The 1,153,433-nt window shown below is 45.3% G+C and overlaps 2 protein-coding genes across 5 annotated transcripts; both read right to left on the reverse strand.

Moving 5' to 3' along the window:
- Positions 1-552: 552 nt before the first annotated feature.
- AKNA (AT-hook transcription factor) lies at positions 553-280,123 on the reverse strand. 4 transcript variants are annotated; one of them, XM_069241503.1, is made up of 23 exons: positions 279,339-280,123; positions 208,033-208,697; positions 206,109-207,322; positions 201,266-201,340; positions 180,261-180,405; positions 174,419-174,588; positions 173,570-173,629; positions 153,780-153,907; positions 152,197-152,413; positions 149,681-149,826; positions 134,881-135,048; positions 120,337-120,589; positions 120,101-120,192; positions 105,532-105,615; positions 101,471-101,739; positions 91,960-92,122; positions 61,167-61,322; positions 57,543-57,655; positions 44,120-44,239; positions 43,192-43,293; positions 30,611-30,751; positions 29,795-29,990; positions 553-6,007 (listed from the first exon to the last, which is right to left on the reverse strand). In XM_069241503.1, exons 2-23 carry the CDS (start codon positions 208,511-208,513, stop codon positions 5,719-5,721), a joined length of 4,782 nt encoding a protein of 1,593 aa, XP_069097604.1. In that variant the 5' UTR covers positions 208,514-208,697; positions 279,339-280,123; the 3' UTR covers positions 553-5,718. The 4 variants fall into 4 exon arrangements, with proteins under 4 accessions (XP_069097604.1, XP_069097605.1, XP_069097606.1 ...); XM_069241504.1 differs by lacking the exon at positions 279,339-280,123 and adding an exon at positions 240,537-240,679; XM_069241505.1 differs by lacking the exon at positions 279,339-280,123 and adding an exon at positions 240,025-240,362.
- Positions 280,124-349,976: 69,853 nt separating this feature from the next.
- On the reverse strand, positions 349,977-968,727 carry WHRN (whirlin). The gene is made up of 13 exons (XM_069241507.1): positions 964,800-968,727; positions 790,394-790,606; positions 709,407-709,532; positions 597,725-597,930; positions 583,410-583,446; positions 517,955-518,167; positions 500,845-501,057; positions 428,729-428,761; positions 388,122-388,193; positions 386,218-386,827; positions 373,552-373,748; positions 363,512-363,634; positions 349,977-358,972 (listed from the first exon to the last, which is right to left on the reverse strand). Exons 1-13 carry the CDS (start codon positions 965,511-965,513, stop codon positions 358,790-358,792), a joined length of 2,940 nt encoding a protein of 979 aa, XP_069097608.1. The 5' UTR covers positions 965,514-968,727; the 3' UTR covers positions 349,977-358,789.
- Between the last annotated feature and the right edge of the window lie 184,706 nt (positions 968,728-1,153,433).

Below are 1,153,433 nucleotides of genomic sequence, written 5' to 3' on the forward strand. Positions count from 1 at the left end.
GCGTTCATCAAGCTTGAATGTAAGCAGCATCTGAAAAAACACATATATTTTTGAAAGCTTGTAGATATTGATAGGCTACCGGAACTTAAAAACAACATGGCTAGGATTTTGGGAAGTTATTTGGATTTAATATGTCCCTTATAGCCAACGGCAAGAGTCTACGCATGGGCAAATTTGAATTTTTACACTCAATAGTTTGCATTTTATGTTTTTTATTTACTTAATTCAGTCCAATGAAATAGCAGCATAGGTAGTCATGATGACAACGTTGAGTTTGCATGGTCCAGAGTAGGTTCAGGAGGGACCATGCCACATTTTTAGGACATTCACATAATATACGTTTCCATATAATCAATCTAAATAAACCTCAGTGGTTTTCCAGAGGTAAAGTAATGCTTTTGTAATGCTGAATCTTGACTTCCTAACATCTTGACGCCTACATCTCTTACTATAACCTCTATTTGCGTGCACCCTTTTCATAAGACACCATTGAGCAGTTCAAGGTACCCTTTCTGATCCCAACACAAAACAAAGCAGAAGCATTCCTTTTTTATGTATAAAGGAAAAATATTTATTTAGTAAAAAAAATCTGTGACAACATTTTTTCATTACAAAACAAACGTTTTTGGAACACAACTTCGGAATGTTACAGTATCATGTAAAAACCCCTTCCCCTCGCTCCATCCCTTTCAATTATTGCATTGTACTTTGGGATGGATCCAAGCAGTAGGCATGATCCAAACCACATCACAGTTTTGTGGATGTACAGTTACTTGCTTTTGAAAACCTGTCATATGATGATTCAACAGTATGGTGTGTCCCACAACTATCTCTGCTCTTACTACCAATTTTTAAGGAAATGCCATTGCTAGGAGCTCTGCATTTTTAAGGATTTTAACAAAGAAAGATTAAATTGCAGTTACTTATGTACTTCTATAAATGTGGAATATTTACAGCAAGGTCAAACGGACTACAGTCTGTTCTCTTTGCCCAGTCCTCATCACCAAGTCAATGCCATGGTCTGTAAAAACTTGCATTCTCTCATCAGTGGGAAGACGTAGGTTGGTGGTTGATCTTAAGTTGCCCTCTAGAATAACAATGAAGTCAAAAAGGAAATTAAACCCTAGAAAACCTCTTTGTGGGGGAGTTAAAATTAGATGTACTATTGTCCTAAACTTAATTCAGTGAAACTCCTATGCCATTTTCAATGTCATTCTTAAAAGGCTTCATCGATGAGCTGCTCAACAATGTAATGGTATTTCAACTTCTTGATAAAGTCCATCTTTTGGTTTTTCCAGTGGCGGCTGGACCACATTTGGTGTACCTTATATTGTTAATGCACAGAGCCTGCTTAGCATTTTGTGAAAATGTTCTTATATATACAGGCTTATTGGAACAACTAAATGGAGCATAATTCAGCCAAAATATAAAGGGTTTTATGAAATGTGGGAGGAGGAAAGGGAAAATACAAATTAAGATCAGACATTCACATGTGCATAGCTGTGGTACAATAGGTAATTAACCCTCGCACATTCTGGCTTATCTCATCTACTGAAATTTACCTTGAGAAAATTGCAGGGGTCAGTTAACGTTTCAGATGAGTTATCGCAGTCGGGGCAAAAGTGTTGAATGAACAAAATGAAAGGCCTATACCTATGCAAACATGACTGTCTAATAACCGTCTAGGGGTTCCCTCCCAAGGTTACAAAACTAGTATTGCCTAAAGAGCATCTTTCTTTCTCTAGTTTATACTTTTTTAACGCCGCTTGTGTGTAATTTTTTTGTCCCAAAAGCGGCGCAAACGTAAAAAATGCAATTATATTTTGTAAGTTTGCGCCGCTTTTGCGTCAAAAGATAACAGAAATACAGTGCTTAAAAAGAAATCAGTATTTTCAGTGGCGCAATAGTTTCTCCATAAAGTAGGGTATCCTCCAAAGGATGCTTCTTGGGGGACAGATTTTGTACCAGAGGTTGACTTATGTAAGATATAAGGACTACATCATGAAATTACATGTTGTATGTGTGATAAAGTGTGTAAGATATGTGGATTGCTATAACACTCAACTGACACCATATTAGTCTTCCATGAAAGGAAAGAATGTCTCCTGTAATGTAAAAAAAATAAAAATATGAGAAATCATATCTTTCTGAAACTACTACTATATTTTTGAAGATCTAGAATGTATTCCTTAAAAATGCAGTTTCACATGAAATAAAAGTAGACTGGATATAGGTCAACAGTTTCCCGGTAATATGGGACCCATTGACATGCCCAGATCTCCATTTCCACAGTTGAGTTTGTTAGCCATCAATTCTTCCACCAGCTGAACACTTAAAGTAGGAGTGTATGGGGGTATATATATAGTTTTACCAGAGCCACTCGTACAAAGGTTAACCAAGTCCTTCCACAATCTTCCTCCTTTACTTTAGGCTTTCATAAAAAAATATACATAAACATATTATTAATTATCAATAAATTAAAATGATGTTGTGAAAGCAGCACACAAAATGAAATCAGTAGTAAAATGAAGGAAACACATTTGGTAACACATTCATACTTGTTGAACATTGCATAATGCTAGTAAAACTGACTTCAGAAAAATAAATGTACAGATGTGCTCAATCTACAAAAAAAATATGGTAGCACAGGTTGTTCTCTCAGGCGGAACTGCTGCTTAGCGAGGCTCCTAGCTCTTGGATGGAGTAAGCTCAGATGTTGCTGAATGTAGAGGCTTGGACTTAAAAAGATAGTTCAATTGGTTGAAGGTCCTACAGATCTAGCTTTCTTTTTCTTGATCAGTTCCCAATGCCTTAGACCTTGTATGTCTAGTTCGGTTGCTTTGACCTTTGCCTCAGATGTGCTACAGATGTACCTTTCTGTGCTTTGATGTGTGCCCTATGCCAAGGGATTCCACATGGAGCTATCCTTGCATTTGCCAATGCCTGGTGCTACAACCCACAGGTTTTCATTTATTTCTGGTATGCAACTGCATGGATGGTCAACCAACCTAACTTGCTGTACTAGAACCTAAATCCAGTGCCCTGGACATCTGGAAGTCCAGCTTTCCTGGCATTGACAAGTGCCCTACGGGAGAGGGGCCCTGCAATCTATAGTGTACCTCTTCTTGCTTTCATCTGTTTGTGGTACCCAGTGGTATATCAGATCTTCGAGTCTAGCTCACTATGCTATAACTTGTAACGGGGCCTAGGGCCTCTATGAGTCAAGTGCTCCTTACACTGGCCAGTGCCTGGTGCCTAAGGGTAGATGCCGTCTATGTTTTGCTTCTTGCTTTTTTATGTTTCCAGGTACACACTCAGATAGCAGACCTACAATTCTAGATTGTAGTGCTATAACTTGCAGTCAGTGCCTACAGATATCCAAGTACAGTTCTTGCTTTGACCAATGCCCACTGTCTCTGTGATGTACAAGCATCTTAGTTCTTTGACCGGTATCTTCTAGCTGGGGCTTTCCAGGTCATTTCTCGCTTCAGCATGGGCCGGTGTCTCGAAATCAAAAAGATTAGCTGTTGATGGTTTCACCTGTACAGGGAAGATTTGTCCTTGCCAGAGCTTAGTCTCCATGCATTAACCTATGCCTTGAACAATGTGCATCTACTGATCTTAAATGTCAGCCCTAGGGATTCCATGGTCTAGCACTTCTGCATCTAGTACTCTTGATGCTCACAAAATCATTGTACCTCCATTCCATCAAAGAATACATAGCGCACATACTTCATAATTACTCCTCTTTGAGCTACTTTCACCCGGTGCTGACCAGTAGTTGATTCACACAGCTAACATTCCTTAACTTGGTTCAACACAATGGAGCCTTGGTAGCTGAGGCCCAGAACCCAGTTTCTTTGTTTAGCTGCAGTAAATGGGCCATCTTTCATCAACAATGGGAATGTTCGATGATCAGTGTACAAGGTAAAAAAGTTACAAATATGGATGAATAGAGACAATTGCCAACAATGGATTCAGTGTAAGAGACATAAGATGTAAGGAGAATGAAAACTGAAAATACTCGTGTGAAGGAGACCTGTATAGAAGACAAGAGGAAGTACTTTTCTCTTTCCTGTGTTGTGCTTTTTTTCATGCACAATTACAGTCATTAGGATTTGCATCGTTGTGTCAAAGAAAAGGTGCACATCAAAACATTTCCAAACTGGGTAAAGAGCATCATAATGCTTGAGTCAAACTGTGCTGAACATTCTCCAAAGCTGCATGAGGTCCCTGTATTTGGAAGGTTCTCTCTGTACCATAGTCATCATGAAGAAGTCCTCGCATGGTAGTTCTTGGAGAATGCCACCCAATCCGGCTGAGAATGTATTAAGTCCACTGTGCAATCAACGCAAAGCAAGAGCAAAAAACACGAAATAAATTATTTTGGAAGCACATATGGGGATTATTGAGTCTGCTGACTCACAGTCCATAAGGGTATATGGTGTCAAGGACATTTGCCCTTCATTGATCTTCATTTCAAATCTATATTGGCCTGTTGCTATCTTGAATTCACAGTAAGGATGCGGATTGACCAGCATTTCACACAGCTTAACGTTTTGCAACTCTGTTTTCTATTGAAAATGCATCCTACCTAACCGCAAGAGGATACAGCATCTTTTCTACTTTTTAAAACTTAGGGCCTCATTTAGAGTTTGACGGACGGATAACTCTGTCCACCAAATTACTGACAGGGTGGCCGCCGCCTACATGGGAAACAGGCTACAGCTTTGTCTCTGGCAATGCTGCAGCCAGCAGGGTGCACCAGCACCCTCGCTATGTTCACAGTCTGCAAAGCAGACAGTAAGCATTGCGAGGGTGCTGGGCAGGGGGGGCCCTCCACTGCCCATGACAAGTGCATGGGCAGTGCAGGGGCCCCCCTGTGGCCCCCTGTACTCTACCAGCCTTTTCATGGCGGTGTTACTGCTGTGAAAAGGATGGCGGAGAACAAGGTCATAATCCCCAGGGCAGTGCTGCTTGCAGCACTGCCCTTGCAGATTAGGATCTCCGCTACCGCCAGGATCCAAGATCCTGTCGGAGCTGGCAGTTGGACCGCCAGGGTTGTTATGTGGCAGTTGGACCGCTGCATCTGCAGCGGTCCAGACCACCACTGCAAGTGTGGCAGTTGTAAGACCACCACACTCATAGTCAGGCCCTTAATCATTGTTCTAGTGCAATAAATACTAGAGGTTAATGGACTAAAACCTCTGAAGCTTAAATCCATACAGGAATGTTTGGAGACTTGTACCTGAGTAGACTTTTAAAGACTTTCCTAACTTCATTATTAATATAAAAAACCCACTCACCCTAAGTAACAACCCAAATACAACCATGTAGGGCAGGCACATGGAGGATCAATGCCTCACTTGTGATCACACAATGTCAACAGCATAGCCAGGATGAATTGCTGAGTTAGGTTATCACCGGAACTTGCCTGTTTTGATCAGTACTGTCCCAGATGCCAAGTTCAACATGGCATAATGTGAGCACTTGCATCACTGAACTGTTCATATTCCTGACAGTGAGGGATCTCTCCAGTCTCAAAAGCATCCCTTCAGTACACAGGAACAGATGACTCTCAAAAGCCTTATTGTTTTGGAAGAGTTGAGTTCCTTAAGTAGCTGAGCGCTTTAAAGGTTTCTCAGGGAATCTCTTTTTCCTGCCTTCTTGCACAAGTATGATTGTTTGGGGTACAGTGAATGTATACACTCTCCCCTCTTAGAAGAGACATGATTCCCTCAGAGTTCGCATGTTACTCAAGTCGTACGTCAGCGAGCGGCTCATCTTGCGCGTAGTTAGTTTCATGCTCTGTGCCGCATCTACGGCCTGGCTCAAGGACCAGCGAAGGTCCTCCAGGTCCTCCAAACCAAGGGTCACAGACCGGCGATGTCCTCTGCTCTGCTGACGGATGCCAGGTGATTGTAGCTCTGTCACCTTGTACCCCCTGGGATAATAAAGTCGAGAGGAACCTGGGGATGTTGAGGTAGGTGCTGGTGAGGTACAGTAACTAGAAGGGAAAAAAAAACACTTTAATGGACACAAAACACCACAAGCTCACAGGTGAAGATTCATAGCTGACATAGAACCCATTTAATTAGCAATCAGACACCAAACATATCCAATGGCTAAATCCAATCCAATAACCCTATCTGTATATCAAACAATACTGTGATCCTGATCATGTCCTTGTAGCATTATAGTTAGGTGAGAAGTTCAATAACAATGTAACTTTTTAAAGGTACAAAATAACAGAAATTCACTATATTATTATTATTATTATCTCAAGTAACTATAGCTTGTGCACTAAGGTAACAATAACTCGTATCCCACTACCCATTTAAATGACACGCAGCCCCAAGGAAAAGAGTTCCCAGGGCTGTTTAAGGCTCGAGGAGGGGGGCTGTGCATCTCCCTACTCCTTTTAATTTGGAAATCTATTCCAGGGATTGGATACCAGGACTAATAAGGCTCTGTTCTCTCATTTATACATCCGCCCCAGAAGATGGGGTCCCTGGGACCTCACAATGACCTTGGGGAGGAGGGCCACATACCCCTTCTCCTGATTAAATATCTGAAGCTGACCCCGGTGAATATTGTTTTTTTTATTTGCTGGTTTTGCCATGGATTTGTGGATCCTCCATGAGTTTGCAGCAAAATATTTAAAAAAAATTTAAGCAAGGGTTCCTTTGTACCCCCATAACAAGGCAAAGGGGGTCTGGGTATACCTACTCTGCCCACATATGTCTTTTTTTTTACTTGTTTAGGAATCAGGACTGAGTCCCGATTCAAAAGATGGCTGCCACCACATTCTTATTGATGTGGTGGAAGCTAACCAGATCTCACCATGAGAGCTATTGACTCTGTGGATCCCCCATGGCAAAATATATACAAAGTTGTTGAGCATTAATTGTGCAAAAACTACTGTAGAAATGTACACCAAATCACAAAAAGCACTCTTTCTGGACCAAGATCTTCCAAATGTGGTCTAAATCTGTCCAGCGGTTTGGGCTGTAGCTGGGTCTAAAGTTTCTGTAGAAAAATGAATGGGGATAATGCATTTTGGGATGCCCTCCTTTTTTTCGACCCACGCTTCATGGATCATCCTAAAACTTTCCATGTTCAAATTAGTCTAAAAGTAGCACCTTGTAGAAAGTTGTGTGGAGAGTCATCAAACTGCGCCAAAGTCATTAGAAGAACAAACACAAAAAAGCATTTCCTATGGAAACACAATCCTACCTATAACTACCCAGTGGCGAACAGATGCTTACAGGATAAGTAACATAATACATATTACCTAGTGGTGATCGCCACTAGGTAGCTATAGTTGGGACCATGTTTCCATAGAAAAGCATTCTTTGACTTGCCTACATCTTTGGCACGGTTTGACAAATCTTTGCAAACTTTTCCCAAAACAGAGCTCCTGTGATTCTTGTTGTGCACTGAAAGTTTCAGGGTGATCCGTCACGTGGGGCCCAAGAAAAAGGGGGGGGGGAGTCCAAAAAGTTGCGTTTCCATGGTAATTCCCTTAGGACATTTAGACACGACAACAGCCCGAACCACTGGGCAGAATTACACCAAATTTGGCAGAAAGCTAGCTTTCGGTACACAGATTACACTTTCGCTTATTTGGTGTGAATCCGTTCAGTTGCTTTTGAGAAATAAAAGGAAATCCAAATTTGATTTGGTACTCCCCCCTCCCCAAAGCCCCGGGGACCACCACCTCCCAAGTGCATTTACTAAATTTGGTGCTGGGCGGACCACCCCTCCCCGTAAAAAAAATATTTTCTGATGTGGGTGAAGCCCGATGCCTCCCCCACAGCCCCGGGGACCACCACCTCCCCGGGGCTATTTTCACATTGGAGGGGGGCTGCGTGGTCTCCCTCGAGGAGCCACTGATGGTCCTGGGGACCACCACCTCCCAGGGCCAGCTCCTGCAATGTCCCAGGGTGCCCGTCCCCGGGACATAGCTGTTTGCTTTTGCTTGGTGGGAACTGACCACTCCCACCATGCAAAAGCAAACACAACTCCTCTTTCTGACAGCGGGATGTGTCAAACAAGTCCTGTTGTCAGAACGCTGAGTTTTCATCCATCTTCCCTGCACACATATTGCTATTAACAGGAGCTCCTAGCTTGCTGGAGCAATGCCGGCTCACAGACGAGGTGGATCTCGCTGGGACCTTGGGGGAGGCCTTGAGGCTCTCTTCACAGTGCCAGGTAGCCCCATAAAAAGCACAAAATAATAAAATATTTAAAAATCTTATGGCCTAATGGTCAAGTTCTTAGACCCTCACACTTGAGGTTGATGGTTCTGTCCGTGATCATTTCCCTCCTTGAATTTTTTTAAACTTCAAATGTTTCAATCTCTTTCTCCTACTCACACACCCACGCAGACCCCTATGCACCCACTCATAGACCCACTCACTCATGCTCCCACTCACAGACCCACTAAGACCCTTGTGCACCCACTCACACTCTCACACACCCATTCAAAGCTCCAGTCAGACCTTTGCGCACCCACTCACAGACCCACTCAGATGCTCACATACCCACTCACAGACCCACTGACACCCTCATGCACCCACTCACAGACCTGTGCTCATGCTGACACACCCACCAAGACACTGATGCACGCTCTCTCACACCCAGAGACTCTCGCAGCCACTCTCATCTCCAGATACACCCTCTCACACCTATACTCACACCCAGAGAGACATGGTGCAGCCAACTCCCGCCGCGCATGGCCAAAGGGCCATGCGCTGTGTGAGTTTCAGTGGTGAGGGGGGCAGGCCAGGCCTTGCGAGCAACCCCTGCTGTGCACAGGCGAAGGCTGTGTACGGTGCACGTTTGGTTGGTTATAGGGGATTGGCCTCGAGGCCTGGCCGCAGGCCAGAACCTGTGGACAATGGCCACCGCACACAGCTGAAGGCCGTGAACAGCAGTGGTTTGATTAACGTGTAGTAATAAAAATTACTATATGTTAAAAACTATAGAAATTCACTGAAAAAACATAGGTTACAGAGATGTTATAGTTAGGAAATACAATTAAAAAAACATAGAAATTCACAGAAAAAAAAACAACGGTTACAGGGATGTTATAGTTAGGCTCACATTTTAAATGTACAAAACCATGGAAATGTACCTGCTATAGTTAGAATTATCTCAAGTAACTATAACTCGCGCCCTCGCCATGCACTGCTAATTACCCCAGATATTACAGCAGTCATGAGAACTTTTATAACGTCCTTAAAAGTATAAATAAAACACTAGCACTCTAATTTTTTAAGAAATACCTTTCCATGGTGGGGGCATGAGTTATAGTTACCTTAGGACGTGAGTTACAGTTACTTGAAAGAACTCTAACTGTAACTGCTGAATTTCTATGGTTTTGTATGAGTAAATTCAAAACCTAACTATAACATCCCTCTAAGCTTTGGCATTTTTAGTGAATATATATATATATATATATGGAAAATGTCACTTACCCAGTGTACATCTGTTCGTGGCATGAGACGCTGCAGATTCACATGCTGTGCATATCCCGCCATCTTGTGTTGGGCTTGGAGTGTTACAAGTTGTTTTTCTTCAAAGAAGTCTTTTCGAGTCTCGAGATCGAGGGACTCCTCCCCTTTCGGCTCCATTGCGCTTGGGCGTCGACTCCATGTTAGATTGTTTTCCCCGCAGGGGGTGAGGTAGGAGTTGTGTATATAGTAATAGTGCCCATGCAATGGAGTAAGTATGTATGTACATAATGTGTCTAAAAGTGATATATGTATATATTTACAAATGTATAAGTGTATTTTTATCAACTTATAACGGCTACAGGCTGCCGGGGAGGTGGGAGGGCGCATGTGAATCTGCAGCGTCTCGTGCCACGAACAGATGTACACAGGGTAAGTGACATTTTCCGTTCGATGGCATGTGTAGCTGCAGATACACATGCTGTGCATAGACTAGTTAGCAGTTATCTCCCCAAAAGCAATGGTTTAGCCTGTAGGAGTTGAAGTTGTTTGAAATAATGTTCGTAATACTGCCTGTCCTACTGTGGCTTGTTGTGTTGTTAACACATCCACAAAGTAATGTTTAGTGAATGTATGAGGCGTAGACCATGTAGCTGCCTTACAGATTTCTGTCATTGGTATATTTCCTAGAAAGGCCATGGTGGCGTCTTTCTTTCTAGTGGAGTGTGCCTTTGGTGTAATAGGCAGTTCGCTCTTTGCTTTAAGATAACAGGTTGGAATACACTTAACTATCCATCTGGCAATGCCTTGTTTGGATATTGGATTTCCTGCATGAGGTTTTTGAAAAGCTACAAACAATTGTTTTGCAAAATTGTATGGATCTATCAATGTAATACATTAGTGCTCTTTTTATGTCTAATGTATGTAATGCTCTTTCAGCTACAGAATCTGGTTGTGGAAAAAATACTGGGAGTTCTACTGTTTGATTTAAGTGGAACGGTGATATAACTTTAGGTAAAAATTTGGGATTTGTGAGTAGAACCACTTTATGTTTGTGTATTTCTATAAAGGGTTCCTGTATGGTAAATGCTTGTATTTCACTTACTCTTCTAAGAGATGTGATAGCTATTAGGAAGGCTACTTTCCATGTTAAGTATTGCATCTCACAAGAGTGCATGGGTTCAAATGGTGGACCCATGAGTCATGTTAATACAATATTGAGGTTCCACAAAGGAACTGGCGGTGTTCTTGGAGGAATGATTCTTTTTAGACCCTCCATAAATGCTTTTATGACAGGGATTCTAAAGAGTGATGTTGAATGTGCAATTTGCATATAGGCAGAAATTGCTGTGAGATGTATTTTAATGGATGAAAAAGCTAGCCTAGACTTTTGTAAGTGTAGTAAGTAGCTTACAATGTTTTTTGTGGACGCGAGTAATGGTTGAATTTGATTATTATGACAGTAATAAACAAATCGTTTCCATTAATTTGTGTAGCAATGTCTTGTAGTAGGTTTCCTAGCCTGTTTGATGACCTCCATACATTCTTGTGTAAGGTTCAGATGTCCAAATTCTAAGAATTCAGGAGCCAGATTGCTAGATTGAGCGATGCTGGATTTGGGTGTCTGATCTGCTGTTTGTGTTGAGTTAACAGATCTGGTCTGTTTGGTAACTTGATATGAGGCACTACTGACAAGTCTAGTAGTGTTGTGTACCATGGCTGGCGTGCCCAAGTTGGTGCTACTAGTATTAGTTTGAGTTTGTTTTGATTCAATTTGTTTACTAGATATGGAAGGAGTGGGAGAGGGGGAAAAGTGTAAGCAAATATCCCTGACCAACTCATCCATAACGCAATGCCCTTGGAGTGAGGGTGTGGGTTCCTGGATGCGAAGTTTTGGCATTTTGCGTTTTCTTTGTTGCAATTAGGTCTATTTGCGGTGTTCCCCAGTTTTGGAAGTAGGTTTGTAGTATCTGGGGATGAATTTCCCATTCATGGATCTGTTGGTGATCTCGACTGAGAGTGTCGGCTATCTGGTTTTGAATTCCTGGGATGTATTGCGCTATTAGGCGAATGTGATTGTGAATCGCCCAATGCCAAATCTTTTGTGCTAAGAGAAACAGCTGTGATGAGTGTGTCCCTCCCTGTTTGTTTAGGTAATACATTGTTGTCATGTTGTCTGTTTTGACAAGAATGTGTTTGTGGGCTATTAGTGGTTGAAATGCTTTCAATGCTAGAAACACTGCTAGTAGTTCTAGTTGATTTATATGAAGTTGTTTTTGCTGAGTGTCCCATTGTCCCTGCATGCTGTGTTGGTTGAGGTGTGCTCCCCACCCTACCATGGAAGCATCTGTTGTGATCACGTATTGAGGCACTGGGTCTTGGAAGGGACGCCCTTGGTTTAAATTTATAGGATTCCACCATTGAAGCGAGGTGTGTGTTTGGCGGTCTATCAACACTAGATCTTGAAGTTGACCCTGTGCTTGTGTCCATTGTTTCGCTAGGCACTGATGTAAGGGCCGCATGTGTAATCTTGCGTTTGGGACAATGGCTATGCATGAAGACATCATGCCTAGAAGTTTCATCACTAATTTTACTTGATATTATTGGTTTGGGTGCATGCTTTGTATTACGTTTTGGAATGCTTGTACCCTTTGTGGACTTGGAGTGGCAATCCCTTTTTTTGTGTTGATTGTTGCTCCTAAGTATTGTTGTATTTGACACGGTTGTAAGTGTGATTTTAGGTAGTTTATTGAGAACCCTAGTTTGTGAAGGGTTTCTATGAAGTATTTTGTGTGTTGAAGACACTGTTTCTGAGTGCTGGTTTTTATTAACCAATTGTCTAGATACAGGAATACGTGTATGTGCTGTCTTCTGATATGTGCGGCTACTACTGCAAGGCATTTAGTAAATACCCTTGGTGCTGTTGTTATCCCGAATGGTAACACTTTGAATTGGTAATGTACTCCTTGGATTACAAACCTTAAGTATTTCCTGTGTGAAGGATGTATGGGTATATGGAAGTAAGCATCCTTGAGGTCTGCATAGCAGACAGTGAAAATCGCGACGGGTGCAACTGCACCCGTCGCACCCCTGCAACACCGTCGGCTCCATTCGGAGCCGGCTTCTGTGTTGCAGGGCCTTTCCCGCTGGGCCGGCGGGCGCTCCCTTGGCGGGGGCCCAGCGGGAAAGTCAGAATGGCCTCCGCGGTCTTTTGACAGTGGAGCGGCCAAGTGGCGGTTCGCCCGCCGGGGTCGGAATGACCCCCTTAGTGTTCTGAGATCTAAGATGGGTCTCAGAGTTTTGTCCTTTTTTGGTATTAGAAAATACAGGGAATAAACACCTGTTCCTTTCTGATGGTTGGGTACCAGTTCTATTGCCTCTTTCTGTAACAACGCTTGGACTTCTAGTTGTAATAGATCTAAGTGTTGTTTGGACATGTTGTGTGTTCTTGGAGGCACATTTGGTGGTAATTGTAGGAATTCTATGCAATAACCATGTTGGATAATGGCTAGGACCCACGAGTCTGTAGTTATTTCTTCCCAATTTTTGTAATAATCTGTGAGTCTCCCCCCCACTGGTGTTATATGTTGGGGATTTGTGACATTGAAGTCACTGTTTAGTTTGTGGGGTCTTTGGGCTTTGGAATTTCCCTCTGGTTTTAGGGAACTGTCCACCTCTATATTGTCCCCGAAAGCCTCCTCTTTGATACTGGCCCTGGTATGTGGGTCTGGCCTGTGAGGTTGAGGGTTCTGTGCTTTGGGCTCGAAACCCCCCTCTAAAGTGTGGCTTCCTAAAGGTGCCTCTGCTCTGTGGGAAGTACAGCGCGCCCATGGCTTTGGCCGTGTCAGTGTCCTTCTTTAGCTTCTCTATAGCTGTATCCACCTCCAGCCCAAACAACTGTTGTCCATTAAAAGGCATATTAAGCACAGCCTGCTGGATCTCTGGCTTACATCCGGAGGTGCGTAGCCATGCGTGTCTCCGAATAGTGACCGCTGTGTTTACAGTTCTGGCAGCTGTGTCCGCTCAATCCATAGCCGATCGTATCTGGTTGTTGGAGATACTTTGGCCCTCCTCCACCACTTGTTGTGCACGCTTTTGAAACTCCTTGGGAAGATGTTCAATAAAATGTTGCATTTCATCCCAATGAGCCCTGTCATATCTTGCCAATAAAGCCTGAGAATTGGCAATGCGCCATTGATTGGCTGCCTGTGCTGCAACCCTTTTCCCAGCTGCATCAAACTTTCGACTTTCTTTGTCGGGTGGTGGTGCATCCCCAGAAGTCTGCGAGTTAGCCCTTTTGCGGGCTGCGCCTACTACCACTGAGTCAGGCGTTAGTTGTTGCGTGATGTACACAGGGTCCGTAGGGGGAGGCTTGTACTTCTTTTCCACCCTAGGTGTAATGGTTCTGCATTTGACGGGGTCTTGAAACACTTGCTTTGCGTGTTTTAACATCCCTGGTAACATCGGCAGACTCTGATACTGGCTGTGTGTTGATGACAAAGTATTGAATAAAAAGTCATCCTCAATAGGTTCAGCATGCAGCGCTACATTGTGAAAATTAGCTGCTCTGTACACCACCTGCATGTAAGCAGTACTGTCTTCTGGTGGTGACGGTCTTGCCGGGTAGCAATCAGGACTATTGTCAGATACTGGTGCATCGTATAGATCCCATGCATCTGGGTCATCATGGCTCATCCCTGTGTGCGTTGGAGATTGCATCATTGGGGGTGTTGCAATTGGTGACAGTTGCGGTGAATGCTGTGGCGATGGTTGTGTGTAAAAACGTGGTGGAGTTTTTTCTTTAGCCACTTTTGCTTTTGGCTGTTTATCTGTTTCTTGGAAAGCAAGTTTCCTTTTCATTTTAATAGGGGGAAGAGTTCTTATTTTCCCTGTGTCTTTTTGAATATGGAGCCTTCTTTGTGTGTAGTCTGGCTCTCCCAGCTCTAATTCTTGTCCAAATTTATGGCCTTGTAGTTGAGATGAAAGGCCTTGTTCTTCGGAATAGGAGCTCTGTTTCGGCTCCGATGCTGGGTGTTTCGGTACCAAAACCTTTTCCGCAGTCTTTTTCGGCTCCGAAGCCACCGTTTTCGGTTTCGGGGTGCCGACCTCTCGGTGCCAACTTTGGTCAGAGCCGGTATCTCGGTGTCGAGTTTGGTCAGAGCCAGTATCTCGGTGCTGAGTATACTCTGTGCCGGTATCTCGACCGGAGTTGGATGTCTTCGACACGTGTGTGCCCTTTTCGGTGCCGATGGTTGGTCACCGTGCTTACGGGTTAAGCCATGGCCTGCCGGCGGTGGCGTCCCCTGGGCTTTCATTATTTTGGTGTGAGTTTTGGCCGGGACAGTTTTACTCACGGTTTTCGCCGGCTGCTCACTTTCGGCCTCGTCCGAGTCCGAGTCAAGAATGGAGAAAGTCTCCTCTTCTTCGACGTCGTGGTGTCCTGACGGCGTCAACGCCATTTGAAGTCTTCGAGCTCTCCGGTCCCGTAGCGTCTTTTTCTACCGAAATGCCCGACAGGCCTCGCAGGTATCCTCTTTGTGTTCGGGGGACAAACACAAATTACAGACCAAATGCTGGTCTGTGTAAGGATACTTATTGTGGCATTCGGGGCAGAAGCCGAATGGGGTCCGTTCCATGAGTCTTGAAGACGCACGCGGTCGGGCCGACCAGGCCCCGCCGGGGAATGGAAGCCCCGAAGGGCTACCGGAGCTCTTCTTTTATTCGTGTCGATCTGCTATAACTAGCCCGATACCGAACGCAAACAATACCGTCCAGTTTTCAGAGATTTAACTAACTTTCCGAACCGAAACACGGAGCGAAGAGGAACACGTCTGATCCCGATGGCGGAAAGAAAACAATCTAACATGGAGTCGACGCCCATACTTAATGGAGGCAGAAAGGGGAGGAGTCCCTCGATCTCGTGACTCGAAAAGACTTCTTCGAAGAAAAACAACTTGTAACACTCCGAGCCCAACACTAGATGGCGGGATATGCACAGCATGTGTATCTGCAGCTACACATGCCATCAAACATATATATATATATGGAAAATGTCACTTACCCAGTGTACATCTGTTCGTGGCATTAGTCGCTGCAGATTCACATGCTGTGCACATCCCGCCATCTGGTGTTGGGCTCGGAGTGTTACAAGTTGTTTTTCTTCGAAGAAGTCTTTTCGAGTCACGAGATCGAGGGACTCCTCCCATTTCGGCTCCATTGCGCATGGGCGTTGACTCCATCTTAAATTGTTTTCCCCCCGCAGAGGGTGAGGTAGGAGTTGTATATGCTAGTAATAGTGCCCATGCAATGGAGTGAATACGTATGTACATAATGTAGTTTAAAGTAATATATATATTTACAAATATACAGATGTTCAAGATCAACTTCTAAACGGCTACAGGCTCCCGGGGAGGCGGGTGGGCGCATGTGAATCTGCAGCGACTAATGCCACGAACAGATGTACACTGGGTAAGTGACATTTTCCGTTCGGTGGCATGTGTAGCTGCAGATAAACATGCTGTGCATAGACTAGTAAGCAGTTATCTCCCCAAAAGCGGTGGTTCAGTCTGTAGGAGTTGAAGTTGTCTGAAACAATGTTCGTAGTACTGCTTGGCCTACTGTGGCTTGCTGTGTTGTTAGCACGTCTACACAGTAGGGTTTGGTAAATGTATGAGACGTAGACCATGTAGCTGCCTTACATATTTCTGTCATTGGAATATTTCCTAGAAAGGCCATGGTAGCACCTTTCTTTCTAGTTGAGTGTGCCTTTGGTGTAATAGGCAGTTCTCTTTTAGCTTTAAGATAACAGGTTTGAATGCACTTAACTATCCATCTAGCAATGCCTTGCTTAGAAATTGGATTTCCTGTATGAGGTTTTTGGAAAGCAATAAATAATTGTTTTGTTTTGCGAATTAGTTTTGTTCTGTCAATGTAGTACATTAACGCTCTTTTGATGTCCAATGTATGTAGTGCTCTTTCAGCTACAGAGTCTGGCTGTGGGAAGAACACTGGTAATTCTACTGTTTGATTTAAGTGGAACGGTGATATGACTTTTGGTAAAAAATGTGGATTTGTTCGTAGAACTACTTTATGCTTGTGTATCTGAATAAATGGTTCTTGTATGGTAAATGCTTGAATCTCACTTACTCTTCTTAAAGATGTGATGGCAATTAAAAATGCAACTTTCCATGTTAAGTATTGCATTTCACAAGAGTGCATGGGCTCAAAAGGTGGACCCATGAGTCGTGTTAAGACAATGTTGAGGTTCCATGAAGGAACTGGTGGTGTTCTTGGTGGTATAATTCTCTTTAGACCTTCCATAAATGCTTTTATGACTGGTATTTTAAATAGAGAAGTTGAGTGCGTAATTTGCAGGTAAGCTGAAATTGCTGTAAGATGTATTTTAATGGAAGAAAAAGCTAGCTGTGATTTTTGCAAATGTAGTAAGTATCCTACGATGTCTTTGGCAGATGCGTGTAAGGGTTGAATTTGATTATTGTGGCAGTAATAGACAAATCTTTTCCACTTATTTGCATAGCAATGTTTAGTGGTAGGTTTCCTAGATTGTTTTATGACCTCCATACATTCCTGTGTAAGGTCTAAATGTCCAAACTCTAGGACTTCAGGAGCCAGATTGCCAGATTCAGCGATCCTGGATTTGGGTGTCTGATCTGTTGTTTGTGTTGCGTTAACAGATCTGGTATGTTTGGTAGTTTGACATGAGGCACTACTGAGAGGTCTAGTAGTGTTGTGTACCAAGGCTGCGTTGCCCATGTTGGTGCTATTAGTATGAGTTTGAGTTTGTTTTGACTCAGCTTGTTTACTAGATATGGAAGGAGTGGGAGAGGGGGAAAAGCGTAAGCAAATATCCCTGACCAACTCATCCATAACGCATTGCCCTGAGACTGATCTTGTGGGTACCTGGATGCGAAGTTTTGGCATTTTGCGTTTTCTTTTGTTGCAAATAGATCTATTTGTGGCGTTCCCCAACTCTGGAAGTAAGTATTCAGTATTTGGGGGTGAATCTCCCATTCGTTGATCTGTTGGTGATCCCGAAAAAGATTGTCCGCCAGCTGGTTCTGAATTCCTGGAATAAATTGTGCTATTAGGCGAATGTGGTTGTGAATCGCCCAATGCCATATTTTCTGTGCCAGGAGACACAACTGTGTTGAGTTTGTGCCTCCCTGTTTGTTTAGGTAATACATCGTTGTCATGTTGTCTGTTTTGACAAGAATGTGTTTGTGGATTATTATAGGTTGAAATGCTTTCAGCACTAGAAATACTGCCAGTAGTTCTAAGTGATTTATGTGAAACTGTCTTTGCTGAGTGTCCCATTCTCCTTGGATGCTGTGTTGGTTGAGGTGTGCTCCCCACCCTATCATGGAGGCATCCGTTGTTATTACGTATTGAGGCACTGGGTCTTGAAAAGCTACAAACAATTGTTTTGCAAAATTGTATGGATCTATCAATGTAATACATTAGTGCTCTTTTTATGTCTAATGTATGTAATGCTCTTTCAGCTACAGAATCTGGTTGTGGAAAAAATACTGGGAGTTCTACTGTTTGATTTAAGTGGAACGGTGATATAACTTTAGGTAAAAATTTGGGATTTGTGAGTAGAACCACTTTATGTTTGTGTATTTCTATAAAGGGTTCCTGTATGGTAAATGCTTGTATTTCACTAACTCTTCTAAGAGATGTGATAGCTATTAGGAAGGCTACTTTCCATGTTAAGTATTGCATCTCACAAGAGTGCATGGGTTCAAATGGTGGACCCATGAGTCATGTTAATACAATATTGAGGTTCCACAAAGGAACTGGCGGTGTTCTTGGAGGAATGATTCTTTTTAGACCCTCCATAAATGCTTTTATGACAGGGATTCTAAAGAGTGATGTTGAATGTGCAATTTGCATATAGGCAGAAATTGCTGTGAGATGTATTTTAATGGATGAAAAAGCTAGCCTAGACTTTTGTAAGTGTAGTAAGTAGCTTACAATGTTTTTTGTGGACGCGAGTAATGGTTGAATTTGATTATTATGACAGTAATAAACAAATCGTTTCCATTTATTTGTGTAGCAATGTCTTGTAGTAGGTTTCCTAGCCTGTTTGATGACCTCCATACATTCTTGTGTAAGGTTCAGATGTCCAAATTCTAAGAATTCAGGAGCCAGATTGCTAGATTGAGCGATGCTGGATTTGGGTGTCTGATCTGCTGTTTGTGTTGAGTTAACAGATCTGGTCTGTTTGGTAACTTGATATGAGGCACTACTGACAAGTCTAGTAGTGTTGTGTACCATGGCTGGCGTGCCCAAGTTGGTGCTACTAGTATTAGTTTGAGTTTGTTTTGATTCAATTTGTTTACTAGATATGGAAGGAGTGGGAGAGGGGGAAAAGTGTAAGCAAATATCCCTGACCAACTCATCCATAACGCAATGCCCTTGGAGTGAGGGTGTGGGTTCCTGGATGCGAAGTTTTGGCATTTTGCGTTTTCTTTGTTGCAATTAGGTCTATTTGCGGTGTTCCCCAGTTTTGGAAGTAGGTTTGTAGTATCTGGGGATGAATTCCCCATTCATGGATCTGTTGGTGATCTCGACTGAGAGTGTCGGCTATCTGGTTTTGAATTCCTGGGATGTATTGCGCTATTAGGCGAATGTGATTGTGAATCGCCCAATGCCAAATCTTTTGTGCTAAGAGAAACAGCTGTGATGAGTGTGTCCCTCCCTGTTTGTTTAGGTAATACATTGTTGTCATGTTGTCTGTTTTGACAAGAATGTGTTTGTGGGCTATTAGTGGTTGAAATGCTTTCAATGCTAGAAACACTGCTAGTAGTTCTAGTTGATTTATATGAAGTTGTTTTTGCTGAGTGTCCCATTGTCCCTGCATGCTGTGTTGGTTGAGGTGTGCTCCCCACCCTACCATGGAAGCATCTGTTGTGATCACGTATTGAGGCACTGGGTCTTGGAAGGGACGCCCTTGGTTTAAATTTATAGGATTCCACCATTGAAGCGAGGTGTGTGTTTGGCGGTCTATCAACACTAGATCTTGAAGTTGACCCTGTGCTTGTGTCCATTGTTTCGCTAGGCACTGATGTAAGGGCCGCATGTGTAATCTTGCGTTTGGGACAATGGCTATGCATGAAGACATCATGCCTAGAAGTTTCATCACTAATTTTACTTGATATTATTGGTTTGGGTGCATGCTTTGTATTACGTTTTGGAATGCTTGTACCCTTTGTGGACTTGGAGTGGCAATCCCTTTTTTTGTGTTGATTGTTGCTCCTAAGTATTGTTGTATTTGACACGGTTGTAAGTGTGATTTTAGGTAGTTTATTGAGAACCCTAGTTTGTGAAGGGTTTCTATGAAGTATTTTGTGTGTTGAAGACACTGTTTCTGAGTGCTGGTTTTTATTAACCAATTGTCTAGATACGGGAATACGTTTTTGGGCTGTCTTCTGATTTGTGCGGCTACTACTGCAAGGCATTTAGTAAATACCCTTGGTGCTGTTGTTATCCCGAATGGTAACACTTTGAATTGGTAATGTACTCCTTGGATTACAAACCTTAAGTATTTCCTGTGTGAAGGATGTATGGGTATATGGAAGTAAGCATCCTTGAGGTCTGCATAGCAGACAGTGAAAATCGCGAAGGGTGCAACTGCACCCGTCGCACCCCTGCAACACCGTCGGCTCCATTCGGAGCCGGCTTCTGTGTTGCAGGGCCTTTCCCGCTGGGCCGGCGGGCGCTCCCTTGGCGGGGGCCCAGCGGGAAAGTCAGAATGGCCTCCGCGGTCTTTTGACAGTGGAGCGGCCAAGTGGCGGTTCGCCCGCCGCGGTTGGAATGACCCCCTTAGTGTTCTGAGATCTAAGATGGGTCTCAGAGTTTTGTCCTTTTTTGGTATTAGAAAATACAGGGAATAAACACCTGTTCCTTTCTGATGGTTGGGTACCAGTTCTATTGCCTCTTTCTGTAACAACGCTTGGACTTCTAGTTGTAATAGATCTAAGTGTTGTTTGGACATGTTGTGTGTTCTTGGAGGCACATTTGGTGGTAATTGTAGGAATTCTATGCAATAACCATGTTGGATAATGGCTAGGACCCACGAGTCTGTAGTTATTTCTTCCCAATTTTTGTAATAATCTGTGAGTCTCCCCCCCACTGGTGTTATATGTTGGGGATTTGTGACATTGAAGTCACTGTTTAGTTTGTGGGGTCTTTGGGCTTTGGAATTTCCCTCTGGTTTTAGGGAACTGTCCACCTCTATATTGTCCCCGAAAGCCTCCTCTTTGATACTGGCCTTGGTATGTGGGTCTGGCCTGTGAGGTTGAGGGTTCTGTGCTTTGGGCTCGAAACCCCCCTCTAAAGTGTGGCTTCCTAAAGGTGCCTCTGCTCTGTGGGAAGTACAGCGCGCCCATGGCTTTGGCCGTGTCAGTGTCCTTCTTTAGCTTCTCTATAGCTGTATCCACCTCCAGCCCAAACAACTGTTGTCCATTAAAAGGCATATTAAGCACAGCCTGCTGGATCTCTGGCTTACATCCGGAGGTGCGTAGCCATGCGTGTCTCCGAATAGTGACCGCTGTGTTTACAGTTCTGGCGGTTGTGTCCGCTGAATCCATAGCCGATCGTATCTGGTTGTTGGAGATACTTTGGCCCTCCTCCACCACTTGTTGTGCACGCTTTTGAAACTCCTTGGGAAGATGTTCAATAAAATGTTGCATTTCATCCCAATGAGCCCTGTCATATCTTGCCAATAAAGCCTGAGAATTGGCAATGCGCCATTGATTGGCTGCCTGTGCTGCAACCCTTTTCCCAGCTGCATCAAACTTTCGACTTTCTTTGTCGGGTGGTGGTGCATCCCCAGAAGTCTGCGAGTTAGCCCTTTTGCGGGCTGCGCCTACTACCACTGAGTCAGGCGTTAGTTGTTGCGTGATGTACACAGGGTCCGTAGGGGGAGGCTTGTACTTCTTTTCCACCCTAGGTGTAATGGTTCTGCATTTGACGGGGTCTTGAAACACTTGCTTTGCGTGTTTTAACATCCCTGGTAACATCGGCAGACTCTGATACTGGCTGTGTGTTGATGACAAAGTATTGAATAAAAAGTCATCCTCAAAAGGTTCAGCATGCAGCGCTACATTGTGAAAATTAGCTGCTCTGTACACCACCTGCATGTAAGCAGTACTGTCTTCTGGTGGTGACGGTCTTGCCGGGTAGCAATCAGGACTATTGTCAGATACTGGTGCATCGTATAGATCCCATGCATCTGGGTCATCATGGCTCATCCCTGTGTGCGTTGGAGATTGCATCATTGGGGGTGTTGCAATTGGTGACAGTTGCGGTGAATGCTGTGGCGATGGTTGTGTGTAAAAACGTGGTGGAGTTTTTTCTTTAGCCACTTTTGCTTTTGGCTGTTTATCTGTTTCTTGGAAAGCAAGTTTCCTTTTCATTTTAATAGGGGGAAGAGTTCTTATTTTCCCTGTGTCTTTTTGAATATGGAGCCTTCTTTGTGTGTAGTCTGGCTCTCCCAGCTCTAATTCTTGTCCAAATTTATGGCCTTGTAGTTGAGATGAAAGGCCTTGTTCTTCGGAATAGGAGCTCTGTTTCGGCTCCGATGCTGGGTGTTTCGGTACCAAAACCTTTTCCGCAGTCTTTTTCGGCTCCGAAGCCACCGTTTTCGGTTTCGGGGTGCCGACCTCTCGGTGCCAACTTTGGTCAGAGCCGGTATCTCGGTGTCGAGTTTGGTCAGAGCCAGTATCTCGGTGCTGAGTATACTCTGTGCCGGTATCTCGACCGGAGTTGGATGTCTTCGACACGTGTGTGCCCTTTTCGGTGCCGATGGTTGGTCACCGTGCTTATGGGTTAAGCCATGGCCTGCCGGCGGTGGCGTCCCCTGGGCTTTCATTATTTTGGTGTGAGTTTTGGCCGGGACAGTTTTACTCACGGTTTTCACCGGCTGCTCACTTTCGGCCTCGTCCGAGTCCGAGTCAAGAATGGAGAAAGTCTCCTCTTCTTCGACGTCGTGGTGTCCTGACGGCGTCAACGCCATTTGAAGTCTTCGAGCTCTCCGGTCCCGTAGCGTCTTTTTCTACCGAAATGCCCGACAGGCCTCGCAGGTATCCTCTTTGTGTTCGGGGGACAAACACAAATTACAGACCAAATGCTGGTCTGTGTAAGGATACTTATTGTGGCATTCGGGGCAGAAGCCGAATGGGGTCCGTTCCATGAGCCTTGAAGACGCACGCGGTCGGGCCGACCAGGCCCCGCCGGGGAATGGAAGCCCCGAAGGGCTACCGGAGCTCTTCTTTTATTCGTGTCGATCTGCTATAACTAGCCCGATACCGAACGCAAACAATACCGTCCAGTTTTCAGAGATTTAACTAACTTTCCGAACCGAAACACGGAGCGAAGAGGAACACGTCTGATCCCGATGGCGGAAAGAAAACAATCTAACATGGAGTCGACGCCCATACTTAATGGAGGCAGAAAGGGGAGGAGTCCCTCGATCTCGTGACTCGAAAAGACTTCTTCGAAGAAAAACAACTTGTAACACTCCGAGCCCAACACTAGATGGCGGGATATGCACAGCATGTGTATCTGCAGCTACACATGCCATCAAACATATATATATATATGGAAAATGTCACTTACCCAGTGTACATCTGTTCGTGGCATTAGTCGCTGCAGATTCACATGCTGTGCACATCCCGCCATCTGGTGTTGGGCTCGGAGTGTTACAAGTTGTTTTTCTTCGAAGAAGTCTTTTCGAGTCACGAGATCGAGGGACTCCTCCCATTTCGGCTCCATTGCGCATGGGCGTTGACTCCATCTTAAATTGTTTTCCCCCCGCAGAGGGTGAGGTAGGAGTTGTATATGCTAGTAATAGTGCCCATGCAATGGAGTGAATACGTATGTACATAATGTAGTTTAAAGTAATATATATATTTACAAATATACAGATGTTCAAGATCAACTTCTAAACGGCTACAGGCTCCCGGGGAGGCGGGTGGGCGCATGTGAATCTGCAGCGACTAATGCCACGAACAGATGTACACTGGGTAAGTGACATTTTCCGTTCGGTGGCATGTGTAGCTGCAGATACACATGCTGTGCATAGACTAGTAAGCAGTTATCTCCCCAAAAGCGGTGGTTCAGCCTGTAGGAGTTGAAGTTGTCTGAAACAATGTTCGTAGTACTGCTTGGCCTACTGTGGCTTGCTGTGTTGTTAGCACGTCTACACAGTAGGGTTTGGTAAATGTATGAGGCGTAGACCATGTAGCTGCCTTACATATTTCTGTCATTGGAATATTTCCTAGAAAGGCCATGGTAGCACCTTTCTTTCTAGTTGAGTGTGCCTTTGGTGTAATAGGCAGTTCTCTTTTAGCTTTAAGATAACAGGTTTGAATGCACTTAACTATCCATCTAGCAATGCCTTGCTTAGAAATTGGATTTCCTGTATGAGGTTTTTGGAAAGCAATAAATAATTGTTTTGTTTTGCGAATTAGTTTTGTTCTGTCAATGTAGTACATTAACGCTCTTTTGATGTCCAATGTATGTAGTGCTCTTTCAGCTACAGAGTCTGGCTGTGGGAAGAACACTGGTAATTCTACTGTTTGATTTAAGTGGAACGGTGATATGACTTTTGGTAAAAAATGTGGATTTGTTCGTAGAACTACTTTATGCTTGTGTATCTGAATAAATGGTTCTTGTATGGTAAATGCTTGAATCTCACTTACTCTTCTTAAAGATGTGATGGCAATTAAAAATGCAACTTTCCATGTTAAGTATTGCATTTCACAAGAGTGCATGGGCTCAAAAGGTGGACCCATGAGTCGTGTTAAGACAATGTTGAGGTTCCATGAAGGAACTGGTGGTGTTCTTGGTGGTATAATTCTCTTTAGACCTTCCATAAATGCTTTTATGACTGGTATTTTAAATAGAGAAGTTGAGTGCGTAATTTGCAGGTAAGCTGAAATTGCTGTAAGATGTATTTTAATGGAAGAAAAAGCTAGCTGTGATTTTTGCAAATGTAGTAAGTATCCTACGATGTCTTTGGCAGATGCGTGTAAGGGTTGAATTTGATTATTGTGGCAGTAATAGACAAATCTTTTCCACTTATTTGCATAGCAATGTTTAGTGGTAGGTTTCCTAGATTGTTTTATGACCTCCATACATTCCTGTGTAAGGTCTAAATGTCCAAACTCTAGGACTTCAGGAGCCAGATTGCCAGATTCAGCGATCCTGGATTTGGGTGTCTGATCTGTTGTTTGTGTTGCGTTAACAGATCTGGTATGTTTGGTAGTTTGACATGAGGCACTACTGAGAGGTCTAGTAGTGTTGTGTACCAAGGCTGCGTTGCCCATGTTGGTGCTATTAGTATGAGTTTGAGTTTGTTTTGACTCAGCTTGTTTACTAGATATGGAAGGAGTGGGAGAGGGGGAAAAGCGTAAGCAAATATCCCTGAACAACTCATCCATAACGCATTGCCCTGAGACTGATCTTGTGGGTACCTGGATGCGAAGTTTTGGCATTTTGCGTTTTCTTTTGTTGCAAATAGATCTATTTGTGGCGTTCCCCAACTCTGGAAGTAAGTATTCAGTATTTGGGGGTGAATCTCCCATTCGTTGATCTGTTGGTGATCCCGAAAAAGATTGTCCGCCAGCTGGTTCTGAATTCCTGGAATAAATTGTGCTATTAGGCGAATGTGGTTGTGAATCGCCCAATGCCATATTTTCTGTGCCAGGAGACACAACTGTGTTGAGTTTGTGCCTCCCTGTTTGTTTAGGTAATACATCGTTGTCATGTTGTCTGTTTTGACAAGAATGTGTTTGTGGATTATTATAGGTTGAAATGCTTTCAGCACTAGAAATACTGCCAGTAGTTCTAAGTGATTTATGTGAAACTGTCTTTGCTGAGTGTCCCATTCTCCTTGGATGCTGTGTTGGTTGAGGTGTGCTCCCCACCCTATCATGGAGGCATCCGTTGTTATTACGTATTGAGGCACTGGGTCTTGAAAAGGCCGCCCTTTGTTTAAATGTATAGTGTTCCACCATTGAAGCGAGGTGTATGTTTGGCGGTCTATCAAAACTAGATCTTGAAGTTGACCCTGTGCCTGTGACCATTGTGATGCTAGGCACTGTTGTAAGGGCTGCATGTGCAATCTTGCGTTTGGGACAATGGCTATGCATGAGGACATTATGCCTAGTAGTTTCATCACTATCTTGACTTGTATCTTTTGTTTTGGGTGCATGGCCTGTATTACATTGTGAAATGCCTGTACCCTTTGTGGACTTGGAGTGGCAATCCTTTTTGTTGTGTTGATTGTCGCTCCTAAGTATTGTTGTATTTGACACAGCTGAAGGTGTGCCTTGTTGTAGTTGAGTGAGAAACCTAGTTTGTGAAGGGTTTCTATGACATACTTTGTGTGTTGTGAACACCGTTCCTGCGTGTTGGTTTTGATTAACCAATCGTCTAGGTACGGGAACACATGTATTTGCTGTCTTCTGATATGAGCAGCCACTACTGCCAGGCATTTTGTAAAAACTATTGACGCAGTTGTTATCCCGAATGGCATCAGTTTGAATTGGTAATGTACCCCTTGGAATACAAACCTTAAGTACTTTCTGTGTGAAGGATGTATCAGTATATGGAAGTATGCATCCTTTAGGTCTAGTGTTGTCATGTAGTCTTGTTGTTTGAGCAATGGGATTACGTCCTGCAGTGTCACCATGTGAAAGTGATCTGATTTGATGTAGATATTTAATGTTCTGAGATCTAATATAGGTCTTAGAGTTTTGTCTTTTTTGGGTATGAGAAAGTACAGTGAGTAAACTCCTCTTCCTCTCTGATGAACTGGTACCAACTCTATTGCATCCTTTTGCAACAACACCTGGACCTCCAGTTGTAGAAGATCCATGTGTTGTTTTGACATATTGTGTGTTTTCGGTGGGACATTTGGAGGGAATTCTAGAAATTCTATGCAATAACCATGCTGGATAATGGCTAGGACCCACGTGTCTGTTGTTATTTCCTCCCAGGTTTTGTGGAACTTGGTTAGTCTCCCCCCCACTGGTGTTATGTGTTGGGGATTTGTGACACCGAAGTCACTGTTTATTTTGTGGCGTTTTGGGACTTTGGAACTTTCCTCTACTCCTTGGGAACTGTCCCCCTCTATATTGTCCCCGAAAACTTCCCCGCTGGTATTGGCTCTGATAAGTGGGCCTTGTTTGTGAGGTTGTGGGTTTTGTGCTTTGTCCTCGAAACCCCCCTCGAAACTGTGAATTCCGAAATGTGCCTCTGCTCTGTGGGGAGAAGAGTGCGCCCATGGCTTTGGCCGTATCAGTGTCCTTTTTAAGTTTTTCAATAGCAGTGTCCACCTCCGGCCCAAACAACTGCTGTCCGTTAAATGGCATATTCAGCACGGCTTGTTGCATTTCCGGCTTGAATCCAGATGTACGCAGCCATGCATGTCTCCGTATTGTCACTGCTGTGTTTACAGTCCTAGCAGCTGTGTCTGCTGCATCCATTGCTGACCGTATCTGATTATTCGAGATACTCTGTCCTTCCTCCACCACTTGTTGTGCTCTCTTTTGGAACTCCTTGGGCAAATGTTCTATAAAATGTTGCATTTCGTCCCAAGGAGCCCTATCATATCTCGCAAATAAGGCCTGTGAGTTGGCAATGCGCCATTGGTTGGCTGCTTGTGCCGCCACTCTTTTCTCCGCCGCGTAGAACTTACGACTCTCTTTATCTGGAGGTGGTGCATCTCCTGAGGTGTGTGAGTTCGCCCTCTTGCGCGCTGCCCCTACTACCACTGAGTCTGGTGTTAACTGTTGTGTGATGTACACAGGGTCTGTTGGTGGCGGTTTATATTTTTTCTCCACCCTTGGAGTAATGGCCCTTCCTTTCACAGGCTCCTCAAACACTTGTTTGGAGTGTTTTAGCATTCCAGGTAGCATGGGGAGGCTCTGGTACTGGGTATGTGTGGACGACAGTGTGTTAAATAGAAAGTCGTCTTCAATTGGCTCTACATGCACGCTGACATTATGAAACGCCGCTGCTCTTGACACCACCTGTGTGTAGGCAGTACTGTCCTCAGGTGGTGACGGTCCAGCTGGATAACAGTCGGGACTGTTATCTGACACTGGCGCATCATAAAGATCCCACGTGTCTGGATCTTCCTGACTCATCCCTGTATGAGTTGGGGACTGCATCATTGGTGGAGTGGCTACCGGTGATGGTTGTGGAGAGCGTTGTGGAGATGGTGGCAGGGTTACTTGTCTTGCCACCTTTGCCTGTGGCTGCTTGTCTTTCTCTTGGAAGGCAAGTTTTCGTTTCATTCGTATCGGAGGGAGAGTACTGATCTTCCCTGTCTCCTTTTGAATGTGGAGCCTTCTTTGGGTGTAATCTGGCTCCATTGTCTCTAGGTCCTGTCCAAATCTATGTGTTTGCATTTGTGAGGACAGGCCTTGTTCCTCTGTGTAGGAACTTGTTTTCGGTTCTGAGGCCGGATGTTTCGGTACCGAAACCTTTTCAGCTGCTCTTTTCGGTTCCGACAACACTTTTTTGCTCTTCGGCGTACTGATCTCTCGGTGCTGACTTGGTTCGGTGCCGCTCTCTCGGTGCCGAGATTGCTCTGACCCGGTGTCTCGGGGTCGAGTCTGCTCTGTGCCGGTATCTCGACCGGAGTCGGATGACTTCGACACATGCATGCCCTTTTTCGGTGCCGATGCTCGGTCACCTATTTTTCGGGTTAAGCCATGGCCTGCCGGCGGTGGCATCCCCTGGGCTTTAGCGGTCTTTGCGTGAGTTTTGTGTATCGACGTCTTACTCACAGTTTTCGGCGTCTGTTCAGGATCGACCTCTTCCGAGTCCGAATCCTCGATGGAGAAGGTTTTCTCTTCTTCTTCCATGTGTTTTTGTCCTGTCAGCACCGACGCCATCTGTAGTCTTATTGCTCTTCGGTCCCTTAAGGTCTTCCTGGACTGAAACGCTCGACAGGCCTAGCAGGTATCCTCCTTGTGTTCTGGAGACAAACACAAATTACAGACCAGATGCTGATCTGTATAAGGATACTTGTTGTGACATTCGGGGCAGAAGCGGAATGGGGTCCGTTCCATTAGCCTTGAAGACGCACGTGGTCGGGCCGACCAGGCCACCCCGGAGAATCGAAAACCCCGATGGGCCGCCGGAGCTCTTCAAAATTCGGTGTCGATCTGTTGTAACTAACCCGATACCGAACGCAAACAATACCGTAAAATTTTCCGAGTTTTTCACTAACTTTCCGAACCGAGACACGGAGCGAAAAGGAACACGTCTGAACCCGATGGCAGAAAGAAAACAATCTAAGATGGAGTCGATGCCCATGCGCAATGGAGCCGAAATGGGAGGAGTCCCTCGATCTCGTGACTCGAAAAGACTTCTTCGAAGAAAAACAACTTGTAACACTCCGAGCCCAACACTAGATGGCGGGATGTGCAAAGCATGTGTATCTGCAGCTACACATGCCATTGAACATATATACATATATATTCATACCTACCTTGTCTATATTTCATATACTTCAACATGTCTGTAATTCTTTGTTTATCTCACCCTCACTATTTTGCTGTTTTCAACATTTCTAGTTATCCATGTATGTGTTTTGAGTCTAGTCAGATCTCTGCATACATGTCCCTATGGGTCTTAATCCATCCACCTCTCTCTACAGTATTAATAATGCATATTTAGATATCACCCTACAATATAACAATTTGATTCCTTATGTATTTAATAATTTAGAGGCCCATTATTGGACATCCACCCCATCTACATGCTTTCCTGCTTTCTTTGACATTGCTTCTCGTACATTCATCTTTCAGTTGTCCATTACATTTAAATCACCCACAATAGTCACCGAATAATCAGAGGGGAAGCGGATTCTTTTTTGGATGAATGGAAGAGTGGGCAGATGAGTGATTAGTAGTATTGATGAGGGAGTGGCTGTGTAACAGTATACATAGAATAGTTGATTGTTTACTAGTTGAAGAGGTGCTAAAGAGAAGCCTGGTTTTGAGAGAGCGTTGAGAAATATTTACTTCCATGTATCAATGGATGAATGAGTAAACTGATGCAAGGATTGGTAGTTCTAAGCATGGCAATTGAGAGGGTGAGTAGAAAGGAGGATTAGATGGGAAACAAAGATAATGAAAAAGATAAAAGGTAGGAGTCTTGGAGGGATAGAGCTAGTGGGGTGCATTTGTGTGTGCGCCTGTATATGCTAAGTGCTTGGAGCAACAATCCCATCCCACATACACGTCATAGACTCTTCTGTATCAACAAACAAAGATTTGGAGATATTTTCTTACACTACAGAGGGTGAGTAAGGCATGGAGGTTGAGTAAGGCACAAGTGGAACTGCTGGGATATAGCTTGATACTGGTGAAGGAGCTGGAGGACCGGCCATGAACCAGACTCCAGGCTGGGGCTCTTGCTGCTGCTTTGTGGCTTTGGTAGTCTCTTCAGAGCTCCGTGATGATGAAGCACTCTTTTGTCTGTCTGTCACTGTGAAAAAAAAACAAGAATGAACACTGCAAAAATGAGATTGAATCATCAATAGTCAGACATTACCCATGCAAGACAGAAGGAAAATACCAGACAGAGAAGACCCCAGTGGGAATGAACAGATTGCTGGGTATGCAAGCTCCCACCTTGTGTAGCACATAGTTAAAAGTGCTTGATCTTTCCAAGCCCATACCTATCATACACCTACAAAGGTACTCTGCCACAGGTGGTGAACCCATATCTAACTCTCAAGGAAAGAGGGTGCGAACATTTCCACTGTTATCAAAAGGAGGGAACTATGAATCTCACCACAACCTGTACATTCCCGCTGTGCTTGCAACTGAGGGAACTGTAAGTAATTGCCAAGAAAAAAGCTGTGAACCCTTACACTGTCTACACAAACCTGCCACACTCCACACAGGGACCTTTAAGCTTCAGTGTCTTGACTGTCAGCACATACCTACCACCTAGCAGAAGAAACTATGAGGGCTGTGAATCCATCCACAAACAACACTCATAACACGGACACATGAGCCCCCACCAAGGCATTCTGGGCTCAAGTTTAGTAACTTCACCAGTTTGGATTTTCAGTATGTTAACAGTTGCATCATGTTTCTCACCTGGTGCTGATTTGGTATGTGGACTTCTGCTAGTGTTACTCCTGCTGCATAGGGGACAACCTGCCTTTGGAGTTCTGTGCATCGCCTTCTTTGGGGTACTGTGCATCATATTGTTCTTGATGCCATTTATATGAAGTGTTTCTGAAACAGGAACAAAAGAGAGATGAGGATAATGTTACTTTTTTGTCACTAGGATGATCAAAACCCTTTGATTTCTCTCATAGTTTTGAAGCCTTTCACTTTGTGCTAAATCAGAAACCACTTCTGAAAGCTAACAACTAAAGCTAAACATAGTTCGGCAACACGCATGTAAGAGGCTTGAAGTTGGTTATCACAATTATTAATTGATCAAGGTGCCTCTATATAGAGACCCTTTAGGGCCATTCACCATTAGAAAAATTATGCTATAAAATCGTCATCATCAATTGTGGTATCCACTGACATTCTTCAAGGAAAACCTCTAAAGTCACTGATGTGGCTTTCTGTGACATTTCTATTGAGTTAGACAAGACACTGTTTGCCCCCATGGCCCCTGTGTGTCTTGTTTTCAGGCCTTCTGTATTTGGATGCTTTTTGGTACTATTTGGTCCCATGCAATCTAAAGCTGTTCTCATGGCATGCAACATTAAATAGGTTTGTCAAATTACTAAATGAAGAAAGCCAAGGGCTCCTTCTCAAAAATTCTGGGAAAAGCAACACCATATGTAAGGTATCCACTAGGACTACAGCATGTGTATCTCATATGTCCAGTAAATCCTAGAAGATTCCATCAGATGTGATGTTTGAATCCAGTGTCAAGTTATTAGTTCAGAGCACTGAGAATGGGTTCAGAGCAAGAAGACCAATAATATGAAGCAAGGGCTGGCACTGGTGAGGTATTCATTGTAGTTGTCCGCCCACTGGTCCAATTTGATATTTTACTTTTTTATCTTGCCATTCTTATAGAGGGTGAATCAGGCATCACAAAGTGCCAGAGCACTGTAAAAATCAAGGGAGGGTTTCAGTATGGCCTAATTCATCAAATGACAAAAGGGAAATAATTATATACACAGCTTTGCATTCCTCATGTACACTAGTTGTGATAACTAATTTTGTGCAATAGGAAATTGTACTGTGGATCTCTGAAGTAGGGAGCGGGCACGTCAGCATTCACACAAAGGCCCTCATTATGATCCTGGTGGTCGGCGGTAATTTGGGGAAAGGTACTGCCAACAGGCTGGCGATACCTCTTCCCAAATTATGACATTGGCGGTTTGGCTCAAGCCAAACTGCCAATGTACCACTCCGTCCCCCAGGGACGCCCAGGCGGCCGTCACAATCTCACCCTCTGGATTATGATCCCACCTACTGCCATGGTTTTCATGGCAAGCGTACCGCCATGAAAACCATGGCGGTAGGCACTATCAGTGCCAGGGAACTCCTTCCCTGGCACTGATAGGGGTCTCCCCTGTCCCCCTCCCAGAGTCCTCCCCAACCCTCCCCTTCCCTCTCCTGCCCCAGCACATTTACACACCCAAACGCGCACACATACACACTCATACTCACATGCATACCCACATCCACCCACGCATACACACATACATACCCACACACCACAACAAACACCAACATACATTGTCGCACACACGCATTCACAACACATAACATACATGTGCACTCACACTGTCATTCGCGCACTCATTAAACGCGACTCACACCCGCATGCACGCATACAAAACAGACACATCCCCTCACACACACACACGCACACAACCCCCTCACACACACAACACCACCACACATGCACACACCTTTCCTGTCGGAGATCCCGACTTACCTGCTTGCAGGGGGTCCTCCGGCAGGAGACGGGACGCGGCGCTGCTGCCAGCAGCAGCGTCCGCCAGCAAAACACCACCAGGCCGCATCATTGCTCATGGTCGGCAGTGTTTTGCTGGCCTGGCCCTGCTGCTGACAGCTGCGCCACCTTACTGCCGTCCGCCGCCATGACCGTAGACAGTATTCCACCAGCATTCTGGCGGAATTCCGTCTACGGTCATAATGCAGGTGGGCGGCTGGTAGCCACGGCGACGGTGTGTTGGCTGCTGTTGCCGTGGCGGTAGGCGGTCAATACCGCCAATGTTGTAATGAGGGCCTAAGAGTGGGCTGCAGTTTGATCAATACTGAAATTGGCAGTGTTGAGCCATGTCTGAATAAGGGGGTTCTCTGCAACCAGTGAGAGGTGGCCTGATGACTACTCTTCGTTCTGGAAAGTTTCTGTTCACTGTCAAAGACAGCAAGTGTGGATAGTAAATTGTAAAGTTGGATCGGTAGGATCTACCATGGCATAGAACAGGAGTACATCTGGCTGTGACAGTGTCCTGATGAAGATGTTGCTAGCCTTACGTATGGTGGCGGGGGAATGGCAGTTATGATTGGTTCTTTGGGAAAGGTAGCATTACATACAAAATTGTACCTGGTCATGACAACTGAGTTGTGAGTATCAGACTGTGCATTTCAAAGTCTAACAATGGCAGAAGTTCTAGATTACATCAAGGGTTTTCTGTTATGAATTAGGGCCTGATTACAACTTTGGCGGAGGGGATTAATCCGTACCAAATGTGACGGATATCCCGCCCACCATATTACGAGTCCATTGTATCCTATGGAACTCGTAATACGGTGGGCAGGATATCCATCACATTTGGGACGGATTAACCCCCTCTGCCAAAGTTGTAGTCAGGCCCTTAGTGTCAATTAAAATCATGAGAGCAATTCTTTATTTTTTTGTGGCATCATGGAGTATTTGATGTCATAAACAGCCACGACCTGCTAGTAAGTCTTTTACTTTGCTCATTCATGCGTAGCTTGTGCATTCCTGTTAAGGATGTATCAATGGTATGTGGTGGTTATGGAGACAATATAAGTTAAATTGCAACTATTGGTGAGTTAGGAGGTCACTGAACCTGAATAGGGTGCAAAAAAAACTGATTCTAGGGGCTAGACTTTCAAACGCCATTGTATGTGGCAGAGGAATTGACATGTAAGATGTTTTCCATCGTGTTAATTTCCTAACTCCCACAGCTGTCATGCAGATTCCAAAAGTGAATTTAGTGGTACAGGTTATAGGTCATTGATTTTAAACAGGAAATTCTTGATAGGTGTTGCTTTATCTTGTGGTGCTGCACACTGTCAGCATTTCTCCATCATTGTGAGAATGGACCACTGCAACTGGACACTGTAGCCTCAGGCTTGCAGCATAGCTCACCTACAGATGTGTTGCTTTGGTATATTTTCAGATGTTTGGACAATTCCAGATCTTTACATTCCTCATCAATGTGGTTTTTTCAGTTTTCCTTCAAGATTTGTGCATGTTTGTGGGCATAGAAAGCCACTGACCTTGGAGCCTATGCCTCTCTGGTTACGAGTGTTTACATAAAGGCGTTGGAATGCACACCTGAATATTTTCTCAGCAGGAGGGAGATAGGTGTTCCCTTCTCCAAATATCCATCTTGAAGAAAGGGCCAGTTATTCTGTGCCCCAGCCACCTGAGGGCATTCGTTTAGGTTGTAGTGGATTAATGCAAGTGGTCCCTTGGCCCCTGACTCTAGCCTTCTCATGCTTAAATCTGCAGACAGATGTCTGTGACTGACAAGAAGGGTATTTAAAGGTCTGAATTCCGCCTCCTGTTGAACTAATCTCATCTCCACGATGCAAATCTTCACATCAGACACTCAAGTGAGGAACTTAACCAGTTCCCTGATCTGCCAGGTTGCTCTCTATAACTCAGCAGATGTTGCACCTTCCCTGGAGCAGCCAAATTAATATGTGTGGTAGAAGCAACGGGAATAGGACCTGGTGGGTTGCATGCACACTTTTCACTTCAGTAAACATTTCACTGTCATAAATCCCACCTTTTGCCCTTCTGCTTTCTTTGCTGCCAAGACACCGACACCCACCTTATGTGGGGAGTGCAACAGTCAGACAGGATGGGAATCCATGTTTTAAAAAAATTAAGAAGTTGAGTCAAGCATACAAGGGACTCTAAAAAACACATTAAAAATACGGGCCACATTGGAGGTGGTCTCCATTACCATGAGATAGCTTAATTTCCAAATCTCAGCCTATTCCTACCCACACAGCCCATTCCCACACACACAGGATGGAGTGTGGGGTGATGCCAAAAAAAACCACCTTAATGTGCAGTATTACAGGCCACACATCCAGTCTTCCCATTCTTGCCCATTTGAGAGTAACCTCACAAAAGGGAAAAACGGGTTACAGCTTTGCTTTGCATACACAAGGTCTGGCTTTTGAGAGAACTTAGAGCTCTTTAGTGACCAAAGGAGTAGATGTGATGGTTATACCCAAAACTTGTGAAGCAGTATCTTTGCTGCTCTGCTGCAAATTACTTGCTACACAAGAGGCATTGCTTACTGGTGATGTTTTGTTTTTGGAAAAGGATGCACAATTCCATCATTCAGTCATTCTTATGTTGGCAGGATTGGTGGAAGTTGCCTGCTTATGCCCAGCAGTGTTTGAGTGGCAGGTGGTTTAGTGTGTGGGGTCCTTGGGGATTATCAGAAAGGGAGAGTATGAAGTGACCCGGGAGCGCCATATGCATGGCTCCTTACTGTTTTCTGTTGTTGGGGTCTGTGGTGGCCCCTACGTCTGAGATCCCTTTTGTGGTTCTTTGATGGCAGAAAGGGTTTGCATGGCCTGCTGATACTTTGCTGGCATCGGGAGGTTGGAGAACCAGTGTGTATGGTTTCCGTGGCCTGGCTGGTGACTCTGTGCAAGTTCATGAAAGGGTTGTGTGACCTGAATGCTATAGGTATCCTACTGATGAGATCTGTTCCCTTTCACACTTTCTTTTGACTTCCTTACCTTTTTCAACCTTTACCTCCAGGGAGACAAAGAGTACACCAAAGAGCAGTATGCCTCCTCCTTAATTTTTCAGAACTAGAGTGTGCAAACTTATTTTAATAAGTGGTAATGGTGTGGTAAAATGAAACTACAGAGCAACAAGTCTATGGGGGTCATTACGACCTCGGCGGTCTTCCTAGAAGACCGCCGAGGCCACGGAAGACAGAATACCGCCATTGCCGGCGGTATTCCTGCCTCCCTATTATGACATTTCCGCTGGGTCAGCGGACGGTAACAGTGTTACCGTCCGCTGGCCCAGCGGAAATGTCACATCAACATTGCTGGTGGCTCGTAATAGAGCCGGCGGCAATGCTGATGTGCAGCGGGTGCAGTAGCACCCGTCGCGCATTTCACTGCCCGAAATTCGGGCAGTGAAATGCGAGATGGGGCTATGCCTGGGGGCCCCTGCACTGCCCATGCCAAGTGCATGGGCAGTGCAGGGGCCCCCAGGGCACCCCAAGTCCCCTTACCGCCAGCTTTTCCATGGCGGTGTTTACCGTCATGGACAGGCTGGCGGTCGGGGACTCATAATCCCAGACCTGGCGGTAAAGTGGAGGGGCCGGCGGTATGGCCGTGGCTTTTGCGCCACGGTCATAATTGCTGGCGGGACACCGCCAGCCTGTTGGCGGTGTTCCCGCCACCTTACCGCCGGCTGCCAGGGTCAAAATGACCCCCTATCTGTGTTACATAGTAAAATGGTAGTGGCTTACTGGAAATATCAACTAGATTTGGTGGAACAATATTCTTTCTTTGTCAGATTTACCAGGTCAAAGACGTACTGCCAGAGGATTCCAAATGCGTTTGACAAACAACACAGATGTGGCACCTATCTAAACCAGTCCCTAGGCATGACAGAAACAGCTGGAACTGTGACAACTCCCTCTGGCAGGCTCCAATAATGGGATAACCAGTGGAACCTCAGATATGTGGTAACTATTAGCCATTAGCCACTGGATCAAACAGCACATGATTGGCAAGGAAGGGGTACAACTGGTTCCTGGACAAGAGCTGAACCGATCAACCATGTCATGGCTGTTTTGTTTCTGGCTGAGTGGTATGCATTAAAGGTGGGCTACCAATTAAAAGGCCTGAGGCTAAGATGATTTTATATTTGGTGTCTGCAACTGGCCATATACCAGAATTAAACAAATAACACTTAAATATGAGCCAAACACCACTTTCAAGACTCTGCTGCATTCCAGAGGCTAAGGGTAGCTTTTGGTTCAGTGTCTGTGATTGGACAAACAAAATCCTGTGCACCATTCCTGAATCCTGGAACAAAGAAAAAGCAAAGGGAGTTTCAAATAACTTTTCTCGAATTCTTTCACTTGTCTGCATAGCATTTTGCCCAGATTGGAAGGCCCATATGTACTCATATAATTTGTCTGTTCATGTTAAAGAAACTTCTCAAACTTCTCATTGTGTCATTAATAAAATATTGTTTTGGTTACATAACTCACGTTTGGTGTCATTAACTTCACCTATATTGTAATCTTCTACAAGATTACTTTGAAGAATACGTATCTGAGAGACTATCTGGCAAATATAAACATTTTTCTGGAAGAAGAAACGTAATCTTCGATTCATGAGGTGCTGTCAATACTGAGCATATTCAGTTGAGGATGACTGTTAAAGATTAGCAAAACCAAGAGGTAATGTATTTCTCTCCTGTGAAAGGGCCAGCTTAGTTTTCTTGGAAAGTGCTCCTAAAATGGATGTTGTGCACAGTTCAGAAATACAGGTGATTAAGAAAAATTAGTAACATTTTAAAATAATTTACTCTGGAAGACAGGAAAGTAAGTTATTATCGTTATGCATAAAAAGAATGTTTAATCATAGTTTCCTCAGTAATGCCGAACTACATCATGGGAAATTCTGTGGTTTCAATGCAACACATTCATCATTTATTTATTTATACATTTCCGTATTTGTTTATTCATGGATGAGTTTTCTAAAGCACTAGATATTTTGCCTTTCAGCCACTACAGAGAACTACATAGAAGAGGAGCCCTTTTAAGTGAAGAAAAAGGAGAAAAATTATTTGTATCTACAGTTATTCAGAATTGATATCTTTTATAGAGTCACATGCTTGATTTACTCTCTGATGTCGTAACTGTAAATCTCAGGGCAGCAAATAACAATGAAAACAGCTACATACAACCTGCAGGCAATCGACCTCATTACGTGACCAGAACCCTGCCCAATGAGTGGAGGGGCTCAGAATTCAAAGCCTCCTCACAGACACCAAGGCTCATATTTATGCTTTTTTAGCGCCGCATTTGCGCTGCTTTTTGATGCAAAAACGGCGCTAACTTAAAATACAATTGCCCAAATGTCCGATTTTCATAGCTCATTTAAATTAACTACTGGTAGCCTCATGATGAGAAAGGAGTATGCTCGCTGTGAACCTATGAAAGACAAGATTGGTTGATGGTTTCCTCCTGACAGGCTTCTTCTACGTTGTTGTGGGATTGTGACTGCAGGTTGTTTCCCGGCCTGTAGGAATGAAAATTGACAGATCTTCCCAAATGATAAGCACCCCCACTGACCACAAGGCTGGTGCCATCAGTTAATATTAGTAATGGTTCTTCTGAAGGTCAGTGTTTCTGTCAGTTTTTATTGCTTGCAGAGTATTATCCATATGTTTCTCAAACATGGGCTGGCCATTAAATGGCATGTGGTGCACCCTGGGCTGAAAGAATGTACTATGTACCAGAAACTCAATGTTAACACTGCACCTGCATCCGGTTGGCAAAACCCAGTACTAGAAGCACCAAGCCATGCATCTATAATTGGTGATGCATTTAAAAGTGATGATACACCATAGGCATATTCTGTATAAAGCCATGCAACAACTTCCTGTAATATTATGACAATATAGCTCTAGCATTTGCTATTTTCACTGAAGTGTTTACAAAAAGATTAATACTTTTGCCTGTTGTATCCAGGTGCTTGCAGTCATGGGCCACACAAAGGTGCAGCTAGATTCGTTATCATCTTTGTGCTGCTGAAGATATCGTGCAACAGGTTTAATTTGATCTAACAAGCAGGCTGGAAATGAAATTAGGGCCTTATCCTTTTCTCAAGGCGAGCTATCAAGGCTGTGTCTGTGGGCGGATTCCTCATGCAGGACAAACCTAAGATGAGAATATACCTTATTGGTCACCTTGATTTCTTTATAAAGGCAAATAAGAAGAAAGTGTTTTCCATACGGTATCGAAGACTGAGGCCCTTATTACGAGTCTGGCGGTCCTGGTGGTGGTAGGAATGCCGTCAAAGCAGCATCCGGCCTCCACATTATGACTGTGGCAGAGCCCCCACGGTCCGACCGCCGGCACCACCAGATTGCCGCCATTCGACAGCCTGGCAGTGCCAGCGGTTTTAATCCGCCGGGGCAGCGCCACCGCAGTGCAAAGGCTGGTGGAGACGGGGTGCCAGGATCCCCAGGGGGGCCCCTGCACTACCCACGCATTTGGCATGGGCAGTGCAGGTGCCCCATGGTCAGCCATGTCGTGCTTTTCACAGCCTGAATTATAGGCAGTGAAAAGCGCGACAGGTGCTGTCGCACCCGACACTTCAACATTGCCGCCAGCTCTATTACAAGCCGGCATCAATGTTGTGGTGAGTTTACCGCTGGGCCAGTAGGAAACTTGTAACAGGGCCAGCGGGCAGAAAACCAGAGTGGCAGTTTTCTGGCCAAAAGGGTTTGGCAGACGGCCTCCGCCACCCGCCAAACTCATAATAAGGCCTGAATTTTTGTGATGTCCTATTAATCAGTGAATAGAACTTATGAATATCGTCTGGTGGAGAATCATTAGGCTGAGCAAGTATCTTCAGCTAGAGCATAACTATCCGTGCTCTGCTGATCGTCATGCATGTCATCTACTTGTACTTGGCTGGAGTCATCATCACTGGCATTGGAGGCTGCATCAGGGATGGGTTCGCCAGGTGGCTGAGGAGCTCTCGCTTTATCAGACACTACTATAGTGGATAGTGTAATAAAATAGATGAAGGTGCCCCCAGTGGTTGAGGATGAGGCAGCAAATCCATTGGGATGCCTGTGGACTGATGACAGTCCGATCTGGGGATATTCTGTTTTAATAAACCCTGTTTCATGGAATCCACAAATTAGACAGCACCTGCACCATATTCATTTTTGGGAAGCCCAGAGACTTTATATAAGATTAGTATCCATCATAACACTGAGATTCTTGATTAACAAGTCCTCCTTCTTCTTCAGAGTCCCTTGGTACATACAGTATGCCAAATCATGATGGCTTTCCACCTGTGAATCATCATCAGATCATCCATTATCTTCATCTGGCTAGATTAGGTTGCCTTCTTCGTTGACATAGTCACCAAATTCACTGTCACTGTGCCAAGATAAAGTACCATCCAAAGGCTGCATAGACAGCTAGCATAATCCTTGCTTGCGAGACAAGCAATAGTAATGGTGCTGTTGTTGAAACAGGAGTTTGGGTATGCCCAAAGTTTGTGTTGTTGTGACTGTTGTCAACAAAACTGGCATCATTTAAATTGCCGTTGATAGCGTCATGTCAAGTTCGTTGTTGACAGTGCGCAATCATCATCGATGAGACTTGATGATGCAGTCATTGTTGACAGTGTGGCTTTTGTCAATGGGATGTCTTCATCAATGGGACCATCTTCATTGAGAGGATGCTTTACATTGGCAGATGCTATTCATTGATACTCCTCATCAATTGTGTAGGCTTTGTCAACAGTCCATGCTTTGACAAAGTAATTGACTTCTTTGACAGAACATTTGCTGTAATGGTGTTCTATCCTCATCATTGGTAGCGGTTTATGCAAAGTTTGTTTACGTTTGTCCATTGCCGCAGAGGTCACTGGAGATGGTGTATTTGTCTTTGGTGCCAACGGAGATGAACCACACTAGAATACCGTTTTGGTCAGGGTTTATCTGATATAGCACCACCTGAACCAAAGGTCTACATCTTCAAAGCAGATGAAGGTGGCTTTTGGGTGGGGGTCAGCTGCAACTCTGAAGAAGAACCTGTCCCTAAATCCTTAGACTGGCCACTACTATCTTGCAATTCTTTGCCTTAGAATGAGGATGTGAAGTCACATTCTTCACTGAAACCCATCCTGGGGAGTCACCATTTGAGGCACAGAGATGGTGCTCTCCCTTTCATCAAGGGATTTCCCCCTAAGTGTTCCACAGATGGTACAGTTTTTGGAAAGATGTCCAGACTTATGGAAACAGTAAATGCACTTTTTATGAAGGACTCTTTAAAAAAAAGTTCCTCACCCGGCACACAGAACATGGCTTGAAAAAAGATGTAGAATGATATTGAGTCACAGTCATGGTAGCTAGAAATAAAAAAAAAATTGCCCCGTGCTCAGCATCCCACTCACAAAATGAAGAATAAAATGCTTAATTTCTTTTGCTGCAGGTGAAATGAAATATCAACCACAAAAGATCATAAAATAATCAGATTGTGAAGGAGAGTTTAGTGCTGAGGATTCCCTGCTGTCGGTAGAAGATGTGATAGTTAGTGCCTTTGAAGAGGGTTAGAACTCTAAGCCCTTCCAACTCACTGGCCATGGTTCAGGTCATTTAATTAGCTTGAGTGGCTGCAAGTAACTTATTTGTAATGATATTTGCATTGACTACTGAGATTACCCAGCCTGACAGCAAGGCGTAACTTAAGGAGGTGGTTCTATGAAAGATCCAAAGCTGAAGAAGACAGAGGTCAACTAAGTACACATTTGGCATTACTCTTTTGCTGCATCTGTCAGCACCAACAGTCAGACTAAAGGATAGCCAAAGAGTTCTGTCTTCAAGAACTTCCTGAACAGAAGGTGGTTAGGTTCTGTCATATTCAGTTTCTGGTCCTGGACGCCAATGAATGCACATCCATATCTGAATGTTCATTTCCGGATACAGTGCTAATTTGCCAACTGCAGGTTTCAATCTAGAAGGGATTTAAATATGAGGCAATATGAGGCTATGCTTTACTCCAATTAATAGTGTGGATGGTGCAAATGATTTTGCATTTCATCTTGAATTCTAATGGAACCCAACAGGGGGCTTTCAGGACAGGTTTCACTTGGTTGCATTTCCAGAGTTTGGATGCATGATTCTCTAGCAATCTGTTTCTTAATATTTTTGGGACCCCACTAAAGATACCACGGTAATCGAGCTGGACCATAACTAGGGTTCTTCTCAACTCCACTTAGTGTTAGATTTACAGGATCTCCCTGAGCAAGTAAGGTGTACTTGCTGATGTATATGACTCTAATGACAGCCTCAGGCCCTCATTTCAACCCTGGCGGTCATGTGACCGTAGTACCGCCAACAGGCTGGTGGTACTACTCACCATATTTTGACTGTGGTGAAAGCGCCACGGTCATACCGCCGGGACCACGGTATACTGCCATGGCGGTCCCGGCGGTCGTAATCCGTCAGGGCAGCAAACCTGTCCATGGCAGTGAACACCGCCATGGAAAGGCTGGTGGTAAGGGGACTCGGCATGGGCAGTGCAGGGCCCCCCAGACACAGCCCCATCGTGCAATCCACTGCCCGAATTACAGGCAGTGGATTGCACGATGGGTGCTGCTGCACCCGCCGCACCGCCACATTGCCGCCGGCTCCATTAGGAGCCGGCAGCAATGTTATGGCGCTGCTCCCTACTGGGCCGGCGGGCGGAAACTCTATTTCCGCCCACCGGCCCAGCGGGGATGTCCAAATGCAGCCAGCAGGTTCCAGGCCGACTGGCGTTCAATATTGGTGGGCGGCGGAAGAGGCCATAAGTTTGTGGAACAAATGAAAGAACAGTGTTAAAGATTATCCTCGGGTTTCCTATGATATGAGGCATGGAAAGTGGGTGACAAAGGCTCTTGGGAAGCTTATCATAGTTAGACACTTCTACTTTCAGGATATCTGTTTTAGAGACATTTAGAGTTTTCTGTCAACAAGTCGAACAAGAGGTCTATGTATTCCATGATGTTCCATCAATCAGATCATGATTTTGGGATCATCAGCATACATTTGGAAATGTACCTGGTGATGTTCCAGCACGTGTCCTAGTGGAAGCACCCAAATGTTGAACAGTCAGGGTGAGGGTGAGAACTCCTCTGGGGCACCGCAATTAACTCTTCATATTTAGGATTTTACTGATTCAGTGCATGCTTAGGGCATCCCATGAAAAGGTGAGCTAGCTCCGCTCAGAGCCAAGCACCTGTTTTTATGCCTTTTCAATGTCTAAAGTGTATACATGTGAGCTGATAGTTCTCCTAGTTAGGGCATGATCTTCAGGTGTGTGTGTCACAGCTCGTAAACAGTGAACAGGATAGCCTCTTTCTATTTCTGAGCTGTTCTGTCTGAAAATCATGATCTAACTTTGTGATATTCTTAGATAAATGTCTGCAGTTTAGAAACATCAAAAACTTAAAACCAGGAGTCTTGGCCTTCTCTGATTCTGTGTGACTGTTCATGATACAGCCCCAGTTGTCTTCTGTAGCAGGGAACAAAGTGACTTTGCCGGTGGTAAGAAAGATCTTTCTGAGCACTGTAAAGTGCAGATTGCCGTTCTATGACATATGAATGAGTCCAAAGCAATGACTAAGTTGACTAGCATCCTTATTGAAAATGCCAAAGCATGAATTTAACCCAAATCCGAGGACTGCATGAGACATACCAGGAGATGGAGCTCTTGTGCCCTGACAATGAGGACAGGAGTCTGCACTCATTCTTGTCTCCTGCATCATAGGGTTGGGGCCTGGAAGATGATACTCTGTCCCTGCATAACACAAAAAGAGATGGGTGAGTGCATTGGGAAATTTGTATGGAAACTCTTATAGGCATGGGTGAGAAAAAAAGAGAGGGAAATTTAAGATGTCAAATATACAAGAATCAGAATAAGGAAAAGATAAGGATGTAATGGGAGGAAAAAGAAAATAGATATGAGAAAGCTTAGTTAGAAAAGTGAGGTAACAAGGATGGAGAGGACAGAAAAGGGATAGATAAGAGAAAATGTGGTAAAAATGACAGAAGCAAAACAAATTGGGAGACAACTGAAGGGAAAGCGGCAGACTGAGTGAAGAGACAAAGAGGGAAAAAGGAGTAAAAGAAAAATGAGGTAAGAGCAGTAACTCCAGGGAGAGTGTTGTCTTCTAAAAAGGACAAGTCTTGAAGGAAAGGATAATCCCTCATTGAGTGTCTCAAAACATAAAGTGCTTATCTCAAAGGAAGGTAACTTCTATTAGGAAAGAGATCAATGCAAGAGAACATTGATTAAGGTATAGTTCGTCCCATGGGAATACTCTCTGAATTCTCATGTATGTATTGTGCTACAAAAGGGCAGCATTTCCTATTCATTTTACTTTATGTAGCTTGAACTGCTTTTAAGTGGTATTTTTAGCTGCGTGTACTGTAAATGGATAGTTTTGTTTGGCAAATTGAAAACAAACAGTAGATGTAGCCTTTCCTGCACCACCTGTCCTTTAGTTTATTTTATTTTTTTAAACCTGAAAGAACTGTGTCCTGGGGTTTAGAACATTGATGGAGATATTTTACTTTGTATGTATATCAGAGAGAACTGGAAGTGTCTGTTGGAAACATCTCACCTGTGTAAGGCCCTGTGAAGCTAGAAGCATCACCCATTCTCTCTGTTGAGAGCCCATTGGCCCATTCGGGTTGAAACGTCTGACTGCGTGGCCGACGGAGCGAGTGATCTGAATCTAAAGCTGGAGAAATTGGCAGAATCAGAATAAGGAAATTGTCAATGCACAATGTTTTCTACCCTCCTATCAGAATTTTGAGAACACCATTTGACTTCTACTATGTCTAGATTCCATAAGCATTTTTTGTCATGTACTTTGGTGTTAGGAATACTACAACATCAGTCAGTCAATGCTCTTTATTTGATTATCAAAAATAATCATAAAAGAACAATCATCATGTTAAAAGTACAACACACATCCAATAAATAGAATATAAAAAATTACAATACTAAACTAAAATGTCCATGGAATTATGCTAACATATTGTATTTTCCCACAGAAAACATACAGCAGTATCGGCTGCCATACCAAAATAATGAACTGAAGGCGTACACTGAAGAAAGCCCAAAGTTTTTAAAATAGGTAATAAAAATTTGTGTAAAAAAAATTCATCATATTTACAGGATAAAGTAAAATGCATCAGTGTCTTAAGGAAGGTACCATGACAAGGGAAACAAGTATACATTTTGAAATAAACTGTCCCAATGGGAAACAGAGATTGCAACTGATAGAGCCCTGCTGGAACCTGGTCAAGAGTGACCTTTCCCAAACATTATTAACCTAGCAACAATAGGGTTTAGTACCCAGACAAGTCTCATACGTAAGGTAAACTCTCATGGATGGCTTCTTCAGTTCCTTCACATCTCTAGCAACAGATGCAAATCTCAGAAACTCCCCCTTAGTCCAGCTACCCTCCTTTTAATTCAGTAGATGTGGGGATAAAAACAACTCAAGCTGGTCCAAACTTTTGGCAGTGTTCCTAATTTAATTTAACCAGGGTATTTTAAGACCCAAATCACATAGTAGTATACCTAATACCTATTAGACCACAATCCACGGGAGAGGAAGTGCAAGCTTGATGTGATCTTCCACAGTTTAAACCGAATTCTTCGTGCAAAAAAATGGGGACTACTGGGCCCTATCCCAAGAAGGTGCTGACAAAAGTTCTTTTCTTCCTGTTGCACTCTGTTGCATTCCCTGTACCTTCTTCTAGAAGCCCCAAATGTTATAACATGTAGACACTTTAATGTGTACACCTCCAATAAGGGCAAGATTGGTTTACTGCTGACTCTAGATGTGAGCCCAAAAACATCCCCAATGAGTTAGTGAAGCATACACAGGGCTTCGAAATACAAGGTAAGTAGCTACCCCTAGAGTAAAAAGTTACTCCCCAATAAGAAAACTCATTAACCCGGCTAATCATTTATCCTTTCATCACCATGGGTTCAGGTTTACTCTAGGGCTCACCACACACCATGTACTGTGTTTTGGATACATTAATCTCTGAATACAGGTCGTTCATGCAGCTGACAAAAGCATCATAAAGGCTTTGTAAACCGTTAGGTGCATCATCGGCATGGAGTAAGGCACATATTTGCCTTTCACTGTTGGGAGATACTTTCTCTGGTAAACTAAAAAGGGGTACAAGCCACTAATATATAAAAGAAAGAAATGGGAGCTAGAACACACCTCTGATGAACTCCCCTAAAAAGATTAAAAGCTTTGGTGCACTCATCTTCCATGCCATACCTAACTGAGGCACTATCTCCCTCATGCAAAACCTGTAGAAGTTGGACTATCAGGTGAGGCAAGCACCACATATGTAAAAGTCCTCAGAGTTTTACCCTATCAAAGGTGCTACTGAGGTCCATAAATGCAAGGCATAAGGTTCCGTTTTTGACAATTGTGTATTTCCCTATTAGCAAATGTAGCTTCAACTACTGTTCTTGGTTCCCAAGGTCTTCCAGAAACCCATACTGCACAGTACTCATAAAGACATTTTCTTGGACCCAGTCCTCTTTTCTACTTAAGATAATGCACCCCACAATCTAGACCATTGAATCCAGTGATGATATAGGTCCATAACACTTGGGATCCTTTCTGTTACCTGTTTTGAACATGGGAACTATGCATGCAGTTCGCCATGAGGCAGGTAAACTTTACACTTCGGCTGCATTTAAAACATTAGTAATAATAAGGGCCCACAAGGGGATAGTCTCTTTCTAGAGATCCATTGATACAATGTTGGAAATGGGTGCCTTTTTTGGATGAGATATCCTCAATAGCTGTTACAACTTCTTCTAAATGGAATCTAATCTCCAAAGGGAAACGCAGTAACCACCTCAGCCTCTCAGTTTATTTCCATAGGAGTAAATCCAGGTGATTGTACCGACATTCAGGAGGAATAGTGAACACTAGCTCCTCTGTGGTCACAATGTTATAACTCCCTTTATTTACAATGTTCCAACATCTCATGGTGTCCTTCATTGTATATGCCTGAACAAGATTCTCCCACAATTCTGCCTTAATCACCACTTTCCTGTTTTAATAGCATGCTTATATTCTAATCTAGTCACAACCAATGATATATTATCCCTAAGTATACTTCTAAGTGCCATGCATAACCTCTTGTTTGCAGCTCTACATGAGCTGTATAACCAACCAGGACCGGGACGCCTTACAGGTCTGCGACTACCATTGATCAGGTTCTTCGTAGATCTATTCAGCTTCCGAGTGGCTAGCAGGATCTCGGATGGAGAAAAATTGTCCACCAGCAAATTATCCATAACCAGACCCCGGTTACATCCCATCAGGGCAGCCACAACAGACAGGATATTGGCTCTTCACCAACTAACCCTAAGCCCCTTATCCTTAACACCCAGATCCGTTGGCCCTGCAGGTTTGTGAGGACACTTGAAATCAGGTAAATGGAAAACCAACTCAATTGGGTTACGTAGGAGGCTGGCTCTTTATATAGTGGACCAAATAGAGGCGCACTGTGTAAAGAGTCCAAGCAAAACCCAGAGGAATTACAGAGGCACAAATGACAACCCAAATGCTCTCTTTTGTGGTACTATGGGCAAGTAGTTAGGTATATCAGAGGGAAGGGCTAAACAGATATTTCACACACAGAGGCAGTCAGCAACACACACACAAAATAAAGAAATCCAACACCGATTCATAAAAATAACACATACGTTTATATAAATGTTTATACCAAGATCATTGGAACCGGTGGGAACTTTTCAAGTTATGAATTTTTACAGTTTTCAAAAGTTGACAGTGCAATTTTTGGAGGGGTAATGTTATCCTATGGGTGAAACACATATACTGCATACAGGTACTTAGCAGCGACTTATAGGACCCATCTTATGGAGTTAAAGTAAGTGTAGAGCAAGGTCCAAGGCAGCATCAACAGGTCACTTTGGGAGGCATTAGGGCGTCCCTGTGCAGAGGTGCTGTTCAGTGTCGGGTGCCCAAATGTTATCCTACGGAAAAAGAAACAATATACTGCATTTGGGCACTGGGCAATGGCCTACAGGACTGTTCTTCTGGATTCACGGTAAGTATGGGGCAAGGTCCAAAGCGCACCAGCACCAACAGGTCACTTTGGGAGGCATTGAGGTGCCGAGGTGCAGAGGTGCTTTTCAGCCTCAGGTGCCCTAATGTTATCCTATCAGAAATAAACAGACACTGCATATGGGTACTTAGCAATGACTTACTAGACTTTTCTTCTGAACTTGAGGTGAGTATGTGGCAAGGTCCAAGGCCATACCAACAGTTCATCTTGAGGGGCTTTGGGGCGTCTGGGTGCACAATTGTGTTACTGCATCGAATATCCCATTCAGTTCAATAGAGATCGGTCCGGGGAGAAAGACGCTGCAAGCAGGGTCTTGGTGGCCAGTCCGGGGGGAACCCACAGGGGGGCTTTGCCCTTGAGATCGTCTTGCACATAGGGACACCAGTTGCCCACTTCTCCTCGGGCTTTGGGGCTCAGGTACAGTGGTGTCTTTTGGCATCGGATTCCGGTGCAGGGGATACTTGCGGGTGGAGGGGGCCTGTAAAAAGAGGCTGCAGGCGGTGTCGGGAAGTCCACTGTTGGCAAACCCTAGGTAGGCTTTGGCTTTAGAGGGCCTGGGGACTATGCTGGCACCTTTGGCCCACTTCATCTTGGGTAAGGGGGCACGGGTGCTGTCTGGTGTGGGGGTTTGGCGGTCCAGAGTCCTCTGGAGTCTTCTTTGATGCCTGCAGGGTACAGGGAAGCAACTCCACTACTCCACGGTAGATCCTGGTTACTACTCAAAATGCTGGTAATCTTCCCTGGCTTTTGGAGGCAGAACAGCTGCAGTACGAGTCATCTTTGGTGTAATTTGCAACCAAAACCCAGTTCCTACATGTTGTGATCACTGTGCTTGTGTTCCTTGACCCCATCCCCCACAGAAACGAGCTGACACAGAAAAGGAAAATCGATCACTATGCCTGAACCCCTGCCTACGAAGGCAGGTGTGTTTGGACAGGTCACTCACCTGCTCAATTGTGTTAATCAGACCAAAATTTAAAAGGGCATCTAAGAGTTTCACCCCTCTGAGATCTACACCCTGGTCAAATAAATAATTATTACCCTTCACTTCAAATGGATCTAACAAACTGGTATTAACCTAGCACTGGATGTACTAGCAGATCTGTGTTTAGGAGTGGGTAAAACTGAAAATAGGACATTAATTTGGCAACCTAGTTACCACACTGGGTCGCAGAAATTAATAACAAAAAAATGAAACTTATTAAGAAGAATGACCCATACAATTGAAATCCCTTGATGCCTACATACAACTTGGGTAGCCTTATGTATCTTCGCAATGCAAACCAAGGTCACCAGCCATCCCGCCCCAACCCCCCCACACCTCCTCCAAACCCCACTACCCTGACTCTTCACCCAGGAACATCAATGGCAGGAATAGAAAAACTGGCATAACCATCCCATACAATATCTCCAGAGGTCCATGTCTCCTACATCATCTCTATATCAGACTGAGAGATATATTCTGTCCAAACCTCATCAAGAAGCTTGGTTTCAAACCCTGCAACATTACAGCATACAGGATGGAACAAAGAGTCTGCCCCACTAGTGATATCCAATGGTGTAGAACTTCCAACAGCGCTGTCTGGAGTAAACAAAGTCACTTGGGCTTCTGAGGCAGTACAAATAGGTGGATGTCAGTCAGTATCCTCTGAGCCTGATAGGGCAGAAAACCTCTTGCTGGTCATAAAAAGAGGTTGTCCAACATGGTGGCACACTCTCCACCTTGGGTTTTAATTGTTTGTAAAAAAAGAAAAAACACACAGTTACCAAATTAATGCTATTAGACAACTGACATTGTTTACTAGAAAAAAATCAAGTGATGGTCTAACCTTGTATAGTGGCAATTAATAACATTACAATCCCCTTTGAACTGCTTATCTTAGGTGCCAATCCATCCTATCCTCCTAACAAAGAAGATATCCTTGTATTCCATAGGGTGAAAGTCAGAGTTCTTGTTCAACCAAAAGCAAACCTTATTCTTAAGTTGAACTGTAGACTCCTCCGCCTATGGTGGCAGAAGTGGTATGTTTGTTAATACAGCAACAAAGGGGCAAAAGTCTGGTGGGAGATTTAGGCATAAATGATTCTCCATGTACAAATCAGTGCCTAGCCCATCTTTCTCCGAGTTAAAATGTAACCCTTCAGCAGTCCCAACTAGATTGTCTCTCCTGACTTGCAATATTAATGTAGCTTTGGGATACAGAAGGTATAGCTTTATTTGAGTCAGTTGATTCTTATTAAATATGACGAGGTAGTACAGGAACAATCATCGTAATCTGAACTCAGTTGTCATTTACCTAGTACAGTATATCAAGAGGATCTTCTACAAATGTATGCACAGTTGACGGTAGGAGTCATTGGTTCTTGCTAACAATTAAACAGTATAACAGTAGCAAAAGGAGGCGCTAACAGCTGTTACGTATCAAAAGTAAAAGCATGCAAAGAAATACCAATCCAACAATTTATAATACTTATTTATGGGCATTGATTAATCTGTGTGATCTGGGGAGCACATGAGTGCTCGACCAGGGGCATTCTGTATGTAAGGGATGTTGTACACTTGTAAATCTTGTAGCAGAGCCTCCCAGGCAGCTGCTATGGGAACCCTTTACTTTCCCTGCGCTTCCTCTCACCTAATCGCCACGGCTTTAGCCTTCCCCCTTTTCAGTAGTGCAGCACACCAGTACTTTAGTTCAGGGAGAGTACGGGCCTTCCAATGCCCGGCAATGGTTTTGCAGCCCATCAGTAGAGCAAGGTCTATGAAGCGGTTGATCACAGGTGCGTTCTTGGGATGCTTGAAGAGGCCAAGCAGGAAGCCCTTGATGGTACAGAGAGTCAGTTGGATCAGTTGGATCAATCAAATCAATCAATCTCACCCTTGGCTGGATAGCTGCATCATTATGTATGTAATTTGATGGCACAGTGCTGTCCAATCCAGGCCCAACTTTATGCAGTCCAACTGGATTGCAACAATTGTCTCCAAAGAACTCAGCTTTTCCTTTATGGGAGCCATACTGGCTTCGGTGAACATCGGATAGTGAAATTCGCTGCATATCTCTCATCATCAACTGCTTGGGAGATGGGAGTCCAGACCTCCTCTGTTATCTGCAGCAATACGTACACAACCGTATTCCACGGGGAGTGAGTATAATGGTCCAAAAGGCATGGGGTGTTCACTGACCTCAGCGCCATCTTCCCAAGTTGGTCCAGTCTCTTTGATTCCCGATCCAGAGGTGCGGAAGGAAATGCACCAGATGATGAGGATGCCTGGATAACAAGGCTCTCAGGTGTGGGGTGTTGGGATTGGAATTTAGGGTCGTTCATGGTGGGCCGATCGTCCTGTTTACTGGAACCCCTGTGCTGGTTCTGGATCAAGTACCCAGAAGGACATCAGTGAGGGCTTCATTGAAAGGAAGGAGAGGCTCAGATGTGGAAGCCCCTGGTTGAAGCACCTCCGTCAGGAGATTAAACCTAACTTCAACAGTAGGCAGTTCGAGGCCAAGGACCTCAGCCACCCTGCTGACAACCAAAGAATATGTGGCTCCCTCCGCCTTAGCCACGGTAGGAGGAGAAAGCATGCCAGCCTCTGGAGAAGTATCCAGACCACTGGCCTCACCCAATTCCTGTGCCCAGTCCATGTTAGGTTCGTCCTGGTATTCATAAGGGTCCAGGGACCCCTCCAATCTTTCCCTGTATTCAAACCCATAAAGAAAAGGGTCTGAATCCATCAAAGAAGAGGGAGTCGTCGGCCACAGTGCTACGACTCCGAGTAGTTGGGGATCTGTATCGGGTCGATGTTGATCATAGCACAACTAGGGAAGGTCTCAATGGTACGACCGGTGTTGGCACAGATCTGATAGCGGATCTCGAGATGCCCTCAGAGGCCAGGGCCAGAGCCGCCAGCACGTAACCTGATGGCCCCCCCAGCTGAATGCTTAGGGCCCGAAGGCGCCAGAGAGGGGTCTTCTTGCACAAAAATGAGATGCATGGGCTCGTAAAATTGTTTTAATTGGGCAGGGGTCGCTCCGGCTCCCGGAAAGTCGGGGAGGGGCAGAGCGGACCCGGAAGTAGGCTCCGAGGACGGCGGTCTAGAGCATCGACACTCCTCTTGTGTGTCATCAGCCGAGCAACGGGGCAATGTCGAAGGATGCCTAGCCTTCTTCGACTTCTTCTTCTTACCTGAGTGACCCAAAGACTTGGAGTACGATGAGTGGTAGTGACTCTGCAAACGGTCTCGAGACCTTCCTCTTGAGTGAGACCGGGAACAATGCAGAGCCGAGCGCCGGGCCAACATACACTTGAGGGAACGCCGGGTTGTGGTCGCACTCCAAGCACCACAAACAGACCCAGTGTGGATCCGTCACCGACAACATGCAGTGACAGGCCGAGCAAGGCTTAAAACCGGTCTTCGGGGACATCCTCGACGCACCAAAAAGCACCAAAAAACACAACAAAAATGTTGAAATTGGTCAAAAAGTGACCAGGGTAGCTCTCTCCGGATCAGTGTGTGGCGCAAAAAGAAAAGAACTAAAGTAAGGAATCTGCAACTAGAATATGTCTCTACCAAATTATGTCCTTAAATTGATCTAAAATGTGGGTTGAAATGGTTTCAATGCTGTCACTGACAGTATTGCCAGTGGCCACATAATGGCCCTCATTATAACAATGGCGATAAAAACCGCCTACGGTGACGGGCGCCAACATACCGTCACTGAGGCTACCATCCGCCCGTCATATTATGTTCACTGACGGACTTCTGCCACAAGAAGGGTGGAAATCTGGCAGTGATCATACTGGCGGATGGTGGTAAGCTGACTCTGCTACCACCACCAGCGGTATGCCAGTAGAACGCCGTCAGCTGTATCATGACCTGTGATACGGTCTGGAGGTGTTCGGCTGGCTGGGTCATGCTGGTGTAGCAGCGCCCATTCCCATTCACTGCCAGAAGCCCTCCTCCACAAAGGTAAGTCGGGCTTCCGACAGGGGAGGGGGGTGTTGTGTGTGTATATCTGGTAGTGTGCATGAATGTGCGAGTGTGTGTGTGAATGCGTCTTTGTGTTGTATTGTTTGCGTGGTTCTATGCTTGTGAGTGAATGCGTGTAAGAATGGTGAAGTGGGTGAGTGTCTGCATGTCAGTGTGATTGTGTGTAGGAATGCGTGTGAGCATGTCCGGAAGTATGCATGTATAAATGCGTGTATGCCAGTGTGAGTGATTGGGTGTGTGCGTGGGGCGTGTCTGCGGGTGTGTGTGTGTGTATGGGGGTGGTGGGAAGAGTGAGGATCAGACGGGGTGGGTGGAGTTTAGATGGAGGAGGGGTGGAGGGTGTCTGCTAAGTGTTCAGAGGGTGTGGGGGAGCCGCCTACCGGTCACCGGTAGGGCCTACCACCATGGTTGTCGTGGTGTTGCTAATGCCACAAAAACCATGGTGGTAGGCAGGCTCATAATGCCGCTGGCGGTACTCTGCTGGCCGTCGGGCTGGAGATTGACATCTCCAGCCCGGCGGCTGATACCGCCATCGCGATATGAGTGGAGAAGTGGCAGGCTGGCTGCAGCCAACCCATCATTCTCATAAAGTGGCGGTATGTACCGCCAGCCTGATGGCTGTACTACCACCACATTTCCACTCACTGCCGGGGTCATAATGACCCCCAATGTGTCTGAGCTAGGGCGTCATTATCAGGACACATTGTCCATTTCTTCCTTGTATTGCAGACCCTTTTGGATTGACGTTTCCTTTTAGTTGGGTGTCTTCACTCATTGGTGAGCTAGTGGTACTATTTAAATCTGCCCTTTATGACACACACTCCTGACCCTCCAGAGCGGACCCTGAACCTACTCCAAAGCCTATCTTTGAGACAGGAGGCTCTCCAGAAATCTAACCTGTGGTGCTCAGTCGCTTGCTGACTGCAAGAGATAACCATCTCTCCACCAAGTCTATTTCCTTAGTGACCACCCCTATTGCTCTGACCAAGAAGGAATCCAGGGTTGTACTGAGGGGATCACAATGGGAGCTATCAGAATCCTTGCCCCCCATTGTCTTTCTGTTCCCCATCTTGAGGCTAGGGCATGTCCACACCCTAGGATTTCTATTGGTGAATACAAGAGGGATCCCCAAAGAAGGCGGTCTGTTGAGGTAAGGAGGTCACTCCCACAGCTGCTGCCCAGCAAAAACAGATTTAGTGAAAATTAGGTGAGAAGAAATCGAGAGGAAGCCACTCACAGAGTAGATCCAACAGCCAAGAGAAATGGTCCAGCCTCTTTCGGCCAATGTGGACGAAGACAGGCCCGCTTTTGGCTTAATCTTCTCCAAAGCATGTCCCACATGTGTGCTGTGCAGTGGGGAACGAGAACAGTTTATAAAGCACCTGAGCAGCAATGCGTGTACACCTTGCATGGCTTGTGGGCAATGGAGTCTGTGCTGCTGGCCCACTCCTGTGTAGAGGTGCATTCCCAGGGAAAGACAACAGTTTATAAAGCACCCAACCGGCACTGTGTGCACAGTCCCAACTCCTCCTTGTGTGGTTTGTGGGCAATGGAGTCCGTGCTGTTGCCCTACTCCTGTGTAGAGGCTTTTCAACATCCTTTCCCCTGTAACCAATGGGCACAATTCAGCAGCATCCTTAACCTTGTATACTGGGGTCAGAAAGCATCTTTACTTCTTGATGGGGTCAGTTATCTAGGAGTATCCATTGACTTCACAATGGGGTCAGACATCCAGCAGATCATTGCCCTGAACCATGAGATCAGAGAAACAGGAGCCCTTGGAGCCCTGTATATGGGGATCAGAGACCCAGAAGCATTCACAGCCCTGTGCAAGGGAATCAGAGACTTAGCAGCATCATACACCTTCTCACTAAGGTCAGACATCCAGAAGATCATTAGAGCTGTAACCTGAGTTCACAAACTCAGAAACATTTGCATCCCTTTAAAGAAGTGTCAGATAACCAGAAGCATATATAGCCCTTCACATTGGGCAATTGATCAAGCAAAAGTCTAGTTCTGCACACTGGCTCGAGGATCGAGCCATATCCTTAGCCCTATGCCTGGGGATCAGAGGCACAACAGTATTCGTAGCACTGCACACAGTGGTTAGGGGTGTGAAATTTCCCATGTACCCTGTGTCTGTAGTCAGCATTCGCATTAGCCTTAGTCTTGTACCATTAAGGATGAGTTATCCAAATGTTTGCTTCTAATGATGTGGTCATCGAACTCCTAGTATTATATGTGCTATACTTTTGTGTCTCATATCAAACATTAGTCGCTGACTTGAACTTGTATCTTACATCAACACAGGACTCAGGGATGGACCTGGTCTTATTCCTGGGTATACTCTGGTGTCATAGATCCTCCAATGTTTCATACCATATACTTATTGATGCATCAGACTCCAGTAGCACAGACGTGCTGCTGGTGCACCAAACCAAAGCCAGTCTGCGCCCGTTCGTGGCCAGCCAAGGGCTAGTTATTATGCCCAAACATGAATGTATATATCTAGTCAGCTGAGAAAGCTACACTCTCCAGGCTATAAGCTTGACTGTTCTACTAGACTGGCCATTATTAATTTGGGGCTGTTGAACAACAATTGCTCTACTGACTTTCCTGAGCCCAATTGTGTAGAGGTTTGCAGTTCCTCCTACAATAGTCCTCTTTGTAGGAGCATTCCTTTTTATGACCAGCTGAAGGTCTTTTATTTCAATACTCGGTCTCTGGTGAAACACCAATCAGAAGTTTTTAATCTCTTGGACTCGGAGAGCCCGGATATTTTGTTTCTTACTGAAACTTGGTTAAATGCTGACTTCTCTCCTGACATCATTGCTGTTCTGCCAGATGCTTTTTATATTTTTCAATGTGATTGTTGCTTTGGCAAAACTGGTGGTGGAGTAACAGCAATTATTAAGAAACATCTTAAGTTCTACTCTCGAGTCATTTAACATCCTACTGACAGATAGTCTTGTAATAAATCTTGACACCACAACTCACTCTTTTGTCTGCATTTTGGTCTACTGAGCTCCCAGTCTACATGCCCTGCTTTCCCTTGATTTTAGTGGAGCATATCTCCCCTTTAATTATTGATCATGCAAACATTTTGCTTTTGAGAGATTTTAATTACTGGGCAAACAAAATCACGGGTGGGCAACACTCTACAGAATTTACAGAACTGCTGAGCAGTTTAAATCGTTTGCAACACGTTTGTACTGACCCACATCAAAGGTCACAGCCTAGACCACGTGTGGTCCTCTAACTTATCAGTTTCCAATATGGAGATACTGCCTTGTGCCAGGTCAGGCCACTCTCTCTTTTATTAAATTTGCACTTTTAGTAGTGACCCTTTCTAAGCTCTTCATGACCTTAATTCTTTATCGAGGCACTGGGCCAAAATCAACATGCAGGATTTTGGTAACGCTCTAGAAATCTATCTACCAACTACTAACTCTAATGTGGACATTTTTGAAGGAGAGATTACAAGTTGGGCGACACAAGCTAGTGGAACTTCTTAGGTGCTACAATTCATCACAGTGGTTTTCTGATGCCTTATAAGCAGAGAAACTAAAACTATGGCAAGCAGAACGAGAGTGGAGAAATAACTACCTCATCAGTAATAAAGAGGCAGTTCTTTGCACAGTTCAAACATTATAAGAAATTTATTATTTTGGCAAAATCTGCCTTTTTCTCGGACAGGATCATTAACTCCACAAATGCATACAGGCCCTAATTTAAGACCACCTAATTTTAATTTTCTCTCCATTCCCCTCCCTTTAAAAAGAAGACGATGGGTGGGACAGGTTTTTCGTTCCTTGCTCCCAGCATCTGGAACACCCTTCCTCCTGACATTAGGTTCACTCTGTGTTATCTCAAATTGAAGAAACTTCTGAAGATCTGGCTCTTCCGATTGGCCTACGATTAATGTCCTTAGAGAGCTACTCTGAAGTTTTGTTTCTGTAGCTTCAGTGCCATTAAACCATTGGTGAATGTGCGTTTTATAAGTTCAGATAACATAACATATCATAACATAATTCCATTGAGGTGGGTCCTTCAGTGTCAGGCACAGTACAGTAGAAGGCCTGATAGCATCCACTGCTATGTATACTGATGTCTTGTATCTCCTACCACAGACCAGGTTGTAAAATGGGGACATTGTTTACAAGCAGCACTGGAATCTGGCAACATTCCTATTATGCACACTAGGATCAGGGATCTATACTCAATAGTCATTTGTCTTCCAGCAACCACTTCTGTGAAGTGATCTGTCAAACGGAGCCACCCACTGCGCAGTACTGAGCAGTGCTTAATTTGTAATACTATAAATGTAGGTGCCCAAACCTTTGTTTAGAAGCCTGCGGAAGTCACTATTAAAGGTACGGATGCCAAATAGCAAGGCTGCCCACACCTATTTTTATCCACCACCCATATTCCAGCCCACACCTCTTTTATCCACTACCAAGCAGTACCTTGCCCTTTATATCACTCATTCAAGTTTACTTTCACTTTGGCTTTCTCTCTTTATCGTTACTCCTTTATTACCCCTTGTGCATTTATCTCTCTCTTTCTCTGGGTGAAATTCTGAAGAACAAAAAGAAGTGCTGGTCCCCAAAAAATAAGTGCTGATGAGCCCTTCCTGCAACCATAGGTTCAAATTAAGGATTGGTACTGAGCAGTTGGAATGTGTTGGGGTCCCGCATGTTATTAATGGAAAGTGACAAGGGACTCAACTCTCGAGAAAAGACATAAACACTATATTATTTCCTATTGGCCATTGATACTTTAAACGTGCAACAAAGGATTTGACTAAACTCTGACCTTCCCATGTTTGATTGTACACCCAAACTATCAAAACTGTAAACAATAGGTTTTGGGTTCTACTGCATGTTGTTAGCCTCATAAAACCTGGGTAGTATGATACTTACTGAAGTCTAGATCTGGTCCATCTCGAGGAAGAGATGCTGACCTTACTCGAACAGATGGTTTTGATCTTCTGGAGGGCTCCCCATACGCCTCCGGGGTTCCATCTGTGGATATTCTGCAAACAAAAAGAAAACAATCATAGCTGTACCTTTTAAGCAGAGGATAAAATAACTAAAATGATGGAAATGGGATCAAGATGTATGATAGAAGTAGAGAGGATCTAGACAAGACCAAAGCCAGATGTTAATTTGGGATCTAAGAAGCTACTGCTATTTTGAGGATGTGATGAAACTTCAGGCAAATCCTGAAGTAATGGTATGGTACCAGAATACTAAGCTTTAAATATCAACATGCAAAAACATTTTAACAAGAATATCAAACAACACAATACTTGGAACTTAAGTATTTTTAGCTGAGTAGAGGATTATTATACTTTACTCCAGGTATACATACCTCAATGAGATGTAAATATATATCATTAAGGTAAGTAGATAGGGATTTGGGAATAGTAAATCTATATTTACCATTTAGACTATGGAAATTGATACTGTATAGGCATTGTTCAGGACAGCTATACATTGAAGAGGTATTTGTTTGCCTATAACCTTTGACCCCAAGAACAGATCTGCATCACAGATCTACATCACATTTGGCAGTTATTTGGCTAGTCAACTAAGGTCCAACAATTCAATTTTTTTGTGCCAATCCGTGAAGAGAAAGAAAAGTTGAAGAGGGACTCCCATTTAAACTCCCAATGGAATATTTGCTCACACCTAGAGCAAAACCTGCTGAAACAATTACACCAAACTTAGTATGGAAGGAGAAACTTTACTCAGAAAGCATGCTCTTGTGGTTTGGTGAAAATCCAGTAGGTTTTAAGAAATAATTGCCTGAAAGAGGTGGCAGGTAGCCTGAAAGGATTATTTCTTTTATATCTCTGCCATTTGATCCTTTGTCAAATATATACAGGGAGTGCAGAATTATTAGGCAAATTAGTATTTTGACCACATCATCCTCTTTATGCATGTTGTCTTACTCCAAGCTGTATAGTCTCGAAAGCCTACTACCAATTAAGCATATTAGGTGATGTGCATCTCTGTAATGAGAAGGGGTGTGGTCTAATGACATCAACACCCTATATCAGGTGTGCATAATTATTAGGCAACTTCCTTTCCTTTGGCAAAATGGGTCAAAAGAAGGACTTGACAGGCTCAGAAAAGTCAAAAATAGTGAGATATCTTGCAGAGGGATGCAGCACTCTTAAAATTGCAAAGCTTCTGAAGCGTGATCATCGAACAATCAAGCGTTGCATTCAAAATAGTCAACAGGGTCGCAAGAAGCGTGTGGAAAAACCAAGGCGCAAAATAACTGCCCATGAACTGAGAAAAGTCAAGCGTGCAGCCGCCACGATGCCACTTGCCACCAGTTTGGCCATATTTCAGAGCTGCAACATCACTGGAGTGCCCAAAAGCACAAGGTGTGCAATACTCAGAGACATGGCCAAGGTAAGAAAGGCTGAAAGACGACCACCACTGAACAAGACACACAAGCTGAAACGTCAAGACTGGGCCAAGAAATATCTCAAGACTGATTTTTCTAAGGTTTTATGGACTGATGAAATGAGAGTGAGTCTTGATGGGCCAGATGGATGGGCCCGTGGCTGGATTGGTAAAGGGCAGAGAGCTCCAGTCCGACTCAGACGCCAGCAAGGTGGAGGTGGAGTGCTGGTTTGGGCTGGTATCATCAAAGATGACCTTGTGGGGCCTTTTCGGGTTGAGGATGGAGTCAAGCTCAACTCCCAGTCCTACTGCCAGTTCCTGGAAGACACCTTCTTCAAGCAGTGGTACAGGAAGAAGTCTGCATCCTTCAAGAAAAACATGATTTTCATGCAGGACAATGCTCCATCACACGCGTCCAAGTACTCCACAGCGTGGCTGGCAAGAAAGGGTATAAAAGAAGGAAATCTAATGACATGGCCTCCTTGTTCACCTGATCTGAACCCCATTGAGAACCTGTGGTCCATCATCAAATGTGAGATTTACAAGGAGGGAAAACAGTACACCTCTCTGAACAGTGTCTGGGAGGCTGTGGTTGCTGCTGCACGCAATGTTGATGGTGAACAGATCAAAACACTGACAGAATCCATGGATGGCAGGCTTTTGAGTGTCCTTGCAAAGAAAGGTGGCTATATTGGTCACTGATTTGTTTTTGTTTTGTTTTTGAATGTCAGAAATGTATATTTGTGAATGTTGAGATGTTATATTGGTTTCACTGGTAATAATAAATAATTGAAATGGGTATATATTTGTTTTTTGTTAAGTTGCCTGATAATTATGCACAGTAATAGTCACCTGCACACACAGATATCCCCCTAACATAGCTAAAACTAAAAACAAACTAAAAACTACTTCCAAAAATTTTCAGCTTTGATATTAATGAGTTTTTTGGGTTCATTGAGAACATGGTTGTTGTTCAATAATAAAATTAATCCTCAAAAATACAACTTGCCTAATAATTCTGCACTCCCTGTATGATTTTTTTGACAAATGCGACTGGCTAGTGAAAGTCCCTGTAGATTACTTTTTCAGTATTTTCAAAATCAAAAATCATTTTTGGATTGCGAGTTTCGGGCTGTGGGCAAAAAAAATCCTAGGAAAGCAAAGGCAATATTAACAAATACCTGACTCCAGGGTAGTGGTTGGGCTTGCACAGAGGTGTGAAAAACTTGATTAACAGACCAGGTAAGAACAGAGAAAATGTTTATGGTTCAAGACTCAAACATCGCGAGAGCTGTCATTTTAAGAAGTGAATCATATAGTTTGAAAAAATCTTACTCTGGTTTATGACTTTCACAAAGGATAAAAAAAATAAAAAAAGACATATGGTGTGCAAAGCAGAAATACAGAAAGACAGAGGGAGAGAAAAAATGGCAGGGTAAGGGACAGACAAAGCTTTTGCAAACAGAATGTGCACAGAAGGGGTTGAGTACCTGATGTGGGTTGGGAATCAATCCACACATCCCTCTCTATGCACAGCCAAAGAAGGGCGTGCTCAGCGAGTTGGGTGTAGGACTAGACCAACCACCGCTGTGCATGGCCAAGGACTATGCACAGCAGAGATTAGGAATTCAATGAAAAATCACAACAATTAACAACTGAGTTACGGGTCTTGTTCAAACACCCAAAAAATTGAAATTTGGCTATTATGGTATGCAATGTACACAATGCACACCATCTTTCTTGCATAGCCCGCCATGCACCAAATACCCATTTATAAACAGCATTAGAAAAAAGGTAATAAGCAAGAGTTAAACATGGTGGGTGTCGTGAACTATAGCATGAGTTGTGTGGGTTCCATAGAATAATGTCTGAAAGGGATTATGTATATTACTTCTTCTACTGTGGCAATCATTCTTGAAGAAGCTTTAGGAGAGTCCACATAAAGTCTAATGGCCATAACCACTGCTGGAAACATTACCAGTGCTGGAGTGCACATGCACAAATGCTGTACATCACCTGGGTAACGCTTTTGCTACATAGGGGAAAGGAGTCTTAACACTTTAGAACCAGGAGAATGAGGTTCACTTCAGTTTAGCGTACCTAGAAATATGCTCTCTGACCACTTACCCACAGACTGAAGAATTCCAGGAACGGGGTGTGTCACCTGCAGCCTGTGTCCTACTCCAAAGAGACTCACGAGGGGTACCCTGGGGCCTTTGTAAAGTTTGTTCAAGCCGTTGTCGCAGGCGGGAGACCTCATTTTGTAGGGCCTGAATTGCTTCACTACAATGGAAAAAAAAAAGAAAGAAGTTTTTGACTTAACTTAGGCCAGATGGTGGGCTTTAAGAAAGTTCGAAACTGGTGGAAAAGGAAGAAGAAAGACAGGAATTCGGAATGAGAACAACCAAGAGGGAAAAAGAAAAACTAATATAACAGAAAGAATGGAAAGAAAAGAAAGAAACATGAAAGTCTAATTACAAACATTCCTAAAAGATGATGAAGCAAGAAAAAAAAGAATTTGAAAATGACTAAAACTGCATGAAAGGAGGTAACAGAAAACAAAAAAGTGAATCAACTGAACAAATGAAAAAGAGACAACTAGCACAAGACCTACAGCAAAAAGGGATTAAAAAAACATAAATACTGCATGATGAGCATAGAAGATATGAAAGTAAATAGGAAGGGAAGGTGGGAAGCAAATGTGTTAAGGAACTACCCAGAAATGGAGAGAAGAGGTATTGTTGATACTTATAGCTTAAGGCATCTGTATATTTTTTACTTTTACCTTATTATGCAGGAATCTACCTTTTAATTCTCAGCAATCTTTCAACCAACAAATCGACCCATTTGCCATAATTATGAACTAGTAAGTGAATCAGCAAAGCAACGCAACAGTGTTTCCTCACTATTTTTCTTTTTTACGGAGGGAAAGAGGACGCCTCATAGTGAACAGTGAAAACAGAAAGTGAAAAGCCTATAGTTGAACCCTTTACAAAGAAATTTGATGCAAGCCGGAAATGCAATGAGGTATGTTGAGGATTATCACTTGGTTATGAAAGTTGCTAATAAGATAAATTGAAGATGAAAGGAAATTTAAAGCATAATTAAAAACATATTGTGAAATAGAGTAAAAATTGTTGAGCAGAATTTGCATAAATGATTACATGCACTTACCATCAAACAATACCAGACTTTGGTCTCATTGACTTCATATCACCAGAATTGAAAGGTAGGCATTCAGAAATTGTAAACCAGTGTTCACCAAAGGACTGTGGCATCACATTGGTAACACAGCTACATTGATACCAATCTTATCAAATACACTGGCAACATAAAACAATCACATAGCCTTCCTGTCTTCCACTCATTTGAAGTAATACTGCAGTGGGTGTGGCAAGGGGAGACGTGAGATGATAGAATGGGAAGATGTAAAAGAGGGAGAGTAATGCAGGAGTCACTAGAGTACATGACCTCCACAGACATTTATGTGTCAACATCTTCTCATCTTCAGTAGTAGCTAAGGTGTCCTACTCACCGCACTACCACCGAGTGATACCGGTCTGGTGGAAGATAATGCATAGCAGCAGCTGCTGGTGATGAGAGGAGATGTTGGTGGTAAAGAGGCTGCACTGAACCAGAACTCTCTCTGTCCTTGGTAGGTCTGCTACTGACAGTCTTGACCTTCTACTGATAGAGATGAATTGGAAATCCAAAGGGTTCTTATGTGATGGACAGATCCTGGCTGGAGACTCACCCCACAGACTTACATGAGATGCTCCCTTTTGCCTCACCATAAGGATAACAAAGATCCTGATCACAGACAGAGCAGAGAGTCAAACATTAGAGGGTTCCCTTCTGCCCCCTCATCAATATAATATAAGACAGACGATGATCACGGGTAGAGGTTTTCAGTCCTTTCACCTTGGAGACTCTGTTCCACTTCCTCCTCCTAAGATCAGGTGCCTCACAAACCCACTCATTTAAAAAAGAGCCTAGGATGAGACACCATGTGACGCCTTCTTTCTGCTCCATCAAGAAGCTTCTGCTCACATGAATGGTTTGAACAAAATGTTTTCCACTCTCCTGCTGAGCTGTTCACAAACCCTGCCTCAGTCGTATCCATGACAAGAGGGCATCTTAGCAACAGGCCACAGAGTAATGTGTACTGAGGCAGTGTAATCAAAAGCTCGGGGGGGGCATAAATCCTTGGCACTGATCAATCTTTTTCTTTGTTTGGGTAATCTTTAATGTGAATGTTGTCTCCAGGCCACTCCTTCCTCCGTACCCGGCATGAGAATGAAGCCAACAGGAAATGCGGTACAGTAGTTTCCTTCTTAATGAAGAAAGGTGCACAGAAATACATATTCAATAAACACTGCTCAACATATACAATTTGCCCTTGCTCCTACCTAAATTAGAAAAAGGAATTCCAGGATTTGTTGGTAAAGAGGCAAAAAGAGAGTATCTTCCTGTTTTGTTTCAGCACATTCAGGGCAATGAATAAGTGCAAACTCCCATCAATCTAACATTTCATTCTGAAGATATCATAATAAATGTGTAGGTGTTTAAATATTTTTAACAACTTTGTTCAATATTTTGTTGCATTTGTCAAAGGGAGAAACATCATTCCCAGGACGTGACCTACTGAATGTTACAACAACAACAGATGATGGACCGAATGCAATCAAACATTCACCCCCATTCACAGATCTGGGTTTAATCCATCCGTTTTTTTGCCTGTCATGCCATTCCAGTTTGGACCCAGCCATATGCTAATCAGCCATGACCCTGTTCCCCATGGGAACAGTCCAGCCCAGGTCCTCCCTGGACCAGAAACAAACATCCTAGGACCGGTTTCAGGGTATCACCCTTCATCAGCCAGGCTAGCTTGAATACGGTGGCATAGCAAGCACGGAACCGGGCATACCCTTCCCACTCAGGGCGACAAATGCAAAAACAACAGATGATGGATGGAATGCAAACAAATCAAACATTCACCCCCAGTCACAGATCTCGGTTTAATCCATCAGTGTTTATTGCCTGCCATGCCATTCCAGTTTGGACCCAGCCATATGCAAATCAGTCTTGACCCTGGGAACAGTCCAGCCCGAACTGCCAGGCCAGGTCCTCCCTGGACCAGAAACAAACATCCTGGGACCGGTTTCAGGGTATCACCCTTCATCAGTCAGGCTAGCTTGAATCTAGTGGCATAGCAAGCACAGGGCCCACGTCTGGGCATACCCTTCCCACTTGGGGGCGACTAATGCAAAAACAACAGATTGGTCCTGCATCCCGTCCATCATTTGCGTTGTTTTGCTAATGAATGTTACAACGTATGCCTGGAATCCTGCAATATCAAGTAAGTGTGGGTTTTCCTAGGTAACATAGTCTGAACGCTTAAATATGTAATCTTAGCACAGATCACTAAATTATGGTTTAATTACAGTTGATGGCACACTAATCCCCTGATGAGGGGGATATCAAACTCAGTACTATATGGAAAGTATAAGACTGTTATATATTCTAATTCTCTGCAAACTAAGGACTCTAGTGGTGGTAGCCACACCTGCTCTCACTGGTTTACTCTTGTGTTGAATATGAAATTTTTCTGATCCCTGCCAAGGCTTGACCAACATCTAAGTTACACTGGTATCCAGATTGTGGAGGGCATTAGACAAATATTATACATATATGGATTTACAATGTTTTTTTTTACCATGCCCACGGACGATGAACTAAGTGCAGTGCATTTGCAACATTTTTAAAACAACTGAAAGTGAAATGCTGATCTAGGGTACATCTCTTATGATCGAACATATTATCCCTGGCTTGTATGGAAATCAACCACAGGCATATATGTTTAACATCTAAACAACTCAAAGGTTTCTACTGGTGGGTGCTAGACTTCCCTTGCCTTGACTGGCTGGCCAGGAAATTGCACCAAACAGGATGTTTTAAAGAAGTTTTAGCAATTTTTTCTAAACCCTGGGCCCTGATTTATACTTTTTGGTGCAAAACTGCACCAGCCAGGTACCATATTTATGGAATGGTGCAAGTCAGTGCAAAGGATAGGCTAGCGTAAAAAAAAAAAATGACGTTAGCTGGGTGGGGCTAGCGGTATGGAAGAAGGGGGTTTTGCACCAAGAAATGATATTACGCAGGTTAGAGTAAAAAGAAAATGCCTCTAACCAGCCTAGCGTCATTTTCTGATACCACATGACTCCTGTCTTAGAAAAAACAGGAGTCATGCCCACCACCCCAATGGCCAGCACAGGGGACCAGGGTCCCCTGGGCATGGCCATTGTACCCATTGCCTTACCTGTACTTACTTATACTTACCTGGGATGGGGTTCCCCCATCCTCCGCTGTCCCTCTGATCTGGGTGGGGTTGTCCCTGGGTCCTGGGGAAGGCACCTGTGGGCTTATTCCATGGTGTTTCACAATGGAAATAGGCTCACAGGTCCCCTAACGCCTGCCCTGACCCAGGCGTTAAATAATAGTGCAATGCAAGCTTTGCACCATTATTTGACTCCTCACCCGCCCCGTGCGTGATTTTAGCACAGTGGGGTAAATATGGTAAAGGCCAAAGAGTCATTTTTTGCACGGGAACGCCTACTTTGCATCTCATTGATGCAAAGTAGGTTTCCACGTCCAACAAATGACTTTACTTCCATAAATTTGGTGCTAGACGGGTCAAAGTATAAATATGGAGTTAGTTTTGCACTGAATTTGCGTAAAAAAATGATGCAAATTCGGTGCAAAACGGGTATAAATATGCCCCTTGGTGTTTTGATTTCTGTCACTAAAAGCAGAAAAACATCCCTGCCAAGGCTTGACTCACATCTGTGTTTCCCTGGATCTGGAAGGAGGATACTAGACATGTATGGGATATTATTTGGCTTGTGGTATCTCTCTTTCTAGCCTTGTTACCCCCACTTTTGGCCTGTTTGTGAGTATATGTCAGGGTGTTTTCACTGTCTCACTGGGATCCTGCTAGCCAGGGCCCAGTGCTCATAGTGAAAATCCTATGTTTTCAGTATGTTTGTTATGTGTCACTGGGACCCTGCTAGCCAGGACCCCAGTGCTCATACGTTTGTGGCCTATATGTATGTGTTCCCTGTGTGATGCCTAACTGTCTCACTGAGGCTCTGCTAACCAGAACCTCAGTGATTATGCTCTCTTTTTCCAAATTGTCACTAACAGGCTAGTGACCAATTTCACCAATTCACATTGGCATACTGGAACACCCTTATAATTCCCTAGTATATGGTACTGAGGTACCCAGGGTATTGGGGTTCCAGGAGATCCCTATGGGCTGCAGCATTTCTTTTGCCACCCATAGGGAGCTCTGACAATTCTTACACAGGCCTGCCACTGCAACCTGAGTGAAATAACGTCCACGTTATTTCACAGCCATTTACCACTGCACTTAAGTAACTTATAAGTCACCTATATGTCTAACCTTTACCTGGTAAAGGTTGGGTGCTAAGTTACTTAGTGTGTGGGCACCCTGGCACTAGCCAAGGTGCCCCCACATCGTTCAGGGCAAATTCCCCGGACTTTGTGAGTGCGGGGACACCATTTCATGCGTGCACTATACATAGGTCACTACCTATGTATAGCGTCACAATGGTAACTTCGAACATGGCCATGTAACATGTCTAAGATCATGGAATTGCCATTCCAATGCCATCCTGGCATTGGGGAGACAATTCCATGATCCTCCGAGTCTCTAGCACAGACCCGGGTACTGCCAAACTGCCTTTCCCGGGGTTTCACTGCAGCTGCTGGTGCTGCCAACCCCTCAGACAGGTTTCTGCCCTCGTGGGGTCCAGCCAGGCTTGGCCCAGGAAGGCAGAACAAAGGACTTCCTCAGAGAGAGGGTGTTACACCCTCTCCCTTTGGAAAAAGGTGTCAGGGCTGGGGAGGAGTAGCCTCCCCCAGCCTCTGGAAATGCTTTGATGGGCACAGATGGTGCCCATCTCTGCATAAGCCAGTCTACATCGGCTCAGGGATCCCCCAACCCTGCTCTGGCGCGAAACTGGACAAAGGAAAGGGGAGTGACCACTCCCCTGACCTGCACCTCCCAGGGGAGGTGCCCAGAGCTCCTCCAGTGTGCTCCAGACCTCTGCCATCTTGGAAACAGAGGTGCTGCTGGCACACTGGACTGAGTGGCCAGTGCCAGCAGGTGACGTCAGAGACTCCTTCTGATAGGCTCTTACCTATGTTGCTAGCCTATCCTCCTTCCTAGGTAGCCAAACCTCCTTTTCTGGCTATTTAGGGTCTCTGCTTTGGGGAATTCTTTAGATAACGAATGCAAGAGCTCATCAGAGTTCCTCTGCATCTCTCTCTTCACCTTCTGCCAAAGGATCGACCGCTGACTGCTCAGGACGCCTGCAAAACCGCAACAAAGTAGCAAAGACGACTTCTGCTAACCTTGTATCGCTGATCCTGCCGCCTTCTTGACTGTTTTCCTGGTAGTGCATGCTCTGGGGGTAGCCTGCCTCCTCTCTGCACTAGGAGCTATGAAGAAATTTCCAGTGGGTCGACGGAATCTTCCCCCTGCAACCGCAGGCAACAAAAGACTGCATCACCAGTCCTCTGGGTCCCCTCTCAGCCCGACGAGCGTGGTCCCTGGAACTCAGCAACTCTGTCCAAGTGACTCCCACAGTCCAGTGACTCTTCAGTCCAAGTTTGGTGGAGGTAAGTCCTTGCCTCCCCACGCTAGACTGCATTGCTGGGTACCGCGTGATTTGCAGCTGCTCCGGCTCCTGTGCACTCTTCCAGGATTTCCTTCGTACATAGCCAAGCCTGGGTCCCCCACACTCTAACCTGCAGTGCACAACCTCCTGAGTTGTCCTCCGGCGTCCTGGGACTCCCTTTTGTGTCTTCGGGTGAGCTCCGGTTCACTCCTCTTCGTAGTGCCTGTTCCGGCACTTCTGCGGGTGCTGCCTGCTTCTGTGAGGGCTCCCTGACTTGCTGGGCGCCCCCTCTGTCTCCTCATCCAAGTGGCAACATTCTGGTCCCTCCTGGGCCACAGCAGCATCCAAAAACCCTAACCGCGACCCTTGCAGCTAGCAAGGCTTGTTTTCGGTCTTTCTGCGTGGGAACACCTCTGCAAGCTTCTTCACGACGTGGGACATCCATCCTCCAGAGGGGAAGTTTCTAGTCCTCTTCGTTCTTGCAGAATCCACAGCTTCTACCATCTGGTGGCAGCTTCTTCGCACCCTCAGCTGGCATTTCCTGGGCATCTGCCCATTCTCGACTTTGTCGCGACTCTTGGACTTGGTCCCCTTGTTCCACAGGTACTCTCGTCCGGAAATCCACTTTGGTTGCATTGCTGGTGTTGGTCTTCCTTGCAGAATTCCCCTATCACGACTTCTGTGCTCTCTGGGGAATATAGGTGCACTTTACACCTACTTTTCAGGGTCTTGGGGTGGGCTATTTTTCTAACCCTCACTGTTTTCTTACAGTCCCAGCGACCCTCTACAAGCTCACATAGGTTTGGGGTCCATTCGTGGTTCGCATTCCACTTTTGGAGTATATGGTTTGTGTTGCCCCTATACCTCTGTGCTCCTATTGCAATCTACTGTAACTTTACATTGCTTGCATTACTTCCTTTTGCTATTACTGCATATTTTTGGTATTGTGTACATATATCTTGTGTATATTTGGCATCCTCATACTGAGGGTACTCACTGAGATACTTTTGGCATATTGTCATAAAAATAAAGTACCTTTATTTTTAGTATATCTGTGTATTGTGTTTTCTTATGATATTGTGCATATGACACCAGTGGTATAGTAGGAGCTTTGCATGTCTCCTAGTTCAGCCTAAGCTGCTCTGCTATAGCTACCTTCTATCAGCCTAAGCTGCTAGAAACACCTCTTTGTAGGAAGTTGGCTCTGTATGTGCTATTTCAAAGTAAGGAATAGCATGCACAGAGTCCAAGGGTTCCCCTTAGAGGTAAGATAGTGGCAAAAAGAGATAATACTAATGCTCTATTTTGTGGTAGTGTGGTCGAGCAGTAGGCTTATCAAAGGAGTACTGTTAAGCATTTGTTGTACATACACACAGGCAATAAATGAGAAACACACACTCAGAGACAAATCCAGCCAATAGGTTTTGTTATAGAAAAATATCTTTTCTTAGTTTATTTTAAGAACCACAGGTTCAAATTTTACATGTAATATCTCATTTGAAAGGTATTGCAGGTAAGTACTTTAGGAACTTTGAATCATTTCATTAGCATGTATACTTTTTACATAAAACACAATAAGCTGTTTTAAAAGTGGACACAGTGCAATTTTCACAGTTCCTGGGGGAGGTAAGTTATTGTTAGTTTTAACAGGTAAGTAAGTCACTTACAGGTTTCAGTTTTTGGTCCAAGGTAGCCCACCGTTGGGGGTTCAGAGCAACCCCAAAGTTATCACACCAGCAGCTCAGGGCCGGTCAGGTGCAAAGGTCAAAGAGGTGCCCAAAACACATAGGCTTCAATGGAGAGAAGGGGGTGCCCCGGTTCCAGTCTGCCAGCAGGTAAGTACCCGCGTCTTCGGAGGGCAGACCAGGGGGGTTTTGTAGGGCACCGGGGGGGACACAAGTCAGCACAAAAAGTACACCCTCAGCAGCGCGGTGGCGGCCGGGTGCAGTGTGCAAACACGCGTCGGGTTTGTAATGGTTTCCTATGAGAGACCAAGGGGTCTCTTCAGCGATGCAGGCAGGCAAGGGGGTGGCTCCTCAGGGTAGCCACCACCTGGGCAAGGGAGAGGGCCTCCTGGGGGTCACTCCTGCACAGAAGTTCCGATCCTTCAGGTGCTGGGGGCTGCGGGTGCAGGGTCTTTTCCAGCCGTCGGGAAATGGAGTTCAGACAGTCGCGGTCAGGGGGAGCCTGGGGATTCCCTCTGCAGGCGTCGCTGTGGGGGCTCAGGGGGACAACTTTGGTTACTCACAGTCGTAGAGTCGCCAGAGGGTCCTCCCTGAGTTGGTTGTTCTCCACCAGTCGAGTCGGGGTCGCCGGGTGCAGTGTTGCAAGTCTCACGCTTCTTGCGGGGAGTTGCAGGGGTCTTTAAATCTGCTCCTTGTAACAAAGTTGCAGTTCTTTTGGAGCAGTGCCGCTGTCCTCGGGAGTTTCTTGTCTTTTTCGAAGCAGGGCAGTCCTCAGAGGATTCAGAGGTCGCTGGTCCCTTGGAAAGCGTCGCTGGAGCAGGTTTCTTTGGAAGGCAGGAGACAGGCCGGTAAGTCTGGGGCCAAGGCAGTTGGTGTCTTCTGTTCTTCCTCTGCAGGGGTTTTTCAGCTCAGCAGTCCTTCTTCTTGTTAGTTGCAGGAATCTAAATTCTTAGGTTCAGGGCAGCCCTTAAATACAAAATTTAAGGGCGTGTTTAGGTCTGGGGGGTTAGTAGCCAATGGCTACTAGCCCTGAGGGTGGGTACACCCTCTTTGTGCCTCCTCCCAAGGGGAGGGGGTCACATTCCTATCCCTATTGGGGGAATCCTCCTTCTACAAGATGGAGGATTTCTAAAAGTCAGAGTCACCTCAGCTCAGGACACCCTAGGGGCTGTCCTGACTGGCCAGTGACTCCTCCTTGTTTTTCTCATTATCTCTCCTGGACTTGCCGCCAAAAGTGGGGGCTGGGTCCAGGGGGCGGGCATCTCCACTAGCTGGAGTGCCCTGGGGCATTGTAACACGAAGCTTGAGCCTTTGAAGCTCACTGCTAGGTGTTACAGTTCCTGCAGGGGGGAGGTGTGAAGCACCTCCACCCAGAGCAGGCTTTGTTTCTGTCCTCAGAGAGCACAAAGGCTCTCACCGCATGGGGTCAGAAACTCGTCTCTCAGCAGCAGGCTGGCACAGACCAGTCAGTCCTGCAATGAACAATTGGGTAAAATACAGGGGGTATCTCTAAGATGCCCTCTGTGTGCATTTTTTAATAAATCCAACACTGGAATCAGTGTGGGTTTATTATTCTGAGAAGTTTGGTACCAAACTTCCCAGTATTCAGTGTAGCCATTATGGAGCTGTGGAGTTCGTTTTTGACAGACTCCCAGCCCATATACTCTTATGGCTACCCTGCACTTACAATGTCTAAGGTTTTGCTTAGACACTGTAGGGGCATAGTGCTCATGCACATATGCCCTCACCTGTGGTATAGTGCACCCTGCCTTAGGGCTGTAAGGCCTGCTAGAGGGGTGACTTACCTATGCCACAGGCAGTGAGAGGTTGGCATGGCACCCTGAGGGGAGTGCCATGTCGACTTAGTCATTTTCTCCCCACCAGCACACACAAGCTGGCAAGCAGTGTGTCTGTGCTGAGTGAGGGGTCCCTAGGGTGGCATAAGACATGCTGCAGCCCTTAGAGACCTTACCTGGCATCAGGGCCCTTGGTACCAGGGGTACCAGTTACAAGGGACTTACCTAGGTGCCAGGGTTGTGCCAATTGTGGAAACAATGGTACATTTTAGGTGAAAGAACACTGGTGCTGGGGCCTGGTTAGGAGGGTCCCAGCACACTTCTCAGTCAAGTCAGCATCAGTATCAGGCAAAAAGTGGGGGGGTAACTGCAACAGGGAGCCATTTCTTTACACAAGCCCCCCCCCAGCCCACAGGCCAGGAGACTCAGCCAAAGCTGGGAGAGTCTTCCTAGTCTGTCAGGCGAGGAAGAGTAGAGGAAATAGGCTGGTTTGTTGCAGGGCCTACTCTGCCTTACATCCTCCTGTTCAGGTCATTCCCTCTGGGGAACTGACCCACTTCCACAGTGATAGGACCTAGTCTGAATTGCCTCTTGTCTGTACTTTTTATGTCTCCACCCATTCTCTCTATTTTGGGGTTAGAGGTATCCACCTCTGCTAATCTTATTTTAGCCAGGGTCACCCCTAGCTTACCCAAAGAGGTTACCCAGAGCTGGAGTAACCCCACCATGACCAACAGGGTCAGGGGGCCTAACTTGCTATTTGGCATGGGGTCAGACCACCATGCCAAGGATAGTGCAGCCATAAAGGCTAACACCCAGCAGAGGCCACTGACAGCTGTCAGTGCCCAGAACCACACCTTTAGCTCTTCACCTACAAGGGAAGGGGCTAAGTTACAGGCTTCTTTGGGTTCAGGGTGCCTGTCTGCTGTATTAGAGTGGGGTGTTACCACATCTTGTAGTAAATACCCTTCTTCCACTCTTTCTTCTGTTATCTGAGGAGCCACCCACTCAGGCTTAACAGTTGCCTGAGTAGCCAGGACTTTTTGTGGGTCAGGTTGGACTTTACCAGTGCCATCTTTGGAGTTCTCCCCTACTGGAGCAGAATCTCCTTGGCTTGCTGGAACCTTGGCTAAAGGTTGTCCACCTTTCCTACTCTGTTTTCCTTTCTTTTTCTTCTGGGGCCTACTTGCAGTTACTGCAGGTGTAGCACCTTCAGAATCCTTGGGAGAGGTCTGGCACTGGACCAGTTCCTCTCTTGGGCTCTGACTAACCTCTGGGTAGTCATTTCCAAGGAGACAATCAAGGGGGAGGTCTCTACTGACTACCACCCTTCTCCAGCTAAAAGTCCCACCCACTTCTATGGGCACAAAAGCCACAGGCCTATTAGTGACCCTGTCTGGGCTAACTGTTACTCTGGCAGTCTCACCTGGGATGTACTGGTTTGAGAACACCAGCCTGTCATGCACAATAGTGTGACTGGCACAAGTGTCTCTCAGGGCAGTGGCTGGGATTCCATTCACCAGTAGGTGGTGGAAGTGTCTACTTCCCTCTGGAATCTCCAACTCACCTGTTGGGCCCTTTTTCCAGTTGAAGGCTATGAAGACCTCCTCATCTGAGGAGTCATCCCCAATGGCTACACTGGTCACCCCTGGGATTTTGCTAGGGGGTTTGTTTTTGGGACAAGAAGTGTCCTTGGTGTGGTGCCCTGTCTGTCTACAGTTATGGCACCATGCTTTAGTGGCATCCCAGTTCTTACCCTGGTACCCACCTTTGTTTTGGGTTGTGTCTCGGGGCCCACCCACCTGTTCTGGTTTTTGGGGGCCTACAGAGGACTCTTTTTCTTTGTTTCTAGTGTCACCCATTTTCTCCTGGGGAGGCTTTGTAACCCCTTTCTTTTGGTCACCCCCAGTGGAAGTTTTGGTTACCCTAGTCTTGACCCAGTGGTCTGCCTTCTTTCCCAATTCTTGGGGAGAAATTGGACCTAGGTCTACCAGATACTGATGCAACTTTTCATTGAAGCAGTTACTTAAAATGTGTTCTTTCATAAACAAATTATAAAGCCCAACATAGTCATGCACTTCATTTCCAGTTACCCAACCATCCAGTGTTTTCACTGAGTAGCCTACAAAATCAACCCAGGTCTGGCTCGAGGATTTTTGAGCCCCCCTGAATCTAATTCTATACTCCCCAGTGGAGAATCCAAAGCCCTCAATCAGGGTTCCCTTCATGAGGTCATAAGATTCTGCATCTTTTCCAGAGAGTGTGAGGAGTCTATCCCTACACTTTCCAGTGAACATTTCCCAAAGGAGAGCACCCCAGTGAGATCTGCTTACTTTTCTGGTTACACAAGCCCTCTCAAAAGCTGTGAACCATTTGGTGATGTCATCACCATCTTCATATTTAGTTACAATCCCTTTAGGGATTTTCAACATGTCAGGAGAATCTCTGACCCTATTTATGTTGCTGCCACCATTGATGGGTCCTAGGCCCATCTCTTGTCTTTCCCTTTCTATGGCTAGGATCTGTCTTTCCAAAGCCAATCTTTTGGCCATCCTGGCTAACTGGATGTCCTCTTCACTGGAGTTATCCTCAGTGATTTCAGAGAGGTTGGTCCCTCCTGTGAGGGAACCAGCATCTCTGACTTTTATTTTTGGAGTCAGGGCTTGAGAGGCCCTGTTCTCCCTAGATAGGACTGGTGGGGGGGAATCACCCTCCAAGTCACTATCATCATCCTCTGTGTTGCCATCCTCAGAGGGGTTGGCTCTTTCAAACTCTGCCAACAGCTCCTGGAGCTGTAGTTTGGAAGGTCTGGAGCCCATTGCTATTTTCTTTAGTTTACAGAGTGACCTTAGCTCTCTCATCTGAAGATGGAGGTAAGGTGTGGTGTCGAGTTCCACCACATTCACATCTGTGCTAGACATTATGCTTCTAAAAGTTGGAATACCTTTTAAGAATCTAAAAACTAGTTCTAGGTTCTAATTCAAACTTTCACAAACTTTTAAATACTAAAAGAAATGCTAACAGGGACTAACACAAGGCCCTAGCAGGACTTTTAAGAATTTAGAAAAATAGTCCAAATTGCAAAAATCAATTTCTAATGACAATTTTTGGAATTTGTCGTGTGATCAGGTATTGGCTGAGTAGTCCAGCAAATGCAAAGTCTTGTACCCCACCGCTGATCCACCAATGTAGGAAGTTGGCTCTGTATGTGCTATTTCAAAGTAAGGAATAGCATGCACAGAGTCCAAGGGTTCCCCTTAGAGGTAAGAAAGTGGCAAAAAGAGATAATACTAATGCTCTATTTTGTGGTAGTGTGGTCGAGCAGTAGGCTTATCAAAGGAGTACTGTTAAGCATTTGTTGTACATACACACAGGCAATAAATGAGAAACACACACTCAGAGACAAATCCAGCCAATAGGTTTTGTTATAGAAAAATATCTTTTCTTAGTTTATTTTAAGAACCACAGGTTCAAATTTTACATGTAATATCTCATTTGAAAGGTATTGCAGGTAAGTACTTTAGGAACTTTGAATCATTTCATTAGCATGTATACTTTTTACATAAAACACAATAAGCTGTTTTAAAAGTGGACACAGTGCAATTTTCACAGTTCCTGGGGGAGGTAAGTTATTGTTAGTTTTAACAGGTAAGTAAGTCACTTACAGGTTTCAGTTTTTGGTCCAAGGTAGCCCACCGTTGGGGGTTCAGAGCAACCCCAAAGTTATCACACCAGCAGCTCAGGGCCGGTCAGGTGCAAAGGTCAAAGAGGTGCCCAAAACACATAGGCTTCAATGGAGAGAAGGGGGTGCCCCGGTTCCAGTCTGCCAGCAGGTAAGTACCCGCGTCTTCGGAGGGCAGACCAGGGGGGTTTTGTAGGGCACCGGGGGGGGACACAAGTCAGCACAAAAAGTACACCCTCAGCAGCGCGGTGGCGGCCGGGTGCAGTGTGCAAACACGCGTCGGGTTTGTAATGGTTTCCTATGAGAGACCAAGGGGTCTCTTCAGCGATGCAGGCAGGCAAGGGGGGGGCTCCTCGGGGTAGCCACCACCTGGGCAAGGGAGAGGGCCTCCTGGGGGTCACTCCTGCACAGAAGTTCCGATCCTTCAGGTGCTGGGGGCTGCGGGTGCAGGGTCTTTTCCAGCCGTCGGGAAATGGAGTTCAGACAGTCGCGGTCAGGGGGAGCCTGGGGATTCCCTCTGCAGGCGTCGCTGTGGGGGCTCAGGGGGACAACTTTGGTTACTCACAGTCGTAGAGTCGCCGGAGGGTCCTCCCTGAGTTGGTTGTTCTCCACCAGTCGAGTCGGGGTCGCCGGGTGCAGTGTTGCAAGTCTCACGCTTCTTGCGGGGAGTTGCAGGGGTCTTTAAATCTGCTCCTTGTAACAAAGTTGCAGTTCTTTTGGAGCAGTGCCGCTGTCCTCGGGAGTTTCTTGTCTTTTTCGAAGCGGGGCAGTCCTCAGAGGATTCAGAGGTCGCTGGTCCCTTGGAAAGCGTCGCTGGAGCAGGTTTCTTTGGAAGGCAGGAGACAGGCCGGTAAGTCTGGGGCCAAGGCAGTTGGTGTCTTCTGTTCTTCCTCTGCAGGGGTTTTTCAGCTCAGCAGTCCTTCTTCTTGTTAGTTGCAGGAATCTAAATTCTTAGGTTCAGGGCAGCCCTTAAATACAAAATTTAAGGGCGTGTTTAGGTCTGGGGGGTTAGTAGCCAATGGCTACTAGCCCTGAGGGTGGGTACACCCTCTTTGTGCCTCCTCCCAAGGGGAGGGGGTCACATTCCTATCCCTATTGGGGGAATCCTCCTTCTACAAGATGGAGGATTTCTAAAAGTCAGAGTCACCTCAGCTCAGGACACCTTAGGGGCTGTCCTGACTGGCGAGTGACTCCTCCTTGTTTTTCTCATTATCTCTCCTGGACTTGCCGCCAAAAGTGGGGGCTGGGTCCAGGGGGCGGGCATCTCCACTAGCTGGAGTGCCCTGGGGCATTGTAACACGAAGCTTGAGCCTTTGAAGCTCACTGCTAGGTGTTACAGTTCCTGCAGGGGGGAGGTGTGAAGCACCTCCACCCAGAGCAGGCTTTGTTTCTGTCCTCAGAGAGCACAAAGGCTCTCACCGCATGGGGTCAGAAACTCGTCTCTCAGCAGCAGGCTGGCACAGACCAGTCAGCCCTGCAATGAACAATTGGGTAAAATACAGGGGGTATCTCTAAGATGCCCTCTGTGTGCATTTTTTAATAAATCCAACACTGGAATCAGTGTGGGTTTATTATTCTGAGAAGTTTGGTACCAAACTTCCCAGTATTCAGTGTAGCCATTATGGAGCTGTGGAGTTCGTTTTTGACAGACTCCCAGCCCATATACTCTTATGGCTACCCTGCACTTACAATGTCTAAGGTTTTGCTTAGACACTGTAGGGGCATAGTGCTCATGCACATATGCCCTCACCTGTGGTATAGTGCACCCTGCCTTAGGGCTGTAAGGCCTGCTAGAGGGGTGACTTACCTATGCCACAGGCAGTGAGAGGTTGGCATGGCACCCTGAGGGGAGTGCCATGTCGACTTAGTCATTTTCTCCCCACCAGCACACACAAGCTGGCAAGCAGTGTGTCTGTGCTGATTGAGGGGTCCCTAGGGTGGCATAAGACATGCTGCAGCCCTTAGAGACCTTACCTGGCATCAGGGCCCTTGGTACCAGGGGTACCAGTTACAAGGGACTTACCTAGGTGCCAGGGTTGTGCCAATTGTGGAAACAATGGTACATTTTAGGTGAAAGAACACTGGTGCTGGGGCCTGGTTAGCAGGGTCCCAGCACACTTCTCAGTCAAGTCAGCATCAGTATCAGGCAAAAAGTGGGGGGGTAACTGCAACAGGGAGCCATTTCTTTACACTCTTCTACACTAATAAGGGATAACTGGACCTGGTACAGAGTGTAAGTACCCCTTGGTACCCACTACAAGCGAGGCCAGCCTCCTACATTGGTTGTGCAGCAGTGGGATAAGTACTTGTAACTACTTACCACTTTGTCATTTTGTACTTTTCATAAGAGAATAATATACAAAACAAGTTCAGTGTATGTACACCTAACCAAAAAGTTTTGCTTTTCTTCTCTTACTCTATTTGCCAAGTGCTGAAAAGTACCTCTAAACTTTCAAAAAGTTTCTAAAAAGTTGAAAAAGTTTTTTTTTCTATTTCCTTAAAAAGTTCTGAAACTTTTTCTCTCTTTTTCTGTCCCTAAACCTTTCTTCTATCATGTCTGGTACAGGTCCTACTCTTGATCTGGTCAGCTCTGCTTATGATAACCTTAGCTGGAAAGGGTTGAGGAGTCTCTGCATTAATAGAGGTTTAGGGGTAGGGAAGAATCCCTCTAGAGAATTGTTAAATAACATGCTGATTGAAAATGATAAGGCCTTAGCTGGCACATCAGTTGAGAAGTTAGGAGATGGTTCACACTCTGACTCTGGGGCACCCCCAGTAAGAGTGTCAGATGGTAATCTTCCAAACCTGCCCCTGAGCAGACCACCTAGCATAACTGGTACTAATGTGAGCTCTCATCACAGTAGGGATGTCATTCCTGCAGGCCAGGTTGTTAGGGTGCCAACTGTTAGGGACAGGTCTCCCTCTGTTCATTCACATCATTCTTCTGTGTCAAAGAATGCCCAACCCACCCACCCTGACGACAGAATGTTAGAAAGGGAGCTCAATAGATTGAGAGTGGAAGAGTCCAGGCTGAAGCTTAAACAGCAACAGCTGGCTCTAGACAGGGAATCTTTAGACTTAGAAAAAGAAAGACAGAGGTTGGGGTTAGGACCCCATGGTGGCAGCAGCAGTACACCTATGGATTTTATTAAAACAAGCCACAGACTTCCAACATTCTAATGTTTCTATGTCTGAGTATCAGGTCTCCCTCCCCAGAATGGCTGGTCCAGATAATGACCTGAGTATGACATTTGTCAAATTCTTAACAATTTTCTTTCAACACATGTACATTCCCACAAATCTGTCTCACATAGGAACATATCCTTGTCAGATTTTTCCCAATTTTCTTTTAAAACTTGGAAAGTCCCTCAAGTCTGCCTCATACATGACTGTATTCCTGGCAGGGCATTATCCTCATTGGTGTTCCTCTGTGCTCCTAAACATAGAGGTACAAGCAACGTACAGGGTTCTATGGGATAGCGGTGCCCACAGGAGATAAAATGTGTGTAGTACATTTAGGAAAGTTTAAAAGCAAAATGTTCAATTAGGGTTCCTTTTTTTTACTTGCAGCTATCACCCCTGTTCTGTATGGAAACCTACCACTATAATGTACAACTACACATCCTAAGATTTCCAGAGTTGTGTGCCCTGCTTGGCCGCCTTACAGAAAATTATGTATATGACATTTGTCAGATTTTTATCCATAGTTATCCAAAACATTGTAATCCCTTTCAGTTTCCCTCATGTAGGAACATATTGCTGCCAAAGCTTGATGCTTACCTATGTCCTCCTGGGTCTCTAGAGCATGGAGGTATGATACTTATGTAGATTCCCAATGGATCTGAGGAGGAAGCCACATAATATACAGCACAGAATATTTTGAGCATAAGATCTTCCAAAGGGATGATTGCAATATTTGGGCCAGGGCTGGCCGGCACCTCAGAATCCTATCAACCCAATACAGTTTTTTAAAACTAGAGAAACAGGATTCCAGTATGATTGGGCGTGTGTGAATCCCACCACACTTTGTTACCCAGAATACCCCACAAAAATGTGAAATCCTGGATAACATTTTCTTTCCCATTTCAGTGACAGAAAACTCTGTAACTTCCTGCAAACAGCATAAGTCAGACTCACAGACATTTCTATACTTCTCCTTATAAAAACAGCACCCATCTTCTGTGGGTGAGCTTACTGTACAGGACAGGAATAGGCCAAAACTTTGACCCAGTGAAGGCCACATTGCCACAACACTGACTTCACAGGGGTACAGCTTTAGCTTGTTTATGTTGGAAAAATAAGTCTACGTACACATGAGAGGTACTGTTGTTACTGACAGAAGTGAGGGCACATTGCATGCTGGAACTTTTTCTGTATACTAAAATTTCAGAACCTAATTGTGGGGAGATTCTGTTTATTGAACCAAAGTTGGAAGTTTGCGTGTAATTTTGGGCAAACATAGTAGGGCCATCCATGCATGCCATACCACCTAGAACTTCTGTGGGTGTGTAGTTTTCCGAAATGCCTCAAGTTGTTATGTTTCCCAAGGTGCCTGCCAACACTGAGCCCAAATACCACAGCCACCCACATCCCAAACATCAACCTATTTCCAAGATTCTTTCTCATGCTTTCCACTGTTGTGTTCTTACGGCTTTCCTGTCCTGGGCAACAAGTCTACCCACCCTGTTAAATGGGAGAAGTGTTAGAGCACAGGGTGATCGAGCCAGCTGCCAGCCCATCAGTAACCTACCATTCATTGGACAGATCACTGAAAAGCTGTTTATGTTCAACTCCAGATCTATTCTAACCATGTCCTGCATGATTTCCAGTCCAGCTTCAGATCACGCTGCATCACAGAGACTGCTACCTTACATACAGAGATGATGCCCTCTTTACCACAGATGAAGTTGACCTCTGCATCCTGATATTTCTAGAACACTCAGCAGCTTTCAATACAGTCGACCATCCCACCCTTGTATGCACCAGGATATCATGAGCAGGATGTACTGGCAATGCCCCTTACTGGTTGTTTTGCCTTTCTAATCAGCACCAGGTTGTTCAGATGGCCACCTATCAACAGCAGAGCCACCAAGGGTTCCATACGGTCTCATATTAAGCTTCTAAATGGTACTCTTCTCAAAGATAACAGCATCAAGACTCACCATTATGCCCATGATAAACAAGTCTACTTGAAAGTCTCCTCTGCTTCAGACATCCAATGCCTCAAACACTGTCTGCACATCATCAAAACCAGGATGTCCAGCACCTACCGGAAGCTCAACCCAATCAAGCCAGAATCTCTGTTTGTTTGCGAAGACCAACAAACAAGAGATGGGATGAGTCTAGCTCAATGACATGATCACATCACCTCCATTCTGATGAAATTCTATTGGCTCCCCATGCTGGCCTGCACCATCTCTCTAAAACCAGCTGCATCTTTTACAAAACCATCTCAACTTCCACCATGGCTTATTTTGTAGGCAAACTCATCATCTCTGTTCATTCTTGGTACACTCTCAGCTAGGACACCAACAGACTGCAAACTACAAAAGAATGTAACAAACCAAGGCAATAGGTCTTTTTTACAGTGCATTCAGGATCTGAAACCACAGCCTCTATCCATGAGGACTGTCCCAACATTGCTCAAATTTAAGAAAGAGATGGAGATTCACCTCCTTCTACATCCAATGCATTAACCATCCCCATCCCAGTTACCTCTCCTATCACTTTTTCACTATAGAAATACCATATACATACACATACATACATACATACATACACTTATATTCCCCTGCGAAGAGCCAGTTGTTGTTTACAATTTTTGTTGGGTTTTGGAAACATTGAAACTGAGTTTGGCTCCTTAATGGAACACATAATTGGTCCTATCTATAAACATTGTTTGTCATTATTTTTTTTTAAACTCTGTTTTATTAAATTTTGTTCAAGAGAACAACAGAAGACGATAAAAACAGTGCAGTGCATATCAGTGCGAGACATCATATTATGTACATAACCCCAGAGTTGAAGAAGAAGAGTGAAGTATACGACAAACTGAGCAAAGCCAAGTATTACAACAGTAGAAACCCTCAACCTCCATTACCAAGAATTCGCTGAGTAACCAATTCCTCATAATACCAGGGGCACAACAACACAATTATACCACAGTTGGTTGTCACATCTTCCGAACCACACAACAACCCAAGCGTCAGCCCTCATCTTCAGTGCTGCAATCAGAACTGGACTCCTCAGCCCCCATGAAGCGTACCAGTAATGCCCCCAGGCCATGATATCTCTTAGGCACCCTCCTCCCTAAGCATCATCCTCATATTCTGCTCCTCAGCAGTGCCCCACTCCAGCACATCTTGGGTCCAAAAAGGAATAGTAGGGCACCAAACACTCATCCAGCCTATAGCCACTCTACGTCTAGACAATACCAATGCAAGCTGTGTGAGTCTATGTGGGATACGCTTGCCTTTTGATCTACGTATCACACCTAAAAGACAGGTCAAAGGTGTCGCTCCGAGCCCCAATCCTGTGACCCTATCTGTTATCTGCATCACCTCCCGCCAGAAGTGCTGCACCTTCCTACAGGAACAAGCCATGTGGAGAAAGGTAGCACCTATCTCCCACATCTAGGACACCCAACCACCTTTGTCTGGTCAATCTTATTAAGAGGGGCAGGCGTGAGATATACACGGTGAACAAAGTTAAAATGTAAGAGCTTAAATCTATTACAGGAGATCGTGCGCACCAATGATAGAGCCATATTTCACTCCGCGTCCTCCAAAGGGTCTTCTAGTTCTCGATCCCATGCCCTACACGCCACACACTCCAAACCTGGCTGATTCCCCCAGAGCGCTTTATAAAACAGGGTAATCAAGTGAGATTGCTCCCCCCAGTTTATCAATCCATTCATCACCTGCGATGCAGGAGGAGCCATCAGAAATTCAGACTAAACCTCTTGAGTCACGCTCTCCATCTTAACGTACTGCAATAACTGCCCAGGGCTCAGTCCAAATGTATCTCGCGCATCCTAAAAGGAGAAAAACTCCCCATTGGGATATAAATCTCCCGCGCTCCAGGCATCCACTGATATTACAGTATCCATATTCCTTAAAGGGGCTAAATCCCAGATCTTCCATTCCCTGTCAAATGGAGCATGGCAAATCACTTTCTTGACTGCTGTGATGCTATTAATTGTGTTTGACCAATGACTTTGTGTTTCACCACTGCGCATATTAGTTGCTCAATGTTCACCAGTAGCACATTACATGTTGTGTTCAGTTTAGCTGCCTATTGGCTTTAACATGGAGTTAGCCATTACATTAGGTATTCAGTTTAGCTGCCTATTGGCTTTGACATAGCATTAGCCATTACATTCTGTATTCAGTTTAGCTGCCTATTGGCTTTGACATGGCATTAGACATAACATTCTGTATTTAGTTTAGCTGCCCATTGGCTTTGACATGGCATTAGCCATTACATTCAGTATTCAGTTTATCTGCCTATTGGCTTTGACATGACATTAGACATTACATGTGCTAATTAGGTTAGCTGCCTATTGGCTTTAACATGGGCTTAGACATTGTAGTTGAGACATTGCAGATGAGCTGTGTTTTTCCAAGCTGTGTTTTTCCACAAGATGGACCAAGCTGTTTTCTTCACACCAGACCTTAGCTGATAAGAGCACGTAGTTTTTGTGTTTACCTCGCAATCCAGTCTGAGAATGAGGAGCTCAGAAGAATTGGCCCCTCTCCAAGGTTCTTCAGCTCTCACACTGAGTTTGCTTTTAAGGATGACTCTGGGCTACAGTGAGTTAGATTTGAATCTCCTTGACTTCAGACGGGAACTAGACATCAGTTGCCCATCTCCCGTTTGGGTAGAGAAACTCTTTCTCGCAGTTGACCGGAGTCATCAACTTGCAGACCCCAAAAAGATGAAGCTGAATATAGGCCCTACTTGCCCATACGGTGATGAATTTAGACTTTTATGCTTTGCTTTGAAGTTATGCTATAAATGTCTTCACCTATATTTGCTGTGTACATTGCAACTGAGAAGTACTTTGATATATTTTGCTTTCATTGCTGCGACTACTTTTGAACGTGTGCTTCCAATCTACTAATTTCGTCTCTCAGGAACTTGTGGGTGGGGAATTAACAACAATAAATGTCTTCTTTAAACTCAGAAGTGCATTCCAGAGAGGTTCTGTAAGCTTGGTTATGAGATAAGAGGGAAAGCAGAACAACTGCCTGTTCCCAAATCCGTGCAGTAGTTCTAACCAAGTAAGGAACAGCAGCCTCCGATCGACCTCCCGTCATCAAGGCATGCACCAATTCCTCTCCTCCCATTAAACCCGACAAAAGTCGCTTTTCCCAGTTATCAGATGGAGTCATCCACTTTGCAGCATGTTGTAGGTGTGCTGCATAATAATAGTGCCTGACATTAGGGATAGCCAACCCTACGTCCACCATCTCCCTCTGCAGTGTAGACAACGCCACTTCACTACGACGCCCGCCCCAATCCAATGAGATCAACAAACTATCCAGCCGTTTGAATGGTGGAGCTGCTAACAGAAATAAAGAATTCTGCACAAGATAGGGGCATCGCGGCAAGTACACCATCTTGGCCACCGCTGCCCTCCCCATAACTGAAAGAGTCAGCCTATTCCAAAATGACACAGAGCTCTCCAGCCCGGTCACCACCCGCTCAACATTGTGCTTCAAATGCACCTCCACCGTATGAGTGACCCAGATGCCCAGGTATCTGAAACTTTCGATCCCCCACCTGAGCCCCACCCCCGTCAAATTGTCCAACGTGGCACCACATAAGGACCCCAAGGGAAATAGTAGTGACTTCTTCCTGTTCACCCGAAGCCCAGACATAACCCCGAATTCCTCCAGTAACTGCAACAACAGAGGCACCGAAACCCCCTGCTCCCGTAGATATAACAACGCATCATCAGCATACAGAGAGACAATTGGTCCCATCTAAACATAGGAAACCAAAGACTGGTTTGAGCCTATTTTGTCCTCATCAGTGACTTACAAGTAAGTGCTGTGGCAAAGAGAGAATGGAATACGTATCTAGACATACCCTGAAGAGAAAGAAGAGTGATGGATGCAATGCTTGAATTAATGTAAAACACTGTTAGTTATTTGGGCAGCATCTCCGGCCATTATTGATTCATATACGGGGCACAGAACTGTGTGCCTGTACCCCAGCAAAGAGACAGAAGAACTGTGGATATTTTCTTAGCCACAAGAAAAAAATGCGTTTGGCTTTTTGCTGGGGGACAAAACTCTGTGTATGTGTCTGAGCAAGAAATCAAATTCAGTTTGGAGTTTTTCTCAGTCTGAGGAAAAATACAAACTCTCTTGGGCACAGAAACATATCTCGGTTATTTCACAATCGGGAGCCAGAGAAGCATCATTAAATAAAGCAATCTGTGAAATTGTATCTGGAACTGAGGATTACAAGGCAGAGAGGCTAGGAACAAATCCTAGCCCATGCTTTTACAACCTGAACCTCCTCGATTCTTTAGGGTAGGAGGGTCGTTTGAAGGGAGAGGACTCACTGGGCTGCTCCTCCTGCCTGCTTTCCCACCTTCCTCCCACCAACTGAAGTAGTCCCATCTACCAGCTAAATCTCCATCCCATATATCCTCATCCCATCCAGTATGTGTGTGACATCACTAGTAATGTTATACTCATTAATTAGGCAGGCTGCTTCATGCGGGAGACACTTGAAGACCAGTTGGGATCTGAAGCTGGCAAACCCCTTATAGGCACTCCCAAAAATAGTAGAAGTTTGTCCTTCCTCTCCTAATGAGATCAAATCCTTTAGACCTTTCAAAACTCTCATGTGTAATGCATCAAAAGGATCTCTCATGGATACCTCCTCATTATGACACTTAGGCTTTAGAAGAAAGTGTTTTTTGAGTCTTAACTTTCGAACAAATTTATACAGATCTATAAGAGTTTGAACATAATCAAAATCTGCTCAAGGACAATAGGAGAGACCCAAAGAGAGCACCAATTCCTCTTCCGTAGACAAAGGAATGTCAGTCATATTAATTACTGTGTTCTTTGGTGTCACAACTTCCGCTTGCTGTGCGTCGTTTTTCCTTTTTGCTCGATACCAATTTATTTTGCCTTGTACCCGCCTCCTCTGTCTCCTCCTTCGGCAACCTTTTAAGGTCTTCTTGGCCTGTGGTTATCGAGTCTTTAAAAATGAAACTCATCCTTAATTGAGTTTAATTGTGCCACATTGGAGTTTAATGGGGCCATATAGAATTGTCTTTGTATAAATACTCCAAGATTAATAATGATTCTTTATGGTTCTAGTGTTTTATATGAAAGCAGAACAGTATGATATTTCGAGATCATGCTGCCCTAATTCCTGTCATTATTGTCCTTCTATTATGTTTTGGTGTAGAGCAGAGGGGTGTGTATTTATGTTGAGGGCTTTCTGATGAACAGTGTTGTGAACTAGGTGCACGTTGTGCCAAAACGCATTCATAGTCAAATGCTAATAAACATGATTTGACTGCTGATTACTGACAAAGAGGGCCTAGCCTTCTGTTATCCTGTGCCCACCCTCTGATAGCTTGGCACTGAGCAGTCAGGCTTATCTTAGAAGGCAATGTGTAAAGTATTTGTGCAATAAATCATACAATGACACAGTGAAAACACCACAAAAATACACCACACAGGTTTAGAAAAATAGATAATATTTATCTGAATGAAATAAGGTCAAAACCACAAAGATCCAATAAGTATGTTTTAAAAGGTTTAAAAGAGTCTTAATCCCTAGAAATAAACAGTTGTCTCTTTGTTACACACAGTACCTGGTATGCATCAAAAATGACGGCGCACGGAGACTGCAGAGGAGATGTGTGGAAAAATAGGGTGTTGTGTTGAATTTTCCCGCGCAACACAGACGATGAGTCATTTCTTTCCACACTGCAAGGGGTTTGTGTTCTTTTGTCGGCACACAGTCTAGGATCCTCACTGCGGTGCAGGGATATTTTAACGCCCAGGGATGATGCAGGGAAAATCCTTGATGCGCTGGAAGAAGGCACGGGCGCTGCGTCAATCCAGTAGGCGATGCGTAAAGTTTTCAGTCGCAAGGCAGGTGCTGCGTCAAATTTCCAGTTGGGGCTACGTCATTCCAATCAGCTGTGAGGTGATTTCTCGGTTGCCATGCAGGCTTTGCGTTGATTTTGGCAGGCAGTGCATCAATTGTCGACACACAAGGAGTTTCCTGAAAAGATCAAGTCATTTTGGCCCTGAGACTCCAGAAAACAGGAGGCCAGCTCAATACAAGCCCTTGGAGAGCACTTTTAGGAGAGGCAGGGTCCTTCTCAGCAAAGTCAGAGGCCAGCAGGGCAGCAGGGCAACTGCAGGGCAGCAGTCCTTTTCAGCAAAGCAGTCCAGATGAGTCCTTTGGGCAGTGAGGCAGATCCTCTAACAGGGTGCAGGTGTAAATCCAGACGTGTCTGGTTTGGTGGCGTCAGAGACCCAGTTTATATACCCAAAAATGCCTTTGAAGTGGGAGAGACTTCAAAGAGTGGTTTCGAAGTGCACAAGTCCCCCTTTCAGTTCAGTCATGTCTCCCAGGGTCCCAGTAGGGAGTTTAGCAGTCAATTGTGTGAGGGCAGGCCACTAGCCTTTGAAATGTAAGTGTCAGGCCCTCCGCCCTTCCAGCCCATGAAAACCCATTCAATATGCAGATGAATGCAGGTGTGACTGAGTGTCCTGTGTTTGTGGTTGTCTGTGTGAAATGCACAAGGAGCTGTCAACCAGCACAGACCAGACATTGATTGGAGACAGACTGAAAGCACAGATGGTTTTAAGTGCAGAGAAATTATCACTTTTTAAAAGTGGCATGTCTAAAATAGTAATATAAAATCCAACCTCACAAATAAGCAGGATTTTCCATTACCATTCTGGCCATACTAAATATGACCTGGTTACCCCTTTCAGATCAGAATCTACCACACAAAAAGTATATGAGGGCAGACAATGATAGTCTATGAAAAGAGCAGGCCTCACAGCAGTGGAAAACGAAATTAGGAGTTTTTCACTACCAGGACATATACAACACATGAGTACATATCCTGCCTTTTACCTATATAGCACCCTGCCCTATGGGTTACCTAGTTACCTTAGTTGTGACCTATATGTAGAAAAAGGGGAGTGTAAGGCTTGGCAAGTGCTTGTAAATGCCAAGTCGAAGTGGTAGTAAAACTGCACACACAGGCCTTTCAATAGCAGGCCAGAGACATGGTTAAGTGGCTACTTAGGTGGGTGGCACAATCAGTGCTACAGGCCCACTAGTAGCATTTAATTTACAGGCCCCTGGCACATGTAGTGCACTTTACTAGGGACTTACAAGTAAATTAAATATGCCACTTGGGTATGAGCCAATATTAACATGTTTTTATGTAGAGAGCACATGCACTTTAGCACTGGTAAGTAGTGGAAAAGTGTCCAGAGTCCTAATGCCTGATGTGAGCAAAATATATGTCCATATCTATATTAGGGGTGAAGTACCCCTGCCATACATTATAAGGATATTGCAAGTCACCAAGGAGTTCCATAGCCCTATACAGGAATGATGCCAAAAGCCAGGGGGTACTTTATTCTCTGCAGCTGGATAGTGGTTACATCCACCTGGCGTGTGGGTGCTCCATGATGGGCGCAGCACTCGATCTCAGTAGATTCTCCAACCTCCAACCAATGGTTGAAGATGAATGGGCACTCCTCGGTTTAAATTATAACAGATTTTACTAGCAGAACTACAACTATAAACATAGTAAGTTACAGGGGCTTTATAGTTAGGTTCACATTTTACACAGACAAAATAATAGAAATTCTGCAGTTAGAGTTAGAGTTATCCAAAGAACTATTACTTGTGCCCTCGCTATGAACTGCTAATTATCCCACATATTACATCACTCAGGGCATCTTCTATGACATCATTGATTATATCACTGGAACATTTACTGTAAAATTATTGATGTGACACCTATGCATGGCAATGGAGTGAGGTATAGTTACCTTAAGGCACGAGTTATAGTTCCTTGCGATAACGCTACCTGCTGAATTTCTACGGTTTTGTGCATGTAAAATGTGAACCTAGCAATAACGTCCCTTTAACCTTTGTTTCTTTCAGTGAATTAGTTACTGGGGGGTGGATTCATATTTATAATAGGGGAGTGGGGGTGCATGATCCCCAGCTGATATCAACCCAGGGACCCCATCCCCCTGGGTCTGGCCGAATAGAAGGGGGAGGAGGACCCACACGGCCCCTCTCCTGGGATGATTTTGGACCCATGGACTGCCACGCCCGGGCCCTGGCCATCAACTATTAGGAGGAGGGGAGGTGGTGGTCTCTAGGGTCAAGGGGGGTCCATGCGCCCTCCTCCATGTTTGTATAATTAGCATGCCCCCGCAACCTGACCCACCGGGGGTTAAGATAATAACAAGAGCGGGAGACCATGCTTTTTTAAATTTTATTTTTATTTTCCCCGGATCCATGGATCCTCTGTGGATTTTACCGAAAATTTTAAACAAATGCTTTTTTTTGCCAAGGCTAGGGGGTTAGGGTATTCCTACCCAGCTCCATTTTCTTTTTTGTCATTTTCTTTTGGGAATCGGATGAACCGAATGTCTTATTAGTTTTGACAATTTTGTGAAAATTCGTCAATCTGTGCCACGGTTATTGGAAACTAGGTCCTAACTATAACTCCCTACTGGTGACCACCAGCCGGTAGGATATGGATATATATATATCACTGAAAAAAACAAAAGTTACAGGGACATTATAGTTAAGCTCACATTTTAAACGTATAAAACCAAAGAAATTAGAGTTATCTTAAGTAACTATAATTCATGCCCTAAGATAACTATAACTCTTGCCCCCACCATGCACAGTTTTCTCCTTTATTACATTACTGCAAATATTACATTGATATTGTCAATGATGTTATCAAAGATATTATGAGTATTGTAATATGTGAAGCAATAGCAGTGCATGGCAAGGGTGTGAGCTAAAGCATGACAGCAAGCACGGGAAGAGATCAAAACTAGGTGCCCACCAAGCGAGAGCAGTTTTAGTGCTCCCACATGCTGGAAGCTGTGTTATGTTTGCTGTCACAGCTTTCGCCAAGCAAAAGCAAACCACTACTTCCAGAGGGTTGGCACCTTGGGAAGTAGCATGAGCCAGCCCTGGGAGGTGGCGGTCCAAAAGGCCATATAAAGCTCCAGGAGAGGGGCTGGGTGGCCTCCCTTTTTTTTATTCACACGCCAGCCACGGGTTTCTGGTGGTCCCCGGGGCTGTATATATAGCCCGGAAGGGGGAGCCACGCAGCCCCACTCCCTGATTTTAAAAATGTTTATGGCCCTGGGAAGGTGGTGATCTCCGGGGCCATGGGGTCCACGCTGACCCACTCTGTATTTTATTGTGGTTGCAGGGAGGTGGCGGTCCCCAGGGCCCAGAGTGTCCACGTGGCTCCCCAGGCACTAGTTATGTAACGCCAGGGAAGTGGTGGTCCCTGGGGCCTGGGGGTCCGCACAGCCCACTGTTTCTTTTTTTTAATCTGGCCCTGGGGATGTAGTGGTTCCTGGGGGCTGGAGGGTTTGTGTGCCCCCCCTTACAATAATTGATTTTTGCCCCGGGGAGGTGAATATGTGAATATTACAACATAATTGGTGGGCCTTATCTCTTGCACATAGAGACATGAATGCACTAAATTTCACAATAAAATATTGTATGTCGAACCCTGACCCACCAACCTTGATGGCATGCTTCATCACTAGCCTGCCTCATTCGTCAGAAAATATCATAATTACAAACTGACTCCCTGATTGCATGGATTACTTTGTGCATGTGGCAGTCATGTGATAGAGTTTTAAAATCTCTGTGAGTGTTCCGCCACACTTTAATTCTAGGAAAGTAGCTAAATGAATGGTCATAACCCAATTGAGATGCACAGGAGAATTATTACTCCTGTATCCCCCTGGTCAACATGTTTCAGCGGCTTTCTTTAGGACCTGGATACCTATAATCTGGTTAATCAATCATGCATTGCATGCTGAAATACTCGCAGTGCTCTACAGAGCTCTTGGTAGAGGTAGTCCTGTAGAGATATAGACAATGTAAGGCACATATATGGGACAACATTAGAAGGACGTGAGATGCTACAAGTTATATCACTCCATGCACCTGTTCTATGTCACAGCAAATAGGTGCAAAAATACACTGCAAATCACACATGAACAGCTTTGATAAACACATAAAGACTATGTTGGAATACAAATCACACATCACTCCTCTACTCAGGCATTCTTACCCAAAAATACTGGAGTTATAGCACCATGGAGGAAGCACTCAAGGGGACACTTGTAGTCACATACTGAGGTGGAAATGGAGATAAAATAAAGCAAATTGTTTGACAATTATTTCCTAGCAAAAATCATGGGTCGTAAAAAACCTGAATACTCATCACTAAAGGGATACCCCTGCTTTTATTTTAACTTCTATGAGTCACCTCCAAATGTTGAAGAATCAGGCGGGTATGGGTGTTTTTGAGAGTAAAAGCATGTCATTGGCATGTCTAATCCTGCCCATGGTCTCAGCCTAGCATGTCAAGACGTGAAGGCACAGCACGTCACAAGACCCCATAATGCAACATTGGGTTTGTTGTTTTTTTAGGTGCCTGGGTGCTATCAGTCTCTGAAATAAGGCAGTATGGTCTTGTTTGACCAATGCTGTCAAACGTAAACCAGGAACATGTGGAGACTATTTTTGAGATGTAAAAATGTAATAAATATATAGAGACGTTTTATTGTCACTGATGAAATAAGTTTGGATCATGGTGTGTGGAGTACAGGAGTATACTTTACTGTCATTATAGTAGGTTTCTGAACACAAATGAAGGGTTGGGTGTTGCATGTGTTAGTCCGACATGTACCATGGATATAAACAATAATGTGCAGCTATAGAGAAATGTGAGCAGCAATGATATGCCCACTAATAGTACTGGCCTGCACATAAAAGTCAAGACTAATGCACAACATCAAAGTAACCATCTGTTACTTATTTATAACCATGGTATGGCATCATTAAGTATCTTCATGTTGGTGTAAAGGCATGGTACCCATCTTTGATCCTTGGTGGGAAGTATGTGTGGCACTAGGCCTTAATATGGTGGTTTTGATGCTGATGGTGGCAAGCCTTTTAAGGTTGATGTCAGCTCCGAATGGGCCTTTTTGGGGCCTATAGTTTGAGGCAGCATTGCGGAATGGACACAGGTCTGGGTGTGTCTCATGCCCTGGTCAAACCTAAAGATTTATGCCATTTTTTTGCTTAACTCAGGGGTCAGGGTTGAAGGGTGTTTTGGTCGTTAAAACTGACCTTTCAGAGCCCCTAGCACTGACAATGTACAGTGAATTGATCTGGACTTCAGAACTTGTATATGGACTGGTTCCTGTTTCATGGCGAACTTCTGCTCCTTCTCTTTGGCATCAGAGGATTCTAAGAAGATGACCTCTTGAGCTTCTCTAATGCATGAAGACTCTGCCTTTTCTTTCTGGGAGCTGAGCAGGTTCTCATTTCTGAAGATATCATGCTTTCTGGGGAGGCTTGCCTTTGTATCTTAAGGTAAGTTCACTGCCATTCCCCCTGGTACCCAAGGGTCTTTTTGCAGCAGAAGGCACATACTTCATCACATGAGGGCTCATAAGTGAATGAAAAACACAAATTAAAGTCATGGCGCTAGTTGCCCCAGGAGCACTTAGCATTACACCTAGGGCAAAATTGGAAGGAAGTATGTTCCATAATCTTGCAGTGGTCCATTTTCCATCTTACAACCGAGAAGACTTGAGGGTTGTCAAGGCCAGAGAGAAACAGGATCATGAGAAGGTAGCATGTGCAAGAGACGTACTTTCTGAATAAGACAGAACTAGATCTAAGCAATCACCTTATTTCAGACTTGCAATCCTACACTTCATATTTTCACAAAAATTTAGCATAAGACTGAGTGGAACCTACTCTCGAGCAAGGCGGGAGCCAAGAAGATCTGGCTGTGTCTGTGTCCTCGTTCGTGGTGGAGACAATGAAGGGGAGGCAGGTATACTCGGAGATCGCTGAGGAGTGGTGGTTGTTTGAAAGGTGCCTGCATCACTATGTTCTTCATTCTCTGAGTCCATTGGACCTGTAAGGAAGAGGATTGAGGTTTAACCATATTAAATTAAACTGTGGCAATACGTGGATCATTCAAATCAAATTGCCAAAGAAATTAAAATTAAAAATTGTAAGAAATGCCATTTTAATAAAAACAATGAGTAGTAAGAGGCAGTGCTACAGTGCATGGTAGCATTTGCAGTATAAGCAGATTACCACACTGCACACAGATGCAACGAAAGCTGAAAGAAAAAGCAAGGAAGTTCAGAAAGAAAGTGCAAACAGTCCCAAGGAGGAAGGGGATACGAAGTTTAGCAATATGTTGAAGATAAAGGGCAAGTGGGAATAATAATACATAAAAGATCAGATGGTCAAGATGGGTAAGAAAAGGGCAAACTAAAAGAAAAGGTGAATGAATGGGATCCACCCAAAAAAAAGCAACAGGATTGGAGAGGAGGAATGAAAAAGGTGGGGGTTAAGTAAGAGTGAAGTATAGGGGAAAGTGGGGCCCTCAATTGTAAAGATGGCATTATTTGAAAAGGATAATATGAGAAAATATAAGTGCAAACACCTTTACAATAAACAGTCTTGAAACATAAGTACAGCTAACTGTAATTCGACATTAGTTTGGAATGAAGCCATTTAGAAATGCAACATACCTCAGTGTGAGCAAAATGAATGACAATTAATTAAGGAAATAATGCCACTTCAGTCTCAACCAGTAAGAAGTGCTCAATACACCATTTGTACTAATACATGGGTAATGCTGCCCTGAGCCCAGAAACAGTAACATATGAATATTTTTCAGAAATATATTCATGCTTCAGTAATCTGCTTCTCTACTCCAACTGATAACTTTAGAGCAAGTATAAGTGACTTAATCAATTATATTTTCATTCAAAATACTTTATTTAGACTCTATATACACAATGAAACTAAACAATTCAACATATAAAATTGTGGACATCATTGTTCGTCCCCTTTTCCCTCAGGTTCACATCCATATTTAGACGCCATAAAGACATCTCTGATCTGAAGTAAAACACAGACTGACATTCCCAGCAGCCATAAACTTTGTGTGGGAAGCGGTGCTTAATTTGAGCAGCGGGTTGCATGTGGTGCCCGCCGGCATTCATTTTTGGGGACCAGCATATTTTCCTCAACAGGCTTTGGTACAGACAGAAAAATAAATGGCGGAAAGAAGGAGAAAGAAAAAGATGGAAAAACAATGACAATGTAAGAAAATGGGGATGAAAAGGAACCAGCAAGAATGAGATAAAAAGACAGGGAGTGTTAGGTGGTGAATTAAAGAGGCAAGAGTTGTAGTCAAGACTATGCAGCCTTGTATAAGGCACCCTGAGCTTTGACAGTGCCGGCCACAAGCTTCTGAGAAAAACCTTGGGCTACTACACTTACGCAGGGAGGGAGAGTTACCCAAATGATGAAATTCAATTATGGGAAAGATCTGGAAGGAATATGTACCTTACCCTGAAAGCATCTTGTAGGCTAGCTTGTAGAACTGTAGATTCACATGCTCTGCACGCTCCTGACATCTAGTGTTGAGCTCAGACTTTGCAAGTTGTTTTGTTCGATGAATGTTTTCCTATTCATGAGGTACTCTATGACTTCCTCCTTAGTTGGCAATACGCATGGCCATTGACTCCATTGTTAGATTGTTTTTCACACAGTGGATAAGCCTTGAGGCCAGATGTAGCACGCCGTTTGCATGGCGCAAACTGCGAAAAACGCAGTTTGCGCCATGCAAACGGCCTCACGCGATGCACATTCCCAAATAGCGAGTCGGTGCCGACTTTCAATTTGGGAATGCGACTCGCAAATAGGAAGGGGTGTTCCCTTCCTGTTTGCGACTCGCATCCCAATTCAGAGTTGCTTTGTGACAGCGAATGCGGTCGCAAACCAACTCGCAGTTACCACCAGTGTCACACTGGTGGTAACACATTCGCAAAAGGGAAGGGGTCCCCATGGGACCCCTTCCCCTTTGTGAATGTCGATAAAAATATTTTTTCAGAGCAGGCAGTGGTCCTATGGACCACTGCCTGCTCTGAAAAAAACGAAAGCAAATGGTTTCGGTTTATTTTTAATTTTGCAACTCGTTTTCCTTTAAGGAAAACGGGCTGCAAAATGAAAAAAAAAACTGCATTATTTATAAAGCAGTCACAGACATGGAGGTCTGCTGACTACTGCAGGCCACCATCCCTGTGAGTGCAGGGACTCGCATATGGCAATACGTGGATCATTGCCATATGAATATTGATGAGGTGGGTCTTTGCGACCCCATAGCGAGTCGCAGAAGGTGTCTGAGACACCATTCTGCATCCGTTTTTGCAACTTGCAAATTGCGAGTCGCTCAGTTTTACAAAAGCAACAAAGAACTGTTGGATTTGGCAAAAAGATTTAGTTGTGACCATGCAGTACATTATAGCCCTTTTGACACCTGGTGTATGAAGGTGCCCTTTCTGCTACTGAGCATGGGTGAGGAAAACAAACTGGTAGCTGAATTGTTTGGTTGAAAAGGAGCGATCACTTTAGGGAACAATTATGGGTAATTTCAAAGCACAACCTTATCTGCATTAACCTGAATGAATGGTTCTTCTATGGTGAGATACTGTACCTCACTTGCCAAAGTGAGGAGATAGCTATGAGGAAAGCTACCTTTAAGGAGAAGAATTGCATGAAACAGGATGCAATGGCTTACATGGAGAGCCCATGGACCTTGGAAGTACTATATTAAGGTTCCAAACAGGGGTAGGTGGGGCTCTTGTTGAAATAACCCTTTAGATGCCTTAATGACTGGAATTTTGAATAGAGAAGAATGTTCCCTATTTTGCAAGTAGATGATGATAGCTCTAAGGTGTAGATGTATGGAAGTGTATGCTAATCGTGAATTTTTTAGGTGGAGTAAATAACACACAATATCTTGTAATGCTGGCATAAGGTGGTCAAGATTGTTAGAAATGCAGTGGTGGACAAACTATTTCCACCTTGCTGTATGGCAAGCTTTAGCAGTGGGTCTGAAAACGTCCTTAAGAATGCCCATAAACCCTTGTGGGAGGCTTAGGTAGCCAAATTCTAAGACCGTAGATGCCAAATATCTAGCTGGAGCTGCAGGTGACGAAGAGTCTGATTTTGCAATGTTCTTGAGTGAGAAGGCCAAATACTAGATCTTGTAGATGATCCTCCGTTTGTGACCACTGGGCTGAGATCAGTCCTGTAATGGACACATGTGGAATCTGGCATGGGGAAGTATAGCAATACAGGACACCATCATTCCTTAAAGGCGCTTGATTGTTCTGACTGGAATGATGATTTGGCTGAACAAAAGAGACAGAAGCTGCTGGCAGACCAGCACCCTTTGTTGGTTTGGATATAGACTGCTAGTGACTACATTCAATACCGACTCTAAGAAAGGATGAATAAGGCTGACTTTGTGGGTGCGCCTTAATGAAGTTTATGGTAAACCTAAAGCTGTAAAGCAAGGAGATGGCTTCTTGAGTGTATGCTACACACTGCGGTTTGGTTGCGCTCTTGATCAGCCAATCATCTAGATGGAGAAAACATGTAAGCCTCTCCTTTTGAGGTGGGCAGCTACAACCATTAGACATTTCGTAATGATTCTTGGGAAAGCTGTAACCACAACAGGTAGTACCTTGAATTGGTATATTTGTGCACTTACCATGAAGCAAAGGTATCACTGGTGAGCTGAATGGATAGGGATAGGGAACAATGCATTTTTCACATCCATGGCAGTCATGAGGTCACTTTGTCGCAACAGTGGGACAACATCCTGTAGGGTTGTCATAAAGAAATGTTCTGATAGGATGTACCCACTGAGGGGCCTGAGATCAAGGACTGGCCTATGTGAGTAGTCCTTCTTGAAAAAGAGGAAGCATAGAGAGTAACCCCATGTGTGCTTGTATTGTGGAGACACTAACTCTATGACTTGTTCCAGAAGGAGCAATTGAACCTCCACATGAAGAAGTTGGAGGTGTTCAGGAGTAAGGCTGCATGCACGTGGTAAGACGTTTGGTGGGGTTAAGAGGAGTTCCAGGCAATACCCATGTTCTACTACTGTGAGGACTCATTTATCTAAGGTGCTTTACTCCCACCGTGGAAGGAAATCTTGCAGTATCCCGCAACAGGTATTGTGTGGTCAGAGGTGAGCTGGGTAAGTCAATGTTTGGAGGTAAAGGTTCCTTAAGTGGGAGTTCCTCTGCCACTTCCCTTGGTTGTACTATTGCACCCGAATTACCCCCATGTGTATCCTCTGGCACCCTCAATGATGTTAGGTATGCTGCTGCCACTGATAAGATTGGGGCTGGTCAAGAGAGGTGGTCTTGGATTCCTCCTGTACTGCTGCTTCAGAAAGGACCCTCCACTGACATCTTAATTTCTGTGTCATTTTTTATCTTTTCCAGTATATCATCAATCTGCACTCCAAAGAGATATTCTCCATCGAATGACAGGTTGATAAGATGATGTTGGACTTCTGGTTTAAAGCCAGAGATGTAAAGCCAAAAGTAACAACAAAGTGTTATTGAGGTGTTTATCTCTGGGAAGCAGTGTCAGCAGTGTCAAGCATGCAGTATGTGATTGTGTTGGAAACAGTGTTTCCTTCCGTGACAAGTTTTTCTCTCTTTTTGTGAACTATTTAAGGAGATGTTGAATATGCTCCTTCATCTCATCCCAAGGACCTCTCTTGTATCATGCGAGGAGGCCTTGACTGCTACCCTCTTGCCTGCCGCATCTATGAGATTGCTCTCCTCACTAGGTGAAGCAGTCACATGTGGCTTGTGCAGAGCCTGAGGGCAGTGTAGGGCTTGAGGGCAGCTTTTTCTTATGCACAGGATTAAAAGCATGACTCCCTATAGTTAAGCTTTGACTGGGCTCTTACAGTTTAAGTGGTGTTATAATTGGTATGCATTTCTTAATACTCGTGATCACATGGTGGTATAATAAACATTTTCACACATTCGTTTGAAAGCGGGGACTTTTGGAGAAGGTGCACGTTTTGGCAGGAGTCATTTCACTGCACGAGGGTTCAGCAATTGAGCACTTCATGTTGAATAAAGTATTGATATATCCTAAGAGCCTAATAAACTTAGTCGCAGGTCAGGCATTGGCACATTTAAATATTTCACACAGTGATGAGTTAATGAATATATGAACAATAAAAGAAGGAAAGAAAACTTTTTGGGGATATTGATTAACACTGGATTCGATTGGAAGTATTGTTGGCATTGAACCTGCGGACTGCAATAAAGTGCTCCAGGAAGCTGACAAGTGGGTCACGCCACCAGCATGTAATTTTCAGAGTTGCTAAATGCAGTACAAGATGAGACACTGCACAGCTCCTGACAGCACATTTGATGAATTGCTTGTTGATTAGATTGGATTAAGCATTGAGTAAAAAGGTGCGAGCAGACAGAACACTGTGCCATTCCATCAACTTCCATGCATGGCCATTCTCTGTCACGGAAGACGGTTGATCAAGGGCATGGGGCCGCATGGGAGATGGCCCAGAGATACATGACAGTCATAGAAGTTTGGTGGGTAGAGGGAAAAATGTTGGAATCAATACCTTAATAGTCTTTCTCAAAGGCGGGAATTGGGGGCCAATCTTGAGGACCAGAAGTATGAATGTGAATGTTATGATCCAAGGAGCCTTATCGGTATATATCTGGACTCAATCGCAGGGAAAAATAATCTAACAAAGGAATCATTGACCACGCACATTGCAAACTAATGGAGGAGTCACAGGGTACCTTGTAACTTGAAAGGAATTCTTCGAACAAAAACAACTTACAGTGTCTGAGCCCAACACTAGATGGCAGGAGTTTGCAGAGCATGTATATCTACAGCCACACATTCTACAAACATAACATACCACATTGGCTTCTGACCTGATCTGCCATTCACTACAGTGAATTATAATCCAGATGACAGCTGGGCTGAGTAGTTCAAGCAGCCATAACCCTGTCTAACGGTACAAAAGGATTTTCATCCTTATGATATTCAGAAATTGAATGATCACTCTCCCACCCAACCATCTAGTGTGCCTTATCTGGCTTTATATACCACCAACTTCCAAGATTTACTACTTTACTTCATCTTAACTTGACCTTGCCAAATATTGGCCTTATTTGTTAGCCACATACAGCCTTCAGATAGGAACCCCAAAAGGATCTACTTGAATTTTTTCTTGAACCTCTGAACAATCATTTGACTGTATATTCCCACAAATTTGATTGCATGCAGATCATCCAGGATCTGTTAGGATAACAATAACTGAACTAAGAAAAACACTGGCCTTTATTCACACACATTATTCACAACAGCCCATTGGAGGGACTGTGGTTCTAGGTAGAGGTCAACTTATTAAGGCATAACCAGCGCTGGCTGGCCTCCTTTCTGATCTTACTTGGACTATGGACCAGATGGTAGTATCAGAGACAAGATATTCCTACCCTTGGTAGCCTTCTGACCATAAATTATCATTCCAAACATCAGTGCCAGAACACAAACGTGTCAATAGTTTATGTATGATACTGCTTGGTTGCAAACAGTGCCAATGACCACTGCCATCACGAAGCTCAGATCACATACTCCCTATCACTGCCTCACTGAGCCAGTTCAATCACTTAATTGTGGGATAGAATATACAGATCCTGGTTGTAAACAATCCTAATTGTAAACATCCCCATTGACCTCTATCTGAACACTATCTAATGAAGGCTTTCATTCCACAAAGGCAACTATACCATTATTAAACACAGCAAGCATATCCTTAATCCAAACTTGTGAGCACATGGATCATTGGACGGATTTAGACACAGCCGCAACCAACCATCTTCTGCCTTTTTATGAGGGTCTACAGGCTGAGAGTGACTAGGCAGGCACTAATAATAGATATGCATTAACTGAGAATGCCTTCACCCTGGGATTCTTAAGTCAATAGTTTTATGACTTGGTCATCTATCAGTGCCCTATATTCCATTTTTTTCAAGGCCTGGAGGAAGAGTAGGAATCAAGTAGGAAAGCTAATCACAGGGTGTTGCAGTTATTGTGTGGTACCCCCTAAATTCTAGATAATTGTTCTCTAACTCTCTCCGGCAGGTAGAGTGTCCTTTTAAGTTTCTGGTACATTGAGGACAACAATCCAGTAACTCGAGTCTTGGTTGAGCCTCCGATAGTAGGAGTGTGTTATAGCAGCCTGGCATTATGGGGTAATTGTAAGTGCCTTTGAATGTGCCCTCATAGTTCAAAGGGGCTTCTAGCCTTTAGGCATGTGAAAGTTTTAGTCTGGTCTGTCTCTGTGATCTTCCAAACAAGCAGTTTCACTGTGGTGGAGTTAGACATTATTTGTTTTTTATAATTTAAGGACTATTACACAGGTAAATTGCATAATAACTGTGACGTGACAACCAACCTTACTACTTGATTCCTACTACTTCTCCAAGTCTTGCAAAAGCTCTGAGCCTGTGCCCCAGAGGGGGCATAAAACGTGTTGGTTCTCCGGATATTTACAAATGTTTACTGTGTATAATAAGTGAAAGGTGAACATGCCACCTTCCTAAGACAAATAGGATAAATAACTCTGACAGATGATCAACTCATAAAACAATTGAATGTAGAGAATCACAGAGTGAAGGCATTCATAATTTATTATTTTTTTGTCCCAGTGGATCAATGAGCCCATATCACTTGAATGCACCTATTTCACCCACCCACTGAAACATGTCAGAAGTGAATTAAGAGCATACCATAGGGCACAAGACCTGATGCATCTCAAATGCAATACCTATAACAGATATATCAATATTCACACACTTTCCCAGTACTACACCTGGAAAACTGTAACAGATGGAGGTTTCCAGGGACAATATTGAGAATGGCACGTTCTATTTGCCACATGCTGTGCAAATACGTCTTTCTTTTCTTTCTTCATGCGGAAAAAAACTATTCAACATGAAGAAACCTCTGCCTCTATACCTCAAAACCGTTTTTGGAGTGTTCTGTTCCCCTTCATACTGTGGAAGAATAGTTTCTGAAGCTTTCTGCTGAAGTAAATCTGAAACTATTTCCAGAGTGGGAAAGGGTTGGAGAGGAGCTTGAAAGTTACCACAAACTCATGTGTGTGAACGTTCACAAATTTGCATGGTAAACCACACCTCAAGCTGGCCACTCCTCATCCTTTGTGTATGATTTATTAGTGCATTAACCTTTTTTGCGTCCTTAACAGGCATAAGTGGAGCCATTGTCTGTGGTAAACATAGTTTTACAATAGTAAATGGCTGTGCGAATCAGGCTCCCAGGTACCCAGATGCTACGATTTACAGAAGCAGATCAAATAGTTGCACAGGGTTACATTTGAGACCACTGCCTTCTAGCTGACCCCAGTGGTTACAGTGAACCAAACATCCACTTTGAATTGCTCTATCACTACCACAAAAAAGTATTAACTATGGAACCAGTGTCTGAATTTGGTAGTCCATGTGCATCTGAATCATTAGGTGTATGGGCTACCTATGGATGTGCTCTATTTTCAATGGAAATTGCCACAAATATTTCTAACCAATATCTACATGTCTCCTTGCAAGACACGGTTATATGAATAACTGCGCAAACCTGTATCCTGCACGTTCTTCCTTACATCTTCATGCTTATGTGTTGCAACACTCAACAAGCTCTAGTACAACCTAGGACATCAAGCACCCAATACTCTACACGTCATACTTCACTTACACACTATGGATGCAGCCCTGGCTTGCCTTGCAACCAACCCCCCCCAAAAGGCAGACATGCCCTGCAAGCAACCAGCCGGACAAGGCATGATTACTCTGCAACTAATCAGACAAGGCTACAGCACTGTGAGACCACACCACTGTTGGAGGCACACTATACAAAAGAACAGCAACAATAATAATGAGTTTCAGATTTTACAATTTATCATCATAGAACACCAAAAATCAACACATGGGAATACAGAAATACCTCACTATCCAAGCAGACATATTGTCCATTTCTCAAATTTTTCCCTTAGTGTTGAATATGAAACATACAAAAATAAGGAACAGTGATATTTACCTCAATTAACTCTGGTCAATGTACAATTCCATGACTGGCATCAGACAGCAAAGTTGAAACTTTACAAACAGTAACATTAATCGTATCATTGCGAAACCTTCAACGTGAGTAGTAGTGTCATGTATGTAGTGTCATGTATGTCTATGTTAAAATCCCTTCTGAGATACATACTTAGATAAAATCGTTAAATTAAGTATTACATTTATATATCTATAAGGACTTTCCTATGGTTATACCCTGAAGCGCTTTTCTTTGCATGATGCCTTCTACTCACCAATAGCTGCATCCCGCTCATTCTCACGATCCATGATATTGTTTGACCACTGGGTAGGAGAGATGATTTCGAGCCTGCTGACTTGTGGAATCTGTCTCTGAGGTCCTCTTTTCTTTGATTGACTGTCCATCGGAGGTACAGTTCTGACCGATGACAGTGTGACATGGGGCTCCTTATTTTTAGATTGCCGTGGACCATCTTTCTTCAAAGAGGAGCGGAGGGCAGACATTGTAGGAGCCTTAACCACTCCATTTGGCATCCTGATGTTTCTGGAATGTGCAATGCAGGAAATAATCACAAAAAGATAACATAAAATTGGAAGAGATCTGTTAAAAGGTCATTATGCCTACCCTACCATATGCATATAAAGAATGGAGGGAAATAACAGATATATGAATTAAGAAGAGAAAAACCTTAACACAGGCAAAATGACCTGAAGGGCATTTGCAATGCAATGGGTCTCATTATTGCTTGAGTTAAAGTTGTTTACACCGTTGCAAACTCCTAACCGGATATAAAGTGAAAATGAAACGTAAAACAGTTTCACATACCTAACTGGACTTTTCTTGTCACATTAAGTGAAAATGAAAAGTAAAACAGTTTCAAATAAGCGAGCTGACAGCAGACTCACAAATCAGACACACAAAAGGAAACAGAAGTTCACTCGCAGTGAAACGTATTGGCAAAAGTGCAGTTATCCATGTAACCTGCCAAAGTGCAATTATCTATGTAACCGGCAAAACTGCAAATATCCATGTAACGCGGTCGATGTCATGCAAAGCACTCAAGTAGTGCCCAGCGAGATCCTGCTGCCTACGAAATAAAAAGAAAAAGTAGTCCAGAAACCATACCAAAAACATGGAGCCTCGTATGTTTTCAGTAATTGGCTGGTGCACTCGAGGAGGGCTAAACAATGGAAAAGACATGACGTGTGCATGCCTTTCACTAAAAAGTCAAGTGAATTTTAAAAAGGCAACCCACGAATCAACTAAATTCATGGGCGTGACATGGGCGTGGTTACAAGCCCACAGAGAGATTACACCAGGGACAGAGTACTTTGCGCTCAACCCTAAAAATATGGATTAGTATTAAAGGCATGGTGGTTGTGAAGACACTCAAGTACACAGAACTACATTGAGATCGCCGCATTGGCTATCTGTTGGCTCAGTTTCATTGCTTATTTGTCACAACTATTTATGCTATTATTAAGGCATCCATTGCCAATGTTTTAGTTGTGCAAACATTAACAATGGTTGCTCCCATCCTGCTCTTAAAAAAGCCAATTTAAACACTGACAAGCCTGGTAACATTTGCCTTATAACAGGATTTCTGGGTGGAGAACACATTACCAGAGAAACTAGTAAAATAAAACAGATGCAAAATCAAGTAGAGAACTGCCAATATCTTGACCATGGTAGGTTGGCATGCAGAAACCTCAGTTTCCGTCCGCTAGCCTAGTGGGAAACAGGCTACAGCATTGTCTCTGGCTCGTAATCAAGCTGGTGCCAATGCTGTAGCCCGCAGGGTGCACCACCAACTTCACGACACTGCAATGGTGCTGGGCAGGGGGACCCCTGCACCTGTTCACCACCAGCCTTTTCATGCAGGTGAAACCGCCAATAAAAGGCTGGCGGAGAACGATTGCCACCTGCACCCGCCTCCAGCCCGTCGAGGTCACTGATCCCGGCGGAGATGGAGGTCCCATGGTGGTCGGACCACCAGGGTCGTATTGTGGCTGTTGATCCGCCACCACGAGGCTGGCGTTCAGAAGACCACCAGCGCCGTAATGAGGCCCATAGTCATGTTCTTACCGTCGGTTACCGCTAAGCAAATTGTGGCAGTGAGGGACACTAAAATGCTAACAAAGCTCCCTCGGCATGACTCCCATGACTCTGGGAGCATTACGTTTTTTATTTTCAAAAAGAAAATGCTGTTTCAGGATTTTCTTTTTGAAAACAAAAAAAAAAGAAAACTGTTTGGTACAGGGCTGCATCATGATGACGCAGCCCTCCACTGAGGAGTGAAATGCATTGGCAGGTACTGCCATGAAAGTGGTTCCTGCCAATGCATTATAAGTGACCACCTGCTTGAAGGTCACATAAATTTGGTGGATATTGCCTTCAGCGTGGGGAAGGAGTAATTTACTCAGCTAAAGGTGCCATCTCTCACAGAGTATGGCTGTATCTTGGAAGAAGGCATACAACTTTAAGAATTTTAATGTCATCCTGCTAGAAGCGAACACCTTCTACCCAAAATGACTAGTGTTTTGAACTCTCTATCCAGTGGCAAAAAAATAATCACTCTCAAGCTAAAGTAAAACTCCCATACTGGAACTGAGGTGGCTCTCTACTTGAAAACTTCCACTCTTTACACTGCTGATTTGACTTCAGAGTATACCAAGAATAAACCCTCTTATCAACCAGTGCCTGATTAATGGTAACACCCCTTTTGAAGACTGCTTATTGTGCCAATTTATCAGACAACTTTGGTTATACAGTAGGCACATTAATAGTCAGCCTCTTTGCAAGTTTCATAGGAACTCCCAAAACCTAGACCTGCCCAGCCGAAACAAGCCCTTCAGGAACAGGAATGTTCACTTCAGGGAAAATGTCAAGACCGCTGGCATTCTAATGTTGAAAGCAAATTATCCACTTCACTGTCACAATCATTGTCTCCCTTCTCCCCAAGAGCAACTTTGCATATACAGCATATCAGAACGTAAGCCAAATAAGAGTTCTCCAAGGCCATTGATAAGATGACTCAGGCATAGAAAATGAGCCCTGAACCGCACCCAATGCCAAAGCCAATGCTCTCACAGCTGCAAAAGACCCCAGGAGCATAGTTAAAACTGACACCTCTGTCTTACAACCAATATTAAGCCCAGAGATACAACTGAAGCATAAATTGATGCCAAGCCTGGCAAAAGACCAAACTGCTAGCATCACAACAGGTTCAGACTCAGTTACATCTGCTCTAAATGGCCAGAATGGGTACGTCAAGATGGGGGGGTGCTAAGAATCTCTGCAGGATTAGCAGTAGCAAAAGCCAGCTAAAAGCGCCAACACCAGAAAAGGAACAGAAAAAGATGATGTACTTTCTTTATATCTCATCCTCTTCTTACAATTAGATAGTGCACCTTCATGTGGCTTCTTATGCTTTCTGGATGGACACAGGCTCCTAGATCGCAAGTCGCTTTGAGACCTTCCTCTAAAATGAGGTTTAGATTTCCTCTTCATGGAAGTCACCATCGGTTTTGCTTAACTCTCTTGATTTGCTTTTGGTACACAATGAAGAAGAAGCTGCATTATGGGACTGGCACATACACCACAAGCACTTCAAATGTGGATCCATGCCCAACATTGGTCACTGCCATTTTCAGCAGAGCTTAAGGCTTGAAGATTCTTAATAAGACGCTATTCTGAAATAGCCACACATCACTCAACAAATGCCTAATGCCTGAAGAAAACCAAGAAAATCTTGGTGGCCCTACATTCTGCACTGATAAAGGCACGGAAGAAAAGAAACTGGACCACAAACAGTATTAAATAAATCTCTCATAGTGAGGTTCCACTACTCGGTCTGTTAAGTCATGAGGCATCCCCAGCATGGGTGACATTTGTAGCTATGGATAAGTTTTTGAAGCCACTCATGGAACCGGGAAGAGGGTCAATGAAGGAATTTATGGGAGTGATTCTTGATTAAAATGAGATATTAGAAACTCCTTTTGTAAGACCTTGAGAGACTAGATGTTTTTAGTCTTGGATGAAGAAATGTCTGGAGGTAAACATCGCTGTGAGAGGCACCTATTCTAAAATAAAGATTTACCTGCATAAGATGAAGGGAGGATTGAAAATGGACCCACTGCCTACAAATTACCAGCTAGAGGCATAAAGATTGACAGGGTGTCATATGGCAAGTATGAGATAGTAGAACCTCGTCCATGCATAGACTGTATAGAAGAAAGATTGAGAGATGAAGAAAGCCCATACTTACATCTTGTGATAGAGTGCAAGAGCAGCACTATGTTTCTGAAGTGAGGTACAGAGAAGGTAGACACATACCTGGTGACTCGTGGAGAAACCTGCTCTGTATTCCTCTTATTGGGTGGAGAGAAGGAAGGAGATGGACTGAGTTCTTGGAAGCACCTGGGGGGAGATCAATAAATGTAATGTTTTAAGATCTGAATTAAAGACAGCTTCTGAACGCAAATGGTCCAAGACAGTGTACCTGGTAACCTAATCAGATCTAATACTTCTGAATCCTGGCAAACTCAATTCTGTGAGTCCTGGGCAGTTCACTCTCTTCTATAGTCAAGTGTCTCTGGCTGGAGCGTCTCGAGTTATATAGTGATAGGCATCCATTGACAAGCACTCCAGTACAGAAAGGAAGAGGGCTCAAGAGGTCCCAATGAGAAGAGAGCTATAAAAGGAACATGATTCCTGTAAACACCAACCTGCAAAGGAATACTGTCCTTGGCTGTACCTTGTAAGGAATTGACAAGAATCATATAGTTATTTACTGGGAAATGAAGAGTGGTTCTGACACTACCTCTCCCATAGGTATCTAGAAAATAAGAACAATGGGCCCCAATTAGATTTGAGGGGTTGTATGCCCAGTCCATTTAATAGTGCATTGTTGTTAATGATACTCTAAATGCAGCAGATGGGACATCTGCCTCTTTTTGGCAGCCGTTCTGCATCAAACTCTAAACTCTAATTAAGACCCTAACACTGCTCAAGCTATTTATTTAGGGTTGGTGCTTTTGATGTCATGGTGAGAAACAAATAGTGCACCTATGAGTGCTTCCATAAGTATGTCTTCTATAGTTGGGTTGCAATAATCAGGGAGTGCTACAAATGTATGTGGCAAATATCTGCAGACTTGTCAGCTTTCCGGCAGCTGCTAAATAAGAATTTATAGGTCTCCCTATTAAGTACCAGAAATGTAGTTCTCAACACTGAGGTTCAGAATCCATTCTACTGCTTGTGCTGATGCCGCTTTGTTGGCCCTGAACATTTATTTCTATCATACAGGTGACATTGTGATTGTAAATAAAGTGGTTCTAAGCAACTCCCAGGTTTGCGATTGCCAAACTTTTGTCCCTATATCTTTTGTTGGTATCAACACTCCTCATCCCAAAAAATGGCATTTAATTCCTTTTTTCATCTCTTTGAGTCATCTATTTCTAGTTATCCAGATCTTTCAAAGTGTTCCTAACCTTTTTTCTATGAATAAGCGCTCAAGATACTTTTCATCTAAGGCATACCAACAATTTGTCTGCTGTGTAATTTGTTACATCAAAGCCTGAGAGAATGCTATTTTTTTTAACTTTAACTGCTATGGAATTTGCTTTGGCATCTATAGCGAGTGGGGTAGCATACGGGTACTTATTTATCTCCACCCAGAATTAACACACTGCTTAAAGCTTCACTTAACAATTTGCTTGGGCGGTCACAGTTAGATAACATATGTCAACCTCAGCATCATATTCGTTTTCTGATTTTATTGGATTTCACAGTAAAGCTGCGCACTGTAGTACTGTAGTTACCTCTAAGAGGCTCTCCAGTTTCACTTAGATCTTGGCTACATCTAACCTGAAAATTCCAATGGGCCTGCCACAACAGTTACTGAGCCCATAAGAGTAATGGGGCTGATTTAGGATTTGGTGGAAAGAATACTCTGTCACAAATGGGACGGATATCCTGTCTGCCGCATTACAAATGCTATAGGATATAAAGCACTTGGAATATGGTGGACAGAATATCGTTCACGTTTGTGAAGGAGTATTCATCTGCTAAAGTCTAAATCAGTCCCTGTGAGTTGAAAGCAGACAAAATCCACATGTGAAACCATGCACTAAAACAGATTCCTGCTGGTTATTCCACAAATACATATAATCTCCCAATAACATAATTACTTAGCCCCTTCATAACAGTAATTCCAGAATGGGAATTAATGGACATAGTTCTGGGACACAAGTAATCGAGGCCTCAATCTTTGAATTCTCCATTCCACCTTCCACTCCACTAAAAATGTGTTTTTTCAGGGTTTCCTCAAAGAATCCACTCTATCCAAACAGCTCATCTTATTCATGGGTGTTGTGAAGCAGCACACATAAAGAACCCTTAGTTAAAGAATAGGACTTGGCTCTTGGAGAACCATTATCTAGTGCTCGACTAAGAACAGCACATTTACTCAACATATGCAATGGACAACGTTGAAATTGTGGCTATTTTTAGATTGTAAAAGAGAGTTGTTTCATATCCATATTTTAAGCACTTTCTTACCAACTAAATATAAAATACGTCAGTTAACAATTTTGCATTAACAGTTTCTTGCTAATTGTTTCAAACTATGCATAATTTATAATAAAAATCTAAAAGTAGCCAGGTAGATTTAAAAAGGTAAGCAGTCGTCCGGATCGTACTGGGAGAGACAGAAAGTTTTTTCCTCATTAGAAAATAAGGGAAATTTTACTTACCGGTAGACATCTGTTCGTAGTATGTAGTCCTGTAGATTCACATGCTGTGCATAAGCTTGCGATCTAGTGTTGGGTTCGGAGTAGTACAACTTGCTTTTGATCGAAGAAAGTTTTTCTGTAACGGGATCGAGTGACTCCTCCTCTTGGTAATACTGCACATGGGCATCAAGTCCTTTGTTAGATTGTTTGTCCGCAGGCGGGAGAGCGAAGTAGTGAAAATAGTATAGTAGGATATAAAAGATGTCCATGCAATGTATTTACATATGTATATATATATGTATACATATATATATATATATATATATATATACACATTTTATATATATATATATGTATATATATATATATGCATATGTATATATATATATATATATATATATATATATATATATATATATATATATATTCATATATATATTTAAAAAAAAATGCAATCTGTATACACTTCCTGGGAGGAATGAGGGTGCATGCAAATCTACAGCACTACATGCCACCAACAGATGTCTACTGGTAAGTAACATTTTCCGTTCGATGGCATGTGTAGCTGTAGATACACATGCTGTGCATAGACTGTAAAACAGTCCCTTCATAAAGTGGTGGCTAGTGTGTAGGGGTTGCAGTTGCTTGAAAAGGTGTTTTAAATACAGCTTGTCCAACATTTGCCTGTTGTCTGGCAAAGACATCTACACAATAATGTTTAGTAAAGGTGTGTGGTGTAGACCATGTTGCTGCTTTACAAATGCCTGCCATAGGTATGTTACCTAGAAAAGCCATAGATTCACCTTTTCCCTAGTGGAATGCGCTCTAGGTGGTACATGTAATTGTTTTTTAGCTTTAGTATAGCAAGTCCGAATGCATTTGGCTATCCATCTTGCTATGGTTGTTTCAGATATTGGGTCTCCTTTGTGTGGTAATTAGAAAGCCACAAAAAGTTGTTTTGTTTTCCTAAAATGTTTTGTCCTGTCTATGTAGTACATAAGAGCTCTCTTGACATCTAGAGTATGTAGAGCTCTTTCTGCCACTGATTCTGGTTTTAAGAAGAAAACTGGCAATTCAGTTGTATCATTAATATGAAATTGCAAAATGATTTTTGGAAGAAATTTTGGATTTGTTCTTACTACAATCTTTTCTTTATGAACCTGAAAGAAGGGTTCTTCTAAAGTTAGTGCCCAGGGTTCACTAAAACACCTGAGCGATGTGATAGCAATTAAGAATGCTACTTTCCATGAAAAGCGTTGTAATGGCCAGGAGTGTAGTGACTTAAATGGTGGAGCCATGAGTCTTGTGAGTACAATATTTAAGTTCCAAGATAGAGCTGGAGGAATCCTTGGTGGAATTATTCTTTTTAGTCCTTCAATAAATGATAACTGGAATTCTAAACAAGGAAATATGTTGTCTATTTTGCAGATATGCAGCTTTAGTGGCTAAATGTAAACAAATAGATGTGTAGGCTAAACTTGCCTTTTGTAAATCTAATAAATATTGCACAATGTCCTGTACTGTTGGTTGAAGAGGGTCAATGTTTTTTGTTTGAGAATAACAAACAAAACGTTTCCATATTGCTGCATTTCACTGTCTAGTGGTAGGTTTGCGTGCTTGTTTTAGGATATCCATACATTCTTGTCGTAAATGTAAATATCCAAATTCTATGACTTCAGGAGCCATATCGCTAGGTTGAGTGATTTGAGATTTAGATGTCTTATCTGTCCCTGTTTTTGTGTCAGAAGATCTGGTCTGTTCGGAAGTTTTTGATGAGGAACAACTGAGAGTTCCAGAAGTGTTGTGTACCTTGGTTGACGAGCACATGGGCCACTAAGATCATGTTGAGGGAAGATTGTTTGATCTTCCATACTAGGAATGGTAAGAGTGGGAGAGGGGGAAAAGCGTAAACAAATATCCCCGACCAACTCATCCATAGAGCATTGCCTTTGGACTAAGGGTGTGGGTACCTGGAGGCGAAGTTTTGGCATTTTTTGTTTTATGCGAACAGATCTATTTGAGGTGTTCCCCATTTTGTGAAGTATTGTTGAAGGACTTGTGGGTGTAGTTCCCACTCATGTGTTTGTTGATGCATCCTGATTAACAGGTCTGCTAATTAGTTATCTGTGCCCGGGAGATATTGTGCCACAATGTGAATTTGGTGACGAATCGCCCATCTCCACAGTGATTGTGCTAGCTGGGACAGCTGCTGAGATTGTGTCCCACCCTGTTTCTGAAGATAGTACATGGCAGTCATATTGTCTGTACGTATCAACACTGTTTTGTGTTGCAATTGTGGTAGGAATGCTTTCATTGCCAAGAATATTGCATGCAGTTTGAGGTCATTGATATGAAGAGACTGGCGAGTGTCATCCCATACTCCCTGAACTGTTAGGTTGAGGAGATGAGCACCCCACCCCTTGTTTGAGGCATCTGTTGTGAGAGTAATCTGAGGCACATGGTCTACAATGTGTCACCCTCTTTAAATGTTTGTGGTATTCCACAAATGTACAGAGAGATAAGTCTGGCGGTCCAACAACACTAGATCTTCATTTTGACCCTGTGCCTGAGATCACTGAAAAGAGAGACACTGTTAAAGAGGAGGCATATGAAGTCTGGCATGAGGCACTATGGCAATACAAGATGCCATCATTTTTTAACAGTTTCATCACAGTTCTTACTGTGTATGTTTGGTTTTGTTTTAATGTTGCAATTAATGTTTGAAAACCTTGGATCCTGTTCTGGTTGAGAAATGCTATTCCTAATTGTGTGTTTTAGGATAGCTTCTAGGTATATTTGTTTGCAGAGGTTGATGGTGGGATTTGATATAGTTTATGGTGAATCCTAGAAGAATGTAGGAGGCGTATTGTAGTTTGAGTATCTTTTTGACACTGATGAAATGAATGAATAGGCTTTGATGAGCCAATCGTTCAGATAAGGGAAAACATGAATTTCTTTTATTCTGGGGTGTGCTGCCACCACTGTGAGGCATTTTGAGAATACTCTGGGAGCAGTTGTGGCTCTGAAGAGTAACACTTTGAATTGGTAATGTTTTCCTGCTACACCAAATCTTAGGTATTTCGGTGTGCTGGATGAATGGGAATGTGAAAGTAAGCGTACTTTAGATCTAGGGCTGTCATGAAGCCTCCTATTTGTAATAGAGGAATAACATCCTAAAGAGTGACCATATGAACATTTTCTGCTAGAATGTAGTGATTTAATGGCCTGAGATCTAATATTGGTCTGAGAGACCCATCTTTTTGGGAATTAGAAAATACAGGGAGTAAACTCCTGTTCCTTGGTATTGTAATGGTACTGGTTCTATAGCTCTTTTTAGAAGAGGGGAATTTACTTCTTCTTTGAGAAGAGTTAGATGACCTTGTGAGCGTTTGTGTGTACGAGGGGGTATGTTTGGTGGAGTGGAGCTCCAGACAATAACCATTTTGGATAATTTGAAGTACCTACTGTTTTGTGGTGAGCTGAGTCAATTGGGTGTAAAAGAGTTGTAATCTTCCCCCTACAGGAGTGATGTGGTTTAGTGTTGCATTTGTTGAGTCATTGTTTAGAGACTGATGAGGAACCTCTAGATGAAGATGGTTTTCCTCTTCCTTTGTTATTGTTTCCTATATATAACCCTCTGAAATAACCTCTGGTGTATTGAGAGGTGGATTTATTTTGACTTGTGCTTTGTTTCTGCATGCCTGATCATTCCTGGTAACACTGGAAGAAATTGTCCTTCTTTATGTGTTTCACCAAGGGTGTCAAAATAAAAAATCTTCCTCTATAGGGTCAGTGTACATATTTACATTTTAATATGCTGCTGCTCTTGCTATCATTTGTTGATATGATGTAGAATCCTCAGGAGGTGAGGGTCTAGCTGGGTAAATATCGGGATCATTTGGTTTAATGGGATCTGGATTGTACTCACATGTGTCTTGCTCTTCTGATCTATCACCTATATCTTGTGACTACCCAGGTGATGTACTAGGTGGTGTGAACCCTACATGAGTGGGGGATGTTGGTGGAGTATGTTGTGGAGAGGTAGGTAAAGGTGGAGATGTAGAAGTATGAGAAGAAGTCTTATCTTCAGCAGTCTTCTTCGGAGGTGCAGAGGAATCAAGGCTTTCTTCAAAAGATTATTTCCTCTTTAGAGGTGGTGGAGGTGATGTTATAATCCGCCCTGTTCCTTTCTGAATTTGAAGTCGGCACTGTCTAGTGTCCATAACTTCCAAAATTGGTTCCACCTGTGCTGTAGGGGATGTTACAGATTGTCCAGAGTCACTTAGAGTCTTTTGGTGTTTTTTCAGTTCCAAAGCTTTTTTCAGATGGTATACTTTTTGGTACTGAAATTGTAGCTGTTTGGTGTTTCTTTTCCGGTGTTGAAGTGGTCGGTACCAAAACAATGTACAGTTTTTGCTTTGTCGGTGCAGAAGTGGAGCTACTGGAGGTTGATGCCCAAGACTTGTCTTTGGCTTTTTTTGGTGCCGAGCTGGTAAGCGGGGCATCCAAATAAGTTTCTCGGCTCCCACCATGGCTGGAATGCAGTGGCGGACTGGTGACCTCTTTTGTTTTATCCAATGGGAAAGGGTGCTTTTTACTTACAGTTTGTGCTGGTTGTAAAGGTTGACTCGATGTCCAACTGCACATCAGAGTCCAAATCTTGGACGGAGAAAACCCCCTCTTGTTCCACATCTTCTTACGCATGCTCGTCTACGAAGAAATCTAGTGTATTTTCTGTCTGTTGAAACACCATTTCCATCCTTCGGTCTCTAAGCGTCTTCTTCGACCGAAAAGAACAGCACGCTTCGCAGGTCTAATCTTTGTGGTCTAGTGAAAGACAAAAATTACACACCTGGTGTTGGTCAGTGTGTGGAAATTTCGAATGGCATCAAGGACAAAACCGAAATGGAGTACGTTCCATCAGGGCTGCATTGCTCGAATGTTCGATACCACGTGGAAGAGGTAGGCCCGATGAGGGCCCGACCGGGCCTTTTGCCCCAAAAGGTCTGCAAAAATTTGATTCAGAGTGTAGAAAAAGGAACCGAGAGTTGAATATTAAGGAATACGCGTTCGGAAACAATACCGATGAAGATAGAAAAACAGAAAAAATCCAGTTTTAGACTGTTTGGAGCCGAGAACTCGGAGCGAGAGGAACACACGTCCGAACAACAATCTAACAAAGGGCTCGATGCCCATGCACAGTATTACTGAGAGGAGGAGTCACTTGATCCCGTGACTCAAAAACATTCTCCTAAAAAAAAAGAAAATTGTACTACTCTGAATCCAACACTAGTTGGCTGAGCTTATGCACAGCATGTGTATCTACAGCTACACATGCCATCAAACCAATGTTTACAGACGTTATCTGACAAGAATGGAATCTCTGTCTTAGAGGTATCTGGTGAAAATGGAAACATGTTGCTAAAGGTTATGATAGTACACCAATTCTAGGAGCATATAGTGACATTGGAACATTGGTTCAACAGATATATGGTAAGTGTTGTACCATCTGCATAGAGGTAGTTCCTCAGAATGGTACATTCATCCTATTGGTCCTAGTATGGAAAGAAAAACAACCATGTATGCATGCACCATTGATCTGTAGTGATCATTGGTTAAAATTTGAAGCTTTACAGAAATCCCAAATAAAGAAAATGTTACTTATCCTGGGAGCATCTGTTGTTGTCAGGTGGTGCTGCAGATTCAAATGCTGTGCATACTCCTGACATCTAGTGTTAGGTGTGGACGTGAACTCTTTGAAGAAGTCTTTTGAGTCACGAGGTACAGTGACTTGACATATTGCTGGTTATTATGTGCATGGGCATCAGTTCCATTGTTAGATTGTTTTTTTCACACAAAGAATGAGGATGTTGAAGGAGCACAGATTGAGAAAGGATGACCATGAAAAGGAAGAATAAATATAGAACGAAGAAACGTCTGCAACATCGAAAGGCTTCTGGGCACTATTTTCAGTTGTGGCACTGGACTCTTCATCCCAACACCAAAGCAGCAGCCCATAGGGTGTGGGAGAAACTGTTTGCTACATGTAGCAGACCGATGGGTTCTATCTCTAACACTTATGCTTTATTGTCGCGGGTAGGTGCTGTCATAGAGTGGCTGTATATGACGCTGTGGCACTCGGCAGTGGGGACACAGATTTCGATATACCAGTAGGAAAAGTTATGGAAGGGATGCAACCTTGCTGTGTAAAAGTGTCTAGAACCGCAAAACTATGTACGAAATAAAGGTGGGCTGGTATGTGATACCTATGAAACTGCAACACATTTATGACAATGCCAACGGCCTATGCTGGAGAGGGTGTGGCCAGAGGAGGGATATGCTACACGTAAGGTAGGTATGTTGGAAGCTTCAGTTGCTTTGGAAGGAAAGTTTTAGTCACAACTAGGTGTGGTTAGCTATCCATTGATCCCAGACCCAGAAAGGCTGATCCTCAATGTAAGACTGCCTAAATTTAAAACGTTGTCCCTACGAGTTTGGCATCTAATAACAAATATGTCTCTTGCGGGAAAACATTTAATTGCCATGAAATGGAAAACCAACTAAATCCCCTCCATGTCAGAGTGGACGGGGTGGCTGTGGACCCTATTGGTGATGAAAAAACTGTCTTGGGGGCTATTGATTTGGGACAAAAGTTTGGTTGAGTTGTGGGGGCCCATAATTAATTACTTGACTGGAAAAGAGTTTGCTTATAGAAACCCTGAAATGCTACAATCCCTGCACTTCACTAAGTGATTTCAGGGGTGTGGAAGGAAAGATGCAGTTGGGAAGTGCCTCATTGAGCTCCTGCGGATCACCTTCTGGACTGTGTAGCATTGCCGGACCTTTTTGTGGACTCATGGGGACAGAAGAAGGGAATGAGGGTGGATAGGAGGAGGTTCTTGTGGCCAGACAAGAATTTGGATATAGTAAGTGATAGATCTGTTGATGTGGGCTGAGTTGTTGTCACATTGAAAATCCAATTATATTTCTTTGAAAATAAAGGCTGCTGGGGAGAAGGGTGTGTGCAGGTGAATGTACAGTACTAGATGCCACAAACAGATGCTTAAAGGGTAAGATTTTCAGTTTGCGACATGTGTGACTGTACATACACATGCTGTGTATAGACTGTTAAACACTGCTCCCTTAAGGTGGTGCCTATCCCGAGGATGTTGCAGAAGACTGAAAAAGGTTACATGACAGCCTGGCTAACTCTAGCTTGCTGGCAAGCTAAAATATCCTCACAGTAATATTTAGGAAAAGTGTGGAGTACAAAAAGGATGTGCTTTGCAGATACCAGCTCGAGAAATATTACAGAAGAAAATCATACACACTCCTTTTTACAGGTACAGTGGGGTCTGGGAGGGACAGGCAAAGGTCTCTTGACTTTGGTGTATCAGGTCAGTACACATTTGGCCAACCAGCTTGATATACCTGCCTTGGACATAGCCTTCTGTGATTGGTAGAAAGAGACAAAGATGGTGTATGTTATGGAAAGGCTTAGTCCTGTCAACGTAATAAATAAGTGCTTTTTGACATCCAGAGTATGAAAAGCCTGTTGTTCTACTGACTATGGATGTGGGAAGGACACTGTGAGTTATATAGTTTCAATAAGGTGGAAACAAGAGACCACCTTAGGAAGGAATTTGGGATTTGTCATGAGAACTATCCTATTGTGGTGTACTTGGAAAAACAGGTTCTTCCAGGGTAAGAGCCTTAAGCTCACTGGCATGCCTGAAGGAAGTCATAGCTACCAAGAAAGCTACCTTAAAGGAAAGAAACTGTAAGGTGCAGGAGTGGAGAGGCTCAAAGAGAGAGTCCATAAGCGGTTTCACACATGAGCAGGTGGCATCCTTGTTGGCATAACCCTTCTGACACCCTCCATAAAAACTTTGATAAAAGGAACCCTGAAAGGGAAGTTTGTTCTCTGTTTTTAAGGTAAGTAGCAACAGCAGCCAAAATGAAGCTTGATAGCAGTGTAAGCAAGGCCTGACCTTCAAGTGGAGCAGACAACAGACAATGGGGGTTATTACAACTTTGGAGGAGGTGTTAATCCGTCCCAAAAGTGACGGTAAAGTGACGGATATACCACCAGCCGTATTACGAGTCCATAGGATATAATGGACTCGTAATACGGCTGGTGGTATATCCGTCACTTTACCGTCACTTTTGGGACGGATTAACACCTCCTCCAAAGTTGTAATAACCCCTAATATTTTTAACTACTGACTGGAGAGGGTGAACGGTCAGATCCTGTAAGTGCACCCCCCCAACCATCGAGAGAGGTGTCCTTTGTGATGGTCATCTGCAGCCCTGGATCAAAAATGGCTGACTTTTCAACAGGTTGTTGGCATTCCACCACTGCAGAGTTTGATGAGTTCAGCCCCAAAGCAACACTACATCCTCCAATGAGGCTCTGCTTGTGACCATTGTGCTGTTAGGCACTCTTACATAGGGTGAATGCTTAGCCTGGCATTTGAGACTATTAGCAGTGCAGGGGGCCATCGTGCGGAGGAGGCGCATGACCTTTCTGGCTGTTACCTGACAATCTGTCTGAAAAAGAGAGAGTGGTGCTTGGAACGCTTGAACCCTTGCAAGGCAGCCGCATGTTTTTCCCATGACAGATCTGATTATGACCCCCAGGAAAGGCTGTATGTGAGATTTCCGGGTATTGATGGCAAAGCCTAGGCTGTGTAAGAGATTTATGGTGTCTTGGGTGTGCACTAGACATTGCTGTCCCATTGCGCTCTTGATCAACCTGTTCTAAGGAAGTTAGCACTGCAAGAAATTTTGTAAACACCCTGGAATCTGTGGTCACTTCGAAGGGCAGCACTTTGAACTGATAATGCTGGCCACTTACCACAAACCAGAAGAACCAGAGATGTGCAGGTTAGATGGGGATGTGAAAGTAGGAATCCTTCAGATCGAGAGCATTTATGATGTCACCTTGCTGTAGCACAGGAGTGACATCCTGAGGTGTTACCATGGGGAAATGTTCAGACAGGATGTACTTGTTGATGTGTCTGAGGTCGGGAATAGGCCTTAGTGACCCATCCCACTTGGGAATGAGGAAGTACAGGGAGTATACCCCTTGCCGGTGGTGTTTTCGTGGCACAGGTTCTACGGCCCCCTTGCTGAGCCGTGCATGCATCTCCTCTTGAAGCAGATGCTGATGATCTGGGGAGAGTGTCTTTGGGGGGCATTTGGTGGTGTTTGCATGAGTTCTAGACAGTACCCCTCTGCTATATTGTCGAGAATCCACTGGTCCAAGGTGATCTCTGTCCAACCTTTGCAGTATTCCCCTGATAGGTATTAAATGTTGAGGGGAAGGGTGAGGGAGTAACTGTTTGACAGGTGCGGACCCTTTGAAGCCAGCGCCTTTGTCCCTGACTTTACTGTTATTTTTGTACCCTCCCCTATAATAGCACGGGGCTGTTCCTGCTGTTGCCTGGTGAAGGAAGTGGATGCTTCTGGGGTAGTGATCTTAGCCCCTTCATGGTATTATGAGCGGTGAAAGGAGGCACAGACAAATAGGGTCTCTAGAGCACTCATCACTTTAGCCATCCCAGTGAACTTTTTTATTTCTTCCAACATCTGGTCAACTTGTGGGCCGAACAGGTGCTCCCCATGAAAGGGCAAGCTGACCAGCTTCTGATGCACTTTCTCGCCTAAAGCCTGAAACTTGCAGCCAGGAGTGTTGAAGGAGGTAGACACTAGTGTTTAACCAACAAGTGGTGGTATTTGTTGTGCCTAGAGCGCAGCAAATATTAGTATTCAATATAATCTCTCCCTCAGCCACTAATTCCTGACCCCTTTTTCAGTACTGTTTAGGGAGGTGTTGAATTAACTTCTCCATTTCATCATGGTGAGCCCTATCTCACTGGAAGAGTAAGCCTACAAAACTGGTTATATGCCAAAGCGTGGAAGACTAGGTAGTGATGCGTTTCTCTGCCGTGTCTTTCATTTTACTCTACCAGTCAGGAAGGTGCAAACCCCATGCCCCTGGGAGTTTGCACGTTTTTGGGCAGTGTGAACCACCAGGAAGTCAAGTCCCCTTATGAACGAAGGGTTGGAAGGGGATGACTCATATGTTTTATTGACCCTAGGCGTGATGATGTAGGCCTTTACCGGCTCCTTTAAAATTTGGGAGCTGGCTTAAGCATCTGTCTAAGCATGGCCAAATACTGCATGAACCTCTGGGTGGAGGAGAGGCTTTCCAGGAGGAAGATGTCCTCATCTGTTTATTTGTACATCTACACCTTGTGCAAGGCAGCGCCCTCTGCAATACCTTATAGTAAGAGGTTGTGTCATCTCGCGTGGAAGGCTTGGCTGGGTAGAGGTCAAGGTTGGTATCCCCATGGGGATCAACATCACACTCATCCCAAGGGTTGTCCTGGGGGTGTGGGTCATATGGTGTACCATCTGGGTAACATGGAGACCTAGGTCTGTCACCTCCAACCCAGAAAGGAAAGTAACCCTGTGGTGAAATGGGCCGGGGGCCACTGTTAGTAGCTGAGAGCCTGAGTATGGATGAGGTGGGGAGGAAGGTAGAGGAGAAGAGCGAGTAAGAGGTAGATGAGGCAAAGGAGGTGGTGAAGAGGTGCATCCGTCATGGGGCTTAGGCTTCTTAGGCCCCAGATCCGATGGTGGATTTGAAGTTTCCTTGGAAAAGAATTTCCTCTTGGGAGGAACAGTGTCCTTTGCCGTGAGAGGAGGCTGAGCAAAGACCCATCTGTGGCTTAGAGAAGGACTTTGACACAAAGGGGAGGGAGTGTGCCGGGTTCTAATCAGAAATTCTGTGCCAACCAATACCGTGAGTCAGTGGAGGACTGGTGGTCTCATGACGGGCCTGTGAGCTCGACCCTCTTAAGGGTGATGCTCAGCTTCTGATTGATGTTGAGGGGTGGGAGGCAGCATGTCTCTACTCACTGTGGCTGTCTTCGATGTTGGACACTGTGCAGGTGGCTGCTCATTCCATTTGGTATTTTGAGCCAAAGCTCTCTTCTTTCCAGAATATCTGGGCCTCACTGCCAGAAGTCTTTAGCTGCTGGTTACCCTGGTGTCCTGCTCTCTGAACAGGTCAAGAGTAGCATCCCCTCAGTCTTGTGCCACCAACGCCAAGGCGATGCAATGGTCTCAATGGTAACAGAGGATCTTTTTATTCTGGAATGCAAGGCTTGCTGAACATGAGGTCTCCTGATTACACACCTGACAAAGGTTTGTCCTCAAGTATTTAACTCAATACTTTGGGAAGAAGCAGAATGGAGTCCTTTCAATAACAGGCACATTCCTGGGTGTCAAGGGATCTATGGAGCCCCAGAGGGGCGAGGTCCCATGTTGGGAATTGAAGGTGTTAGATCATGAAGCCGAAGTAAAAAGGGTATGCAACACCTGGAACTCGTGAGTAAACAAAATTGTTGTTTCCTACGATGAGTGAGAATAATCCGAGTGGGCCCGGAGACAATATCACGCAGCCTCGAACTAGAGCTCAAAGGGACACGTGAACCTAACGGCAGAGAAAAAATGCAATCTAACAATGGAGCCAATGTTCATGTGCCTTACCTGTAATAAATGGAATCACTATACCTTGTGACTCGAAACACTTTTTCAAAGAAAAACAACTTGCAATTGTCCAAGCCTAAAACCAGAAGGCACGAGTATGTACAGCATGTGTATCTATAGCTACAGATGCCAGAAACATATTAGTTACACACTGAGATAACAATACTATTTTAAGAGGAAGTTAGTAGAAGTTAGATGTTAGTAAGAAAGACCTAGAGAGTTAGAGATGCCTGGTAAAAAAAAAGTGTATTTATAGTGTATAATGGACAACTCCAGGGGGTACCAGATAGGAAACTGACAATAGTTCGGAACCTAACTGATGTAAAATGGGCCTAGAACCTGGAGGGACTTCATGTATTGTATTGTATTGTAATTGTATTTATATAGCGCTTACTACCCCTAAGAAGAAACGTAAAGAAGCTGATACATGATAATGATTTAACAGTAAATGTGATATGGAAGCAAAAGAGGTCCTGGCATTGGCTAGATTAAAGTGGAGAACACTGCTGCAGCAGTCCTGTGTCTCTTGTGAGAGAAGATTGATATCCTCAAAATACTGTACATGGTGAACTGGATTGTAAGTTAAGATATATCCATGCTCCTGAAGGTACCTGGTTTGGCGTGGATGTTGTTCCGGTGTCTGTGGGGATATCCGGCTTCCTTCTGACCCTACAAATCCACTGTCTGGTGACACAATCCGTTCCTGAAAGAGATGAATCTAAATCAAAGACACATACTGGATGTCACTGACCATCGACTTCATTTGCCACAGTAAAATATTCCAGTGCTCATTGCCAAACCCAGCAAGTATGCTCCAAGGCCTTGTGATCTGTACCTCTGAACTAACCTCTAGTTGCAACACTTTAGGTTGAAGGAAGCGCTTCTGAGGGAGGTGCTCTGATGGGGGGCTGCCTGCTGCACTTGCAGCACTGCTCTGACGTGAAGGGATAGAAGGTTTGGGGTTTACAGTCTGAGCAGTTGGTTCAGCCACTCGGCTCTTGGGCTGAGATTCGTTCCCTCGGATGGAAGGTGGGCGGCTTCTTCTAGGAGGTGTGCCCAGGGCCCTTCCTGGCAAGCTTGGTTTCCTCTCAATTGGCTGTCTGAAAAACAGAAGAAATATAAGTTCAGTCTTGTAAGGGGATTTTTGCCCTTTTGTGCACATAATAGCGTATATCTTCTAAAATCACTTGGTTCAGTAAGTGCAGTGCTGGTGATTAGAAATGTACACACTAATGGGAATTAAGGAGCATGAATATTAATTCCTCTATCTCATTCAAAGTGTTTCATGGCAACACAGACATGAATTGTTATGAAAGTTTGCCTCACTTTTCCCTATGATTACTAGCCTTCTGTACGACTGTCCTTCCTGCCCTGGTTTGGTTCTCCCAAAGATATATTTCTTGGAGGCAAATGGAGCTATATAAGAAATTGCCAAACGGTTTTGCCCCTTGTACACTGGTAACTCTGGAATGGAGAGGTTTACGTTGATTTCTTGTCATAAAATTATTGTGGTAGACAAGAGCAAATGGACAGCAGAAAGGGCTCATGAGGACAGCCCAGTCTATCCCTCACAGGCCCTCATTATGAGTGGCAGATTTCCCATGGAGCTGTAATTCCTGGTGACATTCTGTCACCAGCACTTCCATGTTTTTCTAGGCCTGGAATTATTAGGTCTTCAAACTCCAGGGCTGATATTGTCAAGATTGGGACACAGGAGCCTCTTCTTGGCCGCAGGGACTATGGGCAGTAGCAGAACTTGGCTTGCGCCTGACCTATGCACCAGTACTAACGGAGCAGACATGCTTTCCCTGGATGAGCTGAAGCCTGCCATGACCCCCCTGACTCAACCACAAGCCCTCTCGCTGACACTTTCCACCTGCTGTAAACAGGTTGAAAATGACAGCAGTTTTCCTCAGAAGTGCAGTTCTTCCCCATTCCAGGGAGAAAAGTTGCAGAGAATGTGATGCAGGGATACCGGCTGGAATCAGAGATGCTATTCTAGATCTGCGCACCAATAAACAGCATGCGTGTAATGAGAGACAAAGTGGGACTCAGTAACTAACTACCAGGAAGGTGCGAGCCCCTCAGATCTTAAGTCAGAATAGAATACTTAAAAGAAGAAGCTGTGTTAACTTAAAAACACTGTATCAGTGATCTAACAGACACACAAATAAATTGCTGCAAATGGTCTAAGCTTGGAAAATACCCAAGGTGTTAAGAAAAAAGTAGACCTACAGGGTACCACAATGAAGTAGAATCAGTAAAACAAAACTCTGCAAATAAACTTTAAATGAAAAAAAATCTTCATCAAAGGAACATTAGATAGGTATAGGTATTGGTGCTCGGTGCTGCAGTCCCTGGCCACTGCTACAGCTCCTTCCTTAGCAATCCCTGCCTGACTTTCTTCCCTCCCGCTGACTATAATAGCTCACCATTATTCCCATTTCAAGTCTTGCTCCCATGACCTTGCAACCATGGGGTTGCAAGTGAATAGGTCAAATGTCTATTTTTTCTCCATACTAGGGGTCAAAAAAGCAAGTGGTACAATTCATCTTCATTGTTGAAATGCTATCTCGGAGCCCAGATTCCTTCCTTAGCAAGTACAGTTCTAAGACAATATTAGGTGACTGCCTAGGATGTCATCAGCAAGTGACTGAGGTTGCCTTCACAAGAGAATGCATTCATGCCAGCAAAGTAGGTAGCAAGCATGCCTTCACCAATATCATAGCATCTGTGCAGGCTGGGAAAGGACGTAGACAGGCCAGGGTGCCTCAATGGTAATCAACAATCCTCGCAAAGTGCGTCTTAGGGAATAAAGGAATCACACTTTATTGCAGAAAGGGCAGAGGTTTCACAGTCTCAGAGATTACCCTGTATGGAAAGAAGTGTGAGTCACAAGTGCGGGGGATTTGTACTTGGGGGGCAGTAAAAGGCGTACATCAGACAGAACACGAACATCACAATAATTCGTAGAAAAGGGTGCTAATAGGAATTCATGAGTGCAGGAACAGAACAGAACAGAACAGAAATAGTCATCACCGGTGAAATAGGGCATGTCAATGCAACTGTACAGACACAATGGCCTCATTGAGACATTGGCATTGCTGCAGACAGGTGTACAGCAATGCAAAGGCACAATGCACTGGCCTTACATCAACATCAATGCTGCTCTGAGAGAGAAATCATAAGCTGGGAGGAGCAGAATTCAAAAGCTCCCAATTTCTGTAGGTTTACTGATTTCAATCTCCTCATGGCAATGCTCTGGGATGCTGAACTTGGGCTATTAGCTGAATAGGACCGGAGGGCAGTCCACAGTTCTCTTCTTCAGATGCAACAGCATCAAAGTCTTTTCTCAGTCCTGGTTTACTGTCCTCTGACCACTCCTAGGGTACAGTCCATAGATATGACACATACAAATGTCCAACAGATACACATTAGACCGAACAACTCTCACACACGACACAGAAATGCAGAACAGGTGGCTATTTGGTGTAATAAAAGAGGATGATTAGTTGAGTAGTATGTAGTTCTTCCCAAGTAATAAGTCTAAAATCGGTAATGGTCAAACGCAAAGTTCCCTAAATAGATCTCTGCTCAACACCGTGAAGCCTTGGCACCAGAGCAGCCAGGCTAAACTTAAAGAAAATGTATAAAGTCTTTAGAAGTACCAAAACAGTAAAAGAAAAAAAGGAAAAACACAAATAAATGTGGGAAAACAAGATGGGGCAGAAATTTTCTCGACCTATAAGGCGATGTTGCAAGATAGGCAAAATGTGCTAAATGGGAACACAAAATTGATGACCTGAGCTGCAAAGGGACAGGGAGCTAGGATATCTCAAGGGGGCTTCAAGCAATGCTAGAGTTCACTTGCTACCATTTAAAATTCTACATTATGTCTACCTAGCCCCACATATCCTTCTTAGGTTTATCCCACACAAATGTACGACTGTCCTAGATGTAGACAAGTTGCTGCAGATTTCCTCCACATGACATGGTTGAGCTTTGTAATTAACTAATACTGTGGCCTAAACACGGAGGCCCTCACCACAATACTGTCACTGAGTGTCGATTTATCTTTGAAACACTGCATACTGTGTCTACACCCCAACCCCCAAAAAAGATTAAAATCCAATATTAAAGAGGAAGTAGCCTCTTTCTAGCTTGATTAACCCACACTTTTGGCTTGTTTGTCAGTGTGTTTGACTGTGTTCACCGGGATCCTGCTAACCAGTACCTCAGTGATTATGCTCTCTCCTCTAAATTTGGTTGCTGGTAAATTTTTATTCCCACAATTGGCATATTGGCCCTCATGTAAGTCCCTAGTATATGGTACCTAGATACCCCGGGGCACTGGGGCTACAGGGGATCCCTATGGCCTGCAGCAGGCATTCTGCCACCCATTGGGAGTCCAGGCAAAGGGTTTTGTGGGCCTGCCTTTGCAGTCTGCGTGAACTGGGTGCCCGCACCCGTTTTCACTACAGGTCACTGCACCAGGTCACTGTAAGTCACCCCTATGGTAGGCCTTCTCAGCCCAGAGGGCAGGGTGCAGGTACCTGTGTGTGAGGGAATCCTTGCACTAGCAGAGGTGCCCCCACAAACTCCAGATCCATTTTCCTGGACTTTGTGAATGCGGGACGCCTTTTACACATGTACAGAACATAGGTCACTACCTACATCCAGCTACAAAATGGTAACTCCGAACATGGGCCTGTTTGGTATCAAACATGTCAGAATCATACCCCAATAATGTTGCAGGTATTGGAAGTATGATTCCATGTACTCTGGGGGCTCCTTATAGGACCCCAAGCATTGCTACCACCAGTCCTACAGGGTTTTACGGGCAGCCCAGCTGCGGCCACCCCTCAGACAGGTTTCTGCCCTCTTGCTGCTTGATCTGATCAAGCCCAGGAAGGCAGAACAAAGGATTTCCTTTGGGAGAGGGAGGTAACACCCTCTTCCTTTGGAAATAGGTGTGAGTGGCAAGGGCAGGGGTAGCCTACCCAAGCCACTGGTTTGCTTTGAAGGGCACATTTGGTGCCCTTCGTGCACAAACCAGTCCACACCGGTCCAGGAACCCCCAGTCCCTGCTCTGGCGCAAAACTGGACAATGGAAAGGGGAGTGACCACTCCCCTGTCCATCACTACCCCAGGGGTGGTGCCCAGAGCTCCTCCAGAGGGTCCCTGGGTTCTGCCATCTTGTTTCCAAGGTTCGCAGGGAACTCTGGATGCATCTGCATAGCCAGGCCAGACAGGTGAGGTCAGAGGCACCCTTTGATAGGTAGTTACCTGGTTAGGTGGCCAAGCCCCCCCTTTGGGTTATATAGAGACTCTCTCTGGGGTGGGTCCTCAGATTCAGCCTGCAAGACTCCAGCAGGACTCCTCTGCAACCTCCACTTCGACTTCTGGCTACTGGAACTGCGTCTGGACCCTCCAGGAACCGACATCTCTGCTAACTTGGAAGAAGGCTCTTCTGCAACTTTGTTTCTCCGGCTCCTGCCAGCTTTGCAACATTTCCCCGGCCGTGCATCCTCAGAAGACTGCAACTCTTCAGCTTGCACAAGAAGAAGAAGGAATCTCCCTTGAGGTGAAGGCATCACTTACCTGCATCCGCAGGTACCTGGCTGCAACGACGACAAGCTGCGTGGGTCTCCCCTCACCCTGAGTGGCATGGATCCTGCATCACGGGTGGTGATCCAGAGTGATCCCCTTGATCCTCTCTACCAGCTGTCGCACTGTGGTGGTGGTAAGACCTTTCCACTCCATGCAAGACCGTACCCCGTGCAACACATCCTTTGCAGCTGCCAAGGCTTGCTTGTTTCACCTCCAAGGGGAATTTCGGGTGATGTGTAGTTCCAGCCACCAGCACTCCCTCCAGGAAAGCCTTGTCCGCTGCGTGGTCCTCCTTCGACGTGGGAGCATCTTCTGTGGTGCTGCGAGGCTGCTTCAGCGACTTCTGTTTCCCTGTTCTGTGGAACCCCTGTGGGTGCTGCCTCTGCTCCCGTGGGACTTCTGTGACACAAGGGGTCACCAGTGACTCCCCCTAATAGGTAGAGGCCTCCTGGAACTTGCTGGTCCCCGGCAGCACCTCTTTTCCTCCAACCTCGAGTTTGCTTTTGCCAAGGCTTGTTGGTGGAAATCCTTCACTGACACCCGTCTGCAATCCAGCTACCAGCATGGGACACCTTTTGCACTCATCAGGAACTCTTCATCGGCTTCTGGGCTGCAGTACTGACCTTTCTTCCTTCTTCATCAATGAACTCCAATAAGTACCTCTGGGTGGGTAGTATCTCCTACTCCCCGTGGATTCTACAGACACGTCTGGACTTGGTCCCCTCTCTCCACAGGTCTCCTTCTTTGGTAATCCACTGCTGGTTTCTTGCAGTCTGTTCTGGGTGTCTTCTTTTGCTCCTTTGGGATGGTTTTGGGGAAATCCATTGTTTTACTCTTGCATTCCTGGTCGCTGGTGGGTACTGTATTACTTACCTGTGTGGTTTCCTAGTGCTCCCAGCTCCCCTCTACACAATTTACTTGCCTAGGTGGGAGCCCTATGTTGGCATTCAACTTTCTTAGTATATAGTTTGGGCTCCACTTACGGCCAATATTGCTTATTGCTATTTTACACTGTTTTCTAACCTTTTTATGTCTCTTACTGTGTATTATTGTGTTGGGCTCGGAGTGTTACAAGTTGTTTTTCTTCTAAGAAGTCTTTTTGGAGTCACAGGATCGAGTGACTCCTCCTCTCGGTTCCATTGCGCATGGGCATCGACTCCATTGTTAGATTGCTTTCCCGCAGAGGGTGAAGAAAGGAGTGATAGCATATATAAGAGAAAAGAGATATCCATGCAAATGTAAATGTATATACATATGTACAAATGTTAGTAACTTAAACAACTATAGGCTTCCGGGGAGGAGAGAGGGTGCATGTGAATCTGCAGCACTACATGCCACGAACAGATGTACACTGGGTAAGTGACATTTTCCGTTCGATGGCATGTGTAGCTGCAGATACACAAGCTATGCATAGACTACAAATCAGTTAGTCCTCCCAAAATGCGGTGGCTAGCCTGAAGTTGTTAATGTTCTTAAGACAGCTTGTCCTACAGTGGCTTGTTGTTGTGAGAAAACATCAACACTGTAGTGTTTAGTAAATGTATGAGGGGTTGACCATGTAGCTGCTTTACATATATCAACCATTGGTATGTTTCGTAAAAAAGCCAGTGTTGCACCCTTCTTTCTTGTAAAATGTGCTTTAGGAGTGATTAAAAGTTTTCTTTTTGCTTTGATATAACATGTTTGTATACATCTAACAATCCATCTTGCTAAACCTTGTTTTGATATAGGATTGTCTGTATGTGGTTGTTGGAAAGCAACAAAAAGTTGCTTTGTTTTCCTAAACTGTTTAGTTCTGTCTATATAGTACATAGGAGCTATTTGTAGATCTAGGGTATGAAGAGCTCTCTCTGCCACAGAATCTGGCTGTGGAAAGAAGACCGGCAATTCCACTGTTTGATTGATGTGAAAAGGAGATACTACTTTTGGTAGAAATTTTGGATTTATTCTTTGTATAACCTTATGGTTGTGTACTTGGAAAAAAGGTTCCTCAAGAGTGAATGCTTGTATTTCACTACTCTTCTTAAAGAAGTAATATCCACAAAGAAGGCAACCTTCCATGTTAAAAATTGAATTTGGCAAGAGTGCATGGGTTCAAAAGGTGGTCCAATGAGTCTTGTAAGTACAATATTTAAATTCCATGATGGAACTGGTGGTGTTCTGGGTGGAAGGATGCATTTTAATCCCTCCATGAAGGCTTTGATAACAGGAACTCTGAATAAAGAAGTATGTTGAATAGTTTGTAGGTATGCAGACATTGCAGTAAGGTGTATTTTTATGGAGGAAAAAGCCAAATTTGATTTCTGCCAATGAAGTAAGTAACATACAATATCTTGTATTGATGCTGTAAGTCGATCTATGGTGTTAGATTGACAATAGTAGACAAATATTCTCCACTTGTTTGCGTAGCACTGTCTAGTAGTGGGTTTTCTTGCTTGTTTAATGGCTTCCATACATTCAGATGGAAGATTTAAGTAACCAAATTCTATGACTTCAGGAGCCAAATCGCTAGATTGAGAGCACTGGGGCTTGGATGTCTGATTTGACCTTTGTTTTGTATTAACAAATCTGGTCTATTTGAGAGTTTGGAGTGAGGTACTACAGATATGTCTAGTAGTGTCGTGTACCACGGCTGACGTGCCTACGTTGGTGCTATAGTATCATGTTGAGTGACGTTTGACGCAACTTGGTGACCAGAAATGGAAGGAGTGGGAGAGGAGGAAAGGCGTTAGCAAATATTCCTGACCAATTGATCCACAGAGCATTGCCCCTGGACAGGGGATGTGGGTGTCTAGATGCGAAGTTTTGGCATTTTGTGTTTTCGCTTGTTGCAAATAGATCTCTATCTGGTGTTCCCCACCTTTGAAAGTACTTTTGAAGTACTTGTGGGTGAATCTCCCATTCATGTGTTTGTTGGTGATTTCTGCCGAGGACATCTGCCAACTGATTGTCTATTCCTGGAATGTATTGTGCTATTAGGTGATTGTGAATTGCCCATTTCCAAATTGTTTGGGCTGGAAGGGACAGTTGAGATGAATGTGTCCCTCCTTGTTTGTTGAGATACTACATGGTTGTCATATTGTCTCTCTTTATGAGAACATTCTTCTGTTTGAGAAGAGGTTGAAATGCTTTTAGGGCAAGGAACACAGCTAATAATTCTAAGTGGTTTATGTGTAGCTGTTTCTGTTTGACATCCCATTGCCCTTGAATGGTGTGATTGTTTAGTTGAGCTCCCCAACCAATCATTGATGCATCTGTTGTTATCATGGTCTGAGGCACAGGGTCTTGAAATGACCACCCCTTCATTAAATTGCTGTGATTCTACCATTGAAGGGACATATGTATATGTATTTGGTGGTCCATCAACACTAGATCTTGAAGTTTACCGTGTGCCTGTGACCATTGTTGTGCAAGGCACTGTTGTAAGGGCCTCATGTTTAATCTTGCATGTGGGACTATTGCTATGCAAGATGCCATCATTCCTAAAATCTTCATCATAAATCTTACAGTTTATTGTTGATTCGGCTGTAAAAGTGGAATTAGATTTTGGAAAGCTTGTATCCTTTGTATATTTGGATACGCTAGAGCTAGTTGAGTAATTAGGATAGCACCTAGATACGGTTGTACTTGTGCTGGTTGAAGGTGTGACTTTTGGTAGTTTATAGAAAATCCCGGTATGTGCAGAGTTTCTATCACACAACATGTATGTTTTTGGCATTGCGTACAATTGTTTGATTTTATTAGCCAATCGTCTAGATATGGAAAGACATGGATGTGTTGTCTTCTTAAGCATGCTGCTACTACTGCTAGACAATTTGTGAACACCATTGGAGCTGTTGTCATGCCAAAAGGTAACACTTTGAACTGGTAGTGTTTCCTTGTATGACAAACCTGAGGTATTTCCTGTGAGCTGGGTGGATGGGTATGTGGAAATACGCATCTTTGAGGTCTAGAGCAGTCATCAAATCTTGTTTTTGTAGCAGTGGAATAACATCTTGCAGAGTTACCATGTGAAAATGTTGTGACAAGATGCAACAATTGAGGGGCCTGAGGTCTAATATTGGTCTGAGGGTGCCATTGGGAATTAGGAAGTATAGTGAGCATACCTCTGTTCCTTGCTGGGACTGGAACTAATTCTATTGCTTGTTTGAGTAGTAGAGATTGAACCTCTTGTTGTAACAGAACTGTATGTTCTGGGGATAACTTGTGATATCTTGGTGGAATATTTGGAGGGGTGTTTATCAATTCTAGGCAATAGCCATTGCGGATAATTGATTATACCCAGTTGTCTGTGGTGATATTTTGCCAATGAGAGTGGAACTGCTGTAGTCTTCCCCCCACAGGAGATGTGTGGAGTGGAAGGGAGAGAAGGAAGTCACTGCTTTGGTTGTGTGTTTGGTTGTTTAGCGGTTTGGAATTTACCTCTATTTCGAGAGTATTGACCTCTATATGTTCCTCTAAACCCACCTCGTTGATACTTTGTTTGATATGGTTGCTTTGTTTGTGAGGCAAATGCCTTAGAGGATTCTGCTTTAAAACCTCCTCTAAACTGAGACCTGCGAAATGACCCCCTATATGGTGTGGTGTACAAAGCACCTATTGCTTTTGCAGTATACGAGTCTTTTCTTAATTTCTCAATTGTAGTGTCCACTTCTGGGCCAAAGAGGTGCTTTTTATCAAGAGGCATGTTAAGCACAGCCTGTTGAATTTCTGGTTTAAAACCAAAGGAGCGTAGTCAAGCATGTCTTCTGATTGTGATGGCTGTGTTAACGCTCCTTGCAGCTGTATCAGCATCATCAAGGGCAGATGTTATTTGATTGTTGCTAATCGCTTGCCCTTCCTCGACCACATGCTGTGCTCGCATTTGGTGTTCTTTTGGGAGATGCTGTATAATATCCTGCATCTCATCCCAATGGACTCTATCATAGCGAGCTAGCAGGGTTTGAGAATTAGCAATTCTCCATTGAGTTGCTGCCTGGGAGACAACTCTTTTCCCTGCAGCGTCAAATTTTCTGCTCTCTTTATCAGGAGTAGGTGTATCTCCTGAAGACTGACTTTTTGCCTTCTTACGTGCTGCACTAACCACCACTGAATCTGGAGGCACCTGATGAATAATATAATTTGGGTCAGAGGGTGCAGGCTTATATTTCTTTTCTATTCTAGGTGTGATCATTCTAGATTTCACAGGCTCACTAAAAATTTTGTCTGCGTGTTTTACCATGCCTGGTAACATTGGGAGGCACTGGTACCTAGTCTTCCAATGGCTCTGAATGCATTGTTACCCAATGATAAGCTGCAGCCCTGGCTATGACCTGGTTGTATATTATGGTATCCTCAGGTGGAGATGGTTTGAATGGGTAAGTATCTGGGTCATTATCTGGGATGGGATCAGGGTCATAAAGATCCCATGTGTCTACTATGTCTTCTTCTGAATAAAAAGAGTATGTTGGAGAAGGGATTGGTGGAGGGCTGCTGTGGGGGGAGACAGATAGTTGTGGAGAATGAGGAGGAGAAGTATGCGGAGGTATTGGCGTCTCCTTTTCCTTTTGCATCTTTGCTGGTGGCTGTACAGTGTCCAGTTCCTCTTGGAAAGCCAGCTTCCTTTTTGTTTTTAAAGGAGGAGCAGTAACAATCCTTCCTGTCTATTTATGGATATGTATCCTGGATTGTCTCTCATCCATAATTTGTAGAATGGTCTCAATGTCCCACTCTTCCTCAGAGGTTTTATGGCTTTCTCTTAATTGCTTGGAAAGTCCTTGCTCCTCTGTATATGCTGTCTTCTTCGGTTCCGAAGTTTGTTGTTTTTTCGGTAGCGTAAATGTTGTGGAAGGTCTCGGCTCTAAAGCCGACTTGTGAATTTTTGACTCCGAAACTTGGGGTTTCTTGCTGGAGTCTGAAATGGAGCCCTTTATAGTTTTACTCAACTCCGAAGTGGACGGAGGAGTGGCCTTTTTTGGCGCCGATCCCGAAGGTCGGTCACCAGCAGTCTTTTTCTGGGCCGAACCATGGCCTTCCGGCAGTGGTGCACCCAAGGTCTTAGAATGATTTTTGTATAGGGGTGTAGGAGCAGACATACTCACATGCTGGCCAGCTGTGATGGGTCTGTCATCCTCGGATTCCTGTTCAGAGTCTGTGTCTTGTATGGAGACTGCTGTCTGCTCCTGCTCTTCTTCAGTGACATCGAGATGTTCACTGCTTTTCGACGCCATTTCAAGTCTTCAGGCTCTGCGATCTCTGAGAGTCTTTTTTGAACGAAACGATTGACAGGCTTCACAGTTTTCCTCCCGATGGTCTGGAGAAAGGCACAAATTAGAAACCAAGTGCTGGTCTGTATAGGGGTACTTCGGGTGGCACCGAGGGAAGAATCGGAATGAAGTCCGATCCATCAGGCATTCCAAGCGGTAGGCCCGAATAGACCTGAGTTGAGCACGCGCGCCCCAAAGGGCGAACAAAGGTAAGTTTAAAGCGGTACTACTGGTTCAATGCTAGATGGAGAACGCGATCGAAACAATACCGATGAAAAGGAAGGTTTTCTAAGGTTTTCCAAATCGAAATCTCGGAGCGAGAGGAAACACGTTCGAACCCAACGGCGGAAAGAAAACAATCTAACAATGGAGTCGATGCCCATGCGCAATGTAACTGAGAGGAGTCACTCCATCCCGTGACTTCAAAAAAACTTCTTCGAAGAAAAACAACTTGTAACACTCCGATCCCAACACTAGATGTCGGAATGGATATGCATAGCATGCGTATCTGCAGCTACACATGCTATTGAACATATATATATATATATATATATATATATATATAGTACTTGTAACACTCCGAGCCCAACACTAGATGGCAGGATAATGCACAGCATGTGTATCTGCAGCTACACATGCCATCGAACATATATATATATATATATATATATATATATATATATATATATATATAGTGTAATTACTTACCTCCTATTGGAGGGTTCCCTCTCTAGTATTGTTTGATACTGTGTGCCAAAAATAAAGTAGCTTTATTTTGTATAACCAAGTGTTTTCTATCTTGAGTGTAAGTACTGTGTGACTGTAGTGGTATTGCATGAGCTTCGAATGACTCCTAGATAAGCCATGGCTGCTCATCCACAGCTACCACTAGAGAGCTTGGCTTCTAGACACTGCCTACACTTCACTAAGATGGGATACCTGGATCTGGTATATGGTGTAAGTAGCATAGGTATCCACCACACACCAGGCCAGCTTCCTACATTGATTGACATCAATGGCATTGTTATTAGCAAACGTAGAATACACTGGATATTAGTAAAGTGTGATACACTGGATCCAACATAGTGGTCTTTTGATAAAGCTGTGGTATAAAGATGCCCGAGAGTGGCTACTGGCTGAAGAAATATGGACTAAAATGGTCCAAGCTGATGAAAAGGTCCTTGGTGATATCCATGACTAGCGCACAATGTTAGACAAACTCCTGAAAAGTGAATCTGAGCCTTCCAAGGAACAATCCTCAAGCATTGCACCATCTTAACGTTATCTAATCAGACAAGTTGTCTCGCACCGTCTCTCATTTCTCCTCCTATCATTCTCAGTCTATTCTCCTCTATTTATGTTCACAAACTTAATCTTGTCTCCCTCACCTTGTTCAATTCCTCATTGTCTGTGATCAGATTTTATTTATCTTTCTCAGCTGTTATCCTGTTTGTCCGTCTTTGTTACCATCTCCCTCTATTCGCCTGTCTGTCTTTTTCTTTGGGTTTGTTCCTTCCCCTTCCGACTATGGCAAAGGATTTACTCCTTTCTTTGATGAGAGTAAACCTTTGTGATTTTACAGGCTCAGAATGGGTCAGAGAGCAACTTACAAACAGCCTTTAACCAGTCTCTAACCAACGTGCAACTGCTATGTAAAGCCATATTGTCACACCTCTCTGACACCAAAATCAGACCACACAGCTTGCTGACAAAACTTTACCATCCAGCCTAGAAATACACCACACCACAAGACATGAAGTGTATCATTACATGACAATTCAAGATTCTGGTGTCCCAATGAAATCTTTAAACCTTGTGGAAAGGCATCCCAGATAGCTGACAGAGCAACAAGGCAGAGACTGTGCACTGTTCAAATGACAATAACATAAAATAAGCACATGAATAAAAACACGTTGCTTCTGCTTCATGTGTTTGTTCCTGCCACCTATGGTTCAGTGAGTTAAGCCATCACATGTGATGTCTAGTGTCACCTGAAGGTCATTACTTCAAAATCCGACAGTCACATAAGCATATCATTCTTCTTATATCGATAGATTGAGTACCAACTAAGTGGGTAATAGCAAACTATGTTACTTAAAGTGATCATTAATATCACAAACTGCAATAATGGGTGCTAAATAAAATAGGTACTGATGATGATGTAGCATATTTGGAAATCACACGATAAGCTGGACATAGGTAGACACCTTCTTCAGTCAGATTTTACATACAGCATAAACTGCACTTGGACCTGTTTAGAACATTGTCAAGAAATTTAAATGGGAATTGCTGCCCTGAATGGCACCAGAAACAACGTTTGTTTGGGCACTGACAAATTCTGCCTGGCTGGCATCACTGATGTGACAGCACTGAAAGTGATGGGTGGAGTGGTTGGTTTAACCTCTTTGCTGGTAATCACTTTAGGGCCAGTGGTATAACATAGTGGTGGTGGGGGTGGGGGAGCTCCAGGGGGCCCCCTCAATACAGTACCCTGGCAGGACCCCCCCATGTACTTTGCAGAGGCCTCCCTCAAGTTTTGTTACACCACTGTCTGGGGCGCCATCAATAACACTGTTTTTAACTCGCCTATGCCATTACAGAAAGGAACCAACTATTTGCAAATCAGTTGTGGCCACATCCCAAAAAGAGACACTCTAGCTCGCCCTGCTCTGCCACTCTCCTATATGTTACCATCATTGTTAATGGTGTGTAGGTCTCAGTGTGCGCCTGCACGGATTCCAGAACTTATCATATTTCAGGCAAAACATCACTACTATATAACTCTGGAGAGCCTTTATTCTGCTCAGGTGGACCACAGCTCAGGTTTTAACATCAACATATCCTTTAAGGTCGATTTAAAAAAATAAGGTCATCTCTGCCCTCTACCGCTACCATTCTCACTGGAGAGAAAGAAACAGAGAGAGAAAGAAAGTGAGAGAGAGTTAGAGATCAAAAGAGAGAGACAGAGAGAGAGAGAGACTGAAAGATCGAAAAATAGAGACAGAGAGAGAGAGAGAGAGAGAGAGAGAGAGAGAGAGAGAGAGTTCAAGTGTGTGTGTGTGTTGTGTTGGGGGGAAGCAGGGATTTTTGGAAGAACCATTAATTGATGCTTCAAATCAAATTATCTTAAATATGACAGGATAGGGGGTCAATATTTACTGGTAATGAAAGCAAAACATTAACTCGAAACATAACCTTCAGCAGTAATTCTTAAAAATTGTAGAAAGCATACGTAAATATCATGGGTAGGTAATTTCTGTGTAGAGGCACTCAGTTTGCTTCATAAATTAGAAACTGGCCCTTACAGAGTGAGCTGACCAATCGTATTTATGTGTTTATCATAGAGCTATAGGTGCTTTGGTCAAGAGCTATCCATCCTGACATTGGATATCGTTCATAATTACTAAGATCAGTCAAGCAGTCAACGGCTAAATTTTGCATATTTTCAGCTTCATTCTTGAGATTCTGGAGGACATCTGAATAGAATTTTTTTAAAGTTTTTTTTATTTATTTTTTTACTTCTAGCAGGTACATACGGCTGTGGGGCAGTCTGACTCCATTCTTCTTTTAAAGATGGGCGTTTCCATGTTCGTCGCCCTCTCCCAGCATCCCCCGCAGCACCATCAATTTCCTCTGCAGGTCTCTTCTCCTCCAGCACAGACTCCAGACCCATGGCTTCAGGCAGGGTCTTGAAGCTGTTGTACCTAGAGATAGAAGCAATGAAGCCCGCTGAAGTCAGCGCAGATGTCACAATAGCAGACATACGCTTTGCTGTTGCCTTAGCAATGCTGTGTCAATAGTCAAGGTACAGTTAGTGGCATTGCTACTAAATGCTCTGACAGGAATTGCCCTAAAATAAACATCTGTTTTTAAAGAAGCAGGTCCTGTTAGTTTATGAAAAACGTTTCCACTGTCAAGAAGCGTTTCTCCACACATTGAAGGTAGTAGGCAATCACCATCAGCCATAAATAGAGAGTTTAAACTAGCCTACACAGGCAAGTCTTCAAGTTACACCTGGAGAAGCCAGGAAACAGCTGCCATGTACATAGGAAGTGACAAAGGAACAGCAGAAGGCACACAGCTAGCTACATAAAGTGAGGAAGCTGACAGAAAACATTAAAACATAATCTTATAGAAGTCAAATACGCATGCACCACAGAAAGTTTAACAACCAATGGCAAAGCTAACAGGTCAGATGCTGGCTGCCAGCCTTTTGGCTTTGTCAGTGTTTGGTTTGTTTTGTCATTGTTTTTGTAAAACCTTATTTTTGAAGAGCTCCTGGGTCCTCGTCAAGAGAAAAAGAAAGCATTGCAAAAAGCAAAAATATTTTATTGGCCTCACAAAGCACACTTTGTATAGTAGTACCTGGAAGTGATTGGAACTACTTTGTGTGGATGTGCACTATTTGAAAGAGCAGAATGATGTCGTTAAAGTTAGCCAATGGCTCAAGTGGGCTGACCAATTGCCCCATATTGTATGCAGTAGTTGGCGGAATTAAAATGTGAATAACACAATAAAAAACCATTGGATAAGGAGGGCTGGCTGAAAGCCCCTATAAGTAAATATTTAATATATAATCTTATAATATATAATCTTAGTAAAATCAAAAGGTTTTAGCTAATACCAAACCTACTAAAAACAGAAGGGTCTTTTACTCTTGTGCTTCGATAATTCTTGCATTTAGGATTGCTATGTAATTTAGCCACCAAGAGGACACAGATGATTCACGACTGTAAATGTAAAATGTATAAAATGAATATAAATCCATACTTGTATTATCCTGGCACACCTGAGTAAGGCAAGCACATAGTAACTGTGCACAAACAAAGCCAATGCCTTTAAATTTTTCATTTTCTTGTAAGTGTTATTCAGTCAAAATCACTTCAAAATATCTAATTTATGCATAAAATTGACCTAAATCACAAACTAGATTTTGCAGTATGTAACGTAGTTCGACAGTAGTACTATTTACTACAAAATGCAATTAACAATCCTCCGGCTCGAGACTTCTGCCTCTCCTATCTTTTCTGTGTAGAGATCTCTGCCATGGTGACAGAGTAGTGTACCGTGTTGCAGTAAATAAGGAAGGGACCAGAGAGAGAGAGGTAGGAAAATGTGGAATAATTTCTCAAACATAGGTGTGGTTTATGGGGAATTTAATTAGAGGTTTGTGAAGGACATGCTAACACAAAACACACATCCACAAAAGAGTAAGACCATTACTGTTCACAAAACACATTTCTAAAGTTAATTTCACCCTAAAAATTTCCATGCTGAAGTGAAAAATGACAAAAGCCTTTTACCACTCCAGCCACTTTCTAGCTCATCGTGGATGGCACAGAGCTAATCCTATGCCTAAAAACACATAAAGAAAAACAGACATTTGAGGTGAGCAGATTCAGAGTGTCTCTGCTGTTTTCAAGTGCTCTGTATAAGAGCAGCTTTCCACCTAAATCGAGAACTAACCAGAGTTCCTTGTTTCCATTTTTGTATAATTTATACATCACTCTAAGCCTGAAAGGGTATTTTTTCGACTTATTACGGGGTGCTCCCTTATGTCTAAACAAAAAACGTACCTCTTTGAAGAGCTCATAACAAGTGTGAAACATGAGCCAGGGGTTACTACGCCTCTAATGGTAAAATGCTTTTGTAATTTTTCAGCTCTGCATAGATGGCACTAGCCAACTGTATGCTTCAAAACTGTCACTTTCTAGCTTGGCATGGATGGCACTGCGCTAATGCTGGGCCTAAAAACTTTGCTGGAAAAACAGACATTTGAGGTGAGCAGATTCAGAGTGTCACTGGTGTTGTAGGGTGCTCCTTATAGGAGATGCTCTCAACCCAAACTTGGGAACTACCCAGAGTTTCTTGCTTCCTTTTTTGCATAATTTATGTGGCACTCTTAATCTGAAAGGGTATTGTTTTGATCTCTCTCTCATACATATATATTTATGATAATAAAACAAGCGTTCACTGTCTTGGTGCAAGCGAGTGACCATTTATGCAATCTCACAGTAAATAGTAAGTGAAATGGAACAGGATCATTTCTAAATCAGCCAATACATTCAAGGGAGGTTTATCTCTGTTTGTTCTCATTGCACAGGTGGACACAGAGCACAGCATCCTCAAAACACCTCCCTGCTTGCCCATGATATATATATATATAAATATATATATATATATATATATATGGAAAATGTCACTTACCCAGTGTACATCTGTTCGTGGCATTAGTCGCTGCAGATTCACATGCTGTGCACATCCCGCCATCTGGTGTTGGGCTCAGAGTGTTACAAGTTGTTTTTCTTCTAAGAAGTCTTTTCGAGTCACGAGATCGAGGGACTCCTCCCATTTCGACTCCATTGCGCATGGGCGTCGACTCCATCTTAGATTGTTTTTCCCCGCAGAGGGTGAGGTAGGAGTTGTGTATACTAGTAATAGTGCCCATGCAATGGAGTGAATACGTATGTACATAATGTAGTTTAAAGTAATATATTTACAAATTTACAAATGTTTAAGATCAACTTCTAAACGGCTACAGGCTTCCGGGGAGGCAGGTGGGCGCATGTGAATCTGCAGCGACTAATGCCACGAACAGATGTACACTGGGTAAGTGACATTTTCCTTTCGATGGCATGTGTAGCTGCAGATACACATGCTGTGCATAGACTAGTAAGCAGTTATCTCCCCAAAAGCGGTGGTTCAGCCTGTAGGAGTTGAAGTTGTTTGAAACAATGTTCGTAGTACTGCTTGACCTACTGTGGCTTGTTGTGCCGTTAACACATCTACACAGTAGTGTTTGGTAAATGTATGAGGCGTAGACCATGTAGCTGCCTTACATATTTCGGTCATTGGAATATTACCTAGAAAGGCCATGGCAGCACCTTTCTTTCTAGTTGAGTGTGCTTTTGGTGTAATAGGCAGTTCTCTTTTTGCTTTAAGATAGCAGCTTTGAATACACTTAACTATCCATCTAGCAATGCCTTGTTTAGAAATTGGATTTCCTGTATGAGGTTTTTGGAAAGCAACAAATAATTGTTTTGTTTTCCGAATTAGTTTTGTTCTGTCAATGTAGTACATTAACGCTCTTTTGATGTCTAATGTATGTAGTGCTCTCTCAGCTACGGAATCTGGTTTTGGGAAGAACACTGGTAATTCCACTGTTTGATTCAAGTGGAACGGTGATATAACTTTTGGTAAAAATTTTTGATTTGTCCGTAGAACTACTTTATGCTTGTGTATTTGAATAAATGGTTCTTGTATGGTAAACGCTTGAATCTCACTCACTCTTCTTAGAGATGTAATGGCAATTAAAAATGCAACTTTCCATGTTAAGTATTGCATTTCACAAGAGTGCATGGGCTCAAAAGGTGGACCCATGAGTCGTGTTAGGACAATGTTGAGGTTCCATGAAGGAACTGGTGGTGTTCTTGGTGGTATAATTCTCTTTAGGCCTTCCATAAATGCTTTTATGACTGGAATCCTAAATAGTGAAGTTGAGTGCGTAATTTGCAGGTAAGCTGAAATTGCGGTAAGATGTATCTTTATGGATGAAAAAGCTAGCTTTGACTTTTGCAAATGTAGTAAGTATCCTACGATGTCTTTGGCAGATGCGTGTAAGGGTTGAATTTGATTATTATGGCAGTAATAAACAAATCTTTTCCACTTATTTGCATAGCAATGTCTAGTGGTAGGTTTTCTAGCTTGTTTTATGACCTCCATACATTCTTGTGTAAGGTCTAGGTGTCCGAATTCTAGGACTTCAGGAGCTAAATGGCTAGATTCAGCGATGCTGGATTTGGATGTCTGATTTGTTGTTTGTGTTGTGTTAACAGATCTGGTCTATTTGGTAGTTTGACATGAGGCACTACTGAGAGGTCTAGTAGTGTTGTGTACCACGGTTGTCTTGCCCATGTTGGCGCTATCAGTATGAGTTTGAGTTTGTTTTGACTCAATTTGTTTATCAGATATGGAAGGAGTGGGAGAGGGGGAAAAGCGTAAGCAAATATCCCTGACCAGCTCATCCATAATGCATTGCCCTGAGACTGATCTTATGGGAACCTGGATGCGAAGTTTTGGCATTTCGCATTTTCTTTTGCTGCAAATAGATCTATTTGTGGAGTTCCCCAATTTTGGAAGTAAGTGTTTAGTATTTGTGGGTGTATCTCCCATTCGTGGATCTGTTGGTGATCCCGAGAGAGATTGTCTGCTAACTGGTTCTGAATTCCTGCAATAAATTGTGCTATTGGGCAAATGTGGTTGTGAATCGACCAAAGCCATATTTTCTGTGCCAGGAGACACAACTGTGTTGAGTGTGTTCCTCCCTGTTTGTTTAGGTAATACATTGTTGTCATGTTGTCTGTTTTGACAAGAATGTGTTTGTGGCTTACTATGGGTTGAAATGCTTTCAGCGCTAGAAATACTGCTAATAGTTCTAAGTGATTTATGTGAAACTGTTTTTGCTGATTGTCCCATTGTCCCTGGATGCTGTGTTGATTGAGGTGTGCTCCCCACCCTATCATGGAGGCATCTGTTGTTATCACGTATTGTGGCACTGGGTCTTGGAAAGGCCGCCCTTGGTTTAAATTTATACTGTTCCACCATTGAAGCAAGGTGTGTGTTTGGCGGTCTATCAACACCAGATCTAGAAGTTGACCCTGTGCTTGTGACCATTGTGACGCTAGGCACTGTTGTAAGGGCCTCATGTGTAACCTTGCATTTGGGACAATGGCTATGCATGAGGACATCATGCCTAGTAGTTTCATCACCATTTTGACTTGTATCTTTTGTTTTGGATACATGGCCTGTATTACATTGTGAAAAGCCTGAACCCTTTGTGGGCTTGGAGTGGCAATCCCTTTTGCTGTGTTGATTGTCGCCCCTAAGTATTGCTGTGTTTGACACGGCAAAAGGTGTGACTTTGTGTAGTTGATTGAGAAACCTAACTTGTGTAGGGTTTCTATGACGTACTTTGTGTGTTGTGAACACTGCTGTAGCGTGCTGGTTTTGATTAACCAATCGTCTAGGTACAGGAATACATGTATTTGCTGCCTTCTGATATGTGCAGCTACTACTGCCAGGCATTTTGTAAAAACTCTTGGCGCAGTTGTTATTCCGAATGGCAACACCTTGAATTGGTAATGTACCCCTTGGAATACAAACCTTAAGTACTTTCTGTGTGAAGGATGTATCGGTATATGGAAATATGCATCCTTTAAGTCTAGTGTTGTCATGTAGTCTTGTTGTTTGAGCAGTGGGATTACGTCCTGTAATGTCACCATGTGAAAGTGATCTGATTTGATGTAAGTATTTAATGTTCTGAGATCTAGAATAGGTCTTAGACTCTTGTCTTTTTTGGGTATGAGAAAATACAGAGAGTAAACTCCTATCCCTTTTTGTTGGTTTGGTACTAATTCTATTGCTTCTTTCAGTAGCAAAGCCTGAACTTCTAGTCCTAGAAGATCTATATGTTGTTTCGACATATTGTGTGTTTTCGGTGGGACGTTTGGAGGGAATTTGAGAAATTCTATGCAATAACCATGTTGGATAATTGCTAGGACCCAAGTGTCTGTTGTTATTTCCTCCCAATGTTTGTAAAACTTGGTTAGTCTCCCCCCCACAGGTGTTGTGTGTTGGGGATTTGTGACTTGGAAGTCACTGTTTGGTTTGATGAGTTTTGGGACTTTGGAACTTTCCTCTATTCCTTTGAAATTGTCCCCCTCTAAATTGTCCCCGAAAACTTCCCCGCTGATACTGGCTCTGGTAAGTGGGTCTTGTTTGTGAGGTTGTGGGTTCTATGCTTTGTCTTTGAAACCCCCCTCGAAACTGTGTCTTTCTAAATGTGCCTCTGCTCTGTGGGGAGTAGAGTGCGCCCATGGCTTTGGCCGTGTCCGTATCTTTTTTCAATCGCAGTGTCCACCTCCGGCCCAAACAACTGCTGTCCGTTGAATGGCATATTCAGCACAGCTTGCTGTATTTCTGGTTTAAATCCTGATGTACGCAGCCATGCATGTCTCCTTATTGTTACTGCTGTGTTGACAGTTCTAGCAGCTGTATCTGCAGCATCTATTGCTGACCGTATCTGATTGTTGGAGATACTCTGTCCTTCTTCTACAACTTGCTGCGCTCGCTTTTGGAACTCCCTGGGCAAATGTTCTATAAAGTGTTGCATTTCGTCCCAATGGGCCCTATCGTATCTGGCCAGCAAAGCCTGTGAATTTGCAATACGCCACTGGTTTGCTGCCTGCGCTGCTACCCTTTTGCCTGCTGCATTGAATTTGCGACTTTCTTTATCTGGAGGTGGTGCATCTCCTGAAGTATGTGAGTTCGCTCTCTTGCGCGCTGCCCCTACTACAACTGAGTCAGGTGTTAGCTGTTGTGTGATGTAAATGGGGTCTGTTGGTGGCGGTTTATATTTTTTCTCCACTCTTGGAGAAATGGCTCTTCCTTTTACAGGCTCCTCAAACACTTGTTTGAAGTGTTTTAACATTCCGGGGAGTATGGGGAGACTCTGATATTGGCTGTGTGTGGACGACAGTGTGTTAAAAAGGAAGTCATCTTCAATGGGCTCTGTATGCAGGCTGACATTATGAAATGCCGCTGCTCTCGACACCACCTGTGCGTATGCTGTACTATCCTCTGGTGGCGACGGTCTAGCTGGATAACATTTTGGACTATTATCTGACACTGGTGCGTCATAAAGGTCCCATGCGTCAGTGTCATCTTGACTCATTGTTGTATGCGTTGGTGATTGCATCATTGGTGGAGTGGCTACTGGTGATGTTTGCGGAGAGCGTTGTGGAGATGGTGGCGGGGTTACTTGTTTAGCCACCTTTGCTTGTGGCTGCTTGTCTTTTTCTTGGAAGGCAAGTTTGCGTTTCATTCTAATTGGAGGGAGAGTACTGATCTTCCCTGTTTCTTTTTGGATATGGAGCCTTCTTTGTGTGTAGTCCGGCTCTATTGCCTCTAATTCCTGTCCAAATCTATGTGTCTTCATTTGTGTGGACAGTCCTTGTTCCTCAGTGTAGGAACTTCTTTTCGGTTCCGAGGCCGGATGTTTTGGTATCGAAACCTTTTCGGCTGCTTTTTTCGGTTCCGACGAAACCTTCTTTACTTTCGGGTCGTGGTCTCTCGGTGTGTACCCATCTCGGTGCCGCTTTCTCGGTGCCGAATCTACTTGGAGCCACTATCTCGGGCCCGAGATTGCTGCGTGGCGGTATCGCGACCGGAGTCGGATGACTTCGTCACCAGCGTGCCCTTTTTCAGGTGCCGATGATCGGTCACCTATTTTTCGGGTTAAGCCATGGCCTGTTGGCGTCCCCTGGGCTTTAGTGGTCTTTTCGTGAGTTTTTTGTTTCGACGTCTTACTCACAGTTTTCGGCGTTTCCTCGGGATCGACCTCCTCGGAGTCCGATTCGTGGATGGAGAATGCTTCTTCATCCTCCTCGAAACGCCCTTGTCCTGTTGGCGCCGACGCCATTTGCAGTCTTCTTGCTCTTCGGTCTCTTAGTGTCTTTCTGTTCATGGCATGTTCAGCTGCAGATTCACATGCTATGCACAGGTCCTGCCATCTAATGTTGGGCTTGGAGTGTTACAAGTTGTTTTTCTTCGAAGAAGTGTTTTTGAGTCACAGGATCGAGTGATTCCTCCTCTTCGGCTCCATTGCGCATGGGCATCGACTCCATCTTAGATTGTTTTCCCGCAGAGGGTAAGGTAGGACTGATAGAGTGTAAAAAAAGAGATGTCCATGCAAGTGGAATAGAGATATATACATACATATGTACAAATTGAAGTGTAACTTAAACGGCTACAGGCTCCCCGGGGAGGAGGGAGGGCGCATATCAATCTGCAGCGGAACATGCCACGAACAGATGTACACTGGGTAAGTGACATTTTCCGTTCGATGGCATGTGTAGTTGCAGATACACATGCTATGCATAGACTACAAAGCAGTTTTCCTCCCATAAACGGTTGTCAGCCTGTAGGAGTTGAAGTTGTTTGAAATAATGTTCTTAGCACAGCCTGCCCTACTGTGGCTTGTTGTGTTGCTAACACATCTACACAGTAATGCTTTCATTGGTATATTTCCGAGAAATGCCATTGTTGCTCCTTTCTTCCTGGTGGAGTGTGCTTTTGGTGTTACTAATAGCTGCCTTTTAGCTTTTAGGTAACTTTACTATCCATCTGCCTAGTACTTGTTTTGAGATAGGATTATGAGTATGGGGTTTTTGGAATGCGACAAATAACTGTTTAGTTTTTCTAAATGATTTTGTTCTGTCAATGTAATACATTAAAGCTCTTTTAATGTCTAATGTATGGAGCGCTCTTTTCGCTACTAAGTCTGGTTGTGGGAAGAAGACTGGAAGTTCCACTGTTTGATTTATATGAAAGGGTGAGATGACTTTAGGTAGGAATATTGGGTTCGTGTGAAGTACAACTTTATGTTTGTGTACTTGTATAAAAGGTTCTTCAATAGTGAATGCTTGTATTTCACTAACTCTTCGTAATGAAGTGATTACAACGAGGAATGCTACTTTCTACAATAGATATTGAATCTGACACAAGTGCATGGGTTCAAACGGTGGACCCATGAGCCGTGAGAGTACAATATTGAGATTCTATGAAGGCACTGGTGGTGTTCTTGGAGGTATGATACGTTTAGCTCTTCCATGAAGACTTTGATGACAGGGACTCTAAATAGAGACTTGTTTTGTATATTTTGTAAATGGGCTGAAATAGCTGTGAGATATGTTTTAATGGATGAAAAAGCTAAATGTGCTTTTTGTAGATGAAGTAAGTAACCTACAATGTCTTGTACTGATGCGGAAAGAGGTGTTATGTGTGTGGATTGGCAGTAAAAGACAAACCTTTTCCATTTGTTTACATAGCACTGCCTGGTAGTGGGTTTTCTTGCTTGTTTTATTACTTCCATACATTCTGGTGGAAGATGTAGATATCCAAACTCTAAGACTTCAGGAGCCAGATTGCTAGATTGAGTATTGCTGGATTTGGGTGCCTGATCAGTTGTTTGTTTTGTGTCAATAGATCCGGCCTGTTTGGTCTCTTGATGTGTGGTACTAGTGATAGGTCTAACAATGTCATGTACCATGGTTGACGTGCCAACGTTGGCACTGTAAGTATGAGTTTGAGCTTGTTTTGAAGCAGTTTGTTGACCAGAAATGGAATGAGAAGGAGAGGGCGAAAAGAGTAAGCAAATATCCCTGACCAGTTGATCCATAGAGCATTGCCCTTGGATAGAGGGTGTGGGAACCTGGATGTGAAGCTTTGTCATTTTGCGTTCTGGCTGGTGGCAAATAGATCTAAGTCTGGTGTTCCCCATTGGTGAAAATATTTGTGAAGTACTTGGGGGTGAATTTCCCACTCGTGTGTTTGCTGGTGATCCCGGCTGAGAACATCTGCTAATTGATTGTGAATCCCTGAAATGTACTGTGCTACAGGGTGAATGTTGTTGTGAATTGCCCAATGCCAAATGTTTTGTGCTAGAAGACAACGTTGTGATGAGCGGGTTACTCCCTGTTTGTTTAGGTAGTACATTGTAGTCATATTGTCTGTTTTGATGAGAATGTGTCTGTGAACAAGAAGAGGTTGAAAGGCTTTGAGTGCTAGGAATACAGCTAGCAATTCTAAGTGGTTTAGGTGAAGTTGGTTGTGTTTGTTGTCCCATTGTCCCTGAATGTTGTGATTGTTGAGGTGTGCTCCCCTTCCAATCATTGATGCATCTGCTGTAAGTGTGGCTTGAGACACGGGGTCTTGAAATGGCCGCCCTTTGTTTAAATTTGTGGAATTCCACCACTGAAGCAAGATGTGTGTTTGGCGGTCTATCAACACTAGATCTTGAAGTTGACCATGTTTTGCAAGGCACTGTTGTAGGGGCCACATGTTTAGTCTTGCATTGGGGACAATGGCGATGCATGATACCATCATGCGCAACAGCTTCATGACAAATTTGACTATGTACTGTTGGTTTGGCTGGATTCTTGGTAACATATTGTGGAATGATTGTACCCTTTGTGGACTTGGGCTTGCAAGTGCTGTTTGGGTATTTAATGTGGCTCCTAAATACTGCTGAATCTGCGCTGGATGTAAGTGAGATTTTTGGTAGTTTATTGAGAACCCTAGTGTGTGTAGGGTCTGTATTACATAACGTGTATGGTGTTGACACTGTGTTTGGCTGTTGGATTTCATTAGCCAGTCGTCGAGATATGGAAAGACATGGATATGTTGCCTTCTTATGTAGGATGCTACTATGGCAAGGCATTTTGTAAATACTCTGGTTGCTGTTGTTATCCCGAAAGGTAACACCTTGAACTGGTAATGTTTTCCTTATATTACGAACCTGAGATATTTTCTGTGCGCTGGACGGATGGGTATGTGAAAATACGCATCCTTGAGATCCAGTGTTGCCATAAAATCTTGTTGTTGTAACAGTGGGACTACATCCTGTAGTGTTACCATGTGAAAGTGTTCTGATAGGATGTAAAGATTGAGAGTTCTGAGATCTAGTATTGGTCTCAATGTTTCGTCTTTTTTGGGAATAAGGAAATACAGGGAGTAAACCCCTGTTCCTTTTTGATGATGTGGTACAAGCTCTATGGCTTGTTTGAGTAATAATGACTGTACCTCTGCTTGCAACATTGAGCTGTGTTGGGAGGAGAGCTTGTGTGGTTTTGGAGGAATATCTGGAGGAATTTGTGAATTAATGGATAAGACCCAATTGTCTGTTGTGATGGGTAACCAGTGTGTGTGGAACTTTTGCAGACCTTCTCCCACAGGGTAAGGGTGGTGAGGGAAGATGTGGAGCAAGTCACTGCTTGCTGTGTGTGGTTTGCTTTGAGGGCTGATTTTTACCCTAGTTCTGGGAAATTATCCCCTGTAGGTTCCTCGAAACCCCCCTCTTTGGTACTGTGGCTGGTAAGATGGTTTGGATTGTGAGGTAGATGCCTCAGATGATTGGGCTCTAAAACCTCCCCTATATTGAGGCTTTCGAAATGAGCCTCTGTATTGTGTTGATTAAAGCGCTCCCATAGCTTTAGCAGTGTCGTGTCCTTTTTCATTTTTTCAATGGCTGTATCAACCTGTGTGCCAAACAGCTGTTTTTTATTAAATGGCATGTTAAGCACAGCTTGCTGGATTTCAGGTTTAAAGCCTGACGACCGAAGCCATGCATGTCGTCTAATGGTGATTGCTGTATTGATAGTTCTTGCAGCTGTGTCTGCGGAGTCTAACGCTGACCTGATTTGATTATTCGTAATGGCCTGCCCTTTCTCGACTATTTGCTGGGCTCTTTTCTGTTGATCCTTGGGGAGATGCTGGATGATGTCTTTCATCTCATCCCAGTGGGCCCTATCGTATCTGGCCATTAGCGCTTGGGAATTGGCTATTTGCCATTGATTAGCCGCTTGAGATGCTACTCTTTTACCAGCAGCATCACATTTTTTGCTTTCTTAATCTGGTGGCGGTGCGTCACCAGACGACTGGGAGTTAGCCCTTTTCCTTGCTGCGCTGACCACTACGGAATCTGGGGGTAGCTGTTGGGTAATAAAAGCTGGGTCAGAAGGAGGCGGCTTATACTTCTTTTCTACCCTAGGAGTGATTGCTCTTGCGTTAACTGGTTCCTGAAAGATTTGATGTGCATGTTTTAGCATGCCAGGAAGCATGGGTAGACTCTGGTACATGGTGTGAGTTGAGGACAATGTATTAAATAGAAAATCATCCTCAAGAGGCTTTGTGTGCATGGCTACGTTATGGTATGACGCTGCCCTGGCTAGAACCTGAGTGTATGAGGTGCTATCCTCTGGGGGTGATGGCTTTGATGGATAGCACTCTGGACTATTGTCAGAAATGGGATCATCATAAAGGTCCCATGGGTCAACATCATCTTGGTGTGACTCTGCAGAGTGTACTGGAGGCTGTGCAGTGGGAGTAATAGGTGGAGAGACAGTTAGTTGAGGAGAGTGAGGAGGAGATTGGTGAGGTGAGACCTGAGGAGGTGGAGATTTTTGTCTGGGTTTTGGCACTTTAGCCGGTGGCTAGTCAGTGTCCAAATGTCCTTGAAAGGCCAGCTTCCTCTTTGTTTTTAGAGGAGGTGCAGTGAGGATCTTCCCAGTGTCTTTATGAATTTGAATTCTCGCCTGTTTTTCATCAAATTCCTCCATTTGAGTAAGTTCCTCCGCAAATCTATGCCTTTCTTTCAATTGTTTGGAAAGTCCATGCTCCTCTGTATATATGGGTCTTTTCGGCTCCAAAGCTGGTTTCCTCAGGATCAAAAGGCCTGGAGTAGACGTTGGCCTCAGCTCCGAGAGGGATTTTCGAGGCTTTGACTCGATGGGTCGTTGCTTGACTATTTCGGAGCCTGTGCTTTGGCTTGAGTCCGAAGGCTTCGGTGGTGTGGCCTTTCTCGGTGCCAAAGCTGTTGCTTGGTCACCGGCAGTCTTTTTACGGGTGGAGGCATCGCCTTCCGGCAGTGGCATCCCCGAGGCCTTGTGTTTGGGCTTCGACGTGGCAGGGGCAGGCGTACTCACGTGCTGGCCTGCTGTGATTGATCTATCGTTGTCGGACTCGTGCTCAGAGTCGGACCCCCGAACAGAGACTGCGGTGTGCATCATCTCCTCCTCTTCTGCGTCGAGGCGTTCAGTGCTTCTCGACGCCATTTCCAACCTTTGTGCTCTTCGGTCTCGTAGAGTCTTCTTCGAGCGGAAGGATCTGCAGGCCTCGCAAGTATCCTTTTGGTGGTCTGGAGATAGACACAAATTACAGACTAGATGTTGGTCTGTATATGGGAACTTGGCGTGTCACCGAGGGCAGAATCGAAACGGGGTCCGGTCCATGAGGCTTTGACGAGGCTTTGGTCGGGCCGACCAGGCCCGATTTGGGTGCGGGTGTCCCGAAGGGCAAGTAAAGAGCTGTATCCGCCAGTACCAAAGTGTTGATGATAGATGGTATGCGATCGAAAACAATACCGACGAATTTAGAGAGTTTGTACTTTTCCGACTCGAACAACCGGAGCGAAAAGAAACACGTCCGAACCCAATGGCAGAAAGAAAACAATCTAAGATGGAGTCGATGCCCATGCGCAATGGAGCCGAAGAGGAGGAGTCACTCGATCCCATGACTCGAAAACACTTCGAAGAAAAACAACTTGTAACACTCTGAGCCCAACACTAGATGGCAGGACCTGTGCATAGCATGTGCATCTGCAGCTACACATGCCATCGAACATATATATATATATATATATATATATATATATGTACATATTTCTTAATGTTTTTGGCACCATTAGGTGAAATGACATGATCAGTTCCAAAAAAATGTCATCCAATTTGAAAATATATGGTAAGATTTGTTGTATGGTGATATTTACCAATTTAAATGTCACAGGATGTTTTTCTCTCCATAACAGAAAAGATGGCTGTAAGGAATTACACCAAATTTTGTGTGAAAGTAGAACTTTACTCAGGGAAGTGTTTTGCTTGGTTTGCTGTAAAACTGTTCAGTAGTTTTTGATAAATTTGTATTTAAATAGTGCTCCAAGCTAGGCATGCAGAGGTTAAATGTTTGCAGCCCCTTCCTTTTTACGGCCCCACCTGACTGATCTTCACAAAACCCAAACTCCCACCACCCATAATAAGTTATTTTGAGAATCACCCATAACAAAAACAAAGAGCTTGCACTGAGGCCAAACCCCTTCGGCTGTGTGCAGCTGGGTTTGGGCGGAGGCTACAGGACAGATCTAGGGATGGCTGAAGGCCAGGCCTTGCGGCCAACTCCCACTGAGCACGTCTGAAGGCTGTGCCCAGCAGAAATGGATAGCTGGTGCTACAACTGACTTCCACTGTGCATGGCAGAAGGCACAGCTGAGGCTGAAATTAAGCAGAACATAAAAAGCTCCAAAGAAAGCCACTGAAAAAAACTGTTGAAAAGTGAGTCATGGTTCTAGCTGAAAAGCATAAAATATTGAGATACCAGCACAGTAAAAAAAATCTGGGGGCGTAAATAAGATGTTCATTAGAGACTTTTTCTCTTCTGGCAATGCATGACTCTAGATACCCTGGATATGGCTGATGCAGGATGGCATGCCTGAAGATTGACACAGTGTCTTGCAGCAAGTGGCAACACAAGGAACTTAACCAAGCAGGTCAAAACAACCAGCCACACAGGCACCTAGTGAGAAACATTTTCTTTAAATATGTGTAACTTGAACAGATTAATATCTATGTGGAAACAAGTCAAGCCTAATGTGGCAATGTATGAGGAGAGCTAAATAAGTTTGCTCCCTGATATGATGAGAACTGGACAAAGGACTGGCTGACTTACTGTCCCAGGAGGTGGTCAAAACCTTTCTCCACTTCTGAGCGTTTGTGCTGCAGTGGCTCAGGAAGATCTTCGCCATCATCACTCTCACTGCTGGCCGAGCTCACCTCCACCTGGGCATGCGATGTGCTCTCCTTTGGAATCGGGGTCTAGGAGCAGGAATACAGATATGACAAAAAAGTGCTGCTGGTGAGTTACAGAAGCAGTAGTTGTGGTGTATATGGAAGAAGGCTAACTATGGAAATGGCTAGGTGTGAAGGACGTTAGACTGTAAGGCGTACTAAAGTGAAGATTGTACAGACTTGAAGGCACTTGGGGATACTGCAGGTACACGATATATGGAGCATAATTCTGGAGCACAAACTGCTGTGATTGTAGTGAAGTTAAGGTCTATAGTAGACAATGCATGGACACTATGGCCCTCATTCTGACCCTGGCGGTCAAAGACCGCCAGGGCGGAGGACCGCGGGAGCACCGCCGACAGGCCGGCGGTGCTCCAATGGGGATTCCGACCGCGGCGGTAAAGCCGCGGTCGGACCGGCACCACTGGCGGGCTCCCGCCAGTGTACCGCCGCCCCATTGAATCCTCCACGGCGGCGCAGCTTGCTGCACCGCCGCGGGGATTCCGACCCCCCCCTACCGCCATCCAGATCCCGGCGGTCCGACCGCCGGGATCCGGATGGCGGTAGGGGGGGTCGCGGGGCCCCTGGGGGCCCCTGCAGTGCCCATGCCACTGGCATGGGCATTGCAGGGGCCCCCGTAAGAGGGCCCCTACATGTATTTCACTGTCTGCTGCGCAGACAGTGAAATACGCGACGGGTGCAACTGCACCCGTCGCACAGCTTCCACTCCGCCGGCTCGATTCCGAGCCGGCTTCATCGTGGAAGCCTCTTTCCCGCTGGGCTGGCGGGCGGTCTGAAGGCGACCGCCCGCCAGCCCAGCGGGAAAGTCAGAATTACCGCCGCGGTCTTTCGACCGCGGAACGGTAACCTGACGGCGGGACTTTGGCGGGCGGCCTCCACCGCCCGCCAAGGTCAGAATGAGGGCCTATGTCTAGAGCATATTACAGGGACATTGGATATTTGGGATTATAGGGAAGTGCATGTTATGGGGCACAAAGTAAGATTCCAATACATATAGCATATTGCAAGAGTAATGGATGTTAGAAATAGTAAAGAAGCAAAGGTCGTGGGGAGTAGTTCGGGAACACAGTACAGAATTCTTCAAGCGCTTTCATGGGTAATGAGGTATACAAATTCAGACTTTTGGAAGTATTGTGGTCACATTGCAGGTGCACTGTACAACAGAAGCATTGGATAGAGGGCTGTGAAGAACTTCTTATTTTCTGGGATAACTTAGGAATGCCTGATGCAAAGGTATGAGGGAGCACTAGACTGCAACAGCTGTATAGTTGTGCAGGAACATTAGCTGCAGTATATGCCACAGGTGCAACTCCAGTGTGGGTTTGCAAGGACACCAGCTGCAAAGTCAGAATGGTGAGTAGTGGATAGAATGGACAGAAGCACTGGCTGTAGGAATGGGAGATAGCACCAGCTGCATGAGTGGCTGGCTGTAATGCTAGAGATGAGCACCGGTTGTAATTCTGGGCTGGAACGCTGTGGTGATACCGCTGGCTGATTGAATGAATGGTAGAATGGTTGTAAAAATGCAAAGGAGCAAAACTGTGGGAATGTACAGGAGCATTGATAAAAGGCAAAGGCAAAGGTTGTAGGATTGAACCACCACAGAGGCTACGGGAATTGACTATAAGAATTGACTGGAGATCAGCAGTAGGAATGGACAGTAGAGTTGGTTGGTGGAATGGACAGGAGCATTTGCAGAATATGCAGGAGTACACTTATTAATGGACAGAACTATTGCATGTTGGAATGCACAGGTGCACAAGCTGAAGAAGCGAATAGAAGCATTTATTGTAGAAAAAGGACAATGACACTGGCTGTAGGAATACAGGGATGGACAGTAGCTGTGGCTGTAGAAAGGCAGGGATTTGCAGTATTACTGGTATTAGGAATGAAGGGATGTCCAGGAACAGTAGCAGTAGGAATGAACAGGAGCACTGGTTGTAGGCAGGAACATGTGTACTAGGCAGAAGTATGGAGAGAAGAACTATCTGGGGAATGAAACACTGTTTGTAGGAATGTATGAATGGAAAAGAAGTATTGGTTGTAGGAAAGCAGGAATAGACTGGAGCAGTGGTGGTAGGAATGTAGGAATAGACAAGGAGCAGGGCCTGTAGGAAAGAAGGGATGGCCGTGCACGCTGGATGTAGAAATGCAAGGACTGGACAGGAGCACTGACTGTAATAATAACGGAAGGGGCAGGAGAAGTACACATAGTATGAAGTCATGGGCAAGAGTGGTGCCTGTAGGAATGAAGGCATGGACAGGAGCGGTACCTGTAGTAATGAATGAAAGGACAGAAGCAGTAACTGCAGGAATGGGCAGAAGTTCTTGTTGGGATCACCATAGAATTTGTCAGAGTAACTTGTTTTCACTCACCTCTGGATATGGGGTGCGCACAGCTGGTATAGGGGTTACTGCAGATGGTGTGGGTGGCTGCGTTAGGTCATCTGACAGAGGCGTGGAGTGTATGCCAGAGGGTGGCCTGGGCTCTGGATGGAGACTTGGACCAGGTCGGCTCTGCATGGACTGGTCAATCCCATCCTTCAGCTCTTCCAGCTGCAATCCTAGGCGGAATATCTCACCCTCAACAACCCTGAAAAAAACAATGTTTTGAGCTGAGTTAGAGAGTCAGGCACTGATGGGATTGTACCCTAATTACTCTAGACTCTTCCTCAAAGAGCACTAGGCATGCTGGGTTTCCTGAACCACATTCCAGTCTAGAGCAAGTCCTGGAACAAACTTCCAGTAGGGAATACTAGGGCTCATGACTACAAATAAAGAGAAGGGCACCAAAGTCTTGGCAGCACTTCCAAGGTGAGAGGATGGGGACACTGATGTTGGTGAACTACATTCCAAAAAAAGAAGCCTGGAGAAGAGTCAGGGTAAGAGGAATCGTAGATTACTTCATTGATTGTTGGGATGCAGACACTTTGAAGGGCACTGTGACCCTAGTGTCACTGCACAGAGAAAAGAGCAGGGAGGTAAGTCTCCTAGGACATCATCTCAGAGAAGGTTTTAAGACCCTGGAGCCACATAATAAAAGAGAGTGTGAACTAGGATCTTGAAATAACTTTCTAAGAGAGAGGCATGCTGGGAACCATAAATCACACACCAGTAACAAAGCTGGGAATTGATAAATGTAATCCCAGAAGTGCACAAAGACTGCGCAATTACTAGATTATACAACTACTGGATCTGGGACAGGTGCATAGTACTCAAGGTGACCACTCGGTTAACATCTCACTAGAAAGGCGGAACCTAATTTTGAGCCTCTTTCATGGGGTGTGTGATAATTATTTAGTCACATCACATCACTGGTGAAAAGTGCACTGGAACGCTGATGTAATGTCATTCAAGGTCGATGTGGATTTTAAAGATTAAACAGCCTGCAAGAAGGGAGTAAATGGAATACTGCTGAACAGGGAAAGCATGAATACAAAGGAAGAAAGCCCATGAGCCAAATCTATATTAAATTGAGTCAGGAAGGGGGGCTCTGAGACCAGCCGACCCTTTTCTGAGACAGATAAGTAGAGAAAGAGAAACCCAGAGAGAACAAGGGAAAGAAAAAGGCAGTGAGAAAAAGAGAAAGAGAAAGAGAAAGGCAGAGAGAAAAAGAGAAAGGCAAATTAAAAAAGAAAGAAAGAAAGTGAAAAGAGAGACAAAGAAAGAACGGTCTAGAGAAAAAGGAGAATAAGAAAGAAGGATCTAGAGAAAAAAAGAAAAAGAGCAGGAGAAGAAGAAGTGGAGGGAGAAGGCGAAAGAAAACAAAACAGAAGGAATATTTTCAAACACCTTTCACCCAACAACGGTAAGGTCCAGAGGACAACCAGCTGTAATATGAGGACGAAAGGGAGAGATTCTGTATTTCATCAAACATACAGGATTCATCTTATCGACAAGGCCGTCTCACTGGTGGTTTGTGCACTTTTTATGTCCATGCTAAAAATCATGATGCATACCTGTCTGGATCGAACTCCCCGTTGTGAGCCCCAGGTCCGCGCCGCTGCCGCAACAAGCGATGCTCCTCCCGGGCCTGGAGGTAGGCCCTCTCCAAGGTGTCCTGTGCCCCCTTCAGTCTCTGGAGGCTCTGAAAGGAGATGAAGATGGATTAGGAGATGCCAATTGGTTTTGGGTTATCTGTAGCCTACTATACTCTGCCTGGTGAGTAGTGCACACAAGGCCACCAGGGATGGCCAGAACACAAAACATAAAGTTGCCAGCATCTCAGAAGTATGTAGATTTTCATCAATGCTTCACTACAAGAAGAAAAACAAGTCCATGAACCAACAACACTGCATAGAGTGAAAAGTTAAAAAATTACAGAAAACTGATGACTATTTATCATCACTAAATCTGCCTTTGATGTATACTGGGTTCTATGGGCCTGATTCACAATAATGTGCACTTTTAAATTATTTAACATATTTAAGAATGCAAATAAATATCATTTAATGTTGAAAAATAAACAGAAGTGTTATGTATTTATTATTTGTATTATTTAATCATAAACAGTTAAAAACTCTATGTTGAATTTAAACATTAATGTATCAACATTTTTATAAAATTAAAATATAATTGGATTCATTGTAATGAATTCTATGCATCACGCGTAATAACAATGCATAATAAACATGTTTTTCTCTTTAGGTGCGAATTATTTTTTTTAATTCAAACTTTGGAAAAATAGTTTTAATTTACTACATTTCTATGTTTTCAATATTTATTTCAAAATTAAGTCAGAAGTGCTGTAGCATTTTTTATTTTGTCACTTTATTATATGGTGCTTTTTTAAAAACATTTTAAAGTTCCCTATATTTTGCCATTACTGCTGTTATCGGGCCCCGCAGCGTTAAAGGGCCACTCGGAGACCAACCGCGACAAGTCTTCCTTGTCAGTGCGTTTCTATATGATTTCAGAACTGTATGGTCTCTGTCTCCCTCTTGTGTTTAGAAATGGAGCCGTTTTCTAACTTGGCTGCATGGAAGGAAAAAATAAATAAACGCTGTTTACCTAGAATAAAGAGTAGCAAGGGGTTGTGACTTGGGTGCACCTAAAGGATGGGATTTTTTATTTCCCCAGGAGCAACGAATAACATGCGAACCTTGAAGTACCCGGTGCATACCCGCCTGTTCTCCCCCTTTCCTGGGGAAACAACTGGCCCAAATAGAAGTTCACTCACTCACCCATTTAACACCAGAGGCGGACTGGGGAACAAAAGGCAGCCCAGGTAAAAATGTTGAAACCAGGCCCATTCCCAGTAGTGAGGAGGGGGCACAGTGCGTCCACAGACTCCCTCTCCCTCCTCCACCCCGCCCAAAGCATAAAACGTTTTCTGCTGCAGTTTTGGAGGCAGTACGGTGACGGGGGGGTGCCAAATGTATAAGTTGGTGCAGGACCCTGGCGGGGCCCTCGGGCAGAGGAGGAGGAGGCGCAGGAGACAGAAGTCAGAGGGCAGCTGTGTGTTGGACCTGCCACTGGACCTCTCAGTAGCTGGAGGCAAACAGGCTGAGAAAGTGGTGGGTGGGGCCCCCTAGGCAAAAAAGATGTAAAAGAAAGGCCAAACAGGGCCAGGGGCATGTGCAGTTGGCGGCCCTCCTTCGGGGCCACTGACTGGTCTGCAGTGGACATAGAGGCCAGGATAAGGGAGCAAAGGAGAGTGGTAGCCGAAACTGAGGAGCCGTGGGCCCAGCTATGTAGAGAGAGGGAGGAAGCAATGGGGAGAGAGAGGCAAACAAAAAGGAAGTTAGGTGGGGGTGGTATAGCGAACAGAGAGTCCTGGGACAGGTCACTGTGGCTGGGTATGGATTCCACCTGGGGAAACATGAAATGGTCAGGGGGACGGTACGGCCGGAGCGTCTGTCAGCGCGAAGGACATGAGTGGTGTATACGGCCAGAGGCGTGGAGAGTTGAAGCCAGCAGCGGAAGCTGGCAGAAAGGTGGTGAAGCCAATGGGGTGCAGTGCCGCTCCAGGACGTTGGTCTGAAGCACTACAAGGGTCTTTGGTATCCTTCTCTATGGCGCAGGAACATATCAAATGCACTTATGGTAAATGCCATGGGGGACATGCAGTGGAGAAGTGGCGTGAGGTAGTGGATGCTGAGGGTGCTGACAAGTGTGGGATGGAAGACGAGGATGTGGTGGAGCTTGATTATGAGGATGACTTGGATGAGTGGGAAGATGAGGAGATTTGTGAAAGTGAGGTGAGCGGCAGAAAAAGGGAGGGGGAAGGAGCGCAGGAGCGGCTCAACCCCCTCTTCATTTACTGTTTTACAGGCTCAAAGGATGAGTGTGTGGGCCTACGAATTTTTGCGCAAGGAGGATCACGGTCGCAGGACACTGCTGGAAACTGGAGCTCCGGAATCAGGGTTTAAAGGTAAGGGTGAATGGTAGTCTGCTTAGTGTGATCTAGAAGGCAATTGCAGTGCTTCTATTCAGAAGTCTATCAGGGTTGGGGATTAATCTATACATGCGGTGCCTGGAGCAAGTGTGGCACAGGCGGGGGCATGGACGAGGTGACTGATAAGGGGATGACAACAGCCGACAACAACCGGTGGGGTCAGGTTGGCTAAGTACGACATTAATGCAGCTTTTCAGTTCTTGCCCATCCATCCTGAGGATTTCACCTTGTTGGGGATGCAACTCAATGGGGCCATTTACGTGGACAGAGTGCTACCCATGGGTTGCGCCATCTCATGTGCATTGTTCGAAGCCTTTAGCACATTCCTGCAATGGGTTTTCATGAAGGTGAGCGGGCATCGGGCGGTGTCACACTATTTGGATGATTTCCTTTTTGGAGGTAAGCCAGGATCCGGGTCATGTAGCAAGGCCTTGAAAAGTTTTGAACAGCTGGCTCTGGAGGTCGGGGTCCATTTAGCTCCTGAAAAGTCTGAGGGCCCCAACTGTGTACTGACCTTTTTGGGTATTGAACTGGACACAGTGGCCCTCATAGCACAATTACCAGCAGGGAAGGTGGAAGAAATTCTGATTTTTCTGAGACACATCATTGTTTCATAAGTTTGAATTGCGCACAGCCCAGTAGCTCTTGGGGTTTCTCAATTTTGCATGCGTGGTGGTTCGGGCGGGGGTGGGGATTTTCGCAGGCGCATGGGACTAGCAATGTCGGGTGCATCCCTCCCTCATCACAGGATTTGTTTGTCAGTGGGCGTAAGAGAGGACATCAGGGCCTGGGAGATTTTCTTGACACAGTTCCATGGGGTCTCAATAGTTTTTTGGGAGGAGAACACGGTCTGGCAGGTGCAGATATTCTCTGATGCGGCAGGTGCCTCTGGTTTTGGCCTTTTCTGGGATGACGGTGGTGCGCGGAAGCGTGGCCGGAGCAGTGGTTGATGCAAGGAAGAAGTATTGCGTTCCTTGAATTCTTGTGGCATTGACAGTGTGGGGGGACAAACTGGCCAACAGAACAGTAATGTTTTAATTGGACAATTTGACAGTGGTGGAATTGGTGAACAGACAGAGGGCAATGGATCTTAGGTTATTGAGGCAGCTGAGGAGCTTTATGCTTTGTTGTTTAACTTTAAATACCATATTTAAGGCAGCACATATGCCAGGGGTCAACAATTCTATTGCGGATTCCCTGTCTTGTTCACAGTGGCAATGTTTCTGCAGTTTGGCACCAGGCACGGACGAGCACAAGACAGTGGTCCCAGCAGAAATTTGGAAGTGGGGGCCATGATGATCATTAGGTTTGTGGAGATGTCACTAGCGGAATCCACTCATAAGAGTTATTGTCTTGCATGGTTGGAATTCCAGAATTTCGAGGGTTTTGAAGGGGAATTTTGGTTACAGGATGGTGGCGCGCTTGAGTCACGTGTGTTGCATTTTGTATTGTTCTTAATTCATAAAGGTTTGTCGCCAGCCACAACTGGTGGCAAGCTGGCAGGTGTGTCATTCTACGGGAAGTTGTTTTTTTGATGTGATCCAGAGAAAGATGACATTTTAGGGAAAATGTTGAAATGATGGGGAAAAGCAAGAGTTGGGGCTTGCAAGGCAGTGAGGGAAGCAATTACCTTTGATTTGCTTTTTCAGTAGCTGCACGAGTTGCCAGTTTGCTGCGCAGATGCCCACGAGCTGGCACTCTTTAGGTTATGCATGATACATGGATGTTTTTTGGGGCTTTCCGTGTGTCTGAATTGTTGGGTGTGGGTAAGTCTGTTGGCGTGAAGGAGGGTGAGGTGTGCCTGCGATGGGAAAACTTGGGTATCTGGTTAAGAAGGTCAAAAACGGATCAGCTGGGCCGGGGTAAATGGGTGTGGTTGTGTAAAGGGGGTGATGTAGCTGCATGTACGGTTTTGGAATGGGACAGTTTCAGTTGTTGTCAGTCTTGCGAGTGGCATTGCGACAGAATGGGTGGCAGGAGGATCATTTTGGTACCCATTCATTCAGGATTGGGGCAGCAATGGTGGCAGCTTGGTTAGGTTGGGACAAGGCTCAGATCAGGCATATTGAGAGGTGGTGATCTAAATGCTGCGAGCGATATGTGAGGGCTTGAGTCCTGAGTTACAGGGAAAAGGGTAAAGAGATAATGGGGGCAGGGTCTCTAGGAATGGGAGGGGATAATTGGTTGTCACCTACTGAACTTGCAGGTTGTGTGAGTGGCCCAAAGAACTCGAAAGTGGTCACATGGCTGGTTGGGCACTCATTTATACATTGGGCAGCAAAAGGCATAGAAAAACAAATTTATAGGCATTCCCTTGGACTGCGAGTAGCCGTCACGAGGTTTTGTGGTGGGGGAGGAGCGGAATGAGGTGGGGCAACTTGCATCCTTTTTTAACATCTATGATGCCGAATTGGGATGTCCAGATGTTTTGGTATTACATCTGGGAGAGAATGATCTGGTACGGCTCTCTAGGCTCACCCTACTGCAACATACGCAACGGGACATGGGTTTCCTCCGACAAAAGATGCATGGAACTAGCCTGGTATGGACAGAATTTGTGCCCAGGAGAAATTGGAGAGGGGCAATGAAACATGGGGCTATGGATAGGACTCGAAGGAAGCTCAACCGAGCGATGAGGGTTTTCTGCTGGGCTCATGACATTAAAGTTCTGACACATGAAGGTAATAAGGAGGAGGAAGCAGTGCTCTTCAGAGATGATGGAATGCACCTGTCAGATATGGGCAATGCGTATTACATCATGGAGCTGCGTTTATTGTTGGGTGATTTGTGGAGTGAAAAAGTGTGGCTTAAAGAGTCTGCGTATGGATGTGCAGTATTGCAGTGGGACTGGCTAGTGGGGCAGCAAAACGCCAAAAGGGTTTGTGCTGGGTGGCAGTAGATGGGGGAGGGTGGAGAGTCAGATGTGGGCCTGGCTACCCTTACGGGGGCAGGGGGGATGGAGAGAAGAAGCAGGGAAGGATGAAGGATGACAGCTTGGGGGATGCCTGAATCAGGCAGGGGACGAAAGGAGAAGGGGGATGTGTGGGTGAATGGAAGTGGAGGCTGGGTGAATGGAGGAAAACGTGGGGGAATGAAGTGAAAAGACTGGGGAAGTTTCAAAAGGGTGGGGTTTGAAAAGTTGATAAGTTGAATTTCAGATCATGTTAATAATATGTTATAATAAGCCATCCTGTCCTAATAAATGGCCTTTTAGACTAGTTAAGTTTGGTTCACAGATTATATCCCGATGGAGGGCCCAGTGGAGAGTAGACGGAGGACCGTTCAGGACCCGGAAGAGACACAAGTAAGGACAGGGATTGGTGGGGGTTATGTGGAGGAGGGTTTTAAGAGTGGGATGTATTAGGAGGAGTTAGGGGAGGGATTGGCCCTTTGCGCTGTTTGGAAGTTTGGCATCACCCACACTACATAAAAAATAAAGGAGGGAAGGTTAAGTCAAGAAAGGGTATGCCCTTACAGTGAGTTGTGTGTGGGTCGGTATGCCAGTTTAGGGCAGGTTGCGAGGTGGGCAGTAGATGGGGCACGGTGGAGAATCAGGTACGGGCCTGCCCACCCTTCCAGGGTGGAAAGAAGAACCTTGGGAAGGATGACAGCGTGGGGGATGCCTGAATCTGGCAGGGGATGAAAGGAGAAGGGGGCTATGTGGGTCAATGGAAGTGGAGGGTGGGTGAACGGAGGAAAATGTGGTGGAATGAAGTGAAAAGAAAGACTGGGGAAGTTTCAAAAAGGTGGGGGTTGAAAAGCTGATAAATTGAATTTCAGATCATGTTAATGTTGTGTTATAATTAGCAATCCTGCCCTACTAAGAGGCCTTTTAGACTAGTTGTGTTGTGTCACTGATTATGTCCCGATCCTCTCTCCTGAAGCCTTCTGGTGCCTTCTGCAACTAATCTCGGGGGAAATGACAGCGACCCAGGGCTATCAAAGCCGGTCTCCAAGGACTCCAGGTCACCAAGGAAATGCCTGGTGGATGAAAGACCTGTCCGGTCCTGTTTCCACAGGCAAATGGTGAAGGTTTGTGGGCTTTGTGGAGGGTCATGGTGCTAATGGCATCTGGGTAGACGGAGGGCAGAGCAGGTGAACATGCTGAGCAAAGAGGGCGGGAGGGTGTGGGCAAAGCAGCTGTCCATAGCCCTCTCAGTACCGTACACAAATCGGCTTCCGTGTCTCTCGTCCTGAAATTATTTGATCTGATATTTGTGGACCCGGTAATCCCAGGTCTCAAGACAGCGGTCAGAGTGGATAAACCCAGAGTGGTAAATCCGGGGAATAGTGCTTTGAGCTGCTCGCACTGAGGGTGTAAGTCAGAAATCTGGAGAGATGTGTCTGGTATTAAGGGAAATAAAGCTCCAAACCAATAGATGAGCGTTGTGAGAGCTCAGCGCCAATAGATGAGCTGCCAGCATTTAACAGGCAACGGTAAGGAAGTTCTTCTGGGTAAAACTGTAAACTTCGCACTTGTATAGCGCACTACTCACCCGTTAGGGTCTCAAGGCGCTGTACACATACCGCTGTGGAACCCCTCCTGGCTTTTCCCTGTAAGGCACCCACTCCTGGACAGCCCAAGGGTGAAGCCAGGCATCCAAGCGCTGTGAGGGCCGTTGTGGAGATTAAGCAAGCTATTGCCCAGAGTTACAGAGTGGGACCCATTAATTAGATTAGGCACTGACGCGAGAATTGTCTGGTCCAAGAGAATTGAGCCCAAGACCAGCCAAGGTGGGAATTGAATCCTGGTCCCGGACCAGATCTCTGCATCGGGGTCTGCTGCTCTAACCATTGTGCCACACTGAGCAATGGATGAGGAGTCATGGCTCACAAGCAATGAAAAGGAATCTCCACCAGTCAAAATGAATTGAGGAAATAAATCCATCAGCACTTGCAGACAGTGGCAAAGGGAAGGATTTCGGTACTTACAAGCAAGGAAAAGGAAGTTTAAGCAGTCAGAAGCAAGGCAAGGGACGAGCAAGTACTGGCTGTCAGTGGAAGAGATGAGAAAGATGGGAAACTCATCAGCTGTAACACGCAAAGCTGAAGAGGATATCAACGCTCACAGGCAAGGGAGGTCAGATGGCAGCCTGCACAGGCAAGGGAGGTGAGACAGCAGCCTGCACAGGTAAGGGAGGTGAGATAGTAGCCTGCACAGGCAACGGAGGTGACACAGCAGTCTGCCCAGGTAACGAAGTGAGAAGGCAGCATGCACAAGCAAGGGAGGTGAGATAGCAGCCTGGCCCGGTAACGGAAGTGAGATGGCAGCCTACACAAGCAAGGGAGGTGAGATTACAGCCTTCCACAGACAACGGGTGAGATGACAGCCTGCACAAGCAAGGAAGTTGAGATGAAAGCCTGAAGAGGCAAGGGAGGTGAGATAGCTTCCAGCGGGAAGGGAGGTGAGATGGCAGCACTCACAGGCAAGGGAGGTGAGATGGCAGCACTCACAGGCAAGGGAGGTGAGATGGCAGCCTGCACAGGCAACAGGTGAGAAGAAGGTCTGCACAGGCAAGGGAGGTGAAATGGTAGCCTGCACAGGCAACAGGTGAGATAGCAGCCTGCACACACAAAGGAGATGAGATGGCAGCCTGCACAGACAAGAGAGGTGAGATGGAAGCCTGCACAGGCAACAGGTGAGACGGCAGCCTGCACATGCAAGGGAGGTGAGATAAAAGCCTGCACAGGCAACAGGTGAGCGGCAGCCAACACAGGTAAGGGAGGTGAGATAAAAACCTGCACAGGCAAGGGAAGTGAGAGGGCAGCTTGCACAGGTAACAGAGGTGAGCAGGCATCCTGCACAGGCAACATAGATGAGATAGCAGCCTCCACATGCAAGGGAGGTCAGATGACAGCCTAGCACCAGCAACAGAAGTGAGATGGTACCCTGCACAGGAAACAGAGTTGTGATGGCAGCCTGCACATGCAAGGGAGATGAGATGACAGCCTGCACAGGCAAGGGAGGTGGGATAGCAGCCTGCACAGGCAAGGGAGGTGTGATAGCAGCCTGCACAGGCAACAGAGGTGAGATGGCAGCCTGCCCAGGCAACAGAAGTGAGATGTCAGCCTGGACATGCAAGGGAGGTGAGAATATAGCCTTGCACAGGCTACAGGTGAGATGACAGCCTGCACAGGCAAGGGAGGCGAGATGGCAGCCTGCACGGGCAAGGTAGGTGAGATAGTAGCTTCCAGAGGCAAGGGAGGTGAGATAGCAGTACTCGCAGGCAAGGGAGGTGAGATGGCAGCACTCACATGCAAAGGAGGTGAGATGGCAGCCTGCACAGGCAACAGGTGAGATGACAGCCTGCACAGGCAAGGGTGGTGAGATGGCAGCCTGCACAGACAACAGATGAGATGGCAGCCTGCACAGGCAAAGGAGGTGAGATGACAGCCTACATAGGCAAAGAAGGTGACATGGCAGCCTGCACAGACCAAAGGAGGTGAGATGATAGCATGCACAGGCAACAGGTGATTGGCAGCCTGCACAGGCAAGGGAGGTGGGATGAAAGCCTGCACAGGCAAGGGAAGTGCGATGGCAGCTTACACAGGTAACAGAGGTGATATGGCAGCCTCCACAGGTAACAGAGGTGAGCAGGCATCCTGCATAGGCAACAGAGGTGAGATAGCAGCCTGCCCAGGCAAAAGAGGTTGGATGGCAGCCTGCAAAGGCAACAGAGGTGAAAGAGCAGCCTTCACCTGTAAGGGAGGTCAGAAGACAGCCTGGCACAGGCAACAGAAGTGATATGGCAGCCTGTACAGGAAATAGAGTTGAGATGGCAACCTCCACAGGAAACAGGAGAGAAGGCAACCTGCACAGGAAACAGAGGTGTGATGGCAGCTTGCACAGGCAAAGGAGGTAAGATGGCAGCCTGCACCAGCAAAATGTGAGATGGCAGCCTGCACATGCAAGGGAGGTGAGATGGCAGCCTGCACAGGAAAGGGGGGTGAGATGGCAGCATACACACGTGAGGAGGTGAGATAGCAGCCTGCACAGGCAAGGGGGTGAGATGGCAGCCTTCCCAGGCAACCGAAGTGAGATGCAGCCTGCACAGGCAAGGGAGGTCAGATGACAGCCTGGCACAAGCAACAGAAGTGAGATGAAAGCCTGCACAGGAAACAGAGGTGGGATGGCAGCCTGTACAGGCAAAAGAGGTGAGATGGCAGCCTGCACACACAACAAATGACAGCCTGCCCAGGCCAGGGAGGTGAGATTCAAGGCCATACAGATGATGGAGGTGAGGTGGCAGCCTGCACAGGCATTGGACGTGAGAGGCCCACCCGCAGATGAAAGGGAGGTGAGATGGCAGTCCCCACATGTGAGATGGTAGCCCGCACAATGCAAACGACAACACAACACTCAAGGGCAATGGAGATGGTATGTCCACAGGTAAAACAAGCAGGGTTTTGGCATTTAAAGTGTCAGTGCTCAAAAGTTACAGATTGAAATAGTATTACTCACAGGCAATTAAGAAGGGGTGTCACTACTAGCAGTTATGGAAAAAATGTGTCAACACTCTCAGGCAATGGGGGACTTTGTCATGGCTCACGGGTAGTGGAGGAAAGTGATGTGCATGCTCACAAACGTGCTTGCAGTAGAAATAATACAAACACCCGACAATTGAGGAGAGACGCCAGCGAGTGGAGATGCCAGAGACACCAGCACCTATAGATAATGGAGGGAAGATGCCAGAGGCAACAGCACTCTCAGACAATGGACAGGAAACGTCAAACACACCAGCACTCACAGACGCCACTGGCATCAGCATTCACAGACAATGGAAGGGAGATGCCAGAGACACTAGCACCCACAGACAAAGAAGGGGAGATGCCAGAGGCACCAGCACTCACAGACTATAGAGGGTAGATGCAAGAGACACCAGCACCCGCAGACAATGAATGGGAGACGCCATAGGCACCATTACTCACAGACAAGGGGGGGGAGGCACCAGAGGCACTAGTACTCACAGACAATGGAGGGGAGATGCCAGAAGCACCAGCACTCACAGACAATGGAGGGGAGGTGACAGAGACACCAGCACCCACAGGTAATGAAGGGAGGGATGCCTGAGACAACTGCACTCAGAGACAATGAAGGGCAGAGGCACCAGCACCCACAGACAATAAAGTGGAGACGCCATATGCACCAGCACTCACAGACAATGGAGGGGAGAAACCAGAGACATCAGCACCCATAGACAATGGAGTGGCGATGCCAGAGACATTAGCACTTATAGACAATGGAGGGGAGATGTCAGAGGCACCAGCACCCACAGGCAATGGAGAGGGGGTACAAGAGGCAACAAAACTCATGAACAATACATGGGAGATGGAGGGGAGATGCCAGAGGCACCAGCAGTCACAGGCAATGGTGGGAAGATGCCAGAGGCACCAGCACTCACAGACAATGGAGGGAAGATGCCAGAGGCACCAGCACTCACAGACAATGGAGGGAAGATGCTAGAGGCACCAGCACTAGCAGACAAGGAAGGAGAGACGTCAGAGACACTAGCACCCACAGACAATGGCGGGAGGGATGCCAGAGGCACCTCTCACAGACATCAGAGGGGAAACCCCAGAGGCACTAGCACTCACAAACAATGGAGGGGAGATGCCAGAGGCACCAGCACCCACAGGCAATGGAGAGGAGGTACCAGAGGCAACAAAACTCTCAAACAATAGAGGGGAGATGGAGGGGAGATGCCAGAGGCACCATCACTCACAGGCAATGGGGAAAGATGCAAGAGGCACGAACACTCACAGACAATGGAGCCGAAACGTCAAACACACCAGCACTCACAGACGCCACTGGCACCAGCACTCACAGACAATGGAGGGGAGATGCCAGAAGCACCAGCACTCACAGACTGTAGAGGGGAGATGCAAGAGACACCAGCATCCACAGAAAATGGAGGGGAGAGGCCATAGGCACCAGCATCCGCAGACAATGAATGGGAGGCGTCATAGGCACCAGCACTCGCACACAAGGGACGGGAGATGCCAGAGGCACCAGTACTCACAGACAATGAAAGGAGGAATGCCAGAGACAACTGCACTCACAGACAATGGAGGGTAGATGCCAGAGGCACAAGCACTCACAGACAATGGAGGGGAGACACCAGAGACATCAGCACCCACAGACAATGGAGGTGAAAAACCAGAGACACCAGCACTTGCAGACAACAGAGGGGAAACCCCAGAGGCACTAGCACTCGCAAACAATGGAGGGGAGACTCCAGAGGCAACAGCACCCACAGGCAATGGAGAGGAGGTACCAGAGGCAACAAAACTCTCAAACAATAGAGGGGAGATGGAGGGGAGATGCCAGAGGCACCATCACTCACAGGCAGTGGGGGAAAGATGCCAGCGGCACGAACACTCACAGACAATGGAGGGGAAACGTCAAACACACCAGCACTCACAGACGCCACTGGCACCTGCACTCACAGACATTGGAAGGGAGATACTAGAGGCACCAGCACTCACAGACTGTAGAGGGGAGATGCAAGAGACACCAGCATCCACAGAAAATGGAGGGGAGAGGCCATAGGCACCAGCACCCACAGACAATAAATGGGAGGCACCATAGGCACCAGCACTCGCAGACAAGGGAGGGGAGACACCAGAGGCACCAGTACTCACAGACAATGGAGGGGAGATGCCAAAAGCACCAGCACTCGCAGACAAGGGAGGGGAGATGCCAGAGGCACCAGTACTCACAGACAATGGAGGGAGGGATGCCAGAGACAACTGCACTCACAGACAATGGAAGGCAGATGCCAGAAGCATAAGCACTCACAGACAATGGAAGGCAGATGCCAGAAGCACAAGCACTCAGACAATGGAGGGGAGACACCAGAGACATCAGCACCCACAGACAATGTAGGGGCGAAACCAGAGACACCAGCACTTACAAACAACAGAGGGGAAACCCCAGAGGCACTAGCACTCACAAACAATGGAGGGGAGATGCCAGAGGCACCAGCACCCACAGGCAATGGGGAGGAGGTACTACAGGCAAAAAAAGTCACAAACAATAGAGGGGAGATGGAGGGGAGATGCCAGAGACATCATCACTCACACGCAATGAGGGAAAGATGCCAGAGGCACGAACACTCACAGACAATGGAGAGGAGATGCCAGATACACCTGCACTCACAGACAATAGAGCGGGATGTCAGAGGCACCAGCACTCACAGACAGTGGAGGGGAATTGACAGAGGCACCAGCACTCACAGACAATGGAGGGGAGATGCCAGAGGCACCAGCACTCACAGACAGTGGAGGGGAGATGCCGGAGGCACCCGCACTCACAGACAATAGAGGGGGGATGCCCGAGGCACCAGTACTTACAGACAATGAAGGGGAGATGCCAAAGGCACCAACACTCACAGACAATGGAGGGGAGATGCCAGAAGCACCAGCACTCACAGAAAATGGAGGGGCAATGCCAGAGGCACCAGCACCCACAGGCAATGAAGGGAGGGATGCCAGAGACATGCCAGAGGCACAAGCACTCACAGACAATGGAGGGCAGATGTCAGAGGCACCAGCACCCACAGACATTAAAGGGGAGACGCCATATGAACCAGCACTCAAAGACAATAGAGGAGAGAAACCAGAGACATCAGCACCCATAGACAATGGAGTGGCAATGTCAGAGACACTAGCACTTATAGACAATGGAGGGGAGATGCCAGAGGCACCAGCACCCATAGGCAATGGAGAGGAGGTACAAGAGGCAACAAAACACATGAACAATACATGGGAGATGCCAGAGACACCAGCACTCACAGGCAATGGTGGGAAGATGCCAGAGGCACCAGCACTAGCAGACAAGGAAGGAGAGACGTCAGAGACCCTAGCACCCACAGACAATGGCGGGAGGGATGCCAGAGGCACCTCTCACAGACAACAGAGGGGAAACCCCAGAGGCACTAGCACTTGCAAACAATGGAGGGGAGACGCCAGAGGCACCAGCACCCACAGGCAATGGAGAGGAGGTACCAGAGGCAACAAAACGCTCAAACAATAGAGGGGAGATGGAGAGGAGATGCCAGAGGCACCATCACTCACAGGCAATGGGGGAAAGATGCCAGAGGCACGAACACTCATAGACAATAGAGGGGAGTTGCCAGAGACACCTGCACTCACAGACAATAGAGTGGGGATGCCAGAGGCACCAGCACTCACAGACAATGGAGGGGAGACACCAGAGACATCAGCACCCACAGACAATGGAGGACAAAAAAACAGAGACACCAGCACTTGCAGACAACAGAGGGGAAACCCCAGAGGCAATAGCACTCGCAAACAATGGAGGGGAGACTCCAGAGGCACCAGCACCCACAGGCAATGGAGAGGAGGTACCAGAGGCAACAAAACTCTCAAACAATAGAGGGGAGATGGAGGGGAGATGCCAGAGGCACCATCACTCACAGGCAGTGGGGGAAAGATGCCAGCGGCACAAACACTCACAGACAATGGAGGGGAAACGTCAAACACACCAGCACTCACAGACGCCACTGGCACCAGCACTCACAGACATTGGAAGGGAGATACTAGAGGCACCAGCACTCACAGACTGTAGAGGGGAGATGCAAGAGACACCAGCATCCACAGAAAATGGAGGGGAGAGGCCATAGGCACCAGCACCCACAGACAATGAATGGGAGGCACCATAGGCACCAGCACTCGCAGACAAGGGAGGGGAGACACCAGAGGCACCAGTACTCACAGTCAATGGAGGGGAGATGCCAGAAGCCCCAGCACTCGCAGACAAGGGAGGGGAGATGCCAGAGGCACCAGTACTCACAGAAAATGGAGGGAGGGATGCCAGAGACAACTGCACTCACAGACAATGGAAGGCAGATGCCAGAAGCACAAGCACTCACAGACAATGGAAGGCAGATGCCAGAAGCACAAGCACTCACAGACAATGGAGAGGAGACACCAGAGACATCAGCACCCACAGACAATGTAGGGGCGAAACCAGAGACACCAGCACTTACAAACAACAGAGGGGAAACCCCAGAGGCACTAGCACTCACAAACAATGGAGGGGAGATGCCAGAGGCACCAGCACCCACAGGCAATGGGGAGGAGGTACTACAGGCAAAAAAACTCACAAACAATAGAGGGGAGATGGAGGGGAGATGCCAGAGACATCATCACTCACACGCAATGAGGGAAAGATGCCAGAGGCACGAACACTCACAGACAATGGAGAGGAGATGCCAGATACACCTGCACTCACAGACAATAGAGCGGGATGTCAGAGGCACCAGCACTCACAGACAGTGGAGGGGAATTGACAGAGGCACCAGCACTCACAGACAATGGAGGGGAGATGCCAGAGGCACCAGCACTCACAGACAGTGGAGGGGAGATGCCAGAGGCACCCGCACTCACAGACAATAGAGGGGGGATGCCAGAGGCACCAGTACTTACAGACAATGAAGGGGAGATGCCAAAGGCACCAACACTCACAGACAATGGAGGGGAGATGCCAGAAGCACCAGCACTCACAGAAAATGGAGGGGCAATGCCAGAGGCACCAGCACCCACAGGCAATGAAGGGAGGGATGCCAGAGACATGCCAGAGGCACAAGCACTCACAGACAATGGAGGGCAGATGTCAGAGGCACCAGCACCCACAGACATTAAAGGGGAGACGCCATATGAACCAGCACTCAAAGACAATAGAGGAGAGAAACCAGAGACATCAGCACCCATAGACAATGGAGTGGCAATGTCAGAGACACTAGCACTTATAGACAATGGAGGGGAGATGCCAGAGGCACCAGCACCCATAGGCAATGGAGAGGAGGTACAAGAGGCAACAAAACACATGAACAATACATGGGAGATGCCAGAGACACTAGCACTCACAGGCAATGGTGGGAAGATGCCAGAGGCACCAGCACTAGCAGACAAGGAAGGAGAGACGTCAGAGACACTAGCACCCACAGACAATGGCGGGAGGGATGCCAGAGGCACCTCTCACAGACAACAGAGGGGAAACCCCAGAGGCACTAGCACTTGCAAACAATGGAGGGGAGACGCCAGAGGCACCAGCACCCACAGGCAATGGAGAGGAGGTACCAGAGGCAACAAAACGCTCAAACAATAGAGGGGAGATGGAGAGGAGATGCCAGAGGCACCATCACTCACAGGCAATGGGGGAAAGATGCCAGAGGCACGAACACTCACAGACAATAGAGGGGAGATGCCAGAGACACCTGCACTCACAGACAATAGAGTGGGGATGCCAGAGGCACCAGCACTCACAGACAATGGAGGGGAGACACCAGAGACATCAGCACCCACAGACAATGGAGGTGAAAAACCAGAGACACCAGCACTTGCAGACAACAGAGGGGAAACCCCAGAGGCACTAGCACTCGCAAACAATGGAGGGGAGACTCCAGAGGCACCAGCACCCACAGGCAATGGAGAGGAGGTACCAGAGGCAACAAAACTCTCAAACAATAGAGGGGAGATGGAGGGGAGATGCCAGAGGCACCATCACTCAGAGGCAGTGGGGGAAAGATGCCAGCGGCACGAACACTCACAGACAATGGAGGGGAAACGTCAAACACACCAGCACTCACAGACGCCACTGGCACCAGCACTCACAGACATTGGAAGGGAGATAGTAGAGGCACCAGCACTCACAGACTGTAGAGGGGAGATGCAAGAGACACCAGCATCCACAGAAAATGGAGGGGAGAGGCCATAGGCACCAGCACCCACAGACGATGAATGGGAGGCACCATAGGCACCAGCACTCGCAGACAAGGGAGGGGAGACACCAGAGGCACCAGTACTCACAGACAATGGAGGGGAGATGCCAGAAGCACCAGCACTCGCAGACAAGGGAGGGGAGATGCCAGAGGCACCAGTACTCACAGACAATGGAGGGAGGGATGCCAGAGACAACTGCACTCACAGACAATGGAAGGCAGATGCCAGAAGCACAAGCACTCACAGACAATGGAGGGGAGACACCAGAGACATCAGCACCCACAGACAATGTAGGGGCGAAACCAGAGACACCAGCACTTACAAACAACAGAGGGGAAACCCCAGAGGCACTAGCACTCACAAACAATGGGGGGGAGATGCCAGAGGCACCAGCACCCACAGGCAATGGGGATGAGGTACTACAGGCAAAAAAACTCACAAACAAAAGAGGGGAGATGGAGGGGAGATGCCAGAGACATCATCCCTCACACGCAATGAGGGAAAGATGCCAGAGGCACGAACACTCACAGACAATGGAGAGGAGATGCCAGATACACCTGCACTCACAGACAATAGAGCGGGATGTCAGAGGCACCAGCACTCACAGACAGTGGAGGGGAATTGACAGAGGCACCAGCACTCACAGACAATGGAGGGGAGATGCCAGAGGCAGCAGCACTCACAGACAGTGGAGGGGAGATGCCGGAGGCACCCGCACTCACAGACAATAGAGGGGGGATGCCCGAGGCACCAGTACTTACAGACAATGAAGGGGAGATGCCAAAGGCACCAACACTCACAGACAATGGAGGGGAGATGCCAGAAGCACCAGCACTCACAGAAAATGGAGGGGCAATGCCAGAGGCACCAGCACCCACAGGCAATGAAGGGAGGGATGCCAGAGACATGCCAGAGGCACAAGCACTCACAGACAATGGAGGGCAGATGTCAGAGGCACCAGCACCCACAGACATTAAAGGGGAGACGCCATATGAACCAGCACTCAAAGACAATAGAGGAGAGAAACCAGAGACATCAGCACCCATAGACAATGGAGTGGCAATGTCAGAGACACTAGCACTTATAGACAATGGAGGGGAGATGCCAGAGGCACCAGCACCCATAGGCAATGGAGAGGAGGTACAAGAGGCAACAAAACACATGAACAATACATGGGAGATGCCAGAGACACCAGCACTCACAGGCAATGGTGGGAAGATGCCAGAGGCACCAGCACTAGCAGACAAGGAAGGAGAGACGTCAGAGACACTAGCACCCACAGACAATGGCGGGAGGGATGCCAGAGGCACCTCTCACAGACAACAGAGGGGAAACCCCAGAGGCACTAGCACTTGCAAACAATGGAGGGGAGACGCCAGAGGCACCAGCACCCACAGGCAATGGAGAGGAGGTACCAGAGGCAACAAAACGCTCAAACAATAGAGGGGAGATGGAGAGGAGATTCCAGAGGCACCATCACTCACAGGCAATGGGGGAAAGATGCCAGAGGCACGAACACTCACAGACAATAGAGGGGAGATGCCAGAGACACCTGCACTCACAGACAATGGAGAGGAGATGCCATAGGCACCGGCACTCACAGACAGTGGAGGGGAGATGCCAGTGGCACCAGCACTCACAGACAATGGAGGGGAGATGCCAAAGGCACCAGCACTCACAGACAATGAAGGGGGGATGCCAAAGGCACCAGCACTTACAGACAATGGAGGGGAGATGCAAAGGCACAGGGTCTCCACAAACAACGGTGGAGAGTGCCAGAGGCACCAGCACCCTCAGACAATGGAGGGGGGATGTCAGGGGCACCAGCACCCACAGACAATAAAGGGGAGATGTGAGAACTCAAGAGTGAATGGAGAGTCCTTTGGACACACAGGTAGGTGAGGAGACGTTCAGCATTCAGAGGCAATGGAGAAGCAGTGTCAGCATCAAAGGCAATACAGGAGAGATGCCAGCACACACAGGCACTGGATGAGAGGTGTCAGCAATGGCAGAGAATAGAAAAAATAAGCCATCATATACATGTGATGGAGAAGCAGTGTCAGCATCAAAGACAAAACAGGAAAGCTGTCAGCACTCACAGGCATTGGATGAAAGGTGTCAGTACTGGCAGACAATCGAAAAGAGAAGCCAGCACATGCATGTGATGGAAGAACAATGTCAGCATTAAAGACAATACAAGTGCTAGATGAGAGGTGTCAGCACTGGCAGACATTAGAAAAGAGAATCCAGCATGTACATGTGATGGAGGAGCAGTGTCAGAATCAAAAGCAATCCAGGAGATGAATCAGCACTAGAAGGCACTGGATTAGAGGTGTCAGCACTCACAGAAAATGGAAGCCATCACACAAATGTGATGGAAGAGCAATGACAGCATCAAAGGTAATACAGGAGAGGTGTCAGCAATCACAGGCATTGGATGGGAAGTGTCAGCGCTGGCAGATAATAGAATAGAGAGGCCAGCACATACATGTGATGGGGAAGAAAGTGTGTCAAACCTTACAGGTAAGATGAGATGGGTGTCAGCACATACAGGTAATACAGAATAAATCAATCCTCACACATGACAGTAGATAGATGCCAAGATACCAAGGTAGTGGAGAAGACATGCCAGAACCCATGTGCCGTACATGAGAGGTGCCAGCACGGACAGGTAATGAAGGAGATAGGCCAGAACTCACAGGTCATAAATGAGAGATGCCAGGACCCACTGGTAATGGAGAAAATAGGTTAACCCTCACAAGTAATAGGAGAGGGTATAAACACACACAGGTAATTCAGGAGAGTTGTCAGAACTCAAAGGCCAGCACACGCAGGTAATGAAGGCGCTATGCCAACCATCACAGGCAATAGGAGAGCATGTCAGCATACACAGGAAATGGAGGGGTGTTGTCAGAACTCATACATGAGAACTACCAGCACACACAAGTAATGGAGTAGAGATGACAGAACTCATAGGTCATACATGAGAGGCACCAGCACACATCGGTAGTGCATGTCAATTCTTACAAGTAACAGAAGAGACTTACGAGCACAGACTTGTATTTGAAGAGATATGTCAACCCTCACAGGTAAAGAAAAGCAATGTCAGCACTAGCAAGCAGAGACTGATGACAAATGTCAGCACTTGCAGGTGACAGAAGAGAGCTGCCAGGATATATATAGGTAAAGAAGGGTAGATTTTCCTATAAGCAATGGGTAACCTATACTGAAACGTACAGGCAATGGAGGTGATATTTTGATACCCACAGGTAAAGCAGGAAAGTTGTCAGAGCTGACAGTCAATGGAAAAAGGATACAGAGCACAAGCACAGATAGTCAGTAAAATGATGAAATAGCACAAGCACAGTGAAGGGGAAGCTGTGTCATACATAAACAATGAAGAAACGATATAAGCACTCCAAGGCAACTCAGGGGATGGTGTTGGAGGGGAGTTGCCATCAACACATTAATGAAAAACAATAGAGAGGAGAAATCATTCCTCTGAAACAATAGAGGTATACTGCTACTGATGGGAAATTACAGGGTAGAAGCATTCAGGACAAAGGATGCTAGAGTTTATAGTCAATAAAGAGGTATGCTGAGTACCTTTCTCTGTTCTTGTGGAGACAATTTCCCCCTCTGGAGCTGGCTTTCGAAGGATTCAACCTGCGGGATGGAATAAAAAAGTTCTAGTATGTAATGTTATGCAGATTTGTAGAGCAAACAAACACATGGGAGGGTATACTGGCACTGAGCAGGTGTGAGTCTAACCACACCTAGGGACTAGTGGGACTGCTTGAAAAGCCAGGTCTTCAGCTTCTTGTGGAATTCAAGAAGTGAGTAGGAGGCTCTTATATGTAGTGGCAAGTGGTTCCATGTTCCATGAGCTACATAGAAGAAGGCTCGGCCACTGGAACTGGTATTCCTTATGCGCAGTATTGTGCAAGTGAAGCAGAGGCACCTGGAAGGCTTGTGAAAGCAGATGCAACTGTTGAGGTATGCTGGGCTAGTGTACTGTAGTGACCTGAAAGTGGTGAAGAGTTGAATGATGAAGAGTTTAAATTATGCACATTTGTGAATGGGGGGCCATTGGAGCTCCTTCAGGTGTGGTGTGATGAGTGCAGCGTGGGAGGTTGGGAGTGACTCTGGCTGCCGAGGTCTGAATGGTTTGCAGCCTTCTGGTGAGTATTTGTGACATACAGAGCAGATCTAACTCAAGTATGTGATCCAAAGACTCACACTGCCAGACCACAGTGCCTACAAATCAGCTCTGCAAGAGTGAACTATAGAAGTAGGTGCCATCCATTTACTCACTCACCTACTCACTTTATAGTTATAGCTACATTATTGTCATAAATCACCAAGGGTTTTACAGACACCAGAAAATAAACTCAAAGTATCCTCACAGGTTTTTGTGATTTTGATAAATCGGCTCCCTTAAAGGATCCCACTTGCCTGTCTCTGGAATTTCTCTGCCTGCTTTGCAAGGGTCTGCGTCAGGTACTCTCCTGGAGATGGCTCATCCATGAAATGAAGTGCATCAGCACCAGATACATTGTCTACCTCTGGGGGTGTTGGGGGTGGCTGGGGAGCAGCACTGTGCTCGCCTTCTGCAGGAAGAGACTCTGAAATAAAAGCAGTGGGGTCAAGAAATCATGAGCAGTCTTACAAGTATGTGCCCACTTTGTAATTGGTGAAATACATCTTTCCCAGTTCTAGGCGTTTTCTCGTAAACAAACTCCTCTAGACCTAAATCTTTCATAGACTGAATAGGTGTTAAACATTTTGTTCTTTGTGGATCCATCACTCATTATAAATGAAATCTGAAAAAAGACATTCAAAGCATGTTGCATCTGCAAAAAGTATCAGTGCCTGTGGAAGTGACAGCGCCAAATCCAGCATCAATTCTGAATCTGTTGAGGTTACTAAACAACTGGAACTGAAGATCACAGTCTACTGGAGCTAAACAGATATTAATGCTGGGTTAACATTATTAAAGGACAGCAATATTTCAGTCTCCAGCATAAAATATTTCTGAGGCTCCTTATTGTGTGAACTCACTCTTCAAACTTTGTGAGGTTAACAAGCAAACCATGCAGACATTCACAAAGCACTGAATCTAGCAATACGGTTAAAATGTTAAATAAATATATTTTTACAATTTAAGCATTACATCTTGCAGAGATGCAAGAACTGGGAGCTTCCTTTTTGCTTTTGCTTTCATTTAGGTGACCAGATGTTGAAGGAAGAAAGTTCACAAGATGCTGAATGTAAAAACAAGATACCAGAGAAACATTTTAAAGGAAAATAACTTTTTCATCTCCGTTGAAGGGAAGCATTCTCATTACCTTATAAGAAATATTCCCAAAAATGCACAAAACACATATCCTATGCAGGTGCTAGCCTCATAAACATTTCAAGACCTTTCATAGAAACACACCTATTTTCAAACTCTCACATGCGCAAGTCTCTGCCCAGGTGTTCTTGTAAAAACACCTCTACTCTATCTGTGTGCTCATAAATGCAATTGTGAAAAGAACATTCATAAGTACAAATGTTCCTGTCCAAGGAAAACTGTATTAAATACACAGCATGTGCAACAAGAAGCATGCTTATTTATCCAGATCCCGACCATATACATCCATATATACACTCGTCCAAGAAATCTCCATGATTCATACACCCCTCCCGAGGAATCATTCACACTTTGGGGGTTTTAGGACCCTAGCGGACTTAAGACTGCCAGGGTCATGGTGGTGGTCGGACCACCGCCAATGTGGCGGTGCGACAGCCACATTACGACAGTGATGGTAGCGCCACGGTCGGACCGCCAGCACCGCTGGTTTTCCTCCACAGGAGGGACTGGCGGTGCTGGCAGTCCTAATCTGCCATGGCTGACCTGGGGATTACGAGTCCCCTCTCTGCCAGTGGTTACATGGCAGTAGCACTGCCATGTAACTGCTGGTGGAGCCGGGATGCAGGGGGCCCATGCACCTGGCATGGGCAGTGCAGGGAACCCCCTGGCCAGCCCTGTCGCAATGTCTACTGTCTGCTGTGCAGATAGTGAATACCGCGACCGGTGGTGGTGCACCCTACACACTACAGTATTGCCGCCGGATCTATTATAAGCTAGTGTCAATATTGTAGGCCATATCTCGCCGGCCAGCGGGCAGAAACACAATTTCGGCCTTCGGACAAGCGGGAAACTCCTAATGGGGCCTGCGGGAAGGCGGCCGCACTGGCAGCAACCTGCCTGTCGGGACGTTGGCGGACGGCCTTTTCAGTCCACCAAAGTCTTAATGACCGCGTTTGTGTCCAAACATATCTGTCTGACATATTCATGTCTCTCCACTAAACATTCCTTTCCACACACCCTCGTTCAAAATTCCACACACCTTCATACGGAAACAATTTTCACAATGCCATATGAGTGTGTATGTCTGACTTGCCATGCACTCCTTGACATAATACTGGAGTGCAATGGAATTAACAATGCTCAATGCCTGAAGAGCTGCATTTCAAGTATGCCAACTCCTCTGTGTCACTTTGTGGTATGACTGTATTAGTTTCAGCCATTTACCTTAGGTATGTTGGGGTGACATTACTATTGGACTCAAATATAAGCATCAAGTACACTCCCTTAGTACTTTACTGTCACATAGTGATGCAAAAATGTCCAAGGCTTACTTGGGGAGGTGGCATGGATTAGAAATTAAGAATTTAGCAGCACTGATAAAATCACTAAATAAAGCTACAAATCTAGCCAGTGCTTCTGCATTAGACCTATTGTGCACAGTCAAATACTACCCATGTAAATATTAATGGGATGACAAGCTATGTGATACAGACTTTACACAATACGTAGATGTCTACCTATTGCCTTTGACAAGGGATTTTCATAATCAATCAGCAATATCAATAGGCTTTCCAGCAGTTTGTCACAATCAATAGACCACTGTCTATGGGCATTAACAAACGTTTTTCATAAATAATACGAAATTGCCCACTATAAGCCACCCCTAAAGACTGTGATAGAGGGTTCTTCCCAGGCAATAAAACATTGCCTACATGTTTTAGGAAAGCAACCTTCACAATCAATTTCCCACTGCCTGCAGGCTTTGACAACAGAGATTCTGTGCATAACAGGCAAGTGAAGTCTGGGGGCCTTTTCAAAAGTGCCCTGGATGCAGGAAATTCTGCACCTCCGAAGTCATCAATATTCTCAGTCCAGAAGTTCTGACTTGAACCCTGAGAACTGCTCGAGAAACTAGGAATTTCTGGGTGAATTGGTATTCCAGGTCCAGTTCCCCCTGCAATTCCTCATTATCCTCTGGACTTTTCAACCAGACATTCTGACCGCTTTTTGCTAGGTGAAAGTAAACCGATGTGTGATAATCCTGTGGGTCTCATTCTGATTCGACTGGAACCTCCTGGTTGCAGTACTATTTCCAGTTCCAATCCCTTTGGAAATAGACGGAACCCTGTAAAGTATACATTTTTTAAACACAGTGCAAAGCAAGCACACAAAGGCCCTCATTCTGACCCTGGCGGTCGGCGGAGAGACGGCGGTCGGACCGCGAACAGACCGGCGGTATTAAAAATGGCATTCTGACCGCGGCGGTCCCCGCCGCGACCGACCGCTACTTCTCCACTCCGACCGCCACGGCGGTCATGACCGCGGGGCTGGAGTTTGCGCACTCCGGCCCGGCGGTCGTCCCAAGACCGCCAAGGGTATTATGACCCTGCCTACCGCCGCGGTTTCTTGCGGGCGGGAACCGCCGTGCGAACCATGGCGGTAAGCACTATCGGGGTCAGGGAATTCCTTCCCTGGCACTGATAGGGGTCTCCCCCACCCCCCACTACCCACCCGAGTCCTCCCCCCACACCCTCCACCCCCCTGCCACCCCCCAGAGGTGGTACGAACCCCCTCCCCACCCCCACCCCGACATGCACATACATGTACCCCGACATGCACACACCCCCAACATGCACATATACACACCCCCTACACACACATACACAACGGGGACACATACCCGCACACATACTTGCCGACATGCGCACCTGCCGAACAGCACACATTACCCATAGACACAGCAGCACCCCCCGCCCGCATACACGCACTCACACACCCCCTCTACACACTCACACGCACACCCCATGCACGCACACATCACACAACACCCCCCCACCCCCTCCCCTCACGGACGATCAACTTACCTTGTGCGTTGGTCCTCCGGGAGGCGACGGGAGCCATAGGGACGTGACCGCCAACAGAAGACCGCCAACAGAAGACCGCCACACAGAAATGTGGGTCGTAATTCTGTGGGCGGTGTTCTGCTGGCGTGGCGGTGGAGGTTGACCAGTCTCCACTTTCCCGCCGACCGCCAGTGTGGCTGCTGGCGGTTTTCCAGCGGAACGCTCCCAGCGGTCAGAATGCGCACAGCGGCACACCGCCGCGGTCGGCGGTCTTCACCGCGGCGGTAACTCAGCGGTCTTGCGAAAAGACCGCCAAGGTCAGAATGAGGGCCAAAGTCTCCCCTGAAGCAGGGCTTCAAGCATAAATATCTCCACAACTGCAGGGCAGTCCTGCAGTTCGTTAGGTTTGAAAACATTCATCTTTATTAGCAAATCCTCTGAACAGTCCTGCGGAAGAGGACCAATGTGGTCCACTGATGGCAAGCAGGGGCACACATGAGGTTCAGGGAGCCAGGGGCTCAGCACAGTGCCTTGTAGGTCTGATCCTCCCTCCTAGCCAAACAGCGATGATTTAGAGAGAGTTCCTTGATCCCTCTGCACAGCTTCCTCAGACAGAAGAACCACTGAGAAGGACAGCATATTCCCTGCAAGGGAACGCTTTCACCCATGCACTCCAGCTGTCTTCCCTCTTCAAGGCAGAGTCAGGCAGTCCTTCAAGAAAAGTGCATGACCATAAGTCACACACACAGATTGTAGACACAGGGAGACTCGGCTGATGACTCCATTAGGCGTGAGTCACACAATCGGATACAGCCATGAAATACACCATAACGGTGAGGCAGTTTCCCCTTCGGCTGTCCTTGCAGCGTCTTGTTTCAGGTTTGGCCCTACCCTGAAGCGGAAACTGATAACCAAAGATCCCAGTCCTTTCACATACATATTTTCTCTCTCATGTTGGTTAGTGGGGTCTGGCACCATCCACACTAAAGCATTTAAGACACACACCTCACATTCATCATACCTCTTTTGGGCACAAAAACAAGCACTTCCCACCCATGTTGCACACGGATGGAGTAAAGGTCCCAGTAAATTGAGATTAGCAGATCTTCTTGCAGGAACGATCTGAAAGCACCTCTGCCCTGAAGGTAACAGACAAAAGGGTCTGTACCTTTCATTGTAAATAATGATGTTCCATTGGTAGTCTCTCTCTGTCCGGTGAGTGGACAGATGTCATTTTCAAAAGTAGAGGTGCATCATAGTTGACCCTGCCAACCTCAGAGCCAAGCTGAATGTCTCAACACATACCCTGGGAGGCCCTCAGTGAACATTAACTGCAGTGAAAATAAAAAATCTGCAGGCATACTGTACCTTCCTTAGTAGCCTAACACAGAGCAGGGACGCACACTCTCCAGAGCCAGGCATGGGAAATTTCCATCCCAACATACCCCCGATTAGTCTGTAATCTTGGAGGTTTTACTAAAAGTATAACTGGTGTCACTGGCATCATAAAAGTAGGGCATGGTGTAGGCAGATGTAGATAAAGTATGATGTTAAGGATAGCACATTTAGTGGTTCCAAAAAATTATACTGTGGTTAAATCAAGTATGAACAGGTCTCTAAGGAGAGCCATCCAGCAGCATCCTACAATTAAAATGTGGTGTAAATAGGTGGATCATGTGTGCCATATAAAAACTGTCCTTTCTGACAGCAAGAGTCCATATGCTATGTTGGACTGCACAATATTATAAATGACTATGGGAATATAAAGTATGTCCAGGAAGTGTTTTACAGACTTTAAGTTACAGGGGAGTCTAAAGATCCTCTGCCATATCCCACTTTTGCAGTAGTTTCAAAGTGAAGGAATGGGCCACTTACAAGAGGTGTACAGTGGCTTAATTAAATGTCATTCAGTCAACATTTGCCAGGCCTTTCATGCCTCTCTTTGGGTTAGGATCATTCATCACTTTTGCTTACATTCACAGCAAACCCTACACTATGTAGAAATACCAAACAGCGGAAACACAGACTGCATCTTGCATAAAATAAATAAATAAATAAACAAATAAATAAATACATTTAGGGTGTATATCCTGCTCACCTGGGTCCGGGGACTGTGAAGGGATCTGGTTAAATTGTGCCACCTGAGGATAAGGGATGTCAAAAACCATGACCTTTGACCCCTGAGACACAGCTCCCGATTGAACGCTGTGACTCGGCTTTGGTGGATCGGCATACAGGTTGACCTAACAATATGAAAGAAACTGTCTTGAGTATATCTTGGTCAACAGTCTCCTACAAGAGCATTCAACACTTCTACTATAATTGAAACAACCACAATCCCACCGGCCACAAGTAGACTAGTGTGATTTATTAGAAGTTTCACTTATTCCAACAATTGTGTAGGCTTTCAAATCCTACACCACAGTTACTGTCTCTGGGTAGAAATGTAAAAATAGCGCCCTAGTGGCATTGTATGTCAGAGGCACCTTGCACGCCCTGTGTAGTCAGTAGATCGGACATATGAATGAGTGTGTATAGAAACATTTACCTGAAGCACCAGTTCTCACATGGAGAAGTGACAGTACTTATGAAGTATGAAACTAAATACATAGCAGTAGGCTGCAAAAGAAGAGTAAAGTGAAATTAACATGAAGGGAGAAGCAGGAGCCCATGAAACCTACATCCTCTACGGACTATGAAATATGACTTACAGGAGAGCCAATGAGAACAGACTAGCCCAATAAGTAGGGAACTATGGGTCTGATTTATAGTTTGGCAGACGAGTTACTCCATCACAAATATCATCACGCACCTTATTACATGTGCACTCAGATATCATGCACTCATAATAAGGAGAACGGGATATCAGTTACGTTTGTAGCAGTGTTAGTTGTCTTCCAAACTCAAATCAACCCCTCTGGATGCTCACTTCCCATGGTTCCGCACCTGTTCTCGCAACTGCGGTTAAGCAAAGAAGATAAAGATGATGTTAACAGTGAACATACCTCCAGTACGCTCCTGAAAGAGTGAGCTCTAATTTCACCTATAAAGGTGATACTTACAGCGAACAACCAAACATTTATCTTCTGAGGTGGGAGTTATATGAATAGGCTCCATGTTTATGGTTGGTTGAGCAGGTCACACTACGTCCCTAGCGTAAGCACTTGCTCTCTTTCTTTACAAAATACATTGGTTTGCAGTTGAGACTTTCTGGTACCTTTCACCATTTCTAAAAGTCTATACTCAACAAATCTTCTACTTGGTCAACAATTGTTGAACATGCCAAATGTGCTTATTGGTGCCGGATGGGAACTAGACCCTGGGGAGATTACTGGCCATAATACTGTGGAAGTACTTACAGAATTGTCCTGATGATCCATGACACAAGGTCAAGCTTTTATCGTGGTCAATTTCTTTTGTCCATTGCCAGTGTTCACTATGATTTATGAAGTCCTCGATGATCTTGTTTATTTAGTGTCTCCTTTGCACAAATAGTTTTTCCAGGTACTGTATACACTTGGCATATTGTGTTTGGAAAAATATTCTCTTGATATTGACTCACCATTGTACATCGAATAAGATATTTGTCTGACTTCTACCCTGGCTACAAAATGGTGATAGCTAATTTACAAACCTATGATGATGCCTTGCACATGCTTGATGCTGAGTGATCTTGCTTATTGAGTATTATCAAGAACTTTATCAGCATTCAACATTGACCAACACAGTACGCAATAACATTTAGAGGAATTGCTCGGATATTAATATCAGCATCTGGGCCCTCTTGGCTTCTCTTATCTTACCCATGGTTTTTAACTGGTCAGAATGAAGGAATGCGGAGGCAACCCCTATGCTAATGCCCTATGCATATACTATAGTATTTCGAGATCCTATGTGGTTTCTTGTTGCCAGGATCTACAAGAAGCATCAAGCTGATTAAACAAAACAGAGAACGCACTCCACCCCATTGTGGTCCAGATACAGTGTTGAAAAATGCATTTCTTTAACACCCAAAGAAAAATATGAATGGGAAAGAGTATTATGCTGGATCTTTAAAGCAAAAAAAAGATTAACAATATAGAAAGTTATATGAAAAGCATACATGCTCCTGAGCATGTGGTGGTTGGATTAAAAAGGGTGCGTAAATCATGGTGTTGCATATGGTGAATGTATTGTGATGTATGTCTCATTGTTTCAATTGCACCTTGCATGCAAGGAATGGTCTGTGGACGAGACTGAGCTGGAGCCACAGGATACATCTGAACAGTGAGTAGCAAGCACCCAAGGAGCAGAAAGAAACAGGAACACCAAGTTTATCTGGACCAGCTCAAGACTGCACCCTCTTCGGAGTGATCCTGGCAATAAGCACAGTGCGTGGGAGGAAGAGGCAAGGACTCTAAAATATACTAAGTCTGGTTAGAGAAGAGATAAAAGTAACATTCAGTTCAGTAGCTTCTGTATGCGTCTGCAAAGGGGCTTTGCTTGTACTTTTTTGTAGCAAAGTAGGAGCCAGAGTGGCCTCTCCTCAATTCATAATGAATCACTGACGATAAAGGTGAATAAGATATCAGTGCACAGGAAGTGAGAAACTGAGACATGATGCTAGGGGTACATGCTGACTGACCATCTTCTGACTGCTGACCTGATGACATCATAAGGTAAGACAGGACACTGTACATGGATTAGCATATTATAAGCTTAGTAAACTAATACTGCCACAACAGATGCACTACTGACATTTTACTCACTTCATGTAGGGAATAGAATAATGGTTTAAGATGTGTGATAACATATAATTGGGTCAAATCTAACATTTGCCTCAATTTGTATATTAACTGTAGAATTGTTTTTAATAATTATGGCCATTCTGATACACATGAATTATAAATATATATTGAATAATACATAATAGCATGACTGTGGAATACCAGTTGTTGTTTGTGTGTACTGATTTGAGGGAACAAAGGCTGTACTTCGTCACCACTTGCGGATAAGAGATTCTCCAACAGGTTTGTCTGACTCCTAATGCTCTCTGCCTATTAGAGCATAACTCGTAAGAACGGGAGTGGGAGACACATCTACTGGGTATGGCCCCAATAATGATAGGGTGAACACAGCACAACACCTTCCTGCCAACCACCTGTTATTTTTTTGGAGATGTAAAAGAAACATCATTCTTTCTTTTAATTTCACTTTGCAAGTGTGCCATTAACTGAAGACGTGTTTAAGGTGTATAACGTGTGCTTGAGGCAGCCTGTGCAGCATTTTAATTGAAGTAATAACATAATGGGAATCGTGTTAATAGCTTCCTAAAGTGCAATAGCTAAAATAAAAAACAAACCTTCTATTTTCCCTTAAGTCTTTTACTTTGGGCATAAATGGCGAGATCTAAATTATTGTTTTCTGAAATATCATGATATTTAATATAATTAATTTTAATGGTGTAATTTAATATGTATTCGTATTTTTTCATTAAACAATTGTTTTGATATGTGTTATGTTGTAGTTTTAGGCTATTCCATTTTAATTTAATGTTTTTCATTTGGGAATTACTTTGAAGGTTAGGATGGATAGTGTTTTATTAAAAATGAATATATTAATATTTCATCAAAATGTAATCAAAATACTTTATTATTTAGATATGTTTTAATTTGACAAGGGAGGTTCATTAATTTGGAGTGTATAATTAAGGTTGCTTTTTATATTTCAGAGTGTGGGGGTTTATTGGAGAATAGGATCGGTAATGTGCTTTAGGATGTTCTCATGTATGGTATTTGTTGTTTTGAAAAAATGGGTTACCTTTTGGAGGTTTATATTTTTGTGGGTATTTATAAATAATGTAATAAATATTTTGGTAATTGGTACATACTACATTATGCTTAATGTTTAATTCATTTATCTAACAAATATATTTTTAAAATGCTGTGGACAGGGGATGACTATATATATATATATATATATATATATATATATATATATATATATGGAAAATGTCACTTACCCAGTGTACATCTGTGTGGCATGTTCTGCTGCAGATTCGCATGCTATGCATATTCTGCCAACTAGTGTTGGGCTCGGAGTGTTACAAGTTAGTTTTCTTCGAAGAAGTGTTTTCGAGTCACGGGATCAAGTGACTCCTCCTCTTCAGCTCCATTGCGCATGGGCATCGACTCCATCTTAGATTGTTTTCCCGCAGAGGGTAAGGAAGGAGTGATAGAGTATAAAGAAAAGAGATGTCCATGCAAATGTATATATATATTTTGTACAAGTGACTGTTGAACTTAAACAGCTAGAGGCTCCCGGGGAGGTGGGAGGGTGCATGTGAATCTGCAGCGGAACATGTCACGAACAGATGTACACTGGGTAAGTGACATTTTCTGTTCAAAGGCATGTGTATCTGCAGATACACATGCTATGCATAGACTGCAAAGCAGTTTTAAATTCCAAAAGTGGTGGTCAGCCTGTAGGAGTTGAAGTTGTTTGAAATAGTGTTCTTAATACAGCTTGTCCTACTGTGGCCTGCTGTGTTGCTAACACATCTACACAGTAATGCTTGGTAAATGTATGTGGTGTTGACCAAGTGGCTGCTTTACAAATCTCGGCTATTGGTATGTTACCTAAGAAAGCCATTGTAGCCCCTTTTTTCCTTGTGGAATGTGCTTTAGGTGTAACTCATAGTTGTCTTTTAGCTTTTATGTAACATGTTTTGATACATTTTACTATCCATCTAGCTAACCCTTGTTTTGAAATAGGGTTACCAGAATGTAGTTTTTGGAACGCTACAAATAAATGTTTGGCTTTTCTACAGGATTTTGTCCTGTCAATGTAATACATTAAGGCTCTTTTTAGATCTAATGTATGCAGTGCTCTTTCTGCTACAGAGTCTGACTGTCTCTGCTACAGAGTCTGGCTTTGGGAAGAAGACTGGTAGCTCCAATGTTTGATTAATATGAAACAGTGATATAACTTTTGGGAGAAATCTTGGGTTTGTCCAGAGTACAATTTTATGTTTATGTACTTGTATGAACGGTTCTTGAATTGTGAAAACTTGGATTTCACTAACTCTTCTTAATGAAGTAATTGAGACTAGGAAAGCAACTTTCCATGTTAAATATTGAATCTGGCATGAATGCATAGGTTCAAATGGTGGCCCCATAAGTCGTGTGAGCACTATGTTTAGATTCCACAATGGTATTGGAGGTGTTCTAGGTGGAATAATGCGTTTTAATCCTTCCATGAAGGTTTTGAGAACAGGGACTCTAAATAAAGAGCTGTGTTGTATATTTTGCAAGTACGCAGCGATTGCAGTGAGATGTATGTTAATGGATGAAAAGGCTAAATTTGCCTTTTGCAAATTAAGCAAATAACCTACATTGTCTTGTATTGATGCTGAAAGAGGGGTAATTTGTTTAGATTGACAGTAATACACAAATCTTTTCCATTTGTTTGCATAACACTGCCTGGTAATGGGTTTCCTTGCTTGTTTAATTACTTTCATACACTCAGCTGGTAGTTGTAGATATCCAAACTCAATGATTTCAGGAGCCAAATCACTGGGTTGAGTATTTTGGGATCTGGATGCCTGATCATTTGTTTGTTTTGTGTTAACAGATCTGGGGCTTGATTCTAACTTTGGAGGACGGTGTTAAACCGTCCCAAAAGTGGCGGATATACCACCTACCGTATTACGAGTTCCATAGGATATAATGGACTCGTAATACGGTAGGTGGTATATCCGCCACTTTTGGGACGGTTTAACACCGTCCTCCAAAGTTAGAATCAGGCCCCTGGTCTGTTCGGGAGTTTGATATGTGGTACTACTGACAGATCTAATAGTGTTGTGTACCAGGGTTAACGTGCCCACGTTGGTGCTATAAGTATGAGTTTGAGTTTATTTTGACGCAGTTTGTTGACTAGAAATGGAATGGGTGGGAGAGGGGGAAAAGCTTAAGCAAATATCCTTGACCAATTCACCCATAGAGCATTGCCCTTGTATAGAGGATGTGGGTACCTGAATGCAAATGTTTGGCATTTTGCGTTTTCGCTGGTGGCGAATAGGTCTATGTCTGGTGTTCCCCAGTGGTGAAAGTATGGCTGAAGCACTTGGGGATGAATCTCGCATTTGTGTGTTTGTTGATGATCTCGGCTGAGAACATCTATGTTGTAAGTAGAGCACATAAGGAATATGTGCTGTACTCAACTTCATGAATCAAAACAAATGTTCATACAGAGACATGTAACCTGGATTGTATTTATATCAATATGTTTTATGATCATATGTAGTAATAATAGTAATTACTTTATAGAATAAGTATGCTCCGTTATGCTAGAGTCAGAGGCTGGTGGTGACCTGAGAAGTTCGTGGAAATAAAGTTCCTACTTAAGTTGTTGTCTATTGTCTATAATTACAACAACTTCAATTGGCGACGAGGGTGGGATAGCTGTGCAGGAGACAGCTGAACTTCTCACCCCTGATGTCAGTGCTGTCATCGACCATCGCCTTATCGTGATTTCAGAGAGGAGATCGTATTGTCAGATTGTGGTGGAGATCACTATTGAAATATCCAGTGACAACTGAAGTGCGGAACGGGAAGGTAGAGGTAATTGGACCTCATTGCTCAATAATAATTGGAAACGGATTCAACTGTTCTTACCAAATGAGCTTGGTGAGTAGAGTTTTCAGGAAGCTACGTTCGCAAAGACTTTAGATTTTGGATCGGAAAACTTCCGATTGCGGCAGAGTGCTGGCGGGAGGTGGCCGGAGTTGCGGAAGATGCTGTGAAGTGATCCTACCGCTGTGAGGAAAATCCGATTGCAGCAGAGTGCTGGCGGGAAGTGGCCGGAGTTGCGGAAGACGCTGTGAAGTGATCCTACCGCTGTGAGGAAAATCGCTTTGTGGGAGGCGACCGATCGGTACGGAGCGCCAGCAGGGATTGAAGAAACCTCAAGCTGCGTAGGGAGTGCGAGTCACGAACAGCGTTTGTAGACGGTCTAGTCTACAGAAATGATGTAATTACGAAGTGCCAAAGGGGCAGCAGCAAGGAGGACTCAACAAAGTAGGAGGCATATTTTTACGCTACCACTCCTAGTTCACAGATGTACAATTGAGAGGAGACGACGGGGGAAAAGCCAACCACGATTGAATATATATATTTTTAGAAAGGGACTTTGGAATTAACAGTTTGGATATTACAGTAAGAAATATTGTATGAATGTACAGGAAGTGTTTTATTTGCAGCATATTTTGAGGAAATACAGTTGAATTTTGCATGTAACCTGTTAAAGGAATATCTGTTTAGTAAAAAATTTGAAGTATTGCATTAATTAAGTTTTAATTATTATTCTCTAAAGCTTAAGTTCAATACAAAATGGCTGTTGCTAACATGTCTCAACCACCCCCATTCTTGGATGAGGTTGGTGAACCAAACTTATTGTGGAAGGATTGGATTAAGTTATTCGAATCCTATCTAATAGCTATTGGTGGGGAAAAATTTTCATCAACAAGGAAGCAGCATATTCTGCTGCACAATCTAGGGATACAGGGCCTGAAAGTTTATGAAAATTTAGTAGACCTAGAGGAGGATGAGGAGGACAGAGAAGAACTTGATGAATACGAGAAAACAATTAAGAAATTAGAGGGACATTTTGGACAAAAAATTAATATTGTTCTGGAAAGGCATACGTTTTTCTCTAGGGCACAAGGTAAGGAAGAAAAAGTGTCAAATTACGTAGCATGTTTGAAGGGTCTTGCTGCTACCTGTGATTTTGGAAATCTCGAAGACTCTTTGATAAGAGACCAGTTAGTCAGATGCACTAATAATAACAAAGTGCAGGAGAAGTTGTTAATTGTGAACCCTGTCTTAAAAGAAGCTATCGAAATTGCTAAGGGAATAGAGCATACAGTAGAATGCATGAGATTAATGAAGAATAATACCAGTAATGATGTGGTAAAAGAAGTTAAAATTACTCCCAAACAAGAGGTAAAAGAAACAAAAATGGAGGAAGGAAGTAAAAATCAGGAAGTGTTATATAAGAAAAATAACGCTGAAAACATAAGGAGTAGATGCTATAGGTGTGGCAATAGTAGACATTTTGCAAATAACCCTGAATGTCCGGCTAGAAATTGTATATGCAGAAAATGTGGGAGCAGGGGGCATTATGCAAGAGTGTGCAAAAATGACAAAAGCGAGTTTGGGGGGAAGAAAGTGGTACACAAAATAGAAGACAATTTGGAACATCGTGATAAGTTTGTGTTACAAGTGAAAGGCTGCAATGAAAAAAAAAATACAAATGTGACATACCCTTCTTGTGACATTATTCTAGATGGTGAGAAAATAAAAGTTCTTGCTGATTCATGTTCACCATACACGTTCATAGAATATAGCATCTACGAAAACTGTTTCAAGGAAAAAGGATATACATTGTTACCAGTTGATATATCCCCGGGTGGGTATAATAATGATCCAATACCTTTGAAAGGAATGTTAAATATGCAGATTGCATTCAAAAATAGGAAAACTATGGGGAAAGTTTACTTTACTAATAAGGGGTCAAATTTACTAGGATTGATGCATCAAAAGGAGTTGGGTATACGGTTGGATCCTAATCTAGAGGAACCAGTACTAGTAATAGATAATTCAAGTGAGGATTATGCTTTATGTAAGGAGTTCCCTGAAATTTTTAATAATAAATTAGGCCGATTGATTGACTATCAGCACAAAATTATTCTTAAGAAGGAAGCAATACCAGTTTCTCACAAGGTGAGACCTATTCCTTTTCTTATGCGAGAGCCATTAAAAGAAGAATTAAACAGATTGGAACAATTAGGAGTCATTGAACCCATTGAAAACTCTTTATGGCTAGCCCCCATTGTCGTGGCTAGGAAGCCTGGTGGTAAAGGCATTCGCGTATGTGTTGACTTAAGAGACCTAAACGCCTGTATTTGGGAAGAAAGGTTCCCACTACCCAGAATTAATGAGATGTTAAGTACCATGGGTCCTGCTCAAGTTTTTAGTGTTATTGACCTTTCTTCGGCATACCATCAAGTTGAGCTCCATCCCTCTTCACGTTCACTTACATCATTTATCACACCATTTGGTGCCTTCAGATATTGCCGTATGCCGTTTGGATTAGCGTCCGCTGCCGCGGTATTTCAACGCATTATGCAAAGTATCTTGAAGGGAATTGACCATGTTTTATGCTTTCAAGATGACTTGTTAATCTATGGTAATAATGTAGACGAACATGATGATACCCTGAGGAAAGTTTTTCGAGTGTTGAGTCAGGCTGGCATGACAATCAAGAAAGAAAAATGCAGTTTTGGAGTGGGGTCGGTAGAATACCTTGGACATAAAATTACGAAAGAAGGTATTCAACCTAAGTATGACCTAATAAAGGCAGAAAGGGAAGCCCTTCCCCCTACAAATAAACAGGAACTCAAATCTTTTCTGGGCCTAGCGGAATATATGACAAAATTCATACAGAACTTTGCTATAGTTACTGTTCCCATGAGGAAACTTCTGAAAAAAGATGTACCATTTAATTGGAATATAGAATGCCAACAAGCATTTGACAAGATCAAAGAGGCAATAGTTAATTCTCCTCATTTAGGAAAATTTGATTCCAAATTAAAAACTTGGGTAACTACAGATGCTAGTTGTCAAGGATTGGGAGCAACGTTATCTCAAAGAGTGATGGTCAAGATAGAATTATAGCATTCGCTTCCAGGGCTCTAAACGAAGCAGAAGGAAGATACTCAACTATTGAAAGAGAAACCTTGGCTTGCTATTGGGCAGTAAATCATTTTAAATTTTTCTTATGAGGTCTACCATTCACAATCAAAACTGACCATAAACCTTTGGTCAATGTATTCACCAACCAGGGTAGAGAGAGGGCCACTCCACGAATAGCTAGATGGATGATGGATCTAGAGAACTATAATTTTAATGTATTGTATGTTCCTGGTAACAAAAATGTGATTGCTGACTACCTATCTAGATCCATGAAATGTGGAAGTGAAGAAATAAATGAACAAGAGAGTATAAAGGAAGTTCTGACACAAGAACCTGTTTTAAAAGTGGAACTTGCGAGTCTCAGCAAGGATGAATGGGTGAGTGAGACTAAGAAAGATGATGTTCTGAACTTACTAAAAGAAAAAATCGTCAATGGGTGGCCTAGCAACTTGAGAGATGTGGAAGAAGAAATAAAAGGATATTGGGATATCAGATTAGAGCTTCATATCTGTGATGAATTAGTCACGAGAGGGGAAAGAGTCATACCGCCTGGCAAGTTATGGGGTAAATTAATTGAGTTAGCGCATGAGGGTCACCTGGGGAGAAGTATGACAAAAAAAAAGCTATGAGCTACATACTGGTTCCCAAAAATGGATGGATTAGTGGAAAACTTGATTAGAGAATGCACAGTATGTGCCATGAGTGATAAGATTAATGTCACAAGGAAGGCCTCGTTATCACCTATGGTAGTTCCGATAAAACCATGGGACAAATTAGGGTTGGATATTTTAGGTCCCCTAAATCACTTGAGTAACAAAGGCCGTTACATTCTTGTCTTGATTGATTACCAGTCACATTGGACTATGTTTAAAATAGTAAACCAGGTAACAACAACAGATGTTATAAAATTCCTGAGCGAAACCTTCATGAATGAAGGAGTACCCAGTACTTTGGTTACGGACAATGGGGTACAGTTCACTTCCGATGCCATGAGAGAGTTCCTAAAAATGTGGGGCATCCATCACTTCAGAACTGCCTTATACAACCCTAAGGCAAACGGGTTAGTCGAACGAATGAATAGAATGTTCAAAGAATGCATTCAGAGAGCGAAAATGTCGAATACGCCATGTGAAGATCAATTAAAACAAATGTTGTGGTCCTATCACACCACGCCGAATACAACTACAGGAATATCCCCTTTCCAATCCTTGAAGGGCAAACATCCTGGTACCAAACTCAATCCTAATTGGTTGAAAGGGGGAGAGCAAGTGTATGCAAATAGAAGGGAGTCCGCTGAGTGTGTAAAACGCAAACAAGAAAAGTACAGAAAATGGTACAATGACAAATTTGGGACCAAGGACAGATCATGGCAGGTAGGACAATTAGTGAGAGTTAAACTTCCAGATCGTATACTAAATGAGGGCAGTAAATTCTAGGAACCACTCAGAATTAAAGAATTACATAAAAATGTTGCCAAATTAGAAGATGGTAGGTATTGGAGCATGGATCATATTGTACATTGTCAAGAGAAGAAGAATGATTGCAAGGACAATTATGCAGTCAAAAATGAAAATGGAAGTGCAGCGGACAGTAATGAACATGGTCATGGTACAAGAGTCAGAAGAAGTCCTGCATGGCACAAGGACTTTGTTTTCACTCATAAAGGAAGGGAGATATGTTGTAAGTAGAGCACATAAGGAATATGTGCTGTACTCAACTTCATGAATCAAAACAAATGTTCATACAGAGACATGTAACCTGGATTGTATTTATATCAATATGTTTTATGATCATATGTAGTAATAATAGTAATTACTTTATAGAATAAGTGAATTGCTGTATATAGTTCATAATGGTATGCTCCGTTATGCTCCAGTCCCCTTAGAATGTAAGAGCAAATGGACTGGCTGGGAGCTAACCTTAGAATGTTGGTGAGAGAATTGTGAAGAAGAGTCAGAGGCTGGTGGTGACCTGAGAAGTTCGTGGAAATAAAGTTCCTACTTAAGTTGTTGTCTATTGTCTATAATTACAACAATCTGCCAACTGGTTGTGTATCCCTGGAATGTATTGTGCTACCAGGTGAATGTTGTTGTGGATTGCCCATTGCCAAATCTTTTGTGCTAGGAGGGAGAGTTGGGGTGAATGGGTCCCTCTTTAATTGTTTAGGTAATACATTGTTGTCATGTTGTCTGTTTTGATAAGGATGTTCTTTTCAGTGAGAACAGGCTGAAAAGCTTTAGTGCTAGGAATACTGCTAGCAATTCTAGTTGATGTATGTGAAACTGTTTGTGTTTGGCGGCCAATTACCCTTGAATGTTGTGATTGTTGAGGTGTGCCTCCCAGCCAATCCTTGATGCATCTGTTGTAAATATGGTGTGAGGCACAGGGTCTTGAAAAGGCCGCCCTTTGTTTAGGTTTGTGGAATTCCACCACTGAAGTGATATGTGTGTTTGGTGGTCTATCAACACTAGATCGTGAAGTTGACCCTGTGCCTGTGACCATTGCTGTGCAAGGCACTGTTGTAAAGGCTGCATGTTTAGTCTTGCATGTGGGACAATGGCGATACAGGATGCCATCATGCCCAACAGTTTCATGACGAATTTGACAGTGTGCTGTTGGTTTGGCTGTTATTGTGTTACTACATTGCGAAATGCTAGTATTGTATGTGGACTTGGGCTTGCGAGTGCTGTTTGTGTAGTTAGTGTGGCTCCTAAATACTGTTGAATTTGCGCAGATTGTAGGTGCGGTTTTTAGTAGTTTATGGAGAACCCTAGGGTGTGTAGAGTTTGTATTACCTAATGGGTATGTTTTTGACACTGTATATGACTGTTGGACTTTATTAGCCAATCGTCGAGATATGGGAAGACATGAATGTGTTGTCTTCTTAGGTGGGCAGCTACTACTGCTGAGGCATTTTGTGAATACTCTGGGAGCTGTTGTTATTCCGAAGGGTCACACTTTGAACTGATAATATTTTCCCTGAATAACAAACCTGAGGTAATTTCTGTGCGCTAGATGGATGGGTATGTGAAAATACGCATCCTTGAGGTCTAATGTTGTCATGAAATCTTGGTGCTGTAGCAGTGGGACCACATCTTGTAGTGTTACCATGTGAAAGTGTTCTGACAGGATGTAAAGATTGAGGGTTCTGAGATCTAATATTGGCCTTAAGGTTCCGTTTTTTGGGGGGATGAGGAAATACAGTGAGTAAACTCCAGTTCCTATTTGAACTTGTGTCACTTGTGATTTTACTTCTTCTTGCAACATGGTGATAAGTTGGGAGGAGAGATTGTGTGGTTTTGGTGGAATATTTGGGGGAATTTGTGCCAATTCTATGCAATAGCCATTGCGGATAATGGCCAATACCCAGATGTCTGTTGTAATAGGTAGCCAATTGGTGTGGAACCTTTGCAGTCTTCCCCCCACAGGTGAGGTGTGAGTTGGGAAGAGATGGAGTAAGTCACTGCTTTGGCTGCTGTGAGGCTTGTTTGGTTGATTGATATTTTCCCCTGGCTCTGGGTTATTGGCCTTTAAACCCACCTCTTTGATATTGAGGTTGGTAGGATGAATTTCTTTGTGAGGTGGATGCTTCCGGTGTTTAGGTTCTAAATCCACCTCTGTATTGGGGTTTCCGAAAGGACCCCCTGTATTGCGTTGCATACAAGGCACCCATGGCTTTAGCAGTGTCCGACTCTTTTTAACTTTTTTCAATAGCTGTGTCTACTTCGGGGCCAAAAAGCTGTTTTTGATTAAACGGCATATTAAGGACTGCCTGTTGAATTACAGGCTTAAATCCTGAAGACCTGAGCCATGCGTGTCTTCGTATAGTGAAAGCAGTGTTGATTGTTCTAGCTGCTGTGTCTGCAGAATCTAGGGCTGACCTGATTTGGTTGTTTGTAAGAGCCTGCCCTTCCTCGACTATTTGTTGCGCCCTTTTTTGTTGGTCTTTGGGGAGATGTTGTATTATATCCTTCATCTCATCCCAGCGGGCCCTATCATACCTAGCCAACAGTGCTTGGGAGTTGGCTATCCTCCATTGGTTGGCTGCCTGCGATGCCACCCTTTTACCCGCAGCATCAAATTTTCTGCTTTCTTTGTCTGGTGGGGGTGTATCCCCAGATGACTGCGAGTTCGCTCTTTTCCTGGCCGCACTTTCAACTAGAGTCAGGAGGCAATTGCTGTGTAATAAAGCCAGGATCAGAGGGAGGCGGCTTTTCTCAACTCTAGAAGTAATTATCCTAGCCTTCACTGGCTCTTGAAATATTTGGTGTGCAAGCTTTAATATGCCTGGAAGCATGGGAAGGGTCTGATAGGTGGTGTGTGTAAACGATAGTGTGTTAAAAAGGAAGTCATCCTCTAAAGGCTCTGTGTGCATAGCGACATTGTGGTAGGATGCCGCCCTAGCTAAAACTTGAGTATATGCGGTACTATCCTCCGGTGGTGATGGCTTGGAGGGATAGCAGTCTGGGCTGTTATCAGGAATGGGATCTCGATCATACAGATCTTTTTGGTTAGTCTTTGGCACTTTAGCCGGTGGCTGAGCAGTGTCCAATTGTTCCTGAAAGGCCAATTTCCTCTTAGGCTGCAGAGGAGGTGCAGTTATAATTTTGCCAGTGTCCTTGTGAATATGAATTCTGGCTTGCATTTCATCTATATCCTCCAATTGTGAATGTCCATCCAAGAATTTATGGCTTTCTTTAAGTACTTGCGAAAGTTCATGTTCCTCTGTATAAACTGGCCTCTTCGGCTCCGAAGCTGTTTTTTTTGGTATGGAAAGACTGGGAGTGGACGATGGCCTCGGCTCCCAAAGCGATTTTTGAGGTTTCGACTCAAAGGCTCTTGTGCCGGATAGTCTCGGAGACAGAGCTTCGGTTCGAGTCCGAAGGCTTGGGTGGCGTGGCCTTTTTCAGTGCCGAAGTTGTTGGTTGGTCACCAAAGGTCTTTTTCCGGGTCGAGCCATGGCCTTCCGGCAGTGGCGTTCCCAAGGCCTTATGTTTGGGCTTGGCTGGGGAAGGGGAAGTCATACTCACGTGCTGTCCTGCCGTGACCGGTCTGTTCTCCTCGGACTCCTGTTCGGAGTCGGATCCTCAGACGGAGACTGCCGTGTGCATGATGTCCTCCTCCACGATGTCGAGACGTTCAGTGCTCTTGGACGCCATCCCGAGTCTTCTTGCCCTTCTGTCTCGGAGAGTTTTCTTTGAACGGAAGGATCTGCAGGCTTCCCAATTGTCTTCCCAATGGTCTGGGGAGAGACAGAGATTACCGAAGAGATGTTGGTCTGTGTAGGGAAATTTTGCATGGCACTGAGGACAAAAGCGGAATGGGGTCCGGTCCATGAGGCTTCCACGCGGTCGGCCCGACCAGGCCCGAGTTGGGCGCGTGCGCCCCGAATGGCGAGTAAAGATGGTAAGCGATCGAAACTATACTGACGAGAATTAGCGAGTTTTAGAACTTTTCCGACTCGAACTATCGGAGCGAAAGGAAACACGGCCGAACCCGATGGCGGAAAGAAAACAATCTAACATGGAGTCGATGCCCATGCGCAATGGAGCCGAAGAGCAGGAGTCACTCGATCCCGTGACTCGAAAACACTTCTTCGAAGAAAAACAACTTGTAACACTCCAAGCCCAACACTAGATGACAGAATATGCATAGCATGTGTATCTGCAGCTACACATGCCATTGAACATATGTATATTGTTTTCTGTGATGATTCTTACTGCAGTGAGGATATATTAAGATGCTCATCTGATTTGGATGGTGATGAAGGTATTTTGCTAGTAAAGGAATGTAAGATTTTAGATTATGATGAAGTAAAAACAAAAAAGAGCAATATTTCAGTGAACCTGCTGGGTGAGGGTCAATTTCACAGCTGAAGACAAGGAACTACTTGTTCATCGTTTGTGAGAGGATATAGACCCTATTAAAATCAGACTGTGTCCTTCTTTGCACAATGCCAGATGTAGAGGAAAAACAAATTGCATAACATTAGCCTCCATGTATTTATTACAATTGTGATTTTCTACCCATCCTACCCTGTGCTCCACTCCCCAGATTTATGGACTTTCCCATTGTTTGTAGTAAATGTTTTTCCTATTATTATTGCACATCCACCAATTTTAGTTTCATTAGAGTCAGAATAGTTAATCCTAGGCGCTCAATTTATGTACTTTTTTTTAGAACTGGAGTAAGATGAGGAAATCTTACCCTTTCATTCTTTTACTTTCCCCGATTTCAGCTGGATGGGAGTTAAAATAGTGAACACCCCTGCTCTGATTTAAGTCCTTTCCCAGGCACAGATTTTTATCATATGGCTTTGTTTTATTAAACTTTTACTCTTGGTTTTTTAAAGTAACAAGCTGTGAAACAGTGTTTTGAGAAACTTTGCAAGATGGAGAAGATACCGTGTTCAGAGAAGATATCAACCTCTCTAAGCATTGTCTCTGTGTGAGAAACGTTCACTAGAGTGTATATTGTGGGACTTGAAAAGTTTACAAATGTTGATGGGCCTAGACCACATCCAAATGCATGTGTGGTCTGTTACAGCATTAAAAACTAATTTATAAGACCAGCAAATAAATATTTAGGAGCATTTTTATTTGAGTAAGTGACTTTTGCTCTTTTTGCCCTTTGAACATTTGACCACTGTCAGGCTAGGTCTCTGGCAGAGTTACATGCCTATGAGCCTTTGTTCTATCCTTGGATGACCAGCTGTAGAAGGGGGGATGGAGTTCATCTAATATTTTAGCCAACTCCTGGCCATCCTCTGGTGTGACTCTTGACTGTATCACCACCCGCAGAATACTTGTATTCAGGATACACTACACATGATGCAACAATTAAATGCATAGACAGAACCCTAGATGTACATTCAGCTCTATAGAAATATGAAACTGCATGACTACTAGGCACACAGCAGCATTTTCTTTCTCAAGCTGCTTGACACAGATATACATCACCCAGACAATGGATGGGCATCCTGCATGAGAAGACTCACAATCAACTTGGTATTGCTTTCTGGTGTCACTCTTCAGAAGCACCACTCACCAAGGATGACACACTCACCTTAAATAGATATGCTCCTTCTTCACACCACTGATTCACATCTCCACAAACTGAATCAGACGCTGGTCCACAATGGAAACCTCAGAAATATTTTGAAAGACATCTCTAACTACCAAATACCCTGTGTTTGCAAAGCAATGGCTGATTGTGCATTATATAAATAAAAATTAACAATAAGAGACACGGAAGCTCTCAGTGCCAGAAGTGGTGCCAATTATAACACTGGATTCATTGATTTGCACCCAACAAGTTTTCAAAGCTGGATAAAGATCAATTGTTGATTTTTCAAAAGTCCATTAATATTCACCAGAAGAAAGCGGATTTCTATCACTGTTGGAATTTTTTGAGGACCCTGTTTCTGGGTTGAGAAGGCAAAGAGATTGCAGATTGGCAATACAAGGGTGGAGTTAATGCTGCTTCCCAAGACGCATGGCCAGAGGGCCTTTTGCACGCTAACGTCTGAGTATAAATGCAATTAGGGGTGAGCGGTAGCTGTGAATATGATAAGTATTTGGAAGACTTTGTAGCATGCTAGAACTCTTAGCTGCCACCACAGAGGACAACAAAAATAACCACAGCTCTGCCGAGAAAAGAGGAAGGAATAGGTCACAGAGAGAGTGAGAAAAGAGCAACGTTGTCAAGAGTGGACTTTCTGTGAAGGCTGGTTGTTCTGTAAAACGATTCTTGCTAAGGGTTTCTGCTACCTGGCATCAAATGGCTTTACAAATAAAATAAGCTCATTACTAGAGAACTGTGCAATAGCAATACCGCAAGAAAAGAAGTCTGCACACAACCAAAATGTTTTTCTTTTAAATCTGCAGAGAATTACTATTAAAATGAATGTTAAGATGTGGAAAATAGCAATTATATGTCCTGTATATAGACTGGTATGGTGTCATTTGAGAGAACAATTATTTGCCTCTATTCTAACACTATCCCTCTGTATGCATAAACCTTCAGACACCAAAAGCTAGGAAATTAATAACTAGATCTGAAGCCTTAGACGTAAAATCCAAACAATCATGGGCTATTGGAGGCATCTGCTCCTACCATATGTTTGCCACTCTGAACAGTGTTGCTTCCAACAATAAGTCACCTACTGCATGGCACAGGTTGTAATGTGTTGCTTCCAGCAGTATGTCACCTACATCATGGCACAAGTTGCATCGAGGTCACTGTAGGAGGTGCTAGGTGGACCTGTCCAACTATCCAGAAAAGCAGTAGTTCACTGTTTAAATAAAATGTATACAGGGCATGATCTGTCCAGTTGATACATAAAATGGAAGATGGGGTCTTGTATAGCAGGCTAACATCTAGTAAGTGGCACTGATTGTGAATTTACAATGATGAAAGGTCAAGTTGGATCTAGGGCAGTAGAAGGTGGCCGGCGAAGTCCCATTCGTATCAGACCGTGTTCTATCCAGAGAAACCAAAAGAGATCAGTGAGCCACACTTATAGAGGACAACATCCTTTACAGGGGAGTAGTTGGTGGCTGTTGCGTAGGGAAGTATAAGGTTGGTTATTTGTAGTAGGCCAGGATTACATGTTTAGCACAGATTTGTAGGCAAGCTGAAGGTGGAAAGATTAAGTCACATTTAGAATAGATCCTGGGTTACCTAGGCAAGTATAAGGTGGCTGATGGGTCTCTTTAATGAAAGACCATGGACAATTCAGCGAAGAAAAATGCAGACAAGTAACGTTACCTTTAGGGCAAACAGTGGATTTCCAGAATAGGGGAAAGTGACTGATGAAGGCATATGGATGAAACACCATTGACAGTTACAGGAAGGTAGATTGTGGTGAGATGATAAGGAAGAATGGGGTTTTATAGGAAGGTAAAAGGTGGTGTAAATGGCCATAATATATGTAAAGAATTAAAAGATTGAGAAACAAAGTCACATGTATGGTGGATGATCCACTGTCCAGGGAGGTTGGAAATGTCTAAGCAGGAAGAAGGTGGCTGGTGAATTCATGAACTGTCCAGTAAGGTAGAAGCTTGGTGGTGTTCCATTTAATGTAGATTGTCACCTATCCAAGGAAGTAGAAGGTGACTGATCAGATCATGTTCATGGCAGAACTTGAACTAATCTGGGAGAGAGGTGGTAGTTGGAAAGGACACCTTTTGTCAGACCACAGGCTGTGCATGAAGTTATGATGTAACTGGTGCAATTACATATATCATGTAAATATAGGGAAAAGTAGAATGTGGCTCGAATTCACTTTTGTTAGAGGTCAAGGACTCCTGGAGGAGGAAGATAAAGAAATAGGGCATTGGTGAGCCAATGTTTTGATAGGCAGTGCAAAGATAAATATGGAAAATAAATATTGAAAAGATTCTAAACCAATATGTTATCTATCAACTATTTATCAACATGGGTTTATTTATGTACTACACAGCTGCATTTCTAATAACTACATTTTCTTTGTTGTACGCTATCTTGCAATTGGAGTTTTTTTGCAATGCTGGCTCGAACAGAAATCTGGAAACCATATTTTAAAATGAAATTAGACATAATTTGTTGTGACGTGAGGTATGTCGGTCACAATAAAAACCTCCATTATTTTGTCCTGCGGAAGGATCCTAGGGTAGGAGCACCAAACATTCCAGGTGGGAGTTGTAAATTAGCGGACTCTCTTGTAGACTGAAAACATCCAGCAATGATGTCAATAAATGTTACTTTCTGTAAACTCCCATAAGCAAAATATGGAGTGTTCAAAAGCAGTATATTATAGCAAACATGTGGCGGTTTCACCCATGAAGGTAAAAAGAAAATGTTGTATCTTTGCCCACTGCGTTGTTGAACTGTCTTTGCATGGATCCTGGCTGGATTACTGACATTAGCATTCTGTATAACATGAAGGGTCACAGGAGTGCATTCGCCATAAAAAGGGTCAGTAGCCTGTCGTTATTTGCAGCCATTAAGAACCAATTACAAAGCATATTTATGACTCTTTCACAGGCTAAATGTTCAAGACAATTAAACAAATGCCATAGAGAATTTCAATGCCAATAAAGACGGCAATAATGGAACTGGTAAGAAAATCAAAATATAGAAGGTAATCAACTTCAAGAGATGCCTTGTGCAAGATTAGGAATGGCAAGTATAGGTGAAGTTGTCCTAAATGTAGATCTGTAAGATGTCCCCTTAAACAACCCAATGACATCAGTCAATCATAAAGGGATAAGGCAGCCTGAGTTTCCAAAATACTAAAGTACCTTGTATTCCAATCTTGATTGGCCTAAGTCTTTAACATGAACATTTAATACATGTTTGAACTTCAAAAGGAGCTCCATCCGGGTTTGTTGTCAATGTCATAATTATATTGTCATTTAAAACATGATTGAAATTCAAGTTATGCAATAATTATTTGTCTGTAGTTATTAAAAACTCAACCCATAATGTGAATCATACAGAAAACAGTGACAACCCCAAGTTCAAAATATTGAGATATATGATTAGCATATCATAGTTAAAAACTGGGTAGCCACAAGGACTAAACATAAGTTAAATGAACTGGAACACAACACTACATATATTTCATACCTATTACTACTGCCTCTTTTATTCTGTTGATATGCACGTATGGTATAAATGCAGAATTGCTCACCACAAAAATGTTGACTAAAACTAAAATCTTAAAAACAACAAAGTGACAGAAGTAACTCTTAAATTAATCTCAATAAGTGAAAATTGCTCATGCCACATTCCAGTCCATCGCTTTTCACCCAATGTGCCTCTCTGGAGAAAGGCCTGTTTTAGGGAAATCAGCCATGCTATGGCTCCAGTGGCAACAGTCCAGCCTGAAATGCCAGGTCAAGTTCCCTCCAGATTAAACACAGCATATAGGCCTACTTAGGCCTGGTCACTGAAGTATTGCTCGAGACCTATGGCACAGTGAGTAATAAAAAATAAAAAAAACTTGGCAAAGTACCACTACGTTCTGCAAACAAATTATGTTTCTACCCCACCAAAAACATGTACCTAACCACGGTCATTAAATGTGATTAACAGCAGTAGGTAGCTATCTTCTCTGCTGCTTGGTCTTCATTGTAAGGTCAGTTAGTCAAATGAGGGATCAATTTTATCATATAAAAAAGTTAAATGCTACACATGATCTTTATGAATTCTTTGGTATCTTAATGGACCAACAACCCTAAGACAACATCCTTGTTTTACTCGTAGAATGCCCTACTATGTCATGAAAAGTCACCTTGCTTAGCATAAAGAAAGCTTCAGTGGACACTCCCGCAACAGGTTGGCAGACCCTGTTTTCAAAAGGGGTGACTTTGTAGAGTTCCCTTACCTTGGCTCCCAAACGCAGGCGGTCAATGGTGTTCTCCGCTTCAGCATACTTTGTCAGCAGTTTATTGTAATCTTCCTTTAAAAAGTGAGAAAGGCAGGAGAGGCTGTTAAAGCTCAACATTTGCTAAAGACACAAAGACTCTAAGAGGTGAAACAGTCATTATTAATGTTGTCCTCACTGAGCCTTAGTTTCCCAAGAAGTATAAGGAATCAGAGATGTGAGAAGGAAGAGGGAACTGTATTGTCACAAAACTCCAGTGACATCTGTAACCATGTGGCAATTGGTGACCAAGACAAGCTTATTCTAATACAACAGACAAGTGAGACATATTTAATACCAATTTGTTATGTATTATGAACATAATGTGTGCTGTTTCTTCATTGTATTGCTGTACAGTTCTGCATTTGACTAGTCTATTATTCTAGGACAAAAGCATCACTCTTGCTGAAAGGGTCCTAAATTGAGTTTCATAGGAAACAGTCTTTGTCAAAATAGAACACAACATATCGGCTACCCTCTAACAATCTGCCAAGGTGCACAATCAGAAGACTTGGGCCAGAGTTTCTTTTAAAGCTCTGAATTCTACTGCTGTTTACATTAATATACAAGTATACAAAATTGATCCCCCGTTCATGTTTCGGTATAAATCTCCAACATCAGCCCCTGGAAATTATGTGGACACTTCTGTGGGCCTGATTATGAGTTTAGCTGTTATTTATCGCATGTGCTAAATAAGGATACATTGGGTATGTTATTTATCTGGTGTAATAAATAACACTAATTACTAGTAGGCGGGGAATAACATGTGGATTTTGGTGGTTAATGCAATAAAATACATATGATATGCTCAATATCCGAATGCTTTTCCATGTTAAATTTCGTCAGGTTTAACCTGCTGAAATGTAACTAAGGTTGAACTATTTAACGCATCCAAAAATTATTGAATGTGTTAAATACCTAACAACTTATAATTCACCCTGTGCGTAAACAGATGTTTTCGCACGGGTTGGAACATACCGACCAACTCGTAACCAGGGTTTAAGTGTCTTAAACACTCAGGAGCTTAAATCTTCAAGGGGGACTTTGCAAGGAAGACATACGTTGAGAACGAAAGATATAACCAACAGGCTCTTCATACTGGTTATCTACTTTGAGTATATAAGTGGTATGGCACGGCTAGTCTCCATTGTAAGGAACTAGGAAAAGAAAGCTAATACTGCAACAAGTAAGTTCATCATCCCGCTGTATCAGTATTTACCAGGATGTCGTATTAGCTCACCAAACAATATGACATTTTTGATAACACTCTACATTGCTAAAGGGTTAAGATAAAAAATAACACACAATTATGCAGCCGTTGCTTTTAGGTTACACAAAAAATGTCATCTATGAAGTCATTAAAGATGTCATCTGTGATGTCACCAATGATTTCACTTAACATGTCATGACTGACTTCATATGTGAGGTCATAAGTAGTGCTTGTCAGGCCCAAGTGACAGTGTGTTTATGACAAGTAGTGGATTTCAGTGTTTTTTAACTTTTGAGTGAAACCAAGTGTTAAACAGTAGTTAACTGCTATCCATCTTCCAGTGTAAGGATGCAGCTACTACAAAATGTTCATTTAGTGTCAAATATCTAGCAAAAACGTATTTATGAGAAAGCTGTCCAATAAGAATGGTGTGCATTTTATAGTCTTTTTTGTAAGTATGGTTTCTTATCACATGCCCTTGGCTTCGCAATATGCACTTTCTACATCCCCACTGTAACAGCCCAAATGTTACTGGTCCTTTCACAATTATGTGGCTCTGATTTGGTTTGATTGATTTGATTTTCAATTTATAAAGCTTGTGATGACCCTAAAGTGTATCCTTATATTAGTAGCAGGAAACAGGGGCTCTGCTGCATAGCAAGTGAGTTTTTACCTGCTACGAAATTTCACGAGGTTATGGCCTGCACAAATAGCAGGCAAGAGATTGTTCCAGGCCTGAGCAGGCAGCACAGAAAAGGCTTGGTTACCTGTACACACCTCACTGAATTTGGGAATGTTTGCAAAATGTAACATGCTAGAATTGAAGATCTACCAGACAAATGGGGGGATGTCATGTAGCTGCCAAGTGCAGAACCATGCATGTTTTTATGACAACAACAGGGCAACTTAAAAAGACAGCGTTTGTTTAGTGGTAGCTGGTGAAGAGCAGCAAGGGGAAACAAAATGCTGCTACATCTGCTGGGACCTAAATAATAATTTGGCACAGTGTGCAGTTCCTAGTTACTAGCTCCTTGTTAGGCCTATGCTGAAATGTCCAAAGGCCAAAGACCTTTTAAGAATACATAAGGATCATTGTTTTCTAAAATATTCCCATGTTTTTAATCTTTGACTTGAACCCCTAGAATAAAGTACTTTTTTAGGGGATCCCTAGTTAATTTTAACCCTTCTTTTACCAGTCTACTTTTCCTGATTGTGAACTGCTCCTAAACAATAACAAAGGAGGTTTTTGAGTTAAGTTGACTCATACTAGGTAGAACAAAGAAAACGATTTCCTCTAAAGAGCTCATTTTAGGGGCCCATTGGGCATTGCAGCACTGGCCCAATGAGAAAACAGCCCGATGATGAAGCATGCTGCCCATTAGGTGGGTGAGGGCACTTGTTCTGAAAGGTAAACACTTCTGACCAAAAGAAAACACCTAGGACCATCAGGTGTAAAGTCACAGTTTGGGGTAGGAATCAAACTATTGTTAGAGCAAGGGAGTGTGTGTGCTGGACCTTCATTACTCCTTGTCCCCCCATAGAATATTAAGACCTAGAATACGTCAGGCAACTGAATTCTGTATCAACTGCAACCTGGAGAAGAGTTGACTAGAGACTCTCTGTAGCCTAACCTGCTAGTGATGAGGGACTGGATTACAGTTTCCTGGATATATTAAGAGAGAAATAATTTATTTCAAGATCTTCATCATAAAGAAAGATTGGGAGCACAAAGGGGCGGGGGGGGTGTAGGGCAAGCACCTAGAGACTAAGGCCAAAAACCCGGAACTCAGTTATATCTGTATTAGTTTTGAGGGAATGTGCATTCATCGTGTTGGCCACTGATTGCAAACAGCTTTTAAACTGGTCATGGAGAAGTTGACGGTCCTCTTACAGTCATAGAATGATTTGGGGGTTGTATGTGCAACAATAAAACTGAAGGCCATGAGTTGCTTCATAGAAAGCCAGAGGAGACATAAACATAAAGATTTAAAAGCATGGGGCTTAATGAGGAGCCCTGTGGGATCCCCCAGTTTACTATTTGAAATGAGAACAATATTGAGCTATGGAGACAGCTTGAGTGCATCCCTTCATGAATGACGTGAACCTGCTTAATACATTGCCCAGTAAGCCAACTTCAGCAAGTCTGTCCAGAAGACTATCATGGCAAACAGTATTGAAAGCCACTGTGAGATCAATGAGGATAAGGGCTGCAAAGCCCCCAGCACCCAGAATCAACTAGATGTAATTAGTGGCAGCTTTTAACACGATTCTAATACTGAGATTAGGGCTGCCACCTCATTGATATTTAGAAGAGAGTTATCTTTTATGTATTTTGAAGGCTGCATATTAACACATCTTTCAGGGATTTTAGCAATCGGGGTAAGAGAGAAACAAGATGTTATGTTAGTTGGTCAGTATCACAGGATCCAGTGTGGGTTTTTTCAGCATAGGGATGATAACTTCTATACTACATAGATCAGCCATCATGCCAGGGAGCAGGGAGTATCTGCAGATTACTGTTACTACAGGAGCCACTGATGAGGCAATGGCTATTATAACTTTATCAGGACAGGGATCCAGTGGGGAGCCAGAGTAAACATGGTTGAGTTTAGAAAAGATTACATCTTGACTCACTTATCTGCTTTCAAATCAGTCTCCTGTTATCAGTGAAAAAGACCTTAACCTGAACTCCCTTTACTGTAAAGCACACAGAAGTCAGGTGGTACAGCACCGCATCTAAATAAGTATTTGCTGATGGGGTTGCGTGCCTTTTTCACTTTCACACAGTTGTTATACAATTCTTCACAGGTAAGGAGCTTGGCTTTTACAGTGACACTTCTCTTGAATCCACATGCATTTCTTTGCATTTATACATTTTGGGGAATGCAATGGCTGCAGCGGACAAATGGTTGGTAAAATAACTATGTTGATTCCTATTTACACTGGAATTATTATTAAACATCTTTCATGCCATCAATCAGGTTTTTAAGTCAATATTAAGAATGTTTGTTCCAATGTTGTATTTTTTGCAAAGTTCAAATGGTATAAAGTATTGGAAGCTGGGGTTGAGAAGAGTTAAAAGAGGCACACTTTTACTCACAGCATTCATACATAAAGTACTTTTATTATTTAAAGAAATGTTCCATTTTTCTTCCATACACCTGAGGGGTTGGCTGAATTTAGAAACTAAATATAGATTGAAATTGAAATTGTGTAGGGCATTCTTTATGTGAGGTTGATATTTAGGCATCTAAGTGTAATCAAAAATTGCTTTTGAAGCCTATATTTTCACAGGAACTTGTCACTGGTGCTTTGAAAGGATTCTGACAAGGAGAGAGCAATGAAAGCCCTACATGTTCAAAGACGCCCTACATACTGAGGCTATTCTCAAGTGAGGGCAGGTACTAGTATGTGGGTTAATGGGTAACATTCTAAGGTGCACACCTGGAACAGGTATGGCCCACTTCTTCTAGGCTTAAACTGGCTTGAGCTGTACTTTGAGTTATCCAAGGCAACTCCCTGTGCTCTAATCTGACTGCTGTTTAAAACATTCAAGTTTGCTTAGTTCATATTCCCTTCCCTCTCCCAGATTACCTGCAGTTGATGTACCAGTTCTGTGGCCTGCCTGGGTGACTTGAATTCTTCGGGAATGGTAGTGGATGAAAACGCTGCTTTCTGAGGGCTTCCCTCTGTGCTGCTGAGAAGAACTTCCCGCACAATTTCTGCTGGAGACTTGAAGACCAGCGGAGCCTCAGATCCAGCTGACTTCCGGAGCAATGCACGTCCTCTGGGAGGCCGATAACTCTGATCGAATTTTACCCTTGGTTCCACCTTAGAGAAATCAGGCAGAGGGTAGTTCAACTGTCCCCTTCCATATGTCAATGTCTCTGCTGTAGGAGAGGGTCGAGGTGAACGTGATCGAGCAGTCTTTTTATCAACAGGATTCCTTTTTGGGCTCAAGGACCTTGACTGTCTGTTGCCCTTGGAAGGGAGTAATGCTGGCATATTTGTCTTAACTGCTTGTCCTGGGCGCAGGAGTGGTCCCTCCATGTGCTGCTCAGAGTCAGAAGGTGACTCTTTTTTCAGATTGTCTTTTTGCCTTTTTATAAACTTAGCAGCCAATGCTGGGCGGCTATGGGAGGACCGAGGCCCTCTGGTAGACATTCTGAAAGCAGCTGCAGTAGAATCATCAACACTTTCAGTATAGGAAGACTCTGGGAAAGTTTCATCATCTATACCAGGTCTGTTTTGAAGATCTTCCATAGACACATGGCTTAGGAGACTCTGGCTCATGTTCCAGTGGCTTGAGTCAAGTAATGGGCTTGGCTCCTCTGCACCACTTCCACCTTCATTTAGAGGAGCTGGAAGGCCAGATGGAAAAGCCAGTGTTTTACCCAGCTGACTTATACTGCGAGCGTCTTCCTGCTCAGAGTTGACAGAAACCTTGTCCAGCTCATAGGGATGCTCTGTTGCAACTCTAGATTGATCTGGGCTAAAATCAGACTCCTCCCAGTCATTCTCAAATCCCAAGACCTTTCGATATTCTTCATAAACACCCTCTGAATCCTGCATTGCCTCCAAACTCAAGTCATAGACTGTCCCGAATTGTCCATCATATGGGAGATCTGGGTAATCGTCACCTTGGCTCCCTTCCCCCTCCTCATCTGCTTCTGGCCTCTCTAAATCAACAGAGCTGACTCTGTCTTGCTCATCTTCAGTCATGTCCAACTGTCTGTCCCTTGTCGGCATCCAGATCCGAGGTGCATCAGTGTCATCCAAGCTCTCAGGTTCCAGGTCTTCGAGGCTATCTGAAAATTAGAGAGAAGAAAACATTGTTGGCAATTTAATACAAATTAGATGTCTGTGAGATGAAACTCTACAAATAAAGCAAACATGGGTATAGATATCCTATTGCTGTGTCTGGCCCACAGACAGCTCTAAACCACACTGTCACTGTTACTGTTACTGTGACACTATTGTGAGGTAAAGATCCATTTCTGGGCGACAATGTTAAATATCTCCCAATTAACCTCCTACCCGCAGCACACATTCTCCTGTTTGGGTGTTGGGGCACTGCACACAGCTCTGCCAATGCTCTTTAAGCCTCACCTTCAGCACCTTCTACTATTTCAATATTAGGACCTCAAACACAGTTCAATCAATCTACGTCATCCAAGGTCTGTTTCAACCCTTGATGTTCTAGTCTAAGGACCTCAAGTAAGATAAGTGAAGTCACACTAAATCTGACTTGCTACCCTCCCATGTTTTTTTTCAGTAACAAGGCCTCACACAAAGCGCACAGTCTTCCATCTTGACCTCCACTGCTGCTATATAACAGTGGTCCAGAGACATAGTTCCGCCAAAATACCTCAGCACATCATATTGCCGTACAATGAAGCCTTCCCTGGACACAGTTTTACTTACAATGATGGGATCCCCTCAGGCATTTACTCAACATGCAGAATTTTACTACTAACTTTTAAAAGAGAAAGGCTCGGTAATGTTGAGCTGTACATACCGTCAACATGGCGTCCAGCACCATGCTCTCCCAAGGAGGAGGTTATGGGAAGAGAGTCTGTGTCCCTTTGGTCACTCAGGTCAAAGCTTCTCCTGTGCGTTGGGCTGGAGAGTTCTGACTTCTCCTCAAAGTTGAAGGCTCTGCTCAGACCTGAAGAGGAATGTGGGTAACAGACACTTTGCTCCTCCATGCCCATGATACCATTGTCATCCAGGGCAAAAACATCCCTCTCCTCAAGGCCGAGTATATTGTCGTCACTGCCCATGACAAAGGCCTTTTTGCCATCTGCACCCTCTGCATCTTGCTCTTGTAGTCTGAAGACCCCATTGACATCCAGGTACTTTTCAAAGTCTTGCTCCTCCCCATTGCTTTCTTCCTCCTCCTCCTCCGCCTTCTCCTCCTCCTCATTTTCTTCCCAATCCTGCTGCCCAGGACCCATGGCTTCCTCAGTCTGCTGCACCCAGAAGGGCGAGCCAGCCATGATCCACTGTCCCTAGCATCAATTTCTGCAATGACCCATGACGTGTTCTTGGATAGGAAAGTTCTAGGACACACGCTGGTTCACTTGTGTGGCTTCATTGTATCACTCCAGGAAGATGAGGATCTACCGGACAAGTGTGGCACACTGCGGAAAGGTACAGCTCAACATGAAGACTTGCCGCTGACTGCCAGGGAAGCAAGAAAAAAATGAAAGCATTTAATTAGCTGGGTTTAACCAAACACAAGAATAGTACAAAATCATAGAACTCAAGAAAGTTTGGAGCCACAAAACGCCACTCCTCAACCTTCATAGATGAACAGGGTCCTTCATACACAATTTAGTTTACTCTTAAAATGATCCATTCCTAGGAATCACTTAGCTCTCCATCTGTGCATTCATCCTCCTATCATACGCAGTAATGTGTGGGCATGCAACGCAACCTGTTGACACTTGTGTGCAGTACCATAGCAATGATGCCACGGGCTCTGGTGCAAGCAAGGTAAATGGCCCATTTCATTATTGTTGAGGTAGTAAAGTACAGCAATTATCAAGGCTCAGTGAGCACTGATGCACTGCACCTGCTGCATCAATGGTAGCTAAGCCTTTGCTTGAGTATAAAACAAAAGCCACAGCTTATACTTAGTCACACTTCTTACGTCTTTCATATTTTCCAGATCGACAAAATGAGAAGTACTGACTTGGAAATGAGTAAAAGTTCAGCAGCACCTGCACTTGTTATTTGATAGAGTGCACCACTATTTCCATGCACTGAGAGTAACACAATGTGAGCGGGCTGACCCTTTTGTCAGTGGTGGAGGTGTCTCGTGCAAAGAGAGCATGTTAGCATTAGGAAATGGGGTGGAACAGGAAATGCATTCAAGAGACATAAGGTGCAGAGAGGAGTAAAATGAGTGTTGTGATAAAAGCTGCCCGTTTCCAGTAGGTTGGCAATCAATGCTATGGTGGTTGCATAAAACAAGATGGAGGTATGCAGGAGTGGGGTGACCCACTCATGTCTCGGTCCTTGCTCGTGCTGCTGCGTCGATGTGGTCCTGGGGTGATTCTGCTCCAGGGGAGAGACTGGAGGGTAAAGTTAAGAGAGGGAGGAAACGAATCAACAAAGGGAGAAGGAGAGTGCACAATAGGGCCATTGCAGAGTGTCATGCAGGGTGCCAGCTCAACGCTCGTTGACAGTTAAGGCCAGTTTTAAGTGCTACAAATGGCAAAAGGATAGAGGGAGGGGTCACCAGATTGTACTGGTGTGAGCATGGGAGTCCGCAGGGGGGGACAAGGGGGTGCGTGCCCACCCCCCTTGGATTTAGGTCCAGCCTTGTGTGCAGGCTATGGCTGCCGTAGGGCTACACTGCCTGCACTAGTACGGCCACGCCCCCTGTCTAAAACAGTTTGGGACACCGTGGACCGTGGCAGATGGATAACAGCAGGCAGAGGTGGGTCCTCCTGACGGCAGCTAACACTGAGTCGGAGTCGGTCCCGGATTGGTCTGACTCGAGGGTCTTGCACTGTCAATGGTAGCTGAGGCTGAGCGCGTCGCTACCAATGACAGTGCGTGAGTCGGAGTAATCTGTGTCCGACTCTGACGTCCGACCTTTATAGTTGGCACGCTCACACACCCCAATCCCCGGCAGCAGTGTGCAGGCTCGCGCCAGTTAGAAGAAGCAGGATGCAGAGTGAGTCGCACTGAGCAGCTTGTTACAGGGAGAAGTAAGATAACTATCTGCAGCTAAGTATAATATTCATGTGGTACATAATATGTTAACATAAAAACAGATTAGAAATTGCTAATCAGACAATGGCAGCTTGATCCTTCTATTAAGCTTTTGCATCAGGTTTCTCAACTCTTTGCATGCCTGGGCTTTATGTGATAATGACTATGCCCCTGCCCTTTTATACATTGTCAAAAAGGGTTGCAGGATGGATGACGTTAAAATTATGGCCCCCCCCCCCATAAACATTTTTGCGGACGCCCATGGGTGTGAGATAGCAGCTTAATCAATGGGGGCAGGAAAGAGGGAATAAGAATTGGGATAAAGGCCTCCAAGAGCGAACACTGGCAACATGTTTACAATAAAATGTGCAGACTTTTAATTCCATCAAAGTCATTAAGTTAGAGGATTGGACAATTTTCTGGTTTGGTTATAAAGAAAAAACAACCTCGGTTCACATCATCAGATTGGTTAGAAACTTTACGAATCTTAAACCATTTTTTGGAAGCTGATATTAGTGAAGGACACCTGCCAGACCTCATGCATGTCAAGTCAAAAAAGGTGTAGATTTAATTTTGGCTATTAAAACAATGAAAACATGTTTAGTTGGAGCTCCAGTTCTTGTATCCTGGTTTGCTGCATTCTGTTGGAGATACAGCCTGATGAAGGGTGTGACAGTGACTGGGTTTAAAGTGGATCGGTAAGTAATTCAGAAAATAATCTAACCAAGCATAGCATAGTGTCCTAAAACGTCAAAATTGTGTAGCGCCAGCACACTAGGACCCATTAGGAATCCTTAAAGCACACAAAGCGCATATGACGCAACCTTTAAAGCCTAGAAAGAACAAATGACACAACATGCTGAGAAGCTTTAAAGCGCACAGAGCAAAAGAATTCCTGAAGTGCTCAATCCAACCATACCGTACACTTTATATAAATATAAATTAGGGTTAAAAAAAACTTTCACAGAACAATTCTGGTAAGAAAGAAAAAAGCTCACACCTGCGGTTTTACCAAACGCTAGCCTTCTAGGTACCACTGGTAAGCCACCTCTGTCCCCAAATCGATGTTATCTTTTAAAATTCTGGAGCTACCTTTCCCGGAAATGTTAATCTCTACAAAAATCGAAAGAGTAACTCACTAGAAGCACATTTACCTAAGGCAAATAGAACGCAGGACACAGCAAGTATCTCCGGGATCTAAAATAAAATCCTGGGCTTGTAGGAAGGACAGTAGGGCACACAGACGTCAGGGTGGGTTTTATTTTCAGGCAGTATCCGATCACTAGTTTAGAGACACTTGTCTTTGTGCATGGTATCAGGATCACTAGTGCATGCTCTCTGAAGCTAGGGCTTGGCTGCCTCTGGGAGCTTGGCAGGGACGTGGCACACATGCCACTGCTCACGACGTGCCTGATCTGGCGTGCGGAAGTAAGTGAAAGTCATGTAATTAAAACGTTGGACATATTTGTCTCGTGTCACCAGACGGGTGTCAGTGCTAAGGAATGCATTTACATGCTTTGAGTGTACTGTAGGAGATAGTCCCTTTGCCTTTAAAAGGCTGTCTGATGGGTACTGTTCATGGAATCATCTGGATCACTCGTCTTCTTATTACAATCTATAAACCCATGGTCCTGAGCAGGCTTAGGATGGAGGGAGAAATGATAATGAGATCTTCTAGGATGGGCTTAATATCATCCTATAGCTGAGTGTTATCGTGAGCTATCAAGAAGCGGTCTGAGCATGTAGTTGTTGGGACCTGCAATGGTGGACTAAATGAAAGTCCTCCATCGGCAGATATCTTCAGATCTTCCATGCCTGTACCGTTGTTGATGAGTGGTTTATTGCTGTGAACTGGTACAGTCTGGGTGATGGACATGACCCATAACAAGTGTGTATAAGAGTGTCAATCAGTATAAGGGAATTATTATGAAGCTTGCATGAGCTACAATTGATTGCTTTACCAACTAGGAGCTTCTTACTCACACATTGAAAACATAACACATTATTACATTAGAAGACTTAACATTACAACACCATATAACAGAACATAACAACACATAACATAAAATGAGGAACCATTATCCGATGCTAGGAACGACAATGGAGAGCAATGCTAACAAAACACAGTATAATATGGTAGGAGAGGTTAGGGGCATCTAAGGCGCACAATGCTAACCTATCAAAATAATATAGCATGACATATTCTGATATGATAAGTTAGGGACATCAGAGCAGATGTGCGCAATGCTAACATAATATATCATGGCATAACATAGTATAAAAAGCTAGCAAGCTAACATAACATAGCATGGTATACAATGGTATAATGTGGTGGGAACATCTAAGGTGTACAATGCCAACATAACATGATATGAGATGTTAGGGACGGCTAAGGCACGCAATCCTAACATAAAATTACTCACAATATCTAGGCATAACATAGCCTGATGTCTAACATAACAGATCATGACATAGCATAATATGATATGATAGAAACATCTAAAGCAAAAATGCTAACATAATATCACATATCATGATATAACATCGTATGCATGATACGTTAGGCTATATTAATGGCACACAATGCTAACATTACATAATAAATTGTGACATAGAGTAAGATATGGTGGGGACATTGAATGCCCTCTGTGCTAACATAATATAATATCACATAACATATATGTATAAGATGCTAGGGATGTGCATGGCACAAACTACTAACATAACAGATCATAGCATGACATGGTAGGGATGCTAAAGGGGCACAATGCTAACACAACAAAGTATCACATATCATGAGATAGCATTGCGTGTATGATATGTTAGAGTTATATCCAGCACACAAGGCTAGCATAACATTAAAAAATAGATCTAGGCATCACATTGTTTGACGCATTAGGGGGCTCTAAGGTGCACAATATTATAATAAAATAATGTATTGTCCGGCGTTACATGGTATAAAATGCTATAGACATCTAAGGTACAGAATGCTAACATAACTCAATGTAACATATCATGGCAAAATATGGTATAATAGGGTAAAGCAGTCTAACTTGGTCATGATATATATCATGACATAACATGGTATGTATGACGTATTAAGGATATCTATGATATACAAAGCTTACATGCCATAATAGATCGTGACATAACACAGGACATTATGGTAGGGAAGTCTATGCCGCACAATGCTAACATAACATAATATAGCATGGTATGGATATGTTAGCGATATCTATGGTGCACAATGCTAACATAACATGATGGCATTATAGATTGTGACATAACATAAATCATATGGTAGGGAGATCTAAGATGCACAATGCTAACATAGGAATAATTGGTAAAACATGGTAACAAAGCAAGAATCATTAGGCAGTACGCAGCTAGGACAGGAAGACTTGGGAGAACAGTAATGGCCTACAGGTATTCTTTCCATGCAACCCCATAGACACCAACTTACCTTCCCCTACGTTTGATGTTACCTGAAAGATCAGTTACAGGGGACATCCAGTTATGGGTGACACTACATCATCTTAAAATGAACCCCAAGAAAACGGATTTCCTTCTACTGTTCCCCTTCATTGCGCCAGCCTGGTTGCAAGTATAGCTGGTTGGAATTAACCCCTTAGCTGCTGGGCCTTTTCCCCCCCAGTGCTGAGCCCTTTTTTGGCTATTTGGGGTAGTTCGCACTTAGGGCTTCATAACTTTTTGTCCACATAAGCTATCCACGCCAAATTTGCGTCCTTTTTTTCCAACATCCTAGGGATTCTAATGGTACCCAGAGTTGGTGGTTTCCCCTGGAGGAGACCAAGAAAATAGCCAAAATACAGTGAAAATTTAGTTTTTTCCAAAAAAATGGGAAAAAAGGGCTGCCGAAGAAGGCTTGTGGTTTTTTCCCTGAAAACGCCATCAACAAAGGGTTTCTGGTGCTGAAATCACTATCTTCCCACCTTTCAGGAACGGGCAGACTTGAATCAGAAAACCAAATTTTTCAACACAAATTTGGCATTTTACTGGGACATACCCCATTTCTACTATATTTGGTGCTTTCAGCCTCCTTCCAGTTAGTGACAGGAATGGGTGTGAAACCAATGCTGGATCCCGGAATGCTAAACATTTATGAAAACTAGACAAAATTCTGAATTCAGCAAGGGGTCATTTGTGTAGATCCTACAAGGTTTTCCTACAGAAAATAACAGCTGAAATAAAAAAATATTGAAATTGAGCTGAAAACAACAGCCATTTTTCTTTATGTTTTACTCTGTAACTTTTTCCTGCGATGTCAGATTTCTGAAAGCAATATACCGTTTTGTCTGCTGGACTCTTCTGGTTGCGGGGATATAAAGGGCTTGTAGGTTCATCAAGAACCCTAGGTACCCAGAGCCAATAAATGAGCTGCACCCTGCAGTTGGTTTTCATTCTATACTGGGTATACAGCAATTAATTTGCTGAAATATGAAGAGTGAAAAAGAGGTATCAAGAAAACCTTTGCATTTCCAAAATGGGATCAAGATAAGGTTGTGAGGAGCAGTGGTTATTTGCACATCGCTGAATTCCGAGGTGCCCATACTAGCATGTGAATTGCAGGGCATTTCTCAAATAGACGTCTTTTTTACACACTCTCTTATATTTGGAAGGAAAAAATGTAGAGAAAGATAAGGGGCAATAACACTTGTTTTGCTATTCTGTGTTCCCCCAAGTCTCCCGATAAAAATGATACCTCACTTGTGTGGGTAGGCCTAGTGCCTGCGACAGGAAATGCCCCAAAACACAACATGGACACATCCTATTTTTTTTATAGAAAACACAGCTGTTTTTTCCAAAGTGCCTACCTGTAGATTTTGGCCTCTAGCTCAGCCGGCACCTAGGGAAACCTACCAAACCTGTGCATTTCTGAAAACTAGAGACCTAGGGGAATCCAAGGAGGGGTGACTTGCGGGGCTCGGACCAGGTTCTGTTACCCAGAATCCTTTGCAAACCTCAAAAAGTGGCTAAAAAAACAAGTTTTCCTCACATTTCGGTGACAGAAAGTTATGGAATCTGAGAGGAGCCACAAATTTCCTTCCACCCGGCGTTCCCCCAAGTCTCCCGATAAAAATGATACCTCACTTGTGTGGGTAGGCCTAGCGCCCGCGACAGGAAACGCCCCAAAGCGCAACGTGGACACATCCAAATTTTTGGAAGAAAACAGAGGAGTTTTTTGAGAAGTGCCTACCTGTAGATTTTGGCCTCTAGCTCAGCCGGCACCTAGGGAAACCTACCAAACCTGTGCATTTCTGAAAACTAGAGACCTAGGGGAATCCAAGGAGGGGTGACTCGCGGGGCTCGGACCAGGTTCTGTTACCCAGAATCCTTTGCAAACCTCAAAAAGTGGCTAAAAAAACACGTTTTCCTCACATTTCGGTGACAGAAAGTTCTGGAATCTGAGAGGAGCCACAAATTTCCTTCCACCCGGCGTTCCCCCAAGTCTCCCGATAAAAATGATACCTTACTTGTGTGGGTAGGCCTAGCGCCCGTGACAGGAAACGCCCCAAAGCGCAACGTGGACACATCCAAATTTTTGGAAGAAAACAGAGGTGTTTTTTGAGAAGTGCCTACCTGTAGATTTTGGCCTCTAGCTCAGCCGGCACCTAGGGAAACCTACCAAACCTGTGCATTTCTGAAAACTAGAGACCTAGGGGAATCCAAGGAGGGGTGACTCGCGGGGCTCGGACCAGGTTCTGTTACCCAGAATCCTTTGCAAACCTCAAAAAGTGGCTAAAAAAACAAGTTTTCCTCACATTTCGGTGACAGAAAGTTCTGGAATCTGAGAGGAGCCACAAATTTCCTTCCACCCGGCGTTCCCCCAAGTCTCCCGATAAAAATGATACCTCACTTGTGTGGGTAGGCCTAGCGCCCGCGACAGGAAATGCCCCAAAACAGAACGTGGACACATCACATTTTTTCATAGAAAACAGTGCCTACCTGTGGAATTTGGCCTCTAGCTCAGCCGGCACCTGGGGAAACCTAGCAAACCAGCACATTTTTGAAAACTAGAAACCCAGGGGAATCCAAGATGAGGTGACTTGTGGGGCTCGGACCAGGTTCTGTTACCCAGAATCCTTTGCAAACCTCAAAATGTGGCTAAAATACCACGTTTTCCTCACATTTCGGTGACAGAAAGTTCTGGAATCTGAGAGGAGCCACAAATTTCCTTCCACCCAGCGTTCCCCCAAGTCTCCCGATAAATATGATACCTCACTTGTGTGGTTAGGCCTGGTGCCTGCGACAGGAATAGATCACACAACGGTCAATGTTGGTCCTTACGTGAGGCAGCTGTTGACCCTGGGGTGATCCATTCCTGACACAGGCACTAGGTGTAGGCACTCAAGTGGGGTAGTGTTTTTATCAGGACAGGTGAGGAGTCACTGGGTGGTAGGAATGTTGTGGATCCCAGCATATTCCTGTAGTTTGTGTGACAGAAATGCGAGAAAAATAGAGGTTTTTTTCAACATTTCAGCTTTGCAGGGTATTCTGTGTAAGAAAACTTTGGGGAATCCACACAAGTCACACCGCTGTGGACTCCCCCGAATGTCTAGTTTCCAGAAATGTTTGGGTTTAGTGTGTTTCTCTATATGGCCGCCGAATCCAGGACCAAAAACACAGGTGCCTGCCTTACAAAACCAGTTTGTTTTGCCATAGACAATTTTGATGTCTCCACAATATGATTTGGGTGGTGGAATTTGGGGCTGAACTAAATTGGTGAGCTCCCAAGAGAGCACTCTCTCTCTGCTTGCCGCCGCATTCACCTGCTCTCTGGGTTGGCCTAACCCACTATTACCCAGTTGCACGAACAGCTTGCGAAGGGACAGCAGGACTGTCCTCATCACCTCCCTCATAATGTACTGGAAGAGGAGTTTTCGAATGGGACTCCTCTGACTGAAAAATCACTCCCAGAGTCTGCGCCATTGTCCTATCCCTCAGATGCTGTCTCAGTATCTGATGTCTCAGTCTCTGATCCTATGTCAGAGCGGTCCTCTATAACCCAAGTGCAGGCAGCAGTCATCCATCAAGATGCCATCTCTGCTATTGGCTAAACTGTTGCTCTAAAACACTAGCCTACGTAGACAGTCACAAAATCGATGGTGTGTGTGAGATACGTGCAACAGTAGAGGCCACCTTACCTGCGCTTCTTCCCTCAATCAGCACGTACTTTCAAGACACTCAAAAAACACCTTGTCACATACCATTCGTCACAGTCTTTAGCACCTCCTGCGCCCAGTCCAACAATCATTATTGGTGCTCCCACTCCCTCCTCCTCGGATTCCCTCATTACCACCCAGCAAAAGTGCCCTTCATCTCTCCATAGACTTTACTAATGTACTCAGCTATTTACATAAAATACAGATGTGCTCTTTGCAGTAGGCATATAAACCTTCTGCGCTTCTTTATGGCACTAAAACTGCCACTAGACAAGTCGGACCCTTTTCCCCCCAGGGAAACCACACACATATTGACAAAAGTGATGTATATATGACAGCCAACCACCTGAAACTCAACTCAAGCAAAACCGAAATAATCCTCTTTGGCCCACACAAAAACACCTGGGACCCCCCATGGTGGCCCACCACGCTAGGCCCTGCACCCACCCCCGCCAACTACGCACGCAACCTCAGCATCATCCTAGACTCCTCCCTCTCTATGACCCAACAAATCAACGCTCTTACCTCCTCATGCTTCAACAAACTCCGTATACTGAAAAACATTCAAATGGATCCCCACAGAGACCAGAAAAACTGTCACTCACGCACTCATCAGCAGCAGGATTGATTACGGAAACGCCCTCTACGCCGGCACCACTCTAAAACTCAAGTGCAAACTACACGCATCCAGAACTCAGCAGCACGACTCATCCTCGACCTCCGCCGACACGAACACATCTCTCCACACCTCAAATCCCTCCACTGGCTCCCCATTGACAAAAGGATCACCTTCAAGATCCTCATCCTCGCACACAAATCACTCCACAACACAGGCCCTGCCTACCTCAACGAGAGTCACCTTCCACACCCCCACACGAAACGTCCGCTCAGCTGACCTCTCTCTCGCCTCTGTCCCCCGCATCAAACACACCACCACCGGGGGCAGATCCTTCTCCTACATTGCACCAAAAAACCTGGAACGCACCCACAACCCACATTCGCAAGACCCAAAACCTACTTCTTTTCAGGAAGGGCCTCAAAACCTGGCTTTTTGAACAGTGAACCTCCTAGCCCCTTTCCCTCCCCCTGTCCCCCCCCCCGCAGCGCCTTGAGACCCTCACAGGTGAGTAGCGCGCTTTATAAATCTCTTTGATACAGATCTACCTATATATATATATATATATATATATATATATATATATATATATATATATATATATATATATATATATATATCTCTACATAGATATATCTATAGATATATCCATGTACCTAGATATATCTATCTACATATATATATATATATATATATATATATATATATATATATATATATATATATATATATACATATATATTTTTTTTAGTTGCTGTATGGTTTCCTTGGGGGCCAAAATGGCCCCCAGGGAAACCCTACAACATCTAAAAAAAAAATTGACCCCACAGGGGGTCACCCTGCCCACGGGCGACCCCCTGTCATTTCATTATTATTATTTTTTTTTTTTGAAAAAAAAAAAATCCCCGGGGGGCACCTACCTTTTTTTTAATAAAAAAAATTATGCCACGGGGGGGGGCGGCCCGTTTTCCGGGGGGGCCGCCCCCCAAAAGTGAAATCCCTGGTGTCTAGTGGGGTTTCCTGGCCCCCCAGCACCGTTTCAGAAGGCCTCGTAAGAAAGGGGAGACTCTCCCCTTTCTTACAAGGCCTTTTCAAAATGTTTCCTGGCCCCCCCGATCGCAGCTGTGCTGCGATCGGGGGAGCCAGGAAACCTGAAAGTGTTTCCTGGCCCCCGATCGCAGCACAGCTGCGACCGGGGGCCAGGAAACACTTTCAGGAAGGCCTCGTAAGAAAGGGGAGTGTCTCCCCTTTCTTACGAGGCCTTCCTGAAAGTGCTTCCTGGCCCCCGATCGCAGCACAGCTGCGATCGGGGGCCAGGAAACACTTTCAGGAAGGCCTCGTAAGAAAGGGAAGACTCTCCCCTTTCTTACGAGGCCTTCCCGAACGTGTAAAAGGCCGTTTTCCCCATGAAAGCAGGAAGCGGCCGCAAGGCTGCTTCCTGCTTTCATGGGGAAAACACCTTTGCAACGTCAGCGCGCCTCGCGGCGCGCTGACGTCACAAAGGGGCGGGTGGGGGGAGACACGGTAGCTTCCGTGTCTCCCGGGGGTAGTAAAAAAAAAAAAAAAAATCCTCGGGCGCGACGCACCCGAGGATTTATTAATGCCCTTCCTGGTGTCGGCCACTGGTCGTGACCCGCACCAGGGAGGGTGTGTGGGCGTCGGCCAGTGGCCGACGCCCGCACTCAAGCGGTTAATTGCAGACGGGAAGCCATCTACAGTAGAAGCCACTAAAGCAACATGTTTTTTTCGTAGACAGAAACTTGAATATGCTGCTCTAATTAATGCTTCAGCAAAAAAGACCAATACCAAACCTGGCTATTAGGGAACTTAAGCACCGTACACATCCAGAGGTCTATAGAACAGGAGTTCAATCACTAGTCCTTTCAAGGCTGGATTACAACATCTGACCTACATACCCCAAAAACACCAGCTTCTTTAGATGGGAGCTTGAATGCTGCAGCACACCTGCTATCCGGCTCAGATCAGATCTAATCACCTGAATGCTGGTCACTCCAATTTGGCTTCTTGTAGAAGCAAGATGCCTATTCAAGTTGGCCTGCGTATTTCATTACACTATGCACGAAATAGAAGCAAACCAGTTACCACACAAATCTCTCATATCAGGAGGTTCTTGCTCACTAGAAGCACAGACACTCCCCGTCTGGAAGCTCCTTTCTTCAAAAAAAGCAAAAACCGAAACAGATTTCCTCAGGGAATGCCCTCAATATCCAGAACTCCATCCCATTCACTGCCAGGAAAGAAGAAAGATCTCACAAATGACAATTTAAGGAAAGAGCCTCAAGTTCTACTCTTCCAGCATCACTTCCAGTTGTGACCAGACACAAGACACCCTTAAATGTCAAGTGTTGGGACATTTACGAAATTCTGCACGGAGTCCTAAGTAGACAAGCAATGTGAGCTACTTTGTAAATGGTGTATCTGACCTCCATTTACCACACACCTCAAGCCCAGTTGTCTGGCAGAATATCAAGGACAAAAATCTAATGCAACCAAAATATTCTGACAAAATATCAAGGACAAGAATATAAAGCGGGTAAGTTCAAATACGTAAGTATAGGTTCACTGTTATTAACTCATCTAGGCACCTTGAAAACACACACACACACATATATATATGTGTGTGTGTGTGTGTGTACCAAAAAGAGTTCTCCTGAACGAAAGCGCACTCACAACAGGTCATTATGGAATGTAACAAAGGCAGCAACTTACAGAGAATTCTTTGGCATTTTCATTATTTCAGGCCTTATGTTTTCAAGCATCTCTGGACACGTGTTTTTGGGTTCATCCCTTCATCAGCAGAGAACAAACATTTCCTTCCTTTTTCAAGAACAACTGCCTGGCTGCTCAGCAGATTTAATTGCAGGCACCTGATATCAATTGAATATTAGTTCTGTCCCAGTGGACCTCAAGAGAGTTGCAACGTGCATCCTGGTAAAGCTTGAAAATACAAGGACTGAAATAATGAAAATGCCAAAGAATTCTCTGTATGTTGCTGACTTTGCTGCATTCCACAATGACAAGTTATGAATGAGCTTTCGTTCAAGACACCTCTCTCTTGTACACACATATATATATATAGATATATATATATAGATCTATATATGTATATATATGTCAATATACATATATAGTCAATATATATATATATATATGTATATATATATATATATGTGTGCAATTAAGCATAGTAAAACTGTGCATACGCATAGACACTTACCTTCACGATATTCTTGACCTCGATGTTGCTGCCCCAATATTTTGGCCACACAATATTTTATCTTCGATATATTGGTCAATCACTTTGTGACTCTCTTTGTTGTATATCATATGAGGATGCCCATGGGACTGCTGATTCCCTATCTTAACTTTTCGCCTTATAGTGTATGTCTGTTGTTTTTTAACTCCAGGATTTCACAATTGTACCCTACAATTATGTAGTGTAATATTCCTTGTGTCCCCATGAAGAGTGTAGTTGACCTGGTGTGCCTTTTTTGTCCTATAAAGAGCTTCAAAAAATAAACAGAAAGAAAGGACTTGAGTGGGTATTTCATGGATACCATGCCAGAGGAGGCCTTCCTCCAAATGTTACTGATGGAGAAACAGGGGTGTAGGATGATTATATGAAAGACATCCATACAGTGAAAGAGACTGCTTGAGCCTGAAATAGTGATTCCAGAGAGATCTTACTAATGGGAATGTTAGCCTCTCCAGGATGCGATACAGTTGCTTTCATTTTTGGGGGAGATTTGCTGTGTTTGCGTGTATTTCAAGAAGGTCTGTGTTGAAATTCAACATCAGAAACATTTACTAATCCACAGCAGTGCTTAATTTGTAAATAAGAAGGTGCCGGTGCCCACAGCCCTCCTCTTAAATAAGCGGCTGCTGCAATTAAATGTGGGAACACGCAATACTACGCCAGCGTAATCCTGAAGCCATCTAGGGCCTCTTCAATCCATATAAAGCCACTCCCTGCCCCTTCAGCTCACTCTTGCAGCTTTCTGCTTTCTCCCTTTGTGACACTTTTTCGTTTTTCCCTTCCTCTGTCTTTACCATATGTGTCTTTTGATTGCAGTAAATGCTTGAGGCAGAAGAATAAGCCCCGGCCCTCAAAAATAAATGCCGGTGCTCAGCACCGGAAACAACAAGCACAAATTAAGCACTGATCCACAGTTACCAAATGGGCCCATGTCACGGGTGACAACTTCAGACAGCAATGGAATTTCAGTGAACAAACCTTGACAATTTTGCGCCAGCACTTACAATGTTAAAACCAAAACTACAAGATCCAGAATGCAATGTGCAGTTGGATAAACAGTCTGAAACTTTGAATTATATCAGATGGTAGCTATGATACCATATCGGAAAGCCTCCAGTGAGTTCATGGAAACTCTAGCTTTCAAGTCCAGAAACATTTTGAAATATGGATTCCTGGTCTACATATAATGTAATATTGAATAAAACTAATGCAGTCAGGAAAAAAAGCAATAAAATATAAATAATAAAAAAGCAATAAGCTCAAAAAGTAAAGACATAAAAGAACAAATTAAAGTAAATTAAAATGATCCCTCGATCACATGCATAATTCACTTTCGGGAAGATAAACAGGTGAAAAACTAGATTTTAAACCCTCCCTCATGTTTCATTGTAGTTAAACTTAATAAGAGCCAATACCTCTGAGCCGATTGTGGGCCAATATGCGCATGAAGATAACTTCATTATCTGCCCCAACAGTCTGCCGGCATCAAAACAGGTTATATCTGAATGTAGAAAATTGAATAATGTGTATACTTTGTAGTGCTGCAGTAACTGCACTGTTTTAAGCGCTTGAAAGTCAAATAAGGCGAATCAAGTGGTTTTTGATATGTTCTTTTGTTTCCGCAGATGACTCAGTGAAGCTATTAAGAAAACCGGAATCTTTTTTTCCATAAAAATTTTTGAAAGTGATTCACAGCACAAAGTGGGGTTCTGTGATTGCTTCCGGGGCAAAATATGATAGCCATGAAACCCTCTGCCCCAAGCCTTTCCAAATATCCCTCTTTAGGAGACACGTTCCCGATCCTCAGTCGTGAAACTTGCCATTGTATGCATTTTCCATCTTCGGACGTATTAAAAATCAATTCTGTTGGTTCTCTGTGTTTCAAACGGGTTTTACGCTGTCCGTCTCAAGCCAAATAATCTTTTTTTCAAACCTTTGAACCCCATGGCCTTCCAAACCGAGTTCTGACCCCTAAAATCTGCCCCACCTCCCTCTTCTACCCCCAAACTTACCTCCGTACTCCCCGGGATCAGGGCTGCTGCCACCATCAGCATCAGCTGCAGTGAAGCCGTTGCCACGGCAACCACAAACTAAACACAAGCTGAGGCTGGCGCTGCTGCAGGCGCGGCTCGGGCCAATGGAGGCAGCTCTGACTGCTGTACAGGGCCTCGGCCAAAAGCAACGGGTAGGTGTATGTAGGGGCTTTTTTGGGGTGCTGGCCTACAGTAAAGGCGGCCAAAGAAGCTGACGCAATCCGTGCGTACAGCAGCGCTTCCCACTGGGGAGCCTCAGATGACTCCATTTCTGAAGCCGTTGACACCCCGTGGCATGGATGGCAGTCCAGCCCTTTCTCCACAGTCATATATATGTCAGGAGCCACAGAGGTTGTGAAAGGAAGCTGAGCTCCCTTGTCCTACATCTGTCAGGAGGCAGCAGAGTCTGTGAAGAGAAGCTCAGCCCTCTTGTCTATATCTGTCAGGGGACAGCAAACACTTCGAAGAGAAGTTCAGCTTTCTTGTCCTATATTTGTCAGGAGACAGTAGAAACTGTGAAGAGAAGCTCAGCTCTCTTGTCATACATCTGTTTGGACACAGCAGAGGCTGTGGAGAGAAGCTCAGGTCTCTTGTCATACATCTGTCAGCAGACAGCAGAGGTTGTGAAGAGAAGCTCATCTCTCTTGTTCTATATCTCTCAGGAGACAGCAGAGGCTGTGAAGAGAAGCTCAGCTCTCTTGGCGTACATTTGTCATGATGTAGCAAAGTCTGAGAAGAGAAGCTCAACTCTCTTGTAATACATCTGTCCGCAGACAGCAGAGGCTGTGAAGAGAAATTGAGCTCTCTTGTCTATATCTGCAGGAGACAGCAGACACTTCGAAGAGAAGCTCAGCTCTCTTGTCCTATATCTGTCAGGAGACAGCAAAGGCTGTGAGAAGCTCTCTAGTCATACATCTGTTAGGGGACAGCAGCGGCTGTGAAGAGAAACTCAGCTCTCTTGTTCTGTATCTCTTAGAAGACAGCAGAGGCTGTGAAGAGAAGAGAAGCTCTCTTGTCATACATCTGTCAGGACATAGCAGAGCCTGAAAGGGAAGCTTGGCTCTCTCGTCATACGTCTGTCAAGAGACAGCAGAGGCGGTGAAGAGAAGCTCAGCTCTCTTGTCATACATCTGTCAGCAGACAGAAGAGGCGGTGAAGAGAAGCCCTGGTCTCTTCTTCTATATCTCTCAGGAGAGAGCAGAGGCTCTGAAGAGAAGCTCAGCTCTCTTGTTCTGTATCTCTTAGAAGACAGCAGAGGCTGTGAAGAGAAGAGAAGCTCTCTTGTCATACATATGTCAGGGGACAGCAGAGGCTGTGAAGAGAAGCTCCGGTCTCTTCTTCTATATCTCTCAGGAGACAACAGAGGCTGTGAAGAGAAGCTCAGCTCTCTTGTTCTGTATCTCTTAGAAGGCAGCAGAGGCTGTGAAGAGAAGAGAAGCTCTCTTGTCATACATCTGTCAGCAGACAGCAGAGGATGTGAAGAGAAGCTCAGCTCTCTTGTCATACATCTGTCAGGACATAGCAGAGCCTGAAAGGGAAGCTTGGCTCTCTCGTCATACATCTGTCAGCAGACAGAAGAGTCGGTGAAGAGAAGCTCCGGTCTCTTCTTCTATATCTCTCAGGAGACAACAGAGTCTGTGAAGAGAAGCTCAGCTCTCTTGTCATACATCTGTCAGGAGACAGCAGAGGCTGTGAAGCAGCGGTCGAAGTGCATTAAAAAAAAGTATGGGAATTGTGATGCTGCATGCTATGGGGCTAGGTCAGTGAGTGTCGGGCGGGGTCAAATGTGTGTGGCTAAAAAGTAAAATATTCTCTATTGTTTTGGTATTTCACCTTCAGGTAACTACATATAAAATAGTGCACAGCTTAAATGAGAAATAAAAAAAGTTAAGTTGATCAGTGGCAAATGCACTATAGTACATTATGAAACCTCTATTCATTAATGCACTGCAGAGGTCTGGGTGTAACCAGAGAGAGAAAGAATTAGATCTTGTGCAGGGCAAAAATAGTGAATTGTGTATTAAGTGCTACAAGGTCACTGCCTCGGACAGAAAGCACTGTGGCTATGTAAGCCATTATTTTAAACTTGCATTACACACAGTGTAAGATAGTCTGCTACACGATACGTAAAAAGATAAAACGGTGCTTCCTAAATATAGTTTTTAGCAATACCCAGACTATACATACAGCATTTTTTAAAATACAGCTGTCCCTTAAAATCAAGAAATTCACAGCTCGGCTGGTAACTCCCTGGCACTGCCATTCAAAAAGAGGAAATCTTTGTCATCCCAAGGTTTATTCATCCATTAAAGCCCGTACTGACTCTATAGCACCCATTACATTCACAGACTAGTCAGTTGCATACATTTGCATCTCCTTCAGGCAAACAGGCACCCTGGCAAGAAGGAATGTTTACTGTTAAGCTGTCTGCCTGCTTTTAGTTTCACAAGACCAGAGGCTCCCTGAATGACACTTTAGCAGAAGCACTTAATATCAGAATTAACCGTCCCGTGACTGCTGTCTTTTAAAAAATAACAGGAGAACGTTTTTTCATAAATTAAAAATGGTGGGGCACATCGCACCCCTCCAATCCCACCCACTTTGACCACTGCTGTGAAGAGAAGCTCAGCTCTCTTGTCATACATCTGTCAGGACATAGCAGAGCCTGGAAGGGAAGGTGGGCTCTCGTTATACATCTGTCAGCAGACAGCAGAGGCTGTGAAGAGAAGCTTGGCTCTCTTGTCATACATCTGTCAGGAGATAGCAGAGGACGTGAAGAGAAGCTCAGCTCTCTTGTCCTAAATATGTCATGACATAGCAGAGGCTATGAAGAGAAGCTCAGCTCTGTTGTCATACATCTGTCAGGACACAGCAGAGCCTGGAAGGGAAGGTGGGCTTTCGTCATACATCTGTCAGCAGACAGCAGAGGCTGTGAAGAGAAGCTTGGCTCTCTTATCATACATTTGTCAGGGCGTAGCAGTGCCTGGAAGGGAAGGTTGGCTCTCAAGTCATAGATCTGTCAGCAGACAGTAGAGGCTGTGAAGAGAAGCTTGGCCCTCTTGTCATACATCTGTCAGGAGATAGCAGAGGACGCGAAGAGAAGCTCAGCTCTCTTGTCCTAAATCTGTCATGACATAGCAGAGGCTGTGAAGAGAAGCTCATTTCTATTGTCATACATCTGTCAGGAGACAGCAGAGGCAGTGAAGAGAAGCTCGGCTCACTTGTCATACATCTCTCAGAAGACAGCAGAGGACGTGAAAAGAAGCTCGGCTCTCTTGTAATACATCTGCCAGCAGACAGCAGAGGCTGTGAAAAGAAGCTCAGGTCTCTTCTTCTATATCTCTCAGGAAACAGCAGAGGCTGTGAAGAGAAGCTCAGATCTCTTCTTCTATATCTCTCAGGAGACAGCAGAGGCTGTGAAGAGAAGCTCGGCTCTCTTATCATACAATCTCTCAGGAGACAGCGGAGGCGGTGAAGAGAAGCTTGGCTCTCTTGTCTATATCTGCATGAGACAGCAGACACTTCGAAGAGAAGCTCAGCTCTCTTGTCCTATATCTGTCAGGAGACAGCAAAGGTTGTGAGGAGAAGCTCTCTAGTCATACATCTGTTAGGGGACAGCGGCGGCTGTGAAGAGAAACTCAGCTCTCTTGTTCTGTATTTCTTTGAAGACGGCAGAGGCTGTGAAGAGAAGCTCAGCTCTCTTGTCATACATCTGTTTGGACACAGCAGAGGCTGTGAAGAGAAGCTCAGCTCTCTTGTCATACATCTGTCAGCTAACAGCAGAGGCTGTGAAGATAAGCTCAGGTCTCGTCTTCTATATCTGTCAGGAGACAGCAGAGGCTGTGAAGAGAAGCTCAGCTCTCTTGTCATACATCTGTCAGCAGACAGCAGAGGCTGTGAAGAGAAGCTCGGCTCTCTTGTTAAACATCTGTCAGCAGACAGCAGAGGCTGTGAAGAGAAGCTCGGGTCCCTTGTTCTATATCTCTCAGGAGACAGCAGAGGCTGTGAAGAGAAGCTCAGCTCTCTTGTCATACATATGTCAGGAGACAGCAGAGGCTATGAAGAGAAGCTCCTGCTATTGTCATACATCTGTCAGGAGACAGCAGAGGCTGTGAAGAGAAGCTCGGGTCCCTTGTTCTATATCTGTCAGGAGACAGCAGAGGCTGTGAAGAGAAGCTCGGGTCCCTTGTTCTATATCTCTCAGGAGACATCAGAGGCTGTGAAGAGAACCTAAGCTCTCTTGTCATATATCTGCCAGGAGACAGCAGCCAGGAGACAAGAGATGCTATAAAGAGACGACCAGCTCTGACATTGCTCCTGTGACTGGGATTCCCTTTCCTGATCCACAGACCATGCTTTCACATGGCTAGTATGACTCGGACACTCTGTCCTGATTCACAGTTAGTTGTGTCACGTGGCTCTTATGACTGGAACTCTATTCTGATCAGCAGCCTGCGGTCTCCCTTGACAGACTTGACAGGAAAGCCGTGCTCTACGCCACCTCCACTCTCCTTTGACTAGCGTATGTGAGGGGGGTGAGAGTTCTCCACAGACCATGCTGTCACAAAGCTTGTATAACTGGGGCTCTCTCCCCTGATCCACAGTCCATGCGCTCTCTTGGCTTGCATGACTGGGGAATGCTCCCCTGATCCACAGTCCATGCTGTCTCAAGGCTTGTATGAGTGGGGTACGCTTCCCTGAGCCACAGTCCATGCTGTCTCAAGGCTTGTAAGAGTGGGGCACGCTTCCCTGAGCCACAGTCCATGCGCTCTCTTGGCTTGTATGACTGGGGAATGCTCCCCTGATCCACAGTCCATGCTGTCTCAAGGCTTGTATGAGGGGGGCACGCTTCCCTGATCCACAGTCCATGCTGTCTCAAGGCTTGTATGACTGGGGCACGCTTCCCTGATCCACAGTCCATGCTGCCACAAGGCTTGTATGAGTGGGGCACGCTCCTCTGATCCACAGTTCATGCTGTCACAAGGATTATATATTACTGGGGCACTCTCACCTGATCCACAGTTCGTGTTGTCACATGGCTTGTTCTAGTGTTAAAGTGGCCTGTCTGACAGTGCGAGATGGGCCAGCTTGAAAGGCCAGAGCGGGAGACATTTTTTTTGGTCCCCTACGGTGTAGGGGAACAAAAAAAACAACCAACTCACTTGGCTTTCCAAGCTAGTCCATCTGGCACTGCGAGAGTGACAGACTGCCCAAAATGGCGGGCCAACACAAGACCGACATATGACGGGAGTGCCCAGTCCTTCTGCATGGCCTTTGGATGCCAATGACTGATGTATGACATGAGAACTGGGCCCACTCCCCACAACCCATGCTGTTGCATGGCCTTTATGACCGGAACATTCCATTACATGGCAGATAAATGACAGGACTGTTCCACCCTCCCGCACGCCCCCTTCTATTCCATTGAAGGAATACAGCCATGAAAACTAGTCGCTGGCGCAACACAAAATATTCACCCCTCCGTTCAAAATATTTAGAGCATTCCCTCGAGACGCTACATCATTGCTCTGCCGTATGGGGGTGATGCTCATGCACACCTTTTGTACTGGCAGCGAGGCTCTGGACTGCTGCTGGTGTCTGAGACGCACACTTAAGGCAGAGTGCACTGCCTCGCCCCCAGGGTCTGGGGACCTGGAGAGTAACTGCAAGTGTGGCCCCTCTGAGGTTGGGGTCCCAGCATCCCACGGTCTGAGGTTTGTGAGGTGGTCCTGCTGCTCTGAACCATATAACTGCCGGATTAGGCTATACGACCTCAGATTGCCCCTACCCCCCAATCCCCCTCACCCCACCCCCTGCCTCTCACAGCTCCTTGGCGTCACTGGTGGTCAGTAATGCCACGCACACAGGCCTGTCAGAAGTTAGTGTGACGTCTTGCCGAACACTTAAAGCAGCGTCCTTTGGATGCTTCGTCGTATTCGGCAAAGTACCATAAGAAGCACCTGTATTTAAATATTAAAAGTTAATGTACTTTGGGTAAATGTACTTTAGGCGAAGAGAAAACGTGACTTCTGGCACCATTTAGCTGTCTGGCAACATAAGCTGCCTCATTATTAATGGCGTCCGGCTTGCTTGCAATTAAAACCCTATAAATAAACGCTGCTGAAGGAGATCGGGCCCTTGAAAGTGGGGGCCTGGGTAGTAATCCCAGATCTGTCAAACACTTGTGACACACGGTTCCACTAGCTCACCCTTCTAACTTCAACCCTAACCCCGCTGCCTTTTCCCCCATTCGGCATAGGAGGTAGATTGGAAATACTCAACAAACACCATAAAGTCAACATGGGTAATACAGAGTAAACTGTAACAGCCACTTAATATAACCTGAGAAAGCCGCCTCTCCCTGGTCCTTCCTCCCTCACACCGCTAAGCGCTGCGGCCCAAGGCACTATACGACCTCCACTCTCGCCTCTCGTGCAGGACACCGAAACACCTCCCCCATAGGCTCAGAGCAAGCACGGCACCCTCCAACCAAGCACCTCCCAAGGTGTATCTGACAATGCGCGTCAGCACCACACAATAGGGCACGAAGCAAAATGGCAATGCCAACTACAACTATCTCATCCACGTCATCCCAGATAAGGCCATCAGCGTCCCAGCCTCTCGTGCCCCTCAGCGCTGTGCCCGCTCTCGCCGGTGTCTCCGTCACACCCCCAGCATTGTCCTGTCCTGGTACCACCTGCCCCAGCTCAATGCACATCACTATGCAAAGTAGCTCATTGTGATGCACAATGCAGTCGTCATCCATTTGAACGTCACCACGTAGCGAGGGCTGTGCTGAAATGACCATCACTGTCGTCATCCTTTCATGGAGGATATTTGGCAGGTTCGGTGTCTCTGCTTTAATGCGTGAGCCTCAGTGCAGCCATACAGCTAATGCAGCCGGCCCAGAGCAAAATCAGAAACACGTTTCCCACGAGCTAGTGCAAAACCTGTATACTTAAAAACTACGCCTCCTTTGGCACTGTGTCATCGAGCTAAAGTATTTCCCATAAAAAAGCTCCTAGAAAGAAAAACTAGAGGGACTTGAATGCATTTAAAGACCTGTCCCAACTGAAAATTAATCAGACACTTTATTAAAAAAACGTACAGAGGGTGAGAAAACCCAGCATGCACAAGAGAACGGAAGACATACAAGTCGAGTCTGCCATGTTCGATAGTGTTAGTGTTTGTTAGATGGCCTGCCCTCGATAGTGGACGCTCAGAAACTTTTCCATGGTGGGATAGCGAGAACCAAGGGCAGAGGTGGGGCAGCCGCCGATGGCGCGAGCCTGGATCGAGCCACATAACTGGCTCTGCCTGTGCTCGAAGTTCTCACTGACTGACCCTTGAGGTGAAATCGAGCCACGCTTTAAAATGGGTTCTGTCCAGTGCTTTCACGAGAGGAGTGGGAGGGGGTTTAGACAGACTAAGTATATATACCGTGTGGAGTGTCGGGAAAGTACTTATAACAGGACATTGTGCTTTTGATCTTTAAAACAGTATTTATTTCCCACTCTAGGCACTTTCAAAGGACCAAAAAGAGTTTTCACAATCAGCCCATGTGCACTGCTCTGTTGACCATCCTGGACCCACCCTCTGAAAACCAAAAAATGCTAAGTGTGAGCACTCTGTGGAAGTCTGGCTACAGCCAGGCTTGGCAGGGGGAGGTTAAACTTTGATGTCAGCATAAAAATAGAGTACTCTACCTACCCTTAATTTAGCTTAATACTTTTTTTCTAGAAAGCGGGCGTGTTATCTTGATTTCCACAGAAATAAAACACAAAACACTGTGTCTTTGGTGTTAAACCAAGAGGCTGGAGGAGATATTCCAGTGGCTGAATTAGAAAATATGTAATCAGGAAATTAGGGTTCAATCCAGCTTCCCTACGTGACTAAATCGTGTAAACCGAGGCAATTACTTTATTTCATAGTACCTCCTTTTTACTTGATAGTCACATTTTAGTGCATCTGCAAATAATTCAATTAAAGCAAGACACTGTATAAAGGGTGTTCTTGTATTTGTTTATGGACAATAATGCTGCTCCACCTATTATAACACGGTAGGCTAATTACAGAGAGATCATGAGAGTTGACCTTTCTCTTGGTTTACTCATGGGGTGGTGCAATTTATGAATGTTTCTAAGTTCATTTTTTAGAAACTATCACTTCTAATGTCACTCAAAGCAGTGATATAATCTAATTAGAGTTTTCGAAGAAAATATTTGCTTTTTAGTTGACACTGGAAAACACCAGATGTTCTGCTCTGCTTTCTTGGCTTTAGCACTCTCAGGTGTCAAAGGTGAAAGTACATATGTGCAGCCTACACTTCAGCATCTTCCTGTGTGCCCACTTGGGACATAGTAATGCACATACTATGCCCTTTTGAGCACCTGCGAGGTCCAGAGACCCCCTGTATTCTTTGGACCTAATTCCACTCCCCTTTTGAGGAAGGTTCATCTTATATGGCTTTAGCTCCTGCCCACTCCACATTGCTGTGTAGTGGAAAGCAGGTTTGCATCTGAACTATGAGCAGGAGCTATATTCACCATGATGTTCTGCGGCTTCACCCAGAGCGGGAAGGAACTCTGCTTTCTGAAAGCTAACGTGTCAAGACTGTGGCAACAAAGATCAATGTGCATAATTGTGCCTCAAGAATTAGTGTCTTCCCATGAAATACTGTGCTCAACATTCCTGTTATGTGATTGTCTAAAAAGCATGCCTAGCTGAGCTACATACTATATGGACCACATCATGAATATGTCCAGTAATCATTCACACTCCTAGAATGGTTTATGTCCCAGGTTTGGTGAAACCTCACTGTCTACAGCATGGAACTCTTCTGAGCCTGCATACCAAAGTAGGACATGATACAACCTCCAGATCACCAAGTTCAAATTTCACCCCTACTGCTTCCGTGTCAACATGAAGCTTATAAATTACGGTACAGAAACTAGGGCTGGCAATTGGCAAAATCACCTGTTCAAACGCATCCCTCTCCTCTCAGTGCTTAATGAAACCTGTTGAGCTCTGTTCCCGCCTTCTCTCAAAGTGGAGAGCGCTGCACAGAACAGAAAGTTAAGGTGCTTCTATCGTACAAACAATATCACTAAATTCTAAACCCTTCCGATCCTCTACTATCCCACTGGATATATCAAATAAACTCTCTGGCAATTTCAAAACAGTGTCTACTATCCTGTAGTTGCTATCACATCAAATCTAAGCCCCTATCCATGGTCTCCGCTATCGAATACTAGATTTGACACAAACTCACAGCCCTTCTGAACAGTCACCACTAACCCAGACCAGAGATCTCAAACACTCAGAGCCAACTATCCACTGTCTCTGAAACTCCACTGTATATACCACATGTTCATGGTTAGGTTTGACTTTATGTTTGTTTTGCTTGCAGAATTAAATTCCTTCAAGATACAGAGGCAAATATGGACACGTAGAAAAAAATACTTGTCTTGCAACTGCAATTATTGGGCACTGGAAGAAGAGGCGTAGGTATACATGTATTTTGGATGACAAAGCTTTGTGAATTGGAATAGAAATAAGGGGTTATGCTATGTTAATAGTTTTTATATAGTGTGGCAATCACCAATAAGGGTATAATGGTGTAAGACAGCAGTCAACAGTGCAGTTACAATTTTTAGCACGTCCTAAATCAGCTTTCCCCGCAACGCTAAGCACTCTATAGCGCTTGCAGTGTAGCACCTCCTGCTTCCTTCTTCCTGTTATGCTGTTTTGCTGCTTTCTCTGCAGCCCCCTGCCGCCTCTCCATCATTATTCCTGCTCTTTTTTTCACTCCCCCCGTTTCAGGCCCCCTACTACGTCCCTCTGTTTTATCCTGCTCCTCTGCGCTCCTGCATGCCTCCTCCCTCCCCCCGCATCCCTCCCACTTCAGGACCTACTTAATGGCAGTCGCTTTGTGAGTGTGTAGCAGGCAGGTGCGCCAAACACAAGTCCATCACCAAGAACCCTAGATCTCCCTACACCCGCCAATACTCTGCCACCTAACTCAGGGCCTCGGCCTCCAGGAACAGGGACAACAACTGAGACAATAACTGCTACGTCTCCTCACTCTGGACCATGGTCGGACCCTTCACCTGCCACCACTGTCACTTCATCTGCAACACCCAGACTAACACCACACCAGCACCCCCCCCCCCTCCAAGCCTGTGGAGCATCTCCAATGCCTGCTGATCAATGCATGCTCACTCTGCAAACATGCCACAGAAATCTTGGACACCGTATCCATGCTCCTGCCGGACCTGATGTTCATCACCGAGGCCTGGCTCACACCCACCTAAGCACTCGACATTGCCTGCACCACTCCGAAAGGATACAAACTGATCCACAAGGACTGCCACAACAAACACGGAGGAGGCAGCGGCATCATGCATATGGACAACCTCTCGTGCACCACCTTCGAAGAGGAAGAGACCCGCCTCATGGAACAACTAAACTACAGAATCCAAACCAATGCCAGAACAACCATCAGAAGAACCCTTGCATACAAACCCCCTGGACCTCGACCCATCTTCTGAAGATCCATTGCAGACCTCATCACTCCTTCAGCCATCTACTTAACAGACTACATATTCCTAGGAGATCTGAACTTCCATTTGAATGAGCTCAATGACCACAATACTGACAATTTTGTAGACAACCTAAACAACATTGGGCTCAGACAACTAGTCTTCATACTGACTCACACCGCAGGACACACCCTGGACCCCATCTTCACAGCCAGTGAGAAAATCAAGTCCACACACACACAACAGAGCTTACTTGGACCGACCACCACCTGGTACATTTCAGATAGCCAGCAGACTGGAATCATCCACCACACCTCCACCTCCCCCTCTCTGCAGATGGGGTAAAGTCACTGAGACATAATTGACCATCGCCCTCCAGTGCAACAAACCCAGCATCTGCAGCAACCTCAAAAGAGATGCCAGCAACCTTTCTGAATGGATCACCAATGGCACCAACAAAGTCACCCCCACAAGGAGCTGCAGCTCCAGAAGATGCAGCAAGCCCGCTAAATGGTTCATCAATGAACTACGCATGCATGAGAGAGAATGCAAAAGGTGAGAAAGACGATGGCATTGCATGACGGACCTCGCTGACCACTGCACCTTCAAAGATGTGCTGAACAAGTACCATTGCCACCTCAGAGAAGCAAAGAAGGGCACCCTACTCAGCCGCATCGAGGAAAGCACCAACCACCCAAAGGAACTCTTCAAGATCGTCATAAAGTTCTTCCGCCCAGCAGCCCCCCGAAAACATGATCCAACCTTTCCAGACCCTCTGCAACTCTCTTGCCGACTACTTCCACAACAAGATCACAGCCACTTGCAGCAACTTTCCTCTGCAACCCACCAACATAGATCACCTTCTGATTCCGACTGAGTAATCTTCTAGCCACCTCATCACAGACTGTAAGCCACTATCCATACAGGAAACAGACGCCCTCATGACCTCAACCCACTTTGGCGCACCCGCGGACCCCTGTCACCATTACATCTTCACCCTGGGTCAGAAGGAAATCAGCAGCTTTCTCACTCACATCTGCAACCTTCCATCAAAATTGCCACCATCCCAGAGGTATGGAAACAAGCAGAGGTCAAACCACTCCTGAAGAAACCTTCAGCCTACCCCAGTACGTTACAAAATTACCGTCCCATCTCTCTGCTCCCCTTTCCAGCCATGGTCCTGGAGAAAGCCAACAACAAACAACTCTCCGAACACCTTGAAGGATACAGCCTGCTCCAACCATAGCACAAAGACCGCCCTCATTGCTGCAATGGAGGACATCAGAACCCTCTTAGACCACGGAGAAAAAGCGGCCCTGATCCTCCTAGACCTCTCTGCTGCATTCAACACCATCTCACACATCACCTCCCGACTCCACCACATCTGGATCAGATGCAACACCCTTTAATGGATCCATGCCTACATCACAGGCCGCACCCAGAGTCCACCTGCCAACCTTTGCTTCAGAACAAAAGAACAACATTTGCTACATACTGCAGGGATCCTCCCTAGTCTCACCCTCTTTGATGTCTATATAGTGCTATTAGCTGAGCTTGTTCGCTCCCATGGACTCAACATCATCTCCAATGCCGACGACACACAACTAATACTCTCCCTCTCCAAAGACACTGCCACCCACAGAGACAACTTCAGCAACGCCATAACACACATCGCTGAAGGGATGAGATCCAATTGCCTACCGACAAAATGGAGGTAATCATCTTCGGAAGCAACCCCTCTGAGTCCTGGTGGCCATTCATGCTCAGACAACCTCCGACCCCTACAGACCACGCATGCAACCTAAGAATTATCATCGACAGCAAACTCACCTTCAAACAGCAGATAAACACAGTGGCCTCCACCAGCTTCCATAACCTCTGATTGCTACATAAGATTTTAAAATGGATCTCCATCGAAACCAAAAAGACAATCATCCAAGCCATCATCACCAGCAGACTAGACTATGAAAATACTCTCTATGTTGGACTCCCCACCCAACTCCTCCACCGTCTCCAGATCATTCTGAACCCAGCTGCAAGGCTTGTCCAGAAGGGCAAACATCACTCACCCTACCAAAAAGAGCTACACTGGCTGCTGGTGCACAGGACGTGCAAATTCAAGGTTTTCACCATTGCATACAAAGCCCTACACAACATCGGACCAAAGCTTATTAACCGCAGACTCTTCTTCCACTAGCCAACCAGGGTTTTTCGCTCTACAACTCTTGTGCACGTCCCAAGCAGCCACAACGGAGGTCGCTCCTTCTCCTACCTTGCAGCAAAGTCCTGGAACTATCCCCCGCACTTTTGCACATTGCACATTCTCTTCGATTTCAGGAAAAAGCTCAAACCATAGCTGTTTGGGGATAACCACTGGCACACAACAACTTCCCATAGCACCTAGATAACCCCAGGGCGATAAGCTGTGCTTTACAAATCCATTTGATTGTTTGATTGAATGATTATCTATCAACTGACTACAGCTAAGCCTTGAGACCTCTTATAAAATAATAAAGATCTGAAATCTTGCCAATTGGTAGAGGCAGAGGTCCACTAAAGGAAGAACCTGAGTAACAGAGCAGATGGTGTGCCTAGGATCTGAGCACTCCTGCAGGACAGTGGAGGTAGATTGGGTCTGTAGTGTGAAATGCATGGTAGGACACAGTGTGTTAAAAAGAATACATTTTTTAATAGATAGCCAATGTGGAATGGTTCTGGAGGCTGAAGGCTGAAATATGAGCATTTCAAGGACAATTAAAAATCACTCAGACTGCAGCATTTTGGATATATTTGAAATGGTCTAGGATTTTGAAAGAAGTCTGAAGTCAAGCAAGTTACAGTCATCATGTCGGGAGAGGCTGAGCACTTCAACCACAGTGCGCATTATGGAGTCAAGTAAGCGGGCATATTTTACAGAGGAGACTTAGCTAATGGAGGCAAAATGCTGGTAATTGTCTGATTAGTGAGGAGACTGATTGCTTTGGCCATACTAGAAGCCAAAATTATGTATTACAGTGACAAGTAGATGATGAGTTCCTGGGGCTTCTGCCCCCTAAACTGGAGACTAGGAAGCTTATTTTCCTAGGAGAAGAATGTCTGATTTCTGCAAGCACTGTTGAAATTTGAAAGGGACAGAGACCAGGGAGCTATGAACATCATGGAGAATTTGGATGTCTTCAGTACTAAGTCGTGAATGAGACTCCTAGTGAATGGATATTCCTGGCAAAAGGTTGGACATAAGCCTTTAACAGCATAGGGCACAACAGGGAGCCCTGCTGTATGTCATGTTTAAGTTTGCTGAAGACTGAGTTAAAAGGTGGTAGGGTAGATGCTTGGGTGCAGTCTGTTAGGTAATAGGTGATCCAATACAGGGCTTTCTCCAAAATTCCTGGGCTCGTAAGACGTGCTAAAAACATTTTGAGAGGTTGTGTCAAACATTGCAGAAAGGTCAAGAAAGTCCAGGGTCGGGGAACAGAAAGTTTAGAACAGGTGGGTTTGCGCTGTGACCTGAATTACATCGATGATTGGGTATGACGAAATTGGCTGGGCAGGTTTTACCAAAGGTGGGAGGTCATCCACAAGAGAACTGTAGGTCACCTATGTGCTTGCATCTGGTTTGTTTTCAGGATGACCAGGAGACAATCTTCTGAAGAACATAGGTGGCATAGAGGGGTGGATTGCACATATTTTCCTATGAGCATTAGGTAATTGCACCTTTGGCGCAATTCTTTGCCAAGCAGAACCTTTTGAATGTGCTTCTTTCTTTCGCTGTGTGCCAGGGTATACTTCTGAGATGAGTTGCTATGCATCCCAGCCATGTTCTCCACAGTCTTGGCTAGCCAACAAATGGTATCACATACACTGTACGCCCTTGCCACTCTACTACCCCATGGTAGATATCACATGAACACTCAGGCAAGTTACCTCACCAGCCCAGTCGCTGCTACACCGTGAAAGATAACACATGAACTCTCATTCCATCTGCAGTTTGTTCTACCCCATTCTAGATACCACATGAACTCTCTGCCTTTCTCTTCAGCATCTGCTATTGCTTGGTTAGTATCCCAGGAACAGTCAGCCAGGTTCCCCACTGTCAGTGTAATCCTATGGTATACAGTATATCACATCACCGCTCAGTTCTCACATATAAATGCCATCCAGTGGTAGATGCATGCTGTATGAACTCTCAGTCTTTCACTCCAGGGCTATAAATCATACGTCTCTACAATGATAACCATCAGCAGAGCTCCCATCACCACTTCTGACCACCGGCCACTGTCTCGGTGTAGATATTACATGGACTGTAAGCAATTTTTTCTGCAGTCTCTACAATCCCATGGTAGATATTACCCAACCTCTCAGCCCTTCTGCAGTTTCTCCAATCCCAGGATAGATATTGCAGGCAGTTTTACCTTTTCTTCAGTCTATGCTTTCCCATAGTAGATACTGCATGAACTCTCAGCCCCTCTCCACAAACTGGGCTGTCCCAAAGTAGATAATGATTGATCTATCATGCCTTCTTCAGTTTGTGCTACACCATGGTAGAGATCCCGTGACCTTTAAGACCTTCTCCACTGTCTGTTCTAGCACGTGGTAGATATCACATGAACTCTCAGTCCTTCTCCACTGTCTGTTGTATACCGTGGTAGATATCACATGAACTCTCAGTCCTTCTCCACTGTCTGTGCTAGCCCGTGGTAGATATCACATGAACTCTCAGTCCTACTCCACTGTCTGTGCTAGCCCGTGGTAGATATCACATGAACTCTCAGTCCTTCTCCACTGTCTGTGCTATACCGTGGTAGATATCACATGAACTCTCAGTCCTTCTCCACTGTCTGTGCTATACCGTGGTAGATATCACATGAACTCAGCCCTCTCCACAAACTGGGCTATCCCAAAGTAGATAATGATTGATCTATCATGCCTTCTTCAGTTTGTGCTACACCATGGTAGAGATCACGTGACCTTTAAGACCTTCTCCACTGTCTGTTCTAGCACGTGGTAGATATCACATGAACTCTCAGTCCTTCTCCACTGTCTGTTGTATACCGTGGTAGATATCACATGAACTCTCAGTCCTTCTCCACTGTCTGTGCTAGCCCGTGGTAGATATCACATGAACTCTCAGTCCTACTCCACTGTCTGTGCTAGCCCGTGGTAGATATCACATGAACTCTCAGTCCTTCTCCACTGTCTGTGCTATACTGTGGTAGATATCACATGAACTCTCAGTCCTTCTCCACTGTCTGTGCTATACCGTGGTAGATATCACATGAACTCAGCCCTCTCCACAAACTGGGCTATCCCAAAGTAGATAATGATTGATCTATCGTGCGTTTTTTTCAGTTTGTGCTACACCATGGTAGAGATCCCGTGACCTTTAAGACCTTCTCCACTGTCTGTGCTAGCACGTGGTAGATATCACATGAACTCTCAGCCCTTCTCCACTGTCTGTGCTATACCGTGGTAGATATCACACGAACCGTCAGCCAGCCTCCACTGTCGGTGCTATCCCTTGGTAACTATCACTTGAACTCCAAGCCAGTCTCCACTGTCTCTCCTAGCCCGTGGCAGACATCACATGAACTCCCAGCTGGTATCCACTGCTCTGCTTTCCTATTGTAGATATCACATGGACTTTCTGGCCGTCACCACAGTCTCTGCTATTCCATGGTGGATATTACAATAACTTCTAGCCCGTATCCAACCTCTCTGCCTTGAACTCCCAGCCCGTCCCACAGTTCTTGCTTTCCCATGATGACGTACGTACTTAGGACCAGAGCACCCGGTCCTTCTCTACACCCCCAGACACTCTCGTTGCATCGCAGGCGTTCGACAGACACACTCTGTTCCTTTCCACAGCTCTTACATCCTAGCTACGACATGGACCCCTTTATCTTCCCCACAGCCTCCTCCTTCCGACGTCATTGTCTGGGGCTCCTGGCTAAAGTCCTGAGTCTCTTCTGTAAAGCGCCTTGTAAACCGCTTTACCCGCTAGCTTCATCTCGCTGATTAATCCCCGTTCTGTATGGACGCCGATCTCTGCCCCAATTGCTTTGGTGTCTGTCCCTTCCCAGAGTTCATCCTCGCTCTTGGTCCCCATCCCGTGTCTGGTACTCCCTCCCCGGTACCTGCAGCAGATCCCCGGCGGTCCCAGGGCTGTCCTCTTCCGCACATGCAGGCTGGGCAGGATGGGCCAGGACCGGCGCACTGTCTGCAGCTCCAGGCGGCTAAATATAGTCTGCTCTCCTCCTTCTCCGGGTCTTAGTGCGCAGTTTAAGATTTCTTAACTCTATCCTCCCGTCTGTGCGCCGTTCTCTTTCACGGGATGTCCTCATCTTCTCAGCCCACCCCCGATTTCTGTCAGACTCTCTTCCCGCTTTCCAGCCAGCCCTCCTCTCCCCTCTCTGTACCAGCGTCCCGAGCCCTGTAAGTCCTCAGCCGGGACGTCTTTGTCCAGCTCCCCGAGAAGGAGGAAGCATCCCCCCTTCACCCTCCCCTTGCACCCCGGCTCCACGCATACGCTGCCACCCAGTCAACTTCTCAAGCAGACGCAGGAAGTGCCTTGTTGGGTTGCCCCATACTCCCCCCGTCTGCCCCGTCCCTCAGCCAGGCCCCCCTACACACTCGGAGGCACACTTACAAGCTGTCCCGGTATCCCAGGGATCCCGGCTCCGGCAGGTTTCCACGGGGGGGCAACCACAGGCTGGGGGCGCACATCTGTCGTGGGGGCCATGATGCTAGTCATCCTCTCGTGCACGGAGGCGGGTGGAAGGCGGAGCTAGAGGCAGGCTTGAGAACGATGCCGACACCCCACAACATCTCGAGACCTCGTTTACGTCCTACTCATGTGTGTGGAGTACACAGGGCATTGAGCAATCACAGGGCAGCAGACGGCTTCGGCCAGCTTAAATGGGCAGTGCTGGAAATGGAAAAAGTTTCCATGATCCCATAAACTGGGGGTGAAGTTGGAACAACAGAAACTGCGTGGAATGACGAGGGCGGAGTCATGAAATGTGGACTCTGACAGTCAACTTCTACATTTATTTATTTATTTATTTAAACTATGTCGCAAAGAAAGTGGCAACAAGGACAAATGTGAGAGTAAATCTGTTCAGGCTCACTTAATTGGTCACTTGCAGGTTGCATTTTAAACTTACTTCGGGTTTGAGGCACCTGCTGAGACAACTTTGTGTGCCCAACAATTTTTAGAGGATAGTAGTAACAGTAAGATAACTCTGTTGGTTAATGCTCCTGCTACGGAGATCTGTGCTTTATCTAGTTACAGTTTTGACTCATTATAGAGGATTAATGTACCTGCTGCTAAGCACAACTTGTAAGATGCAGATCACCGATCTGTATTTTAAGTAGATGACTCAGTGGATTGGTCCTTTTTTCATAGAAATTCTTTTATCACTTGCAGTTCATACGCCAAAATCTTTTAACTATAGCACGGTGAGCTTTGAGACGGCATCAAGGCTCTGCATGCAAACTGCAAGGCAAAGGTTTAGAACCGTTTTGTTTCCCCCCCCCCCCTCAATCTTTAGTTTTTCTACTGTTGCTAAAATGATTCCTTTGGGTCGTAAAAAAAAAAAAACGTATGGGTACAGACACCCTAACCTAAGCATTACTTTTTAGATCCTGGCTTTGTATTTTTCCAGACAATTCACTCTTAACACATAGGGGGTCATTTTGACCTCAGCGGTCTTTTTTAAAGACCGCCGAGAGACCGCTGTGCGGAAGACCGCCAGTGGTGGCGGTTTTCCCACTCGGCCTATTATGACCGTTGGCAGCTCTCCGTCCTTTTACGGACGGAGAGCCGCCAACAGCCATACTGGCGGGAGGCGGGGAAGTGGAGGTTGCTCCACCTCCACGACACGCCAACAGAACACCGCCCAGCGAATCACGTCCTGTGATTCGCCGTGGCGGTGTTCTGTTGGCGGTTTGGTGTTGGCGGAGCTGCCCCCATGGCTCCCGTCCCCTCCCGGAGGATTGTCGGACCAGGTAAGTCGATCGTCCGTGAGGGGAGGGGGGTGGGGGGGTGTTGTGTGGGTGCATGGGTGTGTGTGTGTGTGTATGTAGAGGGGGAGTGTGAGGGTGTGTATGCTTGCGGGGGTGTTGTGTGTATGGGAATGAGTGCGTGTATGTCTGTGGGTATGTCTGTATGGATGTGTGCGTGCATGTTTGAATGTGGGTGTGCGTGTCTGACTGTGTGTGTGGATGTTGGCATGTATGTCGGCGTGTGTGCGTGTAAGTATGTAGGTGGTGCCTGCGTGCGTGTCGTGTGGGTATGGGTGAAGTGATGTTGGGGTCGGGGTGTGGAGGGGGGCCCTGCCACCTTTGGGTGGTGGCAGGGGTGGTGGGGGGGTAGGGGAGGGAGTCGGGTGGGGGGTGGGGGAGACCCCTATCAGTGCCAGGGAAGGAATTCCCTGGCACTGATAGTGCTTACCGCCATGGATTTCATGGCGGTTCAAACCGCTGGAAATCCACGGCGGTAAGCCGGGTCCAAATACCGCCGGCGGTATAGTGATGGCCGCCGGGCTGGAGACCCGGGTCTCCAGCCCGGCGGTCGTCTCCGCCCTGGCGGCGGAACGGAGAACCGGCGGATGACCATGGTGGTAACCGCCATGGTCATAATTCCACAAAGTAAGACCGCTAGCCTGTTGGCGGTCTTACTGCCGGTTCTCTGCCTTCCGCCAGGGTCATAATGACCCCCATAATGTCTGTCAATACAGATGATATGTGACTGCAACACCTTGTAACCCCCATTGTATGTTGTTACATTCCCTGTGCATTGGTTTACACACTTCTCATAGTCATTGTGTTTAAGTGTTGTGTATGTCTTTGTGTGATGTAAAGGGCTGTGACACCATACACTGGGATGAACAGTGATATAAGCAAATAAAATAAAATAAATAAATTAGTAGGTCCTATTTTAATTATTAGTGCAGTTACTCATACAGGTGGATACATCTGGCATTCTTACAGAGAATGCACATCTTTTACATACACCTGTTGAATAATGTCAAAAATCTGCCCCCAAATCATAGTTTCTCCTAAGCACTTGTGAAGAGATGACAAGCAGAATGCCATTGTGTCTCCACATTGCACAGGCAACTAGATGATAGGCTCCGGATAGCTCCCAGCCACGATTAACCTCAAACAAAAATAGGGCCGATGCCCTGTTATGCGAGTCCTTTTCATAGAGCAGAATTGGAAGTGTAAATCAGAAGCCCCTCTGCAGGTTGCTGCTCCAAACGGAAATGAGACAATGTGCAGGAACTGCTGAATATGTCATGGTCTCAGTAAATTACAGTGGGACAAGTCATCATGGTTCATTGGTAGGCCCAGATTCCAAAACGGCTCAAAAAGCTGTCAGATCCAAGGTCCGGCTGGATCCCCTCATTCTCTGCACTGACTATGGGAACTCAACTTGTAATGTCAACCATAGTGATGTTTTTATGATGCTGATGTAAAGATTAGTGTTTTGTATGGGCAGGGATTGCTATAGTTTGTTTTTATTTCCATTTTGTTTTCCAGAGACTTACTTCGATGTTACTGAGATCCTTTGTGACTCTGATACAATTCATCTTAGTCAGGGCCGCTGGAAATATGTGTCATAGGAGGATCAAATTATGCTACATGTTTGAATAAATTATGCAGTGAGAAAATGCAAACCATGCTCTAAGGAAAATAAAACAAGCTCACAAGTACAGTTTTTGTAACAAAATGCGTGTCTCATTTATATCGATCACATTTATGTTCTTACACATTACATCATGTTCATATTTACCATATGCTCCCACTGCTTCTCTTTCTATTAAAAGCATAGCTACAGAACAAACGAGTACACTTGATATTTAATGTATTTGTGGAAAACTAGGAGCTCCTTTAGGATTCAAACATGGGTGCATAACTAAGATAAATATATCTATGTTACTTACAAAGTATCAGTGGACAGTACAAATACCCTCTCCTTTGAAAATGCTGTCTCTGAGGTGAACTTTAAGGCACATTTTCATACTTTTTTGCGCCGCATTTGCGCTATTTTTTGACGCAAAAGCGGCACAAACTTACAAAATACAATTATATTTTGTAAGTTTGCACCGCTTTTGCGTCAAAAAATGACACAAATGCGGCGCAAAAACAGTATAAATATGGGCCTTAATTGTGTGAATAGTGAATCAACAACAATTATTGGCAAAAAGGGGAGGATATGTGGGCTAGTTAGCTGACAACATCGGAGAAGGAGGTACCAGTTCCACCCCCTTGGATAGATGCTCTGTGTTCAACGATCGTGTAAGTCCACTGCATATGTAGATGAGTTACTGGGACTAGGACTTTGAGATCAGCAGAGGATGGATACCAGTAATGAAGAGGATGACAAGTCAGGGGATTCATGTGAAGCTTTGTCCATGGTACCACAGTGTCTTACTGAACTTGCAGCCAGTAATGAGCTGGTGCTGTGGACCTTTCTAGTAGATTTGTGAGTTGGGATTGAGGTTTCAGACTCCAGAATAATCACACTTCCAAATGAGGTGCTGACGTGCCCCCCCAAAGAACTCGAGCTGCCCAGGAGATTTTACCTTTAGAAAGTGGAAGATTGCATGCTATTTTTGTGTGAAGCTTTATCAGATGTGGAGAAGAAGCAAGGGTCCAGATGAGGTTGAACATAAATGCTATCTACATGAAGAATGACAACCAATGATGCCATTACTTTGGTGAATACTAAGAAATAGATTTTAGTCTGAAAGGAAGGTCCTTGAAACTGAAGTATTTCTCTGATAGATCCCATCCTAAGAGTATCGCTGGTGTGAAGGATGAATGGGAAAGTGAAAATATGCACCCTTCATGTTGCTGAAAGTCAGAAAATACCTGGAGATACAACAGAAATAATGAATTGGAGAGTATTCATCTGGAAAGTTATAGAACTCAACCATTAATTCACATCCTGCAGGCCTTTTATGAGACTGGAGGACAGGAATTGGGTGTTTCCAGGATTCTGTTTCTAGTCTAACCGTCTTATACCTCTTCTTCTGGGAAGGAGTTTAAAACAGCAGAATAAGGAATTTTAGGTTCTCTATCTTCCTTATAGGTGGATGGGTTAAACCTAACAGAAAAGGACTGGTATGGGGAAGTACGATAAAGTGGTAATGAAACATTTGTTAAATCCTGTTCAATTTGCATTAAAGTATAAAAGTGTTTGTTCTCTGCTGCTGAAAAATGACCCCGCCCAGTCCATCATATGAAAATGTTTATTTGCTCTTATCAATATAGGCACTTTTTTCATTACTAAATTACAGCAACCATCAACTAAAGATGAGTATTTACCCTTTCCAAACATCTTGCATAGCACGGCATTCCATGAGCACCACTTTTTCTCACTTTTGATCCATTTGGGTGGCCAGACACAAACTTTTATTGTATTAAAGTCTGCAAATTATGCATTAGATATTAGATTATGTGGTTGGAGTAGCAAATTCACATGTCAAGACAAATATAGTAGCTACACAATCAAATTTTCCACTTGTAGCTACCATACAGAGTTTTGGCTAGTGAACCCATAACCAAACCATTTGAATGGAGCTCTTGTGAGAACCACATGTCTTTCAGACTACTGCTGGTCGTGGTAAACTTGGGCTTGTACTGTATTGTAAATTTAAATAAGTCGGAACTAACATTTATTTTTCTGCTCCACAGTCATCCCTCTGTGGGGCTAAAGCAGGTCAGTAATTCAATGAGAGTAAAGTTTAAAAACTGAAGTTGCTGATGCAAAAGCCCCATAATAGTCTACAGCCAAGAGAGGAAAAAGGCTATAACTTGAGCTTAATGTGACTGAATACCATGTTATGGTATTTGTGGGAAAAAACAAATACATGTCTTACAAGAAGAGATCCTGGGTTTTGGTATGCTAACTTGCAGGCTTGGTAATAGGTGCTTATTCATAATGTGTGGAGGTTAGCTGTTATTAATCGATTCCCTTATAACTGAGTTGGGGGGTGGATGCAAAAGAGGCATCAACACCAGTTGTAGCTTATAGCTTAGATTTGGAGCACATATCAAACATGCTTCTTTTATTTAAAGGTGTTTCTTTATTCTGTTCCAGGTTATGTTTTAAAATTAGGCCTCAAGTTTCTTTCAAGTTTACTCTGCCTACATTATTGGGTCAACAAAATAACCTATTTTCATTAAGAAATAGCCCCAAAGAACACACTAATAAGTAACATATTCATTATGTTTATCATATCTCGTATATCATATCATGTCTCAGTAGGAAGCTGTTAGCCACGGCATCTTTTGGGGTGTTTCCCCTGTCTTTTTGCCTTCTGACTTCCTGTTTTTATGGTATGCTGGATCTGTTTTTGCTGGTTTATTGTCTCTGCACACTTTACCATTGCTGATCAGTTCTAAAGTGCTTAAATACTTAAATTTTACTGGTGATTGGGTTATCTATGACTGGCATATTTGATTTACTGGTAAGTCCTAGTAAAGCGCACTAGGGGTGCCCATGGAGAATAAATCAAATGCTACTAGTGGACTTGCAGCACTGATTGTGCCACCCCCATGAGTAGCCATGTGAACATGTCTCAGACCTGCTACTGCAGTGTCTGTGTGTGCAGTTTTAAACTGCCAATTCAACCTGGCGAGTGTACTCACTTGCCAGGCCCAAGCCTTCCCTTTTCCTACATGAACGTCACCCCTAAGATAGACCCAAGGTAGCCCCATAGGCAGGGCAAAGTGTATGTTAGAGGTAGGACACATACTGATGTTTTTACACGTCTAGATAGTGAAATACTGCCAAATTCAATTTTCACTATTGCACGGCCCATCTCTCTCATAGGTTAACATGAGGGTTGCCTTTAAATATATTTTAAGTGCAGTTTCCCATTGGGAGAAAATAGAGATGTGGAGTTTGGGGTCTCTGAACTCACAATTTAAAAATACACCTTTTGGTAAAGTTGGTTTCTAGATTGTCAGTTTGAAAATGCCACTTATTAGAAAGTGGGCATTTCTTGCTTAAACCATTCTGTGCCTCTGCCTGTTTGTGTATTCCATGCCTGAGTCAGACTGACAGTTGGGCTGTTGTGAATTCCCTCTAAACAGAGACACAAAGGTAGCTGGGGTGTAGCATGCATATCCTGATGAGTCTCCTGGGCTAGAGTGGGGAGCTGACACACCTGGTGTGTGTCTGGGGCCAGGCCTGGCAAGGAAGGATCTTACCAACAACACAGACTTTCCTTTGAAGTTTGCCTACTTCCAAGGCAGAAAGGGGTATAAATAGTGGACACAAAACCGCAGACTGGGAGAGCACTTCTGGATCAAGAGGAACATCTGCCAGGGAGAAGAGCTGAAGAAATACTGCCCCTTTGCTGGTTGTGCTTTGCTTGTTTGGCCTGCTGTTGCTGTTTCTGCCTTAAAGAGGGCAAAAACTAGACTTTGCTGGGTATCCTGCTTGTGAAATTTCTCCAAAGGCTTGGAGTAGAGCTTGCCTCCTGTTGGAAGTCTCAGGGATATCAAAGACTTCAGTTTCATCTGCCTACAGCAGTGGGAACTGTGTGTTTTGTGCTGCAACAGAAGAAAAACCACTGCAACACTGCTGACTGCACTGTGACCTGACCACACCACACAGAGCCTTGCCCCACGTTGCTTCGCAACCCTGGTCTCATCGCCACTGCCACCAGACACCGTCCCAGAGCCACTGCTTGCACCGTGACCTGTGGGTACCGCACTCTGCATCGCCTTGCTCACACTGCAGCCCTGGCATCCCCAACGGCACCACTCCACGGTGACACCGATGCTGCTGCCTACACCGTGGCCTGAGGACACCGCTCGTGAGGTACACAGAGCACCATCCCACACCACAGCCCCGGTCCACTGACGCCAGCGCCATCAACTCGAGTGTTGTCAACAGACGCCTCTGTCTGCACCACGACCCGTGGACACTGCACAGAGCCTGCGCCGCACTGCCGCTTTGGGTCTACTGACGACAGCACTTCAGCAACGATGACGTCGCTGCCTGCACAGAGACCTGGAGACACCGCACGTCGCACCGCCTGCTTCACATCGCAGTCCTGGTCTCACCGCCGTCATCACCGAGCCGCTGCCTGTGTTGGATAGCTCTTTTAGCCATGTTCTAAATAAGTTGTTTTAGCTAACTAGGCCTGCAGCTATGCACTTTAACCCGATTACATTTTATTCGGCATTGCTTTATTTTTCTAGCAATAGCTACATTTGCGGTGCTGTTTTATTTTCTCTATCTCATTGTTCTTTCGTCTAAAAAAGCATCACATTCTTAGTAGGACAAGTAGTTCACTTTGTGCTTTCTCCAAGGCTACAGTCAGATAGGGTTGCTGACAAACGTGGTGTGCTGTGTCTGCAACATTCACAGAAAAACACACACTCATACGTGGGGACCATTTGTTAGAATGTTAGCTGGTTTATTATAAAAACACCCCCTTGTCACAGACAAGTTAGAGGGAGATTCCAGCCAGATGACCATGACTGTATGCTGATTGCTGCAAGCTTCACTACAGCTTATGGCTTAGACGACCGAGCCCTGATCCAGATGGGGACGGTGTCTTTTTAGACTTCAGGCCTCTTCTCAAGGTATGAGGGATAATGTTCTCCCAGGGGGAAACCCGAAAGGCAGATTAGTCTTAGTATACTATGCTCATACTTAGTGTAGGTGAGGGGTTATAGATCCACTCCCCTAATTAGACAGCATGGTAGGACTGTTTCTGTGTCTTAAACTTTTAGTTACATGCCTGCTCCTATTGTTTTTTATTATCCTTGTTATTGCCATGCACCTACTTTTAACCGAAGTTGCAGATATTTTAATAAATGCTTATTGAAATATATCCTACCTCCGTCGTCCTTGCTTGAGTGGAACTGGAGAAAAAAGGAATGAGATCTGATGTACCACGATTCCCTGGGGAGTCTATCTTGCCATGAGCTTGGTTGCCCTAATCATCTTGGTAAGAGATGGGGCACTTCTAGTTAGCCGGAAACCCCGGATTAGGCAGACAGGTGTCACATGGTGTGGAATTGTACTTAGTACCCACAACCAAGGCGATCCTACCGCCCAAATCCAGTAGCCTCATTGCCCTAATCAGAACCCACGTGACACCTGCACAGTGATCAGCCCGGAGTTCGATCTGCACCGCTTGTGACTTCAAGGTCCCAACGACCCCGCACCAATCTCCAAAACTGACGCCTGTGACGCCGCACTCCAGATCTCATCGCGATGATCAATACGCCCTGCATTTCCAAGGTACTGTTTGTGGGTGTTCCTGACACAGTAGTTGGCCTGCGACGCTGCAGCCGGCCTGAACTGTTGGAGTTGTTGTTCACGATGCCGTGATAGCCCCAGATGAAGCTATTGACTTCAAAGAACTGTATTGTTAAGTTAATTCTTGCAAAAATCATATCTGTATTACTGTATGTTGTTTTTTTCTCATTTTGGTCTTGTTTTACATAGATAAATATTGGCTATTTTTCTAAAACTGGCCTGGTGGCCTGGTGTCCTTTTGTGGTGTTTTCACTGTGTTACTGTGTGTTATGTGCAAATGCTTCACACATTGCTTCTGAGATAAGCCTAACTGCTTGTGCCAAGCTACCAAGGGGGTGAGCAGGGGTTATCGGAGCTGGGTATCTCCCTTATCCTGACTAGAGTGATGGTCCCTACTTGGACAGGGTGAAAACCGACTGCCAACTACAGACCCCATTTCTAACAGAAGCAATTTTACATTCAATATTTCAGACCTTAAAATGAGATGTAAAATGTTTGGGATTATCCTAAACTGGAAATAACTGTCATGTTCAGAATGATGAGTGTGATGAAAACACGAATTTTGCAAGCAAATTAAAAAAAAAAATGTTCATGTCAAAAAAGGAAACATTCTTTCAAACGTGCTTCAATTGCATTTAAGTATATAGAGGTTATGTTTCTTGCTGCAGCAGCAGCACTTGCTCAGTCCTTCAGTTGAGGATATTATCATCAAACAGGCACCATTATTGTACTTTCAATTATTCATACAGTAAGCAACTGCTCAAGGGAGGCTATTAAACTTTTGCAATGTTTCTGCATGGTCCTGCACCGAGTGATACATTTATTGATCCTGCTGGGATAATTATAATTCCAAGAAACTGTTGGCTCCTATGCCCTCCCTTGAGCCTAAGCTGGAAAACAGATTTGTGACGTTTCACCCGTGTGATCCAGATACCACATTTTCTCTTGAAGACTGAGGAAACCCCCAGCCTCTTCCACAATCGCAAGTAAGTGAAACCGTGTGGCCATGACATATGGTTTGGTAGGCATTGGCTTTCCTATATTCCATGTCCCCCTAAAACATAATCATAGGACAGACTGGACTTCTGGTGGGCCACTGCTTTAGGAATTTGTTCAACCTTGATCAGATACAGGCTTTTTAAATATGGGAGCTAAAGAAGGGCTATCCAGGTATATATATCAATTCCTAGGGCCATTAGATATTTCAGACTCTGATTGGCAGTAAATGAGCTGTTGGTCCCAGAAAGCCTCAGTGACCCTAACTAAAATTGTAGTACCCTGGGGACCATAACAGAACATGTCTATAGCAAACCGAGATAAACCGAGTTTATTCACTTTTGATACCAAAACTTTCGACGTTGGCTTAGTTAAAAAAATAGAAGAGAGAAGCCTAAAACTTTAGAGACTACAATAACAGATTTCGACGGTGTCACCAGAATTGACTTCCCTATGACACTAAGATATCATACCTCCTAGGCTCCTCAATAGAGTCAAATGTTTAAAACTTCCCACACAGGTATGTGTGATGCTTAACTCCAATATAATAGCAATCGCCAATTACTGTCTAGATGAGCTGTATAGATAAAATAGACCTCAGAATATACCACAAGTGAGCCCAAGGACCATGTATCTGGGCCATATCCTGTAATCTATTTTTTTCTGCATCTCTTGTATGGTTAGTGCTAGACACTTTAAACTTTTAATTATTCTTTGTCATTTTTACTCCGTTTTTCATTTAAAGACACTTGCCATGTGATTAGAACCCTGACTTCAAATTAATTGCAGTCTAGGCTTTGGCAAACAATCTATCCACGAGGGTGGGGAAGGGCGGGAGGTGTGGGGCGGTTGGAGGCTCAACTTTACAAGTCTGACCTAGTGCCCTTACATTGGTATTTATTCATTTTTAAATCACTCTTTAACACATTGGGACTGAAGCCAAGCACACGTCTTAAAGTATTGGGTCAGGATTTCTCTGTACCAGGAAAATTCAAACGGAAGAATACCCATTAGAATACCAGACTTTGTATTTGGAAAATACACGAAGCACCTTTGATAGCCCAGCAGAACTACCTGCTCTCAGTGTCATAGCAAAGGAGCCATGAGACAAATGCAAACAGGGAAAATAGGCCCTTCCGCCCCTCCACCTGCAAGGTAGTAAAATCAACAGCCATGATTTGGACGCTGTGGGCCCCTCACACCTTGGGCTTTGTTCCCCACTGCAGGAAGAGCTGACACTGTTCAGGCAGGGCTACTGGTTTTACACCTGTGATCTGGCCCACTCTGGACCCAGCCACTAGTCCGCTCTTGATGTCACTGATAAGGTGAAGGCAGAAACAAAGTAGGCAGACAACAAAGAGTTCATTCACATCGCGAGGGCCGGGATGGTGACAGAATTGGCAGCTGGCAGTACCAGCCTGCTACTGCCACCACAATATATCAGGCATTACAGCTGAAGCCCTGTCACTGGGGGTGCAGTGGGGGAAGCCTGGGGGTAGTGGAGAGGCTGGTAAATGGATAGAAGCAGTTCCTGCAAAAGAGGCAAGAAGGAAGGTTGCGAGGTAACAGGCTTGGTCAGCAAGCAGCAGATCTTGGGAAAAGGCGATGAGAGGAGACATTAATAGCTTCGATAGATTACAAGACAGCACCCCCAGTAAGTGAGAGGCAGGAAATGTGCTCAGAAGCAAAACAGCATCCTGAAAGCGAGGGATATCCACGAGACCACATAGTGTACACGAGAAAATTCAGTCAGCATCTCAGAAACAAAGTCAGACTCCTAGAGACAGAACCGCCCAATCCCTGCTACAAACATGAAAGAAATTTCCAAAAAAAACATGATCAGTTGAGGGAATGTTATGGTTATAGTCCACAAACTACACTCACATTTGCCTGTTTTCCAGAACTGTTCTGTCATAGCTTTTTATAACTTGGGCTGCTGAACTTAATGCGACGGGGGAAACTACTTTATGCGGCAGGGGAGCACTAAATTAAGCAGCAAAAAAAAAAAAAAATCTGTGGCATATTGCAATACATTTTTGTTGATAGCATTAATTATTTTGAAATTTTAACACATTGTTATACCATCTGGGCAAAGATTTCACCTCGCCAGAACCAGTTTAACTACCAAGTGCAGAAATAAGCAATTAAAAGAAGATCTGTTAAAATTTGTGGAGGGTCTTTCACTGCAGGTTTTTAGTAACTTTTGATCCATTTGACCTAGAAACAACTTTTTTTGTTAAAATATGCAGATTATGCAGCAGATAATGGACTGTGTGGCAAATTCCACAAATACACAGTTATGCGAAAAAAAGCTGTGGCCACAGAATCGCATAATTCCAGTTACCCTGCCTATAACTTCCCAAGGCACTGACAATATCTTCACACTTGATATCACAGCAGATATCACAAGACGCGACTCCTACAGCATCACTAGTGACAATACATATTAAGGCACCAGTGACAATGTAAGAACTCGATAAGCATGGCTGAAGGTTGTAAGGAAGACTTTTTGGCAATGGCATCTGCTGAGCTGCTATGCCACTGAACCCAATGCACACGATCCTGTATCATGTAGGGCACTCTTGGTGCAGGGTGTGGTCATTAGCCATGGTGGCTGGGCCCGTGCTTATCTGCCCCGTGATGATTTTCTGCTAAGAGAGCAGACATGGTGCCCAGCCTCTGCACCCTTATGTCGTACTTTTAGTTATGTTGTCGCTTTCAGAAATATCACATGCTAATACTACAGTAGGTTTATGGATTTCAGATTCTATTATGCGTTATCACTAGTATAGGTGGTAGAATTGTAGGCACTGTCTTGCAGTATTTATGCAGTATTGCACCAGATTGTAGATACTTTTGTTCAGTGTCCCTGTGAATCAGCTATTGATTCTAGTCACTGTGGCATTTTTAGGCCTCTCCTGCCCACTACGTTGTACAGCATGAGAAAGTGGGGCTGTGCACTCTAGTCATTGGCTAACTTCACTGTGAGTGGCAGGATTCTCCAGTCAGTTTCACGTGAGGCACAACCACACATAAAGTAGTTCCACTGAGTCCCAGTGACTTCTGTGGCAATGTGTGTTTTTTTAGACCAAATATACATTTGTGCATTTAGCCAGAATTTTGTTTTTGTCTTTAGATCATTCAGGTCCCCCCGATTTCCCCAACAACAGCTAATGCTAAAAAAAAAACAAGCATTGGTAGAGCCAAAAGGCTAGGTGTCAACACCATGCTTATTGGCTTGCCAATTCTTGTTTTGGAAATGCTGTGGATTTTAGACAGGCTCTCTTGCATGGTATTCCTATGGCAATGCTCTGGATTTTGGACACAATCATGCATTACTGCTATAGTAATGTAATGGATCTCAGACACTTTGTGCCGCCTACATTTGGTAATGTAATTGATTTCACACAATACTGTGTAGTATTGCCATGGTAAAGTAGCGCATCGCAGATACTTTCCTGTTGAATTCCAATGATAATGCCATTAATTTCAGAAACTTCATTTTATAGCATTCCTATTTTATTGTTGTGCTTTTCAGACACCAACTTGTTGAATCCCTAGGCAATGCCGTGGATTTCAAATCAACGGTATAGGAATTCTATGGTAATGATGTGGATTTTGGACTCAGTTGCATTCTATTCCTATAACAGTGCTACACATTTCAGATACTTTTTTTTAGCATCCCAGTTGTCATGCTCTGGATTTTAGACATTGGTGTCTAATATCCCATTGCTAATGCTGTGGATTTCAGACACCATTGTTCTATATCCCTATGAAAGTGCTGTAGATTTCGGGCAATATTGTGCAGTGAGCTTATGCTGGAGTGTGGAACTCGCTAAAGTGCTGGGTGAACATTCTAACGATAAGCACTAACCTTGCGATATTGCCATGCGCTTACAATACTCTCTAGTTATAGTTATATTTATATGGCACTGTTGTTAATCTTGCATTCTATAGGCAAGTGTTCCTGTTGCGGGCCTGTATTGTTCCTTTTAGAGGTTACCAACAAAGATGCAATTAGCTTCATAGACTATTCTGTGATAGTGGCTGTCATGCAGTTGAGGTTTACTCAATATGATGGCCAGGACTCATATAAAATATTTGTTACCAACAAAGTGAAGGATGACTCCCCACTCAAGTGTATTCCTATTAAAAAAACGATGTATTTAGTATTGAAGTTTAGAGAAGTGAACAATGAAGACAGTGGTGAAAAATAATCTTGTACAGCGCTGACTGATGAGTTAGGAGGTCAAAAACATCTTACTATTTCTCCAAGGAGTCAAAATACAACTCAGTAAAAAATACGGGGTATGGTGTTCATAGTAGGGGTGGGAGGACCTCGCAGAGTTTCACTTGAGGAGCTTTCTCGCCACAAACAGCTGCTGCCTCCCGCATTGGGAAAATCTCAACGGTTGCCCTCCTAGCCTTGAAAATGTTGCTAGGGGTGCTAATTCTCGCTTGCCAACTTACTGTTGGCGAGATGCATGCGAGAAAATACTCTTCCACGCAGAAGTTGGCTGAATTTGTCCAGAACTCCATGTTACAGTGTAATACGGAGTGGCCAAAACGTCACTGGCGGACCGGAATTTATCACCCACCTCTAGTTCATAGCACTTCACAAAGAGCTCAGGTCTTTGGATTACTGCTGTGTTTATATCAGATGGTGCAGGACACACAATGGCAAAAGTTGCTAGCCCAGACAAGCGATACAGCCTTGAAGGGTCATTACAGCCAAGACCTACAGCCTTGGAGTTTTATTACTTCCAATTATATCATTGGTCACAGCCTTCTCCAGTAAGAACTGGGAAATAGGCTGACAAGGTCCCAGTGTGATGGGGAGGATGGGGTTTCCTCAAATGCTACAGAATATGGGATTTCACAGTAAATCTCTTGGCTTCACGGATTCTAGTTGGGATTACCGGCTGGACTTTGGTGACCGGTATCATAAAACCGGCAGACTGTAGTCTAAATACATTGGTGCGCTGGGCATTTAAAGGTCCTGTTGCTTGACTGATAATGGTAAGATTAATAGGAAAAGTTTAGCTTATGTGATATCAGTAAACACTGGTTGTGGATAAGAATCTTTTTATAGGTAGTTCTCTCTCAGTTTGATCCTTATTTTGGCTTGGGATTCAAAGATCCTGAGCAAAGGAACATGAAGCTACCAAATTATGGCAATACGCTTCAATCCAGGGTCCAGTGGGAGTGCACCGGTGCTGTGCCATGTGTCTGATCCCAGGACTCAATGGCTGGCAATGATGGAGGCAGATGTATGTATTTTGGCACGGGGCTCCTCAGGTAAGAAGTTCTTTAATGCAGCGATGAGCAGGCCTAAGAACAAGAGCCAATAAACCTAAGGCTTGACTTACTTTCTCTTTTGTCTTAGTCCAGCCACTTTTCTGGGCCGCTGGATCAGTGAATCTACTGTCTCCTGTTTCAGGTTCAGGAAACAACTACTTTCACAGGGCAGAAGAGGCCAGCAGCATTGTAGATTCATTGGCTAATGCCTAGTGGTGATCTAGTTAGTATAGGAGTGCATCTGTCTCCTCAGCAAGCAGACAGTGTTCTGGGCAGAACTTTGTCTCAGCTTGGTGCGAGCTGGAATGAAGATGGGTCATGACGTTTGTTCCACATTCTGAGTGGTTTTGGCACACAAGTCCTGCACTACAATTTGAGGTCAACAACTTTTCTAATTACTGGCCTATGGTTTTTAGTATTTATCCAGATTTGGGGAAAGCAGGTCGGACTCAACCCTTTGTCTTTCCAGGCCCAAGGCCTTCCCCCACCACAGTGGCCTGTCTCTGGAAGAGGCTATTACATAACTGTTGGCTCAGGGATGAAATCAGCACCCATTCTGGCTGACACTGTTTTAACAATTTAGGAGATAGCCACTGAATCTTGATTGGCGCCCTTTTAAAGCAACAAAAGTGCAGCCCTTTTCGAGCCTGAGTAAAACCATTTTAACTGTGCTACAACACAGAAACATGGAGTTGAAGTTGGCCTGCAGAACTCATGGGAACCACGAACCACTAATCTTAGGTTCCAGAATAGCATGCTACTTGCCATAAAGCTCTTCAACAGCTCATTAGGGCTACTAAGAGCTATATAAATCTAATTACAATACAATAGATACAGTCACACGCTTAAGAGTGAAAGAGATTGAGTTATGAATAGTTAGTCATCCATAGCCCGCCAAGGAAGTTACTCCCTCACGATGAATGTTAGAGCCCCTCCAGGCTACTAGACCAGGCATAGTGTAACTGTCCCTTGGTGCACACCAGATTTGGCCTCTGCGGTATTTCGGAATTGAAGACCTCTATGTCAAAAAATACACTGCAAACAGGGAACCTTCAGGGATGGAAAGGTGCACGGCACAACTTGTGCAACAAAGATCCCCAGACTTTACATTAGATCCATTCAAGAGTATTATCTCACCCAAAATGGACTACGTGACTCTACATTGCCTCCCATGTTCTGAGACAACTTATGGCTTGCGCTGTCTATATGGATCCCATGTCTGTCTACGTGTGGCTATTCCACAGGCCTCTTCAGCGAGGTCCACTCAGTAACAGAACCCTGCATACAATAAGCATTGGCTAAACCACGACGTTTGGTGCTTGTATTGCATACTTTTGAATTTACCAAAGCTTATTTGTGTAATGGGGAGCGCGCTCATAAAAAAGCATTTGAAAAATGGATCCTGCAGAAAAACGTTGTTTTCCATTCTATATAATTTATGTTTTAGATGGGTTTGTCAGTCCTACAAGTCTACAAAATAGCTCATCTTGCATGCCAATGCAGATGGAAGTACTTACGAACATAGCTAATTGGGAACGGTGAAACATTTGTGTAAACAATATCACAAGCCTGTGGCTAAAGAGTTCAATTCAAAGAAACTAACGACTGAAGGAGAAAGACCGTATGCTCCCTAAAAATAGTATAGAATACTATATATATTTGTCATGAATTGTGCAGGCAGCATGCACATCAAAACTAAATAAAAAAACAATGGATGGTGCTCCACGTGGCAACCCCATGGCTAAATTCCTACACACCCATGACAAAGGCCATACCTCAGAAATAGTGGCTGCAATGGAAAGTACAAAGTACCGCCCACAGGCAGGCTCCCTTCAAGCCCTCCTTTGATGGGTCAGTTACACTGAGCTCGAGAGAGCATCGCGTTTACCTGGTATGATGTCACAGGTAAGCGTCAGATCCCTGGGCCCTACCCCAGTAGAAGCACCATCTAGGGATAGAGGCAGTAGGCTGAAGGGAAGACACTGCTTCACAAGAATCACCATTAGGGCCCAACGCTCCACGGACCGTCTCTCCACATCAAGCGCTAGGCCAGGCATAGCTTACTTGCAGTTTGAGACAACCCCCACCCTCTATCCAACCCAGAGGCAGCACCCCCACAAGCCAGGGAAAACTTCTCCAGGGTCAAAATCCGCACCTATTGCCAGTCCCTCTAAATGTAGCACTCATACTTCACGGAAAACTTTTTAAAGCATAAATACTGTCAAAACAACAAGAACATGTCCTCCTGTCCACGAGCCATCGGAAGTGGTGCTGCGCGCGTCTTTAGCGGGAGAACGTGACCCGGATGTGAGCGGTTTCAGCAGACGATGGCCCAGGCCAGGGCGACGAAGGAGCTGGAGCGCACAGTGCTAGTACTAAGCCGCTTATTCCACGGATGGGCTGCACCTGCTCGAGGGGCGGACAAGCCCACTGTCTGCTGAGCGGGGGTTCAGGGCCCCAACCTCGGGGATCCCGCTAATCAGCTCACCGCTTCCCTACCCTCTGCCTCCAGTCCTCACCTGCAGCAGCTCCGACGGCTCTTACTGTAGCGCGTGACCCTTTAAGACCTCCACCAGAGCGCTTCAAGTCTCGTACTCCAGGACTAGATCATTCACACGCCTCCTCTGAGCTGCAATACCTGCTCTTTCAGCACACTGTGAAATCAGTGCACCTCAGTTATGGCACGCAGTCAGGCCCTCCTTCTGTTTCCACGCTATCCCTTTACACAGCTCCGGCGATGCTCCTCGGTCCCGACGCAGCTCCACTATCTCGATCTCACAGCATGCACATCGGTGCCCACCCTGCAGGTACTTAACCTCAATACGTCTCGGCGGATTTCTTCTCACATTTCATTTTATTCAGCGCACAAACAGGGAACACTGAGCTCTGGACGCACTCTGTCTCCAGGCGGGAAAACATCTCCGTCGCGGGAGCTGCCCGCGGCCTGGGGGCCTTGTTCTGAAGACCACTCGCACGCGCCGTCTTCTGGGGAGGAAAGAATGGGGAGACCGAAGCGTAAACGATTTGAGAGTGAAGGGTGCGGTGGAGCCGGAGAGGGGACCACCAGCTTCCACCTCCCCAGGCAGATGGACTCTGCTGTAGTTCCGCGTGGTTGGAGCTGTGCCCAGGGCTTAGCACTTAGTAAGTGCCACGTGAATTACGGAACGTACATGGAAGTGACCAGTGCTTTAAATGGGCCGGTACTCTCCGGTACTGAGTACCGGCACTTTTTTATTTTGAGAGGAAGAGTACCGGCACATCTCAAGAAAAACGTAATACTTTTAATTGGAGAGTACCGGCACTTCTCAGAAACAAGCAGGTACTCTATTACAGAGTCCCTGCACTTCTATTTTTCCATTTAAAGCACTGGAAGTGACCCTGAGACAAAAATCCACGTCACTGACACCCACATCGCTAGTTCAGAAAGGGTTGGAGGGCTGGGATAGAGTCCACATCACTGGCTGCCCTCTGGCTCAGAAAGGCCGGTGCGGCAGGGGAGAGTCAATAACACTGGCAGGCCGCTAGTTCAGAAGTCTTGGAGGGCAGGGGAAGAGTCAGGCAGGTCGCAGGCAGTATAATAGATGGTATATTCACTTTACTAGTCCTCAGGGCGCTGCCAACAAAGATCCTCGGTGGACCTAGCATGTCACTCTAAGGCTAAGCAGTTGTGGCATGTCTCCCTGGCACTAAAGCTTCGAAGATCCGCGCCCTAACCCCTGTTCAGCTACACCTGCCTCCAACAAAATACATCTCACTGTTTTGCCATCCTCCACTAACCTACCCTCCATCTCTCCCTCATCCCACTGTCATCCCTCCCATCAACTGACATTTTGCACCTCCCTCCCCCAAGCCAGCTACTTTCCTATGATCTGTCCCCCATCTGTCATTCCTCTACAACCCCTATCATATCCTCGCCCCTTTCCTAATATGTCTCCTTCTCTAACACATCCCGGACCCAACACAAACAAAACGAAAGTAGTTCTCTTGGCAGAGACAGCTTGCTATGGAGCTCCACCCGGTGGCTAGCAGAGCAGGGCTCTACATCCTGCCAGCCCTTCTCACCCCCATATCAGGAACTGTGGCTGACAAACAGCTCACAAATGGCACAGTCACAAATCCTCAACAAAATCTTCAAGACGATCCCAATCGTCACACACAGAAGTGTCACCAGCAAGCTGGTCGATGGCAACGCACAATGACCCACATTTACTAAGATTTTGTGTCTAGACTGTGTCACCTTTCTGGTGCAGCCCCATGCTAAATCCATGTTGGAATTTACAGAGCCACTCAATTCAAGATTTGCATGGGATTTTATCTTGCATTACCCTTCGTCGCAGCAGCATTACATGGAAATCCACCCATGTATTTTGATGCAAACCTATGTTTACATAATTCAGTAAACATGGGTTTGCTCCAAAATTGAACACCTACTCAAGACTGGTGTAACAAGGAGAAATTTCTCCTTGTTGTTTCCCCTTTGCATCTGTGCTGCATTTTGCAGCACACAATAAAAGAGGAATAAGACCCTAAGCATAGTATTTGGGCAGAAAGAGGTCCCCACTGCACAAAAACAATTCTGACCACAATGCAGACACCCTTGCCTCGTGGCACAAGGGTGCCTGTGATGGTGCTACACAGCCAGATGTGTGCCAGCGCGGCAAGACTGCATAACTGTGCCATATCTCAGTATATAGGGCACATTTCTGCTCCTTCCCACTGATGCAATGAAAAGCAGCAACTTCCCTCGCTGCGTTGCATCAAAGTTTAGTTAATCTTGGCATCTTTGTTGGTATCACCACTTAACTAGCCAGAAGACTTCGGACCATCCAAAATTTAACAGGTAAAGTAACCTAATATTTCCGTCCGGCACACACATCACTCTGCACTGAAAAGACCTTCGGTGGTTGCCCATTCACAAGTGTGCACTCTTTAAGCTTTTGACACACACATACAAAGCTCCACACAATCTAGGCCTGACTACCCTAACAGCCACACCAACTCCCACACACCTACCAGACACCTCTGCTCAGCCGGACTCCTGCTGACATACATGGCCCCCTTATGCATATCCAGAGCCAGCAGTTGCACTTTCTCCTGCCCTCAAAGCTTGGAATGACCTGCCCCTTCATTTAACAGAAACCTCTTCAGTACTTGATTTTCACAAGCAACTAAAGACGTGGCTCTTTACCTAGGCCCAGTCTTCTTTGCCTCTGCTTATCAGCAACAAATCATGAGCTCTATAAGTATTCCTAACATCCCGTCTACTCGACATACCTCTCTTCACCTAATACTCAAATCCTTTTCTGCAGGAAAACCTCTCAACTCCAATCTTACCTTTCAATTGCCCTCTTTCCCATAAGTTCCCCTCACTCAATGGCAACCTGAAAGGACCCACCTCAGCCCAAAGAAATGTGACTTCTCGCTAACCCCTGCCTCAATGCCTGACCTTACCGCTTACTAACCTACAGCACCCCAACCCCTCCTCCAATAGTGAAGATTAATACAAGGTGGTTGATGCTTTCAAATCGCACATCTGAAACACGAAGCAACAAAGTTGATGTGGAAGAGGCAAAGTCATGAGGAGGGTGCCAGCCTGGTGTAGATACCCAACCACCATGGGTATCGAAGTGCACAGACCAAAGAAGGATAGCAAGATACCTCCTCTGTGCCGTGCTGTATAGACATTATGAAAACAAAACAGAACCAGGGCACTCCGAGTAATGAGTCCACAATGAAGAAAGATGCAGATTTCTTTATTTCCTTATGTTGAGAAACATCAAACATCACTGTTCAGAGACAGCCAACACGTGTTTCGTCCACACTGACTTTTTCAAGGCATAAAGATGGTTGAGAACGGTATATCCAATGTTGTCCCTTAATGAACAGGAAACAGAGGTCCTCTATGGTGAAAGGACTTATATACATCAACAACATCTGGAAATTAAGGGATGGTGTATTTATAGGGCCCTGATAAGCCCACACATGACCTCTCCCAGTCCTGAGAGGCAGGGAAAAATGTCAGTAACGGCGTGCGCGTTGTCCCAGCGAGAAAATAATGAGCTCCTTATTTTCTCGCTGGGACAACGCACACGCCGTTACTGACATTTTTCCCTGCCCTCAGGACCTCTTTCTGCCTCTTGTGGACTCATCACTCGGAGTGCCCTGGTTCTGTTTTGTTTTCATACCCTCCTCCAATAGCACCATGTTATCCCTTACAAACTACATACTTATCCACAATCAAAGCGCCATCCATACTTTTCCCACCCCACATCTCCCTAACCTTTCTTCAATGCCTCTGCCCCACCTCTTCACAACACTACCTCTCAGTAGCCCAGGTCAACACCCGCACCTTGCCCAGAATAAACTCCACATATCCCTTACGCATTTACTGAAGTCCCTAAGGTTATCTCTATCAGATACTTTGCACAGCCCACCCCTTTCTTCACCTAACAATCCTTAACTCTTGTATTTGCCTGAAACAACAACCTCATCCAGTGCTTAATTTGTAACAGAAAAAAATAAATGCAGGGGCCCAAATTCTTCATGTGTCATCATCAGCACTTTCGAACACCGCAATTTCCAGACAGCAAGGTTGCCTAGTTTTAATTTCACCTCCTGCATCATTCTTCCCAAGCTTCCACTTTTTGTCAACCTATCTCACTCTGATAGGTTATTTGTTTCTCCCTACTTTCTCCCTTTGTCACTGTTTTCCTATATTTCCTTTTCTCCTTTATCCATTGTTTTCCTTTTCTCTCTTGCTTTTGATAAAAGTTTAATGATGAAAAATAAGCCCTGGTCTCCTAAAATGGGTGTCAACCGCCTGCACAAATTAAGCACTCTACCCAGGATAATATTATCTGGAAATGTCAAAATCAAGGCTTGAGATAGTCTCAATCGAATCCTTAATATTCCACCATACTAAACGCTGGGTGGCAACCACCTGGCTTCAGCATAACAAGATGGAAATCCTCGACTTGTGAGCCCAAGATCTGCAAGAAGCATGTTATCTCTCATTCCCTTACTCCATTCTACGCGAGCACCAGGAAAAGCCTTGGAGTCCTCTTTTTTTAATCTACTATTAAAATTAGCAGGCCAATCAAAATCAGTTAATAAAGCTTGCACTCCCACCACCAAAACTTGTGGTTCTCTCCACCATTCACTCCAACAGAGCCCAAAGCAGCAATCAAAGGGGGGCTGATGAGTTCCAGCTTTGACTTCAACTTAAGCCTTCTTGTCTCTATGTCACTATAAATTTGATGTCCAAGCTACAAAACATCCACATTCTAGTTATCCAACTAACACCCAGCTTTGGGAGATGGATCAGGTCTTGATGGCCAGATGTCAAAAGCACCGGCTTCAAAGTAAGAATGAAATGATTTGCATATTATTTACAATTATTTCTGAATGCTGGCCCGAAATGAACCTAGGTGTCACTGATAAAATATCACTAAAATATATCCTCTGCCTCACCTTCCAAGGTGAGATCTGAGAACTGTTAAAATAAATTATGGTTCCTTCTTCAATAACTGTTTGACCACCATGGTTAATGAATAGAATAGCTAACCAGTAATTAGAAGATGAGCATCAAGTGGCAAGTGGTTTTCAAGGAGTGATGCAACAATTTACTCATTCACTCGCTGGCTCACATACTGACTTACTGGTTCACTCACTCACATCGGTGCTCAGGATTAATTTGCTCCATGCTACAGTGTCCATATCGCTCCATTTCACGTGGATGCAGATTTTCTTGCCTTGGGCCTTTGCTTTACAATTATAAAGATCCTGTTTTAGGGGTGATGTAGCCCAGTGAGCACAAGTAAACTACACCAAAGTTACGAGACTCAGAATGCTGACAGGTATAAATAAAATCCTTGGGCTGTAAAGACAATGGCCTCCTGAGTATTCTGTTCATCTAATAAAATATGCTCTTGGTAAGAATTGGCACATTTCCTCCCCCAGCTAAACTATGTGTACTGAGGATTCTCAAACCATTTCTTAGATTGTCTATTCTTCTGTTCTGTAATGTGGAGAAAGGAAGAAAGAGGTAACCAGCTGCCTCTTACCTCCACCAGATACAGAACAGCCCCGCAGGTACAGGCAGAATGCCAACTGTTGGAAAGTGGATTATTGGTACGGGCAGGTAAGTACCTACACTTAGCAATAGGCCACTAAACTCCACTAGGTTCAGTCAGGTCTCAATAAATAAATCCCCACTCAACCCTTGGTAGCTTGGCAACGAGAAACAAGGCTTAATTTAGAAGACAAGTGTGTAAGGCATTAAAAAACAAAATCACAAAACAGTAAATAAGTAAAACACACAACACAATAAAAATCCAACACCACTTTATACAAATAGAGTATATTTTTATCTTTCAAATGACACCAAAATGATTTAAATTGGATATGGGGAACTTGAGATATGATTTTTTAAAGAATTAATGTTTTCTAGTGCATACAAACTAAAAGCGCCCATCTGGTTGCACTAGACCGGGACACAGTCAAAGTTTGAGGCTGACGGCAATGGCTCCCTGCTCAGCTACAGGAAGCGAGAGGCCTCGGTCAAAAGATTACCCTCAGACTTAGTCTTTTTCTTGAAGATTTTCTTCAGCGGGACGAAGTCACCAATTCGAACTGACTTTCCTGGAGTCCTTTTCAGATACGCGGCGTAGGAGACCTCGGTGAAGAATTCTACCTTCTGACTTAGCCGATTTTTCAGGACGTAAATCTTTGTCTGGGCCAAAGCTGAATCTTGATCCAGTGTCCCTGGAGCCCTCCTCAGATACGCTGTGCGGGAAGTCCCAGTCAACTTTTTACGTTCTGACTTTGTCACTTTTTTGGAGCTCTTTCCTTTCAACGGGGGTCGACCCTCCACAGCAAGCCGATTTCGATGCAAGGCCATCAGATCACCTTTAAGGGAACCCCTGGTGAAATCCTGGAAGCCTGGGGCTCCGGAGCTTTTTAGCAGGATGGACCTGCAAAACAGGCCGGGTCGCGGTTGATGGTAAACCGACTTAAATCACCACAGCGGGTGGGTCCCTTTTTGGAGCTTTTTTACAATAGTTCTCCAAACTTCTGGATCTTCTTCCAGAGTGTATTAGAAGGACCTGTAGGAGTCCACAACTCACCCCAAGGTTCCAGAAGCTCTGTGTTGCTCCTTGAGGCTTAGGACTCCAACTCCCAGAATGCTATGGTTCAAATCCAAAAATGACCACTAGGCACTGGTCAGCTGGTCAGTTCCTTCAGGTGTTGGTGCAGGGGACTCTGGTTAGCTATTTTCACCTATAGCAAGAAGGGAGTCCCTTCTTGAACCAGTTGAAGACAGGCAAAGTCCTTTTAGTGGTGAAGGCCAAGTGTGCAGCTGGTGCAGCCTTTCAGAGTGCACTGTCCAGGCTCAGATCAGGGGTCCAGCTGGGCAGTCCTTCTTCTTCTGATGTTGTTCCTTGTATGGCTCTGAGGTGTGGGTGTAGCTCTGCCATATTTATCCTTGCTCCTGGAGTGGAAAGTGGGGGGGAGGGGGCAACTGTCCAATCACAGGCAGGCCACTACCCTCTTGGATGACCACTTCCTGGGAAGTGTGGCAGAAAATCAATTCCAGGAAGAAACATTCCTTAAAAATCCAAAATGGCAGACACACAATTTTGGAGGTTAGGTCTGGCTGAGCCCACCCACTGGTGTGGCTAATAATCCTTAACACACCCCTCTCCTAATCTAATGAAGAGGGCACCTGGTTGTCTGGGTTTGGAGGAAATGGGGGAGGTCCTGAGCTGCTCCAAATGTCCTTCCCTCCTTTGAAGACAAGTTTGGCTCTCCCCCATCCTGTTTTACCATCTGCTGGTGCAGATCTCCTCCTCAGGCACTTCTTTTGTGTTCAGTCCAGGCCACTTCACACCTCATCAAGGCAACCTGGTCAGGCTGCCAGAGGCTGGCCAATCAGAGAAGGGCACTACAGAAATGAAACTGATAACTTTAAGGAAGAGTTATACAACTCTTTCCCTGAACTAGTTATATTAAATACCAATATGTGGCAAGTTGTTGCATGTATTATAACAATCAGTTTGAGACCAAACGTGCCATACCTAGCTCCTTTGGAGACTATTAATTAAAGTAAAGTCTCCTCATTTTAGCCTATTGAGCCTATTCACTACAATGAGGGAAAAACGAATTTGGCTATTTTCCTCACCAGGGCTTATAAAACACATGTTATAAGGTCCCTGCTTATAGTTACACTGCACCCAACCCTGGGGCACCTAGGGCACACCTTAGGGGTGACATATGTAAAAATAAGGTAGATTAAGACCTTGGAAGTACTTTTAAGTCCAAAGTCAAATTTGCATTTAACTTTAGTTTAAAAGCAGACAGCAAGGCAGGCCGGCCTTTAAAAATGACACTGGGCACCTCAACAGTGCACTTATGGGTGCATCACCTATGCTGGGGTCCCTAAACCTACATGCCCTATCACATACTAGGGTTGACACAGGCAACTATAATTAGCCTAATTTGCATACTCATTTTACACAGAGCACAGGCCCTGGGACTAGTTAGCAGTGCCCAGGCCACCATCAGAGTCAGGAAAACAACAGCATAAAGTGAAAAATGGGGGCAAAAAGTTACAGGGCCTGTGCAGTCAGCCCCGTTTTCTCACATGTTTTTTAAAATCTTTTGTTAGTAGAAGCTGTAATATTTTGTGATATGTAAGTTTTCTTTATGTAAACCTTGACCTACAAATGTTAACTTTACTACAATCAGAAAGTACATTTTACCATAAGAGACCTACTCGATGAATGCCCTATGAAACAAAATGATTGAACACCCTTGGAGCTCCTAGAGACATTTACAAACAATGATTGTACTTAGAACTTTTGTAAGAAAGCGGCTGCCACATCTAAGTAAAGGACATGCAGATCATGTTTTGCAGACCCACTTATATTGGAATAAGTCAAGAGCAGGAGAGTGAACTTTATGACATTTGGAACAGTTAAGTAACCAGAAATAAGAAAGTGAAAAACACTGGTCTAAAGAAAAAATCCTCTTCTAATAACAAAACCCTCTTTCGAAAGGGGGGGGGGGGCGGGGTATCAATACGGAGGACAATGATAGTTGTGTGTAAGAACAAACAAGCTTATCCCCACCAGGTCATCAGGAGTAAGCAGTGCTACTTCAGCCTTAAAAGTATCCTACTCCCACTCTAACCACATTCTCTCAGTCATAGAATAACATCATATATTTGTGATATTTACATGGACCGAAATAAGAACAACAATCCTAATAACAAGAACAATCGTAATAATAAGCGTACACGTCATGATATGCCCTCCTAACTCTAGGCTCTGAAGGCGGTGTTGTTACCCAACTCAACGTAATCGACCTCGTAAGGCTGAAAGGCGGAGTGTCCCTGCAATTGTGATGCAAATCTGGAACTTTCTGGTTACACAAAGAGTGCTACAAACGATGCATTCGTCCAACCAGCGATCTTACCAGCTAAAAGGACAGGCGTGGTTCAAGCCATGTTACAGTATGGCCTTGCTTTGTAGAATCGAGTAGCCAGTACGTGCTAACCGGGCTGAAACATGAGCCATTAGACCAGCGCTCTTCATCAGGCCACTAGAAAGACTCACCCTACACAGAGGTCAGAGCCGGAAACTTGTGCTCATTGGACATATTCCAGGCCCAAGGAGAGCTGGCGATTGATTGGCAGCTGTGTGGGGAACCTACGTGCAGCATTAAAACAACAGTCAACAACAAAGGGAAGCTCGTGGAAAGTGACACTTTTTAACTAAATCGCACACTTAACACTCGCGACAAGGTGTGAAAAAGTTGCAAACTGCATTTCAGTCTTCTGCCCACTACTTGCCTCATCTTTAAAGCGACAAAGTTGCTTCAGGCTTCCTTAGCTGTTGATAAGGTCTTACATGGATTTTTTCGACTTCCAAGAAGGTGGGTTTTCCCCAGTATTTAATACATTTAACCGAGCGTGTTTGCAGACTGCCTAAGAAATCCACACATGGAAATATTCAAGGACGTGAAATCACTGCTCCAGGTTACGTCATCTGCTGTAATGCGCGCGCCCTCCAGAGAAACTGATGGGGTCTCGGAGACAGAACCGTACGTAGCAGTGTTGTGGTCCCTAGTGCAAGGAAGGACACGCCTCCTTGCCCGTTTGCATTATAAATTACAGCAATAATAAGGGCCCAGTGCCCCCCCCCCCCCTAAGGCCTCTGGGCCCGGGTAGCACTGCACCTGTTATACCAAAGGAAACTACGGCCCTGCTTGGAGGCCGTGAGTACAGCTGGTTCTTCAAGTAAAGATAATATGCGGCCTTTTCTCGGGTCCTCGGGCGTTTCAGGAGGTTGGAGTAGAGGAATCAACTCAGTTTCAAGAAAAGTGGTAAGTAATAGGCAACCTCCATCTTCTCTGCAAAAAAACACAAAACTAAGCGGAACAGTATCCCCAGATACAATGAATGGCTGGCACCTCTGCAACTATACTTTAGAAAATATTTTATTGCAGTTTTAGAGGATTTTGGAGTTCTTTACAAGAGAACCAGAGGTTTTACACGAGAAGCAGACATTACACATTTTTAAGGCACTGGGAGGCCTAAATGATTTGCCAAGGACCATAGGATGTTGACCTGTGGCCAGGATTCGGAGATCGTTCGACACTAGGCCACATCTCCTCTGTGTTCACTGAGTAATCACTAGCTCCTCTCGCGCACACACAACACCCCCGCCCCTTACCCCTGGAAAGCTGATTATAGAAGAGTCAGGCCTTCTTAGTAGCAAAACTGGCTCATCTATAATAAGCTAACCACGTGATCTTTTTCACACTTCTCTTGAACATACTGACCTTTCGGTCCTTACACTTTTAATTCTACGCATTGTGTAGTGTACTGCAGTCTGGTCCTTCTTGGAAGACATTGCTATGAACCTGGATTCATTTTTCTACCACTCCTCTGTGGTTACTCTAACCTAAACCTGACAAAATCCCTTCTCTCTCTTTTATACCCGTGCTAGGCACAGTCTCTTCCTCTCAGTAAGCCCCTGAATCACATCCCCATACCATCATCAGTGACCATCCACCCATCTACACTGGACACCTGATCTGGAGATGCCCCGATCCATGCGCCTGTTCATAATCCAAACCCCTCTACCTTGTCCAGATCCTTGCCTGACTCCAGCCCTTTCTACACAGAGCAGATCGGCCATGAACTAGCGCCTCGCCTTGACTCAGCCTACAATGACACCTTCAGCAATGTACTTCAGTGAACTGTTAACTACCAATATCCTCACTGCACCTTTACTGTCAACCCTACATTCACCCCATGTATTCTATCCTGGAGCACACCAACAATCCACAGCGTCGGGAAGGATGTGCATACTGATTGCCTTAGGTTAAAAAAGGCATCGAACCCTGACATTTGCATAAACCCTGACATTTATAGAAAAAAAGTGCTCTATGCCCTGATGATGGCACCGGTTGATCTCAATCATCACCTGTTTGGAGTTAGAGGTGGTGGGCAAAGTTGGATAGCTCCATTCATGTATCATGCATAATTCGCACAAGAAACAGAGGTTTTGTATGTGCCACACAAGGGTGACTGCCTGAACATGGGGACTCTTGCAAGCATATGGTGAGAACAGGAATTTCGTGATACAATACATTGCATTGCATTTGTAACCTGATCTTTATTTCACAGCTGTCCACTTTCTTACATCACAAATTGAAAGTTACAAGTGCAGCACACATGGCACATACTCATGTTCACAGCCCCCTTGTGCTCCAACCAGCCATGCTACCTGGGATTCCCATTGTATCTCACGGTTCTTTCACCTTCTCTTGGTGCTCCTAATAATGAATGCCTGTAACTTGGCATTCTCCAAACTGCAGCCTGAAGCCCTCTCCATCTTGCCACCTATGCCTTCCCTAACGATGGCATCATCCTTTTTAAGTTTTTCGCACCAGCTTTTTTCTGATGCAAAGCCAATCTCCACCCTTCATCCCTTCTCTTGACCTAGAAACAAGAATCACCTACTGCCTCGTGATCACCGGGCACTGACCAGCTCCACTCCCTCATGTAAATCTATACATAGTACCCAATCCACTGTATTACCTTTCCTCCTCTCCTGATTCACTGACATCCTCCCTTGCTGCGAGCAACCTTGGCATGGGTTCATCTCTGGCATGTGAATGCAATCATGTAACAGCTCCCGCACAATGACAACAGGGACATTTTCATCCCAACACCCTTTCTGAAGTGACAGCTCCCTGACCAATATTCTGGTTAGAGCAAGGTGGGTATCCCCAACAAGCTCTGTGTCCGACTCGTGAAGCATTTCTCATTATGGGTAAATGAATTTACTATGATGCACACACTCTACAAACATCCCCACCACACTCCCCGTTTCTAGATGCTGGCACCAAATCAGCTGTCTGCGTTTCAAACACCGGGCATAGTAGGAACTCCTCACCCTACTCTCAAAGGCACTATGTAAGAATTCTTCTATCACCCTCTCATTAATTCACAAAGTAGACATTAACAAACACACTGTGCTCAGCCAACCACGACCGTCTTTGTAAACCCAAATTGCCAGGTCTTCATCCAGTTTTATGTCGTTAGAACTTATTGGATCACTCCAGAGGCAGGCCCTCGTCAGCAGATTTCAGCCAAACCCTTGCTTGCCACATTCAAACCTGTACTCGAAGCCCATCTTCTGAGGCTGGAGGCCCAACACGGCTGACAATTCTCTTTCACTTCTCTCTGATTACTGTTACTTCACCCTGTTAATACTCTATTATTACTACAAAGATGAGTACTACTACCAGTAATAATAGTAGTATGAATAAACGAAATAGCAATTACTTGTTTTATGTTGCACTTTATAGCACATATGTTGGCCTTTCTTGATGCTGTTTACAGCAGGGTTTACTAGCACTCAATTTATTGAGATATTATCAACCTTGAAAGGATAATAGCCTGAATTTTCCCTAAAGCCTTGGAATTTGTCAGATGCATGTAATTAAATGTCAGCAGTGACTACTTAATGCGCTGCATCACCATGCCCTCAGCGCTACTTAATAACGTCAGTGTGTAATATTATCACTGTATTGAATTAACTCTGCACAAGTCTTGTTCCTCATCCACCAAGCCCTATTGGTCCTTCGATGTGTGACCAACCTCCCCATCACTGCCACGACACAGCTACACCACATCTATACACCACCCCTGCCCCCACCATCCCCAGGTTTGCTCCAGGACATGGCTGCAAGCATCAGAATGTTGGGGGTCCAACATCTAACATATGTTACGGCCCATGGAGAGTCCACTGTGATCAGTCCTTTAATGGAACACCTGGTAAATGACGTCACAATAGAACGCAAATCCCCAGTTTACATCATCAAACAAACCAACATTTCAAATGCCTTTAGTTAGTGACCGTTAAGAGATCCTAGAGTGAAGGAGAACTGTTTCTCTTATGTACTCTGGAAGCCCACCTTCCACATTGCTAGTTAGTCACTACACACCATGCTGACGATGTTTGATAAGTCGGGGTGGGTGAAGTTATAAAACTTCAGACAGTCCAGCTTCACGAAACTTATTTTGAAACTTTGAAAACTTCGGCAAGTTAACGAACATTGCTTACTTAGCAAAAGGTTGGCAACACAGTTGCAAAAAAATAGCTTTTCGTGCGATGTTGTAAAAATCCAGCAGTAATTATTTTTTAGGATAGAATTTAACTACGAAAGCGGAAAGCTTTACCCCCCATACAAAGTTGCAACACGTCTGCACACATTCCTATAGTGAAGGTTTACATACAACTACCGGAATTATTGAGAACTTCTCACGTTTACAACAAATGTTACAAGAGATAAGTTACTAACCTTCAGCAAGTTCTGGACTCTGTGTCTTGTTTCAAAATGAGTCCTTACACAATGTTTAAAAGAAAACAGCGGTGACCACATCCTTCCCCTTTCTGCTGAGCGTGGGCGTGTCCTTGTTCTTGCACCTGGGTTCAAGTTTTGTATTTTGCATTGTCTGCTAAGCTTGTTGAACAGAATCGAACGCTTGATACATCAAATGCAATTTATTAAATTAGGGGCGGGTGGAAACAAAAACAGTGTTGGGGGAGATGGCTGTAATAGAAAGTATGGGTTGCAGGGAAAGGCCAAGAAGGGATGGGGTGGAAATAGGAGGGCTTTTGTGTAGAAAAAGGACTGGGGTGACGGCTTCTTTGATAGTGTCTACGACGGAGGAAGATCTTAGGCCACAAAGGAAAGTCGTTCAGGGGAGGGGAGCCAGGGCGGTAACTGACCGAAGTACTCAGAAGGCCTCGTACGATTTGTGAGACTGCAGGTGGAAAGGGTCTGCCAAAACGTGGATGGACCCATCCTGTGCGTGCTAGAGGGGCAGCATGGCAGGCATGGATTTCTTTACAAGAATTAAAATCGTACATAGTATGTTGCAAATTACTTGACCTAAAAACTTTGCAGTTTTTATAAACTTTGCCAGATTTTTTTAAAAAATGGAGAAAACAAGGTTTTGCAAAGCCAATAGGTCTGGCATTGTCTAGCAGCCTTCTGGTTTGGCAATAAATGCTTTGTGTCGTCATTACTTTCGAACAATTGCATTGTTATGGGACCTCCTGGGCTCTCACCAATAGATATAAAAAATAGCCAAAAAGCAAAAATATTTAGTCTCAAAGAGCACAAACTGCTATTGTAGCCTCTAGGTTATTGGGAATTGCTCTGTGGGCGGATGCGCCCCTTGTGAGAGGGCAGAATGCCATCACTCTCAGTGAAATTAGCCAATGGCTGTGCTGTATTGGGTGGGAGAATAATGCGAAAGGCACAATAACAGACCAAAGGGAGAGGAGAACTGTCTGAGAGTCCCTATAAGTATACTATCCTTATAATTTTAGAAAAACTAAAAAGCTCCTGGCTAACAGCACCCTAAAAAGAGCCATGTGCGGCACCCCGAGCATTCCTGCTGTGGCACAGGACTTTATTTGTGCTTCTTGTTCACGGGTGCCGGAATACACCATGTCATACCCCCGGGAGGGGGGAAAGGCGTTTGAATGGTTGAACAGCCGAAGCTAATAGGTTTGCCCACTTTCACTCACGGCTTGAGCAGCCTTAAACAGCCTTGGTGATGCACTGATGTTTGATGGACCTACAACTGCAGGAATTGTAGTTGGGAAGATGAAATTGCCTAGGGAGAAAGCCAGGGACCTTTGCACTACTTCCCAAAATGCTATGTGCCAGGGCTTCTCCTGAGCTCGCATGCATAAGGTATCACTTTGCCCAACCCTCAGTCTAAAGCTGACATTTAGTATGTGTCTTTGATGATTCAGTGTTGGTTGTAGTGAAATCATTACCTAACGAGGAATCAAAGCCCCGTCTTTTGGGTCGAGTTGTGATCTAATACAGAAATTATCAGCTGTGGAGCCGAGAGATGTACCTGAGCTTCGATGCTTGACTACATTGTGCTGTCCTTGGCAAATCACTTTAGTTTCCCGGGCCTCAGTTCTTTGACCAGCTAATGGGGTGAGCACAGGGGCCATGCTTCATGAAAACCTCAGAAATCCCACACACCTATGGTGTGAAGATTGTCTCAACTTCTGTCAATTCACAAAACGCCCAGGCATTAACAAGGGAACACGAAGATTTTCATAGTTTTTCCATAGTGTACATTTTTTTTCCATACTCCTTAGCTTAGTATGAGACGTATCTGTACTGTGCAATTTTACAATTACTGTTAATCTTTTTGCTGTATGCAGGTCGTATTTATTTTCGGCTATTTAGTATATCAATAAAGTGCATCATACAGCTGGTGCCACCTCCGGGCACAGTAGAGAGGGAGTAAATGGAATTCTGCAGACAATAACAATGATTGTAGATGAAGCAAGAGTTTGTAGCAATTATTCAAGGCGCCATTGCTCATACAATTATACAGTTGTAAAGTGTTGCAAACAGTCCCGAATATGCATCGACCATGGGATAGTTGTTTAAGGATTAGGCTTAGATGTTTGACCAGACAGGGATTCCTGGGAAAGTATCTGGGGATCTCAGACTCCTTAAGTTGCGAAGCAAAGACAATGGAAGATGTGTCTAAAGTTCAAGAAGTATTTTTTCAATTCTTAGATATGTAGGCAGGTTGTTCCACAGTATGGATGCAAGGCATAAATGTAAGTATAAATTCCTGATAGGTCGATAAAGTTGGAGGATGTAAGAGAAATATCTCAGTGCATTTCTGAGTGAGGCAAAGTGTTTTAAACTCAGACCTTTGGTTGATGGGAAGCAAGTGTAGGGTTGTACAGGGTGGGAAGACCTGGTTGCTTTGCCTTAGGCTGAGTGTAAGGTGGGCCAACTGATTTTGACCCTTTGGACAAGTCTTTTTAGGTGCTTGTCAAAGATAGCATTACTATAGGAGGAAACCATAGCTAGGACTAAGGCAATTTTGTGAGGAAGCCCAAAAAATGTGTGCATTCCATGCAGGACATGTGAGTGGAAAATGTATTTTTGGTAAAAGGACCACTTTGGGGGAGTGAATGAAAGGTTGGTGTCAAATGGTAAGTACTCTTACGTTACATGTCCTTTGTATTGGTGTTGGGCAAGACTCCAGGGTCAGGACCATTTGGCAGAGAAGGATCCCTTGAACCCACGAGTTGGACCCCTGTTTTCTGGTCATTGAGGAAGAACAAGTTGAGGTTCATCCACGAGTGGGGGTATCTAAAAAAAACTCACAACATTTTGGGGTTCCCTAAATCCTTGTTCTTGTTTAATTAGTATCTGGATATCATCTGCACACATATGGTAACTCATTTTATGATGTTCGTTGATATGGGTCAGAGGGACCATAGGGATGATGAACAATGTCGGCGAGACAGCTGAATCCTATGGTACACCAAAGGCATTGGTGGTGTTGCACCATTCAAATGAGCTCAGTTTGACTGGCTGCGTGAGGCTGCTTAGACAGAAAATCCAGTAGGAGCAGTTCCACATGTGGCTAGGTGATTCAGCAGCATACTGTAGGCGAGTGGGCCAAATGCTGCTGAGACATCCAAGTGGAGTAAAGAACAAGTAAGTTCCTGATCTAGCAGCTTTAGGAGCATTAATGACATGCAGGATCTGAATGAACAGACTGACCATTAACTCAACTGGGTGAATGTCAGAAGGGCTGGTTGTGCTAAAGGCCTTAGTGTTACTCCCTTAGCAGTTCAAGGTGATTTTACTGCATTGTTCACATGCCTTCCTATTAGTAACTGGAGCTGCATTTAGGAGGGCACCTTCGGTGCTGCAGCTCCTCTCTCCATCTCAGCCACCATGTAACGAAATGCTGCCACATTAGGCACTACTTTAAAGCTTATGTACACAGCAGGCAGGGCTTCTCTGCTCGAGGGACATCCATCCATCCTGGGTGGCTCTTTCCACCCCTGGTCCTAGAAGCTTCTCAATCGCACGCCCTGATGATGATCCCTGTGAACACTTCTCTTCTCTTACACCCCCTGCAGGAATGTGGCTATTGTTTGCACGTTTAGATCACCACTTATACCGCTTTCTCTCAGGTGCAAGCTGTAAAGCGACGTAGAGAGGGAATATTGTTTATGACTACCAATCAATAAGTCTTTGAGGGTGTTCACATGACTCCCTTGGGGACACCCATTCCCCGATGTCTATGACTGCAGTGGGATCTGTAGATCTAGTTCAAGGCCTGTAGTCTGAACCAATCGCTGTGTGCAAATCCTGACTTTGGAAACGATGATCTAGAATTTAAGTGCATGGAGACAACTTTACCTTGGAGAGAATATGCAGATACTAATGAGGATATCGGCCCGCGCCATGCAGTACACAAAGCTAGACACTTCTACAAACTTTCCAGTTTAGGACATAGATAAAAATCACACAGGGTGGGGGAGTTACACATTTCACCGAAAATCTCTTTCCGCAAATAAATAGTGTGTAGCTTTGAGGAGAGGACACGTAGAAAGGCACAAAGAGCATGGATTGAAAAATGAAAAGGGAGAAAGAAAATGAAAGGAAAAGAAAGGGGTGAGTCTGTGAAAGAAGGAAAGAAAGAAAAGGTGAAACAAAGGAAGAAAAGGCGAAACAAAGGAACAGAATGCCAGGGTGAGAAAAAGAAGAGATTTAAAGATTAGAAGACACGAAAAGAAGAAGGCAGAAACTAGAGGGAGAAGCGAGCTCGTCTTGCAGGGTCTCACAGGGCAGACGAGCTCATGCCAGCCTCCCCGTCCCCAGCCAGGCCGTTGCCTGGAGCCCAAGTCCCGTGTAACAAAAAGCCCCCAAGCAGCCTCAGGCAGTAACCGCCAGGCAGGGAGAGCGCTGCGTGGTATCCATGGGAACCGAAGCAAGCCACGCTGTGCTCAGCAGCAAGGGAGGGAGGCCACCTGCCTCTCCCTCCACAAGCCTGGCACAGAGGAGCAGGGGTACAGTAACCCCTCCTGCTCATTCTCCCAGACCGAGCACAGAGCAGCCATGGAGCCCCAGCCCCTCCTGCACAGCCCACTCCTCAAGCCACGCTCAGCTGGGGGGCAGGAGCTGTCCTCTCGCTGCACGCGCCTTTGTTACAATATCACGGATTGTCAGCGAGCCCAGTGGCACCTTGTTGCTCTGTGCTTGCCATCAGAGGCTGGAGCCCTGACTGGTAGCTTTATTAAATAGTAGGCAATGAGCGTGGCATAGATAGCAGTGGAAGCCATGGGTCCTGGTGCAAGTATGCTATTCAGGTAGTAACACCCAACCTTCCCAGATTTCCGTGGCCCCTTCCGGGCTCTGGATCCCATGCCACTGAATTTGCTGAACCAAAGGTTGCTACACCCAGAATAGGAAGGTTGGGATGGGTTATGCCACTTTACCTGTATACACGTATCAGTGCTTGGAATGGGAAAATGGAGGTGCAGGTATTCAGTACCAGAGTGCCTGCTTATTTCCGATATGTGCGGTACTGTCCAATTAAAAGTATTACGGTTTTCTTGGGAATTACAGGTACTCTTCCTCTAAAAATAAAAAAAAAGTGCTGATACTCCGTACCGGACAGTACCGGCCCATTTAAAGCACTGTATACTTTGGTATGTGGGACGGGTGGGGGCTCTGTTTCTTTGCTTCTCTGTGCTTGACATGGGGAGTGAGAGACGGGGGGGGGGGGCTAGGGGGGGTTACAGTCCCTTTGCTGTTTGGTGCCTGAGTGTAGAGTCGGAGGCCCAGGTTTTACTGTCCCTTTGCTGCTCAGTGCCTGACACGGGGAGTGCTTAATAAAAAAAAAGTGCCAGGGCTCTGGTCAGGAGGCCGCTGCAGCTCGCACCACCCACTGCCCTGACACAGCTGCTAATGATGGTAACAACCCAACTACTAACCACCACACTCCTAAAAGTGTGACAATTCAGACTAGTCCAGGCCCCCAAAGCAACAAGAATTGCTTGGTCTGCAGGTAATAGTCGTTTTAATGTATATTGAATTCATACTTAACTGTTCATCTCTAAATTAGCCAGACAACTCTACCTTGTGGCAGACTGTCACAAGTGCCGGTGTTGACAAGTGCCGACGCCAAGCACTGGAAAACACAGGGGCAGGAGCAGTGCTTAATTTGTACTGGTTGGCTTCCGGTGCACCGGCAGCTATTTTTGAGGGCCGGCACTTATTTTTCTGCCTCAAGCATTTACTGCAAGCGAAAGACCCATACGGAAAGAGGGAGGAAGAGAAAAATGAAAAAATATCCCAAAGGGAGTAGGGAGAAAGCAGCAAGAGTGAGCTGAAGGGACAGGGAGTGGCTGTAGTGGACTAAAGAGGCCCGAGATGGCTTTAGGATTACGCTGCCTCAGTGTTCTGTGTCGGCACATTTGATTGCAGCAGCTGCTTGTTTCAGAGGAGAGCTTTCGGCACCGGCACGTTTTTATTTACAAATTAAGCACTGAGCGAGAGGGGCTACTGCCCCTTTGCTGCTTGGTATCTGACATGGGAAGTGGGTGTCAGGAGGGGTTACTGTCCCTTTGCTGCCCGGTGCCTGAGTGTGGAGAGAAACACAGGATGGGAATGCTGTCCCCTTGCTGCTCGGTATCTCACGTGGGGAGTGAGGGGCAGGAGGGGTTACTGTCCCTGTGCTGCTCGGTGGATGGCTTAGTTTGAGCAGTGTGTGGTTGGTAGGGTTGCTGAACCTGGTGCTCGGTGCCTGAGTGTGGAGTAAGTGGCAGGAGGGGTTACCGCCCCTTTGCTGCTCTGCGCTTGGTTTACGGAGGGAGTGGCAGGAGGGGTTACTGTCCATTTGCTGCTCGGTGCCTGACATGGGCAGTGAGTGGCAGGAGGGGTTCCTGCCCCTTTGCTGCTCGGTGCCTGGCATGGGCAGTGGATGGCAGGAGGAGTCACTGTCCCTTTGCTGTTCGCTGACTGACATGGGTAGTGGGTGGCAGGAGGAGTCACTTTCCCTTTGCTGCTCGGTGCCTGGCATGGGCAGTGGATGGCAGGAGAGGTTACTGTCCCTCTGCTGCTCGGTGGATGGCTTGGTTTGAGGAGTGGGTGGAAGGTAGGGTTGCTGCACCTGGTGCTCGGTGCCTGAGTATGGAGTAAGTGGGAGGAGGGGTTACTGTCCCTTTGCTGCTCGGTGCCCAGTGAGTGGCAGGAGGGGTTCCTGCCCCTTTGCTGCTCGGTGTCAGACATGGGCAGTGAGTGGCGGGAAGGGTTACTGCCCCTTTGCTGCTCGGTGTCTGACATGGGCAGTGAGTGGCGGGAGGGGTTACTGCCCCTTTGCTGCTCGGTGTCTGACATGGGCAGTGAATGGCGGGAAGGGTTACTGCCCCTTTGCTGCTCGTTGTCTGACATGGGCAGTGAGTGGTGGGAGGGGTTACTGCCCCTTTGCTGCTCGGTGCCTGGCATGGGCAGTGGATGGCAGGAGGGGTCACTGCTCCTTTGCTGCTCGGTGTCTGACATGGGCAGTGAGCGGCAGGAGGGGTTACTGCCCCTTTGCTGCTCGGTGTCTGACAAGGGCAGTGAGTGGCGGGAGGGTTACTGCCCCTTTGCTGCTCGGTGTCTGACATGGGCAGTGGATGGCAAGAGGTGTTACTGCCCCTTTGCTGCTCGGTGCCTGACATGGGCAGTGTCAGGGTGTTGATGCACCTGCTGCTGTGTTCTTGGTGCGGAGAGTGGAGACATGTGGCTTTCTGTCTCCGTGCTTATCTGTGCCTGGCTTAGATAGTGGGGTTTGGGAGGGGCTGGGGATCCCCTGCTGCTATGTTCTCGGCCTGGATACAAACAGCAGAGGGGTTGAAGTTGCCTTCCTCCCGTGTGCTAGTTTAGGATGGGGCTACTCTTCCAACCACCCCCGAGAAGCCAGACACAGGCAGAAAGGGAGCCAGCCCTGGCCTCCAACCACCCACTGCCCAGGCAGAGGAGCCCGGCGCGGACCCAGCTACCCCTGCCTCCCGGGATGATGGCAGGTGGATGATTAGACAGAAATGTGAAAGCTCCCATCTGGCGCATCTCCCTCTGCGACAGCAAGGGGGATACGTGTTGATCGCTAGTCTTGACAAAGCGCCTGTACCAAGCCTCAACCTGTTTCTAGGCGCTTCTAATGTTTACAGCTATCTGAACCGAGGCTCAGGGTGATGACATGTATGTGCTAGAATTACAACATGTTGTCGAGTGAGATACCACAAAGTACAATTTAAATATTGAGGCTCACAATGAACCACATCCCCTCCCAGCCCTGGTCCTATGGTGTGGCTAAGAGTCCACTGCTACCCTTTCCACCCAGACCTAAAGTGTAGAGATGAAGATCTCAGCCAGTGTGCTTTAAACACATAGCGCCTGCTAACATATTGCAATGTCACTGCAGTACACGTTCAACTTGATTATACTCACTGTGCCAACTTCAGTTGAAAACACTCGGGGTGCAAGTTTATGGCCTCCATTAACTGCATTAATTGACCCATTGAGATGTCTTATTTGATCTTCGCTTCTTAGCTGCTGGTTGCACTGGAGTTTCCAAATTCTGCAGCTTGTCTGTTCTTTCTGCCCCTGCTCACCTGAGGCGGAGCACGTCTCCTGCCACCGGGTGCCCAGCCTCCAGGACGTAGCTCAACGGCGGTGCCCCTTCTGCGCGCTCCTCTTCAGTGCTGCATTTGTGATTGGCACGTAATCACCGCAGCTTTACTGCTCCCCCTGTGCACGTGGAGTATCAGTGCTTCTGAACTCGGTACACTTAGTGCCTTCCCTGTACTCCATCAGCCCTCGCCCGTGTCCAGTAGAGCCGCTGTCCCGCTCCTGTACCTGACATGTCCAATAAAGTGTCTTTGATGTCCTTCTTGAAGCCTCGGTGCTCTCTCGCGCTGTGCGTGCCGATTCCCCTGCACTCGGAGAAGTACACGTCAGTTTCTTCCCTGCACCCCCTCTCAGCCTTCTTGGTTCAGGTGTGCTCCTAGAAGACGAAGTGCTCCTGATGGTGTATTCAGTAGTCCATGTGCTCCGCGCAGTCACATGGTTTTCCTGTACACGGTGCTTCTCATGTACACAGTGCCTCTCCTGTACCCTTTCAGTGGCAGTAGACAGCTCTGTGCCCCTCCTGCCCCGCTCTGTGATTCTCTTCTCCCTCAGTGCCCTGCTGTGTGCAGCTCAGATTCAGTGCCCGGCTCACACACACAGCCCTTTCTTCCTTCCTCCTTGTCAGTTTCCTGTGTAGTTTCTTTTAGTTTACATACTGGGGAGGCCACACCCTTTCGATGTTTGCAGCTCGAGATTGGTTGGCAGAGGCCATGGGCGTGTCCCAAAGATTTAAACCCCTTCGGGGAACCTGAGGCGGCACGAGAGGCAGTGACAGGATGTCAGCTATAGAGCAGGGGAATTTCCGTCGATGGGCCCGGCTCCCCGTACCACGGCACGGGCATTCTACTGATGCTATCCTCTCCCGGGCACAGGATATCAGTCCCTCTAGCACCCCCCTCAGCAGCGAGATCTCCACTTCTGGTCTCGGGTTCCACCCCATGCCCCCCAGCAGCAGCCACACGGAAGGAGCTGTTCTCAGGCACATAATTTCAGCACAACGCAAAATCAGAGCAGCCCAAGCACAGGGTGGTTTCTCTCTCCCCAGCACAAGACATCATCCTCAAAACATGATCTGACCACGAAGTATATAGTAAGGTACCCCCTGTCGCAAAATGATCTCAGCCAATGATGCCACCAAGCACAGAATGGTGCCCTCTCCTCGGCTCCAGCAAAGGATATCCTCACCAATACAAGATCTATGGTTGTATGTCAGAATATTGAGCACAAAAATATCATCCTGCCAAATTAATATGGCAAAGACATCGGCTACCAGAATACTGTGAAGGTTAGTTTAGAGATGTATTTATGGATTTGCTATTCTTAACTCCACATCTGCGTATCTTGAAAATAGCTATTCCCCAGTGGCAGTCACTGCTGTGTAGTTATGGTTCAGTCTAGAGGTGGGCGAGTCACTGAAAGCTTAAGCAAGGCCAAGTCTGAAGATCGACTCTGGCTCAACATAAGCCTCAACCAAAGGTCTTGTTGGAACCTGGAGCCCATAGCTACTGAACTTTCAAGTGCTTTCTGCCTGCCACCCTCCCTTTACCCACAATGCAACGTTATGGCCAAGACTGCTGACTGGAACTTGGAAACAGGTTCGAGTCTCGGCATCAGCTCATCAGCCTGTGATTCTGGGAAATCACTTAGGGCCTGATTTAGAGTTTGGTGGAGGAGTAAAAAAAAAAGTGACAAATATTCTGTCCACCATATTACAAGTTCGATGGGGTATAATGGAATTGTAATACGGCGGGCAGGATATCTGTCATGTTTGTAACAGAATAACCGCCTCCACCAAACTCTAAATCAGGCCCTTAGTTTCCACATACCTGTAGAAATGAATGACAAATAGATAATGATTTGGTGGCTGATTTTTACAAAGTAAAATTAAAAAAAATCCTGGTTAAATTGTGGCTTCCTTAATTGAATTGTGTGATCTTAGGCAAATATTTTATTTCACTAAAACTTCTTGTTCTTCATTATAGTGTACAAAACCACTTTCAAATATGTGAGTTCTTATTACCAGTTGTACAAAAACAATTGTGTTTGGGCTAATAGACCATTTTGTTGCTCTATAATAATCTGGGCCAAGTACAGGGTTTATATGACAACTGCCTTGCCTCTTAATTCATTGATGGTTCATATTTAACAAGTATCACTTTTGATAATTGCTTCTGAGTGAAATGCTTTATTGTGACATATTATTGTTAAAGCTTCCATATACTAAACAAATACACTTTTTTGAATTTTTATCAAGGTTAATACATTTTTGCATGTTTGGTGTGTGATTTACATTGCAAACATCTTCAGGGCTCAGCACGGTCTCCAAGAGCCACGTCAGACTGGGGTGGACATTTATCAGAGGCTTGCACTGCCGCTGCATCACTTTTAGTGATGCGGTGGCTGCCCAAAACTCTCAATCATATCTATGAATAAGGTAAGGCAGCGCAAGTCTCTCCGTTGCCTTACTCTGCACCAGGGAGCCGTTCCAGGGGCATTGAAGTGGGTTTTCTCACTCAACACCCTTGGATTTTGACGCATCCCCAGAATTACGCCAAAACCTTAGGACTCCCTAGGTAGGGTAGGTGCACCAAGGAGAAATATCTTAATTTCTCCTAGTTTTTCCTCTTTCTATGTGTGCTGCACCATGCAGCACACATAGAAAGGAGAAAAAGACTCCAAACATTGGTTTTGTGGAGGAAGATGCCCCTTCCTGCACAGAAAAATCCTAAAGACAACACAGACAAACCTTTCGACCATGGTGTAAGGGTTTTTGTGTTGGTGCTAGGCAGCCACAATGGCACCAGAGCAATTGGAAAGTACAGGAATGTGTTATATTGCATATATACAGCGCATTCTTGCCCTTTCCTTTTGACGCAGGGCAGCAGGATGACTTGTTTCACTGCCCTGATCCAAAATTTGGTAAATTTGGCCCTGAGTGTTCATGACCAGCAATGACTGCTGCAAATTTTTTCCTGATGTTGCAGTCAGCCAATCAAAGAACTTCGGTTCCATGGAAATAACTTTGGGTTTGCAAAACTGAAAGGGAACTTATGAGACAAAGCTCCCTCATCCAATCACATTTAACTATTATTTTTTTAAATATTGGGTTGTAGATGTGCGCAAAACACAGATATTTCTATAATGCAACCCGTTCCTGTCTGCTAATTCTTTCGAATGCTAATTTCTGAAAAAAAATACTGACTGGATTTACACAATTAACTAAGCAAAGTTGCTTCTTTGCGTAACATACTACTTTAATTCCAAGTGTGATGTCATTCCGTTCAGCATTTTTTTCTGCATCAGAGACAAAATAATTAGTTGGAAATCATATGGGAATAAAAATCAGAAAATTCACTTTCTTGAGTGGCTCCTATTTTTTGCCCCTTTCTTGCAAATCTACATTAAACAAGCTCAGACCTGGAAAGAGTGAACTTTTTTTGGAAAGATTTGTGCTGATTTGTCGATCAACGCCAACCATTACTACAAAAACACTATCACTAACTCAGTAAAATAATAATAAGAATAGTAATAATAATAATAAGAATAATGAAAGCCTCAAAATGAGACCAGAACCCGTCAAGCAAGGAATGGTACTTCTCTGTCTTCCGCTCAAGTGGAAGATTTTAACACCAGTACTAGATGTCACACGAACAAACACAGGATGGTACCTCTTTCTTTTCCATCCCTGTTGAGGTTTTAACACCAACACTAGGCATGAGCCTGTCAGGCACAAAATTGTACCTTTCTTCCACACTATGGTACCTGACCCTGTCTGCAGGGTCACAGCCAAACCTTTTGCCTTCATCCCTCCTGTTTTCTGAATTTGTTTTTGTTGGAATTGGGAATGACTGTCACATTTAATTTGCTTGCAAGTCCCTACTATATGGTACTGCATGTACCAAGGCCAGTACTTTAAATACTATCAGTGGGCAGCAGCACGCATTGTACCACCCACTAAAGTATCACTTTAAAATATGTCCCAGGCCTGCCACTGCAGCCTGTAGAACAATTTAAAACTGCCATTTAAACCTGGTAAAATTAACCTTTTTCTATGCCTATACCATCCTTTTTAATACTTGCAAGTCACACCTAAGGCAGGCCCTAAAGACCTACAGGGCAGGGTGCATGATACTTAACCCCTTGGGTGCCTTGGATGAGGTGGTCTCGCCCTCGGCCAGGGTCGCCGTGTGCAGAGGACGAGACGAGCTTGTCCTGCACCCCGCCCACAGGGGGAGCGCCAGCAGTCCCCCCATGAGCCTCCCACCCACCCCCAGGGCAGGGATGGAAGGGGAATCGATTCCCCTATCACCCATGACCCCACCCCTACCTCCATCCCCCACCCCCCTAGTGATGTCTGATGACATCGATCGCACTGGAAGCTGTGCTTCCAGCGCTATCTGGAAGAGAAATGCAGAAGCATTTCTCTTCCGACTGGGAGGTGGGGCGGGAGAGGCATCAAAGGAAAGGAAAGGCCTTTCCTTTCCTTTGATGTCTCTCTCAGCATTTCTTCGCAATCGGGCAGCAGAAATGCCCACTAGACACCAGGGAGTTTTTTTTTTGTTTACAATAAATGGGAGCGACCCCTTGGGCAAGGGTCACTCCCCTGGGGGGAAATTATTTTAAGGCCATTTCTGCCCCCCTGGGAGCAGATCTGCCTATTCTAATTAGGCCGATGCTAGACACTAGGGATTTTTTTTTGGGTTGTTGATTATTTTTTTAGATGTGGGGAGCGTTTAGATGTGGGGAGCGGCCCCTTAGGCAAGGATCACTCCCCTGGGGGCAAAATTATCTTTAGGCCATTTCTGCCACCCTCGGGGCAAATCAGCCTATTTTTATTCTCTCAACCCAGGGGGCAGAAACCACTAGACACCAGGGATATTTAAAAAAAATATTTAGGTCAATTTCATGCAAGGGGGGTGACCCCGTAGGCAAGGGTCACTCCCCTGGGTGGAGGGAATCTTTTTAGGCCATTTCTACCACCCTTGGGAACAGATCGGCCTATTTTTATTAGGCCAATCTGCCCCCTAGGGGGCAGAAACCACTAGACACCAGGGATTTTTTTTTTACAATTTCATCCAAGGGGAGCGACCCCTCAGGCAAGGGTTGCTCCCCTTGGGGGGCAAATTTGTTTTAGGCCTTTTCTGCCCCTATTTTTATTAGGCCAATCTTCCCCCAAGGAGGGCAGAAACCACTAGACACCAGGGTTTTTTATTTTTTTTGCATCAATTTCACACAAGGGGAGCGTCCCCTGGGGGGCAAATTTATTTATTTTAGGCCATTTCTGCCCCCGTCGGGGGAAGATCAGCCAATTTATATTAGGCCGATTTGCCCCCGGGGGGGGGGGCAGAAACCACTTAGGCACCAGGGATTGGTGTGTCTATATGTGTGCAAGGATCTCTTACCATGGGTGCACTTTTCTGTTGGCCATATCTGCCTGGGCAGATCTGCCTATTTTTGGCTGGCCCATCTGCCCCCAAGGGGGCCAAAAGCCCACCAGAGACTAAAGAATATTTTATTTTTGAAAAAAAGAGGGAGGGGGTATGGCTATATCCCCACCCCAAATAAATGGAGCCAAAGTTGTTCTGCCCACCAGTGGGCAGATGGAGCAATTACCCCCAATTCACTCCCCAGGGGGGCAGAAAGCCTACTAGATGCCAGGGAATAAAAAAAAAAAATAGTGGGGTGGTGGCTACCAACCAGTATGGGCCTGGTTATGGCCCCACCCCAACTGAAGGAGGTAAAAGTCTTTCAGCTCTCCTCCGCACACTACAACATCTTATCCCACGGCAAGCAAGAGGAAATTTGATTATTTTGGGTTTTGGTTTTACATTTGGGCCATGAGAGCCTGTCTAACTGCCAAAATCATCCCACTTGGAATGGTAGGGGCTGCACTTTTTGGACTTTGGGACGCTGCGTTGTAGAAAAATCCACAAGACCTAGACACATCTGAAAACGAAACGTCTGGGTGAGTCCAGGGTGGTGTGGTTCACATGCATCCCATACAATTTTATTACCCACAATGCCCTGCAAACCTCCAACTTTGCTGAAAATCATACATTTTTCCCACGTTTTTGTGATTGAACCTTCCAGAATCTGCAGGGATCCACAAAATACCTACCACCCAGCAGTGTCACATCTATACCGATAAAAATTCTGCCCCACTTGTCAGCCTCAAAATGCTTTTTTTCAAACTGCCCTTTTGGACCCACTTTGGTTCCCCCTCAATTAGGACATGTTTTTGGCTCTTCCCTGTCACAGGCACTTGGCCCCCCTACACAAGTGAGGTATCATTTTTATCGGGAGACTGAGGGGAACGGGTGGTAGGAAATTTGTCCAGGTGCAGTGATCTCACACAGAAATGTTGGAAAAAGTGATTTTTTTTCCCTAAATTTGAGGTTTGCTGAGGATTCTGGGTAAGAAAACATTGGGGGATCCATGCAAGTCACACCTCCCTGGATTCCCTCGGGTGTCTAGTTTTCAGAATTGTCTGTGTTTGGTAGGTTTCCCTAGATGACTGCTGAGCCCAGGACCAAAAATGCATGTGCCCACCGCAAAAACACATAGTTTTGTATTTGATAATTTTGATGTGTCCACATGGTGTTTTGGGGCATTTCCTGTTGCGGGCACTAGGCCTACCCACACAAGTGAGGTACCAATTTTATCGGAGACTTGGGGGAACGCTGGGTGGAAGGAAATTTGTGGCTCCTCTCAGATTCTAGAACTTTCTATCACCAACATGTGAGGAAAACATGTTTTTTTTGGCCACATTTTGAGGTTTGCAAAGGATTCTGGGTAACAGAACCTGGTGAGAGCACCACAAGTCACACCATCTTGGATTCCAATAGAAGTCTAGTTTTCAAAAATGCACATGTTTGTTAGTTTCCCCTAGGTTCCGGCGGAGCTAGAGGCCAAAATCAACAGCTAGGCACTTGCAAAAAACAGCTCTGTTTTTTGGGGGAAAATGTGATGTGTCCGAGTTGTGTTTTGGGGCATTTCCTGTCACGGCCACTAGGCCCATGCACTCAAGTGAGGTACCATTTTTATCGGGAGACTTGAAGAAATGTTGGGTGGAAATAATGTGTGGCTCTTCTCAGATTCCAGAACTTTCTGTCACCGAAATGTGTGGAACAAGTGTTTTTTTGGCCAAGTTTTGAGGTTTGCAAAGGATTCTGGGTAACAGAACCAGGTGAGAGCCCCACAAGTCACCCCATCTTGGATTCCCCAAGGTGTCTAGTTTTAAAAAATGAACAGGTTTGGTAGGTTTCCCTAGGTGCCGGCTGAGCTAGAGATCAAAATCCACAGCTAGACACTTTCCAAAAACCATGTCAGTTTTCAATGTAAAAATGTGATGTGTCCATGTTGCGTTTCCTGTTGCAGGCATTGGGTCTACCCACTTAAGTGAGGTACCATTTTTATCAGGAGACTTGGGGGAACACAGAATAGCAGAACAAGTTTTATTGCCCCTTGTCTTTCTCTATATATTTTCATTCCCAATGGAAGACAGTATGTAAAAAAGACGTATATTTGAGAAATGCCCTGTAATTCACATGCTAGAATGGGCACCCCGAAATTCATGGATGTGCAAATAACCACTGCTTCTCAACACCTTATCTTGTGCCCATTTAGGAAATACAAAAGTTTCTTTGATACCTATTTTTCACTCTTTATATTTCACCAAATGAATTGCTGTGTACCAGGTATACAAGGAAAACCCATTGCAAGGTGCAGCTCCTTTATTGGCTCTCAGAACCTAGGGTTCTTCATGAACCTACAAGCCCAATATATCCCCATAACCAGAACAGTCCAGCAGATGTAACGGTACATTACTTTTGAAAATCTGACATCGCAGGAAAAAGTTACAGAGTAAAACAAGGTGAAACATTGCTTTTTTTCACCTAAATTTCAATATGTTTTTTATTTCAACTGTTATTTTCTGTAGGAAACACTTGTAGGATCTACACAAATGAGCCCTTTCTGAATTGAGATTTCTGTCTACTTTATAGAAATGTTTAGCTTTCCAGGTTCTAGCATTGGTTTCACACCCATTTCTGTCACTAACTGGAAGGAGGCTAAAGCATGAAAAATTGTAAAAATAGGGTATGTCCCAGTAAAATCCCAAAATTGTGTTTAAAAATGTAGTTTTCTGATTCAAGTCTGCCTGTTCCTGAAAGCTGGGAAGATGGTAATTTTAGCACCACAAACACTTTGTTGATGCCATTTTCAGGGAAAAAAACACAAGCCTTCTTCTGCAGTCCTTTTTTCCCTTGTTTTTTTTTTAATTGCTGTATTTTAGCTAATTTCTTGGTCTCCTCCAGGGGAACCCACAAACTCTGGATACCTCTAGAATCCCTAGGATGTTGGAAAAAAAGGACGCAAATTTGGCATGGGTTGCTTATGTGGACAAAGAGTGATGAGGGTCTAAGTGCGAACTGCCCCAAATAGCCAAAAAAAGGCCTGGCACCTAAGGGTGAAAAGACCTGGCAGCGAAGGGTTTAAAAAGCAGGATATGTGGGTTAACATTTTACAAGTCCTGGTAGGCAAAGCACCTAAATACTGTAAGGCTTATCCTCCCATTGGCTTATACCGGGCCACATTATTATACTAAATAAGTGATAACTTTGGATTGGGAGCAGATAGAAATACAATGCTTGTATTCAAATGAATTGGAATATAAAATCTGCTTTGCTGGTAAAGTTGGAATTTAAGTCATAATTCTGAAAATGCCACTTTTAGAAAGTTGCCATTTTCTTGTCCTAACCATTTGTGCCTTCTGCCAGTGTCCTGGGTGGTATGACATGGCTCTCCTGTGGAGGTTGGTGTATTCCTCCCACACAGTGACTCAAAAGGGACTAGGTGAGGCAGGATGTGCCATCCTTCCAGGATGGCTGGAGTTCCCTGTGCCACTTGCACTTCAAAGGATTTGTTTCCAGGACACAGAAAGGAACCTGGCATCAGCCTTTTGTCACCCCAGACTTTTTGAATCCTTGAAAGAAGAAGGGAAGAACTCTCCAGAAACAGATATGGAGGAAGGCAAGAGTGTTTCCCCACATACAAAGGCTGGAACCAGGTATAAATATTGGACACTCAGAAGAACTTTTCATTACACTCGTGGACCTGTGAACATTACGCAAGATGCACTGCCCTGTAACCAGAAGGCTGTCCTGCTATTCCTAAAGGACCGCCCTGCTGCTTGAGGACTGCTTTTCTCTCTGAGAAGAAAGACTGGGCCTGCTCCCTTCATAGTAGGCTAACCTCGGTGACCCCAAGGGTCATTTGACTGACCTCCTGTCTGACCTACTGGGACAGAACAAGCTCCAGAGGCATTTCTGCAACTGCCCAGATACACTGGACCTACAAGTAGACCAGCTCCCATCCTGCTGGCCTCTGCTAGATTGAGCCCCCTGATCCCCAAGAAGTGCCTCTCCAGGTCCGGGACCATTTGCTGGCATCAGAGCGGACTCCTCTTCGAGAAAAGGTGAAATCCTGAAGTTTTGGGCTCTTCACAACCATGAACTGCCTGTTCACTGCCGCCCGTGATGACTGCCAACATGAAGCTCCAGTGAACTGAACACTTCACATTACAGTCTCTGCCAGTGATGACTGGCAATGTGAGATTTGGACTTCGTGCTATAGCAACAACAGCCCACGGTGCTCAAAACTAGAAAGTCCAGCAATGACTGATAGCCATGCCAGGCCTGCTCTTTGCATTTCAGCGGCAACCATCTGCAAACTCTTCCTGCTCCTCGCGGATGCTTCCACTGTGAACAGAACTGTTCGTACCAGACTTTGAGTAGCTACCTTTTTCAGTGGGACCAAACCTGGTCCTTGTATCCATCCTGTGCTTCTTTGCGGTCGGCTTGAACTTGTGACTTCCCCCAGTCTAACACGACCAGATTACAGCAAGTGGCGGCTTATGCTCTTACAAGCTATACTTATCTAAAATTTTGAAATTCAATATCTCTGGTTCTTCTGATTGGAAGTTTGTCATTCTATTATCATTTTATTTATTAAATATGTCTTTATTTTTCTAAATTTGTTTGGTATTTTTCTTGTATTGTGGTTTCACTTTATTACTGTTTGTGTGCTGCATAATTACTTTACACGTTGTCTAAATGCTTTTGTGCCAAGCTACCAGCTGGTTAAGCACATGTTAATTTAAGGATTTTTATGGTTCATCTTGACAAGGATTGTGGCTGTTACGTAGGTGGGTCTTGCACTCCCTCAACCAATAACCCAGTTTCTTACACATACCAAGCATAGGATCTTAGCACAATGCAATACGTAAGCTTAACAAGCACAGATTGTCTCTTCGCTCTCCAGTACAGGGTTTCATCCTCAACACAAGATCAGATTCCAACAGGCACATGATAGCACCGATATCCCATAACACAGGACTTCAGGGCAAATGCAAGATCCAGCCTAATAGGAACAAATGGTATTTCTTTCTACCTTTAACAGTACAGGATTTCAGTTCCTGGCACATACCTCCAGTCTACAGAACCTTCTGCAGTTATGGGATCTCAACACCTCCTGGGCCAGGGAGCTGATATCCCTTTTCCCAGTGCAGTAACACAGACCCTTTTGCAGGCAGTTGCATGGCAACATCACATGGGCGCAGGATTGGAGCCACTGCGCCCCCAACTACAGCATACAATCTCAAGGAATCTTGCTTTCTCCTAGGCACATCCAGATCTAGTCCCCTCAATGTTAGCTTCATCTCCCACCTGTCGTTAATAGATCCCGAATTCCAAGGGGCACAGAATTCCACCTTTCCTCTCTTCCATCTAATCTCAGGATCACATAACACCTGTAACTTGTACACTTTGTGACCATAACCGCGTAGTGGACATAGAAATTTATAACTATTTCTGGGAATAGGATATCACAAATCCTAACTATATTAGAGGATATGGCTTCTGATGACGTAAAACTGGGATGGCAGGAGGAGGTAAACTTCATTAATGTGCCCACGCTAGTATACACGATGGATACATGTCCCACTGAAGAGTTAGGTCCAAAACCAATAAACAAATCGACAGTATTTCTAATACCTTCGTATATGTTCGATCCATGTGCTTTTAATGTATGACAGTCAGTACTATATCAGGGGTATGCCGCCTCAATGCTGTTAACAATGGCTATTTATCAGTGATCACTATATAATAGTTGAAAAGAACTGCCAAACAAGTTGATCACAATACCTTTGTGTTGTACAGTTCCGAAAATGACACGTGTAGTACGAGCATTGGACTTTGTTGATGTTCCTGATTTGAAGAAAGACCATCATTAGCAAAGTATGGCTGTGTGGTCAATAATCCCACAAAGAACACATATAACCAGCAATAAGTGTTCAAAGCAGCAAGGGCCAAAATAATCAGCTCATGGTACTCGGTCCCTTCGCTCATAAAATCACTTAATTGATGACTCAATTGACCATCCTGTGCTGTGTCTGCGGGTCCCGGCCCAGGCCCAAGGATGGTATGTAATTGGCAATAGAGGTTTTATGAGCACGGCCGCAAGACTAACCCCAGGAATTACATTTGCAATTCGCATTCTAAATGACTTCCAGAGATAAAGCTGTTACGAGATGTAATACAGCGAAATGTTTAATTAATTGCACATTTGCCAGATGTGCTAGACCCAGAGGCAGGGCCACTGGGTAAGGTGGCTCGGTAAGTGTGCAATTAATGTAAAATGTTAAGGCATCACACCTTGTAACATCCTTCAGCAGCAACTCATCTTCAATGTGAGTTATAAATGACATTTTAAGAGCCTAAGTTTTATTGCCAACTTGTCCTTAAAGGCTCAGTTGTACACTGTTTCATAGTCAAATACATTATCTTGGGGATTGATCCTATAATAGTCTACTACGCCATGTCACCGCCGCATTGTAAAGCCCCCACCCCCGTGCCCCACCCTGAGGCATGCTTTAAATACCGCTGTGATGGTGTGGGGCACGACCTACCTGTCTCCTGGTCTCACATGGTCTCTCCATCCCTCTTCAGTCTGGCTTCACAACCTGTAGGAGTAGAGGTGAGAGTGGTAAAGAAACAGGGGAGAAAGGGACACCGGACAAGACCACAACAGTGGAGGTCAGAACACGGGGAGAGCAGAAACAGAGAAAGGACAAAGCAGAAGGAAAGGAGGCGAGGCAAGGGAGCGGGAAAATTAAAATGTCCACCACTTTCAAACTAACCTCTAATGCCAAAGAGTGGGTGAAACCAGCAACTCCGACCCTTCCTGTAATTGTTTTCTTCACCCTTCTATCTGCCTATCTATCCATTCATCATACCACCCTTCCTCCACAAATCCAAGTTTCCATCCTTTCACTATTGCATACACCCTTTCACACATTTATCCTTTTACCAACCCAGCCAACATTCCTTTTCTATCTTTTCATGCTGCATCGTTCCATCCATCCTCTCTTTCACCATCTCATCAATCCAATGGCCATTCTGTTCGCACATAAGTCCATTCATCGACCCATATCCATTTTTTAACTGTTTCTTCCTTTTCACCCATCTATCATCTCAAGCATCCTTTCACCCCTCCTTCCATATATCTTTTCACCTACTGATCCTCTCACCCCTCCAGCGATCCTTTCATCCTTCATCATCCTTTTTTACCTCCCTTTTTGCCACTCTTCCAGTCTTCTATATTTTTTTCCTCCTTTCCTTCCTTGCACTTCTTATCTTCCTTGGCCACTTTCTCCTTTCCAGGTTCTACCTCCCATGTCTCTCCCCTTTACTCTCTTGTAGTCACTCTACTCGTTGCTCTCTGCCTTTTTTGATATTTCCATAATTTCTTTCTCTTCTTCACTGACTTTGGTTCACTTAGACTTCCTTACCCCCCCGCCCCTCAGCACTGCCCAGGTATTCCTCAATAGCGTTTTATGAGGCTTTGTCGGCATACCAACAAACAGAAGAGGACAATACAACTAATACATATTTGGGTGATATTCAGCTTACCAAGCAATTGGAGCCAGCGGCAGCCACCACTTGAGCTGCAAAAGCGGGGGTTTGATGATGCCTCTGGGGCAAGGGGTACAAAAGTAGAACATAACAATACTCCCTTTCCAACAGAAGAGGCCAACAAGCTGGAGAGCTCAAGGTGCACCAAGGACATCTCTGCAAGAAAACCCCAGCAAACTGTCAAGGGAATCCCAGGACAGGAGAAGAACGTTGCTGCCTCTGAAGAGGGAGCAGGAGACAAGATGGGCACCATTTCCCAGAGGACCCACAGACCCGCAGAAGACTAGGAGGACCGCATGAGATGAACCAACACAGAGGTGTTGCTGGCCCATCCCGTCCTGCGTTGGTGCTGCTCTACTTTTCAAAGGGTCACAGCCTTCTCATGTGGGTGCTGCACTCCCAGAAAGGGAAAGCCTAGGAATGGGTACAGAGAACCGGGGCCGCCTGAGGGTGTGAACTGAAGAAGTCACCAAAAGAAAAAGCGAAGACTAGACATGACGAGATGAGAGCCTCTAAGGGGGTGGGGAGGAAGAGGGAAGGGACTTGCAGTTAAAACCCTGTTGAGCATTGCATTTTGAGACCACAGATACCTGCTCGTCACAACTTGAAGTAAAGAGACCATTGGACCCCATCCTTTTACAAGATGGTACCATGTGCCACTAAAAAAATTGTAGCAAAGGCATGTTTAAAGTTTAAATTCTCCCTAAGAAGACCTCGGATGATTTTCAAAATGAGAGAGGACAAGAGAAATGAAAGACAGAAGGGAAATGGACACACGATGGTATGGCCACAACTCTCTTAGATGAAACTAACTTACCTGTGACTTGTTTCTTCTTTTGGGGACACCACCAGAAGAAGCAACATTGGCTGAGGTGATGGTTCCACCCATCACCTACAAAAAATAAGACAAGACTGTAATTTATGAGCGACTACAAGAAAAACCCCACCAAAACTGGGATAGGAGTGATCGTAGTCTGTGTGTTGCGCCTTTAACAGACAAGAAAATAAAAAAAAACTTTCTCCCCGTGAAAAACTGCAGTACCGTGTTTCTGTAGCCGCCCAAACCCACTACACAGGCCAAAATACATAGGCATGCAAGGACCACCAATATCTCCCATGATCATTTGAAGAATCAAGATATAGAATTATAGATGGCAACAGCAAACTTTAGGGATGTTTTTAACAGAGGTGTTCTGGGCGACATCACATAGACAATGAGATCAAAGACTGAGTTGTCTAAGATGTCAAGCAGAACAACAAGGTGTAAAACATCCTAGTAATTCACTTTTTACCCATCTATAATTTTACTTTATGTATGCCCCCCAAAAATCACCTGCTTTCAACTGCTATGCAGGGGCAGAGGAGTAATGGGGGAGCCGTACATAACATGGCCTCTCTTCTGTGTTCAAAATATTAAAAAAGAAATACTAAATACCTGGCCTCCTGCCACACACCCTGCCACTCTCTGTGCTCTCTCCTCCATAAGCTGTGCTCTCTGGTTTCCAGCACTGCTTTGAAAGCTCTTAGAGAGTCCAGCCAGAGCAGCCTGGAATACCTTTATGACATAACCACAGTGGGTACATCATAGTAGTGAATCCAGTCATTCACGCTGGTGGCTCTCTACCAGTAACTAATGAATTCTATCTGGTTGAAATACAAATGTAAGGCACAACTTAATTATGCTCATCCCTCACTGTCTAGAAGACCTGATTTTGGTTATATGTGAAAACAGTACTTGTTTGTGTTATCATGTAAAAAATAGGCATAACTTGCAATGCTGCTTTTTCTAACAGAAAGGAATCTTCACTAGTGTACCATATGTTCGCCTCCTGGGAACAGGACCTGCAATATATAAGTTGTTATTGTATCTATCCTCTCTTGGGCAGAATCCTCTCCGAAGGAGGAAGGCTGCCTGTTAATGCCTTTCAGCTATCCTTGGACGATTTAGGACTTCCTGAAAACCCCACAGCCATGGGTTAAATAAATACATCTCAACAAAATAAATAGAGACACTTTTTATGCTGAGGATAAATGAAAGATACACAGGGCTGGGAGTAGAATAACTGTTTGAATGAGACATGTGGGAGCAGAACCCCATACTCCAATAATCAGCACTGTAACCCAATAATCAAGACACCCCAAAATTTCAAAATATCACCCCAGGAGGTTCCACTTCAGGGCTGATCTAGAGTAAGAAAACACCCCTCCCAAAATCAGTTTATCAGAGTAACATAAGTAATATACACCATTCAATAATTGAGTTCTAGATCAGAGAAAAGTTAAAGAGTTTCACTACAAGATCATGGGGTACAGAATAAATGCCATGAAGGATCAGATTGCACAGTTATACAGAATAGTCAAAAGGTCAATAAATCATTCTAAGTCTCAAATGAGCAGAAAATACAAGAAAAGTCAGACAACATTCCTAATGGCATTAAGGAAAAGTCTCTTAAAAATAAATCAGACAGAGGGGGTCATTCTGACCCCGGCCGGCGGCGGTAGCCGCCGGCCTGGCTGGGACCGCCAGAAGACCGTCCCGCGGTCAAAAGACCGCGGCGGTCATTCTGGGTTTCCCACTGGGCTGGCGGGCGACCGCCAAAAGGCCGCCCGCCAGCCCAGTGGGAAACACCCTTCCACGAGGAAGCCGGCTCCGAATGGAGCCGGCGGAGTGGAAGGTGTGCGACGGGTGCAGTAGCACCCGTCACGAATTTCAGTGTCTGCTAAGCAGACACTGAAATTCAAAGTGGGGCCCTCTTACGGGGGCCCCTGCAGTGCCCATGCCATTGGCATGGGCACTGCAGGGGCCCCCAGGGGCCCCACGACACCCCTCACCGCCATCCTGTTCCTGGCGGTCGAAACCGCCAGGAACAGGATGGCGGTGAGGGGGTCGGAATCCCCCATGGCGACGCAGCAAGCTGCGCCGCCATGGGGGATTCCTCAGGGCAGCGGAAACCCGGCGGGACACCGCCGGTTTTCCGGTTCTGACCGCGGCCATACTGCCGCGGTCAGAATGCCCTCAGGAGCACCGCCAGCCTGTTGGCGGTGCTCCCGCCAACCCCGGCCCCGGCGGTCAAGGACCGCCGGGGTCGGAATGACCCCCAGAGTCTGTGACGTCAAAGGAAAGTCATCTGGCTCACCCCCAAAACAAGGAGGTCTTATACACAACTCTTGTATATGTAGTTAGCTAAAGGCACAGATTCAGCATGGTATGAATAAAAGTAACCAATATTAAACCATTCAGAGGTTGCCACATCACATTAATGCTTCTATTAATAACCCATTTCTAATTCAGCTTCCCTCAGCCTCAGCAACGCATCATCATAGTCGTAGTTTGCAACATCTGGAACACTAGAAAGCCTGTGAGTAGAGATGAAGAGCAGAGGGACCCGATGGGACGGGTGAATGCAGGAGCGAAGATTCAGAGGGGAAAAAACATCCAATGTTTAACCAATATGGCAGTTTTTACTAAAATATGGCCTAACCAAACATGTTAATAAATACATTTCTAAACCATTAAACTTGTTTTAACTGCAAGCGTCTTATTTCATTGGTTATGTTTATAATTCATCATGAAAATCATTAATATTCAATGTTATTTGCAATGTGAAAAATATAAACTTAAAAACATAACTTCCACTCATGAACACTGGAAATGAAGCACTGACTGTAACAATGTTAAATTCTCCTAAAAGTACAAGGGTTCGGAGCCAGCTTGCCTTAACAGAGTGAAGCCCTTAGGATCCTTGGAGACACTCCAGCATGTGCCAAACAGGGCATCAGCTTCATTCACAGTGGTATGGAGAATAAGGGCCTGATTACTACCCTGGTGGTCCAACCATAGGACCGCCAGTACCGTGGTCTGGAGGACACCACCAAGCCAGCGGCCTCCAGACCGCCGAATTATGAAATACCCAGAGGGCTGGTGGGACAGTCGGTGCAGCAGCATTGGCTGCAGCTCTAAAAGAGAGCCAAGGCCATTATCAGCTGCACTGACTGTGCTGCCAGCACAGTCGGAATGCGCACTCTCTGCCATGGCAGACACTGCGCATTCCGACTGTGCTGACAGGGGGGCCTCTGCACTGCACATGAAATGGGCATGTGAAATGGGCATGGATGGTGCAGGGGCCCCCCTGTTGCCCCGCCTCTGCCTTTCCGCTGGCCTTTTCATGGCGGCATCACCGCCATGAAATGGCCGGCAGAAAGGCAAGTCGTGATCAGCACAGTGTTGCTGACATTGGCACCGCCGTGCTTGACCACGGCTTTCACCGCCGCCAATGCGTCGGGATCCACGATCCTGGTGGTGACGGTGGTCTTGTGGCAGTCCAACTGCCAGCATCGTAATCTGGCGGTCGGACTGCCAAGATTATGAGGGTCATACACCCACCGCGGGTACAACAGTCTTAGGACTGCTGTACTTTTAATCAGGCCCTAAGTCTGCATGCCTACCTGACTCATTATTGTGTTCACCACCCTCAATCAGCTCACTGCCCATGCTCGCCGCCTACTGCCTGGGCTGAATTGGTTATTTTCCTGTTCCACCTGCTGAAGAATGTGGTCCAGGTGCCTTGCAAAAAGAGAGAGAGTCCACCGAGACTGCCTTCATGGACCACAGGATAAAGAGCAGAATCCCTTGTCCTCCCCTGAAATTCAGCGGGTAGTAGTAACCCCAACTTGCTGCACTGTACGCTCAACACATATGTGTAAACCTGAGATCTGTCTGACAGTTCCTTGATGTAGGACATGTCCGCTAGCACGCTGATCCCGCCTGCAGATTTTCTACTGGGCCCCTGAGTATCAAGTACTCACAACATTGTAGTATGGGGTTACTGCCTCTCCTGGTGTCCATTCCTACCGTGTGGTGTCTTCTGCCTCTATGTGCTACCCTGCACACAGCATGCCTGTTCCCTAGCAGCAGTGGCTTCACCTTGTGGCTGCGGGGTATGGGTTGTTGCTCTCTGCATGACCACTCATTGACCTTGTGCTCCAGAAGCTGCCTCGAAATCGGGTGTGTTAATCACAGCTTACCATCAGGGTAAGAAGCAAGAAACAGAAAAACATGTAAACATTTTATAGCAGAGTGGGGTAAAGGATTCTCTCTCAAGGGATTGTGCATGGCTACTAGTCTGTCTTTAAATGCACCTCAGCCAGTGACATTGATGAAAACTGGATAGAACGTAAGCTCAGTGATACAGGATGGTTAGGGGTCCTCCCACAGGGGATTCTGGAAAAATGTGTGGCAACTGTTTATAAAATATCACCAACTGGCTCTCCATCTGTGTTGCAACACCAAGCTACTGGTAGCTTGAGAATTGTATAAATATCAAATAACAGTCATAGTTAACACATGTCTCCTGGACTGGTATATTTGGTATACTTTTCATGGAGGCTACCAACAATGTTCAGCAGAAGAGCTATGCTATTTGTGGACAATACCAATGTTTTTCAGCAGAAGTGTCAACATTTTATTGGATCATTCCAAAACCTCTCAGCTGGACTTTCATATCTGCTATTGTACATTGCCAAATGAGAACAAACCAACAGTTGTAAACATAGCTTACACACTTTTAATAAGCAACACCTACACATTTAAGCAGTGATGCCATACTTATACTGAACAATACCAACAACTCTCAGTGGACAGTCAAAAATCCAAGCCAACACTACTGGTACCTGCGCATAAATAACTGTACTTGGATAGAGCATTTCAAACCCCTTCTTTATACTGGGCACTAGGTTGCACTCCTTTTCTATGTACTTGTACATGGGATGTCACACTATATTTTGGTACCTTGGCCAATAGGTCTCTATTTCCTCTACCTGTACACCGGAAGCACACCCTTCTCTGGCCATGAACTCAACCTTCTACTCCCCTGCTCTGGACACAGGTTCTCACTGCAATTGTCTGTACAATAACTCAGCATCTTATTCCCATTCTTAGGACTCGGGCGAGGAATCTCTCTGCTCTTGTCTGTACCTGAATTCAGCATCTTACAACCATTCTCTGAAACCGAGCTCAGCATCTTGCCAACCCACTTCCAAACCTGAACCCAGGTTCAGAGGCCCATTTTCTGGACCCAGGCTCAGGATCTCACTGCTCTTGTCTGTACTTGAACTCAGTATCTTACGTCCCTTCTCCAGACCTGGGCTCAGAATGTTATTGATCTTTTCTGTACCTGAACACAGCATTTTTTTTATTCCCATTCTTCAGACCTAGGTGTAGCATCTCACTGCCGTTGTCTGTACCTTGACTTAGCATCTTACTCCTGTTCACTGAACATTAACAAATGCTCTGATTCTCCTCTGTATCATGAAATATGATCTAATGTACTCATATATCTCACCCCCATTCTCAGTAGTAAGAGGAAATATTCCAATTCCATTTTCCGGACCTGGATACATCATATTACTTATTTTCTCTGTACACAGACACAGCATCTTACTAACCAGATGTCACTGTATTTATGTGCCCAGGCAGCGAATCCCACACCCTTCTCTGTTGGGGGTATGGAGATGTCACCCTGTTCTGTTTACCTGTGCACAATAGCTCACTCCATGAACCCCAAACGCTTCCTCTGCACTTGACCAGAGGATCTAGGCACCAGAATGTCCAGCCCCTTGCTATAAGTGGTAATTGGATTCCACTATTCATCTGTGCATCATGTGCATTCCACTCTCCTTCTGAGCACATGGACACAACCTCTCATTCTCTACTCTGTCTCCTGACTTAAGATCTAAGGTGGTCATTCCGACCCCTGGGCCGCGGAAGCACCGCCAACAGGCTGGCGGTGCTTCCTGGGCCATTCTGACCGCGGCGGTAAAGCCGCGGTCAGAAAAGGGCAACCGGCGGTTTCCCGCCGGTTTACCCCTGGCCCAGGGAATCCTCCATGGCGGCGCTGCTTGTAGCGCCGCCATGGGGATTCCGACCCCCTTCCCGCCATCCTGTTCCTGGCGGTAAAAACCGCCAGGAACAGGATGGCGGGAACGGGTGTCGTGGGGCCCCTGGGGGCCCCTGCACTGCCCATGCCACTGGCATGGGCAGTGCAGGGGCCCCCTAACAGGGCCCCATGAAGATTTTCAGTGTCTGCTTTGCAGACACTGAAAATCGCGACGGGTGGCACTGCACCCGTCGCACCCCTACAACTCCGCCGGCTCGATTCGGAGCCGGCTTCATTGTTGAGGGGGGATTCCCGCTGGGCCGGCGGGCGGCCTTCTGGCGGTCGCCCGCCGGCCCAGCGGGAAAGCCAGAATGGCCGCCGCGGTCTTTTGACCGCGGTGCAGTCATTCAGCGGTTTCCTCCAGGCGGGCGGCTCCCGCCACCCGCCGGGGTCAGAATGACCCCCTAACTCTTGATTAGGGGCATAGATTTATGGGTGGGAGTGCTAGTCTGTCACACCACCCACATAAATGCACTTTCCAGTTGAAAAGTTGGGTCCAGGGACTTTGAATTGGGTTTGGTAGCATCTGTGTTGGGATTACCTTGGGAGCATCACACTGAAGTCTCTTATCCTTTTGCATCTAGGAAATACTCACTTAGAGCACCCTTCTCTCTGTCTCACGTAGGATATGTCAAAGATAAATAAAGGCAATTTTTCAGCTGTGCTGAGAGACCTGGTGCCTCTCACATGCTCTGAATCAGAACAACCTATCAATGTGTAAATGCATGCATACATCTGTGCTCCCTACCTAGAGGCGGAAATGTAACTATTTTTAACAGGTACTTTGGGCCTCATATATATGCTCATGTTATATATCAAATAAGTAAAAAATGTCCTTGGGGTCACACACGCATGCACGTAAAAACACACAACATGTGTGTTAGAGGTACTCCCTGAAAGGGTGGGTCTTCATCAGTTTTCTCAACAGCCTGAGTGCTAGGCAATCCTCATTGAGAGAGGGAGTTTGTTCTTCAGGCTAGACGTGACCTTTGAGCAGCTTTGCTTGACTTTCCTCATTCTTGTGGTCTAACTCCTCCAGTCTAGCCAGGGTTGGGATGTTTGCGAGATACTATTATTTTCTTTGCCAACTAGAATGATGACTTTCCCTTGATGTTTTAGAAATAATGACATGTCCTGAAGATGATGTTGGCATATAGAAGTAACATAAGCAGGGCTGGGGTTTTGCAGAATAAATGTTAAAAGTAAATTGAAACAGTGTAGATGAATGTAATGTACAAGGTCATTCAAACCGGTGAAGACAATGGAACTGCTGACCAAAAGATGTACAAAGAATTACAGAAGGATGAAATCATACCGGACGTGCCACCTCTGAAGACGTCAATTATGAAGACCAATCAAAGACTTGTAACATAATATGGGGTGAAGAGTTAGGTTACCTAATGTGTATTATGATAGGTTAAAGATAGTGGGGTATAACAGATGACCAATAGAATTTTGGGGGAATGTACAAAGGAAAAGGGATGAAAACCCATGTCACAGGGAGTCATTTAGGTGGGTTAGGGAATGCTATTGATTTTATCCAGAAACTCTGTCACTCTGTTTGGTGACTTGGTGGTTTACTTAAAACCATCCTCGCCCTTAGATTTGTCCATGTTACACTTTACCTCCTTATGAGGGAAGTGCCCTTTTGCCCCGAAGCTGAGTTCTGACTGATGGCGAATTGACTGATGTCCTGAAGACGAAGACTGAACCTATGCGCTGACCTAAACCTTGGAGGGTAATTATGACAATGCAATTGTAATTTGTCTGTTTGCTTTTCCTTTCTAGGTACCAACTGCTTAATTTTTGACAGAGATCATAGCTAGATGTTTTCCAAATTTGTGTTCTAAATTGTTTTGCATGAAGCCCAACATGCGAATGCTAATCAGTGGATAGGACAGGTATTCACTAAACTGACGCAAATAGACAAACGACCGAGACCATGCTTTGTTGAACTGACGCGTTACTGATACTCTGCTAAAATTGATCTATGTTCACGCTGTGTTATGTTCTGATGTTTGTGATTCTCGCGCTAATGAAATCTTACCAAAGTTGCCATATCGTGACTATGCTTTTATGTTTCTTGGTTCTGAGATTGACCCATCTGCTCCTAGATTGTAACTAATAGGGAATAAAACTTATAAACTTCTACTAAACTGGTGTGGTTATTCATGGCTGAAAGGTCATGGTAGTGTCTTTGAATTGATTAATGACTTTGACTAAGGTGAAATGTATTGTTGTGATAAATATTGATGACGTTATTGATGTATTGATCGACATATTGATTACCTATCTCGTCCTAAGGTGTCTCTCAACTGGGTCAAAAGATTCATTGGCCTAAAACGAGTCCTGATGTGTAATAAATTATCATAAGAGGACACGTTATCAGTTCTGGTAGCAGAGCGACGGTTTGGCCCTTTGGGACGGAGAATCATTGTTTAAAATTGTTTTTCTGAGATAATGCAAATTGGAGGTATGATGTGTTTCTAAATTCACCATGACTTTCCTGGGATCTCGGAGCCTGCCTAAGTGAGTTTGGGATGTTCTCGGCATCATAGCATGTGTGGTGTAGGTTTTGCGCTTGCTCAGCTTATGCATTTTGCAGGTGATTTGTGAAGTTTGTGTGTATTTAGGCCAGGTAAATGTTGTTTTAGTAGGAGTGGGCGTACTCCGCAGTATGAGAGTATGGAAGTTGGCGTACTTCATATGAGTGTGGCGCTTTGTGCTCAAAATTATCCACGTGGTTGGTTGTTCATGTACGGACCCGTCGTGGTCTAAGACTCCGGAGTATATTGACAAGTGTAGGAGACACTTGGGCTTATGTTGTAATTTGTGCGGTTTAATTAGGTCAATCGGGCGTGGTTGACAAGTCGAGGTTGAGTCAAATTGTATGTGTGAAACCTTCGATGGAGATTTGGCAAGTTCTAAAGTGCACTAGGATGAACCATTGACAAGTCGAGAGTAGGATATGCGGGTCGAAATCTGCTTGCGGGTGCGGGAACTGAGAAGGAGAGAGTAGCGGGCGAGGCTTCAAGTGAAATCTCTGTAAGGTTCTGAAGCGAATGTGTTACCCTTCCTGTAGTAAACCGGCAAATTTGTGTCGTTGTTGTTGTTAAGGTGCTTGCAGTAAATTTTGCATTAGTTTGGTGTGAATTCAGTGAGGGGCGGACGAGCCGCAAGACTTTGTCAGCTGCAGTGTGTGAATGTGACGTCATTGGTGCTGCGCTGAGATAGGTCAGTTATCGAGAGGGGTTGCGCACGATTGGCTGCCGTCCGCGAGAGGCAATAGATTGAGAAAGGTGGGTGAAGAGTGTACTGGGAATTAAAGTCACTTCTTGATCAAATACAAACAAGAGAAAAACTTAAAAATTAACTTTGTCAAAGGTTTTAAGAGTGCTCTGAAGGGAGACACATACATTATGGGGAGTGAAGGGGAGCCTACACCGCCTGAGGGAACTCCAGCTGTTATAGTCATGGAGGAAAAAGGTGTTGCGCCTTGTTTATGGATGAAACAGTGCCGCATTATTAACAGGAAAAGAAGGATGTTTGGCGTTCCCAGAACATGGGACGTTCAATACGAGAGTTCTAGAGAATTTGAGGTGGATGTTAGGTGTACAGAAGCCACCTACGAGGCCAGCGCAGTATGAGGCTTTACCAATTTGGGATTTAATGGCTATTAAACAGCGGCAAGAAAAATTCCAAAGAAGAATAAAAAGGTCAGAAAAAACTTATGCGGAAGCTAGGTGGGATAATGAAAGCAAAATGTGGAGACGGGGAATAGTTGATGGATTAAAATTGTTCCCAGCAATAACACAGGGAGATGAGGCACAGGGAAAGAAAGCCACATGCAAAACGGACAAAAACTCTAGTAAGACTAAAGAAACTAAAAGAGCTTGGGAAGAAGAAGAGGATTCAGATAACAAAGAATTTCTGGATCGGATATTACATGATCGCCCGCCACCTTATGCGGTAAGCGACAATGTTCCGAGCACTAGTGCGGGTCCTGGGAAGCAGACGCAGGATAAGGGAGTTAATGATACAGCACAGACTAGTGATGCATGTTTGATACAGAATGATGTCAGTGTACCCACTGCGCCAGACATGCAGATACAGTTGCAACCTCCACCGCAGATACAGAGAATCTACCCAGACGTCCCAGTACTGGAGACTACTACAAACCTGATGGTGCAGCCGGACCCGATATATACAAAATCAAGGTTAGTGCAGATTGAGTCAACTCCACAATTACTGCCCCAGCCACAGCCACAACTGATACCGGGATATAACCCAGCAGCAGGACCTCCATTAATACCTGCCCCGGCTTCAGAAAATCAGACCTTTGGAATTGCTCCTCCATGAGGTTTGGGACCAGGTCAGACACCAGCTGCAATATCGTTGCCAATTACTGTTGGTCCGCCGGTGCCATTATATGCACAAGGTAAGCCTGTTGTATGTGATCAGGGAATAATGACCCAAGATGCTGAACTAGTAGACGGAACAATGGGAGTGAACAGATTAGAGTCATACACAGAAGCAGAATTGAGATATCTGTGCCCTAAGATTACTAAGGAAGTAGGCAAGGTACATCAGAAATTAGCGAACCTGGCAGACAAGTACAATATTGATATTGAGAACACCAAACATTTGAAAAGAAGTTACAGGTTAGACTTTGATTCAAAAGACTTCGAACATATGACGTCTGCGGAATGAAAGCGCATTTAAAGGAAATATTGCAAAGTGCGCAAATCTCGGGAGCGTTAATAAAGTGGGAAGGAAGATGGGCTAAGAAAAGAGAAAAGGAGAAAGGTGACAGCCCAGGAGCAAGTAAAGCTAAAACTACACCAGATACGGAATCAGTAAAAATGCTACCAATGAGAGAGACAGCTGGTGGGGTTTTAATTCATGTACCGTGGTCCAGGGGAGACATCCTATCCTTCACTAATGATTATCCCAGATTGAGGGAGAAACCGATCGAGTGGTACCAACAAACAGATAGGTTTGTGAAACTTGCAAAGTGTCTCTGGGAAGACTTGAATGCCTGTTTTGAGATCATTGTTCCGCCCGACTTATGGCTTGAGTGCAAGCGAGGGGTAGCCTGTGCGACGCAGGAGCCGGCAAGGGATCAGGTGACCGGAGCACCCTCTGAGGAGGTGATGAAGTACTATCATATAATGATTGAATTTTTGAAGCAGAAAGTGTTGCCGAAGGTGACTGATTGGCAGAAAATCGACCGGACCTCACAGGAGGTTAAGGAATCAATACATGCTTACTATGAGAGGTTGTTGAAGGCATTCAAACATTACAGTGGTACTGAGACAATTGAGCCGAAAGACATCTCGTGTTCAGATTTGTTGAAGGACTGAGACCAGAGGTTAGTCAGATGATTAAGAACCATTTGATCTGTTAGCAAGCAAAGCCAATTGATGAGGTGTTGCATTATGCAAAATACTGTAGTGATGAGATTGAGCTGAAGCAGAAAAAGTTGAAGGAGAAAGTGATGGTGATGCAGATAAGGGCTGCGCAGGCAGGTATGCAGGGAAATGGAATTCAGCAGATGATACAGCAACAACCGCAAGGGAATGGTGTGTTTCAGGCACAACCGAGGTTTTGTGAATCGCGGTCCAGACTTGAATACTGTTGTGGTTCAAAATGACGTGCAAGGGATGAGAAAGATGTCCCCATGTCACGCGTGCAGTGGCGTGGGGCATTGGAAGCGGGAATGCCCAAACATGGTGCAGGATGGTGTCGTTCAACAAAGCACTAATGTTGGTACATTGCAAAATATGAGAGCTCCAAAATTGAGAAATCAAAACCCGAACTTTCAAAATACCATGGTCCAGATGCAAGGGTTACAGCCCATGCAGCAAATGCAAATGCCGCGTGTTCAACCAGCACAAATGCAGCAAGTACAACAGCAGGTTCCTATGGTACCTAGACAGCAAATGCAACTACCGATGGCTCCAATGGGACAGCAACAGGTGATGCTTCCTCAACAGGTCACAGGTCAAGTAATGAGCCAAAATAATACAGTACAGCAATTCCCATTGCGTGGTGAAGATGGAATGAATGAGGAATGGTCGGATGACAGTTCAGATAGTGAAGAGTGCAGGCTTGCAGCAAAAGAAGAGGTAGATCAGAGGGGACCCTATGTAGAAGGAAAGGTAATGGGTCACAAGGTTTCATTTTTGGTTGATTCTGGAGCTACACGCTCCACGGTCAGAAGTGCAGAGGTTCCAAAATTGCCACTTTCAGGGCGTACCATAAGAGTGGTCAGAGTAGCAAACCAGTACCTGACAAATCCAATTACAGATCCAGTGCAAGTTGAGATTGGCAACTTCCAGGGACTGCCTAAGTTTGTAGTCTGCGATTCAAGTCCAGTATCCCTACTGGAAAGAGACTTACTGTGCAAGACGAAATGCTCGATTACCTGTTCCAATGATGGAATTGAGGTGCAGACAAACAGTGATGATGAAGGGGATGATGGTCAGTTCTCAGAGTTAGAGATGGGAACTACAAATGAAGATTACCCTTTGATAACATTGTTCCCGATGCTTACAGTGATTGACTTGCCTGCTGAGTTGCAGGGAACGGTGACAGAGAAAGTGTGGGATTTGACAGGAAAAGAAGTGGGACTGATAAAAGGAGTAGAACCAGTTAAAGTACAAGTGAAACCAAATTCAGTGTTTCCCCAGGTGCCGCAATACCATATGGCACAAGATGTCCTTATTCAAGTGTCGCAAATAATTGCAGACTTTGTGAAACAGGGAGTCCTGAAGGAGGTATTGAGCAGCCCATGTAATTCACCGATAATGGGTCTGAAAAAGCCTTGTGGGAAGGTTCGAATTGTGCAGGACTTGAGAAAAATAAACAAGTTTGTGGTAAAGTGTTGCCCCATAGTGCCCAATCCAGCAGTGATTATTTTTCAGGTCCCGTGTGATGCTGAATGGTTCACCGTTGTAGACCTGTCACAAGCTTTCTTTTCGATACCTCTTCATGAGGACAGACAGTTTTTATTCAGTTTCAAATTCCTGGACAAGGTGTACAGTTGGTGCAGAATTCCTCAAGGGTTTTCTGAATCACCGTCCATCTTCAATCAGATATTGAAAAAGGACCTAGAATCCTTAGTACTGCCTTTCAATTTGACACTAGTACAGTACATTGATGACTTGCTGATTGCGTCCAGGACAAAAGATGACAGTAGGTATGACACAATCGCCTTACTGAACCATTTGGGGAAGAATGGACATAAAGTGTCACCAAAGAATCTGCAGTACTGTCAAAAAGAGGTGAAGTACTTAGGACATTTGATTGAAAGGGGGTCCAGGAGAATATCAAAGGAAAGGATAACAGCCATTTTGCAAATGAACCCCCCGACAACAAGGAGAGATGTCAGGATGTTTTTGGGAATGGTGGGTTACTGTCGCCAGTGGATACCCAACTTCTCAATTATCTCTAAACCATTGATAAAACTGACAGATAAAGAGATTAAGGATGAGCCGTATACCATAGCCTTATCCAAAGAAGAGCTTGAGTCATTCATGGAATTGAGAGAGTGCATGTGCAGGGCACCAGCTTTGGGTATGCCTGATTACACGAAGCCTTTTCTACTGTTTTGTCATGAACGTGATGCTTGTTCATTGTCTGTCTTAACACAGGTCCATGGAGATGCAAATCGCCCTGTAGCATATTTTTCAGCTACCTAGGACCCCGTTGCAGCAGCCTTACCGGGTTGTTTGCGCACAGTTGCAGCAGTTGGTCAAAGCCTCACGCAGTGTGAAGGCATAGTGATGGGATATCCCCTAACAGTAATGGTTGCGCATTCAGTTGAAATTATGTTGACTCGAACCAAAACTCAGCACATGACAAATGCCCGACTTACCAGATATGAGACAATTATATTGGGGTCACCTAATGTTTCACTGAAGCGATGTACTGTATTAAACCCGGCAACTCTACTTCCTGTTGAGAGTACCGAGATTAATAATGAAGAGGAAGTGGAGCATGATTGCCTTGAGGTAACAGAACTATGTACCAAGCCCCGACCTGATATTCAAGATACACAGTTAAAAGAAAATGACTGCATTATGTTTGTTGATGGATCCTGTTTGAGAGACTCAGTCGGAATGCTGAGAGCCGGTTACGCTGTATGTACCATAGCTGGTATCATTGAAGCTTCCTAGCTCGAGAGAGTGTATTGCGCACAAGTGGCAGAGCTAATTGCCCTTACCCAGGCATGCCACGCAGCTGAAAATCTGAGAGTCACTATCTATACTGACAGCAGATACGGATTTGGAATTGTACATGATTTTGGCCAATTGTGGTCACAGAAAGGTTTCATGACCTCTTCTGGTTCTCCTGTGAAAAATGGTGAACAAATTAAGGATTTGTTACATGCGATTCAGTTACCTCTTGAAATTGCCGTGGTGAAATGCAATGCTCATGTTAAGTCACAAGACTTTGGGGGTCATTACGACCCTGGCGGAAGGCGGAGAAGCGGCGGTAAGACCGCCAACAGGATGGCGGTCTTTTTTTGGGAATTATGACCATGGAGGTTACCGCCATGGTCATCCGCTGCTTCTCCGTTCCGCCCACTGGGCTGGAGACCAGGGTCTCCAGCCCAGCGGTCGTCACTATACCGCCGGCGGTATTTTGACCCGGCTGACCGCCATGGATTTCATGCGGTTTTGAACCGCCATGAAATCCATGGCGGTAAGCACTATCAGTGCCGGGGAATTCCTTCCCTGGCACTGATAGGGGTCTCCCCCACCCCCACCCCCTCCCCTACACCCCCCACCACCCCTGCCACCCCCCAAATGTGGCAGGACCCCCTTCCCCACCCCGACCCCCAACATCACATCACTCATACACACACGACACGCACGCAGGCACCACCAACACACATACACGCACACACACCGACATACATGCCAACATCCACCCACACAGTCAGACACGCACACCCACATTCAAACAAACACGCACACAACCATATAGACATACCTACAGTCATACACGCACTCATTCCCAACCTCCCAACACCACTGCAAGCATACACGCACTCACACACCCCCACTACATACACACACGCACACCCCCATGCACCCACCCAACACACAACACCCCCCACACCCCTCCCCTAACGGACGATCGACTTACCTGGTCCGTCGATCTTCCAGGAGGGGACGGGATCCATGGGGGCTGCTCCGCCAACACCACACCGTCAACAGAACACCGCCACGCCGAATCACAGGACGTGATTCGGTGGGCGGTGTTCTGTTGACGTGGCGGTGGAGGTGGAGCAACCTCCACTTCCCCGCCGCCCGCCAGTATGGCTGTTGGTGGCTCTCTGTCCGAAAAAGGCCGGAGAGCTGCCAACGGTCATAATACGCCGAGCGGCAAACCACCACCACTGGCGGTCTTCCGCACGGCGGTCCCTCGGCGGTCTTGGCAAAAGACCGCCGAGGTCAAAATGACCCCTTTTGTGTCCATGGGAAATGGCTATGCAGATCAAGTCGCAAGATTTTGTGCATTGAACTGTATATCGTTCAAGGATCAGTGGGAATTGTTACCGCAAACTGAAAATGACACATGTTTGAACCTTGCATTAAGGGTGGTTGATACACTAGATGAGCTAAAAATACTACAGAGTCGTGCTAGTAAGGAGGAAAAACGCTCCTGGCAGAGAATGCAATCTGTACAAAGAGCTGATGACTTATGAGTCTCAGAGGAGGGGAAACTGGTTTTGCCAAACAGTCTTCTGTCACAATTTGCGAGGCTATACCATGGATAGGCTCATCTTGGGAGGGATGCAATGATCAGGTCATTCAAGATTGACTGGTTTAACCCAAAATTCAGACATGCCGCAGATGTTACCTGTCACAGGTGCATTATCTGTCAACAGATGAATGCCGGAAAAGGGACTGTGGTAACTTTGAGCCACATAGGGAGAGCTGGTGGTCCATTTAGCAAGATGCAACTGGATTTCATTGAGATGCCTGTTTGTGGAGGATTGAAGTATGTGTTGGTGATTGTGTGTGTTTTCAGCCATTGGATTGAAGCTTACCCCACACGTAGAAATGACAGTCTCACAGTTGCAAAGCTGCTGGTTAGGGAACTAATATCCAGGTTCGGGTTTCCGGTCTCTATAGAATCAGATAGGGGCAGACACTTCGACAATGAGGTGATTAAGCTCTTGTGTGCCGCATTAGACATTGAACAGAAGCTGCATTGTAGCTACCGCCCTGAAGCATCAGGACTAGTAGAGCAAATGAATGGTACCTTGAAATCGAGAATGGCGAAGATGTGCGCAGCTACCAATATGAAATGGCCAGATGCATTACCCTTAGTGCTGATGTCGATGAGGAACACCCCTAATAAGAAGACAGGACTATCACCCCACGAGATCCTTATGGGTAGAGCTATGAGGCTGCCCGCAGTACCTGCAAATGCTCTTGTGAATGTCACGGATGATATGGTGTTGGACTACTGCAAAGGTTTGGCTGATGTGGTTCGCTCTTTTTCTCACCAGGTGGAAGCTAACACATTGCCACCGATCAGTGATCCAGGTCACACCCTGCAAGCCGGTGACTGGGTGGTTGTCAAGAAGCACGTGAGAAAGTCGTGTTTGGAGCCGCGCTGGAAGGGGCCATATCAAGTAATTTTGACAACAACCACTGCTGTGAAATGTGTAGGCGTTCCAAACTAGATACATGCCAGTCTCACAAAGAAGGTAACGTGTCCAACTGATGAGGAACTTGAAGTTTCCGACTCAACAGTTCCAGAGAGGGAAGTCTCAGGGCCCGAAAATAGCCAAGAGGGAACTGAGACTGCAGGAGAGCCCACTGAGAACAGCCTAGTCCCTCAAACAGTAAACGAGTTCGAGAGAGGTGACAATGTGCCTACCTCAGGAGAGGCAGCCGGAGAACTAAATCAAGGAGAGGTTCTCCCAGAAGCAGACGGATACGGGTTAGAGCTTGAACCCGTTACAGATCCAGAAGAAGAAGAAGAAGGGGAAATAGTAGAAAGAGGTCAAAGTACACCGGCATTCCCAGCGCCAGTTGCAGGTCAATCAAGAGAAAACACCATAGTACAAGAGGAGGGTGCTGTTCAGCGTCCTGAAAGGACAAGCAGGAAGAAGACGCATAAGGGAGATAACTGGTCAGAGAAACAGTCTGCGAAAGAAAGGATCGTACCAGGTGAAACAATAACGGAAGAAACTGATACCTACTGAATAGAAGACTTAAGTGAAGGAGAGTTGCAAGGCGAACGCAGATTGAAAAGAAAGAGAACCGCAAATAGAAGGTACGCAGGTCCTGAATGGGCATGTGCAACAACATCTGAATGGCAACAAGAATTCTTAGCGTTCTGTTTTGATCGAGAAGTACCAGGCCAATATTACGGTACCTGAAAATCAATTAAAGAAAGAGACTTTGTTAAAAATCGAAAACTGAAAAGCTAAAGAAAAGAGACTTACAAATTACCGGATGCGACACTGATAACCTGATTTTACTTTGAAAACCTGATTATGACAAGCTGCTAACCTGATTTGACAAAAGGGTCCTGAAAAGAGTGAAACGCTGTAAATACACGCAGAGAGAAAGAGACTTTTGCATCAAGAAAAAAAAAAAAGGTTTATATCGTCCTCAAGTTGATTATTGTTCTGCTATCTGATTCTTTACAGACATGGCTTATAATAGAGGTAGTAACGAAAAGGGTAAGGTGTGTGGTTGGTTAAGTTTTATATTAGGTATTGTGTGTACAATAATAATTGTAGGTGTGATTGTGGGAATGCCGTGGTTGGATAAGAAAGCGACTAACAATGCTTCAAAACCTGAGACTACAACATTTACACCGTGGGAAAAGTTTGAGCAGGATGCAAAACACTTGCATGAGGGAACTAACTCAAAAGGGGAACTTTCCACTAATGTTTTCTATCGCTTGCTGAATGAGTACGTTGAGACCATGGATGCGAAAAACTGCTGTGTGCACAAAGATTCCTTCATCAGTGCAAGAAGGGGTCACCTACCATAGTCTTCCTTTAACATATGGGATAAGTTGTAGCTTGCTATTAACAAGATTCTATAACCAAGAGCATGTGCAATATGTTTATTCAAATTTGGATGTAGTGTTTTCCTTTGTGCCTGTGATTGAGTTTTTGAACAAATTAGCTAAGGAACATAGCATAAAATTAGTTAGAGGTTTCTTTGAACCGACGCTTACATTTGGGACAGCTTATGCACATCGCAATAATCTGACTTGCTTATTGACACCTGTAGAGAAAAGCTTTTTAGATCACACTGATGATAGACGCAAAGCATTGAAGGAAAGATTAGAAAAAGGGTTAGAGAAACGCACATATGCAAATGATTATGCTTACACCGCGATCAAGATGCAAGGCAAATTAGCTATAGATGCATTGCATGTAGGAAGGCTTTGTATATACAGGCCGAAATCTGAACATGACACTTTATTTGTGGGAACGAGTTAATGCAGATATGTGTTTTTGTTTCAGAGTAAATGGACTTTCATGTTAAATGGACAGGATCCAGCGATCCCTGGGATCTATTATATTTGTGGACTTAATGCTTATTACCGTCTCCCTAAGGGATGTATGGGACATGTTATTTGGGAATAGTTTTCCCAAAGATTTAGCGGATTGATGACTTAAAGCAAATACCTAAAACGTCTGAATTACAACATGCTAGACAAAAACGAGAGACAGCGGATGCTGTCGTTGGTGACAGATTTGGAGCCATAATTCCTTCAGTAGGGGTTATCTTAAACTCCATAAAGATTCAAAAGTTGTCTACTATTGTGGATAACATGCTGACAAATTTTACAGGGGCTATACTCCTGATGGATACTGAACTTGCTGCGGAAAGAGCTATGACTCTTCAAAATCGGCTTGCTTTAGACATTCTTTTAGCAAAGAGCGGCGGAGTCTGCAAGATGCTCAACGAGCGTCATTGTTGCTCATATATACCAGACAATAGTAAAAAGATAAGAGGTATGCTTACTAACCTAACTAAATATAGAGCAGAGTTGAAGGATTTGAAGGAACCTGGAGTGTCGGAGAAATTAGGAAAGGGAATTGCCAGAGTAGGGAGCTGGTTTAGCAATATTTGGAATGGGGTACTTGCAAAAATATTAGGTGGTCTATTAATTGTTCTGGCCTGTCTATTAGGATTATGGGGAGCTTGCAAAATCAATAACAAAATTAAAGGAAATTCGACAAAGAGGAGTAAAAAGCATGAAGAAAATGAAAGAGAGAAAATGTTTAATGAAATTTGGGAGAGTTCACACAAGGGACAAGATGTTGAAATGCGCATTATGCGTAAAGTGAAAGGTCAAAAGGAAAGGTTTGTGTGATGACGAACGTCATCAGAGGAGGAACTGAGAGAGCGTAGCTTATATAATCTATATTAACATGAAATGTTTATGAATTAATGTGTGATAATGCTGCATAGAAACTATAATAATAGTAATTTTGCTTAAACGTGCACTTGAAATGTGACCACGGGGAGTGGCCACCAATGTATACGTAAACTAATAATGATGACCAAAATGTTTATATTACGTTTAAATAAGTTTATACCAATGTTTGTGTTATTGAATCTGTGCTGAAATCCTCATAGGCCTTAAGTTAGCATGAGTCGAAGCTTAGCTGCTTGGCTCTCATATTAAATGCATTTTTCTATTTTTCAGTATGCTGACTCACAAAGGGACGCGACCCTGCATGTTCTTTTTCTTCAAATTAGAAGACAAATGTAACCATGTTAGATCCGTTCTCACAGCCTTTGCAGAATAAATGTTAAAAGTAAATTGAAACAGTGTAGATTAATGTAATGTAAAAGGTCATTCAAACCGGTGAAGACAATGGAACTGCTGACCAAAAGATGTACAAAGAATTACAGAAGGATGAAATCATACCGGACCTGCCACCTCTGAAGACGTCAATTATGAAGACCAATCAAAGACTTGTAAAATAATATGGAGTGAAGAGTTGGGTTACCTAATGTGTATTCTGATAGGTTAAAGATATTGGGGTATAACAGATGACCAATAGAATTTTGGGGAAATGTACAATGGAAAAGGGATAAAAACCCATGTCACGGGGAGTCATTTAGGTGGGTTAGGGAATGCTATTGATTTTATCCAGAAACTCTGTCACTCTGTTTGGTGACTTGGTGGTTTACTTAAAACCATCCTCGCCCTTAGATTTGTCCATGTTACACTTTACCTCCTTATGAGGGAAGTGCCCTTTTGCCCCGAAGCTGAGTTCTGACTGATGGCGAATTGACTGATGTCCTGAAGACGAAGACTGAACCTGTGCGCTGACCTAAACCTTGGAGGGTAATTATGACAATGCAATTGTAATTTGTCTGTTTGCTTTTCCTTTCTAGGTACCAACTGCTTAATTTTTGACTGAGATCATAGCTAGATGTTTTCCAAATTTGTGTTCTAAATTGTTTTGCATGAAGCCCAACATGCGAATGCTAATCAGTGGATAGGACAGGTATTCACTAAACTGACGCAATTAGACAAACGGCCGAGACCATGCTTTGTTGAACTGATGCGTTACTGATACTCTGCTAAAATTGATTTATGTTCACGCCGTGTTATGTTCTGATGTTTGTGATTCTCGCGCTAATGAAATCTTACCAAAGTTGCCATATCATGACTATGCTTTTATGTTTCTTGGTTCTGAGATTGATGCATCTGATCCCAGATTGTAACTAATAGGGAATAAAACTTATAAACTTCTACTAAACTGGTGTGGTTATTCATGGCTGAAAGGTCATGGTAGCGTCTTTGAATTGATTAATGACTTTGACTATAGTGAAATGTATTTTGATAAATATTGATGACGTTATTGATGTATTGATCGACATATTGATTAGCTATCTCGTCCTAAGGTGTCTCTCAACTGGGTCAAAAGATTCATTGGCCTAAAAGGAGTCCTGATGTGTAATAAATTATCATAAGAGGACGCGTTATCAGCATATAGAAGTAACATAAGCAGGGCTGGGGTTTTGTGACTGAATTTGAATCATCCTTTTATGTGGCATGGTGCCACGCAGCACACACCTTTGAAGGTAACGAGTGGTGTGTGAGGAAGACCAATATGGAAGGACATTCCCTTCCTCCAGAAGCCTCATGGGCAAGACTGTTTCACAAAAGTATGTTTCCTACGTGTAGATTTTACTTGCAGATCAGCGAATTGTGATATCAGGCAGTCTGTATTTTCCTGGTGGTGGTGGAGTTTGGGAGACCGCTGTCACTAGAACCACAGTGATTTAATACCTGATGCTGATAAGAGGGATGCTGGAATACTGCAGTTCATGACTCTCAATCCTCTTTTTCTTTAAATAGGAAACTAACATCAATCATCCACCTCTTTGCTCACAGCATCCTCGATGCCACTCCCTATTCTCTTTAATGATGTATCGACTCCCTCTTCGCCACCCTGAGTACACTGCTGCATTCACAATCTGTCTTAATGGGAAGTAGATACACCTTTGTTTCATCTGTTCACCTCCCCTTCCTCAGCCTGGACAACCCTCCCCCCACTTCCTCGCTTCAATGTGCCACAAAAGCTTTCATTTCTTCTTCAATTTAATTGATCTTAATGGCGCCTGTTCTTCCATCTTCCGCACTCTCTTGGCGATGCTGTTACTTTCTCTTTTGTTATTATTAATAAATGCTGAAAATAATCCATGCCACGTAGGTGAGACTAATGCATTTGCTGAGTGTTCCATTCCATATGCATATTGGGCTATAAATAGATCACAGGATGTTTCCAGCATTTTGTGGCACGTGGCATGGTTCCCACCTCCGCCCTGCAGGGCTGCTCACACAGAGAATAGGCGCGAGGCTCCTTTCTAAGTCCTTGAGCTCCTTTTCTGGGAGGCGTCAGGCTGCCTCAAGGTATATGCACTGGCTGGAAATACCCATCTGTCTGACAATGTAGAAATACGAACCTGCCGGGGACCTGTAGGGCAGTCATGTAGTGCCTGATGTGCTGGTTTGACACCGTGTATGGGCTGATTTTTTAGCAGTTTGTGGCCCTGTTTTCTGGACAGGTGGGACAGTTTTTACTGTTGATTTCCCTTGTATTTAGGGGTGGGTGAAAAATTCCGCTCCGTTGACGGAGTTCGCAGAGATTTGCCCATTCGGCTTTCTGCTTGGAGCACAGAGTTCTGCCACAACTCCGCCAACCACCGCATGGCGCAGTTTTTTCTTGCACATGGCTCGCCAGTGTTAGGAATTTGCACCCTTTAGCGTGAATTTCGGGCATTAGAATGCCTCCCGGTGAAATTTCTCAATGCGGGCAGTCGTGGCAGGTCGTGACCGTTCGCATTGAGAAAGCTGCTGCTCGAGTATAAAATCTACTCAAGCGGAAGAAGAAGCAGTGCCATCTGGCGCGCCCTGTGGTGCCGTTTGTGCTGATTTTATGGCGCGGAACAAGCCCCAGTGCTAAAAATCAGAACAAGCAGTGCAACATGCCCGAATTCCGCCCACTCATGGAACTCCGTGGAGTCTCCAAGAGTTTTTATGTAACTATGCAGAATGCTGCAGAATGAAACTCTGCGAGTTCCACCCACCCTTACTGATATTGCCACAAACATTGCCAGAAGCAAACACAAATTCATGCTCTTTTCCATTACCGTCAAAATACCCATACTGTGTCTTTCCAAGTTCAAAACTGTCTTGATTTGCAAATATGGGACACTTTTTTTAGCTTTCTGGCTCATTTATTTTGGTGTCTGGGTCTATTGTTTGTCCTAGTCCAACCCTGTTACCTGTCCTTTTAAGAATGGGCTCTTACCACTAGTCCCTACCGGGGAATGCCAGCACAGCACACACTTGACTCGTTACGAGGGCTGCAGAAAATACTGAGCACAGAACTTGCCCGGGGAGATACCATTACCTCACGGCACTGGGTCACTTTTAGTATTGAATTGTGATATTCTGCCCTTGCAATGCAGAACGTCATGCAGCAACAGTCTTTGAAACCAGTATTATCACTTGGCATGCATTGTTTGAGCCACGCAAATAGAACAGGTACTACCTGTAGGAAATTGCATGGGCAAAAAAACAGAACTAAGTGCAATTTGCATGGTACTCATTATTTAAAATTGAACTCAGTCACCATTTGCGTCTGAAATGTTGAAGTTACTATGGTACTCAGGATGATTCTGAGATGGCTATGCTTGGCACACAGTTGTCAACCAGCACCTGCTGAATGGCAAGGTATTGACTGCAGGTTGCAAATTCAAAATCCCCCCAGAGCCCTGATGACCTTCGACATCTGACTTTTTGTGCCCCTCAACTTTCAATTCATGTTCCCTCTGGGGAGCACTCTTCTAGCACAGCTTTTCCAAGCACCTGAGATCTGCATCGGGCACCTTCAAAACAGCCATCAACTGCCAACACCTTTATATCAAGAGGCTCCTCACTCGTCTTTATCCATCTCCCCCTCCCACCTCTCATCTCCAGCCATTGGCTTTCTGCTACCACTCACCTTGAAATTCCTAAGCTACATTCTGCATAACCGATGTTGTGCATCTTTTTTTGGAAATTCAGCAAATAAATGAATACAAACAAATATAGCTGGCAATAAATGGGTGCACTGATCAATTCCTTTAATGACCATGTCTTTCAATGTCCAGAAATCACTGTAAAAGTAAATAGGGGCAATGTATGCTGGAATATCCTGCAGCTGCACCATCCAGGCACTGGGTAATCGGGAGATGTGCTACAGAAGAATATGGGTCTTCTTTAGAGTTTGGTGGGTTAGTTACTCCATTACAAACATGACAGATATGCCATCCACCAGATTACAAGTGCTATTGAATATAATACATATGCATTTGACATTTGTTGTGTTTGTAAAGTACTCTGTTGCCCCAAGAGGCGTCTTGGCATTGTGGAAATAGGGTGCCACTAATATACAGAATGAGGTGCGTGAGAAAGAGGGGGTCTAACTAGTAATCTTGCTGGGAGAAGAGGCAGGTTTTGAGTTGCTTCCATCCTTAAGGAGAGGGGGGCTGGTTCCATTCTGAGGAGGCTAGAATGGAAAATGACCTGTCATCTATGGTGGTCATTCCATAACTTAGGACCTCCATTAAATGGGCATTAGAGGAGCAGACAGGTCTCTTAGGTATATGATGAACAATCCTCTTTCTGAGGTAGAGTGGCTCAGTGTCACCAAAGGCTTTGTAGGCCAATGTCAAAGCCTTAAATCAGATCCTCTTCTGGACAGGGAGACAATGAAGGGTTCTAAAAGCTTATGGTCCCGAGTTCCTTCTGTTAAGTTTTGATACTGTCCTTGCTGCTGTTTTTGGGTAACCTGGATGTGTTTGATAAGGTATTTTAGCAAACCCATGAGGAGGAAATTGTCATAATTCAATAGAGGGACGGGATATCTCTCAAGTTTGTGGAAGAGTAACCTTTCTGCGTATCTCTAAATTAGGCCCTAAGTCACCAGGACAGGAGCTTCAGGAGACAAGCCCGTCTAGTCTGTAGTTCCACAGGTTTTGGCCATTTAGCTGACACCTTCAAGAGCTTGAACCATGTGGTCTATTGCACTTGGGCTCAGACATCTAGTTGGATGCTGTCAACATGGATGGCTGAAGTGGGCCTGTGGTAGCAAGCACCAAAATGTCTTCCCTTCCTTTCCCATAGGTTATAGTCAATACAAAATGCTTCTTTAGAAGGGTGGATGGTGCAGAGAGCCTGGACCTGGGTCTCAGGATTAAGCAGCCACTTAAAGGGGGACTTCCCTCTACTCGGCCATCTAAGTGGACAGAGCAGTGGGCTTTTCCTACTGAAGAAGGAGATCCATGATTATGTGGGTGATACTCACGATGGTCCCTGATTCCCCAAACACCGATCCAAAGAAGCAGTGTTGCAGCTTGCAGCCTTCAGTCTTCTCCAGGGTGCTCTTCTTTATTGCTGGATAGAGAAAGGGTTTGAGAAAAGGACTTATGATCTTATCTGTTGCAATGGTGAAGATGTGAAGAGACTGCTAAGATGTACTCTGTCCTGGGAAGACAGCTGAAGCCTGGGGTTCTCCTCCTTTAACTGCTGTGAGGGGAAGAAGGGGCTTGAGAGCTTGATTTGGTGCAAGAGAGGGTGCCAAGAACGATGCTTCCAAGTTGTTAAAAGTAATATCCAACTCCTTCGCTTCACAACTGCATAATCCACAACCATTACTATCTTTGACCATTTTGGGAAATTGGGAAGGCTAACCTATTTGTGAAATAGTAGGGAGAGCATGATGAAGTAGAAATACTAATGACCTGACAATAGTTTCTTTTTAAAATGCTTTTGGGTTTAATAGCTGGACAGCAGAGGTGCATGAAAATAAATCATTATTTGATGTGCAGGTCATTTGATGGAATAAACTTGTTTGCTTACGTCACCAACACTGAAAAGTATTTTTGCAATCAACAAACCAGAAATAAGGGCCAGAAAGGTAGAATAGTGGAAGGCTTAGCAATGTTTGCAATACTTAAAATAAAATGCTTATGTATAGCTCTTCCAGCTGCTGACAGAAACACATTGCCGCTCCCAATTAATTCAGCGGACTGCAATTGAGAGGGTGGTATAAATATTAGGCGCATTCTGCATAAGGCAGTCATTCTCATTGGAGGTGATTGTAATGACGTATTTATGAAAATTAGTTTTTTGAGAATGAAGGACAGAAGGAGACATTGTGCTCTCGACGTATCAAAATATTAGGCCGAGCAAGAAGGGAAATAGGACAGGACAACATTTGAATTCACTGGGACTCTAAACGATGAACGGCAGATTTATTAGAACTAAACAGGCAAACTTAGATGAGAAGCACTGCACAATATCCGAATAATTATATTTAATTTTAAAGATGTGGATTCTCTAATCATACATGTACGGGTTTTTAGGATTACTTTGGCTAGGTAGTGATCGTTTTCCTATTTTGGCCACGTTAAGAATAAAAACCAAGGTAAAAACTGTAAGGACTGAAAATGGGAGTTGTTCCGATGTGCTAAGAACAAAGAAAACAAATACATGTAATAATCTGTTGGAAGTTGGAAACTAGTAGAGGCTAAGACTACTGCTCACATAACCCCATTGCATGGTATTCAAATATACAAATATACTGTGGAGGAAAAATAAAAGTGTATTGTATTGTAGCGTTTATGTTGTGCTTACTACCCCTATGTGGGGCGCTGGAGCCTTTACCTACGTGAGTGGCATCTTACATGTGTAGGGTGTGTGGTTGGGAGGTTGCTGCTGCCTTTGTTTTAATCCTATGTGGGAAGAGTTTTCATGTTGTGCGTAATAAAAACCAAGGTGCAGTTATCATGTTATGGGACACATCACGTAGCAGTGTGTTTGATGATGAAGTGAGACGAACAGACATACAGTTTTGTGCCGCCTCTCAAGCCCCGTTAGCCCCACCCCCTCCGCGCTTCTCCCCCTGCTCCTTACCTGCTTACTGCATCTTCTTCTCTCCCCAGTGTCTTCTTTACCACCCCGCTCCCCACCCCCATCCAGGACCTACTTAATGGCAGCCGCAGCTCATCCTCATTCAGGAGGTGCTAGGCCAGGCTCCCCTCACTTACCTCGGACTTGTCCTCCGACCACTCTCGGCCCTGTCAGACCTGACCATGCGCCTTGAGGCTGCTGCTTAGCTCCCTCTGCTGCTTCTGCTTTCTCTTGCCTCACTCTTCTCTCACACTCTCTCACATGCCCACTTCTGCTTCGGGCCCTCTCTCTTCGCCCTTTTGCTCGCCTCTTTGTGTGCCTCTGTTAGGCTTCACCCTTGAGCGCCTTTTCTCTTTTCACACTTTTCAGCCTCTTTCTCTTCTACTGCTTCTCTCACTCTTCACACTTATATGTACCTCCCATAGGCTTCCCCATTGTGTGCCTTTTCTTTTTCACACTCTTTAGCCTCCTCAGTCTCTGTTCACTTTCTTCTCTTTCTTTCTTCAGCCGTCTTTTACTCTGACATCTCCTTCCCTTTCTTACATTTGGGCCTCTTTGGTCTATTTTGCTGACTCTCAGGCCACCTCATCCTCACACAACTCTCCCACACTTCTGCCCTCTCCTGCCTTCCCCACTTCTCACCTGCTTCTCTCCCCCTCATGTCTTCTTTCCCGCCTTCTCTAACCGCGCACTCCACCCCTGTTCTCCCACTCTTCCCAGGACCAACTTAATGGTGGCCGCCAACTGATGGCTCAGAGGGGGTGCACAATGACAAGCCTATCTGCACCTGGACCTCGACCAGTGCCACGACCCCTGGTCGATCAACCCCCGCTGCCACTCAGCTGCCACCATTCATGTTTGACCAAGGAAGTCAAACCATACAGCAAAGTAAAACCTTTCACCTTCATTCACAACCACTTCACCTGCAACTACGCACTCTCACCTTCTGCCCAAACTCCTATTTCCATGGCATTCTCTCAGACAACTACCCCACCACACCAGAACCTCCGCAACCTCTTGCAGGCATGCTCTTCATCACCTATCTGCTCAGCTAAGAAGCAAATAAAATCTGGGACCTCCTGAACAGCAGGGCATGAGACCACCTCTTGCTGAGGGGCCGCTGGATGAACCCAGCTTATTCTCTGGCCGTCGCCATGGCCCTACGGTGGGATACAAGATTGCGTGCTAAGCCCGCCTTCACAACCCTGGAGGGGGATTAGCCTTTGTATACAAGGAAACCATCAAATGCACAACAACCATGGACCTAGACACTCCCTTCATGGAGCAAATGCAATTCAGAGAACAAAATAACAATAGGACCAACTTCACTGACTGAGCAGAGTAGCAGAATAGATGAAAACCAACTGCCTTTAACTCAACTCTGACAAGACGGAAGTGCTGATCTTCTGGAACAGTAACTGTCCTTGAGACTCCACCTGGTGGGTGTCAGATTTTGGTCCTACAACAATGCTCACTCACCACACAAGAAACCTTAGAAGCATCTTAGATGCAAACTCAACATGTCAGCATAGGTAAGCACAGCAAGCTCCTCCTGCTTTCATATATTATACATTCACAGAAAATCTTCAAATAGATACGTAGCAACTCCAGGTGCACAGTCATTTAAGTCCTCGTCACAAGCAAACTAGGCTAAAGCAACGCTCTAAATGCAGGAATCTCTAACCACCTGCTCCACATTCCCCCTCATTTTAGAGGAGGTAATAGAGAATTAAAACTATGCCAAAGGGAGGCAGCCTGGATCTGCCGCTTACGAGCAGTGGAGCTGGGCCACAACACAGACCATGAATTCCACTATTTTTTATAACATTGTGCTACTTTTCCATGTTTTTACGTGGTTTAATTCTTGTATTTAGGTATGGCCTAGCAGTGATTATGTGGACATAGCACCACATTTGATAATGTATTTTATTCTGATGGGAATATCTATTATCGCTGCTTCCTGTGACCTTGTTCTAACTAGTAAAATGATGCAGCAATGGGGCTATAATGATTGCAAATGGAATGACAATTACTAGTTGCCCCTACTATTATTTTACACTTGTCATCAATGGTTTTTACTGTAGGATGTATCAAGATTACAGTGAATTACCGAATGGTTTGGGATATACCTATCTCTATATTGTTAATATTGTTAATGTCAAAATGTATTCTCAATAACTTCATTCGTTTTCTGTAATATTGCTGCACGTAGCTTAAGATCTGTATAGATCTCTATGTGACCAACATGTCTGAATTACCTACTAATGTATTTTGTAAATAGATCTCATTTTCAACTCATCTGGTCCACAAGTATGAAATACGTTAAATATGTGGTTGTCCCCCCCTCTGTTCTCTTTACTTCTAATTCTGTGTTATCCATTTTTTCACTGACACAATAGGAACGTTTTTCAAATACCTCCAAGAGGGCCACCGTTTGTAGTCCATCTTTTATCTTTATATTTGTTGAATTTTTGGGTTCTGTTTATTATTAACGCAACGCGAACAACAAAGGGGATGACAGCGCCACTCGCAACCTGGGGCCGGTGTGGTGCTGCCAGACCTCTTCCGGCATGACTGGTTGTTTACCGCAATTTATTCACTCTCTCCCTGATACAACAGGGATGCTTGTCCAAATACTTCTAAGATGGCCGCCACGTGTAGTCCATCTTGTATTTTCATATTTGCTACCTGCTATTCCCGGACTTCCGGGTTGTGCCTATTACTAACACCACGTGAATCATTGCGGGGATGACGGTGTTACTCAATGGGGCTGGCGTGGTGCTGCCGGACCTTCTTCGGCATGATCGGCTTTTGACCGCATTAACGGCCATGGACTTTACTTCACTGATACTCTGAATCCCTTTTGGGTAAGACACCTTTTCTGCCCACCCCATTTACCGATACTTGCGGTGCAATTACCTTTGAAACCTTTGATGCTTTATTTTCATCGATTGTTCGACAATGACTATGGCATATTAGCTACATTAATTGCTCTATCAGTGGGCATTCAACGAGCAATATTTTTTTCTCTGTTTTTTTCTTCTTAATTTAACTATAATCCACTTATGGGAGTTAATGACTAGTTACATTTTTCTTATTTTTTACTTATCAGCACTTATATGTTTGCAGTCTTCATATCATCAAGTGCATTTGGCCCTCATTATCCCTACCTTGTACTTTTTTCCCCTTTTTCCCTTATTAGGCACATTATAAATATCTGCTATAAAGAATATTACCAATTATGATTGACTGGATATCATATAGGTTCGCTCATTTTCTTTTGTAATACACTATTACACTATTTTTTGAGTACTAACTTTACTTTCACACCGGGTAAGATGTTACTTTCCCCAGCACATTATATTTTTCGCGCACTTCATCTAACTATGGACTGATTTTTTCATGTCTTGTTTTTGTACCTACTTTTTTGCCAGTTCCCTGCACTATACTGCACTCTGTATACATTAGAGAATCTCAGTATATTTTTGGACTCACTATCATGTTTACTTTGATGTATATGTGTCTAAGCACTTTTATGTCCCGTCGCATGATATTGTTCCGTCTGCATTATGTATTTAGGTTTTGTTGGTATGTTTTTTATTATTGTCTTTTATTATTTGTCTCATATTATTGTTTCATGTTACGTTACAGCCCTGAAGAAGTCCTATGTTGAAGGGCGAAACGCGTTGGCTGTCATTACTATGTACTTCATGCTGTAACAAGATTAGTGTGAAAAAAAAATTTGGAATTGGAAAGAAATAAACAATTGCTAATCAAGTGGTGCACCGCTTTTATAGTTTTCATAATTGGGGTTCTTTTTTACCTCTTAAGCTCCTTCTGCAGCAGGAGCCTTGGTGGAGCTGCACACTACAGATATCAGAATCAATTACTTTCCCTTTCTCTGTCGTGGACAGTTGGGAACCCATAGGGATTGGTGCGTTGCCTATGAGCCTGCTGCATTCCCTTTGTTTGTATATTGTCACCTGCTCCACATACTTCAGACCATGCAGAACACTGTAGCAAGACATCATAAACCTCCTACATTGCTCTCCAATCACACCACACCTCAGAGAACTCCACTGGCTTTCGATACACAAAAACTGTCAATTCAAACTCCTCACACACGCATACAGGTCACTGTACAACTTAGTGCCAGCATACCTCAACAGCTGCCATCACTTCCACCAACTCACCTGCGTTCAGCCTCACTCCCTCTTGCACACACACCCCTGGATCCAAAAAAGCAGAACAGAAGGCCTTGATTTGACCCACATTGCACCCAAAACACAAAACTACCTCCCTTTACACATCAGGGCCTCCTCCTTGCTTCATGAATTCCGTATGAGGCTGAAGACCTGGTTCTTCAACTAAGTACACGGCCCACACACCTATACACCTGCTACAGCACCTGGATACCATTTTGGGTAATAAGCAGCAGTTTACAACTCCAGCTAACATGACAGACTGTTAGCATAGTTACGAGTGAGATGATGGCTTGCAGTTTATATTTTAGTGCAAATTACAGGAAGATGTGATGTAGTGTTTTCATTGTGTAAAAGGTACTCTTTGTGACATTGTTAGCATGTGGTATCAAGGATCAGTCTGAATCTATAGTTACTCCTAGGTTTCCAACTTCTCTTGATGTTCTTGGAGGGGCTTGAAGTTGCTTAGGCCGTATGGCCTTTGTCTGCAGGTCATAATCTCTGCCTTGCGGTACTGAGCTTGAGATGGTTATTCATCATCCATGTGTTTATGGTATGAAGACAGTCTTCGATTTGTAAATTGTTGAGGTCTGTGGGGCTATCCATTTTTTAAATGACTTTGGTATCATCTACATATGTGAGGTTGTATGATTTAATTAGATCGGGTAAGGGGGTTAGGAAGAGCCTTAATAAAGCTTAGGCAAAGGTAGATGCCACTATAAAAGCAAGAGACGTAGAGGTTTTCGAGAGTTCACTTGAACATAACTGATGAGTAGTAGATGAAATATTTAGGTGCACTTTGTAGCCCCTACCACTATAATAAACCAAGGAATATTGATTATCAAATAGGATAGTGGTGGATGAATAGAAACTCTGTACCAGAAGTCATTGGCATAAAAAAGAATGTCAGTAAGAGTAGAGCACCTGAGTTGGATGGCATACCTCACTTAGGGCCTGATTTAGAAATGGGGTTACTCCGTCACAAACGTGAGAGATACCCCATCCGCCCTATTATGATTCCATTATATCCCATGGGCATCAAAATACAACGGATGGGATGTTTGTCAGGTTTGTGATAGAGTAACCCGTCCGTCAAACTCTAAATCAGGCCCTAAGTCCTTAAGCAGGACCCACAGGCATCATCCCTCATTTTTTCTATAGGTTTTTTCACTTTATATTGGAAAAAGGAGTGCTGCCAGAATCCTGGGTGGGCTCTACTATAAAGCCTATATTTAAAATGAGAACCAGGCAGATCTTGCCTGCTATAGGCTTATAACTCTTCTGGAGGCCTCATCTAAAATATTTGCCAGGCTGGTTCCTTCAAATCCTGAAGAAGGGGCAACTGAAAATACAAGGTTACAGGGTTTACAAATTCTTGTAAAGCCCGGAATGCATCAAAATCCATGGGTGTTGCATGGGAAAAACTACAGCAATGCCCATGGTAATGCCTCTTGGACACAGAATAAGGTAACTCCGAGACTAGTGCTGCGTTGCCTTACTCCATATAGTGGCTTTGTGCGGCCTTTTAGATATGGGTCTGTAGTCTGGGCCGCTGGTGCATCACAAAAAAATCACTTGTAAATATGCCCACAAGTGCCTAGGAGAAACTAAAAAGAGATGAATGGAGAAAGACAAGCAGTGACTTATCTGAAGGAAGATATATGAGTAGTAAGCAGAGCTCCCTTCAGGGCTGTGCACATGAGCCACACTTCAGTGTTCCATGTGCCGAGCAGGTAACAACATGCATAATCTGTCTCAATGCCTAGCATTTAGTTGCTACCCTTCAGGCAAGGAAAAACAAACCCATTAGTAAACAAAGGTCTTCTAACTATATTCCCTGCAGTGCTGATCAGTGCACATGCACACATGCTGAGGGTTGGAACCCTCAGAACATGAGGGTTCTATTACAAAGCACTGTGGTTATGCAATGCACTGCTCATGGACATAGTCGTATCTGTCCATGTGGCGATATATAAAGCATATCCAAGAAGAGGTCTTGTAGCATGTGAAACTCTGTTGGACAACAGAAGCCTAAAACTCAAAAAGGCTGTAGTAGAAAACAATCAAAAGAGCTAACTTTGTAACGTTTTTGTAAATTTAAGATGTTTCTGTTAATCTCTGACAGATTGGGGAAGTTTGCTCCATAGAGTAGCTCCAAGAACTATGATAGATTTTCCACTATTGGAAGCATAGTTGAATCTAGAAAACAGCAAGTGTCTGTCGAGCATAGTTTTCAAACAGGCTAAAAGTAGATGCACTTCATAGTCAGACGTCTCTGTAGGTCACTGTTAAATATTTTGTGCACAGAGCACAGTGATTCAAACACTTTCTTTAATGGGCACTCTATGAAGTGTTCTGTTCTTCTTGAAAATGTAATCACAGTTGCAAAGACCAAAAATTATTCTAGATATACTCAGTTTCCTGCAAATTTACACTTATATTTTGAGTTATAATAACTGGTGACTTCTGTGGTGTCACACAGGCAACCTTTGCTACACCCAGTCAAGGTAGGGTGCTTGCCCCATGGGTGCTTAAGGCAGGGATGGGCGGAGCTCACAGAGTTCCACTCCGTGGAATTCCTCAGAGTTGATTTAAAACTCTGTGGAATTCCGCAGAGTTCCATGAGTGGCAGAGTGCCACCTGTTCTAGTGGCACCCTGTCCTGAATGTGCCCGATCTCGGAAGCGCTAAGCAGGGTTGACCTGATTAGCCAGGCACGACCCCGCATCTCGCTTCTGACATCAGGCACATTCAGGACAGGGCTGTAGGCAGCAAAAACTGCCCTTTCAGGCCTCTCGTGCACCAGCCAGCCCAGTGTTTACTGCACATAGGGCAGGCTGGTGCACAAGAGGCCCAAAATGCCAGCTTTAGCTGCCTACAGCCCTGGCCTGAGTTCAGGCCAGAGCCATTTCAGGACTTTTGTGCACCTGCCTGACCTGCTGTGTGTACACAGGAGAAGAAAGGAAACAAAGGTCTTACCTGGGTCCTCCCAGGGTCCTTGTTGCCAGCGGCCTGGCTCTCTGCCTCCCTCTGCTCCCTGCTCCTGGGGTGTCTGTGAGGCTGGAATGAGGCCTGCATGGCTGAATCTGGAGCTGGCCCAGGCATCAGCCCCATGCCGCTGACATAGTGGCAAGTGCACAGCGTGGCCCATAACTGGGCTGCAGTGCGCACGCAGCAAACTCCGCTCCGCTGGTGGGGATAGCAGAGTTTTTGGTCTTACTCCGTGCTCCCAGAGGAGTGCCAAAAAACAAAAACTCCATTAGCTCCACCAGCGGAGCTCACCGCCCACCCGTAGCCTAAGGGGCAGTATGTAAAATCACAGCAGATAAAAGCACTGCAGAGTCTTTTCAGACACACTCTGCTAATGCTGTAGTGGACATTATTGCAGAAGGGTGGGGCTGTAGTTGGCTGGGATACAAATAGTGGCGGCTTCCAACAACTGAAAGCAGTTGGGTGGGCAAATGAGTGAAAAAGGTGCCATGCCAACTTCTGGAAAATAAAAACTTGGCATGTATGCAATAAACAATTAAATTGCCAACAAGCATTAAATTATCATTTTAATTTTGAAATGTTTAACTTTAAAATGTTAATTTAATGTACGTCGGAGATTTAGTTTACATTGGAAAAAAGTAAAATGAAAAATATACACTTACCTTGCTGCACGTTCTCCGGTCCTGGTGTTCTCCTCCAGTTCTCCAGCCAGGGCCCTAGCCAGCTCCCCTAACAAGTCCAGCCACTGCTCTCATGCTGTCAATCAGCATGAGAGCAGTGCCAGGATTGGTTGGAGTGGGCTGTCTCAGGGCTCCCGGACAGGGCCAGCTTTAGCGCTGGTGGCGTCCTGTGTGACAGTCTTTTTTGGTGCCCCCCACCCTATGACCAACTCTTCGGAATCCCTTACTACCACTTGGCAAATGAGCCCCTTCATCTCTCCATAGGCCCCATTTCACATAAATTAATTTATTTTAAAGCTCTAGTAAAGGCTGGCTTTACTAATCAATGCAGTTATCCACATAAAATATAGTTCTGTTATTTGCATCAGGCACGTTAACTCTCTATGCTACTTTATGGTGAGTCAATTCTGCCGCTACACAAAACTCCCATCTCTCTCCCTAGCTGGAACATTAATCACAAGAGGTATGTTGATATTTTAATTGTTTACTGAAGGCTGGAGCACAAGGAACGTTTCAGCAGGCACTTTTCAATCACAAGTTTCGTAAGTTATTGCTGAACACAGCGTCCCTCTGAGGTCAGCGTCCCCGAACACAGGTCTGCACCCGGTGTAGCCACACTGCTCGCAACGCCCTTAAGCCAGCCCTGCTCCCAGATGCACTGGAGGCATGTGCTTGCTCTCCACCCTGCTGTCTAAGACAGCTTGAGTTGGAGAGGTTTAAAATGTACATGTCTGGCTGGTCATCGCAAGACAGCTAGCCAAAGTGACCTGTGCACTTTATACTTAAGTGCCCACAACTCCTCCTTGCTGCTGCAGCAATGGCCCGGCCCTGACACTGGCTTGGGAAGGAGTAGTGAAAAATAAAATAGTAAAAAATTAACTTTATTACCATTAAATTTTTCGCCTCTGCTGCATTTTATTTGGTGGGATGATGCTCCTCTGACCTAATGGAGGAGCCACAGCTGGATCCAAACACCTTAGGAGGATCCTTGTTGTGTTAGACAACATGTTCCAATTCTTCACACCACAAGATGCCTTTTATTTTGATATGCTATACTGGTCTTTTAGCATACCACTGTTTTAGATGCTAATTTGCACTTTGGTGGAAACATATATCTATATCTCAATAGGCAATCCCTTCTGTCTGCTTCCCGACTTGCCTAATTAAACTTTGATTTCCTCCGAGAAGAACAGAAACTATCACAAACAAACCTTTTTATTGTTTTTTATATTTTACAATGTGGGCCAGTCAAAACTATGACCCCTGCTTTGAATGCAAAACCAGACAAACTCCCTAACCACTAACAGGAGACTCCATCTAATGTAAGACATCTTCAGCCATTACTGATATTTAGCCTACTACACTTTATATTCTGAAACTTGTATTTTTCCTTCTATTATGAAAATTAACTTCAAAATGATAGTATGCAGAGTGGTGTTGATTAAAAAGCTGGAACTGGCTGAACGTTGGGCTCAGGCAGGATCCCTGAGGGACTCCGCAGCTGACTTCTGTTGGTTTGGCTATGAAGGGTGGGAGCCTGACTCTCTGTGTTCTTCCAGTGAGGAAGGAGTGAGTCCATTGCAAGGCTTTCCACTGATTCCTATGTTGTGGAGTCTGGCGCATAAGGTGCTGTGGGAGACCGTTTAGAAGGCTGCTGAGAGGTCGTGGAGTATGAGTGCTGCGGTGTGGCCTCGGTCGAGGAGTTTGCGGATGTCATAGGTGACTGCAAGAAGAGCTGTCTCCATGCTGTGGTTGCTGCAGAAGCCAGACTGGGAGGTATCCAGAGTGTTGTTGTCTTTGATGAATTGTCGCAGCTGTGAGTTCATTGCTTTTTCGAGGACTTTGGCCGGGTAGAGTAGCAGCTAGAAGGGCAAGATATTCTTTAGCTCTGATGGGTCAGCTGTGGATCTCTTCAGGAGAGGGCAGACTTCGGCATGTTTCCTGTCATCGGGGAAGGTGGCTGTTTTGATATGCTTTGCCGCAATTCTGTGTTTTCCCAGAGCTGAAAAACAATTATTGTCTATGAAATTAATGCAAATATTATGCAGTTATTTTGAGCATTTCTCGCTATTGACAACTACCTTCTGTGTTACATGATGATACTTCTGTGATTCAGTTATGTTCACAGCAACATGTTAATAAATATACACATAATACATATACATTAGTATCGTAAAATTCACCTGATAACAAGCAATCACTTTCCCACTCAAAGTATATACCTTAATTTCAGAATCTAAAGGAAATGCATCAAAGTCTGAGGATAATTTTTACTCTCTTGCAGAAAATACAAGACACACTATATCTGAGGTCACAGTCCTCAAGGGATGTCTCCTCCAATAGCTTTCCTAAATGTATGTCCAAATCCTTCAAAACAAATAGTTACCTAGACTTCTTCTCTATTTCCTACAAGGGTCCTCATTACAAGTGCCTGGCAGGGATGGCAAAATTCATTGCACCTTTTAAAATCCGATGCCACAGCAATCGGACTTTAAAAGGTATGCCTATTTCTAGTCGTGTCATTTAAAATGAGGCATAACACGCAGAATCATTATTTACCATACCTAATTTCGTTTTTTTGTTGTTGTTTTTTTTACTAACCCTTTCTCCCGGTAAATTTCGGCAGGTTTGACCTGTCAGCAGTGCTTAATTTGTGCTTGTGGTTTCCGGTGCAGAGCATCGGCACTTATTTTTGAGGGCTGGGGCTTATTCTTCTGCCTCAAGCATTTGCTGCGAGCAAAAGACATTTATGGGAAAGACGGAGGAAGGGAAAAATGAAAAAGCCTCACAAAGGGAGAAAGTAGAAAGCTGCAAGAGTGAGCTGAAGGGGGAAGGAGTGGCTGTAAATGGATTGAAGAGACTCGAGATGGCTTCAGGATTACGCCGCCTCAGTATTCCGATTTTATCAGGGGAAAACTCAGACGTTGTGATAAATATCACACAATTCATAATTCTGATCCCTGTGCTAACACATGTTTGCACGGGGATTGACATTTAATGCTGCACTTTTAATCAGTGCCTAGGTTTTCTATTGACGTCTCAGAATCGCAAGTTTCAACACTGACTACAGGTCACAGTTGCAGCAACTATGAATCGCGATTGACACCAAGGACCCTCTGGACCATGAGGGTGTTATATTCAGAGTTCAAGATGGCCCCGCCACCTACAATTCCTATGGGAGTCTGTGGCCCCACAGCCTCCTGGGACATATAGTTCCTTTTTCTGAACTTCATACATTTCATCTAATGTGTCCAGGTAAAACATGAAACCTCTTGTCACGTGGCACCAACACTCCACACAGACTGCCAGCATTCCGGCTTCTGAATGTGTGTACCAGTAGGCGGTTGGGGGCAAGTTGATCTTGAGAAGTTAGGCGTGTGTCACAGATCATGACAGTCTGTTAACCTACGAAGTTTGTGAAATGTCTTGAAGATTCAAAGACAATTTTTCAAACAGTGTAGGAATGAATTGCTGAATTCAAACCGGGTCAGATACCCACAGGTGACATTAACACCCCCATGTACAGTGGACCGTACATCACAGCCTAAAATCTACCTATGTAATGGTGCAAACAAACAGGGAATCCCACAGTGACATCGAAGGAAACATTGGATAAAGTAATAACAGTCTCACAAAGAAATTCCCTGCTGTTTCCCGAAGGCACATTAAAGACGACAAAACAAACTGGCCCACTAAGAGCTCTCTGAAGCACGCAAACCTGGCGTCATCAGAGCAACATTAATAAGATATCGATAAAACTTGAGCACTGCATGTAGCATAAAGGTCAGGGTCAACTATCTTACAGAGGTCTAGCCAGCTACAAGAGAAGATGCAAAAAGAATGTAGAATGGATTGCGTCCTTTCTGTAGAATCGTTTGGAAATTCACACACAGAGAATGACAGGAACACACCAACTCCTTCCAGGTATGGGTCTCCCCTTCGTTCTAACGTGTTTGCTAATCCAATCCATTTAGGGGCTTTTCTGGAGTGATGGTATTTCAGACTGATGAGCACTTGGGGAAAGGCAGTAAGGTACTTAAACATGAACCAGCAGACACTCCACTGCTTATTGTGGGATTGGCCACGAGCAGTCCACGTCCTGTTTATTTAAGCCCTTGGCGTCACCGCGCGTGCTTTCTGCAGCGTCCACTGGAACATTACAGTTTATTTTTGGTAAAACAAATGCATTGAGCAGTCCGGCACTCTTTAGACTACCTAATAAAACGAAACAAATGAAAAATGCATATTTATGTGAACTTGTTGCAAGGTTTCATTATTTTGAACACATCGAAAACAACCATTAGCAAAGCCAATGGGTCTATTATTTTGGGGAATTTTTTTTTATTACTGAAAGGAAACACACCAAATAGAATAAGAAAAGCATGCCTCCTAAACATGGCATATTGTCTTGCACGTCTGCTTTTGGTTTTAATGCACCCATCACTGGAAAATGTAATTCTTATTGAAATAAAAAAAAAATGTCCTGTTCTTTCTGAATTAATGTAACATAAACACATATTTTAAACTCACAAGAAATAAAAGGATAAAGGATGGAATGAAAAAAGCATTGGAAAAGTAAAGTATTGGCCCACAATCCATGGCACAGAAACGCACTTCTCTTTATTCGGATGAATATAATCTATCAGGCAAAATGCTGCCTCTCGCAACCCAAGGCAGCCAATGAATGAAGTGGGCTGACCCTTTGCTTCATGGTGTATGCTGCAGTGGACAGAGGCAAAATGTGCATGACTGTTAAAAAACAAGTGGGTGAAGAGAGCTGATCAAAATCCATTATATGTTTGTTTTTAATTTTTTTATTTTCCTTTCCTTACATCTGGCAGGTGAAGCAGGTGAATATGTCACTAGGCCACACATAAAGGTCTCTTTAAGCGAAACATGAATCTGCATGCTTCACAAGTGTTGTAATTTCTTACAAGTTATCATATATCAAAGTGTTGATAGAGATAAGTCAGACATCAAGCCAATCAAACACACAAAAGGTGATGGAATTTGTCTAACCACTGGCAATTGCTCAGGGTAGCATCCAAACCCATCATTCTTTTACTCACCATGACATTGCAAGTATTCCTCCCATCACCAGTTGTATGTTTGATATACCAAACTAAGTGGCAAGAGTATCCCCAGACATGGGCCTAGTGCTCACTGTGCCATTGGAACCAAGTTATACCTGGATGATGAGCCCTTATTACGGCAAAACCGCTCCTAGGTTGCTTGTGTTCCACTTAAGTAAAAACCTGGGCTGGCAGTTTGGGCTGGACTGTTCCCATTAGGAGCAGGGTCAAGGGTGATTTGCATATGACTGAGTCCAAACTGGGGTGGCATGGTGAGCAAAAGAACAATGGGTTGGGATACTACCCGAGTGGTTGCCAGTAGCTAGACAAATTGCAAGCATTCCTCCCATCAACTTTGGTGTGTTTGCCACATCAAGCCACTGACATAGTTCATATTCGATATATATGGTCCATATGGATCAATACTGGTGGGCATGACCACTATTTTTTTTAAATGTCTTTCTTGTGAACCACCCTATGCTTTATCAATACATAATCTCTTAGAATTATACAAAAGGCATTAGGGCCAAGGCCATGTAACATCACTTCCTGGAATTCAGGATCAAAAGTCAGATGGCACATCCTGTGATGATATTGAGGCCAAAGAGTGTGTGATGGCACTCCCCCCCCTGTCGTATTGGTGAATCGACATCCCTGGAAAATGGTCATTCGAGCAGAAAAATAGTTTCTTACTAGAGCTGGGTGACCGTCAAGACAACACAGAATGCACTGGTTCTGGGTCGATTGGCACCCATGTGAAATACAATTCATTGATTTGTGCCCTTACCCCTCCTACTCAGGATTGACAGGTGTTATGACGAGGCTCGCGGCTAGATGTGTGATCGATGCCGCGAGCCTTGAATGTTAGCGATGGTTCTTCCTCCTGGCAGTTGCTTGCTGGCAGGGGAAGAAGATGCTGCGTTAGAGGAGAGCTCGGTAAATAAAGCTTACCTGCCATTTCACAACGCTGCCTCTCGCCTTCTTTACATTTTGGCGATGAAATGTCAGCAAGCAGGTCGCTTTCCTCTTGACGCGGATGCCGCGAACGTCTCAAATCTCATTTTGCCGTGGGATCGCAGACGCAGCATAACGAGCAGCGTAATCTCCAGCTGCTGGAAATTTATGTCTTTCCAGCGGTAGTTTCGTTCCTGGAATCCATCGCCAGCCAAAATATTTACAGTTTGGACGTCCAGCTTGGATTGGGAGACCCGACTGCATCGGCTTCATGTCACGTGAGTGTTGCTGATTTGCTGTCATGGCAACGTCGCGATGACATCACTGACGTCCTAGTAGACTGGTGGCGGCCATCTTAGAGAGTTGGGAAAACTCTCTTTCAATTAGATTCGGCCCATGATGAACTGCTCCTTGTGGTGGCGGCCATCTTAGAGAGTTGGGAAAACTCCCTTTAAAATAGAGTTTGGCCACGACGAACTGCTCGCCACTGCACGTACGAGTGCCTTCTACGGTGATAGGCACACCTGAACCCTGCTGTTTGCTACATTGTTTCTATCCTGACAAATACCTGGAGGAACATACATTTTCTGTTTTTTTTGGGTTTCTTCTCAGCATACCTTCATACCAAATTTGTGTTTTATTAGAAACCGAGCACGGATTCACACAATGGATATGTCAACCGCTGCTGTGCACTCTCCACCTCTATTCTTGGTTCAACCTGGGAATCCGCCAATACTTTGGGAGGACTGGATAGACATATTTGATAATTATCTTGAGCATTAGATGGGTTAGGATTCTCGTCCAGTAGGAAAAAAGCTATCTTACTTAGTTCCCTAGGCAATGAAGGTCAGCATGTTTTCAAGTACTTGCCTAAGGCTGTTGATCAGTCTGGCCAACCCATAGATGATGTATTTTTGGAAGCGAGGCGGAGACTAGAATTAAGGTTTGCCAAGACTGAGAATGTAGTCATGCAAAGGTTTAAGTTTTACACACAACCTCAAAGGGAAGGTGAATCTGTGGACGAGTTTGTCACTCGTTTAAGAGAGCTTTCTGTCAAATGCAGATTTGGGGCGATGACGGAGGAGTTGATTCGGGACCAGCTCATAGTACAGTGTAGGAGCAAGAAAATGCAGGAAAGATTGTGGGCAGCGAAGGACCCCAAGCTGAAGGATGCTATAGAAATTGCAAAGGTGGTTGAGGAGTCAGAGTTTTGTATGAAACAAATGGAGAGGAGAGAAGTTAAGGCTTCTGAAGAGGTATCTTCTGTTCAGGGTGATGTGGCTGTGACGAGTAAATCGTCCTGGGAAAGGCTTAGTGGATCTAAAAATGGGAAGTGCAACAAGTGTGGGAGCAGGTATCATACTTCTGAGACTAAGAATTGCTTTGCCCTAGGGAAAGAGTGCCAAAGGTACGGGCGCAAAAGGCATTTTGCGAGGGTGTGTAGGGAAAAAGAGCATTCAAAAGGGAAGGTGGCCATGGTTGGTGATGCCTCAGGCGATGCGTCCGTGGGTGACAAGTTCGGAAGGGTGTTGTGTGTTTCTGGGTTGGATGAAGCAGGGGTGAGAGCAGAAAGGATGCAGAGACCTAAGGCAGAATTTACTGTCAAGAATGTGTCCGTAGAACTGATGGTGGATTCCGGTTCCTTATATACAATAGTTCCTAAGGATTTATTTCTCCAAAAGTGGCCTTCAACCAGACTATTGCCAAAGGACATCAATCCTGGCGGGTATCAGGGTGAACAGATAGACATCATAGGTTATATGCTCACTGAGATAGGGTTCAAGGGGAGAAAGGTCTTAGGCAAAGTGTATGTGGCAGAGTCTGGTCCGCCTATTTTGGGTTGGCAACACCAGTACGATCTTCGCATAGTCATCAATCTGTGTGCCCCTAGTCAGGTAGCTGTAATCAAATATGTTTCTCTTGCTGGTATATTGAATGGGGCTAAAGGGGTATTCAGAGAGGAGATGGGAGAGTTAAAAGGCTATGTTCACGAGATTAGGTTGAAGCCCGTGCTGTTCCTGTGCAGCACAAGGTTAAAAAGGTTCCAGTCTCGGTAAGAGAGGGTGTAAAAGAGCTCTTGAATGAAATGCTAGGCAGTGGGGTAATTGAACCAGTGGAGGCCTCAGCATGGTTGTCGCCTGTAGTGATTTCTAAGAAGAGAGATGGCAAGTTGAGGTTCTGTGTAGATTTGAGAGGGTTAAACCAGAATATTGTTACAGATAATTTTCCTCTGCCAAACATTAATGAATTGGTTCTACTAATGAAGGATGCTAAATACTTTTCAAAATTGGATTTGAAGCACGCATACCATCAGATTAGACTTCATCCTGGTTCTAAGGGCCTCACTGCTTTCATTACCATGGATGGCACATTTCAGTTCACTCGGAAGCCGTTCGGTCTGGCGTCTGCCGTCAGCGTTTTCCAAAGGATGATGAACCAAATTTTCAGAGGGATGGACAATATCCTGTTTTTCCAAGATGACATTCTAGTGTAATAATGTAACTCTGAAGATGCTACTGGACAGATTGTTGCAATCTGGTTTGACTTTGCGCCATGAAAAATTTGAATTCTTGATGACAGAGGTGGAGTATCTTGGTCACTCACTGTCGCAAGATGGTGTAAAGCCAAAGAAAGACCTGTTGGAGGCAATTAGGTCGGCTCCAGCTCCCAAAGACAAGGACCAATTGCGATCTTTTTTGGGATTGATTGAGTACTATTCCAAATTTGTCAAGAACTTCGCTAGCAAGACAGAATGCCTAAAAGTACTTTTGCGCAAAGGGGCTAGTTTTGTCTGGGGAGAAGAACAATGCCAATGTTTTCAGTTGATTAAGGATGATGTCTGCAATGATGGCATTCTAGTGCCTTTTGACACGAAGAGGAGAACAATAATCACGGTGGATGCAAGCGCTGTGGGCATTGAGGCTGTCTTGTCTCAAATGCATGGGTCTGTGGAGAAGACGGTTGCCTTTGCTTCTCGGACTTTGTCTTCTGCTGAGAGACATTATGTTGTTATTGAGCGTGAAACTCTGGCTGCGGCATGGGGTGTGGAGTATTTTCGCACATATATATGGGGTAGTACTATCACTTTGTGTTCTGATCATAAACCATTGCTAAAAATGTTGTCTCCAGGTGGGATTGGTAAAGGGTCAGCGAGACTGGCTAGGTTGACTTCCCGTTTGCAAGAATTTAAGTACAAAATTAAGTTCATTCCTGGTTGGAAGAATGTGCAAGCGGACTGTCTTTCTCGTCTGGCTCTTGAGTGGCAGACAGTAGACCGAGACAATGTATTAGAGCATGAACAAGAGGGAGCTGTTGCGTCTGTGGGTGAGGTTGTGCATTGGTGTAAAGGAGCAGTGAAAGAAACCGACTGGGATTTGGATATGAAAGCAGATTAAGTTTTGTTGCGGGTCGTTGATTTAATAAGGAAAGGTGGGAGGAGAGACAGTACTCTCCCGGCATCTGTATGGCCTTTCAATAAGGTGGTGGATGAGCTTTCTGAAGTTGATGGTCGAATGGTCCTGCGGGGTGAAAAGGTTGTTCCGCCTGTGGGGGTGCGCAAACGCTTGTTTGATATTGCACATGAGGGTCATCTTGGTCAAACGATTACCAAGAGAAGGTTGAGAATGGAATTTTGGTTGCCCCGGTATGGATGATGATGTGGTGAGATGGGTAGAAAGATGTTCTGAGTGCATTCAGAGTGAGAAACGGTTGAGAGTGGGAGAGCAGTCTGTTAGTGGTAACATAACTGACCCTGGCAAAACCTTGGCATAGTGTTTGCCTGGACTTTATTGGACCTTTGTCTGGCATCGGCAGAGGAAGGAATTTTGCCTTGGTTATGGTGGATGTGTACTCCAAATGGCTTATTGTCATGTTTATGGGAGGGGTTACAACGTCTGCTACCATAAGTGTACTGAGAGAAATTTTCGCTGAGGAGGGATTTCCATCAGTGTTGATTACCGATAATGGTATACAATTAACGTCTGCGGAGATGAAAGGGTTTTTAGACTTGTGTGGTATAAGGCACGCCCGTACAGCGTTATACAATCCTCGTGCTAATGGTATTATGGAATGAGCTAATCGCATGATTAAGGGTGGTCTGCAATTGGCTGTGGTCAATGATTTGGATGCTGGTTCGGTGATCTCAGAATTTGTGTGGGGATATCGAACCACAGAAAACACAACGTCGGGCAGAGTACTGTTTGTTGACATAAGAGGTAGGAAACCTGTCAGCAAACTCAGACCTGCATGGATGGAGAGATTGTTGGGAGGTGGCGGCGCATTCAATGGAGACCCAGCCAATGAGACAGGGGATGACAATGAGAGAATTAAACCAGGTGATTGGGTAAAAATCAAATCTGGTAGAGTAAGACAGGGGCTTAGCAAATTCCTAGGTCCGTTTAGAGTTCATCAAGTTACCAGGTGGCATGTCCTGCTTGAAAATGGTCAACCTTGGAATTTCAGGCGTGTAGCAAAATTTTCTTCTGCATTGGATGTTGGGTGTGCAAGGAGGGGTGATGATTGTAGTGGTTATATGTTGATGAAAGATGAAGATGTGAATGGTCCTAGTGGTGGTGGGAGGAAACAGTTTGGTGGTGGAAGTGGTGATGCCATGGTTGGCAGAAGTGAGGTGATTATTGATGCTCCTAATACCTGTTCAGATTCCATGGGAGCTTCTACTTGTGTTCCAAGTATTGTGTCACCTAGAACTGTTGGGTTTCCTAGGACTACTAGATGTAGGAGACCTCCAGTGTTCTTGAATGACTATGTAACATAGAGCAAATTGCTAGGGTAATGACTCCGTGTGTAGATTTTCTTTTGTTTTTACCTTGTTATTTCTTATTTTGTTATAGTTCTTTCCTGTTATTTATTTGTGGTTCTTTTTGCGGGTGTCAACGGTAGGGGATGTGTTATGACGTGGCTCGCAGCTAAATGTGTGATCGATGCCGCGAGTCTAGAATGTTAGCAATGGTTCTTCCTCCTGGCAGTTGCTTGCTGACAGGGGAAGAAGACACCGCGTTAGAGGAGAGCTCGGCAAATAAAGCTTACCTGCCATTTCACAACGCTGCCTCTCGCCTTCTTTACAGGCAGGGGCGGCTCCTTCGTAATAGCGGAGTGGGATCACCGCCCTGCTCAGAGTCAGGCACTGACATATCAAATGATAATAAAATAATTTGATTACCATTTTATTTGTTACCGTCTGACTGATCCATGCAAGTCTAGGGCGGGGCAGGGCTGGGTCATGGCAGGGAGGAGGAGTGGTAGGCACTGTAAAGTTGGCATGTGGGTTTGGCCGGCCATTTTAGGCTGGCCAAACCGACATGCACACTTACATTTCTCCAACCCAGCTGTGTTGCGCAGCCGGGTGAAGAAACGGCACAGGCTCCCTGTGCCTGACTGAGCATCGAAGCAGCCCGCGCTAGCCAATCCTGGCGCGGCTCTCATGCTTGGTAAAGCATGGGAGTAGCATCTGGATTGGAAGCCTGTGCTTGTGCACCAGTGACTGCCGGGAGAACGAGGAGCACTGAGGCAGCCGGGATCAAAGCGGCAGGTACGTTTTATTTTTTTTATTTTTAACCCACCACCTTTGATTGGCGGCAGCAGCTACTGTTGAGATGATCTGTTTCAGGCAACCTGAGCGATCACTGCAGTGACAAATCATTATGTTGTAAAACAAGAATGAAATGAAACAGGCACATGACAGATGTACAAAAAGTTGAATGATGTAGATGCACAGAAATCGAATAAATCCCAGTCTGGTACCTGACTTTCTGCCAGATGATCCTTTCACAGCCGTTCTTGTGGAGCGCCACTGTGTTCTAGGTCTCATTTTTAAAAATGTAAATCATGCCGATCCATCAGCCCATCACTCATTCTGTCAGACACAAGAAGCAAGATCTTCTGTGCGCTTTTATATTTCAAGCTCAAGCAAGGAGCATGGGGGCCGTAAGTGATCTCCGAGCTGGGTTCAGACCTAGTACATCTCCAATATTCCACCTCTTTGCTGCTCGTTGGGCACTGGGATGTGAGCAATGGTTATTTATGCTCTTAATGAACATAGGTAGGCCTTCAACAGCCTTCAATCAAGTTGTGCAAAAATGTGTTGGCTGGCGATAGACCATTGTTAGAAATGGGGTCTCTAGTTGGCAGTCGGTTTGCACCCTGTCCAAGTAGGGACCCTCACTCTAGTCAGGATAAGGGAGATACCCGCTCAGATAACCCCTGCTCACCCCCGTGGTAGCTTGGCACGAGCAGTCAGGCTTATCTCAGAAGCAATGTGTAAAGTATTTGCACATAACACACAATAATAAGTGAAAACACTACACCAGTTTCAGAAAAATAGCCAATATTTATCTATATAAAACAAAACCAAATAGGATAAAAATCCAACATACAGTAAGAAAAATATGAATTCTGCAAGATTTACTCAAAACTACAGTTCCTTGAAGTCGATAGCTCCACCTGGGGCTATCACGGCATTGTGATCAACAAAACCAAAAGTTCAGGCCGGCCGCGGTGTTGCGGGCCAGCTACGGTATTGGGAAGACCTGCAAACAGTACCTTGGATTTGCAGGGCGTCGTGATCCTCGCGGTGAGCTCCGGAGAGCGGCGTCACTGACGTTGCGGTGTCGGTTCCGGAGTCGGTGCAGGAGTCGTCGGGCCCTTGAGGTCACACTCATTGCAGATCGAACTCCAGGCTGATGCAGTCAGGTGCGCCAGCGTGGATGTCGTCGGGGCTGCGGTGCAAAGCAGGACGATGTGACGTGCGATGTCCACAGGTAACGGTGCAGGCAGCGGCTTGGTGATGGCGTCCAGCGGCGTCGGTGAGACCAGGGCTGCGGTGTGAAGCAGGGCGGTGCAGCGTGCGGTGTCCGAAGGTCACTGTGCAGACAGCGGCGGCATCGTTGCTGAAGCACTGTCATCGGTAGGCCTAAGCTAGTGGTGCGGGACGGGACGGTGCTTCATGACCCTCACGAGCGGTGTCCACAGGCCACGGTGCAGGCAGGATGCCTGGTGACGACACAATAGTCAATGATGCTGGCGTCGGTGGACCGGGGCTGCGGTGCGGGACGGGACGGTGCTTCGTGTACCTCACGGGCAGTGTCCACAGGCCACGGTGCAGGCAGCAGCGCCGGTGTCAGCAGGAGCGGCGGCGTCGGGGATGCCCAGGCTGCGGTGTGAGCAGGCGATGCCAGAGTGTGGGACCAACAGGTCGTGGTGCGAGCAGCGGCTCAGTGAAGTCATCCGATGACGGCTTCGGTGAGATCAGGGTCGCAGTGCGAAGCAGGGCAATACGACTCCGTGTGGCGTCGGCAGGTCACGGTGCAGGCCAGTGGCGTCGTTGGCGGCGTCGTTGGCGGCTTCGCGGTGGGTTCTTCTCTTGAACAGCACAAAACACACAGTTCCCAGTGCTGCAGGTTGAGGAAACTGAAGTCTTTGGTGTCCCTGAGACTTCCAACAGGAGGCAAGCTCTACTCCAAGCCCTTGGAGAATTTTCTCAAGCAGGACACACAGCAAAGTTCACTCTTTGCACTCTTTTCAGGCAGAAGCAGCAACTGCAGGCCAGTCCAGCAAAGTAACACAGCAAAGGGACAGTACTCCTCCTTCACCTCTTCTCCTAGGCAGAGGTTCCTCTTGATTCCAGAAAGATTCTAAATGTCTGGGGTTTTGGGTCTTCTTCTTATACCCAGTTCTGCCTTTGAAGTTGGCAAACTTCAAAGCAAAGTCTCAAGTGTTTGCAAGATCCTTCCTTGTCCAGGCCAGGCCCCAGACACTCACCAGGGGGTCGGAGACGGCATTGAGTGAGGGCAGGCACAGTCCTTTCAGGTGTGATTGACCACTCCTCTCCTCCAGCACAGATCGCTAATCAAGATATGCAGGCTACACCCCAGCCCCCTTTGTGTCACTGTCTAGAGGAGAGGTGTGAACAGCCCAACTGTCAAACTCACCCAGACAGACAATCCACAAACAGGCAGTCACAGACTGGTATAAGCAAGAAAATGCCTACTTTCTAAAAGTGGCATTTTCAAACAGACAATTTAAAAAACGTCTTCACTAAAAGATGTATTTTTAAAGTGTGAGTTCAGAGACCCTAAACTCCACATTTTTATCTGCTCTCAAAGGGAATCTGCGCTTTAAGGATATTTGAAAGCACCCTCTATGTTAACCTATGAGAGAGATAGGCCTTGCACAGTGAAAACTGAATTTGGCAGTATTTCACTCTTAGGACATATACAACACACTAGTATATGTCCTACCTTAAACATACACTGCACCCCGCCCATGGGGCTACCGAGGGCCTAACTTAGGGGTGCCTTACATGCAGTAAAAGGGAAGGTTGAGGCCTGGCAAGTGGGTACACTTGCCAAGTCGAATTGGCAGTTTAAAACTGCACACACAGACACTGCAGTGGCAGGTCTGAGCCATGTGTACAGGCCCACTATTAGCATTTGATTTCCAGGCCCTGGGCACCTCTAGTGCACTTTACTAGTAAATCAAATATGCCAATCGTGGATAAACCAATCAACAGTACAATTTCTATAGGGAGCACTTGCACTTTAGCACTGATTAGCAGTGGTAAAGTGTGTAGAGACAATAAACCAGCAATAACAGACCTAAAAAAATAGGAGGAAGACGGCAAAAGGTTTGGGGATAACCCTGCAAAAAGGGCCATTTCCAACAACCATTATTTACTAAGAATTAAAGTTGAATTATAATTGATAATAGAGTGACTGTGGTTTGCACCATAGGGTGTTACTGATAAATGTGAGGTTCCTCTGTGTTTCCAACACAACCCCCTCCCAGCCTAAAAGCCAGGGTAGGCCAATCAATACCTTGCTGGACTCCCCTGCTCAGGGCGATGGAACCTGGACAATGGCCCACTACTGCAGGAGCTCTTGCCAGTTCTACGCCTCTCTGAACCCAGATTGATCCCTCGGTCAACACTCTCAGGGCCCACTGAACAAACCCTGGGGGAACCCTTCTCCTCATCTGAGGACTCCATCTGTGCAGCACCTAACCTTACCTTACTCACAGATGCATCCCAGTAGGCAGACAGTACCATCAGGGCCAACTGTGTGATGTGGCCCATTCCACCCCGGGGTCTGACTTCAGTCCCCCTCCCAGGGAAATCTCTGACCACAAGGATAACTACCAACAGAGGCCACTGACAGCTGTCAGTGTCAAGAGCCAGGACCCAAGCCATGCTAGGGTCTCTAGCCTCTGTGGTTTTAAAAAGTGGCGGGGGTGGTAACCCCAGGTGACTTGCACCCTTTTTCCACTTCCCTTCCCACCAGTTCAGGAGTGGTGTCCTGAGACTGGTCACTCACCCTTGGGTCTGTACCCTCAGGCTGAGCAGGGGACATGGGCGGGCTCTCCCTCCTCGTGTCCCTCGTGTTGGGATCCAGTACCCTCCGCCTTGGAGTGGTACCCCCAGACAACTGAACTGTGAGGGTGCCTCTGGGGGCCACCCCTCCCAGTTCCCCTGACACCAGGGGCAACTCATTCCCCAGAAGACAGTCCACAGGCATTTAGGGACTGACTATGACCCGCCTCTGGGTCACCTCCCCACCCCACTCTAGGGATACCAGGGCCATAGGACGGAAGAAGTCTTGGATATGGACTGGTGTCACCCTACACACCTGGCTGGTGTACTGCTCTGGGGAGACAAGCCTTTCCACCATCATTGTATGGCTAGCCCCACTGTCCCTCAGAGCAGTGACTGGGATCCCATTCACTGTTACTTGGTGGAAGTGATGACTCCCACCCTCAGGGATCACCAACTCACCCTCTGAGTCAACCTCTCAACTAAGGGATATCATGGCATGGTCTATGACCTGCCCCTGGGGGCTACCTCCCCTTAAGGCCACATTAGCCACCTCTGTAGAGGGCCACCAATGTGGCTTGTCTTAGGACAGACAGAGTCCCCTTTCATGTGTCCGAACTGGGAACACTCAAAGCACTGGGGTTGAAAATGGGGTGCCCTGGGCCACCACCTACCAGAACCTCCCTCCTTCCTGTCAGAAGGAGCCTGGGACTCTTTTCTCCCTCCTTATCCTGGGACCTGTCTGCGTCTCCCTTGACTTTCCTCTCCTTCTGGGAACCCTGCCCACCTTTGGTGGAGTCTCCCCACCCAAACCTTCTTGTGGACCCTGGTACTCATTCAGCGGTCCGCCTCCGTAGCAAGCTTCCTGGGGTCAGTCAGCTTACTGTCAGTCTTGTGCTGGCGCAGCTCTGCAAAACACAGACTAGACAAGTGCTCCCACGCAATTAAGTTGTGCAGCTCCTGAAAATCTGTCACATTACTGCCCTTCACTCATGATCCAGTGCTCTGCAAAACAAATCTACACACTCTAACCAGGTCTGGGACTCAGTTTCCTTACTCTGCTTAAACTGATCCCTGTACTTGTCAGGAGTGAGACTATGCCGAGTGAGAAGGGCCTCCTTCATGTCAGCGTAGGTGAGGTTGTATCCCTAAACCAAAGCTAGCAAGGTGTCCCTCCCCTCCTCTGTGAAGTGGTTCCACAATCCTGCTCCCCAATTCTTCTCAGGGACCCCATTCATGTGGATGGATGCCTCATATCCCTGAAACCACCTCTGTATGTCATCTCCCTTCTTGTACTCTCTCCCTACATTTTTAGGAATGTGCACAATTCTGTCTGACTGCACTGAGGAATTGCTGCCACCATCCTGGCTGGACCTGCTCCTCACATCCAGCTCTTTTACTTTAAGCTCATGGTCCAAAAGCATCTTTCTTTCCTCCATGGCTCGCTGCTCCCTCTGAGCCTCCATTTTTATTCTCTCCAACGCAATCTGGTGTCTCCTGGCTTCTCTCCTGTCCTCCAGCTCCTCTGGAGTCATTCCTTTTGATCCACCACTGCTGCTTGGCACAGGGGGTACCTCCCCCTCCTGGCAGCTCCTGCACCCTCAGTGCATCTTGCCTAGAATTTGTGTCAGTAGACTCTCTATTTGGATCCTCAGACTGCCCACTGGCAGTTCTGGCTGCTACCCAGGGCCTCAGCGCCTTCTGTAGCGCCTCCTTTTTGGTGAGGCCTCTGATCCGAAGTTTGAGGTTTTTACAAACTGCCTTCAGTTCCTTCATGAAATAGGTTTCCAACCTATCCTTCTCAAATACCAAATCCTGGGAAGCAATTGAAGATGCTCGTGATTGAGACATGATGTCGTTGGGGTTCACTTGAACTCAAGATCAAAAATAGGTCAAAGAGAAAAAAATCAAAAACAAAAAAAAATGATGTGGCACGTAATGGTCTGCGATATGGTAGTAGTGTACACCAATCACCTTTGAGGTCACACGCGTTGCAGATCAAACTCCAGGCTGATGAAGTCAGGTGCGCCGGCGTGGATGGCGTTGGGGCTGTGGTGCAAAGCGGAATGATGCGACGTCCGGTGTCCACAGGTCACGGTGCAGGCAGCGGCTCAGTGACGGCGTCCAGTGGCGTCGGTGAGACCAGGGCTGCGGTGCGAAGCGGGCGGTGCAGTGTCCACAGGTCACGGTGCAGTCAGCGGCTTCATCGTTGCTGAAGCGCTGTCGTCGGTAGGCCCAAGCCAGCAGTGTTGGACGGGACGGTGCTTCGTGACCCTCGCGAGCGGCGTCCACAGGCCACGGTGCAGGCAGGATGCCTGGTGACGACACATGAGTCAATGGTGCTGACATCGGTGGACCGGGGCTGCGGTGTGGGATGGGTCGGTGCTTCGTGTACCTCACGAGCGGTGTCCACAGGCCCCGGTGAAGGAAGCGGCGCCGGTGTCAGCATGAGTGGCGTCATCGGGGATGCCCAGGCTGCGGTGTGAGCAGGCCATGACGGAGTGCGGGGCCCACAGGTCGCAGTGCGAGCAGCGGCTCAGTGAAGTCATCCGATGATGGCGTCAGTGAGACCAGGGTCGCGGTGCAAAGCAGGGCAACGTGACTCCTTGTGGCGTCGGCAGGTCATGGTGCAGGCCAGTGGCGTCGTTGGTGGCGTCGCAGTGGGTTCTCCTCATGAAAAGCACAAAACACACAGTTCCCAGTGCTGCAGGTCGAGGAAACTGAGTCTTTGGTGTCCCTGAGACTTCCAACAGGAGGCAAGCTCTACTCCAAGCCCTTGGAGAATTTTCTCAAGCAGGACACACAGCAAAGTTCACCCTTTGCACTCTTTTCAGGCAGAAGCAGCAACTGCAGGCCAGTCCAGCAAAGCAACACAGCAAAGGGACAGTACTGCTCCTTCAGCTCTTCTCCTGGGCGAGGTTCCTCTTGATTCCAGAAAGATTCTAAAAGTCTGGGGTTTTGGGTCTTCTTCTTATACCCAGTTTTGCCTTTGAAGTTGGCAAACTTCAAAGCAAAGTCTCAAGTGTTTGCAAGATCCTTCCTTGTCCAGGCCAGGCCCCAGACACTCACCAGGGGGTTGGACACGGCATTGTGTGAGGGCAGGCACAGTCCTTTTAGGTGTGAGTGACCACTCATCCCCTCCTCTCCAGCACAGATGGCTAATCAAGATATGCAGGCTACACCCGTCCCCCTTTGTGTCAGTGTCTAGAGGAGAGGTGTGAACAGCCCAACTGTCAAACTGACCCAGACAGACAATCCACAAACAGGTAGAGTCACAGAATAGTATACGCAAGAAAATGCCTGCTTTCTAAAAGTGGCATTTTCAAACAGACAATTTAAAAAACAACTTCACTAAAAGATGTATTTTTAAATTGTCAGTTCAGAGACCCTAAACTCAAAATTTTTATCTGCTCTCAAAGGGAATCTGCACTTTAAGGATATTTAAAGGCAGCCCCCATGTTAACCTAGGAGAGAGATATGCCTTGCACAGTGAAAACCGAATTTGGCAGTATTTCACTCTTAGGACATATACAACACACTAGTATACATACACTGCACCCTGCCCATGGGGCTACCTAGGGCCCAACTTAGGGGTGCCTTACATGTGGTAAAAGGGAAGGTTGAGGCCTGGCAAGTGGGTACACTTGCCAAGTCGAATTGGCAGTTTAAAACTGCACACACAGACACTGCAGTGGCAGGACTGAGCCATGTTTACAGGGCTACTAATGTGGGTGGCATAACCAGTGCTGCAGGCCCACTAGTAGCATTTGATTTACACGCCATGGGCACCTCTAGTGCACTTTACTAGTAAATCAAATATGCCAATCATTGATAAACCAATCAACAGTACAATTTCTATAGGGATACTTGCACTTTAGCACTGATTAGCAGTGGTAAAGTGCACAGAGACAATAAACCAGCAAAAACAGACCTAAAAAAAATAGGAGGAAGAAGGCAAAAAGTTTGGGCATAACCTTGCAAAAAGGGCCATTTCCAACAACCATTATTTATTAAGAATAAAAGTTGAATTATAATTGATAATTGAGTGACTGTGGTTTGCACCATAGGGTGTTACTGATAAATGTGAGGTTCCTCAGTGTGCCAGGTGGGCCTCTTTTTTAGCCTCCGTAGAATGGCTTCTCAAGATGTTCCCTAAATCTACATCGGGCCAATCTCTTTGTCAAGGTTTGTGGGTGATGGTGTTCTCTTGGCTAGCAGCAGGACAGAGCCATGAATGTGTCAAACTCTTAATCTTGATAACAAACTATTCACATAACGTTTAGAAACCATCCTGTTCTATCAAGCAGAACAAGAAATCGTAAGCTGTTATGGTTACCTTTCAAAGTGATGAAGCAGGAACAGCAAAGTAAAGCAAAAAAATACACGTCCAAAATACAATGGTCCTGCTTATCAGTAGGCATTTAAGGAGGAGAGTGAACACCTCAGCATTGTTTGCCTTTTAATATAAAGCAGCAATCTCTGTGAAGCATGGCACAGAACTTGGGGAGTAAGAATGATGGTGACTTTCCAGCTTTCCAGAAATACTTTCCTGAAGCAATTGCTTTATATTTGGAATATTCTATGCAGACACATCTCTACCTAAAGAACGGGCAGGGTTGTGCCAACCACAAAGTACGTCTCAGGAGCAAACCTAACCTGATCCTCTCGGGATCCATCAGGCCTTTGTTCACAGCTGTTGCTGTGAACAAAGAACATTGGAATGTTGATGCTCTGGGCCTTTACCAGCCAGTAAGCCCTGAGCACTCCATTGTCTCCAATGGAGCTCGCAACATTCCAATGTTCTAATAATTCTTAAAACCTTGTTTCTGAGGAGGGCAGCAAAATAATCCATCGCTGTTTTCTGGATAGTCACTACTGACATAATCAGAGAGGACATTCAAGGTACATTAGAAATTTTAAACTAATCAAGAGCAATATGGCCAAATGGAGTTTGTAATTCCCTCGGTAGGAAGTTTACTTACATCTTTAGTGAAGAAAATGTTCAGCAAAGAATTTCTCCCAGAAACATGCAAAGGGGGCAATACAGTGCCTATTTGTAAGAAAAATTAGAACATTGGAATGCTGGGGGCTCGATTGAAAACAATGGAGTGCTGCGGGCTTTTACTGGCCTGTAAAAGCCCGCAGCGCCAACATTCCAATGTTCGCTTTGTTCACAGCAACAACTGTGAACAAAGCCTCACGGAGCCCGAGGGGATTTTAATCCCCTCGGGCTCCGTGAACATATTTTTTTTTAATAGAACATTCTGCCCTGAGTGGCAGAATGTTCTAATAGCCTTAGAACCCACAGTAGCGAGCTCTACCGGCTATTAAAGTCCCTCTCCCTTGTTAAATGCCCTCGCCTTCGGCTCGGGCATTTAACGCTGGGAGCGGGCCTTTAATAGCCGGTAGAGCCCGCTACGGCGGGTTCTAAGGCTATATTCCAATTTGACTCCATTATCAAAGCAGCTGTAGCTTTCCAAGGGCATCTGTCATTTTTGCGCCTTATTTTATCTTGCATGTTTACCGACAAAGACCATAAATGCTGATGTGTTACCTTTTGATTGCACCTAGATATTCCTTCTTCAACCTTTTACTCCACCTGATAAAGCATATGAATGATGCAGTGACTTAAGCAGGCTACTCACAGGTCAAAGAGAGCAGGATAATGAAATAAAAACTATAAGGAACAGATGAGACAGTATAAGGAAATCTGTGCTTTTTATGAAGACTCTTTACACCTAACTAACATGAGAAAGACAACAGCACATAACTCCATAGCAAAGGGGATTAAAAGCCATTAGACATTTCTGTAGAACAGAGTCTGGTATTAGTCGGACTCACTTCCAGTGTGCGCTGGCTTTTGAAGGTCTTGAAAGTAAGGTTTCCAATATCTAATCTCTCTTTTTGTTTTTTTTGTGGATCAGTTTTCAACCATTCAGTTGTCGATGCTCTTCTTAGAAAGAATAGAAAAACTGGCCATTTTAAGATGTCAAACCAATGGAGGCAACAACCTTCTCAGCCAGCAAACGAAAGTGTATTTCTTATTTCTAACCCAGATTCAAAAAGACCCCATCCTTCAATCTGTACGCTTACTTCTACTGGCCTTTTTAGGTCAAGCGTGCAAGTGCTCTGATGTGTTATAATCTATCTGTTGGCTTTGAATCACACCCACCATTATCATTTGTTCATGGGCTTGCCTTTCAAAAATCCTTTATCATTGGTAAATGCTATATGTTTGTCCCTCCTTGGGGCAGTTTTGTTACCGCCTTGGCCATCGACCCTGTTACATGGATAATCGCACTTTTGCCAATATGTTTGACTGCGAGTGAACTTACTTTTCCTTTTGTGTCTCTCCTTTGCACTCATGCTCATGACAGTCATGGCACTTTAAATCAGCTGGCTTATGTTAAATGTATTACTTTTTATTTTATTTTTATGTGGCAAGAAAAGTGAAAAGTCCAGTTAGAAATTTACAACGCTATAGCTCTAACTCGAGCAAACGCAAGACTCATTACATTGCAAATGCTTGTTTGAAGAGCCACGACCATCCCGTCACCCACTTTGGATGGAGACTTTGGACCCATTTCCTCTCCACTGGATAACTGTCCCTTCTCACCTTCAATATAACATCTCTTCCATTAAGGAACTATAAAATTGCATTTGCTGGAACATTTGTAGTGCTCCTTGAGTGTGTATTTCTTCTTTCTTTGCTGGGGCATCTTCAATTATATCTCCAAGGTGCCTTCCAGACTCAGTCCCACACCAAATAAATAAACAGGTGATATCAATAGTTTAAGAATCAGACAAAAAGCCAAGCTCCCATCTAGGGGAGGTTTCTTTTTTAATTATTATGTAGATTTTATTGAAAAAGTAAACTCACAAGCTCTGTATATAAATACCATGAGATTGGCTGCAATGTATGGAATCTTTACAATCACACGACAGAGAGACAGAGGCGCTCATGGCAGGGTGAGCGATGATCCCAAGGTTAGTCACAGCAAAGAGAGCAGGTGCTCCAGAACAAATAGAGCAGGGGCTCTGGGCACCCATGTGGAAGGAAGTGAACACAGTGGATTGAAAAGGACCCTAGAAGTATTGTATTTGGGACAACAGGACTCGTTTGGAGTGTGAAAAGGCCCTTCTGTGGGATTTACAGCTAGGACTATTATTTGCCAACAATAGCACCCGGGCTGCTAAGTGGAGTATGGTGTTCATGGTGAAAGATAGGGGACTCTGAAAACATATCAGTGATACCTTGCTGAATTTACAGTCATGTGTGGGCAATTATTTTAGTGTGTTGTGGTTGAATCTCACTTCTTTAATTCCAATTGCTTGAGTCATTATGCTGGTGGTGTTACTAAATGAATGTTTAGATCTTTATTAGCAGATGGTACCTTCTATGATCTTGTTAACTTTATTTTTGTTGCACTGCTCGACTGTGGTTGGAAATGAGGCAACAAAAAGAATGAGAGTTGTCTACCCGGCATTGGTGGCGTTAGCATAATCCCTCGATGCTCACCCCAGTCTTCCAGTTCTTTGTGGAACTAATGAAATATTGTTTGATATTGGTTGACACATTTGTAGCAAACAGAAACTACAAGGCTTGAGCTATACTAGGACAGGCAAAGGCTAGACAGAGGTGTGTGGAATGCATCCTTTGGTGGCCATGTGTGATCTAGAGCCAGATGCGAGGCATTTGTGGACATCTTGGATCTTTGATCAATTAGCATAAATCACATTCTTCTCTAGAAAGAGCATGCAAGATTTTAATTAGACTGGCACAGGCACATCGGTCAGCAATAGCATCTGCCTTAGTCTTAATCCGCTCTAGCTACCTTTAAGAAAGAGCCGAAGCTTCTCCTCTTCCAAAGATTTTAATTCTATCTGGATTCTACCTGGGGATTTATATTCTACAATCCCCTGGCCTAGCCAGAATTTCACGGTTTTAGAGTCACGCTCACTCCTTCTCGGTTCTGGCCTCTAGGGCATGAAACATTCTTCCTGCTTCACTCCACACACTGAATGTGGAGTCACCGTTCCGAAAAAGAAAAAAAAAAACTCGCTGCTTGGGCAAATCTAACATGTAGCCTGTTTGGAACGGTTTCTCGCTAGCGCCGGGACACTCTTTGCATCAGCCATGCGCTCTATGAAAATGCTCGTTCATTCATATGCTGTCTTCTAGCACCTTTCTCTGGCTACCTACTGTTTCAATCCTGTGTTACTAGAGTATTTATTTCCCACAGCTGTTGTTATTTTTGTACATATAAATCTTTTTAGCATTTTAGGCTATTGTATATAAGATTTCCTACTGTGATTCAAATGTTTTCTTTTCTGATCTCTAATCCTGTTATTGTTAGCAGTCTGCACATCCATTTTGTAACCTCCTGATTTGGTCTGTGTAAAGTGATCTACTGCTTATGGTTAATGCTTGTGGGTTTCCGACCTGCACAAATAAAGAAATAAATGATCTAGCAGCTGATAGACATGCCTTAGCAAAGCTGTCACAGGCTTGACACTGTGCTCTGGGGCATTAGCTAGGTTGGCATATGCCTCTCAACCTAATCTAGGAAAGTTCTGCCACCTTGCAACTCTCAGCACATTACTAAGATGGTAGGATCACCATGCAACCCTCAGTATATTACCAGAATATGCTGGGGTCATCATGCAACCCTCAGTACCTATATGGTGGATGCTGGGGTCACCATGAAGCCTTCCTTACATTAATAGAGCATGATGGGGTCACCGCACAATCCTTGGTGGATTACCTGAAGAGGCTGGGATCACCATTCAACTCTCAGTACATTACCACAAGAAGCTGGGGGCACCATGCAATCTTAAGTACATTACCAGTAAGTGCTGGGATCACCACACGCACACACACACATACATACAAAGAGCAAGACAGGCAGACAAACATGACCACATCTGCAGATGTGCACATGCTCTTATACATGCACGCACACAGCCACATGCGTACACACAGAACATGAACACAAGGATGACCTCAAACTCATAGAGACACACAGACACAAACACACACCCTGTACTCATAATGCACAGAAAGCCAATTACTAATTTCCCACATCATACAGGTTTTCAGGACCCCCACCCCCAGCTAAAAGAAGGTTAGCTGTAAAAAGATGGAGTAAAAGTGGGTCCTGAATTATCTTTAAGAAGAGGTAATAAAGGAGGCATACAGCAGGGGAGATAAAAAGAGAAATAAGTACATGTTACTTACCTTCAGACTCTTGCGATGCCCCCATCCTAAAGTCAGGGGACCAGAACTCTGAGCACAGCAAAGAGGTAAAAATTGTATGGCAGCCTGTGCACAAGTGCATGCCTTAGCGATACCTCTTTTGAGCCATGTTTCCCCACATAACTTCTGTTGCGCCTTAAAGCTGTGCACAGTGAAGGGGTGGTAGACTAGATCATGTGTAAGAAGGGCGTCTACGAGCAACTTGCACGTACTCACAAAAGTCCAATTTTTCCAGGCCTCTGGGAAGAATGAAATGCACGATGACTATAGGTGGGGTGTGACGAGTCAGTCTTTTGGAGACTGACCTACCTGCTTTCAAAGAGCTTTGCCACTGTGATGATCAGTCCTATGAGTCAGTTCCATAGGTGTGTTGGAAAAACAAATACAATGTCGGCCTTATGTTTACATGGTACATAACTGACAGGGTGCCATGACACTAAATAAGGGTAGATTCCAAACTGTTTCTGAACGCATCAATGGGAATGCCTACTGGGAGGATGATCACAGAGATAGAAACCTTACCCCCAGGGGAGGAATGCCCATATGTCATTAAAACCCTGCTTAATAAAGCCATACAATTTGTTATTCGTAGATGTGAGACACCTTTCATTATTTAGACAAACCAGCTTTCTTTCTGCATTCTAGGAGGGTCAGAAATTAAGTAGAAGTCACTATGGAATTACTAATGTGAAACTCTGAGATAACTTAGGAGGAAGTGGAAGATAGGTAGGAAGAACTAACTTTGTTTTATGAAAAAAACTAAAAATAATTTGCAACTTGACAAAGCCTGTAGCTGGAGTGGAGAATGCTCTCATAAGCCAAGCCATTAGTATTGGTCTCATATGACTGTTGAAGGCTTATGAGCAAAGATTTAAAGAAACAAATTAGGGAGCTGCAATGGGTGGGTGCCTCTGATACAAAAACAAATGATTAACCAATCCCAAAGTGGCTTAGCCTACAGGGTTTTGCAGGTTTTGCCGGAAAAAAAGTGTCTGTTCAGAATTGAAATGAAGATTGAAGTTGGATCAGTAGGCCAAATATGTGATTGGTGATTTTGGCAGTGCAGTAACAGAAACTCAGCTCCTTGCTCTTACACTGAGACCTACAGAATATCCTTGTAGGTGCTTCCAGATCACTCATGTTGTATGTCACTGAGATCAAGTGAACATAATATATACATTCAGAAACAAATGTTGCTAAGCTAAAGAATAGAGATCTGCAGAACGAGCCCCTCTGACTAGGACAATAAGGCATTTAAAGAGGGAGTGACAAGGTTTTTAATACACAAGCCAAGTTTTGCACAGTTTCTGATAATTGATCTTCACATACATCGAGGGGATTACTATTTCCCTTTGCCTGAGTGTAGTTTTTCCTCCCGAGAGTATTAGTTGGTACTGAGATCTGATGTGCATTTTAATACTATCAAACTGTATTGCGCTCATAATTTGCAATCGCTAATTTTAAGTTGGGAGTGGAATAAAGAGCTCTGCTATGAGATGTACATCTGAGAGCAGAATCAGTTAGAGACTGTGAAAGCTACGCAGCTTCAAGGTGTCTTTGGGAAGGAGAAGGAGAGGGGGGAAGTCATAAAGAAATAGCATCACCCAACCAAAGTTAGCCACACCTTCTAGGGAGAAAAGGTGTCTGCAATAGTAGCTATCTTGCAATTCAGCCTGGATGGGAGAGGGTGTGTACCATGGATGACCAGGGAGACCATGCGTTCTTTAGCTCCTTCTTGTGTGGTACTTCATCATGCTGAAGAACTCTGTCATCTGTTGGATTACCACCGCCAGGTAAAATGTGGAAACCCACATCTCCACAGAAGTTATACAGGGTCACAATTAGATCACCAAGGGATCAAGATGTCTAGAGTCAGTTTGCACCTTTTCTTATTTTTATATATAGAAACAAGTAGATAGCTATGTAAAAAAAGTAGACATTCAAGGATCTAAAAAACAAAACAATCTCCGTGAGTTGTAGGCTAACTAGGGGTGCGTGGGCCAAAAACCAATGCCAGCACAATGTGGAGCAACTTGGAGAACTAGCACTGGTACAAGTGGGTAACTTGTAAACCTGGTTATAATATGCATAAGAAGATAAGGGGCTAAGGGCAAGCGCAGAGGCTGGGCACTTACAAAGAGGGACATAAGAGACGTGAACATGGTGGACTCTACTATGTAAATCAGACTTCCAATAGCTTGGACCAGAAGGAGCAGCTTAGGAATGGGTAACTAGGAAGTACACAAAAGAGAAAAGCTAGTGAGGGTTTATACATTTCAGGACCCACCGTAATGTCCAAGTCCTTGATGTAAAGGAGGTGTTTAAGTCCCTTGTCTATGACATCCCATGAGTTTTAAGGAAGAGTTGTTAACAATAATGGAAAGGAAGAAAAATAGAGTCAGAAAGATGGAAGAGAGAGAAGAAAGAAGAAAGGAGGCTGTATAAAGAAAGGTAAATAGAGTGAAAAGGATAGTTGAGGGAGAAGAAGTTGGAAAGGAGGCAGCAGCGTGCTTAAGAGTAGCAGAAAGGAAGGAGTGGAGTATGAAATGTGAATGAGGGAGAAGAAAGACAATTAGGCTTCAGAGACGAGGAGTGGAGAGAAGAATATAGAGGGGAGAAGGGAAGATGGATGAGTGGGGAGAGGAAGATGTAAGAGGGAGGAAAGAGAGGAAGCAGTGGCGTAACATAGGCCCCCGCGGTGCGGGTCGGGGGGCGACCTTCAGGGGCCCCTCTTAACAAAGCTGCCAGGTGGTGGGCCGGGAAGGTGGGGGGCTTGTACTTTACAAGGTGGCCCCCTCAACTTTTCTTACCCCACTGAGAGGAAGATGCAAGAGTGAGTGTAGAGTGGGACATTGAAGAATTTGAGAGGAGAGGAAGATGGAAGAGGGACTGCAGAGAGGAAAGTGCAGGTGAACAGAGGACAATAGGAGGGGATGAAGAGGGAGGATTATGGGGTGGGAATCAAGAGAGCAAGATGGAAGAGAGTGCATAGAGGAGGAAGGAAGTGTAGAGAGAAAGGGGGAAGACTGGTGATGAGTGGAAAATGGAAGACTGAGTGTAGAGAGGAAATTGAATGAAGGAGTGTAGAGAGAAAGATGGGAGAGGGTGTAGCGAGGAAGATGGGAGAGGGTGTAGCGAGGAAGATGGGAGAGGGTGTACAGAGGATGACAGGCGTGGGAATGGGCAGAACAAGATGTAAGAGGGTTGAGAACTGTAGGGGGAAAGGGGAGAGAGGAAGATGGGACAGGGTTTAGAGAGAGTGTGATTCGAGTGGGAGTGGAGTAAGGAAGATGAAAGAGGGGCTGGTACCGGAAGTTGGGGGAGGAAGTGAAGAAAGGAAGACGAAGGAGGAAGTGAAGACAGGGAGATGCAGGATAGACTGGGGGGCAGAACAAGGTTCAAGGTTTAGGATTAGAGGTGCCCCACCTTATCCCAAAAGGGCCAGACCCACGGGTCGTGTTCATGGTATCAACCAACTATGCAAGTCATTCCCATTTAAAATGATGCCATGTAAGTTTACTCTACGTGGATATCCTTAAGATTTGGTCTGATTCGACCCTCTTGAACCCACGTTGGGCACCCCGCATCTAGACAGAAAACATTTACAGAGGTAGGGAAAAGAGGGAGGTGAAGGAGGTATGCGCACTATAACTTATATCACAATCCCACAGTTGCTGCTAACATGCATTCGTCTCCATACCGACTCTCTGCCACCAGAAATGGCTGCACATGGACGCACAGATGTGCAGCCATGACCATCCAAGCACAGAAAAAAACATATGGCAAATAAATGCAGACACACATATGCTCTACTACGCACATGTATAACTAATAATATACAAATGGTTACTACCACAGAAAGAAACGTACTCGGTGACGAGCATCCCCCTATTGACTGTCTCAAGGTCACATGCATTGAGCTGCGTAAACTGACGTCATATGCTGACGCACAGGCACTGTCCAGACCACAAAGCTACAACAGACATATGGCATATTCCAACATATCGCAGACAGAGTGGCGGGCCACGTTGTTCCATTTGTTGGAGCTCCCATGAGTCCTTGCTCCGACACCTCAACGGAGCATGTGTATTTATTTCACGCATGCGCACTGACATGCATGTACTCCAACGCACCCTGCTTGCAGGGACCGCGGACAGAAACACCTGAAAATACAATTCCCTGAATACTCTAGATGTAGAATATTATACTATCCTGTCTTACAATATTTGGCCTCTTTTATCTGCTTCTCCCTCACATTTTAAGGGTAAGTAGAGAATGCAGAGCCACTTCCACGACGCACAAAGCTTTGTAGGAGCGTCCATGCACAGACAAGTCTACCTCTCCGTGATTACTTATGCAGCAGGTGTGCTCGCTGTCGCCACTCCTCACTATTCGTTGACGCATGAACCAAACGAGGCCGGCATTATGCTCCTCAGTGAGGTACCGAGGGTGTCGTGTGCCCTCATGCAAGCCTGAATGATGATGCCCCTGGGCCCCAGCTGCGTTCTGAAGACAGATAAAAGGCACAAAAGCATCCTTGATAGTCTGGCTCTGCTGCTTCTCCATCCACCTGGGCCAATTATCGCATTTAAGTACCAGTGGAGGGAAACAGACACGGTTCCATATTTACCACTCTCTTAAAGGTGCAAATGACATTCCTAACACAAGAGCTCATGAAATGTATGAGCAATGTTTCACGCAGGCCTCCAGGGCCTCCCACGGGTCCTTTTCTGGACCAGGACACCCCTGAGAAGGCGAGAGGTACATCAAGACAGATTTGTACCTTCACTTTATGTAGGAGAGATGCTCTCAGACCCAAGTTAGTTACACTTCCTACCCACCCAGGGCCAGAACCTTTGCAGCATTGTGAGGTAAGACTTCAAGACAATTCACGCTCACACGTTCCATTTTGTGCACGGACAAATCCCTTTTGTGAAAGTCTTCACGTATAAAATGTACCCTAGATACAAGTGCATGTGTGCAGTTGAGCAACCCATTTTTGGAAATGGAGAGAAGTGTCAATATACATACCTAAAGCATTTTGACATGCACAAAGGCGATAAAACATATATACAAATACATACATTAAAAAGCTGATACCCATTTACACCCGCAGGCACCTACACAGATAGACAAACCTTCCCCCACTTCCTAAAGTCCCACTGTTTAATTGCTGCCATCTTTTTGTAGAACTATCTGTGTGTGTCTGTTCTCTTTTTATTGTTTCTTATTTCATTTTTAGTTTTCTTAGTAGTGGTGCATGCCTCTTCTGTGCTTCTGTCCCTGTTAGTATGTCTCTTATCTTTCCTACCACTCATCTGTTGTTTTGTCACTCTTCCTTTTCTAACTTCTCTTCATGTTCCTGCGTCTCTATATATTGCTGCCCCACTTCTCTGTCTTATTGTCTTTCGCCCCCTTTTCTTATTCAGTCGATCTCGCCTTTACATGTGTCTCTCTCTCTCTCTCACAGTTCCCTCTCAACCGTATCAAGTTTAGTTGAGAGTCCACATACATGAAAATGCTGGTCCAACTCAAATTTAACAATGAAATTATTTGGGGTGAAGGAAGTAGTTGGAGCAGAATAATGGTTATTTTTAGATCCACAGTTCTGTTGGATCCTCCAGGTAAGCGTTATGTAGAGCAGCGTTACTGGTCATTTTCTCAATCTGCCTCATGGTGCATTTCTAGATTTTATTTCCTCTAGGGTCTTCCCTCCCCGCTATTGCTTGTAGTTTCCCCAGTATAGTCTCTCTTCATGTGCTAACATTTCTTCTTTTTGTTTGCTAGTCTCACTACTGTTCCATCTTATCTTCCCCCACTCTCTTGTGTTTAAATTACCTTTCGTTCTCAATTCTCTAGAGGTTTTTCCTTTTTCTTCTGTTAATTGGTGTGTGCCTGTCTCGTTCTTTCTCCTTCCTTCCTCCTCTCTCTTGCTATGCTTACTGTCCCCTGCATCTTTCCTTAGTTTCTTTCATCCTCATGCTCTTTAACCGCCATGTAGTCTCTGTGATCCAACCCTCCACAAGACATCTCTGCTGAGAACTGCAGAGCCATCCATGCATCGTTGACCCACCGGGGTAGGTGGATATCCCAGCTCAGAGACAGCAGGAAGATGCCTCTGGGTGCACCATCTTTTTCTGGGCACGCTGTACCATGCTTGACTGCACTCGAGCAGCAGGGAGTCAGCACGCTGTATAGGGAGAGCACGCGGGGCATGAGCAGGGTGGGAACACTTTGGATGGACACGGACAATTGCACAGTATGCAGATTAGCGTGTGATTTAGGTAGGTTAACACACGACACAGATCTATGACGGAGATCTCTGTAAGTCCGTTCCAGTCCGTTCTCCAGCTGCTCTCTGGATTAGATTCCTTCCTTCTCTTCCATTGATCTTTTCATATTCGTCCATCATTCCTAGAGGGCAACATTGAACTCTGTCACCAGGAAATCAATGGTATCCTTCTCTTTGGTCTTAAAGGCTTCGGCGATGACACGGGCAGCGTCCCGGTGCTCCATCCCTTGCATTGGGGTCCCGTTCACCTCCAGAATCACCTGACCCACCTTCAGCTTCCTGCAGTTGTGAGCAGACCCGCCCCTCTGAAAAAAGAAAAAAGAGAGTCAATTGGGATCTAATCTCAAACTCAACTGTCTGTAGTGAGGACTCTGCTTCCTAAATCTTGGCAATTTGTATTGATGCCCAGTGTAGTCAGTATCGTAGCCAGGGATTAGAGCCTATGTACTGAACATCTATAACCATGTATTGCCTGTACCATAACTGCCATGTCTCTATTAACTGAAAAGTCTAGTCAGAGTGGATTCATATGAGAGGCTTCAAATGTTATGCTATTTATTTTTAGAATATTTTCACTAGCATTTATTCCTGCATATTTTTTTACTTATCAGAATGTATTCACATTTATTTTGTGTTCAGTGAGAATATCAAATTGCAAATTGAATAGTCCCATATTTATGTAACATACAAATATATACTTTTGTCGAATACTTTAGTGATTTTGGGGGTCATTCTGACTTTGGCGGGCGGCTGCCCGCCAAAGTCCCGCCGGCAGAATACCGCTGCGCGGTCAAAAGACCGCCGCTGTAATTCTGAGTTTCCCGCTGGGCTGGCGGGCGACCGCCAGAAGGCCGCCCGCCAGCCCAGCGGGAAACCCCCTACCATGAGGATGCCGGCTCCGAATGGAGCCGGCGGAGTGGAAGGGGTGCGACGGGTGCAGTTGCACCCGTCGCGATTTTCAGTGTCTGCGTGGCAGACACTGGAAATCTTGGTGGGGCCCTGTTAGGGGGCCCCTGCAGTGCCCATGCCATTGGCATGGGCACTGCAGGGGCCCCCAGGGGCCCCACGACACCCGTTACCGCCAACCAGGTTCTGGCGGTCAAAACCGCCAGAACAAGGCTGGCGGTAAGGGGGTCGGAGTCCCCATGGCGGCGCTGCTTGCAGCGCCGCCATGGAGGATTCCCTTGGGCAGTGGGAAACCGCTGGTTTCCCGTATCTGACCGCGGCTGTACCGCCGCGGTCAGAATGCCATGGGAGCACCGCCAGCCTGTTGGCGGTGCTCCCGCGGTCGTTGGCCCTGGCGGTCCATGACCGCCAGGGTCAGAATGACCCCCTTTGTCCTATAAACAAGCTAAATATAATTCAACAATACACACATCTGAAAATGTTAGCACGTCACTAAAAACACAAGGGCGCACCTGTAACAATTAACTTAAAGTTTATCAGTTTTTAAAGACCCCTCCCCTACACACACTTGAAAGTCCCTCAAAAGGATATCTACTTTCTGGAGTTTTTTGTTTTTAAAAATAAATGCAGGCAGGGAAACGCATTTGTTTATGAATGTATTTATATGTAAAAATATGTAGGTAAAAACAGAAAGCTCAGAAACGTAATTATAAGCCTCCAATGCGTAGCCACATGTGTGTTACTTTCCATAGAACGTGCTCGAATTCAGTAATTGTGAAACCCTACAAGGGAATCCTTAGTGGAAAAGTGATGGAATATTGAGAAAAACAGATAGAAGACATATCCCAGTAGAGTTGGCATCTCCATTTGGGACTTGATATCTGTGCTTGGTGACTGAGACGCAAGGTGACAAAGTTCCTGATTAACAAAGGTAAACTTACACATCTGTGTAAGTTTACTATTGTTATGGAATTAAAAAAACTACGTTTTAATCATAAGTTTACCAGTGCAGAGACTCCGCACATAAAAAGGTACATAAAGTTTATCTTTTTATGTGTGGCGTTCTCCACCTGACGGCACAGTCTTCGCAGTCGTAAACTTACTATTAAAATGCAGTTTTGCAAATTCCAAAACAAACGTAAACTTACACAAAAGTGTACGTTTACCTTCGTGAATCAGGCCCAAAGATGCTCACTGCTGAACTTTATTCTATGGCAGTGAGAATGGTCACAGTGATAGTGAACTTACGACAGTGGTGTAAATACCTGGCTCTGACCTTGTCCTACAATAGAGATGTAAGTACCCTAAAACAAAAAGTACCATCAACCTGCCTAACAAAGCACTCGCAGTGCCGGTCATGTGAGGAACGTTAGTCTAAAAGTCAAGAACCAGACTTTGGGCAGCTTCGAAGATCAAAAGTAAAACAGAGTTGTGGCACTTCCTTAGCGTTAAGTGATGACCTACTGTTTTCTATGAGCAGATGTTCGAAGTTGAGTGACTGCAACGGGGACCATATAGAGTCACACAAGGAGGGTATTTTGGGAGCAGAAATGGTATTCTGGATGCAGATTGCCAATTGATTGGCATCGCTTGGGCACCGATAGGTCAGGCGGTGTAGTTTGGCAGGATTCAGGATTGTGGGCTGAATAGAATCTTGGCTGTGTTCTGTGCCTTTCATTGTAATCGTCTCTTGGTGACACAGCTGCACAAAAGGGATATTTTCTACAGGATTAGGATAGAATTTGTAAGTTTTTTATTGAGCATCAAGGAGTGCTGTGGGTCTGGGAGCAGTAGAGTACGGCAGGAGCTCATCTTGTGGTTATCAAAACCCGACAGTTTGAAGTAGGTGGAACTTGATGAATGGGTTCGAAGGGATGCAGGTCAGGTAAGAATCCGAAGATGGGAAAGCCTTTAAGGTGCAAGTCCAAGGCCAGAAGGGAAGACTGGATTCTGATAATTGAGAAGATGAGGTCACTAACTAAATGCCCTGAATATAGCTGAGACTTCAGATTTTGTCTGAACTAGCTAGATGAAGTCATCCTCTAGTCATAGATGTAAGGGCTGGGGATTCTTCAGGGTTGATGTGAAATCTAGTAAGGGATTTCAGCCAGCAGGCCCTAAATCAACCACATATACAGGATTATCACGGGCTGTGATGTCTGCAAAGCAGAGGGTGCACCTTGAAGGGTTAGGAGAAAGTCTTGTACAAGACCATGGGGAGCATAGGAAAGCAAGTGCAATTGCATGGATAGAATAGAAAGCTGTTTAATGGGGTAGTTATATTGAATGCCGGCTGCTTCACCTGCGGCCAGGCGTAAGCAAGTTCAAATCATGAAATGAATTAAAATCATGGCTTTATGGACCACATCATAAACACTAGATGTACAGTAATGCTTCCTTCATTTCCAGCACAGGAAATGCTGGGCTACATCTGCGTTATAAAATAACATTTACATAACCTAAGACTTCTCTTCCATGACATTGCTTCGTACCAGTGAATCAATAAATTCAGGTAGAGCAATAGAACTTGTGAAATGTCTAAAAGTGGTCATTGAGTAAAAAGCTAAGTCGTCAGTTATTTTTCTAAAATTCATCAGATTGGACTAAACATGAAAAGTGAGGGGCTGTGGTTGATGGAAAAGGATGCGTCACCGCAGTTCATAGATTTTGCATATGGAACCACACAAAAGGCTTGGTTAGAAGAGCAGTGAATTGGTTTGGGTTGTAACACTCAAATTTATAAATGAGAAATTTCAGGAATCTTCTGATGCAAGGCGTTATGCTCAATTTTCTTAGCTTTAAAATAGAATCTGCCATAGAGAGGAAAGCAGCAAAGAGCCCTATATATGCCTAGTGGAGAACAGTGTGTTACTTTTGGGCTGACTTAACAAATATTTTGTTCCCATTCTAAATCAGCAGGATCTCATTCAGTGTGCCAACAAGACCCTCGATTCCTCTCTGCTGCTTGCAGTCAGTCAAAGGTCTGCAGTGCCCTACCCCCACTTGATCTCGTCAGCCCTATTTCATCCTACTTCAGCCTACAAATATATCACTCTTCCTCCTCTCCATCTGTACCAACCACTCAAGTCATGTCCCCTGTTGGTAGGGGTTTGCAAAGGGGTAATGCAGGGGCCCCCATGGACAGCCCTGTCGTGATTTCAACTGCCCTAATTACAGGCAGTGAAAAGCGCAACAGGTACTGTCGCACCCAATGCACCGCAACATTGCCGCCGGCTCGATTACGAGCTGGAGCCAATGTTGTGGCCTGGTTCCTGCTGGCCCAGCGGGAACTCATAATAGGGCCAACGGGTGGAAAACCAGAGTGAGGCTGCCCGCCAAACTCTAAATGAGGCCCTTAGTCTATGTTGACTAACTCAGAAGTATTGTACATGTAAGAATACAAAAACCGAACTATTACAGTTAAATACACAAATCCTTTTATGCATGTAGTACACATGTGGGTAAGAACACAACGTTTTTGGGATTGTTTTAAGTAGTTTTTGTAATTGTGATGCTACAAGGGAGCTTACAGTACTCAGTATAGTAACTGATTAATAAAGAGTTTCTTACATCCAGTATCAAATAGTAATATTTTGTAGTTAGTTTATAGTCCGAATGTGTAAGCTAGATAATCATAGACTGGATGAAAATAATCATAATAATAACAGTAATAATAATCATAATCATAATAATACAAATAATAATAATGGAATCAACAAAATATTATTTGTATTATTATGATGATGATTATTATTATTAACCAAGTTTATTCTTCTTCTTCTTCTTCTTCTTCTTCTTATTATTATTATCATAATTTTTGCTTGGGTCATCAGACCAGGTTCCAGGGCAGGTTCGTCTGTCCAGTAACTACCTATTCCCAGCCGTGTATCACTTACATATTTACTAGCTAGGCTCTGGACACCTATAGCCTCTTTTACCTGTATGGTGACTATCCGTGGTAGTGGTTGGCGGGTGTTTGCTCCTCCCTCTATGGCAATGCCTAATGTTGGTGCACTTTTGACCACACGAACCAACGCAGTGGTGGGCGCCAGCAGACCAGGCTGAAAGAAAAGGAAAACAGTCAGTATGTCATTGCCACCCACAGGTTCCTGCCTTGAGGTCACCCCCTATACATCTTCTGCCCAGATACAGAAGAGGTTGCAAACACTCTCCACTAGCTTTGATTGGTCAGCAGCGTTCAGCATGTTTCAGTTTCAGGGTTTATTGAGGAATCCCAGACTAAGTAGGTTTTGTTTTACTCTCCTCTTCAACATTCTTCTGCTGTGAGACAGAACACAATACAAAAGCCTTCCAGCACTAACCAAAAGCAATGAGAGCAGCAACATGAAGAATAAAGTCACAATCTGCAAATAGGTCCCTTAGCTATACTCATTCACCAAACCCCTTCCCTCTTCAGTCATCACCCAACCACAACTCTTAGGGTGAGATTCAGAGGATGGAAGAAATGGTAAATCTGTCAAACAACGGAGCAGACTTAAGGTTACACCCTGCTGGCTTGGCAGCTAATCTACCACAAAACGTGACAGACTTTCACAGTAAGGTAGCATGCAAAGCAACCCCTTCCACATCAATCAATGACACTTATAAAGCGCGCTACATACCCGTAGGGTCTCAAGGCGCTGGGGGGGGGGGGGGGGTGCCGCTACTGCTCGAATAGCCAGGTCTTCAGCTTCTTCCTGAAGGAGAGGTGGTCTTGGGTCAGGCGCAGGTCGGTCGGGAGGGAGTTCCAGTTCTTGGCGGCCAGGTAGGAGAAGGACCTTCCTCCTGTAGTCGCTCTTCGGATGCGGGGGACGGCGGCGAGGGCGTGGTTGGCTGATCGGAGGTGGCGCGTGGGAGCGTAGAAGTTGACTCGGCTGTTGAGGTAGCTCGGGCCTTGGTCGTGTAGGGCTTTGTGTGCGTGGGTGAGGAGGCGGAAGGTGATTCTCTTGTTGACGGGGAGCCAGTGCAGGTCTCTCAGATGTCCGGAGATGTGGCTGGATCGTGGGATGTCGAGGATGAGTCTGGCTGAGGCGTTCTGGATCCGCTGGAGTCTCTTCTGGAGCTTGGCGGTGGTACCGGCGTAGAGGGCGTTACCGTAGTCCAGTCGGCTGGTGACGAGGGCCTGGGTGACGGTCCTCCTGGTCTCGGTGGGGATCCACCAGAAGATCTTCCGAAGTGTGCGTAGGATGTTGAAGCACGCCGAGGAGACGTTGTTGACCTGCCTGGTCATGGAGAGGGAGGAGTCCAGGATGAAGCCCAGGTTGCGTGCATGGTCTGTCGGTTTGGGTGCGGTGCCCAGGGCGGGAGGCCACCAGGAGTCGTCCCAGGCGGAGGGTGAAGAGCCCAGGATGAGAACCTCCGTCTTGTCCGAGTTCAGTTTCAGGCGGCTGGTCGTCATCCACTCGGCTACCTCTTTCATCCCTTCGTGCAGGTTGGCTCTGGCGGCGGCGGGGTCGTTGGTCAGGGAGAGGATCAGCTGGGTGTCGTCGGCGTAGGAGATTATGCTGAGGTTGTGTTTGCGTACGATGGCCGCGAGGGGGCTCATGTAGACGTTGAAGAGGGTGGGGCTCAGAGATGATCCTTGTGGGACGCCGCAGATGACTTCGGAGGCCTCTGACTTGTACGGTGGTAGGCGGACTCTCTGTGTTCTTCCGTCGAGGAAGGAGATGATCCATTCCAGCGCCTTGTCCTTGATTCCGATGTTGCTGAGGCGCCGTACTAGGGTGCGGTGGCAGACCGTGTCGAATGCCGCGGAGAGGTCTAGGAGGATGAGGGCCGCTGTTTCTCCATTGTCCATCAGGGCTCGGATGTCATCGGTGGCGGCGATGAGGGCGGTCTCGGTGCTGTGGTTGGCTCGGAAGCCGGACTGTGAGGGGTCGAGGGATCCGTTCGTCTCGAGGAAGGCGGCCATCTGCTTGTTGACGGTCTTCTCGATGACTTTGGCTGGAAACGGGAGAAGCGAGATGGGGCGGTGATTCTTGAGGTCGGTGGGGTCCGCTGTTGGTTTCTTGAGTAGAGCGCTGAGTTCGGCGTGTTTCCAGCTCTCGGGGAAGATGGTGGTGTCGAAGGATGTGTTGATGATGTCTCGCAGGTGGGGTGCGATGACAGCGTCGGCCTTGTTGAAGACGTGGTGAGGGCAGGGGTCGGTCGGTGATCCGGAGTGGATGGAGTTCATCGTGCGGATGGTGTCTTCGGTGCTGATCGGGGTCCAGGCGTGGAGGGTGGTGGTGGGGGGTGGTTGTTCGGTCATGGTGTGCGTTGGTTGGTTGTTGAAGCTGTTGTGTATGTCCGCGATCTTGTTGTGGAAGTATGAAGCGAGGGAGTTGCAGAGGTCTTGTGATGGGGTGATTTCGTTGTTTCCTGCGCTGGGGTTGGAGAGCTCATTCACGATGTTGAAGAGTTCCTTGCTGTTGTGTGCGTTGTTGTCCAACCGGTCCTTGAATGCTGTTTTCTTGGCGGCGCGGATCAGCTGGTGGTGTTTCCGGGTGGCAAGTTTGTAGGAGGTCCTGTTGTCCGGTGTTGGTTCCCTTTTCCAGACTTTCTCGAGGGCTCGGAGGTTCTTCTTGGAGCACTTGAGTTCGTCGGTGAACCATGGGGCCTTCTTGCTGCCGGGTCTGCTAGGCGGGGTCCTCAGCGGGGCGAGCTCGTCCGCGCAGTTGCTGATCCACTTCGTGAGGTTGTCGGCGGCCTGGCTGGGGTTCGCTGAGCTGGCAGGAGGGTGCTGGCTCAGGGAGGTGGCGAGCTGGTCTGCTGTGATCTTGTTCCAGCTTCTGTGGGCGGCTTGTTGCTGGTGTTGGTGGGTCGTCGTTCTCTTGAAGGTGAAGTGGACGCAGCTGTGGTCCGTCCATTGAAGCTCTGTGGCGTGGCTGAAGAGGATGTCTGTGCTGGATGAGAAGACGGCGTCGAGTGTGTGTCCGGCGAGGTGGGTGGGGGTGGACACCAGTTGCTTGAGTCCCAGGTTGGCGAGGTTGTCGAGCAGGGTGCTGGTGTTGTGGTCGTTGTTGTTCTCCAGATGGTAGTTGAGGTCTCCCAGGAGGATGTAGTCAGCGGAGGGGAGGGCATGCGGGCTGACGAAGTCGGCGATGTCCTCGCTGAATTGCGTGCGTGGACCAGGGGGTCGGTAGATCAGGGTGCCTCTGAGGGTGGTGTTCGGGTTGGTGTGGATCTGGAAGTGCAGGTGTTCGGCGCTGGTCAGGGTGATGTCGGTGCTGGTCGTGATCCGGATGGTGTTTCTGTGGATGATGGCGATGCCTCCTCCCATCTGGTTGGCGTTTCGGTCCCTCCGGACGATCTTGTAGCCCTCTGGGATAGCGATGGCGATGTCGGGAGCTGAAGAGGCGTTCATCCAGGTCTCCGTGAGGAAGGCAACGTCCGGGGCGGTGGCGTCTAGGAGGTTCCAGAGTTCGATGGCGTGTCTGTGGACGGAGCGGGTGTTGAGCAGGATGCACTTGAGGTGGGTGCTGCTGGTGTTCGACTTGGCGGGTGCTGGTGTGCGTCTGGTCTGGGTGCGGGAGAACTTGCAGGCGTGGCAGCTGAAGGGTCCGTGGGTGCGTCGTGGTGTGGCTTGGTGGCAGTCTGGGAGTCGGCCGGTGTTGAGAGCGATGAGGGTGGCGGCGGAGTACGTCAGGCGGGTCGGTCTGGATCTTCTTTGGCCAGGGGTCCTGGCGCTGGACGCGATCCGGTCGCGGACGGGCGCAGACGGGCTTACCTTTGGCGCGCCTTCGGCGCACCATCGGCGCGCCCGCTGCGCGTGACCGCTGCGCGTTCGCACGGTCGCCATATAAGGCGAAGTGCGCGGGTGGGCGGGGCAGCTGGGAGGCGGGAGCGGGGAGGGAACAGAAAGGAAAAAGGGGCGTGGTCAGCGGTGGTGGCGGGAAGCGGGGAGCGGGGAGGGAGGTGGGCAGACAGGCAGGAGAACGCAAAGGGCTGAAACTGACTAGAAAAAATACAGGCACAAAAGTCAGACAAACGCTGGTAACACGGGAGGAAAATGAAGAAACTGATTAGAAAAAAATACAGGCACAAAAGTCAGGCAAAAGCTGCTAACACGGGAGGAAAATGCAGTTCAAACAAGCACAAATGCTAGACAAAACAAGCAAAACCGACGCCAGCGGCGTCAGCCGGCAGCGAGGCAGGCAGCGAGGCAGGGGCAAGGCGAGGGGGCACACACAGCAGCTGGTGGCCGTGCGGCGCGGGGGTGTCCCACAAGTGGGTCACACTCACCTGCGTTGCACGGTCGCCATATAAGGCCAAGTGCGCGGGTGGGCGGGGCAGCTGGGAGGCGGGAGCGGGGAGGGAACAGAAAGGAAAAAGGGGCGTGGTCAGCGGTGGTGGCGGGAAGCGGGGAGCGGGGAGGGAGGTGGGCAGACAGGCAGGAGAACGCAAAGGGCTGAAACTGACTAGAAAAAATACAGGCACAAAAGTCAGACAAACGCTGGTAACACGGGAGGAAAATGAAGAAACTGATTAGAAAAAAATACAGGCACAAAAGTCAGGCAAAAGCTGCTAACACGGGAGGAAAATGCAGTTCAAACAAGCACAAATGCTAGACAAAACAAGCAAAACCGACGCCAGCGAGGCAGGCAGCGAGGCAGGGGCAAGGCGAGGGGGCACACACAGCAGCTGGTGGCCGTGCGGCGCGGGGGTGATGGACACGAGATATGTGGTCACTGACAATCCAACATAACTTTGAGGGATAATACCTACATTAAGGAGTGAACATTCCTACAGCAGACATTGTCATTGATAGATTTTAGTTCAGAGAGCTATCTTCCAATGCTTCTGACAGTGGATTGAGACACTTTAGTGTGTAATCCCAACTGCCCCCATAGAGTCTTTCCGGTACTGCTTCTGTCACCCATCCTACAAACTGCTGAACTAAAGAGACCTTTTTTTGTCACCAATCGCCCATTCTTACTAGTATCGCACTCATTCTCTTTTTACACAAAACAACTATTAACCTTTTTAGCACCACCCTCTCAATTGTTGACAAATACCTCTTGAACTGTTCCATTTCTTTCCTTTTCAGTCATCTACTGCCTATTCTCCTGCCAAGATGCAGCACCATCCTTGCACAGCTTTGTTTTTTTCAATTGAATCTACCTTTACTCCTTCACCACCTCCAGACTCAACATCTCTTTTGCCTCCGTTTAAGCTACCTGTCACCTAACAACCACTGCATCTTCCCGCCTCCCCAGTTTTCCTCTGCCACCAGCCAGGATCTTATTTCACACTCCTCTGCTCATTGATTAGTGTTGTTCCTTCATTTGCCAGTCACCTCCACGCTGCTCACCAGAATATAAAGGTTATTCACTTGAAACAATAGTTAGGAGTACCATTTTACAGTTTAATATTTAAAATATCCTAAGTAACCTGGTGTCGGGCCTCTACATACATTAAGGAATCATCCTTTTTAAAGCCTTTTGAATTATATTACAATGAGCATTTTTGTTTTGTATGATTTATATTGAAAATCTTGCAAACTCCTCTGCCATCTAGCACAATCACTGGATGCTGTTCAGCATAGGTTAATATTCAATGAGATAAATTATTAAAGAAGGTATTGAGAAAATGTGTACTGCGTGCTTTCTGTACTCCACATTGTCGTATCAGCACGTTCATGATCATACCTGTTCCTTGGGAAGATCTTTGTTGCCCTTGTCAGTTTAATACTCAATCTGTGACATAAAGACGTAAAAAGAAGTGAAGTAAACCTGTGCATGTTTTGAGGCTCACTGAGTCGCTATATGTTTTGTGGTATAGTGAGCAGTGAAATTATCTGATTCTTATTGGCTCTTCTTGGTGATCTAATACCAAATATAAACAAAACTTTTCATAAATTGTATCTCATATCACCCACATGCCTTGGCTCTGAGGGTGGAGTTAACTGGTGTGTCAACAGCAAATTAAGATCCGATGCACAAGTCTGTTGATGAAGTAAAATACATGATGATTGGGGCACTTAAATCTACAAATATTCTTTGCACCAGGATTGCAAACGGAGAACAGCTGCTAAATTATATAATACAGAAGAATTGGGACCAATGGAGGAAAACTACAAGCTGTCTTTTTTCAGGGGAAGATAAGAATGGAAAGCTGCTTTTATATCAACAGAAATAAAATCTTGGTCACCGTGAGGCACCACACGCAAACATCTATTAAAATTAGTTCACTTACAGGAACTCGCAGATTCCTCTAGAATATGCAAGAAATCCCTTTGTCAGTATAGTGAGGCTTTCTTGCACTGAGCAACTGACCTTCCTACTTGTGAAGACCTTCCATGTGTCCATCAAAGATCAAAACGTCCGGATTATCAGTCATGACCGGCCTAAGTCAGTGCACTGACGACCACCTCCTCTCTGATTTATAAATAAATATATGCTTTGGGGTAGAGGAGCAAAAGAAGAAATACGTCCTCAAAAAGCCCAAAGGGCCTTTTTTCCCACTGAGCATCAGTCTGAAAATATGATGGCAATGTCTTGATGTTTCGGATCAGCTATAGGTGAATATGACAATGAACTGTAGTCATTTACTTCTTCTTGACTGGCTTCCTGTTAATGATATTCCTAGTCATTGTTCCTTGCAAGAGCCATTTTAAGGGTAGTTACACTTAGGACCGAGTTTAGTAGATCTGGTGTGACACGCTACCATTCCTGGTATACATAATGTAATAGTGCCGGTCCTTATCAACAAGTATTTGTTCAGTGGTATCTGAAGGAAAACTCTCAAAACAGTCATCACTACCCTAGATTGAGCTGAGAGATGAGCTGTTGCTTAGTTTCTATTCTTGGCAGATGGTGTGAACGGCCTCCACATTCAAAGAAGGTGGGTGCCTTTCCTTGAAAGATGGTCTATGTGAAACTTACACCAAGATACCCAACAGTTTGCTGAGGAGCCTGCTAGAGGAGGGATCCCTTTGTTCTGATGATTGAGCCCACTGGTGCAGGGGCACTCTTGTAAAGTTAATAGCCTAATATAGGGAAAGGGCAAAAGATGCTCAGTGTGTTTTCTAAGACTTTAGAGAGGATGTGCTGATGTATGGAAAAGACTATTGCCTTGGCATAATCATTGTTTCTGCTTCTCTTCTTGCCAAAGATATACTTTCGAAGTCAAATAGCGCTCAAATAACAGAATGCCCTATAACAGACGGAGGACAAGTTTTTCCTTGTTTCTCCAAATCCTTAGTATGTGAAGAATTTTATTTGTCCTCCGAGTGACTTAGATTTGTTATGTGAACTCCACGTGGAAAAACATGTGGCTTCCCAGCACAGATTGGATACCAAGAAGGACAGGCATTTGGGTAACATCCACAAGGATAACTTAAACCTAATAATTTTATCTTCTGTCATAAATATGGATAAACAAAAAAAATCAACCACAGAAATATTAAAGCATGCTAAGCGTAAGCCAATGGTGTGCACAAAAACAGATTTCAGTAAGGAGTTGCTTATCAACTGTAGAGTAAGCTTTAAACTGAGCATCCATACATTTCTTTCTTGATAACCTAGAGAAGACCGTGGAGGATGGATGCATCAATTGCATTTTTGTGTTAGTAGAAACAGCCATACCATCACTCCTTGCAGCATAATAAATTATTTTCTTTTGACCACTTGGATAAGTCACAGTTCTCATACTGTTTGTTATGACAGTATGGGATATATTTTTTGATGTTGTTTATTCAACTTTCAGTCAGCAAATGGAGACAATTTGGTTAGTGATGTGTTGCATAAAGTCAATAACAATAAATACAATAAATTACCTGTAAGCAAGATCTCTGCCCTAGAATGGCATAGCTGCAGATGTTTTTAGACCCTAAAACATTGTTGATTCTTGGGGTGGCTTTAAGGAAAGTTTAAGACTGTAGAATTGTAAGGTATTTTCATGCACCTATTTTTCTGCACTAATTTCTATCTCTAAAGGAAAATCATAAATATTATCTCCAAGTGGGGCACTTATATCTCAAAGAGGATGGTAATGTCAATTTCTTGACACAAAGGCTGAGACATTACCTGGGACATTACCTCCTGCTTGAGTCTGACCTATTTGTAATAGGATGACAGCACCCTAACTAGGTGTTATGGTCCCTCAGGCATGTAATGCAGTGGGCACAGCCCTCTCTATGACGGGCTGAGCAATTGCTTTCTTTTGGATAAAAAGATCAAAAGGCAACATCTGTGCAAGTTTCAGCTTGATGAGTACCTACGTCAGCCTCCATCCTGAAATATATTAACACCAAAAAATATGCTGAATTCAGAGAAAATTAGCAATGTGTGCCTCTCTAAAAGGATGCCAGATGCCATATTCTTGGTGGAGAGGCCAGCAATATTCAAGACTTCTCATTATATGAGTCAGAAAGCAGCCTGCCTTCCTTCATAACTATCTCATCATTTCATATGGAGAAACTCAAGGAAAGCACACATATTCTCACACTGGCCTGTCAAAGCAGGTGAGGAGTATGATCTGATGAGGGGAAGTTAAACAATATGTATTTTTGACTCTGAGGTGTTTCATAAAATGCATGGGGAATACAATAACAATTTGGAGTTAGCGAGAGAAACATCAGTGCCACCAGTTGGACATGATCATCATAGAAGAGGTAGGAAGCATAGAAATCATTGAGTCATGGACTACTTCAGCAGAAATATTTTCATTTAGTAGCCATGGGTGGACATTTCTGCTCAATAACATATCTGAGGGATGGGTAAGAAGAAGATGAACACCCATAAACATTTAGGGTTAAATAGCTCCCCAGTTCCCTAATAGGTTTGACTCAACCCAGGCTTCTTACACTAGTGCATAATTTGGTAGTACAATCACTTCCTGTATTGGGCTTTCTAACAGTTTTCCCGCTCCTACATACAATGCAAGAAATTCCAGAAAGATAACATAGAATGGGTGTCATTAAACAATGACCTATGTGTAAGCATTCAGGCAGCACAGACAAAACAAAAAATGCACACTTCAAATCTCATATGTAGTAAGATCCTGCCTCCAGTGTCCAGATATTCTCCAGTGATGCAGTAAAAACAAATCTCAGATGAGATCCTAAAGGGGAGGATGACAGCTGGAAATACTCATGAGGACCCAAAGAAGTTGCGATACTGCAGAATCACCTGCTTGACACAAGTAAGTATTAGAAACTGCTTGCGGACTTAAGGACTATCTCTTCCTCTCATGGTTCTACCCAAACACTAAAGGGAGTTTTACTTCATAATTGATGATTTAGTTAGGTGGCCAAATACTTTTTAAATCGGATCTCTAGTCCTTTATGTTTTTTTCCCCTTCTTCACCCATCTCTCTCTCTGTTCAAATACAGTATACTCCATTCCCTCTTCATCCATTTTTGCTTTTCTTCAACAGTATCTCCATTTGCTTCTTGGTTTGATTCTGTCCTAAATTATTTTGCCCCTTTCCCTTTCCTCCTCTCATCGGTATTTCCTCTTCTTTTTCATCAAGCTCCTTTCATACACACATACCTTCCCTTCTTTCTTTAGTAATAATTTTCACACATCACATTGTCTTTGCTATTTATAAATCATTTCCAAACAGCGTATCTCTGTATGCTGCCCCTTCTCATCATATCCCCCTTCTCTCATCCCCTCCATCACTCTCCTCATTCACTGTCTCCTACTCACTTCACTTAGCACCCAGTTTCTCTTTGCCCTTCTTCCCAATCTCTCTCTTTTCTCATTAGTGTCCACTTTCACCGCTTGATATTTCTGGCCTAGCTCTGTGTGTATCTATCATCATAACTTATTGCTCTTCTCACTTCATGTCTCTACCTCCTCATCAATTGTTTTGCTGTCTTGCTTCATTTATCACCCCCTCTTAGCGGCCATTTTTTCTCTGTCTTCCCCATTTTCAACTTGCTGCACCAAGCTTATCCTCGTTTTACACCCATCTGTACAGTTTAATCCTAGCCCAAAACATGTCCCTTTCATCCAGACCACTCATTCATCTCTCCTCCTTAGGTACTTACTGGTTTTGGTGTGGCCTCTGCCTGCCCTTCATTCCTCCGCACATCCTTGATGTTCCTGGTTTTCAGGGGGATTGGGCTGTTGTCCTTGCTCCCATTCACACCATCCCCAATGTCAACGCCGCTGTCCTCGCTGAGGGTCTGTCCACTGTCTGACAGCTGAGAAAGCGTGGAGGTAGGTGGGGACATCGGGAGTACAGCTGAAGTTACAGATAAGAAATAGATCAAAATCACCACAGAATCAAATAAGAGACAATGAACACCACTTACAGCACCGAATAAGAGACTCCTATGTGCAGTAGCAAACAAGAGCAGGCCTGACCACAAACTAGACTTGACCTGGAGAAGGAAACAGTCACAGGAAGCAGCAAACTATAGATGATAGGAGCCACAAATGAAATAAAAGGTGAAATCAAATGGGAGGACTGAAACAAGAGAAAACAAGACCCACAGCAAGCACCAAACAAGAAAATGTCAGACCTATAACCAGCACCTAACAATAGAAGACACGAACCACAGGTAGAAGCAAGCAACAGCAGCCTAGAGCCACAGCTAGTAGAAAACAAGAAAAGACAAGAGAGGCACGAAACAACAGAAGGCCAACACTAACCAAGAGAGTAGTATTCTATTTCATCTAAGATAAGGGGCAAACCACAGGCAGCATCCTATAAGAAAAGGCCATAGCTTCAGCGAGCTACACAAATAGAAGGTAGCTCTATAGTCACCCAAAATATGCCATTCCATAAACACAGACGGTACCAGATAAGATCATATTAGAGCTACAACAAGCACTGAATAAGCAAACCCCAAAGTCACGGCAGCATCAAAGAAGAGAATTCAAGAGTCACATCTTGCAACAAAGAGCACTGCACTGTGCAATGGGCTGTACCAAAAAAGAGCATACTTGAGCAAAAACTAGCATTAGCAGCAGGCACTAACCAAGAAAAGCCCAAGGAGATAAAGAACAAAGATGACTAAGCAACGAAGAGCATCAAAATAGAGAACGAAGAGTAAAAGCAAACACCAGCTACAAGAGGAGAAAAAGCTGCCACTGCACAAGAGTTCACTATATCAACACATAATTCAAAATATTTTGTTATTTAGGTCACAGTCGGTTAGAACATCAATACTTTTGTTGTTGATATTCTGACATAGACCCTGCTGCTCGCATGAAACAGGAGATGCACAGGCACATACTCAGAATCAAACATGAGAAACTCAGGCCAGATACAACACCAAACAAGAGAGACCTTAACCACAGACAGAAGGCAAAAGGCAAGGCATCAACACCAAGCAAAATTATCCACAGCCAACACCAAACAAGAGAAGGGAGAGGACACAAATAAAACCATGCACACAAAGTCACAACCTGCAGCAAATAGGAAAATCCCAAAGTCACAACCAGCGCAAGACAAGCTGAGAGAACAACAGATCAGCATCAAACTCAGAGAGGCCACACCGAAGACCATTATTTAATGTGAGAAGTCAGAACAACATACAGCAAATCTTGAATCCAAAAAAAGATAAACTACGGGGGTCGTTATGACCCTGGTGGTTGTGGTCTGACTGCTGCCAAAGCAGTGGTCTGACCGCTTTGGCGGCAGTCTGATCACCACATTACAACCGTGGCGGTTGCGCCACAGTCAAACTGCCAGTACCGGCAATTTACCTCCACAGGAGGGACTGGTGACCCTAATCCACTGGAGATTGGCAGTCTTTTCCGTCTGGAAAACTCTTAATGACCACCCATCTTTCACAGCAAGCAACAACAGTGAGAAGCACAGAACAATGGTCAACATGAACCAAGTGAAGGCAACAGACAAAGCAAGCTTTGTACATGAAACTCCCAGTGCCACAACAAACAAGAGGAGCCAGAGCCATGGACAACAGCAAACTGAGATGGTCAGGGCCAGTGCCAAAATTGTACCTTTACAAGCTTTTAGTATTACTCTGTTTCACCACCAATCAATAAATACAATAAATAACTAATAAAAAAAGAGGAGAAAAGAGATGCCACACCAGCTCTAATCAAGACAAACCTTACGCCACAATCAGAACAAAATACCGGCAACACCAAAATAAGAAGCCTTTGGTCACAGCCATAAATAAAAGAGCAGATAGGAGCCAGCTCCCAATCTAAGGAGACAAGCGACACAAACAAAAACAAACAACGTGTGCTGCAGTTAAGAAGCCATATAGAAAGGAGCACTGATCAGCACTGGACAAGAGAAGACCAGAGATATAGAGAGCAAAAACCAAAGGAAATACAGGCCAATAGCTAGTATAAAACTAGTAAAAACTAGAGGCAAAATAAGTGCAGAGCCACAGCTATTGGAAAACAGGCATGCCTGAGAAACTTCTTCAAAAGAATATTAGAGTTCATTCATAGGAGTAAACTAGAGAAGGCACTCATGGGAACAGGCAATCTGTGTTCCCCTGATGACTATTGGCCTTTCTTTCCCCCTGGGGACAGATGTGTTGGAAAAATACCCCAAATCCACCCAGGGGGGCGGATTTTGGGCTAAAGACTCCCCATCTGCTCTCTGGAATAGAGGATGGGGGCAAAATAGCTGCTGTGTCTGGGATGACAGGCGAGCACTAGCCCAATGGCATTGAGAGGGGAGGAGGCTCCACCACCACTTTTTCTTTGGTACATACATATTTCTTGTGCTAGTGGGATTTTAGTCCCATAAGGGCACATTGGAGGAAAATACCTTCTATTTGCCCCAGGGAGGTTAGGGGTGGGTGGTCAGAAAGACTGTTTAAGTGGTTTTGGGATTTTGATGGGGTAGAAGTCAGTACAATGCCTGGGTGGGCCACCACATCCCTTTTTTTAATATTTACTAAGCATGTCTTAGGAATCTAGACGACTTCTTCCCTCAGGGGAAGACTAGAGGTAAACACCTGCTTTCTGCCTTATGGAGGAGGGGGCAGAAAGACTGCTCTGGTGTTTTCTGGAAGTGTGGGGGGGTATGGGGGTGGCAACCAGAAAATAAACAAGCATTGGCAAAGCTAAAATGTCTTGTCTATGCAAGAGCTATTAGCTTTGGTGGTGTGTTTTAGTCATGCTGTACACAAGTGTACCTGCTGTTTAGCATGGATAATAGTTAGAGTTATGGAGGAGGGTGGATTAGGGAGGAGTGGGATAGATTGGAGTGGGGTAGACTGTTGTAGAGTTGTGTGGGACAGATTAAGGTGCAGTGGAGTGAGGTAAATAGGAGTGGGGCAGACTCATGAGAGTGGAGTGGGATGGATTAATGTGCAGTGGAGTGGGGTAGGTTGGGGTAGAGTGAAGTGGGGCAGAATGGGTAGATTGTAGTGGGGTAGTTTGGGGAACAGTGGAGTGATTGGAGTGGGTTAGATTGGAGTAGCGTAGAATGGGGTAGATTTTAGGGGAGTGGGGTTGGGTAGGTTGGAGTGGGTAGACTGGAGTCGGGTAGATTGGAGTTCAGTGGGGTAGATTGGAATGGGGTAGGATAGAAAGGAGTAGAGTATATTGGACTGGGATAGACTGGAGTGAATGGAGTATATTGGAGTGCAGTGAAGTAGATTGTGTGGACTGGGTAGAGAGGAGAGGGGTAGATTGGAGTGGGGTAGATTGAAGTGGAGTAGGGTACATTGGAGCGATGTGGAGTAGATTAGGGTAGATTGTGGTTAAGTGGGGTATAATGGACTGGGGTACATTGTGGTAGATTTTAGTTAGGTGGGGAAGATTGGAGTGGGATGGATTGAGGAAGAGTGCAGTAGATTGGAGTGGGGTGAAGCGGGGTAGATTGGAGTGGGGTGAAGCGGGGTAGATTGGAGTGGCGTGAATAAGGGTGAGTGGGGTAGAGTGAAGTGGCAAGGAATAGAGTAGATTGGGATGGAGAGGGGTACATTAAGGTGGAATAGAGTGGGGTAGATTGGAGTGGAGTGGGGTAGTTTGTAGTTGAGTACATTGGGGCAGATTGTAGTGGATTGATGTATAGTGGAGTCGATTGGAGTGGGGTAGATTAGAGTGGGGTAGATTGGGGTGGGCTGAGGTGAAGTGGATTGGGGTAGACTAGAGTGGAGTGGAATGGGGTAGAGTGGAGTGTGGTAGATTGGAGTGGGATGGGGTAGATTGGAGCAGATTATATTGAATTGGGGTTGATTGTATAGGGTAGATTTGAGTGAGATAGATTGGAATGGGGTAGATTGTGGTGATGTAGGGTGGGTGAATTGGGGTGGAGTGAGGTCACCAACTGCTTTAATAGTCCTTGCCATTTGCTTGGTGCTGTAAAAGGAAGTGCCAGATTCCAAAACAAATTAGGCCAACAACAAACCAACCTGTAGGATGGAAGTTAAAAGTAAACCCAAATGTGCAGCATGGAGGTGGAAATGTTGGACAGAAAAATGAAATAAAAGTAGCCTGAATCACAGCACAACTAATTAAGGACACTAATCAAATTAAATCAATTAATACTTAGTCCATGCTCCAGAGAAATAAAAGGAAGTGACGCAAGGCATATGGTGGCCAATTAGAAGGCAGTTAAAAAGAATGACAATAAAGCCAGCAAATTGTAGGTAATGGGTGGGCCCCAACCGCTTTGCTGTATACAATATCTCTCACAGCAACAGGGTAGGCATGCTGTTTGGCGAGATCAAAAAGGAAATCCCTCTGGTGGAAGTAGACCTGGTGGGCCTACAATGGCCTTCAGCTGACACCCACACTTAAGAGGTTATTTTTGTTCTGCCAAATTAATAGTAGTTAGGTTTTTCTGCACCCATTTCTACCAGGTGTAGAAGAACCCAACCCTATTGTTCAATTGTTTTCAGACTAAAAATGGCAAGACTTTGGCTGCAGCAGCAATCAGGCCTCATGCCGCATTTTTTCTAACAGGGAAAGCATGCAATACTTCCTCTATTAGAAATCCCCTCCACCCTTATACCACAACCACCACTCATCATCCTCCCTCCCCTACCAGAGCAGGCGGTAAATAGAAGCAGATGCCCTCAGCGACTGGCAAAATCTGTGTGATGTTAACACCAGAAAAACAACCACATACTATTATAACTCATTAGAATTTCTCAATATGGGTTACATACTGACCATATGACCAGTGTCACGCCTCAAAATGTGAACTTTCTTAATTTGCAAAAAAAATAGCAGTTGAACTTTTATACCAATTCCTTCGATGAAAACCCCATATGACCCCTTATGTGGTCTTGAAATGTCTAGATTTTAATAGGTGTTACAGCCCCAATGCTCACAAATACTTATTGGCTAGTATGCTTGCTAAAAAGTGTTGGAGGAAGCATAACTGCCAAGTTTCAGATTACTTATGTGTGACATTTGCACAATTTCAGAGTAATTATGAGTGAAATTCAAAAACTATGTGACACTTCCTTGTGAGCAAAATCAAGCAATGAAGATTAGGGAAACCAATATATATCCAAAAGTATACCCATTTGAGCAACAGAGAAACTATAAGATCTTAAAACTGCTACAAAGCACCAGAAATGTAAGGGCACTAATCTAGTGCCCAGTTTACTTAGGCCCACGATCATGATGCGCACTAAGTAAATTAAGTAGGGAATGGAGAAGATGCTAGTGGCATTTCCTTGTCTGTAGCGAGCAGAGCAGTGAGTAGGTATTGGATTTATTTTGCCACCCAGGCACTACAGCACTACAATCAGCAAGTGTTAGCCTGACCCCTCTGCTTGGCCTCAATACTCTGACCAGCAGCTGCAACATAGCTCTAGGAAACTCAAGCCAGGTCAGGCAAAAGCCCCTCTTCTCAGGTGCTTATGTAGGCTTGCCTATGTGTTAGGATCACTCTTACGGCTGTTTTGACCAACGGAGCTGGCTGCCACTAGGTGTCACTGTCTGGCAGCTAATTGAAAAGTGTAGCTCCATTGTCAACAAGGCAGGGAATTAGAGAAATCCCGTTTAGGTTTCTCTTCAGCTTGCTTGTGTGGCAAATTACCAATCATGCGTGAATTTAACTTAAATTGAGTTATGCTAAAACGACATGCATGGCACATGGCAGGACTGCGGAAGATTCAATTCACTTCATCCTAAGTGGTACTAGTTAAAGTAATGACATTGTTTAATAGCACTTTATAATGTAATGTTGCCATTCTTACGCTTGTAAATAAAGGTGTTACGCATCTTAATGGTATTCCATGCATTCACATTGAATGGATTTGAACTCTTGACCCGCACATGACCGTCGGATGTTCGCATTAAATGTCTAATCTGCTCAGGCATCTTGCTGGCTTTAAAAGTCTTCCTTTAGCTGGGCATTAATTCGACCCTGCGCTTCAGTTGCGAGTCTATCAGTATAATAGAAATAGAAAAGGGAGCAACACATGCTTTGCGAGATGGAATAATAAATATACCTCGCCTGTAGGAACAATATACTCGAATACCGCCTTGCCTGTAGAGGACGCCATTGTTTAGGTTTTCCTAAGGTGAAATTGTATCTTTCAAAACTGCATTTTTTAACACAACGTCCAGTTCCAGCTCAGATGTATTACTTAAAACGCATGAACATTCCGTATTTCTACACTATGTGGCATTACAAGATGATTTTAAAAGACAGTTTTGAATGAAAAAAAACCCCATTAGCACGGAGTGGTTGTAACTTTAAAACGCTGCGCATGGCCCTGACATTTTTTTCTTCTGGCAAGCGACCGTGAAGGACACCTTTCTTCACGGGTAAATATAACTGGCTTCTCTGCTGGTGTGGCTCATACCAGATGCCCCTGGAGAGCCAGCGTCAGCCCGCTATGGACAAAGACTTAAATGACGTCAGCCAGAAGTAGCCGCATTAACAACCGGAATGTAATAACTAACTGCTCATGTAAATACCTTCGGGTCGAATTGGCGCTATATAAAACCGCAAAAACAACAAAAAAAAACCTGCGTGAAACTACTGAGCAGGCTTCTGGTGGGTGAGCTGGGCATGCAGGGCAAGGGGGTGATGGCCTTGACACCGAGCTGAAGGGCATTCATTTACTGCTGAACAAAGCCGTAATGTGACACCTGAATGTCACATACCACAAGGCAATCACAAAAAGACCGTAGTGAATAAATAGTGCTATGTAGAAAATAGGAGATAAGTTCACTGATAACGTAGTGGGATAAGGCTTCCCCTTGGATGCCTGTAAAACTGATGTTCCTTCTTGAATTTTTGTACTGAACTTTGACCCTTTGCCCCGAATTTTTGTCCTGAACACATGGGCATGGCCACTGGAATTATACTGCTATGGCGTTTGCCCCAGTTACCACAAAACCCATCATCTGCTGCAAATTCTGCAGACTTTAATAACAACAAAAGTGTTTCTAGCTCAAATGGATCTAAAATTAAAAAAAACAATTCAGTGACACTTGTTGCAGCGCAGTAGAAGACCCTTTCCAAAGATTGACTGGTCACCTTTATGTAACACATTGTTGTATTTGGGTATTGAACTTGTACTTATGGAGTGAAACCTTTGCTCAGTGTTAATGTGTAAAAATGCTAAAAGAATCAAGTAACACTATGATAAAATATGATGAATTATGCCACGTAATATGCATTTTCTTGCCACATAATTTACTCAACCCTGCCACATAATCTGGTCCTTCCTTACTGCATAATCCCACTGGCCATGACCAGGACCATGGCCGAAGTACCAAAGCTCAAGAGGACATTTCCAAGGGGCAGCAGTGAAGTATTAACTTACATAACTTTATGTGAGAAAGGGAAAGAGGATGGGTCTTGGGGACATATAAAAGCATTACAGAATAAATGGACCAACTTTATCTAAAGGGGGGTTACTTTTTCTTGCATTCATCTACGCTACTTCCTAAACAAATATCCAGACCACTAAAAGAACACACAGCAGTTAGTCTAGTGAGGCTGGTGACTTGTTCAGAAGGTTGGTATTTCAGTGCACACCTTTATACAAGTGATGCAGCCTGTAATTGGGCATTGTAAAGCACTTTAGAGCAATGGTTACATTTCTATCGTTTAATTGATGTGTATGATGCTGTAAATAAAGGTTAATTTCATTTGAACCTTTATGGATCTCATTTTGGCCTGTGACCCTGTTTATAGGCGGACATTGTGGTCCATTGTTGCCACTATGGGTGCTGACCAAATATTTTAAACTTTCTATAACAATTGCACAGTGTCCTTAATGCCAAGATCCTCTACAATGCTAAGGGCAACTGCACTGAGACTTTAAAATTGACAGAAGAGCTTAAAAGGATGTGCAATAGCAAACATTTTTTAATTGTATATAGCAATGATTTATTTTTTTAAGAACAGGGTACAAGGACATTACACACATGGGTAATTGTTTAATGCCAATTTTACAACACACAGATGATGATACAATTTTACTCGGCAGGACGGCTAATGCTTTTAAAGAGTTGCTTGATGGCTTTGTATCTTACATGGATGATAGGGACCTTACCACTAATTATAATAGGACATTTGTTTTGGTTACTGGTTCAAAATCTATCACATCTCGAAAATTTCCATAAAAGGTTAATCTCTTCACCTATTTAGGTGTGTTTTTGATAACACATCCTCTAGGGAAAACGTACAAAATTAAAATGAAGGTTCTTTGTGCACTCTTTTTTATGTGTATTTAATTTTGTACACAAATTTTGTAAGCAGTACCTCCACATATGTTGACCTTTTATCAATCTAAATGTATTTCTGTTGCCTCTTACAGTGCATGGGTGTTTGGCAATATATGAATCCTAGCCATCTACAAATGGAAAAAAAACACATTTTGTCAACGACTTTTGTCTGTCCCACACAGTTGTCCACAGTTTTCCTGTCATGAAGAGCTTGAGATGTCTTATCTTTCAGACAGAATCCAACTCTCATCTCTCTTGCTATGGACCTCCATTTAGTTCAATCCCCGTACTACCCTGAATTGACTGATAATCAAAGATCTGTTACTAATGGAGTACCATAGCAAGCCAAGATGGTTAACCCAAGTTAAGTCACTATGGGCCATATGTATCAACGCATTTTCCCATAGACACAGAATGGTAAAAACCCTTTGATACATCTGGCCCTATGCTCTCAAATGGAAAGACAAAAGATGTGTGACTTTCCAGAGACCATAAATAAGTTGTGGGCTAAAATGGGTTGCTATCAGCAGAGAACTTATGATAGAAAATAATTTGAGTTGTCTAAACCATCTGTAAGTCTTACATTATGGTTAGATCTACTTTTATGATCGAGCCTTATTTTTTTTAATACACATGAATCGTGGGCCACCACTTGCTAACTTGTTTTAGGACAGCGCTTATTCAAAGTTATTTATCATTTCCTATAAGCAGTTGGACACAAGGCAGTATTTGCTTTTGCCCCTGTGACGATGAATCCTTGCAATGCACTTTACACTTTGTTTTTCTGCAAATTTGGCAAACTCCCTCGCCAGAAATTCCTTGTACCAATTCTTAAAAGTTCTAATTATGCACAATGTAGGCCAGCACCTCTTTATTTACAGATGCTTACATCTCCTTCACTGTGCATTGCTGTTAGTAGATACTTGCCTGCTACTATTACAATCTGGAAAAACCTTGACATGTAATATTGTGATGAAATTAATATTTTATTTACTACTATTTTAATTGTGTTTATGCTTTTTTAACTGAATAAAGATGAACTGAATTTATTTCTGTAGGATCCTTTGCAGGTCTGATGCTAGCCTGGAATTGGTGGGGATGGAAGTGGGAGACGGGAATGGGGTATTACAGTGCAATTGCCAGATATACATGCCGCCAATGAAGAGGTGTCCAAGCCCTTAAAATCAAAGAGAAATTGTGAATTTTAATTACCTGCAACATATGAGAAGAAAGCACTGAATTTAAATGAACAGAAAATGGTTAGAAATTAGAGCAGCAGTTGGCTTGTAGAGCCAGTCAATGTGACTTCTTCTCTAAGAAGCACATGAGTATTTCCTATATAGGTCAGAGGGGTCAAATTGTGAGCTTGATGCAGAATGCAGAGAGGAGAGTCCAGAACCTTACGCAGTGCTTCTCTCTTTGGTGACTCTGAGGAGTTATATCAGGTGATATCATCCTCCCCCAAATAGAGATGCTGTCTGAAAAAGAGGGTGCCCATGAATAAATGCAGCAATGATTCTCAATAGGTGGCTTGGACGTTTCATCCAAGAGCTTTGTTTATCTTATTCCAAATTCTAAAATAGCCAGAAGAAAACATACTTACTATAAAAGTGGCAATACAGCACTGTGTCTTAAGTAGATTACTGCATGACAGCAGACCTCAGTCACAAAATCATTAAATGGTGTATACCATGGATGTGCATCAAGCAACTAAATCCTGCTGAATTAAATCACAAAGCCATAGACTGTCCCCTTCAACTAATGTCATATTCTTTGCTTTCTTGGAGGAAGGACCATTACCGTCTACATCTCATGCAAGACAGAACTTCACGTGCCAACACTTGCTTTACAGTACACCAAACACATCTCAAGGCATGTCCTTTCTAGAAAGCTGCGCAATCGGCCTTCTTCAAAGCTGCCTCATTTCCTTTCTTTGTTGTTTGTGATCTGGCTGCAAAGTGTTGGGTGACTGTACACCTGCTACCACTATATAGGAGATGAATTTTAAGCGGCCACTGCTGGCCCTCTAAGGGCTCAAAATAGCTTCCACCTAGCCCTATATCTGCCTCTGATTAAAGCAGCCGCACAGATTCTGTCTTGTGATGGTGTAGTGGAAGGGATACTGCCCCATGTAAGATCTCGGTCTTTGGAAGCCGTGGGGAAAAGTGAAGGCATGTGAAGTAGGAGTTCAGCTGGAAAACTGACTAGGCTTTCGTAGTCATGTTGCTAGCAGCCTATCAGAAGCAGAGAAAGGAAGAGACTCACGACTCTAAGTGAAAAGGTGATTTCACCAAGACTATTTGCCAACAGCTGTAAAGGGGAAATCACCATGAAGGTCTTCATACCAGTTTAGACCATGCTTCATTGAATTATGACCATCCTTTTAAATGACTGGCTTATGAATGGACACAATAATAATTCTAGGATTGTGTATTGTTAGTTTTTAAAAGCTGGACTTTAAGAAAATGCTGTACATGGAGGGATGCAGTGTCGGCCAGAAGTTTTAGGAGGGGGGGGCGGGAGGAACTCTCACACTCATTCTTTCCCACACACATGCACACACATCCATTAACAACACTCATCAACATTCAAACATGCACAAACACCCCAAATATTCATTTAAAAAGATCACAAACACACACACACACACTTACCTTCAGCATTGGAGGTCCCAGGAGGGTTGGGACTGCTGCCTTCCCTCACTGGCTGACCTTAGGTCAGCCAGTGAGGGAAGGCAGCAGTCCCAACTTTGTCACAGAGTGGGATGGGGTCAGTGAGACAGCTGACCCAATTCCACTCTGTGACGAGGTGTCACTGATTGACACTCGCCCAGGGTGCTTCAGGGCTTAAACCTGAAGCGCCCAGGTCGAAGTCAATGGGTGACGCTACCCTCGTCACCCGGGGGAAGGGCCTCGAGGCACCTTTGCTGAACCGAGGAAGTCACGCCCACAGGAGCTGTGACCTCTTCAGCCCAGCAAAGTTCAGCTCAGGCAGCCAGGAGTCTGCGCAAATCACACATGTCTGCTCCTGGCTACCTGACCTGAACATGAAAAGTGTCTGTCAGGCTGACCTTTGTTCAGCCTGACAGCCACTCTTCATGAGGGGCAAAAGGGGGGCCGTGGCCCCTCCGCCCTAAAGGACGGGCCGCGCCTGGAGGGATGGGAGAAGCCACAGATGAGCTGGATGAGGGGTAGTGGAGTGCAGCATGGAACATGGAAACTGTCAATGGGTATTTGAGGGAGGAAACCACATGAAATCCCAAAGGTGTGATGAAACAAAAAGAAAAATGTGTTTTTCTGAATGTAGGCGGTGGAAGAATACAAGCCATCTAACGAAAAGCATAGTAAAAAAGTTACGTTCCAGAAAAGGAACAAACACAAGAGCAGAAATTAAAAACGCCAGTGAATGAGATGCAAGCAAATGAGACTGACAAGAAAGACAACCAATAACAAACAGTGGCCTGACCCAAAACCTGTTGTAATGGTTCTGTCCACAATAGGTCTTACGCAACAAACATTCTAAAAGCTCTCTGAAGGTGCGACCGAAAGATAGACAGTAAGAATACCTGACTGGGGTGTCATTTAGACAGAACTGCGTACTTGGAATAATTGCATAGGTGCAGTTTCTATTCTCGCCACACGGTGACAGAAGGTCACTACTAATTGGGTCTAGCGAATCAAGCTCAATAACGAAAAAAAACGATTTAGAAAAGAAAAAACAGAAAAAGAAAAAAACGCATTAGCACAGAAAGAACTCGTCTAAATTGGCAAAGAAAACAAGACAAGGGAAGGCAGAGATGAATGAACACAGAAAGACCTGATGCACAGACTGGCACATAAAGTAGCTGTGTAGGTACCCTGCGGGTGGTAAAGAAAGTACAAGCTGCTGCTGACAGACTCGGGGCACACGCTGAAGCACACAAAAGACCAGAGCAGAGAATGACGTAGAAAGATATGTTGCAGACAGGGAGGCACTCGAGCAATATCGTACACCATGGTGAATGGAGCAGAAGCCGCTGGCTCGTCATAAAATAGAGAGGCAAGAAGCGCGGCAGGCACCTGGCTTGCACTCACCTCTAGACTGCGGAAGTGACCTCACTTCGTTCACGTCGGGCTCGCTGTCCGGCCGGTGCACCTCCACCATGACGTAGTGTTGGTTGTTGACGGACTGCGGGCTGCCCTTGTCGGGCGGTGGCGGGGGCGCAGGGTGGGATGGGTGAGGTGGCAGACGCGGTGAGGCCGGTGGTGGGGAGCTAGGGAGGCCATTCGGCACCGAGGGGGCTTCAGGGGATTCGGCCTTCTGCCGGGTGGGAGACTGAACCCTGGGGAATGGCCCAATGGGCACGTGGGTGATTAAAGCAAGTTTGGCAGCCATCTGCCTTCTAGAGCTGTGGTTGGTTGGGGAGATGGTGGCATAGATGGCAGTGGGTGACTCTTCGGTGGATGCCCCCATTGAGGAGAACCCCTTGCTTCCTGTTTCCCGCTCCATGGGGCTGGAGGGTGGAGTGGGGTTGCGAGGGGCTGTGAAGAAGAGGCCAGATTGGGAGGACTCGGAAGAGGGGCGCTTGGCCTTATCCGTGGCTGTCTCCCTCTGACGGGTGCTGGAGGATGGATCAGGGTCTACGGGTGGAGGAGGTGGTGGCCGGAAACTAGGAGGGTTTTCATGAAAGTTTGAGACATCATCCTGCCAGGGATACAAGAGCACACAGAGAATGGTTAGTCTCTTCAACCAAAATCCAAACCATTACCAATACTGTAGTTTCCATCCGATAGGTGAAACTGAAAAAACAAATCCATTATCGCAAACCAATAACATAATGAGCCTAACCCAACATTGTGACCTATCGCATAAATAACCAAAGGTTATTCATCATCTGAGAATTCAGACCCTATGCCACAGAGTAGATTACTAACGCTTAGCTATCTCCAATGCTAATATTCACAATCAAGAACCCTAACTACATGACGTAAACCTTTGAGCCCTCAATTCGAACTTTCACATTCTAAAATCCTAACAAAGACCCTCAATCTAGGCAACAGTCGAGAAGCATACCACGCATCCCAAAATACTAGCCTGCATAGTACCCACAGCCACTACATATAACCCAAAGTGCTGGAAGAACACACTGCAAGACTAATTTCTCCAGCCTGGAGTCATACCATCCACAGCACATAATATAAACTCACGATCCAGACACACAACCCAGAAGTAAGAAACAAATTACAGCCAACACATATAACACCAACAAAGAACACATAGTCCAGTGTCCCCTAGCAAACACCCTATAAGCCTAACACACGGCCCAGAAACCTAACCTATAGCCCACAAAAATACTTTAACAGCCCAAATATATAACCCAACAGCCCGAAACATAATCCTACAACCCCAGAAACATTACCCAACAGAAAAAATATCCATGCATCCCACTCCCAGCATCCTAACCCAACAACCCAGGATCATAACCTCACAACTCAGAAACCTAATGTGCACAGAAAGAATCCAGCCACACAGCACATGAGCTACACCCAATAATACGTGATCTTAGCTCCTCAAACAGATAATCCTAACCCCTAGAATCGGTATACATAACTCACACAAACTAGAAAAACATATTCCAAAACCTAGAATAAAAATCATCAAAGTCTAATCTCCACAATCAGAGCCCTACAGCTCAGAATCTGCAGAGATCAGAGTCCTAAACCTACTGGTGGGATTCGAACCCCCACAGCTCAGAATCCTTTTCCTACAGCCAGAATCGGAACCGTCCAGAGTACTGAATCCTAACTTTACATTCCAGTATCAGAACCAGTATATTACCAATGTCTAATTCGCACATCCCAGAGTCCTCATCTCTTTGAGCATCTTCATGCTTTTACAGACCCTCTAATCCAGACCTTCACACCAGTGGCCATTGTGAATCCATTTTAGTCAGCATTGTGAAGAGGTATTTGGATGTAATGCACAGAGACAAACTTACCAGCGATATATCAGGCAAGGGGTTAACGCTGGACTGTATCGGTTCGCCATTCTCTTCTGGATCGACATTATTCTGCAAGTGGAAAAAATATGTATGTGGCACAACAGAGCAAGTGAGAGACAGACCAGGTGTGGTGATGTATTTCAAAGATATCCCTAAGGTCTAACATTAGGCTACAGATGGTCTGCTGAGGTCTATGCAGAACTGCGACATCTCCCTGTGGCCAAGAAAGGACAGGACGCAATGCACTATTCTCTGCGGATCAAACATTTATTGGGATTTTTCTGACACACAGGACATGACAGAGCGGATTAAAGAGAAACAGGCATAACAATGCATTTTAGAACAAGAGGCCTGAGGCATCAAGCTCTATCAGTTTCCCAGGTGGCTCATACAATAGCCTACTGATCGACTGTGGCACTGTGGTTTAAAAAGAAAACCAAGCATAACACGCATTAGGCTGCTGGTCAGCAAAGAGGCATCAGTCTTTTGACAGCAGGAGAGGTAACATAAGACCTGGAGGTGGCAGGCAGCTGAACAGTGGTGTGGACTTTAATGATAAAAAGAGACATGATGGAATTTATCAGACATAGTTTATCTGTGTGTGTTGAGGATGGAGGCACAAACCAGGTGCAAACACGGGAAAAGACAGAAGCAAAGGAAACTCGGAAGGTAGAAAAGTCAGAAATATGAATCAAGAGATATAGCAAGGCTTTAGAGCCCCACTTTAACACCCCACCCTCCTAACACCAACATTTTTTTCCCTGGAGAAGTGGTGGTCCTGCACAGAAGACTTTGTGACAAAAGACACTGAATCCACATCAGCGTGCCAACACGAAGGCCATCAACACCCTTCGGATAGCAAAAAGACAGCATTCAGGTGTCTGTCTTTTTCGAATATTCCCAGCAGATTTGCTGCAGCAATAGGTCGATTTAACATCCAGATTCGGACTTGACACCCAAAACACTTGCATGAAACTCTTCACAAAAAGAGTTTCTCTCCCTTATTGTTCACCATTGCGGTTAAACTTTGAGGATATAATCTAGACACATGTTGTAGCTGATGAGACAGGTGCAGGTCTTTCCTTCACTTCTTTGCTATGGTGGGCGTGTAGTGCGATATTCATTGTCCATGAAGACCTAAGGTGCTGTCTCTGGCTCACTCACTGATAAAAAGGCATCACAAGACATAAAACTGAATTTGTAACTAACAAACAAGTAATGATGTTGTGGGCCTGAACTACCGGGCAACTTTCGTTGGTAAATGGAGCTCCTTTGGTCCGTTCTGAAAAGTTGTCAACCTTGGCATCTCTCTTGACGATTGCCTTAATGCAAGGGTCCAGATTACAACTGTATTCCATGAAGCAATATTGTCTTTGCATGTCTACAAGTTCCTAAACTCTTTGACACTTCTCTAGGTATGAAACTACTTCACTTCATCTGAGCCTCAAAAATAACTTTCAAACCACACTTTGTTGCCTTGGATGCACCCTTCGTGCCAACCAGATCACTTTAGAGTAGAACTCCAGTATCAGCTACGGCGATCATTGTTATTCATGCTTGTAAGAGTATGTTTTAATATACCAATAACACATCCTCCCCCTTTCCTTGTTCCCCCTCACCAAAGGATGGATGTACCTCCTACTGTTATTAGCATTTACTTTGCATTATTATGTACAGTAATTCATGCCAAAATGCTAAGTGCAATGTAAATACCAAAAAGACTCTCAAAACACTTATTACATATAGTCACCTATCAACTGACTTATAGGTTAAAGCCCTTGAGACAGGCAGAGTTATCTACTCCTGGCTGTTATAGCATATCACGTAAGTGTGCTACAAGAATATCATAGCAAAAATGTCAGTAACCAAAACATCTTGTAAGTATACGTTGTGACGCACAGCTTTGGTATTCCTAGCTGAACATCTGCCTAACTTGAAAGTGATTGTACTACTGAATATCGAGGCTATAAATATCATGGTACAAACATTTGGTGCAAAACCTATCAAAGACCAAGATATCAAAATGCAAGCGTATAAAGTGGAAGTATAGATTTACTATTGCTAACTCCAAGTCTACATACCTTCAAGATATATATATATTTTCAAGATACAATTTGGCGTTAGGTATAGAAAAGATATATCACCTTAGCCTTCAATATTTTCGATTCAATATTTTGTCAAGAATATTTGCCTCCCTCGATATTCTGGCTTCCACATTCATGACGCACAGAAAGTTTATGTATTGTTGCAGTGCATACTTATGGAGTTACATATAGTAAAACTGCACTTATCAGAATAGACTCACCTTATCCATATTTCGGTGTCCGATATTCTTGCTATGATATTGTTATAACAGTATATCTAAAACTTGATATACTTCTACCATACACACTGGATGCATCAGAAAGGAAAGTGCTATCTAAATATGCAGAGGAGTACCATATGTGCCAATATGCCCCATTCCGTTTAAGAGTTACATACTTGGCCCTGTCATGCAGACATACGAGAGGGCAGTAGGGGGACATGGGGAGCAGTGCAGAAGGCTGATGATACCGAGGAAGAGGAATGGGGAGTGAAACTGAGAGAAGGGATGAAACACATTGGAAACTATATTGGAGGGAAGTGTTTGTAGGGGGCAGAGATACTGATACCACCTGATGCCAGATGAACAATGATTACTGCTTTATCTATATTCCTTAAAATGGCTTAGAGCCTTTTGAAGAGATTTTAATACTTTTTGAAAACAGTATTGCCTATGTGCTCGGATTGCTCACAAAAATCTGAAAGGCCATCCCCTCCCCAAATCCTGGACAGATCTTCAATGTCGGAGATGACATTTCTTCGTAGAAAGCTGGAGATTACTCCACGCAAGCTGTTGTCGAAGCTGCAAAATTGATATTTACACTGCAAATGAAATATCGTGCTCGAAATCCCCTGTCAGAAATTCGCACATAAATCAATCATAGATGTCACCTTCAGCAAAAAAGCAGAGCTTAAAAAAATTGTAAGATGCGTCCAGATCATGAGACGAGGATTTTCAGACCCCACTTCTACACATGGAGCAGGTGTGTGCGTACCTTATGGGTGGCGAGTGTTCCATTTACTCTACGAAAATGTGTTCATGTGCTGGATGTGTGCTTATTCAGTCACCACCACAGGAGGTGTTTGTTCTTCTTTGGGTTCCTTTGTATTTCCTTCCCTCTGTGAATGGTGTGTTTGTTTCTTATTCTTTCGTGTGTGGTATGGTTTCACATGTGTAGTGCGTGTTCTGTATAGGTTTTGGTGGTGCATGTGTTTCATTTCCTCTTTCAGTAGTGGTTGTGTTTCCCCTATCTTTGAGGCGTGTTGTTTATCTTCAGCTACGCCCAGGGGTTGTATGTGTTCTGTATCTTTCCTTCGTAATGTTTTAGTGGTCTGCACGCTTAATGGATAGGAGAATGTATTCTGTGCTCGTCTGGATGAGGTGTCTCCTCTACCCCCTTCAGGGGGCTGAGGAGTTGTGTTTGTCTTTTCTTCCAATTTCTACTACGAATGTGTGCGCCCTTTTCTATTTGCAATGCGGGCATGCTGCTTCTGTTGAATGGCGCATGTGAGATTAAGGGAGCACATTTATGTAAAGTTAGAGGTGGGCAAGCAGTGCCAACAGTCAGGTTTGGATGTAAGGGAGACATGCAGTAGAGTTGAACCAAGGATTTAACTTTACTTTTTTCATTGATGTCCACTCCCATCTACATTTTTAATTGGGGGCTGCTTGCGAAGCCCAAGGTCCACACAGCCTCTTTGGCTCACCACAGGCAGCCCTTGACCTGGCTGTGGGAAGCCGGTCACATTCTCTTTGAGCTCCAGCCGGACAGAGCAGTGCTTTCACTTTGCTCCTGCTGGCGGAAGAAAAACACAGATTTCCTCTCTGCCCTCCCTGTGTTTAGGGTGGTCCATGGCCACAATACTTAACCTAGTCAGCCAGTTTACTCTACCAGTGAGAAGGCTTGCATTTTTTATTTTCAGCCCAATGAGCCAGCTATACATAAATCTGAACCATAACTTCTGAAAACCTACTGAATGGATTTCCACCAAATCCCAAAAAGCAGGCTTTTGGGTACAGATCTAGCTTTCTATCACATTTGATGTGATTCTATTCAGTCATTTAGGCTGTAGCATGGTCTGATATTCCTCATGGAATTTGCAGGGGGGATTTGTGTTTTGAGATCCCCCCCTTTTTTTTCTTAGGAAGGATCACTCCAAAACTTTCTAGGAAGGAGCGGAGATGCGTGACCTTTTTTTGTTGTTGTTAAAGTTTCATGAAGGTTCATCAAACAGTGCCAAAGTTAGCAGCAGACCAAAAAATCCACCTCATATGGTAACCAGATCCTAGCATTAATAACACAGTGGTGACTGCCACTGCGTAATGCATATGTTTGTGCATATGTGTATGCCTTGCTCCATCTCTATCATTTGTGTATCCTGCTCATTTAATAAGTATAGCTGCGTTTTAGTACCTCAGCATGTGCATGTTTGCTTATTCATAGGCTTTTCCATATTTATGAACCTGGAGCTCCACTACTTAAGCCAGTTCCATCCTTATCATGAGTGTTCTCTTTTTTAGGTTTTGCCTACACAGCACCTGCACTGTGCTTGAGAAATCTCTTGAAAAAAATATAATAATATGGGCTTTAAGCCTGCTCATTACTTACCATTGGTTGGCTCCAACATTTCACTTGTTTCATTGCTTTTTATTTGTCCCCATGCCTTCCTCACCTCAGGCTTTCTTCTGGGGGTATGTGTGTGTCGCTGCCTTGGAGAATGGCTCAGGCATAGCTTCTTCTATGCAGCGAAGGCTGCCATCCAACATGGATTAAAGGAAAAAAAAATCCTAAAACGCTGTCACTGCTGGCCTCATCATAGCCCTTTCTTAAACTATAAAGCCATGTTGCACAGTAGCTGGAGCTGCTGTGCAACATGTAAAAAAAAAAAAGAAACTGACCAAGCCATTTGATCTTGCGTAGGCAAAAACCCTTGGCTTTGCCAAGGTTTGTTGTTAGCTTCTTGCCTGTATGGCAGTGTAGAGATAGGCTGAGGCTGTTTCTTTTAGTTAGTGCAGTAAGGTAGCAAAGAGTGGCAATTCTGTCCAAGGCACACACAGTATGAAAGAAGTGATAAACCATATGTGTCTTTGAAATGTTAATTCGTGTAAAGCGCACAATCCATCCAGACAGCTTCCTCAGCGGCAGTAGAGAAACTGGAAGTCAGCACTAGCCTTTCTTCTGAGGATGTAAGACAGCATGATATGACTACTGGTGGCATTAATACATTGGCATGCAAGCCTCGCCACGTCCTGCCTTCTCCTCCTGTCTCCACCACAGCCCAGATGGGCTCACATTGCTTTGTCCATACAACCACTTCTGGACAAATTTATAGTGCTACAGGGATGGTGTGCCTGGTTTGTGAAGAGATGATCATCCAGGGCAACCTACACAAAGGGTGATATATATATGCCATCAGCAGAATGCCCCAGTCCTTCACACCCCAAAGTAATGTGTGAAAGCCTGATAAAGTGTACATCTTGCAAGCGTGTGCGTTTGTTCTTTTGTTTGTGGGTTTGCATGATATATCGGTTTATTTGTTACAAGCGGCGCTTTTTCAACACTGGCAGAATGGGTAGTTCAATTCTACATACGAAAGTCGCTTGCGTAGCCATAAAATAATGTTGGTCCAAAGCCAGCACCTATCCACAGGTCAGTGAATCTAGCTGTGACACACCATCAGACTTATTTGTATGCGTAGGATCTGGTGAAGATGAGGGCAGATTTATTTCTCTACAGAACCAAAAATAGAAACGACCAGCGGCTTTCGGTAAGCCCACTCATGTGCTGCGCATATCCGTTTTGAGTGCCCAAAGCGGTGTTTGACCACTGCATGGTACTGGTGAGGTGTTAACACCCCACCCATAAACACCAGTTGCATGCGTTAATATCCCACCAGCACTGTGCAATTTCTAGAGTCCTTGCAGAATGGGCAATAACAGTTTGAACAGTTTTACTGGGCAGACCACTGCATGATATTCCCTTTTCCATGGGATTAACACTCATATTTACCACCTGCTCTAGTCAGGTGCCAATTGTCGCCCTGGGAGTGGCCTGTTGCAGGGCATGGTAGGGGGTGGGGAAATGCTAGGAAGAATCATTATATGTGCTCCCTTTTTTATGCAGTTTTATATCATACAAACTCAGCCGGAAGGTATTTGATTGCTTTACATGAGCACCCATTCGTTACATTACACAAGGTCACATTTATATTGTAGGCACAGGGGGATTAAGTGATTTATCCAGAATCGCAGGATGTTGAGCCAATGCTGAGACTCAAACCTGGTTCCCCATTTCCAAAATTGGCAGCTCTAGCTGTAATACCACATCTTGCATGTCTGTGAGCTAGGTAGGGCCAGCTTGGGACTGGCTTATAAGGCAATCAGGCAGTGCCTAATGGGCTGGTCTGATAAGGGCTAGTGATTTTTTGCATGTTGATTTCCTTGAAATTACCCCAAACTTTGCCTGTAGCAAGTACAAATACAAGTATACCTTGCAAAACACCTGTACAATCAAATCAAATCATTAACATTTATAAAGCGCGCTACTCACCCATGCGGGTCTCAAGGCGCTAGGGGAAAAAGGGGGTGGTTACTGCTGCTCGAATAGCCAGGTCTTCAGTAGTCTCCGGAAAGTGGAGTGGTCCTGGGTGGTCCTGAGGCTGGTGGGGAGGGAGTTCCAGGTCTTGGCCGCCAGGAAGGAAAAAGATCTCCCACCCGCCGTGGAGCGGCGGATGCGAGGGACGGCAGCGAGTGCGAGACCAGAGGAACGGAGGAGGCGGGTGGGGACATAGAAGCTGAGGCATCGGTTGAGGTATTCCGGTCCCTTGTTGTGGAGGGCTTTGTGTGCGTGGGTGAGAAGTCGAAAGGTGATCCTTTTGCTGACTGGGAGCCAATGCAGGTGTCTCAGGTGAGCGGAGATGTGGCTGTTGCGGGGTACGTCGAGGATGAGGTGTGCCGATGCGTTTTGAATGCGTTGCAGGCGATTTTGGAGTTTGGCTGTGGTCCCGGCGTAGAGGGTGTTGCCGTAGTCCAGGCGGCTCGTGACGAGGGCGTGGGTCACGGTTTTTCTAGTGTCGGCGGGGATCCAGCGGAAGATCTTGCGGAGCATGCGGAGGGTGAGGAAACAGGCGGAGGACACGGCGTTGACTTGCTTGGTCATGGTGAGAAGAGGGTCCAAGATGAAGCCGAGGTTACGGGTGTGGTCTGTGGGGGTCGGTGCGGTGCCGAGGGCCGTGGGCCACCAGGAGTCGTCCCAGGCGGACGGGGAGTTGCCGAGGATGAGGACTTCCGTTTTTTCAGAGTTCAGCTTTAGGCGGCTGAGCCTCATCCAATCTGCGACGTCCTTCATACCCTCTTGTAGGTTGGTCTTGGCGCTGGCGGGGTCCTTGGTGAGGGAGAGTATAAGTTGGGTGTCGTCGGCGTAGGAGGTGATGATGATGTCGTGCTTGCGAACGATGTTGGCGAGGGGGCTCATGTAGACATTGAAGAGTGTTGGGCTGAGCGATGAGCCTTGTGGGACGCCGCAGATGATCTCTGTGGGTTCTGAGCGAAACGGAGGGAGGTAAACTCTTTGGGAACGGTTTGAGAGGAAGGAGGCGATCCAGTCCAGGGCCTGGCCTTGGATCCCGGTGGAGCGGAGGCGGGTGATTAGGGTGCGGTGACAGACCGTGTCGAAGGCAGCCGAGAGGTCGAGGAGAATGAGGGCAACTGTTTCACCGTTGTCCATCAGGGTTCTGATGTCGTCAGTGACTGAGATGAGGGCGGTTTCCGTGCTGTGGTTGGTTCGGAATCCGGTTTGTGAAGGGTCGAGTAGGTTGTTGTTTTCCAGGAAGGTGGTCAGCTGTTTGTTGACGGTCTTCTCTATAACTTTGGCTGGGAAAGGCAGAAGAGAGAAGGGGCGGAAGTTTTTCAGGTCGCTCGGGTCAGCCGAAGGTTTCTTTAGTAGGGCGTTGACTTCGGCGTCTTTCCAGCATTCGGGGAAGGTAGCAGAAGAAAAAGAAGAGTTGATGACGGTCTGGAGGTGCGGGGCGATGATGTTGTCAGCTTTGTTAAAGATGAAGTGAGGACAGGGGTCCGAAGGGGCGCCGGAGTGAATAGAGTTCATGATGGATTTGGTTTCTTCAGTGTTGATGTGGGTCCAGTTGTTGAGGGTAATGGCCGGGGATGCGGGTTCGGTGGTGTTATGTTGGGTCTGTTGTCCGAAGCTGTCATGGAGGTTGCTGATCTTGCGATGGAAGACAGTGGCGAGGGATTCGCACAGATCCTGTGAGGGCGTGACGGCGCTGGCGTTGGAGAACTCCTTGATGATGCTGAAGAGTTCTCTGCTGTTGTGGCTGTTTTTGTCCAGACTGTCGGTGAAAAAGTTCTTTTTAGCAGCGCGGATCAGGCGGTGGTGTTTGCGGGTAGCGTTCTTGAGGGCGGTCATGTTGTCCGTGGTGTGGTCCTTGTGCCAGGCCTTCTCGAGGGCGTGACAAGTTTTCTTTGATTCTTTGAGGGTGTCAGAGAACCAGAGAGGTCTTTTGGTGTTGGTCTGTCGATGCGTGCATTTGATGGGAGCAAGGTTGTCTGCGCAGTTGGAGATCCAGTTTGTGAGGTTGAGGGCTGCGTCGTTGGGGTCGGTGGTGAGGGTGGGTTGGTTGGCGGCGAGTGTTGAGAAGAGTTGCTCTTCGGGGATCTTGTTCCACTGTCGACGCGGGATGGATTGAGTGCGGAGGTGGCGGGTCTCGCGTCGGAATGTGAAATGTACACAGCTGTGGTCGGTCCAGTGTAGAGCGGAGGTGTGGCTGAAGACGACGTGTTTGCTGGCGGAGAAGATAGGGTCAAGCGTGTGTCCGGCGATGTGGGTGGCGATGTTCACCAGTTGTTTGAGGCCGAGGTTGGCGAGGTTGTCGAGCAGGGTGGTGGTGTTGGGGTCGTTGTTTAGTTCCAGATGAAAGTTGAGGTCACCTAGGAGGATGTAGTCTGGTGAGGCGAGGGCGTGCGGGGAGATGAAGTCGGTGATGGCGTCGCTGAAAGGGGCGCGCGGTCCGGGAGGACGGTAGACGAGGGATCCTCTGAGGGTGGTCCTCGGGTCGGTGCGAATCTGAAAATGCAGGTGTTCAGCGGCAAGAGGGGTGTCTTCGGTGAAGGTGGTGACGCTGATGGGAGTCTTTGAAGACGATGGCGATACCTCCTCCTACTTGGTTGGTGTGGTCTTTGCTGAAGATCTTGTAGCCTTCGGGGATGGCGGTGGTGATGTCTGGAGCAGAGGAGGCGTTCATCCAGGTCTCCGCGATGAAGGCGACGTCCGGGGCTGTGGAGTCCAGGAGGTCCCAGAGTTCAACGGCGTGCTTGTGGACGGAACGAGCGTTGACCAGGATGCACTTGAGGTGGTTGATGGCGCGTGGGCTTGTGGTCGTGGTAGTTGCGTGGTGGAAGATGCGTTTGCAGGAGTTGCAGGCGAAGGGTCCATGGGTGCGTTTGGGGTGAGCTTGGAAGCAGGTGTTGGAGCGTCCTGGGTTGAGGGCGTGGAGGGTGGTGGAGTCGTAGCGGGTGAGCGGGGCTTGGGAGAGCTGGGGACCAGGGGTCGTGGCGCTGGGCGCGGGCCAGGCGTGGACGGGTGCAGACGGGATTGCCTCTGGTGTGCCAGCGGCGCTGCCGCGCAGCGGCCGCCATGTGAGGTGGGGGGGGGAAGGGTCAGCTGGGGGCGAATGGGAGCTGGGGGGCGGGGTTGTACAGGAGGTCGCGGCGGGAAAGCGCGAGGGGGGGACAGGTAGAGTGAGAAGAGCTGGGGGAGGGGGGTTTAAGGGTGGAGGGGGGTGAGTGTTAGGAGGTTTAGGAGATTAGGGAGAAAGATAGGAGTAGGGTTGTGAAGATAGGGGAGGGGGGTTGTAGAGGTGGGTGAGGGTGAGAGGTAGAGTGAGAGGATAGGTAGATAGGTAATAGAGGGGGTGGCGGGAAGGGGGGAGAGATAGAGAAATAGATAGAGAAAATAGATAGATAGAGAAATAGATAGATAGAGAGATAGGTAGATAGGAGGAGGTGGAGAGTGAGGGAGTTAGATAGTGGGATAGAGAGATAGAGAGATAGGTAGAAAGGAGGAGTGAGGGAGGTAGATAGCGAACGGGTTAGATAGGGGTGATAGAGAGGGGGAGGCGAGTGAGGGAGCGGGATGAGGCAGGAGCAGGAGGGCAGGCGCGGGGAGAAGAATACGGAGGAGACAGAAGAGCCGAAGGCAGAAGATAGAAGACAGAAGACAGAAGAGCAGAAGACCGGAGGAACAGAAGACCGGAAGAACAGAAGAACACAGAAGAACACAAAAGAACACAGAAGAACACAGAAGAAGATACAGAAAACGAAGAACAGAAGGCAGAAAACCATAGAAGAAGATGAGGAAGAAGAGAGGCGACAGGAGAGGCTGAGAAGCACACAGAAGAAGAGAGAAGACGGGGAAAAGAAGAGTACAGAAGAAGATTACAGACGAGGAGCGAGGAGGAAGAACAGAGAAGAAGAAAAGAAGAAAAGAAGCAGGAGCAGGAGAGAGGGTGAGTAGCGCGGGGCAGAGCGAGGGGCTGGGAGGTGGGGGGTACTTACTGTGAGGTGGGTCTCAGGAACTCAGGAACCTGGAGGAGCTGGAGGAGCTGCAGCGGCAGGGGGAGCGCCCTACCCTTGGGTCAAGGGTCGCTACCACTGTCGCGCAGCGGCCGCCATATGAGGTAGGAGGGGTCAGCTGGGGGCGAATGAGAGCTGGGGGGCGGGGGCGTGCAGGAGGTCGCGGCGGGAAAGCACGAGGGAGGGGGGGACAGGTAGAGTGAGAAGAGCTGGGGGAGGGTGGTTTAAGGGTGGAGGGGGGTGAGTGTTAGGAGGTTTAGGAGATTAGGGAGAAAGATAGGAGTAGGGTTGTGAAGATAGGGGAGGGGGGGTTGTAGAGGTGGGTGAGGGTGAGAGGTAGAGTGAGAGGATAGGTAGATAGGTAATAGAGGGGGTGGCGGGAAGGGGGGGAGAGAAATAGATAGAGAAAATAGATAGAGAAATCGATAGATAGAGAGATAGATAGAGAGATAGGTAGATAGGAGGAGGTGGAGAGTGAGGGAGTTAGATAGTGGGATAGAGATATAGAGAGATAGGTAGAAAGGAGGAGTGAGGGAGGTAGATAGCGAACGGGTTAGATAGGGGTGACAGATAGGGGGAGGCGAGTGAGGGAGGGGGATGAGGCAGGAGCAGGAGGGCAGGCGCGGGGAGAAGAAGACGGAGGAGGCAGACGGAGGATGTCTCCTTACATGTTCACGCCTCCTTTGTTGTAAATGTGGGCCACTCTGTGAGCTGTATGATTCGCTAATGGGGACACTTTTGTTTTGGTGCCCTGGTCTATTTTCTGTCCTAGTCCGATTGAGACCCGGCTGCATTGCAGCTCATTCTGGGTGTGGTAACAATGGCACAGTCTTGACTGAGAGGGATTCAACATAAGAATTCTGCTCAACTTGCAAGCGTGGCCTTAGTCAGATGCTATAAATGATTAATATGGGTAGAAATAGAGTTGTGCATAGAAGTGCATGCATAAGTGTATGTGCAATGTGCAGGAGTATGTAAGATGTTTCAGAACAGTTTTTTGCTTTCATGCCTCAGAGAGTATCAGTGTCCCTTAAGAAATTGAATAAATCACCCCTGTACAAAGTCCTGGATTTCTAATAATATTTGAGGCTATATTTTACATTGGATTTACAAAGTTAACAGAGTCATAGAGTTAATACAATAAATAAGTGCATAAGAAACCTTGATTTGGTAACAAAAGGTTCTCAGCTTAGACTTGAGAGAGGGGAGAGCGCTGCCCTACAGTCTCGTGGCAGGGGAACTAGGAAACGCTGCCCAGAGACTGCTGGGCACAACTAGTGGCCGTGCTCTGTGGGCTATAGTGACCCAGGGACCAGGCACGTATCATCCCCTAAGGACATCTACTGCAGACACAACACAGCTAAAAGCCATGCCCAGACCTCACAGGCCATAGCACGTGACTGTTCCCGTGGGGTACTTGGGGGCAAGGATGTCATGCCTGTGCCAAGAGTTCACTCGGCACCATTTATTTTCAGTTGGCTCTTTGGAGAGGGCGACAGGGGGCACAGCATGCTCTGCACCCAGACCTTAAATGGCATGACCGAAGGGCATGAGGTGAGATCTCAGAAAAGCTCTTTCTTTTGTCATCTAAGTGAAGAACTGTACCGCCGCCTTTAATGAGCTTCACTGCTTAAAGGTGTTCGGTTAAGACTTGAAAGAATGCGAGCAATGTGCACGTTACCAGTCTTGGCCTTAGAAAGCAGAAGTCGAAGAGCACAAAAAAGTATGAGAACTGTGATCCTGAGTAGAATGAGAGTGGGGTCATTGAGTGTGGGAGCACGGTCAGACATGGCTGAAAAGAACAAGATGTTCTGCAACTATTTTGCTGGCTTTCACAATGCATGTAGAATATAATGCATGCACCTTAAATAAAAACTAAATGTAACTTAAATGTATCTGTGGGAAAAGTTTTTTTTCAGGTAGGCTAGTTCATTTGGTTAGTGCAATCACATTCGATGTCTGTGGGTGTAGCCAAGCGGTCACTGATTTGAATCCTGGTCCAAACACGTGGAAATATTGATGTGTATTTATAGTGCTAAAAAGTCCAAGTTTGTGATAGAGAGCTTGGTGACTATGTAAGTCTCTACTTTAAAAAAATATTTACTTACAGTGTAAGAAAGGTTACACACAGTATAACTAGGCAGTCACGAAACGACAGTGCCTCATTGTTTACAGTGCATTCAAAATGTATGTTTTTGATAGTATGTTGACTGTACCTAGTGCAAACCATTTTTATAGGTTGCCATTAATAGGACAGATTCTGGATCACATTAGCTAAAGCACATTCTGGTTCCCAATCAGTCTTTAGATTTGCAGATTAACAAATTGCACATTTCCATTTCTTTCAGGAGCTGAAACCCAGGAGAGAAGGCCTGTTTCTTCTTTAGCTGCCTCTCCATCTCACTTCACAGCAGTTGACACCCTTCCTCTTTCTCCGACTCCAATCTGTGGCTGCTCAACCATACTGGGATAGTGTTTTTTTTTTTTGCTTTTTAAAAAAGTATAGGAACTATTTTGATCAAATTAATAAACCTTGGGAACTCCGTTCCCATGCTGACTTGGACCTCTGCTAAAGAGACATTGTTTAACATCCCTCTGAGGGAAAGAGGCAAAAACCGATTGTATCCCTCTCATGGCAAAATCCAGAAAAGATTGTTCCACTGGTGCTCCTCTGAGGAAGAGCTTGAAAAACTGGATGTGCGCCACACTGGATGTCCCATGTAGAAGAAACACTTGACCAGTGTTAGCGCTGCCCAAGTGTCTCTTATGTGAGGGAGAACTAGAAAAACTAGATGTGTATTCCTTCAGATTAGTGCATGGAGACGCTGTCCCAAGTCTCTTACCTCTGAGGTTGAAGAGCATGACTTGTAGTGCGGCTCTCATGAAAAGATATGAGAAACATATTCATGCTTCTCACAACTGGTCAGTCTTCTTCACACAAGCTTGGTTAGTACTGATGTTAACCACAAGCTTGGTTAACATCAGTACTTGTACTCTCGGAGTCATCGTCACCAGTCCCAGTACCCCTCTACCTGCCTATGAACAACTAGAGAACAATCTTCATTACTGTCATCAGAGGAACACATTTTGTCCTGATCTCCTTTAGTTAGGCACATAACTTCCACCAGAGGTTTGTGGGATGTGGGGTGCAGTCACTTGTATGTAGGTCACTTGTTCAACATGACACACAAAGAAACATCTCCAATGGTCATCAATGAAGCTTAGGCTCTTGACAACCATGTGCAAAGGTAACAGAACCCCTTCATAAAAAGGGGCTAGAGTAGCTTCTTCTCGCTGCCCAGTCCAATAAGAGGTGACTCCTAGGCCCAACTATCACATTCAACAGCACAGAATCGGGAGAGCGTCCAACTGGGAAATCTGCCTCATTCATAGGCGCTGGATTAGGGGTGCTGCAGCACCCCAAAAAATAACCAGGCTGGAGTTCCGAACATGACTGAGCATTAAAGATTACTTATTTTTGTTTTGTTTTTATCTTGTCACATTTGCCGTGTGTTTAAAGACAGAGGTCAGATGTCAGTCTAGTCTTCTCACAAACTGCTGCCTATACTTTTAAAATGGAGTGTGCTGTGGACGTTTTTCTGTTACTGCAAAGTGTGAGTATTTTGTATAGTTAACTGTGTGACAATGTTGCTGGTGTGAAAGGGAGGGCCATAAGATGTCGCTTCTAACAAGCAACACAAGCAACACAATTTAAATACCTATAAATGAACTATACCAATATTTCAAAAAATATAAACAGTTTGGAAAGACCAATCTATATTTAATGTTGCTCATTCAGCATTTAATGTGGATGGGAAGCGGACAGAAGTCCTGTCATCAGTTCTATGACCTTTGGTTCACTAACTAGCTAGTTCATGCTAGCCCTCTATTCATGACAGATACATATCCTGCATGTAAACCAAGACAGCACCTCATTGAGTGCTATTGTTGTTTGGCTAAAACATTTGAAAGAATCGTAACAAATCCAGAGCTCATAATCAGTGCTTGATTTGCCCCAGTGTTAACCAGAGCTCAGGACCAGATGTTTCCTAACGCAGTCACTTTTATATGACTTTCCACCACATGATGGCACTGTCTGTCGATTTTTAAACAATCAATATTTATTATCAATTCCATATTTATTAATATAAAATGCAGTGCACCCAGGCCATTCTTAGCAGATTGGAATATTCCAAACTGGCAAATTTTCAGGAGTGTGATGATTAGTAGTCAGCATCAGTGACTACAGTTTGGCAGAGCTGACAGGCAGGGACAATGAATGGTGCAAGATGCAGCTGCATTCTGGGAAATATATTAGAACTTGACACTTATTTTATGTTGTTTTTTCTTTTAACAAATTAGGCACTGCTCACAAAAAAGCGTTTCTCATTAGCTGCTCCTGGGGAGGGGGTGAAAAGCGGCATACAAAACTCGGATGAGGCTATTGACGTAGCCACTACTGGCTTTTGCACACATATGTCGTCCAGCCTAGGCAATGTCAAATTCCAATGGGTCAGTGCTGATACTTTTACTTGGTAGCATTATAAATTGTGGTGCCTGTTATATGTAAAGCATTTTAGCCAGCATTGCGGAATGGGAACAAATCTTTGGGATGACATCCAGCAGCACACTGGGAGGCTTGAACTGGGTCTCAAAATACTTTAAAACGAGTTAGAGAGCATGAGAAAGTTAACATGCACAGTATTCCGAAGCCTTTACGTAGTTATTACCTTGGAGCCAATGTCGTTTGCAACAACACCCACGTGTAGTTGTAAGGGAGGCAGCCATTGTGACTCCAGGTATTCTAGCTTCTCATATTTTTTAACTGCCTTCTGGGATGTGCCACCATCAAAGCTTTGCATTCAAGATGTTGCTTGTTGATTAATAACCAGAGGTGGGGTTTGCTGCAGTGCCCCCTGACCAATCGACAAGAGATACCATCAGAGGGATGGTGACCCGGTGAGCCGTTCCAGCCATGTAGGCATCACGTGGAATCTTAGTGCAAGTAAGAGGTCAAATGGATCTTCCTGGCCTCAGAGTGGGATTGTCAATTGCCTTTCCCCCTCTGATAATCATCTGTGGCCATAACTCTGACACAGCTGTGTGGGCAAAGTATGTGAGACTTATGATTCCCCACAGGTGGCCCGAAAGTGCCCCCAACTTGCTAAACAACAGGTCGCCACTTAAATTAGTATGACAGGGGGTCCACTCCCAACATCATTGCTGTGTTGGCATTACATAAACATGCTCTTACATGATTCTCGTGGTTCCTTTGGCGACAATGAAATAAATGGCCCAGCAACACTGATCCATTCACACTGGTGTCTGCAAGTCAGTGTTTGTAATTTTTGGAGTTGGAACAGCCTACTGTGGTTCTGGCCACTGCTTGTATAGAGGTGACTACATTATTTTTCTGGGTGATGTATGCTGTGCCAGCAGACTCCTGTTTGGTGATCACTGGATTTGACTTTTAGGAGTCAGCCCAGTCACCTAGGTGGTGTCACCTCACAGGCAAAGGATACTTAAGCAGGGCCGGAGTGGAAACCAAAATCAGCCCTGGCATATGTTTAAACCAGCCAAACACTATAGGAGGCCTCAACTAATGAGGACCTAGAGCCTGCAGCTTACTGTGGAAATGCCAGAGTGGCAGAAAGGCCAGTCCGGTAGTGTACCTAAGTTCTAGACTTGTCTTTGGATTCCTACAGTGAAAGTTCGTTTAGCACACTGCATACAACAACATGCACCTTTCCTGCATACTGAATGAGACAATCCCACAGCATTGATGTTTGCTGTGGACTGAGACGAGTCTTTGACCCAGCTACCAAAGCATCCCACTTCCTCTGGCCTGCAGATGGGACTACCGTCCTTCTTACAATAACTGGTGGTATAGACACCAACTGGTGGTTTGCACTGACAGCTTTTGTTTTTTTGAGGTGGTTCTGAAAGATGGTATACATATGCCTGGATTTCACCCTATGGCCAAATGGATCATTTTCAATTTCTGGTAGTGGTTCTCTAGTTCTAGTTGTCCCAGGTCTTCTTGCTCTGTCTCAGTTTGGTTAGACCCTGTGTCACGGATGGTGATGTAAGCAGCGAGTTTCATCCTGGCTGTGGGAGAAGAACCACAGCTAAGATCAAAATCGTTGTAGTATGGTACCCGAAAATTGTGGCCTAAAGATTGTCTGACAAACATAAAGGGCCTGATTACAACTTTGGAGGAAGGTGTTAATCTGTCCCAAATGTGACAGATATACCACCAGCCGTATTACGAGTCCATTATATCCTATGGAACTCGTAATATGGCTGGTGGTATATCCGTCACATTTGGGACGGATTAACACCTCCTCCAAAGTTGTAATCAGGCCCAAAGTGTCCTAAATACATTTACAAAAAGTATCCCGTTTGAGTTAATAGTAGAAAACCTAGACCCAGTGGAGCCATGCTTTTCTAAACAAACTTTAGGCCACAATATTTATGTCAGACAATATTTTGGCTATCTAGATTCTAAAATACAACCACTTCCATCAATCACGTGTCATGTGATTAAAACGCTGACAATTTCTAGATCATGTGACTGTACACATCCACTCCTCTAGCCTGCGACGACCCTGTCTCTGACTCTTCCTGCTGCTGCCACAGAAGGAGCAGACAGATGGACCTCCTCAGTGGTACAAGTGTTGAAATGAAATGGAACTGTGATCAAGTTGAAAACATAGCTGGAAGTCCTCTGAAGGGAGGAACGGCTGGAAAAGGGCAAACATTTATGTGAAGATTTGTTTTGCCACTTTTCCATTTAAAGGAAACTGGTTCCTAGGTGACCATAAAATACTTTTTGAATAAATGATTGCACCTCACTCCTCTAAGGCTGTGTTTCCCCCTCACCCCTTTGACTCAGCTCGTCTTCGCTGCTTTATCTTTTGCAACACTGCACCTCACTTTCTGAAGCTGCATCACCCCAGCAGCTCTGTACATGAATCGCCCTGTGCTATATTACCTCCTCCGTGAATCCTGTACAACATTCAGAACAGTAGATGACAGTGCTGTCCATTACCATCACCCGCCAATCACAGAATCATGGCTGGGTGTGGTATTTTCCATTTGATATACGTGTTCCACAGCCAAAGGGCTGTGACTTCTCCTTTAGCAGCCTTATGATGGACTATAAAGAATGCTTCTGCATTCACTCTAATCCCTCTACTACAATGTGTCCTGCTGTCCAGGTGTTAACTATTCAGAACCCTGCACCGTTGTCAGAACTCAAGGTCTTCGATTTAAGGGTTATGGGTGGGCGGACAGCGCCCTGCCCCCGCTGCATTAAGATCCATGCATCGTGTGGTCCTCTGTGCCCCTTTACAACAACACATGACTGCTGTTGAACCCCACCATACCATCCCTCAGAGCTCCAGCTTGACACTAAAGTGTCCTGCAGAGGACCACAATCACTAGGCACCCTTTGAGTGCTTGACTCAATGCTGCGCTCAGTTCACACTGTAGTGAACCTGTCTCACATCTTTGTATTACTCTTTTGGCAAACATAGGCCCGTATTTATGTAGGGCCGCATTTATGTCATTTTTTTGATGCAAAAGCGGTGCAAAGTTACAAAATATAATTTTATTTAGTAATTTTGCACGGCTTTTGCGTCAAACAATGACGCAAATGCGGCGCTAAAAAAGTATAAATACAGGCCATAGTGGCTCTGGGCAAAAAAGGTAAAATGTGATTGGACTGTTGACTGCTTCCACAGCTGTTTGCAGCGGTAGGTCCTTGAGCACAGCCAGGAGGTGACAAGCATCATCCAACCTCAAGCTAAGGAGCGGGCGATCCAGCACCTGTGGGATGGAGATATATATATATATATATATATGTATATATATATATATATATATCTCCATCCCACAGGAGCTGGATTCGCCGCACTTTCCCTAGCTCGAGGTTGGATGACGCTTGCCACCTACTGGCTGTGCTCAAGATATATATATCTATCCCCAGGCAGGGCAGCTCATGTGTTGGCTCATTGTGGTGCCCAAAGATTTCCTCAAAAATCAGTCAAACCATTCAAATTGCCATTCCTAGAATGCTTGTCCGAAAGGCAAAAGTAAAGGAACACCAACATAAGGGGAGGCGTTAGCTATATTGCATTTCTGAAAAAAAGTCTCCATCACTTTGGGGCTTTAGCTTTGCATTTAATATAAGCAACAACTGGTCCAGCAGGGCATGACACTGTGGACACGTTACAATATGTCCCCCAAAGCAGCTTCTGCCATGCATGCTGCAATAATTTGGGGAAATGTCCCCAAAAATAGGCAAACATCTAGATTCAGCAGCTTCACGTGCCAAGTGGCAACTGGCCTGATGATTTATAAATTACCCCCTAAAAAGTAGGTTTTAGTGGAGTTTCTCAAACTCACACTATTATTGCTAGTGATTTGAGTGGTGACTTTATTCCACTTGGCTGCCAAACTAGTTGTGAGAGGAACCTTGTGTTTTAATGACACTTGTGACCCTTCGACACACAATTGTTTTATATTCACTCTATTTTATAGTTCTATTTATGTTTTCTTGCCTGTGCCGCTCTTCTGGAGAAGCCTCGTGCACAGCATCGTACCCAGAACATCTTTGTGACTTAAAGTAGTTACAATGAAGTGCACTTATGGTAAGTTTGTGAGTTTTTTTTAAAAAACACCGCCTAGCTTTATAAAAAGGTCTTGTTGTGGAAGTTGAAAGAAATAGTGAGGAGAAAATCTTGCAACAATCAGTATTCATTAGTAATAAATAAAAAAAAGGTTGTGGGAATTTTGTTGTAGGAAATTTTACCCACATGCAGAGCTGGGTCAATGTGACAAGCCTGGAAACTTCACAAAGTTTCAAAGTTGTCAATTTCGCACAACTCTGCTTGGATGATTTTAAATTCAGCACATGCCGTATTAAAATCTACCTCAAGCCTGATGTCCTCAGACAGATAAGGCAAAAACCTCATAATGATCTTCTCTGAAGTGGGTGTATTTGCCGCAAGGACCCTTAGCCCTACCCACGTCCTCACTGTAGCCACTGCAGGCTTGTCTTGCTTGGCTGCAGGCCACCTGGTGCGTCTAACACACAATGCCTGCCATCATCAATCCAAAAATGGATTCGTTTCTGGTATTTGTTTTGCAGAAAGAACAGTGTAGCTTGGATTCTTATCTCACTTGCCTTTGACTGATTGAGACAATAAGTGGCAGAACGTTGCTTGATAGAGTACCGGGATGTTATTGCCGAAGGTCCTTTCTATCAATGGTTACATAGTGTTGACATCTTTTAGGAACAGATCTAATCTTTCTCAGACGAATGTGCGTTTGGAGTGCAAATGAGCAAGAGATGGGAACATTTGGGAGCAGAAGCTGGTGGCAGAGCAGAGATATACCTCATTATGGTGTAAACTGAAATAAACAACACTAGTCTAATGACCACAGACTGGTGAAACTCCATTTTGGTGAATTTTCCAAAGAATTAATAACTTGTCTGACAAAAAATATGATTTTATCCAAAACATTTGTTTGCATCAATATCAAAATACAGGATGGATTTGAATAATAAAAGTCAACATGTTCCTACAATATCCAATATATTTACACAAGTAAGATAAATTATTTATTTTCAAAAAGATTGGAGTGGTTTGTGTGAAAGGGTCAGTGGACCGTGTTTTTTTCTCTTAAAAACGAAACACAGGATGGGATACAAATTTGAAAGGGGGAAGTCGGGAGGGAGAAGGGTCGGAGTGTGAAGTAAGGGAAGAGGATGATTTTGGGAGAATGTAGAGGGACATTCAATGCATGTGGGGTCTCGCTTAATCAGACCCACACTATTCAATGGAAAAACTATTCAGTAGAGGGCCAACCGAAGAAACAATGGGGGTTCGAAAAAGAGGCAGAGGAAGGAATGTCTGACCAGGGCCGGACTGGGGGACCCAAGGCAGCCCTCACTAAAATGCTGAAACAAACTCAGCGACCTTCCTCTCCTTGTGCAATTTCTCTCTTTCCACCCATCAAATCTCCCTCCTTTTTTCCCATCTCTCTTATCCCTCTCCGATTGCTTTCCCTCTACCTTTACCTCTCCGTCTCTTTACCTCTCTCTGGAAGTCTCTCTGAGCTGCAATTCACTTCGAGGAGCTGGGGAAAGTGACATTGCCACGAGGAGCAGCATTGTGGGCTTTCAAAACCGGTCTCCAAGGGCTCCAGCCCACCAGAGAAATGCCCGGCGGAATAAAAGGCCTGTCCAGCCCCGTTTCTGTGGAAAAAACGGGCATTAAGCAGCTGAGAAAGATCTATGTGGTGAATGCTCTTTATAATTAAATATCTTATACTATTCACCAGAATGAGTTAGTTCTAGCTGACTTTTCATGTGTAGGCGAGTAATCAGTTCTCTCTGAAAAGACTTGAATAGCAATATCCGATCAGGGTGATGAGAAGCTACACGTTTGAGAGGAATTACTTGTAATGCAAGTTAGTGGATGGTAAGCACACTATTCCATAGGGTTTGGTCCTTAACTGAAAGCACCCTGGAATGGATATAGACTTTAGTGCCATTTTATCTGATTGAGACAGACAATCAAAGTCCTTGTCACGTAGAAATATCTCAAAAGGTCTTGGCAGGAAATAGGAAGCCAGTTTAAAGGATGACATAAAGAATAATGACTGCATACTCAAAAATGGGTTGACCAATGAAAAGAAGAATGCAGCAAGTAATGGCACACTTGTATATCAATAAAATGAATCAGTATATAAATTATCATAAATGTGATGAAAATGTATTCAATAGTCCAGTCCTTTATGAAGTTCAAAAATTATTTAATGCACAAAATTGAAATTCTGCAGTCCGATCACCATATCCCATCCAAAAGTTTTTTCCACATCAAATAGCTCCTTTATCCAATGACATTCTCTAATCTTGAAAAGATCATCCAAAGAAAGGTCAATACGTGTTTCATCCGGGGAGTGCCCCTGGATTTCTTCAGGACCTCCTAAAATAATATTATCCATAATTAACAAATCACTATTTAATATATGTATTACATACATTTTCTAATCAATATTAATACACCCATATCTCCTTAACCGACAGTGGGAACCATGCAAGTTCACAGTCTCAATCAATCCGTGAAATCCCCTTATCTTTGTGATTATTAGTGTAATGAAATAATAAATAGGCTAAATTACAAAATAAACAATGTACATAAACAGTGAATAAAAAATGACCAATGTGCCACGTGTAAAGCATGCTCAAAAAATCCAAGTATCATCCTTAGGGGTGCCACAAAATTAAATAGAGTTCCATTTATCCATTTAAACCCAAAGTGTATCAACCCATAGAGTTGATGTTATATATATCTTTTAATCAAATGATGTTGTCTTATTCAATACCTTCAAAGACTGTTTGTTTCTTAAGAGTATCAAAGTATTTACATATGAGCTGAAAGTAAATGGACAAAGGTTTAATCAATACCCAGTAATCAGTCTCTACCACAAATATGCATTATAATTTTAATAGCCTTCGCTCACCACTCTTCCAAAAATTGTCCAACTGCACTGTGTATATATTTGCCCGAACATATATCGACTTCGTCTCCTATAAAGTTGTAAAAAACTAATTAAAGCACTTTTAAACTTCATGTAGTTCAAATAAACTAACCTCCTGGAACTAAATAAATAAATAAATGCCTTACCCTTATCAAGTTGCCGATTTAACTTTGGCTCCTAACGCCGCGAGTACGCCCACGCACCATATCCAAACCCGAGTCTTTCCAAGTGAGTCATTTTAAAGCTCACAATCATTTAATAGTCATAGAAAACAGACTACGGAAATGTCCTTGTGTGAATTAAGAAACACAAAGGACGGACTATTCATTTCCCTACGATCGCATTTCCTAATGGTCATGATAATAGAAAACGGACTACAAAATAAACCTAGTCCTTATTACAAAACATAGAGGATGGACTATTCTACCACTCTAATCTCCTATCTCCAATAGTAAGTACATGTATATCGGGAATACAAGATGGCGGCCGGATTTCCCGGCTGATCGCCACTACCGCTCTAGCCCATCTCCAGATCACACGCGGCTCCCATTCACCCGCGAAAGCCGCGGATGCCCCGGACGCTGTGCGCCTGCAGCACGGACCGCTGCGGGCGCTTCACGGCTTTCTGGCGGCCCCCGCTAGGATCGGGGCTGCGTCGGCAAGCACCGGAGGGCCCCGCAAGAAGATGCGAGCGTGGCGCTCGCCCTAGACCTGCGCTCCTGTTCCTCTCGACCGAGCGCGACCCCCGCCGTTTCTTGGCAACATTGGCTGGCTTGTGGGGTGTGTGGGATGCAATGATGGCACCGAAGTTAAACAGGACCCCTCGCTCCTTACGGGCACGGCAGAACCAAGATCCAGGAGGAACCAGAAAGGACAAAAAGCTACCGGTCCTCGAATTGAAGGAGCACAGCAATCTTCAAGTGAAAGGGGGCCTGCATAAAACAACCGACATGGAAAAAGACACCAGGTACTCTGTTCCAACAATGTTTACTAGCGTGATGCGGCTTAAGCAAAGGTCCACGGAAAAGGCAGTATGTGATTCGCAATCTAACGTGCCAGGAGTCAATGATGAGCAGGTACCTGTTGCATCTACATTTCTTGAAGTACTCACTCCTATATGCAATGCAGGGGGGAGGGAGCCACCCAGTCAAGAGACCGATAGTACAAGTCCAGGAAAGAGCGGGAGGTGGTGGCCCCCCCCCCAATGGGGTGTGAGAAATTATCTGAGCAGGAACCCAAAGATTCAAATCAGGGGCCTCAGGAATCTAATCCAGAGAAATGTGAAATACAACCTTGTACGTTAAGCTGCAAGTTTAACTTGCAACAAGCTGAGGGTATGGCCAAGTCCCCAACGACATATGAGACTACCCCCCCAGCTCCAGTCCAGAGGGGGAAAGAGGCGAAACCAGCAAACTTTGATCAGGGGCCATTAGATACAGCAGAAAACTTTTTTTCTCTCTCCGATCAGTCTAGAGACTCAGACTTAGACGAAGAAATCCCTTTAACAGACTCAGATATTGAGAGTAGCTCTGCAGCAAGTATCTGGGTATCCAACTACTCAACATGTAGAAGAAAATCAGTCAAGCAAACTGATGTTAGGAGTAGTTCAGGGGCCAAGCTTAAGAGAGACCCTCTTAAGCCTCAAGAGGAGGATGGTGAAATGCAGTGGGACTATACGGCCACCCAACAGGCCTTTTCGAAAAGTGATTTGGCCTGCACTACTCTAGTGCCCCCTTCCATGGGTGGCCCTGCAGATCCTCCCTCGTTGGATCTTATCTACAGGACAATGGTTCAGAATCATGAACAGGCACAGAGGGAGAGCAGGAAAATGAAAGCAGCAAACAGACAGTTACAATTATCTATTAAAAAAGTGGGCAAATCTTGCCAGGACATTGGTGCACGCATCGCCACCATGGAGACTCGAACTGAGGAGCTGGAAATCGAAGTTAAAGCAGCAACAGCACAGACGACGACACAAGGACAGCAGATCTCGGATATTCAATGGAAACTGGAAGATGCGGAAAACCGCCAGCGGCGGAATAACTTGAGGATTTTGGGTATAGCAGAGGACCTTGAGGGGCAGGATACTAGGGCCTACATAGCTTTACTTTTTAAAAAAGCATTCCCAGACCTGATTGGGTGGGATTGGGAAAAGGAGATTCAGAGAGCACACCGTTTTCCGTTAATGAGGAAAAAACAAGCCTTGACCTCTGCCGGTAGAGACCAGAGCTATCCACGGGCTATTATAGTGTATTTTGGTAATTTTTTATTGAGACAGGCTGTGTTTGAAAAAGCTCGCCCCAATTTAAAGGTGATGGTGGAAGGTGTATCATTCTTTAGTAGGCCAGACTTTGCACATGCCACTGTAGAGAGACGGTGGCGACTCAGGCAGGTGATCGCTCAATTCCAAGAGTTGGGGGCGGAAGCATACTTGTTAAGCCCTGCACGTCTAAAAGTTGTCTATAAAACAACTATAAGATTTTTTCTCTCAGAAATTAAGGCAGGGGAATATGTACAGCAACTGAAAACTGGTCAAGTGCAGGGGGTACGGGAGAAGGGGGGGAGGGTTTGCCGTAAATAGCAGTTTATATGTAAATGTATGTGATACTGATTGGGGGTAGGTAAACTCCCCCCTCACTCCGCTCTCTACTCTCCCATTTTTGTTCTTTTCATGTATCTCTTTTTGGCCTTTTTTTTTTTTTTCTTTGAATTGTTTATTGGTCAAGGGTTTCGATCGGGAGGGTGAAGAAGAGGGGCCGCGGGTAAGGATTGGTAATAGATATGTGAATGTTTTTTTTTAACGTATGGGTGGGCTAATGGGAGCGGGACTGGCAAATACCATCTTACAGGCTCAGGAGCCTGGCGATTCCATTTGTAGTGGTAAGGGTTGGGGGGTGGGTTAAAGGAGGGTGGGGGGTCACAGGGACAAAAAGGATAATGGGACACCCAGCAGGGGGCGTGGGGATGGTCTCTCATCAGTGGAAAAAGGGACAGGGTGTGAAAGCAGCAAATTTGAATGGGGCATACAGGGGAGCCAGAAGGACCAACATCCATGAAAATGGGACAGTTAAGTGAAATACGTATTGCCACAGTGAATGTTTGTGGGCTCAATAATAACAAAAAACGGCAGCGTGTAGGAGAGGTTTTCAAGTCATGGAATGTCGATATTATTTGTATGCAGGAAACACATATCCCAGTTACACAAAAGCAACTAATGGAGTTTTATGGCTGGAAGCTAGCGGTTTTTACACGACAACACACAACCACTAGAGGGGTCGCGATATTAACTTGGATCAGTACTTTGGTTATACATAAACAATTCGCTGATAAACTCGGCAGGCTGGTTCTGTTGGAATGTTCGGCTAAGGGGCTAAGGTTCACTCTACGTTCTATTTATGGATCCAACACAGATGATCCAGAGATACTGGATTGGCTTAATTTAGAACTTGCGACCTGGGCAACACCTATCATAATGTGTGGAGATTTCAATATACATTTAGATAATAAAGAACCCATTCAGGAACAAACACCCTACCTGGGTAGAAAGAATAAAGTTTTTAGGGCCCAAATCATATACTACAGATGAAATGTCTCCCTCCCATTAACTGTGAATGAAATACAATGGAACCATTATACAATAGACTGAAGTAAACCAAAAGTTGTTGTTTGTAGTCATGATTACAGTTATGCTGACTCGACCTTATATTTTATTATATACGGTGTATCTGTTGGAACCGTCTCGGTAGTGGTCTTATACTACGTTTTTGTAAGTTATTGTATCAGATTACATTGACTTGGGAACTTTTGGTTTACTTCAGTCTATTGTATAATGGTTCCATTGTATTTAATTCACAGTTAATGGGAGGGAGACATTTCATCTGTAGTAAACGATTTGGGCATCAGCACAAGGTAATATGTTGGTGGGATTAATTAAGGAACTCGGATATCATTTAATAGAGATGAGACATAAGAATATAATAATTAATAAATAGGTGAGAATTGAGAGGAATGATAAATCAGTAATGAGAAGGTTTAATTTTGGTTATCACAGTAGGTAATTATAATAAGAAAAAACGATAATTGCAAGTTGTATAATTTCACTTGCTATAATATGATGTCGACTTAATATATTGCTGGGGAGACATACCCGAAAGGACAGCAGATACACATATACTTACTATTGGAGATAGGAGATTAGAGTAGTAGAATAGTCCATCCTAGCGGACAGAAAGTCTTTGAAGGTATTGAATAAGACAACATCATTTGATTAAAAGATATATAACATCAACTCTATGGGTTGATACACTTTGGGTTTAAATGGATAAATGAAACTCTATTTAATTTTGTGGCACCCCTAAGGATGATACTTGGATTTTTTGAGCATGCTTTACACATGGCACATTGGTCATTTTTTATTCACTGTTTATGTACATTGTTTATTTTGTAATTTAGCCTATCCATTATTTCATTACACTATTAATCACAAAGATAAGGGGATTTCACGGATTGATTGAGACTGTGAACTTGCATGGTTCCCACTGTCGGTTAAGGAGATATGAGTGTATTAATATTGATTAGAAAATGTATGTAATACATATATTAAATAGTGATTTGTTAATTATGGATAATATTATTTTAGGAGGTCCTGAAGAATTCCAGGGGCACTCCCCGGATGAAACACGTGTTGATCTTTCTTTGGATGATCCTTTCGAGATTAGAGAATGTCATTGGATAAAGGAGCTATTTTATGTGGAAAAAACTTTTGGATGGGATATTGTAATCGGACTGCAGAATTTCAATTTTGTGCATTAAATAATTTTTGAACTTCATAAAGGACTGGACTTTTGAGTACATTTTCATCACATTTATGATAATTTATATACTGATTCATTTTATTGATATACACGTGTGCCATTACTTGTTGCATTATGTGGATAACTGTTTTTGTTATCATGTAAGGTGTAGGGGGGTGAAACCTTAGTTTTGAGCACCGTGTTTACTATTTTTGGCATTAGGTAATTTGATTAGAAAGTAGGAGCGCCATTCCACTCACTATCTCACCCTCTTCTGTTTATTTGTCAATGAAAAGAAGAACTTGTGAAAGATCAAAAAAATCCAGAAAGAACCCTTTTTTTTTTATCCATCCTCATGTGTTAATTATGGACCTTATTGAGACCCTGGTGGATAGTTTGCTGGTGGAAGACTGTCCTTCCTCTTGAGAGATCCCTACCTGCCTTGCCTTTCATTCAGACAAAACAAATTCCCAAATCGTGATCTTGTTTTCTCTGAGGAGAAAAATAAATAGCTCCAGCCTGCAGGGAGTTTCTCCTTGAGTTGGCGGCCATTCTGAATTTTCCCAGCTTGTATCTGCCATTCCTGCCAAAACCCGGGTAGGGAAAATGAGTGTTGGTCGTTTCACCCCGAATTGGGTGGGATGAGCATCACTGTGATCAGACAGTATTTTGGAAGATGGACCATCAAGTCAAGAGGTTTAAACCAACGGAGCAAGTAGAGGCTGGATTGTGCAACACCCCTTCAGGGCTGCAGTTCTTCCCTCCCAATCACCGTGTAAAAATACCCATGACCTTTACAGTCACCTCTCCACATCTCATCTTCACAATGTGCTGGGCTGTAAGATGGACACCCTGCCGACAAACTAGTGAAATTTCATCTAGCTGTTTAAGGCACAAAGCATGCATTCAGTGTATTTTCCAAATGACTCTTTTCTCTATCAGCAAAATATAAAAATAAGGACAGTCATATAAAAATGTATTCATACTTCTAGTACAGTGCCAAACTAAACTTGGATCAGAAAAACAGCCAACCTTGGCAATATAATGTAAGCTTTCTTCATTTCTAAGGGAATTTTGCTTCCAAATGAGGAAGGATACCTGGGTAAGAAATATTTGCTAAACTTTGGACTGGATCGAACGAAATTGGCGTATGGCGGGTCAGACACTTACAGTGCAGCCAGCAGAAGAGCAAAATCCACTAAGAAGGGTCTGCCGTTCACCTGAGGCAGGAGGAAGCAGTATTTACGTAATGGATGTCCATTTTTCAACTTTAATTTAACTGTTACGCATTTTATGTTCTTTTTCTCCATTTATTTAATATTCATTATTTAAGTCACATTATTTTAGTTTCTACATTTATGGACCCGGTTATGATATTCTTCCGTAGAATTTGTTCAGAAAGTTCTTCACTAGGCCCTTGTGTAATGTTCCTCAAAACGTCACTGAACATAAAAGCGCCACAGCCTGTTAAGAAGTCAAGGTCTCTAACATAAGTGATTATTAGACGCACTAGGAGTGGTCACTGTTTTCAATTTTGACTTCAAGTAAGATGATGGTGTCTTCTTTACAGTATTTTTTTTACATACATTTCCCTATAACTCTGTGAACATGGGCGTCAAAATAGATACCTCAGTAGCATTATGCAAAATGTTGAAACCTCCCTGCAGAATGTGATGAGGGGCCCCCGAGTCTCTCATATCTCACAGATATTCATTGGCTTTGGGCTGAATGAGGGCCCCTCTAGATGGGTTGAGACACCTCTTGAAAGGTTGAGGGTCTCCTGATGGGTTGAGCCCCCCGCACCGCAGGGGCCTATCTCACACCCCTGAGATCCCTCCACTGGATTAATTCGCCCACTGAGCCATAAAACCCCCTTTATGGCAGTGAAAGGGCCTGTGGCTCTAGTGAAGGAGGTCTGCAGGGTTATAAGAATTGCTCTGGAGTGGAGGTCACCACACCCTCTTTCCATCTTGTGATTGTTATAATTACTGTCCTGTATTCCAAGGCAGCACTCGGACTTTACATTCATTAGATGGGTGTTTCATTCCTCAGCGCTTGGAACCCGAGCGCTGTTTGTTTATGCAAGAGCTTCTCAGTTTCTGTTTCTCAGTGTCTAATCTCTATGAATCCACAGTCCGCCATGTGCTAATGCCCGCGGTTCCTCTGTTTGCAATCCCAAGTTTTAGGTGTCACTCTCTAGTCAAGAGACCCCCAGGACTAAAGAAGGTATCACCCCAGCAGACCCGAGGGAGTGGTGGGGAGAAACACTCCTCACCCCATCAGGAAGGAATCTCAGTCGGAGGGAAAGACGTGTTTGGGACACTTACCGGTGTTACTCGACCAAATCTCTTTTCCAGAGTATAAATGAGCCAAGCCTACACATGCACACGTTTGACAGTGACTCGTCTCCGCCACTTACAATATCCAAACAGTAAATGATGGGAGAATCCCAGCACCTCCATGCCTGGCCCCCCATTGTTGCCCACACCACCATCTCTCTGATGACCTGCTCTGCCTCCACCGTCTTTATAATACATTGGGTCTGTTAACTCTGCCTTGAGCCACAGCAGTCTGCCTCCCTGAACTAGAAAATAACATCGCCACTGCTATGCACACAACGGATGCAACAACTCTGGCTTGTGCCTCAGTGGTGAGGGAAGACCTCGCCCAGCAAATGCCCTGTCGCATCCCCACCAAAACACAGAACTCTATGCAATTTGAGCCAAGTCTAAAGTGGAATGGTAAAAAGATGAGGCACACTAAAAAAAGGAAGGAACTTTATTCCAAGTCTCCTATACACCACTAGTCACCTTGATCACCTCAGGTCCTACTGACCTGATAGAATCCTCACGCAACTTTAAAGTAGATTCCAAGTCGAATTTACCATTGGAAGGCAAAGGGGGAGAAAGAGCTACACCAAGTGGAAGGTTCAAAGGGGAACATTACATAAGGTAGTATATATGAATTTTTCAAGAAAGATTTTAACATGGAGCTAGCCCTTTAATTTTCTGCTCATGTCCCCATGTCTCTGATCTCATACTGGGTGGGGGGTCAACCCCTCACACCCATACATAGGAGCCACCAATGGTATTGCAGGTACCTAAGATTATCTACATCGTTTTCCAACCAATCCTCTCTCTGGAGTAAAAAAAGAGTCAGCAGAACGCCTCACCGGTTGTCATCTTCCCAATGAGATTTGTAGTGTCATTGCTGTTGAAAAGGGATTTCAATTAGGGGTTGGTGATCAATTACACTCCACCTGTGGAGTTGGCAGAGTTTTGGCCGCTCCGCGTTACATATGTAATGCGAAGTTCTGGCCACATACCACCAAATGCCGCATGGCAGTGTTTTTCCCCATGTGTGGCTCACCAACGGTATGTTTATGAGTGCAAGCGAGAATTGGCATCCTCAGCACAATTTTCAGGTGCTAGGAGAGCACCCAGCAAGATTTTCCCAACATTGGCGGTTGCGGGCGGTCGCCTTGAGAAAGTCTATCTGATAGGCAGCAGAACCAATTGAAGCAGCAGCATCCCCTGGCACAACAGATTGTTCAGCACAGAATAAGCTCCTGGAACTAACAAATCAGCGCAGGCAGCGCAACATGCTGATTTCCGCCGCCTCACACAACTCAGCTGAATCTCGGAGAGTTTTCATGTAACTCCGCGGAATTCGGAAAACTTTCACGAGTTCCGCCCACCCCTCATTTCAACCATCCTCACATAAGCAATTTCAGATATGCATTATTTAACAAAATGGCAATTTTAGTTGTGTATTACCCACCAACAGAGTTAAAATATAATAATCTGAGTTTCAGAAACTACAGGAACTGTGGGGGGGAAGGAAGCTGAGATGTCCAGCACTGCTTAGTTGCCGCTGAGCACAAGAATCTGTGTATCCCTCTCCATTCCTTTGGGAGATCGAGCAGATTGTGGTATGGAATGAGGTAAGCCCCAAAATTGTGGAACACTCTTCCTTTTGAGTTGTGTTTACTACTTACTGAGGTTTCCTTTCACAAAGCCTTAAAAACCTGGAAAACTATTCTCCCTGGTAAGCTGGCATATTGGTTCTGTACTAGCGCGGGGAGGTCTTTGGGTAGCCATGCAGTTTATAAATCCCCAGAATAGAATAGGGATAGTGCAATGATTTTTGGTGCTGAAAACTATATAGTGATTGAAGCACTCTGACCCCTTAATAAAGAAGCCTTTTTCAGGCCTCTTTTTTATGCCACCTAGTGATGTAGCTTTATGTAAGTGTCTAGTGTAGACTAGGCATGTTCAAACTTCACATAATTACATAAAATTTCAGGAAAATTAATCATAATTACACATAATTATGCAAAATGCAAATCCATCATTGAGCACTTTATGTTAGTGTGAAGTGTCCTCCAATTTTGACATAAGGAATAATTTTGAGTTAACAAATAGCATGCACAACACAACTGACATGAACAGCAGCCTCTTGCGTTCTGGTTGTTTATGTTGTTTCCATGCTACATTTTGCCACAAATGGTGGCATAGTTAAGTGACGTAGTGTAATAAGATAATTTTGGGGATTTCCATAACACACGTAATGTGATATTTTAGAAATTATGCTGGGGGCAATTTAAATTTCATGTGTAAGGACGTGTAATAAGAGCAAGAGGAAGACAAATAAGGCAGAATGAGGGGTTTGTAAGACAAGAGAAGAAAGATATAAAAGGGAAAAGAGAGAGAAGTGAGAAGGAAAGGCAACTTACAGAAACATTGGGGAGATGAAAGGGAGGGCAAAGGAAAGCAAGAGAGGATGAAGTGAGAACTGATGGCTAGGAGATGACTGAGAGGGTATAGAGAGAAAGAGGGAGATAAAGAGAGATAGGGTGGTGAGCAAGGGGAGACAACATATGGTTTGAAAGAGATGGAGTTTAGTGAAGATAGAGAGGAAAGAGTGAGAAGGAGGGGCCAAGAGGAGAAATATGCCCTTGGAAACATTTTCAATCTAGCCTCACATTGCCTCGTACGAGAGATTAAGGCCCTCATTATGACATTGGGCCAATGCCATCCTGCCATCAGGCCGCCGCCTTTGCGGCCTAGATCTCGCTGGCCCTATTATGGCTTCCCTGCTGGGCCTTAACATTGAAGCCGGCTCCTAATGGAAGCGGCGGCAATGTGGTGGTGCTGCGGGTACAGCAGCACCTGTCGCACATTCCACTGCCCGTAATTCGGGCAGTGGAATGCGCGATTGGGCTGTACATGGGGGCCCCTGCGCTGCCCATGCGAAGTACATGGGCAATGCAGGGGCCCCCAGGGGAACCCCCGAGTCCTCCATTCTGCCAGCCTTTCCATAGTGGTGTTTACGGCATGGACAGGCTGGCAGATGGGGACTCGTACTCCCCAGGGCAGCGCTGCTTGCAGCGCTGCCCTTGTGGATTACAACTGCCATGACCACCAGGCTGCAGGCTGGCGTCAGCCTGGCGCTGTCAGCGGTTTGACCTAATGTCAATAAGGCGGTCCGACCGTGACCCTAGCGGTCTAGTGACCACCAAGGTCATAATGATCCCCTAAGTCTGTCTCTATGGGTTGTGTGTGTGTTCGTTTGTCACCCAAAAAACAGTTTTAATAAATTTGTGTCTAATAGTGCAAATTAAAGTAATGGGAATGATTTTGAGTTTGACAGATGAGGTACTCATTACAAATTTGATGGGTATATAATCAGCCGTATTACAAGTGCAATAGGATATTTTGTACTTGTGATACAGAGGGTTGCAGTGTTTGTGATGGCGTACCCCATCCAACAAACTGTAAATACGGCCCACAAATCTTTCAAATACATTAGCTAAAAACTTTCAAGGAAAGGATCATGGCACTCCATCCAGCCCTGAAAAAAGTCCCTTTTGCAGCCCACTGGTAAAATGTCACGGTGCCTGAATAGCTAGCCTGGAGAAATATAAAGGGGTTGTGACTCGTCATCTCAGGGAGTTTACAATAAAGTGATTAAGGACAAGAGAGAGTTGAGTGGTGGTAGTGTGTGGGTGTAGGGATGGAGCAATAGATGGTTGATGAGAAATGAAAAGGTGACTGGAGAGATACACAGAAGTGAGAAAAGTTGAAAGTTAAAAGCTAAATAAGGGGTAGAGTGATAAGAGGCCAGATAAAAAGAGAGGTTGGGAGAAAGGACTGGAGAGCTATCACAATGATGAGGTTGGGGAGGTAGAGGGTACATAGATGGGAAGAGTGAAGATACAACAAGTGCAGTGAGATGGAGAGAATGCCATTTTATTTTTTATGCTGCAGAGAAGAGATTGGAGAACACTACACCCAAAGCAACACCTAGTTAAAAGAAGCAAATTATAGCCGAATGTTACATAAAGACAATATAACACAATGTATAGCAATCACATTACAGACATGACAGTGTATGACAAAATGTAGCCAATGTTTTCATATGTAATAGCACAACAAGAGCACAGTACGACACAAGCACAAAATAACACACATGTGATGTTGGATGTTATAGAGATAAGAGTTAAATATTTTTCTGAGGGTGAAGAGAGCTAGAGTTGGCAGTATATAACAGGTGTGGGCATTCGAGTTGTTCTGAAAGATATAAGAGGTAGGTGGGGTGAGAGAAGGTGGGAATAATGAGAGCACATATCTCTCCACCCACATAACAGCAGTTGAGGATAGGAGTCAGAAGGTGGAAGAGTAAGGGGGTTGGAAAGGTAAGCAATCAGATGGGAAAATAGAAGAGGGATGAACACCTGAAATATATAGGTGCATGTGAAATGAGTGGATGGAAATCCAATTATTAGATTAGATGAAGCAGAATTGTTGGCATGATACAACATTGAACAGAAAGATGAGAGAGGGCTGGCAGGATATGAGGGGACAGACAGCTGAGAGAAAGGGTCTTCAAGCTATATAATGGATAGGAGAGCATTAGTGAAATGTAAGAAGGTGTAGATTCATTCATTCAATAAAAGCATTTGTATGTCACACATTGAGAAGGATCTCAGGGCATGGGGATAAGATGCAGAAGTGGTTGGCCAAGTATTATGGTGAACATAGAGATGAGAGAGGATTTGCATGATATAAGAGAGGATGGAAAGCTAATAGAGAGGACTGGCCCAAGTGTATGAGGAGGTAGAGAGATGGCAGAGAGAATGATTGTGAGGTAGAATAGGGGACAGGGAGTTGATATCGTTGGTAAGAAATACCGGATTTGATTTATTTAGTATTTGGCAAATGTCACTTGCTCTACAAGACATGAAGAAACCAATATACAATAGTAAAGACACCCTGATGGCATCTAGGGCAGCACATTATTTACCCATATAGTCTCATACCAATGACTATCATGATTGTTACTGGTTTTCTAGTCAAGTTAGGCTTGAATTTCAACCAAGGGCAAAAAATGAGAGAGAGGACCTTTAATAACCAAGGCAGAAGGGATATAATATATTAGAACATTTCATCCCATGAGAGTTTAATGTTCCAACTTGGAGAGAGTTTTATTTCAAATTTCATTTTCTGACTCCTGTTCAAAATAGCGTTTGTGGAAATGGCTGGCTCTCACCGCTTCTCGCTCCAAGCAGTAGTATCAAAAAAGAGGGCACAGTGAAGTGTGAGATCTCGGCACCTGGCTGTCATCAGCCTTCTTTAAGCAGTAGTCAGGGACAGGCAAGAGGGAAGGCACTGCCTAGAATCTTCCTCACCTTGAACAACAGAAACTGCAAATACGGCCCTTACCCCTACCATCTATCTAATGTGAGTGCTCTAGAAGAACTAATCAGTACCATTTTCCTAAAAAGGGCCTCATTGAACTTCTGATGTAGCCATTTCTCCATCCACCCTCACATCAGTGTCTGGATCACCACCATCCAGTTGTAGTTAAGTTAAACAAACTGATTTGCATAAATAATTTAATAATTTAAAATCTGAGGTTGGACCCTACCGGTATATTGGAACAGCTGTCCTATTTTTTCATGATTTTGGAAAATCAATATTGTTTGTATATCGAACAAAGAATATCTTAGACACATACTCAAATGTATCCTTAGTTGTACATTATAAACAGGTCTGGTGCAACATTCAGCCCTTTATAGGCAAACGACCTACAGCAAAACCACATATAGAAGTAGGAGGGAACTGTATGTCTTCAAATATGATCCTGTTGATGCTGGAAAGTGGGTACTCAAATGGAAAAATATACTTTGCCTGAGGCTTTAAGAATCTTACATCCAAGCTGATAAGGACATAAAGATATTGTATGAAACTGAGGAGTCCGTTGCCATAGAGAGACAGGAGGCCAATACCTTTTTAAGTTTATAGAATTCCGAGGAGGATTGCAATATATTTTTAATGTTACGGTGTGGAGACATTTGTGCTACATAATAGGTGAGACAATATGTTTGTTTTATAAATGCAGAACGTCAATTTCAGAATGCAAAGTAAAACACAGATTTTATTTGTACAGACAAAGAGCTACATGGTTAATTAGGGGCAGTATTTCTAGACCGGATAAGGCTTTGGGGAAAGGCAACGTTTTCAAGTTTCCTAGGTCCTATTTCTTTCTTTGCATTCTGGTTCTTGAAGTACTGTGTTTACAGTGTGATGAACAGGACAACAATAATCAGAATAAAAACAAACAACCACTGGCAAAGCCAAAAGGACTTGCCTATAGAAGAGCTATTGGGTTTGGCAATGAGTGTTTGCCATGTTGCACACCAGGGTGGCCGTTGTTCAGCATGGCTAAAAGTTAGTGTCAAGGAGTGTCCAAGAGTGGAATGGGGGCGTAGAGTGTTGTAGACTGGATTTGATGGAATAGAGTGTTGTAGAGTGGAATAGGGGGGAGTAGACTGTCATAGAGTTGAGTATATGGGAGTAGAATTCAGGGGTTCGTGGCTGAGAGTGTCATAGAGTGGAGTGTTGTGGAATAGGGTGGAGAGGATTGAGGTGGCGGAGAAGATTAGAGGAGATTGGGGTGGATTGGATTGGGATACAGTGGGGTAGGTGGAGTGGGGTGGATTGGAGTGGGTTGACTGGAGGGGGATGGGAGTGGAGTCGATTGAAATGGAGTGAGGTGAACTGGAGTGGGTGGATTGGAGTGGGATGGATTAGATTGTTTGGAGCAGGTGTATTGGAGTGATAGGACTTGGGTGGGTGGTTTGAATGTGAGTATAGTGGTTTGGAGTGGGGTGAATTAGAGTGAGTGGGGTGAATTGATGTGGGTGAATTAAAGTGGAGTGTGGTGGATTGGAATGACATGAATTAGGGTGGAGTGGGGTGGATTAAACTGGCCTGGAGGGGGTGAATGTGACTGACCGGAGTGGATTGGACTGGACTGGAGTGGGAGGGATTTGAGTGGGGTGGACTGGAGTGGAGTGGGGTGGGTTAGAGTGTGATGGATTGGAATGTAGTGGATTAGAGTGTAGTGGACTGGAGTGTGGTAGGCTGGATGGATTGTATTGAATGGAGTGGACTGAACTCGGCTGGGGTGGATTAGGCTGAGTAGAGTGGGGTGGACTGGAGTAGAGTGGTTTGGATTGGATTGCAGTGGGGTGGTTTGGAATGGAGTGGACTGGCTGGGGTGGATTAGATTTGAGTGGGGTGGATTTGATTGGTTTGGGAATGGTGGGCTGAATTGGAGTAGGGTGGTTTGGAGTGGGGGAAATTAGAGTGGAGTGGGGTTGGAATTAATTGGACTGGACTAGAGGATAGTGGATTGGACCGGAATGTTGTGGATTGAAGTGTGGTGGATTGGAATGGACTGGGGTGGATTAGGGTATGGTGGGGTGGATTGGATTGGAGTGGGGTGGATTGGAGTTGGGTAGATTGATTGGATAGGAGTAGGGTGGAATTGATTGGAATGGATTGGAATGGGGTGGATTGGATTGGATTGATTTGGAGTGGAGTGAGGTGGATTAAATTGGGGCAGATTAAATTGGGGTGGATTGGAGGGGAGTGGGTTGGGTGGCATGGATTGGAGTAAGGTAGATTGGATTTGGGTGGATTTGATCGGTGTGAGGCAGATTGGATTGGAGGTGGATGGGTTGGATTGGAGAGGGGTGGATTGGACTGGAGTGGGGCAGATTGGATTTGAGTGGGGTGGATTGGATTGATTTGGGGCTGATTGGATTGGAGTGGGGCAGATTGGAGTGAGGCACATTGGAGTGGGGCAGATTATTTTAGATTGGAGTGGGCAGACTATTTGGATTGGTGTGGGGAAGACCAGGGTGTGGCGGATTGGTGTGGGGCAAAATGTTTTGGATTGGAGTGGGGTAGATTGTGGCAGGTTTGATTGGAGTGGGGTGGATTCAATTGGAGTGGGGTGGAATGGGGAAGGAGTGGGGTGGATTGGGGTGAGGTGGATTGGAATAAAGTAGGGTAGATTGGATTAGGGTGGATTGGATTGGAGTGGTGTGGATTCATTAGGAGGGGGGTGGAATGGGGAGGGAGTGGGGTGGATTGGAGTGGGTTGGATTAGAGTGGGTGGATTGTGGTGGACTGAAGTGGGGTGGGGAGAATTGGAATGGAGTGTGTGGATTGGAGTGGGGTGGATTGGAGTGGGGCATATTGGATTGGGACAGCTATGAGTGGGACAGATTATTTTGGATTGAAGTGGGAAAGATTGGAGTGTGATGGATTGGAGTAGAGTTGATTGTTTTGGGTTGGGGTGGAGCAGATTGGAATGGGGCAGATTGCGGTGGGCAGATTGTTTTGGACTGGAGTGGGGCAGACTGGAATGGGGTCTATTAGAGTGGGGCAGATTGGATTGCGGTGTGTTGGGAGGATTTTAGTTTGGGGTATTGAAGTGGGGTGGGTTGAGGTGAGTGCTTCGGATTGGAGTGTGGAGGATTGAGGTGTACTGCACATTTGTGATTTAGCATCTTCTCAGAAACTACACATAAGAAATAAACAGTATAGCTTTGCAATATTTAAAATAAGGTAATCCTCATCTTCTGAGAACAACGCTCATGAGCAAAAGCAAAAGAAAATATGAATGCAAAGTGAGAAAAGAAGACTTGGCAAAGTAAAAGAAAGTTAACTAGAGAAAATAAATCTTTGCAATCTTGTTTGTCCTACCGGACACATTTTTGCCAGTAACACCTTTGTTTGCATGGCACTAAAAGTTAAAAAGAACAAAATAGTACCTCAATCACGTTGGGAGCAGCGGATGGCCACTGATTGAGTTCAGTCATTCAGTGCTTGGCCCCTGCTCCACAAAGAGAAACGGAAATGATGCTTGGCCTGCGGTGATGAATTACAAGGCTGAAAAGAAGAGTGTCAGGCAAGCAAACAAATGGTAAACAACGGGTGGGCTCCAAGCCCTTATTGTTAAGAACAGAGTCTTGCAAGTGAGACACATGTGTTAGCCCATGCTCTTGCAGGCTCGACCCTAAAAAATTACCTGGTTGAGCCTTGTAGGCATGGATTTGGGGAGACTTGTTAGATCTGGAAAGGGGGTGCTCTTTTTTTAAAAGATCCTCACAGCACACCTTAAGGCATGAATGGACCAGATACAGCATGGCTGCCTCACCTCTAGTGGTTTTCACATTTGTCTGTAGTACAGGCACTGGTGTTCCCATATGTCTGTAGAATGTCTTCCCATATGCCTCACCTCCACTGGTCAACCATATCTCTGTAGTATGGGAAACAGGGGATAAGGTGATAGTCACACTATGGGGGATAAGACTGGTGTTAACCAAGACTTATCAGGCTACCTGTTTGCTCCAACAGGGGTCTGCTTTTTGGTTCTTTGCCTCTTCGAATGGACTGTTCTTTCTTTGAGTGCACATTAGTGAAACAAGTAGAAGAAGCAAGCCTAGCAAAGAAAAAGACTTGTCCATGCCGCCAAGGAAGGAATGGGTGGACATATGTCAGCATTCTGCACTGCTGTACTCTGGGCTTCATTCACAAAGATATTCATGTTAGTAGGAGTGATGCACTTTTATGGTACTCCTGTCCTACTGTTGCAATCCAGACGCTACCCAAAATTATTCTTGCGGACTACTACAGTTCAGTAGTACATCCGGAGTGCTACAAGAATACATCCAGCAAAATCATTGTGAGTTGGGCCACCATGTGCATTTTTTGGGACTATCTGTCAAGCTGTTACCCTTTTCCTGTTCAGTCGAGGTCTACTTGTCAGAGGCATCCTGCCAAAACCTAGCTTTTATTTCTATATTTATTTATTTATGTTAATGTGGTTTAATATTTATTCCTATAGTGAGGGCAAGCACAACTTGCGTTACGTTTTATTGTACGTGCCCCACATGCCTTATTAACTAGTATGCTATGTACTGGCAAATGCATTAAAACTTGGAATCTATTGGTGGGTCTTTCATACTCTAGCAGGAGTACTATTGCTGCTGTTACCTACGATGGAGCTCCCCTCTCCTGTGGGAGGGGTGGTGGAGGAAGAAGGAGTCTGAGAGACGAATCATTAAAGGCAGCAGCAGCATAGATGTTGAGAGCAGGGCAATGTGAGATGAATATTCAAAAGTAATAATCTACTTCATACAAGTGGTGTGTTTTTACAGGTGTATTCTGGTGTGAGACTGGGCTTGCAAAAAGGACATAACATTCAATATGAACATAAAGGTCTTGAACTTACAATACAATGGGCAGTGGAGAAAAGAGACGAATAAAGTATGCCAGAAGAGATGGCGAACAGAGGCGAGATAGGGTGGACAGGTGCAAACAAAGAGGAACGAGGGAAAGGACTAGGAGGGAAGATGAGAGAAATACGAGGCGATTGGAGAGTCTTAAGAGAAGGTATAGAGACGAGAGGGTGTTGGAGAGATGCAAACGAAGACAGAGACCGAAGAGAGATAGAAAGTGTTGTTGATATATAGGAGGGTGAAGAGATCAGACACAGAGTTAGTCCCCTTCCCCGCCTTCCCCTCCCTTTTTCTTTCATTTCCTACAAATCTCAAACTCCTCACAAATAAGTTTAAGTGTTACAATGTCTTACTTTAGATATATGCACTATATGTATTTTTCATTATCACATTAGCATAATGTTCATCAACATATCAATTGTCACGTTGTTCCAAATATGTATTGTCATGATGTTCCTTCTCTTCTCCGAATAAAGCTTTTTAAACTCAGTGACAGAGTTTGAGGAACGGAGGGGTGGACGGATGAGACAGGGGCAGCAAAGACACAGGAGGAGTGGGGAGACAGAGAGGTTTGGGGACATCTAAGAGCGGATGAATGGATTAGACAAGACAGATATGAGAGGAAACGGGAAAGTGGGGGAGATGGAATAGGCTCCGGGAAGGGGATGGGAGGGGGGGCAGACGGCATAAGATGAACTGACAAGTAACTGGCCCGACGCAGAGAGTCACCACAGGAAGCCACTTAGCAGAGCTGCCAGAAATAGGCCATCTATTCAGATGCACAATGTTCGAGAGCGAGGTAGAAAGCAAGGCCCATTCAGCTGTTTCCCGTAAACTAACGCATGTTCATCTTAACCTGCTCACCACCCCCGCTCCAACATCCCCACTCAAGATCTTCGTCATGTCTTTACTATAGAAATAGGAAACCCCCCCTCTTTCTATCGCCATGCCCCCCTAAGTCCAATTTCCTACAGAAAACATACTGTACCTCCATAAGATCTATTAACCACAGCAGCCGCTCCTGTGGGAGAAATAGAAAGACAAGCACACAAGAACACATCAGGGCCAAGCTGCAGAACAGTGGAGAAATAACAGAAAACAAATACACCAGCCAGTGTGGACATCCATCAACCCCCTGCTCTGAACACAGACTCCAACAGACTAACCTGCCTAGCACACAGTCTGCCCGTGGCTATGCAGGCACAATGCACTGTGATGCTGAGCAGCACACCGTCCATCTTTGTCTATACAGTCTCAGCACACATTCAGTCTCTCTCTATAAAGCTGCAGCACTCAGTCTGCCTCTGCCTATACAGTCTCAGCACACAGTCTGCCCCTGTCTATACAGTCTCAGCACACAGTCTGCCCCTCTCTATACAGTCTCAGCACACAGTCTGTCTCTCTCTATACAGTCAGTACACAGTGTGCCTCTGCCTATACAGTCTTAGCACACAGGCTGCCCCTGTCTATACTGTCTCAGCACACAGTCTGCCTCTGCCTATACAGCCTCAGCACACAGTCTGCCCCTCTCTATACAGTCTCAGCACACAGTCTGCCTCTCTCTATACAGTCTCAGCACACAGTCTGTCTCTCTCTATACAGTCTCAGCACACAGCCTGCCTCTGTCTATACAGTCTCAGCACACAGCCTGCCTCTGTCTATACAGTCTCAGCACACAGTCTGTCTCTCTCTATATACAGTCTCAGCACACTATCTGCCTCTGTCTATACAGTCTCAGCACACAGTCTGCCTCTCTCTATAAAGTCTCAGCACACATTCTGTCTCTCTATAAAGTCTCAGCACACGGTCTGTCTCTGTCTAAACAGTCTCAGCTCACGGTCTACCCCTGTCTATACAGTCTCAGCACACAGTCTGTCTCTCTATAAAGTCTCAGCACACGGTCTGTCTCTGTCTATACAGTCTCAGCACACAGTCTGCCTCTCTCTATAAAGTCTCAGCACACGGTCTGCCTCTCTCTATACAGTCTCAGCACACAGTCTGCCCCTGTCTATACAGTCTCAGCACACAGTCTGCCTCTGTCTCTACAGTCTCAGCACACAGTCTGTCTCTCTGTATACAGTCTCATCACACAGTCTGCCTCTCTGTATACAGTCTCAGCACACAGTCTGCCTCTGCCTATACAGTCTCAGCACACAGTCTGCCCCTGTCTATACAGTCTCAGCACACAGTCTGCCCCTCTCTATACAGTCTCAGCACACAGTCTGTCTCTCTCTATACAGTCTCAGTACACAGTGTGCCTCTGCCTATACAGTCTCAGCACACAGTCTGTTCCTGTCTATACAGTCTCAGCACACAGGCTGCCCCTGTCTATACTGTCTCAGCACACATTCTGCCTCTGCCTATACAGTCTCAGCACACAGTCTGCCCCTCTCTATACAGTCTCAGCACACAGTCTGTCTCTCTCTATACAGTCTCAGCACACAGCCTGCCTCTGTCTATACAGTCTCAGCACACAGCCTGCCTCTGTCTATACAGTCTCAGCACACAGTCTGTCTCTCTCTATATACAGTCTCAGCACACTATCTGCCTCTGTCTATACAGTCTCAGCACACAGTCTGCCTCTCTCTATAAAGTCTCAGCACACAGTCTGTCTCTCTATAAAGTCTCAGCACACGGTCTTTCTCTCTATAAAGTCTCAGCACACGGTCTGTCTCTGTCTAAACAGTCTCAGCTCACGGTCTACCCCTCTCTATACAGTCTCAGCACACAGTCTGTCTCTGTCTATACAGTCTCAGCACATAGTCTGCCTCTCTCTATAAAGTCTCAGCACACGGTCTGCCTCTCTCTATACAGTCTCAGCACACAGTCTGCCCCTGTCTATACAGTCTCAGCACACAGTCTGCCTCTGTCTCTACAGTCTCAGCACACAGTCTGTCTCTCTGTATACAGTCTCATCACACAGTCTGCCTCTCTGTATACAGTCTCAGCACACAGTCTGTCTCTGCCTATACAGTCTCAGCACACAGTCTGTCTCTGCCTATACAGTCTCAGCACACAGTCGGCCTCTGCCTATAGAGTCTCAGCACACAGTCTGCCTCTGTCTATACAGTTTCAGCACACTATCTGCCTCTGTCTATACAGTCTCAGCACACAGTCTGGCTCTCTCTATACAGTCTCAGCACACAGACCGTCTCTCTCTATAAAGTCTCAGCACATGTTCTGCAATTGTCTATACAGTCTCAGCACACAGTCTGCCCCTGTCTATACAGTCTCAGCACACAGTCTGCCTCTGTCTATACAGTCTCAGCACACAATCTGCCTCTGTCTATACAGTCTCAGCACACAGTCTGCCTCTCTCTATAAAGTCTCAGCACAGTCTGTCTCTCTATAAAGTCTCAGCACACGATCTGTCTCTGTCTATACAGTGTCAGCTCACGGTCTGCCCCTCTCTATGCAGTCTCAGCACACAGTCTGTCTCTCTATAAAGTTTCAGCACACGGTCTGTCTGTCTATACAGTCTCAGCACACAGTCTGCCTCTCTCTATACAGTCTCAGCACACAGTCTGTCTCTCTCTCTCTCTATAAAGTCTCAGCACACAGTCTGCCTCTGTCTATACAGTCTCAGCACACAGTCTGCTCCTGTCTATACAGTCTCAGTACACAGTCTGCCTCTGTCTCTACAGTCTCAGCACACAGTCTGTCTCTCTCTATACAGTCTCAGCACACAGTCTGCCTCTGTCTATACAGGCTCAGGACACAGTCTGCCCCTTTCCATACAGTCTCAGCACACAGCCTGTCTCTCTCTATACAGTCTCAGCACACAGCCTGCCTCTGTCTATACAGTCTCAGCACACAGCCTGCCTCTGTCTATACAGTCTCAGCACACAGCCTGCCTCTGTCTACACAGTCTCAGCACACAGCCTGCCTCTGTCTATACAGTCTCAGCACACAGCCTGCCCCTGTCTATACAGTCTCAGCACACAGTCTGCCTCTCTCTATACAGTCTCAGTACACAGTGTGCCTCTGCCTATACAGTCTCAGCACAGTCTGCCTCTGTCTATACAGTCTCAGCACAATGTCTGTCTCTCTCTATAAAGTCTCAGCACACGGTCTGCCTCTGTCTATACAGTCTCAGCACACGGTCTGTCTCTCTCTATACAGTCTCAGCACACGGTCTGCCTCAGTCTATATAGTCTCAGCACACAGTCTGCCTCTCTCTATACAGTCTCAGCATACAGTCTGTCTCTGTCTATACAGTCTCAGCACACAGTCTGCCTCTCTCTATACAGTCTCAGTACACAGTCTGTCTCTCTCTCTATACAGTCTCAGCACACTATCTGCCTCTGTCTATACAGTCTCAGCACACAATCTGCCTCTGTCTATACAGTCTCAGCACACAGTCTGCCTCTCTATAAAGTCTCAGCACATGGTCTGTCTCTGTCTATACAGTCTCAGCACACAGTCTGCCTCTCTCTATAAAGTCTCAGCACACAGTCTGCCTCTCTCTATAAAGTCTCAGCACACGGTCTGCCTCTCTCTATACAGTCTCAGCGCACAGTGTGCCCCTGTCTATACAGTCTCAGCACACAGTCTGCCTCTGTCTCTACAGTCTCAGCACACAGTCTGTCTCTCTGTATACAGTCTCAGCACACAGTCTGTCTCTGCCTATACAGTCTCAGCACACAGTCTGTCTCTGCCTATACAGTCTCAGCACACAGTCTGCCTCTGTCTATACAGTCTCAGCACACTATCTGCCTCTGTCTATACAGTCTCAGCACACAGTCTGGCTCTCTCTATACAGTCTCAGCACACAGTCCGTCTCTCTCTATAAAGTCTCAGCACATGTTCTGCAATTGTCTATACAGTCTCAGCACACGGTCTGCCTCTCTCTATACAGTCTCAGCACACAGTCTGCCCCTGTCTATACAGTCTCAGCACACAGTCTGCCTCTGTCTATACAGTCTCAGCACACAATCTGCCTCTGTCTGTACAGTCTCAGCACACAGTCTGCCTCTCTCTATAAAGTCTCAGCACAGTCTGTCTCTCTATAAAGTCTCAGCACACGGTCTGTCTCTGTCTATACAGTCTCAGCTCACGGTCTGCCCCTCTCTATGCAGTCTCAGCACACGGTCTGTCTCTGTCTATACAGTCTCAGCACACAGTCTGCCTCTCTTTATACAGTCTCAGCACACAGTCTGTCTCTCTCTCTCTCTATAAAGTCTCAGTACACAGTCTGCCGCTGTCTATACAGTCTCAGCACACAGTCTGCCCCTGTCTATACAGTCTCAGTACACAGTCTGCCTCTGTCTCTACAGTCTCAGCACACAGTCTGTCTCTCTCTATACAGTCTCAGCACACAGTCTGCCCCTGTCTATACAGTCTCAGCACACAGTCTGCCTCTGTCTCTACAGTCTCAGCACACAGTCTGTCTCTCTGTATACAGTCTCATCACACAGTCTGCCTCTCTGTATACAGTCTCAGCACACAGTCTGTCTCTGCCTATACAGTCTCAGCACACAGTCGGCCTCTGCCTATACAGTCTCAGCACACAGTCTGCCTCTGTCTATACAGTTTCAGCACACTATCTGCCTCTGTCTATACAGTCTCAGCACACAGTCTGGCTCTCTCTATACAGTCTCAGCACACAGACCGTCTCTCTCTATAAAGTCTCAGCACATGTTCTGCAATTGTCTATACAGTCTCAGCACACAGTCTGCCCCTGTCTATACAGTCTCAGCACACAGTCTGCCTCTGTCTATACAGTCTCAGCACACAATCTGCCTCTGTCTATACAGTCTCAGCACACAGTCTGCCTCTCTCTATAAAGTCTCAGCACAGTCTGTCTCTCTATAAAGTCTCAGCACACGGTCTGTCTCTGTCTATACAGTGTCAGCTCATGGTCTGCCCCTCTCTATGCAGTCTCAGCACACAGTCTGTCTCTCTATAAAGTCTCAGCACACGGTCTGTCTCTGTCTATACAGTCTCAGCACACAGTCTGTCTCTCTGTATACAGTCTCAGCACACAGTCTGCCTCTGTCTATACAGGCTCAGCACACAGTCTGCCTCTCTGTATACAGTCTCAGCACACAGTCTGTCTCTGCCTATACAGTCTCAGCACACAGTCTGTCTCTGCCTATACAGTCTCAGCACACAGTCTGTCTCTGCCTATACAGTCTCAGCACACAGTCTGCCTCTGTCTATACAGTCTCAGCACACTATCTGCCTCTGTCTATACAGTCTCAGCACACAGTCTGGCTCTCTCTATACAGTCTCAGCACACTATCTGCCCCTCTCTATGCAGTCTCAGCACACAGTCTGTCTCTCTATAAAGTCTCAGCACACGGTCTGTCTCTGTCTATACAGTCTCAGCACACAGTCTGCCTCTCTCTATACAGTCTCAGCACACAGTCTGTCTCTCTCTCTCTCTATAAAGTCTCAGCACACAGTCTGCCTCTGTCTATACAGTCTCAGCACACAGTCTGCTCCTGTCTATACAGTCTCAGTACACAGTCTGCCTCTGTCTCTACAGTCTCAGCACACAGTCTGTCTCTCTCTATACATTCTCAGCACACAGTCTGCCTCTGTCTATACAGGCTCAGGACACAGTCTGCCCCTCTCCATACAGTCTCAGCACACAGCCTGTCTCTCTCTATACAGTCTCAGCACACAGCCTGCCTCTGTCTATACAGTCTCAGCACACAGCCTGCCCCTGTCTATACAGTCTCAGCACACAGCCTGCCCCTGTCTATACAGTCTCAGCACACAGTCTGCCTCTCTCTATACAGTCTCAGTACACAGTGTGCCTCTGCCTATACAGTCTCAGCACAGTCTGCCTCTGTCTATACAGTCTCAGCACAATGTCGTGTCTCTCTCTATAAAGTCTCAGCACACGGTCTGCCTCTGTCTATACAGTCTCAGCACACGGTCTGTCTCTCTCTATACAGTCTCAGCACACAGTCTGCCTCTGTCTATATAGTCTCAGCACACTGTCTGCCTCTCTCTATACAGTCTCAGCATACAGTCTGTCTCTGTCTATACAGTCTCAGCACACAGTCTGCCTCTCTCTATACAGTCTCAGTACACAGTCTGTCTCTCTCTCTATACAGTCTCAGCACACTATCTGCCTCTGTCTATACAGTCTCAGCACACAATCTGCCTCTGTCTATACAGTCTCAGCACACAGTCTGCCTCTCTATAAAGTCTCAGCACATGGTCTGTCTCTGTCTATACAGTCTCAGCACACAGTCTGTCTCTCTCTATAAAGCCTCAGCACACGGTCTGCCTCTGTCTATACAGTCTCAGCACACGGTCTGTCTCTCTCTATACAGTGTCAGCACACAGTCTGCCTCTGTCTATATAGTCTCAGCACACAGTCTGCCTCTCTCTATACAGTCTCAGCATACAGTCTGTCTCTGTCTATACAGTCTCAGCACACAGTCTGCCTCTCTCTATACAGTCTCAGTACACAGTCTGTCTCTCTCTCTATACAGTCTCAGCACACTATCTGCCTCTGTCTATACAGTCTCAGCACACAATCTGCCTCTGTCTATACAGTCTCAGCACACAGTCTGCCTCTCTCTATAAAGTCTCAGCACACAGTCTGCCTCTCTCTATAAAGTCTCAGCACACGGTCTGCCTCTCTCTATACAGTCTCAGCACACAGTCTGCCCCTGTCTATACAGTCTCAGCACACAGTCTGCCTCTGTCTCTACAGTCTCAGCACACAGTCTGTCTCTCTGTATACAGTCTCAGCACACAGTCTGCCTCTGTCTATACAGGCTCAGCACACAGTCTGCCTCTCTGTATACAGTCTCAGCACACAGTCTGTCTCTGCCTATACAGTCTCAGCACACAGTCTGTCTCTGCCTATACAGTCTCAGCACACAGTCTGCCTCTGTCTATACAGTCTCAGCACACTATCTGCCTCTGTCTATACAGTCTCAGCACACAGTCTGGCTCTCTCTATACAGTCTCAGCACACAGTCTGCCTCTCTCTATAAAGTCTCAGCACAGTCTGTCTCTCTATAAAGTCTCAGCACACGGTCTGTCTCTGTCTATACAGTGTCAGCTCACGGTCTGCCCCTCTCTATGCAGTCTCAGCACACAGTCTGTCTCTCTATAAAGTCTCAGCACACGGTCTGTCTCTGTCTATACAGTCTCAGCACACAGTCTGCCTCTCTATAAAGTCTCAGCACATGGTCTGTCTCTGTCTATACAGTCTCAGCACACAGTCTGTCTCTCTCTATAAAGCCTCAGCACACGGTCTGCCTCTGTCTATACAGTCTCAGCACACGGTCTGTCTCTCTCTATACAGTGTCAGCACACAGTCTGCCTCTGTCTATATAGTCTCAGCACACAGTCTGCCTCTCTCTATACAGTCTCAGCATACAGTCTGTCTCTGTCTATACAGTCTCAGCACACAGTCTGCCTCTCTCTATACAGTCTCAGTACACAGTCTGTCTCTCTCTCTATACAGTCTCAGCACACTATCTGCCTCTGTCTATACAGTCTCAGCACACAATCTGCCTCTGTCTATACAGTCTCAGCACACAGTCTGCCTCTCTCTATAAAGTCTCAGCACACAGTCTGCCTCTCTCTATAAAGTCTCAGCACACGGTCTGCCTCTCTCTATACAGTCTCAGCACACAGTCTGCCCCTGTCTATACAGTCTCAGCACACAGTCTGCCTCTGTCTCTACAGTCTCAGCACACAGTCTGTCTCTCTGTATACAGTCTCAGCACACAGTCTGCCTCTGTCTATACAGGCTCAGCACACAGTCTGCCTCTCTGTATACAGTCTCAGCACACAGTCTGTCTCTGCCTATACAGTCTCAGCACACAGTCTGTCTCTGCCTATACAGTCTCAGCACACAGTCTGCCTCTGTCTATACAGTCTCAGCACACTATCTGCCTCTGTCTATACAGTCTCAGCACACAGTCTGGCTCTCTCTATACAGTCTCAGCACACAGTCTGCCTCTCTCTATAAAGTCTCAGCACAGTCTGTCTCTCTATAAAGTCTCAGCACACGGTCTGTCTCTGTCTATACAGTGTCAGCTCACGGTCTGCCCCTCTCTATGCAGTCTCAGCACACAGTCTGTCTCTCTATAAAGTCTCAGCACACGGTCTGTCTCTGTCTATACAGTCTCAGCACACAGTCTGCCTCTCTCTATACAGTCTCAGCACACAGTCTGTCTCTCTCTCTTTCTATAAAGTCTCAGCACACAGTCTGCCTCTGTCTATACAGTCTCAGCACACAGTCTGCTCCTGTCTATACAGTTTCAGCACACTATCTGCCTCTGTCTATACAGTCTCAGCACACAGTCTGGCTCTCTCTATACAGTCTCAGCACACAGACCGTCTCTCTCTATAAAGTCTCAGCACATGTTCTGCAATTGTCTATACAGTCTCAGCACACAGTCTGCCCCTGTCTATACAGTCTCAGCACACAGTCTGCCTCTGTCTATACAGTCTCAGCACACAATCTGCCTCTGTCTATACAGTCTCAGCACACAGTCTGCCTCTCTCTATAAAGTCTCAGCACAGTCTGTCTCTCTATAAAGTCTCAGCACACGGTCTGTCTCTGTCTATACAGTGTCAGCTCACGGTCTGCCCCTCTCTATGCAGTCTCAGCACACAGTCTGTCTCTCTATAAAGTCTCAGCACACGGTCTGTCTCTGTCTATACAGTCTCAGCACACAGTCTGCCTCTCTCTATACAGTCTCAGCACACAGTCTGTCTCTCTCTCTCTCTATAAAGTCTCAGCACACAGTCTGCCTCTGTCTATACAGTCTCAGCACACAGTCTGCTCCTGTCTATACATTCTCAGTACACAGTCTGCCTCTGTCTCTACAGTCTCAGCACACAGTCTGTCTCTCTCTATACAGTCTCAGCACACAGTCTGCCTCTGTCTATACAGGCTCAGGACACAGTCTGCCCCTCTCCATACAGTCTCAGCACACAGCCTGTCTCTCTCTATACAGTCGCAGCACACAGCCTGCCTCTGTCTATACAGTCTCAGCACACAGCCTGCCTCTGTCTATACAGTCTCAGCACACAGCCTGCCCCTGTCTATACAGTCTCAGCACACAGCCTGCCCCTGTCTATACAGTCTCAGCACACAGTCTGCCTCTCTCTATACAGTCTCAGTACACAGTGTGCCTCTGCCTATACAGTCTCAGCACAGTCTGCCTCTGTCTATACAGTCTCAGCACAATGTCTGTCTCTCTCTATAAAGTCTCAGCACACGGTCTGCCTCTGTCTATACAGTCTCAGCACACGGTCTGTCTCTCTCTATACAGTCTCAGCACACAGTCTGCCTCTGTCTATATAGTCTCAGCACACAGTCTGCCTCTCTCTATACAGTCTCAGCATACAGTCTGTCTCTGTCTATACAGTCTCAGCACACAGTCTGCCTCTCTCTATACAGTCTCAGTACACAGTCTGTCTCTCTCTCTATACAGTCTCAGCACACTATCTGCCTCTGTCTATACAGTCTCAGCACACAATCTGCCTCTGTCTATACAGTCTCAGCACACAGTCTGCCTCTCTATAAAGTCTCAGCACATGGTCTGTCTCTGTCTATACAGTCTCAGCACACAGTCTGTCTCTCTCTATAAAGCCTCAGCACACGGTCTGCCTCTGTCTATACAGTCTCAGCACACGGTCTGTCTCTCTCTATACAGTCTCAGCACACAGTCTGCCTCTGTCTATATAGTCTCAGCACACAGTCTGCCTCTCTATACAGTCTCAGCATACAGTCTGTCTCTGTCTATACAGTCTCAGCACACAGTCTGCCTCTCTCTATACAGTCTCAGTACACAGTCTGTCTCTCTCTCTATACAGTCTCAGCACACTATCTGCCTCTGTCTATACAGTCTCAGCACACAATCTGCCTCTGTCTATACAGTCTCAGCACACAGTCTGCCTCTCTATAAAGTCTCAGCACATGGTCTGTCTCTGTCTATACAGTCTCAGCACACAGTCTGCCTCTCTCTATAAAGTCTCAGCACACAGTCTGCCTCTCTCTATAAAGTCTCAGCACACGGTCTGCCTCTCTCTATACAGTCTCAGCACACAGTCTGCCCCTGTCTATACAGTCTCAGCACACAGTCTGCCTCTGTCTCTACAGTCTCAGCACACAGTCTGTCTCTCTGTATACAGTCTCAGCACACAGTCTGCCTCTGTCTATACAGTCTCAGCACACAGTCTGTCTCTCTCTATAAAGCCTCAGCACACGGTCTGCCTCTGTCTATACAGTCTCAGCACACGGTCTGTCTCTCTCTATACAGTCTCAGCACACAGTCTGCCTCTGTCTATATAGTCTCAGCACACAGTCTGCCTCTCTATACAGTCTCAGCATACAGTCTGTCTCTGTCTATACAGTCTCAGCACACAGTCTGCCTCTCTCTATACAGTCTCAGTACACAGTCTGTCTCTCTCTCTATACAGTCTCAGCACACTATCTGCCTCTGTCTATACAGTCTCAGCACACAATCTGCCTCTGTCTATACAGTCTCAGCACACAGTCTGCCTCTCTATAAAGTCTCAGCACATGGTCTGTCTCTGTCTATACAGTCTCAGCACACAGTCTGCCTCTCTCTATAAAGTCTCAGCACACAGTCTGCCTCTCTCTATAAAGTCTCAGCACACGGTCTGCCTCTCTCTATACAGTCTCAGCACACAGTCTGCCCCTGTCTATACAGTCTCAGCACACAGTCTGCCTCTGTCTCTACAGTCTCAGCACACAGTCTGTCTCTCTGTATACAGTCTCAGCACACAGTCTGCCTCTGTCTATACAGGCTCAGCACACAGTCTGCCTCTCTGTATACAGTCTCAGCACACAGTCTGTCTCTGCCTATACAGTCTCAGCACACAGTCTGCCTCTCTCTATACAGTCTCAGTACACAGTCTGTCTCTCTCTCTATACAGTCTCAGCACACTATCTGCCTCTGTCTATACAGTCTCAGCACACAATCTGCCTCTGTCTATACAGTCTCAGCACACAGTCTGTCTCTCTATAAAGTCTCAGCACACGGTCTGTCTCTGTCTATACAGTGTAAGCTCACGGTCTGCCCCTCTCTATGCAGTCTCAGCACACAGTCTGTCTCTCTATAAAGTCTCAGCACACGGTCTGTCTCTGTCTATACAGTCTCAGCACACAGTCTGCCTCTCTCTATACAGTCTCAGCACACAGTCTGTCTCTCTCTCTCTCTATAAAGTCTCAGCACACAGTCTGCCTCTGTCTATACAGTCTCAGCACACAGTCTGCTCCTGTCTATACAGTCTCAGTACACAGTCTGCCTCTGTCTCTACAGTCTCAGCACACAGTCTGTCTCTCTCTATACAGTCTCAGCACACATTCTGCCTCTGTCTATACAGGCTCAGGACACAGTCTGCCCCTCTCCATACAGTCTCAGCACACAGCCTGTCTCTCTCTATACAGTCTCAGCACACAGCCTGCCTCTGTCTATACAGTCTCAGCACACAGCCTGCCCCTGTCTATACAGTCTCAGCACACAGCCTGCCCCTGTCTATACAGTCTCAGCACACAGTCTGCCTCTCTCTATACAGTCTCAGTACACAGTGTGCCTCTGCCTATACAGTCTCAGCACAGTCTGCCTCTGTCTATACAGTCTCAGCACAATGTCTGTCTCTCTCTATAAAGTCTCAGCACACGGTCTGCCTCTGTCTATACAGTCTCAGCACACGGTCTGTCTCTCTCTATACAGTCTCAGCACACAGTCTGCCTCTGTCTATATAGTCTCAGCACACAGTCTGCCTCTCTCTATACAGTCTCAGCATACAGTCTGTCTCTGTCTATACAGTCTCAGCACACAGTCTGCCTCTCTCTATACAGTCTCAGTACACAGTCTGTCTCTCTCTCTATACAGTCTCAGCACACTATCTGCCTCTGTCTATACAGTCTCAGCACACAATCTGCCTCTGTCTATACAGTCTCAGCACACAGTCTGCCTCTCTATAAAGTCTCAGCACACTATCTGCCTCTGTCTATACAGTCTCAGCACACAATCTGCCTCTGTCTATACAGTCTCAGCACACAGTCTGTCTCTCTCTATAAAGCCTCAGCACACGGTCTGCCTCTGTCTATACAGTCTCAGCACACGGTCTGTCTCTCTCTATACAGTCTCAGCACACAGTCTGCCTCTGTCTATATAGTCTCAGCACACAGTCTGCCTCTCTCTATACAGTCTCAGCATACAGTCTGTCTCTGTCTATACAGTCTCAGCACACAGTCTGCCTCTCTCTATACAGTCTCAGTACACAGTCTGTCTCTCTCTCTATACAGTCTCAGCACACTATCTGCCTCTGTCTATACAGTCTCAGCACACAATCTGCCTCTGTCTATACAGTCTCAGCACACAGTCTGCCTCTCTATAAAGTCTCAGCACATGGTCTGTCTCTGTCTCTACAGTCTCAGCACACAGTCTGCCTCTCTCTATAAAGTCTCAGCACACAGTCTGCCTCTCTCTATAAAGTCTCAGCACACGGTCTGCCTCTCTCTATACAGTCTCAGCACACAGTCTGCCCCTGTCTATACAGTCTCAGCACACAGTCTGCCTCTGTCTCTACAGTCTCAGCACACAGTCTGTCTCTCTGTATACAGTCTCAGCACACAGTCTGCCTCTGTCTATACAGGCTCAGCACACAGTCTGCCTCTCTGTATACAGTGTCAGCACACAGTCTGTCTCTGCCTATACAGTCTCAGCACACAGTCTGTCTCTGCCTATACAGTCTCAGCACACAGTCTGCCTCTGTCTATACAGTCTCAGCACACTATCTGCCTCTGTCTATACAGTCTCAGCACACAGTCTGGCTCTCTCTATACAGTCTCAGCACACAGTCCGTCTCTCTCTATAAAGTCTCAGCACATGTTCTGCAATTGTCTATACAGTCTCGGCACACGGTCTGCCTCTCTCTATACAGTCTCAGCACACAGTCTGCCCCTGTCTATACAGTCTCAGCACACAGTCTGCCTCTGTCTATACAGTCTCAGCACACAATCTGCCTCTGTCTGTACAGTCTCAGCACACAGTCTGCCTCTCTCTATAAAGTCTCAGCAAAGTCTGTCTCTCTATAAAGTCTCAGCACACGGTCTGTCTCTGTCTATACAGTCTCAGCTCACGGTCTGCCCCTCTCTATGCAGTCTCAGCACACAGTCTGTCTCTCTATAAAGTCTCAGCACACGGTCTGTCTCTGTCTATACAGTCTCAGCACACAGTCTGCCTCTGTCTCTACAGTCTCAGCACACAGTCTGTCTCTCTCTATACAGTCTCAGCACACAGTCTGCCCCTGTCTATACAGTCTCAGCACACAGTCTGCCTCTGTCTCTACAGTCTCAGCACACAGTCTGTCTCTCTGTATACAGTCTCAGCACACAGTCTGTCTCTGCCTATACAGTCTCAGCACACAGTCTGTCTCTGCCTATACAGTCTCAGCACACAGTCGGCCTCTGCCTATACAGTCTCAGCACACAGTCGGCCTCTGTCTATACAGTTTCAGCACACTATCTGCCTCTGTCTATACAGTCTCAGCACACAGTCTGGCTCTCTCTATACAGTCTCAGCACACAGACCGTCTCTCTCTATAAAGTCTCAGCACATGTTCTGCAATTGTCTATATAGTCTCAGCACACAGTCTGCCCCTGTCTATACAGTCTCAGCACACAGTCTGCCTCTGTCTATACAGTCTCAGCACACAATCTGCCTCTGTCTATACAGTCTCAGCACACAGTCTGCCTCTCTCTATAAAGTCTCAGCACACGGTCTGTCTCTGTCTATACAGTGTCAGCTCACGGTCTGCCCCTCTCTATGCAGTCTCAGCACACAGTCTGTCTCTCTATAAAGTCTCAGCACACGGTCTGTCTCTGTCTATACAGTCTCAGCACACAGTCTGCCTCTCTCTATACAGTCTCAGCACACAGTCTGTCTCTCTCTCTCTCTATAAAGTCTCAGCACACAGTCTGCCTCTGTCTATACAGTCTCAGCACACAGTCTGCTGCTGTCTATACAGTCTCAGTACACAGTCTGCCTCTGTCTCTACAGTCTCAGCACACAGTCTGTCTCTCTCCATACAGTCTCAGCACACAGTCTGCCTCTCTCTATACAGTCTCAGTACACAGTGTGCCTCTGCCTATACAGTCTCAGCACAGTCTGCCTCTGTCTATACAGTCTCAGCACAATGTCTGTCTCTCTCTATAAAGTCTCAGCACACGGTCTGCCTCTGTCTATACAGTCTCAGCACACGGTCTGTCTCTCTCTATACAGTCTCAGCACACAGTCTGCCTCTGTCTATATAGTCTCAGCACACAGTCTGCCTCTCTCTATACAGTCTCAGCATACAGTCTGTCTCTGTCTATACAGTCTCAGCACACAGTCTGCCTCTCTCTATACAGTCTCAGTACACAGTCTGTCTCTCTCTCTATACAGTCTCAGCACACTATCTGCCTCTGTCTATACAGTCTCAGCACACAATCTGCCTCTGTCTATACAGTCTCAGCACACAGTCTGTCTATGCCTATACAGTCTCAGCACACAGTCTGCCTCTGTCTATACAGTCTCAGCACACTATCTGCCTCTGTCTATACAGTCTCAGCACACAGTCTGGCTCTCTCTATACAGTCTCAGCACACAGTCCGTCTCTCTCTATAAAGTCTCAGCACATGTTCTGCAATTGTCTATACAGTCTCAGCACACGGTCTGCCTCTCTCTATACAGTCTCAGCACACAGTCTCCCTCTGTCTATAAAGTCTCAGCACACAATCTGTCTCTCTCTATACATTCTCAGCACACAGTCTGTCTCTCTCTATAAAGTCACAGCACATGGTCTGCCTCTGTCTATACAGTCTCAGCACACTATCTGCCTCTGTCTATACAGTCTCAGCACACAGTCTGGCTCTCTCTATACAGTCTCAGCACACAGTCTGTCTCTCTCTATAAAGTCTCAGCACATGTTCTGCAATTGTCTATACAGTCTCAGCACACAGTGTGCCCCTGTCTATACAGTCTCAGCACACAGTCTGCCTCTGTCTATACAGTCTCAGCACACAATCTGCCTCTGTCTATACAGTCTCAGCACACAGTCTGCCTCTCTCTATAAAGTCTCCGCACACAGTCTGTCTCTCTATAAAGTCTCAGCCCACGGTCTGTCTCTGTCTATACAGTCTCAGCTCACGGTCTGCCCCTCTCTATACAGTCCCAGCACACAGTCTGTCTCTCTATAAAGTCTCAGCACACGGTCTGTCTCTGTCTATACAGTCTCAGCACACAGTCTGCCTCTCTCTATACAGTCTCAGCACACAGTCTGTCTCTCTCTCTCTCTATAAAGTCTCAGCACACGGTCTGCCTCTGTCTATACAGTGTCAGCACACAGTCTGCCCCTGTCTATACAGTCTCAGTACACAGTCTGCCTCTGTCTCTACAGTCTCAGCACACAGTCTGTCTCTCTCTAAACAGTCTCAGCACACAGTCTGCCTCTGTCTATACAAGCTCAGCACACAGTCTGCCTCTCTGTATACAGTCTCAGCACACAGTCTGTCTCTGTCTATACAGTCTCAGCACACAGTCTGTCTCTGTCTATACAGTCTCAGCACACAGTCGGCCTCTGGCTATACAGTCTCAGCACACAGTCTGCCTCTGCCTATACAGTCTCAGCACACTATCTGCCTCTGTCTATACAGTCTCAGCACACGGTCTGCCTCTCTCTATACAGTCTCAGCACACAGTCTGCCTCTCTCTATAAAGTCTCCGCACACAGTCTGTCTCTCTATAAAGTCTCAGCCCACGGTCTGTCTCTGTCTATACAGTCTCAGCTCACGGTCTGCCCCTCTCTATACAGTCCCAGCACACAGTCTGTCTCTCTATAAAGTCTCAGCACACGGTCTGTCTCTGTCTATACAGTCTCAGCACACAGTCTGCCTCTCTCTATACAGTCTCAGCACACAGTCTGTCTCTCTCTCTCTCTATAAAGTCTCAGCACACGGTCTGCCTCTGTCTATACAGTGTCAGCACACAGTCTGCCCCTGTCTATACAGTCTCAGTACACAGTCTGCCTCTGTCTCTACAGTCTCAGCACACAGTCTGTCTCTCTCTAAACAGTCTCAGCACACAGTCTGCCTCTGTCTATACAAGCTCAGCACACAGTCTGCCTCTCTGTATACAGTCTCAGCACACAGTCTGTCTCTGTCTATACAGTCTCAGCACACAGTCTGTCTCTGTCTATACAGTCTCAGCACACAGTCGGCCTCTGGCTATACAGTCTCAGTACACAGTCTGCCTCTGCCTATACAGTCTCAGCACACTATCTGCCTCTGTCTATACAGTCTCAGCACACGGTCTGCCTCTCTCTATACAGTCTCAGCACACAGTCTGCCCCTGTCTATACAGTCTCAGCACACAGTCTGCCTCTGTCTCTACAGTCTCAGCACACAGTCTGTCTCTCTGTATACAGTCTCAGCACACAGTCTGCCTCTGTCTATACAGGCTCAGCACACAGTCTGCCTCTCTGTATACAGTCTCAGCACACAGTCTGTCTCTGCCTATACAGTCTCAGCACACAGTCTGTCTCTGCCTATACAGTCTCAGCACACAGTCTGCCTCTGTCTATACAGTCTCATCACACTATCTGCCTCTGTCTATACAGTCTCAGCACACAGTCTGGCTCTCTCTATACAGTCTCAGCACACAGTCCGTCTCTCTCTATAAAGTCTCAGCACATGTTCTGCAATTGTCTATACAGTCTCAGCACACGGTCTGCCTCTCTCTATACAGTCTCAGCACACAGTCTGCCCCTGTCTATACAGTCTCAGCACACAGTCTGCCTCTGTCTATACAGTCTCAGCACACAATCTGCCTCTGTCTGTAAAGTCTCAGCACACAGTCTGCCTCTCTCTATAAAGTCTCAGCAAAGTCTGTCTCTCTATAAAGTCTCAGCACACGGTCTGTCTCTGTCTATACAGTCTCAGCTCACGGTCTGCCCCTCTCTATGCAGTCTCAGCACACAGTCTGTCTCTCTATAAAGTCTCAGCACACGGTCTGTCTCTGTCTATACAGTCTCAGCACACAGTCTGCCTCTGTCTCTACAGTCTCAGCACACAGTCTGTCTCTCTCTATACAGTCTCAGCACACAGTCTGCCCCTGTCTATACAGTCTCAGCACACAGTCTGCCTCTGTCTCTACAGTCTCAGCACACAGTCTGTCTCTCTGTATACAGTCTCAGCACACAGTCTGTCTCTGCCTATACAGTCTCAGCACACAGTCTGTCTCTGCCTATACAGTCTCAGCACACAGTCGGCCTCTGCCTATACAGTCTCAGCACACAGTCGGCCTCTGTCTATACAGTTTCAGCACACTATCTGCCTCTGTCTATACAGTCTCAGCACACAGTCTGGCTCTCTCTATACAGTCTCAGCACACAGACCGTCTCTCTCTATAAAGTCTCAGCACATGTTCTGCAATTGTCTATATAGTCTCAGCACACAGTCTGCCCCTGTCTATACAGTCTCAGCACACAGTCTGCCTCTGTCTATACAGTCTCAGCACACAGTCTGCCTCTCTATAAAGTCTCAGCACATGGTCTGTCTCTGTCTATACAGTCTCAGCACACAGTCTGTCTCTCTCTATAAAGCCTCAGCACACGGTCTGTCTCTCTCTCTATACAGTCTCAGCACACTATCTGCCTCTGTCTATACAGTCTCAGCACACAATCTGCCTCTGTCTATACAGTCTCAGCACACAGTCTGCCTCTCTATAAAGTCTCAGCACATGGTCTGTCTCTGTCTATACAGTCTCAGCACACAGTCTGTCTCTCTCTATAAAGCCTCAGCACACGGTCTGCCTCTGTCTATACAGTCTCAGCACACGGTCTGTCTCTCTCTATACAGTGTCAGCACACAGTCTGCCTCTGTCTATATAGTCTCAGCACACAGTCTGCCTCTCTCTATACAGTCTCAGCATACAGTCTGTCTCTGTCTATACAGTCTCAGCACACAGTCTGCCTCTCTCTATACAGTCTCAGTACACAGTCTGTCTCTCTCTCTATACAGTCTCAGCACACTATCTGCCTCTGTCTATACAGTCTCAGCACACAATCTGCCTCTGTCTATACAGTCTCAGCACACAGTCTGCCTCTCTCTATAAAGTCTCAGCACACAGTCTGCCTCTCTCTATAAAGTCTCAGCACACGGTCTGCCTCTCTCTATACAGTCTCAGCACACAGTCTGCCCCTGTCTATACAGTCTCAGCACACAGTCTGCCTCTGTCTCTACAGTCTCAGCACACAGTCTGTCTCTCTGTATACAGTCTCAGCACACAGTCTGCCTCTGTCTATACAGGCTCAGCACACAGTCTGCCTCTCTGTATACAGTCTCAGCACACAGTCTGTCTCTGCCTATACAGTCTCAGCACACAGTCTGTCTCTGCCTATACAGTCTCAGCACACAGTCTGTCTCTGCCTATACAGTCTCAGCACACAGTCTGCCTCTGTCTATACAGTCTCAGCACACTATCTGCCTCTGTCTATACAGTCTCAGCACACAGTCTGGCTCTCTCTATACAGTCTCAGCACACAGTCTGCCTCTCTCTATAAAGTCTCAGCACAGTCTGTCTCTCTATAAAGTCTCAGCACACGGTCTGTCTCTGTCTATACAGTGTCAGCTCACGGTCTGCCCCTCTCTATGCAGTCTCAGCACACAGTCTGTCTCTCTATAAAGTCTCAGCACACGGTCTGTCTCTGTCTATACAGTCTCAGCACACAGTCTGCCTCTCTCTATACAGTCTCAGCACACAGTCTGTCTCTCTCTCTCTCTATAAAGTCTCAGCACACAGTCTGCCTCTGTCTATACAGTCTCAGCACACAGTCTGCTGCTGTCTATACAGTCTCAGTACACAGTCTGCCTCTGTCTCTACAGTCTCAGCACACAGTCTGTCTCTCTCCATACAGTCTCAGCACACAGTCTGCCTCTCTCTATACAGTCTCAGTACACAGTGTGCCTCTGCCTATACAGTCTCAGCACAGTTTGCCTCTGTCTATACAGTCTCAGCACAATGTCTGTCTCTCTCTATAAAGTCTCAGCACACGGTCTGCCTCTGTCTATACAGTCTCAGCACACGGTCTGTCTCTCTCTATACAGTCTCAGCACACAGTCTGCCTCTGTCTATATAGTCTCAGCACACAGTCTGCCTCTCTCTATACAGTCTCAGCATACAGTCTGTCTCTGTCTATACAGTCTCAGCACACAGTCTGCCTCTCTCTATACAGTCTCAGTACACAGTCTGTCTCTCTCTCTATACAGTCTCAGCACACTATCTGCCTCTGTCTATACAGTCTCAGCACACAATCTGCCTCTGTCTATACAGTCTCAGCACACAGTCTGTCTATGCCTATACAGTCTCAGCACACAGTCTGCCTCTGTCTATACAGTCTCAGCACACTATCTGCCTCTGTCTATACAGTCTCAGCACACAGTCTGGCTCTCTCTATACAGTCTCAGCACACAGTCCGTCTCTCTCTATAAAGTCTCAGCACATGTTCTGCAATTGTCTATACAGTCTCAGCACACGGTCTGCCTCTCTCTATACAGTCTCAGCACACAGTCTGCCTCTGTCTATAAAGTCTCAGCACACAATCTGTCTCTCTCTATACATTCTCAGCACACAGTCTGTCTCTCTCTATAAAGTCACAGCACATGGTCTGCCTCTGTCTATACAGTCTCAGCACACTATCTGCCTCTGTCTATACAGTCTCAGCACAGAGTCTGGCTCTCTCTATACAGTCTCAGCACACAGTCTGTCTCTCTCTATAAAGTCTCAGCACATGTTCTGCAATTGTCTATACAGTCTCAGCACACAGTCTGCCCCTGTCTATACAGTCTCAGCACACAGTCTGCCTCTGTCTATACAGTCTCAGCACACAATCTGCCTCTGTCTATACAGTCTCAGCACACAGTCTGCCTCTCTCTATAAAGTCTCCGCACACAGTCTGCCTCTCTCTATAAAGTCTCCGCACACAGTCTGTCTCTCTATAAAGTCTCAGCCCACGGTCTGTCTCTGTCTATACAGTCTCAGCTCACGGTCTGCCCCTCTCTATACAGTCCCAGCACACAGTCTGTCTCTCTATAAAGTCTCAGCACACGGTCTGTCTCTGTCTATACAGTCTCAGCACACAGTCTGCCTCTCTCTATACAGTCTCAGCACACAGTCTGTCTCTCTCTCTCTCTATAAAGTCTCAGCACACGGTCTGCCTCTGTCTATACAGTGTCAGCACACAGTCTGCCCCTGTCTATACAGTCTCAGTACACAGTCTGCCTCTGTCTCTACAGTCTCAGCACACAGTCTGTCTCTCTCTAAACAGTCTCAGCACACAGTCTGCCTCTGTCTATACAAGCTCAGCACACAGTCTGCCTCTCTGTATACAGTCTCAGCACACAGTCTGTCTCTGTCTATACAGTCTCAGCACACAGTCTGTCTCTGTCTATACAGTCTCAGCACACAGTCGGCCTCTGGCTATACAGTCTCAGCACACAGTCTGCCTCTGCCTATACAGTCTCAGCACACTATCTGCCTCTGTCTATACAGTCTCAGCACACAGTCTGGCTCTCTCTATACAGTCTCAGCACACAGTCTGGCTCTCTCTATAAAGTCTCAGCACATGTTCTGCATTTGTCTATACAGTCTCAGCACACAGTCTGCCCCTGTCTATACAGACTGAGCACACAGTCTGCCTCTGTCTATACAGTCTCAGCACACAATCTGTCTCTTTCTATACAGTCTCAGCACACAGTCTGTCTCTCTCTATAAAGTCTCAGCACATGGTCTGCCTCTGTCTATACAGTCTCAGCACACTATCTGCCTCTGTCTATACAGTCTCAGCACACAGTCTGGCTCTCTCTATACAGTCTCAGCACACAGTCTGTCTCTCTCTATAAAGTCTCAGCACATGTTCTGCAATTGTCTATACAGTCTCAGCACACAGTCTGCCCCTGTCTATACAGTCTCAGCACACAGTTTGCCTCTGTCTATACAGTCTCAGCACACAATCTGCCTCTGTCTATACAGTCTCAGCACACAGTCTGCCTCTCTCTATAAAGTCTCAGCACTCAGTCTGTCTCTCTATAAAGTCTCAGCACACGGTCTGTCTCTGCTATACAGTCTCAGCTCACGGTCTGCCCCTCTCTATACAGTCTCAGCACACAGTCTGTATCTCTATAAAGTCTCAGCACACGGTCTGTCTCTGTCTATACAGTCTCAGCACACGGTCTGCCTCTCTCTATACAGTCTCAGCACACAGTCTGTCTCTCTCTCTCTCTATAAAGTCTCAGCACACGGTCTGCCTCTGTCTATACAGTCTCAGCGCACAGTCTGCCCCTGTCTATACAGTCTCAGTACACAGTCTGCCTCTGTCTCTACAGTCTGAGCACACAGTCTGTCTCTCTCTATACAGTCTCAGCACACAGTCTGCCTCTGTCTATACAGGCTCAGCACACAGTCTGCCTCTCTGTATACAGTCTCAGCACACAGTCTGCCTCTCTGTATACAGTCTCACCACACAGTCTGTCTCTGTCTATACAGTCTCAGCACACAGTCTGTCTCTGTCTATACAGTCTGAGCACACAGTCGGCCTCTGGCTATACAGTCTCAGCACACAGTCGGCCTCTGGCTATACAGTCTCAGCACACAGTCTGCCTCTGCCTATACAGTCTCAGCACACTATCTGCCTCTGTCTATACAGTCTCAGCACACTATCTGCCTCTGTCTATACAGTCTCAGCACACTATCTGCCTCTGTCTATACAGTCTCAGCACACAGTCTGCCTCTGTCTATACAGTCTCAGCACACTATCTGCCTCTGTCTATACAGTCTCAGCACACAGTCTGGCTCTCTCTATACAGTCTCAGCACACAGTCCGTCTCTCTCTATAAAGTCTCAGCACATGTTCTGCAATTGTCTATACAGTCTCAGCACACGGTCTGCCTCTCTCTATACAGTCTCAGCACACAGTCTGCCTCTGTCTATAAAGTCTCAGCACACAATCTGTCTCTCTCTATACATTCTCAGCACACAGTCTGTCTCTCTCTATAAAGTCACAGCACATGGTCTGCCTCTGTCTATACAGTCTCAGCACACTATCTGCCTCTGTCTATACAGTCTCAGCACAGAGTCTGGCTCTCTCTATACAGTCTCAGCACACAGTCTGTCTCTCTCTATAAAGTCTCAGCACATGTTCTGCAATTGTCTATACAGTCTCAGCACACAGTCTGCCCCTGTCTATACAGTCTCAGCACACAGTCTGCCTCTGTCTATACAGTCTCAGCACACAATCTGCCTCTGTCTATACAGTCTCAGCACACAGTCTGCCTCTCTCTATAAAGTCTCCGCACACAGTCTGCCTCTCTCTATAAAGTCTCCGCACACAGTCTGTCTCTCTATAAAGTCTCAGCCCACGGTCTGTCTCTGTCTATACAATCTCAGCTCACGGTCTGCCCCTCTCTATACAGTCCCAGCACACAGTCTGTCTCTCTATAAAGTCTCAGCACACGGTCTGTCTCTGTCTATACAGTCTCAGCACACAGTCTGCCTCTCTCTATACAGTCTCAGCACACAGTCTGTCTCTCTCTCTCTCTATAAAGTCTCAGCACACGGTCTGCCTCTGTCTATACAGTGTCAGCACACAGTCTGCCCCTGTCTATACAGTCTCAGTACACAGTCTGCCTCTGTCTCTACAGTCTCAGCACACAGTCTGTCTCTCTCTAAACAGTCTCAGCACACAGTCTGCCTCTGTCTATACAAGCTCAGCACACAGTCTGCCTCTCTGTATACAGTCTCAGCACACAGTCTGTCTCTGTCTATACAGTCTCAGCACACAGTCTGTCTCTGTCTATACAGTCTCAGCACACAGTCGGCCTCTGGCTATACAGTCTCAGCACACAGTCTGCCTCTGCCTATACAGTCTCAGCACACTATCTGCCTCTGTCTATACAGTCTCAGCACACAGTCTGGCTCTCTCTATACAGTCTCAGCACACAGTCTGGCTCTCTCTATAAAGTCTCAGCACATGTTCTGCATTTGTCTAAACAGTCTCAGCACACAGTCTGCCCCTGTCTATACAGACTGAGCACACAGTCTGCCTCTGTCTATACAGTCTCAGCACACAATCTGTCTCTTTCTATACAGTCTCAGCACACAGTCTGTCTCTCTCTATAAAGTCTCAGCACATGGTCTGCCTCTGTCTATACAGTCTCAGCACACTATGTGCCTCTGTCTATACAGTCTCAGCACACAGTCTGGCTCTCTCTATACAGTCTCAGCACACAGTCTGTCTCTCTCTATAAAGTCTCAGCACATGTTCTGCAATTGTCTATACAGTCTCAGCACACAGTCTGCCCCTGTCTATACAGTCTCAGCACACAGTTTGCCTCTGTCTATACAGTCTCAGCACACAATCTGCCTCTGTCTATACAGTCTCAGCACACAGTCTGCCTCTCTCTATAAAGTCTCAGCACTCAGTCTGTCTCTCTATAAAGTCTCAGCACACGGTCTGTCTCTGCTATACAGTCTCAGCTCACGGTCTGCCCCTCTCTATACAGTCTCAGCACACAGTCTGTATCTCTATAAAGTCTCAGCACACGGTCTGTCTCTGTCTATACAGTCTCAGCACACGGTCTGCCTCTCTCTATACAGTCTCAGCACACAGTCTGTCTCTCTCTCTCTCTATAAAGTCTCAGCACACGGTCTGCCTCTGTCTATACAGTCTCAGCGCACAGTCTGCCCCTGTCTATACAGTCTCAGTACACAGTCTGCCTCTGTCTCTACAGTCTGAGCACACAGTCTGTCTCTCTCTATACAGTCTCAGCACACAGTCTGCCTCTGTCTATACAGGCTCAGCACACAGTCTGCCTCTCTGTATACAGTCTCAGCACACAGTCTGCCTCTCTGTATACAGTCTCAGCACACAGTCTGTCTCTGTCTATACAGTCTCAGCACACAGTCTGTCTCTGTCTATACAGTCTCAGCACACAGTCTGTCTCTGTCTATACAGTCTGAGCACACAGTCGGCCTCTGGCTATACAGTCTCAGCACACAGTCGGCCTCTGGCTATACAGTCTCAGCACACAGTCTGCCTCTGCCTATACAGTCTCAGCACACTATCTGCCTCTGTCTATACAGTCTCAGCACACTATCTGCCTCTGTCTATACAGTCTCAGCACACTATCTGCCTCTGTCTATACAGTCTCAGCACACAGTCTGGCTCTCTCTATACAGTCTCAGCGCACAGTCTGTCTCTCTCTATAAAGTCTCAGCACATGTTCTGCATTTGTCTATACAGTCTCAGCACACAGTCTGCCCCTGTCTATACAGTCTCAGCACACAGTCTGGCTCTCTCTATACAGTCTCAGCACACAGTCTGTCTCTCTCTATAAAGTCTCAGCACATGGTCTGCAATTGTCTATACAGTCTCAGCACACAGTCTGCCCCTGTCTATACAGTCTCAGCACACAGTCTGCCTCTGTCTATACAGTCTCAGCACACAGTCTGTCTCTGTCTATACAGTCTCAGCACACAGTCAGCCTCTGCCTATACAGTCTCAGCACACAGTCTGCCTCTCTGTATACAGTCTCAGCACACAGTCTGTCTCTGTCTATACAGTCTCAGCACACAGTCTGTCTCTGTCTATACAGTCTCAGCACACAGTCTGCCTCTGCCTATACAGTCTCAGCACACAGTCAGCCTCTGCCTATACAGTCTCAGCACACAGTCTGCCTCTGCCTATACAGTCTCAGCACACAGTCTGCCTCTGCCTATACAGTCTCAGCACACAGTCTGCCTCTGTCTATACAGTCTCAGCACACAGTCTGGCTCTCTCTATACAGTCTCAGCACACAGTCCGTCTCCCTCTATAAAGTCTCAGCACATGTTCTGCAATTGTCTATACAGTCTCAGCACACAGTCTGCCCCTGTCTATACAGTCTCAGCACACAGTCTGCCTCTGTCTATACAGTCTCAGCACACAATCTGCCTCTGTCTATACAGTCTCAGCACACAGTCTGCCTCTCTCTATAAAGTCTCAGCACAGTCTGTCTCTGTATAAAGTCTCAGCACACGGTCTGTCTCTGTCTATACAGTCTCAGCACACAGTCTTCCTCTCTCTATACAGTCTCAGCACACAGTCTGTCTCTCTCTCTCTCTATAAAGTCTCAGCACACAGTCTGCCTCTGTCTATACAGTCTCAGCACACAGTCTGCCCCTGTCTATACAGTCTCAGTACACAGTCTGCCTCTGTCTCTACAGTCTCAGCACACAGTCTGTCTCTCTCTATACAGTCTCAGCACACAGTCTGCCTCTGTCTATACAGCCTCAGCACACAGTCTGCCCCTCTCTATACAGTCTCAGCACACAGCCTGTCTCTCTCTATACAGTCTCAGCACACAGCCTGCCTCTGTCTATACAGTCTCAGCACACAGCCTGCCCCTGTCTATACAGTCTCAGCACACAGTCTGCCTCTCTCTATACAGTCTCAGTACACAGTGTGCCTCTGCCTACACAGTCTCAGCACAGTCTGCCTCTGTCTATACAGTCTCAGCACAATGTCTGTCTCTCTCTATAAAGTCTCAGCACACGGTCTGCCTCTGTCTATACAGTCTCAGCACACGGTCTGTCTCTCTCTATACAGTCTCAGCACACGGTCTGCCTCTGTCTATATAGTCTCAGCACACAGTCTGCCTCTCTCTATACAGTCTCAGCACACAGTCTGTCTCTGTCTATACAGTCTCAGCACACAGTCTGCCTCTCTCTATACAGTCTCAGCACACAGTCTGTCTCTCTCTATATACAGTCTCAGCACACTATCTGCCTCTGTCTATACAGTCTCAGCACACAGTCTGCCTCTCTCTATAAAGTCTCAGCACACAGTCTGTCTCTCTATAAAGTCTCAGCACACGGTCTGTCTCTGTCTAAACAGTCTCAGCTTACGGTCTACCCCTCTCTATACAGTCTCAGCACACAGTCTGTCTCTCTATAAAGTCTCAGCACATGGTCTGTCTCTGTCTATACAGTCTCAGCACACAGTCTGCCTCTCTCTATAAAGTCTCAGCACACGTTCTGCCTCTCTCTATACAATCTCAGCACACAGTCTGCCCCTGTCAATACAGTCTCAGCACACAGTCTGCCTCTGTCTCTACAGTCTCAGCACAGTCTGTCTCTCTGTATACAGTCTCAGCACACAGTCTGCCTCTCTCTATACAGTCTCAGCACACAGTCTGTCTCTGTCTATACAGTCTCAGCACACAGTCTGTCTCTGTCTATACAGTCTCAGCACATAGTCTGCCTCTCTCTATACAGTCTCAGCACACAGTCTGTCTCTCTCTATATACAGTCTCAGCACACTATCTGCCTCTGTCTATACAGTCTCAGCACACAGTCTGCCTCTCTCTATAAAGTCTCAGCACACAGTCTGTCTCTCTATAAAGTCTCAGCACACGGTCTGTCTCTGTCTAAACAGTCTCAGCTCACGGTCTACCCCTCTCTATACAGTCTCAGCACACAGTCTGTCTCTCTATAAAGTCTCAGCACATGGTCTGTCTCTGTCTATACAGTCTCAGCACACAGTCTGCCTCTCTCTATAAAGTCTCAGCACACGGTCTGCCTCTCTCTATACAGTCTCAGCACACAGTCTGCCCCTGTCTATACAGTCTCAGCACACAGTCTGCCTCTGTCTCTACAGTCTCAGCACACAGTCTGTCTCTCTGTATACAGTCTCAGCACACAGTCTGCCTCTGTCTATACAGGCTCAGCACACAGTCTGCCTCTCTGTATACAGTGTCAGCACACAGTCTGTCTCTGCCTATACAGTCTCAGCACACAGCCTGTCTCTGCCTATACAGTCTCAGCACACAGTCGGCCTCTGCCTATACAGTCTCAGCACACAGTCTGCCTCTGCCTATACAGTCTCAGCACACAGTCTGCCTCTGTCTATACAGTCTCAGCACACTATCTGCCTCTGTCTATATAGTCTCAGCACACAGTCTGGCTCTCTCTATACAGTCTCAGCACACAGTCCGTCTCTCTCTATAAAGTCTCAGCACATGTTCTGCAATTGTCTATACAGTCTCAGCACACAGTCTGCCCCTGTCTATACAGTCTCAGCACACAGTCTGCCTCTCTCTATACAGTCTCAGCACACAGTCTGTCTCTGTCTATACAGTCTCAGCACACAGTCTGTCTCTCTCTATAAAGTCTCAGCACATGTTCTGCAATTGTCTATACAGTCTCAGCACACAGTCTGCCCCTGTCTATACAGTCTCAGCACACAGTTTGCCTCTGTCTATACAGTCTCAGCACACAATCTGCTTCTGTCTATACAGTCTCAGCACACAGTCTGCCTCTCTCTATAAAGTCTCAGCACTCAGTCTGTCTCTCTATAAAGTCTCAGCACACGGTCTGTCTCTGCTATACAGTCTCAGCTCACGGTCTGCCCCTCTCTATACAGTCTCAGCACACAGTCTGTATCTCTATAAAGTCTCAGCACACGGTCTGTCTCTGTCTATACAGTCTCAGCACACGGTCTGCCTCTCTCTATACAGTCTCAGCACACAGTCTGTCTCTCTCTCTCTCTATAAAGTCTCAGCACAGGGTCTGCCTCTGTCTATACAGTCTCAGCACACAGTCTGCCCCTGTCTATACAGTCTCAGTACACAGTCTGCCTCTGTCTCTACAGTCTGAGCACACAGTCTGTCTCTCTCTATACAGTCTCAGCACACAGTCTGCCTCTGTCTATACAGGCTCAGCACACAGTCTGCCTCTCTGTATACAGTCTCAGCACACAGTCTGCCTCTCTGTATACAGTCTCACCACACAGTCTGTCTCTGTCTATACAGTCTCAGCACACAGTCTGTCTCTGTCTATACAGTCTCAGCACACAGTCGGCCTCTGGCTATACAGTGTCAGCACACAGTCGGCCTCTGGCTATACAGTCTCAGCACACAGTCTGCCTCTGCCTATACAGTCTCAGCACACTATATGCCTCTGTCTATACAGTCTCAGCACACTATCTGCCTCTGTCTATACAGTCTCAGCACACAGTCTGGCTCTCTCTATACAGTCTCAGCGCACAGTCTGTCTCTCTCTATAAAGTCTCAGCACATGTTCTGCATTTGTCTATACAGTCTCAGCACACAGTCTGCCCCTGTCTATACAGTCTGAGCACACAGTCTGGCTCTCTCTATACAGTCTCAGCACACAGTCTGTCTCTCTCTATAAAGTCTCAGCACATGGTCTGCAATTGTCTATACAGTCTCAGCACACATTCTGCCCCTGTCTCTACAGTCTCAGCACACAGTCTGCCTCTGTCTATACAGTCTCAGCACACAGTCTGTCTCTGTCTATACAGTCTCAGCACACAGTCAGCCTCTGCCTATACAGTCTCAGCACACAGTCTGCCTCTCTGTATACAGTCTCAGCACACAGTCTGTCTCTGTCTATACAGTCTCAGCACACAGTCTGTCTCTGTCTATACAGTCTCAGCACACAGTCTGCCTCTGCCTATACAGTCTCAGCACACAGTCAGCCTCTGCCTATACAGTCTCAGCACACAGTCTGCCTCTGCCTATACAGTCTCAGCACACAGTCTGCCTCTGCCTATACAGTCTCAGCACACAGTCTGCCTCTGTCTATACAGTCTCAGCACACAGTCTGGCTCTCTCTATACAGTCTCAGCACACAGTCCGTCTCTCTCTATAAAGTCTCAGCACATGTTCTGCAATTGTCTATACAGTCTCAGCACACAGTCTGCCCCTGTCTATACAGTCTCAGCACACAGTCTGCCTCTGTCTATACAGTCTCAGCACACAATCTGCCTCTGTCTATACAGTCTCAGCACACAGTCTGCCTCTCTCTATAAAGTCTCAGCACAGTCTGTCTCTGTATAAAGTCTCAGCACACGGTCTGTCTCTGTCTATACAGTCTCAGCACACAGTCTTCCTCTCTCTATACAGTCTCAGCACACAGTCTGTCTCTCTCTCTCTCTATAAAGTCTCAGCACACAGTCTGCCTCTGTCTATACAGTCTCAGCACACAGTCTGCCCCTGTCTATACAGTCTCAGTACACAGTCTGCCTCTGTCTCTACAGTCTCAGCACACAGTCTGTCTCTCTCTATACAGTCTCAGCACACAGTCTGCCTCTGTCTATACAGGCTCAGCACACAGTCTGCCCCTCTCTATACAGTCTCAGCACACAGCCTGTCTCTCTCTATACAGTCTCAGCACACAGCCTGCCTCTGTCTATACAGTCTCAGCACACAGCCTGCCTCTGTCTATACAGTCTCAGCACACAGCCTGCCCCTGTCTATACAGTCTCAGCACACAGTCTGCCTCTCTCTATACAGTCTCAGTACACAGTGTGCCTCTGCCTATACAGTCTCAGCACAGTGTGCCTCTGTCTATACAGTCTCAGCACAATGTCTGTCTCTCTCTATAAAGTCTCAGCACACGGTCTGCCTCTGTCTATACAGTCTCAGCACACGGTCTGCCTCTGTCTATACAGTCTCAGCACACGGTCTGCCTCTGTCTATATAGTCTCAGCACACAGTCTGCCTCTCTCTATACAGGGAGTGCAGAATTATTAGGCAAATGAGTATTTTGACCACATCATCCTCTTTATGCATGTTGTCTACTCCAAGCTGTATAGGCTCGAAAGCCTACTACCAATTAAGCATATTAGGTGATGTGCATCTCTGTAATGAGAAGGGGTGTGGTCTAATGACATCAACACCTTATATCAGGTGTGCATAATTATTAGGCAACTTCCTTTCCTTTGGCAAAATGGGTCAAAAGAAGGACTTGACAGGCTCAGAAAAGTCAAAAATAGTGAGATATCTTGCAGAGGGATACAGCACTCTTAAAATTGCAAAGCTTCTGAAGCGTGATCATCGAACAATCAAGCGTTTCATTCAAAATAGTCAACAGGGTCGCAAGAAGCGTGTGGAAAAACCAAGGCGCAAAATAACTGCCCATGAACTGAGAAAAGTCAAGCGTGCAGCTGCCACGATGCCACTTGCCACCAGTTTGGCCATATTTCAGAGCTGCAACATCACTGGAGTGCCCAAAAGCACAAGGTGTGCAATACTCAGAGACATGGCCAAGGTAAGAAAGGCTGAAAGACGACCACCACTGAACAAGACACACAAGCTGAAACGTCAAGACTGGGCCAAGAAATATCTCAAGACTGATTTTTCTAAGGTTTTATGGACTGATGAAATGAGAGTGAGTCTTGATGGGCCAGATGGATGGGCCCGTGGCTGGATTGGTAAAGGGCAGAGAGCTCCAGTCCGACTCAGACGCCAGCAAGGTGGAGGTGGAGTACTGGTTTGGGCTGGTATCATCAAAGATGAGCTTGTGGGGCCTTTTCGGGTTGAGGATGGAGTCAAGCTCAACTCCCAGTCCTACTGCCAGTTCCTGGAAGACACCTTCTTCAAGCAGTGGTACATGAAGAAGTCTGCATCCTTCAAGAAAAACATGATTTTCATGCAGGACAATGCTCCATCACACGCGTCCAAGTACTCCACAGCGTGGCTGGCAAGAAAGGGTATAAAAGAAGGAAATCTAATGACATGGCCTCCTTGTTCACCTGATCTGAACCCCATTGAGAACCTGTGGTCCATCATCAAATGTGAGATTTACAAGGAGGGAAAACAGTACACCTCTCTGAACAGTGTCTGGGAGGCTGTGGTTGCTGCTGCACGCAATGTTGATGGTGAACAGATCAAAACACTGACAGAATCCATGGATGGCAGGCTTTTGAGTGTCCTTGCAAAGAAAGGTGGCTATATTGGTCACTGATTTGTTTTTGTTTTGTTTTTGAATGTCAGAAATGTATATTTGTGAATGTTGAGATGTTATATTGGTTTCACTGGTAATGAAAAATAATTGAAATGGGTATATATTTTTTTTTGTTAAGTTGCCTAATAATTATGCACAGTGATAGTCACCTGCACACACAGATATCCCCCTAACATAGCTAACACTAAAAACAAACTAAAAACTACTTCCAAAAATATTCAGTTTTGATATTAATGAGTTTTTTGGGTTCATTGAGAACATGGTTGTTGTTCAATAATAAAATTAATCCTCAAAAATACAACTTGCCTAATAATTCTGCACTCCCTGTACAGTCTCAGCACACAGTCTGTCTCTGTCTATACAGTCTCAGCACACAGTCTGCCTCTCTCTATACAGTCTCAGCACACAGTCTGTCTCTCTCTATATACAGTCTCAGCACACTATCTGCCTCTGTCTATACAGTCTCAGCACACAGTCTGCCTCTCTCTATAAAGTCTCAGCACACAGTCTGTCTCTCTATAAAGTCTCAGCACACGGTCTGTCTCTGTCTAAACAGTCTCAGCTCACGGTCTACCCCTCTCTATACAGTCTCAGCACACAGTCTGTCTCTCTATAAAGTCTCAGCACATGGTCTGTCTCCGTCTATACAGTCTCAGCACACAGTCTGCCTCTCTCTATAAAGTCTCAGCACACGTTCTGCCTCTCTCTATACAATCTCAGCACACAGTCTGCCCCTGTCAATACAGTCTCAGCACACAGTCTGCCTCTGTCTCTACAGTCTCAGCACACAGTCTGTCTCTCTGTATACAGTCTCAGCACACAGTCTGCCTCTCTCTATACAGTCTCAGCACACAGACTGTCTCTGTCTATACAGTCTCAGCACACAGTCTGTCTCTGTCTATACAGTCTCAGCACACAGTCTGCCTCTCTCTATACAGTCTCAGCACACAGTCTGTCTCTCTCTATATACAGTCTCAGCACACTATCTGCCTCTGTCTATACAGTCTCAGCACACAGTCTGCCTCTCTCTATAAAGTCTCAGCACACAGTCTGTCTCTCTATAAAGTCTCAGCACACGGTCTGTCTCTGTCTAAACAGTCTCAGCTCACGGTCTACCCCTCTCTATACAGTCTCAGCACACAGTCTGTCTCTCTATAAAGTCTCAGCACATGGTCTGTCTCTGTCTATACAGTCTCAGCACACAGTCTGCCTCTCTCTATAAAGTCTCAGCACACGGTCTGCCTCTCTCTATACAGTCTCAGCACACAGTCTGCCCCTGTCTATACAGTCTCAGCACACAGTCTGCCTCTGTCTCTACAGTCTCAGCACACAGTCTGTCTCTCTGTATACAGTCTCAGCACACAGTCTGCCTCTGTCTATACAGGCTCAGCACACAGTCTGCCTCTCTGTATACAGTGTCAGCACACAGCCTGTCTCTGCCTATACAGTCTCAGCACACAGTCGGCCTCTGCCTATACAGTCTCAGCACACAGTCTGCCTCTGCCTATACAGTCTCAGCACACAGTCTGCCTCTGTCTATACAGTCTCAGCACACTATCTGCCTCTGTCTATATAGTCTCAGCACACAGTCTGGCTCTCTCTATACAGTCTCAGCACACAGTCCGTCTCTCTCTATAAAGTCTCAGCACATGTTCTGCAATTGTCTATACAGTCTCAGCACACAGTCTGCCCCTGTCTATACAGTCTCAGCACACAGTCTGCCTCTCTCTATACAGTCTCAGCACACAGTCTGTCTCTGTCTATACAGTCTCAGCACACAGTCTGCCTCTCTCTATACAGTCTCAGCACACAGTCTGTCTCTCTCTATATACAGTTTCAGCACACTATCTGCCTCTGTCTATACAGTCTCAGCACACAGTCTGCCTCTCTCTATAAAGTCTCAGCACACAGTCTGTCTCTCTATAAAGTCTCAGCACACGGTCTGTCTCTGTCTAAACAGTCTCAGCTCACGGTCTACCCCTCTCTATACAGTCTCAGCACACAGTCTGTCTCTCTATAAAGTCTCAGCACATGGTCTGTCTCTGTCTATACAGTCTCAGCACACAGTCTGCCTCTCTCTATAAAGTCTCAGCACACGGTCTGCCTCTCTCTATACAGTCTCAGCACACAGTCTGCCCCTGTCTATACAGTCTCAGCACACAGTCTGCCTCTGTCTCTACAGTCTCAGCATACAGTCTGTCTCTCTGTATACAGTCTCAGCACACAGTCTGCCTCTGTCTATACAGGCTCAGCACACAGTCTGCCTCTCTGTATACAGTGTCAGCACACAGTCTGTCTCTGCCTATACAGTCTCAGCACAGAGTCTGTCTCTGCCTATACAGTCTCAGCACACAGTCGGCCTCTGCCTATACAGTCTCAGCACACAGTCTGCCTCTGTCTATAGAGTCTCAGCACACTATCTGCCTCTGTCTATACAGTCTCAGCACACAGTCTGTCTCTCTCTATAAAGTCTCAGCACAGTCTGTCTCTCCATAAAGTCTCAGCACACGGTCTGACTCTGTCTATACAGTCTCAGCTCACGGTCTGCCCCCCTCTATGCAGTCTCAGCACACAGTCTGTCTCTCTATAAAGTCTCAGCACACGGTCTGTCTCTGTCTATACAGTCTCAGCACACAGTCTGCCTCTCTCTATACAGTCTCAGTACACAGTCTGTCTCTCTCTCTCTCTATAAAGTCTCAGCACACAGTCTGTCTCTCTCTCTCTCTATAAAGTCTCAGCACACAGTGTGCCTCTGTCTATACAGTCTCAGCACACAGTCTGCCCCTGTCTATACAGTCTCAGTACACAGCCTGCCTCTGTCTATACAGTCTCAGCACACGGTCTGCCTCTCTCTATACAGTCTCAGCACACAGTCTGTCTCTCTCTCTCTATAAAGTCTCAGCACACGGTCTGCCTCTGTCTATACAGTCTCAGCACACAGTCTGCCCCTGTCTATACAGTCTCAGTACACAGTCTGCCTCTGTCTCTACAGTCTCAGCACACAGTCTGTCTCTCTCTATACAGTCTCAGCACACAGTCTGCCTCTGTCTATACAGGCTCAGCACACAGTCTGCCCCTCTCTATACAGTCTCAGCACACAGCCTGTCTCTCTCTATACAGTCTCAGCACACAGCCTGCCTCTGTCTATACAGTCTCAGCACACAGCCTGCCTCTGTCTATACAGTCTCAGCACACAGCCTGCCCCTGTCTATACAGTCTCAGCACACAGTCTGCCTCTCTCTATACAGTCTCAGTACACAGTGTGCCTCTGCCTATACAGTCTCAGCACAGTCTGCTTCTGTCTATACAGTCTCAGCACAATGTCTGTCTCTCTCTATAAAGTCTCAGCACACGGTCTGCCTCTGTCTATACAGTCTCAGCACACGGTCTGTCTCTCTCTATACAGTCTCAGCACACAGTCTGCCTCTGTCTATATAGTCTCAGCACACAGTCTGTCTCTCTCTATATACAGTCTCAGCACACTATCTGCCTCTGTGTATACAGTCTCAGCACACAGTCTGCCTCTCTCTATAAAGTCTCAGCACACGGTCTGTCTCTGTCTAAACAGTCTCAGCTCACGGTCTACCCCTCTCTATACAGTCTCAGCACACAGTCTGTCTCTCTATAAAGTCTCAGCACATGGTCTGTCTCTGTCTATACAGTCTCAGCACACAGTCTGCCTCTCTCTATAAAGTCTCAGCACACGTTCTGCCTCTCTCTATACAATCTCAGCACACAGTCTGCCCCTGTCTATACAGTCTCAGCACACAGTCTGCCTCTGTCTCTACAGTCTCAGCACACAGTCTGTCTCTCTGTATACAGTCTCAGCACACAGTCTGCCTCTCTCTATACAGTCTCAGCACACAGTCTGTCTCTGTCTATACAGTCTCAGCACACAGTCTGCCTCTCTCTATACAGTCTCAGCACACAGTCTGTCTCTCTCTATATACAGTCTCAGCACACTATCTGCCTCTGTCTATACAGTCTCAGCACACAGTCTGCCTCTCTCTATAAAGTCTCAGCACACAGTCTGTCTCTCTATAAAGTCTCAGCACACGGTCTGTCTCTGTCTAAACAGTCTCAGCTCACGGTCTACCCCTCTCTATACAGTCTCAGCACACAGTCTGTCTCTCTATAAAGTCTCAGCACATGGTCTGTCTCTGTCTATACAGTCTCAGCACACAGTCTGCCTCTCTCTATAAAGTCTCAGCACACGGTCTGCCTCTCTCTATACAGTCTCAGCACACAGTCTGCCCCTGTCTATACAGTCTCAGCACACAGTCTGCCTCTGTCTCTACAGTCTCAGCACACAGTCTGTCTCTCTGTATACAGTCTCAGCACACAGTCTGCCTCTGTCTATACAGGCTCAGCACACAGTCTGCCTCTCTGTATACAGTGTCAGCACACAGTCTGTCTCTGCCTATACAGTCTCAGCACACAGCCTGTCTCTGCCTATACAGTCTCAGCACACAGTCGGCCTCTGCCTATACAGTCTCAGCACACAGTCTGCCTCTGCCTATACAGTCTCAGCACACAGTCTGCCTCTGTCTATACAGTCTCAGCACACTATCTGCCTCTGTCTATATAGTCTCAGCACACAGTCTGGCTCTCTCTATACAGTCTCAGCACACAGTCCGTCTCTCTCTATAAAGTCTCAGCACATGTTCTGCAATTGTCTATACAGTCTCAGCACACAGTCTGCCCCTGTCTATACAGTCTCAGCACACAGTCTGCCTCTCTCTATACAGTCTCAGCACACAGTCTGTCTCTGTCTATACAGTCTCAGCACACAGTCTGCCTCTCTCTATACAGTCTCAGCACACAGTCTGTCTCTCTCTATATACAGTCTCAGCACACTATCTGCCTCTGTCTATACAGTCTCAGCACACAGTCTGCCTCTCTCTATAAAGTCTCAGCACACAGTCTGTCTCTCTATAAAGTCTCAGCACACGGTCTGTCTCTGTCTAAACAGTCTCAGCTCACGGTCTACCCCTCTCTATACAGTCTCAGCACACAGTCTGTCTCTCTATAAAGTCTCAGCACATGGTCTGTCTCTGTCTATACAGTCTCAGCACACAGTCTGCCTCTCTCTATAAAGTCTCAGCACACGGTCTGCCTCTCTCTATACAGTCTCAGCACACAGTCTGCCCCTGTCTATACAGTCTCAGCACACAGTCTGCCTCTGTCTCTACAGTCTCAGCATACAGTCTGTCTCTATGTATACAGTCTCAGCACACAGTCTGCCTCTGTCTATACAGGCTCAGCACACAGTCTGCCTCTCTGTATACAGTGTCAGCACACAGTCTGTCTCTGCCTATACAGTCTCAGCACACAGTCTGTCTCTGCCTATACAGTCTCAGCACACAGTCGGCCTCTGCCTATACAGTCTCAGCACACAGTCTGCCTCTGTCTATACAGTCTCAGCACACTATCTGCCTCTGTCTATACAGTCTCAGCACACAGTCTGGCTCTCTCTATAAAGTCTCAGCACAGTCTGTCTCTCCATAAAGTCTCAGCACACGGTCTGTCTCTGTCTATACAGACTCAGCTCACGGTCTGCCCCCCTCTATGCAGTCTCAGCACACAGTCTGTCTCTCTATAAAGTCTCAGCACACGGTCTGTCTCTGTCTATACAGTCTCAGCACACAGTCTGCCTCTCTCTATACAGTCTCAGTACACAGTCTGTCTCTCTCTCTCTCTATAAAGTCTCAGCACACAGTGTGCCTCTGTCTATACAGTCTCAGCACACAGTCTGCCCCTGTCTATACAGTCTCAGTACACAGCCTGCCTCTGTCTCTACAGTCTCAGCACACAGTCTGTCTCTCTCTATACAGTCTCAGCACACAGTCTGCCTCTGTCTATACAGGCTCAGGACACAGTCTGCCTCTCTGTATACAGTCTCAGCACACAGTCTGTCTCTGTCTATACAGTCTCAGCACACAGTCGGCCTCTGGCTATACAGTCTTAGCGCACAGTCTGCCTCTGCCTATACAGTCTCAGCACACAGTTGGCCTCTGGCTATACAGTCTTAGCACACAGTCTGCCTCTGTCTATAAAGTCTCAGCACACAATCTGTCTCTCTCTATACAGTCTCAGCACACAGTCTGTCTCTCTCTATAAAGTCTCAGCACATGGTCTGCCTCTGTCTATACAGTCTCAGCACACTATCTGCCTCTGTCTATACAGTCTCAGCACACAGTCTGGCTCTCTCTATACAGTCTCAGCACACAGTCTGTCTCTCTCTATAAAGTCTCAGCACATGTTCTGCAATTGTCTATACAGTCTCAGCACACAGTCTGCCCCTGTCTATACAGTCTCAGCACACAGTCTGCCTCTGTCTATACAGTCTCAGCACACAATCTGCCTCTGTCTATACAGTCTCAGCACACAGTCTGCCTCTCTCTATAAAGTCTCAGCACACAGTCTGTCTCTCTATAAAGTCTCAGCACACGGTCTGTCTCTGTCTATACAGTCTCAGCTCACGGTCTGCCCCTCTCTATACAGTCTCAGCACACAGTCTGTCTCTCTATAAAGTCTCAGCACACGGTCTGTCTCTGTCTATACAGTCTCAGCACACAGTCTGCCTCTCTCTATACAGTCTCAGCACACAGTCTGTCTCTCTCTCTCTCTATAAAGTCTCAGCACACGGTCCACCTCTGTCTATACAGTGTCAGCACACAGTCTGCCCCTGTCTATACATACTCAGTACACAGTCTGCCTCTGTCTCTACAGTCTCAGCACACAGTCTGTCTCTCTCTAAACAGTCTCAGCACACAGCCTGCCTCTGTCTATACAGGCTCAGCACACAGTCTGCCTCTCTCTATACAGTCTCAGCACACAGTCTGTCTCTCTCTGTATACAGTCTCAGCACACAGTCTGCCTCTCTGTATACAGTCTCAGCACACAGTCTGTCTCTGTCTATACAGTCTCAGCACACAGTCTGTCTCTGTCTATACAGTCTCAGCACACAGTCTGTCTCTGTCTATACAGTCTCAGCACACAGTCGGCCTCTGGCTATACAGTCTCAGCACACAGTCTGCCTCTGCCTATACAGTCTCAGCACACTATCTGCCTCTGCCTATACAGTCTCAGCACACTATCTGCCTCTGTCTATACAGTCTCAGCACACTATCTGCCTCTGTCTATACAGTCTCAGCACACAGTCTGCCTCTCTCTATACAGTCTCAGTACACAGTGTGCCTCTGCCTATACAGTCTCAGCACAGTGTGCCTCTGTCTATACAGTCTCAGCACAATGTCTGTCTCTCTCTATAAAGTCTCAGCACACGGTCTGCCTCTGTCTATACAGTCTCAGCACACGGTCTGCCTCTGTCTATACAGTCTCAGCACACGGTCTGCCTCTGTCTATATAGTCTCAGCACACAGTCTGCCTCTCTCTATACAGGGAGTGCAGAATTATTAGGCAAATGAGTATTTTGACCACATCATCCTCTTTATGCATGTTGTCTACTCCAAGCTGTATAGGCTCGAAAGCCTACTACCAATTAAGCATATTAGGTGATGTGCATCTCTGTAATGAGAAGGGGTGTGGTCTAATGACATCAACACCTTATATCAGGTGTGCATAATTATTAGGCAACTTCCTTTCCTTTGGCAAAATGGGTCAAAAGAAGGACTTGACAGGCTCAGAAAAGTCAAAAATAGTGAGATATCTTGCAGAGGGATACAGCACTCTTAAAATTGCAAAGCTTCTGAAGCGTGATCATCGAACAATCAAGCGTTTCATTCAAAATAGTCAACAGGGTCGCAAGAAGCGTGTGGAAAAACCAAGGCGCAAAATAACTGCCCATGAACTGAGAAAAGTCAAGCGTGCAGCTGCCACGATGCCACTTGCCACCAGTTTGGCCATATTTCAGAGCTGCAACATCACTGGAGTGCCCAAAAGCACAAGGTGTGCAATACTCAGAGACATGGCCAAGGTAAGAAAGGCTGAAAGACGACCACCACTGAACAAGACACACAAGCTGAAACGTCAAGACTGGGCCAAGAAATATCTCAAGACTGATTTTTCTAAGGTTTTATGGACTGATGAAATGAGAGTGAGTCTTGATGGGCCAGATGGATGGGCCCGTGGCTGGATTGGTAAAGGGCAGAGAGCTCCAGTCCGACTCAGACGCCAGCAAGGTGGAGGTGGAGTACTGGTTTGGGCTGGTATCATCAAAGATGAGCTTGTGGGGCCTTTTCGGGTTGAGGATGGAGTCAAGCTCAACTCCCAGTCCTACTGCCAGTTCCTGGAAGACACCTTCTTCAAGCAGTGGTACATGAAGAAGTCTGCATCCTTCAAGAAAAACATGATTTTCATGCAGGACAATGCTCCATCACACGCGTCCAAGTACTCCACAGCGTGGCTGGCAAGAAAGGGTATAAAAGAAGGAAATCTAATGACATGGCCTCCTTGTTCACCTGATCTGAACCCCATTGAGAACCTGTGGTCCATCATCAAATGTGAGATTTACAAGGAGGGAAAACAGTACACCTCTCTGAACAGTGTCTGGGAGGCTGTGGTTGCTGCTGCACGCAATGTTGATGGTGAACAGATCAAAACACTGACAGAATCCATGGATGGCAGGCTTTTGAGTGTCCTTGCAAAGAAAGGTGGCTATATTGGTCACTGATTTGTTTTTGTTTTGTTTTTGAATGTCAGAAATGTATATTTGTGAATGTTGAGATGTTATATTGGTTTCACTGGTAATGAAAAATAATTGAAATGGGTATATATATTTTTTTGTTAAGTTGCCTAATAATTATGCACAGTGATAGTCACCTGCACACACAGATATCCCCCTAACATAGCTAACACTAAAAACAAACTAAAAACTACTTCCAAAAATATTCAGTTTTGATATTAATGAGTTTTTTGGGTTCATTGAGAACATGGTTGTTGTTCAATAATAAAATTAATCCTCAAAAATACAACTTGCCTAATAATTCTGCACTCCCTGTACAGTCTCAGCACACAGTCTGTCTCTGTCTATACAGTCTCAGCACACAGTCTGCCTCTCTCTATACAGTCTCAGCACACAGTCTGTCTCTCTCTATATACAGTCTCAGCACACTATCTGCCTCTGTCTATACAGTCTCAGCACACAGTCTGCCTCTCTCTATAAAGTCTCAGCACACAGTCTGTCTCTCTATAAAGTCTCAGCACACGGTCTGTCTCGGTCTAAACAGTCTCAGCTCACGGTCTACCCCTCTCTATACAGTCTCAGCACACAGTCTGTCTCTCTATAAAGTCTCAGCACATGGTCTGTCTCCGTCTATACAGTCTCAGCACACAGTCTGCCTCTCTCTATAAAGTCTCAGCACACGTTCTGCCTCTCTCTATACAATCTCAGCACACAGTCTGCCCCTGTCAATACAGTCTCAGCACACAGTCTGCCTCTGTCTCTACAGTCTCAGCACACAGTCTGTCTCTCTGTATACAGTCTCAGCACACAGTCTGCCTCTCTCTATACAGTCTCAGCACACAGTCTGTCTCTGTCTATACAGTCTCAGCACACAGTCTGTCTCTGTCTATACAGTCTCAGCACACAGTCTGCCTCTCTCTATACAGTCTCAGCACACAGTCTGTCTCTCTCTATATACAGTCTCAGCACACTATCTGCCTCTGTCTATACAGTCTCAGCACACAGTCTGCCTCTCTCTATAAAGTCTCAGCACACAGTCTGTCTCTCTATAAAGTCTCAGCACACGGTCTGTCTCTGTCTAAACAGTCTCAGCTCACGGTCTACCCCTCTCTATACAGTCTCAGCACACAGTCTGTCTCTCTATAAAGTCTCAGCACATGGTCTGTCTCTGTCTATACAGTCTCAGCACACAGTCTGCCTCTCTCTATAAAGTCTCAGCACACGGTCTGCCTCTCTCTATACAGTCTCAGCACACAGTCTGCCCCTGTCTATACAGTCTCAGCACACAGTCTGCCTCTGTCTCTACAGTCTCAGCACACAGTCTGTCTCTCTGTATACAGTCTCAGCACACAGTCTGCCTCTGTCTATACAGGCTCAGCACACAGTCTGCCTCTCTGTATACAGTGTCAGCACACAGCCTGTCTCTGCCTATACAGTCTCAGCACACAGTCGGCCTCTGCCTATACAGTCTCAGCACACAGTCTGCCTCTGCCTATACAGTCTCAGCACACAGTCTGCCTCTGTCTATACAGTCTCAGCACACTATCTGCCTCTGTCTATATAGTCTCAGCACACAGTCTGGCTCTCTCTATACAGTCTCAGCACACAGTCCGTCTCTCTCTATAAAGTCTCAGCACATGTTCTGCAATTGTCTATACAGTCTCAGCACACAGTCTGCCCCTGTCTATACAGTCTCAGCACACAGTCTGCCTCTCTCTATACAGTCTCAGCACACAGTCTGTCTCTGTCTATACAGTCTCAGCACACAGTCTGCCTCTCTCTATACAGTCTCAGCACACAGTCTGTCTCTCTCTATATACAGTTTCAGCACACTATCTGCCTCTGTCTATACAGTCTCAGCACACAGTCTGCCTCTCTCTATAAAGTCTCAGCACACAGTCTGTCTCTCTATAAAGTCTCAGCACACGGTCTGTCTCTGTCTAAACAGTCTCAGCTCACGGTCTACCCCTCTCTATACAGTCTCAGCACACAGTCTGTCTCTCTATAAAGTCTCAGCACATGGTCTGTCTCTGTCTATACAGTCTCAGCACACAGTCTGCCTCTCTCTATAAAGTCTCAGCACACGGTCTGCCTCTCTCTATACAGTCTCAGCACACAGTCTGCCCCTGTCTATACAGTCTCAGCACACAGTCTGCCTCTGTCTCTACAGTCTCAGCATACAGTCTGTCTCTCTGTATACAGTCTCAGCACACAGTCTGCCTCTGTCTATACAGGCTCAGCACACAGTCTGCCTCTCTGTATACAGTGTCAGCACACAGTCTGTCTCTGCCTATACAGTCTCAGCACAGAGTCTGTCTCTGCCTATACAGTCTCAGCACACAGTCGGCCTCTGCCTATACAGTCTCAGCACACAGTCTGCCTCTGTCTATAGAGTCTCAGCACACTATCTGCCTCTGTCTATACAGTCTCAGCACACAGTCTGTCTCTCTCTATAAAGTCTCAGCACAGTCTGTCTCTCCATAAAGTCTCAGCACACGGTCTGACTCTGTCTATACAGTCTCAGCTCACGGTCTGCCCCCCTCTATGCAGTCTCAGCACACAGTCTGTCTCTCTATAAAGTCTCAGCACACGGTCTGTCTCTGTCTATACAGTCTCAGCACACAGTCTGCCTCTCTCTATACAGTCTCAGTACACAGTCTGTCTCTCTCTCTCTCTATAAAGTCTCAGCACACAGTCTGTCTCTCTCTCTCTCTATAAAGTCTCAGCACACAGTGTGCCTCTGTCTATACAGTCTCAGCACACAGTCTGCCCCTGTCTATACAGTCTCAGTACACAGCCTGCCTCTGTCTATACAGTCTCAGCACACGGTCTGCCTCTCTCTATACAGTCTCAGCACACAGTCTGTCTCTCTCTCTCTATAAAGTCTCAGCACACGGTCTGCCTCTGTCTATACAGTCTCAGCACACAGTCTGCCCCTGTCTATACAGTCTCAGTACACAGTCTGCCTCTGTCTCTACAGTCTCAGCACACAGTCTGTCTCTCTCTATACAGTCTCAGCACACAGTCTGCCTCTGTCTATACAGGCTCAGCACACAGTCTGCCCCTCTCTATACAGTCTCAGCACACAGCCTGTCTCTCTCTATACAGTCTCAGCACACAGCCTGCCTCTGTCTATACAGTCTCAGCACACAGCCTGCCTCTGTCTATACAGTCTCAGCACACAGCCTGCCCCTGTCTATACAGTCTCAGCACACAGTCTGCCTCTCTCTATACAGTCTCAGTACACAGTGTGCCTCTGCCTATACAGTCTCAGCACAGTCTGCTTCTGTCTATACAGTCTCAGCACAATGTCTGTCTCTCTCTATAAAGTCTCAGCACACGGTCTGCCTCTGTCTATACAGTCTCAGCACACGGTCTGTCTCTCTCTATACAGTCTCAGCACACAGTCTGCCTCTGTCTATATAGTCTCAGCACACAGTCTGTCTCTCTCTATATACAGTCTCAGCACACTATCTGCCTCTGTGTATACAGTCTCAGCACACAGTCTGCCTCTCTCTATAAAGTCTCAGCACACGGTCTGTCTCTGTCTAAACAGTCTCAGCTCACGGTCTACCCCTCTCTATACAGTCTCAGCACACAGTCTGTCTCTCTATAAAGTCTCAGCACATGGTCTGTCTCTGTCTATACAGTCTCAGCACACAGTCTGCCTCTCTCTATAAAGTCTCAGCACACGTTCTGCCTCTCTCTATACAATCTCAGCACACAGTCTGCCCCTGTCTATACAGTCTCAGCACACAGTCTGCCTCTGTCTCTACAGTCTCAGCACACAGTCTGTCTCTCTGTATACAGTCTCAGCACACAGTCTGCCTCTCTCTATACAGTCTCAGCACACAGTCTGTCTCTGTCTATACAGTCTCAGCACACAGTCTGCCTCTCTCTATACAGTCTCAGCACACAGTCTGTCTCTCTCTATATACAGTCTCAGCACACTATCTGCCTCTGTCTATACAGTCTCAGCACACAGTCTGCCTCTCTCTATAAAGTCTCAGCACACAGTCTGTCTCTCTATAAAGTCTCAGCACACGGTCTGTCTCTGTCTAAACAGTCTCAGCTCACGGTCTACCCCTCTCTATACAGTCTCAGCACACAGTCTGTCTCTCTATAAAGTCTCAGCACATGGTCTGTCTCTGTCTATACAGTCTCAGCACACAGTCTGCCTCTCTCTATAAAGTCTCAGCACACGGTCTGCCTCTCTCTATACAGTCTCAGCACACAGTCTGCCCCTGTCTATACAGTCTCAGCACACAGTCTGCCTCTGTCTCTACAGTCTCAGCACACAGTCTGTCTCTCTGTATACAGTCTCAGCACACAGTCTGCCTCTGTCTATACAGGCTCAGCACACAGTCTGCCTCTCTGTATACAGTGTCAGCACACAGTCTGTCTCTGCCTATACAGTCTCAGCACACAGCCTGTCTCTGCCTATACAGTCTCAGCACACAGTCGGCCTCTGCCTATACAGTCTCAGCACACAGTCTGCCTCTGCCTATACAGTCTCAGCACACAGTCTGCCTCTGTCTATACAGTCTCAGCACACTATCTGCCTCTGTCTATATAGTCTCAGCACACAGTCTGGCTCTCTCTATACAGTCTCAGCACACAGTCCGTCTCTCTCTATAAAGTCTCAGCACATGTTCTGCAATTGTCTATACAGTCTCAGCACACAGTCTGCCCCTGTCTATACAGTCTCAGCACACAGTCTGCCTCTCTCTATACAGTCTCAGCACACAGTCTGTCTCTGTCTATACAGTCTCAGCACACAGTCTGCCTCTCTCTATACAGTCTCAGCACACAGTCTGTCTCTCTCTATATACAGTCTCAGCACACTATCTGCCTCTGTCTATACAGTCTCAGCACACAGTCTGCCTCTCTCTATAAAGTCTCAGCACACAGTCTGTCTCTCTATAAAGTCTCAGCACACGGTCTGTCTCTGTCTAAACAGTCTCAGCTCACGGTCTACCCCTCTCTATACAGTCTCAGCACACAGTCTGTCTCTCTATAAAGTCTCAGCACATGGTCTGTCTCTGTCTATACAGTCTCAGCACACAGTCTGCCTCTCTCTATAAAGTCTCAGCACACGGTCTGCCTCTCTCTATACAGTCTCAGCACACAGTCTGCCCCTGTCTATACAGTCTCAGCACACAGTCTGCCTCTGTCTCTACAGTCTCAGCATACAGTCTGTCTCTATGTATACAGTCTCAGCACACAGTCTGCCTCTGTCTATACAGGCTCAGCACACAGTCTGCCTCTCTGTATACAGTGTCAGCACACAGTCTGTCTCTGCCTATACAGTCTCAGCACACAGTCTGTCTCTGCCTATACAGTCTCAGCACACAGTCGGCCTCTGCCTATACAGTCTCAGCACACAGTCTGCCTCTGTCTATACAGTCTCAGCACACTATCTGCCTCTGTCTATACAGTCTCAGCACACAGTCTGGCTCTCTCTATAAAGTCTCAGCACAGTCTGTCTCTCCATAAAGTCTCAGCACACGGTCTGTCTCTGTCTATACAGACTCAGCTCACGGTCTGCCCCCCTCTATGCAGTCTCAGCACACAGTCTGTCTCTCTATAAAGTCTCAGCACACGGTCTGTCTCTGTCTATACAGTCTCAGCACACAGTCTGCCTCTCTCTATACAGTCTCAGTACACAGTCTGTCTCTCTCTCTCTCTATAAAGTCTCAGCACACAGTGTGCCTCTGTCTATACAGTCTCAGCACACAGTCTGCCCCTGTCTATACAGTCTCAGTACACAGCCTGCCTCTGTCTCTACAGTCTCAGCACACAGTCTGTCTCTCTCTATACAGTCTCAGCACACAGTCTGCCTCTGTCTATACAGGCTCAGGACACAGTCTGCCTCTCTGTATACAGTCTCAGCACACAGTCTGTCTCTGTCTATACAGTCTCAGCACACAGTCGGCCTCTGGCTATACAGTCTTAGCGCACAGTCTGCCTCTGCCTATACAGTCTCAGCACACAGTTGGCCTCTGGCTATACAGTCTTAGCACACAGTCTGCCTCTGTCTATAAAGTCTCAGCACACAATCTGTCTCTCTCTATACAGTCTCAGCACACAGTCTGTCTCTCTCTATAAAGTCTCAGCACATGGTCTGCCTCTGTCTATACAGTCTCAGCACACTATCTGCCTCTGTCTATACAGTCTCAGCACACAGTCTGGCTCTCTCTATACAGTCTCAGCACACAGTCTGTCTCTCTCTATAAAGTCTCAGCACATGTTCTGCAATTGTCTATACAGTCTCAGCACACAGTCTGCCCCTGTCTATACAGTCTCAGCACACAGTCTGCCTCTGTCTATACAGTCTCAGCACACAATCTGCCTCTGTCTATACAGTCTCAGCACACAGTCTGCCTCTCTCTATAAAGTCTCAGCACACAGTCTGTCTCTCTATAAAGTCTCAGCACACGGTCTGTCTCTGTCTATACAGTCTCAGCTCACGGTCTGCCCCTCTCTATACAGTCTCAGCACACAGTCTGTCTCTCTATAAAGTCTCAGCACACGGTCTGTCTCTGTCTATACAGTCTCAGCACACAGTCTGCCTCTCTCTATACAGTCTCAGCACACAGTCTGTCTCTCTCTCTCTCTATAAAGTCTCAGCACACGGTCCACCTCTGTCTATACAGTGTCAGCACACAGTCTGCCCCTGTCTATACATACTCAGTACACAGTCTGCCTCTGTCTCTACAGTCTCAGCACACAGTCTGTCTCTCTCTAAACAGTCTCAGCACACAGCCTGCCTCTGTCTATACAGGCTCAGCACACAGTCTGCCTCTCTCTATACAGTCTCAGCACACAGTCTGTCTCTCTCTGTATACAGTCTCAGCACACAGTCTGCCTCTCTGTATACAGTCTCAGCACACAGTCTGTCTCTGTCTATACAGTCTCAGCACACAGTCTGTCTCTGTCTATACAGTCTCAGCACACAGTCTGTCTCTGTCTATACAGTCTCAGCACACAGTCGGCCTCTGGCTATACAGTCTCAGCACACAGTCTGCCTCTGCCTATACAGTCTCAGCACACTATCTGCCTCTGCCTATACAGTCTCAGCACACTATCTGCCTCTGTCTATACAGTCTCAGCACACTATCTGCCTCTGTCTATACAGTCTCAGCACACAGTCTGGCTCTCTCTATACAGCCTCAGCACACAGTCTGTCTCTCTCTATAAAGTCTCAGCACATGTTCTGCATTTGTCTATACAGTCTCAGCACACAGCCTGCCCCTGTCTATACAGACTCAGCACACAGTCTGCCTCTGTCTATACAGTCTCAGCACACAATCTGTCTCTCCTTATACAGTCTCAGCACACAGTCTGTCTCTCTCTATAAAGTCTCAGCACATGGTCTGCCTCTGTCTATACAGTCTCAGCACACTATCTGCCTCTGTCTATACAGTCTCAGCACACAGTCTGTCTCTCTCTATACAGTCTCAGCACACAGTCTGTCTCTCTCTATAAAGTCTCAGCACATGTTCTGCAATTGTGTATACAGTCTCAGCACACAGTCTGCCCCTGTCTGTACAGTCTCAGCACACAGTCTGCCTCTGTCTATACAGTCTCAGCACACAATCTGCCTCTGTCTATACAGTCTCAGCACACAGCCTGCCTCTCTCTATAAAGTCTCAGCACTCAGTCTGTCTCTCTATAAAGTCTCAGCACACGGTCTGTCTCTGTCTATACAGTCTCAGCTCACGGTCTGCCCCTCTCTATACAGTCTCAGCACACAGTCTGTCTCTCTATAAAGTCTCAGCACACGGTCTGTCTCTGTCTATACAGTCTCAGCACACGGTCTGCCTCTCTCTATACAGTCTCAGCACACAGTCTGTCTCTCTCTCTCTATACAGTCTCAGCACACAGTCTGCCCCTGTCTATACAGTCTCAGTACACAGTCTGCCTCTGTCTCTACAGTCTGAGCACACAGTCTGTCTCTCTCTATACAGTCTCAGCACACAGTCTGCCTCTGTCTATACAGGCTCAGCACACAGTCTGCCTCTCTGTATACAGTCTCAGCACACAGTCTGCCTCTCTGTATACAGTCTCAGCACACAGTCTGTCTCTGTCTATACAGTCTCAGCACACAGTCTGTCTCTGTCTATACAGTCTCAGCACACAGTCTGCCTCTGGCTATACAGTCTCAGCACACAGTCGGCCTCTGGCTATACAGTCTCAGCACACAGTCTGCCTCTGCCTATACAGTCTCAGCACACTGTCTGCCTCTGTCTATACAGTCTCAGCAGACAGTCTGGCTCTCTCTATACAGTCTCAGCACATAGTCTGTCTCTCTCTATAAAGTCTCAGCATATGTTCTGCATTTGTCTATACAGTCTCAGCACACAGTCTGCCCCTGTCTATACAGTCTCAGCACACAGTCTGCCTCTGTCTATAAAGTCTCAGCACACAATCTGTCTCTCTCTATACATTCTCAGCACACAGTCTGTCTCTCTCTATAAAGTCACAGCACATGGTCTGCCTCTGTCTATACAGTCTCAGCACACTATCTGCCTCTGTCTATACAGTCTCAGCACACAGTCTGGCTCTCTCTATACAGTCTCAGCACACAGTCTGTCTCTCTCTATAAAGTCTCAGCACATGTTCTGCAATTGTCTATACAGTCTCAGCACACAGTCTGCCCCTGTCTATACAGTCTCAGCACACAGTCTGCCTCTGTCTATACAGTCTCAGCACACAATCTGCCTCTGTCTATACAGTCTCAGCACACAGTCTGCCTCTCTCTATACAGTCTCAGCACACAGTCTGTCTCTCTCTCTCTCTATAAAGTCTCAGCACACGGTCTGCCTCTGTCTATACAGTGTCAGCACACAGTCTGCCCCTGTCTATACAGTCTCAGTACACAGTCTGCCTCTGTCTCTACAGTCTCAGCACACAGTCTGTCTCTCTCTAAACAGTCTCAGCACACAGTCTGCCTCTGTCTATACAGGCTCAGCACACAGTCTGCCTCTCTGTATACAGTCTCAGCACACAGTCTGTCTCTGTCTATACAGTCTCAGCACACAGTCTGTCTCTGTCTATACAGTCTCAGCACACAGTCGGCCTCTGGCTATACAGTCTCAGCACACAGTCTGCCTCTGCCTATACAGTCTCAGCACACTATCTGCCTCTGTCTATACAGTCTCAGCACACAGTCTGGCTCTCTCTATACAGTCTCAGCACACAGTCTGGCTCTCTCTATAAAGTCTCAGCACATGTTCTGCATTTGTCTATACAGTCTCAGCACACAGTCTGCCCCTGTCTATACAGACTGAGCACACAGTCTGCCTCTGTCTATACAGTCTCAGCACACAATCTGTCTCTTTCTATACAGTCTCAGCACACAGTCTGTCTCTCTCTATAAAGTCTCAGCACATGGTCTGCCTCTGTCTATACAGTCTCAGCACACTATCTGCCTCTGTCTATACAGTCTCAGCACACAGTCTGGCTCTCTCTATACAGTCTCAGCACACAGTCTGTCTCTCTCTATAAAGTCTCAGCACATGTTCTGCAATTGTCTATACAGTCTCAGCACACAGTCTGCCCCTGTCTATACAGTCTCAGCACACAGTTTGCCTCTGTCTATACAGTCTCAGCACACAATCTGCCTCTGTCTATACAGTCTCAGCACACAGTCTGCCTCTCTCTATAAAGTCTCAGCACTCAGTCTGTCTCTCTATAAAGTCTCAGCACACGGTCTGTCTCTGTCTATACAGTCTCAGCTCACGGTCTGCCCCTCTCTATACAGTCCCAGCACACAGTCTGTCTCTCTATAAAGTCTCAGCACACGGTCTGTCTCTGTCTATACAGTCTCAGCACACAGTCTGCCTCTCTCTATACAGTCTCAGCACACAGTCTGTCTCTCTCTCTCTCTATAAAGTCTCAGCACACGGTCTGCCTCTGTCTATACAGTGTCAGCACACAGTCTGCCCCTGTCTATACAGTCTCAGTACACAGTCTGCCTCTGTCTCTACAGTCTCAGCACACAGTCTGTCTCTCTCTAAACAGTCTCAGCACACAGTCTGCCTCTGTCTATACAAGCTCAGCACACAGTCTGCCCCTGTCTATACAGTCTCAGTACACAGTCTGTCTCTGTCTATACAGTCTCAGCACACAGTCTGTCTCTGTCTATACAGTCTCAGCACACAGTCGGCCTCTGGCTATACAGTCTCAGCACACAGTCTGCCTCTGCCTATACAGTCTCAGCACACTATCTGCCTCTGTCTATACAGTCTCAGCACACAGTCTGGCTCTCTCTATAAAGTCTCAGCACATGTTCTGCATTTGTCTATACAGTCTCAGCACACAGTCTGCCCCTGTCTATACAGACTGAGCACACAGTCTGCCTCTGTCTATACAGTCTCAGCACACAATCTGTCTCTTTCTATACAGTCTCAGCACACAGTCTGTCTCTCTCTATAAAGTCTCAGCACATGGTCTGCCTCTGTCTATACAGTCTCAGCACACTATCTGCCTCTGTCTATACAGTCTCAGCACACAGTCTGGCTCTCTCTATACAGTCTCAGCACACAGTCTGTCTCTCTCTATAAAGTCTCAGCACATGTTCTGCAATTGTCTATACAGTCTCAGCACACAGTCTGCCCCTGTCTATACAGTCTCAGCACACAGTTTGCCTCTGTCTATACAGTCTCAGCACAAAATCTGCCTCTGTCTATACAGTCTCAGCACACAGTCTGCCTCTCTCTATAAAGTCTCAGCACTCAGTCTGTCTCTCTATAAAGTCTCAGCACACGGTCTGTCTCTGCTATACAGTCTCAGCTCACGGTCTGCCCCTCTCTATACAGTCTCAGCACACAGTCTGTATCTCTATAAAGTCTCAGCACACGGTCTGTCTCTGTCTATACAGTCTCAGCACACGGTCTGCCTCTCTCTATACAGTCTCAGCACACAGTCTGTCTCTCTCTCTCTCTATAAAGTCTCAGCACACGGTCTGCCTCTGTCTATACAGTCTCAGCGCACAGTCTGCCCCTGTCTATACAGTCTCAGTACACAGTCTGCCTCTGTCTCTACAGTCTGAGCACACAGTCTGTCTCTCTCTATACAGTCTCAGCACACAGTCTGCCTCTGTATATACAGGCTCAGCACACAGTCTGCCTCTCTGTATACAGTCTCAGCACACAGTCTGCCTCTCTGTATACAGTCTCACCACACAGTCTGTCTCTGTCTATACAGTCTCAGCACACAGTCTGTCTCTGTCTATACAGTCTCAGCACACAGTCGGCCTCTGGCTATACAGTCTCAGCACACAGTCGGCCTCTGGCTATACAGTCTCAGCACACAGTCTGCCTCTGCCTATACAGTCTCAGCACACTATCTGCCTCTGTCTATACAGTCTCAGCACACTATCTGCCTCTGTCTATACAGTCTCAGCACACTATCTGCCTCTGTCTATACAGTCTCAGCACACAGTCTGGCTCTCTCTATACAGTCTCAGCGCACAGTCTGTCTCTCTCTATAAAGTCTCAGCACATGTTCTGCATTTGTCTATACAGTCTCAGCACACAGTCTGCCCCTGTCTATACAGTCTCAGCACACAGTCTGGCTCTCTCTATACAGTCTCAGCACACAGTCTGTCTCTCTCTATAAAGTCTCAGCACATGGTCTGCAATTGTCTATACAGTCTCAGCACACAGTCTGCCCCTGTCTATACAGTCTCAGCACACAGTCTGCCTCTGTCTATACAGTCTCAGCACACAGTCTGTCTCTGTCTATACAGTCTCAGCACACAGTCAGCCTCTGCCTATACAGTCTCAGCACACAGTCTGCCTCTCTGTATACAGTCTCAGCACACAGTCTGTCTCTGTCTATACAGTCTCAGCACACAGTCTGTCTCTGTCTATACAGTCTCAGCACACAGTCTGCCTCTGCCTATACAGTCTCAGCACACAGTCAGCCTCTGCCTATACAGTCTCAGCACACAGTCTGCCTCTGCCTATACAGTCTCAGCACACAGTCTGCCTCTGCCTATACAGTCTCAGCACACAGTCTGCCTCTGTCTATACAGTCTCAGCACACAGTCTGGCTCTCTCTATACAGTCTCAGCACACAGTCCGTCTCCCTCTATAAAGTCTCAGCACATGTTCTGCAATTGTCTATACAGTCTCAGCACACAGTCTGCCCCTGTCTATACAGTCTCAGCACACAGTCTGCCTCTGTCTATACAGTCTCAGCACACAATCTGCCTCTGTCTATACAGTCTCAGCACACAGTCTGCCTCTCTCTATAAAGTCTCAGCACAGTCTGTCTCTGTATAAAGTCTCAGCACACGGTCTGTCTCTGTCTATACAGTCTCAGCACACAGTCTTCCTCTCTCTATACAGTCTCAGCACACAGTCTGTCTCTCTCTCTCTCTATAAAGTCTCAGCACACAGTCTGCCTCTGTCTATACAGTCTCAGCACACAGTCTGCCCCTGTCTATACAGTCTCAGTACACAGTCTGCCTCTGTCTCTACAGTCTCAGCACACAGTCTGTCTCTATCTATACAGTCTCAGCACACAGTCTGCCTCTGTCTATACAGGCTCAGCACACAGTCTGCCCCTCTCTATACAGTCTCAGCACACAGCCTGTCTCTCTCTATACAGTCTCAGCACACAGCCTGCCTCTGTCTATACAGTCTCAGCACACAGCCTGCCTCTGTCTATACAGTCTCAGCACACAGCCTGCCCCTGTCTATACAGTCTCAGCACACAGTCTGCCTCTCTCTATACAGTCTCAGTACACAGTGTGCCTCTGCCTATACAGTCTCAGCACAGCCTGCCTCTGTCTATACAGTCTCAGCACAATGTCTGTCTCTCTCTATAAAGTCTCAGCACACGGTCTGCCTCTGTCTATACAGTCTCAGCACACGGTCTGTCTCTCTCTATACAGTCTCAGCACACGGTCTGCCTCTGTCTATATAGTCTCAGCACACAGTCTGCCTCTCTCTATACAGTCTCAGCACACAGTCTGTCTCTGTCTATACAGTCTCAGCACACAGTCTGCCTCTCTCTATACAGTCTCAGCACACAGTCTGTCTCTCTCTATATACAGTCTCAGCACACTATCTGCCTCTGTCTATACAGTCTCAGCACACAGTCTGCCTCTCTCTATAAAGTCTCAGCACACAGTCTGTCTCTCTATAAAGTCTCAGCACACGGTCTGTCTCTGTCTAAACAGTCTCAGCTTACGGTCTACCCCTCTCTATACAGTCTCAGCACACAGTCTGTCTCTCTATAAAGTCTCAGCACATGGTCTGTCTCTGTCTATACAGTCTCAGCACACAGTCTGCCTCTCTCTATAAAGTCTCAGCACACGTTCTGCCTCTCTCTATACAATCTCAGCACACAGTCTGCCCCTGTCAATACAGTCTCAGCACACAGTCTGCCTCTGTCTCTACAGTCTCAGCACACAGTCTGTCTCTCTGTATACAGTCTCAGCACACAGTCTGCCTCTCTCTATACAGTCTCAGCACACAGTCTGTCTCTGTCTATACAGTCTCAGCACACAGTCTGTCTCTGTCTATACAGTCTCAGCACATAGTCTGCCTCTCTCTATACAGTCTCAGCACACAGTCTGTCTCTCTCTATATACAGTCTCAGCACACTATCTGCCTCTGTCTATACAGTCTCACCACACAGTCTGCCTCTCTCTATAAAGTCTCAGCACACAGTCTGTCTCTCTATAAAGTCTCAGCACACGGTCTGTCTCTGTCTAAACAGTCTCAGCTCACGGTCTACCCCTCTCTATACAGTCTCAGCACACAGTCTGTCTCTCTATAAAGTCTCAGCACATGGTCTGTCTCTGTCTATACAGTCTCAGCACACAGTCTGCCTCTCTCTATAAAGTCTCAGCACACGGTCTGCCTCTCTCTATACAGTCTCAGCACACAGTCTGCCCCTGTCTATACAGTCTCAGCACACAGTCTGCCTCTGTCTCTACAGTCTCAGCACACAGTCTGTCTCTCTGTATACAGTCTCAGCACACAGTCTGCCTCTGTCTATACAGGCTCAGCACACAGTCTGCCTCTCTGTATACAGTGTCAGCACACAGTCTGTCTCTGCCTATACAGTCTCAGCACACAGCCTGTCTCTGCCTATACAGTCTCAGCACACAGTCGGCCTCTGCCTATACAGTCTCAGCACACAGTCTGCCTCTGCCTATACAGTCTCAGCACACAGTCTGCCTCTGTCTATACAGTCTCAGCACACTATCTGCCTCTGTCTATATAGTCTCAGCACACAGTCTGGCTCTCTCTATACAGTCTCAGCACACAGTCCGTCTCTCTCTATAAAGTCTCAGCACATGTTCTGCAATTGTCTATACAGTCTCAGCACACAGTCTGCCCCTGTCTATACAGTCTCAGCACACAGTCTGCCTCTCTCTATACAGTCTCAGCACACAGTCTGTCTCTGTCTATACAGTCTCAGCACACAGTCTGTCTCTCTCTATAAAGTCTCAGCACATGTTCTGCAATTGTCTATACAGTCTCAGCACACAGTCTGCCCCTGTCTATACAGTCTCAGCACACAGTTTGCCTCTGTCTATACAGTCTCAGCACACAATCTGCTTCTGTCTATACAGTCTCAGCACACAGTCTGCCTCTCTCTATAAAGTCTCAGCACTCAGTCTGTCTCTCTATAAAGTCTCAGCACACGGTCTGTCTCTGCTATACAGTCTCAGCTCACGGTCTGCCCCTCTCTATACAGTCTCAGCACACAGTCTGTATCTCTATAAAGTCTCAGCACACGGTCTGTCTCTGTCTATACAGTCTCAGCACACGGTCTGCCTCTCTCTATACAGTCTCAGCACACAGTCTGTCTCTCTCTCTCTCTATAAAGTCTCAGCACAGGGTCTGCCTCTGTCTATACAGTCTCAGCACACAGTCTGCCCCTGTCTATACAGTCTCAGTACACAGTCTGCCTCTGTCTCTACAGTCTGAGCACACAGTCTGTCTCTCTCTATACAGTCTCAGCACACAGTCTGCCTCTGTCTATACAGGCTCAGCACACAGTCTGCCTCTCTGTATACAGTCTCAGCACACAGTCTGCCTCTCTGTATACAGTCTCACCACACAGTCTGTCTCTGTCTATACAGTCTCAGCACACAGTCTGTCTCTGTCTATACAGTCTCAGCACACAGTCGGCCTCTGGCTATACAGTGTCAGCACACAGTCGGCCTCTGGCTATACAGTCTCAGCACACAGTCTGCCTCTGCCTATACAGTCTCAGCACACTATATGCCTCTGTCTATACAGTCTCAGCACACTATCTGCCTCTGTCTATACAGTCTCAGCACACAGTCTGGCTCTCTCTATACAGTCTCAGCGCACAGTCTGTCTCTCTCTATAAAGTCTCAGCACATGTTCTGCATTTGTCTATACAGTCTCAGCACACAGTCTGCCCCTGTCTATACAGTCTGAGCACACAGTCTGGCTCTCTCTATACAGTCTCAGCACACAGTCTGTCTCTCTCTATAAAGTCTCAGCACATGGTCTGCAATTGTCTATACAGTCTCAGCACACATTCTGCCCCTGTCTATACAGTCTCAGCACACAGTCTGCCTCTGTCTATACAGTCTCAGCACACAGTCTGTCTCTGTCTATACAGTCTCAGCACACAGTCAGCCTCTGCCTATACAGTCTCAGCACACAGTCTGCCTCTCTGTATACAGTCTCAGCACACAGTCTGTCTCTGTCTATACAGTCTCAGCACACAGTCTGTCTCTGTCTATACAGTCTCAGCACACAGTCTGCCTCTGCCTATACAGTCTCAGCACACAGTCAGCCTCTGCCTATACAGTCTCAGCACACAGTCTGCCTCTGCCTATACAGTCTCAGCACACAGTCTGCCTCTGCCTATACAGTCTCAGCACACAGTCTGCCTCTGTCTATACAGTCTCAGCACACAGTCTGGCTCTCTCTATACAGTCTCAGCACACAGTCCGTCTCTCTCTATAAAGTCTCAGCACATGTTCTGCAATTGTCTATACAGTCTCAGCACACAGTCTGCCCCTGTCTATACAGTCTCAGCACACAGTCTGCCTCTGTCTATACAGTCTCAGCACACAATCTGCCTCTGTCTATACAGTCTCAGCACACAGTCTGCCTCTCTCTATAAAGTCTCAGCACAGTCTGTCTCTGTATAAAGTCTCAGCACACGGTCTGTCTCTGTCTATACAGTCTCAGCACACAGTCTTCCTCTCTCTATACAGTCTCAGCACACAGTCTGTCTCTCTCTCTCTCTATAAAGTCTCAGCACACAGTCTGCCTCTGTCTATACAGTCTCAGCACACAGTCTGCCCCTGTCTATACAGTCTCAGTACACAGTCTGCCTCTGTCTCTACAGTCTCAGCACACAGTCTGTCTCTCTCTATACAGTCTCAGCACACAGTCTGCCTCTGTCTATACAGGCTCAGCACACAGTCTGCCCCTCTCTATACAGTCTCAGCACACAGCCTGTCTCTCTCTATACAGTCTCAGCACACAGCCTGCCTCTGTCTATACAGTCTCAGCACACAGCCTGCCTCTGTCTATACAGTCTCAGCACACAGCCTGCCCGTGTCTATACAGTCTCAGCACACAGTCTGCCTCTCTCTATACAGTCTCAGTACACAGTGTGCCTCTGCCTATACAGTCTCAGCACAGTGTGCCTCTGTCTATACAGTCTCAGCACAATGTCTGTCTCTCTCTATAAAGTCTCAGCACACGGTCTGCCTCTGTCTATACAGTCTCAGCACACGGTCTGCCTCTGTCTATACAGTCTCAGCACACGGTCTGCCTCTGTCTATATAGTCTCAGCACACAGTCTGCCTCTCTCTATACAGTCTCAGCACACAGTCTGTCTCTGTCTATACAGTCTCAGCACACAGTCTGCCTCTCTCTATACAGTCTCAGCACACAGTCTGTCTCTCTCTATATACAGTCTCAGCACACTATCTGCCTCTGTCTATACAGTCTCAGCACACAGTCTGCCTCTCTCTATAAAGTCTCAGCACACAGTCTGTCTCTCTATAAAGTCTCAGCACACGGTCTGTCTCTGTCTAAACAGTCTCAGCTCACGGTCTACCCCTCTCTATACAGTCTCAGCACACAGTCTGTCTCTCTATAAAGTCTCAGCACATGGTCTGTCTCCGTCTATACAGTCTCAGCACACAGTCTGCCTCTCTCTATAAAGTCTCAGCACACGTTCTGCCTCTCTCTATACAATCTCAGCACACAGTCTGACCCTGTCAATACAGTCTCAGCACACAGTCTGCCTCTGTCTCTACAGTCTCAGCACACAGTCTGTCTCTCTGTATACAGTCTCAGCACACAGTCTGCCTCTCTCTATACAGTCTCAGCACACAGTCTGTCTCTGTCTATACAGTCTCAGCACACAGTCTGCCTCTCTCTATACAGTCTCAGCACACAGTCTGTCTCTCTCTATATACAGTCTCAGCACACTATCTGCCTCTGTCTATACAGTCTCAGCACACAGTCTGCCTCTCTCTATAAAGTCTCAGCACACAGTCTGTCTCTCTATAAAGTCTCAGCACACGGTCTGTCTCTGTCTAAACAGTCTCAGCTCACGGTCTACCCCTCTCTATACAGTCTCAGCACACAGTCTGTCTCTCTATAAAGTCTCAGCACATGGTCTGTCTCTGTCTATACAGTCTCAGCACACAGTCTGCCTCTCTCTATAAAGTCTCAGCACACGGTCTGCCTCTCTCTATACAGTCTCAGCACACAGTCTGCCCCTGTCTATACAGTCTCAGCACACAGTCTGCCTCTGTCTCTACAGTCTCAGCACACAGTCTGTCTCTCTGTATACAGTCTCAGCACACAGTCTGCCTCTGTCTATACAGGCTCAGCACACAGTCTGCCTCTCTGTATACAATGTCAGCACACAGTCTGTCTCTGCCTATACAGTCTCAGCACACAGCCTGTCTCTGCCTATACAGTCTCAGCACACAGTCGGCCTCTGCCTATACAGTCTCAGCACACAGTCTGCCTCTGCCTATACAGTCTCAGCACACAGTCTGCCTCTGTCTATACAGTCTCAGCACACTATCTGCCTCTGTCTATATAGTCTCAGCACACAGTCTGGCTCTCTCTATACAGTCTCAGCACACAGTCCGTCTCTCTCTATAAAGTCTCAGCACATGTTCTGCAATTGTCTATACAGTCTCAGCACACAGTCTGCCCCTGTCTATACAGTCTCAGCACACAGTCTGCCTCTCTCTATACAGTCTCAGCACACAGTCTGTCTCTGTCTATACAGTCTCAGCACACAGTCTGCCTCTCTCTATACAGTCTCAGCACACAGTCTGTCTCTCTCTATATACAGTTTCAGCACACTATCTGCCTCTGTCTATACAGTCTCAGCACACAGTCTGCCTCTCTCTATAAAGTCTCAGCACACAGTCTGTCTCTCTATAAAGTCTCAGCACACGGTCTGTCTCTGTCTAAACAGTCTCAGCTCACGGTCTACCCCTCTCTATACAGTCTCAGCACACAGTCTGTCTCTCTATAAAGTCTCAGCACATGGTCTGTCTCTGTCTATACAGTCTCAGCACACAGTCTGCCTCTCTCTATAAAGTCTCAGCACACGGTCTGCCTCTCTCTATACAGTCTCAGCACACAGTCTGCCCCTGTCTATACAGTCTCAGCACACAGTCTGCCTCTGTCTCTACAATCTCAGCATACAGTCTGTCTCTCTGTATACAGTCTCAGCACACAGTCTGCCTCTGTCTATACAGGCTCAGCACACAGTCTGCCTCTCTGTATACAGTGTCAGCACACAGTCTGTCTCTGCCTATACAGTCTCAGCACACAGTCTGTCTCTGCCTATACAGTCTCAGCACACAGTCGGCCTCTGCCTATACAGTCTCAGCACACAGTCTGCCTCTGTCTATAGAGTCTCAGCACACTATCTGCCTCTGTCTATACAGTCTCAGCACACAGTCTGTCTCTCTCTATAAAGTCTCAGCACAGTCTGTCTCTCCATAAAGTCTCAGCACACGGTCTGACTCTGTCTATACAGTCTCAGCTCACGGTCTGCCCCCCTCTATGCAGTCTCAGCACACAGTCTGTCTCTCTATAAAGTCTCAGCACACGGTCTGTCTCTGTCTATACAGTCTCAGCACACAGTCTGCCTCTCTCTATACAGTCTCAGTACACAGTCTGTCTCTCTCTCTCTCTATAAAGTCTCAGCACACAGTCTGTCTCTCTCTCTCTCTATAAAGTCTCAGCACACAGTGTGCCTCTGTCTATACAGTCTCAGCACACAGTCTGCCCCTGTCTATACAGTCTCAGTACACAGCCTGCCTCTGTCTATACAGTCTCAGCACACGGTCTGCCTCTCTCTATACAGTCTCAGCACACAGTCTGTCTCTCTCTCTCTATAAAGTCTCAGCACACGGTCTGCCTCTGTCTATACAGTCTCAGCACACAGTCTGCCCCTGTCTATACAGTCTCAGTACACAGTCTGCCTCTGTCTCTACAGTCTCAGCACACAGTCTGTCTCTCTCTATACAGTCTCAGCACACAGTCTGCCTCTGTCTATACAGGCTCAGCACACAGTCTGCCCCTCTCTATACAGTCTCAGCACACAGCCTGTCTCTCTCTATACAGTCTCAGCACACAGCCTGCCTCTGTCTATACAGTCTCAGCACACAGCCTGCCTCTGTCTATACAGTCTCAGCACACAGCCTGCCCCTGTCTATACAGTCTCAGCACACAGTCTGCCTCTCTCTATACAGTCTCAGTACACAGTGTGCCTCTGCCTATACAGTCTCAGCACAGTCTGCCTCTGTCTATACAGTCTCAGCACAATGTCTGTCTCTCTCTATAAAGTCTCAGCACACGGTCTGCCTCTGTCTATACAGTCTCAGCACACGGTCTGTCTCTCTCTATACAGTCTCAGCACACAGTCTGCCTCTGTCTATATAGTCTCAGCACACAGTCTGTCTCTCTCTATATACAGTCTCAGCACACTATCTGCCTCTGTGTATACAGTCTCAGCACACAGTCTGCCTCTCTCTATAAAGTCTCAGCACGCAGTCTGTCTCTCTATAAAGTCTCAGCACACGGTCTGTCTCTGTCTAAACAGTCTCAGCTCACGGTCTACCCCTCTCTATACAGTCTCAGCACACAGTCTGTCTCTCTATAAAGTCTCAGCACATGGTCTGTCTCTGTCTATACAGTCTCAGCACACAGTCTGCCTCTCTCTATAAAGTCTCAGCACACGTTCTGCCTCTCTCTATACAATCTCAGCACACAGTCTGCCCCTGTCTATACAGTCTCAGCACACAGTCTGCCTCTGTCTCTACAGTCTCAGCACACAGTCTGTCTCTCTGTATACAGTCTCAGCACACAGTCTGCCTCTCTCTATACAGTCTCAGCACACAGTCTGTCTCTGTCTATACAGTCTCAGCACACAGTCTGCCTCTCTCTATACAGTCTCAGCACACAGTCTGTCTCTCTCTATATACAGTCTCAGCACACTATCTGCCTCTGTCTATACAGTCTCAGCACACAGTCTGCCTCTCTCTATAAAGTCTCAGCACACAGTCTGTCTCTCTATAAAGTCTCAGCACACGGTCTGTCTCTGTCTAAACAGTCTCAGCTCACGGTCTACCCCTCTCTATACAGTCTCAGCACACAGTCTGTCTCTCTATAAAGTCTCAGCACATGGTCTGTCTCTGTCTATACAGTCTCAGCACACAGTCTGCCTCTCTCTATAAAGTCTCAGCACACGGTCTGCCTCTCTCTATACAGTCTCAGCACACAGTCTGCCCCTGTCTATACAGTCTCAGCACACAGTCTGCCTCTGTCTCTACAGTCTCAGCACACAGTCTGTCTCTCTGTATACAGTCTCAGCACACAGTCTGCCTCTGTCTATACAGGCTCAGCACACAGTCTGCCTCTCTGTATACAGTGTCAGCACACAGTCTGTCTCTGCCTATACAGTCTCAGCACACAGCCTGTCTCTGCCTATACAGTCTCAGCACACAGTCGGCCTCTGCCTATACAGTCTCAGCACACAGTCTGCCTCTGCCTATACAGTCTCAGCACACAGTCTGCCTCTGTCTATACAGTCTCAGCACACTATCTGCCTCTGTCTATATAGTCTCAGCACACAGTCTGGCTCTCTCTATACAGTCTCAGCACACAGTCCGTCTCTCTCTATAAAGTCTCAGCACATGTTCTGCAATTGTCTATACAGTCTCAGCACACAGTCTGCCCCTGTCTATACAGTCTCAGCACACAGTCTGCCTCTCTCTATACAGTCTCAGCACACAGTCTGTCTCTGTCTATACAGTCTCAGCACACAGTCTGCCTCTCTCTATACAGTCTCAGCACACAGTCTGTCTCTCTCTATATACAGTCTCAGCACACTATCTGCCTCTGTCTATACAGTCTCAGCACACAGTCTGCCTCTCTCTATAAAGTCTCAGCACACAGTCTGTCTCTCTATAAAGTCTCAGCACACGGTCTGTCTCTGTCTAAACAGTCTCAGCTCACGGTCTACCCCTCTCTATACAGTCTCAGCACACAGTCTGTCTCTCTATAAAGTCTCAGCACATGGTCTGTCTCTGTCTATACAGTCTCAGCACACAGTCTGCCTCTCTCTATAAAGTCTCAGCACACAGTCTGCCTCTCTCTATACAGTCTCAGCACACAGTCTGCCCCTGTCTATACAGTCTCAGCACACAGTCTGCCTCTGTCTCTACAGTCTCAGCATACAGTCTGTCTCTATGTATACAGTCTCAGCACACAGTCTGCCTCTGTCTATACAGGCTCAGCACACAGTCTGCCTCTCTGTATACAGTGTCAGCACACAGTCTGTCTCTGCCTATACAGTCTCAGCACACAGTCTGTCTCTGCCTATACAGTCTCAGCACACAGTCGGCCTCTGCCTATACAGTCTCAGCACACAGTCTGCCTCTGTCTATACAGTCTCAGCACACTATCTGCCTCTGTCTATACAGTCTCAGCACACAGTCTGGCTCTCTCTATAAAGTCTCAGCACAGTCTGTCTCTCCATAAAGTCTCAGCACACGGTCTGTCTCTGTCTATACAGACTCAGCTCACGGTCTGCCCCCCTCTATGCAGTCTCAGCACACAGTCTGTCTCTCTATAAAGTCTCAGCACACGGTCTGTCTCTGTCTATACAGTCTCAGCACACAGTCTGCCTCTCTCTATACAGTCTCAGCACACAGTCTGTCTCTCTCTATATACAGTCTCAGCACACTATCTGCCTCTGTCTATACAGTCTCAGCACACAGTCTGCCTCTCTCTATAAAGTCTCAGCACACAGTCTGTCTCTCTATAAAGTCTCAGCACACGGTCTGTCTCTGTCTAAACAGTCTCAGCTCACGGTCTACCCCTCTCTATACAGTCTCAGCACACAGTCTGTCTCTCTATAAAGTCTCAGCACATGGTCTGTCTCTGTCTATACAGTCTCAGCACACAGTCTGCCTCTCTCTATAAAGTCTCAGCACACGGTCTGCCTCTCTCTATACAGTCTCAGCACACAGTCTGCCCCTGTCTATACAGTCTCAGCACACAGTCTGCCTCTGTCTCTACAGTCTCAGCATACAGTCTGTCTCTATGTATACAGTCTCAGCACACAGTCTGCCTCTGTCTATACAGGCTCAGCACACAGTCTGCCTCTCTGTATACAGTGTCAGCACACAGTCTGTCTCTGCCTATACAGTCTCAGCACACAGTCTGTCTCTGCCTATACAGTCTCAGCACACAGTCGGCCTCTGCCTATACAGTCTCAGCACACAGTCTGCCTCTGTCTATACAGTCTCAGCACACTATCTGCCTCTGTCTATACAGTCTCAGCACACAGTCTGGCTCTCTCTATAAAGTCTCAGCACAGTCTGTCTCTCCATAAAGTCTCAGCACACGGTCTGTCTCTGTCTATACAGACTCAGCTCACGGTCTGCCCCCCTCTATGCAGTCTCAGCACACAGTCTGTCTCTCTATAAAGTCTCAGCACACGGTCTGTCTCTGTCTATACAGTCTCAGCACACAGTCTGCCTCTCTCTATACAGTCTCAGTACACAGTCTGTCTCTCTCTCTCTCTATAAAGTCTCAGCACACAGTGTGCCTCTGTCTATACAGTCTCAGCACACAGTCTGCCCCTGTCTATACAGTCTCAGTACACAGCCTGCCTCTGTCTCTACAGTCTCAGCACACAGTCTGTCTCTCTCTATACAGTCTCAGCACACAGTCTGCCTCTGTCTATACAGGCTCAGGACACAGTCTGCCTCTCTGTATACAGTCTCAGCACACAGTCTGTCTCTGTCTATACAGTCTCAGCACACAGTCGGCCTCTGGCTATACAGTCTTAGCGCACAGTCTGCCTCTGCCTATACAGTCTCAGCACACAGTTGGCCTCTGGCTATACAGTCTTAGCACACAGTCTGCCTCTGTCTATAAAGTCTCAGCACACAATCTGTCTCTCTCTATACAGTCTCAGCACACAGTCTGTCTCTCTCTATAAAGTCTCAGCACATGGTCTGCCTCTGTCTATACAGTCTCAGCACACTATCTGCCTCTGTCTATACAGTCTCAGCACACAGTCAGGCTCTCTCTATACAGTCTCAGCACACAGTCTGTCTCTCTCTATAAAGTCTCAGCACATGTTCTGCAATTGTCTATACAGTCTCAGCACACAGTCTGCCCCTGTCTATACAGTCTCAGCACACAGTCTGCCTCTGTCTATACAGTCTCAGCACACAATCTGCCTCTGTCTATACAGTCTCAGCACACAGTCTGCCTCTCTCTATAAAGTCTCAGCACACAGTCTGTCTCTCTATAAAGTCTCAGCACACGGTCTGTCTCTGTCCATACAGTCTCAGCTCACGGTCTGCCCCTCTCTATACAGTCTCAGCACACAGTCTGTCTCTCTATAAAGTCTCAGCACACGGTCTGTCTCTGTCTATACAGTCTCAGCACACAGTCTGCCTCTCTCTATACAGTCTCAGCACACAGTCTGTCTCTCTCTCTCTCTATAAAGTCTCAGCACACGGTCCACCTCTGTCTATACAGTGTCAGCACACAGTCTGCCCCTGTCTATACAGTCTCAGTACACAGTCTGCCTCTGTCTCTACAGTCTCAGCACACAGTCTGTCTCTCTCTAAACAGTCTCAGCACACAGCCTGCCTCTGTCTATACAGGCTCAGCACACAGTCTGCCTCTCTCTATACAGTCTCAGCACACAGTCTGTCTCTCTCTGTATACAGTCTCAGCACACAGTCTGCCTCTCTGTATACAGTCTCAGCACACAGTCTGTCTCTGTCTATACAGTCTCAGCACACAGTCTGTCTCTGTCTATACAGTCTCAGCACACAGTCTGTCTCTGTCTATACAGTCTCAGCACACAGTCGGCCTCTGGCTATACAGTCTCAGCACACAGTCTGCCTCTGCCTATACAGTCTCAGCACACTATCTGCCTCTGCCTATACAGTCTCAGCACACTATCTGCCTCTGTCTATACAGTCTCAGCACACTATCTGCCTCTGTCTATACAGTCTCAGCACACAGTCTGGCTCTCTCTATACAGCCTCAGCACACAGTCTGTCTCTCTCTATAAAGTCTCAGCACATGTTCTGCATTTGTCTATACAGTCTCAGCACACAGCCTGCCCCTGTCTATACAGACTCAGCACACAGTCTGCCTCTGTCTATACAGTCTCAGCACACAATCTGTCTCTCGCTATACAGTCTCAGCACACAGTCTGTCTCTCTCTATAAAGTCTCAGCACATGGTCTGCCTCTGTCTATACAGTCTCAGCACACTATCTGCCTCTGTCTATACAGTCTCAGCACACAGTCTGTCTCTCTCTATACAGTCTCAGCACACAGTCTGTCTCTCTCTATAAAGTCTCAGCACATGTTCTGCAATTGTGTATACAGTCTCAGCACACAGTCTGCCCCTGTCTATACAGTCTCAGCACACAGTCTGCCTCTGTCTATACAGTCTCAGCACACAATCTGCCTCTGTCTATACAGTCTCAGCACACAGCCTGCCTCTCTCTATAAAGTCTCAGCACTCAGTCTGTCTCTCTATAAAGTCTCAGCACACGGTCTGTCTCTGTCTATACAGTCTCAGCTCACGGTCTGCCCCTCTCTATACAGTCTCAGCACACGGTCTGTCTCTGTCTATACAGTCTCAGCACACGGTCTGCCTCTCTCTATACAGTCTCAGCACACAGTCTGTCTCTCTCTCTCTATACAGTCTCAGCACACAGTCTGCCCCTGTCTATACAGTCTCAGTACACAGTCTGCCTCTGTCTCTACAGTCTGAGCACACAGTCTGTCTCTCTCTATACAGTCTCAGCACACAGTCTGCCTCTGTCTATACAGGCTCAGCACACAGTCTGCCTCTCTGTATACAGTCTCAGCACACAGTCTGCCTCTCTGTATACAGTCTCAGCACACAGTCTGTCTCTGTCTATACAGTCTCAGCACACAGTCTGTCTCTGTCTATACAGTCTCAGCACACAGTCTGCCTCTGGCTATACAGTCTCAGCACACAGTCGGCCTCTGGCTATACAGTCTCAGCACACAGTCTGCCTCTGCCTATACAGTCTCAGCACACTGTCTGCCTCTGTCTATACAGTCTCAGCAGACAGTCTGGCTCTCTCTATACAGTCTCAGCACATAGTCTGTCTCTCTCTATAAAGTCTCAGCATATGTTCTGCATTTGTCTATACAGTCTCAGCACACAGTCTGCCCCTGTCTATACAGTCTCAGCACACAGTCTGCCTCTGTCTATACAGTCTCAGCACACAATCTGTCTCTCTCTATACATTCTCAGCACACAGTCTGTCTCTCTCTATAAAGTCACAGCACATGGTCTGCCTCTGTCTATACAGTCTCAGCACACTATCTGCCTCTGTCTATACAGTCTCAGCACACAGTCTGGCTCTCTCTATACAGTCTCAGCACACAGTCTGTCTCTCTCTATAAAGTCTCAGCACATGTTCTGCAATTGTCTATACAGTCTCAGCACACAGTCTGCCCCTGTCTATACAGTCTCAGCACACAGTCTGCCTCTGTCTATACAGTCTCAGCACACAATCTGCCTCTGTCTATACAGTCTCAGCACACAGTCTGCCTCTCTCTATAAAGTCTCAACACACAGTCTGTCTCTCTATAAAGTCTCAGCCCACGGTCTGTCTCTGTCTATACAGTCTCAGCTCACGGTCTGCCCCTCTCTATACAGTCCCAGCACACAGTCTGTCTCTCTATAAAGTCTCAGCACACGGTCTGTCTCTGTCTATACAGTCTCAGCACACAGTCTGCCTCTCTCTATACAGTCTCAGCACACAGTCTGTCTCTCTCTCTCTCTATAAAGTCTCAGCACACGGTCTGCCTCTGTCTATACAGTGTCAGCACACAGTCTGCCCCTGTCTATACAGTCTCAGTACACAGTCTGCCTCTGTCTCTACAGTCTCAGCACACAGTCTGTCTCTCTCTAAACAGTCTCAGCACACAGTCTGCCTCTGTCTATACAGGCTCAGCACACAGTCTGCCTCTCTGTATACAGTCTCAGCACACAGTCTGTCTCTGTCTATACAGTCTCAGCACACAGTCTGTCTCTGTCTATACAGTCTCAGCACACAGTCTGTCTCTGTCTATACAGTCTCAGCACACAGTCTGCCTCTGTCTATACAGGCTCAGCACACAGTCTGCCTCTCTGTATACAGTCTCAGCACACAGTCTGTCTCTGTCTATACAGTCTCAGCACACAGTCTGTCTCTGTCTATACAGTCTCAGCACACAGTCTGTCTCTGTCTATACAGTCTCAGCACACAGTCGGCCTCTGGCTATACAGTCTCAGCACACAGTCTGCCTCTGCCTATACAGTCTCAGCACACTATCTGCCTCTGTCTATACAGTCTCAGCACACAGTCTGGCTCTCTCTATACAGTCTCAGCACACAGTCTGGCTCTCTCTATAAAGTCTCAGCACATGTTCTGCATTTGTCTATACAGTCTCAGCACACAGTCTGCCCCTGTCTATACAGACTGAGCACACAGTCTGCCTCTGTCTATACAGTCTCAGCACACAATCTGTCTCTTTCTATACAGTCTCAGCACACAGTCTGTCTCTCTCTATAAAGTCTCAGCACATGGTCTGCCTCTGTCTATACAGTCTCAGCACACTATCTGCCTCTGTCTATACAGTCTCAGCACACAGTCTGGCTCTCTCTATACAGTCTCAGCACACAGTCTGTCTCTCTCTATAAAGTCTCAGCACATGTTCTGCAATTGTCTATACAGTCTCAGCACACAGTCTGCCCCTGTCTATACAGTCTCAGCACACAGTTTGCCTCTGTCTATACAGTCTCAGCACACAATCTGCCTCTGTCTATACAGTCTCAGCACACAGTCTGCCTCTCTCTATAAAGTCTCAGCACTCAGTCTGTCTCTCTATAAAGTCTCAGCACACGGTCTGTCTCTGTCTATACAGTCTCAGCTCACGGTCTGCCACTCTCTATACAGTCTCAGCACACAGTCTGTATCTCTATAAAGTCTCAGCACACGGTCTGTCTCTGTCTATACAGTCTCAGCACACGGTCTGCCTCTCTCTATAGAGTCTCAGCACACAGTCTGTCTCTCTCTCTCTCTATAAAGTCTCAGCACACGGTCTGCCTCTGTCTATACAGTCTCAGCACACAGTCTGCCCCTGTCTATACAGTCTCAGTACACAGTCTGCCTCTGTCTCTACAGTCTGAGCACACAGTCTGTCTCTCTCTATACAGTCTCAGCACACAGTCTGCCTCTGTCTATACAGGCTCAGCACACAGTCTGCCTCTCTGTATACAGTCTCAGCACACAGTCTGCCTCTCTGTATACAGTCTCAGCACACAGTCTGTCTCTGTCTATACAGTCTCAGCACACAGTCTGTCTCTGTCTATACAGTCTCAGCACACAGTCGGCCTCTGGCTATACAGTCTCAGCACACAGTCGGCCTCTGGCTATACAGTCTCAGCACACAGTCTGCCTCTGCCTATACAGTCTCAGCACACTATCTGCCTCTGTCTATACAGTCTCAGCACACTATCTGCCTCTGTCTATACAGTCTCAGCACACTATCTGCCTCTGTCTATACAGTCTCAGCACACAGTCTGGCTCTCTCTATACAGTCTCAGCGCACAGTCTGTCTCTCTCTATAAAGTCTCAGCACATGTTCTGCATTTGTCTATACAGTCTCAGCACACAGTCTGCCCCTGTCTATACAGTCTCAGCACACAATCTGTCTCTCTCTATACAGTCTCAGCACACAGTCTGTCTCTCTCTATAAAGTCTCAGCACATGGTCTGCAATTGTCTATACAGTCTCAGCACACAGTCTGCCCCTGTCTATACAGTCTCAGCACACAGTCTGCCTCTGTCTATACAGTCTCAGCACACAATCTGCCTCTGTCTATACAGTCTCAGCACGCAGTCTGCCTCTCTCTATAAAGTCTCAGCACACAGTCTGTCTCTCTATAAAGTCCCAGCACACGGTCTGTCTCTGTCTATACAGTCTCAGCTCATGGTCTGCCCCTCTCTATACAGTCTCAGTACACAGTCTGTCTCTCTATAAAGTCTCAGCACACGGTCTGTCTCTGTCTATAGAGTCTCAGCACACAGTCTGTCTCTCTCTCTCTCTCTATAAAGTCTCAGCACACAGTCTGCCTCTGTCTATACAGTCTCAGCACACAGTCTGCCCCTGTCTATACAGTCTCAGTACACAGTCTGCCTCTGTCTCTACAGTCTCAGCACACAGTCTGTCTCTCTCTATACAGTCTCAGCACACAGTCTGCCTCTGTCTATACAGGCTCAGCACACAATCTGCCTCTCTGTATACAGTCTCAGCACACAGTCTGTCTCTGTCTATACAGTCTCAGCACACAGTCTGTCTCTGCATATACAGTCTCAGCACACAGTCTGTCTCTGCATATACAGTCTCAGCACACAGTCGGCCTCTGGCTATACAGTCTCAGCACACAGTCTGCCTCTGCCTATAGAGTCTCAGCACACTATCTGCCTCTGTCTATACAGTCTCAGCACACTATCTGCCTCTGTCTATACAGTCTCAGCACACAGTCTGGCTCTCTCTATACAGTCTCAGCACACAGTCTGTCTCTCTCTATAAAGTCTCAGCACATGTTCTGCATTTGTCTATACAGTCTCAGCACACAGTCTGCCTCCGTCTATACAGTCTCAGCACACAATCTGTCTCTCTCTATACAGTCTCAGCACACAGTCTGTCTCTCTCTATAAAGTTTCAGCACATGGTCTGCCTCTGTCTATACAGTCTCAGCACACGGTCTGCCCCTGTCTATACAGTCTCAGCACGCAGTCTGCCTCTCTCTATAAAGTCTCAGCACACAGTCTGTCTCTCTCTATACAGTCTCAGCACAGTCTGCCCCTGTCTATACAGTCTCAGCACACAGCCTGCCTCTGTCTATCCATCCCCACTGCACAGTCTCATCCCCACTGCACAGTCTGCCTTTGTTTATTCATTTCTAGTGAACACTCTACATGTGTCCATTATACAGTACCAGTGCACATTATGGCTCTGTCTATTCAGGATGAGTGCACAGTCTTTCAGTCTAGCACAATGTCTGCGTCTGTCTATGCAGTCCCGTTGCACAGTCTACCCGTCGATCCAATTCAAGCACAGTCTTTCTGTCTAGAACACTGCCTGTCTCTGTCTACCCATTCCCAGCGCACACTCTCCCTGTTTATTCATTTCTATTGCACAGTCTGTCCTAGTTCAAGGGCCAGTGCACAGTCTGCGCTGTCTATCTCGTCCGAGTGCAGTCTGTCAGTCTAGCCCAAAGTCTGCCACTGTCAATGCAGTGCACAGCTGACTGTCCATCCTGTCCAACCACACAGTCTTTCTGTCTAGAACACAGTGCGCAGTCTGCTCTGTTTCTCCAGTCTTCAGACACAGTTAATCTGTCTGGAACACAGTCTGCCATCACCCCGCCCCGCTGTACAGTCTGCTTCTGCATAAAGGGCCTCAGCACGCAGTGTGCCTTTGTCTGTGCAGTCCCAGTGCACGTTCCTTTTGTCTAGCACACTGGCTACCACTCTCCACCCTGTCATGATGCACAGTCATCCTGACCAGCACACAGTCTGCCTCTCTCTGTGCAGACCCACTGCACAGTCTCCCGGTTTATCCAGTCCAAACACAGTCTTTCATCGTAGCACCATGTCTGCCTCCGTCTATTCAGTCGCAGTCCACAGTCTTCCTGAGTACCCAATCGAGTCTGTGTATCCAGTCCTGGTTCACAGCATCTGTCCAGCCCTAACCAGACGGCAGGTTAAGGTGGAGTCTTTTTTTTTTACTTGCTGTGTGGCAGAAAACACTGTACTTTGAGTGGATTATAAATAATTTCAATTCTACAATATATGGAAGGAATTATGCTGCACATTGGTTAGAGATATGTATGTATTGCCTTTGAGAAGTGGAATAACCACGAGGGTTTTACGTTAGTTAAGTCATTAACAAAATTATCATTTGAAAGGAATGTTGTGCCCTAAATATAGTGTACAAAACTTTTGACTGATTGAGAGCAGGTTTTCTTTTACGAACTCCAATGGGGCTATTTTTTCTACATACATTTGGGACACACTATTTCTGTCAGATGATATCTTTGTTATGATATTCTGGTAACACGCCAAATAGAAGTTGTGGAAATAGGGGGTGGCACCTGTTGCGACTATGACAGGTATGTAAGACAGGTGGAGAAGAGGTAATAATAACATTTGTTTAGAAGTTGTTTCATCAGTCTTTTGTCCCTCAAGTTCTTGGACCCACATTAGACACATACTGTATAAGTGAATGTTCTGCTGAAGGAGATAGACTGCCCTGATCGCTTAACCTTGGGTTAAACCCATGGAGTACAGCTCTGATCATTCAGGTGGGTCCGTGCTGATAATGGGATCAAGCTAGTTGGCTCTCCTTCTCCTCAGTTCCGTGAGGGAGACAGAACTGGAAGTAGCCATGATTGAGGTCAACGGCACAGAATTATTCCCCTGGTAGATATGCCCTGTGAGCTGTCCTAGATTCATGAACTTGGCGCACTGTGTGAACTTTGGATGCATGTGGTATTTCTCCAGCGCAAACCTAGTCAAACGGTAGAGGAACGCTGTGCTTGGTTAGAGAAAAGCATAAAGTCATCGACTAATAGAAGAAGAGCTGGACGATTAATGCATTGTGATGTAGTGTTCTTTAAAGAGGAGAGTCTTCAACTGTTTCTTAAACTGCAGAGCGTTGGGGCAGACCTAATTGATATGGGGATGTTGTTCCCGATCCTGGGTGCGTTCCTTGAGAAGGAACAGGGAGAAGAGACAGCTCTCCAGAGGTCCCTACTGTTCTTTCAGACTACAAAGAAGCAGGGGCATGATCCTGCTTTAGAGCTTATTGTGCTAATATGGATCCCAAGTATAGGTTCATGTGTCTTCGCCTCTCATCAGGTCTAAGGAGAGTAGGGAAGGAGGGGGAAACTTGAGGAAAAGGAAACTATCTGGGCCTGACCACCGAGGACTCAGGTTTAATGTGGCCTCTTCCTCCAGGCCTCTAGTGCAGTGAGACAACTCATCTTCCACATTGGAGGTTGGACAGTGGTGGATAGTGGTGGATAATAGTGGATGGAAAAAGGTGTGTGTCTTTTACTTTGAACTAGAGGCACAGTAAAGGTACATGATGGCATCAGCTGCCTCCTTCTCTGACTCCCAAGAGAACTGTCATGTCTATAGCAGCCATTAACAGTGATAATATTTTTTGGCGCGAATTTGAAATACAGCTGTGTGGCACTGAGATGTTGGTTACCGATTCAACACTTATTAATGTGGATGTTGCAGGAGAAGACAGGATTACGTTGGCATCTCAATAAGGGGTAACATGGAAAATGACATAAGAAATATCCATATTTTCTGTCATTGAGAGGTACTTGTTGCTAATACTTGCTTACTACGAAGCTTAGGGACTTGTATGGAACCTGAAAATCAGCGATGACCAGACACCGAGGAAGCTGATTTTTTAATGTACATGTTGAATGGAGCTGCAAATAGCAGGAACATGATGATGGCCAAATCTTTCTGTGCAGTTAATGCAGCAGAAAAAAACTCTTCAGGAAAAAGATCCAGCATTATTAAAGTTATTGATAGAGTCATGAATGAAATTTTCTTTGGAGCACGAGAACAATGGTAGCCTAGAGAGCCTCCAGGCCACTGAAAAAAATATATCTAAGTACCATGGAACAACAAACAGGAACATAATTCTGTTAAAAACCAATATGATTGCACTTTCAGTGGAGAAAGACAAGATGTTGGAAGTCCCTGGGAGAATAACAGCTGGAGACTGGAACTGATGGGTGATCCCATATGTGCATGTCCAAGCTGATCAAAACAGTACCTGGTCCTCTGACCTGCATTTATGGACATTCTATGTGTCTGGAGGTTGGGAAACTAAGCATTCCAGTTAAAGAACAGTTGTGGAGATGACCCATATAGCCTCATGGTGGTGAGCAACTAGCCTTTCAGAGCAAGCCACACATTACGGGACAAAGAACAATACAAAACATAAACCATTTCCTTGAAGAGCCACCTTTTTTTTGGACAGGCCCATACTCACTCGTGCTGAGCTGACAGTTGTCGAGGTGGCATAACTTCCTGTGGAGGACACAGAGTCTCCATAAGATGTCACAGAGTAAGTATCTGTGCCCGTTCCAGTGCTGGAGTGCTGCCGGGCCTTCATGGATTCAATCTCCCTCTTTAGGACAAGGCTGTCAAAGCGATCCAAATCCTGAGCAGATATCACCCCACGGACTTCAGAAAGGAGTGAAAACTGTGAAAGGAGGAAACAGATGCATTAAGTTTTTCTATCAATCACATCTTGACAACATTTGGAAACTTAATCAGCCCTAGACAACTATACATGAAAATTTGACTCTTAGGGAATCGCTCAATAAGTCTAAGACACCCCTTCATACAATAGACCACCTTAGTTAACAGAGGTGCCTAATGTCAGGCCTACAATGTTGCACTTTGCGGGGAGAAAACTTAATTTTTAGAAGAGCCAAGGGGCAACCCTCTGGTAGCTCTCTATAATTTGCTATCTTTATTGTCAGATGGGTATGACAACGCTTGTTACACTATGATCCTGTGACACCTTGACTCTCAAAGGAGAAAAGATAGGGCTAGAGGACCCTTGATCCTCAGAGGAGCCCAGGATTGGCCAAAGGTTCCTTACAATATGACAAATAGATTCTCATAGGAAACCAGGATGTGCTTGCAGTTCCCTGTTGACACCTTGATCCACAAGGAAGCCCAAAACCAACTTGCAGATCTTCACACAGTGATACTTTGATCATCAGAGGAGACCGGGCCTGGTTAACTGCTCCTTACAATGTGAAACATTGATCCTCAAAGGTTCCCAGCAAGGATTAGCCTCTGAACCCCCTCCACATTACTACATCTGAATTTTTCAAAAGCCTCACTACAATAATTCAGGCTTTCAGAAACAGACCATCTACACCCTCCCTTCCCACCACATGAAGGTACACCTTTGATAAACAGTTCAATCATTTCCTCAGCCCTCCCCAAACATGTCATCAGCCCTTCCCAATCAATGTGCCAAACTGTGTATACACAGCAGCATTTAGCAGGAGTGGCATTAGCGGAGGAATGAGGGCAGCAATATAGCTCCCACTACACTCTTCTTGCCAGTGTTTGATCATAGTGCCCATGTGCCTTGCAGTGTAAAGGTAAACAAAAGGGCATGCAAACAAAAGTCCAGCAGATTGGCAAGTCAACAGCAACATGGCAGTCCATTCCTCCTGGGAGAGTATCCAGAGGTCCAGAAGTGTACTGAGTAGATGGTGTCTGAGGTCCAGTTATTATACCCAGTTGAGCCTTTGAAGTGGGGAGACTTCAAAGATATGCCTTTGAAGTGCAAAAATGTCCTGCCCTTCCTGCAGTTTCTACAGACTCACTACATGGGACTATGTAGCCCTTTGTGTGTCAACAGGACACTGCTTATTCAGGTGTAAGTAAGGCTATGTCCAGCTCCTCCCTCCCTCCTCCCTGGCTAGGCTGGCCCATCAGGACACAGATGGCCCATCAAGTCACACCTTATCTCCCTTTGTGATCAGAGGCAAACAGCAGGAACCAAATGGCTAAGGCAAGAAAATGCCAACTTTCTAAAAGTGGCATTTTCACAACTGTAATATAAAATCAGACTTTACCATAAGGTGTGATTTTAAATTGTGAATCCAGAGAACCAAACTTAAAAAGTCTATCTTTTTAAAGCTTGTGAATTACACTAATAAGATGTAATAAGGTAATCTTAATGTTAACCTATGGGAGGCATAGGCCTTGCAGTGGTGAAAAACGAATTTAAGAGTTTTTCACCACCAGACATGTAAAACTTAAAAGTAGGTGTCCCACTTTTTAAATACACTGCACCCTGCCCTTGGGGCTGCCTAGCCCCTACCTTAGTAGTGACATATGAATTCAGAAGGAAGATTTGCACCTGGCATAAGGTTGACTTTGTTATATCGACATGGCAGTGTAAAACTGTACATACAGGCTCTGCAGTGGCATGCCTGACACAGGTTTAAAGGGCTACTTAAGTACGTGGCACACTCAGTGCTGCAGTGCTCATAAGTATGTGCCCTGTATGTGTTCCCTGTGTGATGCCTAACTGTCTCACTGAGGCTCTGCTAACCAGAACCTCAGTGGTTATGCTCTCTCTGCTTTCCAAATTTGTCACTAACAGGCTAGTGACTAATTTCACCAATTCACATTGGCATACTGGTACACCCATATAATTCCCTAGTATATGGTACTGAGGTACCCAGGGTATTGGGGTTCCAGGAGATCCCTATGGGCTGCAGCATTTCTTTTGCCACCCATAGGGAGCTCTGACAATTCTTACACAGGCCTGCCAGTGCAGCCTGAGTGAAATAACGTCCACGTTATTTCACAACCATTTACTACTGCACTTAGGTAACTTATAAGTCACCTATATGTCTAACCTTCACCTGGTGAAGGTTGGGTGCAAAGTTACTTAGTGTGTAGGCACCCTGGCACTAGCCAAGGTGCCCCCACTTCGTTCAGGGCAAATTCCCCGGACTTTGTGAGTGCGGGGACACCATTACACGTGTGCACTGTACATAGGTCACAACCTATGTACAGCGTCACAATGGTAGCTCCGAACATGGCCATGTAACATGTCTAAGATCATGGAATTGTCCCCCCAATGCCATTCTGGCATTGGGGGGACAATTCCATGATCCCCCGGGTCTCTAGCACAGAACCCGGGTACTGCCAAACTGACTTTCTGGGGTCTCCACTGCAGCTGCTGCCAACCCCTCAGACAGGTTTCTGCCCTCCTGGGGTCCAGGCAGCCCTGGCCCAGGAAGGCAGAACAAAGGACTTCCTCTGAGAGAGGGTGTAACACCCTCTCCCTTTGGAAATAGGTGTGAAGGCTGGGGAGGAGTAGCCTCCCCCAGCCTCTGGAAATGCTTTGATGGGCACAGATGGTGCCCATCTCTGCATAAGCCAGTCTACACCGGTTCAGGGATCCCCCAGCCCTGCTCTGGCGCGAAACTGGACAAAGGAAAGGGGAGTGACCACTCCCCTGACCTGCACCTTCCAGGGGCGGTGCCCAGAGCTCCTCCAGTGTGCCCCTGACCTCTGCCATCTTGGAAACAGAGGTGTTTGTGGCACACTGGACTGCTCTGAGTGGCCAGTGCCAGCAGGTGACATCAGAGGCTCCTTCTGATATGCTCTTACCTCTCTTGGTAGCCAATCCTCCTTCCTAGGTAGCCAAACCTCCTTTCCTGGCTATTTAGGGTCTCTGCTTTGGGGATCTCACCAGATAACGAATGCAAGAGCTCACCAGAGTTCCTCTGCATCTCCCTCTTCACCTTCTGCTAAAGGATCGACCGCTGACTGCTCAGGACGCCTGCAAAACTGCAACAAAGTAGCAAGATGACTACTAGCAACCTTGTATCGCTTCATCCTGACGGCTTTCTCGACTGTTTCCAGGTGGTGCATGCTCTGGGGGTAGCCTGCCTCCTCTCAGCACCAGGAGCTCTGAAGAAATCTCCTGTAGGTCGACGGAATCTTCCCCCTGCAACTGCAGGCAACAAAAGACTGCATCACCGGTCCTCTAGGTCCCCTCTCAGCATGACGAGCGTGGTCCCTGGAACTCAGCAACTCTGTCCAAGTGACTCTCACAGTCCAGTGACTCTTCAGTCCAAGTTTGGTGGAGGTAAGTCCTTGCCTCCCCACGCTAGACTGCATTGCTGGGTACCGCGTGATTTGCAGCTGCTCCGGCTCCTGTGCACTCTTCCAGGATTTCCTTCATGCACAGCCAAGCCTGGGTCCCCGACACTCTAACCTGCAGTGTACAGCCTTCTGAGTTGTCCTCCGGCGTCGTGGGACTCCCTTTTGTGACTTTGCGTGGACTCCGGTTTACTCTTCTTCCAAGTGCCTATTCAGGTACTTCTGTGGGTGCTGCCTGCTTCTGTGAGGGCTCCCTGACTTGCTGGGCACCCCCTCTGTCTCCTCATCCAAGTGGCGACATCCTGGTGCCTCCTGGGCCACAGCAGCATCCAAAAACTCTAACCGCGACCCTTGCAGCTAGCAAGGCTTGTTTGCGGTCTTTCTGCGTGGGAACACCTCTGCAAGCTTCTTCACGACGTGGGAGATCCATCCTCCAAAGGGGAAGTTCCTAGTCCTCTTCGTTCTTGCAAAACACCAAGCTTCTTCCAACCGGTGGCATCTTCCTTGCACCCTCAGCTGGCATTTCCTGGGCTCCTGCCCACTCTCGACACTGTCGCGACTCTTGGACTTGGTCCCCTTGTCTTACAGGTACTCAGGTCCGGAAATCCACTGTTGTTGCATTGCTGGTGTTTGTTCTCCTTCAAGAATCCCCCTATCACGATTTATGTGTTCTATGGGGGGTAGTAGGTGCACTTTACACCTACCTTTCAGGGTCTTGGGGTGGGCTATTTTTCTAACCCTCACTGTTTTCTTACAGTCCCAGCTACCCTCTACAAGCTCACATAGGTTTGGGGTCCATTTGTGGTTCGCATTCCACTTTTGGAGTATATGGTTTGTGTTGCCCCTATATCTATGTGCTCCTATTGCAATCTATTGTAACTTTACACTGCTTGCATTACTTATCTTGCTGTAACCTGCATAACTTTGGTTTGTGTACATATATCTTGTGTATATTTCTCATCCTTATACTGAGGGTACTCACTGAGATACTTTTGGCATATTGTCATAAAAATAAAGTACCTTTATTTTTAGTATATCTGTGTATTGTGTTTTCTTATGATATTGTGCATATGACACCAGTGGTATAGTAGGAGCTTTACATGTCTCCTAGTTCAGCCTAAGCTGCTTTGCCATAGCTACCTTGTATCAGCCTAAGCTGCTAGAAACACCCCTTCTACACTAATAAGGGATAACTGGACCTGGCACAATGTGTAAGTACCTCTGGTACCCACTACAAGCCAGGCCAGCCTCCTACAGTGGACACATGTAGCGCACTCTACAAGGGACTTATAAGTAAATTAAATAAGCGAAGGGAAAGAGCACAAGCACTTTAGCACTGGTTAGCAGTGATAAGTGTGCAGCGTCCTAAGGCCAGCAAAAACGAAGCCAGCAAAAACAGGAGGTCTGAGAGCAAAAAGTAATGGGAAACCATGCTAAGGATTCCAGGTTCAACAAAGCCGCTCAAGGAAATCCATGAATTCAACAAACTTCCAAAACTGGGATGACCACAGTCATGACAAAAATGTAACCACTCCTGGGAGAAGCGAAGTGAGATGAAAATAAAGAGACCTGCTTCTCTAAAGAACTAGTAACAGTAGTGGTGGTGCAAGAAAAAAAGATAAAGAGCCTCCCTCGGAGATAGGATCATAAAAACACATTATTGAACGGGTCTTCGTATTCTACGATCGGATTCTGGCCTTGACAATCCTAATGACGTGTGTACCAGTGCAGTGTGCCTGTACCAGGATACATGGCAGTAGGTACCGCAGTAGAGTCCGTGCACACTCATTGTGTGCCATAGCTTGTGAGCAGCAGCTCCAATCCTCCAACCTGTCATTTACAGGGGTCATTTTTTCCCATTTTCAGCACTATTACAAACTGATGCAAAACTCGAGCCAGATCACCAACTGCAGAGGAGGATGGAGGAAGAGATAAAAAAAACCTACACTACACAGTCATGCTTTCCTGTTATAGCAACCTTGATGCCAAAGTGGTGAGAAAGTCTGAGGAAAGGCTCCATCACATTATGGACTGCAGCCGTGCCAGCTTCATGAGCTTGTGGACAATGTGAAAGCCCTTTCTTTGCTTGTTTAAAGGAAATTGAAACCGATCTGAAAAGCAAGTTATTTCTAGAGTGGCGGTGAACTGAGAGGTGAGCAGCTCTCAGAAGTGATCAATATGGCTCTGAGGCAGCCAAGCCATAATGAGAACGGCTTTTGTACTCCACTCCTTTAAGCTTGGACTTAAGGGGGAGTCGATGCACAGCCGAGCTTTTAGGGTTTAAAGTAGCGGGTTTATGAAGTGACAGAAAAACCAAGGCTGGGGCTCAGTACAGGGCTCATAGGGATCAGTGCCAGAAAAAACTGCAAATTAATTTTGAAGTGTTCAGGCGAGCAAAACGTAAGATGTTGTCATCGTTTTGAAGAAATATACTGTCCAAAGCACATAGGCACATATAAACCAAACCCACGCCCCATTAAGAAGGAATCAGTTTACAGTGTGAGCTATACAAATATCCTTATTGTAACAGCAAGGAAGCCACATTCTTAATTTCCAATGGTTGCTGAGCTATAAGACAAAACTAGTGACCTCTATGTGAGCGGGAAGGGGCATCACGGGACGTGGTGTATTATATGGCTCTGAGGAAGCCCCTGGGCGAATAGAAAACGGGTTTTGTAGGACAAAAAACAAGGTTGTTACAGCACATTTAAGCTGCTGCTGTGAACAACTGTCTTACAGAAATCCACAACGTGTTACACCTGGCATTTACTTAATCAAATTTCTTGCCCCACAGCATGCCAGAGTGTTGAGCTTTTTTTACTTTAAGGAATACATTTACATTGAAAACTGTTAAATAAATGTACCTGTAATTGCTTTAACAACCAATTTGAGGGTATATTTTTTGTGTTCATGTGGGAAGGCAACAACATTTAGGGGGTCATTCTGACCCCGGCGGTCTCTGACCGCCGGAGCCAGGGTCGGCGGGAGCACCGCCGACAGACCGGCGGTGCCCCGCAGGGCATTCTGACCGCGGCGGTTCGGCCGCGGTCAGATGCGGGAAACCGGCGGTCTCCCGCCGGTTTCCCGCTGCCCTGCAGAATCCTCCATGGCGGCGGAGCACGCTCGGCCGCCGTGGGGATTCTGACACCCCCTACCGCCATCCTGTTCCAACAGGATGGCGGTAGGGGGTGCCGTGGGGCCCCTGGGGGCCCCTGCAGTGCCCATGCCAATGGCATGGGCACTGCAGGGGCCCCCGTAAGAGGGCCCCACAAAGTATTTCAGTGTCTGCTATGCAGACACTGAAATACGCGACGGGTGCAATAGCACCCGTCGCACCTTCCCACTCCGCCGGCTCAATTCTGAGCCGGCGTCCTCGTGGGAAGGTTGATTTGCCCTGGGCTGGCGGGCGGCCTTTTGGCGGCCGCCCGCCAGCCCAGGGCAAATCCCAAAATACCCTCAGCGGTCTTTCGACCGCGGAGCGGTATCTTGGTGGGGGAACTTTGGCGGGCGGCCTCCGCCGCCCGCCGAAGTTAGAATCACCCCCTTAGTCTAGCCATTCAAGAAAGCAACCCTGGTGACCTTGCTCACACTGAAAGACATCAGCTACTCATTCAAACGCTGCAACAATTCCCTTCAGCCTGTCGAAGTTCAGAACATAGTGAAGCTCTAAGCAACTTTCATTAATATGTCTCTTAAAGAAATGCACATTTTTTTGTAGATAGCCTTTCCATTAAGGCTTCTCGGTTTTGCAAACATATCTCACACAGAGGCGCATGTGCGTTTATATTTTAATGTAGAATGAATGTTGACGAACTGTGGACTACTGAATAAACTCATCTGAAATTGTCTATAGATACAACTTTGGGGGTTATTACAACTTTGGAGGAGGTGTTACTCCATCTCAAAAGTGACGGTAAAGTGACGGATATACCACCAGCCGTATTACGAGTCCATTATATCCTATGGAACTCGTAATACGGCTGGTGGTATATCCGTCACATTTGGGACGGATTAACACTTCCTCCAAAGTTGTAATAACCCCCTTAATGTCCTCATTTTCATGTCAGTGTAGGATTGCAACCGCGTTCCGTTCAGTTTGTCCCATTGGGTGGATACATCTAAGAGAGAGTACTCACATGCAAAGTATTAACTCTGCCGGTGAGGCGGTTATTCATTTACCCATTAAGCAAAAAAATAAATGTTCAAATCCAAATGAGCAGCACAGCTGACAAATGTGCAAAAAACAAATGTGTGGCTGGAGCCCCAAATGTACCTAAACAAATGTGCAGCTAGATTCCTGGTCAATCATACAGAATTAGAGCGTCTTAGCAGACTCACCTAAAATTATTCTCATTCATGGGGGAAAAAATCTATAAAAACTTTTAAAGAACTGCAAAACGCCACACCTCTAATTTTATATTTTCATCAATGCGTTGGTGAAAAATAAGCAGATCCTTCTGCTGTTATGATCGGCTATGAAAGCAAAAACCGTAAGTCATAAAAATGCAGTTCCTAATTGTCTTTAAACGATTCAATGTGTCCTGACAATGTTCTTCTTGAAGGCGTTCCACTGTCACTGTCACGTGCTGCTTGGCTGTGATGCATTTTACTCTCAGCGCATGCACATTCACACAGCACACTGAAATGCATCAAGGCGCTCATAATAAGACATAGGAACTAAGGCACAAGAAGACAATACTGTATTAATTGCCCAGGGCCACACAATTTGTCCACATGGGGCAGCCGAGATTCAAAACATGTTTCTGAGCACCATCACAGGTCATTCATTTATTTCACAAATTGGAAAAAAACAATAGCTCAGTTGTGGAAGAGGAAGCCAAATCTGGCAACACTGGCCTCAGCCTGCACTTATCCGGAACCAGTGGGTAGTGTTTCAGATGAAACTCTTCCCTACTGGACCAGAACACTGGAGGGGACAAAGGCTGGAATAAAAATAAAATAGACACTCTCCAAACGCATAGGGAACCACGCAGTGGTGTTCTGGACCATGTTCTGCTTCCCTGATGACCCCTTCATGACCCCTTCAGTTAATCGCTGGCTGAAAACTGCTTTGATAGGTCAACAACCTGTCAATGTTTGTGATTTGCAGTTGCAATGCATTGATATACTGAGAATCTGCAGGAGGAAGGGGGTTCTATTTCATGCCACCGCCGCCTTTCAGTGCACAATAGATTCTAAATGTAGATTGCAAGTTGAAAAGACATTTTCAACTCACAAAGCACATTTTGTACATGTTGACTTGCTGTTATGAAGTCGCAAAACCTATCATTTTGTGACCAAGGAACGAATGCAACGGAAAACGGTTCAGTATATTTGGCTCACAGCCCTTTCTTTAATATACTTTTTATTGTAAGGGTATTTTATTTTAAGTGAAATTTAAATGTAATATGTTTTTCTCCCTAACATTATAAATTGACATTAAATCTGTAATATGTATTCAAACGAAATTCTTTTTTGATTTATTTAGTTGTTTTGCACTCATCTAAATAATGCCTAAATAAAAAAAGGACTCAAAAAATGACCCTAAGATGAACCCATGTCACTTATTAGGACTCAGCTACAGACAGCAGTTTGCTCCCTATAGGCAGGCCTATTGTTTTCAATAAATATACCTGTGCATGAATGAATGGCATTGTTGTCTACCTGAGTTGTCCGCTCATGATTCGAAGGTGTGCCTCCCTCTTTTTCGGGTTTGTCCCACCTGTGAACATTCGGCCTCACAGTGAGTGGGTGAGTTTCATCCTCCTACTTTATACTTGATGGAACTCTTTTTTTAATGTCCTATTGAGAACTATTGAGGGTTTACTATTGAGAACTCCATGGGAGTCTTAGAGTAAATGTCTCAGAGTAAAATAACAGAAGAGTGCCATAAGAAAGGAACACAACCCTGATGTTTATAAACATCTGACCCATAACCATAAGTAGCCGGTGTTGTCTTAATTTTGATAGAATTAGATCTATTTTGAAGTCCATAGTAAGCACATGAGGTTCAGCACAGAAGAGTATGGTTACATAATTTGCCACTGTAACAAATGTGAACAAGTGACAATAGATTGTCTTGGACCCAGACAGGCTAAAATCAGGCTTAGGGTGTATGGGTTTAGCTGAGGTTTAAATGAGATTCACTCAAACAGCCCCAGAGTGAACTGTATTTGTCCCAAGTCTCTGCCTCCTTTGCTCTTTGTCTCTAGCAGACCATAGTCCCAACATTCCTTATTATTCAGGGTGCAACCCCCCGGCACCCATGGGATTTGTTCGGAGTGCATTTTTCATGTATTGATTAGTCACTGGAGGGCAAGAGCTGGGGTCTGAGGTACTTGGGGCAGAACAAACGATGACTCAGTGAACAGTTAAGAGATGGACTCTTTCTGGACCCTGCTGCCAGGATGGGTTTATTGAGCTAGAAAAGATGCTCTAGGAGAATGCCAGAGTCCTAGTGTGTCCCACAAGTTTATGGTCTTAGAAGAAAACAATGAAAGCTGCTGCTTTGTCCACTGACCGAGAAGCGTTACCCTGCATACCCTGAGTGGTCTAGCTAGGCTACTGTTGGGATGGCCTAGGAGTTGTGGCAAGTCAAAACTGTTCACCTGCCTTCTTGCGTGCTACTTATCTACTGCTTGCTGTGTCTTCACTGTGAAAACCTGAGACAGCAGAGTGCACTTCTTCTAGAAGGATGTAATCAACAGGAGAGAGTGCTTCCTTTTACACAGGATGAACTCAAACAGGAGGGAGTACTTCCTTCTACATAGAATGAACCTAAGCAGGAGAATTCACTTCCTTTCCCATAGCATGAACCTAAACACGAGACAGCACTAATTGTTACATAGGATGAACCAAAACAGAAGAGAGTACTTCTTTTGACATAAAATTAACCTACTAAACATGAGAGAACACTCATGTTCACACAGAATGGACCACAACAGGTCAGAGTACTTCTTTAACATAGGATGGACCTAACCAGTAGAGGGTACTTCTTTTTAGGAAAGAGTACTTCTTTTTGCATAGGATAAACCTAGACAGGAGAGAGTGTTTTTTTTACATAGGATAAATCTAAACAGGAGAATGCACTGCTTCGTATATAGGATGATCCTAACCAAGAGAGTGCACTTCTTTTACATAAGATGAACCTAAACAGGAGAGTACACATCTTTTTACATAGCATGAACCTAAACACGAGACAGCACTAATTGTTACATGGGATGAACCAAAACAGGAGAGAGTACTTATTTTTACATACGATGGTCCTTAACGGGAGATAACACTTATATTTACACAGGATGAACCAAAACAGAAGTGGGTGCTTCTTTTTATGTAGGATATACCTAAAAAGTACAGAGCACTTCTTTCTACATTGGATGAACCTAAACAAGAGAGTGCACTTATTTTTGTATAGGATGAACCTAAACAGGAGTGAGTACTTCTTTTTAAAAAGGATAAACATAAACAGGAGCAAGTACTTCTTTTTACATAGGATGAACATAAACAGGAGAGAGTACTTCTTTTTATATAGGAGAAGCCCTACTGGGTGACAAAAAGTCACCTCATATACTAAAACCTACTAAACCATAAGTCACTTCCCAGAGTAGAAGAGACACATTTTTTCTACCCAGGGGGCATCCCTGTAACTAACTCCACAGTACAACACTTTTATCAATAAGAGGAGTGTACAGAAGTAATGTTTCTACCCAGGTGCATCACCGGTGGAAGTTGTTGCCTTTTTAAAAAGGGGACCCCTTCGAGGAAATTCGAACAAATTTTCGACCAAAAACACTTCATTTAAAAGAAACAACCCCAGTCGACTCGATATGCAGCATGGCAAATTATGCGAGACGCGGCCCCCTTTTCCATATTACTGGCCGGAAGTGCATTTGTGAAAAATGGATATCTAAATAGTAACGTGGACTTCTTATCAAAGAGAAAATGTACCATAATATCGGGTGATGTGATAACCAGCCTTTCATATAGCACTTTCAGACAGTCTTGTGGGGTTGATGCACTAATAATGACTGATTTTACCGCCATTCTGTGAAATTCGTTTAATAGTAACCTAATCTGAGTTTATAATATGAAGGCTGCACCTACGTTTCAGCAGTGGATGTATTAACCTACTGTTATGTTAGGGCTTCAATCGCGTTCTCTAGAGAAATATTATCCAGAATGCCAGCTAGACTGGGTGTGTTAGGGAGGCCATTTTGTAAACTCCCACAGCATACCGGCACTGGGTCAGCATTTTACTTCTCTGGCTCATCAATATGCAAAAGATATGGCACAGCAGTCAATGAGCAACAACAAGCAAACCTGGCTTATTAATGTCAGCCGTGCATATTCAAATTAATTGCGTGATTATTAGTTCCAAAAATACCTCATTAGCCATCTCGGCTGAATGCATATTGAAATTAGTGTGATTAGAGACATTAGCACAGTGAGTCCCAGATGACAGATGCGAAGGTGCGATGAATAGAATGCAGTGACTAGAGAGGCAGGAGTTCGGCGGGGGCACTTTTCGCATCCTCCGGAAATGGCGTCATAAGCGGGACTATGGCCAGTGGTTATCAGCGCATCAGAAGTGCCTCTTTGTTGGCACCCTCCCCAACCCCAGGCCTCGGCGGCTCTCTACCACCCTCCAATGGTGCTCCCTGTCTCTCGTTAGACCCTTTCTCAGATTTATTTCATTTCTCTTATAGCGCTGCATGTATTATATGGGGTGCCAAGGAGCTTTACATCAGTCACATATCGTATGGAGAAAATGAATGAATATGTAGTCAATACATAGGCCATGTTACATAAGACAGTGAGGCCCACAAGATCTAGGAGCCTCATGTCATCAATGCTGGTAGGCATTATATGTTAACCCCTTCGCTGCCAGGCCTTTTCCCCCTCCTGTGCCGAGCCTTTTTTTGGCTATTTGGGGCAGTTTGCGCTTAGGCCCTCATAACTTTTTGTCCACATAAGCTAGCCAAGCCAAATTTGCGTCCTTTTTTCCAACATCCTAGGGATTCTAGAGGTACCCAGACTTTGTGGGCTCCCTTGAAGGAGGCCAAGAAATTAGCCAAAATACAGTGAAAATTTCGTTTTTTTTTAAAAAATTGGAAAAAGTGGCTGCAGACGAAGGCTTCTGTTTTTTTCCCTGAAAATGGCATCAACAAAGGGTTTACGGTGCTAAAATCACCAGCTTCCCAGCTTTCAGGAACAGGCAGACTTGAATCAGAAAACCCAATTTGTCAACACAAATTTGGTATTTTACTGGGACATACCCCATTTTTACAATTTTATGTGCTTTCAGCCTCCTTCCAGTCAGTGACAAAAATGGGCATGAAACCAATGCTGGATCCCAGAAACCTAAACATTTCTGAAAAGTAGACACAATTCTGAATTCAGCAAGGGGTCATTTGTGTAGATCCTACAAGGGTTTCCTACAGAAAATAACAACTGAAAAAGAAAAATATTGAAATTGAGGTGAAAAAAACATCAATTTTTCTCTACGTTTTACTCTGTAACTTTTTCCTGCATTGTCAGATTTTCGAAAGCAATATACCGTTACGTCTGCTGGACTCCTCTGGTTGCGGGTATATATAGGGCTTGTAGGTTCATCAAGAACACTAGGTACCCAGGGCCAATAAATGAGCTGCACCCTGCAGTGCGTTTTCATTCTATACCGGGTATTCAGCAATTCATTTGCTGAAATATAAAGAGTGAAAAATAGCTATCAAGAAAACCTTTGTATTTCCAAAAAGGGCAAAAGATAAGGTGTTGAGGAGCAGTGGTTATTTTCACATCTCTGAATTCCGGGGTGACCATACTAGCATGTGAATTACAGGGCATTTCTCAAATAGATGTCTTTTTTACACACTCTCTTATATTTAGAAGGAAAAAATGTAGAGAAAGACAAGGGGCAATAACACTTGTTTTGCTAATCTATGTTCCCCCGAGTTTCCCGATAAAAATGATACCTCACTTGTGTTGGTAGGCCTAGCGCCCGCGACAGGAAACGCCCCAAAACACAACGTGGACACATCAAATTTTTTTAAAGAAAACAGAGGTGTTTTTTGCAAAGTGCCTACCTGTAGATTATGGCCTCTAGCTCAGCCGGCACCTAGGGAAATCTACCAAACCTGTGCATTTTTTAAAACTAGAGACCTAGGGGAATCCAAGATGGGGTGACTTGTGGGGCTCTGACCAGGTTCTGTTACCCAGAATCCTTTGCAAACCTCAAACTTTGGCTAAAAAAACACATTTTCCTCAAATTTTGGTGACAGAAATTTCTGGAATCAGAGAGGAGCCACAAATTTCCTTCCACCCAGCATTCCTCCAAATCTCCCGATAAAAATTATACCTCACTTGTGCGGGTAGGCTTAGCGCCTGCGACAGGAAATAGCCCAAAACGCAACGTGGACACATCACATTTTTTCATAGAAAACAGGGCCTACCTGTGGATTTTGGCCTCTAGCTCAGCCAGCACCTGGGGAAACCTAGCAAACCAGCGCATTTCTGAAAACTAGAAACCCAGGGGAATCCAAGATGCAGTGACTTGTGGGGCTCTGACCAGGTTCTGTTACCCAGAATCCTTTGCAAACCTCACAATGTGGCTAAAAAACATGTTTTACTCACATTTCGGTGACAGAAAGTTCTGAAATCTGAGAGGAGCCACAAATTTCCTTCCATCCAGCGTTACCCCAAGTCTCCCGATAAAAATGATACCTCACTTGTGTGGGTAGGCCTAGCGCCCGCGACAGGAAGTGGCCCAGAACACAATGTGGACACATCACATTTTTTCATAGAAAAGAGTGCCTACCTGTGGATTATAGCCTCTAGCTCAGCCGGCCCCAGGGGGGGCAGAAATGGCCTAAAATAAATTTGTCCCCCCCCCCAAACCCCCCCCCCCCAGGAGTGACCCCTGCCTGACATTGGCGCCCCAAAAAAATCCCCGGTACCTAGTGGTTTCTGCCCCCTCTGGGGGCAGAAATGGCCTAAAATAAATTTGCCACCTCACCCCCCCAACCCCCTGCAGGAGCGACCCTTGCCTACGGGGTCGCTCCCCCTGCGTGACATTGGTGCCAAAAAAACAATCCCCGGTGCCTAGTGGTTTCTGCCCCCTTGGGGGCAGATAGACCTAAAATCAGCCAGTCTGCCCCCAAGGGGGGCAGAAATGGTCTAAAAACAATTTGCCCCCCAGGGGAGCGACCCTTGCCTAATGGGTCGCTCCCCATCTCTAAAAAAACTAACAAACAAAAAACAAAACACAAAAAAAAAAATTGCCCTGGTGCCTAGAGGTTTCTGCCCCCCCTGGGGGCAGATCGGCCTAATAACAATAGGCCGATGTGCCCCCGGGGGGGGGCAGAAATGGACTAAAATAAATTTGCCCCCCACCCCCCCAAACCCCCTGGGAGCGACCCTTGCCTACAGGGTCGCTCCCCCTGCGTGACATTGGCGCCCCAAAAAAAATCCCCGGTGCCTAGTGGTTTCTGCCCACCTTGGGGGCAGATTGGCGTAGCAAAAATCGGCCTATCTGCCCCCAAAGGGGGCAGAAATGGCCTAAATACAATTTTCCCCTCCAGGGGAGCGACCCTTGTTCAAGGGGTTGCTCCCCATCTGTAAAACAAAAAAACAAAAAATCCCTGGTCTTCTAGTACAAAATTCTATGCTTTGACAAAGTTTAACAACTTAACACTTTGAATGTGTGCTGAACAGTTACATCTGCTTGGAGGAGTTGTAAATTTTGACGCAAATCTCTTTCTACCGATGATAGCAGTGAGGGATTAGCATCAAAATCTGAGGGAGGTCGCATGAGAATGTCCATATACCACCCTTGGTATGTTTTCTTGGCACAAAGTAGTGCAAAGTAGAGCACAGGGCTACTTTATGTCACTTGGGGCTACTGTTCAACACAATTCAGGATTTTCACAGGAGGTAACTCCCAAAACAACACTATGCACCAGGTTTGTATAATTCTTCTGATGCAGATCCAGCACAAAGTGTTAGTACATCTGCCCCACAAACTCAAGATATAAAACATAACACAATGCTTGGGGTTGTCTATACCAATAAAAATGTATTAGTACCTAAAGGAATGTTTTTAGCAAATTTAGAATGATGAATGACTGAGAATAAAACAAAAAGATTCTAAGCCTTTGCCTTGCAGTTTGCATTCAGCCCTTTGGTGCCAGTTCATAGCTCACTGTATTGGAAGGATGGTAACCTATGAAGTGTGAGTAACTGCATGATCTCTTTGACAAACACAATAACCAACTGAGCTATCTACAAAAAATACTAATCTGTGACAGGCACGCTACACGTTGTGCTTTGCAGCAGCAACTTTTTCATTACTTTTGCATGAGTCACAACTATCACTAGACAAATCACAGACTGCTCCATCAAGGGGATTAATCCGCAGAGATGGCACGCTGTGGTTATTATCCTCTTGAAAATGCAGCACATTCAAAGATCTCTACAGGCTGCCCTTCTCCCATTCATCCATCGACTGTGGCGCCCCGTGTGATGGCACCGGCCGCACTGCTCTAAAGCCTGCGCTGCTATTTAATAAAGAGGTAGCGGACTAATGAAGAATTACTCCCCAGACGCAGGCCCTTAAGACATTCAAGCTCTACTTTGAACAGAACTGAAGAAGCAGGCTCAAAGTTTTCAGCTGCCAGAATAAGCCTCATCAACTCCCCCCATGGAGTGATGTGTAGAATGGTTTATGGCGATCAACTTGTATAGTGCAGCATGCTAAGTAAGCCTAAGCTTTTTGGAGCTAAAAATGACACAGCAGCTTCTAAGAATGTGCCCACAATTTACAGTGTCTTCTCTACTGCCAAGTTTGTTTGCAAGGTGGGGGGTGAAAGGGTTGGTTTCATTCAAAGGTGTCAACTTCCAAGACTCATAGGAGGTGGCGAGGCTGAGGTTTTTAGCCTTAAGCCTAGACATAACCATTGACATTAGCAGTGTTGAAGGAAGGGAATGCACATTTACTCATGCACCTCAGTTTTTGACATGAAGAAGAACGAAGCACAGCGAACAACAGCCACTCACATTCTGTTACTTGGGTGCATTTGTGGTAAATTTGGGCTTCACATAGGTTGGAACCCATAAAGCAAGGTTTAAGTCTATACACTTTATTATACTGATATTTTAGTGGCAACCCCTATTTTATACTAAAACAGAGGCCTGGATTGCTTCACCCTTGTAGTTTCACCGCAGCCCTTGCTTTTGGAGACTCTGGGGGTTATTACAACTTTGGAGGAGGTGTTAATCCGTCCCAAAAGTGACAGTAAAATGACGGTTATACCACCAGCCGTATTACAAGTCCATTATATCCTATGGAACTCGTAATACGGTTGGTGGTATATCCGTCACATTTGGGACAGTTTAACACCTCCTCCAAAGTTGTAATAACCCCATCTTTCTCAGAATGTTCATCCAGTCCATCTTACCTTGGCATGAGTGTTGAGCAACTCGAAGAGAGCCATGACCAAGGCATCCACGGAGACGTTGTTCTCCTTGTACTCGTCAAGGTAGTAGCCCATGGTGGCCCGCTCTTGCTCATTCAGCAGGTGTCGGGCTTTCTCCTCCAGCACCAGCCGGCTCTGATTTACCACGCTGCTTAGGGTCACCTGCGAGCCGGCTAGGCCTCGGTAAAACACCGGCTAAGTGAGAAGAAACAACAGTAGGTCGATTAGCAACAAGGTTTATAAGACACATTAATTAAGTTTGTGGACATTTTTTATACCAAGATCTAAGCAAAACCATACTCAGCAGGGACACTCCCAGGCCGTCAGAAAATACTCATATTAGAAATTCAGACTGCTTAAGACTGAAATAATAAGAAGAGACTACTAATGAAAACAAAATCATTGCCATCAGGGACTGGCAATGTGGAATATACACATTGTCTACTCTGAATCTCTGCAGTCAGTAGTGAAAGATAATGACAATAAATACAGCTTTGCTGGAGTTTTACCATAGTAGACCAATGGCTGCTCCAAGCATTGGCTCTCATTAGAGTTTAGCTGAGTACAGAACACTTATGGCAGCTTTTAATTCACAGGTGTCAAGAGCTTGGCCCCCTTTCTTTTGCTTCTTTCAATGCTGCCAGACTTTCAGATGAAGTCTGTCTGAATGATTTCCTTTAAAATGACTTGTTCATAACCTTATCCCGAGTGGATATCCTGAAAATCTGCCATGAAGCCAGCACTTGCAGTCTATCAGAGTAAAAGATGGTAACACTGAAACCAGATTGCAGACTAGGTAAAAAGGTGCCTAATCAAATAAAACTGGGGTTTGCCTTTTAGAAATGCATACCCAATGTGAATCTCCACAAGTGAAAGAATGAATGACGCTTTAGGGCTGGCATTTAACTGCTATTATTCACCAGAAAACACAACTAGAATTAAAAGGAGGTATTTTTGTTCAGAGATTGCATGGTCGTAAAGGAAGAAACAGTGTGTGGATTGTGGTTCTTTGGGATAGTAAAGGTGTTAGAACAAAGAGAGACCAACACAGGGGCACAGGACAGTGAAATCACGAAAGCGGAGTGAAGAGCTGTCGGGGCAACATGAAATTGTGATGACTTCCGCAAGCAAAATCTATTTTAGAAAGAAGAACATTTTCATGAAACAACATTTATTAATTTCTTTATTCACATTAATACACTGCTTATGCCGAAGTGCCGTAGAAAGAACATGCAATCATAAGACTACAAAGTGGTGCAAGGGAAAATGGTCCTCATTAATGAAATGAAAGTCCGGGGTACAGTCTGAAGTGAAACCGAATTATGAAGGTGCTGAGGTGAAGCTTCCATGCAAACCCTTGTGAAAGAGATAAAACTTAAGGGGAGTCTTGAAGATGCACAAAGTCAGAGAGGAACGAACCCTGAAGAGAAGAGGGTGCCAGTGTTTGGAGATAAGCAAAAGAGAGGGTTTGAAGAAAAAGGAGGATCAAAGAAGGTGCAGAAAAGAGGAGAAAACCGCCATATCCATGAAGCAAAACAAAGGGAATAGACAGGTTTGTAGGCCTAGAAAAGAAAGTGAAGATAACGAGTTACAGGAAGCAGGCGTATGGAAACAAGGTGAGGAGAGATGTGATGAGTAGTAGCAAGTTTAAAGAGGAGGTGAGAAGAAAACCTGAAAACAGATTCAAAAGGGGTAGGAGAATGAACAAGGAATGTGATGAGTATAGAAGAGCCAAGACAAAGGATCAGAGATGTACTACGGTTTGATAGACAAAGAAAGTTAAACATGGCTGAAATTTGCAAAGATTGTAAAGCTAAAAGCAGGCGGAAGTGGGTGATGGTGGACGTGGTGGATGTAGTGTCGCGCCCGTGGACTAACGGGAACGCGGGCACTACCAAACGTATAAATGTTGTAGGGGTGTTGCCATGGCAACCCCTACTGTCGTACACTGTATTGGTTGAGCCCTGGCTCACTTAAGCCAATAGAAATAAAGGGCTGCCAGTGACGTCAGGGAGCCGGGGAAGACGCTGAGGCAGAGACGGGGAAGACGTCTCCCTCCGTAGCTCCGCAGCAGTTAAATACGCAAACCGGTGCACCGCGTGTTTTGTACAGCGCGCGGCGCCGGTAACCACCACTACAACATTGGCGACGAGAGTGGGCGTTGCCCACCTGCAAGAGGAGGCCAGACACGGTGCTCGTGCCTCGACCACACCCACGTGGCGAGGCGGCCGTACAGAGCAAAAAGGAACCAGTCTCGGTCCCCAGTAAAGAAAAGACCTCCACACGCGAGGCACACTTGCCGGTAAGATCGCCGGACCTCAAACTTAGGCCCCGCCCCCCCCAAAAAAAATATACAACAAAGTGTAAAGCTGTGTGTGCTTCGCCCAACAGCAATATTTAAATGCACAGGAGCGGACTCAGACAGAACAATATAGGAAACAGCAAGTAGAGTTTCAGTTTGTATACACCACAACACAAGGAGAGAGACAGTCAAAATAAAATAAAAAAAGTAATACAAAATTAATATGGTACCCTGCATTGAGCCATTCATAGTGGAAGGTGCCCCATCCACACAGGCAGTGCGATGGAATGAATGGGTAGAGCGTCTCATGTTTTACTTCGAAGCCACAAAAATGGACAATGAGCAAAAACGAGCAATGGTGGTACACCTAGGAGGAGTATGCATACCGCATAGCAAAAACAATAAACGAAGCAGAGCCAAAGAAGCATCTCACACTCATTGCGGCGCTCCGAATGCATTTTGCACCCATGGTCAATGTGGACTATGAAAGGTTCATATTTCGACAAGCTCGACAGACTGCTGATGAATCTATCAATATGTTATATTTGAGACTGAAGGAGCTTGCGGCCACATGCGCATTCCACAATGAAAATGATGAAATCAGAGGTCAAATTATGCAGGGTTGTGCATCCTCCAAATTAAGAGAATGGATCCTTGAAGAGTCAGGGCGATCCTTACAAGAATTTCTCACAATGGGGAGAACCAAAGAGCTATCAAAGGCAAGAGCGTCCCATATGGAAGCAGCTCTTCAGAACCCAATCAAGATGGAGCAGGTAGCAGCAGTGATAGGACGGTCCTCCAAGCCAAAGACACAAAAGACACCACTATCGATTAAAACGTGTGGAAGGTGCGGAGGGACAAACCACCCCCTTATCAACTGCCCTGCCAAAGGAAAGAAATGTGTAGGGTGTGGAAAATCTAATCACTTTGTCAAAGTATGTAGAGCGACGAGGGGCACAAATACTCAAACCACAGTAAACACGGCTATAGAGACACAACCCAGAGGCAGTGACATGGATGACGATGAGGAAGGAGTACAAATAGTCCACTCAATTTTCACCATCAGTACGGCCACAAGTCGGCAGAGAAAACTGCCCAAGTGTCAAATACAGGTAGCTGGATGCCCAGTGCAAGTCATAATAGACACTGGAGCATCCATTAACATCATGGCACAAGCGACGTACCAAAAGTTAAACCCAGTTCCACCCCTCACACCGACACAGATCAGAGTATTTGCATATGGTCAAGTGCGACCGCTGACGATGAAAGGAAAGTTTCGTGCTATGGTATCTCACGGATCTCAAGAAATCGAAGCCTACATCTATGTAGCAGAGGAAGGACAGCGAACGTTACTAGGGTGCCACACCGCAGATGCCCTAGGCATCGTCACCTTCGCTTTTGAGATATACATGGAGTCCCTGAGTGACATATTAGAGTCCTACGCTCATGTTTTTGAGGGCATAGGGTGTCTAAGAAACAAAGAAATCATGCTGCACATCGACAAGTCAGTTCAACCCATAGCTTTAAGACACAGAAGGATAGCGTTTCACTTACGCCCCCTAGTGGAGAAGGAACTATGCAAGTTAGAATCTGCAGGAGTCATAGAGAAGGTGGAGGGCCCGACACCATGGGTATCTCCGATTGTAGTAGCCAAAAAACCCAAACAACCTGGAGAAGTCAGGATTTCACCAACCATCGATGATCGAATAGGAGAACTAAGTAAAGCCAGATGGTTCTCGAAACTGGACCTCAGATAAGGGTACCACCAACTAGTCCTAGCAGAGGAGTCCAGGTATATCACAACATTCTCTACCCATATTGGACTCCGCCACTACAAGAGGCTAAACTTTGGAATTTCAAGTGCAGCTGAAGTCTTCCAAAACACGATAAGAGAGTTGCTAATAGACTTGAAAGGTGTTATAAATGTCAGTGATGACATCCTCGTATTCGCGAAAAACATCCAGGCACACCACGACATTCTCAAAAGAGTTCTCCAGCGGATCCATGAGTCGGGACTCACTCTCCATAGAGAGAAATGTGAGTTTCTCAAAGAAACAATACAATTCTTCGGATACACCTTAACGTCACGCGGCGTTGCCCCTGACCCAGAAAAGGTGAAAGACATCAAAAATGCCAAACCCCCGAAGACCGTAACTGGAGTCCGAAGTTTTCTGGGCATGGTGAACTACTTTGGCCGTTTTATAAAGAACCTCACGTCACTGACTCAACCGTTGAGAGACCTCACGAAAGCGGCATCAACATGGTCCTGGGGTCCTGAACATGAACGTGCCTTCCAAGCAACAAAGGAAGCATTGTCAGAAGACACCATCCTACGATATTTTGATCCCCGGCGAGAAAAATCCATTGCAGTAGATGCCAGGCCAACAGGGCTAGGAGCCGTGCTCCTCCAAAAAGTCAATGAGGAAGATTGGGCCCCAGTTGCATATGCGAACCGCTCACTAACTGAGACAGAGAGAAGATATTCTCAGATTGAGCGAGAAGCAATTGCAATCCATTGGGAATGTAAACATTTCCACCTATATGTCTACGGACACCCGTTTATTGTCACCACAGATCACAAGCCTTTAATACCACTCTTCCAAGGCACAGCATCCAAGCCACCTCCACGCATTGAAAAGTGGATGCTTCAATTGCAGGAATACAATTGTAAAGTGGAATATCGGCCAGGATCAAACAACCCAGCAGACTACCTCTCAAGGCACTCCAGACCTGCCACTCAGCGAGAAGAACGCGAAGCTCGTGAGACCGAGGAATACGTCAAATGCGTAGCAGAGAGATCACGACCACTACCCATCACGATGGACGCAATAAGGCAAGCCACAGAATCAGATGACAACCTCCAAAAGCTATACAGACGATACACAACAATAACTGGCGCACTGGACCGAAACAGTGACAGTCCCTAACCCAGGAGTCGAGGATGGTTATGGAAGGACTACACCAGGTGAGGCAAGAACTAACTGTCAGTGAAGACGGATGTCTCCTCCGAGATCAAAGGCTCGTGATCCCATCCAGCCTCACGAGTGGAGTCGTTCAGCTAGCACACGCTGGCCACCAAGGGATGGTGAAGACGAAGTACAGATTGAGGACAAAGGTGTGGTTCCCACAGATGGATGAAAGGGTAGAGGAGTAAATATGGTCATGCCATTGGTGCCAAACGACTGGAACTCCCAACACCCCAGTCCCTATTGAGACTGAGGAACGACCCCATAAACCGTGGGTGTAAACAAGCCTTGACTTTGGGAGCCTGCCTAATGGAGATCATCTGATGGTCATGATTGATGACTACTCGCGGAACCCCAAGGTAGAAATAGTCCGAACCTTGACAGCGTCCGAAATCATATCAAAGATGGAATTTTTTTTTGCATCTCATGGGCTAGTAAAAGAAGTCAAGACTGACAATGGACCACCGTTTCGTGGGAGTGAATTTGGAGAATACCTACGGTCCCTGGGCATTAAGCACAGAAAGATAACTCCTCACTGGCCTCAAGCCAACGGAGAAGTAGAAAGATTTATGAGGACACTAAATAAAGTTGTTCGGATTGCTATGGCTAAGAATGAAGCAATAGAGAGAGCTATTTACTCTTTTCTCCGTGATTACCGTTTGACGCCACACTCTACCACTGGAGTAGCTCCTGGTCATCTATCGATGGGGCGAATAGTGACCGATGTCATACCCCATCATGAGTCCTGGAAGCCCAGTCCAGTAAATGAAAGAAAAGAATATGCCAAGAGGAAAAATTCAAATGATGGAGCAAGCAGGTGTAGGAGAGTGCGTCATTCGGATACACAAGAAGGAGACGCCGTGCTCATAAAGGACCGATTCCCCGGAAGCAAGTTTCGTCTCCCATTTAAAGACAAGCCGTGGACAGTTACCAGCCGTCAAGGATCAATGATTGTGGCAAAGAGAGGCCCTAAACAAGTTGCGCGGAATGTATCATGGTTTAAGAGATTCCACGCTCCATCAGAAGTCCCCAGTGCCAGTCCAGGACATGGTCCCTTAACAACAGAAATGGATGGGGCTGAAGAGGATAAAGAGCTAGAGCACCGGTTGAGTGATCCTGCTCCTGACAACATGGAACGTGTCTGTGAAAGACAGGACAATGACTCTGACACTAACCCCAGAGACCCCGGTTCACGATATGGAAGAGATCTCCGGTCAAGTTATCACCTGAGAAGCAATCCTGCACCCTCTACGATGCTGCGTGACTTCCTACTATAAGTCGATGGAGCTAAGTCGTTAATTGATATTGTTTTACCATGATGGTGTTATGTTTCATTTATTTGTTGTGACATTTTGGGAGGGATGTAGTGTCGTGCCCGTTGGCTAACGGGAACGCGGCCACTACCAAACGTATAAATGTTGTAGGGGTGTTGCCATGGCAACCCCTACTGTTGTACACTGTATTGGTTGAGCCCTGGCTCACTTGAGCCAATAGAAATAAAGGGCTGCCAGTGACGTCAGGGAGCCGGGGAAGACGCTGAGGCAGAGACGGGGAAGACGGCTCCCTCCGTAGCTGCGCAGCCGTTAAATACGCAAACCGGTGCACCGCGTGTTTTGTACAGCGCGCGGCGCTGGTAACCACCACTACAACATTGCCAACGAGAGTGGGTGCTGCCCACCTGCAAGAGGAGGCCAGACACGGTGCTCGTGCCTCGACCACACCCACGTGGCGAGGCGGCCGTACAGAGGAAAGAGGAACCGTCTCTGTCCCCAGTAAAGAAAAGACCTCCACACACGAGGCACACTTGCCGGTAAGATCGCTGGACCTCAAACTTAGGCTCCGCTTCCCCCCCAAAAAAATATACAACGAAGTGTAAAGCTGTGTGTGCCCCGCCCAACAGCAATATTTAAAGGCACAGGAGCGGACTCAGACAGAACAATATAGGAAACAGCAAGTAGAGTTTCAGTTTGTATACACCACAACATAAGGAGAGAGACAGTCAAAATAAAATAAAATAAGTAATACAAAATTAATATGGTACACCCCATTGAGCCATTCATAGTGGAAGGTGCCCCATCCACACAGGCAGCGCGATGGAATGAATGGGTAGAGCGTCTCATGTTTTACTTCGAAGCCACAAAAACGGACAATGAGCAAAAATGAGCAATGGTGGTACACCTAGGAGGGAAAGACATATACCGCATAGCGAAAACAATAAACGAAGCAGAGCCAAAGATGCATCTCACAATCATTGCGGCGCTCCGAACGCATTTTGCACCCATGGTCAATGTGGACTATGAAAGGTTCATATTTCGACAAGCTCGACAGACTGCTGATGAATCTATCAATATGTTATACTTGAGACTGAAAGAGCTTGCGGCCACATGCGCATTCCACAATGAAAATGATGAAATCAGAGGTCAAATCATGCAGGGTTGTGCATCCTCCAAATTAAGAGAACGTATCCTTGAAGAGTCAGGGCGATCCTTACAAGAATTTCTCACAATGGGGAGAATCAAAGAACTATCAAAGGCAAGAGCGCCCCATATGGAAGCAGCTCTTCAGAACCCAATCAAGATGGAGCAGGTAGCAGCAGTGATAGGACGGTCCTCCAAGCCAAAGACACAAAAGACACCACTATCGACTAAAACGTGTGGAAGGTGCGGAGGGACAAACCACCCCCTTATCAACTGCCCTGCCAAAGGAAAGAAATGTGTAGGGTGTGGAAAATCTAATCACTTTGTCAAAGTATGTAGAAAGACGAGGGGCACAAATACTCAAACCACAGTAAACACGGCTATAGAGACACAACCCAGTGGCAGTGACATGGATGACGATGAGGAAGGAGTACAAATAGTCCACTCAATTTTCACCATCAGTACGGCCACAAGTCGGCAGAGAAAACTGCCCAAGTGTCAAATACAGGTAGCTGGATGCCCAGTGCAAGTCATAATAGACACTGGAGCATCCATTAACTTCATGGCACAAGCGACGTACCAAAAGTTAAACCCAGTTCCACCCCTCACACCGACACAGATCAGAGTATTTGCATATGGTCAAGTGCGACCGCTGACGATGAAAGGAAAGTTTTGTGCTATGGTATCTCACGGATCTCAAGAAATCGAAGCCTACATCTATGTAGCAGAGGAAGGACAGCGAACGTTACTAGGGTGCCACACCGCAGATGCCCTAGGCATCGTCACCTTCACTTTTGAGATATACATGGAGTCCCTGAGTGACATATTAGAGTCCTACGCTCATGTTTTTGAGGGCATAGGGTGTCTAAGAAACAAAGAAATCACGCTGCACATCGACAAGTCAGTTCAACCCATAGCTTTAAGACACAGAAGGATAGCGTTTCACTTACGCCCCCTAGTGGAGAAGGAACTATGCAAGTTAGAATCTGCAGGAGTCATAGAGAAGGTGGAGGGCCCGACACCATGGGTATCTCCGATTGTAGTAGCCAAAAAACCCAAACAACCTGGAGAAGTCAGGATCTCACCAACCATCGATCACCTAATATGAGAACTAAGTAAAGCCAGATGGTTCTCGAAACTGGACCTCAGATCAGGGTACCACCAACTAGTCCTAGCAGAGGAGTCCAGGTATATCACAACATTCTCTATCCCATATTGGACTCCGCCGCTACAAGAGGCTAAACTTTGGAATTTCAAGTGCAGCTGAAGCCTTCCAAAACACTATAAGAGAGTTGCTAATAGACTTGAAAGGTGTTATAAATGTCAGTGATGACATCCTCGTATTCGCAAAAACCATCCAGGCACACCAAGACATTCTCAAAAGAGTTCTCCAGCGGATCCATGAGTCGGGATTCACTCTCCATAGAGAGAAATGCGAGTTTCTCAAAGAAACAATACAATTCTTCGGATACACCTTAACGTCACGCGGCGTTGCCCCTGACCCAGAAAAGGTGAAAGACATCAAAAATGCCAAACCCCCGACGACCGTAACTGGAGTCCGAAGTTTTCTGGGCATGGTGACCTACTGTGGCTGTTTTATAAAGAACCTCACGTCACTGACTCAACTGTTGAGAGACCTCACGAAAGCGGCATCAACTTGGTCCTGGGGTCCTGAACATGAACGTGCCTTCCAAGCAACAAAGGAAGCGTTGTCAGAAGACACCATCCTACGATATTTTGATCCCCGGCGAGAAACATCCATTGCAGTAGATGCCAGTCCAACATGGCTAGGAGCTGTGCTCCTCCAAAAAGTCAATGAGGAAGATTGGGCCCCAGTTGCATATGCGCGCCGCTCACTAACTGAGACAGAGAGAAGATATTCTCAGATTGAGCGAGAAGCAATTGCAATTCATTGGGGATGTAAACATTTCCACCTATATGTCTACGGACACCCGTTTATTGTCACCACAGATCACAAGCCTTTAATACCACTCTTCCAATGCACAGCATCCAAGCCACCTCCACGCATTGAAAAGTGGATGCTTCAATTGCAGGAATACAATTGTAAAGTGGAATATCGCCCAGGATCAAACAACCCAGCGGACTACCTCCCAAGGCACTCCAGACCTGCCACTCAGCGAGAAGAACGCGAAGCTCGTGAGACTGAGGAATACGTCAAATGCGTAGCAGAGAGATCACGACCACTACCCATCACGATGGACGCAATAAGACAAGCCACAGAATCAGATGACAACCTCCAAAGAGCTATACAGACGATACACAACAATAACTGGCGCACTGGACCGAAACAGTGGCAGTCCCTAACCCTGGAGTCGAGGATGGTTATGGAAGGACTACACCAGGTGAGGCAAGAACTAACTGTCAGTGAAGACGGATGTCTCCTCCGAGATCAAAGGCTCGTGATCCCATCCAGCCTCACGAGTGGAGTCGTTCAGCTAGCACACGCTGGCCACCAAAGGATGGTGAAGACGAAGAACAGATTGAGGACAAAGGTGTGGTTCCCACAGATGGATGAAAGGGTAGAGGAGTAAATATGGTCATGCCATTGGTGCCAAACGACTGGAACTCCCAACACCCCAGTCCCTATTGAGACTGAGGAACGACCCCATAAACCGTGGGTGTCAACGAGCCTTGACTTTGGGAGCCTGCCTAATGGAGATCATCTGATGGTCATGATTGATAACTACTCGCGGTACCCCAAGGTAGAAATAGTCCGAACCTTGACAGCGTCCGAAATCATATCAAAGATGGAAAAAATGTTTGCATCTCATGGGCTAGTAAAAGAGGTCAAGACTGACAATGGACCACCGTTTCGTGGGAGTGAATTCGGAGAATACCTACAGTCCCTGGGCATTAAGCACAGAAAGATAACTCCTCGCTAGCCTCAAGCCAACGAGGAAGTAGAAAGATTTATGAGGACACTAAATAAAGTTGTTCGGATTGCGATGGCTAAGAATGAAGCAATAGAGAGAGCTATTTACTCTTTTCTCTGTGATTACCGTTTGACGCCACACTCTACCACTGGAGTAGCTCCTGGTCATCTATCGATGGGGCGAATACTGACCGATGTCATACCCCATCATGAGTCCTGGAAGCCCAGTCCAATAAATGAAAGAAAAGAATATGCAAAGAGGAAAAATTCAAATGATGGAGCAAGCAGGCGTAGGAGAGCGCGTCATTCGGATACACAAGAAGGAGACGCTGTGGTCATAAAGGACCGATTCCCCGGAAGCAAGTTTTGTCTCCCGTTTGAAGACAAGCCGTGGACAGTTACCAGCCATCAAGGATCAATGACTGTGGCAAAGAGAGGCCCTGAACAAGTTGCGCGGAATGTATCATGGTTTAAGAGATTCCACGCTCCATCAGAAGTCCCCAGTGCCAGTCCAGGACATGGTCCCTTAACAACAGAAATGGATGGGGCTGAAGAGGATAAAGAGCTAGAGCACCGGTTAAGTGAACCTACTCCTGACAACATGGAACGTGTCTGTGAAAGACAGGACAATGACTCTGACACTAACCCCAGAGACCCCGGTTCACGAGATGGAAGAGATCTTCGGTCGAGATATCACCTGAGAAGCAATCCTGCACCCTCTACAATGCTGCGTGACTTCCTACTATAAGTCGATGGAGCTAAGTCGTTAATTGATATTGTTTTACCATGATGGTGTTATGTTTCATTTATTTGTTGTGAAATTTTGGGAGGGATGTAGTGTCGCGCCCGTGGACTAACGGGAACGCGGCCACTACCAAACGTATAAATGTTGTAGGGGTGTTGCCACGGCAACCCCTATTGTTGTACACTGTATTGGTTGAGCCCTGGCTCACTTGAGCCAATAGAAATAAAGGGCTGCCAGTGACGTCAGGGAGCCGGGGAAGATGCTGAGGCAGAGACGGGGAAGACGGCTCCCTCCGTAGCTGTGCAGCAGTTAAATACGCAAACCGGTGCACTGCGTGTTTGTACAGCGCGCGGCGCCGGTAACCACCACCACAACAGTGCCCAGACTCCGGGACGACGAAGAGTGGTCAAGATGGGAGAAAGGTTCTTACTTTATGAAGAGTTTAGATGCAGTGTTTTGGAAACATCCAAGAGTTTATTAATGCGAGACAGGGAGAGACAAAATTGTGGCCGGATCGAGTGATGGAAGAAAAGGAAATGAAGAGCTGGTTCACTTAGTGCTAAAGTCACCAGAAGGAGTAAAAGAAGAAGTGACATAGAAAGAGGACAAGCATAGAGAGAGAAAAAAAGGGATCCCTATAGAGCAGTGGACAGGCGGAGAGCAAATAGACTGTATCTAAGCAAGAGAAATTAGAAGAAAAAGATCTCAAAAAGGCAGGGCCACAGAGACCATTGCTGTAAAGAGTTGAAAAAAAGAATAGGTCAGGGTGGGTTCATTGATGGGCCATGGAGAAGAATGCAGGAATGGGCAAAATGCAATGCCCTCTTCCCTCGGGAAATGCGGCGCCGTGATCACCCAGCAGACGCCCTGAAGGGCAGGCTCCCTCAGTTCAGGAGTGCAGAGGTGGATGTCGAGGTGGCGAGCAAGGCACCTGCGTGAGCCTCTACCAGGAAAACTACAGATCCCACCTCCTAGGAATGGTCTCCTCCTGGTGCAGCGGGCGCTCTCCCTTAGTGCTGCAGGGGGAATCCAGTCCGCTTCTCCTTCTGGGTGGCAGGGTTGAGGTTACCTAAACGGGGCTCCCAACCCGATGGTGAACTTCCTCCAAATAGAAGGGAGGGGGACTGCTTGAACACAAGAAGAGGAGTGCCCAGTCCACGCTTTCTCCCCACTGCCCAGACTTGGCCTGCACCGGGGGCCCACACTACGATGAAGGGCCAGCTCCTTTTACCCCGGCTGCAGCAGAGATTTCTTATAATGAGGGTCCTGCTTGTGCCCCGGGGGCACCTGGAGAGCGTTCTTGTCCGTGCTCACGCCCCAGGCTCCTTGTGCCCATTTTACCTCACGGGGGGGCACCACCAGGATGATGCAGGGGTGCTTCCTTGCGCCACAGGGGACACAAGTAAAAGCTCTCTTCACACGCTTGAAAGGCAAGAGAAATAATGTAAGGAGCTACCCACAGCTCTTCCCATGTGCTGGGCTCCACCGAGGCACTCAGGGGGACACGAAGACAGGTGGAAGCGGATGGGGGGAAGAGCACCCAACAGGCAGGTAGTGGCGATCACCGCTACCAGTCCAGCAAAGCCAGTCCAGTTCAAACCTCTGGGGAAACTGGTCAGCAGGACAACAAGCAGAAAAACGCTCCTGATGAGTCCTTTGTCCCACCTAGCAGACACCAGGCAGCAGGGCAACAAACAGAAAGGCAGAATCCAGAGGAGTCCTTTATGTAGTCCAGTAGCCTCTTTGGCAGAGGTTCGGTCCCAGTTCCCAAAGTGCTTCCCCATGTGGGGGAAGCCCTGTGTACTTATGCTTATTTTGTGCAGCCTCCACAAAAGGGCGAGGGGGTGTTCCAACCAGCACTGACTGATTCCAGGAATGTCCCCTCTCTCCTCCAGCACTGTCTGCAGCCATCAGTGGGTGGTAAACAAGCCCTTTGTGTGAGGCCAGGGCACAGCCTTTACAAATGCAGGTGTGCCCTGCCTCCCCTTCTCCCAGCCCAGGAAGACCATTCACTATGTAGATGCACTCTTGTGACACCTCCACCCTCCCTGTGTACAGGCTGTCTGAAAAGTATGCCCAAAGGCCAGCTGTCACTCTGCGCAGACGTGGTTTGGTGTCAAGCTGCAAAACACCAGAGTCATAAGCACAGAGAAATGCTCACTTTCTAAAAGTGGCATTTCTATAATGGTAATAAAAAAATCCACCTACATCAGTAAGCAGCATTTCGCACTACCATTCCAACCATACCAAACAAGCCTACGCCACCCATCATAGATCAGAAATACCTCTTAGACATAGGTTAGGGCATTTCCAATGCAGTTCTATGAGAGAGGCAGCACTCACAGTAGTGAGAAACCAAATTGGCTGTCACTGCTAGGACGTGTAGTACATAAAAACATATGTCCTACCTTTTGCATACACAGCACCCTGCCCATAGGGCTAGCTCGGGCCTACCTTAGAGGTGACATATATGTAGTAAAAGGGGAGTTCCAGGCCTGGTAAGTAAATTTAGCTGCCAGGTCCCTGTAGCAGTAAACTGCGCATGCAGGCCTGCAGACTGGTTTGAGAGGCTACTTGTAAAGAAATGGCTCCCTGTTGCAGTTACCCCCCACTTTTTGCCTGATACTGATGCTGACTTGACTGAGAAGAGTGCTGGGACCCTGCTAACCAGGCCCCAGCACCAGTGTTCCTTCACCTAAAATGTACCATTGTATCCACAATTGGCACACCCTGGCATTCAGATAAGTCCCTTGTAACTGGTACTTCTAGTACCAAGGGCCCTGATGCCAAGGAAGGTCTCTAAGGGCTGCAGCATGTCTTATGCCACCCTAGAGACCCCTCACTCAGCACAGACACACTGCTTACAAGCCTGTGTGTGCTAGTGAGAACACAATGAGTAAGTCGACATGGCACTCCCCTCAGGGTGCCATGCCAGCCTCTCACTGCCTATGCAGTATAGGTAAGACACCCCTCTAGCAGGCCTTACAGCCCTAAGGCAGGGTGCACTATACCATAGGTGAGGGTACCAGTGCATGAGCATGGTACCCCTACAGTGTCTAAACAAAACCTTAGACATTGTAAGTGCAGGGTAGCCATAAGAGTATATGGTCTGGGAGTCTGTCAAACACGAACTCCACAGCACCATAATGGCTACACTGAAAACTGGGAAGTTTGGTATCAAACTTCTCAGCACAATAAATGCACACTGATGCCAGTGTACATTTTATTGTAAAATACACCACAGAAGGGCACCTTAGAGGTGCCCCCTGAAACTTAACCAACTATCTGTGTAGGCTGACTGGTTCAAGCAGCCTGCCACACTAGAGACATGTTGCTGGCCCCATGGGGAGAGTGCCTTTGTCACTCTGAGGCCAGTAACAAAGCCTGCACTGGGTGGAGATGCTAACACCTCCCCCAGGCAGGAACTGTGACACCTGGCGGTGAGCCTCAAAGGCTCCCCCCTTTGTCACAGCCCAGCAGGGCACTCCAGCTTAGTGGAGTTGCCCGCCCCCTCCGGCCACGGCCCCCACTTTTGGCGGCAAGGCTGGAGGGAACAAAGAAAGCAACAAGGAGGAGTCACTGGCCAGTCAGGACAGCCCCTAAGGTGTCCTGAACTGAGGTGACTCTAACTTTTAGAAATCCTCCATCTTGCAGATGGAGGATTCCCCCAATAGGGTTAGGATTGTGACCCCCTCCCCTTGGGAGGAGGCACAAAGAGGGTGTACCCACCCTCAGGGCTAGTAGCCATTGGCTACTAACCCCCCAGACCTAAAACACGCCCTTAAATTTAGTATTTAAGGGCTACCCTGAACCCTAGAAAATTAGATTCCTGCAACTACAAGAAGAAGGACTGCCTAGCTGAAAACCCCTGCAGAGGAAGACCAGAAGACGACAACTGCCTTGGCTCCAGAAACTCACCGGCCTGTCTCCTGCCTTCCAAAGATCCTGCTCCAGCGACGCCTTCCAAAGGGACCAGCGACCTCGACATCCTCTGAGGACTGCCCCTGCTTCGAAAAGACAAGAAACTCCCGAGGACAGCGGACCTGCTCCAAGAAAGGCTGCAACTTTGTTTCCAGCAGCCTTGAAAGAACCCTGCAAGCTCCCCGCAAGAAGCGTGAGACTTGCAACACTGCACCCGGCGACCCCGACTCGGCTGGTGGAGATCCAACACCTCAGGAGGGACCCCAGGACTACTCTACGACTGTGAGTACCAAAACCTGTCCCCCCTGAGCCCCCACAGCGCCGCCTGCAGAGGGAATCCCGAGGCTTCCCCTGACCGCGACTCTCTGAAACCTAAGTCCCGACGCCTGGAAAAGACCCTGCACCCGCAGCCCCCAGGACCTGAAGGACTGAACTTTCACTGGAGAAGTGACCCCCAGGAGTCCCTCTCCCTTGCCCAAGTGGAGGTTTCCCCGAGGAAGCCCCCCCTTGCCTGCCTGCAGCGCTGAAGAGATCCGTTGATCTCTCATAGACTAACATTGCGAACCCGACGCTTGTTTCTACACTGCACCCGGCCGCCCCCGCGCTGCTGAGGGTGAAATTTCTGTGTGGGCTTGTGTCCCCCCCGGTGCCCTACAAAACCCCCCTGGTCTGCCCTCCGAAGACGCGGGTACTTACCTGCAAGCAGACCGGAACCGGGGCACCCCCTTCTCTCCATTCTAGCCTATGCGTTTTGGGCACCACTTTGAACTCTGCACCTGACCGGCCCTGAGCTGCTGGTGTGGTGACTTTGGGGTTGCTCTGAACCCCCAACGGTGGGCTACCTTGTACCAAGAACTGAACCCTGTAAGTGTCTTACTTACCTGGTAAAACTAACAAAAACTTACCTCCCCCAGGAACTGTGAAAATTGCACTGTGTCCACTTTTAAAGTAGCTATTTGTCAACAACTTGAAAAGTATACATGCAATTGAAATGATTCAAAGTTCCTAATGTACTTACCTGCAATACCTTTCAAACAAGATATTACATGTTAAATTTGAACCTGTGGTTCTTAAAATAAACTAAGAAAAGATATTTTTCTATAACAAAACCTATTGGCTGGATTTGTCTCTGAGTGTGTGTACCTCATTTGTTGTCTATGTGTATGTACAACAAATGCTTAACACTACTCCTTGGATAAGCCTACTGCTCGACCACACTACCACAAAATAGAGCATTAGTATTATCTATTTTTACCACTATTTTACCTCTAAGGGGAACCCTTGGACTCTGTGCATGCTATTCCTTACTTTGAAATAGCACATACAGAGCCAACTTCCTACATTGGTGGATCAGCGGTGGGGTACAAGACTTTGCATTTGCTGGACTACTCAGCCAATACCTGATCACACGACAAATTCCAAAATTGTCATTAGAAATTGATTTTTGCAATTTGAAAAGTTTTCTAAATTCTTAAAAGACCTGCTAGGGCCTTGTGTTAGATCCTGTTTAGCATTTCTTTTAGAGTTTAAAAGTTTGTAAAAGTTTGAATTAGATTCTAGAACCAGTTGTAGATTCTTAAAAAGTATTCCAACTTTTAGAAGCAAAATGTCTAGCACAGATGTGACTGTGGTGGAACTCGACACCACACCTTACCTCCATCTTAAGATGAGGGAGCTAAGGTCACTCTGTAAAATAAAGAAAATAACAATGGGCCCCAAACCTACCAAAATACAGCTCCAGGAGCTTTTGGCAGAGTTTGAAAAGGCCAACCCCTCTGAGGGTGGCAACTCAGAGGAAGAGGATAGTGACTTGGAGGAAAATTCCCCCCTACCAGTCCTATCTAGGGAGAACAGGGTCCCTCAAACCCTGACTCCAAAAATAATAGTCAGAGATGCTGGTTCCCTCACAGGAGAGACCAACACCTCTGAAATCACTGAGGATAACTCCAGTGAAGATGACCCCCTGTTAGCCAGGATGGTCAAAAGATTGGCTTTGGAAAAGCAGCTCCTAGCCATAGAAAGGGAAAGAAAAGAGATGGGCCTAGGTCCCATCGATGGTGGCAGCAACTTAAATAGGGTCAGAGATTCTCCTGACATCCTAAAAATCCCCAAAGGGATTGTAACAAAATATGAAGATGGTGATGACATCACCAAATGGTTCACAGCTTTTGAGAGGGCTTGTGTAACCAGAAAAGTAAACAGATCTCACTGGGGTGCTCTCCTTTGGGAAATGTTCACTGGAAAGTGTAGGGATAGACTCCTCACACTCTCTGGAAAAGATGCAGAATCTTATGACCTCATGAAGGGTACCCTGATTGAGGGCTTTGGATTCTCCACTGAGGAGTATAGAATTAGATTCAGGGGGGCTCAAAAATCCTCGAGCCAGACCTGGGTTGATTTTGTAGACTACTCAGTAAAAACACTAGATGGTTGGTTAACTGGAAATGAAGTGTGTGACTATGTTGGGCTTTATAATTTGTTTATGAAAGAACACATTTTAAGTAACTGCTTCAATGAAAAGTTGCATCAGTATCTGGTAGACCTAGGTCCAATTTCTCCCCAAGAATTGGGAAAGAAGGCAGACCACTGGGTCAAGACTAGGGTAACCAAAACTTCCACTGGGGGTGACCAAAAGAAAGGGGTTACAAAAACTCCCCAGGAGAAAGTGGGTGACACTAGAAACAAAGAAAAAGAGTCCTCTGTAGGCCCCCAAAAACCAGAACAGGTGGGTGGGGCCCAAGACACAACCCAAAACAAAGGTGGGTACCAGGGTAAGAACTGGGATGCCACTAAGGCATGGTGCCACAACTGTAAACAGTCTGGGCACCACACCAAGGACACTTCTTGTCCCAAAAACAAACCCCAGAACAAAATTCCAGGGGTAACCAGTGTAGCCATGGGAGATGACTCCTCAGATGAGGAGGTCTTCATAGCCTTCAACTGGAAACAGGGCCCAACAGGTGAGTTGGAGATTCCAGAGGGAAGTAGACACTTCCACCACCTACTGGTGAATGGAATCCCAACCACTGCCCTGAGAGACACTTGTGCCAGTCACACTATTGTGCATGACAGGATGGTGCTCTCAAACCAGTACATCCCAGGTGAGACTGCCAGGGTAAGAGTTAGCCTAGACAGGGTCACTAAGAGGCCTGTGGCTTTAGTACCCATAGAAGTGGGTGGCACTCTTAGCTGGAGAAGGGTAGTAGTCAGTACAGACCTCCCCCTTGATTGTCTCCTTGGAAATGACTACCCAGAGGTTAGTCAGAGCCCAAGAGAGGAACTGGTCCAGTGCCAGTCCTCTCCCAAGGATTCTGGAAGTCCTGCCTCTGCAGTAAATGTAAGCAGGCCCCAGAAGAAGAAGAAAAGAAAACAGAGTAGGAAGGGTGGACAACCTTTAGCCAAGGTTACAGCAAGCCAAGGAGATTCTGCTCCAGTAGGGGAGAACTCCAAAAATGGCCCTGATAAAGTCCAACCTGACCCACAAGAAGTCCTGGCTAGTCAGGCAACTGTTAAACCTGAGTGGGTGGCTCCTCAGCTAACAGAAGAAAGAGTGGAAGAAGGGTGTTTACTACAAGATGTGGTAACCCCCCACTCTAATACAGCAGACAGGCAACCTGAACCCAAAGAGGCCTGTAACTTAGCCCCTTCCCTTTTAGGTGAAGAGCTAAAGGTGTGGTTCTGGGCACTGACAGCTGTCAGTGGCCTCTGCTGGGTGTTAGCCTTTATGGCTGCACTATCCTTAGCATGGTGGTCTGACCCCATGCCAAATAGCAAGTTAGGCCCCCTGACCCTATTGGTCATGGTGGGGTTACTCCAGCTCTGGGTAACCTCTCTGGGTAAGCTAGGGGTAACCCTGGCCAAGATAAGGTTAGCAGAGGTGGATACCTCTAAGACCAAAATAGAAAGAATGGGTGGAGACATTGAAGAGGCAGACAAGAGGCAATTCAGACTAGGTCCTATCACTGTGGAAGTAGGTCAGTTCCCCAAAGGGAATGACCTGAACAGAAGGATGTAAGGCAGAGTAGGCCCTGCAACTAACCAGCCTATTTCTCCTACTCTTCCTTGCCTGACAGACTAGGAAGACTCTCCCAGCTTGGGCTGAGTCTCCTGGCCTGTGGGCTGGGGGGGGCTTGTGTAAAGAAATGGCTCCCTGTTGCAGTTACCCCCCACTTTTTGCCTGATACTGATGCTGACTTGACTGAGAAGAGTGCTGGGACCCTGCTAACCAGGCCCCAGCACCAGTGTTCCTTCACCTAAAATGTACCATTGTATCCACAATTGGCACACCCTGGCATTCAGATAAGTCCCTTGTAACTGGTACTTCTAGTACCAAGGGCCCTGATGCCAAGGAAGGTCTCTAAGGGCTGCAGCATGTCTTATGCCACCCTAGAGACCCCTCACTCAGCACAGACACACTGCTTACAAGCCTGTGTGTGCTAGTGAGAACAAAATGAGTAAGTCGACATGGCACTCCCCTCAGGGTGCCATGCCAGCCTCTCACTGCCTATGCAGTATAGGTAAGACACCCCTCTAGCAGGCCTTACAGCCCTAAGGCAGGGTGCACTATACCATAGGTGAGGGTACCAGTGCATGAGCATGGTACCCCTACAGTGTCTAAACAAAACCTTAGACATTGTAAGTGCAGGGTAGCCATAAGAGTATATGGTCTGGGAGTCTGTCAAACACGAACTCCACAGCACCATAATGGCTACACTGAAAACTGGGAAGTTTGGTATCAAACTTCTCAGCACAATAAATGCACACTGATGCCAGTGTACATTTTATTGTAAAATACACCACAGAAGGGCACCTTAGAGGTGCCCCCTGAAACTTAACCAACTATCTGTGTAGGCTGACTGGTTCAAGCAGCCTGCCACACTAGAGACATGTTGCTGGCCCCATGGGGAGAGTGCCTTTGTCACTCTGAGGCCAGTAACAAAGCCTGCACTGGGTGGAGATGCTAACACCTCCCCCAGGCAGGAACTGTGACACCTGGCGGTGAGCCTCAAAGGCTCCCCCCTTTGTCACAGCCCAGCAGGGCACTCCAGCTTAGTGGAGTTGCCCGCCCCCTCCGGCCACGGCCCCCACTTTTGGCGGCAAGGCTGGAGGGAACAAAGAAAGCAACAAGGAGGAGTCACTGGCCAGTCAGGACAGCCCCTAAGGTGTCCTGAACTGAGGTGACTCTAACTTTTAGAAATCCTCCATCTTGCAGATGGAGGATTCCCCCAATAGGGTTAGGATTGTGACCCCCTCCCCTTGGGAGGAGGCACAAAGAGGGTGTACCCACCCTCAGGGCTAGTAGCCATTGGCTACTAACCCCCCAGACCTAAAACACGCCCTTAAATTTAGTATTTAAGGGCTACCCTGAACCCTAGAAAATTAGATTCCTGCAACTACAAGAAGAAGGACTGCCTAGCTGAAAACCCCTGCAGAGGAAGACCAGAAGACGACAACTGCCTTGGCTCCAGAAACTCACCGGCCTGTCTCCTGCCTTCCAAAGATCCTGCTCCAGCGACGCCTTCCAAAGGGACCAGCGACCTCGACATCCTCTGAGGACTGCCCCTGCTTCGAAAAGACAAGAAACTCCCGAGGACAGCGGACCTGCTCCAAGAAAGGCTGCAACTTTGTTTCCAGCAGCCTTGAAAGAACCCTGCAAGCTCCCCGCAAGAAGCGTGAGACTTGCAACACTGCACCCGGCGACCCCGACTTGGCTGGTGGAGATCCAACACCTCAGGAGGGACCCCAGGACTACTCTACGACTGTGAGTACCAAAACCTGTCCCCCCTGAGCCCCCACAGCGCCGCCTGCAGAGGGAATCCCGAGGCTTCCCCTGACCGCGACTCTCTGAAACCTAAGTCCCGACGCCTGGAAAAGACCCTGCACCCGCAGCCCCCAGGACCTGAAGGACTGAACTTTCACTGGAGAAGTGACCCCCAGGAGTCCCTCTCCCTTGCCCAAGTGGAGGTTTCCCCGAGGAAGCCCAACCTTGCCTGCCTGCAGCGCTGAAGAGATCCGTTGATCTCTCATAGACTAACATTGCGAACCCGACGCTTGTTTCTACACTGCACCCGGCCGCCCCCGCGCTGCTGAGGGTGAAATTTCTGTGTGGGCTTGTGTCCCCCCCGGTGCCCTACAAAACCCCCCTGGTCTGCCCTCCGAAGACGCGGGTACTTACCTGCAAGCAGACCGGAACCGGGGCACCCCCTTCTCTCCATTCTAGCCTATGCGTTTTGGGCACCACTTTGAACTCTGCACCTGACCGGCCCTGAGCTGCTGGTGTGGTGACTTTGGGGTTGCTCTGAACCCCCAACGGTGGGCTACCTTGGACCAAGAACTGAACCCTGTAAGTGTCTTACTTACCTGGTAAAACTAACAAAAACTTACCTCCCCCAGGAACTGTGAAAATTGCACTAAGTGTCCACTTTTAAAGTAGCTATTTGTCAACAACTTGAAAAGTATACATGCAATTGAAATGATTCAAAGTTCCTAATGTACTTACCTGCAATACCTTTCAAACAAGATATTACATGTTAAATTTGAACCTGTGGTTCTTAAAATAAACTAAGAAAAGATATTTTTCTATAACAAAACCTATTGGCTGGATTTGTCTCTGAGTGTGTGTACCTCATTTATTGTCTATGTGTATGTACAACAAATGCTTAACACTACTCCTTGGATAAGCCTACTGCTCGACCACACTACCACAAAATAGAGCATTAGTATTATCTATTTTTACCACTATTTTACCTCTAAGGGGAACCCTTGGACTCTGTGCATGCTATTCCTTACTTTGAAATAGCACATACAGAGCCAACTTCCTACATTGGTGGATCAGCGGTGGGGTACAAGACTTTGCATTTGCTGGACTACTCAGCCAATACCTGATCACACGACAAATTCCAAAATTGTCATTAGAAATTGATTTTTGCAATTTGAAAAGTTTTCTAAATTCTTAAAAGACCTGCTAGGGCCTTGTGTTAGATCCTGTTTAGCATTTCTTTTAGAGTTTAAAAGTTTGTAAAAGTTTGAATTAGATTCTAGAACCAGTTGTAGATTCTTAAAAAGTATTCCAACTTTTAGAAGCAAAATGTCTAGCACAGATGTGACTGTGGTGGAACTCGACACCACACCTTACCTCCATCTTAAGATGAGGGAGCTAAGGTCACTCTGTAAAATAAAGAAAATAACAATGGGCCCCAAACCTACCAAAATACAGCTCCAGGAGCTTTTGGCAGAGTTTGAAAAGGCCAACCCCTCTGAGGGTGGCAACTCAGAGGAAGAGGATAGTGACTTGGAGGAAAATTCCCCCCTACCAGTCCTATCTAGGGAGAACAGGGTCCCTCAAACCCTGACTCCAAAAATAATAGTCAGAGATGCTGGTTCCCTCACAGGAGAGACCAACACCTCTGAAATCACTGAGGATAACTCCAGTGAAGATGACCCCCTGTTAGCCAGGATGGTCAAAAGATTGGCTTTGGAAAAGCAGCTCCTAGCCATAGAAAGGGAAAGAAAAGAGATGGGCCTAGGTCCCATCGATGGTGGCAGCAACTTAAATAGGGTCAGAGATTCTCCTGACATCCTAAAAATCCCCAAAGGGATTGTAACAAAATATGAAGATGGTGATGACATCACCAAATGGTTCACAGCTTTTGAGAGGGCTTGTGTAACCAGAAAAGTAAACAGATCTCACTGGGGTGCTCTCCTTTGGGAAATGTTCACTGGAAAGTGTAGGGATAGACTCCTCACACTCTCTGGAAAAGATGCAGAATCTTATGACCTCATGAAGGGTACCCTGATTGAGGGCTTTGGATTCTCCACTGAGGAGTATAGAATTAGATTCAGGGGGGCTCAAAAATCCTCGAGCCAGACCTGGGTTGATTTTGTAGACTACTCAGTAAAAACACTAGATGGTTGGTTAACTGGAAATGAAGTGTGTGACTATGTTGGGCTTTATAATTTGTTTATGAAAGAACACATTTTAAGTAACTGCTTCAATGAAAAGTTGCATCAGTATCTGGTAGACCTAGGTCCAATTTCTCCCCAAGAATTGGGAAAGAAGGCAGACCACTGGGTCAAGACTAGGGTAACCAAAACTTCCACTGGGGGTGACCAAAAGAAAGGGGTTACAAAAACTCCCCAGGAGAAAGTGGGTGACACTAGAAACAAAGAAAAAGAGTCCTCTGTAGGCCCCCAAAAACCAACAGGTGGGTGGGGCCCAAGACACAACCCAAAACAAAGGTGGGTACCAGGGTAAGAACTGGGATGCCACTAAGGCATGGTGCCACAACTGTAAACAGTCTGGGCACCACACCAAGGACACTTCTTGTCCCAAAAACCAAACCCCAGAACAAAATTCCAGGGGTAACCAGTGTAGCCATGGGAGATGACTCCTCAGATGAGGAGGTCTTCATAGCCTTCAACTGGAAACAGGGGCCCAACAGGTGAGTTGGAGATTCCAGAGGGAAGTAGACACTTCCACCACCTACTGGTGAATGGAATCCCAACCACTGCCCTGAGAGACACTTGTGCCAGTCACACTATTGTGCATGACAGGATGGTGCTCTCAAACCAGTACATCCCAGGTGAGACTGCCAGGGTAAGAGTTAGCCTAGACAGGGTCACTAAGAGGCCTGTGGCTTTAGTACCCATAGAAGTGGGTGGCACTCTTAGCTGGAGAAGGGTAGTAGTCAGTACAGACCTCCCCCTTGATTGTCTCCTTGGAAATGACTACCCAGAGGTTAGTCAGAGCCCAAGAGAGGAACTGGTCCAGTGCCAGTCCTCTCCCAAGGATTCTGGAAGTCCTGCCTCTGCAGTAAATGCAAGCAGGCCCCAGAAGAAGAAGAAAAGAAAACAGAGTAGGAAGGGTGGACAACCTTTAGCCAAGGTTACAGCAAGCCAAGGAGATTCTGCTCCAGTAGGGGAGAACTCCAAAAATGGCCCTGATAAAGTCCAACCTGACCCACAAGAAGTCCTGGCTAGTCAGGCAACTGTTAAACCTGAGTGGGTGGCTCCTCAGCTAACAGAAGAAAGAGTGGAAGAAGGGTGTTTACTACAAGATGTGGTAACCCCCCCACTCTAATACAGCAGACAGGCAACCTGAACCCAAAGAGGCCTGTAACTTAGCCCCTTCCCTTTTAGGTGAAGAGCTAAAGGTGTGGTTCTGGGCACTGACAGCTGTCAGTGGCCTCTGCTGGGTGTTAGCCTTTATGGCTGCACTATCCTTAGCATGGTGGTCTGACCCCATGCCAAATAGCAAGTTAGGCCCCCTGACCCTATTGGTCATGGTGGGGTTACTCCAGCTCTGGGTAACCTCTCTGGGTAAGCTAGGGGTAACCCTGGCCAAGATAAGGTTAGCAGAGGTGGATACCTCTAAGACCAAAATAGAAAGAATGGGTGGAGACATTGAAGAGGCAGACAAGAGGCAATTCAGACTAGGTCCCTATCACTGTGGAAGTAGTGTCAGTTCCCCAAAGGGAATGACCTGAAACAGAAGGATGTAAGGCAGAGTAGGCCCTGCAACTAACCAGCCTATTTCTCCTACTCTTCCTTGCCTGACAGACTAGGAAGACTCTCCCAGCTTGGGCTGAGTCTCCTGGCCTGTGGGCTGGGGTGGGCTTGTGTAAAGAAATGGCTCCCCTGTTGCAGTTACCCCCCACTTTTTGCCTGATACTGATGCTGACTTGACTGAGAAGAGTGCTGGACCCTGCTAACCAGGCCCCAGCACCAGTGTTCCTTCACCTAAAATGTACCATTGTATCCACAATTGGCACACCCCTGGCATTCAGATAAGTCCCTTGTAACTGGTACTTCTAGTACCAAGGGCCCTGATGCCAAGGAAGGTCTCTAAGGGCTGCAGCATGTCTTATGCCACCCTAGAGACCCCTCACTCAGCACAGACACACTGCTTACAAGCCTGTGTGTGCTAGTGAGAACAAAATGAGTAAGTCGACATGGCACTCCCCTCAGGGTGCCATGCCAGCCTCTCACTGCCTATGCAGTATAGGTAAGACACCCCTCTAGCAGGCCTTACAGCCCTAAGGCAGGGTGCACTATACCATAGGTGAGGGTACCAGTGCATGAGCATGGTACCCCTACAGTGTCTAAACAAAACCTTAGACATTGTAAGTGCAGGGTAGCCATAAGAGTATATGGTCTGGGAGTCTGTCAAACACGAACTCCACAGCACCATAATGGCTACACTGAAAACTGGGAAGTTTGGTATCAAACTTCTCAGCACAATAAATGCACACTGATGCCAGTGTACATTTTATTGTAAAATACACCACAGAAGGGCACCTTAGAGGTGCCCCCTGAAACTTAACCAACTATCTGTGTAGGCTGACTGGTTCAAGCAGCCTGCCACACTAGAGACATGTTGCTGGCCCCATGGGGAGAGTGCCTTTGTCACTCTGAGGCCAGTAACAAAGCCTGCACTGGGTGGAGATGCTAACACCTCCCCCAGGCAGGAACTGTGACACCTGGCGGTGAGCCTCAAAGGCTCCCCCCTTTGTCACAGCCCAGCAGGGCACTCCAGCTTAGTGGAGTTGCCCGCCCCCCTCCGGCCACGGCCCCCACTTTTGGCGGCAAGGCTGGAGGGAACAAAGAAAGCAACAAGGAGGAGTCACTGGCCAGTCAGGGACAGCCCCCTAAGGTGTCCTGAACTGAGGTGACTCTAACTTTTAGAAATCCTCCATCTTGCAGATGGAGGATTCCCCCAATAGGGTTAGGATTGTGACCCCCCTCCCTTGGGAGGAGGCACAAAGAGGGTGTACCCACCCTCAGGGCTAGTAGCCATTGGCTACTAACCCCCCAGACCTAAAACACGCCCCTTAAATTTAGTATTTAAGGGCTACCCTGAACCCTAGAAAATTAGATTCCTGCAACTACAAGAAGAAGGACTGCCTAGCTGAAAACCCCTGCAGAGGAAGACCAGGAAGACGACAACTGCCTTGGCTCCAGAAACTCACCGGCCTGTCTCCTGCCTTCCAAAGATCCTGCTCCAGCGACGCCTTCCAAAGGGACCAGCGACCTCGACATCCTCTGAGGACTGCCCCTGCTTCGAAAAGACAAGAAACTCCCGAGGACAGCGGACCTGCTCCAAGAAAGGCTGCAACTTTGTTTCCAGCAGCCTTGAAAGAACCCTGCAAGCTCCCCGCAAGAAGCGTGAGACTTGCAACACTGCACCCGGCGACCCCGACTCGGCTGGTGGAGATCCAACACCTCAGGAGGGACCCCAGGACTACTCTACGACTGTGAGTACCAAAACCTGTCCCCCCTGAGCCCCCACAGCGCCGCCTGCAGAGGGAATCCCGAGGCTTCCCCTGACCGCGACTCTCTGAAACCTAAGTCCCGACGCCTGGAAAAGACCCTGCACCCGCAGCCCCCAGGACCTGAAGGACTGAAACTTTCACTGGAGAAGTGACCCCCAGGAGTCCCTCTCCCTTGCCCAAGTGGAGGTTTCCCCGAGGAAGCCCCCCCTTGCCTGCCTGCAGCGCTGAAGAGATCCGTTGATCTCTCATAGACTAACATTGCGACACCCGACGCTTGTTTCTACACTGCACCCGGCCGCCCCCGCGCTGCTGAGGGTGAAATTTCTGTGTGGGCTTGTGTCCCCCCCGGTGCCCTACAAAACCCCCCTGGTCTGCCCTCCGAAGACGCGGGTACTTACCTGCAAGCAGACCGGAACCGGGGGCACCCCCTTCTCTCCATTCTAGCCTATGCGTTTTGGGCACCACTTTGAACTCTGCACCTGACCGGCCCTGAGCTGCTGGTGTGGTGACTTTGGGGTTGCTCTGAACCCCCAACGGTGGGCTACCTTGTACCAAGAACTGAACCCTGTAAGTGTCTTACTTACCTGGTAAAACTAACAAAAACTTACCTCCCCCAGGAACTGTGAAAATTGCACTGTGTCCACTTTTAAAGTAGCTATTTGTCAACAACTTGAAAAGTATACATGCAATTGAAATGATTCAAAGTTCCTAGTGTACTTACCTGCAATACCTTTCAAACAAGATATTACATGTTAAATTTGAACCTGTGGTTCTTAAAATAAACTAAGAAAATATATTTTTCTATAACAAAACCTATTGGCTGGATTTGTCTCTGAGTGTGTGTACCTCATTTATTGTCTATGTGTATGTACAACAAATGCTTAACACTACTCCTTGGATAAGCCTACTGCTCGACCACACTACCACAAAATAGAGCATTAGTATTATCTATTTTTACCACTATTTTACCTCTAAGGGGAACCCTTGGACTCTGTGCATGCCTTACTTTGAAATAGCACATACAGAGCCAACTTCCTACATTGGTGGATCAGCGGTGGGGTACAAGACTTTGCATTTGCTGGACTACTCAGCCAATACCTGATCACACGACAAATTCCAAAATTGTCATTAGAAATTGATTTTTGCAATTTGAAAAGTTTTCTAAATTCTTAAAAGACCTGCTAGGGCCTTGTGTTAGATCCTGTTTAGCATTTCTTTTAGAGTTTAAAAGTTTGTAAAAGTTTGAATTAGATTCTAGAACCAGTTGTAGATTCTTAAAAAGTATTCCAACTTTTAGAAGCAAAATGTCTAGCACAGATGTGACTGTGGTGGAACTCGACACCACACCTTACCTCCATCTTAAGATGAGGGAGCTAAGGTCACTCTGTAAAATAAAGAAAATAACAATGGGCCCCAAACCTACCAAAATACAGCTCCAGGAGCTTTTGGCAGAGTTTGAAAAGGCCAACCCCTCTGAGGGTGGCAACTCAGAGGAAGAGGATAGTGACTTGGAGGAAAATTCCCCCCTACCAGTCCTATCTAGGGAGAACAGGGTCCCCTCAAACCCTGACTCCAAAAATAATAGTCAGAGATGCTGGTTCCCTCACAGGAGAGACCAACACCTCTGAAATCACTGAGGATAACTCCAGTGAAGATGACCCCCTGTTAGCCAGGATGGTCAAAAGATTGGCTTTGGAAAAGCAGCTCCTAGCCATAGAAAGGGAAAGAAAAGAGATGGGCCTAGGTCCCATCGATGGTGGCAGCAACTTAAATAGGGTCAGAGATTCTCCTGACATCCTAAAAATCCCCAAAGGGATTGTAACAAAATATGAAGATGGTGATGACATCACCAAATGGTTCACAGCTTTTGAGAGGGCTTGTGTAATCCAGAAAAGTAAACAGATCTCACTGGGGTGCTCTCCTTTGGGAAATGTTCACTGGAAAGTGTAGGGATAGACTCCTCACACTCTCTGGAAAAGATGCAGAATCTTATGACCTCATGAAGGGTACCCTGATTGAGGGGCTTTGGATTCTCCACTGAGGAGTATAGAATTAGATTCAGGGGGGCTCAAAAATCCTCGAGCCAGACCTGGGTTGATTTTGTAGACTACTCAGTAAAAAACACTAGATGGTTGGTTAACTGGAAATGAAGTGTGTGACTATGTTGGGCTTTATAATTTGTTTATGAAAGAACACATTTTAAGTAACTGCTTCAATGAAAAGTTGCATCAGTATCTGGTAGACCTAGGTCCAATTTCTCCCAAGAATTGGAAAGAAGGCAGACCACTGGGTCAAGACTAGGGGTAACCAAAACTTCCACTGGGGGTGACCAAAAGAAAGGGGTTACAAAAACTCCCCAGGAGAAAGTGGGTGACACTAGAAACAAAGAAAAAGAGTCCTCTGTAGGCCCCCAAAAACCAGAACAGGTGGGTGGGGCCCAAGACACAACCCAAAACAAAGGTGGGTACCAGGGTAAGAACTGGGATGCCACTAAGGCATGGTGCCACAACTGTAAACAGTCTGGGCACCACACCAAGGACACTTCTTGTCCCAAAAACAAACCCCAGAACAAAATTCCAGGGGTAACCAGTGTAGCCATGGGAGATGACTCCTCAGATGAGGAGGTCTTCATAGCCTTCAACTGGAAACAGGGCCCAACAGGGTGAGTTGGAGATTCCAGAGGGAAGTAGACACTTCCACCACCTACTGGTGAATGGAATCCCAACCACTGCCCTGAGAGACACTTGTGCCAGTCACACTATTGTGCATGACAGGATGGTGCTCTCAAACCAGTACATCCCAGGTGAGACTGCCAGGGTAAGAGTTAGCCTAGACAGGGTCACTAAGAGGCCTGTGGCTTTAGTACCCATAGAAGTGGGTGGCACTCTTAGCTGGAGAAGGGTAGTAGTCAGTACAGACCTCCCCCTTGATTGTCTCCTTGGAAATGGACTACCCAGAGGTTAGTCAGAGCCCAAGAGAGGAACTGGTCCAGTGCCAGTCCTCTCCCAAGGATTCTGGAAGTCCTGCCTCTGCAGTAAATGTAAGCAGGCCCCAGAAGAAGAAGAAAAGAAAACAGAGTAGGAAGGGTGGACAACCTTTAGCCAAGGTTACAGCAAGCCAAGGAGATTCTGCTCCAGTAGGGGAGAACTCCAAAAATGGCCCTGATAAAGTCCAACCTGACCCACAAGAAGTCCTGGCTAGTCAGGCAACTGTTAAACCTGAGTGGGTGGCTCCTCAGCTAACAGAAGAAAGAGTGGAAGAAGGGTGTTTACTACAAGATGTGGTAACCCCCCACTCTAATACAGCAGACAGGCAACCTGAACCCAAAGAGGCCTGTAACTTAGCCCCTTCCCTTTTAGGTGAAGAGCTAAAGGTGTGGTTCTGGGCACTGACAGCTGTCAGTGGCCTCTGCTGGGTGTTAGCCTTTATGGCTGCACTATCCTTAGCATGGTGGTCTGACCCCATGCCAAATAGCAAGTTAGGCCCCCTGACCCTATTGGTCATGGTGGGGTTACTCCAGCTCTGGGTAAACTCTCTGGGTAAGCTAGGGGTAACCCTGGCCAAGATAAGGTTAGCAGAGGTGGATACCTCTAAGACCAAAATAGAAAGAATGGGTGGAGACATTGAAGAGGCAGACAAGAGGCAATTCAGACTAGGTCCTATCACTGTGGAAGTAGGTCAGTTCCCCAAAGGGAATGACCTGAACAGAAGGATGTAAGGCAGAGTAGGCCCTGCAACTAACCAGCCTATTTCTCCTACTCTTCCTTGCCTGACAGACTAGGAAGACTCTCCCAGCTTGGGCTGAGTCTCCTGGCCTGTGGGCTGGGGGGGGCTTGTGTAAAGAAATGGCTCCCTGTTGCAGTTACCCCCCACTTTTTGCCTGATACTGATGCTGACTTGACTGAGAAGAGTGCTGGGACCCTGCTAACCAGGCCCCAGCACCAGTGTTCCTTCACCTAAAATGTACCATTGTATCCACAATTGGCACACCCTGGCATTCAGATAAGTCCCTTGTAACTGGTACTTCTAGTACCAAGGGCCCTGATGCCAAGGAAGGTCTCTAAGGGCTGCAGCATGTCTTATGCCACCCTAGAGACCCCTCACTCAGCACAGACACACTGCTTACAAGCCTGTGTGTGCTAGTGAGAACAAAATGAGTAAGTCGACATGGCACTCCCCTCAGGGTGCCATGCCAGCCTCTCACTGCCTATGCAGTATAGGTAAGACACCCCTCTAGCAGGCCTTACAGCCCTAAGGCAGGGTGCACTATACCATAGGTGAGGGTACCAGTGCATGAGCATGGTACCCCTACAGTGTCTAAACAAAACCTTAGACATTGTAAGTGCAGGGTAGCCATAAGAGTATATGGTCTGGGAGTCTGTCAAACACGAACTCCACAGCACCATAATGGCTACACTGAAAACTGGGAAGTTTGGTATCAAACTTCTCAGCACAATAAATGCACACTGATGCCAGTGTACATTTTATTGTAAAATACACCACAGAAGGGCACCTTAGAGGTGCCCCCTGAAACTTAACCAACTATCTGTGTAGGCTGACTGGTTCAAGCAGCCTGCCACACTAGAGACATGTTGCTGGCCCCATGGGGAGAGTGCCTTTGTCACTCTGAGGCCAGTAACAAAGCCTGCACTGGGTGGAGATGCTAACACCTCCCCCAGGCAGGAACTGTGACACCTGGCGGTGAGCCTCAAAGGCTCCCCCCTTTGTCACAGCCCAGCAGGGCACTCCAGCTTAGTGGAGTTGCCCGCCCCCTCCGGCCACGGCCCCCACTTTTGGCGGCAAGGCTGGAGGGAACAAAGAAAGCAACAAGGAGGAGTCACTGGCCAGTCAGGACAGCCCCTAAGGTGTCCTGAACTGAGGTGACTCTAACTTTTAGAAATCCTCCATCTTGCAGATGGAGGATTCCCCCAATAGGGTTAGGATTGTGACCCCCTCCCCTTGGGAGGAGGCACAAAGAGGGTGTACCCACCCTCAGGGCTAGTAGCCATTGGCTACTAACCCCCCAGACCTAAAACACGCCCTTAAATTTAGTATTTAAGGGCTACCCTGAACCCTAGAAAATTAGATTCCTGCAACTACAAGAAGAAGGACTGCCTAGCTGAAAACCCCTGCAGAGGAAGACCAGAAGACGACAACTGCCTTGGCTCCAGAAACTCACCGGCCTGTCTCCTGCCTTCCAAAGATCCTGCTCCAGCGACGCCTTCCAAAGGGACCAGCGACCTCGACATCCTCTGAGGACTGCCCCTGCTTCGAAAAGACAAGAAACTCCCGAGGACAGCGGACCTGCTCCAAGAAAGGCTGCAACTTTGTTTCCAGCAGCCTTGAAAGAACCCTGCAAGCTCCCCGCAAGAAGCGTGAGACTTGCAACACTGCACCCGGCGACCCCGACTTGGCTGGTGGAGATCCAACACCTCAGGAGGGACCCCAGGACTACTCTACGACTGTGAGTACCAAAACCTGTCCCCCCTGAGCCCCCACAGCGCCGCCTGCAGAGGGAATCCCGAGGCTTCCCCTGACCGCGACTCTCTGAAACCTAAGTCCCGACGCCTGGAAAAGACCCTGCACCCGCAGCCCCCAGGACCTGAAGGACTGAACTTTCACTGGAGAAGTGACCCCCAGGAGTCCCTCTCCCTTGCCCAAGTGGAGGTTTCCCCGAGGAAGCCCAACCTTGCCTGCCTGCAGCGCTGAAGAGATCCGTTGATCTCTCATAGACTAACATTGCGAACCCGACGCTTGTTTCTACACTGCACCCGGCCGCCCCCGCGCTGCTGAGGGTGAAATTTCTGTGTGGGCTTGTGTCCCCCCCGGTGCCCTACAAAACCCCCCTGGTCTGCCCTCCGAAGACGCGGGTACTTACCTGCAAGCAGACCGGAACCGGGGCACCCCCTTCTCTCCATTCTAGCCTATGCGTTTTGGGCACCACTTTGAACTCTGCACCTGACCGGCCCTGAGCTGCTGGTGTGGTGACTTTGGGGTTGCTCTGAACCCCCAACGGTGGGCTACCTTGGACCAAGAACTGAACCCTGTAAGTGTCTTACTTACCTGGTAAAACTAACAAAAACTTACCTCCCCCAGGAACTGTGAAAATTGCACTAAGTGTCCACTTTTAAAGTAGCTATTTGTCAACAACTTGAAAAGTATACATGCAATTGAAATGATTCAAAGTTCCTAATGTACTTACCTGCAATACCTTTCAAACAAGATATTACATGTTAAATTTGAACCTGTGGTTCTTAAAATAAACTAAGAAAAGATATTTTTCTATAACAAAACCTATTGGCTGGATTTGTCTCTGAGTGTGTGTACCTCATTTATTGTCTATGTGTATGTACAACAAATGCTTAACACTACTCCTTGGATAAGCCTACTGCTCGACCACACTACCACAAAATAGAGCATTAGTATTATCTATTTTTACCACTATTTTACCTCTAAGGGGAACCCTTGGACTCTGTGCATGCTATTCCTTACTTTGAAATAGCACATACAGAGCCAACTTCCTACATTGGTGGATCAGCGGTGGGGTACAAGACTTTGCATTTGCTGGACTACTCAGCCAATACCTGATCACACGACAAATTCCAAAATTGTCATTAGAAATTGATTTTTGCAATTTGAAAAGTTTTCTAAATTCTTAAAAGACCTGCTAGGGCCTTGTGTTAGATCCTGTTTAGCATTTCTTTTAGAGTTTAAAAGTTTGTAAAAGTTTGAATTAGATTCTAGAACCAGTTGTAGATTCTTAAAAAGTATTCCAACTTTTAGAAGCAAAATGTCTAGCACAGATGTGACTGTGGTGGAACTCGACACCACACCTTACCTCCATCTTAAGATGAGGGAGCTAAGGTCACTCTGTAAAATAAAGAAAATAACAATGGGCCCCAAACCTACCAAAATACAGCTCCAGGAGCTTTTGGCAGAGTTTGAAAAGGCCAACCCCTCTGAGGGTGGCAACTCAGAGGAAGAGGATAGTGACTTGGAGGAAAATTCCCCCCTACCAGTCCTATCTAGGGAGAACAGGGTCCCTCAAACCCTGACTCCAAAAATAATAGTCAGAGATGCTGGTTCCCTCACAGGAGAGACCAACACCTCTGAAATCACTGAGGATAACTCCAGTGAAGATGACCCCCTGTTAGCCAGGATGGTCAAAAGATTGGCTTTGGAAAAGCAGCTCCTAGCCATAGAAAGGGAAAGAAAAGAGATGGGCCTAGGTCCCATCGATGGTGGCAGCAACTTAAATAGGGTCAGAGATTCTCCTGACATCCTAAAAATCCCCAAAGGGATTGTAACAAAATATGAAGATGGTGATGACATCACCAAATGGTTCACAGCTTTTGAGAGGGCTTGTGTAACCAGAAAAGTAAACAGATCTCACTGGGGTGCTCTCCTTTGGGAAATGTTCACTGGAAAGTGTAGGGATAGACTCCTCACACTCTCTGGAAAAGATGCAGAATCTTATGACCTCATGAAGGGTACCCTGATTGAGGGCTTTGGATTCTCCACTGAGGAGTATAGAATTAGATTCAGGGGGGCTCAAAAATCCTCGAGCCAGACCTGGGTTGATTTTGTAGACTACTCAGTAAAAACACTAGATGGTTGGTTAACTGGAAATGAAGTGTGTGACTATGTTGGGCTTTATAATTTGTTTATGAAAGAACACATTTTAAGTAACTGCTTCAATGAAAAGTTGCATCAGTATCTGGTAGACCTAGGTCCAATTTCTCCCCAAGAATTGGGAAAGAAGGCAGACCACTGGGTCAAGACTAGGGTAACCAAAACTTCCACTGGGGGTGACCAAAAGAAAGGGGTTACAAAAACTCCCCAGGAGAAAGTGGGTGACACTAGAAACAAAGAAAAAGAGTCCTCTGTAGGCCCCCAAAAACCAGAACAGGTGGGTGGGGCCCAAGACACAACCCAAAACAAAGGTGGGTACCAGGGTAAGAACTGGGATGCCACTAAGGCATGGTGCCACAACTGTAAACAGTCTGGGCACCACACCAAGGACACTTCTTGTCCCAAAAACAAACCCCAGAACAAAATTCCAGGGGTAACCAGTGTAGCCATGGGAGATGACTCCTCAGATGAGGAGGTCTTCATAGCCTTCAACTGGAAACAGGGCCCAACAGGTGAGTTGGAGATTCCAGAGGGAAGTAGACACTTCCACCACCTACTGGTGAATGGAATCCCAACCACTGCCCTGAGAGACACTTGTGCCAGTCACACTATTGTGCATGACAGGATGGTGCTCTCAAACCAGTACATCCCAGGTGAGACTGCCAGGGTAAGAGTTAGCCTAGACAGGGTCACTAAGAGGCCTGTGGCTTTAGTACCCATAGAAGTGGGTGGCACTCTTAGCTGGAGAAGGGTAGTAGTCAGTACAGACCTCCCCCTTGATTGTCTCCTTGGAAATGACTACCCAGAGGTTAGTCAGAGCCCAAGAGAGGAACTGGTCCAGTGCCAGTCCTCTCCCAAGGATTCTGGAAGTCCTGCCTCTGCAGTAAATGCAAGCAGGCCCCAGAAGAAGAAGAAAAGAAAACAGAGTAGGAAGGGTGGACAACCTTTAGCCAAGGTTACAGCAAGCCAAGGAGATTCTGCTCCAGTAGGGGAGAACTCCAAAAATGGCCCTGATAAAGTCCAACCTGACCCACAAGAAGTCCTGGCTAGTCAGGCAACTGTTAAACCTGAGTGGGTGGCTCCTCAGCTAACAGAAGAAAGAGTGGAAGAAGGGTGTTTACTACAAGATGTGGTAACCCCCCACTCTAATACAGCAGACAGGCAACCTGAACCCAAAGAGGCCTGTAACTTAGCCCCTTCCCTTTTAGGTGAAGAGCTAAAGGTGTGGTTCTGGGCACTGACAGCTGTCAGTGGCCTCTGCTGGGTGTTAGCCTTTATGGCTGCACTATCCTTAGCATGGTGGTCTGACCCCATGCCAAATAGCAAGTTAGGCCCCCTGACCCTATTGGTCATGGTGGGGTTACTCCAGCTCTGGGTAACCTCTCTGGGTAAGCTAGGGGTAACCCTGGCCAAGATAAGGTTAGCAGAGGTGGATACCTCTAAGACCAAAATAGAAAGAATGGGTGGAGACATTGAAGAGGCAGACAAGAGGCAATTCAGACTAGGTCCTATCACTGTGGAAGTAGGTCAGTTCCCCAAAGGGAATGACCTGAACAGAAGGATGTAAGGCAGAGTAGGCCCTGCAACTAACCAGCCTATTTCTCCTACTCTTCCTTGCCTGACAGACTAGGAAGACTCTCCCAGCTTGGGCTGAGTCTCCTGGCCTGTGGGCTGGGGTGGGCTTGTGTAAAGAAATGGCTCCCTGTTGCAGTTACCCCCCACTTTTTGCCTGATACTGATGCTGACTTGACTGAGAAGAGTGCTGGGACCCTGCTAACCAGGCCCCAGCACCAGTGTTCCTTCACCTAAAATGTACCATTGTATCCACAATTGGCACACCCTGGCATTCAGATAAGTCCCTTGTAACTGGTACTTCTAGTACCAAGGGCCCTGATGCCAAGGAAGGTCTCTAAGGGCTGCAGCATGTCTTATGCCACCCTAGAGACCCCTCACTCAGCACAGACACACTGCTTACAAGCCTGTGTGTGCTAGTGAGAACAAAATGAGTAAGTCGACATGGCACTCCCCTCAGGGTGCCATGCCAGCCTCTCACTGCCTATGCAGTATAGGTAAGACACCCCTCTAGCAGGCCTTACAGCCCTAAGGCAGGGTGCACTATACCATAGGTGAGGGTACCAGTGCATGAGCATGGTACCCCTACAGTGTCTAAACAAAACCTTAGACATTGTAAGTGCAGGGTAGCCATAAGAGTATATGGTCTGGGAGTCTGTCAAACACGAACTCCACAGCACCATAATGGCTACACTGAAAACTGGGAAGTTTGGTATCAAACTTCTCAGCACAATAAATGCACACTGATGCCAGTGTACATTTTATTGTAAAATACACCACAGAAGGGCACCTTAGAGGTGCCCCCTGAAACTTAACCAACTATCTGTGTAGGCTGACTGGTTCAAGCAGCCTGCCACACTAGAGACATGTTGCTGGCCCCATGGGGAGAGTGCCTTTGTCACTCTGAGGCCAGTAACAAAGCCTGCACTGGGTGGAGATGCTAACACCTCCCCCAGGCAGGAACTGTGACACCTGGCGGTGAGCCTCAAAGGCTCCCCCCTTTGTCACAGCCCAGCAGGGCACTCCAGCTTAGTGGAGTTGCCCGCCCCCTCCGGCCACGGCCCCCACTTTTGGCGGCAAGGCTGGAGGGAACAAAGAAAGCAACAAGGAGGAGTCACTGGCCAGTCAGGACAGCCCCTAAGGTGTCCTGAACTGAGGTGACTCTAACTTTTAGAAATCCTCCATCTTGCAGATGGAGGATTCCCCCAATAGGGTTAGGATTGTGACCCCCTCCCCTTGGGAGGAGGCACAAAGAGGGTGTACCCACCCTCAGGGCTAGTAGCCATTGGCTACTAACCCCCCAGACCTAAAACACGCCCTTAAATTTAGTATTTAAGGGCTACCCTGAACCCTAGAAAATTAGATTCCTGCAACTACAAGAAGAAGGACTGCCTAGCTGAAAACCCCTGCAGAGGAAGACCAGAAGACGACAACTGCCTTGGCTCCAGAAACTCACCGGCCTGTCTCCTGCCTTCCAAAGATCCTGCTCCAGCGACGCCTTCCAAAGGGACCAGCGACCTCGACATCCTCTGAGGACTGCCCCTGCTTCGAAAAGACAAGAAACTCCCGAGGACAGCGGACCTGCTCCAAGAAAGGCTGCAACTTTGTTTCCAGCAGCCTTGAAAGAACCCTGCAAGCTCCCCGCAAGAAGCGTGAGACTTGCAACACTGCACCCGGCGACCCCGACTCGGCTGGTGGAGATCCAACACCTCAGGAGGGACCCCAGGACTACTCTACGACTGTGAGTACCAAAACCTGTCCCCCCTGAGCCCCCACAGCGCCGCCTGCAGAGGGAATCCCGAGGCTTCCCCTGACCGCGACTCTCTGAAACCTAAGTCCCGACGCCTGGAAAAGACCCTGCACCCGCAGCCCCCAGGACCTGAAGGACTGAACTTTCACTGGAGAAGTGACCCCCAGGAGTCCCTCTCCCTTGCCCAAGTGGAGGTTTCCCCGAGGAAGCCCCCCCTTGCCTGCCTGCAGCGCTGAAGAGATCCGTTGATCTCTCATAGACTAACATTGCGAACCCGACGCTTGTTTCTACACTGCACCCGGCCGCCCCCGCGCTGCTGAGGGTGAAATTTCTGTGTGGGCTTGTGTCCCCCCCGGTGCCCTACAAAACCCCCCTGGTCTGCCCTCCGAAGACGCGGGTACTTACCTGCAAGCAGACCGGAACCGGGGCACCCCCTTCTCTCCATTCTAGCCTATGCGTTTTGGGCACCACTTTGAACTCTGCACCTGACCGGCCCTGAGCTGCTGGTGTGGTGACTTTGGGGTTGCTCTGAACCCCCAACGGTGGGCTACCTTGTACCAAGAACTGAACCCTGTAAGTGTCTTACTTACCTGGTAAAACTAACAAAAACTTACCTCCCCCAGGAACTGTGAAAATTGCACTGTGTCCACTTTTAAAGTAGCTATTTGTCAACAACTTGAAAAGTATACATGCAATTGAAATGATTCAAAGTTCCTAGTGTACTTACCTGCAATACCTTTCAAACAAGATATTACATGTTAAATTTGAACCTGTGGTTCTTAAAATAAACTAAGAAAAGATATTTTTCTATAACAAAACCTATTGGCTGGATTTGTCTCTGAGTGTGTGTACCTCATTTATTGTCTATGTGTATGTACAACAAATGCTTAACACTACTCCTTGGATAAGCCTACTGCTCGACCACACTACCACAAAATAGAGCATTAGTATTATCTATTTTTACCACTATTTTACCTCTAAGGGGAACCCTTGGACTCTGTGCATGCTATTCCTTACTTTGAAATAGCACATACAGAGCCAACTTCCTACATTGGTGGATCAGCGGTGGGGTACAAGACTTTGCATTTGCTGGACTACTCAGCCAATACCTGATCACACGACAAATTCCAAAATTGTCATTAGAAATTGATTTTTGCAATTTGAAAAGTTTTCTAAATTCTTAAAAGACCTGCTAGGGCCTTGTGTTAGATCCTGTTTAGCATTTCTTTTAGAGTTTAAAAGTTTGTAAAAGTTTGAATTAGATTCTAGAACCAGTTGTAGATTCTTAAAAAGTATTCCAACTTTTAGAAGCAAAATGTCTAGCACAGATGTGACTGTGGTGGAACTCGACACCACACCTTACCTCCATCTTAAGATGAGGGAGCTAAGGTCACTCTGTAAAATAAAGAAAATAACAATGGGCCCCAAACCTACCAAAATACAGCTCCAGGAGCTTTTGGCAGAGTTTGAAAAGGCCAACCCCTCTGAGGGTGGCAACTCAGAGGAAGAGGATAGTGACTTGGAGGAAAATTCCCCCCTACCAGTCCTATCTAGGGAGAACAGGGTCCCTCAAACCCTGACTCCAAAAATAATAGTCAGAGATGCTGGTTCCCTCACAGGAGAGACCAACACCTCTGAAATCACTGAGGATAACTCCAGTGAAGATGACCCCCTGTTAGCCAGGATGGTCAAAAGATTGGCTTTGGAAAAGCAGCTCCTAGCCATAGAAAGGGAAAGAAAAGAGATGGGCCTAGGTCCCATCGATGGTGGCAGCAACTTAAATAGGGTCAGAGATTCTCCTGACATCCTAAAAATCCCCAAAGGGATTGTAACAAAATATGAAGATGGTGATGACATCACCAAATGGTTCACAGCTTTTGAGAGGGCTTGTGTAACCAGAAAAGTAAACAGATCTCACTGGGGTGCTCTCCTTTGGGAAATGTTCACTGGAAAGTGTAGGGATAGACTCCTCACACTCTCTGGAAAAGATGCAGAATCTTATGACCTCATGAAGGGTACCCTGATTGAGGGCTTTGGATTCTCCACTGAGGAGTATAGAATTAGATTCAGGGGGGCTCAAAAATCCTCGAGCCAGACCTGGGTTGATTTTGTAGACTACTCAGTAAAAACACTAGATGGTTGGTTAACTGGAAATGAAGTGTGTGACTATGTTGGGCTTTATAATTTGTTTATGAAAGAACACATTTTAAGTAACTGCTTCAATGAAAAGTTGCATCAGTATCTGGTAGACCTAGGTCCAATTTCTCCCCAAGAATTGGGAAAGAAGGCAGACCACTGGGTCAAGACTAGGGTAACCAAAACTTCCACTGGGGGTGACCAAAAGAAAGGGGTTACAAAAACTCCCCAGGAGAAAGTGGGTGACACTAGAAACAAAGAAAAAGAGTCCTCTGTAGGCCCCCAAAAACCAGAACAGGTGGGTGGGGCCCAAGACACAACCCAAAACAAAGGTGGGTACCAGGGTAAGAACTGGGATGCCACTAAGGCATGGTGCCACAACTGTAAACAGTCTGGGCACCACACCAAGGACACTTCTTGTCCCAAAAACAAACCCCAGAACAAAATTCCAGGGGTAACCAGTGTAGCCATGGGAGATGACTCCTCAGATGAGGAGGTCTTCATAGCCTTCAACTGGAAACAGGGCCCAACAGGTGAGTTGGAGATTCCAGAGGGAAGTAGACACTTCCACCACCTACTGGTGAATGGAATCCCAACCACTGCCCTGAGAGACACTTGTGCCAGTCACACTATTGTGCATGACAGGATGGTGCTCTCAAACCAGTACATCCCAGGTGAGACTGCCAGGGTAAGAGTTAGCCTAGACAGGGTCACTAAGAGGCCTGTGGCTTTAGTACCCATAGAAGTGGGTGGCACTCTTAGCTGGAGAAGGGTAGTAGTCAGTACAGACCTCCCCCTTGATTGTCTCCTTGGAAATGACTACCCAGAGGTTAGTCAGAGCCCAAGAGAGGAACTGGTCCAGTGCCAGTCCTCTCCCAAGGATTCTGGAAGTCCTGCCTCTGCAGTAAATGTAAGCAGGCCCCAGAAGAAGAAGAAAAGAAAACAGAGTAGGAAGGGTGGACAACCTTTAGCCAAGGTTACAGCAAGCCAAGGAGATTCTGCTCCAGTAGGGGAGAACTCCAAAAATGGCCCTGATAAAGTCCAACCTGACCCACAAGAAGTCCTGGCTAGTCAGGCAACTGTTAAACCTGAGTGGGTGGCTCCTCAGCTAACAGAAGAAAGAGTGGAAGAAGGGTGTTTACTACAAGATGTGGTAACCCCCCACTCTAATACAGCAGACAGGCAACCTGAACCCAAAGAGGCCTGTAACTTAGCCCCTTCCCTTTTAGGTGAAGAGCTAAAGGTGTGGTTCTGGGCACTGACAGCTGTCAGTGGCCTCTGCTGGGTGTTAGCCTTTATGGCTGCACTATCCTTAGCATGGTGGTCTGACCCCATGCCAAATAGCAAGTTAGGCCCCCTGACCCTATTGGTCATGGTGGGGTTACTCCAGCTCTGGGTAACCTCTCTGGGTAAGCTAGGGGTAACCCTGGCCAAGATAAGGTTAGCAGAGGTGGATACCTCTAAGACCAAAATAGAAAGAATGGGTGGAGACATTGAAGAGGCAGACAAGAGGCAATTCAGACTAGGTCCTATCACTGTGGAAGTAGGTCAGTTCCCCAAAGGGAATGACCTGAACAGAAGGATGTAAGGCAGAGTAGGCCCTGCAACTAACCAGCCTATTTCTCCTACTCTTCCTTGCCTGACAGACTAGGAAGACTCTCCCAGCTTGGGCTGAGTCTCCTGGCCTGTGGGCTGGGGGGGGCTTGTGTAAAGAAATGGCTCCCTGTTGCAGTTACCCCCCACTTTTTGCCTGATACTGATGCTGACTTGACTGAGAAGAGTGCTGGGACCCTGCTAACCAGGCCCCAGCACCAGTGTTCCTTCACCTAAAATGTACCATTGTATCCACAATTGGCACACCCTGGCATTCAGATAAGTCCCTTGTAACTGGTACTTCTAGTACCAAGGGCCCTGATGCCAAGGAAGGTCTCTAAGGGCTGCAGCATGTCTTATGCCACCCTAGAGACCCCTCACTCAGCACAGACACACTGCTTACAAGCCTGTGTGTGCTAGTGAGAACAAAATGAGTAAGTCGACATGGCACTCCCCTCAGGGTGCCATGCCAGCCTCTCACTGCCTATGCAGTATAGGTAAGACACCCCTCTAGCAGGCCTTACAGCCCTAAGGCAGGGTGCACTATACCATAGGTGAGGGTACCAGTGCATGAGCATGGTACCCCTACAGTGTCTAAACAAAACCTTAGACATTGTAAGTGCAGGGTAGCCATAAGAGTATATGGTCTGGGAGTCTGTCAAACACGAACTCCACAGCACCATAATGGCTACACTGAAAACTGGGAAGTTTGGTATCAAACTTCTCAGCACAATAAATGCACACTGATGCCAGTGTACATTTTATTGTAAAATACACCACAGAAGGGCACCTTAGAGGTGCCCCCTGAAACTTAACCAACTATCTGTGTAGGCTGACTGGTTCAAGCAGCCTGCCACACTAGAGACATGTTGCTGGCCCCATGGGGAGAGTGCCTTTGTCACTCTGAGGCCAGTAACAAAGCCTGCACTGGGTGGAGATGCTAACACCTCCCCCAGGCAGGAACTGTGACACCTGGCGGTGAGCCTCAAAGGCTCCCCCCTTTGTCACAGCCCAGCAGGGCACTCCAGCTTAGTGGAGTTGCCCGCCCCCTCCGGCCACGGCCCCCACTTTTGGCGGCAAGGCTGGAGGGAACAAAGAAAGCAACAAGGAGGAGTCACTGGCCAGTCAGGACAGCCCCTAAGGTGTCCTGAACTGAGGTGACTCTAACTTTTAGAAATCCTCCATCTTGCAGATGGAGGATTCCCCCAATAGGGTTAGGATTGTGACCCCCTCCCCTTGGGAGGAGGCACAAAGAGGGTGTACCCACCCTCAGGGCTAGTAGCCATTGGCTACTAACCCCCCAGACCTAAAACACGCCCTTAAATTTAGTATTTAAGGGCTACCCTGAACCCTAGAAAATTAGATTCCTGCAACTACAAGAAGAAGGACTGCCTAGCTGAAAACCCCTGCAGAGGAAGACCAGAAGACGACAACTGCCTTGGCTCCAGAAACTCACCGGCCTGTCTCCTGCCTTCCAAAGATCCTGCTCCAGCGACGCCTTCCAAAGGGACCAGCGACCTCGACATCCTCTGAGGACTGCCCCTGCTTCGAAAAGACAAGAAACTCCCGAGGACAGCGGACCTGCTCCAAGAAAGGCTGCAACTTTGTTTCCAGCAGCCTTGAAAGAACCCTGCAAGCTCCCCGCAAGAAGCGTGAGACTTGCAACACTGCACCCGGCGACCCCGACTTGGCTGGTGGAGATCCAACACCTCAGGAGGGACCCCAGGACTACTCTACGACTGTGAGTACCAAAACCTGTCCCCCCTGAGCCCCCACAGCGCCGCCTGCAGAGGGAATCCCGAGGCTTCCCCTGACCGCGACTCTCTGAAACCTAAGTCCCGACGCCTGGAAAAGACCCTGCACCCGCAGCCCCCAGGACCTGAAGGACTGAACTTTCACTGGAGAAGTGACCCCCAGGAGTCCCTCTCCCTTGCCCAAGTGGAGGTTTCCCCGAGGAAGCCCCCCCTTGCCTGCCTGCAGCGCTGAAGAGATCCGTTGATCTCTCATAGACTAACATTGCGAACCCGACGCTTGTTTCTACACTGCACCCGGCCGCCCCCGCGCTGCTGAGGGTGAAATTTCTGTGTGGGCTTGTGTCCCCCCCGGTGCCCTACAAAACCCCCCTGGTCTGCCCTCCGAAGACGCGGGTACTTACCTGCAAGCAGACCGGAACCGGGGCACCCCCTTCTCTCCATTCTAGCCTATGCGTTTTGGGCACCACTTTGAACTCTGCACCTGACCGGCCCTGAGCTGCTGGTGTGGTGACTTTGGGGTTGCTCTGAACCCCCAACGGTGGGCTACCTTGGACCAAGAACTGAACCCTGTAAGTGTCTTACTTACCTGGTAAAACTAACAAAAACTTACCTCCCCCAGGAACTGTGAAAATTGCACTAAGTGTCCACTTTTAAAGTAGCTATTTGTCAACAACTTGAAAAGTATACATGCAATTGAAATGATTCAAAGTTCCTAATGTACTTACCTGCAATACCTTTCAAACAAGATATTACATGTTAAATTTGAACCTGTGGTTCTTAAAATAAACTAAGAAAAGATATTTTTCTATAACAAAACCTATTGGCTGGATTTGTCTCTGAGTGTGTGTACCTCATTTATTGTCTATGTGTATGTACAACAAATGCTTAACACTACTCCTTGGATAAGCCTACTGCTCGACCACACTACCACAAAATAGAGCATTAGTATTATCTATTTTTACCACTATTTTACCTCTAAGGGGAACCCTTGGACTCTGTGCATGCTATTCCTTACTTTGAAATAGCACATACAGAGCCAACTTCCTACATTGGTGGATCAGCGGTGGGGTACAAGACTTTGCATTTGCTGGACTACTCAGCCAATACCTGATCACACGACAAATTCCAAAATTGTCATTAGAAATTGATTTTTGCAATTTGAAAAGTTTTCTAAATTCTTAAAAGACCTGCTAGGGCCATGTGTTAGATCCTGTTTAGCATTTCTTTTAGAGTTTAAAAGTTTGTAAAAGTTTGAATTAGATTCTAGAACCAGTTGTAGATTCTTAAAAAGTATTCCAACTTTTAGAAGCAAAATGTCTAGCACAGATGTGACTGTGGTGGAACTCGACACCACACCTTACCTCCATCTTAAGATGAGGGAGCTAAGGTCACTCTGTAAAATAAAGAAAATAACAATGGGCCCCAAACCTACCAAAATACAGCTCCAGGAGCTTTTGGCAGAGTTTGAAAAGGCCAACCCCTCTGAGGGTGGCAACTCAGAGGAAGAGGATAGTGACTTGGAGGAAAATTCCCCCCTACCAGTCCTATCTAGGGAGAACAGGGTCCCTCAAACCCTGACTCCAAAAATAATAGTCAGAGATGCTGGTTCCCTCACAGGAGAGACCAACACCTCTGAAATCACTGAGGATAACTCCAGTGAAGATGACCCCCTGTTAGCCAGGATGGTCAAAAGATTGGCTTTGGAAAAGCAGCTCCTAGCCATAGAAAGGGAAAGAAAAGAGATGGGCCTAGGTCCCATCGATGGTGGCAGCAACTTAAATAGGGTCAGAGATTCTCCTGACATCCTAAAAATCCCCAAAGGGATTGTAACAAAATATGAAGATGGTGATGACATCACCAAATGGTTCACAGCTTTTGAGAGGGCTTGTGTAACCAGAAAAGTAAACAGATCTCACTGGGGTGCTCTCCTTTGGGAAATGTTCACTGGAAAGTGTAGGGATAGACTCCTCACACTCTCTGGAAAAGATGCAGAATCTTATGACCTCATGAAGGGTACCCTGATTGAGGGCTTTGGATTCTCCACTGAGGAGTATAGAATTAGATTCAGGGGGGCTCAAAAATCCTCGAGCCAGACCTGGGTTGATTTTGTAGACTACTCAGTAAAAACACTAGATGGTTGGTTAACTGGAAATGAAGTTTGTGACTATGTTGGGCTTTATAATTTGTTTATGAAAGAACACATTTTAAGTAACTGCTTCAATGAAAAGTTGCATCAGTATCTGGTAGACCTAGGTCCAATTTCTCCCCAAGAATTGGGAAAGAAGGCAGACCACTGGGTCAAGACTAGGGTAACCAAAACTTCCACTGGGGGTGACCAAAAGAAAGGGGTTACAAAAACTCCCCAGGAGAAAGTGGGTGACACTAGAAACAAAGAAAAAGAGTCCTCTGTAGGCCCCCAAAAACCAGAACAGGTGGGTGGGGCCCAAGACACAACCCAAAACAAAGGTGGGTACCAGGGTAAGAACTGGGATGCCACTAAGGCATGGTGCCACAACTGTAAACAGTCTGGGCACCACACCAAGGACACTTCTTGTCCCAAAAACAAACCCCAGAACAAAATTCCAGGGGTAACCAGTGTAGCCATGGGAGATGACTCCTCAGATGAGGAGGTCTTCATAGCCTTCAACTGGAAACAGGGCCCAACAGGTGAGTTGGAGATTCCAGAGGGAAGTAGACACTTCCACCACCTACTGGTGAATGGAATCCCAACCACTGCCCTGAGAGACACTTGTGCCAGTCACACTATTGTGCATGACAGGATGGTGCTCTCAAACCAGTACATCCCAGGTGAGACTGCCAGGGTAAGAGTTAGCCTAGACAGGGTCACTAAGAGGCCTGTGGCTTTAGTACCCATAGAAGTGGGTGGCACTCTTAGCTGGAGAAGGGTAGTAGTCAGTACAGACCTCCCCCTTGATTGTCTCCTTGGAAATGACTACCCAGAGGTTAGTCAGAGCCCAAGAGAGGAACTGGTCCAGTGCCAGTCCTCTCCCAAGGATTCTGGAAGTCCTGCCTCTGCAGTAAATGCAAGCAGGCCCCAGAAGAAGAAGAAAAGAAAACAGAGTAGGAAGGGTGGACAACCTTTAGCCAAGGTTACAGCAAGCCAAGGAGATTCTGCTCCAGTAGGGGAGAACTCCAAGAATGGCCCTGATAAAGTCCAACCTGACCCACAAGAAGTCCTGGCTAGTCAGGCAACTGTTAAACCTGAGTGGGTGGCTCCTCAGCTAACAGAAGAAAGAGTGGAAGAAGGGTGTTTACTACAAGATGTGGTAACCCCCCACTCTAATACAGCAGACAGGCAACCTGAACCCAAAGAGGCCTGTAACTTAGCCCCTTCCCTTTTAGGTGAAGAGCTAAAGGTGTGGTTCTGGGCACTGACAGCTGTCAGTGGCCTCTGCTGGGTGTTAGCCTTTATGGCTGCACTATCCTTAGCATGGTGGTCTGACCCCATGCCAAATAGCAAGTTAGGCCCCCTGACCCTATTGGTCATGGTGGGGTTACTCCAGCTCTGGGTAACCTCTCTGGGTAAGCTAGGGGTAACCCTGGCCAAGATAAGGTTAGCAGAGGTGGATACCTCTAAGACCAAAATAGAAAGAATGGGTGGAGACATTGAAGAGGCAGACAAGAGGCAATTCAGACTAGGTCCTATCACTGTGGAAGTAGGTCAGTTCCCCAAAGGGAATGACCTGAACAGAAGGATGTAAGGCAGAGTAGGCCCTGCAACTAACCAGCCTATTTCTCCTACTCTTCCTTGCCTGACAGACTAGGAAGACTCTCCCAGCTTGGGCTGAGTCTCCTGGCCTGTGGGCTGGGGGGGGCTTGTGTAAAGAAATGGCTCCCTGTTGCAGTTACCCCCCACTTTTTGCCTGATACTGATGCTGACTTGACTGAGAAGAGTGCTGGGACCCTGCTAACCAGGCCCCAGCACCAGTGTTCCTTCACCTAAAATGTACCATTGTATCCACAATTGGCACACCCTGGCATTCAGATAAGTCCCTTGTAACTGGTACTTCTAGTACCAAGGGCCCTGATGCCAAGGAAGGTCTCTAAGGGCTGCAGCATGTCTTATGCCACCCTAGAGACCCCTCACTCAGCACAGACACACTGCTTACAAGCCTGTGTGTGCTAGTGAGAACAAAATGAGTAAGTCGACATGGCACTCCCCTCAGGGTGCCATGCCAGCCTCTCACTGCCTATGCAGTATAGGTAAGACACCCCTCTAGCAGGCCTTACAGCCCTAAGGCAGGGTGCACTATACCATAGGTGAGGGTACCAGTGCATGAGCATGGTACCCCTACAGTGTCTAAACAAAACCTTAGACATTGTAAGTGCAGGGTAGCCATAAGAGTATATGGTCTGGGAGTCTGTCAAACACGAACTCCACAGCACCATAATGGCTACACTGAAAACTGGGAAGTTTGGTATCAAACTTCTCAGCACAATAAATGCACACTGATGCCAGTGTACATTTTATTGTAAAATACACCACAGAAGGGCACCTTAGAGGTGCCCCCTGAAACTTAACCAACTATCTGTGTAGGCTGACTGGTTCAAGCAGCCTGCCACACTAGAGACATGTTGCTGGCCCCATGGGGAGAGTGCCTTTGTCACTCTGAGGCCAGTAACAAAGCCTGCACTGGGTGGAGATGCTAACACCTCCCCCAGGCAGGAACTGTGACACCTGGCGGTGAGCCTCAAAGGCTCCCCCCTTTGTCACAGCCCAGCAGGGCACTCCAGCTTAGTGGAGTTGCCCGCCCCCTCCGGCCACGGCCCCCACTTTTGGCGGCAAGGCTGGAGGGAACAAAGAAAGCAACAAGGAGGAGTCACTGGCCAGTCAGGACAGCCCCTAAGGTGTCCTGAACTGAGGTGACTCTAACTTTTAGAAATCCTCCATCTTGCAGATGGAGGATTCCCCCAATAGGGTTAGGATTGTGACCCCCTCCCCTTGGGAGGAGGCACAAAGAGGGTGTACCCACCCTCAGGGCTAGTAGCCATTGGCTACTAACCCCCCAGACCTAAAACACGCCCTTAAATTTAGTATTTAAGGGCTACCCTGAACCCTAGAAAATTAGATTCCTGCAACTACAAGAAGAAGGACTGCCTAGCTGAAAACCCCTGCAGAGGAAGACCAGAAGACGACAACTGCCTTGGCTCCAGAAACTCACCGGCCTGTCTCCTGCCTTCCAAAGATCCTGCTCCAGCGACGCCTTCCAAAGGGACCAGCGACCTCGACATCCTCTGAGGACTGCCCCTGCTTCGAAAAGACAAGAAACTCCCGAGGACAGCGGACCTGCTCCAAGAAAGGCTGCAACTTTGTTTCCAGCAGCCTTGAAAGAACCCTGCAAGCTCCCCGCAAGAAGCGTGAGACTTGCAACACTGCACCCGGCGACCCCGACTCGGCTGGTGGAGATCCAACACCTCAGGAGGGACCCCAGGACTACTCTACGACTGTGAGTACCAAAACCTGTCCCCCCTGAGCCCCCACAGCGCCGCCTGCAGAGGGAATCCCGAGGCTTCCCCTGACCGCGACTCTCTGAAACCTAAGTCCCGACGCCTGGAAAAGACCCTGCACCCGCAGCCCCCAGGACCTGAAGGACTGAACTTTCACTGGAGAAGTGACCCCCAGGAGTCCCTCTCCCTTGCCCAAGTGGAGGTTTCCCTGAGGAAGCCCCCCCTTGCCTGCCTGCAGCGCTGAAGAGATCCGTTGATCTCTCATAGACTAACATTGCGAACCCGACGCTTGTTTCTACACTGCACCCGGCCGCCCCCGCGCTGCTGAGGGTGAAATTTCTGTGTGGGCTTGTGTCCCCCCCGGTGCCCTACAAAACCCCCTGGTCTGCCCTCCGAAGACGCGGGTACTTACCTGCAAGCAGACCGGAACCGGGGCACCCCCTTCTCTCCATTCTAGCCTATGCGTTTTGGGCACCACTTTGAACTCTGCACCTGACCGGCCCTGAGCTGCTGGTGTGGTGACTTTGGGGTTGCTCTGAACCCCCAACGGTGGGCTACCTTGGACCAAGAACTGAACCCTGTAAGTGTCTTACTTACCTGGTAAAACTAACAAAAACTTACCTCCCCCAGGAACTGTGAAAATTGCACTAAGTGTCCACTTTTAAAGTAGCTATTTGTCAATAACTTGAAAAGTATACATGCAATTGAAATGATTCAAAGTTCCTAATGTACTTACCTGCAATACCTTTCAAACAAGATATTACATGTTAAATTTGAACCTGTGGTTCTTAAAATAAACTAAGAAAAGATATTTTTCTATAACAAAACCTATTGGCTGGATTTGTCTCTGAGTGTGTGTACCTCATTTATTGTCTATGTGTATGTACAACAAATGCTTAACACTACTCCTTGGATAAGCCTACTGCTCGACCACACTACCACAAAATAGAGCATTAGTATTATCTATTTTTACCACTATTTTACCTCTAAGGGGAACCCTTGGACTCTGTGCATGCTATTCCTTACTTTGAAATAGCACATATAGAGCCAACTTCCTACACTACTTCTGTGGGTGGTGCAGGCTGCGCTGCAGGCCCACTAGTAGCATTTAATTTACAGACCCTGGGTAAAGGGATAGCACTGTACAAGGGACTTAGAGGTAAATTAAATGTGCCAATTAGGTCTAAGCCAATCATACCAAATTTAGAAGGGAAAGCACATGCACTTTAGCACTGATCAGCAATGGTAAAGTGCCCAGAGCCCTAACATCGACAAAAAGGGGTCAGAAAAAATAGGAGGAGGAAGGCAAAAAGATTGGGGATGCCCCTGTAAAAAGGGCCAAGTCCAACACTGGCCACATGCTGTAGTCCCCAATATGTCTTAGTCATGGCTGTGGTGCCACAGTCTGATTAGACACATGCCTGTTATGAAATCAAATTGGTAAAGGATCTAACACATTTTGTGAATGACAACTCTATTAACAGCCTATCAATAGCTTATGGTTTCAAAAGTCTTATGGGGTTAGTCCTAATTTTTAACATTAGTTCTTACATTTTTGTGAAAAGCTCAGTTAGTACAATTTTTTTATCTTGTTTCTCTGAACTGTGCAGAATCTTACTGTTTTCTTCCACCCACCCCCAGAGATGCCATCCAAATAACCAAGCTTTACCAGGGTTTCAGGAATTTTGATGGCTATGTAGTTCACCCTTTTCTCTATAGGATCAATGAATTACACATTTTGTTTTTCCCAAATTGCATTCTTTATAATGCAACCAAAGGTTTTCTAGCATCTGAGATTTCATACCACAATGTTCCACTGTGCCAAGTCTCATCTGACTGGGAACCTAATTCTTCCATACCATCTCCTACGTCATCTTTCACATACAGTCTAAGGGCTATGTTGAGTAATGTGAGGGTCAGTGGTGAAACATCACCTCAGATTGCTGGTCTCGTGGATTTCCAAAATCTTGAACTCAGCTGTGTAACTGAGACTTCTGTAGAAAGAGATTCATATCACATGTTGCATAAAACATTATCACATAACTATTAGATCTTGAGAGTTGCTCAAGCCAATAAACCAAGAGACGGGCTCTTGCCTGCAAATGCAAAATTAGGTATGTACCAATAGATATACTTTTATTTTATTGCCTTCTCCACCCCACACAATATTCTGCCTTAGTCTCTATTTCTTTTAAAGAAGGTATAGGATGATTCCCCCCCTCGCTAACAATCGTTCCATTGTTCTGGTCAACTATCGTCTAGAAATCCTGGTTGGGATAGACCACTGCATTTTTAAAGAGCTCAAGATTTACAATCTAACGCTATTGAACAGTGAACCCACTCATCTTGCAGGACATCTAGATGCAATTTTTGCCTCCTCTGACTTACAATGCATCATAGACCCATGTGTGCTGTTGCCACTGTGAGACCATCACAGAGTCTTTTTCACTATCAACGCATCCAAAATAAAGATAAACAATAGAAGGAAGGCCATACCAACATACAATTTTTGGAGATGCTTGTCTACCCATGGAGCAAGTGAAGGAATTACATTCACCTTTGCCTCCAACCCCATAGCGGTAAATTCAAATGACTTAAATTGTGTATTAGACACTTTTTATCAGAATCACCTACTGAGTGCTGCTTTTTCAAAGGGTTTTCATCTCAGAGCACTCCTTGGTTTACACATTAACCAGGGGTGGGAAAAAAAATCTGCTCTGCCGGTGGAGCTTGCAGAGTTTTGCCAACTCTACGTTCTGATTGAAGTGCAGAGTTCTGGCAAAACTAGACCAACTGCCACATGGTGACGTTTGTTCTCCCGTACGGCTCATCCAGGTTAAGTTGGCTAAAGTAATGGAGAATTTGTGTCTCATAGCATGATTTTATGGTGCTAGAACGCCTCCCAGTGTAATTTCTCAACGCGGGAGGTCGCGGCAGGTCCCTACCATTCACGTTGAGAAAGTTGCTGCACATGTTAAGAAAGTTGCTGCTCAAATAGGAAATCTACTTGAGCGGCAGGAAGAAGCTGTGCCCTCTAGCATGCTGTGTGTTGCTGCTCGCTCTGATTTTACAGCACAGGACAAGCTCCCGGTGCTAAAAAACAGCACGGGCAGCGCGGTGTACCAGTATTCTGCCACTTGCAGAACTCTGCAAAATCTCGCTGAGTTTTTACGTAACTCTGCAAAATTCTATGGAGTGAAACCCTGCAAGTTCCTCCCAGGCCTAAACTTAACTAGACATCTGTTAACTCGAAGCCAGGACAGCAGAAAGGAAATGGCAGTCAAATTACACAGATGAGGCAAAACAACTTTATATCATGGCCTTAGCCTCATACAAACAACAAATAATTTTGGCTAGATAAATCAACTACTACATTCACATTATGCTAGAAACCAACACATTGAAAGAGATCTTCAGGGTTATTGTAAAATTGGTATCCTCTCTAACACATGATAACCAATTTGAACCTTGGAAACCTCTGTGTAACAAACTGTCATGGTCCCTTTACACCACAATTGATAACATTAAATGCCAAATTGAGCAGGAAGCCCCCCCTTACTGCCCATGTTTCACTTTCCCCTGTCTTAGAGTAAAACAAACTAACCCACTTTTCAGAGACGTCATCCATTGAAGTAGTTAAGATTTTCTCCCCTGCAAGACTCTGAGGTTCCCCAGCCAACATCTTCCCAGCTTCCAAAATGAAACAACTGGGTCCTCTCATAATTTCAAGCATACCAGTCTGTTTAATTACTCCCTAAATCAGGGTATCACCCGGTCAGAGTGGAAAGCAGCAATGCTCAAACCTATTCCTTTTACCATATCATCGCAAAGTTTTGGGAAAAGTGGTATTTACCCAGTTACATACCTCTATCAAGACCACTAACATATTGAAACATCTTCAAACAAGCTTCAGATCTGGTCATAACAAAGACCTGGTACATACTTCAGCTATGGGTGATCTCCGGTAGTTAGTGGACCATGGTTTAGAATGGACTGTGGTCTTTTTTAACATATCCAAAGTCCTTGATTCCTCTGATCAACCACTGTTGCTTTCCAGATTGAAAGAATCTTAGCTTTGATAATATTACCAAAAAATTGTTCCACCCATTTTCGACAGATTACGCACACTCAGTTTTCTGCCTTCAGGTCATTGCTAAGTTGTGTTAAATGTGCAATGCATCAGGTTCTGTAATTGCTCTTCTTTTTTGTAATGTTTACATGTTACTGTTAGGCTCCTTGCTATATGTTAAGGGAGTAGTTTTAAATCTGTGCTGGTGACACCTCAAACAGAAGATATGCAGGCCGGTTGCCTGCTGCAGGGGTTAATGTCTGGTTGCCTGCTGTAGGGGTTAATTGATGTCATGGCATATACCAATGGGCGCCATCTTATCTTATCAAATTGATTTCACTAAAAATGGCAGTGCAGATCACAAAAACATGGATTGCCCCCTCCCCCTTCTCCAGCTAGTGTCATTTGAAATCTAGGTATTCTCTTAGATTTGGGCCTTTCCCTGGAAATACAGAGATTCAAGGTAGCCAAATTCAGTACAACATCCTCCTCTATATTGCACCATAGTACCACACCCCTGTAGTTACAGCCACAGTTGTACTATGGAAATGCCATCTACCTAGGACTGCCATGAAAACATTTACAAAACTTCAACTCATACAAAATATCACTGACCAGCTACTGACTGGTGTCCTAACTAAAGATCATATTACTCCTATCCCAAGGATACTTCGTTCATTACCTGCCAAGGAAAAAGTGTTGTTTAAAGTCATTGCCACAGTTTTTCTCCCCTATTCCCTGGTTCCAAATTAGAATGTTCTTTAGTTAACTCGACATCAGGATGAAATATTTTGTTTGTTCACTTTTTATTTATTCTTCATCTACTGCCACAAATTAAGAATAAAATGCTACCAAGACATATGTTCTAAATGTTCACATTTTCTTTTACTTTCCTTGGACATCCTTTTCAGATTCTTACTGACACGTCACTTAACTTCCTCGTACTGGGAGATGGGTGTTCCTTTTGTCATAGAGGGAGTGTCTCGGGATACCCTGGTATTCATTTGTGCTTTCTGGAGGAATGGGATAACATTGCCTTCCTCCCTGCTGATTTCACACCTGTCCCCAGGCTCTTACATCCCCCAAAGCATCCCTTGTTATGTTGCAGGTTAAGCTCAGAGTGGAGCTGCAGGCCCATGTGAAGTGTTTACAAAACAATTGAGGTATTCCAACTTGTCAAAGGGTTTGAGTGGGTCAGCGTTTTTTCGTGGGAGGGCCTACCCAGCCAACCCCGAAGAAATAGGCCTGACTGTAGCACCCGCTCTTCCACCCTTCAATACGATGTCCAGCATGGCTCACCTAATCCACAAAATACACAGACCACTGTCCACCTGCTGTCAGCCCAGACTTGTAGAATCTGCGTTTCCAACTTGAAGGCCATGTTTGCCCCATTCTTCTCACACCTGAGCTGTATAACCTCTTTTGTTCCAATATAAAGCTAAACATGACTTTCACATGTACCCCTGTTACTACAAAGTCAAACATAGCTCTTCCTGGCCTGTACCCCTGCTTACTCCAGTACAAAACAGAACATGATTTAGGTGAATTTAGTTCCATCCTGGTCTTCAGCCTTTGCGATTTTAACTCTGAGTCAAACATGGTGCGGGTCCACAACACGTATCCATGGCCTGCAGAACCTCTGAAATTACAATACAAAAGTCAAACATAACTTGCTGAATTTATCTCAGTGCTGGCCTGTAGCACCCCTGCAATTCCATTACAAAACACAACATAGCTTGGCCAAATGTTTTCGATTCTGCGTTCAAGCATCCCAGCTATCCCAACACAAAGCCCAATATGGCATACCGTAAACACCTCATTTTAAACCCAGGGAAGGCCTGCCATTCCGACATGAAACCAAGTATAGCTCACCCAAGTCACCTTACCACTGACCTGTAGAACTCCTTCAAGTTCAAAGAGAAGGCCAGCAAAGCCAATTCACCTTTTCCTGATTCGTACGCCCTGCCACTCCTATGTACTCACTTAAATCACCTCAATCCTGACTTTGAGACCTGCTGCTAGTCCAACCTGAAGTCAAACATACATCTCCTAATACACCGCAACCCTGGCAAGTAGCATCACTGATCACTCAACAACACAGCGAACCCTGGATAACGTATTTCTACCTTGGTCCCTAGCATCCCTGCAGTAGCAACAGGAAGCTAGAAACAGCTGTCCTAATATACCTCAACGCACAAGTTCATTTCAGTCCTCCTACCCCTGGCACCCATTCTGTTACACACCAAGGGCCAGCCAGCACTGCTCCCAGACCCTGCTCAGTGCGAAATGTACTTGTTGCACTGGAACAAGGAAGTGGTAAATGTCGGAGAAGGGCAGACAAACTTGAGGCCCGGCCAACTTTGTCCTCCTGCTTGAACGTGCAAATCAGCGCAGGCCTGGCAGCTTCCAGATAAATTCTTTCTGTAGGAAGAAGTACACAGAGAAGCGTAAATCTTCTAAATTACAATTTAAGATTAAAAGTTTCCTTATACCAAGCTTCGGGCGCGCAGTTCAGGGGCGGCTGGGAGTGGGTCAGGAACAGAGGGACTTACAGCCGAGCAAATTCTGAAAGATATTTGCAGAAAAAAGCAAGAATATATTAAAACGTTATCAGCCAACGCCACCTGCTAGGCCGTGCGCAAGGCTGATTTCCATTTTAAAAGAAGCGCGAGGGCTTCCGCCACGTATCAAAGAAAGTGGCGCGCGACTTAGGAGGAAATGCGACAAGCCATCGGCGGGAGTTCTTCGCCGGCATGTGGTGAAAGAAGGGAGTTCTTCAGCGGCAGGAATGAAGTCAAGCTTGATCGATTTCGCCACATCGCGGGCTGCAAATGCAATCCCTTCAGCGAGGCACCGCGGCCGGGTTGGCACTGCCGGCACATTGCAGGGAGCAGCAAACGGCCACCCCTTAGAACAAAATGTTGTGATGGTCCGATGCCACGGTGATATCTTTGCTTGATGAACCAGTTTTTGCGATTTGTGATTAAACTAGAGTCCTTTACCAACTAGGGTAGGACTGGGAAAGAAAATAGGCCTGGGAACCAAAATAAAAGTGACCCCCGTTTGCAAATCAGTTAGCTAAATAAGTGGCCCACTTTGGGAAATCGGGAAAGATGTGAGCTCAAAACCTCTAAACTAACACTTCTCAAGATAACAGTTGGAAAACATTACTTCTTAAAAAAACCTTCAAAAGTTCAGCACTTGTTAAAAAAAAAAAAAGTAGGACTTGCATTTTACATAGGCGAGGTTCAGAAAAAAGAAAGCAACAAGGTAAGACAAGCATTTTTTGTTTATGCTATGCACTGTCATCCCAAATAAAAAAGAACAAAGGTGCAATAACGCAATCCCTTCATGCATGATGACTTGTGCTCTCAAGCATCCATCTATGGAATGCGTAAATGCCCCAGGGCCTGCTTTAGCACTGGTGGCGCCCGGTGCAGCAATCTTTTTTGGCACCCCCCTTCCCATGACCACCTCCTCTGATTCCCTTACTACCACCTGGCCTCATCTCTCCATTGCCCCTCTCACATACATGTGATTTGTTTTAAAGTGCTTGTAAAGGCTGGCTTTACTAATCCGCTTGGCTTGCCACATAAAATATAGTTCTCTTCTTTGCAGCAGGCACATTAACCCGGGGAGACAAAACTGCTACCAGACAAAACGACAATCTCTTGCTCTAGCAAGAACATTAATCACGAGAGTTATCTTGACATTTTAATTGCTTTCTGAAGGCTGGACCACAAGGAACTTTTCAGCAATTGCTTTTAAAGCTCAAGTTATGTAAGTTATTGCTAAACACAGCACCCCCTGAGGTCAGCGCCCACCCTCCCAGGTCAACACCTGGTGCGGCCACCCCGGTCGCTCCGCCCTAAAGCCAGCCCTGAATGCATCCACCTATGGAATTGTAAATCACTTTTTGAAAGGCGGAGTAACCTAGCAACAAATGTCAGCTGCCAAGTCCTAAAAAAAATGTAAGTAATAAAAAAAAAAAAAAAGGACCGCTGGGGTGGAGGATGGGGAAACAGAGGAGTACATAGTGGGGGTGGGAACTACATATAGAGTGCTTAGGTGTGGATGGGATTTGTGTTGATTGGATTGGGGTGGAGTGGACTGAATTGGAGAGGGGTGGATTAGATTGAGGTGGATTGGATTGGATTGGATTGGGGTGGGGTGGGTCGATTCAGTGGGGTGGGGTGTATTGGATTGCAGTGGGTGGATTTTTTGGAGTGGAGTGAGGTGGATTGTACTGGAGTGGAGTGGTAGAATGGATTGGGGTGGATTGGATTGGTATGGGGAGGATTGAATTGGAGAGGGGTGGATTGTGGTTGATTGGAGTGGGGTCATTTGGGATGGAGTGGCATGGATTGGATGGGGTGAGGTGAGATGGATAGGATTGTAGTGAGGTGGGGTGGGGTAGGCTGTTAAGGTGCAGATTTGAGTGAGCCAGATTGGAGTAGCGCAGATTGAAGTGGGGCAGATTGTTTTGAATTGGAGTGAGGAGGATTGATTTGGATTGGAGTGGGACAGATTGGAGTATAACAAATTGTTTTGGTTTGGGGTGGGGCAGATTATTTTTGATTGGAATGGGGCGGACTGGGAGTACTGGAGTGTGGTGGATTGTAATGGATTGGTGTGGGGTGAATGGTTTGGATTGGAGTGGGGTGGATTTGATTGGAGTGGGGTGGATGTGATTGGTGCGGGGTGGATTGGGGTGGGATGGATTGGGGTAGAATGCATGATTATGTATTAAAGCATCATTTTGGAAATTACACATAAGAATAAACAAGGTCATTTTGCAATATTTAGAACCAAATAATTGTCATCTTTTGAGGATAGCACCCACAAGCAAAAACAAAACAAAACATGAGATTCAAAGTGAGAAAAGGAGACAAAATAAAAGAAAAGAGTTAACTAAACAAAATAAAACTTTGCAATTTTGTTTGTCCTATTCTGCACTGTTTTGCCTTTCACACACCTTCTGTTTGCAGGGCACTAGAAGTTAAAAAGAACAAAACAGTAACTTATTCACGTTGGGAGCAGCAGATGGGCACTGAATAAGTTAAATGAATCAGTGCTTGGTCCCTGCTCCACAGAAAGGAATGGAGCATGTGAAGCTGATGATCCCATCTGTCTGACATCTTGGATATGCTGCAGGTATATCACTATGTATTTTCTGGAGGTTGATGGACATCTAGTACATTTGGAAAATATATTTTAATTGTATAATATGGAATCTAGCACAATTATTGTTAATTTAAAATATGCCAGTGTTTTATTCCATTTGCTGTCTGGGAGTTGAACTCTAAAATCTCTATCATTGGTGTTGTTTTCTCTCAAACTTGTTGTCTTCTTGTCTCCTGTTTTCTGAAATTCATTTTTGTTGGCATTTGGAATATGTGCACTTTACCACTGCTACCCAGTGGTAAAGTGCTTGTGCTGTCTATTTTAAACATGATAAAATTGCTTTAGACTCAATTGGCACATTTAATTTACTTATAAGACCCTAGTACAGCAGTAATACATGTACAAAGAGCGTGTAAATTAAAATGTGCTAGTGGGCCTGCAGCACTTATTGTGCCACTGGCTAAGTAGCCCTTTAAAGCATGTCTCAGACCTGCCAAAGCAGCCTGTTTTCAGTTATAAACTGCCAATTCAACCTGGCGAAATAAGCCTTTTGCCAGGTCTAAACCTATCTATTTAATGACTATAATTCATCCTTAAAGAACGCCCTAAACATTCAATAAGACAGACTGCATTGTATTTAAAAGGTATTTTAAGTTTTGTTTTACGTGTACCAGTAGTGAAAAACTCCCAAATTTGTTTTTACTACTGTGAGGTCTACCTTTCCCATAGAATAACATTGGGTTACATTAGTACATCATTGGACTGCCTGCTGCTACCAGAGGACTGCATTCTGCTTTGCGCTTCCTTTGTAACCTCAGACGACTGCTCTGCTGCTTGGTCCCTGGACTACCAGGTTAACTCCAAGTGCTAGTTGGTTGGCTGCCTGTGTGAACTACAGAGACATAACAAGCTCTAGAGACCTTAAACCCTGCACCTGGTCCCTGCCAGGCGAGTCCTAACCCCAAGTCGTGCCCAACCAGTCCTGGACCATTGGAAGTAGTGCTAAAGGTGCTTCTCCATCCAAATCTGAAACTTGGGATTTTTAAACATTTTACACCAAAAAGAGGCGTGAGCACCATCAGGAGACTGGGACCAACCTGCTCACAGATCCGACTGAGGTGCATCACTGGTTGGTATGATTCGCAGTAGCTCCTGCTACGTTCTGCTCCACAGCAGCACATCCTGTTCAGCTGCTCCTTTCGGAAGGGGTATCAGGCATTGTGAAGCACTTTTTGGCTACAGCCTGCAACTTCCACAAAAGTGACAAAGTCTGAATGTAGAAATCTTAACCGTCACTTCGACAGCGGCTTCTCGACAATGACGCCTCCTCTTCTGACACACTGCAGGCTGCCTTGTCCCACTGAACCTTACCTTCAAAGGAACTTTTCTTTAAAATTTCTACCAAGTTTGAAGGTAAGCCAATGCCAGGCTCAATCTTCCCTTTACATGCAGACAGTGCTCCATCATGGTCGGGCATAACTTTTAACATTGCCCCAGTCTCACGCAATCAGATAACCATGGTTGGCCCATAGATCTTTAAGCCACTATTTTTCATTAAAAATTCATAACTCCGGTTCTACTAATTGAATTTAATGAATTTAGTGTAATTTTATTTATAACATTTTACTCTATTTTCCTAAATTGATGAGGGATGTATTTTCACTTTATTACTGTTTGAGTGCAGCATAAATACTTAACTCAATGCCGCTAAGATAAGCCTGACTGCTTTTGTGCCAAGCTATCACAGGGATAAGCACAGGTTAATTTAGTGATTTCTGTGGTTCACACTTAGAAGGATTGTGGTTGTTACTTGAGAAGGGTCTTCACCCCATCAATCAATTACCCAATTTCTCGCTTAAGGAATATCGAAGACAAAATACTGAATGGGGTTCACAATATCGTGGCTAGAATATAGAAGGCTAAAATATCAAACATAACTGCACAGAAGGCAGTAAGAATTTACTACTCTTATTCCACAAGTATGTGGCTTAAAAATGTATATCACACAGGTATGTATTGTATATGTGGAGTTAGGTATAGAAAATGGTTAAAAACGTACATTTCAAATTTTCCCCCTCAATATTCTGGTAATGATATTGTGAACATTCAATATTTTGTCTTCGATATTTCCAACCTACACCCGATATTTTCAACCTACACTCTCGAAAGAGGGCTTATATATAGAGGACACTGGGTTGCTAATCTGACCATGTGTCTGTTCAAAACCGCACATCGAGTCCACTTCATCAAATCGAGTCCTATGATAGTATATACCATATATACCCAGCTTGCTGCTGTAGCTTCCAGGGTTAAGCCTGCAAAATTCTTTTAGCCCCCATAGTGGCATCTGATTTGCATACAGTATCTTTTGTTTAATGAGACTGGATGTTAGATCCCATATTACCGACATAAGGAAAACTAAATAGGAGACCTCACGACCCACTGCCTCTGGGGAAGGAAACAAATATTTATGTTCATTGTCACCATGCAACCTGCCAGGAGTCTTTGCTCACATCCTGATTGTTAGACCTGACATCCTTAGGGTGAACATACCTTCTTACATTTTGCCTTTACCTCCTGTCTTGCTGTTGCATCTTTTTGTTGGCCTTAGGACTCTGAGCACTTTACTGCTGCTATTCAGTGCTAAAGTGCATGTGCTTTTCCCCTATAGCATTGTAACATTGGTGTATCCCCAATTGGCATACTTATTTACATGTAAGTCCCTTGCGGAGTTGTATACCACATACCCAGGGCCTTTAAATGAAATACTACTAGTGGGCCACCCACTTCAGTAGCCCTGTAAACCTGTCTCAGGCCTGCCACGGCAAAGCCTGCGTGGGCAGTCCCACTGCCACCTCAACTTGGGATTTAAAACCTCTTGCCAAGTCCCAAACTCCCCTTTTCTTACATATAAGTCATTGCTAAGGTAGGCCCTAGGTAGCCCATAGGGCAGGGTGCTATGTAAACAAAAGGTAAGACATGTACCTTTAAGTTTTTCATGCCCTAGTAATGAAAAACTCCTGATGTCCTTTTCCATTACTGTGCAGACTGCCCCTCTCATAGGCCGGCATTTGGAAATCTTTAAGCAGTAATTCCTGATCTGAGAGGAGTAGCTGCATCATGTTTAGTACCATTGGAATGGTGGTAATAAATCCTCTTTACTGGTAAAGTCGGATATATTATTACTATTTTAGGAATGCCACTTTTAGAAGGTTGTCAATTCTCTGCATTCTCTGCCCTTTGTGCCTAGAGCCTATCTCCAATACAAGTCTGGCTTGGGCTAGGTGACAGCTATATGTGTGCATTCTCTTCAGACACCCACAACACAGGATACTTAGCCACATCTGCATACTGATGGGTCTTCCTGGGGACAGGTTTGGGAAGGGCTCACACTTACACCTCAAAATGGTAAGGACTAGAGTTCACACAAAGGGGCTGATTACCTCCCACTGGCTGTCTGGAGCCGAAACTGACCTGAACAGGTGACCTGTGCACTTCACAAGGAACCTTTTGGGGTCATTCCCCCACATTAAAGGCACTTTCTTGTATAAGTATTGGGTCTCTGGACCCACTCAGTAGTATACTGCTGGACTAAGAAGAAACTCTGCTGGAGTAAAAGCTGCTGTGCCAGAAGTCTTGCCACTCTGCTGTGACTGACTGCTACCAGGAACTGCTGCCCTGCTGTGCTGAGCTGCCCTGCTGTGCTAAGCTGCCCTACTGCCTGCTGGTCTCTGCCCTGCAACTGGAAACCGAAGATCCCTTCCAGCCTGACGTCAAAGACTGGTTCACTTGCTCCTACTCATCACCTGCGGGGGACTGTGACAACCTTGTAAAGCGGCTTTGCCAGCTTGCTGCTCTAGTCACCCGAGGTCCTGCTGATGACCTAGACCTCATCCTTGATTCTTATTTGACTGATGCCCTGAGGTCACTCTCCCTGACAAGGGCTTGTTGCTGTGGGTGCAAGTTTGAGAACTAGCTGGTACGAGAGAGAAGGGAGCGCAGCACTTTAGTCCTCAACCTCAGCCCTCTCAGTAAATCCACACTCAGCCCAAGTGGGAGACTCATGGCCGGAGCAATCTGCACTCTGATGCACTCTCCACTCACCTGGGCAGCCAAGGAATAGAGCCCGGCGATGCATTCCGCATATCCATGACTCCCCTACATTACTTGCGGCTTGCTCCCCATCCCCGCCTTCATTCATGGAGCCATGAAGCAGCCCACCTCGCTAGGGTATTAAGCAAAACATTACCCAAGATACCTACAGACGTTTAGGCAGGATCACCATCTTTATTAGGACACCCCATACCACATTAGGAAGGGGGAGCGTCTTTCAAAACATGGTTCTACATATGTCAGCCAGCGTCCATTCTATACCTAAATTATATATATAGCTGTCAATATCAGATGTTATCTTGATTCCTAGACAGTTAAGTTTAGTTACATGCCGTTTCCGGCCTAGATGAAATAAAGCGTTCTTTATTGCATGATCATAAGTCAATATAAAACAGTCAAAATGTTGTCCAGTTTTCACGAAGGCAGAATAGTTTCCTATATTCATCGTGCATGCGTAACATGTGGGCAGGTCCATCAGAAACACTAAAGTGTTGCCAGCACACTGAGAAACTACGTGTGTTACAGCACCTCTCAAACTCTTCTTGCAGACCACAACATACAGGCTAAGGGCTCCATCACCAGGGCAAGCAGGAGAGGTGACCGTGGGCAACCTTGGCGGGTGCCACACTTCAGTGTTGTATTTAAGTGATAGTTACTGCTATTAAGTGCTTGCAATGTTGAAGATAAATTTTTCTAATTTAATGATAGCAACTATAACTTGGAACACACAAACGTACAGAGTGTGCATTTTTCACATTTAGATTGATCATAGCTAATGTGGACCACATTTTAAAAATGGCTAACATCTGGTTGCCATCTTGCTTTCCTAACTAGTCTTTTTATTTGAGGAGAAGTCAACTCCATATACTTGATCTCAATGAGACCTTAGTGTTCTGTTCCCCTGTGAAATGTTTTCTTTAACTCAATCCTTGTATAATGTGGCTAATGAGCAGTTGTGATGCGCCTGCAGAGCACAACTTGGTTCAATGTATCACGTTATGTTGCTGATAACTGCAAGTTTGAAGGACATTTAAAGTAGCCTTGTTGTGCAGTTGCTTGAGAAAATAATGAGTTTATATTACCAGTCGGTGCTTCAACCCATTTGGCCAGTTGTGGGGAACCAGTTGTAGCTGTATCAAATCTTAGAACTGTGTGCTTTATGCTAATGCGGTGTAGGTGGAGATTCAGATGCTCTTACACTTGCCTTTAGAGCAGATGCTTTTCAGATGCCTTTGTGGCAGAACATTTATTGCCTGACTCCCAGAAGCTTCTGACTGACTCTTAGGCGGATGCCCTTTTTCCAAGTTTCTCAGCAGAACCTTTCCCTGACTTAGCAGAGTAGCGTGCTCTCTTTATGGGAGAAATGATCATGTTTAACTTTCCTTTTGAGACAGCTTTATAATAGTTTGTCTTTGTTTTATAATCTTTTTAATTGCTTTGAACATATTAACTAACACGTTCATGTACTGATTATGGATTTACCAATAATTTGAAGATTTTGCTTTGAAGCTGTGTTAATCCTTTAATAAACCTTCATGGTTTGAAACCTAACCACTCTGTCTTCCTTGTGGAGCCTAATGTGCTTCGCATTATTGATATGTGTTTAATTTTGATGTGAGCCTCATTCAGAGGCAAGGATTCCTCAGAGGGTGCTTCATGGACCTACATTTGCAGCAGAATTTGCATGAAGCAAAGCGCTCTATCAGTGTGAACAATCCTATGAACGATGTATGGAAATCTGCAATTGCATTGACTGACATGCATAGTTCTTGGAGTTTTGTAAGTCACACAGTAGCTGGAGAAGTTTCCAGTCTTCAGAGGAAGTAATTTGTTATGGGATTGTATAGTGTACCTTAGAATTGTGACTGCGCTGCAACAGTGTTTGTACAACAATTAAACAAACAGTGGTATTGAGGTTTTAAGAAGGGTAACTGTGAGCACCCAGTGCTGTGTGAATTCAAACATGGGCTAGTGACCATAAATAAAGTCATGATACATTTCAGGCTCTTTCGTATGCTCTGCTTATTTCGACAAGGGCTTTACATTAGATTATAACCCCTGTAAGAAATACACATATCCCTTACATCTAGATACATTTGTGATGATTTTCCATCATCTGTACCCTATTTTAGACATTCTTTATGTTTTGTCATACAGAGCTCGTAGGAATCGTTTAGATCAGTGGTTCCCAACCTTTTGACTTCTGTGGACCCCCACTTTATTGTCACTGGAGCCCGGGGACCCCCACTAAATCTTTTTTGGAGTCTGGGGACCCCCCACTGATTCTTTAATATTTCTAAGCAGTTGCAGACCCCCTGAAGAGGCTTCGCGGACCCCCAGGGGTCCCCAGACCACAGGTTGGGAACCACTGATTTAGATGCCTTGCACAGTACAACCCTTGCAATGATACTAAGCCATTGTGAAAGCTGATGGTCAAGATAGCTGGCAAAGATTGCCATCCATTCATGCATGGACATAGTAAGGTCTAAAGGGTTTCATTCTGTGTTATGTATGATACAAATATTATGCAGACAGGCTTTAGCTTTGTAATGAAGTCATTGCTTTCGTTGCTTTGTTGATTGCATACATTTTAGGGTGATTCTCTACTAATTGGATGTATATTTCAATGAATTGGCAACAATACTTAGTGCAAACAGTTGGGCTGTCAAGCCAGACCTAAAAGGTGGAAAGTGGTGATACAGCATAATCTAGGCCTGGATGGAACTCTCCGAGTTTCACTCTCTGGACTCGGCGGAGTTACATAAAAACTCAGCAAGATTGTGCAGAGTTCTGTGAGCAGTGGAATTTTGGTACATTGCGCTGCTATTGCTGATTTCTAGCATTGGGAGCATGTTCCGTGCTGTAAAATCAGCGCAAATGGCACCATGCAGTATGCCACAGGGTGCTGCTTCTTCTTGCTACTCAAGTAAATTTTCTACTGGAGTGGTAGCTTTTTCAACGCAAGTCAGCTGTGACTGATCGCATTGAGAAATTGCACCGGGAGGTGTTCTACCGCTGGAAAATTACGATGGGGAATGCAAATTCTCAGTCATGCTAACCAACTTAACACTGGTGAGCTGTGCATGAGAAAAAAACTCCACCACACAGCAATTGGTGGAGTTTTGCCAGAACTCCAAGCAGAGTGCGCAAAACTCCGCAAACTCTGCTGGCGTAGCAGACTTGTTTGCCTACCGCTACATATATCGAGAATGGCTTAACATTTCAGCAGAAATAAGCCAGTGCCCAGCCTAAATCAACAATGGAAATTGTAATTAGAAAGCGGTCGGCTGCCATTTACTTTTATATGGAAACTGGCACAGGCAAAAGTACTATAGGTACCAATAGCAGCTGTTATCAAGTTTGCAATTAATGTTTATGAAGGTCAACACAAATGCCATGGAAAAGATCTCATAGTACGAGGGCAGCCTTTGAGAGAGTCGATGTTTTAGGAGACTAATTCATGGAGTGGTGTGTCTGCTTTGATCACTTGAGCAACAATAAATTACTGTACAAACAAAACAGTAACACCTTTGTGAATACACCTTTAGTGATAGTAACTTATTTGTTAGTAAAAAAAAAGGAGACAGACCAAGTGAGGAATAAAAGGATACAGCACAAGAATGGGTGCAAAGCAGTAGAGTGACCGAGTAATTTAGTCAGTATTCTAATATATTTTAATGGATTTCTAAAATCATAGTATTATGGTCTTACCTTTGATGTTCCCTCTGCGGAGGCATCCCGGGTCATCCTGGAAAAATTAGAAATAAGTTTAGCACCATGAACGCATCATTTCAGGCTTTCAGCAGAAAATCTAATCAATTCATAAGTGATTGCGTTGAAGTGTGGGCTCCCGATCATGTCAGTTTTAAGAAGAAACAATGCAGCGGGCCATTGAATGCTGAGGGAAACTAATTTACATACTCCATATAGTACCAACTGTGGAGTGATGCTAAACAGAACTGATCCGGGGATTCTGGAATAGGCTATTCTTTGCCCACAACCAGGTCTTTGGTTTGGATACTCATGAGTTTGGGAGTAGATCAAACGGAAAAGGAACTATGGTTCATAGACAGGGAATGCAGATATGAAGATAAATAGAAAAGACGAGAGGGAACATGAAGGCTCTCAAGCTTGTCCCATAGAATTGAACCAGGCCATTCCTATTCATGGGGGGAGGTGGACATACTGTAGGACGCCTTTAGTACCTAGATTGGATATCTTTTTGTTACCGTTAGGTCAGTAGCCTGTGCCTTTTACATTTGTATGAATTTTGTTAATTTCATATTTTTTAGCACAGCCAACTTTCCAAGAAGACATAGTTGTTTGCTCTATACATTTTATCAGCCATTTGTACACAATGGACTTTGTGCCTTGTTCAAGGCTGTCATGTATAGTACATGATATACTAACTCGTATTGCCACTCCAGGACCTCAGGAGTCAGTCCCCATTTTCTAGACACATCAGTACATCAGGCCTTCTCTTAGAACTCTGTATGGTTTATTATATAAACAACACATAAGCCTAAAGGAGGCAGAGGGCATTCCAGTCTTGGCCATTCTGGGATGCACATGATTCCACAGATAGCACTGCTGATCCTGGTGCTGACACTTCAGCTTCCTGAGAATATTGCCATCCAGACAACAGCCAAACCGTTGCCATTCTACTCAGGTACGTGGTTGGTGTTGGAGTTACTCCTTTTCATTGAGCCAGGCAGATGGGTTACCACCACTATGCTCCCTTATCTAGACATAGACATAGGGTGTAAGCAGGAATCTCTAGGGTTTCTAGAATCATACAAAATGGTTGGGTTGTTTATCTACTTTACACTGGTTGTAATGATGATGCCCATACTATGTTTCATCTGCCTCATTATTGCAGCTCATGTTTCTTATACTAGGATGCAATTCTTTCAATAAATACATTGAAATCCGGTTTGCATCTTGTGTCCTACCTTGGCATGTGTGAGTCACTGAGTAACTGAGCAAAAGGGGGTCACCCTCTACATGCAGTCTTATTATCATAATGGAAACCACATGACATGGGGCTACCAACATTGGTTGGGTACAAATTTAATGGCTATCTCTCGCATGCCAAAGGTGCCCTAATCACCTTTATACAAAGACGTTTGTGGTATTAGGGAAAAATTCTTCTCGGCTAAATAGGTAGGACCTATCTTAGTCTGTAGGTTGCTCAGGCTTGAACCTTAAAAAGATACCACAATTTTGTGCTTCTCTCTCTGAATTTTACCTGTTACATATATCGTAATTCCAGTAAATTGTAGACAGACCGTCACTCAATATTAACTTGCTAATGGGCTTGCTAATGGGGTGGAGATGTTACATTTGTGGTAGAAGCACACAATGAGTACAGAACAGAAAGTTTCTATTTATGGGTCACATTTCCTGCAGTGGACACAAACCCCTTTCATACATACCGTAGCAAATCCACCTGAACAGTAGAGAGCTTATCAATAACTAGAAACACCATTATTATATCAAGAAAACCACAACTGGTTTCAAGGCACTCTCCCACATGTGGTTGCTAATGTTATACTACAACCCCTCAGTAATGATAAGGCCTCATGGCCATTACTAGCTCCCTACACACTAATTCCAAACATACAAAATTTACAGACAGTGGATCTGCACTCACAATATAATAATCTAATTAAAATATATAGATGCTTACTTAATTTGTAATGTAGATTTTGAACACCGTCCCAGCAAGGGCTGCTCAACAATTGGCTACACCAGCAATAAACCTGGTAACTATTAACTAAATTAAGGGTAAGGTTCCCACCACACATGAAGAAATTCTCTTTTGGATTGCACAGAAACAAATCAGCTGTAAGCAGTGTTTCCCCATACAGGACCCCAAGTCAAACACAGAATTCTCATAATATGGTATATGCCATTTAGAATGGTTCCCTCCATAGATGACTGTGCCAGTTGGGGCACAGTATTTGCTGTAACTTAAACTACGACACATGGTATGCCAGCACTGCAAATTTACTCAATATGTTGAAACAAATTCAAAATGAACACACGGCAGCCTCAGCCTCTGATATTGGGATGGAATTGATGGGCAATTTTGACCCAGTCTCCTCAATTATTTTAAGTAACATTAATGGGGAAGAAGCTGCATTGGCAATTTGCCATTGCTGAAATGTTCCTCAGATAGACCAGGAATACAAGCTGCCAAAGATTATTGCAGAGACTTACACTAATATAGGCAGGGATAGTTTGGGAGCCATACCAACTCAGCCATAGCTTAAAGGTAATTCCTAAAAGCATCATACCAAGCAAGTGCAGGAGGGTACTAAAAAACGCAGGGACAAATAAAAATCTAATAAAGATAAAGTAAAACAATGAAGAGAACCTCCGCATTCCGAGACTTCTGAGAAACTACAATCTTAAAAATCATGACAATTTAAATCAACCAGACAGGTATCAGCATTCTGATATACGTTCTTCTCATACCTTTCAGAACTCATCCAACAAATGAACCGAGAGAGGTGAGCAGTCAGAATACAGAAATGATTATGTGAAACTAAAAAAGGACTCACAAACCTCATCTGACGTCTTGATAAAAAAGGAAGAGAATTCGCCACATCACAAACCTCAATTTGAAAAGAAGAAGGTTGTGGCACTTTTGGGCTAAGTATGTCTCACATATTGAGGACCCTACAGAAGAACAGGATGTGGGGAGTGACTCTGCTACAGAGTGTGGCAGAGGTCACAATAGTTCACCAGAATCTTCAAGAGCATCTCGAGGTGACAGCAACTAACAACTACCTTGAATTCGAAACACCAGACAGGGTCTTTGCCCCACCTAACAGGATTTATAAATGAAAAATTCAAATTGAGGGGGACATTGAGTGCACAATCAAAGTAGTTTTCTGGGAAAGATTAAAGCTAAACTATGACATACTTCTGGCAGAAAAATACTGGCCGCCAGAGTTTGTCCGAATGTTCCCAACAAGGTGAAGATGTCATTTTGCCTTCTTTTTTGGTCCTAGTTCTAGAACCAGTGAAGAAAGCCTATGCTGCAGATTGGTTTCTGGCACAGGCTCCAGCGCTGTACCACATGGGTTGGTATAGGGATTCTCCTTATTACATCATACCGATAAGGTCCAATCCACAAGTACAAACTCAGCACCAAATAAAACGTGATACTCAAGCCTCAGTGAGGGAAATCCTATCACAACTTGAGTACCAGAGAGTAATTGCTGTGTATCAGCTATGAATAACCCCTTGTTTCCCACAGTTGAGCCAGACCATTCTTCTAGAATAGTCTAACATTACAGACATTTAAAGTCACACACGCACACTTGCTAGTCAAAATTCACATAGCACCTCTCTTGTGAACAACATTGTATGCAAAAAATACGAAACAGCCCTGGATATCTCCAACAGGTTTTTCTGCCAAAATCTAGCACTTGAAAGCCAGAATTTAAGCACATTCTCCACATTAGGCTGACAGGGTCGTTTTTGCCGACTTCCCCAAGGGATTAAGAGCAATCCAGGATTGTTCTCAGCTCCTGTGACATCTATATTACAAGGTACTGATCCGGAGACGTTATCCTATGTTGATGACATTTATCTGACAGATAATGACCTCAACATATATCTGGCCAGGGTAGATCGCATTGTACTGGGATTTGCTGATAATGCCTACAAATTCATCTTTAAGAAAACTAAAATTGTTTTCCTCAGTGTCCTGTGAGCTTTCAAATTAGGAAAAAGGTCTGGCACCACAGTTCTTAGAGAAGTGTGTACAACTACAAGCACTAAAAAATATTAAGAAACTACAATCCTTGTTAGGATTCTCTAACTTTGGCAGAATATACATTCCACATTATGCTTGGTGCATAAAACCACTTTATAATTTGATCCATCATGATTTCTCAAGCAAACAGTGGACGCCAAAACATATATAAATTCTTAGATCATTACAAACTGACATGTTAGAAGCCTAACACTTACACACATTTGAAAACAAAAAAAATTTGGTAGTTCAGGCCATTCCGGATGCCACGGGATTCACATATGTCACATTCAATGAAGATGACACGGTACCCATGGTGTACAAATCACACTTATACTCTGTTAGAAATGGGTGTTTGGTTGGCAGTCAGGTTACCCCCTGTCCAAGCAAGGACCCTCCCTCTAGTCAGGGTAAAGGAGAATCACACTCAGTTAACCCCCACTCCCCCCTTCATAGCCTGGCACAAGCAGGCAGGCTTAACTCAGAGACAATGTGTTAAGTACTTGTACAAACACACACTAATACAGTGGACCACTACAAAAGACCACAACACAGGTTTAGAAAAATAGTAAATATTTTATCTAAATAAACAAGATTGGATATGATAAAAATCCCCAATATACAGTTGAAAATACAAACTTAACACTTAAAAACAAGAAAACAGTGCCTTGAGGCACAAATACTGCAAGTTGGTATGCGCAATCTTGACAGAGTCGTTTCCTACAATGTGACCCAATGGCACCTTTTACGAAGCCATTCGACCCATAGGTACAGTACCTTAAGAAACCAGTAGAAAACAGGCCGCTGCACGGAGTCGGGGAGAGCGGCTTCGCTGGGTCCAATGTGGCCTCGGTTCCGGTGCCATGGGGCTGAAGGACAGCAGTGTCGCGCAGTCACGTCGGGTCTTCACTACAGAGCAGTGGAGGTGAAGCGGTGTCAGATGCAAAGTCGGTCCCTTGGTTCCAGCAGTGGCGAAGTCCGGTTGAGTCACAATGCTGTGATGAGGTCACAGGGCCGCAGGCGCTGTGGTGGTGTTGGATCATCATGGACGTTGGACTTACGACACTTTGGTGTCAGCAAAGTCAGGCAGGATCAGCAGCTGCAGCGACGTGAGGCCTACAGGGTCGTCAGACTTCTGCGAGGTCCACGGCCTCAGGGCATGCAGCGTCGTGGTTCTGGGCAGCGGCGTCCCTTGCAAAGTCGCATGGCATTGTCTGGCATCGTTAGACTGGTTTTTCTCCAGGAATTCACTTCCAGGGGTCCAGGAACTTGAATGGTACCCTCTGGCAAGCTAGAGTCCACAGCATATAGACTCAGGTCTGGTTGGTGAAGCCGTTGCTGTCCCTGAGGCTTCAAAACAGGAGGCAAGAGCTACTCAAAGCCCTTAAAGTTACCTCTCAAGCAGGAATGCAACAAAGTCCAGTCTCTGTCTCCTTGCACATACAGGCAGAAGCAGCAACTGCAGGAAAGCCCAACACAGCACAGTCACAGGCCAGGGCAGCACTTCTCCTCAGCTCTTCATCTCTTCTCCAGGTAGAGGTTCCTCTTGAATCCTTGAAGTAATCTAAAGTCTGGGGTTTTGGGTCCAATACTTATACCCATTTCTGCCTTTGAAGCTGGCAAACTTCAAAATAAAGTCTCAAGCGTCTGTAAGATACTTTCTTGTCCAGGTCAGGCCCCAGCCACCCATCAGGAGGTTAAAGACTGCATTGTGTGAGGGCAGGCACAGCCCATTCAGGTGTGAGTGACCACTCCTCCCCTCCCTTTCAGCACAGATGGCTCATCAGGATATGCAGGCCACACCACCATCCCCCTTTCTGTCACTGTCTAGAGAGAGGTTCCAAACAGCCCAACTGTCAAACTGACCCAGACAGGGAATCCACAAACAGGAAGAGTCACAGTATGGTTTAAGCAAGAAAATGCTCATCTAAAAGTCTCATTTTCAAACACACAATCTACAAATTAACTTCACTAAAAGATGTATTTTTACATTGTGAGCTCAGAGACCCTAAACTCCAAATTTCTATCTGCTCCCAATGGGAATCTGTACTTTAATAACATTTAAAGGCAGCCCCCATGTTAATCTATGAGAGAGATAGGCCTTGCACAGTGAAAACCACATTTGGCAGTATTTCACTGTCAGGACATGTACAACACATAAGTACATGTCCCGCCTTTAACATACACTGCACCCTGTCCATGGAAATACCTAGGGCCTACCTTAGGTGTGCCTTACATGCATAAAAAGGGAAGGTTTAGGCCTGGCAAGTAGGTACACTTGCCAAGTCGAATTGGAAGTGCAAGATGGCACACACACACACACACTGCAGTGGCAGGTCTGAGACATGTTTACAGGGCTACTCATGTGGGTGGCACAATCAGTGCAGCAGGCCCACTAGTAGCATTTGATTTACAGGTCCTGGGCACCTCTAGTGCACTGTACTAGGGACTTACTAGTAAATCAAATATGCCAATCATGCAAGTCCAATTACACATTCATTTTTCATAGGAGCACTTGCACTTTAGCACTGGATAGCAGTGGTAAAGTGCCCAGAGTAGCAAAAACAGAGTCCAACACACATTAACAACCTGGGAAACAGAGGCAAAAAGTTAGGGGAGACCATGCCAAGGATACCAAGTCTAACATACTTCAATGCTGTAATGCGTTTTGCACCAACAGAAGAAATACTGACTCTAGTTCAGATAATGGTCATCAAGGCGAGACCACTTACCAAGGGTAAGTGCATTATTGTCATTACGCCGATCCCAGCCCTTGATGCTGTTACCAAAGTTAGCAATCCAAATGGTAAAGCATCACATCCATGTTGGATAGAGTGGGCTATCTCCTTTATTCCCACTAATGTTGATTATGTTTTTGATCCATAACTTCAGACCCAAGAATTTCTCCAATACGAACTGGAGTACACCATGCCACTAATGTCATGCCTCTTGACCACTATCGAATCATCATTTATACTGATGGTTCATCTCAACCAGGTGTAGGTTCCAAACACCAATACTCTGTGGCTTGGGTGGACGTTTGTGGAGTTATGAGGGATGGCAATTTCCACCTCTACAGACCTACACACAGTCCCTAGGAGATTTCACAGTACAACTTGCTGAGCTTAAGGCATTGTTTTTGACACTGGAACATACGGATCCTGAACTTCCAACTCTTATTGTGTGTGATTTGTATTATTGTGTCCAGTCCTTCAATGAAAGCTTGTATTACTGATGCCTTAATGGGTTCAGAGGTTCCAAAGGAAACACCATAAAACATATTTTTTTGTGGCTGAAAGTGGCAGGTCTTAAAGACAAACTGCCATGGTTTCATGTAATACATACACTGGGCCATCAACGTGTTGGTATACACGATATAGGAAATACGTTGGCTGATGAAGCTGCCAAATGTGGAGGTGCTATGGCATCTGTTTCTGCAATAGCTCATTCTCATACGAGAGTAGATGATGACATCTTGACCATTGTGAATGATTTGCTGATGGCAAGCCTCTTCCAAAAGTATACCTTACCGAACAGTCCTACCACTTAAGAGCCCAAAAAATTCCCTTTATTACAATAACAGAGGTGGGTGATAGTGTGATTCCCAACCAAGATCATAGGCTAGAACTGATCAAAGCAGCTCATGAGGGTGTTGTTTCTGCCCATGCTGGTGTAGCAGCTACAATCTCTCTTCTACAAAAATGTTATCAGTGGCATGGTCTATACAACTAGGCCAAGCAGTATGTCCTTAGCTGTGACATCTGTCAACAAATTAAAGGTTCCATCGTCAAACGCCCACTGCAGACACCCCTCTTATTAGCAAATAAGCCTATTTAGTGTGTATACCTGGACCACAGTGGTCCCTTAAATTCAGAAGTTGCATACAAATATGTTCTACTTGCAGTAGTCTCTTGCTCCAGATTCCTATGGGTGTAGCCACAACAACCGGCTGACACTCAAACTATTAATAAAGATTTGCAAGTCTTTATTGGGACATACACAGTCACAGCATTCCAGAAGGACCAGGGCCCTGCTTTTGCCTCTAGGGCATACAGGGAGGCAGTTGAAATGATGGGTGTTGAGGTGCATTATTCTAGCCGCTATCATCCAGAGGGAAATCTGATTGTGGAAAGGAAAAAAACAGGACTTAAAGCAATCCTTAGCAGCTAGCGTACTAGGCTCAGGTCGTAGTTGGATACATCACTTGTGTGGAGTCCATAGAGCATGAAATAATCTGACGAGAAGATCTTTGGTAGGATGTACCCCTAAGAAGTCCTGCTGGCATGCCTATGCACTTCCCAAATCTTGATGGTCCTGGTGCGGTGGAAGCAGAAACACCTTTTGACAAATGAACTGTCATGCAGGAATTACAACAGTTCAGTAATGAACACTCATCAGCACAGGCCAACACCTTGGGAATGAGGGATTCACCAACATCCACAGGATGGATTTCAGAAGTTATAGATCTGGTTTGAGAAAAGATACCTATGAAGAAAGAATATGGCCCATCCTACCGGGCACCAGTGCCGGTTTTGGAATATAAGGTACAAGAACTGTTATTCTACCACCACTGCCTGGCTCCAAAGACAACTGCTTTGTCTCCATTTATCACATAAAGTTGCAATGTGTGGCTGATCTCACACAGTAGACCGCAAGGATTCCTAGGTAGCTCCTTTGCCTCCCTCACTACCCGACAGGAGATACATCTGCAAGCATTAAACAATGCTGAAATTCTTTCCCCTGGGGTTGTAGAGGGCAGAGAAGGAACTTTTGTTGATTTCAGTTACATCAACAAGAAATGTCCAAAATGATACTTTGCAATTTACAAACGCAACACAAACAGATGGGATTGTCTACAATGAACCCCCTTTGGATACATCTACCAGCTCTCTTTCACCTGCACTGGTTCGAGTTTTTGCACAGACTGCTTCTGGTTATTTTGCCGACACATAATTTTTCTTCATCTGCTTTAGCACCAGCTATTCCACGAGTAGATGGTATCCGTAAGCTTTTTAATAGGCTTAAATGCAACTATTTGATTTGTCCAAAGTACTATCTGTGGATTATATTAGCATTTCATACCTTCCTTCTTTGGATTGGATTTGTTATCGCCTTTTTTCTGCTTGTATATGGCCATTATCTTCCTCAATGCTCAACTCTGGAACTGGTGGGGGAGGTTTTAAAGTCTTATTTGTCTTACCACAAAGTGCGAATACACTTGTCCTGTGTGAACATTTCTGCAGTTCCAGTTCCTGATGTGATTGTTTGGGATAAAGTACCTTTTAATGTATTTGGACCATCGGAAATGATACACAGTCCATACGTTTAAAAAATTTATATGAATGATGTTATTACACCTGGGGTTGTTTCTGATGAGTGGGATGTTAAAACAGTTGATTTTATGCTTTCTGAGCTTGAATACTGTACTGTGTTTGAAAGATAAAATGTATTTAGGAACACTGCAGATTAGAGGGAAATATTCTGTTATCATTATTATGGACACCATGTTTTACATCAAGCTAATACTCAGAGAATAGTTTTTAGCTACACACAATGGGAACATTGTCTGACTCCACCAGTGGGAAGTTCCAAAACATATGTAGATGTACATATTTATGGGCATGATGTCACAAATGCTGAATCATATTACTTCAAATTACCTACATCAAAAGTGAGGAAGATATTGCTAACCAATACTAAATTAATTTATTCAGACTCATCTGTTTCCCAGTTAGCCATCCAAGGATATAAATATTGGGAAAAGACAATTGATTTAAAAACTATTTGGGGAATGAAAGATTGACAAATACAAGTAATGGAAGCTTTATTTAGAGCCATTGCAAATGATTTCCTTGAATTACACTGCTCATCAAACAACTTGCCTCGGGTTAGCAAAGGTAAAAGAAATTATTTGCCCAGTATTCTCTCTATAGCTTAATATGACAAATGGCAGAAAATTGTGAATGTTCAGAAGACCAGTTGAATGGAATGGTTCAGAACGGTACCTGTGATTCATCACATTCAGGTTTCAAGGGGGGGGGGAGGGGTTATTGTGGCCACTGGACACAAATGGTTGTCATGCATGTTTTATCAATTCCACGCTGGGTTTTAGAGTGAGCAGACCAGACTCATGTTACATCATCACACAGCATTCAGGTACCGTCACCACATACAGCATGGGTAAATTGTGTCAACAATCGTTCCAATCTTCTATATTAACAGCTGTAAAAGAACACCTCTCTTGCCTTGCTGAAGATATAGACTTACAAGATATCTTGTTAGGTCCCAGAAAATCACAAAAGATTTCTATATGCAATATATAACAACATTTTGAAGCTTTCACAAATGGAAGCTGCTGCTCGTTCAAGACAAATAGATAAGGAAAACTTAGAGTAAGGCTCAGTCATTCTTGATAATGGCTTAAACACAATGTCCACTCATATATACACATTAGACAACATTGTTTCCTCTGCTATTGACATTATTCAAAACAATATGTCATTTTTGCAACATGGGCAAAGTCAGCTTAGGTCCATTAGGCAGCTGAGTTGGACTCTACAAGTTCTGAAATCCGGCCACATGGCTTTGTAAGCACCTGAACTCTAAAGAGTTATTTGTCACATTCAACGTTACATGGAAACAACAAATAATGGCAAAAAAAGTAACTAATTATATCATGTTTAATATAGAAAAGTTGCCTTTTACAGTGGCTGAAACACTATCATCAGTATGGTTAATATATGAGTTGACATCCCTGCCAATATCAACATTCCTATTCACCTCATGTTTGAAACACTTTCCTGTTGGTAGGTTTGATCATTTAGGAGATAGTTACATCCATGAGATGTGGGAGCTGCCCTTTGATTTCAAATGTGAGTGGAGAAAAGGAGGTTTTTCTTAGCGGACGTGAATGTAAAACTTCTGTAAGGCATTCAAAGATTTGCAAACAGATGATGGTGTACTGCACTTGCAATGTGTTGCTTGCTAACTTAGCTTGGTACTTGAAGGGTTTTCACGTCTCTGTGATCCGCCTGGTATTTCAGTTACTCTTGAATGGGCATTACTTGATGCTGAGTGATCAAAGCTGTTGTGGAATGAGAGCAGGTGTTGCACATATGATTTTTGTTTCTCATATGGTGACCTATTGTGGAAATTTACTTTTCCCTCCCACACAAGATATAAAAGTAGCAAATTTCAGTAATGCCAGTTTTGACAAGCTGAGCAGACTTAAAGCACTATTGTTTCAAAAACAGGTGGGGCTCACAGCTGTCCGCAAGACATATGACCTGCAAACGGCAAGGTTATCAACTGAGATACAGTCCTTTTTAAGTACGAACTTTACAAGACACTTAGGTGAATTGGTGAGTCGCATTTTTAATGCATCTAACACCCAAGGGATGGTACCGTTTTTAAACTGTTGGGTCTGAATTTGTAAGCACATTCCAGACTGTTTTTGGAGTTATAACTTCAGCTATTCTCTCACCATTTTCAAGTGCTTTTGGGTGTTTTACAATTATTTTGACATTAATTGGCGGTATCCTGCTATCGCTATTTTTTATTTACAATGGCTGCCCCATCTCGACCAAGAGGAGGGATGGAGCTTCCACCAGCCCAACTGTCCCGTGAATGCATGATGCAGTACTTTGGAGTTGCACTGTTGGAAGAACTTGATGAGGCTTGGTCATTGTCATTGCGGGCAGTGTTCTGCTGTGTGCAATCTATTTTCCATTGCTTATGGTGCTCCTTTGAACACGCACTGGAAGTGTGTCTTGTGCAGCCACAAGTATTTTTGGTGGACATAAATCTGTTGATGTTCTCGATTAAGGTTCATTGACAGAGTTGTCCAATGAGATTGAGGTTGCTACGTGACACCTCTTATGAGCCAGCCTTCTTGGAACAATTCACTTTGGCTTCTGGTGCCCCATTATCTGGCACAGCATGAAAGTTTTTTCAAAATAAAATTTTTCAAATCGGACATCTTTTTGGCTTGCTCTGCTTGTCGAAATGGACGTCTTTTAAATTTATTTATAGTTTATATTCCTTTTATTAGCTGGAAGTTTTAGATATTTTACAGATTTTATGAGTGATGATACTAGTTTTTTAGGTACTAGACTCTGCACTCCTCTTCCAACAAGGGGCAGGTGTTGTACAAAGCCTTTAATACCTACGTTGGGCACCTTTATTTTAGCATTAGGCCCATAGCCTGTGTCTTTTACAGTTGTATATATTGTATTAATTTAATACTGTTTTAGCACAGCCAGCTTTTAGCTTGTTGTTTTTATATTTTAATCAGTTGCATCTTTCCAAGAAGACAGTCGTTGCGCTGCACATTTTATCAGACATTTGTACACAATGCACTTTGTGCCTTGTGCAAGGCTGTCATGTACAGTACATGATATACTAACTTGTATTGCCACCCAAGAAGCTCAGGAGTCAGTTCCCATTTTTAAGACACATCAGTGAGTCAGGCCCGTTCTTAGAACCCTGTATGGTTTATTATATAAACAACATGTAGGCCTAAGTGGGGCAGAAGGCATTCCAGTCATTGCCACCCTGGGACACACACCTTTTCACAGACAGTTTTGATGATCCTGCCACTGACTCTCCAGCTTCCCAACAGGATTGCCATCCAGAAAACCGGCAAACCTTTGCCATCATATCCATGTATGGGGTTGGGGTAACTCCTTTAGATTGGGACGGGCAGATGGGTTACCACCACTACGCGCTCATCTATAGACATAGACATAGGGTAGAGGCAGGTATCTCGAGGCTTTCTAGAATCATACAAAATGGTTGGGTTATTGATCTACTTTACACTGGTTGTAATGATGATTACCGTACTAGGTTTCATTTGCCTTATTATCATACCTCATGCTTCTTATACTGGGGTGTAATTGCTTCAATAAATGCATTACAATACAGTTTGCATCTTGTGTCCTGCCTTGGCATGTGTGAGTCACTGAGTAACAGAGCGAAAGGAGTATGATCTATTTACAAAACTTCCCTGAGGATTCAGAGTGTCAGGTTGCCACAAATCACCTCTTCCTTCCCAGGGTTGGGTGAGCCACTGCGGGCTTACCAGGTGGTAGGCTGACGGCTTCCAAACGGTGTGGAGATGACTCAGTTTCCCATTCTTGGTGGTCCTGACAACCTAAAAACGCAGCCTGATTATCATAATGTGAAACGCACAACCGAAATGGAGATTCAATATGTAGGGCCATCAATGCAAAGACACTTTCATCCACAGAGAAGAGAGACGTGGGGCCTCACTATGAATGGCCCCATAGATTTGGTATTTAAGGCTATAGTTTTAAAGGCACTTGAACACACAGAGGATGGAGCATGGACAATCATTAAAATTGGGTGAAATATAAGAACTTTTAAACCCATAGCAGGGGGTGTGGCGGTTCATTGCCTAGGACACACATTTTCTAAGAAACATGTAGAAGAGAATGAACATGGAGGGTGCTTAGCTAGAACCACTGGTGCAAAGATGCTTTGATATACAGAGGAATGGGGCACTTGGATTCAGTACTGTGGGACAAATGTAAAGAGACTTCCAGCCAAAAAAAAGGAAAGCCATGAAGTGTCATGACCTTGGGTTACACATCTAATTGCTCTTAAACCTGACAGACAAGGGAGAAGCATGAATACTCAACATATGACCACAGTTGTGAAGACTCTTTCAAACAAAACCAAGAGGAAATAGGGAGGTCCAACACTTTGGACCACAGGTGTAAATAATCTTCCACACACATGGGAGGGACGTGGAGGGACAACATGGAGATGAACAGTTTTGGCTCAAGCATGAAGAATTGTTCACCATCTGAGAATCAGCCACTAGCATAGATTGAGGTAGCTTCTTCCTCTGTTGGACCATAGTAAATTGGTGGAGCTGAGCTGATTACTAAAAGCACAGACTGAGGTAGTCCATTGAAATGTCTAATATGTGGACAGACTGGGGAATCTCTCTGCCATTGAGATACAGACAGATTATGGGGCAAGTCCTTCAATCTGAAGAGTGCACAATTTAGGAAGTTCACCATATGTCCTTACATTGCTCTAGTCTAGTGGTACTGTGAGTATTCTTGCATTGGTGAACACCATTACTTCCATGAGAAACCGTGTGATGGTGTAACCTAGCACCATTGTAAATGTCCTTGTAATTGTATGGCCTAATGGTGTTGTGTCTCTGCATACTCCGCACAGAACTCCTACTGGATAATGGTGCTGTGATAAATGAGACAGACATACTCACCCTACAGATGAAATCACCGCTGTCTCCCCAATCTGAGAGCTCGGAATCCACTTGGTCTCATCAACAGTGGTACGAGCATGTGGAAGGCGCCCTACGTCCTTCACTGTCATCATCAGATGCCGCGAAGACTTGAGGATCTTCACTGCCTCATCATGAGGAATGATAAGGAAGCTCTGTCCGTTGACCTCCAAGATTTGATCCCCAACCTAAATGAGAGTGATAAAATACCTTATTCATGGTATTGTATGTGTGCATTATGTTTTAATATTTTTACTGCACAATCAGAAGTGGTTTCAAAACGCAATTTACAAACACTATATAATTCAACTATACAATGGATAACATATAAACATGGTCCATCTAGGCCACCCTGGGGTTCTGGTCATAAAAAAACTACTTGAGCTTAGCAATCATGAGTTATTTGCATTTTATCAGAGTAATTCATTGCCATGTGAGCATGACGCCTTAGCGGAAACAAAATGATGATACACCTGTGTCTGTATATAGAGGCATGCAAGTCTACAGGAAGACAACGGGATTTCCTGGGACGCTGATGGCTATGAAAGGCTGGTGGTGGAGCACAGTCCGTCAAATTTCGGTTCTGAATGGCTCAAGCCATATCTTCTTTTTTGTTTAAAGGCTAGTGCATACACTACATTCCTCACACTTTAAGGGAAGTTGAGAGTTCTTGCCTGCGTTCGACCTTTTCTAACCTTCCTTGATATTTTTTTCCTCTATGAAATCATCACCCTGTGATGTGCGGAAGGTGGTCCATATTTTCACTGCTCAAGTATCTGGTTGCACACAAACTGTTCCCTCACACATAATGGCAGGTGTCTTCTGCCACCCCCCCAGGCTATGAGGGAATGGATTCTGGCAGTTGATTTCATAGTGATGAGACACAGGTATTTTTATCCTGGGAAAAGGTCTAAAGACGCCCTCATAGAAACATCTGTTAAACTACTCTTAACATCATTCTGCACAGAGGTGTGTGTATGTTCTATGTGTAGAAGTTTAAACTGCACAAAACTAACCAATGGAACATCCTAGAATTTAGAGTGTGGGGCCTGCATGCTGTCTCTGTGTGTTACTTGTCTGCGCGTATGTGTGATGTATTGATGTGGCATGAGACACTGTGTCAGCAGGACACAGTAGATGCTCTCCTCAAACTTGCCTTTGTGGGAGTGACACCCACAGACACTCTTCGTGGGGCTCCCACTTGCGAAACCCTGTAGACCATAGGAAGGGTAGACTAATCCACATTTGTATCCTGCCAGGCAAGAACTCTTCTAAAGGACAAATGACTGATCCCAAAAAGCTTGGCTGCCTGACAGATTGCCCTCCATCCCCAAGTTGCAAGCTACCCCATTTGGGCCCCAATTACGAGGTGGCAGACTTAGATTGTGGGGAGAAGGAATAATAACATTCGGGCCCAGAATTAACAGGTCTAAATCACCATGCGTAGTCTCCAGTCCGAGGGCAAACCTGCCTCCATTTGCCACCTGCGCTCAGCAGATGGCCAATGAGAGCAGAAGAGCTTTCATGGGAGGGGCTGGTCTGATCTTAGAGTCTGAGCCTAATGCAATGTTGTCTGGTTTTCCAAACAAGTAAATTTCGGCCAGGTGTTCTCGTACTTGGAAAATCTGAGTGTGGGAACACTGGGCCAGATATAATTGGATGGAGTGGTAGCCCACCCTGCAGATACAACTCCACCTAACTTGTTATTGAGGCATTGGTATGTCTGTACTCTGGCTTGTGAACATAATGCCCAATTACCTCATCCCTCATCCAACTATGTGAGCTGTCTAGAAGTAGAAAGATACCTAAACACGAAGTCTAGCATGTTTCTCATCCCTGTGCTCAGTTAGGCCCACCCACTCAGTGTGGGGAAGTCTAGGAAAAGGCGCCCTTCTCTGACTTGGTAGGCTTATGGAGTTTGAGCTGACAACAACTTTTTTGACCCTTATTTTCATTCAGCTAGTGTCTCCCAGAACTGGATAACAACTGGCTTTTGTACACCTATCTTATGTTTTTATCCATCTAGATTTCAGAACAATATTAAGAGCACCAACACTGAGAGATGACAGTCGGTTAATGTTTTATTCTAAGCCTGGGAAGAGATCTCTATATCTAAGATCTTGAGAAAACTTCCTGCTGTCTTAAATTTGTTTTTCACTACTGCAAGGCCTACCTCTCCAAGTCAAATTTAAAATTACAGTTTTGAAAATGCCACTTGTAGAAAGTTAGCATATTATTGCCTTAGCCATTTGGTGCCTGCAGTTTCACATGACTAGGTGTAGTTGACAGTTGGGGTTTGTGTATTTGTCCTAGACAGCCACGCACATTGGAGAGCTTGTCTGTGCCTGGATGGGCCATCACTGGCAGGATGGGAGGGATGAGCTGGACACAGCCCCAATTACACTTGAATAGGCTGTGTTCTGCCTCAACACAAAGGACTGTATACTCCCTGTAGTTAGTCCGGAGTCAGGGCCAGGAAGGCAGGGCACCTGTGCACTTCAAATGGATGGCTCTAGAAACTTCTTCCCACTTCCGAGGCACAAATGGGTATAAATACTGGACCTGAGACACCAGCTCTTCAGTACACTTCTGCACCTGTGGATACTCTGCCAGAAAGAAGGACTGCTGTGATGTGCTGCTGAAAGGATTGCCACTCTGCTGAACTTCTGCTCTGAAGGACTGCTGCCCCGCTCTGCAAACCCGCTGCCCTCTTGCCTGGGTGAGAAGGAATGGACTTGCATCTTTTGAACCAAGAGCCTACCCCTCCCCTACCTCCTCCCCCCAGAGTGATTCCAAGAGCTAGTTGGCTGGCCTTCTGTACTGAAGCCTCAGGGACACAACAGGCTTCTTACAACCTTGCACCTGAACTCCGGCTTTTGTAAGTCTTCCCTGCCCCTGCCAAGTGGTGCCACCCCTGTCCTGGACCCATGGAAGAGGGCTTAAGGTGCTCTACCAGCCTCTGTGGATACAGCTGAACCGATGCATCTTCTGTGCTCCACGGCACAACCCGTAGCAGAACAGACGCATCGCTGCTACTGTGTTGACTGGACCCGTCTCAAAGATACCCATAGCTGCCGCAGCCCGCAACTTCTTTGGGATGCGACTGTGTAACGAATGCTCAGCACAAGCCCTCACATCCCTCATCAATGTCAGCCTTGACAAAGACATTGGAATACACATTGCAGCTTCTCGGACCCACTGAATCACCCTGGCTGTGCGATGCATCCTCAGCACTGGACTTTGCATCATAAGCCATCACTGGAGGGATCCTTGATTATGATGCAGAACCCCACATTGCAGCCTCACCACATCTCGCAACTGATGCATTGCTTTGGATGTGCAACGCATCCTAAATGCAGATCCTTGAACACTTTGCAAACCAGGATTTAAGGTACTTTGTTTAGCAGGCCTAACTGGGTCCCTGTAGCCGTCTCGCGCTCCATCATGGTAGGCCTGAACTTGTGACTTTATCCCGGTCCAGCCGCCTAAATATCCACAGTTGGCGTTTGTGCTTTTTGGTAATATTTTCACTAATATCTTTAAAATTGCATGTTTCTGGTGGTACAGCTTGGATTTTTGTCATTTTGGTCTTGTTCTATTATTAAAGAAAGGTCAATTTTCTAACCTGGTGGGATCCTTTTTGTGTGGTGATTTCACTTTATTACTTTTTGAAGTGTTGCACACATACTTTACACTTTGTGTCTCAGTTAAGCCTGACTGCTCTCTGCCGAGCTACCAGAGAGCTGACCACAGGTTAATTTGGGGTTGGCTTGTGCCTTTCCCTGACAAGGATTGTGGTTGCTACTTGCCCAGGGCTCACACTCAAGACAACCAACAACCAAATTCCTTTAATTGACAATGTTTCATCATCTATAACAGCAATAAAGGATTTATATATGCAGCATAAGACAACTGACTTGCATCTTGAATCACTAATAAAGCTGGTATTAGGGTGGAGGAGGGGAAAATGCGATACCCATCCAGGATCAGAATTGATTTCAGTACCGGCGTCCATGGTTGACCAAACAGCCAACTTTTCTTCCCTGCGCATCCATTTCCATGATTATCTTATCTGAGAGGTCCTTCAAATAATTCCATTCAGGATGCTCACTGTACAAGAGTCTCTCTTGTGTGCAGTGCAAAATACTGTACTGTTGCTCCTTCTATAAAAATAAAGGCTTATACAACAGAAACAAAACAAGTGGATTGTCTCTTCAGTCATTAATAAAACTGTCACTGCACCAAGGCTGCAGTTCACTAATTCTAATAAAGGCCACACAGCACACGGATATAATCTAAGGTACTAAATTGAAACAATCCAAAATAAACTTTTTTATATTCATATTTTTACCTCAGTAATAAATAAAGCAGCAGTCAGTGACACTTACAGTATGGCAATAGGCCCAGGATGAGCTAAGCACTGTTTTCCTCAGTCCCTTGGTGCTGACTATTCAGACAGGATACAATAAATATGGGACTGCTCAGAATTATGGGACCAATCTATCACTGCTTCACTACAACTACCCTATTAGCATTGGTAGCGAGGCAAGAGATGCTTTGGTGCTCTGCATGCGGTTTGCAGTCTCAAGGCCTATGAACTCCCTCTTCTCACACGCAGTTAGCTATGGGTGTGGCTTGGCAGCATAGCCATAGCTTGTTTCATTGTGCCCACTATGATTACAGTGAGGTGCCCTGCAAAACATGCTACACATCTTCATAGCCTTGCCAAAAGCACTCTTCAGGGAGTGGGTCCGGAGTACATTCCGGAGTACATTCTCCAAATCTCCCCTCACCCCACCCCACCACTACCTGTTCAAGGCTGGTGAACATGCCCCATGAAACAGGGATTGTTTCACAATATTTTATGTGAAATACCTATACTCCTAGGGAAGATGCCTGACCCCAGTAGCAATATTCGAGCAGCAAAATATGTTGACGGAAAAGAGAAATCGGACCCATTGCCCAGCCCTCCTGTTTTTAATCCTGTGATAAGAAGACACCAGTAACAAACATTTTAGCTCCCCAACATACAATTTTAGTATAGGTCTGACAGTTTAATAAAGGCAGAACATTAATGTTGACATAAGTGACAAAGCTCTATCCAAACTACGAAACACATAATAAGAGACTGTACAACTAGTGCTTTCCCCAGTGCAAGATATGGGACCCATTAATGCAGCATACCACACTGGGTAGGTGAGTGTTCATCATTGTATAAAAGTAAACAAATGCATATTATTCCCGTATGAGTTTTGGCTCTTTCTTACAGCAATTTTGTACTTCTCATATGTTTATGGAAATCATACAACAATCTTTAACTCCTCCCACACCCCTTTAGTGAGTTAGCTAACTGTGCTGTATCTATCTTATATGTGTGAGACAATTATGTTATGTTACATCTGCTACTGCCACCTGTCTTTAACCTATTACATGTAGCATGGAAGACTGTGTTGCTACTATACATGTTGTAACTTTGTGTTTAGGAAGCTTGGTGAAAATGCCAAAATTATAAATCCCTTAGTTATTAGAAAAAGTCGAGGAAATAACTAAGGGATTTATGAATTTTGGTTAAACTTTAATTTTAAGCTGTGCAAATAAGGTGAGGTTACGGTACTTAGTAACTACGAATTCTATTTGTTAGATTAAAGAAATCCGATGGGAATATAATTTATCTTAAAACGTCCCAGCTTGAGTTTACGGTACAGGTCGATGGTGAAGCTTATCTTTGGAGGAGTTACGAACTATCGGTGCTCTGTATGTTTGAGAAACTCTGACTGACTAGAGATTTCCTAGTTTAATGATATAGTGAGTCCAATTATGTGACTTATTTGATCTATTAAAGAAAAAAAAATATATATATATATACATATAAATATATATATATATATTTTTTTTATGGGATCCTAAGGAATAAACTCGGATAGTGAAGTGATGACTAATGCATTCCTAGAGGGATGGATGCCCTACTCACAATTCATGTGAGGAAGCAATGGATACAGAGGAGACTCACACACTATAGGTGACAGACGTTGAAGTACATTTAAAAAAAAAAAAGGAATATACCGACCGAATGGTTAACTGATTCGGGTTTATTTCTCTAGATATAAGAAAATCTGGGGACCTCCCTGTAAAAGTATACATTTGAATTTGGAACTGTTATCTTTCCATAAACGGAACCTTATGGTTGAGCAACAATATAGGTAACATGCAGCACAGAAGATACCTGGAGCGACACATTATTAAGGTTGGACATTTTTGTCCTTATTTTTGATGATAGGTTTTTCCTCCTACCGTTGAGTCATGCTGAAGACCCGCTTTGGAGCCCGGAACTGGCCCTATTTTTGCCATTGGGTCGAAATGTCGATGATTATGGTTTAGCCTGGATTGGTTTATCAAGTCAATTTGAGGAAAATATTGACTAGGGGAACGTAACCCGGATGAAATGAGATTTACTTAATTGTGTAATGGTCAACCAACAGGTTTTTTTAGACTAAATTGTTTGTAGATATGTTGTAGACTTGTTGCTCATTTTTATGTCTCTAATCACGAGCACTTTACTTTTTCACCTTTTTCTGTCCTCTTTTTTGTTCTATTGTGGTAGGGAATTTAGATTGTTTTATAATTGTGCAAGGAATAATTAAAAATGTATATTTCCTTATATGGAGTAAATCATGTTTTTCTGGTTGTCTGATTATTTGTTATACTGCATGGTTAGAACATATTCTTACCTCTGTATGGATCATTAATTGAACATTGTCAGTGAGAAACTGTCTCCAGATGGGCCAATGTAGTTTTGTATTATGAGTTACCCAGGTCCTTCGGGTTACTATTGGGTTACCCTGTGTATATTGTAATATAAGGGGGAAGTTGTGCCATTTTAGAGAACAGCACATAGAATGCTGGGGTTTTAAGTCCCTGATGAAACGTTTAAAAGCAAAACTATAAGCCCCACAGTGAAACATACCACTGGTTGAAAAAAACGAACAGGTGATGGTACCATATATCCTAGCACCAAAGCACAAACTTGTGAAATGCAAAATAACATTTAGTTCCTGGCTTTCTGCTTTTTGTCTTGTAGGCAATCACAGGTAAAACAGCCAAGTGGGTGGGAGGGCACAGACAGCTTTCAGTTGCAAATGCCAGCATCTCTGTAACTGCTAATAGGCAAATATTAGCACTCCTTAGAAATCCAGGCTGTTTGCCACAAGAATGTGAGAGGCAGCAGTTAGCAGGGCCAATAGAATTATGCAATTTTGCGGCCACTGTTTTTCCACATGATTTTGGAGTGGCCACATTTGGCATATAATTTATCATCTGTTTCATAATCTGCAGATTTAGAAACAAAATGTGTTTCTAGCTCAAACGGATGAAAAATTACTAAAAAAGTGCCAACATCTGCTTGCATGTAGTGGAAGGTCCTTAGCAAAATGTCGTCGTCATTTATTTCGGCAGTATCAGTGGAAAGTACTTTTGTTTTGCACTGGTGTCTCGGAGCAGAAGCTTCTGCTTCTACACCCATTTCAATGACCAAGGTACTCCCATTGTACTCTTGAGTATGCAAGGGTATACCCCCACTTCACCAACAGAAGTAGCAAGAAGCGTGAGGGACCTGCCGCCCCCACTGCTTGCCGGTGCGCCCTGGGTTGACCTTTTCTCCCGCCCAAAAATTGATATGCTATCGTACCTTAAACGCTAACAACTATAAAAGCCATTCACACAAAGCCGTAAAGTTGACCTCTCGGGTCTTTTTCCCCCTTCTTCCTTTCCCTACCTCCAATTAGACCAACATTAGTGTCACTTGGAGTTGTATACCCTCCACTACGTGTTCTCCCTTCCTTCCCTCTTCCCTCCCCCACTCCTCCACTACCCTTGTCCTCCCACCTTTAACCCCTCCACCACCCTTCCAAGTTACAAGAAAGAAGGGGTTTAAGTTTATTGATTGATTGTTAATTGTATTGAACAGTGAAATGTAAAAAGGAAATACGCTTTAACAAGTAAATGAGCACAATTTACTAAATAAGGAACAAAAAGATTAATAACAATAAAAGTAACAAACAATGAGTAAAAAGCAAAATATAGTATAAAAACGAAATGTGCAACAAATGCGGAAATGCAATATGAACAAGCATGTAACTGTATAACAACAAAAATAATATTCAAAAAAAAAAATTGAGTATGCAAGGGTATCTTAGTCTTGCAGCCAAGGTTCACTCTAGAAAAGGGTAATAGATGTGAGACAAAGTTGATAAAACTATCACATAAAATGAACTCAGATGACCAATCAGGTCTGCCAAATTAAAATAAATATGCATTATCAAATAAGTAAAATACAATACAAAATATGCACATGTTTGAAAACAAGATGCTCCCATTCCTCCCATTGTGAAGATACAATCCCATACAATTTTATATCAACCAGATGAGGTTGAAGTCACTAGACTTTGTTACCTTGTGGGACCGAATTTGTGAGCACTTCGCATTCTTTGGAAAGTTTGCAGTCCCTGGTCTTTCCTATTCGCTGTGTTTCTCAATGTCTATAGGTGACAGAAAATATGTCACAAGTGTATCCATTGTGCATCACTGTGCCTATCCTTTGCTTTATTTTTTCAGTGCCCAGGATGCCAGCTAGGGCAGCCTTTTGGGTTTGAGAGCATGCACCTGAGAACATAACAGAAATCTAAATACGCCCAAATATAGATGGTCATGGTTGGAATGCATTGGAAAGGCACTCATGCGACATAGAGCATCCTCTGCTCAGAATATATTCCACCTGTTACTGCTGATCACCAAAAGTTAGGCTTACAGTCATATTGCCCCTTTAAACTAGAATATCAGAAGGCTGGTACATCATAGCTGGGGAAATATAAAGGATTCCAGAATCACACATGCAGGAGAGTAGGAAAGCTCTTGTGTCAGATTGAGATGGAAAAAGATTGATATTGGATCCCATAATTCAGGGCCTGTAAAGGGGCGGTGCTGGCTCATCACCAAACACAGTCCTTTCATGGTCCAGGAATGGACATGACTCCTTGATGACAGAGGTCTTCACAATTTTATCCTTGGTTCAGATAGCTCAATATCAATTCATAAACCTTAGGACTCCATGCCAGAAGCTGCCACTCAAGTTTTCAGCCACTCAGGGATCAGTCAGATGGGCCTTGCACTTGCTCTCATTGCAAAGGAGCTCCTCTCTTCTCCAATGAAGAACATTCTTCCAAGCAGAGAGCGGGAGATTCCACGGAATTCTGCAAACAGGCAGAAACTCTCGTTGATATTTAGCGCAGGAGCGATGGCGGCGCTGAATATCAGCACAACCTCCACCAAGCGGTGTGCAAGACCACATGGCCATTCAAGTGGATTTTGCTGTCACTTGAGTAGAAAATCTACTTGAGCGGCAGCAAATCTACTCATACGACAGCCCTCTGTGACTGCTTGCGAACCTCTGTGTCCCCCACATAAGAAAAATCATCTTAGGGGACCCTAAATTTAGCTTGTGATTGCCAGGTTGCATATATTTGAGACTCAGAGTAGACAAATTCTGCCACAGGACGATTGGTGTAATTTGGGCAGGACGCTGCGTTAAGGAGTAATACAGAGTAGCCAAAATTACACAGGTGGAATAGGATATTTCTCCTCCTCTTAATAGCCTTAACAATATACGCTGGCAATTAAAATCTCATATAATCAGCTCTCAGTTGATATGTTTAAAAGGAAACTGTCCACTCACAACACAACATCACATGAATTTGTAAAGTGCTTTTTCATCGTGAAAGCAGTGTTGTGTGGATGGTAGCATTTATAGATGGTAGCATTGTGTGGGTGTAGCATTTATAGGTGGTAGCATTGTGTGGGTGTAGCATTTATAGGTGGTAGCATTGTGTGGGTGTAGCATTTATAGTGCTACAGCATTTAGGACTCATTTCATCAACCTGAGAGGGAAGAAAGGTTGAGTGGGTTCTCTGGGATTTTACGCTGTCATTTCACAGATAAACCCTGCTGATGACTTCATCCCCTGGGTAAGGCTTTACCTTAACTTAACCCGAATTCTCTTTCACAAATGAGTTTATGGATCTTTGAGATACTCGCAGCAAGGCCCTGCTTTCTCGGTTTAGCTGTACCTCCATTTTCACAGGGTTCACCCTGTTACATTTTGAGCAGCAAACACTACGAAAAGTCATGCAAGACTCGCAAGAAGATCCGTTGAGCACATGCTAGGTGACATTTTTTCTACTTTACCCCAGTGCTTAATTTGAGCGGGTGGTTTCCGGGGCGGGGCACCGCAGTTATTTTTCAGGACCGGCCCTTATTTTTCTGCCTCAAGCATTTACTGCGAGCAAAAGACACATAAGGGAAAGACGGAGGAAGAGAATAATAAAAAAGCGTCACAAAGGGAGAAAGTGAAAAGCTGCAAGAGTGAGCTGAAGGGAGCGAATGTAAATAGATTAAAGAGAGCTTTGGGCACTGATACGTTTTATTTACAAATTAAGCACTGCTTTATCCAGTCTCTTGTGGCAAAAGCGCGGTAAAATTTAATTATGCAACATTTTAAGTAATTTTTCAAATTGCATGTTATGTGAAACGTGTGGGTCTCGCACACGAAATCAAATTTCGCTTCGGCGTTCCTACTTCCTCCTCTTCCTCTCACTTCTGTGACACTTTGCCCTGCTTCTCACGACATGCTGTACACACCCCACCTCTCCATACTTAAGATGAGACAGTTCTCCTCTGCCTTTCTCTGGAGGCTGCATTTGTTCTGTAATCCATATTTCAACACTGTTCAATCGTCTGCTTTGAACTGAAATTGTCCAATAACTTGTTTTTCATTCATCACTGTATAGCGCTTTGACATTCATCTGAGCGACATTCACGCTATTTAAAAACTGGAAATAAATACATCGATAACGAAAGGAGAAGGAAGAGGGAGGGGCTGCGGCTGCAAAGGATTCATGAGGGGCGCACTCTCTCCAGGGGTGACGTCAGACTCAAAAGCCTCCTAGAAGGACATCGAGAGGTCATTCGGCCAATCGAGAGGTCATTCGGCCAAGAACAGTGAGCCACACGGCACGTACCCTCATTCGGAAGAGTTCTGACTCCAAAATATCATCTGTGCTCAGAAAGGGGGTGAAGCCCACTGCTCTCCACTCACTAGATAGAGCCCCAGTACATCTCACGTTCCACCAGGCAGGCTCACGGCAAACGGACAGAGAGCAAGACGAGCTTTGGGCACCCTGGAGGGAGAGGGGGTCATAGGTCAGGAGAGCTGGAGAAATAGCATCAGAAGGATGGATGGTTGAGAGGGCCTTACTATTACTGGTGATCTACAGATCACAGCCATTAACAGGCCGCATGCATGTAAATCAAAAACCATCTTGTCCAGAATGGGATGGGGTACATGGGCAGTCCTGGAGAAGTAGCCCTTGGCACAGGCATTAGTGCCGGCTTTAGCTCTGGTGGCGCCCTGTGCAACTGTCTTTTTTGGCACCCCTACCCCATGACCACATCTTCGGATTCACTCACTACCACCCGGCAAATGTGCCCCTCATCTCTCTATAGCTCCCCTTTCACATACATTCATTTGTTTTAAAGTGCTTCTAAAGTCTGGCTTTATTAATCCACTCAGCTATCCACATAAATTATAGTTCTAATCTTTGCAGCAGGCACATTAACCATCTGCGCTACTTTATGGCGAATCAAGGCTGCTATACAAAACTCCCGTCTCCCTCCCTAGCAGGAACGCGCGAGGCACTTTTCAGCAGCTGCTTTTAAATTACAAGTTTCGAAAGTTGTTGCTAAACACAGCGCCAACCTGAGGTCAGCAGCCCCCAATCCAGGTCAGTACCCGGTGCGGCCGCACCGTCCTAAAGCCGGCCTTGCAGCCAGTGCCAGGTAGATAATGGCATAGACTGGGAAGAAAACTATGACACATAGTTAGCCTCTCTGATGAGTTTGCAATACAAGGGTGCTGTACCAATCTGTTATTGTTCTCTGGTGCTTAGGGCCAAATCTCTAAAAGTAATTCAACCGACAGATACTGTCATATCTGAAACTACCCCAAAAGCCTGTCCAATATTAGACCTTATCGCCTGGTCCTGCCTTCCGGTGCCCTATGTCTTCTAAATAATCTGCCGACTGCTTCCCTCTGTGTTATAATCTATTCATGGAATGTGAAAACAATTTGTACTGATGCAGTGTTGTTTTTGTAATTGCACAGCTCTCCAATATCTTCCCATCTGTTTGATGGAATAGAAAACCCATAAATTAAAAGAAAATGCAAATTAGTTTTGGTGGACTTCTCTCCCAGACCAATCTGCTGTGTGCAAAGTATTTCTGTCATACTCATATTCAGATTATATTTATTGGAGTGTTTTGTTTACAAACTTGTTCTTGCAAAGAAAATAGAAAAGAAGGATGCATTTAAAAACCAACAGTATTATATTCCCCTTATTATTTCAATAACTAAAATAACAAAATAAATGTTTTGTAGAACGAAATGTTTTATACAACTATCATTTTCTTGTTTCGAATTAAAACTAAAAGACTTCCTTTATGCAGAGTCATAATACTATAATCTACAGCTTACACATATATCTTGGATAACAGAGCCAAAGCACATCTCTAGCAAAATCAGCAAAATACTGATTTATTTCCTGTGAAAAAAATGAGCAACATATCATGTGTTCCAGCACATCCAGCAACCCGTACTACATACACAAATGCACCTTTCAAGAGGAATATTGTTGAAATATATAGCAAAAATGAATAGTGTTAGTATTAGGCTTAAAAGTGTTTTTGTGTAATCCTATTTGCAAGGCATGGAAAACTTACTAAGGCCTCGATTACAAGTGCCACAGAAAGTCTGGTAATATTTGTCATAACCTAATTAAATCTGATACCACGCGTTCTGAATTCATCTGGTGCAGTAAATGGCATTAGTTACCCGTTTGTGCCTAAAAATTGTATACATGGTGCAAGCTTGTTGCTTTCCACCCAAAAATCGATATATCCCGCTATTTACCCAGCCTTTTTCCATGTTACATTTTGGCAGGTTTGATCTTGAAGAAAAATACGTAGGGGGTGTAATTTATCACGCCACTTTTATACGTGACTCCTGCACATACTGGTGTTTTTGGGGGGCTTACATTTAAGAACACTTTCAAAATCAAAACCTTTGTAATTTTTCAGTCAATTCTCCTTCATACGAGTATAATTTCCACTAAGTTAATCAGGAGTGTCTAACTTGATTGAAACCTTCTACAGAGTTGAAGAAACTAGAAAAAAGTTGAGAACTCCATATGTTTTTAGCACACAGTTTTAAACAAAGTCAGAGGTTTCTCAAACAAACAGGAACCAACTCTTGGGCTCTGTGTAGAATCACTTGGGATTGATATGAAAATAAATAGACAGCAGGGTGATGCTCAAATGACCTTTGTTCTTTCAAAGCCCTGCTAGAGCCAGGTTGTGCTCTACTTTCTGGAGTAACTTCCTTTCAGAATCTATACATGATCAACTTGCTGGAGTTTTTTTTACGTTACCCCAGATCAGTCCTTAGCAACAGCCCAAAGAAGGACATCCACCCTTTCCCCTTGGTGATGGCCTGTCTTTTCCCAAAGCTAGCCATCAAGTCTGGGCATTATAACCAGCTGATCAGTATCATGACTGCATCTGAGCACCGAAATATGTCAGGATATGAGGAAGACTCAGATAATTTCAGCAATTTTTTCTTGAACAAGTTAAGGAAGGTTTTTCCTGGAAGTTGGGCACTGAGGGAGTTCCTTAAGACTCTGGCTAGGCACAAAAGAACGACCGCATTTAAAGGATCTTTTAAATCTTTGAGTATCCAGGGGAAGTTTATCCTCTCATCACAGGGTGGGTGTGCAGGTTAAATCAATTTTTAGGTGATCAGGGGACGTGCTATGAATAGCCCTGTGGATCAATGTTAAGAGTCATGAATTTAATGCGTGTTTGCTCAGGAGGTGAATGTAATCTCCTGAGCTTCAAGGTGATATGGTTCATCCGAAGCAGGTTATCACTTCTCACGCTTCAGAATTTAGATGAACTTGCAGTTAATGAAGATATTTCCAAGATGTGCCAATCAAGACAGGCTTGCTGTAGTCCATTTGAAGGGCCTTTTTTTAGCTCTAGCGATAGCGGCACTGTGCAGCTCAGCCAGGAAAGAATGTGTACGTTTTCGGATTTTATGATAATAGACTAAATATGTTACAACAAAGTTCACATGGCTGTACAAGAAAGTATCTGATAAGAATTTTGACCTTTGCAGCTGGTGGGATAGTGGAATTTCCTGGCTGGATGTTAGCATAATAAGGGTAAGGGCCTGATTTATAATTTGGCGGACGATTACTCCGTCAGAAACATGACGGATATCCCTTCTGCCGTATTACAATTTCCACAGGCTATAATGGAATCGTAATACGGCGGACTGGATATCCGTCATGTTTGTGACGGAGTAACTCCATCTGCAAAAGTCTAAATCAGCCGTAAGTGCCTGGCTTAGAGTTTGGCGGAGGGGGCTACTCCATCACCAACGTGACTGATATCTTGTCCTCCGTATTACAATTCCATTACAGCTTATGGAGATTGTAATGCGGTGGACAGGATATCTGTCACGTTTGTAACCGAGTAACCCCTTCACTAATCTCTAAATCAGGCCCTTGATTTCCTGTACAGGGGTGACTTTGCACTCGTATGCTGTCACAAAATGTTTCAAGAGTACCATTCATGAATGCAGTTGAACTTTTGCAAAGGCTTCCATGCAATCTGCCCTTAATTACAAACCCCAGAAACATGGGATGACCAATTAGCTGTATATGTGATTGTAAATCCAATATATTTCTTCTGATTCACCAATTCTAATAAATACTTTACTGGGCTTCTTCATCAACCAAGCATTATCTTGCTTTTATTTATATTAATCAACAATAAGGCCATGGGAAAATTTGATTCAAGTTGCAAAATTCACAAAATTCATATACTTTGCATTTCCCTAACGTTCTTAAAACTGCGCATTATACAATTAAGCATGTTTTAGGCAAATGCCTACTTCACATAATACAGTCTTGTGCAATACCAGAAGGTGAGTGGTTCGCACAGAAAATGTCTTGCCAAGAGAAACTTTCTGCTGAAACTAGACTCCAGCCTTTATTTTGCAAGACTTTTTAATACAAAGTGCATACATGTTCAAAAAGGACACATGGGATACTGTTGATTCATATTTGGCTATGAAGCATAATTTTGCATAATTTAGAATTTTCATGACATTTTGTGAAATTTCAGCAGACAAAAGTACACTATTTCACATACTACTATCAACAATGCATTTCTACTCCAGTGATCCTGCTGATTTAGTTGAAATTGCCACTTTTTTCACAAACTTTATTGCACCTTGTCATTGTACAATAGGATTACGATCCTGATTTAGATCTTGGCAGTAACAGTCCTATCATCGAGTTTTCAACTGAAAACCTAGCCGCTGCTGTGACAGTCCACACACTGTATTTAGATGTTGGTGGTCCCATAGGCAAAAGCCTGCATTCGAACTGCCGTCTCTGCCACGAAACACCGCTTGTGTCAACCGTGTGATAAGGAAAAGTGACTGCTGCCAGGACCCCAGCCACCCTTCCCGCAGTGCTGATTTGGATGTGGCTTACAGCCCAGTAAAAAGTGTTGGTCTGACATTCACATCTGAGATGGCAAATTGGGGGTGGGTGAAAACTCACCTCTGTTTTCGACTGGACACGACTGTACAACACCTACCATCACTGCTGCCACTGACCCACAGAGAAAACATGACCCCGTCACCGGACTAGAAAGTAGGCACTCTGCTTTCCCAGGGTACATTGAGTGGGCACTGCACGGGATGTCGGGACCACAGCAGGAATATACATGTCACAATATTTTCAAAAAAATCACTGTGGCAGCCATATGTTGAGACAATTGTGTAACACATGCTGGGGACACACTTGGACAACACACATAACGAACACATACACACATCAATGTGGTGTCCTTTTTCGTTGCCGAATGAATGCTGGCACCACAATGAGTGTACACTCACACTAGACAATGGTGTCCATGTGTGCGCACTGCAAGGGGTTATATATGTGAGTCAGTATGTGTGTGTATTTGTGTGTGGATTGGCTGGTTGAGGTGATGGGAGCTTGAGTGGGTGATGTGGTTGTGGCTGTATGTGTGTCACTTGCATGTGATACCAATGTTGTTGTGTGAGGTTGTGTTGCCGTGTAACACATTCAGGTGAGTATTGTTGTTGTGTGGCAGACATTGTTTTGATGTGTGTAGTCGTACCTGTGTGTGAGTTTGTGTAGCTGAGTGTGTAGTTTTGTTAGTTTTGGTGGCTGTGTAGTGTGTGGGCGCAATTTCATTAGTGTGTGTGTTTTGTCACAGATATATGTCAATGTGTGTTTTCGGCATGTACGGGTTGTGTTAGAATTGTAATGGATGATGGTGTCTATGTGGTGTGTTGTGTGTAGTTCAGGGGAATACATATGGCTAAGGTACAGTTTGTGTGTCTCACTTACCTCAATGCCATAGACCTGCCATTGTACCAAGTCCATTGGGAACCGCTGCTGTCTCCCTCCATCAGCAATCCGTCGCCAGTCCACCGCTTGCAAAGCTGTAACATCTAAACACGGCGGGTGGAACATTGTCAACTTGATGGTGTTCCCAGGTCCGCCGGCAACACGGCTTGGAGGTAACTCCGTCAAGATCTAAATCAGGCCCTAAATCACATTTCAATTCAGGCCTATCATTAAACATAGCTTGACAGTGGTATTCAGGTATTGGTCACAGATTTTGAAATGAACAGTGACAAGCATTCAATGTAATATAAACATCATAACCTACCCACCCCTCCCACTCATTAACTCAGACGTGTCACTTATTGAGTATGGGCTGTGCAAGAAGTCATAAAACACTATGGCCCTCATTACAACTCTGGCGGTCGGTGTTAAAGCAGCGGTAATACCGCCAACAGGCCGGCGGGAAAAAAAATGGAATCATGACCATGGTGGAAACCGCCAACAGACAGCTACTTTAACACTCCGATTGCCACAGCGGTAGAAACAAACACCGTGGCGGTAACCGCCAACAGACAGGCGGAACACAATGTACCGCCCACACTATTACAAGAGGCCTATCCGTCACCTTTTCCAGGGCAGTACCAACGCGATCAAAAGCACAGCGGAAACAGGACTTGAAAGGGAAACCACTCACCTCTCGACACCCAATGAGGAACCAGGGCACCATGAAGCCCGAACTACACATCCTGCCCATGATGGTCTTCCTCATTCTGTTTCAGGAGCATGAAAGACGCGGTCGACGACCACGGTGAGTACTGCACCTACAACACAGGGGAGTGGGGGAGGGAAAAGAGAGTGACACACACACGCAACACGCAATACCCCCACCCCCACCCTCACCCACAACACCATACACACAAATACATGCAGCAACATTACATATACACCCCCTCACCGCAGGAAGAACGCAAGGACAGAATTAAATGATTGTAACAATTGTAATCAACAGAAATCAGATAGTGCAAGTTCAAAAATCCGTATATACAAATATGTACACCAACTACACAAGTCCGGATATTAATCAAACATCGTCCGTGGATCAGTGTCCCAAAATGCATGGGCAAATCCCACACAAGATACCTGTCTCGAAACGGAGAGAACACTGCAGGAGCATCAGATCAAAATGAAACAGGCACCTCAGGGAGAGGGGGGGCACCTCAGCCGGATGAACGGACGACGCCACTGCTCCACGAGTGGCTCCATGCCCACTGATGTATCCTGGGGAGTGCAAAGCCACAGTCTCACAAGTCTTTCCAGTGGGTGGTTTGCCCACTGATCTATCCTGGGGAATGCAAAGCCACAGTCTCACAAGCCTTTCCAGTGGGTGGTTTGCCCACTGCTCTATCCTGGGGAGTGCAAAGCCACAGTCTCTCCAGTGGGTGGTTTGCCCACTGCTCTATCCTGGGGAGTGCAAAGCCACAGTCTCACAAGTCTTTCCAGTGGGTGGTTTGCCCACTGCTCTATCCTGGGGAGTGCAAAGCCACAGTCTCTCCAGTGGGTGGTTTGCCCACTGCTCTATCCTGGGGAGTGCAAAGCCACAGTCTCACAAGTGGATAAAAGTCTCCACTGGTTCTGGAGGGGGCTTGGTGCCCAGAGTACTTCATCCTGCCAAGGACTGGGTTAGTGGATGTGAATCTCCACTGGTTCTGGAGGGGGCTTGGTGCCCAGAGTGCTTCATCCTGGGACCGGGTTAGTGGATGTGAATCTCCACTGATTCTGGAGGGGGCTTGGTGCCCAGAGAGCTTCATCCTGCCAAGGACTGCGAAAATGGATGTGAATCTCCACTGTTCTGGAGGGGGCTTGGTGCCCAGAGTGCTTCATCCTGCCAAGGACTGGGTTAGTGGATGTGAATCTCCACTGGTTCTGGAGGGGGCTTGGTGCCCAGAGTGCTTCATCCTGCCAAGGACTGAGGAAGTGGATGTGAATCTCCACTGGTTCTGGAGGGGGCTTGGTGCCCAGAGTGCTTCATATGCAGTGTGGCTGGTCCCATTCCCTCACATGGGTGTGTGTGCCACGAGATTGCCTGGGGACAGGTAGCATGATACGTCATGGGGGCAGGGACATACCCCACCCTGCCACCTGCAGGTGCAAACAGTGATGACAGTCATGCCTCATGGAAGCTGGGCAGGGTCCAGGACGTCTCCTCCAGCCTCGGACGGCTGCCCACTGGGGATGATGCTGGGGACTGTTGCTGAGGCACCAGACGTGCAGGTGGCGTGCTGGTGGCAGTGAAGGTGGCGGTGCTGGTGGCGGTGCAGGTGGCGGTGTCTACCGCCGTACAGGTTGGTGTAGTGGTTGACAGGAGGGGTGACTCTAGTCCCTCAGTCGGAACCACCATGCCCTGTCCTGACCTGCTCTTTAGCTTGTGTCCCTTCCCCACCTTTGATGTTGCCGGTGGTGTCTTGCCACTGTCCCCTTTTGGTTTGGAGGAGCCCTTGCTTGCTGGTAGGTGCGGCTTCTCCCTCTGGGATGTGGGCACCTTCTTCACCTTGGCAGGTGGCGGAATGGCCTGCTCCTTGGCCTCGCTAGGTGGCACACTGGCAGCCCTGATGGGTGGCGCACTTAATGAGACCGGAGTTGCTGGCACCACTGTGCTTGGGGATTTGTATTTGGTGGCTGAGATGCTGGGCTGGGAGCTGGAAAGCCTGGCCATAGGGGAAGGACAGGTGGGGGAGGTGTATGGAAGAGGTCAATGTTAGTCAGGAAAAGTTTCTTAGACACACTGGGACGGGAAGATGGAGGGGGTTTGGGAGTGGAGGAAGAGGTAGTGGTTGTAGGAGGTGTATGTTTGCTGAATTTGGGTGAAGGTGCATGGGCCGGAGGCTGTTGTGAGATGGATGGCTGTTGGGTGGGTGCGTGCCTGCGTTTGTGTACTTTGGGAGGAGGGCTCACAGACACACTGGGAGAGGACACTGGGGATGTGTGAATGGTAGTGGGGGTGGTGATTGCATGTGAGTGGTGTGTGGTGATGGGCGTGCTAGTGATGGAGGTAGTGGCTGAGGATGTAATACATGCAGGTGTGAGTGGAGACAAGACAGGGAGAGAGTAGGAGGATGTGGAGGAGGGGGACACAGTGGAGGCAGTGGATGTTGCTGTGTCTACATGGGGGTGGTGCTTGTGTGAGTGCCTGTGGGATGTGTGGTGCTTATGTTTGCCATGTCCACTCTTGTGTGTTGATGAGTGTGCATGCTGGTCTGATGGTGTGCTTGGGATAGGCTGAGGTACAGGGGATTGGGTCTGGGTGGAGGAAGTTGGAGGGGGGAGGCTGGACACAGGGACAATGGCTGCCATCAGTGCTGAGGCCAGAGCCTGAAATGCTCTCTGTTGGGCCGCCTGCCCAGAATGAATGCCCTCCAGGTATGCATTTGTTTGTTGCAAATGCCTCTCAAAACCCTGGATGGCATTCAAAATGGTAGATTGCCCAACAGTGAGGGATCTCAGGAGGTCACTAGCCTCCTCACTGAGGGCAGCAGGGCTGACTGGGACAGGGGCTGAGGTACCTGGGGCGAAGGAGATGCCCACCCTCCTGGGTGAGTGGGCACGGGACACACGCTGAGGGGCTGCTGGGAGGGCGGTGCTCATAGGGGGGGTGGCGGCTGTACCTATTGATGTGGTGGGCACAGAGGTGCCCACCACCGCAAGGGAGCTCCCATCAGAGGAGGAGTCGCTATTGCTGGTGTATGCTCCTGTCCCCGTCGTGGTGCTCCCCTCGCCCTCCTTCCCACTGGTGGCTTCAGACTCGGTTACTTCACCCTCCAGCGCCATGTGGGATGCAGCTCCCTCCTGCTCTGGTGCCACGGCTCCTCCGCCAGATGATTCTCATGCACGCAAGAACAGGGTGACTAAAAAAGGGGGGGGCGGAAAGACAGAAGAAACACATGTTCAGTGCATGCAACATCACTACCGTTGCATGCATTAACAGTTCGTAGGAAATTCACATGCCCATGGGGGACGATGCCTAAGCCCATTTGCAGCACACCTGGAACCCACAGGAGCCTGACTAGGTGTAGATGATTATTACCACTATTGGGGTTGGAGTGGCACAGAGCCTGCCTAACAAGGGACCTATCCTACTAAGTTTGCCCTGGCCTAGGGGAACCCACAGCCCACTTCCCCCAGCCAGACACCTCGTAAAGCGCGCTGAGTCAGCTGAATTAGACTGTACTCACTCCCTTGTGGCTGCTGGGATGCCCTCAAGCGCCCATGCAACTCCGGATAGGCCACCGCCAGGATCCAGTACATCAGGGGGGTCATGGTGCGACAGGCACCCCTTCCACGTTGGGAGGCCATCCCCAGCTGGGCCTCCGCCGTCTTCTTGCTCCAGCGGTGCAGGTCCTCCCATCTTTTCCGGAAGTGGGTGCTCCGTCTATAGTAGACCCCCAGGGTCTGGACGTTCTTGGCGATGGCACGCCAAAAACCCTTCTTCTGGTAGGAGCTGATCTAGAGGAAAAGTGAAGTTAGAATGGATGTTACTATCCCATACAGTTCATCTCACACATTGCCTAAACACCTCCCACCCTGGCCCAGACATACATACACACACACTATCCTCACATGCTGGCCTGTCCCCCTCCCCACCCTCTTCCATCCACAACACTCCATACAATCATGTGCCATCCACCATGCTCACAGTGTACTCACCTGCCTGTCTGGAGGACCATACAGTTGCATGTACTGGGGGAGGACACCATCCACAACTTTCTCCAACTCCTCCGAAGTGAAGGCAGGGGACCTTTCCCCAGACACTGTAGCCATCGTCGCTTCCAGACACAGGTCACAGCAGCACTTGCAGTGTAGGTCCTCTCCTGTTGAAGGTCAGGTATCAAGTGAGGGAACAGTTGGAAAATGGCGGCCACGTCCATGGCGGTCCGTACCGTCACTGCCGGCGTACATCGTCATTGGCTCCTGGAACCCATAGGGCCCAATGTTAACCAATGCTGAATTGCGCTGCGGTCTTCAACCGCCTACCGTGACGGTGTACAACGCCAGCTCAGTTACCTCATTTTCCTTTGCCCCACCTTACAGGTCAGGCAGCCGCCATTTCAGGGGGCCACATAGCAGGCAACAAAAACGGCATTACACCTATTTAGGCCAGGAATACGGACAGACAAAGGCACATGGCGAATTTGTAACATTTTTGCAAAAAACACATTGTGATACCTAAGTGTTGGATGACCCTCGGGTCACTGTTCTCCTCCATAGGGCACCTCCGCTGGGGCAGGTGATGAGATGGCAGCATCCTCCGGTGTACAGACCCCTGGTGGACCTGTCGACAATGGAAGGGAGACACATCATTATCACTTACAGACTTTATCGTGCAACAATCCAGGAACTGTGAGCCCAGTTGGAGCCATCCCTGATGTCAGCTATCCGCCATCCCACAGGAATCCCCCCTCTAGTGCAGGTTCTGTCTGTACTCCATTTCCTAGCCAGTGGGTCTTTTCAAACAGCAGTGGCCATGGCACCAGGGATGTCCCAGCCAATGTTCTCTAACGTGTTGTTCAGAGTGTTGTCTGCCCTTCTGAAACTCAAGCACAGCTACATCGTTTTCCCTCAAGTGGAGGATTTGCCAATAGTGAAAGGTGACTTCTATGCCCTGGGACATATCCCCAACATCAGTGGTGCCACTGATGGCACACATGTGGCATTTGTCCCCCCGCAGGAATGAACAGGTGTATACAAACCACAAAAGCTACCATTATATGAATGTGCAGATGGTGTGTTTGGCAGACCAGTTTTTCTCCCATGTGAATGCCAAGTACCCGGGCACAGTGCATGACGCTTACATTTTGAGAAATACCAGCATCCCTTATGTGATGGGGCAACTCCAGAGGCACCGTGTGTGGCTAATAGGTGAGCCTAAAGTCCCCACACAGTTCCATTTGGTGTCTGGGTATGGGAGATTCCCTAATGTTTGGAGGATGTCTAACTGTTGTCCCTCGATATTTGCAGGTAACTCTGGTTACCCCAACCTGTTATGGCTACTGACCCCAGTGAGGAATCCCAGGACAAGGGCAGAGGAACGCTACAATCAGGCACATGGGCGAACTAGGAGGATTATAGAGCACACCTTCAGCCTCCTCAAGGCCAGATTCCGGTGCCTCCATCTGACAGTTGGATCCCTATACTACTCACCGAAGAAGGTGTGCCAGATCATTGTGGCCTGCTGTATGTTGCACAACCTGGCTTTGCGACGCCAGGTGCCTTTTCTGCAGGAGGATGGGCCTGATGTTGGTCTTGGGGCAGCTGTGGAGCCTGTGGATAGTAAATAAGAGGAGGCAGAAGAAGAAGATGTAGACAACCGAAACATCATCATCATGCAATACTTCCAGTGAGACACAGGTAAGAAGATGGAACTGCTTCTCACATCTCATACTATTGTAGGAGCTAGCATAAATCTGCCTTTTTCTCTCTGTGTATGGACCCTGACAGTTCACTTTGGCTTTCCATTTCACAGATGTGGCTCTCAATTTGTGCCCTCTGCTATGTTTACTCCTGGCCTACAGCTGTGTAACCTTGGTATGTGAACAAGTACATTGACATTGCTATATTCCAGAGATTTTGCAATTACACATTTGTGAAAGCACAGACTGACTCCAGATTGTTTTGTGAATCAATGGTGTTTATTTCTGTGCAAATAAGTGGAGGGTGTGTGAAATGGGCTAGGGTGATGGTGGAGGAATGTCCATGGCAGTGTCCAGTCTATTTGTATCACAGGTGCATTGTCCAATGGGGCATAGGAAGTGGAGCAATGGTAGTTTAAGGTGGACAGGATGACAAAGTGGGACAGAGGCTGACGCTCAAAAGGGTCTTATTTCCTGGCGGGGGTCTTGGCGATGTTCTCTGTCTTGTTCCAGGATCTCAGGGACCATTTGCGGGATGGTTCTCCTTCTGCAGAGGGTGGGGTGCTGGTGGCCTGTTGGTCCTGTGGCGGTGCCTCCTGTCCACTAGCGCCGGCGGAGGTGGAGGGCTGTTCATCGTACAGGATAGTGTCAGAGGCCCGTTTGTGTGCCACTGTGTCCCTTATGGTGTTGACAAGGTCTCCCAGCACCCCAGTAATGGTGACCATGGTGGTGTTAATGGACTTCAAGTCCTCCCTGATCCCAAGGTAGTGTTCCTCCTGCATCCGCTGGGTCTCCTGAAACTTGGCCAGTACCGTGCCTATGGTCTCCTGGGAATGGTGGTATGTTCCCATGATGTTGGAGAGTGCCTTGTGGAGAGTGGGTTCCCTGGGCCTGTCCTCCCCCTGCCGCACAGCAGTCCTCCCAGCTTCCCTGTTGTCCTGTGCCTCTGTCCCATGAACCGTGTGCCCACTGCCACTGACCCCAGATCCCTGATTGTCTTGGGTTTGTGGATTTGCCTGGGGTCCCTGTAGTGGTGGACACACTGCTGATTGATGTGTCCTGGGGACAGAGGGATGGGCCAGCTGGGTGGGTACTGTGGTGGCGTTTCCTGCAGGGGGAGGCTCTGTGGTGGTTTGTGACTGTGTCAGGGGAACCGACTGTCCCCAGGTCCCTGATGGGTCAGGCTGGTCATCTTGATCCAGGAGTGCAGAGCTGCTGTCATCACTGTGGGCCTCTTCTGTGGGGGGACTGGATATGTCTGGCACCTCCTGTCCGGTGACATTGGGTATGGCTCCTGTTGGGGTGTAAATGCATAATTTTAGTATATGTGTGCCATCTTGTGCATTGGGTGCGGTACCCTCTACTCCTGTGCTTGCGTCATTGTGTTAGCCCTTTTGTGATAGTTGGTTCGGGGGTCTGTGTGGGTTTTTGTACTGGACATGCTTTGGTGACGGTGGTCCATGCATAGGTGTTGCATGCAGGGCCTTGGTATTGAGATGTGTGGGTTGTGATTGTGGGACATATGGAGTTGACGGAGTGATGGCGGTGAGGGTAAGAGTGGGAGTATGTGATGGCATGCAGGTGGGGTGGGGGGATATGGTAGTAAAGATATGACTTACCAGAGTCCAGTCCTCCCGCTACTCCTGGAAGGCTCTCAGGATGCATGATCGCCAAGACTTGCTCCTCCCATGTTGTTAGTTGTGGGGAGGGAGGTGGGGGTCCACTGCCAGTCCTCTGTACAGCAATCTGGTGTCTGGATACCACAGAATGCACCTTACCCCGTAGGTCGTTCCACCTCTTCCTGATGTCATCCCGTGTTCTTGGATGCTGTCCCACTGCTTGGACCCTGTCGACAATTCTCCGCCATAGCTCCATCTTCCTAGCTTTGGATGTCTGCTGCACCTGTCCGGATAGCTGTGGCTCTACCCGGATGATTTCCTCCACTATGACTCTGAGCTCCTCCTCAGAAAACCTGGGGTGTCTTTGTCATGATGTGGTGTGGGTGATGTGTGAGGTGCTGTCTGTTGTGATGTGTGTGGATGTTGTATGAGTGATGGTTTTGTGTGTCTGTGGATGCTGGTGTTGTGTTAGCTAATCTCTCTCTCTCTGGCCTTCTTTCAGAATTTTGGTTGTAAGGGTTTGTGGGTAATGTGGGTGTGTGCTTTATATTGGATTGGGTGTGTGTGTGTGGTGTGTGTATGTGTATCAGGTGTGTGTATTTCGAATTGTCCAATGTAGTTGTGTTTTGTAAATGTGTGTGTATTTTGAGCGCAGAGGTGTGTACCGCCAATGGATTACTGCGGTTGAAAGACCGCCGCGTTGATTCGTGGGTCGTGATAGTGTGGGCGTATTCTTGTTGGCGTAACGGTGTAGGTTTTGGTATCGCCAGTTTATCACTGACCTTTGGTGTGGCGGACTTGTTTGGGAGTCTGTATTGTGGCGGATTCCGAGATGTGGGTCATGATACCTGTAGCAGAATTCCGCTGCCGCAACGGTATGTTGGCGGTCTTCAGCAGGGCGGAAAGCGGGATTTAACACCAGGGTTGTAATGAGGGCCTATGTCTATACCGGAGGAGGCCGTAACTGTGTTACTGCTAGTGCTGCAAGATATCCCAAGGGTGAGGGCAGGCACTTTGGGTATAAAGGCATGGGTAGAGAAGCCTTATGTGAAAATCATATGTTAGGGACAGTTGGTGGGAGACTCACCCCGACAACAAGGCTGCTTTGACAACTTGAGTATCTCCGGATTGCCTCTCACCTCAGGGCTCCCAACCTGTGCTTTGAACCCTTCTAATAACGTGTCCCATTCAATCAATATGGGTGTTTTTAAGTAGACCTCTGTATAGTTGTTGACATAAAGCCTCACTTTCAGCCAGACCCCAGTGCAATACTTCCTTACACCATTTATCCATCCTCAGGGCCAACGGGGACTTCCACCATCTTGTTATCAGCCTTTTCGCTAATAGTAGTGCTAAGCCCGTAAAGCGCGCTACCACCTTAGAGCATTTGGGTTGTGGATACAACCCCAATATACAATGTTACAGTGTATTCCGGTGGTTTAGGGCAGTAAATTCTGCTAGTGTTGCCGATCAGTAGCTGGACAGTGGGGGGCATGTCCATAACGTGCATTAGGTCGGCCTCCTGAGCGTGACATTGATGACATGTCGAGGAAGCCGTAGGGAACATTTTGTTAATTTTATATGGAGGTAGATATGCTCTGCGTAATATGGAGAACTGAATGAATTTAAATCTTGAGTTATGCAACATTTATTTGGCTTATTCCAATAAATAGGCCCATGCTTTATCAAATAACTCCCTGGCAAGGTTCAGCTACCACTTAGCTTTTAGTGAAGTCTGTGGTATCATGAGGTGCTCCTGGAGTCTCCAATAATGCCATCTTATTTGGTGTCTACTTGTCTACTGTGTTCCATGGTATGTAGTGCTTGGAGTAACTCATGTGTCATGGGTTCTTTTCCATCTGATACCCAGTGCTTACGGATGTAGTGGAGGATACTGGAGTATGTTAAAAAAGCATTTACGGCAACCCATGAGTATGCACAAAATCAGTATGTTTCGTTACTGTGCCATCCACAGTGAACCCACCGTTGTTAATCTCGCCTGTTCCCATAGGCCCAGCCTACATGCCGTCACTGTGCCTGAAGATGTGGAGAGGCCACATAACAGGATATTCGGTGCATAGGGTGCCTGGAAGCAGTCTATTTCATTGGCATCTTCCAGTAGGTCAGGGCTATGCACAGCAAAAGTGAGCCTGTGTGCGCCAATGTGGTTCTGGGACAAACCAGCCTTTGTAACAGATCCTGACTAATTTGGGCCATTGTGTAACCTATCTCTAGCAGGTTATGTCCAGCCAGCTGGAAGGATAACTGCTATAGTTGTCCAGCTATGCAATAGGCTTTAAAGTCTGGGGCCCCCATACCACCTCTGGTTGTCGGCAAGTGAAGTTTAGTGAAGCTGACTCTGCAGCACCCATTTCCCTATTTGAGGTCTTTCAGTATAGTACTTAATAATTTGAACTCCCAGGCAGGTATTATGATTGGCAACTTCACAAAGTGATACAATATGAATGGCAACCACCATTTTTGCAAGGACCAGGTGGCCTGTCACCGACAAAGATAACGTGACCCAAAAACCCACCTGGGATTTAAGTGCCTTGATCGTATATATGAGGTTACCTTCTAATAAGTCTCTCATTCACAGGTACCCTAGGTAATGTTGCCTTGTGTAAAAACGTGTTATATCTGCGGATTCAAGAGGTGGTGGGGCCATGTATAATGCGGTGAAAAAGTCACAGAATGCTGTGTTGATCCCCAATTGTGTCACAATCGGGACCTGATGAGGCATATTTATTGACAGGATAGGCATGGGAGAAGGGGCTCTCCGGATTAAGCAGGCCGACTTATCCCCTTTAGTGTGTTTTTCTGCTTGTAAGGCCTATAATCTATTACTCAGAGGTGTTCTAGGAGTTCTGCATGTGTGATCCTGGCTTCCTGTAATTTAGTTGCTGCGCCAGCGCTCTTGGCCGCTGCTCTCTCTATGGGGCCTAATCTACTCTCTAACATTGTGAGTTCCCTATAGATGTCTTTCCTACCTCCCACCACAGTATTGACCTATGTGGTGTGCACTACCTTGAACACCTCCCAGTCCACTAGTGGTAAAGAAGCCGTACCAGAGTTTTCAGAGAAGTACGTCTCAATGGTCATAGCCAGGGTTTCCCTGGACACTGCGTCCTCTAAAAGACTTAGGGGGTCATTTTGACCTCGGCGGTCTTTTGCCAAGACCGCCAAGGGACCGCAGTGCTGAAGACCGCCAGTGGTGGCGGTTTTCCGCTCTGCGTATTATGACTGCTGGCAGCCCTCCGTCCTTTTTCGGACGGAGAGCCGCCAGCAGCCATACTGGCGGGCGGCGGGGAAGTGGAGGTTGCTCCACCTCCACCGCCACGTCAACAGAACACCGCCCACCGAATCACGTCCTGTGATTCGGCGTGGCGGTGTTCTGTTGATGGTGTGGTGGCTGCGGAGCAGCCCCCATGGATCCCGTCCCCTCCCAGAGGATCAACGGACCAGGTAAGTTGATCGTCCCTTAGGAAAGGGGGGTGGGGGAGGTTTGTGCGTTGTGTGCATGCATGGGGGTGTGCGTGTGTGTATGTAGAGGGGGTGTGTGAGTGCGTGTATGCTTGCGGGGTGTTGTGTGTTTGGAAATGAGTGCGTGTATGTCTGTAGGTATGTCTGTATGGATGTGTGCATGTATGTCTGAATGTGGGTGTGCGTGTATGACTGTGTGTGTGGCTGTTGGCATGTAAGTTGGTGTGTGTGCGTGTATGTGTGTTGGTGGTGCCTGCGTGCGTGCGTGTCGGGTGTGTATGAGTGATGTGATGTTGGGGGTAGGGGTGGGGAGGGGGGTCCTGCCACCTTTGGGGGTGGAAGGGGTGATGGGGGGTGGTGGGGGGTGTAGGGGAAGGACTTGGGGTGGGGGGGACCCCTATCAGTGCCAGGGAAGGGATTCCCTGGCACTGATAGTGCTTACCGCCATGGATTTCATGGCGGTTTCAAACCCCATGAAATCCATGGCGGTCAGCCAGGTCATAATACCGCCGGCGGTATTGTGACGACCGCCGGGCTGGAGACCCAGGTCTCCAGCCCAGCGGTCGTCTCCGCCCTGGCGGACGGAACAGAGAAGTGGCGGATGACCATGGCGGTAACCGCCATGGTCATAATTGCAAACTTTTTACCGCCAGCCTGTTGGCGGTAAGACCGCCGCTTCTCCGCCATCCGCCAGGGTCGTAATGACCCTCATAGTTTGTGGTGTCAGGTTGGGATTGGGGATGACACTCGGCCCCATGATAGTGTTATTTCCAGTGTATTATAATCAGATATTGTCTTCCCTATATTCTTGGCATGGGTAAAGCCAGGTTGTGGATGTGGAGCGCAGAGGAATCTGTCAAGGCGGGAATGGAGTGCATGTGGGTGAGAATAAAAGAAGTATTCCCTCATACCTATGTTATGGCTATGCCATATATCCAAGAGATCCCCTCCATCTACCCACTGTCTCAACACCCTAGCTTGTCACCCTGAACCCATGCCGGGCAGGGATATGTGTGAGCGGTCTAATGACATGTCAAACACTGCATTGAAATCCCCTCCTAGCACCCACATGTATGGAGTCCAAACTGCCAGTACAGATAAATGAGCTAAGAAGGTGTCTTGTTCAGTACTAGGTGCATATATACATCTCGGTACTATCGACTCACCGTCTAGCATGCCCTTAAGTAATCCATAGCGGCCCTGCATGTCTGTCTTAGAGTCAGGCACTGCAAATGGGACCACAGCCCAGAACCAGATTGCGGTTTCTGTTGAGAAAGTGGAGTAGGAAGCATGGAAAAGCTGACTTTCCCCTCTTTTATGTAATTTCTGGCCTTCGGAAGCGAGAGGCAGGTTTCCTGTAAGAAGGTAATCTGAGAATGACACCTATGCAATTGGGCTAGTATTCTATGTCTTTAGTGCTCATACCCCATGCTCTGTACACTCCAAGTTATAATGTTATAAGCAACGGCTACAGTCAACGTTCTTGGCTTAAAAAGACAATGTTGAATTCCATTCCCCAACACACATATCCCACTGCCCTCCTCACATACATCAGGTGACAGCTACAATACTCGGTCTAGTGACGCTCCACCGCTGGACCAAGCCTTAAAACAAACAATAACAATTTAAAAATTGTAAACCATGTGCCTTCGCTAATGGAGCCTGTAGTATCAAACCCATAAGAGGGGCTGCCTCTATGTAGTGAGTACATGTCAACAATTGTGGGCCATCCGAACCTGTGACCCCAATAATAAAATCATCAAATGGACCGGCTGCAGCGGAATTAAAGAGATACACATTGAATCAGACCACATCTGAGAATGCAGACAAACACTTTCTCTTTTAAAGTATACCACTTGGTTGCATATGCTAATTTACATGTAGCCTGTAACTGTCTTAAGGACATGTGCCATCTGGGTTTTACCTGCATAACAAAACATGTGTCCGAATATAGTACTCACAACAGTCACCCCAGTAGATCATCAGCTGTCTGTGGAATGATCGTTGGCAACAGCTGATAGTTGGGATCAGAGCCATGCTACCGTTGTTATCTGAGGCAGTGCCATGTGATGAGCTGAAGGATGGTTTAGTGGTCCATAGGGTAGTCACTGACTGAATCACTGCTAACTGCCCCTCCAAAGCCTGCTGTGGGGAGAACATCACCCCTGTGCCATCCCTGTTAGCTGCCCCACATCTCAGCTGCCGAAGAGCACACTGCACCTAAGGAAGTGAAGGCACACAAGGCCTCCATCTCAGGGAGTCTAGAAAATGTTTCTATAGCCACTTCCAAGCCATTTCTGAAGTCACAATAAAGTGAGTGCGTTGATCATGAATTACTTTGAGTTTAGCTGGGAATTACAGAGCATACATGAGGCCAGCTGTGTGCAAGTATTTTTTCACTTCCTGGAGGGGTGCATGTTTACACTGTACGGCAATTGTATAGTCCGGGAACAGGGAGAACATTGTGTTGGCCACAAAGATGGGTGCTGTTTAACGAGCTGCTTGCAGCAGTGCACCCCAGTCCTTAAAATTAAGGATCTTGGCCACTATGGGCCTCAGTGGTGCTCCAGGTATAGGTTTCTTTGAGGTGAATTGGTGTGCCCTCTCGACCGTCAATAATTCAGACAGGCCAGCTGGGGCTACTGCCCTCCAGAGGCAGTCCTCCACATATTGAGTGGTGTGTGGTCCTTTCGCCCCCTTCAGGACCCCAACAATCCAAACGTTATTCCTATGGGCCCTCCCTTTGGCATCCTCTGCCCGTTCCTGAAGTTGATCTACCTGCCGATCTAGTTGCCCAATTTGTGTTGTGTTGTCCCTGTTGACTGGGTGTAGGAGGCTGGCCTGGCGTGTAGACTGGCTTATGCAGAGATGGGCACCATCTTTGCCCATCAAATCATTTCCAGAGGCTGGGGGAGGCTACTCCTCCCCAGCCCTTCACACCTATTCCCAAAGGGAGAGGGTGTAACACCCTCTCTCAGAGGAAATCCTGGGCTGCCTGGACCCCAGTAGGGCAGAAACCTGTCTGAGGGGTTGGCAGCAGCAGCAGCTGCAGTGGAGACCCCAGAAAGGCAGTTTGGCAGTACCCGGGTTCTGTGCTAGAAACCCGGGGGATCATGGAATTGTTACAATGGCCATGTTCGGTGTTACCATTGTGACGCTATACATAGGTAGTGACCTATGTATAGTGCAGGCGTGTAATGGTGTCCCCGCACTCACAAAGTCCGGGGAATTTGCCCTGAACGATGTGGGGGCACCTTGGCTAGTGACAGAGTGCCCACAAACTAAGTAACTTTGCACCCAACTTTCACCAGGTGAAGGTTAGACATATAGGTGACTTATAAGTTACTTATGTGCAGTGGTAAATGGCTGTGAAATAACGTGGACGTTATTTCACGCAGGCTGCAGTGGCAGGCCTGTGTAAGAATTGGCAGAGCTCCCTATTGGTGGCAAAATATATGCTGCAGCCCATAGGGATCTTCTGGAACCCCAATACCCTGGGTACCTCAGTACCATATACAAGGGAATTATATGGTACCTACTTTCTGGGTCTTGGGGTGGGCTATTTTTCTAACCCTCACTGTTTTCTTACAGTCCCAGCGACCCTCTACAAGCTCAGATAGGTTTGGGGTCCATTCGTGATTCGCATTCCACTTTTGGAGTATATGGTTTGTGGTGCCCCTATACCTATGTGCTCCTATCGCAATCTACTGTAACTTTACATTGCTTGCATTACTTCCTTTTGCTATTACTGCATATTTTTGGTATTGTGTACATATATCTTGTGTATATTTGGCATCCTCATACTGAGGGTACTCACTGAGATACGTTTGGCATATTGTCATAAAAATAAAGTATCTTTATTTTTAGTATATCTGTGTATTGTGTTTTCTTATGATATTGTGCATATGACACCAGTGGTATAGTGGGAGTTTAGCATGTCTCCTAGTTCAGCCTAAGCTGCTCTGCTATAGCTACCTTCTATCAGCCTAAGCTGCTAGAAACACCTCTTCTACACTAATAAGGGATAACTGGACCTGGTACAGAGTGTAAGTACCCCTTGGTACCCACTACAAGCCAGGCCAGCCTCCTACAGTATGTCAATGTGAATTGATAAATTTAGTCAATAACCTGTAGTGACAAATTTGAAAAACAGAGAGAGCATAACCACTGAGGTTCTGGGTAGCAGACCCTCAGTGAGACAGTTAGGGACCACACAGGGAACACATATAGGCCACCAACTTATGAGCACTGGGGTCCTGGCTAGCAGGATCCCAGTGACACATAACAAACACACTGACAACATAGGGTTTTCACTATGAGCACTGGGCCCTGGCTAGCAGGATCCCAGTGAGACAGTGAAAACGCCCTGAAATATACTCACAAACAGGCCAAACGTGGGGGTAACAAGGCTAGAAAGAGGCTACCTTCCTACACCGGGGAGAGGGCGGAGAGTGCCAGTTCATTCGTTTTGAACCTATAAGGCAGCTTACGTTGATTGTCCTTCAGCAGTCTTATGTCCTTGGTGATGACTTCCAGACACTGTTTGATGGCCATTCTAGAATTGCGAATTTCCTGAACATCTAATTAATGGGTGGTGTTGCTATGGTGGAAGGTATGCAATCTCCTTGAGTTTGAGTCAGCAAGCACTCAGAGTGAGTGGATCGGGACCATGAGTGGGCCGCTGGTCTGTCACTTTTAGCTTTGGTGTACCCCATGGTACTTGCTTTTGGTTTTAAATACGATTTATATAGTCGAAATGATTGATCATATTATTTTATTCCTCTCAATGAAAGGTAAGAGTATTTGTCATTAATTTCCCAAATGAATGTGAGTAATTTCTAATACTTTTTATCATCACGTCACTGCCCTATTAAGAGTTACTTTTTCTTTAAAGAAAAGCCCTAGAGTCCACTCTTAATATTTTAATTAATTTTCTAAGGTATTAATCATTCCCCAAGTTAGGTAAGTGAGGTATTGTTTTGTATGATGGAATGATCTTTGTAATATCCCACCCGCCTATCTTTTTTTCCATTGTCTCAAGTAGAACCCACCAGGATCTCTCCAGTCCTGCATGGGTATCCCACTATCTTGTCCGTCCTCCATGTGCAATTCCAGGAGGTCCAAATATACATGGACCTGCTCAAGTGCCAACTGTGTCTTCCACTTCCATAATGCAATTTCTGCCCTGAGACAGCAGTTTGAGGAGGTATGGCATTATTAAAGGGCGCTGCATACAAATGTGCATGTGCAGGATTTTTTTTTCATTATTGGATATTTTACCCTTAGTAAAATTCCACAAGCTTAGCAGTGTGAAGCCAGACAAGGAACTAACCCTCTCAGAATAAAAGGCTCTTTTCAGGGGATAATTATTTTTAAATCGATCATTTAAAATCACAATCTGCACTACTTTCAGATAAGCTGACAAACCACTTGCGTCAAACTAAAAATCCCTTTCCAACTAGGGTCCCCATTGGCAATGGTATACTAACACACCCTAGTGGTTTCCATCGATAGCATTGGCATCGCTCATTATTTTCAGCTGGTCCAGGCCCCCCAGATCAAAGCCCTTAGTCCTACTCTATTTAAGGTTACCCTGGGCACTGATTCTCTGAGCTTATAGGGGCATAATGACCTAATGGCAGGGCAAACCACAGACATTTGATTAGGTATATGCCACTCACTATGGGCACCACAACCACATAGATTCACTCAGCTTTGTTCCAACCACATAAGGAAGCATTCATGAACTCACCGATGGTGTGTTCCACTCTCTAAATGCACTACAGATAGATTCATTGAAATGTGACCCCATGCACATTCAGCCATGTGAATGCCACATTATAATGACATAACACAATGCATATACATCCATAGGTATGCTCCATCCACTAAAGGCACCACACATGGATTAACCCTAGTAGTCCACAATCTAACTGGGCCCCATTGATTTACTGAGGTGTACCAACCTTGCACGGTATAACACACATATTCACTTTGTGTATTCTGACCTCTAAGTATATCACAAATGCATTCACGCTGTCTGCCACCATCTAAGGACACCAAGTATACGTGTTATTGTTATCCTTTAATGTACAAGTATTTGTATACTCCAAAACTAATTGTGGGGCAAAACCGTGTGGTACATTAATGGTAATTTACACATTTTAAAACTGCAATGACATTATACTTTCACGTAATTACATTTGCATCACAAGTGAATTCTTACTCCTGCTTCTAGACCATAAAAAGAGAAACTACAACAACCAGAATACTAAGTTATATTTGCTAAAAAAAAACACAGAACTATCTGAAGGTGTTCACCCATAACATGGACCACCTGGCACCTATTTATGTATAAATGGACAGATTAAGGGTAAAAATACACTTCTTCATGACAATTTTAACCTATACTAGTTTTGCTGAAATCATTTTCTGCTGCTTTAATGCAATTTGGCTTTTTTACTGCTTTTAACATTTTTGCTGATGTTGGATTAATACATTGAGGTCTTCTGGTTTCACAGCGGTGATTACATTATTTTTGGGTAATATTTTAACACATTTTCATTGCTTCTTTGTTTTGCTCTAGAAACATGGGGTCCCAAGCAATAAATCAATGTCATGCAATGCAGAAAGATAACGGGCCTGCTGAATGAATCTTGTAGCTGTCAGGCAATGCACCATTTAACCTCAATGTTTTCTTTGGAGAGCAGATTTCATTTCTGCCAACACCAATCCTAGCAGAACAGCAAATGCTGTAAACCAGTAGTTCCCAACCTTTTGACTTCTGTGGACCCCCACTTTATCATTATTGAGCCCGGTGATCCACACTGAATCATTATTGGAACCCAGGTACCCCCACTAGTCATTAGTGGAAGCTGCGGACCCCGGCCTAAACGTTGTCAATGATCTGAAACACAAAACTATACACAAAAATACAGAAACAAACATTCGGCAAACACATACACAAATGAGAACACAATTTATTTAATTAGCAAAAAATATAAATAAAAAATAGTTTTAATAGGAAGATTGGAGCTTTTCTAAATTCAATTAAAGTCACACATCATCCATACTATATTCTGTTTGGTGCACCTGCACTAGTCCCACGAATCAATCTGAGGATACTAATTTAATTGTTACCCTCCAATTTCAAATTCCTTGACATTTACAATACATTTTAACATTTTGATTTTTGCATTTAGCCACTTTATTTATCTGTTGATAATATTAAATTTTCTAAGTAGTCGCGGACCCCCTCAAGAGGCTTCGCAGACCCCCAGTGATTTCTGGCCCACAGGTTGGGAACCACTGCTGTAAACAATAAAGTGAAAAAGCAAGCCAGCTTGACACTGGGAGGTAAAGCAATAGCTACGACAGCTGTTCCATTACTTGCACCACTGCCAATTGGCTTAGGCATTACCTCCGTTAGGCATACATAGGTACAAGGTGTGTATGAAAAAGGTGTACCCTCGCACTGCTCCGTTCTGATGCATCATGGCCAAACCAACTACAATCACAGTTGGTGCTTAAACTGCAGAGTGGAAGGTCCATGCATGGACAAAATGAACGGAGCACTTATTAAGCAAAATAAAACAGAAATCACTTTCAGCAGCTATCACTGCAACTTGGTATATTTTTAGTGCTTTTTATCTCATTACCTTCTGGCATAAATAGAATTCAGCCTCAGGGTCAAATTCCCTGGTTGATAACAATGAATGCATTTTATCGGCTCCAGGCAATGTTGTTATTTAATTAAAGGTACTGCAGTTTTTGTACCCTTGTGACAGTACTTCTGTCATGTTGTCAGGTGGGAAAAATCAGCTAACAGTGCTTTACTGCTTTTTCTCTAATGTCAAATTAAAACGCTTCAGATGGACCTAGGGCTCTGTTAATCCCCCTAGGATTTTGATGCTCCTCTCTGGATATGGCCATTCAAATTAATTCAATATCAGGCACATTTCAGAATTAAATGTAAAGCACACCAGGCTCCCAGTAAAGACTGACAAATATTATAGTGAAAACCGTGATGGTTTATTAAAAGTTGAAGGGATTACAGAAAGCAAAATAAATGGCCGGTAGTCAGTCATTTAGTCATGTGTAATATAAAAGTATGAATGAAGAACAGGATAAAATGCTATATATGAAACAGCAGAACAAAGTATAATAAATCAGAGGTCCGACTGACAGAGTGCTGCCTTTTAAAGAACAGGCAAGAGTGAATCCAACACCCTTAGGATGTAGCCTCCTTTATAGGATATTACATAGAAGAATCATAAAGTTGATGGGAATTAGCAGAGTGCCCGTGATCCCACCCAATCATATCAAAGGAGGAATGACACAGTTTGAAATCACATTTGTCAGAACTGTCCAACAGAATCATATAATGCTGTTCCTATCCCTTATGCACCCTAGGCACCTCAATTGTTCATAAAGTATTATTACATAGCATACAAGGAGAGGTTCTCATAAGAAATTATTGTTGTGCAAATAGTAAAGACCTTGAAACAGTTCACTTTTCTAACACAGCATAAAAACTGATCTTGAGAACAAAGCATCATGTTGTCCAAAAGAGAATGACACTGCATTTCAAAACATTGTTTACAAAATAACTAGTGTGCTGAGTGAATGGTGTGGAAAGGACAGAGAGATGACTGTATACAGGAAAAGATGGCTGGAGACAGCAACAAGCACTTTAAAATTAGGCCTACATTTTCAATGTTAAAATAAACATAGCTTCTCAACAAATATCTCAAATTCATTACAAGTTAATTACATCATGTTAATACAACTATGCATTTTAATAAATAAATAAAAAAACCTTTATCAACAGCACCTCAGGTAATTGGATCAGGTGTCAATATTATTAGATGTATCCACTTCTTGTCATGTATTTGCGATGAAAGGGATGGTAATTCATCTGGGAATCTACCATTTTGGGGAACTGATATCCTTGGATCCTCCCTCCATCATGGCACCCGTACATTCTCCCACGTCATCGCATGCCTACTGCAAAGTTCACCGGCCCAGGAGAAAAGGGAATCTTTCTTCTCCTCTCTGTCTGCCTTATCTCGTGCATCAGTTTTGTGCCAAGACAATCAGCAGCTCCTTTTCGCTGTTTCATTTCCTGCTTTACTCAGACTGCAGTATCTGACAGCACCCACGGCAGCATGTGCACATATCTCTCCCTATCTCAGCCTCATTATAGTCCAGTTCTCCATCCACTAGCCCCATCACGTCAATCTTCTGGTTCACACAGATGTTTTGTCACAATCCACTGTCTGCTCAGATAAGATGCATATGGGAGCGCATCTTGTACAAGCACAGTGCTATGACCTCCATAAGTGGGAATCAGGACAAAGCCTTCATTGACATCTAAATATGTCCATGGTAGGGCCCACCAGCCATAGTCTGTACCATGACTTCTGCTCACCTAGGTGGAGGGGTATTTTGACAATTAAATCTTAAGGCAAATTATTTTTCTTGCTGTGCTGTCGTCCCCTACTGGCGGATGCTCTTGGTGGTTGTGCTACATTGCATGCATTGTGCTGATGGTAGCTTTTTCCAGGGCTACCTAATTCCTTTGCCTTGTCCTCTTTGATGTCAGCCTCACTGCCACCCTTGCTGCATTCCTCTGAAACTAGTTCAATCTCCTCCCGAGAGGGGACCTATCTATCAGTTGTATCTCTAGTGATACCGAACCTGAGGCACCATTTCTTGTATCTGTATAAACAATGCAGGTACCAAACCAGTGTGGTGGGTGGACTAACAGGATGCTTCACAGTACCAAAGGTGAAAAAGATGCTGCCCCTTCAGGCTCTCACAGGAGCTCTGTCAGCACTCTGCATCTTAACAGTACAAGTAAAAACACGATCATGGAGCGGCAATAGACACCAAAGTGCACCAACACAAAAACCAAGATATAGTGCGACATTGTGACACTAGCACTCGATAACCTGACATACTGAGAGACCATGTATAATCTTAACTCTTAACTCATTCTGAACCACAAACTCAATAAACACAAAGAAGGACGCAAGGGACTCTTCCACCTGGCAAAAGACCTTGGGAAAATCCTCCATCAGCATTCTTTAATACCTTCCCTCATTACTCTCGACACTGGTTCACAAGTCAGAATGGCATCACAGTATGCTAACACAATAAATTTGTTAAATGCATATATCCAATCTGTCCTACTCAACATGTGGCGCTGTTGTGTTCTATGTTCATGAGCCTTGTTTTGTGAAGAACAAGCAAAGACTGTGGCAATGCCAGACCATAAATGATGCCTAAATTTGGCGAGCCGTTACTTTAGGTGCATCCCTGTTGGCCAATTAGACTGGAGTGCTGCAGCAACATGACTCACAGGAGACATACTTGCTATGTACCTCTTAGGAATAGGGAAAGGAGAGTTGGAGGCTGCTGGGCTAAGCCTTCCTGCGTCTAAGCATGATAGGTGCCGCAAATGATAGGTGAACGGGTCGACTGATTGAAGGCTCCTTGATATGTTCAGATGGAAAGAGCCTGCATCTGGAACCTGCAGAGCTCACATCACACAGAGTGTGATGCCCTGGAGCAAAAAGGCCATGGCCATTGATGGCTATAGAGAGATATAGATGTATCTAGAAGCAGAGAAGTAGGGCATCGCTTACATTTCAGAGCTAATAATATTTTTTTCTAGGTCTAAAGCCCTCCACAAGCCTCTTCGACTGATCTAATTCACCTTGCTGAGGAACTTGTTTTTTTTGACTGAGTAAACAAAATGTGACTTTGTACTCAATGTTGGTTTAGGGTTAGAAACAGCCAAGGAGATTTTCTAACCATAAATTAAGATTGAAGAGGCTATGAAGGTTTTTTATTTCAGTCTCAAATTAACTATGCGAAAGGCCACTAATTGGATCCTGTCTTATCAAACTGTGATAGTTTAATTGTTGCTAACCCAATTACTCAGATTTTGTCTGATCAGTATCTCGTAACTTTCCTCCATGTTTCCCTAAATAATTTTCATTTCTCTGTGATGAGTGATATTTTACAAAAGAGAAACTGGAAAATGGGATCCTCAAACGTATTTTCACTTTACTACCATGATCAATTTGAAATAAAATGTATTTCTAATTTTAATAGTAACCCGAGTATTTCTGCAATAGAGTTGTATCAGTCAATACAAAAAAGCCCTGATAAGGTCATACTGCTACAGGCCATGAAAATAAAACATTTTGACAGAAGAAACCCACGATTTCCACCTGAACTAATCAGTTTAAATCTTGAAACTTGTTACCTAGGGGGAAAGTGGAGAAGGTACTACAGCGCAGATTTGAAAGTCAACTACTTAGAAATGACCACACTACATAGATCCCGAATTAAACAGGCAAAGCAAGCTTACTACAACAAACAAATATCTCAATCTTCTATCATGACAAAATAACTTTATCAACACATAGATGAACTTCAATCTCCTGCTTCAATATTATGCAGCATAACTCCATCTCCAACGTCTGGCAGAATTTTTCCTAAAATAGATCTTTAATGTAAAGAATGTTATAGCATTTGAAGACATCCCGAAACCATCTTTTTACAAACTGGAGCCTAATCAAAGTGTATCATTTGCAGCTTAGCAACCTTTAGGCTGATCTGAAGAACCTTCACTTAAAGTTATTACTAAGAAGTGCCCCAGCCCGAAAAGCTCTGATATATTAGCATCTTCTTGCTCAATAGATCCCAGAAAACTTCAACGTTGTGTGGAAAAGTACAACATTATTGACTCATAGCAAGCTAATTGCTTGATTGTTGTTTCAGTCCTTGATTTTCTACACAGACTAGTGGACAAGGGAGATGAAGGGGACCTTGGTCCCTTTGGACCATTCTTTAGCTCTCGATTCTATTGGCTACTCCATCTTTTTCACCAGATATATTCATATGAATATTTCATGTACGGCATTAAATGGCTGACATCATACGTAACAGGTATCAAGTAGTTATGCTACCTCCTTTCAAGGCTAAGCCCAGTGTTCTTAATTGTGATGTCCCTCAGTGTTCGATTCTTCCCCCATGGTCTTAAAAATTTGCATGCGTTTTTTAGCCCTGTGTCTTACTCATAGATTTGCAAGGTTTTGTATGTGGGCTGATAACAATGAATTAATCCGTTGGGTTTTCCAAGAAATCCTCAAATGATTATGTTCTGGCACGGTGCGTATCTTTAGTGCACTGGTGGTTGTCAGAAACCTTTATGAAGTAAAGCCCTAACAAAATAGAACTCCTAATAAAACCTGATGACTCAATTATGTCAGACATCTTTGATTGGCCAGATGTTATGGTCCTTTGCCCTGATCCATCTTCACTTGTACACAAGCAAGACGTTTTGTTGGACTCTGATCTATCTCCTGAAGCACAGTTGTTGAAGGTGGCTATCTCACTTTTCTTTCAGCATAAACCTTTAAACCATTCCTTAACTTTCAAAGACAAGACGCTTTATGTGCTTTATGTGTCCTTCATGAATGCCTGGGGTCAAATCCTGATTGGACTACAGGTAGGCTATCTACTTGCCAGCTCCAACAAAAGTAGTGACTCAGCTCCAGATAATCAAAAATTAATCAGCTAAGTTTAGCGATAACATTCCAAAATATCAACATATTTTGCCTCCAATAAAACAGCGACAATGGCTGCTTATTCGAAGTACAATAGTTTTCAGGTCTATGGTTATTGCACACAGGACAGTCTATCAAGATGCTCCAGAAATTGTGCCTCACAATTCAGTTTGCACACAGGGGTACATGATTTAAAATCTGCTACTCTGTTTCATCTGGATGTACCAACCTTCAGTGTATGTGCACAATATAAACATAATTAGCCTTGAATAAGTTAATGACATACCACAGAGGACTAGCAATACAGTATGTAGTTAATTAGGATCACCCATGCTAACTCGTAGCAGGTGCTAGTCCCTTAGGGCTTAATAATCTCTCATCTGTTGAATGTTGCTTGAAGTAGAGCCCCACAACACCCTATATAACTATATGGTGGGACTATTTTGCATTTACCATGGTGAAATGCCACAAGGTTAAAAAGTGCTGAAGCTGTGATTGAGTCTCTTAATTCCTAAAGGGCCAAAGATGTTTACTTAAAACAAAGGTGAGCTTGGCCACGCAATGGAAATGGTTTATATCAATTCCAGCTATAATAAACCTTTCACTCACTGTAAAGGAATAGCCAGGTGTATTTTCCCCCAATGACGGATGGTGGATAGACATACAGATGCACACACTCCTCTAAACCACAACCTCCAATTAACTTAGTATTCACAGAGGGCCTCCTACTTGCCATATCATATGAATGCACCAAACATATTAGCCTATGAATCTTCTGTGAATTGAACATTTGGTTTATTAGAGAAGCATAATAATAAATCTGGAAGACCACATGCTCACCTCTATTAATATGTCTCTTGGCCTACATACGTAAAGGATGCTACACATTGCATTTAATTTTCAGTCCTCCTGAAACTCTTCTGATCAAAAGATCTCCCGGAGTGACCCCAACATCATCGCTTTCATCCATGACATCAAATCTAAATCTATAATCAACCCATTTACAACATACAGACAATAAAACAAATTTAACATTGGAGAAGTTGAAGCTCACCCTACTACACTGTCAAATCCACAACAAATATCAAAATGTCAAGCAGCTGTAAAATTGGTTGAACACAACTTTCAACATGCTTATCCTGCATCAAATGTTCATGTACAATAAAAGAAAACAGATGTTGTGAATCATTGAAGAAACACAACTGGCCACCCTTCGACATCAATGGAATTAAATCAAGAAAGCCACTCAATAAAATCTGCCATGGTAGACTTAAACACATCTACAGACCTATCATCTAAAAAGCAACAAAGAACTTAGGATCTCCAATGCCAAGTGACCCACTAGAGAACTACATAAAATTCTCTCCCAGTTCTTCAACCTTGAATGTGTCTCCATGACGACTCCTCAATACAACATTTATGTAATTCTATAGACGATCACTTTATTGTCCAAGCTAAAATAGTAGAATGTTCTGTTGCCAATAAAATACTAGGCCATTCAATCAGAGTCCATGGCACGATGCATCACTCCAATGAACACTCATTCTACACTTGCATTGTTCAGCAATTGTTACTTTTGATATTTTAAGACATAGTGAAGATCAGTAGACTGGCTGTCTCACAATTAACTCATGTCCAATATGAATTTTCAAAAATATCCTACTACTGACAGCTGCTTCAGTATCAGCAACAAACATAACCAGCAATTCCATAACCACAGGCAAGTTTCCACCCAAGATCAGGATATTGTACATTTAACCAATCATTAGGAAGAACAACCTTGACCCAGTACACCCTACCAAAAATAGGTCAATTTCAAATGGACTGGTGTTTGAAAAACGGATAGAAGCAGCCTTCAATTATATCTCCACTTCCTTGAAGATCTATTACTGAACCAACAAATGGGCTTTTGCCAGATAGTCGCAGGATTAGGCCGGATGTCCAACTTGGTTTCTCTGAAAAGCACGGTAAATGTGACTGGTGTGTCAGACTTACTTGTACTGGACCTATTGGCAGCTTTCAACACAGTGCTTCACCTCTCACTCCCAGACAGTCAAAAATAACTTTAAATTAAAGAAATCATCCTCAACTGGATCTCCTATCTTACAGAATAAGTATTTCCTATACGTCTATTCACTTATTCACCTTATAACATCAAAGCAGATGTTCCTATAGGAACGACCATTGCTGCACTCCTCTCCAACATGTACCTCAGCCCACTATCAGAATGCATCAAATCTTGTAATTGTTATGACTATGCAACTGACATAAAAATCCTGAAACTGGGAAATCCATGCAATCCTCATACCACAAGACTATGTGACTGCCTCTGAGCCTCTGCACACTGGGAGGTAGCAAATCACTTCAATAGCAATTCATCTAAAACAGAATATCTCACATATTAACAATAGCAAGAGAAACTTTGGGGAACTACCAACAAAAGAAGTGCGAAATCTGGGAATAAATCTGGACTCTATATTTATTATGGCCCCTCAATTTAAGAAAATTATATAAATGCATACTAGAGCATGCAGATACTACATGTCATTTTCACAGTCAGCTATCTCCTTTGTTATATCACATCTGGATTATACAAACTGATTGACCTTTGAGGTCTTACTTACAATTATGTGACTTCTAGAAAGAATTCAAGACAGTTGTGAGACAACTCTAACACATACATTTTCGTGACCACATCTCGTGAGCCCTAAAAACGCTTCACTCGCTCCCAGTTGCTTGAATATCAACCTTGAAAATCCAGTGCTCTACGTCTAGCGCCATCAAATGGTAAAGGTGCATCTTTCTTACAAGCAAGGCTAAAAAAGATACTTTCAGAAAAGGACACTGCAATCTAGACCAGTACCACAAGTATTAATCCAGCCTTAGAAATAGAAGCGCATAGGTGGTACCTCTTTCTACATTCAAGCTGCTTAACTCTGGAGCTTGCCTCCAGCAAGCATAAAAGCCATTGACAACCACCTGGAATTTAGAAGATAATAGACATAGCTTTTCAGTAGCCTGGGCCACATACCAACTATCTTTCATTACGTATAAAGAATAATACCTCTCTACTGGCTAAAAAAGCAACACACACTACATTGTAGGGAAGATTGGTTACAAGCGACATGACAACTGGGTGAGAAGCAGCACAGCTAATTGTAATACCATATGCATAACAAAACCTCTAATATTGTAAGCAGGACTTGGTGTACAGTGCTTCCCATCTATAAAGTGTTTCAGTGTCTCATCAGGGGCAGTAAGCACTCTATAAATATCAAAACATTACCTTTATCCCCCGGTAAGTTTCTATATGGACCTTCTCTTCATTAGTGATGGAGGTGTGCTCGCCTTCGTTCTACCTGGAGGCAACTAGGCATACCAATTGATACGTACACATTTTGCCGGGATCCAATAGTTAAATTTTTCTGAAACACTCAGACGCTATAAGGCACAATTTTACTGCTTCTCTGTGACAAGGATACAGCACTTACTATCTTGCAATCAAGGCATCTGCTGTTAGCGCTCTGAGAACCAGGTCAGTGGAATACTTAGCAATGCATCAACTCTTCGAACGGCTAGTCGTGCATCAACAGACATAAATATGCCTCCCTTCCTGGCAGTCTCAGCATGATGACTTCATCCCAATGCGTTTGTGGTCCCTCCTGCTGAGACAAATACCTGTACCTAAAACAGACCATTACCAATTATCCTCACAGGGATAGCCATAAGGGTTCTCATGGAACAACACATGCTGTTTGACGGATTTCCGACCAAAGGCAATAAGTGGAAAACTACAGCATATTTGCAAAAGCCAGGTTGCTGGACTCATTTGGTGAAGTACTTACAAATGGAGAGGAAACTAACAAATTACAGGCAATTAAATTCACCAAAATACTTCACAGTTTCAGTTAAAATAATACCTAGAACCAGAGTGTGCCCTGGGAGCTTCCTCACATGAGACACGAGAAATGGTGGCCACTCATCTCAGTCTGACAACCTCAGACGGTACAGTCTAGGCTAGAATACAGAACAAATACCAGCATAGTTAATACAAGCAAACTGTCACCAGTGTTTCAGGCTCTGAACCAGAATAGTACGGGCAGCTGTACAGGCAGACAAATACTCTCTTTTTTACTCTTTTGTTCCCCAAGGTGTCCACGAAGACTTGACACTTTCAGTTGTTCCAGAGGGAGATGACTAGACAGTCCAAATGGTGATATAATCCTTTTTCCACTTTCTTCCTTGTAAATGTCTAGCTCCTCCTATTCAATCCAACATGAGTGGATAATTGTCTCCACTTTTCTAATCGGTCCCTACTTTAGTTGTCTAATAAAGTTGATTGTGACATTGGTGAAAGCCAAGAGCCTCCATTCTACCCAGCGTTCCAGCTTGTAGACTCAGGTGGTCATTCCAACCCTGGCGGTCCATGACCGCCGGGTTGGAGGACCGCGGGAGCACCGCCGACAGGCCGGCGGTGCTCCAATGGGCATTCCGACCGCGGCGGTAAAGCCGCGGTCGGACCGGCAACACTGGCGGGCTCCCGCCAGTGTACCGCCGCCCATTGGAATCCTCCAAGGCGGCGCAGCTAGCTGCGCCGCCGAGGGGATTCTGACCCCCCCTACCGCCATCCAGTTCCCGGCGGTTCTCCCGCCGGGAACCGGATGGCGGTAGGGGGGGTCGCGGGGCCCCTGGGGGCCCCTGCAGTGCCCATGCCACTGACATGGGCACTGCAGGGGCCCCCGTAAGAGGGCCCCTAAATGTATTTCACTGTCTGCTGGGCAGACAGTGAAATACGCGACGGGTGCAACTGCACCCGTCGCACAGCTTCCACTCCGCCGGCTCGATTCCGAGCCGGCTTCATCGTGGAAGCCTCTTTCCCGCTGGGCTGGCGGGCGGCCTGAAGGCAGCCGCCCACCAGCCCAGCGGGAAAGTCAGAATTACCGCCGCGGTCTTTCGACCGCGGAACGGTAACCTGACGGCGGGACTTTGGCGGGCGGCCTCCGCCGCCCGACAAGGTCCGAATGAGGGCCTCAGTCTCTGTATTGAGTTCAGTTCCATTGCATTCGACAGATCAGAGAAAATGTATTCCCCAAATGAAATGTTCATGTAATTTTGTTCACTCAACAAGGATCAACCAAACCAAACAACCTTCCTTTACCATCTTTCTAGAGTGATGTCTAGATAACACAGCCCAGTTAAAGTCTAAATTGTAACATTCACAGATTTCTCATATACTCAGAATAGCTGAAAATGTGAGGCATTTCTTTTTCCAAGCTCCACTGGAGTACAAATTTCACTTTCTCATTGGGACACGAGTCTCCTTCAAGGAGAGCTGCTTCACCGACTAACTTCAACATCATCCAGTAATAAAATCCAACATTATCCCAGCTTACTGTCCCTGATCCAGTTTGACGAAAGAGTTTGTTAGTATCCTTTCAGCTATACAGTACAGGCTTTAGAGTCCAAGGGCTCTTCTAAAGGCAATTTCATCGGGTTGATGTATCTCTCAAAACAGTGGTATGGCCTTTCTATTACCCCATCTCTTCCTTATTGCAGTATGTGTGCTCCCGCCAAGAAATGCACTGAAAAAATAAACACTGGCAGAAAGAGCTATAGGTTAAGTTGTTTTTCCTCTTATCTGTTTAGATTTTTTGTGTGCATAATACATAGTGCCAAAGAGGAATGCCCAAGAATGCACTTTCTTTAATATTTAATACAGCAAGAACAAACATGGAGTTCTTGAAGCTCTAGTACAATGGCTTTGAGAGCCCCTGGCTAAAATGAATTTTGGCCTATAAGCTCAGATGTGTTTGTAGCCTGGTGCCCACACTTTACAGCAGCTTTCTAAAATTGCCTTCATGTAGCGCTAGTCCTAATCTGCGTTTCACCCGATTCAATGTTTCAGAGCTGTAGAATAATATATCAAAATGAGTTGGCTGCATGCTCGGAATGTTAGAACACTACATAGGCAAGAACTGAGGGTAGGCTTTGAAGTTCTGGTATCTGTTTATTAGAATATCACTGCAGAATAGGTGTCCTGCTTCCCTGGCGTCCATGTTACTGTCCCCTTTTGTGACAGCATTGTTTAGGCCTTTTTCCACCACGTGTGGGAAATGAGCCTGAGGCCAGGAAGGCTAGCGGGCCTTTCAATTCCATCTGTCCTTGGTACGTTTGCCATGGATGTGACGCCAGCAGGCTGCCCATGATCGGATGTTGGATCAATACATTGCGCTCTTCTGGTTTCACAACAGTGATTATGTGAATATCTGAAGGTCAGTCAGATGCTGTGAGCTACGCGGCCATCCAAGTCCACTCACATTATTGTGACATGTGGAACTGGCTGCAGATCGATAGCCCTCAGGCCTGCAGCGTCCCAGAACTGGAGGATCTCAATACCAGAGGTTTGACCCTGAGTCTCTGATATGAGGCTCAGAAAACATCCCTCATAATTTATCATCAGGCTTGAAGGAGGGCAGTAGGTAAGCATTAGGCAGTGCCGATGATCTCCCGATGGATCACCAGCAAGCACCAGCAAGGCGTTAGAGCCAGTGGAGTTCCCAATGCATTGGGTTGTGCTGCAGAACTGGCAACATCAACAACAGTTAGCGCCTGATGTCATTGATGGAAGGTACCTGACTGCACCTTTGACCCTGGTGCTATTGGTGTTTGTGATGATGCTTCTGCTCCTTAGGGGTGAGGGAGCCACCACTGGGCCAGGTTCTGGAACACCTTATCTGCTCCAGATGGGGCGAGTCTCTCCCAAGGGCGCTGTTTGTGATATGCTTAAAGAGACACAAATGTGCCAGGACTGTTATGATAATGACAACACATCTGCCACAAAGCAATGTGGAAGAGACACAGGTAGTTCCAGGCAAAACATCACCCTTAGCAAAAAAGTGGAAAGTGTTTAGAAGCAGACCATGGGGCCCTTCGCAGCAAGGCCCACGCACTACACCTCAAGCATATCATTAATGGGTTTGTCGCTATCCATCTCTACATGCGCACCAAGGCGTGCAGGGAGTGGGCAGAGGCGTATCGTACGTAATATGAGCGCTAGTGCAAGTAAGGAAAATGTGCTCCTATTCCTTACTTCATCAGTAAACAAAAACAACTATATTTTGGGCACAGTGGACTCCCTACTCATCTCTGGACTTCAGTGCAACTGCATCTGCTGCACTCTTGATACTCATGCTCCTGGGAAGTGGACTGTCCTTGCTTCAGTTTCCGAAACACTAGTATTGTGACGCTTGTGCACAATGTCACAGAGAGAGGACACTGTAAGGATGGCATCAGGTGGAACGGCTAGCAGTCCTAGGAATCGCTGCTCGCTTCCATCGATGCATACAGTGAGCTACTCAAGCCACAGTGGAAGAGCTCAGCTCTGTTGTGGCTCCTGTTACTCTATCGAGGCAGTAAGATTCGATACAGTTTCTGCAACAGCGCTGTTAGGGTGTTGTTGAGTCGGAGACGGGCACACTCGCGGCTGACCCCCTTTACTTCTGACTCACATTAGGTTGCAATGCCTGCAGACCCATTTTAAATTGTATGGTAATTGTGATTGCATTTCTATAGTGCTTACTGCCTCTTCCAACGTACATTTTGTGCATTGCGAATTTGGAGTATGCATTTGCAAAAACAACAACTTTGCACATCACTGCCTTTGTGAAGTATAGTCTTTCTGGGAATCTTAGAACGTCTAACACGAAAACATGAAAGAAGCATGTAGAGTCAGTGTCCACAACACCTGAGGTATGTGGGAGACTGAGGAAGCACTAGTATGTTGGGTACTTCCACACCGTTGGCCAGATCCTAAAGGTCGAGGCACCATCCAGCATTATTAACTGTGAGACGGCTTGTCATCCATACTGACCAGGATGCTCTGTTTTTGGTCTGAGATGGAAAGGTTGATGCTAAGGCCTCTTTTACTCTTCCAGGCAGCGTCGTAGTGTAGTCAATGCCCATCTCATGTAGGTGACATTAAGGTTGAGTCAGATACAGTATATCCGAACTATTACACACACAGTCCATTTGAAATGGCCATACAGGGCTATTACCTCAAAATAGATAACACTTTAATAAACACATTAGGATTATATCACAGTGAAAGTAAGAAAGTTGGTAGTAGTTTAAAGCATCTAGACTTAGCCGTAAGCGCAAAGTAGATATTACAGAAAATTGTTCTACCGTCAGGCTCCACGATTAGCCACCATCTCAATTTCTGTGTTGTCTTTCATCAGTACTTTGCTCATAGGAAGCAATGGGCCAATGTCAACCTATGAGAGTTCTGCATGCTAGGCAGCACCTAAGGTGTCCACAGTACTGACATTTGTAACATTAAAGCCCATGTAAGTGTCCCATCGACCTGTTGTTCAAAGACATAACAACAAACCCTGGAAGTAGCCCAACAGGACTCACAGCTGACGCACTCCAGCAATTTCGACTCTTTATGATAATTGCTCATGAGATATATCTAATTCAAATAAAATAAACAGAAATTGGAAAAAAAGAATTCTTAACATTCCTCCTGGTCGATGTTATTGTTCCTAGAAATTTCTGAAACCTCACAATTGGGATTTACTTAAGCTAGAATGTGAGAGCAGGTTGCCTGCAGCAAAGACTTTAATCGACATGCATTCCTATTCTTTCCTTGCATGAAATATCTTACAGAAACTGTTCAGAAGAAGAGGGGCGCTCTGGATACCCACCTTCTGCAAGTTCTGAAAATCAGTGCCACTAAAGAGCCAGCTGATTCTTACCTGAAAAAGGTAAATGAGTTTGACGCTCCCTTTCATAGAAGTAACTGTGCACTAGCCTGAAGGATAACTGGTGCTGTCCATATTCCCTACGTTTGTGAAGCCAAATTGCTCAATAGTGACTCTTTTTGTTCTTTTGTACATAATTTGCCTCAAGTGGCATCTTTGGATAACACTGTGTGGAAGAATATTTTGGAAGTGTTTGCAGGCAGGGGATATTACATGGGACTCTGTAGTAGAAAGCTCGTCAAGGGAGGGCAGTCCTCGGGGATAGCCAGTGTGGCACATTCTGGAGCTATCTCCGAGAGAGAGGGCTGCAGTATGCCATAGTGTCCAGGCAAGGGAGTTTCTATAGGTCACATTCTACCATGAAGGGTATAGGGAACCATGGCCCAAGTCAGCACATTTTACTATTTAGAGCAAATGAAAAGCACAGCTTACGCCATCTGGTTCCAAAAGGACATCCAGCAATGACCATCAACAACATTGCAGCTTCTGCCATAGATTCGTCACATTTCAATGCAATGCAAAATCAGTTCTGCAGCAAAAGATCACTATATCCAGTTAACCAACTAAAGGAAGGAAAGATAAACTTCATGTCACAAATTATATCCTACACCAAATTTGAAACATTTTTGGAAATGTAAAGCTTAATGTCCTTCTCATAAAATTGTATTGATGGCACATGTGATATTTTTTCTAAAGATTAAGATTAAATACTTCTTGAATGCCAGGTTTCAAATGTCATGTGTTTTACAAATAAGCCACAAATGAGCCAACATGTTTCATCTCAATCACAACAAGACTTCTTCAGGTAAGGCATGCACTCTGATAGCTTTTCTCATATACAATGTTGTCAGGTTGCTAATAAGACATCACTGGGACCACCACTGGCTATAAAATACCAGAGAGGTTATCAAAACAAAACATTCTACCACCTATGGGATTTGACCTGTACTGTACTGGAAATAAATAATGAATGATACAACTTACACAGTAACTGTCTTATTAAGAAACTGATGACATTATATTAAATAAGCTATATCATAGTGTACGCCTCCCCTTATGAAGGTCCATTGTGATAGCGCTAACATGCAGTGGTAGAACTGTGCCTTATTTTTTTTTTATAACATATGAAGTTTCATCAGTCACATACAAGTATTAATACATATACAAATTTTGAAGAACATTTACATGCATCTTTCAGCAATTTTATGACAGACAATAAGCTCCACATTTCAAAAATGTTTCAAATTGTGTGCAGTTTATAGAACATTCTACCATGCGGAGACATAGGAATCCCTGGTCTGAGCCCGTCCGTTCTTAAAGAACAGACATAAGGTACCATTAATCCAAAACCAGATAATTCCTGCATTGTGCTGTACCATGCACACTGAACGGAATCAAGGGTTCAAGCTGGCATGCTCCTTTATCCCATTCTTCTAGGCAGAGCCAAAGGAAAATAAGGCCCTAGCAGCCAAGTGTCCCTGTGTGACATTCTACCCTACAGGCACAACAAAATCCCCAGCCCAATTAAACAAGTTGCTATAGGACTTCTAATATGAAGAGGCAAAATAACTCAGGGTCTATCCCAGCTTCTTACTGTAGGTGTTCCAATAGGAATGCAAGTACTACTATGCAAAGACAAAAGAAACCGAGGACCCAAGCCAGCGGTTTGCCATACAATACTTTACTATGAAGACAGCATTAATCGATGGAGTAGATCAGCAGTTTCCATAGAGGATCGTACTATAAGATGGAATGCCTCCCGAGCACAAGCCAGCCTGTTCCTCTATAGCAGTCCAACATGTGGAGACAAGGAATCCAAGGCTCATAACCTTCCTCTGTTTTTCTAACAAGCATCTACATGACATAGGGAGGTGTATTTGTATTGTACTACACAGGGACAATAAATCCTGTGTTGCCTATTGCCATGCATTTAGGAAGAGATGGAGGATCATAATTAAGTGATTTTTCTTAGCAAGCTGGCAGCATTTGTATTGGTCTCAATGTAGAAAATATGATCTATCTAACATTTAAGAAGACCAATAAATACCCAAACCCCTCTCAAATCTGCATCCTATAAACATAAAAATTATTGCTAATGATCCTTGTAGGTCCAGTAATTTGTTCTGCCACAGTTTCATGGTATCCCCAGGCCACCGCTTGCATCTCTTGCTCAGCCAAATACAAAAAGTTACATAGGTCAGTGACCACGGTGGAACATCATAGGCTCTCTCAAAGAAAAGGGGCTGTGAACATTTGTTCTTAGAATAAGTCTGATTTTCTTCCCTAAGGGATGACAGACCCAGAAGCCTGTCGACCAAACACGTAGCCATAGTGTCAAGTATTTTCTCCTCCTGATAATCCCTAGGCTGTCTCTTCACAGTGGGGCTGCTGCAGGATGGGTACATAGAAAGAAATCCATGCAGTAAAATGCATCACTTTACACCTTTTCCTCTATCATGCATACATAGAATATTAATCTACTGCCACTTCCATAGTGTTGGAGGGCCTAATTGACTCCACATCGGATGCATTTACAAAAGAACACTGGATATTATTAATGTTGTGAAACACACCAAACCTATGTGTGTCACTAGAGGAAACCCATCTGGATTGAAGGATTACCAGTAATCAGACTAACAGATCAATTTGCCACTGCTTAATCTTGTTTTACCTTATTTTTGTGTAAAAGGTTTGATATGCATTTTCATTTTTTGGCGCAATTCCTGCTGCTTTTGGGTTTTTGGGGGATTTTTCACTGCTGATGGACTGTTCTAATTCATACATGCTTCCAATCATCATTGCCGTGCTCACCAAAGGTTTACCAGGCAAATTGGATCCCTTGTTAATGAAATTGTGCATTGCATTGTCTGTGTCAACTTTGGGACGTTGAGCATGCTCAGCAATTCCCTTTAAGCATCACCAGGGTTCAGCAATTTGTTTCAATATACTGTATTCCCTAGTGTTACTATGAGCACTCTCTATCACCTGCCTTCATAAGTGCATCTTCCAACCAGTGTTTATCAGCTGAGGCCTACTACAGTGTAGAATACAACTCTCAGTAAATGATTCAAATCGATTTTCTGAGTGCGGCTGTATCATGAGATGACAGGGGACACTGTCTTGACAATCGTAAATGTCAAATGGTTGTTAATGTCTCACAGCTGTAATGGGCGACAGAAGTGGGAGCACTGTTTTTGAGGGACCGGGTAATGGCTGCTATCTATTGAGTGTCCTCCTTAAGTAAGATGTCCTCCCTGGCTTTTGTCTCTGCTGAAGGTCTTTGAGACCGGATTATATTATGATCTCGGCAGCAGGCTCAGCTCTAGGGTGGTGCGACCGGTGCACCCGCACCTGGCGCTGACCGAAGGTATGGGAGGGTGGGGGTGACACTGTGTTTAAAAATAACTTATGGGTTTAAGTGCTACAGAGTTCTTTGTGTATCCAGCAGTTTTTAGGCAACAACAAAAATGTCAAGGTAACTGGTGAATAAAGTTTCTGCTGGAAAGAGCTTTGTTTAGGTGCAGTTTTGACTCGTCATAAAGAGGCGCAGAGGGGTTATTGTGCCTCCTGCAAAGAATGAGTAGTTTGCAGATCACAAAACTGAGTGCGAGGGACATAGTTGGAGGGTGGTAGGGAAGAAATCTGCACAAAGGAGGTCATTAGGGGGTGCCAAAAATATTATTGCACCAGGCGCCACCAGCGATAAGGCCGACCCTGCTCTGCAGCAACCTGAGTCACCATGACTGCAAGAGAAACCCCTAAAGCATCACCTTCAATTTGGCATCTTGGTGGCGTGAATGATATAAGCAATGTCTGAGAGCAGTGAAGTCCAATTAAAATAACACCCTTTTCAGTGTGTTCAATGAAATTGAATACTTGCCTGAAAAAATTAAATGGCGCTTTAAATCTTGGTTTCACCTTGAAAATGCACCATCTACGAGCAATACAATACTAATTTACTGAAGAATACATCAAAGTATTTGAAAATACCCATTAAAGAAAATTAAAGTAACTTTTATATTCTAAACATGTAAAACAGACAGTGGGAATAGGGTACTTGGCCCTCTAAGAGCAACATTCAAAGATGATGAACAAGGAGCACCCAGGGGGTGTAGAACGCGGGGAGACTAAAACAATGTATGTCATTTATTCATGTATAAAATCCCATGCTGCTGTAGGTAGCATTAATGAGCCTGGTGCATAATGCTAGCCTCTGGGAGTTTCAGAACTTCCAGGCAACCAACCAGCCTGTGTCTTTATGTCATTCGATCACAGCGCCAAAAATCGCAAGAGTTAGATTCAGTCTGTGCCTCTGTGTTATTATATGACAAGGAGGCACATGTTATAGGAGAATTAAAGACCCATAAACCTTCGGTGCCTCTATGTTATTGTATGACAGGGAGGCCCATGTAATAAGAGAATCAAAGAACCACAAACAGCGTGTGCCTCTATGACAATCAGTTACATGGAATCGAAGAACCTTGGAATCACAGACAGCTTCTACCCACTTTTGATTTAATGACACCAAATTAATAAACTGAAGAGTAAAAAAAGTCTCAAAGCCTACGTCTTTAAGTAATTCAATAACATAGAAGTGGAGGCAACAAACGAATTAAAGAATAACCTACAGCTTGGGTCTCTTTGTTATTCAATCACACAAAATCAAAGACCCTATGGCTAACAAACATGTAGGATTCCATGGCATTCAACCACCACCTAGGACATGCAGACAGCCTGCGTCTCTGTGCCATTCAATCACAGTGAGTCAAAGAATTCAGAAGATACAGTCTGAGGCAAAAGGTAAAATCTGAAATTCTGTGACTCAATCACATAGAATCAAGAGAACCAAGACTCACAAACAGCACGTCCCTCCATGCCATACAATCACTGGAATCAAAGATCCGAGAACTATAACCAGTATAAGTCGATTCCAAAGAATCAACTAACTGAGGACCAAAAAATGCCTTTTGGCAGTACATCATTCCATGGCCCAAAATCAAATAGCACAAGACCCGCTTATAAGGGGTTGCTTCTATGCATTTTAACAGCACAGTGTTGAGATGGAAAGCCTCCTGCATGGCATTGGAGACCTGTGCTGTCCTGCACTCTGTTGTATTCATGTAAATCCTATGTTTCGTTGTTTTTCACCTAGTGGGCCCAAAAATCAATCAAGCTCACTGAGGGGCCCTCTGCCTAAATGGACTGAGAGTGATGCTCTAATCTCGATGGAACAGCCACACTGCATCCCTCGTTGGGAGAGGGTTTTGTTCTTTGAAATGTTGGTGGAATCTTTTAGTTGAATGGAATGGAGGCCTCTTAGCTGCACCAGCGACTGCTAGTGAGTACACGCAGCCCGTACATCCTGACCTTCTGAGAAATTGAGGGTTTCTGATAATGTTAGAATTCAGGCGTTTTAAGAATGTGTTTGTAGCATTTAGATTCAGATTCCCTTCAGACCCCCTCTCTCTCTCTCACACTAGTGATTCACCAGCCTTTTAACTTTCTTTTAGATGCAGATCCCTTTCTATCTGCCTTTAGACTCAGATTCCTTTCTGCATGACTCTAGAGTCGGATTCCCTTTTTCTCGAATTTAGACCAGATTCTTGTTACAACCTTTCGGACACTTTCTGGCAGAATTCCACTATCCTGACTTCCCTTCAGAATTCTCTGACTTTCCCCTAGTTTAGCTGGGTAGGGAGTTCTCCTTTATGGAAGAACGGATTTGCTTCATTTTATTTGAACAACTTTATAATACTTTTTCTTTGCTCTTATGATTTTGAATTGCTCTGACTAAGGAGTTCGTGCATTGATTACCGAATTACAATCAATCCTTATGATTTGAATTTAAATCTTTGCTAATATTTTTAATAACCTTTATTATGGTTTTGAACTGAAACATTCTCTGTTCCTGTAGGACATAATGAGCTTCACTTCACTAAAATGTATCAAATCTGATGTCAACCTCAGCCGGAACTAAAGATATATGGGAGGGCACTTATTGAACTAGAATTTGCACCAAACTTTGCATGGAAAAAATAAGCTACCAGTCCAAAGGTGGGCCATTAGCCCTATGAAGAAGAAGAACCAGATATAATTTGCATTCCACGTAGCCAGGGGTAAAACTTTTATCATGCACGTTAAATTCAAATGATTTTGTGGCTGCAAAATGTTGCATACGTTTTTGTCCACGTGATACTGGTGTGAGCAGATGTTGTCTTGTGATAGATCATTTATTCTCACACTACTTTCCTGTTGGTATCTTGTATGACTTTTGATCGTGAGGTATGCCTCTTCCCTAAATGCTCACATAAGGTACCAGCAAGCAAACTTTGTGAAATTTCACACAATAAGAAAACAGATTTTGCATCACCCCTAGCTGTGCATCCTTGCGGAATGGCTGTGGCAGAATCCGATAACCGAAGCTCCCAAGCATGCGGTTTATCATCTCCCTTTTGAAGTAAATAGCCATTGATCGGTAAGTCTTGGCCTGGTGGTAACAAACATTGCCATACACCAGCTGTGGCCACAGACTCCAGGGTTAATAGCAAATATAGTGCTTAGCGCCTAAGTGCTATGATAGCGTTTGGGGTTAGAGCTCAGATTTGGAAGGGTTTTGGGCCCACATACATTCCAGTACTTGTCATTTTATAGAGTGTATTACTGACAGGACAGACAGTTATTAGGGAGTACTGAGGTAATTTATTTATTTGCAGTTTTATATAAAAGGAGGCAAGATGCAATGGGTGTGGTGATTTACAGAAGATAGAAATATGGAAGTTTCATATTGCATAACGGAAGTTTCCAACCCCTAGCTGCCCTGGGACCTAGGCCCCACATACCGAACCAAAGAATGAAATCTACAAAAATCAGTGTCTCTGTATCATTCCACCACACAGAACCCAAGAACCTAAAACCATAACTTCCAATAGACAACAAGAGCAAAGCTTAAGTTGTCTATGCTGTCACTCCGAACCCCGTTACATAAGACACGTCCTTCAAATTTTTTTTAAAAATGCACCTGTGTCCTGTCAACCACTCTCTGCATTCACCACACCCTTCCCAATCAAATTTGAAAAAAGCTGCGGCTGTGTCACCCACTCGTATCCCTCACTTGTCAATTCACCCCCGCGTCCAAATATGAAATAAAACCTAGTCTTCTGCCACTCACCCCATCACCCTTTGTACATTCTTTGTACATTCTCTCCCTTTCCCCCACCTGACGCTGTAGTTTTTGCTCTCTGTCGGATCAGAAATCCAGCAAAACACAGCCAGGTTCTGTGTGAGCCCTGACGACGGGGCCTAGAATTCCTTTATAGCACGGCAACAGTGGGGAACAACTTTTGATCCACAGTGCTACCAAGTCGTTAGAGTAAATAACCGGATTTCGAACCCAGAAATTAGCTAAAGGCTCTTTATGAGAGTCACAAGCAACAATGCAATAATCACGATAATAATCACTGCCACCATCAATCATAATACATGAACAAAAAACATAGAAAATCATTATTATAAATTACCATCATCAACATTTTTTTTATAATAAATCACCATCAACTACAGAATGAATCAGTGTTCCACATCTATGGGCTAGAAGGAGAACCTCTTCCTCGGCAGGATTAATATGCCACACAAACACAATAAACGACAGGCTCTCTCTGTGCCTGTACTAGTTCACTGCTTGCTGTGCTGACAAAGTGAATTTAGGGCCTCGTCCAGTCTTTATCTCAGACAAACCTAACAAGCCAAATGAAAGCACCATGGCCACCATGAGAGTGAGCATGAAGAAGAGACACAAAAGGAAAAGAAGTTAGCTCACATTCCAACATATTGGCAAACGTGCAATTATCCATGTAACAGGGTTGATGGCAGGAGCGGCTCCTCTGCTTGGGCAGAGAAGCATTGCCCCACGACCCCCACCAGCAGCTGCAAACCTTTTACCAAAAAACGATAATAAACTATATTATTTGGTAAAAGGGGCGGGGCCACAGGCTGTGATGAGCACTGAGGGAGAGTGCACAGCGCTCCCACTAACTGTGCAGGTATGTTTGGCCGGCCAAACACACATGCACAGTAGGCTCTCTCCAGCCTGCCACTGTGTTGCCGGTCTGGAGAGAGCAGGCACAGGCTCCCACTCTGCCTGGGAGCACCCTGCCCTGGTTGGGCGCTTCCAACCAATCCTAACGCTGTTCTGAGCAGCATCAGGATTGGCCGCAGGGCAGGCTGGGAGCCTGAAGCCTGTCTGTAGCCTAGGAGAGGAGCAGCGCGGTGGTGACGGTGGTGGCACAGGTATTTTTTTTTTCTGAATTAATTCCCACCCGTGCGCGCACTGCCCTTATTACCACTATGAGGCGCTCCTGGTCGATGGCCAAGGCGGATGACAAAACTGCTTCAAGGAGGGACAAACGTAAAGCATTTATCAATGATAACAAAGGATTTTTGAAAGGCAAGCCCATGAACGAGTGATAGTGATGGGCGTGGTCAAAAGCCCACAGAGAGATTACAACACTTCCGAGCACCTGCGCGCTCGACCTAAAAACCAACACCTCTATCCCAGCAGGCTTGGTATAATTCAGGCCCAGACACACCGCATTTCATGTGACATTGAACAGGAAATGCATGGTGCCTACATGCGCCTGTCAGTGAAATGTCATTGCATTGAAGAGGAAAGGGCAGACTGTATATCTTAACTGGGCCTCAATCTTCCTCCACCCCCTTACCTCTGCAAATCTAACATTTCCTGCCCTTTCCTCATGATCATTCCAGAGCTGCGAAGGAAGCCAGGATCCATCGTACAGTTTGCAAAGGCCACAATCCATATTTAGTGCATGACATCTATTGATTCTCTGAGCCGTGTCTCAGAGAGGTGGGCTGGAGGAAGAATATAGGTTGTACTCTGTAGTCTCAATTGCCTGCAAGGATTTGGTTGACGTGATGAAATGTATTCAAACACGCCACAAAACTAATAGTACGATAGCCTGCGCCAAGACTTGCCGCATCTACCCACCTGTTTATGTGACCTCTTTTGCATCCAATCTCTTAGATCAGGTGACAAGTTTCTCAATCAATTTCTGTGCATAGATGCATCTTTCTATTTATGCTCTTCCCGGATATACTTTTTGATAACTTGCCACCTCTGCATGTTTTGTGGTCAGGTGGCATGTCTCCAATTCAAGCTCCCAGGGCCAGTGACAACTCTCTCCACCAAGCTCCTTAATCACCACTGAGATTTCCCATCTTCAGATGCCTGGTCAGCTGCATTCATTTAATTTATCATGGATTCCAAGTCAAGCTGCTTTATAACATACCACTGGGCACTTTGCCGCTTCCTGTTCTGGTGTGTTACCTTTCCAGCCATGCTAGCTGGTTAGGTGGCTTCCACCCTAATTAACTTCCCTGACCCTTAGCTTCTCGGTACCAGCTACTGACAGTCCTCACAGATTGGTCTCATTTACTTGGAAGGGGCCTAGTGGAAACGTTACACGGTAGTCACGGTCTAAGGCTCAAACAGCAGCTGTCATAATGTCCAAAAAAGCTCAATCAATACAGGTGATTGAGGACATATCTCCACCAATCATTAAATAATTTTTAGCAGGATGCATCCTTTGGCATCAGAGAAAATCATCAACAGTCTCCCCAACTCAGCATTAATTGCTGTCAATGTGAGTAGAAATATCAGCTTGTAACTTCCAGAAAATATACAGAATTTGCTATTACTTTCAAGTTGTTCATCTTGAATAAGTAGACACTTTGCTTAAATAACCCCATCTCGAGACCCGTTCTTTCTATTGGCCTACCAGAACTAGCCCTTCTGCAGTGAGGGGGTCACATGGCCTAGGAGTGAATAGAGGAGGCATAAGGGTCTCATTTAGGAAGAAGACACACCATTGTAGAGGCTTAGCCTCAGGAAGTACCACAAGGCACGCTGTGAAAATGCAGACTCACCAGGGGACACACAAACTGGTGGGGACTTGTAAGCATTAGCTAGACCCAGAGACTGCCAATGTATGAGGGGACAGTGAGAGACACTGATGTAGGAAATTGGCTCTGTATATACTATCTCAAAGTGAGAGATAGTGTGCAGAGTCCAAGGGTTCCCCTTAGAGGTTGATAGTGGCAAAATTAGATAATACTAATGCTCTATTTTGTGGTAGTGTGGTCGAGCAGTAGGCTTATCAGAGGGTAGTGTTAAGCATTTGTTGTACACACACAGGCAATAAATGAGGAACACACACTCAAAGACTTAACTCCAGGCCAATAGGTTTTATATAGAAAAATATATTTTCTTAATTTATTTTAAAACCACAAGATTCAAGATTTGAGGTAAGTACATTCAATGCAAGGTACTTCACACAGGTAAGTATAGAACTTTGATTTAAAACAGTAGTACACAGAGTTTTGGTTAAAATGGCAATAAGCTATTTTAAAAGTGGACACTGCAATAATCAACAGTTCCTGGGGGAGGTAAGTTTGGTTGGTTTCTCAGGTAAGTAAGCACTTACACAGCCAGTCTCCTGGGCATAGGCAGCCCACCATTGGGGCTTCAAAGCAACCCCAAAGCCACAGCACCAGCAACAAAGGGCCGGTCAGGTGCAGAGGTCAAAGGAGGGCCCAAAACACATAGGCGCCTATGAAGAATAGAGGTGCTCCGGTCCTAGTCTGCTTACAGGTAAACACCTGCGTCCTAGGGGAGCAGTCCTTTAGGTGCAGGGCAGTCCTCGGAGTCCTCAGAGGTCGCTGGTCCCGTAGGATGCGTCGCTGTGCAGGTTCTTTGAGTCTGAAGACAGGCCGGTAGGGCTGGGGCCAAGTCAGTTGGTGTCTCTGTCGTCTCTGCGGGGCTTTCAGGTCAGCAGTCCTTCTTTCTTCAGGTTGCAAGAATCTGATTTCCTGGGTTCAGGGTTGCCCCTAAATACTACATTTAGGGGTGTGTTTAGGTCTGGGGGCAGTAGCAAATGGCTACTGTCCTTGAGGGTGGCTACACCCTCTTTGTGCCTCCTCCCTGAGGGGAGGGGGGCACATCCCTATTCCTATTGGGGGAATCCTCCAAACTCAAGATGGATGATTTCTAAAGGCATGGGTCACCTCAGCTCAGGGCATCTTAGGGGCTGTCCTGACTGGTAGGTGACTTCTCCTTGTTTTTCTCATTATCTCCTCCAGACTTGCCGCTAAAGTGGGGGCTGTGTCCAGAGGGGCGGGCATCTCCACTAGCTGGGATGTCCTGGGGTGCTGTAGCAACAGGCAGAAGCCCTTGAGGCTCACCACCAGGTGTTACAGTTCCTGCTGGAGGAGGTGAAAAGCACCTCCACCCAGTGCAGGTTTGTTCATGGCCACAGAGTGACAAAGGCACTCACGCCATGAGGCCAGAAACTCGTCTGGCTGTGGCAGGCTGGCAGAAACTGGGAAGCGCTGGATTGGGGCTGGTGGGGGCAGGACCGGAGGCCCTTTAACTTTGAACTTGCGCTCCCGCCTCACGGGAAATGCTGGACTGCGGCTGGTGGGGGCAGGACCGGAGTCCCTTTAAATTTGAACTTACGCTCCCGCCTCGCGGGAAGCGCTGGATTGCGGCTGGTGGGGGCAGGACCGGAGCCCCTTTAAATTTGAACTCACGCTCCCACCTCGGGGGATGAGCGCAGGCGAAGCCCGGGCCAAGGGCGGGCCCTTCCTTCGCCCATCATCGACACTAAGAGGCTGGGCTGGGCCCCCCACCCCAGAAATCTTCACTGCTACATTGGGACCTGAGAACGTGTGTTCACTATGAAATCAGGCAGGCACTATTGTTCATCGTTCTTTGTTGCTGAGTAAACTACTGCACATTATTTCAGGCTACTCTACTAACAGTTTTTTTTTATCTTGGCAAGGTTATTTTCACTTCTGTGCTGTCACAAGGTCATTGCAGATCGTCCTTGTTGCGTTTGTTTTCCTAGTTCTAGATATTGGCTAGAAGCATCCTAGAGTAGCATCAGCTGAACCTCTTAGTGTAAAGTAATTAGTTAAAAATGGGTAAGAGGAAGCAACTTAGTGCAAAAGATACATCTTCCCATAAAGACCACTCCTCAATACTAAAATGTATCTCAGGAGCAATGGGTGGTATCGATAAACAGATTACTAATGTCGAGGAAAGGATATTAACTCTGAAGGGCCCGTTGGGATTTTCATCTAATCATAATAACCCCCCACGGTTAGTATCAGCCTCTCCAACACAGATAAAGTTGTTGGAAAGTGGGGACCAAATAAAAGGCCCACATGGATGCATCCACTATCTAAATGAGTCTATCTCAGAGTCTGATGACCACCCACCTCCACCCAAATGCACAAGGAAACCCAAAGCAGCCAGAAAGGGTGGAGTACCCAGCCGAGAGCCATCTGTCATAAGCAGATATGGCAATACTGGAATTCAATCTATGGAACAAACTCAAATTAACCTCCACAATATAAAATCCGGTCAGAAGTCTGCTCAATCTATAGCTAAAGTAAAAATTAACACCTTAGATATCATTAATGCCCTGGAACATCTAGTTAAGTCATCTTTTGAGTTATTGACAAAGCGCCTAATCCAAGTGGAGGAAAACGTGGAGCCAATACACAATTTAGTTAAGGCTTGGACTTTAAGCCCAACCCCTGTAATTCCTCAACATTGTGGGGATATAGACCTAAATCGGAATTTACATTCCCCTAAAGAACGTTAACATCCACCAACCATTCCCCGGGCTAACCAACGAGATGTCGAACCTTGTACTTTTCTAACCAGCACCAGAAGTTTCCAACAATCAAATGTGAACGTAAACGGCTCAGAACCACAGAATAGACCAAAATCCTCCTTGGATACTTTACTAATATCAAGAGACACACTAGACCTCCCTCCTGCTGCAACTCCTTATGTGGTAGTTCTTGCAAACGTTCCCACCTTACCCATGGACCACAGGGAAACATGGTCGGCCCTGAGAACAAATCCCTGAACTGGATAGGGACCCTCGTGAAACCTGGTATGATAGATACACTCTTTGAAGATATTAAAATGGTCAGAAGGGTTAAATGGGTGGGCAGGAACGACAAAACACTAAGAGGTGACTGTGTGGTACTTTAGTTTAAAACCCCAAAATTGGTCGAGGACATTTTGAGAAATTTAAGCCTGCGACAGATCTCTGACCACGGCATTTCACTGCTCCCTCTAGGTTTTTTTTAATAACTTTAATGGGAGGCATGACCAACTCAGTACAGATCCTGCAAATCAACAAAGCAGACCTGAAAGAAATTATATGGTGCCTACCAAGAATAGATTTCATGTCCTCTCTCTGGAGGAAGTTGATTGACTGACAATAGATCAGGTTGCGGGCAGGATAAGGCCTATATCGATGAGTACCGCTCCTGATCTATTGAAGGGCGGTGACGGCCTGGTGGGGAGCATAGGGGATGAAATGATGGTAAAGGAACAAATAGCTCAGCAGGATTTAATTGACGAAACATCAACAGGTGGAGTTCTTGCTCATCTGGCCATTCCCATACCAATACCAATACCCACACTCCACATAGAGATGGAGACTAATATATCCACATTAATAAGGAAAGTAGGACAACACGATCCTCAGGGTTTGGGTCCAATTACACCGGGAGACAAACTCCTATTCTGGAACGTGGCAGGTCGGCGTTATAAAATTGAGAATGAGGACTGGCTAGAATTTATTAGATCTTTTTCTTGTGTGTGTTTACAAGAGACTTGGTCCGTAGATCCCATTCATATAAATGGCTTCAGGACATTTCACACCCCGCAATCCCTTGTTCAGGGGGTAGGGCAATGTGGACTGTGCACATTTATCTCCAATAAGTATGATTCAATAAAGGTGACTAGCTTAATTTCTAATACGTTTTACCAATTGATACTATGCAAATAAAAAAATGGAGCGCAATTAGTGATTATCAATTTTTATAATAACGCCCCCCTACAAAAAATCTCATATACACTCAGGCAACTGCAGGATGATTTGGATCACGCATATAATTCCTCACATAAAGAGACCTTCATTGTGTGGGGGGGCGATTTTAGCACCCACCTGTGCCCCCAAACAGATGAGAAAGTTTGTTCCCTTGTTATAGGTGAAAACGACGACCTATTTCATTTTACTCACAACTATTATGGCAATTTGTTGAATGATTTACTATTTAAATTCGATCTCTTTTCTGCAATGTTTTAAATGATAGTAATCCACAGATTAAACCTACCTTTAATGGCAGATGTGCCAATACTATAATTGATTTTATATTAATATCTAATAATTTCGTTTTTTGCACATCTGAGTATAAAATCTATGATATTGCGTTCAGCGATCACTACCCTCAAAGTTTATGTCTTGCATTGCCTAAAGCTAAAAACAAACATCAGAGAGTAGCAGAGAAGGTAAAGAACATTGAATTGGGTTCAAGGAATGGTTACTCTATTCGTTGGTCACAGATTGAACCAATAGGTTTTATGGAACAACTGTTGAGTGATTACGCTAATGAGTTTGAAACCTGCCTCTCAGACAACATCAGTCCACAGGAGTGTATTAAAGCATTCACAGCAATCACCACGGGAATCAAACAGTCTCTCACAGTAAGCACAGGCAAACCTAGACCACGGGGAAACAAAGGGTGGTTTGATACTGAATGTACACGGGCCCATAAGAGACTTAAACAGTACCTACATAGTCAAAACCCTGATAACCATGTGATCACTACTCTCAGACATGAGTATAAAAAGGCTATAAAAAACAGGAAACAAAATGTAAAAGATGAGGCGTGGCATACTCTTTATAATGCAAGCCTCCAGAACAACAATGCCAAATTCTGGAAGATAGTGAACTCCCCTCTCCTGGGTGATGGAACGTCACCAAGTATTGAAATAGTCATCACGGAAGAGGAGTGGGTTACCTATTTTTCCAAAATATACTCTTCAAAAACCTTAGTCCCAGATACATATGCCCACAGTGTGGATTTGCAGCCTATTACTCCACCATTCAGTTTAAATGAGGTCATTGATGCCTTTAACGCCAGCAAGAGTGGGAAAGCACCAGGTCCAGATGGAGTACCAATTGATATCTACAAGTCTAATGTTTCACTTTGGGGCCCTTTATAGACACAGGTCTTACAAGCCTGTTGTGCCACAGCCTTTATCCCAACCTGAGCAGAGTCCATTATTGTTCCAATATTTTAAAAAGGTGACCGCCAAAACCCAGCATGTTATAGGCCAATTTCACTGCTCGACACCCTCGCAAAGATTGGAGGATGTATTGTCATAAATAGGTTGCGGGAATGGACGGAAGCTAATAATACACTAATGGACCTACAATACGGCTTCAGGGCTGGGATAGGGACTGTGGAACAGGCCCTGAATTTAGGTATTCTAATTGGAAAATATATGAAGGCTAAGACAAGAGCTCTACACCTTGTATTTGTAGACTTGACTTTGGCATTTGACTGTGTAATTCACAGCAAACTTTGGCCCATTTTGCTGCATATGGGGGTAGACATTACAATAGTTCACTTTATCAGGGAACTAAATTCTAGAGCTGAAGCAAGGGTGCGTTATGGGTCTCAGGGGGAGTGTACTTATGTCTTTCCTATAAAGAGGGGGGTACTCCAAGGCTGTGTTTTAGCTCCCCTATTGTTTGCCCTATACATTAATAAACTAGAGGCTGTTCTATCTACTGCTTTCAGAGATCTTCCACAAGTTGGCTTTCAAAAGATTCCAGCACTTATGTATGCGGATGATGCTGTTTTGATGGCACGTACCCCAGTAGCTTTGCAGCGACTATTGACAACTTTTGACAACTATATGGAAGACCTAGGCCTTAAAACCAATCACTCTAAAACGTTCACGATGACCCATGTCATTTTAAAGGGTGTCAAACTAGACGACATAGAAACCTTTTCATATCTTGGTATTATGTTTGATAACAAAGGCACCTGGCTCCAAGCCATTAGGTCTAGGAAATTACTTTTCATGAAAACTATTATGGCTGTAAAAAAAATTTTTTAAAAGGTTGGCAGGGCCACTCCCAAAGACATGATGACAATTTATAACGCAAAATGTGTCTCTGTTGCACTGTATGAGGCAGGCATATGGGGATATAGGAAATGCAACGCCCTACAGCTAGCTAAAAATGATTTCCTAAAGTCCATCCTAAGTGTACCAAAATCTACCTCAACCTTGGCGTGCCATTCAGAAATGGGGGCAACATACATCACAGATCTCATAAGCATGCAACCAATTTTACTATGGCATAAAGTATGGACCTCTGATTTTGCTAGCCTGAATAGGGCCATTATAGATGATGCTCAATCATTAAGTCATTTGTTGCAAATTCCATGGCTGGATTATATAAAGAACTTTTTTATGGACCTGGGCCATCCTGAGTTTTACTTTACACTTGAAAAAATGGAAACACTTTCCAGGAATGATCTGACAAACATCTGTCTTACTCTGGCTGACTTGAGGTGGGCTACTGAGTCAAAGAAATCTAGTGTAAGGAGGAATCTTCTGCTGCAGCAATCAGATGGCATGGAACCATATTTAAAATATGTATCGAACCTGAGGCATCGATATGTACTCACTCGCCTAAGACTAGAGACACTCCACTGACTTGTCAGTTTTCCGCTTATCTACGATTGGAGTCCAGTCTTGGGAAAATGTCCTTGTGACTCAGTGTCAGCCCAAAGCACAATGCATATAGTTTTTTTTGCACATTTTACTCTGATTTAAGGAAAGTGTTTGTGATTCCACTCTTAAACTCTATGCATTTTAAACAATGCCGTCCTGCTTTTATTAATTTGTTGTCTCATCCATCAATCAAAATATGTAATGGTCTAGCTCTATATTGGTGCGCAGTAATTAAGGCTAGATTATATTTCTAGGCAAATTGTGGAGGCCTTCCACTTTTAAATGTTTTTAGCTAGGACAACAGTTCCTTGCTTTCCAAACATTTGTTTTTATGGATCTTATACTGTTTTTTAGAAGAATAACTGGATTCAGTTTTTGTAGCGAATTTTATCACACAGTATCAATTGCTGTACGTCTTGATTTATTTCATCTTATTTATCCTATGTGGATGTCGATTTGTGTTATTTTGTATATTCTATTTGCTTTTATGATTGTGAGATACAATCGAATAAAGTATTGTTTGATGATGATGATGGTCAGCCTAGCACTAGGAGTCGGACTGGTATTCAGGGGACATCTCTAAGATGCCCTCTGGGTGTATTTTACAATAAATTCCACACTGGCATCAGTGTGCAATTATTGTGCTGAGAAGTTTGATACCAAACTTCCCAGATTTCAGTGTAGCCATTATGGAACTGGAGTTCGTAATTGACAGACTCCCAGACCATATACTCTTTATGGCTACCCTGCACTTACAATGTCTAAGGTTTTGCTTAGACACTGTAGGGGCATAGTGCTCATGCAACTATGCCCTCACCTGTGGTATAGTGCACCCTACCTTAGAGGCCTGCTAGAAGGGTGACTTATCTATGCTGCAGGCAGTGAGTTAAGGGCATGGCACTCTGAGGGGAGTGCCATGTCGACTTAGTCATTTTCTCCCTACCAGCACACACAAGCTGTGAGGCAGTGTGCATGTGCTGAGTGAGGGGTCCCTATGGTGGCATAAGACATGCTGCAGCCCTTAGAGACCTACACTGGCCACAGGGCCCTTGGTACCAGGGATACCATTTACAAGGGACTTATCTGTGTGCCAGGCCTGTGCCAATTGTGGGAACAAAGGCACAGTTTAGGGAAAGAATACTGGTGCTGGGGCCTGGTTAGAAAGGTCCCAGCACACTTTCAATCAAAACTGGCATCAACAAAAGGCAAAAAGTTAGGGGGTAACCATGCCAAAGAAGGCATTTCCTTACACTGAAGAAGTGGCAAGCTGAACCACAGCAAAGATTCTACGACAACAGGCTATCGGGTTGGCAAGCTGAGAGACTAGGCAGGCACAATACAATATGCTGAGAGACCAAATGAATGGGCACATGGGGGCGAGAAGGTGACATACCTTAAGAATGACGGGGTACCAGGGGCCAGAAAAACAGAAACAGGAAAGAGAAGATGACACTGTTTGAGTGAGAGGAGACGTCAGTATAGTGGCTCACATAGACTTTGGGGGCTGGGGTATAAAGGGACCTGTTTCAAAGAGACAGGAGATTGCGGGGCAAACTGAAAGATTGAAATGGCAGCCAGGGAAGGCCTCAGTAAGTAGAAAACATGGTAAGGGCTGAGTATCAATAGTGACTTTAAGGGACAAACCTTGATGCTCTGGAGGAATAAAGTACCAGGCTCTAATATCCGAGAAACCAAAATAGATGCTCAGACTCTGAGAAGGCATCAAGGTCCAGCCTGGGGAAAAGAGGGCAGTCCGAGAGACTGAGGTGGCATCAGGGGACAGACTGACAGACAAAGGAAACAGCAGGGAACCGAGCAAGGAAGCAAAATTGAGGTGGCTACCTCGGATTCAGGACATCTCCAAGTAAAAAACAATAGTTGATCATATTAGGCTGGAGCTCACACTCGAGACGAAAAGTAATAAAAAGTCCACTGCAGTAAGTAAAAGCGGAAAAAGGATTCTTTCAAGTATAGAATGTCTGTATGACATAAATAACTTAACGTGTGATAATTGAATGTATAGTTTAGAAGTAAAATAATACCTTGCACATAGCAATTTAAGGACTCGTTAGGAGAGGAAATGATACACTAAGGGCCAATAGAAAGAGGTGACAAAGTTTTAGTCCTATGGGGAGGAGCCAAATACCATCCAATCAAAATGTTAGGATATGAACAACAATATCTCAGCGCTGTCAAGCCGGTCCTAAAAAATATAATATACCCTGCATTTTATTTACTCCGCAAACCAGTTTAAAAATGAAATTACCAAGTTCCAAACCATTTAAAAGTATTATTTTCACCCATTTCTATGCACATTTACAGACTGTAATATAGTAATAATAATACATGTTGCTTATAACAATATCGACTTAAATAATGTTGTTTTCACCTTCCTGTATGACTGGATTAATTTGTTGTCTTTGTACAGCACACATACATTCTAGGGACACTTCATATTACCAACCTCATGCATCTGGTCATCTTTCATCATGTATAACAAACAACCTTAATTATCACTCCTGATACCTCCTTCGTGTGCTCCAAATATACGTCAATGTAAAGAACACATAGCTTCCTAAGCAGTGTCTGTATTCAACAGACTTGTACATGTACATGAAGTATATCTATTTTTTACATTATTTCATTCTCTGCAATTGATTTAATGTTTATTAATGTATGGATTAGGTCCCGAGTGTAGGCATATTTTCTAAAGCATTCACTGCTTTGCGTTCAAAAACAAGTTGGAGACAGTGAATGCTTGGTTATGTCTGAATGTATACATTATGTACATATAGTTGCATTTATATACAAACCAAAGAATGTGTTCAGAGGCTTTCAATGGTGCAGCAGGTGCAGTGGCACCGGGGCCATGGCTGTGCGGGCCCCACTCATCTTCGGTTATAGCTGCCTTGTACTACCAAACCATTGTCCTTGTACAACCAAACTACCAAATGGAGGGACCATTATCTCCCGTCCCTCCCTCGCGTTCCTTTAACCAACGAGGCTTCCTGCCTCCCCATAGACCCTCCCTTCCCCTTAACCCCCCCCCCCCCACCACCTCCTGTTCTTTTTTTCTAGCCCCTGCTAGACTTACCTTCTGTCTTCCTCCACGGCGGTGCCTGGGGGTCTTTGTTTCTGCCCTCCTCGAGGAGGGCTCCGGCTGGTCGCGTCTTTGAGAGGCAGGCGGGGCTGCCTTGAAGACACGTCCTGGGAGTCGGCTGACAAGGTCGGTCGGCTCTTTGCGGCTGGGGCGTCAGTTTCCGGTTCCTCGGCTTGCGGAGCTGCCCTGAGGTGCCGGTTGGATTTTTAAGCGTCTTGGATGGTAGGACGGGCGTTCTGCCCACGTTTTAACTTATTTTTTTAATTGATTGTGTGTTTTTATTTGCTGATTCTTTTTTAGTAGGAGGGCCTTTCCCTGATATATATAGGGGTTGGGATCCTGTAGATGGCATTTCTATTGAGGTGATCATGCCGAAGGTTCCTACTAAACGTCGCAGGATTGTTTCTTCTTCCTCCTCCTCAGGGGAGGAGAGTGATGCTCCCGTTTCTACGTCTGGGGGTCGCCAGGTTCCGGGAAGTACTTCTGCACCTCTCATGTCAAAAGAAGAGGTTCAGGACATGATTGAGGTGGCTGTCTCTCGGGCTCTCCAGGCAGGGGTGGCCAGGCCTGGTCGGTCTCAGGCAGCCAGTCCTCCTGCGACTGCGGAGAGGTCCTCTTCGGGTGATGAGGAGGATGACGCTCCATCTACTTCTTCTGGGGGGAAATATGTCTCCAGGGAAGAGATGTGGGAGGTGATGTCGCATGTTCGGGACAATTTAGGTTTTACTGTGTTTCAGCCTGCGGGATCGGATTCGCATTTGTTCCCTCAGTATCAGACGCCTTCTAAGTTTGCCATGCCTTTTCAGGGACCTGTGAAGGATATGGTGTTTCAGGAAGGGAAGGATGTGGATAAGGCTCAAGTGCCACGATTCCTTCAGAAACTTTACTTGCTGGAAGGGGAGGATGTGCTACCTCCCTCTGTTCGTCTGGATTCCATTTTGGCAACCCGGATTGGCAAGACGGCAGTCAATCCGGAGGATTGTGTGCCTACAGATGCCACGGACCGTAAGGTGGATTCTCTTTTGCGGCAGAGAATCTGGCCCTGAGAGCGGGTATATATTCGACTTATTCTGCCCAGTCTTTGGTCCAGGATTTTGACTGACGGTGGCTGTGCAGGAAGGTTCAGAGTGCTCCGAACTTCTGGCTGTCATGGAGCAACAGGCCAGGTTGCTGGCTGACGTGTCGTCGGATGTGGTCCGTACTTCGGCTCTGGCATCAGGAGCTTTGATTGGGGCTCGTAGGTCCCTCTGGTTGAGGTCATGGAAGGCGGATCCTGGGGAGAAGTCTGCTCTCCTGAGACTGCCTTTTGAAGGACGTAGTTTGTTTGGTGATCAGTTGCCTTCCATGCTTTCCAAGGTGTTTAAGGAGAGGAAACATGCGTTACCTTACAAAGGTGGTTCTGCTTCTGGCAAAGGGTGGAGGAAGCATTCCCGCTCTTCTCCCAAGATGGATGCCAAATCTTTTTCTTTCAGGAAACGACGTTTTCAGCCCTGTTTTTCCCCTAAGAAGTCTGCTCTTTCGAACCGGGGTGGGTTCAAGAAGGGGTCCTGACAATCACTGTGGGCCTGGCATAGGGCAGGTTGGGGGACGGCTGAGGCACTTTCTTCCTGTTTGGCAGGAAAGTGTCAGCGATCATTGGGTGGTGGACATTGTGGCCAATGGCTACGCCATAGATTTCGATATGGTGCTTCCAGATTCCGGGGTTCGACCCACTCCTCTGCCTGCGGTCGGGGCACGGAGACAGGCTTTGTTGGATGGGGTCCGGGACTTGCTTCTCAAGGGGGCCATTTCCCGAGTTCCTGTGGGAGAAAGGGGTCTGGGCACTTATTCAGTCTTGTTTCTGGCTCAGAAGGTGTCAGGGGTTTTTCGACCTGTCCTCAATCTGAGAGGGGTGAATTCCTGGATCAAGACGGTACATTTCCGCATGCTGTCCATTCAGACTATATTTCCTCTGGTCAGTCAGGGGGATTTCCTGGCATCTCTGGATCTGCAGGATGCTTACCTACATGTTCCAGTGGCGAGGTCTTCTCAGCGGTTCCTACGTTTTGCAGTAGGCCTGGAGCATTATCAGTTTTGTGTTCTGCCTTTCGGCCTCAAGTCGTCTCCCCGAATTTTCACCAAGGTGCTGGCCCCTCTGGTGGCTCTTCTGCATTCAGAAGGGGTGTTTGTTCATCCTTATCTGGACGATATTCTAATCCATGCGCTTTCGCTGGAGCAGTTGCGGAGGCATGTGGCCCGGGTTCTGGTGGTCCTGCAAAGCCACGGGTTTTTGATCAACTGGGGGAAGTCAGATTTGTCCCTTTCCCAAGATCTGGTGTTTCTAGGGGCTCGGTTTCTGACTCGTCAAGGTTTCGTGACTGTGTCGGAAAAACGGTTGTTAGTCCTCCAGTCCCTGGTGAGGTCGATCGTGTCGCAGTCTGCTCCCTGGGCGCTTCTATGGTTACGTCTGCAGGGTCATTTGGCGTCAGTGATTTTTCTGGTTCCCTGGGAGGGGTTCCATCTTCTTTGCCTGATGAACTGGTTCCTGAGTCATTGGGCTCCAAGGTACGGTTCTCTGCTGTCTCGGATTCCGGTGTCAGGGTTGGTCCGCAGGGAGTTGGGATGGTGGTTGGTGTCCACTCATCTTCAGGTAGGGGTGTCTTTGTCTCCTCCGCTCCCAGTAGTGGTAACGACGGATCCCAGCCTCTCCAGTTGGGGAGCTTGGATGGGGTCGGCGCAGATTCAGGGGTTTTGGTCGCCGCTGGAGGCCAATTGGTCGTCGAAATGGTGAGAATTGAAGGTGGTGTTGTTGGCTCTGATTTATTTCCCGGTCTCCCTGAAAGGAGTTGCGATTCTTATTCGGACAGACAACTTGGTGACCAAAGCTTATTTGAACCGGCAGGGGGGACCCAGTTGAGGGCTCTGTTCCGCCTGGTGAGAAAAAAAATTGTGTGGGCTCAGGAATGGGTTCCTTCACTACGTGCCACCTACATTCGGGGGTGGTCAATGTTCGGGCGGATCTTCTAAGCAGGGTGATTCCCTCCTCGCAACTTTTCTCCCTCTGGTGGTCGCTGTTTCTTCATCTAGTTCACCTCTGGGGTCTTCCAGTGATGGATGTGTTTGCGTCTCCAGAGAATGCGAAACTCAGTCGCTTCTGCTCCCAGTTTCGTTGTCCTCAGGCTTGGGAGGTGGACGGGATGTCATGTCCTTGGCCTCAGGGTCTTTTGTACGCTTTCCCGCCATTTCAGTTGCTCTGGGCATTTCTGTTGAGAGTACGTCATTTGGGAGCCAGGGTTATCTTGATTGCGCCCCATTGGCCGAGGGCGAATTGGTTTCCGTTGCTGCAGTTGATGGCGTCCGGTCACATGTGGACTCTTCCTCTTTGTCCGTCTCCTCTGGAGTTTCCTTGCCTCTTGAGGTCGTTGAGGAGGTTGCACTTGACGGCCTGGAAGTTGAACGACGGGGTTTGACGGGTTTGGCAGTGCCGGTAGCTTTAAGTTCTACTTTGCTGGCTTCCCGGCGGCGTTCCACTTTGCTGTCTTATGGTAGACAGTGGAGAGTTTTTTCTTCTTGGTGTTTCTGGCATAAGTTGGATCCTACGACCACTTCTATTTTTGATGTGATGCAATTTTTGCAGGATGGTGCCCAATTGGGTTTGTCGGTGGCTTCTCTGCGGGTGCAGTGGGCGGCAATTCAGGCTTTTAGGGGTCCTTGGCGTAATCTGTCGGATGAGGGTCTTTTGATGCCTAGGTTTTTTCAAGGTCTTCTTAACTTGTTTCCTCGCCCGGGGCGTTCTTTTCCTTCCTGGGATCTTTCCTTAGTTTTGGATGCGTTGACTGTTGCCCCTTTTGAACCTCTGGGGGACTGTGACTTTCGTCATCTTTCTTTGAAGACTTTTTTTCTGGTAGCCATTACTTTGGCCCGTTGTTTAGGGGAATTGGGGGCCTTGGCCTGCTCCTTTCCTTTTTGTAAGGTTTTCCCGGATCGGGTGGTGCTTGTTCCAGTTCCTTCTTTTGTTCCGAAGGTAAATTCACCTTTCCATGCTCGCCAGGAGGTCATCCTTCCGTCATTTTGCCCGAATCCTTCCTCGATGAGGAAGTTCGGTTACATTCTTTGGATGTGCGCAGGGCCTTGTTGGAGAATCTGCGAGTAGTTGCTCCTTTCCGTAAGGGTGATTCTCTTTTTGTGAATTTCGGTCCGGCCCGGAAGGGTGAGAGGCCTTCCATGGCTTCTTTGAATCAGTGGGTTCGCTCCTTGATTCTGTTGGCTTATTCTTTGAAAGGGGTGGTTCCTCCCCAAGGAATTCAAGGCCGTTCTACCAGGGGTATGGCGGCTACGGTGGCTGAGCTTCAGGGTGCTTCAGTGGTAGAAATTTGCAGGGCCGCCACTTGGGCCTCACCTTCAACATTTGTTCGTCATTATAGGCTGGCGGACTTGGGCAGTTTGGAGTCGGTATTGGGTCACCGTGTCTTATCCTCTATGATGTAATAGGGGGGTGGGGATTCGGTGGTCTTTATTGATTGTAATTAAACTTATTGCAACTCAGTGTCCGTCTCCTGTTTTCTCTTGCTATGTCTCATTGGTTAAAGGAAGGCGAGGGAGGGACGGGAGGTAATGCGTCCATTACTTAGGATAATGGCATTACTCCTAGTCCTACCCCTCGCCTTCCTTTCCGTTCCCTCCCGCACCCCCGGTACGGACCACCTGAGTTGCTGCTTGGCCTTGTTTTTGTACAGGAGGTGGTGGGGGGGGGGGGTTTAAGGGGAAGGGAGGGTCTATGGGGAGGCTGGAAGCCTCATTGGTTAAAGGTAGGCGAGTGAGTAGGACTAGGAGTAATGCCTTCATCCTAAGTAATGGACGCATTCCCCACACTTGTTTTAGAGCTCTTCTTATCTCACTGTGACAGGTAACAGCATGTTTTTCTCATTTTTCACAGAGAAGGGTACAGAATATAGTTTATTGCTAATGAAGGACCGTGTTGGAATCCTCGCCCCTCCTCTGCCAGACTCCTTGCCCTTCGTGGATGCACCCCTCCTCGCCATAGGAGGGCTGGAGGACGAATATAATGGGCGGAATGCCTGCCTCACAGTAATCGAGGCAGTTTGCAAACGAAGGCTGGCAGATGACACGTCTGTGATGATAGCGCCTTATCTCTCGAGTGCTGAAACAATCGCGAATCCTGAGGGGCTGAAAGGCTGTTTTAGTGATTATGAATCTTTAATAGCTTTCTATATCAAGTAGGAGATGTTAATGTTTTTATATGAAGTGGATTTGAAGCATTAATGAGGTGGAACGTGTCACTTTTTAAAACCCCCACAAACGAACAACGCTTTTTGTGATAAGATGTCTAGGAGTTTATAAAGGGGGGGACGCCGTGGAGTGGAGGGGGTGTGATGCAAAGACGCTCGCTTCTTTTTGAGCCAGTGGTAAAGGCGCGCGACAGAGTGGGTGAGACAGAGGTTACGGATAAAGAAAATAAAGAAAAGGGGCCTCCTGGTGCTGCGAGGTGCATGCTGGGAAACAATGCAGGCAGCACGTGCTCTACTTCCGTGCGGGAGACCAGGAGCTCAGCTCGCCCATAAAAATGCACACAGTTCTACCGAGAGGCCAGGTTATGGATGGGAACTTGTGTTAGACACAACAGTCCATGGCCGACCTGAGGCAGAGGTTTTCTCTCCCTAGTGCACTCATTTCTGCAGTGCCCACATGTACTCATCCTACCACCGCGCCTTGGGCAGTGCCAGGGCACTTGTGAAAGGTCACTGAACTTGTATTTCTTCGTTTTCTTCACTTTTGTCGGTAGAGACAACTATTTCCCTGTAACTCAGGGAATTCCGTGAATGTTGCTCTCCCCTTTCCCTCCCAGAAAAGGGATTTGCTTCTGCCCTAGTGAAGAGTAAATCTCTGTTGGCAGGACGGGAAAGGATGAGTTGGTGAACATTCAGATCTCACGTGGTTGAGGGTGTCAAAATCTATTTTTTATCTAAAGAATGTAATTGGTTTTTTTTGTAATATATACAACCAGTACAGGTCACATAGGTTGATGGGCGCTTACATACAGATCATATGGACAGAATGCCTATCATTATCCGACAACATATCATCGCAGCATAGCACCTGAAGGTGGTAACACCTACTGTATACATTAGCATAACCAATGGACATCAGCACTTCGTATTTCTGATGTTGCAAGGAAAAACAGAAGTACAATTTGGCTCAGATTCAGCTGAAACCATGAACGAAGGGGTGGGGGGTGACGACAACAAGAAAGCTCCCTCAGCTGGAAAAGAAAGTAAATAGACCAACACGAAAATGGGGGGTGCGGGAGGTGTACGAAGTCATGTGAGGAATCCCAGTAATAGCAGGCCAAAGCAAGGTGGTCTATGAGAACCAGAAAGGACAGCATCAGAACCGCTCGCTAATAGTGGACCTCGGGAATACAACACTCTCATGCGTGTTGGTAACAAAACCATCAGAGATCTCCATATATTCCGTCAAATTATAGGATTCGCTGGTGTCTTAGATTGGTCTTTGTCTCTGTTCCTCTAAGGTAGGATGCCCACGCCCACCATGTATGGAAACAAGGTTGGTTGGTTTCCATTCCAGCTTCAGGGATGATTTTGAGGGCAATAGTTATTAAAAGGTCCAGGCGAGCTAGTTCTGTATCTGAAAACTGAAGGAGTAGTGTAGGGTTGCATATGGCCAAGCATTATAGAAGAAAAATCCCCAAAAATGTTTGTGTTGAATATTTTACTTAGCCATTTACATACGAAAACATATGCTCTTCATTCCCTTTGCCCACTTTACATGACCTTCAGATACCATCATCTATCAATATTCATTTAATAGTTTTGTTGGGGTCCAATATGGATAATGGGATGCAGAAAGGCGGTTTGGGCCAACGACAGAATATGTTTGTTCTGGAAAAAGTTAGAGCAAATTCTGGCCAGGACTCCCCCAGAGAAGGGAGTTTACCTGAGTCTTGGAAATATGTAGATCAAGCCTTTTGAAAGGGTGGGGTGGAATTAGCCTTGGGTTTGGTCAGGGGTTTACATATTTTTGGCTCCATATGATGAATTTGGCTGAGGAAATTGAGCAGTGTTGGTTTCTGGAGAGGATCTAGTTTGGAGACTTTTTATTTAATTCCGAAACGTCAAAAAAGTCTGGATTACAAAGGGAAAGTTTCTTATGCAGAATGGGAAAGGCCAGAGGATCTGTAACCAAGAAGAAATTCAGCACCAGAATAATACCTTTGGCTGCCAAACAGGGTAGAGAGTGGCTGACTTTGTTGCTCCTTTTTTATCATTCCATATGGACACGGCACACGATTTATTGATGTCAGAGGAAAGGGTTTAGTCTAGCATTTATAAGGCTTTGATTTTTCAAGCATAATGCGTTTTGAACAAGCGAACGCACTGTGAGACATAGTTAATGCTGCAATCAATGAGAAGGGGGAACAGAGACAGCGTTCAATAAGGAGCCACCAGGGTATTTTATCAGGGTCATCATGAATCAATCGAGCACCTTGAGCATATACAAATGCAGTCTGATAATTGACCCAGTTTGGGAGATTAAAACCTCAAATATCATATTTACGCTGTAGTTTTTCAAAGGCAATTATGGGTTTCTTTTTACACTAAAGAAAGTCCAAGGCGGCTTTATCAATGGATGAGAAAACGACTGAGAAAGGCAAACAGATTAGATGGAGAGCATGCTTGATAAAAAGTATACTGAGAGAGTCCCCATAATTTTTAAGGTTTCAAAACTACCCCACCATGAGATGTATTTTGTGGACCACTTTTAAACTAACACTAACTTTATGGAAAGTGTTTTGTTCATTGTATGCAACCAAATATGTTGTCATCACAAAACCATACCATAGACCCGGATATTTAATGAACTTGGATTGCCACTAAAGGCTGGAGTACCAAATATAGGAGGGATAGCAGTGAATGTAAGGGGATAATATTCAGTTTTATCCTTGTTTAGGAAGTAGCATGAGAAAACAGAGAATGTATGTATGATCTTTATCATAGCCGGTACAGTTGAGTCTGGATCATCTGTAAAAATCAAAATATCATCAGCATATGCTGCTGTTTTGAGTTCGGAACGGCCAAAGTGAACTCAGTTCACGTCGGGTGAATTATTTATCATTATTATGAACCTTGAGGCACTCCGTAAATGGGTTTGTGAGATTCCAAGGAATAAGGTACCAGGCTGAAAGCTTGTATTCTGTCCGTTAACAAGGAAAAGGTTCAGCAAATAGTGGATCCTTGGATGCCAATCTGGTGCAGGCGCCAGATTTTGATGGGGTGTGATACCCTGTCAAATGCTGCAGAGAGGTCCAGGAGAACGAGGGCTGCCATGCCTCCTCTGTCATGGATCATGCAGATGCTGTCTGTGTTTGCAATGAGCACTGTTTCTGTACTGTGGTTGGGCCTGAATCCTGACTGCATGTTGAATAGTAGCTGGTGGTTGCTGAGGTGGCTGGTTAGGCATTGGTTGATTAGTTTCTCTAAACCCTTTGCTGGGTATTGTAAGTGGGTGGGGGGCTATAGTTGAAAACAGTGGCTGGGTCAACAGACAGTTTCTTGCACAAGGGCATGAAAGTAGCATGTTTCCAGTTGTCCAGGAATATGGTTGAGTCAATGGAGGCAATGAACATTGCTAGGAGTCCTTGGACGAATTCCTGATGGGGGCATGAGTGAGATGGAGCCCTGTTGTGAATGGTCCTTACGATAGTAATAATTTCGATGGTGGGGATAGCAGGCCACGAGGTCAAGGTTCGTACATCGTTGTGATGGGAAGTTGAGTTTGGATGGTAATGGGATCATGCTGAGGGTCGAAGTTGCTGTATATGGAACTGATTGACCTGAAGAAAAAGGCTGTGCTTGAAGAAGAATCCTTACTTGTAACTCCAGGCTCCTGCTATAATAACAGGACTCACACAGGGACTTGTGAATCCTGCTGGTACTCAGGGACTGGAACTGCTCTTCAAGGGTCATGTTATTGGTGTCCTTTTTCCAGCTTCAGCAACACAAAAGGGACTCCTGCCTCCAAGAAGGCTTAGCTGACTAAACAGGAGACCTTGCTGGAGGGAGAACTGGGGCCCATAAACAGGCCCTGAGGAACTAGGGGCCACAGGACTGATCAGAAGCAACTTTTTGGTTTGGTGGATGGGTTACTCCGTCACAAACATGACAGATATCCCATCTGCTGTAACCTAAACAGAGTTGATTTATTGAGTTGGTAGGGTACCCCACTTGCAAATTAATAATCCATTTGGGATTGTGATGATGAAGTTTCTAGGGATGCCAACAATAATGTGGAGCTTGTTCCTGCTATGTCCCCCTTTTCCATTGCGTCTGGTAATGTGGACGTTATGCCTACCACAGTGAGTGTATCCTTAAAAAATCAAGGTGATCAATCTGAACTGCTTATCGATTTGTACAGGGAGTTGCCTTGGTTAATTATGTAAGGGTCACTGGCTGCAGTTGCCAATGCTGGTGGCAGGAGACTTCACGTTCTACTGATACTAGTTTGGTCACTGCAAAGAATCAGATTGCCTCACTAACAGAGGGAAAAGCAAATCCTAATGGAGATTAACTTCCAGCCAGGAACCAGGGGTTAGGTCTATGAATATTGCTTTGGCTGCCTCATCTCAACTAGAACGAGGAGCTAGTGAAGCTAAGAGACAAGCTTACAGAAAAGAAAGATGAGGATAAGTCCTGAGTTACAAATGTATCTGATTGAGTCTTGTCAGCTGGTTCTTCATCTGACCAAAAAAACAAAAGAAAATATATAAAGGTAGTTTTTTTGAGATTTTCGACTGCGTCTCTTGGAATAGGAGAGGCGAGTAAGGGTGCTAAGGGGTGTCCTCACAAGCAGAGCAAACCCAGGGTTGAGGAAATAGTGATCAATTGGGAGAAGTTTTACTAATTATCAATCAAGTGTAGTAGAGTAATGGCCATTGTCAGGATCCCATGTGTCATGTTATCTCAATAAGATGTTCAGTGGATGATATGAATTTGGGAATGTTGGAAGCTATATGACCAGACTTTCCATTGGAATAATGCTTAGTCCCATTCTATGGGCGGAACCAAGTTCCATTTCGGAGTTTAGAGCGGGAAGCAGCAGGCTGAGGTGAAAGGAATGGCAGCTCAGCAATGACTGTCACTTTCAGGCCAGGCCTGCAAACTCTATCTTCTAAGGGAACCAGAAACCAGGAGGGCAAGGTTGTGGTGGGCCGAGGGGCAGCTCGGGGTGGGCCATTGGGCTTAAATGCCTAACAAAGAAGTCAGTCAGCCTCTTTGTTAGTGAACACTCAGTCACTTCTGCAGATCTGTGCCCGAGCAGTTTTTCAAGTCACACATCCTAGGTTTTATTAGGATTGGTTGGGTCGGGGTTTCTTATTATTCAAATTTATTTGGGCTTTGTCATTGGCATGCTGAGTTTTTCCTTTGGTTTTATTTTGGGGCATCACTGTCTTTTTTATGTCCCTGATTTGCATAGATATGGGTACACACTAATTGCATCCTTCACCTGTTTATATATTTAATTGTTTTATCCCCATAGGTCGATCAGAGCGTGTGGGTGGCACTTACTCATCTAAAGGGTACTCCACTTTACTGCCCTCAGGGTAGGGAAGATGGGCCTATGGCAGGATATCAAGTTATGTCCCAACTGCACAGACACATCTCCCAAAACAATGTCAGAAGTCCCTAGCAGTCGTGTCTCTGCAAGATTCGGGGCCTGCTTAAGAGGAAGACTCTGGTAAGGGAGCGGAATTAAACATTTAGCATGGATCAGCTCTGCCCATTATGGTAGGGAACGCTACGTGGAGAAGAATGATTGTGCTGTGAATCACCAGTCTACTTAATTTGTTCGAATGCTCTAAATTTGTAATTGCCGTTTTGCATTGTTAGTCATTCTGAACATTCACCGAGGCTCAGTTTTCATTCTGTGAAATGACAATTGTGTTTAGTTTGAATAAATGTGACGACTACAACTGTCTTCGGACAGATTACAATTGGTTCTCGCTTTGACGTCACTGGCGCTCATCTTTTGCGTTGTTAGTTTATGTTACGCGATGTTAAGTGCAGACCACCACCACTCCCGGCCTTTCCCTACAGAGCTTAGCACCTATTAATTTAAAGGGCATGAGCGAAAACACCTTGGGATAAATTTATTGCTTACCTCAGAATATCCTCCCTTTTTCCCTCTTGCTGAACGCCTACCCATTTAATGAGCCCTTCCATCATCAGCTAAACACAAGGTTTAATCCACACTTAGTGCTGAGCAGCAGTTAATCTATACATCCTTTTGTCTGAGCGCCTGGGGACCCCTAGATTTGATGGATTGCTCTGTTCAAAAATCCGATAGAAGAAAACACACTTAAGGAAGGAGGTGGTGTCACGCTAAATAAACTCTCTGGAACAGAGAGGTGCGGGCTCAGTGTGTCACTGCGACAGCAGCAACTTCACTTCAGCAGCGCCTGGGGGCAGGGACCTCTCACCCGCATGAAGGACCTCCGCAGGAGTCCTCCGAAGATTCACCCGGGGCTGCTGCTCTGGGAGCAAGTGTCTGCCGCTCTGTCGGCAGTAAAATAACGAGGAGTCAGCGTTAGGCAGTAAATAGTAGGAGATCTGTAATAAGGAAACCTGGCCCAAGGGGATTTTCCGATTCAAGCTGTGAAAAGGTTTACATATAGCTTGCAAATTTTCCTGCTGCAGTTTGCCTCCTCTGACAGTGGCGGCTGGTCTGTATTTACGGCGGTGTTGGGGGAGGGGGTGGATGGTGGTCAGGCCTCAAGGGGATAAAATAATAATGTTTAAAAAAAAAAAAAAAAACATTTGCAATGCAATGGGTCTCGCATTTGCTCGTAGAGCTATTAGCGTTGTAAACTCCTAACCAGACTTTTCTTTCCACATAAATTGAAAATAAAAAGTAAAACAGTTTCACAGAAGCAAGTCAATTCAAAGCGCCACGCCATGAGCGTGAAGGAGACACACAAAAGGAAACAGAAGTTTGCTCGCAGTCAAACATATCGGCAAACGTGCAATTAGTCATGTAACAGGATCGATGTCCAAGGCGGTAAATAAACCACCCCCAGGAGGGACAAACGTAAAGAATTTACCAATGATAACAAAGGATTTTTGAAGGGCAAGCCCATGAATGACTGATAGTGATGGGCGTGAGGTGGGCATGGTTAAAAGCCCAAATAGATAACAACACATTGGAAAAGCAGCACTTGCGCGCTGCTATGATCAGCCGAAAAAAGGCACTTACCTGACACAATGAGTCTCCGTCTCTGTTATGGTGTCCTCCAGGTCACGGCTCCAGCGCGGGGACCAGGAAACATCACTACCAAATCCTGATGCTGGTTTCTTGCTGGTAACCAGCATGAAACCAGCATCTGGATTGGTGGGAGTGGCTTGTCTCAACGCTCACTAGAGCGCTGGAGGCCTGTGCCTTCTCTAACCCAGCTGTCCTAAGACAGCTGGGTTAGCGATGTTTAAAGTGCGCATGTCTGGCTGGCCGTTGCAAGACAGCCGGCCAAAGGGATATACACACTTTAAACAAGTGCACAGCTCCCTGCTGGTGTCACTCAGCAGCAGAGCAGAAGTCACCTCGTCCCATCCTGACACTCCGTTGAGGAGGCGGTGCTGAAAAAAAATGGTAATAAAGGAAGTTTATTAACATTTAATTTTTTAGCTCTGGGGCATTTGTAGGGCTTCCCCTGTCTTCTGAACAGCATTATATCAAATGTGGCTCTGAACCAAAACCTCCTCCTGACTTTCCTGCACTCTCTGCCAGCTGCTCAAATAAAAGAGGAGGCTATCATCAGAGCCACATAATTGATTATGCAATCGCAGAGTTTTCCGTATAATTATGGATTTGCTACCTTTGACTCATAGTCCATTATATTTTGTCTATTCTGTAAAACAATGCTATTTCTAGCTCAAACAGATCAAAAGTTCCAAAAAGCTTGGCGATGCATGTTACAACACATCGGAAGGCCCTTCGCAAAGGCTGCTTATTGCTGCATTTAGGAGGTTAACTGGTACTAACGAGATAAAACATTTGCCAGGAAAGTGTTACCATTTATAAACATCAAAATGATTAATCAAAACTATCACAAAATGTGTCTCATTATGCAGCTTATTTTGACTTTTCTTGCCACATTATTTAGTCGCCCATGCCACATAATTTGGTCATCTGCTGGCGCATAGTTCCATTGTCCCTGGCTATTATATACTCAAATTTAATTGCACACTTTAAACCATCAATTCTTGTCTCTCCTTTAAACATCTAATAAAAACATTTAAAATACTCAGCAGACAGACATACATCATCTGTCAAATACAGACCTCCCCAACACAATAACATGTGTACTGAATTTTAGGGACACGTCAAAGACTTTTAAAATCTCAGCCATAGCATCCTAATTCTTGGAAAGCCCAACACCTGCACTGACACAAATACTGCCCTATCACACAATCTACCAGAACTCACCAAGACCCTCGGATTCACCCAACATATAAATCTCCCAAGACTCTACACTAGACACTTCAGACATAATTCTCACTTTCATCATCTCAATCACCAATTCCAGTACTTCACTCACCTCTTGGCCTATTCACTCATTGCTCACATTCCTATAAACAAGGCAGGGAAAACTCAATATCCCACTGCAAAGGAGCTCTTTGTCAGATAGTTGAAAAAGCATAATTTCGAACATTATCATCTACACTACTCTCACACATAACACAACACCGATCGACCTGAAATCGCAAAAGTGATGACACTATAATTTCAGACCAAAACACACTTTCAAAATCACTGCCTCAAAGAAAAACAGAAAACTTTCTCAATTCAAAATTCTGTAGAAGTCCCGGTTCACTCCCAAACTCAAGCTGTTCAAACAAAAATGATAAATACGAGGGGGCAGAGGGTAGAAATTGCTCCTAGTGTTGTACACAACACTGCAAAACCCAGACCTACATTTACAAAAAGAACAATCACTCTGCTAAAAGATGTTACTACAAAGAATGCATTGATGGGTCAGGAAACTCCACAAGTGAACTCTGCCAAAACACTGCAAAATACCCCAACTCAGTTTACGCAATCCCAAGAACTGAGTAATTACCGCAACTCTAAGTCCACACAAAAAATAAGGAACATCAGAAGGAATGTCACAAACATCTCGCAATTTTCCACTTCAGACCCTTCCCTGATAAACTATATTGTACACAAAACTAGTAAGCAGCACATCCTTCCCACTTTCTGACATTTTAATCTCATATCACCAATTGAGGTTATAGCTGCTATTAGCAAGCTTTGCCCCTCATGCTCCATTCATGACCACCCCCCACATCTAACTAAATGATTCACCTTCAGTCTAGAAGAGGACATGTCCCAAATCATTAATGCATTTTGACAGTGACGGATATTCTCCAAAAACCTAAAACAAGCAAGCCTAACCCCCATCAGATGTCACAGCGACTGCTAACTATAGACTCATCTCTTCCATTTCAAGTGAAAATCACAGAATCTTTAGCCACTTGTTAACTGATAAAATTCATAGAAATAAATAAGCTACTTCACACTACTAATAAGGATTCAGACCAAACCGCTGCATAGAAGATGGAATATTAAATATAAGGGAACAACTATTCGGCATCTATGATAAAGGACACAATGCAACACTTGTACTATTAGACTTATCCAGAGCCTTCAAAACAGTTGATAACAACCCTGACACAGTCTTGACAAGGATTTTGACATTCAAGGAAAAACTCACACTTGGATGCAATCTTTTCTTTCAAACAAAGGACCTCATTATGATTAACTAGACCGCCAGACTCGCGGATGGCGGTCGGACTGCCAGGGAATCGCTAGCTCCGCCTGGATCAGAGATCCCAGTAGTCTGGATGTGGCGGCAGTCCTAATCCACCAGGGCAGCACTGCCTTTGGGATTACAACCCCTTTCCCTGCCAGCAGTTTCATGGCGGTACCGCCGCCATGAAAATGCTGGCAGAGAACGGGTGCAGGGCCCCGCACAACCCATGCACTTGGCAAGGGCAGAGCAAGGCCCCCCTGGCCAGCACCCTCACAATGTTCACTGTCTGCTTAGTGGACAGTGAACATTGCAGGGGTGCGGGTGAACCCTGAGCTCTACAGCATTGCTCCCAGCTCGATTACAAGCCAGAGACAATGCTGTTGGCTGTTTCCCGCTAGGCCAGCAGGCGGAAACTCAGGTTTCCACCCATTGATGTAGCGGGAACCTCTTAATGTGGCCACTGTCCGATGAACTCATAATCAGCCCCAAAGTGTCATACTGGGAGAGTACATATCTAAGCACACCAGCGTCAATCAGAAAGCTCTGAAAAGTGCATCCCTTCTACATTTTAATACCTACATGAAGCCCCAAGCTGATGTAATTTCATCATTTGGTCTAAAATTCGACAGGTGTGCTGACTGCACTCAAATCATAATTAGAACTGTACAAAATTACCACAATTTGATTTTGCCTAGTTATGCAAAATTACGGCAACATTATGCATAATTACATAAATGCACATCTGTTCTATAGCACTACATTTTAGTGTCAATTTGTGACATAAGAACACATTTCCCACTAAAAGAGTGCAAAAAATAAAAGTACCACAAACACCAGCCACTCACATTCTGTTGTTCCCATGTATTTACTGAAATGTTTTAGTGCAAATGGAACATAATTAAGCAAAAAAGCATAATAGTATAATTTCAGGAATTTCACATAACAAATACAATGCAAAATTCCCAATGTTATGCAAATTATAATTTAAATTTCACAAAGGCCTAATCCTAATGGAGCCTCCACCATGACAGGTTTTGTACGTCAGCCATCAGCCTATGCCAGGTGGACAAAACCCTCTTCTGTTTTAACACATACAAATTGAAATTCTAAGGTTTTAAAAGCAATACCCTTTATTGATCTCTTTTAATTAGCTATCAAATCTTGAACCCGGTGCCTGTGCACCTTTTAAACCAGGACACAATCTGGGAGTTACCTTTCACTCATGTGCAGGTTTACCTCAAAATTCTGAGCAATAAGTAAAAGTAGACATCACCTCCTCTACATGTCCAACATCTGCTCCATGCTCACCTTACCTTAAAGGATCCTCCTCATTCAAGCTCTAGTCCTACCCAGACTACTCTACTCTGCATCAGTTTTTCTACGCCATATTGATCACCCTAAAGTGCAAGTTTTCCAAAAATACAGTTATAAGAATTGTTTTCAGTAAAAAAAAAAAAAAAAAGCATGTGCAAACATCCTCCTATCGTTCCAAAGTAAAGTGGCTGGCAACCAAACAACCGCATCCTCCTGAAAGCTACGCGCCACCCACTGCTCAGGGAATTACACAGTTACCTGTGCAAAGCACTGCCTGCTGGAGGAACGACACCAGCCCGTCCTACACATTGCCTACTAGCTGCATTACACCATCTCCTATGCTAAGTGTTTGTTTCTGGAATCACAGTATCTTATATACACAGTATCTTATATACCACATTAAACAACAGCAGGTGGAGGTATCACAAGATCCCTGAGTTACATGCCACACTCAACACTACCTTCTTATGGGGTTAGACTACCTTCTCTGTCCATACACATCTCAGTACTCCAGAGATTTCTCCCTCTCCTGTCAAAATGCACCCTTTCTGCTCATGTACACAAATACACCACCTCATGTGCTAAACTAAACAAAATCTTTTCCTGGGATTACACCATTTTCTGTCCACTGCCTGCTATGGATTTGCGTCATGCCCTATATCAAACTAAATACTAAGTGTAACTTTTCCTGTAAGCAGCCCATCTCCCATGCTAAAGTGAACACTACCTGCTCCAGGGGTTACACCATCTCCTATGCTGAACTAAATACTGTCTGCTCGTGGCAGTACACCATGCGCTGTGCTAAACACTGCGTCCCAGTGGTATTGGACCGATTCCTGTGCTATACCGCTGTCTGCTTGCCACTAAATTTACTAGACCTTCTGTAGCAAAATAAACACCGCCTGCCTGAGCTATCACAAAATGCACTCTGCCAAACCACAATCTTGGTCTTGATATTACACCATCTTATGAACACTACCTGGTCTTGAGTTACACCATCTCCTGTGATGAACTAAATACTGCCTGTTTGTGGAATTACATCACGTCTTGTGTTAGCATTGCACTGTTTCCTGTGCTCTACTGCTCTCAACTATAATTACAAGATCTCCTGTGGTAAATTAACCACTGCCTGCCTGAGGTATCACAAAATCCACTCTGCCAAATCACGCGGTTAGTATTATCATTATACCATCTTCTGAAAACCACCTGCTCTTGGAGATACACCATCCATCTGCTGTGCTGAACTAAATACCGCTTGCTTGTGGGATTATATTTTTTACGGCCTGTGCTAAATACTGCCCCTAGTGCACCGCTCTGATTCCTGATGACACTGGAGGTGTCAGTCACAGTTCTGACACTGGACAGTGAACTTGAAAGGTGCAAAAATCTCCAACCTTAGTTAGTTGGTATAACTTCTTCCAATAGAGTGCACGAGGGACTATTTAAATTGGAAAAGCAAAATAAACCATCACGCTTTTGTCACATTCATATTTCATTTTATATCACACATACATTGTAAACAAAAAGCAGGCGATTGGAATCAGCCAAACAACGTACTCATGAACGTCTTGAAGGTATAGCTCAGAGCACAATCACCAATAAAACATGGTCTCACCCACACGTTTGTTATGTCCTTAAAAAAATGGCTGTCGTTCCTTGTTGCCACCTGTAAAGAGTCCTTCTTCTAACTTGTTAGGTCGAGCATAGCAGCGCGCAAGCGCTGCTTTTTCGATGTGTTGGTAAGTATCTGGACTTTTAACCACACCCTCACCCTCACCTTCACTATCACTCGTTCATGGGCTTGCGTTGGTAAATGGTTTACTTTTCTCCCTCCTTGGGGCAGTTTGGACATCGCCCTTGTTACAGGGATAATTGCACGTTTGACTGCGAGTGAACTTCTTTTTCATTTTGTGTGCTGCTTCACGCTGATGTCCTGGCGCTTTGAATCAGGTCGCTTATGTGAAACTGTATTACTTTTCATTTTATGTGGCAAGGAAAGACCGGTTAGGAGTTTATAACGCTAATAGCTCTAACTCGAGCAAATGCGAGACCCATTGCATTGCAAATGCTTGTTTTTTATTTGGAAGAAACAATAACTCATAAAGAAACTGAGATTGAAGCTTTGCTTACCTACAAAAAAAACCAGAGCAATGTTCAGGTTTCGAAAAGAAATCTAAATAACATTATTTCCCGTAGACGTCTTGCGACATTCATATTACTGCATCAGTTTGGAACACATACAAAGTATTGTGAAAATATTCCATAAAAAATGTATCAGTGCCTGCTGCGCATATTATCTTTGCTTTTAACATTTATGGAAAAATATTGCAAGGTGCAAAAGCATCAACTCGCGTTAGATATTATTGTGGGTGTCACCGAGATACCGATAAAAGTGTAAAAATGCCTATTTTTGTCTGCAAGAATAACTATAGCTACGCAAGCAAGAGGTTATGTAGCCATCTATTTATGTCTTATTTTGCGAACCGCACAAATTAAGAAAGCTGCAGTTATGGCATTGCACAAAGGATTCGATCGCCTTGAAAAAACATTTGAATATGATTGTACATATTATACCAAACCACATGCTATTAAATACTTAATCCTGGCATTAACAAGTATGTATGGGTGCTCCTGGCTCTAGCAGCGGTTTAAAGAGAGAGCAGATCCACAGCCGAGCAGCCAGAGGTCTGGCTTAGAGCCAACACCCAACGCACAACTCAAAAGCCAAGCAATCAAATGATTTGGCACACACATGCCATAGCAAATATCAAGTGAAGATACAAAAAGGCAATTTTAAATTACAAAATGTTATTTTTAGAATGATTTTGTTTCAACTTAGTGCATTAGATGACATCTCAGCATTGACATCTTTCAGAAGGAACAGTTTTTAAACATGAGCATTTCTCCACTACAAGTGTCCCGATGACACCCATGAATGAAGCAAGACATGTCAGTCTATCGGGTGCGCTGTATGTATGATCAATAGTGCAACATTATCTATTAAGCCATAAACGTGAGTTTTTTTAAACAGCGCACATCTGAACTAAATGAAGTCTTTCTCTGTGCCTCACATTTCACACTCCGTCAAAATAAGACAAAGTTAGGTGATTTGTGTAGGATAACACAGCTTGGCAAAGTGAAGAAGCCATGATTTGCAAAAGTTTTCCTGGTTGCAAGTTTTGCTGTTCAGCCATTGGACCAATATCTCAATTTTGTTTCCTTTTACCACCAAAGGACAAGTCTTAATGTTCAACTATTTCATGACCTAAATTAGTAACGCTTGCTTAATGCATACGAAAGCAACATGTGAATTCAACCTGGCAATGTGACATGTTCATTCAGCCTGGCAATATTTATAATGTCAAACTGTCTTTCTTGGAAAAAGTTCAAAGTTGGGGATAAGGAAAGAAAGATGGCCATATTTATGGTAAGACCATTGCCTTCTCCAGACCTCCCAAATAGTAAGGAGGGAGAAGGTCAGCAATGACAGCGATTACATTCGAGGGCTCAGAGGTCGACATTCATATAAAGGTCTTTAGTGATGTTCTTAGAAGTGGCAGCTCAGTTGCAGACAGATCAGTGAAAACACAAGGATTTCAATTGCTCATCGTACTGCATGAAGTAATTGCTTTAGGGATGGAAAAGGGCAGTGATCAAAGATGATTCACTCAGCTTTATTTTGGCTTACCAATCCTCATGAGACAAGGGCTGGGAGAGAGCCAGGCAGCCAGCTTGAGCCAGGCTCAAGCCTTGCTTGGCTTTCCCATATCCACAAGGTAGCAATAACGATCACTTGCAAAGACAAGAGGTCTGGGCTTTTGGCCCAATTTAGTATGCAGAGTACAAATTGTAGTCTGTCAGGGCAATGGGTTAAAATACTCCATCTGCTTGATGATGTGCCATCCTCTGCATTTAGGGACATTCAGCAATACCACAGACATCTCTAGTCATTGGCAGGAACCGCCGCCATGGTGGTTTCTGTCATCGTGTTAAAAGTTTGATGGATGGTACTAAATGTGACATTTGTCAAACATTTAACACATTTTTGGTATTGCAAAAACACACTCCCAAAGTGATTGTTTGTTTCTGAAAAATCAAAAATTAAAGATGCCCATTGCATTTGAGTCATTTACTCATTTTTACTGTCACTTACGGCCACGTTTTACCCAGCGGTGAGAGACAGTGAAAACTGGGCAGTAAGTCACCATCTCTAAATCGGATGGGCTGTCAAATTACCAAGACGCTGATGGTCGTACTCTGTCAGGCCACTGGAGTATTCTCTTGGAAACAGAGATGGAATAGGCTCCATCGTCGATGAGCTGAAGATCTGCCTGTCTGTAAATCAGGCAGACAGACTGTGGATTTGGCGGTGAAGGTATACTTTTGCACTTGTGAGGTAGTATTGTCTCGGCCAAACTCTAAATCAGACCCTCAATTTGCTAATATATGCAAAGTGCATTTGTGAATGCCTTTCTTAACACATAAAATCCTGATGTATTGATTTTGCCAATGCTTGTTCTGCTTTATGATATGCCCCTAACGCATATCATCCCTGCCAGTTACTTGGAATACGTCCTGGAGAGCAAACAAATAACAGGCGCCAGAGCCTCTTTCCTTCAGTATCCTGGGAGAGGTTAGTCAATCACAGCGAGTCAGTTGTAAGAGACAAGAACTCATCTGACAAGCTGAGATTACATTTAGTGCCCACATGAATACTGTGAATCCCTGGTTCACGAGTGGTGGGGAGGGATGCAAAGCAGCACCCGTGTTTGGACAGAGGGCAGATAGGCAGAGATGGATGAAGAGAAGAAGTCTTTTGGCTGACTGTGGGAGGAAAAATCAGCCATGGTTCTTAAGTATTTTTTACATACCTGATGAGCAGTGTGGAACTGGTCTGCTAGTGACCTAAACAAGTGCACAGCCTCCACTAGCACTGGGCTACTAGGTTCCTGGACAACCTTTTTTGCAAGGGATGAGAAACAGCAGGCTTGCACAGCAATTGTACTGTTAGTTAGAGCTATATAATGCTATGCATTACTATCATTGGTGGTAGGGAGTAATTTTATCCAACATGTTAGGGAAGGCAACCTCATTAGTTATGTTCTGTTCGGATAGCTGGAAGGTGTGCATGGTCCAATAGGATTATGGTGATGAAAACTCCAAGGTCCTGATGTGCTAATGCATTTCTCCTTAGTTTAGATAGAGAGATGATATAACCCTTTACTACATCAGGCCACCAGTGCTATTTGGCATGGGGTTTCTTGTCCTCACATCATGCCTCCTGCTGAAATGTCGTACAATTAATATGTGACTGCACAAAGCAGCTCGAGTCGTCACCATCGCTGATATCTTATGCATGGAAGTTGCGATCAGTGCAAGTGCAGTGGCACCAGGGCCTAAGGGTATGAAGAACCTACTGCACCCCAGTGGCTGTCTTTTACCATCCAATCAGTTGGCCAAGAGGGACATATACCTTCTTACCAATTTCTTTGCTTCCTTCAGGACCGAGGCATCCTCAGTATGCCAATGAGATGATGAAAATTCACCAAGCTCTCATAATGCTCCTCTGTGTGCACCAGTTCAAAGTGCTGATACAACAACAGAGTTCTCATAATAAAAGCTGGATTTGGCCCGCCAGTGAGGCTTGCGCCAGGCACTGATATCACACTAGACTTTATATATATATATATATATATACATATATATATATATATATATGTAATATATATATTCACTGAAAAAATAAAGTTTACAGGGGCGTTAGAGTAAGGTTCTGAATTTACTCTTACAAAACCATAGAAATTCAGCAGTTATATAAAGTTTTCTTTCAAGTAATGATAGCTCAGTGCTTTAAATGGGCCGGTACTGTCCGGTATTGAGTACCGGCACTTTTTTACTTTGCAAGGGAGAGTACCGGCACATCGCAAGAAAAACATAATACTTTTAATTGGAGAGTACCGGCACTTCTCGGAAACAAGCAGGTACTCTGGCACAGAGTACCTACACTTTAATTTTTCTATTTCAAGCACTGCGATAACTCTAACTTTAACTGCTCAATTTCTATGGTTTTGTACGAGTAAATTCAGAACCTAATTACAACGTCCTTGTAACCTTTGTTCTTTTCCATGAATTTCTATGTTTTTTTTAACATATAGTAATTTTCATTACTAATCGTTAATCCAACCACCGCAGCACACGTTCTTCGGCTGTGTGCAGCAGCGGTTGGCCACAGGGGCCAAACCCCTATAAGCACCCACCTTGCACTGTGCACGGCTTTCACCCGTGAGCAGTAGGGACTGCCCACAAGGGCTGGCCTGCAACCAGTCTCTGTGGCCAACCCCCTAACCACCCAACCCCATACTGTGCACGGCCCTTTTAGCCATGCATTCAGAAGTTGACCGCAGCCTCTCTAGGTGTGAGAATAAGTGGGAGAGACTGTATATGGGGGTGAGAGTGGCTGTCAGAGTGTCTGTCTGGGTGTTAGAGTGTGTACACCACTGTGTGCGGGTCTGTGAGTGGGTGCATGAGGGTGTCAGTGGGTCTGTGAATGGTTGTGTGACAGTCTGAGTGGGTGTATGAGTGGGTGCATAACTGTCTGAGTTGGTCTGTAAGGGGGTGCATGAGGGTCTAACTGGGACTGTGAGTGAGTGGAGGAGGGTCTGAGTGGGTCTGTGATTGGGTGCGTGAGTGAGTGGGTCAATGAGTGCGTGCGTAAGTGTCTGAGTAGGGGTGTGAGTGGGAGAAACTGATTGAAAGAGCGACAGTGAGAGAGGAGGAAAAACATTAGGGGGCGAGAGATAGAGAGTTTTTTAGGCTTTGATTTCTGATATATTTAGAATTAGATATTTGTGTACAATTTAAAATCAAAAATATATCTGTCATTTTTAAAGGATATATAATAATTTGAAGTTTATAATAAATAAATAAAAAGAGGGAAACAAGTCGAGCTGGACTCGAACCCTCAATGCTCAGTATGGAGGTCTGCAACCTTCACTCTGAGTTATTGCTTTTCTTTTTTTGTATTTTTTTTCAATCCTTTATGGGCTATCTCGGACAGCAAGGGGACCCTCAAGGGCTCCCCCGCAGTCCCTAAATATTTATTTTTATTATACAAAATGCCCTTTACAGGCTATCTGGCACCGGGGGGTAGCCTTAGGGCTTCCCTCATAGTGCCATTGCTTCAGCAAACAAGGAGCTGCTTTAACAGCAGTTCCATGCTTGCTGAAGCAAACCTTTCGTCTCTTTTCCCTGCACGTGTGCAGGTGACAGAGATGAAAGGTTCGCTTTCAGACAGCAGGACCTGCTTGACAGGTCCTGCTGTCTGAAATCGGAGGGTTTGCTGTGGCTTGGCTGCAGCTTCAGAGCTGCATCCAAGCCACAACAAACAGCTATGTCCCAGTTTGGGCACCCCAGGACATAGCAGGAGTGGGCCCTGTGCCGTGGTGGTCCCCAGGGCCATCAATAACTCTTTGAGGGGGGCGCGCAGCCTACCTCCAATGTTCTCATTGCCCCAGTGAAGTGGTGTCCCGGGGTTAAGTGGGTCCAAAATGGACCCCCTTTCCATATTTTTATTGTTTGCCCCGGGGAGGTGGTGATCCCTGCATCAAATAAAAAAAATTGCCCCAGAGAGGTGGTGGCACCTGAGGCTCAGGGAATGGGAGGTGGGTAGTTGGGGGGGGGGGGGCAGGTGCCCCCCCTTGCACCAAATTTAGAAATTGCTCCTGGGAGGTGATGGTCCCCGGGGTGATCGTGCATGACCCCCGAAATTTAGCCTTGGGGAGGTGGTGGTCCCCGTGGCTGTGGGGAAGGCTGACAGACTTCCTCCACACAGCTAAACCAATTTCCCCAGGGCAGGTAATTGTCCCCAGGGAACAGGCTCACCCCACATATATCATAAAAATCACCCAAAGGGAGGTGGTGGTCCCCCACACTCAAAATTATTAATGTCCCCAGGACGTGGTCCTCTCGGGCCTATCAAAAACAAGTGCAAGAGCCTGTGGGAAGTAACATGGGAAACACAACTTTTTTGACCCCCCCCTCTTTTTCTCAGCCCCCACTTCACAGATCACCCTGAAACTCTCTGGGTGCAACAAGAATCCCTTTTTTTGGGAAACTTTTGTGAAGATTCACCAAATGGCGCCAAAGATATAGGTAAGTAAAAAAACGCTTTTTCTATGGAAAGTTGGTCCTTACTATAACTACCCAGCGGTGTCCACCACTAGGATATATATAGATATATATATGTATATTTATATATATATATATATATATATATATATATATATATATATATATATATATATATATATAAACAAAGGTGACGGACGTTATAATTAAGCTCACATTTTAAACATACCGAACTATATAAATTCACCAGTTATAGAGTTATCTCAGCTAACTATAGATAGTGCCTTAAGGTAACTACAACTCATGCCCTCAGAGTGTCTGTCTATGTGTGAGAGTGGCTGTGTCAGTGTTTTAGTGGGTCTGTGACGGGGTGCGTCAGTGTCTGTGAGTAGGTGTATGATGGTTTCAGTGGGTCAGTGCGTGGGTGTGTGAGAGTCTGAGTAGGTCTGTGAGTGGGGTCATGAGGGTCTGAATGTGGCTGTGAGTAGGTGCGCGAGTTTCTGAGTGGGAGTGGGAGTAGGTGTGCAAGTTCCTGAGTGGGAGTGGGTGCGCGAGTGTCAAGAGTGGGTACGTAAGAGTCTGAGTGGGTGTGTAAGTGGGAGAAAGATTGAAAGAGCGTGAAAATGATAGAGTTTTTTTATGTTGAATGATATATTTAAAATTAAAATTAGTCAATTAAAAAGAGCAAGATCACCTTTTATTATTAACCCTAAACTTTTGATGTTGCCAATAAATTAAAGTAGGAAAAATTACCACAGGCACACCTGGACTAGAAACCTCAACTTTCAGTGGGAGGGTCTGTGACCTTCACCATTATACCACAGGTGACTTTTTTAAGTCATTGCATGGAGAGATCATTGCAATGACCATGCCTCTCTCTCTTCCATGCCCTAGTGGGAGCTCCATGTACTGTGGAAGTGGGAATTGCTCCCCCACGTAAGGAGCTGTTTTTAATAGCAGCTCGATGCTCATAGGAGCAATGTTTTCATCTGTCTTCCCTGCACACAAATTTGCATGCAGGGAAGACAGATGAAAACTCAGCTTTCTGATAGCGGGAGCAGTTTGATAGCTCTCTATGTCAGAAAGTGGACTTTTTTTGCTTTTGCTTGGTGGGGGCTGTCAGCTTCCATCAAGCAAAAACAAAGAGATATGTAAAAACTGTACAACTGTCCAAGGAGACGATACACAGATCTATTGTGCAACACAACATTGTAACTCCAATATGGCCACCACAATTATATGACAGGCCACTGAGTCTGAGATGTGTGTGTTAAATATGTTTATGTTATGTTGCTGTTGCCCAGTGAAATTAAGTAGAGTATTTGAATGGCAAAGTTCGGCCAGTCACCTTGACATTACAAAAGGCAGAAAGCTGAAACTTGTTTGTCAAGGTTTAACTTTTTGTTTGTTGGCAAATAAATGTAAATCAGCAAAGCTACAATTCTCCATGAGTGTGTGATCCTGTTGGATATCTATTTCAGAATCCGGCCAGAATAGAGGTACATTATGTTTATTCTTCATGTCTCAGTAGTGGGATCGCTTGGAATTTTGCAGGATATATATATATAAATATCTATATATACACATATATATAAATATATATATATACATATATATCTGAGACATCAAGAATAAACATAATGCACCTCTATTCCGACCTGCAGATGAGCCTATATCCTAGTATTGACCCATTTGAAGGGCTCTCACAATGCAGTCTATACTGACCTCCATATTCACGTTTCTTAGTACTGGGAGCAAAGGTACAGTGGTTGTAGCTCAGTGAGTTGAACACATTTTGCAAGGAACTGTGAAATCTACAAGATATACGTACAATTTCAGCAAGATTCACAGAGAGGTCAGTGTCTACCTCACAGATTTGTGTCTAACTCTGCGGGGTCAGAGGTTCTAAAACGAGTAAGGCAGCAAAGGTGGTTACAGCACATCCTGCAGAGGTGTGTTTTTTGTCTTTGTATGCGTGTTTGTAACCTTCAGTCCCGGTAAGATAACGTGTGAAGTTAATGGAACTGTAACCCCTACATGTGTGAAACCTGCAGGTCACATTTTCTAAATGTTTTCAAATATGTAAAATGAATTAGGCACTTATCTCCAATAAGATAGCTTCAGGAGAGAGAGAAAGAGAGGCCTATTTCAGTAAGATGGCTAAAGTTGTTAATATATTTACGAAAAGGTCGGGCCTGATTAACAATCTCTCATCCTTGCAACACAGATGGGGAGATGTAGGTACCATCTGCATACATTAAATGTAATCTGCGGGGCACATGTTCCAGTTTTGGTAAAATATCTGTGTGCCTCTTATTGCTGATAGCACTGAGTAGATGGTAGATTAGGGTTTTAATCCCTGCAGGAAAAACGCAGCCTTTTACCCATTCCAGGCAGAGGACATATGGATGCGATTATATTAACTCCTAGTTCTGTAATTAGAAGACTCACAAACCATTAGACATTTAAACTGCATCACTCAGTATGGATTTAAAACAGAGACGAGCGCCTCCCGTTTCAGCCCATCACCACTCTGAAAACACAAAGGAGCCATTGAAATCACATGATTATTAGGCATTTCCAGTCTCTCCCTCTCCTGATTATGACAAAACCATTTTGGAAGACATATCAAGAAAGAGAGTGGTAGAGTGTGTGTTAGTGCAAGAGAGTGAGTGAGAAAGAGTGTGAACTTCCAACTAACTAAACCAATGGGAAAAATCTCCTTTCAGGGCAGGAAGCAAACGAAAAGTGCTTTGATAATCTAAAGGTAGCTCCTCAACAGCTCATAAATGCACAACGAGGTCATGTAATCCCTCCACTTGTTATCTGTGCCCTGTTTTTTCCACCACCTGTTGTGTATGAAATGAGCCCAGTCCCCAGCTCTGAACTCGCCTTTCTGCACCTTAAGTAGTGAATGTAAGCATGGTCTGGTCAGGATACAGGAGAAGGAGATTCCTTACTTTGGGGGTGGGAGGTGTGAAACTCCAAAGCACTCCACATGGGAAGTTGAGGGGTATACTATTTTCTTCCTCTCCCACAATCACCACGATGATAAGCTGCCTTTGAAAGATTAAGTTTAGAGGAATGTCAGAAATTGAGCATTAGCAGAAAGTCAAGATATGAAAGAATAGTCTACAACTTAACCGGGTGTGGGGTGGAAATAAGCTTTCACAACTTAAGACAAACTAGATGAAAGCAAGATGAATAAAATGTGTAGATTTAAAATAGTATTTATACCTTCGTTAAAGTATCTTAATGTTGGACTGTTGATGTCCATTCTCTGTTAGGGTCTAGGATGGGGTGGAGCTTTCAAATTATGATTTGTGAGATCTATTGGATTAAATATTTTCCAACAAATGGTCCTATTTGCTTGGGGTAACCGTTGGGCTTCATTTGGGAGCTTAAGGGCACAGTTTTCCAATTAGGTTCTAATACTTTATTAACTATTGATGACATCTGATGATACAATCATTCAAGGGGGAAACTATACATCTTCAGGCACTCACACAGCACACTGGACCAGAAGGACAAGCTCCATCTCTTCCTCATCATTGACATCATGCTTATTTGCAGCATTTACTCCTCCGCTCCAACGTCAGATGGTCCTTCCTTGAGTTAGCATCATTGTTTTTATTTTTTTGGTCAGGGCATGGAGATAGTATTAGGGCTGATCACTTGCTTACTCTGTGATCTGGGGAATACTTCTGGTCTTCAGTTGACAGGTAGGAAGATCAGGGCAGTGGCCGCACTCTAGGGCCCAACTCCCCTATCACTTATTTCAAAACACCAGGAATCACAAACCAGGCCAAGCTTTATCTCTTAAACTTAAAACCCAAAGGGGTCCAATACATGGTCTGTTATTGAGTGGACAGGATAGCAATCCAAACCCCAGTCATCACAGCAGCTAGACTCAAAGCTTGGGATGGTAGTCATCCAGGAAAAGGACCATTGTGCATTCTTTCACACAGTCGAGGTGGGGGAACGGGTTTGAATTGCAGAAGGATTTGTTTTCTATCTCCCAAGATAGATATCTGGTCTCGTGAGTATCTGAGTGGAGTTACATACAACGGACATACTCTGGTCTGTCCCTAAATAAAGAAAACACAACATCCCAAGCATCCACATCTTGAATCAGTTACAGATGCGTTAACTAGGCTCGCCATAGAGGAAGTACTTGGGTTGTAATGGGCATGTAGAGGTTAGTTTGACCTCTCCCCTTTGGTGGAGTTAAAAGGTTCCATATTACTGCCATATTCAATGCACCTCAGAGTCAGATAAAGGGTCTTGTTGTTTATGGATGAAAAGAGGAACAGTTTTCATGGTCTAGAACTCGCTATCTGGTAGTTCCTGGTAATCTGGCACTTTTGAATATAGAAAACTATAAATTAAAAATCGAAATATTTCGATGTATGTAATTTTGAGCAAAAACTCACGACAATCACCGTTCCAATAGTACTGTTTGATTTCTCTCTGTTACAACAAAGAAAGATCTTCTAAAGACTCTTTTCCCAACTGCCCCACTCCTCCCCGTTCTCCCCACTGACTTCATTTCTAAGCAAACTTACTCAGCCTTTAATCTGTTTGCTTGTCAGCCAGCGCCTGCGTCGTATGTCAGTGTCCTTAAGAGAAGTAACTAGACACTGTAAAAGGACTTCATTATGAGCCACTTCAGTATCCTGGAGTAGGCCTAGTTAAGGGTCTCTCGCTTCTCTTGCCGAAGGCAGAGCCTTTATGCATTTCCTGACTATTCCTGTGATACACCCTGGGAAAATACACTCTGACAATCCATCAAGCATCCAGGTAAGATGTGAGGTACAGACGGAGTCTTTGAACTGTGCCTCGTGTGGAAGACATATTGTGACATATTGCAGACTTCTTTCTTCCAGCGCCTAATGACGATATAGAAGGATGCTTGCTTCAACATGCCTGGATCTACAGTGTTAAAAAATAGTTACAATACTCTGCGCTCACCCCAGCCATAAAGTGCCTATCTTATCTTGTAGTCTAATGGTATATGAGTATTGCTTTTTAGTCCATTTTCTAATTCACATTATTCCAAAATTCTCTCAATGCAGAGTAATTTGAACTGACTTCTAATATGACAAGTAACTTTCCCCCAAAAAAACTCAAAACAAATTCCAACAAATGATTTTCATGGTAAATTTGGAATTGCATAATGCAACTAGTAGTCTGTGAAGTAGGGCAAAAAGTAGTATGTGAAGCAAAAACAGCAATTTGATTGAAAAAAGGAAGTTTTGGGGCTTGGCTAAATGGCCAAAGATGGTGAATGCTCTTCCATGCGCTATTATGCAGCATCCAAGAAATCCTTCATAATCCAATGCCACAGATGCACTAACAGTAACATAGGAGGCCAAGAAACCTGTACACTTGTTCTGCCCTCCAGCCCTGCAGCCTGAAACAAAGAAATCAGGACAAATGTCTGCACCACTGGCGTGCCCTTTTACCGGGACTGGAGCAGCACGTTGGTGGCCACTGCACCAGAGGTCCTTTGCTGAAAGAGTGCTGGTGCTGGTAGATGAGGCGGCTGGATTAAATGCTTGCTGGCTTGCTACTTGTCCCACATAAGTGCCTGTTAGTTCAGCGGGCCATGTGGACTATGCCGGTGGACATTCCAGGAGTTGGGAGGTGGGGTCCATTACCCCCTGACGAGTGGCCTACCGGAGGCAGCAGGTATGGTGACCCCTTCAAGGGACATCGGCAGATAAATCGACAGCACTGGGCATGGCAGTGACTGGCACCTGTCCCATCCAGCCATGGGAGCATCACTGGCAGCACCATCAGTGCCATATCTGTGGCCAGGATGACAGGCCCATTGGCAAGGCCTGCCACTTGGAGGAACAGTGAGCATAAAGTAGTGAGTAGGTCTGGGGGATTGAAGCTGACTGTTGGCTCTGGTCGCAGACCCTCCCGTCAATGCAGAATTAAATCTAGGGGGCCGGGTGGGGGAGTGAAGCCGAAGGATGGAGGTGGCAGTGAAGCAGGTTCTACTGCAGAGGAATGTTTTGGCCTGACACTAAAGGCCCGACTCCGTGGTACATTGACTGTTCCCTTGGAGGGCCCGCTCATGAGACCCGGAATGCAAAGATAGAAAGGGGACATGGACTGACCTGTAGTGGTGAAAAGTTGAACAGAAGACTACAACTGAAGAGAATCCACCCTAATTGGGTTGGGTGGCCTGTCACCATCCCCGTTTCCACCTCTCATAGACCTGAATCAGTGCCTCATCTGCAGTCGCATATAAGAGTCCCCCGGGTGAGAGGTTTCGATCATGTTGTGCTAAGAGTCAGCTCCACTCTCCCCCATGTTGGCATGGGAGCCAGTTGGCCAGTTGCGGTTGAGGTCCTGGAACCCTGAGATGGGCTAGGATAGACCGGCGTCGCAAACCGTGTATGGTAAAATGGGATGCTAGTCAGACAACTACTATAGTACCACAGTCGGAAGTGGAAGGAATAACTGTGTACACCACACTGACCATTTCACAAGCTATAAAAAAGCTGCACATGTCGCTGGAAAGGAAGATTGACAAATTCTATCTCTCCTTAGACAGGGCCTTAGGAATACTGTTTACAGGGTGACCGACATGGATGGCATAATTTCAGCAGCAGAAGATTAAATTCTGACACTCCAGAGCAAGGTCAAAAACCTGCATAATGTAGTTAAACAGCTGGAGGACTGGGCCGAGAATGCGGAGTGAAGATCAAGACGCAATAACATCACAACTGTAGAGTGCCACACTCCAACAGAATTAATTGATACCTGGCTGAGAACGTGTTTTATAATTGAGAGAGCCCACAGATTTCTGGCCTCGTGCCCTCCTCATAGGGTGCAGCCCAGACCCTTGATTGTTTGCATTTTCAACAATGGAGAAAGAGGTGCTCACGTGCATGGCCCATAAAGCAAGGGACTTGCACTGTGGGTCAGAGAAGTTCATGGTCTTTCCAGACTATACGCTCAAAATACAGGTCATTTACAGAGGTGAAACAGAAAATGAGATCTCTGTAGTTAAAGAACATGCTTCTGTTTCTCAACAAATTATAGGTCATCAACAAAGATATGACTTATTTCTTCTACACACCCAAGAGTACCTGAGACTGGGTGGAAGAAAAGAGAACTCTGAAACCGTTCCAAACCAAGGCCACAAGCTCACCCAGGAGGAATGTTGAGTCAATAGCATGAGAGCCAATGGATCCCAGGAGTTGGAGACACAGGGGAGACACTGATTAGAAGATCTGAGGGCCAGATATCCTAAAATGCACTGCTTTTTTCACAGGAGAAGACACGACTGATCACCCCGAATAGACCTGATGAAATCTGTGATACACCATCTAACTTGATACCGCGTCTGTGCTTATACAAAATCCAAAGACGATAGAGGTGCCAACCAGATCCACTCCATCAGACCCAAGTTTGACATGTACTGTTTGTCCCTCTTTATTTTTCTTCATGTGTGTTTAATATCTTTTACACCTAAATTTCGGCTGATGTACGCTTCTGGGGAAGAGGTGTAGGGTGAAGGGAATTGAGGGGTAGGAATTTATGTTTGATTTTTGGTTGTTAGTCGACAGACTACACACAAGTAGCAGCATGCAATTGTTTATGGCACACCTACATGGCTGAGTCCAGCAGCAGTATAGACTAGATGGGATACAAGATCCTTTCCTGAAATGTCAATAGATTGAATAACCAAATAAAGAGGAGGGCAGTCATGCAATTCATCAAATGTCATGAACCAAACCTAATCTTGAAGAGCTATCTTATCTATTCTGGTATTCTCCCTTTAGCTGAGACATGCAGTTGTTTACAGTTAGGCAAATGTAATAGTTTAAGTCACTGGTTCTTGCCCTGTGGTCTGGGTACCACTGGGAGTCTGTGAAACCTACTCGGGGTGGGGTGTGTGACTGCTTATAAAATGAAATACAATTAATAAATTAACAAAGTGTATTTAAATAAAGATGCAATGAACAATTGGAGGCTAAAAACTAAGTTATCCTCAGATTAGTTTGTGGGAGCAGTGCAAGTGCATCAAATAAGACATAGGGGGTTATTCTAACTTTGGAGGAGGTGTTAATCCGTCCCAAAAGTGACGGAAAAGTGACGGATTTACCACCAGCCGTATTACGAGTCCATTATATCCTATGGAACTCGTAATACGGCTGGTGGTATATCCGTCACTTTACTGTCACTTTTGGGACGGATTAACACTCCTCCAAAGTTAGAATAACCCCCATAGTATGGATAATGAGTGGCCTCAATTGAATTTAGAAAAGCTTCAATCTTCCCATTAAAATTACAGTTTTGATTTTTATGTATTTGTTTTTTAATTACATGAAATATTTCACATCTGTGTATTTGGTAGATGAATGCTTGTTTCTGATTTTTGTGTGTATTGTTTTGCAGGTCAAGTAATTGAAAGTGCTTAGGCTGGGGTCCCCAGTTTCCAGTCATCACTCATTGGGGGATCCAAGGATTCCAATTATGATTCAGTGGGGTTTCCAGGATTCCAATAATGATTAAGTGAGTGTTCACAGAAGGCAAACGTTTAGGAACGACTGCTTTAAGTGATTTAACTAAGGTGGTATAAGACTTGTTATGTCTTTCTAGATTTCACTCTTGTTGGAGGAACAGTTATTAAATCGTTTTAATTGAATTTGGTTGAATTTTAAGCCCTCTTACTAGTACTTGTAAGAAAAACGAAACAATAAAGGTATATATATTTATTTATTCTACATAATACATCATTGAGGGTATTTATATAGTTCAGCTCTTTACGGAGATTGAATATGAACAGATTTAAATCTGAAATAACTCCTATAGTTGAGCTGTCTAGGCTCCAATGTAACTTTGTTTAACAACCAGGTGATTAGCTCTTAGACAGTTAGTATATCAACAATACTTACATTATCCAGATTTAGATGAATTAATCTGAAATCCAATGACAAGTTTAGAAACAATATGCAAATCAAATATGATGTAAGCTGACATGATTCAGAAATTAAAGTAATTATTGAATGTATGTATTATGACTAACATACTAAAATATTTATCGATCTACTATTGAATGATAAATAGTTTCAATAGATTAATGTAACTCATGTGCGGGGAGGATACAAGGTGTTTGTAGCAGATTCTCTTTTAAGAAGGACTGTACCACTTACGTGCAAAGGATTGCTACAGCGTGGACTGCACAAAGATCGAGACAGCAGAGACTGAAAAGGACACTAGGGCTCGTGTAACATCGAGCACTGATGGAAGCATCCAGCACGGGACACCTCCCCATAGAGCAGCCCAACATCTCCGCTAGCCATCAAATGATAGAAGCAAACGACATCAGCATCATTTCTCATAGCTTTCATTCCTCCCGTAGAGCAAGCAGCAGGGCCTAGGTAACTTTACACTTCCACCCCTCAGTATTGCATGGAATAAAGTATGTCCCCGCAGTGGCACAGGTTAAGCTCCATTTCTGATTTTGTTGGGCTGCATTCTGGTCTCTGTCTTAATTTCAAAGTGTGTGCCTCTAGTGAAACTGGGCTTTAGCAATCTTAAAATTTCAACTTTTTGGGGCCTTGACACATTTTTGCTCTCTTGAGAGATCTACAGAATGAAATAATCGCACTCCCAATAAACATCTCCTGGTAATTCGATTTGGCAGTTTTGTGGTTAAAAAAAAAAAAAAAAAAAGACCTGAAACCGATGCAATAGAGAAATGAAACTGCTATCCCAGTGTCACTGGAGAAGCATCCTTGGAAACTAAAATAACTTTGAAGCACTGGGTGATGCAGACAAAGGGCCATTTAAACATCAGATATAAAAACCTCGAATAGTAAATGCTGAAACCTTTGCTTTTTTGTGATTCTGTGCCCCTTCCCTTTCAGCATTCCCCATGGAGCCACATTCATTGCACTATTTCACGCGGACCATCTCTTGTCACTGTTTTCGCAGTCAATGCTTCATTTGTATTAAAAAATATATTGATGGCCTAAACATTTTCGAAGAAGGCCACCACCACCCACTTCCTCCACTGGCACTACCAGTTTTAAAGCAAGAAGGAGTTACCACTATTAATGATGCCTAGGAATTATTGTTTGAAAATAATTCTAACTGGGGAATCAATGGAGGAGAATGTTGAAGTCTTTTTATTGTTATTGAATCCCCAGTTATAATATGATTTGCATTAATTGGTTTATATAGTCAGTTCGCCTAAATAAAGTGAACCCTTTTTTTCCACAAATTAAATTCTCTGTTCTAGGTGGCAGCAGTCGTACACCTTCCCTCTGGCTCTCTGAAACAGTCCTCCCGGTCCACTGCCACCACGGATCGACTGTGTTGTGGGTCAGGGTGACCACCAGCTTGCGGTACAGCCCTCTCCCAGTCTACGCAGCCACAGTAGTGTTATATTGGTTGTGGTCTCCTTGTCCTTCCCCTTGCTGGCTACTGACCTTGTCATTTGAGGGTCTGGATCAACCTGGCAGTGGTTTGTCTAGTGCCCCTCTAAGCAACCGAGCCACGAAGTGCCAAACATACTATATGTGGCCTGGGAGTAAGGAGAAGAGCAAACCAAACCTGCTCTTTACTGCTTGTTCACGAGTTGGGTCTGAGACCCGGGCAATCTGCATTTAGGTTCATTGCTCAGGAGAGAAGCTGTGCAAGGCACAGAGGCAAGCTCATCAGAGATGTATTGGTGTGAGCAAGTAGACAAGGTGGAAAGCCAAGAAACAGCCTGACATTGTAGGTGTACTGCCAAGTCATGGCTGCCTGTGGTTCAGTGTGCCCCACTCCTGCCGAGCTACATGAGGTTCAACCAATGAGAGCGAGGAGGAGCAGTTAACACCAGGCCCATGCAGAGGTGATATTTGCACTAATAGGTTTTAGTTTCAGTTCCATGATTGTGCTGTGAAGGCACTGATGTGTTAGCAAGCATCGTTTTGGGCAGAAATGGATGGTCAGGTGACCTTTTTGTAATACACTGTCTGCAGAATGATGGTCAAGTGTCTGGCGCTCCAGACATGAGTACCAGTGCCAAGCACTGGCAGTCAAAGGATCAGATCAAGAACTAGCACCAAAACAATATGGTCCAGGACCTCAGTTTAGGTCAAAAGTGGTCCAGATAACCCCAGAAAAGTTTTAGTTACAATCTCAGCAGATTTATTCACTGCTCGTTTTTTTCAAATACATTTATTTGCATCTCACTTTAAAGTGGCAAGTTGACAGGTTAATTGATTCAAACATTTTACATCTAAAACAATTAAAGAAAAAAACATAAGTGGAGTGAAATCATTAACTTTTTATGTGGAGCTTAAACTTTCACTTCGAGTTAAAACTCGATAAAATATGAATAGCTGATCTAACGGTACATAGAAGTGAATGCAACTGCACGAACAATGGTTCCTCTTTGAACACCTGGGGGGTCCACCACTGGAAATCCATCATATTAAAAGGAAAATCAACACCGATTGAAACTATTATACAAGACCTCAGCATGACTTCTGTTATGTACAGAGCTAATGCAATATCGAAACGTAGCCACTTTGCTCTAAAGCAATGTTTAGCCCAGGCCTCTAAGGAGGTAAAGCACGACAATAGAAGACCTGGGTACCACCACAATGCACATTCTTCCCCCAATCAATTGATTTTAATTGCAAGAGAACTCTTATGGAGCCGCAGCTGGAATGCTGATCCTCCTTCGAAGAAAGTTCTCAGAAAGTTTCACAAACTTGATACCAATAAAGCCAGCTCCACTGTTAATCTTGCTTATTCTTCAACAAAAGGTCTCTCAGCAGTTGTGTTAAGTGCTCAGAGAAGATGAAATCGGCATTATTTAGGAGTGGGCCTCTTTGGATATATTTTGAATTGATTTGCTTCTATAATTCCAACTGCGGCTCAGGGCTTCACCTATAATGCCGCAGTAATCAAATTACAGGGCATGTGTAGTAATGGGAATTAAGCATTTTTGCTTTCAAACGTAATTTACAGACATGCAGTAAAACCCTGTGATAACTGCATAACTTGCATTCAGTTACAGTGGGCGCTAATCCAGCAATTATACCCAAAGGTAACATTTGGTCTTAATATATTACAGATGAGCAAATATCATTGGGCGCTAATACAATATTACATATGAGCAACGCGGCTTCAAGGGATGTGATGAAGTGGTCCCAGGGTAGGGAGGCCTGCTTCTTATTTTTTACCAATTTTACCAACGTTCCTTACTTTTGTGCTCAACGTTATATCTGCCACTCTAATTTTTTCTCTAACTACTATACTCTGTCTCATCTTTCTCATTATTACTTCTCTTTCACATTATTTTTGTATTCGCTTTGATTTCTCTACTGTATTCTCTTCATTTTCTATGTTTCTCTCTGAACTTCTTGCTTTCTTCAACTGTTTACTATTAATCTTTCATCTATTTATCAGCAGCTGTTCTTTTCTTTTTAAGATAAAATGTCTTGTGCATGTGGAATGGTAGGTTAATTAACAGTTTAGCTCAATCATCCAATTTCTCAGTTTCATTATTTGCCAGCTTGAGTGTGGTATGGCTGGGGATGACCTTTCAACCCAATCCAATGGCACAGACAGGAGCTGATTGTTTAAATAAACTATTTTAATAAAGTTACGGGGGTGCATTCTATTGACAAGGATTTCCCAGGACATATGACTCTGAGATATAGCCTCTACGAGATAGCACCTTCAAAATGGGTAGATATTTTAGGACTGTGTTTCCTAAAGAAAAGCATTTTTTAATCATCCTAATAACTTTGTGCTGTTTAATGGATCTTCAATAATCTTTAAAAAAAAAAAATCTTCCACCTCAGCTCTTAACTGAATAGTGTTGAGGTGATCTGTCAACCAGGGGCTGAGAAAAAAAGGCAGAGTTTTACCCATTCATTTTTCAATAGGAAAATTTGACACAGGTAACTGCCAAAAATGCTGAACAGATTTCCACCAAATTTGGCAGGAAGCTAGATTTTTGCCCAGAAAACATACTGTTTGTGATTTGTTGTAAATCTGTTCACTAGTTCTATGAAACGAAGGCTCAAGAATGTTTATATTTCATGCCGCAGAGGATCTGCAGAGCGGACAGATCTCAAGTCGAGTTGTGGTTGGCTGCCACCACATCAACAACTACGTGGCGGCAGCCATCTTAGGATTCGGTGCTCAGTCTGAGTCCTGGGATAAAGGTTACAAAAAGCATAAAAGGTAGCAGGGTAGGGATACCTGCCCACTAGGACTGGTGGGGGACCCCCACCCAGGACCAAAAACATATATTTTTCAAAATGGTAAAATGTTCCCACAAATTCACAGTAGATGCACTAAGCTGCACAATCAAAAAAAAGTGTGGGCTCCTGTGCTTTCGAAATATAAATGCAGGAAGCCAGGGGCAGTGGAGAAACAGTTCGAAAAACAGAGGGGGCGTGCTGCCCTACTTTACGAGCCTTCTACAGGTCTTGGGGACCCCATTCTCCATACTGAAATATAGTTAAATGGGTGGTATGCGGTTCTCCTCTCTGAGCGTGTGCCCCACACCTGAGCCTCGCCAAGATCCCAGAAACCCTTTCCTGAGGCTAAATCAATAAAAAATGGGGGGGGGGGCATGCACACCCACTCCCCAAGACTGACTGAGTCCCTAGGGTGATACATATTTAAAGGGAAACGGGACTTGGAGATATGTTAAGATACAACAAAAATCACATAATATGACAAATTATCTTCAAAATTAAAAATATGCCTTTAACAAGTGGAAGCATAGACATGAATACATCACATTATAGCATTGCACAGAGAAAAACATATTAAAAGTTTTTAAACAAGCCCTTAGTTACCTGACTGGTGACCATCCTAGAGCTGTAGGGTTTGTCACTACAAATGAATCCCAAAGTTGAGTGTGCCAAAGAGCCAATAACTAGAGAGGTATTAATGTCTATCATTAAAACATCTAATTATAATCTTTAAAAAAGCAATTAGCTTCAAAGCCACTTCAAAGTAAAGCATTTAACAAAACTCTAATGAGCAGTGGAAAGCAAAGAACCACACATCCATACTTTCCAGCTTTTTGCGATTTTGCCATTTGCAAAAGAAACACAAAATTAGCTGTGAAGCCTGATCCCCATGATTTTCAAGACCTAGGCCGTAATAAAAACAAATAACGTTTTTCAACTGTTTGCAGTTGGGAAGGTCAAGGAGTGTGCTGTAAATCTGTCAGTACATAGTATTAATTAAAGAAAGAGTTTTCCTTAAAACATTTTAAATCTACAAACTTCACCTTTTAGTTAAACTTAACCCCTTCGCTGCCAGGCCTTTTCCCCCTCAGGTGCCATGCCTTTTTTTGGCTATTTGGGGCAGTTAACGCTTAGGCCCTCATAACTTTTTGTTCACATAAGCAACCCACGCCAAATTTGCGTCCTTTTTTTCCAACATCCTAGGGATTCTAGAGGTACCCAGACGTTGTGGGTTCCCCAGAAGGAGGCCAAGAAATTAGCCAAAATACAGTGAAAATTTCGTTTTTTCAAAAGAATGGGAAAAAGGGGCTGCAGAAGAAGGCTTGTGGTTTTTTCCCTGAAAACGGCATCAACAAGGGGTTTGCAGTGCTAAAATCACCAGCCTCCTAGCTTTCAGGAACAGGCAGACTTGAATCAGTAAACCCCATTTTTCAACACAATTTTGGCATTTTTACTGGGACATACCCCATTTTTACGATTTATTGTGCTTTCAGCCTCCTTCCAGTCAGTGACAGAAATGGGCATGAAACCAATGCTGGATCCCAGAAACCGCAATATTTCTGAAAAGTAGACAAAATTCTGAATTCAGCAAGGGGTAATTTGTGTAGATCCTACAAGGGTTTCCTACAGAAAATAACAACTGAAAAAACAAAATATTGAAATTGAGGTGAAAAAATCTGCAATTTCTCTCTACGTTTTACTCTAACTTTTTCCTGCAATGTCAGATTTTTTAAAGCAATATACCTAATAACAATAGGCCGATCTGCCCCCGGGGGGGCAGAAATGGCCTAAAATAAATCCCCCCCCCCACCCCTGCAACCCCCGCCCGGGAGCGACCCTTGCCTACGGGGTTGCTTCCCCTGCGTGACATTGGCGCCAAAAAAAAAATCCCCGGTGCCTAGTGGTTTCTGCCCCCTTGGAGGCAGATTGACCTAAAATCGGCCAATCTGCACCCAAGGGGGCAGAAATGGTCTAAATACAATTTGCCCCCCAGTGGAGCGACCCTTGCCTAATGGGTCGCTCCCCATCTCTAAAAAAACAAACAAACAAAAAAAAAACACAAAAAGAAATTTGCCCTGGCGCCTAGAGGTTTCTGCCCCCCCTGGGGGCAGATCGGCCTAATAACAATAGGCCGATCTGCCCCCAGGGGGGGCAGAAACGGCCTAAAATACATTTGCCCCCCCCCCCTCCCGGGAACGACCTTTGCCTACAAGGTCGCTCCCCTTGCGTGACAGTGCAAAAAAAAGATCCCTGGTGCCTAATGGTTTCTGCCCCCCTTGGGGGCAGATTGACCTATAATCGGCCGATCTGCCCCCAAAGCGGGCAGAAATGGCCTAAATACAATTTGCCCCTCCAGGGGAGCGACCCTTGCCTAAGGGGACGCTCCCCATCTGTAAAAACAACAACAACAAAAAAACTCCCCGGTGCCTAGTGGTTTCTGCCCCCCTTGGGGGCAGATCGGCCAAATTACAATAGGCTGATCTGCCGCCATGGGGGGGCAGAAATGGCCTAAAATAAATTTGCCCCCCAGGGGAACGACCCTTGCCTAAGGGGTCGCTCCCCTTACGTGAAAAAAAAGAAATAATAACTCCCTGGTGTCTAGTGGTTTCTACCCCCCTTGTGGGCAGATTGGCCTCATAAAAATAGGCCAATCTGCCCCCAAGGGGGGCAGAAATGGCCTAAATATAATTTGCCCCCCAGGGGAGCGACCCTTGCCTAAGGGGTCGCTCCCCACACCTAAAACACACAAAAAACAAAACACAAACAAAAAAAACAAACGTATCCTTGGTGTCTAGAGGTTTCTGCCCCCCCTGGGGGCAGAAAAGGCCTTAAAAAAAAATGCCCCAAGGGGTCGCTCCCTTATGTCACTTTAAAAAAAAAAGAAAACATCCCTGGTGTCTAGTGGGGTTTCAAAGGGAAGGAAATACATTTCCTTCCCTTTGAAGCCTCTCCTTACCTCCCCCACGTGATCGAAAGAGAAATGCTGAGCATTTCTCTTTCGATCGCGCTTCCAGCGCGATGGGGGTGGCTCTGTGGTTGTCAGCGCGCGCTCGCACGCTGACGTCACAGGAGGGGTGGGGGGGGTCGGGCATTGAAGGGTAAGGGATTCCCCTTTCAACCCTGGCCTGGGGGGATAGGGGGCGGCCCTCGGGGGGAGCGCTAGCGCTTCCCCCGAGGGCCGGTAGCAGGACGTAATGGTTACGTCCATGGCGCCACACGGGCGCTGCCATGGACGTAAACATCACGTCCGTGGCAGGGAAGGGGTTAAACTAAACAACCGCAATGGCTGATGTTTTCTTATCAAAAAATATAAATTAATTTTATTTTTAAAGTATTCATATCTGTGCCACGTACTCTTGTCCAAATCGTATGGGTTAATAAAGTTAATGCATTACTCCACTTAGCGCCTACTTCAACTTGACTTCCACATTGGGTGGTTAATTGCTGCATAAAATGTATCTGCTTAAGTAACCTGAATTGAACTTTTATAGGTTTGCATCAAAGAGCCTGAGCGCACATAACTAATCCAAATAACCAGTAACACTGGATTAACCACTAACCTTGGGTTCCTGAGCAGCATGCTGCTTGGCATAAAATGCTACAACGACTTGTCAGCAGTAGTAAGCGGCTTATAAATACAATTACAAGAGCCCTACTTAGTTTTTCATCCTTCAGTAGGTGATAGGAGTGCTACAGTCTTGGGTAATGTCAGTCCATCCTTTAGACTGTGAAATTTAGTTGTCAGTGCCAGGATGTCTCACAGGTTGTTCTGCATGTAACCTACACTGGTTAAAGTGCTAGTGCTACGAATGCTAAGAATAGACTCTATAACTGTGACAGCACTGCTCAGTAGCAGTGACCAAGCGGTTTAAGGCCTAAATTGTGCAGGGATGTTTGAGAGTAGTTACAGGAAGTATGACAGTTATCACTAGTCAATGAATGGACTATCCCACCAGAAGTGCCCGTGTCTGATCAGATGCTATAATTACCATATCCAATAAAACACAGAAGTGTGCAAATGTTTTCTGATGAGATAATTCTCTCTTATTCTGGCTTTTTGGGGATTAACATGTAGGTTTTGGTGCATAGTGCTCCAAAATCCTGTTTCAGTAAATATTGGGTCGTTTATATTCTGGGAGGTCTGCACAATACATGAGCTACCCTACAGCCCCACCATGATTATGGAGATTGCTACACTTGTAGGAGGTGCTGAATGCGGATGAAAGTTGACATAAGGCTTCACAAGTGGTGCAGCATGCTTTCTTTCTTTTATCTTTTTCATACTCCACATTGAATGTATAAATTATTTCCTTCACAGTTGCCAGCATATCAACATTATTCCTTTGACACTGACTACACCTCCATGTATTCAGAAACTATTTAATTCTCCTTTCATTTAGAACCCCAAACTGGACATCCACTTGCTTCTCGCTCTTGTGTGGACAGCAGAGTGTGCCTTCTCACCGCCCAGAATAGTCACATTATGAAGATGACATGTAAAACATTGACACTAAGACGGCTCCTCCTACAGCATCCTCTATGTGACTCAAGCTAAATTGCTGCACCATATGCACACACTCAGTTTTCCATATGAACCAAAGATGTTAAGAAACCTTGGTGTAACCGCCATGGAAAGGCTGGCGGTATGGGTACTCGTAATTCCCAGGGCAGCCTTCAAGCACCGCTGCCCTGGCGGATTACAACTGCTGGGACCGCTGGGACGGTTGACGGCAGCCTGGTGGTGTCGGCGGTCGGACGATTGCGGCTCTGGCATGGTCATAATGTGACGGCCAGACCGCCATCGTGGATCTGGCGGTCTGAAGCCCGCCAGACTCAAAATGAGGCCCTAAGTCTTGGATACCACCACAGGCTAGTCCACCACTAGACGTTGAGGGCCCATGACATAATGACAACAGCCCAGCACAGTCAGCCCTGCACGTCTGCCACAGCACACTTTTGAGAACAGAACAAAGCAAATGACTGAGATGTTTTGTTCTTGTAGATGTTCTTGTAAATGCATGAATACCAAACTAACCTTTAGTCCAGCGCTCTCAGCCTCGGACCCCCGATCGACACCGGTGATGTAGATGCCAAGAGCATACTCGGCCCCACCTCGAATCATGAGTCCAAGGGAACGGCCCTCACTCAGGACAAGGTTCACCTGTAAGGCGAAATAAAGAAAGGTCAGGGGAGGAGCAATCACAACAGAAAAACTATTTCAGTACATGATCAGATCAAGAGAAATTTATCAATTTCAAATGCAGCAGTTTTTTTTTACATTCACTTTTCAGAAAATATCTTGTACGGTGTTTATAGTTAATTAACATTGTGAAATTTAGCATCCTCATTCAACTGAAAGAGAGGGCTACCCTGTATCAGAAAATTGCTGAACTCAAACTTCATAATTTGTTGAGCTTGTGCTGTAATGCCAGCTACGTTTTTCCAAACAGGTGTTATTGAAATAGCTGCACGCACCTGGCTGCTGAAGATGTACAATGGAGTGCTACAGAAAAATATCCTGATTTAGACCTAGTCAATAAAGTAAAATCTCCCAATTCCCGGTCAATGTGGAACATCTGCCATCAGTGAGATGTCCACGTCTGCTGCTACCAACAGTGAATTTAAGAATTACATACTATCAACATGGCAGCTGTGATTAGGCCTGGGTGGAATTTTAAAAATGCCAGTGAAATTACCAAATACCTTAATTTCATGTCACCAGAAATTTGCGAAATTCCATAGGGTGCAATTTTGCTGAAGATTTTTAGCCAAGTGAGTATAAACATTTTCAGGCGAGACCAGCAGAAAACTGGCTTGCACAGCTGCTTTATCACTGAGAGACCTTCTCTGCTCAGCATGGTAGCAGAATATCATTGTCTGACATAAATATTGTGTGCTAAATATCATCTACCAAAACATTGCTGCAATGGAGTTAACGGTAGAAAATCAACACCCGATGGGGCAATATTTGTGTAAACAACCTTAAGGCACTCTATTTATGTCAGATGATATTTCACTGTACAATATTTTGACAGGCACGCGGCTTACGGGCAGGCTCCCTACTCAACGAAGGAGTGAGAGAATATTACCTCCTTGATTGTGACTAGCGCGGTCCTAGGAAGCTCAATCTCGAATATGGGATGGGCGACTGACTGACCTACTGACATTGACAACTTGTCTGCGGTTTTGTAAGTGACACTCTAGTATTTTTTTATTTAAATAGGAGAAGTAGTTTTCCGGGTCCTGACGAAGCGTCGCGGGATCATTTAGTGCCCCATAGAAGACGCAAAACATGTTGACCGAAAATTAGCAGGATTAGGCACTCTACCTTTTCTTCCCCATAGAGTTCAGTGGGACATTATCCCCACTAATACTCTGGATTATTTTGTAATCTTTGCCTGTGCCTCTTCCCTGATACATTAAAGTGATGTTAGAGGCACAGAGCTAATTTTAATTAGAACATTCGAACGTTGGCAGCTCCATTGAAAACAATGGAGTGCTGCAGGCTTTTACTGGCCAGTAAAAGCCCGCAGCGCCAACATTCCAATGTTCGCTTTGTTCACAGCAGCAGCTGTGAACAAAGTCTCACGGAGTCTGAGGGGATTTTAATCCCCTCGGGCTCTGTGAGCAATTTGTTTTTTTTAATAGAACATTCTGCCCTGAGTGGCAGAATGTTCTAATAGCCTTAGAACCCGCTGTAGCTGGCTCTACCAGCTATTAAAGGCCCTTTCCCTTGTTAAATGCCCTCGCCTTCGGCTCAGGCATTTCACGCAGGAGCGGGCCTTTAATAGCCGGTAGAGCCCGCTACGGCGGGTTCTAAGGCTATATTCTTTCACTCTCCTACACACTTACACCTTGTCTTCCCACTGAGTTAGTATTCGTTTCAGACCTCCTTCTGGCAAATTGCCTTCGGTTTAGCACCACCCCCATTGCTGGGGAGGTCCGCCAGAAATTGCAGCACCGGTCTGACGAGGAGATAGCCCAGTGATGAGACTTGTCACCCCTTGGGTGCTTGAGGGCTCTCCTGATATCATAGATATCCCTGATACGCCCGGCCCTGCATTTCTTAATTGTTTTTTTGGGAACAGTGTACTTTTCTTTATAATACAATATTTTGACATGCAACCTCTGTTCGAACACTAAAAAACAGACATGCAAGATATTATCAATCCACGTTTTGCTCTGAAAGCATAATTTTGTGTTGTTTTATTACATTTTCGTGGAAATGTATGAAGTTTTGTAAAACAGTTTCATATTTTCGCAAACACTAGCAGTAATTTTTCCAGCTGAGCCTTCCATGGTGGTTTGTTGTATTTGTTGGGAATCAACCGAATTCACATGGCAGCTAATCCATAAATGAAGAGTCTGTTTCTTCCTAACTTGTTGCTCAATCTTCATGTCTTGTCTCGTCATCTGGACAATTTGGATTAAGAAACATTTGTCCCGGTGATCCTGGAGTTAGTCTATGCCCTGGTATCATGGCTACTCCAAGCACACCTGCAGCTGGGTACTCTTGGTCGCCTATAACTCCATTTGAACTGATAACAGATGCCATTGATAGGGTAGAGCACCACTATATAGGATCTTAATTCACAGGGTCATTGGTTAACAATCGAGGTCCATTATTCCTCAAACTGGCGGACTGTTCATACATGTTTGCTCCTTGCCTCCTGTGATAAGCAGTCTTGGCAATCTTGGCTCACATGATCAATCACCTGGTGAAAGCCTAAAAGAACGGCCAGGGGGCATGCGGTTCGCATTGATGGCAGAGGTGGTATAGGACGTTTTCTCCTAGGTAAAACATCTGTTCTCCATGAGAGCCTCCTATCTCCCAGGTGAGAGTGCCCCTTGACAGACTAAGTGCAGAGTTTTCCTCCTTGGTCAAGTACGCTCTGTGTTATAAGATTTTCAAAGGATAGGCGCTGCATTAGGTCTGCCTTGGCTAGTTATTTTTGTTTCCACAGCCAGTGACCTGCTTTCCCAGTTTAACACGGACACCTGACATTTAAATCTTGGAAAGTAGGTGGTCTGTACTTGTCATGGTGTCCAGGCTTTGTTATGTCTTTCGTTTCATTCCATTCAATCTGAAGGTGCTGGAGAGGATTCAGGGAATGTGTCATAGTAGTTAGGTGGTTTCCTTTTTGGTCACATATTTGTTTATTCCTGCACTCTTCTGGCTAGTGTTGAGGTCTGTTTCTATCTTCCATTTCATCCCACATCTTTGAGGTCCCTCTTGCTCTTCAGTCCCTCCTCAGGTTCTGCTTCAATTTGCATCATGGTCTGCAAGTTGAGCAAGTGGGGCTCCAGAGACAGGTGGCTTTGTACATTCAATGTTCATGGCATCTGTCCACATCCTCATACAATGATAAACACTAGGCTTCACAACTCTGAAGTTTGTTGTGGGGATAAAGGACTTGGAAATTTGTTGTTGGGATTAAGGACCCCAGCCTAGGTCTTGTGACCCTTTTCACAATTTGGATTTCCAGTGGAAGGATTTTCTAAATATTAAAACAGGAGCTGCCCTATAACCCAACCAGAAACCCTGGGAAATTGAATGCGTAGCAGCAACAGTCGTTCACTCTGGGTTTGTCTCACTATAGTAATTCTCAAAAACAACTTCTATATCTGCGTTGCAAACACAGAAATTGTTTCTTTTAAATTGTCATATTGTCACAGTACCATAATGAGCTACTTTTGTTACACAGAAATGTCTTAAAGGTCTTGTTCCTGCCTCCTGCGAGCCTGGGTCTTGTTGTGCAACCATACACAGATTTAGGTTTTTTGGGGGTTTGATAGCTAATGTTTTCTTAGCACCTCGTTTACAGGAGACCTGTGAGTTGTTCTTCTGTCATCCTCTGGTTTTGTGCTCTTTTTAGGCTTTTTCTATCAAGGTTTTAGAATCTCTTTCCTCACTTTTAGCAAAAAATGATTTTCTGGAAGCGACCAAGTCAGCTTGCAACCTGGGTGAACTGGGCTTCTTGGATATCACCGCCCCCTGCCTTTGTGTTTTCCCTGTTCTGCAGCCTGGTCCTATCTCTTTATTTTGCAATTTTGTATAGCTACTTTTTTCAGTTTTATATAGTACAAACCTAGCCCAGAAGCATTACAAAGTGCTAAAAAATAATCAGATTCCTTTACATAGTTTTTATGAGGTACAGGGACATTAGGTGATTTGAACAGGATTACAAGATGATGGCCAAGGCCAAAATTCAAACTTTGCTTCCCAGTTCCAAAGTCAGTAGCTTTAGAGGCTAGGCCACATCTTTTTCCTTTTAAAGTCTTTTATTTTCATGCCTCCCAAGTAATTGTCTTGCTGATCTTTTGTCTTGTTTGGGAGATTTAGGGTGTTAGAAATGGGGTTCCTGGTTGGCTAGGACCTCAGCCAGGCAGGGACAATCACTCTAGAAAGGGCAAGGGAGTTACACACCCAAGATAAGCCCTGTTCACCTCCTTGGTAGCTTGGCACCAGCAGTTAGGCTTATCCCAAGAGGCAATATGTAAAGCGTTTGCACAACACACACAACACACGTGACACAATAAATACACCACAAAGATAACTTACAACAAGTTATATAAAAATAAACTATATTGCATGAAATATCATTAGACCAAACACGGCATGTATCAGTAATACCCTGCTACACAAGCAGTTGTCAGAACATCACATACGTTACTAGTATTCTGCAAGACTATGCAGTAGTCAGGTAAACGCTTATGGTTACTGGGATTCTGCAGCACAAGCAGTGGTCAGGTAAAACATTATCACTGAAAGTAAATGCACATAGAACAAAATATTCCTAAATAGCTGGTCATCATTATCACCAGAAATGCACAGATTATGCAAACGTTTCCGTATGGCATATGTCATAAAACACATCACAGAGGAAACATCACTACCCATATCCTATAGCCCCAGAAACAGTGTTTGTTCTCATGCAAGCAGAAAACATGAACGGCACCAATTTCATGTAATCTAAATCAGGTCTGACTATGCAGTAGCAATACTGATGGTCAGAAGGAACACAGTGATGAAATGCAGAATATCCAGCAATTACCAAACAAAACATCAGCATATATATATTGGCCCCAGCAGTCTTTCCCTAGGCCTTAGCGCTATGGCGCTACTTTGGTAAAAAAATACAGAAATCCCCGTATATGGTGCAGTTACCACTGTGTGCCTACAACCGTAATTACAGTAGTAAAAATTCCCCAAGACCGCACAGAAACCCTTCAGGCTTCCTCAAGTGTAGAACACTGGTCGGCCGCTGTGGCCACAGCAGGCACCCTCACTACGGAGAATACAGCAGCTGGAGACGAGCACCCTGGCTCTGGAGCCCTCCCCCCCAACCAGTGTTGCATCTGAGGACTTATTCTGAAGGGGTATTGGGAGCCTTCCCTGAACCAGCTAGGGGAGGCCACAGCACTTCTCTGCTCCTGTGGGTGGCAACGGCATCAGGGGACCTTGGCGGGAGGAACTACTGGGGCAGTGGCAGTGACTAGCCATAAGCAGGGAAAACAGAGTACAGCGATACTATCCTCAGGACTCCAACTGCAGGAGTGAGTGCCTGCTTGTGCCCCGGGGTCCCTAACGGATGCACTGGGTTCAGAGGTTCCTGGCGGGCTCCTCTGCATTTCTCCGGCACAGGGGAATCACAAGAGGGTAGCGCTCAGCACGCGCTACACCGGGTCCACCTGCTCGGGCCCAGAAGAGGCCACATACATAGCTGAGGGGCCAGGGGCCTTGAAGAGGAAAAGTAGAGGTCTCAACATGCACTCCCCATGAAGAGTACAGCACTCTCCTAGCACTGAGGACAGCAGAAAACAGGGGGGAAATGGGCACACCACCCAGCCCCTGGAGACAGTTGTAGGGACAAAGGACTGCAGGACTCAGCCAAGCAGGGAAGCACAAGGGTCCATAGAGAACCAGTGGAAAGTCTTTCTAGTGATCTAGCGGGTCACAGGTCAGTTCCAAAGCAGAGCAGTACCAAGGCAGTTCCTGGCGAATCCTTCTAGCATCTAGTGCCCAGTTCTTAAGTCCAGTAGTGTGACAAATGTGGGGGACAACCAGTGGGATATGTACTTATACTCATTCTGCTCAGCTTCCTCAAAGGTGGCAAGGGAGTTTCCAACCAGCACCATCCGGTTCCAGTAATGTCCCCTTCTCCTGCAACACTGGCTCCAGACATCAGTAGGGGGTAAATGAGTCCTTTGTGTGAGGCCAGGGCACAGCCTTCACACATGCATGTGTGCCCTGCCTCTATCTCTCCCATCCCAGGAAGACCACTCAGTATGCAGATGTACTCCTGTTAGAGCTCCACACTCCCGTGTACTGGCTATCTGAAAAGTGTGCGCAAAGTCCAGCTGTCACTCTACCCCAGATGTGGATTGGAGTCAAGCTGCAAAAGCACCAGAGTTATAAGCACAGAGAAATGCCCACTTTCTAAAAGTGGCATTTCTACAATGGTAAGATAAATTCACCTACACCAGTAAGCAGCATTTCTCACTACCATTCCAAACATACTAAACATGTCCATGCTATTCCTCATAGATCAGAAGATACCAATTAGACATATGTCAGGGCATTTCCAGTGCAATCCTATGAGCGGAGCAGTGCTCACAGTAGTGAGAAACTAAATAGGCTGTCTGGCACTACTAAGTAGATGATGTCTGAGAATTTGGGTACAAATTGATCTTGATCTGGTTTGCTTTACCTACTGGGTTACTTAGTTGGGATAGAAGATGTATACGTGAACCTCCTTTCTCTTTCCTCTCACCCCCCTTACTGTTTTACTAGGGGTATAGCTATGGGGGTCGTGTGTTTGGGGTGTTCCACGCTCCTGAAAAATGTATTCGGTGTAAATAGTTGGGTACAAGTGCTACAAGTATTTTCAGTCGGGTATGGTTAGGTGTCTGTCAGATTTCAACCTGGAATTTTACGTGCACACACAGACAAAAACTCTGCACACTCTCTTGTCTATGTTTTGAAGGCCTCAAAACATGTTGATTAGTTTGAAAAATACTGAGTTTTAAGTACCCCTAACAATCTGCACTCCTTTTTTTACATTGCCCCCTTAAGTCCCTCTCATGTCCTGCTTCTCATATAATGTGTTTTAACAAGATGTTCCCAGCGTGATTGTTGGGACATTTGAAGCTCACATCCCCCCAATCATACTGACCACACCGCCCCTGGGTGTTAGGATTTAGCGAGGACCACCTAGGACTGGACAGGAGTACTCCCCTGTGTGTTAGTATTTAGCGGGGACCACCCTGGACTAGACAGGAGCACACCTGGGGTTCTTACTAATTACATACTAAGGTGCTTAGGGCCACATGTACGTAGCCTTTTGCACGTCGCAAACGGTGAATCGGGCCATTTGTGACGTGCAAAATGCACTTTCCCATGTACCAAACCATTTTTGCGATTCGGTAAACTATTTACCGAATCGCAAAAAGGGATTGCGAGTCGCAATTAGGAACAGGTGTTCCCTTCCTAATTGCAACTCGCAGTCCCATGTATGATTGTTTTGTGACCGCAAATGCGGTCGCAAAACAATCGCAGTTAGCACCAGTGTCACCCTGGTGCTAACCCACTCGCAAACGGGAAGGGGTCCCCAGGGGACCCTTTCCCCTTTTGTGAATGTCAGTAAAAACATTTTTTCAGAGCAGGCAGTAAAAACATTTTTTCAGAGCAGGCAGTGGTCCCATGGACCAATACCTGCTCTGAAAAAATGAAACAAAAACGTTTCATTTTTTGTTTTTTAAATGCATCTTGTTTTTCCTTTAAGGAAAACGGGCTGCATTTAAAAAAAAAAAAAAAAAAAACTGCTTTATTTAAAAGCAGTCACAGACATCGTGGTCTGCTGTCTGCAGCAGGCCACCATCCCTGTGAGGGCCGCCATTCCCAAGGGGGTCGCAAATTGCGACCTACCTCATGAATAATCATGTGGTGGGCATTTGCGACCCCCTTGCGAATCGCTAATAGTGTCATTGACACTATGGGCCAGATGTAGGAAAGGAACATTTTGCGACTTGCAAATTGCGAGTCTGACCGACTCGCAAATTGCAACTCGCAAAATGGGATGCAGAAAGGTGTCTCAGACACCTTCTGCGATTCGCTATGGGGTCGCAAAGACCCACCTCATTAATATTAATGAGGTGGGTCGCAGTTTGCGACCCCATAGCGAGTCCCTGCGCTCACAGGGATGGTGGCCTGCTGTAGTCAGCAGACCTCCATGTCTGTGACTGCTTTTAAAATAAAGCAGTTTTTTTTTTCTTTTTGCAGCCCGTTTTCCTTAAAGGAAAACGAGTTGCAAAAAGAAAAAACTTCCGAAACCATTTGTTTTTGTTTTTTTCAGAGTAGGCAGTGGTCCATGGGGACCCCTTCCCTTTTGCGAATGAGAACTGCAAGTTGGTTTGCGACTGCATTTGCAGTCACAAAGCAACTCAGCATGGCGATGCGGTCGCAAATAGGAAGGGAAAACCCCTTCCTATTTGCGAGTCGCATCCTCAAATTGCGAGTCGGTATCGACTCGCAATTTGAGGATGAGCATCGCGTTCGGCCTTTTGCATGCCGCAAACTGCGTTTTTCGCAGTTTGCGACATGCAAAAGGCTTCCTACATCTGGCCCTATACAACATAAGGTTTTGCGAGTCGCAAAACCAAACGTTGTTACATGAAGCCCTTATATCTGTACCCACCTTCAAGCATCACCAAAGAGAATAATACTTTCCTTTTGCACTTAGTATACCCTCAAGTTTTCCCTTTTTTCCAAACTTCTGGTAAATACATATTTCTTTTTCCACAGACCAGCACACCGAGCTCCCACTGGTATAGTGTGCATGTGAGAGGGGGGGGGGGGGGGGGGGGGGGGTCGCCGAACTGACTGAAGTTCGATGAAGTGCCTATACTTTTCAGACATTCTTTCCTGCCCCTAAAGTCCTCAGAACTATCAAACTTGTACTGTGCGGGATTGTCTTGTTTTCTCATTCCACGCAGCAGTGCGGAAGGGGGAAAAACGTAACGTGGGAGGCACTTTGAGCCCAGCTGAGGCACCCAGGCTCGTGGATTAACGCTGAAGCGCAGAAAAGACGGGTCTTGATGTTGCACCGTCACTCATCCCACAGCCCGTCCCTGCTCCATCATCGGCCCTTGCTGAGACGGCTGTCCAGGGCCTCGGGCTAAACAGACACAATCCCCGCTAACAATACCATTTCATCGGCCTGCGAGCCGGCCGGGTAGCCGCTAACATTGATGCCGCCTGACAGCCCAGGGAAGCATGCGGCGACCTTGACTTTCACCGCCAGTGATACCGCATTACCGAGGCGGGGGGAGTGGGGGCCTCGAAAACTTTCATTAGTTCTCTTCGTCGCACCTGTGCCTCACGTCCGAGGGAAGGGAGCCCGGGTCTGCTTAGAATGCAGCTCGGCTGCTGAGGACCGCGCGTCTGGTCTCCTCCTAATGAGAGGAGGTGGGGAGGGCCATGTGCGCCGGGGAAGGGCAACCGAGCCAGAGTCCCATATACCCCAGACCTTGATCAGCAAACAGTACCTCACACGCACCATGAACCGGTGGGACGAGGTACTGAACCGGCCAGAGCTGCCGGCTTTGGAACTAGAAAACCAGGTTCGAGTCTCAGCGTCAGCTCAACAGCCTGTAATTCTGGGCAAACCATCTCATGTGCCTTCAAAATAAATGTGCCCATGTGTAACGAAACTAGTGCTCACGTAAAGCGCTATAATGAGTCAGGTCGAGTTCGCTCTATATAACAATGAAAAAATACAAGCGCTTCCTACCTTGACTAGTCTATAACAGCACCAAATCACCCTAATACAGGGGTCTTCAAACTGTGGGGCGGGCCCCCCTAGGGGGGCCTCAAGTGATCCCAGGGGTCGGCGCCAGACTTTGGCCAAAAGAAGCATTACACAGATAACAGTGTTTTGTTTTAAGCAGAAACATGCTATTGCATTTAAAAAAAGGTAACAGTACTTAACTGCAATGTTCAAATACGTCTAGACTTATTTAAACATTGCCATCTTTATAAAATATTTGTGAAAAATTCTGAGGGGGGCCCCTAATGATTTTGATTTTTCAACTGGGGGGGCGCGGCATTAAAAAGTTTGGAGACCACTGCCCTAATATTATTAAAAGACACCTGCCTGCCAAATGCAGTTGTCAAAGTCGGGGGTCTAAAACTTCATCAAGAGATGGGATAAAAATGAAATATATGACTCTTTATTGGTCAAAATGTATATGTAACTTTATTGAGTAATTAATTGAACGGTCAACAACTATCTTTTGCATGGCGTCTTAGCGCTTAATGGCGTTCCAGTATGTGTAGGCAGAGTGTAATGTGTTGAGAAGTTTTGTGTCGCCTTAAGAGTTTGGGGTTTGTGATGTTTCCGTGTCTGTGAAGTAGCAAGTTCCATGGTGAATAGTTGAGAATGTTGTGGCCGTCGACAGGGAATATCATGCACTCCTTGTACCCATATTTGAAGATGGCTAAGTTGCAACAAGGCGAGTCACAAATATGCATATTAAAAACTCCGTAAGCTTCTCAAGTGGACGTTTTTGTATCATCCACGGCCCTTGGCTGCAGCGGGAAGTTGTTTCCACTGCCTCGAGTGGCCACAAAGAGCAGCAGGTGGACTTCTAAACCTGGGCATCTGTCCCCTGGTCCCCACACTATCGACTTGTCCCAAGGTTGTGTGCTCCATCACACCGCAAACCCCCTCTGTCCCTGCAAAAAAAACTTCCTCCCTCTGGTGGCCACCATATGCCATGCCATTTAGGCACAGTTTCCATTCAGAAGCCTTGAAGTGACAACCCTAATGCATTCTGGGTATTGTAGTCTTGGCTTGCTTCACTCGAGTTAATTACAGAGACTCACCTAATAGCAATGCGAGTTAAGCTAAAAGCTCGGGGGTGGACACCGTGCCCACCCTACTACTCCAAGTCTTCCTCGTCCCCTGCCCACAGCACGAGACTCCCACCACAGCCCGCTCTTCCCTTTCTGCAAATACTTCTCCGTGGCTGAGGGCCGGTTGCAACCACAGGATATCCCACACTCCATAGGCGGTCCGTAGATGGCAGAATCAGCCCAGTGTGCTGCTGTGTGGGTGAAACTGTGCTCCCACCTTCGCTGAGGTGAACTTCTCCTGACTTAGCAGGTGGAGGAAAGCCTTTTCCCATCCCTTATTTATTACCAGTGTCAGCGTCTCCCTGTCCCAATGTCTGTGTCCAAGCCTCCCTGTTCCATCCTTCGTGCCTTCTTGTCCCAATGTCTGCTTCCATGGCTGCCTGTTCCATCCTTCGCGCCTTCCTGTCCCAATGTCTGTGTCCAAGCCTCCCTGTTCCATCCTTCGTGCCTCCCTGTTCCAATGTCTGCTTCCATGTCTGCCTGTTCCATCCTTCGTGCCTCCCTGGCCCAGTCTGTGTCCAAGCCTCCCTGTTCCATCCTTCATGCCTCCTTGTCCCAATGTCTGTGTCCAAGCCTCCCTGTTCCATCCTTCGTGCCTCCCTGTCCCAATGCCTGCTTCCATGTCTACCTGTTCCATCCTTCGTGCCTCTCTGTCCCAATGTCTGTGTCCAAGCCTCCCGGTCCCAATGTCTGTGTCCATACCTCCCTATTCCGTCCTTTGCGCTTTCCTGTCCCATTGACTACACTTCGGAGTCACGTCTGCCTCCCTAGCGTCTGTTAGATCACAGGTTTTGTCTCTGACCTAGAGCCATAATTTCCTTATCCCAGTGACTGTGCCCCTCCACCCAAGGGTGAGTACTCCCCTTTGTCACTGGCTGACTCACTGCTCTAGTTCCGTGTCCTGTCCCACCTTTCCCCTCTCAGTGTCCATGTTTACCTGCTGCAACACGCATTTTTAAATGAAGGGGCCCGCGGAGAGAGAGACTCGGTCTAGTCTCTCCGCGGGCGTGTTCGGGACAAAGGAAGTGGCGCTGAAGGCGCCCATTGGTGGACAGGTAAGTGGGGGTGGGCTTGGGTAGGGGTTTATAAGGGTGGTGGAGGGTGGGGTCGGCCTCTTCGCGCCGACGTAGCTAGAAGGGTTAGGTGTATTTTTGTGCGGAGGCGAAGGTAGAGGTGAGGAGGGCAGGGATTTTAGAGCAGGCCCCACAGCGAGGAGAAAGGGATTTTTCGCGCTGCCCAGCATCGGAGACGGCTGGGAAGCAACGCGCACCGGCCGTCAGGGGAGGCCGGCCCCTTGGGCAATTTCTCTGGCGCGCGGCACCGTGTTTGTGCTTGACGAGTTAACGCGTTTGGGCCATTTGCGGCCCAGACGCTGGCACACCCCTCGGGGTGGGGGGGGGTGACGGGCATATTGCATAGCAAGCGGTACCGCGTTTCATAAAAAATTTAGCGCGCTGGGCCCAAGTGCGGCCTGGATACCGGCACACCCCGCGGGGGGGCGGAAACATAGCAAGGAGAGACGCGGAGGAGCCAGGGAGGGCCCCGAGGGCAGGAAATTATAAAAAAATAAAATAAAAAAAGAGAGAGAGAGAAAACAGATAATATTAATAGGTAACTATATATATAAAAAAAAAAAAAAGGGGGGTTTTGCCTCATGGGCTGAGAGCTAAACAGGAACAGGCCTGTCATAGGGCACCGGGCAGCCAGTATGCTGCCTACCCACAGGGCACAAACACAGTAGGCTCACCACAATACAAAAAAAAAAAAAAAAATTATATAGGCTGCGCATATTATAGTACACAGGTACACATAAGAGAACAACATCTTATCCCCAATAAGGCCGGAAGCATGGCCACGAGCCATGACGCAGAGGCAGTGAGGGCAGCGCTCTGCGTGCTAGGCGAAGCAGGCAGGGGTGACCTACTGAGGCCAGGGGTTCTAGAACAGGCCTGGGTGGGGATGGCACGCCCAACGAGGGCGGCTTCAGGGAGGGTCGCAGCAGCAATAGCGGCATGTGAGTCACAGGACTCCGACGGGGAGAACGAAGAGGAGTCAGTGGCCCCTGGGCAGGGCACCACCGTGATACAAGCTACCCCCGGGGCGCAGAGCCCCCTGATGTTTAGTGGGGAGACGCAAGTAGCACAAGACGCGGGAACAGATAAGGCAGCAGGGGCGGGCGACCCAGGGCAGCGGGCGGAGGAGGGGCCCACGGGGCAGGATGGAGTGGCGGGGAGGTCTTTACCGGGACACAGCAGGGATTTCGCCCCTTTAGATCTATCATATCACAGTGGGGAAGGCCCCAACCACGGGGTTTTCGGGGCGCCTGCAAAGAAAAGAGGCAAGTGTGCGGGGAAACCCAGAGGGGGAACTGGGAGGGCCAAGACAACACCTCGCCAGGCCAGGGGGGGGAAAGTCAGGTCTGCGCAGGAGTCAGAGACCCCCGGGGTGCAGGTCACGCACGCACAAGGTAACTGGGACCAGGCAGATTCTTGGGACTTGGAAGCTAGAATCCAGGAACAGCGAAGAGCAGTTCACGAGACAGAGGTCAGGTGGGCACAGCTGTGCAAGGACAGAGACGAGGTGATTGCTCGCAGCGAAGCAACCACAAGGACCAGAGAGGCCAGAGGGCAGCCAGGAGCTCAGCAGACAGGGACGGGGAGTGGAACCTGGGTATGGGTTCCACAGGCAAAGGGAGAACAGAGGCAAGAGGCTAGTGCAGCCGAAGGGTTAGTGGGCGCGGAGAGGCCTGGTGACGCAGACAGTCACGAGTACAGGAACACAGCAATGCCAATGGCAGAGGGTGGCAAGAGACGGACCATGCCAACTGGGCGCAATACGGCTCAAACGCGTTGGTATGAAGCACTGGAGGGGTCTGCGGCGGCCTTCTCCACACCGGGGGAGCACGGATACCGTCCCGATGGTGCGCGTCATGCGGGTACGGAAGCGAACGAGAGTACATCAACCAAGGCAAGAGATTTTGCCCAACACAAGGGCCAGTGGGAAGGAGAGGATGAGTTGGAACTTGACTATGAGGAGGAAAGGGAGGAATGGGAAGAAGGTGAAATACGAGACTGGGAGGTGAGCACCGTGAAAAGAGGAGGGGGGCGTGGGCGCAAGAGCGGCGCAATCTCTTCTCAGTGCTCTGTATTACAGGTGACAGCTCCAATGGAAGGGCCCACAGGTGGGCGGCAAGCCGGGCCGCACGGCAGAAGCGTGAGGAGAGTGCCAAGGAGCTTGGGAGATAACATTGGAGGTAAGAGATGGTGGTCAGTGTGGGGCGAAGGGGGCGAGACAGTACGGGAGGCGATTACAAGTAGGTCCATCGGGGTAGGAGAAGGGTCAGTTTTAGATGCATCAGATAATAGCATCGCACAAAAGACAGTTGGGAACCAGGTGGAGGGCACCGCCACGCCAGACACAGCCACAACTGGGAAGGCGGATGCGGGGGAAAATACGGTAGAGGATAAGGAAGTGGGAGGACACAGGAAGAGGCTACCGTACATGGGTCTAGCCATGCCGCTTGGGTCACATATAGGGGAAAAAACGAAAGCCAGAATATGGAAACACGAATATGTGGACGTTTTTAAGCTACTGCATAGGGACATACAGGCGAAGGAAGGTTCCAAGGAAGAGGAGTGGGAACTGGCACGCAGACCACGGGTAGCGATCACGATGGACAATTGGACATCGGCTTTCTTGATCTTTGCCAGCATATACTGCGAAAAATATCCGGATAGGGCCATTGCACTTTTCAAGTACATGGACATAATCAGAAAGGCGCAAATGCATTTTGGGGGTTTCGCATGGCTTAATTATGATGAAGAATTTAGGGCACGGGTGAGCGTCAATCCGGAGAAACCGTGGGGGGACGTGGATCCCGAACTGTGGATGCAATGGATGGCATCTGCGCAGACAGCGGCGTCCACTCACACAGCGAGTGGCCTGCCAGTGACTTATAAGCCCTTTCAAGCTCGCCCCGCCCAGGGAGGGGCGGGCGCCACCACAAAAACGTCAGGGGCAACGTCAGGGGCATGCTGGAACTTTAACAAAGGTTTTTGTTCTAGAGCACAATGCAGGTTCAAGCATGACTGCTCCAAGTGCGGGGGTCGTCATCCAATGTTTCTCCCTGTCCAGCCCAGCGGAACAGTGGAGGGCTACAAGAGGGAGGGGGGCACATGGCGCTCCTACACCAAAGGGGTCCTACACCAGTTAAACTGGATTTCCTGCTGCCATGGTTGCGAGTTTACCCAGATAATGAAAAGGCACGCCTACTGGAATGGGGTTTTCGGGAAGGTTTTAGAATTGGTTACCAAGGCCCTCGGGAAAGGAGATGGGCTGACAATTTGCGGTCAGCCAAGGAACAGCCTCAGATAGTGCGCGACAAAATAGCAAAAGAAGTGGGACTAGGCAGAATAGCGGGCCCTTTTGACAGATGGCCAAGTGAGGCCTTGATCATATCCCCCCTTGGCGTGGTACCCAAAAAAGCACAGGGAGAATTTCGTTTGATTCACCATTTGTCATGGCCCAAAGGGGCGTCGGTAAATGATTTCATCGCCCAAGAGGATTCAAAAGTGATATACGCATCAGTCGATGATGCAATGAAGCTAGTACTAAGGTGTGGTAGGATGGCGGAAATGGCAAAATGCGATATTCAGTCAGCTTTTAGACTGCTTCCCATCCATCCGGCAGATTTTGACCTCTTGGGTATGCAGCTAGATGGCAACATTTATGTGGATAGGGTGCTACCCATGGGTTGCGCGATATCATGCGCCCTGTTTGAAACCTTCAGCACCTTTTTGCAGTGGGTTTTCATGAGAACCAGTGGTCATAGGTGGGTGACGCATTACTTGGACGATTTCCTATTCATAGGAACAGCGGCATCTGGAGCGTGTGGGCAAGCTCTGGTTTCTTTTCAGAGGCTGGCGCAGCAGGCGGGGGTACCACTGGCCCCGGAGAAGACAGAAGGGCCTACGCCGATTTTAACCTTCTTGGGCATCGAGTTAGATGCAGGAGAACTGGTCGCCAGATTGCCAGCGGCAAAAGTGGGAGAGATACTAGATTTCTTAGCAGTGGTGCGCACTTTGCATAAGATGGATCTGTGGCGGCCCAAAAGCTGTTAGGTTACCTCAACTTCGCGTGTAGGGTAGTTAGGGGAGGTAGGACTTTTTGCAGGCGATTGGGGCTTTCTATGTCAGGTGCAGTATTGCCGCACCATAGGATCCGAGTATCCTTGACATTACGTGAGGACATCAGAATATGGGAGATCTTTTTGAAAAACTTCAATGGAGTACCAATGTCTGTTGGTGAGTCGAACACGGTATGGCAGGTTCAAATTTTCTCAGACGCAGCAGGAGCTTCTGGTTTTGGCTTATACTGGGACGGGAGGTGGTGTGCGGAATCATGGCCGACAGTTTGGTTGCAGCAAGGGAGAAGCATTGCGTTTTTGGAGTTTTTTCCCCTTCTAGTGGAGTTGGCAGTGTGGGGACAGGAATTAGCTGGAAGGACAGTGATTTTTCAAATAGACAACATGGCAGTGGTAGAGTTAGTAAACAGGCAAAGGGCAAGGGATCTCAGAGTTTTGCGCTTGTTGCGGCAGTTTATGCTGTTATGCTTGTCTTTGAATGTTATATTTAAAGCTGCACATATACCAGGGATTCACAACGAGATTGCAGACTCCCTATCTCGTTCACAGTGGCGGCGTTTCCGCGAGTTGGCACCTGGAGCAGAACAGAGCAAGACTGTGGTCCCGGCAGCCATCTGGGAATGGGGGGCGTGATGATCACGGGGCTGGTGGAGATGTCATTAGCAGTATCCACGCGGCGTAATTACAGACTTGCATGGTTGGAGTTTCAATCTTTTGAACAGTTCGGGGGCAATTTTTGGGCTCAAAGTTTGCGAATGCTCGAAGCACGGACCAGACGTTTTGTGCTTTTTCTGATCAGGGAGGGTTTATCTCCAGCTACAATTGGGGGTAAATTAGCTGGCGTCTCTTTTTACAGAAAACTGTTTTTCGGGTATGATCCAGCACACAATGAGTTGTTGGGGAGAATGCTGAAGGGCTGGAGCAGGATTAGATCTAGGGGAGATAAACCAGCGAGAGAACCCATCACTTTTGAAACATTGGTAGGGATGGTACAGGTGTTACCAGTTTGCTGCTTGAATGAGTATGAAGTTGTTTTATTTCGTTTGTGTATGTTGTAGATGTTTTTTGGGGCATTTAGAGTATCCGAGCTGTTGGGGGTCGGAAAAGAAACCGGAGTAAGGAGGAAAGAAGTGTGCATGCATGGGGATAGGTTAGGGATATGGCTCAGGCGGTCGAAGACGGACCAGTTGGGGAAGGGCAGGTGGATATGGTTGAAAAAAGGGGGTGTGGATGTAGCTTGCCCGGTAGCGGAATGGGTTTGTTTCAAAGATAGGTGGCCAGCGGCAGGTGATTCGGGGGTTTTCATGCATGCATCAGGGAAAAAGTTGACTAGTTATCAGCTATTACAAGTTATGAGGATGGCCCTTGAAAGGATAGGGCTGTGCCCAGGAGATTATGGAACGCATTCATTCAGAATTGGTGCGGCGACGGAGGCAGCCCATTTGGGCTGGGATTGGGCTAAAATCAAGGCGATAGGGAGATGGAAATCTAGGTGCTGCGAGCGGTATGTCAGGCCTTAATGGCACATAGCTGGACGGGAATGGGGGGGAGGAGGTTTTTAGCTCACCAAGACAGTTCTTACAATGTTGTTTCTTTGCAGGATGCGTAGCTGGGCCGCAGAAAGAAAAGATGACTACGTGGTTGGTCGGCCATTCGTTCGTACATTGGGCGTCAAAATTTGCGGAGAAGCAGATTTACGGCAGGTCATTGGGACTGCCCAGCAAACAACAAGAAGTACACTGGTGGGGCAAGAGTGGTATGCGGTGGGGGAGCCTGCTCCCATTTATCACGGGTAATTTGCCACAGTGGGGATGCCCAGACCTGTTGATGATTCATTTTGGGGAAAACGATTTAGTGAAACTATCTGGGCTCACTCTGATACAACTGATGCAGAGGGATTTGGAGCTTTTGAAACAGAAACTATGCGGAACATGCTTGGTATGGACGGAGTTTGTTCCAAGAAGGGCATGGAGAGGGGCTCTCATTCATGGAGCCATAGAGCGGGCTCGTAAAAAATTAAACAGAGCCATGAGAGTTTTCTGTTGGGCGCATGGGATTAAAGCTTTGAGACATGGTGACATAAAGGAACAAGAAAAATTTCTGTTCCGAGATGACGGAGTTCATCTATCACAGATAGGGAACGCATACTATATTACAGAGCTAAGGTTAATGCTTGAAAGTGTGTGGGGAGTAAATTAGTGGATCCAGAATAAAAAAAATAAAAAAAGGGGGGGGGGGGGCAGCAAAACGCCTCACGGGTTTCGCTGGATGGCAGGAGATGGGGGAGGTTGGAGAGCCAGATGCGGGCTTGTCCACCCTTCCAGGGGGAAAAACAAGGAGGTGAAGGATCAGAGCGGGGAGGGGTAGGCTACAAGCAAGGAAGGCATGGGATGAATATGGGAGCATATACGGTAGGAAAATCGAAGGGAGATATTTGAGGAGAGAATGAAGGCAAAGGAAGTGTATAAGTTAAGGTCTGTTTTAACAGAAGACATACAGTTAAATGTTTAAGTAATGTTTTGTGTTTTAAACCCTGTCCTAAAATAAATGACCTTTTACACCAACAAAGTGTCACATATGTATGTCCCGATGAAGGGGCCCGTGGAGAGAGAGACTCGGTCTAGTCTTTCTGCGGGCTTGTTCGGGACAAAGGAAGTGGCGCTGAAGGCGCCCATTGGTGGACCGGTAAGTGGGGGTGGGCTTGGGTAGGGGGTTTATAAGGGGGGTGGAGGGTGGGGTCGGCCTCTTCGCGCCGACGTAGCTAGAAGGGTTAGGCGTATTTTTGTGACCACCCACCCACCCAGCGTAGGAAGACAGGGGGTGGGGATGATAGTTAGTTAAGGGAGTAGGAAGTTAGGGTAGGTTAACAGTCATTTAGGGCAGGTGAGCTGAGAGAGTTAACAGGAGATGGGGGAGGGTGGAGAGCCAGATGCAGGCTTGTCCACCCTTCCAGGGGGAAAAACAAGGAGGTGAAGGATCAGAGCGGGGAGGGGTAGGCTACAAGCAAGGAAGGCATGGGATGAATAGGGGAGCATATACGGTAGGAAAATCGAAGGGAGATATTTGAGGAGAGAATGAAGGCAAAAGGAGTGTATAAGTTAAGGTCTGTTTTAACAGAAGACATACAGTTAAATGTTTAAGTAATGTTTTGTGTTTTAAACCCTGTCCTAAAATAAATGACCTTTTACACCAACAAAGTGTCACGTATGTATGTCCTGATGTTCATACCTCAGGTAAATTGGAACAGCACGCGAGTTTTCTCCCCCTCATTCCTCATCTGTATCACCCTGGTTCCACCGTTTAATCTTGTTCACTCTCATCTCTCTCACTCACCTCTCTCTGTTTCGCTTCAGTCTCCCTGACCCCAATGCTTAATTTGTAAATAAAAACGTGCTCTTAAACACGCGGCTGCTGCATTTAAATGTGCGAGCACGGAATACTGAGGCGGCGTAATCCCGAAGACATCTCGGGCCTCTTCAATCCACATAATGCCAATCCCTGCCCCTACAGCTCACTCTTGCAGCTTTCTACTTTCTCCCTTTGTGACGCTTTTTCGTTTTTCCCTTCCTCCATCTTTTCCATATGTGTCTTTTTCTCGCAGCTAATGCTTGAGGCAGAAGAATAAGCCCGGCCCTCAAAAATAAGTGCCAGTGCTCAGCACCGGAAACCACAAGCACAAATTAAGCACTGCCTGCCCCACTTCAACCCCCTCTCCCCCCAGGCCGGCCAATCCTCCTGTTTTCTGCAGATTTGTCCCTCATGTGGGTGGCCTGTCCTGTTGCCCGTGCTCGGATGCTGCGGCACGCCAACTGGCCTGATTCTTGTCGCTCAGACGTGCTCCCTGAAGAGACCTCTGATGCTCCTGGCGGGTGTCCACATCTCACTATTTCAGCCCCGTACGAGCTGTGAAAGAGATGTCTGTCTGTGGCTGAGAAGGATGAGGAACTGCATAGGAGGGTCCCGCACAATGCCGCTTCAGGGACCCAGTCACATTTAGAAGCACTAATAGGGAATGCAGACACCTGCAGTTAAACAACCCAGAATGTGTGACTGAAAACCATGCTGTGGGCATGTGCTCGGAATGTGCTTTTGGTGTTTATTTCTTCTATTAAAACATATTCAGTGAGCACAAGTACTGTCAGATGAGAGGAGAGAGCCGCAGAAAGTATGATTTGCTCAAGATCAGTTTGTTAAGGTGGACACCGGTGTTTGAGATGCAGCAGTGTTCCATATTTTGGTGACCATGAGAGTGTGCACTGTCTACCCACTTTCCACTGAGGTGCTAACCAGTCTGGTTTGTTTGTTGTTTGCTTTTGTTAACCACAAAATTACTCTTAGCTCTTAGGGATATTTTTTAAATACAACCAGACTTAAACACATCACAAGAACAGAGCAATAGGTTAAAAATGTGATTGCCCAAGAGCAGGTGATTTGGACACATAGGGAGGCCAGAATTCAAAACATTGGCGCAGACACACAAAAAACATTTAAGAGTATGGGAACTAGCACTGTAGTAGGACAACTTAATGTCCACCTACACACCTATGTGAATCAGCTCTGAAACACCCAACACCCTATCAGTAAGATGGCACATTTATGTTTCTAGTAAGTGACAATAATATTCCCATTTTAGATGTTATGGGGCAATTCATAAATACATGTAAGAGTAAATAAAATACAGACGCATCACTTTAAGTACTCCAAAACGCCATTGTGAACAAGTCCCAATGTGTCCTGGTTGCACCGTTTCTAAGTAATTCACTAGACTTCACATGCGACGGCAGTGATTCTGATATAAAGACCAGTGGACTAAGGGAATATAACTATATTGTAGGCTCTGCCCAGAACAAAAATAAATGTTTACTGGTGGTCTCTGCTAACCCAAGGGAAATTACCACATTGTTAGGGCTTTCCTGTCAAGATGTCTTTTTAGCACTTGCTGCCTGTATTGTGCCTATTTTGAAGCCCTCCACCACCAAAGATTCCCATAGAATGGGAAAAAGACAGAGGAAGACTTCAAGAATTTTTCTTAGGTCCTGGTGAAGCAAGTGGTTACAGGGCAATATCTATGGTGGATGCTATAATTTACTCTTGGTGTTTCAAATTTTAGGACTATTTCATTCCATTTGGATGCCAGAGTTCATCATTTTGTAAGCCAATCTCTTCAAAGGTTTCAATAGTGAGCAGTCAAAGCTTACTCCAGAAGGTGGTAAAGGGTTTGGAATTCAAATAGATTATAGCAGACATAATAAACTCATTATCCAGCTGAGCTATATCTTTTAACTGGGTCTGATGTAGCACAGGAGATTATGCAATGGAACCCTCAAAATAAGATAGATTGCTTATAATCACCCTTTCTCCCCAGTAGATGTCTTTTGATGTGTCTGTGTGCACAAAGTGTCTCAGTGCATTAAAAATTGTCTGTGCACACAGCATCTCTACATCATGTAAAACATCCTGCAAGGTGATAATGGAAAGTCTCTCCTCTGGCCCAATCTCTCCCCTAGGCTCCACCTTCTTCATACAGTGACTGTTTTTCCTACCCTCAGTTTATTGTTTCTTCTCTGGTCAGTCCTTTGTCCTCAACCACTGTTCTGTCTCCCCATGTGACCCTCAGTCTTTCATCAGCTACAGTTCATCAGCTTTAGTCATTCTCTCTTGAAGACCTTGTTGTTCATCAGCACATCTATTTATCCTGAAATCTTCCAGCATCTCCTCATCCATGTTGGTCTCTTAACCCTCCTTAACCTGAACTCATCTGATACCTGAGATGCTTCTCAGCCTTCCATGGTCTACTCGGTACCAAGTCCAGTCAGTCCTGTTTCACTCATCAGCTTCCCGTGCATTATCATTAGCCCATTTAGATCTCACCTCTACCCTTTGCATTATCGTCATCTCTTTCTCTTAATTCTTCTTTCACTGGTGTGACACTTGAGGGGTCCATCAACCCTAATCGTGCTTCCTCTGCACCATGGGTAGTCAGTCTCATTTCTCTCATCAGCTCCCTTCACAAGTCTCTTCAGCCTACACAGTCTCTCCACAACCTTCTCCCTTTCCTCATCCTCTCTCAAGTCACCTTTTACTCATCTGACACTTGATGTGCTCCTCAGCCTCCAGTGTCTCTTCGCCACCATGTCTAGTGAGCCTCCTGTCATCATTTTCTTCTCATTCTCTTCAGCCCATTCAGTATCTCCGCAGCCCACTATTGTCATCCAGTCTTGCTATTGAGCCTTTTACTCGTATAACACCTGAGATGCTCCTCAATCCCTCCCCTTGTTACCATTTCGTAAGTCTCCTTTCTTTCATCAACTCCCTTCACAGTCCTCCCAGCCCAATGAGTCTTTCCTCCACCCTCCCACTATCTTCATCCTCTCCCAGTCTCTTAAGCCTCTTTTCACCACTCTGACCCATGGGATGCTCTTTAGTCCCACCCTCATGTCTCCTTGCCACTTCATCTAGTGAGCCTCCTCCTGTATCATCAGCTTCCCTCACATCCAGTCCCTTCTCTCATTCGACAGCCTCCATTCCTCTCCGCAGTATGCTGACTAGATTTCCAGCACACTGTCAGCCCCTGAGCAAAACAAGTACTGATCTGTGAAATCGTGCTGAGAGATTGATTTTCTGGAAAAAGAACACTGCTAAAACCACGCTGTTGTTTATCTTCTGTTGCTGTGCAGGAAATGCACATTCTTTCCTTCTTACGCAAATCAAACAAAGTAGCGTGTGAATTCTAGCTCAGGCTTCTCCACTAATCCACCATGAAAATTACCATTTACTCGGTCTGATTAACTTGCTCATTTATTGCCTGAATGATATCCAGGAATTCTAAGTTTTGAGGAAGAAAGACACAGCTGCCCTCATTACGACTGGCCAGGGAAATTGACCAGATTTTTCCCACTACTGTATGTTCAATACCAGGGGCACCAGTAACTCCAGGGCTCCAAAAACTCCAGCCCATGTTGAGTTGGACATTGATGGTCCACAAAGGGGTGTTACGAGGAGAATTGGTAATTATAGGTGTGATCCACCACAGTAATATTTAATGTTTTGTCCAAGCTTTCACCTTCATGAGCTGAATACTCCATATGAAGGTATGGAATATGCAATGGTGAGGAAGGAGTGAGTGCATTATCAAACGGCAGATATACATTTGTGACACGTACGCATGTGAGTAGCTAAGAGCGCAACATTATTTGTAATTGGTGATGTCCTCAAATAACTAAGTGCTACATTATACAACAATATAACTTAAGGAACTAGAATCAAGGATGTAACAATTAGACCTAGATTGGTTCTAAGAAAACAGACGAACTACTCAGCCAAGAATACACCCACTTTGGTGCAAATAACCTATCTGTAGTGAAATATGACACTTTTGAATTTCTATACAAAGATAAATTATTATAGTAAAAGAATCTTTAGGATTTAATACAACCACGGACATGGTTTATTTCATACTTGACAGTCCCTGACCACCAAGGGAAAAAGTGCAAAAGTGGGAAAGAAATACATCAAGGAAATAAGAACACAGCAGAAATCTTGGTGACAACTTGTACATTTAAATGCAGTACCTTTTTGTATGAACCAAGTGAGCTCACACAAGCTCATAGATGTGTTATAAACTATACTCAGCTCAAACGATTACAATGCTGAAATGTCTTAAACTCTGTTTCCCACAATACCACCTTGCATCAGGATGGGAAAAGTATATGTACCGAAACAATTGTAGGACTCATGGCCACAAATAAGACACTCACAGTTTGAAAAGTGTTAGCATTTTTAACTTCTCTGCCATTAAATAAAGTAAAGATTAGTGTTAACAAAAACTCTTGGAGTACCGTTTTGTTAGTTTTTCTGGATAACAAAGATTATAGTCTGCCCATAGCGAGAACCAGATGACACCTCTATCTATCCATCTATCCATCTATCCATCTATCTATCTATCTATCTATCTATCTATCTATCTATCTATCTATCTATCTACGATTTGATGAATCGACACACTTTCCAAAAAAAGGTCATCCATCGCAGCTTCTTCCTGGACATTTTCTGGGTGATTCATCAACAAAAAAACAATTTTTTCTCATGTAATTTCCACAGGGAAAAGTTAACAGCGATACAGAGAAAACAGCTGAACAGAATTGCACCAAATTTGGCAGAATGCTAGATATAAGAAATAGGATTGGCTGGGCCGGTGGGACAGAGCAATGTGATTTGCAGACCCAAGATGAAAAAAATTGTTGTGGCTGACAATACAGGAATCATGGTGTCAGTCTCTGAGTCCTGAAAATATCTTCAAAAACACACAGGGGAGGACAGGGTAGGGATATCCTTACCCTCTAACCTTATGTGGGTTGGGTGTCTCGAGGGGGACCACCCAAGAGGCCTTTTCGCCTTCTTGTGGTCCAGTAAAACTTCACCAGGAGCCAGCGTGCGTCCCCATGTGGTGCAGCCGTAGTCCCTCAGAAGTCCATTTGACTAAAAAAAGAAACATTAAAATAAAAAGATGGGTGCAGGTCTGTGGCTGGATGGGTGCTTGTGGGCAAGTTAAATGCCCATGGGGAAATTTGGTTGATGGCCAAGCCACGGGACAAGCACTGCAGCCAACACCACACCATGCACAACTAAATGACCCGCGCAGCAAGGGTTTGGGCACAGATGTATCATAATAAGATTTTACTTTCTGTTAAAAATGTTAAAAATTCACTGAAAAAAACAATGTGTAAAGTGAAATTAAATGTAAGTAAGGTGGTAATATTTTCACTTGTGTTAAAAATAACTTTAGAAAATCATTGGAAAAATCAAAGCGCAAAGTGAAGTTATTACTAGGTCTTCTAAAAATAAAAAAAAACATACTACAGGTTTTTAAAAAAAATAAAAATCAACTGAAATTCACTCATTATACATTACGTAAATGACATAGGTATAATTTGCACCTTCACAGATTTCAGACATCAGTGATGTAATATGTGCAGTCTAGCGATATAAAGCTGAAATCTACAGCTGTGTAAGTGGTACTTATGTAAGTTTATTTTTCACTGAAAATATATATACGTATTTATATTTATTTATTAGTTGAAATAACAAAACTTAAAGTGACATTATAGTTAGGTGTTGAAATAAGGTAAAAACTAGCATTTAAAAAATAAGAAAACTCTGAAAATTCATCAGTTATAGTTTACTGAGATAAATATAACTTGTACCACTGCCATGCACTGCTTATGACCTTACACATTACATCACTCATGATATATTAAATTATATACACTGCTTTATTTGAGCCAGTGATTGCCATTGGGGTACACTGGCATGTATTGCTGAAGACTGGCACCTATTTTTTAACCCCAGATAATTACCAAGAGCAAGAGAGGGAAAAACACAAAGTGGAATGATGAACAAAGAGATAGATGGAGAAAGCCACAAAGGAAGAAAGCAGGAACCTGCACAAGTGCAATTAAGGTACAGGGAGTGTATGGTTGTTGAATAAAGAGGCATGAGGTGTATTTAAGACTATGCAGCCTTGGTCTTCTGTGGGCCGACATCTTATTGCATCGGCCGCTAGCTTCTGAGAAGAGCTTTGGGCACCAGCACTCATTCTTTTATAAGTTAAGCATTGACATCTCTGATGACATCATTCAATCATTGTGACATCTTCCCACAGGGTTTGTGAACTTGGAGTAATTCAACATGCTACACCGGTGGAGAATTTTCTATTCACCTTCATGGGATTCTTCTCTTCAAGAATTCAAGTGACCCGCAAATTTGAGTCAAGAGGTTGACAGGTATACATTTGCCACTGTAATGACATCTTCGGTCAGGCCCTAAGGGCAATGCACTGTAAAATACACTAGACACATTCCTGAGATGGGCATAATGGAATGCGATCTTAGTGTCATGCCTGTAAAATCAGTATGAGATTAACTGTCTCTATGTGGGGCAAACCTACAGTCTACATTTTTCAATAATCTGCAGGGCCTCAAAATCTTTAGTGAAATTATGGAAATAAAAGTGCACACCTTACAGAATTTGTGTACAATACTGTATTACAAATACTTAACATGGGTATGTGCCTGGATAGCCATTGGTGGTTAATATATTGTCAACAACAGCTTTTGCCTTTTTCACAGATGTTTTAAAATAGGCTTTGACTTTAAACCACAATCTACTTTCAAACATACCTCTGCAACCCACATAAAGTGCGTGCTGTCGTTTCCTTGTTTAACATGGAGTACTTCTTCCACCCCAATTTTTACTGATTTGTAAATGGTGTGCCATATACATTTTAAACAGCAGTGTTAAGATCTGTTTTCCAACGAAAGCCATCATGCACACCCCACAGTTTTTCCAGCACCCTAAAGCTCTATGATAGTGACCGAGATTGTCCGTAGTAGAGACATACTCTACCATATGACAAAGTATCTTATCTCTATTTTGATAGGGCTATTGAACTGAAAAGTAATTTGTGCATGTCCCTACTACACAAGATATATTTTAGAACTCATTATTTAAAACTGAACAAAATAATTGAAATGGATAATAATTACTATTATAGTTATCCCTTAAATAATAATTAATTTAAAAATATAAAATGGTTGATGTGTTATCCATCTTCAATCTCTTCAACATTCAAGACTGGTCACAATTTTAAAAAGGTGATATTTTCAAACAATATAACTCATTCTTGCTCTTATTAAAATATTTGTTGTCAGCAGAAAGCTTCAAACCTCTGATCCATCGCTGTAGGCGATCCTTAATAGATTGGATAGGTCTGTAGTGGGAAACAAGGTTCCGAAAATGATAGTAATAATAAATTTGCAAAGATTCTATACGTCTTGTGCATTAAAAACAAGTGAAAATATTTGCACATATGTTTATGTTTCATTAAACATAGTATCATGAAGCCTTTTGATAAACTTATTTTTGTATACTGTCATCTTTTCAACTGAAAAATTAAGAACGTATTATATTTGCTCAGTTATGATTCACAAGTTTTGTAATAAATTATAGCTGAATTTGTATCGGTAGCTAAATATATTTATTGAAATGTGACCTAATACTGACTTTCATCAATTAAATGTAACTAAAGAAAGTAACCAAAAATTCATCCGGCAAAAGTATGCATCTCATTGTCTTCACTGAAGCCACAACATGACCAGCTCAGAGTATAAAACAAGACACTTTCAATTTTTCTGAATATTTGTTCCTGGTGCCACCTGTTAGATTATTTTTAATTGTGCAGATTGCTACAAACCTAATGTTGTTTGAGTTGTTTTTTCAATTTGTTTCCTGAATGTGTATGACATTGGTAGTTCGCATCTGCCTTTTGCAAGGCTCAGAGATGCTCCTTCCATCTCTCATTAGCAGATCTGATGGTAGAACCCACATACATCCTAATATAATATAGACACAAAAAGCACTGTTGCGGTTCAGAAATTCTTTGATACGATAACTTTTTTCATATTTTGGTTCTTAAAATGTCCACTTTATCTTTAACATAAGGACTAGAACTACAGGATGTAGTGCAGGCAAAATATCGGCAGGACAGAATATTGTGACCAGAATATCGAGGGACGAAATATCAAAAGCTAGGTTTGTATATCTTTTCTATATGTAACTCCAAATATATTTACCTTGGTGATATATACGTTCAAGATACATAGATGAAAATAATACATCCTTATCTCTCTCTGGGCATGATATTTTCACCCTCGATATTCTGGTAATGATATTGTGTCCCATAGATATTCTGCCTTCGCTATTCCATAATAGAACTGAAACACAGTGGTCACACTTAAGGACACAATGTTGGTCTATTGTTTTGTTATCTTCAGTTATATTTCTTGAGTATTTTAATGTATCTCTGGGGCATACAATAGTTTTGGTGTGGCCCGCTCTTCAATGTTATGTGTAGTTTGAGAATTATGTGATGAACAAGAGCCTCATCGGAGAGTGGCAAGTACATAGTTTCATAAATGTGTGTACTCTCTTTGTGACCCTCAAATTATTTTAAGTTTAGCTTTTGCGGCTTATAAATCAGGTCTAGTCTATTGACTGAAGTTGTCTGAGTTATCGCTATGTTGGCAACGTCTTCATTATACCCTCTCTCCACCACCTATAGCTTTATTTTGATTGCCTCTTTGTCACAGTCAGAGTTGTAAGCACAAAGCCCTTCAAGTAGGACACCCAATAGTGTTGCAATCCACTGGTAAGATAGAGAGTTTTAGAGGTGCCATAATGAGAAAGACTGGAACCCATTGCTCTCCCCCTCTTTCTATGTTGAAATCTAGGAATAGGGGCAAAGGAGGTAACATAAGCACAACAGTCTTTACGTAGGGGTAGGTGTCAGGGCCTGAAGGGAACCACATGTCTGTTAATGTTTGCCACCTGTTGGATGATAGAGATTTTATGCATTTGTGTCTCGGAAATGAGAGTTTTAACTCCAAAGCCCTTTGAAAGTTATCAGTCTTCAATGCTCCGAGCCAAAACTGGTGATGAGCAGTAATTGCCGAGATTGAAGCCAGTACTGAGGCCCAGAGACAGTCAAAGATGCTTTTGGGACAAATTGCTTTTGCTTCCCAGTTATGTCTAGAAAGTATTTAATTACACCATGTGCTCTTTTTTGTGCATCTAAATAGGCCTATACATCCTGCCTCAAGAACAGAACCATAAAATAAACAAGCATTGGCATTGCCTATAGGTATCACCTTTGGGACCTTATACGTATTTAGCCTTGCAGCACCTTAAACTTTTATCAGAAATAAAATGTGTTTGTGCATTCCTTCATACACTTGGCATTAGACTGTAATGGTCAGAACATCCCTTAGACGGTACCACAATAACAATAGCATTTGGAAGAGATATAGTCATGTAACTATATAGTCAGCCCCTCAAGGGCATAACCACATGAAAAGAGAAGGGCAGAGAACATTGTACTATAATCACATATTTAGCCCCTAGAAGGCATAGTGTAATACACACTTTCAAGCCTAGGAGGCCTGCTAGAATATTACAAACAAGGCCCTTAGAACATAAACTACTCCCAGCTATAAAGCAAAAGCTCCAGCCATGAGAGAGCTTAAAAAGACATTGAATGGACAGAAAGAGCACATCATGCTGAACATTTTGGTGGTAGTCCCATTGTCCTAGGACCACCACAGACTGAGTTATGGGCAAACATATGTTGTAAAATGAATGCCCAGCAAAGCATTATGGGGCGAGTTTCCTGAGTGCAGCGAATAGTACCGGCTCTCCTGCTGCGCCAGAAGAGCAGCATTGAGGGTTTCCCTTGTGTTTTTTCAATTTAAAAGACACCAGTTTGTATATTTTTCAGCTGCTAAACTTGGGAATAATTAAGTAATGGGGCTGCATATTTAACCAGTGCTCATGTAAAGCACTCCAATCTTCTGGTCGAGTTCGCACTATATAAATAAATAAAAAATAATCTCCCTCCAGCTTGCAGCCTTTGTCGCAAAGAAACATTGATATGCCAGAGGAAGAAACAACATACTGCCACCAGCGCAAAGTGGAGAGGAAAAAAAGAAAAAAAGTAGTGCGCTGACACTAAGGTATATGGCTGATCGTGCATTATCCACGATAACAGAGTCAGCCTCCAAGGCAGTAACAAAACAGCCTCAAGATGGGAAAAATCTAAAGCATTTACCTAACAAACCAAAAGAATTTTGAAAGGCAGGCCAAGGAACGAATTAAAGTGATGGGCGTGGTGAAAGCACACAGAAGTAGATAACAGCATGCTGAGAGACAGCGCATGCGTGCTGCCTAGGCCGAACCTAAAAAACGGCATGCCCCCTTCTGCTAGTCAGGAAACAGGAGCAATATAAGTATTAAAAAGACAGTATATCACTGTAGACTTATACATCTTCCAAATCAAGGGATGTATAATGCAGCCTCAAAAAACCATATGCACAAAAGTCGTTCAGAAATATTCAAATAAATATAATTGCAAAAGTAACCAAAGCAAGGAAGAACTTAATACACTTATTTTCATTAAAAAATCAAATAAGTAATTTAAATAAATGAACAGAAGGGTGATGAAACAGTGAGCGCATTGGAATACACAGTGTTGAAACCTAAACAGCTAAAATATCAAAACAGCCATTTATATATTTCAGTTCAGTATATATTCAGTTACAAAGGACCTGGACAGGGGTTCAGCTCCAATTTGCCATGGTGCTGGTTTGACAACTTGTGCTGCCTGCCTGTCCGTGGCAAAGGTGTATGCACTACCTCTTGCACAAACTACAATACTGAAACCAGTCCAAGTTGGAACTAGATGTTGTTTCCAGCTCTGGGTCAGATGGCAAAATTCCTGAAGCATGAGGGTTGTGGGGAGGGGGCCTAAAACATGAAGTATAAAGGAGGCCATCTACACAAGTGACCATCCAAGGTGGATCACAGCAACCTAGCTACAACGTGGAAAACATACTGAAAGACAGAGAAGGGCGCCCTCCAGGAACCAAAGCATGCATAAAACACATTAACCACACTTTTAATAACGGTATAAGATTTGTTTTGTTTTTTAGATAAGATTGTCCGTGCAAGGTTTTACTCAGGGAGTGTTGTAAATACCATGCCCATAGGTACAGCAAAAAGCTGCTTCTCATCTATCTAATCACCCATCCAATAACCAGGAATTTGCCTACAGTCCATCACACTGGTTACTCTCTGAAGATGAAAGAAAGATGTTCCTCGCCAGGCAGGGTTCAACTCTGATTTGTAGCATGTGGCATGTTAGAACTGGCACATTGAAGGTCTTGGGCTCACAGGCTATGAACTAAAAGAAAACAAGATCAAGAGGAAGTCTTACCCTTGGATAGAATTAAAATGTCAAAAGGTACCACTAACCAGAAAGCTATGGACCTCTTTCGTTATTGTTTTTCTGATGGAGGTTGCACGTTCTGTGGTTGGCTGAGGCGAGGCACTGGCAGAACCTATCACTTCTATGAGGAGTGGGTGATACAACTCACTGTATACCCTGGACTCACCCTCAGGGAGCTTGGCACAGATCAGTCAGGCTTATCACAGGGGCAATGTGTAAAGCAATGGCACAGCACTTCCAGTGTAGATAGACTTCACTTGAAGTGCATGTAACTAAAATTTGTATTCAACACACACATTATTAACACACCATGGCTATCGTGTAAATCTGGGCATGAAATATAAACCAGTGAGAAAAATTAATACTTTTCCTCCCAGCACCCTCATGCGGTGCCAAACACTGTCAGCACAAGGCCCACCATAGAGATTACCCTAATTCAATAATACAATGTTGCAGGGTGCACCCTGGTTCACAACGTTAGCAGTAATATGTACATACTAAGACTTGCAGCACATCTAATTAGCTCTGCCTTCTGGGCCACACAAGTTAAACTCAATGTTTCATAAACTTCCTCCCATGTTAACCCATGGGCAGAGTCGCTCTCATGGGCAGTGAGAATACACACGTGTTTTCTGCACTCCCTGAGCAGGGTGCCCTGGCATACACACAATCCTGCAGGGGCAGACTGGACACAAGTTTAGGATCACCAAAAAAGGTGCGGGTGCACCCATACAGGCCTGCTGTGGCAGGCTCAGTATATATAAAAACACCCATGTGCAATTGTGCAAACCCGGGCAAGTTGTGCAGGGTCAGTATATATGAAAAAACCACAGTGCAAGCGTGTACATATTGGCTAGCTGTGCCAGTCTCAGTAAATGGGTGAAAACACCATTGTGCAATTGGCCACCCGTTGGCAAGGGATGCAAGGCTCAGTATGTATGAAATAACCATTGGGCAAGTGTGCACATATTGGCCAGCTACGCCAGGCTCAATATACATTCAGACCCCATTGTGCAAGTGCGCACAACTGGGACACAATGTCATGCTCAGTACCTTACTGAACATGGTGCAAGTGCACACAGTGGCCTGCAACGACAGGCTCAGCACATAGTAAAAGGCTATTGTGCAAGTGCGCACACACTGGCCTGCTGCAGCAAGTCCTGTGCCTGCTGGTTAGTGCCTCTCCTAACCAGTGAACAAAAGGTGCGTGCACTTCCACTCTGTACACACAAGGGGATACTGCCCCGGGTCCTGAGGCCACTACAAGAGAATCAGCCAACCCTATGGGAAAGGCTGATCCCCTTGGTAGGGAAAACCCATTTGGGGGTTCTTTCCTACCAGGGCATGGAACACCTTGGTGTACCTGCCCCAAGGAAGTGTAATACCTGCTCAGGGTTTTCCACGGCATGAAAGATGCCACCCTGAGTGCAGGTGCACATGCACCCCCACAGGACTGCACTGTCAGGCCTTAGACACGGTTGCCAGGCCAGTGGTTGGAACACTCAGTGCAATGTCCCACTAATAGCCAGGTACAAACCTGGGTATGTGGTGTACCTTTTTACAGGGCACTCCTGGGCACCGCACCACAACCGTGCCCATGAGTGCCTTTTCCTGGCAGGTGTAGGAAGGGTGCATGCACTTTCCCACTGCAGTACAGTGGAAAAGGAGCCAGTGTCCTAAGGCTACACAAAGAGAGTCAGCAAAAAACTTGGAGAAAAAATGCAGAGTTTCAGGAAAATCGCCTAAGAAGACAATGTGCAACATCTTGTGATCGATATGTCTTGTGCACCTTCTCTCTTCAAAAGACACCATCCACTTTGAACCATTATAACCGCAACACAACTGTCTAAAAATCAAAATAAGCTGAAAACCCCTAATACCGCTAGGAATATTTATGGGAATGTGCTGGATATCAAGTAATAGGAGAAATGTTTTTTATACACAGTGCTATTGTGAACTTTCCTTTCCCTTCAGATGCTGGCGGACAGCCTCCGGTGTCTAATAAATCTTTAATAAATAAAATTAAAAAATAATTAGAACTCGTCTCTCTTCATCTGGAACCAGGCAGGTATAAATTCTCCGGCAGCTGAAGGTCTCCCCAAGTAAGTAAACAATGAATACACAAAGGTCAAGTTAATACCAGCTAGCAGGAGAGTTGCACTGGCTGTAGCAGTGCATGCACTGAATGGACTGTCTGTAGACCTTGTGACCAAACGCTTTCTTTCCGCTTTCCCCAGATCTGTGCCAACCAGCTTGCCTTCGTAAAGGGGAAATGCCGCAGCCCACACTGAGGGGTAACTGTGGTTCCAACCAGCACCGATATGAGGTGCAGCATAAATGGATGTGGTACTGTCACAGCAGCTGCCATTCTCAGAACCCACCAGTAAAGTTACTTTTTTTGTGTGTTTGGTGGTAATGGTAACTGGTGTCACATTTGGAATTAGACCCTAGTATGAACTCCTCTTTCACCTTGGAGATGATTCCTCAAAACATAAGGCTGGCATGGAAGGGGTTGAGGACTACACTAGCTGGTGGCCTAAAGAGAGGGATTGTGACCCGTCGTGTGATGCTGAACAATCCAGAAGGAACCATGCCTAAAGGGACACACATGACAGCAGAGGGCAAGGGAAGGGGTAGAGTGCAAGCAATAGGATGCTGGAAGAGACAGAGTGCACATAAGTGCAAGGGATAACCTGGTCTATTGAAAGACATAGAGTGCACAATATACGGGTATTTGGAGGTTTGTGGGAGTTAGAGTTCAGGTGTTTGCACATAATGAAGATATTATTGGGAGAGATGGAGTGCAAATGACTGTACAGGGTGACCAGGTGTATTGAAAGCAGAGCTCCCTTGACGGCTTGGAAGATGGAGGCAAGAGGCTGTTTTAAGGTACAGAGAGCATCTGACTGCCACAGTCAATTGGGTCTATTGGAGAGAGAGAGTGCAAAAGAGGGCGCAAGCAGACCAGACCTCTTTGACCAGATGGAAAGAAGCTATTAGGTGAAAAACGACTGAAAGAGGTACAGCGCAGCTCAGAGTACCAATGGCTGGGGTCTACTGGAAAATATATGGTAGGCTACTTCACAAGATCCTGATGCCTAGTGGAAGAGATATAGACCAGATCACTCTACCATGGACTGCAGCCTATTGAAAGGGACAGAGATCGATAACTGCTCAGAATGACCGGGTCTATTGGAGTGATAGGGTTTAGGATATAGTAAAGGGTGGCAGATATAGTAGGAGAGAAGTATTTATTTTTATTTAATTTAATGTAAAGGATTTTGCTAAAGAACTTCAAAAGACCAGAAAGCTGTACATAGGAAGCAGGTAAACAGAAAGGATAACAGAAACTATGTCTTATGAAATTAAAGCTGTGCATTTGATGACTATTTCAAACAATGTGAAATACATCATAGTGTAATTAAGCAAGCACACAGAGTATACAACAAGGGAGGTGCCTATAGGAAAGAGAACAATGCTCAACTGCAAGAGGTAGTAAAAGGAGTGAGCTAGCTAGAAGAGGCAGTAGATTGTGTTGTGAGACAACAGGAAAGAGACAAGTAGAGATCAGTCAAGACCTGATATTTTAACCCCTCGGGTGCTGGGGACGAGGTGGTTAAGTCCGCTGCCATGGCGCTCAGGCACCAAGGACGTAACCACCTCGTCCAGCTACCAGCTCTCGGGGAAGCGCTCCCCCCGATGGCTTGGCACCCCCTCCCCTGGGCAGGGATGTAAGGGAAATCAATTCCCCTTCCACCCCACCCCCACTTGACCCCCTGTGGCGTCTGATGACGTCAGCGCACAATCCTTTCCTCTCCTTTCATGTCTCTCTCTGCATGCGATCGGGCATCAGAAATGCCACTGGACACCAGGGAAATTGTTTGTTTTGTTTATTTGTGAATGAGGGGAGCGGCTCCCTTGGGCAAGGGCCACTCCCCAGGGGGGCAAAATATTTTTATATTATATTATACTTAGGCCGATGGGGCAGAAACCACTAGACACCAGGGATTTTTTTATTTTTTAATATTATTGAATGAGGGGAGTGGCCCCTTGAGCAAGGGCCTCTCCCCAGGGGGGACAAAATATTTCAGGCCTTTTCTGCCCTGGGGGGGCGGGGGGAGGGGGGGGGCAGAAACCCCTAGATACCAGTGATTTTTTTTTTTTACTTTATTTTTTTATATGTGGGGAGCGACTCCTTAGGCAAGGGTCGCTCCCCTGGGATGGCAAATTGTATTTAGGCCATTTCTGCCCCCCTTGGGTGCAGATTGGCCAATTTTTATTAGGCCAATCTGCCCCCAAGGGGGGGCAGAAACCACTAGACATCAGGGATTTTTATTTTATTGCGTCAATTTCATGCAAGGGGAGCGACCCATTGGGCAAGGAACGTTCCCCCGGGGGGCGGGGAATTTATTTTAGGCCATTTCTGCCTCCCTTGTGGGCAGATTGGCCTATTTTTATTAGGCCTATCTGCCCCCAAGCGGGGCAGAAACCACTAGGCAACAGGGATTTTTTTCCACCAATTTCACGCAAGGGGAATGACCCCTTAGGCAAGGATCGCGCTCTGGTGGGGCAAATTTATTTTAGGCCATTTCTGCTACCCTGGGGGGCAGATAGGCCTATTTCTATTGGGCCGATAAACCACTTAGGCACCAGGGAGTGGTATGTGTGTGTTTTGTTTGGGGGGGCAGTCCCTTGGGCAAAGACCGCTCCCCATGGGGGCACATTACTGTCGGCCATATCTTCCCCCCTTGGAGGCAGATCCGCCTATTTTTAGAAGGCCCATCTGCCCCCAAGGGGAGGCAGAAAGCCCACCAGAGCTCAGAGAATTTTTTTTTCTCAAAATAAGAGGGTGGGATTATGGCCATGCCCTCACCCCAAATAAATGGGGACAAAGCTGTTCTGCCCACCAGTGGGCAGATGGGGCAATTACCGCCGATCCACACCCCCGGGGGTGGCAGAAAGTCTACTAGATGCCGAGAAATAAAATAAAATAAAAAAATAGTGGGGTGGTGGCTACCAACCAGTATGGGCGTAGTCATGACCCCACCACAACTGAAGGAGGTAACAGTGTTTTAGCTCTCCCCGCACACTAAAACATCTTATTCCATGGCAAGCAAGAGGACATTTGATTATTTGGGGTTTTGGTTTTACATTTGGGCCATAAGGGCTTGGCTAACTCTCAAAATCGTTCCACTTGGAATGGTGAGGGCTGCACTTTTTGCATTTTGGGACGCTGCCATATTGAAAAATCCACAAGACCTAGACACATCTGAAAACTAAACATCTGGGTGATTCCAGGGTGGTGTGCTTCTCATGCATCCTGCACCATTTTCTTACCCACAATGCCCTGCAAACCTCCAACTGTGTTGGAAATCACACATTTTTCCCACATTTTTGTGATGGAACCTTCCGGAACCTGCAGGAATCCACAAAATTCCTACCACCCAGCATTGTCTCATCTATACCGATACAAATTCCGCCCCTCTTGTCAGCCTACAAATGTTTTTTTTTTTCCAAACTGCCCTTTTGGACCCGCCTTGGTTCCCCTCAATTTCGACATGTTTTTGGCTCTTCCCTGTCACAGGCACGCGGCCCACCTACACAAGTGAGGTATCATTTTTACCAGAAGACTGAGGGAAACGTTGGGTGGTAGGAAATTTGTCCCGGTGAGGTGATCCCACACAGAAATGTGGGAAAAATTTGATTTTGTTTAGCTAAAATTGAGGTTTGCTGAGGATTCAGGGTAAGATAACACTGGGAGATCCACGCAAGTCACACCTCCCTGGACTCCCTTGGGTGTCTAGTTTTCGGAAATGTTTGGGTTTGTAGGTTTCCCTACATGACTGCTGAGCCCAGGACCAAAAATGCAGGTGCCCCCCGCAAAAAAAGGTGGTTTTGTATTTGATAATTTTGATGTGTCCAGATAGTGTTTTGGGGCATTTCCTTTCGCGAGCACTAGGCCTATCCACACAAATGAGGTACCATTTTTATTGTGATACTTGAGGGAACGCTGGGTGGAAGGAAATTTGTGGCTCCTCTCACATTCCAGAACTTTCTGTCATTGAAATGTAAGGAAAAAGTGTTTTTTTGCCACATTTTGAGGTTTTCAAAGAATTCTGGGGAACAGAACCTAGTGAGAGCCCCACAAGTCACCCCATCCTGGATTCCCTTACGTGTCTAGTTTTAAAAAATGCACAGGTTTGGTAGGTTTCCCTAGGTGCTGAGCTAGATGCCAAAATACACAGCTTGGAACTTTACAAAAAACAGCTGTTTTCTTTGGGAAAATGTGATGTGTCCATGTTGTGTTTTGCTGCATTTCCTGTGCGAGCACTAGGCCTACCCACACAAGTGAGGTACCATTTGTATCGGGAGACTTGAGGCAACACTGGGTGGAAGGAAATTTGTGGCTTCTCTCAGATTCCAGAACTTTTGGTCACCGAATGTGAGGAAAAAGTGTTTTTGTTGGCCAAATTTTGAGGTTTGCAAAGGATTCTGGGCAACAGAACCTGGTGAAAGCCCCCCAAGTCACCCCATCCTGGATTCCCCTATGTGTCTAGTTTGCAAAAATGCACAGGTTTGGTAGGTTTCCTTAGGTGCTGGCTGAGCTAGAGGCCAAAATCCACAGCTAGGCACTTTCCAAAAAAACAGCTCTGAGTTCTTTGGGAAAATGTGATGTGACCACATTGCGTTTTGGGGCATTTCCTGTTGCAGGTGCTAGGCCTACCCATACAAGTGAGGTACTATTTTTATCAGGAGACTTGAGAGAATGTTTGGTTGAAGGAAATTAGTGGCTCCTCTCTGGTTTCAGAACTTTCTGTCACCAAAATGTGAGGAAAAGGTGTTTTTTTGGCCAACTTTTGAGGTTTGCAAAGGATTCTGGGTAACAAAACCTATTGAAAGCCCCACAAGTCACCCGATCCTGGATTCCCCTATGTGTCTAGTTTGTGAAAATGCACAGGTTTGGTAGGTTTCCCTAGGTGCTGGCTGAGCTAGAGGCCAAAATCTACAGCTAGTCACTTTGCAAAAAACACGTCACATTTCAATGTAAAAATGTGATGTGCCCATGGTGCGTTTCCTGTTGCGAGCATTAGGCCTACTCACGCAAGTGAGGTACCATTTTTATTGGGAGACTTGGGGGATCACAGAATAGCAAAACAAGTGTTATTGCCCCTTGCCTTTCTCTACATTTTTTCCTTCCAAATGTAAGGCACTGTGTAAAAAAAGATGTCTATTTGAGAAATGCCCTGTAATTCAGATGCTAGTATGGGCGTCCCAGAATTCAGAGATGTGCGAATAACCACTGCTTCTCAACACCTTATCTTGTGCCCATTTATGAAATGCAAAGGTTTTCTTGATACCTATTTTTCACTCTTTATATTTTAGCAAATTAATTGTACATGTATACCCGGTATAGAATGAAAATCCATTGCAAGGTGCAGCTCATTTATTGGCTCTGGATACCTAGGATTCTTGATGGACCTACAAGCCCTATATATCCCCACAACTAGAAGAGTCCCTCAGATGCAATAATATATTGCTTTCAAAAATCTGACATCGCAAGAAAAAGTTACAGAGTAAAACGTGGAGAAAAATGGCTGTTTTTCTCACCTCAATTTCATTTTTTTTTTTATTTCAGCTGTTATTTTCTATAGGAAAACCTTGTAGGAGCTGCACAAATGACCCCTTGATGAATTCAGAATTTTGTCTAATTCTTAGAAATGTTTTGCCTTCCAGGATCCAGCATTGGTTTCACACCCATTTCTGTCACTAACTGGAAGGAGGTTAAAAGCACAAACAATAGTAAAACTGGGGTATGTTCCAGTAAAATGCCAAAACTGTGTTGAAAAATGTTGTTTTCTGATTCAAGTCTGCCTGTTCCTAAAAGCTGGGAAGCTGGTGATTTTAGCACCGCAACCGCTTTGTTGATGCCATTTTCAGGGGAAAAAACACAAGCCTTTTTCTGCAGCCCTTTTTTCCCATTTCTTTTTAAAAACCAAGATTTTCGCTGTATTTTGGCTAATTTCTTGTTCTCCCCTTCAGGGGAACCCACAAACTCCATATACCTCTACAATCCCTAGGTGTTGGAAAGAAAGGACGCACATTTGGCGAGGGCAGCTTATGTGGACAAAAAGTTATGAGAGCCTAAGCACAAACTGCTCCAAATAGCCAAAAAAAGGCCTGGCACCTGAGGGGGGAAAAGGCCTAGCACGAAGGGGTTAAAGAAGGTCTGATGTAAACTGGGGTGTGTTCCAAATCCTTGGTACATTTCTGAAAAAAATCCTTTTCAAGATGAAGGATTGACTGTGAGTGGTCCGTGACTTCTTACCAGATAACTCAACACTTTGAGAGTGATAGGAGGGTGAATTTAAATAAGCAGATTTGCACGTGAGACAAACTGATTTGTATAAGGAACTTGATGCTAAACAAAATGTTATGTACTATTGTGATGCAGTCAGATTCCTTAATGTTAGTGATCACTACTGCAGAGTGAAGAGCAGCTCTGATGGGTGCAAGACCAATCTTGGCATTCCATCCTTTATATTATTAGTGCAAGCACAGCACTTTTCTGGGAATGAAAGTATGGGAAAGAATGTTAGGGCACACACATAGTCACCATTTTAGATTGCACATTTTAGCTCGACATCCTTTTCTAATGGTGACTTTTTACATGGTTTTACACCTATATGATAATGTATTGAGTAGACACTCCACACACAGTCTATTCCCTATAAGTGTTGCTGCCATACAGTCTGTACACCCTGACAAAGGCTAGGCACAGAGAAACTGATGCTCTTTTATCATGATTGTCTGTTGGAGACAGCTCCAAAGCTCCAGACACGTCATTGCTTCAGCCCGCAACTCTGGCATAGTGAAATATGAACAGTGTTTTCATTATATAAACTGCCTCTGTGTTAGATCAGCAGAGGAGCACTTCTGTTGGGATTATCCTGGAACGCTGTGCACTGTGACCCAGATGCAGCCCTGTTGGCTCTGACCTTCACCCTGCCAAGGACGATAGCCTGCACAACATGAGACTGTCTTCCTGGTACATCACACCCAGGTATGGGAGATTAAGCTATCCCAATGGACCTAGCAAAAATGATTCCCATTGTGCTCTTGACAGTGTACGTAGTAACAGATTGGAGGGTCACAATATAGTAACATTATCATGGTTGAATTGTTTATCTTTTTTATCATTCTTATAATGCTGCCTACCAGGATTTGTTTCATCTGCCTAATAATCACAGCTCATGCTTTCTATACAAGAATACGATTGTTTCAACAAATATTTGATGAGACATTTTTGTATCTTTCTTGTTTTTACCTTGGGCATGCAAAGTAACAATGAAAGGGTAAGATCTGTTTCCACGACTTCCATGAGAGTCAGCGTAGTCATGTTCAAGGTTGATGATACCATCTGGCACCCTGATAAGGTTAGGGGAACAGATGAGGCACTGTGGGCTAGGTAGGAATCATGTCAGCATGTACTGATGGTGTATGTGAACTTCGTTCCTATATTCTGAAGTTCCTGCTGACCTAATGTGCAGTCCTAGTTATTTCCTAGGAATCGTTTAACAAACATCTTGAAACCCTGCAGATGCTTGAATTGCAGAAGCTCGAAGTTTGTGACTTCTTTGATGCAACTATCACAGCTCAGGAACTTAACCAGCCAGAAATCAAGTGGGTTAACAAAGACAACCATAAGGGACGTCGCTGATCCCCTTGAATTTGGTGGTCCAACATCCTCTGGCTCCGTGGCCTTTGGGTGCAGGAGGAAATACTAGTTCTTGTGAGTATTTAGCTTAAGTTTCACTTTCAAGGACTGATGTCCTATGGACTCAAAGGTGTCTAGGGCAAACGTTTCTGGCCTACATGTCTTCAAGTAGAGCTGTGTGTCATCTGCATATTGATGGACAGCTGTGAGATACTTCACGAACAACTGGGCCAATATTTAGAGCAGAAGCAAAAATTGGCTCCATGGAGCTCTTACATGGAGCTCTTACATGAACAGCAAGTAGTTCAGGCATTAAGGTTCTAATTTTGATACAGTGACCCATTTGCTGGCTAGGATTTGAGAACAGAGCCCCCAATACTCATTCTACTGCTGAGAATGTGAGGGAGGATAAGAAGATCATTGGTGGTCTAACGTGTCATGCCAAGAAGTACCTTAGGTTATATTGTTCGCATTCGTTTATAGAAGGTGACTTGAAAGGGTGACAGTACTGTGAGCTGCTTTCAGAGCACGGAGTAGTGTGCACACACACACACACACACACACACGAGAAACGCCCTACTTTCCGGCTGTAAAAGTCACACCTCACCGTCCTGCCTCTTCTTTAATGTGTGATAGCATCCTTTGACTCGCAGTTCCCAGAGAAAACACTGACACCCTATAACTGCTGCGAAACTCAGGCGCTCACGCGTCTTAACCTTCGCATCACGCACGGCGAATCGCAGACCAGCAAGTCTTTAAATCTGCCTTTTTCACAGCTGTCCTGTGACAGGTTTGATCGTTGTTATATGTTTGCTTGACGCCAAGAAACCTGTGCGATCAAGCGCTCTATAAATTAGAAACATCATAAAATAACACCATAGAAGAAAAGGTGTATGTCTGGTCAAAGTGGAGAGTGTTTAAAAAATTATAATGCAGATGTCTGCACCTAGCACTGGAGTCTATTTGGCTTAACGAGGGAGCAGGTGACTTTAAATTCGTTTTTAGGAGTTGGAGGCTATTGTCTGCACTTGAAGGTAGAGAGTGTTCTAAATGTGAGACGTCCTATGAGTACCCCATGTATGGTGGGAGGCCCGTCACCTGTCAGGGTGGTGAAGGTCAATACATCCACCATACTGACCAGAATGCTGTTGAGATCTTCCCAGCCCTGAAGAGATCCCTGTGCCTCCACAGAAACTGCCACCACTGCCTCTTCTGGAGGCATTAAAGTTTGCCGAGCAGCCGCCATGTTTTAGACGGCTGCTCAGGAAACCTTTTTGTTTTTCACAACCAACTCCCAAAGCTGAAATGTTTTTGAAAAATGGAAAACGAATGACTCTGACACCTTGAGAGTTTTTTCTCGGGGTGTGAGGGTCATTTTTAATTCTTTCCAGTTCAGGATCACCGGGGTTTCACTGGAGGTCCAAGACTGAAAAAAAAAAGAAAAAAGAAAAGAAACCAGATAGTCTGCGCTGAACAACGACGTTGATATTCCCAACTCTGTTGGGTCATCTGGGTAAGGCACCACCATTGTAAACAGGACAGGCCACCCGACTCAAAATAGAGCAGACACACCATGGGTTTAGTGGGCATCTGTGGCATAATGCTCAGTCTGCAAAATTGTAAAGAGAACTCTAGGTTTTCTTGTTGTAAAGGTGACTCATGATGCTCTCTGGAGACCTTTAAAAGATGAAGCAGATGAGAAGGTGGGATAAGTGAAATTCTAAAGAGAATAAATATTTATGAGTGAGGAGATTAACATCCTACATGGTTGGGGAATGTTATGGTAATGGTTTCAAGGCTCCAGAGACAACATGATTCGAAGCTTCCAAAAAGAGTAACAGTCTCTGAGGTTTAGGTCCCATTGTGGTCACCAGGCAGCAGTCAGAGGGAGTACCAGGCCTCCTTGCCAACCAGAGGGCTTTCTGCACTGGTCAACTGTCCAGCAGCATCTTGCTGTAGAAAATTATGAGGATTGTTCTTGTAGGGCAGGAGTGTCAAGGTTATTTCACTGGTGCGGGGGAAGAAGGTTGCCTGTACCTTTGTAGAGTGCCATTTTCACCTGACCTTTGGAATCGGTCTTTCACACTTAGTGGTGTTCACCCTGTGTCTCCGGGGCAGACACACAGACTTGGGGTCTTGTCTGGGCCATATGCTCGGGGTTCATCTTTTCATTCAAGCAGCTTTCAGCGGGTGAGTGGGCCAACTAGCAGTTGTTTAAGAGAAACCTCAGCAGGCTGTAGGGAAAATAGCCAGATGAAGTTCCTCACCCTAAGGAGCACCAGCAAAAGTCCAATCCCTTAACATCCTTTTGTAGTGGTCATTAGGGGTGAAATTAGTATCCAGATTTCAGAGTAAGAGATTGGGGGCCAGCTTCCTAAAAGGAGATCGGTTGCTTGGTTCAGATTTTTAGATGGCAGTCGACAAAGGGCAAGCTGAATTCACAAGCTTTTTCATGTGATGCTCGTGCCTCAGTCAGTTTCACCTGGAGTTTGATAAAGATTCCAGCCCAAAAGCTGAGCAATACACTGTCTTGAGGCAGCATAGGGAATAAGCCACAGGGAGATGAGGAACAATGCAGATCTTTTATGGATTTACAGAGGATCAAGAACAGCAATGACCAATGTTTGCTTGAGGAATCATGGAAACCTAGAATCAACACATGGACTCAAGGTGTCTGCTTACTCCCTGGGAACTGTGAAGCATCCACCCTGCTAACAAGGACCTTAAGCGTGCAGCAGAATCCATGTTACCACATCCATGCTTGCACATGTGGCTTCGGGAAAAGGGTCAAGCATAGATGACCACACAGAATTTTTAGAGGGTAACAAGGGGGACTGATAAACACCATCCACATTGTTACAGAAAGAGGATAAAATCACCATTTCATTCACTGCCTCCAAACAGGCAGACAGCTGTACCCCACCAGGGAGGTTACTTCCTGTGGGTGCATCACATTGCTGTCACAACATAGGAGTGCTCCTTAGTTCTATGTGCTGCCACACCAGAAATGACATCAGAGAGCACTGAGTGAAACATAATGCAAACATAATAGCTTCAAGGGGTTAAAGCAAGATATTGCAATTGCATAGCTGCTAAAGAGAGTTGTGGGCATTTGCCTCTAAAGGTCTTATCATACATAGGGCATAATGATTTTTTAATGCACTTGTCTTAAAGTACTAAAAACCAAATGACGCATCTCCCTAAGTCGATGCATTCATGTGGGATAATGATTTGGAATCATCTTCAGACCTTGTGATCTTTCAGATCTACTATGAGCTCCACTTTACTACAGCCCGTCTCTGAGGCAGAGATGTCAGACAGAAAACTGCCACGTGCCAAGTTGGCAGAGAGCTATGTCTGTCTTCAGACCTGGATGCATGGCAGGATAACTTGGTGGGTTTGCGCCTGCATGGCTTTTGCACCAGTAAGATGAACCAAACGAATGTGCGTTTTCCAGAATGAGGCCTACAATCCACCCTCGGCACCATACTTAGCAGACTTTAACATAAATGTATTTCTGGCCTACATGGATCAAACAATAATATAATTGCTGCACACCTGGAGCTTGTGGAATACTGTGCCTAAATCATTCTAGAAGGTACCTAGTCAACTTTTAGGTGTTTATTGCTGTAATCAGGCATAGAAAGAGATGAAAATCTGCTGGGATAATGCAAGTATAACATAAATGTCTCCGTATGATGAACCGGGGTTGGAGGGGCTTTTGTTTGCAGCATATAAACAAAAACCTTTAATACTTAGAACATGTTACAAGAAAAATGGATTTACCAGAATTACGGGCAGTGGAAAGCGTGATGGGTGCTGCTGCACCCTTCACACCACCACATTGACGCCGGCTCCATTAGAAGCCAAAGTCAATGTTAAGGCTCTGTGGTGAACTCTTTATAGGGTGTGCGATGTTCAGGCGCACAGGCAGCCTGATGGCGGTACCAGTTTGGGAGGTGGGCTCCGCTGCCTGCCAAACTCATAATGGGGGGCATAGTGTCTTATCCTGTGAAAACACACATCTCAAACCGTCTCATACTATGGGAGGTATAGAAGCCCCATCCCATAGAGTCTCATCCTAAGGGGTATAAGATCCATAACCCAAGGTATTTCTTCTAGCATTTCATCTCATAAGGGACATAGAGCACAAGGGATATAAAACACGCATACCATAGCATTTCATATTCTTTAGAGCTCCATAAAACATTTAACTCACTGTGTCTCATCTTGGGGTTATAGAACATACATTCTGTAGCTAACATCTCATTCTTGGAGAGGTATGAACGTCCCATGGCATCTACTCTTTGGGTGGATATATAACACACATCCCATAGAGTTTTACATTATAAGAGATTTAGAGCATGCATCCCATAGCATCTCATCTAATGGGGGATTACAAAAAAAAACATATCATTGCATCCTATATTCTTTGAGGCAAGATAGAACACATTTCTCAGAACATTAAAGCTGTAGCTAACATCTTGTCCTTCAAGAGGTATAGACTTCCTAGGGCATCTACATTGTGGGGGAATGTATAACACCAGTCCCATAGGGTCTCATCTTAAGGGTGATATAGAGCACACATTCCATAGTGACTCACCTTATGGGGGATGTACAACACACATCCCATAGTGTCATGTCTTATTTGGAGAGGGATACAAAAACACATCCAGATCATGCTATGTTATGGACAATATGGAACACACATCACAGAGTCTTCGTTATATGGGACTAACATGCAATGCATCTCATCCTATGAAGGATACAGAACACGTAGGCTGTAGTTTCTAATTTGTTGTGGATTATATATGTCAGACATGCCATACCATCTAATCTTATGAGAGAGACAGAATACACATATAGTAGATGTCTCATTTTAGAAGGGATATAGAACACACATGCTGTAGTGTCTCATTTTGGGTGCAGAGAGGCCATACGTGCTGTAGGGACTCATCTTAAGATTAATATAGAACATGCATGCTTTTGCATGTTATAAGGGATGTAGCACATACATGCGTTAGCATCCCATCTTATGGATGGATATAAAACACACACGCCACAGGTCGCAATTTATGGGAATACAGAACACACATGCTGTAGCATGTCATTATCTGGGGGATAGAGAACACACATGACGTAACATCTCATTTTATGGAGGATTACAGAACAAGCATGCTGTAGTGTCTCATTCGTGGAGGGACACAGAACATAACGTAGCATCTCATTTTATGGGGGATATAGAACTCACATGCTGTAGCATCTCACTTTCTGCGAGACATGGAACATAAGATGAGACATAACGAATCATCTTATGATGGATACTGAACCTACCTTCCCACTGTGTCTCATCTTGTGGGTGATGCAGATGACACATCCCATAGTATCATAGTATCTTGTCCTCTTTGAAGAGGCATAGTACACACATTCCAGAGCATCTTACGTTATGGGTGATATGGACCACACATTGCATAGCATCTTGTTTTAAAGGGAATACAGACCAAGTATGATATGCGTTATGAAGGATATGAACATCCCATAGAGTCTCATCATATGATGGTGAGGTAATATACATCTCAGGGCATCTCATTATCTGAGGGATGTGGAATACACATCACACAGTGTGTTGCCTGTGAGGGTACAGAACAAGCATGTTGCAATGTCTCGTTTTGAAGGATGTTTAGGATGTATAGGGGAGACATAGAATAGGAGACATGGAACAAGCAAGCCAAGCATTTCATCTTAAGAAGGTTTTAAACACACATTCCAGAGCACCTCATCTTATACAGAGACATAAAACACAAATCACATAGCATCTTGTTTTAAGGGAGATGTGGAACACGCTTAACATAGCCTCACATTTTACAGCAGAAATGGAACACACTTCCCGTAGTGCCTGATTCTATGGCAGATATAGAACAAATATGCTGTGGATCTCATCTTATGAGGGTATTAGAAGACACATGCAGTTGTTTCTCATTTTATGATGGACATAAAACGCACATGCCCTAGTGTGATATCTTCTGGGGTACATGGAGCACACATGCTGCAGTGGCATCTCATTTTATGGAGGGATATAGAACACACTTGCCATAATGTCTCGTCTTATGAGGCATACATAACACTTACGCCATTGGGTCTCATCTTATGGAGGGATATAAACACACATGCCATAGAATCCCATCTTATATGGGCTATAGAACATTTGTGTTGTAGCATCTCGTTTTAAGGTGGATATAGAACAAACATGCCACAGAATCTCATCTTGAGGGAAGATATAAAATGCACATGTCACAGCATTTCTTTTTATGGGTGAATACAGAACAGACATGTTGTAGTGTCTAATCTTATGAGAGATATAGAACACAAATTCCATAATGTCTCATATTATGGAGGGGGGATATATAATACACATGCTGTAGAATCTCATTTTATGGGGATATAGAATAAACATGCTGTGGCATCTCATTTTATGGGTATATAGAATGAGCATGCTGTAGCATCTCATTTTATGGGGATATAGAATGAGCATGCTGTAGCATCTCATTTTATGGGGAGAGGATATAGAATGAGCATGCTGTAGCACCTTAGTTTATGGAGGGATACAGAACGCACATACAGTAGTATCACATTTTACGATGGTTATAGAATACACATGCTATAGCATCTCTTCATGGGAGATGTAGAACACACATGCAAGGGTATCTCATCTTATGTGGGTAAGAGAACACACTTCCCATAGTGTCCTTTATTGTGGATGATATAGAGCACACATCCCATAGTAACATGTCTTCGGTGGAGAGGCACAGAACTCATATCAGAGAGCTTCTCATCTTATGGGAAATATGGAATACACAACGCACAACGTCTGATTTTATGGGGGATACAGAACAAGACTGCCATGAGTCTCATTTTATGAGAAATATAGAACACACATAAAAGGGCATCTCTTCAGATGATGGATAGTGAACGTAGAGCACTTCCTCTTATGAAAGATATGGAACACACATCACATAATGTCTTGTTTCGGGGAGGGGAAGGGGAGGGCAGAAAAAGCAATGTCCCATTTTACAGGGCATATAGGGAAGCTATAGAATGAGGGATATTGAATAAGCAGACCATGCATTTCATCTTATGAAGGCTACAAAACACACTATCCAGAGCAACTCATCTTATAAGGGATTTAGAGCACACACCACATAGTGCCTTGTTTTATGGGGCAATGCGGAACACACTTCCCATAGCATCTCATTTTACAGCTGATGAGCAACACACTTCACATAGTGTCTTGTTTTGTGGCATATATAAAGCAAGCATTCCGTGGCGTCTCGTCTTATGAGGAACATGCATGCTGTAGTGTCTCATTTTATGTCAAATATCGAACACACCTTCTGTAGTGTCTCATCTTAAGGAAGGATATAGAACACACGTGCAGCATCTCATTTTATGAGATAGAACATGCATGGCATAGTGTCTCATCTTATGGGGGAGACAGAACACAGATGCCATATAGTGTCTTTTCTTATGAGGATATAAAACACAGGTGCTGTAGCATCTCATTTTAAGTGGGATATAAAACATACATGCAGTAATGGCTCATCTTATGGGAGGACATAGAATACACATCCCATAGTGAACCATTTCTCCGGGATATAGAACACACATTATAGTATCTCATTTTAAGGTGGATGTAGAACACACATGCAATAGCATCACATTTTATGGGCGATATAGAACATTTATGCCATAGAGTATCATTGTATGGGGATATACAACAAGACATGCTGTAAGGTCTCATTTTATGGATGGATACAAGCACACATGAAGTAGCTTATCAGCTTATGGCAGATACAGAACACACATGCCTCAGCGTCTTATCTTTTGAGGTATGTACTACACACATAGCTGTCTTATGGATGGATACAGAACACACATGCCGCACAGCCTCTTCTTATATGGGATACAGAACAGAGAACCATAATCCCACAGCATCTCCTCCTGCTGGATGTTGTTTTCCGCTCCTCATAAATGAGAATTCGCGGCTCTCTGTCCAGTTGTGCTTATGAATATTTCATCAGGACCACTGAAGCATTCAGGTGTGGTAATATATTCTTTCACTGCCCTCTCACGGACCTGCCAGCCGTGGGCACTCGATACAAGGCAGGAGAAGGGCTATCCAGGCAGGCTTGATTTAGATTACGGCCGCTGTCGGAGCCCAAGCCTTGTCCTACATGGGGCGCGAGACAAAGTCGCGAGCTCAACAGCTGATGCTTCCGCCTCAAGTGCCGCCATCTCACAAAGTGCTACGCCAAACAATTCCATCCAAACGCCTCGCGTGACCACTTACATCCAAATTATACAGTCCATTTGCATTCAGTATGTATTTTGCCACTATTTAGGGAGTTCATGGGGGTGTACGTATAATTGGGTAAGCAGGTTTATTTACACCCGGACCTGGGGAGGCTGGGGTGCAAGGACCACGCTAAGCACTAATGGAAGCTGTTTTTTTTTTTTTACTACCCCGTCAGAGGACAGATGTGTCCAATTTCCTAGCTTGCCTTTTCCTCATGGCGCACACGGTAAACAATGTAGACCCTATTTGTGAGTTTGCTTTTAATAACAGACCCAAAATTACAAATAATGGATTGATAATATTGGAGCAAGCTAGAAAGTTACTAGTTGCCTCACGTTCCCAGCCACGCACCACACTGCTTCTAGCATCATACAGATTCCCTAATTCCAGTCATCCTTTGACTCCATACTTCCATTTCACCCTCTTCCTCCATCTTCCCCTCTTTTGTCTACTCTGTAGTTCATTCTCCCCTCTCCATTTCTTCATTCCCCTTACTTTCCCTCCCTCATCTCGCTGCATCCTGTCTTCTTCTCGTGGAGGCGGCTCCACTTCCTGGGCTCTTCTCTGCTCATCACCTGCCAGTCACTGGGCTGATGGGGCTGCCCTCAGCAGTCACAGCAGCGGCAAGGAAACATGAGATGAGGGTTTACAGGTGCTTTGCGCCAGTGTGCCCAAAAGCTCTCCTCTGTAACACGTGGCCGCTGCAATTAAACGCGTGAGAGCAGAATACTGATGCTGCGTAACATTAAAGATACACCGGGACTCTTCAAAAACCGATCTGGATATGTCAAGACCCTGGTAATACCGTAACAGGCTGCACGGCCAGAGATACTGTGCGGGGCTGCAGGCCTGGAGTGAGATGCATTCACAGAGATACTGTGCGGGGCTGCAGGCCTGGAGTGAGATGCATTCACAGAGATACTGTGCGGGGCTGCAGGCCTGGAGTGAGATGCATTCACAGAGATACTGTGCGGGGCAGCAGGCTTGGAGTGAGATGCATTAACAGAGATACTGTGCGGGGCTGCAGGCCTGGAGTGAGATGCATTCACAGAGATACTGTGCGGGGCAGCAGGCCTAGAGTGAGATGCATTCACAGAGATACTGTGCGGGGCTGCAGGCCTGGAGTGAGATGCATTCACAGAGATACTGTGCGGGGCAGCAGGCCTAGAGTGAGATGCATTCACAGAGATACTGTGCAGGGCTGCAGGCCTGGAGTGAGATGCATTCACAGAGATACTGTGCAGGGCTGCAGGCCTGGAGTGAGATGCATTAACAGAGATACTGTGCGGGGCAGCAGGCCTGGAACGAGATGCATGGAATGAGATGCATTCACACAGATACTGTGTGGGGCTGCAGGCCTGGAGTGAGATGCATTCACAGAGATACTGTGCAGGGCTGCAGGCCTGGAGTGAGATGCATTGTGAGAAAGTAGCCTCTTTCTAGCCTTGTTACCCCCACTTTTGGCCTGTTTGTGAGTGTATGTCAGGGTGTTTTCACTGTCTCACTGGGATCCTGCTAGCCAGGGCCCAGTGCTCATAGTGAAAACCCTATGTTTTCAGTATGTTTGTTATGTGTCACTGGGACCCTGCTAGTCAGGACCCCAGTGCTCATAAGTTTGTGACCTATATGTATGTGTTCCCTGTGTGATGCCTAACTGTCTCACTGAGGCTCTGCTAGCATTTCTTGTGCCACCCATAGGGAGATCTGACAATTCTTACATAGGCCTGCCAGTGCAGCCTGAGTGAAATAACGTCCACGTTATTTCACAGCCATTTACCACTGCACTTAAGTAACTTATAAGTCACCTATATGTCTAACCTTTACCTGGTAAAGGTTGGGTGCTAAGTTACTTAGTGTGTGGGCACCCGGGCACTATCCAAGGTGCTCCCACATTGTTCAGGGCAAATTCCCCGGACTTTGTGAGTGCGGGGACACCATTACACGCGTGCACTATACTTATGTCACAACATATGTATAGCGCCACAATGGTAACTCCGAACATGGCCATGTAACATGTCTAAGATCATGGAATTCTCACCCCAATGCCATTCTGGCATTGGGGAGACAATTCCATGATCCCCGAGTCTCTAGCTCAGACCCGGGTACTGCCAAACTACCTTTCCCGGGGTTTCACTGCAGCTGCTGCTGCTGCCAACCCCTCAGACAGGTTTCTGCCCTCCTGGGGTCCAGCCAGGCTTGGCCCAGGAAGGCAGAACAAAGGACTTCCTCAGAGAGAGGGTGTTACACCCTCTCCCTTTGGAAAAAGGTGTCAGGGCTGGGGAGGAGTAGCCTCCCCCAGCCTCTGGAAATGCTTTGATGGGCACAGATGGTGCCCATCTCTGCATAAGCCAGTCTACACCGGTTCAGGGATCCCCCAGCCCTGCTCTGGTGCGAAACTGGACAAAGGAAAGGGGAGTGACCACTCCCCTGACCTGCACCTCCCCTGGGAGGTGCCCAGAGCTCCTCCAGTGTGCTCCAGACCTCTGCCATCTTGGAACAGAGGTGCTGCTGGCACACTGGACTGCTCTGAGTGGCCAGGGCCAGCAGGTGACGTCAGAGACTCCTTCTGATAGGCTCCTTCAGGTGTTGCTAGCCTATCCTCTCTCCTAGGTAGCCAAACCTCCTTTTCTGGCTATTTAGGGTCTCTGCTTTGGGGAATTCTTTAGATAACGAATGCAAGAGCTCATCAGAGTTCCTCTGCATCTCTCTCTTCACCTTCTGCCAAGGAATCGACTGCTGACCGCGCTGGAAGCCTGCAAAACTGCAACAAAGTTGCAAAGATGACTACTGCGACATTGTAACGCTGATCCTGCCGCCTTCTCGACTGTTTTCCTGGTGGTGCATGCTGTGGGGGTAGTCTGCCTCCTCTCTGCACTAGAAGCTCCGAAGAAATCTCCCGTGGGTCGACGGAATCTTCCCCCTGCAACCGCAGGCACCAAAGAAACGCATCACCAGTCCTCTGGGTCTCCTCTCAGCACGACGAGCGAGGTCCCTTGAACTCAGCAACTCTGTCCAAGTGACTCCCACAGTCCAGTGACTCTTCAGTCCAAGTTTGGTGGAGGTAAGTCCTTGCCTCCCCACGCTAGACTGCATTGCTGGGAACCACGTGTTTTGCAGCTACTCCGGCTCCTGTGCACTCACCGAGGATTTCCTTTGGGCACAGCCAAGCCTGGGTCCCCGGCACTCTAACCTGCATTGCACGACCTCCTGAGTTGTCCTCCGGCTTCGTGGGACCCTCTTGTGCAACTTCGGGTGAGCTCCGGTTCACTCCACTTCGTAGTGCCTGGTCCGGCACTTCTGCGGGTGCTGCTTGCTTCTGAGTGGGCTCTTTGTCTTGCTGGACGCCCCCTCTGTCCCCTCACGCAATTGGTGACATCCTGGTCCCTCTTGGGCTACAGCAGCATCCAAAATCCCTAACCGCAACTCTTGCAGCTAGCAAGGCTTGTTTGCGGTCTTTCTGCGGGAAAACACTTCTGCACGACTCTTCATGACGTGGGACATCCATTCTCCAAAGGGGAAGTTTCTAGCCCTTGTCGTTCTTGCAGAATCCTCAGCTTCTACCATCCGGTGGCAGCTTCTTTGCACCCACAGCTGGCATTTCCTGGGCATCTGCCCACTCCCGACTTGATCGTGACTTTTGTACTTGGTCCCCTTGTTCCACAGGTACTCTCGTCTGGAAATCCATCGTTGTTGCTTTGCTGGTGTTGGTCTTGCCTGCAGAATTCCCCTATCACGACTTCTGTGCTCTTTGGGGAACATAGGTGCACTTTGCACCCACTTTTCAGGGTCTTGGGGTGGGCTATTTTTCTAACCCTCACTGTTTTCTTACAGTCCCAGCGACCCTCTACCAGGTCACATAGGTTTGGGGTCCATTCGTGGTTCGCATTCCACTTCTAGAGTATATGGTTTGTGTTGCCCCTATCCCTATGTGCCCCCATTGCATTATATTGTGACTATACATTGTTTGCACTGTTTTCTATTGCTATTACTGCATATTTTGGTATTGTGTACATATATCTTGTGTATATTTGCTATCCTCATACTGAGGGTACTCACTGAGATACTTTTGGTATATTGTCATAAAAATAAAGTACCTTTATTTTTAGTATATCGGTGTATTGTGTTTTCTTATGATATTGTGCAAGTGACACTAGTGGTACTGTAGGAGCTTCACTCGTCTCCTAGTTCAGCCTAAGCTGCTCTGCTAAGCTACCTTTTCTATCAGCCTAAGCTGCTAGACACCCCTCTACACTAATAAGGGATACCTGGGCCTGGTGCAAGGTGTAAGTACCCCTTGGTACTCACTACAAGCCAGTCCAGCCTCCTACATTGGTTGTGCAGCGGTGGGATAAGTACTTTGCAACTACTTACCACTTTTGTCATTGTACTTTTCATAAGAAAAAAATATACAAAACAAGTTCAGTGTATGTACACCTAACCAAAAAGTTTTGCTTTTCTTCTCTCACTTCTTTTCTAAGTGCTGAAAAGTACCTCTAAACTTTCAAAAAGTTCTTAAAAAGTTTTAAAAGTTTTTTTCTGTTCTTTAAAAAGTTCTGAAACTTTTTTCTTCTTTTTCTGTCCCTTAAACTCTTGTCTATCATGTCTGGTACAGGCCAAACTCTTGAGCTGTCCAGCATAGCTTATGACAACCTTAGCTGGAAGGAAGCAAGGAGTCTCTGCATAGATAGAGGTTTAGGGGTAGGGAAGAATCCCTCAAGACAGCTGTTGGTTAATATGCTCATTGAACAAGATAAGACCTTAGTTGGCACTTCTGGTGAGAAATTGGCTGATGGTTCCCAATCTGATCCTGGGGCACCCCTAGCAAAAGATTTGGGAGGGAATCTTTCCAACCTGCCCCTTAGCAGGCCTCCTAGCATAGCTGATACTGATTTGAATTCACATCACAGTAATAGTGTTGTTTCTCATCACAGTAGAAGTGTTACTTCTGTAGGCCATAATGTTGTAGTGCCATCTGTTAGAGAAGGGTCTCCCTCTGTTCATTCACACCATTCTTCTGTTTCAAGGCATGCCCCACCCACCCACCCTGATGACAGAGTGTTAGAAAGGGAGCTCAATAGATTGAGAGTGGAAGAATCCAGGCTGAAGCTCAAGAAGCAACAGCTGGATTTAGATAGGCAAACCTTAGATTTAGAAAAAGAAAGACAGAGGTTGGGGTTAGGACCCCATGGTGGCAGCAGCAGTATTCCAAATAGTCATCCTGCAAAAGAGCATGATTCTAGGAATCTGCACAAGATAGTTCCCCCTTACAAGGAGGGGGATGACATTAACAAGTGGTTTGCTGCACTTGAGAGGCCTGTGTTGTACAGGAGGTCCCACAAAGGCAGTGGGCTGCTATCCTATGGCAATCTTTCAGTAGAAAGGGTAGGGACAGGCTTCTTACTGTTAAAGAAAGGGATGCCAATAATTTTACAGTTCTTAAGAATGCACTCCTAGATGGTTATGGCTTAACCACTGAACAGTACAGGATGAAGTTCAGAGAAACCAAAAAGGAGTCTTCACAAGACTGGGTAGACTTTGTTGACCATTCAGTGAAGGCCTTGGAGGGGTGGTTACATGGCAGTAAAGTTTCTGACTATGAAAGCCTGTATAACTTAATCCTGAGAGAGCATATTCTTAATAATTGTGTGTCTGATTTGTTACACCAGTACCTGGTAGACTCTGATCTGACCTCTCCCCAAGAATTGGGAAAGAAGGCAGACAAATGGGTCAGAACAAGGGTGAACAGAAAAGTTCATACAGCGGGTGACAAGGATGGCAAGAAGAAAGATGGTGAGAAATCTCAAGATAAGCATGGGGATAAGGGTAAAACCAAAGATCCCACTTCAAATCTTAAACACTCTTCAGGGGGTGGGGATAAAACAAATTCTTCCTCTTCTTCTCAACCTACACAATTTAAAAAGCCTTGGTGCTTTGTGTGTAAAAACAGAGGCCATAGGCCAGGGGATAAGACCTGTCCAGGTAAACCCCCTGAGCCTACCACCACTAATACATCAAGCTCTAGTGCCACTAGCAGTAGTGGTAATAGTGGTGGGACTGCTGGCAACAGTCAAGTTAAGGGTGTAGTTGGGTTCACTTATGGGTCCATAATAGAAACTGGGGTAGTTAGTCCCAAGACAGTTTGTCACACCTAGTTGATTTGGCCTTACCACACTGGCTGCTTGTCCCCTTACAATGGATAAGTACAGGCAGACAGTTTCAATAAATGGTGTTGAGGCCTTGGCCTACAGGGACACAGGTGCCAGTATCACTTTGGTGACTGAAAACCTAGTGCATCCTGAACAACACATCATTGGACAACAGTATAAGATTATTGATGTCCATAACTCCACTAAGTTTCTTCCCTTAGCTATAATTCAGTTTAGTTGGGGTGGAGTTACTGGCCCTAAGCAGGTGGTAGTGTCACCTAGCTTACCTGTAGACTGTCTCTTAGGTAATGACCTAGAGGCCTCAGGTTGGGCTGATGTAGAGTTTTATACTCATTCAGCCATGCTGGGTATCCCTGAGGAATTGTTCCTTCTCATTTCTACTGAAATGAAAAAGCAAAGGAGAGAAGGCCTGAAAACTCAGGATCCCTCTCCAAACAACAGGTAAAAAGGGTATCACAGTATCCCCTAACCACCCTGCCAATCAGGATATCATTCCTGTGGTGGGAGAAACCTCTCCTGGGGTGGCACCTGTTCCAAGGGAATCATCAGCTGGCAAAGCTGTACTCCCTGAGGTAGAAGTACCTCTCTGTGGGATAACTAACATTGGTGAGAAAAAGAGCACCATTTTAGTTAACATGGAGCATCCCTCCAACCCTCCCAGAGAAACGTTAGTGCAGAAACCCTGCACTGCCTCACAACACTTAGGACAGCATCCCTGCCCTAGTGTGGAGCTCATAGGACAGCATCCCTGCCCTGCTCCAAATCAAGAGAAACAGCATCCCTGTTCTCTCTTCCAGCCATATGGACAAAGTTTTTGCTCAGCCATGGCTTTACTGAGACAGCATCCCTGTCTGGCATTCTCATCACTACAAATAGGTTCAGTGGACAATTCCCACTGCTCTAAACTAAAACTTACTGATAGAAACTCTGAAAATATATCTTCACATTGTTGCTTAGCTAAAAAACTTCAAACAGGGTGGTTTACATCCCCACAGGGAAGTAACCATATAGTGGATGATAAAGGGAGTAACCAGTCTATTGCAGAGCTACTCTCTACTTATCACCACTTAGACAATAAAGTCTCAACTGGCCAAGGATAGCCTTATTGTCCTTCGTTTGGGGGGTGGGGGGGTTGTGTGAGAAAGTAGCCTCTTTCTAGCCTTGTTACCCCCACGTTTGGCCTGTTTGTGAGTGTATGTCAGGGTGTTTTCACTGTCTCACTGGGATCCTGCTAGCCCGGGCCTAGTGCTCATAGTGAAAACCCTATGTTTTCAGTATGTTTGTTATGTGTCACTGGGACCCTGCTAGTCAGGACCCCAGTGCTCATAAGTTTGTGACCTATATGTATGGGTCCCTGTGTGATGCCTAACTGTCTCACTGAGGCTCTGCTATCCAGAACCTCAGTGGTTATGCTCTCTCATTTCTTTCCAAATTGTCACTAACAGGCTAGTGACCAATTTCAACAATTAACATTGGCATACTGGAACACCCTTATAATTCCCTAGTATATGGTACTGAGGTACCCAGGGTATTGGGGTTCCAGGAGATCCCTATGGGCTGCAGCATTTCTTGTGCCACCCATAGGGAGATCTGACAATTCTTACACAGGCCTGCCAGTGCAGCCTGAGTGAAATAACGTCCACGTTATTTCACAGCCATTTACCACTGCACTTAAGTGACTTATAAGTCACCTATATGTCTAACCTTTACCTGGTAAAGGTTGGGTGCTAAGTTACTTAGTGTGTGGGCACCCTGGCACTAGCCAAGGTGCTCCCACATTGTTCAGGGCAAATTCCCCGGACTTTGTGAGTGCGGGGACACCATTACACGCGTGCACTATACATATGTCACGACATATGTATAGCGTCACAATGGTAACTCCGAACATGGCCATGTAACATGTCTAAGATCATGGAATTGTCTCCCCAATGCCAGAATGGCATTGGGGTGACAATTCCATGATCCCTGAGTCTCTAGCTCAGACCCGGGTACTGCCAAACTACCTTTCCCGGGGTTTCACTGCAGCTACTGCTGCTGCCAACCCCTCAGACAGGTTTCTGCCCTCCCGGGGTCCAGCCAGGCTTGGCCCAGGAAGGCAGAACAAAGGACTTCCTCAGAGAGAGGGTGTTACACCCTCTCCCTTTGGAAAAAGGTGTCAGGGCTGGGGAGGAGTAGCCTCCCCCAGCCTCTGGAAATGCTTTGATGGGCACAGATGGTGCCCATCTCTGCATAAGCCAGTCTACACCGGTTCAGGGATCCCCCAGCCCTGCTCTGGCGCGAAACTGGACAAAGGAAAGGGGAGTGACCACTCCCCTGAACTGCACCTCCCCTGGGAGGTGCCCAGAGCTCCTCCAGTGTGCTCCAGACCTCTGCCATCTTGGAAACAGAGGTGCTGCTGGCACACTGGACTGCTCGGAATGGCCAGGGCCAGCAGGTGACGTCAGAGACTCCTTCTGATAGGCTCCTTCAGGTGTTGCTAGCCTATCCTCTCTCCTAGGTAGCCAAACCTCCTTTTCTGGCTATTTAGGGTCTCTGCTTTGGGGAATTCTTTAGATAACGAATGCAAGAGCTCATCAGAGTTCCTCTGCATCTCTCTCTTCACCTTCTGCCAAGGAATCGACTGCTGACTGCGCTGGAAGCCTGCAAAACTGCAACAAAGTAGCAAAGACGACTACTGCGACATTGTAACGCTGATCCTGCCGCCTTCTCAACTGTTTTCCTGGTGGTGCATGCTGTGGGGGTAGTCTGCCTCCTCACTGCACTAGAAGCTCTGAAGAAATCTCCAGTGGGTCGACGGAATCTTCTCCCTGCAACCGCAGGCACCAAAGAACTGCATCACCGGTCCTCTGGGTCTCCTCTCAGCACGACGAGCGAGGTCCCTTGAACTCAGCAACTCTGTCCAAGTGACTCCCACAGTCCAGTGACTCTTCAGTCCAAGTTTGGTGGAGGTAAGTCCTTGCCTCCCCACGCTAGACTGCATTGCTGGGAACCGCGTGTTTTGCAGCTACTCCGGCTCCTGTGCACTCACCAAGGATTTCCTTTGTGCACAGCCAAGCCTGGGTCCCCGGCACTCTAACCTGCATTGCACGACCTCCTGAGTTGTCCTCCGGCTTCGTGGGACCCTCTTGTGCAACTTCGGGTGAGCTCCGGTTCACTCCACTTCGTAGTGCCTCTTCCAGCACTTCTGTGGGTGCTGTTTGCTTCTGAGTGGGCTCTTTGTCTTTCTGGACGCCCCCTCTGTCCCCTCACGCAATTGGTGAGATCCTGGTCCCTCCTGGGCCACAGCAGCATCCAAAAACCCTAACTGTGACTCTTGCAGCTAGCAAGGCTTGTTTGCGGTCTTTCTGCGGGGAAACACTTCTGCACGACTCTTCACGACGTGGGACATCCATCCTCCAAAGGGGAAGTTTCTAGCCCTTGTCGTTCTTGCAGAATCCTCAGCTTCTACCATCCGGGGGCAGCTTCTTTGCACCCACAGCTGGCATTTCCTGGGCATCTGCCCACTCCCGACTTGATCGTGACTTTTGGACTTGGTCCCCTTGTTCCACAGGTACTCTCGTCTGGAAATCCATCGTTGTTGCATTTCTGGTGTTGGTCTTTCCTGCAGAATTCCCCTATCACGACTTCTGTGCTCTTTGGGGAACTTAGGTGCACTTTGCACCCACTTTTCAGGGTCTTGGGGTGGGCTATTTTTCTAACCCTCACTGTTTTCTTACAGTCCCTGCGACCCTCTACAAGGTCACATAGGTTTGGGGTCCCTTCGTGGTTCGCATTCCACTTCTAGAGTATATGGTTTGTGTTGCCCCTATCCCTATGTGCCCCCATTGCATTCTATTGTGACTATACATTGTTTGCACTGTTTTCTATTGCTATTACTGCATATTTTGGTATTGTGTACATATATCTTGTATATATTTGCTATCCTCATACTGAGGGTACTCACTGAGATACTTTTGGTATATTGTCATAAAAATAAAGTACCTTTATTTTTAGTATATCGGTGTATTGTGTTTTCTTATGATATTGTGCAAGTGACACTAGTGGTACTGTAGGAGCTTCATCCGTCTCCTAGTTCAGCCTAAGCTGCTCTGCTAAGCTACCTTTTCTATCAGCCTAAGCTGCTAGACACCCCTCTACACTAATAAGGGATACCTGGGCCTGGTGCAAGGTGTAAGTACTCCTTGGTACTCACTACAAGCCAGTCCAGCCTCCTACATGCATTAACAGAGATACTGTGCGGGGCAGCAGGCCTGGAACGAGATGCATGGAATGAGATGCATTCACACAGATACTGTGCGGGGCTGCAGGCCTGGAGTGAGATGCATTCACAGAGATACTGTGCAGGGCTGCAGGCCTAGAGTGAGATGCATTAACAGAGATACTGTGCGGGGCTGCAGGCCTGGAGTGAGATGCATTCACAGAGATACTGTGCGCAGCTGCAGGCCTGGAGTGAGATGCATTCACAGAGATACTGTGCGGGGCTGCAGGCCTGGAGTGAGATGCATTCACAGAGATACTGTGTGGGGCTGCAGACCTGGAGTGAGATGCATTAACAGAGATACTGTGTGGGACTGCAGGCCTGGCGTGAGATGCATTCACAGAGACACTGTGCGGGGCTGAAGGCCTGGAGTGAGATGCATTCACAGAGATACTGTGCGGGGCTGCAGGCCTGGAGTGAGATGCATTAACAGAGATACTGTGCGGGGCTGCAGGCCTGGAGTGAGATGCATTCACAGAGATACTGTGTGGGGCTGCAGGCCTGGAGTGAGATGCATTCACAGAGATACTGTGCGGGGCTGCAGACCTGGAACAAGATACATTCACAGAGACACTGTGTGGGGCTGCAGGCCTGGAGTGAGATGCATTCACAGAGATACTGTGTGGGGCTGCAGGCCTGGAGTGAGATGCATTCACAGAGATACTGTGTGGGGCTGCAGGCCTGGAGTGAGATGCATTCACAGAGATACTGTGTGGGGCTGCAGGCCTGGAACGAGATGCATTCACAGAGATACTGTGCAGGGCTGCAGGCCTGGAGTGAGATGCATTAACAGAGATACTGTGTGGGGCTGCAGGCCTGGAGTGAGATGCATTCACAGAGATACTGTGTGGGGCTGCAGGCCTGGAGTGAGATGCATTCACAGAGATACTGTGTGGGGCTGCAGGCCTGGAGTGAGATGCATTCACAGAGATACTGTGTGGGGCTGCAGGCCTGGAGTGAGATGCATTCACAGAGATACTGTGCAGGGCTGCAGGCCTGGAGTGAGATGCATTAACAGAGATACTGTGTGGGGCTGCAGGCCTGGAGTGAGATGCATTCACAGAGATACTGTGCGGGGCTGCAGACCTGGAACAAGATACATTCACATAGACACTGTGTGGGGCTGCAGGCCTGGAGTGAGATGCATTCACAGAGACACTTGTGTGGGGCTGCAAACCTGGAACAAGATGTAATTAACAGAGCTGGATATGTCAGGAACCCTGTAACACTGTAGCAGGTTGCATGGGCAGAGATACTGTGTGGGGCTGCAGGCCTGGAGGGAGATGCTTTAACAGGGCTTGATATGCCAGGGCCCTTGTGATACTGTTGCAGGCTGCATAGGCATGGCTACTGGGTGGGTCTGCAGGCCTGGTGGGAGATGCTTTAACAGGGCTTGATATGTCAGGAACCCTGTAACACTGTAGCAGGTTGCATGGGCAGAGATACTGGGTGGGGCTGCAGGCCTGGAGGGAGATGCTTTAACAGGGCTTGATATGCCAGGGCCCTTGTGATACTGTTGCAGGCTGCATAGGCATGGCTACTGGGTGGGTCTGCAGGCCTGGAGGGAGATGCTTTAACAGGGCTTGATATGTCAGGAACCCTGTAACACTGTAGCAGGTTGCATGGGCAGAGATACTGGGTGGGTCTGCAGGCCTGGAGCCAGATGCATTAACAGCGATACTCTATGGGGCTGCAGGCCTTGAGCGAGATGCCTAAGGGATTACAGGCCTGACCCAGACGGGGATGCAGAGGGCTCCGCTGTGTAGCAGCAAAAAACGAACTCCACTTTAGTGGTAAAGGAAAGGTCGGTTATTAGCAATCAGTCCAATGTCTCCTCACCAGCTGAACACAGAACACAACCTACCTTGTAACTTAAGAGAATGCAGAGCTCAGAATATAGCTTGGTTGAAGAAATGTTCATTTAGTTTGCACTCATTTTTTCCCTTTCAAGTCTTCCCATGACTCCAGCAGCCATGGCACCGCCCACATCTCTGTGGCCCTTCTATGCTGAGTTGCACAGGAACTCTTAACACCTCTTACTGCAGTTCTACAACCCTCACCACTGTCACTGCTGGCACTGATTCAACAAGCATTTGAATTTACACAATACTCATTACCATGACTACCATAGTCCTCATCCGTAAACCAATCAAACCAGTTTATTTGCGGTTCTCCTTCCTCGTCACCACATCCTCGCTATCGCCATACATTGCTATCAGTCAGTAACACTGAATTACAGAATACCTTCCTCAACACAGAATGGAAGAGCCACAAAATATGTTGCCCAAATGGATGTAAAGCACAGGCAATGCATAACTTCGCACTCCCAGCACTGCACTCTGTTGTAGCTCGGTATGTGAGGGTCTCCAGACGTGCTGGCGCCAGTTCATTGATAGACATTGATATGACCTGCCAACCTTAAAAAAGAAATGTAAAAAAAAACACTATATGAGGAGGGGGCGTGGCCTTGGTGAGTGCAGGGCCTTGTGCCCAGAATTTACAAGGATGCATTTATATGCCCTGCTCCACCAAACCCCTCCTCCTAAAAACAAGCCGGCTGAGGCTGCTGTCGATGTCCTGGGGTGTTTTAACACCAGATGACAGCTTTTAAAAGACTCCAAAAACAAAAAAATGAACTGTCAATCAACTCTTTGTAATGGCTTCTAGCTCATTCTTCCTGCCACCCTATGGTATCGGCTCCTCACCAGTTGACCGTCTGCAGGGAGCCGATATTCTGTGGCACACTGTAGCACCTTGTGAGTTGGCAGATCTGGATTTGTGATGCACATGTGGGGCGAGTTGAATCATCAGGGCTGTTTATGTTGAGCAGCTGGCACCACTGGGACAGTGGAGGATGGGGGTGCAGTGCTTAGTTTGTAAAATAATGAGTGCCATTTCCCAACGTGCAGCTCAGAAGCCTGGCCGGTGCTATTAAATATCAGGGCCCTGAATGCCAAGGCTGGGTTGTCCTGCATCCACTTGAGCCCTCTTTAATCCACAACCAGACACTTCCTGTCCTTTTATCTCACTCATGCAGGTTTCTGCTTTGCCCCTTTATGAATTTTTTTCCGTCTTTCTCTTCCTCGTCTTTACATTTTGCGTGTTTTTCCCTCTCTTGCTTTCGGTAAATGTCTGATGCAGGAAAATAAGTTTGTGCCGGTGCCCAACCAACTCAAATTAAGCAGTGGGGGCGTGCTCGCACAGACGAGGTGCTTCGGCGTTGCTGTTTGTAGAAGGTTCTGCAGGTCAGAGTCCTCCATCTGTATGCACAATGCAAACAGGCAGAGAAGACAAAGCCTCCGAAGGTGCTCATAATAAGCTCCTCCACAAGTGACCCTCGGAGGCTGTGATAATCAAGGTGAGAACTTACATCAAAGGGAAAGTTAATGGTGCCGCCTGGCAGATGGTGTGAAGTGTGTATCACTTCAGTCTGCTAGCCTTTGATGTTTGAAACTGATAGATCTGGACAAAGGTGTGAAGGAGACAATTGAGAAGGGGAGGAACAGAAGTCATTGCATGGTAGAGGGGGAGCGCAGACTGCATTAGTGAAATCCAACAGCAGCTACTGAGTAGAGTCCACAGAGGAGGACCCTTAAATGAAGCAGGTCAGTCATGTACAATCAAAGATTGCAGCTAGTACCCCTTTCCCCCAAAAATCCTTTGCCTTTGTTCCTACAGTTACGACTCTTGCTAACCCATATGTCAGGGGTCATGAAGCCAGATGCAGGAAGAGAAAGTAAACACCTGTGTTTTGTAATTGTATTTATATAGCGCTTACTACCCATGACAAGACATCCAACTGCGTTTCTGCGAGTAGCACACTGCTCCGGAACCCAAAAGGATTAGTGGTGGATTAGTATAGGGAAGTGTAGTATTAGGATTAGTGTGGGGAAATATGAGTTAATTTGAGCGGTGGACATGTGAGTCTGTTAGCTGGATTGAATAGAATAATGGAGGCATAGAAGAAGGAAGAATCTAGAAAGTGTTAATTGGGAGATCATAGTATTAAGATAAGATTTGGGATGAGTCAAAGGAGAGATACATGAGGGAGAATTTAGTAGGGCTGTTTCGAGATCATAGTAGTAAACTGAGGTTTGGAATGCGGCTGGAGGGATAGAGGAGGGGAGAGTCTAGGAAGGGGTATTTTGGAGATCATAGTAGCAGAATGGTATTTGGGATGAGTCAGAGAATGGAGATAAAGTAAAGATTAAGGAAGGTATATTGCGAGACAGAGTAGTGCATTGGTGAGTGATTTTCTTTCTCTTGTACAGTAGGACTAAAGTAATAAATATATAGATACATGTTTACATAGAAAGGGAATATATGTACAAGGAAGATAATATATTGCAATTCAAAGTTGTATTGTAAGAGCAAAGACTTTGAAGTGTTGGAGTACTTGAAGGTAATTTATTTGTGTACCTTTTCTAACATTCTTTTTTTATCTTTTCCTCATTATTTCAATAGTGAACCTTTTTACCTAATGTGGGATAGATAATTAAAACAGAGACTCATACACATCTTATCAAATAACCTACAGTATATAGAAACTATGCAATGACATTAAAAGAAATACACATATCTAGATATATACAAATAATCAAATTATAAATGTTTACATAGACACAGGGATATACTGCATATTGTTGTTTGAGTGTTGTTTGATTACTCTTCTGAAGATAAGAGAGTTATCCGTGGATCTTATGTTTGTGGGTAATGGATTCTATATTACTGAATATAGTTTTCACTGGCTGCAAAACCAATTGAAAGGCTGGGGGCGATCACCCCTGTGATGTCATCAGGTTGCATGATGTCATGTCCGCTACTCCTCACATTTTGGTGAATTGATGCTTAGGATCACAGAAGGAGGAGTCCGCTATGAACAAGTGTACGATTCAGAAACGTATAGACCACTGTTCCCATGATTCTGCTCCACTTTATCAAAAAAGATACCATGCTTTGAACTCTATAGTTGGTTTGAGATTCTCTTTCAATAATGTAACCATGCTTAGAGATGATCTGCAGATATTTCACTGTTGGACAAACACCAACGCACTCAATGCATGAGTGTTTGCCCCACAGTGATTTTGGCGTCCTGTCCCCGCTTGGCCTATGTCTATTGTTTTTTTCTCCCTGAAGAAGTTCCCATTCCCTTGCTTATTTTCATTTATTAGAGGTGACCACCATGGACCCACATTCCCTTGCCCCCCCTCCCCTACCCCCACTGTTCTAGCATTTTGCCACCTGCAACTGCTGCACTGTTTAATTAGATGGTGCAGAGGAGGTGGTGAAACATGCATCTGCACTAATGACGTGACATAAAAGGTCACAAAGCTCTACAGATAGCACATTTACAAAACCATAAAGCCTTCAAATGGTTCCAAATATACAGATTCTTGCAATTGTTTTGTACTGTGTCCCATGCAAGAACTTCACGGGACATGCTATTATCTAACAACACACGGCCGGTCTCTCTCTCCGGGCTTTTCCGGAGAGCACTTTTCATACTCCACCTTTTCACAGCTGTTTCAACTCGCTGCTTGGTTTCATGTTATTTGGGACTCCGGCATTTTGGCACTTTTGACAATCTTGGTACTTTGGAAACCTCCAAAGTTTTCCTTTTACTAGCCATCACACTAGCATTCTGTTATTTTTAGAAGCTATTTCAATACTCTAGTTTCTAACCTTTACCCTTACGGTTCTGGTTTGATTAAATCTTGCTTTTTTATACTTAAATACAAGCTTCCCTTCTTTCTCATGACGTATGTTTGACACTTTTGTAGGTTTGACTTAAGGCTTATTAGGGCCTCCTATACCTGTTACAACCGACGTGCTCAACACCCAATTCACCTGCTGCTGCTCGGGCAGCTATACTACTCTTAGTTTCATTATTACAACAAGGTATGTACACAGTTACTCAATGTGTGCGTGTTTCACATTACTTACTCCCTCTTCCTTTCTGATTTCTTCTGCTGACCAACTTTTTTTCTTGATATATCCCTTCTTTTCTCTTGTCCACGTTCTGATCATTTCTCTTTGCCCACTCACAGCAGACTTTTTCTAACCTAAACCTCTCTTCTGTCTTCTGTCTTCCCAGATCTTCTTTTTTCGTATTTCAGCTTACTTAGCTGATTACTATATACTACTCTGGCCGGACGGCCCAGGTATGAATTACCCACCTTGGCTGTTCATGTACTATGTCCTGCTTTCTATCTTCCTTTTGGATGTTTGTTTGTATTAACGCATGATCCCTCTCAGTCCGACTCCACTCTCGCACTTATCACAGCTCTCCTTACAGGTCTTTTTTCACTGAGAATGCTTACCATCCAGCAATTTCTTTGTTCCCAAATTTCAATCACACACTCACGTTGATTCACTTTATCTGATGTAAATTTTTGTATCAACGGTCCCGTTCACACCCTGTTTTTGCCATGTCTAGTCACATCTCAATTAAGCATTGACACTACTCATCAGTCACTTTACTATGTTTTTGGACTTTTTTCTTGTTCACCAAAGAACCTACTATTTGACGCCACACACTTATATATACCACTGTTTGCTTTTATTATTATTTCTTACAGCCTTGATGAAGTCACTTGTGTGACGAAACACGTGTTGGCTGTATATCTATGATGATATTAAGATTTCTAATCTCTACAAATAAAGACGCCATCTACTAACAAGACTCAAGATTTCTCTTTACCCAATACTTCTTCTAGACCTTCAACACACTACCAGGGATTTTTTATCCTCACTACATGATTGGACAATATACTCTGTGTGCTGTGGCCAATTTGTTCTAATTTTGTCCTTGGGTACTCTGATACCCGCATTTGTGCCTTCTGGGTAGTAGGGCACTGGGCCAATCTGCACCAGATTTTGCTTTATTTCATTACTTGTCAAAAACTACTGTTGTATTGCCTAGAAGTGCGGCACCATTCACCCTTACTACCCTTGTTTTCTTCATATTGTATATTCTGTCTGAATAGGGTGAGCCGCACTCTAGTTAACATAAACTATTTGTTTTATACTATTTGTATTTCTTCTGATTGGCGGGTATACCCCACCCTTAGATTTCACAACATGGCATCATTTGACGACAATCAGGACACCTTAGCTGCGGAGTTATTCTCAAAGAAACCTCTAGCATCACGCACTACAAACTCTGTATCTCTCAAGGAGGGACTGAGACAGAAATTTATCAAACTAGAAAGACTGAGGAAACAAGAGCTAGCCCGCTGGTGGGATATTACCACTCTCAAACGCTACTTGGAACTAAAACAAGTCCCTAGAGGACTACGTGTGATCATATTTCCATCCTTTGAAGACCTTGACCCCGACTTACTTGGGGAATGGGAACACCTTATTTCCTCCACCTCCTTTAGCATGATCAACATACTGATTAAGCATGCTGATAGAAAACGTAACAAACTACTACAGGACATCACATCCCTGGAGGAGGAGATTAAGAATCTCAACCTCCCTGAAGCTACTGATAAAAACTACGCGATTATGAGAGAGATACTCACGGGGTATCAATTGTACATAAAAGACAAAAAAATGCGGAAACTGGTCAGAGATGACAATGATTATACCAATGGTAGGATATACACTTTTGCACGAAAATTTGATCAGGTCAATAGGGAATCCGGCAACAGACACAATAAATCTAACACACCTGCTGGTTCTACCGCGGGTAGCTTGTCTGACATCTCTAACCTATCAAGTGACTGCGGGGAATCACCTGTGGAAGGGTCCTCTGTTAGCACACTTCCACAAAATACAACCCAACAGTCAAGTTCTTTTTTAGAGGAACTTGGCCGTTACAGAAAGGGACTACAACAGAACTACAACAGGTCAGGCACAAATACAAACCCACCCGCAGGGGGGGCAGGAAACACCGTAGCAAACAACAGGGAGGGCATGACGACTCGCTCGACTGCAAAAACCCAGAGACCCTGAGAGGTCTCCCCCAACAGCAAACCTCTAGTGCTACAGAAGCAACTGTACAGGTTATGAATCTTTCCAATTTACAACTATCTGTACATGAAATAAACGTTTAAAAAAAAGGTCTGGGCTTCTGTCCTACTTCTCTACCTGATTACACTACCATACACATAGATCTCTTCAAGTTTATACGCAATCTCAAACTGAAGAAGTTTTTCCACAACAAACCAGACATTAACACAACTGTGCACACTCCGTTACCCACTTGCAATCAATCCATTAGGGACTTGCAAGACATCCATACGGTTCTCTCCCTTGACAATACATCTTCGCCATCACTCAGCTTTAATGAACTATTAACTGAACTTAACATCACACCAAACTTGGAAGTCGACAGTGGGCTCAAACCCAGATCCATGTTTGTCCCACCCTACCTCCAGATAACAACATCGACGTCTTCTATAAAGCCGTCAGCACTGAACTTTACACCTTAGAGGACAAGACGAACACAAGTACCCACAGACCAAACAAAAACCTCAACCCTAATGAACTTCGGGCACTGCATAAACTCTCCACCTACACAGATATAGTCATCAGGGAGGCTGACAAAGGGGGTAACGTTGTCATTATGAACAAGAATGACTACATCGCTGAAATCAATAGACAACTCCATGACACACAGGCTTACTCTGTGGTGCCAGCCAACCCTCTCCCTGGTATCACCAATTTGATCAAAACGAAACTGACGTCCTGGAAGAATCTCTGTCTCCTAACAGACCTAGAATACAAGTTTATGTACACTGAGGCGCCACGTGCTCCCTGCATATACATCCTACCCAAAATCCACAAACCAGGGGGTTTTCCTCCTGGGAGACCGATTATCTCTGGGATCGGTTCACCCACGGAACACATCTCCGAATACATTGACTCTTTTCTCCAACCTCTAGTACGTAACTTACCTTCGTACATACAGGACACTAGGGATCTGCTGTGCCAACTTGAAGACATTGAATGGACGGATGACTGTGTGTTTGTCTGTCTTGACGTTAGCTCTCTCTACACATCCATTCCCCTTGAAAAAGGTCTGGAAATGCTCCAACTTACGCTTAGTGTCCGCGATGCAACACTTTTTGAACATACACACATGCTACTTGATCTCACACGACTAGTGCTGGAGAACAATGTATTTCTACATGACGGCAGGTGGTTTCGGCAGTGTCAAGGGGTAGCCATGGGAGCTAAGTTCTCTCCATCGTATGCCAATCTCTACATGGGCCAATTTGAAAAAATACACCTTTGGTCTAACTGTCCGACACATCTAACCCAACACATTCTTTACTGGGGGAGGTACATTGACGATATCCTTGCCATTTGGACTGGCAACATCCCTGACCTATACTCACTCATACAATACCTCAATCACAATGAGTTTAACTTAACATTCACTCATAAGATGGACACTACTCGGATTGAGTTCTTGGATCTATTATTGTATACTACTGACAACAAGATTATGTCTAGACTTTACAGGAAACCTACTGCCTGCAATTCTATTCTGCATGCACAGAGCGCTCATCCCCTCACCCAGATCAGGGCCATTCCATATGGGGAAATGGTCAGGATTCGACGTAACTGCACTGATACTGGTGTTTTCAAGCAGGAACTCAAGAATCTTACCAACCGCTTCCGAGCTAGGGGTTACCCCAATAAACTTCTCTCAGGAGCTAGCAAACGCATTGCTAATAAGAATCAACACAATCTATTAATGAAGAGCCCTCAGAACCCGGGCACAAAAAAAACCTCCAACCAGAGACCGGTCTCATTCATTACCCAATACAGCCCTGCGAGCAGGACAGTACTACGCATCCTTAAAAAACATTGGCACTTGCTTAAGCTGGACACGGGTCTCAAAGATTCTATAGGCGACTCACCCACCTTAGTGCACAGCAGGGGTCGCACACTTAGGAACATCCTATGCCCCAGCTTTCTCTGCCCCTCCGCTCCCACACGCCCTTTGGGGTGGATGCCAGAGAAACCAAATGGTTTTTACAAATGCGGCAGCTGCATTTCCTGCCAGCTAGCCCTTAACAAAACCACTTCCTTTTCCTACAATACCGGAAAAACGTACCACATCAGGACTTTCATAAATTGCAACACTAAATATACTGTTTACTGTCTAATATGCGTATGTGGTTTGGTCTACATTGGTAGCTCGATACGCCCACTGAAAGAACGCATTCAGGAACACATCAGGGCTATCAGAAATGTCAACACTAACTATCCCCTTGCTGTTCACTTCAATGCTGTCCATGGAGAAAACGATCTTTTAAGGGTTAGATTCCATGGCATAACTCAGGTCCCCAACTCACCAAGATGGGGTGACAGAACCAGGGATCTGCGCAGATGCGAGGCCAAATGGATCATAAAACTTCGTGCTGTCGAGCAAGGCCTCAACACGGACCGTGAACTACACTTTTTTCTGACATAACTACTCCAGCCTGCTTTCGTTTATCTGACATTGCATCCTATTCACTTGTGCACATTTCCCAGGCGGAAGTCCATCACTATACACAACGACATCAAATCTATCCCCAACGTTTGGTTTTTTGCTTTGTATTTAATTAATTTACTTATGTATTCATATATAGATGTCACAATCGATTTTCTGTACTGCAGTCCATTCTTGACTTTTGGAGGCACCATTGCTCGTGTACTCATATGTAAATGGCACTACTATGTTCTTTGTTATTGTACTCGGTGGTTTTCTACCTATGCAGGCACCATTCTTTCTGGCCATGCCAGACGTTACGTCTTTCTTATGTACAGACACCATTGTTAAAATATGGTTACTGTATTATGTACAAACGTTTTTTCTGGCCATGCTAAACGTTACGTCTTTCTTATGTACAGACATTATTGTTAAAATATGGTTACTGTTTTATGTACAGACATTTTTGTCAAATAAGGTTACTTTATTTCGCAGTCTTACTTTTTCACGTGCACCGTTACCTTTGTCATTTCTAATACTCATACCCATGTACACGGTGAACAATTGTTCCACCATATTACTCTAATCACCATTATTCGATCAACCTTCGGCACGTTGTCCACACGACCAACCACTTTTCTTTCCTCCTAGATTTTCCTTTCACTCAGAACTTTAGAGCTCATTATACGGAACCACCGTCATCTCATCAACCTCCGGCACGTTTTCTACATTACCTACCATTTTTTCCTTCTTCCTAGCTTTTCTTTTCATTCCATAACTTTAGAGCTCTTTGTAATATCCCCCAGAGATCCTCATCCCATCGGTACACTCCTTAATTGCTTATGCTCCAGGCTTTACCAGTAGCCTTACACCATCTTAAGATGGCCGCCGCCGTACGTGCTCCGAGCCTGTATTTTTGCTTCCCCTCGTTTTTCGTTTCCCTTCCCTACACCCAATATGGCCGCCATACTTTCACATGGACCCTACTATCTGGTCCCTCTTCTAGTTCGTTAAAGTTTCCACTCTCCATAAAGATACGAGCGCTGGTCCTTACCGACCACTAGACGTTCCGAAGACGATTCACCGCGCTTCTACACCCGACACTGATCAGGTATATCCGATACTCCGGAGAATTAGTTTACTTGAATATCGGCTTTTTCCGTTTGACAATCCCCAATTTTTTCACTAATTTAAACATTAGGGGCACCATTACTTTTTGTTTAGCTCGCTTTGTTACATTTACTCCATTGTTATTACGGCCATTACCGGCACATGCTGCTCCCCGTCTCTGGCGACTTTAACTTTTCCCTGCCAACTACTCCATTCTTGATATTACGAGCATATACTGTTCTTATCCACGGTCATTCCCTATTGACCTTTTACAAACTCTGCTACCACTGGCATATGCAACTCACCTCCATGCCGTCCTTGATCCGGTTTCACTTCACGGGACATGCTATTATCTAACAACACACGGCCGGTCTCTCTCTCCGGGCTTTTCCGGAGAGCACTTTTCATACTCCACCTTTTCACAGCTGTTTCAACTCGCTGCTTGGTTTCATGTTATTTGGGACTCCGGCATTTTGGCACTTTTGACAATCTTGGTACTTTGGAAACCTCCAAAGTTTTCCTTTTACTAGCCATCACACTAGCATTCTGTTATTTTTAGAAGCTATTTCAATACTCTAGTTTCTAACCTTTACCCTTACGGTTCTGGTTTGATTAAATCTTGCTTTTTTATACTTAAATACAAGCTTCCCTTCTTTCTCATGACGTATGTTTGACACTTTTGTAGGTTTGACTTAAGGCTTATTAGGGCCTCCTATACCTGTTACAACCGACGTGCTCAACACCCAATTCACCTGCTGCTGCTCGGGCAGCTATACTACTCTTAGTTTCATTATTACAACAAGGTATGTACACAGTTACTCAATGTGTGCGTGTTTCACATTACTTACTCCCTCTTCCTTTCTGATTTCTTCTGCTGACCAACTTTTTTTCTTGATATATCCCTTCTTTTCTCTTGTCCACGTTCTGATCGTTTCTCTTTGCCCACTCACAGCAGACTTTTTCTAACCTAAACCTCTCTTCTGTCTTCTGTCTTCCCAGATCTTCTTTTTTCGTATTTCAGCTTACTTAGCTGATTACTATATACTACTCTGGCCGGACGGCCCAGGTATGAATTACCCACCTTGGCTGTTCATGTACTATGTCCTGCTTTCTATCTTCCTTTTGGATGTTTGTTTGTAATAACGCATGATCCCTCTCAGTCCGACTCCACTCTCGCACTTATCACAGCTCTCCTTACAGGTCTTTTTTCACTGAGAATGCTTACCATCCAGCAATTTCTTTGTTCCCAAATTTCAATCACACACTCACGTTGATTCACTTTATCTGATGTAAATTTTTGTATCAACGGTCCCGTTCACACCCTGTTTTTGCCATGTCTAGTCACATCTCAATTAAGCATTGACACTACTCATCAGTCACTTTACTATGTTTTTGGACTTTTTTCTTGTTCACCAAAGAACCTACTATTTGACGCCACACACTTATATATACACCACTGTTTGCTTTTATTATTATTTCTTACAGCCTTGATGAAGTCACTTGTGTGACGAAACACGTGTTGGCTGTATATCTATGATGATATTAAGATTTCTAATCTCTACAAATAAAGACGCCATCTACTAACAAGACTCAAGATTTCTCTTTACCCAATACTTCTTCTAGACCTTCAACACACTACCAGGGATTTTTTATCCTCACTACATGATTGGACAATATACTCTGTGTGCTGTGGCCAATTTGTTCTAACCATGCAAGAATGAGGCGAGACACTGGTGTTAGTCACCCTTGTCTTGGGCAAGTAGACAGATCTTTTACCAACTAAGGACCCTTCCTATCGTCCCTCATTCCAACTCCTGCATCTAGAGATGATTATCTATCGATCTATCTAACCATCTATCTATCTATCTATCTATCTATCTATCTATCTATCTATCTATCTATCTATCTATCTGTCTATCTATCTGTCTATCTATCTGTCTATCTATCTATCTATCTACTTACCTACCTACCTACCTACGAGCCGGAATCTAAAATATGTGTGCTTAAAAAAATGTGCAGAATCCTCTTAGAAAAATTAATTTGCTGAACTGTCAATGTCTTCGATGGTTGACAGAGACTTTGAGATCCCTGCTGCTGGATGGTGTACTGTTCTGAGCTGTGCTGTTCTGATGGATAAGATAGGCTGTCCAACTTATCTCTCCACCTACAGGAATTGGGTTTAGGGCTTCGCCCTGGTAAACTCTTTTGAGTGGTTCTGATTTTGTTATTCCTCTGGCTCGATACCTGTGTGAATCAAAGCCGTAACCTGCAAAACCCATCTTCAGATTTCAACTTTATATCCACTTATTGATGCTGCCTCACATTCCCCTGTGCATTGTGACTGTCTTTTATTTATAATTATTGTTCATAAAATCTTTACCATCTTCATAAAAAATTTACAATTTACGTCTCAGTGCAAAAACATAATAGGAGAAATGTTCCAACTAAGAGGTAATTCACATAATACTTGTTAAAATGAAAGATCAGATTTTGATAGGAGTGTAAATTGGTTTTCTGTCCTGCCTCTGGATTTCCTTACCTTATTCTGAATGTTGGGGAAGGTGGTCTTCCAGGTGGCAGAACGTCTACTAGCTCTGAACACAAGAACACCACCAGGCTGTTGTGCTGTGTTTATTTCTACAGTGCACAACTCATCCGGGAGGGTATCCTGGCACTGAAGCAGGAGCTGTATGGCAAGCCAGGATCAGGGCTAGATGAAGAGCCAGGCCTTCAGTTTCTTTCAGAATTCAATAACTGAGAAGGTGGCTCTGATGTGCATGGGCAGGTCATTCCAGGCTTTAGGAGTGAGGAACCATGCCACAGAAAATGCCAGAGTGGTCTTCCATGTAGACTAGTCAGTTTGTCAACTTGCCTCCATTTTCTCTTACGCACTAAGTGCAACACCGCCATGCAAATCATGGATCTTTTGCACAGAAAGCTCTACAAGTGTCCTTTATATGATAGAATAAAACTCAGTACTTCAGGCATGAGACATTGCTGGCACTAGCAGGATACATTTTCTGGATCTACATGTGTTGACAGAAATTGCACTGTGTGTGTGTATGGTGGAATCACCGCTACTGAGTATATTCAGTATGAGTCATGTGACATACACCATAGTGCAGTAAATCAAAGATTTGTGGCAGGTGATATTTCACAAAACTATACCAGGTGGAAATGTGATTAAGTCAATAAAAACAATGAAAATAAAATCCGCAGGGTTGCTCCAAACCCACATTGCTTGCTGTTGACAAACTATGATACAGAGTTCAGTGATCCCTGTCAGAGTCGCAGTCTTCTCAACATACTCATTCCATCTGTATGAAAAATGGATTGTGGTTGGATCAGTACCTTGAGCTGAAGGAGAGGAAAGTCAAGGGAGACGCAGACAGGTCCCAGGATAAGGAGGGAGAAAAGAGTCCCAGGCTCCTTCTGACAGGAAGGAGGGAGGTTCTGGTAGGTGGTGGCCCAGGGCACCCCATTTTCAACACCAGTGCTTTGAGTGTTCCCAGTTCGGATACATGAAAGGGGACTCTGTCTGTCCTAAGACAAGCCACATTGGTGGCCCCTCTACAGAGGTGGCTAATGTGGCCTTAAGGGGAGGTAGCCCCCAGGGGCAGGTCATAGACCATGCCATGATATCCCTTAGTTGAGAGGTTGACTCAGAGGGTGAGTTGGTGATCCCTGAGGGTGGGAGTCATCACTTCCACCAAGTAACAGTGAATGGGATCCCAGTCACTGCTCTGAGGGACAGTGGGGCTAGCCATACAATGATGGTGGAAAGGCTTGTCTCCCCAGAGCAGTACACCAGCCAGGTGTGTAGGGTGACACCAGTCCATGGCCAGGACTTCTTCCGTCCTATGGCCCTGGTATCCCTAGAGTGGGGTGGGGAGGTGACCCAGAGGCGGTCATAGTCAGTCCCTAAATGCCTGTGGACTGTCTTCTGGGGAATGAGTTGCCCCAGGTGTCAGGGGAACTGGGAGGGGTGGCCCCCAGAGGCACCCTCACAGTTCAGTTGTCTGGGGGTACCACTCCAAGGCGGAGGGTACTGGATCCCAACACGAGGGACACGAGGAGGGAGAGCCCGCCCATGTCCCCTGCTCAGCCTGAGGGTACAGACCCAAGGGTGAGTGACCAGTCTCAGGACACCACTCCTGAACTGGTGGGAAGGGAAGTGGAAAAAGGGTGCAAGTCACCTGGGGTTACCACCCCCGCCACTTTTTAAAACCACAGAGGCTAGAGACCCTAGCATGGCTTGGGTCCTGGCTCTTGACACTGACAGCTGTCAGTGGCCTCTGTTGGTAGTTATCCTTGTGGTCAGAGTTTTCCCTGGGAGGGGGACTGAAGTCAGACCCCGGGGTGGAATGGGCCACATCACACAGTACTGATGGTACTGTCTGCCTACTGGGATGCATCTGTGAGTAAGGTAAGGTTAGGTGCTGCACAGATGGAGTCCTCAGATGAGGAGAAGGGTTCCCCCAGGGTTTGTTCAGTGGGCCCTGAGAGTGTTGACCGAGGGATCTGGGTTCAGAGAGGCGTAGAACTGGCAAGAGCTCCTGCAGTAGTGGGCCATTGTCCAGGTTCCATCGCCCTGAGCAGGGGAGTCCAGCAAGGTATTGATTGGCCTACCCTGGCTTTTAGGCTGGGAGGGGGTTGTGTTGGAAACACCGAGGAACCTCACATTTATCAGTAACACCCTATGGTGCAAACCACAGTCACTCTATTATCAATTATAATTCAACTTTAATTCTTAGTAAATAATGGTTGTTGGAAATGGCCCTTTTTGCAGGGTTATCCCCAAACCTTTTGCCGTCTTCCTCCTATTTTTTTAGGTCTGTTATTGCTGGTTTATTGTCTCTACACACTTTACCACTGCTAATCAGTGCTAAAGTGCAAGTGCTCCCTATAGAAATTGTACTGTTGATTGGTTTATCTATGATGGGCATATTTGATTTACTAGTAAAGTGCACTAGAGGTGCCCAGGGTCTATAAATCAAATGCTAATAGTGGGTCTGCAGCACTGGTTATGCCACCCACATTAGTAGCCCTGTAAACATGACTCAGACCTGCCATTGCAGCGTCGGTGTGTGCAGTTTTGAACTGCCAATTCGACTTGGCAAGTGAACCCACTTGCCAGGCCCCAACCTTCCCTTTTACTACATGTAAGGCACCCCTAAGTTATGCCCTAGGTAGCCCTATGGGCAGGGTGCAGTGTATGTTTAAGGTAGGACATATACTAGTGTGTTGTATATGTCCTAACAGTGAAATACTGCCAAATTCGTTTTTCACTGTGCAAGGCCTATCTCTCTCATAGGTTAACATGGGGGCTGCCTTTAAGTATCCTTAAAGCACAAATTCTCTTTGAGATCAGATAAAAATGTGGAGTTTAGGGTCTCTGAGCTCACAATTTAAAAATACATCTTTTAGTGAAGTTGGTTTTTAGATTGTAAGTTTAAAAATGCCACTTTTAAAAAATAGGCATTTTCTTGCTTAATCCATTCTGTGACTCTGCCTGTTTGTGGATTCTCCGTCTGGGTCAGTTTGACAGTTGGGCTGTTCACACCTCTCCTCTAGACAGTGACACAAAGGGGGCTGGGGTGTAGCCTGCATATCTTGATCTGTGCTAGAGGGGAGGGGAGGAGTGGTCACTCACACCTGAAAGGACTGTGCCTGCCCTCACACAATGCCATCTCGGACCCCCTGGTGAGTGTCTGGGGCCTGGCCTGGACAAGGAAGGATCTTGCAAACACTTGAGACTTTGCTTTGAAGTTTGCCAACTTCAAAGGCAGGACTGAGTATAAGAAGAAGACCCAAAACCCCAGACTTTTAGAATCTTTCTGGAATCAAGAGGAACCTCTGCCCAGGAGAAGAGCTAAAGAGCTGAAGGAGGAGTACTGTCCCTTTGCTGTGTTGCTTTGTTGGACTGGCCTCTGCAGTTGCTCCTTCTGCCCTAAAAGAGTGCAAAGGGTGAACTTTGGTGTGTGTACTGCTTGAGAAAGTTATCCAAGGGCTTGGAGTAGAGCTTGCCTCCTGTTGGAAGTCTCAGGGACACCAAAGCCTTCATTTTCCTCGACCTGCAGCACTGGGAACTGTGTGTTTTGTGCTGCACAAGAGGAGAAACCATTGCGACGCCGCCAACGATGCCGCTGGCCTGCACTGTGAGTTGCCGACACCACACGGAGTCGCTTTGCCCCACTTCGCACTGTGACCCTGGTCTCACCGATGCCGTCATCAGCCGACTTCACCGAGCCGCTGCTCACACAGCGACCTGTGGCTCCGCACTCCGGCATCACCTGCTCACACAGCAGCCTGGGCATCCCCGATGACGTCGCTCCTGCTGACACCGGTGCGACTGCCTGCCCCGTGGCCACCGCTCGTGGGGAGCACGAAGCACCGTTCCGTCCCGCGCCGCAGCCCCAGTCCACCGACGCCAGCACCATCGGCTCCAGTGTCGTCCCCAGGCATCCTGCCTGCACCGTGGCCTGTGGACACCGCTCGTGAGGGTCATGAAGCACCGTCCCGCACCGTCCCGTCCCGCACCGCTGGCTTGTGCCTACCGACGACAGCGCTTCAGCAATGATGACGACGCTGCCTGCACCGTGACCTGTGGACACCGCACGTCACACCGCAGCCCTGGTCTCACCGATGCCGCTAGATGCCGTCACTTAGCCGCTGCCTGCACCGTGACCTGTGGGCACCGCACATCGCATCGTCCCACTTCACACCGCAGCCTTGGTCTCACCGATGCCGCTAGATGCCGTCACCGAGCCGCTGCCTGCACCGTGACCTGTGGGCACCGCACATCGCATCGTCCCACTTTGCACCGCAGCCCCGACGCCATCCACGCCGACGCACCTGACTTCATCAGCCTGGAGTTCGATCTGCAACGCGTGTAACCAAAAGGGCCCGACGACTCCTGCACCGTCAGTGACGCCGCCCTCCAGAGATCAACGCGAGGATCACGACGCCCTGCAAATCCAAGGTACTGTTTGCGGGTGTTTCCGACACCGTAGCTGGCCCGCAACGCTGCGGCCGTCCTGAACTGTTGGTTTTGTTGATCACAACGCCGTCATAGCCCCAGGTGGGGTTATCAACTTCAAGGAACTGTAGTTTTGAGTAAATCTTCCATAATTCATATTTTTCTTACTGTATGTTGGATTCTTATCGTATTTGGTCTTGTTTTATATAGATAAATATTAGCTATTTTTCTAAAACTAGTGGGTATCTCCCTTATCCTCACTAGAGTGAGGGTCCCTACTTGGACAGGGTGCAAACCATCTGCCATCTAGAGACCCCATTTCTAACAGTTATGATGAAATATCCCTCCAAATTGAAAGACAAAGAGAAGGAGGTATACTTAAGGTGAAAACCCCTGTTTTATATTCATAGGACACACAATCCAGGGTTTAGGGCCTGAGTTAGAGTTTGGCAGAGGGGTTACTCTGCCACAAACCTGACAGATATCCCATCTGCCAGATTACAATTTCCTTAGGCTATAATGGAATCGTAATACGGCGGACGAGATAGCCATCACGTTTGTGAGGGAGTAACCCTCTCCGCTAAACTCTAAATCAGGTCCTTAATGTCAAATTCTTCACAGAGCCCTCCATGGAATAATAACTACAGTGGATTTATGGAGTCCTTTTGGGGGAAGGACCACAGTATATCAAGTCCTTCATGAAATGACTGCAGTAGGACTACAGTTCGCTCAGTGTATCCAGGCGTAATTCTGAGAGACATTGGAAAACTACTGGTCTAATGCATGAATTATAGTACTTTTATTCTGCGATCAGGACAAAACTGTTTTTTTTTTCATTTTCTTCACGTCTCTGCAACTTTCTGATCGTTTTTAATGTTTTTGTAAAATAGGAACTTGTAAAAATAATTGTGTGTGGCATTCTGTAGCTTTTTGCACCTCATATTCAGTGCCTGAGCCTAGCCAAGTCTTTTCCACGAGGCAGATGCCACCATGCTGGTGGAGGCAACTTCGGTGGAAGGTGTATAGCAATTGCTGCACTACTTAAATGGTGTGGGCGCGTTTCTGCTGGCGTGGCGGAGTTGTTTCCTCATTCACACCTGAGCTAGCAGTACAGTCTCCTTCCTTATATTTAACTCTAAAGATCTGAGCACAACGATACTGTAATACACTTTTTGAAATGATGGCTGCAATTATTTCCCATCACTAGTCATACTTGCTCAGTATTTTTCTTATTTACCATATATTGCTTTTCGTCGGCATTTTTGTATTCTATGACAATCCGAGCAGTCATCTTGTGTGTGAAGCAAGCACTTTACAGTCCAAAGTCTACTCTTTGGCAGGAATAGCTGGCACAATATGCTTTTTGGCCTAGAATGTTCACTGGCTGAAGGTGATGACAACTTATGGCTCTGCCTTTTCATCTTCACGTTTAGCTGAAAATATTTCTGAGGATGAGACTAGAAACAGCATGATTGGGTCAAACAGTATTAGAGTTACATTTGCTCTGTTGACAGTTCCTGAATGAGATCCTTTGCAGCAGAGAGGTGCCACTCTTTGGAGGAAAAGAGGGAGGCTTTGTTTTTTCGCAGAACATGATGTATTTTTCTTTCATTTTCTTTTATTTGCTACCACCCATTCCCACATATACTGCATTTCCAAACACAGCATATGTGTTTCTCTTTCTCCACATTACAAGTTCTGCTTTCCAATTCCAAATAGGGCCATTAGGGTCATTGCCACTGTGAAATGTAATCTCCTTACTTTCTGTCATGCTTGACTAAAGTAACCAATAATTGCCATGTTTTCTGCTCATGCTAACTTTGCTTACGGGATGTTCCTTTCTCCGAGACGATTCGTGAAGCATCTTGGTACCTCAGGCAAACCATTTGATAGTCCCAATCATCTTGTGCAGTTGAAACGGTAATAGTGGCATTCGAATTGACCATCATTTGCATCTTCTATCACAAATTACACCTGCCCATGCTTGTATTTAAGCCCTGGTGAATTTTCTTTTTTGCTGGTGTAATTTTATATAATTTCCATCATTTCACGTGTAATGCCAAAGATTACGTCGTTACCCTACGAGATGTAAACGAGATTTTGTCAGGGTAAAAATCGTTTTGCGGGAGCACAGGAATCACGCAAATAAACTGAATGCGAGCGACTGTTCGCATCACATGGGAATTCATGTTTTTCGTGTAATGTCTTCAGAGGAAATTATATGAATTTTGCCCAGAGTTATGTTGTCTCTTGATGAAAAAGTACTCATGCGTTTGATACTCGAAACTTCTTCCCTAGTTGGTTTGTTCTATGACCTAGAGAGTCTTATTTTTGTAATGAATACTCTTGCAGGCTCATTGAAAACCTGTATTCAATGTTTTGAACAACAATTTCCCAAATTCAGGTGGGCATTTTCAGGATGAATATTAACTGGATTGACACCTTGTGCCACAGATGGAATAGCGTTCTCCAACCACAAAAAGATATATTCTACTGGCGACGAGGTTTAGTAGGCTTCTTGCACTCTCTCCATGACCCCCAACAATTTTTCCATGCCCCCAGCCATAAAGAGGGCCTTTTCCAAATTGTTTGGAGTGGTAATTCTGCACATTGTCTTTGGAAGTACCACCAGACAGGATGACACGTTTTGAACTAAACAGGGGCACACCACGTTAAATTATATCTCAAAACAAACAGTCCATTCCATTGGTTTCTCTTTGGCTTAATAATGCTCTCAAACGTTTTTGGTCAATAATTAACAGAAAGTATCACTGGTTTCCTATGTCAACCAATACGGTTTTGTCTCCCTGGATGAATAAGCGTTCTCTTCTTCTCGCCTTCTGACAAAAAGACTGGGGGTCATTCAGTAATGATATACTGGACCACTCTTACTCAACCCAGTACATATCTGGAATCATTCTCTATAGTCACTCTGCCCTTGTCACTTCTGACCAAACAAGTCACTATCTCCTTGTTTTCTTATACCCCTAACCAATCAACAAATGTTAGTTTGCCTGTCATCCCACCATGTTTTCACATTTAAAATGCCATTCTTTCCCCTCCGATCCCATCCCCAAATTAATGCATCATGAGGCACTAAAAGCCAAACTTGCCTTCTTTTCATCACCATCCTGTAGAAGTTGCAGATTGCTTCTTCGACCACCCTCCTGGGAGTTCCCATTTTGGTGCCTTGGGAGACCAGTGGGTGGAGAGATGCTTCGGCCCTGCGGATCCACCCAGGAGTAAATGTGATTGGTAACATAGCCTCCAGGTATTCGTCCGATGGACAGAACTGACAAGACCAACTTCTTTGCACCCTTCAGAACCTGAAAAATATTTGTGGAATTTAGCAAGAGTAAACGTTTTGTTAAAATATGCATCTACAGAGGTTATAAACACATTTAGGAGAAAGTTACATGGAAATTAAAGGCAAGTTTGCAGATATTTCAGAGATTGGCTGGATGGAGAGTCAGGGAGGGGATAGGCGATAAGTCTAAATTGTATGTAGAGATGTGTTAGAGAGGGGGGATAAGTGAGATACCAGAGACATCCTTAGCAGAGCATGTTAGAGAAGCATGCCACAGTGACAGAGTGGTGAGTGAGTCTAGGTATGTGATTTCTCTGATAGAAGTTCATCCTGGTTAGGTGTCAAAGAAGGTTTAGATGTGATTTTCTTGACAATACTTTGCACAGGCACATGAGTGACTTACAGAGGGGTCAGAATTTTCACTAGTTGTCTTGTTGTTTATCAAGTCAGACACGCATCTTGCAAATAAACAATTGTAAATGCATTCTTAACTATTTTAAATGTGATAATTGACGTATAATAGATGTCTGCGGTTGGATTTGTATTTATACAGGAACACAGTACCTGCCAACACTACATAATGTGCAAAATTATTAAATAAACAATGAGCTTAGTCCATTGCTGCTTCTCTCCCAGTTTCCTATTTTTCAACCATTTCCAAATGTCCTAGATACTTAGTTCATGGCTGCCCACTGCTATAGTAACTTTCTTTCTTCTATAGCCATCATAGCCTCATCTTCAGCTCCCATTCCCTGAGAGCTTGGATTATTTAATTTCTGAACTGTTAGTGACCTTGCCAAAAGTGATTCCAAAATAACTAGCCATTAGCAGAGCCACTGGAAGTATTTGTCAGGGAAGGGCCAATTTATGTGGCAGGGTTGAGTAAATAATGTGTCAGGAAAACACACATTGTGCAGTGTAATGCAGCATATTTTGAGATATTATTACTTCATCAATCTGCTAATTTTACACTTGTTAATACTGTCTGGGCATTGACTGCACCTCATTAGTACCAGTTTAACACCTAATTATATCAATAAGCAACAGAAAGTTGACCATTCAACCTTTGCAAAGGGCCTTCCACTCTGCAAAAACAGGTGTCACTGTGTTTTTAGTAACATTTGAGTCATTTGAGCTACAATTTTTTTTAAATTAAAATATGCAGATTATGGAGCAAATGATGAGTTATGTGGCAAGTGCGCCACATCTATAAGTATGTAAAAAACGCAGAGGTCGCGCAATAATATAATTCCAGTGGCCCTGGCCATTATCCTCCTTTCTTCCACAGTTTATTTTTCACTGGCTACCACGGCTGCACAGTTTTGAATCCTTACCAGTTATGAAAATAAAAGCAACCTTTTACTACTACAATATACAAGAGCAACCATGTGACATAAAAAAAGACATAGAACAGACTGTTTTGCTACATTCACCATTCAACCATCTGTCATGCCATTAAAAAAAAGACCAGTTTTTAGGTCTCGCCTACAGATACCCTCTAGCTTCTACTGTCAAAGATTTATTGTGGACAATACCAGCATTTACAGGGGGTTTTGGCAGTCTATTTCTTCATGGATGTCATTTAAGGGGTGCCATGTGGCACAGTTGTGACCCATGGCTTGCCCCTTGCGACCCCTGCCACTGCATTTGCGACCCCTGGCTTTAGAGATGGGAGGCTTAGTGCCTGAAACTAAAATGCCATTCATCCTAATGTACATTGGTTGGGGCTCCACTTTACTGGTTTTCTGCAATTTTTTATTACACTAATAGTGAACAGTATTAGTGCTATAAAATGGAATACAATTAGCTGGAATATGACCCTATTTGGCAACTAAGGTAAGTAAAACATGATTTTAAATTTATGCTTGCTTGTGGGCCAGAGTGTGTTTATGTGAGAAAGAGTGTGTGTGTATGTGTAAGCATGTGTGTGTGTAAGTCAAGATAAAATGGCATGTGATGTCACTTCTGCTACTCCTGACATTTTGGTGAATTAGTGAATACGTCACTTTATGCCACTCTACACCACTCCACTGTACGATACTCCACTCCTTGACACTCCACTCTACGGCTCTCTCTTCCGCTCTATTCCACGCTGCTCTACATCACTCTACTCCACTCTATGCAACTCCCTCTATGCCACTCCATGTTACTTTACTCCACTCTATGAAACTCCTTCTATGCCACTCCATGTTACTTTACTCCACTTTATGCCATTCCACTCTGCTCTGTAACACTAGTAAAACAAATTGGCAAAGCCAATAACTCCTGCATAGGAGAGACCTATTGGCTTTGCTAATGCTTGTTTTATTTATATTCTTTGCAAAGTAGGTGACATTTAAAAAAAATAAATGAAGCTATGAATGTTATGGCTTTGCAACTTTGCACAGTCCTAATGCTAATAAGGCAGCAGTTAAAAGAGAAATCAGTTACTCAAAGCAACAAATGTAGAAAACAGAGGCAAAGCCAATAAGTCCAGCATTCGCTACCAGCCACTCGGGTTTCTCAGTGCTTTAGTCATGGCTTTGCAAAATTGTACTGTTGGGGAAACTGCTGAGCCTTAATCAATCTACATGAAAATACATTGGCTAAAGGCAAGAATATTGTTTTGGCCTCAAATAGCACATATTGCCATAACAGTCCCTAGCACTTAAAGGAACTACTCTGTGTGTGTATGCGCTATTTGTAAAAGGGCAGGATGCTGTCACTCACTGGGACACCCATGGAGAAAGTGGGCTGATCTCTGTATGCTGTAGTGAGAGCAAGAAAAATATAAATGACACAACAACTGAGTAATGGATTATGAGTTCTGGCTTAAAGCTCCTATAAATGTATTATTATGCATATAAGTGTAGTTAAATAGAGAGGTCTTGGCTAACAATAGACGTAAAAAACAAGCTCAAATTAAAAAGAGCAGAAATCCGATTAATTGATCGACGAAAGTTCCAACGTGTGCCATTCACAATGGTCGAAGGTAGAAACACAATGAGTACACATTTAATTCCTGTCTAACCCTAAAATATTCCTATCACCTCTGCTTCTTTAGGATGAGACATGGAAGCTGCAGAAGGGCAGCACCCCTACGTGATGACAGATTAAAAGGAAAGATCCGAAAATGGCTTTTTCATTAGGGGATGGGGAGCGCTCCAAAGGAGAAATGCTAGTTTGACTGGTGCACAAAAAATCGATGCACCGTTTCTGAAGGCAGAACCAGCGAGGTTACCTTATTAAAACAGACATCTTTTATGGAGAGCACCTTAGTGGGGCGCCAGGTCAGGTGCTACAAAGTGGAAAAAGAAAGGCTTCCTTGATCCAGTCAGCAGATGATGTAAAGTCTCAGAGAAGTCACACACCTCAGGGACAGAGACGTCATGATGGATTTACAGGGCCCCGTAATAAACGTGCTCTGTGGTCTCGGGACATGGCTGTCAGTCAGGGAAATGGAATCTCAATCTAGAATATGTTTTATGTATGAGGCTGATGGAGAAAGCCAGAAGAATCGTCAGCACTGGGCAGACGCTGGCAGCCGCAAGCACTGCACTGCAAGAAAGGAATCATGGTAGAGGAGGGAAGGCTGGGGGTGAACAGCAAAGGAGAAATTCAAAGTTAGGAAAAAGAACCAAAGAAAATCAGGGACTGCGCATTTCTAGAAGGAGCTCTAACACCGGCCCTATAAGCTGCAGGTGAAGCAAAAAACAGATGTAAGGGAGCCATGCCCTCGGCGGAGTTTAAATCGCGCATGGAAATCCCTTACATGGGCTATCACAGCTCCAGTTTACTTGTCTGACTAAAACGTAGCAAGTTTGCGAGAGGTGTTGGCTTTGCCAATGTGTTTTAGCCATATAGTACAGCAGCGTAGCTGGAGAGGGCGGGGTGGTGATGGGGAGAAGCAGCGACAGGAGAGGAAATCAAGGGGAGGGGGGAATAGGTCGAGCAACGCATGAGAGGGTGTGGGCAAACAACGATGACAGGGCAGCATATGGGGTGAAGGCAGGTACCCTGGTGGGCGGGGGAGGAAAAGGGCAAGCAAGAACTATGGGGCAATAACGCAGGAGGGAAGAGGACAGGCCAAGCAATGAATCTGGAGCTTGAGATAGCAAGTGAGAGAGCGTAGTTTTTATTACATATTATAGACGTGAAATGCTCATTACCTCCCGTCCCTCCCTCGCCTTCCTTTTAACCAATGAGGCCTCCTGCCTCCCCCCTAGACCCTCCCTTCCCCTTTCAAAAACCCCCCCCACCCTTATCCCCTCCTGTTCTTTTGTCTAGCCCACGCTAGACGGTTTTCTTTCCCTTTCTTACCTGCACGGCGGGGCCTGGAGGTCGTCGATGGAGGCACTCCTCGGGACGCGGTGCTCCGCGAGGAGTGCTACGGCTGGGTCACGTCTTGAGCGAACGGCATGGCTGCTCGAGAGGCTTGTACTGGGGGCCGGCTGACGGGGTCAGCCGGCCCGCAGTGGCTGGGGCGTTAGTTTCCGGGTTTCCGCGCCGCGGAGCCGCGAGGACCGAGGAACTTAAATTTTTAGATGCTGGTCAGGTAGGACGGGCGTTCTGCCCGTGGTTTTTTGGATTTTTACAAGGATTGTGACCTTTTTAGGGTTTGGTGGAGCCCTGTTAGGGAGGACCAGGGTCCTATATGTAGGGTAGTGTTTTGGAATGAAAGGCAGTGTTATTTTGGTTACCATGCCTAAAGCTCCAGCAAAGAGACGTGGTTGTCTCTTCTTCCTCCTCGGAGGTGGGAGGGGAGGGTAGCATTGCTCTTCCTGAGAACCCACAGGTACCTGGCAGGGGTACTCCCCTCATGTCTAGTGAGAAAGTGCAGGATATGGGTGAAATGGCTGTCACCAGGGCACTGCAAGCTGGCGTGGCCAGGACTGATCAGTCTAAGCGTGCGCACTCATCGGTAGCGGCTAGGAAATCCTCATCGGAGAGTGAGGATGAGGCCCCATCAACGTCATCTGGGGGGAAATAGGTTTCCAGAAGAGGTAATGTGGGAAGTGATGACACATGTTCGGGACAGTTTAGGTTTCCCTGTGTTTCAACCTACAAACTCAGAGTCTCATTTATTTCCTCAAATATCTGACGCCTTTTATGTTTGCCATGCCTTTCCAGGGACCTGTGAAGGATATGGTGTTTCGTGAGTGGAAGGATGTGGAGAAGGCTCAGGTTCCACGATTCCTTCAGAAACTTTACTTACTTGAGGGTGAGGGGGTTTTTCCTCCTTCAATACGCCTGGACTCTATTCTGGCTACTCTAATTGGCAAAACGGCAGTCAATCCGGAGGATTGTGTGCCTACGTATGCCACAGACCGTAAAGTGGATTCAGGTCTTAAGAGGGCTTTTGCGGCGGAGAATCTGGCGCTGAAGGCAGGGATTTATTCTGCTTATGCGTCACAATCATTGGTTCAAGGCTTTGATAAACTGGCGGTGGCTGTACAGGAAGGGGCGGAGTGTTCGGAGCTCCTGGCTGGTATGGAACAGCTGGCCAGATTATTGGCGGATGTGTCTTCAGATATAATCCGTACTTCGGCTCTGGCATCTGGGTCTTTGATTGGGGCTCGTAGGTCCCTCTGGTGGCGTTCATGGAAGGCTGATCCAGGGGAAACGGCGGCCTTGTTGAGACTGCCGTTTGAGGGTTATAACTTGTTTGGAGAACTATTACCATCCATACTTTCCAAGGCGTTTAAGGAGCGGAAGCATGCCTTACCTTATAAAGGGGTTTCTTCTTCGGGTAAAGGGTGGAAGAAGCATTCCAGATCTTCTCCTACTAGGGTTGCTAAATCCTTTTCGTTTAGGAGGCGGCGTTTTCATCCGCGTTTTTTACCTAAGAAGTCTACTCCTGCGACCCAGGGTGGTTTCAAGAAGGGGTCCTGGCATTCGCTGTGGGCCTGGCAAAGGGCCGGTTGGGGGATGACTGTGTCACTTTCTTTCAGCTTGGGAGGACAGTGTAACCGATCATTGGGTACTAGACATGGTGACCAATGGTTATGTCATAGATTTTGTGGCGGTTCCTCCAGATTCCGGGGTGCATCCCACACCTCTGCCTTCAGAGGGGTCTTGGAGTGGAGCATTATTGGACGGAGTGCGGGACTTACTGGTCATGGGGGCCATTTCCCATGTTCCGCTAGACGACCGAGGTCAGGGCACTTATGCGGTCTTGTTTCTTGTGCGGAAAGTTTCAGGGGGATTTTCAACCGGTGCTCAATCTGAAGGAGGTGAATACCTGGATCAGGACAGTGCATTTCCGCATGCTGTCCATTCGGACTATTTTTCCATTGGTCAGGCAAGGGGATTTTCTGGTGTCACTGGATCTGCCGGATGCTTACCCACACGTACCGGGGGCATGGTCCTCTCAAAAGTTCCTGAGGTTTGCTGTGGGGCAGGATCATTTCCAGTTTTGCGTTCTGCCTGTCGGTCTGAAATCTTCTCCCCGAATTTTCACGAATATGCTGGCTCCTCTAGTGGCTTTGCTTCATTCAGAAGGGGTGTTTCTGCACCCTTATCTAGTCGACATTTTGATTCATGCCCATTCACAAGACCTTTTGCAGAGGCAGGTGGCCCAAGTTCTGGGGGTCCTGCAATAACACGGGTTTTTGATCAATTGGGTGTAATCAGACTTTGTGCCGTCCCAGGATCTGGTTTTTCTAGGGGCTCGGTTTCAGCCTATTCCAGGGTTGGTGACTGTGTCCGAAATAAGGTTGGATGCTCTCCAGGCTTTGGTAAAGAAGGTATGGTTACTGTCTGCTCCCCGAGCTCTTCTATGGTTGCGACTGCACATTTGGCGTCAGTGATATTTTGGGTTCTTGGGCACGTTTCCATCCCCTGTGCTTGATGACGTGGTTCTTGAGTAGGTGGGATCCAGGGTCCGGTTCTCTGAAGGACGGGGTTCCAGGGTCCGGATTGATTCACAGAGAGTTGCAATGGTGGTTGGATGCAGACCACCTGAGGGTAGGGGTGTCTTTGTCACCTCTGAGACCCGTGGTGGTGACGACGGATGCCAGCCTCTCCGGTTGGGGGGCATGGATGGGGTCAGCTCAGATTCGGGGGTTTTGGTCCCCTCGGGAGGCGTGTCGGTCATCTAATTGGCGAGAATTGCGGGCTATATTCCTGGCTCTGGTCCATTTCCAGGATTCCCTGAGGGGGTTGGCGGTTCTGGTTCGCACAGACGACTTAGTGGCCGAGGCTTATGTCATTCGGCGAGAGTGGTAAATGTTCGGGCGGATCTACTGAGCAGAGTGATTCCTTCCTCTCAACTTTTCTCTCTCCGGAGGTCTCTGTTTCGGCATCTGGTTCGGCTTTGGGGTCTTCCAGTGCTGGATGTGTTTGCGTCAGTAGAGAATGCGATAGTGGAGTGCTTCTGCTCCCGGTTTCGGTGTCCCCAAGCATGGGAGGTGGACGGGATGTCATGTCCTTGGCCGCAGGGCCTTTTATATGCGTTCCCTCCGTTTCAACTATTCAGGGCGTTTCTGTTAGGTGCCAGTGGCTTTGAGTTCTACCTTGCTGGCTTCATGGAGACGTTCAACTTTGCTTTCTTATGGTAGACAGTGGAAGGTGTTTTCGTCTTGGTGCTTAAGTCGTGAGTTGGATCCTTCCTGCGCTTCTCTCTTTGAGGTGATGCAGTTCCTGCAGGACGGTGCTCGTTTAGGGTTGTCAGTGGCTTCTCTTCGGGTACAGTGGGCGGCTATTCAGGCATTTAGGGACCATGGCGTAATCTTCAAGTTGAAGGGCGATTGATGCCTGGATTTTTTTCAGGGGCTTATTAATTTATTTCCTCGCCCGGTACGTTCTTTTCCCTCATGGGATCTGTCCTTGGTTTTGGATGTGTTGACGGGGGCCCCTTTTGACCCATTGGGGGACTATGATTTGCGACGTCTATCTTTGAAGATGTTCTTTTTGGTCGCCATTACTTCGGCTCGTCGGTTGGGGGAATTGGGGGCATTGGCATGTTCCTTTCCTTTTTTGTAAGATTTTTCCCGATAGGGTGGTTCTGGTTCCGGTGCCTTCCTTTATTCCAAAAGTCAATTCTTCGTTCCATTCCAGGCAGGCGGTCATCCTTCCTTCATTTTGTCCGGATCCCTCATCAGGGGAGGAGGTCCGTTTGCATTTGTTGGATGTACGTAGGGTTTTGTTGGAGTATCTGCGGGTGGTGGCTCCTTTTCGTACAGGGGATTCACTGTTTGTTACTTTTGGTCCGGCGCGCTAAGGTGAGAAACCTTCCACGGCTTCCTTGAGTCGGTGGGTTCGATCTTTGATTCTGTTGGCCTATTCCTTGAAAGAGGTGGTTCCTCCTCTAGGGATTCAGGGGAGGTCTTCCAGAGGCATGGCGGCGACGGTGGCAGAGCTTCAGGGGACTTCAGTGGTGGAGATTTGCAGGGCCGCCACTTGGGCTTCTCCTTCGGCGTTTGTGCGTCATTATAGGCTGTCGGACTTGGGTGGTTTGGAGTCGGTGTTTGGTCACCGGGTCTTATCCTCTATGAGATAATGTTTGGGATGTTCTTGGTGCAGGATATTAACTAAGGGTCTTGCAACTCGATGTCCGTCTCCTGTGTGTTTTTCTTGCTATGTCTCATTGGTTAAAAGGAAGGCGAGGGAGGGACGGGAGGTAATGCTTCCATTTTCTTACGATAATGGCATTACTCCTAGTCCTACTCCCTCGCCTTCCTTTTCTGTTCCCTCCCACCCTCCCGGTACGGACTGTCCGAGTTGCGGCTTGGGCTTGGTTTTTGTACAGGAGGGGATAAGGGTGGGGGGGGGTTTTGAAAGGGGAAGGGAGGGTCTAGGGGGGAGGCAGGAGGCCTCATTGGTTAAAAGGAAGGCGAGGGAGTAGGACTAGGAGTAATGCCATTATCGTAAGAAAATGGAAGCATGATTAACAATGCTACATTAAATAAAATATTCATTGAAATATATACATTAACATAAATGATTTTATGTGTGTAAACTAATGTCAACTATAAGAAATAATCGTTCACAGATTACTAAAACTGTGCCTATTAAAACGTATAAAACTGCATTCATTAGAACTCGTATAACTTAAGTTAGCATGAGCCAAGCAAAGCTGTGTAGCTCTCATATTAAAGTGTATTTTTCTGTCTCTTCAGTGTGCTGACTTGTAAAAGACCATGACCCAGCGATTGTTCTTTTCCTTTCAATAGTTTGCAACAGAGCCACATTTTCCCATCCGCATGCTAGCAGTTTTAAGTTTAGAGTTATGTGCTTCGAAACATTATTTGACACTTCCAAGGACGATGGCGCGAAGAAGAAGAGAACTTGTGACCTGATATGTATAAAGACAATGAAGTAATCCCGGATGAACCACATACGAAAATACGTCAGTTATGATGACCAATTAGAACATAAAGTTTTATCGAAAATGACAAAATGCATTACTTAATGTATAATTTGATAGGTTAACAATGGTGGGGTGTATTGGCTAACCAATAGAATTTGGGGGGAATGAATCACGAAAAAGGGATAAAAACCCATGACACAGGAGACAAACGGTCATTAGGTAGGAAATGATATTGATTGCATCTCGAAACTCTGTCACTCTATTTGGTGACTTGAGACTTAGAGAAAACTATCTTTGCCCATAGACTGCCCCTTACACTTTTCTCCGTAGGAGGAGAGTGTCTTTGCCTTTAACATAGATAGTCTGTTGGCGATCTAACTGATGTCCTGAAGACGAAGACTGATCCTGAATGCTGACTTAATCAGAGGAGGGTAATTATAAAATTGCTAATGAAAATTCATTTATTTGCCTTTCTTTCTAGGTACCAACTGTTGTATGTTTTGATTAGAGACCTTAGTTAGATGTTTTTCCAAATTGGTATTCAAATTGTTTTGCATGAAGCCCAACATGCTAATGCTAATTAGAGGTTAGACGAGGTATTCATTTTGACTGACAAACCGACGTGACTGACGTGATGCTATGCTGAACTAGTATCTTAGAACATTCGATGTATTCGATGTATTACGATTCACTTATATCCATCTGATTATCTATGCTACTGATCTATGCATTATTGAAAGCTTATTATGATTATCATCTTGTGACTGTGCTTATATGTTTCCTGGCTTTGAGATTAATGCTTTTGCTATTAGATTGTAATCAATAGGGAATAAAATTTATAAAACTTCATTAAGGTGTGGTTATTCGTGACTGAAAGGTCATGATTGCACCAAAGGTTTATTAATGACTAAAGTAAGATATATTTTGGTGGTAACTATTGACAATGTTATTGACGTATTGATTGATATATTGATCAGTTATCTCGTCCTACGGTGTCTCACCACTGGGCCCAAAGATTCATCGTCCTAAAACGAGTCCTGATGTGTATAAATTGACATAGACGGACGCGTTAACAGTTCTGGTAGCAGAGTACGGTTTGGCCCTTGGGGGCCCTAGGACGGAGTTTTCATTGTTTAATTGTTTTCTTGTGATAATACAATTTGGAGAAATGATGAGTTGCTAGATTCGCCATGGCTTTCCCGGGATCTCGGAGCCTGCCTAAATGAGTTGGGAATGTTCTCGGCGCAATAGTATGTGTGGTTAGGGTCTTTTGCGCTTATTAAATCTTATGCACTTTGCAGGCGATTGTGAATATTTGAGTGCAATTAGGCCAAATTAAGTGTTGTTTAGAAGGAGTGGGCGTACTCCACAGCATGAGAGTAGGGAAGTCGGCGTACTTCATGTGAATGCAGCGCTTTTGCTCAAAATTATCCACGTGGTTGGTTGTTGTATACGGGCCTATTGAGGTCTAAGACTCCGGAGTATGATGTTAAAATGGTTTATGTTGTAATCTGTGCGGTTTAGTAGGTCAATCGGGCGTGGTTGACAAGTCAAGTTTCGAGCTATGATGCATGTGTGAAACCTTCGATGGAGATTTGACAAGTTCTAAAGTGCACTAGAAGGAGTCATTGACAAGTCGAGAGTAGGATTTGCAGGTCGAATTCTGCTTGCGTATGAGGGAACTGAGAAGGAGAAAGTAGCGGCCGAGGCTTCAAGTGAAATCTCTGTAAAGTTCTGAAGCGAATGTGTTACCCTTCCTGTAGTAAACCGGCAGATTTGTGTTGTCATTCAAGTGCTAGCAATAATTTGCATTAGTTTGTATGAGTTGTGAGGAGTTAGCAAGGTGTGGATAAGCCGCAAGACTTTGTCAGCTGCAGAGTGTGTGAGTGTGACGTCAGTGGTGCCGCGCTGGGATAGGTCAGATGTCGAGAGGGGTCGCGCACGGATTGGTTACCGTCCGTGAGAGACAATAGGTTGAGCAAAGGGTAGGTGAAGAGTGTCCTGGGAACTAAGCCGTTTTCTGATTAAATATAAAATAAAATGAATTTTGTTAAGGCATTTAAAAGCGCTTTGAAAGGAGATGTGTATATTGTTGCAACTGATGGGGAACCTACACCACCTGAAGGTACACCAGCTTACACGGTTATGGAGGAAAAGGGTGTTGCACCGTGTTTATAGATAAAACAATGGCGCAAACTAACAGAGAAAGAGGGGTGTCTAGCGTTTCCGGAACATGGAACGTTTAATCAAAAGGTGTTAGAAAATTTGAGGTGGATGGTAAGTATGCAGAAACCACCTCCTCGACCGGCACAATATGAGGCTTTGGCAATTTGGGACCTGATGGCTCTTAAATATAGACAAGAAAGATTTCACAGAAGATTGACAAGGGCAGAAAAATCCTATGCAGAGTCTAGGTGGGATAATGAGAACAAAATGTGGAGACGAGGGATAGTGGATGGGTTAAAGCTGTTTCCGGCAATAACCCAGGGAGAGGAGACACAGGGAAAGAAAGCTTCTTGCAAAACTGACAAAGATTCAGGCAAACACAAAGAGAATAAAAGATACTGGGAAGAAGAGGACGATTCAGATGATGAGGCGTTTATGGATAGATTGTTACATGATCGTCCGCCACCATATGCGGTGAACGACAGTGCACCAAGTACTAGCTTGGATCCTGGGAACCAGACGAAGGAGAAGGGTGTTACTGATACAGTGCAGACTAGAGATACAGCTTTGATACAGAATGGTTTCAGTGTACCCACTGCACCAGACTCGCCGATACAGTTACAGCCTCCACCACAGATAAAAATAATTTATCCCGATGTTCCAGTACTCGAGACTACTACGAACTTGGTGGTACCGCCAGACCCGATATATACAAAGCCAAGGTTAATGCAGATTGAGTCAACTCCACAGTTAGTGTCACAACCGCCACAACTGATACCTGGGTATAACCCAGTAGCGGGTCCTTTGAAAGAACCTGCACCAGGATTATTAGAACAGACCTATGGTGTCACCGCTCCAAGAAGCTTGGGATCAGGCCAGACACCTGCCGCTATATCACTACCTATTACTGTTGGTCCCCCAGTACCATTATATGCACAGGAGAAAACAGGGACACGCGAACAGGGGGTCATAACTCATGAAACGATAAGGGGAGGGCCTATTATAACTCCACAAATAATGGCCCAGGGAGGACAGGTTTGTGAACAATCAAGACCCTTAATGGACCTCAGTCCAATAGGGGCACCTCTTGAGGCAATGCGACAAGCAGGGTTGGGAGTCCTGACTCCCCAAACTATGAGTACAAATACACTCCAATGATACATGCAGGGAACATTTCACTGCAGGGTTTTACAGTACAACAGTTAAATGAGTGGTTAGAGAAAACTTGCACATCACAAAAGACTACAGCGACTACAATCGAACCTGAGAAAGAAAAACAAGATGAATACCTAAATATAGTACGACTAGGAGCAGAAGCTGCTGAATTGGTGGATGGAACAATGGGAGTAAATAGGTTGTTAGAGTCTTACACTGAGGCAGAATTAAGGTACTTATGCCCGAAAATCACCAAAGAGGTAGGCAAAGTACACCAGAAATTAACGAATTTGGCAGACAAATACAATATCGACATTGGAAACACGAAACATTTGAAACGGAGTTACAGATTAGATTTTGACACTAAGGATTTTGAACACATGAGATCTGCAGGCATGAAGACACATTTGAAAGAGTTGCTACAAAGCGCACAAATTTGGGGTGCACTAGAGAAATGGGAAGGCCGATGGGTAAAGAAAAGAGATAAGGGAAAAAGAGATAGTCCAGGATCTAATGAAACAACAGTCACACCAAATTTAGAGACGGTGAAAATCCTACCTATGAGAGAAACAGCTGGTGGTGTTTTGGTGCATGTGCCTTGGTCCAGGGGAGATATTTTGTCCTTTACGAATGATTATCCTAGGTTAAGAGAAAAACCGATTGAGTGGTATCAACAGACAGATAGATTCGTGAAGCTTGCGAAATGTCTTTGGGAAGACTTAAATACCTTGTTTGAGATTATTGTTCCGCCAGACTTGTGGCTCGAGTGTAAGAGAGGGGTAGATTGGCCCACAAAGGAACCAGCAAGGGATAAAGTGACTGGAGCACCTTCTGAAGAGGTGATGAAATATTATCATAAAGTAATTGAGTTTTTGAAACAAAAGGTGTCGCCGAAGGTAACTGATTGGCAGAAAATCGACCGGACCTCTCAAGAGGTTAAAGAGTCAATACATGCATATTATGAAAGGTTGTTAAAGGCATTCAAACATTACAGTGGTACTGAAACAATTGAACCGAAGGACATGAATCATCTTGTGTTCAGATTCGTCGAAGGGCTGAGACCGGAGGTCAGCCAAATGATTAAAAATCATTTGATTTGTTGGCAAGCTAAACCGATTGAGGAAGTATTACAGTACGCGAAATACTGTAGTGACGAAATTGAGTTGAAGCAGAAAAAGTTGAAGGAAAAGGTGATGGTGATGCAGATAAGGGCTGCACAGTCTGGAATACAGGGAAATGGTGTTCAGCAAATGATACAGCAACAACCGCATTTGAATGGTGTGTTTCAGGCACAGCCGAGAGGTAGAGGTCGAGGGTTTGTGAACCGTGGTTCGGACATGAATAATGTTGTTGTTCAAGGTGATGGTCAAGGAGTGAAAAAGATGTCACCATGTCATGCGTGCGGGGGCGTGGGACATTGGAAATGGGATTGTCCGAATATAATGCAGGATGGTACAGTTCAGCAGAGTATTAATGCCGGTACACTGCAAAATTCACGAGGTCCAAGAATGAGACACCAGAATCAAAACTATCAAAATAATTTGGTGCAAATGTCAGGGGTGCAACCTATGCAGCAAATGCAAATGCCGCGTTTCCAAACAGTGTCAGTACAACCAATACAACAGCAGATCCCTATGGTGCCTAGACAGCAAATGCAGTTACCCCTGACTCCGATGGGACAGCAACAGGTGACGCTTCCTCAACAGGTCACAGGTCAGGTAACAAATCAAAACAACACTGTACAACAATTCCCATTACGAGGTGAAAATGAGATGAATGAGGATTGGTCAGATGACAGCTCAGACAGTGAAGAATGCAGACTCGCAGCATCCTTAGAGGTAGACCAGAGAGGCCCATATGTGGAGGGAAAAGTAATGGGCTACAAAGTCTCATTTTTAGTCGATACAGGAGCTACACGCTCTACGGTTCGCAGTGCAGAGGTACCAAGATTACCTCTCTCAGGGCGCACCATACGAGTGGTTGGTGTGGCTAACCAGTACCTGACTAATCCAATCACTGACCCAGTGCAGGTTGAAATCGGAAATTTTCAGGGCCTGCATAGATTTGTTGTATGCGACTCAAGCCCAGTATCCTTATTAGGAAGAGACTTATTATGCAAAACCAAATGTTCGATTACCTGTTCCAATGGTGGAATAGAGGTATAGACAAACAGTGATGATGAGGGAGATGAGGGTCAACTCATAGAAGAAGGAGGAGAGATGAATGAAGATTACCCTCTAATTACCCTTTGCCCAGTGTTTACCTTGATCGATCTACCTGCTGATCTGCAAGGATGAAGGTGTGGGATTTGACTGGAAAGGAGGTTGGATTAATCAAGGGAGTAGGTCCAGTCAAGGTGCAGATAAAGCCGAATGCAGTGTTCCCACAAGTGTCACAATATCACATGACTCAAGATGTCCTTATTGAAGTGACACAGATAATTGCAGATTTTCTCAGACAGGGAGTTTTGAAAGAGGTCCTGAGCAGTCCGTGTAACTCTCCAATTATGGGTTTGAGAAAGCCCTGTGGGAAAGTTCGAATTGTGCAGGATTTGAGAAAAATAAACGAAATTGTGATCAAATGCTGCCCTGTGGTTCCCAACCCAGCGGTAATAATGTACCAGGTTCCTTGTGATGCTGAATGGTTTACCGTAGTAGACCTATCACAAGCGTTTTTCTCGATACCACTTCACGAAGACAGCCAGTTTTTGTTCAGTTTCAAATTCCTGGATAAGGTGTGCAGTTGGTGCAGAATTCCTCAGGGGTTTTCTGAGTCACCATCCATCTTCAATCAGATATTGAAGAAGGATTTGGAATCTCTTGTGCTACCTTACAATTCAACTCTTGTACAGTACATTGATGATTTGTTGATTGCATCCAAAACCAAAGACAGCTGCATATATGATACCATTGCATTATTGAACCATTTAGGGAAAAACGGACATAAGGTGTCACCTAAAAAGCTGCAGTACTGTCAAAAAGAAGTGAAGTATTTGGGGCATCTGATTGAAAAAGGGTCCCGAAGAATATCAAAAGAGAGAATAACAGTTGTTTTACAAATGAATCCCCCAACAACAAAGAGAGATGTCAGGATGTTCTTGGGAATGATGGGCTACTGTCGCCAGTGGATACCCAACTTCTCGATCATTTCAAAACCATTAACAAAACTGACAGGAAAGGAAGTTAAGGATGAACCATACACAATCACATTGACAAAAGAAGAGCTTGAGTCATTTCTAGAGCTGAAAGAGTGCATGTGCAGGGCTCCAGCATTAGGAATGCCTGATTATGAGAAACCATTTTTGTTGTTCTGTCATGAACGTGATGCTTGTTCTTTGTCTGTTTTAACACAGGTCCATGGAGATGCAAATCGCCCTGTAGCATATTTTTCAGCTACTTTGGACCCTGTCGCAGCAGCCTTACCGGGTTGTTTGCGAGCAGTCGCAGCAGTTGGTCAAAGCCTTTCACAATGTGAGGGCATAGTCATGGGATACCCTTTGACAGTATTGGTTCCACATTCTGTTAAAATTCTGCTGACACGAACTAAGACACAACACATGACAAATGCACGACTTACCAAATATGAGACAATTATTCTGGGGTCACCCAATGTCACATTGAAAAGGTGCACTGTGCTGAACCCGGCAACTCTACTTCCCATTGAGAATACAGAAATAAAAGATGGGGAAGAGTTTGAGCATGATTGTTTGGAGGTGACTGAGCTCAGTACCAAACCTCGCTCAGATATAAAAGATACCCAGTTAGAGGAAAACGATTACATTATGTTCGTTGATGGGTCCTGTCTAAGAGATTCAACAGGAACCTTGAGAGCTGGTTATGCAGTATGTACCATATCTGGTATAGTCGAGGCCTCCTGGCTCGAGAAAGTGTTTTCTGCACAGGTGGCAGAATTGATAGCTCTCACAAAAGCCTGCCATGCTGCTGTAAATCTGAAAGTCACAATCTATACAGACAGCAGATACGGATTTGGAATTGTACATGATTTTGGTCAACTCTGGTCACAGAGAGGGTTCATGACATCCTCTGGTTCACCAGTGAAAAATGGAGAACAAATAAGAGATTTGTTACATGCGATTCAGTTGCCTCTCGAAATTGCTGTGGTGAAGTGCAGTGCTCACACCAGATCACAAGACTTTGTATCAATGGGGAATGGTTATGCAGACCAAGTTGCCAGATTTTGTGCATTAAACTGTATATCTTTTAAAGAGCAGTGGGAACTGTTACCACAACCTGAGAATGACACAACCTTAAGTCTAGCATTACGAGTGGTTGATACTTTAGACGAATTAAAGACATTACAAAGCCACGTTAGCAAAGAAGAAAAACGTTCCTGGCAGAAAATGCAGTGTTTACAAAGAGCAGATGATATTTGGGTGTCAGAAGAGGGAAAACTGGTTTTGCCAAACAGTCTTCTGTCACAATTTGCCCGATTGTATCATGGGCAGGCACATTTAGGAAGAGATGCCATGATCAGATCATTTAAGATTGATTGGTTCAATCCAAAATTCAGACATGCCGCAGAAATTACTTGTCACAGGTGCGTCATCTGTCAACAGATGAACGCTGGAAAAGGAACAGTGGTAATTTTGAGCCACATTGGGAGAGCTGGTGGTCCATTTAATAAAATACAAATGGATTTCATTGAAATGCCTGTTTGCGGAGGATTGAGGTACGTTGGTGATTGTGTGTGTTTTTAGCCATTGGATTGAGGCATATCCCACACGTAGGAATGACAGTCTTACAGTTGCAAAACTACTACTCAGAGAATTAATACCCAGGTTCAGGTTTCCGGTTTCTATAGAATCAGATAGGGGAAGACACTTCGACAATGAGGTGATTAAACTTCTGTGTGCCGCACTCAACATTGAACAAAAGCTGCATTGTAGCTATCGCCCTGAAGCCTCAGGACTAGTCGAGCAGATGAATGGTACTTTGAAATCAAGAATAGCAAAAATGTGTGCAGCAACAAACATGAAGTGGCCAGATGCATTACCTCTAGTGCTGATGTCTATGAGAAACACGCCAGATAAGAAAACGGGATTGTCCCCACATGAAATCCTCATGGGCAGAGCAATGAGGTTACCGGCGGTACCTGCAAATGCACTAGTGAATATTACAGATGATATGGTGTTGGATTACTGCAAAAGTTTGGCTGACGTGATTCGCTCTTTCTCTCACCAGGTGGAAGCTAACACGTTACCACCAATCGGCGAACCAGGACACTCTCTGCAAGCTGGAGATTGGGTGGTTGTCAAGAAGCACGTAAGAAAATCGTGTCTAGAGCCGCGTTGGAAAGGGCCATATCAAGTGATATTGACGACCACTACTGCTGTGAAGTGTGCCGGGGTTCCCAACTGGATACATGCCAGCCATACAAAAAGGGTAGCGTGTCCTGTTGAAGAGGAACTTGAAAATTCCGGTACAGCAACTTCAAGAGAAGAAGTCTCAGAGTCAGAGATCAGTCAAGAAAGATCTGAGACTACAGGAGAGCCCGCTGAGAACAGCCGTGTCCCTCAAACTATCAGTGAGTTCGAGAGAGGTGACGGAGTGCCAATCTCAGTGGAGGCAGCAGGAGAACAAAGGCAAGGAGAGGTTCTCCCAGAAGCAGACGAATACAATTCAGAGTCTGAATACAGTGTCGAACAAGAAGGAGAGAGAGACGAAGAAGTGGCAAATTTAAATCAGAACAAATCAGAATCTCCTGAACAAGTTCCAAGCCTATCAGGAGAAAACACCATATTACAAGAGGAGGGTGCTGTCCAAGGTACTGAAGGGAAACGCCGAAGCAAGACGAACAGAGGTGACAATTGGCCAAACAAATCACACCTTAGAGTAAGAGAATTAGCAAACGAGACAATAATAGAGGAAAGCAATACCTCACAAACTGACGATCTGAGTGAAGGAGAACAACAAGGAGAACGAAAATTTAAAAGAAAGAGAATAGCAAACAGAAGATATACAGGTCCTGAATGGGCATATGCTACAACTTCTGAATGGCAACAAGAATTCTTAGCATTCTGTTTTGATCGAGAAATACCAGGCCAGTACTACGGTACCTGAAGAATTACAACAAGAAAACATAGATAAAAGATCGAAATTGTGAAAGCTGAAAAATAATAATCAAGAGTCTTAAGAAAAAAAAAATTACCGGAAAGTGACATTAAACCTGGATTTGACTTATAGAAACATAATTACGACAAGCTGCTAACCTGAATTGACGAAAAGGGTCCTGGAGTGAGTGAAGACGCTGTAAAATACGCAGAGAGAGAGTTTACTGCTCAGAGTTGATTGTTGATCTGCTATTCTGATTCTATGCAAACATGGCTTATAGTAACAAAGGAAGTAAAGTGTGTGGCTGGTTAGGACTTATGATAGGTGTTGTATGCGCAATAATGATTGTGGGAGTGATTGTGGGGATGCCATGGAGAGAGAGTGAAACTATTAATGCAACTTTAAAACCTGAGACTACTACTACAACTAATAAACTATCACCATGGGAGAAATTTGAGCAAGACACAAGACATCTGCATGAGGGAACTAATGCAAAAGGGGAGCTTTCTACTAATGTTTTCTATCGCTTACTAAATGAGTATGTGGAAACTATGGATGCGAAAGACTGTTATGTATGCACTAAAATTCCTTCATCTGTGCAGGAGGGAGTTACTTATCATAGCCTCCCTCTTACGTATGGGATCAGCTGTAGCTTGCTACTAACAAGATTTTATGATCAAGAGCATGTGCAATATTTTTATTCAAATTTAGACGTTGTGTTTTCTTTTGTGCCTGTTATTGAATTCTTAAATAAGCTAGCTAAAGAGCATGATATAAAATTAGTTAGAGGATTCTTTGAGCCAACACTAACATTTGGAACTGCTTATGCACATCGCAATAACTTAACATGCTTACTGTCTCCTGTAGAGAAAAGCTTTTTAGATCATACAGATGATAGACGCAAAGCATTAAAAGAAAGATTAGAAAAAGGTTTAGAAAAACGCACTTATGCAAATGATTATGCTTATACTGCAATTAAAACACAAGGCAAGTTAGCTATAGATGCATTACACGTAGGTAGACTCTGCATATATAGACCGAAATCTGATCAAGATAATTTGTTTGTAGGAACGAGTGAATGTAGGCATGTGTTTTTGTTTCAGAGTAAATGGACCTTTATGTTAAATGGACAAGACCCAGCAATTCCTGGAATCTATTACATCTGTGGGTTAAATGCATATTACCGTCTCCCTAAGGGATGGTATGGGACATGTTATTTGGGAATAATATTCCCAAAGATCTACCAGATTGATGACTTAAAACAAATACCTGAAACGTCTGGATTACAACATACCAGACAAAAACGAGAATCAGTGGCGGCTGTCATTGGTGACATATTTGGAGCTATAATCCCTTCAGTGGGGGTTATCCTAAATTCTATGAAAATTCAAAAGTTGTCTACTATTGTGGATAACATGCTGACAAACTTTACAGGAGCTATACTTCTGATGGATACTGAACTTGCTGCAGAAAGAGCTATGACTCTTCAAAACCGGCTTGCTTTAGACATTCTTTTAGCAAAGAGTGGAGGTGTGTGCAAAATGCTTAATGAACGTCATTGCTGCTCATATATACCTGATAACAGTAAGAAAATTAGAAGCATGCTTACTAACCTGACTAGAAATAGTACAGATTTGAAGGGTCTAAAAGAACCTGGTGTTTGGGAGAAATTTGGAAAAGGAATTGCCCGAGTGGGAAGCTGGTTTACCAACATTTGGAACGGGGGTACTTGCAAAAATCATGATGGGATTATTAATTGTTCTGTTTTGTTTATTGGGATTTTGGGGAATATGTAAGATTAATGATAAAGTGAAAAGAAATTTGACTAAAAGAACCAAAAGAAACGAAGAAAGTGAAAGAGAGAAAATGTTCAATGAAATATGGGAAAGCTCACATAAAGGGCAGGATGTTGAAATGCGTATTATGCGCAAGGTGAAAAATTAAGACCAAAAGGTTTGTGATGACGAGCATCATCAGAGGAGGGACTGAGCGAGCGTAGTTTTTATTACATATTATAGACGTGAAATGCTCATGATTAACAATGCTACATTAAATAAAATATTCATTGAAATATATACATTAACGTAAATGATTTTATGTGTGTAAACTAATGTCAACTATAAGAAATAATCGTTCATAGATTACTAAAACTGTGCCTATTAAAACATATAAAACTGCATTCATTAGAGCTCGTATATCTTAAGTTAGCATGAGCCAAGCAAAGCTGTGTAGCTCTCATATTAAAGTGTATTTTTCTGTCTCTTCAGAGTGCTGACTTGTAAAAGACCATGACCCAGCGATTGTTCTTTTCCTTTCAATAGTTTGCAACAGAGCCACATTTTCCCATCCGCATGCTAGCAGTTTTTAGTTTAGAGTTATGTGCTTCGAAACATTATTTGACACTTCCAAGGACGATGGAGCGAAGAAGAAGAGAACTTGTGACCTGATATGTATAAAGACAATGAAGTAATCCCAGATGAACCACCTACGAAAATACGTCAATTATGATGACCAATTAGAACATAAAGTTTTATCGAAAATGACAAAATGCATTACTTAATGTATAATTTGATAGGTTAACAATGGTGGGGTGTATTGGCTAACCAATAGAATTTTGGGGGAATGAATCACGAAAAAGGGATAAAAACCCATGACACAGGAGACAAACGGTCATTAGGTAGGGAATGATGTTGATTGCATCTCGAAACTCTGTCACTCTATTTGGTGACTTGAGACTTAGAGAAAACTATCTTTGCCCATAGACTGCCCCTTACACTTTTCTCCGTAGGAGGAGAGTGTCTTTGCCTTAAACTTAGATAGACTGTTGGCGATCTAACTGATGTCCTGAAGACGAAGACTGATCCTGAATGCTGACTTAATCAGAGGAGGGTAATTATAAAATTGCTAATGAAAATTCATTTATTTGCCTTTCTTTCTAGGTACCAACTGCTGTATGTTTTGATTAGAGACCTTAGTTAGATGTTTTCCAAATTGGTGTTCAAATTGTTTTGCATGAAGCCCAACATGCTAATGCTAATTAGAGGTTAGACGAGGTATTAATTTTGACTGACAAACCGACGTGACTGACGTGATGCTATGCTGAACTAGTATCTTAGAACATTCGATGTATTCGATGTATTACGATTCACTTATATCCATCTGATTATCTATGCTACTGATCTATGCATTATTGAAAGCTTATTATGATTATCATCTTGTGACTGTGCTTATATGTTTCCTGGCTTTGAGATTAATGCTTTTGCTATTAGATTGTAATCAATAGGGAATAAAATTTATAAAACTCCATTAAGGTGTGGTTATTCGTGACTGAAAGGTCATGATTGCGCCGAAGGTTTATTAATGACTAAAGTAAGATATATTTTGGTGGTAACTATTGACAATGTTATTGACGTATTGATTGATATATTGATCAGTTATCTCGTCCTACGGTGTCTCACCACTGGGCCCAAAGATTCATCGTCCTAAAACGAGTCCTGATGTGTATAAATTGACATAGACGGACGCGGTAACACAAGCAATAGGAGGGACAGAGGGAGGAGGGTGGGAGCGGGCAAGGTACGCGATGGGCAGTGGGAGGAGGGTGAGAGGGGGAAGAAGGAGAGAGAGGGTCTAAAAACAGATGCACACTTAAGGAGTGCTGGAAGTAAAAGAAACAAGCATTTACAATGCAATGGGTCTCGCGTTTGCTCATGTTAGAGCTGATAGCGTTGTAAACTCCTAACCCGACTTTTCACCTACCCGCAAAAGTGCATTTATGTACGTAACCCGAAAAAGTGCAATTAACTATGTAAAGCGCTCGACTTCTGCCAAGCAAAATCGCGCTAGTAAATTAGAGAAAAAGTAGTCCACGAGCCGGACAGAAAACAGCGAGCCCTGCATGTTTTCTGTACTTGGTTGATGCGCTCGAGGATGGCTAGCCACCGGAAAAGGCATGACGTATGCATGCCTTCGACTAATGAAAGCAAGCAGATTTTATTAGGCAAGCCCACGAACCAATGAAAAACACTGACGTGACGTCGACAGGGCTCCGAGCCCTTTTCTAAACCCTAAAGCGTCTCGCTGCGATACGCATGCACGAGCGCATGCAACGCAGGCTCGACCCTAAAAAGCTTCCCTGGACAGTGGTGGCCGGCAGCTTTATGAGGGAGGGGGCCAGACAGGATACACACACACACACACACTCTCTCATTCTTTCACACACAGACACGCACGCACGCACATCCATTAACAACACTCATACCATTCAAAAATGCACGCACGCACCAAACATTCATTTTAAAAGATCGCACACACTCATTCTTTCACACACACACGCACATCCATTAACAATACTCATAACACTCAAACATGCACGCGCACACCAAACATTCAATTTAAAACATCACACACACACACACACACACACTTACCTTCAGCTTCCAGGTCCCAGGAGGGTTGGGACTGCTGTATTCCCTCATTGGCTGGTCCCAGCCTCGTCACAGAGTGGGATGGGGTCAGTGAGACTGCTGACCCGACCCCACTCTGTGCCGAAGTGTCACTGATTGACACTCGCCCTGGGCACTTCAGGGCTTAAACTTGAAGTGCCCAAGGAGAGTGTCAATTGATGACGCTTTACTCGTCACCCAGGGGAGGGCCTCCAGGCACCTTTGCTGAGCCGAGGAGGTCACGCCCATAGGAGCTGTGACCTCCACAGCCAAGCTCAGGCAGCCAGGAGTGTGCGCAAATCGCGCATGTCTGCTTCTGGCTGCCTGAGCTGAACATGGAGAGTGTCTGTCAGGCTGACCTTTGTTCAGCCTGACAGACACTCTTCATGAGGGGCAAAAGGTGGGGGGGCGTGGCCCCTCCGCCCTGAAGGACGGGCCGCCATTGTCCCTGGACCAAAAGCACCACTGGACATGGAGTCAGTTCTTGGGCCATACTCCAAGGGAAGGACAAACTCACAAAGAGGAGGTGAAGCTGGTACGGGCTAACCAAAGAGAAGCAATGAAACAAGAGTGATTATGAAGCAAACCAATGGTATGCATGGCAGCAGGCTCTAAGCCCCCATTAAGCTAACAAAATGTTGCAACAGCACATGCGCTGTCTCAGGCCAACCACAGTTCCTGCACGAGACCAGAAAAAAGGCATTGTCAAGCACAAGTGTAGTTCTTTTAGAAATCATCCTGAAAGACAAGCAATGATTGGAAAAGCTAATAGGTCTCACCTATGTAAGAGCTATTGGCTTTGCCACTGTCTTTTAGCAATTGTTTATGACAGCTTGGCCTCAGAGCTCTTTTTCATCTGACGGAACAGGACGACCAGGACAAGCATATAAGGATGGGGCTATCGTGGTTGCAACACGAAGAAGGGGTGGGTGGGGTGGTGGCAACAAGGAGGGAGAGGGGACACAACAGAGAGAATGAGTGGGGGGCCACAACAGAAAGAAGGGGTGGGAGGGAGGGGGCGCAACACAGAAAATGGGTGGGTGGGAGGTCGGGGTGTACAACAGAGAAAATGGGTGGGTGAGAGGGAGGGGGCATGCAACAAGGAGAAGGGATGGGTGGGAGAGAGGGGCAGGCAACAAGGAGAAGGGGTGGGTGGGAGGGAGGGGGCAGGCAACAAGGAGAAGGGGTGGGTGGGAGGGAGGGGGCAGGCAACAAGGAGAAGGGGTGGGTGGGAGGGAGGGGGCAGGCAACAAGGAGAAGGGGTGGGTGGGAGGGAGGGGCAGGCAACAAGGAGAAGGGGTGGGTGGGAGGGAGGGGGCAGGCAACAAGGAGAAGGGGTGGGTGGGAGGGAGGGGGCAGGCAACAAGGAGAAGGGGTGGGTGGGAGGGAGGGGGCAGGCAACAAGGAGAAGGGGTGGGTGGGAGGGAGGGGGCAGGCAACAAGGAGAAGGGGTGGGTGGGAGGGAGGGGCAGGCAACACAGAGAAAGGGTGGGTAGGGGGCAGGCAACACAGAGAAAGGGTGGGTGGGGGGCAGGCAACACAGAGAAAGGGTGGGTGGGGGTGCAGGCAACACAGAGAAAGGGTGGGTGGGGGACAGGCAACACAGAGAAAGGGTGGGTGGGGGCAGACAACACAGAAAAAGGGTGGATGGGGGGGCAGACAACACAGGGAAAGGTTGGTTGGGGGGCAGACAACACAGGGAAAGGGTGGGTGGGGGGCCAGACAACACAGGGAAAAGGTGGGTGGGGGGGCAGACAACACAGGGAAAGAGGGAAAGGGTGGGTGGGGGGGCAGACAACACAGGGAAAGGGTGGGTGGGGGGCAGACAACACAGGGAAAGGGTGGGTGAGGGGGCAGACAACACAGGGAAAGGGTGGGTGGGGGCAGACAACACAGGGAAATTGTGGGTGGGGCGCAGGCAACATGGAGAAAAGGTGGGCGGGTGGGAGGGAGGGGGGCAGCAACACGGAGAAAGGGTGGGAGGGAGGCAGCAACTGGGAGATAAGGTGGGTGGGAGGGGGCAGCAACAGGGAGAAAGGGTGGGTGGGAGGGGGGCAGCAACAGGGAGAAAGGGTGGGTGGGAGGGGGGCAGCAACAGGGAGAAAGGGTGGGTGGGAGGGGGGCAGCAACAGGGAGAAAGGGTGGGTGGGAGGGGGACAGCAACAGGGAGAAAGGGTGGGTGGGAGGGGGACAGCAACAGGGAGAAAGGGTGGGTGGGAGGGGGGTAGCAACAGGGAGAAAGGGTGGGTGGGAGGGGGGTAGCAACAGGGAGAAAGGGTGGGTGGGAGGGGGGCAGCAACAGGGAGAAAGGGTGGGTGGGTGGGAGGGGAGCAGCAACAGGGAGAAAGTGTGGGTGGGAGGGGGGCAGCAACAGGCAGAAAGGGTGGGTGGGAGGGGGGCAGCAACAGGGAGAAAGGGTGGGTGGGAGGGGGGCAGCAACAGGGAGAAAGGGTGGGTGGGAGGGGGGCAGCAACAGGGAGAAAGGGTGGGAGGGAGGAAGGGAAGGGGGCAGCAACAGGAGGGGTGGGTGGAAGGGAAGGGGGCAGCAACAGGAGGGGTGGGTGGGAGGGAAGGGGGCAGCAACAGGAGGGGTGGGTGGGAGGGAAGGGGGCAGCAATAGGGAGGGGGTGGGTGGGAGGGAAAGGGGCAGCAATAGGGAGTGAGTGGGTGGGAGGGAAAGGGGCAGCAATAGGGAGTGGGTGGGTGGGAGGGAAAGGGGCAGCAATAGGGAGTGGGTGGGTGGGAGGGAAAGGGGCAGCAATAGGGAGTGGGTGGGTGGGAGGGAAGGGGGCAGCAACAGGGAGTGGGTGGGAGGGAAGGGGGCAGCAACAGGGGGTGGGTGGGAGGGAAGGGGGCAGCAACAGGGGGTGGGTGGGAGGGATGGGAGGGGCAAAAACAGGAGGAGTGGGTGGGTGGGAGGTGCGGGAGGGGGCAGCAACAGGAGGAGTGGGTGGGTGGGAGGTGCGGGAGGGGGCAGCAACAGGAGGAGTGGGTGGGAGGGAGGGAAGGGGCAGCAACAGGAGGAGTGGGTGGGTGGGAGGGAGGGAAGGGGCAGCAACAGGAGGAGTGGGTGGGTGGGATGGTAGGGGGCAGCAACAGGAGGAGTGGGTGGGTGGGATGGTAGGGGGCAGCAACAGGAGGAGTATGGGAAGGGGGCAGAAACAGGAGGAGTGGGTGGGTGGGAGGTAAGGGGGCAGCAACAGGAGGAGTGGGTGGGTGGGAGGGAAGGGGGCAGCAACAGGAGAAGTGGGTGGGTGGGTGGGAGAGAAGGGGGCAGCATGGGTGGGAGGGATGGGGGCAGCATGGGTGGGAGGGATGGGGGCAGCAACAGGAGGAATGGGTCGGTGGGAGTGAGAGGTAGGGGCCCAGCAACACGGAGAAGTGGTAGGTGGGAGGGAGGGGAGGCAGCAACAGGGAGAAGGGGTATGTGGAAGGGAAAGATAAAATCGTACCTCAATAACAGTGCGAGCAGCAGACAGACACTATTCAAGAGAAAACAATCTGTGCTTGATCCATGCTCCACAGAAAGAGAAGTAAGTAATGTCTAGCATGCGCTGGCCAATTAGAAGGCATGAAAGAAGAAGAACAATGAAGCCAAAGAGTGGGAAGCAATGGGCAAGCGCTACGCCCCTTATTTTCAACAACATCCCTCATAGCAACAGTGTACATAGTAAAACATTCAACTGGATTGAATATAAGGAAGTGCAAAATGTTTTTTATGCCATGTTTCCTAGTTTAAATTTGTCATCGACAAGGCAAGTATTTTGTTGCATTGCCCAATAGTTTTCACTACAGAGCCGGATAATTTACAATTTTCACTCAGATCCAAACACAGCTAAGAAATCTATGCAAACTTTTTTGGTGCAAGGCTACATTTTTAGACCCCTGCCAAACCTATTTAGGATTTAATCCAATTGATGTAAATATTAGCGTATGTCATTTATATTGTTCAACTTCAGATGTACACCACTTGCTAGTCCTTTCAATAAAGTGCACAAACGCTCTGACGTGTTGTAATCTCTGTGGGCTTTTAACCACGCCCACCGCACGCCCATCAATACAATTTGTTTTTTTTTGCTTGCCTTTCAAAAATCCTTTGTTATCATTGGTGAATGCTTTACGTTTGTACCTCCTTCAGGCACTTTTGTTACTGCCTTGGCCATCGACCCTGTTATATGGATAATTGTACTTTTGCCGATACGTTTGACTGTGAGTGAATTTCTTTTTCCCTTTGTGTCTCTCCTTCGCTCTCATGCTCATGGCGGCTGTGGTGCTTTGAATCAGCTCGCTTATGTCAGCTGTTTTACTTTTCATTTTCAATTTATGTAGCAAGAAAATTCCAGTTAGCTATTTACAACGCTAATAGCTCTAACTCGAGCAAACCCATTACATTGCAAATGCTTGTTTTAGTTTGAGCACAATTCCTTTCTTCATTGTGGACACATCCCACTCACTACCCTGGAATGTTCTTAACTTGGGCAACCCTAGACCTGGAAAGACTGTTTTTGCCTTGAAAAAATCCCAATGCGTAGGAATACATCAGTCAGCTGTAGTCACGGTGTTTATTTCACTGTGGACTTACATGGAAGACTTTACTATAAAAAAAATAGTCACTGAGGAATATTGATTATTGCATCTCTGAAACCCAAAGTGTACCGACACCTAAGTTCTTTGTTTGCAACTTTGGTTGTTTCAGATAATTTGTAAGAGTCTGTACACACATATTGGTAAATAGCTTGATCACAGCATGGTTTTTCATCATACATTATAAATATTGTTTCAAACGACATCCTTGATATTTGCTTGATGGCTCTCCTAGCTACCCACGAAATATAGCATGCCCTTTGCAAACACTGCTGCTTTTCAGTCGCCTCATTAAGACTAGCGCAGAACACTTGAAAGCTTACAATTAAATGATTGTGTTAGGCTTGTTTTCCTAGGGACAAAATGTTCTTTATGTTTCTGTAATAATCTAATAATGTGATACCAGATCAGGCTTGAACTGCACTAGAGCAAAGACAATCCTCACATAAATAATTAAAGGTCAACCGTACCTGCAAGTATGGCTTTACTGCAAAAGCATTAGCAAGGGCCCACCTAAGCCAGAGCTGCAGCATGAGCCTAGTAGAAAGATTATAATGACAGCAGCCACGGCTACAGCAACAATCTGGAGCAGGAAAGCTAGTAAAAATATAGCTTCTGCAGGGTTCACTCTAGATTGCACCATAAACACCACACAACACCTACCACACAATTCAACATCACACCACCACCACCCATGCTGTATAGTACTTGGTATCCTATAATCCTATGCCACTTCATTTAGACCACATCTCGGGACACCGCTCTAGTCCACATACCCCACTAAAGACTACTACATGGTACCATATCATGCAGCACAACTTACCATCTTCCTCCACATCAAACAAGTCCACAACATAGTACACATACACCACCCCACGGCATTCTACCGGTCATCACGTCACTCAGAACCACATCACTTCACATACCGCTCACTTCAAGATTCTGCAGCACACCATACCAACTTATGTTCCATGCATTCTAAAACTGCAAAACACCACTTTATTCCTCTCATAGGAAAACATCAACTCACCACACAAGACTATCATATACTATGATTTACCACTCTCATGCATGACTCTACCATAAAACACATTTATGCAACAATACATCATGCCACTCCAAAATCAACATTGAAGCAACACAAAAGCAAACACCATTTAAAACATCACCAGACCACAGCACATAAACGGTCTCATCTCTATGTTTTAAACTACCACATATCTAATAACTCCTCAGAAATGATTGCACCATGTCAAATCTCAATGCTCCTCATCATTCTATATCTAATCATACCATTCAGAACTATACCAAACTACAAAATACCATACTACAAGCTCCCTAGCTATACCAAGCAACACCACATCACACACTACCACTGGATAACACATCTTAAAATAGGCTAATATCACAGCTTGCTAATTTACAATGCCACAGCACACTCTGTCTAATCATATTTCACATGTCCCATCACCAAACTCTTTGGCACATGATACCAAAAAACAACATATCCTCACAACATATCACATCACACCGTCAAAGCCCACACCATATGTGTGGGAAACTGGCACCTTAAGACTGTACCTCCCCACTGTATGCCTGGCTTCTCAATGCAAATTGGACTGGAGTAAGTGGGATCCAGCTAACCAGGTTCCCAGTGCCAGTGTTCTTTCCCTAAAACATTGCAAAGGTAATTGGATACACCTTTACCTACAAATATAAAAACCCTAGTAAAAGGTACTTGGGTACACAGGGCAGCAGCACTGATTGTGCCATCCTCTATGGCCATGCATCCAGATGCACTCAGCACTGCCATTACAGGCTCTGTGTCCTGGTGCAAACCTGAAACACAAACTCAGACATAGAGAGTGAACAGAGCAGCCATTTTGTTATATGTGCTGGACACTGGTCAACACAAGTTTCCCAACTACATGATGGCTACTCTGAATCCTGGGCTGTTTGGTATCAAACAACTCAGAATGATAAATCCAAACTGGTACCAGTACTGGATTCATTATAAAATGTACTCAGGGGTCCCCTTAGAGGTGCCCCTTCAAAATCTAACTACCCTGGCATGGTTGCTGACTGGTTCTATCCAGACTGCCACCTCCAGACATCCAATGTACAAACCTTGGGGGAGAGCCCTGTCACTCTGGTTTGTAAAACAATGCCCTTCCTGGGTGGAGGTGCTAACACCCACTCCCCCTTGAATGTGCACCTCCCTGCTAGTGAGCTCCAAAGGGCTTACCACCCTTAAAACTTGACCCCCAGGCCAGCTGCTCACAGCAGATGGCCCCCCTTTGCAACCACCACTTTTCACTGGAGCAAAGGACAGGAAACCACACCTGGCATACAACACCCCTAAGGTATTGCGTGTGAGGTGGACACTCCGTTTCATTTTCCTCCATCTTAGATGGAAGGAAAATAGCCAATCAGGGTTAGGGAAGTGACCCGTCCCACAAGAAGTGGTCACTATAGAAGGTGTAGCCACCCAAAGATAAATGTCCCATTGGGCATACCAGGTACCACCTAAAACACCCACTAAATTCAGTATTTAGGTGGCATTCCTAGACCAAGAAACTAGATTCAAAGGACACAGGGAAGACCAGCACAAAGAAGATCCATGAGAACTGTAGACCTGCTGCACCAAGAAAAGGCACCAAACCCTGCCTGCTGCACCCAGGACCTGACAATCTCATCTGCGGACAAGCTGGATACTGGACTGACCTCAAGAAACCCAGGGGACCCCAGGCTTCACCAATCGCCAAAGAACTACCTCCAGAGTGGTGTTACCACTCTGCAACAATCCAAGAACCAACAACCCAGTGAGGGTCACTTCACTGACCGGCGATATCTCCTGAACCGGAAGTTGCACCCAGATCCAATAATACACCAACGACCAGGAGGACAAAACCCATAATTGTACCAAGTTTGGTGGCACTGTGCCCTCCAGTGGCCGAATTGTGGCAATAACCTGGGTACTGGTCAGTGGACATTGTACGCCAGGAAAACCAGCTCGTCCAGAGCTGAAAACCAACCAAGCGGAAGCCCTAGTCGAGGGACTTCAGGAACACCCTAGACCTCCGGCCAGAGAATCCACTTTGTCCTGTAAGTGAACTTCAAAGAGACCTACCTCAAGATCCAAAGGACTCCTTTGCTAACAGCCTCTGGCTAACCGATTCACTCTGCACCCAGCTGCCACGTGCCCTGCAACAAAGAACCAGCTGTGTCCCAAGGGTCCCTCACCCTTTGCGACCTCGACACTCCAAGGGGAACCCAAGGCACCTGACAGTGCCTTGGCAGTCCTGAGTGCATCTGGATGCATGGCCAAGGCACTCACCTTTAAATCTGCAAGAACAGACCTTTTCCATGTTTTCCCCCTCAGTGGCCCTGCACCACCTCCAAGAGACATTTCACCACTGCTCTTGCCGGAACCGGGAGTGGCCCGAACTTCTCCAGCTGGCACAGCATGCCCACTGATGACCTAGACCAACCTGCAAATGCAGAACTTAGTAAAAGCAACCATGTGATTTTATATGTATTTTTAAAGGTGTCTTCCTATTGATTCCTATGGTGTGCAATTTGCACAGAAAGACTGCAGTTATTACAACCTCAAAAATTCCTATATTCAGAAGTACTTAACAAATTTTGATAATCTTGGTCTTAAAGTGTATATAAAAATCTGAAGTATTTTTATAAATTGGTCTTGAGTTATTCCTTTGAGCGTGTGAGTTGCATGATTGATACTGTGAGTACAAAAAATGCTTTGGACGTCTCCAAGATTAGCCTAACTGCTCGACCAAGCTACTTTAAAAATTAGAGCATTAGGTGGTCTAGTTTTTACAACCGAAAACCAATGTGTGGTTGCCTGGACTGCCTACACAGTGTGCCTAGTTTTGCACACTACATAGAGGACCAGACTCCTACACATACCACAACATACCACAGCACACAACATAATATAACTCCATTCTGCATCTCACCTCAATACATGCTAATGCACAACACATATTACACCATAAACATCATACAAGACAACTCCATACCATACCAGGCCAGCCATGCAATAGCACACCAGGCCATGAACCAAAATATCAAACAACATTGTACAAAACAACAATTCTCAATTAGATCAGTAGAAGCAACCGTAAATGACAACATCAAGTAAGACACCAAGGCAATAAGGATAAACGTTCAATACAATACCATATTTATTACGCTGACTTTTCCTTATTTTTTCCTATTTTCATGACAGATAAGAGAGGCCCACGTTGGTTGGCATGCTCCCCAGAAAGGTGCCATACAGTTTCTGAAACACAAAGTAATCCAAAACAGACAACTTGGAATGTGTCTTTGAGAGGTCATGAATGGCTGGGATAATGGGTTTGGCCAAAAGCAACCACCTACTTTGAGTTCTCGAACAAGCATCATCACTGACCCCTGTATTGTGAAGCTATTGGCAGGTGACACCATTTCTTTCTAGGGAGGCAGCATTCCTGTATCCAAGTGGGGAAGGTAGGTGTAGCATTCTTCTCCAGTCCTGTAGCAAGTCCCTCTGCCCTTCAACCCTAATGTGCCAGGAACCTATAAATATATGTTACCATGTGTCATTTAGGGCATGGTAGTGTGTGTATCAAAATCTTAGTTGTGTGCCCACTAGCACAAACTATGTCAGATTCAGGGGGTGGAGCTTAGCCGGCTAAGATGGTGGATGCCTAATTCTGGAGCTCCGCATTGGTCCGCTGAACATCCTAACATAGGCCCAGAGATTGGGATCCCAACCGCCTGAAAACGGTGCCTGGGATTCACCTGGGTACCCAGTGTGGACCTGCCGAGCAGTGGAGCCCTTGGCTGCCCTCCTGTGTGACTGACACAGCCTGTGCCTGGGCCTTCAGGCAGGGATGACTGGGCCATGGCAATTAGCGTGCTGGTGGACCCCCCGGGGCCTGACCCACCTGACATTTGCCACACTGAAAGCGGCCGAGCGCCACCTGCACAGAGGAGTGACCTCTCACGCATGTTGATGGACAGTGCGTCCTGAAGGGGTGATCGGGCTTCTCCAGAGAGGCTGGAAAAGGTGAGGAGTGATGGAAAGTGAGCGGGGCATGCGTGCGGGCCCCTGGACGCTGCCCGACCAACAGTCTGACCTGGAGGTGCTTCCCCATGAGAGTCCTGCTGGAGACTCTGGATGGGAAGGCCCCATGCGATCGTTGCTGAAGAGGAGGGAAGACCCATATGGTAGGAAGGCCGAGTTGGTGGGCCCCTCCCATCTAGTGGTGAACACCTACAGATTGGTGTCCCCTCGGGCACACACAGGTTAGGGCGTGACTGACGCAATCCCTTGCAGTGGCTGAATTGGGACCAAGATGGGGCCCCTATGTGCTGGGGGGCCCGACAAAATGGTTGTGCTCCATGGCCTCAGTCGGCCCTTTTCCTGGGGGACCGCAGCTGGTTCCTGTGTGGTAACGGCTGTGCCCACGGCGTCTTGGTAAAAACAGGCACTCATGGGACTCTCCAAAAACTATCCGAGTAACAAAACCCACACAGCAGCAAACATGCCAGGGTAAGAGGGCAGTCCTGCAGGCGGCAGCATCTCTGGCGGAGAAGGGCCTCCCACACAAAGAGCTCGAGGCTGGCTGGACCTCCTGGATATGGGAGAGTCCACCGACACTGACTCTGTGGTTAGTGTGATGGAGGTGCTCCCCCATTGTGACACCCCAAACAGCAGAAGACATCACCTAATGTTTATGGGCTCTGCCCAAGTCTATGGCTGGCTACTGGCTAATGATGCGGGCCGATCTACTCTCTGGAAGGTGACTGTAATGCTCTTGCAGTCCGCCTCGATCACCCTTCGGGTACTCCAGCTGGTTGATGACAATGGATATTTATATACTCTTTTCTATGGTTTGGGCAGCCAGCGGTTGCTCAGCTGCTCTTGGGGAGGGGAGTTTGGGTTTCTTTGTTTTGAATATTTCTGCCCATGGTGACTTTCTGGGACACATTATACTTTTGGAACACATCGTGGGGTGGTATAGAGGAGCATGAAATCCGTCACTCAAGGTACACATTAGTCGATATGACTGCCACACATTTCTGTCTTGCAATACTGTCCTGGAGCATCTGGAGCCTGGGTTCTATGGCCAAATGCCATAAAATTATCTTATATATGAAACACATGGGGGTACAAATTGCCATGCTGCAGGAATAACACCTCACTCAAGTGGAAGTTGGTTGTCTTTGCAGACATTGGTGTGGGCAGTTGTATGCAACTACATACTCCGCTATTGCAAGAGGGGCAGAAATCTGGGTGCGAGCAGGTGTACCCTTTGAGGCCTCCCCAGTGGTTGTGGATAAGGAACGTCGCTATGTGTTGGTGAAGGGACGCCTACACGGTAAACCCCTAGTACTATGAAGTATCAATGCCCCTAACCATGACCAGATCCCTTTTCTACACTCCGTGTCTGCCTGTTTGGCAAGATTCACTGATGTCCCAGTCCTTATGGGGGGAAACTTTTATAGTGTCCTAGACCCCCTCTTGGACCGCTCGAACCTACTGTTATGAGGCACGGCAACATTTAGGGTGGTGACTGATAAGGTGACCAGGATAAACCAATGGGTCTTGGTGGACATATGATGTCTCCAAAACCCCCTTGGTACAGACTACTCATACTATTCCCACCTCTACCACGTACACACCAGAATAGACGCATCCTATGCTCTGCCTCCCGCAGTGGTATGGTTAGACATGCAGAATACCTTGGTTGGACTATATTGGATCGTAGCCCGCAATTAATCTCCTCACAGATCACACAGGCCCATCTGCCTGTTCCAGCTTGGCGTTTGCACTCCAATGCACTGGAGAATGACGTCTTCCGGGAGGCACTGACAACTAGGTTGACTGAGTATTTATCATTGAACTCGGGGACAGTATCCAGTCGGGGAACTGAGTAAGAGGCCCTAAAAGTTGTACTGCGTGGGCACTGCTTGGAGCAAACTGGGAATTAGGCGGGACTTAGAACAAGGCATTAGAGACTAGTCTTCACCAGAGTGACAATGAACTCGATGGCACCTCAGGGGCACAGACGAGACTGCTAGAGACTCGGGAGCTCTAAAATTCTGCACTGGAGTGTCTTCGCTGTCATGATTATAAAAAATATATTTCCAGAGAGCATGAGGAAGAAGGGAAGGTGGGGAGGCTGCTGGCCTGGTTGGTCCAGCCGAAGACTGGGGGACACCAATTACCCAATTGACCACCAGAGAGGGAGCTATGCTTTACTCAAATAAGCATTGCATTTATGACCTACTACATGTCTCTATCCGGTCTCCTGCAGGTGGATATGTCTGATAAGATGAGGGGCTTTCTGGCTGCTCCCCCCCGGGATGTTCTTTCTGAGACAGATAGAGATGCATTGGGGGCACAGCTGCTTATGGAGGAGGTGAAGGCTGCCATAAAAGCATTGACATCAGGCCTTACCGCCAGAGTTTTATAAATTGTGTATTAAGGAAGTTAACAGGATGTATGCAGAGGTCTATGCGAGAAAGATCTTACCAGCCTTGACCCAGTAAGCCATGGTGCTCCCGTTGCCTAAGTTGCAGGCGGATGTGAAGGTTACAGATTTTCGGCCACTGTCCATGTTAAACTCGGATTTTAAGATACTCAGAAAGGCCCTAGCCACTAGATTATTGCCTCACATGTGTACTCTGATACATGGTGACCAAAACGGGTTTATACCTACCTCCCATAACCTCCATAGGCTCTACTCCTTGCTGTATGACGACACCCACCCCCAGACCCAACGGCAATGATGGTGTCAGTGGATCATGAGAATGCCTTCAACACCATGAGCTGGGAATTCCTGGGGGCCACCAGGTCGCAAATGGGACTGGGGAGCACATGGGGCGATTAGGTTAAGTTGCTTTACACGTGCCCCACAGCGAGGGTTAAGATGGGTTGGACAATCTCAAGCAGCTACAATATATACAGAGGTACCAGGCAGGGGTGTTTGTTGTCGCTGCTGCTGTTCACTATAGCCATCGAACCTTTATGGCACAACTCAGAGAAACGGGCCAGGAATGGAGAATGCATTGGAATGGGCAGTTCCACATAGTCTCCTTATCAGCAGATGACCTCCTTGTATATCTTCGGGATGGGTAGTCGACCCTGCCACATGTGCTTGACCTGCTAGACAACTTTAGCGCCTGTTCTGGACTCCGCCTGAACCGCAGGAAGACATGCGTTTGTCTGATTGTCTTCGCCACTCCTTGCCCTGACTCCTGCCCAGACGATGTTACTTGGGTGCCCCACTCATTTCGCTATTGGTATTCAGATCTACCCTGACCTCTGTGACCTACAGGAGGGTAATTTGGAAAAAGTTGGCCCGTTGTCACCTTTTGGCGTTCCCTTCACTTGCCCACCATGGCGTGCATCTCCCTCACTAAGATCGTGAAGCTCCCCAGTCTACTCTATTATTTTGTTATTTTAGCCATTTAGCTCCCAACCTCTTGATTTTGGTCACTGGATGTACTCCTCAGAGAGCTGCTATGGGATGGCGGTCGTCAGCAGGTGGACTTGGCGACTCTTCACCTGCCCCCTGAGATGAGAAGGCTTGGAGTACCTGACTTCGAGCTCTGTTTCCTTGCAGCCCAACTTCAGTGGCCTACACGAGGTCTCGGGCGGGTAGATTTATTGGAGACAGCCCCCGAAGAGAGCGATCTAAACGGGAGCAGACTCCTCGCTAAGATACTTTAACCCAACCTAAGGGGCCTCAAACCAGGTATGCTACTATCCGTTGCCCTTGCCAACTGGAGAAGAATGCTGAGACTAAGGTCCCTTATGTGCCAGCAACTCCTCTGGTGGGAATCCCTTGTGGTAACCCATACTCCGGATTCACAATGGGACAGCTTTGTCACTGGACGAATGCAGGAATACAAACGCTAGGTGAGATGCACTGTCAGGGTATGTTGATCCCGTTTGACGACCTGGTAAAACAAACCGGACTACCTCAGGGGCAATTCTGGACATATGAAGCATTGGCGAGGGCTATATTGGACCTCTGGGGTGATACAGTAGGGGAACTTACCACACCTGGTGTCCTTCAGACCATGCTGCCTATTGAAAGGGGCTCCCACCTCGTCTCTTGGTTCTACAGAGCACTGATTGGGATGGCACATAGACCACTGGATGCCATCCGGGCCAAATGGGAATCAGATCTGAATAAGACCCTCACTGACACTGAATGGAGCAGGGTTTTAGCACTGCACCCAAAGTATCCCGAAATACACAACTAAAATATATTCAGTATAATTATATCCACAGGACTTATCTTACCCCATGTCGGCTTAGGCGGTGAGGTGTTGGGCTGCCCTCGCTGCCTTATGCAGGATGCCTACTTCAGCCATATGACCTGGGGATGTCCGGGACTTCAGGAATTTTGGGATGGGGTCATAATAAAAATCAATCACGCACTGCATAGATGTCTAGAGAATATTGTTGCAACTTGCTTGTTAGGCTTGTTCAGCAGACCTCGCCCCCAAAAAGTTGGAAACAGGTTTGTGGACCAGACCTTTGTATTAGCTAAGTGAAGGATATCTCTGGCTTGGAAACAAAAAAAGGGACCCAGTTTGACCACGTGGCTGACGGATATGACACGATGGGCCAGAGCAGAGGAGAGGGTCCTGAGGAGGGAGGAGAGTAAAGGGATCAGGTGCAGGCCGATAGTCCCATTGTGAGTAGAGGCGGTTGATAACTGGGAGATTCTAGGCTTGAGTCTTACACAGGAAGTACCATAAGAATCGGCACCGGAGTAACTCCTGGTCCGCAGTCAACGATGTCCTAGGTGATGGGTTGCATGCCTTGGGGTCATAGGTGACTGATCGGCTGTGTACTATCCCCCATGGTTCCCATAACCAACATTTCACAGTTGGTATACCACAACTACGGTAGTGACTGATTACTCAGAAGTGACCACCTCAAGGGCGAGTTTACAGTTTTAAGTTTGTTTAATTCCATACATTTGGCATGAATAAGTCGGCTATCATACTAGTCCGTAACATTTTCCTATATGACCAACACCACCCCAACCACATCCTAGTCATAGAATCCACTGTACCAACCGACAGGCACTCTCTCTAACTGAACTATTATGAATGGGGTACACACTTGGGAACTACAGTAGAGTATCTTCTGTGATCTACTTTATGACAAGTACACACCTGAGATATGTACCTTTGTATAACTGTAATCAATATCTAAGTGCAATGATTGATGAATAAGTGATGTGATCTAACGTGTTTCTTTGAAATGTCAATAAAATAAAAGTGTTAAAAAAACTGTCGGATCCCTTTTCTCTTCCTTCTTCAACTTCAAAGTTAAATTTCGGATTTATAGTACAGTACCGCTGTCATAAAACCATGTAAATGCCTTCAGAATGTTTACACTTCATCAAATTATACCATGTGTTACAGTTATTCATCTTGTGTATTCATAAAAGCCCACTTGTTTTTCAAATCCAGTAAAAAATCAATTACTTTAAAACCTATTTGGTAACTGGGGCTGACATTAATATATTCATTCAATTGCCCACATTCCTACACATCGTTTGTCATACAAATTGATGATAACTAAAAGAAATAACTTGTCACCAAAGCAACGTTTCTGATGCTGTCAGTTTCTCTGCCACGCAAGTGTCAAATCTAGTAAGAGTGCTTGCATTCTTCTTGCATCACTGTCTGAGGTGAGTACAGAAACTGTCCTGGCAAGCTGCCCCTTCATGAAACTGGCGGAAGGAGACCTAGAGATGGGTCCAGCCACAGCATGTGCGTCAGACTCCATCACATGCTGGGAGAAAGGAAAGTATTTGGGCTACACCTCTGCAAAATATATCTCACCTGTGACTCTAGGAAACAGTCCTCGGACTACACAGGGTGTGCTAAAGATAGCCTTTTTGGCTATCACCAGCATAAGACTCCAGTACTGACCAAGATTCCACAAACTGTGGATTGTAAACTGGGCAGAGGTGGCTCCTTCATAAAGGCAAAGAAGCATAGCCCCCCTCCCCCCACCAGCAGCTGCAAACCTTTTCCCCCAAAACGATAATAAGCAGTTTATTATATTTTTTGTGCAAAGGGGGCGAGGCTACGGGGGTGAGGAGCAAAGAGAGGGACTGCTCAGCACTCCCCCTCAGAGCACATGTGTTTGGCCGGCCGTCTAGGACAGGCCAAACAAACATGTGCACATGGCTCTCTCTAGCCCAGAGACAGCCTGCACAGACTCCCAGTCTGCCTGGGATCGCTCTAACTGGGTGTACCCAACCAATCCTGATGCTGCTCTGAGCAGCGTCAGGGTTGGCCCAGGGCAGGCTGGGACCTGTGCCTGAAAAGGAGCGAGAGGAGCAGATGGAGCAGCGCGTGGCAGAGGAGGTAAGTGTTTTTATTATTTTTAATTTAACCCCCCCTGCCGTTAAACCCTCTCCTTCCCCCAGCACACCACCCCTTCTGCGTTATACGAGCCGCAACTGAAAGTGCGGCTCAACTCCCGCAGTTGGAAGCAGTGCACTGAAGTGGAGCTGCGTGGACTGTTGGTGCTTGTGGGATCTGAGCTGCATGGCCCTGTCCCCTCAGTCGTGGTGCAACACCTGCACTTCTGCCAGAGGATGTGTTGCCTTCCCACCTATTCACAGGAAATCTAGTAAGAGAAGGGACCACACAGCCATGCCAAATAGACTTGAGGAAGCTGCACAGGCCCATTATAAATCACAAAAGATGACCGACAGCATCAGTGACAAAATGCAGGAGGAATCTCCTCATGAGCAATTATTCTGTCAGGTACACATGCTTCCATGCACCACGAGCTGGGAACCACAAAACAGGACCCTACCTCAAACGCTTCCGAAATCATTGGAAGTGTTAGGGCACAGGACTATCTCCATTATTTTCCATTGTTATTATATTATAATTTAAAGTGTTTATTAGGTTTTTATCCAAATCATAACAGGACACTTACATTTCTTGTGTGTTTTTTTTCATGTAAAAATTAATTCATGTTTTTATGTTATTAGATATAAACAAATTATTGTGATTATTATAGATCAAGTATAAAACATAAAGCACGACTAGTGGCCTGTATGAGAGAATCACCACCCACAAATATACATATATTGCAAAATTAAAGACACTGAAGGACGCCACACCTGGGATGCAGCTCCTCCTGACCCACAAGTTAAGGAAGATGACAACATAATGACTGTCACTATGTAGGACCAAATTGTAACTGCTAGGCCCCCCAGATCTTATTCTGTTTAGTTTGACAGCCTTTAGCATCATAAAGGGGCTTCTCTAAAGCCATGCTACTGAACATACCCCTAGGAAAAACCATCTAGAGGAGGGGAGAGGCCACCTTACAGTGCTGAGCAATGTCTTGCAGGATGAGTAAAAAACCCAAATCAAGACAATGGTTGCATGCTGATTGGTGTCCATGTCTTTAAAATGTGTCGAATGGCCAATTTAGGGGAGAGGGGCACGTGCCAGCCCAACGCCTCCAACAGGGCCCTGTTAAATCCATTCATTATGATTAAATGACCTTAAAACTTGCAGATTGCATGGGAGACGTCTTGCTCTGATGACCACCACCTAAGGAATATCAAAGAAGAATCCCTTTGCATCTTCCAGTATTGAAGATAAGAGTGAAATCATCTTGGTTCCCAGTGACTAAGTTGTAATTTTTGCGTTGAGTGGATTGAAATTAAGAATTTTCTCAACACATTGTAAATGTGGGGAAATGGCAAAGGTTTGAATCATCTGAGGAGATGCTAATATAGTCCCATTTAGTAAAGCCCTAAAGTGAAAGAGTTGTTTTTCAATTTTTAAATCTAATTAAGTGGATGGTGGTATATTTGTAGGTGGCCTCCCCATATAGCAGTAATGTATTGGGCATCTTTTGGTCCTGTAAGCTAGTCTGACTGGGTGCCAGACATTGATTACAAGGAGATGGGTGGCACTGTAGTACATCCGTATGTCCATTATACTAAATCCACTATGGTAGATTAATTTATAATATTTAGAACAAATTTACCTCGCAATCAGGCCAATGACCGAGTATAAGAAAGAAATACTGGAGGTATTTGTGATGAAGACCATCATTGCCAACACTGCAAACAGGTGATCCCAATCAACTGAATCAAAAGTGTTTTTTTGGCATTGACCAGAAGAACTGTAAGAGAGCCATCTAACCTGCAAGCAAATGAAAATGAATTATGAAAGTGTTTGTGAACGTGTCTTACATTGTGATGCGTGGCTCTTCTGAGCATGAACCCAATTTAGTCTTCACACATCAAAAGGATTGTATAGCCACTTCCCTCAAATGATTTGCAGAGGTCTTATCTAGCACCTTATTTTCAGTGCTGATTAGGGAGATGGGTCTGTATGAAATGCATTGAGCTGCAGGCTTCCTACACTTCTTTACTACCATGATGGTGGATTTGTGAAGGTCTCTTGGAAGAATCTTATCCTCCTGGAAATCTTACTATGCACATGTGGAACAAATTGTGAAGCAAATTGTTAGAGCAATTCAACTGGAAAGCTGTTAGGCCCTGAAGTTTTCTCTGCTTGTAGCTGAGCCTTAGCCTGTCCTAATTCCTGAATGAAGGTCTCATCTTCTAACTGGACACACTGTAGGGGAGAGAAATGCTGTATGAGAATAGTTTCTAAGAAGTTAGCAAATGTCTTGAAGAAGTAGATTGGCATTCACAATATATATCACAATAATAGGAAGTGAAAACCTTAGCCAGTGAAAATCTTTTGCTACAGAGCCTCTTGTATATCATAAACCTCCACAGTGAGCTTAGTTTGACACTCTCCACCACCCAAACAGAGAAGTAGTTTGCTGGTGTTATCACCACATTCATAGGTCTAGTCTGAGAAATCTCCCATCGATTCCGGCACTCATACATCAACGGCTCTATAAGGGGGATTTATGAATGCTGCATTCTCTGCAAGGTCACCCGGTCCTAGGATGTACAAAATTTGCAATACAGCCCATCAAACTTGTTTCCAAGAGAGAGATAGCTTTGCACTTATCTCTCTTTAAATGGGAGGTATGCCCTGCTGCCATACCCCTAACTACTGGTTTGAAAGCCATCCAAAGAGTAACAGGAGATTCAGCAGAATTGTTGCTTTGTTGAAAATAGAAGTCAAATTCTGTCCTAATAAAATCCTGAAAATCACTGTCAGTCAAGCACCATGCATTTACTCTTCAAACCCTCCCTCCATGAATCTGACCTACGCACCCAAATAAAAGTTCAATGGGCGAGTCATCTAGTATGTGAAGTGGAGGAAGGTGAGCCTCTGATAACAAGCAAAAGTCAGAAAATGGCATGAAAAAAATAGTTGTGAAGGGAAAAGGAGAGATAAGCTAATGAGAAAAAATGTTCTTTGTTTCAAGTGGGAGAAATGTGCATGTAATGTGTCGCCTATCCCCTCTGAAGTAACAAAACTCTGAAGAAGGCTGGAGTCAGTGCTAGGATTATACTTGTCTAGCTGCTCAGTTCATTATCTCATTGAAATACTCCCTAATCATAAGTAGTCCAGGCATAGCCGGAAGTACAATGGATCCCAGTGTCAGAAAGACGAAGGCAGATACAGGAAGACGTGTCTATACACAGAGGCATATCAATGAGTGACCTTACCATGTTCCTTAAAGCATCAGGCGCGTACCCTGGGAGTCCCATCAGGTCCCAAATGAAGATTCCCTTATAAGGAGAGAGGCCATCTCTCCTTACTCCCTGGTGAAGCCTGTATGATATAACTTATGGAACTCATATTGATACAAAAAGGGACAATGACAGTTAAGGAGGTGGTTTCTGAAGCAGCAATATTTTGGATGAGAAGTGCTTGGCAGCTTTTAATATACCATCCCGCTTTATCGTATCATTTAACCCATTATCATTCTAAGGTATAAATATAGTGGGAGGCAACTTTGGTTTATCAAGGGTTGTTGCCTCCAGGGTGGCAGAGAAGGGGTAACTCACCACTGAGTCTCCGCGCTGGATGCCTTTTGTCCACAGCTAATGTGGTCTCTGTCGTCACCTAAGGGGTCAGTAGCTTACCGAACTGGGGTCGGGTTTTAGACATCCCTAGGTATACTTTATTGTGAGGATTTGGATTTGTGTGATTGGGATAATCCTTGCTAATACTACACTTACTCTCACCCATCACTAGTAGATTAGGTTTTAGGTTTTTGGTCCTGAAGAATTGCCCTTATCGATACCAACACTTGAGGTAAGAAACATGTTGACCGTCATAGACACCATTTTATAAGCTGCATTGGATCATTACTTCCACATTCAGCCACTGACTGCTTTTTTATCATAACAAGAGCAACCACTCATTAAATTTATCTGGGCATCTCTTAGCTATTTTTAATCCATATTACACCATTGTTCACATAGAGCACCTCCACCCTATACTTCCCATTGGCAACCCATGCTCGAAAGACCTCCGTCAGAGAGCCCCTGAGGGGGACCCGTTGGGCACTGCAGAACCGGCCCAATGAGGAGCAGCCCAATGATGAAGCTTGAAACTCATCAAGGTATGTGAGGATTCTTGCTTCTGAGCAACCACATCCCTGATCTGTTGTCTCAGTTACCCTGGCCTAGTTTTTCTTTCCTTCATTTTCCTTCATTCCCCCATCGCAGAAACTGCATACCTATTCTACTACCAACAATTCACAGCAAGAAGGAAAACCAAGACTTTTTGAGAAACATGAAGGGAGCTGAAAGAAAATTACCTTACAAAGGGAGCAAACAGTGCATTTACGATTGTTGAACTACAATGTCCTGCAATTATAATCACCATGGTAAGGACTACAAGTCCCTCCAATGTTCCACATGCAAGCTAGTATACAGCCTGATTCACTTAGGCGTGAACGAATAATGGATAGAAAGTGGCAGAACATACTTTTTTATAGTCTGTATTAGCATATTAACATACATTACCAATGTAGTAAGCAAACAGTTACATATCCATAAAACCTGACCGGCCTCCACACTACCATAGCTTAGGCGTAAACGTTTGTGAAGCAGAAACTGTGTGAGAGTAGGCGAAGCATCATGTGCCAACCCATTAGGGCCCCACGACTCATCTTCAGACTGCACAAGCCCACACACACCCGAGGCACATGCGTTCAGCTGCCAGTTCAAGATCCTGGTTCTCCTACCCTCTAATAGACCGACATTCCCATCTTCCAATGTGAACAAACTATCTAGGAGGCCTGGTGTCGGAGGATTCAAGTAAATCGGTAAGCATGACAGCCCAGGTCTGTAAGTGGCACCAATGAACTAGATGTCAAATCACATTTTGTCCTTTACAAATGCTTCACATTCAGACAGGGTGAGCTAAGTCCTGGTTTATAATCCTTGTCTCGCTGCATACGGATGTCTGTGGACTCCGCAACAATGTCTTTTACCTTTCTGTCCCTTATTTCCAAAGAGACAACATGTTCAGAAAGAGGATATTTATCTCTTTCTAGTTGGAGATCATTTTCCAGATCTCTCCTCTCAGCCACTCAATCCCTTGCATATTCTGTTGTGTCAACAATGAAGGATTTAGAGCTAAAGAACATCTTCAATCAAGCTAGAAAGAGCAACATGAAGTTGAGGTTCATTGCCCTAAGCTTTTGTTTGACACCTCCAATAGTTTTATTGTTGTTGTATGGTTTTTGTGTAGTCTATAAATAGCAGTCTGGGAGGAACCAAGGTGCATTCTACCTCTTGAGAATGCCCTTTTAGGATTGAGACTCTATCCTTGCAATTAAGCATCCTGGTGATCATTGGTGGAGCACACTCCGATGATGCCCTGCACAAGGGCATAGTGGGTCTTTTCTTCCTCAAAGCATGCTGACAGTGCATCCACCAGCATCCATGAGCAGAGACATTCTTAAGAAATTGCCCCAACTGTGTGCTCTTTGCTCCCCCTCAGAACATCCACCAGATGGAGGTTAAATCTGCCACTCCCCACTACATCATTCACTCGGTTAACCATGGTCTTAAATGAGCTAGTAGGAACCCTGTAATTCTTTAACAGTGTCTTCCAATCTTGCACACATGGCCCTCTGCCTCAGTAACCCCGTCTACCACATTACGCAGGTCATGTTGGTGCAGGGCCACATACATCTTCACCTACTTCTCTTTCTCCAGATTCCAAAGCTGTGTGTGAGATTTCTCTAAAGGGCTCAGCAGTAGATAATGGAGAGGAGGCATCCTTGGAAAGATTAGTGGTTGGTCGATGAGGTTTGGCATACCTACCATTTTGCCCTGAATAGGGAAGATAGTGTATTTGTCCTTCACCATGATGAGCTGGTACTGTAATTGTGCAAAGGACTAAACAACAGTCATAACAACCCACACAAAGGCCACAGGAGAACTAGACAACAGGGAAGAGTGTCATTAACATGGTGTGCTGGGAAGCAGTCAGCATAGGAGCAGAGCTGTGACCCTCTCGAGGAGCACATGGTCAGGGAGGAGCAAGGACCCAACACCAGCAGATCCTGTGCAGCAAATGAAATGAATGAGATGAGGGATCAGTGCTTAACTTGAGTCAGTGTTTGCTGAAGGTCTAGCGCTCGATTCTCTCAGATGCACTTGCCAACTTAATGTTGGCGAGCCATGCATGAGAAAAAAACTCTGCCATGCAGGAGTTGGCAGCGTTTTTCTGGAACCTGGGCTCCAAGCAGATCACAGGATGGGCAAAACTCTGGGTAGTGGAGTTTACCACCCACCCCTAAAGTACACCTCCTTCCAACAAGAAATTAATTGACAAAACACACATCCCTCACTCCATGTACTCACACTGGTAAGCAAGACAATTTCCATACTGAGAGTGTTGTCGAGATAAACTTCAACTGAGACCTAGCTGGCAAGGTGAGTAGGAACAAACAAAAAGCAAGAACACAGAACTACCAAGAAGCCTTGCACAATGGGAGCAAGGAATAAACAACACACACAAATGCAGCTTGATGTCGTGGGGAACAAGATCGAATTCCTGATGGTAGCGCCCTTCAATTTGTGTCAACCAATCACTAGGTTTAAAAATTCTAGCAGGGAGTAGGGGCCATTGAAAACATCAGACTTTGCACTACACAAAATGACGAGGAATACACTGGCTACTACTACAGCTTTAGGGAGGTTCTATCATACTTACAAAACGTAATCACCCACATCTTCAACATGGTTCAACAGCAAATTCAACCAAGCCCAAACTAATTTAGTGTAGTGAGAACCTGACTTTTTTGCTCTTAAACCACAAAAACGGTGTGTGCAAGGCATCCTCAGTTCTAGCAGGGTTCTACATCAAATGTTTGAACTAAGACACATAGACTAAGGGGTGGAGTTATGAAGACGACAAGTATTACCAAGGACACCTAAACTTTCAGCAAGTTTCAACAGAAAATACATCGACGAGGATACCAGTATTTTCAACTGAGTTATACGATAAATGCAGGTACCTCTATTCCTAGTGTAAGAGTGATTCAACTCTTTGGGGGGGCCCTAGAGCAAAACCTATACTACGGTAGAAATATCTCCATCTTTGTTCAAAAGCAGTTTGCACATCTGGCATGGTTCCAAATCTAAGAGTAACAGGGAACTTCAAAGCAAATGGAACTTTAGACCACTGACCACAACTGTGTGTGTTGTCCATCTGATTACAAAGCAATGAAATAAACAGCCAAGCCTTCATGGCAGCAGAATTCCACAGGCCACAAGTCGAAAATATCAACAAGTCCCACTGAGTCCGCTGTCCATCCCTGGGCAAAATAATGAATACCATTAAATTAAATAGTAGTATGCCTCTTTATTGTAGCTCTTAAAGGTGGACAACTGTGGTTTGTGCGTGTTATGAGCATAAAAGGTTACTTATTTTATTATCAAGAATTGAAATTTTGCTCTCATAGTCTATAACTCATTGGTGAAAAACAACCCTTTATTGAAACCTACCCATTCGGAGTTCTATGTATGAAAAGATACAAAACCACAAATGTGTCTCAAATTCAAAATCTTCCCCAGTAAACCACAGCTCAAACAGAATTCCATAACGAAAGGTGCAACTTAAGAGCCAGTATTGGCACTAGTGTGGTTCGGAGGAAGAAAATGTCAGGAAACATCACTAGGGAGAAGGTTTGAGACAAGGCTAGGGTAATCTGAGACTCAGCATTTACAATTGTAACTATTTAACAACGTGTCTCCGAGGTGCATACTTATCCGCTCTTCGTTCACTCCTTTCACCCATCTGCCTTTACCTGTTCAACTTCTCACCATCTCGCCTCATCTTTTTCTCTACTCCTGTCTTCTGAAGGTTAACCCACTCTTCTTTCTATTTCTATGTCCCTCATTGTAATGTCCCTCACTGCAAACTTTCAGCCGCTTTCATCCATTACCCTTTACCTCTTTCCTGTACTTCTCTTTCTCTCTGGCATTACTAAGGTACTAATTTCCTTTGTTCTCTCTCTATCTTCTTTTACTCCCTGTATTCCTTTCCTTCTTAGTTCTCCGGATTCCCTTCCACCTCTCTAGCTTCCCCTCTCATGTCTCCAGCTTCTCTTCCACAGCTCTAGCGTCCCCTCTCATATCTCCAGCTTCCCTTCCACCGCTCTAGCTTCCCCTCTCATTTCTCCAGCGTCTCTTCCACAGCTCTAGCTTCCCCTCTCACATCTCCAGCTTCTCTTCCACCGCTCTAGCTTCCCCTCTCACATCTCCAGCTTCTCTTCCACCGCTCTAGCTTCCTCTTTCATATCTCCAGCTTCTCTTCCACCGCTCTAGCTTCCCCTTTCATATCTCCAGCTTCTCTTCCACCGCTCTAGCTTCCCCTCTCATGTCTCCAGCTTATCTTCCACCGCTCTAGCTTCCCCTCTCACATCTCCAGCTTCTCTTCCACCGCTCTAGCTTCCCCTTTCATATCTCCAGCTTCTCTTCCACCACTCTAGCCTCCCCTCTCACATCTCCAGCTTCTCTTCCACCTCTCTAGCTTCCCCTTTCATATCTCCAGCTTCTCTTCCACCGCTCTAGCTTTCCCTCCCATATATCCAGCTTCTCTTCCACAGCTCTAGCTTCCCCTTTCATATCTCCAGCTTCTCTTCCACCGCTCTAGCTTCCCCTTCCATATCTCCAGCTTCTCTTCCACAGCTCTAGCTTCCCCTTTCATATCTCCAGCTTCTCTTCCACCACTCTAGCCTCCCCTTTCACATCTCCAGCTTCTCTTCCACCGCTCTAGCTACCCCTTTCATATCTCCAGCGTCTCTTCCATCTCTCCAGCTTCCCCTCCCATATCTCCAGCGTCTCTTCCATCTCTCCAGCTTCCCCTCCCATATCTCCAGCATCTCTTCCACAGCTCTAGCTTCCCCTCTCATATCCCCAGCTTCTCTTCCACCGCTCTAGCTTCCCCTCCCATATATCCAGCTTCTCTTCCACAGCTCTAGCTTCCCCTTTCATATCTCCAGCTTCTCTTCCACCGCTCTAGCTTCCCCTTCCATATCTCCAGCTTCTCTTCCACAGCTCTAGCTTCCCCTTTCATATCTCCAGCTTCTCTTCCACCACTCTAGCCTCCCCTCTCACATCTCCAGCTTCTCTTCCACCGCTCTAACTTCCCCTTTCATATCTCCAGCGTCTCTTCCATCTCTCCAGCTTCCCCTCCCATATCTCCAGCGTCTCTTCCATCTCTCCAGCTTCCCCTCCCATATCTCCAGCATCTCTTCCACATCTCTAGCTTCCCCTCTCATATCCCCAGCTTCTCTTCCACCTCTCTAGCTTCCCCTCTCATATCTCCAGCTTCTCTTCCACCGCTCCAGCCTCCTCTCTCATATCTCCAGCGTCTCTTCCACCGCTCTAGCTTCCCCTCTCATCTCTCCAGCGTCTCTTCCACAGCTCTAGCTTCCCCTCTCATATCTCCAGCTTCCCCTCTCATATCTCCAGCGTCTCTTCCACCGCTCTAGCTTCCCTTCTCAGTTCTCCCGCCTCTCCTCTAGCCCCGTTGCCACCTTCATCGATCCTTAGCCTCAACTTCTTAGCCTTTATCACCCTTTTACATCAGTCTAGACTAATTGTCGACCTCTGCAGCCTCCCTTTCTTCCTCTCCAGTCTTCATTCATCCGTCTCAGCCCTCTTCCCTCTCTGGTATCCTTTCCTCCTCTAGCCGTAGTTCTTTTCTCTCTAAATTCCCTTCCACGTAAGCGAAACTTTTCGCCTCCATTTCTAAATCCATTCCCTCACTTTTCAGTCTGTATCTCTATACTGCCATCTGCCATTTCCAGCCTCCCTACAACTCTCTGCAGCATTTCCCTACTCATTCCCTAGCTTCCCACCTCCTCTCTCTACCCCTCGAGCCTCTCATTCTCTCCTCCAGCCCTCAAATAAGGGGAGGGGGGCTCACTGCACTGAAGCATTCTGCCCTCTCTAGATTCACGATAACAGCCGGCTAGTTACTGGAATGAATAAGATTAGGGTCACACGTTAATTACAGGCGACAAGCAGATGAATCAGTTTCTCGGCCGCCATCTGTGTCTGATGGCCAAGAGGGCACCTTATTAGTTTTCTTTTATTGAATGAGCCACTGATTCTTTTAACACTAGCAACAAGCTCGAACGCCCCGTTACTTTTACGACCGGCCTATACACCTGCCCTGCTACCATTACGGTTATTGCTAAGTCATGTTCAGTTGCCATAGAGATTACCTAGAGCTGCTTTTCTGTCACCATAGCAATGGCGAAGCACCTGTCCATTTACTACATCAAACGTGTATAAACATGTTTCCTCTCCTGATAACGCTGTTCTTAAACGCATATTCTTCACCACAACATCTGGCTTGAATACCTGTATTGTGACAGCAACAGGGTATAACATAACATTACCGAATATGTCTACCTGTGCAGCACACATTCATTCATACAATGGGGCATCTTGGCGCTGAATAAAAGATGTTAATTGTTTATTGTTCCTAATTCCATGGTACGCATTGCATTGACCCCGGAAAGATAAAAGCCTGAGTAAACCTGCAAGGATTCAAACCAGTAGCCATGAGATCAAACATAGATTCTTGGAGTAGATGCATTAACCAACTGAGCCACCAGACTAGCCAATATAGCTGCTGTTTGACCATGGCTTCGGTTTTGCCACCTTATCAGCGAAACACCCATCGGTAATGCTCCTGTAATAATAGGCTGCATTGCCACAGCAAACATGTAGCCTGGTGGAAACTCCAGTAGAACGGTTATCAAACTGCCTCTACAGTATACGTTTTACAATGCCTAGGAACCCAATGCAATTTAAAGCACCACAGGACCTCGTCAGGTCCTTGAAAACAATAACAGTTATGGAATAGCAATTTCCTGGACAGCACAGATAGCACCTTTGACCTTAAATGGGTAGACGCAAGCTCCATCAATACCAATTCAATCAGTCTAATATGACTGATGGAACAATCAAGGGGGGCGCTACTGCTTGAATAGAAACACCAGGCTTTCCTTTACATCAATACAGTGGCAGCTGGAGAATTTTGAAAGTGGTGGGGCGTAAATACCTAACTAGGCTGGGAAAAGCAAGAGAAGCAAACACGTTTGACTTCTTTCAGGAGGATTCATTAGCATTCTCTCCTTAACAATCCAATATTTTCGTAGCATGCCAGGTAAGCCTTGCCATTGTCATCAAGAACTCGTATGTTATGCTGTTACCCTTGGGCAGATTCAGCCTCACTTAGAATCATATATGTCAGGGATGTCCACCACCATTATGGCAGGGGTTGTAATAATTTTCTCATGAATTACCAAGAAAGCATGGCATCAGTATAACCATATTTTAGCAGTTGTGCCAAGATCACCCACAATTTGTTAAGCATGGGCCACTCTTATGCCAGGGTTTGTCATTAATAAGCCTAGGTTGGTCTCAAAATTGATATGCATCATTATGTCAGGGCCACCACTATGGCAGGACTCAGTAAAATTATGGTGGGAATGTCACCAATTTCTCCATGATGAGATTCATTAAGTTGGTTGCGGTTTCAATCATGCTGAAAATTTCAAGCACTGACGCAATTATGCCAGCTACAGTTCAACCATGCCAATAATACAGGGCTGCAGCTTTGATTGGTCCAGAACGTGTAATGACACCGGGTCCCAAAGGTCTGAGGTGTTCGGTGTACCCCAATTATGGGTGTTTCTGTAACTACCCAGCTAGGTTGAGAGGGGCCCATTTCCCTTTCTTGCATTAAGATCCATTGCACCCTTACTACGACTTCAGAATACTCACAATATTTTTCACTTTACACTATAATCTGTTATGTTTCCATCTTACTGTGCACTGAATATTGTTGAGAGTGCCTGATATGTGTTCTGGACTACTTTACATCACTAATCGGAAACCATGTTAAACCACCATAATGACGGACTCCAAGCAAGGCAAACCATGTCTGTGATTGGTAATCGTTGTTTGGAGATATCTGTGTCTGGCCGACAGTCCTCATTGCTAAAGCGTAAAGTAAATCACCAAATAATGGCTACATAGATGTATTTTTAGTTTTTGTGATTATCTTAAAAAAGAAAAAATATGATACAATTTCTGCCTAGCAAAGTTTTTTTAACTTTGTAGATGAGATTAAGTTATTGCAATTGTCAGACCTTTACCACACCACAGCCCCCTGATAATTTCATGGCTGTCTTTCAGCACAATTCTTTTTAAAGCAATGACTTCTGGCAGTGAGTCCAATGTGCCACACATGGATTCCTTCATTTAACAATAGATTCAGTCTGAGAGTATTACCAGAACCACATCTGAGTGTTGCGCACATTAGATACAAAGTGTGCATGTACTACAACCACTGTTTACCACATTAAATTAAGAAAGCATTACGTCTTCAGTATAAGACTCAATTAGAACAGAAACACATCCAGATGGCACATTTTTTTTTTTCTTTTACAAATTATTAAACGGAGATTACTTGTTTTTAAGTGTAATTTGGCCAGGATCACAGCTTGCTTGGTTCAAAAGCAATTATACTAAGTGTTCCTAGGTTTCTAAATTAGCCCTCATCAGAGCAGCATTTGACCTGGCTCACATAATATTGACAGCAGTCATTTATTCACAGAGCGGTGTGCTGATCCGTTTCCAGCTTAGAGGTGAAAATAACAGGTCCCTGAAACAGAAGATATATTTTCTTCATTGCACAGAAGCAGGCTTATACCTTTATGAAACCAAACCTAGGACATGACAAATAAGACTGCTGCACGTCAGGTGTTTTCCAGAGATGTCTGTTGCACCAAACCTCCAGGAAGATTCAGTGCACAGGGTATATTTAGCCCTCACCCTTTCTTCCTTGAAACTTTCCATGGATGAATCTGTTTTTGAAGGATCATTCCCCCAAAACGCCCTAAAATGCGCAAATAGGACAGAATATTTTTGTTAATGGCAGTTGCACAAGTAAGCAATGAGTGTACAGTTCCATTCTTAACTTAAATAGCAAGATTATCTTTTTAAAGATCTAAAAATAGTTAACTGATTGTTTTTAAAGATCTATGCAGCCCATCTGTTCATAATTGGTGGGGCATAGCCCAAAATCCCATTACGAATCAGCCGCCCCTGCCCAATTAGAAAACATGAATGATAGGAGCAAGTTCCAAGATGCAATTGGAAACAGATGGAAATTACTCTAGGGGAAATACTTGTGTGAACTATAAAAGCTTGTCTATGAGAATGAGTGCAAATAAAATGCAATGTGTATTGCTTTGTTTGAGCAACAGAAGGAGTTCAATCATCCTGGAGAATAACCAGAGATCTGCAATTATGAAAATATCGTCTAAACAGGCATACTCTACACGGGATCATTGGTAGACTTGAGGGCAGAGTTTCTTCTTATAGCAAAAACCAGTGGAAGAATTTTAGCCAGTGCAAACATTTTAGGCAACTTATGCATTGTGGTATTACATACGGCAATGTGCCCCTATCATTTAGGCCACATTTACTGCTTGCACTGCCAATCCAGCAGCCATTCTGGTAGGGATGCCATGTAATTTTATAAAAACTCCACAAGATTCTGCGGTGTTCCGCCCACCCCTATTTCCGTATATTCACATAGGCTACGTGGCTATATGATGTTTTTATTTAATTTATTAATGAAATGCAATATTTATTGATCAACTGTTTGGTATTTTTGCATACCCATTTTTCATCTGTACTCTGAGTCCTGCCCAACACACAATTGACCAAACTGGTTTCCAACTTAAACCTCTAGGTGTTTTCTTTAAATTCTAGTAAAAGCAGGGTAATCACAATGCAATGCACAGCTGATCTGTTGACATGTGGCTTGTAGTTCTGTGTGTGAGGACAGCCAAAATAAAATATGCACTAGCAGTCTGGGGCAAGTGGGAGACAGTAACACCACTTGGAACTCCCTGGGTTATGTTTTCGCATTCACAACTAATGTCACCTAACAGTCACTGAGATAGTGACGGTAATGAGAGCGGAAAGGCACAAACGTGAACCCCAGGCCCTTGCAGCTCTGGATACAAATGTTAACGTCTGGAAATGTGAGCCTTATGCCGGTGCTAAATCCACAGGCGACAATGCAGTGTGATCCACCAAAAAGTACTGCCGATAGCACATCAGCAATTGACACTTTCTCCAGGGAGATAGAAAAATACTGCAGAAACCTGTCATGTGCAGAAAGAGCCTTTTTAAAATGTGTTAGTCATTGCTCCCCTTTGTAAGGCCTCCAAACAATTCACTAATACAAGAATGTGACACGCTCTGAGATAATTTGAGGGGATTCCGGAAACACCTGCCAGTTTTAGTAGAAATTCGATTATATCTAGAGCTTGAGGAGATTTGTGTAATTTTTCAGTAATTTTTACACTGGTACACTGTATAGCTTTGTAATAACTTTCACAATTCTCTGTGCTTATAATGTAGTAAAACTAAAAAGCACAGAAGAGAGACACTTTTCCAGTTTGAATAAAACCTAGCCTTGTTCAAGAGAGATGAGCTATGATTCAGTTTATCTCGGCCACGGGATCACTGTAGGCGCTCAGGTAATTGCAGTTCATTTCCATGCTAGTAAGGTGGTAACCCTTCATCTTCTTGACCAGGACTTGCTGGTCACATTGCATGGTTAACAGGGTTGGGGGGTTCCGAGTGCTTTGAAGCGCTGCTGTTGGCTTCTGCTCATACCAGGCTGCAATGCCCACGTGGATGATGGCTGCATCAGTTGCTTCTGTTGCTGGCTCTGGGTAACCTTGGTTGGCTCTAGAGTACTGGGAGCACTCTGGCACTAGAGTCGCATTATAGTGCTATATAGCACTGTCTATAGCACTGTCTTCAAAAGGCTGCTACTGCTGTAAGCACTTCCTTCACATAGCTTGAATTTGGCAGAGGGAGAATTCAAAGTTATAGGGTCTCTCTCCTGGCCGGTCACCCTTTGACTACCACCTCCATGCAGATTTGATGGTGCGCACAGCCTTCTCATTTACTAGAAGGCAGCGAATGAGACTCAGCTGCTTCTGACAACGACACGCACAGGCTTGCGTAATGTCCGCCTGTGTCCTAACCTGTCATAGCCAAGAGGCAGTTGTCTTTGCCCCTCCATACACACTCCGAGATAGCATTGTTGCCAATTTAGCCCTGTTTTTTAGGGTGGGCACCGGTAAACTTTGCCACGCGCCAATAGGCAGACTTTGTGCAGAACTCCGCACTCCAAGGGGGAGCACGGAGTCGCAAAAATCCAAGAACTCCACCAGCGGAGAGAAGTTTACCACCCACTTGTAATTATAATTTATAATCTTTCTTAATAGCAAATTGGGCTTTTAAGTCACATTTCTGAAAATGCTACTTTTAGAAAGTCTGCATGTTCCTGTACCAACCTTTTGGTTCCTGCAGCATGTTTTCCTGAGTCACATGACTAGGTGTAGCTGGCAGTTGGCCTTTGTGTATTGCTCCCAGACAATAGGATAAAGGGCAATAGGTTTTAGCAGGATGAGCCATCTCTGACTTGATGAAGGGGAAGAGCTGTCACCTACCACACTTGCACATCTTAAAAGCTCTGCCTGAGACCACTCACAAAGGGTTTAACCCTAGTCTTTTGTGACCCCAGACATGCTGGAGCCAGGGCAGGGAGGCAAGAAATTCCAGGCACATCTGGGAGTGGAAACCAGCAGAATCGTCTCCTACTTTAAAGTGGCCACCAGGTATAAATAATTGACCCTCAGACCAAACTCTTCAGGACACCTCTGGACCTGTGTAAGACTCAGAAAGACTCCTGTGCTGCTCTGTAAGAAGGAGTGCTACTCCGCTGTCCTGCTGCTCTGCTGCCTGAGTGAAAGCCTGGACCGGCACCTTGAACCTAAGACCATCAGAATGACTCCAAATGCCAGTTGGGTGGCCTTTTGATTAGAGCCTCAGAGACAGAACAGGCTCCAACAACCTTGAAAACAGCATCTGGACCTAATCAGCTTTGAGTCCTGTCCCTTCCCCCAAGCGGTGCCAGCCCAGTCCCGGACCCTTGGAAGTGGGCCTGAAGATACTGGGCCAGCCCATCTGTGGTCCCGCCAGAACCAACAGACCACAACACGTCGCTTCACAAGTCTCCGCATCAGAACCTCTGCGCAACGCATCCTTGATGCAGGAGTTGGCATAACCATTGCAGCCCCTCAGAACGTCTGCTGCACGATTAATCTTCCCAAACGGACATCATATTGCCACCACAGCTCCTCAGAACCGCTGCTGCACAACACATGTATGCACATGAACACCACATTGCCACTGCAGCTTTTTTCTAAATTGCTGTGGGATTTTTCTTATGTTGTGTTTTCAATTAATTACTGTTGGAAGTACAGCATAAATATTTTAAACACTGACTCGAAGTTAAGCCCAACAGCTTTGTTGCGAGCTAACAGAGGGTTATGCACATGTTATTTTGACGTCACCCTGATAGAAAGTGTGGCTGCTTCTTAAGTAGGGTTACACCCCCTCCACCAACCAGTAACCCGATTTCCAGCACCTGCTCTAGAACTGACACGAACAGCCTCCCTGTATACAAGTTTAACTCTTTACTTTAGGTCTTCTTATTTAGGTGAATTGTACAGGATTATCCAGAGGTGGACCTGGAGCCTCAGGAGGGGAAAGACCTTGTACAAGGAGATGGGATGACACACCTGTAATTTTATAGGCTCACTGAGGGACGAAAGACATTAGAAATTAAGAGGAACACAAACTGAGCCTCGTCCTGTAAGTTAAGGGTGTTTCTAAATCGAGAAAAAGCCAAAAACCCTCCATATACATGAGCCAGGAAGTCAAAACCTTCCATAGATTAAGTTGTGTTTAATTACGGCCACCAGTTTTAAAATTCAACATTTAAAGGTAGGTACTAATGAAAAATCTATCCAAAACATAAGGATGTACTGTCTGCCGACATCTTTGTTCAAAGCTCTCATTTAGAAGTCAGAGGAAGGCACTTTTGCCAACAGTAAAGGCACCATTGTTAAAACGATTGCATGGGACCAAAGCCAGGGGATATAGTGGTCAAATGGGACTCCCTATTTTGTGTGAGCCCCCTGAGGTCAATTCTGACACTTTTCTTCCTGACCATGATTATCATGTCTACCATGACCTTCCACAAATATCTTACTTATGCTAGGAATAAAGTCCCAGCGAACGAGGGACATTAATTTTGTTTTTACTGCAAAGAAGGATCCCAGTCTTGGGGGTCTTCCTTTGGGAAAAACACAGGTGCCAGCAGGACCTCCATGCCATGAAGGACAAGCTGTCACTATCTAGCCTTACCAGGGAGCTGGTGTCAAGGACCCACTTTGGGACCAAAGAGTGCAAGATACGCAGCAAAATAACTATACATGTGGTTGGCCAGCTGTGGCATGGTCAGTGCCAGCCATAGAATGGCTAACCCACAACACTATAATTGAGTCCCCAAACTCTTGCAGATGCCACTAAACTGTCAGAAATTGAGGTTGTTTTCCCTCAGAGTCATCCTCCTCTCAGAATTGAAAAAAGTATTGTAGAAGCATTTAACTGGGCATTTTATCAAGGACCATAACCTGGCTGTCCCATTATGCTTCTTAAAACGTGAGAAGGGGTGGTTATTTTTCTTTTTGTAACATGTAAAACAAATTGTTAATGTAGAGCACTGAAATATATTAATAAAAAGTGCACAATGAAGGTTAATGTTTCATATAAGCCAAATTATTTACTCATTTGCAAGAATGTCAATGTTATAGTATTTAGAAATGTTATTCTTTATAATCATTTTATATTCAACAAGTTAAATATTTAAAACATATCTGAATTAAAGGTATATTAGTGTTCATTTTAGTTAGTTGGAGTGAAGGCCACATTCCTTTTGCATGTTCTAATCTTCAACGTGAAAGCTTGTTTTTCCAAAGCTGCAGGTGCTAAAATGAACAAGGAGCTTGTTGGCACTAGAGATAAGAGAGTCTGAGAGAAGCGCTACTGGACGAAAGGATTATCCTGGCATTGGCAGCAATAGCTTTTGAGATTACTGAATGTGAGGGCGTATCAAGGTTGCATGCCAAAGGCTTCAAAAGACTGAAATGTTAATTGTAATTGATTTGCAGTTTTCTTTTTCAGTTGAGAGTTTTGGTCATGATGTCATCACACCTGGAAAAACTAAGATTCAAGTGTGTTTTAGTCTGCAAGAGATTCAGATTCTCTTTGCCCCTTGCTCAGTGTGGACCTTTTTTGAGGTACAGATCTCATATTTTCTATGTGGATTCATGCCACCGCAACTCTCTTGAACAGAATCTTCTACTGAAGTTCTGTTTGCTAACCTTTCTCAGATATTAAAGAGCACGTAATGTTAGAATCCATTATCATGTACTTTTCCTGATTTTCTGCATTGTTGCTATTGAAGTCTTGATCTTCAATATGTTGCTTCCATTTAATATTGTGCAACACCTTAACTCTCTATTTGGTGATTTTGTATATGTATACTATGGTTTTGAGACTAACCTATGTCTCTTTGGCTTCGAGTTAGTAATAAAGCCATTTGAAACTTTAATTTGGACTCTGAGGTTTAATGTGTAACTACTGAGTTGTACTGTAATTGATTTGTATAATCCAGACAAATTATCTCTCCATCCCTCGGAACAGAGAAGAAAAGATTCACCTGACCCCAGATAAAAAGATAGGAACCTGTGCTGGATCATACGTCACTAAGTACAAAATCTTTAGGTGTTGAAGTACTTAGATATTTGAAAACTGATTTTTTTTCTAAATATTAGAGAATTTTTTACCTATGGCCCTCCAAAGTTTAATTTTCCTTTGTCTTTATTGCAATGCTACCTGCAACATTTGCAAAGGTTGCAAAGCATCCAGCATTTGGCAGAAAACTCCCCAAACCCTGCAGAGGGAAAACTTCACATCTCCGCTCTTTGCTCGGTGCCCACCACAGTTTCAAGAAGTCTTTTGTGGGAGAGGAGAAGAGGGTTCCGAATAGGGTTCCCACATTACTCTAAGTCAATATGGATACATTGTCTCCAGCGTTAAACATTTCACCTACACATCATTAGTTTCTGGTGTGTTAGTTTAATTAGTTCAATGGAAGTCTACAACATCCGGAATGCACTATCACACAAAAGACCAGGGCTGGATTCTGAAATAGGGTCCATAAAGACCTTGCGGAGGTGGTCATCCTAGCGCTGGAGTGTTGATGGAGTGCTGCCTGATTAGGGAGTGTTAAAGGAAAAAGTGACATAAAGACATTGCAATTAAATGTTGTGTGCTGCTCTGTGTACAGCTGACAGTCACTTTGCTAAAAGCAGACAACTCTGGTCCACACCTCCTTGTTTCACTTTCCATCAGGGCCACAATAGGACAATGCAAGGGTGTTGGAAGATCGTTTTTCTGACACTGAAGAAGAATATCATTGTACAGGCAGAGATGTTTTGCATCTAACGGTGGTATCTCTCTGCTTTGTGTTGATAGGAAAGATAGGGACACAAAGATGAGCGATAGCTTTAAAGTTGGAGTTCAGAGATGCCTTAATGTGTCCATAGAACTGTGTTGTGCTGTGTAGAGCTGTGATGTATCTTGGTCTTTACAGTTCTACATTGTGTTGCACATACAGTTGTGTAAGGGTGGAGGTATATTATGATTTTGTCAGTGTGAGAAATTGGATTGTTGGTTGACTGGCGTCTGAGCACTGGTCAAAGTGCAACAACAATTCTTGTCAGAGTAAAGCATAAACAAACACCAAATTAACCTGTGCTCACCTTTTGGTAGCTCGGCACAGAGCAGTCAGGCTTAACTTGAAAGCAGTGTGTAAAGTATTTGTACAACGCTTCAAACAGTAAAACAGTGAAAACATCACACAAAATAGGTCCCACAACAGGTTAGAGAAGTAGAACTGAATTTAATAAATAAAACAAGACCAAAATAACAAAAATCCCAAATGTAGAACTTGAGGTATGAATTTTTAAAGAATAAACTGTAAAGCAGTGCTCAAAAGCAAGAAGCAATAACCAGGGATTTCTGGTTGTGCCAGGCCAGGACAAAGTCAAAAGTTCAGGCCAACCGCAATTGAACGTGGGCCAGGTACAAGGACACAGTTAGGCCTGCTGGACTTAAGTACTTTGAATCCTGGTTGCAGAGAGTTGAATGGACCCGAAGCGAAGATGTGTTGGGCAGCTGAGGCAATGCATCAGTTCCAAGATGCGGCGAGGCTGTGGTGCAAGATCCTGATGCATTGACATCAAGGATCCTGTTGACCAGCTGCAATGCAAAGGCCTGTGTCGATGATGCATGACGCGGTCGAGGTAATGCTGTGGTTCCAATGAGCGCTGGAGCTGTGATACAGAAGTGCGGCAGCAAGGCTGCCATCAATGGGAGATGTGAGGAGCTTGTGCTGGGAAAAGCGTAGAACAGTGGCGGCTCTGAAGGCAATGCGTCAGTCCCAGGATGCGGGATGCAGCCGCGATGCAAGTCTGTTGTCTCAATTCCGACCCATGCAGTAGCAACGATGCATTAGTTCTGCTCTTCACAGCAAGGGGGGTGCTTTGGTTATGCTCTCACAGCAGAGGATTGTCAGTTCCGCTGCAGCAAACCCCTTTGGCCCACATCAATGGGTCCAGGAGTGGGGTGGCACCACTTGGCGGGGCAGACACACAGATGGCAGAGTCCAGGTGCAGAAGCAGGGTGGATGAAAGTCGCTTATGTCCCTGAGGCTTCAGATCAGGAGGCCGGCCAGCCAGCCAGCCCTCAGAGTAACTCTGGGCTCTGGGTTGGAGAGGTGCAGGTTCAGTCCTACTCACTCCCAGGCAAGAGGGCAGCAGGCAACAGGTCAGCACAGCAAAGCAGGAGTCTTGCAGACTTGCAGTCCTTCAGCAGCACAGCAGTCCTTCTTCCTCAGCGAGTATCCACAGCTCCAGAAGTATACTGAAGTGGTGGTGTCTGAGGTCTAGTTCTTATATCCACTGGTGCCTTTGAGGTGAGGGGAACTTAAAAGACATGCCTTTGAAGTGCCTAGATGTCCTGCCCTTCCTGCCCTTGCTCAAGACTCACTACAGGGTGATATGCAGCCCTTTGTGTGGGACAGGACACAGCCTATTCAGGTGTAAGCGTGCCTGTGTCCAGTTCTCTCTCCCATCCTGCCCAGGATAGCCCATCAATGCACACCTAAGCTCCTATTGCTGTGCCTGTCTAAGGGGAATACACAAAGCCCAGCTGTCACCCACCCCAGACAAGTGATCAGAGACAGGCTCCAGGCACCAAATGGTTAAGGCAAGAAAATGCTAACTTTCTAAAAACTGAATTTTCAGAATTGCAATTTAAAATCTGATTTCATCTTAAGTTAGGATTTTAAATTGTGATTCCATAGACACCAAACTTGGGGGAGGGTGTTACCTCTTCAAATGTGGAAAATATGCTTATAAAGGTGTAATAAGGTAACTCTGAGGTTATCCTGTGGGAAAGACAGGAGTTGCAGCGGTGAAAAACAAATGTAAGCATTTTTCACTCCTAGGACATGTAAATCTTAAAAGTACATGTCCAACTTTTTAAATACACTGCACCCTGGCCTTGGGGCTGTCTCGGGCCTACCTTAGGGGTAACTTAGATGTATTAAAATGAAGGGTTTGGGCCAGGCAAAAGGTTTATTTTACTTTGCCAATGTCAACATGGTGGTTTAAAGCTTTACAGGTCTGCAGTAGAGATATGTTTAAAAGGCTACTTAAGTGGGTGGCACAATCAGTGCAGCAAACCCACTGATAGCATTTTATTTACGGACCCTGGGTACAGGTAGTGCACTTTACTAGGGACTTACAAGTAAATTAAGTTTGCCAATTGGGTCTAAGCCATTGGTACCATGTTTAAAGAAGAGAGGACAAGAATTTTAGCACTGGTTAGCAGTGGTATAGTGTGCAGAATCATAAGGCCGGAAAAAAGAAGTCAGCAGAAATAGGAGGCCTGAAGGCAAAATGTCAGGGGAAACCACACCAAGGATGCCAGGTCTAACATGCGTCTCCCCAGCTGAAAGTTGGAAGAACTACCCAACCCTTTGGGAGTTTTCTTCACTAAGGCAGAAGAACATGGAGAGACCAACAGCATTGACATGGTCTGTTCCAGGACTGTGTTCGATAATAACGTCCATTCCCCGAAGGGAAATGGACCACCTCAACAGTTTGGGATTCTCACCCTTCATGTGCAAAAACCATATACGGAGCCTGTGGCCTGTCTGACCCCAGAAGTAAGCACCAAACAGGTATGGTCTCAGCTTCTTCAATACCCAGACCACAACAAATGCTCCTCCCTCTATTGCATTTCACCACTGTTCCCTAGGTACTAACTTCCTACTGATGAAGGCAACAGGTTGATCCAGGCCCTTTTCATTTAGCTGTGAGAGCACAGCCCCTATGCCATACTCTGAGGCGTCTGTCTACACAATTATTTCTTGGAAGAAGTCAGGGGCCTTCAAAATGGGTGCTCTGCATATGGCCTCCTTTGGGGTGTCAAAAGCTTTCTGGTGTGCCCCTGTTAAGATCACTTGACGTGGCTGCTTATTGGAAGTCATTTCTGTCAGGGGTGCAACAGTGGTGCCATATCCCTTGATGGACCTCCTGCAGTAACCAGTGAGGCCAAAGAAGGCCCTCACCTCTATCTGGGTCTTGGGGATTCCCAAGCCAGAATGTTTTCTATCTTAGCCCAAAGGGGCTCCACCTTGCCCCCTATCACTTGGTAACTCAGGTAGACCACGGACCCCTGCCCTATTGTGTACTTACAGGCCGGCCCTTTGCATAGCTTGAAGCACTTCCTTGAGATGACAAGGTAGTCTTCCCAGAAAGAACTGAAGACCACAATGTCATCCAGATAGGCGGCACTGACGGTCAAAATCCCAGCCAGGACCTGATTTGCCAATCTCTGGAAGGTGGTGGGGCACTCTTAAACCCGAAGGGCAATACCAGGCACTGGACGTGCCCTTCTGGGGTAGAGAACACAGACCTCTCTTTAGCCCTCTCAGTCAAGGAAATCTACCAGTACCCAGCGTATTGTGTAAGGTGTGTTGTGTTTTGTTGCGAGTATTGCTGTGTAATGATAGAAGTGTTACGCAAGTCTTTGTACTGTTGTCTCACAGTGTACTCTTGTGTGAGGAAAGAGGTGTGTTGTGCTAAAGTCAGTGTAATGCTGTGTATGGAGAAAACTATAGTACGTCTTTGTCTGAGCAGTGTTAGGTAAAAGTTAACTTCTTACTAAAGATATATCTTCTACGTGCAAAGAAGGTCTACATCTCCTCTCTTGTGTAGGGGTATGCATAGTTATTTTTTTCACTAACAACATTTTCGCACAGTTTCAAGTTCTCGTCCTCGGTGAATTTAGTGATGCTTCCATCTTTACCTCACCTTTGCTTGTGCAAAGTGTTTTGCCACACATTTTCATTGTAACTGAAACCAGCCAAGGTGGAAAATGTTTGCAGAACGCTTCTCCAAGTTTACCTTTTGTGAGGGTGGGAAGGTTCAATGCACAACGGTATTAAGCAGAATACGTACACTGCTTCCACTCCATCCTAAACACTATGTACCCACCAGATACACTCTGTCACATGCACAGCTTATTCATAAACACCAGGACACCCAACAGACACACAATGTAGTATTTACTACTTCATCCGAAACACAGGGCTCCCACTGGACACATCATATCTAGTGCTACCTCTTTAGCACCAAGATGCCCAACAGACACACCCTATAGTACCTACTACTCCATTCTAAATGCAGGGTACCCACTGGGCACACCAAATGTGCCTACTGCTTCTTCTCAGCACTGGGGCACCCAAACAACATACCCTGGGGTATCCACTCCCCCTTTCCTAAACACTTGGACACCCACATAACGCATTACTACTCCATTTCAAACACTGTGCACCCGCCGGACACACCCAGGAAATTCTGCTCCTACATAAGCACCAGGACACCCAACAGACAGACCCAGTGGCATCTACTGCTCCTTCCTTAGCATTAGGACTCCCAAAAGATACACACTGTAGTATCTACTACTCCATCCAAACCAATGTGCTCCCACCAGGCACACTTAGCACAGCTACAGCTCATCCTTAACACTGAAACATCCGAAAGACACACCCTGGGGGTATTTACCCTACAGCCCCCTTCCTAAACATTGGGGCACCTGCCCAATACACACTGCAATATCTATTACTCCATCCTAAACACTGGGAACCACCTGACATACCCAGTTACATCTACTTCTCCTTTCTTAGCACTGGGACACACAAAAGACACACTGTAGTATCTACTACTCCCTTCTAAACACAGGGCACCAACTGGACACACCAAGTGTGTCTACTGCACTTTCCTTTGCATAGCAAAATCCAACAGACACTATACTGTGATATCTACATCCCCCTTCCCTAAACACTGGGGCACCCACCCAACACACACTGTGATATCTATTACTCCATTCTAAACACTGGGCACCCACAGCACACACCCAGTCACGTCTACTGCTCCTTCTTTAGCACTGTGCTACTTGCTATGCATGCATGTCACATGTTCAGCTCTATGCTTAGCCCCCTGACACACCCTCCGTATCCTTTCCTCTTCTCTCTGCGGGAAAACATCCCAAGACACCTTACACACAATACACATCAGTACTGAACTTTCCCCATTGTTGTAATCCCTTCAGGCATCCATTTCCAGCACTCTGACCTTAACTGTCACTTCACAAACATCTGGGTAAAAATCCCAAAGAGAAGCAACTCTGGGTAGTAGGGTGCAGAGCAGCTTAAGTGTTACAGACTCCGCCAGCCTTAGAACTATGACAGGAGGAAGAATTCTGAAGGAAATGCAGCAGAATCTCTCACTTGAGAGCAAGTGTGTTAAATAAGTTGAGGATATGATGGTCCCTGTAAGATCATCCCACTGGAAAAGAGGCATCATGAAGTACCAAGAAGCCGGATAATAGCACTGATTAATGGGCAGAACCTTGAAAGTACTACAGATATTTACTCATGCCAGCCATGTGGGTGACAACACAAACATGGGACACACCTAAGTTATGTTCACATATTGAAACCTTTCTATGCATGGAAGGAATGAGGAATTGGATCTCTGTCTAGCTGCAATGATCAGATAGGATGGTGATCTGAAAACTTTCAGGAATCTGCTGAGAAGGTACACGAGGCTTCCTAAAATTAATATATGCATATTCCCTCTGATCTTACAACCTTCCTATTGCCTTGTTGATGGCTGGATGAAGCATTCTGTATTTTTCTATTGCACTGAAGTTGTACTATCAGCACTATAAAGCATGTATTAGCTGGCAAGGTGGCCCAGCAAGAGAAAACTGTCTGCTGACATATATGGCATACTGAATGTTCTCAGTTCAAATCTACAAATATCCAATATTGATGAACTAAGTACTCTAATTTCAGTAATCATAAATGTATCTCCTCTTACCTTCATGTAGAAGCAAGCATGAGGAAGGAGTTGAGGAAAAGATTAGAGACCTCTGGAGGTGAGGCTCCTCTGTTATTTAACATCTATAAGACACCATAGGCCCATCTCCTCCACTCAATCGAAATACTTTTTTTTCTTACATATATGCAGATGACACATGATAATTCAGGTGTCCGCAATCAGATCTCCCAGCTTGATCTCACTTTTTCTCTCTCCAGCACTCTAACAGTATGACAGTGAATGGTTGCAAGCCTTTAACAATTGTCATAAAAGCCTGCCAAAACAGTGTGTTGTAAAACAAAATGGCTTCAGCGAATCGACTTCAATCAGCTGGCAGCAAGTAACGGGTATGACTCATCCCTTCTAGAGAAATTTGAGATCTGAGCATCTAACTGGATTCTGATTTCCCTCTAGAATACCAGACTTCCAATGTGGGGAGCACCTGCATTTCTCAGTTTAAACCTCGCTGAAAAATGTATCATATATTGATATAAGTCGTAATATTACACTTGTTGTGGCTTTTGACCAGTCACATCTCTAGATTATGATAACTCTTGTTATCCCAGACTTCCTCACAAACTCACAAAACTATTCCAGCCTGTACAGAAGGCAGCAGCAACTTCTCATTACTAGAACCCCACAGCAGGAGTATACCGCACCCATCCTCAAATGCCTCCAATGGCTACCTCAAAGCACTCACGATTGAGTCTCACCTCATGCATGACAGGACCCCCTAAGTCATGACTTCCAAACGTCATTAAGATCTTTCAAATTGCCCTCTGTGTTCAAGTGGTCAGCTCCTATTAGATACCCCTAAACTCGAGCAGAAACATTTGAGTACAAAGCCTTTTCAGTGGCAGCGAGAAGGAGATCTTTTGCCTCACTATAGGAGTCTCACTATAGGAGTTTCATATATCTTTAAATACTTTTATTTTCAGCTGTTATTAACTGTTTTTAATTTGAACATTTCTTTAGTTTTGTATTCTATAGGTCCAAAAAACACCAGCGACCGAGCACTCTATAAATATCAACACAGCATTAGACATGAGGGACATCTAGACGTGAGTGTGAGGAACACCTGGAGCTTAGTGTCAAGAGCTCTGTAGAAATGAACGTGATGGACATATGAAATAAAATGCAGAGGTGAGGTTGGACCCATGCTCAGGTGTCCTGTCATGAGGTGGCCATACGGTGCGGCAGGGAGGAACGTGTGGAGTGCTGTGAACTCTTAGTAATCAGCCATATAGCGTGAGTGTGGAGCAGTGATGGAGGAGAGAGACAAACACAAGACTGAGCCTTGGATTCTGGAGGATACCATAAAACCAGGAGCGAGTGTTGACAGTATTTCCCGAATGCAGGCTTCAAAGAAAAGCTCTGAAGAAAGGTGGGGGAGAAGAGATTTGCATATAAGCAAAGAGGATTAGACACTAAGCTACTTTAGAGTTTCTAGCGCCCATGCCAAGTGCATTCTGGGATGATGTTGTGTATGACTTTTGTCTCCCTAAAAGTAGGTCATAAGGAAATGGAATTCAGTCAGCTCTGAAGGGGGTCAAAAGCAAAGAAAATGTACGTGCGCCCTCTCTCTCTCACAAACACAATGCACAGCAAAGTTTTTAGATGCAGTTGGCAGGAATCGTTCCCTTGCTTGTTATGTGCACAGGAAAAGAAAGGATCCCTTGCACGTGCGCACACACACACACTATGTACAACATTGGGGGCAGTGATCACTCACCGGCAGAGCACATTGGCAGAAGCATCTTCCATTCACGCGCTCACAAACACCCACTCCCATGTAGAATATTACAATGACAGCACATGGATCCTTCACACACTAGCAGAGCACATTGGCAGAAGAATCTTCTCCAAACAAAACACACGTACAATATTGACAATGACAGCACATAGGTCCTTCACATGCTGCTAGAACACATTGGCATGGGAGACTTCCGCACACACACACACACACACACACCCATGTACAATATTGACAATGACAGCACATAGGTCCTTCACATGCTGCTAGAGCACATTGGCAGAAGAATCGTCCACACACACACACTTATGTACAATATTGACAATGACGGCACATGGGTCCTTCACACATTGGCAGAGCACATTGGCAGAAGAATCTTCCACATATACCTTACAGAACATGAACACTGCCACATTGAATGTACCTTACACGCTGAGACCCCTAGGCACCCAGGCCTTGAAATGCCATGAAGTATGTATTCAATATCGTGTATTCAGTGTCCCTTGGTGTACTCATTAAAGTTATAAACTATCAATCTAAATGTTTTTTCGGCTCAACCACATGAAAAACACTGTTTAGTAGTTAATTGCAAGTTTAAATATTGTGAGGTCTGATCCCCACCAGTCGCCGCACAGATAAGAGTTTGTCTCAGTCGGACAATCGAGCGCTACTGGGCCAAAGCAAGGTGAACACGTGCACATTCAGACATTAAATTCTTTTAATCTGGTCACATTTGCGCTTCTTCAACGACAGAGGCCAAATATCAGGCTATGTCTTCTGACACTTTGCTGCATATTTTTTTAACATGGCTATGGTGTTTACAATTCTTTCTTCCGCTGGCTGCAAGTGTAGAGGAGTTTTTAAAGTGAATTATGTGACAATCTCAGGATGTGTTCTATTTGCAACACACGCCAAACTGTAAATTAACTGTATACATTCCGCAGTTAGGAAAGCACAAATGAAGTAGATTTTTTTACAATTCTGAAGTGTGACACACCCACACACCCCACCCAAAGGTTTTGCTTGCCTTGATGTGCAGGGGAATAACACGATTAACACACAGAGGTGAAGTAGGGGCAACAGGTTCAATGGCAGACAGTGCACACACACAGGGGGCTTTCCTTACACCGGGAGGCAGGGGGTGCAGTAGCACAGCCTGTGAGCGTGACCATGCATCCGGAGGGTGGGGGTCTCTAACATGGTATGAGACAGGCTCTTCCTAGGACAAGGTTAAGTGTGCGCCGTACTATACTTCTTGTACAGCTTGCATACTGTTTACACTGTGGCCCTCTCCCTGCAGGATACGGAGGACTCTAGCACTGCCTATAAGAGACGCCATGCATCTGGAGCCTGGGGGTATCTAGGACAGTATGAGACAGGCTCTTTCTGGGACAAGCCTAGGCGTCTCTCATAGCTGCAGCCCATCCACAGCTTGCAGGTTCTGCTCCAGTTTACTTGCTGGGCCCTCTCCTCCAGCACGAGGGAGGTATCTAGCATAGTTTATGATAGGGGGACTTGAGGCCAGAGTTAGGGTGGGGTGGGGGTAGTCTAAAGCCCAGTCTATGAGTAGCCATCGTCTTTAGCCCCGGCACAAGAGGCCCCAGAGAATTTACACTGGGGTTCTCCCCCTGCAGCACAAGGGAGGTCTCTAGCACAGTATATGAGAGTGGCCATGCAACCGGAGTGTGGGGGTCTCTAACAAAGTGTGGGACAGGCTCTTCCTAGGACAAGGCTAAGTGCCTCTCGTAGCTGCAGCTCATGCACAGCTTGCAGGCTTGTCTTGAGTACTTACGCTGGGGTTCCCCCCTGCAGCACAAGGGAAGTCTCTAACACTGTCTATAAGAGACGCTATGCATCTGGATCCTGGGGGTCTCCAGGACAGTATGAGACAGGCTCTTCCTAGGACAAGCCTAAGTGTCTTTCGTAGATGCAGCTCATGCACAGCTTGCAAGTTTGTCTTGAGTGCTTACAATGGGGTTCTCCCCCTGCAGCACGAGGGAGGTCTCTAGCACAGTATATGACAGTGGCTATGCCCCCAGAGGGTGAGGGTCTTCATCCAGCACAGTACGAGACAGGTTCTTCCTAGGACAAGCCTAAGTGTCTCTCGTAGATGCAGCTCATGCACAGCTTGCAGGTTTGTCTTGAGTGCTTACACTGGGGTTCTCCCCCTTCAGCACAAGGGAGGTCTCTAGCACAGAATATGACAGTGGCCATGCTCCCGGAGGGTGGGAGTCTCCATCCAGCACAGTACGAGACAGCCTCTTCCTAGGACAAGGCTAAGTGTCTCTCATAGATGCCGCTCATGCTCAGCTTGCAGGTTTTGTCTTGAGTACTTCCTCTGAGGTTCTCCCCCTCCAGCGCGAAGGAGGTCTCTAACACAGTATATGAGAGTGGTCATGCACCCAGAGGCTGGGGGTCTCCATCCAGCACTGTATGAGACAGCCTCTTCCTGGGATAAGCTTAAGTATCTCTCATAATGCAGTCCATGCACAGTTTGCAGGTTTGCCTTGAGTACTTACACTGGGGTTCTCCCCTTGCAGCATGAGGGGGCCTCTAGCACTGCCTATAAGAGACGCCATGCATCTGGAGCCTGGGGGTCTCTAGGACAGTATGAGACAGGCTCTGCCTGGGACAAGCCTAAGTGTCTCCCGTAGATGCAGCCCATGCACAGCTTGCAGGTTCTGCTCCAGCTTACTTACTGGGCCCTCTCCTCCAGCACGAGGGAGGCCTCTAGCATAGTTTATGATAGGGGGACTTGAGGCCAGAGTCAGGGTGGATGGGGGTAGTCTAAAGCACAGTCTATGAGTAGCCATCGTCTAAGCCCCGGCACAAAAGTCCCTCATAGCGGCAGCTCATACACCCCCTCCCCGACCTGGTCACGCCCTTCACCGGAGCCCTCCCCGGACAGCAGGTGGGAGGCCTCTATAGCGGGGACTATGCCGTCGGAAAGGCCGGGGCGGGGGTTTCTAGCGCAGTATCACACGGCCTCTTCCTGGCACAGGCCCAAGAGCCTCTCATTGCTGCAGCTCATACTCCGCCCGGAGGCTCTGCTGGAGTCTTTTCCAATGAAGCCCTTGATTTGCTTCGATCGATAAATGCAACATGTCTCCTTTCAAGTAGGCGCACTTAGAGATGCGTTTTTATTTACCTCCTCTCACTCTGCAGGCCTGCGGTGCGGAGGTGGGTGCGGGGAGATACCGGGGGTCCCTCTTTCCTTTAGTCTGCCCATCATTCCTTCCATTCTCTTTAAATTCCCATTTCCTTCCTCTTAATTACTGCAGTCTCTCCTCATCCTTTCTATTTTCCATAGGCCCTTCACCTTCACCTTGTTTCGTGTCCATTATGTTTTTTTACAAGAACGCTTGGCATCTCGCAGACCCACATCTTTTTCACTGCTCCCTGCCCCTCTTTCCGTGTACCTCCTCCCCATCAACCCCCCTCTCCTGCACTAAATCTTCTTCTCCCTCTATCACTCCCAGCTGTGCTGGCCATTCTACCAGTCTTATAATTAATTACCCTGTGTGTAAGAGGTCCAAAGAGTGGTCCTTGGATACTACATCCTAACTTCTCTTTATTACCCAAAGGCATCGTCAGACCAAAAGGTCCACCTCATCACAGCATCTAGCCTAAGTGAGTTCGGAGGGGGGCCTCCTCCATGTTCTTTGCAAGGGGAGGGGGGGGCTTCAGTTCTGTTACACCACTGGGAGAGTCAATAGCCTAACTCACTTGCTTAAAACAAGACCATCACCCACTCTGTTAGTGGCATGCTTCATCATTGGGTCACATCCGGGAAAAAGGTGACTAAAAAATCAAGTGAGGGTGGGGTGCAGAGGGGTTGCAGCTTTCATTCATGCAGCAGGTGCAGTGGTACCAGGGCCTAGGTGTGTGAAGGTCCACTGCACGTCAATTATGGTTGTTCTTTCGTATCTAGCTACAACGGCGGTGCCCATTTTACTTTCTTGCAATATGCCACGGTCAGAAGTCCACCCAGTGTTCCGCAGAGCACTACCTTTCACAAAATCCCATAGAACTCTCCAGTACTCACTGTTTTCTAGAACCCTCCTTAACACTGTCCCGCAAATTACTCCTGCACACACTGCCCCACATACCCTTCCTTTTCTCTCTGTTCACACTGTTCCACAGACCAGCGTCATAGACAATATATTGCTGACACCTCGTAAATGCTGTCCTGTGCACAGTGTTCTACTTAACCCTCCGGTAAACACTGTCCCATCGACTGCTGCCAGTGTCCCACAGAACCCTCACATGCAAACTGCACCCAGACTGCTCCCTTGCACCGTGTCCCACAGAACTCTCTCCTACGCACTGTACCACAGACCATCCCTGTCAGTGTCCCACAGAACCCTCCTGTACGCACTGTCTCGCAAGTCTCTCCCATACACCATTCCCCACAGAACCATCCTGTATGCAATGTCGACCAGGTCTCTCCCATACACTGTGTCCCACAGAACCTCATGTAGGCACTGTACCACAGACCATCCCTGTCAGTGCCCCACTGAAACCTCCTGTATGCACTGTCTCACAACTCTCTCCCATACACCATTCCCCACACAACCATCCTGTATGCAATGTCGACCAGGTCTCTCCCATACACTGTGTCCCACAGAACCTCATGTAGGCACTGTACCACAGACCATCCCTGTCAGTGCCCCACTGAAACCTCCTGTACGCACTGTCTCACAACTCTCTCCCATACACCATTCCCCACAGAACCATCCTGTATGCAATGTCGACCAGGTCTCTCCCATACACTGTGTCCCACAGAACCTCATGTAGGTACTGCCCCACAGGCCGCTCCATGCGGTGTTCCACAGGTCTCTCTCGTACACATTGTCCCACAGAAGGCTCTCATGTAATGTCATACAGAAGTCTGTCATATGCGCCGGTTATGGGCTGCTCCACTACAGTGTCTCGCAGAACCATCCTATAACCACTGTTTCACAGGCTGCTCCGGTACATCATGTCCTGCAAAAGACTCCCGTATGCACTGTCACACAGACTACTCCCTTGCAAGTGTCTCACAGAGCCCTCCAATGTGCATTATGTCACAGATCTCTCTTATCTAGTATGCTCTGTCACAGACTAGTGGCATCTAAAGTCCCAAAGACCCATTACGTAATATCCTAAAGAACTCTCTCATGCACACTGCCCCTCAGATTGCTCGCATGAGGTGCGTCACAAAATCTTCCCATGTGCACTCCCCCTTATGCCATCAGACCTGCTAACTTGTGAAATATTTTCTGGCATCAGAAGGGGGAGGGCCCTTGGAAGGAACGGAGCTTTGTGCAAGCACACCTTTAATTCATGGCCTCTCTCCTCCCACACCAAACAAAGCAAAGCTTCTGGAGCTGCCGGGATGTCCTGGGGAGATACGTAATGGACAATAACTGAGCAGAACCTCAAACAGTTAGATGGAACGCTGCTCTGTGTAGGTATCTACAACTCATTCTGTGCACACCATGTGACATTGCCTTCTCTCCTTGTGACCATGTGAAGGGAGTCATAGAACCCTTCTGCAAACACTGTTCCATAGACCACTCCCATACACGGTGTCCTACAGAACCCTTCCGTTCACTCGAACCCATAGACCACTCCAGTAAACAGTGACAAACTGGACCCTCTTATGTGTACTGTCCCTTAGGCCGCTCCCATACACAGTGGTCCTAAGAGCCATCCTCGAAACACCATCCCACAAAGCACTTCTGTACACAGTGTCGCAGAACCCTTCCATAAGTACTGTCCCACCACCTTTCCCATACTCTGAGTCAAACAGAAACCTACATTACACACTTTCCCACATATCACTCCCATACACAATGACCCACAGAGTCCTCCCATACACACTGTCCCACAGACTCATCTTGTGCACAGTATTCCATAGAACCCTTCTGTAAACACTGGCTCACAAGTCCACTTCTGTACACAGTCCTATAGAACCCTCCAGAACACTGTTCTATCGACTGCTCCCATATGTACTGTCCCTCAGAGTGCTCCTGTACACACTGTCTCACAGACAAAAAAACTTTTCTTGAACTTTTGTTTCACCTGAATCTTGCTGATTCACCCCATCAGTGCCAGGACGCCCTTTGCGGTATCTGCATGTTTCATCATTTCTTAACGTAATACCTTTGTGAAATGGCCCCAAAAATGAGAATATTCATACACATTAATATAAATAGAAAGGACGTCCACTATTTGCACCATTACTATTAAAGAGTTTCATAGTCTAGAAAAATGAACACTCTCAAGCATCGTACAGTCACCTACACCGGAGGTGAGGACACAAATTCACGATATAGTAACAGCCCCCGGTTCGCCACAATTGAGACCAGAAACTGAGCAAGCAAATGAAGAGGTTGGGGACGGTCTCGCTCAAGACTGCACACACTCACCAAGGTCAATAAGAAAGCTCAGGAGGGAAAGCATATCGGGCCAAGAACTAGGAAACCTCTTGGACCGCTTCCTTGTATTATTGGAAACTCAGATCGAAGCCCAACTTGAGGCATCCATGGCACAGTCCCCTGCACTCAGAGCTGAGCAGAATCGCAGATTCACCAGCCTGTTACACATAGGTGAACATGTTTCCCCGTTAACCAGGCCCTGGAGCCCCCCTTCAGGCCTCCCTTGCCTCCATCAGCATAAAGCAAGAAATAATAGCAAGTGCACTTATATCGCAAGCACAAAATATTGAACTTCAGATCAATCTAATCCAACCCATCCTTCAACTTTGGTTGACCTTGGCCACAGACTAAACCATCTGGAAAAATCATCTGGGTGGGCTAAGGTCGATCAGCCCTGTGTATGCTCCCCACTGATAAACGAAGCACTCTGCCAGAGATACTATGGACACTAACTGAGAAAGTCAAAAACTAATCTAGGGATCTAAGAGATGAGCTGAACATGACGACCGCTGATAGGGTCCAGATAACAAACATAATGAACACTCCTACAAGATTACCCCCTGCAGTAAGTCACTTAACCCAATCAGGGCCCACATCATGGGCTGGGCAGGGGTCCTTGATAGCAGCAACCCAACTCATTTGCACTCCTCTGATAAACACGCCCCCTCTCCGACAGATGAAGGAGGGACAGATGAACGAGGATAAGATCACCCACACATCTGGCGCAACAGATCCACCTGATACATCAAATCCACCTAAACTATCTAGAAGAGCAAAAAAGGGGCTGAGAAAGCACTCAAAAAGGCACTGCCTCACCACACAGAGGTCCATGATATCAGGGGCCAGGACTACGGCACTTCCAAATCGAGGGGAAGGCTCTGCAAAGCTCTTCCCTATATTTAGTTGAGCTACTAAACCCACTAAGGAAACCAGGGAACTCACAACGAGAACCCTACCAGATTATGCTTATGGAACTGGGCCAGAATCTACAGATCAAGAGGCAACGAGATTCAGAGAAAATGTTAGCCCTGTGGCTAATGCCAATGCACAGGGGATTCTAGTTAAGGCAATGACCCCGGGACCTTCCCCTACACAGGCTGTAAAGAACAAAAGCACTTCGGAAGGACAAGAAAGGCCAACTGCAACCTGTGGCAAGACAATATTCGCCAATAAGCAGACACAGGGAGGCACTATCTCACCTAACAGTCAAAGTGCCCCCTGAGAAGATGCAAGCAGGATCATCAGAACGAGATGACATTAAACATCTACCTGCTCAATCAGTAGATTCCACAGCTATTGCAGAGGGGTTAACAAGGCCCAGCCATTGGTCCCTTCCACCAAAGGGCACTTGGCAATCCACACTTAATGGGCCTTGGGGGAAAAGGGACACAAACGGCCAATATGGGCACCAACACACCACCTTTTCAGGGCATTGAAATCCCAGGTGCATTTAAAGGGCCTTCAGCTCACATAAGTAATTCCTCCCATTCGAATTGACAAGCCAACAGTACACCAAGTACACCCGCCCTCAGAACAACAAGCCAGGAGCCCCTTTGCTCCTCAGAACAGCCCCGCAGAATGGAACGGAGCTCTGCATATCGCGACAAGTGACCAACATGAATAACAACAATAATGAATGACAGGTGTACTCATTCAATCTTGGGGCTATAAGATGATACTACTTAACAACTACCTCTGCCAACAGCAATTACCCTGCAGGTCCCCCAACTCTGCAAAATCTTCAAGTGGATCCTGGGCGACTGCTGCAAGATAGTCACCCACGCCCTAGTCACAAGCAAGCTTGACTATGGCAACGCACTCTACGCCAGCACCATGACAAAGAACATCAGGAAACTACAACTCATCCAGAACGCCACCGCCAGACTCGTCCTGAACCTCCCCTGCCAGGAACACATCTCCCAACACCTGAGACTCCTCCATTGGCTCCCAGTGGAGAAGCAAATCAACTTCAAATAACTCACCCATGCCTACAAGGCCCTTCACAACATTGGACCGGCCTACCTGAATCATCGCATCTCTTTCCATAACCCCGCCTGACCCCACCGATCTGCCAGAAGGCACTAGCCACCATTCCACGCACCCGGAAAACCACCACCTGAGGAAGATTTTTCACCTACCTCACAGCCAAGAGCTTGAACAACCTACCCACGCATCTCAGACAAAGCCTATCACTCACCATATTGAGGAAGAACTCCAAGACATGGCTCTTCAAATGAGGCCCAGGCCCTCCACCAGCACCTTGAAACCCTCGCGGGTGAGTAGTTGCACTTTATAAAAACTGATTGATTGATTGAAGGAGTTGGACATTTCAGGACTAAGTCACAAAGGCACTTAAGAGTATGCAAAAGATTAGTCTTGGAGCACTACTTCCTGCTCTTGTACATGTGCTTATGAATTGGCTTAAATATGTACAATAAGCTCTCCTTTGGATAGTGTTGTCACACAAATAAGTACAAACATTTCCAGAGAGAAGCTGCCCCAGTGTCACTCTATGCATCTATCTCCAGCAAGTTACTTTCATAGGAAGTTACAAGAAGATCTTTCATGGAGAGGTTTAGAAAGGATGGGGAGTGGTCACAGAAGCAGGAAATTCCAAGGTATAAAGATGATGAGGTCATTATAGGGGTCAAATTGATGAAGGAAGACAGAAGAAGGGGAAAGATAAATAAGAGTGACCAGAGGAGGAAAAATAAAGGCTAAAAATGTCATGTGGGGGGAACTATCGGACCCAAAAGGGCTTAGGTAAAATGATGAAGGCCTAGAGGAAAAGCTATTGAAAGAAATTGCAATGGTAGAAAGATGGTGGGGGAATAAACATAAGCATAAAAGAGAGAAGGGTAAAATGATGGTAGGTGAGTGATTCAAGGCAGGAGTAGAAAGAAAGGAAGGATGCGCAAAATTCATCCAATTTGCTCTCACAAAATTGTGGAAATCTTTTGGAAAATGACGCAAAATTACACGTAATTACACAAAATTAAAATCCAGAATTTACTGTGAAATGCATCTCACATTCACTTTAGCCGTAAGGATGCATCTTTTGTTAAAAATAGCACCAAAAATAGCCACTTGAGCTCTGGTCGTCCTACCTATGCTATAATTTTGCTGCGAATGTAATAAAGCGGCTTTTGTGTCATTTCGGTAATTTCACATAACAAGCATAATGTAAAACTCCCCAAATTATGCAAATTATGCCAGTGTAATTAAATTGCACACAGGCCCAGTAATAACATGATGAGGTAGTGACCACAGTCATCTGAGAGGGGAGAGTAAAATGATGCTAGATGAGTAGTTAAAGGCACCGCATTGTCAGGGGTAGAAAATTGGTGAAGAAGTGAATATAGGGATCTGAGGCACTAGAGTAGAAGATGCTTGGTGAGCAGCTGAAGGTATACCATAGGCAAGAGTAGCAAGATGGTGGGATAGTGAACATAAGGATCTGGGGGTAAGGGTAGACGATGCTAGGAAAATGGTTAATGCAACCAGAAGAGAAAGAGTGGAAAGATTAAGGGAAGCAACAACAGAGGTCAGAAGGGCATGAATGGCGAGTGATCACAAGAGTCACAGAAGGAAGGAGAGAAATCAGATGGGGACAACTAGTCAGAGCAGATGATGGTGTTGATAGTGATGATAGTGAAGTGGAATCAGAGCAGCTCCTGGAAAAGTATAATGTGGGATGGGTCAAAAGGGAGAGGGAGATATGGGTAGAACGATGTTGCAGTTGTGACTGTGGGAAAAAGAGGAATTTGGTCATACATTAGACAGGGGAGTGGCAAAAGGGACCAGAACCTGCAATAAGAGTAGAATGATGATTAGGAAGAGACCAGAAGGACAAGTACAATGGTAGAACCATAAAAGGGGACTGACTGCAAGTATTAGAAGACCATGGTATAACAAAAGTAGAGGATAATAGAAAGTGTGGACAGCAATAGCTAGTGAGGGACCATAAAAGTGCAAGATCAGTGAGAGTGGGAATGGGGAGAGGGAGATATGACATTAGAGGTAAGAAATGAGTGGGAGTGCAGGTATGGATGAGGGCACAAACAGAGGAGCGGTGGTATTAATGAGATCACAGAAAATACCTACAAAACATGGGAAATATCAAGAAAGAAAAACAGTAGGGACAATGAGAGTGAACCGAGAGATGTCTGTGTGTCCAGGGGTGTGTAAGAGAGTGGAAGTATTTAAGGGTGAGGAGAGTCAGGAGTGGAGGATCAATATGGTCCAAAGAGGGTTGTGATAGAGGAATCAACAGTGGCATGGAGGTGATGGGGCAATAGCTGCTATGGAAACCGAGGGTGCATGGGGGAAAGAGGAGTACCAGTTTTTGTGACATTAATCACCGACTGGCAAAAACTCAGCATTGAGTTTGAAAATAGACCACTTAACTGGTAAAGGTAGGGTCATGGATTTAACTTGTAATAATATTTAAAATTGGCAAACTTTGGCTAGATTCATATATTATAAATAAATAGTTTGATCTTGAGATGGTATTTCTAACTTAAGTTTGACAAGAGTTAATGGGGGTCATTACGACCCTGGCGGCCGGCAGTATGTTGGCGGTAACACCGCAAACAGGCTGGTGGTGTTCCGCCAGCAATTATGACCGTGGCAGACTTGCCACGGCCATACCGCCGGCCCCTCCATTTTGCCGCCAGGATTCCGCCTGGCGGTCATAATCCCCAGGGCAGCGGTCCCCGACCGCCGGCCTGTCCATGGCGGTACACACCGCCATGGAAAGGCCGGCGGTAAGGGGACTTGGGGTGCCCCTGGGGGCCCCTGCACTGCCCATGCACTTGGCATGGGCAGTGCAGGGGCCCCCAGGCATAGCCCTGTCGCGCATTTCACTGCCCGAATTTTGGGCAGTGAAATGCGCGACGGGTGCTACTGCACCCGCTGCACATCAGCATTGCTGCCGCCTCTATTACGAGCCGGCTGCAATGTTGATGTGACATTTCTGCTGGCCCAGCGGAAATGTCATAATAGGGAGACAGAAATACTGCCGGCAATGGCGGTATTCTGTCTCCCGTGGCCTCGGCGGTCTTTTGAAAAGACCGCTGAGGTCGTAATGACCCCCAATATTTTTGATCATCATTGGCTTCGCAATAATTTAAAGACTTATTGTGACCCAGTGTTTCCCTTATATCATACATGGCTATTTTAAAAGTGAAAACGGGTGGTGAGAACTTTCCCTATCAATGTACGGAAGTTTGCATCAATGAAACAGTTATCAAGTCTTTGTACCAACCTCACCGAAAGATGGTGTGAGAAATTTTGACAGAATTTGATCCACCCTTCAAAAGCCATCTGGCTGACGAATCACTTCCAAAATCTGTTTCTTCAACTACCTCCATATTTGGAAAGTAAAGTCAAGATTTCTCATACTTAACACGTGCAACCACTACCACAACAACCTGGAGACAATGAATTACAGGAGTAGAAGACATAAAGCCTTCTCTTGCTGCATTCTTAGGACCTCGAACTCACTCCTTGCACGGGCCCGGAAATCGTTAACGCCCTCCCCCGCCCATCCCCCTTGCGATCATCATGAAGGAACTCAAAACTGTCATATTAAAGCAATACCTCATCCACTGGTGACCTTTCCAAGGATGGACAGCAGCTGGTGATCCCTCTACAGCTTTCTGCATCACAGCCCTCATACCCCCTCCTTGGTTATTTCACCTCTACCAGCGCTTCGTAGCTTTCTGAATCTCTACACGTACAAAAACACAGATAAAGTGAACTAAACTACAAGATATACGAGAGGCACAAGGAGGTTGAATATAGAGAGGGGTAGAGAGAGAGAAGGAATACATGAATTAGTTAATGGGAGTGCATGAAGAGGAAGGGATAAGGTTAGACAGGAAATACGGTAAAAGGAGAATGGTTCAGAAGCCTGCCCTTTTCTCAGTACTACTGCAGAAACCACAGTGACTCATCATAGTCTGTCGCCTCATAGGCAGGGCTCATGGGATTATGCGATTTTGCGGCTGCAGCACTTTCCACATAATTATGGATTTGCTTTGTCACATAAACCAGCATCTGCTGCATAATCTGTAGATTTTAACAATAAAAGTGTTTCTAGCCCACATAAAGTGCCACTTATGCTGCTAATTTTGACTCAAAAAAGGTCTTACAAATTTCCAAATTTTTCCTGCAGCCTAGAGCTCTATCAAGAGACATTCCCCTCTCACAATCCCTATGGGATAAGATTTCCACCTTCTTTGAAGAAAACATATCAACATTACAAAGTGGCTTCACAGCCTCCTGCCCCAAACACAGCCAATTACACAGAGAGGCTTCAAACCCCATGTTAGCCACTTTTCAGGAGATTTTGTTATCCAAAGCCATTCTTTCATGCAAGCCTGGCTCTCTCTGAGATCCCTCCCCGCCTGCCATTTTACAGAAGGCCGTTGACACAGTGAATTCAGCTATTAACCAGCTATCAAATACTTCCCTTTCTGTGGCCAAAGTCCCTAAATCTTGGAAAATGGCGGTGGTTAAACCACTGTTAAAAAAGTTGTATGTGTATCCTTCAATACTGGCTAATTTCAGGCCTCTGAAACTCTACAAACAGAGTTCTGCTTCTGAAGCACTCAGGTGGTTGTACTGGCTACCGGTTCATCAGAAGATTTTATATAATATTCTCATTCTGGTCTTCAGAGCATTTCATGCCATGAGCCCCATATATCTTACTTCGCGGTTCTATCACCATAGGACTCAGAGAGCGCTGAGATCCTGAAATACAATTTTCTAACACCTCCACCTTTTAGGCTTAAATCCCGGAGTGGCAAATCTTTTATGGTTTTTGGTTCAAAAGCTTGGCCTGCTTCAGATCACTGAGAACAAAGCTAGTTTCAAGAAGAGTCTGAAGAAATGGCTCTTCTTTGCACCAGATACTCTGTGCAATTCATTATTATAGTCAGACAGGATCACTTACCTACACACTCTGCCTTCCTCTGTTGATGCCGTTTGTTTGTCCCTGTTTTTTTGCACTGGTCCATAGGAGCAGTTGGTGTTTGAGCTAGCTACAGGATGCTCTTGTTTGAGTGACTGTATGCTCACAGTCATTAATTCATTCGAAATTTGCCTTTCCTAGCTGCATAACTTAGTCAATCCTGCCACATAATTAGGTAATTCCCAGTCACATAATTCCACAGGCCCTGCTTATAGGTCACAACAACAAAGGTTTTGAGAAAGGTATTGGTTCTGCAAACTCTGTTGGCCCTTGAGCAGATATGTCTACAGAAAAGTCAAATTAATTTTTTCACTTACACCAAAGTGCCCAAAGAAAATTGTATAAGTTTAAACTGGAATCACTCAAGCCAAAGTGCTCAAAGATGTGTGTTTAAACTGGAAGACCGCTACTGGTGTCTTAACAACATGCATGCAAAGAGGCACATTGACAAAAAGGAGAGAAACATCACAAATTAATCAAAAGGTCTACAGGGTGTGCATTGAAAATACAGATCCCATGAACAAAGAGTTAAAACAATTGACTAAGACAACGTCGATCACATAGGAATATACACCCATGAAAATTCTGAGAAACGTGCTAAGACTTGAGCACTAAATGGCATTTAACTCAGTCGTACAATACGCGGCAATTGCATTGACTAGAATATATATATAAATTAATTTAGTTTTAAAATATTATGTTATTTATCTTTTCACAGTCTATGGGCCAGATGTACAAAGCATCTTTGCGGTGGGAACCGGCCAGATTGGCAGAATTGGACTGTGCTCAATTGCCAAAATGCTTTTTTTTTTTTAAACGTACAAAATCACAAATTGAGATTTGGTAACACATTACCGAATCGCACTTTGGGTTGGCGATTCGGTACTTGGAAGAGGTATGTTTAGGGCTTACGATAAGTATTACTGTTTTGCAAACGAATTCCAGTCACTAAACAGTAATACTTTACCACCAGTTCAAACTTGATGGTAACCCATTCGCAAAGGGGAAAGGGTCTCCCTTCTAAACCAACCCCCCTTTGAAAATGTTAAAAGATATATTTTTTAAGAGACCACTACCTGCCCTCAAAAAATGAAACTTAAACGTTCCATTTTCTCTTTTTAAATGCATTTCGTGTTCCTTTAAGAAAAGCAGTCTGTATTTTAAATACTTGTGATAGCGCCAATTTCTAATGGTTTTCAAATTGCGACCTACCTAATTAATATTCGTGAGGTAGGCCGATTTGCGACCGACTAGGAACCGCTAATCTAAAATAAAAAGGATCATACATTAAGATTTACGGTTTGGTAAGAATGGCAATTGCTGATGTTAGTACATCTAGCCCTACATTCTTTCGATCATTACGGTGTACATTTTGTGATCTATACTACCATATACAACTGTTTCTATTTACATACTACAGAGATTTAGGCAAGAAATGTGGTTCCCAAGTTGCAGTCTACAAATGGCCCGGCAGAAGGGATAGTCTGTTCACTCTCATGGATTATCAGATGCACAGAGCATCAGGTTGTGCATCAATAACTACTTTGCGCTAGGTCCCTCCCTTCTGTACTACCTTACAACAATCGCAAAGTGATTTCACTACGTACAAGGTGGTTTGAGGGCACATTAAAAATTTTGGATTTGTGCAGTGACTCCTCTTACACTTAGTCCCTGAGATTCGAAATCACACTCCACCCCTGTGGATACTGCAACATTTCTGTAACAGCCAGAACATGTTCAGGACGTCACCTCAAACCTAAAATTGTTCATTCCAGAGACCTTTTACTTTATATACATCATTGGTGCACATGTCTTTAGTGGGACTGGCCTGATCTGAGAGCAATCCTTGCAAAACAACAAGCATTTGCAAAGTCCATGAATTTGGCTTTACCTTGGTAATGAACACACAACTGCAGGTGCATTTATATAATACAGCCATACATAGCAGCTTTGCCAGTGCATGTTATATTTTTAAACAATTGGATTGCGTGCTAACTTTCATGTGTGGGTGTAAACATACATGTGCATGTATGACTTGCAATTGTATCTGAATAAAACATTAAAAAACCTTGTGCAGTGAACAAAAAACCCAAAGGACTGTTTTGTATAACCAATTCACGTATTTGATAAAAATGTTAATGTTTGATGACTGAGTACACTTTTGAGATGTAAAATAGTCCCCCACATGTTGCAATGCAAGCCCACCATAGAAGGTGGACTGATATATCAAACAGCCAACTGAATGCGATGAGAGAAAAATACAGTGAGTTTTAGCTTATAGTTTGAAAAAGTTGGAACAATAGTATTGGAAATTTTCTCTTCAGCAGGGTCATCAGGATTGTTTTGCCTTTTTGTTAACTAGCCCTGCTAAACAGTGGTAAAGTGTGGTTGTGAGTGACCAGATAACCACAGTTGGCATGTTGTGCTTTTTGTTGCTATTTGTATTCAAAATTTACTAGATTTCTGGCATTTTATTTAATAAAATAGTTTTTTATTTTAATGGTTTGGTACGTTTCCAATGTTTTCAATTTATTACTGTTTCAGTACTGTATAATAACTTTACACATTGCTTCTGAGATAAATCTGGCTGCTTTGTTCCCAGGTGCCACAGGGTTTGTTCCAAGCTTTCACAGGGTTAAGCACAGGTTTATTTAGTGGCTGTAGTTGGTTATCCTGACAAGGATCATGATAGGTATTTGAGGTGGGTTCTCCCCTTAACTAATACTCCAATTTCTTAGAAAGAAGTTCAAGTCAGAAAAAAGAGAAGGGGACATTTTAACACGTATATAATGAAATATGGCAAAACCGTGCCCAATGTGAATTTCTCACCATGGAAGTAAGAAATAATCCCTGCCCAAGGTGTCTGGGTAACTGAAAACGTCTATCACTATAGCACACTGCAAACTGCATGGGTGCACAATGTGACCACAATTAGGCATATATCTCATTGTTGCTACACCGTCAACCTAAGAAGAGAGTACAGGTTGGACCAACAGAGTGAGACTATGGGAATAGCAGAGAGACCAAGCAGGAGTTAGAGAGATACAAGAATCAGTGGGACAAGGGGAGGGTGATCAGGGGGACGACACAGTAAATGAATGAGGAACATGAGGTGAGAGTAAGCACAAGGTTGCAAACAGAGGAAGAGAGGGGATCATTGAGTGCAAAGAGATGGAGAGCACAGATCTAGAGGGGTTGATGAGGGCACCTTGGAAATGACGTCAAAGCTAAAGCTGCGCACAGCAGAGATGGTGACAACCTGTGGCGTCACTGAATGAGGAGTCATATACAGAGGAAAGGAATATGTGAATGTTGGGAATAAAGATTGTGTGGTGTAAACAGTGATATGATGTGGGTTATCAGTGTCCAGAAAATATAATTTAGCGCCCTTTATATTACACATTTCTTGATCATAGGCTGGGTGGTCTAGCTTCTTACACGTGAAACTTAGGCTATAAACCAAAGACGAAACCTCAGGTCACAAACAGCCCCGCTACCATTAATTCCTACACCCCGCAGAGGAGGGAGGTCCTGTTAGTGCACACATGCAAATTACAGAGCAAACAGGAACCCATTGTTTGTCTGCACTCATTCCATTGCCATGTCATTACCTGTGGCAATTTCCTTGTGGATTACACTTTCAGTTCGGACCAACTCATCGTTTGCCATTTCATTGAAAGTTACACAATGGAGTAGTAAAGAAGTGGTAACACATGCATATTATGTTTTCTGGGATAGTGCTAGGGCATGAGGTGAGGAGTTAAGGGTGGGGGTTAGAGGTAAGATGTTAAGGGGTTTAGGTTTTGGGTAAGGGGCAAGTGAAAGGGTGTATGGGAAAGGGGGTAATGGTTGAGGGTAAGGTGGCAAAGGGTCATTTTTTAAAAGTGAGGGCAATTAGTTGGGACCAAGTGTTAATGATAAAGGATTAAGGGGAGAAGAGTAGGAAGTTAAGGAGGTCTGGGGTTATGAGCAAGGAAGTAGGGGTTACAAGGTAAAGTATTCACGGGGAATAATGAGGAGTAAATAATAATAGGGAAAGTGGTGAAGGCAAAGGTTTAAGTGTAAAGGAGTGGGATTAGGGGTAAAGCTTTAAGGGTCAAAGGTTATGTGTACATATTTTTAAAAATGAAAAAAGAAACACCAGAAGGGTCCGGTAAGATTGACAAGGTAAACGTACAAACAATGACATGGAGACCATGAAACAGTAAATAATTAAAGGCTTACCCACATGATGTCAAGGAGATAGTAAAGGGCAAGAAAGTTGTGAGGTGATATAGACAAACAAGAAGAGGAAGTAATGGTGTGTATGTAACCCGCCTGCCAAATAGTTCGAGAGGTGACTTTTTATACCATTACTGGCTGTTGTTCGTTTTATGTTCTTGCTTTCCGGTGCTTTTTCAAAATGTCAATACATTCATTTAAACACAAACTGCCAAATAAAATTAGAGCTACTGACAACAATTTGCAGTGCAGACGAGCCATAAAGTCTGGGGTTTCTAATAAAACACAAGCCTGATTGAGTTGTCCACCCTGCTCACAAAGCTATCCACAGGCTTCTTTGCTTCCATCACATGCACAGCTAGAAAGGGGACCCAAAATCAGCCCTGAAAGATGCTCAAACCAACCCCGCTCCAGCCGCCTTCTCGCAATGTTTCTCTCTCAGTTCTTCGTGTTGTTTTTTTCTCCCTCTTAGTGCCTCCTGCAATTAATCTGTGGCGGCTGAGGAAAGTGACAGAGGCAGCCCCGGGTTAAACCCTCCGACAGAACGCCCGGTGGAATATAAGACTTGTCCGCCTCTAATCGCATGGCTAAAATGCGCTCGAGCGCTCTGCATCAAGCGTGGATCACACCACTTGGACATCACCGCTCGACACCCGTACCTCACTCACACTGACTGGTGACGCGGCTACCAGCACCCTTCCCGCATACATGTCCATCAGACTCAAACCCGCTGGCCTGCGGCCAGGACCCGTTTTAGCACTGGTGGCGCCCTGTGCCACAATCTTTTTTGGTGCCTCCCAGCCCTCCCCCAATGACCGCCTCCTCCGATTCCCGCACTACCACCCAGAAACAGTGACCCTCATCTCCCCACAGCCCCTCTCTTACATACATTTCACTTGTTTTAATGTTCTGGTAAAGGCTGACTTTACTAATCCACTCAGATATCCACCTAAAATACACATTTTTTTGCAGTCGTCATATTGATCTGATGCACTACCTTATGGTGAGTCAAAATTGCCAATGGACACCACTCCGATCTCTCTCTCTGTCAGGAACATTAATCACCATAGTTATCCTGACATTTTTATTGTTGCCCGACAGGTGGACACAGGTGGTACTCTGGTTGATGAGTATTTAAATTGTGACTGCTAAACTCCCCCACCACCCTCCGAGTCAGCGCCTCGTGCGGCCGCGCCAGTAGCCCCCTCTAAAGCCGGCCCTGCTTGGGGTCTGCACAGCGCTTTGGAGCCTCAACAAGAGCTAAGGAGGTGCTAAAAAGCGAAGCAATACAATGCAGTAAACAAATGAAAAGCGAATGCAGAGAGCACGTGACTGCATTAACACTTCTGAAAGAACTACTTCCTGCAGGTGGTCCAGCGAGCAGGAGGTTAACCACAGACGTGCCTGTTTGAAGAGAGGGGCTATTAGCAGCTCACCCCCACGTGATGCCACACTGAGACAGCCAGAGTGCTCTTGCGTGTCAAAATCCAACGGGAATCTGTCGATCGATATTGTTGCGTTTGCTTCGTTATTGCCTATCCTTAATTGCAATCAGTATCAGACAATCACTTCTTAGAACCAGACATCACGGTACCATTTGAAGAAAAGCAACATAAGCTCGAATGGGAGAGCGAGAGAAACAGGCTGTGCAGGGAGGCGTGGAGGGAGATACTGTGAGCAAGAGAGGTGAGAGAGCGCAGGGAAGTGGCAGATTGAGAAAGACACAGTGAAGGAGTGATGAAACGGCAAACTCAGTGTAAGAACAGTGGTGCGGCCAGGGCCATAATGAAAGCAATCTTTGGATGGTGAAAAGCAAGTATAACTTCAGCAAAATTGGACACTCAGACCTCTGAGAACAGGTGCCATTGCACCTGCTGCACTGATGACAACTACACCCCTGAAGGAGTTAACGAGTGACATGAGAGAAGTGTAACAAAAGTGAGGAAGGGGTCGAGAGACAGAGTGTGTGAGTATATGGTGAAGATAGGGAATGTGGATGTGTCAAATGTTAGTTCTTAAAATAGTAGGGATCCCACAGCAGCACTGTATTCAAGGTGAAACTATAGGGTTTCATTACCACACAGCGGCTCCAGTGCTAACATTTATGGAGACCCAGGCAAAATATTATGTTGCTGTTTGGGTGCTCTCTTTCCACTAGTGATGCTCTCACAATTGACAAGCCCATATGCACAAGCTGGAAATTGTCCCTCGAGGACATCTTCCACCTCGTGAATGCAAGACCACCCCCTTTGAGAAAGTGGTACGCCAACAAAAGTATTTGACGTTACAAAGCAGTGCCACGTTACATTTAGATTTGTAAAGCTGGACATCCCTTTCAGGCTCCTTCCTGTCCCTGAACTGCTAGAAGTTGTACAGAGTTACAAGACTTTTGTGTCTGATAATTTACCTATTGCAACTTGGAGTTTTGTGGTTGCAAACCCTGTGATTTTGCACATAGAAGACTTTGCAACTGTAAAAGCGTTTGCTTTGAGAAAACTGATCCTTGGTCTTAAAAAGTTAATCTTCAGCATGGATTGCTTGAGCAGTCAAAGCTGAGAGGGGTGGAGTGAGGGGTGCTTCAAATACTAAATAACACAACTGAATAATAGACGAAATAAATATCAATCAAGAGTTATTACTTCAAAAGAGACAAAAAACATATGTAACCTGTCATAGAATAAAATGAGAAATAATGGTAAGTTCCATGTGTCTAGTTGTAACAAGTTAAATGGCACTGAGGGAAGTAGCTTTTTTGCTTTGTTCTACAAAGCTGCTTGGGTTTGATCCTTAATAAGTTTGCACAAAGCAAGTCTCATGATCTATAGAGGCCCAATTGTGTCCCCTGAGTCATCAGTATTCAAAGACATGCTCAGATATCGCCTTGGAGATGAACAGTTTTTACATGCATGGAATTGCCAGTACTGCAAGGTACTCCTCTTTCTGCGACCTCCACACTCCCTTTTCGTCCTCAATTTGTGTTTTTTTTTTTTCTTTTAACTCAAATCATTTTCTATGAAATTTGGAAAAAAGTCCAATTATTCAAATTCCTATTTAAAAATGTATGATGCTCCTACAACATTCGCCTGAGTATCATGGTCTATTAGGAATCTGTGGTTTGGATACGTTCTCATTACAGCTAGGGGACAAATATATTGTGATCCAACATGAACATAATGTATTGCTATCACAGAGTACTTGGTTTAACGATTAGCGTTTGGTTGGAGTGACCCAAACCTAACAATGGCTATAACCTTTGGACACATTGGTTGCTGACAGAAAATTCCAATAGTGCTGACTCCAGGAAGACCTGTCTGCCCCCGAGTTAGGGAGATCCCTAAAAGTTTGAATTACTTATATGTTGGGGGTGTAGATGACTGCAGCTTGGTTCCATTGTTCACTATTCCTAAGTTGTATCACTTGCTAATGATGGAGGGTAGGAGAAACCCTAACTCCCGCAACAATTGTTGGTATATTGTTCCATATGAGTCCACTATCAAAGATGAACGGCCTGGCTTGAGCTCAAGATCCAGAGCTACAGGATGCGACTGAGGTCTGGACCACTGCACAGGCAGATAGGTTCTCTACTGTGGAACCAAAGAGTAGCTCTGGACACTCACAGCATTCGGACAGTGTGGTGCTAGAATCCTGGACAGAGGTTGATTTTCAGGTGAAAGCAGGATCCCCTTAAAGAGATGTTCCAGTAGTAAAAGGGAGTCTGTTTTCAAAACACTGACTACATTTCTGAGGAAATCCATTGTATTGACTTCATTATTTTTTTTAAAGAGTATACAAGTGCACATTTGGGCAATTGCTGCTTTTTAACACCTCTTCCTTGGATCTTAGGCTCTTTGGATCTCTGGCTCTTTGAATTTTTTGCTCTTTGAATCTCTGCCTATTTAGATTTCAGCCTCGTTGGACCTCCAGCCCTTTGATTTCAGTTTTTTGTGGTTCTCCAGCTCTTTTACTCTAGGCCTCTTTGAATATTCAGCACTTTGAATCGTCACCTGTTTGAATCTATGGCTGTTAGGAGCTCCAGCTCTTTTGATCTTCATCTGTTTAGATCTGTGGATCACCAGCTCTCTGGATCTCTCCCTCTTTCGATATTACCTTCTTTGGATCTCCAGCTCTTTGAATCTCCCTGGCTTTGGATCTCGGACTATTTGGATCTCGGACTATTTAGATTAGAAGCTCTTTGGATGTCTGGCTCTTTGAATCTCAACCTCTTTGAATCCCCCCTCGTTGGCTCTCCACGTCTTGTATAGTTATCTGTCTACCCATTGACCTGTTGTGCTAAATCAGTAAATATTTTCTGCGCTGAAGGTCAGCTTCATTTTTTCTATGACAATCTTATAGTACTAGTGAAAGAAGGAAACTCATGAGGATGTCCTATAAATCTGTATGTCTAGGGAAGGTGTTATTGTTGCATTGGTATGTCATACAAGTCTTCTGCTAGACATACAATGTGAGAAGGAGATAGAAGGCAGAAGAAGGACAAGGAGTTGAAGGTGGGAGAGACATGGGAGTGAAGAGAGTGAATGATATAGCATGTGACAGACAGTTTAGAAGAGGCAGTGATTGACAGAAAAAAGTGAATGCAAAGGCATGGGCATTCAGGGGATGGGTTAGGAGGTGAAGAAGAGACAGACAGAGGGCAAGAAGGTGCTGGAGAAAAGAGTGACATGAAGTGATGATGGAGAGGTAGAAAAAGTGAGATGGTGATGAGACAGTGACAAGGTGGGGAAGTGATGAGTCAGAGAAAGAATGAGGTGAAGGACATGCAGACAAAGTGTGGGAAGGTCATTAAGAGGCAGTTGTTGGAGAGTGAAGGGCAGGATGGAGTGATTAAGAGAGGCAGTCAGGCAGGTTGATTGTTGATAGGTTGATGGAGGGTACGTAAGTGATACAGAGACCGATATAGAACGAAGAGAGAGAAAGTCATAGTAGGTCGGAAAAGAGACAGGAAGAGATTATAAAGAGACAGAGAAACAGTAAGGAGGCAATGGGGAGCTAGAGGCTGTGTGAGGAGGTGAAAGAGGCAGTCAGGGTGAGAAGGTGATGCAGAAAGAGAGGATGTTGAAATAATGTTGAGATAAAATGGATGACTAACAGATAGAGAGCTAGAGATATGATCAGAGACAGAGACAGGGTGAGCCAGTGCTTAATAAAGAGATTGGAGGAGATGATTGCGAAAAAGAGACACAATGAAGGCATGATGTAAAGACATGGTGAAGTAGTAATAAAGAAACTAAGTTGAGGAGGCTATGTATGGTGAGAGCTAGGGCAAGAAGAAGATGGGAAGATAAGGAGAGTGTAAGAACGTGAAGGAGAGAAATAGAGAGTGAGGAAGTGCTAGAGAGATAAATCTGTTGAGGGGATGGGGAAAGGATTGAGGTAGTGAGAAAGAGAAAAATGAATATAAATATATAGGAGAGGAACAATGGTAAGTCGGAGATGGACGACTTAGACAGGGTACATAAGTAGAGAATGATAGATACAATGAGGAGATGAAGAGAGCCCGGGTCAGGAGACAGAGCCCCTGCAAGAGTAGTAGAGACAGGTTCAGGAGGTGAAGAAAAGACTGACTGGTTGAGATGGTGATGGAAATATTGAAGTGAGTTTGGGAAGGTTCAGAATGTTCTGTGGGGAGTTGCCAAGGTAAATACATTTATTTGTAACAAATTAATTTAAGTCATTTATTAAAAACTGATCGAAATTTACAGTAGGTCACAATTATTGAGGTAGAACCTACCTCACAGCTCCTCACAACTAAAGAATATTATATTCTAGCGCTCAGGACCTGTGGCCTTTCACACACAAACGTTTATAGGAATGTTCTGTAGTAACAACGGCTAAAATATAGTCTTGGTTTTGTCTCCGCCAAGAGTCAATCAAGTCACACAGTAACTACTGTCCCAAGAGACAAGAGAAGACATTGTCTATCACTTTGTGATTGCAGCGGAGGAGATCTGCTCAAGCTGGAAGCAGGTCTAGCATAACCTTTTGATTTCAGGCACACAGTGGGGCGGGTGAGAGGCGGATCATTTTATGTTGCCTTGGATGTTAGAAACTGAACTAGTTCAAACAGTACACAGTGTCCCTGTCATAGCTGCTACTTCTTGAGATGCACAACAATAAGCCCTCTAATGTATCCTATTCTTGTTGGCTATCAATACATAGGCCCTCATTTCAACATTGGTGTTGGTGTGTGTGGGTATGTATGTGTGCATGCATGGGTGGTGGTGGGTATGCATATGTGCATGTGTGTATATGGGTGCACGTGTGGGTGTGTATATGTGCGGGGGCAGGAGCGGGAGGGAGAGGGTGAGGGAGAACTCTACGGATGGGGACGGGCCGGGGGAGACCCCTATCAGTGCCAGGGAAGGAGTTCCCTGGCACTGATAGTGCCTACCGCCATGGTTTCTGTGGTGGTATGTTTGTCACGAAAACCATGGAGGTAAGCCGGGTCGTAATCCCGAGGGTGGGATAGTGGCGGCTGCCGGGCTGGAGACCGAAGTCTCCAGCCCAGCGCCTGTTACCACCCTGGCAGTTGGTGTGTTAAAGTGGTGGTTTTGGATGGCGGTAACCGCCATGGGTGAAATCCCTTTTTTTTTTGCCTCCGGCCTGTTGGCGATATTATCGCCGCTTTAACACCGACTGCCAGGGTTGTAATGAGGGCCTTCGTTTGCAGGTTTTTTGATCATCACCCCATATTGCAGCTTTTTTCACTGAAAGAGAGGACGCTGTCCTTTGTGATCTCTTGAATATGTCTTGTGACCACAAGCCACCAACTCTGGACAGGAATGATGAAGCTAGAAGGTGAAGGGTGAGGATGCCGTTCTTATAAGATGGCAATGAGCAGCTTGGATCTTCAAGAACGGGGGTTACCTTTTAAAGCAAAGTTATGGGAGTGACTGAACCTGAGCGTCCATCTCAGAAGGACCAAAGCAAGGTGAGGAGACAAAGCCGAGTGAGACAGGATAGATAGGTAGATAGATAGATAGATAGATAGACCACGAGAGAGAGGGAGAGAGGGGGTGATAGAGGAAGAGCGGGTGAGTGAGGGGAACAGTTCAGAAAGGAAGAAGAAAATAAGAAAAATTGTTAAGCTATCTAAGCTGGAAACATCAGAAGCACCGATGAATGAATGATTAACTGGTTGCCCTTCAAGTAAAGAATGTCTGCAGTTTTCTATGTACTGTAGTAGGTGTGTATACCTTTAATGTTAACAAAGGCATGTCTGGGTATGTTTTCGATATCTACCTCCAGAAATCTGCAGTGCTTCGAAGACAGTGAAAGCTGATCAGACGGTAAGAGGCCAAGAAGAAGAGATGATGACAAAAGATAGGGAGATGGACAACACAGGACTGAGACAAACTCTGGGTACACGCATTACCTTAATAAGCCCCCCCCCCCCTTTGCCACCCTTCATGCTGACCAACCCCTGCCAGGTAGTTATTTCCAGGTCTTCATTGTTCACCTGAATGCAGCACGGCTTTTTGCACCTCTAGGGTGACATATAGAGCTGGAGAGACAGGCGAGGCATCCTTTTTAAGAAGTTCAATGGATTAGCCTTCTCTTAGAGCCCTTTGGAACCAATTACAGCGCATTTCCAAGCTCCTTCCTCACTTACTTGTTAAAGTGGGGCCAGAGGGGAAGAGGATCATTCTTAAGCTTTCTATTATTTTTCATGGGGAAGAGGCGGGGGTAGGCGCCTTATTTATTTAGAAGACTGGCACGCGTGACAACTATTGAGGTGGCTGCTGCTAATCAGCCCCTGGGCGGCCTCATTAGGGTCAGTCTGGAGTGAGGGACATCTCTTCAGACAGAGGTATGATGGTGGTCAGTAATTCTTCCCTCTGTGTGAAGGAGACATGGCTGGGCTTGTAAGGATTCGCATTTATATTTTGTGAGTGGAGAGCCTTGGCAAGCCTCAAATTGCTAGAAACTGACTGACTTTGGCACTCAGTGTCAAGAAAATGATGGCAATGAACACTCCAGCGCCTGCCTAGGAGACAGCCTGGAACATACCCAAGCATCAGCCATGGACATTGGCTAAGAGACAGTCCAGAACACACACACCATCCTAGGACACTGTCTAGAAAAACTAGCATCATCCTAGGCCAAAGCAGAGGACACAGTCTAGAACCCACTAGCATCAGCCTGCGCCAGAAATTAAATGCTGGACACAGTTCAAGGTAGTGCAACCAATTGCTATAAACCTAATAAAGCCATCTGCACAATGTCAAATCTTCTGGTGAAATAAGGCACATTTTAGAATTTTCATTTCGTGGCAGCTCAACATGAAAAAAAAGTCTCACTTAATCACTGCAGTGATGAAGATTTCCTTTTCAGGAGAGATTTGCACAATATTCTTCTACATAACAGTAAAGATGCAGAATTTTGCATTGAAAATGTCATGTCTAGAAGTAATTCTCATCAAATGCTAATTCTTTGCATGTTAAGTAACTTTATTGTTCACGTGAATTGTGGAAGTAAAACATTGATAAAGGTAAATGACTCATGAATATGATTTTTGATAAAATCCTGATGCAAAATAATCGTGCAAAAGTACTGACCAGAATTCATTATGCGTTGCACTTTTTTCACATTTGGGAATTTTGGCATACCTGCACCATGCAACTTGTAATCAGTTTGTGACAAAGTTTAGACACAATGGTCCCTCAGGCTATCTCCCAAGTTCTCTTGCATTTATTCCTTTGTGGGACTTCAGAACCATTTGATGGATCAAGATTTAATTTGATGAAAAAAAGAAGAATTCACTGCTTCTTAGAAAGGACTCAGTGTGTGACTCAGTCCCACCAAAGACAACAAAGTGAGTTGTCCCACTAGACAATCTAACAGTACGGTGCCTGCCGGGACATTTCTGAATGCTACAGTTGGTCAGTTCCAAGGCTGGCTAATATTGATTTCACCTCATGCCTCTTTCTTCCACCACCCTACACTTCCTGCCTCTTGATCTCACTCTGCAGGTTCCTTTTCATCCCTGCTTTCTCCCTTTGCCACTGTTTTTTTTTTATTGTCCTTCTTCTTCCTCCCTTTTCTGCCTTTCTCTTTCTTGGTCAAAGTCTAATGATGAAAAATATGTGTGGGTCCTTGAAGACCAGTGTCAGGTCCCACCACCTGCACAAATTAAGCCCTGCACACCCATCTCCTATAGTAGGATTTACCATTGGCAAAGGTCATCAAAAGCCAGCGGGTCCTCTTACCCTACCCTATTACCCCTTGGCTCTTCTCCTTAGCTCTTTGCTCCGCTTGGCCTCTCATCACTGCTGCAGTTACTCGCTCACTCTAGATCATTCATTCTGAGCTCACAATCAAGAACTTTGTCAAAGACATTCTGCAGTTGCGTATCTCAGGAGCTCTAGGCAAAATGTGTATGTGAAGTTGGTCTATTGAAATCTGGCGTACTGCGCTCAGGCAGTAAGGCAGCTGCCTTCTGTGGTCTTAATGCAGCACTGGCAATGGACTTGTCACTTCATCTGTTGTGATGAAACAGAGTTTAAAAAAGGGAGATAAGAAAGAGAAAATGGAAGATAACGTTAGGAAAAGAGATCAGAACAACAAAAGAACAGAAAAGGAGTGAAGTTAAAGAGCAAGCACCTGCAGAAAAATGGAAAAGGGTAGGGAAATTAAAAAAAAATTAAAAAAATAACTAAAGGAAAAGAAGCGAGATAGAAAAGATGTACAAAAAAGCAGAGACAGAGAAACCAACATCACAAACGCTGGAAAACAAAGACTTGGAGTGAAAAGACAGACAGATGAAAAGGGGGATAGATCAATCTAAGGGCAAAGTAAATAGAGTGAAAGGAAAACAGTGAAGAGAGGATTAAACAAAAACAAAGGATACAGAGCTGAAAGGAAGACTGCAGGCAAAAGAAGAAAACAGATTGCAAAGAGTAAGAGAAAGGAAAAAGATTTGATTTTAAGTTTTAGAAATAGAGCAGAAAAGCAAGCTGACCCTGAATTTGGAAGGGTAGAACATGAGTGACATACCTCTTTCGTTTAATAAACCTGTCCCCAAGATCCAGGTGAAATGTGCACTTTATTGGTGCCAATGCTTTTGACATAGTTTAGTGGTTTAATACACTATGCTGACAGATCTACGAATAGACTGCAGACCACAAGCACGGAAATCAATGCGAAAACCGAGGGCACAGGCACTTGCAGCATTATCTGTTCAAGAGGCAGATTCTAAAAGCATTAGATTAATGACAAAGCCGCAGAGGTTTCTGTAAAATGTAATGGTCACATGTTAGAAATGTAAATCAGTGGGTCAATGTATCCAGAGGAGTGATCTATGTGCATATGCCAGGTTCCATCGCTAGCTCCTTCTCAGCAGTGCGGGGGGGTAATCTCACTAGCCCATTAGAAGGTGGACTCATTTGCAAATGAAGAATAACCAGGGAATCTGAATGATCAGATCCGAATTCATGGTTATTCCCCATTCCTCTCTGGATGCGCGTCCAGAATTATCAGGCCTTTCAGAAATTATGAGTGACTTGTAAAACGGGCAAGTGAGAGCTCTGTTGCAGGCCTGTGATTAAAACAAATACAAAAACCACTTTGGAGAAAGACTTCTCCTAAAATACACCGATCTCCTCCTCAGGGACACCTACATCACTGATCACCTTCTGTCACACACCACGCTCCACACACACACGGGGTCGACTCTTGGCTTTAAAACTGCAATTGTCACCTACAGAAAATGTTCACCCACTCTCCAAAACACTCCTCTTACCCTCTTGTGCATGGGTGTAGGTGTAGTTGGTGCAGCAAGTGCAGTGGAACCGGGCCTAAAGCCCGGAGGGACCCATTAAAACATGGTCATTGCTGTATTTTACTAGCTCAACAGCTGACAAATGGGCTTTTCCTTGCTTGCACAGGAGCCCAGGGCATCCTTGCTACGCTAATGCGTCTACGCCACTCTTTCCCATTGATTCTGTCACACAGAGATTCTCTTTTCCGATCTCCGCAGCTCTTCCCGCTTCTCCTATGTTTTGTCGACTCAGCTAGGCGGGAAGATAGAAATGACTTGAACGTGAGCAGGAACGGCCCCGCGGGACGACATCCGTGTCTGACATTAAACATTCCATTTAGCACAAACCTGCTTCTCTTACAACCTCAGCTCCACAGGGCGACGGCAGGCTTGTGGTTAGTCACAGATATTCAGAGGAAATGACTTCACTAATGCCAGCAGCACCTGCTGATCCGGACAAAGACAGGCCTAGCACTTATTATTTATAACATGCTGACTGTGCGTGACACGCACTAACCGAGCGACCACGCAATAGCGTAGGTACTGACGGAGGACCGCAGGAGTGGGTTCTCTGCAATGGAGGAGGGGCATTGCCCCCCCACACCCCAAAGCAGATGGAAAAAATGAAATAGCTTACTATCGTTTTATTTTTAATCTTCTGGCTCAGCCGGCATTGTAGGAAGGGGCGGGGCTGGGCCATCGGAGGTGGGAGGAGAAGAAAGTGCACCTAAGTGCGCATGTGTGTTTGTCCTGCCTTCTCAGGTGGCAAAACACACATGTGCACTCAGGTTTCTCCAACCCGGCTGTGTACACAGGCGGGCTGGCGAAACTGCAGAGACCCCAGGGTTGTGTCTGAGTGGCAGTCCAAGCCGCTCATCCCAATTCTGATGCTGCTTTCATGCTAGCTTTAGCGTGAAAGCAGCATGAAAGCACCACCAAGATTGCTGGGGATCCTGTGCTGGTATCCCAGTGAATGCTGGAGGAGCAAGACGGCAGGAGGTGGCAGGGGCAGAGACAATAAGAACAGTAAGTGTTCCCCCCGTCGTTGCCCCTGCGCCTCCCATGACATTTGTGGCCGCCACTGCTGCGGAGGAGAACATCATGGGAATGTAAGGTAACAAGCACAATTTTACCACATGGCGTTCATGGAGAAGGCATCCGAGGTAAGGCTCAGAGGGGGCCCTCAACACTTTAGGGGCCCCAAAGACTTCGGGAGTGCAATTCTCCCCAGGCCACTGAATATTTATGAGATATCCACACTAAGGGCCCCTCTTCACATTCTGCAGGTTGACCCCATCATTTTACATTACACCACTGATGAAGATTGATGCCCTTCAGGATGCAAATGTGTACGGCTCAGTTGTAAGCATTCACAACCCATGGCGCAATTTAATCACCAATAACATCAGTGACTGTCCTCAATATTTTGATCCGATGCAGAACCAAGGATGGCCTAGTGCACACACATCTCTGTACCAGTACAGAACTTTGGGCCTGTTCTATACCTTGGAGGTAAGTATACTCTTTTGCAATGGTGACAGAGTATACATATCGCCAAGGTAAAAGTCTGCCCACCAAATCTAAAAGCAGGCTGACCCTAGGTTTAATCACAAAGGAGACTACTCCATCTCCATCATGATTAAACCCCTCCAATAGCCCTGTGGCATTAGGACAGTCGTTGGCAGACCCAGTGGAGTAACAAAGGCCCCCTCATCGCCAGCGGTGTGGGGGCTCCTGGTACACTGTGCATGGATGGTAGACCTCAACTGAGTGCAGGGGCCCCCCTTCTGGTTCTTTGCAGGGCCCCCCCTTCAAGTTACGTTAAGCCACTGGGAAGACCTGTAATTTCACCCACCTAATTTAGATGGGTGGAATTAGAACTCAGTTTTCACTGCTCGTCACTGCCAGGAAAAACCTGACGGTGAGGGCTATTCAAAACTGCTAATTACTCCCCTCCCATTGGAAGAGGACTCACATGGCGAGGGGAACATTTTCTTTTTGAAAATGAAAAAAAGAAAACAGTTTAGTTCAGTCTCCGCCGTGTTGATGGGAGCCCTGCACCAAACTTTAAACAGCATCAACAGGAACTGCAGTGACAGTGGTTCCTGCCAGCGACTTTAGAAACTACTGCAGGCTTGGCGGTCATTTCTTAGTTAGTCGGGCAGCACCTCTGTCAGGGCGATGGAATAATTTAGTCCATCTGACTGACAGAGAAACGGGCTGCATGTCTACATATAAATTAGGCACTTAGGGCCTGAATTAGAGCTTGGCGGACAGGTTACTCTGTCACAAACGTGACAAATATCCCATTCGTCGTATTACCATTCCCTTAGGATATAATGGGATCATATTACGGCGGACAGGATATCTGCCAAACTCTATATCAGGTCCTTAGTTACTCAGGCTGTGGCTGGGCTGCTCCGGATAGTAATGGTCTCCAAGTTAAGGTCTGCTTCTCAATACAAGGAAAAACAAAGAACCAACACAAATGACAGTGGTTCATAAACGTTTATTTTTCTTCTTCTCCAAACTAAATATTCATGTTTCATCTTGACGTAATCATTGCATGGATTTTGTCTACAGTCCTGTTAAGCATTTTCTCTTCAAACTTCATTCAGGCCAACAGTTAGTTTGAGAAGGTTGCACTGCTACTATACATGGTGTACATTTGTTGCAAAGCTTGATACAAATATTTACACTAAATAAACAAAACAGTTCACATGGACAATCCTTGTTTTAATGCTGGGTGTAAATGAAAGTGTAATCTCTCACAAAAAGACTTCCGCAGAGTTTCATTTTTGTTTTGTTTTGAGCATGTCATTTTTTAAATGAACTAACGAACTAGACAACTTTATAAAATTTAAGACCTAGCTGACAAGCAGCTTTGTGTTATGTATACCACCACCTCTGGCCAGTTCATGCATTTTAGCGAAAGGCACTTTGCAAGCTGGGGGACTGAGCCCACAACAACAGTGTTTAAAGGAAATCTACAAGTCCTACAATGCAATATGCTATTGGCTGAAAAGCCAGGAATGGCAGATGGTATCTTATTTCATAGTGCCACCAGGAAGATGTGGGGAATGCAAAACTAAAACGTAGGTTCTGAGTTTCTGCCATTTTGTCTTGTAGGCTTTATATTTATTGTGTGACAAATAATATTGATTATTAATAATTTTACCCCAAAAATAAATTAGTATGCATACAGTTGAAACAGGCATAACATATGATTTAGAGGTATGTTTGTTACCATGATGTAGGTATGCCACACACTAGTGAAGCCACCATGCTAGTTAAAATGGATCATATTTCTGTCTCTGTTTCTACTCCCGCATTCACCCATTCACCAGTGTTACAGAGGAAGGTCGAGGCACACCCAAGACTCTACTATTGAAATCTCGCTCCTGCCTTCACTACACCTACAATTTTTTTAAAAACTATGAAAGTTCAGCGGCATGGTTGAAAACATCCATTCTGCTCAGTTTATGGGCTATCTTGGCTTCGAGTCAATAACGCCAGACTTGTCCCATGGACCCCTTTGATTCCTGCCCTCTTCCTGCTATAGACGTCTGTTAGAATTGTTCCATTCCTTCTTACATCTTCTCTCTTCCCATAGGGTGCCTCGGGACACTGTGACTGCCATGCAGTTCCTGTAAGTAAACAAATAAACAAACCAGAATAGGCCTTCTTTGTTTACAGTGAGTCATGGGGCGCCTATTATGAATTCTTTGTGTGGAGTTAAATCTTTTAATGAGGATAAATTGGTCATTACTTTGAATAATGAAATTGTTGATCTAAAAATACACTGGCCTTATAAACATCTGTCTTGGAGTGACGCTCACGGCCTGTGAGAGGCACTTTTTACTGAATCTCACTCTGGAGTAGGAAATTGCTGCATTTCCCGCCATTTCAACATTTCCTCCTTAAGAAAAATAGACATAATGGTACCCGTGGGGATGGGTGGCGATGGGATCACAAGAGTGGTGGCTGACACACATGGTCAGTACTAGTGACCGGGGGAGGGGAAAGGTGGTCAGGCTTGCCTGCCTTGCCTCAGTTTCCAACAGTTGCCACTTACATAGATTGGCTAATGCCTATGCTGACCTTGGAGCATTTTGTTTTCTTTTTCTAGGAAATGGACATCTATCTTCTCTCCCCATCAAGGTTGGCTTTGTTCACTACTAAAAGCAATCAGTGTTTCAAACAGAAACATCGAAGTGAAGGAACTCATCATTCCAGACTACCTGCCTGTCTGTCACTTGTGCCATAATCTGCCACTACTGACCCACAGGGACTGATACACTAGAGGGGACCCAACCACTGAAATCAGCTGAGTGCCAATAAGCACATGCTCTCATTAGATTATGAATGCCTCAATGTAAATGCTTGGGATACTATCTTCAGATCGGAATCCAGCAAATGGATGAAATTCAAAATGGCCTCAGTTAAGTGCTGCTTTGTGAAGGTTGCAAAGAATTAGATATGTAGGGTCTGTGAGATGTCTGGTCCCTTTAGCATTGTTTATCACAGCTCATGTTTGATGTCAAGCTTTTTTAGATGATTTTTATAGCTATTATTATATGTAGTGATGCAGTGACACCACATTATAGGAGATTCAGGGTCCCACTGAACCCCAATATTGCCTTTCTTTTCCCATTTCCTCAGGGTGGGGTTGGGGGGATGGCGCCTGATTCTCCTTGCCTATTTTAGCCTCTCTGCCTGAAAATCTTTACTGAGCGAGAGCACATGGGTGGATGAATCCTAGCGGCTGCTCTGTTCTGTCCCCACTTAAGTCCTGGTCCGGCCATGCAACAAAACCAATAATCCATATTCTTCAGCTATTATACTGCCGGAAAATACCACTTAATTAGGCCTGAGCGAATTTTCCAATACGCCTGCATAATGTGCAAATTTGAGAATCTGGCATTGCACTTGTTAAGTGAAATGAGAAGAATGCTTGAAACAACGCCATTATGTCATATGGTATAACAATACTACATTTGCAGCAAAACTGTATCACAGGAGCATGGGAATTTTGTGAACCACCAGAACACGAGCGTCGGTTCTTTACAACAGTTGTGTTTTTTTGTATTAATGTGTGTCATTTTTGCTGTATTTCGCAAAACTATGCAAAAGCAAATTACTCAAATTTCGAACACCCGTACTCTTTATGCCTATGAAATAAAGAAGTCGAAAGAAACCCTTTCGCACAGGTGGAGCCTGATATAAACAATATATTTAACTTTAAATAGTAAGATAGATTATTGCAAGTTAAACACATATTTGAGACACTACGACAAACAGTTTGCAGTTTATCCATTGATATAATGTTGTCAGGATTTGGGTATATTATATGATATAGCTGTGGGCCTTATCGTGGAATACACAAACATGTGGGTCCAGTCACGCTCATTGTATCACCTTTAGCTCAACACTGGGTAGGTGTTGCTTCGAGCAGAAAGGCTTAGCAAAGCAACTTAGTGTAAAGCAAATAACAGTACTAAACAAAAAAATCAGAATGTCACACTACCTGAAAGAACCAGTTTATGAAAATAGTGTGCATTGTTTATCAATTTTTAGAGACATTGATGAGCAAAATCCACTGTAGGATTCTGAAGATACAGATTTTAGAAGATATTCATATTTTTAAATGCAACCTCAAACAAGCATTGGTCAACAACAAGTTTGCAAACTTTTGAAAAGTTAGAAATAGTTAGTTTGACTACTCTGGCCCAGCTTGGGTGACCACATCTGACAGGATGGAAATCTAGATGGCCAGAGAGTATACTTTAGACAGTTATCTGGCCACCAGAGTGTTTTTAAGGCAAGTTCCAAAATGTACAGGATGACAGCCATAGACTTCAATGGAGTGGTCCTAATTCTCAGGATACATGCTAAAAGATGCTCAAGGATGCTCCAGCTAAGGTTCAATCAATGGAGATTCCTTTGTGGTTATTCATCAATACATGGGTGATGGGGAACAAGTTTGGTCACAGAGGTTGCGGTCCCTCAAAGTCCTCTTAGTAGCAGTAGCTAGGCGGTGAATACTGGGCTACTGGTCTCCTTGCACCACAGTTGGAGCAAAATCCTTTGGTGGGGCTAGTGTCCCTGCTGGGTAACAAATCCAGACTCAGATGGCACTCCCAGGTCCAGCAGACTTGGAGTGCAACTTTTGGTTGTTGAGGATCAGTTGTTCTGGGCTCCCGGTGACATGTAGCGGCCAAACTTCTGAGGTAGTTACCAACTCGCTGGATTGGGCTTCTTCAGGTCTTTTGTCCCTGGAGCTGGCTCCAGGGGATGAGCCTTGGAGGCACTGTGTTGATCTGGGACCGAGAATCAACTTTTCACCAAGCTAGTAGTTTCAGGCACAGTCCGAACTTCACTAGCACAAAGTGGAGCAGGTGCAGGCCTGCCGATGGTGCAGCTTCTCTTTGTGCATCTTCATAGGCATCTGGACCATCCTTCTTCAGTTCTTTCTCCAAATCCTTCGTTATCTGAGGGTCAGGATGCCATATACATCCCAGGAAAGTGGCCTGAGGGGACCACATGGTCACTAGTCAATAGGGTACTGGGTCTCTTCCCTTCTGGTGACGTGTCAGCCTCCCTTCCCCCCGGACTTCAGGATCTTGGTAGTCCACCTTAGAAGTCTGGCTAACTGAGGGCTACATGCCCACGGGAAAACCAGTTTGGGCACTGAGCTGCTCTCTCTGTCCTCATCTTTAACCTGTCTACATGAACAAAGACAACTACTCAGGAATGTTAGCACCATTTGCCCTTAAAAGGCATCTTCCCCTTTGAAGCTCACCTTTTGGGCTAACACCTTGACTGACAATCCTGGGAGAGGAGGTCAAACCTCACTCTGCAGCAAATGCCTTTGTTCCTAAGCCTGGGAGTCATTCACACATCTCCTCAGAGGGACAGGAAGAGGTCTGTGGGCCAGGGTCTTGGTGAAGCAACTGGCCTACTTGGGGCACAGAGTGGCAACATTCTAAAAGTTGCTTAATTTTAATAGTGGCATTAGGTTTGACCTGGGCATTAGGTTGGGTTCAATGCCACAATTGATTTGATATCTTACAGTATCCAGTTAGGTAGTTCTATCAGAAATTAGCCAGACCAGGGTGTCAGCTGGTGATGCTGTACTAGCCAATGAGGCTACTAACTTTCCACGGCAAAATGACAGTTTGGGAAGTGTTGCTGCTCAAAAATATGAAAACTATGTCTCACCTAATAATATACAGCTCCCTGCCACAGGACTCCATAGGCCTTCCTTAGGGGAGACTTGCACATAATGTTAAGGAAAGGGGTGGCTTTGTCATTGGTGTAAATGGCAACGTCGAACTGGCAATGAAAACCCTGCCCTTCCAGTTTGCAGTGGCAGGATGGGGTCCATTGTGTACTTTGTCAAACACAAGGTGGCACAATTGGTGCTGCAGCCCTGGGTGGACACTGTGTCGTACATCCCCTGGCTGCCATGTACTAGGGACTTATAAGTAAGTTAGTACTTGCCAATGGGGTAGGGCCATTTCAACATATACTTTGGAAGGGGTTAGAACACTTGCAGGCATCAGTGCCCTTTCAAAGTTGAAAAACCAGCAGCCATTAGTCCAAATGGGGGCAGAATGTGGGATGGGAGGGAAACCTGCAAAGAAACCTGTTTACTTACAAATGTCTTAGGATTTTTTATTATTTATAAAATGTATTCTTTAGTTTAGTCTTTCTCTTTCCTTTGGAAATGTATTATTTTGTTGTTATTTTTTTAATGTACAACTTTTAAAATATGTAAATGCCAATGTACATGTGTATCCTCTTTGTGTGGTGATAGAACATTTGTCCTGATTATCACAGGTGACAAAGGAAATGAACATGACTCAGGCATTGGCTTTGAGGTGGCTCCTAGTCCTTCTGGGGTGGTGACTCCAGTCAATGGATCAATTTGTGACTGGGTCTCCTTAGTCAGATAAAAGAGACACTGGCAATGACAGTGTGTGAGCGTGTTGTGGAGGCTACGCAGAAAAAAACAGTGAAGGTGCCTGGGACACCAGCAATGCTGATGATTAGGTGCCCTGCAACTGATATGAACTGGTTACAATGGTATAAAGGTGACTTGGTTCCTGCACAGATGATGAATGGGAGTAATGACTCTGGTGGTAACCATGTACTTTAAGGTAACTGTGGGCACAAGCAAAGATGGTGCTGGAGGTCACAGGACACTCATTTTGGCCCTAAAATAGAACAGTATGGAGACATTTAGAACGAAGGAAACAACAGTGGTGATGGTAAATGACATCTGGTTATGACTAATATGTTAATTTCAGATATGAACTTGGCTAATTGGGAAAACTCTCCTTGCTTAGTCAACCCTTCATGAGTAAAGTACATCTGGGAGACCACTTGTCGTGTAGGTATATTCTGGAGAGTGACTGTAAAGATTCTGGGCCAAGGATCAACTTTAAATGTCAATTTTACAGACACATCTGAAGAGGTCTTCAATAATGTGAAATTCTATAAATAGGAGGCCATATAAGTTCACATGAAACTACATTTTAATTCTTGGTTGGATAATACATAGCAGTATTGGGTCACTCTGACATATCTCCTGAAGGCTGAGGGGTCGATTTCAGTGTAGGAAGAGCCTCTATGACTCAACCAAGATGCAATGGCTCTGGTAAAGTTTTATCCTCGGGGAAAATGTGGCTGGTTTAAATTTTTTGCCAGAGATGATTTTGGTTTCAAGTTTTCCCTACTAGTAAGGAGTAAGATTGACACTGTTGTTTGAGAGCAATACTGGCTATGCTTGATTACACTACGTTGTTCAACATACTTGTATCTACAGTTCCACATTCTACCCCCTCCTCACCAAATATGTTTAGCACAAAATGCTTTTCAGAACTCATGAATTTCTTGTTCTCGTACATTGTCATCATGCGTCTCTCTTCTCTCCTCTCTCTTCCATGTGTCTTCTCTATTTTATTTGCCTCAGTCAAGTTTCTTTTCCATCCTGCCGTATTTGTCCTCTCTTCTAATTTTTTTCTGTCCCCTCATTTAATCATCTATATCTCATTATGTGCTCATTCTCCTATTTTCTTTTTCTGCACGCCCTTCTATCCTATCACCGCTCCTGTTTTCTCACCCTAAACCCACTTCTACTTCATCCTTATCTGCTATCACGTCTCCTGTTTTCATTATCTTCATTTATTTTCTTTTTTTCTATCTCTGCTTCTTTCTTGCTGTGATTTCTCGTCCTCTTCTATTTCTACTTTCTCTTCTATCCATTTTAGGTTTGGCTTGCAAGCGAGCTATTTGCAAGATGTATTGTGATTAATTCTTTAAAATGTAGATAGTGTGTGCTTTGCCTCCACCCAAAGAAGTATCACCCTTTCACCCCAAGCTGTTGGTTAGTTGGTGTATATTCCAGGAAGTGCTTCCATTGGAAGACATCATGGACTATTTTACATCTGATAAGTGCACTTAATCATTACACCGTTTGCCCCATTCTTAATCTCCTATAAGTGTTCTATTCAGAAAGCAATCCTTTTTTTGCTTCTTTAGTTCTCAGCATTGGCAAAGCCAATAGGGCATACTTTAATATAACCAACATTTGTTAATTGCTTCGTTTATATGCATTGACACATTAGAGACTGAACTATTGGCTTTGAGAATGCTTATTTTCTGTTTCTAAACATTACCACAATTTGCCCCTCTCTCTTTCCACCTATCCTGATATAATCTCTTAAGGTTTCTTGTCCGTTGTTTTTTCTCTCCATATCTCATTTACCCCTTGTATCTCTCTCCTACTTTTCTAGACTGCTGTTGTCAAACTAGCAGGTTCAGGTCTTTCTCTGGCCCATTCAGAGAAGACTGAAAGAAATAACCACTGATGAACATCTACTAAAAATGAAGACTCTCACTGAGACTGCCAAACTGAAATTGTGAGTGAAAAACATTTACACAGAACATCATGTTTCTACGGAAAACATATTTTGCTGGCTGCTACACTTGGTGACCCACACTATAGGGATGAAGAAATACATTCTGCCACGTTTAAAGAACGACTTTTTTGACTTGTTAAATAAATGCAAGGATGTGTTTTGCCATACCCTTGCTCTCGCAAAAATATCAGGCTGACTTACAGGTGGACACTGGAAGACAGCATTATCCTTCTAGTACAGCGTCCCCCAAACTGTGGGTCAGAAAGTCAGAGCTTGTCACATTTTCCTTGCTTCAATGACAGAGATCAGATGTCAGCCTATGTCTTCCAACAAATTGCTGCTTAGTTTTTTTAGAATAGGGGTTGGGGTTTTCTTCCCCTGACTGCAAAATGAGAGGAGTTTTTTACGTGATTATGTGACTATCTTGCTGGAGTATAGGGAGTGTGTTAAAGGAAAGGCTGTAGGATGTTATTTTTTGCAACACTCAATAAGATGTCAATATCTGTAAATGAAATACATGTATTCAGCTATTAGGAAAGCAAAAATGAAAAGCTTTTTCAAAAGTCTGAGGTGTGCTGGAAACGGATTTGAACAGGATCAAAATAAATCAAGACACTTTACTTGGTGATGCACAAATGATAAATATTTACAGAAACCCGGTTTTTACACATCATTTGTGTGCTATATTCTTTTATCAGTAAAACTGTACGTCTGTGCAAAGTTAGTGGCCATTTCAATTGAAAATGTGCTGTCTGTGAAATGACAATGTGCTACCACTTGAAATCAGAACAGTGAAACGAGACAGCAAACAGCTGGAGGGGAGATGGCGAGCCAGCAAGGACACCTCCAACAGAGCAGCCTTCAAGACCTCCCCCAACCTCTACTACCACCTGCTGAGGGCAACAAAGAGGACAGCCCTTGCCGCATGCATTGAAACCAGAATCAACAACACCAAGGAACTTTTTAAGGCCGTTTTTAACTTCATCCACTTCTTCAACAAGATTGCAACCATATACAGAAAATACGAACCAAAATCTATGCCTTTGGACTTCCTCAACAGATAGGCCACCAGTGTAATCGGCACGAACCACACACTGACCACCTGGAACATCCTCTCCACCCACGACATCACCATGAAAACAATCCACTCTGGAACTCTCACAGACCCATGCCTGCACCCCATCTTCAACCTTGGAAACCAAAGGATCAACCAAGAACTCACCACCCTGCTCAACACCTCGATCACCACTGCAATATTCCCTGCACCTGGAAACATGCCGAAGTCAGACTTCTACTCAGAAAACCTTCCACTGACCACAGCGAACCTAAAAACTACCGGACAATCTCCCCGCACCCTTTCCCAGCGAAGGTACTAGAAAAGATCATCAACAAGCAACTCATCACCTACCTGGAGCAGAACCAGCTTCTCTACACCTCCCATTCTGGCTTCCACAGCAATCACAGCACCAAAACTGCCCTGATCACAGCCACCAATGACACCCAAACCCTTCTTGATTGAGGACAAACAGCAGCTTTGATCCTCCTTGATCCCTTAGCAGCCTTCAACACCGTATCCCACAACATGCTGATCTAAAGACTTCACCACATCGCCATCCAAGGGGACGTGCTCAGATGGATCACCTCTTTCCTCACCAGAAGAACCCAGAGGATCCACCTCCCACCTTCCACCTCCAAACCCAAGATCATCACCTGTGGTGTCCTTCAGGGCTCATCCCTAAGTCCCACCCTCTTCAACGCACATATGACTTTGCTGGTCAACCTCATCAGTCCCACAGTCTCAACATAATTTACTATGCAGACAGCACCCAACTCATCCTCTCACTCACTGATGAGCCTTCCACCACCAGAACCAACTTCCCAATTGTCCCTGACTGGATGAACAACTGCCTGCACCTCAATACAGACAAGATGGAAGTACTGATTTTTGGCAACAGTAGCAACACATTGAATGACTCCTGGTGGCCATCAGACCTAAGACCCACACTCACCTCCTCCTACCACACCAGAAACCTCAGAACCATCGTTGACAACAAGCTCACCAAGAAATCACACATCAACACCTTCTCCTCCACCTGCTTCCTTACTTTGCGCATGCTACATAGGATCTTCAAGTGGCTACCCCTACATACGGGATGCATCATGACACAGGCCCTCATCACCAGCCAACTGTTACAGCAACACCCTCTATATAGGAATCACTGCACACCTCCTACAGAGATCTCAAATCCTACAGAACGCCACAGCCAGACTCATCCTCGGCCTTCACCAACAAACCCTCATCACATTCCACCTCAGACAACTCCACTGGCTCCCTGTACAGAAGAGATGCCAATTCAAGCTGCTCACCCACACACACAAGGCTCTACATAACCAAGGACCTGCGTACATTAACCACCACCTAAACCTCCCCAGCTATCGAAAAGACTATGCTCTGCCTCACTTTCATTTGCCCATACTCCCTGCACCTACCGAAGCAGAAGTGGAGGACACTCCTTCTCTCACATTGCAGCAAAAACCTGGAGCAGCCTTCCCACGCACCTCTGGACCATCACCTCACTTCCGGAATTCCGAATGGCCCTCATGACCTGGCTGTTTAAATAAGACTCCGGGACCTGCAAGCGCCAGGATACCCTATTAGGTGATTAGCAGACCTTTCTAAATCCTGATTGATTGATTGACAATGCTGTAGTTACATTTAAAAAATCGCCCCTCCTCATGTCTGTTAAAGGTAGATGGATCTCAAAAGTCATTCTAAAAAGTAAGTTGTGGCTGAAATGTTTGTAACGCTGCTCTCGTATAAAGTGAAAAACAACAAACACAGACCAAAGAAGGTCTGTGCTCACTGTAAATAATCATGTTGCAGGCTCAGCACCTTCTTCAAATTAGTTTTCTTGGCAACCTCGCACCTGAAACCAGTCATGGGGAGTGCATCAGGGGCATTTGTACATGCAGGGGTTACATTTGGAAACATGGTTTATATCATGGCCCCTTTGTAAGTAGACAAAAGGCATCTTCAAAAAAGATAAAATAATAATAATAATAATAATGGACAATGGATTGTATAAATAACAGAAGAGTCATCACCCCAGTACTGAGTACATATGAATACACAGACAGATGATAGATTTATCAGATATATACTAAAGACAATTTATCACCTTTTCCAGTGCAGAACCCTGTCTACTGCTAGGTCGCATGCTCAAATCTTAATCCAACATGGTGTCCTCAGACACCAGCAAATACAAAAGCAAAGGAGCTCCATATCACCTCATTGCCTGCACAAAGAGCTTGAGCAGGAAACGGATTGTACGGACATTGGAAATGTTCTGAATGTCCCTAATGTATTTGACTGTATGTAAATCTATGAACGAACATCCACATTAACTACATGTCTATTGCCAGTTCATCATTTGGCAGTGCTCACACTATTGAATAAATGCCAGGTGCCCGTTTCCTCTCAGCTCTTTGGGAGGCATGTAATGGAACAGTGCCCACAACAGTGCAGTGAACTGAGTATATTGTGATTGAAGGCAGGTTAGGCACAGTGGCATAATGAAACCTGATGGGGCACCTGCAAGTATATGGAGGTCCCCCTAACCCAGGCAGGAGCTCTCAGGTCAGGGGCCTGCGGCCTGTGCACAGTGCAGGACAGTGTGCGGTGCATCACTGCATGCTGCTGAAGGGGGCCCCCTGCACTGTGTGGGCTGCTGGGGCCAGTGGTACGCCACTGGTTAGGCACTCATGATGATTGGCCTGGAGAGGTATCCCTAATCATTCTCAGTTTATTGCTTTTTCTGGGGTCCCAGAATTACTGGGTCTACAAACTCTGTCAGATAATTTCTGGCCCACCGATACCAGACCAAGACCTTTTGGCAGAGCTACAGGGCTAGAGCAGCTGATTTACCCAGCTCCCACTCATGATAAAACTGCAGAATGGGGGAGCCACATAGGCTCCCCCCACTCTCTACTCATCCAGTTCTGTCCTTGCAACAGAAGCCTATATTCCATACCACAGCCCGCAGAAATAGCACCACACATGTTTACCACCTGCTCAAGTAGATGGTAAATGTATGTGGATTTGGTCCCAATATTCACCCCGGAAGGGGGCGCAAAGGGCAAATTGGACTAAATATTCCCAGATCCATGTGTCATTCTCAATTGCAGACTTGTAACTTAAAATCCCTGGATTCAGGTGTGGGGATACTTTGTACCATCAAAGCAGACTTGGGTGTTTGGAATACTGACCCAATACAGACTGTCAAAGAATATAGTCTAAGCTTGATCAACAACAAATAGGTAAAAGATATTCTGTATTAATGAAGGGACAGAGATCTGCAATTAAAAACAAGAGATCTGCAATCAGAAACAAGAGATCTCAATAGGATGCCACGAAGACACGGTGAAACACTACCAAATGTCAATAACTGTTTTGACATCGTAAGACAGGGGTTTCGTATGTAGATCCATAAGGGTTAAATCAATGCCAGATTTTCAGGCTAACTCCTGGTTTTCTATTTAGTGTCAATAAATGGATATTTTTCTGAAATAGTTATCCTGAAAATCTGGTATGGATCAATCCAGCCCCATTGGATTTAAGTTGGGTAAACCTGCAGTAATCTGTAGTAAAGTATACAAAAAGTGATAGACGGAATGCTTGATTTAATCTCCGCCATTACATGAGACCTCTGTTTGGACCCAAGCATATGCAAATCAGTCTTGACCCTGCTCCAGTGGTAACAGTCCAGGCTGAACTGTCAGCCAGGTCCTCCCTGAACCTGAACAAAAGCAGGACCGGGTTTGCCCTACTTAGGTTGGTCCCAGTCAGAGAGTGTGGCAGGGACACATGTCTGGGCATACCCGTCCCACTATGCGTGACACATTAAAGTGTACCAAAAAGTGATAGATGGAATACTTGAATTAATATCAGCCACTCAGGGCTGCATCCCAATCCATCGTTATGTTTTTGCACATTATTCCACCTCAGTTTGGCCCCAGCCATTTGCAAATCAATCTCGACCCTTCTGCAATTGGAACAGTCCAGCCTGAACTGTCAGGCCAGGTCCTTCCTGAACTGAAACACAAGAAACTCAGGAATGGTTTTGCCCTACTTAGGGCTCATCAGTCAGGTATACCTTGGTTCCAGTGACACAGTGTGCACAGGAGTCAAGGCTGGGCATGCCAGTCTCACTTAGGGTGACACAATGAAGTATACAAAAAAGTGATAGATGAAATGCTTGAATTAATCTCAGCCACTGATAATTACTTGGGCCGCATTCCAGTCCATTGTTATTTTGTACACCATGCCACCTCAGTTTGAACATAGCCATATGAAAATCAGTATTGACCCTGCTCCAATGGGAACAGTCCAGCGCGAATCACCACTACTGCCAATGGGAGTAAGTCATGCTAATTCACACCATGGCATGCTTATATCAGGTTATTACAAGTATGTAAAATATGCTCACGTCTATCCAAATAGGCTGATTATTGTATGTTATGGAAAGGGCTCTAACTTCCTCACACCAAATGCTTTCATAGACCGGGCAGCCATTTGTGGCATGCTAAATCTGATGTACACATGTTCAGCCACTACCCTTGCCTTTAGGCATATGGGGTTTCCAACCAGAAGGGTGAGCCCAATAGCAGTGCTGTGATCATAACTATGACTTAATGTAAACCTTCCATAAAGTGGGCCCACTCCATTTAATGCTCTTTCTGGCCAGATGCAGTGTCTTGAACTCCACTATGAATACCACAATGTGCTGTAGGGTTGCAATAAAATGTGTGGGTGGTCCACCATACAGAGCAATGTAGTAATCCAGGCACCAGGGTTCATAAAACAGTTTTGGTATACCCTTGGCTCTCAGTAAGGAAGCACGTATTGCAAACACGTTTTACCACTGTATTATGAAAGCAGATTTGTGCATATAGTAACGTGTGACAGGAATATTTGTGAATCTTTGTTGTGTTAAATTGTGTTGTGGTGGTGATGTATAGTTTTTTGTGTTTTTGTGCTGCATTATTGTATTGTGTTGTTTTGTGTTGTAATGCGGTCATGTTGCATTCTGTTTGTTTTGTTGTTTTGTGCACTGCTTTGTTTTGCTGTGTTGATATTTTGCCTTGTGTTATGTTAATGTGTTGTCTTCTAATGTGTCTGTAATCCTTTAGTGGTGTCTACAAAGTGTGCCGCGTTTCCAGGCGACAATGCTCAGTCAGCCACCAATTCAGCACTCCTTCAGTAAGGTCAGCACATTGACATGAGTCTAGCGCTGCCGCAATTTATTTGACCTTAGTTCAAGATTTTCCACTTTATTGCAAACATCAAGTCATTCCCATCAGCTTAACTATGCAATGCAATTTATCCATCACCGCCGTGAGTTTATTAGTGTAGAGTGAATATGAAAACAGGTTCATTAACAACAAACATTAAATGCATTAGATTAAAATCAGCAGGAGCCCATGCTTTAAAATGCACCCTAAAGTGTTGTTCTTTCTTAATCTTGCTAATCACTTTATATTACAAATAACAGCTGGTGTCCCCACTGAGGTCACAAGTCTCGGACTCCTTTTTCAAGAAGAAACTACATTGTCTTACGAGCAGTCCTGTTTAGACCAATAGAAGTCCATTTATTCAAATGTGCTCCTCAGTTCAAGCATGCATTTTGACCTCATAAGTAGGACACTATCTCGGTTGAGGTCCTCCTCAGGACAGACATTTCATAACACTCAGGCCCTGAAGGTTTAAAAATGTACCGTCACTTGTATTGCGCATACTGGGTCATTATCATACCAGAGAGCAACATTCCAAGCAACAAAGTCACTCCTTTGTGTACAAGCTCAGCTCATTAACATACAACAGGCAATTTGAGCACTTTATGTGTGGCAAGAAATCCGCAAGCAAGTCAAAAGGACACAGTTATAGTGAAATAAGAGAATGCTGCTGTCCATACTTAAAAAGCAAAAAAAGCTGCAGCTGAAGGGCAGGCTAATTAGTCCGGAAACAAGGTCACAACTGAGCTGTATTGTGAAAGGGAGCGTGAAGATCCGAACAGGGTAGGATCCACCACCTGCACTTGAAGGGCCCGAAGGACAGCCTAGTGGGATGGGGAGGGACGGGAAAAGGGAAAAGACAAGCTAAGGTGTAGAGAGAAGCATAGGAGAGAGAGCAACACAGAGCATAGAAGAGGAAGGGGAAGCACACAAGGGAGAGAATGAGATCTGTAAAAACACATGCACTCTCACAAAGAGCTGAACCAAGAAGAACACAGGAGTTCCCTAAAAGTGAGCAGTGGAACAATACAAGTCACCAAGGATGACAAAGGGGATATGCTCAGGGTAGGGACAGACACAGGATGAACAACATGGGACAAGGAAATGCAGCAGATACGAAGCAAGAAAACAAGAGTGACAATAAATGCAGCCAATGGTAAGCAATGGGGGCAGGGGCGGCTGGTGTTCAAGGGCTAAGGGGCTGCGCCCCAAGCCTTTTCTGGCCTCTCAAGTGAAGCATATATTTAATTACATGATGAAAGTAAAACATTTTCTGCACAATATTTTCCGAGTGAAAGTTGTGCACTTTGAAAAAGCCCCACTGCGTGTCTGCGTTAGTATGTGGCTGAAAGCTGCACAGTAGGGCTGACAGGGCTTGCCCATGGAAAGCCCTTACGTTTTCTCAGAACGCAGTGACATCCCTGGCTTATCTCCTCCTCCACCAGAATCCCTGATAGTAAACAGCTTGGAGCGTTTTTTTTTCAGCCCGGGTTTCTGAAAACTTCATGTCACTCGATATTATTCTCCACCCTTTCCTATTTACTCAAATGGTGGGGTGTGATCAGAAGGGTCTACATACCAGAGGTCACATTTGCAAAGAAAATCTCCAGTCTGTGGCAGAGAAATTGAATAAATACAATAAATAACTCCATGCAGGGCTCTCTGGGAGACAGGAGTGTGACCTGAAGACCTCAAGTCATAAATATGCCAAAGACAACCCTGCACACAAGTAAGTTGGAGCTCTATCTTTTTTTACAGACAATAGGAAAAAAATCTGTTCTCTCAGCTCTCCTCTCCTTTCACTGCCTCTGTAGGTGATTTCGTCTCTCAAAGGCAGTAACGGTTCCAGTAATTTATCATGGCTAGTTAGTGTTTTATTTCTTCTGCAGACTAATGACGTGATATGTCATATTAAACATGTAATCTGCAGCTCAAATAAACGTGTACCTTTTATCACTGAAACTGCTGGATACTGGATGGGTGAGGCAATGTGTGTTTGTTTGAATGTGTTTGCAGGGCTTGACTGAGTGGCTGAGAAAATGTCTGTGTCTGTGTATAAGAGTTGTGTGAATGGCAGTGGATGACAATGTGGATGAGTAAATGGGTAGGCGACCAAAAGCAGTGGGTGAGTAGGTGAATGGAAATACGTGGGTAGTGAGGCTCTCTCACAAGGTGCAATTCCGTCTTGTATTTGTGCCTCACCACTGCTTTCAGTCACCAGCCACCACTGAATGGGGGCTGTAAGCCCACTATAGGTTCTTGGTAAACTTACAATACGTCTATCGCAATTAGACAACTTGCACTGTATGGTCGGCGAGACCCAAAAGCACATGAGAACAGTATTAGATGGGGAAATCCTACTTAAGCATCCATGAGCAAATACATTACCTTGGTCTACAAGTTAGAAACATCTGGGTCATTTTCATGAAACCTTTGGAATACAAGTGATATTTTAGCAGCATTGGAGCAAAGTGCTAACATGAACATGATTGGATGATCCTTTCAATTAAAAATGCTGAGAGTTTAAACCAAGAAAGAAGTGGAATTGGTAAAAGAATAGAGAGAGATATAGCTATATCGGACGCCCAAGCCCTGGTAGCTAAACTTGACAAGGGAATAGCAGAGTTCAATATTAATGCTCAATTGAGAAGACCAAAAATTCAGTGAAGGATTTAGCCAACTACAAACTGAAGAAAACATATCGGTATCTGCAACCTGACTTTTATTCCCACCCAGAAAACACCAGAGTATTACAAGAATGTCCTGGCAGTAGGCCTTAGAGACTACATTTTCAGATAGTTTGTCTTCTCCTTCAAGTAGAGACACTGGCCGCTCTAGCAGTGAATTCAAACTAATAACCAGAGGTGACTGTTACAGGTAGAGGTTCAAGAAGAAGAAGAGGGCAAAGATTACAGAATTTTGGTAAACTACATACAAGACAAGCTTACCATTGGTATAAGCAGACATATTACTTATATATAGTATCTCCAACAAGATTTCTAACTTAAGAAATTGCTTTATGGTCCCAAGGAATACTCTTTGCTCTAACAAGACCGATCAGCAAATTTAGATTGTGAAAGTTATTTGGTGACAACATGCAAAAACAAGACATGGGTTTACTAACTTCAAACTGCTCTTAAACCTCTTAACCAAAAATCAGAAGGTCCCCATGAAGGTGATAACATTTCAGAAAACTGTGATGAGATGGCTGGGGAACTTAGATTCCAAAAAGGAGTATGTGAAACTAAACTTGACAAAAGAAGAACTGATTGAAAGGAAGGCATGATTCAAATATCATCATCCAACAGCCAAACTGGGTAGGGCAATAGTTGTTCAAAGCACATATGATTACAAGGTGGGGGTGTATAATCAACTCAACAATGAGGAACACTATAGGACGTTATTACTGAATCCACAAAGGGCCTAGGAGAAATATTGATCATACTAACTGAGGGTTTTTATGAGGGATGGCTTAGCAAGAAAGAGTTTCCATTCCTAAAAAATAATCCTAGGATCACAGCTTTGTACGCCATCCCAAAGGTACATAGAAAACACAGAAACCGCACCAAGATGGTCAGTGGTATCAGGTGTGAACTCTGTGCTGAACCACTGCCCAAATATGCTGATTTTTTCCGCAAATCTTTTGTTGAAACTATATCTTCTTATGTAAAAGACACAACAGACATCATACATAAAATTGAAGGTATGAATTTCATGGTTGCTAATCAAATTGACCACAAATGCGGAGTGGTATGTTACTCTCACTTGAAATGCTGCCACGATAATGTCTGAATATGTGTAAAATATGTGAAGGTACGCTTTACCATATTTAGGGTCCAAGTGTTATTGGATATCCATCCTGAAGAAGAGCTCAACTGAGATGCAGACCCACTTATGTAGTCGAGATGAAGCGTGAAACTGAGGAGCGCATTTGAATAACTGGACTTTCAGTGGTTTAAACAGCACTGTTAATGAGGCAGTAAGGTTCCTGCTTGAAAAAGGAACAGCCCTGTGACCCCCAGTGGGATACCAATTGTTGTTTGCATTGCACAATTGTTTATCAGGATTGTGAGAAAGAACATCACATCACTTTGGAGTATTCTTAAAGTAGCAGCTCTTGCTAATTTTAATTTAAATTGCACTTAATTCTTGTTTTTAATGAACCTGTTTTCTTGTTTGCTCTGCACTTAGCAAATTCACAGCAGTGATGGTTAAATTTTATCGCATATTTAAGTCAATAGGAATAATATGTTCTGGTTCCACCAAGGTGGAAAATGTTGAACTAAGTTCAAATAGACTGCAGCAGCACTAGAATCATGTCCCTTTGATGACATTACTAAAGTAGTGTTGGATTGATGGAAGACTGAAGGGCATTCTTCTTATTACTGTATTTAGGGTTCCATCTTCAGCAGTTCTTTCTTTGTCGACATTTTGAGCCCAAAACAGAATATTCAACTATCTAAGAGACCTTTAGCACAGGACTGTGACAGAAACTTGTCTCATATTAGTGTTCACTTTTTAAGATGCCGCCTAAGGGTGCCCTACTGAGTGCAGCAAGATGACAGGTCTGAAGAAGGGCAAAATATTAGGTTGTAATGATCAATCTACGAAATTCCTCTAAAAGTGTAGATATTAGTGGAAGCCATATGCAGCAGATAGGTACAGAATAGATCTTTGAGCACACAGACAACTCTCAGCAGAAACATCGGAGGAACACTTCGATCGAGAAGTAAAAGGGCCAATATCTGCCCCAGATGAGAATTATTTCACATTTTGCCATACAAATGCAGCATTTTTGGAATTCAACCCCAAGGAGTGTCACCATCCACCAGACAGCTCTTGATGAAATATACGCCACCTGCCGGATCCAAATAGATTTCAAATCTTTTCTTCGAACATCCTTCAAAAGGAGAGCAAACCTGCTGCATGGAAAAAAGCTTTAACACTTAAGGAACTAAGGTAGTACTATAGCGGTACTACTTACTTAATACATGCAATACACAAACTTAATAGTGTAAATCTCCTCCTCTTGTGTGCCTGTATTTTCTGTGTGAAAATGTGGCAAGTATTTGACCCAAAGTCACAAAGATGGTTTGAGTAAGGCTTGGCTAACTGAACGACAAAGGGCCCATGGCTTCTGAATTGCTCACTCCCTGAACAAGACCTCCACACCGGTATCAGTCAGATGGGCCTTCCTTTTTCTCCTACTAGTCAGGGGCCTGCTGCTCTTCTCACACAAGACAACGCAGTTACCTCTTCATTCAAGGCGGGTAACAGAAGACAGGATTATCTCAAGTCTGGACTTTAGGAAAACAACAATCCAGAAGGGTCCTTTTCCAGACAGATGGCCTATGCACTGACTCTCTCTCTGAAGACCTGAATAAGCTCAACTGCTGCTTAATTGGAACCCATATTTGTCATGGTTTATAGGAATGCAGCCAAAGCACCTGCTTGTTTCTCAATTTAATCTCACCATGAATAAGGACAGGGTGCATCTTCACAAGCCCTGGTAGAATCAGGTCAAGCCTGTGTGTGCTAGTTTTGACCAGAACTAGATACTCTCAGCCAGTGCTCAGAATATCACAGGCTAAGGCAGAGAGCTCAGCAACATAGGTATATAGAAACTGTCTGGTAGGTAAGCAGATGGACACACTTTTAGGCCACAACATATCTTTTTATTTTTGGGGTAGGTAAAGTACCTGCAGATTGTAAAGGTTTCAAGCCAGGACACAGGTACCCTAAGGGGAATCACTATCCTGTGTTAACACTCACCCTGTGCACATCAGGATGGCTTATTGGTCTAGGCTCAGAGGGAAACGTCCTTAACCATGTGTTGCAAACAACACAGACGTTTCGCACGCAAGCGTAACCACGGTTGTCTAAACAACGCATAGCTGTTTCTGTGCCTTAACCACGCATGTGCTGAAGTACGCATATGCGTGGTTAAGGTAAGTGGGGCTGGAGCACGGGTGGGGGTGGATTAAGGCATTGGGGTGGGTGAGGGTGTTGGGGTGGGCTATGTTTTTTTTTAATTGGTGGGGGTTTGGGTATTTTTTAAGGAATAAGGGTGGGGTTTGGGTTAGGGGCAGGAGTGCCATGGTTAGGTAAGTGGGGCTGGGGCAGGGTTGGAGGGTGGATTAAGGGTTTGGGGGTCGGTGGGGGCTGGGGTGGGCTATTTTATTTTTTTAAGTGGCGGGCTGTGGGGTTTGGGTATTAGGGTAGGGGGTTGGTTTATTTTTTATTTGAGGCTGGAGTGGGGGGGTTGGGTGTATTTTTTTATTTGGGGTGGGGTAGTTTATTTTTAAAGAGGAGGGGGAAGGTTTAAGGAAGGGTTGGAGGAGAGAAAAGGAGGAAGGATTGGGAGAGGACGCGGTGAGGTAAGTGGGGTTGGGGCAGGGTGGTGGTTAGTTTTTTGCGGTTTGGGCAGATTTAGGGCTTAGGGTGGGTGGGGGATGTTGGAGTACTTTAGCTTTAGTTTTTAGGGGTGGGGGGTCGGGCATTTTTTTTTACGGCTCAGGGTGGGTGGGAGTTCGGGTAATCTAGTTCTTAGGGGTTGGAGTTGAGATAGTTTATTAGTTTATTTGTTTTTAGGGCTTAGGGTGGGTGGGGCTCAGGGTAGTTTACTTAGTAGGAGGCAAGGTTTTAGGACTTGGGGCGGGTGGGGGATGTTGTGATAGTTTCGTTTTTAGGGGTGGGGGGGTCGGGCAGTTTTGTTTAGGGCTCAGGGCGAGTGGGAGGGTCGGGGTAGTTTATTTTTAGGAGTGGGGGAGTTAGGATACTTTTGTTTTAGGGCTCAGGGCGGATTGAGAGTGTCTGGGTAGTTTACTTTTATGGGGTGGGGGTTCGGGATAGTTTTCTTTTTAGGTTTAGAGCGGATGAGGGGGTCAGGGTACTTTATTTTGTGGGGTGAGGATGGGGGTGTTGGGGTAGTTTTTTTAGGGCAGGTGGGGGTGTCGGGTAGTTTAGGTTTTGGGGTGGTGGTAGTTTTGGGCCTCATGGCGGGTGGGGGGGTGGTATGATAGAACTATGCATGCTGTTTTGCATTACTTTCATTGTAAATTCATTGTAAAGGCATGCGTGGTAAAGGCATGAATGGAAACAACACGGTCGTTGTTCCGAATGCGTTGTTAAGGCAAACGTGGTTCCAGCATGCGTGGTTCCATCATACATCCGGCTCAGGTCTTCGGGGCTCCACCCTTCCTTTTGTTGCGCCATTTGTTTTTTTAACCGTTGTAGGAGAGGTGTTTCTAGCAGCTTAGGCTGATAGAAGGTAGCTATGGCAAAGGAGCTTAGGCTGAACTAGGAGACATGTAAAGCTCCTACTATACCACTGGTGTCATATGCACAATATCATAAGAAAACACAATACACAGAAGTACTAAAAATAAAGGTACTTTATTTTTATGACAATATGCCAAAAGTATCTCAGTGAGTACCCTCAGTATGAGGATAAGTTATATACACAAGATATATGTACACAAACCAAACTTAGGTAAGTAATAGCAAGAAAAGTAATGTAAGCAGTGTAAAATTACAGTAGATTGCAATAGGAGCACATAGGTATAGGGGCAACACAAACCATATACTCCAAAAGTGTAATGCGAACCACGAATGGACCCCAAACCTATGTGAGCTTGTAGAGGGTCGCTGGGGCTGTAAGAAAACAGTGAGGGTTAGAAAAATAGCCCACCCCAAGACCCTGAAAGGTAGGTGTAAAGTGTACCTACTACCCCCGGAGAGCACAGAAGTCGTGATAGGGGGTTTCTACAGGAAGAACAAACACCAGCAATGCAACAACAGTGGATTTCCGGACCTGAGTACCTGTAAGACAAGGGGACCAAATCCAATAGTCGTGACAGTGTCGAGAGTGGGCAGGAGCCCAGGAAATGCCAGCTGAGGGTGCAAGGAAGCTGTCACCTGTTGGAAGAAGCTTGGAGTTCTGCAAGAAAGAAGAGAGCTAGGAACTTCTCCTTTGGAGGGTGGATGTCCCACGTCGCGATAAACCTTGCTGAGGTGTTCCCACGCAGAAAGACTGCAAACAATCCTTGCTAGCTGCAAGGGTCGCAGTAGAGATTTTTGGGTGCTGCTGTGGCCCAGGAGGGACCAGGATGTCGCCACTTGGAGGAGGAGACAGAGGGGGCGCCCAGCAAGTCAGGGAGCCCTCACAGAAGCAGGCAGCACCCGCAGAAGTACCTGAACAGGCACTTAGAAGAAGAGTGAACCAGAGTCCACGCGAAGTCACAAAAGGGAGTCCCATGACGCCGGAGGACAACTCAGAAGGTTGTGCACTGCAGGTTAGAGTGTCGGAGACCTAGGCTTGGCTGTGCATGAAGGCAATCCTGGAAGAGTGCACAGGAGCCGGAGCAGCTGCAAATCACGCGGTACCCAGCAATGCAGTCTAGCGTGGGGAGGCAAGGACTTACCTCCACCAAACTTGGACTGAAGAGTCACTGGACTGTGGGAGTCACTTGGACAGAGTTCTCAGTTCCAGGCACCACACTCGTCGTGCTGAGAGGGGACCCAGAGGACCAGTGATGCAGTCTTTTGGTGCCTGCGGTTGCAGGGGGAAGATTCCGTTGACCCACGGGAGATTTCTTCAGAGCTCCTGGTGCAGAGAGGAGGCAGGTTACCCCCAGAGCATGAAACACCTGGAAACAGTTGGAAAAGCCGGCAGGATGAAGCGATACAAGGTTGCTAGTAGTCGTCTTGCTACTTTGTTGCGGTTTTGCAGGCGTCCTGAGCAGTCAGCGGTCGATCCTTTGGCAGAAGGTGAAGAGGATGAGCTCTTGCATTCGTTATCTGAAGAATTCCCCAAAGCAGAGACCCTAAATAGCCAGAAAATGAGGTTTGGCTACCAAGGAAGGAGGATTGGCTACCAAGAGAGGTAAGAGCCTATCAGAAGGAGCCTCTGACATCACCTGCTGGCACTGGCCACTCAGAGCAGTCCAGTGTGCCACAAACACCTCTGTTTCCAAGATGGCAGAGGTCTGGGACACACTGGAGGAGCTCTGGGAACCTCCCCTGGGAGGTGCAGGTCAGGAGAGTGGTCACTCCCCTTTCCTTTGTCCATTTTCGTACCAGAGCAGGGCTGGGGGATCCCTAAACCGGTATAGACTGGCTTATGCAGAGATGGGCACCATCTGTGCCCATCAAAGCATTTTCAGAGGCTGGGGGAGGCTACTCCTCCCCAGCCCTGATACCTATTTCCAAAGGGAGAGGGTGTAACACCCTCTCTCAGAGGAAATCCTTTGTTCTGCCTTCCTGGGCCAGGGCTGCCTGGACCCCAGGAGGGCAGAAACCTGTCTGAGGGGTTGGCAGCAGCTGCAGTGGAGACCCCGGAAAGGGAGTTTGGCAGTACCCAGGTACTATGCTAGAGACCCGGGGATGATGGAATTGTCCCCCCAATGCCATAATGGCATTGGGGTGACAATTCCATGATCTTAGACATGTTACATGGCCATGTTCGGAGTTACCATTGTGACGCTGTACATAGGTAGTGACCTATGTACAGTGCACACGTGTAATGGTGTCCCCGCACTCACAAAGTCCGGGGAATTTGCCATGAACGATGTGGGGGCACCTTGGCTAGTGCCAGGGTGCCCACACACTAAGTAACTTTGCACCCAACCTTCACCAGGTGAAGGTTAGACATATAGGTGACTTATAAGTTACTTAAGTGCAGTGGTAAATTGCTGTGCAATAACGTGGACGTTATTTCACGCAGGCTGCAGTGGCAGGCCTGTGTAAGAATTGTCAGAGCTCCCTATGGGTGGCAAAAGAAATGCTGCAGCCCATAGGGATCTCCTGGAACCCCAATACCCTGGTACCTCAGTACCATATACTAGGGAATTATATGGGTGTACCAGTATGCCAATGTGAATTGGTAAATTTAGTCACTAGCCTGTTAGTGACAAATTTGGAAAGCAGAGAGAGCATAACCACTGAGGTTCTGGTTAGCAGAGCCTCAGTGAGACAGTTAGGCATCACACAGGGAACACATACAGGGCACATACTTATGAGCACTGGGGACCTACCTGGCAGGGTCCCAGTGACACATAGACTAAAACAACATATATACAGTAAAATATGGGGGTAACATGCCAGGCAAGATGGTACTTTCCTACAACCGTTGCCACCACTCCAAACAATGGGCAGAGAGCAGGACACAGAGCCCCCAGGCTTAGGGATTGGCGGGCTGGCACTTTTCATGTGCTGGTGTACATAGTCAAGAGAGGCAGCATTGCAACATTTGCAATTGTGGCAGTTTCACTCACAGCCCAGAGGTCTGTGAAATCATCAGCCAGCCAAAACCCTGGCCTTTCAAGCTGACGGTCTCCCACTGACAACGAGTTACAGTGTCACTCTTAGAGTAAAGCCCCAGTGCTTTGGGCTTCCCCGCTTTAGTGCGTGAGGACGGGCATCAATCAGAGGCATGCAGCCTTTGCAAATTCTTTGCTTTCTAAACAGAGTGGGGAGGGGTCAGTGAACGTCACAGACTCCCACCCCACCCTGAGACGAGTTTGGAAAGGGTGTGGTAAGTGGTTACAGTTGAAACATGGCACTGTACTCTGCGCAGTGTGTGGACACTAGTTGTGCAAGTGATGCCTGGCCCAGCATGCAGATTACTTACATTTCTAGAAATGACCGTTAGGGAGGGGGGACTCAGTACTGTCTCGGACCTGAAGCAGGAAGATACATGACAGACACCCTCTGTGCTCTGCAGAGTGCACAGTGCCGCTACTGATGGAATGACAGTCACACACCCCTCCAGACTTCCAGACGCCGAGACTCCCTCCTCCCATGCTGTATGGTACAGCCGGTTAACTAATGTTCTGGAAGCAGTGGCGTAGCGTGGAGGTGTAGGGGGGGCCGGCCGCACCAGGCGCAACATCTGGGGGGGGGGGGTGGGGGGGTGCGCGCTCGCACTCGCGAGTGCTAAAATCCCCGGGTTAGGGGGTGCAAATTACTTGCCTTGCCCCGGGTGCTGACAATCCACGCTACGCCACTGTCTGGAAGGCGAAGTCAGGCTTAGCCACAGTAGAATAAGAACTGGCAAGTCATCAGGAAATGGCGCATATTTCCAAGTAGTAAGTTTCTCTTATCTGCATTTCTCGGAAGGGTTCTTCCCACACAGAACCAGACAAATGAGGGTTCTTCGAAGCCCTGTGTCCCCAACATTGAATGACTTCTCTGCAAGGGCCCATCTAGACTTGGTAGTGAGGAGCTCACAGCTCAGCCTGCTAGTCCTTTGTGCCCTTGAAATCCCCAAGAATGAACTGCAGAAACAATAATCACCCACACAGCATTGCTGGCAAATGATTCTTAAAACTGCAGTAGTGAAGAAAATAGCTGAAGAGGAAAGTGTTTCTTTGTGGGCTAGAAATCCCCACAAAGGAACTGAAGAACATAATCACACACACTGCATTGTCAAAAAATAGTTCTTAAAACTGCAACAGCGAAGAAAATAGCTTCACAGGAAAGCATTTTAAACTTTAGGTCTGATCCATTTTGAAGTCAGGAAGATTTCATAGATTGGAAAAAAGCACATAATAATAATAATAATAATAATAATAATAATAATAATAATAATAATAATAATAATAATAATAATAATGGCAAAGACTGGTTTACAATTAAATTTGGTTACAATAAACCTGGTGTCTGCAGTGTTAACTAAAGAGAGGAGCGACAGCAGAAAGAGCTACATGATAAGAAGTTCTTCCTAAGAACAGCTTGTATATAACAATATAGTGCTTTCTTCTGCAGTTTGCCCATTTTGCTTCGCTGTAAATAAGTTGTTGTTATTCGATACATATAAAATATACCTAGAACATAGTGCTCATCTATGATCAGATATGCAGAAGCAGCAGTTTATGTCGCTATAAAGATATCTATATACACGTTTGTATAGAAGAGATTATGATAGGCGTCAAATGTTTGCCATTTTAATCGAAGCGAACTTGAAAGTCTAAAACATGCAGTGTAAGAGTGTGGGGTTAAAATTATATTGCTTTACCCATCAGTTTGTGTGTTTCCAATTTTAGCCGTAAGCAATATGTTTAGGTCTGGCATTAGCCAGGATCATTTGATGTTAGTACAGTTATATGTGTAACTTGCTTACAATAGGGGTTTTTCAGCCTGACTGCTCGTGCTCTGCTATCCATTGGTCTATTATTGGGCCAATCACATTTCCTTCCAACCTTTACAGCATACAGTACAGGGCAATATGTCAGTCCAGTTCAGACATTGGCTAACTTCACTGTGAGTGACAGCATCAATCTCTTTCACAAGGTGCACATTCACACACAAAGTACTTCCCTGAAGGGCTACGGAATACTACATCATTGTGTGCTTTTTGAGACAAAAAATATTTTTACTCTCAAAGATTTTTATACATTGACAAGGGTTCGGCAGCTTTTACACCGATAAAATGTTGCAAAAGCCATTACTTATCAAGGCATGCACTGACAAAGCCAAAATGCTGGCAGTCATGCCAGACATATTTGTATTGCCAATGCTTGTTATGTTGTTAGTTGTGGCTGTTCATGCTGTTTCCCAGCAGCAGAGTGGCCTGTGTACTGTGTGCGGGTGTCTGTTGAAAGAAGGGTGAGGAGCAGGAGGCTCACATCCACTTGAGTCTTAGATTTGAGTTGCTCTAGTGCCGCAGCTCTCTTTACAATCTGAGAGGCTTCACAAGTGGGGCAGCCACACCCCATCAGGGCCACTGGTGTGTGGGTATGTGCCACTGCTACGTGTCTAAAGCACTTTGTGTTTCCATGTGTCCCTGTGGCTGTTTATCTGCCCTTGAGGGATGACTGAGAATCATTGGCAAATAATACAATTTCACAAACCAGTGGTCCAGCATTACATAACCTACTCTGCTCTCCATAACTGAAATCAAAAAAACCTTAAAACAGCTGTACACACTTAAAAGGCAAAGAAACGAAAACCAAATGTGCAGTTAGTTGAAATTTGGTCTTGCCTTTTCTTTCCTGTATAGATTGATCATAGCATGCACTGAATGCATGCACACCTGCTTTGAGCAGATATGTGCTTCTAGAAATGGGGTCTCTAGTTGGCAGTAGTTTACACCTGTCAAAGTCAGGACCTTCACTATAGTCAGGGTAAGAAAGTCACACAGCTAAGATAACCCCTGTTTCCCCCTTAGTAGCTTGGCATGAGCAGTCAGGCATATCTGAGAGGCAATGTGTAAAGCATTTATACACACACACAGTAACACACCGAAAACATCACAAAAGTACTCCACGCCAGTTTAGAAAAATAGCCAATATTTATCTGAGTAAAACAAGACCAAAATGAAAAAAAATCCAACCTAAACAAGCAAAGATACAAATTTTCAAAGATGAAATAATATCATAGCGCTTAAAAACACAATAGCTCCAACTGGGGCTATCAGGGTGTGTTGACGGAGTCATTCTCAACAGTCTGACGGCACCTATGAGAGAGTGCAGGACAGTCATGGAGTTGCATGGACCCCCAGGTACAGTACCTTGGAAGCGAGGAAACAAAGATGTTGCAGAGAGCCGGGGAGGTGAGGCATCACTGGCGCCAGTGCAGCATTGATTCCTTACTGCTACTGGGGAAGTGAGGCGTAAGTTCCTTACTGCTATGTAGGGGAGGTGAGGCGTCGGTTCCTTACGGTTACACGGAAGGTGATGCGGCATCAGTGGCTCCTTATGACCTGGTGGAAATCGATGAATCTAGCAGGTCAAGAAGCAAGGCATCGCCTTTGCGGTGTCACAATCACACCACGAGGCCGCAGCTGCTGCAGTGAAGTAGGTGTCATGGACATCGGTGACACAGCACTCAGGACTAACACTGTAGTGGGACTTTGGAGGCACTGTGGAAGCGTCGGGCCTGCGGCGTCAATTGTGATCATTGCACTCAGTGGGGACCACGGCTCCAGTGCAGGAAGAGGTATGGAATCGGACAGCGGCACCAGTTCAGAAGTGGCTCTGGAGTCGATGTGCTTGTTCCTCTTTGGTTACACTAGAACTCACCCCCAAGGGCCCAGGAACTGGATTTGGCACCACTTGACAAGTCAAGACTCTCAGCAAGAGAGCCCAGGTGCTGGCAGATGAAGTCTTTGATGTTCCTGAGACTTCTTACCAGGGGGAGGCTCAGTCCATGTCCTTGGAGGTCCTTTAGAAGCAGGATGTAGAAAGCAAAGTCCAGTCTTTCACTCCCAATACAGAAGCTGCAAGCAGCACGCCAGCGCAGCAAAACAACAGGCAGAGTGGTAGTCCCTCCTACAGCATCCAGCTCTTCTTCCTGGCAGAATGTCCTCAGTCCAGAAGGACTCTAACTTTGTGGGGTTAGCGGTCCAGTACTTATACCCATTTCTGTCTTTGAAGTCGGCAATCTTCAAAGAAAAGTCTCTGTAGTGCACAAGACCCTGCCTTCCTGCCCTCTCTACAGACATACTCCAGGGGGTTGGAAACTGTTTTGTGTAAGGAAAGGCACAGCCCTATTCAGGTGCAAGTGTCAGCTTCTCCCACCACTCTAGCTCAAGAAGGCCCATCAGTACATGCAGGGCACACCTCAGCTTCCTCTGTGTGACTGTCTTGAGTGAATTCACAAACAGCCCAACTGTCATCCTGACAACCTTTTAAATACACTGCACCCTGCCCTTGGGGCTGCCTTGGGCCTACCTTAGGGGTGACTTACATGTAGTAAAAGGGAAGGTTTGGGCCTGGCAAGTGGGTGTACATGCCAGGTCGGCGTGGCAGTTTAAAACTGCACCAACTAACAGTGCAATGACAAGCCTGAGACATGTTTGCAGGGCTACTCATGTGGGTGGCACTATCAGTGCTGCAGACCTACTAGTAGCATTTGATTTGCAGGCCATGGGCACCCCTGGTGCATTATACTAGGTACTTACTGGTAAATTAAAATATGGCAGTCATGGATAAACCAATCACCAATACCATTTAGATAGAGAGCACTTACACTTTAACATTGGTAAACAGTGGTAAAGTGCCCACAGTCCTAAAGCCAGCAAAGATTAAATGCAGCACACAGTCAAAAATAGGAAGTCAGAGGCAAAAGGTTTGGAGATTACCCTGCATAAATGGCCATTCCCAACATGTGCAATTGTTCTGCTTTGCTTCAGAAAGAGAGGGAACAAAGCTAAAGAATACAAAGAATGCAGCACTCAGTCTTGAGTAATGAATTTATTAAGGCACTTCCCAGGTCTCAAACACAAATATATGAAAATAATAATGTGAGCACTTACTATGAATGCAGCAACACACGTGCAGCCTCTAAAATAATTTCAGTCGTTGGATAATAATCATCAGAAGAAATGCAATATATCAACAATGTATTTATATGTATTCAGTGAATACGTATATTTATGCATGCACACAATAAAGCTAGATGTTAAGAATTAAAAATGCATCACCATGGGGGATCGAGCCTAATATCATCCTTGTCTGCCAATGTCAAGGTGTGGAACCCATGACAGCTGTGAAAGGAGACATTTCCCCAACGCGATTATTCTGAGCAATGCGTTCACTCTCAGAAATGAATTCCTTTTACCCCCTGTGTCAAGGCTCTCTGTCTTACAAATGTTAAACAAACTTAAGAGGAAGGTTCTAGAAATACCCTCCCTTTGAGTACGTTTGTGAAATTCAAGCTCAGGCTTTACTGGGTCAGTGTTGAAAAAACACACAGGAGACTGGCCAGATCCCAAGGTGTATTTCCAAGGTTGAGCTGTACCCTTCTCTGCCATAACCATTCTCATCCTTGTACACTCTTATCAACATTGCATTCCCCGTGTTGTGTTCCCTACCCTGGTGAGAAAAGCGAAAACATGTTAACAAGCTGTGTATGGAAAAATATCTGCACCACCAATGTGACAGCATTTGAAGCTAAGTTAAGCACAAAATTGAGTCAGTAGCCAAGATGTAATCAGTGGTTAAATACAGATAGCATTAGAGCAATATTGGGTTATAGTTTAGTTGGAAGGGGCTAGTGCTTAATTTGTAAAAGAATGAGTGCCAGTGCACAAAGTGCTGATCAGAATCCCATGACCGGAGCAATTAAATGTTGTTCCGATAAATACAAAGTTGGCATAATTATTAATTCACCTCCTGCCTCCTTAATCCACTCTCAGAAACTCCCTGCTCCTTTATAATACTCTTGAATGTTCCTGCTTTCTTTGTTTGTGACAGCTGTTCCATCTTTCCCCACATTCTTTCCCTTGTCTCACTCCTGGTTCATTTCTGATAATGAAAAAAGAAGTGCTGTTTCTCAAAAAATAGTGCTGGTGATTATCTCTGGTTCAAAGTAAGCACTGGTTATGTACCGGAGGAGGTTCAAATGGTCCACTCTCATGTGAGTGCCCAGGGGTATTAGAGGTTCATCATAGGAATGCGACACACTACCACTTTCTGCATTTTGACTCCCTTGTTTACAAAACTATTTGCTATGAACTGCGTAACTCATTAAGGGCTTGATGTGCACACCTATTATGCTAATGCAAATGTTACCATCTGCAAAAGAGTCGGTAAGCTTTTAAAATGGGATTGCAAATAGATCCCGATTCATAATTTGGAAGGGGTGTGTTCTAGGCATCCCTTTCAAATCAGCAAATGGTGTATCAATGTTTTGCAACCATAATCTAGTCACAAAACTTAGAATATTTAATAACTCCTGTGATGGCGTTGTAATGCATTTGAAAAGGGGAAGGGGGCCACATGGGATCTCTTTCCATTTGTAAATTTTAAATAAGGTTTCTTGGGGAGTAGGCAGTGATCTAAGGGACCACTTCCAACACTCACACAAACTTCTCTCAAACAAACTCCTTTAAAAATAAACTTCTTATTTTTAAATACAGCCCCATTTTCTTTGAGGAAAATGGGCTGCATTTAAAAAAGGTGGGGAGGTTGCACTATTTAAATGTAATCACAGACATGGTAGTCTGCTGAACATAGAAGGCATACACTCAGAGTGAGTAGCAAATTGCGACTAACTCATTAAAATTCCTGAGGGAGGCCGGACAGTGACCCACTTCTAATGGGGAATTTTGCAAACTGAGTTATTAGCACATAGGTCAGTTCACAAAATTCCACACTGGTTGTAAAATTTCTGGTCACAGACCAGTGTTTTGTGATAGTGATTTGTACAGCAGGCCACGTGTGAATCTTTTTTACTGCCTGAAAGCTGGACATTTTAGACTGCTTGCCATTTTTCAACAAACATTTACCACCAGTTAAGGTTTGTTCTATATGACGAGAAAAGCAATACCTAGTGCAAAAAGGGAATACTTAAAGTAAGATAACTGTAGTGGTTTTCATTGGAATTTGCACACATTTATGTATATACATGTGTAGTATGTTAAGATAAATCTCTTCCATATTTTCAGAAACATGCATTGCCATAACTTTCTTACTTTTTCCAATAAAGATGAGTTAGACTGTTTTGCTGCTTGCAGCACTGTTCATACACAGTTTGCCACTGAACAACAGTGTGGCCTTAGTTCACAAATTTGAGATTGCAAGGGACCAGCCCTCGAGTGTGGTAACATTTATTATAAACTGTGTACCAGCCTGGCTTGCATGCACATTGATGTAAGAGAACTTCCTCATGTTCAGTGGGATCCTTTGCTTCGTTAGACCACAAAATCATTTTACTGAAATTTTACAGGGAGCACCCAAACGAGGCCCTCTTACATGGGGCCTGCTCTCCTGGGGAGATCAGGCTTGCGTAGCAAATCAGACATTCTTCTAAATACTTTTTGAGTGTTTCAATAGAAATGACTACAATCATGATTAGTTTTTGGTCAATTTGTTAACAAAATTGTGTTGGAATATACACAGTGTTGCCACTTTTTAAGGAGAAATTTCTCGGGAACAAACTCCCACATCATTCTTTGGGACACCTGTGCTCGCTCATTCAGGAAAATGTATGGTCTGAACGAACATCATCTCACTTTCAAAGTTCATCAGCTGTCATTGGAACATTTCTGCCTTACTATGTATAGTGGGAGAGGGGAGAAAAGAAGGACCCCAATTATGAGGACCTGCATGTACTTTACATGTCGGAAGCCGGTAAGACCCTTCCCCTCCAGGGGTATAAGTAAACAAGCATTTGCAATGCAATAGGTCTTGCATTTGAATGAGTTAGAGCTATTGGCATTGCAAATTAATAACTGGACTTTTCTTGCCACATAAACTGGTCAACCCTGCCTCATAATTTTCCTTTTCCTGCCATATAATTCCGGTGGCCCTGCATATAACTAATGCACTTCCATTTACCTTCTTCCTCTAGTTACAGCAAAAAAATGAAAATGTTGCTATTTAACATCCTAATTTGAATCTGCCATGCTAATTCCAATAAAATACCACTTTCACCACCCCACTATCAAAGTTGCTGGCTGGCTAACATAATTCCCCAAAAAAGACACGAGGCAGCCACAGTGGAGAAATAAACTAGAAGGGTCACCCAAACATATCAAGAGTGTTCAACCAGTCATTTTGTAATAAGGATGCAAATGTGGCCTGAATCATGGTCATAATTGTAATAAGGAGAGATTATTAAAACATATACAATTATCACATAAACCTTTATCAGAAAGACACTTTTGGTATTAGACTGTAATGCTCAATACAGCCCCTAGAGGGCACCATAACAAGAATATCATTTGTAAGAAACATGGCATGTAACCATACTGTTAACCCCTAGAGGGGACAACCCCATGGGAAAAAAACAGGAGAAAGTAATGCAGTGTAAACATATACTTAGCCCCTAGAGGTTGTTCTTAGGGTTAGCAGGCCTACTGCAATGATATTACAAACAAGGCATCTAAAACAAAACTTCTCCCAGCTGTCAAACAAAGTTCTAGCCATGAGAAAGCTTAAAAGACACTAAATGGTAGGAGGGGTTATTATTTTGGGGTTCTCACTAATCTAGTGTGGGGACCCAGAGATGATGTAGACAGAAAGAGTGTTTTGAAGGTGTTCCCATTGTCCTAGGACCACCACCAGCTGAGATATGAGCAAACATGTTTTGTAAAAGTAATGCCCTGCAAAGCATTGTGGAGCAAGCTTTCATGCCACAAATATTGTAGAATGATGGATGCAATGCTCAGAACAGCAGAGAACTCCACAATAAAAGTAGCATTTGGAAGAAACATGGCCATGTAACCATACAGTCAGTCCTTAGAGAACATAATCACATGAAACAAAAATGGGAGACAGTAATGCAATGTAACTATATATATATATATATATATATATATATATATATATATATATATATATATATAGCCCCTAGAGGGTATAGTACACTACATATCAAAGCTAACAAGCCTATTGCAATAATATTACAAACAAAGGCCATAAAACATAACTTCTCCCAACTGTAAACAAAGGTTTGAGCCATGAAAAAGCTTAAAAACATAATGAATGGTGATATGAGTTATATTTTGGACTCCCCACTAACATAGTGTGGGGACCCAGAGATGATGTAGACAGAAAGAGCACATTGTGGTCAATGTTTTGAAGGTGGTCCCACTGTCATAGGCCTACCACAGGTTGAGTTATGACCAAAAATGTTTTGTAAAGGTAATGTCCTGCAAAGCATTATGGGGAAAGTTTCCATGCCATGAATATTTTAGTATGTTGATATGACTGTAATGCTTAGAACATCCCCTAGAGCACACCATAATGAAAATAACATTTGTAAGAAACATAGGCCCTCATTATGTCTTTGGTAGTAAAAAAACACCTACAGCCATGGCGATGGCTGAAAAAAGATAGTGGCCACCGCTACCATCTGTTTGCCAAATTATGACCACAGCCAGACTTCCACCACAAGATGTGCGGAAATCCGGCTGTGGCCATACCGGCGGATGGTGGAAAGGTGGCGCTGCTACCACCAGCAGAACCATGCCAGTAGACTGCCACCAGCTGTATTATGACAAAAAATACAGCCTAGCGGTGTTCTGCTGGCAGTAGCAGCGCCCCGTCCCGTCCCCTGACGGAAGACCCCCGGGATTCAGGTAAGTCGGATTTCTGATAGGGGAGGAGTGTGGGGGGTGGTGTGGGTGGTGGTGTGTGTGTGGGTGTGTGTGTGTGTGTGAGTGTGTGCATGAATGCAAGTGTGTGTGTAGTGTTGTTTGTGTGCGTGTAGGCATGTGTGTGAGTGCGTGTATGAATGAAAATATGAATGCGTGTCTGCATGTCAGTGTGAATGTATGTACGGATGTGTGTGTGAATGAATGGATGCATGCGTGTATGTATGCGTGTATGTCTGTGTGAATGAGTGTGTGCCTGTGTGTGTGTGTGTGTGTGTGTGTGTGTGTACAGGGGGAGGTTGTAAAGGAGGGGGAGCGTGGATGAAGGGGGAGGGGTGGGGGGGATCTGGGGAGTGTTGGGTGGGGAGGGGACCTCCTATCAGTGACAGAGAAGGAATTTCCTGTCACTGATAGGGCCTACTGTCAAGGTTTTCGTGGCGTTCCGAACGCCACAGAAACCATGTTGGTAGGCAGGGTCATGATACTGCCGGCGGTACAATAGCAGCCGCCGGTCTGGAGATTGTTATCTCCAGCTCGGCGGCTGCTACCGCCATGGCGGTCGGAGTGGTACATTAGCAAGTTGGCTTCAGCCAACCCGCCAATGTCATAATGTGGTGGTAAGTACCGCCAGCCTATTGGTGGTACTACCGCCACTTTATCTCGACCAGCCGGGTCATAATGAGCCCCATAGTCAAGTAACTATATAGTCATCCCCTCCTGGGCATAACCACACAAAAAGAAAATTGATGAAAGTAATGCACTATAACCATATATTTAGCCCCTAGAGGGCATAGTGCATTACACATTTTGAGGGCTAGCAGGCCTACCGCAAAAATATTACAAACAAGGCCCTTAAAACATTAACTACTCACAGCAGTAAAACGAAAGTTACAGCCCTGAAAGCTTAAAAAGACACAGACAGGTGCGAGGGGTTATTATTTTGGGGTCCCTACTAACCTAGTGTGGGGTCACAGAGATGATCTAGAAGGAAAGGGTGTGCTGTGCTGAACGTTTTGGTAGTGGTCCCATTTTCCTGGGACCACCATAGGCTGAGTTATGAGCAGAAATGTGTGTAAAACGAATGCCCTGCAAAGCATTATGGGGCAATTTTCCAGAGTGCTGTGCATATTGTAGTATCGTCTCTCCCCCTGTGATGGAGGATTTCTGTTTTACCTAAAGCATTTACCAATTTTAAGTGTTTTAAGTGGAGAGCCACATGAAATGACACTGATTAGGTAACAGTGAACAATGTGACCAGCATTCCAGTACCACAGATCGAGTTCACGCTGTTGTGCCTATTTGCTCTGTGAGCACCATGGCCGCCATGCAGCACGAAGGGAAGGGACAAAAAAAAATAGTTGGCCCATGCTGAAGTATATCGGCAATCATGCAATAATCCATGTAACTGGGGCAGTCTGCAAGACGTGACAAAAACAGCCTCAAGGCGGGACAAACGAAAAACATTTACCAATGATATGAAGTGATTTTTGAAAGGCAGGCCCAGGAACGAATGAAAGTGATGAGCGTGGTTAAAAGCCCACAATACTAACAACAGGTCAAAGCGCTTGCGCGCTCAACCTAAAAAGACGTGTCTTTGTATTAACATCAGCTGTCAGCAGCCATCAGCCACTCCCTAGTGTGGTTTGAGGGGATAACAGAACCCTTCGGCTGTGGTTGGGCAAATACTTTAGGTGCATTTCCTAGGCAGCAGAGCCTAGACTCTAGTGATCAACGCCTCATCAAAACATGGAACACCTCCAGTGAACTCACTAGTTCACCTGTGGAAACACAGCACAGACGACAGAAAGCCGGCAGACTGATATGACAAAGATTCCTAGATTCCAACCTTTACAACGAGTTTTATCTTTTCAATATGGGTTAAATAAATTCATGTAATACGATATACAGTTGCAGATGGTTCAGCTCATTACTGGGATGCACATGTGCATCACGATAGAAAGAGTTTATGTAAGGGTGTGTGGATATAAATGGGTTTAAAATTAATTATTTTAACCTGCCACAAATGTGTCTGGTATGTATCAGTAAATAATTAAGCTATAAAGTTTCCCTAACCTAAATTGAGGAATCACTCTAAAAACAGATACTTTTTTAATTTGAGGGGACACAAAGAAGTTTTTTGATGAGCTTATTCACCAGAGAAGTAGTTTGTGAGCCTGAATATGGCATGAAAACATTGTCAGGACACGCTGTTCTTTTTTTAGGACAACTGGTTATATTATGTACGTTGTTTTATGTTGGAGGCATTTAAAATGCAAAAGCCCTTTCAATGGTTTAACAGAGGATCTGTCCACGCCCGCATGTGCTGCTAACCCAAATGTACCCATGGGTATTGGTCTGGAATTACCAACGCTGCTCTCTAAAGACACCAGTTGTTTCCAATATACAAACAGTGGGCTTTAGGCTCGGCCCTTTAAATCATTAGCTTTTTCTAGCCACCCTCCTTCAGCCAGATTGAGGCTTTATCAGTTACACCTTGGCGCAGACCAGAGGATCATCACTGTTTCACCTAATGAAAATGACTGATTGGGTGTATCGTTCCACCTCCAATGAAGTGCATGCATTGCAATGTATGGAGAGCTATTTTACATCTTCGTGCCTCTCCGTCCATCGACTTCCAGGTGCTAAAGCATGGACAAATGCAAACGTGTTCATGCCTCTAATACATGCATTAACCAGACCTATTAGCTTTCAATTTCTTGTTTAATTCTGTACCTGTCTCATGGCTGCCATCTACGATGACTTCAAAAAATGATTGCAGGGAGGAACTGAGATCCTAGGATCAACACCCTGAACTTAATGTAAATTATTATAACCATGCAAAGCAACAATGTGGGTGGTGAGAAATGTGAGTCTATCAGAAAGGATACCTTGGCAGGCCTCATTCCCTTTCCTCTTCCCCATGACAGTTACAATTTTAAAGTTATGTTTCTGTCAGGGACAAAAGATGTACTCATTTTAAATAATTGTGTTAATTGTGGGCTGAAGCCAAGTCTTTAACAAATAAATGCTTTAGTCACTAATGGAATCTGCCTTACTGTTGTTATTTGTGTGTAGCGAGTCGAGCCTCAAGCTGATTCATTGCAAATAGACTGTAAATGTGAGAAACAGCGGGCCCATTTGGCAGTCAATTTTATCGCCAACATGAAAGATTGGACAAGGAGAGGCAGAGAATTGGAAGCAAGAAGACATTTACTCATCCACAGTCCTGGCTGGCAAGATAAAGCTGTCTCCCAGATCTCTAAAGGAAACTCAGACATATCAGCACGAAGGCGAAGCCCAGCGCGCTGCAGACACTAAGACAGGTAGAAAGCCGGATCACATGCGGGTTCTAGAAAGGTACGGAGCTCGAGGACATCTGAATGAGCACAATAATGAATTCCAGGAAGACTCCATTCTAGAGGTAATCAAAATGTGCTCAGTAATGAGTTCCAGGAAGATACGAAGCCAAAGGTCCACAGAATGTACTTAATAATGGTTTCCAAGGATCCACCATTCTAAAGGTAAATAATGATGGATTCCAGGAAGGAACGATTTGCGAGATCCTCAGAAGGGGCACATGAAGGGTTCCAGGAAGGTCTTCAAAATATGCACAATGATGGCTACATAACTTACCAATCTAGAGGTCATCAGAACGTGCGCAAGAATGGGTTCTAGTAGAGTAGCAAGCCAGAAGGCATCAGAAAAAGCAAAGGGCACCAAGAAAGAGCTTCAACAAGCCACTATAACATAGGATATCAACACTGGCTTATAGGATGATCTTACCCGAAAATGTATATGAATGCATTACGGGAAGGTGCCAAATAAGAGGACACCAGATGTGCACAAGAATCAATTCTAAGATGGCACCAAAACAGAGGGCACCAAAATGTGTACATTAGGTTTCAGAAATATATTGATCTAAACGTCATCCAAATACACTCAAAACGCATCACATGGGGGCACCATGGAAGAGCCCTCCAGAAAAGTGAACAAAAGTTACTTTCTGGAAGGTACCATGCAACAGTGCAATGGAATGTGCAGAAAATTGATTCTGGATAGGTACCAGGTCATAGCACTGGAGTGGGCACAGCAATGGCTTTCCATAAGATGACAGGCATGAGGCTATCGGAATGGACACAAGAAATCATCTGGGCATGAACATGTAGAGTTGGAATGGGACTAATGGAGCTAGTGTAGTGTTTTGAAAAACTGTAAATCCAGTACCAATCATGCTTGGAGGGGTCGCAGTCCTCCATGGGTAAAGGCCAAACAAACCTAAATCACAGGGGTGTTGATATCGGTAAATTATGGTATGTTCTTCTTTGCTATGTGTCATGACATAGCATGTCCTGTGATGGTGGGTGGAGGGGTTACAAAATAAGGTATTCTTGTGAGCCTGCCTCTTCCAACTCCTTTCCCCCCAATTTGTCTTTACGTACCCTAAACGTGTGGTTCAATATACAGTATGGTATTTTACATATGCACATTATGCTCAGCCACCCGGGAGTTTTATGTGTGTTGTTCTGGACAGCAATGGAGTGAGCCATGTTTCCCTTTGAGGAGCATGACAGAGGGCCTCATTTGGACCTCAGCAGTCTTTTAGCAAGTGCGCCGAGGTACCGCCGTGCTGAAGACCGCCAGTGCAGGCGGTTTTTCGCACAGCGTATTATGACTGCTGGCAGCCCTCTGCCCTTTTCCAGACGGAGAGCCGCCAGCAGCCATACTGGTGGTCGGCGGTGAAGTGGAGGCTGCTCTACCGCCACCGCCACATCATCAGAACACCGCCCACCGAATCAGGTCCCATGATTCGGTGCGGTGGTGTTCTGGTGATGGGGTGCTGGCGGCAGAGCAGCCCCCATGGATCCCGTCCCCTCCCGGAGGATCACCAGACCAGGTAAGGTGATCGTCTGTTAGGGGAGGGGGTGGGGCGGTGTTGTGTGTGTGCATGGGGGTGTGCGTGTGAGTGGGTAGAGGGGTTGTGTGAGTGCATGTATGCATGCGGGGGGTGTTGTGTGTATGGAAAATGTCTGTGTGTATGTGTACGTGTATGTGTGCTTGTATGTGTAGTTGTGTGAGTGTGCGTGTAGGGGGGTGTGTGTCAATGTTGGGGGTGTGGGGAGGGGGGTCCGTCCACCTTTGGGGGTGGTAGGGGGGTCGTGGGTTTGGGGGGGAGGACTCTGGGGAGGGGGTCGGGGGTGAGTGAGACTCCTATCAGTGCCAGGGAACGTATTCCCTGGCACTGATAGTGCCTACCGCCATGGATTGCGTGGCGGTACAGAACCCCACTAAATCCATGGTGGTATATGGGGTCCTGATACCGCCGGCGGTGTAGTGACGGCAGCTGGGCTGGAGACCAAGGTCTCCAGCCCAGCGGTCTTTACCACCCTGGCGGTCAGAGTGGAGAAGTGCCGGTTTTGCATGGCGGTCACCGCCATGCTTGTAATTTCAATTTTTTACCTCCTGCCTGTTTGCGGTATTACCGCCACTTCTCCACCGACCGCCAGGGTTGTAATGAGGGCCAGAGTCTTTTGATTAGTTCAGGACTTGGAATGATGAGGGTTTCAAGGATTGGATTGGAGGAGGACGAAAGCGATAGATGGGAGCAGCCAGATGCCATACAAATACTGTAAGACTGTTTTGGCAAAAAATCCTGCCAATTTTGAGATTGTAAACCTGGACACTGGGTGACCCATTAAAGCCACACCTCCCATCCTCTGTGAAGGTTGCCCCAATGGCTTTCTGTCACATTGCCCAGTTGGACTATTCTGCCTCTGTCCTCAGTGCTCAAACCCTGTAGCCAGCAGAAGACCCTCAGCTGATCACGTGGGCACCATCCAATCCCAGTAATAAGGACTGATTAAAGGGTCCAACTGACATCTTGTGCCATCAATGGCTAATGGCAAGATCACTAAGGAGAGAAAGTGAAAGTGTATGCCAGTACCCGCCCTCTGCAGGGCTGCACTACAACCAAGCACATTCCGCCAGTGCGTCTGACCCGTAGCACCACTGCAATTCCAGTGCTGGATTACAATTTACTAATATAAGTGAATCTTAGCACTGACCAATAGTTGCTGTGCTATTCCAGTACTGGGTACAAGCAGTGGCGTAGCGTGGGGAATGCAGGGGGGGCCGGCCGCACCGGGCGCAACATCTGGGGGGGGCGCGCTCGCACTCGCGAGTGCTAAAATCCACGGGTTAGGGGGCGCAAATTACTTGCCTTGCCCCGGGTGCTGACAACCCACGCTACGCCACTGGGTACAAGGCATCTCTGCGTATAGCGCTCTTACCGTCCACGTAGCACTCACTAATGCTCAAATACTGAGGGACAACACATCTCTGCAATAAAGCTTAGTCCTGACCTGTAACATCACCACTATTCCAGTATTGCAACCCAACAGATCTTTAATCAACTCCTTACATTCCAGTACTGGGGCACAACCCATCTCTACAATAAACCTTAGTCCTTAGCTGCAGCACCGACACTCTTCCAGTACTGGAACCGAGCACCTCTACCATCTCTGCAATAAATCTTAGAATTCTCTAACAACTCATTCTATTTCGGTACTGGTGCAAAACACATCTCTGCCAATAAACCTTAGTACTCAGCTATTACAGTACTAGAACCCAGCAAATCTCTACCAACCCCTTCTGTCCCAGTACTGAGACACAACACACATGAATCAACAATCTTTGGTCCTGAGTTTCAGTACCGCTGCTATTCTAGTACTGGAACCGAGCAAGCATCTACCAACCCATTCTACTCCAGTACTGCACACGACCGAGCTCTAACAGTAACCCTATATCACCCCACGCCAGTTCATTAATAAGCCTCGATTGACTGCAAGCTTTGCTTGTGAGGGGAGAAGGTAAGTGCTGGGCGCTTGATTCGATTTCAGCCCATATGTTATGAATAAACCCATGTGATAGAGGCTCAGGACTGTATAATCCGCTCTTCCTGCTCCTCGGGACTGGGAGGTATGTGCATGTTACTGTCAGACGCTACAAAGGATGGCGGAACGCTGGGTAAGGTTGGCTGTGGGGTGGTGCCTGACCGGCTTTGGCCAGAGAAAAGCTTCTTAAGTGATGTTAGTCCAGTGATACAGTGTTAGTGCCTGAGAGGCCAGGAAGGGACAAAAGCCCACCAGAGATTTGAGGCCTTCCCCCAAGGATCTGGGCAAGTAACATGGCCAACAAAACCGTAAGAACCCGCCAGAGATTAGAGGCCTTCCCCCAAGGATCTGGGCAAGCAACATGGCCGACATACACTGTAAGAACCCACCAGAGATAAGAGGCCTTCCCCCAAGGATCTGGGCAAGCAACATGGCCGAAATACACTGTAAGAACCCGCCAGAGATTAGAGGCCTTCCCCCAAAGACATGGGAGATAACATGGCTGACACACACCGTAAGAACCGGCAGGACATTAAAGGCCTTCCCTCAAAGACTTGACAGGTTACATGGCTGGCACACAGTGTAAGAAGTGAACCCCCAGATATTAGAGGCCTTTTTCAAGGACTTAGGAAGGTAACATGGCTGACACACAGTGTACGCACAGAGACACAAACACACACTGAACACACAGCGTCTTAAGCCTCCTTGTGTCCCTTCATGTTTTATCATCCACTTTCTTTTTCCCTCTTAGGTACACACCAGCCTCTTGTAATGTTTTGTTGACGTCGTTATTTCCTGATATAAGCCCCTCTCTTTTCCTCTGCCATTTTCAAAGTACCCAGGATGCCTCGGATCATTACCATGTGAGATATCGGATTATGTTGATGCCATGCTCAGTTTTGATGTTCAGAGCTCTTGGTTACGGAGTGTTCATGTCGTGTGAGAACACCTGTACATCAATAAAAAAGTACACATAGGCGTTCAAGAAATCAGGAGAACTGTAAATGAACATCCAAAAATGGGTGTGAAAAATCAGCATTTACAATTTTTGAAACTAAAAATACAAACTTTATGTTGCACAGACTGCACATTTGTTCATATATGGAATAAACCAGCTTTACTTCTTTAGCAAGGAGGACGGTCCCTCTTGAAGTGAAAGGTGTCTATAACGTTTTGAAACTCAAGTTACTAGTGGAAAAACGAAAGAAAAGTAATAACATTGCGATGAACGTTCACAACATATCATTTAGGAAATGTTTAAAAAATCTGGAAGGACTTCCTATATACAGGTCGCACGAGTCACAGCTGATTGACAGGTAATTAATGAAAAAACAGGTACACCACCAACAGGGGCCTGCATTTACCCGCACGTATGGCATCACGAGTGGTGCATTTTCACCCAGAGCGATAACTCCAGGTGAAATTATGCCACCCTCAATTACAAATGTCTCTGGGTCTTGAATTATCAGGGTTCCGAACTGCAGACCTGATAAATCTGGGCCTGGAGACACGGAGCTTGTCTTCACAGCATCTGTGTCTGTGGGCAGAAGCACATCCTACCCTCTGAAAGACCCCTGCAGCAGCATGGGTGAAGCAGAAAGAGTCTTGGCCTCACCCAGTGGCGTAGCGTGGGGGGTGCAGGGGGGGCCGGCCGCACCGGGCGCAACATCTGGGGTGGGGGCGCGCTCGCGAGTGCTAAAATCCACGGGTTAGGTGGCGCAAATTACTTGCCTTGCCCCGGGTGCTGACAACCCACGCTACGCCACTGGCCTCACCCCCTAGCGCCCTCACCCCTACCGGCCTTTGAGCTAACTTTGAGCAGATAAAAATGTCCGTTCTCTTTGGAATAGGTAGAAACACTGGAGCAGGGAGCCCCCCTCCCTCCCCACCTCCAGTCCCTCAGCACAGTAAATTGTGAACGGGTGCTAGACCCCCTGACCTAAGAGATTCTGATTCCCCCCCTCATGTACTTTGCAGGTGGGGTCCTCCTCGAGTTTCGTTTGCCACTGGGTAGGAAATGCACAGTAAAGTACCCAGTATTTCCGGGTTCATGCACTTATTAGCCATTCCGGGAAGACAACTTGGAAAATCTTGAATTCTGTGAATAGCTTTTAGGGGGGACCTATTGTGGTCTCCTGAACCACCAGCTGCTGTCTCAGTTCCAACATCCCACATTCACAGGGTGGAAACTGTGCCACTGGTTGCATGTCAGACTACTGAGCACAGAAATATTGTCAGAAAAGATATTGTGTCCTAAGTTTAATTAAAAATAGTATTTTCACATTAGTTGTGTTATTGACTCCAATGGGGAAATATTTTGTGAACGATATACAGGGCATAACTTTTAGGACAGATGATATTCTGACAATGATATTCTGGTACAACATACTTATAGCCTCAGTCTTTATTTGATCACAGTATTGCCCTTGACAGCAGAGCATCAATAAAAGATCATACACTTAAGTGCTGTTCCAAGGCCTTGAGGTCATTGAGGTATGAGAAACATTAATGAGCTTCTGCAGGCAAACCCAGACACTTATAGACAGGGACATATACACACAGTAGAACACAAACAGTACAGGTATACTGTCAAACATGCACACACCAACATAACTGTAAGCACAAACACCACACACAAAAAAAATACTTGTAATTATAAACACACACAAACACACTCGTACACATAGTAACTAAAGACACTAACACCATTGCCATAAAGTCTAGGCCAGGGGTTGCCAACCATTTCAGTAACAGGAGCTACTTGTATTCAATGAAAATCATCCAGATCTACTAATGTTAGTGATGTAGTGACCACAACATCCACGATTGTCAGCAGTCATCACACCAGTGCATAGTAGGGTTGGTAGCAGTTAAGTAACAAAGCATTATCATTTTGAAATGTCTCTAAATGGGTAACACATAACAGATGTAGCTGCAACAACCCTGCAACCAAGGTAATAATGTGAGTAATAAATCTCTCCAACTCAAATAATAGTTTTAAATACATTTTGAGTAGTTAATCATTTTTCTCCAAACATCACCTTAAGAGTACTGAAAATACACACATTTTCAATGTAAATTTATGTTTTTTTAAATATTCTTATATATGTAATAATTCAACCAAGAAAAAGCTTCTATAGTAGTAGCCTGGGCTGCAACACAGGCACTGAAGAGCTACTTGGTAACTCACGAGCTACTTGTTGGAGATGCCTGGTCTAGGCTATGCACATACAACCAAACACATGCACACAAAACCGCAGAAAGAGATGAGGAGAAGAAAATGATTTGCTCCAGCACATTCTTGTACAATCTTAGACATGAATACATACCAACAATGCAACATAAAAAAGAGCACAACAAAACAAACAGGTACTCTGTCACACTCTGCAGACGACATGGTCCCGGCCAATACAGATACGCACAGACACTATGATATAAATAGAAACCACGCTCATATGCACACAGAGGGAATACGGTTGCTCACAAATCAACGAAAATTCAGCAACAAATAATACACAAGACAAGCACACTTCCAGATGAACATAAAGATAATATATTTCCACGGATATATAAACAAGTACACAAATATAACTTCAGAGAGGTACAGAAAACAAAACAAAAAAAAACAAAACACAAGGGTGGCCAGATACATGCAAACAATAAAACATGGCAACACAGAATACCATGTTCAGACGCACACACTCGCGTACACAAGCATAACTGCATATATACATTCTCATGCAGGCAGAGGCCGGCTAGATCTGGCTGGCCGTGTTTTAGATGCAGCTGTTAGTCAATGTGTGTGTTGTATTATCTCGTATGCCAGTCATCTTTCCTTCCCATTAGTGCCAAGTTGCCTCATCAAGTCTTAGCAGAACGAGTCAATTGCAGCAGCGCATTTGACGATTGTTGTTGCCCAAACAGAGTGATTTCAAACACTTTAAATCATGACAAAGTCATTTGCAGGTGGAGAAGTCTGATAAATGATGTTTATTATGAATAAGTGTTTTTTTAAACTTGTGCACAAAATGATTTTAATTTACATGATATCTGAAAAGCACAGAAACGATGGCATAAATGTGCATTGTTTAAATGTTAATGCCAAAGTGATAAAAATAAATTACATTTAATAACATTGGGCAGTTATAACGGCAATATGTTTTAATTTAGTGCTTCCTAACACACTTCTGCTGTTTCTAAGCACTTACAAATAAAAGACGTAACTGTTACATAAAAGGGCGGTCAGTCTTTCTGCTTTATCCCTAATCGAGGTGTGAAATTTGGAATGGAGAGGTAATACTGCACCCAGTAAATACATCACTCTGCAGTATCAACATTTAGTGGGAGTCGTACCATCTCCCAAACTGCAGGGGTGCATATACTGAGGCCTTCAGTGTGTGGCCTCCATCTCCCTCATCAATCTCTCTCCACAGCCTTCTGGATTCTAGTGTGTATCCCACTTACAGATCTCTCCTCAAGGCAATCTGTGCCTTTTTATGCCTCACCCTAAGAAATCTCCTTCTTTCCTCCTTTGATTTTCCTGGTGCCAGGGCTTCTGCCATCACAAACATTGCATTCATCGGTATAGATCTGTTTCTCGGCCCTCGACACATCTATTGGAGTGTCTTGAGGACACAGCATATGGCATGGCCACTCATCTCTGGTGGCATGAAGAACGTAAGTAGACTGTCTGCACTTGCGCTGTGCAGCCCATAACTGGGCTGCAGCGTGCACTGAGTGAGCTCTGCTCCGGTGGCGGGTCTAGCGGAGTTTTTGAACTAACTTCACACGGAGTTCCAAAATCTCCATTAGCTCCGCCAGTAGAGCGGCATTCCCAGCACACACCTAGTAATTTCACAGTAAATCAACTGAGGGTGTTTACCACAAGTATCTGCCTTTTAAGATAAGGCTGCTGTAGCACAACTAGGGTAATGGGCATTGGGAGGATTACATTTGAATGTGTGCACATGCTTGTGCAGGGTGAACACGTGAGCCTACCATTGTGCGTAGCCCAGTAATTGCGCACAGGTAAACTGGTGAAGAAGGGACTATGCCATAATAGGCCTTATAATATTAGTGACTATTCATAAATAGTCACTGAAAAATCTATAGTGCTTCACTGTTTTATATACATAGGCGAAATCTTCCTTATAGTGCAGTTTTGCTCCACTTAGACCTACACACCGCAGCCAGGTGTCAAATTTGGGTAAAACATGCATGCCGAGTTTCAATATAACATATCTGTACATCCTATAGCTTATCAAAAATCATATTTCTCTGGCTCAGCTCATAATCAGATTCCAAGCCTTTTTGGCTCCCCTGCTGGGTCAAATTAATGATTCTGCTCCCAGCAGGGGGAACAGAGTCCTCCCGACTCCTTCCTCACAGTAACTTTGTCAAGCACTGATAATTGCTCCTTTTGTGTGGAACACAGAAGGACTGCACCTGCTGTTGCAACCTATAAGGTGAATCATAAGGGCTGGTCCTGCTTCCGTGTGTACGCAGGTATGAGAAGTGGGCTAAGCTACAGGAAAGCAAAAGCTGTGAGAAGTCCAATTTCCTGAAAAACCAAGATGTCCAGTTCCAACTGGATCTGTCATGGACCCCCCTGCTGATGACTTCTGCAGGAGTAAATACTTTTTTTTGCCAACTTTTTCTTCAAAGAACCAGTGCTAGATCAGGACTGCCGTCGACCTTAAATGCTGGTCGGATCCAACTTGGGTGTCTGCCTCTCTGAAGGAGATCTGACTTCTATAAAAGTTTCCAAGGTCAAATGTAGATAGCTTTACCAAGAGTGATGCAGAGTCAAAACCGTCCGACACCGAGGTGTTCCTGGATCTCAGATTATGCCTACTCTGGCTTTCCTCTTTAGTGAAAAACCACATCAGGATCCTTCCATTCAGCAACCCCCCATGGTTAAACCTCGACTTGGATCCAGCTTGTCCCGTTGACAACCACCTTTTCTCTAGAACAAGTTCTAGGTCCTTCGGTAACTCATTGATTCAGGTCTACCAGGGCTTCATATCTGACCCCCACTCCATTGTGGTGAGCGTTAAACCTTACCTTTGTCCTGATCCAGTCTGACTAGTTGCCCGCAAATGAAGTTGTGTGCTTTTTGGCACTAAAATTTAATTTGAAAGTTAAAAGTTCATATCTCCGGTTCCCTTTCTTGGAGGTTTGTTATTTTAGTATCATTTTATTCATAAAAATATTCTCGGCTCTATGATATAGCTACCAAGGGTTGAGCTCAGGTTTAAATTAATGAAACTTCTGCTGGACCAAACAAGAATAGTGACATTGTTACATGTAGTGGACTACCATCAACCCCTACCAATATTCCACTTTCTCACACAAGGCATATATTTACATATATTTACATCACAAATGTTCACACTTAAGGCACGAGGAAAGCAAGTTATTTGCCCAGAATCACATAACTGCTGTCAAGAATTGAAACCGGGATCAGAACTGAGGCCTCTGAAGGGACCAAGATCAGCAGCTTATCTACTCCACTATGGGGGTCATTCCGACATTGGCGGGCGGCGGGTGCCGCCCGCCAAGCGGGAACCGCCAATTGGCCGCTCCGCGGTCAAAAGACCGCGGAGGCTATTCAGACTTTCCCGCTGGGCCGGCAGGCGCCCGCCAAGGGAGCGCCCACCGGCCCAGCGGGAAAGGCCCTGCAACATTGAAGCCGGCTCCGAATGGAGCCGGCGGTGTTGCAGGGGTGCGACGGGTGCAGTTGCACCCGTCGCGATTTTCATTGTCTGCTATGCAGACAGTGAAAATCATGCTGGGGCCCTGTTAGGGGGCCCCTGCACTGCCCATGCCAGTGGCATGGGCAGTGCAGGGGCCCCCAGGGGCCCCACGACACCCGTTCCCGCCATCCTGTTTCTGGCAGTGAAAACCGCCAGAAACAGGCTGGTGGGAAGGGGGTCGGAATCCCCATGGCGGCGCTGCTTGCAGCACCGCCATGGAGGATTCTCCCAGCCGGGGGTAATCCGGTTACCGGTAATTGTCTCGAGGCTTGGCCCTCACGAGTTGACGCTGTGCGGGTTGGTTAAAGATAAAAGAAAGATCCAGGAATACATAGAAAAGGAGCACTGCTTGGTAGTTATTAACTTGGGTGGAGTCAGAGGGCCGGAGCAACAGCTGAGGGTCCAACACCACCGCAGTCATTATGTACCTGAGAGCGTCCTCCCTTTGAAAAATATTGCTGCAGTAAACAATATCTTTGAAATATTGACAAAAGTTTTGTAGGATGTTATATTTTTTCATAATGCTACATATGTGAGAGGTCACATGGAGGGTAGATGATACACTATACATGATAATAAAGAAACACAATTTTTCAGCCAATTTGGATCTTCTATTGAAATACTCTGGAGTGGATAACTGAGGCCATGACAAAGGTGCAAAAGAATCAAGATGATAATAGTTTTAAGTCACAATGTAATCTATTTATTGATGGTGCCGCACTGTTTTCAAAATTTGTGATACTTTTTCGCTTTGTTCAAAATATTGATCCTTTTCAGAGGGGTTGATGTATTATCTCTCAGGTTATTTCCTTGATTTTTCTGTCGTGAAAATTAATAGTATTGGTTCAAATGACTGATTACATTTTCTATAGATGGATGAATAGTTTCCCGATACAAGTTAAAAAATGTTTTATATTTTATATGAATTACATACCTAATTGAACAATAATTTATTCTTCGTTGCGCAGTGTACTCTATGCTATCTTTAGTAGTATAAAAAAACAATAAGGGAATAGGGTAAAGGTTCAAACGGTAATAACATGATCTCCAATGCGAACTCTTACCAGAAAGTTTGGGTTAGAACAATGTACACAATAGAAAAACATAACTTTAACAACTTAAAATTTTTTATTTATTCACAATTTATTAAAAACATTGCCATAAAAATCCCTTATAAAATTTAAATTTGATCCTCTTGAGGCCAAAATGTCTCCTGCAATCTGTCCACTATTAATCTACAGGGAACAGTTATGAATATAATATTTATCCAAAAGCACTTTGCATCATGCAAACAGTGATCTGAAACATTAGTCCACACAGCTTTTTGGCGGTGCAATTAATTCTGCCACACCTTGATCAGCAAAAGCAAATTCATTAATTTTTCAGAGCAAAACTCCAATTATTGTGGTATACTTTAAAGCTAAAAATCTGACCTGTTCTAAAACTGATTTTTCTGTAAGTCCCAGATCGTATAAATGATATAACATGGAGCCAAATTAGTATATAGATTTGCATGATACAATCTTCATGATATAGCTCCACAATGGAAAGGGTATCCGCCATCAAGGAGCGGTATCATAAAGATGCCCACTGTTCAAATGTAAAATATAGTTTTTTAAATGGTAATAATTACACACAATTCTAAAAATCATGGGTGATCTCGGATATTCATCCCTCGGTTCACTTTCAAAAACTGGCAGTCATACCGTTGAAGTTTTTTCTCTATCCGAGTTTGTTTATATTTTGTGCATTGCTCTAAGACAGACTTTCTCATAAGAGAGCTCATTGGGGATTATGTTATTGCTGTCTACACTATCTTCAGGACACAGTTCTAATGAAAAATTAGAGTGCTGACACACTATATTGTTGGCAAAGATGAGAATTTACAAGAACTGGAGCTGTGGAGTTGAACAGGCTCCGGAAACACATATGTATGTGGCTTAATTGTACTGTTGAAGGTGATTGTGCTTGTTTTTGCTCTCTTATGGTATCTTACAGCACAAAAACGTAAATATTCTGCAAGAGATACCCACAGGTATCCAAAATCCCCTGTTCACACCTGTTTCTTCAGAATACCCAGCTACTCTTTACTTCAGATTCCTCAGATTTAAATCTCTTTTCTATTGCTCCTCCATGAATGAGAAAGATAGGATAGCGATTTAAACATATCAGAAATCTTTATATGTATATTAAGTGAAAAACCAAAGGTTAAATGGAAGTTATAGTTAGTTGAAAAATTACATTTAAACATACTATTTTAAATGAACAAAATAACTGAAAATCATCAGATATGACTATTTCAATTAACTACAATTGTACCCTAAAGTAACTATAACTTGCGCCCCCACCATGCAGTGTTGTCATCAATTATGTAATTTCAGATATTGCAATGATATTATCAATGTAGACAAAGAACATGTCATAAGTGATGAAATATGGGAGGTATTTAGTAGTGCACGGCACAGGTGCGGGGTATTATTGGGTGCTCTGCAGAAGTAGTGGATAATAAATGAGTGTCTAGCTGCTCATCTTATATTGTTTTTATTTTGTTCTTTTTTTGTATGGATGTCCCTATGCCCCTTCAGGGCACTCATGCATTTTTTTTTTACTTGAGGCCAGCGGGAGAAGCCTCAAGGCCTCAGCAGTCACTGCTGGAGCCCAAGCCAAAACCCACTGATGTGTTGGAGGAAGCCAGCCATTGCTTTTTTACTGAGGGTGCCCTGGTATCCACCCAGGGCACCCACATATTTGTTTTTTAGTTTGGGGCTCAGGCCCTGCCAGCCCCTCAACCATCAACAAAAGTGGGTGCCAGCGTGACCCAGATATTTTTTCAAAGTGGGTGCCCCAGTGCCCACCTGGGACACCCACAACAACTCAAATTGTTGGGGGCCACAGTGGGAGCCCTACCTCCCCAATGGACCCTGATGGCACGCCAGCCAGCACTCATTATGATATGAGCAGGAACCATCTTCTTTCATTTTTTTATTTTATTTTTTGTATTTTATTGGAGACTCAGATCTTCTGCGGTGCCAATATATATATATACAAATATATATATATATGCTTTTGGCTAGAGGGATCCCTAGACTATATTTAGGAAAGCTTGTAATATATTACTTTGCATTAATAAAACCTCGGACAGTCACTGAAAAGAACAAATGCTAAAGTGAAGTTATAGTTCGGTGAAAATGTCATTTTACATGTAACAATTTAAACTAAAAAAAGAACACTATAATTCAAAAGGTCAACGTTATTTCAAGTTATTTCAAGCAACTATAACTTGCACCATCACCATGCGTACTGATGTCATGAATGCTGTAATCAATCAATCAATTAATCAATCAATGAAATCAATGAGGTCATAGAACATGTCATGAGAGCTGTAATATGTGAGGTCATAAGCAGTGCATGGTGAGGCTTGTGAACCCTGCATCCCAACCCGCAGGTGACCACCTCTACATCACATGGGTGAGTGAGCACAAAAGCACCCATAAAAAAATATATAAAACAAAAAAAGAATAATAAATGAGCATCAAAAGCCTATCATTCATTAGTAACTGCTTCAAGCAAGGAGCACCCCCATATTGCCCTGTAAGGGGTTCTTTGTTTTTATTTTTGGATACTGGTGGTGTCCTTACAAGAGGCAGAGGCACCACCAACCATTTTGTGAATAATGTGGAAGGCTGCAATGAAGTGAAGCCGCCACCCAGCAACAATACAAAATAGCACAATAGGTCTCTTGGGTCACTGAATCCATGATCCCAGGAGAGCTTACCATATTTTTCAAGAACTCTGAGCTGGAGCTGTGTGCTCTTGAAATGGAATCCCGGGACCCCTTGTGGTTGGTTATATGGCTGATCTTTGTGGTTGAAAAAAATGTTAAAAAAAGACTGAAGGATATGTTTAATGAATTTTTGTAAATTATTTTTTTAACTATTTTGTGACAATCACTATAATCACTATTAACAAACAATGTAATGTATGAATTTATAAAAATATACATTTGATTATAGTTATTTGTGTGTTTTTGTCACCCAATTCTTCAGTGGAGGACTGACTGGTCTGTGGCAGCCTGCCACTGAGAGATGAGTTTCTGACCCCTGGGGCGACAGCCTTTGTGTTCTCTGGGGCCAGAAACAAAGCCTGCACTGGGTGGAGGTGCTTCACACCTCCCCCCTGCAGAAACTGTAACACCTGGCGGTGAGCCTCAAAGGCTCAGGCCTGTTGTTACAATGCCCCTAGGGCACTCCAGCCAGTGGAGATGTCCACCTTGCGGATGAGCCCCCACTGTTGGTGGCATGTCCAGAGGGATAATGAGAAAAACAAGGAGGAGTCACCCCTCCGGCCAGGTCCACCCCTAAGGTGATCAGAGCTGAAGTGACCCACTCCTTGGAAATCCTCCATCTTGCTTTGGAGGAGTAGAACCAATAGAGATAAGGATGTGCCCCCCTCCCCAGAGGGAGTGGGCACAAGGAAGGTGTAGCCACCCTCAGGGACAGTAGCCATTGGCTACTACCCCCTGACCCTAACACACCCCTAAATTTAGTATTTAGGTGTAATCCTGAACCCAGATCATCAGATTCCTGATGACCTCAAGAAAGAAGAAGGACTGCTGAGCTGAAGGCCTTGCAGAGAAGACAAGTAGAGAACAACTAACTCGGTCCCAGCCCTACCGGCCCGTCTACTACTTCGAAAAGCTGCAAGAAAAAAGCAACAAGTTCTACAGGACCAGCAACCCCTGAAGAGCCTCCAGGGGACTGCCTCCATCACTGAGGACCAAGAAAATCCCGTGGACAGCGGACCTCTCCAAAAAGTAGACCAAGAAACCAACTTTAAAGGGACTTTCACCTCACTCCAGAAGCATGAGTCCAACTACTCTGCACCCGACGCACCCGGCCCATGTCCAGAGAAACCAACTATCCACACTGGGCTGACCTCTCTGCACCCCCACAACGACACCTGCAGAGGGAATCCTGAGGACCCCCCTGATTGCGACTGCCCGGAACGAAGATATCCGATGCCTGGAGAAGCACTGCACCCGCAGACCCCAGGCCCGAGAGAAATCGATCACCGGTGCAACAATGACCAGTGGGCGGCCCTCACTCTTGCTCAGTCGGTGGCTGGCTCGAGGAGCCCCCCTGTTCCCTGCCTGCAACGTCTGAGTGACCACCGGATCCCTCCTTTGAATCCTATTGCAAACCCGACGCCCTGTTTGCCCACAGCACCGTGCCGCCCCTGTGCCGCTGAGGGTGTGTTTTGGGTGCCGACTTGGGGACTGCCCAGTGTTCAACTAAACCCCCCTGGCCTGCCTCCCGAGGACGTGGGTACTTACCTGCCAGCAGACCGGAACCAGAACACCTCTGTCTCCATAGGTGCCCATGTTATTTTGCCTCCTTTTTGACCTCTGCATCTGACCGACCCTGTGTTGCTGGTGCTGGGTGTTTGGGGTTGACTTGAACCCCCAACAATGGGCCACCTATGCCCCGGAGACTGAACTTGTAAGTGCTTTACTTACAGTATTAACTAAACTGTACTTACCTCCACAAGGAACTGTTGAAAATTGCAGTGTACACTTTTAAACTAGCTTATTGCCATTTTATGAAAAACTGTGTACATTACTGTTTTGGTTCAAATTTTTAAGTATTACTATGCAAAGTGCCTTTCATTGAATGTACTTACCTGCAATCTGTATCATGTGGTTTTAGAAATAAATTAACAAAAGAATATGTTTCTATATAAAAACCTATTGGCCTGGAGTTAAGTCCTCGAGTGTGTGTTGTCACTTATTGCTTGTGTGTGTACAACAAATGCTTAACATTACCCTCTGATAAGCCTAACTGCTCGACCACACTACCACAAATAGAGCACAAAATGCAAGACAAAAGAGCAACCAGGGCACTCCAAAATAATCAGTCCAAGATGTGTAAAGTTGCAGGAACAATTTTAATCCTTTGTAGTGGGAAATCGAATAAGTACTCAAAGATTGTTCAAGTCCACATGTTAGAACAGGCACATGGGAGTTACAGAAACAGCCAACACGTGTTTCGTCCTCACTGACTTTTTCAAGGCTGGAAACTAGGTAGTGGCCCTCCGTCCATTCATAGTCCGCAATTTTACATAATAGATCTTTGGTGTCCCTGATGTAAGAGGGTAAGTTCTGGACAAAAGGCTGTAGGAAGATGTCTATGTATTCTGATAATTTCTCCGTAGGGGAGCCAATGCCAGAAATGATAGGTCTGCCCGGGGGAAATGTGCCCGTTTTATGTATCTTCGGTAGAATGTATATGCAAGGTGAGGTAGGTGTGTTGTTATACAGATATTTAAACTCCATATCAGATATCAGGTCAAGATCCAGGAAGGTTTGAAGTTTCTGTAGAATGCATCTGTTAACTCCCGATATGGGGTTGGAGGTGAGTTTAAGGTATGCAGTACTGTCCGACAGTTGACGGTCCAATTCGGATATGTAATCTGCTCTGTCCATAATTACAATATTCCCACCCTTATCTGCTTCTTTGATGACTATGTCATTACAAGTTCAGAGGGAATGTAAGGCTTGCTTTTCGGCTAAAGCTGCTTCACTTTTTTGAATACCTATTCATAACTATAGTTCTTTTTTCTTTGGGCCTCTCCCATAGGAACAGAACCACTATTTGAGGTTTAACAGAAGGACTCTAGAAACTTGCCTTCTTCAATTGTAGTTTCTGAGGTAAATTCAACGTGTCCACGGGCACCGTCTGTCCCACTCATTTTTATAGCATGTGCGCAGTACCACTATTCTTCACTCTTGTGTCTAGTAAATACACCCCTCATTACACCTAATTCTCATGTGGTGGCTTTCCATATCTCTACTCACTATTATTAAATATTTCTTTCTCACCTCCTTCTTATATCCACTGATCATGTATAGAGTGGCATGTCTTTGTGCTCAACATTTTAATAATGGGAGTATCTCTATCTTGACTGTCTATGCACGCTGAAGGGCTTCGCATTCCATGTAAAATTTCTTTGCTGGAGATTTTATTTTTATCTGATAAATCACTGTTTATTGTACCTACCGTATGGTAGTGATCTTATTTGTAAGAGTTCCCATTTGTTTGTTTCCAGCCTTGAAAAAGTCCGATAGGACGAAACACGTGTTGGCTGTTTCTGTAACTCCCATGTGCCTGTTCTAACATGTGGACTTGAACAATCTTTGAGTACTTATTTGATTTCCCACTACAAAGGATTAAAATAGTTCCTGCAAATTTACACATCTTGGACTGATTATTTTGGAGTGCCCTGGTTGCTCTTTTGTCCTGCATTTTGTACTTTACAGCACATGGCATAGGTGGTGCGGTTCTCCGCCTGTGTCTCTGTGCATCCCCAAACCCTTGGTGGTTGGGTTTCCGTACCAGGCTGGCACCTTTCACAAGACTGTACATATGATATGATACTCTTGAGCTCCCTGTTTCAGATGTGCGACGACCAGCATCAACCACCTTTTCTTTAGTAACCACAAATAGAGCATTAGTATTATCTAATATTGCCTCTATCAAGCCTCTTGGGGAACCCCTGGACTCTGTGCACACTATATCACACTTTAATATAGTATATACAGAGCCAGCTTCCTATTGTTAGGAACTGTAATAATATCTTACTTTACATTAAAAAAAAAACTTGGCATTACACTGATAAAACCAGTGGTTAAAGGGACATTATAGTTAGGTGAAAAGGTCAGTTAAAACCTATCATTTTAAACTAACAAAACCACAGAATTTCACCCCTTACAGTTAACTCAAGTAACTATGACTCATGCCATAAAGTAGCTATAACCTGAGTCCTCGCCATGCACTGCCAATTACCTCCCAAGTTACATCACTTATGACATCATTGATAACGTCACTACAACATCTAAAATTACATCATTGATTACAACAGTGTGCAGAGTGGTTTTACGCATTTAACTCTGAATCATTACTCAGTTTTTTACATATGTACTAGCACATCAGCATATTTGGTTTATAGCATGCATTTCCATTTGTATTTTTTCTGAAAAATATATTTAATCTAACGCAAGACGCAAAGGGTTACATTTGAGTAGTGAAAGAAATGTTTCTTAAATGTGTTAAAGTACAGTTATGATCACAGTTACTCTACATAATATTAGTTATTGGACCAAATGTATTACCACTGCTGAGTTTTGGGAGGGGGCCCAAGAGTCACTAGAAGAAAAACTGATATGATGGTTTCAAGACATTACCTGTTGTTTCCTTCTTATCTATTACCATTTTCCAAATTATAACACCCTGGAGCCATCAAAGGAAAATAATACTAATTAAACAAAAAAACAATTTCTTAAAACCACAACATATTCCTCTACATGATTATCTGAATAATGATGCTGCTATTTAAAAAATGAATGAAAATGTATAGATTAGGCCGTTTTTAAATAACAATGCACATATAGAGAAGGACAGTGGCATTAATGTGTTTAACATGCTACACAGAAAGCAGTGCTTAATTTGAGCCGGTGGTTTCCAGTGCTTGTCACTGGCACTTAATTGACAATAATGGCCCTTATGACTGTCTGCCACTGTGTGGCACTGTTTGCCCAATTTAGAGATGAGAACAACAACAGTTATTTTTTAATTCAACAAACATTAGAAATGACGAATACCTGCCAATCAGCCATTCTCACAGCTTTTGGAAGCCTGAAATAGCCTGAAATGTCACACTTCTAGAGGTGTGATGGTTAGTAGTTGTGTTGGTACTGTGACAACACAAAAGAATGATGGAAGGAGTGCTAAAACTTTTCAAACACTCATCCCCAGTCACAGATCTGGGTTTAATCCATCGTTCTTTGGCTCACCATACCACCCTAGTTTAGACCCAGCCATATGCAAATCATTCTTAACTCTCCTCCCCAGGGGAACAGTCCAGCCCGAACTACCAGGCCAGGTCCTCCCTGGACCAGAAACAAGCATCCTGGGGCCAGATTTGGGTATCACCCCTCATCAGCCAGCCTAGCCAGCCTAGCTTGAAACCAGTGGCATAGTGAGCAAGGGACCCAGGTCTGGGCATGCCCTAGCCACTTGGGGCGACTTCAACAAGCAGGTGTGAGGCTGCAGTTGTCATGTACAGTACGATTCAATAGATGCTTTACAATGTAATTGTGCATTACAGGACTAGCAGCTGCAGTTCACAGCAGTTAGGACAAGTGCTGAGAGGCCTAATCAAAGCTGAGGGCATGCTGCTGTGCAGAGCACAGGCTTTGGCAGGCAAACAGTGAGCAGATATCAAGTTGCATTACACACCAGCAAGTGCCAAGCTGTAGTGTACACCACGTAGTACTGGAGGGACCGGTACATCTTTAAAGATGTCAAGCTGCAGTGCACACTTCAAGGCACAGATGGGACAGGCACAAAATGAGCCAATGTCAGCCTGAAGTGCAAACCAGTCAAGGTTCAATGCCCAGCCTGCTGTGCACTGTAGCTGGGCAAGTGGCACAGAGTGGGCAGATGTCAAGCGGCAGCGCCCACAATGTAGAACATGTGGTGGCACTGAGAGTGAGCAGATGTCAGCCACTTATTGAGCAAACTTCAAATCTGCGCTCTAGATAATGTATCCCAAATGATGAAAGGAACATGTGAGCAACCTTCACAAATGCGCTGCAGACAGCGAAGCAAAGGCAGTTACCGTGGCAAAGGGAGGAGACCTTAACGCTGTGTGAGGCACACATGCTCCAAGCCTCACAGCAGCAGTGAAGACAGTGCAGCAGAGGTGGCTACACTAAGTAGCGAGCACAACTGTGGTGCAGGCAGTGAAGCAAATGTGAATACAATTATACAGGAAGCATAGCTGCAAAGGAGACACCGGTGTGCTGGAGATGACATATACATATAGGACGTGCACTTCTAATGCGCAATGCAGTCAGAGAAGCGCAGGCAGCGAGAGGCAAGGACGGAACACAATCTAAAACTGCGGTGAAGACAGAGGCATCCCTGGGCCACAACTGCACAAGGAGATATACTCTAAACCAGTGATTCCCAACCTTTTGACTTCTGTGGACCACCACTTCATCATTACTGGAGCCAGGGGACCCCCACTAAATCTTTATTGGAATCCGGGGACCACCTACTGAGTCATTAATGAAAGCTGGGGACCTAATCTGTTCATATTATTTAATTTTCCAAGCATTCGAGGACCCCCTGAGGAGGCTTTGCGGACCCCCAGGGGTCCCCGGACCACAGGTTGGGAACCACTACTCTAAACTGCAGCACAGTCAGCAACGGGGTGTCCTACAAGATTCTGTCTATCACCAAGGTATGCAGATGTAGCATTAGGAATAGTACATCTATGCTTACCTATATGTTCTTACCATCACCATACTTAGGTAGCCATATTCTAGCTACAATATCTTTGTACCATGATATTTTGTGCTTGGTACTTCGACCTACAACCCAGCAAAGCACAGGATGGGCCAGTCACAAAGGCCCAAGCCTAAGAGCTGCCGTGCAGAGTGGGTAGAAGATGTGGTCAGATGAAGCCAGGACAACCCACAATGTTACCATGCACTTAGATGGCAAGTGCTTGCAGGCACATAGGATGTCAACTTCACAGTGTGGTGCTTTTGATATGCAGGGTTCGCAGGGCCTAAGACGACCATCTCTAGCGCCACTGTTAGTGTAGAGAAATGGGAAGGGGATGGACCTCTGAGTCTAAACTAAAGGCATCAAGGCAAGACTGATATCAACAAAACACAGACAGGGCCCTGGAAAACCCTGATTCCGTGCTTCTAAATTGTTCTGCACTACTATGCATTGTCACAGTTGCTACAAACCAGTTCTCTGCTGCGTAAATTATAGATTTTACATACATTTGTAATGTCTCAAATCGATCGAAAGTACTATAAAATACATGCCTCTTGCGGTTCAGTACAGTCGCAGACAATTCGCAAGTGTTAACCAATCATCTTTATAAATGGTAAATATGTTTTTTATATTCCGGTATGAATTGGTCTAGCGTGAAACGTTTTCCCAGACACTATTTGACAAACTAAGGAAGGTTTTTAGTATGCAAAATGAAAAACATCCTTCCATTCTGTAATGTAATTTAGACAGTACAGAAATAATGAATCCATCTTGATATGAATTTTCATGCATGTTTATGCAAACCCATCTTACACTACACACACTATTCCCAAAAAAACAATTATTTCATTAGGCCACTGAGGGTATAGAAAAATCCCTTACATTTTGCTTCTCGTTTTAAAGTCTTCAATCTTACAATACCTCTTAGTGAAATACATCAGAGGAAATGGATACATATACAAAGGTAAAATACAATTGGAAAAGGTTGCTTCGTCATTTAAATGGGTGCTTCTACACACCCATAGCGGGGGTCAGAGAGGAAAAGCAAGCCGCGTGAGTTTTAAAACATAACTGGGTTCGCCAGAATAAAAGAAGCACACATTTCATTCCATGAAGTGAGCAAATCCGCGTTCTAAGGTCTGATTTCTTACATCCTACAGAACCGATTAGTGAAAACATCAGAGGCAATGGCTACATATGTAAATGTAAAATACGATTTGAAGGGTGTTTCTTCGTGGAAATTGATACTACTAGAGGCCCACTGTCGTGTCCGAGTACAAGCAACACTTTCAACGTGCTCTAAAAGTTAACTGAGTTAGACAGAATAAAAGATGCACACCTTTTATTCAAGGAAGAATGCGCGTGTGCATTTTAAGGTCAACGTTTTGAATCTTACAGTGCCTATTGGTGAAACACATCAGATGCAAAGGATATATATGGAAGTGTAAAATACTATTAGAAAAGGGTGTTTATTAAAGGAAATTAGTGCTGCTGCAGGCCCATGGCGGGGCGAGAGTAAAATCAACACTGTAAACGAGTTCTTTCTAAAACATTATTGGGTTTGACAGAATAAAAGCAGCACACCTTTTGTTCTATGAAAGATGCGCTCTTTGCTTTTGGCTGAACACCGCATTTTATATTTTACTGAAACTGTTTCACTCTGGGAGCTAGAAGTGTTTCTGTGATTGCCTATAACACAATATCATAATTTGTTGGTAAATAACATTTGTAACAGACCTGATAGGTGTGTGCTTTGAATAGCATTTGGATCCCCTTTGTAGCAATGCGTTATTAGGACAAAATACAGAGATAATACAACCACACAGCGTGGGATAAAGCGCTGCATATTACGTATCTTCCAACCACATAATTTAGTGATCCCCACCCACATAATTCCAGTGGTGCTGCTCATAGGGACACTGTAGAGGGTTGTCTCGGTCTTCATTACAGGCAACATGCCACACACTGACAGCACAGAGATGGAAGTCCTCAGAGGTCAGACTCTCAGTCGTGTTGCGAAGGGAATGGATCACAAACATTTGGGAATCAGAGGGACCCGGGGTGCAGGCTTCTAGAAGCCAAACATCAGCACTAGGCTGGGCTTCAATGGGGAACTCAAATCAGGGAGATTTGGATATTTATGAATGTCCCAGGGGGGAGGGGAGAAGTCTTTCACATAATAAAACATTAGTGTGGTGCCTACCGAACTTCCAAACTTTCTGCCCACTTTTGACTGAGCTGATCCCTCTAAACTAGATCTGCTTCCCCTTGAAGTAAATTTGGAAAGGATATGACCAAAGAGTTTATTTTACAGAAAAATTGGTGAAGGAATAGAACTGTAGAGGGGCACCCACGAAATATTCCCATTAAACAATGCATTTAAAATGTTCAGATCTTTTCAGTTCCCCACGCTACCCCTTCCAAAGAAATGATTGACAATCGAGTTAGAAAGGGAATGGCGTGATAATAAAAGGCTACAATGTTCTCACAGTGTCTGACCTGAAAGAGCTAAAGTATCCCCCGGGGTAGACGGATATTACAGGCTCGGAGAGGAGAGCGAACCCTGCAATTAGAGAGACAGACCATACAAGTCCAGACAGCAGACGTGATGCTAAGATTGCATTGACTTTAAACGCTCTGGACTCAGACACCAAGCAGAGATATTTATAGTGCAAATAAGGTCATAAAAATATAGATTATTAAATGCCTTCAGTAGCCACGAGACAATCATCAGAACAGCGAGTGCCTTTTAACATCTAGCATCGGCTGCCATGAGTCCAGTACTTAGGTCCCCACGCTCAGCAGGCATTACCAGTTAACTCAGCTATACACGCATCCAGGGATGCGGTGATGTTGTCTGGAGCAGCTTATGGCGTTGAAAGTCACAGTGTCACGTAATGCCTCCTGAGCCAAGGATGCTCACCATATGCCAAGGGCAACCATCAAGAATAGGAAGAAACCATGCATCACCGTACGCCTTCATTAGTTTCATTCTGCCAGGGAGCGGTAATAGATGTTAATCTATGAAATGAATTACCCCTGTATGCCAGCATAGGCAAAGATGCAAATGACTGACACTAGGAGCCACATGTACGAAAGAACTCGGCAGTAGCAAACGGCGAATTTGGCCATTTGCGACCGCCAAATAGCTTTCTGACATGAACCAACCCTATTTTGCCAGTCGGTAACCTATTACTGACTCTCGAAAAAGAGTTTGGGAGTTGTAAAGGGCTTACCTTCCTAACAGCGAGTCACAGGGGCATGTATTAATGTTTTGCGACTAGAAAGTGGTCGCAAAACATCCATGCTTTAACAACTCTGAAGGAGGTGGTAACCCACAGACCACTGCCTACTTTAAAAAAATGAAAATACAACTTTTCATTTTTGTTTTCGAGATGCATCCCATTTTTCTTTATGGAAAATGGGCTGCATTTCCAAAAAAAAAAAAATTTGCTTTATTTAAAATAAGTCACAGACATGGTGGTCTGCAGACCCCAGCAGGCTACCATCCCTGTGAGTGCAGGCTACTCCCAGTATCGCAAGTTACAACCTGACTCATGAATATTGATGAGGCAGGTCCCTTGCGACCCATTTGGGAATTGCAAACAGTGTCTGAGACACTGATGTTCATCAACTTTTGCAACTTCCTAATTGCGAATCACAAACATTGCAATTAGAAACTCCTAAAAAGGTTGGGATCGCACATGTGGCCCTAGATGCCAGAGATGGTCATCAGAGGCCACTGATCACTAGCAGATGGCAGATAAATAAACCATACTTCAAGGGTGTCCATCATATGCCGGTGATAACCATGACACACAGGCTGAGGCCTTCTCACACACTATTCGACACATACACATACAGACAGACAGATGCTGCGGCACCACACTGCAGTCCTTAATTTGTAAAACAATAAGTGCCAGAGCCCCCATCATGATTGCCACTGCAGCTTGCACCACCTTTTGCCCCTGCCAATACTGACAGTGACAGCACCAACACACTACTAACCATCACACTCTTAAAAGTGTGACAATCCCAGGTCTGAGAGCTATAAAAATGGGTCTGGGTGGAAAGTATTAGTCATTTTGTATTGTGTATTGAATTAATAAAAAAAATGCTGTGCTCATCTCTAAACCTGACCGATACCGCCAACGTATGGCAGACTGTTGTAAGTGTCGGTGTTGACAATTAGGTGCCAGTGCCGAGCACCGCAAACCACCGGCTCAAATTAATCACTGCCACACTGAGATGCTTGTGAACACCAATGACCATATGCACCCTCGGACAAACATACACTTTGCTCACCACCTTACTGGCAATGTCTAAATACTGCACTGATGTGGTGGGTTGGAAAGCTGGTGCCAACGACTGGGCTCCAAATTGTGGCTCAGTGGCTGGACACACCCACTATACCGTCAGCACTGGTGCTCTTCTGAGTAGCCTGGTTTGGGGCGTGTTGGGGAGGAGAATCGGAGATACAGGAATGGGACAAAAGCAGCAGTTGACTTGTCGGAACGAGCCAATGCAGAGATGAGGTGGGAAACAGGCCTCTTCAATTACACCTACCCTTACCCTCTATGCAAGTATCTTTGGGTGAGCTTGCAGGATTCTCTTGCCACACTGGAGCAGTGGGTATCTTGAGCCTTCAGCAATGGCTCTTCCCATTCATCGTGGTCTAGGTTTTGATAATGTGAGAGGTCGCTGGCAAGGGAATTTGAGCACCTGCATCTCCCTGCCTGCCACTGCCCCAGAAGCCTCTGAAAACAAAGGGGAGATTAAAGTGGTACCACAAAACAGACAGTGCTGGAAACAATAATTATAATAGATGCACCCATGCTTAATTTGTACAAAAACAAATGCTGCGACCAGAAGTTTTGCTCAGAAGCCCACTGTCACCGCTATTGAATGCCAAGGTGCCCAACACCAAGGCTGCGTAGTCTCGATTCCACCTCATGTCTCTTTAATCCACTAGACACTCCCTGCCATCATCTCACTCCCGTGGGTTTTTCATAACTGCTTTGTTCCTCTGTGATTGTTTTTTTCTGAATTTTACTTCCTCCTGGGTTAACCTTTTCCCCTCTCTTGCTCTGGGTCAAAGTCTGTTGAGTGAAAAAGTTTCTGTCCCCAAAATGAGTGCTGGTGGCCCCACCTGCAAACACACGTTCAAATTAAGCACTGTATGCACGTCAATAATGTAGCTGTTCAGCTGCAGTGTAAAACAATAGCAGTATGATTAGTCACACTGAAAGTCAAAGGGGAGACCTTTACCGTATAAAAAACTTGAAATGCACATTGTTAAGTGTTTTGTGAAATAAATTAGCATTAATGGTGTGCACCATGGGGCTTTTATTCAACTCGCGTGTGGACGAGGTTGCCAGGCAACCTCACTGTTTACGAATCGCAAAGACTCGGAATTGCCCTGCTGGCATCATCACCTGTTAACCAACCAAGCAGCACCATCTGCCATGTGCAAAGAGGATTTGTCTTCACCAATATAAAATGGTGTGCTGGCACTGGCAGATTCAGGATTTTACACTACCATTTCCTGCAAAAAGAAGGCTTTATCTGTGCAAAGAAGGTTGACAACATTAGTCTATGTACAGACAAGGTTGACTGCACCATCCTCTATGGAGAGAATTTTGATAGCAGCGTGCTAGGTGCACAGAATATTGATAGTACCATTTTCTGTGCATACAAACTTAATCGCACCATCTTCAGTGCAAAAAGATTGACTTCATCATTCTCTGGGCAAAGAAGGTTGACAGCATTCGCCTCTGTGCATACAAGGTTAATGGCACCATCCTCAGTGCAAAAAGGCTGACTGCATCATTCTTCATGCAAACACCATCATGGACCACCAAGGGACACAAATAAGGTGTATGGCTCCATCCTCAGGGCAATGAAAGTCGATATCGCCTTCTTCTGTGCAAAGTAGCTTTATAGTGCTGAACCAAGAAGGTTGATAGAGCAATCATCTGTGAAAGACGGCTTTGTTAGTATCATCAACAAAGTGATGCTACTCAGCCAGCACTATACTGAGCATGTGAAGCACTTTGCAAAGACTGACAGCACCATCCTTTGTGCAAAGAGTATGAACAGCACAATACTATGTACGGAGAGGACTAACAGCACCATACTGTGTGCAAAGAAGAAGAATGCACTGTCACCTGTACAAAGAAAGTAGGCAGTACCGTCCTTTGTCTCAAAAGGTTGACAGCATCTTTGTACAACAAAGGTTTGCATCATCATTCCCTTTCAAAGGACGCTTAACAGCAACATACAGTGTGCAAAGAAGATCAACAGCACCGACACCTGTACAAAGAAGGTTGACAGCATCTATGCTGGGCAATAAAGAGTGACAGCATCACCTTCTACCCGAAGAAGTTTGAGAGTAATATAAACTAAAAACTTAAGAGTGGCACCACCATCTTCTGCACAAAGAAGTTCGTAAGCACCACCCTCTGCACAAAAAAAGTTTTGTGGCACCATCGTCCCCAGTGCAAAGACATCCTGCAAGCAACATCTGGTCTCTATTAAGACATGGCTATAACCATCCTCTATGCATGAGACACTGCTGGGGTCAACCTGTATGCAAAATAAAGACATGGCCAGTATATCTTCTGTGCAAAGAACAACAGTCAGCAACTATCTTGGGTAAAATGGACCATGACTGCACCTTCCATAGTACCAAGAGACCCTGCTGGCATCCTTCATCTTCTGCTTCGTCGAGCCCTAGCCTGTGTATTAATAGACCATCTACTGTACAAAGAGACTCTACCAGCACTAGCCTCTGTACCAACACACACTTGCACCACCATCTACTGTACAAAGAGACACTTCCAGCACCATCCTCTCTACAGCGAGACCGTGACACTACCCTCTACTGTATAAAGAGACACTTTCAGTGCTAGCCCCTGTACCAATAGAATCTAATGCCACCATCTACTGTACAAAGAGACCCTACCAGCACTAGCCTCTGTGCCAACAGACCCTGACACCACCACCTACTGTAGAAAGAGACCCTACCTGCACTAGCCTCTGTGCCAACAGACCCTGACACCGCCATATACTGTATAAGGGAACCATGTTGCACCATAAGCTGACACACAGACCCACTAGCACTAGCCTCCGTACCAACAGATCATCGACTCTACAGCTAGACCCTACCAGCACTAGCCTCTGTACCAACAGACCCTGACACCACCATCTACCATACAAAGAGGCCGTGCCAGCACCATCCTCTGCACAAAGAAACCCAGCCAGTAACATACACTGTACAAAGAACCCTGTCAGCATCACACACTCACAAAGCGACCCAGACACCACCATCTAATGTGCAAAGAGACAAGGTCAGCACTATCGACTGTAAGAAGCAGCCAAACCAGCACCGTATACTGACAAATAGACCCCGACACCATCATCTACTGCACAAATGAACCCTGTAAACATCATCCTCTGGACATGGAGATGCTGATAGCACCACCTACTTGACCTCCTCTATAGAGACACTCTGGCAGCACCATATACTGACAAACAGACCCAGAGAGGCACCATACACTGTACAAAGAAACCCTGCCAGCACCATCTACTGTACAGAGAAACCCTACCAACAGACCCTGACACCACCATCTACAGGACAAATGGACCCATCCAAAACCATCCTCTGAACATAGAGATTCAAACAGCACCATCCTCTGTACAAAGACACCTGCCAGCACTATCCTGTATTCAAAGCAACCTTGCTAGACCATCTTTTGTACAAAGAAACGCTGCCAGCATCTTCCTCTTTAAAAAGGGAGCCTGCCAGCACCATCTTCTGTACAAAGTGGGCATGCTAGCACATTCTCTGCATGAAAAGTCCCTGCCAGCACCCTCTGTGACATATCCCTTGTGCAAAGACGGCCAGCCAAGGACATCCACTGCTAAAGCCTCCCCAAACCATTTCTCGTATCAGAGTTTCTCAGGGCAAACCACTGATCCAATTGGTGACTCCTGGTCATCTTAGCACCCCAAGGACAGTACTGACAAGCCTGCTCGAATTTCCAATGGGCCATCATAAAATATCTGGGTGAAAGGCGTGGCCACTAAAACTAACCTCTAGGTATAGGGAACACAAATCCCATGACCTCTTTTGAAAGTAAAAAATTGTCTAAAAACAAATCCCATCATGGAAATTTTGGCAAGTAAGGGTCACTATCAATAAGAACAAGTATCTATAAAAGCAAAAGGCCTCTAAATGACAACAGGACTACCAAACGTGGAGCTAATGTCTACAGAAGATATAAGGGAATTCAATTTTCAAAGATGGGTTGTGGTGTAATACAAAATCAATATGCTCAAGACCAAGATGCAGAGAATCTATGCCCCGCAACTATACTTCTGAAGCAGCACATTGCTGTCCAGCATGGGGGAGTGATCACAACCCGACTTCCTCTTTCCATTTGAAAATAATTACAGATGAGGTATCAGTGACTGACTTCCAAGGCCAAGAACAACACTGAGAATAACAATCCAAACAGAGCAGCTGTAGGCCGTCTTTGACCGCAAGAGTGTTAATACTCTGATTTTCCAATTCAGCGCTGTACCTCAAAAAAGGCCCCACTGCTAACAAGCCTTGTACTGTCCACAAAAAATGAAAATGGGGAGCGCTACCAAAATGATCACTGGGGTATTGTGATAATATTCATGTTAAGAACAAGAAGACCGTTGAATCATAACAAAGCCAATCCAGATGAGTCACAAAACTCCCCCATTAGTCCATAAACACATGAAAAAAATGTAGTGGTGAGTCTTCAAAAAAGTTTATTCTTTATTAAATAGATACATCCATCCCAGCCAATGTGTTTCGCCCTTTAACAAGGACTTCATCAGGGCTGTGACACAAATATATGCAAAAACTATATTTAAAAACACATAAAATATTTAAAAAACAACAATTACATTTTAGATTTCCTTTATTTTTATCTATACATGTCATGTTACAATCATTTTCGGATTTTCAACCCATCCTAAAAAAGTCCTCACCCATTGTAAATAAACAATCTCAGAAAATGCAAACCATTACAGAATTAATTTCCGTATCCACCAGTCCTACAGTCCCTAATAGAGAAAGAAACTACATAAGTATAACATGCCTAATTTATTAACATGTTATTTACCAAGATGACTCAACATAGTATTTACAACACGTGTATGTTTAATACTAGTATCACTGTGTATGAAAACTCCTCTATTAATGGAAGGGGAAAATAGGAAGCTATAAGCTTCAGTTTCCAATTCTATGACCAATCAGATACTTTCCCAACAAACACCTATTATTTAAACATTGTCCTCCAACCAAAGTTTGAATCACCATTCAATACAATGTACCACCAAGAAAATAAGTCTCCTCTCAGCCCTTCTTAATTCAAGACCCAGAAAATTGCCTCTTAACATTGCCTTGTCCTTACCGTATCAATATCTAGGTCCTATTGCATCCAATCCTTCATTCACGACCGGTATGTAGGGACGCCATTGTGCATGCCCTTCAAATACCCCCCAGTGGCCAATCAGAACCCTCACATCAAACCATCCAATCAGCAAAAAATGTCTTTATCCTCCGTTGTGGTTTCCACTTTGGTCTGCTCTATTCTCACTGATGCCAAGTACCAGAACATCCCCATAGTTTCTGTCTGTCATCCAACCGGCTACCTCAGATCCTATTATCAACCAATTCATTAAACTTAATGTCTATGGTCTGGCAGCCGAATTCATTTTTAGTGTCAAGCTTATGCTCAACACAGTTTAAAATCTACACATCCCTATTGATTCTTTCTCTTGACCAATTAAATTCCTTCTCACATCGACCATCCAGTCAGCAAGGAATTTGTCTTCCAAAAATGGTTTCCAATATGGTCTGGTCTTTTCTCACTGATGCCTTGCATCAGAAAATCACCATTGGTTCTTTCTGTTGGCCAATGGGTTACGTTGAATCCCAATGTTAGCCAATCCATTAAGCTCTATGTCTATGGTCTGACAGTCCAACCCATTGTTAGTTTCAAGCTTACTCTTGACACTGCTTAGTTTCTAAACATCCCTATTGGTTCTTTCTCCTAACCTTTTATCTATCTTATATCTTAAAATCCACCAATCTGTAAGACCATATGTATGCTGTCCGATATCCCAATTCTTTTTTATTCACTTTAAACTTATTCTCAACACTAAGGAACCTCCCTGGTTATTCTACTCCATGACCTGACTCCAACCCATAAATATTCTCATACTGCATCACAGTTAAAACATATAATCTCAAAATATCGAAGCCTCTTCGGCTGTGATTTCAACCATTGTTACATATCTAGCATGCTTGTGATATAAGGAATACAACTAGTTAAAGTGCAGTCACACATCCTCCCATAACACAATCCTTACACTGCGGTTTAAAAACAGTTTGTGTCCTGATTCAGCTTCAATTAACCCCGACCTAGGCATTACAACTTTATATAAAATAATAGAACTAATTCTCAATGTTGAGCCATTTTTCCAAAGATCTCAACTTGCTGAGGTAGAAAAAAGCATTGAACACCAATTTAGGCCAAAATGGAAGAATACGATCATGTAGAGTTTAAGCACAAGTTCCAATTAAATCTAACTAAACAAAGTACAGCACCAGCAGGAAAGTAATCCCCAGGCAAAAAAGACCTTGATAAGTCCTGCACCTCTGTAAGCCGCAAAAGAGTCCTTTAGCGTTCCATCATCTAGGACCTTTTCTTCTATTTTGGCCTAAATTTGTGGGGTGTTTTTGTTATGATACTTTTTTCTACCTGCTCCATACTGACTTGCTTTGACCTCATTGGGTCTGTTGTCTGTTTTTATTTGATTGGATTGTCTACACAGACTTCTTTCACTGTCCAAATTGGTTCTTTATACTTTTACCCTAATGGTGACTTTACTGGTCCACGTTCTGCTACTTCTGTTCACAACACATTAAACTTCTTCGTGACAGTTGTTTCCAGTGGAGTATATCTTCTTAAATTTGCCTTGAAAAAGTCACGAAGTGTGATGAAACACATGCTGGCTAATGGTGTTTATGAACTTGGAAAGGACAGATACTCTCACATGATAATAAAGGAGTTGAACCTGACTTGAACTTCTACGAACTCTCATTTGATCTTCAACAAATATTTTGGACTCACTTTCAGTGGTGTGGTTCTTTTCATTAGATGAGTTGTTATGTTGTCCTGGTGTCCTGGTACACCTTTATGCCTTTGGTAGTAGGGCATAAGTAACTATTTAGCACAGCCCACATATTTTGTCTATATACCTACGCATTGCAGAAGAGGTGCAAACAGCAGTACCACTAATACCCCTTGTTGTTTGATTTTACTAGTATCAAAGAAACATCTGTCGTAAATACTATGTTGAGTCATCTTGATAAATAAAATATTGATAGGAATTAATAAATTAAGCATTTTATACTTAGATAATTTCTCTTTCTGTTACGGAATGTAGGATTGGGGCATAAGGAAATTAATTTTGTAACACTGTATTTTGTGAGATTATTTATTCACAATAGATGAGCGTTTTTCTAAGATGGTTTGAAAAAGTGAAAATGATTGTTCATGATGTTTATAAATAAAAATAGAGGGAGTCTAAAATGTGATTGTTGGTTTTTAAGTATTTTATGTGGTTTTAAATATAGGTTTTGGGGGTATTTGTTTCACAGCCCTGATGAAGTCCTTGTTGAAGGGTGAAATGTGTTGGCTGGGCTGGATGTATCTATTTTGGGAAGAAAATGTTTTTGAGAACTCACCTCCACATCTTTTTGTGTGTGTATGGATTAATGGGGGAATTTCTTGACCCATCTGGATGGGCTTTTTTATGATTGAACTGTCTTCCTGTTCTTAACATGGTTATTATCACAATGCCCCAGTGGTTACTGTGGTAGTGCTCCCCATTTGTACTTTTTACTGCACCACTGACAATAATTCTAACCTAATTCCTTCTACATAAGAGCTGTCATCTCCTAACAAGGTTCTAATGCACAAGAGATCTCTAAATAGGATAACTGATACAATTTTACATCGGCCCCTTTTTCTAGCTAAACTGATCTAAATGTTTTACAGGGTAGTATAAAATCTGGCTGGTGGCCCAGCATCCTGTGAGGTCAGCCAAGCAGAGGCCATAGCATTAGCTACTCAAGTGAAGGACCGTCCACCATAGTCATAGAACCCTCCCAGCTTGGCAGAGTTCCCAAGGCCTTCAGACCAACTGCTGCAACAGCAGTTTCTTTGCAGGCTGAATGGGTTGCCAATTAGAAAGCAGGTTTATTCTGCCACTCAGCAAACATTTTTGGAAAAATAAACCTCCCTCCCAAACAAAATCAATGGTTCTGACGTGCAAACAGTATGCATGGCATACACCCAGGCATGTTGGGAAATTATCTTGCTAGTGCTGCCATTCCTTGCATACAGTCCCAGACAGATAAATCTAGTAATGCTCACTTCACCTTCATAGGGTGGAGTGGCAGTCTGTAAGGCCTGATGACCATGTCTTGGGGGTGAGGGGTCTTAGGTTTTACTAGATACATCCAAGCCTTAAAACATGCAGACTTAGGTCCACGCAGCACTTTTAAAAACCAAGGAAAACCCAAATCTTATCATGAATTTAAGTAAAGACTCCCCAGAGTAGGGAATATATTTATTGCCATTGAAGAACCTAAACTGACCAAGCAGAAAGCAAAGTTATATAAAGTGTCCCTTGTGGGCTTAAGATCGCCCTCTGTTAATTGAAAGTGACAGAAAGTGTAAACAGTTGTGATACTGTGGACCTGCCAAATAGAAATCTTAAGGAACTTGTGCTCAATTCTTTCTAAGAAAGTCAACAAACAAACAGGAAGAGGTCAAAAACAAAAATAAAAACAGTCTTAGAACTAATATTTTGATTAGCACCACCCCTTCAACAAAATTAAAACTTTTTATTGCTGTGAAAAAAAAATTCACCATGCTTCAAAATGATGGGTAATTAAGATAACTGAGGGCAGATGATTTCTCTGATATTCATATCCCAAAACGCCTCTTATAGCTAACTGTACACTCTGCTTGCATTATCTAGGATCACGTTGAATCCCTGTCCCATCTACAATGGATAAGATATGGCCTAGTGGGCAAATTGATAATATTGCAATCTTGATGCCTCAATTAGCCAAGGCTCTGGTGCTTCAAGAAAAATAAACGTGTGCTGCGGGTTAAAATACTTATTCATCAGTGCACTAAACAGTAAACACGTTTATCCTAATAAAGAACTCACTGGGCCATGCACATCTTACATTAGATACTATACTGTTCAACAACAGGCATTTAATGGGATGTACTTCTTCAGATTTCTGTAGTGTTTTGGTTATTTCCTACAGCTGAATAACCAGGCCATGTGATAGCTCAGACAGAATAAGACGTCTGTGCCTCGTGACTGTAATGCTAATCATGTCTATCATGTGCACATTATATACAAATGGAATTGTACACATAGGCAGTTCCATGTCTGTAGTGCAGACGCATAAGCATAAACGTTTTCAAGTGAGCTAGCAACAAGCTTCATCTCCAACAGTGGTTACACCTTTTTCATTGGCCCATATCTCTGCACCTTATTAATCAAACACCCTGCTCTGCAGCCTCCCAGACTCCTTACTGGTCCCCCTTAAGGGCATCCAATGTGCCACAGAACATCTCATCCAGGACCTGAGGAAATATGATCACATCACCTCCATCATGATGGAACTCCACTGGGCCCCTTGTGAGCCCGCACCATATTCAGACCTAGCTGCATCATTCACAAAGTCATCACAAACTGCACCCTGTCTATCTCACAGGCAAGATCATCACCTCCAGCACACCCTCAGCCACAACACCATCAGACTATGGAGAAAGAAGTGTAAAAATAATCAAAATCTATGAACTCAGAATTTGACAAGATCTTCATGTCCATCAGGACTGACCTATTCCTGCACTAGTTTAGGAATGAGTTGAACATGCCCTTCTTCATAGAAGGCTACATCGTGATGCATTAATCAGTCTCCTCTCACATCTCTGGTGCACTGTATCCTCGGATTTAACCCTGTTTAGTGCTCCACTTCCTTTGGCTATGTTCACGCCATATATACAATCAACACACATACATACATGATTTTCCCCAAAACGTGTTTCGATCCGTTTTCCAAGTATGTGCAATGTGGCAGGTGGTAAAGGCACGGGGCAGCAGTAAAGCTGTATTCGGGTGGGCATGAGTTTTGCTTGCAATCTCAAAATGACGAATTGCTTTAACAGGGAAGCAATTTTTTTAAAATGCTGATCAAAAATATATGCTAACTTAACACGTAGTAAAGGATTCTTCTGATGCATGTATTTTTCAGAAACGGTGATCAGTTTAGCAGTCTGTCCGAGTGACTGTCAGGCCGTCCATCAGTCCAGAACTGAGCATTACTCCACAAGGCACACAGCTTCTATTCTGCCACCCAGCTTCTGCGCTTATTGCATTTGCTGTCTGTTTTTGCCAGGTTGGCTTTAGGGAGCAGAATTGTGTGCCGCACCAATAAGCTTTCCGGATGTGTTTCACGTTATCAGAATTGAGTTTTACATCAGAAACTGCAGAGAGGCCGAAGGCTGTTTTCGATGCTGGCTTTGTTAGCCTGGTACAAACTGCCATGACCTCTCTGCCAAACATTTGGTCATCTGATTTTTTGAGTGCAAGGAAAGACCTGACACCCCTTAGCTGAATATTAATATCTGAAGCCGCTTAGCAGTTGCAAAGCCTGTGATTATCGTAATCATAGGACTGGCTATTTCTAAATGGCATTTCCAAATGTACTAAACCCATTTTGCTATTCATTAACTAGTTTAGAAACGCATTATGAATTGTAATTTGGAAGGGACGAGTTTAAAGTGTCAAATTCGGGCTCACACTGTTGAGTATCACTCAGTTACAACCACAATTCAGTTGCAAACCTCCTGAAAGGAGATGGTAACCCTGATGTATAAAGGAAACCGTTGCTTGGAAACTCTTTCTTATTATGAATGGAAGAAAAGTGTATATGGGAGTGGGCTATGGCCCACAGGACCGCTGCCAACTCAAAGTTTTTTTTTTAAGTTCTTTTTATTCTTAAAAGAAGCCCTGTTTTCTTTAAGGAAAACTGGATGAATTAAAACAAATACTTTACTTAAATGATTTCACAGACATGGTGGTCTCCTGAAATCAGCAGGCCACCATCCCTCTGATGGCATTCAATCAGAGTAGGTTGCAATGTTCAAACGACCTCACTGATATTCATGAGGAAGGTCAGATTGCGACCGACGGCGAAAGGTGACTTTGCGAAACAGCCATTGGTTGATTTCCAAAATCTGATTTCCTTAAAAAAAAAAAAGATGGTGCACAATTTGTGATCACGTTTTGCAAATGAAATATTAGCACGTTCTGGCACCTGGTTATTCTCAAATCTCCTTCGATATTGGTCGTGTCCATCAGGTTCAGGACATCCTCAAACACTTAGAAACTATCGAGAGTATATGAGAGCTTTACAGGAGCGTGCACGTATAACTGTTGGTATAAGTATAAATGATACAAATATGATTCCAAATGTGCACGTCACATCACATGCACAGACATATAGGTGACGGTATACGTACAGGTAAAATAACATGTATACTTTTATAAGTGTGGGAATATGAGCATACTAAGATTCTGAAAACAGCTGTAGGTATAAACAGGTTTAAGTGTTCCATACTAATGGCATTTTATGTTCTCTACAAATGCTAATTCACAATAAAATCGACAATCGGTATGAGTATATAGGTACGACAATAACTCATATAATGACGAGCCAAGTATACGTGTCAGCATAGCTAACTATATAAATATGCATAAGGGTCGAAATATAAGCACAGGTATAGGTTACGTATTAGAATAACACTATTATATTAAAATTAGGGATTTATGTTTTTATTTCCACTTCCAGCAACATACATTCACCTCGTACAGCAGTAAAAAACAAATATCGCTGTCAACCAACACAAAAGCCCCTCTCCTGGGCTGACTTTATTCAGCAGACTGTGGCGAGGAGGAAATAAATACAATTTGATGCTAATAATTTACTTAGGAAAGAGTGCATTGGGAATACTACTAAAGTCTGTGGCCAGTCCCAACTCCAGAGACTCAGCGAGGACCCCATGAGAATCCCCACTGAACCAATATTGCCAGGAGACTCGAGAGACCCAAAACATCGGGGTTATACCTCGCCTGTGAGAAAATAAACACAGAAACGTATGAGCAGTGTTCCGGTAAACCCACTGTTGTCGATTAGAGGACGGAAAACTGCTGGACACATAAGGGTATGCTCATTAATTATGTACCACATACAGTAGGTTGGACTTCTGAATTCTGAAGTGTACAGGGTACCCAGACATGCGAGCGCGTTGAAGTAGCTGCAAGTCAGGATATAAGCTCAAAAAGGCACCCGCTTAAATAAAAAAAAGTAATCCGTCATGATATGGATGCTTTTCGTACGTTCCAGCATGTTTAAAATACATCCTTCAGCCGTGGAGCTTCAGGTATTTTCTAAACAAGAAAACAGTATTTGTAAATTGAACATCTCCCAGATATATTGGGAGTGGAAAATAGAAAACCAAAGAGCGATTTGTAGAAGCAGCGTGCAGGAAGTGAAAGACCAATGAGGCTATTTTAAGATACAGAATGCACGGACCGAGTGGCTATTTCTGGAAACAGCATGCATGGAATGGAACACAAAAGGGCTATTACTAGATGCAGCGTGCTGGGACAATGGCGGCCAAGGAGCTGTATCTAGAACTTAGCACGTGGGAAAGAGAATGGAGGACCAAAGAAGTATTCCTAGACAAAGCATTTGGGGAAAAGAATGGGAAACCAAGGACGTATTTATAGAAGCAACAAGTACGAATGGAAGGTCAGTGAACCATTTCTAGTGACAACAGATAACGATGGTAAAGGGAGACAAAATAGATTTTATTAGAAAAAGAAGCAGTCGAGGATGGAAACCAAGGAGATAGTTGTAGTAAGAGCAAGCAGGGGATCGCGGAAGACCAAAAGGGCAGTTCTAGAAGGAGCAGGCAGACAGGGAATGGAAAACCAAGGAGATAGTTCTAGAAGAAGCAAGGGGGGGGCAACAGAAAACCAAGGAGATAGTTCTAGAAGAAGCAAGGGGGGGGGCAACAGAAAATCAAGGAGATAGTTCTAGAAGAAGCAAGGGGGGGGGCAGAAAACCAAGGAGATAGTTGTAGTAAGAACAAGCAGGGGATTGCGGAAGACCAAAAGGGCAGTTCTAGAAGGAGCAGGCAGACAGGGAATGGAAAACCAAGGAGATAGTTCTAGAAGAAGCAAGGGGGGGGCAACAGAAAATCAAGGAGATAGTTCTAGAAGAAGCAAGGGGGGGGCAGAAAACCAAGGAGATAGTTCTAGAAGGAACACACAGGGGATGGAACAGAAGACCAAGTAGTTATTTTAGGTAAAACAGAAAGGGTGTGTAAGACCCATGGAGTATTTCTAAAAACAAAATGCACAGAACGGAAGGGCAAGTAGATGTTTCTAGAACCAGCATGCTGGAAACGGAAAAACAAGATAATTATCCTAGGTAAGCTATGCTGGAAATAAAATACCATTGAGCTATTTTTGGCACTGTGTGCAAGGAATGGGAGATCAAGGAAGCAAAACTAAATGAAGCACAGAGAACTGAAGCCCTGTGAGCTACGTTTTAGATACAGCATGAAGGGAGTAGAAATCATATGCTACTTTGGGCTTAGACTGCAGTTAATGCAAGGCCAAGGAACAGCATCCAGTGGATGGAATATTGAGAAACATCATCATGAAATGCACGACCATGGAAGAGCATGCGTTAAACTGAAGACTAAAGAAAATTGTGCAGTGAATGAGCGACTAGGGAACAGCATGTATTGAGTGGAAAGACTAAGTAATGTAGTGCATGAAAGACTAATAAACCGCTTGTAGTGAATGGTGAACCATTGGGATTCTCATAGGAACACTGTGCAGTCAATTGAAAGCTTCAGAACTAGTTCCAGGAACAGTATGCAGAGAAGAGAAGACCATGGAACAGAAGACTGGTAAGAATAAAATGCAGGGAATTGGTGGCAATGAGCTTCTCCTAGGAAAACTCTGAAACTGAAGACTAAGGGCCTGATTCAGACCTTGGCGGATGGCGGAGGCCGTCCGCCAAGGTCCCGCCGACAAATGACCGCACCGCGGTCAAAAGACCGCGGCGGCCATTCAAACATTTCCGCTGGGCCGGCGGGCGCTCTCCAAAAGAGCGCCCGCCGGCCCAGCGGAAATGCCCCTGCAACGTGGACGCCGGCTCAGAATTGAGCCAGCGTAGTTGCAGGGGTGCGACGGGTGCAGTTGCACCCGTCGCGTATTTCAGTGTCTGCAAAGCAGACACTGAAATACTTTGTGGGGCCCTCTTACGGGGGCCCCAGCAGTGCCCATGCCATTGGCATGGGCACTGCAGGGGCCCCCAGGGGCCCCGCGGCACCCCCTACCGCCATCCTGTTCATGGCGGGTTTCCCGCCATGAACAGGATGGCGGTAGGGGGTGTCTGAATCCCCATGGCGGCGGAGCGCGCTCCGCCGCCATGGAGGATTCAATCGGGCAGCGGTAAACCGGCGGGAGACCGCCGGTTTACCCTTTCTGACCGCGGCTGAACCGCCGCGGTCAGAATGCCCTTGGGAGCACCGCCAGCCTGTTGGCGGTGCTCCCGTGGTCGGTGACCCTGGTGGTCACCGGCCGCCAGGGTCAGAATGACCCCCTAAGATATTATTTCCAGAAAGAAGCAAAGACTAAATTACCAAGAAACATCAGTTTATAAATAAGGTGGTGGTTCCTCTTGAGCTTAGGAAGCCACAATAACTAAACTAAATTATATAGTTTAGCTTAATTTATTAGTTTGATAATGCTGCACCAGCAAAAATTAAATGTAATAAGACATTTTGCAATCGCTCAATGGTACAGGCGTCTATCACCCTCACAATGATAAGAGACAAAACACCACACACACATCTCTGCAGAAAGTGCATAACCCAGTCCTTTCTCTGTCCATAGACTCTCTAAAAGATTCAAATTCCACACACTTACCTTGACAGCATCGCCATGGCAGAGTCTGTCCAGTGACGTGTCATTGACTGTCAGGATTTGGTCCCCAATCCGCAGTCCCTCCTGTTCAGCCAAGGAACCTGGTTCCACCAAGGACACATATATCCCCACTCCATGCTCTGAGCCTCCCCTGATGCTGAAGCCCAGACCCTCATTGGTCCGGTTCCTCTTGAGGACCACCTGTCGGATCTCCCCACCAGGCAAGCCATCCATAAGCAACTGGGAAGGAGCATATTCCAGTGGTGGGGTCCTTGTGGGGTCAGCAAGGGCATTCCCATACTCCATGGGTGGAATCCTAGAAGGACCCCCAGGTCCTGCCCCATACTCAGTCGGCACATTCCTATATGGGACCTGGTAATCAGTCTGTCTGATGTAAGGCCCCTCTGAGGTATATTGGTCAAAGAGTAGCTGGTCGGAGCGCGGGATTACGAGGCGTAATAACGGTAGGAGCTGTCGCTGAGACGGGCTCCGCAGCAGCACTCTCAGGCTTTGCACCAGGTCATAAACATTCCTGCGACCATGGTACACATTCAGGCAGTGGATGAACTGCTCCCGCTCGGCCTCACTTAACAGCACGGTCAGGGCACGGTGCAACCTCCGCACGTTGGCAGACAATAGCCTTCCACCCCCAGAATCTGAGCCCATGGAGGTGCCAGGGGACGAGTTCAGAGACACACCCTCCAAATCCGAGCTCATGGCCCCCTTATGAAGCCCCCAGCAGACACAAAATGGTCTGGACCAGGGAAATCAAAGAATCTTCAGCCTATCTTCATTGCAAGGTCTTTTCATCTCAGCTTCCAGGGATGGATTTGATTCACAAAGCTGCAAATGTAATTATTAGGTCCAAGGCCACCTAATGCCCAGCTTCTCACAAATACAAATGGACCCCTCCCTCTTGCTCGGATAACAATAAAACATTGCTTCCTTGTGTGAGAGCTAGTGGGATTATTATCTCCAGTGCACTCATCTACCTCGTGGTGCATACGTCACAGTTTCAAGGAAAAGATAACTGTCTGGTATCTCATACAGTTATCCTCCCACCAGTGGCAGGGTATGAGTTTTTCTTCTCTCCTTTTTGACACCAACAGTGAGTTATGAGAGCTCCTTTTGCTCCACTTGGACACCAGTGTTAACTTCAGATAAGTCTTATCCTGCACCTGCGCACCAGCAGTAAATTTCAAGATATCTTCTGCTCTGTTTGGACACCAATAGTAAATTAAGAGATACTTTCTTGTCATCAGCTTCTTCTCCTCTTCTTGGACAATAGCATTAAATCTGAGAGATATATCCTTCTCCTCTCCTTGGACACCAGTAGTACGTTCAGAGATGTCCTTAATTTCTCCTTTGACACCAGCTATAGGTTAGTGGATATCTCCTGCTTCTCTCCCTGAACATCAGTGTTAAGTTAATAGATTTCTCAGTCTCCCCTCTTTAGACAGCACTGGTAGGGTAAGCAAGATCCACCTCTCTGTTTGGACATGAGTGTCAATTTTAAAGATTTCTCACTCTCCTCTCCTTGGACACCAGTGGTAGGTCACGAGGTCTCTTTTTTCTGTGGCCTCGGTGCTGTCTAATAACCAGGATGCTGGTCCCCGTTCTCCTAGGATGCCCACTCCATGCTTCTCCTGTGGCTAGCGGTGTGCATTGAGCTTGGCTGACTGGAGATCTGAGCACGATGCGTCTCCTCTTGAGCACGATGCGACTCCTCTTGAGCACGATGCGACTCCTCTTGAGCACGATGCGTCTCCTCTTGAGGATGTAGGGCGCTTGCTGGGCTGTCTGGTGGTTCTCAGGAGGGTGCTGAGAGGACGATTTGTTATACGTGGTTGCTTCACAGGATTAGTGAATGGATGTATTTGATGTTGTGAAAGTTGCTCCCTTATGGTGAGACTTTGCACTGAGCTGGTCTCTGAACCTGTGCAGCTCAAGAAGCTTGCCTGGTTGTTGGTGCTACTTTAGAAGTATATTGCGTGCACGTCAAAGGTTTTATTCAGGGAGTGCCTCTGCCTGGTGGTACTGCATGAGGGCTGTTTTGTCTGTTGATTTTGCATGGGGACGTCAGTTAATTGTGGTGCAGTGCATGCAGGTATTTTTCGGGGTGATTGATTGCCTGACGAGCTGCACATAAAGCCAGATTGCACAGTGCCTGGTTGATTTCAACTGGTAGGTGCCAACACAGGGTGTGGCGCTGCTGCTAAGTGCTGCACAATCTGCCTGCTCTGTTGCGTGTTTGTTCTATATCCAGTGCATAGGCGACGGTCAACCTTCTGTATGAGCTTTATTTTGCTATTGGTATTGAACAGGATGTTTGGTGTCTCTTGTTACCTATTGCTGGACAGGATGCTAGACTGATTGTTGGTGTTGAAGAAATGCAGTTACCTGTTGATATGCAAGACGTTTACTTTACTGTTGCTTCTGCAAATGGTGATTAGTTGCCTTCCATTCTGTACAAGTTGGCTGTTTGTCTTATGTTTCCAGAGGTGCTCCACAATGAGTTTGGTTTTCGCTTGCTGTACTAGGGGCTTCTTTGAAAGTTACTTCTTTGAGCAGTGATGGCCAGTCTTTGGTGTGGAGGGCGCCTGTCTACCCGTGCTGTATATGGAATCTAGCCATCTGGTGGTGCCATACACATCCGCGGGCTGGCTGGTGGTGGTGCACACAATGCCTAGTTGCTTGCTGGTGTTGTGTGATGTCTGTCTCCTTGTTGTGGCTGTGCACGCAGCTCCCTGGTCGCTGGTGTTAAGCACGATGCCCAGATGCCTGATGTGCGCTCCACGGTTTCCTCTCATGGGGGTAGTACAGCGCTTAGGTGGCTGATGGCTCTACGCGCAGTCGTTGGTTAGTGGCTGTGCATAAGTCCGCGCTTCCTGTTGGCGTAATCACTGACAGGTTACAGTGTGTGCTTATTGGTGAACAAGGTGCTTGATGACCTGTTGCTGCTTGGTTGGCTGTAGGGTACCTATCTAATAGGCTGCCTATGCATGCAGTGAGCAGAGCCTGGATGCGTGCTGGAGCTGCGCACGGTGCTTAGTTGCTTCTTGGGGGTTCTATGCGGCTATCGCTTCCTTGTTTGAGTTCTACACGGTGCTTTGTTGTTTCTTTGGTCTGTACACGGAGTCTCGCTGGTTCCTAGTACCATGCAGTGTACAGTGTTCTGGGTGCCCGTTGGTGTCAAACAAGTTCCCTGGCTGTCGTTGGTTCGTGCCGCTCGCTGTTCCCTGCTGCCTGTTGATGTGGTCTATATAACGGGCGATTGGCTGCCTTTTGTTAGCTGTCTGTCCGTCGTTGATGCTCTGCGGGTCGGTGCTCCGTACGATGCAGTGTCAGCGCACGGCGCTTGCCAGCCTGTTGATACCGTGTATGCGCCGCGCGCAGTGCCCGCCTGTCAGTCGGTGCAGAGCACGGTATGATGTGCAGGCAGACCGGCGACCGAGCCTTCTGGACACCCTCAGGCAGTTTCCTATCGCTCTATCTGAGAGGAATCCTGGCCTCAGGCGCTTTCGTTTCTTCTCTGCGCTCTCGGGTCCCTGTATAATCCAGAGACGCGCCGAATACCCCACAGCTCGCTCCTTTCTGCTGTCAAAGTTTTTTTTTTTAGTTAGTTTGTTTTCCTTGTCTCAGCATCCCGCGTGTGATGCACGCTGCAGAGCTCCCCAGGAAGGGGGCCCCTCATCTCCGGCAGTGCTGATGATGAGCTCCGATATGTTGCAACTCTCCCACACCTGCTGCCTCCCAGTAAGTCACTTTCCCCGGCGCAGGTCCTCGGGCAGGACGGCAGGTGTACCCCGGGACCAGGGTCACACGTGGTGCTTCTTGGGGCTGCAGTGCTCTACAGAAAGTGCCGGCTGCCCTCCTCTTCTCACTGGGCGCCCTCCCCAGCTCCGGTGGCTCCGATGCTCCCGGCTGCCAGGTTCAGCCCTCTGTCAGCGGCTTCTCTTCAGGAAATGACGTGGCGACTCAGGAGCCGGTTGCCAGGAGACGGAGGGACACAGTCCAGCTCTGCATAGGTGAAGCGCTAGGTGTCTAGGGGTGTCCGGGGGCTTTAGCTAGGGCCTGGAGAACGGAGCGCCTAGAGGATCCGTGTACATGGGCAGCTTCTTATAAATGTAGGAGAAACAAGCAGCCGGGGTTACAGGTTGACCCAAGTAAGGCTTGATAGGTAAACGTACCAAGAAATGTCTGAAATGACTTAGATGAGCCAAAATTCAAATGTTCTGTTAAATCCTTAAACTGAAGTGCATCCAAAATGCCAAAATTGTCTTTTTCGCGCCTTAACCCTCACAAAAAAGTCTCATTCCCCGATGCAGTAGCGTAGCCAGTGTAAAACGGGCGCTAGTACAAGAGAGCTAATCGCCCCCCTGGATGGTGTCGGAATTATAAAGAAAAACAGCAATAATCAGGGTTCGTGGGCGCCTCAGGGCCCCGGTGTCAATGCACCTGCTGCACCAATGGAAGCTACGCCACTGTTACATCGATGTGATTATTAGTGGTGGACATCTAAGTCTTGTTCTGTCCGCAGAATTTGGAAGGAGCTGTATTGCAAGGTTATACTTAATGGTTCTCTTCATGTATGAGTCTCAGGACGATAACAAAAAGGGTGAGGAGAAACCTGAACCTAGTGTCTTCGGATCTTTATAGTAGGTGCATAAACCCACTGAGCTGGTTTACCAGTGAACGTAATGCCTTACCTCAAATTGCAGTGATCCCATACCGACCCAGGCAGGAAGGACAGCTAAAGGCTCAGTCTTATCTTTCTTGGTGGATTGTGGGACTTGCAGTTCTGCAAGTGAATAACTACAAATACCAGCATGCGCTGGGAGAGGTGCTCATCTCTGACACAAGGCATTCTTAGAGCACAACCTCCGTGGGATAAGAGAAGCAGAGTGTGTTTCTCTGTTTCAAAAAAGCTGGAAAGAGCAAAAAAGCTCGACACGCTCCCTGGTCGCCCTGTAGGCAACATAACTGTTGCCAATGCGAACAGAAGGAATCCGGATGAGACCCACGTCAGCCCGTCTCTGTCTATTCTAAGAAATGTTGAAAAGCTTGGAACTTTCAGAGCACCCCACGTCTCTGGCCTCTAACATGTTTAGCATCTACCGCCTTCCCCTCACATTCAAGCCACCTCTAGCTGGCTCTTTCACTTCTGCCCAAATGTTGCCAATTTCTCAGCATTCAGTTCCCTTCCTCATTTTTCAGTGGCATCAACTTTCTTAGATGACCATCGGATTATTTCGAAATATAAATCATCAGAAATTAAACTAACGAAGATGAAATTACAAATGTATATATTTAAAACAGTGTTTATTTGTGGGGTGCCTCTCGTAAAAGAGCTGTTCACATAGCGCAGTTGGCTAAGGCGCTTGTTGGGAGAAGCAGCGGGCAGTCGGCAAATGACGACGCTGCGCTCTTGGTTGCAGTGACTTCACCTCCGTCCTCACAAGATCGATAAGGAAAGTAGTGTCCAGTTGACATTAGCATCTGTTATCACGTGGTGGTGGAGAGCGTGACGTCGACGGTGGAAAGCGCCCAGCCGACTATGGTTTTAAACATGCACGCAGTATGTGATCTTGGGCACATCAGAGTGTTGCCAACCCCTTCCCATATTAGTAACATTGGCACCGCCAAGAAGCTGGATAAATATGGTGCTGGGAACTATACATGTACAATTACGCATTCGCTTGCAGTGCATCGATATTCGGGTAAACTCCGGTGAATTTTACCCCTCTGTGATAAAAAGGGATTCCCTCGCCAGTGTGTTTGTTCCGGCAGAGAGCTGTCAGCGGGGGTGATGTGCTCCCTAAGTGGAAGGGACCTCTGCTGGAGAGGGGTTTCTGCTCTGTGCAGCGGCATCACCCCCTCCCCCCCCCCCCCCCCCCACCCGCGCGGGAGGAGGTGATGGGAGCGGCGCGCGCTTGTCATACAACAGACACAGCGGATGACACGAACCAAGTCATTCAGCAGCGGTGTCTGGGGGCTGCAGGGACAAGGGGGCTCGGCTCGGAACACCGAGGGAGGCGGGGGTAGGGGCTGCAGGGACAGCAGTGGGGGGGAGAGGAGGCGGGATGTGGTGGGAGCAGCAGCGCAAGGAAGAGAGGGGAGGCCAAGGGGCAGGGTGTGAAGGAGAACAGAGTGATGTGGTGAGGAAGAGGGGTCGGCTCGCGCGCAATAGTTGGACCCAGGAGAGCTGAGATAGGTTGCAAAGCGGTGTGCGTTGGAAGAGAAGAGACACAGTGGGGTGGGGAGAAAGAGGGGGGCTCCTAGCGGTGAGGTGACATGAGCGGTGACGGAAGAGGACACGGGGTGATGGAAGGGGGGTGGGGTGAAGAACGGAAGAAGAGGTCAGAGAGAGCAGGTACATTGAGGGCACGAGACAGGAGACATTGGTGAAACTGAAGAAAAAGAGCGGGTCCAGAAGGGGTTTGAGTGGTGGGTCCTGCAAGTGCTCGGCACCAGCAGAGATGAACATAAAACACACGAACGGACAGTGAAGCTGGACCCTACCACCCCCAACAATCATGTTATAAGCAAGCAGCAATAGCATGGCTGATGGTGATTTCAAGAACCCTTAAGTAATCCAATCCAGCGATGCGTATAAACTAGTCATTTTACTTCATTTTGCATGTAATGTGTCCTACTTATTCCCCAAGATGATGTTCTTTTCTCAGAAGTTGTCCGTCTGTAGTTTTGGTTTCATGCGCCACATGAGTCTTGCACAGTGCATGCTGCCAGGAGTCCGGGTGAGTTCAGGGAGGGTGACGGACCTTCCTCTACAGGACGCATTCCGTATCACAAAAGCCGAGTTTGAAAGAAGAACTCGCTTCTCACAGTGAACATTCTTGGCGATGCCGTGGAGGAGATGAAAGAGGTACACGCAGCAGGAGAGTGAAAAGACAGCAATGGTTATCTGGGAGATGAAGAGTGAGGTGCTCTGATGTACGGAGCTCAGGGGCAGCTGGGAGGAGAAGATGACACCAGTGACAAAAGCAGGAGAAGTGGCCGCTGGAGAAGGTGACGGGTGATGGACTCCCAAAAGGGACACCCTCCCTTCCACGTACTTCTGTAATGTTTAATTCACAGTCTCATATGTTAACAATCACGTATTTTCAGAACTAAAATATTTTCAGTGCAATTATTTAGAGCAATATAATTGTCAGTGCCAATTTATCAGCTTTTAATACAATCTATTGCTAACAAGCATTGGCAAAGATAGCATGCCTGGATTTGCAGAGGTGCACATCTTACATGGTGTGTTAGCTTAAATGCACTAACAGAATACTGAGACACCGAATACTGTCAAGTGGCATGCTGAGTCAAGCACAGGCTTACATGCTTTTGGCCAAATTCTTAATCACAAAGGCCCCACCTCTTGTAAAGGATTCCTTGTTACAGTTTTTTGGGCACCAGTATTTTAGTCAACCCATGCTTGACCCATGCTCCTACTTAACAAACTGGGTAGAGAGTGACAACAGGGGGAGGTGTTGTTGAGATGGTAACAGAGGCAAGAGAGAAGGGTGAAGGAAAGAGGATGGGGTGAGATAAGCAGAACTGGGGAGTAAGGGGGAGCAACGATTAAGGGTTGTGAATGAGGAGAAAGGCTGGATGAAGAGGAGGAGGTGGCGGGACATTGTGAGGCACACAAGAGAGAGAAAAAGTGGTGCAGGAAAGAAACTGATGGAGAGGTATGGGTTGCAATAGCTGTCGAAAAGAGGATGTGACTTAATGGCCAGAATTGCCAACATTGGAGCTAGGCAGCCAGGTTCGAGTCTCTGCATCGGCTCAACATCCTGTAATTTTGGGCAAATCACTTAACCTCCTCGTGCCTACAGTAAATAAATGTCGCCTTGTGTAATGTAACTAGTGGTTGTGTAAAGTGCTCCTATACCTTCTGGTCACTGTTGCACTATACGCAACTACAAAAAACAAAAAACAAAAAAACAGAGGAGAGAGTGAGACTGGAGACAAAAAGCAAGGACAAACGAGGAACCCCAGCATTAAGAGCAGAGGGAAGTCTGGAGGAAAGAAATTGACCAAGGTGATAGACTGAGGAAAGATAGTGAGAAGTGTTGAAGGAAAAAGAACAAATAAGAGAAGCAGAGAGGTATCACAGAAGAAGAAAGCAGAGGAGAGAAAAGGAGTGAATGTGTGAGATATGAGCTGGGATGTTGTGGGTGGATAAAATATTTCTTTGAAAAGGAAAACACAAACGAAAAATAAATCACTTCATTACTGAAAAGTAGGGACATGTATGAATGCAAAGTAAGACGGTTGACTTAAAAAATCAAACAATACCAGTTTACCAAAGTGCAAGGTAGACATTTCTTTTTGGTTGTAATGGCTGGAAAATATTCTAGTTGCAGTTTCTGCTCAGGGCTACGTGAGAGAAAATGCTGCGATAGCCTTGCACCATCCTTCCGGAGGTACAAAGTGGATATTGTGCAGGTGCCATACAGCCCTATTGCAGTGTTTCACCACCGCAGTCAGGGCAGGCTAGTGGCGGACTTAAAGGTCTAGTAGAGTCCACCAACTTCTAATAGCAAAGTCTGCAGAGGGAAAGGCCATTTTGGCACAGAGTTGCAGTCATCAGTTTCCATTCTTCACTGAAGTTCTAACAGGGTGACAGCTTTCCATTATCCCAGTGCTGGGCATTTTAAGCATGCGGGGACACTTTGCACGTGTGGCTTCCATTTGAGGGGAACATGAGTCACTCAGTGAGCTTCTTATGTCATTCTACCTGTAAATCAGGCCGCAACACTTCTTTAAAATTAGAATTTGATCTGGCAAGGCACTAAGGTTCTCAAGATGATTACTGTTCCTCTTGATAATACTCCAGTAAGATGGACAATGTGATGTGATGGGTAGACAGCAGCATCCCGATGCACCAATTTCATTCTGTTTTCATGGTCAAAAAGGGGGGAGATGACAGGTAATTCTTTCCTTATCATACATGGTCACATCATCACCCTTCCCACAAACTGCTTAAACCATTGGTGTTTTGCTCTTTGACATGAAAGAGAAAGTATGTTTGCAGATTTGAACAATAAAAGGAAAATCTGTAATGTGACATCAAACACACCAAAAAGTAGTTAGTAATTTGTTACAAAAAGGTATTCAATTCAGTTTAACTAAATCAGATTTTAAAAAATGCTGTAGCTCAAAATGTGCAGAAACATGCAAAGTGTTTCTACCTTTTCGGTAATGACATATAGCAGGGATAAAACAAACATGCTGCCATAAATATATTCTTTCCGCTGATTAGTGCACTTTAAAAAAGAGAGTCCAGAAGAACTAAAAGCCAGTTCAGTTCCTGTTTTCCTTGATTAAACTGCAGCTGTAATTATGATCTTAGACCTACAATTAACCTTAGCTGCTGGCTCTGGTTGCAAGCATGTGACATCATAATTCAACTGTAATAACTTATTACAGTTAAGGTGCTACTTCATTTCTTTATTGAAACTGACCAGAGTTGACACAACCAACCTGTAATAAGGAAATTAGAGGCAGGAATTCTTGCAGGTATTGCAGGCTACCATGCATTGTAAAACACTATTTGCTAGCTATTTGGAAAGGTAACTTACACTTGTGAGTAACTTACACATGTACGTTTAGTCTTGCACTTTCATGTAACATTACTACTTACCATTTACACGTGTAAAGTTACTCAGAAAGGTAGACTTATATGTCTCAAGCCAAATTCATGAGTGTATGTTACAGCAGCCAAAAAGTAACGGTAGTAAGGCCTGAACCACACATGGCCAACCACTGATATTGTCATACCTTCTCATGGAAAATAATGGAGAACTGATTTTAAATTAAACCCTATAAGTGATAATGTTAAATTATATTAATTTATTCTGATTTGTAAGTATATGTGTGTAAGAGTATTGTAATGTTAACAAATTAAACATAATAAAAAAAATATATTTTATGATAAAACATTTCAAGAACTCTTTTAAATTTTAAAATGAAGTCAACTTTATTTTGTAAATAAAATATTTACATTATATTACATTAATTCTCTACAGAAATACATACAAACCTTCATATTTTTTAATGCATTATAAACAATATAAATATTTTACTCTAGGTGGGATTTTTAAAAAAACATTTTAAAACAAATAATGGTAATTTAATTTAATATAAAATAATTAAATATTGAATTTAAAAGTAAGTTAATAGTGCTGGAACTTTTTTCATTTTGCTCTGCATTTAAACTAAATATATAAAATTAATTTACATTCAGATTTAGTATAAATATTTGTACATATGTTTTTCAAGTTTAAGAAACATTTTTATATTCTCTTATATACTTCACCATAGCGAGATCTGCCTAGTAGTTAGTTCAGACTTTCAATAGGAAAGGCATTTTTGTTTTCTTAATAGTTTTGGCACTGTTCGAAGAATCTGTATGCAACGTTTAAAAACACAAAGGTCATCTACCTTTGGCTCGTCATGGAAAGTTAATCACTGATTTGTCCAGTGGGGGCCAAATTAACTTAAGATGTCTCAAAAGTACGATTTCCTGTTTTCATTCCTATAGGACAGTTTGATGTCTGATACAGAAAAAACATGGCTGAACAGAATTACATCAAATTTGGCACTGTTAAAACTTTGCTCAAAAAGCATGTTTTTTTTGTGATTTGGTGCTAATCTGTTGAACCGTTTTCAAGAACTTAGTATCTAAAGAAGGGCTCAAGTTTGGCATGAATGTACTAGCTCTCAGAAAAAGGTAAAGATATCTTAATTGTTGGCTGCCGCAATACAAATGGGGTACAAATAATTAAAAAAATAGGTGTTTCCTATTGACTGCAAGAGGTTTCACTTTGATTAGCCATTTAGGTACAGAGGATCCAGAGAAGGAACCACAGTGCCAAACTGATTTGATGGGCTGGTTGCAACATGTTGCAGCTGCATAATAGGACTTGGGGAATTGGTCGATGAGTCCTGAAATAAAAGTAAAAAATGGCACATAAGGGGGTAGGGTGAGCAAAACCTGACTTCTATACCCTTTTTGCAGGCCTCAGAGAAACTGGCCATTAATTAGACCCTGCTGGCAACAATCATTGTGCAGGTTGTAGGGGGAGATTGTCCGCCCACTGGGGGGCTGAGTGCAGGGCCTACAGCCAGCTCCCCCCTCCACAGGCCCTGTGGCCAATCTTCTGTAGTCAGCTAACCTCAAAAGGTGACCAGCGCCCAAATCACTGCAGACAGCCAACCCAGTAAAATAGTTGGCACCATCTGGGGGTTGGACGCAAGGTCTGGCTAGAGGCAATGCACTCCAGCCAATGCCCCGCAGCACACAGCCTTTAGATTGCACAGTGGGGGGTTGGGTGCAGGACTTCTGGTAGGGGTTGGCCATCTATTGGGGTATGGGTGCTGGTCGGTCACAGGGTTTAGTTGCCCTGGGGGGTATCCCTAGTTTGCCCGTGGAGGTTGGCAAAGGGTCTTTCCATGAGTCAGACCCTGTAGGCAACCACCCACTGTGCACAGCCAAAGGCCATTCTTGCTGTTGCGTGTTGGGCTCAAGTCACCTGAGGGGGTTGAGAGTATGCTCAACTTAGAATATGATCACCTTCAAAGATCTCAATACCAAACTGGTAGAGAAAACTCTCTTGCCAAGGTCGTAAATGCCTTCCAGTTCTCATCAAGCAGGGCTGTAGGGAAGGCGTTTGGATTGACTTTGCTTGCTTAATCCTGCATCACATGGCTTTCAATGGTTGGATGCTGAGTAACGAAGGACTGCTGTTCCAACACATATGCTGCACTATGCACAACTAAAGCAGAGAGAAGGTTTCCTCAGTGGGGAGCCACAATGAAGAGTCCAATTCTGTCTCTGATGAAGTGTCAAGACCACTAGCATTTGGAGCTCCAAAGATATTATTGATAAATGACATCAATCACGACATTACTGATTTTATCTCAAATGACATAACTGATCCTGAATGTATGGCCAGCTCCAAAACCATCCTTGTATGGCTAAAGACTGAGCACAGTGGTGACTGCTCACCCACAAATGCACCCAGCTGGAGGCCAGGCGCAGCGGAGATTGGCCACTTCTGGATGGACTCAACAGTAAAAAGGAGTGGTGGGAGTCATCCTATGGCAAAGGCCAGGTGACATATGAAACTTCTGATTCCCTGGGGCAGTGGTTCCCAACCTGTGGTCTGGGGACCCATGGGGGTCCGCGAAGCCTCCTCAGGGGGTCAGCGACTGCTTAGAGAATGTAATATTTTCAACATATTAGGTCTCCTGCTTTGCATAATGACTCAGTGGGGGTGGTCCCCGCATTCCAATAATGATTCAGTAGGAGTCCCCGGGTTCCAGTATTGATAAAGTGGGGGTCCACAGAAGTCAAAAGGTTGGGAACCACTGCCCTGGGGTTTAAACTTATGCATACTGGCTGTGCCACTGTTTAAAGGAAACTAAAGTTATCACTAATCTGCAACTTTGTGATGACCACACGATTTGTTTCCAACTTAAAAGTGACCTCTCCAGTTATTTTTTAATTAAAATTGACACTTTTCAGCGGTGCTGTTGGAGCACGTCAATGACAATCTCTGAAGTTGGCCTCTACCTGGCCTCATTCATTGCAGTTGATAAAGTTGAGTTTTCCACAACCACGAGTACGCTACATCCAACCAATCCTGCAGTAAAATATTTTCTTTAAACAATGTTAATTTGCCCTCTCTTCCCAAATCACAAAATATATAAATGCCTCAGTCAAACAAGGCAGTGTTGAGTTGCAGGTTTACCTGACATATATAATCCCACCACTGAATAAACCTAATGGTAATCTATAGCAACACAATTAATGCAGATTAATATGTAGTCTCTCATGCCCATCCCTTATGTCGGGTTCTACCTGAAGCGAGTCGTGGGGATCATTGTGAACATCAGACAAGACATGGTCACCTTGATGAACAGGGTTAGATCGGTTCACTGATCCTTGTTGACCATTTGGTGCCATTCAACCCGGTGAACCACAGCATTTTTTCAGACCCATGGTGCTACTACCTACAGTGCCAGGGACATAATTTTAGAAGAGTCCATCTCCTTCCTATCTGATCAGCCTCACTAGGTAAATGAGCATCCTGGTCGTTTAACATGACTAACATGACCTGCAGTGATCTGGAAGGAAAGGTACTCTCTCCACATCTACTTAATGTCTACATACTGCCATTGTTTAGCATCTCCAATGGTTTCAACATGAATTATCACATGTATGTCAGGGATACCTAGATTCATTTAAAAGAATCGAACAAACCATGGACTGCAGAAAATCAATGGACTTCCAAAAGAAGGTTAAGGAATAACGTAGCAGAAATAGTGTTGCCTCATCTAACAGATCAGCAGTGCTATCTCTCAGGATACATAGCTCTGAACAATGAAAAAAGCATTTACAGTCATTCCTCAGGCTTTACATGCAAAATCACCTTCAGTCAAAAAATCACATTATTTCAGCCAACTCGTCCTATTGGCTTTGTCAAAGCTTAAGTGTCATTGCACTATTTCAGCAGAAGCTACAGCTACAATGGAGTCCGAATCACTTGGCTCGAGGCCCGGCATGCTTTTTGTCCATGATGCATAAATCCTCTTGCACTGCCTCCCCAGCATCCCTTCATGCTGAATAAATCCTCCTGCACTGCCTACCCCAGTCTCGCTTCCTGCCAGGTGTACAATTAAAGAGTACGAACTGCTTTCTGGGCATCCAACCACATCCCCATTTCCAGGGCCACACTTAAAATCCGACAAATCAGTACATTTCCAATACAACTTTCTACCCGCCCCTTATCTTTGTGCATTTACAGCAAAAGGGAACAACCTCGTTGCGTTTAGGGCCTACAATAGTCACGGCCAATGAGAAACGTGATGACACAGGGGCGAAAAGAACCCATTTGCCCTTTCGCAAGGGTTAAAGGTAGCCCTGGGGGGCGTTGATAGGATAATTAAAGTGTGTGTGAGGCGAAGGTTGTGAGGAGTGTGTACCCGGCTTGCTTCCAATCCAGCAGACATTTTGACAGACCTTGTGTCAGGAAGGGTTCCTCTCCCAGTGATGTTTCAAGCCCCAAATAACCCTGTTATCAGGCAGCATTTTCAGCTCAGCAGCCTGCGTTTAATTTAACCTCGTTTTCTTTGGATTTAATGAAGAGAGGCGATGGTTCTCCCAGCTACGTTTATTGAGCTCTTACCATGTTTGCTCTATAATTGATTTTTGGTTTGTTTCTGAATAAATACATTTTAATTTTGTATTTGTGGCAGGTACAAGCCCATACTCCAGAATTAGGCTGGAGTCTCACTGTTAGCCCGACTGCCCTGCCCACTCAACCATTGCTTCCCCAGCCCTCCTCATTCCATTCGTATTTTTTATTTAGTTATTTTAGTTTCTTTGCTTTTAATAAAAAACTTTTTGGGAGGTCCCCGCAGCTGCAATTTGAGATCAGGGTGCTCCTTTCTAAATAATTAATTTCGCGTACTTTTAATATGTTTTAATTTACACTCCACGACAGGTGTCTGTCATCTTGGAACAGCAAAGTTAAAAGAAAAAGTGGTCAACACAGTATTATGGCACATTTATGTGCAAGCATATGTGTGCGTATATGGCATTATACTGGACTGTCATTGCCTAATTACACACATAGGAGCATACATGATAGCAGATGTAGGCACATACTCATTCACGCCTGTTTTTTTTTTGTTTGTGTGTTTTTTTAAATGCTGTTCATCATTGGCAATAACTGGTACTTTTTTTTCTTCTTTTTGGCAGTCCAAAAACACTGGCAACTCGAGAAGGTGAGACCCATTGGCTCTGCTAATGCTTCTTATATTAAGCTAATAATGGCTTTATTTTATCTTTGTCATGCTCAAGACGTTCTTCGTTTCTAGCCACGTTAATGGGGTTATTTACTGGATATACACTTCGAAACCTCCCTATTTTCTGTTCTCAAATTTTGCCATGTATGCACTTGGAGCTGCAGAGATTTATAAATTCGACCCCTGTTCAGCCCAGACCACACATGGGGCCTGGGAGAGAGAAGATGGGCAGAGGACACGAGGTGAGAAGAACTAGCAATGACCAAAGCGACGCCTTTTTATCATGAGCAACGTCTATGAGTAAATATCACAAAGTGGGTTATTCGTTTGGGAGTGATGACCCTCTCAACCCAATAAAGCAGCAGCTTGTTAGGTCACATCACAGTTCAATGAAAATCGCGGCTAAACTGTTGTGAGCGATTGCAGAAGCAGGAAGTGAGCCCCAAGGGAAAGGCGTGTCAAGTTCAACAGTATCAAACTGCATTATATCGAAGTACATGAAACTACATGTTTCCAAACTAATTTAGATAAATCAGTGGACATCTATTAAATAAAATAACACATAATGGATTTGGGGAATTCGAGTAATGAATTGTAAATGACACACAAAATGTAGTCTCACGAGCCCTACATTTTATTAATACATGTTGGTGGAAAAAACAAACTCTACAGCTCAATTGGCACCTTTAACGACCGCAGCACACAGCTGGAGAATTCGCGAGGCAACTTACATTGGCCATACAGGGCTACTGAATAATTCAATTGGGAGTCACAAATCCTATATTGTTTTTGTAGGGAAAGGCCACTTGTAGTGTGACACCGAATGGCAGAATTAGTGTTCAGAATTGTAATAAAAGCATCAACCAATAAAAGACAATCAATTCAGGAACACCAAACTTAAAAGGTGAATTGCACATGAGTATGGTGTGAGGAGAAGTTACGACGCAATACTCTGAGTGAAGTATCCAACTTTGACTGACGCAACATTTTACATCACCCACCCATATTCTCTGAAGCCTAAAGTCCTTGAACACTTCAAGCTGCACAAAAATGTTTTACCTGCACTTACGCTGGGCTGCTATTAGCCATGAGTGGCAATGGGGAAACACGAAAGCCATCACTCTGCAGCCGCTCCTTCCCAATGGAACCGTGTGCCTCAATGGGGCTCAGGAATCAATAAAGCCTTCACTGCTGACTGAATTGTTCATGACCCTTCATAAAAATGGAGAAGTTAAAAAAGACACATCACTGTGAAGCTGTATCTCTACAGATTTGCACATTTCTAGTATTCTTTGTTTAGTTCTGTTAGACAGCTATTCAAAATGGTACTCAGATCATGTATTCTTGAAGGGATTAGGTTGACTAAATAGGTTGTAATTCTTCTTCACCATCATTAGACCACATTGTTTGATCCTGGATAAATCACTTTACCTCCGTGTGTTCACTCTCTAATGGGCTGATTTAGAGTTTGGTGGATGGGTTACTCGTCACAACGTGGTAGATATTCCATCCCCCTTACTACAAGTGCAAGGCTGATGGGATATCTGTCAGGTTATGCCGAGCAAACCATCTGCCAAACTCTAAATTAGCCTCTTAGAAACTGAATACAGGATGATACAGTGATTTATCCAGGGTCAAACAATGGGATCTAACGGTGAAGAAGCCAAATGATTACCTATTTAGTCAACCTAATCACTACAAGAATACACAATCCAATGATCCTTTTGAATAGTGTATTTGTAATAAGGCGGATGGGATAGTTGCCATGTTTGCAAAGGAAAGGAAAGGAAGCCTCCTGACAAACTTTAAATCAGAAGCAAAAAGAACAGATGAAGGATGGAATGCTGAAAAATGCAAACATTCACCCCCAGTCACAAAGATCTGGGTTTAATCCATTGTTTTTTGCCCACTGTGCCACCCCAGTTTGGACCCAGCCGTATGCAAATCAGTCTTGACCCTGTTCCCCATGGGAACAATCCATCTCGAACTGCCAAGCCAGGTCCTCCCTGGACTGGAAACAACCATCCTGGGTCTGGGTTTGGCATAAATAGTAAATAGACGATGCACCCAGTTTTTCCAGATCCCTTAGTGAAGAAAACACAAAAAATCACACCATATAAATGCTATGGTACTGGTAGAAGGACACCCAGAGTATGTGCTATAAGCCATATTCAATTCAAGACGTTAATGAGGTGCATTGAGTATTTAATTGCATGGAAAGACAATAATGCATCAGAAAGAACTTGGGAGCCAACATCACTTATTTATGTGCCTTATTTTATAAGAGAGTTTTGCATGGCATCGCATCATAAAGCAGCTCCTACACTTACAGATGAATATTTTTTCTGGGGGTGGGTTGAACTGTCAGGTAACCAGGAGTCAAGAGGTTGAAACTAGTACTTAGAGGGAAAGATTTACTCACAAGACAATATCAGCACAAAAGTGTCACCAATTACGAAAGATTTAGAAGAGATGGAGGATGAGCATGTGGCAGCTGGGGAAGGAGAGACTGTCAGTCCAATCTGAGAAGACGAATCAATCAGGATTGCTCTCCCAGCACACACGTTAGGGCAGGGTCCTCCAGGTGCATTAAGTAGAAGTTGCAGGAATTACTCAGTGCCACACATTGTAATTTCTTTTGAGGTTTCCTCTCTGCGAGTTTGTTCATCGTTTGCATTCCTACATATATGTATGTATGTATTTGGTATTTCTGTTTCTCAAACCTTACTGTAAGGGAGTGGAGACTGTACAGAGCCAAAAACAGACATGTAGTCAAATAATTATAGGAGAAGTAGCTGGGTTCTGGAACCAAAGTGTACCATTACTGAAGAATGATGTAGTATTCTTTAAGGATAGGCACCTTCCACTCCTTCCTAAATTGGAGCAGTGATAGGGAAGTGTTGATGCTCACATGGAGGTCCTCTGAGATCCTAGGAGAATAGATGTGAAAGGCCTACTGCCTAGTTTGTTCTTTTTTACACTTCCTAGGCTACAGTTTAAAGAAATCCTAGCTGTGGGTGTGCAAAGAGCACCACATATGGTGAGCGTGTCTGCAAAATAAGTGAGAGTGCTGGTTGCGATGGCATTCTAAATGATGATGCAGCTAGTTTTGAAGATTGTTTGGGCTGGCTAGGGGCGCCAATGAAGTTCCCTCAGGATGGGGATAGTGCTATCATGTTTCTTGAGGCATCAATGAGATGTGCTGCAGTGTCTTGAATGCCTTTAAGTGTGTGTGTGTGTGTGTGTGTGTGTGGGAGTGGGGAGATGCAGCAATGAGAATCTGTGTGACCATGGAGCAGGATTTTACTACCATCCAGATGAGAGAGTACGAGGGCTTGAACAGTAGTTCTAGAGTGTTGAGATGGGGCCACCCACCTGAAAAGCAGGATGTCTTCAGGGGCGATGGTATGCCCCCGACCTCCTGGAACACCTCTCAGCACTTCCTGGTGGACACAGAAACCCCGGCAGGTGTACCAAAAGGAAAGGGTAAGTGGAAGAGAAAGGGACAAAACACCGCCACATCTTTCCGGTCCAGCCAGGCACCCTGTATCTTTGGGGGGGGCAGGGGCAGGTCGTTGTTGACAGAGTGATAGTAAAGTTAGTGCACTCCAACTTCCTTGAAACTGAATCTCTCTTTCTCATATGCGCACAGGAGCCGTAGAAGAACACAGGGATGCTCCAGCACTTTTCTTGGATAATAATAACTGTTGGCAGTGCATTACCAAAAACCCATACTGAGTACCATAACAATAAATACTGCAACACCACGGCTGGCATCACAGAGATTCACTGTTGCACACTGCAATTAGAACTGTGGTTGCACTTATCATGCACAAGAAAGACAAACAAGGGCATTCACTATATCACGTATAAGTTTCCTGCATGCATAGGGTTAAACTAAAAGGAACAAAAACAATCCAAGAAATACAAATGTCCACTCTTGTTTTAAACAGTTAGGGTGGCACAGCTTGGTTTAGTTTCACTGTGTGTGTAAAAAAAAACCTTCAAAAGCAAATTCCTCAAACCTGAAACACATGCATGAATGACACAATTTAAATCCAAGAGTTATGCTATTAGAGAAAGAAAAGTAAGGTAAATGCTCTTTTAAAATTGCACTATCACTTTTTGTAGTACTTGAGCTCAAGCATATTTCCTGAAGCACATTTAGGCAAGTAACTACAATAATAATGTAGAATGTTCAGAAATGCATTTGTCTCTTCAAGATAAGCACTCTGCCAAAATAAGAGGTCTGAAATACACCAGCTGTACAAACTCCCTGGAGAATACTAGTCACTTAGCTGCAGTCTTTTCTGGAGTGCTGGATGAATGCCTGGTGTCAGCTAGTACAGGAACGAAGAAAATAATTGCCTCAAAAGTCCTGAATACGAGGATGACAGCAGGGGCTGGACTGCCAAATTAGATGCTGAGATCAGGAAGCAAACAAAGCCAAGCAGGGAGGCATGCTTCACTCTGCTATGTATAGCCAATCAGGAAAGCAGTTGAGTTTCCACATGTGGATGAGCCACCACACCCAATTAGAAGCACATGTCTACACCACACCCAATTAGAAGCACACGTCTACACCTTCTCACATTAGCAAACAAGCATTGGTAAAACAAGCATTGATAAAACCAATTGTGTAACACAGCACATTATGTTTACTTAGAAACATGAAGGTTTAACCAAGAACAGAGATATGATTTACCCTTAATCCCTGGGGATGCTGACAGATAACGCAGGAGGCACCTTGGGCATTCCTGACATAGTCACTTTCCTAAAGAAACAGTTTCAATTTCTTTAGAAGAGAACTCTAGTTCCAGGCCATCCTTGTTTTTAGCAGTGTGTTTCTTGACTCTGACTTTGGTGTTCAGAAGGAATTCGTGTACCTTGGCATTTGGTCAACAGTGGAGTTCAAAGTCATCAAAGTTAATGTCACTGAGCTAAGCTTGTACTATTTCTTGCTTGTTCTTCTTGGTAAATTATGGGAGTTCTGTATTGGTGGGGTTGAGCTTTAGTTAAGCAATGGGCATCCAAGTCTGTATGGGATGCAGGCAGTTTTTGAGGTGTTGGACGTCTGGAGTGGAGAAGACTTTCAAGTAGAGTTGTGCGTTGTCTGAATGTTGGTGAATGTTGATGCTGTTATCTGAGCAGAGCCCTCAAGTGGCTTTATGTAGAGGCTGAAGATGTCAGGGGACGGTATGGTGACCTGGGGTCTGCACTTGGGATAGGGACATTTTGGGATCTTGAGGTGCTCATCGGAATGTGGGATACTGGCAGTTCATCCCGGTAAAGACTCCAGAATGTGGATAAGAGCCAGATGGGTGACTATGTTGCAGGCAGCTTCTGAGGACCAGCAATTCAAGAGGCAGGTTTTATCTGTATCAGTGTTCAGGGACACATCATCAATGTTGTGTAAGGTAGCAATCTCCATGCTACAGGGTGATTTGAATCCAGATTAGTAGTCTTGCTGTAGATGGTTATCATGATCACTGATGTGATTTGAAGTTGGGAGTACACTGCTTTTAAATGACCTTCTCGATGAAGGGTTGGTGAGAGATGGGCTGATAGTTGGCAAGGTCATCAGCATCTAGGTTAGGTTTCTTCTCTGGCCTGTGTTGAGAGCCTCCTAGGAAATGCCTTTAGTGAGAGATGTGCTGACAATGGTAAGGCTTGTAGAGTTTCTTCAGAGAAAGCTTTGAAGAAGAATGAGGGTAAGACATCATCTCATCCTTTGGTTTTTATGCCCTCCTCTTGCGGGTTTCCTGTTGCTAGGTTTTATGATCTGTCTGTTGTCCTCTTAATATGGTGATTGCCTCTCACCATATACCTTGCTGCCTGGTGTGCTCTTGAATTCAGAGAGGGCCTTATCAAGAGCCTATGACCCAGAGTACAGGATAAGTCTGCTACTGTATAATATTGGTTTGTGACTGTACCTTTAACGACTGAAGTATATTTTATTTTCTCAAGACTCCACCCTACTACTGTGAACTGTACCACAAAGACAAGACAAGAACTACCTGTTGTGACCAGTAGATGAATTGCCACGGCAGCGGTTTCTTCTCTCTCTTCTTCCTTACCCCTTTGTCGAGGTCCTGCAGTGAGGTTTCCTCATCACCGTTCGCTGACCTTCCCTCTCAGGAAGGAGACTGGTGGAATCTCGTCAGAGGTCTATCTTGAATTAGCCACCTCCAAATCTTGACACTTTCAAGAAAGAATATAAGTATTATTTTTCTTCAAGGCTGCCATTTGAGAGTACAGAATTGTGGGTTCAGCTACCTCACTTTTATTTTGAAAAGTACGGAACCTCTAAGCTGAACTCTAATGTTATTACCATTAATATCACTTTTTAAAACGACGACTATACTTTCAATGATGCACAATTGGCAATTGCTGGCAGTCACAGCTGACAGTGCAATGGTTGATGGGCAAAGTCCCACCTTACAGATCAAGGATGATGAACACTTATCTGCAAGATCAAAAGCTTGCACTGCTTCATGTGCTATACAGTCATACTGCTCTCGGCCCAGCAACTTTCATGCGCTCTCTTATGTGTGACAAATGTCTAATTCTGTCCAAACTCTAACAACAAGCAATGCTAATTAGCAAGACTCAAGATTTCCATACAGGATAGTCCTTATATCAATGGCTAATTCTGGAGCAGAGTCAATCACAGGTCCAGCTTGCATAACGTTCAACCTGACCTTAACCCAGCCTTACAGCCTTTGTCAAGGCACTGGCCTTTTGTGAAATACAGCCTGGCTAGTTATTGTGCCTTCTGAAAAGTATTTAAATTGTTTTTCAGAGCCAGGTTCAATTCTGACAAGCTAATTTGGTAGTATAATGTCCCCTCTGCATAAACTTGCCTTATGCTTGGATGAATTTTAAATTATGTAGCCATAATTTGCATATTTTCAGAATTTCACATTGGGTTTCTTAAGCAAAATTCCCAAAATGATGCCATAAGGCCACTTTGCTTAACTAAGCCCCATTCGTTATATCAAATGCAGAGGAGAAACATAGCACAAGTAGCTGTCGTGATGGTTTTGTTTTATGCACAATTTTTTATGTGAAATGCATTCTCATATCAGAAATTTACACAATGGCGCATTTTGATCAAAAGTATAGTGCTAATTGACGGATTTGCATTTCACGTAACTATGTTTAACTTTGTCGGAATGGCACATAATTATGTTTAATTTTGTCGAAATTTCACATAAATACGCAAAAGCAAATTAAGTGAATTTTAAACACCCATAATGTGCATGTACCTATCTCTTCAGTTTGAAGCTCAGATTATCTGAGTTAGCGATTTTCATTTCTTAGCAGGTATACTGCAATTTAATTGCAACCATAGAAAGGCTTCTCTGCAGCACTTCAATATATTCAAGAGGACACTACTAACAGCTCCCTGCAAGACCTTTATCCTTTTACTGGCAAGTCATATGAGGACGATTACATTTTAATGGGTTAGAACAGACACAGGTCTTGCATAGCCGTAATTAGTCAGCAAAGGAACTTCTTAGACGACATATCATAGCTTTTTCAACCAGTGCAGCCCTTGTTAATAGGATTGCTATACTATTTGTTGACTGTACAGATACTTCTCAGCAGGCTTGCTACACTTTAGTTGAATAGTCACAATTCATCACTGTAAAACTGTTATTAGTGGACCATTACAGACATTTTTCAGCAGAGGATAGCACTCTGAATGGGAGAGTAGTGATGCATCTCTGCAAGTCTGCACAGACTTCAATTAGAAAACACCCTGGGCCAATTTACACTGGAGTGTGTGGGCACACTTTGCCTTGTGCCTTCAGTATACATTGGCCTTACAGAAGAATCAACAGATGCATTCATGGCACCTTCTGTAACACAGACCGTGCATAGGTACATATGTGCCAGATCTCTCAAGGGGGTGTCCTTTCATTTGCAAGGGGGCATTGCCCCATGTAAATAAAGACTTTGCTTCTAAGCTGATGCCAAATTATAGGCATGAGTGTAGATCAAAGGACGTGCGGGGGCACACTTATTCTGTGCTCTCCCGTAGGCCCACTCACCAATGCCACCTCAGGCAACAACCATATGCACCCACCCTTTGACTACTACCAATAGCCCCCACTCCCTCCCTCCTCCTTGGATACCTTGGTACCATGACAAACAAACATACTCACAAAACCCATCACAGCCTACAGGCAGAGCAGCAGCTTACCCTTTAACCTCTTAACTTACCTCCATGCCCTCCCTTCTCCTTCCTTATCCCACAAGTCCACCACTAATCCCACCTAAACCTACAACTAGGGGAGCCACCATATGATCCCAACTCATACTTTCAATATCCTCCCTCTTCCACTCACAACTCCCACCACAGGCTACAGTCAGGGTGGTCCACCTTTTAACCACCACCCATATGCACATGTACTTCCACCTTCTACAGAAAGTCCCACATCCTCGACAAATCATTATATGATGACAAAGACTCAGCAGCTAAACTGCCTACTCTTCAGCGCTTGATCCATAAATGTTGTTCAGCAAGTTGCTGCACCCATCTGCATGGAAGCTATACCACCTGAACAGCATGAGTAACAAAAATTGTTCCAGGAAGATTGGAGGGGGCTAAAATGTCATCCATAAAAAGCTTCACAAATATCTCACATCAAAGACCACCCATCAAACATTGGATGTCATATTCACCCTCCCACCAGAACATGCCTCAGTGAGTAACAACTACCCAGTCATCTGGAGTGACTACTATGTCATTACCTTTAGAATTAACATATCGATCTTTAAAAATAGACACACATCCACCCAAAAATAAAATTCACACACAGACAGTAGAAAAAATTGACCTCCTAATAGTTAAATCGAAAAAACACCTATCAATGTGCAACCTGAGGACCTCTCAACTTTCTGCAATGAGATCTCCACTTAAGTAATGCAAAGATACTGCCTACGACAACTACCTTGGTAACCCCAGAAGAAGACCATATGACAAAGGTCCAGATGTGCAAAAATGCAATTTTGGATTTTTTAAATAGCGACTTCATAGAAATTGCTCTTTAAGAAATGCAAAATGCAATGTACTAAGATACCAATTTCCTATAGTGAAAACGCTATTAAGAAATCGCTATTAAGAAATCCCATTGCATTTGAGTAAATGTGCTGGTTTTTCTTTTTCTAAATAGTGATTTTCTATTATGAAATGGCTATTTAAGAAATGCAAAACTAAGGATGGAAATTGGCAAAAGATCCCCCTTGGTGCACCCCAAAAACAGGGGTTCACCTGTAGAGGGCACATATACCTAAGGGGCATGTGTGTGCTCTATTGTAATTAAAAAGTCTTTGGGATGCTTTTTTGAAATTGCACCTGGTTACCATTGACTTCAAATCGATGGTAATTGCATCTCCTAAGTGCCCAAGTTGCAGTTAGGAAATGCATGGTACATTAGAACAGGAATCACAAATATTTGAAATCCCTATTTCTGGTTTCTTGTTCTGGGAATTGGAAATTGCAATTTTTACAGGGTAGAAATCGCTTTTTGTGATTCCTTAAAGGGCTTTGTAAATGAGGAAAACCCAGTTTGCATTTCTTAACGGTCCAAAAAAGCGATTCGAGCCATTAAGAAATGCAAAAATCTGTTCCTTAATGACTACATCAGAAAACAATTTAAATTCAAATTACCATCCTACAAAGCAAGCGGAGGAAAGCAAAGGGATGAAAATTAGAGAGTCGTTCATGCAACGCTATAAAAGAGACTACTAAGTAGCCATCAGAACCAAAAAAAGGCAACATACCTCACACTGAAAATTGAAACTGAGTGCCCATCAAAGGACCTCCATCAGATTCTAGCAGAATTCAGCCATCCAGAATGCCAAATTGTAAAGATACCATGATCACTAGCCTTCTGCGACAAAAACTCCATAGACTGGTCACAAAAATTAAAAAGGCAGAAAACTACTTTTAGCACAAAACTGCTAACACCCTTTCTACACATGGAAGCATTACTGCACCAATAAACAACACCAATCTCCCATCTCTTACCGCATTCAAACTCCCTCTGAAAAACAATTGTACAACATTATCCATGCAAGAAGGCCATCAGAATCACATTCATACTGAGATGCCCCAGACATTTCACAGCTATTCTTTGCACAACTTGTACAAGGGCTTACTAAACAAGGTCTTGGAAGGAGGTTTTCCCCACTCGCGCTAAAAACAGGCCAAAGGCCTCTTTCCATAGACCACTTCTCAAAAAGGTTAGTCTCCTGCCTTACTGCTTTTGGAGCTACAGTATTTGTCACTATTGCACATACTCAATTACCTTGTTATATGCAAAAACTTTATAAGGTAGATAGTCTCATGTCTTAAAGTCAGAGAAAACTTGTTTTTTATGGCACCTTTGGTATCCACTCTTCACACTCATCATTGTGGTGTCTGTCAGGGGTCAAAATCTATCCACCCCTATTAAACATCTACCTAACCCCGTTACCCGACCTGATGAGATCATCCATTGTTACAAGTATGCAGATACCAGTCAGATATTTCTGAAAATGGGTGGCCCAGAAGAACTCTACAAATAAACACATGGGGATTGTTACATGCCTTAGATGCAACGTAGAGGCCTAACAAAACCTCACTGGGCTCTCTGCAAGGTACAGTGAGGTGGCCCTCTACACTACCGTGCCATCCAGTCTCCCTCCATTCATGCACTTTACCACTGCAACCCGCCATACAATAATGCAGTTTCAGTGACACAAATAGCTTCAACATTCTGACTGTTCTGCAGTCAGAATGTTAATTCTCTTGCCTGAGGAGGAAGATCCATACACATTTTAATGGGAGTGACATGAGACCGATCTATACTGACACTTCCAAAGGAAGGGCAAAGACCACCTAAAGGCAAGGGAAGCCTTACACAAATTACCTGCGGAGAAAAGTAAGCTGCTTAAAACTGTTCTGAGTTATTGATTTACAAGATGAGGGCCAGGAGGCGATGGTATGTGTCGCGTGACTATAAAAAAAAATCAATGTAGGCTTTAAAAAAAAGGATCCTTAGGTGCTTGCTTTGTAAGGGAGGTTGAAATGCAAATAAAGTCCATGCAACCAGACGCGCAGCAACACCTTGACCACCTTTACCACTTGATCAAAAGTTTGATTTCCTTCCTTAATGCACATTTTTCTAGGTCTGCATTTTTTTTTTAACAATAGTTAATCTGAGGAGGCACCATCCTTTCATCACCGGCCAAGAAACACTGTCTGATAGGGATTTGATAAATCTTAGTGGCTAAGTGACCTGAGTTCAATTCCCTGTGCTGATGGTTATCTGTTTATGTGACCTATATGAAGCGCGTCATGGATGGTGTGCAATATAATTGTGTGATCCTGAGTAAAACCTAGATTCTGCTGAACTGTATGAGCTCGCCCAGACAGACACTTTGTGGTGCCCCTCTTTGATTTGTGGTGCAAGGAGCAGCTTAAACCTGGGAAATATACCTTTAGAAAAGGGAAAGCAAAGTATTTGGTGCTGCTTTGTGGTGTAGCAGTGTTCCCTCCATCACAAAGGAAGAGGTCAGCCCTTCTCCTTACATAAATGACAATTTTAACAAAAGAATGAGGTGTGGTGTGGGGCAAAGCCCCTTGCTTCATTCCCCTGTGTAGGTCTTGCACTGAACGTGGCACTGCTTTTAGCATTGGTGACTAGTTTCCCATTGTCCAAGCCATAATACAATTAACAGTTGGTGGCGGCAGATAGTCTGGTGTTGGTCTATGTACTTGCACACAATAAAGAAATTGCTACTGGAGCTGCCTAAAAAATCTATGCATTGTGTCATGATTGGTTTGTCGTTCTGTGAATGAGAGCACTGTATATGATAAATTCGTGGACACGTGGATAACCATAATGCTAATCCAGAACTGTGGGAGATCAAATGAAATATGGAAAACAAGGTTCACGATGGACTCATTTTTAAAAAGTAATTAACAATGATTGTGGATGTAAGAATTATCCACAGTGGTGCTACTTGCCACATCTCAATAAATAAACATTTACCATTAATGTGGAGTCAAAGTAACTGTGGATTTTGTAGAACATTGTTCCTCATGAGATTAAGATCCACAGGAAGATGTACTTGGAATTAGTAGACCCCCTTTATAATTTCAAGTGTGCCTTTGATCTGAACATCTCGTTCATCTGACACCAAGTGAAATCATTTTAGACATAATCTGACCTGTGTAGTAGATGTCCAAGTTCTTCTTTTGATGTCAAAGATCTCTGTACGCATGACAGATGTAAGGCTGAATCAGGGACATGAACGTTGACTCTTCAATAGAAGCAGGGAACATACTCCAGGACTGAACAACAAAGTCCTTTCTTACTTGAATCTGTAGACAAGAAAGGAAGAAAGATAGAAAATACATTGGGGGACGGGTAGTGTGGAGCTCTTGTGCGTGAAGACATTGCCTCAATGAAGGAGGAGTGATGCCTGGCCTAAATCAGGCCCATGGCCTGGAACCTCCCTCCTACCTTTGGCACAGAGCTTCACATCTGTCACCTGGCTGAGCACAAGTGACTGGGACCTTGAGTTACAAGGATTTGCAGCTACAAAGCCATTGCTGCACAAAAAGACATGTAAGATACAAACTGTGTCAGTGAAAGCACAAAAAACTCTGAGTTTCCTATTAATTTTATTTACTTATTATTTTAATTTTAGAGGTCTATATAGCACGAACAAGACCCTTTCAGGTACAGAGCGCTTTACAGGAATAACAAAGGTAGTTATGATGCAAACGCTAAACAATATATATATGCATGGTATGGTGCATGCAGGCAATGGGTGCAAAGTAAATAGTGAGAAGCAAGCACAGTAACAACAAAGTCAATCATAAATACTTGCAAGGGCAAAATCCGCTTGGTGTCAGGGCAGTGAGCAGATGGGAAATGGAAGAAGCCCATGATTTGTCAGGCCCATAAGGCCTGACAGATCATGCTGGCCACAAATAACCCCATGAACCTGGAAATGTTTCCCAATCCTGACTTTCTCATATGGATTTACTTTCTGTATCCATTAAAATGATGAAAATCAGACAACACCAAGCATGGGTGGAAATGTTTAACTGTAGTAGAAACTAGTATTTGTCATCACATACTTACAAAGTATTTCCAAAGTATCAGGCTCAGTATGCAGAGTGATTTTTGCTAAGAAGCAATGACAAGCTGAAGTTGTTTCAAGTGAGGGTCACATTTATCAAGGCTTTGCACCAGTGCAGTGGTCATAAACAAATGATGAAACCAGCACAGTCTTGAATTGGGATTTACTTGCCAGCAAAAATCTTGCATAAAGAATGTGTGGGCATTCCTGTGCAAAACCCTATTTAATATTAAAAAAGAGAAAGTTTGCCAGAGCTTTGACCAGAAATATACACCTCCTTAAGGGAGGCATTACGTTAGAGAGAAGCATGTCTAACCATGGTATTCTGTATTGGAGGAGTACCGTTCAGGTGCAAAAACAAATGCTAGACATTAGAAAGTCATCCTTCAAAATAGTACGATTAGACTTGGAATGCATGAGATGCCGCTGCAGCCTTGCCAAGTGACACGTGTCTCGTGTTAAAGTGAGAAGAATTGGTGATTTTTCTTGTATAATCAGTAGATTGTCACACGTGTGGCACTTGGTAGGACGTGACTGCATTTAGTAAATAAAGCAGACTGTGTGAGGTCCAGTTCTAGTTTTTCTCCTGCTTATAGGTGGTGTCTGAACTCAGTGCTTAATTTGTAAATAAAAACGTGCCAGTGCCGAGAGCTCTCCTCTGAAACACGCAGCTGCTGCAATTCAATGTGTGTGCACAGAATATTGAAGCAGCGTAATCCTGAAGCAATCTCAGGCCTCTTTAATCCATTTACAGCCACTCCCTGCCCCTCCAGCTCACTCTTGCAGTTTTCTGTTTTCTCCCTTTGTGATGCTTTTTTTTTCTCTTCCTCCGTCTTTCTCATATGTGTCTTTTGCTCGCAGTAAATGCTCGAGGCAGAAAAATAGGTGCGGCCTTTAAAAACAAGTGCTGGTGCCCCGCACTGGAAACCACTGGCTAAAATTAAGCACTGTCCGGACTACAAAAGAAACTTCTTCTGCCCTCTTAGCAATGTTCTGTTATCCTTCTGACTATGCTGCTATCCCTTCCCTTTTAAGGCAATGCTGTGTAGTTCTAGCTGCCATGGTGGTACAGATGCACTGTGCGGCCCAAATACATATGTTAAGCCTGAAGAAGATAAAGTGCGGAGGGAAGCTGGTACCTCGTCTAGACCACCGACCAAAGGACAGTGAGGACTAAGGGGACCCCATCCCTGGTGGGGCAAAATAATGATTACACCTGTGGTCCCTCAAGATAAACGGTGCTGCCGAACAGCAGCAGGACACACAAGACTGGGGGCACACCTCATCCTTTCCCAAATGTTAGATTATGACCAGGAACAGATGTAACGAATGGGCAGGAACGCATAGCTACTATGTAACAGGAGCTGCTTTAATAGATGCTGCTTGTACTTTGATGTTTCCTGGTAAGTAAGTGACCTGAAATACTGCAATAATGCTATGTAATCCCAGTACTTTGTCCTCGGCACGATGTCGTCTGCCCATCCTACTCAAACCTCAAGGGTTACCTTATGCGCCGGACTGGGGCTCATGCGCTCCCATGCCCACCAGGAGTTTATCATTCCCCCCTTCCCATAGTTTCTGCTTCTGGTCACCTTTTAAAAAGAAAAGATGCTGTAATATAACAAAGTCAAGACAGTCGCTCAGAAGAAAATGTCTACCTCGTTAATAAAAATAAATAATCTCAATTTTTCTCAAGAAACAGTAACATTCTTTACTTCTATTAATACATCGGATGCGTGATATCAGAGGCATATATGTATTTTTCACCAGAACCTGCATGCCATGCCTGAAAAGCTCCTTGGTTAAGTGGCAAAATCTAAATTGTGTGCACAATAATACAGCGTTCTTTTGGAAAGCTAAGTCAACAATACCTGGATTCACACAACACTTGTGGTCACTTAAAGCAATTCCTTGACACCAGGCAAAACAAAACAGACAGATTATGCACTAGTTTTAAGATAGAATCCAAGGACAGGATGGGTTGTTTGATTGCTCACATCACATGATCGTTTGCACACTTATTCCTTCTTATAATTGGCATTTCTGTGTTATTCCAAAGTTATATTATGGCTATTTTTGCAATGCCTTCCTTTCTAGTTGTGAGGCCTAAAGCTCTCACAACCTATCAACTTCAGTAACATTGTGATAGATGGTATTCAGATTCTTTATGTCATATCATCTATGATCATTCCTCCGGCAAAGTGCTATTCATAATCTAGAGCAGTGGTTCCCAACCTTTTGACTTCTGTGGACCCCCACTTTATTATTACTGGATCCCGGGGCCCCCGCTGAATCTTTATTGGAATCCGGGGGCCCCCCCATGTGTCATTACTGAAAGCTAGGGACCTAATTTGTTAATAATATATAATTTTCTAAGCAGTCGCGGACCCCTTGTGGAGTCTTCGCGGACCCCCAGGGGTCCCAGGACCACAGGTTGGGAACCACTGATCTAGAGGCCTCAAGTTAGAGTATTAGCAGGGCCTATCCACCTCCATCCATGTGAGGAAAATAAAATAAATGGCTTTAATTAGTTTCAAGGCTATCACATTGAGAATTGGAGAGATATTGATGTTTACAGGTCTTGCATTTTTGGGAAAGGCAATAAGGCCAATACATACCTGTCATGCCACCAATAATATTTGGAACTCATAGTTTTTACAAATTTTGGCTTTTGCAGTAAGTATCTTGCATTCTGGACTGTTTTAAAGCAGTTTCTTGACCATTCGTTTGAACATAGCTTTTTTTTCCACAACTTTATAAAACTTAGAAATACCATCATTAGCAAATGTAAAGGTTGTCAGTCGTGCAGCTGGATGATGCTCTTTGAAATCCCAGCTTGGCACTCCCTTGAAAATACAGGATTTTGGACATTCTTTGCCAAGTACATCATAGTGCGAGCCTGGCCTGTAAAAGAAGGAATTTCATTCATGGGTCCCACTAAGGCCAAGAGATTTAACAGTAGGAAAATGTTCAGCCCCTAGAACTTACCTGACCAGTTATGCGTGTCTGGTCCTCTCCTGTGCTGCTTTTGACAATTTCTCTGTTGAGGAGGGAACCTTCCCACTCTTCAAAGGGGGCTTCTTTTTCATAAATATACATAAACACACACACACATGGGGCTGTGGGGGTGTCCATGCAAGGATGATGATTAATAACTTAAAGTTCAACGAAGCAAAGGCACAGATTGTGGCCTCGGACAATGCCACAGACACCAGACTACAGACATATGGACCAAGGAGCTTGATGCCCAGCCAGGTCCAGCAAGAGGAATGAAGAGTTTAGGAGTACTCATGGAGTTCTGTCACTGATACCACTAGTCAGTGAGGTCACAAGGTGTACCTATTACAGAATAAAAACACTGAGAAGTATCTTACTATATCTCGAATACCATAAAAACTATAAGCCATTCTAACTCTCTGGATCTCCAGGCTGCACTATGGCAACATAATCTATACTTTGGCAACTTCCACTTAATAATTCACAAAATTAAGTTAATCTAAGACTCTGAAGCAAGACTCTACCTTCACCTGAGAGAACACATGATGCCAGTCCTGCAAATATTTTACTTGCTAACTGTAGATAGACTTTCAATATTCAAAGCACATTGTATCATCCTCAGAGCCTCTCAAGGAAAAAAACACTCTGTCTACAAATTAAATGTAAACCAAATAAATAAAAGAAGACTCAGCACTCCGGACTGATACATGGCCAGCACCACAGATCATCATACAACCTTACAACAAGCAGTCCATAAATAGATATGCTTTATTAGTACAATCTGCCAAGCTCTTGCCTGCTAATATGTGAAGCTCTAGGCTGAGCACCGCTTTGATATCAAATTTTATCCGTCATTGCAGTAAGTCTCTGTTGGGAAAATGCTTACATTGGTCCCTCCCAATCAATGCTGGGAGAAGTGCATTTCTTGGATAAGTGGTGCCATATAAGGGGCCTGTTCCTACCCACCACTAGTTTGCATATCTTATTAAGTCCCTGTACTTTGAAAACAATGGAAATATGAATAAAATGCTAGCTCCTTGTTTTCTCAGTAGATTATGGGCCATATGTACAAACAGTGTATTCTCTAAAAGTGGTCACAATTTGTGCACTGACTTTTTGCAAATCCAATGGTATTTTATGAACCGATCTACGTAGTAATATGTTGAGTCTAAAATATCTAATCGTATTGGGTCACGTTTTGATCTAACTCATGCATATTATTAAGGTAGAATGCAACGTGCAATCCACTATGATTAGCTAGAATATCAGGGGTGGTGGCCTGCTGATGTCTGCATACCACCATGTCTGTGAATCCTTCAACATAAAGTAATCCTTTTTCCTTAAATGAGATGCGTTAAGAAAATAATGTTCTACCAACTTTTTAAAGACTTTGCAATGGTCACTGGGCACCCTGCTTACTCCCCCAAAATATTTTTTTAGCATTCACAAAGGGGAAAGGGTTACATATTGCTGAATCACAATTGCGTTTTGTAATACCAAAAGGTCATTTTGAGGTTACAAAAGCTGTATTCCTTCATACATCTGGCCATATATTTCTATAAAAAACTCTACTTTGCGTACCAGCAGCTAGGACTCCTTACGAGATGGGCAGAGCTTAACTCCAATGAAACACTGTATTGCACAGAGTGGTTCCATGGGACTAAAATGGTTGATGGTGTGAGCCCCTGCGGCACTCTTGATATCACTCTGTCCTCATAGAGATAAAGATCTCTTCAGCTAAACCTAAAAGAAAAAGTGACATAATTACAGGTACATAATATTTGGAAGAGAAGAAAATGGAGGGAAATGTAGATAGAAATGAGCAAAAGAGGAAGACAGAGATCGAGATGACAGAAGAGGATCAAATAAAGAATAAATAACATACAGAAGGGAGAAGTGGGGCTATTAGAAAAGGTGACATCATGAGAGAAAAAGAAGAAGGGGGATGGCTGAAGAGAGGGAGCAAGTGAGAGAGGAAGAGAGATCAAAGAGCTAGTCAATGGGCCAAGAGGAGTAAAGAGAAACAATAACAGTGAACTAGATAATCAAAAATGAAATATACTTAGAGGCTGGGATATCGAAAGATGGAGGGACAACAAGAGAGCGAGTCGTTTGCGAGGGTTAGGGAAATGAAAGAGAAAGTCACTACATATGCAGCAAAAGTGAGTTTGAATGCACAATTGTACTCTATTAACCATTGCCGTGGAGGAAAAAACGAAAATAAAAGTTAAATTAGTCTTTTAAATCCTATCTAGTCTTGACAAAACATAAACCAAAGGAGAATCGTTTGACCCTCAAAACTTTAACCATTCAAAAGAAGTCTGATTTCCTTAAAGAAGTGTAATGTAAAATTAAAAACTTGAAAACGTTATATAAATGTGATGAAATATGAAAGAGGAGGCTAAATATTATGTTGCTAACATCATATTAATCATGGGAGCAGTACAAGTGCATCAAACAGAATATAGTATGGGTGATGAGTGGTCTCAGTTGAATTTAGAAAAGCTCATCCTTCTCATTAAAATTTTGATTATTTTTTTTATATTTGTGAATTAAAAACACGAATTCAGCATTTGTGAATTTGTTTGATAAATGTTTTTTCTGTATTTTTTGGGAATTGTTTTCCAGTTCAGGCCATCAAAGCGTAGTCCCTTGATTCCAATAATGACACAGCGAGTGAGGGGGGTACATGTATTCCAATACAGAATTTGTGGGGGGTACCTGGATTCTAATAATCATTAAGTGGGGGTACACAACTGTCAAAAAGGTAACAACCACTGATATAGACCATTTCCAGTCTGGGTTGAAGCAATTCATCAAATATGGTTTGAGTGAAACCCCCGTTCTGTCCTCCTTGTCCCGTAAAGATGTACTTGGATTCTGTTTAGGTTTGGCTAATTTTCCTGGCCAGGTGTAATTTAGAACACACAATTTTACTTTATTGTTTCCAAACCATTCTTGAAGGGTGGGCTCAGTGTTCCCTGTGTGGTTGAATTTAAAATCTATTCCGTTTTCACCAGCATTGCCGAACTTCTGTTTTTAAATGCACCGTTTATCACTAATTTACCCCAAAAGGCATCAATAGATAATCTCCAGCCCGTTTAAAATTCTTACCAAATTGTGAACGTTTTTTTCCTTCAGTGTCCTATAACATATACCATTTTAACTTTAGAAGAAGCAGGAGGAAAGAAAATAGGAAAGGGCTTAGAGAGCAATGTGTTTTACCAAACTATTGAATCAAAATTATCGTGGGTCACAAATATTGTGGCCATATTATCGTGATGTCAGAAATAACCTGCCACTTAATATCAAAAGTAAATATATTGTTTTTTCAAGTATTTTAAATAGGTTTTTTTAAATAGTTGTATAAAATGTTATATATTTAATATAGTTTTATACAAATCGTTTTCAATTAATGTGTTAATCATTAGGTATTTAGAAAAATAAGTAATACATGCTAGAATAATATTTGTGTTTAATTTGTTTTAGAATAGTTTGTAAGCTTTTAAGTGATTTTTGTTTTTAATTTCACCAAAAAAAATTATTTTTGTAGCAGTTTGTTGGATTTGAAGGGAATTAGGCTGGGAAATATTTTTAAATATATATTATTGACTTGAATTTAAAATTAACTTGTTATACAGTTTAATGTTGTAATTGATAATTCATTATATAAGTTAAATAATTGATTGCAAATTTATTTTTGCTGAATTTGAATTACTTGGTATTGGTTTCTCAGTTTGTTTAATTATTATAGAGATCGAAGGGTAAGTGTGAAAAACAGAGTAACGACCAAAGACAGAGAAAAGGAAAAAGAGAACAACATGAAAGCAAGAACGGAAGAAAGGAAAAAAGATAAAGAAAGAGACAAGGTAGGAAGAGGAACATGGAAACAAGGCAGAATCAATTGATGTTTAGTGAAACATAAGTAAAGAACTAGAAAGTGAGGGGGCACAAACAAAAGGATGCAAATGTGAAAGGAAACACGTGGGAGGAAACAAACGAAAAAGAGATGAATGCCAGGAACAAGATTAACTTTGGAACAAGTTATTATGGGTGAAGTTGACAAACACACATAAAACAAAAAAGAGAAAAGAAAGATTAAGAATGAAGGAAAGAAAAAACAAGGGTGAAGAAAGAAGGATGTAAGAAGGGAAAAATAAAAGAAGAAAGAGGGTGCAATCAAAAGAAAGTGCCGGAAAGAGAAAAGAAATCAAGATAAACACAAAGGCACAGAATGAGTGAAATGGGAAAATGAGGCAGGACAGAAGAGTAGCTAGATTGGGAGAAGGAAAGGGGAAAAAAGTGAGATAGGAAAATAGAACAAAAAAGGAAAGGAAGAAAGATTGACAAGGAGATCGGGGGAATCACGGCATATAAGGAAGGCCAGGAACTGGGACAGAGACAATATTGTGGAAGACGATTAAAGGGAATAAACAGATATACAGAAGGAGGAGAATCTGTAAAAATGGAGCGGAAAGAAACTGAGAAATGGGAGTTAATGAATTAGCGACAGTGTGAGATAAAAGGGAAACTCAAAAGGATTAGAGGCTGCGGTTGTCGTTCTAGTCATTATGTTAGTCCCAGCACAAGGAGGACCATGTGACATATGGCGATGCTGTGGATATTTAGAGCATTCTGGGGGTCTCAGAATGAGGCTGCCCTTCTTGACACTTTGACATAGTGTGGGTGTACAGGACATTATGATGACACTATTTGGCATTCTAGGAACTGTGATGGTCTTGGCATAGAACCCTGACATCACATTGACAGTCCCTGGGCAGAAGGGCGCCCATGCCATCTGGCGTCTATGATTGCATATTGCCAGTGTGATAACACTTGTTTTTTCCATCGCAAGAATGGCTTCCCATGGCATCTGTGACCTTCCTCAGCATAAAATCGCTGTTCCTGGCCCTTGTTGGTCACTGCTATCATAGATAACATGAGATAAGCATCCCTGGTTTATGAGAGCGCTACATGCAGATATGAGCTAGAATCTGTGCGCCGCAGTACAACACAGGGGTACATGTTGAAAATGCCGACTCACATTTGCGGGCAAAACGAATTGACTTGTTAGAAATGGAAAGCTGTTATTTTGGTCACAGTACATTAATAACGTATAAACAATCTTCGGGAAAATTAGGTTTATACATACAAATGGAAAATACCGCACTCGGGAAGAAAATGTGAGTCTTTCTGAAATTTTCAATCCAGTGTTTTGGGATAAATGTATTGCATTTTTATATCATATTTTTCACACAGCTATTTGAAGGATATGTTATACTAAGCTGGGAACAGTTACTGTAGATTACATCCCGTGGTACCAATTGGCACTTGCTGTCAAGGAGTGTTTTCCTGATTATTGCGGGGGCATGTTTTCATTGATATTGGTACTTCAAGGAAAATCTCTCGGGGGAACCCTACTGGCAAGGCTAGACCACGAAAACAGTGGGAGTCACTGTTGGTGCTAAAGGTGCGACTCAGAGGCTATGATTATAGCTCATATCTAGCTAGGGCCCATAATGAACGGCACCAGACTGGCAGGCTTCTTGCATGGCTGACTAACCCAGACAAAAGGGGCTCCCCTGTATTTAGCACCATGAATGGAAGAGGTCAGATGGTCCATTCGCAGGTGGAAATCTATAAAAGATTCCTAGATTTTTATTTTAAAAACTGTATGGATTGGGCACAGCGTGTAGAGCGCAAGCGAAAGATGGTTACTTTCTCAATGTGCAGGTGGTCACTGGGAAAGTCCATCAGCAAACAAAAGGATAGAGGTGCACTCAAAGTATTAGCAAGGGGACGCAGCGGCCACTGACGGGCTCTCTACTGAATTTAATGTGACCGATGCGGACCAACTGGTTCCCCACCTGACCTCAAGGTTCAACGCAGCTCAGAAGACTGGTGAGCTACCACGGACCATGTGTGATGTGATGATAACAACGCTACCCAAGCCTGTGAGGGATAGTTAAATGGTTGAATCATACATTCCCCTATCTTTAATAAATGTAGTCTACAAGATTCAAGTCAGATTTTGGCCAACAGACTTCTACTCTGACTACAAGGATTAATTCACCCCAACTAATCGAGATTCATACCTATGCAGAGCACCTTCCATAATATTAGACAACTAACACAGGAGCGACACCACCCACGGGCCCTCTCCCAACTACCCTGGCACTAGCGATAGCCTCTGACTCCCTGTTCTTGGATTTCTATATTTAAAAATGGCAGGCATAGACATTGGCAGTGGCTTTATCAACTGGACTAAGTTTCTGTACATGAGTTCAATCGCCTGCATGAGAATGAGCAATCTCTTATCTGACAACTATACGGTGGGTTGCCCGCTCTTACCGGTGTTATTTGCGATGTCCCTAGAACCACTGGCCAGTGTCATCTATCAGAGAGCTCACTATCAAGAGCTTATGATTAATTGTGCCCTCCTGCGCCTATCGCTGTATGCTGATGAGAGGAACAGCAGGGAATGTACGGGGAGCATTGAGAGCCTTAGAACAGTATGGCACACTCTTAGAACTGGGGGGGGGGTTAACTGGGAGAAATACTGTGCATACCTCATCGCGGATCCAGGGAGGGGGATAAATCTGCTGCATTAAGAGTCATCCCTACAGTGGGAACAGATCACAATCAAATATTTAATGGTCCGCCTACACTGTGCTGAAGAACTCAGAGGCGGGAATGTTCTGGTAACCATGGCCTCATTCCAACAATCTGTCAGATTCTGGCAGACACTGCCGCTATCATTACTGGACAGAGAGGCCCTGACAAGGATGGTTCTCCTTCCTAGTCTGTTGCACCATTTAACCGCCCTGACAATAGCAGTAGCCAGGAAAGTGTTTCGGGATATTGATGCCTTAATCCCGCACAGTATTTTGGTCCCAGGAGGAAGAGGATAGCACTCACAAAATTAAAATTGCCCTCTTCAGATGGGGGTAATGTGGTCCTGGACCTTGAGTTCTATTGTTTGGCAGAGAAATTACAGTGGGAAAAGCGCGGGGGACCATTGCTGAGAAGCCCTCTGTTGAGAAAACTCCTCCTCCGGGCCGTCCTGTTGTGCTTTATGCTGTCCCCTGTGATGTCATCCCTACCTCTAGGTGAAGAGATCCTGACAGCAACTTTACACTCGGTGTGGTCCCGGGTGCTGCAACACACACAAACACGGGATCCCTACGCTTTGAAGCTTCTGTTCTCATCTCTCCTAGCCTTCAAGCTTGAGTTGTGCTGTGGGTCACCAATGTGTGCTGCCTACAAACTAAGGGATTTTGAGGACATAATGAACCAATATGAGATCCTAGCATACCATTTCTTGCTTTTTGGAGTGACCATTGTAGAAAAGCACCAATAGTGGAGTGCTGGATCAACAGAGCCTCCAATCCAGATTGGTCTACAATGGATCTGTGAGGTTTCTGGGCACAGACATGCAACATTGTTGCTTTACAGAGTGCTACTGGACCAATTGAAAAGTAACTTGGAACTGCTCCGAGAGTACTGGGAATCAGAATTGGGTTCCCCCATGAGCGACTCAGACTGGACTAAGATACTGGCACAAAGTATTACATAATGCAAGAATCAAGCTTATACAGTATTACTTCCTCCATAGGGTGTATATCATGCACAAATGTGTGAATTTGATGTTCCCAAAAGCACGTGTGGGATGCCCTAGGTGTGGGGAGGATGACGCAGAGTTCTTTCATATGGGCGGCCTATGCCCCACACTAACTGAATACTGGGACAGGATTGTGGAGATTATCAAGGTTGTTACTGACAGATCTCTGCCCAGAACCCCAGGTGTCTGCTTATTGGGCTCATTTCCTAGAACCAAAATCAATGCTGTCACGTCTAGGTTTTCACAGACCTGGCACTGATAATAGCTAAACGTCAGCTAGCAGTGAATTGGAGGACTCCTGATGGCCCAAGAATGTGGAGCTGGCTGTCAGAGCTCAATAAGTGGGCCAGCTCCAATAGAGAAATGCTGCAGAGGGAGGTTAATGGAGGGTTGAGGTCAAGCAATTGGACAGACCCCTGGATTCACATAACACAGGATATACCATGGCTAGGGAACAGAGGACAATTGGGGGGCAGAGGACAATTTGTGGACAACGAAGGAGATGAAAGCTCAGCAGGAGTGAGAACAAGGGTGGAGAGCACCCACGGGGTAAAACATCACTTAACAACAGTGAATACAAACCCCCTTGTCTGTCACTGCATGCGGTGGTGGGTAAAAGCAACATACCAGTAGTGGGTAACCACAGTACTGGATTCTGATGAGAACTGGTCGGCAAGCACAGCATTGCCTTACTCTGGCAGAGTTTTTTTGTTTGATTTGGTGTTACGTTTGACACAGGATTGCAAAGTATGTTCATACTCACTATGTATATTATGCCTTTATATTTGATGGACAGATGGATGAGTGGAGAGGGGGAAATGCATGCAATGTACTGTTGATGAAAATTCATTGAGATACTTAAAAAAATGTGGGACAGTTTCCTGGAACACAGGTGCATGTGAGTCATCAGGAGATAGATGAGGCATGAAAAAATCCAAAGCCCCCCAACCTGGACCTCTAAGAAAAGCACCAAATAGTTTTAAAAAAAGGAAAGGACTACAAGAAAGGAAGGAAGTGGCCCCAAGTAGATTCAGTGCCAAAAAAGTACATATGGCAGGATCAGGACAATACTTGAACCTGCTGACACCAGGAACTGCAATGAAGCTGCTGGCCACAACCAGTAGCATACCGCCAATGGGCAGAGAAGAGGCAGCAAAGCAAAGCCCCGCTGTCCAAAGGTTGCACAAGTGCCCTTCATTCATGTAGGGGAAGAAAGTGAGTAGGGACATTGTGTTCACCATGTGATGGCCAGGAGCATTGCACCAGCCAGGACCTTCCACACACCCCAGCATTGACACGAAATGCAATGAATTGTGAGAAGGGGATCATATAGCGGAAGGCAATTTCAGGTCCTCAATAACAGAATGTTCTGTCAAGGTCAAAAGGAAAGCATAGCCTAACATCCTTTCTTGGTGTCTGTCCCAACAAGACAGGATAATAGCACGCCAGCCAGATTTCCTGCAAGTATTCCAGTGGAACACAATGGTGGGGAAGACTGGAATAAACAAAAACAGGGAGGAACTGGCCTGGCAGTTTGGACTGGACTGCTCCCATGGGGAACAGGGTCAAGACTGAGTTGCATATGGCAAGGTCTAAACTGAGGTGGCGTGGTGAGCAAAAGAGTGATGGATTTAACCCAGATCTGTGACGGAGGGTGAGTGTTTGAAAAGTTTCAGCACTACGTTCATGATCCTATTGTGTTGCTTAAGACTGAGGCAAAGCTTGCTAAATCAAGGAAGCTGCACGTGCATTGGCCTGCAGCATCTCATGCCTCACCTAGAGCACAGGAGTGAGATGGATGTAGATTTTATGCAGTGATTGACATCACCAGCCGAGGAACGGCCAAAGAAGGAACTAACAATGCAGCAGTGTATTGGTGAGCTCAGTTAATCAGAAAATGTAGAATGGAGTAAAGTTGCCTACTACTATAGAAAGAAAGGATAATAGATATACTACTAAAGAAGACAGTTTCTAGCTATGGATTATAGGATTCTCTGCAGTATTGGGCAAAACGGAGTAATATTTTCATGATATTTCCCAAAACTCAAATACATTTTTTCAATATTAACCTTACGTGAATTTTTTAATTAAGTGCCACCTCACAGACTGCACACCTCATGGAGAGATGTTTTCTGTTCAAACTAGTCTTCTGCTAATATCTTGTCATAGTGTGTTATGCAAGGTGAGCGCCCACTTTAAAAAAAATTGTGTGAAGGCAAATTTTGAGAAATAGGGTGATTTTCTCAGAATGTGAAAATGTGTGAATTTCTCAGTTGTGGACACTGATTAAGGAGAAAGGGGTATGTAAACTACCCTCTTAGACGACATTTAAAATTGTAGTCAATACCATATAATAATTATAAAAAGTTTCTAGAAAAACAATTTCATGAAATACTATTACTGAGAAACAATTTCTAAACTGTTTAATGGGAATTTTCGGAATGAATGAACTTTAAAACCTCTCAACGCGCTACACTTGTTCGTTTCTGAGACCTAAAGACACCTCACACCTGTAAACTACACTAATTTGTGAACCCTAAAAGACCCTCCCCACCCCTAAACTCCACCCTTTACTGATACCTAAAGAAAACTCACCACTCAACTCATTGCTGAACGATAAAAACCCCTTTCTGTGTCTGAACTCCACCCTTTCTTGACACCTATAAACCCCTGACCACCCCTAAACATTAGCCATACCTGACCCCAAAAATCCCTCACTAGTCCTGAGTTCCACCAAAATGTTAATGCAATTTTAGATTTTTCCTTATAAAATTATCTTTCCTTTAAAATGTTTTCTTTAATTTGTTATGTATTTGCCTTTCTTTAAAATTAGTTTCCAAGGTTTGGTTTCCTCAAATATGGTTTCTCATTTTTCCATTAATTCCCATACAACGATTATAAATGCTACCAGACCACAAACTCGTGACAATGCTCAATACTCATATTAAATGTCATAACATTGACACTTGATAGTGTGGTGGCTGAGTGGCATGCACTCAAACCCCTTCAGTTACACCTTTGCCTTGATTTCATCTATTTTCTTATCATGGCCTTCATTCACTCCCCAACCTTTATGTATGTCAGTATTAAACTTCCCAAAAATTGAAATACGTCCACTTTTTTTAGCCATGAGGTCTAATGTAGAAAATCCTGGTGAATAAGGAAAAAAAATCTAGGTTAGTATCAATGTTAGTGGTAGATGCCTCTGCCATATTAAGATGCATGGAAATATTGGAGAATAACTGGTGCAAACATTGTTTATGCTAATTGTTCCCAAATTCTTCTATGACAGTGAAATGCTGCAGGAATTAAATGATGGCACTTAACAGAAGCTGTACAATAATACGTTCACAAGCCTTTGTAATTTCTAAAATATCCATAACACACGTTTAATAACCTGGTTATCAGACATTTTTTATGTCTGGCACTATCCACTACCTTCTGATTCTACTCAAATGATACATATAGAAGTTTTATTATAGACGTGTAAACCAGGTCTCTTCATCGATTGGTTTGTTGTTATGTCATTATTTGTTGTTATTGTTCTTGGGCCCAACAGCTCTCTTAACACTGCTACTAGGCCCTTAATGCCACTTGCACTGCCCTACTACCCGCTTATGTACTGCAGGCGTCAGATATTTTTAAATGGGTTTCAAACCCATTTAAAGGTGGCCTCAGTTACGTGCACATTCCTGCACATGTATGGGCAGCCATTTTTGAATGGGCTTTCAAGCAATTCCAAGATGGCCACCTCTGGGTACTCATGAGCATGCACATAAAATGGCGACTATATTTCAAAGTTTCTGTAAAACTCTATTACAAAAACATTCAAATATGTTTTCCTGTCTGTGCACGCATATGTGCATGCAAAAGTGGGCATCCTTGAATGCTTCTGTAAAACTTCATTACAAAAACATTCAAAGAAACCACCTTCTTTGAAAATGTCGTAAATCTATTTTCAAAAACATTCAAAGATGGCTGCTTGAGCCTTTACACGCATATGCACTTCCTAGAGGCTATTTAAAAACATGTTTTTGTAATATTTACAAAAACATTAGAAAAACAAGTATTGGCAAATTCAATAAAGTAGCAGCGAACTTCAGACGTATTACGTTTTCAAATACTTGTGTCCCATTAATTGGAGGTAAAGTGGACGCTACTGACTTTTATAATTCCCGGTGAAAGTTAACTGAAGAACTGTCCACAGTTTTCTAAGAAAACTGGGCAATGCCGACTGTGGAAATGCTCTTTCATTGCAGATGGATACGTTAGTAAAATAAAACATTCGGAAATAAAGACTTATGGAAGAAAAAAGTGCCATGCACTCAGGATGGTTAAAGGTCAACGAGGCGCGCGCACACACACCTATATTTATGACTTCCAATAGCAGGACTGCAGTGTCTCCTACAACTAAATAATACAAGGTTGATTGACCGAATTGGAAAGGGACCTAAAAGTAACTCAGTAGCTTTTCTAGGAGCAGCTCCATGTTGCTGCAAGCAGGCCAGTGTAGCAGGAGGGACCGGCCTGCTCTCATGGGCAGAATTATTTATTTTCAAAGCACAGCTTTCCAACTGTGCTGGCAAACATTCCATAGGTACTTGAGGTTCCGAGGCAGTTCCGAAGCAATTCTAATAAGTACTCTATGGTTCGCCATTAAACATGGGAGCATTATTAGAACACCGCAGTAACTCTTTGATTTGCCTATAAGAAAAATGTGTGTCGCTAATACAGGGCTGACCTCGGGGATGAGAAGTAGTGGCCAATGCACCCCTTGGCTTGAAGTATGGGGGTTTCTCATTCCCCTTCATCCCCCTCCTGCCCGCTTAGTCTCCAACGACCAGGGCCGATTTTTCAGAATTGATAGATGTGTCTTAATAAGAAAAAGATACGTAAATGGAAAAATAATTGTAAGTGTGCTGCCTGTATTGATCGCAGACTTAATTTCACGGTCTATCCCCATCGGCAGAAAGAGGATTTTAGAAGAAATGGCTTTCCTTGAATTCCCACAGTAAAGCACTTTTTGTCGCCTCCTCCCATAATGCCCATGTCTTGAATACAATTATGTAAATCACTTCTTTTATTTTTTAATGCATTATTCATTATTTCTCGAATGCAAATGAAACGGGCTGTTCGTAGAGATTGTCTGCTGGGGTCAAACAATGGAAGACGGATGAGCGGGCGTCGAGGTGCGTCGGGACGCCGTCGTGTGACAAGAAGATTGGAGGTGTTCGGTGTGAGCAGCGGAATAAAGACGAGGCCCATCCCCATTGGCTGTAGATTATTAGTGATCACAGCCGGCTGTCAGAGTGATGTCAAGAAAAGATATGATATGTAGGGAGTAATTAGATCTGCAAGCGCTGAGGGAGCGAGAGAATCACAACATGCTGACAGGAAAACACCTGGTGCCTCTGGCGGCACGTGCCGTCAAGCCTTCAAAGTTTGAACGTGGACACTAACTGTATGACGTAATCACAATGTGATGTCGTCGGGCGTACCCAGTGGCGTAACGAAACTTGAGGGATATTCCCCCTGGAAAATACCTTGAGGGCCCCCTCCCTCGGACCCAATCAGGAGCCTGCCGCTCGTGCACAGTGAACTGTGGTGAGGGGGGAAGGGTGGGAGGAGGGGCTGGAGCGTGCGGGCTGTGTTGTCCTTTGTTAGCCACTGGGCGTACCAAGTTTCACACACTAAGGGGTATCAAATGTTGGTACAGGAATGTCAGCGCCATGCCAGATTTGAGGGACGACCACAGATTTTGAGTGTGATTCGCAATTTGATTCAGTAGGTCCAGGACTCAAGCCCTCTGTGCTTTGTGTGGTTTATGAGCACAGAAAGGTATGAATTACACATGTAAGCAAGGCCACTAGAATAATGCCTAGGGGATCAAATTATGTTGCATCGTTGACTAAATTATGCGGCCAGAAAAGGAAAATTATCCAGTTTAATGCAACACATTTATACTAGTATTATCTTGGCATGTTTACACGTTCATACTGTCGGGGCAAAGGTTTCATCTTATTAGTACCAGTTAAACATTAAAATACATAAAAAGCAACAGAAACGTGTCCAGTCAACCTTTGCCAAGGGCCTTCCACTGCTGGCAATAAGTATTGCTGCGTTTATAGTCATTTTTGATCCAGTTCTAGAAACATTGTTTTGCTGAAATCTATTATTATGTGGCAAATGCAGCAGCCACAAATAATATAATTTCAGTGTTCCTGCATATAAGGGATTCACAAAGGGATACTCTGGGCTTGAAATTCTTTTACTCTTGAGCAGGGTTTCAAGTGGGATGAAAAAAGTGTGTAGGGGGTCTCTTAATGGGTGTGGCCTATGTAATTAGAGTGTTTCTTAAACACAACTACATTTCTACTGGTGTTTTCATTCCTTTGAACTTTGTTATTGTATCCAGAAATATAACACAACAACTGACATACACCTAAGACTACCTAGGTCTTGGTTTTGTCAATGGGTGTTAGTTGTTTAAGATAAGTGTTCAACAATAATACTTTTTTTATAAATTATATTTACACAGTCGCGGCTCGCAGGGATTTCTGGGGGCTGGGCAGGTGGTGTGCGGGGGTGCAGGGTTAATAACATTTAATAAAAAAAAATTAAAAAAAACGTTGCCGTGCCACTCCTCACTGCTCAAAGCAGCGTCAGGATTGGCAGGGAGCGCCGAGCCAGGGAGCTCCCAGGCAGACTGGTAGCCTGTGCAGGCTCTCTCCAGTCTAGTAACTTTTTTGCTTTGCTGGAGAGGGCCCTTTGTGCATGTGTGTTTGGCCGGGCCGAGACGGCTGGCCAAACACACATGAGCCCTGAGGGGAGTGCACAGTGCACTCCCATTTGCTCCCTCACCCCTAATGCCCCGCCCCTTTCACAAGGAAGGAATAATAGATACAGTTTATTATACCTTCTTTGTGAAAGGATTTGCAGCGGTTGCTGCTGGAAGGGAGTGGGGTGGTGACGCTCTTCTGCCCTTATGGAGGAGCCACCCCTGTATTTAAAATGTTTCAATTCTGAAATTGTGAGACTGTGAATTTAACATTACTGAGGCCTGTGGAAGGGGTAGTGGTCTTCAGAATGTCTCAATTACATTCCTTCTATGTTAGACATGCACACATATTTTCTCTCTATTTCTCCTGCTTTCTCACAGTGCATCCCTTTCCTATTCTGCACCCTGTTTTCACTTTCTCCTGAATGCACTGCCCGAATCTTCATTTAACCACCCTCTAAACACACCCACTCACGTTGGCACTGCATTGTCTTTTACTTGGTCAATGTTTTGGCAGCTCCGTACCTACTTCACATACATTTGCAAATAATCACTACTGCAGTTGAAATACGAGCCAATATTTCAGGCCGAGAGGCCAATAATTGAATGGCCACAGGTTCTAAGCATCTTCTGACCCACTGACAGGCACTTTAAGGACCTCCACCACCTTTAGCATCAATTGTGGCCCGTTATAAACACTGGCGGCAGTTCAGTTCAAAACATGCCCTATCTTAGAGTAGTACACTGCACACAAAAAAATACAGAAACACAGCATCCTGTAGGTCGATTACACTTTTAGGTAATGTAGAATTAAGTAAAACAAACAATATAAACGTGAACTAAATTGCTAATGCAAATTACCTTAACATTCTTTTGTTCAGAATTAGATAAAAAAAGTTAAGCACATGAACACAGAGCACAACAGAGAGATGTTTCAATGTCTGTTTTCAGGTAGAGTATTCAAGAACTCTTGTATATATTTTAGTATATACTTCCCTTGTGGGCTTAAAATCATCCCCCTCCTTTTCATTTGTTTATTTCAGTGTCCTTTAACAACCCTTCCTTGCTAGTGGTCAGTCCTGCCTCTTTCTCCCTTCTTTTTCTCTTTCGTTCTTCCCACGGAGCAGGGACCAATTAATGTATCATTACGCTTTGGTTGTTTATCTATTCTTTGGGGGCAAATTTTTATTTTGTTTCCTGCTAGTGTGAATGTGTGCCTGTGTTTAGCTTTGGTGTTGGTAGCTGCTTGATTCATTTGTTTCACCAGGGCGGCATAGGAAGGCCCTCCTTCCCACAGCTGCTCCCCCTGCCTTTGGAATTCCACTGTGATTGAAAACAGGCCTTTACATCTTTTTAGCATGGTGTGCAACTTCCAGCATGATTGAAAACAAGCTTTTAAATCTTATTAGCATGGTGCACATTTGATTTTATAAGTGACTTGGCCCTGGAAGCCTATGCATACACACCTATTTTTTTTTTGTCCCGCGCAGCTGCTGATGGCTTTCTGGCACATGCACAGAGAGCGCTTCTCCTCCCTCAGCCAGCCTGGCCCCCTTTCTGTTACATTATCTCCTTAGCCTCCTACTTCTGTGATGGGCACTCGTTCTCATCTTCCACTGATGAATGCGCTCTTACCCTCCACCAGCATTATTGCTGCTCCCTAGTCTTGTTGGGTTTGAGGAGATTGTGTGTTTGCTGTAGAGAGGCCTGGAGCCTACAGTGGTCCTAAGAACCCCCCATGCGACCGTATTTCGGAAGATGTAGATTGGGAGCTATGTGGAGATCAAGAGCAGCGATGGTGAGTGCAATACACCTATTCATTCCCCAGCCTTTCAAAACGCTGCAGCCTGCTGTCTGACATCCCCTCCTATCTCTAGTGCCTTGTGGCCAGGTAGCCCCTCCTATGGATCTTTCTTCTCTGGTTGTTCAGTTTCCCGCCCTGCCACATGTGAGGTGGGTGTGGTGCACTGTGCGTGAGCATCTCTCACACTTGGTAGAAAGCAGACATCACTGCAACGTTAGCTGCCATCTTAGTGTAGAGTGAGCTGTGTCCAAACTGGAAAGCAGTGGTCGCGTGCTCAGTCTCTGCTGAGACCTGGTGGTGTAGACACTGTAATATAGCCTTGCCCTAACCCTGGACTCTGCCACAAGCCGTAGCCTTTGCCCTAACCCTGCTCTGTGCTCCTACTCATTGACTCTGCCCCATCATTCACCAGTCCCCAGTCTTTCAGTCTGCGACTGTCTGCCCACAGCACTGCCCCAGCCTCGCACTTTCAGATGAGCTCTTCACTCTGCCCCCAAGCCACCCCTCACTTTACCCCCTTCATTCTCTCTTGTCCAGCCCTTCACTCTGCCCAAAGTCCTGGACTGCCCTTCATGCTCCCCCGAACACATTACATCTCTACTTTCCTTTGCTCAGTGCTTTACTCTAACTACAGTCCTGCCCCAACCCTGCACTTTGACGTCAGCCAGTTAGTCTGCCCCCAACCCACCCCTACCGCTACTCCTACATTCACCCTTGTCAATCTTGCCTCTGCCCACAGTCCTGCCACAGCCCAGTACTTGGTGACGGTGCTGTTCTACCCCTCTCCTGCCCAAGAACGTTTAGTACATTTTGGGGTGATGCAGATGTCACCAAAGGGCCAGGGAGTTTGAAGGATGTAATATCTAAAGGCAGAACTAACTGGTGTATTTGTTCACACTGCAGCTCGCAGTATGATAACTAAATATCTCGGTGCTGGGTCAACCATGGGTGAAACGTGTGCTGAATTTTTGGGCAGAATTTAACAACTGGATTTTGCAATAAGTGGGATAAACAGAGTTAGCCAGCTGGGCATTTCCTGGAAGTACTCCGAGGGTGACTACCCACTACCCCGTGACCCCTTCACCCATAAACAAGTTGCTGTTTTTCCCAATAAAGACTTCTCTCAAGTCTTTAGCCCTGAGTTTATTTTTTGCCAAAACTCTTCAATCTGTGCAGTTTTGATCTCAAAATGGGTTGGTAAATAGTCTCCTTCTGGGAGTGGCACTGTGCTGAGGTGTTTTTTCTGTTTTCTTCATGCCTTTAGAAAAGGAATAAAGGTCTGGTTAAATGCGATTTAAGCACCTTTGCCCAAGATTGATGACTGAAGGTGGAGGAAAGTGGGAAAGTCCCGTCGTGGGCACAATGGGCGGTGCCCAGGCTCCTTTTAGGGTGTTTGGTGGAAAATGAGGACTGCAGTGGAGACTGCAGCCATACTGACTGCAGGACGATTCGGTCAGAACAAGGTAGGCTAATGGGGCATTCAGAGCTTTACTGCACCAGCCCCATTGCCACCATCCTACTTGCAACCCATCTATATCACTCACCATCTAGGTCCTGTTTGCCCATACTCCTATGCTGCCTCTGCAGTACCAGTCTCTCTGCAGGGGCTTGGTTTCCAAAGGTGCCCCACCTGTGCTTCTGTACTGCCTCAGTGATTTCAACCTTATCAAGGGCAGAAAGATATTGACACTGGACAACTGAGCTCTTTAGTCCCCAAGGTTGTCACCTTCACAAGAGGGTGTTTAACAATATCTCAATGTGGGGTGGCACTTAGCCTCCATCTTACATTGTGCCTTGTTACTAATACAGGTAGTTAATGTCAATAAAGGGTATCTGTGATGGACTGCTGCCCAGGAGTGCCTTCCAGAAAAGCACATGTGTAAATCCTTTCTTCTGGACCATGGATGGTGGAGGAGTCCCTGACTCTGGTGGGAGAGATGGGGGAATACCAGTGGTACCTGTGCTTTCTGCTGGCAGTGTTACAGCAGGTGAGTGTGCTGCATGGGATGGGGGAGGCTTGGCACTTGATGTCACTACTACAGGGTCACAGCCTGCAGATTATCGTGATTACTTGAAATGTTCATAGGACCAGGTGCTAAAGTTCTGAAGTACTTGCATGCACAGCTGTTGACTCCTGATCCATGGGCCTCCTACTTGATTCTTACACTGACCATGTGAATAGTGGAAACACAGACATATTTGAAATAGAGTTTTGGTGTGGCTATTTTAGAGTTGTTTTGGTTGCTTGCACAATTTATTCATGATTGTCCATTATGTGTGTCACGTGTGAGCACTGATCAGCCAGTAACACAAATTGCTTTTTAATGCGCTTTCTTGTGGTCCTTTGTTCATTAAATTGTCAATCAGATACCGTTTTATACCTGTTGTACTGTTTCCCTGAAAAAATAACTTGCTGTTTCTTGTGACATTCATTTTATTACAAATTATCTTACGCAATTACAAGCACTGCTGTTGCCTGATATATACCATACCACGTCCAGCACAGTAAACCTGCTCCTTATGAGTTACTTTTTGAGAGAAATCTCATATTGCGTGGATAGCAAAATAAAAGACATCATACTTCTTGTGAAAGCCTGTTCAGCGTGCATATACTTTGAAAAGAGCGCGTTTAGGCATATGGTAATACCTGGTTAATAACAACGTTTAAACACAGTGCAAAAGTACAGTAAATGTGTTGATGCTACAGAGAATAACACAAATTCATCCCGCATTTACTTGCACATTTCAGAAAGAAGCTGAAAAAATAATCAAGTAACATGCACCAATGTCCATCCTGCCATTAATCACTATAGGTTTGTTATAATTACATCGCAGAATGATGTAGTGAATGAAGGCATTATTTGAGTAAATTTTTTTTTATTAATTGTTTAAATTCCTTTAGGGTGTAGACTTGCAATATCTGGGCATCAATTGCACTTCCAGTGTTTATTAAATAGCAGGGAAGCCCAACCTTGGCTGTTTGGATGTTCACCAGTCGTGAGTGAAGTAACAGTAGATGTTGTAGCACCCAGGATAATGTGCTGCATGGCTAAGTACTTATAAGGTCTCAAAGGTAAGACCTACTGGCTATGCCAATGCTTGTTAATTACTGCCAGTCTCAGACCTGAGTGCCCGGGCCCATATAAAGCTCTGCTCTTGAATAATATATCCTCACGCTTGCATAAGGTTCTTTGAGCTTTTAAAGTTTGAACTTCAAAAGTCCAACTAGGCTTCTGTTACATTTCAAACTGGATTGTTACCAAATATTAGTTACAATGGGATCCAAGGATACTGAGTTAGTTTTAGTCGATCACAGCAAAATCTTTAATAAAATTAAAGTGATGCTCTTCACAAGTAATACCAACCATTCAATGCTCTCAAAGCCAACCCCCAGCCGTTGGGAAGGGGCCCCTCCTGATAAAAAGACCAACTCAGCACGTTTGCTTCAGAAGGGTTTCCCACACCAGACACTGCTCGGAGTAGGGCCTCACCCTGACCTTCCAAACCCTCAATGTAGTGTCCTTGAGGGAAGAAACTTCCTAATGACTAACCCAATGTGCACATGTATGCTGACACATCCGCCAGCCTAAGAACCAGAAACTCACCATCAGCCACAATAGAAAAGTCCAAGTTATTTGGCCGTTTAATTAACATCCCTTCTTTCTTTTTTTTCAATATATTATTTAGGAACGAGTTAATAGAAGACACCCAAAATAAACACTGCTAAAGTAAGTCACAATAAATTACAGTATAATTCGCATTACGAATATTAGTGCTAAAATGATAATATAAAGTATTACCAATGAAGTAATAACACACAATAAAACAATACGAGAAGAAAAAATACACATAATTGCTGGTAAACATATCGCTGACCTTGAGTGAGAATTAACCCATGCAGACCTGCAAAAAGTCCCCGTTTTCCACCTTATGGGAGTTCCTTTTAGCCTCCCATCCACACTGACATGTCCAGATTATTCAGAATTGATGGATGAGTCTTAGTAAGAAACCGATATGTGAATGAAAAAATCAATTTAAGTGCTGCTTAGGTTGATCGCTGACTTAATTTCATGGTTTAGTCTCATCGACAGACAGAGGTTTTTTAGAAAAAATGGATTTCCTTGAATTCCCTCAGTAAAGGACCTTTTGTTGCCTCATTTCATAATAGCACAATAGGTCCTCATTCACAACTTTCTTTTAATAACAAGCACAGCTCTAGTGCGGCCCTCTTACATACCCGCTCAAAAGGAGATGTCAAAGCTTTGTGAGCCGCCAGAATTTTCTGTAACACTTGAGGCTCTTTAGACCCCTAGTGGGCTTCAGAAGGGTGTGAAGCTCTGAAGATTGAAGTGGGAATCTGTAGCCTTACACACTATGTAAGAGCCAATATGGCGGCACCCGATGGGATCGCCATCGCGGGCTCCGCTCCTTCTTTAATGAGAGTAAAGGGGACCGAGAGGTTCGTTGCCCAGAACCACACCAGAAAACCAGAGCTTAGCTGCCAGACCAAAAGCAAAGGATAGTGCAATTTCAGTGGTGAAGCAGGACCATGGACTGACCATAGCACTGTGCAGGGGCGCATCTAGACCCAAAATTTCAGAGAGTTCTAATACTTCAAATGCTGGAGGCGAGTCAAATTCAGAGTCAGACTAAAAGTTGTTTGTGGGTCATCGAATCATTGTAGTGTTAAAATGCATAGAGATCATTTTTTTTTGCCAATATATGACAGCTCAATTTATAGCACACTGGGCCTCTATCATTACTGTATTCTTAATGGGACTTACCAACTTTTACAGGACATTTAGGACTATCTTTCAAGGAATTCTAGCAGAACACATAGCATATGTTGTATTCTAATACACATTTAATGCGTTTACCTACTCTCATATGACCTTAATCTTTAGAATTCTAGTTTTTAAAAAACATTTTGTGACACATGACGCAATGCAAAACACCGGCGGGCAATTGCATTGGCCTTAACGCACTAGCCCTTCAAAATACTTTTAGACAATATTTGGTTCTACCCACCACACAGGATGTGTGTTGAAAAATAGTGCAACTGAAGCACATTTCTATAGTTACTGTTCTACTGAACGACATGAATGATTGAAAATAATTGTATTTATACTCTAACCAAGTAGCCTGGCACTGAACAATAACTGAAGGAACGAAGGAGACTGCCCTAATGTGGAAAAGGCACATTTTTATTTTGAAAGGGCCAAAGACTAGAGTCACTAAACTCGGGAGCCAAAGAGTTCCAGTGCTTTGATGCCAGAAAGGAGACTCAGCAGAGCCAAATAAGCACATTCCTAGGATAGGAAGATGCAGAAAGTTGGCTACTTCAAAGTGTAGGGTTCTGGAAGGAATATTAAGAGTGATACAATGGTGAAGAAGCAGAGGACCTATTTTATGGAGAGCGCCAAGATCGAGGCACAACACTTCGAAGTTACATCGTTTTGCATTCAGAAGGAAATAGACAGTAGAACAGTGAGAAGAGATTGCGAACAAGGGAGCATTCCTTAGATGAGGCATGCAGGAGGGTTTTGAAGTACTTGAAAGCAGGAAGCCCAAGATAAACTTTCCATCATATAGTTGTGAGATGATAATTGAATTTACAGCAGTTCATCTGCCTCTTATACAGTCTATATTTAATTATTGAGCACACACCAGTACAGCATGTTATGCAGGTGGGAGGGTGTGTCATTCAGGGTGGCCCATAATCAGAAAGCCTTTCAGTTTCCAACATTATTGGTTCCCTTATCTGGTCCATGTATGTGTATATCTAAGTTTCTCACTGTTATAATCTGCCTCCATCCATTTCTTTGCCCCCTTAAACAGTCTTATTTTGCCAAGTGCTATTGGTGATCTTCATGACATAGCTAGGCAACATATTGCTACCACAATGGGCATATCCACACCTCTGCTCATTCTTTCTTCATTTGCCTCTGGACGCCAATCGCATCATGCTCACCCTCAGAGGACAGTCTATTCTTCTACCAACTACTTTTGCTATTGTTTTAGTCATATATGTACAGTAGTTTATTAACTATGAGGACTCCTATAATCAAATCTGCCTTTAGACCCTCACGTCTGGGAGATTAATTTTAGTCTCCATATATTGCTGAGCTTCCTTGGGGTGAGATAGTTTTGATATTAATTTGAACATGGCAATGGTGCCACTGCTGGTAAGTATTTAGCATCTAGAAGAGCTGTCATCAAGTGACCCATCTCTTAAAGTTCAAGGAAGTTCACATGCCCAAATTAAGCCATTTTGATCACAAGTTTAGACATAGAATAAGGGCAACAGTCTATTTGCTAGCACCATCCTCAGGTGTTTATGGTCTATGGCCACCATACAGTGGTCTGTTCAAGATCCTATCAAAACTATCACAGCCAGATTTTGGAATCACTACCAGAATCCTTGTCATTTGTGTAAGAGTGAGTAAAGTTCAATCCTGGTTATAGACTCCAAGAGCTGAGAAGTCAGCAGTCTTTTATATGTTGAGTAAAATCTGTTTGGCAGGCAATCTGACTCTGGCTTCTGGGCCCTAGTTATCACTTCGATAGCTTGCCTAGTTTCAGCCAGGGTCAGCGGTGCCCCCAGAGGAAGTCTTTGGTCTTCTGATGAAATGGGGAACGCCTGATGTCCTTAAAACTTCAGTAAGTGTGCCCTATATCTCACTTGATAGCACATCCAAGAAGGTGTAGTAATTAACAAAAATGTAATTGAAGTTGGTATGTGCATAGTGCACACTCTGGGTTATCTTTTCACTGCATCACCACTGGAATTTGGAGCACTTCTGTGGTCAGGAAGCCTGCTAACTACCTACCTGATCTGTCACCCTCTCAGAGTAGCTTGGCTGTGAATTCCTTATAAGCAAAACAGTTCAATCTGTGTTTGATCATCTTGTACCTTCCCCTATATGCTGGTAATCTATCATTGCTTTCAATGTCAACTCCAGAATCCCTCGGAAGAGTATGCATGGCAAACTGTCTTGCATACTTCTCTCCCTAGCATCACCTATGATTCATTCAGCATGCTCCCTGATGTACCTCCATTTTCTCTACAATAGTCCACATTGGCATCCCTCACAACCCCCCATAAATGCTACATCTCACTGCTCTGACACCTGAAGTTTCCATGAGGGTATGCTAACAGGCAATATACTCCAACCCAGCTAAACTTAGAGCAGCCAGTGGGCTGTTATTATTTTGCACACTTACTGAGCTTCAACCATGAGTCCCATATTCAAGGAAGTTTTCGGGTCATCTGTGTTGCCACTAATCGGCAATGTGCTGTTTCCTAAGCCACTTAGGCTCCACCGGTGAGGCAGCCCTCTCAGCTTAAGCAGTGTAGCGAATGGTCTGTCTACCTTTTAAGATTTCCTCCTTCGATGCGGTCTACAACTCAGTCTGTCCTGGGATGACCAATAGATATGCTTCAGCCCATTTCCATACTGCTGAAGTATCAGTGAAAATGTGAGATTTCCTATTGTACAAGACTTTTGGGTACACTTGGAATGATATAGTTGCGATGTAATTCAGAGAGTTGTTGTTGCACCATTGTAGTGTAACTAAGAACAATCTGTACTTTTGCATTATCAGTTGTGTATGGGCCATCCAGGCCAGTCTGGAGCGTTTGTGGTGCCCGGGTCCAAAGAACATGGCTATCTAGAATGACTAATCTGTGTGACCATAGGCAATTGCTTTTCTTCACTGTGACTCCTTTTCCGTGATCATTATATTTGAGAGCACCTTGAAATAATTGTTCAGGATGCAAACTGTACAAAGTCCTCTCCTGTATATTGCTTAATGTATCATTATGTTGCTCATTCTATAACACTAAAGGCCTTGAATAGAAGGCTCAAAACACCTGCCTAGGCATGCTTGCCTACCGCAACCAGTCAACTGGAAGCAAGGCTTTTGTCACAGCATGACCATGGTCTATTTCATAGAATGACTATGATTACAGTTACCTGTTCAACCTGTGAAAGATGCTGCGCATCATGGCAACACCCTCATCCATAGCTCATTGTAGGGCCTCTTCAAGGAGCAGAACCTGAAGAAAATTGCCATGCCTGCCCACTTTTCGACAGTGCTGGGGTCATCTCGCCTAGCACACTGCAGGGTTATGCCTCTTTGGATATAGTTAAACAGTTCACAGATTATAGGCCTGGCTGGCCCTCCGGATGCCAGTAGTGATAGGATGGTTTTGTGTGCCTGTTCAACTGAGAAGAGCTTGGTCAGGCAATAGGTTACAAGTGTTGTACTTAGTAACCCTTCCAAAAACATTCAATGCTAAAGCCTTTAGTTCTTTCTGTGAGGTCCCCAATGTGAATGTTGGCCCTCAGAGCTTTTCCTTCTGCATCTTCGGCCCAGTATTCAAGGAAAGGGATTCTGTCTTGCACCTTCTCAAAGTGCTCTCTAGGTTCAATATGTCAGCAGTACCACAGTTACAGTTCACCTCTTGCTCTCCTGCAGCCCATTACATTTTCTTGCTGATTCTTTCCCTCTTGCACTTACCTTCCCCCTGCCCCCTTCCTCAACTCTATAGTCTGTTGCTTTCTCTTGGTTGGTCTGCCTCAATTGCATCCATTTTTCCCTCCATGCTGTAACGTCTTGTAGGGTTTCCACCTGGCCAGTCTGTTATCAAAATGTCAGATATTTTTAAGCAAAGGCTGGAAAAAAACCCTTGGAACCCAGCAAAAGCTCATGGTTATTCTTGTTTGAACTACAAACATATATACAGGGCCATTGGACATGTGTGACTGTGGCATTTTCCACAATGTTGTAGATTTGCTGCATCTGACATATAATCTGCAGATTTTAACAGAAAAAAAGTTTTTAGTTCAAACAGTTCAAACGTTACTGAAAACGCAGCAACACGTGTTGCCGAGCAGTGGATGGCCCTTTGCAATGGTGAAAGGCCACCTTTCTGTTACTTATTTCTGTATTTCGGTGTTAAACGGGTACTAATGAGGGGCAACCAATGCTTAGATAGTGTTAACAAGTGTAAAAATTACAAAGGAATAAAGTAACAATATATCAAAAATGTGCCAAGCATAATTTGCGTATTCTTGTCACATAATTGACTCAACCGTGCTGCATAATTTGGTTCTCCCTTTCCACAGAACTTCAGTAGCCCTGCATATATTGCATCAAAACTATTTCCAAGCAATGTACGTAATTCCTAAATGATTATGAAAGCTAACGAGGCTTACCCTTTATTGTCCAACGTTTGGCTCTACAAACGTCTTATGATCTGACTTGATGACTTTGATACTCAGTTGTTCAATGCAAAGCTGCTGACTTCACATTCACTCTGCTCCCGATGACATCCTATTTTTGTCTATAATTCAGTGTGCATTGTGAACTCTTTAGAACTACTATATTTCTGTAACACTCATTGTACTGTGTTAATTTTATATCCTACTGTCATTTTCCTTTGGTGACAATGTCAAATTAAATTAAATTGTTTGAGAAAAAAGTTAACAGAATTGTGATTGAAATTTCAAATTTTCCATAAATTGCTATTCACATACCTGCTACGTCCCCATTTCTATCTGAAAAAGTGGTAATCCTATATACATCTATTATATGCCCACTTCAAATTCACCTTTCCCCCCACATTCTCTTCAAAAGCCTGTTGTGATGTGGGTGTATTCCTTTTCGTATGCAGGATACTCTGTTGTTCATTCCTAGACAGGGAGGGCTGGCTTTACTTCACACCTGTAAACCCTTTAACATTGCTGATCTTGTCACTGTTGTCATGCAGATACAGAAATTGAGCAATGAAAGGGCCCTGCAGAGAAGGCTGCTAAAAGACAGAGGTAAAAAAGGTAAACACAGAGGCTTACTGTGAACCTTGGGCTTTAGGAAAGACAGAGTGATATTCTGGATGAACCATGATTGCTGCCTGGCAGTCTCAGACTGGCCCATGGCACCTGACAGATGGGATGAAGCCCTTTCAGCCCAATGGTTGTTGTCCATCTGGCTCTGTAAATCCTTGATCTGCGACTCCCTCACCACAGACACCAGTGCTTCCTCGATAAGGGAGCAGTGGTTGTGTCTGGAACAGAGGGTTTGTGGCGGAGGGGACTGTTGGTTACCTCGTATGCTGCAGACAAGAGGTTCAGGGTCCACAGTACCCTCTGTCCAAAGTAGAAGGCAGCAAAATAGGGGCGTAGAAGGCAGCAAAATAGGGGCAGGGCGATTCTTGAGGACGGCCTTGAGATCAGTGTAGGAAAATAGACAGCTGATCAGTTTCTCCAGCGGTCCCAAAAAATTACAGAGTGGTTAATGGAGGAAACAGCCAGTGGTGAGGGAGTGTCCAAGAGGGAGAGGGAAACAGCCTTTAAAACGAAGGCTGAACTCCACATGCCATTACCAGGCAGGCTTAACCACGAATGTGACATTACCACTTATGCCATTACCACACATGCGTTTACAACAAATATGCCTTTAACAAGCATGCCATTACAACAATTATGTAATGAATGGTAAAATATATAAATATATTTAGAGCGAGATAGATAGATAGATAGATAGATAGATAGATAGATAGATAGATAGATAGATAGATATCAAACCAAGATCCGAAGAAAAATTAGGGAAACACAGACACTCCAAGTTCAAAATGCAGGAAACCGTTTATTACAGCATGCACTTCCTCACCCCACGCATTTCGGCCATAGCCTTGATCATGGTAGGGATCGAGAGTTGACACAGAGCTTTTGAGCATGCACAAAACAACACAAACAAAGGACAATTTAAATCACAAATGTGATCCATATATCCAAAACGGGGCCACCATGTTTACATGTACTTGGTTAGCACAGAATAAATGACTGGCAGTTATACATTCCATGGACAACTAAGCCTCAAATTGTCTGCTACAAATCAACATGAAGACAAATATAATATTTACAACCCTTTATTTGCACTTGTGTAGCCATATATCCCTAGCAAGAGTATATAAGAGGTACAAATGACGCAGTGGAAAACCTCCAGTGGAGGTTTTGTGTACTATGTTCCACCTAGATGAGCCCATGCCCAACCCATCCCAAGTTTATCATCAAGTTCAAAGATTAAATTTGTATATGTTCAAAAACAGATTTGTTTAAAGATGCAGCATCGCACCGTGAAAGGGGAATTCAGTATCAACCATACTGGTACAACACTAACGACCAGCAATATGCAGTGCTATCAATCATATTCTCTACCGCTTCTACGAAAATGGCTCCAGCACTAAATCAGCCAGAATGCACCAATAAGGGCCTCATTGACGTTCATGGTGCGATTTTGCATCTTTAAACTGACAGCTCTCACTTGCTGGGAGCGGAGTTTTTGCTCTGACTTGGCTGGAGCTGGCAAGCAGAAATGTCCTGAGGGTGGCTGTGTGCACCTCTCCCCTTAATTGCACTAACTTGCCCCAGGGAGGTAGTGGTCCTTGGGGCTGTGGGAGGAGAGGTGAGGGCCCATGCACAAACCTGTTTTTTAACCCCAGGGACGTAGAGGTCCCCTGGGCTTCGGGGGAGGCCTCCCCAATATAAAATAAATATTTTGCACTTGGAAAGTGGTGGTCCCCGGGGTGCGGGTGAGCCATGCAGCCCCCACATAATTTTGTATAATCGCCTCTGAGGAGTTGGTGGTTCCCAGGGCTAATATAAGCCCAAGGGGAGGGCCTGTGTGCCTCCTCCTTTCTCAGTGCCCCCAGGACCTGGCCCATCCGGGGGTTAAAGAAAAGGATGGGAGACCACCCTTTAAAAAATAAAAATCCGAGATTTATTTGAAAGAAATGCTTTGTACCCTTTGTGGGGTATGTAAGGGACCACTAGACCAAGGCTAGGGATTCAGGGTCACCCTACTGTAGTAATTACGCAGCCAATAAAGTTAAAAGTCCTTTATTTCAGCAGTGAGTTCTTGAACAGTAGTAGTAATAACGTAACAACTCCCAGCACTCCAGCTTCAGCCTGCTCTTCTCACCAGCCTCCAATCTCGTCTCCCACAACCTAGAATGCTAACTCCTCTACATTCCATTCTCCTCATACAAGCCTATCACTACACATCTCCCCTCTTACACATCCTCACAAAAAAATAAGTATCCACATAAAAATCTAGAACAATACTATTTACAATTTGCAAATTCTTCAAAAATCAATATCATCCACTACTTCACTTTGCACAAGTTTCCCATACTCCATTCTCTTCCATCATCCAACTTAACCACAGCATTGGGCACTCTTACTACTTTTGGGGGTTTAGAAAACTTGCTCTCATGTTTTTTTACTATACCAAATCTTTTCACTGCCACCCAATCACCTACTTCTACACCAACCTTTTTCATCCTTTTCCTAGTATTATAGCTTAAATTGTTACACTCCTGAAGATCTAATACCTTCGCTCCCATTCCTTCCCGATCTACCCACACCTGTTTCTTTTCACATAACCACCAAGGGGATTCCTTTGTTGCTGGCTCCCTACCCTTAAGAGCAACAAATGGTGACACTCCTGTTACTGAATGCCTATGCACCCATAACATCCTGTTCAATTCCATTCTCCAATTTAGTCCATTAGCTAAAGAGAGTTGAATATTTTCCATAATAATTTGATTCATCCTCTCCACCAATCCATTAGCTTGTGGATGGAACAACGCAACTTTCTCATGCTTAATTCCTAATCCAATTAGGAACTCCATCATATCTGCTGACACTAATTGCACACCACCGTCAGTAACTAAAACTTTTGGCATGCCTTCCTTCAAATCACCTCGTTGATAAACTCTATAACAATGCTTGTTGTAATTTGTTCCAGAGTCTTAATTACAAACCATTTACTATGGCAATGTACCAAAACTACAAGAAATCGATTCCTCCTACCCAGTTTTTCCACCGGTCCTATAAAGTCCAAAGCCAAATTCTCCCATGGTTGTGCAGGAAACTGTACACATCCCAAAGGCGGCTGCCTAATGATCCTAGCTTTATCACTATTTCCACATGCTACACATTCACTCACCATCCGCTCCACATCTTTATCCATTCCAGGCCACCAATAAAATTGTCTTAGTCTCCTCTTAGTCAGACTCCTCCCTAGATGACCTTCATGTACTATTTGTCTCAACCTCATTCTTAACTTCTTAGGAGGAACGACTCTCCCAGGTCTTAATACTTTTTCTCCTTGCACACTCATCGCATTTCTTACTTCTAAATATTGTGCCAAACTCTCCTGTAAGTGACTTCCATCACAATCTGAATCACATATGAACCTTTTTAATTCATCATATTCCTCATCACCCACCATGGCATCCTCCCATTCTTCTTGTCCTAAAGCCAACTCCTCATCTATTGGAGACGCTTCTACTTCCATTTCACACATAAGTGAGACCTCCTCACAACACTCATCAATCGGCAAGCGTGACAGACAGTCAGCCACAATGTTTTTCTTGCCTTTTACAAATTCCACGACAAAGTTGAAGTCTATAACATTAATCAACCATCTAGATATCCGAGGTGTGATGCTTCCCTCCAAACCTCGACCACATTTAAAAACCTGCAGCAGTGGTTTATGGTCTGTACGAAGTATAAAAGGCAATCCCCATAGATAGTATCAGTAATGATTACTACCCCAACAACAAGCCAACGCCTCTTTCTCAATGGCAGAGTATGACGTTCTGCCCCCTGTAATCTACGGGATGCAAATCCAATGATCTTCTCCTCATTATCCACCATCTGTAAAAGAACCACTCCTAACCCTACACTACTAGCATCAGTCATCAAGATTATTTTCTTGTTCACATCGAAATGTCCCAGTGTAGGAGCACTAATAATGGAACTCCTAATCTTCATAAATGCTGCCTCACACTCCATTCCCACTCAAACACTGTCCCTTTCTTTTTTAATAACAATCTCATTGGTTCGACAACCTCAGTAAAATCATACACAAACCTCAAACAGTATTCTGCTAATCCTAGGAATGACTTTAGCTGGTCCTTGTTACATGGTCTTGGTGCCTCACTAACCGCCTTCACAATCCTTTTTTTTGGTTTTATCCCCTCAGCAGACAGTTCATGACCTAAATAATTTACTCGCTCTTTCCTCAGTTGACACTTCTCCCTCTTCACAGTCAATCCATGAGCCTCAATTCTCTCTAAAACTCTTTCTATTAGTTCATCATGTTCCTTCAAAGATTTCCCCACTACTATGATGTCATCTTGGAAACACAACACATTTTCCAGCCCATTAAAAATATTTTGCATTATCCAATGAAATACAGCTGACGCAAAGGCTAGTCCGAAAGGAATTCTACAGTAACGATATGCACCCAAAGGAGTGACAAAAGAAGTCAATTGACGTGAATCCGGTTGTAGGTTAACCTGATGGTAAGCTGCAGACATATCTAGTACACTAAGGGGGTTATTCTAACTTTGGAGGAGTGTTAATCCGTCCCAAAAGTGACGGTAAAGTGACGGATATACCACCAGCCGTATTACGAGTTACATAGGATATAATGGACTCGTAATACGGCTGGTGGTAAATCCGTCACTTTTCCGTCACTTTTGGGACGGATTAACACCTCCTCCAAAGTTAGAATAACCCCCTAAATTCCTTACCACCCCCATCATGCTCAACATCTCCGTGATGTTCGGCAAGGGTTGCCTGTCCACCCAAATGTTTTTATTAAGATCTCTTAAGTCAATGCACAGACTAATCTTGTTTCCATCCTTACGTGCCACGACAATAGGTGCCAACCATTCCGAAGACTCTATTGGTTTGATAATCTTCTCTTCCAATAATCTGTTAAGTTCCTGCTGGAGTGGCTCCCTCATCAAAAATGGTATTGACCTCACCCTGTGAACTACAGGTATTGCATTTTCCTTCAAGATTATGCGGTGTGTAAATTTCTTCAATTTACCTAGCTTGTCAGTAAAAACTTTTGGAAAGTTTTCCATCAGTCTCTCAGACCATTCTACTTCTGTTTCGTGCGTCCCCATATATTCCACATTTATTTTTTCCACAATCATGACTGGTTCAACTGCATTAGGGTCCAGCACTATCTCTAAGTTCTTCTGGTGACACCATCCTAAAAGATTTGATCCTTCACGAGTTACGTACACTTTCCCATGTACTCTATTGCCTTTGAACCAAATGTCTATCCATTTCATTCCCAAGATGTTGATTCTTTTTCCTCCATTCCCAACTGCTTTCACATCTGTACTCTGCAAATCCTCAATCTTCCATTTCAAAACTTCCACATATATGTTCTTGGATATTAAAGTAAATAGGCTACCAGAATCCACTAGTACCCTCACAGACTTAGACTCTAGCATTATGTCACAATGGGGTTTTTCCAATTTAGTCGAGCTCTCCTTATTCAGATTTCCACCATTTTTCGATTACATATTTTGCTGGTTGGTTTCTAACACACCATTAATAGTTAGGACAATTTCCTCTACTTGTGCATTTTCCACAGACTTAACACTATTATTTTGCAATTTCCCTTTTGACCCACATACTGTGGCCAAATGACCTCTTCTTCCACACACCCTACACGTAAGAGTACGTGCATTACACACAGGACTTAAAGCAATATGACCCGGACACCCACATCTATAACACAGAATGTTTGGATTTTTCTTTTCTATGACCTTCATTCCTTTATATCCAACAATCTTTTCTTGTTTCTTCACTTTAAATTCCTTCACCTCAACTGTATTTTCCTTGTCTGATTCTTTCATATAAGCCTTAGCTTCAATTTCTTTCATCCATGTTTCAGTATGATCCATACTTCTCGCTATTTGTATGGACTCTTCCAATGAAGGATCAATGGCTAATAATTTCTCCTTCACCTTCTTGTTGTTCGTGCAGCGTACAATTTGATCACGTATAAGAGAGTCACCGAGAACCCGGAAATCACATGTTACTGCTAATCCCCTTAATGCTGCAACATAAGTCATTATATCCTCATCACAACCTTGGACTCTAGAAAATAATTTATGTCGTTCAAACACTATCAGCTAAGCAGTCCTTCATGCCACTGCTTTTCATGCTCCAGCGTCTAAGTTCAGGGTCCAAATATCACCACTTCTGCCAGTTTCCTTTTCTCTAGTTATGTTTTCTTGGTCTTTTCTTTTCCTTCTTCTTTTCTTTTTCTAGTTTCTTATGTTGCTTACGTTTCGTCCAGGAGTTGGGAGTTGTTGAGTTTTCTCTGCCCTCTGCCCTCTGCACAGAGTCCCTCGTCGCTATTTATGTAGTAATTACGCAGCAAATAAAGTTGAAAGTCCTTTATTTCAGCAGTGAGTTCTTGAACAGTTGTAGTAATAACGTAACAACTCCCAGCACTCCAGCTTCAGCCTGCTCTCTTCACCAGCCTTCAATCTCCTCTCCCACAACCTAGAATGCTCACTCCTCTAAATCAAATCAAATCAAATCATTAGCATTTATAAAGCGCGCTACTCACCCGTGCGGGTCTCAAGGCGCTAGGGACAAAGGGGGTGGTTATCGCTGCTCGAACAGCCAGGTCTTTAGGAGTCTCCGGAAAGCGGAGTGGTCCTGGGTGGTCCTGAGGCTGGTGGGGAGGGAGTTCCAGGTCTTGGCCGCCAGGAAGGAGAAAGATCTCCCACCCGCCGTGGAGCGTCGGATGCGAGGGACGGCGGCGAGTGCGAGGCCAGAGGAGCGGAGAGGGCGGGTGGGGACGTAGAAGTTGAGGCGTCTGTTGAGGTATTCCGGTCCCTTGTCGTGGAGGGCTTTGTGTGCGTGGGTGAGAAGTCGGAAGGTGATCCTTTTGCTGACTGGGAGCCAATGCAGGTGTCTCAGGTGTGCAGAGATGTGGCTGTTGCGGGGTACGTCGAGGATGAGGCGGGCTGAGGCGTTTTGAATGCGTTGCAGGCGATTTTGGAGTTTGGCGGTGGTCCCAGCGTAGAGGGTGTTGCCGTAGTCCAGGCGGCTCGTGACGAGGGCGTGGGTCACGGTTTTTCTGGTGTCGGCGGGGATCCAGCGGAAGATCTTGCGGAGCATGCGGAGGGTGAGGAAGCAGGCGGAGGACACGGCGTTGACTTGCTTGGTCATGGTGAGAAGGGGGTCCAAGATGAAGCCGAGGTTGCGGGCGTGGTCTGCGGGGGTCGGTGTGGTGCCGAGGGCCGTGGGCCACCAGGAGTCGTCCCAGGCGGACGGGGTGTTGCCGAGGATGAGGACTTCAGTTTTTTCAGAGTTCAGCTTTAGGCGGCTGAGCCTCATCCAATCTGCGACGTCCTTCATACCCTCTTGTAGGTTGGTCTTGGCGCTGGCGGGGTCCTTGGTGAGGGAGAGTATAAGTTGGGTGTCGTCGGCGTAGGAGGTGATGATGATGTCGTGCTTGCGTACGATGTTAGCGAGGGGGCTCATGTAGACATTGAAGAGTGTCGGGCTGAGTGATGAGCCTTGAGGTACGCCGCAGATGATCTCAGTGGGTTCTGAGCGAAACAGAGGGAGGTAGACTCTTTGGGAGCGGTTTACGAGGAAGGAGGCGATCCAGTCCAGGGCCTGGTCTTGGATCCCGGTGGAGCGGAGGCGGGTGGTTAGGGTGCGGTGACAGACGGTGTCAAAGGCAGCCGAGAGGTCGAGAAGAATGAGGGCGACTGTTTCACCGTTGTCCATCAGGGTTCTGATGTCGTCTGTGACTGAGATGAGGGTGGTTTCAGTGCTGTGGTTGGTTCGGAATCCGGTCTGTGAGGGGTCGAGCAGGTTGTTGTCTTCCAGGAAGGTGGTCAGCTGTTTGTTGACATTCCATTCTCCTCCTACAAGCCTATCACTACACCTACCATGGCCCCTTTTCTTTTTTTAACACTCTGCTTCTGGCACTCGGCTGAAGCCGAGTCCCAAGACGGCTTCCAACACTTCCTTGGTGAATAGAAAGCCAATCTGATATTAGCATGGTGGATAGTTGGATCCGTGGAGGGTCTGCATCCCTACATAGCTATATTTTTCTACATTTGATATCGGCAAATTTACTGAAGGGATTTACACTAAAACACACAAAAAGCACTCTTTCTGGACCAAGAGCTAGCTTTCTGCCAAATATCGTGTAATTCCGTCCAGCAGTTTGGGCTGCAGTTGTGTTAAAAAAAGGATAAAAATACCTTTGACATAGAATGGGGGAAAGTATTTTGGGACCCCCCCTTTTTTTCATCAGTCCTCGTTTGACGGATCAACTTTCAACACAGCAGCTGAACCGACTCAAGTATAAGTATTGAAAATTTTGCAAAGATTTGTCAAGCCACACCAAACTTATTGACAAAACAATACTGTAACATAGGGTAGTCTGAGAATAGCGTTCAGTTCAGACATGTTTGTTCCAATATTTCTTTCTTTCTTTATTCTCCAAATGTAGACACTTGTGAAACAGCAAAAACAGCCAAAATATAATGTCTCTTGGAAACAGCCTTCTTTTATTCTCCAATTGTAGACATTTGTAGAACTGCAGAAGCAGCCAATATGTATTGGCCCTCATTACAACCCTGGCAGTCAGTGTTAAAGCGGCGGTAATTAAAATGGGATCACGACCACACCGGAAACTGCCAACATAGCCAGCCACTTTAACAGTCTGACCGCCACGGCGGTAGCAACAAACACCGCAGCGGACACCGCCAACAGCCAGGCGGAGGACAATGTACCGCCCACCACATCACAACCCGCCTATCCGCCAGCTTTTCCGGGGCGGTACCAATGCCATCAAAAGCACGGCGAAAACAGGAATTGGAAGGGAAACCACTCACCTGTCGACACTCAATGAAGAACCAGGACGCCATGGAGCTACAGGTCCTGCCCATGCTGGTCTACCTCCTCATCTACCAGGAATACGAAAGGCGGCGGCGACGACCATGGAGAGTGCTGCAACTAGCATATAGGGGAGGGGGGAGGAAAAAGAGAGTGACACACACACGCAACACGCAACACCTCCACCCTCCCCTACAACACCATACACACAAACACATGCAGCAACGTTACACTTACACCCCGTAACCCCCTGGAAGTACACAAGGACTAAAAGAATTGAGTTAAATCATTGATATATTAGAAATAGGCAGATATACGTAACAATTTGAGAAACAGTATTTACAAAAATATACAGTATGTACATAAGGCTGTACATTGTCCATGCAAAATGTCCATGGGCCACTGGGCCAAAAATCATGGGCCAAGCCCACACTTGACTCCTGCCTCAATATGGAGAGAACACTGCAGGGGCATCAGGTTGAAGATACACAGGCACCTCAGGGGGACGGGGAAGGTGGGGGCACCTCAGCCAGAAGATGGAATAATGCCACTGCTCCTCGAGGGGGCTCCATTCCCACAGCGATGTCCTGGGGAGTGCAAAGTCACAGTCTCACTAGTGGGTGGTTTGCCCACTGCTTGGTTCTGGGGAGTGCAAAGCCACAGTCTCTCAAGTCTCTCTAGTGGGTGGTTTGCCCACTGCTTGGTCCTGGGGAATGCAAAGCCACAGTCTCTCTAGTGGGTGTTTTGCCCACTGCTTGGTCCTGGGGAGTGCAAAGCCACAGTCTCTCTAGTGGATGTCTTCTCCACTGGTTCTGGAGGGGGCTTTGTGCCCCGTGTGCTTCATCCTGCCAACAATTGGGTGAGTGGATGCCTTTCTCCACTGGTTCTGGAGGGGGCTTTGTGCCCAGTCTGCTTCATCCTGCCAAGGACTGGGTGAGTGGATACCTTTCTCCACTGGTTCTGGAGGGGGCTTTGTGCCCAGTGAAGAAACACTTTGGGTGTGGCTGTTCACATTCCCACCCCTGGGTGTCTGAGGCACGAAAATTTGCATGGAACAGGTGGCATGAGAGTCCTTGGGGGCAAGGCTAAACTCCATCCGGGGGCGGCAAAGGCTGCAAACTTGTGGTAGTGCCGGTGCTGGTGGGGGTACTGCCAGTGGTGGTGGGAGGCTCCAGCCCTTCTCCTGTAGCCTTGGATGGCTGCCCACAGGGGCTGCTGCTGCTGGTAGTGGCCCTACTGTCAGCGGGGCAGGTGGCGGTGCTTGCGGCAGGGCCTGTGGCAGTGCTGGCGGCGGTGCATATGGCGGTGCTGTCTGTGGTGCAGGTGCCGGTGCTGACAGTGGTGGAGGGAGGCTCCAGCCCTTCTCCTGCAGCCTCGGACGGCTGCCCACTGGGGCTGCTGCTGCTGACAGTCGTGATGCTAGTGGCGGTGCAGGTGGCGATGCAGGTGGCAGTGCAGGTGGCGGTGCTCGCGGCGGGGCTGCTTGCAGTTCTGGCCACGGTGCAGGTGGCAGGGCTGGCGGTTGTGCTGGTAGCCACCAGGCATTCACCTGCGGCCTCCGACGGCTGAAGTGCCTTGCCTGGTGTTTTCTGCCCCTTCCTCACCTTGGCAGGTGGTGGTGTGACCTTGGCTCTGTCTGCTGGAGTTTTTGAGGAGACCTTGCTGGGTCGTTCGTGCTCCTTGCCCTTTCTGCATGCTGGCCCCTTCTTCACCTTGGCAGGTGGTGGAATGCTTTTGTCCTTTGCAGGGGTTGGTGGCACACTGACTGGGCTGATGTGTACCCCCTTTGAGCCTCTGTGAGTTGCAGGTACCACAGCGGACGGTGACTTGGTGGCTGAGATGCTGGCCTAGGTTCTGGACACGCTTGCCCGAGGGGACCTATGGGGAGGAGGGGTAGGGAAGAGGTCAATGTTTGCCAGGAAAAGCTTCTTAGACACACTGGGGCGGGAAGAGGGAGAGGGTTTGGGAGTGAAGGAAGAGGGAGTGGTTGTAGGAGGCGTCTGTCTGCTGAGTTTTGGTGCAGGTGAATGGGCTGGATGCTGTTGGGAGGTGGATGGCTGTTGGGTGGGTGGGTGCTTGCATTTGTGTACTTTGGGAGGAGGGGTCACAGACACTGGGAGAGGACACAGGGGACGTGTGGGGGTGGTGACTGCTCGTGAGGGGTGTGTTGTGATGGGCGTGCTGGTGATGGGGTAGTGGATGAGGATGTAGTGCATGCAGGTGTGAGTGGAGACGCTACTGGGAGGGAGGTGGATGACGAGGAGGAGGGGGACACAGTGGAGGCAGTGGATGTTGGTGTCTCTGCATGGGGATGTTGCTTGTGTGAGTGCCTGTGAGATGTAGTGTGGTGCTTATGTTTGCCTGAGCCACTTTTGTGTGTTGATTTGGGTGAATGCTGGTCTGAAGGTGTGCTTAGGATCGGCTTGGGGTGAGGGGATTAGGTCTGGGTAGAAGAAGTTGGAGGGGGTAGGCTAGACACAGGGACAATGGCTGCCATCAGTGCGGAGGCCAGAGCCTGAAAAGCTCTCTGTTGGGCCGCCACGCCAGAGTGAATGCCCTCCAGGGATGCATTTGTTTGTTGCAAATGCCTCTCGACACCCTGGATGGCATTCAGTATGGTTGACTGCCCAACAGTGAGGGATCTCAGGAGGTCAGTAGCCTCCTCACTGAGGGCAACAGGGCGAAGGGCACCCTTCTTTGTTGGGAGGCCAGCCCCCGCTGGGCCTCCGCTGTCTTCTTTGTCCAGCGATGCAGGTCGTCCCACCTTTTGCGGCAGTGGGTGCTCCACCTGTCAAAGACCCCAGGGACCGCACCCCCTTGGTGATAGCACGCCAAATACCCTTTTTATGATGGGCGCTGACCTGCATGGAAAAGACAGCAGAAAAGGGAATTGGTCAACCGTCTGGACCGTCAGACTCATGGCCCACCAGATTCCTCCCATGCCCTGGCGCACATACATTGACCACCTTACATGCGGCACTCTGGCCAGGACGCCTCTCCCCCCCCCAAGTGGCTTACACACATACGTTCATGGCTCACGCAGCATGCTCACGGTGTACTCACCTGTTTGTGTGGAGGACCGTAGAGTAACGTATACTGGGGTAGGACCCCATCCACCAGTTTCTCCAACTCCACTGCAGTGAAGGCAGGGGCCCTTACCCAGACACATGAGCCATTGTCGCCTCCAGACACAGGTCACAGCAGCACTTGCAGTGTAGGGCCTCTCCTGTTGAAGGTCAGGTAGCAAGTGAGTGAACAGAGAGCAAATGGCTCCTGGAACCCATACGCCCCAATAATAACCAATGGAAAGTTGTGCGGCGGTCATCGACCGCCTACCGCGATGGCACACAATGCCAGCGGAATTACCTCATTTCCACTTGTCCCTCTTCACAGGTCAGGCAGCCGCCATTTCAGGGGGGCACAGGCCATGGCACCTAACTGCGCCACAGCAGACATTGTCACAGAAACTGATTGTCGGATTCACATACTGGTTCTGTACAGGAAGAAATTAATCATTAGTGCAATAGATGTGTGAATATGACCCTCTGCTCACCGTTTTCCTCCATAGGCTTCAACTGCTGAGGCTGAATATGAGATGGCGGCATCCTCCGGTGTAACAGACCCCTGGTGGACCTTGCGACAATGGAGGACAGACACATTATCCTAACCTACAGACTTGATCATGCCACAATTCAAGAACTGGGTGCCCGATTGGAGCCAGACCTGATGTCAGCTGTCCGCCAGCCCACAGGTATCCCCCCTCTAGTGCAGGTCCTTTCAGTGCTCCATTTCCTGGCAAGTGGTTCCTTTCAAACAACAGTGGCCATGGCATCAGGGATGTCTCAGCCAATGTTCTCCAACGTGTTGACCAGAGTGTTGTCTGCCCTGCTGAAACACGTGTGTAGCTACATCGTATTACCCCAGGTGGTGGATTTGGGCATAGTGAAAGCTGACTTTGATGCCCTGGGACATATCCCCAACATCATTGGTGCCATTGATGGTACACATGTGGCATTTGTCCCCCCCACCCGGAGAAATGAACAAGTGTTCAGGAATAAAATATATGAATGTGCAGATGGTGTGTTTGGCGGACCAGTACATCTCCCATGTGAGTGACAAATACCCTGGCTCTGTGCATGATGCCTTTATATTGAGGAATAGCAGCATCCCATATGTGATGGCACAACTCCAGAAGCACTGGGTGTGGCCAATAGGTGAGCCCAAGGTCCCCACACAGTATAAGTTGGTGTCTGGGTATGGGGTTGTCCCTAAGGGTTAATATGTGTCTAACAGTTGTCCCTCGATATTTGCAGGTGATTCTGGTTATCCCAACCTCTCATGGGTACTGACCCCAGTGAGGAATACCAGGACAAGAGCAGAGGAGCGTTACAATGAGGTACATGGGCGTACAAGGAGGATTATTGAAAGGACCTTCGGCCTCCTGAAGACCAGTGCCCGTGCCTCCATCTGACAGGTGGATCTCTGTACTCCTCACCCAAGAAGGTGTGCCAGATCATTGTTGCATATTGCATGTTGCACAACCTGGTATTGAGACGCCAGGTGCCTTTTCTGCAGAAGGATGAGGCTGGAGATGGGCGTGTGCAGCGGTGGAGCCTGTGGACAGTGAGTAAGAGGAGGCAGAGGAAGAAGATGTTGACAACAGAAGCAACATAATACAGCAGTACTTCCAGTGGCACACAGGTAAAACACTGTAACTTAACTTATCAGTTATCTGTTGGACATTGTACATTGCAGCCTGATTTCCCTATGTCTATGGCCACTTACTGTACCCTTTGGCATCTCTATTTTCAGATCTCTGTGGCCCACTCTGGCTCCTGCTATGTGTACTGCTACCCACCAAAGGTCATTTCAAAGTATAGTTGACTGTACATTTGACTTGCAATGCTTTGATTATGTTGATCTAATACATATTTGAATAATTTGACAAACTCCAGATTAGTATTTGTTCCAAGGGTGTTTATTTACATGCTCATAAGTAGAGGGGATGTGCAATGGGCTTGGGTAATGAAGGAGGAAAGTCCAGGGTAGAGTCCAGTCTCTTGTTATCACAGGTGCATTGTACAAATGGGCATAGGAAGGGGAGCAATGGCAGGCCAAGGTGGACAGGATGACAGAGTGGGACAGAAGGGTGACAATCAGGAGAGTCTTATTTCCTGGCGGGGGCCTTGGCAATGTTGTCTGGCTTCTGCCTGGATCACAGAGACAGTTTGCGGGGTGGTTCTCCTTCTGTATGGCGAGGGGTGCTGGTGGCCTGTTGTTCCTGTGGCGGGGCCTCCTGTCCACTAGCGCCGGCGGAGGTGGATGGCTGGTCATTGGTCTGGCTAGTGTCAGGGGCCCGTTGGTGTGCCACTGCCTCCCTCTTGGTGTTGGCCATGTCGCCCAGCACCCCTGCAATGGTGACCAGGATGGTGTAGATGTTTTTGAGGTCCTCCCTGATCCCCAGGTACTGTCCCTCCTGCAGCCTCTGGGTCTCCTGCAACTTGTACAGTATCTGGCCCATGGTCTCCTGGGAATGGTGGTATGCTCCCAGGATGTTGGTGAGTGCCTTCTGGAGAATCGGTTTCCTAGGCCTGTCCTCACCCTGTCGCACAGTAGTCCTCGCCGCTTCCCTGTTGTCCTGTGCCTCTGTCCCCTGAACCGTGTGCCCACTGCCACTACCCCAGGTCCCTGATCGTCCTGTGTTTGTGGGGTTGCCTGGGGTCCCTGTAGTGGTGGACACACTGCTGATTGACGTGTCCTGGGGACAGTGGCATGGGCCTGCTGGGTGGGTGCTGTGCTGGTGTTTCCTGATGGGGGAGGCTCTGTGGTGGGTTGGGACAGTGTCAGGGCTGCTGTCATCACTGTGGGCCTCTTCAAGGGGGGGACTGGATGTAGCTGGCACCTCCTCTCCGGTGACGTTGAGTATGGGTCCTTTGAGGATGCAAATGCAGTGTTATTGTATGTGCATGTGCTATCTTGTGCATGGGTGTGTTTCCCTGTATGATTGTGATTTCCCTGTCAGCCTGGCCTTGTGTGAGTGGTGATTTTGTGGGCTGGGTGAGTCTCTCTACTCCATGCAGGTCTGTGATGGGGGTCCATGCATTGGTATTACATGCAGGTCTTTGTATTGGGATGAGTGGGTTGTGATAGTGGGGTATGTGTGAGGTGGTGGAGTGATGGGGGTGAGGGTAGGGGTAAGAGTTTGTGATGGCATGCAGGTAGGGTGTAGGGGATAAAGTAGTAAAGATTTGACTTACCAGAGTCCAGTCCTCCTGCTACTCCTGCGAGGCCCTCAGGATGCATTATTGCCAAGACTTGCTCCTCCCATGTTGTTAGTTGTGGGGGAGGAGGTGGGGGTCCACTGCCAGTCCTCTGTACGGCAACCACGGAACGCACCTTCCCCCGTAGGTGGTTTCACCTCTTCCTGATGTCATCCCTTGTTCTTAGGTGCTGTCCCACGGCGTTGACCCTGTCCATGATCCTCCGCCATAGCTCCATCTTCCTTGCAATGGACGTCTGTTACACCTGTGATCCGAATAGCTGTGGCTCTACCCAGATTATTTCCTCCACTATGACCCTTAGATCCTCCTCTGAAAACCTGGGGTATCTTTGAGGTACCATGGACGTGGTGTGAGTGATATGTGTGAGGATGTGCGGGGTGATGTGTGGGGTGCTGTGGTGTGAGGTGCATGGATGGTGTATGGGTGATGGTGTTCTGGGGCTCAGATTGAGTGGGTGCTCCTGGCTTGTGTCTCTCTCTGTTGCCAATCTTTTTTTTCTCGTAAAGGGTTGTGGGTAATGTGGGTGTGTGTTTTATATTGGATTGGGTGTGTGGGTGTGGTGTGTGTATGTGTGTCAGGTGTGTGTAGTCTGAATTGTCCAATCTGGTGGTGTTTTGTTAGAGTGTGTGTATTTTGAGCGCAGCAGTGTGTACCGCCAATGGTTTACCGCGGTTGAAAGACCGCCGCAGTGATTCGTGGGTCGTGATACTGTGGGTGTATTCCTCTTGGCGTAACGGTGTGCGTTTTGCTATCGCCAGTTTTTCACTGACCTTTGGGCTGGTGGACATGTGTGGGTGTCTGTATAGTGGCAGATTTCTCGGTGAGGGTCATAATACCCGTAGCGGAATACCGTCACGGTATGTTGGCAGCCGTCAGCACGGCGGTAGGTGGCTTTTACCGCCACGGTTTTAAAGAGGGCCATAATATTTGTCTCAAGTAACTAAAGTATTACTTTGTAATGAGGCCTTACTATAAATTACATTCTGTATTTTGATGGTTTTCTTTTGTATTTGGTACACAGCCCTGAAAAGAAACTGTGTCTCGAAATATGCGTTGGCTTTTTCTGCTGTTTTCAAGAGAATACATATTGGCTGTTTCTGCCATTCTACAAGTGTCTACAATTGGAGAATGAAAGAAAGTTGTGTCTGCTGTTTTCCAGAGACACTACATAGTGGCTGTTTTTACATTTTTTGCAAGTGTCTATAATTGGAGAATAAAAGAAAGAAGTATTGGAACAGACACATCTGAAATGGACTCTGTTCTCAGATTACCCTCTGCTCAATAGTTTTGTTAACTTGTGCTGGTTGGATAGCTGCCCATCTGAGAATTGGCACCGGGCAATGGTGGCACTAATAAATCTATAGTCAGGGATACTTGTATCCTTGTACGCATGGTGAGGGTGGTGGCTACTGGTGACCCTCCTGCCCAAATCTTTGCAGTCTACCTTGTTTCTGGTCCTGTTGCCTTTGTCTACCTGGTATGTGTGTTTGAGAGCCAGTAGGTTCCCTAGGAGAGAACTGTGAGGTGAGCCATTGTGGTTTATGTGAACTGAGCTGTTCTATTGGACATTCCAGCTCACCTGTGCCCCTCGCTATTCCTTAGAGAAGCCTGGTGGGGTGGAGTAGACACTTGTTTAACTGCCCTAACGTTGCTAGGAAGGACCCTCCCTCCTTTTCTTTTGGGGGATGATCAGGGTCTCCTGGTCTGGAGCTAATTAAAGTTCCTCTCTGGGGAATAGCCCGGGTTGATACCAAGAGCCTGTCCTGAAGGACAGTAACTCATCCTTTGCATGCCTTAGATACACAGTGAGCAGGATACACAAGTGCCTCATGATCTGTGTTTAACTGCCCTAACTCTGCTAGGAGGGACCCTCTCTCCTTTACTGTTAGGTGATGGCCAGGGTCTCCTGGTCTGGAGTTAATTAAAGTTCCTCTCTGTGGAATAGCCCGGACTGATACCATGAGCTTGTCCTGAAGGACAGTAACTCTTCCTTTGCATGTCTTCGACACACAGTGAGCTAGATACACATGTGCCTCTCGATTGGAAGGCACCCAGAATTCAAAAGTAGGATTGGATCAGCCTATTGATCAGAGGTGCTAAAAGTCTGGCCTGAGTGGTTAGTAGTTGTTCAAGACTGGTTTTCTGTTCTAACAATCATCTACGGAAGCCTACTTAGGCCATTTGGGTAAAGTCAAGGGAAGCTTGCTCACCGTGTCTGAACTTGAGAGAGTTTTCTCTGTGACGGATGGATTCTGCTATGAAGGAATTTGTCAGCTTGACAAGGAGCAAGAGCATTGGTCAACAACCTGAATGCAAAGAACCAGCTATGGTGTGAGGCTTATGAAGCATCCGCTTGGAACACAAGGAAATTGCAAAAAGCTGCTTATGATAAGGAAGCTTGCAGCACATCAACAGAGGCAGAGGGAGATGGGGAAGTTTAATCCCAGTACTTGAAGGTGAGATCACTTTGCCCTCCCCTGTGCTGTGGGAGCGTGTATGATGCTCCCAGTCACAATCTGTAACTGGTGAAGAGTGTCCTGTGGTACAGGCCCCCAACTTTCTCTTTGTGACATCTTGGGGTACCAATGTGTACTGGCACTGTGGCCAGGCACTGCCGTCTGACAGCTAGCCAGTGGCTACTTGACTAGTGGGACTCCAATAAACTGAGCCATAACATCAGGCACCAGTGATCAGATCCCTGATGCAACTAGAGTGGTGTCCTTGCTAAAGATGGGAGTGCACTTCTGTTCTTTGGGTGGTGGGTTCTGGGGGAAGCATCCTCAACAACGACTCCTGAACAACGAACTTGTGGAAAATGAAAGCGGAACAATGCTTTCGTTAACCACGACTTCCTTGTTAAGGGCCTTAACCACGTATGTGCTGAACCACGCACATGTGTGGTTAAGGCACAGAAGAAGGGAGTCGGCTGGGGAGGACAATGCGATCATGGAGGAGGTAAGTGGGTGTCAGGGTATTTTTAGTTTTAGGGTGTGGGGGTGATTTAGGGGCAGGGTAGGGGTGGTTTAGGGGCAGGGGAGGGGAGGTTGGGGCATTTTGAGTTTTAGGGGCAGGGGGTCGGGTATTTTTAGTTTTGGGGTGGGGGTCGGGCGGTTTATGTTTGGAGGAGGGGTATTTTTAGTTTTAGGGGCGGGTGAGGGGTCAAAGTATTTTTAGTTTTAGGGGTGGGAGGTCAGAGTGGTTTAGGTTTAGGGGCAGGGAGGGGGGTCGGGGCATTTTTAGTTTTAGGGGCGGTGTGGGGGGTCAGGGTATTTTTAGTATTTGGGGGTGGGGGTTGGCGTGGTTTAGGTTGGTGGGGTGAGGGTCGGGCGGTGGGGGGCTTTTTAGGGTATACATTTATATATATATATATATGTATATATATATATATATATATACATATATATATAAATATATGTGTGTGTGTACTATATATATGTAATTATAGATATATAAATATATATATATATATACACACACACACACATGCATATCTGCATTTGTGTGTATCTATATGTATTTATATATATATATTCATTTTTATATATATATATATGTATATATATATATATATATGGATTATTTTCACCGAAAAAAACAAAGGTTACAGGGACGTTATAGCTAGGTGCTGAATTTACTCATACAAAACCATAGAAATTCTGCAGTTATAGTCAGAGTTCTTTCAAGTACCTATTACTCATGCCCTAAGGTAACTATAACTCATGCTTAATAGGCCCAAGGAACCCTGTTCCCCAAAGACGAATGCTGTAAAAAAGGGGAGAGGCCATATGTCACCCTTCCCCAAGCCTTATTAGGCCCAGGGGCCCCATCCCCTGGGGGCAGATGCCATAAAAAAAGAGGAGGGGAAGTTCAGGCCCCTCCCCGAGCCTATTGGGGCCATGGGGACTCCATCCCTAGTTCCTCTGTTAACTATAGGTAGGTGTTCTGGTGCCCACCCGGGGCAGCCACATAGCAGCAATTTGGGGGTTGCAGAGGGAGCTCCAGGGCCTCCGCAATCGTAGCAAGCTCCCCACATACTGCGGGAGCTGGCATTGCTCCCATCTAGTGGGAGTAGCTATTTCTTCATTCTCTGGCCAGGCAAGAGGTGCTTTCCTGACCACCTGAGTGCAGACAGGAAAACAGAGGTCTGCTCCCTCCCAGCAGAAACATTTTTAAATCTCTGTCCGCGTGGGAGCAAGTTTGCTTTCCCTGTGCATGCTCCTGTGGTAGATTTAAAAATGCCACTGCCAGGTGGGAAGTAAAAATGTGTCTCCCTACCTGCACTAATGCAGGAAGGGAAACTGATGTGTCTCCAGGGTAGGTTTCCCAGGACACAGTCTGTGTGCCTGCCCCAGAGAATAAGGTCCCTGGGGCCTTAGGAGGCTAAGGGAGGGGGCAAGTGCCCTCCTCCCTTTGAAGTTTATTTCAGCCAATAACCAAGAAAGTACAAACACAGAAAATATCAAGTGAAAATGTACTACTTAAATGCTTGCCATAGGAAGGTAACTACAAAGATTATGTTGTTAATAATATAATCAATCAATCCGTCAAACAGGAATTTGTAGGGCGTGCTTATCATCAGTGAGGGTATCCAGGTGCAGGGTCATCTACTTGTGTCTCATTCAAAGAGCCAGGTCTTAAGCTTTTTTCTGAAACCCTGGATGGTAGGAGAGGTTCCTTTATGAACCAGGAAGCTGTTCCAGGATTTTGCTGTCAGTGCGCCTAGTGTTGATGGGGAGCCACTTGAGGATCTTGCATAGCATGCGGAGGACGAGGAAGCAGGTGGATGATAGTACATTGACCTGGATTTTCATGTTCAGTTTGTTGTCAATGATGACCCCTAGGTTTCGGGCATGGTCCATGAGAGCAGGGGGAGTGGGCCTTAAGCCCTTGAGCCACCAGGAAGTATCCCATGGTGAGGTGGATTTTCTGAATAGCAGGACTTCTGTTTTGCAGTGTTTATTTTGAGGCAGTTGTCGCTCATCCAGTTGGCAATTCTGTTGTAAAAGAAAACAACCACCCCCTGAATGTCACTTAAACATAAGTAAGGAATGTAGTACATGATTTAAGAGAGGCTAGCACTAGCTCCCAGGAGCCCACAACTAAAATTCTAAAATATATTTTCTCTGAAGTTCCTGAGAACACCAAAGCCCAACTACCAGCCATACCCACCTTAAAACGCTTAATAGCACAAACTAAAAATTCCGCCAGTGATACCCCTCCTAAAACTTACCAGTAGACACACATCACACACACAGCACATTGTATCTAACAAACTATGCACAATACACGCACACTCACACAGTCAAAGCACACTAAGCCACATACCACAACAACAAACACGTCATCACAAACACCACAAAATACCACAAAAACATGTCTACTACATACACATGCCCATCACACAACACACACCTCATCCCTGGGGGACAAAAGGACTGCACACACCCTCATATACTGCCCACACAATACAAGAAGCACAAGCACCACACACACACAAATACTCGCTAACAACCAATGTCTGCCAGGAACAACTCAAACCTAGGAAAGAAAATGCAGGGCAAAGATGTAACCAGATAACCAACAACTGGTTGGTCAGAATATATATTTTAAATTAATAAGAAGAAAGTAGAAGGCCATAGGCCAGTCCATAGTCCTCAGATTGTGATCCAAAGGCACATAATGGTGCCCCAAATTGACTCCCGACTGCCATATAACCTCCACAGGTAGAGGCATCAAGGGTCCAGGCAGGCACCTCAGGAAGGACCGCGGGGATGGCGGAGGGGGTGTTTGGGCATAGGCTTGAGAGGGGGTTTGGACTTTGGCTTGGGAGAGGGAGTTAAGGGTTAGGCTTGGGGGAGGGTTGGCTCTTCTTGGGAGGGGTTGAATTCTTGGCAGGAGAGGGGCATAGGTACTGGCAGGGGTGAGAGGGAAGGCCTTGTAGGTGGAAGGGATTTCCTTGGGGAGGCAAACTGAACATTTAGGGATGTCACAGGGGGAAGGAGTAGGGAAAAGGTCAAACTCCAAGAGGAAAGCTTTCTTAGACATAACAAAAGGGTTTGGGTGTGGAGGGAGAGGAAGTGCTCGCATGAGGTGTTGGTGTGGATGTCTTGGGTGCGTGTTTGTGGGAGGTATGCTTGTGGATGGTGGGTGTCTCACTGGTTGGTGAGTGGAGGCATTTATGTGTCTTGGGCTGAGGGGGTTGTAAGTGGAGGGGGATGCAGTGGTGGGTGGGTGGCTCTCTGTTCAGGTTGTGACTGCAGGTTTGGTGGATGTGATGCATGTAGATGTGTTAGTGGTTGTGGTGTCTGCTGGTGTGGTGACTGGTGTGGGTGTCTGTGGGTCTGCTGTGGTGCTGTTTGCAGGTAGGATGGGTGTGGTGGCTGGATCTATGAATGTTGGTGTAGTGTCTGCAGGTGTGTTAGGTGTGGAGTCTGTTATGCTGGGGATGGTGGGGGTGTCAGGGCAGGATGTGACGGTTGTTGTGTGTGCATGTGTATGTTGCTTGTGTGTATGCTGGTGGTGTTGTGTGGTGCTTTGGTTTATTTGCGGTAACCTTGGCTGCTGAGGTGGATGCATGCCTGGACTGTTTTAGCTGGGTCAGGGAGTTGGGAATTGGAGTTGGGTTTGGGAAGAGGAAGGTGGCAGTGGGACGGTAGAAAAAGGGTGACTGGCTGCCATCAGTGTGGAGGCCATAGCCTGAAATTATCTCTTCAGGACAGCCAGTGCACAGTGAATGCCCTCCAGGAACGCATTACTCTGTTGAATCTGAATTGGCAGTCCCTGGATGGCATTCACAATGGTCGACTGACCCACAGAGATCAACCTGAGGAGGTCAATAGCCTCCTCATTGAGGGCAGCAGGGCTGACGGGCTGGGGCAGAGGTGCCTGTGGTAAAGGACCCTCTTGGGTGAGGAGGCTCAGCCAACTGGGTGGGGAACTATAGGGAGGGTGGTGATAGAAAGGCAGTGAAATGCGCGACGGGGCTATGTCTGGGGGCCCCTGCACTGCCCATGCCAAGTGCATGGGCAGTGCAGGGGCCCCCAGGGGCACCCCAAGTCCCCTTTCCACCAGCCTTTCAATGGCGGTGGTTACCGCCACGGACAGGCTGGCGGTCGGGGACTCATAATCCCCAGGGCAGCGGTGCTTGCACCCCTGCCCTGGGAATTATGACCGCCATGCGGAAGCCTGGCGGTATAGTGGAGCGGCCGGCGGTATGGCCGTGGCTATTGCGCCACGGTCATAATAGCTGGCAGAACACCGCCAGCCTGTTGGCGGTGTTACCGCCAACTTACCGCCGGCCGCCAGGGTCGTAATGACTCCCCAAGTCTTCTAAGTCATTGTCCTCATGATACCAAGGTATAGCACAATTATAAGGGCCTAATTATCTCAGAGCATTCATCCACACACATTCACAGGTAGTATGACTACTCTTTCAATGCAATGGACACCTGTCATGTGCATAAAGGTGACATATAGTTCAACGTATCATGCTATTATTCCATCAAGGGCCCAATGACTGAGTGGCAACATCCCTATCCACACATCAGACATGATTGGCCCTACAACTGTTAGGGGAAAAACATGATAGACACAAACTATATTTGAGGCTACAATGACAGGGACATACATCTTGATACAAGCCTAATGCCTGACTTTACATACCATTCCACTCACATGTGTATGAAGTTCCACAGCTGCACCACAATGTAGGCAGTGCAAACAATAGGTTTCCATAGAACAAGGACTCAAAACATATCCAAAATAGTACTACAAATTATATTTAATACTCATTTAATTGTGGATTGATGACTGAACCTTACAATGTACACATAATGTTGGCAATAACCAGTTAAGATTGTAACTGTGTACAGGAAGTCATGGCATTTTTATCAAGCCAACAACACAATGGTTAAGGAAATAGTTGTGTGGCCATTTCACACCTACAGAACATGAACATGGTACTAACATTCATACCACTGATATCAATGTATGTGATCCAATAGGAGTCTAGCAATACCTCCATGGTTGCCCACATGTAGGATATCCACTTATATGACACATTACAGAGACCTATGTACATCCCTCACTTACCAAGGGGGTACACCTTGTAACAGGTCTGAATAAGTATGGCATGTGAAATGTCAGATGGACATCACAGCCTCACATAATGTCACTCATCAGAAACCTAATGAAAAGAAGGAATTAATTTAAGTTGTCAAGCACTATGTTGCACATTGACATGGATCAAGGGACATTGGAATGGACAGAGTGCGAAGACCTGGACAACTTACCAACTTACCATCATTATATTGGGGATATTGGTCTGTTGGTAGGAAGGAACAACCAGCAGGGTGTGAAAAGCTGTATAGTGGTACACATATGACACACTCACCTGTGCATCATCATATGCTTCTGTACAGAGGGGACAACATAGGTAAGCAATATCTCCATATACACAATAGAATGTGCACACCTGTGTACCAATTTTGGGGACTGTACATCTATGTGTCCCTTGGAGACATTTGGGCCCATATTTATACTTTTTGACGCAAAACTGCGCCATCGCAGTTTTGCGTCAAAAAAATTTGCGCCGTCTAACGCCATTTGGATGCGCCATTCGGGCGTCAAATTTATACTTTGACGTACGGCGGCGCAACCAACAGGTGGGAGTCATTATTTTGTGACGCAAACAGCGTCGGTCTGTCGTAAGGCAAACCCACGTAAAAGTGACGCAAATCACTGTGGGTCGATTTACGACAGCGCTATCGTGAATACGCCGTTTTTTTTCACGCTATTGAGTGACATTTTTGCGCGAAAACTGCACTTACAGGAGAGGAGACCCAAAATGGATCCCAGATGCCCCAACAGACCCCAGGAGGATGAGAGCAGACCAGGAACCAGCCAGGAGGAAGCACACAGGAACCAGGACATGTTAAAGAAAAAAAGAAAGTGTCGCTTCAGTGCAGAGGAGCAGGAAATCCTGGTGAAAGAGGTGACGGAACACCAGCACCAACTTTTCATATCCTCAAAATTGCCACTCAGTAGGAGAGAGGCCATCTGGAAAGAAATTGTGGACAAGATAAACAGTGTGGCTGAAGAACGCCGGACAGTCACCGAGTGTAAGAAACGCTGGCATGACTGTAAACGTAGGACCAAAGAGAAAATGGCCAGGAACAGGAAGGCAGCAATGCAGACTGGAGGGGGGAGTCCAGCACAACAGGAGGCTCTGGACCACATGGAGGAGATGGTCGCAGCCATCATCCCAGAGGAGATCGTCACAGGGATACAAGGACTGGACAGCGCAGACTACCACGACACTACGCACATGCAGGGTAAGTCGCATGGGGAATTACAATGCAATAATGGGGACTGTAAGCAGGGGGGGGATACCTACTACACAATGCATGTAACTTAGCACATATATGAAGTCGCATGGGGAAAGGGGCACGGCAGGGGGGAATGCCCAGTACTGACCATAGCCGGGGCACGACAAAATACTGCCACCACTACAGTCCCATGGGGACATCCTGTAATTACAACAAGAGAGCCAAGGGAAACCAGTGACAGGTGGGAAGGACACTACCCTGAATCCACATCCAGGCACTTGTTTTGCACAAACTATTCCCCATCAACTAGGTCCCTACCTGTAATGCAGTAGCAAATACAACAACTGCAACTTAACTGCCACCACAGTTGACAATAACACCTCTCATCTCTGGGCAGCTATAGTACCAAATGGCAGGAACCCCACCCTGGAACATACATTCCTAAATTAGGGGGTGAGGATGACATCTGCAACTACTCCTAGAAATAAGACAAAGCTACCAGTACACTTAAATGCCGAATGTCCATAACTGACACATACATAAGCCTAAGTAAACAGCAATAGGAGCCACACAGCACTAACGACACACACATGCTGCATACGTCAGGGTCCCTCACGTGCCTGCCTAACAATGCTACATCACAAATGTCATACTGCTCAGACAACAACATTGACGAGGGGACACAGGCAACTGGTCAATGAAACACATCTGCACAGTCTAACCAAAAAATAGGACATTCATACGATAAACAGGCCAATCCAGTAAGACACACATGAGACCCCATCAGATACAAACATCAACAATGTTTACATCCATACCACATCCTAACATTGACATACATAGGTCATGCCACCTAACATGTACAGATCATGCAATGTGAATAAAAAGTGTATGGTGCAGGGCCTGTGAGGCAAGTGTGCTGGCAGGGCAGTCACAACACCCACAGTCAGTCAAAGTGTAGCGTGCCAAGTGAAACGTATACTTTGCGCAATAGCCTCAGGCTGGAGGCCTTTGTGCATCTTACCCTGAATGTACTTATACTCATTTGCTCACATCTAAGTGCCTCAGAGCACTTTGCACTAAATGAATCTCATTGCCCTTCCTATCAGTTAATGTAGCAAATAGTCAGTCCTAAGGTGTTGGCAATTAGTCAAATCACCCTGTTTTGCCTACTTCTGCACTGGAGTTTGCCAGAACATATTCACTCTGTGGCCCAGTCAAGGATACCGTCTGGTTCGTTGATGAGAGATGTGGTAGGGGTTAAGGTTTGCCATTCCTGCGTAGGGAAACTTTGTCATCACAATGACATATGTCTTTTAAATTCACTTCCTCGTCCCAAGACACGCATGGGGGAGTTTACAAACAGAAAATCACATCTAGATGCTGCCTGCCTTGCTGCTGATGCACAACCAGATCCCAGCCCATTCCTCTGATATGAGGGATGATGTCTCCCCTGTGATTCAGACAGCCAAGCTCCAAACTTAACATGCAGTGCTATATATAGAACAAGCAGAGGGAGAGTAGAAACTGTTAGGCACCATGATAGCTGTGTACCAATGTATTACTCTCCTGCGGACTATTTCAGTTCTAACTGTGTGTATTGTTTTGGTTATTGGGGCTCACACCGAAATTCCTACAAGTCAGTTGTACAATGAAACTTCATATCCAACAAATACTGTCTGTGTCATTTGTGTATGGGAACATACCGGAAAAGATAGAAATGTCTAGGACCTGAGTGACCACCACTTCCCTGAGAAGTCCCAAAGATGTCATGGGCTTGGACTTCTAAACATTCCTCTGTTGTGGGAGACCAGAGGCACTGCTAGTCTGTCTGAGCTAAATACAATATCTGGGTGACAGAGTTATTTACAAGTGGGTCAAACTTAGTCCCCCACACCATTAGCTATCCTGCTGCCTAGAAAGCCAAGAATCACATGTAGGATAATGAGAGCCCACCCAGACAAATGTCCCTCCATAACAATAGTGAAACACCGAGGGAGGAGTAGGACAAAAAAATGCATATTCCAAAATGATTACAAATCAACACCTAGAGATGTCCTGGCAGGCATGTCTGATAGCTCCATATCATATATGTGACACACAGGTGGGCCATAGGCCTACAACAATGCCCTATGACAGACAGCAGATACCAAGACAAAATCAGAGTACAAAGTAAAGGCATCCAAAGGCTTGTATCTTAGTGCTAAATTATCTCAACACAGACACACTAATTGTACCCTGTTTCTTTGCAGAGGAACACGGATCTCCTGCCGATATGCCTGTCCATGAGTTCCCTGATGACATGGATGACGAGAACATCAACCTCACACAAGAGACCATTGACATGGTCCTTGAAAGCCTCCAAACCCCCCCTTCAGTAACAAGGAGGAGCCAAGATGAAGCAGCCACCACAGTAGAACCACCCGCCACCCCAATTGTAAGACCTGCCAGCTCCAACACAGCTGAGGACTCTGACGACACTGGCACCAGCTTCGAAAGAACAGTCGTTGGGGTCCAGCGGGAGCTGGCCAAGGAGGTGCGGGTGGGGATGCAAACTATGGCAGCCAGCCTTGAGGGGGTGCGTTCGTGCATGCTGTCAACTGCTGATCAGGCAGCTGCAATGCAAGCCAGAACATCGCTGTTGGAGGAACTTTTAGTAACACAGAAGGCAATCTGCACAGCTGTCATCCAGTTGACCAAACAACTCCAACAGCAAGCCAGTCAGCGTGTGCACGAATGCAACATCGAACCCCTCAGGGCAGACCTGGCTGCCTACCATCGGGATGTGGCTGCCATTCTGAAAAACCAGCACGCTCTCCTTGCTGCAGTACTGCCCTTCATAACTGGACAGGGATCAGCCCCCGGGATGTCTGCCTCCATGTCTTCTGACACTGAGGTGTGTGTTGCCCCTTCAAAACCAACAACAACAAGGACACACCAGGCAACACACACATCAGAAGAAGAAGACATGGAACAGATAACATTCACACGCAAGAGTACCCGGAAGCCCTAGTCCCTGCACCATGCCCCACTCTGACCAAGGTCCTACGTTTTGACACATGCCAGCCTCACTCCAACTATCCTCAATGACTGTTCGGCAATCTACTGTTTAACTTGTCCACATTGGCTGTAAATGTTTCTATCCTACCATTTGGCAATTCCTGTTCCTCTGCACCGTCTGTGACATCACCCCAGCATGTCAGGAGCATCATCCACACCCTGTAAATAGGATCACCATTTAAGAATGCACCAGAACGGACTCACCTAACATTGTTAATGGACTTTTTGCACTACTCCACCTAAAAATAAATATCACTTGCACACCAATTGTGTCTCTGTGTCATTTCACACTTCAACTGTGCAGTACATAACTCCAAAGTGGCTGTGTGGCAACCATGTTGATTCTCTAGACTACTGTCCTGATTTCATGTCTACTGAAACATCTGTGCAGTGGCCAGGATTGCATCATAGCTTTACTAGACTGAGGAAAATAACTGATGTAGGGACTAAGCACACACAATCATGCTGTGTTGGACAGAATGAGGCCCCATCCATAGCTATTCTAGACAACTAATGGTGGATGAGAAATGTAGGCACCTTGCGATACTAACACAATACATTATGCTGTAAAATGAAAGGAATGATAACCAAATTACACTGCATCAATCACCCTTACAGCGTATACTACCATGAAGGAAAGTCATGCTCAAGCAGTACACACATGATGTAGGTCAGCAATGACAGCAACAAGACAAGAGTGTGAACAAATACTCATCTACAAAGCTCTCCCTGAACTTCACAATGCTGTCCGACCTATCTATTTACCTACAAAATCAACTCTGGAAACACTCTTTGTGAAGTAGGATACATACCAACCCCAAATCTGGATGATCTATGCACACTACCAATGGTGGCTCTCCCACACGGTGGATACTTACCAAGTTAGCACACGGGTAGCTGGCATGTTAAACCTCAATAGCCTGGGGATAGCGAGCATAGGACACAAATGTCATACTAAAACTTTCTGCTACACTGATGTCAAGGCCATGAAAAGGTAGCACCTAACGCATCTGGTAAAGGGTTAACAAATTTTTTATTTTCCAATAAGTAAGAAAAGAGGCAACTAAGGGAAAGATAAACCTACACTAATCTAACCTGACTACTACTAACCCACAACTGTCCCTAACTAACCTAAGCTAAACTTACTCTACACATGTAACGAAACGATCTAAACATCAACCCCCCACCCACCATTATGAGACAAGACACATGCAGGACAACACTTACTAACCTACACACATACTACACTATCCTAAACAAACATATATATATTTTTTTTTAATTTTTTTTTAAATATTTTTATTTTTTATTTTTATTTTTTTTTATCAAACAGGAATCCCAACATTGCCCCCCACCCACCCACACAAAAATATTAGATAGAAAGTATAAGGACCCCCCACCCTCTTACCTAACACTAACTAAGCTAATTACCTATACTTATCCTACAACTAACCCCCCAAACCCAACTAACAGTATGAAAAGAGGAAAGAGGGGAGAGGGGAGGGGTAAAAGTTCAGGAGGGCAAAATAACTAAGGATTTGCCCTCTGAAGTGTGCGCCGGATGGAGCGCACCTTCTTTTTAACCTCCGCCATGTCCTCCGTCAGGTTGTCAACCTTTTGGATTAACCTGTCCAGTTTCCTAGACAATGCCTGGAAGGCTGCAGGGTCAATTGGAGGGTCACTGCTGGTCTGCGTGCCGGTGGAGGTGGAGATTGTTGCTGGAGTGAAGTGGCCACGGGACAGCCCTGCTCCCAACACACGGCTGGGTCCAGGTCTTGAGGAAGATGGCTGGTCCGTCGCTGGGTCCCCTTGGGCAGACCTGGTGGTTGTAGGTGGCACCGTTGGTGGAGCCTGTGGTATGGCATACCACGCCCCGGAGGCCCGTTCCGAATTGTATCTGCGGGCCATCCTCCGATACCCACACTGCACCTGCAGGATGTGCCTGTACCTCATTGCACGGCGCTCAAACTGGTTGCGAGCTGCGGCACTCAGGTTTGCAGCTGTGAAGGGAAAAGGCAAATATTGAGCATAGAATTTACAGTGGGTTGAATACCACAATGGGTAATTTGACCATTACTAGCAATGTATTGGTTGCAGCAATTGTTACAACATATGTCACGGGAAGGCTCAGAGGAAGTACATGTGAATCATGCATACTGAAGGGCATATCACATATAGCATATCCATGTCTCTACATGATGGATGACATCACCCTAAACTACTCCTACAATTCATACCTAAGCCATTATACATTATGGCACCAGCTCGTCCGCATACTGACTTCACTACATATGTCATTCTATGTGATAAGAATCACACTCCTCACTCAATGGCATTTCGAAATAGTTGTGTGCTAAGATTGAACCCCTGGCCATGAATCATATGTCGACACTATGGGCCAGATGTAGGAATTGATGGGAAATCAACTAGCAAATTGCAAAGCTGAACGGTGTCTCTGACACCGTCTGCGAGTCACTATGGGGTCCCTAAATCCCACCTCATGAACATCAATGATGTGGGTTCCAACTTGCACCACCTTAGCAACTATGGGCACTCACGGGGATGGAGGCCTGCTGGGAACAGCAGAACTCCATAGACGTGACTGCTTTTAAATGAAGCAGGTTATTTTTCACCAAGTGTAGGCCCTTTATCTGAAAGGAAAATGAGCTGCGATTTGTTTAAATTCACAACAATTGATTGTTCGTAATTTACACAATAATTATTGCTCCCCTAGACCACTGGCTGTTTTGTGCAGGAGTATTTTGGTCCACTCACAAAGGTGAAGGTTCCACAATGAGGACCCCTTCCAGTCAGCAAGTTGGTTAGCAGCCACTTCAAGTGGATGATAACAGCTACTCACTTTGCAACCACGTACTCATTAGCAAATGGGATTGCCTACCACTGTGATTTGCAAGTAGGGCTGGTAAACTCCTTTATTTTTTTACTTTAGAAAAGCATTTTGCGAATATGTACATGACCACCAAAAACATTTCGGATTAGGAAACAGACGTTTGCAACTCACTAACATCAAATTATGCTATTTGCAATGTGGAGACATTTTGCTACATCTGGACCTAGGTACAAACTCAAGTCACAAAAGGTGTTAAGTACGTGTAACATACTGGTTGCTACAGTCCTAGGTACCCTGTTTCACAGTAACATCCCAGTCTTTGTGGGTGGTGTGGGAAGAACAAACAACAATCCCATGATCAATGCACAACCAGGAGTGTACAGAAAGTGCAACAAGCATGTGCCTTCACACACAACACCTATGAAGGGCTAGCAACACGTTGGAGTCAGCCCAACCTTGTCACATCCCTGGTCCACACATGTCAAAATGATATGACTTACCCAAACATAACATACTATTAGTGAGGCATGTTTTACAACACACACAGAGGAGGTAGAACACCCATTCACATGATTCAACAGAACACCTAGGCCATTGCACTCAAGTCACACACACTTCGAGGTCACCTTGTGGAAGTACATGCCCCCGGAAGATCCGACCTACAGTGTACACAGTCCATCCTCAACTAGGAAGAAGCACTTGTCATCGAAGCCATGTGCCTAAGCTATCTGGGAGACTGTCAGTCTGATATGCTGACTCAGTTAATGGCAAGTTCCTGACCAAGTCTAACATTGACCAGTGTGTTCAAAATGAGTCATGCTATTCCCAATAGTCGCACTAATTGAATGACCTACTGCCCCTCAATCTGAGAGATGACTAGGGATTGCTTTACCGAAACATTATTCAAATTTGATATCACACCAAAACAACAAAGCCAATGAACGGCCAGCACATCATATCATGAATTGTCCTGAACACACAGTAATCCATCATGCTTCATTTCCAAACAATGTAAATAGCACTTAGGCAACACTCACTGTAGGTATCGGGGTCGTCAAAATGGGCTACCTCACCAACGGTGTACGGGGCTGGTCCACCTGTAAAGCATGAAAGGAAGATTATACTCAGACTGGGTGAACAGACAAATAATTTCTGTTACAATGACAGTGTGTGAATATTACATGGTAATGATACACTTTCACACATGCTCATCCTGCCTGGCTGACTTTGTATTCTAGATTATCATTGGATGAGTCTCCTGCTCCAGTGACACACCCTACTACACTCATGCAGTGGCCAGGACAGTCATGTGTCGTCCAAGTTACTCCTCCATTAGTAGGCCCGAACAATCATGTGATCCATACATCTCAGCATGTGCATCCCAGAGAGAAACATTTCACAACTGGTTCCATGAGGACTGCATGACCACTCACAATCAAACAGGCTATGGGGACAGGTTCAACACACAGCAACCAGACACACATGTGACATATGTGTGGACAACATGACTAACTTCATGTGACGTGAAGGCAACACACAGGTGTTGCATCATCATGTGTTTGCAATTTTCGGTCTAGCTATGGCGTCTACATATGTAGGTATGTTGTTTCTACATGACGTACTCACTGGCCATTATGACCAGTAGAGTACAAATTGAGCAGTTCACGTGTTGCTTTTCAGACACAAATGCAACACTACATTCCATGCAGCTACAGCCATCTGGTATGTGTTGCAAAGATAAGGCATCGGCCTGGTAGCATAGGTCTTCATACACACCCGGCAACAAATACACATTTGGACACATATGTATACCTTTGTAGCGCAGCATTTGCATCATTTTGTGACGCAGAGAGGGGGCTACTTAGCAAAATACAAATAGATGTTGCATTTTACTGCTGTTATTGGGTGTACATGTGTAGCAAAAATGGGGATTTATGTGTATGCCCATGGGCCTAGGTTTCCCTAGTATAACACGCAGTCAGCTACTTATTTTGCAGATTGGCTACCAATCATCACATGTTCACGCACACATTCCTATTATTCCCATGTAATTGATTATTACTCACCAACATAGCCACCAATCTGGAGTCCCAGGTGGTCCAGCAGGTCCTGTTCCCTGCTGATCAGATCTGCCCAGCGGTGCTTGAGTTGATGGACATTCCTCATACTCCCGTAGACCCGGACCAGGTGATGGCGCACCTTCTCCCAACGTATTTTCCTCGCCTCCGTGTGATACCCCTGTATCACACGGCCCCCAGCCTCCAGCATCAGTGGGAGGAAATGGCTTACGAGCCATATGAAGCCCCCCAATTCGTCCTCACCCATCCTGGACAGGCGAGGCCTACCTGACATGATGCGAGGTGTAAAAATAGTACCAAAGAAAAATGAAAGAAAAAGTGGGAAATGTGGAAAGGTAGAGGTTTGAAAGAAAAAGAAGAAGGAGAAAAATAGCCCAACTAACACCCCAAACTATGCTACCCACAACAGACTCCCACAGACAATACAAACTATCACAGGTATAGACAAAACAACACTAAACAGACTGAGACAATGTTTGACAACAATAAAAGATTGACACAAAGACAAAATACAAGGCACACAGGACACTAAAGCAGTAAAACACAGGACAACACCTTTCACACAACCACACAGTCTAGATAACTCTGAGACTGCAAAGTGAAAGTGAAAGTCAACTCCCAGTACAGATTTGGTAAACAGGATATCCTATTACATCACTTCCTGCATAAAATGGCCGCCGTTTTTATTTTCGCGTAATGCGTCATATTTTCACGCATACACAGATGTGCGTCATATTTTTTTGACGCTTTACAGTGCACATGATGCGGAGGGTAAAAATATGCTATGAATATTAATATTTCAAATTGTACATGAGATGACCAACATATTGTGCATTTTGCGTTAATTACACCACGCATACATCATGGGCGTCGTTTTTTTTACACGTACAGTGGTGCACATGATGCGGAGTCAAAAAATATGATATGAATATTAATAATTGATAATGTACATGAGATGACCAACATATTGTCCATGTAGCGTCATTTTGACCACGCATACATCATGTGCGTGGTTTTTATTACACGTACAGTGGTGCACATGATGCGGAGTCAAAAAAAATTCTATTAATATTAATAATTAATACTGTACATGAAATGAGCAATATATTGTGCATATAGCGTCATTTTGACCACGCATACATCATGTGCGTGGTTTTTATTACACGTACAGTGGTGCACATGATGCGGAGTCAAAAAAAATGCTATTAATATTAATAATTAATACTGTACATGAAATGAGCAATATATTGTGCATATAGCGTCATTTTGACCACGCATACATCATGTGCGTGGTTTTTATTACACATACAGTAGTGCACATGATGCAGAGTCAAAAATATTGTGGATGTAAATAATAATTTGAAGGTGAAATATCAAGACACTTTTGAATACATTTGTATCTGACTCTGCATTGTGTGCACTCATGTACATGAACAAATTATGACGGCCATGCTGTATGCGTAGAATATGGAGCAAATTGATCCAAATGTCTTCATGTGTTTAGCTTTGGAAAGGTGATTTGTCATGGTAAAACGGTGCGATGTGAGACACATTTGTGTTTGTATCTGACAAATGTCCATACTTTTTTGTATAGACGGCCTTCACACTGTGATGTTTGGGATACGTTAACTAATGTATTGACCATATTTGACAACATATTTGGTGTAATTGCTGATGGCTATTTTGAAATGAGGTTTTTGATACCATTATGTATTCCGTCTCCAAAATGTCCCCACCTTTATGATGGGGATGCTTTTATCTGTAGTCCTAACAGGGAGTGGGAGAGTCACTTTCAGTTTTTAGGGGGCTGACCATGTCCCATTATGATTTTGTGTTTCATATTTGTGTAGGACTTGTGACATTGAGGCCACATATGTGCCTTATGCATGTGTTTAGTTCACAAGTACATGATTCCTGTATGTTTTGGGGGTGGTAGAGGTGGAGTTAGGCCCCCAGCACCCTAGGATTTGACCATCCAGAATAGCTACTGTATCCATGGAGTATTTTTATCATATCCTGGCAAACCTGCAGCAGCGGGCGAATGTAAGGCCATATGGTATGAATGACTGTTGACCATTCATTCATCTCATTAGCCCATTTGACGTTTGCAGTATTGATGATTTGGAGCTAAGTTGCACACCATTTTCATATGACTAAGGGGGTCATTCTGACCGCGGCGGGCGGCGCTCGCCGCCCGCCAAGCGGTTCCCGCCGAAAGACCGCGGCGGTCATTCTGGCTTTCCCACTGGGCTGGCGGGCAACCGCCAAAAGTCCGCCCGCCAGCCCAGCGGGAAACACCCTTCCCACGAGGACGCCGGCTCAGAATGGAGCCGGCGGAGTGGGAAGGTGCGACGGGTGCAGTTGCACCCGTGGCGAATTTCTGTGTCTGCAAAGCAGACACTGAAATTCTTTGTGGGTTCCTCTTACGGGGGCCCCTGCAGTGCCCATGCCATTGGCATGGGCACTGCAGGGGCCCCCAGGGGCCCCGCGGCACCCCCTACCGCCATCCTGTTCCTGGCAGAAGACCCGCCAGGAACAGGATGGCGGTAGGGGGTGTCAGAATCCCCATGGCGGCGGAGCGCGCTCCGCCGCCATGGCGGATTCTCAAGGGCAGCGTGAAGTCCGTTTCTGGCCACGGCTGAACCGCCGCGGTCAGAATGCCCATCGGTGCACCGCCAGCCTGTTGGCGGTGCTACCGCCGACCTCCGCCAGGGCGGTAATTACCGCCAGGGTCCGAATGACCCCCTAAGTTTGCAAGACTCTCAGCGTTCACGATGTGATAATGCGAAGATTGTTTTGCTTGTCTGTGTCCCTTTCTGCATAAACTGGTTTAGTGTCATGTTACAATCTTCCTGCTAGGTTCAAACTGGGACACAACTGTGATGGTCTACTTTCAAATATTAGGTTGGTTGTATGACATATGTGTACATGTGTGTGGGAATGTGGATCCAGTATGACCTGTCTGTGTGTATGTTGTCACTGTAACTTCAAGGTCTCCTCCTGAGTTAGTGGCAGCTGATGTTGTTGCAATTGTGTATTGCTCACATCATACACTTGAGAGAAGCCATTGATGACATGTTCACGTACACATGGATGGTCCCACCCTGTCTCTGAACCCGTGTGATGTGACTTTCCAATGATCTCCAATTTTGGGCTGGATGAGAGACTGTTTCAGTTGTTTGGATCCGGCATGTCTAATTGTCACATTTGTACTCTTGTTGGGCTCTGTGTATGGTAATGTAACATGTCACATCCTACCCTCTGTGCATACAGTTGTGATGTTTATTTTTGGTGTGATGATTTTTAATGGCATTCTTGATCAATGAGACGACATTCATCTTCAGCTATTTCAAACTAAAGGTGGTCAGAAATGAATAGGCCAAAGCATGATGTGGTGTTTGTGATCTGTGTTTATTTACAAGTGTGGAATACAAGTGATTATAATGACTTAAGTAAAAAAATTGTTCACAAGCTGTTGGCGCCTACGCACTCCTGCTGCGGTGTTAGGTTGTTCCCCCTCCTGTTGCAGGCCAGCATCCTCCTCATCATCATCCTCAGGCATGTCTGGGTCCGGTTCAAGGAGGGGAATGTTCCTTTGTACACAAATATTGTGTAATATGGCACAAGTGAGTATAATTTTGCATACCATCTCTGGGGAGTATAGTAGGCTTCCGCCAGTGATGTCAAGGCAGCGGAACCTTGACTTTAGGATCCCAAAGGTCCTCTCCACAATGCTGCGTGTCCTCTTGTGGGCGTCATTGTATGCCCGCTCAGCAGCAGTCTTTGGGTTCCCATATGGTGTCATTATCCAAGGCTGGATGCCATACCCCTGATCAGCTGAAAGAGAAACACAGAATGGTATCAATTAGATGTAGGAGGCACTGTTGTACGTATCTTTGATGGCAGTAGTTGTGTTGTGTTGTCTGTGACTATTTTGTGTACTAATGTGACAACCTATGGTTGTTGGTGGAAACTTTGGCATTGTTTTTTTTCCTTGGCTGAGCAAGTGTTTGTTGTCTAACTGTTTGTCAGCAGGATGTATTGGTTTCTCAAGTACAGTGTGCCCTCCCTTGCATTGTGACTTGTGACACAGGTGTCCGTGTGTCCTCACTGGGGGTGTGATGATAGTTCCATGCAGAGTTGAAACATGAAAGGGTATTAGAAACGTCCATATGAACATAGCCAGGCCATCCCATCCCTTAAAAGTTATGCATTGTATTAGTGTACAGGTTATTGTGAGACTTCCAATTTGCAAGGTGACATTTAGGCAACCACAGTCATGAATGTCTTCACACTAAGCTGTGGAGTAAATTCAAATGTGTGAGAGGTTCAATGGTGACTTGTGACACATGGCTAGTGATGTGAGTACCTCAGTGTGTTCCTGTCTAGGTGTTGCTATTGTGGTGTATGTGTTGTTTATCCTAGAGGGTTTCTGTGCAGTGAGTATATAAGTAGATTTTTGTCCTTACCAACAAGTAGTCCATTGCCATACCGTCCATCCTGGAAGTGTTGGTTGATGGTGGAGTGACGGAAGATGAATGCATCATGTACACTCCCAGGATATTTAGCCACGATGTTGCTGATCAGTCCTTGGTGATCGACTATGGCCTGCACGTTGATGGAATGTGTGTGCTTCCTGTTGCGGTAGAGGTGTTCACTCGCAGCAGGTGGCACAAGGCGTACGTGTGTGCAGTCGATTGCACCAAGGACGTGCGGAAAGCCACTGATGGCGTAGAACCCCTGTTTTGTTTCCTGCTGCTTCTGCAGTGTGTTAGGGAAGCAGATGTGGCGGGGTGTCAGTCCAATGATGGCATCTAGTACTTTAGGCAGGAATGCGGAGAAAGATGGTTGTGAGATTCCACCAACCAGGGCACCAGTTGTCTGAAAGGAGCCACTTGCCAGCATGTGAAGTACGGCAAGCAGCTTTGTTTCTGTTGGGATAGTGCGTGGAGTCACTAAAGTGGGGGCCAATTGCTGTTCAATATTTGTCAGCAGCTGCTGAATGGCCTGCCAGTTCAACCGGTACCTCTGGATGATGTCTCGTTCCCTGAGGCCATGCAGGGTTGTTCTTGGGCGGAATATCCTCTCCTGCCTTCTGCGCTGTCTTTGGGGTCCCTGCTGTTGTTGTTGTGGCTGCTGTTGTTGCTGCAGGGCTCTGCGTCTACGTGCACGTTGAAGAAAAAGCACCTCTATGTCTCCCTGTTGCTGCTCTGCTGCTCTGTTGTTTGTTCTGTGTGTTCTGATTAAGTACAGGTGTGTTTGCCCCATTTTAACGCCTGCCCTGACCCAGGCGTTAAAATGTCACGCTATTCATGCTTTGCGCCATTTTTTTGCGCCGCCTGCCGCGCGGGAGTGATTTTTGCCCTGGAGCATAAATACCACGCACCGCTATGTGCGTCTATTTTTAGACGGGAACGCCTTCCTTGCATCTCATTAACGCAAGGAAGGCGTTCACGCAAAAAAATGACGCTATTTGCCAATACTTTGGCGCTAGACGCGTCTAACGCCAAAGTATAAATATGGCGTTAGTTTTGCGCTGAATTTGCATCAAAAAAACCGACGCAAATTCGGTGCAAACGGAGTATAAATACGGGCCTTGACCCTTTGTACTTACCACATTGTCAGAGCTTAGAATCTTTCACATCATACACCAACCTGGAAAAGGGATGAAAATGTGTGAAGTCTGTACTTACGCCCTTGTGACTGCTGTGCTGCTCTTACATGCCATCCCAAACCACCAATACGCGGGCCACTAGGGGGTCAAGGTCTGCGGGCACCACTCCCTCCTTGGGAGGACATTCACAGCTGGGTCTCTGGGCCCAGCATCTCAGGTCCTCCCACTACTTCTTACAGTGGGTGCTCCACCAGCTGTAGAACCCCAGGGTCTGCACTTTCTTGGCAACGGCACACCAAATCCCCTTTTTCTGATTGGTGTTTACCTGCATGGATGACACAGACAAGAAGAGATTGTCATGTCGACATGCACTATACCAAAACAAGCAGGGTGAAAATACAAGTTACTGCAGGTAGGACATACACAGACTTCCTACAACATCCCCTTCAATGAGGAATGACCATCTGTAGTTCATGTGTGACTTTGAGACAGACATACAACATGCATAGCCAGCACCAGGTGTCAGCTTGAAACATATGACCAGACTACAAGCATATCTCTAAACATGGTACATCTGTCCAAATATAACACCACTGTCAAATATCATGTAATACTGTATGTAGTTGGGTCAGGGTACATACATCACACACTCTCTACCATGTCTCAGGACTCAAAATCTATGGGGGTCATTTCGACCTCGGCGGTCTTTTGACAAGACCGCCGAGGGACCGTCGTGCTGAAGACCCCCAGTGGTGGTGGTTTTCTGCTCGGCGCATTATGACTGCTGGCAGCCCTCCGTCCTTTTCCGGACGGAGAGCCGCCAGCAGCCATACTGGTGGTCGGCGGGGAAGTGGAGGTTGCTCCACCGCCATGTCAACAGAACACGTTCTGTGATTCGGCGTGGCGGTGTTCTGTTGATGGTGTGGTGGCAACGGAGAAGCCCCCATGGATCCCGTCCCCTCCCGGAGGATCAACGGACCAGGTAAGTTGATCGTCCGTTAGGGGAGGGGGGCTGGGGGGTGTTGTGTGTTGTGTGTGTGCATGGGGGTGTGCGTGTGTGTATGTAGAGGGGGTGTGTGAGTGCGTGTATGCATGCGGGGGTGTTGTGTGTTTGGAAATGAGTGCATGTCTGTCTGTATGTATGTCTGTATGGATGTGTGCGTGTATGTCTGAATGTGGGTGTGTGCGTATGACTGTGTGTGTGGCTGTTGGCATGTATGTTGGTGTGTGTGCGGGTATGTGTGTTGGTGGTGCCTGCATGCGTGTCGGGTGTGAATGTGTAATGTAATGTTGGGGGTAGGGGTGGGGAGGGTGGTCCTGCCACCTTTGGTGGTGGCAGGGGTGGTGGGGGGTGTAGGGGAAGGACTCGGGGTGGGGGTTGGGGGTGGGGGAGACCCCTATCAGTGCCAGGGAAGGAATTCCCTGGCACTGATAGTGCTCACCGCCATGGATTACATGGCGGTTCCAAACCCCATGAAATCCATGGCGGTCAGCCGGGTCATGATACCGCTGGCGGTATTGTGACGTCCGCCGGGCTGGAGACCCAGGTCTCCAGCCCAACGGTCGTCTCCGCCCTGGCGGTCGGATCGGAGAAGTGGCGGATGACCATAGCGGTAACCGCCATGGTCATAATTCCAAAAATTTTACCGCCAGCCTGTTGTCGGTAAGACTGCTGCTTCTCCGCCGACCGCCAGGGTTGTAATGAGGGCCTATATCTGCACATGTGCACAAGTCCATCTACTCACATGTATTACCTCAATCACTCATTCAACCACATTTCCTGAACATCATCATATACTCATCAATTCCCAAATTGGTGTTGCATTGCACTTTCCTGCTCCTCTGTGCACCATAGAGCTGGTCATACAGAGGTAGGACCTCCTCGACAAGCTTGTCTAGCTCTTCTGCTGAGAAGGCAGGGGCCCTATCACCTGCAGGACGTGGCCTGATTGCTCCCAGTGGCAGTACACAGCAGCTCAGGTCGTGGAGGTCTTGCTGACAGCAGTGTCAGGAGTCAAGTGAGAGATGAAGTATGAGATGGCGGTCACGTCTGCCACGTTCAAGACCGGCTGCACCATGTCTCTCTGGGTGTGAGTATAGGTGACATCGTCATTGGCTCAATTCCCCCAAAGGCAGCAATGTGTTCCAATGGCAATGTCCACCGCGGTTGTATCCGCCTACCGCCATAATGGTAGGTCACTTCCTAATGTCCAGTAGAGTAGGTCAGGCAGCTGCCACTTTAAGGCTCATATCTGAACAAAAAAGTTCTTAAAGTTGTGTCACAAGCTGTGAAACATACGTATGACATTGTGTTCACTGCTGGCTTTTAGCGAAAATTTTGAAATGTGCATGCATCATGTACAGGATGTAAATTTGATGTATACTGAGCTATGTACCTGTAAAAGTATTGTCAGCAGAGTGATGACAATCTGAAAATGGTATAGGTGTACAACATATGTGCAACATGTAAAGAAAGTTAGGCCCTCATCATGACATTGGTGGTAAATCCCGCTTACCGCCACGCTGATGGCCGCCAACATAACGCCCAAGTGGTGGATAATCTTTCTGCATATTATGACACACACACACCAAACCAACAGAATACAGCCACATACATAAATCCGCCAGCCCAAAGGTCAATGATGAAGTGGCCGTCCCAACAACAACTGTTATGCCAACAGAATAACGCCCACCACAAATCACCACGGCGGACATTCAACGTCGGTAAACCATTGGTGGTACACAGCGCTGCGCTCAGAATGGACACCCAAAAACTAAACTACACAACATTGGCCAATCCAAACATCACAAACCTGACCCCCATACACACACCCCACCCACCCACCCACTCACACCACTATAAAATACACACCCACATTACCCACAACCCTTTACGTATACAAATACTTTCCACCAGACAGGCATCAAGACCACTGTGACAAATACACATACCCATAAATCCCTCACGCGCTCCACAACGCACACCCAATTACACCACCCAACACCCACACACTCACACACATCACACAAAACCCATGTCCCCACAAAGGCACCCCCATTTCACAGATGAGGAGTTGAGGGTCATGGTGGAGGAGATAGTCAGGGTAGAGCCACAGCTCTTTGTAGCACAGGTCCAACAGATTTCCATTGCAAGGAAGATGGAGCTATGGCGGAGAATCGTGGACAGGGCGAACGCCGTGGGACAGCATCCAAGAACAAGGGATGACATCAGGAAGACGTGGAACGACCTACCGGGGAAGGTACATTCCATGGCAGCAATGAACCAGCTCGCCATACAGAGGACTGGCGGTGGACCCCCACCTCCTCCCCCACAGCTCACAGCATTGGAGGAGCAAGTCTTGGCATTACTGCATCCTGAGGGACTCGCTGGAGTAGCCGGAGGACGGGACACTGGTAAGTCAACATTTCACACTTACCACCCCCAATACCTGCATGCCATCTCACACCCTCACTTCCATCACTCCACTCCATCCCACACACTGCACCAATGCAGATGACTAACCCCAATGCCAAGCCCTGCATGCCATACCAATGCATGGACAGCCCTCCCAGCCCTGCATGGACACCCATCACCAAAGCATGCACAGCATAGGGGAACTAACAATCCCACAATACATCACCATACACAATCAAAGGTGGCAGTGCAAAAGAAACCATAGAGGGGAGGATAGGGATGTGCAACATGTCACAGACATGAAACATAATACATCTCTTACATACCCGCAGGTGCCCCAGCCAATCTCAGTGGAGAGGAGGTGCCACGACTATCCAGTCCCCCAACAGAAGAAGCCCCCAGTGATGACAGTAAATCTGGACTTCAGGATCTGGATCAACAACCTGGCTCATAAGGGACCACTGGACAGTGGGTCACCCCAGCCCACTCACAGTCCACCACAGAGCCTCCCCCATCAGTTACCAACACCTCAGCACCCACCTAGTGTCCCCACACCTCTGTCCCCAAGACACGTCAATCAGCAGTGTGCCCACCTGTACAGGGACACCAGTCCACACCTCATACCCAAAGCAATCAGGGACAGGGTTCAGTGTCAGTGGGCAAACCATTCAGGGGACAGAGGCCCAGGGCAACAGGGACACTGGGAGGACCGCCGTGTGCCAGGGGGAGGACAGGCCCAGGGAACCGACTCTCCACCAGGTACTCACCAATGTCCTGGGTGCCTACCAATAATCCCAGGACATGATAGGCCAGATCCTAAACAACATGCAGGAGAACAAGTGGCTGCAGGAGGAACACCATCAGGAGATCAGGGAGGACTTGCAGGCACTCAACACCCCCATGATCTCCATAGCAGGGATGCTGGCAGACATGGCCAACATCATGAGGAAATGGACAGCACACCAGCGGGCCCCTACCACTAGCCAGTCTATTGACCAGCCCTCCACCTCCGCAGCAGCTAGTGGACAGGAGGCCCTGCTACAGGACCCACAGGCCACCAGCACCCCTCACCCTGCAGGAGGTGAACCACCCCGCAAATGTTGCTTGCAAACCAGACAGAAGCCAGAGACACTTGCCAAGACCACCGCCAGGAAATGACTCTCCTCATTATCCCCCTTGTTTCCCACCCGGTCACCTTGTCCACTTTGAACTGCCATTGCTCCCCTTCCTATGGCCCCTTGGACACTGGACCTCTGCTACAAACTGACTGGAACAATACCCTGGATTTTCCTCCACCATCACCCCATTCCATTGCACTTTACTCTCAATTATATAGCACTACAATAAACACCCTTGAACACTATTTGAGTACCACTGCTTTATGTGTCTTTAATGTGCATGGGTGGGAACAGTCACATCAAGTGCAAATGATCTGAACACTGTGATAGCTAACAAATAATGACCTGGAACAGTCTGTAATGATCACATCAGGACAATGTTGTCACATCACCAACATCTGGAAAATGAGAAGCTATAGGTGACAGTAAGTTGAGATGCAAAGGAAGTGAATGCCATCATGCCACAGGCACACAGATAAATACATAGTCAGAGTAATAGTCAGTACCACTGTCTCACCTGTTTGTCATTGTAAGTATAACTGTCTTCATCCTCATCCTCTGCCTCCTCATCCTCACTGTACTCAGGGTCCACTGCTGCCACAGGGTCATCTCCAGTCCCGTCCTCCTGCAGAAAAGGCACGTCATCTAAGGGCCAGGTTGTGCAACATGCAGCATGCCACTACTATCTGGCAGACCTTTCCGGGTGAGTAGCACAGAGATCCACCTGACAGATGGAGGCACCTGAACCTGGCCTTCAGGAGGTCGAAAGTCCTTTCAATAATTCTCCTGGTTCGCCTATGTGCCTCCTTATAACGTTCCTCAGCCCCTGTCCTGGCATTCCTCACAGGGGTCAGCAACCATGATAGGTTTGGGTAGCCAGAGTCACCTGCAAGTATTGAGGAACAATATTTAGCCTTACACAATCCTATGGGGAGAACACCTGAAGGCAGACACTGACATACAGTGGGTGGGGGATCTGGCTCACCTATTAGCCACACCCTGTGCCTCTGTAGTTGGGCCATCACATTTGGGATGCTGCTATTCCTCAGGACAAAGGCGTCATGCACTGACCCAGGATACTTGGCAGTGACGTGGGAGCTGTACTGGTCCGCCAGGCAAGCCATTTGCACATTCAGTGAGTGGAAACTCTTCCCTTTCCTGAAAACCTGTTCATTCTGGTGGGGGGAGGGGACTAACGCAATATGTGTCCAGTCAATTGCACCAATTATATAATCCTTCCTTTACAGTGGCCAAATCTTCCACCTGGGAGAAAGCAAGGGAGCTGCACATGTGTTTCACCATGACAGACAAGACCCTTGCCAGCACAATAGAAAACATTGGCTGTGACATTCCAGCTGCCAAGCCCACTGTCACTTGGAAAGAACCAGTTGCCAGGAAATGGAGCACTGATAGCACTTGCACAAGAGGGGGGATCCCAGTGGGATGACGAATAGCTGATATCAGGTCAGGCTCCAATTGGGCACAGTGCTCTGTGATTGCGGCCCTGCCCAGTCTATAGGTGAGTATAATGTGTCATCCAGTGTAGCCAAGTCCACAAGGGTTCGGTACACAGGGGTTAGTCTTATCCTCCCATTCATCCGCAGCGGTAGGTATGTAAGAGTCACAAGAGTGAGTAAGCTGTCGCAATTTGAACAATGGAACCACAACCTCAGTGTACATGTTGCAGTTATGTGATGGGACAGTGGGAATGACAGGTATGTGCAAATCTAGGCAGTGACACAGTAAAGGTTAATCTGATGGTTGTCCATCTCCATGACATGGCGTCTGCCTGTCCTGTATGTAGGGACAGTTGGAAGTGAGGTAAGTCCGCCGACGTTGAGCGTCGTGGTTGAAGGCGGTCTCGCACCGCTGGGCAATTCCTCATTGGTTAATATGGGGCTGTATGGAGTACAGTGGTCAATGGGTATCAGCGCCAGTGGCGCGGATGTGACCACCATTTTCTATCTGATCCCTCACTTGTTTCCTGACCTTCAACAAGAGAACATCTACATTGCGTGTGCTGCTGTGACCTGTGTTTGGAACCTACCATGGGCAATGTGACCGGGGAAAGGGCCCCTGCCTTCACTTCAGAGGAGTTGGAGTGATCCCTAGTATGGACTGCTTTATGGGCCTCCAGATCAACAGGTGAGGACACCTTGGGCACAATGCATGTGGGAAGAATGCATGGAGATGTGTGTGCAAGTATCGTGTAATGGGGGGATGTAATGTGGTGGTGTACTTGGTGTGCAACGGCCGATGTGTGTGCCAATGGTGACGGAAACGGGATTGGTGGGCCATATGTGTGACAGGCTAGATTGTATGTGTAATGGTGTCCTCCTGTCTGTATCGCCTCTGCAGGTCAGCGCCCATCAAAAAAAGGGATTATGTCGTGCCATTGCCAAGGATGTGCAGACCCTGGGGGTCTATGGCAGGAGTTGCACCCACTGTCGGAAACGGTGGGAGGACCTGAGACGCTGGGCACAGAAGACCCAGCTGGGGATGGCCGCCCAACGAGGAAGAAAAGCCTGTCGGAACCTGACCCCCCTGATGGCCTGCATACTGGCAGTGGCCAACCCAGAGCTGGATGGGCGCTTGAGGGCATCACAGCAGCCACAAGGGGGTGAGTACAGTGGGCATTACTACAATAATTGGTAGATGGCATGGGATCCGGGTGGTGGGTGTCAGTCAGTGGATGCCCCTTAATGCCAGGCCAGACATTGCAGCGTGATCCAGCTCAAGGGTAAACAGTGGTGTTGGTGCATTAATTGACCCTGTGTTCACTTTCTCTCTCCCCCCTTCATCTTCTGTCATCCTGTCCATGTGTGCATTAGCATCATCTGGCAGAGGAGCAGGGTCACCGGGGACAGAGGGAGCTGCATTCCTCAGGACCCAGGAGGCAGAGTCCACCGACGCCGAGGGAACCACTGGACGGAGGGCGAGGGGAGCACCACGGCAGAGACAGGAGGTGACAACACCGACTCAGATACCTCCTCAGATGGAAGCTCCCTGGTGGTGCTGGACACCTCTGTGATCATCCCAGCTGCAGGTACAGCCGCCACCCCTGTACCAGCACCACCCTCCCAGTAGCCCCTCAGTGAGTTGCCCGCTCACCCAGGAGGGTGGGCATCTCCTTCGCCCCAGGCACCTCATGCCCTTCCCCAGTAAGCCCTGCTGCCCTGAGTGAGGAGGCTATTGACATGCTGGAGGGCATCCACAGTGGATTGGCGGCCCAACAGAGATCGATTCAGGCTCTGGCCTCTTCTCTGATGGCAGCCATTGTCCCTGTCCCTACCGTCCCCCCTCCAACTACCACTTCCCAGTCCCAGTCTCCTCAACCCCAACCCATCCCATGCACACATACAGACGAGCATGCACACAAGACAACACACAAGAGTAGCACAGTCAAACACAGGCACCACACTTCAACTCACAAGCACTCATGCAAACACCGGACATTTGCAGAGATAACCACATCCACTGTCTCCCCTCCTCCTCCCTCACAGTCACATCCACACTCACACCTGCATGCACTGCTTCAACAACTACCACCAGCATCACCACACCAGGCAGCACACACACCTCACTAGCAGACACCTCCACAACATCCATGCACGCATCCCCTGTGTCCTCTCCAACCCTGTCTGTCCCCCCTCCTGAAGCACACAGACGCAAGCACTCAGACACCCAACAGCCATCCACCTCACATCAGCCCACTCCCCATGCACCTGCACCCAAGTTCAGCAGACGTACTCCTCCAAAAACCACTCCCTCAACCTCCACTCCCATCCATCCTCCCTCTTCCCGCCCCACCGTCCCGAAATAGCTTTTCTCTGTCCAACTTGACCTCTTCTCTCCCCCCGTCCTGCCCGTAAGAGCAGGGTCCTATTGACCCAGCCCAGCACCCCAGCCAAACAGCCACGCAGACAGTAGAGGTGCCTCCTAGTCGTGGAAGCAAGACAGTGTTGGTTCCACCTCCACCAGCCAGGAAAGGTAAGGATCCCACAGCTACTACCATGAAGGGGAAAAAGCCCTTGACTCCTGCCATGAAGGGGAAGGAGGCTGCACCGCCTGCCACGAAGAAGAAGAAGCCCTTGACTCCTGCCATTAAGGGGAAGAAGCCCTCGACCCCAGTAGAGGCTGGCGGGGTGACACCACCACCAGTGGTCACGGAGCCTTCACCTCCAGCTGAAGCAGTGCAGCCGACTCCGCCTGCAGAGGCTGCACCTTCACCCGCTGAGACAGTGCAGCCCTCACCCCAGATGAGAAACTGCAGCCCTCAGCTCCAGCAGAGGGCATGTAGGCTACCCTCCTGTGACTGCTGTACAATGAGCCGCCTCCAGAACCAGTGGGAAAGTCACCCACCTGAGAGACTGTGACCTTGCACTCCCCAGCACAGATAAATGGGCATGGAGCCCCCTCCAAAACCAGTGGGCAAGGCACCCACCTGAGAGACTGTGGCCTTGCACTTCCCAGCACAGAGAAATGGGCATGGAGCCCCCTCCAGAACAGTGGAAAAGTCACCCACTCCAGAAACTGTGGCCTTGCACTCCACAGCACAGAGAAGTGGGCATGGAGCCCCCTCCAGAACCAGTGCCCCAACTCAGCTGAGGTGCCCCCCACCCGTCTTCCCCCTGAGGTGCCTGCCCACTTACAACATGATGCCCCTGCAGAGTTCTGTGCAGCTGATGTCAGGAGACAAGTTGGGCCTTGGACTGTACCCTGTGGCTATGTGGGCCCTTGGTACTTTGGACTGGACATTGACCCTTTGTGGATAATTGTACATATCATGTTAATGTGGTGGCTTTTCCCTTGCTAATACATTTTCAGCACTTACGTAATCTGGTCCATGTTTTATTGTGCTGTGTGTCGTGTGCGACTGGTTTACGTGTGCAGCTGGTTGTGTGTATGGTGCGTGTGTGTCTTGTGTGTGTTGTGCGTGTGTGTGTCACTCTCCTTTTCCTCCCTCCCTTGTGTGCTAGGCAGCTGTACTCACCGTCTTCGTCGGCGTTGGTGTTGTCCAGGTGGAACATGGCCTAGAAGAGCATCAGGAAGACTTGCAGTTCCGGTTCCATGGCGGCAACGGAGTCCTCTGTGTAGTTCTTGGTGAGTCTTTCGTTTTCTGTGTTCGGTTTCCGCCAGGCTTTTGACGGAAATCGTGGCGGAGTGCTGTGTCATAATATGGTGTGCGGTACTTTGTCTTCCGCCTGGCTGTTGATGGCGAACGCCGTGGTGCAAGGTGTTAACGCCCTGGTGGATGGTGTGGTATATTGGCTGTCTATGGGAGTTCTCACCGCCATGGTCATAATTTGGCGGTAATTAGTGCCAACCTGTTAGTGGTGTTCCCGCCACTTTATCACTCACTGCAAATGTCATAATAAGGGCCTCTATGCCACATAGACTGTCAGTGACATGTTTCTTCGTTTCAAAGACGTGATAGGGGTTTGGGGATGTGAATGCAGTTATAAGCCATGATTTGCCTAGGTATGTGCTGTGTACAACGTATGTACAGTTTCATGTTTAAATATTTACCATCAAATGTGATGTGGGTGTGACCATACAGATTGAGTGATAACATACATGCTGGTTTTCTCCCACATAGTTACACAGGCATGAGAAGAGCGAGACAACCTCTAGTGTACCATCCACTAGCAGACCTGCAGACCATGGAAGAGCGACATGTGATTCAGATCTATTGCCTGTATAGGCATGCAATCATGGATCTCTGCCATCAGTTGGAGCCAGATCTGATGACTGCCATTTGTAATCCCTATGGCATACCTCCCATTGTACAAGTAATGTCAGTCCTGCACTTCCTGGCCACAGGCTACTTTTAAAATACCGTGGCCCTAACTGCAGGGATGTCTCAGCCTATGTCCAGTCTGATCTTGAAGGCTGTACTGTCTGCATTGTTGAAACACCTGGACAGATACATCCGATTTCCACAACATGAAGATTTGACTCATGTAAAGGCTGATTTATATGCTTTGGGGGACATTCCACATGTGGTTGGAGCCATAGATGGCACCCATATAGCCTTGGCTCCCCCTAATGCCAATGAACAGGTGTATAGGAACAGGAAATCTTCCACTCCATTAATGTCCAAGTGGTCTGTTTGGCTGACCTCTATATTTCACAAGTTTGTGCAAGGTACCCTGGGTCAGGCCGTGATTCCTTCATCATGCAGAACAGCAATATCCCACTGCTGATGACACAACAACACACAGAGAGGGTCTGGCTGGTTGGTAAGTCACATATGCCATGTGTGTCTGTAACTTATATCTGCTACCAGATATGTGGATGTCCAAAATTTATGTTTGGCTTGTTGTAACTAATCCTCACAGGGCACTCTGGCTACCCACGCCATCCTTGGTTCTTGACACCAGTGAGGTACCTAACCTTGCCAGGGTAAGTCCACTTCAATGAGGCCCACTGAAGGACAAGGAGTGTTGTGGAATGGACTTTTGGGGTCCTGGAGGCAATGTTCTGCTGCATTGATAAGTCTGGAGGAGCCCTCTTCTACTCACCCACCAAAGTGTGTCAAATTATTGTTGCCTACTGCATGCTCCACAACCTTGCCCTGAGACGTCAAATCCCATTTATACCAGATGAGGGGAGCCAGCAGCTCCAGCGGGTGAGAATGCAGATTTGCCAAGTGAGGATGAGTAAGATGAGGATGAAGCTGGAGACATCAGGTCTGACCTAATTAATCAGTACTTCACCTGACTTTAGATCTGTGATCTGATGTAATTAGAGCTAATAAGTGGGGAATTTTGTGAGGTTAGGAATGCTTGATACTGGTCTTAGTATCACCATCAGAGAAGTCATCAGTAGCACCAAAGCACATGACCCAGTTGCGCAAGCAGATTGTTACATGGTGTGGTGTCCAGCCATTTGATCAGCATGTTCTAAGTTTTTCACAATGCACAATCAGAGTCACATTTGTATGTATGAATTGGCTGTGTAATGTTTATGTATCAAAGGACCTATACCTTATGTTTCTCATTTACAAATTGCTGATTAAGTGAACAGGCTCATCCTCATGTGGCAATATCAGACAGTGTCACAGGCAGATGGGATTTGCAGACCGACAAATGAGATGGTCATGGATTGAACCAGGTACCATCAGGCTTGAGATATGTTGTGTGTGAGTTCTATACCCAGACTGTCAGGACAGTGGGATGGTAGTGTCCTATTCCATACTAAGGCCCTCATTCTGACCTTGGCGGTCGGCGGAGAGGCGGCGGTCGGACCGCGAACAGACCGGCGGTCCAAAAAATGGCATTCTGACCGCAGCGGTCACCGCCGCGATCGACCGCCACTTCCCCACTCCGACCGCCACGGCGGTCATGACCGACGGGCTGGAGTTTGCGCACTCCGGCCCGGCGGTCGCCCCAAGACCGCCACCCGTATCATGACCCTGCTTACCGCCGCGGTTTCTGGCGGTCGGGAACCGCCATGCGAACCATGGCGGTAGGCACTATCGGGCCTGGGAATTCCTTCCCTGGCACTGATAGGGGTCCCCCCCAACCCCCCACTGCCCCCCCGAGTCCTCCCCCCACCCCCTCCACCCCCCAGAGGTGGTACGAACCCCCTCCCCACCCCCACCCCGAAATGCACATACACGCACCCCGACATGCACGCACCCCAACATGCACATCTGCACACCCCCATGCACGCACACATCACACAACACCCCCCGACCCCCTCCCCTCACGGACGATCAACTTACCTTGTGCGTTGGTCCTCCGGGAGGCGACGGGAGCCATAGGGACGTGACCGCCGACAGCACACCGCCAACAGAAGACCGCCACACAGAAATGTGGGTCGTAATTCTGGGGGCGGTGTTCTGCTGGTGTGGCGGTGGAGGTTGACCAGTCTCCACTTTCCCGCCGACCGCCAGTCTGGCTGCCGGCGGTTTCCCGGCGGAATGCTCCCAGCGGTCGGAATGCGCACAGCGGCATACCGCCGCGGTCGGCGGTCTTCACCGTGGCGGTAACTCGGCGGTCTTGCGAAAAGACCGCCGAGGTCAGAATGAGGGCCTAAATCCCTTTTTGGCAATAGATGTGGGGCCAATGGTCCCATGTGTGTGTTCATTTGTTTCTGAAACATGTCATCATGTGCTATCCATACCCTCTAACATCATAATGGTTTGTGGTGGTAAAAACAAACCTGTATATAGCTGTCAGTGTGTTTCCTCATTGCAGACTAATGTGCATGTGTCTGAAGACGTAGTGGCAAGCCTACAGGTAACTGACCGTGGTAAGTTGGAAAGTTCCATGACGGGGCATTTGTACCAACCTTTTTCTGTTTCATGGGGTATATATTTAGCTGATGATACAATGAAACAATACGTTTTCTTCCTGAGATAGCTTAAGACTGGCATGTCCCTAACTTCAGAAATCTGTGTGTTTTATGGTGCATTACACCTACGCTGTAACTCTGAAGTTAGCAGCAGTACTTCACTGTGTGATCCTTGGCATTCACCCAACCTATTTGTGAGAATGTTTATCATTATTAAGCAATGCAAAATTTTAGCCTGGTTATACAGTACATGTGTGTGGAACATTACGAATGTTTTACATTTGAGAGAAACGTTTATGTGCAAAAGGTGTTGTACAAGGCAGTTGTATGTGGTTCATAAATGACTCTAACACGTGATCTGTGGTTAAGTGGTATTTATTTGAGAGTGCACAGCAAAATGAGTGAATTGAAACAAAACAGAACACAACGTAAACAGTGAAGGGTTCCGTAATGGTAGATGAAATCATAATGTAGCTGCTACAACATATGGGGAACAAGTCCAGTGTCCTTGTACCATTTCGAAATGGAGATAGGAGGATGGATTGTCTGAGGCATACCCTTCCCCTGCCAGGGCCTCCATTCCACTAGCTGCCACAGATGTAGTAAGGCCTGATGTTTCATTGCTAGTGGAAAAGGCCAGATGTTGGGTACAAAACCTACTCAGGGTGGTATTCATGTCTCTCAGCACCCCTGCAATGGAAGCCATGTGGGCATTTTAAGCCTGCCACTGCTGTACGACTTCCTGGTGGTTGGCCTGCTGCCTGATCTCCCCCATCATGATAAGTACCTGGCCCATCACACCTTGGGATTGTTGGTAAACTCCCAAGACTTGGGAGATGGTGTCCTGGCCAGTTGTGTCCCTAGAAGCCTTCATCATCTGGCCCACACTATCCCTCCCATCCTGGACATCCCCCGTCACTGCCACATCACAGGCCATCTGAGAGACCTGCACTGGCTCCTGGCCAACAAGAGAATCACCTTCAAACTTCTCACCCATGCTCACAAAGCACTGCATAACACCGGACCAGAATACCTCAACAGACGGCTCTTCATCTACACCCTGACCTGGCATCTCCGCTCCAATGACCTCGTCCTCACAACTGTCCCAGTACAACCAGCAGCAGATAATTCTCGCACCTCGCCGCCAACACGTGGAACACTCTCCCCACCCTCCTGCGTCAGACCAAAGACCACCTTACCTTCAGGAAACTTCTCAAGACCTGCTGTTCGAGCAGTAGCACAACCTCCTCCCTCTTCCCCCACCTCAGCGCCTTGAGACCCTCACGGGTGAGTAGTGTGCTTTACAAATTCCCGATTGATTGATTGATTGTAGTGCAGACAGAATGAAAGGACCATGATGCTCTGTCTGCTTTGGGTCAGTGGCCCATCAGTAGGTCTAAGTCTACTACTAATGTCATTCCTACACAGCATACTTTTGATGGGCAAAGGGTTGTCTGGCACCTTAAAGATCCTCCAGTTGTCCTGGGTACACTGGTGAAACAACATCAGGGATTATTTCTTTACTGTTTGTCAGCAGCCTGCTGTAACATTATGTTAGCCCACCATGATGCCTGAAGTCAAGCTATTAAACAATCTCTTCCTAAATCTGCATGAGCAGGACAGGGGGATCTACGATTGTTTGATGAGCATTGTTTGGCAACAGACCTGTGGCTAAGGCAAGCATTGGCTGCTTCCCCGAGCGATGCGGCTGTATTCCGGTTTGCTCGTCATGCCTGTAAGTCCACCCTTAAAACTAGGAAGGGGGCCCTTCATAAGTTGGACTGAGAAAGGTCTGAATCTGCTGTGGCAGGCAATAACAGCATGGTTTTCTGCGACACCGTAAATAGAATCAGGTCAAGATTTACCCTTGATAGTTCTCTGCCGCAATCTAATATGTTATGCTCTGACTGGGTGGTTCAGTTTTCAGCCACTTACCATCTAGATGAGAATGTTGAGGTGGCTAATTATTTGCGCACAAGGTTATGTACCGCACCACCTGTAATGGTATCATTGATGGAATCGTTCTGGCCATACGACAGAGTACAGGCGGCAAAACACCGAGCCCAGACGGGTCCCAATTGACCTTATAAAATGTAATGCCACCTTTGGGATCCTTTGATCACTAACATTTTTATAGCTCCCTAAACACACACATCCGTTGCTCCTGGAAACCTTTGATCATGTCTATTTTTAAAAAGGGCAGTCAGATGTCCCCCAAATGTTACAGGCTGATATTGTTATTAGACAGCACAGCCAAAATTATCGGCAGGGTAATTTACAATCGTCTCATTGATGGGGTCCAGGAATGTGAAAGTCTCTCCCCTTTCCGATTTTAGTTCCGCCCTGGGCTGGTGCATTAGAGAAGTGCCTTAATCTGTGTTTGATTGTTAATAAGTACAGCTACACAAGGCGCTGCCCTCTGTTCCTGGCATTTATGAACATTTTGACAGCTTTCGATTCAGTCACCAGGGCCAAGCTGTCGATGATGTTATTAAACATGGGTGTAGAGGTTTCCCTGGAGAACCTTCTGTTTAATTTGCACACCAGCCTGGAAGCCAAAGTTTGCCTGAGTTTAATCGGTGAAATATTCCTGGAATTCAGTCTGAAACGCAGGATCCGTCAAGGTTGTATTTTTGCCCCCCTGCTTTTTATTGTATATATCAAGAAAGCTCTGTACCTATTTGATTTGTTCCCCGGTTGACACTCCCAGAGTCTCCGGCATCCAGATGCCCGAATTGCTATATGCAGACGATGCAGACTTATTGGCCCGGGCTGCCAATGCTCTGCGGGCGCTCGTGGACCGTTTTGTACAATTCATGGATAGTCTTGATCTGGTCACAAATTATGGTAATTCCCTGGTCATAGTATGTAGGCCAGGAAGCACTGACATCAGTAGGTTTATCAGTCAGGGTCAGTCACTGCATGGCGTAAAAAGCTTTAGTTATCTGGGCATCGTTTTTAATTGTTTTGGGTTCTTTGTAGTCTGACCAGCTCAAATCTTATCCTCAGTAGGACCACCGGAGCAATTTTTAATCTTCTCAGAGCAAGGGGAAAGGGGCAATTGTACCCTTGGTAAAAGTGTATAATGCACGATGTGTCGCTGCTGCCATCTACTGGTAGCCGGTCTGGGGTTATCATAACAGCTCCACTCTCCAGCTTGATGAAAACCACATATGCCAGAGGCTTTTGCAGCTACCACCTACTGCCTTCAGCTTCATCACTCATGGAGAGTTAAATCAGCGCTATGTTGAGGATAGCGTCCAGTTGACCCCATTATTACCGAGGATCAGTGTATAGGTTAATCAGAGGGCACAAGTTTGTAGAGATATTATCCTGGACTGTCTTAGCCTGGACAGAGGTCATGCCATTCCCTGGTTGAGTTACATCTCTAAAACTTTACAGTCATGTCTTCTTTGTAAACATCCCCTCTGAGTTTGAAGAAAGAAGACAAACTCAAGGTGAAGAGCCTTTTCTGGGAATTTTGTGAGGAAAGAAGGCTGTAAACCAAGTTGGTGAAAAGCAATGCACAGGTTTATTATAGGTCTTTCGCCACTGCGGAACCTGCTTTTTATCTCTCGTTAGAACTCACACAGTGGGAGAGGTCTCTTCTTTTTTTTAGCGGTGGAATGGTTTGGCGACTGTTGAGCTCTGGGAGTCAACTTAGAGCTTTTGGGGACCAGCTCCTCCCTGTTCCTCTGATGGGTTTTCTGTGCAGTGCCTCTTGCACTATATGTTTTTTTGCACTCATTTTAGTTATCCCTATAGTCTATTTCTCAAACCCCTTTTAAAATCACAGAGTCTCAATAGATGTAGAGAGGCCCTGTTTTATCTGCAACCATTAAATGCTCCAGATATTTGTTTTAGGGAGTGCTCATTTCTCAAAGCAGCAGTCCGAGCCAAGAAAGTATGAAGGGGTAATCATCTTCGTATAGTCATGTAATATTGACTCAATGTGCTTCTTAGTTTATTGTGCGCTTTGGTATCTTAATATTTGTTGTTTTAATGATGATTTTTAAAAAATATATATTTTTTTGCACTATGCATTTCATATGCCCATGGCCAACTGTTTCTAATCAGATTTGTCTTCTAATACACTGTTAGGTGGTTTGGGGTTATCGTGCTAATTCATTCTTGAAGTACATATATTGCAGATTAACTTGGCTGTTTTTCATCTGTGTTATTTTAGATTTTAATCCATGAATGTGTTTTATTGAATTATGGGGGTCATTACAACATTGGCGGTAAAAGCCGCTTACCGCCGTGCAGAACACTGCCAACATACTGCTGCGACCGCGGAATTCCGCCACGGTCATTATGACCCACAGCTCGGAATCCGCCAAAATCCAGACACCCACACAAGTCCGCCACACCAAAGGGCAGTGATAAACTGGCGATAACAAAACCTCCACCGTCACGCCAACAGGAATACGCCCACACTATCACGACCCACGAATCCACTCGGCGGTCTTTCAGCCGTGGTATTCCATTGGCGGTACACACCGCCGCGCTCAAAATACACACACATTTACAAACCACAGCCACATTGGACAATTCGAAATACACACACCTGATACACATACACACACCACTCCCACACACCCAATACAATATAAAACACACACCCACATCACCCACAAACCCCTACGACCAAAATCCCAAAAGAAGGCCAGAGAGAGGCACTATAATCTACAAACAAGCATCCACAGGCACACAACTCCATCACCCCACACAACACACCACTAAATATAACCCCACATATCACAACACACTTTCCCCACACATCACCCACACCACCCCATGGCACGGTAAATACACCCCAGGTTCTCTGAGGAGCAGCTCAGGGTCATGGTGTAGGAAATCATCCGGGTAGAGCCACAGCTATTCGGATCACAGGTGCAGCACACCTGCATTGCTAGGAAGATGGAGCTATGGCGCAGAATATTGGACAGGCTCAACGCAGTGGGACAGCATCCAAGAAATAGGGATGACATCAGGAAGAGGTGGAACGACCTACGGGGGGAAGGTGCGTTCCGTGGTATCCAGACACCACATCGTGGTACAGAGGACTGGCGGCGGACCCCACCTCCTCCCCCACAACTAACAACATGGGAGGAGCAGGTCTTGCCGATTCTGCATCCTGAGGGCTTCGAAGGAGTAGATGGAGTAATGGACTCTGGTAAGTCACACCTTAACTACCTTATACCCCACCCTACCTGCATACTATCACAAACCCCCACCCTCGCCCTCACCCCCATCACTCCAACTCCTCACACATGTCCCACTATCACAAACCACCCATCCCAACACCAAGCCCTGCATGCAACACCAAAGCATGGACACCCATCACCAATGCATGGCCACGGCACATACCCCCCCCAAACCATCATCACACAAGGTCCCACACAGAAATGCAAGCACTGTGGTACACGGTCACCCACCCATTGCACACCATGGTACACACAAATGCAATAATCATGCTTTTACACCCCTGCAGGACCCCTACCCAACGTCACCGCACAGGAGGGTCCACACATGTCCACACCACCAACAGAAGAGACCCACAGTGATGACAGCAGCTCTGTCCAACTGGATCTAGATGACAAGCCCTGCCCATCTGGGACCTCAGGACAGTCGGTTCCCCTCACACAGTCACAGGCAACCACAGAGCTTCCCCCCTCTGGAAACACCAGCACAGCACCCACCCAGTGGGCCCATACCTCTGTCCCCAGGACATGTCAATCAGCAGTGTGTCCACCACTATAGGGAACCCAGGCTAACCCACCACCCCAACAACAACAGGGACCTGGGTTCAGTGGTAGTGGGCACACCGTTCAGGGGACAGAGGCCCAGGGAAACAGGGGAACTGGGAGGGCTGCTGTGCGACGGGGGGAGGGCAGGCCCAGGGAACCCACTCTCCACGAGGCCCTCTCCAACATCATTGGAGCCTACCATCATTCCCAGGAGACGATGGCAACGGTACTGGCCAAGTTTCAGGAGACCCAGCGGCTGCAGGAGGAACAGTATTTGGGCTTCAGGGAGGAACTCAGATCCATCAATTCCACCCTGGGCACCATCGTAGGTATGCTGAAGGAAGTCATCAACACCAGGAGGGACACTGTGGCACAACAAGGGGCCCCTGACACTAGCCTGGATGACAAACTGCCTACCACCTCTGCCGGCGCTAGTGGGCAGGAGGCACCGCCACAGGACCACCACACCAGCACCCCACCCCCTGCAGATGGAGAACCACCCGGCAAACGGTCCCTGAGATCCAGGACAAAGACAGAGAACGATGCCAAGAACCCCGCCAAGAAATAAGACCGCCTGATTGTCATCCTTTTGTCCCACCTTGTCACCCTGTCCATCCTCAAACTGCCCCAGCTCCACTTCCTATGCCCCTTTGGACAATGCACCTGTGAAACAAATAGAATGGACTCTGCCATGGATATTCCTTCACCATCACCCCTCACCATTTTACAGCATTTTCCAATATTGAGCACTAAAATAAACACCCTTAAAGCACAAAACAATCTGGAGTCTGTCTGGGATTTAGAAATAGTGTATTAGCAATCGCAGTGACAAAATGCTCTTTCAATTGTAATGTCAACATACCTATGTCGCACAGCTCTAGTCCATGAGGAAACAAAGCAGATGTCACAGAGTGGGACCCACATCTGTGAAATCGTAAGGGAAAGTGAAAACTCAGTGACCATACACTGGGTGAAAAGGACAGACAGTAGAGAGGTAGTAGTGTTAAATTACTTGTAGTAGGCAGGTTTGTCTTCTTACCTGTGTCTCACTGGAGGTATTGCAGGATATCCGAGTTCCTGTTGTCGATGTCCTCTTCTTCTGCTTCCTCGTCTTCACTGTCCACAGGCTCCACAGCTGCCACAACACCTCCATCTGGACCATCCTCCTGCAGAAAAGGCACCTGTCATCGCAAAGCTAAGTTGTGAAGCATACAGCAGGCCATGATGATCTGGCATACCTTCTTTGGTGAGTAGAATAGGGAACCACCGGTCATATGGAGGCACCTGAAACTGGCATTCAGGAGGCCGAAGGTCCTCTCTAGAATCCTCCTAGTTCCCCCATGGGCCTCATTGTAGCGTTCCTCTGCCCTTGTCCTGGGATTACTCACTGGGGTCAGTAGCCATGACAGGTTGGGGTACCCAGAGTCACCTGCAAATGGCGAGGGACAACTGTTAGACACACACTAACCTGTAGGTATATCTCCAGACCCAGACAACTATTCCCACTGATTTGGTTCAGGTGCTCACCTAATAGCCACACACAGTGCCTCCAGGGTTGCCGCATCACCTAAGGGATGCTGCTATTCCGCAGGATGTAAACATCACTCACTGAGCCAGGGAATTTGGCATTCACATGGGAGATGTACTGGCCTGCCAAACACACCATCTGCACATTCATCGAATGATAACTCTTCCGGTTTCTGCACACCTGTTCACTCCTGCGGGGGGCGCCAAGGCCACATGTGTCCCATCAATGGCACCTATGATGTTGGGGATATGTCCCAGGCCATAGAAGTCACCTTTCACTGTGGGCAAATCCTCCACCTGAGGGAAAACGATCTAGCTACGCATGTGTTTCAGCAGGGTAGACAACACTCTGGACAACACGTTGGAAAACATAGGCTGGGACATCCCTGATGCTATGGCCACTGTTGTTTGAAAATACCCACTTGCAAGGAAATGGAGTGCTGACAGCACCTGCACTTGAGGGGGGATTCCTGTGGGATGGCGGATAGCTGACATCAGGTATGGCTCCAACTGGGGACACAGTTCCAGGATTGTGGCACGATCAAGCCTGTAGGTGATGATTACATGTCTTTCCTCCATTGTCGACAGGTCCACCAGTGGTCTGTGCACCGGAGGATGTCGCCATCTCCTCACATGTCCCAGCGGACAGTGCCTATGAAGGACAACAGCGAGCACAGAGTCAACCAACTCAGAGGTACGTACACACAGCTTACACAGAACACAATACATAATCCGAAATTAGCATGTATGAGTGTTGAGGCAAGGCCTGGGTATGTGTGACGCAGTTAAAAATAGAGCCATGTGGGCCCCTGCAATGGCGGCTGCCTGACCTGTAAAGTGGGACAATGGGATATGAGGTAACTGCGCTGGCGTTGTACACCGTCGCGGTAGGCGGTGAAGACCGCGGCACAATTCTGCATTGGTTAACATTGGATCCTATGGGTCCCAGGAGCCAATGGCGATGTACGCCGGTGGTGACGGTACGCACCGCCGCGGATGTGACCGCCATTTTCTATCTGTTCAATCACTCGATACCTGATCTTCGACAGGAGAGGACCTACACTGCAAGTGCTGCTGTGACCTCAGTCTGGAAGAGAAAATGGGTCGTGAGGCTGGGGAAAGGGCCCCTGCCTTCACATCGGAGGAGTTGGAGAAACTCGTGGATGGGGTCCTCCCCCAGTACTCGCTACTCTACGGTCCTCCAGACAAACAGGTAAGTACACTGGGAGCATGCTGTATGGGCTATGCCTGTGTGGAGTGGGGTGGATGAAAGATGGGGGGGGAGAATGAGCTGTGAGTGCATGTGCCACATGGCAAGGGTAGGGATGCGGGCCAATGACTGTGATGGTGCAGTTGGTAATAACTTCTCTTTTTCCCCTGTACAATTCCTGTAGGTCAGCGCCCACCAGAAGAAGGATATTTGGCGTGCCATCGCCAAGGACATCCGGACCCTGGGGGTCTATCACAGACGGAGCACCCACTGCCGTAAGAGATGGGAGGACATTCGCCGCTGGAGCAAGAAGATGGCAGAGGCCCAGCTGGGGATGGCCTCCCAAGGTGGGAGGGGTGCCCATCGCACCATGACCCCCCTCATGTTCAGGATCCTGGCGGTGGCATACCCGGAGTTGGATGGGCGCTTGAGGGCATCACAGCAGCAACAAGGGGGTGAGTACACTCTCATTCTGCTGATTCAGCATGCAGTGGAGGTGTCTGGGTGGGGGAGGTGGGCTGTGGGTTCCCCTAGGCCAGGGCGAGTGTGCTAATTAGGTCCCCTTTTTCAGGCAGGCCCTGTGGCACCCCACCCCATCTGTGTTCAGAGCCAACTACACCTAGTCAGGCTCCTGTGACTTCCATGTGTGCAGCAATCGGGCATAGGCCTTGTTACCCATGTACCTGTGATTAATTAGGGAACTCTAAGTGCACAGCGTAGTGCAGGGGGCTTCTGTGTCTGTAGTGTCTGCCAACGGTAGTGGTATTGGATGCACTCAACATGTCTTTCTTCTGTCTTCCCCCCCCCCTTTTTGTGGTCTCCCTGTTCTTGTGTGCATTAGCATCATCAGGCAGAGGAGCAGTGGCACCGGAGCAGGAGGGAGCTGCATCCCACATGGCCCTGGAGGGCGACACTATGGAGTCTGATTTCACCAGTGGGATGGAGGGTGAGGGGAGCTCTACGGCGGGGACAGGAGCTGACACCAGTGGTACGGACTCGTCCTCTGATGGGAGCTCCCTTGTGGTGGCGGGCCCATCTGTGCCCCCCATCTACAGGTACAGCTGCCACCCCCCCTTCCAGCACCACCCTCCCAGCATCCCCTCAGCCTTTGCCCCGTGCCCGCTCACCCAGGAGGGTGGGCATCTCCTTCGTCCCAGGCATCTCAGGCCCTGCCCCAGTAACCCCTGCTGCCCTCAGTGGGGAGGCCATTGATCTCCTCAGGTCCCTCACTGTTGGGCAGTCTACCATTTTGAATGCCATCCAGGGTGTAGAGAGGCAGTTGCAACAAACCAATGCATTCCTGGAAGGCATTCATTCTGGTCAGGCAGCCCTTCAGCGAGCTTTTCAGACTCAGCAATGATGGCAGCCATTGTCCCTGTCTCTAGCCTCCCCACTCCAACTTCCTCCACCCAGACCCACACCCCTGTACCTCAGCCTACCCCAAGCGCACCATCAGACCAGCATGCACACACCCCAACACACAAAGGAAGCTCAGGCAAACATAAGCACCACACATCCCACAGGCACTCACGCAAACATCACACACATGCAGACATACCAACATCCACTGCCTCCACTGTGTCCCCCTCCTCCCCGTCTCCCTCCTGCCTCCCAGTCTCATCTCCACTCACACCTGCATGCACTACATCTACAGCCACTACTTCCATCACCAGCACACACATCACCACACCCTGCTCACGTGCTGTCACCACCCCCACTACCATTCACACATCCCCTGTGTCCTCTCCCAGTGTGTCTGTGGCGCCACCTCCCAAGGTACACAAACGCAGGCACACACCCACCCAACAGCCATCCACCTCACGACAGCCTCCAGCGCAGGCACCTTCCCCAAAGTCACCAAACATACACCTCCTACAACCACAACCTCTTCCTCCACTCCCAAACCCCCTCCGGCTACCTGCCCCAGTGTTCCCAAGAAACTTTTCCTGTCCACCCTTGACCTCTTTCCCTCACCTCCCCCACCCCGTCAGTCTCCTAGGGCCCGACTCTCCAGGTCCGAACCTAGCATCTCAGCCATGACATCGGCGGGATCAGTGGTGCCAGTAGTCACCGGATTCTTGAGTGCACCAGGCAGCAGGGCAGCAGGTGTGGCAAGGAGCCACAGCACGGACAGTCCCCCACCTGTCAAGCATCAAAAGTTGGCCAGTGCCCGGCGGGAGAGGGGGAAGACACCAGCCACCAAAGCCGCTCCCAAGGGTACAGGTGGGGGTGTGGAGTCAGCTGCGACACCTTCCAAGGTGGGGAAGGGGCACAAGAAACCCGGCAAGTATGGGAAAATCGGCACAGCGGAGAAGACCGCCATCAGCCCCGCTGCCCAGGAGGTGACCGCCATCAGCCCCGGTGCCCAGGAGGCGACCGCCATCAGCCCCGCTGCCCAGGAGTCAACCGCCATCAGCACCGCTGCCCAGGAGGTGACGGCCATCAGCACCGCCAGCAGCAGCCCCGCTGGCCCAGACAGGACCGCCAGCACCAGCCCCGCTGGCCAGGAGGCGACCGCCATCAGCACCACCAGCACCAGCCCCGCTGGCCCAGACAGGACCGCCAGCACCAGCCCCGCTGCCCAGGAGGCGACCGCCATCAGCACCGCTGCCCAGGAGGCGACCGCCATCAGCACCGCCAGCAGCAGCCCCGTTGGCTCAGACAGGACCGCCAGCACCAGCCCCGCTGGCCAGGAGGCAACCGCCAGCAGCAGTTCCGCAGGCCCAGACATGACCACCAGCAGCTGAGTCGCTGCCAAGGACACCACCGCCACAAGCACCGCTGCCAAGGACACCGCCGCCACAAGCACCGCTGCAAAGGACACCGCCGCCACAAGCACCGCTGCCAGGGACACTGCCACCACAAGCACCGCTGAACAGGACACTGCCGCCACAAGCACCGCTGGCCCATGAGCGCCAAGAGCACTGACGCTACTGAGTCCGCCACGAGCAGGATGAAGCACTCTGGGCACCAAGCCCCCTCCAGAACCAGTGGAGATGTACATCCACTACCTCAGTCCTTGGCAGGATGAAGTACTCTGGGCACAAAGCCCCCTCCAGAACCAGTGGAGTATCACATCCACTACCTCAGTCTTTGGCAGGATGAAGCACTCTGGGCACAAAGCCCCCTCCAGAACCAGTGCAGAAAGGCATCCACTACCTCAGTCCTTGGCAGGATGAAGCACTCTGGGCACAAAGCCTCCTCCAGAACCAGTGGAGTATCACATCCACTACCTCAGTCCTTGGCAGGATGAAGCACTCTGGGCACAAAGCCCCCTCCAGAACCAGTGGAGTATCACATCCACTACCTCAGTCCTTGGCAGGATGAAGCACTCTGGGCACAAAGCCCCCTCCAGAACCAGTGGAGTATCACATCCACTTCCTCAGTCCTTGGCAGGATGAAGCACTCTGGGCACAATGCCCCCTCCAGAACCAGTGGAGAAAGGCATCCACAACCTCTGTCCTTGGCAGGATGAAGCACTCTGGGCACCAAGCCCCCTCCAGAAACCAGTGGAGACTGTTATCCACTCGAGAGACTGTGGCTTTGCACTCCCCAGGATTGAACAGTGGGCAAACCACCCACTGTTATCGACTTGAGAGACTGTGGCTTTGCACTCCCCAGGATTGAACAGTGGGCAAACCACCCACTGTAGAGACTTGAGAGACTTTGGCTTTGCACTCCCCAGGATTGAACAGTGGGCATGTGGCCCCCTCGTGGATTTGGCATTGTGCACTCAACTGGCTGAGGTGCCCCTCCTTTCCCTTCCCCCTGAAGGTGCCTGTTTTATTTCTATCTGATGCCCCTGCAGTGTTCTCTCCGTCATGTTCGGGTACCTTGTGTGGGCCTCGACCATGCAGTGTGGGCCCAGTGTTCCACGGACTTCAATGGAGCAATACCTGGACTTCTATTCTTGGTGTATATATTTGTTAATAGTGTATATATATTTTTGCATACTGGATTTTAATAGATTACAATGGTTACACTCATTTCCTTTTGTCTTTGCATTCTTCCAGGGGGATTGGGGGGTGTAACTGTAATGTATCATGCTGTATTAGTGTGTGTGTTGTAGTGGGTGAGGGTGGGAGTGGGGGTGTTGCGTATTGCGTGTGTGTGTTCCTGTTTTTTCCCTCCCCCTCCCCTGTCTCGCAGGTGCAGTACTCACCGTGATCTTCGCTGCCGGCTTTCGTGCTCCTGGTAGAGGAGGAAGAAGATAAAGGCTGGGAAAATGTGAAGCTCTGGTTTCATGGCCTCCTGGTTCCTTGTGGGGTGTGTAGAGGAGAGCGTTTTCCCTTTGAAGTCCAGTTTCTGCTGTGTTTTTGTTCGCGGAGAATCCGCACTGGAAAAGGTGGCAGATTGGTAGGTTGTGATACTGTGGGAGGTACATTGTCCTCCGCCTGTCCGTTGGCGGTGACCGCCACGCTGTTTGTTTGTACCGCCGTGGCGGTCGGAGAATTAAAGTGGCTGTCGTTGTTGGCGGTTTCCTCCACGGTCGTAATTCCAATTTTTTTACCGCCGTCCTGTTGGCGGTTTTTGCGCCGCTTTAACACCGACCACCAGGGTTGTAATGACCACCTATGTCTTTTATGGCCACATATGGCTAAATAAAGATTTTGAATGAATACACTAGGGCAAATCTGTGCTCTTTCAATTTTATGGCACCTTTGCTGCCACCGCCCTGCCAGATGGAATACGGGTTGAGACTACGAGTTTCAAAAATCTGGGTATTCTTGTCAGGCCTTATAGAGATTTATGTCTAGCTGCCAACCTGGCTAGGTATACAAAGCCCTACGGGTGATGTAGAACGTTGGCGTAGGCTGCCCTCGATCATTCTTGAGTGGGCTGCCATCTTTAAGATTATAACACTCCCCAAGTTGTTATATAGCCTCCAACATACTTATTGCACTATCCTGGAGGAACAGTTCAACAAAATGAATAGGAAGATGTGAACACTACTGTGGAATGGAAAGCACCCCAGGATGGCACTGCGGACACTACAACGGAATTGCTACAATGGGAGGATTTCCCTACTAGATATGTGGGCCTACTACTGGGAAGCTTACTTGAAACCGATTAACGACTGGATGTTTGCACTGCAAGATAACCCAACTGCGTTCCCCTCTACACTATATATATATGAGGGTGCTGGTGCAAGCAGGTTGTAACCTGTGACTCAGGTAATTCTGGGAGCGTGGCATAGAGCATCCCAGACTATGGGCTGGGCATCTAGGATTACCAGGGAAACCCCACTGTGGGAAGGGGGCGTGATGAGAGAATTGGGCAAACTATGTGGATTTGAGTCCTGGGATTTAAAAGGCATCTCCAAAGTGGGAGAAATCCTGGACAATGGCAACCTAATGCCCTTCCCCTCACTGAGGTGGGAATATTAACTCCATTTAAATCAATACCTGAAATGTGTGCAGTTCCAGTATGTCCAGTTGGCTGAGTGGTTAGATGCTGCAGATATACCAAAATATTCCCTGTTTATGGTTAGGTTACTCCTGGAGGGGATTGGGAGCAAAGCTGTATCATATACTATCAAACCATTAACAATAATGTCCCTGACACATTAGGCATGCTAAGAGATAGATGGATTAGTGATATTAGGGAGATGGATGATACTGATTGGGTGGCAGCTTTCAAGCATCCCTGGGAAGATGCAAAAAAATCAGGGCTCCGGCATATACAGTTTATAGTCCTTCACCAGGTATACTATGACTGTGCCAGGGTACATAGAATGGGAGGGCCACTTCCCTTGACTGTTTGCGATGTGTGAATGTTAGGGGTAATTTCCTGCACACACTCTCGATCTGCCCCATTATCCAACCCTATTGGGCAGAAGTTGTCCAAGAACTCCAGGCTATCCTAGAGGTCGAGATAACACATGACCCGAAATATGTCATCCCGAGGATACCGACGGAGCTAGATGTCCCGAGGGCACAACTCCTGCTTTGCAGTCTGGGTCTGATTGTGAAAAAGAGAGATGTAGCCAAATACTGGGGTGTGCAGGAGCACCCCACCGTGTGTGTGGAAGTCATGCATGGACATGTACATGGCTGCTGAGCATGTCACACATAAAAGTAGGGGATGCCCCCACAAATTAAGCAAGGTTGTGTTACTTTGACTTGGGGCCTGAGACGGATAAGAGTAATACTCTTGGAGTGGGAATTGCAGACGCTGTGCCCTGGGAGGGGCGCTCGGGATGAACTGGTACTTGTAGCTGAATGCAATGTGCTGCTGCCTCCGCCCTGCTGTGGAGCACCTAATGTTGTGGCTGTAAAGAAGATGGATGCTGCGGGAGATCTCTCTCTGTTGGTCTTTTGTTTCTTATGCTGTGTCGTAAGCTGCACGCTCGCTGCTTTATGCTATGCATCCTTCAGAAGCTTTACTGTGGCTGCTCCATAATGTTTGATTATGTTGTTCTTTTAAAAACGGAATAATACTTCAATAAATATTTTTTTTTTTAAATACAATTAACTGACAGCTGTACCAGAAAGGCTGTCCAGTCATAGGTTTTCAGTGGCAGACCCAGGTGAAACCATTCAAGACCCTTTGGTTTCCTGGGATGGATAAACCATGAGATTTCTGGGGTAAGCGCACTATCAAGTTACTTCTGTGCTCAAGCTTTCCCAAACTCTAAATGGCTCTCTTCTGTAATAAAATAATATCAATAATGAGGGAATAATGAGGCACAAGGGAAAAACATAAACTCTTTTATCAAGGGGGTAGATCATTCCTTAAAACTTGGGTTTTATTAAAGAATTCTCGCAGATGCTTTTTTGCAGTTCTTTTTTCATGAATGGAACCAATCGTAGGACACTTCTCCAATTCCTTGTGCGTAATCTCCAGGTGTAAGGTTGTTGATCACTTTCAGGGTTCATGGCTCGCTATTAGAACGTACTAATTGGAATGTTTCCTATTAAATACACAATATAGTATAAAAGGTTTAAAAACAAAAGGGGGCAGTTTGTATGAATATAAATTATGTAGTTTTAATAATCAAGATTGTTAAATTGCATTGTAACTGCTAGATTATATCATGAGAAAAAAGGGGCTATTCAAACATATCATTCTTCAATTTCAAATAACATGAAAAGTATCTAAATTTACCCTTTAGCGGAAGAGGGATTTTCAAATGTGAACAACTTGCATGGATCAAAATGACGTAGCTGGTAGACATAGATGGTAGATTTCTGCATGTGTATTAAAATCACCATTTGACTGCAAATATTGCTCAGGTGACATACAGACATTTATTATAATTAGAGAGTATTAACATAAGGGAAGTTATACACTGAAAGTAATTTATCATCCTAATACTGTGGAAGACCTATGTCCAGTAAAATTCTTGGAGTTGATTCCTTCAGAACATTTGCTTGTTGGAGTGGTTTCCTCTGCACCAGGATTCACTATTTAAAAATATCACTTTTCACTGAAAGAGCATCATACAGAATTCTAAAGAAGAGAGGTAGCTGTGTTGCAGTATGGATGACCATGTTTTATCATCTTTAGGGAAGCTGAGCTCTTGAGCACATGCATTTTTGAAGGTGTTCTGCTTTTATATACATTTGATTCTTGAGAGTTGTGGAAAACTCTGAAACTGAGAAAACCTCATATGAGGTGCTAAAAAAATTCTTCCAAATGTGTCTGCAGAATTCAAATCCAGAATGGCCATTTTTGGTGATTTATTTATTTATCAATCAATCAATCAACCAATCAAAGCATTTGTAAAGTGCACTACTCACCCGTGAGGGTCTCAAGGCGCTGGGGGTGGAGGGTGCTGGTACTGCTCAAACAGCCAAGTCTTGATGGGTCTCCTGTAGGTAAGTAGGTTTTGTGCCTGTCACAGGTGGTGGGAAGAGTATTCCACATCTTGGAGGCGAGGTGGGAGAACGATATGTCACTGGCAGTCATTCTGTGGATGTGTGGGACAGTGGCAAGGGCAAGGTCAGCGGAGCAAAGCTATCGGGCCGGGGTGTAGAAGGAGAGTCATCTGTAGAGGTATTCTGGTCCGGTGTTGTGCAGTGCCTTGTGAGCGTGGGTGAGGAGTTTGAACGTGATTCTCTTGTTGATGGGGAACCAGTGCAGGTCTCCCAGGTGGGCTGTGATGTGGCGGGTATTGTCCAGGATGAGGCGTGCGGAGGTGTATTGCATGCGCTGAAGTCTTTCCTGGAGCTTGGCCGTGGTTCCTGAGTGGAGGGCGTTGCTGTTGTCCACTTTGCTGCTTATGAGGGCTTGGGTGATTATTGTCATCAAATCTGCACCAGGCAGTGGATTTTGCAAGCCATGCACATTTTCCAGAAGACGCCATGTTATAATATGTTATGCCAATATTTCCTCAATATGACCCCTTAGCATACAAGTTTTATTGAAGATCAGGTTCAAAAATTATGCCAGGCTATAAGTATTGCTCACCCTGCCACATGGATTGATTTCCATTTCCAATGTTTAGACAAACTCGGATCACTGGGAAAACAGGCAGCTATATTTTTAGCCATGGACATTCACACGGGTCAATGACATTGGCTGAAATTCAGCCATAGTGTTAAATTATGGCTTGATCCAAGTAATGAATGGAATGCAAATCCACCACCACACACACCAGATTTCACTATAGACCATGAATATTTCGTGTTTTTTATCTATTCCTGGCAAACAAATCACCAACTGATTGCATAGGCCAATTTCAAATAATTGCATTACATTTTCAGGCCAGCTGAAAAAAATATTTTAGCAGTTTTAGAAAGGTACACTCTTAATCATGTTACTTATAACCCATCGTCTGAAATCCAGTAGATGATATTGTATCACAACCCTCCTAGTTTTTTTTCTCTCGGATAGAATTTTCACCGGCCGCTTGGTACTTGGGGCTGCCTTCTTGCTAGAGTGTGTTGACCAAGACAAACTGTCAAAGGCGTCAGTGATTCCAGTTTTTATTCTAATATATTGAGGCAAGGAATAATCAATCAAAAAGGAAAGCTAAGCTTTCCAATATAATATAACATAAAGTGACATATAGCATACCGTAACATATAACATAAAGTAACATATGACACCCTGCAAATTAGAAAACAGTTTTGTTTCGTCTGTTCAACAAAGATTTTTACACTTCGAAAGAAACTTCCTGAGCAGGAACAAAAAACAGTGTCCCTGATAAAACTCGCATGGCAATTCAGGGAAATCCAACGATGGTTGCGACTGTTACTATCACCTAGGGGACGAGCCATCAGATAAGGATTTCCGCCATTTGTAGGGGCTGAGACACCTCTTATGGAAACCGAGAAGCTCCTCCAGCTCGCTATGGACCCGGGGAAATGGAAGTTTGTAGAGATGGGAGCACTAACGAATTTTGGTAATGCTCCAGCTCTGTCAAACTCCCTTTAAAAATGAGCTCTCTCCTTCCTCTGCCCTCCTGCCCGCCGATCACTGTACTGCTGGTAAATGTTTTAGAGGGCGGGCACATATTGCTCATTTGCGCCACCCCCCCCCACCCCTCGTGTTTCTCCAATGGCCCCTCGAACGCTATGAGGATGAATCAACCAATTAGTGTGCTCGGTCCTTCTGACTTCACAGGGCACGCTGCCACTGCTGTTTGGGCGAGCCACCCAAGCCTGTCTTAATTTCTTTATAATCACCACTCTAATTAGAGACATTGAGCCAAGGCCTGGCATTCACCATCTATGGGGTGCGCAATGCAGGCATTCATTAACTTCTGTGAGAGAGCGCTCCGCATAATCAGCTGTTTCTGGAAGTGTACAAATCGTGTAAAGTCCTGTCTGTTTTTTCTGGGACACCTGAGGGCTATTCCCAGCTTTAACAAGAGACACATTCCTGGATTCCGAGGAAGTCGCTTTCTTTTCCTGTGTTTGTGCCCTAAAATCTTGAAACAGGCAAACCCTAACGCAGTGGTTCTCAAACTCTTTTATGCCGCACCCCCCCTCAAAAGTGGGGAAAAAAAATAATCGCCCCCACCTCCAGAATTTTTCACAATTATTCTATGAAGCTGGCAAAGTTTAAATATGTCTAGACATTTAAACATTGCAATAAATGTTTTTTTTTTGCTTTAAAAAAGCAAAATTTTCTGCATAATGCCTCTTTTGGCCAGAACCTAGTGCCCCCCCCTTCCCCGTGTTCACTTGAAGCACCCCCCTAGGGGGACCAGCCCCCAAGTTTGAAGTCCCCTGCCCTAACGTTTTGAGCTATTTAGAAGGATTGGCCAGTCACATGCCCTTTGACCTTCCCTTTCACTCACGCACACACATGCTCACACATACACACACATTCCAACATTCACACAATGTTTCTCACATAAACACACTCTCATCGACAAACACGCACACAAAATACATTTAAAAGCAATTTTTACTTACCTCAGCTACAAGGGAAGGCTATATTCCATCTAATTGTACTTAATTTTTTATTACACTAATAGTGAATAAAGTAATATTTTTCACTATTATTGTAATAAAATAAATTGCCGGAAAAGAATGAGAGTGGAGCACCAGAGCTGCCCCTGTTTTCCTTGCACTGATTTTGCCACCTCTGAGGCCAGGGGTCGCAAAGGCAGTGTCAGAGGTCATAAAGGGCAAGCCAGGGGTCGCAACTGCGACCCCTAAATGCAGTGGCAGCGGGTAATTTTAGGAGGGAGGGGGCCGGCGGGAATCACACTCATTCATTCACACACGCATGCACATCCGTTCACAACACTCATCAACATTCAAACATAAACGCACGCACCAAACATTCATTTAAAAAAACACAATCACACACATTTACCTTCAGCCTTGGAGGTCCCAGGAGGGTTGTGACTGCTGCCTTCCCGACCTTAGGTCAGCCAATGGGGGAAGGCAGCAGTCCCAACTTCGTCACAGAGTAGGAGGGGGTCAGTGAGACTTCTGACCCCACCCCACTCTATGACTAGGTGTCACTGATTGACACTCGCCCTGGGTGCTTTAGGGCTTAAATCTGAAGCGCCCAGGTCGGAGTCAATGGGTGACGCTTCCTCTCGTCACCGAGGGGGAGAGTCTCAAGGCACCTTTGCCGAGCCGAAGAGGTCACGCCCCTAGGAGCTGTGACCTCATCAGCACAGCAAAAGTCAGCTCAGGCAGCCAGGAGTCTGCGTAAATCGCGCATGTCTTGCTCCTGGCTGCTTGATCTGAACAGGAAGAGTATCTGTCAGGCTGACCTTTGCTCAGCCTGACAGGCACTCTTCATGAGGGGCAAAAGGTGGGGGGGTGTGGCCCCTCCTCCCTAAAGGATGGGCTGCGGCTGCCTAAATGACTTTCATGTAGACAGGATGTGTGTGTGTTTTTTTTGGATTAGGGGGCTGCATGTTGTGTAAACACATAGCCACACCTCCAATACGTATAACGTAAGCATGCAGCTGTTTCTGGGTCTGCAAGGGAACAGGTGAACGAAGAATGAAGGATTAAGTTGTGCTCTGCTTCAGCAGCTTTTTCAGGGGTAATCGTGGTACAGACATTCAACTTATTGCTGGGGGGGCTTCTCTGTAATAAGCTTCACTCTGAGTTTCCAGTCTTCTTTTCAGTACTGGCTATTGGAACATTTCCCGCTCCTTAAGATGAACATCCCTCTCCAAACAATAAGAGAGCCGACACTGGCGGACCTCCAATCCATTTAGAGGTCTATCTGAGGGAACAGCCAACTATAAAAACAAGCCAAGAAGAACAACAATATATGAATAGAAAACTCATACATCCTTCAGTACTTTTAAATCAAGTGGCTGTTAACTATGGAAGTCAGAAACATTGGTAATAGTAGTGTGAGATACATAATTGGAAACTAGTAACCACAATATGTCATGTTTAACAGTTAGCTTAAGATTACTTCTATACAGTCTATGACTATGGCACACTAAATTCCTCCAATATTTGATTAAAATGTTATCCTTGGATATCTAATTAGAAGTAACGACTTGAAAAGCAATTGCTGTTAATAAGTCTACAAGTTTACCATGCAATACATTATTAGGCCATACACGAAGTAGGCCACCAAAACCAACTGTGGCCTACTTTGGAAATGTTGGTGATGAACTTAACTTTTTGCCAACCAATATCCCAAAATGAAAAAAATACCGGGCACTTAAAGAACGTATTCCAATAAGAACCAAATTAAGAATTGATGTGCCAACTTGTGTCTTTTTTTACTAAATGTACTTGAAATGAACAAACAGGAGCGTAGATTTTTTTGTTGAAAAAAAGAGTTTGTGTGAAACTCATGAAGAGAGCAGTAAAATATATTTTAGCTTGAATTTTGTAGCAAATAAACTCTGACCAAGTGCATTGTAGATCTGATTCCCACTGAATTTCATTTTTTGAAATGTAATTCTATCCAAAGTATGCATTTTAATTACTTTATACATGACAGAGGCTTTAGTTGGTATAATAAGAGCAATGGAGTTATTTAGCACAGCAGTTTCAACAATTATGGAGGAAGAATTTGACGTTAGTGCAAGCTGAGGGATATCTTTGAGCTCATTATATTAGGAACACATAGCATAGAGAAGGTTAAACTTACAAGATAAAATTGGAAATTGAAGCAGATTACCATGTACCAGTATCTGTGAAATGGTGACTACACTCTTATCCATCCATCTTTTTCGTGTTAAAACGTTACTGTTTTTCTTTCAGTATTTATTATACCAGGTCAGACTATTAGTAAACTGTTCCAAAAAGGTAGATTTTAGACCATGTCTGTAGGAACAAGATTGTAATAAAGTTTATGCAGCCAAAACCTTAGGTGGATAAGACATGAAAGCAACATGTTTGTATGAGAAAGGAGAAGCCAGAACAATCTTGAGCTACTGTTTGCCTGCACTGAGATCTGGATCCACTAGATAATTCTGAATTTATTTGATTTCAAAAGCACTGTGATACATTAACAAAAATGGGAAATTATCACCTTTACTTGTTTTAGGTTTTTCCAGTTTGTCTACAGAAATTCTAAACGTCTGCCATTCCATAGATATTTAGATAATATTTTATGAAGTATTAGAAAACAATTCTTAAAAAATGTAACAGGGAACATCATAAGAAAAAAAAAACATTAATAATAGGGAAGTGCTTCATCTGTGGTATCTAGACAATTCCACAATGATAAATATAAACAAGATCATTTATGAGTGAGGTGACAAACTTTGAAATGTATTTAATTTATATTAGTTTTTGTAGTATCCCTTATTTAATTACAGTACCAGATTTCCAACCATTTGATCTTAGACGTCTTTCAAGATAAAACTGTTCCTGCAAATGCATATATTCTGATTAATCAAAATGTTATATTTGGTATGCTTTTAATGGCAATATTGTCTTTATTTGTATTTAATTTTAATACTTTTTTAATTTAATTTGTTTGGTTTTATGTATTTTATTCTACTACTCAGGATTGGGGATAACCTAAATGGTTTCTTCTGTTGTGGTGAGAGAAATATCATCCCGCCAAAGTATAATATTTTCTCCTACAGTTTCTCAGGTTGGAGTGGGAACAGTAAATCTGACCCCTTAAAAGTCCAACACTTTCTCTACTGTTGCTTGGTTTGGAGTGGACATATTAAAACGGAACCCTTCAAAGTCCAACACACTTCCAACAGTTGCTCAGGTTGTAATAGAATAGTAAATTTAATAGAGACTATGAGCAGGTACAAAGGTGATACTGCATGGTCTCCATATAGGCACAGGACTCTAGAAACTGGGAGGGGGTAAATAGGTCCTACAACTTCCTTAACTCTCCAGCGCATCTAGCAACCAATCAAGACCTAACTCATATAAGGAGGTGTTAAAGTTTGTGACAGATAAAATTTAACAGTCTTAATACATTAACACAATTACCAAAATTGCTGAATAATCAAGGTCCAGTCAATTGTATTACTCTTCTAACATATATTTAAATAGCATGAACTTAAATAATGAGAACAAATCAAAAAATATCTACAGTGAAAATCAGAAGCCTCCTCTCCTGACTGTTACAGATATTTCTTTCCAGACATCTTTATTACAAAAGCAGGGACTACTGCTCCCTCAGAAATACGTTAGGAAATGTTCTCTTACAGAGTATTTGTGAATCCTATAGTCTATACAGAATACTTGTGATCTTCTCAGTCAATTAAATACTGAGAAAGATGTAGGAACATAACAGTCTTTTATCTCGGTTTCTCAGTTTGTTCTAGGGCTTTGTCCATTTCACATGGGTGCTCTGTGCCTGAGCCATAGTGCAGCTGTATCGACGGTGGGCACTGGCTATATCATCGACTTGGGCGTTTGCGACTTGGGGTACCTACCCCATCTCTGGTGTCTCTTTTGAGGGCAAGGAACACAAAGTAGACAAGAGACATGAACAGATTTTTTTTTAAGTGTTAATGTTTCATAAACCATAGCTGGGGCACCAGTGGTGCACCTCAACTCTCTCCAGAAGAGGTGAGAAAAAGATTCAGAGTACTCCAGTTTATGCAGAACATAGGATCAAGATTGTAGGCTTTTGCTGACTGTCAGGTCTGATGGAGTGGGTGTGCTGCTGAAATGTCCTGGGAGACAGGTGCACTGGCACCTGGGACCTGGGTTGAGAGAGGCACTCTGTACCACAATTACAGATGTTTAACATTCATTAATTTGTGAAGAGCTCAATTCACATGTTTGCGTTAGGGCTCATAGTGCCCTTTCTATGCCGCTGCTAGTGCCCTGGGGGCTCACGTGCTCCTGCTTTGGGTGGCATGGGGAGATACTCTATTACAGAAAAGTCTGCAATTGCTTGTGTGGTCCCTTCTGGAATACGGATAGTGGTGGCACACAAGTAGCACCAGCACTACCTTGAGAGGTCAGTCTCTCATCTGCATGGGGGTGTGGACTCATGCAAATGAGGGAAACACTTTCTTTAAAAGGGCACATGCACACAGACAAACAAGCCCATAGGAAGCACACTGTTAGTGCAACACAAAAAAATATGGCACACTCTTACTGCACCCACCAAAGGGAGCCCTCCCCGCACATGGGTGCAGTCACTCACTGTACCCAATGCATGGTGATCTCTGCACTCTCTTTAAAATGGAGGTGGTTGTCACCTGCATAGAGAAATATGGAATGGCTACTATAGCATTGAACAAATGGTCCGATTTAATTGTTGAAGGACGGTGTAGTCTCCATTTGGGCTGGCAGAGGACTTAGAGCCTGATTACAAGGCTGGCGGTCTTGAGACCACCAGCCTCGTGGTGGCAGTCAGGACTGCCCCTTCTGTGGCAGTCCAACCACCACATTACTACACTGGTGGTCAGACCCCCAGGGTACCGCCGTCAGCTCCGGGATTGGAAATCCCGACAGGCTGATGGTGGTGGAGGTCAGACTCAGCCAGGGCAGCTCTGCATGCAGCACCGCCATGATTATTATGACCTGGTTCTCCGTCAGCCTTTTCATAGCGGTGTCACCATGAAGGACTGGACAGTGAGGATGAGGAAGATGAGTGCCAAATACCAATTGTCCAAACACTGCCAGCAATGTGGCAATTGAGGCCTACATGACACCATTCACCGTCAGCTCCGGGATTGGAAATCCCGACAGGCTGATGTTGGTGGAGGTCAGACTCAGCCAGGGCAGCTCTGCATGCAGCACCGCCCTCATGATTATGACCTGGTTCTCCGTCAGCGTTTTCATGGCGGTGTCACCATGAAGGACTGGACAGTGAGGATGAGGAAGATGAGTGCCAAATACAAATTGTCCGAACACTGCCAGCAATGTGGCAATTGAGGCCTACATGACACCATCTGGCTTCTACAGGTGGGTACGTCTAAACAATTCCATCATATTAACCCACAAGACACATGTAAGATTATAAACGTAAACACACACATTGTGTTGGCCACTTGACATTCCAGTCACACTGTAAGCAAGTCCACCTGTGTGTTTGCACAGCACAAACAAGTATGAGTGATGCATGTGTAAACTGACAATATGTGTACCCTGGGACTACAGACATGTCCCTGTCCCACTATCTACCAATGGAGTGCCAAAATAATAAAGGCTCATATACAATTCCTAAGCACATATTCTTGTATTTACCAGTTAAGAAGAGTCCAAGGCTGTCAGCAATCTCCTGTAAATCCCTAGTAGATAATAGGGCAAGGCTGACAGAAATCCCCTGTGAGTCCCTAGTAGATAACAGGGCAAGGCTGACAAAAATCCCATGTAAGTCCCTAGTAGATAATAGGGCAAGGCTGACAGAAATTCCCTGTAAGTTCCTAGTAGATAGTAGGGCAAGGCTGACATCAACATCTTGAGGGACCCTAGTAGAGAATAGGGCAGGGGAGTGTAGATGTACATTTGGAAACCTGCACTTGGGTGTGCACTGATATGTAACTGCCATCCCTGTCTGATTGCAACTCTGCCATGCACAGTGTGTGCTCGAAGGGAATTATGTGCAAACCTATGTGGTGAGGAGTTATACGGTCAAAGTGTATGTTTAAAAAACATTGTCACAAAATGCAACATTAATGCCAACCCTATCTGCCCAAGTCTCTGTGTGGCCCACAATTGTGTGCATCCTAAGATGCATCATAGCTCCTGGTTTTGGGGGGAAAACCTCTTAACACTTCCAAACAATAGCAATGTATCTACAGAGGGTAACATGTTAGTCTCTGAAATGAGCAAAGATATTGTTCTGAAGAAGCACTATGAGCAAAGAATGGATCATGAAGATTGTTGAACTGATATCCCAGACATTCTACTGTAGTAGGCAGAAGAAAGCACACACGAAGTACTCAAACCAACAACATGCATGGCATGACAAACACATCCATGGCACATGCCTGTCCTAAACATCACAACAGTTGCCTGCATGGGGACTGTAAGTTGTCTATCTTGCATGACAGGCTGATGTCTGCTCCATTGGGCACACATTAGACTGGCACACAAATGCACTGCTATGGGGTGGGCCAGGTGGCCACAATCTAGGGACAATCTAATGGAGTGGTTCCCAACCTTTAGACTTCTGTAGACCTCCACTTTGTCAATACTTGAACTCGGGGACCCCCTCTGAATCATTACTGGAACCTAGACCCCCCCTCCACTGATTCGTTGCTGGAAGCTGGGACCCAGGCCTAAACATTGTTGATATATAAACCACAAAACAGAATACAAAAAATACAGACACAAGCATTCCATCAACCACATACATAAATTATAACACATTTTATTTAATTTGAAAACAAATACATTAAAAAAAATATATAATTTTAATTTTAATTAGAAGGTTGGAGGTTTTCTAAATTCAACCGAAGCCACACATCACCCATACTGTATTCTGTTTGATGCACGTGCACTGCTTCCACAAATCAATGTGAGGATACTAATTTAATTTTTAGCCTCCAGTTTCAAATTCGTATACATTTACAGTAAGTTTTAAAACTTTCCATTGTACATTTAGCTACTTTTTTTAAATACACTTTGTTGATCTGTTAATATTGGCAACTTTTCTAAGCAGTCATGAACCCCCTGAGAAAGCTCCCCGGACCACAGGTTGGGAACAAGCTGATCTAATGCATTCCAGGAAAAACACTTAGCAAGGGTATCACGAGAATGAACATGTCTGACACATGGGTTATCTTCCTAAACTGCGTGGCTACACAAATAGTGTTAACGTCCAATCTGTGTAGTCAGGTCCTAAGAAAGCATGTACCTCCACATATGTACACTTACAGAAAACATGTTGTACACGTGGGAAGGCAGGAAGGTGTGAAATGGTGAAGCTCCTGTCAAGCAAGTGGCTCAACAACTACATCACCACACTTGCTATCACCATGCAATTTAAACACCACCTCCCCTTGCATGACAGTCTGCTGTATGTACATTTGGACAAGGCAAAAATTGTCTGACATGTGTGCAGTCCTACATGTGGGTGTATGGACCACATTCCATGGCCGTGCATGGCAACCCTGAGAGTGAATTGATCAATGGTCTAAGGTGACTACACATAGGGCATATTCACAAGTAACTGATGCATTGGCTATGATGAGCAACTTCTCTAGGATTGTCATGTGACCCCCTAACAACACCATGGCAGCGCTGTATTCCCAAAACAGTACTCCATGACACTATTTAGCAAGCTGACCCAAAAATGGACGTTGTTGTGGTGCTTTGCTGGACTGCCACCAAAAAATGTTGCACTAGGCTATGAAAGCTGATGAAAACCCATAGTACATAGCACAAGCATCAGTCTAAGGCCTTGCGTGGCCATGCGTAGCAAAATGAGGCAAGAATGGTGATAAGACATCTAGTTACTTTCACAGTGCAATAGATAGTTTGGCCTCCCTACAGGGTATGCCCATCTTGTACACATCATACCTTGCACAGTTATGATGTGTTGCAATGGGTTTATTAGGTGGCACAATGCTAGACATATGGTGTATGGTGAGGTCCTGCTTAATGCCACAGTTGTGTAGCTTTGTATGACACTACGGATGCATAAATGTGGGTAAGGGCATTTTAAATGTGTCCCATTGGTGGCACATAATGCCTCCCTAAGAAGCTCATATTGACACGACTCATGGGAAATGTGACCTATGTATTGTCTGGTCCTTGCAAGGCATGTACCATCACACATGTGCAAGTACAAGACATACCATAAACACATGAAATTTAGCAGATGTAGACCTGACATATCCACAAGTAACACAACGTTACACATGACAGTTCAAATGTAATTATACATTTTGCCTAGGACAACGTACATTTTAGTATATTTTACATGCCTTGGGCCAAAAAAATCAACGTATTGCTGCCATGCATGTTTTTTTATGGCATTGCGTCTACCAAAAATGACGCAAACCATGCAATGCATTGGAACTGTCTAATGTAGTCTTGCCAAGTAGAAAAAAAATGATGCATCCTCAAAAATGTGACGCATCATCACAGAAAGCGAGGAGATAGCTGTACCATGCACACCAAGAACTGCAAAATTACTTTCACTTTCTTTTACAGTCACAGTCTTTTTGTCTATCTTGGTGAGAGGAGGTGTTTTGGAGATCTTTGTGAGAGAGGGGTGTTTAAAGTGTAATATTGTGCTTTCCGCTGTCCAATTTTTTGTCCCTGACCTCTGTATTGTCCTGTCCATTAGTCTTTTGTATTGTGTTGTTATAGTATTGTTGGGTGGCTGTCTGTGAGGTAGCATAGATTCTTAGGTTTCTTGAGGGTTGTTTAGGTTATTTTCTTTTGGGTTTAGGGTACGGATGATGTGTCTGACAGAATGTGTGGAAGGGAAAGGGCACGTCACCTCAGCACTGAGTAGTTAGGGGTGTCATCTGGCTGGTGCTCCATTACCTGCCTAAAATGATGTCCATCGGTGGGCGAGTGATCCAGGGCTACAGGAACAAGGGGAGGAAACTGTGGTGGAGAAAGGTCCTCTCCCAGATGTAACGGATATCCGAAGTGGAGTGGACTGAATGGCAATTGAAGCTTCGCTGGGCAGACATAGTCAGCAGGGAGCAGGACCTTCTGGACCACATTGGGATTGAGGTAAAAGGAACTTTGGGTGAGTACACAAACTTTGTGATTGACTACTGCTGCACAATTGCAGGTTCATGTCTGTTGGCCATAGGGCCTCCTTTAGCAAGTTAAGGCAAAGGGCAGGGTTGTAAGTACAGTGTTGGTGCAAAAGAGAGCATCCCTGACAATGGCAACACTGCACCATTAACGAGACAAAATGCTTGTGTGGCGTGAACTCCTCCTATCTAGTGATCTTAGCTCATGCTCCGGTGTGGGATACTTCAGTAGGGTCTCCGTCCCAATGCCTGGAAGGAAAAAAGAGAAGAAGGACAATGAGAGAACACCAGGTACCTTGTTCCTGACAGGAAAACAGCAAGACGATACTCTGGAAGAGGGCGTCGACAGCCTGGAGAAGAGACTAGGTATAGAAAGCGGACAGGAGAAGCAAGAGAGGAGGAACGAGGTTGAGAAGCAGATGGGTGAAGAGAAAGAGAAGAAGGCGAGGAACAAGGACGAGAAGCAGATGGATGGAGAGGAGAAGAACAAGACAAGGAGCAGGACAAGTGGTTTGAAGCTGAGTCCTGGGACTCTGCCAGAGATGCCATAACACCTGCCAAGACTCCGGAGAGTCGTGGCATCTGCATTGAGTGGAAAGGGAAATAATAGAGGGTGGGGGATAAAGCAGAAAAAGAAATACTGTCTGTGGGCACTCTATGAAGGTTTTCACTGAATTAGAAAAATGAGGTGCGACTACACTAAATCACTTAGAAGTCTTTGCCAATAACGCTAGACAGCAGTAAAACCACAAGGTGCTGTCCCTTAAGGAAAGAAAATAAGAGTAATACGGGTCTAATAGTGGATAAATTTGTTTTTCTCTTACCCACTTTTATTTTGTTTTGGACCCGTGAGTTTCTTTTTTTTTCTCTCTCAAGGTTATTTTGTTTTCAACTGCGCAGGTATGCTAAGAACACTACCCACATGGTGCTGCACAGCTGGTGTCTGGTAGAGGAGAAACTCCTGTTTTGTTCATTACACTTACTGTGGATACTCTCTGTTTTTTCTGAGATCCTCCGGCAGCAGTCATCGCTCCAAAAACTCTATACTGTGATGTGAGAAACAGAAGAAAGAAGAGAAGATGGCAACATCATTCAACGAAAAACCTCCCAGACTTCGGACCCTATCCAAAGCACCCTTCCTGTGGAATCAATCCATCAGCATAACCCTGGCTATATATTTTGTTTAAGCATAGAGGTTAATAAAAAAATAGCCACAATTTCTCAACACATAAAGCCTCTGAAGTTTTATTTCCGCCCCCATCTCCCACAAGTGTTGTCAGAAGTGGGATTGAAGGAAATGGAGGCGACAGGTCAACATAAGTTAGAAAAGGCCATGGAGCACTTTTTGACGTCGACAGAGGAAGACTGGAAGTCCATCCAAATGGCCATCAAAAGACTGGATTAATTGGCCCAGACCCAAGAGACCACAGTAGGGATACTGGTTGAGACTTTAGGGCAACAGAGAGGACATGCCTGATTACCTTCCGTAGTCTTCCAGAAGTTTGTGGAGGGAGATGACCCAGATTATTTTTTTAATAACGGTTGGCACAAGCAGCGGCCTCCAGAGAAATGGAGTCAGTATCTGGGGCCCCTACTATTCAGGGACCTACAAGCTGCTTACCAATCAGTCAATCCTCGAAGAACGACGCTGTATGAGGATATCAAGAAAAGCATATTGGAACATATGGGAGTTGATAGTGAAACGTATAGAATTAGGCTGAGACAGATAAAAGAAGGATTGAATAAACCACCAAGATCCCTATGCTTCATAGTCAAAAGACCTGGTGAAATGTTGGTTACAGCCTGAGACTACAACAAAGGAAGAACTGGTTGAAAATATATGTCTGGAATAGTTTCCCAATTCACTTAATTCACCCATCCAAAAATGGGTAAGACAACAGTGAAATCTTCCTTTGGACTCAGCATTCGAAATAGCCAGCACATATAGTCGGGTTCAGGAACTAACAAGAGGGAGAAAAGAAACCCCTGTGCTAACCAAGAACATACCCTCCAGTTGATCAACCAGAACTCAACCCCCAAAGAAGCCAGACCCCATACCAGTCAAAATTACTCCTAGTCCCCAACCTGTTCCCTCAGGACTCCAGTGCTAATATTGTGGGGATGGGGTCACATAGCCAGAGTATGCCCCCAGAAAGAAGAACCCATGGACATTGGTGGTACCAGAGCCTCGTATTACACTACTGGCGATAAGAAACCAAAATATAATTGTACAGTGAAGGTGAATGGCATTCCTGTATCTGCTCTACTGGAAACGGGGTGTTGACAAAGCATTATTCAACCACAAGTAATATCAAGATCGGACATGCGTCTACATGGGGAGGTCACCATTCAATGTGTATATGGGGACAAAAAGAAATACCCCACCACAATCATTAATCTACAATATGTAAAACACTCAGTGATTCCCTTATGAGTGGAGTTAATTCTCCATCCCACCAAACCTCTCATAGTGGGGGTCAGATCATCCTGATTTGGACGGGCTGGTGAGGCAAGCCAAAGAAGAGGAAGAAAAATGGAGTAAAGCACCATCTTCACAAATAGAGGATTTTGAACAACCAACACCAAAGATCAGAAAGAGCAAACAGATCAAAAAGAGAAGAGAAACACTTGTTTTCAAAAGGACTTTCAGTATCTCAAGAACAATTTGTTTGGGAAATTGTTAGGAACTTCAGAGCACCACAAAAAGAAGAAAGACAATTCCAGGAGGCATGGGCTCAAGCAAAAGCCGGGGAAGACCCAAAGGGGATATGTCCCTATTTCTTTGTACAAAATGGGCTGTTGTATAGGAAGGGAGGGCCCCTTCAGGCAAAATAATTACTTTTTCCTTCTCCCTTCTGAGAGAAAGCATTGTACTTAGCTCTCAGTCATTTATTGGGGGGACATTTTGGCATAGAAAAAAAACAGGCAAATCATATTGGATATGTTTTATTGGTCAGGTATTCACAGGCAGGTATAGCAATATTGTAGGGAATGTCAGGTTTGTCAACTCCATGGTCGAACCCCCCCAAGAAACCCCATTGTGTCCTCTAACAGTTATAGAAGAACCATTTTCAAGAGTAGGGATGGACATTATAGGTCCACTGGTGTCCTCTCGTAGTGGGTGTAGATATGTCCTAGTAATACTCGACTACACCACACGTTATCCTGAAGCTTTTCCACTGCAGCATCCAAACATGCAGGAAATAGCCAGAGCTATGAGGGACTTGTTTTCAAGGGTAGGCTTTCCCCAGGAAATTATCATGGATCAAGGTACACCTTTTACCTCCTGGCTAATGAGACACATTTGTCATCAACTAGGAGTGAAGTAAATACCTACCACAGTATATCATCCCCCAAACCGACGGTTTGGTGGAGAGATATAACACCACTCTCAAAATAACCCAGATGAAGCTACTAGATCTGGAATCCCGAAATTGGGAACAAATGCTACCCTCAGCATTATTTTCAATAAGATGTCATGAACAGAGTAGTACGGGCTTCTCACCGTTCAAGCTCCTTTTTGGTTGCAAGCCTCAAACCTTACTGGACAGAGTGATATAGGTTTGGGAGACAGAAAAGAATGACACCAAACCCTTGTTAGAGTACGTAGTGGGACTAAAAACACGTCTGGGACAGTTGTGAGAAATAATTGTCAAGAATTTGAAGAAAGCACAAGTCAGAGAGAAGAATTGTTATGATAGAGGTATAAAATCAAGAGAATTCGTACCAGGTGATTGGGTCTTGTCAATGCTACCTACATCCAAAAATAGAACGCTGGGAAAATGGCAAGGTCCCTTTACCATCCTCGACAGAATGACACCTGTCACCCACAGAGTACAATTGAATCAAGACAGAATGGAATCCCAGATCTACCATGTCAACCTACTAAAGAAATGGGAAGTCCCTCTTCCTGTATTGATCACTAAAGTGGCAAAAGAACGCTCACTTATTCGACCCAGACCTGGACCCAACATGACAGAATGAACTAGAGGAAACTCTATATCCCTTTAGGGAAACTTTTTCCACCACAACAGAAAGAACCCACCTTATAGAACGTGCAATTTATACCAAACCAAGAGAAAGAGTAACAGGATCCCAGAGGCTCTTAGGAAGGATGTGGAACAAGAGATACAAGACATGTTACAAATAGGTATCAGAGAGCCCACCAATAGTGAGTGGGACTCACCAATCGTATTGGTTCCAAAGCACGATGATTCCATTCAATTCTGCACCAATTTCAGAGAGATAAATAAGATATCAAAATGTGATACTTATCCCAACCCCAGAAAAGGCAAGCTGATATAGGGAATGTGGAAAGATCAGTATGTCAGTACCTTGAACCTCTGCAAGGGGTATTGACAAGTCCCTTTAAGACATCAGGATAAAGAAAAAACAGCATTTTCGACACGTGTAGGCCTACACCAGTTTATGGTCCTTCCCTTTGGTCTCCATGGGGCGCCCGCCTCTTACCACTGACTGATGCGGCACAGGGGGCTTGTACATATGCTTCTTGACATGGTCAGATTTCAACCACCATTGTGGTGTGATGCTCCATTATCGTCGTTTGCAACATTTCCAACCTGTCATCCTCACATGTCTTGTCATGTATGTTTGGCCAGAGGGATCTCCCTACAACATTGCCATTTGACATGGCATTAACCACAACATTACATTCTTGTGGTGATCCTGATATTGTCCAGGATCTGATGTAAAAACAAATGACGCACAGTGTACAGCATAAAGCTGTGCTGTACCAAGATCCCTTTGCAGATGTGGTGTGGGACACGTATACACCCACATATGTGGTGGTGATGCTGAGTGCCACTATGCAACATGCTGAGCATAGTTTTGGATACATTTACAACCAATGACCAGCATTGTGTGAGTAAACAAGTCACTCAGAGAATATGGGGGTCATTATGACCCTGACAGTCTCCTGAACGCCAGGGCAAAGGTGGCGGTCTCACCGCCAACAGGCTGGTGGGGAAGACCACCACATTATGAGTGTGGCCACTCATACCGCCATGGTGGTCAGAACCGCTGGGACAGAGATGTGCATCTCCAATCCGGCGGTCCAAAGAAGACTGCTGGTGGTATTAGGAGCTGCCTTGCCACGAAAACCCTGGGGGAAAGGCTACAGATGACAGAGAATGTCTTCCCTGTCACCGGTAGACGACTTCCCCACCCCCCCTCAGCAAGCCCACTACCCCTCAAACCCGCCCCCCCCTTTCCATGTACAGCGTCCCCTACACGCTGAGGGGACACATGGACACTAACTCAGCAGGTCCCTTCCATTGTGTTATGTGCATGTATATAGTTGTGGTATTTAGTTAGGGTTTGTTAAGTTAGCATAGGATAGGTTAGTTTGTAGTACTTAGTGATTGTTTATCTTTGAGCTAGAGGTGTAGGGTATCTTTTATTTCTTTGGGGTTGGGAAGGGAGTTTGGGTATCTGTAAAAACCAAAAAAAAATTAAAACTTGAACAATCTATAAAAATATATATTATTGTTTAGGCCATATGTTTAGGTAGTCAATGTTTCTCTTTCGTAACTCTTGTCTTTGTCATTTGATGTACATTAAGGGGGGTTGATGTTTATCATGTGTCGTCATATGTTTAGAATAAGGAGAGATAAGTTAAGTTAAGATTTTAGTATAAGTTAGGCTAAGCTAGTGTAGTTTAGGTAAGTTTAGGTAGTTTAGTTAGCTTATGATTTTTAGGCTTAGTTCAATAAATAATTTTACTATTCCTAATATATGGTCTCCATTCTGATTTAGCATGTAGGTGGTAGCATGTATGCACAGGTCATGTTAGGAACATGCTTTTGCAAGTTATAGTTAGTTCACATGTGTGACTATGTGTATCCCCTATTGTTAAGTTCCTGTCAGGTTGGCAATGGTGTCACATCTGCAACCCCAGACATATTTAAGCAATGTATGTGACAATCTGGATGTGCATGGATATACATACCAAAACCAGGATTCAAACTGCATGGCTCTGTATTTTTCAGTAATGTGACCTGCATTGCTATCATGTTGTTGTAATTGCACTCCCCCTACATCTAGATTTGTGACTGAAACACTCATTGCTGTCCTTCACATTCCTACACATGCATCATTTATCTGTCATGTCAATGGCTTTCCTGTTGCTATCATCCTTGCTAGGCCCAGTCACTTGTGTTGTGATTGCTGTCAGATATCACATTACATACATGCTAACTGTCAAATGCAATGCTCAGGATACTCAGGTTCAACTTGCTTGTTCACATAGGTATCAGTCACCTCCTTCATGTTGCAGTCAGTGTGTGTGTGTGTGACTTTCCAAATCCACACAAATCCACACATATCCCGTAGGCAAGTACTCAGGGGCATGATGGCAAGCCCCTAGCACCATCAGAGCTTCTTGTTTTGTGTTACTCCAGTGGCACGGTGCCCCTTTACAAATGTTTTAGGATGGCATGATGCCACTTTGGGTATCATAACACCACACTGTATACATGGCTCCCACCCAACACAGATTTCTGTGGCAGAGGGACATGCAATGGGTGTTGCTGTGGTCTTACCCATGCAACATCCATAACAATTGGCACTGCATCAGAGTTAGAATGGAATGTGTGCCTAAATCAGTGCTGAAACTATGACATTAGCCTGGGGGTGTGGTTTGCACGGGACAAGAGGGAGACAGACATATCTTTAGGCTGGTTTTTCTTATAGTTTGTGTGCTGCATTTTGCCATTAACATAGTAGGAGCAAGGAGTTTTCACTGTTGTATATGTGCACGAAGGAAGACTTGCTCATAAACATCCAATCCCTGCAACACAGACACCCTTGCTATATGATGCACGTGTGCCTGCATCAGTAATAGACAGATGCATATGTACTAGTCCTAGACAAAAACATGATTGGTCACAATCCAGTTGCATACAGCACTTACATGCATTTTAGTTATGATACAGCTGAGCACAGCTCCATTGCTTGCAGCGCAATGCTGTCCAATTTGTTATGGCACATAGGCCCTCAGTGCATATGCTTCACACAGTTCATAAAGTTCACACAGTCACTGCCTCGGACACTCACTGAAGACAATTGATGTTTAGAGGAAATATATTAGTATCTGAAATGGGTTTTTTGGTTGTAGTGTACATTACACAGGATACTAACCGCATTGGAGATCACAAATCACTGGAAGTCCAGGCAGAGTCCGGGGGGGGGGGGTGGGGGAACATGTCATGAGTCATGTGTAGGAGAGGAGGGCATCAGTAAGGGGTGGTCACAGTGCCAATAAGTAGGAACTAACCAAGATAACAATTCACATGTGTGAATGGTTAACAGTTGGAAAGTGAAGAAAGGACATTGATAGATGTTGTAACACTGGCATGATCTTCAGCACAAAGCAAAAGAGAAACAGTCCAAGTGCCACAGTCTGTAGCTACCAGGTGGTTTTTCGTGTGAATGATGTCCCTTCCACATCTTCATCCTCGGATGTATGTGGTGCCTTCTGTGCCATGGGTGGTGGTGGTGTTGAAGTTGAGGGAGGCACACACATATCAGGGGCTGGAAATGTGGATTCAAAGGGTGCGACAGCTGTCATCTGTGGAGAAATTAAAAGCATCACTGCAGCAAGGAGGTACTGCTGGTTTCGCAACACAGCAGCAACGTCATGGTGGTAGGCAACCAGGTTGTCTTTGAGGGAGCCCATTATCCACTACATGGACTCAAGGATAGTTTGGATAGCGCCCACCCTGTTGTTAATCACACTGGTGCCACTATGAGAGTGTAATTGTTCGAACCTCAAGACACCAGCTATGTCAGCCAAGAACTGCTGGAGTCCACGTAGCGGAGAGTGGGTACCTCTGATGGCAGCAGAATTGTCCTTATTCAGACTGAGGAACCTATGGACTCCCGCCAGGCTGTCTGCCTCGTCTCCATCCCCTCCCGCACATGCTGTGCCAGCTAACACTGGACTCCTACAGCTTATTTTGGACGATGAAGTCTGGGTCCTAGGAGTCCGGGGCTGTAGATGAGGTGGCAGGTGGTGTGTGTTGTGTGTTGGGTGGTTAATTTGGAGACTCCGCAATGCTTAGTGTCCTCCCTGCAACCAGAGATGGTGTATGGATGGCACCCAGAATCTCCTGGAGATTGTTGGAATTGATGCTTTGGAGCTGGTCATCGCCATCATCAGAGAAGTCCAGGACATGCAGCTGGCCATGAAATATGGCACTATCCTCTGCAAGGAGATGCAAATATGTCAATGTTTATCAGTGTTAGCTGTTCACATGAGTCTTTATGTTGTTAAGCATCACGCATCACTTACATGGTACAAAGCCATGCAACAGGTCCCTCATTTATGGGCCCCCATCAGTACAGTGTGCCACCAGGGTGTCCATTTTTGGACCACACTGTTGGCACATTATGGCAGTCCACATTTCCTAGTCTACTCTAATCCATATTGTGTGTGTTTTTTGTGTACTGCTTGCAGACCACTTTCATGCATTACACTGCATGACAGTTGCATGGCATGGGTGTTGCTTTGAGTGTTCCCATGCAACTCCCATGAAAATGTACAAAATCAATTGCATTGCCAGATCTATAAGTTTAAATGTGTGTCACAATCTTCTACTAACCCACGTGTGTTGTAAGAGTGATGTAAGTTGAACAGCTGTCCACATGCATTCTCCTTCTCACCTCTTATCATGTGTGCTGTATCCTGAACCACCCATAGTAAGATGTAACTGCCTCTCGTGTATGTGATTATACAGGGAGGTGTCCTTTCCTGCACAACAACACACATCCCTGCAACACAGGCTTCCTTGCAGCATGGTTGCAAGCCTTCCTGTGTTGCAGGGCTGAGTGTTGTTGTGCATGAATGGACATGCATGAGAGGTGAAAAGGCAAATGCATGTGGACAGTTGCCCCCCTTGCATTACTGTTACAATACACATGGGTTGGCATATGAAGTTGTCACATTCCCAAACATTTCAATGTCTGAATGCATAAGGTAGCATCACCTCCTCAGGGGAGGCACTACTGTGATTGTGTAACATATGACTGACATTGTTGCTGCCCCTTGATTAATTTCAATGTGTGTTGCAATTAGCAACATACATTGACAGTGGAAGACAGCATTCCTGATTGTTGATGTTGCTGGATGTGCCCCTTCCTACACATGTACATTCATACCTGCAACACAGGCACCCCCACACCATGCTCAATGTGTGTCAGTGTTAGGCAGCAGTTTGTGCCCCATGACCAAGGTTGGTATAGGGATGCATTGCATGTTATTGGCAACTACACATCCCATCATATTCAAGATGATGTAGCACAGCAAAGCAGGCTGGGCTGCTGAACTGCACTGCATGACTTCATATTGCATGGTTGACAATGGGCCGTATTTCCCAGAGACTGACTGCACACTGCCCTACCAGGGCCTACTTTTTATGTTACACTCCAGTTTTGCAGAATGCTAGTCCATATTTCCAAGGCGAAGGAGAAAACCTTGTATGCCTCTAGATGGCCTGGTATTCTGTGCCCCTTTTATACCTCACACTACATGTAGGTGTTATTCCATGTGTGTTGCTGGGCTTCTTTCAACAGAACACACATGTAATCCACCCAACGTCTGACACCTTCTCAAATATTCATTTCTGGGAATGCTGCAGTTTCATACACCACCTCACGGTTTGATTAGTTGTGACATGTGGGTGAGTGTAATTTTTGTTTGTCCCAGTGATGTCATGTTACTCTATGTGCTACATTGTGCATCACACATAGTTAGACAGAGATACCAATTGTGTCTAATGTTGTGCAGGGAGGTGTCCCTTAAAGCACAACAGCAATCATCCCCAAATCACAGGCACCCTTGCAGCATGGTGCAGGTCACCAGAACAGACTATGACAGAAATGGCCTTTTGTTGTGTGTACACCACATTAGCGCCCTAGCCCATTGGTGAAGGAAGGCGTATCCCTGCCCTTGGATGGTCCACTCTGTGCAACTGACCTGGTACATGATGGCAAATGAAAGTTACATATTACCAGATGGTTCAGTTGCTACGATGAAGGGAGTGTTGTGATGGTTGTGAAGTGGTCTGTGCATTTAGTGGTGGGGTCAATGCACATTACATGCCTTTGGCGTTTTTCCATAATTGTGCCGCATGCAACCGTTTCACAGTCATAGAGTGCCTCCTATGTGCCTACCTCTTGTGCCATTAGTTTTTAAACACATTTCCCCCTGCTGCAACATATACTGTGTTTGTTGTTGCTCATCATGTGCCGCAATGTCCTGTCCCTGGACTCTGGTGAAAAACTCCTCTGGGATGACCGCTGCCACCATCTCCTCCAGCTCACCCAGCTCCTCTTGGGGTGCTGGACTACCACCTCTGGTCTGCAGTGCTGCCTTTCGGTTGCTGGCCAGTTTCTCTTTAGTTCTACACTACCAATCGCGCCATCGCTTCTTACAATCGATCACAGTCCTCTTCACCTCTGCCACACTGTTGACTTTATCAACTATGGACTGCCACATGGCCGCTTTCCTACTTATTGGCACTTTAGAAGTGATAAAGAGTTGGTGTTGCTGTTTCATCACTTATGTGATCAGGATTTGAATCCCAACACTTCCTCTTCCTTTTCCCCTTCTCCTGGGAGTCTATCTGTCCATCCTAGCTTACACTAGGCTGCTTGGGGTCTCTCTGGAGTCTTTCATGTACTGATTTCTCAATGTTTCTACCTTGTGGCTTCTGTTTGGCATTTTTGCTGGTTTTCTTTTAGATGCTTTTAGGGAAAAAGTGACGTTAGCATGAGTAGCATCAAAAAAGTGCCGCAAATCATGCTAGGACCACTTTTCAGGCACTAGCTTCGCTTCTTACAATCGGTCACAGTCCTTTTCACCTCTGCCACACTGTTGACTTTATCAACTATGGACTGCCATGTGGCCTCCTTCCTACTTATTGGCACTTTAGAGGTGACGAAGAGTTGGTGTTGGTGCTTCATCACCTCTGTGATCAGGATCTGATTCTCAACATTTCCTCTTCCTTTTCCCCTTCTCCTGGGACTCTATCTGCCCATCCTGGCTTCCATTAGGCTGATAGGGGTCTCTCTGGGGTCTCTCCTGTCCTGATTTCTCAATTTTTCTACCAAATGGCTTCTGTTTGGCATTTTAGCTGGTTTTCTTTCAGACGCTTTTAGAGAAAAAGTGATGCTAGCACGAGTAGCATAATTTTTTTTGCTCCAAATCATGTTAGAACCACTTTTCAGGCACTAGCATCCTTTTTGTTTGCACAAAGGTTAGCGTCACTTTTTTTAAATTAACCATTTCTTACAGTTTTGTGAATATGGCGCAAGCATGGCTGTAAGAAAAGATGTTAGCTGGCGTTACATTGTTTGACGAACAAATGCGCTACCAGAACTGATGCGCATCATTTCATGTAAATATGGTCCTATGTGTTTTGCAGGAGACACTTTGAGTCTCTATGATACTTTTGGACATATTTACAAAAACTGGCACATCAATGCTGATGAAACTAGTTTTCTTGCATCACCCTTGCCCCACTCAACCACACCATGTGTGCGCCGTATTTCCAGTACTGCGCACCATGGCCACGTTAGGCCAAGAGCATCAAAATATTTGATGCTATTGTGGAGGTTTGCTGCACTAGCATAACATTTTTTGACGCTAATGCAGCAAAGTGCAAGGAGGCCCATTGAATACAATGGGTGCATCACTTTAACGTCTACTTTGAGCAGGCACTAAAAATGATGCCAAAAATGGCGGAGTGAGATCTTTGGGGGCCCCCCTTGCATACATTATGCCTGACGCAGGCATAATGTGGTGCAAGGGGTCGCAAAGTGGAGCCACTTTGTTAATATGGCTCAGCAAAAAACACATCCTTGAGCCACATTAGCATAAGGAATATGACGCTAGTGTGGCACAAGGAGGTGCTAGGACCTTGTAAATCTGGCCCTTTATGAGTCAAACCTGTGACTAGTCAACACACTTCTTTCCCCAGCAAGTGCATTAACCACCAGAGTTATCTTGCCAATAAAATTATCCCCTTAGATTTCCTGGGCACACAAATATCTCTGCTGCGGGTACTTTAATAATAAGATACTTTAAAATGCAGTCTTGTAACCAATTAAGCCACAACAGATTTAGGGCCTTGTTTACGTCTTGGCGGAGGGAATACTCCATCACAAACGTGACGGATATCCCGTCTGCCTTATTAAAATCACTATAGAATATCATGGGATCGTAATAAGATGGACAGAATATCTGCAACGTTTGTGATGTAGTATTCCCCTCCGCCAAATCCTAAATCAGATCATTACTGCCCCATTTGTCTTCCCCACCAATTTCCAACAGCATTCAGTAAATATGAAAGTTGACTGTCAGACTCTGCTTTTCAGGACCCTTCTCTTCCTGACCCCACTTATTTATCTCTGCCACACCTTGAGACCCAGTTTATTGGTTCGGAGTATATTTTTTCCAATTCCAGCACTATATCTCACAGATATTAATTCGCCTCGAGCTGAACGTTAGCGCCATCAAGGGCGTAACAAAACTCCCTGCATCCACTGTGGCACAATGGGGGCCTGCAACTCTTCAACCCGAGGTCATTGAATAACTGTGAAATATGGGAGACTCACTTACATTGTATGCAGCAGGAGGGTCCCACCATTTTGCATTAAACTCGGCTAGAGCAATGTTTAAGGGACCCCCTGACAGGTTCTGGCCCCCTCGCATCACAGCGACTACAGTGACCTATGCTACGACCCTGGCACGAGGTACCAACGCCATTTTGGTGGATGGGTAGGTGCAGTGTGTAGTCAGACACATGCATACTGGTTGTTGAGGGAGGCATGCACGTGCGTGCAGTCAGCACTCTATCCTGTTCACACAGCGTAGGCAGCTCTCTTTAATTAGCTTTTATCCCTGCTCCCCGTAGGAGCCATTTAATTGCTTCCATGGCCATTGTTGATCTTGCATAGCCAGGCAGAAAAAGCGCGCACAAATCCTGAACCGTCACTAATGCAGGGGAAACCGGCACGATTTTAACTGGTGAAGCGCTGTATGTACTTTCAGTGAAAGAAGCAGGTCGGCTTCTCAAAATACCTTAGGTCATCAGGCAGGATCGGACTGGGCTGTAGGGAATCAAGGCAGCGACAAACGGGCTGGTATGACAGGTCAGTGTGTGGGTCGTGATTCTGGGTGTTTTTGAGCCTGTATTATGGTCTGTAGGTGCCGGTTATTGCTGTTATTTTTCCTGATATTAAAACAAATATTTTCTGAAGGAAGCAGGGGTGGCTCCTTCACAATGGTGTCGCCCTCGCCCCAGACTAAGCCAAGAGGTGAAAGATAAAACAATATTTAATTATTGTTTTATCTTTCAGCTACTGGCACAGCCAGCAGCATATTCAGGGAGGGGCAGGCTGGGCCACGGGATGGGGGGATGAGGAGAGGGTGCACCTAAGTGCGCATGTGTGTTTGGCTGGCTGTCTCATAATGGCCAAACACACATGCGTACTTAGGTTTCTCCAGCCTGGCTGTGTTGAACAGCCTGGCTAGAGAACTGCACATAACCTAGGGTTGTGTCTGAGCGGCAATCCAAGCCGTTCAGACCAATCCTGATGCTGCTTTCATGCTAAGTTTAGCATGAAAGAAGCATCAGAATTACTGGGGGGCCTGTGCTGATGTCCCAGTCAATGCTGGGGCACCAGAAGAAGAGGAGTGATGAGCAGGGCGGAAGGAGACGGCGGCGATGGGAAAAGGTACGTTTGAAAAAAAATATATATTATTCCCCTCGTCCCTTCTCCCACCCACTCCACCCCTTGAGATTTGCAGCGACCATTGCTGGCAGGAAGCACAAATGGATGCAGTCTTCCATACCCTGTAAAAGCACTAAAACAGCATATCTTTACAAGTTCAAAACTACTCCAATTTGAAAACATGGGCATATTTAGCTACCTAATTGACTAATGGGGCCACTTTTATTTTGCTGCCCGAGCCTATTTTCTGTCCCAGGCCGACCCTGACAGCAGGTAGAGAAGTGAGATGTGAATGAGGCATGAGCAAGGACAGAGTGAGGCAGGAGGCAGCAATTAGCGATTAATGTGTAATCGAGTTAGGGATGAGCCAGGCATTGATGAATGAGAAGGGAAAGGGACTAGCGGCCAGATGTACAAAGCATTTTTAAAATCGCAAACGGGCCGATTCACGGAATCAGCCCATTTGTGACTTGAAAAATGCTTTTTGGGATGTCAAAGCCCAAACTGCGATTCGGTAACTTCTTACCGAATCACAGTTTGGGTTTTGCGATTCGCTATTAGGAAGGGGCATGTCAAGGGCGTCCCTTCCTAATGCCGAATCCAAATGGAATGTATGATTGTTTTGTGACTGCGAATGCGGTCGCAAAACAATCGCAGTTACCACCAGTTTCAAACTGGTGCTAACCCATTCGCAAACGGGAAGGGGTCCGATGGGACCCCTTCCCCTTTGTGAATGGCAGCAAAAATGAAAAAAAAACTTTTAATTTTTGATTTTAAGGAAAACGGGCTGCATTAAAAAAAAAAAAAAGCTGCTTTAATTAAAAGCATTCACAGACATGGTGGTCTGCTGTCTCCAGCATGCCACTATCCCTGTGAGGGCGGCCATTCCCAATGGGGTCGCAAATTGCGACCTACCTCATGAATATTCATTAGGTAGGTCATTTGCGACCCCATTAGGACTCGCAAACAGTGTAAAGTACACTGTTGTACATCCGGTTTTGCGACTCGCAAATTGTGAGCCGGATCTTTGTATATGTGGCCCTACGTGAATGAGTGAGTGAATGCATGGGTGTGTAAGTGCGCTTTAGTCGAACGCTTGAGAGCTGCAATGAGGATAGAGTGAACAGGGGACTTTGTATGTTAGTGCCTGAGTGAGTGAGGAAGTGAGTCTATGAAAGGAGAGCGAGGGAGAGGCAGAGTGCAAATTGTGCCTGTAACTGTGTTAGTGTGAAATGTGCATATGTGTGGCGTGCATGTGTGTGTGAGCATGTATATCTGTTACTCACTGAAGAGGAAGCCTCAACACTGAAGCAGGAAGTGCTATTTGAAAAATAAGCTTTACAATATAGATCAAAATCCACTGAATACTAGTCTCTAAGGAAAATATATCACACACCTGTCCCCTTTCAGTGTGAAAAGACCCAGCTGTTGAACAAGTTACTTAACTGTAGAATATTCTCCATGCACCTGACTAGATCCAGAAGCTTTTTCCTGAGAATATTCCCTTATGCTGCTAAGTGGCGCAACATGGCTCCATGCTGGTTCCATACCATCATGGAAGTGACAGCATGGAGCAGCATTTAAGCACCAAATCTGCACACTGACGTCAGTTTTTTGATTGGCGCTTTTTGTGTCAGATATGAAGCATAAAACAATTAGAAATATCAATGTCCACCTCTCCAGCATTAGACGGTGCAAAGAGACCACTTCTCAGAACGGGTGTCAAGGGAGGGCAGTAAGGAATCTGTAGTTAGATATCATAGCCACCAGAATTTGTTTTATAAAAGGTAAGTAACTTATGCTTCTACTGAATACTTCTAGCCACCAACTCCACACCTTTTGAGTAGAAGAAAAGCAGTACCTCCCAAAGGTAGAGGGTCTGTAGAGTGGACTCAAACCAAAAAGTCTTGCAGGATCAGATGACCAAAATGCCTTTCCCGTCAGATGAGGTTGTTAAGGCAGAAGTGCTTTGTCAAAGGTGTGCACCTGTGCCCACGTCTCAGCCTGGAAGATGTCAAGGACAGGCACTATGCATGCCAACCAGGTGTGGCCTGTCCTTTAGGGCGGAGGGGACACGCCCCCCCCACCTTTTGCCCTTCATGAAGAGTGTCTGTCAGGCTGAACAAAGGTCAGCCTGACAGACCCCCTCCATGTTCAGGTCAGGCAGCAAGGAGCAGACTTGCCAGATTTGCGCAGACTCCTGGCTGCCTGAGCTGAACTTTGCTGGGCTGAGAAGGTCACAGCTCCTATGGGCGTGGCCTCCTCGGCTCAGCGAAGCTGCCTCGAGTACTTCCCCTGGGTGACGAGGAAAGCGTCACCCATTGACTTCGACCTGGGAGCTTCTGGTTTAAGCCCTCAAGCGCCCAGGACGAGGGTCAATCAGCGACACTTCTTCACAGAGTGGGGTGGGGTCAGCAGTCTCACTGACCCCATCCAACTCTGTGACGAGGCTGGGACTGCTGCCTTCCCTCATTGGCTGACCTAAGGTCAGTCAATGAGGGAAGGCAGCAGTTCCAACCCTCCTGGGACCTCGGAGGCTGAAGGTAAGTGTGTGTGTGTGTGATCTTTTAAAATGAATGTTTGGTGTGAGCGTGCATGTTTGAATGTTATGAGTGTTGTTAATGGATGTGCATGCGTGCGTGTGTGTGTGAAAGAACGAGTGTGTGTGATCTTTTAAAATGAATGTTTGGTGCGTGCGTGCATGTTTGAATGTTATGAGTGTTGTTAATGGATGTGCGTGCGTGTGTGTGTGGAAGAATGTGTGTGTGTGATCTTTTAAAATGAATGTTTGGTGCGTGCGTGCATGTTTGACTGTTATGAGTATTGTTAATCAATGTGCGTGTGTGGGTGTGTGTGTGAAAGAATGAGTGTGTGTGATCGTTTAAAATGAATGTTTGGTGCGTGCGTGCATGTTTGGATGTTATGAGTGTTGTTAATGGATGTGCGTGCATGTGTTTGTGTGTGTGTGAAAGAATGAGTGTGTGTGTGTGCTTCCCGCACACCCCCCTCCCTCCTAAAGCTGCCAGCCGCCACTGATGCCAACACAGAGGTAGCAGGCTTAGCCTTTGTGGAATGGGTTCTCAGTCCCTCCAGAGGCTTCTTTTTAGCCAGTGCCTAGCAGATATTAATGCAGAAGACTATCCATCTCAACAGAGTAATTGTTTTGCGCAGTCTATTGTTTGTTCACCCGATAGAATGACACAAAAAGCTGATTGTTCACAAGTTGGCCCTAGGTACGATCAACGTAAAAGCTTACAGCCTTTTTGGAGCCAACCAATAGAGGTTCTTCTCATCTTTTGAGGGGCTAGGAGGGGCAAAGAATGCCAGGAGGGTGATGGATCGAAGGGAGTCATTAATTTGTAAAGAGAGTCTTCCAAGTCCTCAGCACACGTTTGTATGGAAAAAAGGTGGCATAGGACAATTGCAGCGAAAAATCGTGGAGTTCACTTACTCAACAAGCTGAAGAGATAGCAACTAGGAACACAGTCCTTAAGGTCAGAAGACACAACAAGCATCCATGCATCAGTTTGAAGGGCATACACATGAGAAATGTCATGACCAAGTTAAGGTCCCACTGAGGCATCACAAATGGTATGGGAAGGAACATGTATGCCAAACCTTGAGTAAACCACAGGATGGTTAGTCCAGTAAATGCAAAAAGACGGAAAGGGCACAGAAATAACTTTAATGTTTTCCACTGCATTAACCAGGTAGTTCAAGATCAGTAAAATGCCCGAACGCTCTTGCCAACCACAGAGGTGCAGAATCTCTTGACACAGGACCCCACTCACACACAGGTGTTGGCGTACCACATAGCTGTGGTGTTGCCTGTGAGAACCTGTGCCAACCACCCTTTGATATATGTCAGAAAGGCCTTCAATGGCAGACTAATGGCCAGCTACTCCAACAGATTGTCCTCTGATCTCCACCTCCTACAGATGACCCCCATCCTAGAAGTAATACGTCCCTTACCACTGACAGCAGCTCTGGGTGGGGAAGGGTTGGGTCTCTGTTGCTGGTCTAATTGTGATCAAACAGGCACCACTGCAGATCACATGCCGTCTCCTTTGAATCCTGACAGAGTTTTTTTGGTTCTGGGTCCTTTAGAACTGTAGATTCCTTTGTAGAGCCTGCATATGCCACCTGGTGTAGTCAACAAGAAGGATTCAGGAGACTAAAAGGACTAGAAGCCTCAGAGCTGCTCTCACTGAGATCCAAGACCAAGAATAATGTAACAGGATCACAGCCCTAATTTCCTGGACTCGTTGCAATGGAGAGAAGGCGCTGAATGTACCATATACAGGACAGCTCCTCTGGAATGAAGACTCTGTGAGTGAGTCAAATGCAACTTTTGCTCTTTGAGTGAACTCAAATGATGTCAGGAGGTTTGCCCCTATCTGGAGGTGGTCTATGACTGAGTGAGCCCACCTTCAACAGCCAGTCGTAAAGGTAGGGGAAAACTGGTATGTTTAATCTCTGTAATGGACTGCAACCACTTCTATTACTTTTGTAAACACCTGGGGGCACTGGTGAGTTAAAGGGAGAGTGAGAAACTTAAAAATGTTTTAGGAATATGGTGAAACGCAGGTAATGTCTGTGTGACTTCATGATGAGGACATGAAAATATGCATTCCACAGGTCCAAGTAGACCATCCAGTCACCCAGGGTCAGGGATAATTGTGTTGTCCTGTAATAAGGTATTCAGAGAGCAAAGATCTAAGAAAGGCCAAAGGCTTCCATCCTTCTATAGCACATGGAAATAGCAAGAGTAACAAACTGCCCCTATTTCCCAGTCCAGCACCCTCTCAGTGGCTCATTTCGAGAGTAAAGCTCACACTTCTTGCATTAAAATGTACAGGTGCTCCCTTGAGAGCTGCTCTTATGTGTTGGAAAGATGCAGTGGCGCAGAAAGAAATGTTAAATGATCTGTTAGAGGCTCAAAAGGTGAGTCCATGGAAAAATTGTCAAAATAACGAGGGGGTAAACTATAACAACCCCATCATCATCTTTCTGTGGTGGCAATCTTTGGTCAGAATCAGAGGGAAAAAGACAATTGAGCCTTTGAGGGTGTGTCCGCACTAATGAAAGCATAGGATTAGACTCAGGCTGTATGGTGACTGGTTGCTTTCATAGCATGATCTCAGTCAGGGTTGTTTCAAAACTGGTAAAGGGTCAGATACCAGAGCAAGTATTGGATCCTCCTCCAATGGCGTCAACACTGGCATTGACAAAGCCATGACCAATGCAGGTCGTAAAGCTGGGAGATCTGCACCAGAGCTGACATTGAGCCAAAGATGGGTCCAAGAGGTTCAGATAGCATCGAGGACAGATCCAGAGGTGGTAATCCAACTAAGGGCCCCTGCGGATCCTTGGGGCCTAAATGCACACCAGAGGGAGCCAGAAAAGTGGCTCTTTAAAGGCCTCTACCTGCTGCGGCATCACCAGTGATCCGGGGAACTCGGGGTACATCTGGATCAACTGTTCAATCTGTTTTTAAACCAGAGATCTGGAGGGACACCCAGCTGACACTGTGATGCCCTGGGGCCTTCTCTTTTGATAGATAGTAGCTTGGTTTTCTTATGTTTTCTTTTTGACTTTGACTTATCCATGTACTTCGACTGCGTAAATGACTTCTCTGACGAGTGACCTTGTGAGCAGAACAAGGTCCGCACTCTTGACTTAGAGTGGGACTTATGTGAGACCCGCAACTACTTCTTGTGTTCAGTGCCACACAGCTTCACTTCCCAGTGCCATATTGCCTTCAGTTGCATAAGAGTGCACTTATCACATGACTCCGAGTTGTGCTCCAAGCCCAAACACCAGAGGCACACCTTGTGCGGGTTTCTGACTGGCATCGGTTTCCTGCAGTCACAGCATGGTTTGAAACCTGTAGTTTTAGGAGAGGATGTTGATCCCTTGCATATTGGATTTCATTTTGAGAAATTTTGGAAGCCCTATAAAAGTGAGATTTGAGCTCCCGATCCACATTCAATAGCTCGGAAAGAAAGGAACTAACATCAGCATGCAGTAGTGGCACTTGTACGAGGCTATGTTACGTCGCTTCATAGGAGTTACTGAACCAATGTAGCTCGGCATGGTGCCGCCTTCTGGTTCCAATCTGTTGCCTTTAGAATATTCTAAAAGTGAGAAATCAGTTGTTAGAAGTATTCTTCAGAAATCCCCCTTGACTGCTGCATGAATCTCTTGAATGCAGCACTGAGCAACATGCTGGAGAACCCCTTGCTATTCCAGTGCTGGACTCTTTGCATGCGGCTCGGCCTGTACAGTTGTAGGAAGGTCTCATGCATAATAACATATTGGATATGACCGAGGCAATATTTGGCCCTATCCCAGTGGCAGTCCTTGTCCTGTCAGTCACAGATATTTTAGATCTGGAAATGGGTGGTGCTTTGTTGGGTGCCGACTGCACACCAGAAGCTCCTGACACAAAGGACAGCTCCACTAGATTTTGCCAACTTTAGTAAATGGACCACCCCCCAAACTTCCTGAATATTTTCTAGCCTGGCAGTTTATTCTCCCTTTTACATCCTTTCCTCATTTTACTCCCTGTGATATCCTTTGGGATTCACCTCTCGTGCACCTGTCTTTGTCTAGTTTGGCTGAATGCTCACAATACAAATAGGGTAGGCTGCTTCATCTATTTGAATACATAATGGGCTTCCAAAACCAAGTCCTGAACTAGTTCTTCTCAATTTACTTTCACACCTCAAGACATTAACCTGTGTCATGTGCGATCCCCTAAGGATCCATGCTTTAGAGCTATTAAGTATATACCTGGCAGAGACAGGAGTACTATTAATGACACAAAGCTATATAGATGTGGTTTATTTACAGCAATGTATGCCTTCAGTCTTTTCTCATAAAATTCTAAGCAATGGCTGTTTAACAACTTTCTGATGTTAGTATTACAAAAACACAAATTCGTTCTAATCACTCCCAAAAGGAAAGGGAAAACTGGCCCAGCGCATTTTACATAGCTTTACCCCAATCCTGACTCAAGAGGCTAACAAAGCCACACTATCTCCATATATAAACAAACGTGTCCAATTGGCAATGTCACATCTTCTTTCCCTAATGAAAATCAAGAAACTTCTATTCATACGCCAAGTGAAAACATCAGCCTAATGGTTTCTTGCAGGGACCGTCCAAGGTCACCTATCCAACATCCCTCAGTTATTTAACGCCTTACTCAAAGCTGCCTTTCATTCCAAAGCCAGACTTATGTGGGCCAAGAGAAAATGTGACCCCCATCTCTCCAATACAGAGAGGCTTTTATCCTCATAGGCAAAAGAACAGTGCTTAATTTGAGCGCTAGTGGTGGGGCCACTGGCACCCATTGCTAGGGACCGGCACTCATCTTTCCTCTTTCGGTACCCCTTGAGAGCAAGAAAGGGAAAAACACAAAGCAGAAAAACGGAGCAAGAGAAAGACAGAAAACTGCAGCAGCAGCTCCTCCGCTGAGGTGAAGGAGAGCCAACCCCACTGCTTTCAGGAAAAGGAAAAATAAAATGATAATAATGTAATGTTATTATCATTTTATTTTTAATCTGGAGCCAGGTTAGGGCGGGTGGAGGACTAGACTGGAGGACGACTGGAGGAGGAGTGGTATGTGCATCATAAGGGTGCATTTCCTTTTGGCCAGCCATGTTGGGCCGGCTAAACAGACATGTGCACTTAGCATTTCTCCACCTGGCTGTTTTGAACATCCAAGAGGAGAGAGTGCACAGGCTCCCATTCCCTCTGTGAGCGCCGAACCAGGCCACTCACACCAATCACGACGCTGCTGTCATACCGGTGACAACGGCTTCATGATTGGGATGTGGAAGCCTGTGTGCTGCCCGGAAGAGGACGGGGCTGCTCAGGATGAGGACGGAGGAGAGACTAACCTGTTTCCTGATGGAGCAGGTAAGTGTTCTTTTTTTTTTTTAAATCCCCCAACCCACCATCCCGTTCAGTGGCAGCCACCACTGGAAAACTGTCATAAAGGGAGAAATCAGGAACCTGCAAGAGATAAATAACGAGGCAGGGTGTGACTTTCAGTGGATTGGAGGCATGAAGTGGATTCAAGGCTGCACAGCCACTGGTATGGGATTTGCCTCACAAAGGTCTTTTCAACCAATCAAACTTATGCCTGAAATAAGTTGCAGCGGAAGTATCTGTGCATTACCCATGATTCAGTGCTTAATTTATAAAAGGGTAAGTGCCAGGACCCTCCTTAGAAGGTACTGAAGCCTGTGTCGCCCATTGCCCCTGCCAGCGCTGCCAATAACAGTACAAACACAACTGCTAACCCTTGCATTCCTACAAGTGTGACAATCCAGACTATTGCAGCCCACCCAAAGTTATAGGGATGGCGTGGGCAGCAGGTATGATTAATTTGTAATGTATACTAAGTTATTTATAACTGTTGTGCTCATATCAAAATTAGACATACAGCGTCCCCATGTGGTGGACTCTCATCAGTTGCAGTGTTGAGAATTATATGCTGGTGCTGAGCACCGGAAGCAACCAGCTCAAATTAAGCACTGCAGTGATTGAAAAAGTGTATTGTCCATGCATTAGTGTGCGATCTATGCATAATGTACTAAGGTAGACATACATTAAGCGTACATGTAACTTGTAACCACCTGATTAGCAAAAGTAGAATCCCCAAAGTGAGAATCAGAATAGTCCCCAGCCTATTTAATGCAGCTATGAATACCACACACCGATATTACATGTGTGATGTAGGCCAAGGCTGTCTCTCTAGTGCGTGGGCAACCCTGCATTTAGGGAGAACCTTGCCTGGACCAACACAATTAAAACTTGATAAGGCAGCCAGCCTATGTAATTGTTGCATGTCAGAATATGTTATACTAAAATGTCGCCTGACATGAATATTGTGTCATAAATATAGTTTACAAATATATGATCCCATTAGAAATACAGTTCTTATTCTTTTCTTGAAACATGTTTTTATTGATTTTTCATAGCACATATACAATACCCAAAAAGAGAATGGGGAAATCTCAGTCACAACTAGAATAGCGCAAATGGTAAAAAGTGAAGTGTAGTCTCTGTCAGTTACAAAACTAGAAGTAGAGGACCATACCAATCATTGGGATTTCCAGATAATCAATTAAGCAAAAACAATAGTAGGAGAAACTAATACACATTGTGTCACTAAAAGGGCTTCAGAAGTCCGATATCATCGATGTTCCTACTGATAATCCCATGGAGCCTCCACCCACCAGTCCTCAGCACGATCCACTTCTGTCACTGAAACCTACCCTACTGGGCCATGCTTAACAGAAGCTTATATCAGACAGGGCTCTACCGACAAGTCAAATGAAGCAAGATATCACAATTCTGACTAATGCATCATTCCTAATGGTCCCGATGGAACCTGTTGGCTGTTGGGGCTTCATACCTGTCACTTATTCATACGAAGTGCCATCAATAGACATTTGGGGGGCTTAAATGGTCAAGTTGCTGAATGGAGAGTAGCCTTCACTCATGCGGGGTCTAAAGGCTAATTGTGCCACCTCAGTCATCGTGGAGGCAGCATTGCATAGTTATCTGGGTACCAGGACATATTAATCGTCACAACCAGTTTAAATGTGCATAGCTAAGTACCTATCAAAGGATTTGACCATGCATAGATAATGGGGAGATCCACTCTGTTCCCTTGTTCTACTGGAGCAGGATGACAAACTCTGCAGCATGTAGGGTGTGGCTTAAAGTTAGAGATGCACAACAGTGGCTGCAAATCATGAGTAGTAAGATGTTGCAGTCTGTAGCTGCAATTCTAGCCTAAGACTGAAGCAGTGATATGTAATAAGAGACATGAAGGGGGGGCTCTTGTCTAGCAACCTGAGCCCTCAGCCATGGATTTGTGTGTGAAGGAACAATATCTAGAGTGCACTAATGTCCATCACTGTAAAGACCTGTAAGATAGAGGCCCCACTAGTTGCTGAAACACTCAGATGGTCTCTGAGGTTATATGCAGTATGTTCATGGGAGGCCGTCTGCTGAAGTTCTAGCTGGCGTTCTTCATCTAGAGGAAAATTATCCTGACCCACTGTAGTAGGTTACATACTACTAACAGTGAGATCTCCATCCATTGATGTCTATTGATCAATATGTCTTTTGCACCAAACGCATAACGTAGGAGTGTCAGATGTGCTAAAAGGGGAAGTACAATTGTGCCTACATGATACAATCTATCCCACACTAGTGACCAGTTAGATTGTGGTCTTGGGCACTGCTATAGTACATGCAACATATCACATTTCCCTTGGCAGCATCTCCACTAGTTGTAGTATGGTAGTAGCAAAGTCCTTACAAGCATCAAAGGGATCCAGCACCTTACACTACAGAACCTTCAGTTTGGATTCAGTCACTATTTTATCATTATCCATGAATGAGGACCAGCCATCCAGTGTGCTACTGTCCACCTAGTCTTGTATGGCAAGGTACATGAGAGACATTCATCCTGTGATATAATACTGTGAAAGGAGTCTTTTTTTGTCGTACACCAGTCCCAGAAACAAACTCAACTAACAAAGATATTGCGCAATCTGTGAGATTTGTAATGTGATCTTGTTTGAATCAAGGTGACTTGGTACACCATATTGCCAGTGGCAAGGAGATGTGTGGGTCAAGCTCAGTGAAAGTTATGGAAGGATTTGAACAAATAATCCTTGTACAATTGCTCCACCCAAAAGGACTCCTTGTGCTGATCATCCTGTCCTAGCAACTACTTATAATTACAGGTGGGTGACAAATTCCGCTCTGCTTGCAGAGTATGTTGAGTTTTTGCAAACTCTGCCAACCACCACATGACAGAGTTTATTCTTGTGCGTGGCAGAGTTTATTCTTGTGCGTGGCTCACCAACGTTAAGTTGGCAAGCGCAAGAGAGAATTTTCATCCCTTAGCACAATTTTTGGGTGCTAGAATGCCATCCAGGGAGATATTTCAATACAGGCAGTCGCAGAAGGTTGCAACTATTTGCACTGATAAATCTGCTGCTCATGTAGAAAATGTACTCATGTGGCAGAAAGAAGCAGGTCGCTCTGGTGTACCGCTTGTTGCTGATTGTGTTGAATTTACTGTGTCGAAGAAACATCCTGAGCTAACAATCAGCGTCACATACCCGATTCTGCCCACTCGGGGAACTCCATGGAATCTCACAAAGTTTTTATGTAACTCCGTAGAGTGAATCTCTGAGAGTGCTGCCCACTCCTACTTATGATCTTGATTTAAGTCACACAGCCATAGAATAATGCACTAATTCGTGTACCTTTAGCACAAATCACCAGCATACAGGGGCTGTATTATAAATGAGGACGAACTATGCCTGTTCGTTCCACGGTGCAACTTTAAGGGTTCATGCCGGGCACAAACAGGGACTGTGCACCTTATTACATATAATGCACCACCCTCAAGGCATCTGTAAAATTATGGCTGCATTGAGGGTAGCATTTTAGTGAAAGACAAAGTAGCTGCTTGAAGGAGCTCCTCCACCTTTCACAGTGCAGGTGGTGCCCAGACTGCACTTCATGGTGGGGGGTGCAGGATTCCCCTGCAGGTCGGTGCAGTGAGTGACTGCACCTGCCAATAGGGGAACACCTTTGGGGTCCACAGATGCCCTAGTACAAATGATGGAATGCCCCTCAAGAAAGTGCTGGTGCTATATGTGTCCCACTGCTATCTGTTTTACAGAAGAAACTGTGCAAGCATCTGCAGCCCCTTCCTTACTACTACAGTCCCCTGTGTACAGAGAAAACAGGAACACACACCCTGTCCTCCGCGGAGTCAATGTGTTTAATACAGCTCCAGGTGCCAAACACTGATTGAAGGGTTGGATTGTTGATATTTGGTGACAGTGATTTGTTTGTATGGATAAGAAGGCCATCTTTTGGGCAGCCGAGGAGCTCCCACTCAATAGCTATGCCATGATATTTGATGTTCGGTTAATGCAGCACTTTTTTATGTTTTACATAATGGGATAAGCAATTAACATTCAAGGGATCGACTAATGATTTGGTGGGTGGTCAGGGGTTGGCACCAGGGTTCAAAGAGGGGATGCTGTCTGTAGTGTGAACTATGAGCTATTACTCTCCATAAAAACAAATGATCAATACAATATTAAGCAGGATTAATCGTCTGGGGATGTCAGAGAGGACAAATGGAAGATTGGAGAATGACACTACCCAGGTAAAAGCAATGGGCTTATAATAGGTCACATGAAAAATAAAGAAACACAATGACTATAACAATACCAACAACGTGTATGATAGCCTGCCAAATGTATCATTGGACAGGACATAAAGTCAAGCTGAGATTGATGAAATTAGACAATACTGCAGCTCAGGAATATAGGGGACGCTGTCTCTTGCAATGCCGGTCAATGTTCACCCGAGCAAGGAATAAAGCTAGGTTAGAGGAATGTTATAATGAAATAATAGCCCTTCCATTGACTGGATACAAGGCGGTGCGAAAGAGAGAAAAAGATGATCAGGGAGGGACAGTGGGGTTCTAAATTGCTATTTACAATAGCCTTCAGCTTGATGGTCCATCCCATGAAACCACCATACATGGTAATTATATTATTCAGTCACTGGAGCGTAGATCAGTTGCAGTCTCATTGCCATTGAATTGGAGAATAACGTGTGATAAAAATGACACACAACACTTTGGTAAGACTAAAACCCAACTAGCGTTCAATGCAAAATGGCAAGCAGCACTTCAAAAGTTCAAAGACAATTGTAACTTCAATGCACCAAGGCTTTTACTAGAAAACTGTCTGTTGGAGAATAAACCCAAAATTCATAGAAACATCAATCCAGTATTCATATGTTTTCTCAAAATTTAAGTCAATAAGCGTATTCATGTGACAGAAATGTATTACACTCAGTGAAGACATATCTATTGTGCAGGTAGCAGGATCTTCTCCCTGAGAAAGCACTGAACTGCCTTGATGGGAAGATCTCATCCACAGGTACAATACTAGCCTCTTTATTCTCACAAAATCTCTCTTATGCTTGCCAGGTTTGAAAGTGATGTTACTCTGTTAGAAAATGTGCAAAGAACAACCTTGAGCTCAATGGCATTTGGCCTGCTACAATTATGAAAATGATCAAGTATGTTCCGTGTTACATTAAGCATTGAACTATTATAAAACGACGTTCATATTTGTTTCAAATGGTTGATACATTTGTGGCTACTTTTGTGGTTGTTAACACAACATTATAGGAGAGCATGAGCATAGCACAGACATGATTTTAAGTTTGTTTCACAGCCCCCCTTTTTCCAAGAGGAAATATTTCAATTTATATTAGTTTAAACAAATATAATCTCACAATTTCCATTTTAATCTCATTGCCAACTCTTTCCTCACCATTCTGGAAAGTGGGAAGTGTAGGAAGTGTAGAGATATTGGCAGTGAAAGAACATTAGATGATGCACAATATTAGTCTGATAGCTATATTTGTGCCAACCATAATCAAAGCAGTATCAATTATGGATTTTAATATCTTCCTATACAAATATCTTTTTACCCCAGGGTACACACAATTACCCCAACCACGTCCAGATGCCATTAGCATCAGGTCTGGACAACTTTGTATCATATTTAATTCCTTTACAGTCTCTTTAATATCATCTGTTTGCTCATGTATGCTAAGGAAAGTGTTGGGAAGGTAAGTGCAGTATATAGTCCCTACAAGAGCACAAACCAGTCTTTGGTTGCTGAAAGATAATCTAAAGCCATTTGGTTTTGGATCTGCTTTTTGGGGTAGTTGTCTAACTACCCTTCACTAATACTAAAGCTGCCGTAATGTAATTTCTATCTCTTCTGATATATCTGCATTTCTCTTATTTTATTCAAAGCAACAGTCAAGTAGCTATTAAAGCAGAGAAGAACCTGGAGGTAGCTGAAACAGCCCATCTGCCCCTCTTTCATTCCAAGGGATGATCATCAAAGTATCTTATGGCTAGAATGATGTATCCTGCATGACAAATGCCAATCCAATCTAATGACAGTCACCTCGCTTGCTACCCACAAGTGAAATATGCACGACAGTAGTCCATGAGTAAGGCGATGCACAAAAAGAGATAACTCAAAAGGAATGTTCTCCAATGTTTAATCAAACACACTGTGTCCCTAAAAACTACCATAGGCACTTGCTCCTTTGTGCTTGCAAATATATTCTTGCTCAGTCATTGCGATATAGGTCACATCTGGCATGTTACGTTTGAAAGAGTTATTGAACTTTCAAAGGCCTGGAAAAGAAGAGGAGGAAATGCCGGCACAATCTGGCAATCTATGCCTGACATGGAAAAAAATTAAATACTGTGAAAACTCATGAGCACTGCGATCAAAGAATATTGTCTCCCATATCACCAGGCACGTGTGTGCAAATCCAGCAGGAGGAAGAGTTAATGGTCTTCCTGTGCTCTTCCAGCAGCAACATTTAGGAGTTACCTTTGTAAGCCGAGCAGTGGGATCCTGTAAGGGATGCTTCTGTACAGTTTGGTCTCAGAATGATTCTCCAATCTGGGGCATGACTGTTTCTCATCACCAGCCAGATGTTCAAAGGGATAAGGCAGAGAGCAGACCAAAAGGAGGAGGCTGCTTAACTTGGAAGGAGGAAGTTCCGATGAGAGGCTGTCAGGACAGAATCACATGGTGGTGGTGGAGCATGCAAAGATGGTGAGCACAGAGACTTTGATCCACCAACAGATGATGAAGCTGCAGAAGAATCAGTTTCTTAAAGAGCAAACACGGCTAACACTTGACAGTTAATACATAGGATCCATGGAAGCTTGATGATTTTTCGATTATTTTGCAGCTCATTCAACATTCATTGTGAAGAGCGCATTTGTTTTTGGAAATATTTTTCAATTACCTTGAAAGATAGCAAACGCCTTACCAAAGATACATTGTATCTGCTTTAGCTCATTCTGTATTCTTGATAAAGAGCTCACTGGTTTTTACTACACTCAAAGACAACACCCTATCCACACTGTGATGGGAGGGGATTTAAATTTACCTATGCGGCATTTTTGATATTTTGAGACACTCTGGAGCATATAGGGACATTTATTTTGCCCCGGATGTGGTGTGTAGGTTCGTTCACCCACTAGATGGTTGAATACGTAATCAAGGGATCATTGTCTCGATCTTCTAAAGTTGCCATGCAACGTTATTGTCCTGATAAAGACCCATTGTTAAGACATTGAATTTCCATTCTGTTCTTGGGGTCGAAACGTCAACAAGTTTTTGATTGTGACCTGGATTGTACTATCACTCGCTAGGAGGGAATTGATGGATTAGGAACCATCTGTTTAACTGACCAGGTTGTAAATAGGATTCAGATTAATACGGACAGTCTATGTGTAGTTGCCACACTGAAATTGATTGTTCCTTTATATTTATTTGTAAATATTCACTTCTTGTCATTTTGCATGAGCACGTTTGTATCACTTTTCACATTACGAAGCAACCATTGTATTTTGGAATTTCTGTAAATGTTACGGAGCATTCATATATACAACAATTTTGCATATATAAGTGGCTCTGGTGCTGTTCTTCTTTTCTCTTTTTGCCATTAGTTATGAGTAATTTGTTTGCTCTTTTGGAATTTGTTTCTCTATGTGTAAATTATTATTTGTTTCATCCTTGTGCACCACTTTGTTGCTTGTACTAGATTATACTCAGGTCCTATGGTTCATTGGTTTACCCCATTATGTTGTAATGTAGAAACAGTTTCGGCAGATGAACCAGGGTAAGACATGGGCTGTGAAGTAAAAGCAGGAGTAACATTGTTATTAGGAACAACAATACATTTCCTATGAGAAGAGTGGATCCATGTCACCATGCCACAGCATTTAACAGCTGTTTTTATGATGAGCCAGGCATGGTGGTGACCACGCCAGTGGGCTATTAGGCTCTTTTGCTTTGCTAAACATAAATGTGTACCCAAACCCCAGACTGGAGGGAGTGGTTGGGGTGTAAAAGAGTTGGTTCAACCACATGCACAGTACTGTCATCTGTCGGGGTCTCTTTTACAATGTTGCTTGATTAAAACCTTCACTTTCAGAGGCTTGCTACTGCCATTGAGACAAATCCTTTAGAGTGGATACAGAAAATAAATAAATCATTTTTCGCAACATACAAGGCAGCATCAACAGTTTTCGACAGCATGGCATTCTTATCATTCGACGTGACTATGGCACTTCCTTTGACATATCATCATGACAGTGCTCGTGAGCAACAGACTTAACCTCTACCTCCTATCCTGGCAACTGTAAAACATTTAAAAGATTGAGGATATGTTGCCAATTTTTGAAAGGGTGCCTGCTAAGGTCAGGAAACCTTGCTGTGTCTGAAAAAGCTTAAAGTCACAAATATCTTAAGTCCATGAACTCAGTAATATTCTTGTTTCTGGATAGGATGTAAGCCCGAATGAGAGCAATGAACACTACTGCTTGGGTTGATTTCACTTTGGGTAACTTCCAGCTTCCAACAATTTGGTGTACAATGCAAACAGTATAACCAGCAACTACAGTAATGTTGTTATTTCTGAGGCATGATCCAGCAACAAAATAATAGAATTCACATTTATTAAGTTGTGCATCAGTCAAATCAATAAGCGGCTTAGTTAACTGGGCCGTGATTAAAATACAGTCGTGTAGATCACCATCGTTAATGGTAGGCATTAGGGAAGCAAGGTTCAGATGAGGACAGCAGATCAAACTAATATCAGAGACACATAACAACAGTATTTAATATCAAGAGAGTCGAGCCATAAAGAGATGCTTAGTTTTTGTGTGATGAGGAGGACAACCACATAAGGTAGGGGGGCAGCCATAATTAACAGAGAACTCAACACAACATTTTCAGACACTAAAACAGGATCATAAACAAGATGAGAGCTCAGCCATGATGACTGCAAAACTGAGGAATAATAAGCTGTGGACTTTTTCTGATCCATTTGGCTTTGTACCAAGACCCCAAATGTAAATCCATTTTGTTCATAACAATACAGGGTAAACATGTTGGCATGTTCTGAGAACCCTAAGATGGGGGCAGAAGTCAGCAGCTGTTTAATTTTTACTTATACATTTTGGCTTCACTAGACCACTTCTAAGGTCCTGGGGTATCTTTTGGAATACATCGTTGCAAAGGCTTGGCCATCTTGGCATAAACCAAAATCCAGTGTCTGCTTTACCCAGCCAGTTCTAAAAACAGTTAGAGGGTTGGCAATTTATGAATCACTTCACCTCTTTCAGAAGATAGATTGTGTTTGCCAGCACAAATTTCATGGCCAAGATATCCCACTCGGGGGAAACAAAACTGTAATTTTTCATTAGCAGCCTTGTGTTCCTTCATACTCAGTTTAGTGAGACAATAGATAGAATCCTTCTTGCACTGATCTAGAGTAAAAGATGCCAACATTAAATCATCAACAAATTAAAATAGAGTAGACACTGGGATGAAATCGGAGTGTCCAACTTCTTCTTTAGGGGTTGCGAAAAGATTGAGTTAGTGATTCTCCTCATCAAGGGGGGAAGGAAAACAAAGTGAAAAAAGTTGCTGGACATGTCATGGTGCTGTGCCTTACACTTATAATGTGTTGTGTGGAGCTATTCCAAGTAAGGGTCAATATGGAAGGCAGCAGGGTAATGCATACCTTTTTCTGCACCACATCAGTTAATGCCATCTGAGGTCCCCAGAAGGTATGAAACATCCCCTTTCATCAGACCCAAGCTCAGCAACTCTGTAGGTAAATGTCAGGACCATTCATTGTATTCAGGAGTGCAGCATTTGCAGACTCAGTAAGTGTGTATGCCATCTACGATAAACAAAAACCTCTGACACTCTCCTCTTTGTGACCAGTTTCCATTCCTAGGGGTACCCTCTGGACACTGACCCTGATGGGAGATCAGGTCTACATCCAGTCTGCAACCTGCAGCTCCACAACTCCAAAGCACCCAGCAAGGATGCAGCATTGCTCCTCAATGCTCCAGCATACAAAACAAGGTGGTGAGTGGTATCAATACAGCTGTGAGCTAAACTTCATTGGTGGGGGATGTGTGTGCTCAACACTAGAGCTTTCAGCATAAAAGGGCCTCTGATGGTATGATCTCCACTCTGCCTAACCATAACAAGGACCCAGGCTAGAGATATTGTCTCTGAAGAGGCACTGTCCAGCAGAGCTCAGTTACATGGCAGACATGTTTGCTGGGTGTTGCACAATCGGGATCTATGACACTGACTACAGTTTATTTTCTTTGAATGCTGTTTGTTTTAATGTAATAGGGTATGGTACAATATATCCTCAAAAGGTCCTCCTTTTCTCTTTTTTTTCTTGCCAGGAAGTCAGGAACTACCATGATGGAAGTAGCCCCTCAAAGGAGGGAAAACAACCACATGTAAGTGGACTAATGGGTTTTATGGTGTCAAGTCTCTCCGGGGGTGGGGAGTTTGTGAGGACTTAACAACGACTTTGTGCATCACGTAATTGTCTCCAACAGTGAGTGCTCATAGTAAGAGTTGTGGTAATTTTCTCTCCACTTGGTAGTGATTGGGGATTTCTTTCACTTCACACCACAACCAAATGATGTAATTGAAAATAGAAAATAAAGAAGAAAGGGAAAAAGTAATAAAGGTCCTAGTGATGGAGATCAACTCTGTCTCCCCTTTGACTTAGAAAGAAAGAAAAGATGGGCACAAGCAGGGAAAACCATCTGGCCTTGCCATGATTTTGATCATGCAATGTCAATTGTGTGTGAGCAGGTGCCCACGGGCCCTTCCCACTCCACTGCCTTTCTCCCTTGTCTCCCTAAGAGATGAGCCTGTACCTGTGAAAGCCACACTCCTCCTGGAGAATGGCTGGGCATTGCGTTTTCCCAGTGGCCTTCTGGCTTCTCCGTATTTTCCTTCTCTAATATGGACTTCTCTCGTCCAAAAGGTCCTCCTTGAGCGCTGATCTCTTCGTGGGTGGAAAGCATTATCCTTTCATCAGAGCAAGCCACTGTTCTCTGCATTTCTTCATGCTCCCTCTCCTTCATCTCTGATGCTAGGAGGAAACTGGTTTCTTCCTTGACATTCTCCTTGTGTTGAGTTTCCCATTCAATATTAAAGGGATCGCATCCTGTGTTCTCAGCATCATGCTCCTCCGCTTTCCTTTCAGAAGAGGAAGTGAAGAGGCTTCTGGGCATCCCATGCATTGTTGCCGGACATTGGGTGGGCAGCAGGAAAGAAAGAACAGGAGGATGACCATTTGGGGATTTAGGGTGAGGTCATCCATGACGGGCCAGTGTAAGCAGTCAACATTTTAATCTACTGTATCGTATGGCTTACCGAGATCCGGACACATCTCCATTCCAGGATTTTCCTGCTCAGGGAAAAGGTGATACCATGACAAGAAGTCTGCATTACCTTGAGCACTACCCTTCATATGACATACCTTGAACCTGAAAGGTTGTAATGCCAGAAACCATCTCAATATAATTGGATTGTTCCCTTTGTTGTGACTCATCTAAGTAAGTGGGACATGATCCGTATAAAGAAAGAAGGGGTTGCTTTCTGAGTAGAACCACAACTTTTCCACTGTCTACCTTATTGCCAGACACTCTTTTTCCATAACAGAGAATCTTTGTTCCAGTGGAAAGAGCTTTCTACTGATGAAGAGGACAGGTACCTCTAGATTATAGTCATTCGTTTGAGACAGGACTGCCTCAATACCCACCTCTGAGACATCTGTCTGTAAGTTAAACTACTTATCAGAATTGGTAGAGGTTAGTACCGGGCCGATAGTAATGTCTTGTTTGAGGCATCTGACTGTCTCCTTGACCATTTCTGTAGGGTTTGCAAGTCCTGATTAGTAGCTTATTTTTTCAAGAGATCCGTCAGGGGTTCTGCAATATCGAAATATTGTGAAATAAATCAAAGATAATGGCGAAGGAGGCCTAGGAAGGCCCAGACTTCCTTCTTGGTTCGGAGTAATGATGTGTCTTTGATGGCTCATATCTTTCCTTTCCGAGGGTCTGTCAATCCATTACCCAGCATGTAGCCTTGGTAATTGACCTAATTGTAACCTCCCCTGCATTTCTTTGCATTGACGTGCATATTGGCTCTTCGCAATTCTTGGAAGACTCTCCCTTAATGGAGGAGGTGTTGTTCTCAGGTAAGACTGAAGATGCCAATGTCATCAAGGTAGGCTGCTAAATAAGTTTGATGGTTTTGTAAGTTCTTATTCACGAGCCTTTGGAGGGTTGTCGGGGTCCCATGTATGCCTAAAGGTAGGACTGTGAATCTGAATAACCCATCAGAGGTAGAGAAGGCAGTTCTCTCTTTCGTTTTTAAGGGATATTTACCAGTACCCCTCTATGAGATCCAGGGTAGTGATATATCAGCCCTTGCCCAATTTTTCTATCAGCTCATGAATTATCTGGAGGAGGTAAGTTTCAAATTTGGAAACATGGTTCACTGTCCTAAAGTCAATACAGAACCTGATTGTGCCATTGGCTTTAGGTACCAGTCCAATGGGAGGTGATCAATTGCTTTGTGAGGGTTTTACTGCCACCATATGTAACATAATCTCCTTTTCCTTTCGTATGGCTTCCCTCCATGCGGAAGGAACCATATACGGTTCTTGTTTAACAATAACTCCTTCTTGAGTAGGAATGACATGTCTGTTCCGCTGTGGGTCGGTAATCCACCAGCGGAGATCCATTTTTGTCCAGCGGGGAGGCCTGCGGTACGATTTTCAGCACTTTGGGCCTGCCGCGGGTTGTTTGTCTGCCCACAGCGTCCTTCTCTGGTGCGGCTGCGAGGTTTGGCGGCCTGGGGTTGGGACGCAGATCTCACTGTGGTCACTGCATGCTCTGTTCTTGCGTCACGGGTGGCCCCTGCGACACATATCTAATACTTATCTGTTTCTTTGGCTCTGGGCTGTTCGTTCTTTGGTTTTGGAAGGCATTCTTTCTTTGTCCTAGGATGCTTCTTCTTCCCAGCATGCACTGTTCCTTTCTTTTATTAGTCCCTTTCCAAGATGGCGTTTTGCCTAGTTTTCTCTATGACACTTTCAAAACTTATATGGCGTTTTTCCTTCTTCCTGTTGGTTCACTTCCTGTTTTATGGTATTTAAGGAGCTTGAGTTTCTTTCTTCCTTCCGTTGAAACACTCTGGTGGGTGGTGATCCTCGCTCTTGTGTGTTCCTGCTGTAGATTGTCTCGGTCTGTGTTTCCTTGTAGATTCCTGATGCTCCAGTCTCTGGAGTCCTGAGTTCTACTGTGCCTTTTCTGATCTTCTGGAGCTCTCTTTTGGAGGTTTTTTTCCGTAAGTGGTTTTTCCTGTGGTGCTCCTTCTGGAGGTCACGGACTGCTTGGGTGTCCCTTTTGCCAGCAGCACCGAGGCTACCGGAAGGGGTTTCCCTTATCTTGGCCAGACCAGAATGTGCAAGATCCAAAACTGTACTCCATCTACATCTGACAAAAACGGTAAGAGAAAAGCAAATCGTGACAGATTGCAACACCCAAAAATTTGTTGTGGCCAAAAGATGATGGAGGATCCTCCGGACGAGATGGTGGAGACAGATCAATCATTAGCACTTACTGTACAACAACTGTCTCAAAAACTGCAACAATTACGTTCAGAAAATACTGCATTAAGACAAGCATTGGTCTCCAAAACAACAGATGTTCCAACCGTCTCTACTGCTACGCCACATTTTTCTGGAGATCCCAATAAGTTGAAAGAATTTCTTGATTCCTTGACAGTGTTCTTTGCATTTCGCCCACCACAATTTCTTCAGGAAAAGACCATGGTTGGTTACTTGACTAGTGCCTTGTCAGGTCCGGCTTAAGCACGGGCGAACCCTTTGGTGGCTACAAATGATTTCTTATTGTCTAATTATACTGAATTTGTTGAGCCCTTTAAACAAATGTTCGAGAGTCCTGGACTGGATTCTGCAGCAGAAGAGGCTTTATTTGACATCCATCAGGGTAATCAGGATGTCTTGCAATACATAACCAGATTTCATCATTTGGCTGCAGAGACCACTTGGGTAGAACACACCCTTCTTACCGTTTTTCGTAGAGGGTTACATGAAGAAATAAAGGATGAACTGGATCATCTTATGAAAACATACGACTTGAAAGAACTTATGGACGTGGCATTATCCACAGAACACCTCCTCCAGGAACGTCGTTCTGAGAAATGGAAGAGTCGTATTTAATCTCATTTGGGATCTTCACGTATAGTGAACCAACGTCAAGAGGATAATCGACCTCCTGCACCCATGATCTCTGGAGAAGAACTGATGCAAATAGACATAACCCAAGGCCTGTTGTCTGAAACAGAACGTGAACATAGAAGAAAGAAAGGACTGTGTTTATATTGTGGCAATTCAGGACATTTGATTCATGCTTGTCCTACACATCCATCAAAGGCTATGGAAAACACCAACTCCCGTCCTCTGTAAGAAGTGAAAGGACGGGATGGTTAGAGATCCCTTCTCTGTTTTTTCTTCTTAGATGGATAAATAATCCCTTTTTCTATTGCCCATGTTGTTACAATTAACAGATGGAAGAGAAGAAAGAGTCCTTGCTTTCCTGGATTGTAGTGCCAGTGGTATCTATCTTGATAAGGAATGGCCAAGGAAAAGAAGATACCTGGTATACTCAAGGAAACACCTGAACAGGTCCATACTGTAGATGGTACTTCCCTTTCATCAGGACCTGTAATAGAAGCTACTCCTTCTTTGTGTTTGAAGTTTGGGAAACACCAGGAATATCTTCCCTTTTGTTTGATTGCTTTTCCTAACCATGCAATTATTTTAGGTATACCACAGATGACACAACACAATCCTTATATTACTTGGGTAACCAGAACCATTTCTTTATCTTCTCTGTTTTGTGAACATAACTGTTATTCTTCAGATACGTACTGGTCTCCAAGAGCTGTGTCATTTGTTGGCAAAGAGAGAGACTGTTCTATTAATGCCACTCAAAGGTACCCAAACTATATGCAGAATATGTAGATATCTTCCAAAAACCTGTAAGTCCTGTTTTATCACCACATCAAGAATATTACTTTGCCATTCCACTGGAACCTGGAGCGGTTGTTCCTTTTGGGCAGATGTATTCTCTTTCTGAACCTGAAAAAGAAACACTTAGAGACTATCTGGATGTGGTCTGATCGCACGATCTTCTTCTCCTGCAGGGGCTCCTCCTTTTTGTACCAAAAAAGAGATTTGCGGCCCTACATAGACTTTCGCAAAAGTAGATAAATAAGATAACCAGATAGGATAGATATCATTTACCCCTTATAGAGGACATATTGGAAGCAGTTAAAGGAGCACAGAGATTCACCAAGTTGGATTTATGGGGTGCTTATCACTCCTCCGAAAAAAGGAAGGAGATAAGTGGAAGACCGCTTTTAGGGCTCCTTTAGGCCATTATGAATATAGAGTGATGCCTTTAGGCCGAACAAACGCTCCTTCTATATTTCAAAGATTTATAGATTCTTTATTTTCAGATCTCCTAAATCAAATAGTTGTCATATATTTAGATAACATCTTAGTGTATTCTGTTCAACCAGAAAAACATACATCACATGTTATGCAAGTCCTTGAACGACTCCGAAAGCATCAATTATTTTGTAAACCAGAAAAGTGTGAGTTTTATGAGACTGAAGTAGAGTATCCAGGTTACCGTATTAACAGGACTGGGATCACCATGGATCCTGGAAAAGTTCAAGCTATTCTGAACTGGCCATCTCCTTCTACTATAAAAGAGACGCAATGTTTCATAGGGTTAGCCACTTTTTATCGGCAATTCATTAAAGATTGTGCTCACCAAACAAGGTTTCTTACAGACACTTTTGAGGTCAGGTCTGATCATTGGAATCTACAGTGCCTTCGGAATTTTCAGTGTCGGAACAGTCGACAGGCAAGATGGGCCTTTTTCTTCAGTCAATATGATTTTTTTATTACTTATATCCCTGGATCCCAGAATATCTTAGCAGATGCATTATCTTGTCGTTACCCCGAGGGTGTGACCATTCCTGCACAGCATATTATAGAACCCTATCGGATCATTAGAGTGGTACAATCCTTTATGGAGTGCATGTTATCTTAGTACACTGTACTTACTAAAGAAGAATAGGAGACTTTGAATCCCCAACTGAGGAAGATCAAGGGATATTATCACCACAAAAAAGCCTTATTCTTTTCTTCCATAAAGGTGCAAATAGAGGCATTACAGATGTGTCACAATTCACCTGTTGCGAGTCATCAAGGAGTCAAGGCAACTCAAGAACTAATCCTTCGATCTTTTTGGTGGCCTACAGCTGTAAAAGATGTTAAGACCTAGGTTTCTCCTTGTCCAGTGTGTGCACAAGCTAAGTTACCTTGCACTAAACCTGTGGGACCATTACATCCTTTGCCTGTTCCACCATTCCCATGGCATACTATATCTAGTGATTTTTTATGTTCCCTACCATCCTCAGGAGGGAATACCGTGATCATGGTCACTGTAGATTCTTCTTCAAAGATGGCTAATTTTACAGCATTAAAGAAACTGCCCACTGCTCATGAGTTGAGCCATATCTTTTTACAGGAGATTTTCATCTTCATGGTCTCCCTCAAATGATTATTTCTGACCGAGGACCCCAGTATGTTTCATGTTTTTCGAAACAGTTCTGCAAACTATTGCACATTAAGGTAGCATTATCCTCTGGCTTCCATCCTCAAACTAGTGGCCAGACAGAATGTCTGAATCAGGGTCTTGAGCAATATATTCGAAGTTTTTGTAATGTAACTCAAACTGATTGGTCCCAATATTTATCTTTGCCAGAGTTTTCACACAACAGTATGGTGCATAGTGCATCAAAGACAACCCCTTTTTTGTATGCATGGGTGTCATTCCAGGGCATTTCCTACAGTGAACATCGAGTCTTCCTCTGTTCCAGCTGTAACTTCTTTATCCCGCCATTTTTGTAGTATCCGTAAAAAGATACATTATAATTTGCTGGCTGCAAAGCAATTCATGAAGAAAGCTACTGATGTAAGACAATGTCCTTCTCCCTTGTATCTGGTTCAGTATAAGGTCTGGATTTCATCCAAATTTTTGCCTCTTCGTTTGTCCACAAACAAATTTAAACCTTGATATTATGGCCCTTTTAAGATCGTACATATTGTGAATCCAGTGTCCTTCCATCTGCAATTGCCTCGGACATGGAAGATACACCTAGTTTTTCATATCTCACAGTTGAAACCATATGTTCCTGATCCTTTTCATAGACAACATGCTTGTCCTCCTCAATTGTTGGTGGATAATGAGCCTGAGTATGAAGTAGAAGAGATTTGTGATTCACGATTTCGTCAAAACCATCTTCAATTTTTGGTTCATTGGAAGGGTTACCCTCTTAGTGACTGTTATTGGGAAGATGCCTCTTCTGTCCATGCTCCCCTTTTTGTACGTAATTTTTTTTGGCTTTTTTCTACTGAACCTGGGACTCTGGGGGGTGGACCTGCTGTTCCGCAGCTGGTCAGTAATCCGCCCACAGCACTCCATTTTCGTCAAGCGGGGATGTCTGTGTTCCGATTTTCAGCACGTTGAGCCTGCAGCGGCCCGTTTGTCTGCCCGCAGTGGCTTTCTGTGGTGCAGCGGCGAGGTTGGGCTGCTCGAGGTCGGGATGTGGATCTCGCCGTGTTCACTGCATGCTCTGTTCTTGTGTCACGGGTGGCATCCACAGCGCATATCTAATACTTATCTGTTTCTTTGGTTCTGGGCTGTTCGTTCTTTGGTTTTGGAAGCCATACTTTCTTTGTCCTAGCATGCTTGTTCTTCCCAGCATGCACTGTTCCTTTCTTTTACTAGTCCCTTTCCAAGATGGAGTTTTGCCTAGTTTTCTCTATGACACTTTCTCAACTTAATATGGCATTTTTCCATTTTCCTGTTGGTTCACTTCCTATTTTCTGATACATAAGGAGCTTGAGTTTCTTTCTTCCTTGTGTTGCAACACTCTGGTTGGTGGTGATCCTCGCTCTTGTGTGTTCCTGCTGTGGATTGTTCCTGTATGTTTTCCTTGAAGATTCCTGATGTTCCAATTAGTTCTTAGAGTCCTGAGTTCTACTGTGCCTTTTCTGATCTTCTGGAGCTCCCTTCTGGAGGTTTTTTCCCCTAAGTGGTTTTTCCTCAGGAGCTCCTTCTGGATGGTACGGACTGCTTGGGCGTCCCTCTTGCCAGCAGCACTGTGGCTACCGGAAGGGGTCGCCCTTATCTTGGCCAGACCAGGACATGCAAGATCCGAAGCTGTACAGAAGCTGATAGAAGTGGTAACAGAAAGGCAAATCGTGACACGTTCTGCTAAATGTGTTTTCAGGGGAATATCAGAGAACACAGGGATAAAGGGTTGAAGGACAGACAGGAGTCTGGACCACTGTTCCTCTGTTAAATCCTAATTTATAGGCAGGTGTTCCAAGGTAGTAGAACCAGTTTCAAATGGTTTTGTGTCCCACAAACGTTTTGGCATGAGACTTTACCATTTCTTCAATAGGTTGACATGGTCATTTTGTTCTTTACCAGGAGACATTTTGTGGTGATAGGTGACCTTCTCTATTATAGCAATTATCTTGTACAGCCCCTTCTATTCTGACTTCTTCTTTTTGGGGTAAATGGGAAGCAAGAATGTGTAGGAGGCTGGACTGGCTTGTAGTGAGTACCAAGGGGTGCTTACACCTTACACCAGGCCCAGGTATCCCTTATTAGTGTAGAGGGGTGTCTAGCAGCTTAGGCTGATAGAAAAGGTAGTTAGCAGAGCAGCTTAGGCTGAACTAGGAGACGAGTGAAGCTCCTACAGTACCACTAGTGTCATATGCACAATATCATAAGAAAACACAATACACAGATATACTAAAAATAAAGGTACTTTATTTTTATGACAATATGCCAAAAGTATCTCAGTGAGTACCCTCAGTATGAGGATAGCAAATATACACAAGATATATGTACACAATACCAAAATATGCAGTAATAGCAATAGAAAACAGTGCAAACAATGTATAGTCACAATAGAATGCAATGGTGGCACATAGGGATAGGGGCAACACAAACCATATACTCTAGAAGTGGAATGCGAACCACGAATGGAGCCCAAACCTATGTGTCCTTGTAGAGGGTCGCTGGGACTGTAAGAAAACAGTGAGGGTTAGAAAAATAGCCCACCCCAAGACCCTGAAAAGTGGGTGCAAAGTGCACCTAAGTTCCCCAAAGAGCACAGAAGTCGTGATAGGGGAATTCTGCAGGAAAGACCAACACCAGCAATGCAACAACGATGGATTTCCAGACAAGAGTACCTGTGGAACAAGGGGACCAAGTCCAAAAGTCACGATCAAGTCGGGAGTGGGCAGATGCCCAGGAAATGCCAGCTGTGGGTGCAAAGAAGCTGCCACCGGATGGTAGAAGCTGAGGATTCTGCATGAAGGACAAGGGCTAGAAACTTCCCCTTTGGAGGATAGAAGTCCCACGTCGTGAAGAGTCGTGCAGAAGTGTTTTCCCCACAGAAAGACCGCAAACAAGCCTTGCTAGCTGCAAGGGTCGCAGTTAGGGTTTTTGGATGCTGCTGTGACCAAGGAGGGACCAGGATGTCACCGATTGCGTGATGGGACAAAGGGGGCGTCCAGCAAGACAAAGAGCCCATTCAGAAGCAAGCAGAACCCGCAGAAGTGCCAGAACAGGCACTACAAAGTGGAGTGAACCGGAGCTCACCCGAAGTTGCACAAAAGGGTCCCACTAAACCAGAGGACAACTCAGGAGGTCGTGCAATGCAGGTTAGAGTGCCGGGGACCCAGGCTTGGCTGTGCACAAAGGAAATCCTCGGTGAGTGCACAGGAGCCGGAGTAGCTGCAAAACATGCGGTTCCCAGTAATGCAGTTTAGCGTGGGGAGGCAAGGACTTACCTCCACCAAACTTGGACTGAAGAGTCACTGGACTGTGGGAGCCACTTGGACAGAGTTGCTGAGTTCAAGGGACCTCGCTCGTTGTGCTGAGAGGAGACCCAGAGGACCGGTGATGCAGTTCTTTGGTGCCTGCGGTTGCAGGGGGAGGATTCCGTCGACCCACGGGAGATTTCTTCAGAGCTTCTAGTGCAGAGAGGAGGCAGACTACCCCCACAGCATGCACCACCAGGAAAAAGTCGAGAAGGTGGCAGGATCAGCGTTACAATGTCGCAGTAGTCGTCTTTGCTACTTTGTTGCAGTTTTGCAGGCTTTCAGCGCGGTCAGCAGTCGATTCCTTGGCAGAAGGTGAAGAGAGAGATGCAGAGGAACTCTGATGAGCTCTTGCATTCGTTATCTAAGGAATTCCCCAAAGCAGAGACCCTAAATAGCCAGAAAAGGAGGTTTGGCTACCTAGGAGAGAGGATAGGCTAGCAACACCTGAAGGAGCCTATCAGAAGGAGTCTCTGACATCACCTGCTGGCCATGGCCACTCAGAGCAGTCCAGTGTGCCAGCAGCACCTCTGTTTCCAAGATGGCAGAGGTCTGGAGCACACTGGAGGAGCTCTGGGCACCTCCCAGGGGAGGTGCAGGTCAGGGGAGTGGTCACTCCCCTTTCCTTTGTCCAGTTTCGCGCCAGAGCAGGGCTGAGGGATCCCTGTACTGGTGTAGACTGGCTTATGCAGAGATGGGCACCATCTGTGCCCATCAAAGCATTTCCAGAGGCTGGGGGAGGCTACTCCTCCCCAGCCCTGACACCTTATTCCAAAGGGAGAGGGTGTAACACCCTCTCTCTGAGGAAGTCCTTTCTTCTGCCTTCCTGGGCCAAGCCTGGCTGGACCCCAGGAGGGCAGAAACCTGTCTGAGGGGTTGGCAGCAGCAGCAGCTGCAGTGAAATCCCGGGAAAGGCAGTTTGGCAGTACCCGGGTCTGTGCTAGAGACCCGGGGAATCATGGGATTGTCTCCCCAATACCAGGATGGCATTGGTGGGGCAATTCCATGATCTTAGACATGTTACATGGCCATATTCGGAGTTACCATTGTGAAGCTACACATAGTTAGTGACCTATGTGTAGTGCACGTGTGTAATGATGTCCCCGCACTCACAAAGTCCGGCGAATTGGCCCTGAACAATGTGGGGGCACCTTGGCTAGTGCCAGGGTGCCCACACACTAAGTAACTTAGCACCCAACCTTTACCAGGTAAAGGTTAGACATATAGGTGACTTATAAGTTACTTAAGTGCAGTGAAAAATGGCTGTGAAATAACGTGGACGTTATTTCACTCAGGCTGCAGTGGCAGGCCTGTGTAAGAATTGTCAGAGCTCCCTATGGGTGGCAAAAGAAATGCTGTAGCCCATAAGGATCTCCTGGAACCCCAATACCCTGGGTACCTCAGTACCATATACTAGGGAATTATAAGGGTGTTCCAGCATGCCAATGTAAATTGGTAAAATTGGTCACTAGCCTGTTAGTGACAATTTGGAAAGAAATGAGAGAGCATAACCACTGAGGTTCTGATTAGCAGAGCCTCAGTGAGACAGTTAGTCATAACACAGGTAACACATACAGGGCACACTTATGAGCACTGGGGCCCTGGCTGGCAGGGTCCCAGTGACACATACAGCTAAAACAACGTATATACAGTGAAATATGGGGGTAACATGCCAGGCAAGATGGTACTTTCCTACACAACCCCCCCCCCCCCCAAACGAAGGACAATAAGACTAGCCATGCCCTGATGAGTCTTCATTGTCTAAGTGGAAATATCTGGAGAGTTCATCTGCATTGGAGTGGGTACTCCCAGGTCTATGTTCCACTGTATAGTCCATTCCCTGTAGGGATATGGACCACCTCAACAATTTAGGGTTTTCACCTTTCATTTGTTTTAGCCAAAGTAGAGGTTTGTGGTCGGCCGGAACAATGAAGTGAGTGCCAAACAGGTATGGCCTCAACTTCTTCAGTGCCCAGACCACAGCAAAGGCTTCCCTCTCTATGGCAGACCAATGCTTTTCTCTAGGGGTAAACCTCCTGCTGATAAAAGCAACAGGTTGATCCTGGCCCTCAGAATTAAGTTGTGATAAGACTGCCCCTACCCCTAATTCAGATGCATCAGTTTGGACAATGAATTTTTTGGAGTAACAGGGGCTTTTCAGGACAGGTGCAGAGCACAGGGCCTGCTTCAGCTCCTCAAAACCTTTCTGACAGTTTGCTGTCCATAATACCTTCTTAGGCATTTTCTTAGATGTGAGGTCATAAAGAGGGGCTGCAGTGGAGCCATAGTTCTTTATGAACCTCCTGTAGTACCCAGTGAGGCCTAAAAAGGCTCTCACCTGAGTCTGAGTTGTAAGGGGAACCCAATCTATAATAGTTTGGATTTTCCCCTGAAGTGGTGCAATCTGTTCTCCACCTACCAGGTGTCCCATATAAACCACTTTCCCCTGCCCTATCTGGCACTTTGAAGCCTTGATAGTGAGGCCTGGCTTTTTCAGGGCCTCTAAAACGTTCCATAGGTGGACCAGGTGATCATCCCAGCTGGAGCTAAAGACAGCTATATCATCTAGATATGCTGCACTAAAAGCTTCCAGCCCTTGCAGGACTGTATTCACCAACCTTTGAAAAGTGGCAGGTGCATTTTTCAATCCAAAAGGCATTACTGTGAATTGGTAATGGCCTCTAATGGTTGAAAATGCAGTTTTTGCTTTTGCATCTTCTGATAACTTGATCTGCCAATACCCTGCAGTCAAATCAAAAGTGCTTAGATACTTGGAAGATGCCAGTGTATCAATTAGCTCATCTGCCCTGGGTATAGGGTGAGCATCAGTTTTGGTTACCTGGTTGAGACCTCTATAGTCTACACAAAACCGCATTTCCTTCTTTCCATCTTTGGAATGAGGTTTTGGTACAAGTACCACAGGAGAGGCCCATGGACTTTCAGAGTGCTCAACCACTCCCAGTTCAAGCATTTTCTGTACTTCTTGCTTTATGCAGTCTCTGACATGGTCAGGCTGCCTATAGATCTTACTTTTGACAGGCAGGCTGTCTCCAGTATCTATAGTGTGCTCACACCAAGAAGTGGTGCCTGGCACAGTAGAGAAGAGTTCAGAAAACTGACCCAGGAGATTTATGCAGTGGTCTTTCTGCTCAGCAGTAAGACAATCTGCCAAAACTACACCTTCCACTAGAGCATCTTGTTCTGTGGAAGAGAAGAGATCAGGGAGAGGGTCACTCTCTTCTTCCTGTCCCTCATCTGTTGCCATGAGCAGGGTGAGATCAGCCCTGTCATAGTAGGGTTTCAGGCGATTGACATGGAGCACCCTAAGGGGACTCCTGGCAGTGCCTAAGTCAACTAAGTAGGTGACTTCACCCTTCTTTTCAACAATTATGTGGGGTCCACTCCATTTATATTGGAGCGCTCTTGGGGCCACAGGCTCCAAGACCCACACTTTCTGCCCTGGTTGGTACTGAACCAAAACAGCCTTCTGGTCATGCCATTGCTTTTGGAGCTCTTGACTGGCCTGAAGGTTTTTACTGGCCTTTTTCATGTACTCAGCCATCCTAGATCTGAGGCCAAGTACATAGTCCACTATGTCTTGCTTTGGAGCTTTTAAAGGTTGTTCCCAACCCTCCTTAACAAGTGTTAGAGGACCTCTTACAGGGTGTCCAAATAGGAGTTCAAAGGGGCTGAAGCCCACTCCTTTTTGGGGTACCTCCCTGTAAGCAAAAAGGAGGCAAGGTAACAGGATATCCCATCTCCTGCGGAGTTTTTCAGGGAGTCCCATTATCATACCTTTGAGAGTTTTGTTAAATCTCTCCACCAGTCCATTTTTTTGTGGATGATAGGGTGTGGTGAACTTGTATGCCACACCACATTCCTTCCACATGGCCTTTAAGTGAGCAGACATGAAATTGCTTCCCCTGTCTGATACCACCTCTTTTGGGAAGCCCACCCTGGAAAAGATTCCCTGGAGGGCCTTTGCCACTGCAGGAGCTGTAGTGGTTCGCAGAGGAATTGCTTCAGGATATCTGGTGGCATGGTCCACTACCACCAAGATAAACCTATTGCCTGAAGCAGTAGGAGGGTCAAGGGGGCCAACTATGTCAACCCCTACCCTTTCAAAGGGAACCCCAACCACAGGCAGTGGAATAAGGGGTGCCTTTGGAGTGCCACCTGTCTTGCCACTGGCTTGACAGGTTTCACAGGACTTACAAAATTCCTTTGTGTCCTCTGACATTCTAGGCCAATAAAAAAGGGGAACAAGCCTGTCCCAAGTTTTCATTTGCCCTAAATGTCCAGCTAAGGGAATGTCGTGGGCTAGAGTTAGGAGGAACTTTCTGTACTCCTGAGGAATCACCAATCTCCTGGCAGCTCCAGGTTTTGGATCCTTTGCTTCAGTGTACAAGAGGTTGTCCTCCCAGTAAACTCTGTGAGAGTCACTGACATCCCCATTTGCTTGTTTGACAGCTTGCTGCCTTAGACCCTCTAGTGTGGGACAGGTATGCTGTGCCACACTCAGCTCCTCCCTGGCAGGCCCCCCTTCACCCAAAAGCTCAGCAGTGTCTGCTTCCAGGTCCTCTGGTGTAGGTTCTGCACAGGGTGGAAATTCTTCTTCCTCAGAAGTTGAATCCACTGTAGAGGGAGGGATAGTAGGTAGTGTTTTACCTTTACTAACCCTAGCTTTAGGGAGCACTTGGTCCATTCTTCCAGGATCCAAGTCACCCTGTCCTTTTTGCTTTTTGGCCTGAGCCCTGGTTAAAGCAAAAATATGCCTTGGAATGCCCAGCATTGCTGCATGAGCCTCCAACTCCACATCTGACCAAGCTGATGTCTCTAAATCATTTCCTAGTAGACAGTCTACAGGTAAATCTGAGGCAACCACAACTTTGTTTGGACCAGTAACCCCCCCCCCAGTTGTGATTTACAACAGCCATGGGGTGGCTAAGTGTGTTGTTATGAGCATCGGTTACTTGGTACTGGTGACCAAATAGGTGTTGTTCAGGGTGGACCAGTTTCTCTATTTCCATGGTAACACTGGCACCTGTGTCCCTGTAGGCCTGAACCTCAACACCATTTATTAGGGGTAGTTGCTTATACTTATCCATATTAAGGGGACAAGCAACCAAGGTGGCTAAATCAATAGCCCCCTCAGAGACTAACACAGCCTCTGTGGTCTCCCTAACAAGACCAACCCCAACTAAATTACCAAAAGTGAGCCCAGCTACTCCCTTGGATTTGCTATTAGTAGGTTTGCTCCCACCACCACTGCTATTACTAGGGCCACTAGGTGTAGCAGCAGGGGTTGTAGTGGGAGGAGGCTTGGTGCTTTTCTTTGGACAACTGGGATCTGTTGTCCAATGGCCTTTTATTTTACATAAATAGCACCATGGTTTCTTTTCTTTGTTTTGATTTGAAGAGGATTTGGACCCACCACCCTCACCAGAGTGTTTTTGTGGGCCTGATGAAGACTCATTTTTAGATTTGTCCCCACCCTTGTCAGAAGACTTACCATCCTTCTTCTTGCCATCTTTGTCACCCCCTGTATGAACTTTTCTGTTCACCCTTCTTCTGACCCATTTGTCTGCCTTCTTTCCCAATTCTTGGGGAGAGGTCAGATCAGAGTCTACCAGGTACTGGTGTAACAAATCAGACACACAATTATTAAGTATATGCTCTCTCAGGATTATAGTTTCATAGTCAGAAACTTTACTGCCATGTAACCACCCCTCCAAGGCCTTCACTGAATGGTCAACAAAGTCGACCCAGTCTTGTGAAGACTCCTTTTTGGTTTCTCTGAACTTCATCCTGTACTGTTCAGTGGTTAAGCCATAACCATCTAGGAGTGCATTCTTAAGAACTGTAAAATTATTGGCATCACTTTCCTTAACAGTAAGGAGCCTATCCCTACCCTTTCCATTGAAAGATAGCCATAGGATAGCAGCCCACTGCCTTTGAGGGACCTCCTGTACAACACAGGCCCTCTCAAGTGCAGCAAACCACTTGTTAATGTCATCCACCTCCTTGTAAGGGGGAACTATCTTGTGCAGATTCCTAGAATCATGCTCTTTTGCAGGATGACTATTTGGAATACTGCTGCTGCCACCATGGGTTTCAATACCCAATTTCTGTCTTTCTCTTTCTATCTCCAAGGACTGCCTATCTAAATCCAGCTGTTGCTTCTTGAGCTTCAGTCTGGATTGTTCCACTCTCAATCTATTGAGCTCCCTTTCTAACACTCTGTCATCAGGGTGGGTGGGTGAGGCATGTCTTGAAACAGAAGTATGGTGAGAATGAACAGAGGGAGACCTGACCCTAACAGATGGCACTCTAACAACCTGGCTAACAGAAGTAACACTCCTACTATGATGGGAAGGAACACTCTTACTGTGATGTGAGGTAACACTATTACTGTGGTGTGAAATCACATCAGTACCAGTTATGCTAGGTGGTCTGCTAATGGGCAGGTTGGGAAGGTTCCCTTCTAAATCCTTTGCTAGGGGTGCCCCAGGGTCAGATTGGGAACCATCAGCTAATTTCTCAACACAAGTGCCAACTCTGGTCTTATCTTGTTCAATGAGCATATTAACCAACAGTTCTCTACAGGGATTCTTCCCTACCCCTAAACCTCTTTCAATGCAGAGACTCCTTGCTCCTTTCCAGCTAAGGTGATCATAAGCAAGTTTGGACAGATCAACAGTTTGGCCTGTGCCAGACATTTTAGAAAGTGTTTAAGGGATGGAAAAAAGAAATAAAAGGTTTTTAGAACTTTTTAAAGAACAGAAAAAAACTTTTTTAACTTTTTAAGAACTTTTTGAAAGTTTAGAGGTACTTTTCAGCACTTAGAAAATAAGTGAGAGAAGAAAAGCAAAACTTTTTAGTTAGGTGTACATACACTGAACATGTTTTGTATATTTTTCTCTTATGAAAAGTACAATGACAAAAGTGGTAAGTAGTTGCATAGTACTTATCCCACCGCTGCACAACCAATGTAGGAGGCTGCACTGGCTTGTAGTGAGTACCAAGGGGTACTTCCACCTTACACCAGGCCCAGGTATCCCTTATTAGTGTAGAGGGGTGTCTAGCAGCTTAGGCTGATAGAAAAGGTAGCTTAGCAGAGCAGCTTAGGCTGAACTAGGAGACGAGTGAAGCTCCTACAGTACCACTAGTGTCATATGCAAAATATCATAAGAAAACACAATACACAGATATACTAAAAATAAAGGTACTTTATTTTTATGACAATATGCCAAAAGCATCTCAGTGAGTACCCTCAGTATGAGGATAGCAAATATACACAAGATATATGTACACAATACCAAAATATGCAGTAATAGCAAAAGAAAACAGTGCAAACAATGTATAGTCACAATAGAATGCAATGGGGGCACATAGGGATAGGGGCAACACAAACCATATACTCTAGAAGTGGAAGGCGAACCACGAATGGACCCCAAACCTATGTGACCTTGTAGAGGGTCGCTGGGACTGTAAGAAAACAGTGAGGGTTAGAAAAATAGCCCACCCCAAGACCCTGAAAAGTGGGTGCAAAGTGCACCTAAGTTCCCCAAAGAGCACAGAAGTCGTGATAGGGGAATTCTGCAGGAAAGACCAACACCAGCAATGCAACAACGATAGATTTCCAGACAAGAGTACCTGTGGAACAAGGGGACCAAGTCCAAAAGTCACGATCAAGTCGGGAGTGGGCAGATGCCCAGGAAATGCCAGCTGTGGGAGCAAAGAAGCTGCCACTGGATGGTAGAAGCTGAGGATTCTGCATGAACGACAAGGGCTAGAAACTTCCCCTCTGGAGGATGGATGTCCCACATCGTGAAGAGTCGTGCAGAAGTGTTTTCCCGCAGAAAGACCGCAAACAAGCCTTGCTAGCTGCAAGGGTCGCGGTTAAGGTTTTTGGATGCTGCTGTGGCCCAGGTGGGACCAGGATGTCACAAATTGCGTGAGAGGACAGAGGGGGCATCCAGCAAGACAAAGAGCCCACTCAGAAGCAAGCAGCACCCGCAGAAGTGCCAGAACAGGCACTACAAAGTGGAGTGAACCAGAGCTCACCCAAAGTTGCACAAGAGGGTCCCACGAAGCCAGAGGACAACTCAGGAGGTCGTGCAATGCAGGTTAGAGTGCCGGGGACCCAGGCTTGGCTGTGCATGAAGGAAATCCTCGGTGAGTGCACAGGAGCCGGAGTAGCTGCAAAACACGCGGTTCCCAGTCTAGCATGGGGAGGCAAGGACTTACCTCCACCAAACTTGGACTGAAGAGTCACTGGACTGTGGGAGCCACTTGGACAGAGTTGCTGAGTTCAAGGGACCTTGCTCGTCATGCTGAGAGGAGACCCAGAGGACCGGTGATGCAGTTCTTTGGTGCCTGCGGTTGCAGGGGGAAGATTCCGTCGACCCACGGGAGATTTCTTCAGAGCTTCTAGTGCAGAGAGGAGGCAGACTACCCCCACAGCATGCACCACCAGGAAAACAGTCGAGAAGGCGGCAGGATCAGCGTTACAATGTTGCAGTAGTCGTCTTTGCTACTTTGTTGCAGTTTTGCAGGCTTCCAGCGCGGTCAGCGGTCGATTCCTTGGCAGAAGGTGAAGAGAGAGATGCAGAGGAACTCTGATAAGCTCTTGCATTCGTTATCTAAGGAATTCCCCAAAGCACAGACCCTAAATAGCCAGAAAAGGAGGTTTGGCTACCTAGGAGAGAGGATAGGCTAGCAACACCTGAAGGAGCTTATCAGAAGGAGTCTCTGACGTCACCTGCTGGCCCTGGCCACTCAGAGCAGTCCAGTGTGCCAGCAGCACCTCTGTTTCCAAGATGGCAGAGGTCTGGAGCACACTGGAGGAGCTCTGGGCACCTCCCAGGGGAGGTGCAGGTCAGGGGAGTGGTCACTCACCTTTCCTTTGTCCAGTTTCGCGCCAGAGCAGGGCTGAGGGATCCCTGAACCGGTGTAGACTGGCTTATGCAGAGATGGGCACCATCTGTGCCCATCAAAGCATTTCCAGAGGCTGGGGGAGGCTACTCCTCCCCAGCCCTGACACCTTATTCCAAAGGGAGAGGGTGTAACACCCTCTCTCTGAGGAAGTCCTTTCTTCTGCCTTCCTGGGCCAAGCCTGGCTGGACCCCAGGAGGGCAGAAAACTGTCTGAGGGGTTGGCAGCAGCAGCAGCTGCAGTGAAACCCCGGGAAAGGCAGTTTGGCAGTACCCGGGTCTGTGCTAGAGACCCGGGGAATCATGGGATTGTCTCCCCAATACCAGGATGGCATTGGTGGGGCAATTCCATGATCTTAGACATGTTACATGGCCATATTCGGAGTTACCATTGTGAAGCTACACATAGGTAGTGACCTATGTGTAGTGCACGCGTGTTATGGTGTCCCCGCACTCGCAAAGTCCGGGGAATTGGCCCTGAACAATGTGGGGGCACCTTGGCTAGTGCCAGGGTGCCCACACACTAAGTAACTTAGCACCCAACCTTTACCAGGTAAAGGTTAGACATATAGGTGACTTATAAGTTACTTAAGTGCAGTGAAAAATGGCTGTGAAATAACGTGGACGTTATTTCACTCAGGCTGCAGTGGCAGGCCTGTGTAAGAATTGTCAGAGCTCCCTATGGGTGGCAAAAGAAATGCTGCAGCCCAAAAGGATCTCCTGGAACCCCAATACCCTGGGTACCTCAGTACCATATACTAGGGAATTATAAGAGTGTTCCAGTATGCTAATGTAAATTGGTAAAATTGGTCACCAGCCTGTTAGTGACAATTTGGAAAGAAATGAGAGAGGATAACCACTGAGGTTCTGATTAGCAGCGCCTCAGTGAGACAGTTAGTCATGACACAGGTAACACATACAGGGCACACTTATGAGCACTGGGGCCCTGGCTGGCAGGGTCCCAGTGACACATACATCTAAAACAACATATATACAGTGAAATATGGGGGTAACATGCCAGGCAAGATGGTACTTTCCTACAGACTGGTACCCAGTCATTTACCTGACAGCTATCTACCTTTTTCCTTTGTTATAGACTGTTTTCTGCCTAATCTGATTTTTTTCAAGAGTCCTATGGGCTTAATCTGTGAGTTGCATATTTGGGCCTTTAGTTGTTTTGCATAGTCTAGTAACCCATCTGTGTTCTCCCCTGTATCCTTTCCCATAATCCCTTTGTCATTTCACGGGGGCTATGTGACTGCCTACCATAAAGTAGTTCAAAAGAGGAACATCCCAAGCTGCTCTGCATCTGAACTCATATAACAAAAAAGGCCACTGGTAGGAGTTGGTCCAAGTTTCTACCTTCACTGGTCAACATACTGTTTAATTTAAGCTTCGGGAGCCATTGTACCCTTCCACTAAACCACCCATCTTTGGTTGATATCTGGATGTTTTGATGTGCTGTAGGTTCACCAACCTTCCCTCTTGTCTTATAGGTTGAGAAATAAAGGGTGTCCCCTGATCTGTAAGGATCTCCTTGGGAAAACAGACTCTTGCGAAGACGTCTACTAGGATTTGAGGTATATTTTTGGTTGTGGGGGACCTCAAAGGTAGAACCTCTGGATATTGGGTTGACTAGTCCACAATAACCAAGGCATATTGTTTCCCTATACTAGATTTTGGAAAGGGTCCTGTCAGGTCCATCCCAACCTCCACAAAGGGTTTCCCTATGATCGGGAGGGATTGAAGTGGGGCAGGAGGAGGGTGATAGGAATGTTTCCTTTGGCACACCTCACACTCCTGACAATATTGTTTTACGGTAATATAAATCCCTGGTCAGTAAAAATTGTATAGTAAGGCCTAGGTGGTCTTCTGAGTGGCTGTATGTCCTACCAACAAATGGAGAATGAGCAAAGAACACGATTTGTTCTGTAAATTCATGGAGC

Source organism: Pleurodeles waltl, chromosome 6 (assembly GCF_031143425.1).
Source record: "Pleurodeles waltl isolate 20211129_DDA chromosome 6, aPleWal1.hap1.20221129, whole genome shotgun sequence".
Lineage (NCBI taxonomy): Eukaryota > Metazoa > Chordata > Amphibia > Caudata > Salamandridae > Pleurodeles > Pleurodeles waltl.

Bases quoted from the DNA above. Each gene is read 5' to 3' on its own strand.
- AKNA (XM_069241503.1), bottom strand. From the start codon at position 208,513: ATGGCTGGCTCGCCCTTCTGGGTGCAGCAGACTGAGGAAGCCATGGGT. The intron at 135,049-149,680 runs GTAAGTCAGCCA...TTCTATCTCTAG, and splicing joins TTTGACCACCTCCTGGGACA to GTACAACAGCTTCAAGACCC. The intron at 105,616-120,100 runs GTACCTTCAGGA...ATCTCCCCCCAG, and splicing joins CAACATCCACGCCAAACCAG to GTGCTTCCAAGAACTCAGTC.
- WHRN (XM_069241507.1), bottom strand. From the start codon at position 965,513: ATGAGCTCGGATTTGGAGGGTGTGTCTCTGAACTCGTCCCCTGGCACC. The intron at 501,058-517,954 runs GTAAGATGGACT...CTCCTTTCACAG, and splicing joins TGCTCAACACTCATGCCAAG to TTTTCACTCCTTTCTGAAGT. The intron at 388,194-428,728 runs GTACAGTATGTT...TTCCACTTGCAG, and splicing joins GGTTAATAGATCTTATGGAG to AATAATGTCGATCCAGAAGA.